General features: G+C 35.5%; 5 protein-coding genes, 4 long non-coding RNA genes and 2 other non-coding genes across 13 annotated transcripts; 4 read left to right on the top strand and 7 right to left on the bottom strand.

Moving 5' to 3' along the window:
• Positions 1–41,626: 41,626 nt before the first annotated feature.
• LOC129740910 (uncharacterized) lies at positions 41,627–42,492 on the bottom strand. The gene is made up of 3 exons (XR_008736383.1): positions 42,221–42,492; positions 42,030–42,162; positions 41,627–41,964 (listed from the first exon to the last, which is right to left on the bottom strand). It is a non-coding gene; the product is annotated as an uncharacterized LOC129740910 (long non-coding RNA).
• Positions 42,493–127,433: 84,941 nt separating this feature from the next.
• LOC129740905 (ecdysone receptor-like) lies at positions 127,434–745,991 on the top strand. The gene is made up of 9 exons (XM_055732554.1): positions 127,434–128,250; positions 184,534–185,666; positions 300,582–301,587; positions 320,309–320,481; positions 723,873–724,046; positions 731,000–731,310; positions 731,395–731,541; positions 731,614–731,766; positions 733,910–745,991. The coding sequence occupies exons 3-9, from the start codon at positions 300,914–300,916 to the stop codon at positions 734,720–734,722; spliced, it is 2,445 nt and encodes an 814-aa protein (XP_055588529.1). The 5' UTR covers positions 127,434–128,250; positions 184,534–185,666; positions 300,582–300,913; the 3' UTR covers positions 734,723–745,991.
• LOC129740909 (uncharacterized) lies at positions 142,992–144,006 on the bottom strand. 2 transcript variants are annotated; one of them, XR_008736382.1, is made up of 4 exons: positions 143,871–144,006; positions 143,705–143,806; positions 143,568–143,642; positions 142,992–143,505 (listed from the first exon to the last, which is right to left on the bottom strand). It is a non-coding gene; the product is annotated as an uncharacterized LOC129740909 (long non-coding RNA). The 2 variants fall into 2 exon arrangements; XR_008736381.1 differs by having other exon boundaries at positions 143,705–143,984.
• LOC129740906 (protein transport protein Sec61 subunit alpha-like) lies at positions 258,158–263,610 on the bottom strand. The gene is made up of 3 exons (XM_055732555.1): positions 263,361–263,610; positions 262,372–263,282; positions 258,158–259,532 (listed from the first exon to the last, which is right to left on the bottom strand). Exons 1-3 carry the CDS (start codon positions 263,365–263,367, stop codon positions 259,020–259,022), a joined length of 1,431 nt encoding a protein of 476 aa, XP_055588530.1. The 5' UTR covers positions 263,368–263,610; the 3' UTR covers positions 258,158–259,019.
• LOC129740908 (uncharacterized) lies at positions 307,086–308,973 on the top strand. Its single transcript, XR_008736380.1, has 4 exons — positions 307,086–308,344; positions 308,458–308,635; positions 308,732–308,823; positions 308,886–308,973. It is a non-coding gene; the product is annotated as an uncharacterized LOC129740908 (long non-coding RNA).
• On the bottom strand, positions 471,966–472,786 carry LOC129740911 (uncharacterized). The gene is made up of 3 exons (XR_008736384.1): positions 472,596–472,786; positions 472,165–472,380; positions 471,966–472,101 (listed from the first exon to the last, which is right to left on the bottom strand). It is a non-coding gene; the product is annotated as an uncharacterized LOC129740911 (long non-coding RNA).
• LOC129740907 (ecdysone receptor-like) lies at positions 529,016–638,227 on the top strand. Of its 2 annotated transcripts, none has more exons than XM_055732558.1 (3): positions 529,016–530,354; positions 574,497–575,498; positions 627,516–638,227. In XM_055732558.1, the coding sequence occupies exons 2-3, from the start codon at positions 575,024–575,026 to the stop codon at positions 627,527–627,529; spliced, it is 489 nt and encodes a 162-aa protein (XP_055588533.1). In that variant the 5' UTR covers positions 529,016–530,354; positions 574,497–575,023; the 3' UTR covers positions 627,530–638,227. The 2 variants fall into 2 exon arrangements, with proteins under 2 accessions (XP_055588533.1, XP_055588532.1); XM_055732557.1 differs by lacking the exon at positions 627,516–638,227 and adding an exon at positions 587,854–588,593.
• Positions 745,992–851,894: 105,903 nt separating the features above from the next.
• Positions 851,895–853,231, bottom strand: LOC129743125 (uncharacterized). The gene is made up of 3 exons (XM_055735091.1): positions 853,056–853,231; positions 852,656–853,003; positions 851,895–852,051 (listed from the first exon to the last, which is right to left on the bottom strand). Exons 1-3 carry the CDS (start codon positions 853,229–853,231, stop codon positions 851,895–851,897), a joined length of 681 nt encoding a protein of 226 aa, XP_055591066.1.
• Positions 853,232–860,629: 7,398 nt separating this feature from the next.
• On the bottom strand, positions 860,630–860,702 carry Trnaa-agc (transfer RNA alanine (anticodon AGC)). The gene has a single exon. It is a non-coding gene; the product is annotated as a tRNA-Ala (tRNA).
• Positions 860,703–861,147: 445 nt separating this feature from the next.
• Positions 861,148–861,220, top strand: Trnaa-agc (transfer RNA alanine (anticodon AGC)). Its single transcript has one exon. It is a non-coding gene; the product is annotated as a tRNA-Ala (tRNA).
• Positions 861,221–872,739: 11,519 nt separating this feature from the next.
• Positions 872,740–881,048, bottom strand: LOC129747493 (uncharacterized). The gene is made up of 2 exons (XM_055741739.1): positions 878,121–881,048; positions 872,740–873,908 (listed from the first exon to the last, which is right to left on the bottom strand). Exon 1 carries the CDS (start codon positions 880,019–880,021, stop codon positions 879,167–879,169), a length of 855 nt encoding a protein of 284 aa, XP_055597714.1. The 5' UTR covers positions 880,022–881,048; the 3' UTR covers positions 872,740–873,908; positions 878,121–879,166.
• Between the last annotated feature and the right edge of the window lie 147,400 nt (positions 881,049–1,028,448).

Here is a 1,028,448-nt window from a genome sequence, read left to right as displayed (position 1 = left end):
GTAATGCCCGAAAAACGCTTCTAAAGGCCAGAAATCGCATTTTAAAGTTGTGATCCCAAATTACGCTCAGAATGTCGAAAAAACGCTTCTAAAGGCCAGAAATCGCATTTTAAAGTTGTGATCCCAAATTAAGCTCAGAATGCCCGAAAAACGCTTCTAAAGGCCAGAAATCGCATTTTAAAGTTGTGATCCCAAATTACGCTCAGAATGCCCGAAAAAACGCTTCTAAAGGCCAGAAATCGCATTTTAAAGTTGTGATCCCAAATTACGCTCAGAATGCCGAAAAAACGCTTCTAAAGGCCAGAAATCGCATTTTAAAGTTGTGATCCCAAATTAAGCTCAGAATGCCCGAAAAAACGCTTCTAAAGGCCAGAAATCGCATTTTAAAGTTGTGATCCCAAATTAAGCTCAGAATGCCCGAAAAACGCTTCTAAAGGCCAGAAATCGCATTTTAAAGTTGTGATCCCAAATTAAGCTCAGAATGCCGAAAAAAACGCTTCTAAAGGCCAGAAATCGCATTTTAAAGTTGTGATCCCAAATTAAGCTCAGAATGTCGAAAAAACGCTTCTAAAGGCCAGAAATCGCATTTTAAAGTTGTGATCCCAAATTAAGCTCAGAATGCCCGAAAAAACGCTTCTAAAGGCCAGAAATCGCATTTTAAAGTTGTGATCCCAAATTAAGCTCAGAATGTCGAAAAAACGCTTCTAAAGGCCAGAAATCGCATTTTAAAGTTGTGATCCCAAATTAAGCTCAGAATGCCCGAAAAACGCTTCTAAAGGCCAGAAATCGCATTTTAAAGTTGTGATCCCAAATTAAGCTCAGAATGTCCGAAAAAACGCTTCTAAAGGCCAGAAATCGCATTTTAAAGTTGTGATCCCAAATTAAGCTCAGAATGTCGAAAAAACGCTTCTAAAGGCCAGAAATCGCATTTTAAAGTTGTGATCCCAAATTAAGCTCAGAATGCCCGAAAAACGCTTCTAAAGGCCAGAAATCGCATTTTAAAGTTGTGATCCCAAATTACGCTCAGAATGTCGAAAAAACGCTTCTAAAGGCCAGAAATCGCATTTTAAAGTTGTGATCCCAAATTAAGCTCAGAATGCCCGAAAAACGCTTCTAAAGGCCAGAAATCGCATTTTAAAGTTGTGATCCCAAATTAAGCTCAGAATGCCCGAAAAACGCTTCTAAAGGCCAGAAATCGCATTTTAAAGTTGTGATCCCAAATTACGCTCAGAATGTCGAAAAAACGCTTCTAAAGGCCAGAAATCGCATTTTAAAGTTGTGATCCCAAATTAAGCTCAGAATGCCCGAAAAACGCTTCTAAAGGCCAGAAATCGCATTTTAAAGTTGTGATCCCAAATTAAGCTCAGAATGTCGAAAAAACGCTTCTAAAGGCCAGAAATCGCATTTTAAAGTTGTGATCCCAAATTAAGCTCAGAATGCCCGAAAAAACGCTTCTAAAGGCCAGAAATCGCATTTTAAAGTTGTGATCCCAAATTAAGCTCAGAATGCCCGAAAAACGCTTCTAAAGGCCAGAAATCGCATTTTAAAGTTGTGATCCCAAATTACGCTCAGAATGTCGAAAAAACGCTTCTAAAGGCCAGAAATCGCATTTTAAAGTTGTGATCCCAAATTAAGCTCAGAATGCCCGAAAAACGCTTCTAAAGGCCAGAAATCGCATTTTAAAGTTGTGATCCCAAATTAAGCTCAGAATGCCCGAAAAACGCTTCTAAAGGCCAGAAATCGCATTTTAAAGTTGTGATCCCAAATTACGCTCAGAATGTCGAAAAAACGCTTCTAAAGGCCAGAAATCGCATTTTAAAGTTGTGATCCCAAATTAAGCTCAGAATGCCCGAAAAACGCTTCTAAAGGCCAGAAATCGCATTTTAAAGTTGTGATCCCAAATTAAGCTCAGAATGCCCGAAAAACGCTTCTAAAGGCCAGAAATCGCATTTTAAAGTTGTGATCCCAAATTAAGCTCAGAATGCCGAAAAAACGCTTCTAAAGGCCAGAAATCGCATTTTAAAGTTGTGATCCCAAATTAAGCTCAGAATGCCCGAAAAACGCTTCTAAAGGCCAGAAATCGCATTTTAAAGTTGTGATCCCAAATTAAGCTCAGAATGCCCGAAAAACGCTTCTAAAGGCCAGAAATCGCATTTTAAAGTTGTGATCCCAAATTAAGCTCAGAATGCCCGAAAAACGCTTCTAAAGGCCAGAAATCGCATTTTAAAGTTGTGATCCCAAATTAAGCTCAGAATGCCGAAAAACGCTTCTAAAGGCCAGAAATCGCATTTTAAAGTTGTGATCCCAAATTAAGCTCAGAATGTCGAAAAACGCTTCTAAAGGCCAGAAATCGCATTTTAAAGTTGTGATCCCAAATTAAGCTCAGAATGCCCGAAAAAACGCTTCTAAAGGCCAGAAATCGCATTTTAAAGTTGTGATCCCAAATTAAGCTCAGAATGCCCGAAAAACGCTTCTAAAGGCCAGAAATCGCATTTTAAAGTTGTGATCCCAAATTACGCTCAGAATGTCGAAAAAACGCTTCTAAAGGCCAGAAATCGCATTTTAAAGTTGTGATCCCAAATTAAGCTCAGAATGCCCGAAAAACGCTTCTAAAGGCCAGAAATCGCATTTTAAAGTTGTGATCCCAAATTAAGCTCAGAATGCCCGAAAAACGCTTCTAAAGGCCAGAAATCGCATTTTAAAGTTGTGATCCCAAATTACGCTCAGAATGTCGAAAAAACGCTTCTAAAGGCCAGAAATCGCATTTTAAAGTTGTGATCCCAAATTAAGCTCAGAATGCCCGAAAAACGCTTCTAAAGGCCAGAAATCGCATTTTAAAGTTGTGATCCCAAATTAAGCTCAGAATGCCCGAAAAACGCTTCTAAAGGCCAGAAATCGCATTTTAAAGTTGTGATCCCAAATTACGCTCAGAATGTCGAAAAAAACGCTTCTAAAGGCCAGAAATCGCATTTTAAAGTTGTGATCCCAAATTAAGCTCAGAATGCCCGAAAAACGCTTCTAAAGGCCAGAAATCGCATTTTAAAGTTGTGATCCCAAATTAAGCTCAGAATGCCCGAAAAACGCTTCTAAAGGCCAGAAATCGCATTTTAAAGTTGTGATCCCAAATTACGCTCAGAATGTCGAAAAAACGCTTCTAAAGGCCAGAAATCGCATTTTAAAGTTGTGATCCCAAATTAAGCTCAGAATGCCCGAAAAACGCTTCTAAAGGCCAGAAATCGCATTTTAAAGTTGTGATCCCAAATTAAGCTCAGAATGCCCGAAAAACGCTTCTAAAGGCCAGAAATCGCATTTTAAAGTTGTGATCCCAAATTACGCTCAGAATGTCCGAAAAACGCTTCTAAAGGCCAGAAATCGCATTTTAAAGTTGTGATCCCAAATTAAGCTCAGAATGCCCGAAAAACGCTTCTAAAGGCCAGAAATCGCATTTTAAAGTTGTGATCCCAAATTAAGCTCAGAATGCCCGAAAAACGCTTCTAAAGGCCAGAAATCGCATTTTAAAGTTGTGATCCCAAATTACGCTCAGAATGTCGAAAAAACGCTTCTAAAGGCCAGAAATCGCATTTTAAAGTTGTGATCCCAAATTAAGCTCAGAATGCCCGAAAAACGCTTCTAAAGGCCAGAAATCGCATTTTAAAGTTGTGATCCCAAATTAAGCTCAGAATGCCCGAAAAACGCTTCTAAAGGCCAGAAATCGCATTTTAAAGTTGTGATCCCAAATTACGCTCAGAATGTCGAAAAAACGCTTCTAAAGGCCAGAAATCGCATTTTAAAGTTGTGATCCCAAATTAAGCTCAGAATGCCCGAAAAAACGCTTCTAAAGGCCAGAAATCGCATTTTAAAGTTGTGATCCCAAATTAAGCTCAGAATGCCCGAAAAACGCTTCTAAAGGCCAGAAATCGCATTTTAAAGTTGTGATCCCAAATTACGCTCAGAATGTCCGAAAAAACGCTTCTAAAGGCCAGAAATCGCATTTTAAAGTTGTGATCCCAAATTAAGCTCAGAATGCCCGAAAAACGCTTCTAAAGGCCAGAAATCGCATTTTAAAGTTGTGATCCCAAATTAAGCTCAGAATGCCCGAAAAACGCTTCTAAAGGCCAGAAATCGCATTTTAAAGTTGTGATCCCAAATTACGCTCAGAATGTCGAAAAAACGCTTCTAAAGGCCAGAAATCGCATTTTAAAGTTGTGATCCCAAATTAAGCTCAGAATGCCCGAAAAACGCTTCTAAAGGCCAGAAATCGCATTTTAAAGTTGTGATCCCAAATTAAGCTCAGAATGCCCGAAAAACGCTTCTAAAGGCCAGAAATCGCATTTTAAAGTTGTGATCCCAAATTACGCTCAGAATGTCGAAAAAACGCTTCTAAAGGCCAGAAATCGCATTTTAAAGTTGTGATCCCAAATTAAGCTCAGAATGCCCGAAAAACGCTTCTAAAGGCCAGAAATCGCATTTTAAAGTTGTGATCCCAAATTAAGCTCAGAATGCCCGAAAAACGCTTCTAAAGGCCAGAAATCGCATTTTAAAGTTGTGATCCCAAATTACGCTCAGAATGTCGAAAAACGCTTCTAAAGGCCAGAAATCGCATTTTAAAGTTGTGATCCCAAATTAAGCTCAGAATGCCCGAAAAACGCTTCTAAAGGCCAGAAATCGCATTTTAAAGTTGTGATCCCAAATTAAGCTCAGAATGCCCGAAAAACGCTTCTAAAGGCCAGAAATCGCATTTTAAAGTTGTGATCCCAAATTACGCTCAGAATGTCGAAAAAACGCTTCTAAAGGCCAGAAATCGCATTTTAAAGTTGTGATCCCAAATTAAGCTCAGAATGCCCGAAAAACGCTTCTAAAGGCCAGAAATCGCATTTTAAAGTTGTGATCCCAAATTAAGCTCAGAATGCCCGAAAAACGCTTCTAAAGGCCAGAAATCGCATTTTAAAGTTGTGATCCCAAATTAAGCTCAGAATGCCCGAAAAAACGCTTCTAAAGGCCAGAAATCGCATTTTAAAGTTGTGATCCCAAATTAAGCTCAGAATGTCGAAAAAACGCTTCTAAAGGCCAGAAATCGCATTTTAAAGTTGTGATCCCAAATTAAGCTCAGAATGCCCGAAAAACGCTTCTAAAGGCCAGAAATCGCATTTTAAAGTTGTGATCCCAAATTAAGCTCAGAATGCCCGAAAAAACGCTTCTAAAGGCCAGAAATCGCATTTTAAAGTTGTGATCCCAAATTAAGCTCAGAATGCCCGAAAAACGCTTCTAAAGGCCAGAAATCGCATTTTAAAGTTGTGATCCCAAATTACGCTCAGAATGTCGAAAAAACGCTTCTAAAGGCCAGAAATCGCATTTTAAAGTTGTGATCCCAAATTAAGCTCAGAATGCCCGAAAAACGCTTCTAAAGGCCAGAAATTCGCATTTTAAAGTTGTGATCCCAAATTAAGCTCAGAATGCCCGAAAAACGGCTTCTAAAGGCCAGAAATCGCATTTTAAAGTTGTGATCCCAAATTAAGCTCAGAATGCCCGAAAAACGCTTCTAAAGGCCAGAAATCGCATTTTAAAGTTGTGATCCCAAATTACGCTCAGAATGTCGAAAAAACGCTTCTAAAGGCCAGAAATCGCATTTTAAAGTTGTGATCCCAAATTAAGCTCAGAATGCCCGAAAAACGCTTCTAAAGGCCAGAAATCGCATTTTAAAGTTGTGATCCCAAATTAAGCTCAGAATCCCGAAAAAACGGCTTCTAAAGGCCAGAAATCGCATTTTAAAGTTGTGATCCCAAATTAAGCTCAGAATGCCCGAAAAACGCTTCTAAAGGCCAGAAATCGCATTTTAAAGTTGTGATCCCAAATTACGCTCAGAATGTCGAAAAAACGCTTCTAAAGGCCAGAAATCGCATTTTAAAGTTGTGATCCCAAATTAAGCTCAGAATGCCCGAAAAACGCTTCTAAAGGCCAGAAATTGCATTTTAAAGTTGTGATCCCAAATTAAGCTCAGAATCCCGAAAAACGGCTTCTAAAGGCCAGAAATCGCATTTTAAAGTTGTGATCCCAAATTAAGCTCAGAATGCCCGAAAAACGCTTCTAAAGGCCAGAAATCGCATTTTAAAGTTGTGATCCCAAATTACGCTCAGAATGTCGAAAAAACGCTTCTAAAGGCCAGAAATCGCATTTTAAAGTTGTGATCCCAAATTAAGCTCAGAATGCCCGAAAAACGCTTCTAAAGGCCAGAAATCGCATTTTAAAGTTGTGATCCCAAATTAAGCTCAGAATCCCGAAAAACGGCTTCTAAAGGCCAGAAATCGCATTTTAAAGTTGTGATCCCAAATTAAGCTCAGAATGCCCGAAAAACGCTTCTAAAGGCCAGAAATCGCATTTTAAAGTTGTGATCCCAAATTACGCTCAGAATGTCGAAAAAACGCTTCTAAATGCCAGAAATCGCATTTTAAAGTTGTGATCCCAAATTAAGCTCAGAATGCCCGAAAAACGCTTCTAAAGGCCAGAAATCGCATTTTAAAGTTGTGATCCCAAATTAAGCTCAGAATCCCGAAAAAACGGCTTCTAAAGGCCAGAAATCGCATTTTAAAGTTGTGATCCCAAATTAAGCTCAGAATGCCCGAAAAACGCTTCTAAAGGCCAGAAATCGCATTTTAAAGTTGTGATCCCAAATTACGCTCAGAATGTCGAAAAAACGCTTCTAAAGGCCAGAAATCGCATTTTAAAGTTGTGATCCCAAATTAAGCTCAGAATGCCCGAAAAACGCTTCTAAAGGCCAGAAATCGCATTTTAAAGTTGTGATCCCAAATTAAGCTCAGAATGCCCGAAAAACGCTTCTAAAGGCCAGAAATCGCATTTTAAAGTTGTGATCCCAAATTAAGCTCAGAATGCCCGAAAAACGCTTCTAAAGGCCAGAAATCGCATTTTAAAGTTGTGATCCCAAATTAAGCTCAGAATGCCCGAAAAAACGCTTCTAAAGGCCAGAAATCGCATTTTAAAGTTGTGATCCCAAATTAAGCTCAGAATGCCCGAAAAACGCTTCTAAAGGCCAGAAATCGCATTTTAAAGTTGTGATCCCAAATTACGCTCAGAATGTCGAAAAAACGCTTCTAAAGGCCAGAAATCGCATTTTAAAGTTGTGATCCCAAATTAAGCTCAGAATGCCCGAAAAACGCTTCTAAAGGCCAGAAATCGCATTTTAAAGTTGTGATCCCAAATTAAGCTCAGAATGCCCGAAAAACGCTTCTAAAGGCCAGAAATCGCATTTTAAAGTTGTGATCCCAAATTAAGCTCAGAATGTCGAAAAAACGCTTCTAAAGGCCAGAAATCGCATTTTAAAGTTGTGATCCCAAATTACGCTCAGAATGTCGAAAAAACGCTTCTAAAGGCCAGAAATCGCATTTTAAAGTTGTGATCCCAAATTAAGCTCAGAATCCCGAAAAACGGCTTCTAAAGGCCAGAAATCGCATTTTAAAGTTGTGATCCCAAATTACGCTCAGAATGTCGAAAAAACGCTTCTAAAGGCCAGAAATCGCATTTTAAAGTTGTGATCCCAAATTAAGCTCAGAATGCCCGAAAAACGCTTCTAAAGGCCAGAAATCGCATTTTAAAGTTGTGATCCCAAATTAAGCTCAGAATGTCGAAAAAACGCTTCTAAAGGCCAGAAATCGCATTTTAAAGTTGTGATCCCAAATTAAGCTCAGAATGTCGAAAAAACGCTTCTAAAGGCCAGAAATCGCATTTTAAAGTTGTGATCCCAAATTAAGCTCAGAATGCCCGAAAAACGCTTCTAAAGGCCAGAAATCGCATTTTAAAGTTGTGATCCCAAATTAAGCTCAGAATGTCGAAAAACGCTTCTAAAGGCCAGAAATCGCATTTTAAAGTTGTGATCCCAAATTAAGCTCAGAATGCCCGAAAAACGCTTCTAAAGGCAAATCGCATTTTAAAGTTGTGATCCCAAATTAAGCTCAGAATGCCCGAAAACGCTTCTAAAGGCCAGAAATCGCATTTTAAAGTTGTGATCCCAAATTAAGCTCAGAATCCCGAAAAACGGCTTCTAAAGGCCAGAAATCGCATTTTAAAGTTGTGATCCCAAATTAAGCTCAGAATGTCGAAAAACGCTTCTAAAGGCCAGAAATCGCATTTTAAAGTTGTGATCCCAAATTAAGCTCAGAATGTCGAAAAAACGCTTCTAAAGGCCAGAAATCGCATTTTAAAGTTGTGATCCCAAATTAAGCTCAGAATGCCCGAAAAACGCTTCTAAAGGCAAATCGCATTTTAAAGTTGTGATCCCAAATTAAGCTCAGAATGCCCGAAAAACGCTTCTAAAGGCCAGAAATCGCATTTTAAAGTTGTGATCCCAAATTACGCTCAGAATGTCGAAAAACGCTTCTAAAGGCCAGAAATCGCATTTTAAAGTTGTGATCCCAAATTAAGCTCAGAATGCCCGAAAAACGTTTCTAAAGGCCAGAAATCGCATTTTAAAGTTGTGATCCCAAATTAAGCTCAGAATGCCCGAAAAACGCTTCTAAAGGCCAGAAATCGCATTTTAAAGTTATGATCCCAAATTACGCTCAGAATGTCGAAAAAACGCTTCTAAAGGCCAGAAATCGCATTTTAAAGCTGTGATCCCAAATTAAGCTCAGAATGCCCGAAAAACGTTTCTAAAGGCCAGAAATCGCATTTTAAAGTTGTGATCCCAAATTAAGCTCAGAATGCCCGAAAAACGCTTCTAAAGGCCAGAAATCGCATTTTAAAGTTGTGATCCCAAATTACGCTCAGAATGTCGAAAAAACGCTTCTAAAGGCCAGAAATCGCATTTTAAAGTTGTGATCCCAAATTAAGCTCAGAATGCCCGAAAAACGCTTCTAAAGGCCAGAAATCGCATTTTAAAGTTGTGATCCCAAATTAAGCTCAGAATCCCGAAAAACGGCTTCTAAAGGCCAGAAATCGCATTTTAAAGTTGTGATCCCAAATTAAGCTCAGAATGCCCGAAAAACGCTTCTAAAGGCCAGAAATCGCATTTTAAAGTTGTGATCCCAAATTACGCTCAGAATGTCGAAAAAACGCTTCTAAAGGCCAGAAATCGCATTTTAAAGTTGTGATCCCAAATTAAGCTCAGAATGCCCGAAAAACGCTTCTAAAGGCCAGAAATCGCATTTTAAAGTTGTGATCCCAAATTAAGCTCAGAATCCCGAAAAACGGCTTCTAAAGGCCAGAAATCGCATTTTAAAGTTGTGATCCCAAATTAAGCTCAGAATGCCCGAAAAACGCTTCTAAAGGCCAGAAATCGCATTTTAAAGTTGTGATCCCAAATTACGCTCAGAATGTCGAAAAAACGCTTCTAAAGGCCAGAAATCGCATTTTAAAGTTGTGATCCCAAATTAAGCTCAGAATGCCCGAAAAACGCTTCTAAAGGCCAGAAATCGCATTTTAAAGTTGTGATCCCAAATTAAGCTCAGAATGCCCGAAAAACGCTTCTAAAGGCCAGAAATCGCATTTTAAAGTTGTGATCCCAAATTACGCTCAGAATGTCGAAAAAACGCTTCTAAAGGCCAGAAATCGCATTTTAAAGTTGTGATCCCAAATTAAGCTCAGAATGCCCGAAAAACGCTTCTAAAGGCCAGAAATCGCATTTTAAAGTTGTGATCCCAAATTAAGCTCAGAATCCCGAAAAACGGCTTCTAAAGGCCAGAAATCGCATTTTAAAGTTGTGATCCCAAATTAAGCTCAGAATGCCCGAAAAACGCTTCTAAAGGCCAGAAATCGCATTTTAAAGTTGTGATCCCAAATTACGCTCAGAATGTCGAAAAAACGCTTCTAAAGGCCAGAAATCGCATTTTAAAGTTGTGATCCCAAATTAAGCTCAGAATGCCCGAAAAACGTTTCTAAAGGCCAGAAATCGCATTTTAAAGTTGTGATCCCAAATTAAGCTCAGAATGCCCGAAAAACGCTTCTAAAGGCCAGAAATCGCATTTTAAAGTTGTGATCCCAAATTACGCTCAGAATGTCGAAAAAACGCTTCTAAAGGCCAGAAATCGCATTTTAAAGTTGTGATCCCAAATTAAGCTCAGAATGCCCGAAAAACGCTTCTAAAGGCCAGAAATCGCATTTTAAAGTTGTGATCCCAAATTAAGCTCAGAATCCCGAAAAACGGCTTCTAAAGGCCAGAAATCGCATTTTAAAGTTGTGATCCCAAATTAAGCTCAGAATGCCCGAAAAACGCTTCTAAAGGCCAGAAATCGCATTTTAAAGTTGTGATCCCAAATTACGCTCAGAATGTCGAAAAAACGCTTCTAAAGGCCAGAAATCGCATTTTAAAGTTGTGATCCCAAATTAAGCTCAGAATGCCCGAAAAACGCTTCTAAAGGCCAGAAATCGCATTTTAAAGTTGTGATCCCAAATTAAGCTCAGAATGCCTGAAAAACGCTTCTAAAGGCCAGAAATCGCATTTTAATGTTGTGATCCCAAATTAAGCTCAGAATGTCGAAAAAACGCTTCTAAAGGCCAGAAATCGCATTTTAAAGTTGTGATCCCAAATTAAGCTCAGAATGCCCGAAAAACGCTTCTAAAGGCAAATCGCATTTTAAAGTTGTGATCCCAAATTAAGCTCAGAATGCCCGAAAAACGCTTCTAAAGGCCAGAAATCGCATTTTAAAGTTGTGATCCCAAATTAAGCTCAGAATCCCGAAAAACGGCTTCTAAAGGCCAGAAATCGCATTTTAAAGTTGTGATCCCAAATTAAGCTCAGAATGTCGAAAAACGCTTCTAAAGGCCAGAAATCGCATTTTAAAGTTGTGATCCCAAATTAAGCTCAGAATGCCCGAAAAACGCTTCTAAAGGCCAGAAATCGCATTTTAAAGTTGTGATCCCAAATTAAGCTCAGAATGCCCGAAAAACGCTTCTAAAGGCCAGAAATCGCATTTTAAAGTTGTGATCCCAAATTAAGCTCAGAATCCCGAAAAACGGCTTCTAAAGGCCAGAAATCGCATTTTAAAGTTGTGATCCCAAATTACGCTCAGAATGTCGAAAAAACGCTTCTAAAGGCCAGAAATCGCATTTTAAAGTTGTGATCCCAAATTAAGCTCAGAATGCCTGAAAAACGCTTCTAAAGGCCAGAAATCGCATTTTAATGTTGTGATCCCAAATTAAGCTCAGAATGTCGAAAAAACGCTTCTAAAGGCCAGAAATCGCATTTTAAAGTTGTGATCCCAAATTAAGCTCAGAATGCCCGAAAAACGCTTCTAAAGGCAAATCGCATTTTAAAGTTGTGATCCCAAATTAAGCTCAGAATGCCCGAAAAACGCTTCTAAAGGCCAGAAATCGCATTTTAAAGTTGTGATCCCAAATTACGCTCAGAATGTCGAAAAAACGCTTCTAAAGGCCAGAAATCGCATTTTAAAGTTGTGATCCCAAATTAAGCTCAGAATGCCCGAAAAACGCTTCTAAAGGCCAGAAATCGCATTTTAAAGTTGTGATCCCAAATTACGCTCAGAATGCCCGAAAAACGCTTCTAAAGGCCAGAAATCGCATTTTAAAGTTGTGATCCCAAATTACGCTCAGAATGTCGAAAAACGCTTCTAAAGGCCAGAAATCGCATTTTAAAGTTGTGATCCCAAATTAAGCTCAGAATGCCCGAAAAACGCTTCTAAAGGCCAGAAATCGCATTTTAAAGTTGTGATCCCAAATTACGCTCAGAATGTCGAAAAAACGCTTCTAAAGGCCAGAAATCGCATTTTAAAGTTGTGATCCCAAATTAAGCTCAGAATGCCCGAAAAACGTTTCTAAAGGCCAGAAATCGCATTTTAAAGTTGTGATCCCAAATTAAGCTCAGAATGCCCGAAAAACGCTTCTAAAGGCCAGAAATCGCATTTTAAAGTTGTGATCCCAAATTACGCTCAGAATGTCGAAAAAACGCTTCTAAAGGCCAGAAATCGCATTTTAAAGTTGTGATCCCAAATTAAGCTCAGAATGCCCGAAAAACGCTTCTAAAGGCCAGAAATCGCATTTTAAAGTTGTGATCCCAAATTAAGCTCAGAATCCCGAAAAACGGCTTCTAAAGGCCAGAAATCGCATTTTAAAGTTGTGATCCCAAATTAAGCTCAGAATGCCCGAAAAACGCTTCTAAAGGCCAGAAATCGCATTTTAAAGTTGTGATCCCAAATTACGCTCAGAATGTCGAAAAACGCTTCTAAAGGCAAGAAATCGCATTTTAAAGTTGTGATCCCAAATTAAGCTCAGAATGCCCGAAAAACGTTTCTAAAGGCCAGAAATCGCATTTTAAAGTTGTGATCCCAAATTAAGCTCAGAATGCCCGAAAAACGCTTCTAAAGGCCAGAAATCGCATTTTAAAGTTGTGATCCCAAATTACGCTCAGAATGTCGAAAAAACGCTTCTAAAGGCCAGAAATCGCATTTTAAAGTTGTGATCCCAAATTAAGCTCAGAATGCCCGAAAAACGCTTCTAAAGGCCAGAAATCGCATTTTAAAGTTGTGATCCCAAATTAAGCTCAGAATGCCCGAAAAACGCTTCTAAAGGCCAGAAATCGCATTTTAAAGTTGTGATCCCAAATTAAGCTCAGAATCCCGAAAAACGGCTTCTAAAGGCCAGAAATCGCATTTTAAAGTTGTGATCCCAAATTAAGCTCAGAATGCCCGAAAAACGTTTCTAAAGGCCAGAAATCGCATTTTAAAGTTGTGATCCCAAATTAAGCTCAGAATGCCCGAAAAACGCTTCTAAAGGCCAGAAATCGCATTTTAAAGTTGTGATCCCAAATTAAGCTCAGAATGCCCGAAAAACGCTTCTAAACGCCAGAAATCGCATTTTAAAGTTGTGATCCCAAATTAAGCTCAGAATGCCCGAAAAACGCTTCTAAAGGCCAGAAATCGCATTTTAAAGTTGTGATCCCAAATTACGCTCAGAATGTCGAAAAAACGCTTCTAAAGGCCAGAAATCGCATTTTAAAGTTGTGATCCCAAATTAAGCTCAGAATGCCCGAAAAACGCTTCTAAAGGCCAGAAATCGCATTTTAAAGTTGTGATCCCAAATTACGCTCAGAATGTCGAAAAAACGCTTCTAAAGGCCAGAAATCGCATTTTAAAGTTGTGATCCCAAATTAAGCTCAGAATGCCCGAAAAACGTTTCTAAAGGCCAGAAATCGCATTTTAAAGTTGTGATCCCAAATTAAGCTCAGAATGCCCGAAAAACGCTTCTAAAGGCCAGAAATCGCATTTTAAAGTTGTGATCCCAAATTAAGCTCAGAATGACCGAAAAACGCTTCTAAAGGCAAATCGCATTTTAAAGTTGTGATCCCAAATTAAGCTCAGAATGTCGAAAAACGCTTCTAAAGGCCAGAAATCGCATTTTAAAGTTGTGATCCCAAATTACGCTCAGAATGTCGAAAAAACGCTTCTAAAGGCCAGAAATCGCATTTTAAAGTTGTGATCCCAAATTAAGCTCAGAATGCCCGAAAAACGCTTCTAAAGGCCAGAAATCGCATTTTAAAGTTGTGATCCCAAATTAAGCTCAGAATCCCGAAAAACGGCTTCTAAAGGCCAGAAATCGCATTTTAAAGTTGTGATCCCAAATTAAGCTCAGAATGCCCGAAAAACGCTTCTAAAGGCCAGAAATCGCATTTTAAAGTTGTGATCCCAAATTACGCTCAGAATGTCGAAAAAACGCTTCTAAAGGCCAGAAATCGCATTTTAAAGTTGTGATCCCAAATTAAGCTCAGAATGCCCGAAAAACGTTTCTAAAGGCCAGAAATCGCATTTTAAAGTTGTGATCCCAAATTAAGCTCAGAATGCCCGAAAAACGCTTCTAAAGGCCAGAAATCGCATTTTAAAGTTGTGATCCCAAATTAAGCTCAGAATCCCGAAAAACGGCTTCTAAAGGCCAGAAATCGCATTTTAAAGTTGTGATCCCAAATTAAGCTCAGAATGCCCGAAAAACGCTTCTAAAGGCCAGAAATCGCATTTTAAAGTTGTGATCCCAAATTACGCTCAGAATGTCGAAAAAACGCTTCTAAAGGCCAGAAATCGCATTTTAAAGTTGTGATCCCAAATTAAGCTCAGAATGCCCGAAAAACGTTTCTAAAGGCCAGAAATCGCATTTTAAAGTTGTGATCCCAAATTAAGCTCAGAATCCCGAAAAACGGCTTCTAAAGGCCAGAAATCGCATTTTAAAGTTGTGATCCCAAATTAAGCTCAGAATGTCGAAAAACGCTTCTAAAGGCCAGAAATCGCATTTTAAAGTTGTGATCCCAAATTAAGCTCAGAATGCCCGAAAAACGCTTCTAAAGGCCAGAAATCGCATTTTAAAGTTGTGATCCCAAATTAAGCTCAGAATGTCGAAAAACGCTTCTAAAGGCCAGAAATCGCATTTTAAAGTTGTGATCCCAAATTAAGCTCAGAATGCCCGAAAAACGCTTCTAAAGGCCAGAAATCGCATTTTAAAGTTGTGATCCCAAATTAAGCTCAGAATGTCGAAAAACGCTTCTAAAGGCCAGAAATCGCATTTTAAAGTTGTGATCCCAAATTAAGCTCAGAATGCCCGAAAAACGCTTCTAAAGGCCAGAAATCGCATTTTAAAGTTGTGATCCCAAATTACGCTCAGAATGTCGAAAAAACGCTTCTAAAGGCCAGAAATCGCATTTTAAAGTTGTGATCCCAAATTAAGCTCAGAATGCCCGAAAAACGTTTCTAAAGGCCAGAAATCGCATTTTAAAGTTGTGATCCCAAATTAAGCTCAGAATGCCCGAAAAACGCTTCTAAAGGCCAGAAATCGCATTTTAAAGTTGTGATCCCAAATTACGCTCAGAATGTCGAAAAAACGCTTCTAAAGGCCAGAAATCGCATTTTAAAGTTGTGATCCCAAATTAAGCTCAGAATGCCCGAAAAACGCTTCTAAAGGCCAGAAATCGCATTTTAAAGTTGTGATCCCAAATTAAGCTCAGAATGTCGAAAAACGCTTCTAAAGGCCAGAAATCGCATTTTAAAGTTGTGATCCCAAATTAAGCTCAGAATGCCCGAAAAACGCTTCTAAAGGCCAGAAATCGCATTTTAAAGTTGTGATCCCAAATTAAGCTCAGAATGTCGAAAAACGCTTCTAAAGGCCAGAAATCGCATTTTAAAGTTGTGATCCCAAATTAAGCTCAGAATGCCCGAAAAACGCTTCTAAAGGCCAGAAATCGCATTTTAAAGTTGTGATCCCAAATTACGCTCAGAATGTCGAAAAAACGCTTCTAAAGGCCAGAAATCGCATTTTAAAGTTGTGATCCCAAATTAAGCTCAGAATGCCCGAAAAACGCTTCTAAAGGCCAGAAATCGCATTTTAAAGTTGTGATCCCAAATTACGCTCAGAATGTCGAAAAAACGCTTCTAAAGGCCAGAAATCGCATTTTAAAGTTGTGATCCCAAATTAAGCTCAGAATGCCCGAAAAACGTTTCTAAAGGCCAGAAATCGCATTTTAAAGTTGTGATCCCAAATTAAGCTCAGAATGCCCGAAAAACGCTTCTAAAGGCCAGAAATCGCATTTTAAAGTTGTGATCCCAAATTAAGCTCAGAATGCCCGAAAAACGCTTCTAAAGGCCAGAAATCGCATTTTAAAGTTGTGATCCCAAATTACGCTCAGAATGTCGAAAAAACGCTTCTAAAGGCCAGAAATCGCATTTTAAAGTTGTGATCCCAAATTAAGCTCAGAATGTCGAAAAACGCTTCTAAAGGCCAGAAATCGCATTTTAAAGTTGTGATCCCAAATTAAGCTCAGAATGCCCGAAAAACGCTTCTAAAGACCAGAAATCGCATTTTAAAGTTGTGATCCCAAATTAAGCTCAGAATGCCCGAAAAACGCTTCTAAAGGCCAGAAATCGCATTTTAAAGTTGTGATCCCAAATTAAGCTCAGAATCCCGAAAAACGGCTTCTAAAGGCCAGAAATCGCATTTTAAAGTTGTGATCCCAAATTAAGCTCAGAATGCCCGAAAAACGCTTCTAAAGGCCAGAAATCGCATTTTAAAGTTGTGATCCCAAATTACGCTCAGAATGTCGAAAAAACGCTTCTAAAGGCCAGAAATCGCATTTTAAAGTTGTGATCCCAAATTAAGCTCAGAATGCCCGAAAAACGTTTCTAAAGGCCAGAAATCGCATTTTAAAGTTGTGATCCCAAATTAAGCTCAGAATGCCCGAAAAACGCTTCTAAAGGCCAGAAATCGCATTTTAAAGTTGTGATCCCAAATTAAGCTCAGAATGCCCGAAAAACGCTTCTAAAGGCCAGAAATCGCATTTTAAAGTTGTGATCCCAAATTAAGCTCAGAATGCCCGAAAAACGTTTCTAAAGGCCAGAAATCGCATTTTAAAGTTGTGATCCCAAATTAAGCTCAGAATGCCCGAAAAACGCTTCTAAAGGCCAGAAATCGCATTTTAAAGTTGTGATCCCAAATTACGCTCAGAATGTCGAAAAAACGCTTCTAAAGGCCAGAAATCGCATTTTAAAGTTGTGATCCCAAATTAAGCTCAGAATGCCCGAAAAACGTTTCTAAAGGCCAGAAATCGCATTTTAAAGTTGTGATCCCAAATTAAGCTCAGAATGCCCGAAAAACGCTTCTAAAGGCCAGAAATCGCATTTTAAAGTTGTGATCCCAAATTACGCTCAGAATGTCGAAAAAACGCTTCTAAAGGCCAGAAATCGCATTTTAAAGTTGTGATCCCAAATTAAGCTCAGAATGCCCGAAAAACGCTTCTAAAGGCCAGAAATCGCATTTTAAAGTTGTGATCCCAAATTAAGCTCAGAATGTCGAAAAAACGCTTCTAAAGGCCAGAAATCGCATTTTAAAGTTGTGATCCCAAATTAAGCTCAGAATGCCCGAAAAACGTTTCTAAAGGCCAGAAATCGCATTTTAAAGTTGTGATCCCAAATTAAGCTCAGAATGCCCGAAAAACGCTTCTAAAGGCCAGAAATCGCATTTTAAAGTTGTGATCCCAAATTAAGCTCAGAATGACCGAAAAACGCTTCTAAAGGCAAATCGCATTTTAAAGTTGTGATCCCAAATTAAGCTCAGAATGCCCGAAAAACGCTTCTAAAGGCCAGAAATCGCATTTTAAAGTTGTGATCCCAAATTAAGCTCAGAATGCCCGAAAAACGGCTTCTAAAGGCCAGAAATCGCATTTTAAAGTTGTGATCCCAAATTAAGCTCAGAATGTCGAAAAACGCTTCTAAAGGCCAGAAATCGCATTTTAAAGTTGTGATCCCAAATTAAGCTCAGAATGCCCGAAAAACGCTTCTAAAGGCCAGAAATCGCATTTTAAAGTTGTGATCCCAAATTAAGCTCAGAATGTCGAAAAACGCTTCCAAAGGCCAGAAATCGCATTTTAAAGTTGTGATCCCAAATTAAGCTCAGAATGCCCGAAAAACGTTTCTAAAGGCCAGAAATCGCATTTTAAAGTTGTGATCCCAAATTAAGCTCAGAATGCCCGAAAAACGCTTCTAAAGGCCAGAAATCGCATTTTAAAGTTGTGATCCCAAATTAAGCTCAGAATGCCCGAAAAACGCTTCTAAAGGCCAGAAATCGCATTTTAAAGTTGTGATCCCAAATTAAGCTCAGAATGCCCGAAAAACGTTTCTAAAGGCCAGAAATCGCATTTTAAAGTTGTGATCCCAAATTAAGCTCAGAATGCCCGAAAAACGCTTCTAAAGGCCAGAAATCGCATTTTAAAGTTGTGATCCCAAATTACGCTCAGAATGTCGAAAAAACGCTTCTAAAGGCCAGAAATCGCATTTTAAAGTTGTGATCCCAAATTAAGCTCAGAATGCCCGAAAAACGTTTCTAAAGGCCAGAAATCGCATTTTAAAGTTGTGATCCCAAATTAAGCTCAGAATGCCCGAAAAACGCTTCTAAAGGCCAGAAATCGCATTTTAAAGTTGTGATCCCAAATTACGCTCAGAATGTCGAAAAAACGCTTCTAAAGGCCAGAAATCGCATTTTAAAGTTGTGATCCCAAATTAAGCTCAGAATGCCCGAAAAACGCTTCTAAAGGCCAGAAATCGCATTTTAAAGTTGTGATCCCAAATTAAGCTCAGAATGCCCGAAAAACGCTTCTAAAGGCCAGAAATCGCATTTTAAAGTTGTGATCCCAAATTAAGCTCAGAATGTCGAAAAACGCTTCCAAAGGCCAGAAATCGCATTTTAAAGTTGTGATCCCAAATTAAGCTCAGAATGCCCGAAAAACGCTTCTAAAGGCCAGAAATCGCATTTTAAAGTTGTGATCCCAAATTAAGCTCAGAATGACCGAAAAACGCTTCTAAAGGCAAATCGCATTTTAAAGTTGTGATCCCAAATTACGCTCAGAATGTCGAAAAAACGCTTCTAAAGGCCAGAAATCGCATTTTAAAGTTGTGATCCCAAATTAAGCTCAGAATGCCCGAAAAACGTTTCTAAAGGCCAGAAATCGCATTTTAAAGTTGTGATCCCAAATTAAGCTCAGAATCCCGAAAAACGGCTTCTAAAGGCCAGAAATCGCATTTTAAAGTTGTGATCCCAAATTAAGCTCAGAATGCCCGAAAAACGCTTCTAAAGGCCAGAAATCGCATTTTAAAGTTGTGATCCCAAATTACGCTCAGAATGTCGAAAAAACGCTTCTAAAGGCCAGAAATCGCATTTTAAAGTTGTGATCCCAAATTAAGCTCAGAATGCCCGAAAAACGTTTCTAAAGGCCAGAAATCGCATTTTAAAGTTGTGATCCCAAATTAAGCTCAGAATGCCCGAAAAACGCTTCTAAAGGCCAGAAATCGCATTTTAAAGTTGTGATCCCAAATTAAGCTCAGAATGACCGAAAAACGCTCCTAAAGGCAAATCGCATTTTAAAGTTGTGATCCCAAATTAAGCTCAGAATGCCCGAAAAACGCTTCTAAAGGCCAGAAATCGCATTTTAAAGTTGTGATCCCAAATTAAGCTCAGAATCCCGAAAAACGGCTTCTAAAGGCCAGAAATCGCATTTTAAAGTTGTGATCCCAAATTAAGCTCAGAATGTCGAAAAACGCTTCTAAAGGCCAGAAATCGCATTTTAAAGTTGTGATCCCAAATTAAGCTCAGAATGCCCGAAAAACGCTTCTAAAGGCCAGAAATCGCATTTTAAAGTTGTGATCCCAAATTAAGCTCAGAATGTCGAAAAACGCTTCCAAAGGCCAGAAATCGCATTTTAAAGTTGTGATCCCAAATTAAGCTCAGAATGACCGAAAAACGCTTCTAAAGGCCAGAAATCGCATTTTAAAGTTGTGATCCCAAATTAAGCTCAGAATGACCGAAAAACGCTTCTAAAGGCAAATCGCATTTTAAAGTTGTGATCCCAAATTAAGCTCAGAATGCCCGAAAAACGTTTCTAAAGGCCAGAAATCGCATTTTAAAGTTGTGATCCCAAATTAAGCTCAGAATGCCCGAAAAACGTTTCTAAAGGCCAGAAATCGCATTTTAAAGTTGTGATCCCAAATTAAGCTCAGAATCCCGAAAAACGGCTTCTAAAGGCCAGAAATCGCATTTTAAAGTTGTGATCCCAAATTAAGCTCAGAATGCCCGAAAAACGCTTCTAAAGGCCAGAAATCGCATTTTAAAGTTGTGATCCCAAATTACGCTCAGAATGTCGAAAAAACGCTTCTAAAGGCCAGAAATCGCATTTTAAAGTTGTGATCCCAAATTAAGCTCAGAATGCCCGAAAAACGTTTCTAAAGGCCAGAAATCGCATTTTAAAGTTGTGATCCCAAATTAAGCTCAGAATGCCCGAAAAACGCTTCTAAAGGCCAGAAATCGCATTTTAAAGTTGTGATCCCAAATTAAGCTCAGAATGACCGAAAAACGCTTCTAAAGGCAAATCGCATTTTAAAGTTGTGATCCCAAATTAAGCTCAGAATGCCCGAAAAACGCTTCTAAAGGCCAGAAATCGCATTTTAAAGTTGTGATCCCAAATTAAGCTCAGAATCCCGAAAAACGGCTTCTAAAGGCCAGAAATCGCATTTTAAAGTTGTGATCCCAAATTAAGCTCAGAATGTCGAAAAACGCTTCTAAAGGCCAGAAATCGCATTTTAAAGTTGTGATCCCAAATTAAGCTCAGAATGCCCGAAAAACGCTTCTAAAGGCCAGAAATCGCATTTTAAAGTTGTGATCCCAAATTAAGCTCAGAATGTCGAAAAACGCTTCCAAAGGCCAGAAATCGCATTTTAAAGTTGTGATCCCAAATTAAGCTCAGAATGCCCGAAAAACGCTTCTAAAGGCCAGAAATCGCATTTTAAAGTTGTGATCCCAAATTAAGCTCAGAATGACCGAAAAACGCTTCTAAAGGCAAATCGCATTTTAAAGTTGTGATCCCAAATTACGCTCAGAATGTCGAAAAAACGCTTCTAAAGGCCAGAAATCGCATTTTAAAGTTGTGATCCCAAATTAAGCTCAGAATGCCCGAAAAACGTTTCTAAAGGCCAGAAATCGCATTTTAAAGTTGTGATCCCAAATTAAGCTCAGAATGACCGAAAAACGCTTCTAAAGGCAAATCGCATTTTAAAGTTGTGATCCCAAATTAAGCTCAGAATGCCCGAAAAACGCTTCTAAAGGCCAGAAATCGCATTTTAAAGTTGTGATCCCAAATTAAGCTCAGAATCCCGAAAAACGGCTTCTAAAGGCCAGAAATCGCATTTTAAAGTTGTGATCCCAAATTAAGCTCAGAATGTCGAAAAACGCTTCTAAAGGCCAGAAATCGCATTTTAAAGTTGTGATCCCAAATTAAGCTCAGAATGCCCGAAAAACGCTTCTAAAGGCCAGAAATCGCATTTTAAAGTTGTGATCCCAAATTAAGCTCAGAATGTCGAAAAACGCTTCCAAAGGCCAGAAATCGCATTTTAAAGTTGTGATCCCAAATTAAGCTCAGAATGCCCGAAAAACGCTTCTAAAGGCCAGAAATCGCATTTTAAAGTTGTGATCCCAAATTAAGCTCAGAATGCCCGAAAAACGCTTCTAAAGGCCAGAAATCGCATTTTAAAGTTGTGATCCCAAATTACGCTCAGAATGTCGAAAAAACGCTTCTAAAGGCCAGAAATCGCATTTTAAAGTTGTGATCCCAAATTAAGCTCAGAATGCCCGAAAAACGTTTCTAAAGGCCAGAAATCGCATTTTAAAGTTGTGATCCCAAATTAAGCTCAGAATGCCCGAAAAACGCTTCTAAAGGCCAGAAATCGCATTTTAAAGTTGTGATCCCAAATTAAGCTCAGAATGACCGAAAAACGCTTCTAAAGGCAAATCGCATTTTAAAGTTGTGATCCCAAATTACGCTCAGAATGTCGAAAAAACGCTTCTAAAGGCCAGAAATCGCATTTTAAAGTTGTGATCCCAAATTAAGCTCAGAATGCCCGAAAAACGTTTCTAAAGGCCAGAAATCGCATTTTAAAGTTGTGATCCCAAATTAAGCTCAGAATGCCCGAAAAACGCTTCTAAAGGCCAGAAATCGCATTTTAAAGTTGTGATCCCAAATTAAGCTCAGAATGACCGAAAAACGCTTCTAAAGGCAAATCGCATTTTAAAGTTGTGATCCCAAATTAAGCTCAGAATGCCCGAAAAACGCTTCTAAAGGCCAGAAATCGCATTTTAAAGTTGTGATCCCAAATTAAGCTCAGAATCCCGAAAAACGGCTTCTAAAGGCCAGAAATCGCATTTTAAAGTTGTGATCCCAAATTAAGCTCAGAATGTCGAAAAACGCTTCTAAAGGCCAGAAATCGCATTTTAAAGTTGTGATCCCAAATTAAGCTCAGAATGACCGAAAAACGCTTCTAAAGGCAAATCGCATTTTAAAGTTGTGATCCCAAATTACGCTCAGAATGTCGAAAAAACGCTTCTAAAGGCCAGAAATCGCATTTTAAAGTTGTGATCCCAAATTAAGCTCAGAATGCCCGAAAAACGTTTCTAAAGGCCAGAAATCGCATTTTAAAGTTGTGATCCCAAATTAAGCTCAGAATGCCCGAAAAACGCTTCTAAAGGCCAGAAATCGCATTTTAAAGTTGTGATCCCAAATTAAGCTCAGAATGACCGAAAAACGCTTCTAAAGGCAAATCGCATTTTAAAGTTGTGATCCCAAATTAAGCTCAGAATGCCCGAAAAACGCTTCTAAAGGCCAGAAATCGCATTTTAAAGTTGTGATCCCAAATTAAGCTCAGAATCCCGAAAAACGGCTTCTAAAGGCCAGAAATCGCATTTTAAAGTTGTGATCCCAAATTAAGCTCAGAATGTCGAAAAACGCTTCTAAAGGCCAGAAATCGCATTTTAAAGTTGTGATCCCAAATTAAGCTCAGAATGACCGAAAAACGCTTCTAAAGGCAAATCGCATTTTAAAGTTGTGATCCCAAATTAAGCTCAGAATGCCCGAAAAACGCTTCTAAAGGCCAGAAATCGCATTTTAAAGTTGTGATCCCAAATTAAGCTCAGAATCCCGAAAAACGGCTTCTAAAGGCCAGAAATCGCATTTTAAAGTTGTGATCCCAAATTAAGCTCAGAATGTCGAAAAACGCTTCTAAAGGCCAGAAATCGCATTTTAAAGTTGTGATCCCAAATTAAGCTCAGAATGCCCGAAAAACGCTTCTAAAGGCCAGAAATCGCATTTTAAAGTTGTGATCCCAAATTAAGCTCAGAATGTCGAAAAACGCTTCCAAAGGCCAGAAATCGCATTTTAAAGTTGTGATCCCAAATTAAGCTCAGAATGCCCGAAAAACGCTTCTAAAGGCCAGAAATCGCATTTTAAAGTTGTGATCCCAAATTAAGCTCAGAATGACCGAAAAACGCTTCTAAAGGCAAATCGCATTTTAAAGTTGTGATCCCAAATTACGCTCAGAATGTCGAAAAAACGCTTCTAAAGGCCAGAAATCGCATTTTAAAGTTGTGATCCCAAATTAAGCTCAGAATGCCCGAAAAACGTTTCTAAAGGCCAGAAATCGCATTTTAAAGTTGTGATCCCAAATTAAGCTCAGAATCCCGAAAAACGGCTTCTAAAGGCCAGAAATCGCATTTTAAAGTTGTGATCCCAAATTAAGCTCAGAATGCCCGAAAAACGCTTCTAAAGGCCAGAAATCGCATTTTAAAGTTGTGATCCCAAATTACGCTCAGAATGTCGAAAAAACGCTTCTAAAGGCCAGAAATCGCATTTTAAAGTTGTGATCCCAAATTAAGCTCAGAATGCCCGAAAAACGCTTCTAAAGGCCAGAAATCGCATTTTAAAGTTGTGATCCCAAATTAAGCTCAGAATGCCCGAAAAACGCTTCTAAAGGCCAGAAATCGCATTTTAAAGTTGTGATCCCAAATTAAGCTCAGAATGACCGAAAAACGCTTCTAAAGGCAAATCGCATTTTAAAGTTGTGATCCCAAATTAAGCTCAGAATGCCCGAAAAACGCTTCTAAAGGCCAGAAATCGCATTTTAAAGTTGTGATCCCAAATTAAGCTCAGAATCCCGAAAAACGGCTTCTAAAGGCCAGAAATCGCATTTTAAAGTTGTGATCCCAAATTAAGCTCAGAATGTCGAAAAACGCTTCTAAAGGCCAGAAATCGCATTTTAAAGTTGTGATCCCAAATTAAGCTCAGAATGCCCGAAAAACGCTTCTAAAGGCCAGAAATCGCATTTTAAAGTTGTGATCCCAAATTAAGCTCAGAATGTCGATAAACGCTTCCAAAGGCCAGAAATCGCATTTTAAAGTTGTGATCCCAAATTATGCTCAGAATGCCCGAAAAACGCTTCTAAAGGCCAGAAATCGCATTTTAAAGTTGTGATCCCAAATTAAGCTCAGAATGACCGAAAAACGCTTCTAAAGGCAAATCGCATTTTAAAGTTGTGATCCCAAATTAAGCTCAGAATGCCCTAAAAACGCTTCTAAAGGCCAGAAATCGCATTTTAAAGTTGTGATCCCAAATTAAGCTCAGAATCCCGAAAAACGGCTTCTAAAGGCCAGAAATCGCATTTTAAAGTTGTGATCCCAAATTAAGCTCAGAATGTCGAAAAACGCTTCTAAAGGCCAGAAATCGCATTTTAAAGTTGTGATCCCAAATTAAGCTCAGAATGCCCGAAAAACGCTTCTAAAGGCCAGAAATCGCATTTTAAAGTTGTGATCCCAAATTAAGCTCAGAATGTCGAAAAACGCTTCCAAAGGCCAGAAATCGCATTTTAAAGTTGTGATCCCAAATTAAGCTCAGAATGCCCGAAAAACGCTTCTAAAGGCCAGAAATCGCATTTTAAAGTTGTGATCCCAAATTAAGCTCAGAATGCCCGAAAAACGCTTCTAAAGGCCAGAAATCGCATTTTAAAGTTGTGATCCCAAATTACGCTCAGAATGTCGAAAAAACGCTTCTAAAGGCCAGAAATCGCATTTTAAAGTTGTGATCCCAAATTAAGCTCAGAATGCCCGAAAAACGTTTCTAAAGGCCAGAAATCGCATTTTAAAGTTGTGATCCCAAATTAAGCTCAGAATGCCCGAAAAACGCTTCTAAAGGCCAGAAATCGCATTTTAAAGTTGTGATCCCAAATTAAGCTCAGAATGACCGAAAAACGCTTCTAAAGGCAAATCGCATTTTAAAGTTGTGATCCCAAATTAAGCTCAGAATGCCTGAAAAACGCTTCTAAAGGCCAGAAATCGCATTTTAAAGTTGTGATCCCAAATTAAGCTCAGAATCCCGAAAAACGGCTTCTAAAGGCCAGAAATCGCATTTTAAAGTTGTGATCCCAAATTAAGCTCAGAATCCCGAAAAACGGCTTCTAAAGGCCAGAAATCGCATTTTAAAGTTGTGATCCCAAATTAAGCTCAGAATGTCGAAAAAACGCTTCTAAAGGCCAGAAATCGCATTTTAAAGTTGTGATCCCAAATTAAGCTCAGAATGCCCGAAAAACGCTTCTAAAGGCAAATCGCATTTTAAAGTTGTGATCCCAAATTAAGCTCAGAATGCCCGAAAAACGCTTCTAAAGGCCAGAAATCGCATTTTAAAGTTGTGATCCCAAATTAAGCTCAGAATCCCGAAAAACGGCTTCTAAAGGCCAGAAATCGCATTTTAAAGTTGTGATCCCAAATTAAGCTCAGAATGTCGAAAAACGCTTCTAAAGGCCAGAAATCGCATTTTAAAGTTGTGATCCCAAATTAAGCTCAGAATGCCCGAAAAACGCTTCTAAAGGCCAGAAATCGCATTTTAAAGTTGTGATCCCAAATTAAGCTCAGAATGTCGAAAAACGCTTCCAAAAGCCAGAAATCGCATTTTAAAGTTGTGATCCCAAATTAAGCTCAGAATGCCCGAAAAACGCTTCTAAAGGCCAGAAATCGCATTTTAAAGTTGTGATCCCAAATTACGCTCAGAATGTCGAAAAAACGCTTCTAAAGGCCAGAAATCGCATTTTAAAGTTGTGATCCCAAATTAAGCTCAGAATGCCCGAAAAACGTTTCTAAAGGCCAGAAATCGCATTTTAAAGTTGTGATCCCAAATTAAGCTCAGAATGCCCGAAAAACGCTTCTAAAGGCCAGAAATCGCATTTTAAAGTTGTGATCCCAAATTACGCTCAGAATGTCGAAAAAACGCTTCTAAAGGCCAGAAATCGCATTTTAAAGTTGTGATCCCAAATTAAGCTCAGAATCCCGAAAAACGGCTTCTAAAGGCCAGAAATCGCATTTTAAAGTTGTGATCCCAAATTAAGCTCAGAATGCCCGAAAAACGGCTTCTAAAGGCCAGAAATCGCATTTTAAAGTTGTGATCCCAAATTAAGCTCAGAATGCCCGAAAAACGCTTCTAAAGGCCAGAAATCGCATTTTAAAGTTGTGATCCCAAATTAAGCTCAGAATGCCCGAAAAACGTTTCTAAAGGCCAGAAATCGCATTTTAAAGTTGTGATCCCAAATTAAGCTCAGAATGCCCGAAAAACGCTTCCAAAGGCCAGAAATCGCATTTTAAAGTTGTGATCCCAAATTACGCTCAGAATGTCGAAAAAACGCTTCTAAAGGCCAGAAATCGCATTTTAAAGTTGTGATCCCAAATTAAGCTCAGAATCCCGAAAAACGGCTTCTAAAGGCCAGAAATCGCATTTTAAAGTTGTGATCCCAAATTAAGCTCAGAATGCCCGAAAAACGGCTTCTAAAGGCCAGAAATCGCATTTTAAAGTTGTGATCCCAAATTAAGCTCAGAATGCCCGAAAAACGCTTCTAAAGGCCAGAAATCGCATTTTAAAGTTGTGATCCCAAATTAAGCTCAGAATGCCCGAAAAACGTTTCTAAAGGCCAGAAATCGCATTTTAAAGTTGTGATCCCAAATTAAGCTCAGAATGCCCGAAAAACGTTTCTAAAGGCCAGAAATCGCATTTTAAAGTTGTGATCCCAAATTAAGCTCAGAATGCCCGAAAAACGCTTCTAAAGGCCAGAAATCGCATTTTAAAGTTGTGATCCCAAATTAAGCTCAGAATGCCCGAAAAACGCTTCTAAAGGCCAGAAATCGCATTTTAAAGTTGTGATCCCAAATTAAGCTCAGAATCCCGAAAAACGGCTTCTAAAGGCCAGAAATCGCATTTTAAAGTTGTGATCCCAAATTAAGCTCAGAATGCCCGAAAAACGCTTCTAAAGGCCAGAAATCGCACTTTAAAGTTGTGATCCCAAATTAAGCTCAGAATGCCCGAAAAACGCTTCTAAAGGCCAGAAATCGCATTTTAAAGTTGTGATCCCAAATTAAGCTCAGAATGCCCGAAAAACGCTTCTAAAGGCCAGAAATCGCATTTTAAAGTTGTGATCCCAAATTAAGCTCAGAATGCCCGAAAAACGCTTCTAAAGGCCAGAAATCGCATTTTAAAGTTATGATCCCAAATTACGCTCAGAATGTCGAAAAAGCGCTTCTAAAGGCCAGAAATCGCATTTTAAAGTTGTGATCCCAAATTACGCTCAGAATGTCGAAAAAACGCTTCTAAAGGCCAGAAATCGCATTTTAAAGTTGTGATCCCAAATTAAGCTCAGAATCCCGAAAAACGGCTTCTAAAGGCCAGAAATCGCATTTTAAAGTTGTGATCCCAAATTAAGCTCAGAATGCCCGAAAAACGCTTCTAAAGGCCAGAAATCGCATTTTAAAGTTGTGATCCCAAATTACGCTCAGAATGTCGAAAAAACGCTTCTAAAGGCCAGAAATCGCATTTTAAAGTTGTGATCCCAAATTAAGCTCAGAATCCCGAAAAACGGCTTCTAAAGGCCAGAAATCGCATTTTAAAGTTGTGATCCCAAATTAAGCTCAGAATGCCCGAAAAACGCTTCTAAAGGGAAAGGCCAGGGAGAAATCGATGAGGACCATTACCGTGCATCGGTTTCCGTCTAGATTTGACACGAAATATTCTGGTTTTTAGAAAGTTGAGTATAACTCCAATAGATCTTTGTCCCAATTTCACAAGTCTGGCTGCATTTATGATTGCTGGATGCCAATTACGATCATAAGCCTTCTCTAAATCTAGCTGGACTATCGCAGTGCATAATCCTTTTTGCCTGTGAGCAGCTATTATATCGGTCAAAGTACTAAAATAAGTTTTTGTGCCAAATCCTTTACGAAATGCTGATTTTCATGAAGTAATTGGTTTTCTTCAATGTAATTTCGGATTCGACGGTCTATCATCCTTTCATATATCTTACTAAGGCAAGATGTAAGAGAAATCGGACGTAAACTGGTTAATGTTCCAAAAGGTTGTCCAGGTTTATGTATCGGAAAAGATTCAGGAAAATGTCCAAGCTGCCATTGGTTATTGAAAATTTCTAGCACTAGACATTTTGCGGCAAGAGGAAGATGTTGGAGCATTTCATAGGGAATATTATCAGGTCCGACTGATTTGCCTCTCACACAATTTAGGGCAAATAATAATTCTTCCATTGAAAAATCACAGTCTTGGATTTGCTTCTATATATGTTATAGATAATCCTTCTATTTCTGAATGAGTCTCTAGAACATCATCGGCGAATATGAAATTCTGTTCAAACTTCGAAGCAAAGGATTCGACAATTTCGGATTGATTTACGACCAGTGAGCTTCGAAAAATTTTCCCAAATAGTGGAAATGGTTGTCGAAGGGCTAAATGAAGCAGCAAATGCTTCCCAAAAAACCTTTTTCGCTTTCTCAACAGCTTTTTTTTGCTTCATAACGAGCCTTGCGAAATGCATCATAAGCTAATATCCAAGAAGGACTACCATTCGAAGTTTCTTAAGTGTTTTTTTCTTTTGTTTTATTAGATCGCCTATATGATCTGACAACCAGTATGCAAACTTTGACGAAGTATTATCAGTTGTTTTAGGAATCGCATCATTCGCAGCACCAATTATTATTTTAGATAAGTTTTCAACAGAAGAAGAAGAATTGTTTCTTATCTAACAGTAATATTTAATATCTGGCAGCACTATAGTTTTTTAATTCTAAAAGGTTTACCAATATTCGCAATATTATAAAACAAAAAGACAATATCGAAGATATCAAACAATTTATAGAAGTGGTTAAATATTATTCTGATTTTCCTGTTACCTTTTCCATTGATTTTACATATAAAATCAATGGAAAGGTAACAGGAAGAAAAAAAGAAAAGGCAACACTTAAATTTCGGAAGTTTTTTTTTCATGTGCGTCAAAATGCTTCAAAATGTTCTACAAAGTTGTTTTCAATTTAAAATTGTTAAAATTTAGACGCACTAAAGTTTGTGTGGTTTAACACTCTTTTTCATTTTTTTTTTCATACAAATTTGATCTAAGTTCCATAAAATTTTAATGGTCTTTTAAGGTCGCCTTAGAGTTATCCGAATGAGCTAAAACTGTGTCAGATTTTTTTTTCATCTTCGATTGGATCAATATTGGGGATTGGGATGGCAGATAGGTTTCAACGAAGTTGGAAAATAAGAGCCACCCTAATGTGTTACTATGATGATGTTTTGTGAGTTGCAGCTTGAACAGAATGGAGAGCCGGATCGGACGAAAAGGGATGAATGAGTTAGGCGTGTATGTTCTCTTCGCAGCATCTTCAGTGCAATTCAAAACTTTTATTCGGATTTTGAATTCAACTAACTGATTTTCAGCAGAGGTTCCTTTTTAAAGATTTGATGTTCATCATTTTTTTCAATTGCAATAACGCCCGAGTGAAATAACACCGTTCATAGCAGTCATAGCATATAACGCCACCTTAAACTCAAACCTTCTATGTGTCCTCACTTGCGTTAACACCCACCGTTTCGAACCGTTATTTCTGATACTCGTACACTTTTGACGTGTGTCTGTTCGCGTTTCCCGTTGAAAAAGTGGTGCCAACCGTCAAAATTTTTGTTATTAAAATTATATTTTTTGCAATTCGGTGTTAAAAAGTGAACTTAACTTAGTTGCAGAAGTCTAGTCGAAGATCTACTTTATCATCAATTTTTCGGACACATTTTTCGAGATTTGCTTCTAGCAGCTCAATTAATGGGTTTTGAAGGAAATTTCCCGAATTTGCATAAAATTGTGTACGCAACTCGTTACAATACTCGTTTTTTTAAAGGAATTTTTGTTGCCAAAATAGGTAATTTATCGTTTATAAACGATTCTTTGACTTATAAATTAAAATTTCACTTATAAATTTTGTTATTTCACATCAGGATATAAAATCAATATTACAATCAATTTATTGTTAATTTTTTGTCTTGCGTCATTTTTTCGGGGTTTTTAAATTAAAAAAATCCATCTGAACCAAACGCATGAAATTGGCTTTTTTATCATTAATATTTAAGCTACAAATTATTTTAATTATTGATATTTAAAAAAAATATAAAGTCATTATTATTCAAAAAGGTTTTCTAAAAAAGTATTTCGAAATTCTATAACTTTGGCAACCAAGCCCTAAAAAGTAACGGGTCTATCATGTGAACGTAAACTCAAACACTTTCCAATTGGATTTGACTTCTCATTGAACGCTTCCAACTGGAAATGCTCGCGAAAAGCTGTCAAATTGCGTTAACACACCTACACTTGTACACGCACCCAAATAAACAGTGCGCGACTTCGGCTTGCGAAAGATAGAGACAGCAACAATAATGGTAGCAAAACATGCAGAACAGAGTCCCGGGATCCGCCAGAATGCTGCAAGTGTGAATGAAAACCAAAGACAAAATCTTCCCATTGGGATTGAGAAGGAACGCGTGAAATTTCCTTCCTTCATCTTCTTTTTTGACGTTCTTTGACGGCGGAATATAAACTTTATCCCCTCCGCTCCGGTTTTCCGTTTTGATTCCCTCGACAAACCCAAAAACAGGCTCTGGCATAATAATTGTGTGAAGGTTTATTACATCGCTGCTGCCAGCAAAACTTTCGTCGGGTCGCAATCATTCTGAACTGTAAAGTGTCACAAGTGGACGATTCCGTGTTGGGGATACGCGACGTTTCTCGTGTGTTAGCTCTCGGTGCGTGTTGTGATTTTAATTATAATTGTGTGGAAAACAAAGTTTCGGTCTCCCCGATGAAATTGTAGTTTCGGAAATCCGCAAGCAATTCAGCAGGCGTCCTCTAGAACGCCATAAATCCAACGTGTTGTGTTCCGGAAAAAAGCAATCGAATCGCGGTGTCGCCAGCAGAAAGTGAAGGTGTCATATTTTGTTGTCTCATAATATTGTGTCCTTCGGAGCAAAATCGTCCCCGGATAAAATCCGGGATTTGTGTGTTTTCAAATTGTTCAAAATGTCCCCCATAGTATTAGCTCTCGAAGAACCCGGGGCTCCCGAAATGGGAAATGCGTTGCATGAGTGGAACCAGCAGAAGATGTAAATGCGACATTAGACCTTTTGCCACAATTCTTTGGCGGAAGCTGTCTAGTCTGGGAGCGGCATCTCTCATCCTCCCCAAAAAAGTGAGTCCGATAAAATTCACACCCATTCCCTGTGCTGATGGTGACGAATTAGAGCCACGAAAAGGTATAAATTACTCCCGATAAAAGTTCAGTGAACCCCAAGAGGGCGGAAATATCTGAAAAAATCACCACCCTCTCCCATTCATGCGTCTAAAAAGTAGTGTCTAAATCGGAGGAGTGACCTCGACCCAGTGAGTGAAATTATCCAATCAGTGAAAAACAATCAGAAAGTGTTCTCATTAATAAGAAGAAAAAAAACCAATAGGAATCATCTATGAATGATTCAATTAAAAAAAACCCGATTTAATACACTTAACAGTGGATTAGAGCCTTTCTTACAGATCCAGAACATGTTTGTTTTCATAAATAATGAATTGAATGCGGTGTACAATTCTCATGATTAACCATTTTAGGCCACGATGTTTGCCAAAATCGTCCTTGTAAATGATTTTTGTTAAATGAAAATATCAAACGATAAATGATAAAAAGGACTTCTAAGACTCAATCAAAGCAATCGAAAGATTCCTTTTAATTCAACCACGGTAAATGAAACGTTCAGATACCGGAATTTCGATAGAAACTATCTTCTTCAGTAAACCTTTTCGAGTTCTATAAAATAACAAGAATTTTCATTACAATCAATAAAAACTTAAAGATAAACTCAGAGCTACGATTTATTTCGAATTAACTACTGAATGAAAAAGAAAATTTATATTGGTAAAAATAAGAAATCATTCATATTCATAGTCAATTAAAAGTTTTGATTTAAAAAAAAATTATAATAAACGAAGTCAAGTTACCTTTCCAGTAATGTTCCTAGCGCGTGTTTGGAAAAAAAAACGCAAAATCTCGAATAGGTTGAATAAAATTCAAAAATGGAAATGAACTTCAAAAACAAATTGCACGTTTAAATTTTCATTTCAATCATTTGCTTCATCGAAACAACATCCTAAAATGATATTTATTTATAAGCAATCATTGTTCCTGACTACGAAACAAAAAATCGAAAGGCCAGTCTTTGAAGCCTTTTTTGTGTATATTACTGTCTTACTACAATACATAATCATGAAAATATTTAAAAATAGTAAATGTACCTATAGACGAGCCTATCCAAAAGAATTCCCATAGTAATTGGAAGGATTTTTTTTCTCAAAAACAAAGAAAATTGTGTTAAAATATTGATTTTGTGTTATTATTGCTATTTTTATTTGATTTCATCTCAAACTCGCATCTTTACGCTTAACATTGGTTTTGATCAACAAAGAGATTTTTTTATGATGAAAAGACATTTAGTATGTTTGTTCTTGCGTATAAGCTATAATTTTACTTAAGTTTTTATAATAAGATTAGTCAGCTTTTTGAAAAGCGATTGCAATAATTGATAAGGATTTTTTCTTACTTTACAAGTATCAATAAATAAATAAATAAATAAATAAATAAATAAATTAATAAATAAATAAATAAATAAATAATTAAATAAATAAATAAATAGTTAAATAAATAAATAAATAAATAAATAAATAAAAGTAATTTCAAAAAATTCATTAAGAATCGAATCAATTGAAACATTTCTTTTTTGCTTCTTAGGTGTTTTAGTTGTCTTCAAATCTTGGTTTGATTTTTTGCTGTCATCCAGAGAGTTTTTAATAGTTCGAACGCTACGTTTCTTGGGTTTGCTCGCATCAATTTTCGTTTGATCAGTTTCTGGCCCAGTTCGAGTTTTATCTTCTTTTTTTTTCAAAAGAAGGCTTTGTTTCAGATACTGACTTTTTCAAAAAGCCACGTAGAGTGTTCATGTTGTGCATACACCTGAAATAAAATTAAGCTCTTGAAAAAAATTGTTAACATATAAAAATGAAATTGAATTGAACGCTTAAACATTGTAGTCGTGAAAACATTTGTTAAAGGAAACTAAGAACATTGCAACATATTTTATAAATACAATTTGCAAAAAATAAGTTTTATGTGTTTTTGAACATTGCAAAAAAAATCTTTACTAAAGAAATATTTAAAATAAATGTGCAAGGAATTGGTCCATATATTAGAATCCGATTGCCTTTCAAATGTTGATCAATATTTTTTGAAACCAATGTGTACATCTACTGAAATCAAATTATTATTTGTTTATAAAAACCTATAATATAGATAAGAGAGCAACCGATAAGCTATCCGTTCCAAACAATGATGATGAAACGAATCAAAATATTTGTCAAAACAAATTCAAAGAATAAACATATTGGTTGTTGTTAAAGAATAACAGCACTCATGATCTCATATTGCAATTCGAAGTGAGCAAGTAGTATCATTGATGTCCTGGTAATAAGTTGTTTCGAAACTTAACTAAAATAGATGTCCTCTGAATGATCCCTTTGGAACTGGGGAAGAATTTGGTTCATTAATATTGGTTATATCAATAAAATTCTTCAGCAGACTTAATGTAAAACAATAAATATAAGAACCACTATAAGCAATCAATGTCGGAAATAAAAAATCCTTGTAAACTGACAGAACAAATGCTGTTAATATTTGGAACATTACTTTTAACTTAGTTATAAAAAACGACGTAATGTAGTAGGTTAATGTTATGCAAAGAAAGTGCATATGTATTTGATTTTAATTTACACATGGTTCATACCTCTTCTTTTTTTCTGTCTTACAGTCTGTTTATCGATATAAGCTCAAATTGGTCGAAAACGATCGGCTCGACAAACACTTTCGTAGTGACCATATTCTTTACATTTCAAACACTGTTCTTTGATGGCAGGACATTGCTTGTTCCGATGATTCATGAAATTACATCTGGAACAACGACTACGTCTTCCGGAGTTGGGATTATCCCTGGAATAGCTTTGAGATGACATAGTTTTAGCAGTCGAACTTCTCTGAAACAGGCTTCTTCGTTTCAATCGAGAAACTTCCTTGGATATTGGTTTTCGGCTCACTGCAAACGCACTTCCAGAAGGACCTGCATCGAGGTTAACTGCTTCTTCACGCGTTGCGGCTTGAACGACAACATTGATGTCGTATCCGCAAATCCGCGCCATACGCGCTACTTCCCTATTCGTCATCCCTTTGAGCAATTGTATTCGAACAAATTTCTGCTGATCCTCAAGATTGTAACCGCACAAACGTACTTTCTCGACAAGTCTCGAGTAAAAAGTCACCATCGATTCTTTCCTACCTTGACGCATAACTTGAAACGCCTCATGCGCAGCTGTCGTGTCGGTCATTGAAAGCAAGTGACGCTCAATGTTTTTGACGAAATCATTGTAACAAGATAAAGTCGTCAAGTCCGGCATAAGGTTGAAAGCGTTAACTATGTTTTGCAGTTGCTCACTGAGCGAAATATATAAAAGCTGTGCACGTTGTGTAGGGTCATGCGCGTTACCAAGAGATGCGGCCATAGTAAAATTTTTGATAAAACGACACCAGGACTCCCACATTTTGTTAGCAGGTATATTTTCTGGAAAACGCTTAACTTGGTCCCAACGGATAAGTGAAGGCACGGTTGATGCATTTACGAGGGTCTGTTGCTGTATCTCAGTCTGATGAAATTCGCTGGGTTGGTTCGGAGGCAATCGGCTTTTTTCCAGTGCAACATTTCGATTTGACGTTGTATGCTGTTGTCCATAGCGATAGGCATCAACAAGGTCAAATAGCAATTTTCCAAATCGATCCATGGAGTTGTGAGAAGCCTGACGTGTTCGGTTTGAAAGTGTTTCCAAAGATGCTGTTCCACCAATCGATGATACATGCCTATCAGATTTCCCATGCTCTGAGTTGGTCTGAATACTCGGATCCTGATTCTCAATTTCAACTGTTTCCAACACACTATTCAAAAAGAAAGATTCACCATAGCTGGAACATTGAGAATCAACTCGTGTTCTGCCGAATATAATTGCATATGATTATAAGAACAACAACTTATTTAAACTTTACTTACAACATGCGACTACCGGATTCGCTACCTGTCTCTGATATCATGTCAAACCTGGTGGTCGACATTAGTTCTTCAACATCGTTTTCAGAGGAAGAACTGAATCTAAGGGCACGGACATACTTTCCAGGGCTTGTCATGTTGTAGAATTTTTGGAAAAGTCAAGAGCTAGAAGTAAAAAATTCAATGCCTTTGTGAGTATTTTTATTTTATACCTTACTGAGAAGTAAGGGCTAACTATTTCATAGTTGCATAAGTATTTACACACTGTAACCTTAAATTGAAATCGCGAATTTAATTTTCAAATCTAAAATCTGAAAAAACGTTTTAAATTTGAACAGTTTGAACTGTGATTCTGAATTGTGAGTCTGCATATAAATTGAATTCCATTGATGCTGAATTTCGAATCCCAATTCGGAATTGTATATCTATATAATTTAGAAATTTTATTCTGAATCCGTTTCACAATATTAAGTTGAGCAAACAATTGCAAAACAAAACAAAATCACTTTTCTTCTGAATCTGGATAAGAGTTCTGAATCTTATCTAACCTGAAATCTGCATCTTTATTCTGAATTTGAAGTCCTAAGAAACTTAAACCAAAATCTAATTTTGAATCTGAATACTGAATCTAAATCTGAAACTGCAAATACATATTGATTTCTCTACAATTTCCTAATCACCCATTTTAGTTTCACTTCGTTTTTAGTTTTTTGGAAATTGTAATAAACAAAATAGCTAACAATTGTTTAGAAAATAAAGCCACCGATAAGCTATCCATTCCAAACAATCTTCATAAAACAAATTAGAAATATTTGTCGAAAAAAAATTAAAAGAATAAACATATTGGTTGATAGATTAAGAATTATCATTGTATGACGTAATTAAAAATCCTTGTAAATTGACGTATCTAAAATAAGCTGCAAATGTTTGGAACAATATATTTAACGTAGCTATTCAAAACGACGTAATGTAAACGCACCAAAATATTTTAAACCTTACATAAAATATTAATCTGGACCAATAAAGGTGAAGTTGTATGAGACTGATAACAAATTAGCTTAGCTTGGCTTGATTGACTACTCACATCCACCTTAAATCGTTGAACCCGAAATGCTTTTTCATAGTTGTAAGTAATAGATCATAATAGATCAATTTCGTTAGATTTATTTAGCATTTTTTATTCAAGTTTTATTTTATCATTATGATTATCATTATCAAATTAAATGCATTTAGGATTCCAAAATCGCAGGTATGGCTCAGTAGAACGTGTTCCACATCGCCAATGGTTGCTACTCCGTGATTGACCGAGGCCATCAGTTTTGTTGTATGAGACTGATAACAAATTACAGACAAACTAAAAAACCTGGCTTAATTGATTGAGATTTGAAGGAAACTCTCGACCTTAAAGTTGATTTCTTTCTAACTGTCATGATAATCAGAGCAAGTGCCATAAAATTTTAAAAAAGCTTCTTAAAATAAATCAATAATGAACATAGTTGTAATATGTGATTAGGCCTACTGAGATGAAAGCAATCGAAAAATTCCCTTTAATTCAACCACAATATAAGAAAAGTTCGGATACCGGTTTTTCAACAGTAACTTACTACCTTTTTCAGTAAACGTTTTCGATTGAAATAGCGGAATCTGAGCTTTTCTTTTACCGTGGTTGAATTGAAGAAAATCTTCCGATAACTTTGATTCAGACGATTTAATTTCACATGTGATAAAAATATTACTGTTAAGTGTTAAAACATTAAAAGCTAAGACTGATTCAACCTTACTAAATACATGAAAGCATTTTTTTCTTTTTATGTTCTGTGTATAATCTTTCTGTCCCGCGGTTCGGAATACGTTAAGCATAGAACTGCTGATTAAAATTCAATAAAACTTACCGTTTTAAACTGTATCAGCAAAAAGACTGCAAGTGAAAGTTGACTGGTCTTTTTGCTTCCGGTTACCAATGGCTCAGTCTTAGACGAAGCGGTCCAGCATGCACTGCTTGATGTGGTGTAGAATTGGAGCACGAGTTTCCCCAGCCACTGCCGTTTGTAATCGATACGTAATGCACATTCGTTGATCAGGTTTAAGCCTTGCGATAATACACGGACCAAATCAGATTCAGATCGCGTGGATGCACTTTTCTATCCAAAAATGCGGCCGTTGGATTTTGCGCGAAAGAACACGAAAACGAAAAACACGAAACAACACGATAAAATAAGTTTCTTTAAATTGAGTTTGAATTTCATGCTTGATAATGTAATGTTAAATGGTTTCATGTTATTAAAAACCCAAATCTAAATTATTAAACCTTTTTGAGATTGCATGATATGGGCAATGTATGTGCTAATTTTGTGTCGGTATGTAATGTATCATACCGAGTGTTATATCAAATTAAATATTACATGAAATGTTAAGTTCATCTTTATCTTCCGATTATAAATCATCTTATTTTACTGCTGACATAAATATATGTTTACGTTGAAAAATTTAGAAATGATGTGTAACAACGGTTGGTTTGGTCGGTGCCACAAAATAATATCAACAAGCTTTAGCGAGCATAAAGCGGGCCACAGACTACACAACATTTGTACAAATGCGATGAAATTCGATGAAATTTTGTCACTGTGAGCACGATTTGCATAGTGTATGACACTGCTTGAATGAGCGCCCAAGCAGTTGGAGTAAAATCGGTCGGGATCGAAATATTTTGTACAAATCATCCTCCCAGCCGGGGTGAAGAGGGTTTTTTTTGTTGCTGTTGCTGTTTTCGCCAGCAATCGTTTGTGTTCGCGTGAAATATGTTTGTATAGTGTGTGGGCGAGCATAGATCAAACAATCGTCGTGGAATTATCAAATTTGTACAGGCCATTTGTGTAGTCTATGGGCCACTTAAGTGTTGATTAACTTCAATCAATAGGTGCCATTTTCTCCCCAAACATTAATAAAAGTTAGCGACTTACATTTGGTTCTGCTTAGATGCTTCGGCTCTCCGGTTGCATACCTTCCAGGCGTTTATTAGGTGCTGGCAGACCTTGCTTGAGCCTCGAACAATCCCTTCGGGTGGGCTGTTACTTCCGCCGTTGAGTACGACAGACCTATCCAGTCCTCCACACTGCTTTCATGCATTGACACTGGACACCACCATGCAATTTTAGCACGCGTGATACAGCTGACAACAGCTGCAATTCCGCGCACTTCAGCGCGCCCGAAGGACGTTCGATGTTCCTGTCCATTTTGTGGACTTTCTCTGGTGCTCCATTCCCTTGTCATCTGTTGGCCAAGCGGTTGAGAGGGTATTTCCGCACCGGTGACCCCTTCTCGTACTCCGAACCACCGCATCGATCCTAGGGAAAAGAAACTGTCCTCCTGCAGTTGGCTAATCCCACAAAAGGGACTTCGAAAAACGTCTTTGACCACCAGTAGACACGAAAAAACCGGCAAATGTGTCCTCAGCTGATAAAAGGCGGTGGCCCTATTGGACTTCGGAAGGTTTTCGAATGACTCACCCCTTTAGATCGGCACGAACATGTGTCCTCCGGAAGAGGGCGCCGAAACTTGCTTTCCTTGGTTGGCTGCTTGTCCGCCGAAGCACTAGGTAGCGGCGTCTGAATGTGCTTTCAGCCAACAGGGAAGTGGCGAGTTGCCCTCTCGGATATCGGAACCGGAAGTGCACAAGGTCACTGGTGAATCTCGAGAGCTCAAAATAGGCCGATCAAAAAAGGGGTCCTGTCAGAAAAAGAGTTTCCGTTCAGGAATAAATATAACTGGTTTGGTTCCAAGAAATACTCACGGTTTCAATCCCTTTTCTGTAGACTTTGGGCAATTGCCTGTCTGGCTGTTTTTTTTTTCAATTTCGAACAGCTTGTTACTGGTGGCCAATCGGTGGAGCACGGCTAGAAAATACCAACTGTTTAATTAGGTTATGCAGGTGGAGCTGCCAACTTAACAAGATTTGTTTTGTTATTTCTATTTTCCTTTCCGCACGCCAGACTCCGTTTTCTCAAAGTCGATGCGATTTTCTATGCCTTGATTTGTTTCGGTGTTATCTCCTTCTTGCTTCCCAAATAAAATAGCTTTCGCTCTAGCATGTATTCATGCTTTTGCTTGAAAGAGTGGGTGATTGAAGTTGTTTGCAAATCTCGCGTAACATTTCAAAAGGGCAAATCTAGTACTTGATTCGATACGAGAAATACGAGAAACTACTTTTTGCTCACGAAAATCAACCAAAGTGGTGTTTTTTATAAACTGTTTTTGTCAAAAATTGACTTTAAAATTTCAAAAATTGCCAAAGGGGGAGAATTCGGATAATCGAAATTTTAGTTCCGATGCTAAATGACTGAAATGCATTTGGAATTCAAATCATGCATTTTAATATAAATTCGGGACTGAAGGATGGTTTTTGAATTTTAACTGTGACTTAGAATTATAAGTCTGCATCTAATTGGAGTTCTGAATTTTCAATCCCGATTCTAAATTGTAAATATGAACTAAATTCTTTAACAGAGTAAGAAGTAAGAAGCAAACAATTGCAGGAAACAAGTTTTATTTTATTCTGAATCTACATTCTGAACATAAATTCTAAATCTGAATCCTGAATCTGTTATCTGAAATTAAATTTTGAAACTGAGCTTTGTTCCTGATTACAAACCCTCTTATCATACTGCCGATAAAACTGTATGTTCATGCAGCAAAAAAATCGAATGGTAATATGAACAAAACGGTTTTGAATTTCCAATTCAATGATGTATACAATGTACAAAGAAATTTTTAAAATGTAGGTATGTAAATATAAAACAGTTTATAAAAACATACGATTTCAACGACTAATGCAAATGTTACTTTGAATGGAAATTGCGCTCTTAGAAAGTTGTTTCTGTTGTAACAATGTTAGAGAATAATTCTCTCATGATATTATATCAAACTCCCGCCACACACTACACAACTCAATCCAAAGGTCAAATGGATTAGGTCGTCCAGCATTTCATCAGAGTCATGCAGTCGTTTCTTTACTGCCAGCAGACAGCCTGCCTAGCCACGTCAAATCGTGACGCGGCATCCTGAACTCTCATCAACCTGTGAATCCCTGGCAGCGTGATCACGCATCAATCGTCTTCACGGCACCATTGAGCATCCACCCGGACCGCATCCAGTTGGAACATTCTAATGCTTTCTATTTTACCTCCGTTAGGAGTTGTTAGCAAGCCACAACAACACAGTCAGACACACCTGTTCTAACTGCGCGGTCGTCGGCCGCACCAAAAATGAGCCTCAACTGTAACCACCATTGCCACCAGCCACCCGAAGCCTAGTAAGTATTAACTAGGGAAAGGAGTAGCAGTGGCAATTTTCGGCCATACAGCGGACCAGGGGCAAACGAGCATTATTCACCCCGACGAGACTAGAGATTTACAGATCTACAGACTATATGACAACATGTTGCATAAGTGATCGCTGTACAGTTTCAGTTTACTGCCCGCAACATTGCCGACATACGCGAGCATGTGATATCTGTCCGAAACATTATAAATCCGGACTGCAAAGCTTGATTGAGACTTGCGAGACGTACAAAGTAGCTTCTCTATCCCCGCGAGCTTAAAGCTCCGTTCATCAAAACCTGTTATAGATTGGGCAACTGATATTGACACAAAATTAAAAATAATTAATCTATTGAAATTATCAACGGATTCGATTAGACTGCACCATTTGAAAATCATTTGAATCTGATTCTGAAGCTACAGCTAGAAAAGATAGGAAACAAAAATATAATTCTAAAAACAGAATCTGTAATTTGAAACCCGTTCATTTTAGTATAAAATCATAAAATCTCATGAATTAACCCCATGACATTATAATATGTAGAGGTAAATTCTAAATTCAAATTGAGGCGCTTGGGATCAGAGGGGTAGAGGTGCCTAAATGACAGTTTCGAGAAAATGCGCTTCAAAGTTGGGAAAAAGCTCGGGTTCTCATATATTTTTCGAATTCGAGCATTTTTAATTCACTCAAACAAGTGTTAAAAAATTATAAAAAATCTGAGTTTTGCACCGTTAGGTATACTTAACTCAAAACTGATGATTTTGGCACTTGCACCCCTCTGATCCTGAGGGCCTCAATTATTCTATTTTTTATCAGAAATATGTACATTTGGAATCTTAAACCAGAATTTGAATTCAAAACTTCGAATTACAATTCCAAAATCAGATTTGAATCTGATATTGTTATTTTAATATTATTTTGAACTGAATGATGATTTTTTAATTTGAACTGTGAGTCCAATGATCGTTAAAATATATTTCAAAGTCAATTAAGAACATGAATATAAAATTCAGGATTACAATATAAAAAAAGGTCTCCAACCATGTGTTTCAAATAATTCAACGTTTGCCCTGGGAACAAACGTTGGAGTGAAGACAGCGAGAATAGAGTATCAATGATTCTAACATCGAGTCAAATGATCTGTAAAATGTATTATCAAATTTGTATTTATGTTAATTTTTGAAATTTTCAGTTTAGTAAATGGTATGTCGAGCTGGTCTACACGCATAGGCATATCGGTCATGAAAAGAACATATCGCTCAGAATCAATTTAAAAACCGAATGTAAAATAACGAAAACAATGTTTTTCTCAGCACCCTAAGTAGAGTACTGTTTTGAAATGTTGCTATTCATCAAGTTATTTAGAGAAAGGCATACGAATTATGGAATGTAATATTATATTATATAAACTTATAAAATAAGACATTTATCTTTATAATTTTTCATACATAGTAGAACTGTCTCTTGTTTTCGTAGGTAAGCTATAAGTTATATATGGTTAATAGCCGTACAGTGCACTGTTGGAAGCAACAGATAGATATATACTTTTATGTCCATATTTAAAAGATACGGAACTCGATTATTGTAAACTTAAAGTAAATCTTCTGTCGACGTGACATTTTTTATGCAATGCCCACTATTACGAAATGTATGACCTACGGTTTCATATGAAGAATGATGAATTTTTACCATTAGTTACTTGTACCGATATCGGCCATTGGTAAGCACTATGGACTCTTTGGTCTATCCTTCATTTAAATAGATTGCATATGTCTCTGGTTTACCGAAACTTAGTAGCTAAACTGCTTCCTTCGATGAAAAAAATTCTGGGCCATTAGAAGTGATTGCTAAAAATGAACAAAACTAGGGTTTAACTTTAAGGCTTGAGGACGAATAGTAAAATAATACCTACATTTACGTCTTGATGCACAAAGTGCTAAAACTGCCTGCGCAAAAAGAAACTGTATAAACGAAGACCGGGATTTCGTATGGGTTAGCTCCATATTGATACATCGTTTGAACTCCAGAGGTGTAGTTATACGGTGCTGTCAAAGTGAAAAGATGATCAAAACGGAAAATCAATCTAAAGTACTTTTAACTTACTTTGTGATGTAAGACGAAAGATTCTTCTTGAATGCGGTGAAGGTTTTGGCATACGAGGTAATTCGGCCAACGGGCTGTGATCTGCAAAGCCTGGATACATGTACGTAATATTGCTGAACCCTGGAGAATATAAGACCGCTCTGCTTGGCTGTAGGTTCTGCGATAATTGTTGCTGACAGATTCGTTGCAAAGGGTGACTTCGTAATGCAATTTTGTTGGGCATTTTTGCTCTAGGTGTTTTTTTCCTCCGGGAACAGGAACTTGAAGAACATATCCCATCCGCAATTTGTCACCCTTGGTTTTATACTTAATTCTTTTTGGTTCAATTTTCATTTTCAGTAGATACACAAGGAAAACAGTATGCTAATTTCAACCAATCACGATCACTACAACCGATGTTTTGTTTTGATTTTGAAATGTCAAAGACCGTCAAAGGGCGTCAAATGAAAGAAACCCAAGCAGGAATGCACACTTCGGCGAAAAAATACAATTATGAGTTGGTGTATAAACTTATGTTTGAAGCGAAATTTTAGTTCAATTAGGCAGAAACAAATTTGAAATCCTGTTGTTGTCACTTGGAGTTGAAACATATTTACTAGGGGGGATAATATAGAAAAATCAAAACTGTTAACAAATAGGAATAAATTGAACAGAAGCTTGCTTGTATTTGCGTACCATCTCTATTGATCCAAATTTAAAAATTAGATTATTTGGGATTGTAAATTTGAAAAAAATATCTCCATTACCCAAGGGGATACAATTCTCATCTTCTACAGTTTGACTTGCTCTCTTTCAACTGTTTGAGTTTTCGAAGAATTTTTAAATTTTTTCACTCAAATACGATTCACTTTATTTATTCCCCCTTCGAGATTTTCGGAAAACTGAAGGGGGTGACAGATGAAGAATTTCAATTTTGTTCCGGTCTTAATGCGTTCGAAAAAAAAACATGAAAATAAAATTTAGTAAGAAATAATGTTTCAATAATCGTCTCGAATAAAGCTCGATATGGTGCAGGCACGGTATATATTAAAATTTGAGCAAATTGCTCATTCTTGGGAGAGAAGAAAAATGTATTTCTAAGAAAACTACTAAAGTATGTTTAGTTACCGCAAATAATCATAATTTTATGAAGAATATGATGCGCGGTGCAATCAACAGCAAAGCTTTGTACCGGTAACTGGAACTGAAAGAACAATGCAAAATCTCATTATTTGATTTTTTTTTTATTATATTAAATAAAAAAAATTCAAAATAGACAATATTGCTATAAAATGGTTAATTAAAAATAAGCGTGTGAGAGAAATTGAGATGGTTTGTTTCGTCAGCCCGCACGCGTTCCTTCGTCGTTATCTCCTTCGCAGAGCAACCTTTGCGTTAGGCGAAACATCGAAGTAACAATCGCTTTCGTACCCTGCGGTGTTGGCGTGAAGTACTCATGACTGATACTTATTAATTCGGGGTTGTACCCCTTGGTGAAAACCATAATCAAATAATACCAATTGAAGCTCAGTTTCAAAATTTTTGGATGGTTCGACGTAATGTTGAACCAAAATAACTCAAGAATTAATTAGACTGCCCTTAGTTTTAATTTCCTTCCACACAGCAAAGCAGAAATTCTGCGTGGGAGTGAAAGGTGTCTTTTTTCCCTTGAACGCATCGTTTATGTATAATGTCTCTATGTATGTGTCTATGACGTCATTTATAATTTGACGTCATATTAACGCTCATCTTGATGAGTGATTGCTGGGTGTTGATGGAAAGCCAAATGGACTCGTTTTTTACAGTGATCATTTTTTGATATTTACTATGAAAATTTATTTTTCAAACTATTTTGTTTTTTTTTCTTTCTTTTATACATTGAAGAGGGAAAAAAAACAAAATTTTTAAGACGAAAATCATTTTTATTGCACTTCCCAGTTTCGCAAAAACGTGTGGACAATGTTTACTAAAAATCACACATGCACACACAAATACACTGACATCGTCTGAACTCGTCGAGCTGATTCGATAGGTACCTATAAAGGTATATCTAAGACCCATAATTAAGGATCTCCCAAATCGACCGATAACTATACCTTTCTGTAAGAAAGGCAATAGAATGTAAACTTGGTTTAATTGTGCAAACAAAAGCACAAACACATCTACAAACACGCTATCTTACGGCCTGCTTCCAGTTCTTCGTCTTCTAGTTCTTCTAGTGTGTAGTAATCGAGGTGAGTTCAATTTGTTTATTTTTGTTTCTTCGTTGCTTCTTGTCAGGTGGGGTAGTTTTGTTTTTCGTGGTTTCTATTTTGGGATAGCTCTCCTTTTGTTTTTGTTGCTGATATCCGTTATCTTTCTTTCACATCCTACATATTGTCAGCACTTGTTTTTTTTTTTATGTTGTTTTGCTTTTTCGTATTCCAGCTTTTTCTGATCAGACCCGATAAAGTGACTAAAATGGGTTTCAGATTCTTATTAAGCTAATTTTAGGTTTCGAAAAATAAGTTATTAATATAAGTAATTAGTTGATTTTACGCCTCTTTGCACGGATTCACATATAATTATTTATTTATTTAGGTACATAGTATTCCGTCTCACGACATGACTTGACGAACATAATTCCTAAAATTCACTCGGTCCATGGCAAACGTTCTCCAATTTCTCGGGCACCCTACGTTCGCCAGATCACGTGATTTAAGTGTTATGAAAGACATTTTATTAGAGTTCTATTTATATTTTTCTACTCTTGGACACAATCATCCCAAAATTATTCTGAACAGTGTAATGATGTAATGCAAAGATTTTTCGATATCATTTGTTTGAATTCGCAGAACTAAACGGTTTTACAATAAATTTTCTTAAAATCGGATGGTAGAATTGAACACATTAATGACCAAAAATAATGCCAGATTTGTTGTTTTTGTCCAGTGGTTTTTATCATATCGCACTTTAAATTTCTGATTTTCAATACAGGTACAGAGTATTAAACTTTGTTGAGATTATTTAGCCTTATTACTTTGTGAACGTAAATATTTTTATCATTATATTTATCTTCTAATTAAATTAAAGTTTTTTTTTACTTTTATGAAGAGATTTACCACCGTAATTTTTGTTTGTTACTTCGATTTATCGGCCTAGCGGTGAAAAGTGATGTTTTTTTTACAATCCAGTAATCTGATTGCGAGGAACTCAATTTTACGAGACAGTTGCATACATATGTATCTTCAAAACTGAATCAAATTATTCCAGAGTGCTTTTTCCATAGTTTTATATTTAAATTGATTAAAAAAAATCAGAGTGCATCTTGAGTCAAACGTCATTTTTCATATGCACTTTCAGTTAACACAATTTGTGACAAATGTTGACTTTTCCTCAGTAGAGTGTGATGATGTTTTTAATAAGAAATGTCTGTTAGAAATTTCTTTGAAAAATATTAAGAGTTTAGTATCTTTATATTTACTTTCTTTGGTGCATACAAACCAACAAACCGACTGACAGATATATGTATATACATACATATACAGATGAAATATGTAGTCCAACTCATCTTTATATATTAGATTTTAAAATCCCTGGGTAAAAATAAGGCTCAATTATATCACTTTTTAAATGGCCGTTAAAACGGGGGGGGGGGGGGGGGGGGTTGTGTGTTAAACTACACCCCCTCCCCATGCAGGTCCGGAAGCAAGCGAGATATTCTAATCTACACTCAAAATTTGAAATTCCTGATCAAATTTGAATGATTGAGTAAGGTTATTCATGAGTAATTATCTTTATTCAAAACTGAGTCCAAAACCTCGAAACTGTTCAGAATTCTGCTACAGTTTCAAAATTTTTGTCACTTATTGATAGAAATTCTCTACAGAATATTAAATTATAAATAAGGTATTTTTATTTGTTTCGGTGGTTCCATATTTTTAAAATCAAAATTGTATTTCTGTTATTACTTTTCGGTTTCTGTATCCAGTTTTCAGTGATTTTCTGTGCGAATCAATAAGAAAAACAATGGACTACTTTTCTGCAATCCTGGTTAAAATATGGTTTTGTATTTCGTTCAAAACTAGATTGTTATTTTCGAAACTCAAATGTTTTCTCAATATTTATACCGTATTCGTTTTCACCACTCGATAGTGCTGCACCGTCCCGGCCAAAAAACGAGCATAAATCAAGTTTTGCCCTCACTTATAGTTGGTGTGCGTGATATCGATAGTGCCAAATGTAAACATCAAGCTGTGAAAATTCATCAACAGCTGAAATTTCTCTTCACTTCCATACAATTTGTTAATATCGGGAAGCACGATTTGTCAAAATTCACGATAGTATTGGTAAGGGCAAGCAACACTGAATATTTTCAGATTGTGCCACCGTCGTCATTATGATGCACTTCCAGTGGACCACTCATCGTGTAAACGAGTACGAAGATAGCAAAAACTACCGGTAGTGCACCGGTGCAAAACTGTATGAAAACTAATATGGTATTAAAGCTTAGTTCTTTTAGAAATGGGACAGTTACGAATGCCTGTATCTCAAAAACCATTCGTTTGAACCAAATACTTTCTATGAAGAAAAAGAAGGTAATGTTATGATCTTTCATGGAAAAATTTGAAAAAAAATATTTACCGTATTTTGTTAAAGAAATTTCTACTTTATTCTTGGAATCTCCCATTGGCCGGCGCACACTTTTTTTAGTCATGGTATTGATCAGTTTCTCCTACTTATACTTCGTAAAATCTATATTTTAGGTGGCTTCACCCTCCTTCTTCAATTTCTGATACTTTTTGGTCCAATACTTCTCTGGAAACTGGAAACTGGAAGCATTTAAGTGGATACAGTTGTTTCGAAATGAACAAATTTGATTATTTTTGACCACATTTTTGAACGTTTTTTTTCGGTACCGGTTTTACAGCTTAAGAGCTTTGAAACTATCAAAAAATGGTTGTTTGAGGTTGGATTTCTATGAGTCATCACTAGGCAACACTTTCAGCTTATCGGAGAAAATTGTTTTGGACATTTCAGCGATCTACCCTTAGTTTTTCGTTTATTGAAAATTAAAAATGCTGATATGAGACTTGACTTCCTTGATGATCCTCAACCGTAGTTGCCGATCATGTGCTTCAATCCAATGCTTGATTTGAACTTTGTGGACATTATTGACAGTGTTTGCATACTTATCCACCACAAAAACGCAGTAATTCTTTGAATAATCAACGGTTTTGTCAGCTATAAATTTGATAATGACGAACTTTAAAGGAAACTGTGCAAAATTATTTTTTTCTTTTTCTCTTACATCGTACATATCTCAAAAACGCGTAAATTTTAAATTTTGATAAAAATAGGTCGAATAGTACTTTTTACAGGCAACAAAATGCTGTCAAAATTTTTAATATCCAATAACTAGTTAACGAGCTATTAGCAAATGAAAGTGTCCCATTTCTAAAAGAACTAAGCTTTAGATAAGAATTTTCCGAGTATGGAAAAAAAAGAAAATTAGAAACCATCCTGACTCTTTTTTTACCATTCAGATTCGAAAATCTTGAACTTAACTCTTATGAAAAATATCAACTTAACAAAGCTACTAACTGGCGATCCAGAACTCCGAATCAGATTGATCATTCGAAATCATTTTTCATTGAGATTTACAAGTCAGATTAAAAATAAAAAAAATTAAACAATGAAGTCAGATTTAAACCCAACACATAAGAATTTTAACTAAAGATCCATGATTGAGGGCCATAAAACAAATTTCACTTCTTGGATCATGATTAAAAATTTTGATCTGCAATTTCAGAAATCGTATTGAAATTCGCCAACGGAATCAGAGTTAAAATTTGGAATTCAGGTTTTTTTTGAAGGATTTTTTAACGGCTATCAGTCTCGGATTTTTTAAGTAATAACGACTATTTTTTTCTCCAACGTTTCGATCCTTATTGGATCTTCACCAGGGGCTAAAATTTTTGGGCGAAATAAGTGAAAATCGACTTCGAATTTTGTTGATGCTTACCGATAAAGTGGCGTTTTCTAGTTAAGTTTAATTCGACTTATCTTGAACTGCTGTCATTAGGTTTCTGTGTTAGGTTATGTTGGTTATAATTTTGTGTTTATGTATTTTAAAGTTTGGTGAGACTTACTGTTAACGAATTTTCGTGGAATATTCGTTCATCTATTGAATATTGGGTGTTTAACAATTTTCTGCATCGGAACTTTGCACTGTAAACTGTTTTTCTATAATTATCCTCACAATTTTATTTATGAAATCTATTTTTAACGAGCAGAATTCGCTTCGCTTCGCGCGCTTCTTGGTGGATTGAGTAACTTTTTAATATTGCAAGTTTTTCAAGAGCAAAATTTCGAACTTGAATCTCAACTTTTATCGAGTTTGCAAGAATCAAATTTGGAACGCAAAATTATAATATCTTGAACTTTTGGAAATTTGATTTACAATTTACATCGATAGAAAAATCATTAAATTTGCTCAGGAGTTGAATAGATTTATCTTACTTGATTAATGCATAGAATAAGTTTTGTTTTCAAAGAAATTGAAGGCTTTTTTAAAAAAAAACTTTATTTATTTACCAAATCAAATATCCTAAATCTCTGATCTTAAAAATGAACAATCAGATATGCAGTACGATATGCGCTTAAAATGCTTCTAAAGGCTCCAGATGTGATCTTATTAGTTCGTTAGAACGAGCATAGCAGACACTATAATAACCTTTAAGAAGATGTCGCATAGAATTGCATTGAAGTTCTATTTTCAATGCTTTAGGCGATGGAAGTTTCTGAGTAACTTTTACGTAATATGAGTTCCTTGGAAGTCCCGTAAAACCTTTGTCCAACCAAAAGTGAACTTCGCAACCCCGTCTTTAAGTTAGTAACAAACCTCAGCCCTACAAAGGCTGCTATTTGTTGACCACTCCACATGACATAATGTTGCACATTTGCGCGTTACACAACCTATATTTAATACCCTCGCTCGTAATACGACAAATAAAATGTACTCATTGTGTGTTCTCACTTCCATCTGTACCGTTGAGCCGTCAACACGTACGCCGGAGCATCGTATCGTTGCTGTGTACCTGCAGGAACATTTTACATTATTTATTTTTTACTTACCTGTATTTCAATCAGCACTTTTCAGTGCTAAAATTATTTTCATTTTCTTTTATTCATATTTTCTCTTTTCTTTCCATCATGGGGAAGTCTTCGGCCGGCTCAAGGGCCGGAAGAAAACGGATTGCTGAACATAATCCAGGGCTATCTGCCAAAAAAGTTGAAATTTCCGATTCATTCGATGTCCTTCATAACATCGGTGATGAGGAAATATTCATATTTAATTCTGATAAGAGTACTAAGAAACCTTCTTCTTCTTCTTATACTCTTAAAAACGAAAAGATTCCACCAATAACGGTCACGATTCCTGACTTCAATGCCTTTCGAAAAGAAATCGTCACTTCCGTCAAGGATGTGAAGATTTCTTTTCAGATCGGTCGAAGGGGAACTGCTCGTATATTGGCGGAATCTTTTAATTATTATTAATTATTATTAATATTTATTAAAGACCCTTTAACAATTGTCATTCGGGTCAAAAAATCTTTTAATGATTTTCAAAAAAATTTAAATTATTTGAATAATAAAAAAACACCAATTTTTTACGTACGACACTAGAGGTGATCGTCCTTTTAAAGTTGTACTTCGTGGTCTCACCGGCGATCAGACACCGGATGAGATCACAGATGAATTAAATTCTTTGTTAGGTTTTTCTCCAATTCAAGTAATTCAAATGAGGAAAAGAACCAACACGAATAATACCAGTAGTGTTGGTTTTGCTCCTGAACTTTATTTGATCCATTTTAAAAAGGATCAGGTTAATAATTTGAAAATTTTGGAAAAGGCTCGTCTTATGTTTCATTGTCGAGTAAAATTTGAACCTTTTCGTAAATCCCATACCAATTTTTTACAAAATATTACGCAATGTCGTCGTTGTCAAGCTTTTTGTAGGGTGGTCTAACCGGTTTTACCGAAACCGGTAAAACCGGTAAAACCGTCCATTTTCCAATACCGGAAATACCGACTTTTGGCACGGTAAAAAACCGGTATTTCCGGTAAATTTTTCATCATTCTTTAGCATTGTATTAAAATTGACACAGCTAAATGTTTTTTTTTTTACCAAATATGTATGAGTACAAATATTCAAATTTTGTTCAATCAGCTTCAAAATCTAAGCTCAATAAACCTTACTGCAAGGTTTATGTGAGATTTGATTATTGCTAAACCTTGTCGATATAACTTTTTTAATTTGAGATATAGTGGCGTTCAAAAGAACATTGAAAAGCTACCATCTTTTTTTTAGATGATATTTTTTCATGAAACTATACGTTTCAGTTTAGCTATCGAACCTACGCTCTACAACATTTTAAGACTGTACAAGTGTCGAATGACAGAGAAAAAGAGACAGCTACAAGAAATTTTAGATTGCTTCACAATAATCACTGTATTTTTCATAAAAAAAACTGGAATTTGGTCAAAAGATGCCAAAATGTTTTATCTATAAACAGGCCAAGCTTATCAAAATAGTTCTAAGCGGTGCCAAGCCTCCACAAATTTAAAATTTCAAACCAAAAAGGTTGAAAAATGATAAGAAACTTCCTACTTTGCTTTTAAACATAAAATGTTTCAACAGAGTCAGCACTTCATCACATGTTTAAATGTTTGTATGATATATGTCTATCAAATTTTTCAAGGTCATTGATGGAACTCTGTTGTTCCAATTTTTAACGCTTTTGAAGCATTTTCTATTTCTAGATAACGCAGTTAAAAAGTTTTTATAAATTTGCAACAGTTTTAAATATAGCAACAAAGAGCGTATGGATCAGATCCAAACAACTATATTTATTGCCAAATTTTGATTGGATTTTTAATAGATTTTTATTTCTGTTTGTCCGTTTTAATTTTGGAAAGGCAAACTTAATGCGATCACGACCTAGGTTGCGGAGAAAACATCCGTATTTTAGACAACAATAATCTGTAACTGTGTGAGTCAACCAACAACTATGTAACAGGGTTTTTGAGTTTTGTTTTTTAGTAAAATAAACATTTCCTTTTTAAACGAAAAATCCTTTTGTATATAAAATTTCATATCATTTTCCTGAAAGACTATTAAAACTTTGACTGAATCTGTTAAATCTGTTCTTAAATCTGAATAATGTATTACAAAGCATAAGATAAAAATCCTTTGAAAATTATATGGCACTTCTACATTTTCTGCAACCTTACAGCAAAGTTATAATTTTTATTATTACGATGATAAATATTATAATTATCATGAGGATGATGATAGATTTATGACAAAGGGATAATTTAAAGGCACCATCTTTTTCAATTGAAAATGTTGCGAAATCTATTGCGTTAAAATTTCTGAGCATTTTACTGCAATATAATGAAATCTTTTCATGAATTCGATATACTTTGAAAAATACCGGTTTTACCGGTTTTATCGGTTTTATAAATTACAAATACCGAAATACCGGATTTGAAAAAAACCGGTAAATCCGACCACCCTAGCTTTTTGTCATGGCACTAAAAATTGTAGAATGAATGCCAGATGCATGTTTTGCGGCTCATTCGATCATGAAAAATCTAAATGCCTTTTTGGTGGTGATAAGCCAAAAACAGAATTTTTTAAGTGTGCGAATTGCGCAGGTAATCATTCCTCGAATTCTCTAGATTGTCCCGTTAGGGCAAAAATTGTTGCTTCTAGGAAAAACCCCAAAGTTTCCAGAAAAGTTTCTTCTCCTCCTTCCTCTTTTTCGTCTACACACGTCAGACCGGCAAACAACCTGCCTGTTCGCGGTCAGCCTCGGTCTACATTGGAATCACGGCTGGGTAATACCCGAAGTGATTTTAATGTTACCTGGGCTGATTCTGCGCCACAGACTCGTTGTTTATCGTTCTCAGAGGTGGTTGAAAATGGGTTGCCCTCTTCAGGTTTAACTAATAAAAATGGGAAAAAACCAAGTCTCAACGTTCATGCGAAGGCTTGGGAAAATCCCCGAAATTCAAATACTTTTTCTTCTCCTTCCTCTTCTGATTCTAACAATTTTGTTAATTTGGGTGAGATTACTAAGGGAAAAATTAAAATTTTTGCATCAAAATTTAATGGAAATGATGCAACTTATGTTGAAAGCAAATTCAATGTTTGAAGCTTTCCAAACTTCTTTTAATTATGCTAACAAAATTATTATGACTTTACGATTCCCTCATAGATCCAAATAGATGTTTAAATATTATGAATTGGAACGCTAGATCTTTGCTGGCTAACCAAGACGAGTTCTTTTTATTTTTGAAAACTCAAAACATACATATTGCTGCCATCACTGAAACTTTTTTAAAGCCAGACAATAACTTGAAAAGCAATGCTTTCTTTAAAATTTTACGAAATGATCGACTTGATCGACAAGGTGGGGGTGTAGCTATTGTCATCAATAGTCGTCTCAAATTTAGACTTCTTCCTTCTTTCAATACAAAAGTCTTAGAAACAATTGGAATTGAATTAGAAACTTCTATGGGGAAAATTATAATTGTTGCCGCATATTTGCCTTTTCAATGTAGCGGTGAACAGAAAAATTTTTTGAAGGGAGATTTACAAAAACTCACCAGAAATAAATCTAAATTTTTTTATTATTGGTGACTTTAATGCAAAACACCGATCTTGGAATAATATTTCATCAAATTCAAATGGGAATATTTTGTTTAATGACTGCTCTGCAGGTTATTATACTGTTGAATATCCTAATGGGCATACTTGTTTTTCTTCAATTAGAAATCCCTCCACAATTGATTTGGTTCTAACGGATTTAGGCGAGCATTGTAGTCAATTAGTTACTCATGCGGACCTCGATTCAGACCACCTTCCAGTAACTTTTTCTTTATCCCAAAGTCCCATTGAAAACCCTTTAAAATCAACTTTTAATTTTCAAAAGGCTAACTGGGAGCGATATATGAATTTTATTGAACGTAGTTTAGATGTAAACGTTCCATTGAATTCAATCGAAGATATTGATTTGGCTGTAGAAAATTTGACAACTTCAATAGTCAATGCTAGAGCCGCTTCAATACCTAAAGTTAAACATAAATTTAATCAACCTTTAATTGATGATGATCTTCAGTTTTTGATACGACTGAAAAACATTCGTCGACGCCAATTTCAACGAGCTAGGGATCCTTATTTGAAATTAATTTATTGCGACCTTCAAAAAGAGATCAAACGTCGTTTAAATTTCATTCGTAATGAAAATTTTGCTAAAGCAGTAGAGGACATAAAACCCTACTCAAAGCCATTTTGGAAATTAACTAGAATTCAAAAAAGCCCCAGAAGCCAATTCCTACTTTGAAAGATGGGGATAAACTTCTTTTAACTAATTCAGAAAAAACTCAAAAACTAGCCCAACAATTTGAGTCTGCTCATGATTTTAATTTAAACGTTGTAAGTCCAATTGATGCTCAAATTTCCCTAGAACTTGATGATATTCTTTCTAAGCAAATTGTGTTTGAAAGTTCTTGTGAGACAAATATTGATGAACCTCAATTGATTTTCAAAAAATTTAAAAATATGAAAGCCCCGGGGGAAGATGGGATTTTCTATTAAAAAGTTGCCTGAAAGCACTTTAAATTTTTTAGTTAAAATCTTCAATAAATGTTTTCACTTGGCTTATTTTCCCAATAAATGGAAAAATGCCAAAGTAACTCCAATTTTGAAACCTGGAAAAAGTGCTTCAGAGCCTTCAAGTTATCGACCATTTAGTTTGCTTCCATCTTTAAGTAAACTATTTGAGAGAGTTATTTTGAATAGAATGATGATTCACATTAATCAGAATTCTATTTTCCCTGATGAACAATTTGGTTTTCGTCATGGACATTCTACTACACATCAACTTTTGAGTGTAACTAATATGATTAACGCTAGCAAATCTGAGGGTTATTCAACTGGTGTTGCTCTTCTTGATATTGAAAAAGCTTTTGACAGTGTTTGGCACAAAGGTTTAGTAGCTAAATTAGCTCGATTTGATTTTCCTGTATATCTCACCAAAATTATTCAAAATTATTTGACTAGCCGAACTTTGCAAGTAAGCTATCAAAATTCATGCTCTGAAAGGATACCCATTAGAGCTGGTGTCCCTCAGGGTAGTATACTTGGGCCTATTTTATACAATATTTTTACTTCTGATCTTCCTGATGTCCCAGAAGGAAAAGGTAGAAGATTATTTGCTGACGATACTTTGCTTTCAGCCAAAGGTCGAAATTTACGGGTGGTACGCAGTAGATTGCAACAAAATTTAAATTCCTTTTTGAATTACTTGAAAATGTGGAAAATTTCTCCTAACGCTTCCAAAACTCAACTTATTTTATTTCCTCATAAGCCAAGAGCAAATTTTTTAAAACCTAATGAAAATCATTCCATAACTTTTAATGGGGTTTCTTTAGAATGGTCTGATCACGTGAAGTACTTGGGACTCACACTTGATCGGAATCTTTCTTTTAAGAATCACATTGAAGATATTCAATCTAAATGTAATAAATACACTAAATCTCTTTATTCTCTCATCAACAGGAAATCCCGACTGTGCCTGAAGAATAAGATGCTTATTTATAAGCAGGTATTCCGACCAGCGATAATGTATGCAGTTCCGATTTGGTCTAGCTGCTGCGCGACGAGGAAGAAAGCCATCCAGAGGATTCAGAACAAGGTTCTGAAAATGATTTTGCGGCTTCCACCTTGGCACAGCACCGAAGATCTTCATCGGATTGCAGGCATTGAATCTATCGAAGAGATGGCCAACAAAATCATCTCCAACTTCAGAGGCAAATCGATGCAGTCTTCCATCGCAAAGATTCGCTCTCTCTACAATTAGTTTAATTTTAGGATAGCTTTAGTTTTTAATTTAAAATATTTTTTTTTTCACTACAGGATGTCTCCTTTATAAAAATGCTTGATTGTGCTCAGCAAATTTAAGTCGAATAAATAAATTTTAGTGATTATTAAACTATAGGGCTCTGAAAGTTCATTATTGAACTGAACACCTAATTTAATGTATTAATGTAATATAAATGTAATGATGAATTGGTACTAATAAAGATATATTAAAAAAAAAATACTCATTGTGTGTTAAACGACAATTTGCTACAATAATACAATCTTTGAACAGCCATAACTTTTTTGTTTTAAGTCCAATCGAGTTGCAGTCTTCAGGTGAAATGTTCAGGTGAAATTTTAATAAAACCTACTTCATCAAGCAATCGATTGGTAAAGAAAAAAATGTTTGATGAAAAACCAGTTTTTTATGCTTTTTCACAACACTATGTCTCAGAATCCCTTTCACACTTAAGATTCAGTGCAACCCCTCCCTGTTGTCTGGTTCCGCTTCAATTTGGCATATGGCCTTCTGATGACTCCCTTAAACCATCCAAGCCTTTTTTGCAAGTATTTTGATTTTTAAGTAGGTATTTATTAAGACAAATTGATAAATTAAATAAAAAATATCCTTAATTGAGATTTTTATTAAGGATTAAATCGTAAATAGCTTTTCACATGATGATAGAAACAACACGCTTTGTTCAGCAAAGCGCAACGCATCTTTTGATGGCTTTGGTTTCAAAAATAATTTAGGCTTGGTATACATTTTGGTCTGTTGAATACAAAATTTTGTGCCAAAAAAAAATATTTTTTTTTTCTTGAAAATAGCTTGCTTATTTTCAACTTTGATACAAATTTGGTTTATTTTTCATTTTTCACGTGTAGTATTTAACACGAACAAAATTTAAAATTTATAATTTTGTGAAAACTTTTGAACCCAGAATTTATTTTAAATCAAATATTTTGAAAGTAGTCTTTTTTCAAAGATCGCGTTGGCGGAACCTCTAATCTAAACATTTTTTAGTCGGCCCCATACAAAAGTTTGTTCTGCACATCCTAATCTACCACTTGGAGGGTGAGCCACCAGATTTTCAGACATTATGCAATTTTGGGACACCCTATTGCTCATTAAGCAATTTAAATTAAATTTTGGAAATTTTCCAATTATTTTAAAATATTTAAGAGTTATGCGTGATTCTTTAATCGTTTGAATTTGAATTCAAAACTATGTTTCTGAGTGATTATTTGAAGGTAAATACTTATCTTACTGAAATCTGGATAGTAATTTCCGAATTTATAGTTTAGTTTCTGAAACCTCAATAAGTATTCTTGAATTGAACTTGGCACTTCCCGAGTAAAAACAAGCCCAATTCGATAGAAAACTGGGGCGCCTCAATAATAACATAATAAGCTATTGCTGCAAGGTGTCGTCAAGTTTCAGTGTTTTGTTTTGACCCTTTAATACCAAACAACGATATGTATATTAGACTGAGTCGATTTGGAGTCATTTTTGAGTTTCTCAAACCCTGGGGTCTAAAAAGCTCCGTTTTGTTCCAAAACTCATCCATAATTTTTGGCACAATTTTTAAGTGACGTTTAGGTACGCGAGTGAATTTGAACTTTGAGGTTTGTATAGGAAAATTGAATATTTTGTACTGAAAAACCAACATCATGTTTGTTTCTTGTGTGGATCCGATGATTATGATTTTTGTGCCAATTTTTAAATCCTCTAAGGAAAATTTTCTGCTGAACAACTTTGTCGAAAACCGAAATTTCGTTTCTCATTAGACAAAACCCTTATAAAGCGTTTTTTGGCATTGAAAAACAATAAATTCAATTGGCATCACTTCTGGGTGCCTTGCGAGGTATTCCATAACTACTTTCCATGCAATACTTTGCGAAGCACCAGCAGGGATGTCAATTGAGTTAATTGTTTTTCAATGCCAAAAGGTATGCCCCTGTTAAACAGCTTATAACTTTTTTGCCTTATAATGTACGAAGTTACAGTCTTGGACAAAGTTGTTCGGCGGATTTTTTTTTAGATTTTATAAACTCTTAAACTCAACTCATAAACTCAACTCACAGAAGAAACAAAAATGATGTTGATTTTTCAGTACAAAATGTCCAATTTTCTCAAACAAACTTAAAAATTTAAATTTACTCATGTAAAAGTTACTTGAAAATTCTGCAAAAAATTAATAATGAGTTTTGATATAAAAAGAAGCTTTTCAGATTCCAGGGTTTGAGAATTGAGCGCCTCAAATCATAACGTTCAACAAAACTGACAGGAAAGTCTGTATAACTATAATATGTACTTTATATAACAAAAAATTGTAGTGTAACTTCAAGTTGCATTGGTTTCGAAATTTTTAAATTAAGAGACCAAAAAGTTCAAAACAAGGCTTCGTAAAGTCATGTTTTCAACCAATCATATTTTGATAACTAAGAAAATATCGTTTACTACTTGTTGTGGCCATGAAAAGCCATTGGACTGTAGGAGCGGCGCTTGGCAAAACAACCACTGCTTGCCCTTTCCCCTTCTGGGATTGGGCTTTGACAACCCCTGGTGGTTGCCAAACAGTGGAGGCAGGTCCGCAGACTGTCTGCCTGGGGGCCAAGGCCGGGTCGATGTGAGCGCTTGGGAAACTACCACTGATGGTCCGCTCCCCTCGTGGGATTGGACCTGAAGAGACAACCACGCATGGTTGTCCCATCAGTGGAGGCAGGTCCTCTTGACGCTGCCTGGCGGCCAAGGCTCGGGGGGATCTCGATCGCCTGGTTGATCGAGATCCGAACTCTTTCGGATGGGAGGGCTCTAAAAAGAGCCGGTTGTGGCAGCTGGACCCGGGAGCAAGGCGACGGAGCGAAGCACCAGAAGAAAGAAGGCAATTATCTTCTCAGCTTATATACTATTTATTTCTCTACTTCACTTATTTACTATTATTTACACTTTATATTTACACTACCGTCCCATCTTGACGGTTTGGTGGTTTAATATCGACTGACTCCAGGCGCATCAAAGAATGCGCCCTTAAATAGGCTGACGAACAAGCACACAGCCACGCGCTTGCGTCAGATGGAATCGTGTAGAACATTCTCGACGCTTTCAGCGAGAGCAACCGTTTCGCTCTCTCGGTGCGTTACTCTCGCGTCTATTCTCATTTCTCAGTCCGCTTGTCGGACTGAACATACTCCCCACCTGAAAGTGAGAAGTTGTCCCGTTTGGTGGTTGTCGTCGACCCTTCTGGAACTTGGCGGTGCTCAGAAATGTGCCGCTACGTGGTGATTTGTTGTAGGCAGGAATATGGAATCTAACGGGGTTTCGTGGAAGCACCACCTTTTAGGCTTCCTCTGTCGCTGGTGATGCTCTCGAAGAAAATCACTCCTGGCCGGATCTTCTTCCTTCTGGATTATGTCGGTTTCTCGCTGACCCGACCTCGGGTGTGGAATTTTGGTAGTGCCAGCTCGTTCTGTATCTCGATTTGCTCGCCTCGTCGTCCTTTCGATGCTTGCTTCCTTCCTGCTTCGCTCGCCTGCTCTGCTGCCCGATCCACTCCACACTCTTGACGGAGGTATTCCGCCGGAAGGTACCGGTTTAGAATCCGGCTCGAAGGACCATTTCATGTTGTGGCCATGAAAAGCCATTGGACTGTAGGAGCGGCGCTTGGCAAAACAACCACTGCTTGCCCTTTCCCCTTCTGGGATTGGGCTTTGACAACCCCTGGTGGTTGCCAAACAGTGGAGGCAGGTCCGCAGACTGTCTGCCTGGGGGCCAAGGCCGGGTCGATGTGAGCGCTTGGGAAACTACCACTGATGGTCCGCTCCCCTCGTGGGATTGGACCTGAAGAGACAACCACGCATGGTTGTCCCATCAGTGGAGGCAGGTCCTCTTGACGCTGCCTGGCGGCCAAGGCTCGGGGGGATCTCGATCGCCTGGTTGATCGAGATCCGAACTCTTTCGGATGGGAGGGCTCTAAAAAGAGCCGGTTGTGGCAGCTGGACCCGGGAGCAAGGCGACGGAGCGAAGCACCAGAAGAAAGAAGGCAATTATCTTCTCAGCTTATATACTATTTATTTCTCTACTTCACTTATTTACTATTATTTACACTTTATATTTACACTACCGTCCCATCTTACGGTTTGGTGGTTTAATATCGACTGACTCCAGGCGCATCAAAGAATGCGCCCTTAAATAGGCTGACGAACAAGCACACAGCCACGCGCTTGCGTCAGATAGAATCGTGTAGAACATTCTCGACGCTTTCAGCGAGAGCAACCGTTTCGCTCTCTCGGTGCGTTACTCTCGCGTCTATTCTCATTTCTCAGTCCGCTTGTCGGACTGAACACTACTTATTAAAATGTAGCACTTTTAATTCTGGATTTCTAAATTTTATTATTATTATTATAATTATTTTGTGTTTCTGCTTTTTTCTTTACGGAAAAGCCAGTTGAAGTTAAGTTACATTGAAACCTATTCTTCAATTCTGTTTTTATCGAACTAAAACAGTATCCGATTTCGAACCGATTCTCCTGATGAACAGAAGAAAATCGACCCGATTTTTATCTTTTTTCTGATCTGGGTATGGTTGAGTCCTTCAGGGTCAAAAAGGTATATGTTCATAAAAGTTACTCTCAAAAAAATTAGCTTTCAAGTTATCAAGTTTTGCGATTTAATATAGGTTTGTTCATGTTTCGAAAATTTTTCAATCAAACAAAAAAAACAAAAAAAAAACTGAAAATTTGTCCGAATAAAATATAGAATATGGAAAGCCCTCTAGCACTATTAACTTAAAATTGATGTGTTTTGCACTAATACCCCTGGCTCAGATAGAATGAAAATTTGAACTTGTGAGTTCGCTCAACCGAACGGTGCTGTTCGTTACCCAAAAAATTCAACTAAATCGGTCAAAGGCTTCCACTCATAATAATATCGTTCGTTTACATAATTGGAATACGACGGAGCTGGAACAAATTTCTAGCTGCCACCCAAAAACAGCATCCACTCGACAGGATCTTCCCTCTATATTTTTCGGGCCAGATCCAGCTGGGAGTGGGACTTTCTCCCAAAATTGAAGTGATCTGCCTGAGTTCCATCTGTTTTCAATTACGATTTGCTACTCCCACTTTTACCAGACACAAGTGGCCCAGGAAGATTACTTCCAAAAAGCCAACAACATCCAATTGAGTGAGAGAGAACTTCTATCTTTCTGCAGGAACCCACACGACCGACGTACGGTCGTTGTTCTGATTTTGGGGTTTATTTTAGATAGCGCGAGGAGAGCTTCCTGTCCGTGTACTGTGCTGGTTTGGATGGGAAAATTAGAATCCTTGAAGAGAAATTTCGACCCCGAATCGTCGTCGTTGTCGTCATCTTCCTCGTCTGGGGTCAAGGACGTTTGAAAAACGGACAGACGAAATGAGTTCCTTTGGCTTTAAAAACGGATGTCAGGTTTCTGTGCCGAGCGAAATACTCAAGGACGTCGCAGAGGATTACGTGCTCCGAATGTTTGGGTTTGAGTTTTTTCAGATGCAAATCGTTGGAAAAGATAAATTATTCTCAGGAAAATCAGATAAGACTGAACAATCGTAAATCCAGTTTGATTCCATAAATTCTATTGAAGTCTTTAATATTAGATATTCTAATTTCTTTTTTTTTTTTTAAATTACCAACTCCAACTTAAGTTTATCCATTTATAACAGCATCCATAATCCTTTGTTGTGATTATCAATGTTATGCGCTTAAACCTGTCAAAAGTTCTTTCCTTTGATCGACCGACTATTATGTCCAGCAAAGCGTCACTTGCTTAGCAAAAAAAACAGTTCAAGCAAAAAACAACGTCAACAAAAATTATCCTCATCCAAAAACTTTGTCTTGCACCCCGAGTCCATTCGAAAAAACGGGAGGTTATTGTCCTGGCAATTGTGGTTTAAAATATTTCCTCCGGTTGAGTTGAAACCAGAGAAAAAAAATGAACGCTACCTCCCAAAATCACTTTACGTTTTCCCAAAGCATCATTCACACTCATCTCGTTTCCCTTTCCCGCAAATTTTCCGAGGCGTCTGATGAGTTTTCTCGCCGTTTCCGCCTAAATATAGACAGTGATTTCCATGCTTTTTTCCCCATCTTCTTTTGATCCTCGAGCCTTGAGGCGTTCCATCCTGGTTTTTGTTGTTGATGTTTTCTCGATATACGCTCTCTCGTTTGCGTCTAACTGGAGGAAAATCATCTTTTTCGGGGTAGTGTTATTGACTTTTGGGAAAAAAAGGTATAACCCAAAGCTGAGAGTATGAGTGCCACTCGTCAATGAACCAGTCCAAACACATAATCGCAGCCGAGTCGAGGCCGATAGCGAGAAAAAAAACCAAAACAACAACCTAAATCGAAAGTTTTCCTTCTTTCCAGCAACGAAAGGCGGCGTTATGTTTGGGTGTTACGTCAAGAGGATGATGCTGGGCTACAGCTTTTCCCCGGTTTCGAGTGTTCCCCAAAATTTCTGAGAGTGAGAAGTGTACATTAGAGACACCTTCCCCGTGAAAGCAGGATGCTGGATGCTGATATATTTTGTTGTATATGTTCCTCGAATTTCCCGACAATGAAATTATCTTCCGGTGGATTTTGTTGGAGCCGGGAGACGAAATCAGATGGTGGTGATGCTAGCTGGGAATATTAGGAGGAAAGTAAACAGTACAAAACTCTGCTTTCGCCACGAAAATGCGGAACGATACGCGCCGCCCCGAGTAGGACGTTGAACTTTCGTCCTTGACGGAAGGACGTAAATTTTTCACGGCGGCATCAGATTTTCGAGGGATTGGCGTTTTGGGGAATCCTGTTTTCGAGCGTCTAATAAATAATTTCGCCTTTGGTGATTTTCTTTTCTTTTTCTAAAAAATGACATCTGAACTAATTTTTTCGTTATATATTTCAACAAAAAACTTATTTTGTTTGAGTTTCTCAAGTATTATTTTTTCAAAAGTATTCATTGGTATTATCATCTAATTTCATACGTAAAATGCATTTTTTTTCGGTCGTTTTCCTATGTACTCGAGAAATATTAAACTAAGTATTCTGAATTGCTCGGATATTTTCAGTTTATTTGTAAAATCAAACAAAACAACTCAAACAAAGTGATTTTCTCTGTGTAAAAAAAAATACAATTTTCTAAGCTTAAAATACAATTCAGAATGATGTCTTCCATAAAAAAAAATCATACTTAAAAATGGATTTTCATCGATTGTTTTCCTATGGACTCGAAAAATATTAAAATAAGTATTCTAAATTGCCCGGACATTTTCAGTTTAATTTCATAATGAAACCAAATAATTCAAACAGAGTGATTTGTTTTGTTTCCAGAAACGAATTTAAACTATTTTCTAAGCTTAAAATACATTCCGAATTGTATTTTAAACTTAAAAAATTGTATGCTCCCTTAAAAAAAAATTTTTCCCTATTTTTTGTCCCATTCTCCTTAATTTTTCTGCTCAGATTTGTCGTAATTTGGATCAAAATTTGAAGTTAAAATGCCGGATTTGACCAGGTTTTAGATGAAATCGCCCATGTAGAGGCTTAACTGCAAGTTCAAATTGAGGATGAATCTAATTTTCTGAAAGTCTGTGTTTGCAAAATCAAATACCTTTCGTAAAATGATTTTTTGTGATGGTATTATACTTTTCCTGATACAGGGTGGCCAACGAACCGGGAAAACCGAGAAAACCGAAAAAACCGTGATTTGAAAATAGAACCGGGCAAACCGGGAAAAAACCTGTAATCTCGAATCAAAAGCGGATTATGTTTGTTTTTTTTTGCTCATATAATCTGTTGAATTCTAAAGCTCATTCATTTAATCACGGACATTTTTTTTTCTCAAAAGCTTTACATTTCAGAGTATTTAAGGCTGGGAAACCATTCGAAAAAGGCGGGAAAGAATCGGGATTACAATTCCGTAAGGAAAATATGGATAAAAACCTAGATTTTTGTTTTTCAAAACTTCGAATTTGTGTGCTCGTCGCTTACATTTTAAGTGTTCCAGTTTCAGTCCCAAAATATTTTATACGTATTCTAAATAACAAAATATAGCAGAAAAATTTCTCGTCAAAAAACAAAATTTCACGAATATTGTTTTAAATTTAAAAAAAAAATCACGACTCGAAATATTATGGAAAGGTTTTAAAAGCTCAGAGATTTTATTAAGATTTGTGAGTACTATCAATATTCATCAAAAAAGTTAGCAAATTAATCGATATGTAACTTATTTAGTTTTTGTTTTTATTTGTAGGAATTCCATCGTCCGGATCTCAAAATGGGACTGTAGAAAATATGTTTTTCACCCCATTTTTCCGGTTACGCTTAGATTGATCAGGATGATCAGGACAATGTTGACCTTTACCTCAATATATTGGACAACCTGAATGTCGCTTCCAATAATATTGGATGTATTAGAACCGGATAGCTAAAAATGGTTAAGAAATGGTTTGAAGCTGCTGAATAAAAGTATGGAGAATCGCAAATTATTCATCTAGTGCTAATCGGATGTGGATCGCATCGCCTTCCAGATCTTAACTTAAAAGCTTAATGACTAAAGAGGAAGTTGCTAAGGCTATGATCATTTAGTATTCGTAGTACAAACGTGTGTATTTTAAAAACTATTCATTTGATCGAAAAACTTTCTATGGAGGAAATGAAGGTGTTAATGTGACATTTAATGTAAAAATATAAACAAAAAATATTTATCAATGATTTCAAGAAATACTTCAACTTTTTCAAAAAATCTCTTTTTTATCTTTGCACACTTTTTTCAGTCATGTATTGATTAATTATTTTTTACCACTGAAGCAAAACCTTTGCAAAATCATGATATTTTACACAAACTTACCTGGAAAAAGCGATTGGAATCTGGTTGGAACCTTTTCATGAGTAGGCATCTCGAAGAATTTGATCTCTGAAATCCGGGTTTTACATAAATTTTTTTGTTCATCAGAACACATCTGTCATATTGCGTAAAAACCGGATACACAGATTGCGATCTTAGGAACTGATCATTATAAGTTATTTACTTGGTTTCTACTAGTCAGGCAACACTTTTTGCCTGCCGGAAATGGATTTTTTGCATTATTTAAGAAGTCTGCATTCAGTTATCCCCAATAACCATAAACTTTTTACCATATTTAAGATCAAGGCTTGCACTCCGATGGTTGGTTTGAACTTCGTGTGGATCCTAGAGTGGCTCCTTATACTTCTTAACCGTTTGGTCCGAGAGAAAAATCAGAACAAATCAACAGTTAATGAGCTTTCAAGTCAACAATGTAGAATTTTCGAGGCGCAGAATGCGTAAAAGGAGCAAATTTTTTGCGAAATTATTTTTACCATGTCTTTTTGCATCGTAAATATCTCAAACACACGTTAACTTAAAAATCTATCAAAAATAGGCAAGATAGTCCTTTTCATAACAAACACAACGCTATTAAAGTTTTGCATATCCGAGCTCTATTAACGTAGCTATCACAGAAATAAAGTGCCCGGATACTAAATGATCATAGCCTTAGTAATGTGTGGCCGATAGTTTTGATGGTTCGCTAATGTAATCAATTTCTCGGATCGATGTAGAATATGTGTATGATACCAATAAAAAACCGGTATTCTCATTTTTTCATTTTATAGAAAGTTGACTAATACGAAGAGTCTCGAAATCAATCTTCTATGATTTCATTACCAAATCAAACTCCTTTCTTATTTTGTGTGCTGAGAGCATATAAGTTTTGTGAAGCAAGAATTTTATTTCTGATGAGATGTGATAGGCTTTCAAAGCCAAATCGAACATACTTTTCTTCCTGAAGCATTTCCCCGAGTCGGGACAAAGAAGTTGACTTATCGCACCCGCAGAATAAGTTTCAACAACTTGCTAATCCATGCGTTAAAAAAAATCTGCTTTTCCGTTTTTTATTTTGTTTCCTTGTTAATACCTACTACATTTGATGAAAGAACAACCATTTTCTTCAGAAAACTTTAATAACAACATTTTAATAACAATATCTTTCGTTTGTTTTCTTTGATACATTACATTCATTTGGTGTAATTTTTTACATCTTTTACAAGTAATCTAATATACGTGAAAATGATGTAATATAAGAGACGTTTTGCGACTCAAGTTATGTGCACGTTTTTGATGTAATATAGCAACACTTTTTTTTGCTGTGTAGTTTTGATTTTTGGATTAGTAATTCAATCCGAAATTAATTGTTCATGATCATATATCAAATATCAGAAGCTAGAGCTCATTAGAGAAATTCGGTATGCGAGCAGAATAAAATAAAGAAAATTTTTAAATGGAACTTCAACTCGGAATTTTCGGATCACATGGCGTTATGTCAAAGCAATACTTTATCAAATCCAAATCATGAAAATGAATTTAATAAAAAGCGAAGTTGTTATCAAAGACTAAAAAGAAGGTGGCAATATTTGATAAGATTTCACAGGAAAATAGAACTATTTTCTGCTGCTAACATTATTTTCTTGAAGCTTTGCATTTCAATTTATTAATATTTTGTTTTCTATAAAATATCCCAACAAACATTCATATACATATACATGAATGTCTACTTTTTTTGGTAAAAAAAACGATAAACAGATTAAATCATGTTACGTAAAACCGGGGAAATAATAACATATTTTACGGGAAGAAACCGGGAATTCGAAAATCGAAACTCTCTGGCCACCCCGCGTTTTCTTAACAAAAGTACTGTGAAAAACTATTTAACAATTTGTATCGTTGCGGTGTTAACACCAAGTTGCTATTTCTTGTTTTGTCTTTTAAAAGATTAGGTTTTTAAAAGAGGCCTGCGTTTCTATCAACTTTTAATTTACATTAGTTAGTAATGTAGCAGGTGGGAAAAAAAGTAAAAATCCTTAAAAATCACCAAAGAGAGCGGCTAACCAAGCACAAATAAAAACACTAGCATTAGTGTGACGTTGAAATACTTACCTATGTCGATTATTGAAAGTGTTTTTAAAATCCAAATGATGATTTTAAACACTATACAGCTAAAGTAGCTACATACCATAACATAAACCATAAAAAATATCATGAACAAAAATGCTCTAGGCTTTTGAACGAAAATAATAGTCCTAAAAAGGTTTTTGAATGATTTCTGAAAAAGCGTGATAAAATCGAAACCATAACCGTGATAAAATCGAGCGTGAATTTGGCGAGTATTGATATAATCGAACAGTGATAAAATCGAAAAACTACTGTATAAACTCACATTTCAGCCTTTATTCCAATCACGAATTCTTGATATTTTAACGTTATTGGCTTAAGATGTGAACGCCATTGACGCTTTACGATTTGTGATCGCTGGAATTGTTCTCCCAGCTCAAAGCCTTGCGTATGACTGAAAGTAACAATTATTTTTTTAAAGATTTTGTTTTTCGCTTTTTTAAAAGGATTCATTTTTAATCCAAAGGAACTTTTTAACCTTCCGTTTTTTTTTTATTTTTTGTCCTCACTGTTTCGTAGGATTTAGAATTAGAGGGATGCAAGAGTTTTTTTTTTTGCTAAAACTATAGAAATAAAATTGTTTGTTGGCAACTTAAAGTACTTTCCTCTTAAAATCTACGCTGTTTTTACTACAAATAACACTCAAATAATCTAAGATTATTTAATCTTTAGGTCTCTCTGATCCGTGAAGCCTAATACGCTTTTAAGGGTATTTTGAATAGACCATTACATAAGTTCTCTTCAGCTTAGCTTGGCAGCTCTAAGACTTATGCAGAATCAGTTTATGGAACTGCGAGGAATTCCATGTTAATGATTTTGAAATCAACTGTGAAGCAATGAGCATTATTCTAATTAAATCAAAGTATGTTTATACTCTTTTTTTGAAACCCAAATGTTTAATCCAATGGTCCAAGAAAGAAGTACCTTCTGAAATTTAAACCGTAGAGGCTGAAATCATTACTTGACCTTCCAGAAAGTTCCTTACCAAATTCCAGCTCATTACGTTAAATATTTATGATAGGGGCGTGTGGGTATGGAAGGCAGGTGGGCCTTTTCACTGATGGGTCGAAAATGGATAAAAGAGCTAGGGCAGGGGTGTTTGAACCTAGACTCAGGATCACAATTTCTACGAGAAACTGGCCAACAGTATTCTAAGGTGAAAACCTATTGTATCCGTTTGGTTACAAATCATTTGAATCTTGCAGTCTTGCATTTTAAAGTTGTAGGTATGCTAGAAAATTCATGTTTGTGTACCGTGTCAAAACAATATAGCACCACAGTAGGTTACATTCGCGGCGAGCTGCTGTCAATGAAAATTCGCTCTGTTCTAAATCAGGCGTTCATGTGTAGTGTGAAGTCAAGTTCCTGCATTTAGTGTCTGTGAACGTCTATGGAATTCACCAGAATACCGCTTTATCTTCGTCCCGGACTGGCCCGCAGGTTCTATGTAGTCTCGCACCTCAACGTGAAGGACTAGCACCTTCGTCCTCGGGTTCTGCGGAACTGTCATTCTCAAGGAGAACTTCCAGGTAGGCCGACTAAAAGCCAAAGAAAGAAGGCGCCTGTAACGACCGAGCCCAGCAAAGCCCGTTGGCACCAACGGTTTCGACATCCCTTTGATAAGCCAAATTGCCGTTGAGCTAGATCTCCCAGCGTTGCTCATCGATGACTATTCCTGAATCGATCTGGAACTTGTGTTGACCCGCATTGATCTTGGTGACCATAAATTTAAGCCTACCCGGATTCAGTACGCTCTACTTTTTCGACCCTTTCGACGTAAACTAGACTCCATGAGTACAGCGACTTTGCGACAGATTAACAGCGTGACAGCCGAAAACGGTCGTATATTGGAACTCTGCTTTGCCAGCGCTGGGACTCGAATACCGTCCGTTGTTTTTATTCCCTGCCACTAGACTTGCTATTGTCGCAAAATTCATTTCGTGTACCCTGGTTACCATTGACTCGGTATCTGAGCTCGACCTATCTGATCCCAACGCTGTGGCTGAAACCTTCTCGCACATCTTGAATTACGTTATCGATCGCCACGTACTAAAACATACTACTAAAGAAAATATACGGACTCCTTGGATCACGACAGAACTACGACGACTAAAGACGGTAAAGAGATGTGCCCTCAGAATTTATAAGAAGTCAAGATCCTCCTACACTAAGAACACTTATCGTAGACTAAATTCTGCTTACAAACTATCTAGTTCGATTTCAACGCTATATATAGCCCAGACCAAAATCGTTTTGAAAACACGTTAAATGTCAGCGGAATGAACCTGGTGTACCAACACAAATGTTTCTGGATGACAATACGGCGAACTCTGATCGTGTGTGTATATATCTCTTTGCGCAAAAATTCTCCTTTATCTATATTACAGCTTCAACATCCCCTAATCATTTGAATAGTGCTGTCGGGAAATATTCTCAGCAAACATGAAATCGTATCAAAAATGATAACTTAAGGCGTTTACAATGGTGTTGCGAATCGTATTTCCAACTGCATAATGAAAAGATCGTATAAAATGTCATCTGAAGTCAGTTTCAATCGGATATGATAGAATGGTGTTTGAAAATTTTGGAATGATTTTGCTCCCGCGCGGGCTTCAAGTGAGAAAACCAGTAATGCATCCAGATGGCTAAAAATAAAATGAAAATACGATTTCAAGGATTTTTATGAGAGCAAAATCTTGCGCTCTGTTGCATTTTTCCAATAGGTGTCGAATAATGCCCAATTGATATAGTTTTTATCACTTTTATCACACACTAGAAGAAAATGAAATTTATGCATGTAGGTATATTGCTACCACTTTGATAGGTAAATGCGGTTTTTTAAATTTCATATATATGAATATGGATGATATATCAAAACAGCATAAAATATCCTACACTGTATCAAAAATTGTCCGTACAGCGCGTACCTTGAAATTCAAACAGTCAAAAAGTGCACTTTTTCAGTCAATAAAAATACTACAATTACATCATTTGCTGAAGAAACTAGTGCTTTTTGTAGATCAGTATAAAAATTGTTTATGAATTAAACCTTAAAAATAATCCAATTCATTTTGTATAGAAAGTCCCAAAAAACGACGTCAAAAAATTGTCCGTACACTTAGGCCTTTGTCAAATATCAGTCAAGAAAACAGTTATGTATCACTCTGTCAAACGCTGAAATGTGAGTTGAATATCAGCAAAAACAATTTCCAGTGGTCTGAGCGATATATACGGTAAAATGAACGGTATTTAGCATAAATCAGTAGATTTCCACAATTTGTTGATTAAATTAACAGGAAAATGTCTGCTCCTCACAAAAAAAAATACCCGTTGACATCCGGAAACTGATTGTTTACCTGAAGAATGACGGTAAAAGCTTGTCCGAAATTGCAAGTATAGTAAAACGGCCACGATCGTCGGTTCAGTATGTCGTTCAGAACTTTAATAAGACTAACTCCCTGGAGACTTCTCCATGAAGAGGCCGCGAACCGAAGCTTACGGATCGTCACTATCGCATCATTGTCAGGGAAATCAGTCAGAATCCTAAAATCAGTGCCCCAAAACTAGCTGACAACCTGAAGAATTTTGAAAACATACAGGTTAATCCTCAAGTGTCAAACTGACGCTATTTAAACTGATTTGTCTGCGGTATTTGACAAAGTCAACCACGATATTGCCATCGGAAAGCTCGAACGCCTGGGTTTCTGTGGAACTCTTCTTAGCTGTTTCCGAAGCAACCTATCTGGACATAAATTAAAAGTTCGCACGGGAAACTGTTTTTCCAAACAATTCTCTGCTTCTTCTGGTATGCCTCAGGGAAGCCATTTAGGACCGATTATCTCCTTAATCTAATACAACGATGCGCTCTCACTACTCGACGGCTCAAAGCTATGCTATGCTGACGACGTTATTGATTTCCTATAAAATCAATTTTACCTAGGCTTGCCAGATAGTTTCAGAAAAATGCGGGACACAGCCGAAAAAAGCGGGACATTTGAGAAACTTTTAAAAACAGCTTAATTGTATAGCCAAACATCATCCAAAGTTATCCATAGAAAAAACACTAAGGTTCTTTTTTAGCGCGGAATTATTTTGTTTAGCTTTTCTTACATGACTTCTATTTTCCTTGGCTTTTGCCACAAGCACGTTTAATTTTTACGGTTTTCTAGAATTTGAGAGAAAATATTTTAATTCCTACATGTTAACAGCGGATTTTATACCACGTAAAAAACCATTGTAATAAATATATTTCAAATTTGTTTTAAATACTTAGAAAATCAGAAACCTCCATCATTGTATACTTTGAATAATTGAGTCTAAAAAAGTGGTTTATACATAATATAAGGCAGTTTAATATATTTATAGCGCTAATGGATAGGCTGGCGCAAGTCTGGTAACCCAGGCGTACTGGGTTCGATTCCCGGTATCGGCAAGAAAACTTTTGGTTTCGAATCCCATAAGTTGCCGACAGGTAAGATGTGTTTAATTGTATAAATAACTTAATGTACTAAATATTTCAGAGGGAATGCATCTGGGGATAATCTGAAGAGACTATTGCAAGCGGAGTGGATTGCCAACCATTGTAGGTCTCTGACGGTTGGATGACTTCCCTCGACGAACCATCGACCGTGGAAGCCGTGGAAGGAAATCTATAATCATTTGGAAGCAACTTAAACAATATTTTCTTCATACCAAAGTTATTTACATTGCATTGGTTACACGTGCTCCGAGAACGGTTAACTGAATCAGAATCTTTCTGTCTTGCTAAGAACATTAGAGTTGTCTTATATAGTCTTATAGAAAATATGGAAAAAGCTGCTTCTTCTAAGAAAAAAAAAAGTTTTTGAAAGCATCTTCTTCAAATTGAGGCTAAAGTTTGATTTTTTAGTGTAGGTATGTGAACTTTGTATAAGTTTTCCAAGAAAAAAAAGCGGGACACTTTGATGAAAAAGCGGGACAGCGGGTCATTCAACAAAAAAGCGGGACATATGCCGCTTTTGCGGGACGGATGGCAACCCTAATTTAACCTCTTCGCACACCGAAAATAATTTTCACTTTAAAGGTAAGTGACATCTGGAGTGAATTTGCGCCATACGTAAATTCATGTGAATTTTAAGTGACCGGTCAAGTGAAATCACTTAAGTGAGCGATCAAGTGAATTTCAAGTGAATGGCAAAGTCAATTTCAAATGTTTGCTCAGGTCATTAATATCTTTCAATTGTAGTGGTTTTTAGGTGAAATTTCGGAATATCAAACATTAATCAACTTTGTTTCTACAAAACAATTATTTATTAAAAATACAACGTAAAAAACGTCACTTTTTCTTCTTCAAAAAGATTTTTCGGCTTCGAAAAATCATTGACTTACTCACTTTGACGAGACATTCGGGTTGATCTTTTCTGAAATAATAATTAAAAAATAAAATAAATTTAACTAGTATTTTTTGTTTTGCATGATACTTACTTTAATTGCATTTGAATATTTCCAAAATAAATCATCATCGGAAAACGTATCCGAAACCTGATTGCTTTAAAAAGGGTCTCTGCGACGTGTTAACCGGTTCACACGATGTTTCTGTCGGTCGACCTATGGAAAATATCATTGTTTTATAACATATAAATTACTTTAATTCTGCATCTACCAACTCAAACAAACCTCTGTTGTTTCTTTTCCAAACAACAATGAAACAATCAATACTGACATTGTTGACATTCGCTATGCAAAAAATCACTTGAATTTTAAGTGATGGGCAAGTGAATATTGGCTTAAGTGACCGGTCAAGTGGATTTCAAGTGAGCATCGAAGACATTCAATGCCGGTCACTTAAAACTCAAGTGATGAGCTAGTGTATATTGATTCGGTCACTTAAAACTTAAGTGAGAGGCAAGTGAAATGTACATGAGCCACTTGAAATGAAGAAATTCACTGCGTTTTCACTTTTAAGTGATTCTTCTAGTGTTTTTTAAGTGTGAATTTGGGTTCAGTGCACACTGGTGTGGCAGGTGAACTGCCTGCCATTGAATCGCAGTAAATGTACAGTACAGTCATCAGTTTTTCAAGAAGGCAGCAGCTTCTTCCTCTGAGTACTTCCTCGGAGATTAGCCAATCGCACGCGTATAACTCATCAATGATCTAGGCGTAATTCTAGACCGGAAGCTGGAATTCAGGACACGTACAAACTACGTTGTCGATAAAGCCTCCAGAAGTCTTGGAATCTTATTTCGTGTGTCCAAGGACTTCAAGGATGTGTATTGCCTGAAAAGTTTGTATTGCGCATCAGCTGTTTGGGGTCCTACTACCCTAATGCATCCGAAAATTTCAAGGCTATACAGCAGCGCTTCTTGCGATTCGCCCGTAGGCACCCGCCTTGGCAAGACTCGTTTCACTTGCCAAGCTAAATAAACAATATTAAATAAAACCCACTTAACAGGTTGTTACCGAAATTGGCATATGTAAACTTTTCATTACTAGCTAGTTTTGCAAAAAGGCTTATAATTTTTTGTCTAATACAGTCCTTAATTGTTCTCGCATTTGAAAATTAAGAATAAGGTTGAACCAAATATTTACGTTTGAAGGTATAAAGGATACTAAACTTCGGGCCGGGAGTGGAGTGAAAATCAGGTTATGTTTAAAATTGGAATAGATTTTTCGTTAAAAATATATTTTAAAATTCTTTGATGTTAATGTTTACCCAAGAAGTATTAAATATGTCCCTCGGAATGACCGCAGACGGTCAAACATGTGTGTAACTCTAGTCAATGTTTCCCCATGCCCTCAGCAAAACCAACTTGTCAGGCAGATGCGGATGACATTTATGGGTGTGTAGCATCCGATGACAGCGGGCCTTAGAACTTGTACAGAATCATAAATTCATGCCCCCTCCCACATCTCCTTCACTCTCTCTCTGTCATCATGAAATGGAAGGTTTTTTTTCGCACAGGATGCGACTTTCAGTATTTATTTTTCGATGACGTGTTTGGTGGTTTTTTACCCTGGCCCTAAAGAATATGTATGTATATTTTTTTTTATGATGGATGTGACGCCACGCCACAAAGTGCATACATTTTGACCAAACTCTTTCGGTATGGACGACGACAAACCCCGAGAAACGACGTCGACGGCTACGACGCAGTCAGTCCGTGATGCGAGTTGCATATGGGAATAAATATAAATGGCGGTGCTATTTGCGGTCCTGCATCGGCAATTTCGTTTGCAAATGTGCATATTTGCGCTTCGAGTGAAGGACATGGGTTGTGGTTGGTCAGGGACCGCGCGTTCTTAGCAGCAAACGCCTGACGAAGACTGGCAGATCTCCATTTCATCCAGAAACATTTGTTTTCATTTTCGTGGATAGGTACCATTAGAAGGTTGGTGAATTTTTAATATCGGAACAACTTTGTCAAAAAAGGAAACTTGCATTTAGGATTTTTCCTTATTTTGAAAAAAAAAAAGTTTATTTTCTTTTCCAACATCCCCACGTTGTTCGCGTGCCATAAGTAGTAGCGACGCTTGACAGGTCACGTGGGTCCATTAACTCTCATCAAGCTATCCGGGCTTTGCCGGCTATTCGCATCTCGATGCCACACAACAATTCGCCTGGATGAACTTTTGGGTGGGAAAAAATCAATTTCCCTCGAGGTTGCAACTTGGTCGAGTCGAAACAAAACTGAATGAAAAAAGGACTCCGCTAAGGCAGGTCCCGATGAGTTTATATCCACTTCCCGTGGCAATGGTCCCGTCCGTGGTAAAAGATTCCAATTGAATAACGACCGGTACGTGCCCTTCTGGGTCTCTGGTTGAGGAGTGCCGCCCTTTTTAGTTTATATGCCAACGGAACAAACAAGACATGATCTAGCTGATGATACTCATGAAATAGTTAAGGTGAACTAGCTTAAAGCATGATCAAATTATGGTTTTATTAGTCAGGATGTTATAAATTTGATTGTACAGTGACTTTAAAGTGTTCAGGTATCAGAATGGGGGTAGGCTTAATAGCGGCACGTTATCCAAATACTTTTTTTCTCCATTTACTCTTAATTTAGTAATGAAAGACGGATTTTATGGATGGCTTCTCAGCTTTCCCAGGCCCCAACAAACCTCATATGCAAAATTCAATCTTAGTTTCCTTTCTCGAATTATGTCCACTAGACTGCCCCAAATTTGTATGGGAAATTCCAAACTTGTGAAATGTTATGCGCTGCAGGCTAAAATTGATCCTAAGCCTAGCACAAGATCTAATGCCAAATTTTGGCCAGCCCGGATAACGAAAAGGGATCGCATAAAGTTTGTATGGAATTTGGAGACATTTTGCTCGAGAGGAACATGAAAATCCAGCTTTTTATGAAGAACTTTGGTCCCCTTCGGTCGATTTCTTTTGAATACGGTTTTTCATAATGCCTAAACTATGAAAAATATTTCACCCGAAGGCTGCATTTCGATTCGAATTATGATAAAAAGTTATTAGGCTTCAAACATGGGATAATTTTTTTCAGGCTGATATTCCTCACTGTTAATGCTCGGTCAAAATGTTGTGCCCCGCGAAGTATTGCATGAAAAGTAGTCATGCAATACCTCGCTAGGCTCCCAACAAGGGTGTCAATTGAATTTTATGTTTATCAATGCCAAAAGACATACCTCTGTTAAACAGCTAATAACTTTTTTGTCTAATGAGATACGAATTATGGTCTTAGACAAAGTTGTTTAGCGAAAAATTTCCTTTTAAGAAATTATAAATTTGCACAAAAACCATAAGCAGGCTCGGTTCCACAGAAGAAACAAAAATGATTTTGATTTTTCAGTACAAAATGTTCAGTTTTTCCATACAACCCTAAAAGTTCAAATATACTCTTGTAAACGTTACTTAAAAAATCTACAAAAAAACATGGATGAGTTTGAACCAAAACGAAGCTTTTAAGACCCCATGGTTTGAGAAATTCAAAAATGACCCCAAATCGACTCAGCCTAATGCTACATGAGATATGATATGTTAGTAATGAGGTATGAGATACAAGATATAATTCATATTTCAGAGATAAGACATGATAAATAAGATGTAAAACATGATAAATGAGATACATCTTAACTCATTTGTTGTATCTTACCTCATATCTTCAAAATGATGAACGGTACTGTATATTAGCATGAAAAAACCTGCTTATAACTTCTATTATTTACTTGCTGGCATTATGTTCAAACAAAATAAGTATCGTAATATTGATCACTTTTCTCAATATTTTTCGATTATTTTTTCTGTAAAGGGAAATGTGGCATGTTTTATATTTTTAATACCAGTACTGCTTCCTATGAACGTAAAACATGGTTGCAGAAATTTATAAGACTACTTTAAATTCGATTTCAAAATCGATTTCGTCTCTGTTTTGAATTTAATGCTTTAGGGTAAAATTGATCAGTCTCTATTTTGACGCTTTTAACGAGTTTTCTTGATCATAAAGGATACAATACACATTCATAATCTTATATATAAAAATGGAGGCGTTTTCTTTGTAACACCATCACGTATGAATGGTCGGTCGTAATGAAGTGAAATTTGGTATCCGAGGTTTTTTCGAGCGAAAGATGGTTTGTATAATAGTTTCGAGATTATTACTTTTTATGGAAGGGTTCTCCTATACAAATTCAAATAGCAACGGGACAAAGCTCGAACCACTTGAAGACGATTTTCATGAGAACTGATTCACGAGCACGAAGAAGTTATAGATTTGTAAACATTTTCTAACGATTTATTAAGTAACGGGTAAAACGAAGTTTACCGGGTCAGCTAGTATTTACTAATGCTAGTTTATCAATTTTACCTTGCTTTTATACGTTTTCTTTTAAAAACATTTACAATCGAAAAAATAACTATTATGGTGCATACATTTAGGGGCAGAACCTAAAATAATTGCTAAATAGTTTGAGCTACAAAATACAAATAAAATTTTACCTTCACGCATTCCTCGAGGCCCTCCCACTACTTTCATTTTCATTTTTTCTTTAAAGTTAACCATTTGTCCAATACGGGCTTAGTCTTGGAAAATGTCCTTATTTTTAAATATCAAAAATTTATCTCTAAATAACTATAATAGTAGCACTATAACTAAAAATACAAAATGAAAAAAAGTCTTTCTTTCACATTCAACAACCCGTTTGCTTTTAAATGCTTTTTGGTTCCATCAGGAGAGCTGTTTGTTTGCGAACCTTGGAACAAATAGATATTTTAAAATTTTGAAATTACATTTTTACTTACAGAAAAAAAAATCAAATAAAAACCAAATTTTGCCTATTTAATACTCAATTAATAGGCTTTCAAAGGTTCAAACTATAGACTGAGCTATTTTAGATAATGTGCAAAAATTTATTGTTGGTCAAAGTTACCCCGTTTAACGGTATCCATGAAATCAAGTCGATGAGATTCAGGAAACCTTAAGACATGTTAAATTTTATAGATTAAAATTTTATATCAAACAAATTCATAAGACAAACATAGAAAATAGATCCTACCGGGAGACAAGGCGAATTTTTTTCGCATGTTTTTCAACATCGATTTTCTCTTATCTAGTCCCTGAAATTTCATCTAACACAGTTGGATTCATTTCTCTACAAAAAAAATAGAAAATAAATTTCTTATAAAACTAGTTAAAAAAAACTGTCCTTTATTGAAATTTACACCTCAAATAATGTTGCTAGAAAATCCAAATCGAACCTTATATTCACATAAAATCCCACAAACGAGACTTTTAAGTGAATTAAAAAATTAAACAAAAAAAAATATTCAAAATTAGGGCTAGATTATACTACGGAAAGAAGTCGCACAACCACCCTGACATTTGTATGGAATTCTAAGGATTTTGTTCGGGATGAACAAAAAAACACTTTTAAACCCATAATTTTGATTATCTACCGATTTTTTCCCTTAACTTGAATGTTTTTTAAGCTTTTATAATGACAATAATTCATGTGAAGAATGCATTTCGATTAGAGCTGTCATAAAACAGTTCTTAAGCTTCCAAACGGGTTTATAAGCGTCCTTTCACGACCATCCATGTATTTTTCGTTTATTGACTTCAGAAGCTAATTTTTGAAACTCATTTTGTTTTCTTTTATTCTTATCCTTATCGAAATGGGACCTTTGCATGAAATATTTTTCATAACTAAAGCTTCGTGAAAAACTATAATAAAAAAAAACGGCCGATAGAGATATAAGAACTTGGTGCAAAACTAGATTTTCATGTTCCTTCCAAACAAAATTTCTCATAATTCCGTGGTCGATCACCCAAATTTAGCATGTTACTTTGTGCTAAGCCTTGGATTAATTAAAGCTTTAAACTTGTAAGATTTTCATAATTCGCCTGATTTCGTCAGTCTAGTGTCCATTAACAAACTATCAATAGAACGAAGGCTTTGAAAATTATCAATTATTTTTCCTTTCCTTTGCAGTTTAACTAACTAATATCTAAAAGATTTAGAAACAAATTTAAATGTTTTTACTAATAAGTTTTTCCTAGTATTAGTTTTTCTAAATAATATTCACGTGATTACACAAATAGATTTTTAATAAAGTTGTTGTTTGCAGTATTGCAAACCTTATCTGTTTTTTGTGACCTTTTTGGATCCAATGCATTTAATTTTTTGGGAATGAATGGATCTATTTCACATTATTTGTTAGGTTTCTTACCTTTGGTAGTAAATTAAGTATTAATTTTCAGATTAAAGTATGGGTTATTTCCTGTACCTAAAAAAAAAATTCCGCGACGTCACAACGCTTCGCAAAACCGTGTTCCAAAAAAAAAAAAATAGCGCGTTGTGACGTCACGAAACTAAATCGCTCCTCAATAAATTGAAATCAAAATTAAAATAAATCAAAAACAGGGATTTGTTGGTTGTAATGTACTGATACTTTTCGTTCTTTCGTTTTGATCACCGCACTTTTCTATGGTTTTCATTGATTGATAAAAACGTTCTATCTATTTTAAATATAGTTTTTCTGAAGATGGCTGAAGTTCAGTAGGCTGAAACGTAAAAAACAGCAGTTTTAATTTTGTCTAACATAAACCACAAAAAATACCAATAAAAAAAAACTATTGATACTTTTCTGAAATTTTCATGATGTTTGATCGAATGGAATAACAAAAAAGAACGGTTTTGTAAAAAAATCAGAAAAGTTGAAAAAGTGGCGCGTTGTGACGGCCCGATTTCTATTGCTTTTATTTTGATAACAATTTGTTCAATAAAAATACTTTGGATAAAATTGTAGCTTCCTACTTAAATTTTGAACTTAGAGATATGTATAAGTTTTTTTTTAATGAACCATAAAATTTACATATACCTAATATACCAAAAAAAAATTTGCAAATATTGTGACGTCACGCTGGAATGAGTCGATGATTAGTGCATTAAATATCTGGGTATTCTGAACAATGTCAAAATCATTATTCCTTACACTGCACTGGCATCATTCCCCGAACTACATCAATCTTTAATGGATCGTCATCCAAAAATTGAAAAGAAGAAAGCTCTCAATATCATTTAGCTGACATTGAGAGAAGTGCCACCCATCGACAAACATCGACGTTCGGTTCAATCAAGTAGATTATGGTTTTTTTTTCTCTCGCGTCCACTAACTTCTGCTACTGACATTTGTCCTCTGCGCCCTTAATGCTTCTACTGCAGTGTAGAAAGTTCACTGTTTTCGGGGGCACCTCCAGCACCCAAAGAGCGTTGTCGTTTTTGAGATGTGCTAGGTCATGGTTTTCGGGATTTCTGCTCCACCTTCTCGCCTTCTTTCTGCTCCTCCTCCTTCCCCGGGCAACTCGAGTTGTTTTGTTCGCCTGCGCTGATAAGAGTTCAACGTTTTTTGGGGCAACATCCGCCCGATTTGCCGGTCGTCGTTACGTATATTGGATTTGCTCTAATCTTCCTTTTTACGCTCTCTTACTTCATTTGGGAACAACCTGGGTTACCTTGGTGCATGGGATGTGATACACCTTTTTTGATGTAGGTAGATTAAAAATTAAGATGCCAAGGTAATGCTTTCGAACCAAATTTTCTACTCGAAAATCTAACCTCAATTTTTTGGAAAACATTCAACTGTTCGGCGTTCAAAGTTCAAATTATTTCCAAATTTAATACTAAGGATCCACATTTTGGACCATCCCGTTTACCAAAATACTGCAGCAACTTCAAAATTCAACAATCCAGAAGGAAGCCAACAAACTCTCCCCGGGATCGGATCGGATTTTGACTGGATATTTCTTTGAATTTACTACAGAAAACAAGTGAATGGCAACGCCCTCTGCCGCTGCTGCTTGCACAAATACGACAGCAATCGGAGGATCCTTTCCACGGATGGGTTCACTCGCTCGCTTCCGAAGCTGAGGACACTACTGGCAGCATAGGAAGGACGAAAAAAGGACAAACCGAAAGCGCGCGCGGCATTGCATCTTGGCTCCGGGAAAACTCGATTTGGCAGGCTAGTTCAATAACACTTCCGGAGCGATGAACTGAGCTTGCTTGGTGAGGGAGGTTGCACCTTTGGGGATGATTAAGTTTTTTTTTAATATTATTTTCAATCTCTGCGCTGCCGTGATTATTTCGGTTACTTTATGGTTTCAATTTGCATGCAAAGGTCCTGAGAAGCTTCTGTTAAATGAACCTTATTACCGGTGCAAATAAGGAAGGCAGGAAGCAAGAAATCTATTAAATTTGTAACTTGACATAGGTCGTGAGTTTTACGATAGATCCTGTGTGATAAAAAAGAATGCGACAAATAACCTTATTGTTATAAAATCTTCTAAGACTTCTAACCTTCACAATTTTTTTTTTATAAAGAGTTCTATATGAGACCGGCAGAGCCATTTTTTTCTTTTTATAAGATTTTAACCCGCAGAGCCAAAGAGCTATTAGTACTCGAGAAGCAGGCCCGTGCGAAGCACTCGTCCATGGGAGAGGGGGGGGGGGGGGGGGGGGTGGTGGGTTTCGAAATTCAAATTTAGTTAAAAATAAAGCTATGATCATTTAGTATCCGGGCACTTTATTTCTGTGATAGCTACGTTACTAGAGCTTTGATATGCAAGAATTAAGCAGTGTTGTGTTGGTTATAAAAAAGACTATCATGCCTATTTTTTTAAGATTTTTAAATTTACATGTGTTTGAGATATTAACGATGCAAAAAGACATGATACAAATAATTTTGCACAATCGCCTTGGAAATTCTACATTGTCGATTTCAAAACTCATAAACTGTTGATTTTTTCTGCATTTGTTTTGGCCAAAATGGTTGATACGAATAAGGTGCCACTCTAGGATGCTCACGAAGCTCAAGCATCGTAGTGGAACTCTTGATCTCAACTATGGTAAAAAGTCTATGGTTATTGGGGATAACTTAATGCAGACCCCCTTAACTATGCAGTAAATCCGTTTCCGGCAGGCAAAAAGTGTTGCCTGTCTAGTAGAAACCCAGCAAATAACTAAAAATCAGCAGTTTTATGGATCGCAATCTGTGCAGCCGGTTTTTCACGAAATGTGACAGATGTGTTCTGATGGACAAAGAAACTTAACTTATGTTAAAGCCGAACTTAAGAGGTCGAATTCTAACAGACAGTAGTAATTTCAACATATGATCCCTCAATATGTTGCTATTCAAGTGCCAATCAAAATAAGGAAAAAGTTAGGTGCAGATACTGAAAATTTATGATTGTAAAAGTCGGAACAAGAAAATATCGTTTTTGAAAGTGTAGGTACATAAAATTTGAAGACTCCAAAGAATGGTTCAGTATAACCACAGTATAACTTTATATTTCGTGACGTGAATTCAGTCAACTACCCTGTTCTGTTTGAACTGAGTGAATTCACGTCACAACTTCAAATTAGCATAACTTCGTTCGTTGTTGTTCAATCGAGAAGCTTCGTACATCAAATTGTGGATAATTGTTTTCTTTACAACTCATTCGAAGACACCGATATTCTATTTCCCCAGAAAGAACAGGAAATCAAAGTTGTATGTACTAAAGTCCGAAATGGTTAATTCTAGCGTGAATTCACGTCACAAATGTAATCGATCACAACAAAAACAACTCAAATTTTAAAATGACCAAATTAGAGATGTACCGAATAGTGGTATTCGGCGAACGGCCGAATACCGAATATTGACCATTTCAACTATTCGGCCAAACGAATATTCGGTCGAATATTCTAGGGAGTTTTTAATGAAAAAAACTTAAGAGATTATTTCAATGCTTTCTAATTCTTCCATATCAACGCCCCTGATGTTTTTAGTAGATTATTTTCAACCAGATGATATTATCGGATGGTGCATTACAAGATATTTTTTAAGTAGGGGTCTTTCTGATTTTTGAAATGTCATCAATAACTGAAAAGACATCAGATGACTAGTCACCAAAGATATTGCTTTCTTATGAAATCTTGGACAAAGCATGTCGAAACAGGTGCCAAGCTATTTGAAATTCCTTCTTTGATATTGAATTAGATAAAGGTCGAATTTGAGCAAGATATCTTGAAAATAGTTGTTAAAAAAAAGATTATCTTTAACCTTAAGCATACCATACATTCAACCACACGTATACACTCGGTCAGTCATTCAGGATGATTTAAAAAAAAATTCAAAAAGTGCAAAATTTTCGTTTATTTTGAAATTTTTGAGAAATCGTTATTTACACAAAATTTTAAAAAAAATTAAAGAAAAATTTGAGTTTTTTATTTGATTTAGCAAATAATCTGAATAAGCCCGAGCAAATTTCAGGAAGCTCTAAACAATATCAAGACATTCCCGCCAGATTTTAATTATCTGGAATCTTTACTGAATTTATAGGCATGCATGAATATATCCAGAAAATCTGGAATAAACTAAAATCAAAGTATAAAGAGATACTTGTCTGCATTCTCTTGTACGATCTACAGTGAAAGATAAGCGGATACACCTTAAATGTTTTGCTAAAACTATCAGTTTTTCATGATTGTGTAGCTTTTAAACATTACTTTCAGATTTTTTATAAATTATCCAAAATCATCTGAAAAATTTTACAAGTCTGTAGTAGATATTCGGCCTATTCGGCCGAATACTTAGCTCAACTATTCGGTGAGCCGAATATTCGGTTTAACGATTTTTTGGCGATATTCGGCGCCGAATATTCGGCCGACCGAATATTCGGTACATCTCTAGACCAAATTATATTCATTTTGAAGGAAATTCAATTTGCGACCGTTTGCTACATTTTTTTTCATTTTCAAGTAAATTGGTTGACTTCTAGAATGATAACAGTGCAGAAAAGTCCGGAAAAGCGATTTCACGTCACGGTGGAATTTGTCTGTAGTGTTTTAAACTTAATAAAAATCACGATTCAAATGTGAATTTTTTATTAAGAAATAAAAAGTTTTATGTTTTTAGACCTAAAAAAATATAGGATTGAAAAATATAGACAAACTTAAGAAAAACATTTCTTAAAATTTAAATAGTTGGCTTTAAAATTCGGTTTATTTATTTTTATAAAAACTGTACTATAAATTTTGGTAAATGCATTTGAAAATTAAAATAAGAAATAAAGATTAATTTTTTTTTCCATTGAGGTTGAGGTTGAGGTTGAGCATTGAAAAGAACAAGAAAAATATTTTTATTGAAGCTAAAATTGGTTTCTTGAAGAATATTCCGTATCAGCATAACATTTGTAATGACATAAACGAACTTGTCGTTGTACAAAATTAGTATTCGAATAATTAACTAATAACTCTGTTCTTGTTGAGTTACACTACTTATTAAAAAACCAGTTCTACACAACAAATTTTCGCCTCGACTTCCAGCAAAAAAAAAATTGCTGGGAAAGTCCAGCAATAAAAAATTTTTGCTGGAAACCAGCGAACATTCTCCGCTTTGCTGATTTTTCCAGCACTTGATCTTCATTTCTGAAAAACCAGCAATCGATATGTCAAACTCGAATTTGGGTTTGTTTTTGTTCATTATATTTCGTTGCACGCGTGTATGACTCCATATTTCAGCGATGAAGCATTTAAACCAAAGGTATATTTTTTCGAAAAGATTTCCAGTAATTAAGTTTGCAAGATTGAAATAGCTGAAAATTTTGCTGGAAAGCCAGCGGGACAAAATCCAGCAAAATGTTGCTAGTTTCCAGCAAAATAAAATTTTCTGTGCAAAGGCGAGTAATGGTTTTGTTTGTCAAGTTAAGAGTTTTTAATACAAAAGGTTAATTCAATTGCAAATCAAAGTTTACAATTAAAAATTAGTTTCAATTCGTGAACGCCATATAGTGTCGTGAAATAAGATGTCCCAAGTCTAGATTGATTTAAGTCAAAATTCCGCCGGAGGCGAGCCAAATTTCTTATTTTCAAACATCTTTTAAGATCAAGTAATTTCCCGATACTACGGTGAAAATTTTACTTGGAAAAAATCTCCATGGGGAGGGTTAAACCCCTAAACACATCTTAATGTTTTCGTGTTGCGCAATTTTGCATATATTTTTCATAAAGTCTAGATCTAACGAAAATTAAAAAAATAATCTCTAAAATTCTGATATTTTCTACAATTTTTATTTTTGTTCTACAAATAAAGATTAAAATATGAAATTTGTTAAGCATTATTGACTTACCCCTATGGCTCTGAGGATTTTTTTTTATTTTATTTGGTTGGATTTTAACTTCTTCAAGTCATTCATCCCTGTCTCTGAGGATCTCATTTGCCGTGTGGAGCAAAAATATTTTTATAGTAAAGATGAGATAAAAGCTTAGTTAATTTAGAAATAGGACATTCTTCGACCTATTTTTTTTTCAATTTAAAAATTACGCCTTTTTTGAGATCCACGATACAAAATAAAAAGAAAAAAATATTTCTCACAGTTTCATTATCAAATCGATAGTTGGCAAAACCGTTGATTATTCAAAAAAAAATCTGTGCGTGTGTAGTGGAAATGTATGCAAATACTTTCAAAAATGTCCAAAAAGCTCAAATCATGCTTTGAAGTGAAGCATATGATCTGCAACTACGGTCTGGGAAGTCAAGGCTCTCACCAGAATTTTTAATTAGTTGAATGTTGGTTAGGAGGAAGTGAAGAGGAGCGAAATCCAAAGTAGCTCGAAACGTCTGGACAACTGGTAAAAAAAACGTTTTTAATTTGTAAAACTCGCCGAAAAACGACGATAAAATTCAACAACACTTTTTAATTAGCAAAAACTAAGTGTAGATCGCTAAAATGTCCTGCAAATTATTCTCCACCAAGCTAATAGTATTGCCTAGCTATGAGTCATTTAAACCTTACCTCAAACAACAAATTTTTACTAGTTTCAGAGCTCGTAAGCTGTATAGCCGGTACCGAGCCAATGAGACAAATGGTTTCTGATGGACGATAAAACTTGTTAAAAACCCTATTTCAAACATTTCAAAACCCTATTCCAGTGGTTGAATCCTAAAACATTTCTGCTCGTGACAAGGTCCCTAGCAGATTAAAGTATGTAGATAATTGCTGATTGTTTTGTAAAAAAAAATTATGATTTGGCAAGACTTTGCTCCTGTGCAAAAAAAAACTATTTTCAAAACAAAAACTTTGATTTTCGCTGTTTTTAAAAGCTTATCAAAAATAGCCTTTTATACATGTTCCGCAACCTCCGATCTAAACTAACCGATTATCCTTAAAGTTCAATCTCATGATGCTCTTGCTTCGTTTTTGTCATATTTTGCCAGCAGATATTCCAGTAAAAACGTTTTTAGTGAACCAAACAAAATCAAGTTTTGTTAAGTTCGAAACAGCTGAATCCACCAAATTGTTCTCAGTTTCTATCGAAAGAGAAGTATTGGGCCAAAAAGAAGCAGAAATTGAAGGAGGTGAATGCAGCCATCCAAAATACAGATTTTACGAAGTATAAGTAAAAAAAACTGATCAATATTATGACTGATAAAACTGTGAGCCGGCCGATGGGAGGTACCAACAGTAAAGTAGAAATATTTCCTATAAAAAACGATAATTTTTTTTATGAATCATCGTAAAATTACCTTCATTGCCTTGGAAGAAAGTATTCCGCTCAAACGAATGTTAGCATTTGAAAGTTTTATTATGGTTTTATTATGGCATTTATAATGCAGCTAGTTTTATAACTGTTTTAATATTAATGGTAATGGATTCGCCGCAGTCCGTGGCGTAGAGCATAGCCTTCAAGTCTTCTAAGCCAGTGGGTATTGGATCGAATCCCAGTCACGGCATACATAGTACACTTTCTGTGGGTTGGTGGTGTTAGCTTTTGTAAGATACTAGCCATCATATCCGCGAAAGATGCTAATAAAGCTGTTACTAAATATACTGTTTAAATTGCTTATAAAGATTTCTGAATGCTCTATTGAATATGCAGCTAGTTTTATAACTGTTTTATTATAGTCATCATAATGCTTAGATTGTTGATTTAGCCATTTGTTTCTAGATAGTTCTGAAAACGCTAGTAAAGCTATTACTAAGTATACTGTTTATGTTGCTTAGAAAGAGTTCTGATTGCTCTATTACAACTCTAATAAAACATAAACTAAGAAGTTTGTTCCAAGCTTTTTTTGCATGTTTTATAAAGGCACGCAGTGATTGAATTTAAACCATGATAAAATTAGGCGACAGTTCTCGATATTGATTCCAAAACAGTACACGCTTAGGCTAGATTGCACATATTTGAATTGGAATTCCCATCATTACACATTTAGTTAAATAAAAAATGTATTAAAACATCTTTAAAATACTTAAAATTTGACTTCTACTCGTTTAGCCCTTTCACCTTTTACGCATATTGTGGGGATTTCATGTCACTTTTAATCGTTTACAGCATTTAAGAGTTAACAGGGAGGCCCCTCTTGGATTTCATGATGGTGTCAGAAAGCGAAACTCGACTTCTTCTAGTTAAGCCCATTCACCCAATACCAATATTGTTGAGATTTCATGCCATTTTCAATGATTAACAGCATTTCAAAGCATGGCCGTAGGAACGGGGGGGGTTTTGGGGGTTAAACCCCCCCCATGAGGGTCCAGAAAAGCAAGCGAAATATTCTACACTAGACTCAAAATTTTAAAACTAATGCAAAAATTTCAAAAACCCATCCTAAGTTGAAAATTCTGCTATAGTTTTTCAAAATTTTCTCACTTCTTCATAGAATAAAGTTGTCAGATTTTTTCAGCACGTATCCGGGTCGGACAAATTCGGGCTGTTTTAAATAAAAACCTGGCAAGATCCGGATATTTGATATCAAAATTGTCGACCAAAATCCAGTTAATACTGGGCAATTTTGGTCAAAACCAAGGAAAAAAAAATTCAACTCAATATGTATTTTTAAGTTTGATTTAAGAATGAACATTAGAACAAACCCGGGTAAAATCCAGACTTTTCCAATGAAATCCGGGCAACCGGGTAGGATCGGACTTTTCCCAAATTTTCTATTGAATATCCGGATCAATGCGGTTAAAACCAAGCAATCTTGCAACCTTATCATAAAAATTCCGTTCTGAAAATTAAATTTTAAATTAAACCCATTTTGAAGGTTCTGGTTCCATATTCTCATAACCAAAATTGAATTTCAACATATTTTCGTATTTCTGATTTTGTCCAGTTTAGGATTCTTGATTTTCAGTTCGAATAATCATAAAAAATTAGGAATGAAAAGCTGATTTGAAATCCTTGTTCAAATTCGGTTCTGCATTTCATATTAACATTGAATAATGTTTTTCGAAAATCACATGCATTTTCAATAGTTTTCAAAATGTAAAAAAAACAAGAATTTTGTTTAATATTCAAATTCGAAGTTCCCAAATTTTATTGCAACACAAAATTTTAGCATTTTAAACTTCTAAATGGCGATCCAAAAAATGAAAACTCAGATTCAGATTCATCATTTGAAATTCACATTTTATCAGATTCAAAAAACTGATTAAAGTCAAATAATTAAAATAATGAATTAAGCTTAAACCAGCAATACAAAATTTATGTAATAGATTCATGAATGAGGGCTCAAAGACTTGCCTCCTAAAATTCTAATCTGGAATTAAGATTCTCAAATCGTATTTTTGTACATTTCAGCAATCTTATAAAAAATCGGAACAAACTCAAAGTTCAATTTTTGAGCTCAGGTTTAGAATTCAGATTTAAATTCAGAAAAGGATTTTGCTTGTGGATGAGTTTTTCAGTCAACATAAAATTGTTGAAAAATTCAAAAGAACATAAACTTTAAAATTTGCTTGTCAACTCATTTTCCAGATTTCATTTTTTTAAATCAGAATTAATTTGTACATACAATTCAGCTGAAAATCACAAATATAAAGTAGAATTTGAGTAAATTTTCTAGGTTTTGATTCATGCCTAATATCCCAAATTATATTTAAAAAAAAACATCCGCAGGATTTTTATTATGTTATTGATTTTTCATGAAAAATGTTCCCTGTTAAAAAAACATGTATCTGATCTTCGCCTAAAAATCTGCACACAAGTCTTTATTTTCTCAGTGTTTGATTTAACATTATTAAAATTGCATTTTTTTTAAAGCCAAATTTCAAAAGAAAATCATAAGTTTAGTTCAAGTTTGTATCAAACAAATTTGATCCAAAATTTTTTTATCTCTAACTGTTTTTTTTGGTGGAAAATTTTATTTATTTTCATCAAAAGTTAGAATCTTGGAATTTGTGAAAGAGTTTAGAAGAAAAGGCTTGTTTGATTTGAGAAATTAATTTAAGAAATTCAAGGTAAGAGCTTACTTTATGCTCAAATCAAATAACTTTTATCTACCAGAGTTTTAAACAAGCTCAAAAATTTTGACCATCGATAGAAGCAAATTTTATATTTTGTTTCTAGAGGTTACTTTTTTAAAGGTTTTATTAATGACACTATACCATCCTTGTGGCATTTGTGCCTTCTCTAAAGTTACGATTTCATACGAAAACTATTAATGAGTACTTAAAAATGAATAATCATATAGTAACAAACATATTTTTTTCCGTATGTTGTTGGGCAAAAATTCATAGATAAAAATTAGTCACCAAAACCCCCCCCATGAGTCGGTTCTTCCTACGGCCCTGTTTCAAAGTTAAGCGAAAGTTGCCATCTAAAATTTCAAGATGGTGTCAAAAAGCGAAATATGGTTTTTTTCTTGTTTAGCCGTTTCAACCAATACCAATATTGAGAAGCTTTTTGCGATTTTAAGTCATTTACATCATTTTAAAATTAAGCGGAAGCTGTCATCTTGGATTTTAAGATGGCGTCAGGTAGCGAAATTTGCCATCAGCGTTTTAAACTTAAGCGGAAGCCGTCTTCTTTGATTTCAAGATGACGTCAGAAAGAGAAATTCGCTCTTTCGCCCAATAACCTTATTGTGCGGCTTTCATGGTTTTTTAGTGATTAACAGCATTTTAAAGTTCAGCGGAAGCCGCCATCTTAGATTTCAAGATAGCGTCAGATAGCGAAGTAAGACTTCTTCTAGTTAAGCCTTTTTGTGAAAATAAATTCACAACCAAACGCTTATTTATTTCATTTATAAAGTCTGAAAAACATTTCATTTGATTGATGAAAAATTCAAAAAAATCTAAAAAAAATCAATTGCCTTTTTTGTGTTTTGTACAAACTCACTAAAAATTGTCAAAAAGTATCAAAACTTTGTTCAAAAATCAAACATTAAACTTCTGAAAAACAACCTAATCCCGAATTCTTATCTTATTTGGTTTTCAAATATTTTCTTATAATTTAACTCAATTTGGAAAATCGGGAATTATTACATGCGGGATTCGATTAGGTTCATTGATAAACCGCCGGAAAACGAAAATGTAACAAGTTTTGTGTTTTACTTGTTTACATTTTTCGCTTAAACTAAAAATATTTCAAATTGAAAAATCGAATAAAAACTTGCATTTTTGAGATAGGACTGAAAATTCGGGCTTTAAATTGAGATAAATTTACCAGAATTTAGGTTAATAGATTCAGGCAACTAGAACTCTGCGCATTCCTTTTTTAGTACCCTTATAAAACATAAGTCTGTCCTCATTTACTGTACTTATGATTAACAACTCAGAAATGAGGAACTCATCCTACGCGTGTAATTGGTTGCCTTGCGAGAGAAACGTTAAATGTTAGCTATGGCTCTCTTAAAACCGTTATAAATCTAATAAGCCAGTTTTCTGATCATAATAAAGCTATTAAGCATTGAATTGACTAACGCCATGTTGGTTGCAAAATTGAAGGACACAAAATGATGATGGATTCACAATGTCAAGTATTTGAAAATATTTTTTAAAACCTATTTTCAATCTACATGTTTTATTAAAGCTTTATAAAAGCTTTGGTAACCAAAATTTTTCAGCATAATGATTCACCGAAGTTTGAATAATGGGCCGTGATGACGTTTCTAGAACAGGGCCAAATAGCCAGACAGCTTTATTAGAGTGCTGGTGATGCATAGAATGCGCTTTATGCAGATTAATGCTATAACTCTGACGAAGTTGTGCTGAATAAAGCTAAAATTGTTACTTGGGAATGCTACCCCTAATTTTCTTTCGAAAGAAGTGAAATTAATCATTTATAACGATCAACTGAAATAAAGTACCTGGGTGTTATATTAGACAACAAAATCAATTTTGATAAACACATCGACTATACCGTTAAAAAAATCGCTCAAAAATATGGAATCCTCTGCCGCCTGCGAAAAGATCTGTCGCAATGGAGCTTGATATACTTGTACAAAGCCTTGATATCACCGCATTTTGAGTTTTGTCCATCAATTATATGTTTCGCCAATGAAAAACAAATGATCAGACTGCAAAAACTGCAAAATAAAGTTATTTGATTGATTCTGCGCTGTAATAAAAGAACTCCTGTCCGCATCATGTTAGATACATTACAATAATGGCTATCTGTTCGACAACGTGTCACATTCCTCACAATGCTCCTTATATTCAAAATAACCAAAGGCATCGCTCCCGAATATCTCCAACAATGGATAATAAGAGGCACGGATCTGCATCGCTATGAAACCCGTTTTTCGAATGAAATAAGATCAGCCTCATTCCTCCTGGCTTCGTCACAAAACTCTCTGTTCTACCGTGGTGTGAAAATGTTCAATAGTTTACCGAGTGAAATTAAAAATGAACAAGTCCTAGCTAGATTTAAGAATAAGTGTTTGACGTTTGTGAAAACTAGAATAAGTTTATAAGTACGTGTTTTAAATGTGTGTAATTCAGTTACCTGGTGATGATGATCAACTGAACATACGTCTCTGGGCCGCATATGACACCTTTACAAAAGCAACGCGATTTGGGGCGCGGTAAAACCCTTTCTTGGACTCATATGTGTGTGGGCGGGACTTTTCCCAAAATAACCCTTATCCCAGATGGTCCCTGTTCAAAAGTTGAAACAAAGACAGTAGTAGCACGAACAGTAAAAAAATCAAGATGGACGTACATGGGTAGTTAAAAGTGAATAAAGTGATGGAAAATGAACTGACATATGGCTAAAGACTGTAAAATATCTAATAAGATAACTAGCCCAAATCCCATGTACGGGGGAGTGGAGGTGGGCCATCATCATCATTATAAACTGAATTCGGGATAAAACGATTTTTACCGGGTCACGGGTACTTTTTCGTACATCATCACTAAATGCTCACTGGAATATTTATCTCAATATGAACGTGTGCAATTTTACATCCTTCAAAGTGTATCATCGAATCCACCAACAGTTATCGGGAAAGTACATCGATGATGGAAAAACTTTTCCGACACCAGTAACAATGCGAAGAGTTGTCCCCATGTTTGTAAATGTAAGAATGTATGTGAAAAGTCATCCCGAACTGTCATCTCCACTTCCGTTGATGAGCAGCGCTGCTCATCCGAAGTTAGTCAAATCATTCTGAGTTGAAACGGTTGCAAATGGTTGAACTTTTGTTCTAATGGCACGTATGGGTGTGAACAGAATCATCCATTTGTGATGGTAACTCTTCGGGATGCTTCTTTTAATCAACTTTTCTCGTTCCTCCGGTCTCGATGCGAGAGTTTGATTAGAAGCCAGAACTCATTCGATCAACTCGACAAGTCTTCGAGCACCGGATTAGTTTCAAATCACCGGATGTTGGAGCATTTTCCCGTATTATGTCAGTGTAAGCGATGGTTATCGTCAAATAACACCCCATCAAGGACATCCTTGATGAAATCCGAATGGGAACGAACGTTGCAAACTCAAAACGGAACAAAGTTTGAACTAGTTTCCAGCTTTATGATACTGCATTTTCGCTGGAGGTCGCACGATATGCTAAGCACACGCCCCAAGTAACTGTCATTCGGTTGCGTTGCCTTGCCTGTTGCTGCTGCTAGAAGAAATCTAGCGAACCGACAAGGACTCACGCAGTGAATCAAAAACTTTCAGAACCATTAACGGTCCGCAACGGAAGCTGGATGTTGCTGTCGGCAAACCGTTGTAATAAGGAACATTTAAAATGTCAATGAGAAAAGCTTCATCCCTCCGATTGTGGGTGGACCCAGCGTTATATCACCATGAAGGGAATGGCTTCAATGACATGTTTTTGCAGAGATTATATCTAAATGGAGTGAACTGCTAATTGAGAAGCTTATGTTTTAAATTGTACTGAGGTGATTGATATTGAGATCGAAAAACGAAATCCCTAAAATAAACATAAACAGCAATCTTGGGCATATTATATTTTAGTGGAGGGCTTCGCATTTCCAATTTTCACCTTGGCAAACATGCAACAAGGACACGGGTCGTGTAAACCATTCTATACATTTTATATTCCACTGTTGTTTACCGTACCCAAAGAGTGGGATACAAAAAGGAAAAAAATATCTTGAAACATGCAACAGCATTTGCACTTTACTATTTACCTGCAGCAGTTATCCTTGCCAGCAAGTAGGAGTAAATAACACCGGCACCAGGAAAATCCGACAACCTTCCCAACACATCTACGTCCATATCGTGTTCAGTAATGTTCCCCCAATTTTTTAACCTTTGAACTCCGGTCACAAAAAAAAAGTGTTTATATGTAGTTTCACGGATGTAACCTGGACCAAACAATAACAATCTCTAGAGGACGTATTTGTTTTGGGTCCTTGTTGTGGGAGCACCTTTTTGGTTTATGTTGTTTCATAAACATTTTGGAGTTGTTAGTTCATCGGTAAATATGAACGTGGGCGAATCTAAATCGTAAATGGGGAAAGTTTACTTTTCTCCAGAGGATTTTTCGTGCCGATACGTTTACGGCGTAGATGACCTTATAACATTTTATTAGGCGATAGAGTCTTTTAAACTCAGCTACGTATTTGAGCTTAAACAAGTTCTGTTTCATTTTGAGAGTAGAAATTCTGGAACAACAGGGTTGCCACAGAACCGAAAAAAAACGGGAAAAGCGGGAATTGAGACCCCAAACCGAGAAAAATACCAAAGGAAACCTAATTTCAGTTTCGGTTTTAAGAACAGGGATTCTTCCAAAAATTCAGAATTATTGTTAAAATTTCTAAGTCAGAACAGTTCCAAACATTTGTAGGAAGAAAATCATAAGTTTTTAAATTGAAAGAAAAAATCACAATTCCAGGGTGACCACAGAACCGGGAAAACCGAAAAAAAACGGGAATTCAGACCCAAAACCGGAAAAATTTACAAATAGAAATCAAAACTCAGTTTTTGATCCTAAGATCAAGAATTCAACCCATAATTCGAAATTCAGAATTATTATTTCAATTACTATATCAGAATTCAACAGTTCAAAAATGTGTGGAAAGAAAATCATAAGTTTTGAAATTTAAAAATTTCTCTGATCTCTCTTCAATAACCTTTGAGTTGATAAAAAAACCTCAATTTTCACCGGAACCCAGAGCTCAAAACTGTTTCGAAGAATGAGGTGAAAAATTCAAAAAATTACTTAAAATTTGTTGAAGCATCGTATATATTACAAACATTAAAAAAAAATATCAATCATATAAAAACAAGTGAATTAAAGTTAAATTTTTAATTCCGAACTATTGCAAACTTGTAAATGTATAAATAGACTAACATTGTATTTTCCAGTGATAGTGTTTGATTCAAAAGCTAAACACAAGACGGAAATTAAAAATAAATCTACAAATCATCTTTACGCACGACACGGTGTATTTTCTTGGTAACTCAATTTCAATTAATTCGACATCTTTTATTGAAATTGGAAACGATCAGAATACTTCCGATTACACTTTTAAAAGCTTGAAGAAGAAGAATATGTTACGATTCCTATGAAAAAATTCAAATAAACTTATGTCTGAATCTGAATAAACAAACTGGATGATAATTGGAAATCGCAAAATTGTGGATTATCCAAGCTTACTGATCGATGGATGTGTGATTGATAGAGTGCGTAAGACAAAATACCTGGGAATTCAAGTCGATGAAAAGCTTAATTTCATTGATCATGTAGATTATACAATCAAAAAAATTGCAACTAAGTATGGTGTCCTCTGCCGGATAAACCGATATTTGACTTTCTGGTCAAAAATTATTTATGTGAAATCGATCATTATGCCGCATTTTGATTATTGCTCTACAATTCTACTCCACGCTTCTGATACGCAAATTAAACGACTACAGAGAATCCAAAACAAAATAATGAGAGTTGTCATCCGCTGCAACCGTTATACTCCAAGTGCCATAATTTTAGACATGCTCCAGTGGCTATCAGTCAAACAGAGGATTGCATATATCAGCATTATGTTTGTGCATAAAATAAAAAAAGGGATGTTACCTTCATATTTAACCCAGGATTTACAGTACGGAAATGACATACATAGCCATCACACAAGAAGAGCACAAGATTTTAGACTTCCAAATGTCAAGAAAGAAATGACAAAAAGATCTGTTTTCTACAATGGTTTGAAAATGTACAACAGCCTACCACAAGATATCAAGGACAGCCCGAACATAAATAGCTTCAAACAATTGACAATACTCTTCGTAAAGCATACCATTTGAAACATATATAAATTATTGAAATGTGATGAAATCTGATGAATTATCAGACAGATAATCTGTACAGTGATGGACATACGCGGGAGTTGAAAGGCGACCAAGAAGTACAGAAATGACAAATAAAAGTAAAAACAATTAAAGTGTGAAGTGAAATGTAGTGTTTAAATGAACAAAAATTAACATAACTCTAAGCAACAGAAAAGCTGGGGCTAGCACTACGCCCTCCGGACCAATCCAGGATTTTTGGTTCCAGCTAGCCGAGTGTTTCATTCAATAGCATTGGAAAGAACATGTTCAGCTTAAATTCAGGATAAGTACCCTGTTTACAATTTTTGATTTCGTCTTAGTTTAAATGTTTAACAAATATTTTATTTTTTAAAGTTAGTTATTGGAGCTCAAAACTTGAAAGCGAGCTAAAATTGAAATGAAATATTTCAATTCATCGAAAAGTTGCACACAAGTTAATATGCAGATAAAGTTTTTTTTAGCATATCTTTAGGCGTTTCCCCTTCGCGCTTGGTTTTGGTGAGTACCATACTCAAACGAAATTCACCGCAATATAACACCATTACATAAATTCATAAAAACTCGAACATTGCTATGTTAAAATGCTATACAATCAAATTTTATTTTGAGCTATTTGTGCAGTTTTACAGTTCGTTTTTTAAATTTTATAAAATCATTGGAATCCTTAACCATTTATTTAAATGAAAAATCGATCTTAAAAGTGCAAAAGATTTTTTTCCATGCAGCTGAGTATTCAGCTAAAAAAGAGCGTGCCTGTAATTTAAAAAGTACATTAATGCTGTATAGAACTTTTTGCTGTTATACAATTTTTTGTAATTGTAAATGTTAATATTGTGAATATTTCTTTAAAAAAAGATATTTTGTGATCTCGGTTCCAATCTCGGCAAATTTAACTTTAACGGCAAGCGGCGAATAAAATAAAATTCGCAGGGATGAATCATCCCAGAAGATGATAATCCCCTACAAAAGATGTCAAATTCTCTTAAGATTGCATACAAGATATGTTGCAAGAGTCCGTCCATCAAATACACCACTCTAGAAACTTTTTCATTAGAAGGAAATTTTGTTTGTGCCTATCTTGAGGCGTTTAAATACTAGAATCCGTGAAAAGTTCTAAGTATAGATTTTTTTTTTTCGAGAGAATCAACAAATAGTTCTTTGGCCAGTTGCGCTTGAGACGCCAATCGGTTCGGTTCATTATTTTTTTCGCTCTAGCTGCAGGTTGAAAGTGTGAAAAAGGGGATCGAATGTTTTTGAAATATAGCTGAATAGTGGGGGAGTAAAATGCTGAATGAAACATGAATGGAAGGTGTAGAAGTTAGAGTGAAAGAAAAGGGTTTTTGGTGCAATAATCAGCGAAATTATGAAGAGCAAAATGGCGATCAGCACAAGCATGTACTGCTAAAGTGAATTGCCCATGCGTTGATGGGAGTGTTGACATTTTGGTAGAGGTAGCCATTATTGTGAAGAAGAGGTTTCTTCAATTGGGAAAGGGCGGTGATTCAATTGGAAAAATGTGAAGAGTCGTTTGAATTTGAAAATGTGCAGGTGTTTCACAGGAAGTGCCTGAAACGGCTGAGAAAAGAAAAGGCTGAAGCAGCCACGAGGCTCTTTTCTCCAGTTGTGTAGAAGGCAGCTGGAGCGGGTTGGAAAGGAGTGGGTGGTAAAAAGAGTTTAGTGAAAAACCCCGGCTTGCTTCGATCGATACAAATATAGCGGGAATTGAACAAGAGTGGTAGGTATTGGCCTATGTGGGCAAACGGTGGTTCGAAAAAAAATGGGTAAAAAGAGTGAGAAGTGAAAAAGAAAAGAGAGCCTGATTGGTTCCGAGAGAGCCAACGATAGCGGCCGGGTGATTTGTGATGAACCTGTGCAAGAGTAGGAAGTGTGGTGAAAAATTCATATTGGTTTGGATGAAGGTGGAAATAGGAAAAGTGCCAAACGAGGGAAATAGAGTTAGGGTGGTTTATTGGAATCGTGATTTTATAGGCTTGATCAGTCTCAGCATGGGAAAAAAGCACTTGCGTTACTTTTGCTTTGAATAAAGAAAAAAAGTAGTCCAGAAAAGAAAAACAAAAAAAATGAGGTAAGGTAAGGGAAGGTGAGTTTCGGCAGAGAGGTAAGATGTCTAGTGTATTTGAAATTTCAATATATTTATTTAACTATATAAAAATGATCATTCACCTTCAAACTATCCAGGTATATACACGGATGCCGGAATACCTGATGAAAATTTATGAAAATTGTAAATCACAATTTTTGTGAAATTTTGAATGGTCTTGTAGGTGATTGAAACGTTCCTCCAAAATAAATACCAACATTTACACGAAGTACATACAGCCACAACAGATAACACGAAGCCATGGTGCCGGGTATGGAAAATTTTGCATTAGAGATAAGCCTAATTTTTAATTCGAAAAATGCAGAGGTGTTCATACTTTGGTAAAACTGCGGTGAATCCGTGCACCCATGGTGGATTACCAACATACATACAAGAATCAACAAATAGTTCTTTATAATATTGTATGTTTAAATATAAATATACAAAAGGTAATCTAATTTAGTAAAAAGCTTCAAAATATTATTTAAATGTTGTTTATTAGAAAATCATCGATTAAAAATTGAATACTGTTGATCATGATCATCTATAATCTAGTTAGGCTGGAACAAATTTCAAATCCTTCTTTTGTCACTCGGACCTGGATCACTGTTAACTTATTTCTTCTTATTTTGAATCTACTTGACATCGTAGTAAATTCGTGTGCCGAGTTTTGCATATTGATAAGCATTTTTAGAAATAACGTATAAAAAAACTATTATACCGAGTTTTCAATCTTCTTAAGATTTTGTTTTAGATTTCAGTAAATTGAACAATCAATGCCGAGGGCTTCAAATAGATTTTAAATAGGAATTTAACCCATTCTTCTTCGAAGCAGTGAAGATACGAAAATGTCGGGATAATTGCAATATTTGTATGAATATATGATGTAGCATATTTGAAATCAATCTTATAATCAGATTAGTTTATAATTAATTAAATTGGCAAACAAGCCTGAGCGCAAAATAGCCAATTTATCAAAGAACATATCAACTTCATAATATCCTTCCACCTTCGAATGTGTTAAGAACACTATCAGGTTTCCATTTTCGTTTCCCTGCCAGTTTTTTTAAACCATTCTTTTTACTAGCCCTTTTTACGGCTTTCTCGATTTGATTAAGTACAGATTTTACTACATAAATTTCAAATCATAACTTTAACATATAGCTCATATTTTATCATATATTACTAAGGATTTTAACTTCGAGAAATCATTTCATATTTATAACACAAAGGTTCACGCTATGGAGGCTGATTAGCTAGATTTTCTATAAAAATTAACTGTTATATAAGAAGAATATTGGAAATATTTAAAATTTATCAATCAGACTTATATTCTTATTTTAGTATAGTTGTGAAAACTCATAAGTATAATAGGAACAACAGAAAGGAAAAGATCCGATATTTTATAAATACTATAAAATGAATTAGTAGATAGTTTTATCAATTTTATAAAGTTGCATAGACATTGTTACGAGTTATGATCGGGAACTCTTGTTTAAATAAATGCTTTTGAGTTTATTGATTAATAATGTTCAATGGTTAAATTTTTCATCTCAAATTCAAATTATATTCAAAAAATTTCACAAAATTCTTTAATAATAAATTTTCAAAGATATAATGTTAACTAAAATAATTTAAAAATGAATTTCCAAATGCCTCTTAGTCAGTGTTATGAGTTTCAGTAGGAAACATTAGGAGCATAGGAGGTGTAGGACAAACTTACAACCCGCAATGCTGGCCTAGCATCTCCCAGGGTTTACCCTCCCCAAATTGACTAACAATTTTCCAAAACCTCCTCACGTTTATGGGTAGGTCGTAGAGATATCTGCATCTACCTGTAAAGTAAACGTTGACTAACATACCTTCCCTCTTCCCCACACAGTCCGCAGGGTTCGGCCAGGGCACCTTCAACACTCTGTGGGGACTGATCTTCCATTTTAAGAGATTTGATAATCTAAGGCAACGAAATGGTGGAATCAGCCTCTTTTGAAATTAGGAGTCAGGAAATGTACCATCATCTCTAAACAAGTGGTGCAATTCCGAATGACTATAATTTCATAAAACGGAGAGTTGCTGAGTAGCGCCAACCGAAGTTTTAGGCGACTGTTCATGCGGATGCGAATGCAAATGCGAATGCGAAAATCACTGAAACTCAGGAATTTTTTTCGCCAATGTACAGAATTTTTTTCGGCAACCTTGCTTAAGACCTGAGTGAATCCCGAGACGGACTCATGTCTCAACTTTCAGGTTCAGGTTTTTATACTAAATTATATAAAAACCATGCAAGTATTAAATAAAACCTCAGTGCATTTTTAAAACAAATATGAAAAAAGAACTACACATTTTATAACAGGAGTAATAAGAAAAAAAATCAGACATTGGAAATTCAGAAAATCCTAGAAAAAAATCGCAGAACAGTCTGAGCGGACCGCTAAATGATCGAATCCGCCTTCTGACCCATTTTAGATAACTTGTAATTAGATTCAACAGCAAAAAAAAAGATTTCACACACTAAACTTATACAAATGAATATAAATTATTTTTTTATTGACATGATTTCGCGAATACGAATCTTCTCAATGCTGCATCGTTTTTCCTGGGTTCCAGCATAAAAGGTCAACCGGCTTGCGTTAAATCACTTTGCTTCACAGTTGGATAAATGATCGAATTTGTCCAGGAATTATTTCCTATAGAAATTGAAAAAAAATCATTTACAGATTTAAACTATATACTAAGAAAAAGATTTATTAATTATTATTTCAATTTGAACTTTATGGATTTGTTTAGTTGTTGCTTCACACTCAATGTACAGCAATTCTGCAGTGTCCAAAAACCCACCAAGAAAGTCAAATGCATTGCAATTTTGCGGGACTCCGAAGACCAATTTGGGGGGAAAGGGAGCGAGCTAACAACTTGGTCACAGCAGCAGCACCAAAAAGTGATGAACAAATGAAGTCATAAAAATGCGTTCCACAACCGAGCGACGTTTTTGGAGCTCAGTACCGACGACGATTCCTTGCCCTGCCTCGTTCACCAGAAGATTGCAAATAAATTGGTCAACCATTAGCTGATACGAGATGAACGTGACCGGGGATCCGATGCTTCAAAATTATCTCTGGTTCCTCAATGACGAAGGTAGGCATCTTCAATAATTTTTCTAGCCGTGTGAAGTTGAATTTGGTTTTAGAGTTTGGTAAACCTTCTAAAAAACACACCTACAAAGGGTTAGCTCTGAAATAACTTTGAAAAATCAGAAACGAATATTTTGAAATAATCTTCGTAAAGCATTTTAAAACTAAGTTTTCTGGCGCTTCGTTTTTTATTCGAATTATTGCTTTTTATTTAATGGAGTGGACAAAAACTCAAAACAATACTTAAAACAGCACTTCATATTTGCGCATTTCTAACCACTACGCCGTATAAACCAGCTCTTCTGTCTAAAAATCAGAGCTGGGAAAATATTTAAATATCTTAGCAGCTTAGCGCTTTGAATCTATGCGTCTTCTAAAACTCTGTTGTTAACAAAAAAATGTTTTTAAAAAATCCAATCGTTTTTTTCGGATTGTTTCCGGTAACGGCACACATGTTCGGCTATATGGAGAAACAATGAGTGAGAATGTTTATCACCAGAAAACGGATTTTCAGCATGATTGCTGAAAAAAATTCTGTGTTTTTGTGGAAAAATGTCCTGGCTTTCTGTGATTTTCTCCAAAAATTCTATGATGGTTTTCTGTGATACTATTCCCATTTATTTTCATTGAAAAATCATGATAAATTAGTTTTTTTACATTTCAGTTCAGAAAATCAATAACATTAAAAATCTTTGCGAATACACACATATAGGATCTCAGTGAAACTTCATGTTTCTTTGAGAGATCTGAATTCTACTTAAGACTAAAGCGTATATCTTTCAAGGGTTTAATGGCTAGCAACGTACTGATGCTAACACCACCAGCCCACAGAAAGAGTACTATGTGTTAGAACAGTGGTTTTCAAACTTTTTTCATTTACCGCCCCCTTTCGCTAAATTTTCGAGCTCAACGCCCCCCTGATCAAATTTTGGATAATCTTTACAAACAATTCTAATTGGCATCGTTGCAAAACCATAAGTTTTTGAAATTTTATGCATAAGTAATACTTCTTCTTGATAAAATAAATTTCAAACTTTCATTTATTATAATTGTAGATTAAATTTGAACACTGTTTCTTTCACGGGTCTTAAAATTTTACATGGGTTCCAAAAACTTAATTCCGGCATTTAAGTGAAAATCGATTAACTTTTGTTGTTTAATCATGTAAAAATTGCCGAGTTTCATCTTTTTTTAATCGATTGAATTAAAAGTCAACAAATCAGAAGAAGAAATAAAAGTTCCTTTGGCTAGTTAGCATTCTTGGCAATTTTTAAGACAGTACATTTTAAATATTTTCAGGCATTGCCATTCTAAATTTTTGCTTTTTAGTACAACCTAAAATAAACTTCCCGAGCAACTTCGATGCCTGAATTGACAGTAAAACAGTAACCAAAAAAAGCTATTAAGGTCAAAATCATAGCATAATTTCGCACCTTTCCCGACGGCAAAATTAGGTTTTATTGAAGTATCAATATAACAAAACAAGGCATCATTTAGGCTTTATTTATTACGATAGAGCAGATAGTGAGATTATAATAATAGACATAAAATTTTCTGTTATGAAAAATCAGATTTATTTAGGTGTTGAAAATTAAATCAAACTGAACACAAAGAACAAAATTGCTCGTTGCTGTCATAATTCGCACATTTTGAGTGTTAATTTTCCAGTGATTGCAAAACTAGGTAAAGATATCATTATTTGAATACAGGAAATTATTTGTTTAAGTGTTGAAATTTAAACTTAACTGAAAACAAACTTTGTGTTAATTTCTCTGTTATAGCGAAACTAGGCATCGTTAAGGTATCATCGAATCGATAAGAAATTGACAATTAAAATCAATCTAAAGATTTCGGTTACACTTAACATTTTTTTATACCTCGTTTAACTATCCTTTTCATTGGAGTTTTGAGGGCACAACGATACCAAATTTTCGCTCTATTGAACACTAAAAAGTGGCATCATTATGCCCTCAAAATTCGTATAAAATCGTTGGTTAAACGAGGCATTATTAAGGTTTGAGTTAAACCTACACTTGGCATGATTATAAAGCTTAGTTCTTTTAGAAATGGGACATTTTCATTTGCTAATAGCTCGTTAACTAGTTATTGGATATTAAAAACTTTGACAGCATTTTGTTGCCTGTAAAAAATACTATTCGACCTATTTTTTTCAAAATTTAAACTTTACGCGTTTTTGAGATATGTACGATGCAAGAGAAAAAGAAAAAAATTATTTTGCACAGTTTCCTTTAAAATACGTCATTATCAAATTGATAGCTGAAAAAACCGTTGATTATTCAAAGAATTACTGAGTTTTTGTGGTGGATAAGTATGCAAACACTGTAAATAATGTCCACAAAGTTCAAATCAAGCATTGGAGTGAAGCACATGATCGGCAACAACGGTTAAGGGTCATCAAGGAAGTCAAGTCTCATACCAGCATTTTTAATTTTTAATAAACGAAAAACTAAGGGTAGATCGCTGAAATGTCCAAAACAATTTTCTCCGATAAGCTGATAGTGTTGCCTAGTGATGACTCATTGAAATCCAACCTCAAACATATATTTTTTGATAGTTCCAAAGCGCTTAAGCTGTAAAACCGGTACCGGAAAAAAAACGTACAAAAATGTGGTCAAAAATAATCAAATTTGTTCATTTCGGAACAACTGTATCCACTAAAATGCTTCCAGTTTCCAGTTTCCAGAGAAGTATTGGACCAAAAAGTATCAAAAATTGAAGAAGGAGGGTGAAGCCACCTGAAATATAGATTTTACGAAGTATAAGTTGGAGAAACTGATCAATACCATGACTGAAAAAAGTGTGCGCCGGCCAATGGGAGATACCAAGAATAAAGTAGAAATTTCTTTAACCAAAAACGGTAAATATTTTTTTTCAAATTTTTCCATAAAAGATCATAACATTACCTTATTTTTCTTCAAAGAAAGTATTTCGTTTAAACGAATGGTTTTTTAGATACAGGCATTCGTAACTGTCCCATTTCTAAAAGAACTAAGCTTTATGAAAAGTGAGGCCCAAATTTTGGCGTTGTACCACCTTTAATCGGGAAAAGTGATACCACATTTCACTATCAAGGCATGATTGCAAAATTTGGTATAATTTTGCCATAAAAGTCTGGTCGGGTTACAAAACCTGATCAATATACAGATGGTATACGAAATCTGTCACAATTTAAAAAAAGAAATCTGTCTGTGTTGTGACCTACAGAGGCAAAAACTTGCTTGTCAACTCTGTAAGTTTACATGTATTGTCCCTAACTTTACTAAAATTTGCATTGAACTCGTTGTCATTTCATTTCTAAGATGTTCCGTTATTTATGAAAATGTGAATTTGAAAATGACCCCACCGCCCTTCTGAACCCTTCCAACGCCCCCCAAATTTCAAAGTTGTGCTCACCGCCCCCCTAGAAGCTCTCAACGGCCCCAAGGGGGCGGTAGGGACCACTTTGAAAACCACTGTGTTAGAAGACTTGAACGCTATCCTCTAGGCCACGGTCGGCGGCTTAAATCTTATAATATTTCTCCAATACCAAGATATAAATCCATTTTTTTTATTGACAACAAAAAATTTAATTTTTAAACTATGTAACAAAGTTTTTAAGTCTGTGAATTTTTGATTATTTAGTAAATTCTCTGTTCTGTGACACAGTTCTGTGACGAAAATTTGCTCAAAATTCTGTGAAAATATTGATTTTGCTGTGATACCTGCATGTCTAAGTTCTCATGTCCCAGGTCTCAAATCATAGATCTCTGGTCTGAGGACATCTGTGTCTGGTCTCAGTTTGTGCATCGTTTTCCGCAATAAGCATGGTTTATAACTACCGTCAAACGGGGCAACATGCAAAAGCAGGGTTAGATGCAACATTTGTATACCACAACACTTATTCAATTTTTATTTCAATATACTAAAAAAAAGTTATCATTGAATGATAACAAATTGATGATGACATAGTTTTCAACATCTTGGAAGAGTTTTTTGAAGTTTTTGATTCTCATACATTTACATTTTTACATTTTTCGATGCCGTAAAAAACTTTACCTCGTATGACGAATTGGCTTAATGATATCACCTACAAACTTTATATTGCTTTCATAATCCAATACCAACACTGTTGGTGTATAAATATTTTTCGGACAATCGTCAAATTTTTTAAAATAAATATTTATATAATTCAGTTAGCTGACTGGGGCAAAATGCAACAAAATGAAAATCAGAACTAAATCTCACAAATCGCGTTTCCATATGCCGGGATATGATTGTTTTGCATTATGCGTTTGTTTACATTAAAATTTCATCCATCCTAAGATTTATTTATATGATTTAAGATAAAAGAACATTTTGAAGTAATTTTTACCCCTAAATGTATGCAGCAGAATAACACTTTTTTTCTTAAAAACATTTTTGACAGAAAAAATGTAAAATTTAATTCGAACAAAACCAAAAATTACTGCAATTGGTGCTTTATGCGTTATGACATCACAAATGTATCAAAAACTTTAAGTTTTCAAACGTTTTCATTTGATTTCTTATTAATTACAGAATTTGTTGCATTTTACTCCTTTTTCTTAGTAGGGTGAAAATCGCATATTTTTGTATATTTAAAAATAACTGGTAAACCCAATAATTTTTGTGACTTCGTCAGTTTGGTGTCCCATCAACCTTAAAACTTTTTATGTACAAGAGGTATGATTATCTGTAAGCATTAAGATTTTAGAAGCCATTGAAGTTGAAAAGTGTTGCATGTTGCCCCAGTTGACGGTAGGTTTTTCTAACGGTTTTTACATGGCAAGTTTACTAGTTAGAAAAAAACATTGTTTATTTTATTTTTGCAACACTTGTTTTAACTAATCTCAATGTTCGCTCTTTTCTGAATACGATGAATTATGAAACGCGTTTATTTTCAACTTGTTCATCCTAGCATAAAAATTGTATGTATCTTTACTCACATGATTTTTTTTTCTTCTTTTTTCAGGTATGTTTGATGATTGTCGAAGCGTAGTAAGTAGATATTGACCAGGAAAATGCATAACCAAAGACTTTCAAAATTCATCATGCTATATCTAATCAGCAACTGGATCAAAATCCATAATTTTGATAATTTTGAATTGTTCAAATTGCGGCTTGGCATTAAAAAATAATATTTAATTGTTGAATTAAAATCTTTATTTCTCGGAATGTATCAATCCAGTTGAAGCGAAAATCGATACATCTCTTATTTTTTCCTAAATGTGAAAATACGTCCATAAGGCGTTCAAGAATGCACAACGAATTATTTTTATACAAACTTTATTATTTAATTTATTTATTTAATTTCAGATTTTGTTTACCCTTTAGAGTTCTTGGCGTGTCAATTTAAAAATCCTGTCTTAACCACAATATATTGCTTGTTTCTTCTGAAAACCTCGTAATGCAACACATTTATTTTCAAAGACGATATTCAGCTACAACTATTCATTTTTAAGGTATTCAAAGTCTAAGTCTGAAAACCATGCATCGGGAAAAAAAACAAATGCACAAGAAAATCATGTTTCAAAAGCATCGCAGCTCAAATGTAATTACATCACTAAAATAGGTAGAAAATAGTCTTTTTGGTGAATATTATTTTATTGCTAAAATTCTGCGTTTATATACGTTTAAATTTAAGTCAATGCAATTTCGGTGTTAGAAAATCTGATAAATTGCTTATTAAAAAAAGAGTTCCAAAAACAGCTAAACATGCAAAAACGTGTTGATGAAATTTTCAGTGTAGCTACCCAGTAATGTAACGTGTACGGTGAAAATCTGTCAAATGGTTTTTAAGATAGTGCCCAATACTGAAAATCATTGAAATTTTTTTTTAGCAAAATAGAGAAAAATCCAGAATAGTTCCAGTGGGAGTCCCAGAAACAGCTGGTAATCAACTATTCACATGGTTATTTGTTTGAGAAGTTTGAGTATAGCATAGAATAAGGAGCTAAAATTTGAATAAAAGTGAAGATGATTGATTCGAAGAAGTGAGGGGAATGTGAGAAGTTTTTTCAAGCTCAGTCAGAAAATATGAATAAAGGAAGTGTCGTCGAATTTTCTAGCTGACTTATAAATAGGCTTGACGTCATTTCTAAAAGGTAGAAAAGCTGCCCATCGGTAATATAAACAAAATAAGGTGGTCAAATCGTGTGCAAAATATTTCGACTTCTTGTGGGGAGATTTTTTGAACAATTTTTTAATGGACAGCAAAACGAACTCTTTAGCAACACCTGGAAGGTTTCCAACAGAAACTTTTCGTTAACAAGTCTCGTCAGTATTTCCCAGAGATATGACATTTGGTAGCTGGTCTATAGTCTTTTGTTCGAAGTATGTTTTTTTCATGCAATTTGAAAAACTTCAAATGAAATTATTGTAGTTGAATATTGTCTAAGAAACATATTTGAGTTATATTACAAGGTTTCCAAAACTATAGATTTTTTACAAGTCAGATGAAAAACAAAATATATGTAACGATTTCATGCAAGAGTGTCAAATTGACACTCAAGTTCTGATTAGAGAGATTTTTGTCTGAGCTTGCGGGGAGCGTCCATAAAAAAAGTAATAATGCAAAATGTGAGATTTCATCAATCAAACTTACAAGCCGCCAAACTTCCAAAAGTGTCATATTGACACTTAAGAGTAGATGATGATTTAAGTTTACAGTGTGACTAAAAACTTTGATTACTTTGTTAAAATTTTCTCAGTTTTCAATAGTTTATTAATTGTCTTTCAAATTGTTGTTTATTTCAAATTGTCAAGCTCAGAAATGTGAAATTTGGACTGTCTTAAAACATGTTTACTGCTTTCAATTAAAAAGAGGCATTTCCTTTTTAACCACAATCATACTTATAAATACTGTTTAACTGGAAAAAAATGTTCACTAAACATCGTCATAACCATTAATCAAATGTTATTAATCAAATATTGTTTTTATAATAAGTTTCATTGATTTGAATCAGAATTTATTTTGTTAAAACAAAAATGTCTTCTCATTCTAAAATGTTCAAAGTTAAAATTTTTAATAAATAAACAAAAAAAATTTTTTTTTACATTTTCCTCTTTGGATTTCCACAAAACTACTCCTTTCATCTGTTCTCTTCTGCCATCACTGCTTCAAACCACCCCCGAAAAGGAACTCAAATTCTGATCGAGAGCTTCCCCGAAGCTTAACACCAGAGTGCAGAATAACTTATTCTTCGTGAGTGACCCCACCTTGTTTGGACGAATCGGACACGCGTCTGCTCCCGATCAGCTGCAGCAAACCCCCATGCAGAGCTCCCCCATTGATTCGGCTGGCAGCCAGTCAAAACACAAGCACTCATCCTCTCATAAATCCACCCAAACAGACACTCGAGGTGCGGTGTCTACCGGCAGCTGCGGGGGGGCCTTCATCAGTCGGTGTTGGAGTTGCCTCTCCCACGTGGTTGCTCGTGTGTGTATCTGCCTTCCCCAAAAGCCCCAAACATCGGGCGAGAGCTTACCATTTGCGATGTTTGTGCTTCGCGAACGCATTTATCTTACCAATACCATCAAACGGGAGAAGCGGCGCGCATGGGATTGCATTTTGCAAAGGACTGAAGCAACTGTCAAATCACATACAAACGGAGCGTACCGACTTTTTGGAACCACAACGTCAGTTCCCCTTTGATTTCAATGGCATTTTGGTACCAAAACGTCAGTGCGGTACTGAAATGTCAGTTCGGAAATTTCCTTCTCTTTCAGCCCCTTGGCATTTTGATGTGTTTTTTTTTTGTACCGTCAGCAAAACCTAAAGGGGGGCTTTCCGTGGGGAAGAAGAAAGGTGGGCTTTTGTTTGCGATGTTTTGTCGCGGTTTCCATTTTGCGACGACTTTGGTACGGCGATGCGTTTCCGTCTGAGCCGACGTACAAATACTGTTGCAACCCACCAAAACCGGTGGTTTTTGATGAGGGGAAAAATAGTAAAGTGGACTCGAAGTTTGTTACGAAAAGGTTTTGATTACTGTTACGTATACTAATCAGTCCTTACAAAAAAAAATATCAGAGATGATAACAATTTGTAAATGATATTGAATAGAAAAAATAATAAAATAACATCGAAAGAAGTTATAATTGGATTTTTTTAATTATACCTGTGAAAAAATAGGTCACGTGGGTTTTAGATTCCGCATACTTTTAGAAATTTTTTGCTGTGTACAACACCTTTATTTATCGAAAATAAGCATCGCCTTTCCTTTATTATCTACATTTTACTGTGAATTGAAACTGGGAGCGTATTAGGAAGTAAAAAAGAGCATTATCTTAAATAAAATAAATAGTTACATTTGGTTTTTCTGATTGATCTTTGGATAACATAACTATTGGTGTGTTGATTGCCGTAAAAAATGAACTCGGTGCAATCCCTATGGTCTTAGAAAACTGCGAACATCTTGAACACACCGCTGTAAAAGTCAACATTTGCCGGACTTCCCTATATTTGTGTTGCATCTGTCTATGTGCGACCTAATAGCTGTCTACTAAGTTATTAATCACATTTTACTGCCGTTCAACAGACTATCAGTAAGGCATTTGTCAGAGATTTCGTCATTGTTGTGGTTGATAAAATCTGCCACACCTATTCTGGACATATGATCATGATATTCATAGCTACCTAGCGACAAACCCCTCAACTGAAACTGAAATCGCTTTATCTAAAACGCTACCCTCCGCTGGGTTACATCAGCTTTGCGGCATACTGAAAAAATGCAATGAATTCAAATTTTAAATACATTTGAGTATCTCAGATTTTCAATAATAGTAGGCTGCGGCATAATACTGAAAAACAATCTACGGTTTTTAGACCTTTCCTTCTCAAACGATCCCTTCAAAGTAAACATGATTGAATCTCCCATCCAGATAGTTTCGGTGGACCGTCATCACAAGCCGTAGGTATATTTTTTGCATCGATGTGGATTTGGACGTTAGTCCTTCTGAAAAGTCTTTTGTTGAACTCGATTTTGATTTTAGAAACTGTAATTTCGAGCTTGTTGCAGCTGCTCTCGATTCATTGTGTTAATTTGAAACTGTGCACAGTTTTGAAACAAAATGTCCCTTTAAATCGCCCACATACATTCAAATCTATGAAACACGCATGGTGGAATTCTGAACTTCGTCGTCTACGCAACCAGCTTCGAAAAGCACGCAAATGTTTCAATCGAATTCGCTCTGAAGACAGTAAACATAATCTTGGACGCTTAGAAAGCTTATTTAAAAGTTTAAACGACCTGCTTACAACATGTCTCGCGTCTTAAAGAAAACATGAAAAACGATCCCTCATTATTTTGGACACATCTAAAAAAAAACAAAACAAAACGCCGCTGTCCCCGTTGATGTAAGCTTCCACGGTGGCACTTCCTTCAGCTTGACCGAATCGGCTAATATGTTTGCTGAATTCTTCCAAAGCGTTTACTCTCCACCTAGTATTGGCATAGACAGTAGTTACCTCGCCTCGCTCGAGTCCTACGACATAAACTTCCATTGCCTTGTTTTTCCGTTCAGGATATCTACGAGAAGCTGACCGCAGTTGACCTGACGAAAGTGTCTGATCCTGACGGCATCACTTAATGAAAGGACGTTTTCTAATGCTTAAAAAGTCACAGCAATTTCTCCAATTTATAAATCAGCCAATGCTCATCACGTCGAAAACTACCGCCCAATCTCAATTCTGAATTCAATTTCAAAAATGAAGAAACGGTCTACGGTGACGAATTTGATGTATTACATTAGTTTCCTGAGTAATAGTCGGGAGAAAGGTTGTCAAGCGGGTTCAGTCTATATTAATTATGCAAAAGCGTTTGACCGTTTCCCGCACAGAATACTCCTTGCAAAGCTGGATCTCATAGGTTTTCTAGCTTGCTCACTTGATTGGATTGCCTCATATCTATTGCACCGACAGGCTTTCGCGAAAATTAGGAATTCACGATCAAGAACTTTCGAAACCCCATCTGGATTACCGCAAGGAAGTCACTTTGGACCCCTTCTATTCATAGTTGTCGTGAATGGCCTATGTAAAACTTTTCAATCCGACACTCTACTTTATGCCGATAAACAGCTTCAGGTAGCTGTTTATGAAGATTATCAGTGCTGATGACTGTCTTACCTTACAAAACGACATCAGCAGATTAGAAGACTGGTGCCGCCTCAATGTAATGACGGCAAACGCCAAAAATGTAAGATAGTCAACTTCACACGTGCACGAAACACAGTCGACTTCAAATATCAACTCTCGGGACCAACATTGGAGAATATCAAGTCCATTCTCGACCTGGGAGTGAAAATTGACAACAAACTAACATTCGCTGAACACATCACGCTTAGGATTGTTGCGTCGAAGCACGAAAGACGTCAAGTAAGGTGTACTTCCTCTTATTACTGACTATATAATAAGAATATTCAATCAATTGCCAGCTCGCCAGGTACAGTTGCGTTCAAAAAAGAATGAAATCGGGTGAAGCAGCGCACCCACTTTCAACTTTGACGAGCTGCCATTTCGCTCTCGGTTGACACAATCTAGTTCAACTGCCCAACTAACATTCTACGAAATTTGAAGTCTTTACAATGACGGAAAACAAAGATAGAGCTATTTCCGTAAAATAGGGAAACTTGGAATTGCTTCACTAAACCTGCTGTATCTTCGACAATTTTCATTGAAAAATCTTGAAATTTGGTCCAAAGATTTAAAAATGTTTGATCTAATACCAGGCCAAGTTTCGTCAAAATCGATGAACGTGATCAAAAATGGTGCCGGGTAGAAAATCAGGTTCATTATCGCCCAACATACGATTTCGTTCTTTTTTGGACGGATGTTTGTATGGAAAACATTGTAATCCATGTATTCTTGGTTTTTCTTTCATAAAATCAAAATTTATTACAAAGAAGATTGTAAATTGATAGAAACTTCTTTCGTGCTTTCGGAAGAGAAAATGTTTCAACAGAGTTCAAATCAGAGTTCCGGATGCCGGAGTACCTGTAAGTAAACTAGCCCACCTGATTGACTCGTTCTTCCAAAATATACCTTACATCAACACAATTCTTTCACTCTATAACAGTTCATACGAAGCCATGGGCTCCGGGTATAGTGTACGTGCATTGAAGATATGTCGAACATAATAATCTAAAAGAATGCACGTGAACACATACTTAGGCAGAAACTACGGTGAATCCGTGCACCCATGGTGGATAACCAACATACATACAACTAAACGCACGGTAGGGTTAGTGAGTTCGCTCCATAATAATTAACAAACGTTAATTTAAAAGAATGAATGTTTTCTGGAAATTTCTCATGGAAATCTCCAAATTTTCAATACATTTGAATATCTCAGATTTTCAAGAATAGTTGGCTGAAAAAAAGGTTGTACGTTCCAGCATCATCCGGCTCAACAATTTTTTTTCTGCCTAAACGTAGTCCCTCAATCAATTGATTTTAAATGGTTTTCAATTTTTTGTTTTTTTTAAAGGTTTTTTTCTATTTCTGGTGGCTTTTCGTTTTTTTCATGTTTATCACTTGAGATCCACTTGCGCGTGTGTGAACTGTTCGGAGAACTATGATTGCAAAAAAAATTCTCCGATAGTAGGGCAGACGCACTTGATGCATTTATTAGTAAGGTTGAACGGGGGAAGAAAGCTTTCAAAGAAATTTTTGGTTCCATTATTCGTAAGTACAAAAGTTGGTCAAATAAGTTCTTTAATATTTACCATGAATCTTTGGAAAGGGTAAAGTTCCAACAGTTGCGTGGATGTTATAATAACGTTCCTTTTAAGTTTTCTTTCCAAAAGCGAGCACTGACGATAAAGTCTGCTTCATTTAATATTGGAACAAATTCTTTTGCTCATTGTGGCGCACCTAGTGGACGGATTTGGAAACTTTTTTCACCCACGTGACGGGAAATTCATTACCTTTCACCATGTATTTATGTCATAACACCAAACGATAGCATTTTGTAAACAACCGCCATGGAAGCCGAACGGAGAGATCAAATTGTGCACAGTTTTCTTGAAAATCCATTGTTGTCGGCATCGAAGCTAGCTAAACAGCTTAAAATGCCCAGAAATACCGCATGGCGTGTTATCAAGCAGTACAAGGAAACATTGACGACGACTCGGAAGCCGCATTCGAAGCGTCGGAGTGGAACTGTCGACCGAAAACTGCGTGGGAAAGTCATCAAGGCCGTCAAGAGGAATCCCAATCTTTCAGACCGCGATTTGGCCAATAAGTTCCAGGCCGCTCACAGTACGGTGCGACGAATTCGTCTCCGGGAAGGAATAAGGTCATTCCGAGCCAGCAAACAGCCAAATCGGACGCTGAAGCAGAACAATGTGGCCAGAATCCGTGCTCGAAAGCTGTACGACCAAGTGCTGACCAAGTTCGACGGATGTATTCTGATGGACGATGAGACCTACGTGAAGGCGGACTTTGGGCAAATCCCAGGTCAAAAATTTTATCTGGCGACCGACGGCTCGGGGGGATGTACCTGCAAAATTTAAGTTCGTGTTTGCGGATAAATTCGCCCGCAAGTACATGATTTGGCAGGGGATATGCAGTTGTGGACAGAAAACCAAAGTCTTTCTCACTGACAAGACAATGACATCAGAAGTCTACAAAAAAGAGTGCCTACAGAAACGGATTCTGCCGTTTATTCGTGCCCACGACCGTCCAGTAATGTTTTGGCCGGACCTCGCAAGCTGCCATTACGGCAAAACGGTTATGTAATGGTACGCAACGAACGGGGTCAGCGTAATACCGAAGGACCTCAACCCCCCAAACTGCCCCCAGTTCCGGCCGATAGAGAAATACTGGGCAATCACGAAGCGGAGGCTTAAGGCAAAGGGAAAACTTGTTAGGAACATGACTCAAATGAAGAACTGGTGGAATCAAATCGCCAAAACGGTGGACGAAAAGGGTGTGCGCCGCCTAATGTGCCGTATTACGGGAAAAGTACGAGAATTTCTTCGAAACAGCAATGAATAATTTTTTTAATTTTTTTTATGAAAGAGTAAAGAAAATGCTACATTTGTATGAAAAACAAATTATGAATTCGTTAATAAATGACTGAACTACACGCAATTGTTTGTGTTCCAATATTAAATGAAGCAGACTTTATATCCATGGTCGATAATTTAGGGTAATGGACTTATTTTGGACCGGGTTCATATTTTGGACCACCTTTCAGCATTTTCAAATATTCCCCTCATAAATCATTTTCATCATGAAAATTTTGTACAACTATAGTTGAAGCTACTTCTTACGATTCTAATCATATCCAACATTATTTTTAAACAAGATGATAAGGGGGATACATTTGAAAATAAAGTTTAGAATTTTCACAGTTGGGTCGAATCAAGCATTTCAGGAGGACGTGCCATTATTAGAGTTAACTTTCAAAAAGTTTTCAGCATAGTTGTGATGAATTTAACAACTACAAACATGTTCACAGCTATGAAAAAACACTTCAAAACTAGTTTGCAAGCTCGAAAAACAACAAAAAACTTGTTTTGATAGCAATTTGACCCATGTCAAAAAATGTCAACATAAAATGCGTTATAAACTTGCTGTTAAATGTGCATGAACGTAGTAAGACGTTGAACGACGATATGAAATTAATTTTGCATTAAGTCATTATTTTTTATGCTTCATGAAAAGCTATTGACAGTTTGGTCTGAAAGTTACAACCATTCATGGTTGATTTTCGAGAAAAAAAAATATACTTGGTTATGTAGAAGAGATGACATATAAACCCCGAAAAAACGACAGCAAGTCGGCAAATATGTAACGAGTTCATTTTGTTACAGTTGAAATATCTCAATTAATAGTATAACAATTTTAACAAAAAATATATTCAACTATAGTTATCAGATAGTCTTAAAATGTTTCAAAATCTAGGTAAAAATTGATGAAATGTTTAAAAATTACAAACAAAAAGTTTTTCTGTCCCTGTGGTTATGCAATTTTTGAAGAAAAAAAACTGTAAAAAATCTACGCCAACGATATTTTTTTTTGTAAAACAAAATTTGTTTCAAAGATAAAAATGAACTTTTGTGAATTTTTCAGCAAAAAAAATGGCTTTCAGATGGTTAAAAAGATGGAATAATTCTCGCATATTTATATCCTCATTGAATCTATGTATTCTACAGAACTGAAGTCAAACCAAATCCACTAAGGTTTTGGAAGTCAAAATGCATCAATTGATGTCACTGAGTTGATGATGTCAGACTAACTTATCATTGCGTTCTGAAAATTGATCCTAAAGATAACCCAATTTGCCAGTATTTAACACTACAGAACAAATTTCGTCGAGATTGCAGTGTGCTGTCGGAATTTTCAAAACATTTGAAACATACTATTTAACAGAGGAGCTTTTCTGTTTTTACTCTAATCTTTTCAAAATCCTTTTAAAGCAGAAGAAATTTTAGAATAAAAAGGTTGTACCCAAGACCGTGCGAACGGGGTTGGGGGGGGGGGGGGGGGGTTTAGGGGTTTATCCCCCCCATGAAGATTTTTTCCAAGTAAAATGTTCACCGTAGTATTGGAAAATAACTTGATCTTAAATAAATGTTAACAAGCAAGTCAAAAATTTTGCTCGCCTCCTGCGGGTTTTAGTCTTAAATCAAGCTTGGCATGAGACATGTCATTCTACGAAACTTCATAACGTTCACGGTTCGAAACTAATTTTTTATTGTAAAATTCGATTTGCAATTCAATTAACCTTTCGTATTGAGGCTCTTAACTTGATAAACAAAAACCCTTAACTTCGCCTTAAAAGTAGATTTTTATTAAGAATTGTAACAGAGTTTGAAACGAACCATTTTAACTTTAAAATTAATTTATCTAATACTAATTTTATACATCGAAAAGTTGGAAACCATGCAACAGGCACAATGATCAACAGAATCAGCAAAAAAACAAATCTGTAATCTAATATCCTCTACCTTATTACTTAAATTTTGATTTAATAAAATCGTTTATGTCATTAAAAAGGTTATACTGATATGAAATATTCTTCAAGAAACCAATTTCAGTCTAAATTTAATTTTGTATTTCTTGTGCTTGTTCATCATCAGATATGAAAAGGTTTTGATAAATTACACAAGACCACAAAATCTTCATTTTTCCTAGGTTAATGAATTTAAAAAAGTAATTTTGTCTAATTTGAGAACTCTGGATCTAAATATGCAATCTTTCTATCAGCGTTTAACTGTTATTGAAATAACTTTTTAAAATTGGTTAAAATCTCTTAAGGAAGTTCAGGACTTTTTTGACAAAACTTGAAAACAACAAAAAAACATTTTGAAATAAAAGTTTTAAATGATTAAACAATTTTCTTCAAGATTTAAAGTCTAATTCCGCGAAAAAAGTTGTAGTAGTTTTCTATTTGTTTACTTTTCTTATTTAACGAATTTTTGAAGAAGTTTGAACCAATTTTGTTATGCCTTTATGCAGCAATGTCAAAAATACTTGTATGAAATCTTTCCAAATTTCCAAAAAACTGTCGAATTTTACTTTTTAAAGCCATGCATAATCGTTATCATCATCATCATCGTCAAAATATTTTTTTTTTATTGAAAAACTGGTTCTGATTTCTTTTATAGAAATCAGAACCAGTTTTTTCTCAAACGTAGGTTTAATAGTTAATCAATTATCTATGATTGATTTCACTTAAAACTGACACAATTTAAAACAAAATGTGATAGCCCAAATTTAACAAAAGATTCGAGTTCAGGGTGCTTGAATCTACCAAAGTAATCATTAAAATATGAGCACCAAAATGCTTCTCTTTGAGTTATCATGAAAATTTCTTAAAAAAGTTAAATAATGGTAAGACGTGATTATTGAAAAAAAAAATCTTTATAAAATTATATTTTTCATCTTAATATTTTGTTTCAATTTTTAAATGAATTTATCAAATTTCATAGTACAGTTTTTTTCCATTTTTTGAATAAATTAACCAATTTAAAGTTAAGCTAATTTTTTATAAATTTTTTTTAATAAGTCTATGTCAAATCAAAAATTCACGTTTCAAATTGCGATTAATTTTTTTTTCTAATTCAAAATACATAAATGCTTGAGTTTTCAACTGAGTTTGAGCTTAAGCTCGAGTTTGAAGAAAAGAAATGTAAATTAAGATGAGTACTAAATACCAATTATTATCATTTTCCTAACAATCAATCATGGTTAATTTTTTACCTGATCTGACATTTTTTTATTGGACATTATCCAAATTAAGATTTATTTTTAAATCTGTGTTTTGAAAATATTAACATATTTCAAATTTGAAAAAAAAAATGGACTGTTAAGATATTATGTTGAAGCAAATTTCTAGTTCAGAGTAAGGAGCATCATTTTGAAAGATTTATCAATGACTGACCAAAAACATCATTGATTTAAAACTTCCATTGTAATTTGATTGATTTGTTTATCACTAATTTTTTTTTTGAGTTCGTGTGAAAAATTATAAGTAGGGAAATGATGTTAGAAATCAATTTCCTTCTTTATTGTGTAATTTGATATTGTTATTATTTTTAGCAAAATTTGAATTTCGAAACCCCCCCCCCCCCCCTCCCCCCATGGATAGGTCCTTCGCACGGGCCTGGTTGTATCTATATACATAGTAAGAAATATTCAACAAACAAGTGTGCCTAAATACAGTTCGAGTCATATAGACCCTAATCGGGAAGTAAGACTAGAGACCTTTTCCAACATTGGAGTCCATGTCGTTCTTAAAACGCTATTCTAGGTTATCTAAACTTTAGTTAAACTGGTTTTAAACGTGGATCGTCTTATAGACTTGTAAAAGCATGTTTAAATTCAACAACAGAAACTACCTTCTTATTACACTTAGATTGAGATTTTTCAGGGATCAAACCCCAACCTGCCTCCATTCCGTGCGATGTGTGGCCCAAGTCGGTATTTGGTTTAGGTTTTGGTTTTAGCTTGGTTCGTTGGGGAGCCAAACAGCCAGTCAGCCAGCAGCCAAGTCAAAGTTTTCGCGGCCGACCGTCCATCCGTTTTGTCTCGGTCGGTGTTGCTACCATTTGGGTGGAAGGAAAATGCCACAGTCACAGTCCCTCGTCATCCATTGATTCGTTCGGTTGCTCGCTAGCACGTTCGCTCTCGCTGGTTCTTCGGCGCGTTTTGCCGTGCTACGGACTTGGTGTGGTCTTCGGGACCACAAACCGTGTCGTCGTGTGTGGAGCTACGCATCTTCTCCATCATCTTCGCATTATGTGTGAGATGCTCCTCGGAACTCTACATAGTACTCCACCGCAAACTCGAACTGATTGATACCGTTTGATTCCCTCGTCTCGTCTCGGCGGCTCCCGCGAACTTTACTTCGTCCATTCATCGAGCGAAATGCCTCATCATCGTCGTCGTCGCCGTTTGTTGTTGGTATAATTCTTGCCCAGTTACAGAACCGTAGCTTGAGTTGAGTTTCGAGTTGTGTATCTCCGGTTTGTTGTTTCCTGAATGTGCTAGTCTGTCTAGTTCTAGCGGTGTTACTTCACGGTTCATCAACAATAAATAGATCGGCTCCAGTGCTTCGGCGACTGCCCGCTGCTGTTTCGCGATCAAAGTTTTCGATTGTATCCAAGAGGAGCCCCTCTCTGGGTCAAAATGTCAACCGATTCATGGTGACCTAAGAAGATTTAGTTCGGGGTCGTGGTGGAAGTGAAGTTAGTTTGACAAGCATACGCAAAAAAGGGGGCCAAAATGTAAATGTGTTACAAGCGATGACACAGGTGTTGTTAAAGTCGATTTACACAGTCAGTGTCACACATTTACATAGTTCTTAGCAAGAAGAAGTGTTCGAAAATAGTGGATGATGTCGAAAACCGTAGAGCATAAATAAATCAAGTGCGGATCCGTTCAAGTTGAAATTGGTGAAATATTTCTGCGGCCCGTGAATGGGCGAGTGGCGAAGTGAGTTAGTTTTTTTTATTTTATTTTTTTTTGCTGCTTCAATTTCTACCTACTGCTTATTTTAGCTAAAGTGTGTGCCAGGCGGCCGAGAGTGCAACTGCGGCTTGCTGCTACTGCCGGCTGCTAGTACACACATTATGCGCTTTTCGTTTAGACGATCTATGAGAGGGATGGACGTGTCGAATGTGCCAATAGGAATATTTCCCATCTTAGTTTTACAGTGAAATTCATGGGAACCTATAAAATTGAGGGAGGAGTTTGTGTCTATTTTCAAAACTGTACCAAATAATCATCTTGATTTTTTTGCAAAAAATTTTAGGCATTGAAGTTGCATCAAACAGACCTGTATTTTGAATAAACAAATTTTTGTTTATTCAAACTGTTTGGTGTTTTATTTACGAGTTATGTTTCTTCATTCATCATCATTCAAAGATCTAAAACGATATGACAATCAGTTAGCTCCCTGTATATCTGTATATTGAGATGATTCTTTTTTCGGAATTATGCTGCCGCGCCACCCCATAGTGTGATGTGTGACTTCGGACCATTTTTCTTTTTTGCTAACTTTCGAATAAAAACATAAACATGAAACAAGTAGGCCTACCTATAGGGGAGAAGCAGGCTATTAAGCAGAATACTGATTTTCTCAAATATTACGTTGAATATGTGTATAAAATTATAAACATATGAGAAAGCTTCTGTTTTCTATACATTTGAGTAATTTTTATGTTGAAATCTTCTATTTCGAGTAACCGATGTTATTATAACAGATGACTAAATCGCCGAACCCCAAACCGTGCGGACTAAATGTTTGAAGCAAAATTTCTGTTTCTCTGGCAATATTTTCTAAAAAATTCATTGAAAATGCTTGAACTGATTACTTTTATATGACAGAGCTGTTATTCGATAAGAATCGGTGTCTTTTATAATTTTGTGGATTAAAACAAAAATTAGGGTTACCATCCTATGAAATCAGTTCATCCTCAAAAAAAAAAACTTTACCAAATCTGCTCTGAGATCTTCAGTTCTCTCTTAAGATGTTTATTAGAGCTTAAATTCGAAGTTTTAATGATAGAAATCAAAAAAATAAATTCTGTTCAACCTGTTTATTGGGATAAAGGCATTTTACAATAATGATAGGAGCATACAAAAACACTTTTTATTCATGGGCTTGTGATATAGCTCAGTTGGCAAGTCTGTTGCTTCCTGAGTCGATGTCTGCGAGTTCGAGCCCAAGAGTAAATATCGAACACAGTTGTACCGGATAAGTTTTTCAATATTTGTCCGCCAACTGGAACGTTGATAAAGTCGCGAATGCCATAAATATGGTAAAACGACTATAATCGAAACAAAAAAAAAAACTTTTTATTCATGTTAAAACTCTCATAAAAGTTTAAATTTGTTTTCTTTTTTGAGTTCATTTGAATAAGAATGAAACCACCCAAGTTTTTGTTTTGGGTTGTTTTACGTATAATTTTTAATAATCAAAATATTACATCAAACGGTATAAAAACTTTGTATGATTTTTTTATTTTTTTTAGTTTGTTAATCAATTTAATTCTACTATGCCTCATGTTCAAAGCTTGTTACCCTCAAAATTCATTGATTAGATATGTTGCCTTTTCAACCATTTCGTCAAACGACTGTAGGCGGCTTTAGCCCAAAAAACGAATTTACTAACACTTTCCCCTATAACGATATGTCAAATTACCGATTCAGCCATTTTGGTTTTGTAACTATGGGCTTCGTGGAGTGTGCACCAACAAAGCCCTCAGTTCAAAGAACATTACCGATGAAAAATTTAAATTTAAGCATAACTTTAATCATACTGTTTGAAGTTTTAGAAAACTAGGAAAAAAATGGAAATTGGAATTGAAATGTTTAATAGCTAAGGGGGCTCTTGAAATAATATCTCGATTAGTTTCACTCTAATGTATATTAAGAGGGCCCCCTAGGTAAGCATAGCAGAATTTTTCCCGCATTTTTTTGGCTGAACAAGTTAGCTAAAATTTTCACAATACCTGGCAATATCTGGGAAATTGGTATAGAATTTTCCGTCATAAAATCCGAGCAAATCTAAGTCGTATTCAATGATATTTTTAAAAAACCTAATAGAAAGTGACTAAAACCACTTAAAATTATCATTTTCTTTATCGAAACTTGTCTGCAGGGTTAAAATCTCTTTTCAAACTCAAAAAAATCTATTTGGATAAAACAAAAAAAATGGACCCTAATTAGTTTGCTTTATTAGTCCACTTTATTTTGAAAACCCGGGCATGTCCGAATAAATCCGGGGAATCTTGAATGCCTATCTACAATAATTAATACATCACTTTCTCTTATGTATTGAATAAAGAAAATAATTCAGAAGTTTCCAGCGAATCAAGCATTATTTTCTGATGAGTATATTTTCTCCTCATTTAAAAAAAATGTAACGGCTTTTACGAAGGATGGATTCACTTTTTCTTAAATTTGTCAAAATTTATAAAGATACGGAATTTTCTCGGGCTTTGTTGCAAATAAAATAAAATAAAACAAGCAATCTGGAATGCTCACTTTAAAAGCTTAAGTATTAATGCTTATGATTCAAAATTTATGTTAGTTTTTCGAGCACTATTGAAATTTGCCCGTAATATACACTCTACACCCTTTACATTTATTTTTAAAATACACTTTCTGACCCAGTGTGCTTTGCAACTACTTCCTAAAATTTTTTGTTTTATGAAACTGATTTTGAAATTATTGTCTGTTTCAAAATCAGAATATTGGTACAGTTTCTCAAGTTCTGTTTCATAGAAGAATATATGTTATTCTTAAATACCATATTTTTTGCATTCTCACGAAAAGAGACCTTATTCAAGAATTCCCAGTATAGATATGAGTTTATGTATTCTATTTTAGAAAAAAGTCACTGATCTTTAATTCTTATCATTTTGAAAGTAATTATTTTTGTTCTATGAATTCAAGAATTGACTTCCAATATTTGTAATTGAAGAATTGTCTACAATTCCAAGAATATTTGAAAATTCCTTTTTTTTATTTCTGTTATTGGATATTCCAGAAATACCTTTTTTGTTCATTTCTAAACAGTCTCCCGTCTTAAAAAAGGAGTAGATGAAAGTGGGAGTTTTTTAATTTATAAAATTATCAAATCTGACTTGTATACCAAACTTAGTTAAGTTACTTAGAATCCGTTCAAATATCAAATTCTTCTTTTGTCCCCCCCCCCCCCCCCCCTTCGAAATTTTCAAAAAACCCGAAGAGGTGAATAAATAAAATTTGTAGTATTTTATGTTAATTTCGAAAAAAAACACTAATATTCGAAAGATTACAAGACCAAAATCAAATTGTGGAAGATGGGAGTTATTTCACCTTTTGCATTCTTGATTTTATTGAATTTTTCGATAGAAAATATCTTAATTTATAGGTTTTGTGCAATGATATAGTATGCAATTTTGTTGCATACAAGCTTTTGTGCAATTTGTTCCAATTTATTTAAAATCCTCTATAAATCAACAAAATAGAATAGAATAGAATATTCCAATTTATATGTATTTCGCATTCTTTTTTATTGTCGCCTCAGGATCAATAAAAGACCTCAGGGTCAATGTCAGACCAGGGTGGTCAATTTGTTTTGTGGAAAATTCGATGGATATTGCTCAAAAATTATTCAATTGGGCCATATAATATGAAAAATTTGTATGGGAGCCCGCCCCCTTCCCCCACAAGTCGGAAAGTTTTGAAACTATTTTCTGGTTTGGAAACTGGTTTTCTATGATGTTATTTATTTCTATCAATTTCATTGAAAAGTCATGAAATATTGGGACTTTTTTTCATTTCATTAGAGATAGAGCTTGTGCATTTAAGAAATAAGAAGCAGAAGGCACATAAAAACTGGAAAAAGAATCCATCATTAGTCACTAAGTTAGAACACCAAGAAGCCAGTAATCTACTAGCAATACGCTTAAGTACTTCTTTCCAAGACTATAATATAAAAATTGAGCAAAACATAAAATCGAACCCCAGAAACTTTTTTAGATATGTTAATACAAAATTAAAAAATAATAGTTTTCCAACTCGCATGCACTTTGGCAGCATAGAAGGTCAAAATTCCGACGAAATTTGTAATCTATTCGCCAACTTTTTCCAAACTGTTTACACTAGTTTTTCCGAACAAGATCGTGATACTTCCTTTTTTAGTTATCTCTCTGATTCAACGGTATTAACCGTATTAGAATCAATTTCCTTCGAAGAAATATGTTAAGCCATTTCCTCCTTAGACAGTACTAAAGAGCCCGGGCCTGATGGAATTCCTCCACTTCTCTTAAAAAATCTAGTAAATGAACTGAGTATGCCATTATTTCTTCTATTTAACTCTTCATTGAAATCAGGTGTTTTTCCTCAAGTATGGAAAGAATCATTTCTTGTACCCATATTTAAATCAGGAAAAAAATCAGACATAAAAAATTACAGGGGCATAGCCAATTTATCGTGCATACCAAAACTTTTCGAAGCTTTAATGAATGGAAAAATATATAATCAAATTAAAACTCTCATTACTGAAAAGCAACATGGATTTGTTAAAGGAAGATCTACAGCCACTAACTTACTCGAGTTTGTTACCTATAATATTAGCTGTATGGATCGCGGTAATTCTGTACAGGCTTTATACACGGACATCAGTAAAGCTTTTGACAGAATTGACATCCCCATGTTAATTTTTAAATTAAATAAACAAGGATTCAGTTCACACCTACTGAAATGGAGAAGGTCCTATTTAACGAACCGCTCACAAGTTGTTAGATTTAATGGTTCACTTTCAAAAAGTATCTCCGTTACTTCTGGTGTGCCTCAAGGCTCCCATCTCGGCCCCCTATTATTTATTTTATACGTAAATGATATAACTTGTCTTCTCAAGCAGTCAAATGTGCTAATTTATGCTGATGATATGAAGCTTCATATGAAAGTAAATAGCGAAGAAGACTTCAGAATCTTTCAAAACGAAGTTAATGTTTTTAACAAATGGTGCATTAAAAGTCTGCTCAAACTTAACGTGGCAAAATGTTCAAATATTGTATTTTCCAGAAGAAAATGTCAGTCATATGAAATTGTTAAATTGGGAAATGATCCTGTCAAGAGAGTCAACAATATTAGAGACCTTGGAGTTATATTGGACTCAAAACTTACCTTTGAAGATCACTATAACTCAATAATTCAGAAATCGAACAGTATGTAAGCATTTATAAAATGTTTTAGTTATAATTTCAAAGACCCATACACAATAAAAACATTGTACACAGCTTATGTTAGATCCATTCTTGAGTATTGTAGCGTTGTGTGGTCGCCTTTTCAAATTTCACATAAAAGTTTGGAATCAATCCAGAAACAATTTGTTCTATTCGCTTTACGAAATTTAGGATGGTCTCAGAGCCAATTACCTAGCTATGAATCACGTTGCCTGCTTATAAACATAGAAACATTAAGTGTAAGAAGAGAGTTTGCTGCAATCTGTTTCGTAAACGACATAATTAATCAGCGCGTTCAGTCTGCTTATCTACTTAATCAATTAAACTTTTATTGTCCTTGCCGTCATTTAAGAACAAGAAATCTTTTCTTTATAACCTCTACTCGAACTGATTATGGAAAATATAGTCCAATGAATTGTTTAATGTATAGTTACAATAAATATTATGAGAACATATACTTTCATGGCCGTAGGAACGGGGGGGGTTTTGGGGGTTAAACCCCCCCCATGAGGATCCAAAACAGCAAGCGAGGTATTCCACTCAACACTCAAAATTTTAAATTCAGAACATAATTATGATAATAAAGCAATGTTAATCAAGAATAACAAACTAGACTCAAAACTAATGCAAAAATCTCAAAAATCCATCCCAAGTCCAAAATTTTGAAACACTTTTTCAGAATTTCCTCGCTTGTTCATCGAAATTCTGGTCTGGATATAAAATTTTGAATATAGTTAAACTCATTTCGGAGGTTCTGATTCCAAAATTTCAAAATTCTATTTTTGTATTTCGGATTCTGTAACCACTTCAGCATTCTTGATTTCAGTTCGAAAAATCATTAAAAATTAGAAATGAAAAGCTGCTTTGAAATCCATGAAATCCATCCATCAAATTTAAATACTGTTTTTTGAGATCATATGAATTTTCTATATTTTGATAATAATTTCCTCGGTATCGATTTTCGACTGTTAATAAGTTTTTTGAGAGTAAATTTTTCGGCTATCAGTCAACTTAAATAGCAAAGACGACTATTTATTTAAGATCCACATCGGATCGAAACGTTGGATCTTAAATAAATAGTCGTCTTTGCTATTTAAGCTGAATGAGGGCTCTAAAACTTAGCTCATAAAATTCTGATCTGAAATAAAATTCGGAAATTACATTGTTTTTGTACATTGCAGAAATCGTATGGAAATTCGGAGACAGATTCAAGGCACAATTTTTGAATTCTGGTTCAGAATTTAGATTCAGAATGCAGATTCAAAATTCAGGAAAAGGTTCAATTTGTAATACGGAATAGTGTAAATAAATACGAAACATCTCGCTTTTCGCTTGCCAACAGTGTGCCACACTTCGTAGTATAACCCGAATGAACTGAATTTGAGTGTTTAACTTCATTTAACAAAACTGGACTCAACATTTATCCTAACTTAAAAATGCTAAATTTGTAAAATTTAGTCCAGAGGTTTCTGAGATATAGAATGCCAAATTTCGGTGTTTCGGTGTTTCTCTTCATAGATTTCTTTGCGGTCATTAATGAGTTCAGATTGTGTGTCAATTCAATTTGCAGATTTCAATTTCTTAAACAAAATTTGCTTGTAAACACAATTCAATTTAAAATCACAAATATAGGGGAGAATTTGATTTCTTTGTTTTATCAGAAAAACCCGATTTTTTTTTAATCATCCACAGGATTTTCATTATGGAATTGATTCTTTATGATAAATATTTGCTGTTAAAAAACATCTTCATCCAAAAAATCTGCACAAAATTTCATATTTTCCCAGTGTATTATTTAACATTATTAAGTTCACCAAAACTCAAGCATTTAATTTCAGAAATCAATAAACCAAATTCTGCTCATTTAATATAGATAAGAGAGAGAGATAAAGTATATTGATTTGAGTATTTGATATTTTAAAAGCAAAGAAAAAAGGTCCTGAAAAAAGGTTATTTTATGCCCAAATCGACTAAGTTTGATCTACCAGGCTCTTAAACAAATTCAAAGATTTTAACCATCAATGAAAGCGAATTTTGCTCACTTTTTAGTACTTGAGTACTTAAAAAGTACTTAAGTACTAAAAGGTTAAATACAAAGTACTTAAAAATAAATAATCACAAAGTTAAAAACATAATTTGTTTTTTTGTATTCGTGAATAGTGGGGCAAAAAATCATAGGTCCCCAAAACCCCCCCCATGAGTCGGTTCTTCCTACGGCCCTGTATACTTTACTATGTCAAAACAGCAGCTGAAAAAAGGTTTTTACGGTAACAGGCACCGAAGAACCTGACTTTGTAAATGTAAAGAAAAATCATTATTATTAAGCCTATTTGAAAATTGTAATCCCTAGCTTTAAGTTATTATATATGTAGCCTACAATGTTTGGCGAAATAAATAAATAGATATTTTGCCAATTCGAAGTTCGAAATCCCAAATTTATACTGACATAAAAAAATAAGGTTTCTAAAATACGTATACAATTTAAAAAATCTGTGAATTTCACTAAAATTCTGTTTTCTGTGACACAGATTCTGTGATTCCGTGAAACTATTACGATTTCCTACGGCTTCTCTTAAACTCAAAATACAAGGAAGTATTTTTTTAACACGTTTTTTTACACGGCACCTTTTTTCGGTTATTCGTAGGCTTTTTCACGTGGTTTTCGCAATAAGCACGGAATTTGAGAGAAAACATTCGAAGCCCTTTTTAATCCAAAGCACTTAAAGTATTTCCAAAATTAGAAAAATCTTAGCTCTGAGGCTTGGCAGGTGAGACCTGAGATAATGGACCTGAGAGATGAGGCGTGAGACATGAGAAGTGAGAAGTAAGAAGTGACGAGTAAGACGTGAGAAGTGAAAAGAGATATGTAAGACGTGAGACGCTAACAACTTCTCATTTCTCACTTTTCACGGTTCAGTTCTCACGTCTCATGTCTCACATATCATGTCTCACGTCTCAAGTCACATAATTGCAATTTCTTTTCAATGCAAAGCACTTAGAATTTTTTAAAGTTGGAAAAATCTTAGCTCTGAGGCTTGGCAGGAGAGACCTGAGATAATGGACCTAAGACATGAGGCATGAGACATTAGAAGTGAGAAGTGAGAAGTAAGAATTGAGAGATGAAAAGTGAAGAGTAAAACGTGAGAAATGAGATGTAAGACGTGATATGCTCAGCTTTAACTTTTCACTTCTCACGTCTCACTTCTTACTTCTCATTTCACACTTCTCATTTCTCTTGTTTCATTTCTCACTTTTCATGGCTCACTTCTCACGTCTCATGTCTCATGCCTCACGTCTCAGATGACATAATTTCAGTTGGAATAAAGTTGGAAAGCTTTTAGCTCTGAGGATTGGCAGGAGCGACCTGAGATAATGGACCCTGAGGCATGAGACATGAGACATTAAAAGTGAGAAGTAAAAAGTGAGAGGTGAGAAGTGACGAGTAAGATGTGAAAAGTGAGATGTGAGATGCAAGACGTTAGACGCGAACATCTAACTTCTCACTTCTCACGTCGCATTTCTCACTTCTCATTTCTCACTCTCTCACTCTCTTTCTCATGTCTAATGATCTTAATTTTCGGAGCAGGTCCCTCCAGTCACAACTTCATATGTTTTTTACACATTTTTCTGCAATTAGCAAGGTTTTTTGCGGTACGTATATCAGTGTAAAAAAACTTCTATTTTTTTGTGTTTGTAACCCGCTAATAATTTAAAAAGTTTATAGTTTTTCTTTATCAAATTGGCATAGAAGTTCGAAGGCACAGTAAAATTTCGCTTTCCGCTAAAAAGTGAATCGGAAATGCATCGACACACCGTAGCTGAGGCAGAAACAGAAAAAAAAACAGCTGCAATAAGCCCCCAGGCGCTAACATTTCTGTAGCTTGGCTTTGCAATAAAAAAAAAAGACGATCCAACCACCAACAATTTAAACGAGTTCAAAATAAATTGTGTGTGTTTTACTATTCCGGCATCAGCTAGCTCTAGCGAGAAAATTGTGCTGGTAAAGCAGCTCAGTGCATCACCGGCAGCACCGTTTTGGTGCAGCAACGCTTTTTCGCCTACAATTTGCTAACAGAAGTACGATTGTATGTGTTCAAAAACTGCAGAAGTAAAATTGATTGAATAAAAAAAACAAAAACTAGGCAAATGTGTATTTAATGGGGGAAGCTCTCGGGAAGCGTTCGATGCGTGTAGTTGTGATTTGTTATTGTTTGCTGGCTCTGCTAGAATACTTTTCTTCCTCACTTTTTTTATTTTCCGCCATTCAGGCGTAGTAGCAAAAAGGCAAAAAACACCGATGAACGGAAGTTGATGTAATTTTCTGAAAACCGTTCGCATCTTTGCAATTCTGAAGGAAGTTGCATCGCGTTAGCAAGCTTCGCGATAGCTGCTAGAGAATTTTTCCTTTGTTTTTTTTTCCATAGAGTTTTTCTACTTTTTGCGATTGTATAGTGTGGATAATTCTGAGGAATCATGATTTATTTGTCAGAATCTATAAATTTTGAAAATGGAAAATGGTTTAAAAAAATGTATCCAGGAATAAGTTCCGAATTTTTAATTCTGCTTGTGTTTTTTTTATTATTGATAAATGAAAATTAGGATCTGATGTTTATCTTCCTTTACAAAAACCTTAATGAATTTAAATGAGCCATTTTTTCTCTCCCCTTATAAGTTGCATTTTTGGTCAATTTCCTCGCCAATATCATTATCGGATGATGTTAATGAACCACAAGTTTTTCAGTTGAAAATAATTTTTTTAATTTTTGTTAACTTTTTTTCCATTTTGTCGTTAATGACCTTCAAAATTATATCTTTTGTGGGTTGTGGAATTCCTTTGTCCCTCATTTTTACATTACATTTTTAACGTTTTTGTTTCCTTTGTTAATATTAGCAGAAAAACCGTAAAACTATAACGTTACCCTCGACCGAATCATCAAATCGTACACGATTGATTTCGCGAAGGTAGAGGAAAAAATCAACAAACAATAAAGTTACAGTTTGAAGAGCAGCGATCCATTGCTGAAAGAATAACAGTGCGTGATCATACCCGGGCAGGATGAAGAACTAAACAGGAAAGAAAAATTACAGAAAAAAAGAAGAAAAAAATTCCAGCAGCTGGAAGGCGATAATCAACACAACATCGTTTTGAATCGAGTAAAACATGCTGAAACGCAACGCAGAAGAAGGAAGATCATTGAAGAAGTAAATAAAGAAAAACAGTGAGTGAAAATCGTAGAAGAGGGCAGCCCCAAGAATAAATTAGAGGAATAGAGGAATAGAAAAGGTGAAGCATAAATCCGTATTTCAACAGTTCAAGTGCCGTCGATTTGTTGTTGAGGACTCAAAAAAAGGGGGGAAAGCGAAACTTTGCGCTATGTGGGGAGAAGGCAAGAAAATCTACAACAAGTGATGCCTGCGATGAAAGTTGTGCTGAAGAAAGAGTGAGGTAGAAGAGGAAAAAAAGTCCAATTCCATAACATAATTAAACAACAGTTAGCCCGAAAAGTCGAGGGAAGTGTAAGAGAAAAGTCAGCTCCCCTCGATCTGCTGGAAGAAGAAGAAAAAACAAAATATAGGAAAGATAAGTTCCAAACTTGAACCAGTTCTGAGCCGGGGCAGTCAATCAACTATCTGTTTGCTGAATTGTTGAATCGATTCGTGGAAGAGTACTGCTATGTTGATCTGTTGAGTGTTCTTGTTGCAGTAAGGTAATGCTTTTTTTTTAAACATTTTGTCCAATAATAATATTTTATGAGAAAAAATAGAGAAATTACTATGTTTGCAATTTAATCCTAATCCGTCTCAGATTTTGTTTTTGCTAGTTATAGATCTAGGAGTGGCAATTTGACACTCCTGACAAAGTCCACTACACTTCTCTTGTTTCTCAACTGATTTGTAAAAAAAATTATAGTTTTGGAAACCTTGTAACGTAACTCAAATATGATTCTAAGATAAAATTCTGACACAATCATTCATTTTTACGTCATCCAAAGTTTAGGAAAACTAAAATGAAATATCATGCTTTAGGGAAAAGACTGTAGATAAGCTACCAAAAGCAAAAAAAAAAATCTTCTTATACCTACACAAGTAAGCTATTTATTTGAATTTTTAGATCGCTAAGAATGTAAATAAAGGTTTTTAAACCAAAATTTTCATTCAATTACCCTTGAAGGCAAGGATGTCGGAAAAAAATCTGTCGTTATGTGATTTTACCAAGAAATTCTGTGATGCATACACACAGCATACACTTCTCTGAAAAGTCACGAAGAATTTTTTTTTTACATTTCTCTTGAGAAAAATCAATTGATATTACCAATCTTAGCATGTTTTTTAAAAACAAAGTTAGAAATCCTTAATTTAAGTTGATTTATAATTTTTTAAATACGTGCAAAATTTTAAATAAATCTGTGAAATCTGTGAATATTTCCAAAATTCTGTGAAAAATAATTCGTTCAATATTCTTTGAAATTATGGATTTTTTGTGATTTCGCAACCTTGATTTTTCAAAAGTGGATTGGAAAGTTGAAGTAATTTGACACAGAATTTTTCATGAAAAGTCAAAGATAGTAAGTCAAAAATATGATAAATATACATATAACTAAAAGTAAATTTTCTTTTGACTTAATGTTCTTACCTTTTGTTTGATGGTTTGAAAAAAATTTGAACGTAAATCCTGGATTACATTTTAAGTTTCATATTTTACTAAACGTATTCAAACACTGAGCATTGAATGTCAATTTACCATACGAGTGAAAAATGAAGTTTAAGTTCAGATGGGAAGCTTTCTGTCTTGACATGTGAAATACAATAAAATTAGTATCAGCAAAGTGCAAAAACCATGTTGTGGAAAAAAAACTTCCTTTAATCGTACAAAAAATGTTTTCAGTAATTAGTCAAATATTAAATTTTTATTCTCTTAACCCAAATTGTAATCAAATGAAATATTTTTTGTTTGAAATTGTTTCGAGAATTGAAATTTTTAAAGTTTTTTTCCCAATAACATGCAATGCGATCGGTGACAAAATTTTAAGTTGAACTGCAGTGATGGGGCTTTCCCAGACAAAATTGATTTTGAATTTGAATCTTCTTAACAATGTTAGATTTAATTTAGTTTCAATTCAGATTTCAGCATTCGAGATGATTGATTCCGGACTTCCCAGAGTCCGCTCTGGAACACTTCCGAGTTTCTTTAGAAACATTCAGAGTCTCCTCAGGAACTTCAGGGTTCTTTTTAGCAGGAACTATGCAGAGCCCTTATAAAAGTCATTTCAGGAACTCCTCTGGAAGCTAAGAAGTGTTCACGAAGTCAGTCAAAGTTTTGGTTTTGAAAAAAATTAAACACTTCGTTTGGAATATCGGAAAAAAGTGTACATTTCAACAGATGTGTAAAAATTCAGAACCTTTTGCTTTGTTTTTAGAGAATGCGTGGAATTGTTTAAAAATAGATTTTGTAAAATCCTGCACAACTTTGATTGTCACCTTAAGTACCATTTTTGACTAAATTTACTCGAGTTTTACATAGTGTTGGCTTCTTTAACATGTTTTTTCAAGGCGTATATCGTTTATAGGCCAGTGCCTTCCAATTCATCACAGTTTGAGACAAAAAATTTACTTTTTCGTAGTTCAGCTAACAAACGGTATAAGTACCTAGTAAAGTGATTAGACCACAAATTGGCAAATCCAATAAGAGATTCCCCAGTTAACAAAAATGAATATGCAGGAAAAATATGTTATTTGATTTTTTTCAGTAGGAATCTCGTCATTTATTGTGATCAATGTAAAAAATGCAGGGCGATTTAAGCCGTAAATACAATTTTTGTATCCCGCTCACACTTATGTTTTTTTTTTTCATCAAATCCCAAACTAGAATACCAACTCGTGTCAAATTTGGTTAATGTTTTAACGTCCTCCAGAGAAGACCCACTTTTTGGAGAGCTCGTATGAACGTTGTGATCTTTTACATATAATTTTGTTTTACAATATTTCTTTAGAGAGCATATTGTTTTTTATTATTCTAGCTCGATATAGCATTTTTTTAATTTTTACTGTATTGTGATGACTAAGAGTAATTTTTTTTAGAAATATCCCAGAAAAAACACATTTCTAGAATTTTAGAAGCGAACGGCAGTTACCCCTTTATTCCGGTTTGCTGGTCTCTTTTTCCATCCAGATTTCGATATATCTTCAAGAAAATATATTTCTTGAGACATTCTTGATATTTTAAACACCGAATACTTCGCCTCCTTCGAAATATCAACCCATTAATGGAGAAACAATTGTTTCGCACATCAGAATTGATTCAACGATGGATTAACTCTACCTATGCCAGCTTCAATCAACCTTTTTTTCACGTTTATAGTTTTTTTTTTTTTTTTTTCATTTGGTCGGCTATCAGCACAACATGAGGCTATTTAGGCCGTTACGTTTATTGTTGAAAGCAGAGTTTAACAAACAAATCAACATAATTTTCACAATTTTAGCTGGTATACTTACTGAATAACATTACATAACCCGGGTCCGCTTTCTTTCATGAACAGTCCTTATTTTAGCTATGCAGCTATCAAGTACTCTCCAATTCTTCTCTGGGATCTCCTCTTAAACCCAAAGTACATTGGGAAATCAGGTGGTCAAAAATAGGAAAAGTGATTGTCACCAATATTAATTTTTTAAATTTTTGTTACTTTGATTAAGAAAAAGTCCAATGTTTCGGAGCTGTAGGATGTATCATGATCGAGAAATTGATAAGTAAAGCTGTAAAATGGCAAAAAAATTATAATTTTTCGGAAAAAATAAAATTTTAAAATCTCTTATTTAGAAACACTAATAACAAAAAAAGTTATATGTGTTGTACATCGTTGTAAACGTTATAAATCAAGCTTTCCAAAACATATGATTTTGTTATACTTCAAAAAAGATAAATCAATGAAGGTAAAACATAAAAATGTAGAAAATCTAAAAACTAGTTGAAATTTCAAAATATTTGGGCGCGATCTTTTTTCGTCAGCTAATGTCAGGGCAGAAACTCTATTTTTATCCAAGTTTCAGGTCGGTACTAATAATTTCTGAAGAGTTTAGCTGCGACCACCAGCGACATAAATATTTAGAGCGCTTTAAAAGTGGTGCGGTATTCCATTTTTGCTTCATTTACTATGGGAAAATTTCAGGCCACTATCAAAATTTTATCGTAATATGTCAGAAAATTATTCGATCGTAACAATCAGAAATATCCTTTAAAATTTAGGAAAAATAATGAACATATTTTTGTTCGCTTTTTATGTATAGGGATCTCTAATAGTTAAGGTTGCCAGAATTTTTTCAACTGGAATCCGAGCCGGACAAATCCAAGCTATTTTACATAAAAACCCGGCAAAATCCGGGTCTTTGCCTTCAAAATTGTGGACAAAAAGTCCGAGCAATATCCGGGCAAATTTTGTCAAAACTCAGGAATAACACTACAAAAATCAAGAGATAAATTTGAAAACTTTGTTTTATCATAACTTAACAGCGGATTTTGAATCGAATATCAGGCTTTAAAAAAAACCTTTCATGATTATTTTTATAAAACATGCTTTAAAAATTTCGTTTCTGACGCATAAATGAAATATTTTCACAACACAATTTTTTTTTTTGTTTGATTTGGCAAATAAAGTGAATAGACCTGGGCAAAATCCGGGCTTTTTCAATGAAATTCGGGCAACTAAGCCAGGCCGGACTTTTCCCAAATTTTGTATTAAATATCCGGGTAATCTGGCAACCTTACCCATAGTGCAATGGAGTCTCCCCAGGAAATCTCCCGGAGAACCCTTTGGAACTTTTTAAAGCCGTTCTTAGGACTGCTCAGAAAATCTAAAAGTCCTTTAAGGAATATTCCTTGAAATTCTCTCGAGTCCCATCAAAAACTTCAAACTATAACAAAATTTAAGAGCAAAACAATTGAACTTGTCGACCAATGGCGATTCCACCTAATACTAATTTCATACATTTCAAAAAGATGTTGTAGATAGATTTTGTAGAGCAATACGAATTCATTATGGACCAGTTTAAGTATCCTGTTCAATCGATCAGATGTTGCTTCTGGAAATGTAAACCAACACAAGCTTTTGAATTATAGTTTTCAATTTTTTTTTTATATAGGAATTTTCTAGTCCTGAAATTTCTGAATTGGGTTGGAGAATCAGAATTATACTCAACCTGTAGATTGTTCTTCCATAATAAGATATTAATTTTTTTAATTAGACATAAAATTAAGATCTTTTTCAGTTACCCTTATTTGAAATCAAAATTTGCAACTCAGGACCAGTTTTCGAATCAAGTCTTTATCGCAGGAATTTTTTTTTCAATGAAATTTGAACATTGACTTAGCTGGAAAAAATCCTTTTTTTTTAATATTTCAAAACTAGTTTTTCAGAAATTTATAAACCCTTTTAAAATAGTAAAGTATGTTTCGAGAATTAAAGTTTTAGTGCTAGATATTCTGGTAAAAATTTTGCTTTTTAACTTGAATATTACTGAATAATTTTATTTGTGTAACTGTCACTGTAACTAATTTACATTTTCCTGTTTCGTCATGTCCACCATAGTGTAACTGACTAACGCAACGTTGTACTGAAACGGATAATGCGGGTTCAAGTCCTGTCAGTGAGTCGTATCTTTTTCAAACAATTGATGATATTTCCGGTTTATTTTCTTTTTTTATTTTGATATTTCATGTTTCTCTAAAACTGTCCATAACCTTTAAAAATCAGATTTTCGAACATAATCTGGTTTCAGAAATATACGCTTTTAAATTAGTATTCATTATAATTTCTAGTATCATTGGATGACCTTTTTTTTGCTTTGGATCTCAAATTATCAATTCAACAACAACCGTAGAACAATTTGATGTATGCCTAGACATACCATATCAGGGCCGTAGGAAGAACCGGCTCAGGGTGGGTGGGTAGGCGGATTTGTAACAAATTTTTCTCATGAGTTTTGTTTGAACAAGTCATACTTAAAAAGTACAAAAAAAGTGTAGGTTCTGCATAATTATTCAGCTTTGAGCTATGTTACAATAATAGTAAGGTGTTTGTTTAAAATCTTAACTTTCGAAATTAAGTCCTAGAAATGAATTTTTTTTAATAATGATTCTAATAATAGCTAACGGATTTGCAAAGTTTTTTTTAGAGAAAAAATCCTTGTATCTACTCAAATTAGCAAAAAATAACATACATACACTGCCGGCCAAAAGTTTGGGATCACCCACTAAAAAACATGCAAATTTTGATCGTTCATATCTCAGCCGTCTTAGGACATATTGAAAATCTTCTGATCTCATTTGAAAGATAATGAGCAATAGCTATCTCGGAGGTATTTTGCCCAAATATAATGTTTTAGTTTTGAACTTAAAACTTAACCTAAAGTTATAACATTTTCAAAAAGTCGCACTCAATATTCAAAGCCGATCATCTCGGGATAGGGTGGACCAAATCTCAAAATTTGAGTGGCATTAGAATTCCTGTTCTTTACTTCTCAAAACACAATCAAAAAAATTTGAGAAAAAATTCAAGAATGTATTTTTAATTAATAAAATAGACACTCGAGTTATCGTCCAAAAGTTTGGGATCACCTCTTTGTATGGTGAATTTGGGATCATTCTTATAAAAACATGCAAATTTGTTTTATTCATATCTTTCTCATCTAACATCGTATTGCAGAGCTGAAGGGTTCATTTGGAAGCTTAGGAATTGTTGTTTTTTAATAAATTCATTCAAAAATTATATTTTGAAGTGATAACCATAAAAAAATCACCTGAAATTAATTGTTTTTTTGAAAGTTCTCAGATTTTTTTTATAGTTCTCACCTTAAAATATAATTTTTGAATGAATTTATTAAAAAACAACAATTCCTAAGCTTCCAAATGAACCCTTCAGCTCTGCAATACGATGTTAGATGAGAAAGATATGAATAAAACAAATTTGCATGTTTTTATAAGAATGATCCCAAACTCACCATACAAAGAGGTGATCCCAAACTTTTGGACGATAACTCGAGTGTCTATTTTATTAATTAAAAATGCATTCTTGAATTTTTTCTCAAATTTTTTTGATTGTGTTTTGAGAAGTAAAGAACAGGAATTCTAATGCCACTCAAATTTTGAGATTTGGTCCACCCTATCCCGAGATGATCGGCTTTGAATATTGAGTGCGACTTTTTGAAAATGTTATAACTTTAGGTTAAGTTTTAAGTTCAAAACTAAAACATTATATTTGGGCAAAATACCTCCGAGATAGCTATTGCTCATTATCTTTCAAATGAGATCAGAAGATTTTCAATATGTCCTAAGACGGCTGAGATATGAACGATCAAAATTTGCATGTTTTTTAGTGGGTGATCCCAAACTTTTGGCCGGGAGTGTACATACATAATTATTTTCAACCACAAAATATTTAGGAACTAATGTAAGCGATAATGTTCGCGGTTCAAATTAGATTCATTTTCTACTCTTGTAAATTAGATTAAAATTCAAAATTTTAGTTAGAAACTTTGGTTTTGAATAACTAAGCAGTTTTGAATAATTTATTCAGTCTGTAATGCTTCAATCGGCTAAGACGGTGTACGTCTTTAGTTTGCCATATGAAAACCAATAGAGTATACTTACAGCATAATTTTCGCTTAAAGATAAAGTACAAGTTCTTTGACCAATAAAAATTCAAAATAGTTTATTTTATAATTAGAATCCTGTGAATATTCTTATAAATCTGTATTTTTCAAAGATCGAAATCTTTAAAATGAATCCAAATTTTATTTTATATTTGTGGTTTCTACTGGTTTGTGTTTCTAAACTGACTCTCATTGAAAATAAAAAAAACATTGAAATTTTGCATCTAGTATTCAAACTATGAAACTACGATTTCCTGCAATTCGAATACTCAATGAAATTCTCACATTGATAATGTTTGTCTTGATAATAAAGCTTAATTTCAAGCTGAACCTGAATCTGATTTTTAAATTAGAATTCCGGATCTGAGTCCTGCTTCTTTAACCTGAGTTCTAATTCTGAATTCCGAAGCTGGCCACGAATTTTTATTCTAAGTTCCAGATAATAATTTCTTTTAAATATCTACGAACAATCGAAATTGTATCAAGATCCTCAACCAGAAATCTCTTAGAAATTTTTCTTCAGTTATTTATTTGAAATTCAATTTGTAAATCTAAATAAAAATTGCGAATGATGAAACCGTTTCGGATTTTTTAATTCTGGATCACCATTATGAAACTTTGCTAAGTTCCAATTCTGCAAAAAAATAAAGAAAGAAAGTTCAAATGTTGTAAAGTTTGTATTTTTTTTACATTCCTAAATGATAAATTTTGCAAAATGCATTAAGTTGAGGATTTAAATGCAAAATCAAGATTCGATTCAGGTTTTTTTCCCAATGATGATCCAAACTGGATTTCAATAACAAAAAACCAAATAAAGAATCTGAAATCTGATCACAGACATCAAATTTTAATGTTTTTAAGGAAAATGGGACCCCCAAAATCCAAAATTATTCTAACCAGAGCTTACCAGATACTTTTCCGCTTGTATCAGGGCCGTGCAATCCTGTTTTTTATGTCAAAACACATTAGTCGATTTCAAATCATATTTTAAGTTACTTAAAAATCATTCATGTAAATTTAGATGAAATTTGCTGAAAAATGGACGTTAAAATACGGATTTATATTTCTAATGAATCATTTTAAATTTTCTGGCATGCTAAGTCTTATCTTATTGAAATTCGATATTCGGGACTCAATTACAATCAACAAGTGAGATTTTTTTTTGAAAAACTGTAGAAGAATAGTGGACCTGGAATAAGATTTTGAGGTTTTAACTTTAGTCGAGATATGATACATTGTATCATATAATAATGTCCCTATGTATTTTGTGTGTGAAAATTTTCACTCTTTCTCGGAGGACGAGCTGTAATTGTTAGGATTTTCTTCGGAATTGATGTGTATGTTCCTTTTTGTTAAATGATATGGTAACCGAGCTTATGCTTTAAAAAAGAGAAAAAAATTAGTTTTGGTTTAAAGTTCCTTAACATTCCTTAAAATTTTATTATTTTACCGAAATTCTAAGATAGGTATTTTAAAATTTCGCGCTTAGTGCTGAATCGACTTCTTCTAACTCACATAATCCTCAGAAATTGAAATACCAGAAAATATTTCTTAAATCAGATTTTTGTAGGCCAAAATTCATCCAAAATATTATTTTACTGCGAATAATGGACCTCGAAAAACTTTTGATCCAGCTTTGTTTATTTATTTATTAGTACATGACTTAATCATAAACAACCTGATAACTTCACTCATGATGGCGTTATTTTTCGAAAATCGCTCTGAATAATTTCAACAACAATTAAAACAAAAATTATGATGATGACTTACTTTGAAGACCGTTGCAAGGAAAAATAGTCAGATGAATAAAAAGTCCTCTTTTCTATGTTCATAATAACGCGTTTGCAACCATTTTGCCATTGGATATAAAACCTTCCTTCGAAATTTCGCGTACTACCCCAATTCAAATCGTATTATTTCTGATTAGTTTCGAATTGAACTTGTGAAGCAAAAAGCGTACTGTAATCGAAAGCAAGCTGGCTGAAGCTACTTAAGCTGTCTGTATCGAGGCAATGTCTCGCCCAATGCTGCTGCGCTGCTGAAATGTACATATTCAAATTGTAGATACAAAGACATCATCATGGCTGAATTCGAGTGCAACTGAAATGTTTGCCTTGAACGTTGTCAAGCTTCCATTTACATATCACATAGAAAATTCATAGGGTCCTAGAAAAAACGAAAAGAAAAAGAACCGAGCGTGTCCCATTCTACTTACTGAAAACTTTGTACTGTTGTCGTCGTTGTCGTTTCACACAATCAACATTTCGCAGCATCCGAATCAGCAAAAGTAGCTCCATACTAGCCAAATGGAGCTAAAGGAGCTCGGGGGGATACGATTGAAAGAAGAAAAAACACCCAAGAAAAGCACACCAAACGTTCAAGGACAACCTTATTAACATATTTACCTTTTGGTCGGTCGCGGTTTGAATATCTCCCGATGCACATTGCTGCTGCCCTGCTCCTTTACTCTTAGCCTCATCCCATTGCAGATTTAGTCGACCAGCCGCCGAGTGCATTGGCTGCTGCTGACTGACATTAAAAAAAGACTGAGGCAAGGCAAAGAAAAGAGCCATCATTCTTCCGTTTCGTTGTTGCTCGTTGTTGCCATTCAGCTTTGGAGTTGACCCCCTGCTGACAGGCTGGGGTTGCCTTTTTTTGTCTTTGCTTCACCAGGGAGTAGGAGCTACCTAAGTTGCCCCCGTATTCGTTGTTCCTTTGCAAAATGCATATCTGCAATGGCCGATCGGTGGCGGATGTTACCGGCCATCAATCGAAGCGTTCAGGGGAACAATCGAGGCACAGTAGACTTCTGAAAAAAAAAAATGAATGGATTATCTACTGTCAGTTGAACCATAAATAAACCTCAAAAAAAGATATCGAAACAAAAAAAAACTGGATTTTGATTTACAAATATTCTGTTCTGGAGCTTTTGAAAACATGATCCTTCGAGGTATCATTTTGTTTTTCAAGAAAATTAAAAAAAAAACAGCTGATGATGCATTCTACCATAGGAGACCACCGTAGCTATTTTTAAATTTTATTTTTATTCTAACCATTTAACAGGTGAAAAAAGATGATCGTCTACTCTCGACCAGTGTTGATCACATTAATGTATACACCATGGTGTCCCCTGTTGTAGAACACTATGGAGTCATCCTGGCAAAATATTTGATCTAAATTTATTATGAGCCCATTCATTGCAGCAATTGCCCGCTCCATTCGCCTCTGCCCCCACAAATCATACCATTCCAATAATGAACTTCCTCAAAGCTGGAATTATCGGTATCAGATTCTATGCTGGACCGGCGTTTACAAATTTGAAAAATTTCAGACAAAAATTACAAAAATGACAAAAATTACAAAAATGACAAAAATTACAAAAATGACAAAAATAAAAAAAAATTACAAAAATGACAAAAATGACAAAAATGCCAAAAATGCCAAAAATGCCAAAAATTACAAAAATGACAAAAATAAAAAAAATGACAAAAATGACAAAAATGACAAAAATAACAAAAATCACTAAAACGACAAAAATGCAAAAAATGACAAAAATGACAAAAATGACAAAAATGACAAAAATGACAAAAATAACAATAATGACAAAAATGACCAAAATGACAAAAATGAACAAAATGACCAAAATGACAAAAATGACAAAAATGACAAAAATGACAAAAATGACAAAAATGACTAAATTACAAAAATGACAAAAATGACAAAAATGACAAAAATACAAAAAATGCCAAAAATGGCAAAAATGACAAAAATGACAAAAATGACAAAAATTACAAAAATGACAAAAATTACAAAAATGACAAAAATGACAAAAATGGAAAAATATTACAAAAATGACAAAAATGGCAAAAATGACAAAAATGACTAAAATGACAAAAATGACAAAAATGACAAAAATGACTAAAATGACAAAAATGACAAAAATGACAAAAATGACAAAAATGACAAAAATGACAAAAATGACAAAAATGACAAAAATGACAAAAATGACAAAAATGACAAAAATGACAAAAATGACAAAAATGACAAAAATGACAAAAATGACAAAAATGACAAAAATGACAAAAATGACAAAAATGACAAAAATGACAAAAATGACAAAAATGACAAAAATGACAAAAATGACAAAAATGACAAAAATTACAAAAATGACAAAAATTACAAAAATTACAAAAATGACAAAAATTACAAAAATTACAAAAATTACAAAAATTACAAAAATTACAAAAATTACAAAAATTACAAAAATGACAAAAATGACAAAAATGACAAAAATGAAAAAAAAAAAATGACAAAAATGACAAAAATGACAAAAATTACAGAAATGACAAAAATTACAAAAATCACTAAAACGACAAAAATGACAAAAATGACAAAAATTACAGAAATGACAAAAATTACAAAAATCACTAAAACGACAAAAATGACAAAAATGACAAAAATGACAAAAATGACAAAAATGACAAAAATGACAAAAATGACAAAAATGACAAAAATGACAAAAATGACAAAAATGACAAAAATGACAAAAATGACAAAAATGACAAAAATGACAAAAATGACAAAAATGACAAAAATGACAAAAATGACAAAAATGACAAAAATGACAAAAATGACAAAAATGACAAAAATGACAAAAATGACAAAAATGACAAAAATGACAAAAATGACAAAAATGACAAAAATGACAAAAATGACAAAAATGACAAAAATGACAAAAATGACAAAAATGACAAAAATGACAAAAATGACAAAAATGACAAAAATGACAAAAATGACAAAAATGACAAAAATGACAAAAATGACAAAAATGACAAAAATGACAAAAATGACAAAAATGACAAAAATGACAAAAATGACAAAAATGACAAAAATGACAAAAATGACAAAAATGACAAAAATGACAAAAATGACAAAAATGACAAAAATGACAAAAATGACAAAAATGACAAAAATGACAAAAATGACCAAAATGACAAAAATGACAAAAATGACAAAAATGACAAAAATGACAAAAATGACAAAAATGACAAAAATGACAAAAATTACAAAAATTACAATAATGACAAAAATGACAAAAATTACAAAAATGACAAAAATGACAAAAATGACAAAAATGACAAAAATGACAAAAATGACAAAAATGACAAAAATGACAAAAATGACAAAAATGACAAAAATGACAAAAATGACAAAAATGACAAAAATGACAAAAATGACAAAAATGACAAAAATGACAAAAATGACAAAAATGACAAAAATGACAAAAATGACAAAAATGACAAAAATGACAAAAATGACAAAAATGACAAAAATGACAAAAATGACAAAAATGACAAAAATGACAAAAATGACAAAAATGACAAAAATGACAAAAATTACAAAAATGACAAAAATTACAAAAATGACAAAAATGACAAAAATGACAAAAATGACAAAAATGACAAAAATGACAAAAATGACAAAAATGACAAAAATGACAAAAATGACAAAAATGACAAAAATGACAAAAATGACAAAAATGACAAAAATGACAAAAATGACAAAAATGACAAAAATGACAAAAATGACAAAAATGACAAAAATGACAAAAATGACAAAAATGACAAAAATGACAAAAATGACAAAAATGACAAAAATGACAAAAATGACAAAAATTACAAAAATTACAAAAATGACAAAAATGACAAAAATGACTAAATGAAAAAAATGAAAAAAATGACAAAAATGACAAAAATGTCAAAAATGACAAAAATGACAAAAATGACAAAAATGACAAAAATGACAAAAATGACAAAAATGACAAAAATGACAAAAATGACAAAAATGACAAAAATGACAAAAATGACAAAAATGACAAAAATGACAAAAATGACAAAAATGACAAAAATGACAAAAATGACAAAAATGACAAAAATGACAAAAATGACAAAAATGACAAAAATGACAAAAATGACAAAAATGACAAAAATGACAAAAATGACAAAAATTACAAAAATGACAAAAATTACAAAAATTACAAAAATTACAAAAATTACAAAAATGACAAAAATTACAGAAATGACAAAAATGACAAAAATCACTAAAACGACAAAAATGACAAAAATGACAAAAATGCCGAAAATGCCAAAAATGACAAAAATGACAAAAATGACAAAAATGACAAAAATGACAAAAATGACAAAAATGACAAAAATGACAAAAATGACAAAAATGACAAAAATGAAATAAATCACAAAAATGACAAAATGGAAGAAAGTGACAAAAATGAAAAAATCACAAAAATGACAAAAATTTTAAGAATGACAAAAATGACTAAAATTACATAAATGACAAAAAATTTTAAAAAAAATCAAAAATGACACAAATGATTAAAAATGACAAAAATAACAAAATGGACAAAAATGACAAAAAGAAAAAAAAATGACAAAACTGACTGAAATGGCAATATAAAAATTACAAGAATTACAAAAATGACAAACAGAACAAAAATGACAAAAATTTCAAAAATGCCAAGATTGATAAAAATTACAACAAATGACAAAAATTTCAATAATGTCAAAAATGATTAAAATCACCAAAGTTAACAAAAATGACAAAAAAGGGGTCAAGTTTACAAAAATTACAAAATTGATAAAAAAACGTCGTGAAAAATTTAAAAATTTGACAAATCTCACAAAAATGCCAAAATTGACAAAACCGAAAGAAGTAACAAAAACGACAGAGTTGACAAAAATGACCAACCTGACGAAAAAAGAAAAAATGACAAAACTAACAAAAATGACAAAATTCTCTTTTGTCATTCTTGATAAAAAAAATACAAAAATTACAAAATTCACTCTTGTCATTCATGTCAATTATGTTTATTCTGTCAGTTTTATCATTTTTTTTTAAATTTTGTTGGTTTTTCAAATAAGTTAATTTTTTGAATGGTGTTAATTTTGTCACTTTTGTCAATTTTTTCAAATATGTTAATTTGGTAAATTTAAGAAATTGTTTGCCTTTTGTCAACTTTCTGCTTTTTTTTTTGTCAATTTTATCAATTTTTGAATTTTGTTCAATGTCGTTATTCTTGTCATTTTCTTCAGTTTTGTCATTGATGTTAATTTAATTATTTTTTATCTTTTTTTTCAATTATGTTAACTTTCCGATTTGTTGTCAGTTTTGTTAGTTTTGTCTATTTTTGCTGTTTTCTTCAAAAAATTTTAAAATTTGACATATTTATACAAAAAAGTACGCAATTTATAAAAGTTATAAAAAAGAAATGAAATTATAAAATTGAAAAAATTGACAATAATTATTATTGACAAAATTGTCATTATTATCAAAATTTATAAAGCCAATTGTTTATTAGATCGATCATTGAATCCTACGTTACCACATCGTATTTCACTCTGACAATTGTAATTTGTCTCAATTATGTTTTCAATATTCTTGATTTCTTCACTTCAGAGGTCAACCCGGATAAACGTTATTATTTGAAACACATGGTTTGGCATCTCTTTCTACATTGTATTCATAATTCTTATTTTTAAGTTACAATATGCTGTAACTCCAAAAAGAGTTCATTGACATACTTAACAGATTTCATAGAAACGGGATCATACAGTATATTCCAGGGTCCAGTATATTAGAAAACACCAAAAATTTGCAAATAAAGTTTTTTTTTATTTAATATACAATTTTGAATCTTTTTATTTTCAAAAATTTTCAGACTTACTGCGTTAGAAATTCTTTAATCATAATTTGATGATTCAGGGTTAAGAAAACTAATATTTGATAATGATGTTGTATAATATGTATACAGAAAGGCTAAAATCTACTGTCAAGTGTATTAAATCGGGGATTTTGTAACTTATCTCGAAAAACACTTCCTTGGGCAACTGTTTAGAAAATTTTCGTGAACCACTGATACAACTTGAGCATCACTGCCTTTCAGTGTGTACTACACGGCAAACTCTTACCCAAAATACAAACACGCAAAATCTTGTAGCAATTTTGAATTTTACTCACACGACATTTTAAAAACCTAAGCTAGCTTACATAAGAGCTACTCACGGGCCCGTTTCCTACCATAATGAAAAAAATACTACAGCCAAAACACACTACAGTAATATCATAGCTTGGTTTCTTTTAGGTATTGCGGCAAATCACAGTTTCTGGCAACCCTGCCTAGCTGCACTGATCAAGGGGCGCATGGCAAGACTCGTAGCACCTCCGCTGTCTGCTTCCGACTGGTTCTGTTCCGGTTTAGCCAGAAGACTCAGCTGAAAACCATAGTGCGTTTGGCTCCCGACAACGACCTATTGACAAAGAACTATGTCTTAGCACTTTTATCTCTTCCGTACTACAAATTTTTACTCACACACTAAGGGTCGTTGCTTGTCCCAATTGGTGGCTTCTATCGTGGGTCTAATGGATGCTCAGGTGAACCTGTGTCCTACAAAATCGACCTTTTAATGACACAATTATGCGATGACCACCAAAATTACATTCACTCACCCTACTGTACGGTTAGTTTCACTCGTCATCTTTTTTCTATTGTTTCCTTCGAGCTGGGCACTATCCTCCGTCTGCGTTTTCGCTAGGTTTGTCTCCAGACGCCTGAGAGTTGAATCAGTGACGTATGATTGTTTCCGATTCAGCAAGGTTATTCGAATGTTCTCACCTTCCAGAAGCCTCCGCAATCTGCGGCTCCGAATCAGCTGAAGAAGAAGGTCTGGTACAGCAATGAATCGACGACTTTCGTTTGCCACTCTGATTGTTGATGTCTTGCTGTGGTTACACGTGTTTTTGGTTGACATCTTACACTCTAAACTATAACTGTACGAATTTGGCTCGATTTAACACAATCACTACACGCTCAAAATTAAACAACCACAATAACTTAATTATAACGCTACACCATCCAGAATGCATTGTCCATACTGACTCGCCATAGTGCATCCGTTGCAATGCCATTGAATATCAATGCGTTGTGGAAGTGTTGCTGAAGTAGAGGGAGAACCAGGTTTGAGGTAAGCAAAAGCTCAAGACATTATTCATGATGAATGGATGGTTGGTAGGAAAGTGATACTGAAACCGAAAACCTTCGGCCTTTTGCTGAGACATAGCAGAAACAACAGTGACATGGCTCCATTAATAAAACATCTTTATCTCGATCGATCGATTGATCGGTACGGCCCCGGCGAATATATTATTACCTGATGGAGCCAGGAGATTCTGGATACTGCGGCTACTAATAATCTAAACGCAGTGTTGTAGTTCTGTTTAGAAAAGGATCGATTCGTGGATATCAATTGCCCTGGTTTGAACCATCGACACAGGTTAATCTAAAAATGTTTGACTTTGGTAGACCACACATTTTTTAACGACGATGACGTTCTGTATCGGGTATAAGTCATTAGAACCAATTATGATGGGATTTTTAGAATTGTTTAGAATTGTTTAGAATATTTTTCAAACGAAAGAAAATTTCTTATTGTTTTCCTTTCCAACAGAAATTTTCAAATATAAACGCAACGGCAATTGTCACGAAAGCGCTGTATAAAAGCCATTATCACCTTATAAATTTAACGATGCACACAACACAATCATATGACTATGGCAACTGCCTGGTTAAACACTTCCTCTGCTTCTCTGCATCTCGCATTTGAGATATTTCTAGTCATGTACATTTCCAAAACACATGTGTGAGATTGTTTTTTTTTCGCTGTTCATACCGAACTTGTTCCATTCTCGGTGCAATGTTAGCAGTACAGTGCAAAAATCAACAGCACCGCACCACCACCATTAGTCCCGTGGAGTGCATTGAACAGCAACGAGTCGAGTCGAGGTAACGATAAAAAAAAACAGCAATAGCAATATGAAAAAACCAACAAACCACCGACAATGATGATGACGACGACGTCGACCGAACCAAACCGAACCGAAGTTACCGAGACCCACCCGTCGTTGAACTCCACTCGTCACGACCTTGGCCCAAATTTTGACGTGCGCAGTGTGGCAAAAATTGAAAAATTGAAACACGCCAGCAACTACATGCATGCACTTCCAAGAGCGAGCGAGCGAGCGGCAGTTGCAGCAAATGCGAATCCAACAAAAAAAATCATAAAAATATTATACCACCAACATTAGCTTGCTTGCGGTACAGCAGCAGTTATACTTAGTAACACGTCATAACAGTTCCATTTATAGCGGGAAAACAGAGTGTATGGTTAAAATTGAATCAACAATAGCAAAATTATGAAAGTAAAATTTAGGATTAAAAATTGGAAATTTCACATTGGAAAATGAAGAAATTGTAAATTGATGATAGTGTTACAATCCCTGTTTTAGAAGTATGCCCCAATTGGAGGGTGTCAAGAGGGTCAAAAACCATTCAAACATCTAAATTCAATTGTCGACCAAATCAATCATCGCTCAACTCGCTTGGAAAAACTCGTCAGCCGAATAACAAACCGAAGCTCCACACACTACCGTTCAAGGTCCCAGAGCCGAGAGCTGATGCCGGCCAAAAGTTCATCAACCCCCGCATGCAATTATTGATGGGTGGTGGTGGGTGCATATTGAGGGATGTCCTTCAAAAACAATCTTGCGGAAAAACCAAAACCATCAACAAACGCGAACCAACGAATCGTTGTTGTGGGGGGTTGAATGTTTTGCGTCAGCTTCGCCACACGTTTGTTGTGGCTTTGGCGGCGGCGTTCCGCGGCGCATAGACAAAGTTGCATGAGAAAGTCGGTGAATTGCAACTTCCACAACAATAAAAATAACAATCGACTGTTTGCATTTTGGCTACCTAGCGTATAATGGTGATTCTAGACAGTACACGGAGCTATCGGCTCAACGGATCTAAGTCAACAAACTTTGGCTAATGTTTCAGCTATACTGGATGGATTGAGTTTTGATTCATTCCCTTAGACAGAATCTTTTTAAAACAAAAATTTTTTTATTTAGAAATGCAAGGTTGAGATGTGAGAAACATCACATCTCATCTAACTAACTATTGATTTATCAGTTAAGATTATCGAATAAAGAATCGTATATTCTGCTAAATTATGTCGTATTTTGATGAGCCGAGATCTAACCGGTCTTCTAAAGAATCAAGGCCGAAATCTACTCAGAATGACCGAATAGGGTGATTCCCGACAAAGAATCCTTCGAATAAAATGACTCAGCCAACAACATACACTTTACTCAGAGGGAACCCAAGCAAACAGAATTCTCTTTAAACGGGTACGTAGAAACTGATTCAACTCTCGTTTCTGTCTGAAGAAAATGCTAAACAGCCTACAATTTAAGTTGGTAAAGCAACTTTAAAGTTCGGTTCATTGGCTGAAGAGAATTCCATACAGCCTTTAAGCGAATACAGATCGCTCTGAAAACCAGATGACAGACTGCGGGATTGTAGGTCTATCTAGAATTTTCTCATTGATTTGAATGTTTACATAATTACAGGTATATTTTGTTTACTTACACTTTCGAAACCAAAATAGCTACTCACCCCCTCGAAATACGTTCCACTGCTCTCTAGATTAGAAGTAAAAACCTTAAGCCGCTTGACCATAAAGGGTGATACGGTCAAAATTTGGTCAAGGGAAAACGCGTGTTAATCGGTGAAATCGTTTATTTAAAAAATCTAATTAAATTTCTTTTTCAAGTTTAATTAGTATAAAATTCAGGAAAAATATTCAGTTAGGCTTCCACTTTTCCAAATCCGAATTGCCGGGCCTTACGCTTAACCCCTGCCATCAGATTTTGTACAGCCACCTTGTCCACCTTCTTCGCCGCAGAAAGCCAGTTTGCCTTGAACTGCTGCTCGTCCTTAGCAGATTTTTTTGGCCTTGTTTAGGTTCCGCTTAACAATAGCCCAGTATTTCAATTGGGCGGAGCTCTGGCGTGTTGGGAGGGTTCTTGTCCTTGGGAACCACCTGCACGTTGTTGGCGGCGTACCACTCCATGGTCTTTTTACCGTAATGGCAAGATGCCAAATCCGGCCAAAACAGTACGGAACAACCGTGTTTCTTCAGGAAAGGCAGCAGACGTTTATTCAAACACTCTTTCACGTAAGTTTCTTGGTTGACAGTCCCGGAAGCTATGAAAATGCTGCTTTTCAAGCCACAGGTACAGATGGCTTGCCAAACCAGATATTTCTTCGCGAACTTTGACAGTTTCATGTGCTTGAAAATATGTGCTACCTTTCCCCTTCCTTTTGCCGCATAAAACTTCAGTCCCGAAAGCTGCATGTAGTCGGCTTTGACGTAGGTTTCGTCGTCCATTACCACGCAGTCAAACTTCGTCAGCATCGTCGTGTACAGCCTCCGGGATCGCGCTTTGGCCGTCGTATTTTGTTTATCATCGCGATTTGGAGTCACTACCTTCTTGTAAGTCGATAGTCCGGCTCGTTTTTTGGCTCGATGCACGATTGTAGACGATACACCCAGCTTATTTACGGCATCTCGGAGAGAGAGGTTAGGGTTTCGCTTGAAACTATCGGCAACTCTCTTTGTCGTCTCAGCGGCTTCCGGTTTTCGATTTCCCCCCGATCCAGACTTCCTGCCTGTCGACAAACGTTCCCCAAACACTTTATTTACATTTGTAACGGTTGACTTGGCAACTTTTAGCGATTTTGCCAGCTTTGCGTGCGAGTAGCTCGGATTTTCGTAGCTTTGGAAATTTTGGTACGCTGCTCTTCTTCATTTTGACAACTGAAGAGTGAATTCCAAAATCAAAATAGAAGCAACATTCTACACACACACACTTTCAAAATGAGGGGTGTTCAGGTTTCTTAAATGCAAAATTTAAAGAAATACGTCAAGTTGATATTGACCAAATTTTGACCGTATCACCCTTTATGTGGGTGCACGTATAAACGGACGGTTGGATAGAGGTGAAAGTTGGTATCCACAATTTTCCCGTATGTTTGGATAACGTGCCGCCATTAAACCTTCCCCCATTCTGATACCTGATAATAGTTTCAAAAATCTCACTTTTTGTAGAAAGGGTCTCCTATGGGCCATACAAAATCAACTTGAAATGGGACACAACTCGAAACATTTTTTGACAATTTTTATAAAACTAAATTCACGGGCATGAAGAAGTTGAAATATTTCTGGTAATTTTTTATTCGTCTTGCTGCGATTTTAGTCAGTAAATGATAGACTCACAATCATGTTCACGTACTTATTTTGTTTTCGCTTATTTTTTCTATCAAAGTTACAACTTCACCAAGCCAACACACAGGAAAGCGAAACCCGCGCGTCTCGTTTTTCACTATTTATCACGTCAGCAGCGGGTGATCGTTTGAAGTGTAATAAATTTGAGCTGTTATGTCCGATTCTTGCCGCCCCCCATACCGTAGCATGACTTGTTTCCAGCCACGAGTCGATGCGCGATGGTTTACCGGCTATATCGTCCGGTACCTGATTAGCATAGGCAATGTGTCGGAGTAACGACTCAGGTTGAGTCTTACAATCGAGACAAATCCGGCCGGCTTCGAAGTTCTCCAAGGTTGAAAACGCCGTAAAGCCTGACTTGTGAAACAACTCAGCCTAGGGAAGAACTGGTAGGGTTTGACCTAGAACTATTCTGCGCCAGCGAATGCTTCAGGTTCAGGTTGAGCTAGTTTGCGAGGGCGTTAGGCGGACTGACCGATTTCCTAGAAACGAGAAAAGAACTACGCCAAGTTATTCTGAGCCATTCCACGACAGGTTGCGAAATTCGTTGTTCTGTTCAGTAAGTGTTGTCTAGTTTGTATTCAGCTTGGCATCTCACGTCATCTCAATGACTACGGACGACGTCGGGAACAATGATTGGCAATGTCTCTCTGACTAGTAGGAGCAGCCGTGAGATTTTCCTGCTAGAATGCCTGCACCTTCAGAACTTCAACGCTGGACAATGTTACGGACTAACCGTAGCAACAATTTAAATGCGAACCTTCATGTGCAGGGACCTCGGATTTTGAATTGTATAACGGTTAGGGAATTAGTAAAAATACATAGGTCCCTCGTCCCAACCAATGTCCCCCATCCCTCATCTGTCAGAACTCGGAATACTGGCAACCCTTCTTCGATGACATTTCCTGAGCGGACGAGAAGAGGCGCTGAAAGAAAACGTCATTCTAAGTGTGGTCGCTGATCGGTGAGGACGTCCAAATCCGTCCGCCTGCAAACCAACAAATAACCACGTGGCACTCGTCAAAACGTGCCAGCAGCCTTCGTGCCAGCAATCCAAGGCTCCTTCACCAGACCGGTCCGGTATCCCAAGGCTTAACTGCAAGGTCACCGACGGGCCCAGCCATCTAAAGGCCCCATCAGGTCCCAGCTCCAAGGACCCCGCGGCCACACCAAGCTCTCGGCCCACCAGAACCGTGGCTCCGAAGGTCCGGACTATCACCCTGCCCCTAGTTCCGGCGCTGCAGACCGTGGAGGTAAGCTCGGCGCGCCTTCAACCGAGTCATCGGGAGGAGGAATTACCCTGCAATCCCGATAGATCCGGCAGTGCATTACCGGTCGGGAGAGTAGGGCGCGCTGGTAGTTCGGCCTCGGAGAGTACCCTCGTGGTGCAGATATCACCACGTGCGTCCATGGGCCAGGCATTCCCCGGGAGGATCACACGACACCAACTCGTCAATGCGCATGGTCATCGGCATCGCTCGGAATCCCGCCAGCATACACCGGCAAGTAAAATTTCCGTGAATGGGCCCCAACGTTCCTTTATCCCTGAACCCTTTCCCCCTAAAATGTTACCCTGAATAAATTGTTAAAAATGTACACGTCACTTGTGAGTATACGTCCGAAAACCCCTGGTACATATTGGTTCTAGTTTCGTCAATTTGCTTGCCCCTTCCTCCCCAGGTCGTTTGTCCACTCCCCAGCAAGTGAAGCCGACCCTGAGGTAACGAGTGACTGAGCTAGCCGTCGTTACACTTGGCGATCCGCGAAAAATACAAAAAAATATTCAGTTCGTTTCGTTCTTGAATATTTTTTTAACACTTGCTCGGGGTGACTCACGATTGATTGTTATCGTGACGGTTTTGTCGGTTGTTTGAAGTTTGTTCACCTGTTTGTATCAGCATTCGTCCATTTGATCCGAGAGTATTTTGTGAAACATTTGATTTTCAGATCCCAGTGGCTAACAAAAACAATTTGCTTTTTTCGAACCCGTGTGAATTTATAAATCAATCGAAATTTGAACATTTTGAAGTGCACTAGCTGTAGATAAAAATCATTTTCCTATTTCCTTTTTCAAAATGAATCTTATGGTTGAGAGTGAACTGGATAGCCAGTTTTACAAATTGCGAGTGGATCACCTAGAAGAAGACGAGATCGATTACGAGCTCGATGTGAGAAACATTCGGTTTGAACAGGGCGATAACATTTCGAGGAAAAAACGTTGCCTCAGAGAAACATTGAAGTGTGAAAAAGACAATCAATCATCAATCACCAAAGTTTTCAATCGTGATCTTGATCAGGAAACACAGATTTGTGAAAACAAGTTGAGAAAGGTAGAAGAAGCTTGTTTTTACACTAGTTCTAGAAAATTCCCCATAAATTTCTTTTCGACACTCTTACACTTGGGTTGTCGCATCAAGTTGATCAAGCAAAATGCACCTGAAACTGCTACAGATCATCTGAACCATCTTTTACAACGTGTCCTATTTATCATTAACAAATATTTTCAAGGTAGCGGTGACGATACTGACCAGAATCCCAAAGCTGTGGATGAAGGTCTTTCCGATCTCTTCCGAGAAAGAGAATCAGTCCAAGAAAGTGAACTAGTAACAGAGTCAGTGGCTGCATCAGAACTCCGAACAGAAACCCAAGATCCATTTCTGGATCAAGACCTTATCAATTCTTTAACCAGATTAGGGCTTTTAGAATCAGGGTCTCTGGATAAGAAGAATCTCCGGGACGGTTTGTTGAATCTCGAAAGTGAATTATATCAGTTGAGACGAATGAAGGATAAGGAAGTCGCGCCAAAGAATCGAGGAAACGATAAAACGAATTATCCATCGAACGCAGTTCCGCGAAACAGTACCTTTTCGGAAACCGCGAAACAAGATTTTGCTACGAAAACAACTGGATTTCAGCCTACGATGACGTCGGCTCATGCGATACTGCCGATGCTGAATCCGATCGTAACCGTACCGTTAAACGCTCAGATGTTCCCGCCGACCGCGTCATCTAGATTCCCGGTACCTATCACGAATCCCCCGATTTTCACCACGGGTACGCGTCCCAGTATTTCGACCGAGTATGTGCCGCAACTTCCGGTATCACAACCAAGCGTGCCATATTGGCCACAGTATTTAGCAAACTTACAAAACTTCACTCCTTACTCTCCTTGGCCAGTGCCAGGTATGCCTTTCGCGGTTTCTTCCGGCCATTACCCCTGCTCAGGCACTGGTTTGGCCATGCCATACGCACCTAGTATGTACCCACCTGAGATAAAAATGAATTCAAACCGAGAACCTTCGGAGGTTCCAAACCCGCTTCCGTCTACCATAAGTCAGGAACTCGTGACAGATCCCGTTCAGTCAGTAGCTAATTCGTTTAATTTAACACCTTCAATGTCCCAACGCCACAACCTCAACAGTAGCACGGCTAGTCTAGGTGACGGCAACGGAAATGCCCGTGTGCGCTCACATAAATCACTTCCGGTATCCAAATGGAACCTGGACAAGTATGCAGGGACCGACCAGGGCCTGAAGCTCAATGAGTTTCTAATGCTGGTGTCTCAGTTAGCTCTTTCCGAAAGAACTCTAGATGATGAGCTCTTTGACTCAGCGTTCCATTTGTTCAGCGGTCCCGCGCTTAACTGGTACATGTCCATGCGAGCGGCGGGCCGATTGAATAATTGGCAGCATTTGATAGCGGAATTGCGAAAGGCGTTTGTTCATCCTGAACTCGACTCACTTGTGCGTACTAGAATCTACCAACGTCGTCAACAACGTAACGAGACGTTCCAGGAGTTCTACTACGACATGGAGAGCATGTTCAGGTCGATGAACAATCCCTTTAGCGATTCAGAAAAGCTGGATGTTCTGAAGAGGAACATGAGAACCGACTACAAAAAACTGCTTTTGTGGAAGCCCACAAATAGCTTGATGGAGCTTCTAGATGCAGGGCATGTCATAGACGCTTCGAACTTCTCGTTGTACATGAAAGTTTTCGGAAATGAAAAATCTGTAAACGCGCTTTCAGAACAGAAAAATACTAGCTGGCAGAATAAGAATTCTTACAACGGCAACCGGTCCCAGAAGAGAGACCTGGGCACTGAGAGGGAATATGGTACAGGGAAGTCGAAAGAAGCACCAGATAAAACGAAGAAGGACTCGGATAGGGGTCCGCGATCATCCAATAAACCCAAAAGTCTGGATCATAAAGGATCCGATCCTCAACCAGGGCCTTCCAAACCATCGCGAACACTAGAATACCTAATGGCCGGTTTCACACCCCCTAGTCCTACCGAGTGCCTTAACTGTCGACAGACGAACCATTCGCTCGAGTTCTGTAAAGCATACCGAGGGCTCATGTGCCTCGTATGTGGATTCAAAGGGTACGAAACTCAGAATTGTCCCTTCTGCCAAAAAAACGGGTTACAGGCGACCGAAATTCGCCGGCCGCCCCACAACAGCGCGTAAACCAATTAAAACTCGACCCCGCCCTCGCGGCATTCTGGGAAGTAGTCCCCGGAAACTACTACGAGTCAGATTCTATCGAGAGTCTGCTCATATCATTGAACACCTTCAACGACAACCGCCCCTACGCGAAGATAAAAATATTCGGAATCCCATCGCAGGGACTTCTAGACTCGGGTAGCCAGCTTACACTGATAAGCAAAGGCATCTATTCTAAATTTTCTAAAGTTAAGTTGAACTCGTTATCCTGTCCCATAACCGTGCGGTCAGCAAACGGTTCAAGTTTGAACGTACTAGGTCAACTAGATGTCCCCTATCATTTCGCGAATCGTGATAAAATAATACCCACTCTGGTCATTGACAAATTAACGGTACCATGTATATTAGGCATGGATTTCTGGAACAAGTTCCAAATAAGACCTACCGTACAAGATTGTGCCGTAGTGGAAGCCATCCGATCGTCAGAGGAGCCGCCAAAGACATGCTCTCTGTCGCTGGAGGAATTAAACCAACTTGATTCAATCAAAAGCATATTTAAAATCGCTAACTCGGATGAGATCCCCATGACACACCTTACTGAACACCACATCGAGATAGCCGACGAGTGGAAAGGGAAGCCACCGGTGCGGCAGTATCCCTACACGCTGTCTCCAAAGGTACACGAAAAAGTATCCCAGGAACTGAAACGCATGCTCGAATTGGGAATCATCGAGAGAGCCAGTTCAGATTGGTCCTCAAATGTGGTCCCTGTCATTAAACCATCGGGCAAGGTACGACTCTGTTTGGATGCCAGAAAAATTAATGAGAGAACCGTCCCCGACGCATATCCGCTGGCACACCCCGGCCGTATTTTGGGACTGTTACCCAAAGCCCGGTACCTGAGCACAATAGACTTGTCAGAGGCTTTCCTCCAAATTCCATTGGAGAAAGCCTCTCGACGTTTTACGGCATTTAGTGTCCAGGGCCGAGGGATGTTCCAATTTTGCCGCCTTCCATTTGGTCTTAGAAACAGTGCCCAAGAATTATCCCGCCTCATGGACAAGATCTTAGGACATGGTGAGCTGGAGCCGAACGTCTTCGTTTACCTTGATGATATCATCATTGTAACGGAGACGTTCGAGTACCATACTCAGCTGCTTCGAGAAGTGGCGTCAAGATTGACTCAGGCCAACCTTGCAATCAATTTGGAAAAATCCAAGTTCGGGGTACCAGAACTTCCATTTTTGGGGTACCTGCTCTCCACTGAGGGGCTTCGAGCTGACCCTGAGAAAATCAGAGCAGTTATTGACTATGAAAGACCCACAACGATAACCAAACTTCGCCGCTTTCTTGGCATTGCAAATTACTATCGCCGCTTTATCAGCGATTTTAGCGGAATCACGGCACCGCTATCCGATCTTCTGAAAACCAAATCCAAAGTCTTGGGTTGGTCAGATGAAGCAGAGGAAGCCTTTAACGCTATCAAAGAAAGATTGGTCACGGCTCCAATTCTTACCTCTCCGAACTTCGATCAAGAATTTCAGATACAGACAGACGCGAGCGATGTCGCGGTGGCTGGGGTTTTGACGCAAACGCAGGAGGGCGAGGAGAAGGTAGTGGCTTACTTCTCACACAAGTTGTCTTCCGCCCAAAAGAACTACCACGCCTGCGAAAAGGAAGCCCTAGCTGCCCTGCTGTCAATCGAAGCTTTCCGAGGATACGTTGAGGGGTCTCATTTCCAACTTATAACCGATTCATCAGCCTTGACCCACTTGATGACCGCAAGGTGGAAGACAGCATCGCGGTGCAGTAGGTGGTGTTTGCAATTGCAACAGTATAACATGACGATAGTTCACCGGAAGGGAAAAGAAAACACTGTCCCCGATGCTCTCTCCCGCAGCGTCCTGGCGGTGACTAAAGCTTCGGCCGACGACTGGTACGATGAGGTCGTAGCTAAAGTAGTCGACAATCCTGATGATTATGTAGACTTCCGCTTGGAACATGACGTCCTTTTTAAATATGTTGCGGGGAAGGAGGAACCACGGGACACCCAATACGATTGGAAGAAAGTCCCACCTCCACACGAGAGGCCACAAATCATTCAGGATGGCCACGACAACGCGATGCACTTAGGATTTGAAAAAACTCTTTCGCGTATAAGACAGCATTATTTCTGGCCGAAAATGACTTCGGAAATACGAAACCACGTTTCTCGCTGCACAGTTTGCAAAGAATCCAAAGCACCAAACATAGCTTGCGCTCCTCAGATGGGCGAGCGAAGGCTTACCAGACATCCCTGGCAAATAATTGCCTTGGATTTTATCGGTCCCCTCCCGAGGAGCCGAAAACAGAATCAGTATATTCTGTCGGTATTAGATCTCCATAGTAAGTGGGTTATGTTGCTTCCTTTCCGTAAAATAGATAGCGAGAAGTTTTGTGGCATTCTTCGCGACCAATGGTTTTATAGAAACTCGGTACCAGAGATAATAATAACAGATAATGCCACTTGTTTCTTATCCAAACAGTTTAAAGCCCTCTTGGATAAGTTCGGAGTACGACATTGGCTGAACGCAAAGTATCACTCTCAGGCGAACCCTGTAGAGCGGTTGAATCGTACAGTCAATGCCGCAATCCGAACTTATGCTAGGCAGGACCAGAGACTCTGGGACACAAAGCTGGCAGAGATAGAAACAGTTTTGAATTCCACTGTACACTCCGCCACTGAAGTAAGTCCTTTCTTGGCCACTCATGGTTACGAAATTCGATTAAATGGTTCAGAGCACGATTCGTTGCTGAACACCGATCAAGAAACGCAACTTGAAACCCGTCGTCAGGAACTGTTCGATAAAATAAATGATCTGGTGAAGCGCAACCTTGAAAAAGCACATGAAGAATCAAAAAAAACGGTACACACTTCGTCACCGAAGGTTCGCTCCCAACTTCAAAGTAGGTCAAATGGTTTATCACAAAAACATGAAACCGTCCTGCGCACTCGAACATTACAACGCGAAGTATGGGCCCCAGTATTTGCCTGCTAAAATAACCGCGAAAAAGGGCTCTTCGTCGTACGAAATCCAGAATTTAGATGGGAAAGCCTTGGGGGTTTGGCCAGCTGAACACCTTAGACCAGCATAGGTCTCCATCCCTGATGTTTAGATTCCAACTAAAATCGTTTTCGGATGAAAGAATAATCCAATAGCTGTTTTAATTCATCCTTTATTGGTAACCATTTATCCACAGAAATTGAGACTGATGCTGTTGTGGCATCCCTCCACCCACGCCTGAAAGAAAGCAATAACAGTAGTAGGAGCGTTAGTTCGGAGAAATTTTATGGCAAATAGCTAGAACTCACCTGTGTCAGTAATTCAAGGAGCTGGCTAAACATAATTTCGTCCTAGAAACAAAATTATTGGATCCGCAAAAAGATGTCGTGGTCCGATGTAATGTTTTGATCTTTTTTCATCGGATTGATTTTTGCGTATTTTGACAGTTCTTTCTTTCTCTGGTTCGCAGCGTCGCGGTGCCAGCTTGACAGTAGAATGAAGCGACGCGTATCTTTCGCGCAGTCAGAGAAATGGAATCACTTTTGAAAAAGAGTTATTCTCAATGAAGTAGGAAAACGATATTTGAAATAAATTTTGCTAAATGAAAATTGCTAATTAATTAAACTTAAGCATATCGTAGAAATAATTATGCAGTTATTCATAAGAAACTGAAGAAGTCTTATCAGGACCTATTTGCGCAAATAGGTTTAATGATTCATGAATACTTTAGATAAAATCCAGCTGGTAGATTAATGTAGAATAAGTGCACTTCAAATTCATAGATTAAACTAGTAATAACTTAACGTAATGTATTAGTTTAAAATTCACGTTTCTAGATTAAATTACCATCTAAAGGAGGAAGTATTATATTGATGTTGCTATAACAACCTATGAAGGTTGATTAAAATAAAGGTTCGATAGCTTCAGAGTTAAGTAAAGCCTGGGATCTTTTAAATGGTAAAAGGATAGACTAGAACGTTGGGATCCGGACGAAGGCCTCAGATGGATGATTAAAATTTAAATGAGCGACTCAATGGTCTTGAAAACGGATACAGGAAAAAATACTTTGTATTTTTTCCTGGAGGAGGGGATGATTGTTACGGACTAACCGTAGCAACAATTTAAATGCGAACCTTCATGTGCTGGGACCTCGGATTTTGAATTGTATAACGGTTAGGGAATTAGTAAAAATACATAGGTCCCTCGTCCCAACCAATGTCCCCCATCCCTCATCTGTCAGAACTCGGAATACTGGCAACCCTTCTTCGATGACATTTCCTGAGCGGACGAGAAGAGGCGCTGAAAGAAAACGTCATTCTAAGTGTGGTCGCTGATCGGTGAGGACGTCCAAATCCGTCCGCCTGCAAACCAACAAATAACCACGTGGCACTCGTCAAAACGTGCCAGCAGCCTTCGTGCCAGCAATCCAAGGCTCCTTCACCAGACCGGTCCGGTATCCCAAGGCTTAACTGCAAGGTCACCGACGGGCCCAGCCATCTAAAGGCCCCATCAGGTCCCAGCTCCAAGGACCCCGCGGCCACACCAAGCTCTCGGCCCACCAGAACCGTGGCTCCGAAGGTCCGGACTATCACCCTGCCCCTAGTTCCGGCGCTGCAGACCGTGGAGGTAAGCTCGGCGCGCCTTCAACCGAGTCATCGGGAGGAGGAATTACCCTGCAATCCCGATAGATCCGGCAGTGCATTACCGGTCGGGAGAGTAGGGCGCGCTGGTAGTTCGGCCTCGGAGAGTACCCTCGTGGTGCAGATATCACCACGTGCGTCCATGGGCCAGGCATTCCCCGGGAGGATCACACGACACCAACTCGTCAATGCGCATGGTCATCGGCATCGCTCGGAATCCCGCCAGCATACACCGGCAAGTAAAATTTCCGTGAATGGGCCCCAACGTTCCTTTATCCCTGAACCCTTTCCCCCTAAAATGTTACCCTGAATAAATTGTTAAAAATGTACACGTCACTTGTGAGTATACGTCCGAAAACCCCTGGTACATATTGGTTCTAGTTTCGTCAATTTGCTTGCCCCTTCCTCCCCAGGTCGTTTGTCCACTCCCCAGCAAGTGAAGCCGACCCTGAGGTAACGAGTGACTGAGCTAGCCGTCGTTACAACAATTCGACTAGATCGTTGTGCTTATGAACAAGAACAGGTTGAAATGGAATCCCCTTCCAAAGGTTTGTCTGGTTGTGGTTGTGAAGTTTCTGAAGCCGGCGAAGATAAAACTCGAAGAAGAAACCCGGAGTGTGGGTGCTACTTGGTTTAAGCCGCCCAAGTCAAACCAAGCAAACAGCCATGCCGTGTATGTGGTTAGGAATATTAATTAGCGACCGTTTTGCCGCGCTTTACACCTCGGGATCTGATTAGCGAGAATTCCTCCCCGGGACCCCTTACACTTTACCATCATTTTAATCCACAACCGACGACAAATTGCGACTTTGTGCCGCTCTGTGGAAGAACTGAAGCATAAGAATTATTCATTTCTACCAAACCTACTAGCTGCGAGAGGCTTCTCGCTTGTTTGAAGCCGGTCGGCTTCTATGAGTGTATAGGGAAAAACATTCAACATCGACGGCAACTTAATGTATGCACTTCTTTCCGTTCCGGGGGTAGCAGAAATATTTTCAATCAACAAATAACCCTTTTGCCTATATATCTTTTTCGGAGCTTTATTTGACTATAAGATCAAGTCTGCTGGCGTGTGGCGATTTCCGTCAGGTCGCTCCAGGGTTTCTGCATACATACCCTCGTTTTCTGTTAAGGTTGACGGTTTTTGGACAATAAATGATTTAAAGATCCGTCCGTGGATTTTTTTTCTATGTTTGTGAAGAATTTAGAATTTTTGAAATTTTTTGGAAGTAATTATAAAAGCTAAACCAAAACAAAATCATATTTTATTCTACACACTACCAAAAATGTCTGGAAGATTATTCACATATGATGTAAATATACATATAAAAGAAGCATCATTTAAAGCGGAATTTTCAAAGCTAAGTAGTTGTGATACAAGTCTGTAATTCAACAAAACCTGTAATATTAAATTCATATGAAAAAATCCATCATTTATAATGTTTCTTGTTGTTTACATCATATATGATGTAATTTTACAAGTATCTTTTTCGTGTACTATAAGAAAACAAAATAATTTCAAAATAAAAACAGATTAAACTTTATTGTTTTCAATTTTGTCGGCAGTGTTTTTTTATTATTTTTACATAGACATTGCGTAATTTCTGAGATATTCAGTGAAAAAAATAAGACAAATTAATTTTTTTTGCAAATGGAAATCATCTCAACTGAAAATTTCACGAGGAACGTTAAATATCGTGGGATAATAGCATGATAGTTGATCTACAACCACAGAGAACAGACGTACAAGCTCGAACTAAAAATCTTCAAAAAAGTGTGTAAAATTTCAAATGCAGACATCCAAAAAATATGTTGAAAATTGACTTTAAACAGTGCACCTATTGCGCCGTTCAAAAGTTTCAAATCAAATTTTCAAGTGTACAGTAGAGTGCCCCAAATGACCCGACTTTTGAAAATTATGCGCTGCAGGCTAAAATTGATCCTAGGCCTAGTACAAGATCTCATGCCAAATTTGGGCCAGATCGGATCACGGGAAGGGGTCGCTCAATGAGCCTCAAGTTTGTATGGGATTTTGAGGCATTTTGTTCGGGAGAAACATGAAAAACCTGTTTTTCATCAATAACTTTGGTTCCCGTCGTCCGATTTCTTTCAAAAACGGGTTTTCTTAAAGCCTAAATTATGAAAAATATTTCATCCGAAGACTGCATATCGATAAGAGTTAAGACAAAAAAGTTATTGGACTTCCAAAATTGGCTAACTTTTTTTACGGTGGTATTCATCACTGCTAATGAGGCGCCAATAAGTTCGACCGCCCCGACTCATTTACAGTGATGAATACCATCCTTAAAAAAGTTAGCCCATTTTGGAAGCCTAATAACTTTTTTGTCTTAACTCTTATCGATATGCAGTCTTCGGATGAAATGTTTTTCATAATTTAGGCTTTAAGAAAACCCGTTTTTGAAAGAAATCGGCCGACGGGAACCAAAGTTATTGCTGAAAAACTTGTTTTTCATGTTTCTCCCGAACAAAATGTCTCAAAATCCCATACAAACTTCAGGCTCGTTGAGCGACCCCTTCCCGTGATCCGATCTGGCCCAAATTTGGCATGGGATCTAGTACTAGGCCTAGGATCAATTTTAGCCTGCAGCGTATAACATTTCACAGGTTTTGAATTCCCCATACAAATTTGGGGCAGTCTAGTGTACAGTTTTCGAAAAGGCGTAATCGTATATATGAACTCATAATTAAACTAATGCCGCTGGAAATTTAACAAAAGTTTCGTGGGCTAGCTTGTACGTCTGTTCTCTGTGCTACAACTACGCAAAGTTTTTGTTATTATTTTTTTTTTCAATTTATAAATGGGCAGGAAAATATTACAACCTAGCATTACTCATTAATTAAGTATCTTACTTGAAGAATTTGAAGTGGATATACGTTTGGATAGTAACGACAGCAAATATTTTCAGTTGGAACCGAAACTATATTTGAGTCAAAATTTTGGACCTTTCGGATTGATTTCCACCGTCTTCCTGTTCCTGTGTTCCAGATGTCTCTGCGTTCTCTGCTCCATGGTAGGCCCAACCACTTTGTGTTTTTGATCATTTTAATGTTTTTATGTTAAAATAATTAAAGACATGAACAAAGACAAGAAGAATAATAAGACACTTTTATTATTCTTTGGGACTCAGGCATAAGTTCTGGCCATGGAAGTACGATTAGCGATTTCGGATTGATTTCCACCGTCATTCTGCAAATTGGAGGAGAATATCCGTACCTAAACAAACAAAATTGGAGAGAAGTTTTCCCTGGGCGTACGGAAAAGGGATAAAATTGGATAAACGAGACTATCACGAAAGGAAAAATAGTATAAAAGTCAGCATAAAGAATTAACATTCTAATTTGAGATAGTTATCATGAGATGTGACCATAATTGTATTAGTTAAGTTTTATTTTAATAGAAATTCGATTCGTTTTAAAGGAGGCGGAAATAAGAAATACTCAGTTGTTTTTGAAACCCAATCCGGTAAAAATATTGGTATAGATCTTTGACGTATGTGCTAAATGTGAACAATTCGAGTCATCAACTGGGTTAAATAGTACGTTCGAAGACCTTGATGTTTTTTGTTCGAGATTATGAGTAAACAAAATACATTCGAACATGGATAAGAGAGAACTGGACAAGTGAGAAATCTTTTTTTTAATAAGTTATAATGGATTAATTTATCAGATATTCAGGAAATATTGAATTTGTTTGTGTTTTTTTTTATTTCTATGAGTAACACTTACATTTATGTGCTTCAAATCCTCTATAGGAGGAAACCTAGATAAGTGCGTCATCTTTAAGCGAGAAAAAAATCAGTCCCTTAGACTCTCGCTTATCCATGTGCGACATTCGTCCTTTACTAAAAAAGTAATATTTCAGTTTTCTGGCAATATTTTAGTATAATCATATTGAAAATGCTTGAAACTGATAACTCTCAGACGATAAAGCTGTCTTTGGTAATTTTATGGAATAAAACATAAGTTAGGGTTGCCGTACTATGGAATCACTTCTTTATCAAATCATTATGGCTAATATTCATGACGTATTACTCTCAAAATGCAATGATTTAATAAGTTGATTTACCAGGCCTTTCGCCAAATGGATGTAGGCGCATTTACACACAATTTAGAGTAAAAAACATTATCTTCACATAGAAAAAAGTATGGTATTTCCAACAACAATCCACTTGTATTCAATCATATATCTGATTGATTCTCGACCAACTATAATTATAAAACTTTCAACAATACAAATAATAGACAATCTGATTGATTTCGTACATTCTACATATATATATAATACATTCAACTATAGTTGTATGATTGATTTTGTGCATTCAACTATAAATATAATAGATTCAACTTTAATAATATGATTGATTCAATTATAAATATGATAGATTCAACAATATTAATATGATTGATTTTATTATAAATATGATAGTTTGAATTATATTTCTATGATTGATTCAATGAGGTCAACTATAAATATTGTAAATTTAAATTTTGTTTATATTGGTAGATATCATATCTAAAGTTTTTTTTTCTGAAAACCGAAACTGCCCGGAAATTCCGATATCCCCGTCCTGGTTCAATGTTGTTCTTTTTGCATCTTGATCCATGGTTGCTCAGCAAATTGTGCGTTTTAACTAATCGGTCCCGGCAGACATCCTCAGAAGTCCGTGCTTCTGCACCCGGCGAAGGTTAATCTTGTGGGGGGAATCATGATACTCAAGATCATGACATCAATTTATCATACGCTGACTCACCAATGCTAGTTTCCTGTGGGATCCTGCCAGGATCACGTAAAGGATTTCGCTTGCAGCCAGAGTAGGTGTACCTTTCCCAATTCCTGGAACTGTCAGCCTACTACACGACCGCTGCAGGTTACACGCACTGGTCTCTCACTTACGATTTTATTTTTATTTTTGCTGATGAACACGAATGAACACTATAGTATTTAAGAAGCACACAATTAATCATAACAATATAGTTTAATTTACTATATTTATAGTTCAATACCTAGAATCAATTAGACATTTGTAGTTGAATCTATCATATTTCCGGTTGAATCAATTATACCACCACAGTTTAATCTATCATATTTATAGTTAAATGTTTGAGTTCAACCAGAAATGCATAGTTTAATCTATTATGCTTATAGTTGAATTACTAAAATCAATCATACAATTGTAGTTGATTTTATCATATTTACAGTTGAATAAATTATAACACTACTATTGAATCTATCGTATTTATAGTTAAATGTGAGACGTCAACCAGGAATGTATACTTGAATATATTATATCTATAGTTGAATGCCTAAAATCAATCATACAAATGTAGTTGAATCTATCATATTAACAATTGAATCATTACAATTGATTCTATTATATTCATAGTTGATTGAGTGGTGGTAATCATCAGTTTATAGTTGAATCCATTATATTTATAGTTGGATGCGAAAATATCAACTACGCTTAGATGGTTGGTATAACCAGCTGAAATAATAAGAACAACTGTGGTCTTTTTTCTCCGCGTTAACCTGAAGTAAACAGTAATTTTATATCTTGATGTCATTCACTTCTGTTGTCAATGTCAGTAAATCCTCTTGGTATCTTCTTTAAGAAAAATTTAATAAAAATAGCATCGAAACATTCTAGTTTGGATTACCTCTATTTACAAAAAAAAGTTCTATAGTGATGAGGCATGATGTGATATGAGAAAACGAGAAGAACGTACAGAGGATTCAACATCGAATTTAAATAGGCAGAAGGTATGCATTTTGAGCTATTCTTGGTTGGTTAATGTTTGATTTTATTGTTTGTTTATGTTAACGATCAAATTCTAAGTCGTTCTAGTTTTTTCCTCGATTGTAAGTGTGTAAGGCCTAACGACTCTTGAGATTTGAATCTTTAACAAATGAAATTTGATTTTTTCGGATATTTATCTTCATACTGAAAACTTCAGTTAGTTTTAAAAAATATACAGAAATTTGCAAAACTCGGTCATTTTCAAGCTTGTTTCTCAAAATTAGGTTCAATGCGCTTATACCACTTTGGTTCAGAGGGCATTGATTCAGACTTTTCGCAAACTAAAATTTAAATAAATTTACAGAATGGGAATGGGAAATGAAACCGGAGGCATAAAACAAAATAACACGATAATTGCTTCAATGAAACCAAAGGCATCTCTTAAACTTTAGATACGATATAAATCTAAATATATATAAAAATGAATTTCTGTCTGTCTGTCTGTCTGTCTGTCTGTCTGTTCCCTATATACTCGGAAACTACTGAACCGATTTGCGTGAAACTTTGCAGGTGGGAGTATTGGAAGCAGGGGAAGGTTCCTATTATGGTTTGAGACCCCTCCCACTCTCAATAAGGGAGGGAGGGGCCTCTCAGGCAAAAGACAATTTTTTGTATAACTCAAGCACCCATCAAGCAAATGGTATCAAAATTGGCATGGGGTGGTAATTGGGTACGAGGAATATTTCTATGAATATTAGGAACCCCTCCCTCCTCTCAGTGGGGTGATAGGAAGGGGGGAGGGGGGCTACCTAACAATTTTTCATATAACTCGATAAATAATCAAGATATTGGAATCAAATTTGGCACGGGAAGGTATTTGGATACGAAAAATATTCCAATGATTATTTGAGACCCCTCCCTCTTTCCAGTAGAAAGGGGGAGGGGGCCTCTTTCATATTTTTTTACATAACTCAAAAACTAATAAAGCAAATGGAACCAAATTTGGCATGGGATGGTATTTGGATACGAAAAATATTTCAATGGTTATTTGAGACCCCTCCATCTTTCAAGTAGGTAGAAATAAAGGGGGGAGGGGCCTCTTTTATAATTTTTACATACCTCAAAAAATAATTAAGCAAATAGAACCAAATTTGGCATGGGCGGGTATTTTGGAATGTGACATGTTCTAATGATTGTTTGAGACCCCTTCTTTCTTCCAGCGGGGAGAAAGGAAAGATGGAGGGGAGTTTCATACAATTTTTACAGCATAACTCAAAAACTACAACAGCAAATGGAACCGAATTTGGCATGGAACGATATTGGGGTACGAGAAATGCATCTATGAATATTTGGTATCCCTCACTCCTTCAAAGAGGTGGATGAAAAGGGGGAGGAAAGGTCTCCCATACAATTTTCAGTATAACTGGAGAGTTGATCGAGCAATTTGAACCATATTTGGCATATGAGGGTATTTGGATACGTGAAATGTTTCTATCATAAATTGAAGCCCCGTCTTTTTTCAGCGGAAAGATATAAAGAGGGAAAGGGGAGCTTCTATAAATTTACTTTTGCATAACTCGAGAATTTTTCGAGCAAATGAAACCAAATTTGGCATCAAAAAGTATTTGAGTACGAAAAATATTTTTTCTATGTGAAACAATTTCTTTCTTGCAGAAGGATGATAGAATTGGGAATATAGAAAGGGAAGAGGAGGCTTACATTGAACTTTTTTTTACAAAATCCTAGAAATGGACAAAACTTAACATGGAAAATCATTTTGGTATAATTCTATGATTATCTGACACATAGGTGGAGGGAGGTGAGCCCAATACAATTTTGTTAGCATAAGTTCTCAATTTATGCTAACGAAGCCAACAAATGGAAACAAATATGGCATGGAAAGGTACTTGGTTACGATTGTTATAGATCCTTACGCTTTACAGTGTAGAGAGGGGAAGAAAGAAGGAGGCTCCATGCAAATTTTGTTGTAAAGCTTAAAAACTTATCAACCAATGGAACTATATTTAATTTAAGAGGATTTTTGGGAACAGAAAAATTAGGTATGAATATTAAAAATCACGACCTCCATTCAGCAGGGGTGAGTCAAGGACAGGGAAGGGGTTCTCTTATCAGTTTTTCAGCATAAACCCAGAACATATCAAGAAAAAAACAATCATATTTTAAAAGTTAGATTGTTTGCGTACGATTAATTGGAGACCCTCCAGACAGATTCAAATTATCAAATCTTTTACACAAATTTATAGAGCAAGATTAGGAATATTTGTTTAAGTTATCTTTGTGTTGCAATTCGAAACACCAGCTGCAGCTCTCATTTTATAGCAGTTGCTTATAAATTATGTTATAATCTGATTTAAAATAATGCCAATAAAAATTTGAATAATTTTTGAAAACATCATTTGATTTTGAAAGGTGTAGCAAAGCACACCGGGTCAGCTAGTTGCTAATAAAATAAATAAACTATGCTTACAAACGAAGGCAACAATTAAAAAAAACAACAAACTCAACAAACCAGAAAAATCGAACCACAATGATCTTCGACAGAATAAAAAAGCGAAAACGAAACCCACTTCATTCAGCAGTACCGTCGAAAGCTTACGAAGATCAAACGGACAGGCTTTAAAAATACATAACCACGATCGACGAAATAAAATAAATAAACCAAACAAACGAAAAAACAACATGGAACAACAAAAAACGAAAAAGCGCGACGGCACACGCGAAAAGCCAGTCTGTTTTGCCGAAAATTTAAAATATGCAACAGCCATTTACATTGGCGTTTTTCTGTTCTCTTTCATGTTTCCAAATATTCATACTTGAAGTGGGTATTGTTTTGGGACCCTTCTTCGCCACATTAGGTCATTTCAGTTCCAAAAACCTTCTACTTCTAAGAAAACATTCCACAATTATGAAAGTGAAAAACTTCGGGTCGATTGCTTCCTTTGGTCAATCAAGATGGCAACATAGTCGAACATCAGCAACGCTGCGCGTCTTTTTTCTCTTTGGCTTTCAACATTTTTTTTTAACGAAATGGATTGGCAAATTTCGCTTTCCTTTTGATGGTGCCAAATTTTTGGTATTCGTCGCTATCTTCTTTCTTCGAAGCCTTTCTTGTTTTGTTTTCGTTCGGTCGCTTAAATTTTGCGATTTCGGAGGAAGACACATGAATATAAAATATCGGTAGCTCGTCGCGGGAACCGGTTACCAGTTTCGGGGGTCACTCTTTCATTTTTGTATCACCCGGTCGAAGTGTGTTTGTAGGACCAAGTCGAAGGAAAGCTACGATGCTTGTGCCACTTTTGCGTCGATGATCTTGATGAATTTGGGATCGAACGAATATAAACAAGTTTAAAAATAACTCAAGAATTCTAACTTAGACAAAGTCAATTCTTAAGTCTTGTTGAAAGTTGTAAGATTTTTAAAGAAATCATTCTCGAATCTAGCTAAATTTTGAAAAGTTATTCTCAAAGATAAAAACAATTTCTATCGAAACTCTCTTACACACAAATTTGCTTTAAACATAAGATTATTACAAGTTTCTGTTTTGAAAGGAGGCCGGCAAAAATTTTTGGTTAAAATTTTTAAAATAAAAACTTATTTTGGTCAAACCCAATAAATTCCACCGATAAAAGCTTAAATGTGTAAGCTTATCCCAGCAAAAAATACCAAAAAAGATTTATTTCAATATTATTCGGTCTGGTACATTGTGCGCAAAAATGCCTTGCAGTTCCAAAGCTTTATTTATTGAAGAATTCAACTCGCTCAGACGCCATCCAGACAGAATCAATTTATTGAATCTCCCCCTCCAAAAGTGCATACAAAACCAAGCCGAGCTCAATAAATCGAGAGAAGTCCCCCCAACGAAAAGAATCCCAATATGGTCAGAAATCGAAGAATTTCGGGTTGTGCCAAATTCTTACGTAAACAAGAATATAACAAACTTCCAAAAGGAAAAAAAAATCACTGAACTTAACCAAGTGAAATCGCGCATCGAGTACCCCAACATGATCAATCGGCCATAATAAATTACAGTTTAAGTCCGGGAAGCAGCCGGACTCGATCGAGATTGTAGGAAGTTTTTTTAGTTTGGTGCGCGAAGAACGTTGACCAAATTTTCGACAAAATAACTGCCAAAACCAAGAAGATTTGTGCATTTTTTGGTCTTTCCATTTTGTTATTATACTGGCGAGGCGCGAGCACAAGTAAAAGTGCATCAAATACGAAAACATCTGCGGGGAGTCGCGGTGCAGTTTGTTTGGTTCAGTTTCGTTCTTAAACTGTTCCGCTGACCTCGAAATTTGGACGTTCTCAATGCAATGAATTAATTTATTCAATGCAAGTAGCTCTCATTTTGTGGATTTTCAAACTTCTGTACTCACTTACTGGAACGCTTTTTGTAACTAGTTTTTTATTTTGAACTAATTTCCTATTCAATTCTTTTTGTTTTTTGAAACATGGTCGAGTCAATAAAAATATAAATCGATCTAAATGCCAGCATGATTTCAGTTAAAAAACGCTTCTATCGCAAAACTTCTCAAAAATTATGCTAAACTACTTCCTATACTCCAGAGAAGAAATTAAGATGATTATTCCCCAAACTATTGCATATAATCGAAATCACTTCGTAGAATTTTTTATAATCATTAATTTAAAAAGGTTTCTTCAGTATGAAGTAATCAGTCCATGTTTTAAGCATACTTACAGATGCTTATGGATATTTCATAGTTCATGGTAATTTCGTTTGTGGATCTGTTACTTTCGTATTTCCTGTGTCATGGGCCGGCTATAGCCGAAGTGCGACCACGCTGAAACTCGTTGAACCGATTTTTGACGGTCGCCATCAGATCAAAAGTAGTTTATACATGGCAATCCGGTAGAATTAAGAGCTGTTGAATCTCAAGACGACTTTTTGACGGTTGCTGTCGGCTTCAGCAATCGCTTGTGGATTACTCTGAAAGGTTAGCATTTTTCGACAGCCGTGAAGAGTCGCAGCATCTGCAATATAGAGCTGATCTAGCGCTCAATTTGCAGGTCAACCAACAACCAATTACACCAATAATTTCTAACTGTCAAAAGTCAATAATAGCTTAGGATTACGAGTAACGACATCAAGTCCGGCTTTTACTCGTAGCTCGAAGCTCGCTTGGGTACCACCAATATCGTGTGCTCCGCCTCTTTTTGAGTTCTTTAGAAGAGATCAGACCTCTCCTCTAACGACTTGAGGTCTTGGATCCGCTTGTGTTGGCTCGAGGCCGTATCTCCTTTGCCCGTTCGTGTGCCGAATCGAGAGCAGCTCATCCTGGGGAGTTCGGGACTTTACGAAATTACTCGGAGGATTCCCGGCGAGGACGTCATCCTACACCAACTCTACGAGCTCGACTGCGGAGAAGGTATTGTTTTAGCCCCGCAGCTTCCGTCGTGAAGAGTGCGTTCTATTCAGATACTCCACAGCTGTGAAGGTATCCTACGCTACGTTCGTGACGTACCTAGCAGTTCGGTATACGCAGAAGTTAGGTCATACTACTTCAACCGTGGTCTGGTCTTCCTACTTCATTTTGCTGGCAGTTTTAGGATTGGCAACCCTAGGATTTTTGCCCGACGTGGGCTGAATCGAAAGCAGCTTATTCTGGACTCGCACCTGTTACAGCACACGTATCCCGTACTTTTACGCTGACGACTCAGATGAATACCGACGATGATCTCATCCTTCCTGACTCGAGTGACTCACCCGACGGCGTGAATACTTTTCCACCTACGAGTTCGACTGCGGAGAAGGTATTGTCTTTTTCCCGCAGCTTCAGTCGCAGGAAGCGCGTCTACTCGGATATTCCGCGACGGTAACGGTGAAGGCATACGCAGAAGGTAGAGTCTTGTCTTCGTATGCTTTACTGCTAGGTTCGAACGCATTCTACTCAGGTGCTACTTACCAAAGCAGTTACCCTACACCAGTCGCGGAATGGTGCTGGTTTCAACTCCTCTGCAGGGCAGTCATGATCCGGGTGACCCATCGCTGACCACGCGCCAAGTATTGGCATACTTGGAGGATATGCAATCCTACGATGTTGTCGGAGGTCGTGTCGGGTGCACAGGCGGCAAGCATGTTCGTGCGTACCCCATCGAACCTTGGACAGTTGAACATTACGTGCTCCGACGTCTCAACTATGTCACCGCAGGTTGGGCAGAGTGGTGAGGCCACTTGTCCGAACCGGTGGTGGTACTGTATGAAACAACCGCGACCAATCAAGAACTGCGTCACCATGTTTTCGATCTATCTAGAATCTGACGTTAGGGATCAAGTGATGGGTCCAACGGTCGTTTTCTTAGTACAGCTGTTGCCATTTGGTCATCGAGGCCTCCTCGGCAGGTTTCCGCACGACGGGTATGTGCCTGTTCTCGTAGTAGAAGATATCTTCCTCTAACAACCTCTAACCCGCAGGTTCATCAGCCGCTGCACGCTGCAGATCTTATGCAGATTACACTGCCTGCTCAAGGCTGCCTTCCAGGCCGCCGCTCCGTACCGCAAAATGAACGAAGTCACGCTCGCCAGGACCCTCCATCTGCTACAGCAGATCGCTGAGTTGTTCGACATGCCTCGCGAGATGGCTGCTGTTGCCATTGCCGCTTTTTTGCAGGCGTAGTCGACGTGGGCCGTAAAACTCAGCCAATGGTCGATCATCACCCTCAAGTACTTGATCGTACGCTTGGATTCGATTGCGCACGGTCCAGCTGCAATCGTCCCTGATTGTGCTGAAATCAGGTTTGTGATCGGCGCCATCTCGGTCTCGTGGTGATCCAGGCGCAAGCTCTTAGAGCGCATCGAACTATTCACCTTCTCGATCGCTACTGTAGCGAGTAGCTGGACCTCCTAAGTTGATGGGCCCGATGCCACGTCGTCGGCGAATACCACAAGTCTCACTACCGTGGGGAGACGCTGTCTCAGCAGCTCGTCGTAAAAGATGTTCCACAATACCGGGCCAAGTATCGATCCTTGTGGAACCCCTGCCGAGAAACTCACTGTTTGCAATCCCTCGCTGGTCATGTACTGTAGTTGGCGGTTACGGAGGTAACACTCCACCATACTACAGATATACGCCGGAATCCTCATATGAATGACTACGCAATCGCTGCCCAACTGACGCTGTTGAAGGTGTTCTTTACGTCGAGGATGACCATTGCGCAAAACCGGTCTTCTCTCCTCTTCTTCAGCCTGGCTTCGTCTGTCCCTTCGATGACTAGTCGAATTGGCAACCCAAACTGTTTATCGGAAAGGCACCTTGGTATGGCTGCTGGTTTGGAGTATGGCTGCTACAGAAGAATATCTCACTTACCCTGGCTATCAAAAAGGCCTTCGTGATGTAACGTCACTATTTATTGTATCTACATATATCTAGGTCAGTTTGGTAGTATTAATGCCGTCTGGATACATGCATATGGTGTTGTCATCGCCCGTGGTTAGCTGGCATCAATTTCAACCAACCTGCCTGAAATGCGTTCCAACTGTCGAAAACTAAAATGTGAGACATGGTTGTAGTATCCCAAATAATCATCCTCATCCAGTTTTAGTGTCTGTTATTGCTGCGCGCCGAAAGTTTCACGGTGTCCGGAACAAATCTCAACAGGGCTCATCACAGTGGCTTTCGAAGTAAATCCGATCGTCCAGGTTCTTAATTGCGCATTCCGCCAGCATTTTGTTGAAGGTTTTGTCACTAAGAGGGCAACGCCATTACAGTTTGACTCCCATTGGTCTTATCGCACTAGCAACTGTGGTCGAGAAGACATAGCCCTAGCACGGTGTAATCTGTACAAGACGCTCATTAGACCTGTTGTTCTCTACTGGTACGAGACATGGATATTGGTCGATATGAAGATATTGGTCGAGGAGGACCTGCGTACACTCGGAATGTTCGAGCGACCAGTGTTAAGAACAATTTTTTTCGGCGTGCAGGAGAACGGAATGTGGAGGCGAAGGATGAATCACGAGTTTGCGTGATTCTACGGCGAACCCAGTATCCAGAAGGTGGTAAAGGCTGATCGTATACGCTGGGTAGGACATGTTGCAAGAATATCGACCGACTGTCCTGCACGATCTTGCGAATGTGGGATGTTCGAGAAATTGGAGAACGGTTGCCATGGACTGAGTAAATTTTTAGAATTATGTTCATAAAGCTATGTCGTGAGTCGGAATACTATGAAAATAAAATAAATCTCTATCGTCTGCTACCATCTCTGAAGTTCGCTTCCCTTGACCAATGCGTGGAAGTTCCCGACAATGTTTAACCATGAGGCTCCAGATCCGTGAGCTCCTCAACGATCTTATCTAACATTTTTTCAAATTTCTACAAGAACCCCTGGCTAGGTAACTACAGTTCTCTAAACAGTGACCAGTTTATCATTTTCGTTTACCCAATTTTACCGTCTGAGATCCTGTAGATATATAAACTGGTGTGCTGAGAGACAGTGGTTGAGATTAAGTTGCCTCTATGCCAGCTATTGCCGGCTTACTACATATAGCCCCGAGATGTTTATCTGCGCTGCATTTTTAGTGCATGCAACTTCTGTCGGTTTCCTTGCAGGCGAACGGCAGTAGCCAAACTCCTTAGATCTGAATGATCAGTTGATAGGGGAAGGATATCTAACAGAAAAACTGTTCATGTTCAGCTGTGCATAATGGAATGGAAGTCTTGGGAGAGCCGGGAGTTCATCTTCAGTTGTGATATCGTCCAGCTTTTTATCGTGATGGTCACTTCGCTATTGTGGTCCCGTAACTCTGCCTTCTCGCCAAAGACCTCCACCGTTCGACTTTGAAGGCTTCCCCGACGGATAGTCCTCATGCAGATAGTGGACCTGGCTAAGCGTTCTAGGTCATGAGTCACCTGGTGAGCTCTGCTGAAACTTACGGTTTTCTATCAGTTCCTAAGGCATTCGGTAACAGCAGCAGACTCCTGCTGCCACGAGCAGAACCAAAACATTGTTTGTTTTGGTTCCTCTAGCTTTGTCCAATAGAGTTGTGTTTGATTTTTCTTACGCGCACTTGCTGAGCGTGTACAGATGAGACGGGACAATTAATCTCAAAAACTCTCGATACAAAGAACGGGCAGCCGGTCCACAAATATGATCGTTTTTTAGGTTGATTTTCCCATAAGACTGAAAAGTGTTGGTGAAACAACCAGCATAATATCACAAACACTACCAGAGCCATAAAGGACTATTCGAAATCGAGAAAAATGGATCAATGATAGCTGATGATAGGAGATGATGATAAACGCGGTTCAAATGTCACACGTCATAATCACACGGTTGAGCGAGACTACTCAAATTGGGTTCTTGGTAACACAATAGTGCTGCCAGATATTCTGAATAAAAGTATAAAAGTACCGATTAGGAAATGAATCCTTTACCGGTTAAAGAATTTGAGAAGTGAAAAGTGACAAATAGCTATCGCTAATGTAATGGGTAGTTATTTAAGGACTTCACAACCAAATGTGAATAAAAGATAACTCTATTCCACCACTGAAACCTACGTTTTCAACAAGCTCGTATTCCTCTTTGTGCTCCTTTTGCTCTTGTAGTCTTTGAAGCACTAAGGAGTCGTAAAATTGTACTCCATCGTCTATACGACGGCATTCCGTCTTTCGTAGGTAGGATTTCTCTCGTTTATTCTCTCTGTAGGCGGTTTACTGATCTCAGAGGGCAAACTTTAGCTCTAATAGGTGCTTCTGGGCCATCTAGGGGGAATGGACAATTGGATAATAGAACCAAAAAATATCTAATAAAGAGCGTCATTTGAAGTGGTTGTTGGACTTACTGTTCACTAGAGTTACCATTCCTTCATCTCGTTAAAAGCGTCGATAGTTTGGTTGGGAACTGGAAATGTCCGCTCAAGAGCGCTTCGACCACATCAATGGGATTTATCGGCGTCGCAAGCGTTGGACAAGTTGCCCAATTGGTGAACACTATAGTATCCCTCCGTGAACAGGACTTAAGATTGCTTCCTTCTCGGCGTCTTCTTCACTGTGTGTTTTAGTACGCACGCTTGCCCTACGCAAGTTTGTTCGGTCCCAATTTTGAGGAAAGAGTTCGTCTGCTCGTATACTTCATCGAGAGGCATAGAAGCTTGCCAAACCTGGAACTTCTTCTCAAATTTGGATATTTTCTGAGTGCGGACATGCTCCGAAACGCTGAACGTATCCTTGGCCGTGAAAAATAGGTTGCCGGGGATCTGTTCGAAGTCGGCTTTCACATATATTTCTTCGTCCATGATGCAGCATTCAACTTTCGTCAGCATGTTGAAGTACAACTTCTTGGCACGGGTTTTGGCGGACTTGTTCTGCTTCTCGTCGCGATAAGGGGCTTTTTGTACCTCGAAAGTTCGAAGCCCAGCCTTAGTTTTGGCCTTCTGGACAAAATTTCGGCTTAGGTGCAGCTTAGCCACATCCCGAACGAAGGGCGTTCGGGTTTCGGTTGAAAATCCCAACTACGTGGTTGTGAGTTTTGGTGTTGTACAGAATACTTTTTCCTTCACTTCTGGGCTTTCGATCGGTGGTCAATCGTTCCTCGAACCGCTTAATCCCTCCCAACGTTTGAGCGATGGAACGATGCGAGGGATCCTTGTTATCGCGTTATGCGCAAGATTTTATCACGCACGAACTGTTCTTTCGACTCCATTTCCGCGAGTTTTGATCATAGGACTTTGAAACTTGCAGGATGTGAACAATGCACTATGAACTAAATCTACCCAAATTTTCATTCAATTCTACCCAACGCAATTTCATATTGTAACAATTTCACCGTGGACTCCCTTTTATGGTTCTTTTGAAAGATTTTGATTTGAAAGATTTCAACCACCTTTCCACATATTGGCGGGTTTTCTAAAAAAAGCTCATTTCCAACCAATATTTAATACTCTGAATTACTTTCAGGTACTTAAGAACTACAGGGCAAGCCAGTAATAGAATAATATATACTCTCCAGTTCGTAAACAGTAAAAAGTCCAACAAAAACTAGATTTATTAGAGAGGATTATAGCAATGCCCTTCCCGGTTCGTTTCCCTCATCCGGTTTCCCAATCATAAAAACTCTCTGGATGCATTTTTCTGCAATATACTTAAATGATCGACATCCATCCCATCAGTTGGTTTTTGCTACTAAGCTAACTCTCCTACTTCTCGAGGGCAGCGGAAACCAGGTCAAAGTAACTCCCCGCCGACATCCAACATCCAGCAACATAAGAGTGCATAAAAGCAAACCCAATCGCATTCCGTTTTTTTTTGTTGGTGCTGTCCTTGATACTACAGGGGAGTGTTTCCCTCTTCGGGTTCTGGCAGCCATATTTGCTGCGAGTTGTGAATGCTTTCAGCATAATTAAAGCAAGGGGTCTTTTTGCGTGACACGTTGTTGGTACTTGCTGTGCCCTCCAATGTTTTTCCCGATACCTACTTTCCTACATTTGAAAAAAAAAACGGATGCTTTTAGTGGGCCCACTAACTGGTGCGAAAAGAGGATGTCCTGTGCTCCCCATAATGTAAGTTGCCAATTATGGTCGTCAGATGACATTTTTACCAAATGACATTCCGGCTGATTGATGAAGTTTGCGTGATATCTAATATTTGTTTAAAATTTAGTACATATATTTAAAATTATTTCTAAACTTCTGGAATCCGAGCAAAAAGTTCAAAGCACCATTAACTGGTGATGTAAGCACACACGAAATAAAGCCAGCCAACATCGTTAACTCTTCTAACCGGATCAACGTTAATGTTTTGACAAAAGCTGTTGGGGATTTTATTGGAAAAGCAGCTCGGCAGAAAGGCAAAAGAGCGCAGATAAAGATGTAAATGGTCGGAACTCAATCGTTCCGAGAGTCACGTTTTGGTTCGTGAATTAGAAGTAGTTAGGCAAATAAATAAGCCCGGCTAGACGGCTATAGTGGGCTGTTTTATATTTGTTGTTTTTTTATTTTTAATTTCTGGTGAGTTTACTACAAGGTTATCGATGTTTGTGGACCCGATTTACGTCACTCAACTTGTGAGGTTATTCACCTGTTGAATCCAAGCAAAGTTAAGTGAAAGATAGAGCTTCTAACATGAAAAACTTGTGCTAACAAAAGTAATTTTTCTTATGGAAATGGCTTGAATATATGGTTCATTTTTGATTGACTTACTTTACAATCTATGACCTATTTAGCCATCTTTTCATGTCAAATCCTCCAGAAAGCCTGATTTTCTGCTCTTCTGCTTACACTTATCTTCCAACTGCGAAATTTATCAACCGGCTCAATCTATTTCTCTGTTCATGGAACTTAATTTGTTGCAAATAAATCGTCCATAATTCCACTCGACCTGTTACTCCAGTGCTGAAAGGCAAACACTATCCTCGACTCCCCCCAATTCCCTTGCACAAGTTTATCTTCTGGCTCATTCTCGGCAAACTTTAAAACCAGATTCCCAACAACGTACAAGTTCTGAACCGGCCCGATAGCTAGCAAGTCAGTGTTGGTAAATAAATAGTGCCGGCCGGATCAATTTCACACGACCGACAGACGCATGGGGCAGCGTTTATGGATTTTAGCGGTAGTGTTGTGGCGCAGTACCTAAACGTTCGTTGCTTGGACCACGACCAATGACCACACCGGTTGGTTGGGCCCGGCGCGAAAAAAAGGTACGCCTCACTTCCTCCTACTTTCCTCATTCTGGTCAGTCAGTTGCCCCCAAGTTGGGGAAACCGGTTTTTCGTACTCATACACATACATCTTCCCAGCAACTAACCAAATGAACGCTTTTAGTCGTCGGGGAAGAAGGAAATCGGCGGAAGGCTTAGAGACGACCAGCTGAAGACAGTCATCGTCGTCGTTACCGATCTTGGTTGCCGAATCAATGAACGCCGCTGACCAGTTCTTTCTACTACCTTCCTAGTTCCACGAGATGAGGAAGTGGCTTTACGATGCGATGTTAGGCATTACTTACGTTACCGGTTTAATCTGGGAAAAATCTATGAAGAGTACCTATGTGATCTTGAAGAATGTGACCTTAGGTCTACCGGTAACTGTGATTTAGAGGGCCTAGTTGAAAACTTTAGACTGTGATCAAGGTAGAGAGTTAAAAATTTGTTGTGTTTGTACTATAGTTTTGAGCATTCAAATATTCAAATTTTTCTGTTCTCAACCTGACGGTTGGTTGCTTGCCTGGAGATTTGAACCTAAACGCATAGAATCAAAGTTGGATAAGCTACAACGGGTAAATCTCATATTTTTTAGGGTGATGGAAAGTATAAAAGAAACATGAGATAACAAAAAAAGAAGGAACATTAGCCGTAATTTTTCGAAAAAAAAATACAACCGGCTCACCAACGGGACTTGAACCCGTAATTTCCGCTTCGGTACAACGGCGCGTTAGCCAATTACACCACGGTGAATGTGACGAAATCACATCAAAAACTGCGACGGAAAAGGGGGAAGAGTATTCACGCCGCAGAATACTTTCGGGTAGAGTGGCGTCACGTCAACGTTGGGTGAGCCACTGAAGTCGGATAGGATGACATCATCGTTGGAATTGATTTGGGTCGTCAGCGTAAGAGTCCCGTACGTGTGTTGTGATAGGTGCAAGTCAAGGATAAGCTGCTCTCAATTCGGCACACGGCGGGAAAAAAGCCTAGAGTTACCAGCTCAAAAGATGCCAACAAAATCAAGGAGAAAGACCGAACTCTTTCAGCGGAGCGCTTTCGAGTCGAGGGCGTCCGAACTTCGCAGTAAAGCATACAAAGATAAGACTTAACCTTCTGCGCATGTACAACTGCTAGAGACGTCGCGAACGTAGTGTAGGATACCTCAAGCCTCGCGGAGTGTCTATGAAGAACGCGCCCTTTGCGACGGAAGCTACACGGAAAAGACAATATCTTCTCGGCGGTCGATCTCGTAGGGTAGAGTGACTTCACGTCGCCAGCGGGTGAGTTACTCGAGTCGGTGTAAGATGACGTTTTCGCCCGAAATCATTCGAGTTGTTCCGTGAAGTCCCGGACGTGTGTTGTGACAGGCGCGTATCCAGGATAAGCTGCTCTCGATTCGGCACACTGACGGGCCAAGACCTCAAGTCGTTAGAGGAGAAGTCTGTTCTCTTCTAGTAGACTCGAAAAGAGGCGGAGCACCCGATAGTTTTGGTAACCAAGCGAGCCTCGCTTAACGAGTAGAGGCTGAATCTCAAGTCGTCAGAGGAGGGGGATTTAAACTAGAGTTTACCTTGGAAACGAGTAAGCCGATGAGCGTAGAAGCGCGGACTTGGTCTCCCATTACGGGTATAGCCTTAATTGAAAGTCCGGATGGAATTATGACCAGAGGCCCCATCACACATCCTCTGCAACATATCTGCTATCGTGTCTGGTCCGCAGGCAGCGAATATGTTGGCACGTTCCTCTTCAAATCTTGGACAATAGAATAACACGTGTTCAGGTGTCTCTTCCACGTCACCGCATGTTAGGTAGACTGGCGAGACCACATGTCCGAACCTGTGGTGATACTTCATGAATCATGAAGCAATTTCCGCTTCGGTGCGTTAGCCAATTACACCACGGTGAATGTGACGAAATAGGCTCCAGTATGCGTACATGTCGAGCTCCATCGGTCGACTACTGGATCCTTCATCGTGCCTAATGTTGTGCCCACGTATACCTACTAAACTCTTTAGTCCCATCAAAAACTGCAACGGAAAAGGGGAAAAATCAAGGAGAAAGACCGGCCTCTTTCGGCGGAGGACTTCGGGTGTCTCTTCCACGTCACCGCATGTTAGGTAGACCGACGAGACCACATGTCCGAACCTGTGGTGATACTTCATGAATCATGAAGCATTAATGACCAGTCAGGAATTGCGTCATGTAGAAATCCACTACGCCATGCTTTATCTCCATCCGCTCCTTGATATTTGGGATCAAACGATGGGTCCACGTCTTTCTAAGCTGTGCAACAGCTGCTGCCAGTTGTCCATGGAGATATCCCTGGATCGTGTTCTCACGTTTAGCGTGCCTTTATTTTCGTAGCAATAGGAGTCCTTCACCAACAAAACCGGGATGGGCATGACTCCCGCTACAGCGCATGTAGTCTCCGAAGAAACGGTGCGGTATGCACTGATAACCCGCAAATTCATTCGTCTTTGTACACTGTTTAGCTTCTGCTGGTTACACTGGATGTTAAGACCGCCCCTCCATACCGAAGGATTGACGAAACCACACTCGAAATTATCCTTCGCTGAATACTTCCGTCCAGAGGCCCCACGCGGCCTTAAGTCGTAGGGGTCCATAGTATCAAGAGTCGACCTGAGTAGCCTTAGAATGAAGTCTTTAAAAAGGATTTACCACCTGGGTTATCAACTAATAAAAAAAGAACCGCGACGAAACTTTCCTTTGAAGTTGAAAGGTCAAACTCGCCCTTGTGCGCCCCAAATATTCTGGAACAAAGCCTTCTTTTGGGTAAATGACTCAAGACCTGACGAGGTTACGCCTCTCTTGGTGATGGCTCAGAGTCCGGTTCTATTTTTACGCCTGTCGCAGGACATCTTCGAGACTTTACAACTCGATTAATGGTCAAAAAACGTCTTCATAGACTGGCTCAAATGAGTTGTCTAACGTCGAAATAAGCGGTTGTCGTGTTCGGTCCAAAAGTGGCGAGAATGTTTACACGTTCTCCTTTGAATATAGGAAAAGAGCGGTGGTCTTGAAGCATCCGTGGACGGTTGGGGACTTTCTCTCTATCCCCACCTATCATAATCCCCACCTATCATAATCCCCACCTTTTAAAATCAGATACTCCTTCCCTCTCTGAGCAGTCCAACATTTACTATCAGTTGACCATGAAGGCCTCCCTAACGTATTATCTCACTTTGGGACAATCCGTTTTGCTATTGAAGATTCCGAAGATGCAGTCCGATTCCCACTGCTAAGCCGTAGGGTTATTAGCCCATGCACACTGTTGAGTCTCCACATGTTACACTGCTTGTCCAGGACCGTTGTTATGGCCACCGCAGGTTAGTAAGAAAGTCTGGATCTACGTGTCCTAACATCGTCCATTTTAGGATGTTAGCTCACAATGCGTACTAACTAGGGGTCAGCGTACAGGTATCAGCGAGTCATGTTGGAGTACGATAACTTGGCTTAATTTAAGATCCTAAACTGCTACAGCTTTAGCTGGTAACTTGATGGCTGATTCACGGATATGTCCTTTAAGTTATTTTATGAAAGGATTCGTAGAGACGTATTCGAAATCGTTGGGGTCTTCTTACAACGCAGCCAACGCCCTCGATTTCGTTTATTCATCGATCTACTACCAAATCCAGGTAACTAAGTTCAACTACTGTCGAAATTAGCTTTTAAAGTTACGAGAAATTGTGACGGTACAATCAAACCTTGCTTTGAGCTCAAACAAAATTCGTGACATTGTCGGATAAGACGTATTGGGATAAGCACGTCGACCACAAGAGCCGATCAAAAGCAGATATAAAAGAGGTTGTGTACTACTTTTGCCCTGAAGTAGACAAATTGGTTCAAATGGGGATAGCTTTGAGGTACTTCACGAGCACAGTGCTACAGTGATCTAATCCGAAGGATATGAAGGGGTGACTTGGTAAGATTCGAAAATGTAGCATCGGATACTGTAAAGAGTTGAGGTAAGTTTTGGTAGATTATCATGGACAATATCAGCCACCGATTTCCCTTTCTGGAACTAATTTAAAGTAATTTGCTAAGTGTCAGGGTAATAGCGAATTGCTTCGGTTCTCTTTTGCATGTACACAACGGATGTACAAGTCCGCTTGCGTATCAAAGAGTTTCGTGAACTAGCAAGGTGGGTATGTTTCAATCAGTATCAGTTGTTTTTAGAGTTCAAATTCCTTTATAAGAACTTCTGCATTTTTTCTCAAGAAGACCAATTAAAAAAGTATGAAACTAGGTACTAGGGTGAACATCAATAGACTATATACGGTTCAAAAGTACTCGATTAGACAAGAAACAAGTTTATCGGGTTAAAAAATTTACCATCATATGAGAAAAAAGTTATGATATTTTTTTGTGTGAATCTTAGAGAGGTTTACCCCGAAATCAACCTTATAATTCTAATATTACACAGGTCTACAAAATAAACTTTATTTACGGTGTCAAGAAATTAATAGCTGATTTGAAACGATTGGAGGGGCGTGAAAATGCAATTATTTTTTATCGAACACCTCTGTATTTTAAGTTCTAGGAGAAAACATTTGAAAATTGATTAAAAATGGTGAACATTTATGTCAATAACGGAAAATACATGAGTGTTATTAAATTTCAAAATTTTAATTGAAGAATCAATTTATTTCAAGGTAGCAAGTTATTTTGGAAACCAACCGGGCCGGAAAGGACATCTTTCAATTTTTGTCTTTGATAACCCGGACAAGTCTGGATGAATCCGGCAATTTGGAATGCTTAATTAGAATAAATAACACAACATTTTCTGTTCATATTTTTCTTTTTTGAGTTAAGTTCACCCCTACGAATTTAACCATGTAGTTTTGAAGTGTTCCCCCACATTTCAAGATAAGGTTTTTCGGTTTATACTTATCGTCTGGAGTTTTCGCGTGAATATTATATATTATATTATGAAATATTATGAAAATAAAATAAAATTATCGCCTGGACTACTGTTTTTAGATTAGCCGATATTTAAACATGCTACTATAATTTTCATTCCATTTACAGTCCAAAGTAAGTTCAAACTATGTTTTATGCTTTACATTCTGTGCATTTCGATTTTAAAATTATCATCTTTTCGAGTAAGTACATTTTATGAATTTGGTTACAATCCTAAATTCAGAACAAATAATACTTCTCTATTGGTCATACTCAAATTATTATTTAATGTTTGTTCAATTTGTAGATGATTTTAGATTAAATCTAAAAATTTATTAGAGGAAACTTGAGTTTCCAAATGCAATACAACAATTGCTTTAAATTTCAAATTTTTGAGGGAGATTTTGAACTATCTGAGAATCATTTTTCGTGAACTTATAACGTTAACCCTACATATGGTTATTTGGTTGATAAGTTTTAGGGTTAAATAAGCCAATCAACTTGTACGGGAGCAATCCTTTCTTTTCCAATCACATTACTGGAAGAACGGAAGGTATTGAATAATCATAGAAATATTTCTCATACTTACACAGAAGTAAAACACAACACATTTTGAACGGGAACCTCCTTCCCCCCATTTCATTTCTCCCCAAAAAACTTCTCGTTTTCAAATATCCTTTCCTATAAAATTTGATTTCATTGGCGTGTTTATCTCTCGAGTTATGCCAAAAATAGTACGAGGAAGCTTCCTCCGTTCTCTTTTCACACTGGAAGATGGAAAGGGCATCAAATAGTCATAGAATCATTTTGTTCTATACACTTGCTTTCTCAATCTCCGTTGCTGGTTAAGTTTTTGAGTTATGCAAAAAATAATTTTATGGACGTCCTATCTTCCCTCTGGAATAATCATGGAAACATTTCTCTTACCCAAATATCCTACCCTGCCAAATGAGAATCCAATTGCTTGATAATTTATCGAGATATTCAACAAATGTTTATGAAAGTTTCTCTCCTCCCTTGTCTCATCACCCCATTGGATGGAAGAAGGTACATTTTTTTCTCTTATACAAACACCCTCGAATGCCAAATTTGGTTCCATTTGCTCTATTACCCTCGAGATATGAAAAAATGTATGAAAGGCCCCTCCAATCCTCTCACGGGGAAGGCGAAAAGGATACCAAATAATCATGGAAACATTCCTTGTATCCAAATACACTTCCATGTCAAATTTGGTTCCCTTAGGTTGATCAGTTCTCTAGTTACGCAAAAAATGTGTTTAAACTCCTCTCTTTTCGTTCGTTCCATTTGCTCGATTTATTCTAGAATTAGGCAAAAATTATTAGAGACCCCCCCCCCCCTCCTTTCTATCTCCCCATAAAAAGAGAGTGGAATTTCGAATCATTATAAAAACAATCCTCGTACCCAAATACCCTCCCATGCTAAATTTCGTTCCATTTGCTCTCTTATTTCTCGAGATAGGTAAAAAGTTGTATGAAACCCTCGGGGCTTGTGATATAGCTCAGTTGGCAAGTCTGTTGTCTCCTGAGCCGATGTCCGCGAGTTCGAGCCCAAGCGCAAACATCGAACACAGTTGTACCGGATGAGTTCTTCAATAAAGATCCGCCAACTGCAACGTTGATAAAGTCGGGAATGCCATAAAGATGGTAAAACGACTATAATCGAAACAAAAAAAAAGCATGAAATCCCCCTCCCCCTTTCAATCTTCTCACCGGGAAGGCGTCATTGAATCATTGAAACATTCCTCGCAATCGAATACACTACCATGCCAAATTTGGTTTCTGCGCTTCATCAGTTCTAAGGTTACGCAAAAGAATGTATTAAAATCCCCCTCTTTCATATCATTTATCGCACTGGAAAGAGGGAGGGGTCTTAAACTATCATAGAAACATTTCTCGTATTAAATATTTGGTTCCATTTGATCGATCAATTCTCGAGTTATGCAAAATATTATAAGAGAACCCCTCTCCACCTTCTTTTCTCCCCATTGAAAAAAGGGAGGGATACCATGTGTTCTTAGAAACATTTCTCGTACCCAAATACCCTCACATGCCAAATTTGGTACCATTTGCTTTACCGATTCTCGAGTTGTGAATTATTTGGGTACCCCCTCCTCCCTTCCAGTAAGAGGGAGAGGTCTCAAACCATACTTTGAACCCTCTTAGCTTCAAAAGCTCCCGCCTGGTAAGTTTCATGTAAATCGGTTCAGTCTATAAGGAACAGACAGAGAGACAGAAATCCATTTTTAAATACATAAATGTTAAAAACTATGGATTTGTTGATATATTTTGAAGATTTTGCTCTAGTTTTGAGAGCGAACCTGACTTAAACGATTTACAGGTACCAAAACTTCATTTTTTTTATCTGATTTTTTGAAAGATTTCCGATTATAAAATAACAAATGATTGAGGCCCTCTAAGCCAAAAGAGGTATCAGTGAAAAAGTATTAATTTTGAGTTGACAATGTCAAAAGATTATTCATTTTTTAACTCATCTTTTAACTCCATATTTGGGGTACTGAAAATTTTAATAATTTATTTTTGATATTTTTACTTTCGAACGCAAATTAATTTATTTCGATAAGTGTATAAACAACAGCAAAAGAGTGTTTTCTTGAAAGTAGCTTTTTTGGCAGGAGCGCTAGGAAGCGCCTCAGTTTGTCTTCATTTCGAATTTATGTTTTCATTTCCTACAGTTCATTTTAAAAAGATTGATTGTTTGATTAGAGAGACTTTAAACTTGCAACTTGCAACTTGCATTTTATATAGTCAAAGTTTTCTCTTTTCAATATTTCATCCGATCAGAAACTATATCTTTAGGGCTTGTGATGTAGCTCAGTTGAAAAGTCAGTTGCTTCCTGAGCTGACGTTCCGCGAGTTCAAACCCAAGAGCAAATATCGAACACAGTTGTACCTGATAAGTTTTTCAATAACTATCCGCGAACAGCAATGTTGATATGAAGTGGCGAATGCCATAAAGATGGTAAATCGGTTATAATAAAAGAATCGCTTGACATTTTCTCGAAGCGTAAATTTTAAGGTTTTTTTTTCAAATTTGAGACACATTACGAGTTTCCCAAAACTATAATTTTTTTTCAAATCGGTTAAGAATCACGAGTTATTCAGGAGTGTCAAATTGACATTTAAGATTCCAAAAAGGAGCTTTTTTTGTCTGGGCTTTCAGGAAGCGTCCATAAAAAAATATCTGCCTAATGCTCGACAGTTGCAAGCAATTGTGTGTCAAACGTTTAGCAAATTTTTGACCAGACATCTAGCATATAATTAGAAAATGTTTGTAAAATATGTAGCTGATTCACTGATGAATATCTGGCGAAAGCTTGACAGATGTCTGGCAATTATTGGCCAAATAGAAGAAGTGTGTGTAGAATGTGTGTGAATCCGAACTATGATTAGAATCACAGCATTTAAAAAAAAATTAAATTAATATGAAGCTTGAAACACAAAAAATGTGGTTTTCGAAGATTTCGTAAAAAAAAGTTACTTCATTCACTGAAATGTTAGAACCCAAAAACCCATCAAATAACTCGACCAACTCATGTCGTCATGTTAAACGTGGCCTTTGCATTAGCATAGTTTTATAATATTTCTACCATCAACTAACTGTTTCTTTTTTTTCGGTCGTATTCTTGCAGATCTCTCTCGCTTCCAGTGCTGCCAACCGTAAACCCAGTAAAGCAAATGCAAATTAAATTACGTATCCAGTAACAAAAACCAGAAAAGCAACCGGCAACAATCAATTGTTGTTGTACTGTGGTATTAATGTATTTAAGGAAAAAAAATAGAAGCAAAAATTATTCTACCGTTCCCCACTAAAAAGAAATCGATAAAATCCAGTTATATTGCAAAAGTTTAATGTAAAAAAAGTATCAAACAGCTGCCAGTGTTAATTGATAAGTGTTTAAAAGTTTTAAGAGGAAAACAAAAAAGTCAGTACCAACTAATTGCTACACAAAACAAAACGGAGAATCTCATAAAGTCGAATACCAGTCGGAATTCCACCAGTGCAAAAAATAAAAGCAATCATAATCATCACAACCTCGAATAAGGAAGAAAGTGGCGAATGCAACCAAACTTAAATGAGAAAACTAATATACCAGATACCGACCGAAGAGAGCGAAAAAAATAAAGTTGGAAAAGCTGAAACAAAGAAAAGTACCAGAAAAAAATACCCAATGATAGCCCAATGAAAATAAAAGCGAGTCAGCAAAAAGTGCTTAGACAGGTGAATGAAGAGAGTGTTTGTAAATAGTCCGTCGTCAGTTATTCCCTGCTAATTTTTGGTTGAATTGGAGCTGCAGAAATCCAATTGAAAAAAAGGAGAAGAAAAAGCCAACAGTCAAACAGTTATTCCGAGAATTTATGATTGGCAGTTTGCTCGCGCCAAATTCTACAGTCACACTCTCGGGCGAAGCAAAATGAGGAGGGAGAAATAGAAAAAAAAAACGCCAACATAATTAATGACCCACAGCAAAACACAGCCGAATGGAAGAAAAAAAGTGGGCACAAAAAACTATCTCGGAGGGAGCTGTCCAATGAAGTTATTAAAGTTTGTCTGTGTTTCGTTCACTTAAAAGTGTGTGCATTTTTTCAAATTTTATGTGAATTACTTCGTGAAAATCGATAAAGATAAGCATAAAGTAAAACCGAAAAAATCGGTCGAGTGTCGAAAATCAAAATCATCTAAGAATAAGTTTCCAGAAAATCCAGATGGCAAATATTATAAAGTTGCAATCCAATCGGATATAACTTAAGCTGAATATAACAGGTAAGACTTGGTCCTTTTTTAACATTCCAGATTGATTATAATAAATAATTATTTGCCCTATTGCCATCATTTTTGTCGAGATTTAATTCGAGTTTTTAATTTTAGTTGTTAATTTTTTATAGAATAACAAACATTTTTTTTTTAATTTATTCCCTTCTTCTGTTATGATTCATTCCAAAACAAGTCGTGGACTAAAAATCAACAGCTGTTGTAGGTTTGGGCCAAACTATTTTTGGCACCCAACATAAATACAACCGACACAGTCCCAGAGAAAACAAAAACTAGGTGTGGATAGCAGTTTTTTTGTTCTTGGATCGCAGTCCCTACTCTACCAATAATCAAAAAAAAACGGTTCAGTTAATTGACAGCACAAAAATGGAGCCAAAAACAAAACTCTAAGACTTTGGTGGATGACTTTGGTGGACTGGATTGTCGGAGGAAAAACAAATCAAAAATATTCTTCATTGTTTTCATTGGAAATATGGTTTGAGAAAAAAATGGTTAGATTGTTTTAGTTTTCTCAATTTAAAATTATAGTTTATTTAATATAACAATTTTTTGAAAATTTTTCTAACGGTTGAAATATATTTTAACTAAATTTTCAATGTGTCAAAATTTATGTTCGAAAATAAAAAAAAATCCTCGTTTCAATAATCTATCAAAACTTTGTCCTGATTATGCTTACTTTCTGCATTTTTCCTTTGTTTACCTCTGTCATCACTTGGTTATCATCTTCACTAGTAGCAAAAAAAAATAAATAAACACTCTCTCATAGCCACTTGTATGATGAGGAACGTTTATTTTCTGGTTGTGCAATGCTGTGGCGTTCCCACTTGTAAGTTTTTCTTCCTATTACCTACTATCTACATATTTAGCATTTGTTTTTGCATTCTGTGGCAGAACGAGCCGTTTTAAAAGGTTCATTGCTCCAGTAAGTAAGTAGAGGCCCATTTAAAACGTCTCATTTGACCTGTGCGGGGCATTACTTAGTCATCACTGGATTAGTCGACTGGGTTTATTGATTTCATTTTTATTTAATAGAAATAAGTATAACCTTTATTTACCTTCATTTTTAAAAGAAGTTATTAAACCAATGTTGCGAATTTTTCAAATTACATGTGGCTTCTAGAGACCACCAAATGCTGATAAAAGATCTGCTTCATCTTTTTTCTTTTTCCAGGATTTTTACTCTTTGGGATATGCAATTCATTCCAAAAAAATTTGCTCTATTCCTAATACTTTGTTCTTAGGCGAAAAAAAATTTTCGATTATGCAAAAAGATTTTTTCTAAGGACCCTCAATAAATTCTTTAAATCTTCAATTTTACATAATTACTTTTTATTATAGACGCAATTTGACATTCCTCGCTATATCTTTCTTGTTTCGAAACCAATTTATACAAAATTAGTTTTTATAACCTCGTAATGTAACTTAAATATGTTTCTCAGACAATATTTTGCTATAACACTTCTGTTATTTTTTCGCTGCTCAAAATCATAGAAAAAAAATCCGGAAAAACATGCTTGGGAAAAAAACTGTAAATCAACTACGTAGTGCTCAAAAAATATAACACTTAGTGTCCAAGAAAGCCGATGTTAGAAGCTATACGTTGCGCATAAGGAGATTTTTTTTTTGAAATTTTTCAAGATCATGACCTCAAAATATTCAAAAAAGTGGTGTAGAAACCGTACTTTTCAATCAATGATCTGTCAAAATTGTTTAAGTCACACCAGATACATTTTGAAAATAGCATTGGAAAGTTGGCGTAAATTGGCCCAGTTTTGCATCTTTAGATTTAAAAATACGTAACGCCAAATTTCTGACGAATTTTCCAAGGTAGCTGTTTTTTTTAACTTTTAGTCCATTTGCAATTTTTTAGATTTAATAACACTTAAATTCATCTAAGCAACTAGATTTTAAGTATATTAACACAAAGTTTCCAATAAATTTATATTCACCAGAAAGGCAATTTCATACCGGTTTCAGTGATGAAATGCAGTAGCGTTGTAATATTTTACACAAATATGTATAATTTTGTCGAAGACCGTAAATTCGTTGCTTATCAGGTAAAACAGTTATTACATCTCGAGTGAGCATTCATTACGTCTACTTATGAAACATCTTAAGAATTCACAGAAAACTGCTGCAAAAGTTATCAAAAAAACTTTAAAATTAATATTTCACATATAGAGTATGTTATCTAGCCTACAAATATTCTAAATGAAAAAAAGTTGCGACTAGTTTATGTCAGTTTTTGATTTTTTTCGTAATAAAACTGTTTGTTTACATTTTGTTTCATACGACGTAATGAAAGCTCACACGAGAATGTTGTATAAGGGTATGTCTTCTAGCATTTAAAAACAATCAATTCAACTGACATCACTGCTGATGCCTAGCGAGGTAGTGCATGACTACTTTTCAAGCAATATTTCGCTAGGCCCCTGGCAGTGATGTCAGTTAAATTTAATGTTTTTCAATGCTAAAAGACATATCCCTAATCAACATCCTATAACTTTTTTACCTGATAAGTTACGAATTAACGGTCTTCGCCAAGTTGTTGAGCGGAAAATTGTCTATGCAGAATTTTAAAATTGGCACAATACCCATTAGCAAGCTCCGTTCCACAGAAACAAACGAAAATGATGTTGATTTTTCAGAACAAAATGTTCAATTTTTCAATACAAACATAAACGTTCAAATTTACTCATGTAAAAGTTACCTAGAATCTAATTAACATCCTATAAAAAATTACCTAAAAATTCTACAAAAAAATCATGGATGAGTTTTGAACCAAAACGACACATTTAAGACCCCAGGGTTCGGGAAATTAAAAAATGACCCCAATTCGACTTTTAAGACCTCACGGTTTTATTTGTTTGCTTTTGATTACCACACATTCTTGTGGTCTTCTTTAATTGATATTTTTCGTTTATTTATTGTTTTTATTTATGCCTCAAAAACGACAGTTTTGAGCTATTTTTATAGTAAAAAATCATTAAAGGATCATGGAAGCTTAAAATGCGACTTAAAATCCGGAATGACATTTCAGTCAATGATATTTTTAATTAATAATACAATATAGTTTGCATTATATCCTGAATTTTTTTTAACTTTTTTTTTCTTGATTTTTTGTTTAGTAATTTTTGGTTTTTTGACAAAATTTGCCCGGATATTGCCTGGATTATTGGTCGTCAATTTGGAAATCAGATTTCTGAATTTTACCTGGTTTTTATATAAGATTGTCCGAATTTCTCCAGCCCGGATACGTGCTACAAAAAAATCTGGCATCCTTAAGATAGCACACTTTGGCATAGAGATTTGTTACAAATTTTCTGGTATTTCCAGACAAAACGAAAACACTTTAAATGTTTTAAAATTCCTTTGTTTCACTGATTTTAGGAGGAAAACTTATACATAATATGACCTATTTTCTTCGGAACTAACGAAAGTTTCTAATGAAGCCAGTTAAAGCTTAGTTCTTTTAGAAATGGGACACTTTCTTTTGCTAATAGCTCGTTTACTAGTAATCGGACATTCAAAATTTTGACAGCATTTTGTTGTTTGTAAAAAGTACTATCCGACCAATTTTTTTCAAAATTTAAAATTTACTCGTTTTTGAGATATTTACGATGCAAGAGAAAAAGGAAAAAAATAATTTTGCACAGTTTCATTCAAAATCCATCATTATCAAATTTATTGCCGACAAAACCGTTGATTATTCAAAGAACTACTGTTTGTGAGTGGTGGAAAAGTATGGAAATACTGTCAAAAATGTTCACAAAGTTTAAATCAACCATTGGAGTGAAGCATATGATCAGCAACTTCGGCTAAGGGTCATCAGGGAAGTCAAGTCTCATACCAGCATTTTTAATTTTCAATAAGCGAAAAACTAAGGGTAGATCGCTGAAATTTCAAAAAAAAAAATCTTCGATAAGCTGAAAGTGTTGCCTCTTAATGATTCTTTCAATCCTAACCTAAAACAACATTTTTTTGCCAGATTCACAGCTCGTAAGCTGTATTACTGGTTCCGAGGCTATGGGACACATGATTTCTGATGAACGACAAAACTTATGAAATACCCTATTTAAAACAAATTCCAGCGTTTGAATCCTATACCACTTCTGCTCGGGGCAAGGTCCCGAGTATATTAAAATATGTATTTACTTATTATTTTGTATAAAATATAATGATTTGCCAAAATTCTGCTCCTGTGGAAAAAAACAACAATTTTCAAAACGAAAACTATGGTTTTCACTCTTTTCAAAAGCCTAAAAAGAGTAATCTTTTATGTACCCTTCGCAACCTACGATCTATACAAACCGATTATACTTTAATTTCAATCTCCTCATGGTTTAACTTCGTTATTGTCAGATTTTGCCAGCAGAAATTCCATTGAAAACGCTCAAAAAGTGGCTCAAAAATAATCAAATTTGTTAATTTCGAAACAGCTGTATCCACTAAAGTGGCCTCAGTTTCTTTTAAAAGAGAAGTATTGGTCCAAAAAGTATCAGAAATTGAAGGAGGGGGATATAGCCACCTAAAATACAGATTAGACGAAGTATTAGTTTGAAAAACTGATCATTATCATGACTGAAAAAAACGTGCGCTGGCCGAAGGGAGGTACCAAGAATAAAGAAGAATTATTCTTACAAAAAAACGATAAATAGTTTTTTTTAAATTATTTCATGAATTATCATAAGATTACCTCCATTTCCTTCATAAAAAGTATTTAGATAAAACGAAAGGTTTTTGAGGTACACGCATTCGTAACTGTCCCATTTCTAAAAGAACTAAGCTTTATGCTCGAATTATTGTGAGCCTTTTAAAGATTTTATCGACGTTTCTGCAAGTTTAAAGTCTAAACTTGCTGAAAAACGTCGATTAAATAGTACAACAAACTCCTTGTATTCACCGAGACATGCGCCTGGATGATATGCAATAACTTAGGAAAAATATAGGGTTTGTCCATGTGTAACCACCAGGGATGATAACTGTCCGAATGTCATTCGACATTTTTCTGTAGCCTAGAGCGACATTCATCAGTACGAAAACGACTGTCGCAGTCATGTCCTTTTTGGATTTTGTGAATGTCATCGCAAAGAAATTCCTTCGAAAAAATGTCAAATAACATTTGGGACGAATGTCACAGCTTGCATCGAGACTGTCATAGTCATGGGAAAAAATGTTACGATAAGCTGATGAATGTCGGTCGTTGCTTCGATGACATTCACAATGGCAAATGTTATGGCGACATTTAACATTTTGAATGTCACAGAATGTAATCGTAACATTCATCAGAATCAAAATGAAATGTTATTAAAATGACAGTCGCGACAGTCAAAACGGTTCCTTGCTGACTTTGCCGTGTGGACTGGCCAATCTGGCCGGTTCCGGAATCCGAAAAATCAAAATGATCAGATTTCAACTTGCGACACATCATTAGAAAGCTCTTGGCCTGTACATGATGGGAATTGATAGGAAAAGTGGTTCGGGGCCATCTGGTCCTGGCCACGGCCAATCTGGCCGGTTCCGAAATCCGGAAATTCAAAATGATCAGATTTTAACTTGCGACACATCATTAGAAAGCTCTTCGCCTTTACATCATGTGAATTGATAGGAAAAGTGGTTCGGGGCCATCTGGTCCTGGCCACGGCCAATCTGGCCGGTTCCGAAATCCGCGAAATCAAAATGATAAGATTTTAACTTGCGACACATCATTAGAAAGCTCTTGGCTCGAACATGATGGGAAATGATAGGAAAAGTGGTTCGGGGCCATCTGGTCCTGGCCACGGCCAATCTGGCCGGTTCTGAAATCCGGAAATTCAAAATGATCAGATTTTAACTTGCGACACATCATTAGAAAGCTCTTGGCCTGTACATAATGGGAATTGATAGGAAAAGTGGTTCGGGGCCATCTGGTCCTGGCCACGGCCAATCTGGCCGGTTCCGAAATCCGGAAAATCAAAATGATCAGATTTTAACTTGCGACACATCATTGGAAAGCTCTTGGCCTGTACATGATGGGAATTGATAGGAAAAGTGGTTCGGGGCCATGTGGTCCTGGCCACGGCCAATCTGGCCGGTTCCGAAATCCGGAAATTCAAAATGATCAGATTTTAACTTGCGACACATCATTAGAAAGCTCTTGGTCTGTACATAATGGGAATTGATAGGAAAAGTGGTTCGGGGCCATCTGGTCCTGGCCACGGCCAATCTGGCCGGTTCCGAAATCCGGAAAATCAAAATGATCAGATTTTAACTTGCGACACATCATTGGAAAGCTCTTGGCCTGCATATGATAAGAAATGATAGAAAAAGTGGTTCGGGGCCATCTGGTCCTGGTCACGGCCAATCTGGCCGGTTCCGAAATCCGGAAAATCAAAATGATCAGATTTTAACTTGCGACACATCATTGGAAAGCTCTTGGCCTGTACATGATGGGAATTGATAGGAAAAGTGGTTCGGGGCCATCTGGTCCTGGCCACGGCCAATCTGGCCGGTTCCGAAACCCGGAAAATCAAAATGATCAGATTTTAACTTGCGACACATCATTAGAAAGCTCTTGGCCTGTACATGATGGGAATTGATAGGAAAAGTGGTTCGGGGCCATCTGGTCCTGGCCACGGCCAATCTGGCCGGTTCCGAAACCCGGAAATTCAAAATGATCAGATTTTAACTTGCGACACATCATTAGAAAGCTCTTGGCCTGTACATGATGGGAATTGATAGGAAAAGTGGTTCGGGGCCACCTGGTCCTGGCCACGACCAATCTGGCCGGTTCCGAAATCCGGAAAATCAAATTGATCAGATTTTAACTTGCGACACATCATTGGAAAGCTCTTGGCCTGTACATGATGGGAATCGATAGGAAAAGTGGTTCGGGGCCACCTGGTCCTAGCCACGGCCAATCTGGCCGGTTCCGAAACCCGGAAAATCAAAATGATCAGATTTTAACTTGCGACACATCATTAGAAAGCTCTTGGCCTGTACATGATGGGAATTGATAGGAAAAGTGGTTTGGGGCCACCTGGTCCTGGCCACGGCCAATCTGGCCGGTTCCGAAATCCGGAAAATCAAATTGATCAGATTTTAACTTGCGACACATCATTGGAAAGCTCTTGGCCTGTACATGATGGGAATTGATAGGAAAAGTGGTTCGAGGCCATCTGGTCCTGGCCACGGCCAATCTGGCCGGTTCCGAAACCCGGAAAATCAAAATGATCAGATTTTAACTTGCGACACATCATTAGAAAGCTCTTGGCCTGTACATGATGGGAATTGATAGGAAAAGTGGTTTGGGGCCACCTGGTCCTGGCCACGGCCAATCTGGCCGGTTTCGAAATCCGGAAAATCAAAATGATCAGATTGTAACTTGCGACACATCATTGGAAAGCTCTTGGTCTGCATATGATGGGAATTGATAGGAAAAGTGGTTCGGGGCCATCTGGTCCTGGCCACGGCCAATCTGGCCGGTTCCGAAACCCGGAAAATCAAAATGATCAGATTTTAACTTGCGACACATCATTGGAAAGCTCTTGGCCTGTACATGATGGAAATTGATAGGAAAAGTGGTTCGGGGCCATCTGGTCCTGGCCACGGCCAATCTGGCCGGTTCCGAAATCCGGAAAATCAAATTGATCAGATTTTAACTTGCGACACATCATTGGAAAGCTCTTGGCCTGTACATGATGGAAATTGATAGGAAAAGTGGTTCGGGGCCATCTGGTCCTGGCCACGGCCAATCTGGACGGTTCCGAAATCTAGAAAATCAAAATGATCAGATTTTAACTTGCGACACATCATTGGAAAGCTCTTGGCCTGCATATGATGGGAATTGATAGGAAAAGTGGTTCGGGGCCATCTGGTCCTGGCCACGGCCAATCTGGACGGTTCCGAAATCTAGAAAATCAAAATGATCAGATTTTAACTTGCGACACATCATTGGAAAGCTCTTGGCCTGTACATGATGGGAATTGATAGGAAAAGTGGTTCGGGGCCATCTGGTCCTGGCCACGGCCAATCTGGCCGGTTCCGAAACCCGGAAAATCAAAATGATCAGATTTTAACTTGCGACACATCATTGGAAAGCTCTTGGCCTGTACATGATGGGAATTGATAGGAAAAGTGGTTTGGGGCCACCTGGTCCTGGCCACGGCCAATCTGGCCGGTTCCGAAATCCGGAAAATCAAAATGATCAGATTTTAACTTGCGACACATCATTGGAAAGCTCTTGGTCTGCATATGATGGGAATTGATAGGAAAAGTGGTTCGGGGCCATCTGGTCCTGGCCACGGCCAATCTGGCCGGTTCCGAAATCCGGAAAATCAAATTGATCAGATTTTAACTTGCGACACATCATTGGAAAGCTCTTGGCCTGTTCATGATGGGAATCGATAGGAAAAGTGGTTCGGGGCCATCTGGTCCTGGCCACGGCCAATCTGGCCGGTTCCGAAACCCGGAAAATCAAAATGATCAGATTTTAACTTGCGACACATCATTAGAAAGCTCTTGGCCTGTACATGATGGAAATTGATAGGAAAAGTGGTTCGGGGCCATCTGGTCCTGGCCACGGCCAATCTGGCCGGTTCCGAAATCCGGAAAATCAAATTGATCAGATTTTAACTTGCGACACATCATTGGAAAGCTCTTGGCCTGTACATGATGGAAATTGATAGGAAAAGTGGTTCGGGGCCATCTGGTCCTGGCCACGGCCAATCTGGACGGTTCCGAAATCTAGAAAATCAAAATGATCAGATTTTAACTTGCGACACATCATTGGAAAGCTCTTGGCCTGCATATGATGGGAATTGATAGGAAAAGTGGTTCGGGGCCATCTGGTCCTGGCCACGGCCAATCTGGACGGTTCCGAAATCTAGAAAATCAAAATGATCAGATTTTAACTTGCGACACATCATTGGAAAGCTCTTGGCCTGTACATGATGGGAATTGATAGGAAAAGTGGTTCGGGGCCATCTGGTCCTGGCCACGGCCAATCTGGCCGGTTCCGAAACCCGGAAAATCAAAATGATCAGATTTTAACTTGCGACACATCATTGGAAAGCTCTTGGCCTGTACATGATGGGAATTGATAGGAAAAGTGGTTTGGGGCCACCTGGTCCTGGCCACGGCCAATCTGGCCGGTTCCGAAATCCGGAAAATCAAAATGATCAGATTTTAACTTGCGACACATCATTGGAAAGCTCTTGGTCTGCATATGATGGGAATTGATAGGAAAAGTGGTTCGGGGCCATCTGGTCCTGGCCACGGCCAATCTGGCCGGTTCCGAAATCCGGAAAATCAAATTGATCAGATTTTAACTTGCGACACATCATTGGAAAGCTCTTGGCCTGTTCATGATGGGAATCGATAGGAAAAGTGGTTCGGGGCCATCTGGTCCTGGCCACGGCCAATCTGGCCGGTTCCGAAACCCGGAAAATCAAAATGATCAGATTTTAACTTGCGACACATCATTAGAAAGCTCTTGGCCTGTACATGATGGGAATTGATAGGAAAAGTGGTTTGGGGCCACCTAGTCCTGGCCACGGCCAATCTGGCCGGTTCCGAAATCCGGAAAATCAAATTGATCAGATTTTAACTTGCGACACATCATTGGAAAGCTCTTGGCCTGTACATGATGGGAATTGATAGGAAAAGTGGTTCGGGGCCATCTGGTCCTGGCCACGGCCAATCTGGCCGGTTCCGAAACCCGGAAAATCAAAATGATCAGATTTTAACTTGCGACACATCATTAGAAAGCTCTTGGCCTGTACATGATGGGAATTGATAGGAAAAGTGGTTCGGGGCCAGCTGGTCCTGGCCACGGCCAATCTGGCCGGTTCCGAAACCCGGAAAATCAAAATGATCAGATTTTAACTTGCGACACATCATTAGAAAGCTCTTGGCCTGTACATGATGGGAATTGATAGGAAAAGTGGTTCGGGGCCATCTGGTCCTGGCCACGGCCAATCTGGCCGGTTCCGAAATCCGGAAAATCAAAATGATCAGATTTTAACTTGCGACACATCATTAGAAAGCTCTTGGCCTGTACATGATGGGAATTGATAGGAAAAGTGGTTCGGGGCCATCTGGTCCTGGCCACGGCCAATCTGGCCGGTTCCGAAATCCGGAAAATCAAAATGATCAGATTTTAACTTGCGACACATCATTAGAAAGCTCTTCGCCTTTACATCATGTGAATTGATAGGAAAAGTGGTTCGGGGCCATCTGGTCCTGGCCACGGCCAATCTGGCCGGTTCCGAAATCCGCGAAATCAAAATGATAAGATTTTAACTTGCGACACATCATTGGAAAGCTCTTGGCCTGTACATGATGGGAATTGATAGGAAAAGTGGTTCGGGGCCATCTGGTCCTGGCCACGGCCAATCTGGCCGGTTCCGAAACCCGGAAAATCAAAATGATCAGATTTTAACTTGCGACACATCATTAGAAAGCTCTTGGCCTGTACATCATGGGAATTGATAGGAAAAGTGGTTCGGGGCCACCTCGTCCTGGCCACGGCCAATCTGGCCGGTTCCGAAATCCGGAAAATCAAAATGATCACATTTTAACTTGCGACACATCATTGAAAAGCTCTTGGCCTGTATATGATGGGAATTGATAGGAAAAGTGGTTCGGGGCCATCTGGTCCTGGCCACGGCCAATCTGGCCGGTTCCGAAATCCGCGAAATCAAAATTATCAGATTTTAACTTGCGACACATCATTGGAAAGCTCTTGGCCTGCATATGATAAGAAATGATAGGAAAAGTGGTTCGGGGCCATCTGGTCCTGGCCACGGCCAATCTTGCCGGTTCCGAAATCCAGAAAATCAAAATGATCATATTTTAACTTGCGACACATCATTAGAAAGCTCTTGGCCTGTACATGATGGGAATTGATAGGAAAAAAGGTCAAAGAAACATATTGTAAATCTTGTTTCCTTGTGCTGGAATATGCATCCCGCGTTTGAATACATTGAAATTTCATTCATCCAAACATTTACTTTTATGATTTCAGCTTGAAGAATTTTTCGTATTATTATTTAACCCCCAAATGTATGCAGCATACTTATATTCAGAGAAAATGTGAAAACTCGTATTTAAAAAACAAAGAATTACTGCATTTGGTATTTTCATGCTGATCTTTAAGGCATCGCAAATATATTTTAAACTTAAAATTTTAAAACGTGTTCATAAGATTATTTAATTTATTATTAATGGATTCTGCGTAAAATTTGTTATTTTGCATGGTTAACATATATATGATAATATATGGTAAATCAGCCTGCGAAGTCTGATGAAACTACAGCTTAGCGTTTTTACACTCGTATGCACTTTCACAAGACTATAAATGGTTTGTTGTATTTTACTAACCTCCCACAAATTTTAAATGAAATTAGTCATTTCAAAATTGGGGCAGAATGGCCGCCAGACCACGTGTTTTACGCTCAAATTTAGAATGCTGTTAGCCTTTGAGAAAAACCGAATATCAAAGCGAAATGTCATTATTTTAATTTGCTGGCTCTCAAATTACGATAAGAATGCATAATTATATTAAATTTGGTCCTTTTTCAAGTTTAAAAGGTGCACCAATATTTGATTCGAAAAATTCAAGAAATTGAATTTCGTTGCATACCTGAAGGCGTTTTTTCCTATAAGAATATAAAAAAAGTATATTTTGAAAAGCGAAATTTTCGATAAGATTTCCAATAGTAAATGATGTTTTGTCAAAATATAGTTAGTTTATAAAAACACGATAAACATGTTATTAAACATATAATGTTTCAATGTTTAGGGGAGAACTGTACAAGACGCACCAGTGAGGTAAAATGGCCCATGCCATTCTTTCTCAAAAATACACTAACTTCTGGCTCCGAATGGTGTTTTTCTACTTTTTTATTGTAGCAAACGAGCTTTTTCATCATTTTTATCATAGATAAAGAGTTCACACAAACGACTTTAATTATTAGAAACAGAAGGATTAATGGATTCTGCCTAAAACTTGTTATTTTCTCGGTTAACATATAAGGTTTTATGGTAAACCAGTCAGCGCTATCTCATCAAACTGCAACTTTTCGTTTTAACACTAGTATGCACTTTCGAATGACTATTATTATTTTATTATATTTTACTAACTTCCCACAAATTTTAACTAAAGTTAATCATATCAAAATTGGGGCAGAATGCCCGCAAAACCACGTGTTTTGGGCTCAAATTTGGAATGCTGTTAACTTTTGAGAAAAACAAAATGTCAAAACAAAATGTCTTTCTTTTTATTTGCTGACTCCCAAATTACGACAAGAATACATAATTATAACAAATTTCGTCCTTGTTTGAGTTAAAAAGGTGCACCAATATTTGACTCGAAAAAATTATTTGCCGCCATGTTTTCCGCGATATCAGTCAAGAAATTGAATTTCGTTGCCTACCTGAAGGCGTTTTACCTATTAGGATATAAAAAAGTGAATTTTGAAAAGCAAAATTTTCGTTAAATTAAGCAATAATAAATGATTTTTTGCCAAAGTATGGTTAGTTTACAAAAATACGATGAACATGGAATAAAAAACTTGATGTTTCAATTACTATATTCCGTATAATCAGTGATGGTAAATTTCGCCCGACACGCTTGACCCGATTAGTTTTGTTTCATCAAACGACTGGCACTGTTCTCAATTGACGGAGCCTCACTACTCGCATGACGGACAAAGCACGACAACAATCAACATTTCTCCATCATCGACTGGCGAAGCTCCTACACATGGTCAAAATTTCTCCTGAGAGTGACTGGCAAATCTCTTCACACTTCGATCGGCTGCTGACGGCAGGTACAACTAATTGAACGACTTGCTGGCAGAGAGCAACAATAGCAATAAAAAACTGAAAACGAGCTTGCTGGCAGGAGCAACAATAATAATAAATGCTTTTCTTGTTCCTCTTCGGTCGTCTTCGGCTTGCTGGCAGGAGCAACAATAATAATAAATGCGTTTCATTTTCGTCATCGGTCGCTTGAATGCGATTGCTTGACTAGGTTATTATTTTAGCTTCAAATGAATGGGGAATGAATGACTGGCAAACAAAGTGACTGGTCGTTAAGGAACAGTCAATTGAGTTTGACGGACCAGGAGGCTTCACAGTCACAGCTTCACGCCTCATGACGTTGATATTTGCCAAGCCTGCGTATAATCATTGTTCCATTTCTCACCACCCTTTCGGAATGGCGCGTTCTGTCCACTAGTTTTGGCGTTCTACCCCGCGGCTTGTTTTCTGGCTGTTTAAGATTTTCACAAAAATATAACTAAAATCGTGTTTTTTACATATAATTTCTTTTTGATAAGATGTAAATGTGTTCCCTGATTCGCCGTGAACTTTCGATTTGGTTCATAGATGATGGGTATCGCTGTAAATAGCGATTATGCTTAAGTGGTGCGTCTACCCCACGATTTGTTTCCTTTCTGTTTTAGTTTTTTTCAAAAATATAATCAATGTCGTGTTTTATCATTTTTTTTTAATAAGACGTAGGGGAAAACTATACAAGACGCACCAGTTAAGCATAATCGCTATTTACAGCGGGACCAATAATCTAAGAACCAAATTCAAAGTTTACGATGATTGAGGGTTCAGGTTTTCGTATTATCATAAAGAAAAAAATATGATAAAAAATAAAATATGATTTCCATTACGTTTTTGTAAAAAACTGAAACAGCCAGAAAACAAACCTTGGGGTAGAACGCCAAAACAAGTGGACAGAACGCACCATATGGAGAGGGTGGTGAGAAAAGAACAATGAAATGTAATATTTGTAACATCAATGTTTAAATACATGTTCTTCGTATTTTTATAAAACAACTACACTGTGGAAAAAAATCTTTTATTATTGCTAAAATTATCGGAAATTTCGCTTTTCAAAAAACACTTTTGTACTACCCAATAGGTAAACGCCTTCAGGTAGGCAACGAAATTTATTTTCTTGACTGATATTGCGGCAAACATGGCGGCGGATATCTTTTTCGAATTTATTTTGATATTTGAACGTATTGTGGGCATTCTGCCCCAATTTTTATATGATTGATTTTAGATAAAATTTGTGAGAAGTTAGTGAAACAAACAAAATATTTATAGTCATCCAAAAGTGCAAACGAGTGTAAAAACGATAAGCTGTAGTTTCATCAGATTGCGCAGGCTGTTTCTAAGAACTGAAGTAGTTTTTGTGAACTTTTTATCGATTAAATGATCGAAAAGCTTTTTCGCTACAATAGAAATGAAGAAAAGCATCATTCAAAGAAATAGATTAGTGTATTTTTGAGAAAGAATGACATGGGCCATCTTCCCCCGCTGGTGCGTCTTGTACAGTTTTCCCCTATATCAGATCCCTGAATCGTCGTATACTTTCAATTTGGTTCTTAGATTATTGGTCCCGCTGTAAATAGCGATTATGCTTAACTGGTGCGTCTTGTACAGTTTTCTCCTACATGTTCTCTTTTTCGATTGAGAAGTGTGCGTACTCTTCTTTTTCTGAAATTTTAAGAAATCTACACTGTTTTTGAAAGACATTATAATAGAAAAGTGCTTATTTCTTACAATTTATGAAGTTAGTTTTCCACATCTTATACAAAAATCACCGAAGAAATACAACTCACAACAGTTTACTTAATTATCCTTTTTTCATGGAGGCATCTTCAAGTCGTAATTACCAGAGCGGGAAAAGCGCCTTTAAGTATGCAACAAACTATTAGAGAGCGGGAAACTATCAATCCGTAATCAATATGACAAAAGAAACTTTCTTAAATGACTAATGCACCAATAACAAATGCACAAATCTAAAATAGAGTTTATTTAAAGGTAAAAACGCGCGTCATAATAAAACTCTTTTAGAACCGCAGTATTTTATCATGCTAAAATCTGATCATTTTGATTTTCCGGATTTCGGAACCGGCCAGATTGGCCGTGGCCAGGACCAGATGGCCCCGAACCACTTTTCCTATCCATTACCATCATATGCAGGCCAAGAGCTTTCCAATGATGTGTCGCAAGTTAAAATCTGATCATTTTGATTTTCCGGATTTCGGAACCAGCCAGATTGGCCGTGGCCAGGACCAAATGGCCCCGAACCACTTTTCCTATCAATTCCCATCATGTACAGGCCAAGAGCTTTCCAATGATGTGTCGCAAGTTAAAATCTGATCATTTTGATTTTCCGGATTTTGGAACCGGCCAGATTGGCCGTGGCCAGGACCAGATGGCCCCGAACCACTTTTCCTATCATTTCTTATCATATGCATGCCAAGAGCTTTTCAATGATGTGTCGCAAGTTAAAATCTGATCATTTTGATTTTCCAGATTTCGGAACCGACCAGATTGGCCGTGGCCAGGACCAGATGGCCCCGAACCACTTTTCCTATCAATTCCCATCATATGCAGGCCAAGAGCTTTCCAATGATGTGTCGCAAGTTAAAATCTGATCATTTTGATTTTCTGGATTTCGGAACCGGCCAGATTGGCCGTGGCCAGAACCAGATGGCCCCGAACCACTTTTCCTATCAATTCCCATCATGTACAGGCCAAGAGCTTTCTAATGATGTGTCGCAAGTTAAAATCTGATCATTTTGATTTTCCGGGTTTCGGAACCGGCCAGATTGGCCGTGGCCAGAACCAGATGGCCCCGAACCACTTTTCCTATCAATTCCCATCATGTACAGGCCAAGAGCTTTCCAATGATGTGTCGCAAGTTAAAATCTGATCATTTTGATTTTCCGGGTTTCGGAACCGGCCAGATTGGCCGTGGCCAGGACCAGATGGCCCCGAACCACTTTTCCTATCAATTCCCATCATGTACAGGCCAAGAGCTTTCTAATGATGTGTCGCAAGTTAAAATCTGATCATTTTGATTTTCCGGGTTTCGGAACCGGCCAGATTGGCCGTGGCCAGGACCAGATGGCCCCGAACCACTTTTCCTATCAATTCTCATCATGTATAGGCCAAGAGCTTTCTAATGATGTGTCGCAAGTTACAATCTGATCATTTTGATTTTCCGGATTTCGGAACCGGCCAGATTGGCCGTGGCCAGTACCAGGTGGCCTCGAACCACTTTTCCTATCAATTCTCATCATGTATAGGCCAAGAGCTTTCTAATGATGTGTCGCAAGTTACAATCTGATCATTTTGATTTTCCGGGTTTCGGAACCGGCCAGATTGGCCGTGGCCAGAACCAGATGGCCCCGAACCACTTTTCCTATCAATTCCCATCATGTACAGGCTAAGAGCTTTCTAATGATGTGTCGCAAGTTAAAATCTGATCATTTTGATTTTCCGGGTTTCAGAACCAGCCAGATTGGCCGTGGCCAGGACCAGATGGCCCCGAACCACTTTTTCTATCAATTCCCATCATGTACAGGCCAAGAGCTTTCTAATGATGTGTCGCAAGTTACAATCTGATCATTTTGATTTTCCAGGTTTCGGAACCGGCCAGATTGGCCGAGGTCAATGAATGTCATGACTGTCAAAACCATGACATTTTTTAAATTTTTCCATGACAGTCACGGAATCGAAAATTCAAAAATGTCATTCCGACAGTCAGAGGACCAACAGAATCTTCGACTGTCGCAAGTCAAAAATGTTATCGAGATGAATAATTCGATGACATTTTTCTGAGCGACTGTCATTGCAAAATCGAATGACATTTTTTCCTGTCGTTTAACATTTTTTTGGATGACCGTCAATGTCACTGCGACATTTTCGAATGTCATTGGAAAATGTTATGCGACTGTCACGATCGCGACTGTCATTTGGATGACATTCTCATCCCTGGTAACCACAATTTAAAATGAATAAAATAAACAAAATTTTGGAACAAATTTATTTTTTTTTTCTATCTTTAAGTTTTCTAAAGTCTTTTTTTACAGTGGTTGAATACAAAATAACGTTCCAGTCTATCGTAGGCCAGTGATCAAATTTTCGATCGATGACTGCTCATAAGCTTCAGCAGAGACTGATTTGCGATGATTTTGTCCACTGTTTTCCAGTTTTTTTTTCGAAGTATTCGATAAAATCTGCAAGTTGAATTCATCTCTTTCGGTACGTTATGGACTTTGCAGGGTAGCCAGCGAACCGGGAAAACCAGGAATTAAAAATAACCGGGAATTTGACATCAAAACCGGGAAAAAATCTTAATTGAAGTTGAATTTCAACTTTTATTAAAAAATATTCATAAACATGTTAGAAATTAAACCAAAATTGTTTAAAATGCTAATTTAGAATCCAAATTTTGGCATAGAAAAATTTGATTAAAAATTCAGGCTCAGTGTAAAAGTTCAAATTAAGATTCTGGACACAGATTTGTTTCTAAACTCAGAATTAAGAAGTTCGAATTAAGTTCTCTGTGTTAAGACTTTATCATGCATTCAGAAGTTGGACTGAAAATGCTGATAGTATAAGTTTGAAATTTAAAGTTTTAAAATCGGACTTAAAATTGAATTTCAATATGTAAAAATATAACTGAGATTGGGATTTTAAAATTTGCCCCATTATCTAGATTTAACATACTTATTTTAGAACAGAAATAAAACCAAAATTAAGAAACCATTAATCTTAATCCATAATTTAGTAGCCAGTACACAGTATTATCATTTCATAAATAATTGTTCAAATAACATTCGAAAATCATATACCCATATTCAAAATCAAACAAAAAAACAAAACAAAACAATAGTAATGATATTTATGCAATTATTATTCATTTAAATTTCTAAGTTTAAATCTTAGAATTAGAATTCAAAATTTAAACTCAAAGTTCGAATAGGCAATTAAATATTCGGAAAAATATATCGTTTTCCTGCCCTTTTGATGATGCAGCTTTCATTTTAAGACATCATTATGGGCTTTTCATTCCTTTCAGAGTTATGGAGGTAATAATGACAATAAATCTATATTCATGCGTCTAATTCTTACAAATCTAACATGATTTTCAAGTGTTCATAAAGTTTTTCAATGAAATACCTTAAACTTTATTAATTCCCCCGTAGTTGAAAAATTTCAAAATATTTGCCTTTCAAATATTGTTTTATTATTTTCACGAAAAATCCTTAAATGTCTCGGAAAATGTATAATAGTCTCAATAATTTTAAAGATTTCAGAAAATTGTTTTATTGACAAGTGGAAGTTTCGGTTCTGATTAGTTGAACGAACTTCGAAAAATTTCAGAGAATTTGAGATCCGAAACGTCAACCACATGTGGTTTAAAAATGATACAATGCGGTGCTTCAAGATTCCAAAATGACATCAAAAAAATTCAAATAGTACAAATAAAGATGTTTCCGTAAAAAAAAGTTGTGTAAGTTGGAAAAAGGTTGTTGTCAAAGATTTATTCTCTTACCCTTTTACATTTCAACATTTAAATACTTTAAATTGGTACGAAATCTAACAAGTCTCACCGCTATTTTTGCAATTGTGAATAATTTTTTAATTACAAAATTGATTCAATGAAAATTTTCAGTTTTTACACACTTGCACTTACAAATATCATCAAATGTCTATTTTTTCGGTCCATAAATCTTGTAAAAGGTACCGTGAAAAACATAAAATCTCACAAGGGAAAACCAGGAATTTGAAAATGGAAACTCGCTGGCCACCCTGCATTTAAAAGACTAGTTAAATAGAGACGAACCAGCTTGCGGCTGAAAACCTTTGAAATAAAGACAAAAAAAGACTAGCTAAAAACGAAAATAAGTGAATTTTCTTCATGTTATTTTTTATTATCATTTATACAATGCAAGTAAACAACATATCTAAGGAATAGATAGATATAATAAACAACTTTGTACAAAAAATTAAAAGTTAGATTTTGGCGCCACCTTGCGGAGAAAAAGAGAATTATTCGAAATGCATCATTAGAGAGCGCAAATATAGTGGAGTAACTTTGTCGAAGACATCGATCAGCAATCAATCCTCTGGCCTGCAGTCAATTTTGACCACAAAAGTGTGGTTCTTGCCTCCCTGTGTGGCGTAAGCACAAATGACTTTACGGCCCAAAGTTTTGTCCACCGGACCCAGTTTCCTCCCAGATTTTTTTGTCTGTGAAGCTGTTTTCCTCTCCATATTTCCGAATCGCTTTTCGAACCGCTCCGATTCTCACCAACTAACTCAACGAAATGTTATTGTTAGTATAACATCTGTGCACGATATTTTTTAGCTTTACCGGGGAAATGCTTCTAATTTTCACGAAAATTATGAAAACTGAAGCTCACGATGCACAGAGCTTTAAGTTGAATTGTAAACAACAACCCACAACAAAAATCAGCATGTTAAACTAGGGTTGCCATCCGTCCCGCAAAAGCGGGACATGTCCCCCTTTTTTGTTGAATGTCCCGCCGTCCCACTTTTTCCTTAAGAGTTCCTGCTTTTTTCATGGAAAACTTTTACAAAATTCACTGAGTAATATTGGAAAAAATCAAACTTTTTCCTCAATTTAAATTCATTGATTCAACACGAAAAATCTATCGAATACGTTTTTTTCTGAATATAAGCAACACAACACATACAAATTTTCAAATACGTCTTTTTTTCAAATTAAGCATAATTTTTTTCATATTTTACATATGACAATACTGAATAACCCCAATACTACAGTAAGATTCTGATTCAGTCAAGCGTTCTTGGAGCACGTTCAACAAATGCAATGTAAATACCTTTGGTATGAAGAAAATATTATTTAAGTTGTTTCCTTATGATTATAGGTCTTGATTTTTCGACAGAATCTTAGTTAAATTGCCTCACCGCCGACTCAATTGTCCAAAGTATACAATGATGTTTTCAAATTTTAAAAATAAATTTTAAATATATGTGTTATTGCATAAATGTTTTTACGCGATATTAAATCCGCTGTTTAAGTGTAGGACTTGAACATTTCGCTCAAATAACGTGTTAATTAGCGAGAATCGTGTTTATGGCAAAAAACCGTGTAAATAGAAGTAGGTAACCTTTTTTCTAAGAGTTTCTTAATTATCCCGCTTTTTTCGGCTACGTCCCGCTCTTTTGCTGTGAAATGTACGGCTTTTTCTGAAAGTGTATGGCAAGCCTAGGTTAAACGTCATCCGGAATGAGCAGGGTTGTATCAAAATCGTGCTCATATAAAATGGGACACCCTATATTTCGGATTAGCGGAGTTCTACTATCGTTGTTAAAGGTGAAGTTAAACTTCAATGATTTTTTTATGATTCCCAATATATGATGTAATCTGTTTTTTTTTGGCAAATCGATAATGCCAAGATAAAACTTACGAATCAGACGAAGTGTGAGGGTATATTCTATCAGTCATCAAAGTGAAGTTTAAAAATATGTATTTGAAAAAACTCAGAAAAGTGGATGGCTTAATAGAGGTACGTTTTCAAAAAAAGAGGAAAATGTTGCCTTATTTTATTTGAAAACTGTGATGCATAAAACTTTCCTAAGTACCCCTGACTAAGTTTTATACATCAAACTTTTTTCGAAACAGAACCCCTAGTACCAGAAAAATATTAGAAAATATCGATTCCCAGAAACGGAACCGAGAAATTTACATGCTAATTTTTAACAACTGGTAACGCACCACACAATTCCAGACGCAGACGGTACATATATCGATTCGCGTGACTGGAAGTCATTAGCCAAGAACCTTAGACTCCTTATGTAGTTTGCCTGTGTTTTGTTAGTGCAAATCATAAGCTAACACCATCGGCATTTTTAGGTTTAGCTTACTTCCATATGTGTGCAATTTGATGACTGAGGAGTTTTCAGTAACCTGTAAGGGAAACCGTTCGTCGCCGGAAGTTTTCCAACGATCGGAAGGGAGCGATATGATTCCATTTTTAAATGTTCCGGTCGGTGGGAAATGGCCTGTTAATGGGATAACTATTTCAGTTTTTGGTTGTTGCTGCACAGCCCTAATAGTAAACCCCCAAATGTGCCATTATGATGTTGCATGTCAAATTTGTTTTTCCCATTTTTTTTTGCAAAATGCATCAAGGTGCAATTTATGAAGGGCGTGTCCAAAACTCATGGAGCGTGTCAAATTAGACAGCTGGCGTTTTCTGAGCAGTGAAAATTGGTTTCATTATCAAAAATTGTTTAGGTAAATGATAAACATAAAAATTCTTTCCTGGAATTCAGGAATCAGTTTGGTTGCAAAAGAAGGGTGACATCATACAAAATTACCTACCTTCATTCTTCTGAACTTAAGATCATATTCTTATTACGATGATCGAAAAATTCAGTTCAAAACACTTTTTCACATTTCGTCCTCAATTTGTTGTCCCTGCCGTTTCACGTACAAAATCAAGCGGAAAAAATCTCAACAAATAAAACCACAAAGCCGCAGTGAACCGACAATTTAGAATTCCTTATGTCAATAGTAAAACTTCAGACCGGCTCCTCAAGCCCATGTCAAACGTCAACAGCTCCCTACTGCAAAGTTCAACAGCTTTCGTATCCTGTTTGACGGAACAAAGCAAAAAGTATCAAGCAAGTACAACTCTCGACGGTATAAAGAGACTCAAACTAAATACTAGAAGGTACAATCTACAATCTGATTTCTTCCTGCACCAGAAACTCAACAACGGTGTACCTTAAGGTTGCTGGTGGCACCTGAAGAATCGGACCAAACTTCTAGAGAAGGAAAAAGGGGGTTAAGCCCCGGTTCGAGGACGACCAGCCTGTCTTGCCTGGTGTCGTTCTCAGGTCGACCTCAAGTGGCCCCAAAAAGTGCAACGTTTTTGCATTTCACCCAGTCACAATTCAAACTCAAACAGTAGCTCAGCCAGTAGTGAGTGTTCTTATTAAATATTAACTTACTTTCGCGTGGGGTAGGTTCGGTACAACGACGACGTTTGTTGAGGTTTTTCAAGTTTTCGGTTTGACTTTAGAATTGAAAGAAATATATCGGGGAAAGTTACAGTTTTAGCAAATCTTAAAAAACTACATAAACTTTGTTTTTGGTTTTTGTGGAACTGCATAATCGATTTGAATCATGAAGTCCGTATATAAAAAATCATTTTTAACCTATCAAAAAAGACACACACGTTTAGTAAAAATCCAAAATCGTAATTTCAGATTTCTCCTTCTATGGCGACCGTTAAAAAAACTGGAAACTGAAAAAAAAATACAAAAACACTTACAATGAAACTATGACAAACAAATTTTGAGCACTATACTACAATATACTCACATGTAACTATTTTTGTCCGCTTGTTACATGTTACATTGTAGCGCTGTTGTAACCATACCTTCACATATCTGTAAACGCGAAAGTGCACTACACGTACCGACCCTCATATTCTCGCGTGACTCGGACCGAGAGTACAGTGACCTAATTACGCTCTGTGAGCTAGATTAAAATCCTGAACTGAATGGTCGGTCGACGAGAGTGATTTATATTTTACGACCCATCATCTTGTTTACACCAGCAAAACGGAACCTAGAGCTTCCACACTTCCCTCGAGGATCAATATTGAAGCTTTGGAAAGTTTCTATCAAAAGCATGAGGGTTAAAAGGGCAACGAGTACGGCACTTGCCGAAAAGTATACCCCTTGTAATTGAAGTTACATTACTTTAACTTCATAATTAATCGCACCTTGGCTACCGAAGCATGGGTGGTGATGGCGTAACCTATAATTACCGTAAATGATGTGTATACTGTTTTTTCTGCCTCACAAAAACACATACTCAGCCAATTATCAGCTCCATGAAGGAAAACTGCATACGGAACGGAACACAAACATGCACCACCCATTCCGATCCGACCTTTATCACACCTTACTCACTCTTCCCAAACAAACCGCACACACTAAATACTTGTAAATAGTTTGCCGTTGTCGTTTGTGTTGTTGTGTTGTTTTATTTTGCGGTGTTGTTGTTCTGTTTATTTATATGTACACTTTCAAAAACTTCCCATCGTTTAGACACGAGATAGTCGTTTGTCGTGATGGGCGAAAATTATACAGTACAATACCAACTTTTGCTCTGTCATGGGAACAATATTTTACAGTTTTCGTTTTTGTTTGTAGTCAAAAGTCTATTTGTTTTCGTAAGTTTTTCTAAAAGTATTTTAAAATCAACTTTCATTCGTTGAGTAATTGAAGTATAAAATAATTTCAATAGGGTGTCCCACTAAGTCTAAGCACGATTTCAAATGAACAGTTTAAACACAATTCTGGAGCAAATCCTATTCAATAAATAGATAAAACATTACATTCCAGACAATTGTAGGCCAGTGATCGAATTATTGATCGAAGACTGCTCATAAGCTTCAGCAAAGACTGATTTTCGATGATTTTGGACACTTTCTTCCAGTCTTTTATGAAGTTTTCGATAGAATCTGCAGGCTTCACATGTTTTCTCAAATACGATTTGGTAAGGGCCCAAAAAGTTACGATCTGTACTTTGCTGGATTTGAACCAAGACATCGTGTCTGTTGCCACATCCCGAAATGAGGCAGTCTTCTTACTGGCGTGAGCACGAATGACTTTTCGGTCCAAAGTTTTGTCCACAGGATCCGGTTTCCGCCATGATTTTTGTTTGTCCACAAAGCTACTTTCCTCACCATACTTCCGAATCGAATTGCGGACCACTTCATTGTTTACTTCTTCCATTTTCGCTAAGTGAAATGTTGAGGATAGTACACCATTTGTTCAAGATATTCTTGCGCTTTTCTTGGGATACGCTTCCCATTTTTATGAAAACTATGAAAACTGGAGCTCACGACACACGTTTACAGTTAAACTGTAAACAACAAAACCCAGCAGAAATTAACTGTTTAAACGTCATCCGAAATGGGTAGGGTTGTATCAAAATCGTGTTTAGACATAATAGGACATCCTATAAGACGAACGATCTAACTGAATCAAATAAAAAAAATGGATTAATGTGGTTTTTAATAAGTTGTTCGGTGGTTGATTCATTTAACAGATCGGCGATCAACTTCGTCTCCAGTTTGCTACTCTGGGTTCATGGATACATAGACACCCCTCATGGTACAGCGGGGTACACTCCATACTCAGCTCGAAAAGTCCACCTGGGGCTTCCGACCTTTGGTTTCTTCTTGTAGCCACTCAAGGTCCTATTTCTCCTCGGGATGACTCGAGGTCACAAGAGCATCTAAACCCGTCGTGCATCGATTAAGTGTCGCATATCACTCATAAGACTCATACTCTGGAGGTATTCCTCGTACCGCAAAATACCCTTTTTCCTACGATATCCGAGGAAGGTCATATGTTATCCCCGCAGTTTCACTTGTGGGAAAAGCCTCTTGTAGGACACATCCGGGGTTCACGATAACGCACGCGAGACGTATCCTCCGCAAAAGGAAGAGACGAGATCATTCTTCACCGGTTCTACAAGACTATGTTTAGGTAACGATATGCCCATATTTTAGAATTAATACACTCTTCCCTGACTTCGATTGCCTAAAGAACAGCAAGAGACGTCTCCTTGCGAGCGGGGCACTATCGAAAATACGATACGGAGGAGCAGCCTTGAGATCTGCCCTAGAGGTGGAGCGCAACAGAATGAAATTACGGAGATCTTAGACGAGACCACTTTCAGCTTCAGCACGTCTTCAGAACCGACACGTCCTCGTAATAACTCGAGATACGACCCTCCTCGCATCGACTCATGGTTTACGTATACACACCTCTGCACGACTCAAGGCTCGATCTCTCCTCTTGCGACTCAAGATCCGACCTCTTATCATAAAAATTCGGGGTTGGCCACACAAACCTCTCCTCCTGAAAACTCGAAGCCTGACGCAACTCGACTCGACTTAACGCAACTACTCGGATGACTCCCGAGTAAGACGTCATCATATACCGACTTGAATGGCTCACCCGGCGTCGAGAGTCACTCTACCCGTGGGTATTCACGGATCGTGGAATAACCCTTTTCCAATGATTTCCATTGCCAAGAAAGTATAGTCTTCTCCCCGCAGCTTCGATCGTTGAAAACCGCACTACTCGTATACTCCCATCCTACGCGCGAATGCGGCGTACCCACGGCATCCGCAACGCAGAAGATGTTGTCTTATCTTTGTAGCTTCAAATCGTTGGATCGGGTGCACACTATTAAATAGTCCCCCGTCGATGGGGTCAGTCTACGCCGATCGTTATCCGGTTTTCTTGTATCCCTTTGGCTGGTAACCCTAGGATTTTTGGCCCGCGGCTTTTTCTGCTCGTCATGTGCCAGATCGAGAGCAGTCTCATGAGAAGACTCATGATATAAAACAAGCTGAGCTAAGCTATGCTACAAAGAGAAGACTCATGATATACTCCGTGTATACCTCCTACTCCCAAAACTCCACCTGGGGCCGCAGACATAGTTCCTTCGATCTATTTAACACACTATTCTTTTAAAGTGGGAGGTCTACTCGCGCTAGTGCCTTCCACTTCTAGAAAAGTCCATTTACAGAAATACCTCTTATCATTACGACTCAAAGCCTGAACTCTCCTCTAACGACTCGAGAACCAACATCTCCTTGCAGTGAGTCGAGGTTCCCACACAAACCTCTCCTCTAAACAACCCGAGGCCTGGACCCTACTCCTACGACTTGAAATCCGACCTATCTTCGCGTTGGCTCGAGGTTGGCGTACACATTCCTCTCTTCTGCACGACCCAAGGTTCGATCTTCCCTCTAACGACTCGAGATCTGAGTGCTCCTCGTAACGACTCGAGGTAAACACGTATACCCCTCCTCTTGTTTAGTCAAGGACTGATCTTCCATCATACGACTGAAAATCCTACCTATTATTGCAAAAACTCTGGGTTGATCCCCGAAAGTGGAGCTTTCTTCAAGCCTCTCTAACCGTGAGAATACCTTTTCCTGCAAGGTACGCTGCGGAGAAGGTCAAGTCTTATCCCCACAGCTCTGCTCGTAATCTTCTCTCAACGACTCAAGGCCGTACTTGTTCTCGGGATGACTCAAAATCCGCATATCTATACTATCACGTGTATGCACGTGCTCATCGCTCAATTTGGCACCAAAAGTCAAGCTACTCTAAAGGTATTCTCAGTTCCTCGATATCCGGGAAACGCTTTTCTGTCGTATCGCTCGCGACATTTCAAAGGAATCTACTACCTAGAAAAAAGAGTCCCTCGACGGTAAGATTATTCTACATATTTTCGTCATGACTACGAATAGCTACCATATGCCCATTTTTTAGAGCTAGAACACCCTTGTCCAGCTTCGACGCTACACAGATGACACTACCGGCAGTGTAAACGACGACTACACTCAACTACGCTGACACCGCGATTGTTTTGCAAGTGCCTTCTGTGCGTTCGTTTGCACCTACATCTGTGCATACCTGCCGAAGTATGACCAGAAATTCCACATCGTCTAAACTTGCCGAACCTGTCGGCACCATGACACTCTTACGACTTATGATAAAACTTTATTATCATCGGTAGCACATAACTAGTTGCAAGTTGCAAGTAATAAAGTGTGATACAGTCAAAATTTGGTCAAGGGAAAACGCGTGTAAATCGGTAAAATCGTTTATTTAAAAAATCAAATAAAATTTCTTTTTCAAGTTTAATTAGTATAAAATTCAGGAAAAATATTCAGTTAGGCTTCCGCTTTTCCAAATCCGAATTGCCGGGCCTTACTCTTAACCCCTGCCATCAGATTTTGTACAGCCACCTTTTCCACCTTCTTCGCCACAGAAAGCCAGTTTGCCTTGAACTGCTGCTCGTCCTTAGCAGTTTTTTTGGTCTTCTTTAGGTTCCGCTTGACAATAGCCCAGTATTTCTCAATTGGGCGGAGCTGTGGCGTGTTGGGAGGGTTCTTGTCATTGGGAACCACCTGCACGTTTGTTGGCGGCGTACCACTCCATGGCCTTTTTATCGCAATGGCAAGATGCCAAATCCGGCAAAAACAGTACGGAACAACCGTGTTTCTTCAGGAAAGGCAGCAGACGTTTATTCAAACACTCTTTCACGTAAATTTCTTGGTTGACAGTCCCGGAAGCAATGAAAATGCTGCTTTTCAAGCCACAGGTACAGATGGCTTGCCAACCCAGATATTTCTTCGCGAACTTTGACAGTTTCATGTGATCGAAAATATCTGCTACCCTTCCTCCTTCCTTTTGCCGTATAAAACTCCTGTCCCGGATGCTGCTTGTAGTCGGCTTTGACGTAGGTTTCGTCGTCCATTACCACGCAGTCAAACTTCGTCGGCATCGTCGTGTACAGCCTCCGGGATCGCGCTGTGGCCATCGTATTTTGTTTATCATCGCGTTTTGGAGTCACTACCTTCTTGTTAGTCGATAGTCCAGCTCGTTTTTTGACTCGATGCACGGTTGTAGACGATACACCCAGCTTATTAGCGGCATCTCGGAGAGAGAGGTTAGGGTTTCGCTTGAAACTACCGGCAACTCTCTTTGTCGTCGGGCTTCCGGTTTTCGATTCCATCCCGATTCAGACTTCCTGGCTGTCGACAAACGTTCCCCAAACACTTTAATAACATTTGTTACGGTTGATTTGGCAACTTTTATCGATTTTGCCAGCTTTGCGAGCGAGTAGTTCGAATTTTCGCGATGCGCGAGCAAAATTTTGATACGCTACTCTTCTTCCTTGGACGGCATTTTGACAACTGAAGAGTGAATTCCAAAATCAAAATAGGAGCAACATTCTACACACACACACACACCTTCAAAATGAGGGGTGTTCAGGTTTTTTAAATGCAAAATTGAAAGAAATACGTCAAGTTGATATTGACCAAATTTTGACCGTATCACCCTTTACTCAAAGTATGACAGCATTTGAAGCCATTAATTTGATTTATTTTCAAAATCTGTAACTGAAAATTTTTGATCATGGATCAAGTGGACAGAATAACATTCTTCAAAAAGGCTTCAACAATGTATCATTTTTTGCATGGGTTTATTCTTATCCAGAACCAACGATTATCATGTTGGGTAAGGTCCCAGCAAACATAAAATCGCATTTGAAATGATAGCTCAAATCGTGAACAATGTTAATGTGAATCGCAATTCTTACCAAGTAAGTAAACGATCGTAAATATGGTTACTTAAAGTCGGTATAAATCTGATATGATAAAAAATCCGCCATGTTTGAGAATTTGTTCTCCCGAGTGGGATTCAAATGAGAAAACAATCTTGTTGTTCTCTCTGTGATTATCAGTGCAACTAGATTGCTAGAAATAAGATTTTTCATTTGGAAAAAAAAGTCCAATGAGAGAAGCAGCAAATATAACCGGCAACGGTTTGCATGCATTGAGAGCAAAACTTGCGCTCTCTCGCATACTTTCATGATACGCAAATAAGGTGTTGAATATCGTAATATAATAATTTGTATAATTTTTATCGCATAAGCCAGAAGTTGAAAATATGTGTGTAGATTGCCTCCACTTTGGTAGATAAATGTTGTTTTTTCGAGTGTTATGCGATGATGCTATAATGTATATGAAACGTATGACAATTTTGAGAAAAAAATTCTGAATTTCTGTGATTTCACCCAAAAATTTTGTGATGGTTTTTTGTGATGCTTTTTTCTTTAATTTCATAGAAAATTCATGATAAGTTGGGTCTTTTTTTATATTTAAGTTTTGCAAAATAAATTAAAATACATATCTTATCATACTATTTCAATTCAAAGTAAAAATAATCTAAGTTTTATATTGGCTAAAAAATCATAATTGTGGAAATCCATTTTTAAAAATTCTGTGTTCTGTGACACAGATTCTGTGATGAAAATTTGCCCAAAATTCTGTGAAATTACAGATTTTTCTGTGATTTCGGCAACCTTGATTATGTATGTAGATTAAACTTGAATTCAAACGCAAAAGGCCTTACATAATTTTGTTCAAATTACGTTACATTGCGTTATTAACGATTAATTACGTTATTAACGAATATAATTAAATTTTTATAGTGGATTATAACCACTTAAGCAAGTTTTCAAATGTTTCTTAAACAATGCCAGTCTTTAAATAGTATATATTTTTGCCACGTTTTCTTTCCAGCTTAAATCCTTCTTAACAGTAGAAGAATTAAATGCCGGAAACTATATTTCGTGCCCGAAGAAACAAACGGTCGTTAACATAGTTCATCATCGTAGTCTGAAACTGTAGTAGAAGGGGAATAAGCCCCCCCTCTCCCATAACCGGTCCTAACTATCTAACCACTCCCTACGTATGTATCTCAGCAGGTGGTCTATGGAACCCAGAAGACTTTGCTGACGTCCTCACGCGGTTGGGCCATAAAACTGCAAACGTGACAGACAATTTACTAACTATATTATAGGCTAGAAGAGGCTTTGGTTGATGATAGCCATTCACACATCAACCTATTACTAACGCTTTGGGATCGCCAAATTTATTAAGGGTAGAGAAGAGAGAAAAAAATAGTTTTATGAGATAGTTCAATCTATTCTTTCGATCTTAAGTTCATGGGGAACAACAAGTTCTTAAGTCGCTTTTAAATGCCTTGTTTTGGAATGAATTTAGCGCAAAAGTCGTAAAAATTTAAACCTGGAAAAATGTCACACGAAAGCAATGTTACTTGCGCTTTGACAGCCGTTGAAATAATTTCATAAAGAAAACTTAAAGTTATCTTAAGATTCAAATTATCATGGGTGGATAATTTCAAAAGATTTTTTTTCAGCATAATGCTTTTTTAGTTTACATCCATCCCCGAAACATGCCGGACCCAAAAATTTATGCTGCCGTTTTTCCGACGTTAATTTATTCTTCACAGCCATAAATCTTCGCGTACATACGACAAGCCAAGCCAACCCTTCGAAGTTGAATTTGGAAGTTCGGGAGCATCTCTGCATGTCGGAAAATTCAGGCAGCCGTGAATTTCCTCTTCCTTTCTGGCGAGGAGGACATCAATGGAAAATGACCAACCCCGAGGAAAGCGAACGCAAGTGAAAGTCATTCCCAACTGACGGACGGACGGCTGGCTAGCTTTCGATGCAGATGATGCTGCCGGAATTCGCTTTTCCGAGAAAAAAGTGCAAGTAGACCAGTCGACGACGGAAATTTTCGACGGTTTTTTTTTGTGGCAAACAGGCTTGTAAACTTTTGTTGTGAGATAAAGTTTCCTTCCATGGGTCGCTGAGTTCGATAGACATACAAGAAATCAAAATAAAGAGCCATATATGAATTTGAAAATAGATACTCAATATTTTAACATATACAAAAAAAAGTTAATGGCGATCTGAAAGATGAATTCAAAGAAGAGTATTAAAACGGTCAATTCTTTTCGAAATGCTAGGACAAGCTTTTTTCTTCGAATAAAGGTCTACTGGAGTCATCCATGTAAATCATCGATCCGAATGACCTTTAGCGCCTCACCTGTAACTTAAAAATCATCATCCATAGGTACCTTCTTCTGGGCAAACTGGAAATAACACGGTCGTGATAAATCAATCAAATCGAAGACCTTACAACAAAAAACGGTATTCAAGTTGTGTTTGGAAAAATAAACAGTAACCACCTCTCAATCTTAGCGATCACATCAACTCCATACACTAAGCTGAGGTGAATCGGACGGGAATGTTAAATGTCAACTCATCGTGTCATTTATGATTCAATTTGCAGGCGATTGCCGGTAGATTTTGAGCTGAGCTGGTTTAGAAGGGCAACTTTCAACTTGTGTGTTGTATGAAGAACCTAACGAAGGGTTCATAATTTTGCCCGATTTTACCCAAACTTGCCCGAATATTTGATACAAAATTTGGGAAAGGTCTGGTCCGGCCCGGTTTCCCAGATTTTGTTGAAAGCTGGCCGGATTTATTCACTTTATTCGAAAAATCTAACAAAAAATTGACCAGAGCTACAATATATTTTGTGTTCAAAATTATTTATATCTATTATATAAAATTCTCTTGTAACGGTGTTTGTAGTACTACTCCTCCAAAATTACCTAACCGATTCAAATGGAATTATTTTTAGAATATTCTGTGGGCATGCGAATCGGTTTATATCGAATAAAAACAACACAAAGTCGCATCAATTGTCTGTAATCGTTAAATTTGTAATAAATTGATTCAAATTAAAGTCATGGCCTTCAATTTTTTCGAGATTTTCTTTCTTTTGGGCGCCGGGCGGTTTGTTTTTCGTTTCCAAGGTCGAAGCGTCGTGAACAAACGTCGCTAGAGGATAGTAACCAGGGCATAGCATACTGATTAGTGGGAATATTTGGGCGCCTATTCCAACCAAGCATACTTTCAATGCACGTGTTGGCGATATGAAGCCTAGATGTTTTTTTTTCTTGATTCCTAGCTCATTTGTACAGCACATGGTAATGAATGACGCCTAGATATGACCAAAATTCATATATTGCCGATCGAATCAAAACCATATAAACGATTTTAAAAATTAAAACTATTTTGATTTTGTGTTTATTTAAGCAGCAATTATTGTCTGAAACATTTTGAATTTAGAACTGATGCATATGAAATAATGGTACGACCTTTTAACGGTTGTTTGAAAAAAGAAAGTGGGAAGCTTTACATACAATTGTATAATCCAATACGCCTAAAGGCAAGTTTTGATTTATATCGATAACAGAAAAATGAATAAGATGTTTTCGACAGAAACAGATCGAAAACATTTTTTGAACATGTTTCAAAGGAACTTAACTGGAGATGAATCAAACGCCTTTAAATTGTTAATACAACAACAAAATCCAATGAAAATGGACAGACACATGAACTGTCCTTTAAACTAGCTGACTAAATAAAATAATTTTTTTTTGAATCATTCACCGAATAACTGTTTACAGGTTCACTGCTCGCTTACATGTTTTTGTTTAAAATATGTTGGCTACATAGAAGAGAATTTCGGTCCGCTTTTTTGATGAAAAGTTAGGTCAACCATTTTCAGAGGAAAATAGCACGTCTTATTTGGCTAACAATTAAAACGAAAGGGAGTTTTTATTTATTCTACATTTATAATTACAGCTTTTACCGCTAAATCATTCTTGAGATAACAACAGATAAATTATAGCGGTGCTCAGATGGACATTTTACTTTAAGGCGCAAGTGTATTTTTGTGATTGATATTCCAGAAGCTTTTTTTTTATAGTAGAATAAAATTGTTTAGATAAGTTTTTATTATGACCTGAATGTTGTGAAAATAATATTCACTCCCGTCATTTCACATGATGGTATCCGTTTGCACTTGCCCCGGTGTTTCTTTATTAAAAAGTACAATTACAATAAAAAAAGACACATTAATTTTTTTAAGGTTTTTATGCTTGTTTACATGAAAATTTCCAGAAAATAGAATGAACTCATGAAATCATCGTAGCCGTAACAAATTTATTCATTTCGATCTTTTTTTTTAATCTTCTTATAATGTTATTGAATACTGAAAATATCACATAATCTTAAATTTAATCACAGATAACCTCCAACACTACTCAGGTAATTTTGAACTCAGAACACCCCAATGCTTCAGATAGAATCTCAATAAACAATGGCTTAAATTGGTACATATGTCCTTTATAATAAAAAAGAAAAAAAAATATTTGGTTCAATGATAAAAAATCTAAACATATGTTTTTCCTTGCTTGATAAATTGGGTTAAAGTTCAAAGGAAATTAATATCAATTTTTCCTTGAATAAATGTTTAAAAACATCAAACCTTTTAGTGGCCATGATTTTGGTGAAAATATGGATATTAATTCTAACTTCTTCGAAGGGCGAGGATGGTGAAAAAAAAGCATCTTGAAAATCATTATTTGAAAAATCTTCTCTTATGTTTTTTTATTTCTTCAGTTCTAACTAACATACCACCCAAGCTAATCAGGAGCTGAAAGTGCTACATTAGGTAGAATATTGGGTGAATATTTCAAAAATAGTCCCGATACTCAAAATTCTATTTCCATAAAGTTTCATATGCAATAAATTTACAATTGATGAGAAACTTTTGATTCCGATTTAAAACTTAAAGAACCTCAAAGTAAACTCGACCAAACTAGAGTAAATAAATCAACTAAATGGTATTCATTAAATAAAACAAAGATATTATCAACAAGGTACAAAAAGTGGATTTTTTTTGCACGAGGCTAGCCCAGTTTGATGGTTACGTTGAGTGCTGAAAAAAAAAAAGAATTTTCAACGGGAAGCGGATACCTGATACCATTCGGCAATATTCAAAACTTCCGAATTAAAGAAAAGTAAATAAAAAATTATTCATGTATGATACATGTAAGATTTATTGAAGGTTATTTTTTGATTATTTAAGTTAAGACCCGTAGAATTAAGTTAAAATTCTTAGGTTTGATTCCGATAGTATTAAACGGGACAATTAGTAAACGGATAGGAGGGAAATGTAACTAAAACTAGGAAATGTCACGAAAGCAAGATGATATACAACGTAAAATTTGATGTGTTTAAAAAGTTAAACAGCAAAGAATCAATGGAAAATGGACGCCAAGACGGTAAGACGAAGTTTACCGGGTCTGCTAGTATATCTATAAAAAGAAATTTCTGTGGGTTTGTTTGATTGTTTGTTTGTATGTCCTCTATAGACTCAGCCGCCTTAAAAGCTAGAGAGCTGAAATTTGGCATGGATGCTCATTAGGACCAGGAATGATGAAAAATGTTTTCAGATTTTCGGATAACCCCTTCTGAAGGGGGTCGTCCATACAAGACAAATATTGTTTTCGCAATATTGACGTTATTTTTCGTCGGATTGTGATGCAAATTTGCACATGAGTATTTGAAGGGACAAGCAACCGCTTCCAGGTATCAAATTTTGTGTAAGGGGAAGGCAAAAGAGGTCGTCCATACTAAACAAATACTGTTTTAGTTATGTATATTGACATAATTATACATTGGAATGAGATGGAAATTGGCACATGAAAGTTTTCAGGAATGATCAATCATTTCCAAGTGTCAAATTTTGTATAAGGGGTCAGCAAAAGGGGGTGTCCATATTAACAGTTCAGTGTTTTTGCGATATTAACGTTATCAAACATGGGATTGAGATGAAAATTTGTTCATTGGGTTTTTAGGGGATGGAAAATTGATGCCAGGTTTCAAATTTTAGATCAGGGATCAGCCAAAGGGGTCGTCCATATAAGCTTTTCACCGTTTTAGCGATATCGTCGTTATTAAAGGGTGATATGGTCAAAATTTGGTCAATATCAACTTGACGTATTTCTTTCAATTTTGCATTTAAAAAACCTGAACACCCCTCATTTTGAAGGTGTGTGTGTGTGTAGAATGTTGCTCCTATTTTGATTTAGGAATTCACTCTTCAGTTGTCAAAATGCCGTCCAAGGAAGAAGAGCAGCGTATCAAAATTTTGCTCGCACATCATGAAAATCCGAGCTACTCGCACGCAAAGCTGGCAAAATCGCTAAAAGTTGCCAAATCAACCGTTACAAATGTTATTAAAGTGTTTGGGGAACGTTTGTCGACAACCAGGAAGTCTGAATCGGGATGGAATCGAAAACCGGAAGCCCGACGACAAAGAGAGTTGCCGGTAGTTTCAAGCGAAACCCTAACCTCTCTCTCCGAGATGCCGCAAATAAGCTGGGTGTATCGGCTACAACCGTGCATCGAGTCAAAACACGAGCTGGACTATCGACTAACAAGAAGGTAGTGACTCCAAATCGCGATGATAAACAAAATACGACGGCCACAGCGCGATCCCGGAGGCTGTACACGACGATGCTGACGAAGTATGACTGCGTGGTAATGGACTTCTTCTTCTTCTTCTTCTTCGTTTTAATGTTTTGGCCAGAGAACGTTACTCTATAACACCAATGGTAATGGACGACGAAACCTACGTCAAAGCCGACTACAAGCAGCTTCCGGGACAGGAGTTTTATAAGGCAAAAGGAAGGGAAAAGGTAGCAGATATTTTCAAGCACATGGAACTGTCAAAGTTCGCGAAGAAATATCTGGTTTGGAAAGCCATCTGTACCTGTGGCTTGAAAAGCCGCATTTTTATACCTTCCGGGACTGTCAACCAAGAAATTTACGTGAAGAGTGTTTGAATAAACGTGTGCTGCCTTTTCTGAAGAAACACGGTTGTTCCGAACTGTTTTAGCCGGATTTGGCATCTTGCTATTACGGTTTAAAGGCCATGGAGTAGTACGCCGCCAACAACGTGCAGGTGGTTCCCAAGGACAAGAACCCTCCCAACACGCCAGAGCTCCGCCCAATTGAGAAATACTGGACTATTGTCAAGCGGAACCTAAAGAAGATTAAAAAAAAACTGCTAAGGACGAGCAGCAGTTCAAGGCAAATTAACTTTCTGCGGCGAAGAAGGTGGAAAAGGTGGCTGTACAAAATCTGATGGCAGGGGTTAATCGTAAGGCCCGGCAATTCGGATTTGGAAAAGCGGAAGCCTAACTGAATATTTTTCCTGAATTTTATACTAATTAAACTTGAAAATGAAATTTAATTTGATTTTTTAAATAATCGATTTCACCGATTTACACACGTTTTCCCTTGACCAAATTTTGACCGTATCACCCTTTAGTACAGTCACCTTATCCACTTCCTTCAGCGCAGAACGCCAGTTTGCTTTGAACTGCTACTCGCTGCTTACAGATTTTTTGGATCTTCTTACGATCTTTTGCTTAACTATCGTCCAATATTTTTCGATTGGGTGAAGTTCCGGTGTGTTAGGAAGGCTCTTATCCTTGGGCACAACCTGAATGTTGTTAGCGGCATACCATTCCATGGCCTTTTTTCATAATGGAAGGATGCCAAATCTGGCCAAAACAGTAGTCATGCTTCTTCAGGAAAGACAGCAAACGCTTTTGAAGACACTCTTTTACGTATATTTCCTGGTTGACGGTCGATATGAAAATGTCGCTTTACAAACTTCAGGTACAGATAGCTTCCCAAACGAGATAGTTCTTGACAAACTTTGATGGATTAATCATTTAATGCATAGTGTTGTTTTAAAACAACACTAATAAAAATCCAAATATCTCGGAAACGCGTGGATACTAGTATTTTTATTACGATATTTAAATGTATGTGTGAGATATTGAACAAATTATGCGGAATAACTTCAAAAAATCAAATTTGTTTATTTTTTTAAAGTAGTTTTCAGAAAATTGTTGTTATTTCTTCAGATTTGCAAATTCTAACAAATTTTTTAACCTCAATCAATCATAAACACCTTCCTTCACCCATTTAACAAGGTTTGGAAGTAATTTCTAAAATCGTAAGAATTTCAAAAATTATTATTCTACTTTTATGGGCCATAGCTTTTATAATACTCACAATACAGTCTTTAACCCTGTACAGTTCTGTTAATCGAATCAAAATATTATTATTTCACTAAATCAATAATTTCTATACTCATTTAAAAAAGTCATGAATTAGAGGGTTAATATGCTTGAAAATGTCAGCCACATTTCTCCATCCGGTTGCTGTATAAAACTCTTGTCCTGAAAGCTGTCTGCCTTTGCGTGGGTTTCTTCGTCCATTATCACTACAATTATTACAATTTCGACCTTGAACCAATTGTAACTAATGCTCAGAATGGAATCAACGGATTGCGTTAGCAGAATAAAAAGTTGAGTTGGTTGATAAGGCAACACTAAAACCATGCAGTTTTATTGTTTCAGACATTCAGCGTTTAAGTGATTCAATTTATTTTATTTACAGATCAGAACCAGACAACCAGAATTATGGCTAAATTAACGCATATTTGCATCGTTGTTGCTATATGATGCCCTCTGAGCTAAAGGGATGTAAGTGCAAAAATGATCTTTTTTGAGTTAACAATGTCAAATGGTTTTTCATTTTTTATACTCAATTAAGTGATCTTTTTCAGATTATTAGAACTTAATTGACATACGTTCGAAAGAAAAATCAATTTTTTCAACTTCTATGCATTTTTATCCCTTTGGTTACAAGGGCCTCATACCTATATTTTTCTGCATATATAATTACATTATCAGTGCTGGCTCAATCAATAAGAGATAAAATGACCAAGTTGGTAAAAATTTATAGATATTTGAGGCCTTTGGAGCCAAAGGGGTAAGGCTATGATCATTTAGTATCCGGGCACTTTATTTCGGTAATAGCTACGTTAAGAGAGCTCAGATATGTAAAACTTTAGTAGCGGTGTGTTGGTTATGAAAAGGACTATCATGCCTTTTTTTGATAGATTTTTAAGTTAACGTGTGTTTGAGATATTTACGATGCTAAAAGACAAGGTAAAACTAATTTTGCACAAATTTTCTCTTTTTACGCATTTTGCGCCACGACAATTCTTCATTGTTGACTTGAAAGCTCATGAACTGTCGATTTTTTCTGATTTTTTTTCGGACCAAATGGTTTGGAAGTATAAGAAGCCACTCTAGGATGCTCACGAAGTTCAAACCAATCATCTTAGTGGAACCCTTGATCTCAACTATGGTTCAAAGTCTATGGTAATTGGGGATAACTTAATGCAGACTTCTTAAATAATTCAAAAAAAACATTTCCGGCAGGCAAAAAGTGTTGCCTGACTAGTAGACACCAAGTAAATAACTAATAATTATCATTTCCAAAGATCGCAATCTGTGCATCCGGCAATATGACAGATGTGTTCTGATGGACAAAAAAAATGTATGTTAAAACCGGATTTGAGGATTCAAATTTTTCGAGATGCCTACTCATGAAAAGGTTCCAACCAGATTCCAATTGCTTTTTCCTTGTGAGTTTGTGTAAAATATCATGATTTGCAAAGGTTTTGCTTCTGTGGTAAAAAAAATAAATCAATACATTACTGAAAAAAGTGTGCAAAGATAAAAAAGAGATTTTATGAAAAAGTTAGAGTATTTCTTAAAATCATTGATAAATATTTTTATTTATATTTTTACATTAAATGTCTTATTAACACCTTCATTTCTTCTATAGAAAGTTTTTCGATCAAATGAATAGTTTTTTAAATACACACGTTTGTAACTGCCCGGATACTAAATGATCATAGCCTTATAAACGCATAAAAGCTTATTTCGAGAAAACAAGCTTTAAAGTTGTTGTGTTTGGCCATTTTCCATACATTTTTTGAAAATTTGTTTTTTTCTTTTGAATGTGAATGTATGTAAATAAAATTCTAAAAATCTGGAAAAAAATCAGCCAATAAAGTTTGAATTACTTCATTTACTCAAAATCGACCATTTTGTCACTTATACCCCTTTGGAAAATGGATTTCTGTCTGTCTTTCTGTTCCCTATAGACTCGGAAAATGCTGAACCGATTTTCTTGAAACTTAGCAGGTGGGTGCTTTTAAGACCGGGGAAGGTTCCTTTCACAGTTGAAGACCCCGCCTTCTTATTGGAAGGGGGAGGGGTCTCCAAAGCAAGAAAGAAATGTTTGCATAACTTGAGAACCATTCAAGCAAATGGTACCAAAATCGGCATGGTAGGGATTTTCCTTCAAGAAATATTTTTATAAATGTTTGATACCCTTTTTTCCAGAGGGTTAAAAGTAAGAGGGAGGCTCTTTTACAATTTTTAACATAACTCGAGAATTAGTCAAGCATATGGAACAAGATTTGGCATGTGAGGATATTTGGATACGAGAAATGTTTAAATAATTTTTTGAGACCCCTTTCTTTTCCAGTGGAGAGATTGAAAAGGGGAGTGGGGGCTTTCATACAATTTTTATAGTAAAATTCAATACCTATTCGAGCAAATGGAATCAAATTGGCTTGGGAGGATATTTGGCCATGGGAAAAGGTTCTTTGATTATTTCAAACTTCTCCCGATTTGCATTGGGAGCATAGGAAGAGGGAGGGGCCCATACATTTTTTTTTAATTCTTGATAATTGATCAAGCAAGGGGGATCAAATTTGGCATGCGAGGGTATTTGGATTAGATATCCCACCTTTTACTAGAAAAACATAAAGGGAGAGGGGGCTCCCATACAATTTTTTGCAGAACTGGTGAAATAATTGAGCAAATGGAACTAAATTTGGCATGGAAGGGTGTTTGGATACGGAAAAAGACTCCCCCGATCATAGTAAAAATTGGAACAAAAGAAGGAGCCACTACAGTTTTTTTTAAAGATGTTCACACTTAATCAGTCGAAAACTACCGAATTGTGTATGTGATTGTATTTTGATACGAGTAATTTTTCTATAATTATTTGGGACCCTTCCCTTCTTGCATTGAGTGAGATAGGAAGAGGAGACGAGAGCCTCATACATTTTTGTTGCATAGCTATAGAATTAATCATACAAATGAGTTGGTTTCTTTATTATAAATTGAGATCATTCGATTCAAACATTCTTCTGTAATCGTTGTGGTCATAATGAATAAGTTTGTGTTTGTGTAACGTGAATTTTTTGTTTTCTTATTTCAGAACACTTATGTCAAATGCAAGGGTCAATTTAAGGCAACCGGCAAAAATGTCCTTATGATCGCATACCTACAAATGTCTACACTTGAAAATACTCTAGCTGGATATTTAGAAGAAAAGCCATCAGAAAAAAAAGAAAATTATCTTGCATAAATTTGTTGAAAACTGGTTAAAATTGGTTAAAATTTGAAGTAGGTATTCTGATTAGAAAATTCTTAAAAGGTTCCGATAAAGCCTAAATAAATCATTTTACCTAGCAAATATTAAAAAAAAATTAATCACGTTCTTGGAAAAAGAATTTTGATTTCACCACAAGCCTATCATCGGTGTGGTTCTTATTCATCTCACGTGACAGCAATTGGGCCAGACATTTAATAACGTGTCTCCCCATAAAGCCCAAATAACGAACCCAAACAGAAATTTGCTCCAATTTTCACCACTAACGACCACCAACTGGGCAGCAGCAGCAGCGACGCTGATATCATATCTGTCAATTCGACTACCTTTTCGGCTGGTGACCTCTCAAATTTCCAAACGATCCGGGGTAGGAGGGGTCTATCATTTTTATCATAATACAGAAACATCATAATCGTCGCACAAGCAAATCACACAAAACACGACGCACACTCTCTCGATTGCCAAAAAGTCTGGCATCAGAACGACGACGACGACGTCGACGTCGACCACCGGCTGTGGGCCTATATCGTGATGTTGATGATTATGGTTGGGCCCAGCCAAAACAGAGACCCCACCCACTTCCCTTCTCAGCTTTTCCCCGCATTTGGGTTCCCAAACTTTGGCTAAATGAGAGCCAGCCACATTAAAATTCAGCGCGTCTAAGTCGACGGCCCTTCTCCCCCTCCCACAAGACCTACTGCTATCTTATGGTTGTGAAAAAGGATCCGAGACGTCTAAAAAGGACCTCTACCCACCCCCTACTCTCATAAACACAACCCGGGCAGCTGATGAGTTCATAAAACTGGTGCGATGTTGCCCCGTCGCTCGTGGTGCAGCCTACATATTTTACCAAATTATTGTTACGCGAGAAGAAACGGCGCTAACCCAAACTCCTTTGAAGCCAGGAGGAGTGCTACAACCACCAAAAACGAAAAGGCCGGAAAACCGGAAGAAGTGGAGCTTTCGGAGGGAGGAAACGGAAGAGGTCCTGAGGAACGAAACCCCCCAAACCGTCTGCTGGTATCGATCCGGACCGGCACACATTTCCTTTCGCATCGAGAGCCTGGCTCTAGCCCGATTTTTCTTACGCGCGCCTGACGCCGGCAAAAAAAACGCTTGGATTGAAATTTGTGCTTTTTTCGTCCTTTTTATTCCTTGGGTGTACGTGCGTTCTTTCCAAGACGGGGGAATTGGGTGGTATTAGGAGCTTTGCTTTCAATCTTCAAAGTTTGACAGGAGTCCATCCGTTCCGAAAGGCCTCCCTACTAACGAGATGGCTTGGGCTGTGATCTAGGCTAGAAAGTTTTATTTTGATGCCCTCCTGAAAGAGGTAGGTGGACGGATGCCAAAAGGATTCCGAACTAATTGATCAACTTTGTTGTTGCTGCTGTTGGTTCTTTGAACTTAACGACATCAGACAGGATTTGTTCGTGCCTTGTTGCTGTTCTCATTATTTTTTTTAATTGAATCATGAATAAACTTGAAGCGATAAGGGCCGACCATTTATTTAAACCATGCTTTTTCGATAGCGTGTGTCAAATTGCAACTTTTTTTTTAGAAATTTTCAACGTCTGTAGGTTTTTTGTCGAAAAAGACAAAAATGACAAGAATAACAAAAGTTTCAAAAAATTGCAAAAATTAAAAAAATTACAAAAATGACAAAAATGTTAAAAATAATTTTTTTTAAATGACAAAAATGACAAAAATGACAAAAATGACAAAAATGACAAAAACGACAAAAATGACAAAAATTGCAACAATTACAAAAATTAATGACAAAATACACAAAAATGACAAAAATGGCAACAATTACAAAAATTAATGACAAAATTGACAAAAATGACAAAAATGACAAAAATGACAAAAATGACAAAAATGACAAAAATGACAAAAATGACAAAAATGACAAAAATGACAAAAATGACAAAAATGACAAAAATGACAAAAATGACAAAAATGACAAAAATGACAAAAATGACAAAAATGACAAAAATGACAAAAATGACAAAAATGACAAAAATGACAAAAATGACAAAAATGACAAAAATGACAAAAATGACAAAAACGACAAAAATGACAAAAATTGCAACAATTACAAAAATTAATGACAAAATACACAAAAATGACAAAAATGGCAACAATTACAAAAATTAATGACAAAATTGACAAAAATGACAAAAATGACAAAAATGACAAAAATGACAAAAATGACAAAAATGACAAAAATGACAAAAATGACAAAAATGACAAAATACACAAAAATGACAAAAATGACAAAAATGACAAAAATGACAAAAATGACAAAAATGACAAAAATGACAAAAATGACAAAAATGACAAAAATGACAAAAATGACAAAAATGACAAAAATGACAAAAATGACAAAAATGACAAAAATGACAAAAATGACAAAAATGACAAAAATGACAAAAATGACAAAAATGACAAAAATGACAAAAATGACAAAAATGACAAAAATGACAAAAATGACAAAAATGACAAAAATGACAAAAATGACAAAAATGACAAAAATGACAAAAATGACAAAAATGACAAAAATGACAAAAATGACAAAAATGACAAAAATGACAAAAATGACAAAAATGACCAAAATGACAAAAATGGCAAAAATGACAAAAATGACAAAAATGACAAAAATGACAAAAATGACAAAAATGACAAAAATGACAAAAATGACAAAAATGACAAAAATGATAAACATGACAAAAATGACAAAAATGACAAAAATGACAAAAATGACAAAAATGACAAAAATGACAAAAATGACAAAAATGACAAAAATGACAAAAATGACAAAAATGACAAAAATGACAAAAATGACAAAAATGACGAAAATGACAAAAATGACAAAAATGACAAAAATGACAAAAATGACAAAAATGACAAAAATGACAAAAATGACAAAAATGACAAAAATGACAAAAATGACAAAAATGACAAACATGACAAAAATGACAAAAATGACAAAAATGACAAAAATGACAAAAATGACAAAAATGACACAAATGACAAAAATGACAAAAATGACAAAAATGACAAAAATGACAAAAATGACAAAAATGACAAAAATGACAAAAATGACAAAAATGACAAAAAAGACAAAAATGACAAAAATGACAAAAATGACAATTATGACAAAAATGACAAAAATGACAAAAATGACAAAAATGACAAAAATGACAAAAATGACAAAAATGACAAAAATGACAAAAAGACAAAAATGACAAAAATGACAAAAAAGAAAAAAAAGACAAAAATGACGAAAATGACAAAAATGACAAAAATGACAAAAAAGAAAAAAAAGACAAAAATGACAAAAATGACAAAAATGACAAAAATGACAAAAATGGCAAAAATGACAAAAATGACAAACATGACAAAAATGACAAAAATGACAAAAATGACAAAAATGACAAAAATGACAAAAATGACAAAAATGACAAAAATGACAAAAATGACAAAAATGACAAAAATGACAAAAATGACAAAAATGACAAAAATGACAAAAATGACAAAAATGACAAAAAATGACAAAAATGACAAAAATGACAAAAATGACAAAAATGACAAAAATGACAAAAATGACCAAAATGACAAAAATGACAAAAATGGCAAAAATGACAAAAATGACAAAAATGACAAAAATGACAAAAATGACAAAAATGACAAAAATGACAAAAATGACAAAAATGACAAAAATGACAAAAATGACAAAAAAGACAAAAAAAAAACAAAATTGACCTCAATGATAATTATTTCGAAAGTTCATCAATTTAAACACACGATGACTGGACATTTTTAACTGGAATACAATCGATTTGCTTCAAGATTACAGATATCTTCCTATAGGTTAATCCAATGTCAATTGCTTGATTCTGATGCCACCAAAAATGTTTACCATCACTTAGTGAAATTGTTCGAAAACATTTATACAAATCAACCGCAGAAAATCTGTGTCAAGTGACTATCACTTGTCTCTCTTCAATTACAGCCCTGCAGCCTTTTCAAAGGTTGGAAGTGGAAGTGTCATCGAATTTGATTGAAGGCGATCCTGGTGGTATTTTATTTTAGTTTCCTGTTCCATCCTCTTTTCGTGCAGTTTTTTTGACGGATTATCGAAAGCATCAGAGCCTTCAATGATCCGTGAAAGTGCACAAGTGCTTATAACTGTCATTTTTTGGGACTGTCAGGCATTGTTAGTTTTTTTTTTTTGCATAAAGGATTGTTTTTTTTTCAATATGTAGTTTTTTTTCGGGAAAGTGACATTCTAAAGAAGAAACCAACCAGAAACTCGATGGAAAATTATGTTTTTAACTTTCTATAAATTTAATCATAACCCATGAGCTTCGAAAAGTTCACAACAGTTAGTTCCAAAGGTAACATTCGAAGTAACATTTTCTCCCAACATCAAGAATCACTCAGCTTCCAACGATGACTGGCAAGTTCATGACCCCGGAATCTCAAAGGTACGATCCCATCAATCATGTATCCCACCATTTGCAGACGACATCTGCCGGTTTTATCCTTTTTTTCCGAAAGCAAAATAAAAAAACTCCGAATAACCCACATCAATCCGAACAAAGAAGACCCCGGAATGAAAGTGAATTCCCTTCTATGGAACCGTACACACGTAACCATGATTGCGGCTAACGGGTTCGCTTTCGAAGGAAAAGTTGGAGCCCAAACCTACCCACACACACACACATTCAAACCAACATAAACTCACTCGGAACAGTGAAGCATAAAGAAAAAAAGCGACGACCTTTGACACAGATATTTTCCCAATGGAAGGAAACCACACGAACGAACGAACGAACCCCCACAAAAGCCTACATCATTCAATTCCGAACGGAACCCAAAAATCTCATCATTTGCCTTGGATGGGGCAAGCACATGGCACAGGAGTACACCCACAAGTCTGGTCCCAGAAAGGAAAACATCAACAACAAGAGCGCCAACATAACGCACACACATGCGCAAATCGCAAGCTAATTATGGATCCTGGCCGTCCTCTCGTCAAAACATTACAGACGGCCAGAGCGGCGGCCGGTTGCGAAATATTTCTGTTCCTGGAATCGCACGGGTTTCCTCACGATTGTCCTCGTTTGCTTCTTCACGTGCCGGCAGAAGCCGCCGACCTGATTCTGTTCCGACGAACGAAGTATCTCAATTAGTAGGTACAGCAATCTCGAAAGAGAAACTGAAACCTTTCAAATCATGTGATAGATCTTAAGGACAAAAAAAAACTTTAAAAACATCTAACATTGAAATTTGAAAGAACTACATATATTAATGCTGCTTTGGTTCTTCATTTTTAAGATTTTTTTTTTTTTTCATCACAAGCTGACCCAGTTTGATTTGTTCAATTAAACTGAGTCGATTTGGAATTTTTTTTTTTTGAATTTCTCAAACTCCGGGATCTAAAAAGCTGCAAAAAATCATAGATAAGTTTTGAGCCAAAACAAATCTATGATTTTTTGCAGAATTTTTTAGGGAAAGTTAAATATTGCGAACTGAAAAATCCACATCATTTTTGTTTCTTCTGTGAAACCGCGCCTGCTAATGGTTTTTGTGCAAATTCATAAATTCTCTAAAGGAAATTTTACACTGAACAACTTTGTTGAAAACCGTAAGTTCGTATCTTATTAGGTAAAACAGTTATCAACTATTTAACAGAGGTATGCTTTTTGGCATTGAAAAACAATAAATTCAATTGACATCACTGCTATTGCCTCGTGAAATATTGCATGAAAAGTAGTCATGCAATAGCTGGCTAGGCATCCAGGAGTGATGTCAATTAAATTTATCGTTTTTGAATGCCGAAAGACATCCCCCATTCAACACCTAATAACTTTTTTTAAGTTACAAAATAACGGTCTTTGAAAAGGCTGTTCAGCGCAAAATTTCCTTTAGAAAATTTATAAATTGATACAAATCCATGAGCTTCGGTTCTACAGAAGAAACAATAATTTGATTTACCAGTACAAAATATTCAATTTTCCCATACGAACCGAACGAACGAAGTTAAAATTTACTCAAGTAAACGTGACTTAAAAATTTTCCATATAATCATGAATGAGTTTAGAACCGAAACGAAGCTTCCTAGACCCCAGGGTTTGAGAAATACAAAAATGACCCCAAATCAAATCAGTCTAATGCTACAACGTCTGAAAAATTTCGAAACGTGTGTTAGTTATTCAAATTGTCATTCATTTGAACAAAATTTTCAATTAAATTTCAGAATCATTCAGATGCAATCTATTTCAAATGAAAGCTACAATTTTAGTTTCGAAGTGTAAGACAAAGATGATCAATTCAAAAGTTTTGAAGTGATTTACTTTCTATTTTAAATATATTAAATTTGTTTTTCAATTATTGTTTCTGCTCTTGTCTCTTGTCAAAAGTGTATCATGAGTTATACCAAAATTAATTTGGTATTTCTATGGAATCCTAGCTTTTCCCTCTACAACGTTCTCGGATCATCATAGAAACATTTTTTTGTAACAAAATAACGGCATATGCTTCATTCGGCTTCTGTAGGAAATGATTTTTTTTTTCTTTATTATAGAGACTTTCAGCCTAGGGCTGGTTCGTCTCTCTCCAAAATGAAAGAAAATTGCGTTACGTAAGATTTGGACGGCCCGTTATTGAAAGCTGTAACTTTAGTTTCGAAGTGCAATACAAAAATGTTTTTCTATTTAAAAATCTTTATTTAAAATTGGTTTACCATCGTTTTTTTTTTAATCCGATATGAATACTCTGGTTTAATTTATTTATAAGCTTTTGCGCCAAATTTGTTTTTTTTAATGTATGGAATACTCACCCTTCCCATTCCAAAGTGAAGAGGGTCTCGAACATGCTGCTTCTTTTGGCTGTATATGGAACCAAAAAATCCTCGCATGGAGCAAATACAAGCCCCCGATGGGGCCAAAAAAGCCCCTTATGCCTAATTCGCTTTTATTCTCGATAAGTTTTCGAGTTATAGACTGTTCCGATAGTTCTAAATAAACCTTTTTTCCTTTTTTTATGAAGAGATTAACCACTGTAATTTATATTTGTAGCTTTTAATTTATCGACCTTAGCGGTGAAAAGTGATGTCCTTCTTAGTAGGGACATCTAAAGATTATAAAATTGTTATATGGTGAAAATGAGCGGGTAAATTTTATTTAGAAGCACTATCATCACATGACATTTTTTTTGCTCCTCACGGGCCTACTAACTTTTTTTCTTAAATAAAAGAAGCAATGGTTTTTTTTAAACATTTTATTCTCAAATATGTATACTGCAAAATTATGTTTTCTTTCAATTTATCATTCATTGACCATTATTGTTTGCAGGGTAGGCGAGTTCTCTTACTTTTCTTTTTCTTTTAACACTACTCAGCAGCTTCTGTAAATGTTTTCTCCGACCGTTTTACCGCTTTAAGCCAATCTTTCTTAAATGTTTCAACACTGTTCGCTGGTTTCATGTATTTTCTAAGATTTGCCTTCGACGAAGTCCAAAAAGTTTCGATTGGTCGAATTTCTGGACTGTCTTCTGTAGGTGTCTTTCAATAATCATGTGACCTTGTTGACTTCATACCACTCTAATGCATCCTTAAAGTAGTGGCACGATGCGAGATCAGGCCAAAAGTTTGTAAAATTGTTGTGCTGTTTGATTAAGGGTAAAATGACAAAAATGACAAAAAAAAACAAAAATTAAAAAAAAATGACAAAATATGACAAAAACTATAAAAATGACAAAAGACAAAAATAACAAAAAACGACGAAAACTAAAAAAATTCAGAAAGAATTAAAAACAAACTGTAGAAGATGGGAATTCTATCATGATTTTTATTCGAGATTTTAAACTGCAGATAAACATTCAAGTATCCAACATTCAATACCAGAGCTGAATTAACTTCACATTCTTACAAAAAAATTTATTGAAAATCTGGCACCCGGAAATTTATTTAATTTATTATTATTTCACCTTCGACTATGTCGCACAGATGTGTACTTATTAACTAATCCTTTATCTAAAAGAACACTTGCTTAAATTAAAGTCGAAAAGGTGGTAAACATATTAAAATGCCGACATGAATTTTCCAGAGGGTTATTAAGGCCATATTGTGTACGATGAGTTGGGAGTCTTAGGAAATAGTAATGGCGTAATGTTCTAGACGGCGCACTGATCTGTAGTTTTTCGAGCAACTCCCTGCAATCTATGTTGCTCATCAGAAGATCATAAATGAACAAACGTTGCAGAAGAAATCTCCTTTCAGCGAGTGTCGGCAGTCCAATGAGCCTGCACCGCTGCTCGTATGGCGGTAAGTTGACAGGATCGTTCCAACGTAGCGTTCGAAGTGCGTAACGTAGAAAGCTTTTCTGGACTCGCTCGATGAGGTTAGCATGGACGTCATGGTAGGGGGCCCAGACTTTAACACAGTATTCTATCACGGTCCGGACAAGAGAATTTAACAGCCTTTTCAAACAGTAGATATTCGTAAAATCTATCGTATTATGACGTATCAATCCGAGTAGAGTAGCGAACGCCTTTGCTGTGATCGCTCCAATGTGCGTTGTGAACTTCAGCTTATAGTCAAAAACGACTCCTAAATCCTTTATCTCGCTGTATTAGAGAGCATAAGTCGTTTATAAAGAGAACGAACAATAAGGGGCCAAGATGACTTCCTTGTGACACACCTGAGGATATCTGAAAAATTTCGGACACAACGGTGCCTATTTTAACGTAAGCTGTTCTATTCACTAAGTACGATCTTATCCATTTTGTGAGCCAAGTAGGAAGACCCATCTTCTTCAATTTCTCTACTAACAGTTCATGCAGAACTCTATCGAACGCTTTTGTGAAATCGATGTAGACTGCATCAACCTGTTGTAGTTTCTCTATTTTATTTATCAACGTTGAAGCATAACACATCAGGTTACTCAAAGTTGATCTTTTTTTTACCAAACCGTGCTGATCAGGTGATAAAACATGTTGAACACTTTGATAAATTCTCTCGTGCATCAAACTTTCCATTAATTTCGGAATACAACTCAGTATAGATATACCTCTGAAGTTCTCGACATTTTGAAGGTTTCCTGATTTGTGTATCGGTGTGACGCAAGCTGATTCTATAGAGATGGAAACGTACCTTCATTCAAAGAGCGATTGAAAAGCAAACTGATGGGCAAGGCAAGTGAAATTGCACAGTTCTTCAACAGCGAATGCGGAATATCGTCTGGACCTGCTCTTTTGGATGAATCGATGGAACGTTATTTCATGTAGACCTCATTTTCCGAGAAATTCATCATTGGCATGAACATTTCATAACCAGACAAACTGTTCAAATATGGTCATGGTCTATGGGAGGCTTTTTCGAAAAAAACAAGTGAGCAGATTCTCGGGGAGACTTTGCAAAATTTCCATCTAGCTGAACCTGTTTGGGAACCCCGTTCAATTTCATACGATCTTTCATAAATTTCCAGAAATTTTTTGGATCACTTTTTACCTACCTGTTCTTCAACTCTGCTGATATAACTCCTGAAGCACTGGCTATTTACGGCGTTGTACTCAGCTTCTAAGTCGCGAATAATTTCTTTTCTGGTATCATCTTTATGCTTCAGAAAACTTTTTCGGACTCTACGAACTCGGTTCCTCAAATTACGCAGCGCAGGATTCCACCATGGTTGTCGGTTGTTGTTCGTTCTGTTTTGTCTTTTTAATAGAACGCGGGTTTCAATAAGGTTAGAAAGTTCGGAATAAAATGAGGAAACTGCTCCATCGAAACTCTCAGTATTGTGCGTTTAGATAAAAAAATTATAAACGTCGTTGGTGAACTGGCATCATGGCTGACTTCCGACCAAAACATATTGAGTCGTTTTATTTAAGCGTGCGCCAAGAAATTTTCTGTTTTCAAATTCACATAAATCAACGTTGCCACAAATTCATTTGAATCGTTTATGTATCTCATTCTTGTCCGTAAAAGTATTTCACGCGAACACAAACGATTGCTAGCGAAAACAGAAACAGCAACACAAAAAAACATTTCCACCCCGACAGAGGGTGGTTTGTACAAAATATTTCGATCCCGACCGATTTTACTAAAACCGTTTGGGCGCTCATACAAGCAGTGCCATACACGATGCAAATCGTGTTCACAGCGACAAAATTTCATCGAATTTCATCGCATTTGTACCAATGTTGTGTAGTCTGTGGCCCGCTTAATGTATGTAGAGATACTCTGGTGGATACAAATTTATGTGTGGCAACGTTGCATATAATACACTGTTATTTTTTTAAACACAACTGTCAAAAGTTCGGGATCGGAAGTCCTGACTTCCGAAGTAAAATTTAGTGCTGGATATAATAGCTATACGGTCGTTCCAATCGATGTTCGAGATGGCAGTGTTCATAGCGTCGAAGTCACAACGATTAGGCCGAATTCACGATGATTAACGTCGGAGAGAAGCTCAACTGCCGTGACGAATTGAACGACGAGCAGTCTGACGATCGATTGGAAGGAGCGGTAACGGTGGATCCAGAATCTCGGCCGAATCATCGTTGTTGATGAAAACAAGATCGAACAGTCTTGAATTTTCATTTGCTAGATGGTTTATTTGTCATACCTAAAGATAACACAGCTTCTATTAGGACTTGCTCCTGCTCGGATGATGCGTTCAAAGGTAGAAAACTGTTCGTATCTTCATCGAACTCCCACCGCAAAAAAAGTAGATTATAATCTCCTACAACGATCATTTTGTCAGTACTTTTCATACTATTGCACATCTGCTGGATGCATGAACAGTGTCTTTAGAAAAAAAAACATTTCAATTGTTATTTATAAAAATTGAACTATTTTCCGCGGTATCAAAAGCTTTAAAATATGATTTTGACTAATTAGGGAGCGCTAGGTCTAAATGTGTCTTTCTAGGTAAAAATATTTAAAATAATTGACAAGAATGACAAAATGACAAAAATGCTTCCAAAGTTCAAATTTCGCTGAACAAAGGTTTCATAGGGAATTGGTACTGATTTTTCTCGAATGTGAGCATGAAAGTTACAAAAGCTTCCTTAAATAGCCTTCTTTGGACTTGAAGGTACAAGAAGTTCCTCATATAGCCTTTTTTTGCGACATGTCAATCGCATCTATTCAGTATAAAAGTTACAAATTGAGTCTTAAATAGCCTTCTATGGACTTGAAGTTCCGAGAAGTTCCTCAAATAGCCTTTTTGGCTACATGTTAATCACATCCGTTTAGTATAAAAGTTTCAAATTAGGTTTCAAATAGCCTTCTATGGACTCGAAGTTTCAAGAAGTTCCTCAAATAGGCTTTTTATAGACATCACACATAAACATAGAACACACACACATAGAACATCACAAAAAGGCAATAAATCGTTTTTTGTAGCTTGGAAATTGTTGAAATGTATAATTAATATTACCATTTCAACTCAGAACAACTTAAAACTAACTGACAAAAGATTGTTTTTGAAAAGAGTAATTTTTTTGACTAAAAAAAACTGTATTAACTTATCACGAATTTATCACACATTAAAAGTTAGTTGAAGCAAATCATGAATTAAATATCAAGATTAACTCAAGAATTTGTATAATTTTATACTTAACAGTTATAACCATAGAATTCCAATTTTTTAAAAACCAATGTTATTTCAACGAATGTTTGATTTATATGCCGTTTCGTAATGTTTCTGAGTAATAATTAACATGCGTCTTCTCTGCTGGCCGCTGGCTGCCCTTGCGGATATTCTAGGAAAGCTTATTACCACTTCGAATTTGAGCTGCCGGTTCAAATCTGTAAAGGAACTCACAGTTTCAATAAAAACTTAAATTTTGGGCTGAATAAAACGAACTTCAGCAAATTGATTATTCTGATTAAGCTGTGTTTGACCTTTTTAACGAGACTTTTGGTTGCTTGGGATGTTTCGAATATTAAGGAGTATTCGAAAAAAAATACAGCACCTTGTTTTGTAAATAACTTTTGAATGCATGGATGGAAATTGATGAAATATTCAGCGAAGTTACTTGGTAATGTAATGTTTACGTATGCAAATTTTTGTGATGTTCTGTCAAGTTGTTTTTGAGATAAAATAACTTAAAGTGTAAAACTCAAGAATTTATGTTTTCTAAAGGTTTTAAGGTATGCCATTTTTGTTTTTCAAGTTATAAGATTCCAAATAATTATAGTCGTTTCTTCAGTTTCCAGTTCAAAGCTAAGTGTAATCTTCTCTGAAGAGCGCAGCTAGAAAATAAAACAAGACTACATTACAAACTTTCAACGATAATCTTAAATAAAAGCACAGATGTCCCGAATAGATGTTCTTTTCAGTGAAAAACGTTTGATCGATCTTATAATGTTATTTGACAAAGAATTCGTTCGGGAATTTCCATTTGTACCTTTGTGGCGATGCTGTGTGATAAAAAGGGATTCTTATTCAATTTGGTATGTTAGATCTATATTAAAATCTTTAAATTTCAAATAATCAAAAACTTTGGCACTAACTTTTATCATGTAAATTTTGGGATTTCAGTTAACAGATTCTGATCATGAACTAATCCTCATATTCAACCTTCCAGTTGAATCCAAGTGATCCGTAGAACTTCCGAGTAGAAATTCATTTTTCTAGAAGGTATCGAAATTCCAACGGGAATCGTCCAGAAAAACTTACCTGTGTGCCTGGATCCCATGTCTGAAACCCGATATCGTTATCTAATAACGTGTGTGTGCCCTAGAAAATCCCAGAAGGAGCAAGCAGACAGATTTTTTCTGCCCCAAATCAGCCGGGTTCTCCCACCTGACTCATCCCACGTATAGCACATACATACGTAAGTATGGCTTGATGAGATCTCTCATCCTTTTTTTTTTGGGGGCTCCTTCCATTTTTTGCTATTTTGGCCCCCAGATAGAATGTCTCTGGAACTTCTTGGGATTTTTCGGGGAAATCGTTTGTGGCGGGGAGATGTGAGGCATCCCTATAAGATTTTTTTGCTCATCCCGACCGACAGAATTTCAACGAAAGTGAAAGGAACAGGATTTTTTCTAAGTTTATTTTTATTTTTCCAGCCTCAATGGCCTGAGATTCTTGTTTGGTTTTTTGGATCTCAGAATCCGTCTACCGAATCCAGAGGCGTGGGATGACGCCGAAAAACGATGCGTGTCTATCGCAATTTGTACAAAACATTGAGAGATTCTCTGAAATCTAGAGCGTCTGAAGCCTGATTGTTGGAATTGTTTGCCGGTAGTAGGTAATTAGATATTTCTTCCAAACAACTAGTCTAGAGCTTTTGCCGAATTTCCTCAAGGGCCTTAAAGCTTTTCGAAAGAATCTGACTGAAGAAACAAGAAAGCAGAAAGACGATAGCCGGCTGGAAAAAAAATCTAAATGAAACTAATCAGAAGGCGCGAAAACGAGGCTGCTGTATTTTTTTTTATATTTTTTTGAGGATACGACCGAAAACGTCTCGATTTCAGAGAGCTGGTTCTGTCTTGGGCCGACGCGATGGGTTAACGAACTTTCTTGCTCGTGGTGGAGTAAACTTTTGTTGTTTTGTATTTTTTTTCCTTCTGGTTATCTGAAGGATTGCTTGCGTAAATGAAAGAGGCACCCAAAAACAGATGAGACCCAAAAGTGTGACGTTTTGTTTGCTTATTTATTTTTTCTTGTGGGGGTAATATTGATTTTGTCGCCTTCAGATTAGGACGAAAGAAAGGCTGGCCGGGAGAATTTTTTGCTGGTTTTTATGGTTTTCTTTTGTTGCAAAATAAGCGATTGAGATAAATCTCTAATGTGAATCATTAATAGTCAGTGAGAAAAGGAGCTTTCGTATGACACGCATATGGTAAAAACTCCAGCATATGATTGATGGCTGGCTATTCGAAAAATTATACCTCTAATGATTGCACGATTAATCAATGACCGATGACTTGTTTACTATCAGTTTTCAATACGACAAATCAGTGTGGACTATAACTAATTTAAACATTTTTTTCTTTCTTGCAGGTAACCTTTAGAAGCGTTACTAAACGATCAACAAAAAAGTATGGTAATTATAAATTTTTGCAACAAATCTTATCAAATGTACTTCTGAAAAATAGTCATAATCACTAGGATTAGAAAAAAAAGAAATAACAATTTAAGAGATCAATGAAGGAACTGATAAAATGAAGTCAGTTGCTGTTATGAAAGAAGCATAGATTTTGTTATAGGGAGAACTTAGCAATAACTTCAAAAATGTATTTTTGTAAATATTCGTTCCTTTGCTGATTTGAAGATTATCAATATTATGATCACTAATCTATATTAGAAAAATAATTTACAACATATTCATGTAGTAAGAGAAATAATTTTATGTTAGTTTTCACTAATTTCCAAAAATGTTTTCTAAGGCCGGACACTACGGATTACTTCATCAAAGTCGTCACCAATGGCGCAACAACCTAGCAAAATGACTCAAACCACTTGCACAGATTTTATAAGTACGGGTTTATGAATACTGAACATTTTTTCAGGCCTTTCATGGGAGTTTTTTTTTGACGAACCAAAATGAAACATTTGTTTTGAAAAAACTAAACAAAAATTGTCTATGACCGAACCGCAAAATTCTAAGTTTCACAAAGAACCAACATAATTTCGTTTTTGAATCCTTATCTCCTGCTGACCATTTGAGGTTTCTATAGAGATAAAAAATGAGTGCTTCAAATTGTAATCATGTTTAATTTTGAAAATTTTCTTGTCCGGTCTCACACAACAATATGGTGTTCGGTCATCGCTTTTTTTTTTAATTTTTCCATATATTTCGTTTGAACGTTTTGTTATCTTACATCTACTGTAGTTGAAAAATAACCAATCAACCATGATGTTTATGTGCAATGCACACTTTACAAGCCGAAAGCCTGTTTAAAGGCAAAATAAAATAGCAATAGGTATCATATTATTTCTGAATTACTTATTTTCGTACGAGCTCTGAAATAGCATTTCACGAACACAGACATCGATGTCAAAGGACTACTTAGAATCGGCACTAGTTTTTGCCGTACTACGGGCAGAGCGGCTCATTTCAATGAGCGGCTCCCCAGTAAACATGAATCGGCAGAGAGGTAACTCAAATCGACAGAGTGATCGTAACGATCTCTCTTGCGATTTTGCATCATCTAATCGGCAGAGAGGAACACACCATACGCGTGTCTTGAGTGAGTGCCACGAAATAATCTAAGACACGCCCTCCAGAGAAACACACGAAAACAATCCGAATCGTGATTGTATGTTTCCCTTCGAGACACGTGTTTGCCTGCCTGAGAAGTCGACTGCTACGCTACGACTTCACCGTACAAGTGTACGATTCAAACTGTTTTCGCATCTACGCATTCGTACAGGCGCGGATCTAGAGATTGCTCTTAGGGGGGGGTGATTTAGTAAATTTTCAAAAAAAAGGGTCAACATTTTTTGAGTGATTAGGAAAAGAAAAACTATGACACGAAAAATGTTGATGCAAAGGTGAAGAGAATTCAGCAATGTTGAAGACAATTAAAAAAAAAGTTTGTTCAAAGGATTCTGTATATCTGTTTGTGACTGGCTTAGGCTTAGGCAAAACGCAGACAAATATTTTTTTTCACTGGTATGAAGTTAACATTTATTTATCTAGTTGGGAATATAAAATGACCATTTGTTTATTTTTATCAGATAAGAAATCCATAAGCAATTTAATTTTGAAAATCGTACTTTATTTATTTTCAGTCAAAATTAAATCTGTTGGTATGATTTCAACTTACTCAAATGAGCAACTTTGGTTTTATGGATAAAACAACGTCTTATTAATATTTTAATTATTACAGTATTCGGGTAAAAAAGCCATTTACATAAGTTTTAATTATATTTAATGAGTGCCAATTTTAAACCGTATGTTGCTTCATTGCTTATCGAAACCCGTCAATATATTTCATATTTTTCACTTGAAGTTTCATTGAAATATCAATTTAAAGACGTGGATCAAAAAACAATTTTAGACAAATAAACATTTAAAACACAAATAAGCACGTATCTAAACAAATAGTAATGTGTTGATCTAGGGTCGACTGTATTTTAATTGATGTTTGTTTTTATACGGCAAATCCGTCCAAGCTTTTAATGACAAACGAGTTTAATTCGGCATTAAGGCATAGAATAAAATTCGTTTGTCATTAAAAGCTTGGACTGATTGTAAAAAAAAAAACAAACATTAAATAGTAATTTATGAAAATATGCCCTACTATAAAATGGTTAGCTTCATTTGCACAATGAAAGCTTCAGTTACAATGTAGAAACTTATTTTTAGATATGGTTAAAATATTTGAAATTTTTCTAGAATCTGGTAGATTTTGAGCATCTAATAAGTTTGTTTTAAGAAAATATTTAGTTTCTTACAAAAATATTCGCATCGATAAAAATGAATAAAACTTTCAAAGATAAAATGAGAGATTAAAAATTTGTTGCTAGCTTGATCCAAATCGAAAATTTTAATTTGAAATTTGGCTTTTTAGAAGACTGTGATAAATAGAATACAATACATTAAGAAAATGTGGAATTCCCTGCAGATTTTTTATTTTGAAATTACAAGTCTCTTTAAATATCAGTTAATATTTTATAATTAAAAAAAAACAGCTCCATAAGTAAAATCATGTGTATAATTTGATTTTGCATTATACGAAAATTGTAAAATAAACTCGAAATCTACTTTAAATTTGGAATTTTCAGCTGAGTTGTGACATTGATTAAAAAAAATGAATTGTAAAATAGATTCAACAAGTTTGCGATCTCCTGCGATTTTAATCATCCTCAGCGAAATACTTTCTTGATATTTTTATATTGGTTTAAAAAAATATTTACGAGCTGAATATGAATCTGAATTTAGAATGTTGATTCTGCCTTTCTGCATTCTGAATTTTGAGTCTTAAATTCAATATTTGAATTATAAATCTGTTTCAGAATTTCAACATTATTTCTCAAATGTAAAAACGCGATTTTTAAATCTTAATTCCAAATCAGAATTTTAAATACAGTTAGGTAATTGCTTTACTTAATGTTTATAAAAAAATGTACCAAGAACTGAAATTTGTTTCGTAGCCTTCAATTATAAATTCAAATTCTGATATTTTGAGGATTCGATCTCAGCTCACGAATTCAATTATTTAATGTGAATCTGATTATTGAATCTGAATTGAAATACGAAATTTTGATTGATGACCCTAAATTTTTTGATACCGTTTTTCTTTTCCATCTTAGAAACACTTTCTTTAAATCACGCACCAAACAATTCAGAACATTTTCATAGCGATGAGAGTGAGAAGTTTCACTCCAATTTGCACAAAAATCTACTGTCATGCTTAAGGAAATTCCTCAAGAGTGAGGTGCAAGCTATATCCTTTTCGCACGCCCGACGCCAACACGAAGTTACACACGCGCATAATTCAAGAAAATGTTTAAGCAGCTTTTGAATTCTTATGCATTTTTCATTAATGGTAATGTCAATGTTAAGATATTTTGACACATGAAAAAGTTATATTTCATCTAAATTGAGATAAAAAAAATTGTGACCATTTTACTGATGGTTTATTTTTTCCGCTTGGGGGGGTGATCACCCCCATCACCCCCCCCCGTAGATCCGCGCATGCATTCGTATGCCTCTAGGTCAGTGGTCGGCAACCTTTTGAGTCGGAAGAGTCAAAAACTTAAAATTATCAAAATTTGAGAGTTTGAAAGAGCCACATTAAAGATTTATTGTTTTTCTTTAAAAAAAACTGATGTCCCCTTTTTATTTTATTTTCTTCAACCGTCTCTATAATTTTGAACGTATTTTGGATTTTTGTATGACTTTTCATGACCGAACTTTTTAAGCGATATAATTTTGAAAAATACTGAGAATAAAAAAGTGGACAGTAAGCTTCACATAAGCACAGAAATTTCACGCAGAACGATAGATTAATTCCCTGAGGAAGATGCCAATCAGCATTGAAACGAGTATTAATCAAAACATCGTTACAATTACAAGTAGACTGATATGTCGGAAAACAACAACTTTACTATTAGAGTTTTCTTCTAACCCGTGAATATTTCTTTTAAACTTGTTTCTGATATGAATTCTCTTCTGGATCGTCAATTCTTCTAACATAGCTTGATTTTATGTTAATTTTAATACGTTGGCAAATATTGAATGAAGAAAATTTTAAATGCATATAAAGCTTAAATGAATTTGCATGATTATAAAGTGAAAGATTTGCACATATTTACATAAGCAAAACATTTATAAATTCTTCGGCAAAAAAAGTTTTTTGAATAACAAAGTAAAAGGAAATCAATGTTCTTGAAATTATTAAGCTTTTTTATGACATTCCTCACATTTAGCTAATCCACTCCAAAATCCAAATGAGGTTAAATTCAACTTAAATTTATGTGGCCGTAAATTTTAATCTTCAAGAATTATGCTCCTGACAACTGGTAGAATTTTCAAAATTCATGACATCAAGCGAGCGTGTCTTCAGATTTTTATGCATCTTCAAAATTCTAAAATCTCATATTATGTGTCATGTGATTTTTCAGTAGGGGAGATGAGGGCATAACGAGCACCCGAGGCATAATGAGCAGTCCATTTTTCTACATAAGTACGTATTTTCTTAAACAAATTTTCATGAGGACTTTTTTCGTACTACCTATAGTATTAATTTTTCACCAAAAAAGAAATATCCTTTTCATATTTACAGAAATATTAAATAATAATCAGCTAGGTTCTCAAGTGACGAAAATATTATAATTTTTGAGCACCACCAAATAAGCTTTTATGACCTTTAAATCATCTTGATCTTAAATGTACGCACTGCAACATGATTTACACATTGTTTCTAAACTTTCAGCATCATAAAATTTTTGATTTTTCACTTCAATCAATTTTAAAACGCGTTTTTACTTTAATTTGTTCACTAGAGGCGAACAGAGCACTTTCAATGAAGGCATATTGAGCATTTTCTGCCGTATAATCTAGCAGTGAATTCAACTCGATGAATTCAACTGAATAGCTTAACTTGTATCGTCTGACGATTTGGCCTATTGGTTAGATGTCGGAGAGGTAATCAGTAGGCTCGAGTTCGATTCCTGTTCGAGGGGATTTTTTTTGCACATATTGATATTGATTGATGATTGATTTTTTTTTATTGTTACATTATACGGCTAATAGCATCAAAGCATCATCCGTCAAACAAAACACTAGAAACATAATGTATGAACATGTGTTCATTCTTTGAATTCTACAAACAGACCTAGATTATTTTGCTATTGCTTTGTTTGATGAATCTTCGCCTCACCGTTTAGTGCAATCATGATCATAAATGATAAATGAAAAAAAAATCACCTCCTCCAGGAATCGAACTCGAGCCAACTGATTATCTCTCCGACATCTAACCAATAGGCCAAATCGTCAGACGATAGAAGTTGAGCTGTAGCTCTATTACTCAATTGACTTCATCGAGTCGAATTCGGTGCTAGATCTCCCGGCAGAAAATGCTCATTATGCCTTCATTATTGGTGCTCATACTGCCTCGGGGGGTTTCTCATTATGCCTCTACAGTGACTGGTTTTTAGCTTTCGGCAAAATTTTTTAAAATGCATTTTTAAACGTTTTTTTCTACTTTTTCAAGTTTTCTCCAATAAGACAATTGACTATTTGAGTGTCGGAACACGAAACAATGATGTAATTCACATATTACAGCTGTTCTCTATGGTTAAATAAGCATTTTCCTTAAGGTGCCCATTATGCCCTCATCTCCCCTATTGTGCGTCTGATTGAATGAGAATTTAAATTTTATAAAAATAAATCAACGATGATTTACTTTTAATCAAAAATGGAAAAAATACGTCTGTTAGGCAGTGTTCCGAAAATCATCCATTTTCAATGAATTTTGCTGATTGCACTTCGCAGCTGAACGTACAGCGATCGGGTTTTGTTATTGATTGCTACTGGACTTATCCGATCATCGATCGTTCTATTCATCGCTAAAATACAGATCACCTCGCACGATGTTTGCTGTCAAAACAGTGCAGCACTATCATCAAATTGGAATCTCACCATTGAGCGATGCATACGGCGAATCATGTTGGGCTAGGATCAGGAGTGAATGGTTCAGGCAGTGAGCGAGTGATACATATAACCGATCATTAGCAAATGTTGTTTGATTTTAAACATAGCCAATTAATAAATTTATTGGATTTTACAGCTTTTTTTTACTACAGTAAGAATAAAATCAAACTGTAGTTGTGTTTGTGATGGAAAGATGGTCACTTCCGCCGTCTTTTCAATTTTTAATCAGCCAGGCGGATACTGAGTGAGTGACATTCAGAATGGATCAGTTTGTATATCACTCATCTCCGATATGCGATGTTTGCTAAACCGATGATTCTGAATGATGCGACTCGGTTTGCATAGCTGATAGGAGCGCTGATCGAGATTGCATACCAGCCAGGCGAAGCAGTAGCGAGAGGCGCTATCCCATTATACAATCAGAATGTATCCAACAGGAAACGCATCCTGAGTGTTTATTTTGATTGATTTTCGGAACATTGCTGTTAGGTAATTATACTTCGTTCAAAATTTGTGAGCTTTTGGTTGATATTGGCTGCAGGAATCACACTTGAAATTTCAAATGTGTTCAAAGACTCAAAGTTTCACCTTTTTTTTTTTAATAAATACATACAATTCAATAATTAAAAACTGCTTCGGGGTTTGAAGGTCTATTAAGTTATTGATTACAAGTATTTAGCCTGTGATTAAGTTTTCAAAAAGATTCTAAGAATTAAAGTTTTCATTAATTCTCAATGCAGATTCGAGTTTGAAAAGTTGTCAAACTTTAATTTGTTATTCTTAATTCATAGTTTTGGATTTTTGTATACGAAATTCATGCATCTATTCACTTTTTAACCCGTTATTGATTGAACAAGCATTTCAGATTTTTTTGTACGTATCCAGGTCTAGCAAACCCGGGCTTAGGGTTTCTAAATTTTGAACTCAAAATCGTGTAACATCTGGACAAATCCAGCCAAAAACTACGTATTTACCATAAAAAGGAAAGAGCAAAGCTGAAAAATAAACACATGAAAAAATATTTTTAACAAGGCACAACGGCGGCGTTAAAATATTACCTTAAAATTGAAAAAAATGAATGCGAATTTATTTCACTAAAACAAGTTGAAAATTCGGAATGTCGTAGAAATTGTGAATAGTCCTGGGAAAAACGGACCTTTTTTCTCGATATCACGACGGGACCGAGCAATTCCCAATTTTTCTTTGAAAATCTGAGCAGACCAGGTTAAAATCGGGAAATCTGGAATGCTAATGAGGTATCCATATTCAGATTCATTTAAATTATCGTTTTCAATTCAATCAATATGATAGGATTGAGGAGATTTTTTAAATATTTTCATGTTGTTATGCGTCTAAGTTGTAAATATTTTTTTAAAATGGTTGATTAATTCTACGATTTTGGAACTGTTCAATTTTCATAGAAGGAAAAATTTGATTGTGAGTGCTTCAAATATAAAACATTGATGATGGTTACGTTGTTTGATAACAAAACAGAGGCTGTCTAAAAACTTTTTTTTTGTAAATGATTACCCGCATGAATCAGTATTATAAAATAACGATTGCCATTATCTTCTTCCTAAGACACACGAAAGATTAGCTTGATAGTTTTGGATTATTAATGTACGATTAAGGTAGTCTTTTTTCCATGAAATGGAATCGTTTGGGCGCACTTTACGATACAGCGAACGGGTCGTTAAGTAGAGTAACCATTCATTTTTTTTTGCTTTTTTCTAGATGAAAATTTAGCAGAGAGCACCTGAAAGATAGATGTAATCGTTATCTTATCATCTTTTTCAAGTATTGCTGATGGTACAGCTTATCTTCAGAAGACCTTTTTACGATCAAGAATGGAAGCAAAGACGATTCGAGTTATAGTTTTTTTAGATTTTTTTATTCATTTAAGTACAATATTCAACAATTATATTATAATTTAAGTTTGTACATTGTATTGTAAATTTTTATGTATAAAACATTAGTCGAAATACATATATAAGCATAATTTTTTACCTAGCAGCTTTTGGATCGCTCTGTTCTAAGGATGTTATTCAAGTTACACTATATATTCACTTTTTCAATTATTACATGCTTTTTTCTTTGATTTTGACACTTAATTAAAATTTGGTTTTAAAAAATATGATGCTAGGTGCAAATTTTCTAGGCTGATCTGAAAGTTCAGCAAATTAACCTGTTATACACTCAGAAAAATACTATTATGTATGCCATAAGATTCTCTTATGAAGTGGCGCCATAAGAAAAATCATTGAAATTCATAAGATTGTCTTATGACGCGAATGAATTCTGAAGATGAACGCCTATTGCAATGAGAGGTTGTTGCTTTTCATAAGAGGTTCTTATGGAAACAGTAAATCACTTTCTAATAAGAATAATTTTAGATATTTCATGCTGAAAACATTCTCTTTATTGTTTGCCAAATTTGTTTGAAATCAAATCATTTATGGTCACCATCAGCAGTGCATCAACAGACGCTTCCATCAAAGTTTTTTTTGCAGCATCCCAATCTTCGACCTTGTTAGATCATATAGCTGAAAAGTAAACAAAAATGTATTTCAAATTACTAATATGTCGCTCACATCAGAAACAACAAATCGGACTTACCATTCCGGAAATGACAATATCATTTATCTTTGAAGTAGAACTAGTAACTATGAACTGGCGATTGCTTCGTTCTGTTAGATGATGAAAAAACTGTTGAAATGAACGAATGTGTTCATTACTTTCACACAATGCCGTTTCTTCTATTTTTCATAAGAACATCGTATGAAAATTGAAAGAACTTCATAAGACTCTTATGAAAAATTATTTTACACTCTAAAAAGCGGTTCATAAGATGCATCTTATAAAAATTATAATAAGAATTTGCCTGAGTGTACTTTTCAAAATCTTCTAATGTTGTTTGAAAATCCAAACTGGATTTAAGCTTCTAATAGTAAAATTTAAAATTTGATAATTTCCAAAAGTATTTTGTAGAGGATCTGACTCTTGTTTCATTCTAATTTTTAAAATTATCGACACATTAGATTTGAATTTTACTGTTGAATATCAAAATTGGATTTCGAAATCTTAAGTCCTACACACAAAACTTTCGGGGCTCCACTTAGCAAAATTTCGCTGTTACTTTCCGTTAGCAAAAATATTTTTTTACTGTTCAGTTAGCAAAAAGCTACATTTACTTCATTTTAGTAATAAAAAAGGTCATTTTACTTTATTTTAGTAAAACGAAGGTTTTTCAGCCGCTTTGTTCACAGACAGCAGCCGCCGCGCCAGTTGGGAGAAAAACAAAAAGCTGTCGCGATTAAGTGCGGTTCCGGATGTTCGTTGGTGGTGGTTCTTGTGGTGGCCAACTCCACGACGAAATTGTAGCTGAATCAACACCGAATGCTTACAGGTAAGGTCCGATCTTAATGTGTTCAGATTCTTCAATTTTTTAATTACTAATTTGTGTGTTTGTTTTTTTTTCTACCAGGTTAAAACTGCAACATGAAACCCGCAACAGTCCGGCAATGAAGAAGAACCACAACTGGAATTTCAACAAGCTGCATCCGGCAAACACCCCGGTGCTTTCTTTGATGAAGGTGGCATGCGTTCCCAGGATCGGAACTTCCATTTTACGAAAAGTGTGAAAACAAAATTTAAAAATATGAAAAATAAATAATAAGTGAATGAAATTTGTGTATTCTATTCAATAATCAAACATTCCCCTGATTCTCCAGAGAAAAAATAACAAAACATTAAATTACGGATCCGGGAAATCTTTTTCTCCGGTTTTTGCTAGAAATTTGAGTAAAAACTGCGGCGGCTAACTTTTTTCCTGTTTGCTAAAATTTTAGTTAAAAAATATTGCTAAATTGATTGCTAAGTTTCTAGCTGGTCAAATTTGAGCAAAATTTTGCTAAATTCCGGCCTCGAAAGTTTTGTGTGTACACACAACACACAAAATTTTCGAGGCCGAAAATTAGCAAAATTTTGCTCAAATTTGACCAGCTAGAAATTTAGCAATCAATTTAGCAAATTTTTTTTACTAAAATGTTAGCAAATATGGGAAAAAGTTAGCCGCCGAAATGTTTTACTGAAATTTTAGCAAAAACCGGTGATAAAGATGGTGCAGGATTTGAGCCTGCAAGATTTATTATTTTTCTTTTGGAAACACATGGAAAGTATCATATTTTCAATCAAATACAAAAATTATGTGCCATTTATTTTATTGTTTATTTTCCGGAATTTGCACTTAACACTTTTTTATCACTTACATTTCGATAACTTTCCAGCGGGGAACGGTTATTTATCGCCGATTTTCGGATGGTTACATCTACGGCCTACAGGAACCATCGAAGTTACATTCGGTCAGGACTTGACAACCTTTCCGTACATTCGTGTTGATGAAGTACCGTCACTGGCAGCAGCAACCTGATCGAAAAAATAGACATATTACAACCGGAAAATCTTCTATTTTCCGAATGTTATGTTCTTACCTGTATGATTGCGTTGTCGATTTGGCCACCATTTCGTTGTTCACTTAGCCACCAAAGGTACCGCCGGTACCAAACTTCCAAACAACACTGACTTTTTTCTTAGCGGCGGCAAAAACGGCTGCTGCCAAAAAAAAGAAAGCGGCCAACAAACTTAGTTTTTACTGAAATCAAGCAAAATTCGCTTTTTGCTACCGTGTTAGTAAAACGAGTCCAAATGCTAATCGAAAGTAATCGACTATTTTTGCTAACTGGAGGCTCAGAAATTTTGTGTGAAAACTTTCGGGGCTCCACTTAGCAAAATTTCGCTGTTACTTTCCGTTAGCAAAAATATTTTTTTACTGTTCAGTTAGCAAAAAGCTACATTTACTTCATTTTAGTAATAAAAAAGGTCATTTTACTTTATTTTAGTAAAACGAAGGTTTTTCAGCCGCTTTGTTCACAGACAGCAGCCGCCGCGCCAGTTGGGAGAAAAACAAAAAGCTGTCGCGATTAAGTGCGGTTCCGGATGTTCGTTGGTGGTGGTTCTTGTGGTGGCCAACTCCACGACGAAATTGTAGCTGAATCAACACCGAATGCTTACAGGTAAGGTCCGATCTTAATGTGTTCAGATTCTTCAATTTTTTAATTACTAATTTGTGTGTTTGTTTTTTTTTCTACCAGGTTAAAACTGCAACATGAAACCCGCAACAGTCCGGCAATGAAGAAGAACCACAACTGGAATTTCAACAAGCTGCATCCGGCAAACACCCCGGTGCTTTCTTTGATGAAGGTGGCATGCGTTCCCAGGATCGGAACTTCCATTTTACGAAAAGTGTGAAAACAAAATTTAAAAATATGAAAAATAAATAATAAGTGAATGAAATTTGTGTATTCTATTCAATAATCAAACATTCCCCTGATTCTCCAGAGAAAAAATAACAAAACATTAAATTACGGATCCGGGAAATCTTTTTCTCCGGTTTTTGCTAGAAATTTGAGTAAAAACTGCGGCGGCTAACTTTTTTCCTGTTTGCTAAAATTTTAGTTAAAAAATATTGCTAAATTGATTGCTAAGTTTCTAGCTGGTCAAATTTGAGCAAAATTTTGCTAAATTCCGGCCTCGAAAGTTTTGTGTGTACACAAAACTTTCGAGGCTCCACTTAGCAAAAATACTGCGTTACTTTCGATTAGCAATAAGGGGTGTTTTACTAACGTGATAGCAATATACATGTTTTGCTTGAATTTAGTAAAAAAGCGGGCTTTTTAGCCGCTTTGTTCGGATAGCAGCCGCCGGCTACTAGAAAAAAAAACAAAGCGACGCGAATCTGTGCGCTTGAAAAAGAAGGTAAATGATGGCGGAACCTGTGGAGACGGGGCTGACAAAGTCAGCGACCAAATAGTAGCCAGGCCTCCACCGGAAGTGTTTACGGCTAAGAATTGATTGTGACAAACAGATTGTCTTTTTTTAAGTACAAAATTCTGTGTTTTTATGAAGAAACCAATGAACGAACGGTTGTGCGGTTATGGAAACGGGCTCACTGCTGACAGTGCATCTGATGGCCAAGTGGACGACGAAACTGTGGATAAATTGACATCGGAAGCGTACACTCAGACAAATTTTTATTATAATTTTTATAAGATGCGTCTTATGAACCGCTTTTTAGAGTGCAAAATTGGTTTTCATAAGAGTCTTATGAAATTCTTTCTATTTTAATAAGAAGTTCTTATGAAAAACACAAGAAGCGGCATTGTGAAAAATAATGAACACATTCACTTCATTAGTCTGTTTTACAAAGGACTCTCTAGTTGTGGAGTTATAAGTTTTTGTAATAGTTAAATGTGATTTCGATCTTCTAAATCGTAAGTTTGAGTAGAAAATCATTTTTTTGTAAACGTTGAAAACAATTATTTACTCAAGTACTTTTTTTGTTTACTTTTCAGCATGCTGACCACCGACTAAAATAATTTTATGAATGGACCGGTTGCTACCGAATAACTTTATTGGTATCGAGTGTTGATGTGCTGCTGATAGTGATATAATTTGAAATAAGTTGGCCGAATAATAAAATTAAAGTTTTAAACATCAAATTTCTTGAATTATTTTCACCAAACGTGACATTTCATGTTTCCATAAGACCTTCTTATGAAATGCGAAAATTTCTTATTGGAGTAGGTGTTCATTTCAGAATTCATTCGCGTCATAAGACAATCTTATGAATTTCAATGGTTTTTCTTATGGCGCCACTTCATAAGAGAATCTTATGGCATATATAAGAGTATTTTTCTGAGTGACAGGTATGAACCGATTCGACTATGAGAAAATGCGGCTTCTAACATGTGAAATTCTTTGTTTTTTTCATCAGGTTGCTCCTGTCGGCCACCACAGCCAGAATGATCGACAGAAAGGAAGCGAATTTGCAGATCGGCCGCATCATTTTGCACCCAGGTGGAAGACCAGTTTTGAAGAAAAAAAGTTTCAAATAAAATGATTTTTTTTAAATAAATGGAGTGAAAAATCTGTGGTATGTTTTTTCATAATACCTTCGAATTTCCCAAGAAGAAATAATAAATTTGAATTCCAAATCCCCCGCGGTCTTTTCCGTCGGTTTTTGCTAAAATTTTGGTAAAATATTTCGGCGGCTAACTTTTTGTCTTGTTTGCTAAAATACAAGTAGATAAAAATTGCTAAATTGGTTGCTAAATTTCTAGCTGGTCAAATTTGAGCAAAATTTTGCTAAATTCCGGCCTCGAAAGTTTTGTGTGTACATGCTCATAACTCCCCCGTACCAGGTTCAGCGTTTTGAACAAACTAGAAACCATTTCGGGAACTTCCACTGGTCACTTTTCCAAACATTTATCACTGATTCGTTCTAAAATTTCATCTTTAATTAAATTTTATTAAAATTTTTGCGGGACGAAAACAAAAACCGAGTGCTCTTTTCATTCCAAATAGTGAAAAATTTTCTCTCGCCCGAGAGCGAGAACTTATCCTTAACGTTAAAAGAGACTATAAATTCGGAATTCGGAATGCACAACTTATCGAGAGCAAAATTGAAATTGATATGTGTTAGTATAGTGTTCTTGCGAATGAAAATCTCTCTCACGGGTGTTTTAATCAGCAAATTCTATTGGAGGATAACGATTTTTGTATTCCTTGGTGGAGAGTTCTTTTGAATCAAAAGAATCGTGGTTCGTGCGAGCCACAGTTCGTCCATTTTTTTTCTTAAGAACTGGTTCAAATAAGCAGCTCTTCGTTGCTCTTTTAAACTGAAGAGCCGAGGAAAGAATGACGGACAAGACGTTCGTTGGATCTCCTTACCGTCACCGAACTTAGAATGAAACGGTTAATTTCGGCGACACTCCAAGAATGCAAATATTCTCATTCGGTTTATCCTGCCGAGATACCTAGAGCATAGGTCGGCAACCTGCGGCTCGCGAGCCCAATGCGGCTCTTTGAATGCAAAGCTGCGGCTCGTTAGCTCACTTTGTTTGTATTATATATATTTTTGAACAAAATATTTATCAAATCGTGCAAAAGCGATAATTGTGTCTTGTAACCGGGCTCACGGATTTTCGTAGTTCAGATGAAAATTTTAAAATTACATCCACAGTATGAACAAGCTGTAAGGTCTTAATAGCAAAATAGTATTTTATGAAGCCTAATTTTTCGCTTTTCACTGTTTTAAAGCATCACCATAGAGATCAAGATTTAATTTATCTTTAACCTTAAATGCAAAAATAACTATTGTTTAAAAACAACAATAATTAAAATCAAAGTATTTATTTTCAACACCTGTGTATATTTTTGAATCAATCGAACAAGTTACCCGCATAATCAAATATCATACACGTAATCATCAATATTATTCCGTTCTGATTATATGAATAGTGACTATTCGAGTAATCGTAATCGCTGCATCCGACCAAGAACAATTCTGTCGCGAGTCACAGTATCCTCGCACCACACTTTATCTGCACGAGCAAAGAGGATAGCTGTTCCTGGGTCAACAACTAGCACGGAATCGAACTGGAAATGCTAAACCTGCCAGAAGAGAGACCTTCGTAATGACAAAGCACTCCATGTCTGCTGCAATTTGGCGCCAAAATGGATTCTACCCATATATCCCAAGAATTCAATAGGAAAACAGCAATGGCAGCCCAGATGGCTGATTCGGATCTAGAAATCATAACTCAATTTCGCGATGCAGATAGAAGAAATCCAAGTTCAGTTGGGCTTGTGTCAATCAATTAATTGTGAGTTAACTCACGAGAAATGGTGAAAAATTAATCAGTTTACATTTTAGAGTTTGAAATTTGAAATTCAACAGTTACCGTAACAACATTCAAAACATCAACCAGTTATATGAAAACTTGTAATCAGATTTTTTGAAATCATGATAGAAGAATTCAGAATGCTTAACCAAAATAACAAAACCTATTTATACACACACAAAACTTTCGAGGCCGGAATTTAGCAAAATTTTGCTCCATTTATTTAAAAAAAATCATTTTATTTGAAACTTTTTTTCTTCAAAACTGGTCTTCCACCTGGGTGCAAAATGATGCGGCCGATCTGCAAATTCGCTTCCTTTCTGTCGATCATTCTGGCTGTGGTGGCCGACAGGAGCAACCTGATGAAAAAAACAAAGAATTTCACATGTTAGAAGCCGCATTTTCTCATAGTCGAATCGGTTCATACCTGTCACTCAGAAAAATACTCTTATATATGCCATAAGATTCTCTTATGAAGTGGCGCCATAAGAAAAACCATTGAAATTCATAAGATTGTCTTATGACGCGAATGAATTCTGAAATGAACACCTACTCCAATAAGAAATTTTCGCATTTCATAAGAAGGTCTTATGGAAACATGAAATGTCACGTTTGGTGAAAATAATTCAAGAAATTTGATGTTTAAAACTTTAATTTTATTATTCGGCCAACTTATTTCAAATTATATCACTATCAGCAGCACATCAACACTCGATACCAATAAAGTTATTCGGTAGCAACCGGTCCATTCATAAAATTATTTTAGTCGGTGGTCAGCATGCTGAAAAGTAAACAAAAAAAGTACTTGAGTAAATAATTGTTTTCAACGTTTACAAAAAAATGATTTTCTACTCAAACTTACGATTTAGAAGATCGAAATCACATTTAACTATTACAAAAACTTATAACTCCACAACTAGAGAGTCCTTTGTAAAACAGACTAATGAAGTGAATGTGTTCATTATTTTTCACAATGCCGCTTCTTGTGTTTTTCATAAGAACTTCTTATTAAAATAGAAAGAATTTCATAAGACTCTTATGAAAACCAATTTTGCACTCTAAAAAGCGGTTCATAAGACGCATCTTATAAAAATTATAATAAAAATTTGTCTGAGTGTACGCTTCCGATGTCAATTTATCCACAGTTTCGTCGTCCACTTGGCCATCAGATGCACTGTCAGCAGTGAGCCCGTTTCCATAACCGCACAACCGTTCGTTCATTGGTTTCTTCATAAAAACACAGAATTTTGTAATTAAAAAAAGACAATCTGTTTGTCACAATCAATTCTTAGCCGTAAACACTTCCGGTGGAGGCCTGGCTACTATTTGGTCGCTGACTTTGTCAGCCCCGTCTCCACAGGTTCCGCCATCATTTACCTTCTTTTTCAAGCGCACAGATTCGCGTCGCTTTGTTTTTTTTTTCTAGTAGCCGGCGGCTGCTATCCGAACAAAGCGGCTAAAAAGCCCGCTTTTTTACTAAATTCAAGCAAAACATGTATATTGCTATCACGTTAGTAAAACACCCCTTATTGCTAATCGAAAGTAACGCAGTATTTTTGCTAAGTGGAGCCTCGAAAGTTTTGTGTGTATACATCCTGATTGATTTGATGCTGCGGGAAGCAGGTTGTTTTTTTCCTAATGCTTGGGTCGTTTGATATGTGATGTGATTTAGTGAAAGCTCTTCGGTTCACAATATATTTAAAAAGGCATAAGAAGTGAAAATAATGGGAACATATATTATTTCAAGTATGGCATTGACTGAAATTCAATCGTGTGTGAGTGTTGTTGAAGGAGGAGAAAATTTCTTAATGCTGGTGCATAGTACATGGAAAATAACAGGTAGGCCATTGCGCTTAACCTCACTTGAAAGCTCCGTGTATGTACACAGCATGCTTGCATACCAACAAAAATAGTTATGAAAATTTGGCAGTTTTACATAGAATGGCAATCAAAATTATTAATTTCTCCGTTAATAGCTATTCGATTCCTTTGAAAAGGGCCTCAGATTAAAGATTGATTCTTCAGGCTCATCGGAAACTATTTTTTGCTTTGGATTTCCGGATCTGAACCATAAATAATGAGCATTCAAAAGAAATTTTCCTCACCGTCCCTCTTCTTTGAGAGAAAAAAAATAAATTTTTTCTTCTGTCTATGTTCAAAATATGATAAAAATGTAAAATACTTCATATTTCTGTGATAAACAATCAATTTGATTGAATTTTTTGTTTAAACCGCACAAGAAAAGGACCACACAAGGCAAAATAATCACCAAATTTTAGTTTTAAATCGATCAAAAGCCCGTTGCATATTACTTTTAGCGATTTTGAAAAGCCAAATATTGTTCGTTGCATTAAAATGCATCAATGCATATTTTTCTCATAATTTTAATGATAGTCAATTTAAGGAAAAAATTGATTTTCTGAAAAATTCAATACATTTGCCAGTTTTTTCCATAACTATTTTTGGGGGCTCTTACCAATACGTTGAAAGAGAGCGGAATAGCCTACCTTGTATATTTCAAAGTACTATGATGCTGGTGTAGAAAAAAAATGTGTTTGGACGATCGATAGAGCAATTTCGGCATGCTGCGACCAGTCAAACCTTTGAAATATTCACGATGCCTTTAAGGTTTGAAGATAAGTATCCTTTTCAAATGGTAAAAAGGTAAGATGTTTAAAATGTATTATATTCATATATCTAAAATAGCTTAACTCTATTCAAGGGGATTCGTGGGGGCTTGGATAGGTCACCAAGCGAACGAAAGACTGATATACAATGGATTGTGGGTTCAAGCCAGCCGGAGTATCTCGGCAAATATGGAATCATGAGAAGGATACTATGGTTCCTTTTCATAATTCTAAATTTGTTTCGAACAGTCGGAAGAGAGTTTGGTGAGTCAAACCTATCCCAAACCAGTGGTAACGGACCCCTTGGTTGCACTGCAAATATTGTTGTTGAGTTAAGCATGGACAATATTTGAACGTGCGATCGAGACTTCCCGTACCGACTCGGGTCGAAAGACCTATCAGCCACTGGTGGGTTTAACATACATACATACATACATACATTTGGAATGAAAAGAGCACTCTCTGTGCGTTTGTTCTCTTGCTTGCTTCCAGTTTTGTCGGAGAATATTCTCAGAACTAGAACTGACTGAGAGAAAACAGTTTCTAACGAGTTATCTTGATCGTCATTTGAAACGGATGAGAAGTCATCGCGTTCCCACATTTATTCGTAAGTGGTAAATAAGTAATAAACCAATGTCTCACGGCTCATTTTCGAACCACGGTTCTTTTTTTAAAAGCCACGGTTCGTTCGTTTGGTTCAAATGAGCGACTCTTGAGCGCTCGCGCATCACTATAGTCACATATACTATAGTATACTCTCAGATCTCTATTCGGAGTTCTGAGTTTACTATTGTTCCTGAAAAATTTGATTTTGTGGAGGATTCTTCACCTATCCCTAAAAATGGTCTAAGAAGTTTTTTTTCGACAAAGCGAAGTCGCGACACAATTTTTCGTCACCTACAAGTCAATCCCTTTCACTAGAGGGGTCGCAAGTTCAAATCGGAGCTAAACTAATTTTTCGCGGTAGTAACACTAGTAGCTTGTCTCAGGTTCCAGGTATCATGTCTTAGGCCTCAGGTCTCATATCTAATTTCTAATGTTTCATGTCTCTTGACTCAGGTCCCATGTCTCGTGTCTCATGTCTCATATCTCAGGTCTCAAGTCTCAGGTCTCAGGTCTCATGTATCATGTTCTTAGTCTCACAGCTAAGATTTTCCCAACTTCAAAAAGATTCTATGTGTTTTCCTTTGAAAAGGACTTGGAATATTTTCTCTCAAAAACCGTTAAGAAGTTCAACATGATTCAGCCATATCTGTAAGTAGTTGCTTTTACTGGATAATTAAGCCTTTTCAAGCTCTCCAATGAAACTTCTTATTATATGCTCTATTTTTCCATTGATGTAGCTGATGTGCAAAAAATCTAATCCGCTGTATTTCAAATCACTTGAACGCAGGTCGAGGTTTATCAATGTTTGATCGTTCCCACAAAAATCCCTCAATATAAAACCTTTTATACTTCCTTTCCAAATAGTTGAAAAAATAAGTTTCTTTCCAACAACAAAAACCAAAACCATTCAAAATTTATTTTTCCTTTTATTGTTCATCTCACAAAAATAAACAAAAAAAAACACAAAATGCTTCTTCCACTCGCTTACTTATCATCGTACAGTAATGGGTTTATAGTGTAGAATTGTAGCATTCATAATAATTGTTAGGGGGAAAGTCTTAAAATCTCTTTTCAACAACAGATTTTCCTGCCTAGTAAGTTGGTTTCTGTCCTTCTAAGGGTTTTTCTATATGTTGCGTGAAAAAATGCTTGTTTTCAGTAAATGTGTGGCTTTTTCACTCTTTCTTCAAGTATTAAATTTTCTTTTACTGTTTTTCTCCCGTTTCGGGAAAATCGCTATAGTACATGCTTGTTTGTTTTACTACAATTTTGTTCTTGAAATTTTTTTTTTTGCAATTTTTAGATTAAATTTTTCGATTTTTATGTTTCGCTTTTCGACGAAAAGGAACAAACTTTATTAGCTGCGGCTGTTGCTGCTACAATTTTTTATCTTTTCGGGGATCGTATTTGGATTTTAGAATCGTGATGGAGGATGAATGATACAAACGATTAAACAAAGAGCTAACCTAATTCACTGTCTGCGTTCTCGTGTTAAAAACTAACTCACTCTCTTCTCCTTTCGTTCATCTCACGGGCTAGGATGATGTTAGGTTTATGCAAGAACTTTAAATGAATAATTTAATTTTCATTCGTAATCGCAGACAGCCTAAGACGCAACACTAAACATAACAAGGATATTAACTTCTGCTTGTGTCTTTGCTGGGGTGAACTAAACCATTGAATAAGAGTCGGCACTCCTTATCCGAGCGATTCGAACTCTAGAGTTGGTTTGCTAGGGGATGAAAATGCTCTTAGCCTAAAATTCTACTTAGAATAGTAGCGTTCCCATGCCGCCCATTTCGCTCTGCTCTTTAACGAAAATTTCAAAGTACTGGTAGATGATGGTCACGGCCAGCAGGATACCGGTTCCGGATCCGATGGCACCCATAAAGTCGGCCGTCACCGACAGGGCTCCGATACAGAGGCCACCGAAAGCGGCCGCCGTCGGGATGTACCGGTTCAGCTCGTGGATCATCGAGTTCTCCCGATGGCCACGCATGATCATCTGCTGTTCCTTGAGCTGCTTGGCCACATCCTTGGCGGAGCTGCCCGACACGTCGATCCAGGTCTTGGAGAAGAAGGCGCAGCTACCGAGCATGAACACGATATAGAGGATGGCGTGAATCGGGTCGGTTAGGATGTGGGACAGCGATTCCGGAGGGGACAGGTAGTAGCAGAGGCCTCCGATCGGGTAGGCACGAGCCGGGCCACCACCGCTCACGTCGGCCCAGGTTCCCAGCAGGTTGACCAGGAAGTTGCCGTGGAATTTGACCGCCAACATCTGCGAAAATGAAAGAAAGGATTGGAGTTAAATTTTGATTGTCAGTTCGAGAATTTAACTTTTCAAAAGTTTGACAGAATATTGTTTTTTTGAATAACGTCTTATAAGAAACTGAATTCAGGACTTCAAATCTTAATTTTTTCAGCTATCAACTGAGAAATCTTAATTTGTTGAACTGAATTCTTTTCGTCATGAAATTGAGACTATAGGATTTATCCTCAAAGGCTACACTTTTGATTTCTATTTTTGAGCAACAATCCTGAGTTGATTTTTTTTACTCAAAATTGGAAATTTTAAAATAAAAAAAAATGCTTATTTTCTTTAAATGCAGAAAAGCTTATTATACTCTACAAGTATTAGTTTGATATTAGACATAATCCTCTAGAATATCAAATTCAATTTAAATTTGTCACTAGACTCTAGACAATCTTAGTTTTAGACTCTTGTTTTATAAAAAAAAACCCAGAAAAAAATACATTCGTGCTGATTCAAAATGTAGATAACATTTGATTAAGGCTTGCAAGATTGTCCGGTTTTATCCAGACTTTCGGTACAAAATTTAGGAAGGTTCGGTCCGGCTCGGTTGTTCGGATTTTGTTGAAAAAAGGCCTGATTTTACCCAGATTTATTCACTCTATTTGCAACTCTGATTTTGTTATTATATTCATTTGTTTTAGAGTTAAAAAAAGAAAATGTTTGAGCAATTTTTATGAAGAAATTTATCACCGTAATTTATGTTTGTTACTTAATTTATCGGCGTTATCGGTGAAAAGTGATGTCCGTTTTTAATAAGAACATCTTGAGATTATGAAATTTTGTAGAAGGATTGAAAGTTATAAGAAATAGAAGAAAATTATCCGTCTTTAAAATTTTATAATCTTAAGATGTTTTTACTAAAAAGGACATCATTTTTCACCGATAAATTAAGGAACATTTATAAGTAAGTTTTATAAGTCGCGAATGCCATAAAGATGGTAAAACGACTATAATCGAAACAAAAAAAAAGTAAGTTTTATCAAAATAATCATATTCGGTGTTTTTGAAGTCTAAAACATGATTTAAACTCTGCTGATGTATTTCGATGGGAAGAAAAAATGTTTTAGGTGTTTTTTGTTTTGATTTTCGTAGAATAATTTCTATGTTTTGACCGGATTTGCCCGGATATCACCAGGTTTTTAGGTTGAAAATTTGGAAATCAAATGGCCGGCTTTTGCCAAATTTTTAGTTTTAATAGCCTGGATTTGTCCGGTATTTTTTGGAAATATGTAATCGCGAGAATTCAAGAGTTTGGACTAAGTGTGCAAAACGAAATGCTGTGAAAGCTGTTTTGAGTTTTGCGATGTTGAAGTTTTAAATTTAGTTTTCTTGCGTGAAGAGTTTCAAATTTCCTTTTCCAATTTTCAAATTAAGCAATCCTTTTATTCTAATTTAGCAAAAAATATTATCAGAGCTAAGATTGATCAGATTTAAAATTAAAAAAAAAATCCCTTTAAATTTCTCTATTTCTTACTTTTACCCTAATTTAGAAAAAAAACCCGATAAAGTTTTATCAGATTTAAAGTTTAAAAAATTTCCTTTTGATTTCTCTACTTTCAACTTTTTTCATTATTTTAGGTTTTTTACGTCTTTACTTTCTGAATTTTTATTTTTTTAAATTAAAATTTTGGCTTAAGAATTTTAACATTAAGTTTTTTTTCATAAAATTTTTTCTGTTAGCTTTTCGCGTTTAAGTCTTGATTTCTGGTTTTTAGATTTTTAAAATTTGGCATGACGATTTTTCAATTAGTGACTTCAAGTTTAGACGGTTGAGAAGTCCAAAAAAAGGAGTTTTTTTGTCTTGAGTTTCGTTGAATAATTTCTGTGTTTTGACGAGATTTGCTCAGATATTGCCAGGTTTTTGGGGTTGAAAATTTGGAAATCAAATGCCCGAATTTAGCCAGGTTTTTAGATAGAATAGCCTGGATTTGTCCGGCGTTTTTTTGGAAATATTTAATTGCGAGAAAACAAGAGTCTACTTCTAGTTTTCTATTGTTTTATGTCTTTGCCTTCTGAACTTTTTGAATCTTTTAATGAAAATTTTGGCTTAAGATTTTTATCTTTAAGATTTTTTTTACCATAAACGTAGCTTTTCGCTTTTGATTCTCGATTTCTGGTTTTTAGACTTTTTAAAATTGGCAATAATTTATGACTTTTGAATTTGTGACTTTAGATTTTAGGTTTAGACTGTTGAGAAGTTAATATTTAAAACTTTAAAATGAGGATTTAAAATGCAGAAAAATTAAGTTATGAATATTCAAATTTTCTCATTTCAAAGCTGTTTGTGTTTTAATCCAATTTTCAATCTTGGATTTCATTTTAAAAAACTTTAATTACAAGTCTTTGGATTATAATTTATCGAAATTAGGATTGCTTATTTTGAATTCGCATTTTGATCTCGAATCCTGTTTTATAATTTGGTATTCAAAAAAAGGAAGGAGGATAAAACAGTTCAAAAATTGACAAGAAAAAGTCAGAAAGCGAATTTAGGATATGAAGGCCGAATATGCTAATAAAATTTCAGAAATCGGAAACCTAAATAATAAAAATTCGAACACTAAATTCGGAATTCGGAAACCGAATCAAACATTCGAAACACCCGAACGTAGAAATGATATTTCGAATCCGGTTTTCGGAAAACCCAAAGTTGAAATTCGACTTAATCACTTAATATCGAAATGATGCTGCATAGCAACATTTTTAGTTGAAATGTCAATCAAGAGTTTCTAGAATCGGGATCAGTCAGCTCTATTTTAGTTTTAAAACCTGAAATTTTAAAATTAGATAGAAATGTTGTACGAACCTGTGAAATGACGTAAAGGTTGGAAACGAGGGCCGACTGCAGGATGATGGGAATGTTGCTGGTGTAGAAGAGCTTGATGGGGTAGCTGCTGTACTGGCCACGGTACCGGGCCGATTTGATGGGTAGATCCACACGGAAGCCCTGGAAGTATATGACCACCGCGAAAACGAGCACTGTGGCCAGCAGGTTCATCAGATTGGGCAGGTTTTGACGGTAGAAAGCTTCCCGCAGGCCCCGGACCTTGTCCTGGCGGGTGGCCAGCAGATGGAACAAGGCAATGATGGCTCCCTCGAATTCGGTTCCTCGGCCGGTGTTGACGGTAGCTGGCGAGAAGGCCTTCCAGACGATGGTTTCGCAGATGTTGGTGGCAATGAAGAGGGAAATTCCGGATCCGAGACCGTATCCTTTCTGGAGCAGTTCATCCAGGAGCAGGACAATCAAACCAGCAACAAACAGCTGGATGATGATCAAAAGACAGACACCAGCTCCGATTTCCGCTGGATCTCCGTACATTCCGGTCATGACGTAGACGATGGCTTGGCCAATGGTGATGACCATTCCGAAAAGTTTCTGGGCTCCGTTGAAGAGAGCTCGATCTTTGGGAGTGTCACCAACTTCGATAATCTTGGCTCCGGCCAGAAGCTGCATAATTAGACCGGATGTGACAATTGGAGAGATACCCAGTTCCATCAGGGTTCCTCGATTCGAGGCCAAAATGACACGAATCCAGTAGAAGGGATCGGCCGAATCTGAGCTCATGATTCCGAACAGTGGAATTTGGCAGCAGACGAGGAAAATGAACAGGGTAATTGCCGTCCACAGAACTTTCTCCCTGAATTGAATCTTCCGTTCCGGTTTCGCTATCTCCGGAAGGATGCCACAAAAGGGCTTGACTATTTCCAGGAATTTAACTAAAACAGAGAAGAAAACCCCAAATTAGATTAGAATTTTCCCCATTTAAAGTGGATCTATTTATAGCGATAACTTACTTCCCATTTTGCCTGAGTTTTAACACTCGTGCTTCCCGAATTCCTAAATAAAACGAATCCACAGGATTCAATCCGCTTTCGATTTCACTTTCACACCAAAAACACTAATCCTAGAGGGACACGTTTTCCCTTTTATTTTTCTCGGGGTCGGATCCAAAACCTTCCCAAAATCCCACTCCGGCTCCAATGACGTACTTTTTCGAAATGAATGATCCAGCGAGCGTGTGCAACTTTCTTCTCTGCCAGGCATTCGGCCTGCGCTACACGTAAACAGCCAAACGGTGATGTGTTGGAGCTTGGGAACTGTTCGAAAGTGACGGCCGCTGTCAGTTTTTGACAGTGGCTGTCAAATGGGGAACAGCCGTAACGGTTCGGTAACGGGTTGGCGGTAACGCAATGTGTTGTTCGAATTCTGGGAAACTGTTCGAATGGTGCTGAACTTGGGAAACGACACAAGCATACGAACAGCGCTCTATGTTGGAAAAATGAAACTAGAAATGTCGGTTGAATTTCAACATTTTACTTAAATTTTGATGGCTTGTTGTTTAATCCTGGCTTACAGAAATTAACTTTCATATTCGATTTTTTTAATTGTTTTATGACTTTTGAACTCCAGTTTACTTTTTTAAAAATTTGTATGAATTTTCTACGTTTGACATTGAATTATTTATTGACTTTGCCTTTTTTTTCAAAATTTTTGATATTTTTTAAAGAATTTTTGTTGGTTTTCTTCTATTTTAGTTTTCTTTAAATTGTGACTTTTCATTTTTTAAACTATAAACATCATATTTATGTAGTTCTTTAAGATTTTTTTGCCTTTTTGAGATTTGAGTTTTTGGCTTATCACCTAAGTTTAAAAACTGATATATTTAAAAACTCAAGTTATGAGAAAATGTTACATTAATAGAAGTTAAAACAAAAGTTATGACAATAAAAGATATATTAGAAAAAGAGTTATTTTTCGTTTATATTAATTTTTTGATTATCTGTTGCTGAATGAATAAAATTTCATGTTATTTTTATAATAATCCAGAAATAACTTTCAGAATTCAGTAATTTGATTATTTCTTTTTTACCAAATCAATTCAACTCCAATCGCAAATTTAGACAAGAAAGCATTCTAATCATTCATGATTCGTTTTGTATACAATATAAATTTTTAGAAATCAAGTAACATCATAAAATCAAGACGCGTTTTTTTTTTGCTTGTCAAAATTTTTCGGAAATTCATAATTTGGTGTTTCGTTCGCTAGTGAAAGTTTTAAATTGTTTTGTTTTCATGAAATTGTTCTGAAAAGCTGTTATTTTGGTGTTTGATTTATGCTGAAGTGCTTTTTAGAGTGTGAAGTCATGCGAAAAATACCTTGGGAGAAGAAGGCTAGTCCTTTGCCCTCCAGACAACCACCGGTGTGCTCTACTAGCAAGAGAGCCAGAACGTTGATGCATGTGTTGCAGTAAAAGCCAAGCTAAGTCGGGTTTTTCATATTTTGCCTTTGTATCACACTAATTGAGTGTAATCATTTATGCTGTTGTGAGTGTTTATTTTAAAATTTGTTTGATCCCAACCTCAATTTTGAGTAGCAGAACATTATGTTCGAAATTATGTTTATCGTTTCAAAACCGAGAAAGTACAGAATTATACGCCAAATTGTCTTAGGATTGAACGCAAGGTTTGAAAATATTTCATTGAATTTAAAGTATTCAATGCACTTATCAAATTTTATGAAAATTTTAAGTTCATCCACATTTTTCTAGAAGTACAAATGTTATAAAAGTCGAGATTCTTGTTCTGTCACATCGTTCGGGATGGTATACATCTTTTAAGCAAAGTGATGGTAATGACAGGCAATGATTTATTTTCCATTCAATCTAAGTGTATCAGAGGTCTCAAAAGTTTTATTAAGAGATAGAAAAATTGAGACTTCAGCATACGACCATTTGAAAAAGGCACAAAAGGTGCTGTGTACTGATTGGAATGGCCCAATATTTCATATAGAATTCTGGAATACTGGAATAGAGCATAGGCTTCGAGGTGTTTAAAAACAAATCGATCAAAAGAATGCCCCAAAGTCAGTAATTTTTGTTTAGTTTCGTTTTTTTTATTGTTCGTAGTTTACCAAGAAACCTACTAGTACGATGTTAAGGGCTCTCACTATCCCACAATTTATCACAAATATTAAAATACTTAAAGTCTACTATCAGAGTATATCTATCATGAATATCTATGAAATTTCACATTTTCGAAAAAGACAATTTTCTGGTTTCAGCTTAATATGAGTTATTCTATTATCAAAACCACCATCAATTTTGAGTAGGAACATAATTTTTTGATAGTTTAATATCTTCAGTTGAATCTCGACAGGATTAAAACAAGTAGAATTTCATCGGCTTAGTATTTTGAAAGCAAGAAATCTAAAAAACTATATATATGAAAGAATATTATTTAAATTTGTTTTTACCATTAATATCATAAGTGAGTATATTCCATCTTCCAGTTCCTCCGAATACATTCAAATGTTAAATTCTTTTATGAATTTTAGATCATTTAATTTCTACACATTTTGATTTGTTTTTTTTTTTCGTGCAATCGCGAAAACAAACTGAGGCAAAGAGTCGAATTGAACTGATGAGTTTGAGAAAACGATCTTATTCAGTTATCACAACCTCCATAACAATTTAAAAATTAAAAGGAAAAAAAGGAGATTCACTTCATCCATTAACAAAACTTTAATATTTTAAATATCTCCTTATAAATATTCTTGGAGGCTTGATAGAAGTATGTTCAATCTAAAAGGTCGTTTTTTAAAACACATCAGTGTATCAGGAACTACAATTAGGAAAACAAGATAGCTTAAAGAAAATTTATACACATTTTTCACTTTAATTTAAATCCTTTTATCACTGCCTCAAAGATAGAAATAGGAGTTTCCTTAGGAAAAATGTAGGAGCATAGGAGGTGTAGGAAAACTCGATCGCACCATTGACCAAAATGGATCCTGATCTTTAACCTTTCCCCTTTTAACACAACCCTTTCCTGGGATATTTCAATATAGATTCGCAGACGTATAGACGGTTTCTATAGTTGGAGATATTGACTTTCTTTTGTTCCTAAATTATTCTAAATTAATCTTTGAAATATAAAGGGACAAAAAGTTGTTAATTGATTCTTTGAAGTATCCTACTAACAATCCTTCCTTCATTCCTCATTGACTACTAGGACGTGGCCGGCGCCGTTATTGATCATTTTCAAAGGGAGAGCATGAGTTTTGTGCATTGTGAATGAACTGCTAGTCCCAAGCACCATTCTTTTGGCCTTTGAACAAAGCTGATGGCCTCGATCAATCACGGAGTAGCAACCATTGGCGAGGTAGAACTTGTTCTGCTTAGCCACGCCAGCGATCATGGAATATGAAGTGCGTAAGTTGAACAAAGTTTTATCAAATATTTTATCTGAAGTTTTAAATAAAATATCATATCTAAGCACTTCAAGTTCAATGATTAAAGGTGGATATGAGTAGTCAACTAAGCTAAGCTAAGCTATATTAATTTTTTGATTATCTGCTTTTTTTTTATTTCTCGCGTGAGCTTTCATTACGTCGTATGAATCAAAATTTGAATTCTTTACATGTTACATACGTCAATACGTAGCGATTTAATCATTTTTCACCTTTTTTATTTTTTATTAAATCAGTTCTTATGTATCTTTCGATTGTTTGATTTCCCGGATTTTTGAGTTTTTTACTGCTTATTAATGTTTTACTTTCCGAGTTTTGGAATTTGAGAATTTTAATTTTAACTTTTATTTTTTAAATTTTTTCAGTCATTTTTTAATAAACTTATCTTGTGTTTAGTGTTTTGACTTGGTTTTGCGCTTTTCGCCACGATTCCAAACCAAAAACTCAAAACATAACTAGAACAATCACAAATGTCAAAACTCGTAGTCAAAATGGCTAAGGTTTTGCGATTTTTGACTTTTTTTTTTAAATTGCTTGATTTTTTTCAACTTCTTTTTTTGTGTTGGACTTTTTGAAGCTTTGTTATAGCAATTTTCTAAATTTTTTACTTCCAAATTTTTCATTTTCTCTTGTGGAATTGCACTTTTCATTGTAGATTTAGAGCTTGAAAGTTATTTTTCGATTTTTGAATTCGATTCTGCTTCGATCTACAAATTCACATCAAATGTTAAATTCTTGATTTTGAATTGACACCTGAATAGAAAATCAATTTTTAAATTTTAGATACTACCTAGTAAGTTCAAAAATTGAATTGTTTTTAACATTCTTTTTTACAAATTTTTAAATTTTTCTTTATTTTATTTTATTAGTTTTTTTTACATTTTAAAGTCTTGAATTTGCGCCTTCAAATTCTGAAAATTGAACAAATTAAGACAAATTTTGACTTCAACTTTTCATAAAATATAATTGTGCATATTTTCTTCTTTTTAACAATATTTATTTTAATGAATATTCTGGAACTTTGGGTTAGGAATTAAACAAATGGAATAAGAATTTTGAATACTGGAATTATAGGGAAGAACAACCCTGGTTGTTAAAGTCTTCTAAAAATAAAAAAAAATAAAAAAATACTGGAGTTTAAAATTCGAATCTTGAAATTTTGAATTTAAAATTTTAAGTTTATAATATGGAATCAGGAATTTAGGATTTGAAAACTGAACAACTTGATGTAATCTAGAATCTGGAATGTGAAATTGAAAGCGAAATATTGGAATTGAAAAAAGGGGTTGGAACCCAGAAACTTGAACAACATAAACGAAAGGCGAAAAATGAAAACTGTGCCATAGTTCCGATGCTGAGGAAAATTTATCCTAAAATCTCCGGACAACCGGATTTTATCCGAGAAAACTTTACACATCTAAGCCCGAAAACACCAAAATTTGGGATTCTCAGTCTCAGAAATGACTGGACAAAATTTTGCAAATTTAGTATCTTTGAATTATCCGAAAGTGCTGTACACAATTATGTAGAATAAAGTTTCTTTAAAAATTGGAGTGTGGCTTCTCTGTGAAGTGTAATCACGTCAAGCGGAAAAACGAGATATCATAGTATTATACAACAATAATACGACACTTTGAAGTCCCTGAAGAATATCCAAAACGGATTGAAACGTTGAAGACATAAAACAAAAATTTCTATTGCTCTGAAATAGACTGCAAACCGGATTTTCTCCAAGAAAAACAAAATATTCAGTCGATCCCCAAACTTGAAAAATACCTAGAAAAAGGAATTCGGATTTGAAATTTAAAATCTGTTATTTGGAAGACATACCTAATTTAAAACTTGACAACACAAGGCAAAACGAACAAAACAAAGTCAGTCATTGATCTACAGACGTGTCTGAGTGAGTCTCTGAATTGAGATTCATAAGAATCACGAAATGTACAATTTTTCATTTGTTAAAGTATTAAACTATGAATATCGGGTTGATAGTTTGAATTTTGATGTTTTTTTTCCAGTTAGTTCTCTTTGAATTCGAGTTCCAACTTTCGAGAATGTAAAGATCTAGAACGTGATACATTACACTGTGAGCAATTAAAATATTTTTCTCCTATTGTGTATACAATTATACAACCCAGTCTTTCAAAAATTTCCATTATACATAACGTATTACAACATCGAAATGAATCCGAAAGGCACCTACCTAGTTAGTTGAAAAAACCATGACCTATGACCCCGAATTTCGACTTGCGATGTCTGTTTTCTTGTTTTGCCGCTTTTTTCGTCCAACTTCTCTCTCAAACTTTCCCCATGGAAGGTCTATGTATTGCGAGTGTCCCTTTTTACATAGAAACAGAACCGCAAAAGCTTTCTCAGTTCTGCGCATCACCAAAAACCAACATCAACATCATCTGAATTAGTGGTGGGTGTCTGGGGGTATCCGTTTCCAACTACCTCCTCCATTCAAGTTGCCCCAGAATCCTTGGCAATTGATACCACCACATCTCCCCTTGAAGAACTGCGGGACAAAGTTATGCATAGTGTCCTTCTCCCTCCCTGCCTTTTTTTTCGATAGGACCCTTTTTATTTAGGTGCGAAGTGTGTGGGCGAAATCGTGTGTCCTTTCGGTAAGAAAACGTCCTTGCCACCTATTTAGAAATCTCCGGGCGGACATAAAATGGAGATAAATTTGAAGTCATGTACCTAAAAGATAGTTGATTTATGATAGAAAAAAGGGGCTATGAAGCAAATAGAAGAAGATCCTGCAAAATTCGCAGGAATTATTATTTAGCTAATTTATGGGATAACCTGAGATTTGTTACTTAGAAAATCATTTAAGTTGTCTGGATGACTTAGGAAAGAAGATTTCAATTTTATCAAAACCAACAAAATTCTCATCAAATGTATCAAAATGATAAATTAAGCATAAGAAATAATGTTGGACATTTCAGAGCTTCAATTCTAAACACTTGACGTCATATTTTAAATGATCTTGAATAGTGATTGATGGATGTTGCAAGCAAGCCAAATGGGTACGGTCTATAATTAATGATCCCCCAAATCAACGGATAACTATACTTTTCTGTGAGAAAAACTATGGCCAAAAACTATGTGACTTTGTTTTTCAAAGAGCTAGAATGACCAAGATGGTTAAAATTCTTAATAAATAAACAAAATCCTATGCAATCCAATAAACACGTGATAAAATGTTCTTATTTCAAAAATAAGGAATGGAAAATTATAGTAACAATAATAATTAACCCTTTTGATTCAGAATTTTGTTTAAGGCCCAAAATGCACTTCAAAGTTCTAGTTTTAGAAATCATTCAGCTCAGTCGTTATGAAGCACTGAATGATTGGCAGATTCCACAGATCGTCAGCTTCCTCAAGTTATAAACAACAATTTTTTAAATTTGTTCTCCGTGTTTATCTCCGGAACATCTAGGCGCGATTTTTCAACGAAAAGTTTCTGGCTGAAGTGAGTGCCAAGTGCCAAGTGAGTGCTAAAGTTTTGCAGTCGATTTCGTAATTTTTCACAATATCTCCCCGCTGGCAGTTCAATATTTTGCGCACGATTTGACCACCGTGTTTTGTTAATTTTAACCTGGGGGTAGCTTTTTTACCTCGTAGAAATGAAGTTAGGCTCAGCTAGACGAACTAGTCAGATTTTTTTTTATCGATTTCCCTACTACTTTACTTCATGGAATCAATCATCTTTACTTTTATTCGAATTTTGGCTCACTGTAACATCTTTTAGGACTCCTAGAAAGATTTATCTCATGAATATTGGTCGAATAGTTGATTTCTAGCTGTTCTAAGGTCTTCCACACTCAGAAAAATACTATTATATATACCATAAGATTCTCTTATGAAGTGGCGCCATAAGAAAAATCTATGAAATTCATAAGATTGTCTTATGAAGCGAATGAATTCTTCAGATGAACACCTGCTTCAATGAGAGGTTGTTGCTTTTCATAAGAGGGTCTTATGGAAACAGAAAATTTCACGTTTGAAGAGAAAATATCAAAATAATTGATAATAAAAACGATCAGTTTATTTTCCGGGTAATTTGTTGCTTGTTTACAATAACATCATGATCACCATAAGCAGCACATCAAGGCACGGTTCCAACAGTCATTCTGCCGCACCCGGTCCATTGAACTTATCCTTTTCACCGGTCAACATTCTGAAAAGTAAAAATAAAAATATGTGTTTACGTTAACAAATAATTTGAACGTTCACAAAAAATAAACTTACCATGTAGAATAACAAAATCACTTTCAACTTTGAAAAAAAACTGATGGCTCCACAACTGCTTAGTGTTTGGTACAACGACGAGAAAATGACTGATGGAATGAATGTGTTCATTATTTTTTCACAATTCCGCTTCTTCTATTTTTCATAGAAACTTCGTATGAATATTGAAAGAATTTCATAAGACTCTTATGAAAAATTAATTTGGACACAAAAAAGTGGTTCATAAGATGTATCTTATGAAATTTATAATAAGATTTCCTCTGAGTGCACTGGAACTTTCCTGGATTTTTTCGATCCGGCCTGTGGGACACCCCTTGAGACAGTACTATCGATATAAATAAGCGATTACAAATGTATTCAATATATCCATCGAGACACCCCTCGGCTGACAGCGGACAAAGACATTTTATCTCTGTCGCACACATCTTCTCTCCCGATCGTCTTGCCAGCAGTGATGTCAACCTTCCAGATTTTGTCTGGATCTTCCAGACTTTTTGGACTTTTGCCAGACATTTTTTTAGGTTTCTTGACTTCCAGACTTTTGGCATTTCTTCCAGACAATTCCAGACTTTTGTGTTTGGACATAAATTGTTCTAAAATTCTATGAAAATTCAATTTTGTCATGGTGTAATATGGCAGGAAACAGGGTGGCCACCCATTCGGGAAATGCGGGAAAAAGACGGGATTTGGAATCCACCGGGAAAAATGCAGGGGAAAGCCGGGAATTTCTCCCGAAAAGTCGGGAATTTTTGGCTCGGTGAAAGTCTGTTCAATGAAGTTTGATCGAAAAAGGCGAAATAAGTAAAAATTGATTCACAGTTGATCATCAATCTCTTTCCGATTGGCTTCGACCGATTTCTACCAGGTCGAAATGGATCCTCCTACCGTGTTGGATCGGTTTTGATTAGTTTTAACTTGCTTCATTGAACAACGGGAATAACCGTAACGAAATCGTTAATCCAGTATGCTCGTTATACTCACTCGAGGGATGTCGAGTCCTATTAAAACAAAAAAAAAGGAAAACAATCTGTTATAGAAACTATTGCAAATCGGAAGCGAGAGGCGGCCGAGGAGGCGAAACAATTGAAGCTTCTATCCGACGCTCATAGAGAGGAAGCATGATGGACGAAAAAATTTGTACCTGGCCAACGGCCAAATACCGAATATTGACCTTTTAAACTATTCGGCCAAACGAATATTCGGTCGTCTCCAGAGAGTTTTTAATTATAAAACCAAGAGCGATTATTTCATATTCCTTATATTTGTTCCATTGTAATACCCCTCATGTTTTGAATCGATCATTTCCAATCAGATGATATTACCATATGATGTATTACGAGGTCTTTTTCAGGTAGGGGTTTCTCTGATATTCAAAATGTCTCAAAAAATTGAAAGGACATCAGATGACTTGTCGCTGCTAGGGCGTTGGTTACCAAAGATATTTGGATCCTGTGAAATCTGGAACAAAACATGTCAAAGCAGGTGCTAAGCAATTTGAAATTGCTTATTTGATATTGAATTATATGAAGGTCGAATTTGAGCAAAATATCTTCAAAATAGTAGTTTCAAAGAACGATGATTTTTAACTTAAAAATACCATCCTTTCCCTCACACGTTTCTACATGGTCGGGCAATTCAGGACGATTTTTGAAAAAAATATAAAAACAAAGGCAAATCTTAGAAATCTAGGTCTAGGTAGGTGGTTTCAAAAATATATATTCGGATTTTTGTTTTGTTTCCTGTTTTACAAAATCGGGAATTTCATGTTAACATGCGGGAAAAAGTCGGGAAAAATGCGGGAATCCAAAATGGATTTCGAGTGGCCACCCTGAGGAAATGATTAGTAGAACCTATGAACTATGAATTCAATAAGGGTTCGAAACCTTGGCAAAATCTTTGAGGATGCATGTTAAATTGAGACTCAGACAGAGCACGTGACTGATATAGTGACAGAAAAATACTACTGTAACATTGAGATCTGGGGACCATAAAAAAAGGTCGCCACCTTCAAAACTTAGGTGTCCAGACATTTGCAGAAATTTCCAGACATTTTTTAAAAATCTTCCAGACTTTTCTGAAAAATAGTTGGCAACCCTGCTAGCCAGTCGCGCTCCAATCAGGCGCTCGCGATGACGTGCGTCAGTGCAGTGTCAACCGAAAGGGCTTTCTTCCGCAGCATCCGAACTTACGCAAGGTAAGCGATTGGATTTTCTCTGGTGTATCTCTTAGCCCTGGACAGTTCTAACTCCTGCCAGGAGCGTAGTATTCATACTACGCAAAACTTACAAATCAATATTTGGGAACTAACTGGTCGAGAGCATCATTTTGGTTATTTGCAGTAGCCATTTTGTTTCATTTCGTATTAGTCGGAGACGTAAGAGGTATCGTAGCGCTGTTATTCGAGCTTAGAAGCTAAATCATTCAAAAAACAAGAAAAATGAACTTATTTTTTGCGAAATTACAAGCGATGGACAAATAATGAAATCAATATTAATTTTTCAAAACAACCGGTTCATACCAACAAGCAATAGAGTCACAATCACTCCAATAATTGAGCCATAACAAGATATGCATACTTTTAAAGATTCATTGCATATCCTTGCATTTTGTTATTTTAAAAATAAACCCTTTATTTTGATGTCATCCGTTCGAAAATCGTTTTGGTTTTGGTTTAGAATTACATGTTTTCAACTAATATCTGACGTGATGCAGACTTCCGTCAGCAGTTATGGCGCGATGCAGACTTCCGCCTAGATTTGTTGAAGATTGATGATAAATATCTGACGCGATGAAGACTTCCGTCAGCAGTTTGGCGCATGGCAAAATCCGGGCATTTTATTTCAAAATTGTTAACCGTAAATCCGGACAATATCCGGGAAAATTTTGTCACAACCACGAATTATTCAATAAAAATGAAAAACAATACACTTGAAAATATATATTTTTTTTTTCATCAAAACGATTAAGGCTTCCGGAAAACTTTTCATGATTATTTGGATGAAATTTGGATGAATACTATGTAAATAAAAATAAATAAATAAAATTGGATAAAACTTGCTCGAAAAAATCGTTTTTGGTCGTAAAAAAAAGAAATAATTTCATCTCAATTTAAATTTTTTGTTCAATTTAAGAAATAGAGTGAATAAATCTGTGCAAAATTCAATCTTTTTTCTACAAATTCCGGGAAACCGGGCCGAACCGAGCTTTTCCTAAATTTTGCGTCAAATATCCGGGTAAGTCCGGGTTAAATCGGGCAATCTGGTAAGCATATCTTAGCATCACTATAACAATCTGGTTCAGTTGAGCGTTCTTTGAGTACTTTCTAGCAAGGTTCTAGCGATGTTAAGATTTTCCGATGGAAGAAAATATTTGCTTAAGTTGCTTTCAAACGATGATGACTCCAGATGTTTCTCCTGAATTCTAGCCGAATGAAAAGCTTAAGAAAAACGGTTAATTCTGGATAAAATGGATAGGATTATCGAGCACAAATAAACTATTTTCCAATCAAAAACGAAGAAATGAAAAAAAAATGGGTTAAATTGAATAAAATTTTTAGATGATCGAAATCGACAGTTTAAAAATTTAAAAACTGTATTTAATTTTCGGATTTTAAATTACTCTGTGTAGGGATGAGGTGAAGGATATGAAAAAAATAAATCAAATTTAATTAAAAACAAATTAAAATGACAGTTGTACTCGGCAACACTGTAGATAAATAAAATAAAAAAATTTCATTGGCAACCATTGCTATTTTGGCAACACTAGGCAAACAAACAAAACAAAGTCAGTCATTGATCTATTCTTGTGAGCGACAGACGTGTTTAAGTGAATCTCTGAAATGAGATTCGTAAAATCACGACAATGGCGTGGTTGGTAGAATAAGCACAAATTGCGCAGATATTTAAGGCTGCTGCTGGTGTTTGTTTTGATTTGGACTTCCGGTGGAATGAGACGGAACTGCCTATAGAAGCGCAAATATTTAAGGCTGCTGCTGCTGATTGTTTTGATTTGGCCTTCCGGTGGAATGAGACGGAACTGCCTATAGAAGCGCAGATATTTAAGGCTGCTGCTGCTGATTGTTGAATAATATGCAGAAAATAAAAAAAAATTTGAAAAGCTTTGGCAGAGAATCGAATGTAGAATTGAAATGAGGGATATTTGGGGTATAAATTTTGTAATTAGAAAAACAAAAGTCTGTAATTTAAAGATTCTATTGAGAATAGAGTTGAGAAGGAATGTAGAGTTGAGATGAAGGATATGAAGAAAATAAATCAAATTTAATTAAAAATAAATTAAAATGATAGTTGTATTCGGCAACACTGAAGATAAATAAAATAAAATAAATTTCATTGGCAACAATTGCTATTTTGGCAACACTAGGCAAACAAACAAAACAAAGCCAGTCATTGATCTATTTTTGTGAGCGACAGACGTGTTTAAGTGAATCTCTGAATTGAGATTCGTAAAATCACGACACTCTGAACTACAATATTTTCGACTAAAGTGTTCGCAGTATACAAACATGGAAGTTTGCTTCAGAATTAATTTTTTTTATCCATATTTTGTTACTTTCTATGAACTATTTCAGCTGAAGGAACATTCACCAAAGTACATGGATAGTTATAAAAATAAGGTTTTTATGAGTTTCTGAAATTTCCCGCTTTTTTCGTGAATGATCAAAAAACCTTAACAATAGGAAATAAACTAAATTTTAATGACAATAAAGTTTGGAAATAAAATTTAAAAACGAAAAAAGTTTTTAAAAAATAGCAAAAATTACAAAATTGACAAAAAATGTCTAAAATTACGAAAATGCTAAAAATTTCCCAAAATAACCCAGATTACAAATATGGCAATTATTAAAATTATGATATTTATGACAAAAATAAATTAAAAAAAAAAATGTTAAAAAATAACAAAATTGATGATTTTCCCATAGGTCGAAACAAATTCGAAATCATTCTTTTGTCACTTGGAGTTGAGACTTCACGAGGAGGGAGGATAGTTAAAAATAATGCAAAAAAAAACAAAAAGTTGGATTAAATTGAACAAAACCTGGCATGCAACAAAATTGCATGCAATCTAACTTGAACAGAATCTAAAATAAGAGTTATTTAATTTTAAAACCTCTAAAAACACGAGTACAAAAGATGAAAAAAATCCCAGCTTTAATAGTTTGCTTTCTGCCCTTGGAATTGTATAAATTTTATTTTAATTTGAATATATATATTTTATTTTGTCTTGAAATTGTTAAAACTTTATTTCCCTCCTCGGGGTGTTGCCAAAAGAAGAATTGGATATTTACATTGGCCTTTATTGTAATTTTTGTTAGTTTTGTCAAGTTTGTCATTTTTGTATTTTTTTTATCGTTGTTTTGCCATTCTTGTTCCAAACTTGGTGTGATTTGTCGTTAAAATTGAATTGTGCTTCTATTTTTAGTTTTTTTTTTCAATTTTTTCAGGACCTAGTGAAAAAACGAACCTTTTTGCCTTTTAAATATTCAAATGGGTTACATGAGGTTGGAGAGATTTGTGTTTTATTTAACTGGCTAGTTCTCAAGCATTCCATTGAAATCCAACGGTTTTTTTTTTTTCAAAAAACGTTTGAATCAAAAAAAAAATAGATTTTTGATTTTTTTTATAACATCAGATCTCGACAAGGTTGCCGAAATCACAGAAAAATCTAGCATTTCATAGAATTTCGGGAATATATACAGATTTCACAGATTTTTTGGCTTTCTAACTTTTTTGGGAAAAAATATGAAAAGATTGGTAATGTTATTTGTTTTTCCTCAATAAAATGTTAAAAGCCTCATTTTTCCATGACTTTCCAAAGACATTTAGGCTATTTTCATTACAAAAAACCATCACAGAATTTCTGGGTAAAATCACAGAAAGTCAGATTTTTTTTTTTCCAAAAACACAGATTTTTTTCGGCAACCTTGGATCTCGCTGCTTTCAACATTTCTAAATTATTTGGCATAAAAAATTAAAATTTGATTTCACCGATTTTCTGTGGTTGTTTTTTAGGGTAAAAAAACCCTTAATCACGTCCGATTGTGACGAAATTTGGTGGTTGCGGTTTTTCAAATCACCATCCTGGTTGCCACCCTGTTCTGCATAAATCTTAAAGTGTGAACATTATTTTATTTGTTTTAAAATTTTTGAAAAAATACATTTAGAGTCTTATTCAGCTTTCATTTTAACTCTTAACCATTCATCAACCACAAGGATTCGCTCCTTGGGAAAGATCATGATTTGCTAAACACCCACGACCGGCTCCGTTGTCGGTCTGTAACCAAGCTGGAGCTTTACTCAGCTCAACCTACACCAACATTCTGCACCCGATTTCACCCAACCACCCAACTAACTCTACATACCCTAAAGGGACCGCATTTTCCGAAATAGGTTCTATGTTAGTCTTCAGTTACCTATGTAGTACCTATATTTACAATGCAGTCCTCTGCTTAGTAGATATACCGTTAAATTATTTTTCCCACAAAGTTCACTAACACCCAACGCACCAACACACAGATACCGGCTTGTGATGTTTAGTGGCTTTTTGCGTTTCAGAGTGGCGTAAATACCAATAATACTCAACCAAAACCCAAAAAAATAAAACAGTAACCAGACAGTGTCGTTGGACTTGGATTCTCCTTGAGCTTGATCTTTGCCGTTGCCAACACATTTATCTGGCGGTGGAATTTGTTTCAGTGTGTTGGTGCGAGAGAGCCAAATGTTCTCTCTTTTGGGAGCCCTCTCTAGTTTTCAATCAGCCTCTCTTGTGAAAGAGAATCGACGAACGCACCAATACCTTAGTAGAGCTTTCAACTGAGTATATACTCGGGTGCAGTCTACCCTGCAGTCGCAAAAATCCCCTTTGGAAGAATGAACTAAGGGTTGGGGGATTGTGTTCGATTTTTCCCAAGCTCAAGCTCCAAGAAACAAGGTTGGCGCCAGGCAGACACATAAGCTGTGGGTACCCCCATCTTGTTCTCGGAAAATGGAGGGAAAGGGGGGATGATGAAGGTTGGTTATTGTTTATTCAGCAGAAAACCATTGGGGAAGCTTTTTTTTTCTGCTCCATCCTTCTTCATGTTGCAAGGTGGTGCATGGAAATAGTATCCCTTTTTTAATGGTTTCAGTTTCCTCCCAGTCCACAAGGTACAAACTGGTGCCGGGTGTTTCTGATTTTAGAGCATCCCGGCGATCGTCCTTCCTCAACGACGTCGTCCTTGCGTCCTTGCTGTCTAAAAAGATTTTGTAATAGCTATTACTTCACCACCCCAATCACGTGAAGGTTGATACTTGCTCTGCCCTGCGGTCGAATTTGTGGTGCTGCTGTTGGTAGTTATTCCGGTAGGTTTCCCTCTAGTCTGGACTTATAATTGACTTTTTAAACTTGAAAGAGAAAAGCTTTTTCAATTGTTTCTGCAGCCCTTCTTCCTTCTTGCTTCCACCCTCGATGCAATGATGTGCTACATATTTCATAACACGAAGAAGACGTTTGCTTTTGTTGTTTTGCCACACAATGAAAAGAAGTAAGTCATAAGGTGAAACACAGAAGCAAGGGAAAACCTGTACGTGCCATTACAATGAAAGCAGACAGAACACAAAAGCTTTCCAAGTATTATTTCATTTCTCGTGTTTTTATTTTTATTTTTGTTGTGTTGAAAATGGGTTAGTGCTTTAATTGGCTCTGTTTCTGTAAGATAGAAGGATTTCTCTTTTTGAAATATCGCTTGACTTCATTCATTTTTAATTTTTATTGTTATTTTTCGGTTGTCTGAATGAAATCTCAAAATCAATACAAACACAAAAGTTCCAAAATTCCGAGCTATGAATCTTAAATTGAATCCCAAATCAAACTGAAGGTTTCAATCGGTATGTCTAACAAATTTGAAGTGACATCTGTATACATCTAGTATCTATTTAAATTCGTCTAAAAAAGGATTTAAAATGATTGCTTAGGACACATTCCACCGTTACGTGAAATCGCTTTTCCGGACTTTTACGAACTTTTATTATTCTAGAAATCAACCAATTTACTTGAAAACGAAAAAAAAAAATAGCAAACGGTCGCAAATTAAATTTCCTTCAAAATGAATATAACTTAATCATTAAAAAGTTTGAGTTGATTATGTTGTGATCAATTACTTTTGTGACGTGGAATGATCATTTTTGGCTTCAGTACATACCACTTCGATTTCTTTAGATTCTCTCCGTGAAAAAAGGTGTCTTCTAATAAGTTGTAGAGAGAACAATTACCTACAATTTGCTGCTCGTGACTTCTCGATTGAACAACAACGAACAAAGTTATGCCTCTTGCAAGTTGTGACGTGAATTCACTCAGTTAAAACAGAACAAAGTTACTTTGGACAATTCTTTAGAGCCTTCAAATTTCATGTACACTTTAAAAGTGATAGTTTGTTATTTCGACTTGTAGAAATTTTCAATATCTTTCCCTAACTTTTTCTTTTTTTTTAACTGGCACTCGAACAGCAACATATTGGCCTATACATTAAGTTAAGGATGTTTTTCACAGTCTCTATTTGAAGAATCTCCAAAAAAAAAATAATTAAATTTTCGTTTCCATATTTTTGTTTTTATTTGAAAGTAACGAACAAACAAAACAATCTACTAAATTATTTTCGATTTGTAAAAATCCGATCATCTGGAGGGTCAAATCAGCTTTCAGAGCATATTTCCCTTGAAAAAATTTACAAAAAGAAAACAAATTTTGTAACGTGAATCTCACTTATTCACGCTGTTGTATCTCAGTTGGATTCCAACAGATTTTTATAGAATGTAATGTTTCAGAATCATCTCATCATTTAAAAAAAATTTTTTTGATTGTTATAGGATGTTAATATTTTCTCGTGAAATGAAGAAGTTTTCTTTATTGTGACGTAAATTCACTCATTTGCTACTGTTTTTGTTCGCTTTTTTTAAACAACCCCATTGAATATAAAAAAAATCTACATAATGAGTCAACATTTACACTTTTTTCAAAACAATATTAGATTTTTAAAATCATGTAAAACATGTTAAGAAAAACTTTTTTTCTCATTTTTGGTTGGTTTTGTTTGATTTGAAATATCAGAATTATTGACAAGTTTGAGATATTTGTGACAAAATTTTTCCCATTTCATTTTTGCTTGAAAAATGCATACTTAAAGAATAGTAAAAAGATATATGTGATCCTAAGAGTATCTTATTATTCGTGTTGAGTTCTTTTACATTAAAAGTTATTCATTTAAAATCATTACTATCGAAAATATGTCCAAAATAAGTTTCCAGTTTTTCTGAAGCTTGACAAAAAATGAAAAAAAATGACAAAAATGACAAAAATGACAAAAATGACAAAAATGACAAAAATGACAAAAATGACAAAAATGACAAAAATGACAAAAATGACAAAAATGACAAAAATGACAAAAATGACAAAAATGACAAAAATGACAAAAATGACAAAAATGACAAAAATGACAAAAATGACAAAAATGACAAAAATGACAAAAATGACAAAAATGACAAAAATGACAAAAATGACAAAAATGACAAAAATGACAAAAATGACAAAAATGACAAAAATGACAAAAATGACAAAAATGACAAAAATGACAAAAATGACAAAAATGACAAAAATGACAAAAATGACAAAAATGACAAAAACGACAAAAATGACAAAAATGACAAAAATGACAAAAATGACAAAAATGACAAAAATGACAATAATGACAAAAATGACAAAAATGACAAAAATGACAAAAATGACAAAAATGACAATAATGACAATAATGACAAAAATAACAATTTTTGTAATTTTTTGTCATTATGGTCATTTTGGTCATTTCTGTCATTTTTGTCATTTTTGTCATTTTTGTCATTTTTGTCATTTTTGTCATTTTTGTCATTTTTGTCATTTTTGTCATTTTTGTCATTTTTGTCATTTTTGTCATTTTTGTCATTTTTGTCATTTTTGTCATTTTTGTCATTTTTGTCATTTTTGTCATTTTTGTCATTTTTGTCATTTTTGTCATTTTTGTCATTTTTGTCATTTTTGTCATTTTTGTCATTTTTGTCATTTTTGTCATTTTTGTCATTTTTGTCATTTTTGTCATTTTTGTCATTTTTGTCATTTTTGTCATTTTTGTCATTTTTGTCATTTTTGTCATTTTTGTCATTTTTGTCATTTTTGTCATTTTTGTCATTTTTGTCATTTTTGTCATTTTTGTCATTTTTGTCATTTTTGTCATTTTTGTCATTTTTGTCATTTTTGTCATTTTTGTCATTTTTGTCATTTTTGTCATTTTTGTCATTTTTGTCATTTTTGTCGTTTTTGTCATTTTTGTCATTTTTGTCATTTTTGTCATTTTTGTCATTTTTGTCAATTTGTCATTTTTTTTCATTTTTGTCATTTTGTTCGTTTTTGTTATTTTTCTTTTTTTTTCGTTTTTGTGATTTTTGTCATTTTTGTCATTTTCAGAAATTTTGTCATTCTTGTCATTTTTGTAATTTTTGATATTTTTGTCATTTTTGCCATTTTCTAATTGTTAAAATTCTTGTCATATTAGTTATTTCGGTCATTTATGTTATTTTTAATGACAAAATTGACAAAAATGACAAGAATGACAAAAATGAAAAGAATGTCAAAATGACAAAAATGACAAAAATGACAAAAATGACGAAAAAGGCAATAAAGACTAAAATGACAAAAATGATTGAAAAAAAATTACAAGAAAGACATATTTGTTGTTTTTCATATTTGTCAGTTTTTTTTTTATTTTTGTCAATTTGTTATTTTTTTTCATTTTTGTCATTTTCTTTTCTTTTTTGTCTTTTTTCCATTTTTGTCGATTTGGTGATTTTTATCATTTTTTTATTTTATTTCTCTTGTCATTTTTGTCACTTTTGTTGTTTTTGACGTTTTTGGCATTCTGTTCATTTTGGTCAATTTTGTCCTTTTAATTATTTTGGTTTTTTGTCATGTTTTGTTATTTTTTTTTATTTTTGTCATTTTTGTTATTTTTGTCATTTTGGTCGTTTTTGTCATTTTGTTCATTTTTGTCGTTTTTTTTAATTTTTGTAATTTTCGTCATTCTCCTCATTTTTGTCAATTTTGTCATTTTGGTCATTTTTGTCATTTTTGTCATTTTTGTCGATTTTTGTCATTTTCGTCATTTTTGGCATGTTTGTGATTTTTGTCATTTTTGTCATTTTTGTCATTTTTGTCACTTTTGTAATTTTTTATCATTTTTGTCATTGTTGTAATTTTTGCCATTTTTGTTATTTTTGTCATTCTTGTATTTTTTGTCATTTTTGTCATTTCTGTCTTTTGTCATTTTGTTGGTTTTAACATTTTTGTCATTTTCATCATTTTGGTCGTTTTTGTCATTTGTTCATTTTGGTCAATTGTGTCAATTTTGTGATTTTGTTACTTTTGTTCATTTTTTTCATTTTTGTCAATTTTGTCAATTTTGTTATTTTTGTAGTTCTTGTCATATTTGTCATTTTTGTGATTTTTGTTGTTTTTATCATTTCTGACATTTTTGTCCTTTTTTCATTTTGGTCATTTTTGTCATTTTGGTCAATTTTGTCATTTTGTTAATTTTGTCATTTTTGTCTTGATTTTCATTTCGTTATTTTTGTCTTTGTTGTAATTTTTTTATTTTTGCTTATTTTTGTCACTTGAGTCAGTTTTGTAATTTTTGTCATTTTTGCCCTTTTTTTTCATTTTTGTCATTTTTGTCAATTCTGACATTTTTGTCATTTTTGTGTTTTTGTCGGTTTTGTCATATTGCTCAATTTTTCATATTTGTCATTTTTTCATTTTCTTCATTTTGTTATTTTTGGTAAATTTTGTTATTCTTGTCATTTTTTCATTCTTGTAAATTTTATCATTTTTGTCATTTTGGTCGTTTTTGTAATTTTTGTTATGTTTGTCATTTTTTGGAACTTTTTTCATTTTTGTCATTTCGTTAATTTTTTTCATTTTTGTCTTTTTCTTCATTTATATTTTTTCATTTTTATCATTTTTACCATTTTTGTCATTTTGGTCAATTTTGTCATTTTGGTCGTTTTTGTAATTTTTTCATTTTGGTAACTTGTGTCATTTCTGTCATTTTGGTAATTTTTGTCATTCTTGTCGTTGTTGTCATTTTTTTATTTTAGTCATTTTGTCATTTTTGTCATATTTGTCCTATTTGTCATTTTTGTAAGTTTTGTCAATTATGTAGTATGTATGTAATTTGTCAATTTAGTTATTTTTGTCATTTTTGTAAATTTTGCAATTTTTTTCATTTTTGTTATAATTTTCATTTTTGTCATTTCGGTCATTTTTGTCATCTTTGTCATTTTTGTCCTTTTTCTAAATTTTTGTCATTTTTGTGATTTTTTTAATGGTTTCCAATTTTGTCATTATCGTCAGTTTTATTTTTATCATTTTTTTCATTTCGTCATTTTTGTCATTTTTTTTTCACTTTTGTTATTTTTGTCCTTTTTGTTATTTTTATTATATTAGTCATCTTTTTCATTACTTTTATCTTTTTTGTTTCTTTTGTTATTTTTGGTATTTTTTCCCCTTTTGTTATTTTTTCATATATGTCGTTTTTTGTCTTTGTTTCCAATTTTGTCATTTTTGTCATTTATGCCATTTTTAATCATTGTTGCCAATTGTGTCATTTTTAACATTTTTATCATTTGTGTCATGGTTGCCAATTTTGTAATTTTTTTTTCATTTTTGTCCTTTTTTTAATTTTTGGCGATTCAGTCTTTTTGTTATTTTCGTCATTTTTGTCGTTTGTGCCATTTTTGTAACCTTTCTTATATTTGTTATCTTTGTCATTTTTGTCATTTTGATCCCTTTTGTCATTTTTGTTATGTTTGTCATTTTCGTCATTTTTTTTCAACATTTTTTATCATTTTTGTCATTTTTGATCATTTTTGTCATTTTTGACATTGTTAACTTTTTTTTTTTTTTTGTCATTTTTGTGATTTTTGTCCTTTTGGTAATGTTTTACATTTTTGTCATTTTTTGTAATTTTTGTAATGTTTTACATTTTTGTCGGTTTTGTCATTTTTGTTATTTTTGTAGCGTTTTACATTTTTGTAATTTTTGTCATTTTTGTTATTTTTTTTCGTTTTTACCATTTTTGCCATTTTAATTATTTTTGTTATGTTTATCATTTGTGTCATTTTTGCCATTTTTTTATTTTTTTAATTTTTGTCATTTTTGACATTTTTGTCTTTTAAGTAATTTTTCTCTTTTTCGTCATTTTTGTCATTTTTGTCATTTTGGGTATGTTTAATGAAAACTTGACTAAATAGACAAAAATGTTAAAACGACGAAATTGAAATTATTAACAAAATTTTCAATATTTTTATAATTATCAAAATTTCAAAAATCAATTGTTCATTAAAACTGTTATTGGGCTCTTCTTTACCGAGTCGTATTTTACTCCGAAAATTGTAATTTTGCCTAATTATGTGTTCAATATACTCGATCTCTTCACGTCAGAGGCCAATTCGGACAAACGTTATATTTTTTGAAACACATGGTTGGGCATCTTTTTTTGAAATTGTATTCTTATTTTTAATGTTAAGTTACCATATAATGTAACTGCAAGAAGAGTTCATTGAGATTATACTTACTTCAAAAAGTTTCATAGAAACGATAATTTTCAAATACTTTTAACTCATATACAATTTAGAATTTTTATATTTAAAAAAAATTTGGATTTACTGCGTTAGACATTCTTTAATCATAGTATGATGATTCAGAATCAATAAAACTATCATTTGTTTATCTATATATATAAAAAGCAATTATCTGTATGTTTGTTTGTTTGTTTGTTTGTTTGTTTGTCCTCTATAGACTCAGCCGTCTTAAGAGCTAGAGATCTGAAATTTGGCATGGATGCTCATTAGGACCAGGAATGATGAAAAATGTTATAGATTTTTGGATGACCCCTTCCGAAGGGGGTCGTCCATACAAGACAAATATTGTTTTCGCGTTATTGACGTTATTTTCCGTCGGATTGTTATGAAATTTTGCACATGAGTGTTTTGAGAGACGAGCAATCGATTACAGTTATCAAATTTAGGGTGAGGGGTCAGCCAAAGGGGTCGTCCATATCCACTGATTAATGTTTTTGCGATATTGGCTTTATTTTACATTGGATTGTGATGAAAATTTCCACGTGAGTGTTTTAAGAGACGAGCGATCGATTACAGTTATCAAATTTAGGGTCAGGGGTCGGCCAAAGGGGTCGTCCATATTCACTGAATAATGTTTTTGCGATATTGGCGTTATTATACATCGGATTGTGATGAAAATTTGCACATGAGTGTTTTGAGAGACGAGCAATCGATTACAGTTATCAAATTTAGGGTCAGGGGTCGGCCAAAGGGGTCGTCCATATCCACTGATTTATGTTTTTGCGATATTGGCTTTATTTTACATTGGATTGTGATGAAAATTTGCACATGAGTGTTTTGAGAGACGAGCAATCGATTACAGTTATCAAATTTAGGGTCAGGGATCGGCCAAAGGGGTCGTCCATATCCACTGATCAATGTTTTTGCGATATTGGCTTTATTTTACATTGGATTGTGATGAAAATTTCCACGTGAGTGTTTTGAGAGACGAGCGATCGATTACAGTTATCAAATTTAGGGTCAGGGGTCGGCCAAAGGGGTCGTCCATATTCACTGATTAATGTTTTTGCGATATTGGCGTTGTTATACACCGGATTGTGATGAAAATTTGCACATGAGTGTTTTGAGAGACGAGCAATCGATTACAGTTATCAAATTTAGGGTCAGGGGTCGGCCAAAGGGGTCGTCCATATTAACTGATTAATGTTTTTGCGATATTGGCGTTATTATAGATCGTATTGTGATGAAAATTAGCACATGAGTGTTTTGAGGGACGAGCAATCGATTTCAAGTTTCGAATTGCGGATCAGAAGTCGGTTGAAGGAGTCGTCCATACCCAACTTTAATGTTTTTGCGATTTTGACGTTATTCTACATTGGATTGAGATGAAAATTTCCGCATAGGAGTTTTGAGGGACGCTCTTTTGCTTTCAGGTTTCAAATCTTGCCTCAGGGGTCGGCGAAAGGGGTTATTATCTGTTCACTGTTTTTACGATATTCTCTTGATTGAGCATGGAATAGAATAGAATAGAATAGAATAGAATTGTAATGAAAATTGACACATGGTAGTTTAACAGAAAAGATAATTGATTTCAGGTGTCAAGTTTTGAATCGTGGTCAAAAAAAAGGCCGTCCATGTTAGTTGCTCACTGTTTTCGCGATATTGTCGTGATCATGCATCGGATTGAGATGAAAATGTTCAGATGAGGGTTATAAACTATGAGCAATTGACTCCAGGTAGCATGTTCCGTGTCAAGGGTCGGCGAAAGGGGCGTCTATATTCACTGTTCACTGTTTGCAAGTTCCTGACGTTATTTTACATATAATTTGAAAAAAAAAATGGCACAAGGTAGTTTTGAGGAACGTAAAATTGGTTTCAATTATCGAATTTCGGGCCATGGGACAGAAAATGAGGGTTTCATTGAAAGTTCAGTGTTTTGTGCAATAATTTTGTTGGAGGCAGTTAATTGATACCAATTTAAGTTTGAAGGTCAAGCAAAAGAGTCGTGCACATAAACAAATAGTACATGTTTCTGCCATAATGTCTAGATTTTGCAATCGATCGAGAAGAAAACGCTCTCACATAAATTTTTGATAAAAAGCCAATCAACCGTTTAATTTGAATTTCAAGTAATAGTAATAGTAGCGACTTTAAACACTGTTTAATTTTTTCCCCAAAATTGTCGAAAGAATGTTTGGAATTCATTTTCTAAACTCATTTTGACGTACCAATGATTTAAAGCGAAACGAAGTTCGTACGGGATCAGCTAGTAATATTATATAATACTAGCTGATCCCGTACGAACTTCGTTTCGCTTTAAATCATTGGTACGTCAAAATGAGTTTAGAAAATGAATTCCAAACATTCTTTCGACAATTTTGGGGAAAAAATTAAACAGTGTTTAAAGTCGCTACTATTACTATTACTTGAAATTCAAATTAAACGGTTGATTGGCTTTTTATCAAAAATTTATGTGAGAGCGTTTTCTTCTCGATCGATTGCAAAATCTAGACATTATGGCAGAAACATGTACTATTTGTTTATGTGCACGACTCTTTTGCTTGACCTTCAAACTTAAATTGGTATCAATTAACTGCCTCCAACAAAATTATTGCACAAAACACTGAACTTTCAATGAAACCCTCATTTTCTGTCCCATGGCCCGAAATTCGATAATTGAAACCAATTTTACGTTCCTCAAAACTACCTTGTGCCATTTTTTTTTCAAATTATATGTAAAATAACGTCAGGAACTTGCAAACAGTGAACAGTGAATATAGACGCCCCTTTCGCCGACCCTTGACACGGAACATGCTACCTGGAGTCAATTGCTCATAGTTTATAACCCTCATCTGAACATTTTCATCTCAATCCGATGCATGATCACGACAATATCGCGAAAACAGTGAGCAACTAACATGGACGGCCTTTTTTTTGACCACGATTCAAAACTTGACACCTGAAATCAATTATCTTTTCTGTTAAACTACCATGTGTCAATTTTCATTACAATTCTATTCTATTCTATTCTATTCTATTCCATGCTCAATCAAGAGAATATCGTAAAAACAGTGAACAGATAATAACCCCTTTCGCCGACCCCTGAGGCAAGATTTGAAACCTGAAAGCAAAAGAGCGTCCCTCAAAACTCCTATGCGGAAATTTTCATCTCAATCCAATGTAGAATAACGTCAAAATCGCAAAAACATTAAAGTTGGGTATGGACGACTCCTTCAACCGACTTCTGATCCGCAATTCGAAACTTGAAATCGATTGCTCGTCCCTCAAAACACTCATGTGCTAATTTTCATCACAATACGATCTATAATAACGCCAATATCGCAAAAACATTAATCAGTTAATATGGACGACCCCTTTGGCCGACCCCTGACCCTAAATTTGATAACTGTAATCGATTGCTCGTCTCTCAAAACACTCATGTGCAAATTTTCATCACAATCCGGTGTATAACAACGCCAATATCGCAAAAACATTAATCAGTGAATATGGACGACCCCTTTGGCCGACCCCTGACCCTAAATTTGATAACTGTAATCGATCGCTCGTCTCTCAAAACACTCACGTGGAAATTTTCATCACAATCCAATGTAAAATAAAGCCAATATCGCAAAAACATTGATCAGTGGATATGGACGACCCCTTTGGCCGATCCCTGACCCTAAATTTGATAACTGTAATCGATTGCTCGTCTCTCAAAACACTCATGTGCAAATTTTCATCACAATCCAATGTAAAATAAAGCCAATATCGCAAAAACATAAATCAGTGGATATGGACGACCCCTTTGGCCGACCCCTGACCCTAAATTTGATAACTGTAATCGATTGCTCGTCTCTCAAAACACTCATGTGCAAATTTTCATCACAATCCGATGTATAATAACGCCAATATCGCAAAAACATTATTCAGTGAATATGGACGACCCCTTTGGCCGACCCCTGACCCTAAATTTGATAACTGTAATCGATCGCTCGTCTCTTAAAACACTCACGTGGAAATTTTCATCACAATCCAATGTAAAATAAAGCCAATATCGCAAAAACATTAATCAGTGGATATGGACGACCCCTTTGGCTGACCCCTCACCCTAAATTTGATAACTGTAATCGATTGCTCGTCTCTCAAAACACTCATGTGCAAAATTTCATAACAATCCGACGGAAAATAACGTCAATAACGCGAAAACAATATTTGTCTTGTATGGACGACCCCCTTCGGAAGGGGTCATCCAAAAATCTATAACATTTTTCATCATTCCTGGTCCTAATGAGCATCCATGCCAAATTTCAGATCTCTAGCTCTTAAGACGGCTGAGTCTATAGAGGACAAACAAACAAACAAACAAACAAACAAACATACAGATAATTGCTTTTTATATATATAGATGTGTCCACATATAATAAATTAGCAGACTGTAAGGAAGGCTTCAATCCGCTGTCAAGTGTATTAAATCGGGTTTTTTTTAAAGTATTAGTTGTTGAATAGGGTTATGTTTTTTGGCATTGAAAAACAATCAATTCAGTTGACACCACTGCTGATGTCTGGCGAGATATTGAATGACTACTTTTCCAGCAATAAGAAGGATGAAAAATTATGTTAATTTTTCCTAACAAAATTCCGAGTTTTCCCATACAAACCCAACAGTTGAAGTTGACTAATATAAGAACAAAAAAAGATCGATTCATTAAAACGTTGCTTAAAAATTCTGCAAAAAATGATGGATGGCTTTTGAACCAAGACGAAGCTTTTTGGACCCCACAATTTGAGAAATTCAAAGTGAACCTAGATCGACTTAGTCTACTGCACATGAATAAGAGCACCTTACATTTTTTTACAACTTTGACCAAAAACTGTCTATCCTTATTTTGAGATAAGCTTTTGAGTTTTCCACATCCCTTCAAAATATTGTAAGCTTGTTCAGTAGAATTAAAAACTTGTTTGAACATTCAAACTGAAATATTTTTCACGATGAAAAAAAAAAAAATTCAAAACTAAGTTAGTCATTCGAAGAATCTGTGTTCTGTCTCCCAACTAAATCAAGTACACCTGTTCCATTTGTAGATTTTCCAAGCTTGTCATGCTGGAAAATTTCCATCCAACTTCATCCAAAGATACCGAAATACCATACACACATGTATGTTTCTAGGCTACAAGTGCTATTTATCATCGCCAGCGTCTACAGCTAGAAGGGATCTATTATGGCATCAAAATCAAAATCGATCCTCCCACACACAAACGCTCGCCATCGGGTTTCGCTATCGGTTTAAAATTGTCGCTTTATTCTTGTCGTTCCATTTTGACAAAACCTTCACCCAACAACAACAAAAACAACAACAGCAGCTTAACTCAACGCAACCCAAGTTGAGAAAGGCCATTAGTCGGATGTACATAAATCTGACAGTCAACCACCCACCCTCTACTAGAGTTAGAGGACATATTGTGGGGAGGACACTTTCTCCGGATTCCTGTCTGTCTGTCGTTTCCATTTTCAGGAGATATTGTTCAACTGCAACAACAACAACGCGAGACTAGGACGAAAATATGGCGTCATCGGCTATGATAAATAGCTACGTTGATGATGCAACAATCGAGTGTGGTTGAGCCATTTTTATCGTGAGGATGGATACAGAATTTATTTTTAATAAGGGAAAATATTGGATTATAACCTCTAGAAAAATTTAAAATTGATAAGATGAGTTCAATTCTACGTAAATCTAAAGCCCTAAGAATCATGCTGAAGTATGCAATCCAATCGGTAAAAAACAGACAAAAATTCCCGCCCCGCGAAAACAAATTCCAGCTGAAGCAACAACTCCTGAATGGTGATCCTTAATAGCACATAAAATATTTATTTCCCACAGCCAGTAGCTTCATTTTTATTTGAAACCAACCGAGGGAAATACTCCAGCAAACAGAGATATTGCTGAGCTTAGCCCAGGGTAATGTAGGGGTCTGATGCCTCTGTTTTCAATATCTTTTTTACAAAAAAATGATATTCAAATTTGCTTTTAAATCAGATTGAAAAACTATCGAAACTAGGAGATCTGAACTCTGAACTCGTTTTGATACCGAGTCGGTTATTCAAAGTCTACCAGAAAGAAGATAAACGTAGAATGAAGAAGAAAAAAATTGGACACCTGATATAAAAATGTTTAAACAAATTTGGAATTTTAAAGTCAGATATTAGGCGTACGTCTTAAACCAACAAACTCCACGTCGTCCTTTCGCCGTTTCACTCTCTAGCGTCTTTCGCCCCACTCGCTTTTCGAGAACCATAAGGATGGTAGTAAAAGCCATTCCATGAAGACTTCTCCTTGACGGCGTGCGATGACGACGTCGAAAAATTTTCCTCGTACGATTGTGTCTGTATACACATAAAAATATCTAGGTCAATGCAGTACTTTGAACACATAAGAGGAACCTCCTTGTCCGCCACTTTTCCACCCACTTTTCCAAAAATCAACACGACGACGCTCACAGACAAGACCAGAGACGACGACGACGAGGACAATAATACAAAACCTCGACCGAGGGAAATATGTACCATAAAGAAAGCATAAAAAAACCTACCCCAACTCAACTTTTCGTAGCTCCGACAAAGCCCCGAACGACCAAAAGGATGTGTGGGTGGATGGGTGTTTGAATGGTTGCACATGAAAAAAGCATGCGAGCACTCTGTTCAGGGGAAAATAATCGTACCTAGCTTGTATATCCTTTCATGGTGTTTTTCCAGAGAAGCAAAAAAGCAAAAAACTGAAGATAGACTAAAAAAAATAACACGAAAATACATGTCTCGAATTTTCCGCTGCGCTCTGGCGCTGGAAGCTTCAGCTGTGCCAGGTGCAAATATTAGAAATTCATTTCGAAAAGCGTTTCCAGAAAATGAAATTTGTCTAGAAGATTGAAAATTGTCATGACAAACTGACAATGAAAAAACTTCTCAATAGATAAGAAGAACTCGACAACAAGAAAGAGTTTAAATTAAAATGTAGAAAATTGGAATACATTAGTTTTTCCATTTTTTTTAAAGCTTAATGCATCGGCCTCAATGCCGAAAAAGATTATAAAAAAACAGATCCTCCAATCTAAATCTTAAATGTCAATTCCATGAAAGTCTGTCTTATCAATACCCGTTTTTTACTAGATGTGGACTAGGGTGGCAGCCGAATGGGTCATGTCGAATTCGACAAACCGACCATATATTTACATTTAGTAGATTGGCTCAAAAAACTGACCTGTGCAAAATTTCAGCTCAATCGGACTTTATCGGTGCTCAAAGCGCTCTAAGTTTCGGTTTTTTTGACCCTCAAAAATAACCAAAGAGGGACCGAAAGAAATCGGAAAATCAAAATTGTAAATATTTTGCCAAATGACTTAGAAATGCATAAGATCTGGTGTTATTGCGATTTTCTTGAACATCTAAATTCGCATGCAATTTATTTCATCTGTCAATAATTTACATAAATCTTGTTCTTACCTTGTGTTGTACGTTCTTGAATTATTTGTTTACACATAACTATCAGCCGAAAACTTTGCAATTTGACTAAATATGTATGCTTTACGAAACTTCAATCGCGAGGTTAAACTACGTCCACACATAAACGACAAGATAAACGATTTTGATTTACTAATCAACTCAGGTCTCTTATAACGTTCATGAGACTTGATAAGGTAAATGTGAATTGAATAGAGGGCGAACACGAAATTATTGCGACACGGAAATGTCATGCCAATTTCCTTATAATGTTTAGAATCAAACAAAAAATTTCAGAGTGTTTTATACATACATTTACTTCATAATCAAAAGAAAAATTAGTCGATGGAGCCTTGAGTGAAAAATTGAACGCATTTTCGCTTGATGTCCTCCATCAAAGTCTTTACAGTGTCATCCGGTATCAGTTTCTCAGTTTTTTTTTCATTTTCTTAACATGTCTCTCTCGTCTCTGAATATCTTCTTGCTCTTCCGAAGTTTCCGCTGTATTGTTGCCCAGTACTGTTCCTCCGGGCACAGTTCTGGACGGTTTGACAGGTTCATGTCGTTTGGAACAAAATGGACAGAATTGGCCTCATACCACTCCAGGAAAATTTTAGAATAGTGGCATGATGCCAAATCTGGCCAAAAAAGCGGAGCTTTGTCGTGCTGCTGCAAGAACGGAAAAAGACGCTTTTCGAGGCACTCAGATTTGAAGATCTCGCCATTTACTGTGCTCTTTGTCACAAAAGGCACACTCCTCAGTCCGCGAGAGCAGATGACCTGCCTAACGAGATATTTGGAGGTGAACTTCGACATTTTCTTCTTCTTAAATTTGTCTTCCACATCGAACTTGCTCTTGCCGGTGAAAAACTCCAACCCCGGAATTTGCTTCAAATCGGCTTTTATATACGTTTCGTCGTCCATCACACAGCAGCCATATTTTGTCAGCATCGTCTCGTAGAGCTTCCATGCCCGAGTTTTAGCCGTCGATTGTTGCCGCTTATCGCGATTTGGGAAGCTTTCTACCTTATATGTGTGTAGTCCAACTCTCTTCTTTGCATTCTGGACGGAGCTCTGCGACATGCCGATCTTTTTAGCCAAATCACGGCTTGAGACAATGGGATTTGCTTTAATAATCCGCTACACCTTTCCCTCCGTATTTTTGTTCTCCAGTCCCGGTTTTCCTTCCAGCTCCTTCGCCTTGGTCCATCGTCAACCGCTCCTGGAACCGCTTCAACACCCTGGAGACGGTTGAATGTTCAATATTTTTCCCAACTGCCGGTGCGACAGCTTAGAAAATTCCAGATGTTTGGAAAAGATTTGTTTACTCGACTTGCCTTGGTTCACCTCCATTTTCGTTGAATCGAATAACACGACCTCGAGTTTGACAGCATGTAAACAATACACATCAATGAGAAAGTGTGCAAAATTTGGTTGATTTTTACCCAATGGCAAAAAAGTTACCCTGTTGAATGTGTAGCTATAATTTCGTTTTTGCCCTTTAGAATTACCAAATCTCAACAGTGAAAGCTTAAATCGAGTACGTAAATGACAAAGCCACTTAACAGGTAAACGAAATCATGCCTTTTTCCTGACTAATCTTGTAACTGTTACAATAGATATTTCGGAGAAAAAAAAATTTAGAAACATATTAGAAGATTTCTTTTGGATAAATATTTATTAAAAATTTATTTCCAAACCAACATAAAAAGAAACAAATTATGAAGGTTTAAGTCACGCCCAAAGCTCACTAAATATTGTTTGTTCAGTGTGAAGGACTCATTCTGACAACCACCCTACAATTTCGTAGAAGTTTCTAATTTCACTTGACACGATCTGAGCCAGAGGGCTTGTGATATAGCTCAGTTGGCAAGTCTGTTGTCTCCTGAGCCGATGTCCGCGAGTTCGAGCCCAAGAGTAACCATCGAACACAGTTGTACCGGATAAGTTTTTCAATAACGATCCGCCAACTGCAACGTTGATAAAGTCGCGAATGCCATAAAGATGGTAAAACGACTATAATCGCAACTTTTTTTTGATCTGAGCCAGAACATCAGACAGAACATAAGAGCCGTAGCACCTTGCTCTAATAGCATAACAGGCTAGGGAGATTTAAAATTTAAAAATTAATTCTATTTAATTTTAACACAAAAATTTAAGTTAATGGCTTACCAGTACTTGATTTTGATTGGTTCTGCAAATCGGTTCTTTCATAGACGATGTCGTCTGTAATAACTTTCATTTTAACTGGAAAATAAATAATCATTAAAACAGAGAATCAATAAAACAAATTATTCTGAAATTTCTTGTTTTTTCTCATTGCTTTCTTTCAATTCCACATGACTGACTTAATTGCTTTGATTGTAAAATTTGTATTTTGGTTTGGTTTTTAAGAGACGTACTTAGATGACGGTGAGAGAAAAAGTACGAAGCGAGAGTGGGACGAATTTTTTGTGGCAAAATCCAGCGCAAGAAAAAAATCGCAGTCATCCGTAACAATTTTTTTTTCCAAACATCGACTTTTTGGGACATAGTTGATTTACCGAAAAACGGATCAAAGTAATCATCGCCAACTACTGACGCAAAAATTTGAAGCTCCTCAAAATTTTCGAGAATTACCTGTTTTGTTTCAAAAGTATTGAAGAATATTGATCAATGGTTATTTCGATCCTTTTGGGTTCGAAAATTGTAGACTGATCTGATTCAGACAACGATGTGACTCGTCTTTACCATAGAAGTGGAATCTGTAATGCATCTCGGAGATGCAGATCTGAATTTTGCAGCTAAATCAAAAGTTAAGTATTATGTATTAAGTTTTTTTTTCATTGAAATAATCACGTATTTACCACTTCTTAAGAGCAAGCTTACTAGTGTTGGGAAAAAGTGGTAGAAATTTTGACACTTGTAGCACATTTTGAAAATTTTACCATGTAAAAATGTTTTCAAGATCTTTGGGCGTTGTATTTTTTTACAGCACTGTTTCTATTTCAGCCGTATCTAATAGAAATATTGCTATTTTTGCATCACAGTATGCGAAAATAGAACACGTGTTGTAAAAAATCTTGAAAATGTTTTTGCATGGTAAAGTTTTCAAAATGTGCTAAAAGTGTCAACTTTTCCTTCACTTTTTCCCACTGTTTTAATGACACCAGTAGACATGCTCTAAATGATTTTAAATATAATAAGTTTTCAACTGAATAAGTATTCAATTTTAGGTAGGTATTTATTCCATTTGCACAAAAATTTCATCTGAAACAAATGGAACACTGAAGTGTCTTACAAGAGTAGTAAAATAGAATTGTAAAAAAAATGGATTTTGTATAATTATTCTGGTTTAAGTTATTTTACATCAAATGTTAGATAATTCATTAAAATCCTAGCTCTCGAACAAAAGCACTAGAAGTCGCCAATTTTGTATGAAGTTTAAAAAAAATACAGGGATTTTGATGGTTTCATTAGAAAGAAAAACTTTTTGATTTTGCATAAATTATCTAGTTAGAAACTTAATCCTTTTAACCACAAGCATAATCATTTTAAGCATTGGTGAAAATTTTTCAAATATTAAGAAATGAAACTAGCAGATTAGGTTTGCAGTTCAAATCAGTTTTATTTTCTACTCTTGTAAACCCGATTCAAATTAAAGATCTTAGGTAAAAACTTTGTTTTTGAAGAATCTGCTAATAAAATGTTAAACAAAAATAAAAATATATAATTCCAACTGAATTTTTACTTCTAAGACTAAGAAACTTGTCATGGCCAACAAAAATATATCATTTAAAATAGATTCAATAATTTTTATACTGTTGTTTTTTTTTAAATTGATATTTCAAAGAAAAAAATCTTCAAAACTATTCCAAATTTTATTTTATATTTGTGATTGAAAACTGACTCCGATTGAAAAAAATATCTATATCTATTTTGAACCCAGAATCACAATTATGAAACTGCGATCTCCTGCAATTGGAATTTTTAATACAATTCTCACATTCACTATCTGAATTCCGGTTTTTGAAATTTATTTCCAGATAATAATTCCTATTAAGGCCGGAGCAAATATTGAATTCTTCTTTTATCATCTCCGTCTTCTATATTTCCGAAAATCCCGATGGGGGGGTATAAATTAAGTTTGAAGCATTTTGTTGAAAAATTCGAAAAATATTGATTTTTTAAATGAAGAGTTAATCACCGTAAATTTTATTTTTGTGAAATTATTTATCGGCTATATCGGTGAAATTTATATTCTTTGAGAAAGAATATTCAAGAATTGAAAGATTATAGACGGATAGAAGATTAGAATAAGATGAAAGATGTTGAAAATTGAGCGGAAGGGTAATTTTAATTTGAAAACTTTTCATCACATTTCATCGATTTGTTCCTCACGGGCCTACTACCTTGCAGTGGTTGAGACAGATAGAATTGTAGCAACCACCACACAATAATATTGTGTGGTGGTGGTTGCTACAATTCTATCTGTCTCAACCACTGCAAGGTAGTAGGCCCGTGAGGAACAAATCGATGAAATGTGATGAAAAGTTTTCAAATTAAAATTACCCTTCCGCTCAATTTTCAACATCTTTCATCTTATTCTAATCTTCTATCCGTCTATAATCTTTCAATTCTTGAATATTCTTTCTCAAAGAATATAAATTTCACCGATATAGCCGATAAATAATTTCACAATTCGAAAAATAATTTGAGAATTCAAACAGTTGAAAGAGCGAAAGTTAAACAGTAGACGATGGGAATGGTATTTTTTTTTATATTTGAGATTTTTTTAATTTTAGATCTAAAATAACTAGTTTTTTCGATTCTGTGCAATGTAGATTTTATACAAGTTTGTTGCTTTCCAGCTTTTGTTCAATTTATTGAAAATGTGAATTATTTTTTTTATACGTGTTAAACCCCCTTCCCCTTTGTGACGGATACTACTCCAAGTGGTTGAAGAAGGATTTCAATTATTTTGTTCCTGTCTAATGTTCATGGATTATGAAATTTCCGATTCTGCATAGGAAGAAAAAGTTTCAAATCCATATTTTAAAAATGGTTTGAATTTTAATATTTTCTTATCATACTCCGAAATGGTGTTTTTGGAGTTTCTAATATGGAAAATGTATTCTGTATAACTTTGAAATGAAAAACCAAAATTCGAATCAACATTTATTCCCAGTTCCAATTCTGAGTTCCAAACTGAAATTCAAGAACAAAAAATTAGGTACAGAACCCGGAATTGAACTTTAAGGTTGATAACCAAATTTGAATCCACAAAATCCGGAATGATTCTAACCTAAGCTTTCCGGATATTTTTTCCGTCAGTATCCAGGCCGTGCAAATCCGGGCTATTTTCCTTAATATCCGCCAATATCAAAATTATTCATAAAACTCACACAGAAAAACACCTGAAATATGTTTTTTTTGTTTAATCGAAACACGCCAGTCAACTTGAAATCATATTTAAAGCTTCCAAAAATCGTTCATGTTTATTTTTTTTTGATTTGATCTACAAATTGGGACGCAGAATACATTATTTTGTTGACTCAATTAAAATATTTGTTTGATTTAGCAAATAAAGTGAGAAAATCTGGCAAAATCTTGGACATCTGGCTTAGGACTGATCGTTTATAAAATTTTTATTGAGAATTTGAAAATTTTAGTTAAGAGAAGAATATTTCGCTTAGCATTTTTGGGCCCTGAACCCTGGAGGAGGGGAGGGGGGTGTACATCAACTCGACATTGTAGTTAAAAATAGAAAATCAAAAAAAAAACGCTGTAAACATCCGCTATTGTTGGAATCGTATCTCAATTACCGTTATTGGATAGTTTACAAGTAACATTCTGCATTAAAAGTTTGAAAACAGTGGTGAACCTTAAATAGTTTAATAAGAATTTTAATGTTTGTCGAAGTATGGAAATTCAGGTATTTCGTTATCATAATCACAGAAAACTCTCAAGAAGCTTTTCTTAAGCTTTTCTTCTGTAATTTTTAATTGCTTATAAAAATGAGTTGACTAGCATTCTGCGCGCAATTGGAATTTAATGTAAATCAATAGAAATGTATCAATTTATTCAATAATTTAACATTTTATTCGAATTTAATCAACACTAAAAGCAAGAAGTTATCAGTATAAAGTTCATTAATTTCAATTGTTGTTTTATTGAGTAAAACATTTAAAACCTTTTTTTTAAGATACTCTTTCGCTAGTCTTTTTTTACTGTAAAGATTATTTCCAAATTCATAGTGTTTTGTTTTGCTTTCCTTTAAAATTAGCAAACCACATATATCTAGAGAAAATAGTAAACCGATCAAGGATAAACTGAACTGAAATTTTTATGATCATTGACTTACGTTTTAAAAATCTTGTTGTATTATCCAAACTAAATTTTTCTCAAACTTTAATTTTTTTTGAGAGAGTCTCGAAGCAAGAAATAAGAATAGAAAAAAAAAGTTAATTTAAAGCATATTTACAATAAAAATATTGCGATCAATTTTCTGATAAAAAGATGTGTTGAAAAGTATCAAGAAAAATGAAGAAATGTTCAGCAATTTTTCCAGTTTAGGTATTTTTAATTTAGGTATTTAACAATTTCGAGAATAGGTTTGGAAAACTAAATCACAAATCACACTGGTCAAAAGTTTTTCCTAATCGAATCCTTCCTCTCAGACTCCGAAGCAAAATTGTTTGCTAGGATTCAGGGTACATGTGATCGCTCAGAAAAGCTCCAAATATATTAGCTTTTATTTTTGAAGACTCAGGCCTGGTATCTGAGCAGAATATTTCATATTTTAATAATCATTCGCTTTACTCAACAGTTAAAAAAGATTATTAATTAGTGGAGTTCGATTAAAAAATTTTCGAATTTCGAATTAACACGTTATGATGCAAATATATATTTCGAAATTGTCATTATTTCCAATATTATTTAAAATTATTAAAAAAAAAAATCAACAAGACTTATTATTTCAATACTCATCAATCAAAAAGTTTCAAAGAAAAAGTTTATAATGTCAAACTAAATTAAATTAACATTTTTTTGTTCAATTATTCCTTTTTAAAAAAAACATGCAGACATAAATACGGTCTCCATTTAACGACCAGTACTTGTGTAAGGTTCGATTTGTTTTATCGCAAAGTATTGTGATTTTCTCAAAAATTATCACAACGAAGAAATCATTAAATTATGTACAAAAACGAATGTTGTTCTTGCTAAATTTCAGCCAAAATAAAAATAAAAAAGTATTCAGTTTTTTTTATAAGAAAACAGGTCAAAGATACATTTGAAATTTTTGCAATCATAGGGAAATATGACAATTATTCAAAAAACAGGTTTCTGATAATAAACAGTAGAAGCAAAGGTAAATGGGTATCAAAAATAAGACCTTATACTTGTCTCCTGATCATATCCTTCCCACATCCTCGCCAAATATTTCCACTCTATTTATTGACTACTAGGACGTGGCCGGTGCCATTATTGATGTTGATGAGAGAAAGCCTCAGTTTTGTGAATGTGCTCTCCATCCCAAACACCAATCTTTTGATCTCTGGACAAAATTAATGGCCTCGGTCAATCACGGAGTAGCAAGCATTGGCGGTGGAAAATTCATTCTACTTAGCCACGTCTGCGGTTATGGAATCCGAAATGTTTAAGTATTAATGATGACGGAATAAAGTCGAACTCAAACGTATCAAATCAGTTTCAGTAAAAGTTTGAGGCAGCAATTCGGATTCGATGACTTAAGGCGGATGTCAGTAGTCAATCAAGCTAAACTATGGTTGCCAGATTGCCCGGTTCTATCCAAGGTTGCCCGGATATTTAAAACAAAATTTGGTAAAATTGTTGAAACTTACGGTTTCCTTGGTAGCAGCAAGCAGCAACTTCTGCCGCCACGAGCAGAACCAAAATAGTTTGTTTTGGTTCCGCATGCTTTGAGTCAGTTCGCAATTGAAACAATAGCGGTGATGATTGATGATGACAGCTGATGATGGTAAACACGGTACAAATGTTTACATCATCACACTGTGAAGCCAAACAACTCAAATTGGGTTTGTGGTAACACAACGGTGTTGCCAGATATTCTGGGTAAGAATATTAAAGTACTCATTGAGAAATGAGTACATTCCCGGTTAGGGAATATAAGATGTGGAAGCGACAATTAGCTATCGCTAATTAATATAGTTGTAATCTAATGACCTCATAGACGAAACATGAATAAAGATGACTCTATTCCACCACTGAAACCTGCGTTGAATTATTCATGTTCAACAAAAATCTTCTGATAAGTTTGAATGACCATCAACATTTGACCGATTTTTATATAAAAACTGTGTTATAACTTTTATTTTTCTTCGTCCAATTTCAGATTACACCCGCAATAACTACTGTACAGCCGACTACCGCCGACAATCTTAACTAAGCAATGTGTCTTCACTAGTCATTTATTGAAAAATTGAATTAAACTAAAAACTGACACCCTTAAGAGAGCATCATAACAACCATCATGTCCCAGTATCGCCACAAAGATCATTGCAAATTTCGAAAGAAGCGTCCGGATGCTGTACTCCTGCTGGATCGGAACCTCTGTCCACGGATGGACCGGGAATGAATCCCACTTTGATTTGATTTTCCGAATCGAATCGAATCGCAAGAGTCTCAACCTCTTAGAATCTCTCCTCTCGTCTTAGAAGAAAGGTCATGTACCGGGTAAACATTGTAAGCACAAATCCAACTGGGAGCAGTAGCAGCGTACAGCAGTCGTCGTCGTCGTCGAGTGGAAGTGGTAGTAGTGCAGGTCAGCAATCCTCAACCGGAAGTGGAAATCTCATCAGTCAAATTCCTCAACTAACGCTGGTTCAGCACAATCCGGGATCTCAGCAAAGTGGCATTCAAACGATTACGGCCTCAACGACGACCACGATCATTGGTCTAACGTCGTTGGCTGGACTCAATGCGACAACAATCACCGGACTGGCGGCAGTTGCAGCAGGCGGAAGTGGTTCTGGAGCATCCGGAATTGGTCCGACGATTGTTCCGGCAAGTAGTGCCATTATACCGGCTGCGGCATCCTCGGCCAACATTGCGACCACTAATCGGATCCTGAAGGCGGCCGCAAACAACAACAATATCAGCATCGTCAAGATCGGTGATGAGATAATGCTGAAGGCCGTTAAGGTCGAACCGCTTCCGGCTCCGGCCGCTGTTGCCGGTGGAGATTCCGGAGGCGGAGGTGGTGGAAGTACCGGAATACTACCCAGTGCGACCACTGCCGGAGGCTTAACGGTGACGGCCATTCCGGCGGCTGGTTCCGGAACCATTACGACCACCACCAATGGCCACGTCATCTACGGGGGGAAGCGACGCCTTGAAAGGTAAGTGTCCTCCTGGCAGTCAGCCCACGTAATCCAATTTGAAGTATCAATGAACCCCGGAAGAATTATTTAGTTACTCCTTTTGCCGGTTCGACTCATTCTGTTAGAGGAAAAAAATAAAATGGAATTTTTCCACTCGGAACGACTACGCATATAATGTAGTATAGATGGGCAGCCGGAAAATGTTTACACACATTTTCCCAGAACCAGGCACAGGCAGCCCGAAGCAGTAAAATCCGTTTTGCCGTCAATCAGCCGGCTTGCCGGCCATCATCAGTCTGAACCTACCACAACCCGGCTCGGCTTGGGAAAAGGTCATGGTCCGAATAAACCCTTTTTTTTGTTTTCTGTGTATGTACGGGAATGGTTATAAATATAGCTTGGTAGGAAACTTTTTTGGAAACGTGCCCATGCGATTGTCTGTCAATCGCATGTTTTACTGCTGACATAGAGAATTTTTTTTTCAAAACAGGATCAATACGGTCTGACATAGGCGTATTCAAACTTATATTATTCGAATTGATTGAAACATGTAGATAGAGGGTAACATTTTTAAATTCATTATAATCTAAAATTTAGAACACTTTTTATACGGTTCAGATTGATTTCTTTGAATTGAAAACTGAATCTTTCAACAAAATCATCTAACTCGTGAATGAACTCAACCTACTTTTTGAAAAAATTTACTCAATGTTTGAATCGTCGATGGTTTTATTGAATCCTAGAAGAGTTATTCCTTGATTTTTCGGATCAGATGTGTTTATATCGTTTGTAGGGGAGCTAAGGGCATAATGGCCACCTTAAGGAAAACGCTTATTTAGCCGTAGAGAACAGCTTTAATATGTGAATTACATCATTGTTTCGTGTTCAGACACTCAATTAGTCTATTGCCTAATCTGATGAAACTTGAAAAAGTAGATAAAAACGTTTAAAAACCCGTTTTGAATTTTTTTTGCCGAAAGCTGAAAACCAGTCACTGTAGGGGCATAATGAGAACCCCCTGGGGCAGTATGAGCACCATTAATTGGGGCACGATGAGCGTTTTCTGCCGGGAAATCTAGCAGCGAAGTCGACTCGATGAAGTCAACTGAATAATAGAGCTACAGCTTGACTTGTTTCATCTGACGATTTAACCTATTGAGAGGTGTCGGAGAGGTAATCAGTAGACTCGAGTTCGATTCCTGGTCAAGGTGATTTTCTTTTTCATTTATCATTCATGATCGATGCATTTTGCACTAAGCGGTGAGGCGTTGATTCATCAAACAAAACAATAACAAAATGATCTAGGTCTGTTTGTAGAATTCAAGAAATTAACACATGCTCATACATTACGTTTCTGGTGCTTTGTTTGGCGGATGATGCTACTTGCCATATAACATAAAAATCAAAAAATCAATCATGAATAGTATTTATGTGAAAAAATCCCCTCGAACAGGAATCGAACTCGAGTTTACTGATTACCTCTCCGACACCTTACCAATAGGCCAAATCGTCAGATGAAACAAGTCAAGCTGTAGCTCTATTATTCGGTTGACTTCATAGATTCAAATTCGCTGCTAGATTCCCCGGCAGAAAACGCTCATCGTGCTCGATTAATGGTGCTTATACTGCCCCAGGGGGGGTTCTCATTATGCCCCTACAGTGACTGGTTTTCAGCTTTCTTCAAAAAATTTTAAAATGCATTTTTAAACGTTTTTATCTACTTTTTCAAGTTTCATCCAATTAGGCAATAGACTATTTGAGTGTCTGAACACGAAACAATGTTGTAATTCACATATTATAGCTGTTCTTTATGGTTAAATAAGCGTTTTCCTTATGGTGGCCCTTATGTCCTTATCTCCCCTATTGATTTAAAAAAAACCTATCTGGAAATTATTTTAATCTACAAAATTTTAACATTGTTTTGATAATTTCTTTTCTTATCTCAGTTCAAGTAAGAAATTTAATGTTAAATCTATTCATGTTCAGTAGTGAGCTCATTTCTCAACTACGTATTCAAAAGGACCGAGTGAGTTTTAAGAATTATGTTCGTCAAATAAAATAACGTATTCAATTGGTAAAAGAAACATTATTACTTGATTGAATACATACTGTAGCCAATGTTGCCGAAATCACAGAAAAATCTGTAATTTCACAGAATTTTTAGCAAATTTTCATCACAGAATCTGTGTCACAGAACATAGAATTTCGGAAATATTCACAGATTTCACAGAATTTTTGAATTTTGAATGGATTTCCAAAATTATAATTTTTTTTTGCTAAGATAAAACTTAGATTTCTTACTTCGGATTTGAAAAGTATGTTATGATTGGAAATATTAATTGATTTTTCCCAGCTAAAATGTAAGAAAAAACCAATTTATCATGAATTACAATGAAATTCAAGGAAATAGCATCACAGAAAACTATTACAGAATTTTTGGGTTAAATCACAGAAAGTCAGATTTTTTTTCGCCAAAACACAGACTTTTTCGGCAACCTTGACTGTAGCGACAAATTTATAACATGCTTCTTCTTCTAATTTGTTGTGATTGCTCTCTACTGCCTAAATAGATACCCAAAACATCAACAATACCAGCTTTAGAAATTTTACATTTTTCTTTTACCACTGAAATAGAGGTTTGCACACACAAGAGGCATACACGACTGTTCTTAAAATCGGCAAATTTTCATTTAAATGTGTTGAAAATGTTGATAGTTGAAAATTGATTTAAATTTTGTGAGATATAAAAAATGAGCCATCATTCCTAATCCAAATCCAAATAAAGTTTCGAAACACACTCTTGCTTTTAAAAAAATATGCCTTAGGCTTACGATTTTCACCAACTTTAAAACTTTATCCTAGAAAGCATATCTGATGTTTAGTTTAGCTTACTGTAGTCTGCTCCATGCAACCTGTATAAATTTCTATAAAGGTGGCGCAGATCCTACGTCACTACTGACCATGTTTAAATATCCTAGGCAACAGCAGTCGGCGAGTTGTTGTTATGAAAATTTGTTGAATTCGGTCGCTTGTATTGAACGGTTGGCAGTCGAAAAAGGCTTTATGTGAGTGGTTTTGTTTTTTTTTAATCTAAATATCTCATTTTTACAGTGAAAACATTGCATTCTCCTGCTGCGTCCAGCTTCGGCAGACTTGACATCGTGGAGGAACCGTTCCAGAGATAGTTAACTTTGAGCACCGGCACCCGGCGGTTTTTCCGAATTGTATTGAACCAATAAGAACAAATAAGAGAGGAAAATTTTCCCACCCACCAGGTAGAAATAGTTGCTCCCTCAGGAAGTAAACCCCTCTTATTGCCTTGGGGGAAAATACCACATTCCCGAATCAAGAACCGATAATTTTTATACGGTGATGATCAACTTATCTGAATCCAAAACACCTTTCATCATCTCGATGATAAAACGATGTGATCGTTCCGTTTGGGAAACGTTGGGCCCGTTTTAGGCTACAGAAGTCGATGCACACATGGCTGGAAAATCTGTAAACTCCCTCTTTCTCTACACCCATAGAAGAGGTTGCAAAAATCCAATGCCTATTTAGCACATCTCTGTGCCGATAATGCGCTGAAATGTGCACTGTGCCGAAGATGATATCTTTGAAAAACCGTAACTGGCATAAGGACTCGGCTCCCAACTAAAATGATGCATGACCACTACATTCAAGCGAAACAAGAAAAACATTTTATGGGATTTCGTTCCTATTGGATAATTCATCCCAGAAACAAGAAAATAAAAATATAAACCACAGCACCCGAAGGGAGAATCGAACTCAAATCACTAACTAAAATGGTCTTGCCAGACCGACATCTTAACCAGTGTACTATTTGAGCTTCATGCAGGAAGAGGGATATTTGTCATAGGCATTCTGCCACCGATCAATCACAAAAGAAACGCACGACAGTGGCTTCCCGGCGTTTGGCCTCCTTTCAAGGTATTCATTTGTCTTGCGATGGAAACGGGAAAGGGAACGGGAGTGGAGGAAACGGGAAACCCATTGAATGAGAACTGTGCTTTGCTTACTGCCTGCTATTACATACACACGCTACATATACACAGCTGCTAAAGCCGGGCAGCTTGGCCGGTGCTTGTTTGCCGGTAAATTGAAGGAATATATTCTTGTTGCTTTTGCTACATACACACGCACAGCTTAGCCGTGGTTGTTTGCCGGCGAATTGAATTGCAGCTCGGCCGTGGTTGTTGGATTGAAGGGATTGAATTAGAAGGATGTTTTTGTTGTTGCTTTTGCTACATTCACACGCACAGTGCTCGGTTCGCTGGCTGCCTGGTGTTGGCCGGTATTTATTTCCATCCTTCTTCGTCTTGTGATGCGATAGGGAGGGACGTGAAAGCGTTTTTATTTTGTTTCTTTCAGACATACGCAATTCGGTTAACTTGAGAGATTAATGCCGGTGGGAGCAAATCGAATCAGCACCGATCGCGTTATCTTCTTGTACCAATGATGCTATGTAATTGACTACACGCCATTGGCACAGAGGCTGAATTTTGGGTGTATCAATGTAAATAATTCGTGTATTAAAGCAAAATCCAGCGCAGTTTGTGGTAAGTTGCTTTGTTTCATTTCATAAAATTCTCAAATGTTTAAAGTTCTTGCCAAAAAACACACAAAATATCATATTTTATTCTAGGGGAACTTTCGTGGATGACCGGACTTTTCCTGGCCGAGAACACTGGCATACACGTTGTCGCACATGTCTCCTGAGCTAAAATCATCGGTTAAACGATCTAGTCCAATTCAAATGATGTCCGCTTAAAAAAATGGACTGGTATCGATCCGTTACTGGGGCACCAAATTCATTCCTCTAATTGGCGAACCAAGTTGGAGAATCACGGAACAAAACTATTATTAACACTGAAAATCGGTTAGGATTGAAACCAGATGCCTAATGAGCGGAAAAGTTGGTTTCTCCGTTGAAAAATCTGGGCTCCTGGGAACAGGAACTGCTCTGAAACCTGCATGACCCAGAAGAAACACGTCGTTGCATACAGTACCAGTGTTTTAGAGTTATTCAAATATTCGTTATTTTAATCAATTTCTTTTTATTTCTGATTTTGAATTAATATACATATAAATACTAACGATCTGAATTCCTCGATATTAGAAAAATTAAAACAGTTTCCGAAAAACATAGTCAATAGAAAAGTTTAGAAAATTCAACCTTCGCTTTTCTTATTTCAGATGATAAAAGTTCTTCCCACAATCCTGTTGTAAATTGTAAATCATTTAAATATTTTATTATTAAAAATTTATCAAAAAAAATGGTGATGAATGAAATTAACTACTATCGGAGGCGTAATTCCAGCTTTGAGATGACCTTTCCTGGCAATGTATTAAAAGTTATTTCGATTAATGTTTCCTGTCAGTTTTTGAGGCTGGAATTTGAGTATACTTGAATACAAAAGTCAATTTTTTTGTTCTATGAAGGAGTTTTCTCATTTTAAAAATCGCTTATACATATTTTCGTTTTCATAACTTTATTCAATAACTTTTTATGCTTTTTATGTACCTGATCAACTAACATCGTTCTTTTTCCCAATGAATGTTCTGGTACAAGCACCACTCCTTCCTGTTCGCGAGCGTGAAAGTAGATTGTTGTCTCGATATGCTCCATACACGAAGAGCGTCCCAGAAAATCCTCGGAACACATCGGAATAAACCAACACTAAACCTGCGAGGATTTTTATCAGCCACAATTCCATAACATTTACATTCAGAGATGGCAGCATAACCCTGAGAGAAAGTATCAATTTTGACTCAATAAAACATGCAGAATGGAAACATAACACCTACACGGAAAAAAATTGCATGGGTTTTTCAAATACAGGATCATGATAATTTTACTATGTCCACGATCTAGTATTTTCTACCACGATTTAGTATTTTGTACCAGAAATCTGGGCTAAAGTACTACGACATAGTATTTTTACTATGCGAACTTTGACAGCTCATAGTAATTTCCTCGTGTCTAAATTACCATGCGCATGATATTCTGATATTGTACGATTCGTGCTCCCGAAATTACTATACCCATGGTAATGTTGACATATCTTCTTTTGTGTTGTCGAAAAAACTATGCTCATGATAAAAACCTTCTGCGCAAAGTATTCTTATGATTGTTTTATTCATTTCACTCTTGGATCCATAGTACTTTTACTATGTGCTTCTTTTGAGTGTATTTTATTTTGTTTTCGCTGTCATCCCGTCGCGAAATCGAAAACGTTAAATTAAAATTCTGCCAGAAATCGTCGAAAAAGTGGCCAATATGAAATCTTCCGTTGCGGATTCAATTGTAAACTTTTCGGTAAACTATCAGATTGGATTGTGTTATTTACTTGGGCAATGCTTTCGAGAATCGACCAACCGGCTGTCCTTTCTGGAAAAGTTTATAGAACATTTCCGAATCGACGAACAGGAAGCTGCTATACAGACAGCACATTAGTCTGACCGGAAAATGTATTTCTCAAGTGAGTAAGATTGTGTCCTTTTTATTTCGCCTGTAACTTATTTATTTAATTTACCAATCCTATTTGTTTTAGTGGCGGTGAATGGTGTTTTCGTCTACAAAGCTCGAGTTCCCCCCCGCTCCCTGGAAACCTGCACAATTGACCAACATCGAAGGACATTGGAACATCAAACTGGATGTGGGACGAAATATGCCGTTTTTTAACTAACCCGCACTGAAAGCGGGGTGCAGTATCAAGTGGAATCATTCGGGCTGAAAAATGCATTCCTTCAGGTGAGGAAATTATATTTTTGAATAATTCCTCTATGCTTATTAAAAAGGCGAACGTTTTTGAACTGATCAAATGTTTTTCTCCGTTTCTTTTTTGTTTCAATGTCTTTGCGAAGAATGCTGTTTTCGTTTTTGGAGCCCGAGTGGGCACAATTGGCCAGCGTCGGAGAACATTCGATCGTTTTAGCCTCTTCATACCGTATAGCAGCTGGGGCGAAAGATGCTTTTTCAACTAATTAAGAAAAGGAATGCAGAATCAGCACATCGATTGGCCCTGAAAATGTAGTCTATCAGGTGAGTGAAAGTGTTTTTCTAATCAACCTACTGTTTAACCGAACTGTTTTAAATACTTAATGAACTGTTTTCCTTTTTTTCAATTTTTATCGGAAGGTTATAATTCTCCACTTCCCGTATCGATGGCCTCAAAAGTTCTTCCAAAACATCCCGAAACGGCATGGAAAAAAAGATTTATCGATATAAGCGTAAGTTAACATCATCAATTTCAATATGCAAAGTAATTAAATTTTTTTAAAATTTATTTCAGAGTATTCCGATTAATCATCAAGCTGCAATTACATCCGGCGTACTGTGATCCGTATTAAGTGACACCATGATAAAATAAAGAAGTAACATGAAAACATTGCATTTTTAATTAAAGGGTTCAGAATATCATAATAAATAGTGAAATCGATTACGCTACGAGATATTTATACCATGCTGCATGGTAATTTTACTATTGGATCATGCCATCTATGCTTATTTCTATCATAACACAAACTATTTTTTAAAATTAAAAACGTTAATTTTACTATGCGCGATGTAACCGAACTCATGGTTTCATTGACAATTGTAATATGAACATAGTCGAAATTACTATACGCAGCCAAAATCAACACATAGTAAAATAACCATGCGCGTAGTATTTTCAAGAACAAAACATTATTGACTCAAAAATATGGTTACGTGTTGTTCATTCAAACCACGGATTTAGTAATTTTACTATGCTTTTTTTTTGTGTGTACCTTACACAAACAGCTCGATAGTTCAACATCGTATTTCGGTGTACCCTGTCTGTTTGCCAAGGACTGGAAAGTTTTGGCTCCGCGCACACCGAAACTTTCCCTGTGAAAAGCTGACATTTCGTCCCGATACGGCGATTTCGTTGGTATTAGCACATGAACAGTAAGCGGAAGTTCCGTTCCAAAATATGATAGAACCATGAATTTTGGCGACACCAGATGGTAGCGTTTGAAACTGAACCGAAGGAAAAAAAACGTTTTCTCTTTTGACGAATGTTTGTTTGGTAACCAGTATAGTCAGCAGCCGACTTCGTCGTTTAATAGTGTCGGTAGTGACGTCACCCATTGTCATGGTTACTATGTTTACGAAAAAAAACATTACCACTACGTTTGCATAGCACCTATCTCATCACCTCTCTATGTACCTCATAGTGCTCCATGCACCTCATCAAGGATACGCATATCAACACCGCCTACTAACGACAATTCGTACTGTAGTCACTGATAGTAGAACCACAGACTGATACAACTCTCCATACAAAACAAACCATAGACTACACTGCCACCTAACGTCGACATTGCCTTCCAATAATAAAATGCAACGAATTGATCATGGTAGCCATGGTGACTTTGATTATAAAAGTGCAAATAAACAACTGTAAGGCAGTAAAATTTATCACCGTTTTTTTTGGAACATTTCAAAGGAAAATTTCTTGAGAAATGGTCAAACCCTTCGAATCTCCTGAACTCGAATAACGAAATTTAAGTTTTTAAAGTTCAGTTAGGTAAGGTTTGATGTATTTTGTTGGTTTTGATTTCGGAACAAATTGAAAAAACTTCTTTTAAACTAATTTTAACTAAAGGAAACAATTAAGAGGTTTCTTAAAGCATCATCACAGTCAACTGCATATTTCTGCCTCCATGCCGAAAAATGCCCACCTCATTGAAAAAAATCCAAAATCCTTACAGAGGTAGAGCACTGAACGTCACTTTTCTGATTATGCAGGGTTTAAAATATCTGATCAGCAATTTTTTTCAAACTGAAGGCAAGCAAACTTCAGCAGTTCTTGATCACGAGGAGAACTTTTTTCTTGAAACAGTGACCTATCGGCACAGAGATCAGAGGTCGGGCTGGAGCTCAAATCTTTTGCAAGAATGCCAACAGATATTTTAAAGAAAAAAAACTGATCAAATAGCCAATAGATGTCGTTATAAACAAACTGAGCGAAGATTTGTTTACTTTCGTTAAATATGCACGCTTAGGCCAAAAACACTTTTAAGCATCAATAAACAATCTGACTGAACGTTTTTGAATGGTTATTAGCTATGTATAGTTTACATCATTTGAATGAGCTTAGAAAATTGAATAAAATAATAGACAACATAAAATATCATAAAAAGTATTTGAAAAAGCTTGAGAATTTGCCGTTTTAGATGGCGATTTATCTTAATAACTTGATCGACAGTTAAAATTTATCGATCCAACCGTTTTAATGGACAGGCTGTTAAATATTTATCTTTTGTTCAAATTTTACTGTGCAAACTTACTCCTAATTAAAGTTTATCAACAAAACAAAAAACACAAATGATAATACAGGTTTACCAAATACTCTTTTCCGACATGCCTATTAAAGGGTGTGTCACATCAAATTGCATCACGGAAAAAACGCTGTAGAAATTCTCTCAGTACACCGATCCTTTTGAAAATTTTAGACAGTAAAATAAAAACTATTAAACCACTTTGGCATTTTCTTTTTATTCATACTCCGAGCCTAAGCCCCTTCTTCTTTACCCCGTCCATAAGGTTCTGTACAACGTCAGGTTGTAGTTTTTTTTTTAACAGAAATCCATTTTCTCTTGAAGTCCATTTTCTCTTGAACTTTTGGGTTCTTCCGGAGGGCCTGCTTCATACTCGCCCAATATTTCACTATTGGACGAAGCTCCGGCGCGTTGGGCGGGTTCCTTTCCTTTGGCACGAAGGTGACCCCGTTGGCTTCGTACCACTCCAACACGTCATTTGAATAGTGGCACGAAGCGAGATCCGGGCAGAAGATAGTCGAGCCCTCGTGCTGCTTCAATAGTGGTAGTAAGCGCTCCTGTAGGCACTCCTTAAGGTAAACCTGCCCGTTCACCGTGCCGGTCGTCACAAGGGGAGCGCTCCGCTTTCCGCAAGAGCAGATCGCTTGCCACACCATGTACTTTTTGGAAAACTTGGATAGTTTCTGCTTGCGAATCTTCTCCGGAACGCTGAATTTGTCCTCTGCGGGGAAGAACAACATGCCCGGCAGCTGACGAAAATCCGCTTTGACGTAGGTTTCGTCGTCCATTACCAGGCAATGCGGCTTCGTCAGCATTTCGGTGTACAGCTTCCGGGCTTGCGTCTTCCCCACCATGTTTTGCCTTTCGTCGCGGTTAGGAGCCTTCTGAACCTTGTATGTATGCAGGCCCTCCCGCTGCTTGGTCCGCTGGACGAATGAACTTGACAAATTCAGTTTCTTAGCGACATCCCGGACCGAACTTCTCGGATCACGTCTAAACTGCTTAACTATACGCTTATGATCTTTGTCACTGACGGAGCATCCATTTTTGCCATTCTTCACCTTCCGGTCGATGGTTAGGTTCTCGAAGTATCGTTTTAGTACTCTGCTAACCGTGGATTGGACGATTCCCAGCATCTTAACGATGTCCCGATGTGACAACTCCGGATTCTCGAAATGAATGCGCAGGATTAATTCACGACGCTCTTTTTCGTTCGACGATATTTTTTCCAAATTTACGATAAATTGACAGTGAAGCCATGGCCAACGTGATCTATACACTCTTATCTGATTATAAGCGAAAGCTGAAGATATAATTCCTAAAAATTTCTACATCGTTTTTCCCGTGATGCATTTTGATATGAAACACCCTTTAGTCAAGACCTGGTTTTGACTAATTTGGGGGTGCCTTTGATTTTTTTTTATGGGCTCTTGTTTTTAAGACGACAGTTTAAAATATTGTAACAAAATAAAAATCCATATAAGAAATTTGTAGACTTAAATACCAAACAACGCTTTAATTTTGAATAATATTTTTTTTTACAATTCGGAGAATTTTAATTCTCTGAAACTACAACATCTAGGAAAAATTTCTGAAACTATGATTGTTTGGAGGATAATAAGTTAATTCAAAATCAGTGTTTGTTTTTCATAAAGGTGCGTTGGTTTATTAGTAATTCATGATTAATGTTACTAGAAAGTGATGAATTTATGCATTTCCAAGCGCTGAAACATTCGAACTCAGAACACCACATACTTAAAATAAGTTTTCAATCATTTGCTGTATAAATTTTAATCAATATTCAAAAACTACTAAAAAGAAGATTGAATTATTTGAACAGTTAAAAAACTATCATTTGAGCTTCAGGACTCAAACCAAACTCTATTCAACTTTTTTTTACGAATTGTGGTTATGATACCTACAGTAACATTTTTTATGAGTATAATGTTAAACTAGTGAAAAAATTAAAATGAGTGAGAAAATCGGAACACGTGAAACGCAAATTATTATTTAAACAACAATTTTCGACCACGTGGCGAGGAAAACTCAAAGCAACACCAGGTATGCCAATTTGATGAATATTTCTTTTTTTTATCTTGGGCCACTATTCGATTTACATTATATTTTTCTACAGGAGGTGGCGTCTAGTGTAAGCATTCTATTTAGATTACCAGGTTTTTTCCAGGCTTGCTCGGATTTTCAAAGAAAAAAAAATTAAGAAAGCAAGGTTTGGCGTTTGCCTGGATTTCAGAAAAAAGCACGTATTATTTCAGAGTTAATAGCACCGAAAGCTCCAGTAAAGTTAACAGAATTGATAATTTTTGCGTCAAATAACAAATTTTATTGCGCTTGCTTCATAGAACCATTTTTTGGTACTATAATTTAGATATCGAAGTCACTGAGGTGCTTCGATAAAACAAATTTAATGTCTTAATTTTTCAACTTTTGAAGTTATATGAGAGAAACTGCGTTTATGGTCGGATTTGCCCGGTTTGGTTTGGAAAATTGGGAATTGAAATGCGTGTACATTGCCAAGTTTTCGAGTAAAAATTGCTCGGATTGGATACGTTCTGGAAAAAAGTTGTCTAGTGCAGCGGTCGGCAACCTTTTGAACCAGAAGAGCCAAAAATTGCAAATTAAGGAAATGTCCAAGTTTCAAAGAGCCGCAATTCATTTTATCCTTACTACAAATAATGGTGATCGCTAAGATACATTGTATCCTGATGTTAACTCTGTTTTATTATCCTTTTCACAACGCCACAGATTTTCGTTATTTTATTGGCAAACGGAATCAATACATTTTCATAACGGGTACAGCTTAGTAACGTTGAAATTTTGGCGATTTACCATTATGAACTGATAAAATTTATCATTTTAAACTTTGGTGCAATTCTTTCCTAACACCTTTTCCCAGATAAAAAATTGACTTTCGATGTGTTCTTTTGAAATATTAAAAAGAAGCATTGGAAATTTTATATAATAAAAATGCATACTACAAGATGTAAATTAATCTAAAAAAAAAAACTATACGAGGGTTTGTCACAATTATTTTTTCTTCAAATTCTACAAAAAAGTCTCATTTTTTTTGGTTTAAAAAATTATATTTTTCGATAACGAAAATTAAAGTTTAAATTCTCAATTCTGTTCACAATCATAACACTTCTAAGTTGATTCTTCTCCATACAAATGAAATTTTAAATATATTGTCTAAACCTCTGTCTCAAATATATCATGGATTCAGATTGATCCTTCTGTCATAGTTTCTATGAATTCTTATCACAAATTCATATTTTGAATTTTTAAACAATTAGTGATTTGGAATTTAATGTATTTGATTTTTTCAAACAGATTTTTTAATTTGTTGAATGAATTCTCAGTTTTCACTTGCGAATTTGTAATGTTAAACATTATAGTAGTTTGTTGACGGTTTCCTGGCCGAAAATGTTAACCAATTTTAATGATATAAGATTCGTTGTGTGAATAATTTATTCTAATTTTTCAATATTTAAAAACAAAACAATTTCAAATATTTCAAACAGTCAAAAAAATATTTTTAAAATACTTTTAATTCATGACAGAATTGCTGTTTTTCAATATATCTTGAATTTTAGGAATCGTCAAGAATAGATTCTACCGACGATGTAGAAATATGCTGGGGTCCAATGAAAGTTTTGGTAGTTATCTCGGATCTTCCATAACAATGATAAATCTTACATGACAATAGACATCTAAGTTTGGCTTTGCTTCGCTGTATTTCATTTTTCAACGAATCGATTTTTAAACTCAAATTTTAGTTTTTTGACGTTATTTTGGTCTTCACTATATCGAACAAACCAAAACCAAAATTCTTATAAAGACATAGAAATCAAAATCAACTTTTAGAACAACCATGACGTTTTAAAAATAATTGCAGAAATAGGAATTAGGTCCAGAATAAAAAAAAATATGTAAAAGTTGTTAAAAGATATATTAAAGTTTATGGAAGAAAATGCTTCTTTACCAAATAAAGTTTCTCCTTCGAATAAATACTTTAAAATATTCATATTATACATGAAATTCTAAAATTAGACCAGCACTCAGCTCCCGGTTTATAAAAATATTATTTAACAAACTTGAAAATTTTGTTCACTTGAACTCATGTTTAAAATTAGAATGGAGAACTTGATTTTTTTTTCATTGACTTGAAAAGGAACATGGAGAGATGGAATTCAATATTTGAAAAATTTAAAAACAAAATGTTTTGAAAAATAAATTTTAAAGAACAAAATAATTATTATCAGCATTATTAAAATCATCATCTGATGTTCATATTTGATCAGAACGGTGGTAAAGCAAATTTATTTTTAAAATATTCAATTCAAGAAAAAAAAACCCAATTTCATGATCTTAACAGTGGGGACTTTATTTGACGATTAAAAAATGCTCGGTTTTTATCCGATTAAATCAGAAAATCAAATTCAACGGAAACTTCCCGTGCCAGCGAAGAAACAATCTGACAAGATGCTGTTAATTTGGTTAATAGTAGTTTTTTGTTTTCTTTTGGAATCCTGGGAAATATTATCTGAACTGAAGGAACTTATGTTGCGTCCGTTTACTCTAGAAAATTTCGAGTCTTTTCAAAATTTTCACACATTAAGCTAAAGAGCCGCAGGTATACATCCAAAGAGCCGCAGGTTGCCGACCTATGGTCTAGTGCCATTTTGAATTTAGTTACTGTTATCCTCATAGATTTCACATAAATTTCAAACGAAAATATAAATCTAACGAACAATTAACTAAATTGAGGTATTGGCTGTGTTTAAGGAAGTTGAGGATTATGCATAAGCCTGAAAGCGGTTTTTCAAAATATACCTGGCACCCCTGTGCTGTGTGGCAGTGGCCTAAAGAATACTGCCACTGGGATACTGGTCCATGTCGTAAGAGGCGACTTATCCAGTACTTCCCAGATACGTTTATCTCATATTTCTGTCTATTGGAAATCAATGAGGCTGTATCTGGGCGGGGGAGAAAATAGGTCAAGGTCAATTATTGCATGCAGAGTTTAGAAGTTTTTCAAGTTCAAAACATTGGAAGGAAATGTTTTGAATCTGAATCAGTTTTAAATTCTTGCTAGTATTTTTTGACCTTTGTACGTATTTTCTCTCGAGAAGGGTATGCCAATAGTGCATATGTAGTATATGCATTTGCACAAGCTGTATTCTTCCATATTTTCTCGATTTACCAAATTGGAATATGATTTTTCATTTAACAAATCTCTTTGCTCTCCTAGTAACTCCATTCAATAAAATCTCTTCACAAGTGTTCAAATGTGAATCGCAAACGCATCGCTTACGGTCCCATTGCTTCTGAAATCATAGAAGAATATGATCTAAATTACATCAGTTATATCTGTTACGTCAAGCGCAAAATAAGTGTATTTTCCTTATAATGGACAAGTATTCAGTCCCTTCTATCTTTGGATTGGCAACAGAATTTTGTGGAGGTAAATGTCCGTTCATATAAAGATATTTAATTGTAAAAATTGCATCATGGTTATTCAATCATTGAGCCGTACAAATATCGTTTCCGTGAAAAAAAAAAAAATTCAAAAAAAAAAATATATATATATATTTTTTTTTTAGGGTTGCCAAAAGGATTCAATATTCCCTATTAAATCAAGTTTTTGATCAAAACTTGTATCGCATGTCGACAGTCATATCTGTTTCACCTAATATATGTCACTTCTCTTGTATTGACACATGTTCCCTTAGCTTTAGAATGGTTATAGTGTTAAGAAGAGTCAAAGCTCCTTTAATATCGTACTCTGATATTTCGTATCATACGTCAATCCTGGTTCTGGAATCCACTGCTACAGCTTCGTGCAGTGTTAATATCGCTTGTATCAAATTTGGCGTCACAGAAGCTCATTGTAGTCGTCTAACCAGTCTAACTGGTCAGTAAAATAAAAATATATAAAATCAAGACTTTGTGTTCTGAATCTCCTGTATGGTTAAGCTATGATTCAGAGGTACTATTGTACCTATATTTACCTTCCACTTAGTGTGTACATGTCCCTCTTTTGCCCGACTTCATTCTTTTTAATGTATGTCAGAATTTAACAAAGGAAGTTAAAAAAGTCCTTATTTCCAATATTTTGATTAAAAAAAAAAAAAAGCTTCATTGCTTAAAAATCCCTATGTGGACAGGCTAAATGCCAACTTTGCCATTCTAAAATCGTTTATTTGCCCTCATTGTAGCATACTGGTTAGAACATTTTCTGATCATTGTAAACTCAAATCTCCTGAATTTTGTAGTTGTGAATCAATAATGTATGACTCTTTTAGCTCATATATGCCTGTTATTCGATTGCTAGAAAGCTTTTATGTACTCTCGCCTATCCTGATATAAGTGTATCTCATTCTAAGAATTTAAACTAAAATAACAATCTGTCATTTTTCACCCAATGCGGTTATAAGCTTCAATGCTTCAAAATTCCTACGTGGATCGGCTTTATGCCCTAAATATTTATTTATTTTCTAATCCTTTTATGGTTTTCAGGTTTCTCAGGTATATGATGAAATCTGTAAAAAAAAGGCTAGGCACAATTTTCCCGTTTGTTTGGATAACGTGCCGCTATCAAGCCTACCCCTTTTCTGATACCTGATACCTGATCTGAAACATTTTAAGCCTGCAAAATATTACCAATTTGTTTTAAATGCTGTGATTGGTCATGGCAAGTATGAATTTTTCCTTAAAATGCCCCTGTGTCTTGATAATTTCACAATTTAGGTTTATCTTCATTTCGATCTAAATTTTATAACCCTTTCAATAAGTCACCAAGCAGAGAAAAACGAATAAGACAATATTTTCTGACACATCGATAGAGCAAAATCTAAACTTTGATTTTATGCTAAAAAATCATATTGAACTCGCTAAGGTATGCTTTTTATGGGTATATTCATTCACGGCCCATGCGCTCGTTATAACGCGCCAATCGTAGTAGGCTGAAAATAGCATTAATTTTTCAAAAAGGCCAATTTTCATTAAAAATTAACAAAAAGTCTAAAACCATATTTTGAGCGTTAATTCAGCCCAAAAAATCTAATTTTCTTTTCTTTTTAATTTTGATTAGTCCATTTTGATTTTCTTTTCAGTCAAGAGTCTGTAAGTATTGGTATGTTTTCGGTCTTCGGCTGCTTTCGGGTGTGTTCGGCTGCTAGGCGCGTATTGAATACACAGCGGCGCGTATTTGCAACGCAGTTTTGTTCTGTGGGTTTTGATATGCATTTTAAAAATCAAGTTTTTGAAGCAACTATAGCAATTTGAGTAATAAAAAATCATAGGCATTTGTAGAAAACACTTTTCTTCAACGATTACACCCATTTTTACCACAATTTGTACGTGGAATTCATAGGAAATCAGCTATTCGCTTAGGTGGCGCATAATAAGGCATGTTCCCCTACAACCCCGAGGAACAATCCTCAGAAACTTGTGTAAAATTTCAAAATATGCTCTCTTTTAGAGAAGCCGTTAAAAATTGACGAAAAACCGAGCCATCTATTGCTTGATTTCGAACTTTTCAACGGCACTGTTTCTAGATAGCTCTTTTCTTTTAAAAGTAACAAGCTGAGAAATTATAGAATACAACAGAAATACACACGTTTCAAGACTTAGCTTGTTCATCTTTGTTGTAAAGTCGAAAAATCCGCGTATTCTTCGGAAAAATCAGAGCAAAATCTTTGTCTGAGCAATATTACGATTGGTCAAAAACTGTGCTTTACAAACAAATCTGGGCCCCTGGAATCCCGCCAGTCAGCAGGCAGCCAACAGCCAGCTGTCAAAATTTCGACTTCGTTTCGAAATCAATTCTTTACTGTTTATCCTTCTAGAAAAAAACTAAATCTAGGTGGGTAAATTAAACATTTTAAAACATAAGTGCAAATATTTTTTCATTATTCTATTCCAAAGCACAATTTCAAAAAAAAAAAAATAGCATGCAGAATACAGCTTTCAAATTGATGCTGGTTTTTGATATGATGTTCCTTTTAATCAAGAATGTTTCCATTTTCGTTGCAACACGAAAAACGAAACCCTAGGCCATGGTTCCTCCTGTATTTCGCAATACCCAAGAATGGTAAACACATAGTCCTGCCAATATACGAAAATTTGACAGTGTTGGTACTCGAACAGGAATATTTTTTTTTATTATGATTATGCGGGCGGGGGTGGCAAAGCCGAGATGGAAAGGACGCCCTTATGCCGTTGTTGATCCTGAAATAGACGGAAAGCAGACACACCGGTGAATTTTTCATGAACCACTTTGTGCCAGCTATGTTATGAATTGGATTGATGTGTCCCCGGGGACCATGACCGTACGCAATGTTTTTAGATCTAGGGTAGGATAACTAGGGGATGGAACGAACATGAACGAAATTAAATTGGCGTTATGCGCACCTCCTGTTAACTAATCATTCTAATCGATTCCATTCAGTGGTATTGCTCAGGGATGAATGAGGATTTCAAATTTATGAATTAACATTTTCATATGAGGATTCTCCGGAATTAATTCTTTGTTGAATGTTCTGGTTATGAGATTTTCATTCAAATTGAATTTATTATAAAAGAATACATTTGCAATCAGGTGTCGCAATCCTACAATGCACTCTTGATTTTCCTCTGGGAGGCTCAACGTCATGGTCTGATCGCGTCAGACAATATGGACAAATGATGAGCCGCCTCTCGTCTCAGATTTCCCGTCCAAATCACAAACTTCCCGAGAGCCGGCTCCATCGAAATCGTTTCCAAAATCCAGCATCATCCGTCGTTTTGAACTGAGCTGAGGGTGAGAACGACCGTCTGCCTGCTTTTTTTTGTCTCGGAATTGGGATGAAATCATACATATTGGAAAAGTGAGGGTGGATGTTTGCCAGCGAAACGGAGCAGGAGTGGTTCAAGCAAACAACCAACCCAATACGTTTTAGTAGGGAATGGCAAACAAGAAACGAGAGAAGAGAACTTGACAATACGGGCGAATGTCAAACCCCTCTGGCTGGAGGAATGAATGGATGCAGATGGAGCCAGGTGGGGGTGGTTGGAAATTTCCAAACATGTGGCATTTTGTTTCGGGCGAGGCAACTGACATGTTATGCGGCACTTGTTTGCTGTCTGATGTCGTCGTCTGTTGCTGCTGATGATGGGATATACGGTTTTTCGACTTGGGGTAGGTCGAAAATCGAGAGCACATCTGCAGGATGACATGTCTGTTTGACTAGCGAAATTTATTAGTTTTTAACTATTTTTTAAGGTAGTCAGCTGAATAAATGCACATTAAAATATTGTCAAGTTAGAGAAAAATCATTGATCTTGAAACGCTTCCTGATAAAACTTAGAAAATATTTCAACGCTTAATCATCCCCCCTTTCTCTTCCAGCAATGAGGAATGGATCTCGTCCCCTAGTCCGGGAAGTGTGCCGGGTTCGGCACCGCCGCTGAGTCCGTCCCCCGGCAGCCAAAGTCACACCTACACCACCACCATGTCCAATGGGTACTCGTCGCCGATGTCCACCGGAAGCTACGATCCATACAGTCCGAACGGGAAAATGGGTAAGTACAACAATGTTCATTATAATAATATGAATTTTGTGCAGAACTTTAAATAATCATTCGATCTAATCTGAACAATAGTAACATCTGAGGGTTTTCAAATCCCAAAAATTCAATCAACTTCAGGTTCAGAATATATGTAAGTTCTATGTCGAAACGATAATCAAAAGTACACTAAAATCTCACGAATCGAATTTGGAATCGAACATTTCAGGTCAAAAAGATTGTTTATAATCTGGAATATTTGAATAAGACTACTGTAGTATTTTGATTGTTATGCTTTTTTGAATGGCGAAGAAATTTCCGAATAAGTTGAAAATAGTCGCAATTTTGAAACAAGTTCGATTCAACTTAAGAAAAAATTTGAGCAATTTTATAATAATTTTGAGATTATTTCAGAACAACCATTAGAAAACTTAACGTTGAGTAGGTAAATGAGAAAAGATAATGAAACAATTGAAAGAATATTTCAAAACTCTTTTCTGTACCTACTATTTTGAAAATCATTTGAAATCAACTATGAGCCATTCTTTTGAGACAATTTTTCAGAATCATTTTTATGAACAACATAAGCCCATTTTAATCTTATTTATGAACTTGTTTTGAAGGTTTTGTATCGATTCTGAGTGATTAAATTTAAAAAAAAAAAATCTTTGATTAATCGTTACTAAACAAGAAATTTGAAATTTTATTCGAGTTGAACCTTGAAATATTTAAGCATAAATAACATTCAACAACCAGTCAAGTTTAAAACAACATGAAAAATATTCAGAAACAAACTGTATGATTAATAAAATTGTTCAAAATCAACTATGAATGAATTTTGAGAAATTGTTACAAAAATATTTATAAAAAAAAAATCTAAACGATTTCGTGTAAATTCAACGGCACATTTTGAGAGGATTTGTGATTATTTTAAGAAAGGTCTCAAAATTTTAAAATAATTTAAAAAAAAATGATTTTTTCTAAACTATTTTTAAATGTCTTTTTTTTTTGTCAATCGTAACAGCCCCTTTCAATTCTCAATTTGTTTTAAGGAACTTTGGGGGAACATGAAAAAAAAATAGAAATTCAACAGACCTAATTATATTTCAATATTACTTGATGAAGACATTTATGAGAATAATTTGCAAGTAATTTCAAAACATTTTCAACACAACTGTTGATCATTTTCTTGAGAAATAAAAAAAAACTATATTCTTGAGTTTTATGACGATTCAAAAAATTAAAACTTCTTCAAAAATCGCCACAAAACCTTACAAATTTGAAACTTTGGATTCAATTTAATAAACATCTTACCACTTTTAAGATTCAATACACAATAAGATTCGATAAGTTCAAAATCAACTGATGGGACATTGAACAAAGAATTTATTTTAATATTTTAAATCATATAGTAAAAACCTATCGACTGCTTGGGTAATGAATAAATTTTCGGTGATTTAAATCAAGTTACAATCTTCAAACGATTTTTATTTCTTCATCCGACGTTTCGGCATTTATTATGACTTTTTCAAGGAGTTAAAAGTGTTTTGAACTTGCTAAACTTTCTAATCGGGAAATGTAAGTCCAGTTGTAATTGATCTGGATGAGATGGATAAGATGGATTTGAAAAATTTTGAAAAGTAAAAACGGATATAAAAATGATTTACACAACATCTTAAGTAGTGTAAATAATTGTCATTTCCGTTTTCACTTTTCAAAACTTTGCAAAGTGTTATATCCATCTCAACTCCTTGAAAAAGGCATACTAAATGCCGAAACGTCGGATGAAGAAGTAAAAATTGTTTAAAGATTTCGCCGAAAATAAATAAATTTGTTTTAAATTATATTTACATTCAGACAAGTTTTAAAAAATATTTAGATGAAATTTGAATCTGTTTGACAACAACCATTAACTAATTTCAACCTCATTTAGCGACAAATTAATTATAGCATTTTTTGGCAGTTTGGAAGAAGCTGTAATAAAAATTTGAGTCACTTTTTCAAGTTAAAATCTTGTCTTAAAAATCATCAAACTAATTTTTAAAATCACCGCAAATCCGCTAAAATAATCTTCAAATTCGCTTATACATGATTCAAATTGCTTCGAATTTCTGTTGTTTTTAAATTCAGTTCTGGCTCTAAGTATTTTGTTTTAAATTGTAGTCCTTGTCTTGATTTTACGACTCTTACGAATCTCAATTCAGAGATTCACTATCGCTCACAAGAATAGATCAATGACTGACAAGGTTGCCGAAATCACAGAAAGTCTGTAATTTCACAGCATTTTGAGCAATATTTTATCACAGAATCTGTGTCACAGAACATAGAATTTTGAATAAAACACTGATTTCACAGATTTTTTGATTTTTTTTTGGCAAAAATGAAATTTAGATTTTTTACTTTGATATAAAAAAGTATGAAAAGATTGGTAATTTTAATTGATTATTCCCAACTAAAATGAAAAAAAGACCCAAATTATCTTGAATTTTCAATGAAATTAAAGAAAATAACATCACAGAAAACCATCACAGAATTTTGAAAAAATCACAGATCTCACAGAATTTTTGGTTTTTTTTTGCCAAAATGAAATTAAGATTTGTTTACTTTGATGTAAAAAAGTATGATAAGATTGGAAATATTTTAGTTGATTTTACCCGAGTTAAATGTAAAAAAAACAAATTCATCTTCAAATTTTAATGAAATTAAAGCAAATAACATCACAGAATTCTGAAAAAAATTCCAGATTTTACAGAATTTTAGGATTTCATTTGGCTCAAATGAAATTAAGTTTTTTTACTTTGATGTAAAAAAGTAGGATAAGATTGGTCATTTAAATTGATTTTACTCAACTTAAATGTAAAAAAGTCCCAAATCATAAAAAATTTTTTGGGTAAAATCACAGAGAGTCGGATTTTTTTTCACAAAAAAAACACAGAATTTTTTTCGGCAACCTTGATGACTGACTTTGCTTTCTTTGTTTTGTCTAGTGTTTCCAAAATATAAAACGTTGTCATAGAAATTTATTTCATTTCATTTTTCTTCAGTGATGCCGAATTCAATTTTTATTATATTTCATTAGCTTCAAAACTAAATTATTTTCTACATATCCTTCATCTTATCCCTACTGTAAAAAACAGCGAAACTTCTCTTAGTTCGTTTAGCACGACTCAGCCTTAAAAATCTGCGCTCCCTGAGCCAATCCGTCTTTTCACCGGAAGCCGAATTAGAAACATTTTTTTCTTAACAGCAGCTTTAAAAATCAGCACCCTCTTAGCCAATCCATCTTTTGATCGTTGGCCGAATCAGTAACAATTTTTTTTCGTAGCAGCAGCCTTAAAAATCTGCGCTTCCTCAGCCAATCCGTCTTTTCGACAGTGGCCAAATCAGAAACTTTTTTTTTCGTAGCAGTATACTTAAAAATCTGCGCTCCTTCAGCCAATCCTTTTTTTTCACCGTTGTTGGTCGAATTATAAACAAACAATCCTAGCAGCAACCTTAAATATCTGTACTCCCTTGGCCAATCCGCCGTTTTTACCGGTGGCCGAATCAAAAACAATTTCTTTCGTAGCAGCGTCTTTTCACCAATGGCCATATCATAAACAAACAATGGTAGCAGCAGTCTTAAAAATCTGCGCTCCCTGAGGCAATCCGTCTTTTCATCAATAGTCAAATCATAAACAAACAATCGTAACAGCAGCCTTAAAAATCTGCGCTCCCTGAGCCAATTCATCTCCACCGGAGGCCGAATCAGAAACAATTTTTTTTTACCAGAGCCGGAACATAAACAAACAATCGTACCAGCAGCTTTTTACAACTGCGTCCCCTGAGCCAATCCGTCTTTTCACCGCTGGCCGAATTATGAACAAATAATCGTAGCAGCAGCCTTAAAAATCTGTTCTCCTTGAGCCAATTCGTTTTTTTTTACCGGTGCCTGAATCAGAATCAAATTCTTTCGTAGCAGCAGCATTAAAAATCTCTGCTCACTGAGCAAATCTGTTTTTTTTTATGGAGGCCGAATCAGAGACATTTTTTTTTCGTAGCGGCGGCCTTAAAATCAGCACTCCCTCAGAAAATCGTATCTTTTCAAGCTAAAAAGTTATTAGCTGTTGAAAAGGGGTATGTCTTTTGGAATTGAAAAATAATCAATTCAACTAACATCTCTGTTGGGTTGGTGCCTAGCGAAGTACTGCAATACCTTCCTAGGGGCACCAACAGTGATGTCAGTTGAATTGATTATTTTTCAATTCCAAAAGACATACCCCTTTTCAACAGCTAATAAATTTTTTACTTGAACTTCGAAAATGACCTCAAATTGACTCAGTCTATTGGGTATTTTTTTGTTCAAAAATTCACACTGTACGATGTCTCATAACTTTACTTGTTTTTAAATTGTAAAAAAATGTTTCCAAAATCACACATAATTATCTCGAAATTATTGCTAATTGGTCGGAGGTGTACAATAAATCAGTTTTTCTGAAGTAAATGTAAAGCAGATAATCATTTATGATCATCGTTATGTCCTTTGATGACAGTTTTTCTTGCCGAAACTGCAACTCAACAGGATGTTAATTTCGTCTAGAGATATATTTTATATGTATAGAAATAATGTCATTATTCCCAACAAAGTTGAGAAAGTTTTAAGCTAAATCCCAAGTGGTTGGGGTTATGAAAAAATGGTAAAGACCATTTCGAGACAATTCATTAGGCAAGAAAGCTGTAAGACAGTTATAAGAAAACTTTGAACATTTTTGGGGTAATTTATGACAAATTCAAAACACAATTCAGAAAAAATTTCGAATCTTCCAAAAGAAACAATTTGCAACGATTGAAAAAAATCATGTTAATTTTGATAGGAACCATAAATACAATTTAAGAACATTACGGATTAATTTCAATCTAGATTTTGAGAAATTTTAAATAAATAATAAAATTATTGATCAATTTTGAGACAATGGGGGATTAAAAAAATTAACTTATTTGTTTAGTTGGTTGTATTTGAAAAGCCAAAATAAGATGCCCTGACAAGAACTCAACGCAGAATAATTTTTTTCAAAACAAAAAATAATCAAACCATGTGAAGTCCAGTTTGAAACAGCGCCTATAGTGGTTGCTAGCGCAAACCCAAGTCTGTGGTTTGACGTTCAGGTGGCGCTGGAATGGTACAAAACATGATCGTGTTAACGAACACACACTCGGTCCGGTCGTTCGTCTATCGACGAGCGAGCGCGTTCTCGATTCTTGCGGTGTTTCAAGACTTCAATGGGTCACCTTTAAGAAAACTCAACGACGGAACCGCATTATAAAGACTGTAAACTTGAAAGTGCTTTGCTCCGTCGTTTGGGAATCTGGTTCGTAGCTTTCAAGTAAAATTGCGGACATATTTATACAAAAAAATTAAAAAATGCACTAAAAAAGCATTTAAATTTGAGACCTCAACATATATCTATACGTCGATGTATTAATTGAATTTTGCATAACTGTTTCGGAATCAATCGAGAGTTATTTCTATGCAAATTTAGTGAATAGTGTTGTTAACATTTACCCTACCTCTAGTAGGGAGCTCAAATTGGAAAGCGATCATAAAAAAAGTGAGAGACTAGTGGCTTAACGATTAAGAAGACTATAGAATGTTGAACGCACTTCTACTTGACTGATTGACTTGATCGAGAGAAAAAGTCACGCCTTGAAAAGAACTTGATTGGTTTGGTTCAACAGGTTTTTTCTTTACACTCGATCCATTCTTAGGAGCTCGTATACAGTTTGAGTTACGTTCCGGTTGGAGTCTTGAAGAAATTTGATTGATTGCTGATGTTAATGGGGGTTTCGGTTCGATTTGCTTTGGCACATATTTTGTGCTGTACATTTTTTCACACTGTTTATCCTTTCACTTATGAATAAAAGATTGAGCAAATTTGTAGTGAAAAAAGGACTTGGTCAAACTTTGTTGGTTCTAATGTGGCCTTTACATACTTCTGATATGTAAAGTTTTAGGAAGCTACATATTTACTTGTTTTTTATTTTGTGTTGTTGATTACTGTATGCTAAACAAATGAAACCATATGGTGAACAACCTGTAGGAATAACTAAAAACAACAAAAACCTTGACCTACGATAAACACAAAAAGTTAATCTTTCCTTCTTGAGGAAATACGTCATATGTTAACCCAATTACGGTCTGAACTAAACCAACCATGAATGAATAACATTTCCTGACTAAAGTATGTTGCATTTACAGAGTGGTAGCGTGAAAATGACACACTTTGTTTATTGCATAAAACTAAAATCATTTGTTGTTTCTCTTCACAATCAATTTTAACATCACCAATAAAGTGTGAAATAAAGTATGCTCCTATCAATTAATAGCTATATTTAGTTAAACATCCCCCCATGAGGGTTCAAAAAAGGAAGCGAGGTATTTTTTCTCTACACTCAAAATTTAAAATCCAAAATTAAATTATGATAATGAAGTAAGGTTTTTCAAGAGTAACAATCTGGACTAAAAACTAATGTCAAAACCTCAAAAACCCCATCCCAAGTTTTGCTACCGTTTTCAAATTTTTTTCACTTGTCCTTAAAACTGCAGGTCTGAATATTGAATTAAATTAAACCCATTTCGGAGGTTCTAATAACCAAAATTGTATTTCTATTTTCGTACTTCGGCTTTGAAAACCTGGTTCAAACTTGGTTTTGCATTATATATTAAATTTGAGTCATGTTTTTGCCGAAAATCATATGCGTTTTAAATATTTTGATACAGTCTTCACGAAAACATGCACCAAGTTCAACTTGTGTGCAAAATTCAAGGCACAAGTTGATCTTGAGCTAGCAAACAATCCTTCACATAGGTTTATTTAAAACAGCAACCTAAGCATAAAAGTTGTACCTGCGAGTTTGTATCGATGTTCGTACTCAGGTTCGAACATAAATGTTTGTACACAGAGTGGCGCAAGCTCTTTTCCACACTAGCAACGGTTGAGTTATGTTGGGTGCCCCAACAAACTGAGAATATCTCAAAGTCTGACGAACAAAACTAACATCCTAACATATAGGTACTGGATTTGTAGCTGAACTGGGATCAAATTGAAACCTTGGGTTCCTTAAGTATTTTAGTAATTATTCATTCAATTTGATAATAGTTTCCGGAATATGGTAAAAAAAAAAAAATTCAAACATTTAAAGCTTATAAATGACGATCAAAAATTTTAAAATCAGATTCATTTGAAATTCATATTTTAATTCAGGTTCACAATACAGATTATAAATAATTTATTTAAATAATGAATTTAGATTAAATCAGAGCTACAGAATTTAAATGATAGATTCATGAATGAGGGCTCTAAAACTTTGCTCGTAAAACTCTGATCTGGAATTGAAATTCGAAAATCGTACTTTTTTTTGTATATTTCAGAAATTGTAAGGAAACTAGGAAACAGATTCAATGTTCAATTTATGAATTCAGGTTCAATTTTCAGATTCAGAATGCAGATTCAAAATTCGGAAAAAAAATTTAGCTTGTAAATGAGTTTTACAAACAACATAACATTTTTCAGGAATTGAAGAGATCATAAACAAAAAAATTTTCTTCTCAATTCAATTTCCAGAAATTTTTAATAGAGACTAGCTTGTACACGCAGTTCAGCTGAAAATCCAAAATATAATGCAGAAATTGAGTTAGTTTTCTAAGTTTTTCATTACGGAATTGATTTTTAATGAAAAATATTTTATGTTAATGAAACATGTACCTTAGACCGCTGTAAGCTTAGTATGAAAATTTCAAATTCTTAAGCATTTACACCTCCCATAACTTTTTTTGGTTGTTTTTGTTGTCAGAAATAGCAATAAAAATTTTGGAAGCGATCCATTCAGTCCTGAATTAGCGCAACAAGTTTTAATTTTGTATGGAAATTTGTATGGGAAATCGAAAATTTTCATTTGAAAATCGCCAGAGCTGTACTGAAAGTTCCAAAAAATAAAACTTTGGATGAAAAATATTCCTTGATTCTTACAGTAAAACTCATCTGAACAAACCCCAAACCTAACTTTTATCCCAGGAAAGATATTTGTTTTTAAAATTATTTTTTTTTATTTTAGCATTCTTGACTGCTTATTTGAAAGCTGTGAAACCGTAGGATGAGAATAAAAAATCTCAAAAAGTTGCATTACATAGCCAGGAAATTTATTGATTTGTATAACATTTGCAAAAACATTTCATGAAATTATTAAAAGCTCTAGCAAGCAAAGTCTGCTATTTTTGAATACTTATCAATGGATTCAGATTTTTTTATTTTGAAATGGTTATAACTTTTTTCATGAAGTTCCTAGCTGTTTGTCATGTTAGCAAAAAATGAAGCTTAAGAACAGTCAAAACCAATAATCAAAGACCGACTTCATTTCAAGATTATTTGAATTTCTTGGATGATTCAATGTGCCAAAATTTCTTCTTCCATACAAATTTCCATACAAAATTGGAACGCTTTGCGCTAACTCAGGAGTCAACCAAATCATCTCAAATTTTACACTGATGCTTGGTGACCCAAAAGGCATCGAAAAAAAATATTGAAGCAAAAAGTCATTTTTTGCAGCGGTCTAATGTACCTGTCATTAACCTAAGAAATCTGCATAAAATTCTATATTTTCTCGGTGTATCGTTCAACATTATTAATATTGCAATTTTTTAAAAGCCAAATCTCAAACTAAAATCATAAATTTAGTTCAAGATTACGTCAAACAAATTTGATCGGCAGAATTTTTATTTTCATCAAAGGTTAAATCTTTGAATTTTAAAAGAGTTTAGAAGATTGGGCTTTTTTTATTTCAGCCTAGAATAAGTTTTTTAAAGAAAAAAAAAACCAAAAAAAAACTTATTTTATGCTCAAGTCAAATAAGTTTGATCTACCAGACTCTTAAACAAATTCAAAGATTTTAACCATCGATGTTATCGAATTCCATACTTTGCTATTTAAGGTTTCATTAAAAAAAAATTGACTCACCCTTTAAGTTTAGGACTAACTTTCTAAAGTTACGATTTAATACGAAATTTATTAATGTTAAAGTACTTAAAAATGAATAAGCATATAGCTACAAACAGAATTTGTTTTTTTCGTGCCTTGTTGGGCAAAACATCAAAGTTAAAAATCAGCACACCCCAAATTGATCAAATTGACATAAATGGCAAAAAAGACAATAGTCATACAAATAACAAAAGTAGTAAAACTTTGTCGATTTTGCAAAACTTGGTAATTTTTTTTCAATTTGTCAATTTTGGCACATTTGACAAAAATAAAAAAATGACAAAAAGGACGAAAATGACAAATATGACAGAAATGACAAAAAATGACAAAAAAACCATAAATGACTCAATTAACAAACAAATTTCAAAAATAACAAAATTTACAACGCTGTTGAAAATAATTGACATATTTCGCAAAATTATGTATAAGGAAAAAAGGACTATATTGACAAAATTTGCCAGATTGACAAAATTGATAAAATTGAGAAAGCTGAAAGAATTTAAGCAACTGACAAAACTCACAAAACTACAACAAAGGCAAAATTTTCAGTATAATTATTAATGACCGAAATGACTCAATAGGTTGAATGATGATACATGACAATAAAGACAAAACTGAGAATGTTGAAGAACAAAAATGACAAAAATGGCATAAATTACAAAAATGATAAAACATGACAAAAAAAAAAGTTTAAAAAAATGACAAATATGACCAAAATGACATGAATGACAAAATTGACAATAAAAATCAAAAACGACAAAATTGACAACACTGTTGACAAAACTCGCATCATTAATTATAAGGGAAAATAGACAAAACTGACAAAATTAGCCAGATTGACAAAATTGATAAAATTAAGAAAGCTGAAAGAATTTAAGCAACTGACAAAACTCACAAAACTACAATAAAGGCAAAATTTTCAGTATAATTATTAATGACCGAAATGACTCAATAGGTTGAATGATGATACATGACAATAAAAACAGAACTGATAAAAATGAAAAAAAAAAATCAAGAATTATTAAAATGGGTTATAATGAAAAATAACATTGACCAATTTGAAAAAAACGGTGAAAACAATCAAAATGACAAAAAATGATAAAATGTCAAAAATTACAAAAATGGCAAAAATAACAAAAATTACCAATATGACAAAAATGATGAGAATGACAAATCTGACAAAAATAATAGAAATGAAAAAAATTACAAAAATGATCCAATTGACAAAAAATGACAAAAATTACAAAAATGATAATATTGATAAAAATGACAAAAATGGACAAAAATAACAATAATGGTAAAATGACAAAATTATCTAAATTAACAAAATTGTGAAAATTGACAAAATTTACAAAATTGATTGTATAAACAAAATTGATTGTATAAACAAAATTGATAGAATTGAATGGCAAAAAAGACTAAATTGATAAAAATATAAGAATTAATAAAACTTTGTCGATTTTGCAAAACTTGGTAATTTTTTCAATTTTGGCGTAATAGAAATGAAACAAAATGACAAAAATGACAAAAATGACAGAAATGACAAAAACGACAAAAAATTACAAAAATGACCGAAAACCATAAACGACAAAATTGACAAACAAATTTCAAAAATGACAAAATTGACAACATTGTTGAAAATAATTGACCTAACTCGCAAAATAGTGTATAAGGAAAAATGGACAAAATTGACTAAATTAGCCAGATTGACAAAATCGATAAAACTGAGAAAGAAGAATGAACAAAAATGATGAAAATGACAACAATGACAGAAATGACAAAAATGTCAAAAAGTGACAAAAATAACAAAAAGACATAAGTTTAAAAAAAATGACAAAAATGACCAAAATGACATAAATGACAAAATTGACAAAAAAAAAATTAAAAACGACAAAATTGACAACATTGTTGAAAATAATTGACATAACTCGCAACATTAATTATAAGGAAAAATTGACAAAATTAGCCAGATTGACAAAATTGATAAAATTGAGAAAGTTAAAAAAAATTAACGCAACTGACAAAACCCTCCAAAAATTACTATAAATGGCAAAATTTTCAAGATTATTATTTATGACCAAAAAAAACTGACCAAAATGTTGAAATGACAATACATGCCAGTAAAGACAAAACTGTTAAAAATTAAAAAAAATCAAGAATTATTAAAATGGCTAATATTGAAAAAATTGTCAAAAATAACAAAACTGAAATTTCTTAAAAAAAAACATTGACCAATTTGAAAAAAAAAAAATCATAAAATGGCAAAAACGGCTAAAATGACAAAAAATTATGAAAATGCCTAAAATAACAAAAATGGCAAATTGACTAAAATCACAAAAATAACAAAAAGGAAAAAATTAGCAATACGACAAAAATGATAACACTATTGAAAATAACACTAGTTTACAAAATTTAAAAAAAATCGTGAACTTGATTAACTGACCAACATTTTTAATGTAAAATCGGGCGCTGAATCCGAAAATGAAATTCAAAAAAATCTCAGTAGAACCGTTTTTGAGTTATGCTCCAATTATGAAATTTTGGAAAAATTAAAAAAGTTTTTGTACTTAGATTAAAATATCTCGGACGGCATAACAGTAATTTGAAATCCCTCTTTTGCATATTGAAGGTGAATAAATTTTCTATCGATCATCTGAACACTGTTTTTGAGTTTGACCAACAGTATTGTTGATATTAGTGACTTTATGAGAGAAAAAATTATGAAAAACGCATTTTTTAAGAGAAAATTTTGTTTCAACGAAAGTTTTAGACTCAATGGTAGCATTTAAAAAATCTGATTTTCTTTTGCGCTTGAAAACTTATTCAAAACAAAGATTTCAAGTGGTTATTTATCGAAATCGGTTAAAAATTGAAGAAGTTATGGCTACTTTACTATAACTGTAATTTTTGCAGTTTTTAATAATTTAACGAACCACAGTACACTTATTATAGTATAGGAAGAATAACACATGGTAAATCTCACTCGCTCCAAGTCAAAATTATTTATAAGCTTACCAGAAGGTCACATGCCAAGTTTCAGGAAGATCTGACCATAGGGAGGGGTTGCTTGAGTCTCAGACGTGAATAAATTTTTAATGTTTTCTGCCCGGGAGGAACAAAAAGTACTGGTTTTTCATCAATAACTTTTTTTCATCACTAGCCGATTGTTTTTTATGGTTGATTTTCTTAAAGCCTAAGTTAAGACAAATATTTCACCCGAAGACTGCAACACGATTGGACTTGAACTAAAAAAGTTATTGCAGTTCAAAGGCCGTAAATTTTGTCCAACACGCAATGAGTACTTTTTACTCATTGCGTTTTATACGAGAATTTTCGACCAAAATACAATCTTTGAACCGCAATAACTTTTCTGTTTCAAATCCAATCGAGTTACAGTCTTCGGGTGAAATATTTGTCTCAACTTAGGCTTTAATAAAATCAATCATAAAAAACAATCTGCTAGTGATGAGAGAAGTTATTGATGAAAAACCAGTATTTTTCGTTCCTTCCGGGCAAAATACCTCAAAATTTTATTCACGTCTGAGACTCAAGCAACCCCTCCCTATGGTCAGATCTTCCTGAAACTTGGCATGTGACCTTCTGGTAAGCTAATAAATAATTTTGACTTGGAGCGAGTGAGATTTATCATGTTTCATTCTTCCTATACTATGAAGAGTGTACTGCGGTTCGTTAAATTATGAAAAACTACAAAAAATACTATTATGGTAAAGTAGCCATAACTTCTTCAATTTTTAACCGATTTCGATTTATAACCACTTGAAATCTTTGTTTTGAATAAATTTTCAAGCGCAAAAGAAAATCAGATTTTTTAAATGCTACCATTAAGTCTAAAACTTTCGTTGAAACAAAATTTTCTCTTAAAAAATGCGTTTTTCATAATTTTTTCTCTCATAAAGTCACTAATATCAACAATACTGTTGGTCAAACTCAAAAACAGTGTTCAGATGATCGATAGAAAATTTATTCACCTTCAATATGCAAAAGAGGGATTTCAAATTACTGTTATGCCGTCCGAGATATTTTAATCTAAGTACAAGAACTTTTTTAGTTTTTTCGAAATTTCATAATTGGAGCATAACTCAAAAACGGTTCTACTGAGATTTTTTTGAATATCATTTTCAGATTCAGCGCCCGATTTCACATTAGAAATGACCTTCAGTTTACTGAGTTCAAAAATGCTGTAAACTAGTGTAATTGACATAACTCATTTATAACAATTTAAGGAACAAATGGACAAAATTGGTAAGATTGAAAAAATTGACGCAACTGACAAAATTTACAAAATTACAATAAATTGATATAAATTGATATAAATGACAAAAATGACAAAAGAGGCTGAATGACTATTAATGACAGTGAAGAGAAAAAACTGATAAAAAATGAAAAAAAAATATAAACATGATAAAGAAGTCATTGACCAATTTGAAAAAAAAATACAAAAATGACAAAAAAATTGACACAAATAGTCGAAAAACAACAGAAATTAAAAATGAGGAATATGACAAAAATACAAAAAAGAAAAAATGACCAAAATAAACAAAAATGACAACACTGTTAAAAATAATTGACAAAATTCGCACAATAGAATAGAGTGCAACAGAGAACAAAATTGATAAAATTGAGAAAGTTGACAACATAGACGTTACTGACAAAATTCACAAAATTGCAAAAAAAATGTAAAATGGAAAACTGATGAAAATGAAAAAAAAAATACAAAGATGATGAACAAGGCAAAATATGACAAAATTGTCAAAAATAATATAACTGAAAATTTAAAAAAATTGTTCAATTTAAAAAAAAATACAAAATGGAAAAAAATAATAAATTTACAAAAATGACAAAACGGAGAAAACCTGATATTCATGACAAAATTAAAAAGTTGACAAAATTGAAAAAATAAGAAATTTTGCCAATCTTCTCAATTTTGTTGAAGTGGTGTTTTTTTTTCTCAATTTCGTCAATTTTGTAAATTATGTCAATATTATCAATTTCGAAAATTTAATCAATCTTATCAATTTAGCCTGGTTGGTAATTTATTCTTATTTTAATTTTTTTTTCATTTGTGCCATTTTTGTCAATTTTGTCTTATTTGAATTTTCTTAATTTGTCTAGTGTTTTCCATTTTTGTTATTTTTGTCATCTTTGTCGATTATTGCCATTTCGGCCATTTATGTCATTTTGTCAATTTTAGTCATAATTGTTCATTTGAAATATTTTGTCTTTTTTTAAGTTTTTTATTTTTCCAATTTTGTCATTTCAGTTAATTTTGTAAGTTTTGCCCATTTGGACCAAACCAATCCTAGAACTAATAATCTGGCTATCGATTTTCGAACCAAATGCACGGAGAGCATCGAGAGAGATCTGATATTCAACAGTTTATGCTGAATATTTTGTGCAGTAAACTATGTTTTGAAATTTGAAATCTATATCGCAGTTTATCGCCCTCCAATCCGAAAAATTGGTATTTCGGTTAATTTGTAACTACTGAAATTTCAACTTTATTGGGAGCATTGAATATTCGAGGTATTTTCATAAACTTTATGCTTTCTGGTACCAAGTGCGAAAGTCATTGTTCATCCTTCCAACTCTTAAAAAGGGAAGGCTTGAAAATATTTTGAAGAAGGTAACACTTATCTGAATGATGGATAAGGCAGGAAAACGGAAGAGTAAATGTCACGTAGCACTTACGGAAATTCGTTCATACCAGTAATCGAAGGAAGAAAGCCCAGGTGACTCCTCTGTGGATCACTTTCGTCTTTCGGTGATATTTCACCACCAAATTCGAACCTACCCATCCATATGAATGGGTTAACACATTAAGGTTGTTTTATTTGATTGTAATTTTTTTTATTTTCATTAAAGTTTATTACAATGTAAGTATGTTTATAAATAGTTCAGCTCATAGGCTTCTAAAGACATTGTAACACACATTTCTGATCGACCCTACAGTAGTGTTGTTGATAACACAAAACGACCGTGGGTGTAGCGAAAAAAAAAACTGGAACACGCCATTGACTCTTCTTTCCCTAGTTATTTCTCTCGCTCCCATGAATTCCTCCAAAACGTGTAGCTGTAGCATGTTGTTCTGAGTATGTAGCATGTAGATTGTCGATTCTGGTTGAGTTGACATAGGTCATGGGCCTCATTGGACATTCTTTGTTCTGGTTTGTCTTCTTCCAGCTGTGGGTTGTGGGAGTGTTCGAAAATCACTTCCCCCTGCAATTTCACGATTCGATGGCTTGGGAGTTCTTGTTTTTGTTGTGACTCCCCTCCGCAAAATCCTCGAAGTGGGGAGTCCACTCCAGGCGGGGGGTAATTTAGTAGTCCAAACTTTGTGCAGCCGATTTCCGGTTGGCTCCATCGATTGGTTTCGTGCTGTTTTTTTTAGTCCCCATCCCACCCAGTCAGCAGAAAGGTTTTACTTTTAGGTCAGACAGAGTTAATTAGCCCCTGCTAGCCGGCTGATCAGAAATAACAATCCGAAACGAAGCTATCGGAAATGCATAAAATGGCACGAACAAGTTCGAACCCAGTCCCAATCGGTAAGACCTACACAAATAATGGCAGGGTTCGCCAATTGATTGTCGGTGGTGCCCGCGATTTTCCGCCTTGTTTATGTTTCTGTGTGAGTGTTGTTGACTGAGTTGAGTTGGTGCTGCATGTTTAGTTTTTCATTATCAACAAAACAAACCAATAATGAGGAGAGGGATCGGGTGTTTGAAATTGCCTGGCCTGGCTTGGCTTGGCCCAGTTGGAGTTGGAGGAAGCGTTTCATCGACGAAAAGTTCAAGGTTGCAATCAATCGCGATTGTAATTCCAGGCCGCCAAACCTCGTCGTCGCTGCATTATTATGAGACTGATATTGCAACTGAATTTGAGACTAAGGGAAAAGTAAAAGTGAGAGGAGAAGGTGGAAACAGGAATCCCTTGAGCGTTTAAAATGTTGCTAACCGAATGCAAAATAATGTTCCGCTTGTTTTATAGCTACTCGCTTACTTACTTACTTGCTTGCTTGCTCGCTAACTTGCCATGCATCGATTGATTCTCTTTTCTTCGAAGTATCGCATCACGAGCACCCACGCGAATTATTTGTTTCACGCTAGCCTAGCACAGCTGGATGATGGTTATGAATTTCCAACAGATAGGTTGTTGAAACTACTAGAAAAAAACAACATTGTTGTAAAATAATTTTGATAAGAAAACTGTCAACCTTAAAACAAAATTGTTGACGAAAATGCAGGATTCTCTGAAGAAGGTAAGGGCTCGATTTTCATCTCTTCATCTCACCGTATCAATTCAGCAGCACAAGGACTTGCGTTGTGACGTTCAACGATATCGACGTCAAAGGAAATTCGCTGAACATCACATCGAAAAAAATTCACGATTTCAGATTTGTTTTCACCATGTTTCTCTTACTTTTTTTTGCGATATTATTGCTGATAGTTTAAATTAATTTAATTAATTATTTTTTTAATTTTAATTATTTAAATAATTTTAATTCTAATCATTTTGATTATTTAAACGAAAATTAATGCGATTTGCTCTTCCCACTAACGGGGTGCCAAAATGAATGACTTCAAACGCTTTGATAAAAATATTAATTTACAAAAGCTTGGTAAGGATTATAATTTATTCACACTGTCTGACCCAGTGTGCTTTGCTACACCTTTCAAAAACAAATGAAATTTTCTAAACATTATTCAAATTTTGATTGTTTTGTGGACAATAAGAGCTGTAGTTGGAGTTTCGAATGGCATACAAAGATGACTTAAACCAATTTTCTGGAATTGTATCTCTTAATTTGTTCTCAAGATCTTATATTTTTTATTTGCTTTTATAAGCTGACCCGGTGTGCTTTGCTACACCTTCCAAAAAAAAAACGAAATCTTTGGAAATTATTTTTATTATGTTTTATTTGCAGACACAATTTTAAACCAAATTTCAACATAACTCAAAAGCAACAGCTTTAAAATGAGAGCTGCATCTCGAGTCTCGAATTGCACTATACTAAGATGATTTAATCTTATTTTCTGAAACTGGATTTCTTTATTAGTTTTCCAAAATCTGCAATTTTTGCTCTGTTTTTGCATAATTGATTCTTTAATTATGCCAAAATGTTTGTGTTACTGATATGGATTCATTACCCTTTCAATGCGGAAAGGGCTCACGAAGTACTATTTATATATTTTAATATTTAAATAATGTTATACATTTCGTTCGTTTTCATAATTCAAGGGAAGGTGTCAAACTACAACCTCTTTTACATCTCCATTGCTTGATAAGAACTCGATTTGTGCAAAAAAAAATTGTATGGAAGCCGCCCTTTCCCCTTCCCACAAGGAAGTGTTGGAAGGAGGTATTTTTTCGCAATCAAAAATCTTCTCATATCAAATTATGTTCCATTGGTTAATAAGTGTTTAAGCAATACGACAACATTTATATAAAACCCTTTTCGTCCCTCTCCATCTCCACACTGCAAGGCAGAAGGGTCTGTAACATTCAAAAAACATATCTCGTACTCAATTCTATTTGCTTAATTACTTCTCCAGTTATTTCTACCAACAAAATAGTATTAAGGCCATCTCTCTACTTCCTATGGGCTCCCTGGTAGACAGATGGTGTTTCAAATAGTCATAGAACCATTTTTCGTACCCAAATAATTTATCATTTAATATTTGGTTCCATTTGTTGGATAAAATCTTGGTTCATGCAAAACACTTGTATGGGAGCTTCCCTCTTTCCCCCCCTCAAATAAGCAAATAACCATTTCTCCTATCGAAAAGTCCTGCCATGCTCGATTAGTTCTTGAGATATGCGAAAAATTGTAAAGCAGATCATCCCCCCCTCCCACTCCCCTATCTCTCTTCTTACTATCCCTCCACTGCACTGGAAGGAGCAGTAGTACAAAAAATATCTTTCGTACTCAAATACTCCCCCATGCCAAATTTGATTCCATTTGGCTAGATAAGTTCCCAAGTAATGTAAAAATTTTATGAGAGCACCCTCCCCGCAGAACAGAGAGTTTTCAAAATATCTTAGAAAATATCATAAAAACATTTCTCTTATTCCAATAACTTCCCATGTTGAATTTGGTGCCATTTGCTTGTAAAGCAACCCCTTCCCCCTTTCTATCAGTCCACTGGAAGAAAGGAGACGTACCAAATATTCATAGAACCAATTCTCGTACTCTTCCAAGCCTAATTTGGTTCCTTTTGATCGAACAGTTCTCAAGTTATGCAATAAAAAACGTATGGAAGCCCCTCTCTTCCCTTTTTATATCTCACTGGAAGAAGGGAGGGGTCTGAGATAATCATGAAAACATTCCTCATATTTCAATACCCTATGATGAATAGACTGATGACTCTTCCGGGAAGAACAATCCAATTCCCTAATGAAGGTGATTTTCCATCGTTGTATCCAGCCGCCCAGCGGGGGAACAATTTGTTTAACAACTGGTCTATGATCGAATGCCTTTTTGACATCCCCTGCATGGAGAGATTATCGATTAATATATCTCGTAGCAACCGTATCTATTCGAAAAAATCAATTTAAAACAATTATAACCATTTCTATGAGGTTTAAAACATGAAATGAATTATAACGAATTTTAAGCACACTAAATGGAGGAATAGCTATTCTGTAAAAAATATATTAACTTCAAACTGCTAAAATTTCTATAGAAATTCTTGTAATTGGTAGTGATTGTAACAAGCTGCTTAGATTCATTGGAATTAGGTTTATGTTTTCGACCGGGAATGATATATGGTAATTTTATTTTGGCTTTTTCGGTCTTGAATGTAGATCTAACAACAGTGGTTTTTGAAATACCCACCGTTGATCTTCAAGACCGAAAAACCCAAAATAAAATTACCATAATTCATTGGAATTTTCTATATTTTGTACTGGATTTATCAGTAGCCTCTATTACACACTGAACTTTAAGATTTATTAGATTGACCCTATAAATTTCATTCCCAGATTTGGTTCAATGTAGGGAACAGACAGACATTTTTATATATTTAGATTATTACATTAAATTAGGTGTTCAGCTCAATAATGAACTGTTCAGCGCCCTATAGTTAAGAAGATGCTAAAAAATATTAATTAGACTTAAATTTGTTGAGCGCAATCAAGTTCAAATTGTTAATTGGTAAAAGAGCACTGCATAATTCTACTTTTGATTTGTCATCTAGTCATGCTTAGTTGGATAATATCGACGTTGCGTTATGAAATGCCATCATTCGGTACATTGGATCTTTTCTAGCATAATTTTGGGTCCGATTTGCTACACCCACAAATTAGGCTCTATAAAAACTCCAATAATGAACTGGAAATCTTGCAAATCCCCGGAGGTATTGCTGGAGAACTCAAATCGAAATTTTAATTTTTCAAACCATAGGTATTTCGTCAGATATCACTTTACAGTAGTGCAGTGTTTTGAAAAAATACAGAAAAAACGTTACTTTTTAATTAAATAACCCTGATCTGATCCAGAAATATAGCGTGTAAATTTGAATATAAATATTCGAAAACTAGTAATTTTTTCCAAGGGTATGCATAAAAGGATTTTTTTTACCCCAATGTATGGGAGAAATATATAAGTTGAGCCATTTTTAAATGATAGTGGATATTAATTTCATTTCTGAATTATGACACAAAATTTCAGCTTCGATATTTTGTATTTTTTGTAAACATAATACAGAGTTGACGCAAAAAAGATGCAAACATTATATTTCAGAAAAAAAGCTCTCAACCATGAAATGATAAAATATTAAAGGTTATGCATAAGAAAGCTGAAGATAAAAAAAAATATTATGCACATAAATATTGTGCTAAAATAATATTGTATTGACTTACCAATGTTTCAAAACCCTTCTTGAATTTTGGAAAACTGAACACAACACCTTCAAAATTTACCGAAACTTACGGACTTCCCCCAAGGCAAAAGTAAAAGTTTCCGAAAACTACCCGGCATCATTGTATCAAACGACGATAATTTGCATCTCCGGCAGCAAAACATTCAAATGAAGTTGTTTGCGGTCTTTTCATCGCTGGAAATACATCGACCATGACCCAAAGCTCCAGAAACCTTGTAAAACAGCGCGAGATTGCAAAGAGAAAACACCGCGCCGCGCACATTATTAGACGAGCTCGATTTGACTCTATTTTTTTTTGGAGTGCATGCAAAACATCTACTCGCGATCCATTACATCGCCGCGAAGAAAGCACTATTTTTTTTACTTTCGAATGGATTTTGCTTTCCTTTGCCGTATACCTACAGCAGAAATGCACTTCTACTTTTGTTATTTCCAGTCTTTCTTTTTTTTTTCTCCCGAGCAGAGCGCCAGCATTGTTAAAAGTTTCCAACTTTACCAAACTAGCTCGTTTGTTCATTCATTATCGCGTTTTATTTTCTTCTATTGCCAGTTGATTATTTCCCCTGGTTTACCACCCACAAACCTCAGCCCCACAACTTCGAATGGATATGGTTTTTTCCTTTTCAAAACTATGCTATCATCATCATGGAAGATGTGAATTTTCCCCCCTCAATCAAATATGCCCGCGCCTCGCTTATTTTCGGATCCAGATTGATGCACACATTTTCATTTCAATCCAATTTTTCGTTTTTTTTTTGCTTCGATTGGCCGATCACTTTGGCCGAAAACTTTTGATCGCGTTAGCTGAAGCTCATCCATGGAATCATCTCATGCAAATGGAAAGTTATGCTTTGAAGTTCTTTGGATAGGTTGTCTTAACCCTCATCCGCACTAGATTTCGTTACTCTTATCAGACTTAAAGGGTGATACGGTCAAAATTAGGTCAATATCAACTTGACGTATTTCTTTCAATTTCGCACACCCCTCATTTTGAAGGTGTGTGTGAGTAGAATGTTGCTCCTATTTTGATTTTGTAATTCACTCTTCAGTTGTCAAAATACCGTCCAAGGAAGAAGAGCAGTGTATCAAAATTTTGCTCGCGCATCGCGAAAATCCGAGCTACTCGCACGAAAAGCTGGCAAAATCGTCAAAAGTTGCCAAATCAACCGTTATAAATGTAACTAAAGTGTTTGGGGAACGTTTGTCGACAGCCAGGAAGTCTGGATCAGGGGGAAATCGAAAACCGGAAGCCGCTGAGACGACAAAGAGAGTTGCCGGTAGTTTCAAGCGAAAACCTAACCTCTTTCTCCGAAATGCCGCAAATAAGCTGGGTGTATCGTCTACAACCGTGCATCGAGCCAAAAAACGAGCCGGACTATCGACTTACAAGAAGGTAGTGACTCCATCTCGCGATGATAAACAAAATACGACGGCCAAAGCGCGATCGCGGAGGCTGTACACGACGATGCTGACGAAGTTTGACTGCGTGGTACTGGACGACGAAACCTACGTCAAAGCCGACTACAAGCAGCTTCCGAGACAGGAGTTTTATACGGCAGAAGGAAGGGGAAAGGTAGCAGATATTTTCAAGCACACGAAACAGTCAAAGTTCGCGAAGAAATATCTGGTTTGGCAAGCCATCTGTACCTGTGGCTTGAAAAGCAGCATTTTCATAGCTTGCGGGACTGTCAACCAAGAAATTTACGTGAAAGAGTGTTTGAATAAACGTCTGCTGCCTTTCCTGAAGAAACACGGTTGTTCCGTACTGTTTTGGTCGGATTTGGCATCTTGCCATTACGGTAAAAAGGCCATGAAGTGGTACGCCGCCAACAACGTGCAGGTTGTTCTCAAGGACAAGAACCCTCCCAACACGCCAGAGCTCCGCCCAATTGAGAAATACTGGGCTATTGTCAAGCGGAACCTAAAGAAGACCAAAAAAATTGCTAAGGACGAGCAGCAGTTCAAGGCAAACTGGCTTTCTGCGTCGAAGAAGGTGGACAAGGTGGCTGTACAAAATCTGATTCTAGGGGTTAAGCGTAAGGCCCGGCAATTCTGATTTGGAAAAGCGGAAGCCTAGCTGAATATTTTTCCTGAATTTTATGCTAATTAAACTTGAAAAAGAAATTTAATTTGATTTTTTAAATAAACGATTTCACCGATTCACACGCGTTTTCCCTTGACCAAATTTTGACCGTATCACCCTTTAGGAGTGTCAATTTGACACTCCAAGCTAAAATCGTTATAACTTTTTTCATATCTAACTGATTACAACGAAACTTATATCACTAGAAACCTTGTAATGTTAGTAAAATATGTTTGGAACATTATATACAGCTAAAGCTACTAGTTTTCTCGTTATTCAGCACGAAAGAAAAAAAAATCCGAAAAAAAACATACATCAGAAAAATTATTGCAGCTCATGCATTACATACTCAAAAAATATCTATCTTTTGCATATGAAAGCTTAAGTTATGGTCTACATAATGAAGTCAAGTAATATTTTTTTTTTTTTTTTTCAATGAAAGGTTCACAAAAAGTTGAAAAAAGTGGTCTGAAAAACCTACTTCTTATTCGATTGCTAGTAAAAAATGTCAAACATTGTCAAACATGTTTTTTTTAAAAAAAATTAGCAATAAAAATTGTAGTACAACTTGAGAAATCAAGTTTAGATTTTTTTTTCAAATTCGGACATTAATTTTTCCAGAAAAAAATGCATCTAAAGCTATTTATATTACACTCTGAGACATTGAAAGTTCTTCAATTTGTTTAAGATTTTAAGATCATAAAGGTAAAATTCAATTCTTGAACTACTTAAGCTGGGAATGTGAATTCAGTACAAAACCATCTGAAATGAATTGTATTAAAAATGTCAGATTTCACCGACGGCCTCGTTTAATATTTTTAAAGCTCTATAAAATTCAAATCGATGTCAATTCAATACTAAATCTAAGATTTAATATACACATGTAAAGAAAAGTGTTTTTTTTTGTCAAACCCAGCAAAAATATAACGAAATATTTCCGACATTTCCGAGTTTTCTTGGTGAAAATGGTTATAATTAAAGTTTTCATCACAACAAGATGAAATTTTCCAAATAGTTTTTTTTGCTTCTGAACAATTGGTTTGGATTTTTTTTAAATATATTATCATTTTAACTGAAAAAAATGTGTCCATACTCGAAAAACTTAAAAATAATTAAACTTTCAAAAAACGAATAATCTCTCGTATCTATTTTTCAAATTCATTCTTCTAAGAAAATTGTTTAAAAAAATGACAGATAGTATGTATGATTCAACCCTTTTTCATGGTAAAGTTGCCCATATTCAGAGAAATTAATTGCCGAGAAAGGGAATTCTTACAAATTATAGTAATTTTCTTCATTTTGTGATTTCTATCTTAGGATTGCTTTGGAGAAAATATCATTCAGTGTTCGGAATAATTCCAATTAAAAAAACACCAGCAACGTTCACTTAACTGCATACGTGCCCATATATGTTCTCGAAGTTTTTATTGCAAATTTCAGTACTCTAAAAAAATCAAACTATTTCTAGGCATCAAAAATGAGATTAGCAATCATAAAACCTTTAAAAAAATATCTTATTTCTTACACTAATTAACACTAAATGTACCGGAGGGGTCGAATGATTTTTTATGAACTTCAAATGCTTTAACTCTTATTATAATTCCTTTTTCGCAAATTTTTCTTCATGACTATTTTTATTTAAGAAATTCACGTATTTTTCATAATAATATTTTTTTTTAAGTTTGTAGATTTTGAAAAACGTACAATGTGGTAAAGCCAAAGGTTGCCAGATTGTGCGGTTTTATCCAGGTTTGCCCGGATATTTAATACAAAATTTGCAAAAGTCCGGCCTGGATTTCAATTCAAAATACCCGGATTTGCCCGGATTTATTCTCAAACGAAATTTTTTAAACAAGTTTTATAAATATAAGCATGAGAAGTTTTTTTAAAGCGTAAAATACGATTTAAAAACTGCTGATGAAAAAAATATTTTTCATGTTTTTTTTTCTTGATTTGTGTTGAGTAATTCCTGGATTTGGACCAAATTTGTCCGGATATTGCCCGCATTTTTGGTCGAAATTTTGAAATCAAATGCCAGGATTTTGCCTGGTTTTAGATGAAAATAGCCCGGATTTTCCGGTCCGGGTACGTGCTGAAAAAATTCTGGCAACTTTAGTACAGTCATTTATACTGCTGGGAGTCAAATGAACCCTAACCCGCTAAAAAAACTCAATTACTAGATTAAGGATCAAACGATATTCTCCGAATGAACTCAAGGACTCATTAATTTTTTTCAGCCTGTTTATTCCTGTCCAGCTCTTATTGTATGTACAGAAGCGGGCAACCAAATGGGTCATGTCGAATTTAGATATTCGACCATATATTTATCTTTTATCAGTTGTCGATCTGAGCTAATTTTTCATTCATCCAAGTGATTTTTCTGAATGATAATTTATTTTAGTATGGGAGAGTGGGGAATCATGGGCCACTTTTTTTCGATGTTCCATAACTTCTTTATTGTAAAAGATAAAATGAAAATAAAAAATGGTATGGTTTTCTACATTTTCAAGGTATCGTAAGGTTTTTTTTTAATTTTTAATAAGTTATTTACCCCGAATTCTGACTGTTTGAAAAAAAGCAATATTTTTTTAATTTAAAAAAATGGTGGGGAATCGTGGGCCACCAAATCCAAATTGACCAAATAACATGCAAAGTTTATGAGTTGACCCAAAACTGTGATTTCCTAATTCATTTCGTTATTTTAAAGCAATTTCAGATGATGAAATAAAAAAGAGAGCTGTGTATGATCGCATAGATTTCCAAATCTGGCTCGCAAACGTTTTGGCAAAATTTCTTATATAGAATGGTCAAAATATTTCTCATAACTCTTCATTTGGCATAAGAAAACTTCACAGATAGGAAAAACGTGTTTTAAGTTCTGAATGTGCATAAAAACATAAAAATATAGGTGATTCAAGATGTGTGGCCCACGATTCCCCACAAGCTATGATTTGCAAATTGGTTGCGTTTGTGTGACTTATTGATGTTTCATCAAAAATTCCTTTTCCATGGGAAAGATCATGACAAAACTAAGATCATAAGCGTATGAGCATATTTTTGTTATGCACTTTAGGTTCCCCATCGATGAAATTAGCGGGTATTTTTTTTAATTATGTAAGTAAATGTTTTTTACTTTTTTTAGCTTGATAAATAAAAGAAGCATATGATGCGTATTTCAGTCAACAACATATAGGAATATATGCTCGCGCAAAGCGATGACGATGACAGTTGGTTTGAAATTTTTATCTCAACACACATCTGAGATATTAAAAGTGGCCCACGATTCCCCATGGCCCACGATACCCTACTCTCCCCTATATTCTCTTATTTAATTTTTGGTATTTCAGCGAATTTTGAAATTCAAAGAAGAATTGTAATGCCTATTCTGCAGTTCTTATTTTTTTATATACAAAAAAAAATACACTGTTTTGAAATTAATTTTTCAAATATCAATTTCAATCATAACTTATCTTATTATATTGTTTATTGAGAATGTACGAATCGGAAATGAAAAAAATTCAGAACAAAATTTAAAAAAAGGGGTGCGTTGTGACTTTACGACTTCAATCAGTCACAGCAATAAATATTTCATCGAGAAATAGCCATTAAAAATCAAAATGTAATGCATTAAATTCTGAATGTATCGATATATCATCTAGTTTTGTACGCTATTTACATTGACTTTTACTGCAAAAATTACGATTACAATTTACAATAACCTGAAAAAGTGCTTAAAAAATGCATGACGTCGCTGTGGAATAGGTCTTAGACAGAAATGCAAATAGTTGGTGGAAAGGACATCTTTCACTACTTGTGTAATCCTAAAATCTAAATAGATACATCTTCTTAATTGAAGTTATCTAGTTAGTTGAATTGTCTTTATAAAGCTTTCTGTCAAAATCGGAACTTGCAATAACAGGCGTATCGAGAAATTTAGAATGGAAATTTATGTAAAGGTAATCACAAGAAAAATAACAAATTGATTACCTTTATTTCAAAGTTTCTAATCTTTTTTTATTTAAATCATATTGCACAGGCAACGGAGTCATATTTGAAAAAAAAAAAATAATGCTTCTCTATGTTATACTTGTCCGTCTTCAATTTGTTACTTTTTGAAAAAAAAAAAAAATAATCAAAAATTGAATATTATTATCCCTAGAAAACCCTTTTTCAAACTATAAAGACCGCACTAGTCAAAATGACTGGTATGACACTTTGTTTGTTGAATATCTTTTTAGATACCTTCTTTTGGAAATTCTCAAAAAATTCAACATTTCATGAATTTTGAATCTTTACAAATTTGTGTTCCTTTTATGTCTCTATCTCTTTTAATAAGCGAAAAAAAAATTTCATCATGGACACTCGGACCGTGACTAGTCAAAATGACTGCTAAAATTCATAACCATATAACTCGAACAAGATATAATTTTTTCGCTTTCTTTAAAGTTTATTCGCAATCCTCATTCAAAACAATGACCTCTGTTTGATTTATGGTGGGCAGAAGTGTGTCATTCGTTATAAAGTTATTGATTATCGAAGCGAAGTCATGAAGTTTTGTGGAAATAGTTCTCGCTTTGACCGCTGTGTGGCGCTTAAAGCACTTGACTCCCAATTTTATGGGTCTGTTTTATTGCTCAACTTTTATCAAACTTTCTATCAAAATTTGGCGAAATTTCTTCGAATTTTGTGAATGTTATATTAGATTTGATACATGCCCTTCGAGTAATTTGAGTGCAGATCTTAGTGAGTTCAGTAAGATTTTTAAGCTTAAAATCATAGTTTAGATTCTCCTCTATCGATGTGTCAGAAAATATCGTCTTATTAATTTTTCACTCTTTGGTGACACCTTATTGAAAGTGTTTTAAAATTTACATCGATATGTGGAAAAACCTAAATTGTCAAATTTTTACGACAAAGGGCTGTTTTAAGGAAAATTTTAGAACGAACTGGTAATATTTTGCAGGCTTGAAATGTGACAGATTCCTCAAAACACGATTGGCGCGTATTAGCCACCTGAGGCGTTATATGAACTTTCCCCCTACACAACTAATTTTTAACCAAAATTTCAGATTTAATGATTTTGGTCTTTTCGGGTTATTCACTGCACCCTTATAAAATGTTTGTTTTCAAGCAAATTCGAAGCAAATCAGCCGATCAACTATCAGATATGATGAAAAATACAAATCAAACCCAATAAAAACGTTCGATTAACACGAAGTAAATGCATGACATGATCGCTATCTGAAACAAAATTAGAGACAAAATACGCCTAAATTCTTAAATTTCAAAATTGAAAATTGCTCGATATAGCTCGATAAACAATAACAGTTTATTCGAAAACATTGCGCTATTTTGTTTAGCTTCTCTACTACATGTGTTTATCAAGAAATAATCGCTATTTCCGCCACAATTCATTGCTCATATTAAAACTGAAGATTTGTAGAAGAAAATTTGTTCAAAGTCACATTATTCTGCTTATTACGCAGCCTGTAATTGAACGTGTTAACGCCAAATTTTGGAAGACAAAATTTATATTTTTTTTCATCAATGTTTTGAGTTACGAACTCACTATACCGATAGTTTAAAATCGACAATACTAATATGCAACAACTATCTAAAAACCAAAAAACCTAAAAAAGTACATTTTTTTAATATTTAAAAAAATACATTTTTTTTAATATTAAAAAATGTATTTTTTTAGGTTTTTTGGTTTTTAGATAGTTGTTGCATATAAGTATTGTCGATTTTAAACCATCGGTATAGTTTCGAGGTTTTAGCCGGGATTTAGGGTAGAATACTCCTGTGTGCAACGTCAAAAAAAATTTTTTAACTAGCGTAAGAAATCATATCCAGGTGTCAGGTGGCACTTGAATTCAATTTATAGTTCTTTTTAAATGTTCAAAAAACAAACAACAAAGATTTTAAACTCTAGTTCTAATTCTTAGAGTAGATTGGCTAGGGAGTCTGTGAAATTATTGTTATTCCCAGGATTTCAGTAAATTTGGTCACAATGTTATGTTAAAAATATTTTCTCACCAATTACAGGAAATAGAGCAGGGCTTCGAGGGCAAATTTTAAACTGTGGAACGAGTTTTTGGAAATTCGTTCAGAAATCCAAAATAGTGATCAGTCAATCACAAAATTTAAAAAATATATATGTGTATCTCTCGTTTTAAGTTATTGGTGTATACTTAGCGCCAGAAGACTTGTGAATTGAAGTAATGAGTAGGTATCGCCGGTTTTAATTGAAAAATATTTTTACATGAAAACGAGTTAAATGATTTTTGAGCATCGTAGAAGGATCTTTAAAAATTCCGTTTTTATGGAAAAATGTGACGCAAATGATGTCCATGTTTGGAAGAATGTTTGCCAAGAAGTTCAAGTTGATTGAGAAATTCAATGTTGACTGGTCCGAATAGGTATATTCAGTTTGTCGGTCTTTCTAGTGTTAATGGCAGTGAATCCGAGTATCCATTGCTCTACTTATAGAAAAAATGTGTTTCAAAACCTACAATATCAAGTATAACTTTTAAGCAACATGTTGAAAAACTTGAGAGCGGTGGGTACTAGAAAATATCTACTACGAAAAAATTGAATTGAAACCGTGCACCCATGGCCAAAACCCGTAACCATTTAACATAACTTTCTAATAGGATCGGTAATGTATTTTAGTTTTTTGATAATTATTTGAAATATTCTATTTCAGACATACACGCAAGCGTCAACTATGCCAACATGAGGTGATTCCGTGCACCCATGGTGAAATTTTTTTTTCTATTTTATAGCAAAAATATTCTGGTTTTCTTTTTTGAAAAAAAAAATAGGTTATGTAGAAAAGAAGAAATATTAAAGACGTCTAAAGGCGTGGTTTGACAAAACCACAATAAATCGACAAATTGGTTAAATTGATGCAATGGAAAAAGTACCGAAATTTAGATATTTTGCCCATGTGGTTATGCAATTTTCGGAGAAAAAAAATTGTTCCAAAACGATAAAGTTATATGTAAAGTGATATGTTATCATAAGACTAAACTTCTGTGAACTTTTTTTTTAGCAAAAAATTGGGTTTATGAAGTTTAACACTTAATAATAGAAGTCCTACGCTTCTGAAGCACCTCTTGAAAATTTAAGCGTTTTTGTACATTATTAACGGGTTTTTCACGCTTGGTGATCCCCCAGATTAGCGCTCCCTAGGACCTGGTATTATCCGTATTCAATACGTTGCACAAAACTTACAGTAGTAAAAACAGATTCTCCCAATGAAAGAATAACGTATTTGGTAAATGTTGTTTAATTGGCACGAAAAGGTCTAACACTTCCAGAATCTATTTAGGTGATTGTTTTGAACTTTGAATTAGATCCAATCTTAAAATCATTCATGGATTTTTTATTCGTTCAATCGAAATTTTAGTTTATATCATGAATAAGAATTTCTCATTTAGCAACCCCGCAATGGGCCTATGCTGCACCAAACGAATGCTTTCAACCAAGCTCCTGAACCTGGTCAGCTCCAGTAGGGCGATGCAAGGTGAGAGAATGCTTTTTGCCAAGGTGAAGGTGAGTGACCTTTGAAGGTTATTTTGCAAGCGCCCAACTGGAGCGATGCGGTGGTCATGGATCTGGACCATAGGGAAGCGAAGATCCCTCGGGGGAAATGTAGGAATATTCAGTAACTAAAAAGTCCCCCTGTGAGAGAACAGAGCAGAGCATCGGCGATGCATGGTGTCGCCTTATGGTTCTCCAGAGGAGATTGTATTTCACTGGGTAAATATAACACACTCACCCCAGAGGGGAATGTCATTTGCAATTTTTACTGCTCCGGTTGCGCGTGACGAAATTGTGGGGGAGGACCAAGAAGAGGGGCAAGGATGAAAGTAAAAACAAACAGTTTTATTACTGCTTATTGCTGACTGGGTTCCACCTGTTTCTGCCTGTTTGTGGTGGTATGATTCATTGCCTTACTTCTTTCATACTTCGCTGGATTCGCAAGTTTACCTTTTCCTGGGAATGGAACCGTGGGGGGAGGGCTTTTGAGGGTAATTGAACCCAAATTGGAGCGCTCTCTCAGGTGAATCAATTACTGTCGAAGTGTGACGCAGTTCTGATTCAAGTCAAAAGCTGATTGAATGGAGCGCTAATTGTATTGTTTGGGGGGTGATAAATTGAATAATATCGACTTTCGGATAGGATTGTTTCGAATGTGTCGAATCCCAGAGGACCAAAATGGCCGGAGATTACATACCATTCTCTGAGGTGGAGAGTGAGAGAACGACTCAACACCCGATGCACTCAACTCAGTCAACGAAGCACAAAAAACAGCTTGCCCTAGGTCAGGAGTTCATCTGAACGGCCCTGAACTCGTTCGCTTCTTCTCTGGCGCTCTGGGCCCAGGTTTCCAGTTACTTCACAGAAACATCGGCCGGTCCATCAGTTGGGTCAGTTGTTGGTTGATGATGATGGTATTTAATGGCACGTTGATGGTCAATGGTCAACTGCATCAGCAGCAAAAGCAATCTCTTGAATCAGGGGAGAACACCGGACATTCATTCCATTATATTGTATGCAATCATTGCCCAAGTTTTGTGTGAATTTTTGCCACCCCTTCCCCATTCTTATTTGACGACAACACCAAGTCCTACTTCAATCAGCTAACCAAGCGTGGTGCAATCCGAGAATCTTGGCTTGGGGACACCAACTAATGCAATTTTAATGGCCGCAGAATTACCCACTGAATTGGGAACCGGAAAGAAACGATTCTTGTTGAAACGGTCAGTCTTGATAGAATGATCAGTTTTCACACTAAGTAAAGGCGAAGAAAGAGAATGAGAGATAATTGTGACTTCACACTTCATTACATAACACTTGGTAACGTGACCGATGGAATTGCGCGTCATCAGTAGAAAAAGAGGTCAAAGACATGAAGATTACAAGTAGATCTTCAAGAGCCGTATGATAACAGAATCCTTAACCAGAAATCTCATATTTGAATGTTGAATGATGAATTTTTGGTATTTCAATTTTGAATCACCATTATGGAACTTTTTTAAGTTTCAATTCTGCATTATATTAAAAGGAAAAATTTCAAATCCAAATCTTTCTAATGGTTTGTTATTTTAAATTTTTTGTTTCAATATTCCGGAATGACGAGTTTCGAACACGGAAAATGAATTTAAATTTAGTTTTAAATGCAAAACCAAAATTCAATTCAGGATTACGTCCCAATAATGAACCGAACTGAAAATCAAGAATCATAAACTGGGTACAGATTGAACAGTCCGGTCACAGGCAACAAATTTAAATTTTTATAAAATAAAATTGAAATCAGGACATTGGAAATGATCCAAACCTTCAGCTGGTGAAATATTTATCGACACTTATCCAGGCAGGGCGAATCCGAGCTATATTATTTAAAAACTTTCCAAAATCCGAGCTTTCGATTTCAAAGTTTGTAATCCAAAATCTGGGCAATATCCAGGACAATTTGGGAATTATTCAAATAAAATCAAAAAGAAAAAGACTCGAAAAGTTGTTTCATCAGTTTCATCAAAACGCATCATCCAGTTTATTAAGATAAACTTTGTTAACCCTCTAAAGGTGTTCGTAAAATATCCGCATCGATAAAAATTTACCTGTAGTTTAATGTAGTTCCACTGGCCGCAAATGTTGACCGATTTTGTTGATATTCGATTCATTGTGTAAGCAATTGATGCTTGTTTCTCAATATTTTGAAATAATGTCGATATGTTTTACCAGTTTACCAGAAATTGGATTCCAATGAATAAAGTCCAAAAAAACCATTTTATTTTTTTTAAGTATAACTTCTTACAGCTTAGTTATATTCAAGTGTTTTAGTGATTTCTGATATTTTCAAGAATTCATCTTTCCAACGATGCATAAATGTGTTGGAGTTCAATGAAAGTTTTGACCGCTATCTCGGATCTCCCGGTTAGAAAAAAATCTTACTTAAAGTTGATTTAAACTTTTGCTTTGCTTAGCTGTATTTTTTCAAAAAAACCGATTTTCAAAACTCAAATTTAGTTGTTTTTCTTGTTGATTTGATTATTGTTTTCATAGAATATACTTAGTCTCTCAAAAATCTCAGTTTTTCAGTATATTGGTTGGATCATTATGATGATAGGAATGTGTGCTTCGGGTCATATTGATCCGAACAGCTTTGGAAATACATCTGTAATCACGTAATTTAAACTTTTCTTCGATTTTGCAAATAAAGTACAAACATCGGGCAAGAGCCGGGCATTCAGGCAACCTTAGTGGGTCTTATATTATTAAAAATTTGATATTTGAAACTAAGGACTGTAACCAAAAATTCATGCACAAACTTCTTTTGTGATAGCTTTCGATAGCGTTTTTTGAGTGCAGTCAAATATCTATCGACAAGTGAGAAAATTTTAATAAATCTGTAGTAGAATTGTGGACCTAGGTAAGATTTCCATATTTTGGCCTTAGTTCTCAGTCGAGATCTTGATTCTCATGATGCACTTTAGTCATTCATGAAAGATTAAGAATTTAAAATTTTTAGTTTTAAGAAGAACATTTTGCTTGACATTTTTGGATTCTCATGGGGAGGGGGTTGTTTAACCTTACCATTATAATTTCTGAAGGTGGATTTCATAAAGTGAACACAGATTACATAAAGAAAAGCAGTTTTCGGAACACAAATTTAATGAGCACATCAGTAAATTCAAATCAATATTTTTAAAGGGGGTTCGTGTCTATTGTGCCTAACGTCAATGCGGATTGAAATTTGTTTTCAGTCTTAACGTATGAAAGGAACAATTTTTAATTTTCTTTTTTTTTTTCAAACGAAAATGCTCATTCGAATTCATGAAAATTTTATTTTTCACTCAGAAAAGATCTGATCTGATTCATAACATACGTCTTATGATCCTTACCGATCATTCCAGCTCAAAATAATTTTTCATAAAAATGAATAAAATTCTTTCTTTTTTGTGAAAATTATTTACTTCGAAAACCTCAAGGAACTGCGAAGTGGAAATAGAAAGAACACATTAATTCAAGGCTTGTTTGCCATTGCAAGCATTTGAGCGGAAATATCCAACTTCTAGTGTTTGGACACGAGTTTCTTGTGTTTGTGTCACAACCACAACTTCTAATTATGTTCAAAGTAACTATGATTTTTTGAAATTTTCGTTTATTTCTGAAGCTGTATGCTGACAAAAATAATAATGTCAAAAGAAAGGATGTGGCTACGTTATTTTCGAAATGGATTAATTAGAACCAGATTACTGCAATTGAATGATTTTGAAAATAATAAGAAATAAAATTTAAAAAGTTTTATCAGATAAAAAAAAATGTCAAAAAAATTAATATTACTATTTTTAAACTGCGACCCAGAGATGGGTCTTGACTCAAACATTCAGTCAGCGAAACTTTTTTTTTTTGTAGAGAAATGAATCCAACTTAGATGAAATTTCAGGGACTAGATATGAGAAAATCGATGTTGAAAAACATGCGGAAAAAAATTCGCCTTGTCTCTGTCTTAATATTACTTATTGTGACATTTGATGCTTTCCCTGTACATCAAACAATATTATGGAATTTCTGGTTATGTATTTTGAAATTATATGATCTTCTTATGAAAAATATTGTCCCCTATGTTCGGCTCAAGTGTTCATTTCAGTAATAAGAAAATATTTTGAATTTCAATATTTTTTCTTATGGTGCGAGCAAGGTTGCCAAAAAAATTCTGTGTTTTTGAGAAAGTAAAATTCTGACTTTCTGTGATTTTACCCAAAAATTCTGTATTGTTTTCTGTGCTGCAATTTCCTTTAATTTCATTGAAAATTCATGATAAATTGAGTCTTTTTGACATTTTAGTTGGGAAAAATTAAATAACTTTACCAATGCTATCATTCATTTCTACTTCATAGTAGAAAATCTAAATTTTTTAATGGCCAAAAAAATTATAATTTCGGAAATGCATTCAAAATTTAAAAAATCTGTGAAATCTGTGAATATTTCAAAATTCTGTGCACTGTGACACAGATTCTGTGATGAAATTTTGCTCAAAATTCTGTAAAATTACAGATTTTTCTGTGATTTCGGCAACCTTGGGTGCGAGTTCATTAGAAAATCTTATCGCATACAAAAGAGTATTTTTCTGAGTGTATGCGAGGGCGGAAATGGATTCATGGAAAGAATTTCATGGAAGAATTTCAAAAACCATCCATATACATTTTGTAGATTACCCCAAAAAAACTTACCTATTTAAGGTTGCCTCAAAGCGCTCTTTCGGTTTTTTACCTTAAAAATTGACCAGAGGGGGATCAAAGGAAATCGGAAATATCAAAATTTCAATTTAGATTTGGTGTTCTCTGTTTCGAGATAACTCCAGATTTGAACGTTTCATTCATGGATTTCTAAGTCATGGCATCAAAATTAAAATTTTTCCTATTTCCTTTGGTTTCTTTCAAGCGCTGAAGTTCGAATGTTGCACAGGTCATTTTTTTTGTCCGATCTACAAAATGTAAATATAACTGAATGTTTGTTACAAAACCAGATCTCATGTTTCGGTTTAACTTTGATCACTATGGTTTTAACGTATCTCCACATCTTCAAAATTATTGTTTTGATGCCAATTTGCACAGAAGGCTTAAAACATCGATAACAGAATTTTATGTTTGGACTCAATTGAATTTTTCAACGTTTTCTTTCAAAAACAAATTCCTTTATATACTCAAAAGACAGACAGTGTTGCTGCATACATTTAGAGGCAATAATTATAAAAATTTCTCAATATTTTTTTGGCCTCAAAAAACAAATGAAATGTTACCTTCATACAATTCCCTAGGTCCTCCCACTGTTCCTATGTTCTTTTTTTTATTCAAACTTAACCATTTGATAGGGTTTAAGCCATTTGTTCTTTACAACAGGCTTTCTCAAAGAAAATATCCGTTTTTTTAATATCCAAAAAAATATCATATAATGACCATAAAAGTAACTCTAAGAATATACCTATACAAAGGTAAAAAGTTCAACTTTCATATAAAACAACCCATTTGCTTCTAAATGCTATAATTTTATCAGAAAAGGTGTTTGTTTGTGAGTCTTCGAAAAAAACAGATATTTTAAAGCTTGAAAACTACATTATGAGTAATACAAAAAAATCTCCAACAAACCAATTTTTGCCTATTTGAAATTCAATTTATAGGCTTTCAAACGTAGAAAACAGTTTTCAGAGATTTTAACTTCACATTTAGTTAATGATGATTATCTGCAAAAATTTCATGTCGATCAATACCCCAGTTTACAGTACATTATTTTGTTATTGCTTTGTTTGATGGATCTACGACTCATCGTTTATATAGTGCAAAATTAATCGTTCATGTCATGAATAGTAAATAAAAAAAATCGTCTCCACCAGGAATCGAACTCGAGTCCTCTGATTACCTCTCCAACACCTTACCAATAGGCCAAATGGTCAGATGAGACAAGTTAAGCTGTAGCTTTATATTCAGTTGACTTCATCGAGTTGAATTCGCTTCTAAATAGATTCTACGGCAAAAATACGCTCATCGTGCTCCGATTAATGGTGCCTACATAGCCCCAGGGGGGGTTCTCATTATACCCCTACAATAACTAATTTGCCCTTATCTCCCCTATATCTTAGAATTAAAGCTTATTTCAGGTTCTTTATCTTTACTGTTTCTGAAAAAAATAAGTTGAGACAATTGCATTGTTATTTCTATCGTATCTTTGATTGGAATACAATTCAAAAAAATTAGCTTCACATCTCAGAATTTCTAAAAATATTTTATACAACCCTATCCGATCGATTGTTCCGGCTCGCTGATTCCATCAAATCATCCCAGCTGGATAAAGGTATCGACTAGTGTTCCGAAAATCTTCCCCCAAACATTGGAATTAAACCATATCCATATGTATTATGCACGTACAGTGAAATCTCATTTGAGTCAGCGAGGGGTTCATCATCAGCAGAAACCACTTGCTGCAAACCTTTTGCCATCGAATTGCCTTCGACGCTCTCGAATCGCGCTGTTCCAACAAGTGCACAATCCAACCAGCCAGGGAGCATTGACTGTTGCTGTCCCTGGGCTTATCTACCTTTCATCATCATCATCATCTGCTGCCCTCAGCCGACATACATAGAACCGAACTTCTTCTCCACCTGCCTTTTTCCTCCCTCTTCAGGACGCAGCCAGCCGGGTGGGAGAAAGACCAAGACCGCCGATGTTTGCATGTGGCTGCGCGCCGGTACCAAAACAGCAACATCAACAACGTCAACCCAGAATGTTTCGTTTTATTATTATTATTTGGGCCCACGCCCTTGGATGACACTGACCTGCGCCAAGCGAGAGCAAATTGTGGTGCGCACAGACGAAATGCGACACAGACGATCCCCGGCGAGACGACAAAAAACAACCGACAGCCACTTCCCTGTCTCTTGTGTCCCCCGAAATTTCCCCGCATTTTCTCTGTCTTCTCTCTGCCACCTTGTTGCGGTGTTCCATTATTTACATCCGAGCGTCACCTCGCCATCGTCATCCCCCCTCACTTTCATACTCTCTTCGCTGGATATGTATGTCTCTGGGTGCCATTTTTGCTGTTGCTGCTGCCTGGATTGTTTCGTTTTCATTTTTCGGAAAGACCAGCTTTACTTACCATTTTGTCGTCTTTGTGAACTCACCGTGTGGGAGCGCTGCTTTTTTTCCATCCCGGTTCTCCCCCTTTTTACCTTCCCCGAAAACTGCAGTTGCAGGGAGAGAAATTCGGATATTGAAAACGAATTTTGGGGTGCCTTTCACTTACTTTGGGTGTTGTCGAAGGTCATAAAGGACAAATTGTGTATGGAATTTTTCAAATGTCGACAAAGTACCCTACAGTAGTTTTCCATCTGGATTTGTTGTTTGAATCTGAATTCCAACGAAGAATTCAAAGTAAGAATTCCAGACTTGAAATCAGTTATCAGATTTAGTAATAATAACCTCAGAGAAAACATGAGAGTAAGAAATCACATTGGACAAGATAGAATAAAATTTACAGCAATATACAGTAACAAAACGAAGGAAACTACATCCCTGATAAGAAATTATTATCATACTTTTTTCAATTTTTCATCATTTCACAGGACATCTGGGACTCTTGAAGTCAAAGAGGTAGAAGTGTATTAAAGTTAGTTTCGAGAAAACACGCATTTAAGTTGTTGTGTTTGGCCATTTCTCATACATTTTCCGAAAATTTATATTTTTCTTTCAAACTTTAAATATGAAAATGAAATTCTAAAAATTTGATAAAACGACCAAATATCGTTTGTTATATGAGGAATTGTTTGGCTCTATTAACTAAAAATCGATCATTGTTTGCACTTGTTTTCCTTTGGTTTGAGAGCCTCATTTCATTTTACAGGCTAATAAAAGTCAATACAATTTGTTGTTGTATTACAGGGATAACTACAAAATTTAAATGTTATTTGCTGGAATTTTCCGATCGAACTTAATTTTTTTTATTTATACATATTTATGAACATTTGAAATTGAAGTTACCGATAATCATTCATTTCAATTCTTATCCCGAAGTATAAACTTCGTTTTTTTTTTTAAATATTCATGATAATAGCTATATGAGTGTTATAAAACGTATTCAACCATATCAACCAATTTTTAATGAAATTTTTTCTACTTCTATTTCTAGGTAAGCATTCGATTTTAATGTCAGAAAACTACTAAATGTAAGTATGAAAATTATTAGCCTATATAAGAATGTAAGTAATATAAGGTTGCCAGATTTTTTTTCACTCCCATCCGGGCCTAGCAATTCCGGGCATTTTTTTTTTAAAAACCTGGCAAAATCCGGGCATGGATTTTAATTTTTCAAATTAAAAAACCGGGCAAAATTTAGGTGTAATTATACATAAAAACAAAGAAACAATGCAAAAAAAAATGAAATTAATATTTTATTAATGTAATTACAGACTTCCAAAAACTTTTTGGAACACTTAAATATTTAAAGGTTTATAAAAGTAAATCAGCGAAATTGTTTGAAACAACCGTTGAAAATTTCCATACCGTTAATCGATTTTGCTGAAACTTACTCAAAAACTTTGATTTTTTTTGGTTTCTTTGTGAAAATTGTGAAAAAATCCGGGCAATATCCGGACTTTTTTCACGATATCCGGGCAACCGGGCTGGACCGGACTTTCTCGAAATTTTTCCTCAAATATCCGGGCAAACCCGGATAAAACCGGGCAATCTGGCAAGCTTAAAGTAATATAAATAATTTGCTTCTTATATGAGAAAATATTTTCAAAAATTCTCTTACGATCTACATAATTTTGAAGTGTAGGAAAATTGGCGTCAGGAAACAGTAAATTTAAATGATTTCGTATTCACAGGATGGTCAGAAAACTGGGAACAAAAATCCTGGAATTTCGTATCGAAACCACGAAATACTTCAAAAATTGTTTTTCTCATGTACCTTATCGAATCTTTTATTCAATTCATCATGACGAAACTTTTTCTCATAAACTTTACAATTCATAATCGTTTATTTTAGGACGGTAAACCTTTTGGAAAAAGTGAGAAAAAGTCGCGATTTTAGTTCCATGAGTAAACTATTTTTTTAGCTCACGAGTACTGTGCGCTTCAGTGAATAGAAATAAATAAACTTTTATGAACTGTGAAGCTTGAGATCGTTAAGTTTTTCTAGGTAATTAATTTTCTAGCGTTAATTGATGGATGAATAGAAAAAAAATACATTATAAAACCTGGATGAAGAAATAAGTTAAAATAACTAAAAAACTTTTAACAATAATATCTTTAGAGAAGTAATTTTTTTTTTTTCGTGTGTTTGATGTATGATTATGTTTGCTGATGTGTTTCTGTTTGTTTTTGATGGAGTTGAAAATGCCGACATAGATGACATTGAGCCCTTCAGTATCAGTCTTCTTATTGACCGTGTTGCCTTTCCTCGTGATGTGACACATTTCTAATGTTTGTAGACAGGAAGTCAAATTTTGACGATCTATAATTCTCGTGCTCATCTTTGAGTTATTTTACAATTTTTTAAAGATTTTATTAATGAAACTTAACCATCCTTGTGGCATTCGTGTCTTAGTTATGTCACAATAATAGCTAGGTATTTATTAATATACTTACTTTCGAAATTAAGTCCTTGTTGCAATTTTTTTTTATAAAGTTTAAAAAAAAATTGATTTTCAAGGTTTTATTTTAGCGAAAAACTTTTTGCATTTACTTCAATTATCAAATAATAAGCTAATCCTTTTCAACCACAAAATATTAAGAAACAAAAGTAAGAGATTATTTTTGCAATTGAAATCGGATTTATTTTCAACTCTTGTAAACTCGATTAAAATTGAGGGATTTGGTTTGAAACTTTGTTTTTGAATAATTGAACAGTTTGAAATTGGAATTATTTATTCAGTCTGTAAAGCCTAAATCGGCAAAGACGGTGCATGTCTTTAATTTGCAATATAACAAATGTTAAACAACAACTTAATAATTTTTTTAAGCAACACTAACACACACAGGATCTCAATTAAACTCGAAGAAATTCCTTTTAATTAACTCTAAACTAGAGATGTACCGAATAGTGGTATTCGGCGAACGGCCGAATACCGAATATTGACCTTTTCAACTATTCGGCCAAACGAATATTCTATTGAGTTTTTAATGAAAAAAAAAAAACGCGAGTATTTCAATTCTTTCTATTTCTTCCATATTAATGGCCCTCATGTTTTTTAGTCAATTTTTTTCAACCAGATGATATTTTCGGATGATGTATTTCAAGATATTTTGTAAGTAGGGATCTTTCTGATTTTTTACATGTCACCAATAACTGAAAAGACATCAGATGACTAGTCGCTTCTAGGGCGTTTATTACCAAAGAAATTGCGTTTCTGGGACAAAACATTTCGAGACAGGTGCCAAGCTATTTGAAATTGCTTTTTTGATATTGAATTAGATGAAGGTCGAATTTTAGCAAGATATCTTCAAAATAGTTGTTGAAAAGAAAGATAATCTTTACTCTCAAGGATACCATACTTTCAACCACACGTATCAACATGATCAGGTATTCAGGACGATTTTCGAAATAAAAAAATCAAAAAAGGGCCAAATTTATGTTTATATTGATTTTTTTTAAAATCGTTATTGAACACATCCCGGCCAGATTTGACTTATCTGGAATCTTTACTGGGTTTATGGGCAAGCCTGCACATATCAAGAAAATCTGGAATAAACTATAATCAAAGTATAAAGCGATAGTTGTCAGCATTCTCCTATTCGATCTATGTACAGTGAAAGATACGCGGATACACCTTTGATGCTTTGCTGAAACCATAAGTTTTTAATGATTATTTAGCTTTTACAACATTACTTTTGGATATTTTATAAATTATCCAAAACCATTTGAAAAATTTTACAAGTCTGTAGTAACCTATTCGGCCGAATACTTAGCTCAACTATTCGGTGAGCCGAATATTCGGCTTAACGGTTTTTCGGCGGTATTCGGCGCCGAATATTCGGCCGACCGAATATTCGGTACATCTCTACTCTAAACGTACAACTTTCGAGGATATGAAGGCTAGAATCTTACCTATGCTAAAACCACCAACCCACAAAAGGTGTACTATGTATGCCGTGACCGGGATTCAATCTCATGACCTTTGGTTTAGAACACTAGAAGGCTGTCTTCTACCCCACAGGCTGCGGCAAAATTTAATGTTTAATTTTCGATTAAAGATTAAGAACAACTTAGTTGACCAATAAAAATTCATCATAAATAATTTATTCCACAATTAGAATCCGGTGAATATTAAAAAACCAAAAAATTAGATTTTTCTTAAAGCGAAATCTTCAAAATGAATTCAATTTTTATCACAGAATCTGTGTCACAGAACACAGAATTTTAGAATATTCTCAAAACTCACAGAATTTTTTAATCTTGAATGAATTTTCAAAATATTAATTTTTTGGCCAATATAAAATTTAGATTTCTTTCTTTGAATTTGAAAAGCATAATAAAATTGGTAATGTTAATTTATTTTTCCCAACATATAGTTACGAAAAACCCAATTTATCATAAACTTTCAATGAAATCAAAGGAAATATTTTTTTTTTGTATTTTCTTTATTTGAAACGGCTTATAGTTTGAGGCTTTAAGAAGCCAAACTCGTTTTTTTTGCTTACAATTGTTTGCTGGTTGCTGATGTAGACACATCACTTTATCACTTTTTTCACTTTTTAAAGAGAACAGGAAAGAGATAGGAAAATATGAAAATGGAAAGAATTATAGACGAGGATCAATAGCTTTTAGAAAAAGGTATATTTCGAACATGTAATCAATGTCTATACTTAAAGGAAATAGCATCACAGAAAACTATCACAGAATTCTCGAGTACAATAACAGAAAAAACGGGTTTTTTTTTTCTTAAAAACACAGATTTTTTTGGCAACTTTGTTGCAAAGTCCATGCTAAGATTGTGAAGTGAAATCTGAAAGATGCACAATTTCATATGACTTTTTCATGAAATCAATGCTTTTTTCATCACAGAAAACCGTCACAGAATTTCTGGGTAAAATCACAGAAAGCCAGAATTTTTTTTCACAAAAACACAGATTTTTTTTCGGCAACCTTGAGGTTACCAGGTATTTTTCCGCCAATATCCGGGCCGTGCAATTTCGGATTATTTGCCTCAATGTCTGCCAATATCAAAATTATTTCATTAAAAATCATGAGGAAAAGCACTTGAAACTTGTTTTTTTAACCAAACATATAAGTCAATTTTGAATCATATTTTAAGGTAAAAAAAATCGTTCATATGAATTTTCATGAAATGTGCTCAAAAATTTACCTGCAAAATACATAACTCCAACGAATCATTTCATATTTTCGTTTGATTTTGCAAATAATGTGAGTAAAATCAAGCAATATCTTGGTAATCTGGCAAGTTTAGTCTTATCTTATTGAAATTCGATATTCAGTAATAAATTTCTATCAACATGAGATTTCGAGGTTTTGGCTTTAATTTTGAGTCGAGAATGTTATTCTTCAATCATTTTAGTCGTTCTTTATAATTTGATTTAGAATTTAAAATGTCAGGCAGTCGAAAATGTAAGAAAACAGTGGATTTGATTCATAGTGAGCAATGCAAATATAAATCCATCGCGTACATTCCTGGACTCACCGACAAAATAGGGAAATTTCTAAAATCAGACTAGTCATCGATAAAATTAACTTCGAAGACGATTTCGCTATGTTTGATGATGTTCTCTGTTCCATGAATCTTGACTCTCAAAATGACTCAATATTTTTAATTTTATCGGAGTTATGCAGGGTCACCGGAACAAGTCGGGAGAACAGGAAAAAACTTGGAATTTTGAATCAAAACCGGGAAAGATGTTTAAAGATTGTTTTTCTGATACAAAAACCTACTGAATTCTAAAGTTCATTAATTTCATGGTGATGAAAATTATTTTTGGAATTTTTAATCCATAGTCGTTATTTCAGGATGGGAAACTTTTAGGGAATTCCGAGAAAAATCGGAATTTTAATATCTTGAGTAACATTCGGGGGAAAGTTGGGAATTTCTCAAAAATCGAGATTTTGAGTTCAGCGCATACAATTTCAGGGCTCCTGTTCCAAAATACAGTACCGTTCATAATTGTATAGAAATTGAAAGCACGCGCACTGTCACTTTGACTTTGAACATCCATAACTTTTTACTGTGATGATATTTTTTGATCAAATTTTCTGCATTAGATAGATCAACTATCACACTATTTTACCACCAAAATTCTATAGAAATCGCATTTCTAGGTCCATGCCTGAAATATTGTACCTCGCCTAACCTGCCTTGATCCCATCGATAGAACTTTTCAAAAACTTTAGACATGCTAGCTTTACATTTCAACAATCACTCTGCAAAATTTCAATAAAAAATATAGCATAGCTTCTGAAATATTGCAGTTCGAATGGTAAAAGTCTAAAAAGTCCGATTTTCGTAGAATTACTGTATCTCAAGCCACACAAACTCCAGAAAGCTCAAATGTTGTGGTAAAATAGTGTGATAGTCGATCTATCTAATGCAGAAAATTCAAATGAAAAAATATCATCAGAGTAAAAAGTTATAGAAGTTCAAAGTCGAAGTGACAGTGCGCATGCTTTCAATTTCTATACAATTATGAACGGTACTGTATATGTATGTATTTAAAATTAACGAAACGTCGTAGAAAACGATCTCGAGCATAAACCACATTCTATAGTAGATATATAAAATGTTGAAAATTGCAGATCATAAGTGATTGCATTACGGAATCACTTTTGAAACATCGGAATTTTATTCATTAAACATTTGTCACACAAAATCAGAATTTTAAAAGGAAATTCCAACTTAGAATTTTATTCAAATTTGGATTTATATTTCAAAAGTTCGAATACGAATATACATTTTTAAGGTCGAACTGGAAATTCATACTGAGAATTTAGATAAATAGTCAAATTCAAAATCCCGCACTAACGCTCAGATTCTAGAAACGTATTCTATAAAAATAATTCAAAAGCTATCCAAGAAAAAAACCCAATTCATTTTTTAGGTTACAAATCGAAATAAAAGTGCACAATGCTTAATAAGAACAAGATTCAGCGGAATCTGTTCTAAGAATTGCAGAAGAAAAATTAAATTACCAATCGGAGCTGAGCATCAGAAATTAAAATTAAAATTCGTATTATGAATTCAAACTTAAATTTAAGTTTTGATGTATACATCGGTTACTCAATCCGAAATTCTTCAAATATATTTAAAATTCTAGGTTTCAGAAGCCAGAGCTCAATAGTAAAATTTAGTAGATATGAGAGAAGCAAAAGTATTTTAATTGAATCGTCAAATTGAAATTTTGAAAGTGTTACATAGCATCATAACAAAAGTATGTTAACTAAAAGGATTTTCCCTTACAAAATGCCAAGTTGATGAAAAAAACTGAAAAGGCCATCTGAGTTATAGCAAATTTGTCAGAATATCTTATTGACATGAAGCCCGACTTATTAGTTAGTCAGCTGAACGACCCAGAAAGAAAAATTGACCTTTTTTATTTTCCAATCAAAAGTTGTTTCGACATTTGAAAGCTTGATTTTTCATTTGACATTCCTTACCTTCATAGAATCAACCATCTGCACTTTTATTCAAATTTAAGCTCACTGTTAGATTCTTAAGGTTTTCTTTCACGATTTACCATAAGAGTTTTGTTCGAATAGTTGATTTTCAAATGTTTTTGGGTGTCCACAAGTTTCATGGATTTTTCACGGTCCTGCCCAAAAATGTTGATAAATGAGTTTCTTTCTTGGATGCTATATCAAAAAACTTAAATATTTTGTCACAAGAATTCGTACTAATATTAAATTAGAAATTTCACTGTTGCATTTTTTTTTTCGAACACATTCTTTAATTTTCAGACTTATTAAGGAATTCCAATGCAGATTTCTTAATAAAAAAAACTCGAACGTTTTGAACCATTTTGTACGCTTTATTCAACAAGGGATTATTGTTTTCACCCTCCAAGAGAAGTTTTTTTAGATTAAAACCATGAATCTGAAATTTATATTAGGAAAATCATCACAAGATGGTTGGAATATGATTGTCAAAATTTGAGCTTTGAATTCAAAATGAATCTGAAATCTGAATCTTAAATCTGAAATCTTAGATCTTAACTTTAAAATCTGAATCTTATTCTGAAATCAGAATCAAAACTCGTTAGTCACGTTGATGAATCATTTTATACCCTCAATTGGTCCTAATAGTTTTGAACCTTCAGTCTTCAGTGAGTTCCATTCACCTTCCTTCGCCAAACATATTATCTCGGTAGATAAGTGGTTCCCTGGAAGTTGGCTTGGATGATACAAGTATCCACAAGAAAATCTAGAACTTCCAGCAACATTGTTTCAGTCTGTCTTATCGGTCAAAAGACTTTCAAGGCAATGGCGACGCGACTCCTTACAGCAAGAAAAAAACTAAATGGTTCCAAAGCATGCAACTGTTCTGGTAAGTGGTTTGTCGAAGCAGATATGCCTTTTATGTTTCCGATATCAGCTAGCAGTGATGTAATTATCCTCATTCGAGAGCTCAGCTGGTGATTTCGAGTTGAAAGGTTTTCGCTTCTTTGAGAGTCCATATTTTAATAAGGAACGAAATCGGCAAATTGATTTTCTACAACACTTTCTCAATGAAACTTATGTTTCACATTTAACGAGAACCTTATCGTCATTATCAGCAGCAGCACCAGCACCGGCATCCAATTTCATCCAATTATCAATTACCTAATGGCAGCCAATTTGATTCAATTAACATCCCAGGAGAGGGAAGCAGCTTTTCCACCCACACCTGCAAATCGCATCAACACGATCAGCCAGTCATGACTGAGTCGACCGGCTAACGAAATGCATTTCCTCCTCTCGTGAGTCTCGAAATCACCCAAACGACATCAAAACTGCACACCCAAACAACTGATGACTGACAAGTGCAGCAAGAGTGCTCAAGTAATCATGACGACGACGACGCGCCCTCGAGGAGGAAGTGGGTGGTGGTGGGTGATTTTAGAGGAAGTGGGACGGCTTTTTTGTGTTTATAATCCCGAACCTACCCCAAGCTATCGTTCAGTGATGGCGGTCGTCGTCGTCGATTGTTGGGATATAATATCTCTCGAGGGAACACGTCGTTTTTTCCCCAACACTCCCCTACTCTCAGTTGATTATTTCGTTAGCTTGTTGTTTTTTATTCTTACACATTTCGCGTGCATCAGGCGCGATAAACTGCACCGGAAAGTCACACTTTACCGCTAAAATGCAATTGAACGTTTGGTTTGTTTTGTGTTGTCGTCGGTCGTGCATTTTTTTTCTTCTCTCGTTCCTCCTCCACCGATGCAGTCGAGCTCTCGTTCTTATTTTGGCCTGGTGCAACTTCAAGGTTGAATGAGTGAGAAAATAAAACCGAAATCATCATCAGCGCCGTCGCCAGCATCTTTCGTCCGGATGTTGTCTACCCGCTAAATAATGGCAATAAAAATCAACCCTTTCTACCTGGGTTGTGGATTACGATGTTTGAGTCTGTCTCACAGAAAATGTGTGACAACTTTGACACAATTTTGAATTTCAGATTTTTAAACTTCTAGTTTCAACTTGATACTCTCATCTAGCAAATGAATACATTGAAAAAAGTTAAAGCACAGAGAACAGACATACAAGCTAGCCCACGAAACTTGTGTAAAATTTCCAACGATAGTTTTGAACAATTTTTTTGTTTTTTGGATGGGTCTTTTCGAAAACTGGCCACTTGAAAAATTTGATTTGTAATTTTTGAACGGCGCAATAGATGGCACTATTTCAAGTCAATTTCTAACGTATTTTTTGAATGTCAGCATTTGAAATTTTACACACTTTTTGGAAGATTTTTTGTTCGAGCTTGTACGTCTCTTCTCTGTGGTTAAAGTTCATCAAGCTTCCCGAGAACCAAATTTTGGCTTTATTATGGTCAGCAAAATATCGTTAGGACTATAGTAATAATCTTCATAAAAAGCTAAAGTATATTCTATACCATCACCAGAACGAAGAAGAAACGTCCCATTTTTTTATGCTTCGATAAAATTATTATGCTGTAAAGTTATGGTCACCAAAGCTTTTATAAAACATGGCTGCCATTTTGGTTTTTTTGTGATTCTGTGAGTTCTCCGAGTTTTTTTCTTAATTTTTTTAGCAACCATGATGGTTGATGAATGATGATAGCATTATTGAGATATGATCTGGTGAAATTGTATCAATATTATGAGCATCTTTTCTACTGCCAGTCAAGATTTTAGGTTAAATGTGTATGAAATAATACCTCGTCTCGTCAAAGCTGATGGTCAATCATGATGGAATTGATGGAAAACAGGCCTGAAAAAATATTTTCAAATACTTGCATTGTGAATCCATCAACATGGCGTCATTTTGTGCCCTTTGATTTTGCAACCAACATGGCGTTAGTAAATTCAATGCTCAATTGCTTCATTATGGTCAGAAAAATGGCTTATTGATTTTATAATGGTTTTACAAAGCCATATATAAAGCTAAAATTGGACGTTTCTCTCCGCTCCCCTCTCCACCAATTACACGCTTGAATGAGTTTCTAATTTCTGAGTACTTAATCATTAGTACAGTAAATGAGGACAGACTTTTCAAATGAAAAGGGATTAGTTGTGAATGACAAGTGGAATAAATCATGAGTTGAAGTCGAATTTCGTTGTCTGACGCCATCTTGAAATTCAAGATGGCGGCTTTCGCTAAACTTTAAATGCTGTGAATGACCTAAAATCGCATAAAACCACCACTATATGGGTATTGAGTGAAAGGGCTAAACTAGAAGAAGTCGAATTTTTCTTTCCTGACGCCATCTTGAAATCAAAGATGGCGACTTTCACTGAACTTCGAAATGCTGTAAATGACTTAAAATCGCATGAAACCCCAACAATATTGATATTGGGTGAAAGGGCCAAATGAGTAGAAGTCGAATTTTGCTGTCTGACGCCATCTTGAAATCCAAGATGGCTATGAAAATGCTGCTTTTCAAGCCACAGGTACAGATGGCTTGCTAAACCAGATATTTCTTCGCGAACTTTGACAGTTTCATGTGCTTGAAAATATCTGCTACCTTTCCCCTTCCTTTTTACGTATAAAACTTCTGCCCCGGAAGCTGCTTGTAGTCGGCTTTGACGTAGGTTTCGTCGTCTATTACCACGCAGTCAAACTTCGTCAGCATCGTCGTGTACAGCCTCCGGGATCGCGCTTTGGCCGTCGTATTTTGTTCATCATAACGATTTGGAGTCACTACCTTCTTGTAAGTCGATAGTCCGGCTCGTTTTTTGGCTCGATGCACGTTTGTAGACGATACACCCAGCTGATTTGCGGCATCTCGGAGAGAGAGGTTAGGGTTTCGCTTGAAACTAACCGACAACTCTCTTTGTCGTCTCAGCGGCTTCCGGTTTTCGATTTCCTGGCTGTCGACAAACGTTCCCCAAACACTTTAATTACATTTGTAACGGTTGATCTTTTAGCGATTTTGCCATCTTTGCGTGCGAGTAGCTCGGATTTTCGCAATGCGCGAGCAAAATTGAAATAAGAGTGAATAAAGAAATATCTCGTTTTTTACTGTTCATGCCAAAATTTAAAGCAAAAACACTTTTACTGTGAAGAATATGAACCATACTAGCTATTTTTTTCTAAAATAAAAGAAAATCAATGGAAAATACTTGCAATATTTAGAAAATTACGCGGTTTTACACTAATCTAATGATGGGAGCGGGTTGGTCATTCGGCCGAAAGTCGTGCGCCCAAAAGCCATATTGGGTCGTGGGTTATTTGGCCGATGGACATCATGTCGAATAGGTTATTTGGTCGATGGTTAAACTGCCGAAAACTGTTCGGACGATGTTGAGCTGAATGCTCACTTGACCGGATGATTACAGGGCCGAATGGTCACATGGCCGAAAGGATTCGATTCCGTTTCGGTTTGGTCGAATGCCTAATACTTAAACAAAAACTAACATGCAATAAACTTGTTTACAATCGACATTGCACGAAATCTAAAAAAAAGTTCATAAAAATCGAAAATTTGAAAAAAAAAATTGAAAACAAAAGGTGATACATTCCTCGTCTTCTAAATTTTGATTTAAGATCTCTAAAATTTTTGAATTGTCGAGGATTTTTTCTTATTTTTCAATAAAATACCTTGAATTTAATTATTCTCCCCTTCGCGATTTTTGGAGAATTAAACATGTATTATGGGGGAATTGTGTCTAAATTTTGCAAAAAAAATTCTAATCCTACAGACCGGAATCGATTGTCTCTGTAGAGTGTCTATTTCCCGACCATTTTGGCGTTCCCGGGAATTGGGAAATCTTACGATCCTATTTCCGGGAATTCTCGGGATCCAGGGAAAATTTGAAAATTAAGATTTTAACATTCTAGTGCATTCGAAACCTTATCTATAAGGTATATTTAATTTTTAGGTAGTTGTATTCAATTAGCAGTTATGAAACTAAAGTCTCATAAACTAAAGTCTGCTTCATTTAATATTGGAACACAAACAATTGCGTGTAGTTCAGTCATTTATTAACGAATTCATAATTTGTTTTTCATACAAATGTAGCATTTTCTTTACTCTTTCATAAAAAAAAAATTAAGAAAATTATTCATTGCTGTTTCGAAGAAATTCTCGTACTTTTCCCGTAATACGGCACATTAGGCGGCGCACACCCTTTTCGTCCACCGTTTCGGCGATTTGATTCCACCATTTCTTCATTTGAGTCATGTTCCTAACAAGTTTTCCCTTTGCCTTAAGCCTCCGCTTCGTGATTGCCCAGTATTTCTCTATCGGCCGGTACTGGGGGCAGTTTGGGGGGTTGAGGTCCTTCGGTATTACGCTGACCCCGTTCGTTGCGTACCATTCCATAACCGTTTTGCTGTAATGGCAGCTTGCGAGGTCCGGCCAAAACATTACTGGACGGTCGTGGGCACGAATAAACGGCAGAATCCGTTTCTGTAGGCACTCTTTTTTGTAGACTTCTGATGTCATTGTCTTGTCAGTGAGGAAGACTTTGGTTTTCTGTCCACAACTGCATATTAGGGTGTCCCAAAATTGCATAACTTCTGGAAATCTGGGGGCTCACCCTCAAAATGGTAGATTAGAATGTGCAGAACAAACTTTTGTATGGGGCCGACTGAAAAAAATTATGTTTGGAGGTTCCGCAAGCGCGATCTTTGAAAAAAGGCTACTTTCAAAAGATTTGATTTTAAATAAATTCTGGGTCCAAAAATTTTCATAAAATTAATATATTTTATATTTTTTTAATTTTGTCCGAAATAAATACTACACGTAAAAAATGAAAAATAAACCAAATTTGAATCAAAATGTAAAACAAGCAAGCTTTTTCCAAAAAAAAATATTTTTTTTGGTTCAAAAATTTTGAATTGAACTGACCAAAATGTGTACCAAGCGTAAAATATTTTTGATACCAATGCCATCAAAAGATGCGGATTTTTGTGCACTTAAACTTTGCTAAACAAAGTATGTTGTTTGTATCATCGTGTGAAGAGCTATTTACGGTTCAATGCTTAATAAAAATCACAATTTAGGATATTTTTTTGCTTTGGGAATTACCGGGTTTTTCAGCATTTCTCGGGATTAGGAAATTTCCTAGTTTTCTTTATTCCCGGGAACTCCCGAGTAGGACACTCTATCCGCGGGAGAAATAAGAAAAAAATGTTGTTTGTTTTTATGAGCGTTTGTATTTAATCTTATACAATGAATTATGATTCTAGTTTTTTTTTTTGTAACTTAACACATTTTTAAGGCAAAAAAAAGGATTTTTTTTGGTTTCGTAGTGAACTGTGGATAAACGGTGAGCTCTGACCTGCCCTAACATGCCTTAAGATGAGCATTTTTTTTAAGTAGTGCAAATGACCAATAAATCTTGAAAAATTATCTGCACAGCTAAATAGCCTATCACTTATCTTACATTCGATACATGCAACAAACATTTTTTTCAAAAATACTTTTGAATGCCATTTCATCACTTATGCCATTTTGTCCATGTCAGAACAACATTCCGAGAAGTTTTTGGCACGTTTTATTATAATTTGCAAACACTCAATAGATTTGCACTAGATCTCAGCACTAGATCAAGTCCCCACGACCTTCCTTCCGAAGGTATCGCAATTTGAAGTTTTATTTTTCCTTAATTTTGCGAACTTTTAAAGTAAAAAAGGGCAAGTGGACCCAAAAACAAATAACCGCATCTTGAAGGTTTATTCAAGTGCTACAAACTTATACAGAAACTACCTTTACCCACGAGCCCGTTTTTGGGTAAGATTGGCATAAATTTGTTGAGTTTTTAACGAGAAAATAGAGATTGATTGTTATTATTTCTATCATATCTTTGCTAGGAATGAGTTATCAAAACTTTTCAGCAAAGCTTCATATTTTGATGATATCTACAACTTTTTAGAACAAACATTGTCTCTATCTCCTCGAACATAAAAATCAGCGTTTTTATTTTCATCATAGTAGGCTTCGACTAATATTTGAAACTTTTACGTCATGGAGAACAGTCTAACTAGTGAGCCTTCATGTAAGAGAAGCGACGCCTGAAGCACAACATTTCGATCGATACAGAAGAGCTGTAAAAATCGATTCCAACCGATTTGAGCTATTGTCGTGGAGCTTCAAGCTTTTTAGTTGAAAACTCAACCAAGGAGAATATTGTGATTGCTTTTGTAGTTCAAGCAAATAATTTTAAAGCTCGTCATATGAATTTATCATTATCATTTGTTAACAAGATTCAAGTCATTCATACCGTTTATCGTGATCCACCGAGCATCAAATTCAATATTGTTTTGTTGGATTAACTGAGCTTTCACTTTAGAGCTGGAACATTGAGTCACAAAACATTGCTGAGGATGTTTTTGTCCGAGCTTTCCGCGATGTCGCCAGATATTTTGTTTTAAGAGGGATCAGATGTCGGTTCTCTTACATACAGGTTTACTAAGTCTAACTAGCAAATGTTCTGAAGACACCTAACAGCTGAAATGAAAGATAAAAGCCCTAAGAAAAAAGTTCCACTTTAGGCCCTTTTGAACCACTGTGCATTTGCGGCGTCGAGCAATCGCAGTTAAAATTGTGCCCCTATTTGCTATTACGACACAGTTCATTTCATGCATTTTTGACGGTCGCCATGTTAGGCGAAGGTTCCAAATATTTTTTTCCAGTTTTCAAAAAATTGTTTGATGTTATAAAACATTAAACACAGATTTTTCTGCAGATATTTTTTTTTTTTCAAATCAAAAGATAGTGAAGTATTTATATACATATTGCTTGGAGTCTTACTTCACCGATCACCCAGTTTATAGAATCTCAAAGTTTAAAAGTAAACTCTTGTTTCCCACTCTAGAGAAGACAGGATTTCCTGTGCCAAATGAATCGAATCGAACCTCCACCGCACACCGCGAGCTCGGTTCGATTAAATGCTCCGATGCTGCAACCTTGAGAAACTAGTCAAGTAAAGTCAAGTCGAGTGCCCTCCTCTCCGGGAAGATGCTTGTGTTGTTTGTGCTCCTAGAAGAATCCGCTAAAGGGCTCCAACATTGTATCCGAGATGTTTGTGATCTGTTGCTGTTGCACTGTTTTGTTTTTGTTCCAGTAACTTCTCCACACCGTCAGACCATTATTGGTTACATTACTGCTAGCTTGGCGTGTAAAGTTTAACAGTTTTAGTTGTGTTGTTATTGCTGGCTGAGGGTCCATTATTGCTGATGCCGGGGTCCAAGATCAAGAGCTTCTTTCCGCGTGTGCTGCTGTTGCTTTCGAGATACTCTAGCTGTGCTGCTGCAAATAGCATCGGATAGCAAAAGAAGAAGCAGAAAAAATAGTTCACTTGAAAACTAGTTTTATTCTCTCTGGGAGGGGAGTTGACTGTGAGGAGGGAAAACTCAACTGGGAGCTCACTCAACAACCCAGGCATTACAAGTAGGGAAGAAGGTGGTCATGGGAGGGATTAAAGCTATTCCTCATTACCAACTGACTCTGACTGACTGACTGACTGGAATGGCTGGAGTTTATCGAGAGTTGTTGTGGAGTCTAGGCCAGGGGGTCTAGTTCTTTCGTCGATGGGCGTTTTGGGTAAGGGCTGGAGGCAGAAAAGTTGCTCAGTCAGCATCAACTTTTACTGCTGCGTATTTTTCCCTTATATGCACTTGGAATGGTTGCAATTTGGTCCTCGGCTGGATGTTTGTAGGTCTTGGGATTTGAACTTTTCCTTCTTCCCGGGGTTCCTCCCGCTCTAAAAAAAATTCCCCTTAGTCGTGGAGCTCCAGAGAAATCCACAAAGTGGTGAGGTTATGCTCTTTTTTCGGGGTGGCTCCAAGCCCATTCGAGTTTCCTCTGGGTTCCACCCCACCGAGATCGAAAAATGACATTGGAGCAAGTCAGTGGCTCCATTCTGTCGCGGCAGGAAGAAGTGAATTTATATGTTGGTGCTGTTTTTTTTTTGCTTCCCCAACTCTTCTTCTGGCAGTCTGACTGCTAGCTTTTCCTAGAGATCTCCCCATGGCTCCTCGTGTATAGGTTATGGTTTGCACTAGGCTGGCTGGCTGGGAATCTCGAAATGGCGTCGGCCTGTGACCAGTCATGTGTGTTTCTAGGTTCTATTATGGCTGCTGCTGCTGCTGTTAATGCTAGTGGGTTTGAAAGTTAGCTTACCAACCCGGAACAGGTTTGATGGAGAATGGAGCAAAAATTATTGCTGCCAGGAAATAAGAAGTTGAGAGTCTCAAACTTCCCGGTGGCAACTTTTAGATGAGAAAAATTTACGGCCCATGGGTGGATAATTTAATGCTTATTAAAAGCGAGAAGGCATATTTTCATTTTCCGCTCGATTGGTCAGGTATTTTTCATTAACATTTTACTAGCAATAATTGCTGTTCAAACTTTATGGGAAATCTCCTGAAATAGTCGTTTAACCGATTTAAAAAAATATTATTTAGAATCCTTGTAGCAATTCATTCAGTAGTGGTCAATAGTTTCTCTTTAATTCGACGTTATAGAACACAAAAAGAATAAAAATATAATTTTGTTTTGAATGTAGCTGAAAAAAGGAGCTATAACATCAAGGTAGTATGTTTTTGATTTTTGTTTTCTAACTCGTTAGGGTAGTACAAAAAAAATTAAAAAAGTTTTGTAAAGGCCGTTATTCAAAATCAATCATCCGTCGCTTGTAAATTTTCAATGAGTATTCAAATGAAAAACCCGATTTAATACAACTGACAATGGATTGTAGCCTTTCTTACAGCCTATAAATTATATTTGGATACACATGACACAAAATGAATTATGAATTATGATTAAAGAATTTCAAACTCAGCAAATCAAAAATGAATTTAGAAAATTAAGGTTAAACGTTTTGTATAGGATAAAAGTTTTTTGTTATATAATCATAATTTTCATATAAATAACAGTATTTGCAACTAGTTGGAGATTTATGAATGACTGGATTCTGGAATATCTTCTATGGTTCCGTTTCTATGACATTATAATCTCCCTCAATTTACTCCTTTTGTAGTTACAGCATATGGTAACTTCAAAATGGAAGGGGTATAAAAATTAAGAATACAATTTAATAAAAGATACCTGACCATGTATTTCAAATAATTCAACCTCTCAAGTAATAGAAAAAAGTACATTGAGAATATTATTAGATAACATTTCAATTGCTAGAATCAAATACGATACTGAAACGTAGGGAATCGGTAAAATTAATTATGAAAGTTAAAAATATTGAAAATTTCGAAATCTCAATATTTTTAATTTGGTCATTTTGCCATTTTTGTTTGTTTTGTAAATTTTGTCAATTTCGTCAATTTTGTCAAATTTTTTCAATTTTGTCAATTTCGTCAAATTTTGTCAATTTTATCAATTTATCAATACTTTCAATTTTGTCAATAACGTCAATTTTGTAAATTTTATCAATTTTCACAATTTTGTCAACATTTTCAGTTTTGTCAATTTTGTCGGTTTTGTCTACCTTGTCAATAGTATCAATTTTATCAACTAAGTCAATTTTGTCATTTTTGTCAATTCTGCAAATTATGTAAATTTTGTCAATTTCGTCATTTTCGTCCATTTTGGCTATTTTTTCATTTTTTTTTTTTCATTTTGTCAATCTTGTCCATTTTGTCAATTTTATCAATTTGTCAATATTATCAGGTTTATCAATCTAGTGAATTTAGTTAATTTTGTAAATCTTGTCAATCTTGTCAATTATGTCAATTTGGTCAATTTTATCAATCTTGTCAATTTTGTCAATTTTGTCAGTTTTATTTATCGTGTCAATTTTGTCAAATTTGTCAATTCTGTCAATTTTGACAATTCTGTCAATTTTATCAATTTTCACGATTTTGTTTACATTTGCAGTTTTGTCAATTTTGTCGGTTTTGTCTACCTTGTCAATTTTTTTCAATTTCATAAATTTTGTCAGCAAAGTCAATTTTGTCAATTTTGTGAATTTCGTCAATTTTGTCATTTCGGTCTATTATTTGGTCGATTTTGTCAATTTGTATTTGGTCAACCTGGTCAAAATGGTTAATGCGGACAGTTTTTTTTCTGTTTCTTCAACTTTTTCAATTTATGATTAATAGCTCATTAGCTTTATATGCATGTATGTATGTATGTATGTATGTATGTATGTATGGTTCCCCCATCGGTAGCAAGGTCCTGCCTATGTCTGTGTGGTTGGCCCGAAGGCTTCCACGGCCGATGGTTCGTCGAGGGAAGGCATCCAACCCTCTGAAACTTACAATGGTTGGCTACCACTCCGCTTGCATTAGTTTCTTCAGGTTATCGGTTATCCCCAGATGCATTCCCTCTGAAAATAACCCTAACCCAAAAGAAAGTGTATGGCCGTAAGGAAAATCACTCAAAATGTCGGAGAATAATGCAGTTATATCAGTGGTTATAAGTACTAATTATGAAAAAAATATTATTTGGCTTTTTTAGAATATTAACTAATTATAAAAAGGATACGGATCTGGAAAGATTAAAGTTCATTAGCGCATTTAATTTAATAAGCATGGAGACATTTTTTGCCCTTAAAATTTCACAACGAATTTAATAACAAAAATAAAAGGAAAGGTCTCTCTAACTTCTCAGTAGCGTTTGCGATTGATGTTTCTACCTCCCACATTCCTTTAATGAAAAAACTTCAAAACAACTAAAACGTCCGCTGTAATATCATGATATAATAAATGATTATTTTGTTATTAAGTATACGTTCTGGAAAGATAAATGTTAATGAGCATAGTGTAACAATTAAAAAATCCAAGAAAAATAAATAAATAAATAAATAATTGAATAAAGCTCGGAACGGGCTCACCAGCTTCTCCTTTTGAAATCATCGTTGATTTGAAAACCTCAACTATTGGTGAAAACATCCGAATGGTTTTCTCGGTGCCGAGAATGTGATACACTCAATATTTCACGCACAATCCTTGTTCGCCTCTGGTGGTAAGCCGTTCAACTTTTCTTCTCTGCCCACTCTCTTTGATATATTTTCCTGAATGAACTCCTCCATGGCATCCCGCATTGGCAAGCAGAATCGATCAATCAAAGCAGGCCATTCCATGGCTTTGCGCCACATTCGAGCAGCTGCTCGATTAATGAGCTCGTTTTCATCAATCACCGAAGCCTCAACTTAACCTGCAACATCATATTTTCTCCTTTTCTTCATCGAGATACAAAACGATCTGACTCCGAAGACGGCCCTACGCAAACTGTGGCTTATTAGCTTTATATGCATGTTCCAAAAAAATCCCTTAAACTCTACTATGGAGGACTTGGTGGCGCTACTGTTCGGGTGTTAACTTCCATTGGCTTCAGCAAGTAAGAATTCGGATTGACTTCCAAGCAGGGGTGCCAGGTGGTTTCGTCATAAATCAGGACAATGCGAAGCTAAAAATCAGGATTTTTCAAGACACCTTTTGGCTCACAAAAATAAATAGCAGTTCTGCTTAGATTGCATAAATAAAGGCGCAATACAGGTGCTGTAAACGCCTTGATTTATGTAACTGCAATACGTAGTTTCTTCGCAGGCCTGCATTTCGTATCGAAAAACGCCATCATCATATTAACTGAACAGATTTATTCAAAATAGTTAAATCACAAATTCGATTATATTTGAAAAGTTTTTATGAAAATCAGGACAATTCATGACATTTCAGAGACCATTTTTCAAAAATCAGGACAACTCAGAAGTTCTTGAAAAATCAGGACGGTCTCTCGAAAATCAGAACAAATCCTGATAAATCAAGACACCTGGCACCTCTGCTTTCTAGCCGTCATCGATTTTGCTAGACACCAACCCCAACAACAACAACAACAACAACGGAACAATTGCACAGGTTTTTCAATGCCAACGAAAAGCATTCATTGCGCAACGAAAGATCTCAAGAGAGGAAGAGAGAAAGGAACAAAAAAATTAGCCCGAGAGCTTAAAGCTCGAGAGGATTGGAGTAGCATTTGTCTGATAAGATTCCTTTTGCTTCCGCAGTGATGCCAATTGAATTTATTGTTTTTCAATTCCAAAAGACATACCCTTGTTAAACAGATGATTACTTTATTACCTAATAAGATACGAAGTAACGGTCTTCAACAAAGTTGTTCAGTGGAAAATTTCCTTTAGAGATTTTATAAATTGGCACGAAAACCATAAGAAAACTCCACAGTTCCACAGAAGAAACAAAAATGATGTTGATTTTTCAGTTCAAAATACATATTCAGTTTTCCTACACAATCCTAAAAGTTCAAATTTACTCATGTAAACGTTACTTTAAAATTCTGCAAAAAATCATTGATGAGTTTTGAACCAAATCAAAGCTTTTTAGACTCCAAGGTTTGAGAATTTCAAAACTTACCCCAAATCGACTCAGTCTAAACTACAGTGTCGATTTGACATTGCTCGTCTAAAATCCCAAAATCTCCTGTGGTTCACGAACGATTTTACAAAATACAGTAAACCCCCGATTTTTTCAATCCCATGATAAAATTAAGGTGACAAATTGTGGACAGTGACAAAATCGGATAATTTTTAAAAAGCACTTTTTTTTCATTAATTGATTGGGTTGATGCTTCAGATCTCTCGCTAAATAACGTCATCCTCTTGCGGCGTATTAGGTCAATTGTTTTGAAGAAAGCTTAATTGGGGCCCTCAGAGCCAAGCAGGGGCCCTAAGAGCAGAAATTGTCGATTTTGGTTTTATAATGACAACCGATTTTTCATTTTTCACACTTTGTTGAGTTTTTACAGAATTTTAGAATTTTATTCACATACAATTAACACACGACGTATTACAGGACACGACACTTAACGTTCTTACAAACGGAAAAACGGATTCAAAATTACCTTTTTTGTCGACCGGTTTCGGGCTCGATGTTGCCCATCTACTGGACGATGTCCGACTGATCACACGAAGAAATTACTGGCAGGATCGTACAACGAGTGTCGTAGTATTTGTCGAAGGATGGTTCCTTTATAATTTTGTTTCTTTTGGTGAAGGTGAAAAGCGGCGACATAATTGGTGGGTCATCTTCATTCATTAGCGGTTTCTCGGAAGTACTTATGAACATCGACTCCCATGCGTTCAAATGTGAGGCTTTTCTTACACATTTCTTATAGATCACTTTTTCCCAGTTTATGGAGTGACCCATTTCCGTTGCGTGGGTGGCTACGCTAGATTCATTGACCCTGTTGTTGTCTACTGCATTTCTATGTTCTCTATGCTCTCTATGTCGAACTTTAAATTTTCGTCGAGTTTGGCGAATGTAAACTGCTTAGCAACTCTCACAGGGGATTTCATAAATTCCGGATCTCTCATCTTGCGGGATCTTATCCTTCAAGGAGACCAACCGCAATTTGCAATTTCAATCCGCTTTTGTAAATTCAAAATAAAAAACTTGCTTAGAAAAAATTCATCTGTACATTTAAAATCCATGTAAAAAAAAAACAAAATTGATTCCTAGGAGTTTAACAATCCTTGAATCCATTCTCCCAAACATCAAACTTCTTGCTAGGATGCGGTGGTAACCCCGATCCTAAAGCACAAATTTCTATCTTTCATCCTTTTCTCTATTTTTCCTATCTATCTATTGACAACTAGGACGTGGCCGGCGCCGTTATTCATGTATAAAGAGAGATAACATCAGTTTTGTGTATTGCGATTGTTGCTAATCACAAGCATCATTCTTTTGATCACTGTATTGAATTGATTGCCTTAGTCAATCACGGAAATCAAAATGCTTTAATTTATTGTTCTTGGAACTGTTCCGAAAATCCCTCATTGCAATACTCAACGCAGCTAGTAGAGGTATCATTTTTTTAAATTTTCTGGTCATACATCTTGATCTTAGAACAGCATTTCGGATTTGACGATATAAGGTGGATATGAGCAGTCAATCAAGCTAAGCTAATCAAAATCGTATTATATTTTTTTTAAATTTTTGACAAAGTATACCGTAAAGACAAAGTAAGACCGCAACAAACACCAAAACATGCTGTGAAAGAAGGATAGGATAAAAAAATACATAAGCTGGGTAGTTATCATTAGAAACACCATCTTTTAAAGTTTATAAGAAAATTTACTAACCTTATTTGCCTTTATTATTCCGAGAAAAAGTTTTTTCAACGACACCTCGTGTTTCTTTATCAATTTCGGCCATTTTGGAAGGGTGAAATTTTTCAAAGATGATATTCATCAAAATTATGTGTAAGGTAATGAACATCATATTCTAAGCCGATTAAAACTAAAACTCGAATATAAATGTTATTTGAATCATATAGTTGCAGATATTAATTGGCTTATGTGTGAAAGAAACATAATCTATAAGTGTCGATTTTTTGCAGTGTAGGATTTAAATTTTTTGCATTTTTTTCCACCATCGTGGTTTTTTTTAAATTCCAGGCGTTAACGTTATTTTACCTTCATTTGCGCTAAGGGTCTATATCACCCAAACTGTGCCTTCTCGATCGATTTCTCAGGAAAGGTAATTGCAAGATACATGAAACTTTCTGATTTTTCTTAAAATGAGAAGTTCTACAATTTCTCATTTTTAGATTTTTGAATAGAGTTACCAGAGTCACCCAGCAAAAAAAAGGATAATTCGTCAGTTAGGTTCATTTAGACCCGGATTATTGTTTTGGTTATAAAATCGAAACTACTGAATTTTCATAAACTCTACCATTTTGAAACTGTCCAAATGTCTGCTATCAGATGGTTCTTAAAAATTTGATTTTTTATTTTTATTATGGTCCTCAGAAAACGATCTTAAATCCAAAAAATCCTCAAAAATGGGTGTTTTGCATCAAAGATAATACATTTTGTTGTGATACTATTAAAAAACTCTTGATTGATATGAATCCAGATAGATTGAGAGCTCATATTGAAATAATAAAAGAGCTGGATTTTTCATTGGTTCAAATTTTTTTAAATAATTTATAACTATATTTTCATGAAGATCAAGAAATTTTAAAGAAAAAATTACCGTTCTGTTTAATTACATTCAATTCAATTCGAGAGAGGTGAATTAATAATGAAGAGACTGATAGGGTGACCAATTTCAGTATTAAATCATAGAATTTCAATTTATTGAGGACCAAATCTGAGGTTTTTCGACTTTTGTTACCCTGAGCACAACTACTCAAAAATTTTAAATTTTATTTTTAAATAATATTTTAAGAAATCAAATTCGACATTTAAATTAACCCAAGAATTTTAAATGCGACTTAGTGAATTTCTTAAATCTCTCATTGTATGTTTTGTTGTATGTTCTTAATGTGACAAAAATATCACAAAAAATTTAGTTAGTTACTATTGGTTTCCATGTTTTTATAAGTTCAATAATTTATCAGCCCAGTTTGTAAATACTAGCTCATTATTTAGTAAAATAACTATGGTTTTCAAGAAGAAAAAATCAATGATTTTTTAGTTATTCTTATATTTCTCTTCATGACATATAACTTTGAATTAATCTATTAAATCAGCCAAAGTTTAGCTAATATTGTGAAATTTCATTTTTTTTACCCGGAATGGCCACGATCTTTGTTAAAAAAACGCCATCTTTTCTCACCATTTTTTCTTTCGGCTCAATTTTCAGACACCATCAAATTTATAATAATTTTTTTCCATAAATAAATAGTGAACATGCAGAACATTCCAAAATGGTATAATTTATGTAAATCGGTTCAGTAGTTTCGAAGGTTGTAAAAAAATGTAATCCGGGTCTAATTGCCCTTTTTTCAAACCGCATAGAAAGGTTAAAAAAACTGTAGAGAACCTTTTCATATCGATGAATATTAATCATTTCTTGACATATGGTAATTTATCAAAAATAAAAATTGTACGCACCGAGGTTTGGCGATGTGATCCATCAGAAAAATCCTCAACCCTTCTTTTCTTGTAGTAACATATAAATTTTTTTTAAATATAGTGTTTTTTTACTTGATGTTGACTGTTGAAAGTAATAGTATATTTTAAGAAAAAAAAATCATTAAATGAAGGGTTTTTTTGCACTGCAAATTTTTGAAGCGGGTCAATGGAGCCAGATTTTTTTTAAAATCTTTTGAATATCTTTCAAAAAGTCTTGTTCCGACCAACGAAGGTATAATTCTTCATATTCGTTTGAGCTTTGAAGTGAACGATACTAACTCTGGAGCCATAACATTTGTTACAATCGTTTATTTTTGTTGTTTGTTTAAATTTGATACCCAGTGTGATAATCTGAGATTGGCCCTACGAAAAATTCGAAGATTCTTCCATAATGAGAATCTTTGAAAAAGTATTTAAAGCTTTAAGCATCCAAGGAAATCATGTTCTTTTCGGTTTTATTAGCCCAAACTTCTCATAAAAAAAGCTTGTTAACAACTCAATTCCATCCTTATAATGGACCAATCTATGCTATACACATATACCAATATCAGACGGAACAAGAGACTCCACCACTAGAAACGTCTTAATCTTTCGCGATCTCCGCGTTATTTTAATTGCAGCCTTGATTTTGGCAATTGTTCAAGACCACGGGCAGCAGCACTCGAACCAACTCTAAGCACAACATTCATCTAGCATCTAGCTCGCCTATATGGGAACCAAGATCAATTCACCAGAAGATGTTGAGGATGATGATGATGAAGATATTTATTCATAGGTAGGAAGGTTGGAATAATACTTCAGCCGGGCGACCATCGTCGTCATCATTCTTCGACAAACCAGCACTAATTGAGATCTGCCCCCCTCCCTGTGTCTTGCCATCTTTGCCTGAAAACGGTGCCCAAAAATGGCAAACCAGGTGGCGTCCACATTGGGACTGGGCAAATTGATCCGGATCCAAGCGCGAGTTGGTAATTTACGGCTGGAGGACGTCTCTCTGGTCTGAAGCTACTTCTGCTGCTGGTACCCTCAGAAGAGCTTTTGCGACTGTCGAATGTGTGCTTGTTCTGCCGATCTCGCTGCGGAACATCTGCTCGTGTCTAATATGTAAACAAAATTGAACATTGACTGTTGCTGTTGCTGTTTTGGAGCGTTTCCGGCTTTTGAAGGGTCGCGCCGCCACTGCTGCTGACTATTTTGACTGCCAAATAGCTTGGGAGTGCTGTGGTGGTTGGCCTTAACTAAAATTTTTGCGCAAAGTCACCACCAGCCAGTCAGTAAAACTTAAACGTCATGGCGACTGGAATCGGTGCAGTTTAGTTTCACTGGAAGAGAAAAAAAAAATCGGTACTGACGCCATCACTAGAACCTGGCTGTAGCACGTTCACTTTGTCTAGCCAAATGACTGAGAATTCAAATTAATAACATATGAAAAAGCGGAAATAAAAACTATCAAAGTTTCTATTTTATGTCTATGTACAAATGCAGTAAGCAAATGGTTCACTCAACATCAACGTGAGATTCTATAGATGTGTTTGTGTTCGTTTTTGAATTTGTAAAAAAATGTTATATTAAACTTTCAAATAAATTACCCAGAAATATCCTAGCGTTTCCGAAAAATTGTGATTTTATCACACATTGCTGTACATTATAAACATTATGCATTAAATGGTTAAGAACAGCACATTATTATGTTATATCTAACGTTTCGGCTTATTGACTCGGTTTTTTTCCGACCAGGAGAGCGTATCGGAATTTTTACTCAAACTCATCTCAACGTGATGTCATTATCTTATTCAGTTATAGCATTGATATCAAAATCTTCGCTTTCTAAAAAAAATGATTATATCTCCTTTGACAGCATCAGTTGTTTTTTTCTTCCTCAATTTGCCTGCTTCCGAAACTTTTATATGAACTTTGAAGCTCTCATTCCAATAAATCAGGCAGGGTTATGTGGTAGCGTGCGCGCCTCTCAATCTGAAGGTCGAAATTTTTATTTATCTAGAAATAATAACGATTCCAAAAATGCACAACAAATAAGCAAATTGATTTCAAAAACCATTTTCTTTCTCATGTATGTCCATCACACACGCTCGGAAAAATTATAAGTTTTACTGATTCGATTCTAAATTTGAATCAATATTTCAAATGAATACGAGCTCATTAGTAAATTATTCGGGATGGCGATCCATATTCTGAATTAGATAATTGCTTGAAAATATATTTAAGTAGTCTATTTAGTTCACAAAAAGAAATCAATAGTTCAGCAACGAATGCGCATTAAAATTTTGAATAAAACCCGAACTTAAAGCTTCTGTCATTAGAATCCGTGCGCACAAATAGAATATAGAAAAGATTACACCAGAATTAAAATGGAATCAAACCACATTTACAAAATAAATTTTAGACCAAAATAACCATGTATGATTAAAAATTGTTCAGCAAAATGATAATAATTGTTGATTATGGATCATATTATTTATGAAATAGACAATGTACAGGTTGGATAATGGGTCATTTCTTGAATGGCCATTAAGAAACTAATAGAAATAAAAATGAGGAATTCTCAGTTTTGTTGGAAATATTGAAAGCACGAAGCAAATACTAATAGACTGAGTCGATTTGGGGTCATTTTTGAATTTCTCAAACCCTGGGGTCTTAAAAGCTTCGTCTTGGTCCAAAACTCATCCATGATTTTTTGCAGAATTTTTAAGTAACGTTTACATGAGTAAATTTGAACTTTTAGGTTTGTATGGGAAAATTGAATATTTTGTACTGAAAAATCAACATCATTTTTGTTTCTTCCGTGGGACCGAGCCAGCTGACAGTTTTTGTGCCAATTTATAAAATTTCGAAAGGAAATTTTCCGCTTAACAACTTTGTAGAAGACCGTAACTTCATATCTTATTAGGCAAAAAAGTTATTAGTTGTTTAGCAGAGGTGTGCCTTTTCGCATTGATAAACAATAAATTCAATTGACATCCCTGCTGGGTGCCTGGCGAGGTATTGCATGGCTACTTTTCATGCTATACTTCGCTAGACTCCAGGAGTGATGTCAATTGAATTAACTATTTATCAATGCGAAAAGACACACCTCTGCTAAACAGCTAATAACTTTTTTGCCTATTAAGATTCGAAGTTATGGTCTTCGACAAAGTCGTTCAGCGGAAAATTTTATAAATTGGCACAAAAACTGTCAGCTGGCTCGGTCCCACGGAAGAAACAAAAATGATGTTGATTTTTCAGTACAAAATATTCAATTTTCCCATACAAACCTAAAAGTTCAAATTTACTCCTGTAAACGTTACTTAAAAATTCTGCAAAAAATCATGGATGAGTTTTGAACCAAGACGAAGCTTTTAAGACCCCAGGGTTTGAGAAATTCAAAAATGACCCCAAATCGACTCAGTCTAATATACTAATTCAGCTATCATTGTGCATTAAAATTTAGCCTTACAGCTGCAGCTTCGAATCATTTGTCGAACTTTTCATAGATTAATAAAAAAAATTATTATCGATTCAAGAAAAATGATTAAAAATAATAAAATGTGGTATTTGGTGCTAGAAAGCACAAGATGTAGAATCTATGCTTTTCTTATCAATAATTTAGATTCATAGGCTTCAAGACACCAAAACTCAGGATTGAAAACCATAGACAAATTTATTAAAAATATAACAGAAAAATTAAAAAGGTTCACTAGAAAATTCGGTAAAAGAATCAATTCTTTAAATTTCGGCAAATTAATTTGAAAATAAAACAAAATATGAAGATGAAAAAAATAAGGTTTTTGACATTTCAGAAGGATTTTTCGTTGAAATTAATTGATTCCTGATTACTCAAATAAACAGCATCTTTGAGAGTATGTTTTAAAAATTTGGTAGACATCATGAACTTTAATTCTTTGTCAGCTTTTGGCTATCACCTCTATTTTTGGTGATATAATGTTTATAAGTTTTGGAATTAAGTTGAGTTAAGTTCTGAGTGAAATAAAGTATTTATAACTGAGGAACTAACAAAATTACGTGAAATGAAAAATATATTGTTCATAACATTTTGTTGAAGATAAATATGATAGGAGAAAATGCCCGCTCAGAGAAGCCTAGAATCGGTATTGTTTCGTGGTATTGTTAATTTTAAACTCAATTGGATAAAATAACTGGTTTATCTGCCTTATCAAAAGTTCATAGTTAGACTTTTTAGTAAAAAGAGTAAAGGTAAAATGAACCAGGTAAGTTTACCTTGTTGTGAATATATTGAAGCCATCCATTCTACTACAATGTTTTTGTTTTTTGAGATCATATACGATTGCGCACTTCCAAGAATGAGGTAGGGGAAAGTCGGGTAAGATGGACACAGCGGGTAAATCAGACACTTTCAATATCTCGAAATTTACAATGTTTGGCTCAAATCTAATGATGGGAACATGTTCGTCTTAGTGTATCAGCTCTTTCGAAACCGTTTGTTTATTAAAATCAAACAGGGTATCGTAATAGTAAACAATACAAACAAATACTTTGAGGACCAACTATTTGATGTAATTTTCTCTCCTCAGAAAAAAAGTTCATAACTCGCAACATTTCCGAAAATTTCAATCGTTTTCAAAGGTGGAGTGTTTATTAGGCTTCTCTTTAACCACCTGGAGGAAAATCAGCTAATTTCGGTTGAAGAGCTTGAGCAAAACACGCTTTGAAAAAAAAAAGTTGCTAAGGCGGGTAAGACGGACTCCTCAAGGTTGGGTAAAACGGACACATAAGTTTTTTCAGGTTTTTCAATTTTTTCATCGGTTTGATCCTCCATATGTCTTTAAAAGAGCTTGAAAAAAAACGGAATTCCCAAAACCACACTGTTTTGCTTCTGGATTTAGACCAGCTGGGGGGCTATAAAATATAATGCAAAAACCAACAAATTGGAATAAATTGCACGAAATCTTAAATGCTGTAAAATTGTATAATATATCATTGCACAAAACCTACAAATGAAGTTTTTTTTTGAAAAAATCGATTAAATCATGGATACAAAAGTTGTAAAAAATCCCATATTTCACAATTTTCAAATATTTGATAAATTTTTCAAAACTTTCATAAAATACTTCAAACTTCATTTATGCCCCCCATCGTCTTTTTGGGAATTTCGATGGGGGGGGGGGGGGGGGGGGGTGGAGGACGGAAGAGTCGACAAAAGAAGAAATTGATATTTGTTCGGGCTTAATTGGTTTAAAATCTTTTTTTTTTTTAATTTTAAAAGTTATGTAAAAAAAATGCGGAAATTCCTTAAATGATTTTTACCCATTTTCAAAGGCTATTAAAAAAAATGAAAGCTGATAGAAAAAAAATTGCAGATATACATTCAGGGAGCCCAAATTAATCATAACAAAAAAGTGAATTTGGTGGCCTTTTATAATCTATCAAAACTCTTTGAATGTGGTGTGTGGTGTTGAACATTGAAAAGAAAAGAAATAGGTTTTTTGTAGAATTTAACATATCAGCATTAAAAATTGTAATGAAATATACGATTTCTGTACAATGTAATGAAATATACGATTTTCTATAATTAGTTACAAAGTAATGCACACTTGATTTTAAATTGTTTTTGGCTAATTCTATTGACTATTGTGAGTATTAAACACCTGTCACATGGTTTCTAACTTGTTGGTGTGTAAAATAAGTATTCGATGCATTCATGGCCGTAGTAACGCGGGGGGGGGGGGGGGTTTGGGGGTTAAACCCACCCCCCCCCCCCCATTATGGTCCAAAAAAGCCAGCGAGGAATTCTACTCTACACTAAAAATTTTAAATACATAATCAAATTATGATAATAGAGCAAAGATATTCAAGAGTAACAATCTAGACTAAAAACTAATGCCAAACCCTCAAAAACCCATTACAAGTTAAAAATTCTGCTACAGTTTTTCAAAATTTTCTCACTTGTTCGACCAAAATCCAGGCAATACCGGGCAATTTTTTATCAAAACCTAGAAATGGTTGATCAAAAATCAAGCAAAAAAACTTGAAAAAACCTTTCCTGATTATTTTTTTGAAACTTGCTCCAAAAATTTTGGACGCATAAATAATAAGTAATTTACAATACAATTTGTTTTCAAAAGTTTGATTTAAAAATGAGAATGAGAATAAACCCTGCAAAATACGGGCTCTTCCAATGAAATCCGCAACCGAGTCAGACCAGATTTTTACCAAATTTTATATTGAATATCCAGGCATATTTATATTATTTTTCGGGCAATCTTGCCCCTCATCATAGAAATTCAGGTCTGAATATAAATTTTTGAATTAAAACCATTTAAGAGGTTCTGGTTCCATATTTCCATAGCCAAAATTGTATTTCTGCATATTTTCGTATTTCGTTTAGGATTCTTGATTTTCGGTTCGAATAATCATAAGAAATTAGGAATGAAAAGCTGCATTGAAATCCTGGTTCAAAACTGGTTATGCATTTCATATCACATTTGAACCATGTTTTTCGAAAATCAATATTTCCATAATTTTGATTTTGATTATTCAATATTTTGATAATAGTTTTCCGGTTATGAAAAAAGAAGAATTTTGTTTTATATTCGAATTCGAAATTTTCAAACATTATTCTAACACAAAATTCAAATATTTAAAGTTTCTAAGTGGCGATCTAAAAGTAAATCAGATTCAGATTCATCATTTGAAATTCATATTTCAATTCAGATTACAATACAGAAACAATACAGATTAAAAATAAATATTTGAAAAAAAAAATAAGTATTAAACCAGCGATACAGAATTTAAAGAAAAGATTCATGATTGACGGCTCTAAAACTTGACTCATAAAATTCTGCTTGGGAATTAAGATTCGGAAATCGTATTTTTGTACATTTCTGAAATCGTATAGAAATTTGGAAATAGATTCAAAGTTCAATTTTTGAATTCAGTTTCAGGATTCAGATTTAAAATTCAAGAAAACACTTAACTTGTGAGTGAGTTTTTCAATTAATACAAAATTGTTGTGGAATTCAAAGAGAACTTAAAAAATTGCTTGCCAATTTTCAAATGTGTATTTTTGTAAACCAGTATGAGTTTTTTTTTACACACAATTCAGCGGAAAATCACACATACATATAAAGTAGAATTTGAGTTAATTTTCTATGTTTTGTTTAATGCAAAATATCCCAAATTAAATTAAAAAAATCCATCTTCAGGATTTTTATTATGGAATTGATTCTTTATGAAAAATATTTTCTGTTGAAAAAACATGTAGCTGATCTTCACTTAAAAAATCTGCACATAATTCTATATTTTCTCGATGTTTTGTTTAACATTATTTATATTAAAAAAATTTTGGCTAAATTTTAATCTAAAATCATTAATTTAATTCAAGTTTGCATCAAGGAAATTTGATCCAAAATAATTAATCCCTTACTGTTTTTTTGTTGGTAATTTTTATTTATTTTCTTCAAAGGTTAGAATCTTGGAATTTGCGAATGAGTTTGGAAGATTTAGCTTGTTTGATTTGAGCGTTGAATAAGTTTATTTTATGAAATTGAAGGCAAGCCTAATAAAAACTTATTTTATGCTCAAATCAAATAACTTTGATCTAGTAGACTCCTAAAAAAATCAAAAATTTTAACCACCAATGAAAGCAAATTCCATAATTTGTTTCCAAAGGTTTTATAAAAAAAATTATCTTTACTTTAATGCATTTCTTGTGACTCAGAAAATTCTTTTTTGAGCACTTTTGTGCCCTTTATGTGACTAAGGTCCCTTACAACGTACGTAAAAATCACTTTTACAACTTTCAATTTAGAGTGCATATAATTCACTCATGGGAATCGTGCAAAATGAGTCACATACAACGTACATATTAATCACTTTTGCTACTTTCAAGTTCATTAATGGGTACATAAAGATCACTCAAGGGAATTGGCAGTTGATTCTCTTTGTCAGCCAATATGTTACTTTCAAAGCCTTCATCCAAGTAAATATGTGACTTTTGGTCAATTTGGGAATGGGGTGTTAATGGGAAACTAGAAACTATTTTCTTGGCATAGAATCTTATACCTCATGGCATAGAATTCCACCTCCTAGGAAGTTCATTATTGGAGTACAATTTTGTTTGCGGGTGTATAATATTGTTTTTCTCTTTTTATCGGGTTCTCTCTCCTTTTAAGTCCTTCCCGTTCAGAAAATGCACTTTTCTGCATTCTACTACACACAATCGATGGGGACAAACCGGAACGTCGTCGTCGTCGTCGTCGTCGTCAACGCCGTTGCATCGAAGTGCATCCACGCACAAGAGGACTGAGAATGGAGGAACTTAGCAACTCGTTGCGAAAGAATAATGGGATCAGGAGATGCTGTTGTGTGGTTTTTTTTTCTTAAATGTTTCCCTACAACGACCAAAGACGAAGACGGTTATGATAAAAGTGTGTGAAACCTAGAAGAACATTTAACGACGTCGCCGTCATCGGGAATGCATTCTGAACGAACGAAAAAGTGCATTTCCACCACGCGTTACCGATGCAGTTTTTACGAGAAGAAACCCGTTCCAGAGCCGGGTTTTTTTTCGTACCGAGGGATGTCCTTGAACGGACTGCTTCCACTTTTATTTTACTTTTTTTCTCGATTGTGCACGTTCAACCTACTGACTGGCAGAATAATTCGAAATCACACAGAAATCAGCGACCCATTGAGGAAGTTGTGTTCTAACGCATTTTTCCATCACACACCGGGCTAGCTGGCGACGAACACATCCACGGAGATTGTTTTTTTTTGCTGTCGTGAAATATGCAGAATGAAACACGGGGTGTAGAAGAAGGTACCAAACAAACGACATTGCACATTTTATTGGATGAATGAATGCGGGCAGCGCATTCACTTTCTTTCATTGAGTGAGCGCGAAGACGCTTTTTTCTGGAGAAACCGTCGTCGTCGCTGTCGTCGTTGCCGATGCATGTTGTTTTGCTATAAGACACGACGCTAAATATAGCAATTTGAACGTGAATTGAAAATTATGAGCCATGAGATGCGGCTATCTACTCTTATACAGTTAAAGCTTTGAGTCATGCGGTTGAATGAATTTCAACTACTCCTGAAACTTTTCAGATTCAAAGTAAACAAACCATGCAAATATTTTCAATTTTGTTCAAAATTTGGTCAATGCTTTCTCTAAATAGATTGCTGCTTATTATTAGTTTCTTTCCATCTAGAAATCCAAGACTGTGCTGAAAGAATCGCCTTCTAGCTATTAAACACTTTCACCCAATACTCATAATGATGACTTAAATGACAAATCTCAGAATATTCCATTAAAAAAAATCTAAGAATTTTCTGTCTGATGCCGCGTTAATTCCGAAAAACCGCCAAAAACTTAAAAAAAAAAACCGATTTAATACACTTAACAGTGGATTGGAGGCTTTCTTACAGAGTGTAAATTATGTAAGGAAACATACTACACAATGATGGATACCTTATTTCTGAATAATATATGATTATTCTATAAAAAAAGATTATGATTAAAGTAAATCGAAACAAAAATTACTAAACTCAATATAAAAAAAAGATGGCCAGAACGTTTTTTGGAGGATAAGCGAACTGATATTCAAGGAGTTCATCTACTATCAAAATATTTCAAACTGTTCAAGTTTGAGAGCCACATTTATCGACGCACACTAGTAGTCTAGGGGTTAGCCTCCTAGATTCTCATGCTAGTTGACGTGGGATCAATTCTCTGCTGTTTGTTGAACTTTTTGTCAAATTTTCGATCGCCTCCGTAATAAATTTAGCGATTGCTGGCTACTGCTGCTGAGCAAATGACTACCTTTTTTGGATATTTTATGCAAACTTGTGTTAACATGATTATGGTTGAAGCTCTATCATGAATTATGCTCAACTAACAGAAAAGGAAAAAAAATACGGATTAAAAAAACAACTCCAAAGTCGAAGCAGTTTCCTGTGCAACCCCTTTTTATCGACGACTGAATCTAAAACTGAAATATAAACCTGAATTCGTAATCTGAGTTCTGAATCAGAATCTGCATTTAGAATTCAAGTCTTGAGTGAAAATTTTGAATTTAATTTTTCAATATTAGTTCAGAATCCGAATCTTAAACTGATGTCAATTGTAAACTCAATTTCTAAATGAGAATTTCAGTACTAAATCTGCATTCTGCATTTGAATTTTGAAACAAAATTATGAACAAAACTTTTAAATCGATCTGAGTTCTGAGTCTGAATTTACACTTTCTGATTCTTTTCTCAATCCGATTGATGGATCTGAATCTGAGATTGCAATTTGAATCTGAATTCTGAGTTCAAAACATGGAACCTGATATCTATTCTGAGTTCAATTTATAGTTCTTAATAAGAATTATGAACCTGACTTCTAAACTGATTTTAATTTCCATGAGCATTTGAATTTGAAATCTGAAATAAGAATGAAACTTTTCCATCGAAGTTTTTCTTATGAGTTCAGAGTACAAATCTGCACTCTGAGCCTGAACTTTTTTTTAAACATTTTATTCCGATTTTTTAATCTGAATCTGAGATTTTAATTCGAATTTAAATTTAGAATTCGAATTCTGAGTTAAAATTTACAATATTAATTCTGGATCTGAATTTAAACTCTGAACCTGATCACTATTCTAAATAAGATTTATAAAACGGAATCAGAGTTTTAAATATGACTTCTAAATCGGAATCTAAATCTAATGTTTGAAGAAAAATTTACAACCTAAATTGTAATGCCATTATGTATTGACAACAAAATTTCAAATTCTTAATGAATGAATTAACTAAAGTGGATCTGGATGTAATATCTTAAGTCTGAATTTGAACCAGAATTTCGCAAATAAAAAGGTTATTCAGAATCTGAATTTGTATTGACGTTCTTTGAATTCAATAATTGAATTCTGATACTGGATTGAGACTTTGAAATTTTAATAGGGGAGATGAGGGCATAATGGGCACCTTAAGGAAAATGCTTATTTAACCATAGAGAACAGCTGTAATATGTGAATTACATCATTGTTTCGTGTTCCGACACTCAAATAGTCTATTGTCTAATTGGATGAAACTTGAAAAAGTAGATAAAAACGTTTAAAAATGCATTTTAAAAAATTTTGCCGAAAGCTGAAAACCAGTCACTGTAGAGGCATAATGAGAAACCCCCCGAGGCAGTATGAGCACCATTAATGAAGGCATAATGAGCATTTTCTGCAGGGGAATCTAGCAGCGAATTCGACTCGATGAAGTCAATTGAGTAATAGAGCTACAGCTCAACTTGTATCGTCTGACGATTTGGCCCATTGGTTAGATGTCGGAGAGATAATCAGTAGGCTCGAGTTCGATTCCTGGTGGAGGTGATTTTTTTTTCTTCATTTATCATTTATGATCATGATTGCACTAAACGGTGAGGCGTAGATTCATCAAACAAAGCAAAAACAAAATAATCTAGGTCTGTTTGTAGAATTCAAAGAATTAACACATGTTCATACATTATGTTTTGTTTTGTTTGACGGATGATGCTTTGATGCTATTAGCCGTATAATGTAACAATAAAAAAAATCAATCATGAATGGTATGTGCAAAAAAAAAATCCCCTCGGACAGGAATCGAACTCGAGTCTACTGATTACCTCTCCGACATCTAACCAATAGGCCAAATCGTCAGACGATACAAATTAAGCTGTAGCTCTATTATTCAGTTGACTTCATCGAGTTGAATTCGCTGCTAGATTCTCCGGCAGAAAATGCTCAATATGCCTTCATTGAAAGTGCTCTGTTCGCCTCTAGTGAACAAATTAAAGTAAAAACGCGTTTTACAATTGATTAAAGTGAAAAATCAAAAATTTTATGATGCTGAAAATTTAGAAACAATGTGTAGATCATGTTGCAGTGCATACATTTCAGATCAAGATGATTTAAAGGTCATAAAAGCTTATTTGGTGGTGCTCAAAAATTATAATATTTTCGTCACTTGAGAACCTAGCTGGTTATTATTTAATATTTCTGTAAATATGAAAAGGATATTTCTTTTTTGGTGAAAAATTAATACTATAGGTAGTACGAAACAAGTCCTCATGAAAATTTGTTTAAGAAAATACGTACTTATGTAGAAAAATGAACTTCTCATTATGCCTCGGGTGCTCGTTATGCCCTCATCTCCCCTACTATTAGAAATCAATGATGGCATGCCGTTGAATAAAAAAAAATCAGAAATTCTGAATATGAATTCGAATTTAAATTCTAGTCCTGAATTTGAATTATGAATCTGAGTTCAATGATTATGAATTCTGAATTCCTTTAATGTGAATTAAGAATTTCAATCTTATACTTGATTCTAAATTTTGTATTTTAATCTGATTCGGAATATCGAATCTTGATTCTGAGTCTGTCATAAGTTAATGTTTAAATGCAGTGCTCGATCCTTATCATCTGAAAATTTAAGCTTTAATATTGAACTAAACTAAGCTAAAAAATATTGAACTAAATAAATCAGTTTATTTTGAATTCGATCATGGCTTAAGCAATTGGTTAAGAACTAAGAAAGCTGAATGAATGGTAAATGGTGAACATGAAATTCGAATTCGAATTTTGTGATCCAAAATATCTTTTAATAGATTCCAAAAAGAAAAAATAAATTTTCATAAAATTAAAGGGCAACTCTTGGTAATTATAGTTATGTCATCTCCGTCGAGGGACGGAAATAATATGATAATGAAAATTAACCGAATTGAAGCTAATAGAAATTTATAAATTGGGAATCATTTTCATCAATGCCCCTACAACAGATAAGTCGAATTGTAGAGGCAACAAAAATGTTCAAATTCAACGAAAAGGGGATTTGAAAACGGGTGAGAATAACCACCCACTGTAAATAATGTAATTACCTACTGCATATACAGTAAGTTCATAATACTCACGGTTCTCAGATTGGAAATCATTTTTGTTCCTGTCCAGTTAAACAAAATTTCTTTCCTGGATTTATTGGACCTCACAACCATGGACCGTAGGGGTACGAGCATGTAAAATCTTCAAAATAGGTCGTCTACCAAAATACATATTTCCGATCCTCTTTGTTTTTATTATTGCTCCGATTGAGTATGGTTATCCATCGATGAAACTAAAACGAGAAGAAAATCACCCCGAAACCCCCCCGGAAAGTTCCATCAATAAAAAACATTATTACTAATACATACTTTCTACTTTCCTGGGAAAAAAAAACCGCCACATCAGCCTGGTCCATCGTTCCGGTGATTAAACGGCCAGATCCGGGGGTGTCCGTCGCAAGGAAACTCCGTCGCAGGAAACTCCGTCGCAGCAAACAACCATCAGATCGCACTTGAATTTTTGTTCACTATGACGTCTCTCGGTTTTGTTTTGATAAGTTTTCGTGAGGGGTACGTTCACAGAAGTGGGTGGAGGATGAGTTCCCTGTTGATAGGTGTGTTCAGTGTTATTTGTAAGATAGGTTTATTCTTATTTTCTTTCGTAAGAAATCAAATGCAGAAAAATTGGTTTTCACGTACGTTGTTTACATGAAGCGTTTTCTAGTCAATTAGGACAAGTTGAGCTTCATTGCGTCGAAAATGTTACTGTCATGTTTTTTGTCCACATGATACGTTTTTCGAACATAAGGATGTGGTGTAGTTTCAGCACGTTTCAGTGCGACAAACCGATCGATGTTTTGTGAAGTTTATTTAGTCAAAATTTGTCATATGAAGTTTTATTTTACTGAAAAAAGATGTTTTTTAAAGAAATTTAACTCACATGAAAATGCTTGCTGCATTTGAATTTCAGAAGAATTCCCATTGACAGTAGGTTATTATGTTTGATTTTAATCAGGATTCCGAATCTAATAATGATTGATTTCTGATACTAAATTTTGACCCCGTGATTTAAAATCCTTTTAGGAATAAGTGACAGCTTGCTGTTAAATTCATGAAAAAATCTGAAATTCTGATTATGGAATCAAATTCTGAATCTTAATAGCTTGATTGTGAAATTGGAATTTTATAAATGTGAATTGAGAACTTCAGATTCAAAGATTTAGATTATAAATCTGATTATAAATTTTACTCAAGTATTTAGATTGGAATAAAATCATGCAGTTATAAGTTCATTAAAAGTCCTGAATCGGAATTCCATTTAAATTTTTTTTTCATGAATAACAACAACTGTTGTCATCGAAAAATTGTATCAGTAAGGACAAATTTTGAACAATTTTTATCAAAACTTGCTGAACCATGGGGCCTGAAGAACATAATTTTCAGTTTTTCCAGTTGTAGTATTTATATAATCAAACCATTTTTTTCCTTAATTTTTAAAACATATTTTTGCTTCATAGCTAAATTTTTTATATAATTTTTTTTGTAATTGTTATGTAAATAACTGGATATAAAAATTTTTGTAAAAGAAAACTTTTTAGACATATGTCAATCTGGTGTTGTTTTTTTTCGGCCCAATTTTTTATGCAAATTTTTCAGAAGCATCTACAGGTGGGGTTGAGTTTTAGAGGCTTAATATAACTTTCCAATCTGAATCTGAATTCTTAATCTTATTTTTGAATTCTAATTTAAATACCAAACAGAAATAAAAAACCTAAACTAAGTCTAGCCAAACCGAATCAAATCTGTCCTATCTAATCTGAATTTTTACTTTCATATGGACTTCGATTTGAATTCAGAATGTGAATCCAGAATGTGAATTAAGAATTATATTTTTTTAATTAAAAAATAATATTCAGAATTCATTTTTACAATTTACCTTCATTCATCTGAAACGGAATCTTTTCTTTGAATTTTTATGTTAACTCAAAATGTCAAGTCTGAACAGAACTCTGACTTTACAAGATTCCTAAATATGTATTTTTTTCAAAATCGATATCGATCGATAATGGATCGCGATCCATAAGTTTCGAATCCTTAGTCCAAACAGTAAGGGGAAAAGTTCATATAACGCCCCATGTGGCTAATACGCGCCACCCTTGTTTTGAAGAATCTGAAGCATTTTAAGCCTGCAAAATATTACCAATTTGTTCTAAATGCTGTGATTGGTCATGGCAAGTATGAATTTTCCCTTAAAATGCTCCTGTGTCGTGATAATATTACAATTTAGGTTTTTCTTCATTTCGATCTAAATTTTAAAACACTTTCAATAAGGTGTCACCAAGCAGAGAAAAACGAATAAGACAATATTTTCTGACACATCGATAGAGAAGAATCTAAACTACGATTTAATGCTAAAAAAATATACCGAACTTGCTATAGGATGCTTTCTATGGCTATGATTTATCACGGCCCATGCGCTCGTTATAACGCGCCAATCGTAGTAGGCTGAAAATAGCATTAATTTTTCAAAAAAACCAATTTTCATTGAAAATGAACAAAAAGTCTAAAACCTTATTTTGAGCGTTAATTCAGCCCAAAAAATCTACTTTTATTTTTTTTAAATTTTGATTAGTCCATTTTGATTTTATTTTCATTCAAAGTGTCTGTAAGTATTGGTGTGTTTTCGGTCTTCGGCTGCTTTCGGGTCTGTTCGGCTGCTAGGCGCGTATTGAATACACGGTGGCGCGTATTTGCAACACAGTTTTGTTCTGTGGCTTTGAATAAGGTTTTAAAAAATCAAGTTTTTGAAGCAACTATAGCAATTTGAGTAATAAAAAATCATAGGCATTTGTAGAGAACAATTTTCTTCAACGATTGCACCCATTTTTAACACAATTTGTACGTGGAATACATAGAAAATCAGCGATTCGCTAAGGTGGCGCATAATAGGGCATGTTCCCCAATATGCACAGCGGTAGAATTGATTTCATAAATAAAAGTTCAATGATGAATTCCATAATTCACACACAGCGTATTATTGATAATACATTCGTGACTCATTTTTAACTCCTGAAGGTAGGCTCATTATTACATCGAAGATCATCGTGCCGCGTTCTTCGAACAGAAAAAGAAACTTATTCGAAACGGCGAAAATTTCAAATTTTCTACCATCAGCAAGCTTTGTCCAGTACACATAAACCTTGGATGGATATTAGAAACAACCCCTGCCCATATAGTTATGAAAATAACCTCGGCAAAGTTGGGTGGAAAAAAATATGTCAGATCTGAATTCTGAAACTGAAGTATGATTCTGAATCTGAATTCTGATTTGAAACATTGTGTTTATCTTAATTCTGTCTAAGCGCGCTGTTCTGTCGACGCTCGGCTGGGACTCTCTAAATCATTACATTAAGAAAAAACACTTCAAATTTCAAATTTTAGTGATAAAAATTATATCAAATCTGATTTCTGAAACTGATTTATGAATCTGGATTCAGAACCTTATCCCTGATTTGAAACTTCTTCTCAAGCATAATTCTGTCTTGGTATGTTGGTTCTTTTTTTCTGTGCGGCTGCGCTGTTTTGTCTACGCCCGGCTCTCTGAAGGTAAAGCTGCGGTTGTTGTTGCTATGCCCAAAGTCGCCATTTGCTGTATCGAAAAGCGATGAAAAAGGAGAAATCAAAAAAGAGCCAGAGAATATCGGAGGGACCGACAAACCGCAAACCGGCCAAGGCACCAGAAAGGTGCAACTGAGTTTTACCATCAACATATTTCAAACTGGTCAAGTTTGAGAAGCACAATTCTCGACGCTCACTAGTGGTCAAAGGGTTAGCTCTCTGAACTCTCATGATGGATGTCGTGGGGTCGATTCTCGGCTGATTGATGAACTTTTTGACAAATTTTCGATCGCCTCTGTAATTAATTTAGCGATTGCTGGTTACTGCTGCTGAGCAAATGGCTACCTTTTTTGGAGCCAACGTAAGCAAGATATGTTCTATGGAATAGAAAATTTTTAAACAATTTTGTTTTTTTTTTGGTTTTGAGATAGGACCTACAGGAAAAAAAATGCAATTTTTTGATACTAAATTCATCAAAATCGTGAAACCTAGAATAGGAGTTAATGTGTTAAGAACGTTTTTATGGAACATACAAATAAACGGACATCATCGTAACTCGTCGAGCTGAGTCGATTGGTACCTATAAAGTGGGGTCTTGGACCCTTAATTAATGATATCCCCAACTGACCGTTCCCTATGCCTTTCTGTAAGAAAGCCAAAAACGCACGAAAATTATTATGAAACACGAAGCAAAAAGTTAAACAATGAAAATTGAAAAGAAATGAACAGAAAACAGAATACATTGTGTACATTCCGGTACCACAATGATAGTGGAACAAATAAATCCTTATTTAGGAGTTTTTTGAATTACTGAATAATATGCTGAAAATTGAAAGCCATTGACATACCAGTCGTTACAATTTTTAACTCAATTTCATCTAAAAATGTTAAGCATATCGATATGTGCCAATGTAAGGAGCTTACTAGCGGTTCAAATATTTTGCGCCCGATTTGACCTCCGTATTTCGTTTTTTACCGGTGGGCAGCTTTTTATCTTCTAGAAATGAAGTCAGACTCGTTTATTAGTCAGTTTGATGAACCAGTCAGAAAAATGTACCTTTTTATTACTTCCTCCATTGATTTTTTTGGATTGCGCCTAAAAAAATCCTTCACATTCCTCAACTTCATGGAATTAATCATCTTCACTTTTATTTAAATTTATATAGTGCCAGTAAAGCATTGCTACAGCCATTTAATATCTAGCCCTAACTTCAACCCTCCTCGCAACTTTTGCGCAAAATCATTCCAAGAAAGTTCCCACAACGAATCAAACACAACAAAGGGTTCTCAATCATAACCGGGACCCAGCGTCATCGAAAAAGTGCATTTCCTCTCGGACCGTCCTGATTTCTGCATGAATGAAAATGCATATTCGCATCCGGATATCATGATCCCGTTTCGATCTAAACCGGCCGTCAAAACCTGTCTTCACAAGGATGATGATTCTCCTCAGGAGTCACCATCCAGTAGGTTGATCTTTCTTTGAAAATAATCGGAGATTTCCATGCTGCGCTTCATTTTTTTCTTCTTTAACAATTGAGACAACAGGAGTGCGTGAACGTCTTGTTCCTTTTTTTCGCATTTTTTTTTCATTCTTTACAAACGATGCATTTGTTATTCCAAGTCTGCGCAATCATTTCTATCGTGGGATTTTCCGTTCAAAGCTTGCGTGAAAAGGATATAATTTGTTCGTCGAAAATGAAGGAAAAAATAGCCTCGACAGGAGCAACAGCAGTCGTCGGCCCAGTTATCGCCATATGTGGAACCGGCTTTCCTTGCACCAATTTAGAACTCCTGTCGGGATGATCCGAACAATGAGCTAAATCGAGTGTTGAAGATAGAAAATGGGCAAAATTGGCTTGTTCTGATAATTGTAAAATATTTCTAAATCATCATCATTTTGAAAAAAAAAAATTAAAAATGAAAACTCATCTTTTTTTAAATTTTATTTAGTTTACCGAATGTTATTCCAAAGTTCACAAATTTTCTGACCATTATTAGCTTCCAAAAACCACTTCCAATCATCCACCATCCCAGGAAGCTCAAATCGATCGCCAGAAAACTTTAACCGGGTGCGACCCGGGGGTCGAATTTCGCCAGTTTGTTTTCGGTTCCCTGGTTGGTCTCTTATGCATCATTGAAGACTACCTATCGGCTAAAGTGCAACAGATTGCATAATGCAGACGCTGCAAGGAAATTTCGCAGGGTGCAGAATGTGTGATCAAGAAAGGCCAGTTAGATGCAATTATTTTGCCCTTCTAAAGCTGTCTATTTTTTTCGGTGATCCAACTTGGAGCAGTTTTCCTGCTTCTCCTGAATCAAAATTTGGTACATGCGTCGTGAACATCCAAACTACACGCACTCAGAAATAGTAAAATTGTCGAATGTGGCCAAATCAACCATTTTCAAAGTAATAAAAGTCTTCGACAACGTAAGCATTTCCCTAAAAAAGTGAAAAAAAAACAGAAACGCTCCACATGTGGGAAAACTTGCTGTGCGAACGAACAGAATGATTTTTTTATTATTTATTTTTTCCTCGGACAGGAAAAGCCCGCTGGAGTTAAGCTTGGAGTTAAGATGATATGTGATTGCTCAGATAAGCTCCCTTTTAACTCAGAAACACATCGTTCGCACTGCAAGTTTTTCCACTTGTGGGTCGAATTACGCTTGGCCTACTAATGTGTGGTGGTAGATGCAACTCTATCTGTATCTACCACTTCATAGTAGTAGGCCCGTGAGGAACAAAAATTTGATATGTGATGGTAATACTTCTAAATAAATTCTACCCGCTCAATTTAGTTATCTTTCATTTCATTTAACATTCTATTCATCTATAAAAAAAAATCCATAATCTTTAGATGTCACTACTAAAAAGGACATAACTTTTCACCGATAAATTAAAGTAACAAACATAAATTACGGTGATTAATCTCTTCATATGATATATTTAATAGGTGAATAAGTCCACAAATCAAAGATCAAAAAGATCAATTTTCCTGTTTGTTTGGACAACGTGCTGCTGTTAAGAATATTCAAATGACAGCAAATCATAAATGTTTATGTGATATATTTGGACCACAAAGATCCACAATCTATTTTCTTGCACTCTTATTTTTATGCTTGCTTTTTTCAATGTTAACTTGGCCGAACACATTTATTTTAAATTTAATACAAAATTAATATCTTTTGGTTGAAACAAAAAATAAACATGGACACTTCAGTGAAATTTTTTTCTTTCAGTTTGGTAAGGAAAATTTCTGCAGTATTTCAAGTAGAGATGTACCGAATATTCAGTCGGCCGAATACCGCCCAAAAACCGTTAGACCGAATATTCGGCTCACCGAATAGTTGAGGTAAGTATTTTACTTTTAAATCTTTACAGTGGCAGACTTCTTAATTTTTTTAAATGTTTTTGGATTATTTGTAATAAGCCCAAAAGTAGAAACGACTAGTTTTTTTTCGGCACTTTTTTCGTGTAAAGAAACGTTCTCATAAAAAATCAATCTTCAGTACGTCACTTTCTCGACTGGAATAAACTTAAAAAGACAGAAAAGAAACGAAACCGAAAAGGGAAATTGCATTTTTGCATTGCCGACATTTTTACTAGTGGAAGGAGAGTCTTTTGCAAAAATTCCAAGGTATGGCATTGTAGCTTTATCCAAGTCATTGTACGAATCCAAGGATATTTCTTTAAATCCTGCAGACCGGTTCAATTAAAATAAGGTTTTAAGAAAAAACGGAACTCTTATCTTATACGAGTGACTTGACTAATCTGTCAGCATAGAGCATTCAACTACGCACAATTAAATTCAATAATTGATATAATATTAGACCATTCAATAAATAATAAGATATTTGATTTAATCCGTTTGTAAAAACTGATTCCGTAATAGCTAATCCAAATGATGTAGATGGCACAAGAACCTTTACAAAAGTTTGAAGGATGGTGAAAGCATTATAAGAGCTCTGATGATTTCTTGAGACGCATTTCGAAACATTTAAAGTGAAAAATATGAACTTTTAACTCCTGCATATTCTGTTAACAAACAAATTTAATGGTTTTTAAAATCCTTGTGGAAATCTATAAAAAAAATCGACAGGTTCTACAATGTATGCACTTTGAATAAACTAAAAACTTCTGGAATGTTTAAGGCAATACGGTTTAAGGTTTTCCGGTTTTCAATGTTTATCATTTAAGTATGCAAAATGCATATAAAATATTGAGCAAGCCGGGAGTTTTTAGATTATCTTCCTTGATATACAGCATCCAGTATTATTAAAATAATTTCCTTTGAAAGATACATTGATAATAGACTAGTAAGAACACTTGGGTAGGGGAGATGGGGGCATAATGGTCACCTTAAGGAAAACGGTTATTAAACCATAGAAAATAGCTATAATATGGAGGTTACATTATTGTTTCGTGTTCAGACACTTGAAAAGCCTATTCCCTAACGGGCTGAAACATGAAAAACTAGATGAAAACGTTAAAAAATGCATTTTAAAAACTTTTACCAAAAGCTGAAAACCAGCAACTGTGGAGGCATAATGAGAACCCCCCCTGAGGCAGTATGAGCACCATTAATCAGGGCAAGATGTGCGTTTTATGCCGGGGAATCTAGCAGCGAATTCAATTCGATGAAGTCAGGTGAGTCGTAGATTCATCAAACAAAGCAATAACAAAATAATCTAGGTCTGTATGTAGAATACAAACAATTCACGCACGCTCATACATTATGTGCTTTGTTCGGAGGATGATGCTACTAGCCGTATAATGTAACAATAAAAAAATCGATCATGAATTGTAAATGGAAAAAATCACCTCGAACAGAAATCTAACTCTAGTCTTTTGATTACCTCTCCGACACCTTACCAATAGGCTAAATTGTCGGATGAAAACTAGTCAAGGTGTGGCGCGGTAAATCAATTTTAATTCGCTGCTAGATTCTACGGCAGAAAATGCTCATTATGCCTCGATAATATGGTGCTCTATATGCCCCTAGTCAACAAATTTAAGTAAAAATGTGTTTTAAAATTGATAAAAGTGAAAAATCAAAAATTTTATGATGGTCAAAATTGAGAAACAATGTGTACATCATGTTGCAGTGCGTACATTATAGATCAAGGTTATTTTAAGATCATAAGAGCTTATTCCGTGGTGCTCAAAAGTTATAATATTTTCGTAACTTGAGAACCAAGCTAGTTTTTTTTAAATATCTCTGTAAAGATGATAAGGAGATTCCTTTTTTTGTGAAAAATTAATTCAATAGGAAGTACGAAACAAATCCTCATGAAAATTTATTTAAGAAAATACGTACTTTCGTAGAAAAGCGTAGTGCTCATTATGCCCTGGGTGCTCGTTATGCCCTCATCTCCCCTACACTCATTCAATTGAATGATTTTTGAACGTTTGTATTATAAATATTCCATAAAGCATTCCCACTGATTAGAAACAATATATATCCACAATAAAGGAGTCTATTAAAATAATGATACTATACAATTAGTTTCAGGGTGAGTAAGAAAAATGTTTTTTAAATGATTTTTAGCTTATCGTTGATTATTATTTTTGGATTATTATTTTTGGATCAAATACGCAAAGTTTATTATTGAAAGTGATCAAATACTTTTTATGAATTGATTTTTTTTTTCAATTTAAGGGGAAAGCTGCCTGAGAGCAGTGAAAATTCGCTCTTTAAGAATAATATTGTTAATAATCGGAACCATGAGAAGTGGTTCTCAAAATAACACAAGCCAAAAAACAATCATATTTTTTAGAAGATTTGGTTCCATAGCAATAAAAGTGAATATAACATAATATTTCAGACATTTTTTTCAAGGCAGAACCAAACTCGTTACGATTGAAGCTTGTCATAAGGAGTAGATAAATTATGTTTTATAATTCAGTTTTACTAACTAAGGTTTCTTGTTTCTTAAGTTTTATAATAAACGAATGAGGCAAATTTAAACAAAGTATAAATGAATTTTCAAAATGGAAAGAAACATGAAAAAGTTCGATGAGTATATTGATGCAAAATATAATAGGTTTTGGTTAAATTCATTACAGATCTTCTATCATAAAAAATCCATTTTGTAAATTCTTTGCTTAAACAGAGATCTAGGTTAGGGAAATAAGCCAGTCTGTCTTAGGTTCGATTTTCAGTAACTATAAGTAACTATAACTACAAATAACAATTACTATAACAATAATTATTTTATATTATTTAACATTTTTTTCTCTAAAACGTTCATTGAATGCCTCATAGAAATATGATTTTCCTTAGGAAATGTCTGGGAGCATAGGAGGTGTAGGAAACCATTCACCAAAACCAAAATGGATCCTAATCTTTACCTTTCTCTAACTAACACAACCCGTTCCTTGGATACTTGAATATAGATTCGCAGACGTACAGAGAGTTTCCATAGTTGGTGATACTAAATTATCTCTGGTTCTGACTATTTCAAAATTAGTTTTGTAGTATGCAGGAGCGAGAGGTTGCTAGTTTAAACTAAAGAGTATCAAACTAACATTCCTTTTTTTTCCCCATTGACTACTAGGACGTGGCCGGCGCCGTTATTAATCATTTTAAAAAAGTGGAGAGCATCAGTTTTGTACATTGAGAATGTTCTGCTAATCCCTAGCAACATTCTTTTGGACTTTGTAAAAAATTGATGGCCTCGATTAATCACGGAGTAGCAACCATTGGCAATATGGAACTTGTTCTGCTTAGCCACGCCAGCGATCTTGGATTTTGAAGTGCATGAATGAAATGATAATTATGAAAAATTTAATCAATTATTAATTTGAGTGAAATTGTAGTTTTGTAACACTTCAAGTTCAATGATTTAAGGTGGATATGAGTAGTCAAACAAGTTAAGCTAAGCTAAGCTAAGCTAAGCTAAGTTATTTGTAATATATCCAAAAGAAATGTTGAAAAAGCTACAAAATCACCAAAAACTTATGGCTTCAGTTGAACATCTCAGGTGCATCCGGGTATTTTTCACTGTAGATCGTACAGAAGAATGTTGACAAGTTTGGCTTAGTACGGTGGTTATCGTTTATTCCAGATTTCTTTTAAATATCCAGGCTTGCTCATAAATTCAATAAAGAATTCTAAATAAGTCAAATCTGGCTGGGATGCCCGGCTTTATTCAAATTATTTGTTAGATCGAATGAAAAACTCTACTTTCTCTATGAAAATTTCAAAATTTTGTGTTCGAAAACGATTTTTATACAATTTTAAAATGAACATAAATGTTTGTTTAATCCTTAGATACGATTTTAATACTGTTGCTGTAATCAATGAAAACTTTAAAATTCAAGTTATTTTGTTTCACTTTCTTCTTGTATGTTTAGCCAAATTAGTTTAGCCAAATTAGAAATAGAAGGAAATTTAAGTAATAACTTTTGAATTTTTATCAAAAGCCCAACAAAATATTCGACCGAATATTCGTTTGGCCGAATAGTTGAAAGGGTCAATACTTGGTATTGGGCTGTTCCCCGAATACCACTATTTGGTGCATCTCTAACTTCAAACTTTTTTTTGTAAAAAAGAGAGCTAATAATGTGAAATTTCTTCCAGATGATAAAAAAAAAATTAAAATAGTGTTAAGTTTCTATCAAACCAGTCGATTATTATAGACTTGACAAGCCTTGCCAAAATGATTTAAATAATTTTAATGAGTGTTTTTTCCAATTACTGCTTATTATTTTCTTTATTTGGTTTTGAATTGTGATTTTCTGATACCATTTAAATCATATTGGACAAGTCTCGGGGTAAATATGAACAGAGTTTGAGGTAATTATGAACACAAGTAAATAAGTAAAAAAAATACCATACACTTACGATGGATAAATGTTACGTATAACTATTGTTACTTTCCAAAAATCGTTTACCAAGTTCGTAATCCGTGTTCATAATTATCCCCTTGACAGTGGGATGATTATGAACAGACGTCTCAAGATAAAGGTTGTAAATATATATAAAACACTTACTCTACAGAATGAGAGAGAACACGGAAACATTCATTGTTGGCATGGTAAATGAAAAAAAAAAACACCACGACCAGGAATCGAACTCGAGTCTTTTACCACTCCGATACCTAACTGAAAGGCCAAATCGTCAGATGAAACAAGTCAAGCTGCAGCTCTATAATTCAGTTGACTTCATCGAGTTGAGCTTGCTGCTAGATTCTACGGCAGAAAATTCTCATCGTGCTCCGATTAATAGTATTTATACTGCCCCAAGAGTGACTGATTTTCACCTTTCGACAAAATTTTTTAAAATGCATTTTTAAACGTTTTTATCTACTTTTTCAAGTCTAAGCCCTTTAGGAAATAGACTTGTTCGGTGTCTGAACACGAAACAATGAAGTAACTCACAAATTATACTTGTTTTCCATGGTTAAATTAACATCCTTGTCAAGGTGGTCATTATGCCCTTATCTCCCCTAATAAACAAACAGTGGCTGTAAGTGTGCCAAAGGAAGAAATATTGGTCATAATTACCTTACTTAGCCCTACTCAAGCCAAAAACTTTTTTTTTGCGTTAATGCTCACTTGCAAAAACAAAAAAAAAATCAGAGGTTAATCTTTGAAAGGTATGGTTGTTTAATTTAAATATTTAAATATATTGCTTAGTGTGATGTCCAATCCAAAACATTGTTTCCTATTTACTTGCTATTTGATTTGTCTCGGCAAGTTTCTCATCCCTCTTGAAAGCAATATTTTCGCGCACATAAATCCACGCCAAACATATATGGTCCCAAGATTAATATTGCTTCCTGTTTCCTTCGAGAGCCAACGAAAGAACGATATCTAATTGTTCAAAGTTTCGTTTTCATCCAAGCTGCTACTTCTATACTGGATCCACAACTATACATCCTGGTTTAAGGCAATTTACCATCATCCATCCTTATTTTATTTTATTCATTTTTTTCGCTTCTCCAAAACGGCTGAAATGGATCATTAGAAACCCCGGCCAGGTTCCGGGCGGTTTTGCATTTGATTCAGAGCTTATAAAAGCCAATAATCTGTCTTGCTATCGTCGTCGTCGTCGTTCCAGAGGCCTGGCCGGCCGGGTGCTCAGAATTGAACTTCTTCGCAGTAGAAACTCCCAGGGCAGGTGCCTGGGCAACTTACTTTTGCAAAACAGTCCGTCCGTCTGCCGGTCTGTAGCAAATCGCAATCTGTTGCTTCTAACTATGTGTATTTTCTTATGCTTGGAACCCGCGATTAGGAGGAGAATTCACTGAAGTTGGAAGTAGGAAAATGGGAAGGGAGGCAAGATCCCCCAGTCTTTGATATTGCCAAATATCGCGATCTGCTGTTCCACAAACAAGCTGTATCCTCTCTTTGATTTCCATCTTCCTTCCCGGGGTTCTACAAAGCAATTTACTGACTGCTGCAAGCAGCAGCAGACACTTGTATACATATTCTAATGCAAAATTTTATAATAGCAGAAACCCGATCGGAAGAGAGAAGCTCCTATAAACAAAACAGCGAAGCGATTGCATTCAGAGGACCCTTAGGTAAATGCGTTCCAGAAGGATGTATCGCAACCGACGGACGTTTGAAAGCTGCAACTTTTGGAGCCGCCTGATTTTTTCCAGGTTGTTGTTGCTCATAATCCAGCTTAGGGCCTGGTGCATTCGGTCGGTGGATGGATGTTTGTTTTGCCGACCTCCGAATCCTGCCGGGTTTCTTGGCTTAGGAAAAACTACACTCGCACTGATGGGACTGATATATGACTACCGCGATCCAGATGTTTTAAGGTCCAAATCGTTGCCGAAACTTAGGGGGGTCCCGTCGTAATAAAACAAAACACAGAAAAAAGGACAAGTGAAATATATTTATATCAGATAAAATTTCTGCAACATGTTTCAGCCGGTTATAAGCCGTCCGTCGTAATGACTTGATCCTATCATCAAATGTGTGTCTGGTGAAGGGTTGCAATTTTCGGGAATCAATTATGTCGGCACTCACTGTAAATCTTGCCGATATCTTGTCGTTCATTTGGTTTTGATAAATGTGACAGCTGGTACTGCACGTCCTAAGACCAGATGGTAATGTTTTAGATCATCATCAAAAACTTGACAGAAATTATCTCGGAAAAAAATCAACTCATACGGAAATTTTCCGCTGAACTACTTTTTCGAATCATCCAAATTAAATTTTAGATTTTTCCACTCACCTTTGGTCTTCCCTTTGGTGCTTTAATAGAATCCAAAAACTCAAATTGAAAGAGCTTTGAGGCACCCCGAAATCAGTTTTTTTAACCAATTTATAATATGTGTACGATCGGGTTGCGAAATTCGACATGACTCATTTGGCTGCCACCCTTATGTAGGTGTTCTTTTGAAACATTTAATTGTTCATACAATTTTGCAAACAACTGTAAAGCACGTTTTTTCTGGTCAAACTGCACCATGATTTTAAAGGTAAAGGTAAAGGTAAAGGTAAAGGTAAAGGTAAAGGTAAAGGTAAAGGTAAAGGTAAAGGTAAAGGTAAAGGTAAAGGTAAAGGTAAAGGTAAAGGTAAAGGTAAAGGTAAAGGTAAAGGTAAAGGTAAAGGTAAAGGTAAAGGTAAAGGTAAAGGTAAAGGTAAAGGTAAAGGTAAAGGTAAAGGTAAAGGTAAAGGTAAAGGTAAAGGTAAAGGTAAAGGTAAAGGTAAAGGTAAAGGTAAAGGTAAAGGTAAAGGTAAAGGTAAAGGTAAAGGTAAAGGTAAAGGTAAAGGTAAAGGTAAAGGTAAAGGTAAAGGTAAAGGTAAAGGTAAAGGTAAAGGTAAAGGTAAAGGTAAAGGTAAAGGTAAAGGTAAAGGTAAAGGTAAAGGTAAAGGTAAAGGTAAAGGTAAAGGTAAAGGTAAAGGTAAAGGTAAAGGTAAAGGTAAAGGTAAAGGTAAAGGTAAAGGTAAAGGTAAAGGTAAAGGTAAAGGTAAAGGTAAAGGTAAAGGTAAAGGTAAAGGTAAAGGTAAAGGTAAAGGTAAAGGTAAAGGTAAAGGTAAAGGTAAAGGTAAAGGTAAAGGTAAAGGTAAAGGTAAAGGTAAAGGTAAAGGTAAAGGTAAAGGTAAAGGTAAAGGTAAAGGTAAAGGTAAAGGTAAAGGTAAAGGTAAAGGTAAAGGTAAAGGTAAAGGTAAAGGTAAAGGTAAAGGTAAAGGTAAAGGTAAAGGTAAAGGTAAAGGTAAAGGTAAAGGTAAAGGTAAAGGTAAAGGTAAAGGTAAAGGTAAAGGTAAAGGTAAAGGTAAAGGTAAAGGTAAAGGTAAAGGTAAAGGTAAAGGTAAAGGTAAAGGTAAAGGTAAAGGTAAAGGTAAAGGTAAAGGTAAAGGTAAAGGTAAAGGTAAAGGTAAAGGTAAAGGTAAAGGTAAAGGTAAAGGTAAAGGTAAAGGTAAAGGTAAAGGTAAAGGTAAAGGTAAAGGTAAAAGTAAAGGTAAAGGTAAAGGTAAAGGTAAAGGTAAAGGTAAAGGTAAAGGTAAAGGTAAAGGTAAAGGTAAAGGTAAAGGTAAAGTAAATCCCAACTTTAGAAACTTGGGAACATGTGACCAAAATTGGAAGCATTCCTGGTGTTAATTGAAAGCATTTATCTCACATCATCCACATTTCTGAAGCCAAAAAATATTTTTTTCTGCTCTCTAGACAAAAGCTCAATCCTATTTTTCGAATACCATTGAGAGGTTAACAAGAAGTCTACCAACTTGGAAAATTGATTCTGCCATACCTTAGATGCGAACTTCAGGAGGGTTTACCCTAAACCATGTGTGCTAACGCGGTGCTAAACTGCTAAACTATCTACATGATTTAAAATATACAGGATGCAGTTATGGTTTGAAAAAACTCTGTTTTATAACTTTTTTTTGTAAATAAGTCGTAATACAACTCTAAATTCCGGAAACGAGCCCATTTGTCAAGCAACCACAATAATAATTAAAATGTTGTTGTCAAAACGTCCTACGGCGTAATGAAGTTGGAAACAATTTATTTTTACCCTCGCTCCCTGTGGCTTCTCCATTCCTTCATTCGGCTGTCGTAGATACATGTAAGTAAAATAACTAAGAAACAACTCGATCATCATCAAACCGTACCGACAACGATCGCCTCTATCTTTCCCTCAAATGTCCCCCTTTATTCGAGGGGACATTCTAAGTGTGTACACAGGAAAAAAAACAGGACACTTGAGAAACGCGAGTTAAGATTATTTCTCGACATTTTTTTTTCTTCTTTTGCTGGAAGCTTCCAGCTTTATTGTCATAACTTCACGTCTCTCATTCAAGAACACCGCGCATCGACCGGCCGCGCAATTCTCGCGATACCACTCCTACACGTTTATCTAGTGACATTTGTCAGATCGCCGCCGGAAGCAAGCGTGTGTAATTCGAGAAACTCTACATAGAACCCTAGAATCGCTGCAAAGAGTCTTTCGCGATGATCTATCCGCGGACGACCGACCGGTCCGGAGTCCGTCGCAGTTTCTGCAACTTGTTTTTTTTTTTACCTAATTTGCATTTAGCTGCAGTTGTTTTTGTTATATTTTTTTCTAGTCGTAGAACTGCATTCACTTTTCCCTTCAACGTTGCTGTCACTGCAATTAGTCAGGGAGTTAATGTAGTTCTCAACTGAACGATGATGCACTGCCTACCGACCATGTCGGTAACGTTTTGCTCCTCTAGCTAGAGTTACTGCAAATGAAATGTGCGATTTTAAAATAGCGAAAAAAAGTGTGACCGGTAATTTTGAAAAGATCTCACAATAACTCACTATAAAGTGGTTAATTGTTGGAAACCGTAAATGTAGGGAAATGTCGGCTGGATGATGCAAAACAACGCGCAGAAAGATGGGTGGATGATGCAACTTTGAGCGATCTCCCAGAGGACTGTCACTCATTGTACAGTCTTTTTTGCTATTTGCAAATTTCTAATACGTTCAGTATGCAAATGAGTTGTCAATTTGGACTTGTGCATGATCTTTTTTTTTCTATTATTTTTCTTTCAGCGGAACTGGCCAGAATAATAATGACCTTAGATCGGTTCAGTATTTTTTAACAAAGGGTCCTTATTAAAAATAGTATTTGTTTACACAGAGCGTTCATTGCATATAATCCTTCTTAAGATTAATTATTTATCAAAGTGAAAAAAAGGATCAGAACTGAAAAAAGCATAATAACTTCCTTTTAACATAAGTCAATGTAACTAAGTCTAGTCCACTTGTACTAAGACTAAACATTTCCAAGAATATGGCAGCCGGTAACAAACTTGTCGTTTTATCGTCTTGCTAGGGCAAGTTTATGTGCCCTTTTGCACATTCCTGCACTTCCTTATTACTTGCAAAAAATCAACTTAACCTGAGAAAAACGTGCTTAGAAACAGTTTTAGCAGGAATAATCTTTGATTTACTTGTTCACTTAGATCAATAGAGGAGAAAAGGGATACTTGATCCCCTTCTCTTCTTTTCATCATATCTTTCTGGAAAAAATAGCAACTCGGTGTCTTTTGCATTTTCTGGCAGCGTGTATTTTCAAGTTTATATGCTCCAAAAGTTGGAACGATACATGAATTCGTTGATTAACTAGAAGTATTTTCGTGAGACAAAAAAATTGTGAATTTTTTTAAGTTACTGGAGACTTGATCCTTTACTAAAGGAGACTTGAACCTTAATTCAGGGTGCAAAGACCCTAGGCAAAAATCTAGTAAAATCTGAAGATAAAAGGTTCGTTGACTATTTTTTGCTATTATAGTTCTCATTTCACAGTTTGTAACTATCAGAAAAAGAGAATTCTAAAAATTTGTCTACTACCCTAAAATCATTTCATATTTTAAGGCGCAATTTTATACTTTTTAAAAAAGTACAGTATTTTTAGTCCTTCTTAACAGATAATAACTAGATAAACATTAGTTATTGAACAGATATTAGTCGTTTCATAATAACCATTGATAACGATCCATTAGAAGAAAAATATATCTATTTAGGCTCTAGGAATCAATTATACAACGAACATTTTGTAAAAATTCTTCTTAAAAAAATCAAAGATTAATATTGCTTTGAAAATATGAAATTATGAAGTTCATATTTAATTATGTCAACCGTTAGAGTATAACGGTTGACATAATTGAATAAATAATTTTATTATAAATTTTACATGTGAGAAACTTTTGAAAGTTAATATAAAATAGAATACTATTTGTACATACATGTAATTTAACATATATTACGATGATTAATCTCTTCTTAAAACTGATATGTAGTATAGTCACATTTTTCTCGTGAAGTCATATATGAAAGTCAGGTTACAATAGCGATTGATTATTTATTTTATTTACATAGTATTTCGTCTCACGACATAACTTGACGAACATAATTCCTAAAATTCACTCGGTCCATGGCAACCGTTCTCCAATTTCTTGGGCACCCCACGTTCGCCAGATCACGCTCCACTTGGTCTAACCACCTGGCTCGTTGCGCCCCCGCTCGTCTTGTTCCTACCGGATTCGTAGCGAACACCTGTTTTGCAGGACAGTCGTCCGGCATTCTCGCAACATGTCCCGCCCAGCGGATCCGGCCAGCCTTAACCACCTTCTGGATACTGGGTTCGCCGTAGAGTCGCGCGAGCTCGTGGTTCATCCTTCGCCTCCACACTCCGTTCTCCTGTACGCCGCCAAAGATGGTTCTTAACACTCGTCGCTCGAATACCCCGAGTGTACGCAGGTCCTCCTCGAGCAATATCCATGTCTCGTGCCCGTAGAGAACAACCGGTCTAATAAGCGTCATATACAGGTTACACTTCGTGCGAGGGCTTAATCTTCTCGACCGCAGTTGCTTGTGGAGTCCATAGTAGGCACGACTTCCGCTGATAATTCGCCTCCGGATCTCACGGCTGGTGTCATTGTCTGCGGTCACCAGTGAGCCGAGATAGACAAAGTCTTCGACTATCTCCAGCTCGTCGCCGTCGATCGTGACCTTGTTATTACCGGACAAGCGGGTTCGGTCGGTCTCGGATCCGCAGGCCAGCATGTACTTCGTCTTGGACGTATTAATTATCAACCCTATCCTTCCTGCTTCGCGTTTCAGTTTGCGGTAGATGTCTTCCACCGCCGTAGATGATCTGCCGACTATATCAATGTCATCGGTAAAGCAGATAAGTTGACTGGATCTGTTGAAAATCAAGCCCCGCATTTCGCCCACCGCTCGTCGAATAACACCTTCTAGCGCCACGTTGAACATCATGCAGGATAGACCATCACCTTGTCGAAGCCCCCTGCGCGATTCGAATGAACTCGACAATTCACCCGAAATCCGCACACAGCACTGCGTTCCATCCATCGTCGCCTTGATCAGTCTGATCAGCTTCCCGGAAAAGCTGTTCTCGTCCATGATTTTCCATAGCTCGTTACGGTCGATCGTGTCGTATGCGGCTGAAACAATGATGTAATTCACATATTACAGCGTTTTCCTTAAGGTGGCCATTATGCCCCCATCTCCCCTATTCCTGAATCCTAAAACAAAAAAAAAATCAAACCAGCATTTAAAATTTGATTTTGGAATTGGTGTCACTGAATTCAGAATGCAAAGTCAGGTGAAAATTTTTCTCTAAACATTGAATTGAATTGCAGAAATCAGAGTTCATCTTCTTCTTATTAATTTTGCCGATCCTATTTTTAGCACGACTCGGAACTGTCTTATCGACTAGCTCCTATAATGGACCACTTACAGAGACTATATGACCAACGTTTCTGTTTATCCTCCGTAGAGTTTACAATATTTTTTACTCCGTAGAGATTTTTTGCAGTCTTTTATACTCTGTATGAGTACAATTAAATCTTCCTCTCTTCGTGTGTAATATTTTAACATAACATTTTAACGTTTATGAAGTGATAAACATTGTATCATTTGCACAGCCATGCTTGCACGATTTTGAAACAACCCAGCTCATTTCGGATGACGGTTAACTGTGTTTGTGTAGTTGTTTACAGTTCAACTCAAATGTTCGTGTATTGTGAGCTCCAGTTTTCATAATTTCCGTGAACATGGGAAGCATTTTCCCAGAAAATCGCAATAATTTCGAACACAAATAGCATACTATCCCCAACATTTCGTCGAGTCAGTTGGCGATAATGGAAGAAGTAAACATTGGAGCGGTCCCAAATTCAATTCGGAAGTATGGAGAGGAAAGCTGCTTCGTCGACAAAAAAATGGGCGGAAATCGCGTCCGATGGACAAAACTTTTTACCGGAAAGTATTAAACTGGATGGCCAAAGTGTAGACGAGGCGGAGACATCAATTTTTATTTAAAAAAATCGGTGAACATGCAAAACTATTCTGCAAATAATTCTAGATAACAAAAAAACTTCCACATGTTCTACTTGAGCGATTGCCGAGAAAATATTAGATATTTTTACACTAAATATCATATTAACACCTCCGTTTATTACTCCATAGAAAGTTTTTCGATCAAATGAATAGTTTTTTAAATACACACGTTTGTAACTGTCCGGATTCTAAACAATCATAGCCTTACAAGCATAAACTGTAGATCAAGGACAGAAAAAAAACAATAGTTTAAAAATATTTTATTTCGAGCAATCTGAATATTTTTTTGTAGGGGAGAGTGGGGTATCGTGGGCTATGGGGAAATGTGGGCCACTTTTAATATCTCAGATGTGTGTTGAGATAAAAATCTCAAACCAACTGTCATCGTCGTCGCTTTGCGTGAACATATATTCCTATATGTTGTTGACTGAAATACGCATCATATGCTTCTTTTATTTATCAAGCTAAAAAAAGTTGAAAAAATTTACTTATATAATTAAAAAAACACCCGCTAATTTCATCGACGGGGAACCTAAAGTGCATAACTAAAATATGCTCATACGCTTTTGATCTTTGTTTTGTCATGATCTTTCACATGGAAAAGGAATTTTTGATGAAACATCAATCAGTCACACAAACGCAACCAATTTGCAAATCATAGCTTGTGGGGAATCGTGGGCCACACATCTTGAATCACCTATATTTTTATGATTTTATACACATTCAGAACTTAAAATACGTTTTACCTATCTGCAAAGTTTTCTTATGCCAAATGAAGAGTTATGAAAAATATTTTGTCCTTCCTATATAAGAAATTTAGCCAAAACGTGCTCTCTTTTTTATTTCATCATCTGAAATTGCTTTAAAATAACGAAATGAATTAGGAAATCACAATTTTGGGTCATCTCATAAACTTCGCATGTTATTTGGTCGATTTGAATTTGGTGGCCCACGATTCCCCACCATTTTTCAAAATCCAAAAAATAAAGCATTTTTTAAACAATCAGAATTTGGGGAAAATAACTTATTAAAAATTTTAAAAAAATACCTTCTGATACCTTGAAAATGTAGAAAACCATATCATTTTTTATTTTCATTTTATCTTTTATAATAAAGAAGTTAAGGAACAACGAAAAAAGTGGCCCATGATTCCCCACTCTCCCATATATATTTGCAAACAAAATTAAAACTTGATGTGCTAATTCATTCAAGAATCAAGAATTAATTCTCGACATTCATGTAAATTGCCTTGTACATAATCACAATAAAAAAAATTTGTGAAAAAAACATTTTACGATTTTTTTCTACTTTCAAACTTCGATTTGGTATGTAAAATGAAAATAAAATAAAACCATTGGTTATGACAAAAAGCGCCACTAACTAAGTTTTTTGTTTTGTAAAGTAACAATTTCGAAGCTTAAAATTATGATATTATTAAAAGAAATGCCTGAAAGATAGATCTACTAATAATGTCAACTATTTCACTAATCACTAATCGTACTTCCATAGCCAGAACTTATGTCTGAGTCCCAAAGAATAATAAGCGTGTATTATTATTCTTCTTGTCTTTGTTCATGTTTTTGATAATTTTAACATAAATAAACATCAAAATGATCAAAAACATAAAATGGTTGGGTCTACCATGGAGCAGAGAACGCAAAGACATCTGGAACACAGGAACAGGAAGAAACGTGGACCACCAGTACCATACGTTTCAAAGGGGATCGTTGGAAGCATGCTAAGAAAAATGCTCCGTGATGAAAATAACATGCTAAATGTTAAAAAAACTTCACCAATCACTAGAGCCATTCTTCCTCGGCTGGAAATGATTTATTTGGTACACAGAAATCACAAAACTTAAGACTAAAATTCTTTTTAAAAATTTGATATATTCGATGAAAGTTTTTTTTAAATTTACTTGTATTTTTCTGCGTTGAACTGTTTTGGATTTCAGTGTACAATCATTTCTGGTCTTAGACCAAGGATATAGCGCCTTTAATCGCTCTTGAAAATAAAAAAGAAACGGAAACATTAATAGAACACTAAACCTATCGAGGTCTGTTAAGAGCTCGAAAGGTTCTTCAAATATTTTACCCTTTTAAGAGAATTTGATAGTGAGATAACTTCAAAACCTCTCTGCAAATAATAAACTTACAGTTTTAAAAGTAGGTGGTTGTATTCAGTTTACTTATTAAAAATGTAATTCTTATATGATTAAAAAAAAACATTATGAAAATGCAAACATTTAAAAACCATCAACTAGTGCATAAATGAAAAAAATATAAAGGCCAAAGATTGGAATTGGCTCACCGGGTTTTGGCTCTCGTTGGGAATCACTATCATCATTAGTGATGATACTGCGATAGTGCTTCGGCCGAAGATATATTCAAAAAAATATCAAAATCTAATCCCTTTTCTTCCAGAAAACACGTTTTCTCACTTTTTTCGTCCGAAACAGTTAACCAATTTACATAATCGCAGTAATCCGCGGTATGCAACAAGACAACTTCAAGACGTTTGCTCAATGAAAACTAAATCACAAATAATTCTCGCTTTCACGTCCCTTTTAAAATGAATTTTTCAGCTGCTCTCAAATATAAATTGCTCAACACGCACTTACATTCTTAATTTCATACTTTTCATCTTTGGACATTGTGATTTAGAAAATATTTTTCTGTTAACCTCAACTGCAAACGCAAATCCCACAACCTATTCATTTTTCCACGGTCTCGTCTTGCGGTTTCACAAACATTTTTGAATGCGCTATTAAATCACTTCCAACCAAAACTTAGACGACCCATCCACGAGTCATCTTTTTATTAGCTTCTGTAGAAATTTTTAAACTGTTTCACTATTTCAAAAAATTTAACAAACACGGTTTTTACAGACGGGGGGAAAAAAACGAGCGCTGCAATTTCGAAATCTCGCAAGATCCGTCCAACACAACAAAACACCAATTGCATTTCTATGCAATTAATTTGGATGCATTTCAATCAATCGATCGCTAAAGAAGTCTCGAAATAGAACAAAAATAACAGTATTTTTCAATTCGCGAGAAAACAAACGAGAAAAACGCGACGGCGAAAAAAAAACACTTCCGTTCTCGAGCACGGCTTGCTGCGATCTTCTATTAATAATGTCAACTATTTTTTTGGAAAAAATCTAAAATAAGAACTGAGGAAATGAAAAATTTTTCTAAATAAAAAAAAATTTTCTTTGAAAAAATATATTTTCAAATAAGTCGTCCTTCTGAGGAAATTCAGAATTATTACTTTGATTCAACCCCTCATTTCCTATTTTGCAATCTAATATGAAATCAAAATTTAAGTTCTGATACTAAATCTGAAAAAAAAGCGACGAGTGTTAAGAACCATCTTTGGCGGCGTACAGGAGAACGGAGTGTGGAGGCGAAGGATGAACCACGAGCTCGCGCGACTCTACGGCGAACCCAGTATCCAGAAGGTGGTGAAAGCTGGCCGGATACGCTGGGCGGGACATGTTGCGAGAATGCCGGACGACTGTCCTGTAAAACAGGTGTTCGCTACGAATCCGGTAGGAACAAGACGAGCGGGGCGCAACGAGCGAGGTGGTTAGACCAAGTGGAGCATGATCTGGCGAACGTGGGGTGCCCGAGGAATTGGAGAAAGGTTGCCATGGACCGAGTGAATTTTAGGAATTATGTTCGTCAAGTTATGTCGTGAGACGGAATACTATGTAAATAAAATAAAAAAATAAAAAATATGAAGTATTTATCGTTCAAATAAGATGTGCCTTGTAATCGTAGTCAATAAAATCAGTAATGAATGGCTACTCTTTGAATAGTCTTGTTTTTATTAACAAAATATGTGTCATCAAAAATTAATGATTTCAATAGAACAAATACGTTTTCTTGGATTTTTTAAGCTGTAACAAGTTTGGTTAAATTTGTGTCAGTTGTAGCCTGACGTCTGGTTCCGCGCTTAGTCGGGATCGGTATTTTGTTTTCGTTGCGATATATGTGGAAAATCCAGACTCACATACCTAGATAAGTTGTGGAAAACGGCAGAAAAATAAGTTTTGCTTTATCGTACAGCTTTTTAAATTTATTTTTTCAGACACCAATACTCCTCCTACGACTTTTTGGATACGAATCTTTTCTGAAGCTTTGAATCCGATGTCATATCTATCAAGGATTCATATTCTTGCGATGTTAATGATTCTGGTTTCTTTAACATAAAAATAGGCTGTTCCACTCATTTAAACTGTTCAACAGATCCTGCGGCAAAACATTGTAATTGTAAATGACTTCATTAGACACGTGGGCCTGTTAGTTTAAGTTTACACCAAAAAAATTCAAAAATAAATTTATCAACGAAAAGTGTTGTGATTGTCATAATTCTTGGAAATTTTCGGATGATAACTTCAAGGTTATTTCTGATTGAATGCTTCTTAAATCCGGAAAGCTGTCCAGGTTGCGCTTTTTGAGTGATTCTGCCCAAAATTTGATTTTTCTCATGATAGTCATGATGATTTTGCCGTTTTAATCGAAGATTATTATTCCTTTACCTTGCATTGAAAGACTGAAGTCATTCTTAATTCAAACAGGCGAGACAACGTTTTTCTACGAGATAACCAGCGAACTTCGGTATGAAGAGGTAGCGTGAAAAGTTGGCTAACCATCTCTTCGCACTATGCCTTGAATAACGTTGAATTTTTCGGTCGAGCCTTAATAAAGCTGATTATTTTTATGCTTCGTCCAAGACTTCCTTCAAAGATGATGATAGTTTCTTCATAGCGAGTGCATGTCGATGAAGGATGTAAGGACTTTTCTTTGATCTTGGCAACGGCTACAGATTTGGCCAGTATTTCCAACTATAGCTTTCCCACCGTCCATACAGACATCAATGCAATTTTCCCATGGAATATTTTTGTCCGTAACATAATCATCAATTATTTAGCTTGAAAATTTCAGCCATCGACGTGGAAGTTGGCAACGGTTTGCAAAGGAACAAATCTTCTTCGAGCCATTTAGAACCTTGATAGCGAACAAATACAAAGACGACTTCTTGAATACAAGGTTTGATTAAGTTTTCAGCAATAGAATGCGCTTCTCCAGCTTTTCCGATCGGTAGCTCGCCAAGTTCAGCGCAAGAACAGCCTTTTCATTAAGTGTTTTGCACACTCAGTCCTTCGACACAACGTTGTTCGATCAAAGCAGTGCATTTTGACAATCCACCTTTCTTTGCCAACATCTCTGCAGGGATTCAGCCGCCAGTAAAAACAAAGTAAACTAAATTCATTCGTTCATACTATATGCCTTGCAATTTTTTTTTCTCATGTTTCGATAAAAATGAAACGATAGAAAAATATCAGAGTTTTTCAAAGGTGGCTAATGATTTTCGTTGCGTACGTCGTGGAGCACTTTCAAACGCTTCGCAGAGCACCAAGTGCTCCGCGGAGCACGATCTGAAAACCCCTGTCATAGACGATAAAAATGCCAGGTTAATCTATAAAGCATGATAGGAAGTTCTAAAAATGGAAGAAAATTGCAAATCACATGATTTTGTTCATCTGTAATTTACGGTAATATTCTATTTTTTTTCTCTATCACAGCGAATAAAAAATACTGTCAACAGAAAAATATTTAAAGTTTTTCAGTCTTATAACCATATTCACATATTTGATTTTTTTCAAATTTGTCATTCAAATAAAATTCTAAAAAAAAATCTGAAGCTCAGAAGTTGAAATAAAGTCATAACCATTTCCTCATGTAAATTTAAGTATATGAGGACGAATGAGTGATAATTTTTCAAAAAAAGTTGCTTCTCTATTTTATTACGTTGCTCAAATTTCTTAAATGAATGTATAGTAGATAAATTGTCAGCAAATTCAAACTCGAGACTTCTAATCAACTCAAAGAAGGTTATTTAGTGAATTAGGCCCAGGCAATGGTAAGTTAAAGCTGTTTAAATTTGTAGGACCGATTATTTTTTCAACCTCAGGCTTTTTTGTTTAATATACATACCCACGAAGTAGAAAATTTTGAAAATTCAAAGGTACACCAACTAAGAAAAGTTCTAAGTTTTTAAAGAATTTTTTGCAGTTTTATGCATTTTGTAACGATTTTTTACCACTTGGTGGAGGGAGGGGGTTTATCACCCGATCACCCCCCCCCCCCCCCCATAGAAGCATGCACGAAACAGGCACTGCAATGCTTAACTAAAATCTGCTTTTTCTGAGGGTTAACTGAAATTTCAATTCTAGTAATGTTTTCAGGATTTTCAAAATTGATATTGAGGTTTTATCCTTAAAGACCTGTGATGAAGGATTAAAGTTGTAAATATTTATTACTTTGATTAACAGGCAGCTAACCCAAGGAATATAATTTACAAGTCTTAGACCCGTAACCATGAATTTCAATAGAATAATTACTTTTCTATCCCTGTCATCAATAAGAAATTGCATTGAATTAATTTTGCAGTGAATAACCCGTTTCAAGTGTACGCCTCCCAGAGAATAATAACAACATTATGCATATAATATGAAGAGAACAAAAAAAGGCGACCCAATCCCGCCAGACCAGCTTCTAGGGAGAGAACCTCAGAACTTCCACTCAACTAGGCAAGGGTACCTACACTCGATTCAAGTTGTTTGACCTTGCATTCCTGAACTACAACCCTTCCCCCGACGATCGACCGGAGGGAGTTAAGCTCAAGTCTTGTAAATCTTTGCATCTACTCAGAATGAACGGGTTGGGACCCACGGAATCGACTTGGGATCGACTTGAATCGAAAGGCAACGACGACTTTCAACAACATCCCACAGTTACTTCTACTTACTAAAGGCAGACTCGGGAGAAAATCAGTCAACTGAAGTCAACTTGATCGGCAACTTCACGAGTTGATATTTAAATTATCGGCGACGGCGTAGTACTTCCCTGCCCCTAATCTTGAAGTAGGATGGGAGCAGACCCTTAGCATTTGTCTCTAACGAGTTTCGTTTTCATCTGAATGACTGACTTCCCAGCTCTCCGGATAGCGCTCAGTACTTGAAGCTGGGCCCTCCTCTATTTACCAATCAATTATAGTTTGGTATTGTTCACTTTCAGTTTAGTACTAAGAGTGTGCTGAATCCAAATCCGATCGACTTTGAACTCTGGATCAACTCAATGCTGATCTGAGCCCCAGCTGGGGATAATCCAAGCAACGATCGAAAAGATCAGCAATTACTACGTCAAGCAGCATCTTGGCGGAGTTCTTGTTAAGTCAAGTTCAAGCTGCACCGCAAATGGCGACGAAGACGACGTCAGCTGGAGCTGGAGAAGAGAAGAGCAGGAAGTTTAGAAGCAACAACAGCAAAAATTGTACGTGGATACATGCGATCTCCTTCTCCTCTTTCTGCTTCTTGGCTATAATCATTCTGTTCAATTGGTCAAATTGACCGCGAGAGTAGATCGGCGTGATGTACTTTACTTGCGGGAAGTCTCGGCTGGCAGCAGCAAACCCATTATTTCCCACTCCCTCTTTCGGTGCTGAGGAGTTTCCGATCAGGGGTGCCAGGTGTCTTTGGAGTTTGAATTTAGGTGTTTTGTATTATGTTTGAAATTTTTGAAATTTCATCGGTGCTAATTTGCATCACCCTCAAAAAAAACAAGAGAATACCAGGATTTTTAAGAGTACACAATACGCTAAAAAATTGGTATTACAACAATTTCGAGAATTCAAAATTTTTTTTAAAGCATAAGACTATTGACCCTCACTAATTTCAACATAAATTAGTTGTTTAGTAAGGCTGGAACAAATCAGACTCAAATTTAGAAGGAAGGTTACCGTAAGAGGTCTCCTACCTACCTCATCCTTTTTTGGGTCAGCTGTTCAGTGCATATAATTCAGTGCTTCTAACACTTAAATAACATGGTTAAAAAATAAACTCTAGACTTCATCTAACTCAAAAATAATAAAATTCACAAAAAGACCATGGAGGTGCTTTCTTCCTGGCTAGCTGGCTGTCTTGTTGGGCGAGTGAGCTGCATAGAACGTATTTCATATCAATTATGGGGCTGAGCAAGCTTTTTGTACCTATTTTATGGGACTTTTGGTTGTCTGGTATCCCGTTTAACTTGCAATCTCTTTTTTAATTTAAGTAACGGAATGTCTTATCCAAAATTCCTAACATCAACTAATGAAGCTTCTAATTGAAATTACCATTTGCACATATGTAATAAATGCGTTATAAATTGGAACTCCGGACGATATCTGCAGACTGCATATAAAGTAAAGTGAGAGATTCGTTGTTTACTTTAGTAGAGAGATTTGTTGAATCGTTAAATAATGAAACGAAAAAAAGTTTGTTAAATGAATTAACTTTAAACAAATGCGTAGTCTAGGTACGAGTTTTACGGCTTTTCATCTAATAATTGTTAGAAGTTAACATATAAAACCTTTAGTGAACTTTTTAACGAATATTTGGTTGGGCTTGACCAGGCCAAAGTAAGCCCCATAACCATGAGAAAATTTTTAAACAACAGAATTTGAATCTTATTTACAAGCCCGAAAAAGGGACTGTGATCAACGAAATTTTTTTTATTGTAAATTATTCATTCTGGTCATTAAAATTAATAAATTTTGTTTCTTGTAGCCTGTAGGAATGATCAACAGAAGTTTCTTGAAAAATGCTGATGGCGAAAAATTCGATTTGGTCAAATTCCGATCATTCGTCCAAATAAAAATTCTGGAACTGTTTTCATATGAAATATTAAGAAGAATGAAATGACAACTTTTGTATTATAACGAGGAACACATCACTTAATTTCTTATCAAAATTCACACAGTAAACTCAGAACAGTTTTTGAACTGAATTCTCGTCTTGAATTAATCAATTTCCTTGAAAAGCATAAGGTTTAAGAAAGTTTATTTCATACATTCAATCAAGGTTTTTTTTTTAATAAAAAGCACACGATTTCACATAGTATTTAAAAAAAAAATTTGTGACTTGAATTTATTCGTTTGCAGCTGTTTTGAATCGTTCGTACGAAACGGCCATTTAATGAAAATGAATTTTACAATAATACACTTTTTTATGATATTAATAATTCAAGTATTTACAGCATTCCCGATAGGATAGAAAATTTTCACTTTTTTTATAAATACCTCTTTTCTTTAAGTTTCAAATGGAAAATTATTTGTTTTCTCGAATATTATGAAAAATTTAAATTTTCCGAACCGGTTCCATTTTTGTTAAGTTTCAAACTTTGCGGATTTTTCGCATTTTTGTTTGATTTTTTTCATGTGATTATTTTTTTAAATAGCTGACCCGGTGTGCTTTGCAACACCTTCTAAAATTGGTGGAATTTATAATAATTTTTAAATTTAAATTCCTCAGTTCATTATTTTATATTTTAATCTAAACATCATTAGAAATCAACCCCTTGAAACGAAAAGAAAAAGTTACTTGAGTATCGGATTGCAATAAATATAAATTTCTGTTATCAAAACCAGACCAATAATTTGTTTTCTAATCTTATTTTTGTCACTTAAATTATGACTATGTATAAATTTATTCAAAAGTTCCTTAAATTTTCAAAATAAATGTCAAACTTGTAGAAATTCCTCTCTTAAGCCAAATTTGGTTGAAATTGCTAGATCAGTTACCATGTCATTATAAATGAAATTATGAGAGTCCCAATATTTAATAATCAAGACTCATTTCTTGCTCCTTAATCCCTTCTTTGCAAAATTTGCTCAATCATTCAAAAGGTATGGGCGCACCGCTCTCCCCTTTCTAGCATTCCACTGAAAATAAAGGAGGATTCTAAAATTCGTATATCCATATTCTTTCTCAGTACAAATTTAAACTGTTATCGATTCATGAAAAAATGTATAGGAGCTTCCCTCTTCTCTATTTATTCCTCCCCTGGAGGGTTTCCGAATAAGCATAGAAACATTTCTCCATCCCAAAAACCCTCTCCTAATAAAGATGGTCTATCTTTTTCCGTATCCAAATATCCTCCCATGCGAAATTTAGTTCCATTTGCTAGATTATTTCTCAAGTTATGCACCAAATTGTATGAGAGCTCCCTCCCCCTTTCTGTATCTCCAAAGGAAGATAGGAAGAGCTTCTAACCATCTTAGGACCATTCCGTTCACCCAAATATCCATTCCCGATTTGATTCCCCAGGTTGGATCAAATGGCGCGTATTGCAAAAAATTGTATAGGTCCCCTCCCCTCATCCTATACTCCCAATGCAAGTCGGAAGGAGTCTAAAACGAACATATAACCTTTTCCAATGTACAAATTTCATTTCATACTTATTGGATTCCATTAGCTCAAATAGAGTTATTGAATTATAAAAAAAGTACATGGAAGCTTATTTCTACCGTTATTAACACTAGTAACTTGTACTAGCGAACTTGCGACTCAAATTTTCTCCACTTACGAGTCATACCATTTCACTTGACTGGTTCGCAAGTTGAAATCGGAGCTAAACTGATTTCTACCGGTACTAACACAAGTGACTTGTACTAGCGAACTCACGACACTCATTTTTGTCACCTACAGGTCGAACCATTTCACTTGACTGGACGCAAGTTGAAATCGGAGCTAAAATAATTTCTACCGGTACTAACACTAGTAGCTTGTACTAGCGAACTCGCGGCACAAATTTTCTTAACCTACGAGTCGAACCATTTCACTTGTACTAGTGAACGCGCGACAGTAATTTTCGTCACATACAAATCAAACCCTCTCACTAGAGGGGTCGCAAGTTGAAATTGGAGCTAAACTAATTTATACTGGTACTAACACTAGTGACTTGTACTAGCGAACTCGCGACACACATTTTCTTCACCTGCAAGTCAAACCCTTTCACTAGAGGGATCGCAGACTGAAATCGGAGCTTAGCTCATTTCTACCGGTATTTTTGCCATTAATCATCACTTGGTTGTTTTAATTTAGCGGTTAATCTTCCCAAAGACTAATTGATACACGCGTGGTGGACGAGGGGGGACATTTTTGACATTGACACCTACTAAAATCCACGATTTCATTGCGACATTCGTAGAACCAAACGAACCAATGACATTCGCTGGGCAGAAATGTTACTGAGGAGAAAAAAAATCCATAACATTTTGATTGGCGAATGTCATTGCCAAACTCAATGACATTTTTTTTTTCTTTTGCTTAACATTTTCTGGATGACCGTCAATGGCTTTGATGTCTTTGAGAAATATTATGGGAAATGTCGTGCGACTGTTAAGAGTTTGAATTTCATTTGAATGATGTTTTCAAGCCTGCTGTTGGTCATACGCAAAAATGATGTTCAGATGATCGATAGCAAATTTTCTTCACCTTCAAAAGGCAAAAAAGATTTCAAATTAATGTCATGCAGTCCGAGATATTTGAATCTTAGTACAAGAACCATTTTTTTTTCATTTTTAAAAAATTTCATTTTATAGCACCACTCAAAAACTGTTCTACTGTGAATATAATTTTAGGATTCAGCGCCCGATTCCACACTAAATGTGATTTTCAGCTTACTTAGTTCAAAAATGCTCAGCAAAAACTAGTGAACAAGTAACCAAAAATTCCATAGGACGGGTTCTTAAAAGCTTATTTGGCTATGCTTTTTTATTATATAGCATTCTACTCAGCTGAAAATGTAATTCTTATCGATACTTTCAAAGTCCATAATAGAAGCTGAGTTGAAAGCTATTGTAAATGAGCAAAAAAAAATCTCCTGTCCTCTCTTACTTCGGTTACCGCATTTTGATAATCCAAGTGGTGCTGCCGGTTTCTCGACTTCCATCTTTATGCTTCCCATCAACTCAACTTGTTTTATTTGCTTACTCAAGCAATCAAATAAGCTGATGCAAAAAGCTAGTCCTGATACCAGATTGGAACCACGACCCTTCGAGATGATAGCCAAACACGCTGCCACGAGGCCACGAATAGCAGTTGCTCTGCCAACAACTATAATTCTAAGTGGTACTAAACTTTCCTAGAATACATGCAGGGTCCATTTTCATAACTTTTAAGTACAAAATCATACAGTAACTTGAATTTATCTAGATCTTTTATACATGAACTGCTTAAACTGACTTTCAATGTGTGATAAATTTATGGTTATTAAATACAGCTGGACACAAATTTTAAAGTGGAAAATTGTAATTTTTCCAAAAACAATCCTTTGCGTGTTGACTAGTTGCTCTGAGTTAAAAATTTGAATTAAAATTACACAATTCAACAATTTCTCAACTACAAAAAAATGATTTATTGATTATATGCCCTTCAGTGATAATCGTACACATTTCATATTCATGAAATGGAGGATGTAATTAGCATGTCACGAAAAATGCTATCGGGGAAATTTCTGTAATTTCAGGTCCATAGAAGGCTATTTGAGATAGGGCTATATTGAAGTTACAATACTGAGTGGATGCGATTAACATGTCACAAAAATGGTTGTTGGAGATCATTTTGTAGCTTCATGTCCATAGAAGACTATTTGAAGCTCTACTTGTAACTTTAATACTGAGTGATGCAATTGACATGTGACAAAAAAGGGTATTAGAGGCACATTTTGTAACTTTCATGCTCACATTCGAGAGAATACGGTTTCCAATTCCCTTTGGAACCTTTGTTCAGCGAAATTCAAACTTTGGAGGAACGCGTTTAAGCAGGTATTTGCTTTTGATTGCTTGGGTTATCATGTTCATTGTTATCAAGTTATCTAAATAGATGATCATGAGAAATTGTACTATTACCAATTAACAATTCCTTTATAAAATTTCCAAGTAAATGTGAACAAATCATGTGAAAACTTTCGACACAACTCAAACAACACACAAGTTCGTTAGAAGTTCCACATGGAACTGAAAAATTCTTTAAAAGTTCCGCGTGGAATTTAAAAGTTCCTTAGAAGTTCCTTGTAAGTTGCTTAAAATGCACAAAAATTATCCATGATGCTGATATGGTTTTTCCATGTTCGTTCAGAAGTCTAAATTTATCACTTACGAAAAACGGATATTTTTTCTCTCGAGTACCTTTAATACAGCCAAATGTGAACTTTTAATGCACACGATTAAGTAACCAGGCGACTTTTGGTTACTTCAGTAGTGTTATCATAGCCAAAATTAAGCTGATAGTATTAAAAATAATAGATTAAGGGTTGTCTGTCAAAGAAAATATGTAGATTTATGGTCATATATTTCAGCCGTTTAGTTTTTCGGAATTTTGATTTTGTAAGAAGATCATATAATTTAAGGACATTCTAAACACTTTTGAATAGTATGATATGGTTTGTAAAATAAAAACTTTGATATAAACAATAAAATCGAATTGATTTTCAAACCCTAGAACGGGTTTCGTAACATGATTTGAATTGGAAGACAGGAGGTCTTAAAGTTTTGTCCGTCACTGTTTGTATGCGTGAAAAGTGCCTACCCCTTGCTATATTTTAGTTTACTCTAAGGGGTCGCCTAACTAGACTCAAGTTGTATGGAAATTTAACACCGTTTGTTGTAGAGATGTACCGAATATTCGGCGCCGAATATCGCCGAAAAACCGTTAAGCCGAATATTCGGCTCACCGAATAGTTGAGCTAAGTAGCCGAAGTTGCCGAGTTGAGCTAATAGGCCGAATATCTACTACAGACTTGGAAATTTTTCAAATAATTTTGTATAGTTTAAAAATATCCAAAATTAATGTCGTAAAAGCTACACAATCATTGAAAACTTATGATTTCAGCAAAACACCTAAGGTGTATCCGCGTATCTTTTACTGTAGATCCTACAGGAGAATGCTGAACGGTATCGCTTTATACATTGATTATAGTTTATTTCAGATTTTCTCGAAATATTCAGGCATGCCCATAAATCCAGTAAAGAATCCAGATAAGTTAAATCTGGCCGGGATGTCCAGATATTGTTTAATACTTCCCGAGTTTTGCTCCGGTATATTCAGATTATTTGCTAAATCAAATAAAAATCTCAAATTACTCTTTAATTTATTTTTGGATTTTGTGTTCAATTTTCTCAAACTTTCAAAATAAACATAAAATTTGCCCTTTTCTTTTTTTTTCAAAAATCGTTCTGAATGCTTGACCGTCAAGATACGTGTGGTTGAAAGTATGGTTTGCTTAAGGTTAAAGATAATTTATTTTTTCAACAACTATTTTAAAGATATCTTGCTTAAATTCGACCATCATCTAATTCAATATCATAGAAGCAATTTCAAATAGCTTGACACCTGTTTCAACATGTTTTATTTCAGAATTCACAGGAACGCAATCTCTTTGGTGATAAACGCCCTAGATACGACTAGTGATCTGATGTCTTTTAAGTTATTGGTGACATTTTAATAATCAGAAAGACCCCTACTTATTTAAAAAATATCTTGAAATACATCATCCGAAAACATCATCTGGTTTAAAATAATGAACTAAAAACATGGGGGAAACTTATATGGAAGAAATAGAAAGCATTGAAATAATCGCTTAAGATTTTTTCATTGAAAACTCAATAGAATATTCGACCGAATATTCGGCCGAATATTCGTTTGGCCGAATAGTTGAAAAACTCAATATTCGGTATTCGGCCGTTCGCCGAATACCACTATTCGGTACATCTCTATTGTTGTATAGTTTTAGCGAAGCTGCAAATTTCCCCTTTTCAGCTCTTCATGCAGTTTTTCAGTTTTTAAAATAAGTTTAAAAGGTATTTAATGTCATGACAATTGAAAATTTATAAACATAGATGGGGTACACAAGGGTAGAGAAGTTTAAATAACTGTTTTTTTGTCTTGAATTTGGTATCACTGAGTACTGTCCAACTTTCAATAAGTATACATGGACATCGTTCTAGTTCAGCAAACATTTTTGTATGTATAATTATCAACAAACGTTGTTATACGCTTTATATACATTATAGAACCATCGCATGAAACTAAAAAAACATTATTTACCTACCAAAGTGGAAGCAATACACATTCATATTTTTAACATTTGGCTTAAGCGATAAGAATTACACAAATTGGACGATATTCAACACCTTATTCGTATATCCTGAAAGTATGCGAGAAAGCATAAGTTATTATTTAGCGACCTGATCGCACTGCTTATCGCAGAGAAACCAACAAGGTTGTTTTCCAAATTGAATTCATTGCGGAGAACAAATTTGCAAACATGACGAACTTTTTATCATATCCAATTTATAGCGAATTTAAGTAACCATTTTTACGATCATTCACCTAATTAGTAGGAATTGCGATTCGGATTAACATAGTTAACGATTTGAGCTATCGTTTCTAATGCGATTTTATGTTTGCTGGGGTCTTTCTGAATTGTTACTTTTACCTTCAATAGCGACCGGCAAAATTTATTCGACGACGATCTGTTTGGATAAGTTGAAAAAAATGCGTGATATACTGTTAAAACATTGCCGAGGTAGTGGATAAAGAATATTTCGCAACATTATAGGCTGTTTTTTGCGTACCTGGGTTTTTAGCTTTTGACGGTTGTCATATCAAGAGTTACACCATGAATATTATCTATTCGTTCAGTGATTTCGTTAAACGACTCTTCTAAACATGACATCCATAATCCAGAATCAATTCTGCTAAACTATTATGTCAACAAATTGGTCATGCTTAGAACCAATCATTCAACGATCTTCTATAGAGATCACTCAAAAAATACAGGCTACGGCATCCTGGAATTCATAAATTTATTCCTTAAATCCTTCAAAATAGTTCTTGAATTTAAAGTTGTGAAATTTTATATAAATTCCCCTAAAGTTTGGTCTAATTTGATATTGTACTTCAGATTTTTTATCTATGACAAAATTTGGATGATTCAAGAAGGAGCTTCAACAAAGGAAACTCAATCATTTAACCTGTAACATAAAACAAAATATTTTACCCAACCTGATTTTTTTCAATTTCCGCTTTCGGACCTTCAACTCTATGTAATATATTGTAATATAGACACTAGAACTTTCTTTCTTATTTAACCGTTTGACCATCTGTTTGCACGTTGAAATTAAATCAACAGAAAAAACTAGCATCCCTGATTCCATGATATTGATCGATTCGATCGATTGATCTATTTTCTATGAGCCAGATCGTTTTTTTTTCGCGCTTCGTTTTGCTTCTGACCCGCGCGATGCAGCATTGAAAACTCACAAAAACGTGATCGATCGATCCGGCACGTCGTCGTCGTCGTCGTTGGCATCGGCATTAACATTCGAAAGCGATCCCCAATCGATCGATTCGTAGTAGATCAATTTTGATGAGTCACGCCGAACCGGCGGCACGGATCTGGGACCCTGGACCAGCTCAGTCCGCAAAGAATTGGTGGTGTTTAATTAAATTTGACATTAGTGTTTGGAAGTAGTTATTTTTGCGCTTATTTCTTCGCGGCGTCGTCATTTTCCGCATCGTGGCGTTCAATCGGAATCGGAAATTGAAGGTCTCTCTTTTTTGATTGACCGTCGAATGTCAATCTGTGATCTTGAAGTGATTTTTTTACCTTGTTAACATACTTCCATTTTCTCGGAATTGTTCCAATTTTCAAATTGTTTGGAACATCTTCAAATTTTATTTTATTTTATTTTCAAAATGATCAAAAGATTATTGCATTTTTTTCTAATTTTTAACGGATCAGGTGGTCATCTTCGACCAGAACGAAATTTGCAAACTACCGAAACGACGATACTTACTCGCCAAACTCGGAAAGGTATCAAATTCAAAACAAACAATCCATTCGACCATGACATCATTTGCTGCCTTCATGGGTGCGTAACCATTGCCAAAAAAAAACTATTTAGTGGGGGGTGCCATAAAGATTATGAATAACCAAAAAAAAAACGCTGCATTGTTCTGGTCTACATGGGCGTTGAGGTTATGTGCACCCTTGCCAAAATAAGGAGGTGCAACATAAACGGCAACGAGTTTGCCATTTTTTTTCATTCATTCATTCATCTTCTGTTGTTCTTCATCGATGATTCAATTATGAATGGGAGACCGAAACGAAAAAAAAAACCATTGCAACTGGTGCTAAACGGATGACTTCTCCACCTCTCCCCTTCCGAAAAAAAAACTTAATTGAGGTTTCCATTTTCATTAACAAACCGACTTAATACAACAATTGCTGCCTGTCATCGGAGGCGCTTCAAAGTGCCAAAATGGTGCCAAAAAATGGTGGCCTCTTGACAGTTGTTCTGTTGTTGCTGTTCCGTCACTGTCACCAATCTCTTAAATCTTGTGCCGAGTTGCGTGATGCGTGTGCAATTTATTATTATTAACTTTTTTTTCAGCTCTTCTCCTCGATTGTACTTCTGCAAATTTCTTTGTAGGACCATGTGTTGAGTAGTCTAACATCCGCTCGCTCTTCTTCCCTCATTGCTCGTCCACGGTTTAGTTTTTGCCCTGTTGTTGTTACTATTATTCAGAAGCCGAAGCAGCGGCAAAATGGTAATCATGACTGACGTTTGCGTTCGGTTGGGCGTTTGGCAATGAAATTTTGCACGCAAAAACCAACCGGCTCACGAGAAAATAATTATTCCGTGTGGTGGGTTGACATTGGCCAGAGATTACTATCAAAATGCGAGTGCTCGTGCGGAGAATTTTCGGCGTAATCTAGGTGCAATTATTAAGCAATTTCTTAAGGTCAAAGTCGTGTCCTTACAATCTTTGAGCATGTTTGATGATTGAGGATTGATTTCTAGACTCTTGAGTCTCACACTTTAAACATATTTTTAAAATCTTGACTCTTTCGAACATTTTTGACAGTTTTTAAGATTTGGACATATATTTTTCAACAATATAAACAATTTTCAAATGTTTGTATTATTCTTATTACATTTTTGCAAACTGTTGTACCTAAGTTATTTTTTTCAGTTTATTCAATTTTTTCCAGTATTGTCTGTTTTTACAAATCCGTAATTTTTTTTATATTTTTTGTTTATTGTAGAATTTATGTTTTTTTTTCAATTTTGCCAACCTTATCATTTTTGTCAATTTTTTCAACTCAGTCAGTTTTGTTAACACTTCGTCTCAAAAAACAACAAATTTTTCAACAAATTAATGTGTAAAAAAAGTGTAAAACGGTATTTTGTTTTAAATTTTTCTCTTGATGTACACACCATTTCCAACTGTTAGAAATTTGTTTTAACAAAAAAAACTCTCCTGACCGTTGGATGAAAACGACACTGACAAGCACAACAGACTGATAAGTGAGTTAAACAAATTTGTAAATCAATAATAAATTTCCAGTTTCCTTGAAAAAGACCACCAAAACTGGTCGAAACGTCGAAAAATTCATCTGAAGTGATTCATTGTATAGAAGCATTCAGGGTGAGTGGTTATAGTCCAGAAATGTGGGAGAAAGTCGGGATTCAAAACCCATCGAGAAAAAGTCGAGAATTTTTCCAAGAAATTTGGAATGCTTGGCTCAGCTACTATTTCGATGCCTTGGAATGCTGCTGAATAAGTGAAAAATGTGAATTTTATACTCAACTTTTGTTTATTAAATAATCTCCAAAACTTCGAGAAACACAAGAAATTATGAACCAAATATGAAACTACTTTTTCTTAGTATTGAAAAATTAACATTGTTTCCAAAAATGGTCTGGCATTCGCATTGAAAACTGGAACTTCATTTACAGGACGATATCTAAACATGAAGTTAAGCCTGAGATTCGTCGTTTTACCATCGAAATGACGCCAAACCTACTTTTGAGTATGGCACATTCCACGATGATCTAAATACAGTTTCCCAATGGTCTTAAAAAAAAAATCCGTACATTTTTTGAATCATTTTTTTTTTTGGTGTATAAAAACAGTTGAGTTTTTGGAAAAAGTTCTTCTATATTATGAAAAAACTTTCAACGATTGCCTAGCATAGTTCCGTTTAATTTTGAGGCTTATCATTGATTTTTTTTTATTTAGATGAGAACTCATCATTTCAAAACATTCGTGTATTTTTTTATTATATCCTCCTGTATAGAATAGAAAGTCAGAAAATATATTCAGATGATGTGACTTTAATTTACTGAACTGTTAAGGCTCGATTCCACAGAAGAAATAAAAACGATGTTGTACAAAATATTTAATTTTTCTATCAAAACCTCAAAGTTGAAATTTACTCATGCAAACGTTACCTAAAAATTGTGCAAAAAATTATGGATGAGTATTGATCCAAAACAAAGCTTTTGAGGCCCCAGGGTTTGAGAAATTCAAAATGACCCCAAATCGACTCAGTCTAGTGGTAAAGCTTCTATTTCAAATGCTCTTCTCTCTTTTCACCACCCTAGAATTTTCTTTTGATCTTCTATCCGTCTTTCATTGCAACTCTTTAACCCTCACCGATAAAGCCGCGAAATAATTGAAAGAAGAAAAGAAATTTTAAATTTTAAATGTCAAAGTATAATTAAGATAGCAATTAAAAAATCACACCATCAGGATAAAATTAAGAAAAAAAATCCAAGTCCGAGTTTAAAATTGGAAATTGAGTATTACGAAAAATTGTGTAAACTGTAATTTAAAAATCAGAATATACAGATAAATAAAATTCTTGGTGTCAATTTTTTAATAGCTTTTTTTTATCCATAATAGATATAAAATTAGACAATTAAAAAGGTTTGGTAGGATCAACTTTTATTTAAGACTTCTTTAATATGCTTCTTATATGTATTATTCTTTACATTTTTTCTTCTTTTAACTACATTTTTCATTTCTAAAAAAACTTGAAATCATCATAATTTTTGAAGATTCGCATGCTCTTTGCAAGTTTTTGCACTGATAAAAGCGCACACTTTTATGTTTAAAAAAAAAATAAAATGTCTTAGTTTTTGGATCATAATCTATGTTAAAACCTATTAATCTGGGTATAGTGAAACCGGAAATAAAAATTAAAATCTCAATCGGGAAAACCGGGAAAACCTGGATTTGATAATAAAAATCAGCTGGTCACCATGTAGTTTTATTCAAATTATACATTATTGAACAATTTTGACAGGTAAAGAAATTGTAAGTTTTGTCAATTTCAACAGTTTTGTAAATTAAGTCTTTTTGGAAATTTGTTTTTTTTTTTAATTTCGCTATTTTGTCGATTTTTTTTTAATTTTCCAAACTAATTTCGTCAGTTTTGTCATTTTGGACAACTTTGTCAATTTTGTTGTCAGTCATGTAATTTTTTTTTATGTTGACAATTCAATCAAATTTGTCAAATTTTTAAAATTTTATCATTTTCGTAATTTTACCATTTTTAGTTTTTTCAACTTTTTCACTCTATCAATAATATAAATATATTGTTAATGATGTCAATTTAGCAATTTTTTTTCCAATTTCATTATTTTGTCAATTTTGTCAGCTTTGTCAATATAACCAAAATTTTCAATCACGGCAATTTAGACCATTTTGAAGATTTTATAAATTCAAAAAAAATATAACTGGATGGCTCAATTGTGTTTATTTTTAATTTTCATCATCAACTCTGTAATTTTTAGCCATTTTGACAATTTCGAAAAAAATCGACAAATTTGTCAATTTAAACAATTTTGATCATTTTGAAAAATTCTTAAATTTTGACAATTTTTTCATTTTTAACAGCTTTGGCAGTTTTGACAATTTTATCTTATTTGTTTATTGCAGCCTTTTTGAAAATTCGGGTAATTTTGACAACTTTTAGAAATTTCTGTAATGTCAGATTTATCAGTGAAAAACCGATTTTGTCTGCCCCCGATTTTGTCTATCCCCGATTTTGTCTCATTTTTTCACCCGATTTTGTCATCATTTTTTATTCAACGCAAAAATACTAAATATCGCCTTTTTTCATTTCCGTTGAACATTTTGAGGTTGAAATCAGTCTTAAGGAACAAAACTGATGGATGATTACATCGACATTGAAAGTGAAGATGATTGATCAGGGACGTATTAAGATTTTTATACAAAAAAGTCAAGTTTTAAACAGGTTTTTTGTTAATCAAAGATGTTGAATACAATTATAACTAAATATAATGGTATAAAAGAACATATTCAAGTAATCTTAAAGCTGTGTTTTATTTGTTTGAGCTTTCTTCAAAGCAATCTCTCTGATACGTTGCAAGAAGATGACATCATCTATAGAGAGATCAGAAGCATCAGCCCAATCAACTATGTTGTCCAACATACGTACAGCTTCAACATCAATTATGTTTCTTTAAATTTCACATGAATCATTTGGGGTAGATACCGCTGATTCTGAGTCTGGTACTACATCCGAAATTTTTAATGGCTCTAATGATTCGAGGGGCTCGTTAATGCTGACTGATCATCCAGCGTCATGTTCAGAATTTCTTCATCCGTAAAAGCTTTACTAGCATTTCTCTCCTCAGGGTCCTGTGGCAAAATAGTTTCATCGCGGTTGTTTACTTCAATCAAATGGATCAAGGGAACACCATTTTCGTGAACGAGTTTGTTGTTTAAAATAATTCCAATTTTCTTCCATGACTACTGCATTACTGAATGCTTTATTTCACTCCATAAACATAAATCCCTCAACGTTATGCTCTTCAAGCTTTGACCGATATCGCGAGCCATGACATGTAGCAAAAGTTTTTGACGATATTTTAGATTACAGTTCTGAATTACATTCTGGTCCATGGGTTGAATCACTGCAGTCACATTTGGAGACATAAAAAACAGTTATCAAACCATCGTCGCTTTTTAGCTCATCATTCATATGACGTGCTGAGCAATTTTCCAGTAACAACACAGCTTTAGGAGGAATAGACATTTCGGCTGAAAATTTGCGTACTGTTGGTACGAAGTCCTATAGGAACCAGTTTTGGAAAATCGTTCGAGTCATCCAGGCATTTTTAGAGGCGAAATATGTAACAGACACTAATTTTTTGTTTATTTTGATTTGAACGGAAGCTTTAAAGAACCATTAAAGATTATTTAATTTTTCTGATAACACCGGTCGAAACAAGGTGTTTAAAGATGCGTAAAACCAATATTGTTTGATGTTTTAATGTAAAAAAGACGTATAACTAGTAATATGTCAAAAAGGGAATATCTACTACAAAACCTCTACACTGTTTTATTGGGATAATATACGTTATTCGTAGTAATTTATTCGATTATGACGGATTAAAATCATTTTTTCAAAATCTCCCGATTTTATCACTCTCCCCGATTTATCACTCAAAAATTCATCATGGGGGTGATAAAATCGGGTTTTCACTGTTGTTTCAATTTTTTTGGTTTTGATAATTTTGACAATTTTGAAAAGTCCAAGTAAGAAGATTTCGAAAACTTTTTCCATTTGAAATATTTTGTCCATTTTGATTATTTTGTCTATTCGACAGTTATGAAATTTATTGACAAATATAAAAATTTTTGAAATTTTGACAATTTTGGCCATTAGGATAACACCAATAATTTTCTCAAAATTTGAAAGTGAAAATTATTTAAAATTGTAAGAATGGTCAAAACTGTCAAATTTTTCAAACTAAAAATTACAAATGGTTGAAACTGTTGAAACAAAATTTACCGCGCGAAATTTTCAATATTTAGCAAATTGTGTAAATTTTCAAGATTGTCAATTCTGCTGCCAGAATTTTATAGTGTTTCAAAACTGTCTAAATTTGTTTTAGTTTTTGCCAATTTTTACAGCTTTGATAAGTCATAGTTAGAAGATTTCGATAACTTTTACAATTTGCATTTGTACATTTATAAAATTTTTGACAACGTTAGCCATTTTGAAAATTTTTACAATTTTATCCATTCAGATAACTTTCACAATTAGAAAAATTAGAAAAAATTGTTATTGCTAGAATTAAAAACAAAATTGATTAAATGGTAAGCATTGATAAAATTGTAAAATTTTTCAAACTATTAAAATAAATTATTGAAATAAAATAAAAGGCTAATCATTGTCAAAATTTTCAAAATGTAGCAAACTGTGTAAATTTTTGAAATTGTCAAATCTGTTGCCTAAATTTTATTGTCATTCAAAACTTTTTAGTTTTTTGGTTTTTTTCCTTTTTATCAAAATTGTCAACACATTCAACAGTTTCAATTTTGTCAAAATTGTTGGAAACTGATAGAAATGGTTAAAATACGTAATTTTGGTCTCTACGCTCTGATTTTTCATTTAGATTTTTTCGTCAATTTTTGAAATTTTGTTAGTTTTGACTATTTTCAAAAGTCCAAGTTAGAGGATTTTGACTACTTTTACAATTTGCAATAATTTATCCATTTTGAAAATTTTGACTATTTGACAGTTATAAAATTTGCATAACTATAGGTTGACATTTTGACAATTTTGGCCATTTAAATAACTTGCACAATTTTTACAAAATTTGATACTGTAAAAATTGATTAAATTGTAAAAATTGTTAAAATTGTTAAATTTTTCAAATATTAAATTATAAATAGTTGAAATTGTAAAAAAAAATGCTCGAAATTGTCAAAAATATCAAAATTTAGCAAATTTTGTAAATATTCGAAATTGTCAAATCTGTTGCCATATCTTTATAGGTTAATAAAAGTGTTATTTCTTTTGGATTTCTCTATTTTTTTCAAATTGTCAAAATTTTCATAATTTTCAAATTTGTCGAAATTGTTGAAAATGCTAGAAATTGTTAAAAAACATATTTCTAGTTTCTGAGCTCTGATTTTTCATTCTGATTTTTTCTTTTTTTTTTTTGTCAATTTTTTAAATTTTGATAGTTTTGACTATTTTGAGAAGTCTAAGATTGAGGATTTCGACAACTCTTACAATTTGCAATAATTTATCCATTTTGAAAATTTAGACTACTTGACAGTTATAACATTTTCAAAACTATGCGAAGCTTCGTTTTCAAAAACGAAGCTTGTGCAAATTTGCTAAATGCAAATTTCCCGACATTCTCACTGTCATCGATGCATGGGTGATATTTATTGCCATTTTATTCTCATAAGTGCCAGCTATGTAATTGAGAAAATCAAAAGTGTCAATCAAACCGTGAGCCCGGTATGACAAAAGACGTGTCAGGACTGAATAAATACCTATAATCGATGCCATCAGATTGTGGTTGCATGGCGATGTGATTTGTGCATTTTTTTTTTCTTTTCATTCTGCTTCGAATCTTGACTAGATTAGAAATGATTTGCAATTTGAAGGGAGAACAACCTAGCGCTACTGTTGCGTAAAAGTTTATGTGAGTGCATCACTGTGAAATGTTATAGATGGAATTTGAGATTAATAATCGATTCTGTTGAATCAATGAAATATAAAAAGATTCAAAATCCAAAATAATTCGATACGAAGATGTCCGAAATGGTACGTTTTGAAACAAAAATTTTGGTTATTTTGATTTGGTTTAACACAACATCCACGAGAAAACTCAATTCTGAGAATCTTTCCCCGTAGGCGAAATGCTTTCCAGTATCACAAAACATGTTATCGAGAATTCGCCACAATTTACTTTCGATTTTTTTCCTCCTTTCAGCTGAATAGCATTTGCCCGCGTTCATTCAGCCGCAAGAGCTTGACTTGTTGTAACGATTTGATTGGCAATTTAGTTAATCGACAACAGAACCCTAAAAAGATGTCCTTTGAATTGATTAATTTTTTGCGCGTGCACGGCTCCGCTTTCAAGTAGCAAGGGAGGGGGAAGAGGAAAGTTGCAAAAATCGAGAAAATTGGGTAAAAATACCGACGACGACGATGAAGCGGAAGACTGACAGCTGCAGACTGTTAACATTTTTTTTCGCATCCACCACAACAACAACAGCAAGAATGGCGAAGTCCACGACCAGAAGCTCTAAAGTCGATTTAGTTAGCAAGTGAATGGTGGAGAAAAAATACACGGGAAATAGCTTGAATTGAAATAACGAAAATAAGTCAGTAGTTGTTGCCAATCAAAAAAAATTAAGAAATTTTATACTTTTCGATAATTTTGAAACTAAATTTTTTAAAAAATATTTGCTTAATATTCAGTTCGAAAATTACGTTAGATTTTAAAAGTAATCTCAAAAGAACTTTCAGCTTTATTTTTCGACCCACGCTGTTTAAGTGGAAGTATAACGAAATTGAGCCCGAGTGAAAACGAAAAAAAGAAAACAGAAAAATTGGGAAACAAGATAGAATAATAATAATGGCGAAAAATTGCGCCGTTCTCCTTTCAAGTTCAAGTTCACGTCCACGGTTCGTGTGGAATTAAGTTCTGGCCCGCATGACTCCAGCACTGTGGCTGAAGCTTTCGGTCACACACATGTGGTTTATTTCATTCGGCTTATATTTTTACTTCCGTTTTGTTTTCGGCTTCAGACTGATACTATCGGTAGTTTTATAATTTCACGGATGACAGCCAAGCTAACTTTGCTCGTCAATGAGAAAGGGTAAATTTTGGGTGAAAGGCGTGAATGTTATGTTGCAATAAACTTCAAACGTGTTAATAAGTATGATGAAAAGTGTGCGAATTAAGCCGACAATTCCATGTTTAGCAGAACCGATCACCAAAAAAGGGGAAGTTCGATCTAGATAACGATTCAAGTTAAATAAGTTGTTTTGACGAAAAAGCATGTGTTGAAACAATAAAACTAAAGAAAACAAAACAGAACGCAATACTTAACAGGAAAAAAAACAAGTTCGGTATCGAATTTCGAAAAGGGCGAATGCGCAAAAAGAAAAACAAATCGCGATATTAGTTGACTGAAATAAAAATATTCGAAGACCTACTTTTGATTATCTAGACACACTAATTGAAAAAATATTTGGTCTCCCGAATATTTTTTTTTGCTAAGAGCTTATGGAGCGGAAAAACTTTAAACGTGATTTTCTTAAAATAGTGGTGATGGCACATTTGCCCTTTTTTTTCAAACCAATTATAGTTGCCAAAAAAACCAAAAACAAATGAAAATATAGATATGTTTACTATTAAATAAATACTCATCATGTTCAACGTAAAAAAAATAAATTCAAAAAATTAATAAAAACAACAAAAATTAAAAAAGAACGAAATCGACAAAATAAAAAAACGAAAAAAAATACACGGAGAAAAAAGTATACTTTCATAAACAATATTTCGCCTACATCAAATCATATTGATGATTGATTCTCGACCAGCTACATTCATTAAATATTAAACTAAATATGTATGATTGGTTTTATTCATTCAACTATATATATGGTTGGTTCAACTACAATTGTATGATTGATTCAATCATAAATATAATAAATTCATCTTTAATATACTGATTGATGTTGGGCATTCAACTTTATGTATTGTAGATTCAACTATAGTGCTATGGTTGATTTAACTATAATTCTGATTTAACTAATCATACTTCTATGATCGATTTCATGGGTTCAACTTTATATTTACAGTTGTTTTGTCGTATTTTCCCTGCATTAATTTTTATTTTCAGTTTTGGTTCTTTACACACTTTGTTTGTTTGTTATTATTTGAAAGTACAAAAAAGATTATGGAAAATGGTAACCAAGAATAATATGATTTTGTCTGAAATCAGCACATCGATTTTTTGGCATTGTCCAGCCATTTCTGCTTCCCGATATGCCATTACAAATTTCATGCTAATTTCGGATATTCTTCAAGAAACCAATTTCAACCTCAACTCAACCTCTATTTTTTGTTTCATGATATGTTTTAATCGTCGATATATTTTATTAATTTAAGTTTGTTGATTGTCAATGAACATACTTAAATTTAAAAAAAAATAATTATTTTTTGTTTCTTATTCTTTTATTTAAATGCTCAACTCCACACTTCAAGGGATTTCATGAATTACACAAGGCTGCATTTTTCCGAAGTGCAAATAATTTAAAAGCATATTTTGATTACTCTGGATTCCCTGAATCCAAACATGCAATGTTATTTTTTCTATAAGCTTTTCTTTTTGAAATATGTTTTTAAAATAATCAAATAAATAATTTTAAATCATTTCAGAAATTTATGACTATTTTTTAAAAAAAACTTTAAAATATTACAACAAAATTTGAAAATAAAGCTTTTAAACCAAATATTTACTTTCCCCAAGACCGCTAGTTATCGGTAAAAAAGTGATGGAAGTGTTCTTTTTGTTTGATATTCCTATTCTGTAAAAACATGGGAATTTTAAAGAATATTCATAAAAATTTTAGACTAAATTGAATTTAAGATATTTTTTAAAGCATAAATCAAATTGTTTGGCAGGCTTCAACAAATTTGTTTAGTAAAAAAACCATTTTTTGAACTTTTTTCAGTAAGATCAGAAATACTTGAAGTGATATCTTTAAAATTTAAAAAAAAAACTGGAGAACTTATTTTTTTCAGATCATCAACATAATCATCAAAATATTATTCCGAAATTGAATGAAGTATAATTGACAAATTCAGAGTAAGTTTTTAATTTATTTTTTAACTTATAAACAAAACTTAAGTTGATTGACAAAATCTGACGAAAGATTTGAGTTCAGGACACCAAAACCTTCCAAATCATTCGTTAAAAAAAAGGCAATAAAAAAGGCACTTTTTTAATGGTTTGACGTTTTTATTGAACAAAATTCGTTCTAAAATGTTAAAAAACATATCTTTTTCATCTTAATATTTTGTTATGATTTTCAAATAAATTTACCGAAATTTATAGTCAAATTATTTAAAGTTTTTGAAAGATTTTTGATAAGTTTATCTTTGTTTTTACATCATGAATTTTTGTGTTTGGAAAACATAATCTACTCCGTATAAATCTAAATATTTTATAAGAAAAACATAGTGTCTACCTTTTGGTCTTTCTATGACCTAATATTTCGACTGACTGCGAAACATATTCAGAGCATGAAATTTTGAACCATAAAACCTCCGCTTGATAATTTTGATTTAATATTTATTTTTTTCCTTTTATTTTGATATATTTTATTTAATTATCCAGTATGTGTTTTGAAAAATATCCGTTAAGTTTAAATTGGTTTTTTTTAAATCGAGAGTTCCCACATCAAATCATGATTGAATATTTTTTTCAATTTAAACATTTTACAGCGGAATTTTTCAATAAATCCTTCAATTGTGAACGTAGAAAAGAAAGGTAAATTAAGATGATGAGAAAATTTTAAAATTGATTGATTTTTAATAAAAATGAACAAAGTGTCTGGTAAACTTAAAAAATACATGTAGACTTAAAGCTGACTTTGAATCAATTCATTATCCTTCATTAAATCAAGGATTCATATCTAGCCTGGATATTCTTATTTCGAGGATAAAATGCTTTGAGAAATATAAATTCTTCAATTTAAAAAAATATGAATAGCTAAGATAACAACTATTTTTGACATCATTTAAGAAAGTCTTAGAGTATTTCGTATGTCAAATTTTAACTCATTTAACAACTTTGTTGAAGACTGAGTTTGAATCTTCTTTGAAATGTTGTCAAAATTCCCGTTTTTGGCAGATTTGAGAAAAATTTATAAAAATTCAATAACTTTTTACACCGAAGTCGAAAATACTAGCTGGCTTCGGGAAAGTTTATTATTGAGATTAAAATGTATATTTTCACAGTATTTCAAATGGTTTACAGTTTTTCCAAAAATGTGTATAAATTTATTTAATGAATTTTACCTATTTTCAAAAGATATCTCGAAAACAAGAGCTGGTTGAAAAAAACTCAGCGCTCTAAAATTAGTCAAAATAAGCTTCCTAATTCTGTGCACCTCGAAAAATATGATTTTTGTTGCCTTGTGTTATTAAAATTTGGCTAAATAATTTTTGATTAAAGTTAATTTCTAACTTAGGTCAAGTTTTTGTTTGTTTCGATAATAATATAAGTTAAGAAAGTTTAAATCATAGATTAAGAAATCAGTCTCAATTATATTAAGATGTCAAAGACCGTGATCAATAAAAATAATATTTACAGTTTAATTAACCATACCACTACAGTTGAATATATCATATTTATGGTTAAATGTTAGAGGTCAACCAGAAATGTATAGATGAATCTATTATATTTATAGTTGAATTCCTAAAATCAACCATACAACTGCACAGTTGTCCAGGACGGAGATTTATCGTGACAAAATTAATTACGAAGATACTTAAGAGATAGACAAATGATGTCTTCAGCAAAAATGCTCATCAAGCCATGCGCTTCAATACAGTAAGGTTTTTTTTACACTGATATACCGCGTAAAAAAAAACCGTACAAAAAAAACGTGTTAATTCCCGAAAACCGTGTAAAAAACCGTGCTAATTGCGGAAAACCATGTAAAAAATTACTTTAAAGACCTGAGACTTGAGACTTTGGACTATCGGCATGACACCTGAGCCCTGAGACCTGAAACATGAGACCTAAGACCTGAGACCTGAGACCTGAGAGCTGAGACCTGAGACCTGAGCCCTGAGACATGAGACATGGGACATTAGACATGAGACCTAAGACATAAAACATGAGACCTGAGAACTGAGACATGGGACATTAGACCTGAGACCTGAGACATAAAACATGAGACCTGAGATCTGAGACCTGATATCTGAGACTTGAAACCTGGGACCTGAGACATGAGACACGTCATGTCATGAGACATGAGACATGTCATGTCTCAGGTTTCAGGTTTCGGGTTTCAGGTCTCAGGTTCTCACATCTCAGGTCTCAAGTTTTATGTCTCATGTCTCAGGTCTAATGTCCCATGTCTCATGTCTCATGTCTCATGTCTCATGTCTCATGTCTCATGTCTCATGTCTCATGTCTCATGTCTCATGTCTCATGTCCTATGTCCCATGTCTCATGTCTCATGTCTCATGTCTCATGTCCCATGTCTCAGTTCTCAGGTCTCATGTTTTATGTCTCAGGTCCCATGTCTAATGTCTCAGGTCTCAGGTCTCAGGTCCCGGGTCTCATATTTTAGGTCTCAAGTCTCAGGTCTCATGTCTCAGGTCTCATGTTTCGTGTCTCAGATCTCAGGTCTCAAGTCTCAGGTCTAAAGTCACAGGTCTCAGGTCTCAAGTCTCAGGTCTCAGGTCTCATGTATCACGTTCTTAGTCCTAGAGTTAAGATTGCTCCAACTACAAAAGATTCTAAGTGTTTTCCTTTGAAAAAGACTTGAGAATATTTTCTCTCAAAAACCATGTTTATTCGCGAAATCCGTGTAAAAAAAAAACCGTGTTAATTCCCGAAAAACGTGTTAAAAAGCCGAGTAAAAAAACCGTATAAAAAAACCGCGTAAAAAAAGCGCCTAAAAAAACCTTGGTGTAATCTCAAATCAAATAATATGGCGTGTCATTTTTGCATGGTTTACACATAAAAACTTTTTCCAGTGAATAGATAGAATCAAATTGTCTTCTACAAAATCGTAGCCAACAGTTTTTGAGTCAACTTTACCAAAGACACCACATACATATGACGTTTCGTAAGTGAGTTATGATTTTTCGAATATTCAGATGTTAGGGTGTGTCAAAAAAAATAGTATTCTGGTTCTAACTTTTGTGAATGAATCCATGCAATAAAAATGCCTTCCTAGCACTTGTAAAAAATAAAAATTCGATGAATGTTGGTGAATCGCCGCGATGTATTGTTGTTGAATTTATCGCCGAAAAACGTCGATAAAATTCAACAACAAAATAAAAATTCGCACATTTTCTATTAGAGCGCAAAATTGTTTCTGGTGGCGCTCGTTCGTTATAAGGGAATTTTTAGAAAAAAACATGTACTTTTCAAACTGTCATATTTCGGATTGGTCAAACCAAAAAAGGAACTCGAGAGAGAAAATTCCAAAGTTTGTTAATTTTCAATACAAATTCACACATTTAAAGACCCTGGTGAATGAGAACATCCCCATTTCTCGTGCAAAAGTCGAATTTTTAAAACTATTCCATACCTTAATGAACCACCCTTTACAAACATTGAACACTCACTCTTTAAACAAAAACATTTCTATACCCTTGACTGACTGCATTTGGCGAAAAGGGCACCCGCGCACACACCAAAATTGTACCAGGTACCCCAAATCTCATACATATTCCGGCATTATTTTCAACCCGGCAAATGAATTATTGCGCGACTTTGAGCTCACCTTTTAAACTTGAACCAGAACCAGAACAAAGTTCTGGTACGTTTAGTTTCGCGGGACTCTGCTTTATTCCCGCACCTCCTCCTTATTTCATAGCTTCTTTCCTGTCTACAACAGAAGCTCCATTTGCCATTTGGTGGCTGGTGGACTTCTTTTATCAGTTTTATATTTATATTTCATTACGAATTCATTTCATTATGGCACAAAGTTTACAATTTATCGCTGCCGCCACACTGATTGTTGAGAAAAAAAAGCTTTTGAAGAGGAAAACTATAAACGGGAGCAGCTAATAAGTGGCCGCTAAGAAAACTTTTGGATTCATACCTCTGGTTCTCGGCTAATGAACACACTTCTTCTATAAACTTTTGAATGTTGTCTTGATAGTTTCCACTTATTGTTTCACAGATCTTTTTTTTTGCGTTTCCATTAAACGTTCTCACTTTTTTCCTTCTCGTTCTTATCTTTCACAGGTAAGTGCTCCGACTGGTTGATCCGCAAATATGCTCATTAATCTGATTATGAAATGTACATCGGCAATTGGCTAACAGAAATAGCAACAACGTAGCAACGTAGCGAAAATGGACGCGGTATGTGATTTTAATTCTACTGATTTCACAACAGCTGCCGCCGGCAACCCTCCCATAGTTTGGGGCATGATCTAGGAAGTTGTTCTGATCGGCTCGAACCTGTAAGAGATCGTAATCGATTCTATCCATCTGAAGCAGCCGCCTGATTCCGTGGGTCATGCAAACTTTTTTTTTTGCTAGCGCCTCAGTACGTGTGCGGGCATTGAGGTGTACGATTATTTGATGTTGCCTCGAGCAATTATGATAACTACATGGCGCTAAATAGAACTTTTAATTCGATTTGTTGACGATGAAGAGCTTGAGGGCACCAATATAAAAATAAACATTGAATTTTAAAAGCATTGAGAAGCAATTTCAAGCCCAAAAAAAATCTACAATTTTTAGTTTGTCAACTTTTGTCCTTTATTTGGTTGACTCGCTGTAGAAGTTCGCCCAGAATATTATAGTCATACAAAAATGGAAGTTTCTTGCGCCAAAATGTTATGATACAGCACTCAGAAACACTCCAGACCCAGGGGTGTAAAAAGGAAGAAAAAAACAAAAAACAGCGCTCAAATGTCAAATTGATCTGATTAAATCACCGACCAGTGAGCAGGTATCAAATTTTGTTCCATTAGTATGATCATTCTCAAAACTTTTCTTTTTCCGGCACAAATTTTTATTTTAAACTATTACAAATCTTTTCAAAAAGTGCTCATTTTTCTGTCGAAAAGTAAAAAAAATGCTGCAGTAAATTTCTATTTGCCTGACCCAGCTCAAGATCAGTAAATTGACAGCATAAGAGTTCACAACTGTTTCAAGAAATCGTTGTAGTATTTGACAATCTGCTAAACTGTTTCTGGTCAAACAAAATTTCGAGTCGTCCGCGTACAGCAAGCTGCAAGTTTATATCATTTCAGAACAGCGTTCAAAGTAGAAGGTCCCAATACTTTTTCGACATAATTTAGAATCAATATGCAATCATGCAATAAAAATTGTATAGGAGCCACATTTCTCATCATCTTTCCAATGGAAGAATAAAGAGCATTTAAAAACCGTGATGGAGCCCTTCTTCCTCTTTCTATCACCCCATTAGAAGAAGATAGTACCAAATATCATATAAACATTAATCGTACCCCAATACCCTCTCATGCTAAATTTGCTTCCAAATGCTCGATTTGTTCTTCAGTTACAAAAAAAATATATGGAAGCCCCACCCCCCCCCCCCCTCCTTTCTCATATTCGTATTGGAAGGAGCAAGTGACCTAAAATCATTATGCTAAAAATTTTCGTACCTGAATACCCTCCCATGCCTAATTCGGCTTAATGAACACGATTAGTTCTTCAGTTGTGCAAAAAATTGTAAGGGAGCCTCCCTCGTCTCTTTCACCCAAAGGAAGGAGCGATGGGTGCCAAAATTCGTTGAACCATTTCTCGTATCATTATACCCTCTCATGCTAAATGTAGTTCGATTTGCTTGATTAGTTCTTGGGTTATAGGAAAAACTGTAAGAGAGCCCCCCTCCCTTCTTCCAATCACCCCACTGGGAAAAGAGAGGGCTCTCAAATAGTCCCCTCCCCATGCCAAATTTGTTACCATTTGCTTTTTCGGTTCTCGAGTTATGCAAACATTAGTCTTTTGTATGAGAGGAACTTCCCCCTTACCTGTGAGAGGGAGGGGTCTCAAACCGTTCGGAAGCAGGGATGCGGTTCTGGAGGCGGCTCCACGTTACTCAACTTTGGATCTGCTACTTCGAGGAAAAAAGTGAATGTGTGAATGTCTTTGTCGCTGAATAAAATAAATCGGTATCGAATTTTGAATACGGCGAATGCGCCAATATCACTGTTTCGAGAAAAACACGTTCAAAGTTTGACAGCTCCATAAGCTCCTAGCAAAAAAATTATTTTGTTTTCTATATTTCTCGAGAACCAAATATCCTTCAGTTAACGTTGTTAACTCAAAATGTAGGTCTCCATGCTGATAACACCATTTGGTGCATTCGCCCTATTCAAAATTCACTACCGAAATGATAATTATTATGGACAGATTTTATTTTTACGAGGAGATGAGAAGTAGTAGTCATGCAATACCTCGCTAGGCACGCAGCAGTGATGTCAATTGAATTTATTGTTTTAAATGCCAAAAGACATGCCCCAATTCAAGACTTAATAACTTTTTTGTCCAATAAGATACAAAGTTACGGTCTTCGACAAAGTTGTCGAGCCACAGAAGAAACAAAAAGAATGTTGATTTTTCAGTACAAAATATTTAATTTTCCTATACAAACCCAAAAGTTCAAATTTACTCATGAAAAACGAAGCTTTTTAAACCTTTTTTGGTTTGAGAAATTCAAAAATGATCCCAAATCGATCCAGCCTAATGATGCATCGAACGGCATGGAAATTTTTCAGCACTGGAAATTCCGTTATACATGATGCTTCTTTTTATTAACATCACATGTTAGGGAATTTTACAGATTTTTTTCGTAGTGTGTACCTTAACTAGTATGCAATGAAGATAAACCCTGATTGAATTTTTAAAATTAGGATGAGCGCTCCTACTTTGGACCTAGAGCCTACTTTAGTCCTAAAATGCCGAAAATTGTAAATAACTAATTTTGCTGGCATAGAATAGAGATATTCCTATGCAAACAATGAACTCTTATTCTTTCTGAATCCTACCATACCATTTTTCCATTAAAAGCCTTTCTGGTAAAATTTTTCAACGTTTTTTTGAAATGTACCTCCTAATCAGTGGTAAATCAGACAGCTCAATTAATGGGGCGCGTATTGAGAAATCAGAGTGTTTAAGGAAAAAAAACGCTTTTTTACTGCCCAAGCCAATGTTTAAAGGAAAATTACTTTCACTGTGAAGAATATGAACCATACTACCTATTTTTCCTAAAATTCAATAAAATCAATGGAAAATCCGGATAATTCCCAGCAAACATATAATCGCATTAGAAATGATAGATTAGGTCGTTAATAATGTTAATGCGAATCGCAATTCCTACCAAATAAGTAAACGATCGTAAAAATGCTCACTTAAAGTCGGTATAAATCGGATATGATAAAATGTCCGCCATGTTTGAAAATTTCTTCTCCCGCGCTGGATGCAAGTGAGAAAACAGCCTTGTTGTTCTGCGAGTAGCAATGCCAAAAGTTTACTAAAAATCAGTTGGTTCATTTGAAAGTATTGTCCAATGAGAGAAGCAGCAAGTATTATCGCTGGCAACAGTTTACCTGAATTGGGAGCAAAACATTCGCTCTCTTGCTTACTTTCAGGATGTACGAATAAAGTGTTGAATATCGTCCAATTTATATATTTCTGATAGCTCTAAACAAAATCTGAAAAAAGGTATGTTTACTGCCTCCACTTGGGTAGGTAAATGTTGTTTTTTCGAGTTTTATTCGATTATTCAATTATGTAAAGGGCGATACGGTCAAAATTTGGTCAATATCAACTTGACGTATTTCTTTCATTTTTGCATTTAAAAAACCTAAACACCCCTCATTTTGAAGGTGTGTGTGTGTGTGTGTAGAATGTTGCTCCTATTTTGATTTTGGAATTCACTCTTCAGTTGTCAAAATGCCGTCCAAGGAAGAAGAGCAGCGTATCAAAATTTTGCTCGCGCATCGCGAAAATCCGAGCTACTCGCACGCAAAGCTGGCAAAATCGCTAAAAGTTGCCAAATCAACCGTAACAAATATAATTAAAGTGTTTGGGGAACGTTTGTCGACAGCCAGGAAGTCTGGATCGGGGGGAAATCGAAAACCGGAAGCCGCTGAGACTACAAAGAGAGTTGCCGGTAGTTTCAAGCGAACCCCTAACCTTTCTCTCCGAGATGCCGCAAATAAGCTGGGTGTATCGTCTACAACCGTGCATCGAGCCAAAAATCGAGCCGAACTATCGACTTTCAAGAAGGTATTGACTCCAAATCGCGATGATAAACAAAATACGACGGCCAAAGCGCGATCCCGGAGGCTGCACACGACGATGCTGACGAATTTGGACTGCGTGGTAATGGACGACGAAACCTACGTCAAAGCCGACTACAAGCAGCTTCCGGGACAGGAGTTTTATACGGCAAAAGGAAGGGGAAAGGTAGCAGATATTTTCAAGCACATGAAACTATCAAAGTTCGTGAAGAAATATCTGTACCTGCGGCTTGAAAAGCAGCATTTTCATAGCGTCTGGGACTGTCAACCAAGAAATTTACGTGAAAGAGTGTTTGAATAAACGTCTGCTGCGTTTCCTGAAGAAACACGGTTGCTCCGTACTGTTTTGGCCGGATTTGGTATCTTGTCATTACGGTAAAAAGGCCATGGAGTGGTACGCCGCCAACAACGTGCAGGTGGTTCCCAAGGACAAGAACCCTCCGAACACGCCAGAGCTCCGCCCAATTGAGAAATACTGGGCTATTGTCAAGCGGAACCTAAAGAAGACCAAAAAAACTGCTAAGGACTAGCAAGGCAAACTGGCTTTCTGGGGCTGAAGGTGAACAAAATCTGATGGCAGGGGTTAAGCGTAAGGCAATTCGGATTTGGAAAAGCGGAAGCCTTACTGAATATTTTTCCTGAATTTTATACTAATTAAACTTGAAAAAGAAATTTAATTACGATTTCACCGATTTACACGCGTTTTCCCTTGACCAAATTTTGACCGTATCACCCTTTAGTTATAGTTATAGGTCTAAATCATACTTTTAGTTATAGGTAAATGAAAGGTACCGGTTCAGTACCAAAATGGGAACAGGAGGTTCAATGTTGGAAATTTAGATCATCCATATATTTGCGAATCTTCCAATAACGGTGAAACCTATGTTAAAAATTTGAAATGAAACTTTCAGATAAGATCATGAACTATAAACAAATTTCCTGAAAGATATAAACTTCCCGTCCATTTATGGTTATTTAAAACCACGGCTTAAAGGGTCCAAAGTAGGGCAACCGTGTAAATCCGAAAGTTTAGCTTCATACATTTTTGGATATCAATTGCTATCCAGTCATATAATAAAAACAGAATTACTGTAATGAGGTTGGTGGTAAAAATTTACATTTTATTTCGATAAGATACGGAAAAACTGCGACTTCAAGGACGCCTCCGTTTCAAATGTATCATACAGCATAGTTTTCCACTTTGTTGGAAATACTTTTTGGAACAAATTCAAACGGGTGCTACCCCCTTAGTAGAAATTCAGGGCTAAATTCATCGCAGATCATTTGGACTCCTCAAGTTCGCAAACACACTCACTAACTCACTCACTCACTTACTCACCGGCTGGCTCAATCAAATCGTTGTCTTTCTAACCGCAAATAAAAGGCCTCAAACGTAGGTCGCCGCTCCTCGTTCCTTCTTCTGCTTCTCGCCCGAAATCCGAGTGGTGGCTCAAGTGACGGGGAAGGTGACGAGCACGCGAAATCATGTGCTGCCGGTGGTAGTTCAACGTTCCAAAACCTCCCCGAAAAAAAAAACAACAACCGCAGTTTGGCCAAAATGGCATACATACAACAACCGATGAAGACCGAATGCCGGTGTGCCCGAGTGAGTGCCAAAGTGTGTTCGCGAACGAATCTGACCCTGGCCCAATTAAGCCAATATAATAAAAATGACAACAACGACGGCGGCGGCCCCGCAGACTATGACGACGATTGTGGCCCGAACAAGTTTGAGGTTATGCGACGGAACAACGCACCTACTGGCCGGCTGGTTTTGCGAACAGATCAGAAGGCAATCGTCATCGGCAAACCAGCAAAATGACCACCAACACCACGATCATCAGTCGGTGGAACCGGTATGACTCTGATTTGTGTTTTTTTTTGTCGGTTCTGTTGTCCGTCGCACTTTTGTTAGTGCTGCGCGATCGTCAACTATTGGGGAGTTCTTTTTTTGCACAGATCTGATTCGGATGGATGGTTGAATAGGTATTTTGCCCACCGAATCAACAAAAGTCTGCAAGCAACAGGTCGTTGAATGCGACGACGACTCGTCGAGGTGACGGTCATTAATCCGGCCGTGTCTTCGTGTGAACAGCAAAATGCACGAGACCACGAGAGCTTTCGCGAAGCTGTTGACCTTTTCGCCAATCTAAAACAGAACATTAGTAGCTATCTGCTAGCAGCGCTGGACTATAGAGCGCATGGTGTCGAGGTGCCAAATTTGTGGTATGATCCTTTCCCCCTTCCCTTGTTGAATGCAAGCTTTAGTATTCTGTTCACTAGAATGCCTTGAACGGTCCTCAATGTTAACTGGTAATCAAAGGTGTCGGATTTTTAACAATGTTATATAATCTCCTTAAGCTTAGTCAGGAATGGGAAAACCTATCGAAGCCGGAATAACAATTAACGAAACGGATATCTTGGAGCTTCATTTACCTTTGTTGGAAAAAACACCATTCTCTCAAGTACCCAATGAACTACTCAAGCATTTTTTTTACATTCGATCTGAGTTTTAATGTTTATCCCTTAGGTCTCATGTGACATTTGAATTGGTACATACGAGACACATTTATTTAATTGTACAGATTAAACTTTTCAGAACTAAATTATTAGAAGTTGTTGAAAATCTACGTTTTGTTTCGAATCCTCCTGTGTTAATTAGGATCGAATCTTCCCGAAACCATTTACGGTTTAAAAATAACCATTTTCTGGGTTTCCCTGTGAAACTGCAAATATGGTTATTTTTTAAGAAAGATTATAAAAAAAAGTATAAGAAAGATTATAAGAGACGAACCAGCCCGAGGCTGAAAGTCTCTATAATAAAGAAAGAAAAAAAAATTCAATGTTTTAAAGCGTTAACCAAAAAATTTTAGAAAATGATAGGCGACATCTAATTTTTTTTTGTGGTGGTGGTAGCTCGTATACAATTTCTTGTTGCTCCGGAATTTAGAAGATACTATCAAAAAAGTGTTTGTTTTAAAAGACTAACATAACTCATGGTCAATAACGCGAAGAAAATGTCCCGCTTTTGTTCATGGAAAACTTTTAAAAAGTTCACTGACTTACACTAAAAAAAAGCTAAACTTTATCCTCAATTTCAAATCATTAGTTGGACACAAAAAATCATTCGAATCTATCTTTTTTTTGTCAAAATAAGCAACGCAACTCAAAATAAATTTTAATGCGTCTTTTTTCTCAAAATATGCATAAATTTTTCAGATTTGTCATTAAACAATACTCAATAGCCCTAAAGTTACAATAAAATTCTGATTCAGTTAAGCATTCTTGGAGAACGTTCAACCAATGCAATTTAAATAACTTTGGTATGTACAAAATGTTGTTTAAATTGCTTCCAAATGATTAAAGATCTCAATTTTTCGACCGTATCTCAGTTAAATTGCTTATTATACATCACCTTTTTCGACTCAATTTCCAAAGTATACAATGATGGAAGTTTTCTTGAATTTTCAAATTTTTAAAACAAATTTGAAATTTATTTGTTATTGCACAAAGGTTTTTTACGCAATATTAAATTCGCCGTTCACATGTAGGACTAGTCATGTAAGAAATACTAAGCAAATTAAATCCACGTTAAAAAAAACTGAGTGTACCTTCTATGAATAACTTTGGCTGATACGTACAACTTTGGCAAGTTTCTGGTTAGAGTGTTTTTAAAGTCCCGCTTTTTTCGGTTGTGTCCCGCTTTTTTGTCTAGAAATGTCCCGATTTATGCTGAAAGTATCTGGAAAGCCTACACTAGGATGTATCTCAGTGGACAAGATTAAATATATTTATACCAAACCTAAAGCCGAGTAGCATTTTCCGAATCCGGAGTTATTTTTTCTAAATGAGCTAGAACAACTTTCCATGCATTTTGAAACGTTATTACGGTTATTACACAATCTGCTAGTAAGTCTTTCTAGTATTTTTTTTATCGATCATAGAATTATGACTATTGGCATCCCCCCAATTTACTTCCGGGGTTGGTTCAAAATAATGCATCGTTTGGTAATCTCCGGCGAAAAATCTGATGCTGAATCGATAGTTACATTTAACATCAAATATTACAATTATAATATCATGTTCACAGCCAAAAAAACAGTTGAGCGAACAGATTTCACTAACCTAAATTGCTCTTCCAAATAAGGTTAAAAAAATAACCATTTCCCAACTTCTCCACAGAAATTGTATTTGGTTGAAAAATGACCACATTCGAACTGCTCCCCGAAAAGTCATTTTATGGGTTCTCAAAGAGAAGTAACAAAAAGTCATAAAACGCGGAAAAAGGTCAAATATGGTTATTTTTGAACCATAAATGGTTATTTGAAAACTAGGGTGCAGACTGCTGCCAATTGCAGCAGAACCAAAACATTGTTTGTTTTGGCTTTCCACATGCTTTGGTCAATCCGCAATTTAACAATAGCAATGGGTCGATTCACGATGACGTAATTCCACTTTGTGGTGACAGTCCTGTTTGCAGGTCCTGTTTATAAAATTTTACGAACGATAAATGGGGTGCGGCGAAATTTTTCGTGTAGCTGCACGGTCAAGAAATTTAACTCAAAACTCAGTTTTTGTTATTGAAATGGATGATTTCGAAAAAAAAAGTATAAGCATTTCCTGAAATAAAATAATTTGAAATTTTTTAAATTTCTTAATTATCATATTTATAATTTAAGATGGCTACTGATTGTTTAAACCCAAACTGGGAAGCTTTGCAATGTTGAGATTTTGATTTAAACATCTTAGTTAATATTTATTCACTTTTGGAAAATATTTTGGAAGCATGTCCACGTGCAATCCAAAAGTTTCTACTCAAGAATTTTCAGGAGCCTACAAAATTTGAAAAAAATTGTAATACCGTTTATTACTTTATAAACAGACATGAGGTGATCCCTGGATCACTGGATGGCTGAAAGAAAAGTAAGATGCGCCTAAGAATTACGTCAGAAATCGTCGTACAAATAAGGGGATTCCTTCAATTCTTCCAAGCCATTTCGGTTCCATATGCTCGGATAGTTATCGAATTTTGATATAAAAATGTTATGGGAGCCCCCCCTTCCTCTTTTAATCTCTCCTCTGGAAGAAGGGAGGGGTCTCAAATAACAGAAGCCTGCAATGATATAGGATTTGTCTATGTATCGTGTGACCAATATCGTTTAAATAAGTCTTGTTGAATCTCGTTTTTAAACTTTTTTTCCTCAGATTTAAGCTCTTTTTTGCCTTGAGAGCATAGGAAATGAAAGCTTAAATCTGAGGAAAAAAGCTCAAATCTGACAAAAAAAAGCTTAAATCTGAGAGATGTGCTCCACACGGATTCTATATCATTGCAACCCTGTGTCGAACAATCATTGAAACATTTCTAGCGTAACATTTCAAAAGGGCGGAACTGCCAAATGTAAAAAAATCGAGTTGACAGTCATTGAGGATATACGCGGTTGTACTTTACCTAAATAACGCGGATTAATCTTAAAATCACTCAAAACTTTAAAAAAAATGATAATATTCAATTGGGCGATACTTCCTGTTGATGCATTTTCGTTGGAACGTGAAGTTACGCCTATTTAAAATGGAGTTTTTTTTTCTATTCGTGTAGGGCCAATAGGCGTAACTTAGTTGACCGTGTGTGACAAAACGGCCTAATTTGTTTTTGCGTGTAGGACCAATGGGCGAAACCTGGGGGAGGAAGACTGAAATTTGCTGTATCGTTTTCTTTATCGTTTTTTTACTGTTCGGCAAAAAGGCAGCAATTGTTGAAAAGATTTGTAATCGTTCAAATTTAACCTTTAGATGATCAGTTTCGTGTAGCGAGTCATGGAACTCAGTTGGTAAGGTGCTTAATTTAGATTTAGCTATATTTTTAGAACAACCATTAATCAAACAATTTTTATTTATCAGCTTCAAAACTTTGACGAAATTTGAGCGACTCAATACGCCTGATCATGCAAGAATTTGCCAGAGCAAAACAAAACCTAATTAAATCATTGTTTTATGCAAAACAAGTGCTTTTCAGCACCAAACAAGTTTTATTAAAAATCACTAAATAAGAAAGTAAAATTTTGAACCTTCGCACTGGTCGGTAGATTGATGAGAGAAATTTGACGTTTGGAGGATTTTTTTCTTTTTTTATTCAGTCTTCCTCCCCCAGGGCGAAACTTCAAAACCAAAACCAAAACGGCCGATCAATTGGGCGAAACTTGCAGGCGTAACTGAAATCGAAAACACAAAAAGGCGAAACTCGAAAATCTCTGAAATTTAGTAAAAAAAAGTTGAAGATCTTGATAACCACCGAACAATAAGTAAATATAATGCACATTTTTTTATTTTGTTTAACAAAATGTGGTCGATTTTTTAAATAGGATTTGAATAGATGTTCCGAAATTTCAAACCCGTTATTCTCGTTTCGAGCTAACTGCTAGTTTCGCTCTTATGAAATGTTACGCTTGATTTCTCGTATCCAAATCAGATCCCGGCAACGATATACAATCTTTGTGGATCACATCTCTTAGATTTAAGCTTTTTTCCTCAGTTTTATGCTTTTTTTCTTCTGATTTAAGCTTTCATCTCCTTTGCTTTCAAGGCAAAAAAGCTGAAATCTGAGGTGTGGGGGGGGGGGGTGGTGGGTAGGGTCTAACGGGTAAAAAAAAAACACCATTTTCACGATTTTTTTCTAGAGCTATCGTTCAAACAAATGTATTCAAATTTTTTGCATTATACAAAGCATTGTTAAAAGAACATTTAGTAATTTTTTCGTAGAAAAATATTGAAAAATGAGCCGGTGACGGAGCACTTTCGAGGATGCCTTTTAGAAAACAGGATTTGCGGTGGACACTGTATCTCAGCACAGAATCATCTGAAGTCAAAAATCAGAGCAAAATATTATTAATAGATGTTTTCTGGACCCCAACGTTTTTATTTAACTTAAAAAAATTTTTATGAAATTTTTGTGGCTGTTGAAGTAAAAACTACGATTTTTCACGAAAAAATCCGCCATTTTTTATCTGTAAAATCTCCCCAAAGTAAAAAAAAAAGAAAAACGTTGGGGTCTGGTATTTTATATGTAGAAAATATGTTCCAAATTTGAAAAGAATCGGATAAGTAGTTTTCAAATGACGATGTCCACGGACTTTAACACGTTCGTCGCCACGCTCATTTTGGTTGTTTTACTTGACGGGCACAGAGAAAATCTGGGAGCAAGGAAGCAACCAAGGAGAACTCCACTATTTGTAACGTGTGGCTAAACTGAGCGGCTAACTTGAGTGAGAGAGCGTCACATGCTTTTTGATGTGACGGGGCCTCCAAGGAAATACAACCGTCACCCGAATATGGGTGCCATGGCGACGAACGTGTTAAAAATGTGCTTCGAGAAAAACGCGTTTGAAGTTTCTGCCCTTGCTTTCTTGCAGTATTAGATAGGAGGAGATAAAGGCCTATACTTTCTACAGTTTTGCTTCCATTGACTTGAAAATTTGACACAACATTCTTGAAATGTTTTACAATAAGAAAATAAAAAAATCAATTTTTTGAAAGTGTTAGACCCTACACCCCCCCCCCCCCCCCTTAAAAGATGTTGGTCACACGATACATAGACAAATTCTGTATCGTTGCCAGATTCCTGCAACGTTACACGATTTGTCTATGTATCGTGTGACCAACATCTTTAAATATGTGCTCGTGAATCTCGTTTTTAAGCTTTTTTTTCTTCAGATTTAAGCTTTTTTTCTTCAGATTTAAGCTTTTTTTGCCTTGAGAGCATAGGAGATGAAAGGTTAAATCTGAGGAAAAAAGCTTAAATCTGTCGAAAAAGCGGAAAAAAGGGGAAATCTGAGAGATGTGCTCCATACGATTTGAATAACATTGCCGGGATGTGATCGTTGCATGGATCTGATCCAAATACCCTCACATGCCAAATCTGGTTGCATTTGCTCAGACCCCTGCAATGATACAGGATTTGTGTATGAATCGTGTGACCAACTTCTTTTAGTTAAGTGTTGATCAGAGGGAGGCAACGTTACACGTTTTGTCTATGTATCGTGTGACCAACATCTTTTTTGTAAGTGTTCGTGAATCTCATTTTTAAGCTTTTTTTCCTCAGATTTAAGCTTTTTTTGCCTTGAGAGCATAGGAGACGAAAGCGTAAATGTGAGGAAAAAAGCTTAAATCTGTCAAAACGAGGGGAAAAAAAGGGGAAATCTGAGAGATGTGCCATACGGTTTGAATAGCGTTGCCGCCGTCTGGTGTTGGTGAATCTCGTTTTTAAGCTTTTTTCCCTCAGATTTAAGCTTTTATTGCCTTGAGAGCTTTGGAGAAGAAAGCTCAAATCTGAGAAAAAAAAACCTTAAATCTGAGGAAAAAAGCTTAAATCTGAGAGATGTGCTCCACACGGATTGTATGTCATTGCAGCCTTGTACATTTGCTTGACTAATAAACACTTAAATCACTTTTCACGCACACTCGTGCACCAGTGCAATTTACACAGATCCCGGCAACGATGTACAATCCGTTAAGCTTTGTTCTTCAGATTTAAGCTTTCATCTCCTATGCTTTCAAGGCAAAAAAAGCTTAAATCTGTGAGAAAAAAAACTTAAAAGCAAGATTCACCAACACTTAGTAAAAGATGTTGGTCACACGATACGTAGAGAAACTGTTTTCAAGAAAAACTGTTTTCAAAAGTAATCGGCCGAAAGGGACTAAAGTTATTCATGAAAAACTGGCTTTTTGTGTTCATAACAAAAATATGTTCATGCTCTTATTATCTTAGTTTTGTCTTGCACTTTCACATGGAAACGGAATTTTTCAAGAATTTTTAATAATTCTTTCGAACGCAACGAATTTTCGAATCATAGCTTGTGAGGAATCATGGGTCACCAAAAGAAATCGGCCGAAGCGGACCAAAGTTATTCATGAAAAACTAGATTTTCATGTTCCTCCCGAACAAAATGTCTCAAAATCCCATACAAACTTTAGGTTCGTTGAGCGACCCTTTCCCGTGATCCGATCCGGCCCAAATTTGGCATGAGACCTTGTACTAGGCCTAGAATCAATTTAAGCCTGCAGCGCACAACATTTCACAAGCTTGAAATTTATCTTACAAATTTGGGGCATTCTGATGCGTAAATAAGTCAACAACATATAGAAATATTCATATGCTTACGCAAAGCGACGTCGATGACAGTTGGATTGAAATTTTTATCTCAACACACAGCTGAGAATGGTCCACGTTTTTCCCCCTCCCCTAATTTTTATTTTTTTCAAAAAAATAAATAAAAAAGGAATGTTATAGCATTTAAGAGTTTTTTATCTAACTTTCAAATTCATTTCTAAGAGACTTGAAAAAATACTCTACATTGATAACAGAAAAATTCCTATTAGTGGACATGTCACCTAACCTAGAGCCGTTGAATACTTTAACACACCACCGGTGAATGTTTGCTATCGTTGCCTTCCATTCCATTACCTCACACCACCATTCAGGAAACTCAGATTGATGCTGCAGTAAAAAGGAAATGCTTTAAGCATAAATACACTTTTGCACCCAATCCCCTGACCTATCATCAATGACAGAAACCTGATTCCTGCTATAATGCTGCTGCTCCCCTTGAAAAAAATATCGTCCCTGCAAGGCTTGGAGACAACATTTGCATCTTGTCGTCTTCATCGTTCGCTGGTTGGAAGCAAAAAAAAAATAACGAAGAACTGATGTCCTACCATCTAAGCTTTGTTCAACCGACAAACGTAGGATGCAACACGAGTAAACTGTAATCAAGTCCACGAAGAAGACGTTCCCTTCTTATTTTTTATTTCAATGGCTCTTCTCGCTAATAATAAAACCCTACGTTCTTCCTACTAGGTACTTATATCACTCTTGTATGGTCGTATCTCCAAGCGTTCAGAAATGCACCATGCATCGAATCTCCTCTTCTTCTGTATTTGTGTGGAACAGAATTTCTAAAAAGCCAAAGTTGCATCTCACAGAACATGCTGCTACATTCCGCTTTCGGGCGCATCGTTTTATGCGATTTTCCCCCCGACCCAATTCTTCCATTCCCCCTTCCATAGCGAGTTCCCTCTTAACATTCTAACCTACTCCCGGAGATCACTTTTTCTAGAACCAGTCCGAAGCAATCTTCAAGCTTTCTGCATGCACCTTTTCCGTTTGTGTTAGTCGGGATATAGTTTCAAATGGGGGACCTGCAACGCGCGTCGTCGTCAGTCGGCTGATTGCTGTCGATTCTTGGCCCGGAGCCGATTCCCTGCTTTTAATTTGTTCTAATAACACACATACCGGGAGTCGAGAGTCGCAAAGATCTTAGGGAGCTCCGAACAACAAAAACAACATCAGAGGCAGCAGCACTGGCGATAGCGATGAATGTCGGCGGTATCGGTGAGCGAGATGGAAAGGGACACTAAGATCAGAGTCAAGAACGGGGAGTCCGGTCTGGCCCAGTGCCCGGTTTTCTGGCTATGGATGTGTTCCAGAGAATTATTTTTTTACCATTCTGAGTGGAAAAAAAATCTTAGAATAATTTTAAAGAATATGACACTTAACACTTAAGGCCGGAAACTATTTTGTTCAAGTAAGTTTTTCATTTATGCTTTAAAGCAGTCAAATTCCTTGAAAAAGTCGTGCAAAACGTCGAAACGTCAATGTAGTAAATCAATCGATTTTCAAAACTGCAACCGCCGTATTGTTGTACAAAAAAAATCGCTAAAATATGGTTTGCCATATTAAATACGATAAATTAGAAAAACAGAAAAAAGATTCTATGAGATTGACAAGAAAGATTTTATAACCCTACGACTATACCCCATTATTGGGCTAAGGGAATCTCTGGGGGCAGAAGAGCGCCCAACCGGAGCGAGGGGACCGCGATCCCGTCCCAAGTTTTAGATGCACCTTCATATAAGAACACCAGAAAGGAATCTAAAAAGCACCCGGCAACGATGCACCGGTTCCCTGTTTAGAAAAGATTCGTACGTGCCTAATGTGTTGTGAAGTAAGAACTTCAGAAGGAAGACCCAACAGGGCACGGATGTGCGAGCTCTTGTGCTCAGTTTCCCCGAGTTTAGGTTGTTTTAGATACAATTCTGAGATATCGCGCCAAGCCATCTCAGTTGGTTGGTTGCTCGGTCTGTCGGTCGATCGGTTTCTTGGTCGTGTCGGTGGTTGCAGGCGATTCCTCCTCTTGTTCTTGGTAAAATTGTTCTAGTCTTCTTCTAAAAGCCTTGCTGGCTTTAAAACTTGGAAGACCGGCTGGATTTTTTATTTCTTTCAAAGGTCCTAAAGTGGTGAAACTGAGATAGGAAGAACGTACGTACATACGAGCAAGGTGGTATCCAAATTGCATTTTCAATTTTCCACCATAATGGTTTACGAGCACATTTCTAATCAATTTCAAGGTTGTAATCGTTTTTCAAATTGATTTGAAAAATTTATAGTTATAATAAACCTGCTTGTTATGTGTTACCATCAGAACCAAAGGAGCATACTGACATAATTAATCAGTTTTGAGTATGTTCGTATCTTATTATTTAATTGGTACAAATTTCAATCCATTTTTCTTTTGCTAAATGTAACCTTTAACTCTGTGAAAAAATATTGTTAATCCCATTAACTGGAAAACTCTTAATACTCTCAAAAAAAGCGTCAAGCAACTAAACCCTTTCGAATATGAGGGCCTCGTGGCCTAAGTTGCCGAAAAAAAAATCTGTGATTTTGACATAAAAAATCTCGAATTCTGTGATTTGAACCGAAAATTCTGTGACAGTTTTCTATGACGCTGTTTCCAAAAATTTCTTCCGAAAATTATGTGAAAATAAACAAATTGGAACATTTTTCAAGTTTCAATTGCAAAAACAACTCAATTTAGATTACCTTGTTTATATATTTTCATGAATTAGAGTCAGAAATCTAAAGTAAAACGTGACCGCTAAATTTATAATTTTGGAAATCTAGACAAGAATTTAAAAAAAATCTGTAAATTATGTGAACATTATAGAAATTATGTAATCTGTGACGAAATTTTGCTTAAAATTCTGTGATAATATAGATTTTTCTGCGATTTCGGCAAACTTGCTCATGGTCAAAAGGAAACTAAGTGCTCCAAATTGAACCGATCACAAATATCATAAACAGTTTTTTTTTTCATCACTTCTATGGATCGATCATCGAAATCTACAGAGTTTAAACATTTTCTACCGATTTTCTACGGATTACCACAAAAATTGAAGGTATTCAACGGATTAACGAAAATTCAACCTGACGACCAAAAAAAAAACAAAAAAAAGAAATCTCATTTCACCCAAGTTGGTATGCCTTTCGTTTTTTTTATAAGGCAGATGGCTATGAGTTGATAAAATAATGATTCATAAATTAAAAAGCAATAATGAGCCGGAGCAGTTTCACTGTTACGGTCATGTGAATTTACGATGGATTTTTTTCTTTTCGGGGATTTAAAGGGTGTCCACGATGAAATTGCCACACACAAAATTGACTCGCAAAATTCGAGTTTTCACCCGATTGCTATCAAATTTTCAGGTATTGAAAAATAACTATTAAACTTCATTTTACTATTTTACTCGTGTTTTATTCACAGTCCATACGCAAATGCCAGCGCCAGCACATTAGCCTTAACCCCGGCCATAAGATTCTCCACAACATGTGAATCAACCGATTTTTGCATGTAAATGCATACTTTCTTCAGCACCTCGACTGTCTTTACTACCTCCGGTCGTTCTAGAAGGGGCTGCTTCATAATCACCCAGTACTTCTCGATGGGCGGAGCTCCGGAGTGTTGGGAGGGTTGAAAATTTTCGGTACGAAATTGACCTTATTGTCCGCATCCACTTCAGCACGTTCTTGGAGTAGTGGCATGAGGCCAAATCCGGCCAAAAGATTGTTGGGATGTTTAGCAGAGGAAGCAGGCGTTTCTGGAGGCACTCTTCCATGTACACCTGTCCGTTCATCGAGTCCTGGGTCACGAAAGATGCACTCCGCTTCCCGCACGTGCAGACGGCTTGCCGAACCAGGAATTCATTCGCAAATTTGGACATCTTCTGAGTGCGGACATGCTCCGGAACGCTGAACTTATCCTTGGCCGTGAAAAACAGGTCGCTGGGGATTTGTTTGAAATCGGCCTTCACATATGTTTAGTCGTCCATGATGCAGCATTAAACTTTCGTCAGCATGTTGAGGTACAAGTTCCTGGCACGGGTTTTGGTGGACTTGTTCTGCTTCTCGTCGTGATTAGGGGTCTTTTGTACCTTGAACGTTCGAAGCCCAGCCTTAGTTTTGGTCTTCTGGACAAAATTTCTGCTTAGGTGCAGCTTCTTAGCGACATCCCGAACGGAGTTTTGGTTGAAGGCCCCAACTACGCGGTTGTGATTTTTGGTGTTGTACGGAATACTTTTTCCTTCACTTCTGGGCTTTCGATCGGTGGTCAATCGTTCCTCGAACCGCTTAATCACTCGCGACACCGTGAAATTCGCCATTCCCAACGTTTTAGTGATGGAACGATGCGAAAGATCCTTGTTCTCGTGATAAATGCGCAAGATTTTATCACGCACGAGCTGTTCTTTCAACTCCATTTCCGCGAGTTTTGATCACGGGACTTTAAAACTTGCAGGATGTTATCAATGCACTATGAACTAAATTCACCCAAATATTCGTTAAATTCTACCCAACGGTTAAAAAATTAGAGCAATTCCATAATGTGGCAATTTAATCGTGGACACCCTTTACATTACCTCAAAAGTTATATAAATTTAGTGTTGAAGATTTGTTCTAAGTATTTGCGGGTTGAAACATGTAAAGCATAAATATAGCTAAGGCATTGAGTAACCCCAGGCTCCCCTACGGTTCGAAAAATCTGGAAAAAGTTTTTCTGGTGCCAAGAAAAGCTCCCGTGGGGAAAAAAATTATAGTACATTTTCTATTTGAGTTTCAAGAAGAGAATAATCACCATCATGTATATAGTATTCCTTACTTGATTTATCGATCTTATCGGGAAAAGTGATGTCCTTTTTAGTAGGAAGATCTTAAGAATTTCAAATTTTATTGACGGATAGAAAGTTAGAAGAAATGAAAGATGTTGTTTTTTTCCAGAAGTAATAATTAGTAGAAATAAAGAAGTAATACTAGTATAAAAGCTTTTTACGTAGCCTGAAATTAGTTATATTTGCTCTCCTGAAGATACAATACTTATTTGTCTGATTTAAAATGAATAAATCCGGGAAAATCTGGGTTCTCTTCAACGAAACCCGGACCGGACTCAAATTTTGTGTCAAATATTCGGGCAAGTCCGGGTAAATTCGGGCAATCTGGAACTGGATTTGGTCAATTTTTTTCATAATCGAACGATTTTTTTTAACATGATTTTTCTAAGAGCTTAGATTTCGACTAACATATCACCTGAAGGCTACGTTCTGGAAATAGTTATGGTAAAAAGTTATTTCAGTGCGAAAATTTTGCAAATTTTGAAACAGTTCACTATTGAAAAGTGTTCTATGTGAATTTGAGGACCATGTGTGGCCGAAATACAAAACTTGGAAAGCTTGCCATTTGCTGACCGATTCCAACAATTTTGGTTACGTTAGCAGCGGTCGGGGAACCGGGGTAAATTACCCCAAATGGGGTAAAAGTGAAATTCTTGGGGGTAACAGTGAATATTTTGTGAGTGAAAAGAGTATATTTTCATTTTGCAATTTGTTGGTGCATGATATGAAGATGCTGAAAAAATTTCGATTTCGTTTTTTTGTTCTTCGTTATGGGTTAATATCAACTTAAATAAAAATGTTTTGGGGTAATGATTTGAAAAGTTCCCCGACCCCTGCGTTAGAGTCTAAAATGTGGTTGAGACTTCCGATTGACAAAGTTTATCAGTTTATATTTATTATTGTTTAAAATCCAAATGCGTTGATTTGGGATGAAATTTTAAATTAACACTGCTAAAACATGTTAAATATAACCATTTAAAAAAAATCTTTTTAACAAAAATAAAATTAAGTTCAAAGATAACCATCATTTCAAAAATAAAAATATTTCCCTAATCCTTTTCACGTATTTAAAACGTGTCATTTAATATAACCAGTTTGCACTTATGTTCCAAAATCCCACAAACCTCAATTGGTTTGGTAATGAAAAATTCTTCACAAGACCCCCTTAGAGCTTCAGGTGACCCTTCGGGGGTAAAAAGTTCAAACCTACAGATGGTTTGCCATTAAAAAATTGCATGAGCGCACGAAAGAGTCAACTTGCAAATGTCAAACTGGCTGAAGCTCTTGTAAACCTTGAAGAATACAACGGCAACATCGAACACTCGAAACGAATCCGTCATTGGGTGTGAGGAATTTACGCGCGAATCTCGCCAAATGTCTCCGACAAATCCAAGCAGCAGTGCGACACCACCCATTGAGGAGGCTGACGACGACGTTTGCGTCGTTTTATTTTTACTACCAATATATGGTGATCAACCTTTCACGTCCTCGCCTCCGTCGTAAGCCAAAGTCAGGTGACCCTCACGATCGGACCCCAAGTGTACGGGACCAAGAGTTATGACCACATTTGGCAGAGTCTGCGAGGTTTTCGGGTCAGTAGTGGCTCACTTTCACGCGAACGGTCCTGGGTTCGATTGTTGTTGGGGCCAACTGAAAACGAGTACATCCCAGAGCCAAAGTAAGAAAAAAAAGTAGGTCCATTCGGAGACGACGAAACGAAGGCGAAGGTGGCGTTTATCACCTTTGGGCGATCTCTTTCTCTTGTTTGCCTTCTGAGGCCTACAGCGAATTTAAAAAGAAGAAAAAAAGCATTGGGGATAATGCTGCTGTGATCATGCCCAAACGTGTTTTTCCAACAGACGGGAATACCTCAATAAACGATTTTGGACTTGTGGCAAACGCGAGAGAAGAAAAAACTCATCTCGAGGTGGTACCTATCTACCCTTGGAAGGTCCATAAATGGCGCTAGGCGCTCGCAGTGTGGAATTGTGTCTGGAGTTTTGATGAATCGTCAATTTCAAGAACTTTTGCAACCGTAATCGTCCATAACGAGTGAGCTGTTCGGAAATATTAATGTGGCATGGTTATCGCAGTCATATTTTATCCTTAAAAAGGTAATGCAAAACCAATTTTAAGGGTTTATTCAAATAATAGGATAAGTGGTTTGGAAATTTACTTATTGATGGTTTAACGGAGAAGCAAACACATGGTAAAAATAACTGAAAATAAACTCTGATCGATCGCCAAGATTGCTCACTGGACAAATTTTTAGATAGGAGCTTAGAGAAGACAAAAATTAAATCATTTCTGGAAACTCAGTGTTTTAAGGAATGATTTCACAGAAACGACTAAGATGAGTTTTGCAGAATTAACAGCAGCTAGAAAGGTATTTTTACGGTTTTTTTCTACACTGTTTTTTTAACACGGCTTTTTTACACGGTTTTCGGGATTTAACACTGTATTTTTTACACGGATTTCGTGAATTAACACGGTTTTTGAGAGAAAATTTTCTAAGTCCTTTTCAAAGGAAAACACTTTGAATCATTTTGAAGTTGACCTGAGACCTGAGATTTGAGACTTGAGACCTGAAACCTGAGACCTGAGACCTGAGACCTCAGATAAGAGACCTGAGATCTGAGACACAAGACATGAGACCTGAGACCTGCGACATAAGACCTGAGATCTGAGACCTGAGACTTGAGACCTGAGACATAAGACATGAGACCTGAGGCATTCAATTTTGGAACACTACCCACAGAAAAATGATCAGTCATGGAACATGTCCTGATAGAAATATTCCAATAACGTGAATGAGAATGCCTCAGTTATTCGCATGATGAAAATAACATTCACCCATGAGAAGAATGAACAATGAATGAAAGATGGAAACCAAATGGAAGCTTTAAAAAATGTGTCTAGACATTTTCTTTGTCTTCATTAATCTTATACTATTCTATCTAAAGTTTTTGAGAATATTAAATAAGCTTGGCAAAAACAGATTCTAAAAGTTGGCAAACATTGTTCTAATGATTTTTTTCATCACTTATTTAAATAATCATGTCATGATCGAAGTGTTCGAGATCTCAATGATCAATGACATAATGGACAACTCATGAGACAATAAACATGAACCTCAACCTTAGACCTTAGACCTGAGACCTGAGACATGAGACATAAGACATGAGACATGAGACATGGGACATGAAACATGAGACATGAGACATGAGACATGAGACATGAAGAGATGAGACATGAGACATGAGACATGAGACATGAGACATGAGACATGAGACATGAGACATGAGACATGAGACATGAGACGTAAGACATGAGACCTGAGGCAAGAGACAAGAGTCATGAAACATGAGACCTGAGATCTGAGACATGAGACTTGAGACTGTAGAATTCCATCTTCATATTCGTTTTCTTTCATTGAATGGTTATTCAAACTTTCGAAAAATATATGAAAAACGAGCAAAACATTTTTTTAAAAGTCGATTTGATTTATTATCACTACATTTCTAAATAACCTGAATTGTATTCTATATTCTTGGATAATTACGTTTCTCCATAAGATTTCATTCTGAAGTCATTGTAAATCATGTTGAAAATAAGTTTCATATTGACGTTTTTAATTGTATGGCAACAATTATATATAAAAAAATTAATGTTGATATGAAGTAACAATCCACAAAACCTCTATTTTGTGGAAAATGCTTCAAAAAATTAAATTACAAAATTTTTGTAATTTTTCAAATGTTGCATGTGAAATGCCAGAGCCTCACCTGCCCTGAGCAAGGTTGCCGAATATAATTCTGTATTTTTGCAGAAAAAAATTCAAACTTTCTGTGATTTTACCCAGAAATTTCGTGATGGCGTGAATTTCTCTGAAAAATCATGTGGAAATGAGTTTTCCTTACATTTTACTTATGAAAAAACAATTGACATGACCAATCTTAGCATGGTTTTCCAAAACAATGTTAATAATCCAAAATTTATGTCGACAAAACATTCATAGTTTTGGAAATTCGTACAAAATATAGAAAAATCTGTTAATATTTCCAAAATGTTGTGTTCTGTGATGAACATTTGCTCAAAATTCGATGTAATTATAGATTTTTCTGTGATTTCGGCAACCTTGCCCCTAAGCCTTTCCAAGGTCTTTTAAATTCAAAATTGGAATCACAGCCCCCATGCTAGATCTTAATGCTTTGAAAGCGGTAGGGATCACTTAGAAAACCACCCCGAGCAGACTTTTATAGCAAAATTATACCTAATTTTGCTATCATGCCTTGAAACTAAAATGAGGTATCATTTTGCCCGAATAAAGGTGGTACAATGCCAAAATTTGGGTCTCACTTTTCATATATGGATACCTCAATCATGTCAAGTGTAGGTTTCACTGAAACCTTAATGATACCTCGTTTAACCACCATTTCAAAATGCGTTTTGAGAGCATAATGATGCCACTTTTTGGCTTCAACTGCTTCCAAAATTTGGTATCGATGTGCTTTCAAAATTTCTTTCAAAATGCTGGCAAAACGAGGTATCATTTACCTGTCGAGGAAACCAAAATATGGCATACATATGCTATCAGCATATGCAATTCAGATACCCAAATTTTTCGCATTTTACCACCTATATCAGGGCAAAACTATCCCAAATCTTGCTAACAAGGCATGATAGCAAAAATTTACATACATAATTCAAATATTAAAGTTTGCTTTGTGAGGTAAATCGCAATGAATTACTGAAATCACCTATATTGCGATGAATCATCTAATAGGATGGAATCTCTGAAAAAAAATCGCCTGTATTTATGCAATCATCCGACATTACACTAGCTATAAAAAATAAGTATGCATACCTTGCAAAAAAATCGCCTTCACTTATGCATTGTGTATAATACTTATATCATGAGAACATAGTATCGGTAATTTTTTTTTCTTATTTTAATAGCATTTTTTTAGGAGTTCACAAATCTTCTGAGATTTTAAGTTATCAACAAATCACTTTCAAGCAGAATTTTTTTTTCAACGAAAAATCCATTACCTTATTCAGGTACCATTATATTGAATTGAATTTATATTTTAAAAATCTTATTGCATTCAAAACTATCGTATTACTTTAACGTTTCTGTACAAAAAAAAAAGTGATGATTGTTGATTAAAAAAAAAAATTTAACATTATTTTTCCTCGTCCAAATCATTGCCCAATCTTTATGAAGGGATTTAAAATGTGTTTTAAAGTGATAAACCTGATTGCAAAATCAGATTTATACTTTTTAAATTGTTGGTTCTAATCAATCTAGAATCAAATAATTTCATCTTTTTCACTAAAGTTTTGCTGAAGACTGGCAAGCATTTACTTGTGGTATTGTTTTTAATATTTAGTTATTGTCATGTGAAATAGTTGAAAATATTTGCAAAAAAAAATCACAATTTTTTTTTTTTTTATATGCGGCAGCTTTATGAGAAATCACACGGCCCTTTTGAGGCCAAAACTTCTCACCGCGGGGGAAAGTTGGGTAAATGAAATGGGTAGGATTTGGAGGAGACCGCAATACACCGGGCGAATTAGGAATGTGTCCCACTTAAACTCCGGTTGCTCTCTGACAAGTCAAACCCTGGCGAACCAGGACTGGGCTTGCCAATGAGCCGTATTACGAGCGAGGGTATTTTATATCGGTTGTATGATGATGAAATGTGTAACACTGTGTCATGTGAAGTGAGCAACAAATAGTAGCTTTGGTTTGGTTTGTTTGCTGGATTCGTCGTGATATTAAGTAGTCTTGTGTCATCTGAAGTGAGCAACAAATAGTAGCCTTTGTAGGGCTGAGTTTTGTTGTCACAGTGAGTAATATTGTGTCATGTGTAGTGAGCAATGTTTGAATTTTGTTGTCACAGTGAGTAGTTTTGTGTCATGTGAAGTGAGCAACAAATTGTAGCCTTTGTAGGGCTGAGTTTTGTTTTCACAGTGAGTAATATTGTGTCATGTGAAGTGAGCAACAAATAGTAGCCTTTGTAGGGCTGAGTTTTGTTGTCACAGTGAGTAATATTGTGTCATGTGAAGTGAGCAATGTTTGAATTTTGTTGTCACACTGAGTAGTATTGTGTCATGTGAAGTGAGCAACAAATAGTAGCCTTTGTAGGGCTGAGGTTTGTTGTCACAATGAAAAGTATTGTATCGTGTGAAGTGAGCAACAAATAGTAGCCTTTGTAGGGCTGAGTTTTGCTTTCACAGTGAGTAGTATTGTGTCATGTGAAGTGAGCAACAAATAGTAGCCTTTGTAGGGCTGAGGTTTGTTGTCACAATGAAAAGTATTGTATCGTGTGAAGTGAGCAACAAATAGTAGCCTTTGTAGGGCTGAGTTTTGTTGTCACACTGAGTAGTATTGTGTCATGTGAAGTGAGCAACAAATAGTAGCCTTTGTAGGGCTGAGGTTTGTTGTCACAGTGAATAGTGTTATGTTGGGCCCTACCTGTCATCTAACCTTACTCGATTCAAAAACTTTGAGCCCATGATAGTTTTCTCTTGAGATTAGCATAGATTGGCGTATAAAAATGAGTAAGTCTGTAATAATATTTACAACTTGGATACCATAAAACAGAATCTCCATTAAAAGGTATATAACTGCAGCAATTGTAAAAAAAATCTACGTCAAACGAACAATAGAATATTTGATAAATGACCAAACAAGACCATACTACTAATGACAATGCTGTTCCTCTAAAGCCTCATCGCTAACTCTGAACATCTTCTCAGAGCAACTTTCCTCAATCTGTTTCGGTTGAAAGAAATAGCACTCCTATTTTTAATTCCCAATATTATCTTCCTGGACTGCCTTTATATTATTGTTTTTTAAAATCGTAACATCTTTCTTCGACTACCTTAATTGAATTTCAAGTCTAACCGAACAATAGACAAATCTACCAAAAAGCGTTGAAACGAGAAAGAATTATTGATAACAGGAAACTGTCCAAAAAGCATTCTGATCCAATGAGCCTCTAGTTCTTGTAAAATGCTTGATTTAAGAATAAGCCTTCGAAATTCATAAACCGCAAATGCACACTTACTAGAGCATTGGGGAGACGAATACTCCTACCTTTACCTTGCCTAGTAACACATTGAACAGTTATTAACCCGTGACCCATTACAGTCTAGGATATGGGAACACCTCTGAATCTACAGAATACCGGACCTGAAATATAAAACTTTATTAAACAAATTGTATGAAAAATTATATCAGGTCAAACAATCATTACTGATCGGACCATATTGAACACTGGTAAGACGTTTGTTTAAAGCCGTGGGGCCAACACGTAGGTTCCGTTTCACTGGTGTTTATCAGTGATCCGTTCGTGTTCGCAAGATCTGGTGTGATACTCTCACTATTCGATTCTTTAAGATCTTGCGCGACAAGGCATACCCATTTATATCAAAGTGATATAAATGAGCCTCTTACCATGCCCACGGAAAAAAAAATCACAATTTTTTTATAAGTTTTTGGAAAAAGTTCTAGAAAAATCATTGTTTTTGAAAAAAAAACTGAAGATTTAAAAAAATATTACATCCAATCTATACACTCTATGATTATTCGTGAAAATTTGTAAAATAGTTTAGAAATATGTTAATTGATTCTAAACATTTGAATTTGAATATGATTTGAAATTGTTATTGGCCCGTTGATAAAAGATTGCTCATCGTTGATCTACCTAAGGATTGACTCGTTTCATTATAGTATTGTAAAAACGCCTGAACTTATGCATCTATATGTGGAGGCTGATGATCATAACATAACGCAATGCGATGTTTATAAGCTTCGTTTGTATCATTAATATCGCCAGCACATATAGTTGCATACGTGGAAGCGATTAACATAAAGAAACAAAAAATTATCACCATACCTACAGTTTTGGGTTTAAATTTTGATTTCTGCACACCAAATCCGAAATTTCAGATATTATCTAACATTATAGAGCTGAACTATGAATTTAGAGCTGATTTTAAACATAAATGTGGATCTCAATTCCAATTCTAATTTTTTATTTCTATTCTCTGAATTTGTATACTATCATTCACCTGTTTCATATTCAGACATTTCTTACTGACTAGCATTTCTTAATCTGATTTTTTAATCTGAACCGGTTAATGAATATCTGGAAGCTGATCTGATCCTTGAATTAAATATGAAGTTTCTTCGCAATTTCGAAGACCTTGCGCGTATAGCATTCGGTAATTCACAATCTACGGTAGCACTCAAAACAGATAAATTTAATTCCTTATCATATAATTCGGTTATGTATTATCAGACATGAAAAAACTATAACAAAATCAGTTCATATTCAACAACGCTAATTGATGGTGATATTAACACTTAACAGTATTCTGGCATGGGAGAGCACCTCACCGAAGCTGAAATTGTAGAAAAAGTAAACGTTAATTGGATGATTGCTTTAACCAAACATACTTACTTACCTGGTTAGCTGCTAGTTCATGAACTCCTGCAATTCAAGTGAGGATTATTGAACATATCCGAAAGAATAGTCCGACACGTTCTATTCACACCTGGAAGTTCCATAAACACCGGTCCTGCTGTGTAACAATAACCAATCCTGGGAGTAGCATAATCCAAAGCAGCAAGCATCGGAAAGCCCACAATTCCTTGTTTTTGGGGTTTCGAGCGGCATGCATCTAGAAATATAAACATGAAAGACGAGCAAGTCATGAATGTTGGAAAATTATATAGAAACAAAAAAATACATATTTCCGATGCCTAATCTTTTCAAAAACAATGTTCTACTTATGTTAGTTAAAGCTGATGAACTTGTAAATAAACTCAGCACCTATTTTTCTTGAAATTCTTACACTAAGTTGAACTAGGTTGGGCTTAATTAGTAGACACTTACTTGTTGTAGAATTGAAACAGTTCCTGATAGGCAGAGATCCATCGAACAAATTTCCGGCAGTTGTAGATCCGTATCTGGTTTGTACATTCTTGGAAACCGAACTGTATGCTCCTATTTGTGAGCCAGACCGAACCGAATCTTTCAAAAACCAAACTAACAGGTAAATTGATAAGCTGTTAGCAGCATAACCAGGCACAACACAACTCATTATGGCACAAAAAGTCGCACATCCGAATTCGCGTTCTTCTTCTTCTTCTTCTCCTCTTAATGGCGAGCTTGTTCAGCTAAACTGCCAAGAATTCGCGTTCGCGAGAACAAAACAAAAACATTGACATTTGATGCACGCTTATAAAATTATACACAAACGTAAGTTTCTCGATTTATCAAAACAGAATTTCCAAATCGTAAATTCAAATGATATAAAGTTTACATGTTTTTGTTCTAAATTAAACAAGCGATGCATACTTAGTTAATTATCAGATTATTGAATCAGTTAAAATTGTAAGAGAAAAAAAAAGGATGAAATATTTATTTTTAATAAATTGGAAATAATTATAAAATTAACGTAAAATATTAACATTGCAACGGTAATTTTCAACACAATTATTTGTATCGATTTGAAAGATCTGATATCTTAAAAAAAATTCATTTTTCGTGATAAATTGAGTAAATCGTCCCTCGAGTTTTCAAATTCTACTAAAGCAATAATTTTGCAAGAATTAAAAGAGGTTGAATTAACATTACTTAAAATTATCACTTATTAATTGTGATAAACAATTGAATTTTATACCTAAAAAAGCACATCTGCAAATGAATGAATCAATAAAGTTTGTATATTTTGGCATTAATTTCGTCAATTTCTCCAGTGTCTTTGCATGAAAAATTAGAAAATAGATTTTAAGAATGTCGTTATTGAATGTGTAGTGTGTAGTTTAAAAATATGTACAAAATCTTATAAATAAAATCTGCTTTTGATAAGAAGTGTGTGTGGACTAGCACAGAAGGCGGTCTTAGCGTCTTCCATTTTATTTGCGAGACACTGAGACTGTCTCAGGCTTCCAACAACAACAACAACAGGTAACAAAATTCGCCTCATAACAAAAATCGCAGTTTAGGTTGCGTAATGTGGACTAGGCTTTAGAGACTCATTTTGATATTTTATGATTTGCACATATGGATTAAATTTTATGATATTGTCCGTGACAATGAAAGTTGGATTTTAGGCTAAGTTTTTCAGTCGCAATTATACTTGAAATTTGACTTTAAAAAGTTTATCAGAGTTTAACTTGTTTAAGCATTATACACAGATATTATAATGTTTAGGAAAAAAATACAAAACTGATTTGAATTAAATATAAAAAGCTGCTTTAAAATATGTTCTGGTCAAGGCAGTAGTTTGTTCGTTAATTTTTTGACGATTGACTGATTTAGCTCGGAAACTTTTATTTTCTATTTTTTCAACCAACAATTCATCAAAACTAAAAATGGTATACAAATCTGACTATTCGTCTAATTTTACAAAAATCAGTTTAAAAAACAAGAACCTCAGTTTTCTGTTAATTGAAAATTTATGATTCTTGGATGATGCCTGATTTTGCTTTAAGTATATTACGCCTACGCCTTATTATGTTTTCAGTTTGCTGTCAAAACCTTATTTTTGTCCCACTTTGATATTTTTTTAAAAGTTGAAAATACCTTATTGGTGCCTAGTTTTTGGACATATGGTCAGAGATACCGGTCCATAAAACTTCAGCAGACCCCTGCTGAAACCAGAAAGAAGAAGAAGAAGAAGTGCCTAGTTTTGCCATCGTTACTGTTTGCTCTAGATTCGGGCATCAAGTCTGCTCGGGATATTCTTATAATACTTCTTTATATTATCCTGGAAAAAACCAAACACTAAATTCAATCTGATTTTTCATCATAGAAAATTGAATACCAAATAATGCTATCATTTTGATCTCACTTTCCTGCTCTATCAGAAAAAATGGTACCCTAATGATGCCTCTTTTTGCTATCATGGAAAAACCAAAACCAAATAGTGCTTTCATTATGGCCTCAATTCCTTATTAAGGTATTAATAAGGCATCATCTTTCGACATATTGATGCTCCAACGAAACCTAATTTTGCCATCGGCAAAAATGCGATACTTAATTATGCTATCATTATGGTATTGATAGCTCATTTTGGTTACTGTTTGCTATCGATTCAGGCATCAAAGTCTGCTCGGGACTGAAGTAGATGATTTCAATTAAAAAGATGCGTTCAAATTTAAGAATCACACAACACATTTGAAGATGTTCAAAACACAAAAGCCCTAGCTTACATTTTTACCAATTATTATAGAAATACAAGAAGTATTTGTAGAATGCAAAAAATAGATAGCTGAAAAGCTAATAAACCTATATAAAAACTAAAAACTGATTTAAAATCATTTTTTAACTTTATTTGATTAAGGATTCCCATTTTGCTTATGTTTTATAGTTTTAGAAATACAATGTTTGAGAAAAAAACGAAATTCTACAATTTATAAAAATATTTGAAAAAAATAATTTATTTCTGACATCACAATAGGATGTTTTAAAGATTTGAATATATTTATTTATTATTTTTTTACATAGTATTCCGTCTCACGACATAACTTGACGAACATAATTCCTAAAATTCACTCGGTTCATAGCAACCGTTCTCCAATTTCTCGGGCACCCCACGTTCACCAGATCACGCTCCACTTGGTCTAACCACCTCGCTCGTTGCGCCCCCGCTCTTCTTGTTCCTACCGGATTCGTAGCGAACACCTGTTTTGCAGGACAGTCGTCCGGCATTCTCGCAACATGTCCCGCCCAGCGTATCCGGCCAGCCTTCACCACCTTCTGGATACTGCGTTCGCCGTAGAGGCGCGCGAGCTCGTGGTTCATCCTTCGCCTCCACACTCCGTCCTCCTGTACGCCGCCAAAGATGGTTCTTAACACTCGTCGCTCGAATACTCCGAGTGTACGCAGGTCCTCCTCGAGCAATATCCATGTCTCGTGCCCGTAGAGAACAACCGGTCTAATGAGCGTCATATACAGGTTACACTTCGTGCGAGGGCTAAGTCTTCTCGACCGCAGTTGCTTGTGGAGTCCATAGTAGGCACGACTTCCGCTGATAATTCGCCTCCGGATCTCACGGCTGGTGTCATTGTCTGCGGTCACCAGTGAGCCGAGATAGACAAAGTCTTCGACTATCTCCAGCTCGTCGCCGTCGATCGTGACCTTGTTATTACTGGACAAGCGGGTTCGGTCGGTCTCGGATCCGCAGGCCAGCATGTACTTCGTCTTGGACGTATTAATCATTAACCCAATCCTTCCTGCTTCGCGTTTCAGTTTGCGGTAGATCTCCTCCACCGCCGCAGATGATCTGCCGACTATATCAATGTCATCGGCAAAGCAGATAAGTTGACTGGATCTGTTGAAAATCGTACCCCGCATTTCGCCCACCGCTCGTCGAATAACACCTTCTAGCGCCACGTTGAACATCATGCAGGATAGACCATCACCTTGTCGAAGCCCCCTGCGCGATTCGAATGAACTCGACAATTCACCCGAAATCCGAAACAGCACTGCGTTCCATCCATCGTCGCCTTGATCAGTCTGATCAGCTTCCCGGAAAAGCCGTTCTCGTCCATGATTTTCCATAGCTCGTTACGGTCGATCGTGTCGTATGCGGCTTTGAAGTCGATGAATAGATGATGCGTAGGGACTTGGTGTTCACGGCATTTTTGAAGGATTTGCCGCAATGTGAATATCTGGTCCGTCGTAGACCGTCCCTCCATGAAGCCGGCCTGATGACTTCCCACGAATCTGTTTGCTTGTGGCGTTAGGCGGCGGAGTAGGATTCGGGACAACACTTTGTAGGCGGCATTGAGGACAGTGATCGCTCGGTCGTTCTCACAGTCCAATTTGTCGCCCTTCTTGTAGATGGGGCATATTACCCCCTCCATCCACTCCTCCGGTAGCTGTTCTATGTCCCAGATCCGGATTATCAACCGATGTAGGCAATCGGCCAACCTGTCCGGGCCCATTTTGATGAGTTCAGCTGCGATGCCATCCTTCCCAGCCGACTTGTTTCTATTCAGCTGGCGAATGGCTTCCTTAACTTCACTCATCGTTGGGAGTGGCTTAGGGTGGTCTAACCGGTTTTACAGAAACCGGTAAAACCGGTAAAACCGTCCATTTTCTCAATACCGAAATACCGACTTTTGGGACGGTAAAAAACCGGTATTTCCGGTAATTTTTTCATAATTATTTGGCATTGTTCTAAAATTGACAAAGCTGGATGTTTCTTTTTTTATCAAATATTTATGAGTAGAAATACCCAAATTTTGTTCAACCAGCTTCAAAATCCAAGCTCAATAAACCTTTCTTCAAGGTTTATGTGAGATTTGATCATTGCTAAAACTTGTCGATATAACTTTTTGAATTAAAGCTTTTTTCATGAATCTAAACACATTTCAGTTCAGCTATCCAACTAGCGCTCCAAAACATTTAAAGACTGTACAAGTGTACAATGACTGAAAAAAGATACAGCTACAAGAAATTTAAGATTGAATTTTTCATTGATAAGCTGGAATTTGGTAAAATTGGCAAAAATGTTTCATCTATAAACAGGCCAAGTTTTTTAAAAATCGTTCTAGGCGGTGCCGGGCTTTCACAAACTTGAATTTTAAAACCAAAAATATTAAAAACTGATTAGAAACTTCCTTATTTGTTTCAAAACATAAAATGTTTCAACAGATTCAGTATTTAAACACATGTTAAACTGTTTGTATGAATTTTTTATCAATATTTTCAAGGTAATTGATGGAACTCTATTGTTTTTATTTTTAACACCGTTGAAGCATTTTCTTTTTCCAGGCAAAGCAGTAACAAAGTTTTTATAACTATTATAGCAACAAAGAGCGTATGGATCAGATCCAAACAACTATATTTTTTGATGAGTTTTGACTGGTTTTTAAAAGATTTTTATTTCAATTTGTTCGTTTTATTTTTGGGAAGGCAAACTTAATGCGAACATGACCTAGGTTGCGGGGAAAACATCCGTATCTTAGATAACGATAATCTGTTATTCTGTTAGACAACCAAAAACTTTGTGAAAGTGTTTTGAGTTTTGTTTATTAATCAGTTAAGTCATTGTTTTAACGAAAAATCTTTTTGTATATCCAATTTCATATCATTTTCATGAAAGACTATATAAACTTTTACTACATCTGTAAAATCTGTTCTAAAATATGAATACTGCTATACAGAGTATAGGACAAAAATTCGATGAAAATAATATGAAACTTTTAGAATTTCCGCAACCTCACCTCATTATGATAATAAAATCAAGATGATAAATAGTATGATTGTCATGAGGATGATGATAGATTTATGACAAAGGGTTAATTTAAAGGTACAATACCATATTTTTCCATTGGAAATGTTGTTAAATCTATTGCGTTATAAATTCTGCGCATTTTATGCCATTACTACTGCAATTAGACGAAACCTTTTCATGAATTTGTTATATTTTGAAAAATACCGGTTTTACCGGTTTTATCGGTTTTATAAATTACAAATACCGAAATACCGGATTTGAAAAAAACCGGTAAATCCGACCACCCTAGAGTGGCTCCTCTTCGTCGTTGGCTACGCCGGCGATGTACCTTCCCCCACCGTCTTGATCTCCTGCATGTGCGCCGTTCAGGTGTTCATCGAAGTGCTGCTTCCACCTTTTGATCACCTCACGATTGTCCGTCAGGATACCCCCGTCCTTATCCCGGCACATTTCGGCTTGCGGCACGAAGCCTTTGCGGGATGCGTTGAGTTTCTGATAGAACTTTCGTGTTTCTTGGGAACGATGCAGCTGCTCCAGCTCCTCGAGCTCCTCCTCCTCCAGGCGGCGCTTTTTCTCCTGGAAAAGTCGGACTCGCTGCCTCTTCCGCTGTCGGTGATTTTCCACATTTCGACGGGTGCCTCTTTGCACTACTGCCGCCCGCGCGGCATTTTCTTCGTCCATCACCCTCCTACACTCCTCGTCGAACCAGTCGTTCCGTCGAGATCGCTCCACATAACCGATGACGTTCTCCGCCGCACTGTTGATGGCTGTTTTGATGGTATCCCAACAGTCCTCGAGAGGGGCTTCGTCAAGCTCGCCCTCTGCCGGCAGCGCTGCTTCAACCGATTGCGCGTAGTCTGCCGCGACCTCAGGTTGCTTCAGTCGCGCGATGTTTAACCGAGGCGGGCGCCGGTTTCGCTTGTTGTTCACTACGGAGAGTTTTGGGCGCATCTTCACCATCACCAGATAATGGTCCGACTCGATGTTGGCGCCCCGACAGGATCTGACGTCGATGATGTCCGAGAAGTGCCGGCTGTCGATCAAAACGTGGTCGATCTGTGATTGCGTTTGGTACGGTGATCTCCAGGTGTACTTGTGTGGGAGGCGGTGCTGAAAAAAGGTACTACGTACGGCCATTCGTTTGGAGGCGGCGAAATCAATGAGTCTGAGGCCGTTTTCGTTGGTCAGCTGGTGCGCGCCGAACCTTCCAATTGTCGGTTTAAATTCCTCCTCCTGGCCGACCTGAGCATTGAAATCCCCGATGACGATCTTGATATCATGTTTTGGGCAACGGTCGTATTCACGCTCCAGCTGCGCGTAGAATTCGTCTTTGTCGTCACCGGTACTTCCGAGGTGAGGGCTGTGCACGTTGATGATGCTGATGTTGAAGAACCGGCCCTTGATTCTCAACCGGCACATTCGTGAGTTGATCGGCCACCACCCGATCACGCGCTTTTGCATCTTTCCCATCACTATAAAAGCTGTTCCAAGCTCGTGTGTGTTGCCGCAGCTCTGGTAGATGGCACGACCATCTGGATACGTTCGTACCGTGGAGCCCTTCCAGCATACCTCCTGCAGCGCTACGATGTCGATTTTGCGGCTCTTCAATTCGTTGGAGAGCACGTGGGTACTGCCCACAAAATTTAGAGATCGGCAGTTCCATGTTCCAAGTTTCCAATCGCTAGTCCCTTTTCGTCGCGTGGGTCTTTGCCGATTTCCATCCGAAATTTGTTGTTCGTTATTCGTTGCTTATGTTTTTTTTAGTAGTCACAGGCTCTCAAGGCCCGCAGCTAACCCCACTATCTCGCAGGAGGACCGTCGTGATGTTGCTGTTTTGGGTCCCGAACACCACCAGGACGTTGTTGCACTCCGCACGCCGCCCCTAACATGGAGAACAGACGCGTACGAAGCCCCCTAACTCATTCTGCATGCGACCAAAGCATCCACCGGGGTTGGGTACCCGATCTCCGCTAAGGTTGCTCGCACCCCAGCTAGTACCACGGGGAGGTAGAGAATCGGAGTTGCAGACAAGAGGTGATATGACCACTACCCGAGGGTTGGGTGTATGGGGTCTCGAGTTGCACATTGTCTACTTCACTAGCCAAAAGATTTGAATATAAAAGATTTTAATTAATTTAACAACTCTCTTGAAGAGTGCAGAACGTTTTTCTCTCCAAAATATTGAAGATTAATTTAATTTTAATTTTTTCTAAATTCGTCAAAAAACTGAATTATCGTAGAACTGAAAAAAAATTAAAAAGAATCATTATGTTATATTTTGTCAGAAGTGAATTGTGAATGTGAAAATGTGAATTTGATTGTCTTGAAAATTGATTCTTCATTTATTTTCTTTGCCAGGAATTAACCACTTGGTGGCATCTTTCCCTATATCCTTCATTTCATGATTTTTTAATTATATCTTAATTATCAATTAAGAAAATGGGAAAAGTATGTCCATTAAGAAATTAACAACAATTTTTCTTCTATTCATTATTCATAAATTCTCTGGTGAAAATTTTCGTGTCATCCGTACCAGATTAAATAATGTTTAAAAGGTTTCATGATAGCTTGAAATTCAAGATTAAATCGATGAAAGTTATTTCAGAATTTAATTTAGATTTAGAAATACATTTTTGATCAAAATTCACAATGAAAAATCAACTTCAGACTTGATAAATACAATAAAATGTTTCCAAACGCTATTCTCATTTTGGGGCGACTGTTTAGTTTACTTTTAATGGGTTGATTCTCGGCTTTCAGTTTCATGTTTTTTTAGTAAAAACGACTTTATTTTTACATATCCAACGTTTCGATCCTTATAGGATCTTCATCAGGGACTAAAATTTATTACAAAATTAAGCTACGTCTACAGAATCTAAGTGATTCTTACCGAAAAAGTTGTCGTTTTGTATTAAATTTTAGTCCCTGATGAAGTTCCTATAAGGATCGAAACGTTGGATATGTAAAAATAAATCCGTTTTTACTAAAAAACTTGAGACTGAAAGCCGAGAATCAACCCATTAAAGCAAACGCTGTTCAGAAAAATTAATTGGACTATTGCTAGCATATCAATGTTTTTAAATTAATTTCAATTTCATTGCAATGATTATCAAAAATTTATCTCAAATATTTGCTCTTTTGAACGTTAAATTGCAAATGAGAATCATTAACATTGTTTTATCTAAACTTTTTGCTAAATTTGATATGAAGAAACACAGAAAAAAAACCCAATTTAAATATTTTTCAGTTTTTTTTTCAACAACAAGTGTAGATATTACTTACATTTATAAAAAAGACCTTAATGACAAGTTTCCTTAGTGAGCTCATAAGCCGATAATTTTTGGACTTCTTGAGTCCTTGGTAGACAAAGTACGAAATTAATTTTTTTATCAAATTTTTTTTGCCGGGAATATATAGATTTGCAGATTGAAGTTTTATTAAAGGATATCGAAATAAATTTAAAAAGAGAATGGATTAAACAAATTATAATTTCATATCTTATTTATCAAAATTTACTTCGGATTTAATTCAATGAGAACAAATTTAAGCAGAAGGGGCAGTAGAACCTCCATCCCCTTTCACTATTTGGACCTTTTTCACTAGATATTAAAGTTATTTTTTATTGGCTGATTTTTAAAAATTTCCAAGCTAGCTCTAGGGCCGCGCCTGGTTTTTATACACATATTTGATGCAATATTTGATAAAATCAGTATTCTGCTTAAAAGGCGCATATAGCTTGCTTCGGCCAACAAACAACACGAAACGACCAACTTATTTTTACAAAATTTATAGTTTCGTAAACCTCGTAATGTAACTTAAATATGTTTTTCATGCAATATTCAGCTACAACACTTCAGTTTTCCGTTATTGAAATTCTAAGAAAAAAAAATCCGAAAAAACATGCTTCGGGGAAAAAACACTGTAGATCAGCTACGGAATGCTCAAACAAAATTTCACTTTGTTTCCAAGAAAGCTGAAGTTTGAAGTTATACGTTGCTCATGAGGATTTTTTTTTTGAAATTTTTTAAAATCATGACCACAAAAATGTTAAAAAGTGGTGTAAAAACCGTACTTTTCAATCAATGAACCGTCAAAACTGTGTCACATCAGATAAATTTTGAAAAAAAACGATTAAAAAGTTCACGTAATTTGGAACATTTTTGCACAGATTGTCCAAATTCGAAACACAGAATTTTTGACGTATTTTTAAAAGTAACTGTTTTTCGAACTTTTTGTCAATTAGCATTTTTTTCATATTTTCTTGCACTAAAATACAATTTTGCACTGGCTTTTCAGTATGTTGACTCAAGATTCCCGATATAAATTTATTCTCAACAGAAAGCCAAATTTATACCGATTCTAGTAGTGTTATCACATTAGCGTTGCGTTACTTTACAAAAATATGTAAAATAGAAATATGTATTTTATATCAACTTTACAAAATTTCTGTGGTCATGATCTTGTAAAATTTCAAAAATATATATCCTTATGTGCAAAGCATAGCTTCTAATTTTAGCTTTCTTTGACACTTATTTAGTGAAATATTTTTTGAGCATTCCGTAGCTGATCTACAGTATTTTTCCCGAAGCATGTTTTTCGGTTTTTTTTTTCTTAGACTTTGAATAACGGAAAACTGATATGTTTTAGCTGAATTTTGTATGAAAAACATGTTTGAATTACATCACGAGGGTTCCAAAACTATAATTTTTTTTTAAATCGCTTGAGAAACAAAAGAGATATAGCGGTTTGAAGCGAGGAGTGTCAAATTGACACTCAAGGTCTGATTTGGGAGTTTTTTCCTGGGCTTTCAGGGTGCGTCCATAAAAAAGTAATGATGCAAAATTAAATATTTCAAGAATTCATTAAGGTTTCCCAACGAAATGGTATTATTTTGATGCACATTTATTCGTTTTAAATCCCTGAGTTGTACCAATATTTTGAACCATATCTAAAGTGAATTGAAAATTTAAGATCTACAGGGCAGACCTGTTGGTACATTTTTCCTCGACCAGCTCCAAGTGCTAAGATTCTACTTTCAGAACCAGTCAGACGAACATAATTAAATCAACCAATGAAACCACTAGCTTGTCGCCTACATTACACTATCTAGGCTTTCGTCAAGGCTTTCCACCTTTCACTTTCTTCCAGAGCAAGCCAGCCAGAGCCAAGCAAGTCAATCGCAACAGGTTATTTCCTTGCCCCCTGGCAGAACCAGAATCAGAATCAGAAAATTTACCTACGTACCTATAGTGATTGTCCTATGTAGATCCAAGATTTTATTTTCCCTTCCAATAGAACTTGGCAATTGACGGTTCCTCGAGCATTGATTTAAATGTCATCGTCATCGTGGTCGGACGGAGGAACTGGTTTTTGAGCCCAACCGAGGAACCCAAGCAATTTAAATCGGGATATTTCTTAACCGAGCTCAACAGGGGTTGTTTATTTTCCTGCACCGCCATTCATTGATACGTGTAGGCCGTCCTTTCCGGCAGTATGGTAATTTTAATTAATCGTGTTGGGCCTCTAAGTCTGGAACGGTCTTGTCCGGGGCAATATGTACGTTGCTCATGTGTCCCTAGTTTTGAGCAAATTAAGATTAATAGCTTCCTCGGTATTGAGCCTTCTCGGTTTAAATAAATTATTCCTAGGACCTTGTGGGTATTTTTCAATTTTTCTGAGGAGCATGTTTGCAGTTCCGTTGAATCTTGAAGAAGGAGAAAGTTGATCTGATTGAAGTCCAGCTTATTCGTGGACATTCTGTGAATTTCAAATTGTAATTTAGATCTCTGTTTTAATTTTCATGATTTTTTTTTAATGTTATCTATATACCCTTCTCTAGGCTCTTCGATTTTGATTTTGTTCTAGATTTCTTACATTATCAGAAGAATGACTCAACCAAAACTCCACACAGCAGGGATTCTTACTATAGGCTACCAAAATCCACAGCCAAGTGGCCGGAATCACACGTCGAATCGAATTGAAGCCCATTCCGAAGCTAATTGCCATTAAATTAGACGCTCCTGGCCACGGCTCCTGAACGGCGAACGAAAACAGAAAACAAAACCTACCGATCCACTTTCCGAATAAAGAGCTGCTATCCAAATCCAAAGCTTTGTAGTAGAAACGTAAAAGGAATTCAACCTTCCTGGTCCCTGAAAAATAGAGCAAACCGAAGCCAGGGCCCTTCCAAACCTGATGGGCGATACGCAAGCAAGACACTTGCTTGCTCGATTTTTTTTCCCGCATTTTCAACTTCAATCCGGTCTTTCGAGTGGGTTCTTGTGAGAATTTTTTTTGCTTCCAAATAAATAAGCTTAAAGCAACAGAAAAAAAAAACCAATCCAATTCGATAGTAGGTAAAATTTTGCCTGGCGCGTTCTATTCTTGAATTAGATTCGACTCACTTCAAAAGCGAGAAACCTCGACGCAGTGGACGAACCAAAAAAAATGAATCACAACACACCACCAACCAGAAAGTTAATTCTTTTTGCTGCGTTCCTCGAAGCTAGATGCTTCTTTTTGCAAGTGCCCTGCTGAATTGTGTTTTGACTTTTCGCTGTTTTAGCTGCTTCTTTTAGCCCAACAAGAATCGATTGGACCTGTAGAGGAACCCCGATTTTTTGCCAATCTTGTTTTGGACTTGCAAGTTCTTCTGTTTAGAAAAAAAAAATCACACCTTAAAAAACCACTCGAGAAGCGTGAAAGATGTTCTTGTTCAATTACATAGCTGGCAGAAGCAGTTGGATTGCTCGTTTTTTGATGGGGATTTTTCTATTCTTGGTTGATGGCTTGAAGAGAAGATTGAACACTTATTGGCAGGGAAATTTAGATTGCGTCAATTCGCACCTACATGAAGATTGAAAATAAAAGATGAATTGGCTCAGGGAGCACAGATTTTTAAAGCTGCTCCTCCGATTGTTTGTTAATAATTCGGCAACCGGTAAAAAGACGGTTTGGCTAAGGGAGCGCAGTTTTTTAAGGCTGCTGCTACAAAAAAAAAGTTTCTAATTCGGCCTCCGGTAAAGACGGATTGGATCAGAGAGCGCAGATTTTTAAGGCTGTTGGAACGATTTTTTATTTATGTTCCGGCTCTGATAAAGAGAAATTGTTTCTGATTCAGTTACCGGTAAAAAAGACAGATTGGCTCAGGGAGCACAGATTTTTAAGGCTGCTGGTACGATTGTTTGTTTATGATCAGGCTTTGGTAAAAAGGCGGATTGGCTCAGGGATCGCTTATTTTTAAGGCTGCTGCTACGATTGTCTGTTTATAATTTTTATGTTTTTTGTGCCAATTTGTAAATTCTCTAAAGTAAATTTTTCGCCGAACAACTTTGTTCAAGACCGTTACTTTGCGCCAGTCTTTTGTTTTTCATTTTTCCCACATTAAATTTTGTTCAAAGTTTCCTTAGCTGGAAAATACCCATGGCTTGCGTAAAAATTGTGTCGAAAACAAGTAAGTTCAGCCTGGTCTTGTACATGAGTTTCTATATTTTCATGAATCTTAAGCTCAAATGACTAGGACATTACTAAAGTTATTCATTAAAAATTGGATATCTTCATAAAATATAACTGCACTTATTATATAACTTAAAAATATTTTCCTGAAATCTGATAATTTAAAGTTTTTTAAAATGAATAACAGTTTATTCAAGTAGACAAGCTGATTTGATATTGTATTTTGATATATTTTCTACATATTTTTGGCACAAACTGTAGCATTTTTTTTACAACTCTGTACAAATTATAGAAAAACTGAAGTTTTCATGGTGTCTTAAAAGAACGCCAAAACAATTAAAATTTCATGATCAAGATAACCGGCCTTGGTTTTACAAAATTGTTGAAATTGTGGAGCAAAACATTGAATAGATTCCCATTTTGTTGGATTCGTTCCAAAATTTTACCTGTCCAAAAACCTGTAAATTTGATGCGAAAAAATTACATGTTAAAAGACGTCGAAGTTTGTCATGAATTCATACCGGTTAACAACTTTTGGGAAATAATTGTTAGAACTTTCAGGGCTTTACGTCAATTTTTTTTTCGATTTACCATGATTTTATATTCAAAAACTAGTTTAGTGAAAACCGGTAAAATTATCATTTCCAACCGGGAAAAACTTTGGAATTCCAAAACGAAAAATCGCTAGCAATCCAAGAGTTAAGAATCAGGATATGCAACAGGATTAGGTGATAAGAATCTGGTTCATGATTAAAATCTGCATAACAATCAGAAGCAGTGTCAGGATCTGTATTTGGATCAGGATCAGGATCATGATAAGAACGGTCGCTACTCCGTGATTAATCGAAGCCATCAATTTTGAACAAATTTTGTACAAGAATGGTGCTTGGGATTAACAGTACATTCTCAATGTACATAACTAATGCTCTCCACTTTTTTAATGATTAATAACGACGCCGGCCACGTCCTAGTTGTCAAAAAAGGAAAAGGAAAGAACCTTAGTATGGTACTCTTTAGGTTCAACTAGCAACTTCTCGCGTCTGCATGCTCTACAAATAACTTTGAAATAATCAGAACCAGAGATAAGTTAATATCACCAACTATGGAAACCGTCTGTACAGCTGAGAATCTATATTCAAGTATCCAGGGAATAGGTTATGTTAGTTCAAGAAAGGTAGAGATCAGGATCCATTTTGGTAATGGTGTGGTCGTGTTTTTCCTATACCTCCTAAGCTCTTAGGCATTTTCTAACGAAATTTCTATTTTATGAGGCATTCGAAACGTTCTATGAAGACACAACAAACAAAAGAAATAGTTTGAATAGCTCGAGAACCGATCATGCAATTGAAACCAAATTTGATATGAGAGTGTGTTCGGTAACGAGAAATGTTCCTAAAATGGTTTGGTACCCCTCCAAATGGGGAAATAGTAAGTGGGAAGGGGGACTCCCATACACTTTTTCGCACAGTTCGAGAACGAATCAAACAAACGGAACCAAATTTGACATGCGAGGGTATATGGGTAGGAAGAACATTCTAAGGATAGTTTGAGACTTCCCATCCTTCCAGTTTGGAGATAGAAAAGGGGGAGGGCCTCCCATAAAATTTTTTGCAAATTTCGAGAACTAATCAAGCAAATGGAACCAAATTTGACATGGGTGGTTATTTGGGTACGAGAAATATTTTCTATGATTATTTGCGACTCCACCCTCTTCGATTGGAGCGATGCAAATGGGGGGGAGGAAGGGGTCTTCCATACAATTTATTGCATTATTCGATAACTAATATTGCAAATAAATCCAAATTTCACATAGGAAGGTATAAGGCTACGTGTCATGTTTTTACGATGTTTGAGACCCATCAGTACTTTCACTGGGGGACAAGAAGGGGGAGGGGATCTTCCATACAGTATCATGCTTTACTCCACTGCTAATCGAACAAAAAAAACTAAACTTTTGATGGAAGTATATTCGAGTCCGGGAAATGTTTTATTCATGTTTTGAGACCCCTCCCTCTCTCCAATGGGAAGAGGGAAAGAGTAGGAAGGCTTTCATACAATGTTTTTGGGTCACTCGAGAACTTTATATTCAAATTTAACAGCAGAGGTGCTTGAGTAGTTTTTTTTCTATGATTTTGTCAAGGCTTCTTCTTCTTTTCACTGATTCGATAGGAAGGGGGAAGGGAAGCTCCCATACAGTTTTTTTTATTAACTCGAGTGCCGATCTAGCAGATGTTAACAAATTCGGAGGAATATTTGAATACAAGAAATATTTCTTAAATGATTTGGTTCCCCTCAAGGGATTAGAAAGAGAGAAAAGGTGCATTACGTTTGTTTTTGTAAATTCAAGAGCTCATCACATAAATTTAACCAAATTATTCATAGGAGAAATAAGGGTACGAGAAATGATTCCATGGTTATTTAAAAAAACCCTTTTCACTTTCCAGCTAGGAATGGAGTGTCCATTTCCCGGAAATTTTAGCGTTCCCGGGAATCGGGAAATCTGCTGATCCATTTCCCGGGAATTCCCGGGATCCCGGGAAAAATTGAAATAAAGATCTTAACCATCTACTGCGTACGAATTCTTATCGATTCTTATCGTATCGATAAGGTATTTTTAAATTTTAGGTAGTAGCATTGCAAAACAGTTCAAGCTAAGAACCGATAGACAGATTTTTCACAACCGATAGAAGTTGGTCAGCTAGACTTCAGGTTATTCATCAATTATCGTAAATTTTCAGATAATTATCCATTTGTTTCAAAATATGTCATTTCTTTGCTGATGATTTCGCTACTTTCAACAGTATCCGAAACGGAAGTTTTAAATGATGAGTGTTGCAAAATAGAACATTCAGATTTTTTCCGTAGAGTTTCATTATTGGAATTGTTTGGCTTGATAGATTCTTTGTCGTTTTTCCCTTTTACTAAGTTTTCGATCGGAAAAACAGTTTTATCAAATTCAGTGTATTAACCAAATTCAAGAAAAAAAAAGTATTAAGTCTAAGCCATCAAGGTAGAACGATCATTTTCTTGCTCAATCTGAATTTTTCCAATTTAGATCGTGTACATTTGTAGTAATTAAGCCCATTTTAATGGTTCCGGGAATTCCCGGGATTTTTAAGCATTTCCAGGGATTCGGGATTCCCCGATTTTTTATAATTCCCGGGAAACCCCGGGTAGGACACTCTACTGGGAATAAGAGAGGGGAAAAGGAGCTCCGCACAAAACTTGAGAACTTATTCAAAAAATGAGTACAAATTTGGAAAAAAGAATATTCGAATAAGAAAAATGTTTCTATTTATTTTAAAGCAGGGGTGAGCAACATTTTGAATGAAAGGGCCAATTTGCATTTGAAATCATTTTTGCGGGCCGCACTCAAAATATAACTTTCTAACAATTTGTATAGCTTGTATAGCTAGTATTGAAATGAAACTCCATTCTTTTATGATAAAATTTTTATGAATAAAAAACTGAAAAAGGTAAGGAAAAACGAATTCATCTATAATTTGAAATAAACGTTTGAAAGGTAATTTAACACATTTTTTTAAATGCAAATGTTTGAAAGGTAATTTAACACATTTTTTTAAATGCAAAGCGGACAATACCAGCCGAAGTTGATAAGAAGGTACATCACTAAATCGTAGTTTGTTTTTATGGAAATTTTAAAATTATTTAATTTAATTGATTTTAACTTTTTTGTAAATATTTGTTTTTTTTTTAACAGAGACATCATTGTTTATAACAAATTTGCACCGTTTTCTAAAAAAAATCAACTACTAGTTACACTACATCTCATCACTTCAAAGTCTTCTGGAGCTATACTAAGCTTGCCGGCTTGCCCGAATATTTAAAATTTAAAAAGCCCAGATTTGCTCGGCTCGTATACGTGCTGAAAAAATTCTGGCAATCTTTCTTTTTCCTACGTCATTTTTAAAAGTTTTTCCATAGTTCAACTTTCTTCGGAGACTTAATTTGTTTTGCTACAAACGGTGAAAACCCTGTTATTGATTCGAAATTCCGTATAAAATTAGGCGTTGTTTGTCAAAAATATACACAAATGCCTAATATCACAGATTTTAAAGCAAGTTCCGTCCAAGTTCAAGTTTTAAATTTTGATTTCTAATATCTCAGGTAAACTTCTCAGCCATTATTTGGTTCCCTTCTAATTTCAAAACAGATGGTTCCTTTCCTCATCATTTCCATATGAAAGTCTGAAGCTGTACCACAGCGATAACTAAAAGCGTGGAAATACATTTTAAGTTTTAAGAGAAATCACGGCACTGTCTCAGTTATTGAAATTTATTTACATAAATTCCATTTTCTGTGTCGTATCTCCAAGAATTTTTTCCACAGTTTGGTTCTGTCTTAAAAGCTCTGATTTTTTTGAAACGGTGGAAAAACTGTTTTCAACTTCGAAATTGCGTACAAGATAATGACATTTGGAACAAAGTTGTTGCAATCTCAGAAAAAAAAATCATAATTTCATGGATTTTTCAAAAAATTTCGTCAAAAATTACAGTTTACATTCTTGAATCTACACAAAATTAACAGATTTCATGGATTTTCTAAATTTAATTTTGATACCATAGGTATATGATTTCTAAAGCTAATCTAACTCAGACAATGTGGATTGTTTATTTTCAAGCAAAATTTAACAATTTATCTATGTTTGGCATGATTTTGCCACCAAATTTTAAATGAAACGCTAGAAAAAAGTGTACAATCTGAATAAATATGGGACAAAAAAATATATAATGGAATTATTTCCACAAAATTTATTTATTTTTAAAAGGTCCGCCAGTATGTAAATAAAAACATATTTTACTGAAATAACCTAAAGATAAATTAAAATTTCAACTGGATCAATGTAATCTAAACTTCAGGAATATCTCGCATTTGGTCTTCAGTGTGTTAAGAGCTTGTTCTAGGGCACGTTTGGTTACTTGTGTAATGTTTGAAATTAAAAGTAACTTTCAAAGTTTTTATCACTTTTATCTATCTATTTTGCTATCGCATCGCAACAAAAATTGCATAAAATCAATCACTCTCCACTGCACAATTACCGAAGGGTTGAACTCCAGTCAACCAGGAAGAGAAACAAAACGAGACGACGGCAGCAACTAGCTTAGGAATAGGTACTTCTCGAAGCCGCCTGATGGAAGCGACATCACACTAATAATAATCGCCAGGGCGCGAACACAAATCCCACCCACACCCACGGGCAGGCACACTGGAAGGCATACACGGCCGGAAAGTTACTGTGATTAGTGGCCGGCCGGTCCAAAGAATAAGGTACACGGAAGGAAATTTTTCTGAATCCTGTAAAAAAAAACGAAACCTGCAGGAGTTCGAAGGAATGGATGGAAAAGTCTTAATTTTGAGTTATGAGTTTGTACTTCAAAATTTGCCCCAAACTGCTCCAGATTCATAGCAAGTTTGAAAAAATTCTCATTTTGTGTTCTTTCAATAAGATGCTTGATTTTTTTCCGTGCAGTTGTGTCTCTTCAACAAGCCGGTCGTCAAGTATTTATTATTTTACATTGTTTGTTTACTCACTAATCGGCTCACCCACGTTTCTGCTTTCCGATTTGTTCAATTTTTCCCCTTCCTCAAGCCTCAATGCCCCACCACACCCTTGTAAACATTTGATGCATTCGAGCCGGATTATGATATTTCACTAACTATAAATAATGGTGTAAGTTTTTATTCGCAGCTTGTTGTAGCCATAGTTGTTTTGCTACCAGCAGCAAAGCTCAAGTAGTAGGGGGGGATGAATCATCATCGGCCTCTTCCTCATCGATAAAACTGCAATTTGCAACTGTTTGAACAGATGACGCAAGATCGATCGGGAAAAAGAGTTGCAAGTGCATTTCATCGACCTATCAACAACGGCGGGGTGGCCTCGACGTGCATACTTTAATCTCAGAGGGCCTAGCGATTGATGATGGTGTTTAGAGATGATAATCAGCGGGAAAATCGCGATAGAATCTTGCGCCCAGTTAGTTACAAAAGGTCCGATTACTGCCGGGTGAAGGTTGGTTTTTTATCACGCTTCTTCCCTGATGACAACAAGAAACCCTCTCCTGCGCACGCAAATTATAAATTATGAACCGTAACACGTTCCAGAGATAAAGAAGTAGGTATGCGCGATGAAAAAAAAGGTGGGTACATTAAACTGCACTTACCGGTTCCACCCTTTCGAATCCGCCCTCTCGAGGAAACCCTTAGGGGGGCAACACTTAAACACCGTTTTATAGCAAACACAAGAGCGAAAAAAAGCTATCTTCGACTCTGACCGATTGCATTTTTCCCCCTTCTCAGTAGAGTTTAGAATTGCAGTTTATCGTTGAGGAGAGCCAATAAATATTACTGCTGCTTGGACCTCGACCTTCACCTGTCGGATTGGCACAGGGCGAGCGATTCTTAACAGGACAGAAATGTTCCCGAAGTAGGGGGAGATGAGGCCAATTGCAAAACTCTAGTACCCCATGAGCTTCAACAGAGAGTCGTCACACGTTTAAAAAGGGTGAAAAAAATGTGCTGAAGATTTATTGATAGATTGGTGCCGTAAAGTCATAAACGGTTCAAGATTTGCGCTGCTTGACCACACCGTTTATGGAAACGATTGCCGGGGATGAATCTGGCAAATGAGCAGGCCAGGTTGGTTTCCCCCATTAAGGGAATCGAATTTATGATTTATTTCAAGTAATCTGAACCGCGATAATAGTAATAGTACCTACTTTATTACCAGTTACTTTTATTTACCAACATAACATTTCGCTTCAGTGGTTTTCAAAATGGTCATCAGTGCCCCACGCAGTTGTATATTTTAAGCACAATGTAATTTTTAAGCAATTTTTTTTAAACAGATCTTTCGCATTTTTAGTCAATAATGAAATTTACTGTGTACTTTCTACAGCCGCATCCCAATTCATCGTCTTTTATTATGACAGCTATCATATCCTGCAGTTTCGCATGTTTGTGGATGATTTCGAGTTTTAATTTTCAAATTTACTTAATTTGGACCAAAATCTAGAAACATTAGAATCTGTAGGATGACAAACCTACGAAAGCTTCACAAATGAATACCTTTCTCATATGAGGTTTTCCAAGCATTCTGAATCTGTCGTTTCAGCCAAAGCTGACTCTGTGATATGATTATTGGCCTATACTAGCTAAAACATGATATAATCTTACAAACTTTTCACAAAAATGTATTTTTCCCACAATGAAGATTTAAGATTTCTATTTAGCACATTTCCCAAAAAAAACCTGGCCAAAAGTATTTTTTCAACATTTTTGGCACGGAAACTTACTGAAATTTTTCATTAATCATAAAAAAAAATTAAGCAATGAGTAAATATGAAAATAAGTTATTTTCATATTTACTCTAAATAAGTTTCTGACAGCTTGCTGCAAAAAACTAAATTTCTAACAAATTGCTGCTAAATTTCTCATATCCTAGAAACGTAAATTGACATAAATTTCAATTCTGGTGCTGAACATTTTTTCAATCTTTCATTCACCGTCGGAGATGTTTCTAAAATACTTCCCATTTAATAAAAATATGACACAATTTGAAAATTTCCAGAAACTACTGAACCGACCTACGTGACACTTGGTGTAGCCGTTTTAAGGACCGGAAATGGTTTCTATAATACTTTCAAATCCCTCTAAATTCATGACGAGGGGGCTTCCATACAAAATTAACATAAATTTGACAAAATACGAACAATTTTTGGAAACTACTGAACCGATCAATGGAAGATTAGGTATGAAAGGGAACTGGGGGTAAGACGCCCACTAGACTGCCCCAAATGACCCGACTTTTGAAAAAGTTATACGCTGCAGGCTAAAATTGATCCTGCGTCTAGTACAAGATCTCATGCCAAATTTGGGCCAGATCGGATCACGGGAAGGGGTCGCTCAACGAGCCTGAAGTTTGTATGGGATTTTGAGACATTTTGTTCGAGAGGAACATGAAAAACCAGTTTTTCGTCAATAACTTTTTTATCCTTCGACCGATTTCTTTCAAAAACGGGTTTTCTTAAAGCCTAAACTATGACAAATATTCCATCCGAAGGTTTTATTTCAATTAAACTTAAGATAAAAAAGTTATTAAGCTTCAAAAATTGGCTAACTTTTTTAAGGGTGATATTCATCACTGTTTTAATGAGGTGACTAAATGTCCGACCAGAACACTCAATGTGAAATACATGCCGTTCCGTCAAATAATGATCGATTTTAACCATTGATGTTGCGCTCGATTGCAATTTTTGATGTTTTTTTAATATTTGAGTTTGGTTGATATTCACTTGATAGTTCGGAAAGAAGTAAGGGCGGAAAAATGCTTGACAATTTAAAAGAAAAATTGCATAACAACAGGGGCTTAGGAGCATGACTGGACGATTTGTGATGCCAATAAAAAAAAACTAGTTTTTCATCAATAACTTTGGTTTCCGTCGACCGATTTCTTTCAAAAATAATTTTTCTAAAAGCCTAAATTATGATAAATATTTCATCCGAGGACTGCATTTCGATAAGAGTTAAGATAAAATAGTTATTAGGCTTCAAAAATAGGCTAACTTTTTTACTGTGATATTCATTACTGTTAATGAGGCGTCAATATGTTCGACCGCCCCGACTCATTGACAGTGATGAATACCATCCTTTAAGAAAAACCGTTTTTGAAAGAAATCGGCCAACGAGAACCAAAGTTATTGATGAAAACAGGTTTTTCATGATTCTTCCGAGCAAAATGTCTCGAAATATCATACAAACTTCAAGCTCGTTGAGCAACCCCTTCCCGTGATCCGAAATGGCCCAAATTTGGCATGAGATCTTGTACTAGGACTAGAATCAATTTTAGCCTGCAGCGCATAACATTTCACAGGTTTTGAATTTCCCATACAGATTTGGGGTACAATCTATTGTACATATTTCCACCTTTGGGCGACTCAACCGCCAACAATTTTTTTTAGATCGGAAAACACATGGACCAAGGCTTTATGATGCCAATAAAATGATAATTTTTCGAAAAGATTTCATTTTTCTCACGTTTTTATTATATAAGCTGTAGCTTTCTTTTGATAGAGAATGAGGGTGAATTTCTTTATTGGCATCACAAATCGTCCAGTCATGTTCCTAAGCCCCTGTTGTTATGCAATTTTTCTTTTTAATTGTCAAGCATTTTTCCGCCCTTACTTCTTTCCGAACTATCAAGTGAATATCATCCAAATTCAAATATTAAAAACCCGATTTAATACACTTATCAGTGGATTGGAGGCTTTCTTACAGAGTGTCAATTATCTTTGGAAATAAATGACACAATAATGGATTCCTTATTTCTGAATTATTTATTATTAATCTATAAAAAAAGATTATGATTAAAGAAAATCGATAGCAAAAATTACTAAACTCAATATAAAAAAAAGGTGCCCAGTACGTTTTTTGGAGGATAAACGAACTTATATTCAACGAGTTCATTTATAATCCAAATAATTCAAACTGTTAAAGTTTGAGAGCCACATATCTCGATGCTCACTAGTGGTCAAGGGGTTAACCTCCTAAACTCTCATGCTAGATGGCGTGGGATCAATTCTCTGCTGTTTTATGAAATTTTTGTCAAATTTTTGATCGCCTTTGTACTTAATTTAGCGATTGCTGGCTACTGCTGCTGAGCAAATGGCTACCTTTTTTGGAGCCAACGTAAGCATGATATGTTCTATGGAATAGAAAAATTTTAAACAATTTTGTTTTTTTTTTTGGTTTTGAGATAGGTCCTACAAGAAAAAAAATCCAATTTTTTGATACTAAATTCATCAAAATCGTGAAACCTAGAATAGGAGTTAATGTGTTAAGAACGTTTTTATGGAACATACAAATTCCCGGACATCATCGTAACTCGTCGAGCTGAGTCGATTGGTACCTATAAAGTGGGGTCTTGGACCCTTAATTAATGATATCCCCAACTGACCGTTCCCTATGCCTTTCTGTAAGAAAGCCAAAAAACATCAAAAATTGCAATCAAGCGCAACATCAATGGTTAAAATCGATCATTATTTGACGAAACGGCATATATTTCACATTGAGTGTTCTGGTCGGACATTTAGTTACCTCAAACAGTGATGAATATCACCCTTAAAAAAGTTAGCCAATTTTTGAAGCTTAATAACTTTTTTATCTTAAGTTTAATTGAAATAAAACCTTCGGATGGAATATTTGTCATAGTTTAGGCTTTAAGAAAACCCGTTTTTGAAAGAAATCGGTCGAAGGATAAAAAAGTTATTGACGAAAAACTGGTTTTTCATGTTCCTCTCGAACAAAATGTCTCAAAATCCCATACAAACTTCAGGCTCGTTGAGCGACCCCTTCCCGTGGTCCGATCTGGCCCAAATTTGGCATGAGATCTTGTACTTGGCCTAGGATCAATTTGAGCCTGCAGCATATGACATTTCACAGGTTTTAAATTTCCCATACAAATTTGAGGCAGTCTAACGCCCACGTTAAGAAGAATCTTTCATTACTCGTAAATGAAGAGAGCAATCCAGTAAATTCGACAGTAGTTTTGAAAAGGGGACTGTTCTTCACCAGAAATATACAAACAGGAATACTTTTACCAATTATATACGTCTTAATCGTTAAATTTTGAAAGGCTTTCTAAAGTATGATTTTCATTTCGTTTGAGGAAAAGTGCGCATATGTGTGTACCCAAACGCGCCGTTTAACAATTAATAAGTGTTTATCAATTCAAGCGCCTCCGAAAGTGTTTGCCAGGTAAAAACACTTATTTTCTACTTCACAGATGGAGAATAATTAATTAAATCTATATTAAATTTAGGAATTTTAAATATATTCGTTTAAATTCAAGTTATGTTTTCCCTTTTGGGGGTTCTCGTTGATGTTGTTCGGTGATGTTTAGAAAAAAGATTTGCTTGTTTTTTACGTTTCGGTTTACTGCTTTATTTCAACCATCTTCAGAAAAAAAAGCTATTTTTCCGCCTGCTAAGGTCGTCGCTTAAATTGCAATTTAAGCGACGACCTTAGCAGGCGGAAAAATAGCTTTTTTTTCTGAAGATGGTTGAAATAAAGCAGTAAACCGAAACGTAAAAAACAAGCAAATCTTTTTTCTAAACATCACCGAACAACATCAACGAGAACCCCCAAAAGATAAAACCAGCGGTGATCTAAACGGTCGTAAATAAAAAAAAAAAAAAAAAAAAAAGTTATGTTTTCCAATTCAACATAGAAATATCCTTAAAATTGTTGTGATGAAAACTGCATATAAATTTAAACAAATGTGGAACATGCTTAAAAGTAAAAGGACATGGCGCGTTATGCCCTGCCTAGACATGCTTATTAAAAATCGTTAAAAATAACAGAAAAAAAATTGGATAAGGAATTTTTTCGTTGAGTGATGATTGTCAAGACCAATGTTCATCATTGGAACAGATGCCAGGTAAATGTTTTGCTAATAGATGTCGTAATTCCTTACGAAAAATGTTGAAAAATGGCAAGAAAAGCTCCCAAAAAAATTTGTTTTCGTTTTTCGTCAAATTAACGCAATATAGAAAACTTAGAAGGTCCACAAATGTTTATAAACGCAAAAAATTGTAAATAAAACAAACTGGCATTTTCAGAAATGTTAAACAATGTTTGTTTGGTGAAATACTGATGGTGGCGCATCTTGTCCCGACTGCGCATTTTATACCCAGTTCCCCTATGAGTTTTTTGGGGTCGGAGATGATTTCTAAAATACTTTCAAACTACATACTCCGACTTTCAGGCAGGAGGGCTCCCATGAAAAAAATAATAAAAATATGACACAATTCGAACAATTTCCAGAGACTACTGAACTGATCAACGTGACATTTGGCGTGTAGCCGTTTTTAAGACCGGGAATGGTTTTTATAATACTTTCAAACTCCTCTAAGCTCTTGAAGAGTGGGCTCCCATACAAAATTCACATAAATTTGACCGGGAAAAATGAGTACTTTGATACTCTTACCCAGAATATCTGGCAACACTATTGTGGTACCACGAACCCAATTTGAGTAGTCTCGCTTAACCGTGTGATGATGTAAACATTGTTTATCATCATCACCTGTGATCAGTAATCATTGATCTATTGTTCTCGATTGCGAATTGGACACAATGCATGTGGAAAACAAAAACAAACAATGTTTTGGTTTTGATCGTGGCAGCAGAAATCGTCTGCTGCTGTTCCGGCTGCCGAAGGAAACCGTAACTTTCAATAATTTTTTTTTATAATTCAGCTGTGTTATTCGAGTTAAAAAGTTATTACAGTAGTTTTTCGATTTCGTCACTGTTCGATTTTTTCAATACTCGCCAAATCTATTTTATCACGGTTATTGTTTCAATTTTATCACGTTTTTTTTTAGAAATCTTTCAGAAATCATTTACAGCACTTTGGGCTTGTGATATAGCTCAGTTGGCAAGTATGTTGCTTCCTGAGCTGATGTCCGTGAGTTCGAGCTCAAGAGTAAACATCGAACACAGTTTCACCAGATAAGTTCTTCAATGACTGTCTGCCAACTGCATCGTTGATATAAGTCGCGAATTACATAAAGATGTTAAAACAACTATAGTCGAAACAAAAACTATTTAAAAAAATTAAAATTTAAAAAATTAAATTTACAGCACTTAAATATTTATTCAAAAGCGTAGAGCGTCTTTGTTCATGGTATTTTTTTATGGTTCATGTTATGGTGTAAACATTCAATTATATGAATATGTTATTAAACTACTTACTTTAGCTGTATAGTGTTGAACATCATCATTTGATTTTTAAAAACGTTTGTAATAATCGACATAAGTATTCCAACGTCAAGCTGTTGCTAGTGTTGCTATTTGTGATTGGTTAACCGCTCTAAAGCTCGGTTTACAGTTCTTGTGAACTCGGACGCGAACGTGAACGTGAACTCACCACACTGAAAAAATATTCCGCAGTGAAATGTCAAATCGGTCAAATTTTCAAAATTAGCATCTGGTTTGTTCAATGACAGATAGAAATTGGTTTCGATCGGTAAATAACAGATCCTTCAACCAATGTTTTGATCAATACTTGTCGAACCGGTGTACAAATTTAAATTCAAATTTCTTTAAAAAATATATAAAGAAACAAATATAATTATTGTTCTTCTTCAAAAAATATTGTTCTTTGGAAACAATTGATTTAATAAAATAATCCAAAAGTCCTTATCTATGAATACAATGAATTTAATTTTATATTATGAATTTTGAGTACTCTCAAAAAGTATTTATAGATCAAGGAGAAACGAGGTTTAGAGATTTGTTTCTTTTGAAAATTTCATTGAAAGGACGCTATGAATAACTTCTAAAAAATAGTCTTTTTTTGTTCTTGATTAAAAATTTCAAAATAACTTTTTAATCAAATGAAATAATTGCAAAGTTTTTTTTTTAAATAAATTCATCAGTTTACTTTTGTTCATTAATTTTGCTGTTTTTCAGTTCTTTTTATTTTTGAATAATTTCATAAATTTTTCAATTATTTTCATACCTTTTTCTGAAACACACATTTGAACATAGCGGAATCTATGTTTTTTTTTATTTCAATGGACTCTGGCCATTCGCATGATCCTCATTTTCCTTTTTTCGATGGGGAAACTCTTCCAACAGGTTCAACTAAACGATTCCCAAGCGGGTTTTAAAGTTTAAAAAAAAAAAACTATCGTATGCGTTTCATTTCAAACTCGTAGTATTTAAGCCTTTAAACGCCTTCAAATGTGCTTGCAATTTAGAACTAATTTTTGTTGGAGCAGAATTTTTTTCCGTCATCGGTGAAAAATTCTTTCAGAATGCACATTGCCTTTCGGACGTGAAAATTAACGTGGAATTTATATTCACCACTCTTGTTCGTTTTCCGTTTTCACGTTCGCTCAGTGCGTTTAAACTTCGATGGAGCGGAATGGCAGTGAACGCGGAAAAAATATTCCGCCGTGAAAATCGGAGGAATTGAAATAAAAGCAATTGTAAAGTGTTTTGAACAAGGAAATCAGTTCAAAAATGATCTTTCAACAATTTCGCATCTATTTCACCTAGTTTTGCAGCCATGAAATGCAGTACAGTCGAGTTTTTGAGAAATATAAGTATTTCCATTTTCACGTACGCAAGAGGTGTAAATGCACCTTAAGATAGTATTACTTTGTTGGTTATGCGAATAATATGAAGATGTGTGTTAATGTAAGAGTTCTTAAAAAAGATTAGTGTTATTTTTTTTTTTATTCGATCATTGGAGAGGTAGCCATGCGCAATTAAAATTGGGCAGCCTTTAGGGAGCGCAAAATTTTGCTCTCATAGCCTTCAAATCGTTGCCAGCGATATTATTTTCCAGTTCTCTCATTGGTCAATAAATTACTCCATTTCCATTTGAATTTTAGCCATCTGTATGCGCTGCTGGGTGCAGAGAGAACGTGATTATGATTCATTCACTTGAATCCCGCGCGGGAGCAAAATCAATTCAAAATTTACAAACATGGCGGACTTTCTATTGTATCCGATTTAAACTAACTTCAGACGACAATCTATACGATCTTTTTACGATGCAGTTGCGATTGCGATTTGCAACACCATTTTAAACGACTTAAGTTATCATTTCGGATACGATTTCTCGTTTGCTGGGCAATCTAGTTCGTGATCCTTAAGTTTCTTTGCTCAGAAGTGAAATTTGAGCAAAGGCAAGCCAATTATATGTTTTATTTTTCGAAGAAATTCTAAGGCAATTATAACAAATAACTGTAACAATTTCGAGAAAAACAAAAAGAAACATTTTTATGCCAATAACAATAAAAGCCAATTCGAAGCGATTTAAATTTTTAATATTTTAAGATAAGATCAGATTTAATAAAGTAAAATTTGAAAATAATTAATAGTCTATTTTGAAATCTCAAATTGAAATTTAAATAGTGATTATGTTGAGATATTTCAGGAACAGTTTTGGGAGAAATTCGTGTTATTTTTTAAAAAATATATAGATTTTTTTTCTGAAACAGTTGAGATCCAATCTATTTAAAAAAAAGATGGGATATGTTTAAAATAATTTAGCCAGATTAAGACTGGATGTGACATAATTTAGTAGAAAAACAAAGGAAACCAATTCAAGAAAGTTTCCTTTTTTTAAGGAAGATTTTCAAAGCAAGCTAAGTGAAAGAAAAAAGAATGATTGATTCATAAAGATTGTATGGTAGTTAAGACGCAATTTGAACGAATAAAGGAGTGAAACAATCTCAAGGCTAACACTTGTATTGAAAACAATTCTAAGCATTTTATTCAAAGAAATTGTAGGAATTTTCATTACACGGCGTGGATTCCTTAAAACTTGAAAAAGGAGCGACATCTCAAGGATATCCTTTATTGGATCAAAAAAAAACTCCGTAATAATAACTTCAAAATCTGTTTTGTCAACATATCTCCGATGAACGATGAATTCCTTCCTTCAGAATCGAATAAACATCTTCCTTACCCAACTTCAAAACCCGTGTCCCTTCCGGGACTTTGTAAGGGAAAGCCTTCGGAATTACCTTCGAATTCTGGAAGGGAAAGTTTTCCAAGAAATTGCGCGTTCTCAATTCAAAATCCCAGAATAAAATCACCCCTATCTCGCTTTCTTGTGGGCCGAAGGGGTTTGGTTGCACATTTCAAAAGACGACCTTCAACTGTTTTCCGTTCTGTTCGTCGGAATAAAATGTCGGTGAATTGAATGTCCCCTTTGAAAATTGTTGTAGTTTAAGCATGGGATAAAAATGTAATGACACGCATAGCCGCACGTGGACTTGTCAGAAAAGGGATTCATTTGTGATATTCTTTTTCTCCTCATTCGGCTTAAATACCTTTTTATGAGAAATACAATCAATTATTGTGGAAATAGAATGATTCCAACATCTGTTAAGAAATTGGGTCAGGTTTTTTTCGGTCTTATGCGGTGCAGTATTGGGACATTACAAAGTTATTAAAATTTAGAACTTAGATTAGATTATATTAGAGGGATAATCCTAGTCAATTTAGCAATTTAAATTACATGACATTTCGATTTTCAGAAGCCATTATTTAGTTGAAATTTTGCCTTGAAACTGAACCCAAATCCAATTGAATCTGGTTAAAGTCGTTAAATGTGCCATTACCCGAAAAAAAAACTAACTTAAAACAATTCTTGAGAAAAAAATTAAATTCTATAAATTACTGTGAGCAGAAGCTTCATTCATATAGATTATCTTCTATTCGCAGTCTCGACCCAAACCAACAAGCTTTAAGCGGCAACTCAAAAGTTTTACAAATTTGAAGCCGATAAAGTTAAAAAAATCCTAAAAAAAGTCTAAATCGTTTACTAAAATTTTCCTCGAAGAGTGCTCATTAGGGTGGCATAGATATTTATACAGGAAAAAAATTAACAGTGATAAAAAACCCTAATAAAATATAGAAGCATTGAAGAACAACACAAACTTTGCGACGTAAAAATTTTAACGTGAGGAACAACTTTGTAGAACATTTAAAATCATTTTGACGTACGTGAAAAAAGTTACAGGAATTTGAAGTATGCTTTTACTATAAAACCCCAGCTCCTTACTGATACGCCCGATCCTAAAGTTGATCCCGATACTACTTCATCTTAATTTAGATCATGAAGCTGATTATGATTCGGTCTCATTTATTCTCCTAATTCTGATTTCTTTCCTGATCCGGTTCGTGGAGCTGATTCTGATCCATATATTATGGATCTATATCGATTTCGAGATTCAAATTTAGACACAAATTTTTCTCCTTATGTTGATGCTAATTATGATCTTGATCCTGATCCCAATTTTGATTCCATTTTAGCTTCGATTCCAATCCTCATCAGGCCTGGATCCTGATAAAAATTCAGATTTTTATCCTGATTCTGATATGGCCTCTAAAATTGATTCATATCCCCGTCCTGTTTCAGACCCAGATCCTGATCTCGACGCTAATCTGAAATCATATCCTGATCTTTAAACACATTCTGATTTACATCCTTACAAGGTCGTGTGAACAGAGGGGAGGTGTTTAGGGGTTTGACCCCCCCCCCCCCCTCCCATGGAGATTTATTTTAAGTGAAATTTTTAGTTCAAGGAATAAATTTACCGTAATAACGAGATATTACTGAATCCCTAAAGGTATTTAAAAATAATTGTTGACAAGCATGTCAGAAATTCGGCTCGCCTCGCCGGTGGAATTTAATCTGTTATCAGTTATCACTTTAGGTCTAAGACACTTTTTGACGTTCACAAACTGAAACAAAAATTGAAAATGTTCATTTCAAATTACAGTTCCAAAACCTTTTATATTGAAACTCAAATCTGAACCGTGTGAAAACAAATTCTAACCCCTTATTTCCATTACTTTATTACTTATCACTTTGATTACAAAAAAACTCGTTTATGTCATTACAAATATTGAACTGCTATGAAATATCCTTAAAAACCATTTCGCAAAGAATTTCAGAGCTGATTTCGATTAATTTAGATGCCCTGAATCCAAATGTGCAATTAGATTTTTTTCTATCATTCTTTGTATTTATTGTTAAGTCATTTAAGAAATTCATGCACTTTATTGACATAACATTAAAAACATTACAAACAATTTTTTTTTTCAATCAGTAATAAACTTTTCCGACGATCGCAAGTGATTTTGAGTTCTGTGAGTTACAGAAGAATTATTTTGTTAATTTTTCCTCATCCTGAAAAATATGGTTAAATGTTAAAAGTTAAATGAATTAAAACCATTTTTAGAACTTTCGTTAGTAATGTAAGAAATACCTGAAGTAATATATTTTCAAATTTCTAGAATTTGTAGAATTTAACTTTTTCAGATCTTTGTTTCTCTAAAAAAAAAACAATATAAACTATATTTAATATTGACAATGATTGATTACACTTAAAATCAGATTAATTTTCAAAATTCCAAATGCCATATCACCCAAATTAGGAAGTGATAGACAAAATCTGCTTATAGATTCCAATTTGCCAAAATTTTCCAAATCAGTCATTAAAATGTTGGCACCAAAAATGCAGTTTTCTTGATCAGTCAATTAGGTAAATATAATAAATGTGTTTAAAGAATGTTAAAACGATTTTTTTTAAATAAAAAATCCTTCCAAAATGTTGAAAAACTAATCTTTTTCATCTTCATATTTTGTATGATTTTCAAATAAATTTACCGAATGTTATAGCCCAATTTTTTCAAAGAAGTTTGTCTTTGTTTTTTTATTCTGATTTTTTTTTTAATTCTGAAAACATTATCTTCTTGGAAGCCTATAAATATAAATTTTTAACAATGAAACATTTTTTTTTGTTCGAATTGTCCTTTCCAAGACTCAATATTTCAATTGACGATGAAAACATATTTAGAGTTTGAAATTTTAAAGCTATAAAACCTACGCTTGACGCTTTATAAACGTTTCACTTATTTTTAGTTATTTTTAACTATTTTTAAATTTTCTTTTTTGCATCTATCATGATTTTTTAACTAACCTATGGTAAGTAAGAAATATGATTCGAAGTAGCAATTTGAAGGCTTATGTTTAATGCGCAATGTTACAAAAACATCTCATTAAAAATATCAAAACATTCACCAACCCTTTCTGATTGTAAAAGAAGTCTTTTAATGAAGAGAAGCTTCCATTAAATCATATCTGGACAGTGAACCAAACTCTATGAAAAATACTAAGGAAATTTTCTTGTTGATTTTAAGTTACATTTATTTACTACGAAAGATGATTTGAAGAAAAAATAAGGGAAATTATCCTATTAAATGAGTTTTCTTATTTAACCTAATTTGTTAGCCAATTCAATCAATCATCATGTAATATCAAAACTTTTATGTGCATCGCTTTTTAATGAAAATTTCTTGAACATTTTTCTAGTTTTGTCAAATATTTGTTTTTTTTATATGAGAGCCCCCCTTTACGTAAACGGAAAACGCCTTAAAGTATTTAAAATCATCTTAAAACTTTTACACTTAGATATGTTTAAATTTAACTGAAATAGTTTAAAACTTTTCAAGTTCCGTAACATTTTATATGAACTTAATTAGGGACCCCCCTCTTCTTTAACAATGGCAGAGGGTTTTGATGCGATGAATAATCTGAATTTGTCAAAATTCGTCTTAAATACACTAAATTGTCTCATGGTGTACAAATTTGTTTTCGTAGAAATTTTAAGGGTATGTGCTAAAAAATTGTATGGGTTGGATTATATTTTATGTTAAATTTGTATGGGAGCCTCCCCCTCCTTTTTGAGTGGAAGCAGTTTGAAAGTACTATAGAAACCATCTTTGACTTCGACCCTAAAAACTCTTCATATCGGATCAGTAGTTCTCGAGTCCGTAGGAAACAAACACACAGACTAACATTAATTTGTTTAATACAAAGATGAAAATTTTCATTCATTAGAATGGGAAGCGTCTATCAATATATGTAAATATTATGCCCAAACGCCTTGTCAATTTTTAACAAAAATCCTTCAAGGATAAAATTTTGTAACATTTTAATAAATTTTGTATGGGAGCCCCTCTTTTTGGATTCGAAGGGGTTTGAAGGTAGTTTCCGAAAATTGTTCGAATCGTGTCATATTTTGATAAATTTTGTATGAAAGAACACCCCCCCCCCCCCCCCCATCCTCTCTCCTTTAAGTCTGAGCGGTTTTAAAGTATTTGAGAAATCATCTCCGACCCCTTTTGGTGATTTCTTGGGGTAAAAAACCAAAACTTTGGGCGCTTTGTGACACCCCTAAATTGAGTCCGATTGAGCTGAAATTTAGCCCATGTCAGTTGTTGGTCCCAATCAACAAATTGTATATGGTCGGTTTTCATGAAATTTTTCCCATAAATCCCACCCTAATATAGATAGATATTCTTAAAAGGGAGGATGCGACAAGTTGCGGGTGAGTAGCGTAACGGACTTATTTTGGACTAGGGGACCTAGTATGGACCGCCTTGTCTAGCTCTCTTATAAAGCAACTAATAATGAAAAAAAAGTGCATTACATGAGGCGCCCGGGCTTCAACAATATTTGCTAAAAAATTTCATGATTATTTTTTTTATAAGTGAGCTAGACAAGGTGGTCCAAAATTGGTCGTCTGGTCCAAAATAAGTCCGTCACCCTAGTTCTCAAAAGGCAATGTTCATTAGACTGAGTTGATTTGGGGTCATTTTTGAATTTCTTAAACCCTGGGGTCTTAAAAGCTTCGTTTTGGTCCAAAACTCATCCATGATTTTTTGCAGAATTTTTAAATAACGTTTACATGAGTAAATTTGACCTTTTAGGTTTGTATGGGAAAATTGAATATTTTGTACTGAAAAATCAACATCATTTTTGTTTCTTCTATAGAACCGAGCCTGCTAATGGTTTTTGTGCCAATTTATAAATTCCTAAAGGAAATTTTCCGCTGAACAGCTTTGTCGAATATCATAACTTCGTATCTTTTTAGACAAAAAAGTTTTTAGCTGTTTAACAGGTGTATGTCTTTTTGGATTGATAAACCATGAATTCATACATGGTTCATACATACACCTGTTAAACAGCTAATAACTTTTTTGTCTAAAAAGATACGAAGTTATGACATTGGACAAAGTTGTTCAGCAGATAATTTCCTTGAAGGAATTAATAAATTGGCACAAAAACCATTAGCAGGCTCGGTTTTACAAAAGAAACAAAAATGATGTTGATTTTTCAGTACAAAAAATTCAATTTTCCCATACAAACCTAAAAGGTCAAATTTACTCATGTAAACGTTATTTAAAAATTCTGCAAAAAATCATGGATGAGTTTTGGACCAAAACGAAGCTTTTAAGACCCCAGGGTTTAAGAAATTCAAAAATTACCCCAAATCGACTCAGTCTAATGTTCATAGCTCCTCGACCAAATTCGGATTCCCATAACCATCATTCTAAACTACTAAACTAGTCTAGAGCGAGTTTCAATTTTCGTTCAATCTGCTCAACAAAACTGCAACAACGACAACATTGTGCCTCATTTGCAAACTGTCTATAAATTTAAACTTAAACAAAAGGGAAACTACAATGCAACACAAAACAACAATCGCACCAAACCGATGCAGACGCAAACCACATTGCGCGACTCCCTGTTTTTTTCGTTACTTATTATTTTGTTTTGTTCTGCAACACAATTCCGGAGCGCACCAATTCTAAACCTCCGCGAACTAATCAAACAACAATCGACGAACGAGAGCTCGGGTCGCTTCCTGCGGTATTGTTCTTCTTCGCTGTTCCTTTCGCTAATTCAACCGACTAGCTTCCTCTTCGCGTCGAAGTTTTGCTGTTGTCTTCCGATCGACTTCGGATCCTCACATTTCACAATTCGCCTTTCCAACAAAGGAAAACGACGTTGCACTTTTCGTATCGAAGCTGTTCTCGTTTTTTCTACTCTTCTTTTTTTTTTGGTTTGCTGTGCATCGGGATGCAGTTTAGCCGATTCCCTTCTTCCTAAGTCAATTTTCTTCGTAGAACCTTTTTTTGCTGCTGTTGCCCATTGGGTTTTTTTTTGTGGAACATTCTAACCAACTCCGCTTCTAAAGTATGCCAATTGCTGCTGCTGGTCGCGAAAAATGGATGACACGATTGAGAAGGAAAGGGTAAAGAAAAGTAAGACCAACTGGCTAAGAAAGAACTCCGGTTCTCTAATACGAAATGTTCCATTCTACCGGGTGCTGGGAGAAGAAGGAGTAGCTTGGCGGGGTTTTCGCCGCATCTAATGGTCCGGTTTAGCGAATTGTGTTTCTGTGTCTTCGGTTGCAAGTTGTTATCATATACGCGCTTGCAGGAAATGTTGAAATTGCAACAACGAAACGGAGCAAAATGTGAGGAAGAATACTCGGAAGGAGACCGACTCAGATGGCTGCAATTTAGGGTTTCCTGATCCGGAAATTTGAAATTGACGCGCGGGGAGGAAAATTGCATTCTGCCACTCGATTGAGGTTCTTCAAATAGATATTGTTAATTTGTTTGAAAAACTAACCCAACAAAAGTTAAACGAACTCGAAATTGATTTTTTATTGGCAGGATCGCCAATGTGGTCACATTAACTGAAAAAATATTCAAGGCTTTTGATTTTTCTTATTTATCTACTAACACCTTTTTAAAAAATCAGTCCAAATAAGTGAACAGTAAGTACTCTTAAGGCAATTTTTTTATTGGCAGTATCGCCAATGTGAATCACGTTAATTGAGCTAACGACGGCATACATTCGTTGCGATAATTGTACGGCGTCCAACTAGTTTCGAAACACATCACATTCGAAACATTGATTCCAAATGGAACAATAAATTAACCGCTAATTGTTTATAGAGAATCATTTTTCCTTCCCACCGAAACCGAGCAATGAGCAGTTCTTCTTCCTCCTGGTCGTGGTCGCCGTAAACGCCATCTTCCTCGCTTTGCTCGGCTCGCGTCAAGACACACTGTTGCAACTGCAAAAATAAGAACGACGGACGGCGAAATTTATAAACCGTCATTCAAAACAAATAACAAACAATCTAGCGGCAGGCAACTCGGGAATAAGTCCAAACCTCAAAACCAAAACACCAACCAACCAAAGTGCAACGACTTCAAAGTTTCAAATCTCACACGATGACCACGCGCTGCGCTGCTAGTCCAGGGTGCAGTGATAGAAAAAGAAAAAAGAAGGAAAAAATTTGCCACAAACATTTTAGCTTATACTTATGTCAGCAGACAAGTTCAAAATCAAGCTGCTTCCCCGATTGCATCTGGCGAGTGAAAATTGTCACCAGATTTGTTTATTTTTAATTTTTTTTTCTAGATAAACACGATTCTGGATAAATTGGTCCATAAACACCCACAAATCAGACTCTACTCCAATAATAACCTTCCTTGGAGGTGGAATTATCGGCATAAGATTCTATGCCGGACCTGCACTAACAAGCTTCCTCATCGCTGGCATTGTCCTTCCAACCCAACCATAAAAACCAAACAAAACATATCCTATATCCCATCAAAACAAAAAGCAGGATGGACACAATCAGCCAGAAAAGATATTGCCGTATGATCTACCGAGCGCTGTGTGAGTATGTAAATCGGCATTAGAAATAACATTCTTTGTTTCCTACCCCCGGCAAACAACTATCGACTAAGATGTCTGGCAGTAAGCAGCAGCGCGTGTGTATCCCATTCTCATTACATTCCCATCCCATTCCCATCTTATTCATATAAAAGACAAAAAAAAGGATGAGAAAATACCACCGGCCAAACGGAAGATCGGGAGTGGCAAAAGTTTTAACGTTTGCCAACTGACTCAGTTGGTGCACTGGTTAAGTTATTGGACTGGCGAGTCGAAATAAGAATGTTTCGGTAGGATCGATTCTCAATTTATTTATTTTTTTTTTTTTTGAGGAAAAATTATCCAAAAAGATGAAAATCCCATAAAATGTTTTTCTTGTTTCGCTTGAATACAGTGGTCATGCATTATTTTGCTTGGAAGCTCGAGTATCCATGCCAGTTATAGTGCATTTCCATTTTTGGCATAGAGTTCGCGCCGAGCGGCATTGAAATTTTGCAACCTCTTCTTTGGGTGTATGATTGTCTTGCATGGCCGTAGGAACGAGGGGGGGGGGGGGCTTTGGGGGTTAAATCTCCCCCCCCCCCCCATGAGGGTCCATCAAAAGCAAGCAAGATATTCAACTCTACACTCAAAATTTGTTATTCCTAATCAAATTTTGATCTTTACTGAAAACTGATGTCAGAACCTCGAAAACTAATCCCCGGTTCAGAATTCAGCTATAGTTTTTTCAAAATTTACTCAATTATTAAGAGGAATCCATTTCTGAATAATCAATTTCAAATAAGATGTAACTCATTTCAGAGATTCTGGTTCCTTATTATCAAAATCGAAATAGTATTTGTGTTTTCATATGTTGGACTATGTCTAGTTTAGGATTCTTGATTTTCAGTTTAAATCATCATTTAAAATTGAAATGGAAAGCTGTGTTTGAAATCTTCGTTTAAATTTGGTTTTACCTTTTCATTCTAAATATGATTCATGATTTTCGAAACTCATACCCATTTTAAACATTTAGTTTATAGCATAGGTGGCCAAACCTAGGCCCGCGGGCCTCATGTGGCCCGCGTCCAACTTTTTGTGGCCCGCCATGCTTTTTTTGGAAAAGCAATGTCCTAAGAATTTAACGTTTTTCTTGGTCCGCGTATATCATTTGGATAAATATATCTGAATCTACACTAACATAATTCAAAACAAAGATCTGAAAATCTTCTTTAAGTGATATTATTCAAAGGGAAAAAAGGGTATTAAGTATTGCTTTTAAATTGTCGTGCTTAGCAATTTTTCATGAATTTGTACATTTGTAAATTTCTTTTGAACGTACAAGTATGCAAATATAATTTTAAAAATCTAAAAAATTCACCGAAAATAATTTGAAATATGGAGAATCGTTTAACATTATTTATTGAAAATCGACCATTTTGGCACCCCTTTCGCTCTGAGGGCCTCATATAATTTTACAAAAAACGTTACCGTCACTTAATAAAAATGAAATTCAAATTACAATTTTAAATCATTAAAATTGCACGGTAATTGACATGTATCTGTAAATTCCATCTTACATTTTTTAATGTTTTCCAAATGGGGTTCGGAGGCTGAAGAGCATTCAATCGGACTCTAGTTTGATTATTGGGGAGTTTGGAAAGCCTAAAGAAAGATAGTTAGATCATATCAAAATCGTTTAAAAAAAAACACCGAATCATATCAACATCACAATTAAATAATTTTTTATTAACATTTTCAACCATCCGTAACTTGAATTCTATTTCCACAACTTCGTTCATCTATCCAAATTTAATAACTTTTGCAAATATTGGAAAGTATCGAAAGTTTGCTCTGTAAATTTCTCCAATTTTTGTTTGCTAAGCTTTAACAGAAAATGTTAAAATTATGAAAATTAAACCAAATCCAAATATATTTTAATTGGCATCTTGCTCTGTATTTATGTACATCAAAAATGAAAAACTAGACAGAATTTACAGTTGGCACTAGAATTTAACTAGAATCGGTGATACTGACAAACCTATCAGAAAACGATTATTTTACCAAATTTTTTAATTAAAAAAAGTGCAAAGATTATGAAAGAATTAAATTCGTATTCATCCTGTTTATAGAAGGCTTTCCCAGTTTGAAAATTTGAAAAGAGTTGGATTAAGTTGGGGTTGAGGTCCGTATTTTGAGAAATCAATATTATTTATGACATAGCTAGAGTTCGTTGAAAAAAATATTCTTTTAAACATTAAAAACTTGTGAACTTTACTTTATTTCAACAATTCCATTTTGCGTTGTTTTTTAATTTGCCTATCAAATTGTTCTAAGGAGAACGATGAACTTGAACTTGAATATCAAGAATAAAAAACTAAAAAAAAAATTACATCAAAACTTATGCACAGATTTTAAATCGTATTTTAGGCTTCCACAATACCTTTCATGATTATTTTTATAAAACTTGCTCACAAAATCAAGTTTTGGACGCATAAATAAAAATTTAAAAAAAAAACAATACAATTTGTATTTTTCTGTTCGGTTTGGCAAAAACGGTGAATAAATCCGGGCATTTTTCCATGCGATTTTGTTTGTTTTCTTCGAATACTCCAGAAAAAATTTTTTTTTGGCCCGTCTGTCCATCTCATTTCTGAAATTTGGCCCGCCTGTTGAAAATGTTGGCCACCCATGGTTTTTAGTTTTCCAAATATGAAAAAAAACTTAGAAATCTTTCTGAGTTTTTGTTTCATATTCAGATGCGATGTTCATGAATTTGCTAGTCGGGTTAGAAATACATAATTGAAATAAAGAATAAATTACTGAAATCCAAAACATCCGAATGATAATTATGGACTCATGTTTGCTCTGAAACTGATTTCAATTCTTGGCTCATAATTCCAATTCAGAAACCGTTTTCATTTTCATTTCAGAAAAGGTATTGGAATCCCGAAACAGATTGAAAATTAAAATTTAGATTCAGATTCAGCTCCTCATGATCAAAATAAAATGATCAAGATGACCATTTCGGTAAGGAATTAAAATTGCAAAAGTTCGCAGGTTCGTCCAAAGTCCAAAGTCAGTTCGTTTGCACAATTTAGTCGAAAAGGACAAAAATTTAGTAGAATTTGAGTTCGTTTTGCAAGTTTTGTCTTATGAAAAACTTATTTTTAAAAAGCCATCCAAAGAAATTGATTTTTAATGAAAGGTAATTGATATCATCAATGAAGAAAGATGTATCTTTTCTAAAAAAAAATTGCCGAGAATTCCATATGGTTTGGCGTATTGTAAAACATTATTAATATTGCAGTTGTTTCAAGAACCAAATTTCAAGCTAAAATCTCGCAATCGCAAATTTTTCATCTTTCACTTTCACTGTTGATAATAAGATTAATTTTCAGATTTTTTTTTCTTGGAAAATCAAACGTAAAAATTCAAATTGCGACATTATAATTTTAAATTTTGTCGCCTAAGAATGGAATTTTTCAAGCTAGATTTATAAAAATAAACATAAACGATTTTTTGGGACTCTGAAATACGATTCAAAATCTGATTATGTTTTTCGATTAAAAAAAATGATTCGATTGATTAACATTCATCATTTTTGTTGAATAGTTCCTACATTTTTGTCAAATTTGTCCAGATATTGTCCGGATTTTTGTTTTAAAATTTGGAAATAGAATGGCCGAATTACGCCAGGTTTTAAATAAATTAGCCTGGATTTGCTCGGCACGGATACGTGCGGGAAAATTTCCGACAATCTTGAGCTAAGTTCACCAGATTTCGGTGCAAATATTAAGATTTCAACCATCGATGAAAATAAGTTTCCTATTTTTTTAACTTAAGGATTCTTTAAACAAATCCTAATCAACATTTTAAAGATTTTAGAATGTATTTTCAAAAAAATCTATTCAACACGAAAAACTATTTAAGTTAAACAACTTAAAAATTATGAATCAAATAGTTTTCAAAAATTCAAAAAAAAGCAAAAATTTGAGTTTGAGTTTGAGCAAAAATGTCATATAAAAAATAGGACACCAAACCCCCCCCCCCTCCCCCCCCTTCCCCCTCCCATGAGTCAGTTCTTTCTACGGCCCTGTTGTCTTGATATTTTTATCTAGATGATTAGTTACTAGCTAAAACAAAAAAATCGTCATCTAAATCGTTGAATAGAAATGTATTTTTTTTCGTGTTCAAATTTTTGATTTTAGATTTCCTCCGCTTTTAACTTTCTGCTTTAGTTTTTGGCTTTCTGCTCCTGTTTTCTGTTTTCTGCTTTCTGATTTATACTTTTCCCCTCTGTTTTCTGCTCTTTGTTTTCTACTTTCTGCTTTCTACTTTCAGTCTTCTGCTTTCTGCTTTTTATTTTTTTTCTGCTTTCTGCATTCGGCTTTCGGCTTTCTGTTTTGTGTATTCAACTATATCCCCTATGCTTTCTGCTTCCTGATTTTTGGTCTTTGTTTTCTGTTTTAAGCTTTTTCTTTGTTGTTTTTCGGTATCTTCTTTCAGCTTTCTGCTTTCTGTTTTTTCCTTTTTTTCTACTTTCTGTTGTTCCCTTTATGCTTTCTACTATCTGATTTTTGCTCTTTGATTGATTGATTGATTTATTTATAGAGGCTTTAAATAATTAGTTCATTCGCCTCTTATATTTTTGCTCTTTATTTTTTTGCTTCCTGCTATTGCTATTTCTGTTTTCCGATGTCCCCTTTTAACTTTCAGCTTTCTGCTTTATGCTTTTTCCTTGTTTTTTCTTCTTTATGCTATTACCTTTTCTCCTGCCTTCTGCCTTCGGCTTTCTGATTTTTGCTTTTTGTTTTCTGATTTCTGCTTTCTGATTTTGGCGTCTACTATTTCCTATATTGTTTCTGCTTTCTGATTTTTGCTGTTTGTTTTCTACTTTCAGCTCTCTGCTATTTCCTTATTTCTGCTTTCTGCATTAAGCTTTCCGCTTTTTGCTTACTGGTTTCTGCTTTCTACTTTTCCCTATATGCTTTCTGCTTTATGATTTTTGCTCTTTTTTCTGCTTTCAGCTTTCTGTTTTCTTCATTCCGGTTTCTGCTTTATACTGTCAGCTTTCTTCTTTTTCTTTTTTTTTGCTTTCTGCTAATTCCTTTATTCTGCCTTCTACATTTGGCTTTCTGCTTCTGCTTTCTGCTTTCAACTATTATCTTTAGCTTTCAGCTTTCTGCTTTCTGCTTCCTGATTGTTGCTCTTTGTTTTCGTCTTTTAGTTTTGTTTTCTGCTTTCCGGTTTCTAATTTCAGCTTTCTGGTTTCTGCTTTTTCCTTTTTTCCTGCTTTTTCCTTTATGCTTACTGCTTTCTGATTTTTGCTCTATATTTTTTTTCTTCCAACTATCGTTTTTTTCTGCTTTCCTTTTATCCTTTTTCTTTACTTTATGCAATTGCCTTTTTCCCTGCCTTCTGCATTCGGTTTTCTGCTTTCTGATTTCTGCTTTCTGCTTTCTGATTTTTGCTTTTTGTTTTCTGCATTCCGGCTGCTTTCTACTTTCAGCTATCTGCTTATTCCTTTTTTCTTCCTTCAGTATTCGGCTTTCTGCTTTCTGATTTTTGCTTCTACATTTACCTATATACTGTAGGGATGAGATGAAGAATATACAGAAAATATATCAAATTTAATTAGGAATAAAATAAAATAATAGTTGTATTCGGCAACACTGTAGATGAATAAAATAAAATAAATTTCTATGAGAACATTTGCTATTTTGGCAGCACTTGACAAACAAACAAAACAAAGTCAGTCATTGATCTATTCTTGCAAGTGACAGACGTGTTTAAGTGAATCTCTGAATTGAGATTCGTAAAATCACGACATGTACTTTCTGCTTTCTGATTTTTGCTCTTTGTTTTTTTCAGTTTCTATTTTCTGCATTTCGGTTTCCGCTTTCTACTTTTCAGCTTTCTGTTTTTGCCCTTCTGCATTCGGCTTTTTGTTTCCTGATTTCTGCTCTCTGCTATTTCCTTTATGCTTTTGCTCTCTCCTTATTTTTGCTCGTTGTTTTCTGCTTTCAACTTTTTGTTTTCTGATTTCCGGTTTCTGATTTCCGATTTCTGCTTTCTACTTTTCGCTTTTCCTTTTTTTCTGCTTTTTGCTTTACATTTTTCTACTTTCTACCTTCGTCTTTCTGCTTTCTGCATTCGGATTTCTGTTTTCTACATTCTACATTCACTGAACTATTTTCTGTTCTCTATTCTTAAATTTCTTATCTGTGACTTTGTTTTTATGATTCATCTTATGTTTTAAATTCCACTCGTGTTGATTGGTTTTCTGATTTTTTCAATTTTTTTTTTAATTTGCTTTAAACTTTTCTGTTTGTTTTTTTTTCTTAGCTTTGAATCTTTATTCAAATTTTTCCAAAATTATTCTGCATATGAAAAACTGTTCGTTTTGTTTACTTTCCGCTTTTTGCTCTCTGCTTTTTTCTTTTCCCTTTTTATGCGTACTTTTTCTGCTTTCAGCTATTTTTTTTTCTGGTTTCTGTCTTCGTCCTCTGATTTCTGCAGTGAGCTTTCTGCTTTCTTCATTCTATATTCACTTTAATAATTTCTGCTCTCTATTCTTTTATTTCTTATCGGTGACTTTGTCACAATAGTTTATGTTATGTTTTCGATTTTACTCGTGTTGATTTAGTGTCTTCTTGGTTTTTTTCAATTTTTTTTAAATTGATTTTTGTTTTGTTTTTTTTTTCAATTTTTTTTCTATGCTTGCTTTTTGTAACGTTTTAATTTTTAATCTTTATCAAATTTACCCTGAAATGTTCTGCAAATAAAAAAGAGTTCGTTTTGTTTTTCCCATTTTTCCAATACTTTATTTTTTAATTTTTCTTTAACATTTAGTTTCGTTTTTAATTTTTTTTTTTTTCAATAAGAATAAATCGAGCTAAAAAAAACTTGAAAAAAAAAGAAATCATTAAACTTTTTCTTTTTGTAAGCTTTTAAAGTTTTTTATTTTTTCAAATTTGGATTTTTTTACTGACTTTTGACCAGAATTTTGATTTTTGACTCTATTGATTTATTACTTTTATTTATTATTTATTTATTACTATTTTATTTTTCGGATTTTATAAAGCGTTTTTCCCTGATTTCAAAATTCGGTGCACATTTTGTTTTGATTTGAGGTCTTTGATTTTTAAACTTGCTGCTCAGGGATTTTTTTTTTTTTTTTGAAATATTATTTTATGTACATGACTGTTTTTTACTGTCTAAATTTTTTTGCTTTCTTATTATGTTTATTTTTTTTCAGTTTTTTCCAATTTTCTGTTTTTGCTATTTTACAATAACTTCGTTATCACGACTTTTTTTGTAGATTTAGAAGGTTGTTCTGTGCAAGATTGCAGCTAATCAATCTGTTTTCTGACGGAAAAAAAACAAACTAAAATTTTCTGGGATTGCACTCAAAAATTCTGGGATGGTTTTCTGTGAGGATTTTTTTTTTTTCATTGAAAATTTATGAAAAATTGGGTTTTTAACATTTTACTTGAGTAAAATCAATTAACCTTACTAATCTTATCATATTTTTCCAATCTAAATTTAGCAATCTGAAGTTATATTGATATCAAAAATACAAATTTTTCGAAATACATACAAAATTTAAAAAATCTGTGAAATTGTTGAATATTCCCAAAATTCTGTGTTCTGTGACACTGATTCTATGATGAAAGTTTTCTCAAAAATTTTTGAAATTACAGATTTTTCTATGATTTTGGCAAGCTTTGTTCTGTGCATTATTTTACTGTTAATTTTGGTTTATACTTCAATTTGGGTTTTGTTAGGGTTAGTTTTAATTTGTTTCGATATTCGCATGCTTTTCGCATTGGTTATCTTTTTGACATCTTCAGATTTATTCGTTGTTTTTGTTTTGAAAACTTTTCTTCAGATTACGCACCTTTTATTTAATATACAGGTTTAATAGATTGTAAAATTTTTTATGTGCTCATCTGATTTAAATGGTAGACTTGGTAGACTAAAAATAAATAAAACTTCTTCAAATTCTTCAATTTCTTTTTCATTCTATACTTTTTTAAATGGTTATTTGTGATTTTTGTGATTGCATCATTTTTCAATTCCTTGGATTTTCATGTTTTTTGGTAATTTTCCTTATTTCACTGATATATTAGACGCTCTGTTATTATTATATTTACTGAACTTACGGAATGGACAGAATTCAATAAATATTTACTGAATAGACTGTTTTTATGTTTTCATTCCACTGGTTCTTCTGGTTCTAACGAAGAACTGGTTTGTAAATGACTAACTTATTTTTTTAAAATATTTGTTGTTTTTGCCATCATTATCTCATTACCTCATTGTCTTTTAAAAGCATTTTTTTCAGTTTTAATTATCATTTTTCTCACTTTTAACAATTTTATCACTTATCTCACTGATCTCATTTTATATTTTTTTGTAATTTTTGTAATTTTTGTCATTGTTATCATTTTTATCTTTTTTTGTCACTTTATGAATTTTGTCATTTTTGATCATTTTTGTCATTTTTGCCATTTTTTCCATTTCTTCATTTTTTTTTCATTTTTTTTTTTCATTTTCGAAGTTTTTGTCATTTTTGTCATTTTAATCATTTTTGTCATTTTTTGTCATTTTTATAGTTTTTGTCATTTTAATAATTTTTGTCATTTTTGTCATTGTTGTAATTTCTGTCATTTTTGTCATTTTTGTCATTTTTGTCATTTTCGTCATTTTTGTCATTTTTGACATTTTTCCATTTTTGTCATTTTTGGCGTTTTGACATTTTTTGTCATTTTTGTTATTTATGTTATTCCACAAATTCTGTGATTTTTTAGAACTTCAAAATTCATCATTTGATGAGAAAAGTCTGAGTTACATTTCCATAGATGGATGAGGACGAAAGATAATGCTCCAAACAATCTTTCTATCAGCAAAATCTAAAATAAACAAAATTTTGAACATAATCACATGCATATGCAACGAAAAATGCCAGTCTGCCTTTTTTAAATTGGGTGCAGCTTGATAGGGTCGAATGGATTTTTTCTTGCCTTCATTTGCTTAGATCAAAATGTGTGCCCCGGTAGATTTCCACTTCCTTTCGACGCCGCACCATTCGGAGGAAGGTGAAGGTGAGAGTCCCATTAAGATTTGATTTCGTCCCGTGGTTTTTGGAGGAAACGAGGGGCTGCACACATTTTGAATGACATCCCTGGGGCCACAAAAAATAAAGCCGAAAATGAAGAGCTCAAAGTAAGCAAGCAAAAAAAAAAATGGCTAAGACGTTGTAGCATGTTTTTCAGCCGATCGTGTTTGAATATATGTAGGTTCGTATACGCAAACAGAAACCGACGAAAAAGTGATAAGCTCACGAGGAAATGAACCGAAATGCATATTTTTAACCTTGCCCCCCGTGTTTGTTGTCGGTGTTGTGTTGATGGCTAAAATAAAAATGCGCTTCTGCGAAATTTTGAAGACGCAACGATTTGCATTCTTTTTAAAGTTTGATTTGATGGACTGATATTTTAATTCATTTTTTAGAAGATAAGTAAAAATAAAACATAAAACCAATTTTAACTACTAATTATTACTACCAAAAAGTTTCAGTCCTCCGAGACATGCATGCATACATTAAAAAAGAAAAAAATAATACGATCACTGTCATGAGGGAAAAAAATCCCGCAAACGTTTCCATAAAATGACGAAACGATTCAATAACATAAAAAGTATTTCTTCTGTAACAAACAACGAACTCAATTCAATGGCTTCTAGAAGAAAAAAAAATTCCTTCAGCAAAAGTTGCAATCGTTTGGAGTAAGTCGCGGGATATCGGTTTACGGTCTAGGAAAAACATCATATGTCGGTGCACAAACGAACAGCAGAAATTATTGCTTTTAGGAATAGTAAATAAACATGTAACGGAACCATTTGGGTCATCTACAATGTATGAAATTTATCAATAGTTCATGATAACTATAATTATAGCTTTGACAGCCATAATTGTAGCTTTGAAATAAGTCAAGAATCAAGTTATCAAGTTTCCCCTAAGATTTAATTTTTCAAAACGTGCAGTACGTAATTCTCACAACAAATCCTACCAAAAAATTTAAAAAAAAATACAAAAGAAGGTGAAAAAATGGTACAATAATGAATGCCTAAAAATAAGGAAAAGTTGGCATCAGATCACCTTATTGTTGGCATCAGAGAAAAGTTGGCTTGGTACAAACCCAAAAAAGTCCAGATCATACCGAAAAAGATGAATCCGCTAAATTGTCCTCACTTGTCTCAATTTTGCAGTTTTGTCAATTTTGTCATTTTTGTTATTTTTGTAATTTTTGTGTTTTTTGTGTTTTTTGTGTTTTTTGTCATTTTTGTCATTTTCGTAATTTTTGTCATTTTTGTTTTTTTTGTCTTTTGTAATTTTTGTAATTTTTGTCATTTTTGTAATTTTTTTAATTTTTGTCATTTTTGTCATTTTTGTCATTTTTGTCATTTTTGTCATATCATCTTTGTCATTTTTGTCATTTTTGTCATTTTTGTCATTTTTGTCATTTTTGTCATTTTTGTCATTTTTGTCATTTTTGTCATTTTTGTCATTTTTGTCATTTTTGTCATTTTTGTCATTTTTGTCATTTTTGTCATTTTTGTCATTTTTGTCATTTTTGTCATTTTTGTCATTTTTGTCATTTTTGTCATTTTTGTCATTTTTGTCATTTTTGTCATTTTTGTCATTTTTGTCATTTTTGTCATTTTTGTCATTTTTGTCATTTTTGTCATTTTTGTCATTTTTGTCATTTTGGTCGTTTTTGTCAACTTTGTCAATTTTGTTAATTTTGCCAATTTTGTTATTTCGGTCGTTTTTGTCAATTTTGTCATCTTTTGTCATTTTTGTCATTTTTGGCATTTTTGTCATTTTTGTCATTTTTGTCATTTTTGTCATTTTTGTCATTTTTGTCATTTTTGTCATTTTTGTCATTTTTGTCTATTTTGTCATTTTTGTCATTTTTGTCATTTTTGTCATTTTTGTCATTTTTGTCATTTTTGTCATTTTTGTCATTTTTGTCATTTTTGTCATTTTTGTCATTTTTGTCATTTTTGTCATTTTTGTCATTTTTGTCATTTTTGTCATTTTTGTCATTTTTGTCATTTTTGTCATTTTTGTCATTTTTGTCATCTTTTGTCATTTTTGTCATTTTTGTCATTTTTGTCATTTTTGTCATTTTTGTCATTTTTGTCATTTTTGTCATTTTTGTCATTTTTGTCATTTTTGTCATTTTTGTCATTTTTGTCATTTTTGTCATTTTTGTCATTTTTGTCATTTTTGTCATTTTTGTCATTTTTGTCATTTTCGTCATTTTTGTCGTTTTTTTTGATTTTTGTCATTTTTGTCGTTTTTTTTTCATTTTTTTTCGTTTTTTTTCATTTTTGTCGTTTTTTTTTCATTTTTTTTTCATTTTTGTCATTTTTGTCATTTTTGTCATTTTTTTCATTTTTGTCATTCATGTCATTTTTGTCATTTTTGTCATTTTTGTCATTTTTGTCATTTTTGTCATTTTTGTCATTTTTGGCATTTTTGGCATTTTTGTCATTTTTGTCATTTTTGTCATTTTTGTCATTTTTGTCATTTTTGTCATTTTTGTCATTTTTGTCATTTTTGTCATTTTTGTTATTTTTGTCATTTTTGTTGTTTATATCATTTTTGTTATTTTTGTCATTTTTGTCATTTTTTTCATTTTTGTCATTTTTGTCATTTTAGTCATTTTTGTCATTTTTGTCATTTTGTCATTTTTGTCATTTTTTTTTTCATTTTTCATTTTTTGTCGTTTTTGTCATTTTTGTCATTGCTGTCGTTTTTGTCATTTTTGTATTTTTTGTCATTTTTGTCATTTTTGTAATTTTTGTAATTTTTGTTATTTTTGTAATTTTTGTATTTTTTGTATTTTTCGTTATTTTTATCACTTAAGTCATTTTTGTAATTTTTGTAATTTTTGTAATTTTTGTAATTTCTGTAATTTTTGTAATTTTTGTCATTTTTGTAATTTTTGTCATTTTTGTAATTTTGTCATTTTTATCTTTTTTGTCATTTTTGTCATTTTTGTAATTTTTTTCATTTTTATCATTTTTGTCATTTTTGTCATTTTTGTTATTTTTGTCTTTTTTTTCATTTTTTGTCTTTTTTGTCATTTTTGCCATTTTGTAATTTTTGTTAATTTCTGCCATTTTTGTCATTTTTGTCATTTTTGTTATTTTTGTCGTTGCAGTCGTTTTGTCATTTTTACTATTTTTGTGATTTCTGTCATTTTTGTCATTTTTGTCATTTTTGCCATTTTTGCCATTTTTGCCATTTTAGCCATTTTGTCATATTTGTCAATTTTGTCATTTTGATCATTTCGGTCGTTTTTGTATATTTCTGACTATAATTGTATGATTGATTTTATGCATTCAACTCTTTAAATAATAGATTCAACTGTACATTCCTGGTTGACCTCTCAAAACTAACTATAAGTATGATAGATTCAATTGATTATAATTGATTCAACTGTAAATATGATAGATTCAACTACAATTGTATGATTGATTTTATGCATTCAACTATAAATGTAATAGATTCAACTATACATTTCTTGTTGACCTCTATCATTTAACTATAAATATGATATATTCAACTGTAGTGGTATAATCGATTCAACTGTTAATATGATAGATTCAACTAAAAATGTATGATTGATTCAATCATAAATACTGATTTATGTTGAGCATTCCACTATATATATTGTAGGTTCAACTATAGTGCTATGGTTGATTTAACTATAATTATGATTGAATCGAGTATACTTCTATGGTTGTTCCATGCGTTCAACTATATATTGACAGTTGTTTTCTCGCATTACAGATATAGTTGAATACTAATTAAAAATAGTTCAAGTATTTACTTTTCAACGCTGGAAAGGTTCATCCAGCGAATGTTTTTCAAAACAGATCATTTCTAATCTTAGTTGGTTTAATTGTCCAACGATCATTGATAGCAGCATATCAAAGATAATAACATCAAAAACCGTCTACACTCGCAATTATGAAAAATGCACTACACGAGAAAAAAACCTCAACCTATTTATTCGTAGTTTTGCTCTCCCTTCCTCTCACTTGCTCTCACTCTCAGGCACACATAACATAAACGATCGACGGACCGAACCAAAACCTGGGGCAGGTTCAGTACCTTGATATTGAAATTGAAAACGCGATGTCTGCGGCGGCATGCACACAGAATAATATGAACGTTCAGTACATAGAGCTCTCCAAACCCTGACTTGGTCGGTTCGAGCTTTGGGGACGGAGGAAGCATGGTGGAGCATTAAACCACCGCGCGCTGCTCCTATGTAGTCTCTGTCAGAGCCCTGAGGGCTAAAGCAAAATATTGTTGGAGGTTCTCTCTCTCTTTTGGTCTCTGCTGCACATATTTTGCCACAGTGTCAGTCGCGGCGGTGCATTTTCGTGTGGATACCTTCACAAGGGAAAATTGGGGAGCTTTCAACTTTTCCTGTTCGATGTGTGCGTGTGTTGAGAGAATGGTGTGCGGAGAACGAATTTCGAATAAGAATGGCGATCGCCGAGAGAGGGAGAGACTGAAACCGGCGAATGTTTCGTACAGGGAGTGAACTGCTCGAATCGAGCAGATTGTAGTAAAGAGAGACGACTCGGTTTTTGTCCCATTCTCTTTCGAGGGTGGTTTGGTAACATGTTTTCTAGTTTGAATCCAACATAATACATGTTTGAGTTTCCAACTTGCAATCCCATCATATGTAGAGGATTATGTTGCTTTCGGTTAGAAGCTGTTGTTGTTGTTGTTGATTTTCCTGGATCGGTCGGTAGGTCAATGGGTGAGATGGGACGACGACGGGTTTTTATTTGCTGTATGATGTTGTATGTTCGTAGCTGGGTAAAGGTGTGTAGTCAAGCAAGAAGAGAGTTGTTAGTTGGGTGTTTGCGTTTTTGAAGTTAGAAAATACGGTGGGTGTGTTTGGGTAATTTTATCAAAATAATACGAGGGACATCGAAACAGAAATTCGTGCCTTGTTCAAACCGTTATCCAGAGTAGAGTGTCAATTTGACACAAATGGAAGGTTGTCTACAAAGTACCTTAACAGGGTTTGTTTTGGAGATTCTACATTAGCGATCCTGCTAAAAAATTCTCCTTGAGATCTATACTAAATTTCCGCACAACTCACTTCAGAAGTCAATTCTGCTAGCAATTGCATAACATCGTTGCTGATGAGCTTCACTCTTTTATAGTACAGAATATAATTTAGACAAAAACCATAAATACATTTTTACGTTCTCAAATGGTGATTGAATACAATAAAAAAATACAACAAAAATAAAAAAATAAGTACTCAAAATTGACAAAAATGATGAAAAATTCATATAATCAAAAAACAAAAGCAAAAAAAAATCATATGTAGAGGATTATGTTGTGAAGAATGATAAAAATAGTAAATATGACGAAAAACAAACAAATATTATAAACAAAACAAGAAAAGTGCTTAAGGCATCAATAGAATGAAATAAACATTACAAAATGATCAAAAATGTTAGAAATTGACTTAAAATTATATTAATGATGATAATAACAGTTTTTTGTAGTAATGAGTAAAAAAATAGTTGAGAAAAAAAATCGGTCAACTATGGCAACACACAATTTTCGAGCGTGTTGCCAAAAACGAACGGGGACTACATAGAATGTACAGATTAAAAAACTAAAAGTTATGAAAATATGTATGTTTATATGTATGTAAGTATGTATGTATGTATGGTTCCCCCATCGGTAGCAAGGTCCAGCCTATCCCAAGTAACCATAAGCATTGAGCCATAACCCTTAACCGACATTAAATCAACATTTCTAATGCAAGTTAGCATTATATCAATATTCATTATGCTTTTTAGTTTTAAATCAGCATTATAAATGCATAGAAGCAATAAAAAATAAGCACTAATGATAGCACTATATGTACATACATATAGAGCTACTAGATATATGAAGTTAACAAGCATTAAGACTGTAGCACTAAAACTGCCAGTAAATGCTTATATTAAGCTTTAATAAAGCTTTAAATCTTATGCTTTTTAATATTCAAAACAAAATAAACCATAGACGCTACGCAAAATTGGAAGAAAACATTGAAAAGCGGTCATTTTAGACGAAAAGTGAATGTGAATTTTTTACTGGACTTAACGGAGAACTCACTGTGCCAATGCATACAGAATCGATTTGTTGTGTCAAGTTGACCTGATTCGCAAAGGCGTCCAGTTTAGCATTGACTTGAGACAATAGTGCTACAGATTTGTTTCCGATGACCTTACATTCTTCGATGATCCTTGCGTTCATCTCCACTTTCGAATGCAGTGATTGCACTAATTCAAGCAGATTCGGTGCACTTTCATCATCAACCGAAGGTACTTGTATCTGCTCAAAAGTAGGCGATTGGTTTCCATTCCCGATTTGAATTCTCCTTCCAGATTTGGGAAATGGTGCATCTGATGCTTTTGCCGCTTTGGAGCCTTGGTGAGAAGCAGTGGATTCACTAGATGGCCCAGGTTTAGATTTCTAGATTTGGTTGAAAAGATCAGCAGCTGTCGACACTTTTTTTTAATTTTCTTCACTGCTCCATATTCCTCCGTGTCGGAATTCGTTTCCATCAACTTCAACTCTCTGAATGCCTTAAATTGTGACAAAAACTTTTAATAGTTGGAATTCATTATACAGAAAAAAATTACCTCCGAATAACTGGAAAATGTGATCCTTTTGATCTTGCATCGGAAAGCACGCAGTACTTGTAGATACGGTTTGATGGAAGGATCTTTCTTGGCCTTTTCAAGAAGTCGATAGCCGGGATCTCCTTTTCCGTAGGGTTTCCACCCGCTTTTCAAGACCCACCGTGATGGCAGTACAGATAGGAATGTATTTTTATTTTCGATTGTCAGTACGACACAGTAGTTGTTCGCAGCCGTCATCACTGAAAAAATGTCACACTGTTTTAAATTTCCAATAGTAATCGATGTACAAGCACATACCTATCAATATTTAGGTAAAAACAATTAAAAATTGGTATCAAACACCACGGAAGAGCAAAGCGAAATGATGAAAATGTTAAATGCGTAGAAACGTCAAACCCGCGAATGTAAACATTGTCTTTGAAGTGGTGTGACCCGAACAGAGGTGCCTGGTGTCCTGATTTATCAGGATTTGTCCTGCTTTTCGAGAGACCGTCCTGATTTTTTTAAAACTCTTGTGTTGCCCTGATTTTTGAAATTTGGACTCGAAAATGTCCTGAATTGTCCTGATTTTCATAAAAACATTTCAAATATAATCGAATTTATAGTTAAACTTTGAGAAAATCGAATAAATTTGTAATAAAATAGTTAAACCCATTTAACAGATCGTAATGTTCGGTTCAGATGATATTTAAATGGTGTTTTTCTATATGAACTGCAGGCCAGCCAAAAACTGGTTCTGCTATTGCATAATTCAAGGTGTTACAGCATCTGTATTTCGCCTTTATATATGCAATCTAAGCAGATCTACTTGTGATTTCCATGAATCAAGAGGTGTCCTTACAAAAATCAGTTTTTTTTTTATTTGCATTGTCCTGATTTTTTACGAAACCACCTGGCACCCTTGGACCCGAACAGTACTTGAAGTACGGGTTTTTTTTTAACTTATTTTATCAGCATCGAGGGTGGTCGAAATGGTAAAGGCGCAAGGGAAGATAAAGGCTGCTACGGGATCCTCGGTTCGAGACTCATCAAAGGTAATTCACAATTCAATTATAATCACTTCTCATTTCATAGAACCCTTCATTAAGCAGGCATAATCCTTTATTCAGCAGGTTGAATGATATTGTAGATAATGATTTTATTTTTTAATTTTTGTTCATTTTAATTAATCAAAGAATAATTTACCCTTTTGAATTTCCGTTTCCCATTAATCACGACCAATCAATTAAAAAATTAAAAGGTGTTCTAAGTATGCAATGTTAATGTTTTTATACGGCTGGCGAAAAATGACGTTTCGATGGTGCTCTTATTCAGCATTTGTAATGCTTATTAAAGGCTATGTTGTGATAGCATTTATTCAGCCCGCTATTTCACCTTTTTAGCACTAACTCTGCATTATATACGCATAAAGTGCTAAACAAGCATTAATTCAGAGTTATATATGGAAATATAGTGTACATTAGGGGCTATGTTTTAGTGCTAATGGTTACTTGGGATGTCTGTGTGGCTTGGCCTTCGAATTGCTTCTCAGGCTTCCATGGCCGATGGTTCGTCGAGGGAAGTCAACCAACCTTCAGAGACCTACAATGCATTGTAAGCTGCTTTTTCGGACAAATACCCAAAATTCTTCTTTATTTATTTATTTATTTAAGTCTTTGACTGCCGTCATACAGACCGAGTATTAAAATTAACTTATGATTAAATTAAAGTTATGTTAATGCTAGGGAACGTCACGGATTGCACATTTAAACATTGATTTGGATACATTGAAGTCAAACAAGTGTGACACATCGTTGAAGACTTGACAACATCGATTAAGCGGGTGGTTTTGTCCAAAAACTGTTCTGCTTCTAGGTAGCCAAAAGGTGGTTTGGTTGCGCAAACGGCGTGCTGGGGCTTGTAAACTCAAGCTTTGGAGCAATTGTGGACAGTCAACAGTGTTTGTCAGGATATCGTATACAAACATTCTTTGCAAATATGTTCTTCTTTGACTCAGAGTCGATATAGACAGAAGAGCGCATCTTTGTAAGTAAGGCGGTAGCCTTACGGGGTCTCGCCAGGACAGTCGACGCAGAGCATAACGAAGAAATTTTTTCTGAACTCGTTCGATCCGTTCGATATGAACAGAGTGGTAGGGTGCCCAAACTGGTGCCGCATATTCCAAGACACTTCGCACTTCTTATTTTTAATAAAAAAAAACAAACGGGAAAACGCGACTTTGGAAAAACACGTCCGTTCTCGAGCACGGCTTGCTGGGACCCGAAGTATTTGTTCGAATGCAGTTTTCGGAAAAAAAAAATTAATACTTGTTTGAATGTAGCTCTCGAAACAAGTATCTAGATTCAGATTTCAGGAACCCGGGGTGAAATTATGAATCCTATTCGATTCGAGATACTCGTTTCGAGTTTTACGCGAATCGAATTAGAATCGGTATTACGTATCTCGTTCGAGTTCTAAATTTTAACGTTCTAGATTTCGAGTAAAACGGGTAGTAGATCATCACGAAACGTTCCATTCGAATCGAGCTCGTTCAAGATCGGTAATGCCAAAGTCGGTCGAATCGAACGAAACTCGATTGTTTCGAGCTCCATAATCCCGCCCCTAATTTCCCTTTTTCGTGGCGACTGTTTAGTTTACTTTGAGTGGGTTGATTTTCGGCTTCCAGTTTCAAATTTTTCCAACGTTCCAACGTTTCGATTCTTATAGAATCTTCTACAGGGAAGAAAAAGTTGTCGTTTTTGTTACGACGAATCGTTTACTGCGGTCGGTGTCTGTTTCAGAAGTTAAAAATTCTTTTTTTTGGGCTATTGTTGATTTTTGTAACACTTTTTTAATGGAAAAAAAAACTTACACTGTGTTTACTATTATATGTTCTTTTTTAATTAAAATCATTAAAATTAAACAAACAACATAAAATAGTATACACAGTGTAAGTATCAACAACAGCCCAAAAAAAGTTTTTTTTTTTACTTTTGAAACAGAAACCGACACAGAAACGATACGCCGTATCAAACGACAGCTTTTCCGTCCCTGATTAAGATCCTGTAAGGATCGAAACGTTGAATATGTAAAAATTAAATCGTTTTTACTATTGAGACTGAAGCCGAAAATTATCCCATTAAAAGACACCTGATTTCAGAATTGCTCTGAAAAAATATATAACCTAGCCTTTTGTTGAGCTGGTGTAATATTGACCCATTTTACTATTTATTATTATTATTATTATTATTGTTATGTATTAAATTTAAAGATAGAATCGAATAGCGATGGTATTATCTTTCAAGTTTCTTATTGTAAATATTGTTAAAAAATAAATATGATAATTCTGAAATTTCAAAACATTTCTAATATTTTGCTTTCTTTCTTTTTCAGGTAAGTCCAAACAAAAAGAGATACCATCAGTAAGTTCCATATTTCAAAACATCTATGAGGAAGAATAACCAAGACGATTAAAATCCTCTATAAATAAACAAAATCCAATCCAATCTTATTAATACAAATTGACACATTTGGTATTAGACCTTTTTTATCGTTCAAAATTTCAACAACTTTTTTAAATGGATTTATGAACTTTCTATCAAAGAGCATTCTTAATTTAATTGTCGACATGTAAGTATTTTTGTTTGTAATTTCTCTATTTAAAACGGCTCATACCTTGAGGCTTTGAGGAGTCAAACTCGTTTTGTATATTTACAATATTCTTCTTAGGTCTAGATCGTCACTTTTTGAAGAAAACAGAAAATAGATTGGGACATGTGAAAATGAAAAGACGAAGATCAATAGCTTTTAGAAAAAAAAGTATGTTTCGAACATGTAATCAATGTCCAAAACATGCCAGTTAAACCAATCAAATTTGAATCTTTATTTCTTCATCTTTTTTACTTGTGATTAAACTGTGAGCCCTGTATTCTACAAAATGGTTCAAATTTTGTACAAAATACCCAAAACAAAATCGTTTAGAAAATCCAGAACATTATTTTTAAAATATTCTCATTGCATCGGTTGCACAAATTGGAAAAACGATTTCGTTGTTGCATTCTACTTGTTCGTTCATCCACATTCTATCCATCTATCGAGTGAGTGTCCAATGCAATGCACGTCCATCTTCTCTAATTCGACCGCATCAGCTAGCTACATAGAAGAGCTGAAAGTAGAAAAGCACAACAACTTTGTTGGTACCTACATCCATGATCTTCCCAACAACCCAACCCAACGCAACAATCCCAACAAAACAGAACCAATTTTCCACCATCACCACCACCAGAATCCTAAAACCACCCTTCCTTTTGCTCGTAAACCATTGATCGAGACGGGATAGACGACGGTGAAGAATGCATGAAACAGATGAAACAGCAGCAGAATGCATTCGAAACGACACGTCTACACCGACTTCTTCAACACCAACGTTGAAGAACACCACGACAACGGCAAAGCAAGAGCAACCAAAGCAAAGCGAAGCAAAGTCAAGTTTGTGCAACGAAACGACTAAACGTAGAAGATGGTGAATGCCAATCGAAAGGAGAGAGATTTGAGAGAGGAAGTTTCTCTCACCAATACAGATGAAGTCGATCATCCGGTCTTTTCGCTCTTTTCGACGTTTTCGACACGGCCACGGCCATCGTTCCGTTTGGTTTGGTTGTTGCGTTGATTGTGTTGTTTTCCGTCGTCTCTCCGATTCTCTTCCGCTCTTTGCTTTCTCTCTCTCGCTTGTTGTTGTTGGTTGAGTCGTTCCTCCGTTCCTTGAATGGACTTGCTCGACTCGACTCGTCGAATGGTGTCGCTCCGCGGCGCTTTTAGTATATGTTTGTCCGTCATCGCGGTGTGGTGTAGCGTGGAGTTTTGTTAGCGCGCGTTGTCACGGAATCCTCCAACCAATCTCATCATCATCAAGTAACGCGACCCTCAAGTCTATTCTGTGGTGCGCTTGCTGCACCTTCTGTTGTTGTACGCTATTCCTCGGTCGACGGAGAGAAATCGTTTCTGTTAGTGAAAGGTGTTTCGGATTCGGAAACTTCCGCCGGAACCGGAACGAATAACTGGATTTGTTACCGAGTGAGTGTTGTTGCCAGGAGCAGCAAAACCCTTTCGCTGAAGGGCGGTCGGTTTTTTCGGTGTGGTGAACTACTGCTCTTCTCGAGAGCGAATTTGTTGTTGCGTGACCGTGGCTCAGTGCCATCGAGTTGACCCGGGTCGGGCACGTGAAGTTCACGAGACGTGTTTCTTTCCTCTGAAGTGTGTTCACACAACAACAACAACTGCCTATTGGTTCAACGCGATTGACCTCTTAGTGGTGTGGGGATACTAGGGTGACCTTGTGGATTACAAACCCAAAGCCGCTTCTAGCGGGGAGGATTAACAACTTCGGATTCAGCCGTGTTGTCAAACTCAACAATCCTGGAAAAATTGTGCCTGCGGGGGAGTTGGTAGTTGTGAAGAACGGCTGTGTGCATCCTTCTTCGAGGGATCTTTTTCCTCCTCGATTTTGTTGCCTTCGGGAACTGCACCAGCAACTTAGGAAAAACGTTCACGAATACACAGCGAAGAGCAGCGCCAGAACAGAAGAAGTAGGAAGAAGGGGCAGTGCAAGAAGTGTCTATATTTTTCCATCACTCTACTGCTGCGCTGAAGTGCTAGCTAGCTAGTGCTAGGTTAGGAGAAGCGAAAGCTCAGTGTGTTGTACAACGACGACGTAGCCGTATGTAGAAGTGCCTACACAGCCGGTGGTGTGGCATGTAGTAGTGGGTGCATGTGGTACAATGACCTGCATTTATTGAGAATTCTATTCAAGAGCTTGCCGCTGCAAGTCAGTCAGTGTGTGATGCATATAGGCGAAAATAGAAGCAACAACAACAAAAAATAGTGCAAAGCTACTAGATTTATGTGCTCTTCTTGGTGATGTGCAGCAGCAGGAAAGAGAGAGTGCCTATGGCGACCACGATGGTCCACAGATAGATAGATAGTTAGAACGAGAGATGATTGAGTTTCAAGTTCAGTAGTTCAAAAGATCCTATTGTGCAATTTTTTTTTCGGGTAATCCAATAAAAAAAACAAAAATCCTGACCTCTAGTGTTCGGTTTGTGTAGTGAGTTGACGTCCTGCAAGTTTGAAAACATCCAGCCAGGTGTGACAACGCGTAAGTGTTATTTGAATGCTGATCCAAGCAAACCGCGTTGGCGGTTTTCGTTCGGCCAACTAGATTCGATTTCAGCCTGAGGATTTTTGCTGACCCCAGGGAAGCTCGTGATGTGCGATGGATTTTGGAATCGGTGTTGCTACTGCTACTAGATTGGAGTAAAAATATGTGTTTGTATAAATCAAGTTAGCTGCTGCATGCATGCATGTATGCAGCAGTGGAATGCAATCTCACATGAGCTAAGGCCGGTGATAACGAAGTGCACATTTCGTTATTATAAAATTTTAGATTAGACAATGGTTTTGCTAAACGAATAACGAGAGCTCTCAGAGTTTTCTAGCGGTTATGAAACGCCTCTAAGATTTGTGAGCTTGAATCTTCCATTTGCAGCTAGAATTTCTAGGATTGTTTTAAATATTCTCGGTTTGAATCTCAATTCTTGATCTAAACTCTGAAACTGGATTCAAAATTTTGAATATCAACTCTCAATCTGAATTCTTAACATTCCTAGTCAGAGTTCTGAATCCGATTAAATCTGGATTCTCAAACTGAGATCGTTACTTAATTTATCGGCCTTATCGGTGAAAAAGTGATGTTCTTTATAGTAAGAACATCTTAGGATTATGAAATTTTATAGACGGATGAAAGATGGTGAAAATTTGCGTGTTGAATTTATTAGAAGCATTATCATTACATACCCAATTTTTGTTCGAGCACGGACCAACTACTATGAAGTGGTAGATACAGATAGAGTTACATCTTCTAAATCTAAACTGAATCTAAAAATCTGAATTCTAATCTGAACTCTGAAACTGAATTCTGAGAATTTTGAATCTGAATTCTGAATTCTCAATCTGAATTATGAATCTGGATCCTGAATCTTAATCTAAATCCTGAATCTGAATTCTGAACCTGAATTTTGAATCTGAACTCTGAATCTAAATTCTGAATCTGAACGCTGAATTTGAATTCTGAATCTGAATTTTAAATCTGAATTTTGAACCTGAGTTCTGATTCTGAATTCGGAATCTGAATTGTAAATCTGAATCTGAATTCCGAATCTGAATTCTGAATCTGAATTTTGAATCTAAATTCTAAATCTGAATTCTGAATTTTAAATCTGAATTCTGAATCTGAATTTTGAATCTAAATTCTAAATCTGAATTCTGAATCTGAATTCATAATCTGATTATGAACTCTAAATCTGAATTCTGAATCTGAATTCAGAATCTGAATTTAGAATCTGAATTCTGAATCTGAATCTGAATTCTTAATCTGAATTCTGAATCTAAATTCTGAATCTGAATTCTGAATCTGAATTCTGAATCTGAATTCTGAATCTGAATTCTGAATCTGAATTCTGAATCTGAATTCTGAATCTGAATTCTGAATCTGAATTCTGAATCTGAATTCTGAATCTGAATTCTGAATCTGAATTCTGAATCTGAATTCTGAATCTTAATTCTGAATCTGAATTCTGAATCTGAATTCTGAATCTGAATTCTGAATCTGAATTCTGAATCTGAATTCTGAATCTGAATTCTGAATCTGAATTCTGAATCTGAATTCTGAATCTGAATTCTGAATCTGAATTCTGAATCTGAATTCTAAATCTGAATTCTAAATCTGAATTCTAAATCTGAATTCTGAATCTGAATTCTGAATCTGAATTCTGAATCTAAATTCTGAATCTGAATTCTGAATTCTGAATCTGAATTCTGAATCTGAATTCTGAATCTGAATTCTGAATCTGAATTCTGAATCTGAATTCTGAATCTGAATTCTGAATCTGAATTCTGAATCTGAATTCTGAATCTGAATTCTGAATCTGAATTCTGAATCTGAATCTGAATTCTGATTCTGAATCTGAATTCTGAATCTGAATCTGAACTCTGAATCTGAATTCTGAATCTGAATTCTGAATCTGAATTCTGAATCTGAATTCTGAATCTGAATTCTGAATCTGAATTCTGAATCTGAATTCTGAATCTGAATTCTGAATCTGAATTCTGAATCTGAATTCTGAATCTGAATTCTGAATCTGAATTCTGAATCTGAATTCTGAATCTGAATTCTGTATCTGAATTCTGAATCTGAATTCTGAATCTGAATTCTGAATTCTGAATCTGAATTCTGAATTCTGAATTCTGAATCTGAATTCTGAATTTGAATACTGAATCTGAATTCTGAATCTGAATTCTGAATCTGAATTCTGAATCTGAATTCTGAATCTGAATTCTGAATCTGAATTTTGAATCTGAATACTGAATTTTGAATTTGGATTTTGAATCTGAACTCTGAATCTGAATTCGGACTGTGTTCTTTATCTGAATTCTGAGTTCTGAATCGGAATTCTGAATTCTGAATGCGGATTCGGAATCTAAATTCTGATTTTTGAATTTTGAATCTGAATTCTGAATCTGAATTCTGAATCTGAATTCTGAATCTGAATTCTGAATCTGAATTCTGAATCTGAACTCTGAATCTGAATTCTGAATTTGAATACTGAATCTGAATTCTGAATCTGAATTCCGAATCTGAATTCTGAATCTGGGTAAAATAATGCACAAAGCCAGGACTAAGAGAGCTGTCATCAGAATGATCATCAGAGATTTTTATAATATCAGTGTAGTTAGGAGATTTGAGTAACGTGCAAACAGCCTTTTGAAAACTTCAGAATTTTTCAACGGTTTTCATTCTCATTCATTTGGACAGCAATAACCTTACACGATACCACTAAATCAAAACTGCGACAAGTTTCGATTCTTCCAAGCGACCGATACAAAACGAAACCCTCCCAGGCGCGCGGCGAAAGAGGTTTCCGCGAAATACTTAACGCTTTTATGGGTCTACTGCCGAAAACCGCAGCCGCACGCCAATCAAATCCGTAGTATGTGATGTGTGTTATACATTTTTTTCCTTCCCTCTAACGTGGAAGTAGTCGAAGACAAGATTGACACTCTGTTTGAGGACGGTAGGCGTTTGGGGAGATAGCGACACGGCTCGACCTTGAAATAGTCACATACAAACACTATTCTTGATCGGGGGGCCCCCGTCAGTCAGTCAGTCATTCAGCCAGTCTGAAGTCAAGAGACACCTTCCTTCCCACAACTCGATGATGTGAGCTTGTCGGTCGTCGATGTCGTTGAAGCTGATCACACCCACTCACGGGACCTGAGCTGCAGGAAACCTCTAGGACAAAGAGAGATCCTAAGATCCCAATTAGCCTCGAGAGGTTTGGGTTAAGGAGGTAACCCAGTTTCAAGTGGTCCTACAATCCGGCTCGAAGGACCAATCTTATCGATTGTTTTTCGTAACGTTGAGATAGCTTGAGTCCCAATCTTTGAAGTAAAGTCGTTCGTAAAGAAAACATTTTAAAGACACGATCACGCACGATTGTGGTCGATATTCGGTCGTTAGGGGTGTTTTTTCCCCCTTGAAGTCAACCGTAAAAGTGCGTAATGAGACTAGAATATGTAACGACTGTCCTGCAGAGAGTGGACAGGTCGTAATTTTACAGCTTGCCGAATTTCAATCATCGGTGACAGATCTATGTAGCTTCTAAACAAAAAGAAAAAAAACCTCGAAGCCACAAGCCGCCAAGATCAACAGGTCACCGCGTGTACAACTCAGAACAGGTGTGCCTCGGTGTGAGTGTTGTGTGTCCGGACTGTTCCTATTTGAGGAAGTCCGGTTTTCAGCTAACTGTCGACTTCGACTAGCCCTTCTCCATAAGTCAACACGATCAAAATGCGACTCGGCAATCCAACTGCGATCGTTTGAACCTCAAAGGTGACTCACCTCGGTCTCTCACGAGTTGTCGTGATCTAGAGTAGGGGTAGTGACATTTGCACAGAGTGAAATCGAACTTCGATTACGCAATTTCGCAATTTGTGCACTTGCCTCGCATTTGAGTGACGTCGAAGGCACTCAACCTGCCGGAAGGTAAATCGAAGGTGGATGGTGGAATCAGTGGAAGGGGTAATTAGATATTCCAAACTACGCGTACCGCAGAACTCGGACCATACGGAGTCCGGAAAACGTGGAGGCAAAAAAAATCAACCAAGATCAACAAATCTTCCCATCCGTCCGTCTGATGCTGGGTCTTCGATGAACGATCTTCTGGTCAGTGTAGATGAGGGAGGGGAGATGATTCGACCAAAGAGCAAAAACCGAAAAGACGCAAAATGCGCATAATGATGGGCAGCAGCAGGAGATGCCCGACAACAAAAAAAAACTCGAAAGATCCCAAACAAGAATACCTCGACGACGAGGAAATGACGACGGTAATTATGATTGAGAGTGAGATTGGAGATTTTGTTTTTATTCCCTCTTCGCGTTTGGGTTTTCGGTCTTGGGAGTTGCGTTCGTTCTTGATTGTTGCGTTGTAGTTTCTCCTCTTCGGGTTCTTCTAACTTCTTCCTTCCTCAACCCTCAGAGATCAGAACACAGTTGTTGTTAATTTCGGGGGGTTTTTGATTCCTCCGATTCTGGAGATGTTCACTTTCAGGCACCTGAAAGTTGCCTTTTTGGAAGAATGATTCGTTGCTGTGTGCGTTACGAATCGTGATGTGCCGTGGCATGGCATTAGGAATCTACTTTTGAGCAGCGCAACACAACAAAACTATTCGCTTCAAGGGGGAAAGGAAACGGAAAGATTCTTGGAGAATAACAAAACTCGAAAGAACAACTTTGTTCAACGCTTATTTTTTTTCGCCTATTTCAGGTTGTAGTTGTTGGTGCCTTTCGTCGAGTAGAAACCGGTTGCGTGAAGCGAAACGAACCGAAAAGGGGGTATACCCACCTAAAATAGAGAGATTAATAGGGGCTAGGTATACGACCTTACGCGATCAACAACAACATTGAATCGTTCGGTCGGTGTTTTCTACGAGCAGAGCAGAGTTTGTATCGAAAACACTTCGCGCACATGTTTTGTTTTGATCGTAGACCTCTGGCTGCCTTCCGTTTTTCATTCCTTTCTAACTTCTTTGAATGTTTGCCCATCGAACGACTTCTAATATCTATGCCTCGAAGGGAGTCTCTCAGCCTAGCTAGTTGTGCGGTGGTAATTGAAGCACAAGTTGTTTTACAACTTGATCATGAAATTAGCAGTGTTATTCTCTGTGTTAGAAAACTTTGGCACCTCCAGAGGAGAACATGAAGACGCTTGAAAGCTTCATAAAACAAGTATCCAATTTTGATGGAGGCTCGGTTCTTCCTGAGTGAAAAAGATGGTTTTCAACACAAATTTGTGCTTAGAGTTCAAAATTATTTGTCTTGTTGCTAAAAAAATATTAGAGTTTTGTTGCATATTATGATATGCTTTAATTTTAAAAATATGTTGAAATATGTCGACCAAAAAAAAATGTAGAAAGTCGAAAGTTTTCTTGGGCAATAAGCTTTGGATTTTATTATTGCAATCCTTAAAAATTAAAAATAAAATATTCCAACAGATATTCGAAATCTTCATTCTAGATTGACTAGACAATTACAGCGATGAAGAAGCTTGTTAGTGCCGGACCGACATAGAATTTTATGCCAATAATTCCACCTCCAAGGAAGGTCAGTATTGGAGTAGAGTCTGATTTCTGCGGACAATTTAAATACTAAGATCAGTAACACAAATCAGACTCTACTCCAATACTGACCTTCCTTGAAGGAGGAATTATCGGCATAAAATTCTATGCCAGACCGGCACTAACAAGCTTTCCCATCGCTGGCATTGTCTTCGAAAGATAATTTCGCAAAGACTTTTTGAGATGGAAATAGTCTTAACCTAATTTTTTTGTACACTTGTTTTGGCCAAAATCAAAAATAAAAACTTCCTTCTTCGAGACGGTGTAAAAGGTAACAACTATTTTCGGATGGTGTTGCAGTTTCTGAATTGCATCCTAATTTGGTAGAGCGAAGCGAATAAAGGTTTGCTAGATACCTTCGATGGATTGACTAAGGATCGTTTGATACAGGAGCTGCGTCGTGACTTTGAGAGAAAGCTTTAAATCGCTTGCCTAAAACAACCTTTAGGAGGTCAGCTGCCCAAAGCCCAGCAAACAAGAAATCGTATCAGAAATGATAACTCAAGTCGTTTACAATGGTGTTACGATTTGCAATTCCAACTGAAAAGTGAAAAGATCGTATAAATAGTCGTCTGAAGTCAGTTCAAATCGGATTTGTTTGGAAGACCGCCATGTTTGTGAATTTTGAAATGATTTTGCTCATTTTTTTTTCTCCCGAACGGGCTTCGAGTGAGAGAATCATCGTCTTGTTCTCTCTATGAGCAGCAGTGCAAACAGAAGGCTAAAAATTAGATGGGGATGTTTAATATTGACCAATGAGAGAACTGGAAAATACTGTCGTTGGCAACGATTTGAAGACTTTGCGAGCAAATTCCTTCGCTCTCTTGCATTCTTTCCTACTTGAGCTGCTTCAAAGGCAGCTCGGGTTAAGGGCCAGTGACTTTGATTATATGCCCTAGGAATTAAGTGTCGGATAGCGCCCAATTAGTGTAGTTTTCATCGCTTCAGAACGAAGTGAGATTTTTGTATGAATATTGCCTCCACTTTGGTAGGTAAAAGCTGCTTTTGTAACTTACATACGATCATTTTATAATGTACCTGGAAACGGATCTCAAAATACTATAGGAATATAGCTACAAAAATGTTGGCTGGGAGGTAGCACAAATCCTTCGCGAACATTATGAATACTAGTGGCCCAAGATGACTACCTTGGGGAACACCAGAAGGTATCACAAAGTTCACCGAGCAGACAGAGTTAACTCGGACGTAAGCTGAGCGGGAGTTTAGGTACGATTCAAGCAACTTAATAATCTATTCAGGAAGTCCCAAATGTCTGAGTTTCTCTATCACAAGTTTATGAGGCACTCGTTCAAAGGCTTCAGAGAAATCTATGAAGAATTCATCTACTTCCTGACGGTTTTTCGAGCTTTGAAAAACCAAGACTAGTAAATGACATCAGATTTGAGGTGGTTGAGCGTTTTCTAACAAATCCGTATTGAGCATCGCGTGTTGTTTCGTCCTATTTTCCCTATTGTTTTTTGTGTCGCACTGTGATAAACCAGATATTAATTTGTTTCATTTGAAATTTACTTAAACATTCAAATACTGACGCTTAAATTTTTATGTTTAAATTTTTTACGATCAACAAGGTCTGATCAAAACAGTATAATTTTAAAAAAAGCTACCAATATGGCTACCAAGAGACGGTATCGTAGCGGTTAGATCTAGTCCATTTGTTTTTCGATATTTTTGATTTTTTTTATTATTATTTCTGTTGATGTATTTTTCTGGTCTGACCAGAAACACTTTCTACCAACGAATGGCAGAGCACAGAAGCAATGTATGGTTGCTAGACAAATATAGAGCAAAACAAACAACGAAAGCAACTGAAGGTACCCCTACAACTGCAAAGCAACCAAAACAGATGGACCGGGACATAAACAATTCCAAAGGAGAAAAATCAAAGCAAGACACCATAGCCCTCATCTTTAATTGTATCAACACAGGTCATTGTTTTGATACGGGTAATGTAAGAATATTAGACAACACATTTAATTACCACACACTAAAATGTTTAGAAATTTGCCAAATGTTCAAACACCTAACACAGTAAACTACGGCACCTTTATTTCAATCTAAGCGCAACTTACTCTTCAATATTCCACTCTTAAAAAAAACACAACTACAAAAATAATCCAAAGATAAATGTAAAAAATATCGAAAAAAAAACAAGGAGAGCTAACCGCTACGATATCGTCTCTTGGTAGCCATATTGGTTGATCGTAAAAAAAATTAGAATAAAAATTTAAACGTTAATATTTGAATATTCAAGTAAGTTTCAAATGAAGAAAATTAGTTTCTGGTTCATGCATAGTGCGAATCAAAAAAAACATAGGGAAATAGGGCAAAACAGTAGACATTAAGCTTTACATAAGCATTCAAACTTTACGTGATACGATCCACTTAAATCCCTGAAGATGATGCTAAACAGCATCGAAACGTCGGAATGATCAAAAAATCGTTATCGAAATCTATTGACTGGTCTGCCGAATAACAATCGCATCACATTATGCAGTCGACCTCTACTTAATTCCGTAATGGAAAATTTTTAGCCTTTAAAATGTAAAAACTGGTTTGGTGTTGCATTAGATTGAGTTGATTTCGAGTCATTTTTTAGTTTCTCAAACCCAGGGGACTTAAAAGTTTCGTTTTGGTTCAAATCTCATCCATAATGTTTTGCACTAAGCAACGTTAACCTGAGTAAATTTTGACTTTAGGTTTGTAGATATGGGAAAATTGAATATTTTGTTCTGAAAAATCAACATCAATTTTGTTTCTTCAGTGGAACAGAGCCTGCTTATGATTTTTGTGCCTTTATTCAGATTTACATATACTTTAGCTTGGATAAAAAAAATTTCGGTATTTTTAGGTTCTTCAGAATCTTGCCTTGATCAATTTAGTTTCCGAAATCTTGTTCAGAGTTATCAAAAATAATTTTAAACGCTAGTCTTTCCGTCCAAACTATTGCTTGATTTTTGTAGAGAATATCAGACGTTGATTTTTTTTCACGACACAAAATGTGGCACAAAAGAAAGTTTCAATAGGATTTGAAACTCTATAATCGTAGAATACTTTCCCCAGAAAACAACCCAACAAAAAAGGCAGTATAATTCTTAAATTTTTGTAAACTGAATTTCAATTTCTGAATTCAAGTTCGTTATTTGGAATCTTGACCCTATTTTGGTCTTTTTCTAAACTTTCCGAAAATTCGATACGTTTCTGCTTTAATTTTTTTTAAATAACCACAAAGAAGGAGTCCTTTGTCTCAATGTTTTCTAGTCAATTTTAAAAAATTACTTCTTGGTATTTTCCTAAAAGTGTCCAATGCTGGGATGTAAGGGATGCCCTATTTTTTTTTTAAATTTCATTAAAGATATATCTGTAACAGTTTGTAATAGAAAATAATCTAGTTCATTTATACTAAAAACAAGCTGTATTTCTGCATAATGAAATGCAGAATAAAGTTGCAGATCTTTTACTTAAACTTGAGAGATCAATCCTTATTAATAATTTATCCTCAAAATTAGCCAAAAAAGTCTAATTTAAAATTAAAATCAAAATTTTCCTTTAGAAATATACTTGTGGATTACACAAAAACTTTCAAATTATAATATCAATAAAAATTCCAAAAACGAAACACAAGATAAGCACTTTAAATTCCAGTCTCTTTAAATAGTGGAAACGACTATTTATTTAACGTTCCAACATTTAAATCCATGTAGGTAATCATGGACTGTAAAGTTTTTTGTGTGTAGCTAAATATCAAAAATTCTTCACAACATTATTTCATTCTTGCCTAAATGTATTGTATTTCTTGTCGGGTTTAATTAGGCTGATCAGATAAAGCTGTCATTCGTTCTGTTACAATAATTTATGTGATTAATTTTCGATTCTTGTTTTGTGTTCTGACTTACTGACTTACTGCGTGATAATTCATACTTCCTCCTGTTTTTTGGATTGAATTTTTTATACCTCTATTTTTCACAGCCACCACTTTCCACTGTTTGTTTTACTTTGATCTGGTTCAGCTAGTATATGCTATTGTTTACTGGATGTTTTTGGACTCGTATTTCTGTGTTGATATTTTTATGTTTTTGTGTATCTTTTTGTGTTTTCAATGTTTGCGTATGTTGGATGGATGTTTTCAGTGTCTGTTTAAGGTTTATTGCGGGTTTTGGCATCTCTCCAGGATCGGCAAACACTTCAACACACAAAAAAAAACTCAAAAATTAAAATACCAATACAGAAACACGAATCCAACAAAATCCAGTAAACAATAGCTTACTCTAGCTGAACCAGATCAAAGTAAAACAAACAGTGGAAAGTGGTGACTGTGAAAAATCGAGACAGTGAAAAATCAATCCAAAAATAGGAGGAAATACGAATTTTCACACAGTGAGTCAGATAGCACTTTACAACACTTGGATCGAAAATTATTCACAAAATTTATTGTAATAGAACAAATGACAGGTTTATATGATAAGCTGAATCAACCCCGACGAAAAAAAAAACCCGACATTTAACTTAACAGTCTCTGATGACGATCCTATAATGGATTTTCCGCTTTCGTTTCCGCTATTTAGAAAGACTGGAAGCCGAAAAACTTATCTTGAAATTCAAGTAACAGTCGTTAAGAAATTTATTCGAAAACGAATTGAAATTTTGTTGTGATAAAGATTCAAAATCTGAAATAAATTCAGTATTGATGAGCAGAATCTTAATTACGTTCAAAGGAATGATTCATATTACTCATGAAATACTTTAGTATTTGAATAGTCGATTTTTCATTACTCGAAGTCAAGATTAAAATATTGAACTTTCTTTGTACGGTTTATTTAAAGAGGGATTAACCAAATGCTTTCACCCTCATAATAAATGATTCCAATATTATAATTCAAATCAAATGCAGTGAAAGGATAAAATATAAATAAAAATAAACTGAATTCACGATAAAGAATTTTAAATAAAAATCCAGTGCCAGAGCTAGGTTTAGTCATCCAGATCCAGATAAGACTTCAAAATCAGTCTATAATATTGAAAACTTAACACAAAATTCACTCTAGAAAATGAAGGGTTAATTTGAATAAACAGCATTTTTGTCTTTTCTATATCAGAAACGACTCAAACTTTAGGAAAAATAATAATCATTATAATATTCAATCAAATGATTGATTGTGTCTCCGAGAAATAAAAAAAAACAGAACCATTTTTCAAATTTCGGATATTTAATGTTGGCAGATATGCAATTGAAAATTTAAAATTAAAAGACCGTTTTCGTTATTTGATATCCGATTTTTAAAATCTCTGGATCAGTCTCCGTACTTCAATTTAAAGGAAAATTAGGAATAAGGGGCAGTGGAGATAAGGGCATAACGAGCACTCGGGGCATAGTGAGCATTCCTCTTTTCTATAAAAGTACGTATTTTCGTAAATAAATTTTCATAAGGATTAGTTTCGTACTTCCTATAGTATTAATTTTTCAGCAATAAAGAATTCTCTAATCATCTCTAAAGAAATATTTAAAAAAAACAACTTGAGCACCGGGAAATAAGCTGTTATGATCGTTAAATCATCTTGAGCACTGCAATATTATGTTTACGTTCCTCAATTTTCGCCGTAATAGAATTTTCGATTTTTCACAATAATCAATTTTAAAACGCGTTCTTACTTTAACTTGTTGAGTCGGGGCGAACAGAGCACCATTGATCGGGGCACGATGAGCATTTTTGCCGTTGAATCTAGAAGCGAATTTGACTCGTTGAAGTCAATTGAATTTTAGAGCTACGACTCGATTAGTTTATATCTGACGATTTGGCCTATTGGTAAAGTGTCAGAGATGTAATCATAAGACTGGAGTTCGATTCCTTGGCAAGGCGATTTTTTATTCATTTAAAATTCATGGTCGATTATTGTGATTGATCATCCGTCAAACAAAGCACCAGAAACATTATGTTAGGGGTTATCATTATGCCTCTACAGTGACTGATTTTCAGCTTTCGGCAACAAATTCTAAAATGCATTTTTTAACGTTTTTTTCTATTTTTTGTCTATTCAAGTTTCAGCCAGTTAGGAAATAGACTTTTTGAGTGTCTGAACACGAAACAATGTTGTAACTCACGTATTATAGCTGTTTGTATGGTTAAATAACCGTGCTTCTTAAGGTGGCCATTATGTGCTTATTTCCCCTACGCTCACTAAAGTCTTCAATAAATCTGCGATGAAATTTATTATTGTCCTACAACATTTCATTTGTTATTATAGCTGCAGAGCCTCTTTTCATATTATGTTATTATGTCGATATTATGTCGATAAAACATCGCCGAAATAATTTGAACTCATAGCCGTTTCATACTATTAACGGTCTGCTCTCGATAAAATGGCCTTTTCACACTTATTCCAGCTTTAGAGAATCGTTTCTAAGTTACCATTTTGTTTAATATGATGGTATCTATCAAATCTTGATCCAGCGGAAAAAAAAACAAACGTCGACGTGACATTTCGTCCGGTTCACTGCGCCGAAACCGGCCGTGTAGTGGCGTGTCAAATCGAAATTGGTGTTTTGTTCTAAGCAGGTTTCGTACCTCAGTCAGTAAGTTCTTCACCGGAATGATACCAAAGTCCGCTTTCGGATTCACCTGCCCCGGTGCTGACGACGACGACGGCAACTCGCGGTTGAAGTTCTAGTTCAGGGTGAGAACGTTCTGTCACCAACAACAACAGCACCAAACTTAATTACCATAGAACAACAATGAGTTGAGTGATCGTTCGACTGGCGGCGCTTATTCATCGCTGCTTGCTGATTTGAGGTGAGTTGAGGTGAACGTCACACTCTAACCATGTCGGGTGTCGGTTCAATGTTCTAGCTAGGTTCTGGTTCGAAATTCTACAAAGCGACGTATTCTGTTGAAAAGGTAGAGTAAAGTGGGGTGTTACGCAGTTTAAACAAGTTTTCGACCTCTGACACAATTTTTGGGAATGATTAGGTAGATTTGTACAAACATTTGTGAATGTGATCGATGGTTCAGTGTGATGAGGCGTTGTTTTACACACTAATGACGGGGGATCGAATCCCAATCAAAAATTTTTTCAAGGAAATTTTTTTTATTAAACTATTTTCAAGCTCTTAAATACCCAAGTCAAAGAACGACTCGAGGAAAGTCGATGGAAGGTACCAAGCGCATTGATAATCGCCACTTGGTGCAAGGCATAATTTTCTGTGACCCTGAACTGAGTTGTGTACTTCTTCCCTTTTCCCTCAAACCAGCTGTTGGAATAAACCAGCCACGACCTTTGCCGGGACCTGCCTGGATGATGCGTAATTGGCTGGCCCACAGCAATCCCGAAGCTAGAACTTGCGCGTTGCGCATCAGGGCGAAAATCTTCTCTACGCGCACGAACGCAGCCGCTTGTTTTGGTTTTTCTGTTGTTATTGTTTTTATACTGTTGCTGCTGCTGCTGCCGGTGATGGTCAGAGAACAGCTCTAGCAGAACTAGCCTAGAGCCAGCTAAAGAAACGGCGCGTCCTTCAACGAGTTCACCGACTTGTCCATGATTGGGCTGTTTTTACAGCCCCCCATTTTACATGCTTCTCGGCTGAGCTAAGCCGGCAGAGTTGAACTGAACCGAAAGAGAAGAGCAGAGCAGAGCCCGGTCGTACATGTTTATGGGAAATTACTTCCTTTTGTGAAGCGCGTCTCTATTCGATTCAGGGGGTGAATGATGAGGGGGTTTCGCGCTGCTGCTGGAAGAATGGAAGTTCCTCAAGCGTAACACCAGAATCAGAACATCTATGCATAGATCTAGTTCTTTTTTTTCTCTCACCCAGCCGGCCAATCTATTTAAGCCACCCCGTGGCACCTGTTGATCCATACGATCTAAATAGCACACCGAACTCTATTCTGTCCCGGATTTTGGATTGGATTCCGAGCGTTTTTAATTGCTTGTTAATGGTAATGTGGAGCCCCTCCAATCCCAGCATTAGTCCCCACGAGTGACTTTAGTATTGCAAAAATTAGGCAACAAAAAAAAATCAGAGAAATAGATTGATCTAAAACACATCCCCATACACTTAGTAAATTTTGCTCGCCTTAGTCGAAGGAGGAACTTCTAAATCTAACTTCTAAAACTAAAGGTGGGGTGAGGGACCCGGAAAGCTTTTTTGATTCATGGGACAACCACCTCCCTCCCGTTTTTTTGCGGGCAGGAAACAATGGCGATAATTCTAAACTTGTGTCGTCGTTTATTATTCGGCTCAGTTTTCTGCTGTATTCCTAACAAAACGTCGCCATCGTCATTTGGTAATTTTTTTTCCCTACTAAGGCCCCCCCATCATTCAAATCCCGCCCGGCAGCCCGGTACCGGAGATGATGGCCATCAAGATTAGCGAGGGCATTTATTTTAGAGGTGATCTAAAACCTGGAAGTTGGAATATGATTTGTCATCCGCTGCCTAAACGACGGATGGACAGGGCAGAAGTTTAGGTTAGGTAAAGAAATTATGGTTCTGAAATTTGGGACACTTTGGGTTGGAGTTAAAGTTTAAGGATTAAGGATTAAGGATTATGAACTGAAAAATTAGTTATCATACCCAAATCACGTTAAAATTACGTTCAAAAAATTGTGGTGCAGAAAATGTTTGTTGAGCTTAAATTGTTTCTTAATTTATCTCAGAAAAGAAACATTTGTCTCTTGAAACGAGATTAAACTTCGATACGGAAGTTTTACAGCCTTATTCAGGTTTTGAACTCAGAATATTCAAATTAAACTAACCCCAATTCATCCCTGGTTTTTTTTACTCGGTTTGGAAAAAAGACTATAGAACAGCTACTAAATGCTAAACAAAAATTTTACTTATTGCTTGAGAAAGCTGAAGTTAGAAGCTATATGTTGCGCATAAGGATATGTTTTTTGAATTCCCAACCATGAGGGTCCAAAAATGCCAAGCAAAATGTTCTTTTATAAACTCAAAATTTCGAACGCCTTAAAGATCTCAACTAAGAACTAAAGCAAGAACCTCGAAATCTTATCCCAAGTTAACAATTCCACTAGAATTTTTCAAAAATTTCCTCATTTGTTGATAGAAATTTAGTCACAAAATATTGAATTTTTAAAAGATTAGACTAAGCTTGTCAAATTGCCTAGATTTGGCCCCAATTGTTCCACTTTATTTGCATAAGCATTTTAAAGATTTAAAATTGACTGAGGGGTTTCTAAAAAAACAAATTTTCATGTATTTATTGATTATTTTATTGAAAAGACCGAATTTGCATGGCCCGGATAGTCGCTTGAAAATATCTGGAAAGCTTAGATTAGAACCACTCTAGATTTTGTGGTTGCAAAGTTGCTTATTAACATTAAAATTCGATGTCTGTGAACAGATTTCGGATTCTGTATCCATTTCATTATCCTTGGATTTCAGTTTTTCTTCATTGATACAAAATCCTGATTCGAATCTACGTTTTGCATATCAAACTTAAATTAGTTGTATTTTTCATACTCGAAATTAATCATTTCGGAATATTATGGAAAATACTTGGAATTATGAACAATTTTCAAGATTAGATTTAAAAATTTTATTTTTAACTCTTATACAGAATCGGCACTTAAGAAAGTTTCATAATGGTGATCCAGAATTAAAACAGTGTCATTATTCGCAATTTTCATTTAAATTCACAAGTTGTATTTCGAATGAACTGAAAAAAGAATTCAGATTGAAAACTAGAAATTCAGAATTCATATAAGAGATTTCCGGTTTAGGTTTCTGATATAAATTATGCTTTTGGTTTATTAATTAATAGGAATTATTATCTGAAACTGTATTTCAAATACCCTTTTTAAATTTGGAATTCAGATTTAAACTTAGTTTAAAATGGCAGGATTCAGACTCGGAATAAAAAAAAATCAGAATCAGATTCAACTTGAAATTGAGTTCTACAATCAAGACTAAAATATCATACCAGAATTGTATTAAGAATTCAAATAGCAGGATTTCATAGTTTCAAAATTTTGTTTCAGGATTAAAAATTTGATTTTTATATTTAATCAGAGTCAGTTTTAAAACACAAACCAAAAGAAATCCCAAGTATAAAGTGAAGTTTAGATTCATTTTGAAAATTTAGTCATTTGGAAAATCTTGATTTTAATTTAAAAAAAAAAAAATATTCTCAAGATTCTTATTATGAAATAAATTATTAATTATCAATTTTTGTTAGTGGAAGAACTTGTACTTTATCTTCAAGAGAAAAATCAGCTGGAAATATATTTGGTTGGGTTATTGGAAATAACAAAGCTTTAAATCTCAGATTTTATTCGCGTTTTCAAGAGTAGAAAATAAATCTTAATTGAATCACAAAATGGCTTTGTTTGTGGTTTTGATAAAAATGAAACCTTCAAAATCACTTATCCTTTTTCAAAACTGCTTAAAAAAATTGGCAACTTTTAGGACTTAGGTTTTTTTTTCGGGATTCTGAGCTTAATTTGGGATCACAACTTTGAAATGCGTTTTCTGTCCTTTAGAAGCGTTTTTTTACGATTTTTAGCTTAATTTGGGATAACAACTTTAAATTAAGTTTTCTGGTCTTTAGAAGCGTTTTTTTTCGGAATTCTGAGCTTAATTTGGGATCTCAACTTTAAAATGCATTTTATGGTCTTTAGAAGCGTTTTTTGTGGGATTCTGAGCTTAATTTGGGATCGCAACTTTCAAATGCGTTTTCTGGCCTTTAGAAGCGCTTTTTCGGGATTCTGAGCTTAATTCGGGATCACAACTTTAAAATGCGTTTTCTAGCCTTTAGAAGCGTGAACTTAATTTGGGATCACAAATTTAAAAAAAATCGTTTTCTGGCGTCTTATTGGCGATTTTGAGCTTAATTTGGGATCACAGCGTTTTTTCGGGATTCTTAGCTTTATTACTTAGCTTTAAAATGCGTTTTCTGGTCTTAGGAAGCGTTTTTGGGGATTCTGAGCTGAATTTAGGATCGCAACTTTAAAATGCGTTTTCTGGGCTTCAGAAGCGTTTTTAGGGATTCTAAGCTTAGTTTTGGATCACAACTTTAGAATGTATTTTCTGACCTTAAAAAGCGTTTTTTTTGGCAATTCTGAGCTTTATTTGGGATCACAACTTTCGTATGCGTTTTCTGACCTTTAGAAGCTTTTTTTCAGGATTCTGAAATAATTTAACAACCACAACTTTAAAATTCGTTTTCCGACCTTTAAAAGCGTTTTTTGGCAATTCTGAGTTTATTTGGAATCACAACTTTAAAATGCGTTTTTTGGCCCTTAGAAGCGTTTTTTGGCGATTCTGAGCTTAATTTGGGATCACCATTTTTCAAATGCGTTTTCTTGCCCTAAGAAGCGTTTTTTGGCGATTTTGAGCTTAATTTGGGATCACAGCATTTTTTCGGGATTCTGAACTTTATTTGGGATCACAACTTTAAAATGCATTTTCTGGCCTTTAGAAGAGTTTTTTGGGGATTCTGAGCTTTATTTGGGATCACAACTTTAAAATGCGTTTTCTGGCATTTGAGATCGCAACTTTAGAATGCGTTTTCTGGTCTTTAGAAGCGTGTTTTGGCGATTTTGAGCTTAATTTGGGATCACAGCATTTTTTCGGGATTCTGAGCTTAAATTAGGATCACAGCTTTAAAATGCTTTTTCTGGCCTTTAGAAGCGGATTTTGGCAATTCTGATCTTAATTGGGATTACAACTTTAAAATGCATTTTCTGGCTATTTGAAGCGTTTTTTTTTTGGCGATTCTAAGCTTAATATGAGATCACAATTTTAAGTTGCGTTTTTTTGCCTTTAGAAGCGTTTTCTTGGGGATTCTGAGTTTAATTTGAAATCACGACTTTAAAATGCGTTTTCTAGCCTTTAAAAGCGTTTTTTGGTGTTTGTGAGCTTAATTTGGGATCACAACTTTAAAATGCATTCTCCGTTCCTCAGAAGAGTTTTTTGGGGATTCTGAGCTTAATTTGAGATCACAACTTTAGAATTCGTTTTCTGGCTTTAGAAGCGTTTTTGGCGGTTCTGAGCTCAATTTCGAATCACAACATAAAACTTCTGAGAATAATGTTATAGAAGTTTTCTTATTGTTTATTTTTTCCAGTTTCGCAAAATACAGCCATTTTGACGAAATTAAAAAAAAAATAACCCAAATTGAATCCAAGATATTTCTAAAACCATAAGTCCAATCGTTTTGAAGTCTTAAACAAGTTTCTTAAATGAATTAAAAAGCTTCAATTTGAAACACTCCAAAACTTTTATCAGCGATGCCTGAATTTTTTTCAAAGCTATTATAAGATACCGCAAAATTTATGCATTACCCCTTTGGGATTTTTGGGTAAATCGCAGTGACAAAAAAAGAATTTGATATTTGTTCCGGAATAATCGAAACCCGATAAAGGCTCTTTTCTTCAGATTATCCTGATCAAATTCGTATAAAAGTTTGATTTTTTAATGTAAATAAACCATCCTGAACACTTGAACACTCTACAATCAATAACAAAGTTGGTAGAATACTATTTCTGGTCTTGGTTCAATCAGTGATGAGAAGTTTTATCAGATTTTCAAATAAAATAATAATCACTCTGTTTGTGCCACTCCAAATCTTTTCTCTCAATTTGTATCACTTCAATGTCTCCTACAAAGTTGTAGCGAGGGAAATTTGCTATTAGATCATGTAAAGAGTTGGATTAACGCTAAAAGTGAGACAAGCGTTTTAACAGTGATTAGTACGATTTTGTCTTTGGAAAACCGTTAAAATTGTTCAAAATCTTGGAAGAAAAAAAATGGTCCAGTCCCTTTGATGGATTATTTCAAATTTGGACTCAAACGAAAGGGAAAATCCCAGCTTTCGAATGGTACAAAAAAAGCGATGCTAATTTTTGATAAATAAAATGGTTCCATCAGATACACCGTGATTTAGCTTCTAACTTTAGCTTTTTTAAACACTAAGTTAATTTTTTAAGCATTTGGTAAGCTGGTCTATAGTCTTTTTCCCAAAGCACGTTTTTCAAATTGTTTTTCTTAGACTTTGTATAACTTATAAATGAATAGTTGGAGCTGAATATTGTCTGAGAAACATATTTGAGTTACATGACGAGAATTCCTGAACTATAAATTTTGTACAAATCGGTTGATAAACAAGAGAGATATAGCGATTTTAAGCGAGGAGTTTCCTATTGACACTCGAGGTCTGATTAGCGAGTTTTTTTGTCTAGGTTGCCAGGGTAGCCGACAAAAATGTTGTGTTTTGACGGAAATAAAATTTCTGATTTTCTGTGACCTTACCAAAAAGTTCTGGGTTCGATTTCTGTGATGCTCTTTCCATTAATTCCATTCAAAAGTCATGTCAAATTGCGTCTTTTTTTTATTTTACTTGAGAAAAATTAATTACAACACAAATATTAACATAATTTTTCAATTCAAAGATAATTATCTAAAATTAATATTGACATAAAAAATTTAATTTTGAAAAAAAAAACCTTTTTAATTTTAAAATTCTGTGAAATCTGTGAAATATTTCAAAAATTCTGTTTCTGTGACACCGATTCTGTGATGAAAATTGGCTCAAAATTCTGTGAAGTAAATAATATATTTTTCTGTGATTTCAGGGAGCACCCATAAAAAAGTAATGATGAAAAATTAAAGATTCCATGAATTCATTGGGACTCCTAGAAGATTTTAATTATTTAGATGCACCCGACATCAAACAACATTTTGACGGTCGCCATGAAAATGCACCGAAAACGCAGATATGTGACTACGATAAAATTCGTTAGAAATGTTTTATGGTCGCCATGGGAAAAAATACCAGAATATTGTGAAGCGTAACATTGTCAGCATAATTCACATTTTCTCAACTGTTAGGTTTTTGTTTAAATTTAGGCAACCTTAGTTTCGGAATTCTGAATGTTTTTGGTGATCATTTTAAGATCGGTTTTTCCTTAAATTTCATAGTTAAATACCTCCAGGTGTTTTACACTTTGTTCTTACTGTGGAAAAAATTCAAAATTCCTCCAGCAGCTGTTCAGTTCCACCCAAATGGGACGGAATAAAAAAAAGGTGCTACGCATCAACGAACCGGCCTAATCTGGCGTTGCTGTATATTAATTACCCTCACGAGCAGCGCCCTCTTAAGGTTTTAACCCGATCCAAACTGGAATACGATTAGTACCCGTAGGGTTTTTTTCTGTTTTTTTTTTCTGTGAACAAAACGTCCAACTCTCTAGTTCCAACTCACTTTAAGTAGTCACAACCCGTACGGTATAGTTGATTCGCTGCTTTTGGTAGCTTAGCGTTCGTTCATCAGGTAAGGGAATACTTTCCATTTCTAGGTTAGTCGGAAGGTTTTTTTTTCACTTCTCTTTCGAGTCGCGTTTCCCGAGACCTTTTGCGTAGATCGTTGAAAGCTGAAATTGACACTTTTACGCAGCAGTGAGCACACTCGATCTATAGGAAAATGCCTGAAGGTTACCCGATTTGGGTTTCCAGGTGTCTAAAAGGTACTTTGGATTTTTTGAATCCTGATGATGATTTTTTAAAACATGTTTTTTCATAAAATTTAGCTGTATCTTACACTGAAAAATGGAATCAATTTTTGCTACCAGTAAAAACCACTATAAACAGCTTCAATCAGCGACCTTGCCAAAATTAGGAAAGTAACAGAAAAAAAAAATCCACCCGGCACCTTCGAGCTAGAGTATTTCCAACCGCCTGCCGGTCGCCATGCCAGTCAGCACCGGAAAAGAGGCCTCCATAAAACCCCTCCGGTAGCTCGTCCATGGCAAAAATGTCAATTTGATTATAGTCATTCCGAGCACATATTTTGGTTGAGGTTGCCACTAGTCGTCGTTTTTTTTTTCTGCGCCTTGAGTACAAGGTGCGCAAAAATTATGCTAATTTATGCTCACACTTTCAAGGCGGCTGGCTCTCGATTGAAACACTTTCGATGCGCGGGAGTTCTTCTTGGCCGGTGGCGCTTTGCTTTAATGATTCTTAACGGAAAACTTTCCGACTTTTGAACTCAAAATTTTATTTTTGGGAAAATTCCCTTAACCTTGAAAAACATAATATGTTTGGAAACCTTTTTCCGAGAGTTAATACCACTTCATCACTGAGATGAACTCATCCACCTTACAGGTAGGCTTTTTTGGCATTGGCGCCAGTTGCGATCTTATCTACTTTCGCGAATGCCAAAGGCATACGCAATCCAGAGCTTTTTTGAGATTGAAACTTCCAAAAACTCTATAACGTTTAATTCTTGCGTGAGTTTTTCAATATAGCAGGATCGCCAATTGTTTCAGAAAAAAAATTGTTGTAACATTGTGTCCACAAATAAAATAACCTAAAGAAAATCTCGCGAATTTTTGACAATCAACACCCATCGGAAAGATACAATGAAGAGTGTCAATTTTAGTTTGTTTGCCTAGAGGTGGGGGCAATTTTTTCGATTTTTACATTCGTCATTTTACTTGACTGCAAGTAGAGGTAGGTGTTCGAATGTCGATTGGAACAACCACCGAAATTAGGCAGCCGACAAACGAAAACTAAAAAAAATCGGCCGCCAAAAATCAAGCACCCCGAGTGAATGCCGGATAACGATGCGAAAAAATAACAAAATAATAAAACCCAACTGTGTACAAGGTTTTTGGGGTATGAGTTTGTGATTGTGGCGGGTTTTTCAATGACTTCGACGACGATTCCGTCGCTAGGAACCAATCATTGACTGACTGACTGACTGACTGACGTTAGCTGCTGCTCCTTGACCTCATTTTGGAATGTGTTATTTTGGCTGTGCAAAAGAAGGAATTTGTAGAGTTTAGGACAAAGACGATTGGACTGAAAACACAGAACTTCGGAATCAGAATTTTTAATTTTGATTATTGTATGAAAATGTTGATAACAAATCAATGATTATTCAATCAAAACCAAAGATATACAAATTAAAATTTATAAATTGAAAACTTGAATTAAAATCAATCTCGCTCAAACCAGTCGAATCTGGATAAGCAAGAGTTCATGGGACAGCATTTTTTTTCTCTCGCTCAAAAAGGTTTCTCACTTATTCAGGTTACCTGTGTTGAGGCCCTAGAACATCTCTTACCCTAAACAGAGGTTTTCAAAAATTCTGTGTCCAGTAACAATATTCTTCAATTTGTTGAAATTTCCACCTTGTTTTGTAGATCAACTTTTCTTAGATCTTCAAAAAAAAAAAAAGAATTTGGGCCTTTAAGTGTTAAGGGCAAATTCGTACCGAATAAAGTTTCAAATCTTCTCTCCAACTTTTTTTCAGGGAAAAATCTGACCTGGCGACCGTCAAAAATTAATAAAAGTTCTAAAAAGTCGGTTACCAACAGAAGAAGAAAGGTATCGACATGCTACACGCTCCCTTTTTCAAATAAAGTTGTTTTGGTTCGAAACAGCACTTCAGTGACAGTCCTGGGTTTAGTTTGACTGGGCAACCTTAAAACTAAATGCTGGATAGCATACTCAAAACTAAGCTCGACTGCCAAACTCCAATTTAAACTTTGTTCATGCCTTTAGTCGTAGCTACCCGAAGCTGCAGTTCGGCGAAAATGGGATTAGTTTTGAGTTCACAGTTCGAACTCCGTTTTAAACCATCTCAACGAGTAAAAATGGAACTCAACTTAAAGTTCATAGAATGTTTTAAACCACGGTCAAACTTAATTTTGAGTACCAAAAAAGGAGCGTGCATGTGTCGCATTTGCTCACTTCGGATAGTGAGAAGTTTAATATTTAAGTGAAATTTCAGATGATTGCCCCAAAACCATGGAATATTTACATTTCCCTAAGTTGCTGACTGTGAAACACAAATCAATCATTCATTTCGTTTCTTTACTTATTTTTTAAACATTATGCGATTGGCTCATTGTTGGGCGAAAACATGATATGTTTTTTCGTAAAACGTCCAGTTTTTTTTATAAGGAGTTTCACAAACTTGAAGATAAATATTGTAATTTGAATGATTTTTCGTTTCGATGATAGATTCTCCCAGTTCTCTCTACGAGTATACTCTTTCTCTCTCTCTAACAAGCTTTATCGGAGTTTGGTATGAGCTTCGTTATATGTTTCTCTTAAAAGGAAAAGAAACACTTTCCACGTACATATGTATATATTCTTTCTCTCTCTCTCTCTCTCTCTCTCTCTCTCTCTCTCTCTCTCTCTCTCTCTCTCTCTCTCTCTCTCTCTCTCTCTAATAAACTTTATCGTAGTTTCATCACAGCTAAATCACAACTTCGAAATATTCACAGATAATATAATATTTTTTTCAAAATTCTAGGACTTTTTTTTCAAAATTCTATTTTTTATTTCTACATAAATTTTGATAACTTTTTTGAATTGGAAAAAAAATGATTAAATTGGTGATGTTAATTGATTTTTTTTAAAGTGAAATGTAGAACGCAGTTTGATATGACTTTTGAATGAAATTAATAGAAAAACATCATAGAAAACCGTCACAGAATTTTTGGGTAAAATCACAGAAAGTCAGAATTTTTTATTCGTCAAAACACAGAATTTTTTTCGGCAACCTTGGTTGACACATACTTATGTTTTAATAACTTATTTTAGAAGATTGTGACGTCCTGAATACAAATTATTTGTCTTTGAGTATTTGATATTGGAGATTTTAACTCATTCCACAACTTTGTTACAGACTGTGACACGATTAAATTTATGCTTAAAAATATCAAAGATTCAAATTGGTTTTAATCTTCTTTTAAAAATTCGTCAAACTTACCGTATTTTTGCAGAATTGGGAACTACTTCAACTTTTTTCTGAGCAAACAAAATAATACGCGGTCTTCTGAAAAGTTGTTCATTGAATTAAAACCTTTGTTTTAAAAACCAATAGTTTGCCAAAAAAGGGCACAAATCAATTTTAAGAATTTTGACCTTTCTCAAAGAGCTATTTCGAGGCTACCTTGTGTTAACTATCTGTACTTCCCATCACATATTCGGCAATTTTTTCCGGTTGGTTTTGGTTATTTCATACCAATAATTTTTCGGAGTGGTCTCCACAGTTGTTTGCGCGTTGTGAGCTTTCGAGTGGACTATACATTTAATTTTTGGGAGTTTGGAAAGCCTCAGGTATCAAACTTTAAAAATTATCCAAATCACATTCACATAATAATCATAATTATATTTTCTATGTTTCTTCAACCATTAGTTAAGAAATTTTTGTTTTAAAAACATCGAATATCTATCAAAATTTTACAACTTTTGCTAATAACTCATGAAATTAAAATGAAATCAAGCTTAATCAACTTAGTATTGGTAAAGTGCTCTTAAAAAAATTATTTAAATTTACAGTGGGGTAACATTTGTCACGATTTCAACCAGATCCGGTTTGGTTTTGGTAAATCTCTCAGAAGGACGATTTATTTGTACAAAGTTCGTAAACAAAACAATTTTATTAGAATTATACATATATTTATATGTATTTTTCTAAGAAAATTGTTTTTTTACAAATTGTACTGGTCTCAGATTTACGATTTTTTTTAAATTTTTGCTGTTGAACACCACACAATCAAGCATAAAAATATATATTTACTATATTCATAGTTTAATGTCTAGAATCTATCAAACAAGTGTAGTTGAATGAATTATATTTTTAGTTGAAAGAATCAGAAATGTATAGTTGAATCTATCATATTTATAGTTCATTGTGAGAGGTAAATCAGAAATGTATAGTTGAATCTATTATATTTTTTGTTGAATGCCAAATATCAATCATAGAATTGTAGTTTAATCTATCATATTTACAGTTGAATCAAATATTCCACTACAGTTGAATCTATTATATTAATAGTTGAATGCGAAAGGCAATTAGTAGTTTGTAGTTGTATCTATTATATTCACAGTTGAATATATAAAATCATTCACACAATAGTAGTTGAACCTATCATATTTACAGTTGAATCATTTATACCATTACAGTTGAATCTATCATATTCATAGTTGTATCCGAAAAAAATGCAACACTTTGTTTCGTGAATAACTTTTGGATACATGGGTGGAAATTGATGAAATTTTTAGTGAAGCTATCCAGTAATGTAATATTTACGAGCACAAAATTTAGTGATAATCTTTCAAGTGGTTTTTGAGATAGCGTCCAATACTGAAGTAAACTTACAAATATTTTTGGACAAGATCGAGAAAAATCCAGAAAACTCCCAATGGGAGACCCAAAAATAGCTAGAAATAAACTATTCGACCAAAGTTCACCTGGTAAATCGTTCAAAAAGTCCTATAGGACCCAATAGTGAGCTAAAATTTTAATAAAAGTGAAGATTGTTGATTCCATGAAGTGAGAGGGATGTGAAAGGTTTTTTCACGCTCAATCTGAAAATATCAAAAAGTCAATTTTTTCTGACTGGTTTTTATATCTGACTTATAAATAGGCTTGACTTCATTTCTACAAAGTTGGAAAGCTGCCCACCGGTAAAATAAACAAAATACAATGGTCAAATCGTACGCAAAATATTTGAACTGTTTGTGGAAAGATATTTTGAAAAATTTAATGGACAACAAATCGAACGCTTTAGCGGTCACCTGGCAGGTTTCCAACCAGAAAACTTTCGTTGACAAGTCTCGCCCGTATTTCCCGTAGATAAACAAGGATAAGATTGAAGGTCTAGTACTTGAGCAGGCTAACGATATGCGGAATCTGCAACTAATCATTACTCAATTACTCATTACTATCGATTGACAGGATGAATGGCTAAAAATCCAAAGAAGACTGCCTCCAAATGCGATCGTTTTCTCTGCAAAGCTCTTCAATAGGTCCCACAAAATTTACACTTTGTTCAAGTTGGATCTGTAATCGTGCCATTACGCAAAAACAGTGTTGAAGTGATAAAAATGTATGTAGTTTTTGTGCCGAAGTTGGACAATCGGCAAACTTGTTTATAACTTCGACCAAATTCAAAATTTTGCGTTGTTTTGAAAGTCAAGCTTCAGAAAACAGCAAACGTAATCAAAAACAGCCTTTTTTTTTGGAAAAAAGGTGGTTGATACTATGCATTTTGGACGGCACACGTATTGGCCAGAAATTGCAGTCAGAAAATTTCTTCAGCGAATCAAAAACAACTTGGCAGAACATCACAAAATAATGCATATGTAAACATTACATTACCACGTAATTACGCTGATAATTTCAACAATTTTTTCGAAAACATCCCTTATGAGAAGAGCATTTTTCACACTTCAACTAGAAGTAAAAATATTATTTTTTTCTAGCCATGCAAGTGTACATTTTTTGCTCATTGTACTTTGGATGTCGCGTTTGCTCACTTCGAACCTAAACAATGCTTAATGTCGGAGGGTAAATTGAAACTTTGCACTAAAACTCTAAAATTAAGTGTATTCAAGGAAAACAATTATTGTTTTTAATATTTCTGCTGAAATTCCTTTGTGATATTTATGGCATTTCTTATCCCTAGAAATCAATCTGATAAATTTAAGAAGAAAAAAGCTACGAATCTTAGAAAAACTTGACATTTGTTGCGGTGCATATATTTAAGCGACCAATCCATAACTTTTTGTCACCAAAACAACAACCAAGAATTTTTTAAGGGTTTTTTGAAGTCAAGCTCGAATCTGCTATCAAAAGCATCTTAAGCCTTGACCATTTTTAAACCTCAAATTTGTTCTTATTATTTGAAAAAATCCAATTTAACCATATAAAAATGTTCTCGACCCCAGTGAATGTTGCACTCGACAGGGCACTTCCATGCTTGCTTCTGAAGGGATTCCGAAAAGTGAAGGGAACTTTTCGGGCAACTTCAGCCGGCCGTCGTCACAGTCAACGAAAATATCCGTACGGACAAAAATAAAGGGAAAGGATGCTGCCTCGCTCGAAGGGTCAGTAGAAGCAGTCCGAACTCACACCAACGTAAAAATAACTCACAAACAAGACGCATGGCGAAGAATGGAAGCTCTGGCAGCATCCATCCAATAGGTATGTGAAACAGAAGGGAAAAAAACATCCCAACATAATCGAACAGGTTGGTAGGTTGTTTGGAAGGAACTGGTTCTGATTTCGGCTTGTTCTATCTTCTAAACCCCCTTCGGAAGACGGGCGAGATCCCGATCGAAGGAAGAATGATGCCATGAAGTGGACCGGAGAAGGGACAAAAAATTATACGAGACGAACCACAAAACGTGGACGACGATAATAAAAATGCTCACTCGGTTGCAAAGTTGTTGTTGTCGAATGTTTCTGTTGGTCTCATTTGGAAACTGTTGATATCCTTTCGGTTGTCGGGGTTGGGTGTCCCTTTCGCTTTTTTTTTCACCTTCGTCCGACGACGTTGCACTTCACAGTCAGTGATTAAGGAGTTTGTTGTCGGTGGCGGCAGAGCCAAGGAATTCCGGAGGACCGCTTCGAATTGTTTTTGCGGAATGGACCCGAAATTAATCAGCCGAAAAATTAAGGGTCTGGCTTCATCGTCGAACGACGACGACGACATGGATGCAGATTTTTTTTTCTTCGGGGGTTTGTTCCTTTCGTCGGATGATAATGATAAGATCTGTCTGATTTCAGCTTGTTTGTGAACTTGAAATCTGATACTTTGTATGCATTTTGATGCATCCTTGAGAAAAAAATGCCATATTGCAAAACGTACGCTGTATGAGTATTGCACAAAATGCCGTGGACAACTCACAAAAGATTAATTTTTGTTAATTATTTCGGTTTTACCCTTCTCAGATGATGCATGGTAACACATTGGTGTAATTTTATTACCTTTTTCTAAACGTTTACTGGTAGTTACACTACTACTCACTTTCTCCAGTAGAGTAAACTAATGGGATCAGAACAAGCCATCATGTGGGGATTAAATGGGACACCCAACGACTTAGTGAGTTTAACAGCCAGTGTGCAGGGGAGCACTCTCGAGATATCAGAAACGTTACCAGCTCACGCTACCCAGCAGTCGGTCGATCGAGCGATCCGACGACCGCATGGCGATGCTTGCTGTCATCAAATTCCTCCATTTGGGAAAAGGAACGAGAAGGCGCATCTCCTCCTGTGGAGGAATCGCACGAAGGGAAGTGCGCTTATTTACATAATGATATTGTTGCATTGATTACAGATAGCTGCAGCAAAGCTGCAGGAGACACAACGCAAGCAAGGGAACCCGAAACGCGGGGATACAGCATGTTATCACAAGTGGCAGCGCTTTTTAATGTATGCTCTGTGCCAACAACAATCCCGTGTGGGTTCTCACTTTGTGTCCTCTGTATTAGTAACTGCACTGTCGTTGCTTCGCTATCACGGTTTTGCTTTTATTCCTTCCACCGTCGACGACGATGACTGCGAGTTGCACTCATACGGCTTATCAAGGTTGCACCAACAATCGTCCGTCTTCTCCTCTTCTTCTATACCTTTCAATGCATCGGGCAACCCCTCGCCAATCCTGATCACCTTGTCTCTCGGTTGGCAGAATTGAGTCCCACCGCAGGCAGCTACACGGCAGCCAGGGAACGCATTCAGGGACGTCTACAATCATCCATTACCCACATACGAAGTTAGGTTGACGAAGATAGGGTACCGGTTCCTAAAGTTGGCGTATACAAAGCTCCACTTTTAAACGACCTTTAAGTTCGTTGAAAATCTTATCTCTCGAATCTCGTTTGAACCTGTGATGATGTTGGGTCAATATCAAGATGACTGTCACGAATCTGAACCTGCGTCATACCTATCCAAAGAAGGTTCAAATATCTTTCCAAGGATACGTACCTAAGGTGCATCTCCTTCCTTTGATGTTTCGAGGGTCCCAAACAATTATGCGCCAATTATCCAAATCACCAATTTGGGGATTGATTTGGAAAACTCGAGGAAAGCATCCGCGAAAGGAGGAAAGACGATCGCGTAATGAGATGGTATGTGATTCAGCATGTGTAATTTGCGGTCCATCTTCGAGAAGCAAGTGCATCGTCGTAATGACGTCGCGACATTATATGTACGTTCAATCTTGCTTGGACCAGCAGTCAACCGACTCAGAATCATCAATTTGAAACCAATAATTTGGAGCGAGAACGTTTTCATGTATCTGAAGAAAAAAAAAAACCAATAATATAGTAGAAATTGGAAGAAATTTCCTCAAACCACACAGTCGTTGCGTTGTTCGACTTTTTTGTCTTCTGCTTTAGGAAAAAATGTTTCTGTTCTTTTTAATTCCTTCTATCAAATCGAATTATTTCACAAATTCATATCCAAAATGAATTATTCCGCTATCTAAAGTCACGACAATTTTGCTTAATTTTAACCATCCCCGAAGAAAAATGTTGACAGAGATAATAGAAGTAGTATTCAAATAGGGTGAGTGAGCCTACTTTGAACCTAGAGTCTACTTTGGTCCTGAAATGCCGAAAATTGGAAATGATTCATTCCGCTGCCATAGGATTAAGACATCCTTATGCAAACAATGGACTCTCATTCTTCCTCAATGCTATCATACCGTTTTTTTGCCACAGAAAGTTGTTCTAATAAAATTGTCAAAGATTTTAAAAATGTACCTTCTGTTCAGTGCTAAAACCAACAGCTCAGTTAGTATTTAGTTGATAAGAAAAAAACCTTCTTATATAAAATTTTCTTTGAAATTCCTTTGAAACAAGATGAATCAAAACTACATTTTGAAACTAAGAACACAGAAAGATGGGTTTCAAAGGCCTAATGAAGTAAGCAATCTTATTATGATTTCGGTCTGGCTTCATAATCCAGATTTCATACTTCAACATTCGTGTTGGGTTCCGGAAATGTTAATCTCAAGGATGAAATTAGAACTCCAATGCATAAACGTATGATGAGACTTTTGATTTCAGAAATGTGAAAGTTCTGAAATTGGGCCTAAAAAATCAGAGAAAAAAAATTAAAATTTGAAAATTTTCAACAGTTGATATTTAAGAACTATTTAGACATTCCAATAATAATAAGAATGATAGTATTAAATCAAATTTTATATGAAGAATGTGTGCTCTGAGTTATGTCGATGCAAGAGTTATAAAGTCCAAAAAAAGTTCTATCAATTCCACTGTTCAAATTTTTTGTATCTAGATAGGATTTCTAGTACCTTTTCAATAGGTGACGATTTTTTCCCGGGACGTTTAATAACTAGATATTTTTATGGTTGAACTACATCATTTCTATTGGCCCTGTTTTACGATTTTGAAAAATTGAAAATTCCAAATTGAGAATAATAAAGTCTAAATTATTTTGCGATCCAAGCCGGGAAAATTTTGACGGTTTTATCTAAAAACTTGGCAAAATCAGGGCATTGGATTTTAAAAAAATAACCAAAACTTTAGCCAATATGCGGGCCAATTTGGTCAATTTACATAAAAGTGAGATAATTTTTCTATTTTTTGTATTTATCATGATGTCTTCGAGAAAGTTGTAGATCATCTAATTGTAAAAAACTTTGTTGAAGACGTCAAAGCTTTGTCTTTTGAAACATCATGTTTTAAAGACATTTCTTCAAAAACTAAACTCAAAAACGAAAAATTCGTTTAACTTTTTTCTTATCGAGTTTTGAGGCTAACTTTGTATGAGAGAATTGTGACAATTGTAAAACTACACAACTTCATTGAAGGTGTTAAGTCACTTTTTTTGAAATTTAATGGTACTTTTTGGGTGATTTCTTTTAAAAAATTGCATGCTTTTATTGTTCAATATCTTTAAAAATTGCAAACATACCAAAATAAAAATATATACATTAGAAAGGGCCATTTTTCAACTTTCATGGACATATAGTTTAATTTGTATGCATGTGTTTTTTTCTACTAAAATAACTTAAATGAAAAATGGTACATTGGCAAATTTCAGTATTTTTCCACACATATACATAAGTTCCCACTTCAACACGAATGTGGCATAGTTGGCTGATCGAAGAATTGTTGAATCGGCTTTACTTAAACTTTAAAACTGGCATCTTTCAGTTAAGTGTTTTTAGTAGTTTCAAAAGTTAGAGCTTTGACGTCTTCAACAATGTTTTTTTTTTAAATTAGATGATCTACAACTTTCTCGAAGACATCATAGTGATAAAATGATAAATCCCAAAAATAAAATTATTTCACTTATAGCTGAATTGATCAGGAAAAAAATTACAACCAAATATGGGCATTTCAAAATGATGAAACATTGTAGAACATACAATAAAGCTATTTTGACATTTAAGCCTTCAAAAAGCCCATGATCCCATGAGTTTTAAACCACTGTATAGTGGTCCAAACATTTTGCGCACGATTTGACCACCGTTTTTTGTGTGTTGTACCGGTGGGCATTAGACAGCTGCAAGCTTTGTGTGAAAACTTTAAATTTGTACATTTTTAAACCTCCCATAACTTTTCATGGTTGTTTTTGCAGCCGCAAATAGCAAAAAAAAATTTAAAGCGATTCATTCAGTCCTTTGTTGGAAATTTTTACGAGGTAACAAAAATTTTCATTCAAAAATCGCCAGAGAAGTACTGAATGTTCTAAAAATATATCTTTGGATTTTGTATAATCCTTGATTTTTGCAGTGTATTTCATGTAAACAAACCTTAAACTTAACCTTTATCCCAGAAAAGACGATCGATTTTATGCAAAAAAAAAATTTCAAAGTATTTTTCTTATTTTAGTGTTTTTGACTGCTCATTTTAAAGTTGTTAAACTAAGTTTGCCAGATTGCCTGGTTGTATCCGGGTTTGTCCGGGCATTTAACACAAAATATGACACAAATCCGGCCCGGCCCGGATGCCAGGATTTTAGTTAAAAATGCTCGGATTTTGCCTGGATTTATTCACTTTATTAACCAAAACAAACAAAAATAAAACAAATAGTGTTATAAGATTTTTATTTATGCGTCTCAAAAGAAATTTTTTCACCAATTTTTATAAATATAACCATGAGAAGTTTTTTGAAAGCGTAAAATACGTACTGATGAAAAAAAAATAAAATTTAACTTTTTTTACTTGATTTGTGTTGAGCAATTTATGGACTTGTACCAAATTTGCCCGGATTTTTGGTCGACATTTTGGAAACAAATGCTCGGAATTCGTCAGGTTTTAAGATGAAAATAGCCTGGATTTTCCGGCCCGGGTACGTGCAGAAAAGTTTCTGACAACCTTATGTTAAACCGTTGGAAGAAAATAAAAAAAATCGTAAAAAACTGCTTTGGATAGCCAATAAATTTGTTGACTTATTTTTTTTTCCACATATAAAGCGGCCCACCATACTTTTAATTTATGCGTCCCAAACGAAATTTTTTAATCAATTTTTATAAATATAACCATGAGCAGTTTTTTAAAATACGTGCTGATGAAAAAAAAAAAAAAAATTCATTTTTATTCCTTGATTTGTGTTGAGTAATTCATGGATTTGTACCATATTTGCCGGGATATTGCCCGGATTTTTGGTTGACATTTTGGAATCAAATGCCCGAAATTCGCCAGGTTTTTAGATGAAAATAGCCTGGATTTTCCGGCCTGGGTACGTGCTATATTTAACATATTTAACTATGACAACAAAATTACTTGAAATTTGTGAAAGCTCTTGCCAGCAAATCCTGCTATTTTTAAATAATTTTCATTAATTTCGGATTTTATTTTATTTTGAAATGGTTATAACTTTTTTCGTCTAAGACATAGCTTCTTATCATGTTACCAAAACATGAAGCTTAAGAGTAGGCAAAACCAATTATAAAAGACAAATTTCATTCCAAGTTTATTTTAATTTTCTGGATGATTTAATACGCAAAAAATCTTTCGTCCATACAAATTTCCATACCATATTGAATCGCGTTGCGCTTATTAACAAACTCTTCCCAAATTTTACACTGATGCTTGGTGACCTAAAAGACATCGAAAAAACATATGGGAGTAAAAAGTCAATTTTGGCAGCTTGGGTCTAATGGTAAAAATTGTTTTTTTCCTATCATTTTCCCTTTTGGAATATTCGAATTACGCTTGATCAAACCTTTCACATACCTTGACTTCATGGAATAAATCTTCATGGGTCTCTTACTAAGATTTCCTTGGATTTCTGATATTTCTGAATAACTTTGGTTGTTCACACATTTACGCAAAATATTTAATAAAACAAGTTAATTGGGCAATCAAAAGCGAACATTTCAAACGATAGTATTCTTGAACCCTTAAAAACTGTCCGCAAAATATCAGTTTTGGGAAAATTTGACCTGTAATTTGTTGGCGTTCCCCTGGTCTCAAATATTAAGCGATTTCGATGATAACAGATTCATTTTATTGAAAATTTATACTAATTACTCAATATTTTAAATAAAGATATTTTTAACCAAGTTATCTGTAGTTTTCTCCAAATGAAAAACGTCACAAATTGTATTATCTATTATTTCTGACAGGTTTACTGAATTTATGTGTTTTTTTTTCATATATTCAAAATTGTGAAGAACAAATCTATCCGACGATGTATAAAAACGTTGGGGTCCGATGAAAATTTTGACCGCTGTCCCGGATTTTACAGTAGAAAAAAAATCTTACTTGAACAAATTTTCATTCAATTTAAGCATTGCCTCGTTATACCTCATTCTCAATAAACAGATTTTTTAGACTCAGATTTTAGTTTTTTTTTTTGCGAATTTGATTATTATTTAACATACTTGGTCTCTCAAATTTTCAGTATATTGGGAAGATCAGAATATGCGTTTCGGGACCCGAACAACATTGAAAGGTTAATTTTCACTGTAATTTTGGTCATAACAAGGAAGCTTCCTTTATCTAGAGTGCTTGGGTATTTGAGTTTCTGTTATGTATTTTCATTTTTTATTTAGTCTAAGATATGATTTTAAGAAAAAAATGTTTTTTTTACAATTTTCTTGAAGGAAAATTTGGCGATTTCCTTCTTTTAAATTTTTTTTTCGAAACAGGTCAAAAAGGCATAAAACCACCAAAAAAAGCCAGGGTAGGTACTTCAAATGTACAAATTCAGCAAAAAAAATAATTTTTTTTTGAAAACCCCAATGAAAATTTAAATATTTTTCCAAAAAACAAAAATCAAGGCTTCCCGTGCCCAAAATGAGAACAAAAAAAAACCACTCTTTCAAGAACGCGATCGTGAACCGATTATTGAACCACTCGCTCCGTTCCAAACTTGCTTCTATATGGTTCGGCAGATATCGAATCGATTAGGAATCGCTTGGAATGGAGTTGATTTTTTTCCTTGCCCATTTCCGAATCAAATCGGTTTTAGAACCCAAGCAAAAAGAATAAAAACAACAAGGAAACGTTCCTAAACTCAAAAACCTGTTCTGAGCTACGTACATAGGTAGCTCGTTCTAAGCAGTTTTTTTATTCATGTTTTCGAGTTTTCTGAAGTTCGATCTTCTGACTTAGAAACATTGTTTTTACACCGAGGGCGCCTCAAGTAGGAAATTCGTGGAAGCCGGTCGGCCCCAATCATTATCTACGCAAGACGACGGCGGCCGCCGAATGGCGAATTCAAAACATTTCTTACTCGCCGAGAGCACCTCCCAAAAGAAGCACGACGCAGCAGAGGCAGGGATGGAGGGAGTTAGCTTTTATTTTTATCATTACGCTCGCTCGCTTGCTCGCGCGCCCACTGACTGGATGATTCCTTGTATTCCTCCCCTGCCTGGTTGGTTTGGTAAATAACACGTAGCAGCAAACGGATCGTTTCATTACAAACAGCCGAAGACGGCAGCGAATCCATAGAGCTAACACAAGAAAAAGTAGGTCAGACGATGCGCTCGGAACACTGCTGCTAGTCTATCGAAGCAGCAACAAACAACGACAAGGGAAGAAAACATCGAGCAAGCTCGATTCCTCAGCTGTTACAGCACCCCTGAGGGACTCGACTGATAAGTGCCACTTCTCCACCCCCCCTACTCTCGGTGGATTGTGATACAAAATACCGAGCAGGGATTTCCTTTGTGTGGAATTGCACACTTGCCCGGGAATCAGGCAAACTTGCACATCCGATTGCGCTATGCAATCCTAACTGCCAGACGACGACGAAGAAGAAGAAGAAGAAGCTGAAGTTGATGGTGGAGAATCTGTGCCAAGAGCTGGATGAGAAGTCGGGAAGAGTTGTTCGGAAAACAAGCAGCAACAAGGAGGAAAAACAACTGGAAAAGGAAGGGTGGGATTCTCGTCGTTGCCAATGCCTTCAAAGAGTCCTGTTTCAGCTGAGAGAAAATAAAACTTTTTGAAATTAAATAGCCCGGAAAAATGAAGTCTACCTGATGAGCTCTTGAGAAAGTATCGATATTCTCAAAGGATGTTAACAGTTGACAAAATTCGGATAAAATATGATAATTCTCTTGATTTTTATCCTCTACGATATCAATTTTCTTAAAATTCCGACATTACGACAAAAACGCAAATGCTTTGGGGTAGGCTTCAGAATTATTCACTGAATATTTTCTTTGTATATACAACGAAAACAATTTAAAATCAGACCTACGATTCCATGTCACGGTTTTTCAAAACTAAATAAGGAAGATCTCACCCATTTTGCCGATTCACAAGAATGGTTAAAAACTGCTTGCCGAAAAGTATCGTGGGTTAGCAATTCTCTCTGCCATGCCCAAACTGTTTGAGAGCATAATTTATGATTAAATGTACCCGCAGTTAGAAAGAAAGATGTAAGACATTCGGCACGGTTTTTTGAAAAAGCGATCAACAGTGAATTCGTTCTTTGAACTATTCAATGGATGACGCAGCGATCATAAGTCGATGTCATATATACCGACTTGTCGAAGACTTTTGGCGTGATTAACATTAATGTTCTCCTGCCAGTTACTGTGTGAAAATAGGATCACCGGTACTATCCCGAATTGGATTAGTTCATAACTTACTTAAAGAGTCCAGTTCATGAAGCTCTAGGTAAAGCGAGTTCCAGCATTTCCTCGGTTAACTGTGGTGTACCACAAGAGAGTCACTTGGGACCCCTTCTTTTCATCACCGTAATGAACGAGTTTCTCGAAGTGCTACGTGACATATTTGTTTTGATACACGCAGATGATCTGAAGATGTTTCTTCCAGTTCAAAACTCCAAGGATTGCTTTAATCTGCAAAACGCGCACTTCTGGGTTTCTGAGTGCTGCAGCGCTTTTGGATTGAAAATTAAGGCCTCAAAATGTAGCGTAATAACCTTTTTCGGATGATTAGCAACATCTTGCAGGAATATCGCTTCGAAAACTAACAGTTGTACCTTTGCTAGAAAATCGTCGGTAAACGATCTAGGCATTGAATTGGATGCGGAACTAAGTTGTTTTTCAAAACATATCGAACAATCGTTTTATTATACGTTCCATATACATTACAGAATGTTCGTATGAAAGTTGAAGAAACAGCATTTACCTTCCAAAGGGCAATATACATGCATAAATTTAATTTCTTTTTAAATCGATGAAAACTACACCAATGGGGCGTTATTTGTCACCTTATTCGTACCTATCGAAAGAATGCAGGAGAGTGCAAGATTTTGCTTTCATAGCATTTAAATCGTTGTCTGCGACAAAAATTTCCAGTTGTCTCATTGCTCAATATAACTCAATTCTCATCTGATTTTTAGCCATCTGGATGCACTGCTGATTGCAGAGATGATTTAAAAATTTACAAACATTGCCGATTTTCTATCACTTCTGATTTCAATTGACTCCAGACGACATTTTATGCGATCTTTTCACGCTGCAGTTGGAACTGCGATTCGCAACACCATTGTAAACGACTTAAGTTATCATTTTTGATGCGATTCCATATTTGCTGGATATTACTAAGATACGCCCTAAGGAAATGCCGGATATCGAGCCTTGTAGGATTGCTGGTAGTATTGGATTCACGAGAAAATCAAGAGACGTGTTGTTTTTAAAATATTTAACCAGTGAACAATATTTTACATCGTATTTGATGTCACATAACGAGGGACGTAACAGTTTACGCAGCATAAGACCGTAACAGCTAACAAATTGAATACAGAACTACGCCCGGAATGAACTTATTTATAGGGTGACTATTTATAGGTGTACGGAAGAAGGAGGTAGGCGTTTCTTATAATCATACCCATTTTTTTGTACCCAAAAACTCTCCATTTCTGAAGATAAGATCTCGCGTTGTGTAAAATCTTCTTATGGAAGAGGGTAGTGGTCTCAAGTAATCATAAAAATATTCCTCGTATTCCATTTGCTTAAAAAGTTTTCCAGTCACGTAAAAAAAAATTTAAAAGAGCCCCTCCTCCCTCTTCTTATCTCCCCACTAGAAGGGTAAAGGGATACCATAGATTCAGGGAAATATTCATCATACCCTAACACCATCCCATGCAAAATTTGGTTTCATTTGCTCGACTTGTTCTTAATTTTTACAAAAAATTGAATGGAAGCCCTCTTTCCCCTTTCCTGTTTCTCCATTGGGAGGAGGGACGGGTCACAAATAATCCTAAAAACATTTATCGTTCTCAAATATCCTCCCATGATAAATTTGGTTTCATTTTCTCAATTTTTTCTACAATTATGCAAAAAACTGTGAGGGAGACCCCACCCTCCCCTCATTCCCTCTCTCCACTGGAATGAGGGATGAATGCCAAATATTCATTGGACGTTTGCTCGTTCCCTAATACCATCCCATACCAAATTTGATTCCATTTGCTTGATAAGTTTTTGAGTAATTTTAAAAAAATGTGAGGAAACCCCTCCTCTCCCCCATGTCCAAAGAACAAATCAAAAATAGATTTAGGTTAGTTTTTGCTTAAATATTTTGTTAAGACTAGTAAAAGATTAGAGGCTAAGGCCTAGGATCCAATAAACAAATAAATAGATTAAGGCTCTTATTTAAAAAAAATGTAACAAAAACCTCAAAATAAATTATAATATTTTATGCGTCCAACATCGATATTTTTTTAAGTAATTTTCTAAAAAAATGCTTCGATAAAAAGTTGACCTTTCACATATTTTTCTACAACACTTGACTTAATGTTTCTTCTTATAAAACATGAATTTTGAACGAATTTGAAGTTAAAGTTGAAGAGATTTTTGAGTTGAAGAGATTGAAAACAAATGCCGGTTTCTGGAAGAAAAAAATGCCTGCAACGACCAGGCAAACATTTTCCAATTACTCGGAAAATAAGCAGACTTCCAAATAAGAAATATACACAAAAAACTACACTATCAACACACATTCACAACAGCTGACTTTTGATCAACAAAAAATAAGTTAAAAGTGAAGACTGTGCTAAAAATTCGATGCTGTGGAAAATTAATCCTAAAAACACCAGACAAACGGATTTTTATCCGCAAACATCTGTTAGCACTAAGTCGACACACTACACCTTATATCTAAAAGAAATACGAATTTATTAAATTATTCGGAGAACAGATCAAAACACAGCTATACACGTCCAGCCGAGTTGACACTCCCAAGAAAAAGGCATTTTTTCGGTAAGAAAGCTTAAATTGTGATCAGCAGCACCTACGAAAAAAACACTATTTTCAGTCCCTGAAGAAGATCCAATGAGGATCGAAACGTTGTAAACGTAAATCAATATGTCGTTTTTGCTAGAAATTAGACTGCAAGTCGAAAAAACTCCCCAGAAAAACATACTTCCAATCGAATTTCTTGCTTTGTGGTAAATAAAGCTTGTTCCATCAAAATCAACTTGCAAACATTTTTCGGAAATTATAAATTAAATTTGATGACGATTAAATTTGATCTTTAAAAGCCAATTTTCATTTGTTTATCATTCATATTTTTTCTTGCATTTTTTTCAAATTTTTTTTATTTCGAGCGGATTAGCCCGGATTTTGAGTTGAAAATTTTGAAATCCCATGTCCCACGTCCGGGCCGAGCAAATCCGGGCAATTTTTTTTAAATCTGGTAATAACCGGGCATTTGATCTCAACATTATTATTCCGAAATGCGGACAATATCAGGGCTAATTTGATGAACAACTAGCAATTATGCGATGAAACTCAAGAAGAAAAACACCTGTAACCTTTAATTTTCATCGAAAAAAAAATCAGTAGATTGAAAATCGCATTTTTCGGCTTCCGAAAATCGTTAATGATGATTTTGAAAAAAAAAACCTTAAAAAAATTTGTTTCTGGCCCAAAAACTCTAAAATGTCGTAACATTCTTATATGAGTTGTGGTTTAATTTTGAGATTAAAGTGAATGAAGCTGGGCAAAATCTGTGCTATTTTCAACGAAATCCGGGAAACTGAGCCGGTCTGGGACCTCAACTAAATTTTGTTTCAAATGTCTGGGTAATTCTGGGTGAAACCGGGCAATATTGAAAGTTTATTTTAAAGTTAGGTCTGTTTTTTAGAATCTCTTCTCTGTAGGTTTGGTTTTCCTAGTTAAAAAATATTTGTAATAAGACTCTGCTCAAAATATTTCCAGTATTTTAACAAGCTCTTTTCAATTGTTTCTTAGTCTACTTTCAATCTCCAATGCTCTTTCCTGTTGTTGTTTTTTGTTCTTTACACAATTCTTTTTTTCACAGTTTTTCCCCATATTTTCATAGGTAAGGTTGCCAGAATTTTTTCAGCACGTATCCGGGCCGGACAATTCCGAGCAATTTAATATAAAAACCTGGCAAAATCCGGCCATTTGATTTCAAAGTTGACGATCAACAATCCGGGCAATATTTGTCAAAATCCAGCAATTTCTCAACAAAAATCAGGAAAAAATATTGAATAAATTTTTTTTTTCAACAAAATTCATCGACCGATTCTACATCGTATTTTAGCCTTCTAAAATCTTTTCATAATTATTTTTGTGAAACAAGCTAAAAAGTTTCGTTTTGAATCGATTTTTCAATCAAAAGACTAGAAAGGACAAGAAATTCCTAATAGAAGATGCAAAAGGGCAAAAATATCAATTATGATAAAATCAACAATCATTCTTAACATACCAAAAAATAATTCTTAATTTGTCTAAAACATTAAACAACATAAAAAAAATTACTAAAAATTTTCAAAAATTGAATAAAAATTGCGTTTTTAATAAAAAAAAATGGGTTTTTTTCAGAAATAGGTCAGAAAAAAGGTGATTTGGCAACATAAAGTTTTCGAGCGTATGTGTCTTTCTCAGTAAAGTGTCAATTTCCCGGCCTATGTTCCGGGAATTGACGGAAATTCCGAGAATGGAATTCCCGGGATGGACACTCTATTTATCAGTACACACAGCAAATTTCTAATCTCTAATCTACATATCTAGTTGATTTTTCGGGCTTATTTTTTCGACGTTAAATAAACAATAATTTCATGATAGGGATAATGAAGATCGAACTAACCTTGCCAACTGAAAACTGCGATAGTCGGCTTCAAAGATTTTGAAGAAAAAAAAACAGGTTTGAAAATGTATATATTTTAACAAATTTGGAAGAAAGGCTTTTTTCTGCTAGCACTCAAATAGCTTAGCTTAGTTTGGTTGATTACTCATATCCACCTTAGATCTGTCAGCACTCAAATATTGAAACAAAAATAAAACGTTTAACAAGTCAAATATATCTGTTGTTGAAAATTGACGGAAATGAGGAAAGATGAATGATAAATATTGGGTGATCGAAAATAAATTTCCTATCGACATGAGGGAATTTTTTTTTATTATCTGACAATTTGCGCCGGGGGTCTTCAGATTTTCCCCAAAATTGAAAATTTGGTTCATTTTTGCGACTTAAAAACACATGCATTTTTTCAGATTTCTAACATTTTTATTTTTTGAGTTAGCTTCGGTTAGATTTTTTTGTAAATAAAAAATAACCATTTTTCAAAGCAACATAACTCTGTTGTCTCTCAACGGAAATTATAAAATAGCACATCAAAATGCATTGAAATTTTATCAGCTTTCCAAATAGAATAGTTAAAAAAAAAATAAATAATGACCTTCAACATGAAAAGTTGTAAATAAACTTTAAATGGCGTCTAAAAGTACCGTCTGCACCACCGAATATTTTGCAAAAGATACCATTGTGTAGCTCGATTCATGGTGCAACTTTCATCTGAAGACACCAAAGTGGGCCATTAACACCTTGAAGAGTTATGAAAGAAATAATGACAATAAATCTCTTTTTTTGCATCGAAAACAATCAATGGTCGAACAACTGCACTCACATATGGAGATAGCAAGCACTTCTAACAACATGGAAACAAAAGAACTTATCAAAGCAAGTAAAAACACTCCTTTTTCGTGCTTTGCAGAGTGTTTGCAGCAAAACTGACTTTAAATGTTAACCAAAATTCTGAGTATCGTATTGTTTAAGTGATATAACTAATAATGGGAATGTTGCTTTTACAACCTGGTCATATGCTATATAACTTATTAAATTTTCGATCAAAGATCATTGTGAAGCATTATCTATGCCAATAGTAGAAAGTTCAGTCCCTGTATTTGGGATCACAAAAATGTGATTAAAAAAATGAAATATAGACGTGCTTTACATAGTTTTTATATCGAGAGCTAAGCACTAGACACCAAAATCCTTTCCCATTGATCAAAAAAGTATGAGAAAGTGGCACAAATCTTGTAGAAATAATCAAAGAGCTCAGTATGGCCAGCCCAGGCTGTAAAATGATGAAAATTTGATACTTTTACCGTATTCGTTTTCTACATTCGCCCAGTTTTGAGGTTTACCATACTAGAACGAACATAATTCGTCGTCAGTGTTCTGCTACCTCGATCTCTCACACACGAATCTTCAGTGTTCCACCGTCCATTTTAAATCAAATCTGGGGAATTAAGGATGCAAAACTTAGCGCATAAACTTCTAAAAATGACAGTAAAATGTGCAAAACTTGTTGTGACCTGGTGCAAAACTGGGTATAAACGAATACGTTATTAGATTTTTGGATATAACATGAAGTCAGTTAAGCCGCCCCTTCTTTCATAACAGACCCATATACAAAAATAAGCAAGCGAGACAATCAGCTTTTTCTGTTTTGGAATATATTTTTAAATTGTGACCACCACTTTCAGCATAAACGAAAATCGTTTCTAGGTAGTCATAATAAATCGTTAGGCCTGAAATTTTCGAAATGGGGTTATTGGTAAGGTCGAGAGCACTATTTTTATTCATTATGGGACTGTTAATCGACCATATTTGAAACCTTTTTCGAATCTACTAGCATAACAGTCCCATACAAAATATATTTTTCTCACCAAGCAACTTTCTAAGACTTAAATTTGATCATTTTTGAACTTCTAAATGCAATTGCCAGAAAAAGAAACATACTTTTGCAAAAAAATATCATGAATTCCACATTGTAAGTTGAATCTTTTTACGATTTTTGATTGCATCCGATAGTTTTTCGCTCAGGAAGTCATTCCTAAGAAAGTCAGACCTGCCTTCGAAAACTACTGTGCATCATTCGACATCAAGTGAGTTAAAAAAATGTTTAAATGATTCAAAGCAATAAACCAAAGACTATTTCGCCGAAAGAAACATTGAAAAGTAACCAAATCCGTGGTATTTCACATATGGGACTGTTATTCAGGTATATCTCATATAGGACAGCCACGAATTGATATTTTTTTTCGAAATTTCTTGAACAAAACCTCTTTTTTTAGTCTTTTATGTTGATGCCTTATGTTGACCTAAAATGACGAAAATTCATATGGGACTGTTATGCGAGCAGGGGCAGTCTGAAAAGGACGAAAAAATAGTGTTTTTTACCAACTTTGATAAGTTCTTTTGTTTCCATGTTGTTAGAAGTGTTTGCTATCTCCATATGTGAGTGCAGTTGTTCGACTATTGTTTGTTTTCGATGAAAAAAAAAGAGATTTATTGTCATTATTTCTTTCATAACTCTTCAAGGTGATAATGGCCCACTTTGGTGTCTTCAGATGAAAGTTGCATCATGAATCGAGCTACACAATCGTATTTTTTGAAAAATATTCGGTGGTGCAGACGGTACTTTTAGACGCCATTTAAAGTTTATTTACAACTTTTCATGTTGAAGGTCATTATTTAATTTTTTCAAACTATTCTATTTGGAAAGCTGATAAAATTTGAATGCATTTTGATGTGCTATTTTATAATTTCCGTTGAGAAACAACAGAGTTATGTTGCTTTGAAAAATGGTTATTTTTTATTTACAAAAAAATCTAACCGAAGCTAACTCAAAAAATAAAAATGTTAGAAATCTGAAAAAATGCATATGTTTTTAAGTCGCAAAAATGAACCAAATTTTCAATTTTGGGGAAAATCTGAAGACCCCCGGCGCAGATAATAAAAAAAAATCCCCATGACTCAGCATCAAAGTCTCTGAACAAAAATTCTGAATTTTCGATAAGTACAATATCTTTTATTCTGTGATTCGATCAAAAAATGTTTGAAGAGTAATTGCGATGCTATTTCTCAATATTTCAAAAAAAAATGTTATGCTTAAAAGTCAAAAAATGAGTTTGTTTTCATAAATATAAATTGTTACTTTGATAAAATTAGCTAAAAATTCTGTCAAATAATTTTAATTTTTTCTTCAATTTTGACAATTTTTCACAGCATGTAACAATACAATGATCCCATGCGGTTTTTTATTCAATCAAAGACAGCTAAAATGCTTCAAACTGCGAGATCTGGTGTTATCTCGAAATGTTTTTTTTTTTTTTCAAAAATCGACATTCTGTATCAGTTTGCAATATAAAGGGTTAAAAAACCGAAATTTTGAGCTCTTGAGCTTTGAGGCACACTTTAATCAAGTTCGATTGAGCTGAAATTTCGCACAGGTCAGCTTTTTTGGGACATTTTCGAATCCCCTGATTATCAAGTTTCTTTTACCATCATTTGAGAATTTTGTTACTTCTCCAAATTTCCGTCTCTCCGTGCGATTTCGCTACAACAACGCGCTCATTAAGCGCGAACCTGTGCGATGAATTCCTAAGAACATTTCTATCCCCAAGAGGAGGCTCTCAGAAGTAGTGAGGTACACTTGCCTCGATCCTGCCGATGCCGCTGTGTAGCCGCTCTCGATTTTCGAACGTTCGTTGATCCTTATTTATGGCAGGTTGATGGCTCCAGAACGTTTCAAAAGTAGTTTTTTTGTCTTCTTTATTCCAATCCGAACGATCTGATTTGGATTGTGCTACGGCAGCTTGAGTTGCTGATTTATAATTTTGCACACATGAAAGAAAAATCGTTTTGACGTATTTGGTGGTTGCAAATAAAACACACGGGGCCATCACGAATTGATTATCTCAGAAAAAAGGAAAAAGAGATGGCGAAGGGGATCTTCGGCTAGCAAGTGTCCAAAGATAAACAGAGGAGAGGCTGAACCAGATCAGGTTCTCGGAAGATAATATTTGCATATTTTTGCAACAATTTGTAGCTTACCAATAACTTTATCACCGCTGGATACCGTTGAAATTTTTGGACTTTTATGGCACTCCACTAGAAATCAAGCATGTATGTGGTTCTAGATAAAAGGTCACTTTTAATTTGTGTAAATTTTAAGATAAATTTAAGAAAAAATGTAGCAACCGTCCAAATCCAATCACGAGTCTCCGGAAATCCTCTGGTTAGTATAACTTACAATAATCTCCAAAAATCTAACGATTATTTTTCTGTTTCCAAAATTCAGAACCCGAAAAAAAAGAATCAAACCCAGAAACCCAAAGTGCGGCATGTTCCGGAACCAAGTCAGCATGCTGCTGCTGAATTCCGCGAATCGTCGTTACTCATCGTCGAAGTCTTCAACAACAACAACCTCACCACAACCTCCTTCATCATCATCGCTCGAAAGCCTTAACGATGGCTCCATGCTGTTGCACTGCTCCCGGTGGCAAGTGTGACTTCTTCTTGGTGTTGGGTGTGAATCAATGAATTCGGCCAGAGTTTATCGAATTGTTGTGCTTTGAAGAAGAGCTTTTAATACGGAGTAGAAGTTAAAGTTAGAAAAGAGAGTTATAGTGAAGGTTTCCGATTGTGGAGCAGTTTTAAGTTTAGTTGTTGATTTTAGAAAGTGAAAGATTTTGCTGAGTGTGTTTCCGCTGTTGAAGATTCTATACTGTTGAAGTTGTGCGCGAGTTAAAAGTTTTTGGGAGAGAGAGATTTAGCCCGGTTTTTTTCCTATAGAAGAACGACTGAACAAGGTGGAACGGCACGAAGATGATGAAACGGAGATGGTCGAACAATGGCGGCTTTACGTCGTTGCGGATGCTGGACGAGAGCAGTTCGGAAGTGACGTCTTCGTCGGCCGCTCTGGTGATGTCCCCGGGCATGACCATGTCACCGAACTCGCTCGGATCGCCCGAATACAACGATCTGGAACTTTGGGGAGCATACGAGGAAAACGCCTACAATGGGCACTCGGTCCTATCGAATGGGAACAATAACATCGGGGGCTGTGGAGCGGCCAACAATCTGCTGATGAACGGCATCGTCGGCAACAATAACCTCAACGGGATGATGAACATGGCAACTCAGGCTATGCAAACTAATGGGAACAATATTCAGCACATTGTCGGTAATCTAATCAACGGTATGAACCAGAGCCAGACCATCATTCCGCCGCTGCCGTCGATCATCCAGAACACGATCATGAACACGCCCCGCAGCGAGTCGGTTAACTCGATCTCGTCAGGTGAGTGCCAGGAGAATTTGAAGCGAATCTATCTGCCCTATCTGACTCGGCTCGGCTCGATCCGACTCGACGCAACCCGAATTCAATCCGATTCGATCCGACCGTATCCGATCCCATCCGACTAAACCCGAATCAGTTAAACCAATTAGACTTCGCACGACTTGACTCGACTTGACGTGACTTGACGCGTCTTGAGTCGACTTGATTTGAATCGACTCGACTCAACCCATTCCGAAGTGGCCATACTTGATCCGATCTTATCCGACTCGATCCGAATCAGTTCAACCCGATTTGAATCGGTCAGGCTTGACGCGGCTGAACTTGGCTCGATTTGACTCGACTTGACTGGACTTGACTCGACTTGACTCGACTTGACTCGACTTGACTCGACTTGACTCGACTTGACTCGACTTGACTCGACTTGACTCGACTTGACTCGACTTGACTCGACTTGACTCGACTTGACTCGACTTGACTCGACTTGACTCGACTTGACTCGACTTGACTCGACTTGACTCGACTTGACTCGACTTGACTCGACTTGACTCGACTTGACTCGACTTGACTCGACTTGACTCGACTTGACTCGACTTGACTCGACTTGACTCGACTTGACTCGACTTGACTCGACTTGACTCGACTTGACTCGACTTGACTCGACTTGACTCGACTTGACTCGACTTGACTCGACTTGACTCGACTTGACTCGACTTGACTCGACTTGACTCGACTTGACTCGACTTGACCCGACTTGACTCGACTTGACTCGACTTGACTCGACTTGACTCGATTTGTCTCGTCGAAATATTCCAAATTTTCCAAATTTGACGGATTATCAAAGGGTTTTAAAATCCTCAAAATTTCCAAAATTATCGAAAATGTCAGAATTTTCAAATTGTAAAAATTCTCATATTCTTAACGCTATTGAAATTGTCAAAATTCTGAAATTCTTGAAATTAACAAGATAACAAAAATGACAAAAATGACAAAAATGTCAAAAATGACAAAAATTATATAAATGACAAAATTGACAAAAATGACAAAAATGACAAAAATGACAAAAATGACAAAAATGACAAAAATGACAAAAATGACAAAAATGACAAAAATGACAAAAATGACAAAAATGACAAAAATGAAAAAAATGACAAAAATGACAAAAATGACAAAAATGACAAAAATGACAAAAATGACAAAAATGACAAAAATGACAAAAATGACAAAAATGACAAAAATGACAAAAATGACAAAAATGACAAATATGACAAAAATGACAAAAATGACAAAAATGACAAAAATGACAAAAATGACAAAAATGACAAAAATGACAAAAATGACAAAAATGACAAAAATGACAAAAATGACAAAAATGACAAAAATGACAAAAATGACAAAAATGACAAAAATGACAAAAATGACGAAAATGACAAAAATGACAAAAATGACAAAAATGACAAAAATGACAAAAATGACAAAAATGACAAAAATGACAAAAATGACAAAAATGACAAAAATGACAAAAATGACAAAAATGACAAATATGGCAAAAATGACAAAAACGACAAAAATGACAAAAATGACAAAAATGACAAAAATGACAAAAATGACAAAAATGACAAAAATGACAAAAATGACAAAAATGACAAAAATGACAAAAATGACAAAAATGACAAAAAAGACAAAAATGACAAAAATTACAAAAATGACAAATATGACAAAAATGACAAATTTGACAAATTTAATAATTTTGACAAAAATGACAAATTTGACAAATTTGACAAACTTGACAAATATGACAGAAATGAAAAAAATGATAAAACTTTCAAAAATTACAATTAAAAATGACAAAAATGAGAAAAATGTCATGAATGACAAAAATGACGAAAATGACAAAAATGACAAAAATGACGAAAATGACAAAAATGACAAAAATGACAAAAATGACAAAAATGACAAAAATGACAAAAATGACAAAAATGACAAAAATGACAAAAATGACAAAAATGACAAAAATGACAAAAATGACAAAAATGACAAAAATGACAAAAATGACAAAAATGACAAAAATGACAAAAATGACACAAAATGACACAAAATGACAAAAATGACAAAAATGACAAAAATGACAAAAATGACAAAAATGACAAAAATGACAAAAATGACAAAAATGACAAAAATGACAAAAATGACAAAAATGACAAAAATGACAAAAATGTCAAAAATGACAAAAATGACAAAAATGATAAAAATGACAAAAATGACAAAAATGACAAAAACGACGAAAATGACAAAAATGACAAAAATGACAAAAATGACAAAAATGACAAAAATGACGAAAATGACAAAAATGACAAAAATGACAAAAATGACAAAAATGACAAAAATGACAAAAATGACATAAATGACATAAATGACAAAAGTGACAAAAATGACAAAAATGACAAAAATGACAAAAATGACAAACATGACAAAAATGACAAAAATGACAAAAATGACAAAAATGACAAAAATGACAAAAATGACAAAAATGACAAAAATGACAAAAATGACAAAAATGACAAAAATGACAAAAACGACAAAAATAACAAAAATGACAAAAATAACAAAAATGATAAAAATGACAAAAGTGACAAAAATGACAAAAATGACATGATGACAAAAATGACAATAATGACAAAAATGACATGATGACAAAAATGACACAAAATTGATACAAAAATGACACAAAAATGACACAAAAATGACACAAAAATGACACAAAAATGACACAAAAATGACACAAAAATAACACAAAAATGACACAAAAATGACACAAAAATGACACAAAAATGACACAAAAATGACACAAAAATGACACAAAAATGACACAAAAATGACACAAAAATGACACAAAAATGACAAAAATGACACAAAAATGACACAAAAATGACACAAAAATGACAAAAATGACAAAAATGACAAAAACGACAAACATGACAAAAATGACAAAAATGACAAAAATGACAAAAATGACGAAAATGACAAAAATGACAAAAATGACAAAAATGACAAAAATGACAAAAATGACAAAAATGACAAATATTACAAAAATGACATAAATGACAAAAGTGACACTAAAAAGACAAAAATTGACAAAAATTGACAAAAATGACAAAAATTGCAATAAATGACAAAAATGACAAAAATGACAAAAGATGACATAAATGACAAAAATGACAAAAATGGCAAAATTGACATAAAATGACAAAAATGACAAAAATGACAAAAATGACCAAAAATGACGAAAATGACGAAAATGACGAAAATGACAAAAATGACACAAAAATGACACAAAAATGACTCATAAATGACACAAAAATGACACAAAAATGACAAAAAATGACAGAAAAATGACAAAAAATGACAGAAATATTACTCAAAAATGATTAAAAATGACAGAAAAATTACACAAAAATGATAAAAATGACACAAAACTGACACTAAAATGACAGAAATATTATTCAAAAATGATAAAAAATGACAGAAAAATTTCACAAAAATGATAAAAATGACACAAATTGACACAAAAATGACACAAAAATGACATAAAAATGACATAAAAATGACACAAAAATGACACAAAAATGAAAAAAAAAAGAACAAAAATTACAAAAATTATAAAAATTATAAAAATTACAAAAATTACAAAAATTACAAAAATTATAAATTACAAAAATTACAAAAATGACAAAAATGACAAAAATGACAAAAATTACAAAAATGACAAAAATGACAAAACTGACAAAAATGACAAAAATGACAAAAATGACAAAAATGATAAAAATGATAAAAATGGCAAAAATGACAAAAATGACAAAAATCACTAAAATGACTAAAATGACTAAAATGACTTAAATGACTAAAATGACAAAAATGAAAAAAAATCACAAAAATGACAAAAATGACAGAAATGACAAAAATTACGCAAAAATGACAGGAAAATGACATAAAAATGACAAAAATGACACAGAAATGTATGTATGTTGACAATCCACCATGGGTGCACGGATTCACCGCAGTTTTACCAAAGTATGGATTAAAATTCACTATTTAGATGACTCCCAGTTTCCATACCCGGCACCATGGCTTCGTATGATCTGTTATGAAGTGTATGTTTTATGTGTAAACGAAGTGTATATCTGGATTAATAATTCAATCAGGCACACAACCAGTTCAAGATGTATAACATGCTCAGTGTTATATATTTACTTCAGGTATTCCGGCATCCGTGTATATACCTGGCCAGCTGGCACCTGACTGAACGTTCTAATTCAAATAATCAAATCAAAAATTTCATGTAATCAAACCAAAAAAGAACAATCTCACCAAATAACACTGTTGTACCATGAAGCCAATCCGCATTTCTTCTTCAGCACACGTTCAAACTCTGAATTCATCTCTTGATACTTAGGGTACGGCAACAATTCAAACAGGCATGCACTCACTCCCGCCAAACGCGATATTATAAAGGACAAATTGGGCTTTCCGCACCACGCGCAACACAAACTCTGCGAGCTAGTTATCAACAACCGAATTGCAGTAACGACCGGAGTAACCATGCATTCAAGAAAACCCTGCCCCACCTGGCTTCTTTGGAAGCGATTGAACATTGCTCTAATCGCATTTTGACCTTTACGTCATAGTAGGCCGTGCGCGTGTCATATCATATTTTCACTTCGTATCATTAATTTATTTACCACCAGCTTCGGATACTTTCCAACTACCACCAGGCGCGTATTTTTGTCGCATCACAGCAAGCTGTTCGGAAATTTGAAACTGCTAGTAAATTTCGGGCACCTCTCCGCTTATGATTCTCTCTTTACGTAGTTTCCGTAGCCATGATTCTTCTTAAGCCATACATATTTTGCCGTGGGCAATTTTTCTTTCAAATTTTCTATATAATTTTTAATGTCACCAATTTATAGCATCCTTTTTCACTGGCCAAAATAGGCTGGGAAGTATTTCTTTCACAATTCCCCTGGCCCACACTTACAATAACACCCTTTTTTCACACACGGCTTGACGAAAAAAACGCCGCCGCCACTTTTTCTTAAATTTCTTTTTTCACGTAATTTTAAAGGGCTTTTTCCTCACAAAACATTCTTATGCAAAACAACCATTTTATCAGAATAATATCAAATTTCACTGTTTCCTTTGCAAGCGATTATCACGAAATTCACTACGTATTATACGATAACGCAGCTAACGGGAAATGCGTCTGTTCACAAGCCAAGCACGAGAGCAACTGATGACAAAAATGACACAGAAATGACACAAAAAATGTCTCAAAAATGGCACAAAAATGACACAAAAATGACAAAAATGACACAATAATGATAAAAATGGCAAAAATGACAAAAATGACACAATTGACATAAATGAAAAAAATGACACAAATGACACATGTGACACAAATGTCCAAAAATTAAAAATGACACAGGAATAATAAGAATGATGAAAATTAACAAATAACACAAAAATGACTCATTTATGATACAAATTACTAAAATAACAAAAGGGACTCAAAAATGACCCAATAATAGCACAAAAATAACTCGCCGAATAATGACACATAATAATAATTGATACATAATAACACAAAAATGGTACAAAAACTACACAAAAATGATACAAAAATAATAAACAAAAGGACAAAAATCTGAAAAAATGACATAAAAACTACTCAAAAATAACAAAAATGACACAAAAATGACACAAAAATGACACAAAAATGACACAAAAATGGCACAAAAACTACTCAAAAATAACAAAAATCAAATAAATTAAAGTTAAAGTAACGACACAATAATAAAAAAAAATCACATAAATGATACAAAATTAATCTCAAATAATAACAAATATGATATCAAAATAATACCTTGGAAAATGATACAAAATTTACACGAAAATGGCATAAAATGATTCAAAAATTACACAATAAAAACCTAAAATTTCTAAAATGTAGAATATAGAAACAAAAATGAGTCAATAATGACACAAAAATTACACGAAAATTACACAAAAATGGAACAAAAGTTACATAAAAATAACACAAAACCGATTTAAAAAGTGACACAAACTTTACACAAAATGTTAAAAAGGTGCCGCAAATATGGCAAAAATGAAACAAAACTGCCTAAAATTACCATTGTGACTCAATACTTATACAAAAGTAACACAAAAATGACACAAAAATGGCCCAAAAATTACTCAAAAATTGTTCAAAAAAGATTAAAAAATGGCACCAAAAAGCACAAATATTACACAACTACACAAAGATACAAATATTACCTATTAATGTTGAAAGGGTGACACAAAAAAAAATTCTAATATGACAAGAACGACAAAAGTGACACAAAAATGGCATAAGTGACGAAAATTTCAAATATTACATAATGACAAAAATGACATCAAAATAATTCAATAAAATGACACAAAAATTACACAAAAATGTCTCAATAATGACACAAAAATTACACAAAAATGATGTAAATATGATTAAAAATTGATCCAAAAGTGATAAAAAGGATACAAAAATGATACCACAATTACAAAAAAATGACAAAATGATGCAAAACTGACACGATAGAAGCCAATAATGACGAAAACGTCAGTAATGACAAAAATGCACAAAAATGATACAAAAATGACATAAAAAGACAAAAATGGCACATAAATGACCCAATAATGACAAAAATGACTCAAAAATTATACAAAAATTACAACAAAACGGAATACACACATAGATAATAAAAAAATGTCTTATAGCAAAGATACAAAAATTATACACAATTTATAGAAAATGACACAAAAGTGATACAAAAATGAAACAAAAATTATTTTAAAAAAATAATACAAAAATGACCCAATAATGACACAAAAATGGTTATAAAATAATATGATAAAAGAATGTTATATAAAAAAATTTAAAATAAAACTAAAATAACACAAAAATGACATTAAAGTGACACATTGTAGAGACAAAAATAACACAAAAATGGAATCAAAACAAGACCAAAGTGCTAACAAAACCAAAAAAAAATAGACAGAAAAATTACGAAATAGGCCAGAAATGGACAATATTAACACAGGTGACAAAATTGATGGAAAAGAACAAATTGTACAAATTTTATTTTGAAATTGAACCCAGTGTTAATAAATTCAACTCGAACATTCAGTCAGGTATGCAAACTGTCACAGAAAAAAAATATATCTATTGAAGACAATTTATAATCAGAAAAGCTTGACATGAGAAACGTAATCAACCGCTTCCTCTAGCAAGAAGAAGCAAAAAATGTGTAACTGTGACTAAACTGTAAAGGCTTTATAAAGTCTTTTCTTTGGTTTTCTTTGATTGATAATTTTTTCGGTGATTTATTTAGAACGAAGTTAAAACTGCTGTTTTTTTTACGTTTCGGCCTACTGAGCTTCAGTCATCTTCAGAAAAACTGTATTTAAAATAGATAGAAAGTAATAAATTTTATAATATTTTCAAAAAACTATTTCCTATGCACACTATCTCGAAACTCACAACTTGTTTTGCCGCGTGTTTCCCTAACGGCCGTCTCTTGATATTTGAAATCGACGTCAAGAAGATGCTCCTAGTCAGCCGTCAGCCGAAACGTAAAAAAACAGCAGTTTTAACTTCGTTCTAAATAAATCACCGAAAAAATTATCAATCAAAGAAAACCATAGAAAAGTGCGGTGATCAAAACCAAACAACAAAGTCTTTTCTTTGGAAGAGGTTGGGATATGCTTTTTTTCAATAAAAGATGTTAACAAATTGTTTAAAAAATATTATCCGAGCTGGCAAATGTCTGTCTTCTGTTACCTTAACGACAGTCTCAACTAATCTTAGAAAAACCACCAGAACTTGCTAAAGTCTCCTGTTCTAGACAAGATTTTAAGAGAAGGTGGCAAGATTTTTTCTCGCTCGTCTCCGGGCTGGGTAAATCCTGGCTATTTTATCAAAAAACAAAACAAAAGTCAAGAATAAAAACACTTGACAAATTTTTTCTCATCGAAACACTTTAGCAGATTCACAACATATTTATGATCTCAGAAAACCGTTCTTGAATATTTTGTTAAATTAACTCAAAAATTCATATGTTTGACTGAAATAATTCAATAAAAAAAAAAATACTCTTCTTGAGTTTATGGTATGATTTTGAAAAAATTGCGAATAAATCCGGGCAAAAATTGGGCATTTTAAAACGAAATCCAGGCTTCTTCCAAATTTTGTGGCAGATATTTGCGGGAAAATCCGAATAAATCCGGGCAGTATGGCTAGCTTATGTTAAGAAAAGTTAATTTTTTTTTATATTTTTTTTTCAAATTTAGTCTTTGTAACATCTTTGTGCCATCCAGTTGGCGGACAGCTTTTGAAAAGATTAAATGGTATTCGATGTTTACTTTTGGCTCCAACTAACGGACATCGACTTAGGAGGTAACTCACTTGTCAACTGAGGTACATCGCTAGCCGAATAAGGGATTAAAAAAGATCCATTAGGAGTTTTATAAAGGTTTTGTTACAGTCTTGAACGCTACTATAAGAGTTTAAAGCATCCTCAATAACAACAAATATTTTCGGATTTATTTTTTGTTTGACAAAAGATCATCGTTTGCTTACACAACCTTCTAGAGTAAGGTTGCCAGAATTTTTTCAGCTCATATCCGGGCCGGACATATCCGGGCTTCTATATCTAAAAACCTGTCAAAATCCGGAAATTTCATTTAAAAATTGTTGACCAAAATACTGGAAATATCCGGGCAATTCTCGTCTTAATCAAGGAGTTACTCAACAAAAATCCAGAAAAAAAACTTGAATATCTTTTTTTCATCAAAATTTATCAGCAGATTTTGAATCGTTTTTTTAGATTTCCAAAAAACGATACTAAAAAAATCATTCTGGACGCACGGATGAAGAAATTTTACAGCACAATTTGTTCTTTTCAGTTTGATTTGAGAATGAGAATGAGAAAAAAAAACCCGGGCAAAATTCCGGCTTTTATAATGAAATCCGGGCAATCGGGCCAAACCGGACTTTTACCAAATTTAGTATTAAATTTCCGGGCAAACTGGATAAAACCAGGACGTACATAAATTTATATTCGAGTTAATTGAAGTTGTTCGTTGAAGTTTTGTGACTAGCTTTCATATGCTCGCAGTTCTTCCCCAAAAAAAACCACAAGAATCAGCAGTCTAGAGGACGAAACTAGCTGACGCTTGTACTAGAGGACGAAACTCACATTAGTATTCGCCCCGTTGTTGATCGACAAAACTTGAAGACCTTCAACGGGAAGCGAATCGCGCGCTCGTCAAAAGTAGTATTTGCCACTAAGCGGCGCGCGCGCGTCCTTGTAAGATACTCCGAAGCGGCTTTTGTGCGAATGAAGTCCACGCCAATGGGTTTTTCGTTCGTTCGCGTATCACTCATCGCGAGCTACGCCTCAGGCGCCTGGCACTGAATTCAAACATGAAGGTGTGCGATTTGAAGGCAACCTTGTTCGAAGAACGCGGTGCTGTAAAATATATTAAGGAAAAAAAACCTCTACAACTCGCGATTCATCCCCCCTTTCCTCGGTGTGCCTTGGGCTGTCGATTTCATTTTTTCTAACGCCTTAACCTTAACCAAACATTTCTATTTGACATCACAACAACGACAATGGAAGAGTTTGGGGCAATTAGAGTGCTCATTATCGTGGGTGGGAAAGGTACTCTCCCACCTAAATAAAGGGGGAGGGTGCCACGCGGAACTGGTGTCCCACTTTTCGGGCTGGGATGATGCGCCGCATTTGCAATCGTCGTCGTCGCGTAGTTGATTTAGTGAAAGTTTATAGCCAGCACCACCCTCTGTGTGGAGATGCGGTGAGGCGCGAGGCGCAACGATACGCGTCGCTTTGTGTCTAGGCTAGTCTGACTGGTCCGGTTTAGAGTAAACAGCAGTGAGCGACGACGCGACGTCACCTTCGCGTAAATAGCAGAACATATTGCACCCCCAAAAGGGAACCGAGGAGACGACGCCAATGAATGTGGGGGGACCTCGAACAAAGACCTGTTACCTACCTGAAGGTTGCTGTTAGTGAGTAAGTACGTCGGGGGTGATTCGTCACATCATTGACCCGGTTTTTCGGTTATTTTTCTGCATTTTTTTAAGTCGAGGAAAGCTTTGTTCGAGAAATGCTTTGTGTGAAGCCTACTTTCTTCCTTACCTTTAGCCAAGAGGAGCTAGGGGGGATGAATGGGTGTTCGGGGAAGATACTCTTCAATCACCCGGTTGTATTTGCATCGCGCCTCGCTTCATTACTTGTTTGGGAGTAAATTTGCAATAAACCCGTCGCGAAAGTTTCCTCAAGCTTCCTCAGAGAGATAGACAGCAGCAACAACGAAAAAAAACAGAAAGAGCTGGTTCCGGATGAATGCATTATCCAAGGAGAAAGATTCACGAACGGCACGGCGCGTCAGACAGAGGTGATAAAGCACATTCATTCGTTCGCTCGAGGAGGATGGTAATGAGTTTATATTTTTAATCTCTACACAGAATACCGAGAGAACAGATGATGATGGTGAATGGATTCGTTGATATGATAAATACCGTTCGGTTCGACTGTTTCTAGGTCAACCACGGCCGGAAGACTGTCATTGGTCTGTCGATTCATCAACACATTTCTTTGCGTAAGGCTCTGCGTAAGGTGCCTTTTGGGGGTCATCTTTTTTTTTGGATTTTGCTGATTCATGGATGCGGATGCGATTGGCGGAACTTGGAATTCCCAAAGCATACCATGTACGCTATGAAATAGTAGAGCTCTCTCCTATATTAAAATAGTAATTTAAATTACAAAAATGTGATATTTTTAACAATTGCAAAATATCGCGAGAATTGCCAGTGAAACTTTTAAAATTAAATTGTTGTAAAACATGCCAAACACCAAAGGAAATGTCAGAAAGCATAGGAGTTTCAGGGAAAAAAATGCACCATTTACCAAAATGGATCATTCTCTTCACCTTTCAATTACTAACAAAATTCCTTCCTAAGATACTTAAATGTAGATTCGCAGACGTACAGACCGTTTCCATGGTTGATGATACTAACTCATCTCTGTTTCTGATTATTTCAAATTATTTTTTCGAGTATTCCTAAGAGTATCTTACTAATATTCCTTCCTTTTTTCCTAAGGTTGCCACATTGCCTGGTTTTATCCGGGTTTGCCTGGATATTTAAAATATAATTTGGTAAAAGCCCAGTCCAGCTGCTCGGTCGCTGGATTTCATTTTAAAAGCCCAGAATTTGTTCGGATTTATTCTCATTCTTATTCTCAAATTAAATTTAAAAACGAATTGTGTTGTAAAAAATGTAAGCGACCAAAACGAATTTTTTTAGCAAGTTTTATAAAAATAAATTTGAAAGGTTATTTGAAAACCTAAAATACAATTTAAAATCTGCTTGATTTTTGATGAGTAATTCCTAGGTTTCTACCGAATTTTCCCGGATATTTTCAGCATTTAGGTCGACAACTTTAAAATCAAATTTCCAGATTTTGCCAGGTTTCAGATAAAATAACCCGGATTTGTCCGGCCGGATACGTGCTGAAAAAATCTGATCAGTTTATTTAATTCCCATTCACTACTGCGACGTGGCCAGCACCGTTATTGATCATTTTTCAAAATGAATGCACCGCCTATCCCAAGTACCATTCTTTTGGCATTTGCATGATATTGATGGCCCCGATCAATCATGGAGTAGCAACCATTTGCGTGGTAGAACTTGGTCTGCTTAGCGCCAAGCTTGCTGAAAAAAAAATTCTGTGTTTTAGGGTAAAAAATTCTGAGTTTCTATGATTTAACCAAGAAATTCTGTGATGGTTTTCTATGATGGGAATAGTATTTGTTTGATAAAAAAAGTCATGACAAATATTTTTTTATACATTTCACTTGAGACAAATCAATTAAAATTTTTTGATCTAGCTATATTTTCCAAAACAAAGTAAAAATCCACAGTTTATGTTAACAAGAAAAAATTGTAATTAAAAAAATACGTACAAAATTTTAAAAATAATCTGTGTTCCGTGACACAGAATCTGGGATGAAATTTGTTCAAAACACGGTGGAATTATAGATTTTTCTGTGATTTCGGCAACCTTGGCTTAGACACGCTAGCGATCATGGATTTTGAAGTGCGTAAGTTGAGCAAATCCATTTTAAATAATTTACCTGAGATTTAAATAATCCATGGGATCTAAAAAGTTTCGTTTTGCTGCATAACTCATCAATGATTTTTTGCAGAATAAATAAATATTATTTTATCTTTTATTTACAGGTAAGATATATGAGACGACATGCACACTATCGTTTTAGAGTAAGTAAATAAATCCTAAATGTTCTTACAATATCATTAGAAAAATAGAACCGAGCCTGCCAATTGTTTTTGTGCCAATTCAAAAATTCTCTAAATCAAATTAACTGTAGGAATAACCTGATATTATTAAATACCTTGATTTGGTCACTTAGTTCACATTATCGCCAAATATTGGCAAAAATAGAAAACTGCACTACAACAGCAGAGCTGGTGAATATTTAAATCTTTTTCTCACAAATTGACGGTTTTTTCGGAAATTGTTTTGTTGACCGTCTAAATTTTGGAATAATTCGTAAGAAATTCTTTTAACTGCAGAAAAAAAAATCACCGGAGTTCTCTTAAATTCCCTCTATTAAAAATTTAAAGTTCACGCTTTGAAATCTTTGTTTTTAAGACAATCAGAAATTTATGAGAAAAACTTAATGACAAATAAAATAGAAAATAGAACATGATGTAAAAATTTTAAAAAAAATAAAAGATACTAGAAAACAAACTTTTGATAAATATAAATAAAAAAAAATAGACAATAATGCAAACGAGCTTAAATTTTCAATAATTAATAACTCGAAAAATCAGATGAAATTGAAGATAAGAGGAATAAATAATAGTGAGTCCTAATAAAAATTTGACTCAAATTTAGAAATAATTAATAATTTAGTAAAAAAGTGAATGACTCTCAATAAAAAAAAACATTTTCAAATGGAAAATCTAATGTTACAGTTAACACAATATATAAAAACTAATATATTACAAAAATGCAAATATACAAAAAAGAACAAAATAACCAAAGAAAATTTTCATAAAAAGGAAAAACGTTGAATCAAAGCAATCGAAAGATTCCTTTTAATTCAACCATGGTATCTATACCGTGTATACCTATACGGTATATACCGTGGTTGAATTAAAAAGAATCTTTCGATTGCTTTGATTCAGTTGAATCATTCAACCAAGTAGGCTCACAACACAACAGAGTGAAAAAACGCAAGAAAAAAAATTAAAAAAAAAAAATAGCTGATAAAATAGCTAAAAAAATGGCTGATAAAATTGCCGAAGATCTCTTAAACTTTCCTTCTGAAAATTAAAAGCTAACAATTCAAAATAATGAGAAAGAAAAAAATTACAAATTAAATAAAAAATAAACAAAGTAAATATACAAACATTGAAATGAAAAACAAAAAATAAAAATAAAAATTAATAGGACACAGAAAAACAAAATTGTTAAAAAAGATTAATATGGAAAAAAATAAATTTAATCTGAGAATTATTTTGAAGAATAAAAATGAGATCTAATTGAAAATATTAAAACCAGATAAAATCAATAGGTAACAATAATTATGAGAAATAAACATTTGAACACAAGCCAATCAAATTTTTAACTGAATAATAATTTAGGAAACTAAAGTAAAAATTATTCTTAACAAATAAAAAATTAATAATAATTTTTTTAAGTAAACTTGATAAATAAAAACAAAAAAAAATACTAAAATGCAAAAAGGAAAGAAACAACTAGGAAAAATGTTATAGAGGGAAAAATTTACGTGAGGAATATTAGTGAAAAATATAAACAAAAAAAAAGGAAAAATCGAAGAATTTAAAAAAAAAAATGCAAAATCAATAAACAAAGAAAATTTAAAGGAAACCAAAAATTAAGAAAAGTGGAAAAAAATAGGAAAACAGATTAAAGTGATTTGCCAACCGCTGCATGATTTGGGTTTGTATGCTGTTTTAAGTCATTTCAACCGATTTCGCTCGATTTTTTTTATCGATTGTAGGCCCAGAATTGTCAAAAAGATCCCAAAGTTCCAGAGTTCGAAAAAAGGTGACTTCAAAGTTAAAAAAAAAACCTTAAAAACAGTTTGGCAAAATTTGACAAAATCCAGATACTACACAAGAGAAATCAAGAAAAAATGATAAGAAAAAATGTATTTTGAAATGTTCGAAATGTTTTTGAAATCAAAAGAAAAAAGTATAGGAAAATTTTACGCAAAACACAAAAAATATAAAAAAAGAGGAAAAAATTATTCAAAAAACAAAAAAATGATAAATAGTTTATTCGGGATGAATAAGCCATAAGGATGCTTAAAATCCCTCGAGAAAAAAAACAATAGTTTATTTTTAAATAAAAAAAATAACTAGACAAAAAAATTCAATTTCATCTCTGGACGTCAATAAAAATAAAATAACGAAATCAGAAACAAAATTAAAAAAAAGTGATAAACATTGGAAGAAAAACTGAGCAATTTAGGAGACTTAAAAAATCGTAAAAGAACTTGAAAATGAAAAATATAAAAAAAAATCTTTTTGAATCAATGCCACAATTTCAAAATTTGGAAAACAACAAAATGAAATAAAAAATTAAAACACAACAGTTTAACGTTGAGCAGCAAGAATATTGAAATTGATGTGAATTTCGTTGCTTTTCGTTATAATTAAGTTTGCCAGTATTTTTTCTGCACATATCGAAGCCAGACAAATCTGGCCTATTTTATACAAAAACCCGGCAAAATCCGAGCATTTGATTTTAAAATCGACCTCCAAAAATCCGGGCAATATCCGGGCAAATTCGACAAAACCCAGAAATCATTCAATAAAAATCAAGAAAGAAATAGAAAGAAAAAATGTTTTCACCCAAACTCGTCGACAGATTTCAAATCGAATTTTAGGCTTCCAAAAAACCTTTCATGAGTATTTTTATAAATATTGCTCAAAAATTTTTGTTTGGAAGGCATAAATAAAAAAAAACCCCAATTTATTTGCCAAATAAATTGAATAAATCCGGGCATTTGTCAATGAAATCCGGGCAACCGAACCGGGTCGGACTATTTCAAATTTGATATTAAATATCCGGGCAAACCGAATAAAACCGGGCAATCTGGCAACCTAAGTTCAAACCTATTCCTGCTAAAATCAGGTGGACTATTGCACTCACAAATGCTCACACAAATTCAATACTACCCGGAAAGTCTCTATGATACCGAATGGTATAAAATTTTGACATTTTAGGAATCGAAATTGTTTTAAATGCTCGAGCTAGTCATCATAATCTTATTTTAGATACTATCTTGACTGACAATTTTGGATATTACAAATCTATCGACTGGTTCGGTAATAAATTGATTTTCGGCGATTTCAGTCGAGAAAAAATCTTAAAACAATTTTTATTGCTTCATCTAATGTTTCGGCATTTATTTTCGTTTAAGTTGTCCGAAAAGTTTTTCAAATCTGCTAAACTGGTCTGATCGGAAAATGTTAGTCCAGTGGTTATTGATCTGGTTGAGATAGATATAACACTTCGAAAAGTTTGGAAAAGTTAAAACGGATATAAAAATGATTTCACTACTTCAAATCTCAAAGAGATCAATAACAACTGGATTTACATTTCCCAATTAGACAGTTTAGCAGAGACAAAAAACTTTTTGGACAATCAAGACGAGAAATTTCAACTCCTTGAAAATGGCATAATAAATGCCGAAACGTCATATGAAGAAATAAAAACCGTTTTAGCAGCTGCGCTGTTAGCTTGATGCCGGCGGTCTCAAATCGAATCATTGCCGCTGGCGTTCACATCTTATGCCAATAACGTTGAAATTTTAAGAACTCATGATTGGAGTAAAGGCTGAAGTTTGGGTGTCAAAGTGTCAGCTGCTTTCTGATTATACTTCCATTAGGGTTTTCGCCTTCTCACAAACGCACGTAAATCCACAGGCCTCTTTCCGAGATCTGACCTAAAACATATTTCTGGAGTAAACATAACGACTCCTCGTTCTAGTTCCAGATAAAAGCATCATAGTCCCTAACGCTGCTTGCCCTACTTTCTGCGGGAGTGATCCCGGAAAGCTATTTTTATTGCGTCTTAGCTGCCGCCAGCCAGAGTGCATTTCCGACTTGCCCCCTACACAGGAGGAGGCAACTCTGTTATTTCTTTCCCCTGCTTCCATTATTGGAAACCATCATTCAAACATTAAACCAATCCCGCACACCCGAATACATTTACACTGAATTACGTTGCTTCTCTTTGCTCTGTTCGCCCCCAATCTTCGGAAAAATCGTACAGGGGAAACAACCCACATCTGTCGTTGTCTCGTTTCCGAAAAACGAAAACATTCGACCGCCACCTTCGCATCAACACCCACAGATCTTAATCAGATGTGGGATATGGACGTGCAGTGAAAAACTTCTTTTGGTTGGCCACGCGTGTATCCCGCAGCAACTCCCGAATCTTCCAAACTGACGCGTGAACCGAAAAAAAAAATTTACAAATCGAATCACGCTTTTCAGAATGACGCGGCGCCCCAGAGTATGGCGACGGCAGCACCACCATACACTGTAATCATCATCGGGAATCCTCAATACAACACCAAGCAATCATCAGAATGCTGCCGGCCACTAGGCTACTAGTCATTGACCCAATTATCGCGACGGACTGAATGCTCTAGCTTTTCACTTACAGAGCGCCAAACGTCAGCAACAACTCGGTGCTGCTGATATGTGAATCTGGGAGAGAAACAGTGTGAAGAAAAAAAATTAATGCCACACGCATTCACCACGAGAGAAATTTCGGGGACCTAGAGCAATGGTTCACTGAAAACCTCGACACTGAGGATAGTATAAAGGGAAAAAAAACTAGAAATAATACTATGATGGTGCCCCCATTCACAAACTCACACCGATGTTGTCTAGCGAATAGACTCTCACTTTCACTAGATCGTCGTCATTGCAATGAAGGATGGCCATTTTTTCAGAAATTACAGGCATTGACATCTGTCATTAGTGAGCAGTATTTGGTTACAAGTTTAGTTTGTTAAGAAACACTGTGATGTTTTCTGTAAAAAAATCTAGAAAAATTACGGATTCCCGTTTCAGCTTCAATACGATTTTTTTATTCGATTTAGAAGAACTCAGGTGGATGAAAATATGAGCTATGTGGAATTTGTATACTTTGGTTTGGTATAGTAGTTGGACAATACAATACTGAGCTAATTTGCTACATTGGTTGGGATTTTATCGATTTTCATGATTTAGAGAAATTCACTGAATTATCATATTTTTACAAGTTTTATTTTACAACATTTTTTTTAACAATGTTTACAAACAAAGCAGTTATTTCGAGATTTTTTACAATGTCAGTATTCTATTAAAAAAAAAGCTCATTTGAAAGAATTGAACAATTGTGGACAGTTTTGAATAATGGATTCTGTTATTTGATAATTTGAAGCCATTTTAACACGAAGACCTTAAGGAAGAGATGCCATAAATTAAACTGATAAGAACGCATGAAAGTTTATGTATGTATGTATGTATGTATGTATGTATGTATGTATGTATGTATGTATGTATGTATGTATGTATGTATGTATGTATGTATGTATGTATGTATGTATGTATGTATGTATGTATGTATGTATGTATGTATGTATGTATGTATGTATGTATGTATGTATGTATGTATGTATTTTTACCACCCAGCTAGCAAGGCACGGCCGGTAGCTGCGAGCAACTTTTGCTTTACAACTTGTCCAAGATTCATCCTCTAGACAAGTTCAAGATGACTTTGAATGGACTATAATTACAAACCGTCAGATAAAAGAGTTTACAAACTTTAAATCAGACTCTTAACAATTCTCATTGTACCCTTGAAGAAGACCACCAAAAAAGGTCGAAACGTCGGGCATTTAAAAAAAAAGTTGTTTGCTTGAAATCCAAGACCGAAAAATAGCCAAAATAGAACATTAAACATCAAACACGGTCGATAACATAAACATAACTAATTTTACTGAAAATTATCACTCGTAGATTCAAATGCTATACCTAAACAGAAAAAAAGTGTTTCTTTTCTATAAGTATATTCCTTAGTAATTTTGTGTTTTGATATTTTGAAGCCATTTTGACACGACACGTCATTTTGGTAGAAAGACTATGACAAATAACGCTCATTCTTCATCTGGCTCTGGTGGTATACTGGTGAAGCTGTGAGATGGGCAAGATGAGGTTGGAAATTGTTGTGAATTGGAATCTCATCGAAGGTTTTTTTTTAAATTTTCTTGTTTCTGAGATGAAATCTCAAATAGGATCAAAATCTGATAAAACGTTTATCATGTTTCACTTAAATGCATCATTTTGCACGGGAGCTCGAGTCTTTATACCAGTAGTGCTTTTCCAATCATATCATCTTTGGCACAGTACACTTCTCAGCGCATTTTTGGCATAGAGTTGGCACCGAACGGCATTGAAATTTTGCAACCTCTTGTTTGGGTGTAGTTGTGAAAGCTGATTCTGAATCTGATTCGTGATTCTCAATCTAAAATCTTTGATCCTAACTCCGAAATCTGATATCTGATTGTGGAATCTAAATCTGACTCTGAATCTTCAATACCACCATCTTCCAATTACCTCCCTAGTAGCCCAAAATCGGCACGCGAAAGCGAAAGTAAAAGCTCTCGTTTTTTTTGCGCACAGACAACAACCAGTTTTGAAATCGAAACCCCCTCTCGAAGCCTCCTGCCCGACTGAAGTTGGGTCTGATTGCTGGTGTCTGGTCTTAAGTCTCCACGCCATTCCGCCATTTCTCTTTCACCTTTCTCGAGCCCATGCTACTTTCTCCGCCTGGCTGGGATCGCTACATTTCCGAGTCGTCCGTCCGAACGAACTTGACTTGGTTTTGTTTTTCGCCACATACCTACTTACTACTTTCTTTGCCTTTCTTCGTTGGTTTCCTCGCTCGAAACAACTTTTCCTTTCGAGATATGATCGTTGAGGCAGCGGGAAACAAGATCATCAATAGTGAGCGCGAGTGATGATGACGATCGCTCTACGCGATCTTGTACGTCACAGTCTTTCTCCTCGCCTTTCTCCCAACATTTTTTTTCCTACGGCCACAGCCTAGAGGCCTACTGACCGTTCGGGTTTCTCTGAAACATAAAATCGAAACCGGAATGTCCGAAAGATTCTCCCCCTTGAACCAAAGAAAGCAAGAGTTGCCAGGGGTGCTTGCTGCCAAGTGTGGTTCCAAGAGTCGTAAACATAAACGCAAGCCAGGCCGCGCCGCAAGTACACACAAGGCGGTTGATTGACCTACTTTTTCCTCAAAAAGAGCACTTCCACTCACTCACTCACTCGGTTTTTGGTTTTGATTTGGTTTGGTTGATCGTGTGTTCCTCTGGTTATTATTTTGATATGCTTTTTTTAATGTACCTACTCTTCTAGAGAGAGCTGCTTCGTCATCATATCGTTTGCGTTGTCTCGTCAGCTGAGATTTTTCGATTCGGTGGTGGTCGTTTGAGTTGATGCGTAACGTGCGTACGATGCGTGGCCTGTTTTTATCTTGTTTCGTCGTTTCTCTTCATGCCGTAGCCTGGTATTAAAGCTAGGGGAGACCAAAAAATTGTGGAACCACACTCGCACTACCTTCAGTGCTGAAGGTAGCCGAGAGATCGAGATGGAAGATAAAAAACGCAGAAGTGGAAACGCAAAGTCGCGACTTTGCGTCTATTTTGGGAGATTGGTGCTTCTCTGAAAATGGGACAGTGAAAGTAGAACTACACGCAGACACAGATTCAGCTAATGCACTTTTTCGTGTCTATTTTTCAGGATCTGATTCTGGTTTAGGCAAAATCAGCCATATAAAAATGAGACTTCGAGAAATGTGGATCGATCAGTTTGAATGATCCACATTTGGTCAATAAAGTGTTTATAAAATTTATAAATCTGACAATAACAACCGTTAGACAAGTGAGTTTACACATTTCAAATCAGACTCTTATCAATTCTCATTGTAATTTTTAAAACTAATTACCCTTGAGGAAAACCACCGAAAATGTTCGAAACGTCGGGAATTGAAATAAAAAGAAAGTTTTTGCTAGAAATCCAAGACCGGAAAATAGCCAAAAATAGAACATTAAACATCAAAAGCGGTCGATAACTTGAACATAACTAATTTACTCAAAATTTTCATTCGTACATTCAAATGCTTTACCTGAACAAAAAAAAGTGTTTCTTTTTCTAAGGAATATTTTAGCAATTTTGTGATTTGATATTTTGAAGTCATTTTAACACGAAAACATTGAAGAAGGGATTCCTTAAATTTAACTTATCAGAACGCATGAAATACACCCAAAACTCCTCCTTCACTCCAATCATGGGTTCTAAATATTTCAGCCTCATAGGAATAAGATATGAACGCCAGCGGTGATTTTTCGATTTGAGACCTCCGGCTTTAACCTCCCAGTCACAAGCTAATGCATTTTTTTGTGTCTATTTATCAAGATCTGATTTTACTTTAAGCAAAAAACAGCCCTATTAAAATGAGGATTCGAGAATCAATGATCAACAATTGGCCAATGAAGTGTTTAGAAAATTTAAATTTAAAAATTATAAATTAAAAAAAAAAATCAATCCATGCATGAAAGAATACGAACTCGAGAAAGCAACCAAATATTTAATTTAAGGCCAAAAGTATTGGTAGAAAAAGATAGCGAATATATCGATCTTGTAGAATGCTTGAACACCCCCAGCAATCAAAAAACATCGCACGGCTTGACAGTTCTGCCGTTGCGGGTGTGTTAGTGCGTGACTGCCGAAACAGCTGATTGAAACATCAGCAGCAGCACAGTTGAACCGAAACCATAGCCGCGAACAAATCTACTTGCCCCAAAAATAAACCGTCGCGAATTTAAAGTCGAAGTCAGTGCTCGTTTTTATTCATTCCGCGAATTCCCGCAAAGTGTCCGAACCGGTTGAGTGATTGGGTGATCGTTTTTCCCCTGAACATTTTGGTCCTTCGAAGCCAGATTCAGGACATTTGTGGAAGCCCCGTGAACCGCGGAATAGTAAAGCTTTTCGAGCTATTGTTCCTGCCTGATAGCTGCACCATTTTGGACGCCGGATTCGCCATCGCTACAGCAGCTGAGAGACGACGCCGCGACGCCATCGCAGATTTGGGTGCAATTGAAAATTGCAATCTATCAGCTGGGAGATACTGCAGTTTTTGGAAGCAGATCCAGGAGAAACTGAAAGCCTTTTTTTGGTTTGTTACGAGAACGGTAAAGTGTATACGATTGGTGGCTTGATGCATGTGGCCTACCTGAGTGAAAATAAATAAAGATTTTGCATGTGAGTAAGTCTTGGTTTGTTGCATGTGGTGTGAGCCTTGTACGCTGTAATTGGTCTAGGATTTCGCCGCATAATTTCACTTTGCTGTTCTCTATCGGTTGCCTCCCCCTCGCTGCTGTCAATAGGGTTGCCAGTTGTCAGTTTTTCGTCGCGGTACTGTGGAACGTCGAGTTGATAGTTCGGTCAGTGAAAAATTAGTACAGTGTAACATATTTGGTGCAGTGTCAGATATTTAAAAGTGTAGCAATGTCTAAAAGTACGCTGAAGGCTTTGCTAAAACGTGAACGGCAGTTATATGTCATTTTTGATGGTACGGATAGATTCATCCAAACCTATCAGATTGATAGTGATCGGTGTCAATTAAGTTCGAGATTGCATGTGATTGATACTGTGTACAGTGAGTTTTTTGAAATACGGAGCAAAATTGAACTTTTGCTGGATGAAGCGGATGAGAAAGAACAGAAAGATGCTGACAGCGAAGTCAAAGGAGAAATTGCCAAGCAACGCGAAGAGGAAAACGACAAGGTTCTACAGCAATTCGATGACCGATACTTCGCCATCCGAGGTGACCTCCTTAGACTCCAAGGTGATAAGGATGCCTTAGGTGTGAACACAACCAGCAACAGTCAGAGTCAGTCTGCGTCAGGGAATACTTCAAGAGTAAAGCTGCCAGAGATACGTTTGCCGTCCTTCAGTGGAAAAATAAGAGAGTGGATTACATTCCGGGATTCCTTCCGAAGCCTTATCCATGACAACGAGCATCTGACGTCTATGGATAAGTTTACGTACCTTCGTTCCTCTCTACAGGGTGATGCACTGAAGGAAATCAACAACATCGAGCTTTCAGAGGCAAACTACGACGTCGCCTGGAAAACTTTGCAAGTTCGTTATGAAAATAAGAAGCTGATTGTGAAGGCTCATCTCGACGCTCTTTTCGCCCTCGAACCGCTTAAAAAGGAGAATTATGACGGTCTGAACTTCCTCATCAGCGAGTTTGAGAAAAACTTGATGATGTTACAGAAAATCGGAGAGCCAACGGAGTCTTGGAGCACAATATTAGTCTACATGTTGTGTTCTAGACTAGATTCTGCAACATTGTGCCAATGGGAGACGCATTACGGGTCTAAGGAGGTCCCAACGTACGAAGAGCTGCTTCTGTTCTTGCAAGGTCACTGCTCTGTTCTCCAATCAATCACCTCTGCAAGAAATCCACCATCCGAAGCCCGTCAGACGAGATCAACAGTTTGTAATACAACCATCAGATCAGTTTCACGTTGTCCGTTCTGTGCAGATCCATGGCACTCACCGTTCCAGTGTGGCAAATTTCAACGGATGAAGGTTCCCGAGCGAATGGATGCTGCCATTCGAAACAAGTTGTGTCGGAATTGTTTGATGCCAGGCCACTTCTACCGAAATTGTGAACGAGGTTCTTGCCATCATTGTCAGCAGAAGCACCACAGTATGTTACATTCTAGATCCTCCGTTCCACAGCCGCAGTTTTCGGCACAATACCGACAGCAGAGTCAAACGCGTTCGGCGCAACAAATACCGTTTCAATCGCAACCGCAACCAATGAATCAACAGCAACAACACAACTCAAGACCAATACAGCATGCGCACACCACTACACAGCATGCACAAACCCACTCACACAACACAAACACAAATCCAGACAACGCACAAGCCACCACAAGTCAGAATTACGTAGCACTTCCGTTTACACCGTCTCGTAATATTTTACTGTCCACGGCGATGATCCGAGTCAAGGATCGTTTTGGAAATACACTTCTGGCACGTGCGCTGCTAGATTCGTGTTCTCAGCATTGTTTGATGACACGTGAATTCTCTCGACGGCTTAAGTTCCATGAAACCCCAACGTTTTTGTCGGTGCAAGGCATCGGCTCGTCTCAAATGGTTTCAACGAAGTTAGTTTCCGCAGAAGTTGGTTCCAGATCCTCCAGAATTTCACAGTTTAAAGAATGGATGCAATTTTTTGTACTGCCAAGGTTGACAGTTGATCTGCCTACTGCTGCTTTTGATCCTTCGATCCTTACGCTGCCGAGTTCGGCCTGTTTAGCAGATCCTGGGTTTTATGAGTCTGGTCCAATTGATGTTATTATTGGAGCCGAATTTTATATGGATTTATTGTCAGATGGAAGAATGAAGCCGTTAGAGAACGGACCCACATTACAGAATACAGTTTTTGGTTGGATTGTGTCTGGTAGATTGCCTAATAATCAAAATACAGTTTCTCAGTCAGAAGTTTATGTCTGTTCAGTCGGTGATATTCAAGATCAGCTCACACGTTTTTGGGAGCTCGAAACATGTCATGTTCGCAGCGTTCAGTCGATTGAAGAGTCAGCTTGTGAAGAGATTTTTAAGAATACTACTGTCAGAGATGAGTCAGGAAGATTTGTTGTAACGTTACCCAAAAAAGAAGGCTTTTTGAATCGAATTGGAGATTCCAGAGTTATCGCCACGAAACGGTTTTTGAGTTTGGAGAAACGATTATCAATGGATTCTGAATTGAAAAGGTTGTATTCTGAATTTATTCACGAGTATCAGAGTCTTGGTCATATGTCAGAAGTTATCGACAGCTCAAGTCAGTTGAATGAAGTTTGCTACTATTTGCCGCATCACGCAGTTCTTAAGCCCGAAAGTACCACGACAAAGTTACGGGTGGTTTTCGACGCTTCCTGTAAGTCGTCGACCGGAGTCTCTTTGAATGATGCGCTTATGGTTGGCCCGGTTGTACAAGATGAGCTGATCGATATTGTTTTGCGATTCAGATTGTGTAAGTTTGCGATTGTGGCAGATATTGCCAAAATGTACCGTATGATCCAAGTTCAGAAATCAGACCAAAAATTGCAGAAAATTCTTTGGCGGGACTCCACCGATCAACCTCTTCGCACCTACGAGTTGTTAACAGTAACTTACGGAACAGCGTCTGCGCCTTACTTGGCAACAAAGTGTTTGCAAGTCCTAGCCGATCAGGGTTCTAAAACTCATCCCTTAGCGTCGAAGATTTTGAGTCGTTGTTTCTACGTCGATGATATGCTTGCTGGAGTTGACAGTATCGAAGAAGGTGTTCAGTTAGTCAAAGAAATGTCAGAATTAATGGACTCAGCAGGCATGTCTTTGCGAAAATACGTTTCGAACAGCTCAGAAATACTCTTAGAAATACCTGAAAATCTTCGAGATGAACGTTCGGTTTTGGAGCTTGATTCATCAAGCTCGACGGTGAAAACTTTGGGATTGTTATGGGAACCAGAGTCAGATGTTTTTCGGTTTAGTACCCCAAGTTGGAAGAGTTCAGCACCCATTACGAAAAGGTCAATTTTGTCAGATGTTTCCAAGTTATTTGATCCATTGGGATTAGTAGGTCCTGTGATTATTCAGGCAAAAATTTTCGTTCAAGAGCTTTGGAAACTACAATGCGGATGGGATGATGAGCTTACCGAAGATTTGAAAAGCGCTTGGGATGAATACAGAAGAAATTTGATTGGGTTAGATAATGTGTCAGTACCACGATGGGTTGGTGTCAGTAAAAATGTCAGTTCATTACAAATACATGGATTTTGTGATGCGTCAGAGAAGGCCTATGGGGCCTGTATTTATGTCAGAACTGTGTCAGAATCGGGAGAAACTGTTGTTCAATTGATGACCTCAAAATCACGAGTCGCTCCTTTAGAGAATCTCCAGAAAAAGAAGAAACGTCAGTCAATTCCAAGGCTGGAGTTGTCGTCTGCATTACTGCTTGCTCACCTGTTTGAGAAGATCGTGAAAGGCACGGAGCTGTCTTCTTTCAAATCGTTTTTCTGGACAGACTCGATGATAGTCAAATGTTGGCTTGCATCTTCACCGTCAAGATGGACTAATTTTGTGGCAAATCGGGTGTCCGAAATCCAGCATATTACACGGTCGGGCGTGTGGAGTCATGTCGCAGGCACAGAAAACCCAGCGGATATCATATCGCGAGGAATGACCCCCGCTCAGTTACAGTATCAGTCTCTTTGGTTTCATGGTCCCAGTTGGTTACAATTGGAGGAATCGCATTGGCCTCAACCTCAACAAGTTTGTCCAGAAATACCCAGTTCCATGCTCGAAGAGAGAGGAGCTGTCACTGTCGTCACTGATTCTTTGACAACCAATGAGATATTTGAATTGAGAGCCTCACTTGTAGATTCAATTCGGTTGACCGCGTACTTTTTGCGATTTCGTTTCAATGCGCAAAAGTGTAACAACAGTAACAGAAAAGTCGGATATTTGTCAGCCTCAGAGTTAGAAGAAGCCCTTCAGTGCTTAGTCAGATTGTCCCAAAAAGAAAGTTTTCCGAAAGAATATGCAGATTTGTCGAATAACCGTCAGATTTCAATCAGTTCAAAGTTGCTGTCTCTCAATCCACGCATGATGAATGGAATAATTTGTGTCGGTGGTCGATTAGAGAATGCAGCAATCTCTGAAACGAGAAAACATCCGTTTATATTGGATTATAAACATCCGCTTACCAGATCAGTCATGTCGTATTACCATCAGAAGTTGTTTCACGCTGGACAGCAGCTGTTGATCGCAACAGTTCGTCAGAAGTTTTGGCCAATTCATGCAGGCAGTTTGGCTCGGTCAGTAATCCATAATTGCGTACGTTGTTTTCGTGCTAGACCCAAAATTCAAGAACAGCTTATGGCTGATTTACCACCGGAAAGAGTGACACAAAACCCAGTATTTCAACGTGTGGGAGTAGATTACTGCGGCCCATTCCTTGTCACTTACCCCCAACGTCGATGTCGCCCGGTGAAGGTATTTGTAGCCATTTATGTGTGTCTGGTTACGAAAGCTGTGCATCTTGAAGTCGCGTCAGATTTGTCAACAGATGGGTTTCTTGCCACTTTCAAACGGTTTTGTGGCCGAAGAAGCACGCCAAGTTTGATTATGTGCGATAACGGCAGAAATTTTGTTGGAGCCAAACGGAAACTCGACGAACTTTCCAAGTTATTCAGCGAGAATAGTTTCCAAGAATCGGTTGTAAAGCACTCAGCAAACCAGGGGATAGAATTTAAGTTTATCCCAGCTCGATCACCCAATTTTGGTGGACTTTGGGAGTCAGCAGTGAAGTCGTTCAAATCACTCTTGAAGCGCACTATTGGTACACGCACGTTGGGTCTAGAAGAACTGCAGACTGTCGTTGTACAAATTGAGGCAATTCTAAATTCACGTCCGCTCACTCCGTGTAGTAACGATCCAAACGATTTTGAAGTGCTTACTCCTGGTCATTTCTTGGTTCAAAAATCGCTCACTGCACCCCCAGAACATAACTGGGAAGATATACCAGAAAATCGTTTAAACGTATTTCACAGAATAGAGAAAACTGCTCAACAAATTTGGAAAAGATGGTCAATTCAATATTTGTCTGATCTGCATAACAGAACGAAATGGTCCAAGCAGCGAGATAACATTAAAGTCGGAACGATGGTAGTTCTCAAAGAGGATAATTTACCGCCATTACAGTGGGCAATAGGAAGAGTGTCAGAAATTCACCCTGGTTCAGATGGTAATGTCAGAGTTGTAACTGTTCGAACGCAATCTGGAAGTTACCAAAGAGGCATTTCGAAGATATGCATCTTACCAATTCGTGACAACGATGTCACATCAGAGAAAGAATAACAGAGTTAAATTTTGTCAGATTTGGGTTTCTATTTCAATTCTTAAGAATATACAATTTTATCTCCGATGTAAAAACCTGAGCATGCTGCATGTAGTTTATAAGTCAGAAGTATTCCGTCAGATGTATTGTCAGTCAGTAACTATGTCAGAATGAACTGCGTCAGAATGAAACATAAGGTTTCACTAACAGAGGCGTTAAGCGCCAGCACAGCACTGTGCACGTTCAAATTTAAATTGTGTCCAATTGGGACTAACAGCGGCGTTAAGCGCCAGCACAATTTAGTGCACGTTTTCGGGCAGAATGATTCCCCCTAAGATGCAGAGCACATATCACCTAGCAGGGTTGATAGGTACCATCAACCCTCTCGTCCAGGCATAGCAGTAATCGGCAGGCTTGGCCAGCATTGTCGATCGCAGCTTAAGACCAAGCACACTGGACCAGATTGGGAGCCGTCAAAATCACCAGCGAGAAAGGTCTCGAGGCAACGGAGGAGTCAGCGGAGGCCTAGTGGCCTCCGCGCCAGGCAAGTTCCTTTCATGTTTGCACTTCGACGGTTTAAAAAGCGCTCTTCATCCTAACAGGTCACTCTGGTATTCTTCCCGCACGTCATCGAGTTACATCACACGTCGGATGCATCGCAGAACACCACCGCAGTTGATCACTCAGCCCTACAAGGTTTTTGAGAAACCAATCCAGCAGCAACAAAACAACGGCAGTAAACTTCAGCGCAGCCTAAAACAGCGAAACAAAAAATTAGTTTCATCAATCTCCGAAATAGTTGAAAATCAGTACACTGGTAACCGTATTCCGACTGCAGGCGCAGTGCACAACAGCTGATTGCAACCCAGCAGCTAACGGGATCTATCCGATGCGAATTGGCAGCTTCATGCACTCAACCCAACATTCTTCAGCACCAGATTCACACACAATATATGCACTGCAACACATATTCACACACTAGTGTAGTTTTAAGAACATTTATAGAACAAATTTGCTCTCGTTATTTGGAAAAAAATGTTGAATTTATAGGCACAGAATAGCTAAGAACTATGAAACCAAAACAAAATGAATTATGTTTGTATTACCGTTAGACTAAGCGAGATAGGTTGAAATGATATTTCAAGGCGGGCGGCATATGGTAGAAAAAGATAGCGAATATATCGATCTTGTAGAATGCTTGAACACCCCCAGCAATCAAAAAACATCGCACGGCTTGACAGTTCTGCCGTTGCGGGTGTGTTAGTGCGTGACTGCCGAAACAGCTGATTGAAACATCAGCAGCAGCACAGTTGAACCGAAACCATAGCCGCGAACAAATCTACTTGCCCCAAAAATAAACCGTCGCGAATTTAAAGTCGAAGTCAGTGCTCGTTTTTATTCATTCCGCGAATTCCCGCAAAGTGTCCGAACCGGTTGAGTGATTGGGTGATCGTTTTTCCCCTGAACAAGTATACTTAGAAATTTACGAAAAGATTGAGTTAAATGTTTAATTTTTGGCTATTCCATGACCGAAAAAATAGCCAAAAAATAAACATTAAACATAAAAAACGGTCGATAACATAAACCTAAGATTGAGTTAAAGATTAAGCAAATTTTAGACATATAACTCAAGTAAAATTAGCTATAAAACTCAGTGAAAGACTTAGAACAACCAGCACTCAATAGAGCTACACTAAAAATATATGATATATGACACATAGATAAATGTGAGGATGATATTTTTTTCGAGGATAGTAAAATCATTCAATTAAACTGAGAGGAATCCAGAAAAAGGATGAGGACTGTTGGAAACTGGCATCCCTGCCTAATCACTTTCCGACAGGTCACTGCCAATTTCAGTTCAGTGACTGATGATCATCGTTTTTGGTGGATACGTCATTCCTTCTCTTTTTTTTTGCGGCACGCAAGTTGGTGAATATTTGGTGAACAATTTTAAAATTAAAAAAAAGTGTTGAAGGTATCATTTTAAAGTTTTAAATTCCTAAATTAATTTTTATTCCAGTCGAATAACGATAACTAAAAGCTCGGCGAAGGCGAAAAATTGATAACTTAAAAGGATAACCAGGTCTAAAGTAATCGCGAAGGTATTTGTTATTCTAAATTGAAATTTGAAACTTTTCCTAAACTAAAGCTAAATTTACAGAAAAAAAAACACACTGTAACCTCAATTGCCCTCACTTGTTCGGGTGTAAAATAGCAGCTGAACACTGAAAATGTATGATCGCATTGTAAATTAAAATTTAAAATATGCAACTAAAATCTAAATACAATTACCTACAGCCAAGGTTGCCGAAATCTCAGAAAAAAAATTTAAAGTTTCACAGAATTTTGTGCAAATTTTCATCACAGAATCTGTGTCACAGAGCACAGAATTTTAGAGATAATCACAGATTTCACAGAATTTTAAAATTACGGACGTTTTTTTTTTCAAAATAATTTTTTTTGTGTCAATACAAAGTTTGGATGAATATCTTTGAGTTGGAAAAATATGATAAAACTGGTAATGTTATTTGATTTATTTAAGAAGAATGTAAAAAGACGCCATTTGACATGACTTTTGAATTAAATTCATGGAAAAAGCATCATAGAAAACCGTCACAAAATTTTTTTTCGTCAAAATACAGATTTTTTTTCGGAAACTTTGCCAACAGCTTTAAGCTGTGCTAAACTGTTACCAAGCATCAGCGTTTTTTTTTCTTTAAACACTCGTAGCAAGGACAGACTGTGAAGAAAATAAAAACATAGCATAAAACTTCATAGATTGACAAGAGATTGAAAACTGAAAAGATAAATAAAAAAGACTGAATATTAAAAGACTATGCAATTCAATTGAAACATAGAAAATAAATATTTGTTTGTAGAAGTTTGGTTGAAAATTGTGAAAATGAAACTGACAAAAGAACTGGAAAGATTTATACAAACAAACATCTCTGAGAGAGAAACAGAATGATGAGATCAATAAGCGAAAAAAAAATACGAGAGAGGAAAAAAAATGAGAGTGTAAAAGATAAATGAGAAAGAAAACTATAAAGATGGAAATATATACAGACCCCGTTCGATTTTGGCAAAATGAGATTTTGGCAACATCCGTGCAAAACCATTCGTTTTGGCAACATAAAAAAAAAATTTTTTTTTTGTTACTTTTTCAAATTGATTCATTTAAATTAATTGAAATTAATTCTACATAATGTAATCATGTTTTTTTTTTTATAATTTGGACTAATTATATTAGATTTAAACAGTAAAAAAATACTTTTCCAATTTTTTACTACTTAAAACAAATATAATTAAGCCAAATCGAAAAAAAATATTGGAAAATTATGTTTTACATTAATTTTGATTAAAGTGAATTTTTTTTTAAATTTCAAGGTGACAACAAACCGTTCGATTTTGGCAACACAAAAAACGAAAAAAAATGTATTAAAAAATAGGTTAAAAAATTATCAGTTTTTTTTCTGTATTCTTGCCTTTTAAGATCATTTCTGAGTTTTTTTTTCTTAATTTTAAATAGTGCGAAGAGAGACTTCTGAGAGCCTGAGAATCTGAGACGCAACTTAACGAAGACTCTTAAGAGAAAAGAGAAAGCCTGTGAAAAGACTGAGCAAAGACTGTATATGGACCAAGGTTGCCAGATTGCCCGTTTTTAACCGGATTAACACAAATCGGAAAAAGTCTGGTCTGGTCCGTTGCCCAGATTTCATTGAAAAAAGCCCAGACTTGGCAAAATTTATTCACTCTATTTTCCAAATCAAACAATAAAAATACAAATTGTGTTGTTAAAAATTGAATTCATGCCTCCGAAACGAAACTTTTTGAGTAAGATTGGCAAAAATATTCATAAAAGGTATTTTGGAAATCTAAAAACGATTTGAAATCTGCTGTTGAGTTTTGATTATTTTTTTAAAATTTATTTTGGTTGAGTTAATCCTGGGTTTTTACCAATTCTGCCCTAAAAACGATTTGAAATCTGCTGTTGAGTTTTGATAATTTTTTTTTATTTATTTTGGTTAAGTTAATCCTGGGTTTTTACCAATTTTTCCTGTGTATTGTCCGGTGCTGGTCAATTATGAAAACCATGCCCGGATCTTGCCTAGTTTTAGATAAAATAGACCGGATTTGACCGGCCTGGATACGCACTGAAAAAATTCTTGCAACCTTCAAATAGACGAAGTATCGATTGCAAAGATATTGGGATGAGACTGAGGAGAAACTGATAAAGATTATTGGAAAAAATGGTAGAATATTAAGAGCAGGCTGAGGAGAAACTGAGAAAAGACAGAAGTGAGTCTGATATCTAATTATGAGAAGATTCATAAAACATTGACCGGAAAAATGAACTAGTTTTCGTTAAGTACGAGATGGGAAACAGACTGAGGAAATACTGAGAAAAAAGAGAAGAGATTGAGATAAGACTGAAGAAAACTATGAATATTCTACAGAACGGCTTAAAAAACTTAGGAAAAACTTTAATAGACTGCGAAATGACTGAAGAGAGACTTAAAAGGGGTTTAGAGAAAACTAAGAAGAGATTTGAAAAACAAAAACCAAAAAATGAGGAGAGTCTCCATTCTAAAAATTGATGAGACTTTTGAATAAGGTTGCCATATTGCCCGGTTCCATCCGGGTTTACCCGGTTATTTGATACAAAATTTGGGTACAGTTCGGTCCGATCCGGTTGCCCGGATTTATTTACTTTATCACCAAATCAAACAAAAAAAAAACAAATATTGTAACAAATTTTTGTTTTATTTACGATTCCGAAACGAATTTTTTTGATCAAGTTTCATACAAACTATTATCCAAGTTTCTTTTCCGGAAGCTTTAAATACGATTTAAAATCTGTCGATTTTTGTTAATGATAATTTGTTTTCAATGTTTTCTTGATTTTTGTTGAGTTATTTCTGGATTTCGACAAAATTTGCTAGAGAATTGCCTGGATTTTTGGTCATCAATTTTAAAACAAAACTCCCGGATTGGGCCAGGTTTTAAAATAAAATTGCCAGGATTTGTCCGGCCCGGATAGGTACTGAAAAAATTCTGGCAACCTTACTTATGTAAGTATATGGGGAAAAAACTGTGAAAAAGTATTGTGTACTGGAAAAAAAAAATCAACTGAAACGAGCATTAGAGTTTGAGAGTAGACTGAGAAACAATTGAAAAGAAATTAAAAAACGATCGGAAAAGACTGAGTTGAGTCTGAGGATAGACTTAAAAGAGGCTTAAAAAATACTGGAAATATTTTAAGAAGAGACTGAATATAAATAATAGATTAACAAGGATTAAAAAACCAACTGAGAAGAGATTCTAAAGAAAAACCGGAAATGGAGCTTAAGAAAGTCTGAAATTGCGTAAAGAATGCACTGAGATTAATCAGAAATTTGGAGAGAGAAGAGAATTCAAATGAGCTTGGACAAAAATGACACTTGGAGAAAAAAAAAGAAAATAGTTTGTTGGTATCAGGGATGCCAACTGTTTTTCAAAAAAATCTGGAAGATTTTCGAAAAATTTCTGGATAGCAAACTTTGTAGGTGGGGATTTTTTTTTAAGTCGTCACAAAAAAACTTCGCAAATTGTTTGTATACTGCTCATCGCCAAGGTTGCTGGAATATATTCTGTGTTTTGGTGAAAATAAATTCTGACTTTGTGTGATTTCACCCAAAAATTCTGTGATGATTTTTTGTGACGATATTTTCTTTAATTTTCAGTGAAAATTCATTTAAATTGGGTCTTTTTTACATTTTACTTGAGCAAAATCAAATAATCTTACTAATCTTATCATATTTCTGCAATCTATACAAAGAAATCCGAAAGTAAAATTGATATCAATTTAAATTTTTGGAAAAAATGTGCAAGATTAAAAAAAAAATTGAGAAATTTGTGAATATTCCCAAAATTTTGTGTTCTGTGACACAGATTCTGTGATGAAAATTTGCTCAAAATTCTGTGAAATTACAGATTTTCTGTGATTTTGGCAACCTTGCTTATCGCCCGTGTGATAGTCATATAATTGGCAAACACTATAAATGCCTTGGACTTTTATGCTAGAAGGCCCAGTTTTATATATTAATTTGCACCATTGCTCATTACAAATATCTATAAAACACTTCTCAATTACATGTGCTGCTCATTTCCGGCAATTTTGCCATGAACATTAGGATTGCAATGGACGTATAGAAAAAAAAATCATGATCGAATTTCGAAAACCGACCATACACATTTTGTAGATTGGCCCAAAAACTGACCTGTGCAAAATTTCAGCTCAATCGGACTTGATTTGGGGGGGCCTTGAAGTGCTTTAACTCTGAAAGTTTCGGTTTTTGACCCTCAAAAATCATCAAAGGGGGGAGCAAAGGATATCGAAAAAATCGAAATTTCAATGTTAATGCCAAATGACTTAAAAATGCACGAAACATCGAAATCTGGTGTTATTTAAAAAAAAAAAACTGTCAAGAATCGATTCCGACTGGGACTCAGACGGTTTTCCAAAGTCCAGGAAAGTCAATTTGGCATAAAAATTTAAAATTTCGATTTTATTTTACTTTGGTCCCTTTGAGTGATTTTGGAAATTTTGAAAGTCGATTTATACCCATTTTTTTTAAATATAACACCAGATTTTGATGTTTATGCATTTAAAGTCATTGGGCATCAAAATTTAAAATTTTATTTTTTCGATTTTCTTTGGTCACCTTTGGTGATTTTTGATGGTCGAAAAATCGAATTTTTGAACGCTTTGAGGCACCCTTAAATCATGTCCGATTGAGCTGAAATTTTTTATAGGTGAGTTTCGAAATTTGGCTGACACCTTAATGAACATTCTAAATTTTTTATGATTTTTTAGCACAATAAAAGTACTAAACCAAAAGTCTGAAATTGTCTAGAAGAAATGTCAAAAAATTGGAAGTCTGGAAACCTAAAAAAATGTATGGCGAAAGTCCAAAATCTGGAAGATTGATATCACTGGTTAGTGTACGACAATTTATCAATATAAAAAAAACCGGTATAATTATACAAAATCAATCCAAATTAAGAGCTCAACTTTTCCTAAAATACGTGTTCAGTAACAAGAGAATGCATTTGAATCCGATTTCATCTGGATTCAGTAAAAATTATGAAACGAAAATATACAGTTTTCTTAAAAATAAGTCGAGTTTCGTGATCTTTTGCTACTCCGTCAACTCAATCTCATAAAACTCAAACCGGTGTCATTTGTGAACGAGATTTTCGTAATGAGTTTGCTTTCCGTTTCTCGAGTACTCCTAGTTCACTCATTTAAACCCCCAGATTTGCGATTTCTAACCTCGCCGACGCGGGAAGGAGAAGCGAATAGCTTTCGCCGCTAAGCTCAGCTGTCTACGCGTACGCGTGGAGGGTGAACAACTTCTAGTTAGTCCGAACTAAGCTACAGAACCGGTTCCTTCCGCAAAGTAGTGCCAATCGCTCGCCAGATAAATGTGTCTGTCGCTGCGCGAAGCTGATCGATGTTCTACTACTAAAGCGAATGTGCTGGTCACGCATTTTGGTCGTGGAAGTATTTTAGTAAAGGCAAAGTTCACACAAAGCCAAACAGTTACTTTGAACTAAGTTAGTTGATACTCTTTCCAAATATGGAACGCTCAGCTAAGACTCGAATGCTGATGGTGACATAGAAAACCACCATAGGATTTTCCCCCACCATAGTTCAGAAAGCCGGAAGAAATCCGACTCCAAAATCTATCACCCGCGTCGTATCCCTCTTTTTCTTGTCTCGAAAACTTGGGGGAAGTCAGAGTAACGTTGCTGCAATTAGACCATTTCTTGATTCAACAAACACCAAAATGGATTTTTCCTCAGAAGTTGGATCTTGTCATGCGGTCGGTCTCGTGTGTGTTTGGAAAACAAAAATGATGTTCAACTAGAAGACAGACGGATGCAGCCCGTCAAGACCTACATACATACAACATAGATCTATGCGCGTGAAGCGGAGCTAGAGAAAAAGAAAACATTTCTTAAAGCGAACTCCCCGGGTTGGTCTTCCCCGACTAAAATAGAGTAAACAGTTTGACATCTGTTGTTGCCGTTCTAGAAAGATGATGACGGACGGGGCTCGCTTCGGAATTCAACTTGGCGTAGAACCTCGACGTTGCTTGCGTTTGTTTTTTTGCGTAGGGCAGTTACGCACCAACATTCTCGCGTACGACGATGTACAAATTTTAATATGCTTAGCTACATACATGTGAAATTGTGAGTTGATGCATCTGAAAAAGGGAACCACCGTTTTGGGTGGAGGAGGAAGTTGGACTAGCTAGTGCTGCTAGGGGGAAGTTGGGCCTATCTGAAAAATAAATAAACATTCCGATCCGAGCTTGGGGTTGAGTTGCTGCACATATGTTTAAACCGTGGGTTTATGCTTGATGCTTCAGGTCTGAATAAGCGACAGGAATTTCATTTGAAATGAAGTTTTCTTGAAGTTGATTAGGAACAATAATATCTTAGCCAGATTGCGATTATACCAAATTTTGTCTTATATCGGAGACTTTAACTATAGGTTTTAGCATCAAAATCTAACACTCTCAATTGTCTTTAAGGGTTTAGTTTCGCAATGTATAATTGATTATTGAATAAAGTTCACTCGGTTAAGTCAAGGGGCGAGGTTTCATGTAGAAATTATTAGGTGGAAATTCAAGATTCGCATGTCGAAAATATGGACTGTTGTCGAAACTTCAAAAAGCTATAGAGGAGAGTCAGCAGATTAGATAGCAGTTAAGATTTCACCAAATCGTTAAGGTTTCACGAAATCGTTTTAACGAGGCCAGTTTCATGAAGGTTAAGAATCAAGAATCAACAATCCAGAGTAGTTAGTTACAAGCCGAGTTGTAAGAATCCAGAAACGAAGGTCGAGAGGAGCGATTCAAAAATTCGAAGTCGAAAGTAAAAAGTCAAAAATCTAAAGTCAAAGTTTGAGAGTTGGATCTCTGGAGCCAAGAGGGTCGATAGCGATAGTTGAATATATAGCTTAACCTAAATTTTCGATTGTCGGCTTTTCAAATTTGAATAACTTTTCTCGAATCTTGACTTCCGACTTCAATTTCAAGACGTTGGAACTACACGGAGATTCAACTTAAAAACTTCTGATTGACCTTACACAATCAACTATGATTATGTTAGATTCAACTGTAATGGTATAATTGATTCAACTGTAAATATGAGAGATTTAACTACAATTATATAATTGAGTTTTGGCTCTTAACTGTAAATATTATAGATCCAACTATAGTCAATGCAGTTGAAATCCGAAGATTTCGCACGGTGATTGCCAACTTTGCCAACCAGCGACGAATAAAAATTCGTTAAACACCTCGGCAATTGGCAACCCTTACTTTTGTTTGGTTCCGACACTAGGAAGTTTTTTGATAGATGTCTGGCCAACATGAAATGTCGTCATTATATTTGTGATTGAATGCAAGAAAACAACCATAAAAATACAGTTCAATCTACTATATCTATAGTTCAATCTACTACATCTAGAGATCAATCTTCTATATCTATAATAGAATGCAGAAATTCGGGCGAGAAAGAATGACTTTAATGGGTTAAATTCCTACAAAAAGGAAAAAAAATAATTCAGAAATTCAATGAGAGACTATAGTTGAATCAACTTCATTTATAATTGAATGCAAAAATACTCATATAGTTTAAATTACTATACCTATGATTGAATGCAAAAAATAATCGTACAAATACAGTTTAATATTTATAGTCGGTCGAGAATCAATTATAAATATGATAGAATGTTAATGGAAAATTTATGAAAATACTATATGTATAGCTGTTGCTTCCGACTTAGAGTTAGGTTCAATCAAGAATTTCCACTCTATACTGTTGAATTGAATATTGTTGCAAACCTTCAACTCTCGTTTTTGGGCTCTCAATTTTGACTCCAGAATCCTGACTTTCAAATCATAAAGGTCGACTTCCAACTTTTTAGCTTTTGACTTCTGGTTTTGAATCATCCAAGAATCAGCCTCAAAATATTGTTAGTAAATTCGAAGATACAATTGAATGTCGAAAGTCTAGAGTAGCCGAGCATCGAAAATGAGATTCGTTAATCTCATTTTCGATTCTTGGCTACTCTAGACTTTCGACACTCAACTTTTGTCTCTCGAACTCCCAGTTATCGACTCCAAACTGTAGACTATTGATTCTCAATCTTTGACTTTTGGCACAAAGTAGAGTGTCAAGACGAGTAAAGTCGAGAGTCGAAACATGAGTGTCGAGAGCTTCACTCAAGTCAAAAGCCAAAAAACGAAAGATGCAATTTGTGAGTAGAGAATACATCCAGGATCAGGGTCGAGATCCCCCAAGCTCGAGGCTGATGTTCAGAAGAATTAAAACCACAGCTTTAAAGTCAAAAGTTAGTAGTTGAAAGTCGACATTTATTATTCAAAATTCAAAAGTAGTAAACCGATGAGAATCAATAGTGAAGTGTCAAAGTTGAGTTGAGAGTAAATCGTCGCCTTTCACGTCTTTCAAAATGGACTGCAACCTACGTTTTCGGAAGAGTTTTAATGTGTGGTTTTCTTTGATTGATAATTTTTCGGTGATTTATTTAGGACGAAATTAAAACTGCTGTTTTTTTTACGTTTCGGCCTACTGAGCTTCAGCCATCTTCAGAAAAAAAACTTGTTTTGCCGCGTGTTTCCCTAACGGCCGTCTCTTGATATTTTGAGACAAGAGACGGCCGTTTGGGAAACACGCGGCTAAACAAGTTTTTTTTCTGAAGGTGGCTGAAGCTGAGTAGGCCGAAACGTAAAAAACAGCAGTTTTAATTTCGTCCTAAATAAATCACCGAAAAATTATCAATCAAAGAAAACCATAGAAAAGTGCGGTGATCAAAACCAAACAAAGAGTTTTAATGTGGGGCTTCGAATGGAGACCTGATTGCACCCGGATTGGCACACCATTTCTTGACACCGAATATCGGACCGCATTTGGCACCGTTTTACTTCACCGGACCTTGACGGAGACCTTTTGATATCAAGTGGACTTCTGAATCGAAACTTTTGGGTACCTGCCAGACTTTGTACCACATTTTCTGAACCAGGCTTTCTTCTAAATGAATCCCTTGATGTATCAAAATCAAAGCGTTCAGTGTAAAGGTGTAACGTCCTGATCACGCCGATCAATGCACTATTTGCCCCGTAGTTGTTTTGGCGAAGTGGAACATAGAGCTGTAAATTCCTGTTCCCTAGTCCTTGAGGTAGTACACAAAAATTAATTTATTCCAAAAGCGAAGGACAGTCAGTTTTAGATGTCAAGGCCCGTGTTACTGCTCGACGGGCTTGTAACGTGTCTTGGCCAGTGAGGCCGCAGCGGTTTTCGTAGCTTGGAAGTTAGAAAGGGTCAGACCAGTTCAAATGACGTACATCATACCACATGAAACGTCGTTGTAATGCTTCGATCCGAATCTTCAGTTCGAACGATCAGTTTTCTTTCGATCAGGTAGCTACGTAAGCAGTTCAGAAGGCAACCGCAGATCCCAAGACGTTCGAGTTTTGCAATAGCAAGTTTGCTTCGGATCTGCGAGGTCAGAGGTTTGTGCCTAGAGCAGGCGTATCGGTAGCGGAAAATTCTCAAGGGGTACAACCCACTCCTGAAGGCAATTGGTGCGGAAAACATTCCTCCAGTGGAAGTATTTCGGCGCTGTCTGCAAAGTGGGCATCGGAAAAGCTGTGGGAATAGCTTCGAACCAAACATCTGTCGGAGTTGTCCGAAGCAAGAATCGATGTCGGAGTTGGGAGAATTGGAACCGCACACGGATTTTCAGTGTGTGGGTCATTGTATCTTCGCCTTCGGCCCGGTCAAATCGAAACGGAGGAGGAACCAAGAGGAGGAACGCGCGATTATTGCTGTGGAATTGTACTCAACGAAGTTGCCAAGAGGCATAAAATAACCATGTAAGTCGTTCTTTTAAAAAATGTTGTATTTGAGGGTAAATGAGTTTAGAGTTTTTAACAGTCGAGAATTGAGGATCGAGAATTCAATATCGTTTTTATTGTTATTTCAAGACAATTTTGTATCCCACCTACCTATCTACCTTAGGATCTGGCGCCGACTGACCGACGCATTGGGCTGAGATAAAAAAATCTCCACTGCTGGCGATCCGGAGCCAGCGTCTTCACTGGCTTCCAGCCAAGGTTCTCGTCAACTGTGCGGATTTCAGCGGATAGACTACGCCGCCACGAGCTTCTGGGCTTGCCTCTTCTTCGATGCCCTTGATTCCAGTCAAGCGCCTCTCTGCAAATCTCGTTTTCATCTCTTCGCAGCGTGTAACCAATCCATCTCCACTTAAGTTCCCGAATCTTTTGATGACACCGGCGATGTAGTTCCACGTTTGAGATCCAGTTGTCAGGCCACCAAGCACGGATGAGGCAGCGATTTACTAAGACTTACGGATTTGACGTTTGAGTTGAAGATTCGGATTTTAGTTCGTAGAGAGATCTGGCGTGAGCACCAGATGTTTCGGAGACTCGCAAACGAAAATCGGGCTTTTCTGATCCGGGTTTCGATGCCTTTTTTGGTACCACCATAAGGCGTTATCTGGCTACCAAGACCCTAGAAGCACTCCACTTTCTAAATCTTTTGTCCAGCTACCACGAAATCGGAACGATTTTCTGTGTTGATCTCCATCGACTTGGTCTTTCCGACATTGAATCAGAATGGGGGTAGGCTTAATAGCGGCACGTTATCCAAACATACGGGAAAATTGTGCCATTGACTTTGAGGTCATCGAGTTTACTCTGCATGTTTTGTTGGTTTTGGGCGAGCAAAACAATATCGTCAGTCAGGTCAAGGTCGTTCAGTTACTCTATTGCCGAAAGATTCTACGGCAACCATCGGTTCGGTCCAGTCAAGATCTCATCTATTACGATGAGAAAGAGTAGCGGTGATAAGTCACATCCTTATCTCACTCCAGCAGTTATCGGGATTGGATCAGACAAGACACCTTCGTGCAGGACCTTGCACAAAAATGCCTCGTGCTTCGATATAATGGACTAGTTTATCTGGGACTCCTTTCAGAGTCGCCCAGATGTTCTCGTGGTTCAGTCTGTCAAATGCTTTTTCGAAATCAACGAACACCAGCAGAAGAGAGTCCTGGAATTCGTTGATTTGTTCCAGTATGATTCGTAGCGTTGTGATGTGATCCACACAATCTTTTATCAATCAAACTTAATCCCCGCAAAATTTAACTTCCCCATCATAGATCCAAATTCTATCGGAGGTGCAAATTCTCCAAAACTGACCTTCCGAAGTCGCGTTGTGATTGTTGCTGTGCTTCAAAAGATCCGCACGCACGGCTAAAGTCTAGAGCCCGCTTTCGATTAGAACGCTATCTAGGTCACACCATCTAATAACAAAAAAAAACCTCGGCCGTTATCACGGTCGTGTGCTAGTTTTGTTCCGCCACAGTAAATTAGATCATCTAATTATCACCTAATCCCGGACACAAACAGCAGGCAGAGGGTGAAGAGCTTCTTCTTCTAGAGTACATAGCTAGGGTGTAACATCTTTAGACTAGTGTCCAGATAAGCATCAGGAAGTAGGAAATGATTGACGAGTTTGTTCTCGCGCTTAGAGGAAAGACACCATAGATGGGCGGGCATCGTCTTCCCTCATGATGTTGTTGATCGACCTGCTGAAAGTCAGTCATTCAGTCCGACAGGTGACGTCAGTCACCGGTGAAGCGTCATTAGCTGACCGAATTACCGACAATTGAATGTAGGTTAATTGTTTCTGCTTGGCTCCTCCTCTTGCTCCTTTGCTCCCTGGAGGGTTTATTCTGGGACTTTGCTCTTCGTGACGAGCTCGTCCCTAATGTGGTGGTGACATTTTTACCTCCGACTGTTTTGTTGAAGGCTCATTGTTAATGGAAACATTGATAACGGGAGCATTGAAGGCTTATCGCAGCGTGTGTGTAAATGGCTACAATTCCGATGGGTTTTTTTTTATGAATTCCCAAAAGTGTGTTACAACCGACTCCGAGAGATAATCTCTCTCCTCCTCGGCGCTCTGACACTTTGTCCTCAGAGCATTCTACTATAGGAAAATAAACCTATGAAAATTGTACAGGCCGCCAAGTTCGTTGCCGTAATCAGTTCACCATTCATGACCAAGGTCTCGTTCGGCAATCGGCTCATGGCCCTCGGCCTCCACTAATACCAGTCGAAAGAGAACAAAAAGAAAGAAAAAAAAAATCAGAAATCAAGTTGAAATTGGTTCAAACAATTTTTTCCGCCCCGCACTCTCTCGCTACCGGTGTGCTTCGTGTCTATAGTTTGGTGCTCTTATCAATTTTCGCCATTGTTGCCATCAAAACAACACCACACAACAACTCAGCTGACCGAACAGCAGCCGTGACCTCGAATTGGCGTCTGTCTCTCTCTCGACCAGCTAGCCAATAAAAAGGAGAGCTTCGACGCGACGCGACGTCCCAGAATCAATTATTGCGCGCCGAAAATATTTGCACCAGTTGAGACCCAATTAGATTACCAGAGAATTTCTCCCTTTCGATGCGATAGATGGGTTGGGGTTGAGGAGCGACTATTTGTAGTTATGGACGACACAACGGTTGTAGCCTGCAACAATGTCTCTGTTCATTCACGCCGCCTCGGGAGGTAGCAGAAACACAGCATGCAGTTCCCAGTTCGGGGCCATACTTTGATTGAGTTTTGGTTTGAATGGATTGTGGATCAGCATGGCTTTCTCTGTCTCTGTCTCCCCGGGAATAATGGAAAGAATCGCTAGGAAAGACAATCGCAACAACACTTTCCCACACTTTGCTATTCGTCGCCAGTCGTGCAAGGATAAGTGTGAACCAATTTGATTAAATGATTACCCTCATTTCTAGTTGTTATTGCTGCTTTCATTTGTGCAAGCGCACGGGATTGAATGGATCTTCCATTGAGCTCAAATTTGTTTGTGGCATTCGAAGTTGCTTAGAAGTGAGGAAGATGCATAATACCAACTGGCGTTTGCAATTCAAAATTCTTTCAAACAATCATTGAACTATTATTTAAAAAAAATATATGAGTTTTGAACAAATAAAAAGTTATGTTGGATGACCACTGTTTCGATAATCTTTGAGAGAAGGACTAAGATAAAGAGATAAGAGACGTCAATGATCAATAATCACACAAAATGTGCAGCAAACGATTGAAATTGTGCTAAATTGTGGCCAATTGTGCGGGAAAATGAGTAAATTGGAATTAAAATTAGAGAAACCAATGCTCAAAGAGAGAGAGAAAAAATGTGCAAATTATAAAGCTGTGTGAAATTTTTAATCATTATCATTCCAAATGCAAAGAATTTTCTCTCCATTGCAATCTCCCGCCTTCGAGACTCTTCTTGCAACCCTCAACGTAAAGATCTTCAACTCACAAATCGCGAGCCGATGGTCTTGATTAACGATTCTGTACTCTCAACTCTCATCTTCTGCCTCTCAATTGTTGACTTTCGACTTTCAACTCGACTCACTCGACTATCCGACTGTTGTCAACTATTTATTTACTCTAGTCGTTTATCGACTATTGGTTTTTGACTGTCGACTCCCAACTCTACACCCATAGAAGAGGTTGCAAAAATCCAATGCCTATTCATCAAATCTCTGTTCTGAAAATGAGCTGAAAAGTGTATTGTGCCAAAAAAGATATGATTGAAAAAGCTATCTATGATTGACTCGAGCTCCCAAGCTAAATGATGCATGAACACTACATTCAAGCGAAAGAAGAAAACCATTTTATGTATGGGATTTTCTTCCTATAGGATAATTCCTTCCAAAAAAAATGTAGTGAGAATCGAACTCACCGCAACATCTCGTCTAGACTTGCCAGTCCGATAACTTACCCAGTGCACCATCTGAGTCGGTAAGCAAATTAAAGTTTATTGTCATAGTCCTTCTGCCACCACCGATTATCAAAAAAACCGGTTTTTTTTTTATTCTCTTTTGTCTTTCTTAAGCGGACCATAGACTTCACAACATTTGCACAAATGCGATGATTTGCATTGTGTATGGCACTGTTTGAATGAGCGCGCGAACGGTTTGAGTAAAATCGGTCTTGACCGAAATATTTTGTACAAAAACTTTTTTTTGAACTTCCACCTGTCAAAACCAACTCTAGTTTCTCCATATTCACGTTGAATTTTCGGCTTCTGGTTCACTCACGATTTCCTTCAAACTCGAGCTAAATCGCTTCTATACTTAGACTCTCTCATTTTGAGTCTAAACTGTCGATTTTCTCTAACATTCTGACACTAAACTTTTGATCCACGACTTCCGTTCAGGCTTTTAACTCTTTTGGTTCGACTTTTAATTCAGAGGTTTTGGGTTCCAGGTCGCTCGATTCATTGTTAACAGCTCTGGATCCAGATTCTAAGCTTACAAACCGCTTCTTTCGGTTGTCCACTATAGACTCTTGAAACTCGACTCCTGACTTTTCTTGACTCTCACCTGTCAAATCTTGACTTAAACCTATTATTTTTAACTCTTCTTTTTTACCTTTCCACCCTTCTATCTGCATTCTTCTATGTCGACCTTGGACTCATGGTGACTAGATCTACGGATTTTCGCGTAGATCTACGGATTTTGAAAACGTCTACGGATCGATGTTTGAAGTCCACAAATTTATTGTATTTTCTTCGAATTTTCTACGGATTATCAAGAAATATAGGGTTTTCCATGGATTCATAATAATGCTTCTTAAAGATAAAAAATGGTCATCATGTATTATTTCACCGAAATCAATATGATATTCGTTTTTTCGTAAAATATACGGAGCGGATGCAATCAAGCAACAGACGACTGTTTTTTTCTTGACTCTGGATTCTCAACCCTCAAATGCCGTCACCTGGTTTTAAGTCTCTCGAGCCACAAATTATGCTAAATTCAACAAACAAACTTTTTTTTCTCGACTCGACTCGACTTAAGATTATAGACTTGATGCTCGCAATTCAAGGTTCTCTGTTCTCAATTGATGGTTCAACTTTCAACACTCAGATTTTGATTATCGACTCTTGTCTACTTTCGGCTTTTGACCTTTTCACAACGCTTGATTTGGTGACTTGAAATTTCTCGACCCTTAACGTTTAATTCATAACTCTCTTCACTGACGACGCATCTCTCGACTTTTGTCTTCTGACTCTCATTTCAAAACTCCCGAACCTGAATTCAAAACTTTTGACTTGGGTCTCTCTCAAACTCTCTCGTCTCCCAGCTTTCGACTTCAACCCAGTGATGCCACATTAAAATCAGTATTTTAAAACCCGGAAAAATCGGTAATCGGTATGAAAATTTGAAAAATCGGTATAAATACCGATTTATCTCGCCGCTTTTAGAACCTAGTTTATTGAAAGAATACTTAAAAAATTGCTATTTTACTAGTATCGCGATTTTAAAACATCATATTTTGTGTTGAATCTTCTAAGCCAACGGTCATTTAACAACATTGTTGAAGATTGCAAAAGTTATGGTTTTAAAAATTTCCAAACTTAATTTAATCTAAAATCTTTCTAAAATTCGTATTTTTGCAAATTAAGAAAAAAATAATGAAATGAAAATTTCAAAACTTTATTCTAAGAAATTAAAATAACTTGCGGTCCTCTAGAATGTTGATTATTGAGTGAAACCCCTTTATTTAAAAAAAAAAAAAGTGTAACGTTTTATAGCTTTGCCAAAAAAGTGTACCAGTTTTAATAAAGTTTTACCTATTTTCAAAAGGAGCCTCGAAAACAAGAGCAAAAAAAAACTAAAGGCATACTTGGAATCAGGGCCTTAAAATTAATCAAAATTTGCTCTTCTATTCTTTGCATCTCGGATTTTTTTTTGATTTTTTTTACTTCTGCTATCTACCACGAGCGTGCACTTATCTAGGCTTCTAAGTTTTATACATAAACTTTAAGATTAACGTTAAAAACTGGTATAATCTCTTATATAAATGTACAAAAAAAATCTCTTATCTACCGTGTTATTCGATGACCAAGATTCGATCTCAAGACAGATGGCATAGAAGACCAAAATCGTCTACGCTGAGAAAGCACTAGGACTTCATTGGTTCAAAAATTCAAAAAAATGAAAAATCGATAATTTCAATTATATTTTGAAAAAAAAATTCCGACTGAACGATTTTTTACAAAAATCGATATAAATCGGTATATTTTGCAAAAAAAAAACAGTATTCGGTATATACCTATTCTTGGTCAAAAGTTTTGTGAAAAATCGGTATAAAACTCGGAACATTGGTATGTGTGGCATCGCTGCTCCAAACCCTCGTCTCTTCTCTCTTATTTATAATCTCTCACATTTTGACTCTCGTTGACCCTCCATTCTCGATTCTCTGGGCTCCCATTAAGCGTTGCCAGATCTACCGATTTCTCCGTAGATCTACGAATTTTTGCACTTCTGCGGATTGATGTTCGAAATCTACGAATTTTCAGCAATCCCTAGAGATTTTCTCGGATTATCGGATCTACGGAAATTGTCAGGGAATTATACGGATAAACGAAAGTTTTATCTGACGACCGAAAAAAAATTTCATCAAATTCTAAATCAGTACATCTTTTTGTTTTTCGCCAAACCTATGGATTAGAGAGGTTTGCAATCTGGCAACGCTGCTCTCATTATTTCGACAAATTCCGACTCTCGATTCTAAACCGTAACTTTCGACTTTCGATTTTCGACCCCTCTCGCATTGGTCCGACTCGACATAACTTCAATTTATTGAAAATCTAGTCAGCTACCAGTGTGACATAGGCACTCGTTTTTTTTTAATTATTACAGTCACCTAAAAGTCGGAACTAGGCCTACGGTTTCTTTGGAACAATAGTCAAAATTCCATATAAGTTGAATTTTTTCGATACAGTTATACGTAATATGTTCTTAAAATTTGTCAATTTATCCTTGCAGGATAGTCCATGCAAACATTTTTGTAGCTATATTCTTATGCTGTTTTGATATACGTTCCATAAACATTATAGAATGATCGTATGAAAGTTGAAAAAACTGCATGTTCCTACCAAAGTGTAGGCAATATACAATTTCATTTCTTTTTGATGCGACGAAAACTATACCAATTGGACGTTATCCGACACCTTATTCGTACCAATCGGAAGAATGCAAGAAAGCGCAAGATTTTGCTCTCATAGCCTTAAAATCGTTGCCAGCGACAATATTTTCCAGTTCTCTCATTGGTCAATATTACTTAATTTCCATCTGATTTTTAGCCATCTGAATGCACTGCTGGTTGCAGATAGAACATGTCAATGATTTTTTCACTTAAAGGCCGCGCGGGAGCATAATAATTTCAAAATTTACCATCTGGTCGGACTTCTATCATATCTGATTTAAACCGACTTCAGATGACATTTTATACGATCGTTCTACTATGCAGTTGGATTTGCGATTCGCAACACCATTGTAACCGACTTAAGTTTTCATTTCTGTTACGATTTCATGGTTACTGGGACATTTTATAACAGGTCTTTTATCAAAATATCAAATTGGACAAAACACTGTTAAATTACCTGAAAATCCCAATCCCATTTGTACAAGGTGAGTGCTTGTTGATCTTTCGAATTATACTTAACGACGTTTATTTTAGTTAGGTTTTTAGGCCTCATTTATTTTTGGCGTCCCGTGCCATACAAAGTCAACTACATATGTATCTACAATGTGTTCACTTCCTTCTCTAGCTTAACCAAAAAAACCCCTCCTTTTGCCAACGGAATACCGAATAGTCAGTCGGCAGCCGTTATGATAGTAAAACCGAAATCGATCTTGAATGATCCTTTCTAATTCTAGTAAAGCAAATCGATCGCATTTTGCTTGCACCAATTGATGTGTTAGTGTTGCTCGTGTGGACTCTAACTAGAAGTTGAATGCCCCTTCGACTAAATAAATCGCAAGCCAACGTCATTTTGAATAATCTCGTGTCGTTGTCGTGCAGTTGTTGGTCAAGTTCCCCGCGCAAGTAAGATTCTGAACCACAAAGTTAGTGGTGAAGACCGGCCCCAAGTCTAACTAGTTTCTACCCTTTGAAACTGCAGCGACATCGACGTGGTCGATCTCTAGCCGCCACTCGGCGACAATGTCCTCCCGTTTGCTTGAGTTTGAACCGAGCAACACTTGGTCGAAAATAGAATTCTGTGGTTTACCAATTTCCTCGGCTTTCCAACTGCCCTCATCTCGTCTCACAGCAGTGTCTTATTGACATTTGATCCGTGAAGCGCAAGTTCAGTTGAGCGTAGTTGTCATTTACTTTTTGTTGATTTTGAAAAATGGAACGGTCATCCATATTGGTGCATTCAGAGCATGCGCTCCTAGAGGGCCAGTTTTAGCTACGGGTAGAACTTACGGTCTCACTCTCCGGTAAAGATCGTCGTTTATGAGTCATCGCTCTCCGCGACGATCGAAAGAGGCTCACGATCAACCGCGAGACCGAAAAGAGAACACGCCGTTCAAGTAAAAGAGTCACTAGGTAACACAAACAGATCGTAAATCATCTACGCATAATGGTGAGCTCTGTTGTGAGCCGCCCCATCTTCTCGAAGACAGTCATACCGTCGTCTTTTTCATCTCAACGAATCGTTTCGAATAACACATTCAAGTATTTAATGTCGTGAATGTCGGATAGGCGCAAAATAAAAGAGGTCACCGCAATACTTTTTCAGGCCATTCACATGCTTCACGATCGTGTGCGAACGTGTTTGTAGCTTCTCGACTTATTGACCACTCAAAGTCGAACTCAGCCCGTCAAAAGTCGACACAAAAGAACGACAACCACGCCTCGCCAAAATTCGGCAATCGCCGACGCCTCTGCCTCGTTGTCGCTTTTTTTTCTGTTACTTCCATTCGGATTGATAATCAAAAATAGCGCCAAACGTGCACGTTTGCGTTCTTGGCTTAAATCGTCGTCGTCGTCGTCGGTCGCTCTCTGTGTAGTATTTCATTCGGCGCGTCAACGAAAAAAATAATTGTTTCAAGGACAGCCGTGAGACTTCCCGTCCCCAGGTCTCCCGGTCGGGCTTTATCTCACGTTGCCCGACATCCGACCGAATTCAATCAGGTGGACTCCCGCGTTCGTTTCTTCCTCATCCTGCCCCGAGTACTATTTATTGCTTCCCTCCTCTCCGCTCTCTCAGGATGTGTGAGACTAGAAAAAATATAGTATCTCGTCAAGGTTCACACTCACTTTTAACACCGTGTCGAGCGAGTGAGTTGTGTCCTACAATGTTTTATTATCACTTTTGCAGAGCGGTTTTTTTAAACGGCTCACCTAGAAGTTGATTGGGTTTTATCGCGAGTGAGTACCCTCTTACCTCCTGCGCTCACCACCAAATCCACTCTAGGAAAAAATAGAGGAACCAGAAATGAGGTTTTCGGCTCGTTCAAAAGTTGTTGTTATTGAGCCAAAGTTGACGACTAAAGGTTGACGACGTTGGACAGAGCAAAAAAAAAAAAAAACAAACACACGTTGAAAATGTCGGTCAATCCGGTGTGTGTGCGGAAGCCGCAATCAAAACATTTACATTTAAACGCGTGACAACGCGGGTTTTTGAAGTTTATTGCCAATTTTTATTGGTTGCGTTTATTGAAAGTTTCGAGCCCGACTATCTAGTTGCATTCAAGAATTTTGGTGTTTATTCTTGTCCTTTCGAAGTGAGGGAAGGGGAACTGTGAAACGATTAAAGGCCGGATTAGCTTTATCACTTTCGAAAGTGCAGCCAGGATTGTGAGGTGCTCCAATGGCCTCGATCGTTCTCCGATGGAGAAATATGATAGTGGAACTAGATTAAGTTCGGAATTGAAAATCGTTTAATGAGGGATTTTTACAAATAAACTTAAGAAGCTATCCCAGCAATAATTCCCATAATTCATGCTGCTCAACCCCTCTGAAATTATAAGGCTTGCACAATAGATTGAGTTGATTTTGGTTAATTTTTAATTTATTGAACCTTGGAGTCTAAAGAGCTTTGTTTGGGTTCAAAAATCATCCATGATTTTTTTGCAGAATTTTTAAGTAACGTATACATGAGTAAATTTGAACTTTAAGGTTTGTATGGGAAAATTGAAAATTTTGTACCGAAAAATACAACATGATTTTTGTTTCTTCTGTGGAACCGATCCTCCTCGAGAGTCTAGAGTCGAGAGTAAAGGATCGACAGTCGAGAATCGACAGCCGAGAGTCGACAGTCGAGAGTCGACAGTCGAGAATCGAGAGTCGAGAGTCGATGATCGAAAGCTGAGAGTCGCGAGTTGAAAATCGATAGTCGAGAGTTGAGAGTTGAGAGTGAAAATCGAGTGTTGAGAGTCCAGAGTCGAGAGTCGAGAGTCGAGTTTAGAGAGCTGAGAGTCGAGAGTTGAGTGTTAAGAGTCGAAAGTCGAGAGTCGAGAGTCGAAAGCCGAGAGTCGAGAGTTGAGTATTAAGAGTTGAGAGCCGAGAGTCAAGAGTCGAGAATTTTGAGTTGAGACTCGAGAGTCGAGAGTCAAGGGTCGAGAGTCGAGAGTTAAGGGTCGAGAACCGAAAGTCGAGAGTCGATAGTCGAGGATCAAGAAGTGAGAGTCGCGAGTCGATAGTCGAGAGTTTAGAGTCGAGAGTTGAGAGTTGAGATTTGAGAGTCGAGAGTTGAGTGTTGAGAGTCCAGAGTCGAGAGTCGAGAGTCGAAAGTCGAGAGTATACAGTCGAGAATTGAGAGTCGAGATTTGAGAGTCGAGAATCGAGAATCGAGAATCGAGAGTCTAGAGTCGAGAGTCGAGAGTCGAGAGTCGAGAGTCCAAAGTCAAGAGTCAAGAGTCTAGAGTCGAGAGTCGAAAAACGAAAGTCGAGAGTCGAGAGTTGAGAGTCGAGAGTCGAGAGTTGGTGTTAAGAGTCAAGAGCCAAGAGTCGAACGTCGAGAGTCGAGAATCGAGAGTCTAGAGTCGAGAGTTGAGTGTGAAGAGCTGAGAGCCGAGAGTCGAGAGTTGAATGTTAAAAGTCGAGAGCCGAGAGTCGAGAGTTGAGAGTCGAGAGTCGAGAGTCGAGAATCGAGAGTTGAGCGTCGGATCGACCGAGAATCGAAAGTCGAGATTCTAGAGTCGAGAGTTGACAGTCGAGAGTTGAGAGTCGAGAGTCGAGAGTCGAGAGGCGAGAGTCGAGAGGCGAGAGTCGAGAGTCGAAAGTCGATGGTCGAGAGTTGAGAGTTGAGAGTCTAGAGTCGGGAGTCGATAGTATAGAGTCGAGAGTCCAGAGTCGAGATTTTAGAGTCGAGAATCGAGAGTCTAGAGTCGAGAATCAAGAGTCGAGAGTCGAGAGTCGAGAGTTGAGTGTTAATAGTCGAGAGCCGAGAGTCGAGAGCCGAGAGTCGAGAGTTGAGAGTCAAGAGTTGAGAGTCTCGAGTCGGGAGTCGATAATCGAGAGTCGAAAGTCGAGAGTCGAGAGTCAGGAGTCGAGAGTCGAGAGTTGAGAGACGAGAGTTGAGTGTTAAGAGTCGAGAGTCGAGAGTCTAGAGTTGAGAGTTGAGAGTCGAGAGTTGAGAGTCGAGAGTCGCGCGTTGAGAGTAGAGATTAGAGAGTCGAAAGTCGAGAGTCAAGAGCCGAAAGTTGAAAGTCGACAGTCGAAAAGCGAAAGTTGAGAGTCGAGAGTTTAGTGTTGAGAGTCGAGAGCCGAGAGTCGAGATTCGAGAGATGAGAGTCGAGAGTTGAGAGTCTAGGTTCGATAGTCGAGAGTCTAGAGTCGAGACTCGAGAGTGAAGAGACGAGGGTCGAGAGTCGATATTCGCGAGTTGAGTGTTAAGAGTCCAGAGCTGAGAGTCGAGAGTTGAGAATTGAGAATCAAGAGTCGAGAAACGAGAATCGAGAGTTGAGAGTCGCGAGTTGAGAGTCGAGAGTCAAGAGTTGAAAGTCGAAAGTCGAGAGTCGAGAGTTGAGAGTCGAGAGTCGAGAACCGAGGGCCGAGAGTCAAAAGTCGAGAGTCTAGAGTCAAGAGTCGAGAGTTGAGAGTTGAGAGTCTAGAGTCGAGAGTTGAATTCATTGTGTTTCGAAAGCATTGTTGATTTTGTAGATCTTCCTTTTTTGTGACATAATTTCAAAATATTAGTGTAATGTGTGTGCACCAAGGTTGCTGATAAAAATTCTGTACTTTTGAGAAAAAATCTGACTTTTTGTGATTTTATCCAAAAATTCTGTGATGGGTTTCTTTGATGCTCTATCCTTTAATTTCGTTGAACATTTATGATAAATTGAGTATGTTTTACATTTTATAGAAGAAAAATCAATTTACTTTACCAATTTACATAATCAACTCTTTTTTCTCTAATTCAAAGTAAGATATCAAAATTATATATTGGTCAAAAAAATTAAAATTTTTGAAATCCATTCAAAATTCAAAAATTTTGTGAAATCTGTGAATATTTCAAAATTATGCGACACAAATTCTTTGAAAATACTTTTTTTTAAATTCTGTAAAATTACAGATTTTTCTGTGAATGTTGCAACCTTGGTGTGCGCATCAAATGTTTCCAGAATGTTCAAGCGAGCTTTGCCAGTCAATTTTGCTCAAAAACGGCTCAAATGATGGAAAATATTTTCAAACAGGGAGCCAGGGAGCCATAAAGTTTTGTAAAATCAGTCAAAAACTACACAGACTTTTTCTTTACTTTCTGACCTTAAATTGAAAAAAAAATGAAAAATTCAATATTTTTTTTGAGAATTTTTCTATTGTTCTCCCATATGTGATTTTAAATTATAAATAAGATTCAAATTACATTTTTACTGAAAGTAATTTTCTAATATGTAATAAATGTTACAAATAACCAAACTAATAAAATTTATTTTTTCTTCTTTTTGCAGGTAAGATTTATTAGCCAACATGAATACTATCGTTTAAGAGTAAGTCCTAAATAAAGTTGAATGTGGTCCTATATGTATTTCAATATTTAAAAAAACTCGAAACTATCTTTTTTATCCTTCAAAAACTATTAAAGATTACGTCACCTACACAAAATAAATTTTGGTTGATCATCACTGGGATATTTTCGATAATTTATTTCCTTTTTATGAAGAATTATATATGAACTTCTTCTAGCACATTGCTTAACACATTTTGTCAACCAAAAGTCTGATAATCTCTGGCAATTTTTTTTACCGACTACCTACTCAGTTCCATATGCCAACAGCTTTGAGAAAAAAACAACTCACATCCCACAAATATCAATCATAGCAGAAAGACCACCCCCCACTAAACTAACTACTAGTTAATCCGCATGCGGAAATCCATCCAACCGACCGGTAATAGACCCGAAAATAGACAAATAAAAACAGGCGAAACTCCTACAAAATTGCTTTCAACGTTCCAAGAAGTGGGATTGAAGGGAGGCCAACGAAGGAAGAAAAGACGCATCATAAATAATTACACACCCGGTGTGTCGGTAGGACTCTGACACTTAGTAATAATCGCGGTTGTATCAAACCCACGCGACAACAACCTACAAAGAAAGCGTAAGCTGAACCAAAGTATGAGAAATTGTAATACGGCGACGACGTTTCGGGTCCAACTACAAATGATGATCAAATGGTTTTGTGTAGCTACTAGAACGCACTTTGCTATCGTTAATTTTCATCTGTGGCTTTCCCTAAAGCTTCCACACGAGATATGTTAACAACAATTTTTTATTATGAGGGATACGAGATTTAGGCTTATTTTCATTTGATTTGAAATTGTTGGAACAAACAAAAATAGTAGAGTTTTTTTTTAAAGAAAAAAACAGACGAATTGGCGTTTTGTCTGTGCTAAAATAAGGAAAAGTCTTTGATTTTTTCTCACACCGTTAATAGAGCTGTTTAAACCGATTTTGCTCGAATAAGGCTTAAATAGTAGGTAATATTGCCCTTCAGGAAACCTGAGAAAATTTCACTAATTCATCGAAAATTTCGAAAGTTTTGGTAGAAAAACTTAAAACATTTGGTTGGTGCGTGTGTAGTAACTCATTCTATGGAGCTTCCACGGGAGAAGTAAACAACTGTTTGCAGTGTGGACGATGCGTGATTTGAGATTTTCCTCATTTAAGTTGAATTTTGTTGAAAATATAGTTCTATGGGAAAACAAAAAAAAATAGACAAATCCATCTCTTTTTATGCTAAAAGTTAAAAATGTGTGTGCATTATTCCACTCACTTTCAGTCTAGCTGGGTGGACAGAATTTTTTCAATTTTGGCTTAAATTGTAGGTGATATTACCCTTCAAGAAACCTGAGCCAATTTTTCAAACCCATGAAAAAATGAGAAAATTTTGGTAGAAAAACTGTAAAGAAATTGATTTGTGTGTGTGTATGTCGAATAATTTCACAGGTTTTCTGTGGGTCTTGGCGTACCGATTTCGCTTAATTTAGACATGAATGATACATAATGTTACTTTCTGAGAAGTGTGAGAATTTAATTTAAATTCTTCGAAAATTGGAAGAGTTATATTAAAAATACTATTTGAAAATATATATGTGTGTGTGTATATATATGTAAAATTAATTTATTGGCTATCATTGGAGTTGAGAGGTTCGATTTTGCTCAGTTTAGGCTTAAATGATATATATTATAGTCCTTTAAGGATTATAAAAATTGTTTTGAAGTTCATCAAAAATTGAAAAAGTAATAGTTAAAAAAGTATTTTGTGTGTGTATGTCAAAAACTTTCCCAAGCTTTTAAGTAGAACTCTGTGGGCCAATTTTGTTCAATTAAGTCTCAAATGTGAGATACTAAGGTGGAAATCGATATTTGTTTTCCTAAAAGTTGTAACAAACATATTTGAACTTGTTTTCTCTGATTTAGTCCCTATCCTCAGAAACAAAAAGAAATCAATCAATCATTTTCAACCCAAGCCCAATCAATATTGTCGGTAACACGTGTCAGTGTCAACGACGGTTTATTATTTTCGCACCTCGGCCAGAAATGGTCGCCGTCATGCCTTCGTTCTATTCCGGTAAAAGACGCAACTAAACGATATCATTCATTAAGCCATCCCGGATCCCTCGGGAATAAATTTAGCGATAGATCTTCCCAGTGACAATGGCGACCGGCGATGGAAAAGCCGAAAATGACTGTGCGACTTTTGTGACACGCCAACCTTTCGTGCCCGCCATAAGTATCGGAAATTGCCGATAGATTTGACTAATTCCTTTCTGAGCGAAGAATCTGGCCTAATATTCTTCCAATCAATGGGACCGGAATTATTCAATCTAGTAAGCCGGCATCAGTCAGCAGCTGGAAAAAAAATCAAATGGGAAAATAAAATCAATCGAAGTAGGCTCATTGAAATTCACCTCGTACCCTCACAGCAGTATACAGCAGGCCGGTAGTTTTGGCCTTTGGATCTACCGGTGAAAACGGAAGATACCACATCATTCGGCTTGCTTGCTTGTGAGTTTGAATATAGGCCTAACAGGCCTAGAACGTTCAACATTCAGCGCTTTTATGGTACCTGCCCGGTAACCTGGCAACAGACCGGTGTCCAAACGAATCGCGGCCTACTTTTTCCACCATGTAGGCCTATTATGATTTCCCACCTCTCACCTGTTCCCTCAAAACCCCAACCTGGTTCCTACCTCTCGGCAACTTCCGCAGTAGGTTTTTGGAAACTCGACCCCTAGCCTAGCCTAGAGCCAAAGAGAGAGGCGGTTGGGTTTGTTGATTGATTTACTTTAGGAAACTGCGGAGCCACGCGGAAAAATACCTTCGCGTGGTGCCTTTATTTATTCAACATAACCCTACATGGGTGATACCTGGTAGGCAATTCTAGTGGCACCAGAAAATGGGTTCACTTGACCAATGGCCTCGGAATGACCGCAGCGGCAGGCCGGCCGGCCTCTTAGCCACCTAAATCCGCGGCACCTGGAAAGAGGGAGGTCATCGGCCTTTTTCCGGTACAGGTTCCCCAGAAAATCGATATCACAGCAGTAGGCCTACCGGAGCAGGCCGGGGATTCAACAATGACTTGCTACCACTTATTTAGAAAGTGAGGTTAGAAGAAGGTTAAGAAAGGTGGGCAGGTTACCACTTTATGACCGATTGATGGTAAAATTGGGATTTTGGGATGTTCGGAATTGGACCCACACGCACTTTCTGCCTTTCAAGAAGGAAGTTCCAACTGTTTTCGTTGATGGCCCTCGTATTGCCGGTGACATTCCACTGAATGACTGTGTCAAGTGGAAGCTTTCAGGCCTGGTTCCGTTTTCAGCCGACAACCGAAGGTCGAAGAGTTTTGTTTTTGTTCTCACTCTCAGATCGGGGCACGATAAAAACGTGACATCAGGTAGCCGCACTTTGAATATTAATTTCTTGTTCTCTTAAAATTGCTTTTCCATATGTGTTTAAACGTATCTAACCGATTAGAGAAGAGTGACGGCTGATAGACGTTTTACAACTTTTTGAGAATCAGGCCCATTGTTGTTGTGAAAATGAACGTCGCTTATGGCGATCTAGCTTAAAAGAGTATTATTGACTCGAAGTATTTTTGTTATTGCATTCCAGATGAAACTGTCACTGTTTATTCTTTATTGATTTTATCGACTCATTTACATGCAAATGTAATAGGTGGGGTACGATTTGTTGTGTTTACTAACAACGAAGTTGTTTGTGGTGGTCATTTTTAAGTTCTATGAAAAACGAAAACTTTGCATTAAAACTTTGCTTCTCTTTACTTCTTGCAAATAAAATGTAGAAATCGTTCTTTAAAACATCAATAAAATCAACTCTTAAATAAGTAGTGTATACCCACCGGCTGCCCACCGGGAAAATTTACTTAAAACGGTGGTCAACCCGTGCGCAAAATATTTGGACCGCTAGTGGGGAGATTTTAAAAATACTCGTAATGGACAGCAAAACGAACTCTGGCGGACATCTGGCAGATTTCTAGCAAGAAACTTTTCGTTGACATGTCTCGCCTGTATTTTTTTGTAAATGTAAACATTACATTACAAGGCAGCTTCGAAGGAAATTTCATCAATTTCCATCCAAAATTTTGGAAGCTGACAAACACCCATTTCAAAATGCTTCTAGCATAAGGTTGCTAGAATCATGGCATTTTTTTTCTAAAAACCAAGCAAAATTCGGGCAATATCCGAGTAATATGTTGGCAAATTTAGTCAAAATCTCGGAGTTATTTAACCGAAATCAAAAAGAAAACTTTTTAATTATTTTTTTCATCAAAATACATAAGAACGTTTTCAATCGTATTTTAAGGCTTCATAAAACCGTTTATGATTATTTTGATAGAAATTAAAACAAAAAATTAGTTTCTGGTCGCAAAAATAAAAAAATATCAAATTTTTGTCCAATAGAGTTTTTGAGTTATATTTTGCACCGGGAAAATCTGGATTTTTTCAACAAAATACGGGATCGAACTTTTCCAAAATTTTGTTTGAAATGTCCGGGCAAGTTCGGGTATAACCGAGAAATCTGGCAAGCTTATTCTACCATCTAACTGTCAGCTTCTAGTTTTTAGATAGGGCTTGTGGTAAAACCACTGACCATACTGACTGGACACTCGATTTCGTTTTCTGGATAATTTTTCCAGAAAAAAAAAACAAAAAAAAATCATTTTTCCAACAGTACGCAATGTCGATTCCAGAGTGCGCATCGATCGATTTGAAGAAATGCTATCCCAGTTAGGAAATGCCACCCAACTTTAAAAATAAAACACGCAATTTCTACGATAAAATCGGGCTAAACAGGACCATTTTTCCTACAGGGCATTTTTTGTCAAATTTTTCAGGTTCGCCACCTGCCGTCGGTATTGCGAACCTGCAAAAGCTGAAAACAAAAAATTAGACAGAAAATGGTTGAATTTTTGTTCTAAGAGTCAAGTCAGTGTGGTCAGTGGTAAAACTGAGTTGGCAAGTCAGTTGCCTCCTGAGTCAAATCTGCGAGTTCGAGCCCAAGAGTAAACTGGATAGGTTTTTCAATCACTGTCTGCTAACTGCAACGTTGATATACAGTCGCGAATGTCATAAAGTTGGTAGCGTAGCAGGGCTATTATTATATTTTTTCTGGATTCTAGATACCGGCTCTAAAACTAGAGTTATACATTTTAGGCCTTCAGCTTCTAGCTTGTAATTTCCAATTACAAGCCTTTAGCTTCTTGTAAATAGCAACTGACGTCTGGCTTCCATCCTGGAAAGTCTTAGATTTAGCTTCTCGCTTCTAGCAACTAGCATCAAGCTATCCAGTCAATAGCTAGATATTAGCGTTTAGTATCTAGATTCTAGCTTCTGCTTGTAACTTTAAGCATCTAGCTACTAGCTTTCATTTACTAGATTCCAGGTATCACAATCTAGTTTCTATTTGCCATGCTATAGTTTTTTTTATCTACTAGCTGCTATTTTTCAAATTCTAGTTTTTTTTCCTAGCCTTTAGTTGTTACTAGCTTCTAGCTACTAGCTTCTAGCTTATGACTTCAAGATCATGTGTACTAGATTCTTGCTCCTAGCTACTAGCGCTATCAGTTTTAAGCATCTTTTTTCTAGTTATAGCATCTAGCTACTAGCTGCTAAATTCTCGCCTCTAGCCTTTAGTAAAGCTTGTAGCCTCTATCTTTTAGCTTCGCGCTTTATGCTTTAGCTACTAGCATCTAGTTTCTAGCTTCTCGTCTATACCTTCTAGTTTCAAGCCACTAGTTGCTAGGTTCTAGCATCTAGCTACAAGATTCTAGCTACTAGTTTCTAGCTTCCAGCTTCTATCTACTAGCTTCAAGCTTCTAGCTTCTAGCTACAAGCTTAAGGTTGCCAGAAATTTTTTCAGCACGTATCCGGGCCAAACAAATCAAGGCAAATTAATATAAAAACCAGGCAAAATCCAGGCTTTTGATTTCTACAACGACGACTAAAATCCGGGCAGTATCCGGAAAATTTTTATCAAAAATCAGAAATTACTCAAAAAAAACAAGGGAACGAAATGAATAAAAACTTTTTTTTTTTATCAAAATTCATCGACAGATTTAAAATCGAATTCAATGAAATTAGGGCAACCGGCTCGAGCCGGACTGTCCCAAAATTTTATATTTGATATTCGGGCAAACCGGTATGAAACCAGGAAATCTGGCAACCTTATTCAAGCTACTAGCTTCTAACTTCTTGCTATTAGCTACTAGCTTCTAGCTACTAACTTCTAGCTACTAGCTACTAGATACTAGTAACTAGCTTCTAGCTTTTAATTAGATTCTTCTTGCTACTAGCTACTAGCCACCAGATTCTTGCTACTTTTTTCTAGCTTTTAACTAATGGTTTCTAGCTTGTAAAAATGTACTGGCTTTTAACCACTTTATTCTGATACACGAAATTAGCTTCTGCCTTTTAGCTACGGGCTTTAAACACTAGTTGCTAGCTACTGAATTCTAGCTTCTGGTTACTAGTTTCTTGTCGCTAGTTACTGGCTTGTACTATTTGCTACCAGCTTCTAGCCTCTAGCTTATGGCTTCTAGCTACCTACTAGATTTTAGTTTTTAGCTACTAGCTTCTAGAACCACTTGAGATCTGCTTATAGCTTCTGACTAACAGCTTATACTACATTATAATTTTTAGCTTCTCGCTTCCAACTTGCACTTTTTAGCTTAAAATTCCTAGCTTCTTGCTAGTGAATTTTTAACTTCTAGCTTTAAGTTGTCAAGAATCATACAACAGCTCAAATCAACAGGCACTATGCGACGATTCACAGTTTTTCTTCTATCGGAGCAACTTAGTTAAGAAACAGTTTAAGGAAATCAACAAACGTTTTCGTCTGAATTTTCTGTGAATTGTGTTGGAAGAATTTTGTCTTAGTTCAACACAAATTTGTATGAAGTTTTTCGTAGTTTTGTCTGATTTATTTTTCTATGAATTTTGTTTTAAATTTGTTCAATTGTGCCAGAATTGTCTGAATTTGGTTTGCTTTTAGCTTGAATTTTGTCCAAAGGGGCCGTTCAGATAATACGTGGACAGAAAAATGAGATTTTGGACCCCCTCCTCCCCTTTCATGGACAAGCGTGGACATTTGACAAACTCCTACACCCTCCCCGGATGTTCACGTGGACAGATTTGACAGTTAGAAAACACCACTTTTTGCCTTTTTGTTATAGAAACGGCTGATTTTGTAAAACCGAATAAAAATTTCCTGATATTAAAAAAAATGAAAAATTTTAAATTTCTTAACTATCATATTTATCAATTGCTTTCAAGTAGCTACTTATTGTTTAAACTTAAACTGGAAAGGTATGCCATTTTAAGATTTTGATTTAAACATCTTAAAATTTATTCACTTTTAGAAAATATTTTGAAAGTATGTATGTCAACGTGGACATGACCCAAACCCTTACCCTCCTCTCCGTGGAAAAGCGTGGACATTTCCATACCCATCTTCCCCCACTATGTTGTCCACGTGGTATGTAAACGGCCCCTAATGTGAACGCCATAAAACAGTATAATACTTCAAAATGTTCCTTTTATAAGAGAAAATCCAGGATTTTTTTTGAGAAATCGATGAAAAATATCTTTAGTTAGGGGCTTAAATCATTGATTCATAACTTTTTAAACTTTCAACGCAATTTATCAAAATTAGTAGGAGTCAAGTAAGACATGTAAGTCATGTAAGTTATTGATTGAGTTCAAAATGAGCGGAATCCAACAACACAGTCGCGTAAAAATCATGTAAACAAAATGGATTAGCACACACAAAAAGGCAAAAATATGTTCGCTTTTAATATGGAATCGATGAAAATTACCTTTAGATAGGAATTGTAAACTTCCGTCTATAACTTTTTAAGCTTTCAACGCATTGTATCAAAATTAGTAGAAGTCATATATGACAATATTCTTTATCGATTGAATTTAAAATGAGCGGAATCAACCACCACAGGTACGTAAATATCATGTGAACAAAATCATCTGCACACACACAAAAACGCATAAGCATGTTCATAATTCGTCAGACTAACCCTACAGACCCTTAAAAGCGCGGCTTTAAATTACTAGAAAATCCAGTGCTTTATCTTTAATAGGAACGCCTTAAAAAGTATAAAATGCACTTCAAAATGGACTTGTTATGAGAAAAAAAATCATGTTTTTTTGTGAAATCGATGAAAATCACCTTAAGTTAGGAATTTAAATCTTTCGTCTATAACTTCTTAAATTTTAAACGCATTTTATCAAAATTAGTAGAAGTCGTATATGACGATATTATTCATCGATTAAATTCAAAATGAGCGAAATCCACTAACACTGTTGCGTAAAAATCATGTAAAAAAATCGATTAGCACACACAAATACGCATATATTGATGAACAATCAAAATGAATTTAGTTAAAAATCTCTTAAAGACTTATCTTACTAATTTGAAAATTATTTAATAGGATGACAACCAAAAGAATCATCCATTAAATTTAGGGTGTTATGAGCAATTAAAATTTGAAAAAAAAAACAAGAAAAATTTAAGCAGCATACAAGATTGTCTAATTCTTTGAGTTTGACTGTAGCCATTTTTATAAAAAAAAAATAAACACACGCCATCGTGTTTCCGTTTTGACTGGAGGACTGCTAGTTATCTTCTATCTCTAAACCAGTAGCACGATGCAATTAAAATTCATTACCCATATCTAGATTCTACACAATTACGCTCGGGGCCCAAAGAAAGCTAAGAGGAGCAGAGCAAATCGAAGAAGAGAAAGTGCCAAGGCACCCGCACCACTAACAAGTTGAGTGAGACGCGTCGCGCCGCAGCAAAACACTCACTTAGAGAGTCGCCGCGCCGATTCGATTTTTGAATGAAAATAAAACCCTCATCTGGCTTTTTCTTCTTCTTCGGCCTAGGTTTTGGGGGGCAGCATTAGATTCGCACAACACCACACCGTGGCTATCAAATCTGATGTTTTTTATTCGTCGTTATTTATCTACATCTCCGTCTCTATGTTAGCAGTGAAACATTTTTCGAATCTTGATCATTTTTTCCCTACTTTCTGCTTCGTACAAAAAGAGGGGAAACACTTTCTTTCTTTTGGAAGGGGGTGGGGGGTTGCGATATGTTTTTTGTCCCTCTTTTTTGATCACTTTCTTCGTTTGCGATTTGTTGATTAGACCACACCGCGCAGACACTTTCGTTCGAGGGTGTGCTCTTCTTCCTTTCACTAGAGGTATCTCAAAAATCAAGAGTAGTTGTCTCATTTCTTTTCGAATCTGCACCACTTCTCTCACTTCAAACTGTGATTCAGTTTCGAGTTGTTTTAGTATAGTCTTACATTAGAAGAGCCACTAACTGGTATGATTTAATCGTCGGAACATGCCTTAGAAGAAGAAAGTTTGTTGTCGGAGTGCATTTCTTTTCACTGTTGCGACGATGTTATGTTTTCGTTTGGGTTCGTTTTTTTTTCTTTCTTTCCTTCGAGTTATTTTGTTTTGAAAACTTTGCCGGTTACGGCCGGCTGACCAAGATTCCGTTTTCACTTTCAGACCCAAGTGGTTTGAAGTAGCATCATGCTGTTGGGGGATAGCTGTGCTAAAATGTATCAATTTGAAAAAGTTTGTATAGCACAACATCTTTTCATATTATTAGATTTTATCAGATACTTATTTCGATTTTTATTTCATTTTGAACGAGAATTTGAATACCAACACATTGACAAGAGCTTAAACGGTTTAATCTCAAATGCCATCATATTCCTGATTTGAAACTGAGCAAGGATCAAGGTCAGGATCAGAATCAGGTTTTGGATTATAATCGGAATTTGGGTCTGGAGCAGTTCGTATAAATTAAGATCAGGATCAGGATCGGGTATCAAAATTGAAATCCGGATATGCATTTGTATTTAGTTCAGAATCACAATAAGAGTAAGAAATAGAATCAAGAACTGGATAAGAATAAACAGGATTGGAATCAGGATCAAGATCGGGTTAAGAATCAATGTCAGTATAACTTTAGGGATCAGGAACTGGATCTGAATCTGAATCAGGATAAGGCTACAGACGAGAATCAGGGTTCGGATTATAGGTTGAATCGGGATTAAAATCATAGTGAAGGTCAAGAACAGATTCAAGATCAAGATCAAGATTATTTAGGATAGGGTTGTCATCCGTCCCGCAAAAAAAATGAATGAGAAAAATACTTGTTTTTGCACAAAGGTTTATACTGTAAATACTGTATTATACTGTAAAATTTTAATCACCAAAGCTTTTATTATGCTTTAATTAAACAATTTGACATCGCATACACAATGGAATAGATTGAAAACAGGCCTGAAAAAATATTTCAAATACTTGACATTGTGAGTCTTTCAACATGGCGTCATTTTCTGCCTTTCGATTTTGCAATCAACTTGGCGTTAGTCAATTCAATGAGTAATAGCTTTATTATGATCATATTAATGGCTGATTAGTTAAAAGTTTTTATGAAAGCCAGCTAAAATTTTGGTGTTTCGAGGGCTTTCATTTGATTTAGAGCGATTTACACCATTTTAAACTTACGCGGAAACCGCCAATTCGACTTCTTGTTTAGCCCTTTTACCAAATACCCGCACAGTAAACGAAAATTACCGAGTTCGGTAATTTTTTTTACCGAAATCCTAACATGTGTAAATCATTAAACTGTTCGGTAATTTTTTCGGTAAAAAACTAAATGAACATCGGTAAATGAAGAATCGATTTACCGATGTTCGTTTATTTTTTACCGAAAAAATTACCGAACAGTTTAACGATTTACACATGTTAGGATATCGGTAAAAAAAAATACCGAACTCGGTAATTTTCGTTTACTGTGCATATTGTAGATGTTTCATGAGATTGTCAGTCATCTAAAGCCTTGAAAAGAAAAGTGAATGCCGCCATCTTGGATTAATGACGGCGTCAAGCAATCATTTTTTTCTCCTACGAGTTGGGCCCATTGACTCAATAATCGTATTGTAGAGCTATTTATACCACTTCCGGTGAACTGAGGTACCTTTCAAAGACTTTTATGTCAAAAAAAACACATATTACTTATCAAAAATGTGTAAAAATAGGAGTTCCAATTCAAATATGTGCAATCTAGCCTGAGCATGTCATGTTTTGACATCTTCATCGAGAACTGTCACCTAATTTTATTACGGTTTTAAAATCAAGCGTTGTGTGCCTTTATAAAACCCGCAAAAAATAAACCTTGGAACAAACTTCTTAGACCATAATAAAACAGTTAAAAAACTTGCTGCATTTAAAATGTCATAATAAAACCAGTATAAAACTTTAAATGCTAAATAACTTAATCTGTGTTTTTTTTTGTTGGAAAATTACAGTTTGTTTCTGTATTACAGAAAAAATTTGAAAGTTATAAATAATGTCAAACTTGTAGAAGCCGGAATAGTGGAAAAGTTTGCGATTTGTTTTTATACTTCAGTGCAAAAGAAGTTACAAAACTTTTCAAAAGTTTACTGGCGGCTGTCCATTTTAAGAGTATATCTAGCTTCTAACATTATGTTGCTTGCTTTAAACATTCTTACAATATAGCAATAAGCTAAAACTTCGACAATTTGGCATTTAGCCTTCTAGCTTTTCGTTGTTTGTTTCTAGTATCGAGGTTCCTGTAGCTAGAATAGCACTTATCACTTCTAGCATTTGGCTTATAAATTTTAGCCTAAGCTTTCTAGAATCTAGCTCAAGGTTGCCAGAACTTTTCCCTCGCTAATCCGGTTAGGCAAAACCGGTCAATTTTATCTTAAAACTTGGCAAGATTCGGGCATTTGATTTTAAAATTTTTAACCCAAAATCCGGGCAATATCCGAGCAAATTTGGTTTAAACACAAGAATTATTCGAATATCGTGTTAGGCTTCCAAAAATCCAAAAATTATTTTGATAAAACTCGATCTAAAAATGTCTTTTTTGCTCGTCAAAACTGACAAATATAATAAATTAATCTGAACTTTTTTGTTTGATTTTCAAATCAAGTGTGTTGAGTGTTATTTTAATAATGTCGTATAAATGTTTTTCTATTATTCATCCGTTTAACCTGAATATGGTCCAAAGTTTCCTAAGCTTCCACTAAATTTTGTAGAATGTTAAGTTGTGATTGGTTTTTTTTAGCCATTTATGTGTGTTTTTTTCCGCTGCTGATTAACGTCGGATTTATTAGTTGATGCTTTCTACAATATTTAACGTATTTAAAAATAATGCGATTTTCATTATTTTAAGCCAATTTTTTTTTATATTTCTTGTCATTTCAAGATTTTTCTAAATGTGATCGTATTTATGTTAGAATCGAAACTGAAATTTGTATAGTTCGTTTCTTTATTTTGTCTTATTTTTGAATGAGGTTTACCTAAATTTTGTAAAAATTTTGAAAAAAAAATTGTTGGAATGACTTAATGCATTCCGATTTTTGAAAAAAAAATTCTGAATTACGTCTGATTTTGACAAATTCTTGTTTGTTTTATCCATTTTAATATTTTTGTTATCTTTGTTTCAGAAATTTTGATGAAAAGGATGATCTTTTTCGTTATTTTTGTCATGGTAGCAGTTTTCGGCAATGATATTGTTTAAATACCTTCTTCACAGTTCAGTTCATATCATGAAGAGAGTGCAGAAAAAGATGCTTTTAATTTGTATGGATCATTTGCACACTTCTACCTACCCAGCAAACATTTGTACCGTTTTGTTTTCACCACCCGAAAGTGTTGCACCATCCACGCTGAAAACGAGCATGAATCGAGTTTTGCACCCACCTTTGTTGGTGTTCGTGAAATCGGCAGTGTCAACAGAAAACTTAAAGCTGTCAAAAATCCATTACAGCTGGTATTTGTTTTCGTTTGACTTCGAAAATTGAAATGAAATTTACTTTAGTTGATCATTATCTTTTAAATAATATGAAAATTTTAGCATGAATTTATATATTATGTTGAATTGTGAAGATTTCAGATTTATTTTTCTTGGTAGATTCGCCTCTGGTTCTGATGATAACTGCAATACCGGCTGATTCTGGGCGGTCTATGTTTGCTGCTGCTAGACTGCAGTTACCCCAGCTTGAAGGTTCCGGTATTTTGAACGTTTATTCCTCGCAAATACCTCGAGTACCTATTTCCGTTTTCAGATGACAAAATAAAAATTCTTGGAAGTCAAATTGGCGAACTCAGATCGCGGAAGTCGGGGGAGAAAATTTTGCTAACAGACCGAAACGAACGAAATTCAAGCTCCCAATGCGGGTGTAGTCTCGAACTACCGTTTTTGAAGGGCAACGGGTGGGAATCCGGGACTTGGCGCAACCGAGCATCGTCACCCTAAGGCACAGCTCGAAGCTGGCTCGAAGTAGTGTAGCTTCGATGCAGCTGAACGCTTCTTGCTGTGGAGACCAATTTATAGGACCCTCCCGAACAACACCAGATCTTTGGGTTGGCCTTTTTGCACTCGGATTTGCTGCCCTTTTTAGGCATCGCCCGGAACCGATTGCAGCAAGCCTTCTGGGCACATTTCTTCTTGGGAGCGTTGTTTGCTTTGGAACGTGCCATCCAGGTAAAATCCTCCGCCTCTGTTGGAAACGGCACTGGTATTGAATCTGGAACAAGTTTCCGTTCTTCGGGATAATAAAGAGAAAAATCAACTCGAACGCAATTTTCGCGGTATAGAAATAAACCAACCAGCTGATATTTGTTTACATCGGGAAGCACGTGCTGTCAAAATTCATGATAGTATTGGTGAGAGCGCAAGCAACACCGAATATTTTCAGAGTGTTCCACCCTCCACTTTATGGTGCACTACCAGTGGACTACTCATCGTGAAAACGAGCATGAAAACAGCAAAAAGTGCACTACCGGTAGTGCCCGGTGCACCACCACACGAAAACGAATTCTCTATTAGTCAGGTATATCTTAGAAACAGCATAATTATTCCAAATCATATAGCAGATGAAATGATCGAATAAAACTTACTCAAATATCATTTGGCTACAGAAGTGGTGACGATTTGGCGATATATCTATAATGGCTGGATTCCAATCATTAAACGGTCGATTTTATTTACCCTCCAAAAGGTATAATATACGAGTATGAATAATTTGAGCTAAAAAAAGGAATTTGAGATAACTTAATCCATAGCTCTATATCAGCAGACTTCGAAACTTGGTAAAAAAATTTCGGCATTTTTTCGAGGAAAGGAAAAGTCACGTTCCAGTGTAAAATGAAGCTCCTCTTACTCATCGTAAATAAGAAATTTCAATGATATTTTAAATCGCCAAATCAAAAAAAATAACGACTTCTGAGCAACATACTCACCGAATAAATCATCATTCCCCGATTTGTGAGAAAATGTGTCTTTAATAAGTCAGGGAAAATCACTTATTCAATCTTTTATGCGATATTGATTAAAATGTAATTTTTTACGACCTTAATTATTATTTCTATTACGATTTTATGTTGGCTGAGTATAATCCAAGTTGTTTGAAAATTTTAAAATCTTTATCATTTCCATCTACTACATTCATCAAACATGATTATCAAATTTGGGCAGCATTATCTCTTGGATAACACGACTGCCTGAAAATGATGAGCATAAATCCAGGCGTCAAATTAAAATTTGTAAAAAAAAATTTAAACTTTCATAACTTTCAATATTTAATAAATTGTTGGCACGGAACACTTTAACGAAAAAAAAAAAATTATATACCAAAAACGCATTGTTCTTCCTCACGGTTTTCAAGAGCTAAACTATGACCGAAAACATTAAGCTTAGAAAAAAAATGACAAACAAGTTTCTCCAACCATGACGTTTCGCGTTCCCATGCGTCATTTTTATTCAGTTTTTCCCTTCTCTCCGTTACCTTCTTTTCTATGTTTCTAAATTTTCACAAATCCGCGTATTTGTGTGTAAATGACCGTGTGGTCGTTCATTATTTTTGCACGTTGCTACCGGGCGGACGACCGAAGGAGGAGAGGGTGCAAAAAATTAGCACAAAACAGCAATCATCGAGCATGGTTCGGTTGTCACCAGAGCCCGCGCGCGAAGTAACAGTGACTAGATAAATGTTGAAAATTGAGAAGAAGGAGAAGAGGAACTGCGGTGATGGTACATTTTAGATACGCTAGTTGATTTCTAATTCACACCACCAAGTGACGGTAGTAAAGCGCGAAAAAGACCACGGGCCAAGTTCAAGTTGGCTAAATTTGCGATTACAATCGGATTATGGTTTTGGAATTTTAAAAACGTGCCAGTTACGCGAAATTGATCGCTTCCATAAATTAGAAGGTGAGCCAAAATGGTCGTGTTCTGTTTGGTCTAGCTGCCAGGGAAGAATAAAATAAACATTAGCATCAGTTTAGTCTAATTTAGGGATGATAATAATTGTAGCGCAAAACGAGTGAGTGTTGTAAGTGGTTTTTGAAAAGTTGTTCCAAGTAGGCGAGCCCTACATAGAAAATTTTATAATTTTTTTCTTTGTTATCAAATACACGTACAATTTACCTGATCAAAGTCGAATACATCATCTTGAACCTAAAAAAAAGTTTTCTCACCGGAACAAAGTTCATGTTGATTCAATTTGCTACCCTACATGGCGACCGTCATACATAGGTCATTTTCACCCTTCTAGCCTAGTTCACATCTTCCCAAGGCATCTAGTTTGATGCACTTCAAGTTCGAAAGATGTTCTTGGCTGGTCGGAGTTGGAGCACGAATGCAAAAACACTCCCCGTTTTCGCTCACAATGGGCCATTGTCGTCATCTATGATAATCATGAATGCGGGGAGGTATTATTTCAAAGCTCAGGGAAAGGGGAAAAGTGCAACTTGCATCTTTTAAAACTCTACAAGGGGGTCCAATGAGAAGATACCCCGTGTGAGATAGCCCCAGTTCTCTAGCAGTAATGAATGAATGCATGCATGGGGATGGTTCGTGAACTTCAGTCCAGCTAGGCGTGCGCAAATACTTAGTATTTAGTACACTGCACTGATGCTGTCCGGCGAACCATTCGTCGTCGACTTAGCGCTAGGGTTTCGGTATTGAGCTCTGGTTCAAGGTGACTGGACAGGCAGATCTTAATCTTGTAGCGTGTAGCTTCGCAAGGGAGTGTTGAACTTGAATGCATTTTCGTTTCAATGCATCGCCCGGTGGAATTTAAAGGGAGCAGTGATATTTAGTTGACGGTGATTGATCTACGATTATGTCAGGGCTGTCGAATCGGTCATCGAACACGTGTCCCCTAAGGCTTTTTTTTGTAAATGATTTGAAACATAGATTTATAGAAATTTGACTGATTTATGCTTTGAAATTTAAAAAGACTTTGTTGACACCACTCCAGAAATGTTTCATGCATTACATTGAGGCATTTATAACGTGTGGATGCCTCGGAAATACAGACATTTAAAAAGTACAACATCATGAGCAAATGTTTGTTATTTTAAGACCGATGATCAGCTGAGATGCTCGAAATTTTCTAAAATGAGATCGGTTAACTTTGTTATGGATTTTTTTTCTAAATTAAATTAAAAAAAATAAAAATAAATAAAACAAGCAGAAATAAATAAAAAAAATATGAAATAAATAAAAAAATTGAAATAAATAAAAAAATTGAAATAAATAAAAAAAATGAAATAAATAAAAAAAATGAAATAAATAAAAAAAAAGTAATAAAAAAATAGAAATAATTAAAAAAAATAGAAATAAATAAAAAAAATGGCCATGAATAAAAAAAAAATAGAAATAAATAAGAAAAAAATAGAAATAAATAAGAAAAAAATAGAAATAAATAAGAAAAAAATAAAAAAAAATAAGAAAAAAATAAAAAAAAATAAGAAAAAATAAGAAAAAAGAAATAAATAAGAAAAAAGAAATAAATAAGAAAAAAGAAATAAATAAGAAAAAAGAAATAAATAAAAAAAAAGAAATAAATAAAAAAAATAAAAATAAAAAAAAAATAAAAAAATTAAAAAAAAAATAAAAAAAAAAAATAAAAAAAAATAAAAAAATAACAAAAATTAAAAAAATAACAAAAATATGTAACAGAAATAAAAAAAAATATGTAACAGAAATAAAAAAAAATATGTAACAGAAATAAAAAAAAATATGTAACAGAAATAAAAAAAAATATGTAACAGAAATAAAAAAAAATATGTAACAGAAATAAAAAAAAATATGTAACAGAAATAAAAAAAAATAAAAAAAATAAAAAAAATAAAAAAAAATAAAAAAAATAAAAAAAATAAAAAAAATAAAAAAAATAAAAAAAATAAAAAAAAATAAAAAAAATAAAAAAAATAAAAATATTAAAAAAAATAAAAATAAAATAAAAATAAAAAAAAATTAAATAAAATAAATTAAATAAAAAAAATTTAATAAAAAAAATAAAATAAAAAAAATTATAAAAAAAAATACAAAAAAAAATTAAAAAAATAAAAAAAAATTAAAAAAATAAAAAAAATTAAAAAAAAATTAAAAAAAAAAATAAAAAAAATAAAAAAAAAATAAATAAATAAATAAATAAAAAAAAAAATTAAAAAAAAAATAAAAAAAATTGAAAAAATCCAAAAATTAAAAAAGTCGCGAACGCCATAAACATGATTAAACGACTATAATCGAAACAAAAAAAAAAATAAAAAAGAATAAAAATAAAAATAAAAAAATAAAAAAATAAAAAAATTTAAAAATTAAAAATAAAAAAAATTAAAAATCAAAAAAAAAAAATAAAACGATTAAAAATAAAAAATTAAATTAAAAAATAAAAAAAATAAATAAATAAAAAAATAAATAAAGTAGAAAAAAAAATAAATTAGAAAAATAAAAAAAATTGTAAAAAAAATAAAAAAAATCATTATTGAATAATAAAAAAGCAAAAAAATAGATTGAAAAAAATAAAAAAAAAACAAAAGGAATATTTATAAAAAATATTTGAAAAAAGTATTTGTAAAAAATATTATAAATAAAAATAAATTTAAAAAAAATAAAAAAGTTAAGAATAAATAAGAAAATTGAAAAAAAATTGAATAATTTAAAATAAAAATTAAAAAATACAAAAATAAATTAAAAAGTTAAAAAAAATAAAAAAAAATCAATGAAATTAAAAATAGATTAAAAAAAAATATTTAAAAAAAAATTAAAAAATCTAGAGAAGGACTTTTAAAATTATTGAAAATGCAATGTATTCCGAATATCCGTTAAAATTTAAAATAACTCATATTTGCAGAATTCCTGATCTCAAGAACTATTATCAAATGAATAGTCGATAAATATTATCAATACTGGTCGCTTTGGTTAGAATTAATGACAAAAATGAAAAAATAAAATGTCAAAAAATCAAAAAAATACATCATAATATCGCAATCATAATCATAATACCATAATAATAAACTCAAATAAAGCAACACAAAATTTCGCCAAAATTCATCGAAAATCCGACAAAATTCTGATTGAACTCATACAAAATTCAGATACAAAAAATTGAAAAAAATCAAACACTATAGGGTGTCCCATTAAGACTTAGCACGATTTTGATACAATCGTACTAATTCTGGATGAAGTTTAAACATTAAAATTCTGCTGAGTTTTGTTGTTCACAGTTCAACTTAAAAATCTGTGTATCGTGAGCTCCAGATTTCATAGTTTTCGTGAAAATGAGAAGCATTTCCCTGGAATAGCGTGAATGATGTAATATCCCCAACATTTCGCTAAGTCGGTTGGAGAAAATGGAAGAAGTATGCATTGGCGTGGTCTGAAATTCGTTTCGAAAGTATGGAGAGGAATGCAGCTTCGTGAGCAAAAAAATCTGGGTGGAAACCAAGAATGGTGAACAAAACTTTGGACCGGAAAGTCATGCGTGCTTACGCTAGTAAGAAAACTTCCTCATTTGAGGATGTGACCAAAACGTAGATTTTATCCAGTATGACTGATTGGCCTAATGATATCACCTACAAACTTTCTATTGCTTTTATTTTTCTATACCAACACTGATGGTGTAAAAATATTTTTCGGAAAATCTTAAAGTTTTTAAAATAAATATTATTATAATTCAGTTACCAGTCTGTGCCAAAATGCATCAAAATGCAAATCAAAGATTCACCTTTTAAATCTCCTTTCTATATGCTGAAATATGACTGTTTTGCATCACGCGTTTGTTAATTTAAAAATTTCATCCAACCAAACATTAATTTTTAAGATTTTAGCTAGTTAAATTTTTTGTAGTATTTTTTACCCCTTAATGTATTTAGCACACTTATGCTTTTTCTTTGAAAAAATTTTTGACAGAAAAAATGTAAAATTTAATTCGAAAAAAAAACCTAAAATAACTGCGCAATGCCATCTCAAATATGTAAATCAAAAACTATAAATTTTCAAACGTTTTCATTTGATTTTTCATGAAAAACAAAGTTTGTTGCAACTTACCCCTTTTTCTTAGTAGGGTGAAAATCGCATTTTATTTTTGTAAATTTCAATATAACTGGCGAAATCAATAATTTTTCTGACTACCTCAATTTGATGCCCCATTAACCTTGATTCGGATCTGTTTGTCTTTAGTTGACAGGATCACGACTGATGTTTGGATACTGGGACTTTTTGCAATCGAAACTTGTGAAGCCGTTCTGCCGCTTCTCACGTCTTTCCGATGTATGAAATATTCACGAAATTTTCCCATTCGATACAGCGCACTTCACAATTATTTCACAATATTTACATTCGCACTTCAAATCAGCTGTATTCCATGTTTGATTAATTGAATTCATTCTATTTTCATATTTTTACTTCTGGAAAAAACACTTATTTTACGGAGCGAAAATTTTGATGTCCTTGCAAGGCAACGCCTACTTGAACTTCTCCTCATAAGTTCTCATAGGATCAGATTTACAAATTTCGAACGAGTTTTTGCGTTTTTGTGTGTGTAAGGCGATTTCGCTTAATTCAGATTTATGCGATAAAGAATATTGTCCAACACATCTTCTACACTCATAAAAGAGGTTGCAAAAATCCTATGCCTATTTGACCACTACATTCAAGCGAAACAAGAAAAAACATTTTATAGGATTTTCATCTTTCTGGATAATTCATTCAAAAAAAAAAAAAATTAATTCATAATGTAATGATTAGATATTAAAGTATTTTTCTCGATTTTTTTCAAAGAAAACCATAATTTTTTTCTTAAATAAAAAAATATTTTTCTAGTGATTGTGATCTTCTGTTATGATAAACATATTTGAGATTAAATACTGAGAGCATTTAAGGAATTTGAAAAACCTATAAAATTATAGGTTCTTTTGGGATCAGTCTGACGGGTGATAAAGAATGTCTGTGCAAGTCGGTTTTGTTCGCATGATTTCAGCGGAAATGGATTTAATGATTTCTTTGAATTTAGGCTCAATCGATAGAGAATATTTTCTTACATAGTTTCTACCAACTTTTGTAAAATTCATTGAAATTTGATAAAGTTTTAGTCGAAAGATTTAAACACTTAGCTCAAGGTTTTTTTCATAAATTTAACCGACGAATCAAAATTTTTGTTCAATTAAGGATCATTTTCCTGTGATTGTTAACCCGTTTTATTAGGTCCACATTTATTTTAAATCCAATACTGTATTTTTGAGAGATTTACAGTCTTAATTTATCAGTTCTCATGGGATCGGTTAGACGATTAATAAATAGTCTGTTCTTTTTTTTTCTTTGCATGTCCTATTTGTTCACATGATTTTGGCGGAATTTTCACAATTTCACTCAATTCGGGCTCAATCAATGGAGGATATGGTCTTTAATAACTTCTAGAAATTTGATTAAAGCGCGTTGAAAGTTATAAAAGTTATATTCGAAAGTTTGAGATACCTAACTCAAGTTGTGTGTGTATTTGTGTTGTAATCAGTTTTTTCACATAATTTTAACGAAACTAAGTTATTTGGTTTCGCACAATTTAAATTCATTCGATGGTGAACATTGTTTTACACGACCTCTGAAAATTTTATGGAAATACTTTGAAAACTTAAACAGTTATAGAAAAACAATTTATAGGTACATCTTACTTACGGTGTTTTTACCGATTTGATAAACAGAATTGCCAGAATGCTACCCTTGAACTTAGACCACCCATTTAAATTTTTGCGGATAAATTTTCTTCCAGTAATATTAACCAATTATCTTTTTTTTCTCTCTCTTTCCAGGTAAGACGCCAAATTCGGTAGCATTTTTCGGCATCCAAATGACTGCAACAATCGTAGGTATTTGCCGGGAAAATTGCAAAGTTTTTCGAAATTTGGACAGCAACTAAACGAGACGTCCAGCTGCGTTGCATTTGCCCCTTTCGGAGAGCAAAAACAAACGATTATTTGCTCAACTGCAGAGAGTCAGTCGGCCCAATAAATATCCCGATTTTATTTCGGAAACAACTTCGCTTCCTCCCACCACCCGGGGATTTAAACGAGGGCCGGGAGTTGTCGTCATCTTCAAACGTTTTTGCAACAGTTACTAACCTCAAAAAGTTTGTGTGTGCGATTTTTTTTTAACAGAAAACGCGGATTTCCGCGTATTTGAGAAGAATCCGTGGTTGCTCCAAGTGAAGAAAGGAAACACAAAGCGACTTCAAACTAATGCAATTTATTTCCCGACTGCCAGATTTCTCTGCGATATCACCGTGTCCCCTTCATCATCGTCGTCATCCTGATGAGCAAAGCGTAATGGAGTACCAGCGTGCAAATGACTGGAAGATTGCATCCAGAGAATTCGACGTCGTCGTCGACGACCGACGCTTGAAGAGAATCCGAAAAAGCGCGCGTGCAACAAATTAATCCTCTAACCCGGGGCTTCCCGTACCCCATCCTCCCCTACTTTTGGTTCAATAATACCAACCAGTCGAAATCGTGGTCTCAAATTGCGTCAATCTGAAAGTTAGTCGATGGACAAGGAAGGTTGGCGGAAACATCAGACGAGAGTCAATTCAAACACAAAATCCCTTTTCTGGATCAACCTCCGAGGAAAGATGGAGACGCAAGACCACCCCCACATTCTTCTTTTTCAGGAACCAACACACACGTTCCACACTTGCATAAACTTGAGGGATGCCAATCTTGTTTGTTGACTAAGAGTTTATGTTTTTGAGAACAGGACCCCCTGGTGGGATCGCTGCCAAGCATGAGATTTGTAATTTGCACAATCTAACATTGTTGTATTACAGTTGAAATCAAATTGGGCTCTCAAAAGTCTTTGTCTGAACAACAAAAATGTTAAAATCGTTTCTTTTTAAAAATAGAGTCCAAGGAGTTAAAATGTCAATCATTTGTATACAAATCAGTAGTTAGATTTTGTTTTCATGAAATCTAGTTATTCTCAACGCCAAATACACTAGTTGCGTTAGACGCGTTAAAGGCTTTGACTTAAAATTGAAGAAATACACAAAAAACCTCAGGAAAGATGAAACAACTCCAACGATTCATTACCTTCGCAGACGTCCGTTGAACAGTCATTTCAATCTCCTCTCACTTCTCACTCACTCAATCTATACCTTCAAAACCCAAATGTCAATAGGGGTTGTTCAAAAATTCAGTCGCCCAAAACAAAAAAAAAAGACGCAAATGAAATGGAACTTGTCTTAAATATTTCGCTAAAGCCAAACCTTTCCAAAACAGCAACAAAAAAAAACGAAACAAAAAGACAATCAACCAAAAATTCGCAAAGCCCAACCAAGACGAGCGGTTTTGCTGAGAGCCGAAGCGAAATTAAGATCATTGGATTGGACCCCCTACTAATGAGCCCCCAAATGCGATCTAAGTTATAGCCAATTTCCGCTTTTGGGCTGGCTGGTGCGCCGGTGATTTTCTTATTGCCCGGCTACTGCCCGGCTTACTTTTGAACGCGGGGCGAGTTGAAACATTTAAGAAGGAAGAAACCTCGGCGAAAACTTGTTTCGCATCCGTTTCGACGAGAGATGTCAGATTAATTATTAAATGGCACTATCCCGGTTTAAGGCAAAAGTGATCTTTGAAGAGAACGTTGAAGTTCTTAATATGTTTCTAAAAGCTTTAAATTTTTTACAATAGATTGGAGAATACTTCGAAATATTCCAAAGCTTTCTTGAGAGAACGTGGCGTGTTTCAATAGACAAAGTCGATTTGGGGTCGTTTTTGAATTTCTCAAACCATGAGGTCTAAAAAGCTTTGTTTTGCTTCTAAATTCATCCATGATTTTTTGCAGAATATTTTAGTAACGTTTACAAGAGCAAATTTGCACTTTTATGTTTGAATGGAAAAATTGAACATTTTGTACTAAAAAATCAAATTCATTTTTGTTTTTTTTTTCTGTGGCACTGAGCCTGCCTTTTGGTTTTTGTGCTAATTTATAAATTCTTTAAAGAAAGTTTTCCGTTTAACAACTTTGTTCAAAACCGGCTATTCGTATCTTATTAGACAAAAAAGTTATTGGGGCCTGAATGGAGGCATGACTTTCGGCATTGGAAAACAATAAATTCTATTGACATCACTGCTGGAAGCCTAGCTTGGTATTGCACGACTACTGTCATTTGCAATGCTTCGCAAGGCATCAGCAGTGATGTCAATTGAATTTATTGTTAATCAATGCCAAAAGACATACCGCTGTTAAAAGGATAATAACAAAAAATTTATGACGATGAGCAATTTAATAGTTTTTCCGATAAGCTCAAAAATCCAAAGGGAAATTATGACTGAAGTGAACCTATACTTCCTGAGCGATTAAATATATTTTTGGGATTTCCAAATTTTCTGGAAAAAGGTAAAAAATCGAGCCAGACTTCCAGACAAATTCACAAATTTACAAAGTTTTCGACTATTTTCACGATTTTTAGAGAGATAAAAAGAATCCTGTACGTAATCTAAAGATCAACATGCTCACAGATTTTCGGAAGTCCATTGGTTCTGAATAGTGTTTCAGAATATTGAAAACTCGAAAATTCACTATTTTTAGTTCCTGAAGAAGAAAAATTCTTAGTGAACCTGATCACAAACATCTTCAAAGTGACTCGAAAATGATGAAGGATTTGGTGAAGATGAAGATCTCAATGGAAATTTTTATAATTACCTACAGGGTAGTTCAAAAATATACAGAAGTATTCTCCTAAATTTCTAGTCTTTCGTTTTAAACATTTTTCAGGAGTTTCATCAGTTTTTCAAACAAAAAACTTGCTCATTGAGCTCTAAAATGTTGAAGGAACTTCAGAGTGTCAATTAGAAAACTGTTCTAAAATCTTCAAAGTGATTTAACAATTCAAAAAACTCGAGATTCTCTAAAGAAAACTCAAACGTTTTAATAGGGAACGAAAGATATATTTGAAACTTTCTGAAATTAACCCTATTAATGCTGATGAGGTTTTTAATCTTCTTATAATCTTTGAGGTATCACGAAAGAAATCAATCATTGGAGAAAACGCAACCAGACTTAAAAAGCAGCACCCCATTCAAAGAAGTTGATCAATACTTCCGTATAGTGTTAAGGTATTTCCGAGAAATTTGTTTAGTGGAAAAAGGGAAAATTAAGGTTGCAAAATTTTTTCTGCACTTATCCGGGACGGACAAATCATGGTGATTTCATATGAATACCTTGAAAAATCTGGGAATTTGATTTCAATATTGACAACCAAAAATCCGGGCAATATCCGGGCAAATTTTGTCGAAACCCAAAATATAAAAAAAAAATCTTTTAAAAATCAACGACAGATTTTGAATCGTAATCAAGGCCTCCAAAAACCTTTCATGGTATTTTTATAAAACTTGCTCAAAAAATTGTGTTTTAGGGCTATAATAAAAAAATAGTTTTTTTTTTGTTTGATTTGCCAAATAAAGTTAAATAACATTCAAAGCATCTTAATCATCATTCCAATATACTGTAGAACTGAGATTTTTAAGAGACACAGTATGTTTTATGAAAATGATATTGAATTGAACGAGATAAAACTAAAATTTGAATTTAGAAAATCGGTTTATTGAGCAATGTAAAAGCCAAAATTGAAAGTGTTTTTCGGTAAGATTTTTTATCCACATTATAATCCGGAATAGAGGTCAAAACTTTCAAGGGACCTCTTAAATATTTATACATCGTCAGATAAAAGTATTCCTGACAATTCGAAGTATTAAAAATACATTTATATACTGCAAAGCTGTCATAAACTGTAAGCCATTTAAAAATAAAATTATTTTTGGAACTTTTTTCATTTGGAACCAACTACATCTACCTAATTTGTTTAAAAACTAAAATAAATGAGTGCAGGAAAAGCAAGTGAGGTGTTTGACTCTACAAAAATTTTGAAATTTCCAATTAAATTTTGATGATTGAGTAAGGTTATTCAACAGTAACAATCCTGTCTCAGAACTGATGCCAAACCTCGAAATCTAATCTGAGGTTAAGAATTTAGCCTAAAAAATTAAAAAATAAATCTCACTTGTTGGTAAAAATTCATTTCTGAATATTAAATTTTGAATCAGATTAAACTCATTTATTAATTTTCTATTCTCAAAATCGAAATTGTATTTCTGTTTTCATATTCCGCAATCCGTATCTCGTTTAGGAGTTTTGATTTTCTATTCGCATCTTCATTAGAAAATAGAATTAAAATGTGTTTTAAAATCGCTATTCAAATTTGGTTTAAAATTTTATTCAAAGTATTTTCCATGATTTTTAAAACTCATACCTATGCAATAAAATAATTATTTTCCAATTATGAACAAAAAAAATTAAATCATCCCAAGTTTTTGTTCCATATTCAGATTCGAAGTTCTTAAACTTAATTCTTATGCAAAATTCGAACATTATAAAACTTTAAAATGGTCTGGAAACTAAGAATAAGATTCATCATTCGGAATTCATGTTTTAATTAATATTTACATGTTAATTTGAAAATAAAAAATGAAATAATGAATTTAGATTGAAACCCAAAACATAAAAAGGAAAATATTACTAGATTGATGATTGAAGCTCTGAATTTTTTTTTTAATTCTTGGCTCATTTTGAAATTCTGATCAGGAATCTTAATTAAGGATTCGTTTTTTTTTGTACATTTCAGAAATCGTATCAAAACTCGGAAACAGATATGGGAGAGTGGGGAATCATGGGCCACTTTTTTTCGTTGTTCCATAACTTCTTCATTATAGAAGATAAAATGAAAATAAAAAATGTTATGGTTTTCTACATTTTCAGGGTATCATAAGGTATTTTTTTGAAATTTTTAATAAGTTATTTTCTCTAAATTCAGATTGTTTAAAAAAAAGCAATATTTTTTGGATTTTGAAAAATGGTGGAGAATTGTGGGCCACCAAATCCAAATTGACCAAATAACATGCAAAGTTTATGAGTTGACCCAAAATTGTGATTTCCTAATTCATTTTGTTATTTTAAAGCAATTTCAGATGATGAAATAAAAAAGAGAGCTGTGTATGATCTCATAGATTCCAAAACCTGGCTCGCGAATGTTTGGCAAAATATCTTATATAGGATGGACAAAATAATTTTCATTACTGTTCATTTGGCATAAGAAAACTTTACAGATAGAAAAAACGTATTTTAAGTTCTGAATGTGTATAAAAACATAAAATATAGGTGATTCAAGATGTGTGGCCCACGATTCCCCACAAGCTATGATTTGCAAATTGGTTGTGTTTGTGTGACTAATTCATTTTTCATCAAAAACTCCTTTTCCACGTGAAAGATCATGACAAAACTTAGATCATAAGCGTATGGGCATATTTTTGTTATGCACTTTAGGTTCCCCATCGATGAAATTAGCGGGTGTTTTTTTTAAATTATGTAAGTAAATTTTTCTAACTTTTTTTAGTTTGATAAATAAAAGAAGCATATGATGCGTATTTCAGTCAACAACATATAGGAATATATGCTCACGCAACCCGACGACGATGACAGTTGGTTTGAGATTTTTATCTCAACACACATCTGAGATATTAAAAGTGGCCCACGTTTCCCCATGGCCCACGATACCCCACTCTCCCCTACAAAATTCATATTTTGAATTCAGGTTTCAAACTCAAATACAAAATTAATATACAAAATACAGATTCAGCTCATAAATGAGTTTAAATTATCATGAAAATTTTTTCGTAGAGGAATCAAAATTGCAAGAGATCGCAAATGAACAACAATTTTGATTGATATTTAAATTTTAAAAATTTCAAATATGCTACAAAAGTCAGTCAAGTTAAAAAAAAAAAAATCATGAAAAATATTATTCTAAAAAATATTTTCGGATAAAAACATGTCATCTTCCCCAAAAAAAAACTGGGATTTTTTTTTATCTTTTATTTAACAAAATTGCAGTTTAGTGAAGAGCCAAATTTTGAAACTTTACACTTAAATTTGGATCGAGAATGAAAAAATCAGGTTAGAACCGCGCGCAGGTTCAAATCTTTGAATTTGCTCTAGAGTTTGATGGATTTTACTTATTTAAATTGATTTCAGCATAGAATAAGTTACGAGAAAGAGTGACCTTAATGAGCTAAATTTCTATAAAGAAGGGAAAAACGATTTAGTTTTTTTTTCTAAATAAAAAGCATTTTCATAAAAACTTATTCTATGTTCCATTCAAATAGGCTTAATTAACCAGATTTTAGAGCAAATTCAACGATTTTAACCATTGATGAAAGTAAATTTTCTTATTTGTTACTAAATGATTTCTTATTGAAATATCTAGCTTACCTTTTAAGAGATTTTAGGTTTTTTTTTTAAAGTTCCTATTTAATATACATAACTTTTAATGTAAATGAACTAAAAATGAATGAGTGAAAAGCATTAAGAAATTTTTGTTGCGATTTTTTTAAATACATGCATTGTTTGAGCAAAAAACATAGGTCAAAAACCCCAAAAACTAATCCTAGATTCAGAATTCTGCCACAGTATTCCTAAAATTTCCTCTCTTCTTGATTGAAATTTTGAATGCGATTATACTCATTTCGGATATTTTGGTTTCTTTTCAAAATCAAAATTGTAATTAAACTAGGATTCTTGAATTTCAATTGGGATCATGAATAGAATTAAAAAATTAAAACCTGTTTTAAAATATGTATTATTAAAAGGATTTGTACCCATTACGCATATGCATTTTCGATAATTAGATAATTATTTTCCGAAAAAAAAGGAAACCATCCTGAGTTTTTGTTTCGAGAATTTCGAAATTCAAAGAACTAGATCTTAATTCTTATTCTTCAAATTGGCGATCCAAAAGGGAAAACTCAGAACTAGATAAATCATTCGGAAATTAATTTTTACGGCCTTATCGGTGAAAGTTATGTTCTCATAGTGAGAACATTTCAAGAATTGAAAATTATAGATGGATAGAAGAAGATTAGAAGAAAATTATAGGTGTTGAAATGAGCGGGTAGAATTTTTTTAAGAAGCATCTTCACCACATACTTAACTTTTGTTCAATCACGGATCAACTATTTTGAAATGTTAGAATCGGACAGGGTTGAGTCTAACACAACACAATAGTTGATCTTGCGTGGTTCGCACCGCGAAACTTGCAGTGCGAACGAACAAAAGGAAAGCATGTGGTCGCTCTGAAAAGCTCCCGTAAACAGTACAACGGTTCTATCGACGTCAGACTTGTACCGGTTGTTATCTTTGCGAGCGATCCAATCGGGTTTGATTGTTTTCGCTTCGGTCGATAGGGTGGTACAGACTGGTACAGACTGTTCTTTGCATCGATAGCCAGTCTGTACCACCCTATCGACCGAAGCGAAAACAATCAAACCCGATTGGATCGCTCGCAAAGATAACAACCGGTACAAGTCTGACGTCGATAGAACCGTTGTACTGTTTACGGGAGCTTTTCAGAGCGACCACATGCTTTCCTTTTGTTCGTTCGCACTGCAAGTTTCGCGGTGCGAACCACGCAAGATCAACTATTGTGTTGTGTTAGACTCAACCCTGTCCGATTCTAACATTTCAAAATAGTTGATCCGTGATTGAACAAAAGTTAAGTATGTGGTGAAGATGCTTCTTAAAAAAATTCTACCCGCTCATTTCAACACCTATAATTTTCTTCTAATCTTCTTCTATCCATCTATAATTTTCAATTCTTGAAATGTTCTCACTATGAGAACATAACTTTCACCGATAAGGCCGTAAAAATTAATTTCCAAACATAAATCACGGTGATTAATCTTAATTAATAAAGATAAATCATTCGAAATTCGTAAATAAATTCAGTTCCACAAGTCGAGTTACAATAATTCAAATAACGGATTCAGATTGAATTCACAAATTTTCACATTTCACTTGCGCGTGCTTTCTCCTGCTTCTCTATTTCACGCGTTTTATTTCATGCACGGTGACTGCAAAAGTGATTTAAGAAATGGAAAAAGTAAATGAAGTTTGAAATTTGGTTGTGCAGTATCAAGAATTACAAACCACTATCAATAAAACTAACATTAGAGACGCAGTGAAAGAATTGTGTCGCAAGAAAAACTATCTAGCTAACGTCAAATTTCTCGAAAATTTAACTCCGGAACTCAGAGAGACTGCAAAAAGTATCGAGAAGGAAAAGATGGAAAATGTACCGAAATATTCGTACCAAGATCAGCTGGCGTTATGCAAATCATTTATTTCAAGCAATATTTTTCTCGAAGAAATGTGCAAAGAAATGGCAGAAATACCTGAAGAAACTGAACGATACGACTATGAGTTGACTCTGGCCAAGCTTGGTAATACAGATTTGGAGATTGAGTTGGTGAATCTGAACTATTATTTGAATTTATTTAAGAAGAGTGCAGCAAAGATGAGAAAACTACAGGGTTCGAAAAATTAACTTTTATTTGATTCCATGTTATTCAAATTCTTATTTCAATAAACACAAGAAAATTAAAATAAAAAAAATTCGCACATCTTGACTTACTAACTCTGAACTGTAATTTTATATTCAAATTCGGAAACAGAATCAAAATTTAAATTTTGAATGTAGGTTCAGAACTCAAATTCAGAATCAAAATTCCAAATTCAGGTTCAGATTCAGCTCGTAAATAAGTTTTCATTAAAGATAGAAATTTCCAAAATTATTATTGCTGTTTTTGATTTTGAAATCAATAATCCACAGGATTTTAATCATGCATTTGATTTCAAATCAAAATAATTAGCTGATAAAGAAGCATGCATTCTTCACGTTCACGATTAGATTTGCAAGAGTCAGATTTAAACCGAAAAACGTTTATCTCTCATTTTTACTTTTGAATAAATTGATTTATATCCAACGATGGGTGATATTTGTGAATTTGGTCAATAGTTTTTAAGGAGTTTTCTAGAATTCCAAAGATTTTCAAAGGTTTTGAAATGGTGTTTTAAGAGATGTTCTTCTAGAACTGAGGAATTTTATATTTGAGCTATAATTGTTTACCAAACTACTTACTTTCTTCATTAAAATGAAATGATAAATCAAACATTTTCGGTTTATTTTAAATCAGAAAAAAACAACAAGTTGGAATTCATAAACTTGGATTTTTTTCAATAAACATCACTTTTTCCAGTTTCTTCCAGTTTCAAGTCATAGATGGCAGCACTATCTTGCTGTTAAAACCAAATTAAGTCTCAATATTGATTTGAACATAGAACAGGTATTTTAATTTAAATTGAAGGCTTCCTTATATTTACGTTTTCTATGCTCAAACCAAATAAGGGAAATCTATCAGATTCTTGAGCAAATACGAAGATGTTAAACATCGATTGAAGTTATTTCTCTATTTTGTTACTGAAGATTTAATTGTACTAATTGAGCTTACTATTTCAAAAATGTCGGTACGAGAAACTTCAAACGTAATAGAACTTTTTATGATTAATCAAATCGGCATGATAAATGCTGAGAAGAAACATTCATACGAAAAAAAAGTTTTCTTTGAAGATTGGAGAAAATAAAGATTTTATTTCCAAATTGAATAATTAATTACACATAAACTGAACCCTCTTGAAAGCAATGTGTCGATTCGATGAAAATTTGACATTTTCCTCCGGGAACACTTCCATACAAAAAACCCTGAAATTTCCAGTTTATTGATAAATTTAAAAAAAAACGTTAAAATAAAAAAAAAATCAAAAACCATCTGCTGAATTAAAAATAACTAAGTTTTTTAAAAATAAAAACTCAGAAAGCGTCAAATAAATTCAGAGATTTGGAGAGGTAAGAGAGAACAATAATAAAAACATTCAGGAAATGTTTCAAAAAAGAGAAATTCTAGAAATAATTCAAAACCTTATCAACTCAGAAAATTGTCAGAGTATTTTTGAACTCCATGGAGAAGAATCACCTTATGAAAAACTACTAAATTTTCAGAGTAAATTCGAAAAATCTTCAAAAACAAAACATATCATTTTATGACGGGACTCGAAACTTATTGAAAAGCTGAAGGCTCAATACTCAATTGCTGATGAAAAAATCGACAATTCCTTAAGGAACTTATGATTTTATCAGTGGATTCTATAAAAGACAAATGATAGTTGATGTAGTTTCAAATACTAGACAGGACTTCAAGAAAGAACTCATCTTGTCACAAAATGAGCTTAAGAGTGCCTGAAGGAAATCAGAAGTTTTTTTAAATTGACTTCGGGTGCTTGAGAAGAAAATAAAAATAAAAACCTAATCCGTGATACGATTCTTGTTTTTAGATGAAAAATTGCCAGTTAAATTTTTTTTTCTTGTTTGGCGACCGACATAAACTGATTGAAAACTCATTCAATAAATTTTTGACGGTCGCCATATAAGAAAAAATTACTTTTTGCAAAACCTATTTTTTCACAATCAAAAGGGAACCACGAAAATTCAGTTTTTCAAAATTTTGATAAATACTACAATTTCTAAGGCATGGATCACGATTCTGCCGTACAAGTGTTTTGCGGAAAGTCTATTAAAATTCTTGAAATAATAAATTGAATCTTAGGAGCACTTCTCAGTTTCCAAAACAACTACTGTGCTCCTCAAAAACGTTTTTACTCACTTCTGAGAACCTTATGACTTTATAAAATAATCTCGAAGTTTCTTAAAATTAAAATCCTAGAGAGCTTCAAATATTGCCAAAAAAAATCAGAGATTTGAAGAGGTAAGAAAGAACAATACGGAAAACAAATAGCGAACTCCCATTCTGAACTGGAATGAAGTCACCCTGAAAAACTACAAAAGTTTTAGAGTAAATTCGAAAAATTTGCAGAAACAAAACTCATTATTTTATGACGGGATTTGAGAGTTATTGAAAGACGAATGATAGTAGATGTCGTTCTAGATATTAGACAGGACTTCAAGAAAGAACTAATCTAGTCACAGAATGATCTCAAGAGTGCCTGAGGGGAATCAAGATTTTTTTAAAATTGATTTCGGCTGCTTGAAAATTTGCTTGTTTAAAGTTTTTTTTGTATGGCGACCGTCATAAATTAATTGAAAACTCCTTCAATCATTTTTTTTCGGTCGCCATATGAGAAAAAATCATTTTTCGCAAAACTAGAATAATTTTTAAAAATCATCACGGATAACAGACCACGGACCACGAAAATTCATTCTTTTTTTTAAATTTTGATAAATATTTAAGGTGTGGAACTCGAGTGTCTTGCGGGAAGCTATAAAAATTCTTAAAATAATAATTAAAATCCTAGAAGCACTTCCCAGCTTTCAAAACAACTACCGTGCTCCTCTGAAAAGTTTTAATTTACTTTAGACAATCTACAACTATATTAGTCAATGGAAGTCAACATGCGTAAAAATGCACCGAACTGCAATGAAAGGGATCGACCCAGTTCAAGGTTAGAGCGTGAAGCAAAAAAAGGAAAAAAAAACACGCGAACCTCGCGTATTTATTTCACGGGAAAAACAACGCGCTTCGCCAACATTACACAGAACGCATCTTTGTGCTGCGACGAATTAATTCCATTCGCCATTGCCATGCCACTCGGCTTTCCAACACGAGGCGATTTCAGGCGAGCAAGGGGAGCGAAGTTTGAAGTTCAAGTCTGTCAAGTGAATCAAAAGTGAGATGCATTTGGTGGAATGAATAGAGCGCGGGGTAGAAACAGAAAACAACTCATAACAACCCACCAAGTCGCCACCGACCATAATGAAGAAACTGTGTAGTGATTTTATTAATTTTCTCTACTGAAGTCGCCTCTTTCATCTGGATTGGATGGAGGCTTAATTTTATTATTTTTTTTTTATTTTTACAGACAGGAGGGAGGGTGTCAAGAACTGTCTGTTCCGGATTCGAGATTCACCCTGCTGCAGCTCCGAGAAGTCGATTTGCCACATTTTATTACGAGAATTTGAACAATGTGTTGCATTTTTCTTCCCTCACATTCGAGGCAAGAAAGTGAAGTGCGTGTTTACTGGAGAGAAATAATCCAAAACGAAACTTTCCGGATCGTGAGTCTGGCCACAAAAAAATGGGTCTGGTTTTCTGTTTTGAAAGTCGCATGGGAAGAATTTAGAATTTGTCTAGAGCTTTACATGCTGTCTGTTTGTGTTCTTATAAGATTTATTTAAAATTAAAAAAGTAGAATGACACCTTCAAAAATAGCTCTGAATCGGGTGCTGCATATTTAATGCAACACGCCTTGACAGGCATGCAGCTATAAATCAAAATTGTTATCTACTTATCGCATCGCGTTCCTTCCACTTACTTTTGAAAAATCTCACTTTTTTTTAGGTTTTCAAATGTCCCAATGTTATTTTCACATTCGAAGCTATTTTCAACAGCAACTCAAAGGAAGGTACAACTCAATCGAAAATGCAACTCGCGTTCCGCTTGTTTCGAAATGTTCAAACAATCGCGCGTACGGTGGATAAAAAAACAACAAGAAAGCTGCTGCAGCAGAAAAAAATGCTGTCAGAAATGCGCGAGAAAACAAAAGCGAAATTATCTTCAGATCCGGATAGAAGTGACAGCAGTGCATTAAATTATTTCGCCAGGAAAATCACTCACCGGGGGGAAACGAAATGCATTTTGTTTTAAGAGAGACACCCTCTTAAATGAAAAAAAAAAAATTAAACCTGATCTATTCGATCATCCCAAGCATCCGTATTTTTATTATCTCGTCCAAATGTTCGAGAAAATTTCAAATAATTTCGGTTTTGTAATTTTATAACGCGACTCGGCTCGAGTAAAACATTCGGAATGGCACTTTTACTTTCGGTAATGACCATGACAGTAAAAACACGAAATCGAGGGAAAAAATAACGAGTGTGGTAAAGCAGAAAAAAAATAAGTGTCCCACACCGTCGTCCATCTGTCACTCATCGGTTTTCAATGTCATGTTCCATTTTGACTTTCTTGGTCAGATTGCTATTTTGACTCGAGAGCTTAAGCCAAGTAGAAGCAACGTGGTCCGAAAAGTGTGATTACGCAGAAACTTCGAACAGTCTTAGAACATCTTGTAGAGGATTCCAGTTTGTCAGCTGAAGGGCAGATCAACGGAATTGATAATCCATGTATCTTACTTTTAACATCGATTTTTTTTTTTAAAAAATTTTCGGGTGCTTGAGAAAAAAATAAAAATAAAAACGTACTCCGTTATACGATTCTTGTTTTTAGAAGCAAAATCGCCAGTTTAAAGTTTTTTTGTGTGGCGACCGTCAGAAATTGATTGAAAACTCCTCCAGTCAATTTTTGACGGTCGCCATATAAGAAAAAATTACTTCTCGCAGAACTAATTTTTTTCTAGTATGGCGACCGTCAAAAATTTATTAAAAATACTTCCAATGAATTTCTGACGGTCGCCATATCTGGAAAAAAATTGTTATTTTTTGTTCCAAAATTTGAGTACATAATGATCTGCCAGTTATCCAGAAAAAAAACTTAAATAAGTAATCGAAGAATAAAGAAATACTTAAATAAGTGTGATTGCGCAGAAGCAGAAACAGAACAGGTTTGGAACATCTTGTAATTAGAGAATTCCAGTTTGTCAGCTGAAGGGCAGATCAACGGAATTGATAATCCATGTAGCTTACTTTTAAAGTGCTTTTAACATCGGTTTTTATTTTAAATTTATTTTGGGTGCTTGAGAAAAAAATAAAAATAAAAACCTACTTCGTGGCACGATTCTTGTTTTCTGAAGATAAAATTGCCGGTTTAAGGTTTGTTTAATATAGCGACCGTCATAAATTGATCAAAAACTTTATCAATCAATTTTTGATGGTCGCCATATAAGAAAAAATAACTTTTTACAGAACTTAAATTATTTTTTCTAGTATGTTTACCGTCACAAATTTATTAAAAATATTTCCAATGAATTTCTGACGGCCGCCATATCGGGAAAAAACTATTATTGTTTGTTCCAAAATTTGGGTACACAATCTGCCAATTATCACGAAATTTTACTTAAATAAGAAATCGAAGAATTGAGAAATACTTAAATAAGTGTGCTTGCGCAGAAACTTCGAACAGGTTTGGAACATCTTGTATTTAGAGAATTCCAGTTTGTCAGCTGAAGGGTAGAGCAACGGAATTGATAATCCATGTATCTTACTTTTAACATCGATTTTTTTTAAATTTATTTCGGGTGCTTGAGAAAAAAATATAAATAAAAACCTGCTCCGTGTCACGATTCTTGTTTTTTTTAGATGAAAAATTTGCAGTTAATTTTTTTTGGTATGGCGACCGTCATAAATTGATTGAAAACTCATTCAATCAATTTTTGACGGTCGCCGTATAAGGAAACATCATTTTTCGCAGAACTTCAATGATTTTTTCTAGTATGGCAACCGTCAAAAATTTATTGAAAATACTTACCATGAATTTCTAACGGTCGCCATACTAGGAAAAAAAATGTGACCTTAGTTGATTGTCGCTGATGTTTGACGGTCGCCATATAAGAAAAAAATCACTTTTCACAGAATGAACTTAAATGACGTTTTCTAGAATGGCGACCGTCAAAAATTTATTGAAAATACTTTCAATCAATCTCTGACGGTCGCCATACTAGGAAGAAAAAAATTACACCTAAGTTTTTGGCAAGATACTTTTAATTGTCGCTGATTTTTGGCGGTCACCGTATAAGGAAAAAAATCACTTTTCTCAGAACTTTGATAATTTTTTCTAGAATGGCAACCGTCAAAAATTTATGAAAAAAAAATCAATCAATTTCTGACAATCGCCATACTAGGAAAAAAATCACACCTTAGTTTTTAGCAAGATCCTTTTGATTATGGCTCATTTTTGACGGTCGCCATATAAGAAAAAAACATTTTTCCCAGAAAGAAATTATTAAAAATACTTTCAATGAATTTCTGACGGTCGCCATACTAAAAAAAAATACACCTTAGTTTTTGGAAAGACATTATTCATTATCGCTGCATAAATTTTAAGTTTTTTTATGTCGACCGTCTTAAATTGATTGAAAACTCCTCAAATCAATTTTTAAGGTCGCCATATAAAAAAATAACTTTTCGCAGAACTTAAATTATTTTTTTAGTATGACAACCGTTAACAATTTATTAAAAATACATTCCATGAACTTCTGACGGTCGCCATACTAGAAAAAAATTGCACCTTAGTTTTTGTTAAAATACTTTTGATTGGCGCTGATTTTTGACGGTCGCTATGTAAGAAAAAATCACTTTCCGCAAAACTTAAATAATTTTTTCTAGTGTGGCAACATTTTATTAAAAATACTTTCCATCAATTTCTGACGGTCGCCATACTAGTAAAAAAATTAACACCTTAATTTTTGGCAAGATATTTTTGATTGTCGCTGATTTTTGACGGTCGCCATGTAAGAAAAATCACTCTTCGCAGAACTTAAATTTTTTTTTCTTGTATGGCAACCGTCAAAAATTTATTAAAAATACTTTCAATTAATTTCTGACGGTCGCTATCTTAGAAAAAAAAATTACACCTTAGTTTTTGATAAGACACTATTGATTGTCGCTGCATAAATTGTAAGGCCTTAACATTCTTGTATTATTTTTTGTTCACAAAAAAATTTGGATACATAAAAATCTGCCAGTTATCACGAAAAATTTACTAAAGTAAGAAATCGGAGTTTCGTTGGAATTCCAAATCCGAAGGTCAGCTTCTGTAGGCACAAAATTTAAGTACCCACTTTATGAAACCCAGTGATGATTCAAGCTTAATTTTTGTTGACTTTAGCAAAGCTTCTTCTTAGAGGGATAAATTTTGATTGCTGCTGCCTCCTGTTAAAAACGTCTTAAGATAAAGCTATCGAAATTTGTTGATCAATAAAAATGCAACAATGAAAATTCTAAAACCACATCATCGCGTCAAATCCCGCACACCGAGAGTTTGCTGCTTTGGGTCGCGAGGGACCATTTCACGTTATTATTGAAAAACAAAATCACGACGACCGACAGAAGCAATAAAACAAAACGAAATCCGAACAGTTTATTGGTTGATTTTTTTTTCGCTGCTTGCTGAAAGCCAAATTAAAGTGCATTTCTCGTCCCAGGATTTTAGAGAGCTCACACAATCGCTGATTTTTCATGGCTTAGAAGAATCAACATTTGGAAAAAAAATATATGCGCAAATTATATCGGCTCCACCGAAAATGTTGTCAGGTTCTGCGACTGCTGCACTCTGTTCCGAAAAAAGTGCATTAATAAGAAATAACTTTTTTTTTTGTGTGCCGTAGCTTAGACCAGAAATATGGACTGTTGACACAAACTTCCATTCTCCATCCATTCTGCACTTCCGCCTCTTCAAAATTCTTATCACACGGCAAGGGGGGGCAGAGAAAAATGTACGACAGTAAAAGAAAACAAACCAAAATAGCGGCTGTGAAAATAGCATTTGTAGAATGCAGCCGGGCCATCAAATGCAAGAAAAAAACATATAAATTTTCGGCGATTCGGGCGAGCTCAAAGTCGTGTTGGACGATTTTTTTTTGTTTCTGTTTTTGCCGGTTTTTTTAACAGCTCGGAAAATATTTTGAAGTTGATGAATAAACAAATTCAATAAACAAAACATTTACGAAAATAATGATTATGAATTTTATTTTAAACTATCCTAACACAAATACGAGGTATCTTATTTTCTCGCTCACTTCGAAGCATAACTCAACTTATTTTTTAATTTGACAATGAAAATATTTTCAACAAAATTAAACACTACACTTTCGGTAGCTTGAAGATACTGAAATTTGTACAATTTGGACCAGTGGTTTTTGAGATACAGATTTCCGAATTTCGGATTTTTCCAGCATAAATTCCTTTCTAATCCTAAGTGTGTTAATTCTAATCTCATCGATTATTTTGTTAAGACTGAACAACTTAATATTTCTTTGTTTCTGAAAATTATGTTTTCTAGCAAATTTATTTTTCAACTTCTTACGACAATTTTTTGTAGGTCTGAAAATGATCTTCCTGTCGAGAAAATTACCAAATGACACAAGAAAAAGGATCAACCTATCAAACCAAGAAAAAATCCAACTAAAAAAGGCCGAATTACGGAGCCACTTTCGTTTTCAAGTTCAAATTTCATGGAAAATCCATCATATGTTCCGGCTTAGCTCGAGTAGTCCAGAACCGAAAAAAAACCTAGAGTCACGATGTCACATCGTCTCGGAAAGTAGTTCAAGTTTCAGGTTACCATATCGGTCTTGGTCTCTCTTGGTCCCAGAAAATTTTTGTCATACATCTCTCTCCCCCGGTGTTCGTTCCATTGACCCTGATCTAAATTCTATGCATGCCTGCGCATTTGCCCTCACAGTTGTTGGTTGATGGCTCATCTCGCAGAGTGGATGAATGAAACGAGAGGAAAAAATAGTTCAAAATACCCATACATTTTTTTGAGAAACGAGATTTGCCCATTTTTCCAACGGCTGCACACGATTCACTCGGTCAATCCTGTCAGTTTCTTTTGATGATGGCAATGATGATGTGAAGCAAAAACAAGGATCCTTTGAGAAATTTAAACGTCCGCGGCTTTGTCTAAAATTGGGACAAGTCAGGTTGAAGATTCGGTTAAAGAAACAAAAAAAAACCAGAATGCTCAAATACCCAAACTACACACATGCCTGCATTCTGTGCTCAACTTTGGATGAGGTCAATGATATTTTTGTTTAGACTCATTAGCATCGAAGAAGGATGACAGGCCGGCTCGGAAAGGAATATCGAGCTGGGTTGGTTGGTTGGTTGGTTGGTTGGTTGCTCGGCTTGTCATTTAGAGTCAGATTGTTTTTTTTTTCACTCCGTTGCTGTTTTGACACAAGGAAATAAAAATCCCATTTGAATAATCATAAAAAGCAATCCTCGCCACCCCCCCTTTTATAAAAGTTGTACGAGGACAACAAGGATAAAAAATCAAACAAACATCAACTAATAGCGGGTGCAAGAGTGGAGGAAATGCAACGGGAAAGTGCATCGACTTCTGCATTCGATCGGAAATAAGCACTCTGATATTCCAATCACACACAACACAAAACCTGCCAAACTCGATCGATGATGAGTTCACCCCGGTTGTTGCACTTTGGGAATTTGAAAATTTTAGATATCTACATATCTACCTCGATTCTCATTAGGTTCAATGGCGACATATCTTCATGCAGAAATTGTCGATTGCATAGAGTGTGTCCCCCATGGGAAACGAAAACAGGGAGCTGTCATATTTTTAGAAGCTTTCCTTCTGAAAATGCATTAAAAAAGGAAAATTTGATGACCACGTCTAAAAACGATGTGTTTTTAAGATATGTACAGAAACTTAAAGTTTTTTCATCAACCGATAACTATCGTATTCAAATCAGAAAAATGGCAAAAGTTTGACCAAAGGGATGTTGAATTGAGAAACGTAAATTGATCAAAATTTATCAGAATTTCACACGGAGAGGACACAATTTGTGGTTAATTCGAATACAAATGGCTCAAACTCGGTATTTCGCGTAATGGAAGAAAAAATCTTGTTTCAACTGACCAAAAAAGGAACTGTATCTATATAGTTTCTTTTGATCTAGATAGCTAAATACATGGCGACCGTCAAATTTTTCGACGTATTTTTGAAAATCAACACTAAGTAGTATTGTGGAAATGGATGTATGGTATAAATTTCATGATTGAATTTTGAAAACATTTTGTAGAATTGGCCAAAAAAACTGACCTATACCGAATTTCAACTCAATTAAGGGGTGCCTGATTTAGGGGTGCCTCAAGGCGCTCAAAGATTCGGTTTTTCGACCCTCAAAAATCTCGTATGGTAGGATCAAAGGATATCCGAAAAATCGAAATTTAAATTTCGATGTCAAAAGACTTGGAAATGTACGAAACGTCAAGATCTGGTTATATATCGAAAAAAAAATTGTTTTGGTTTAAAATCGACTTTCTGGGACTTATTTCTGGGTCAATATTCGAAAAACCCACAAAAAAGTCCCCCAAAACTGTATAAGTGGCAAAATATTTTTTTTTCGTATAAAATCATATCATATCTTATCTGAAAATCTGAGAAAATTCGGACATTTTATTTCCTTATTTAATTTTTGGCATTTCGGCGAGTTGTGAAAATTCAAGGTAGAATATTTAGAAAGAACATGAAGGTATTATAGGTGGAAAGATCAAAGCTAGAGCGCTTTGGGTAGAAGAAATTGAATAGTTGGTGAAGAATCACGCGGCAAAGAATCACGCAAGTAGTTCAAAAGCTGTTCACACAACAAAAGCCCTGTTCACATTTTCACCAACTATTCAATTTCTTCTACCCAAAGCGCTCTAGCTTTGATCTTTCCACCTATAATACCTTCATGTTCTTTCTAAATATTCTACCTTGAATTTTCACAACTCGCCGAAATGCCAAAAATTAAATAAGAATATATCCCGGCGGCGATTAAAATAAGATAACAGACATTTTATTTCACAATCATCGACCAAAAATCCGGGCAAATTCGGTCAAAACCCAGGAATAACTCAACGAAAATCAGCAAATTTCAAATTGTATTTTAGGATTCCAAAAAAAATCATTTTATTATTTTTTTTTTAAATTTGTAAAAAAAATACGATTTGGACGCATAAACAATCAAAAATTTTAAAAACCAATTTGTTTTTGTTTGATATGCAAATAAGGTGCAAATAAGGGGTAAATTCCGGGCTTAAAAAAATCCAGGCAACCAAGCAGATTTTTGACAAATTTTTTTTTCGAGATAACAGCATATCTCGACGTTTCATGCATTTCTGTCTAAGTTAAGGTTGTCAGAATTTTTTCAGCACGTATCCGTTTACCAACAAAAACGTATTTTTGGATTCCAAAAAAAAACCTTTCATGATTATTTTTATAAAACTTTTTCTAAAAATACGTTTTGGATGCATAAAAAAACAAAAATTAAAACACAATTTGTTTTTTTTTTGTTTAATTTGCAAATAAGGTTAATAAATCCGGACTTTTAAAAAAAAAAATCCGGGCAATCAGGCCGGACCAGACCTTTTTTTAAAATTTTGTAATATATATCCGGGCACGAGCAGGTAATCCGGCAAGCTTATTTAAGTCATTTGACATCACAATTAAAATTTTATGACCAATTCGGCTGACACTCTACTAAAAAGTGAAAATCAATCTAACACATTGAGTGCCATCATAAATTTAAGCTGGTAAATTTCTAAATTTTGTGTTTAATATCTCGGCAACAGCTGATACAAGTAAATTTTACAAAAATGGTATTTTGAACTTTTTAGTGTTTTGTTTGATATTTTTTAATATTCATTGTTGGATTTATGATTATTTTGAGTGATTTTTCTAAATGTTGTTCACACGTGCAAAAGAAAAATACAAGGTGTCTTCAATGTGTTAAGAAAAAACCATCAAAACCTTGGCAACTCTGAATTATTTTTGAAGAATTTCTGTCATTAGGAAATAATTCACTGAAACTGAAATTAAAACCTAGTTCAAAATGTGACAATGCAGAAACCTCACTGAAAATTACAAAATATTCAGCGATAGGCAGGTGCGACAGGTTTAAATCAATCCTTTGCTTTTGTCGCCAGAAACTTGAACGATTATTCAAATAAAATTATAATGGTAATTTTTAATATTCTTTCCAAATTTACGATTCAATATATTCAATTCAACTATCAAGAAAAAGTAAAAGCAAAAATTTAAATTTAAATTCTGAAATTCAGAAATCTAAAATAAAAAGTAAGGAGGTTTTTTGCCTTCGGGAGAATGTTCTTTAAACTAACCAACTCTCGGGAGCTTTTCCCTGCTCTATCAAAAAAAAAAATAAATAAATAAATAAATAAAATAAAATGTGAAAATAAAAATAAAAATAAAAACAATAAAAATAATCTTGAAGTTAAAACAGACGTATTAAAAAATCTAGGAAGGTATCAGAAAATCAGAAAAAATACGAAATCAAACAGTTTACTAAAGTTTTGGTATTTAACTTCATTTTTTTTTTTCATCAGAATTTCATTACAATTTTCATTCAAAGCTTTGTCTGATTCCGAATTTTTATTCAAATTAGAAATTTGAAATCATTATTTAAATCATAATAAATATTGTTTTCTAAACAATTTAAGATTACCAAAATTTTCTCTTTTTTATCGGTATTAAGACTGATTAAATTTTAAAATTTCAATTTGAAAATTTTATCTGCCTGTCTGGGAAGGCAGAACAAATTCAGAACTTTAAATCTAGATGCAAAACTCATTTAGATCACAATTTCAATGCTTTGTTTTATCATGTATTTTCTCTATATGTTAAAATTAAATGGATCAAATGATATTCTTGAAAATAAAAATGCTTAATCTGGTATTACAGTTCTTTATAAGTTTTTTAAGTCCAAATCAAACTGATCTGGTAATCAGATCATTTGAAATCAGTATCAGCCTTTCGGTATTTCGAAAGTTTTATTTTGATCCAGAATTCAATTTTTCAAATTATGATATCAATTTTTTCAGTGTTATTTAATTTAAAGTAAATCTAGAACAAAATATTCACTATTCTTCGAACATGATTTTAAAACGACGATGCATACTATTTTTGGGTTTTTTCGCATTTTTTTTGTCTTTATTTTTGATTAAATTTTGTCCTTTTTATGTTTTTTTTTTGTAATTTTTATGTTTTTACCATTTTTGTCATTTTTGAATTTTAGGTTTCGTGGTTTCATTTTTTTCTTTTTTTTTTTATTTTTCCGCGTTTGAATATTTTTTTGCGATCATAATATTTAGTTAGAAGTATAAAATACGTATTTTATTTTTATTTTTACTAAGTATACATTGTTGTTAAGAAGAAATGAAAAATCAAGTGAAATATGTCTACATAAACATTATAAACATATACAATCGAGTAATTCGTAAGTTTTAGAACCAGATTTTTTTAAGCCCTCCGTTGCCTAAAACAGGGAGGCCAGCGAACCAAGAAATTCAGGAAGAACCGGGAATTTAAAGTTTACCCAGGAAAACCGGGAAAAAAACTTGGAATTTTGAATCAAAACCGGGAAAATTTTTGATGTGCCTTTTTCCCATACTTAAGCTATGAAATTCTAAAGTTCAATCATAATTTATTTTTTTCTCAGAAGCTTTAGCTTAGTTATGAGTGGTCTTGCGTACCAAGGTGAAATTCCAATAATATCAGCGTGAGATTTGTTGAGTGATGGACTGGGCCGGCGTCGTTATTGATTTTCTTTAAAGTGGAGATTCTAAAAATTTGACAATGAAATTGTGTTGCTTGTTCCCAGCAAACTTTATGTTTGTTCATTGTGCAATGTTGATAGCAATCTCAAGCTCAAAGCTGGTAGTTGTTTATTTTCGGGTGACCAAGTGGAAAAAATCGGATTTTTTAATTTCTTTTTAAAAGTTCATCAAAAATCTGGATGTTTGAGCTCAGCGCACTTATTTTAGTACTCTGGAATATTCCAGGTTCATTTCCAAAATATTTTATATGTGTTTTGAAATAGCGGACCGTCTTAGCTCACCGATTTCTCAGCTCACAGATATTAAGTAAAAAAATCTTTAAAGTTAATAAATTTTAAAAAGCTGTAAAAACCGTATATTTTGTACCTTGTGTATGAAATATATAAAATTCTTAATAAATCTCGCGGGAAAAACTTAACACTAGAAAGACCGCACCAGTCAAAATGACTGGTGGGACACTTTGTTTGTTGAATATCTTTTAAACACTACGCTCTAAAAATTCGCAAAAAATACGACTTTTCATAAATTTTGAATCTCTACAAAACTGTGTATTTTTTTATTTTTCTAGCTCTTTTAATAAGCGAGAAAAATTTCGCCATGGACACTCGGACCGTGACCAGTCAAAATGACTGGTAAAATTCACAAACCTATAACTCAAACAAGATAATTTTTTTTCTCTTGCTTTTGGTTTTATTTGCAATCTTCATTCATGACAAAGAGCCTTAGTTGATTTATGGTGGGCAGGAGTGTGTCATTAGCTATGAAATTATTGATTTTCGATGCGAAGTCATGGAAATTTGTAGAAAAAGTTCTCGGATCGACCGCTGTGTGGCGCTTCAAGCACTTGACTCCCAATTTTTTTGGTCTGTTTTGTTGCTCAACTATAATCGAACTTTCTGTCAAAATTTGGCGAAATTTCATCAAGATTTGTAAAAGTTATGTTAGTTTTAATACATGTCCATTCGAGTAATCGAGTAATTTTAGGTGATAAATATGTTTTATACTGAACTAGTATGAGTAAAATAATTATGAATTGTGTATTTATTTATTCAAATTTGAAGACCTTATGTCTATGAAACTGAACAATTTAAATGATTTTTTTATATTTGATTATTCTTCATACGTTGGTTATCCACCATGGGTGCACGGATTCACCGCAGTTTCTGCCCAAGTATGTATTCACATGCATTCTTAGATTATTAGGTTTGACAAATTTCCAATTCAAGTTCCCTTACAGGTATTCCGGCACCCGTGTATAAAGCTGGCAACTGATTGAACATTCTTATTATAAGAGGAAACACATCTTACCTGTCGGCAACTTACGGGGTTTGAACCCTAGAGTTTTCTTGCCGATACCGGGAAACGAACCCAATACACCTGGCATACCTAGACTAGACTCACGCCAATCTATCTGATAGACCACATTGGCGCTAAGATTTTTCAACATGGGTGCACGGAATGGCTGTAAATTCACCGTTGTTAATTATATAGAAATAGATAGTTTTCAACTTGCTTCAGAACACAAAATATTTTTGAGTTAGATATGATAGGCATTTGAAATGCAACATTAGTCAATCGAAAAACTTTTAAGGAAAACAAATCAATGTGTACATTTGACCATGTTGATTCATTATTTTTATTTCCACTGTTTTCCGTCGCACGGCATAACTTGATGCATATAATTCCTAAAATTCACTCGATCAATGATAACCGTTTTCCAATTTCTTGGATGTTTATCAGATCTTATCAGATAAATATACGATGGCAAAAACCTGTTTTTTAATAATAAATAAATAAATTTATTATTTCAAGATTTAATTGAAAAATTTCATTTCCAGGAATGAAAAAACGGAGCTTAAAATAAAAATCGTTATTTAAATAATTATGTCTCAACATGAAAGACATGATTTCGACTTTGGTTTAGTTAAGATTTGTAATAATGCTTTTTAAAAAATTGCAAAAAGTCCAATATTTGATTAAAACGCGGTGAATCCGTGCACCCATAGTGAAAAACCATGTATACAACACAAATTTTCATTTGAATCTTTAAAAGTCTTTATTCTTCACCTTTAACATGTAAAAAAATTGATTTTGGATGAATGGCGGTGAATCCGTGCACCCATGGTAAATTGCTCTACTTATATGAAAAATATGCTTCAAAACCTACAATATCAGGTATAATTTATAGGCATCGGGTTGAAAAACTTCAGAGCGATGGATGCTAGAAAACATCTAATAAAACAAAACTGAAGTGAAATCGTGCACCCATGGTCAATAACCATAGCCATCTAACATGTTTTTATTATTAGATTGATAATGTGTTTCAATTTTTTGATAATTATTTGACATATTCATTTTATGACATACACGCATGCGTCAACTATGTCAAACTGAGGTGATTCCGGGCACCCATGGTGAAAAAATATTTAAATTTTATAACAAAAATGTTATCGAATTAATAACAAAATAATTTCAAAAGAAAAAATTTAAAAATATTTTGATAGAAAAAATTTCCCCTTTACCAGTCATTTTGACTGGTCACGGTCCGAATAGGTATATTCAATTTGCCGGTCCTTCTGGTGTTAAAAATGTGAATGAAGAAGGTAGTCAAACGAATCAAAAATTTTGACAATATTGCGCATTTATAGTTGTGATATGAATTCATACTTTGACTGATTCACCACAAAAACTAATTTTCATCACCAGTTGATTTTGGTGAAAACGTAAAGATGAATATAGATTTGATAAAACGTATTAATATTAAGTATAAAATTCATACACCCAGTTTTGGATGAAAAGGAAGGTTTAGAAATGATCACGTACACGTTTTCATCGTCACAAATTTTTATTTAAATGAAAAAAAAAAACTAATAAAATTTAATCATTTTGGTTTGTGAGATATGTAAACACTGGAATTTGTCAAATATTATCAAAAAAGATGTACGAAAATAAAAGAAAATAAAATTACATCTAGTATGGTTTCGGAAATAATTTCTCACAATTGTGCTTAATTTTGAACCTTAGGTAATTGGAATATCATGAGGTCATGCAGAGAAAAAACCGAGTAACAAAAAAAATTTAAATTGAGTGGCCACCTTTGTCAATAATAAATGCACAGAAATTTTCTGTGTGATTCTGTTTTACATTTCGCGCTTCTAATGGTAATCGCATTCTTTATTTATAAAAAAAAAATAAAAAAATTCTAAATTCCAGATCATAAGTGTATGAGTTACGGAATCATGTACGTACGTTAAGGATTTACCACGTAAACCGAAATTTTAAAAGCAAATTAAGAATAATTTTTAAAATTTGAATTGGGATTTCCAATTTGATTCAGTTTTCGAGACCAGAATCGAAAGAAAATTTCAGAATGCTTAACAAGGACAAGAATGACAGAATCTTATCTTAGGATTTCAAAGGAATAATTGAAATAAGAAAATTATTGAAAATTATTAATTGTTAAACATATTCATTTGTGTAATTTAATGCCGGAAATTTATTTAATGTCAATCGGAAAACCGAAAATTTGAAAATAAAAACTTGCTGGCGCTAAAACCCTCCGAGAAAGTCAATTTTTTAAAACTTTTTCTTCCAAATCCAAACACATAACATGACGTTTTATGCAGTTATAAATAATTTGATTTCTATAACTTTATGAAGACCATTTACATTAGACCGCTGCAAGCTTTGTATGAATAAATCAAAATTATCCATTTCTCTACCTCCCATAACTATTTTTGATTGTTTTTATTGCCACAAATAGCAATAAACATTTTGAAATCAAATCTTTTTGTCCTTAATGAGCACAACGAATTCTAGTTTTGTATGGGAAATTGTATGGGAAATTGTATGGGATAACAAAATTTGTCATTCAAAAATCGTCAAAGATGTACTGAAAGTAATAAAAAAAATGTATCTTTGGGTATTAAAAATTCCTTGATTCTTGCAGTACATTTCAAGTAAACAAATATTATCCTAACTTTTACCCCAGAAAAAAAAACTATATCATGCAAAAAAAAAATTTACGAAATATGTATTTTTATTTTAACGTATTTGACTGTTTATTTTAAAGCTTTTTAACCGTAAAACCGTTTAACCGTAAAAAGACGAAAAAAAATTGCTTTGCAGAAATGATGTCAATTGAATTCAGATTTTCTATTTCGAAACGGTTATAAGTTTTTCGTACAAGATAGAGCTTCTTCTCATCTCATGTTACCAAAAAATATCGCTTGAGAATAGGCGAAACCAATAATAAAAAACAAACTTCATTACAAGCATATTTCAATTTTCTTTATGATTTAATACGCAAAAATTTCTTCTTACATACAAAATTGAATCGCGTTGCGCTAATTCAGGAATCAACCAAATCATCACCAATTTTACTCTGATGCTTGGTGACTCAATAGACATCGAAAAACCATATGGGAGCAAAAAGTTCATTTTTTTTGCAGCGGTCTAGTATTCATAAATCTAGGTGGTTTTTGAGCGCAGAAAAAATCCAAATATATTTTTTAAACATAGTCGTCAGTAATGCGTTGACCTTAAAGCCGAAGATAGCAGTTTCTATTTCTTCATAGTGTGGTTGAATTTTTTTTTAACATTTTGCCGACAAATATTCTTCAAATATTTGCTTTTCTGGAAATCAAATTTTCCAGTATTTTTCCATTTAATTCTGATGTCAACTCGGTAACTTAAAATGCGAAAAATATTGGGTTCGTTCAAATACCCCTAAATGATGCCTAATTGAGCTTAAAGTTTTTTTTTGCCAATGATCAATACTTTTGTTACGGTCGGTTTTTGACATTCAAAATTATTATTTTTATAGCCAACCAAACAAGCAGTAAAATTGTCTTGGAGAAACAAAAATTTCTTTTTTCGAAAAATCAAGCATTTTTTGGCGGTTTGAAGTTCGCATAATTTTTTCCCCTTTGGGAAATCATAATGGTACACCACGCCTCTGCATCTCAAGAAAAATGTTAAATAGCCAAATTTTCACATTGCATTCGGCTAAATTTGACGCACTTTTTTCGATGTTTGTTTTCCAGGTGTTTTTTAACTGTATATCTTGTTTGTAACACGTTATGATTCTTCAAAGTCAATAAAAATTTTCTTTACGTCACGTCACGTAACTTGCCAAATTTCACTTTTGACAACTGTAAGTTTTCCAGGCGAGAAACGTAAGTTGGAAGGCGCTCCAATAAGCAATCACAGCTCATCTAAGCTAACAATTATTGTCTTGGACACTTACAAAAGTCAGTAATGAGAGGTGAAATTCGACGAATTACGTCACGTGACTCGCAGAATAAGACACAATTTTGTCTCATTCAAAAGACAATGTAACAGCTTTCTTTCGGTATAATATTCAAATAGTCAAAATTCAAAATTCTGCCATGAATATCGATGGATCAAAATGTTCAATCTGTTTTATTGCAGTAGCAAATGACAAAAAGAAATGAACATTACAACGTCCAACGGGAGACCTAAAACAGTAAGATCATCGCACAAGCCCTAGAAACAGCATCTACAATGTATGCTCTAGCTGCCACATAATATGCAAATGGGCAGTCGCAATGCATTTATTCACAATTCACGGGCGGCTCAGTGCGCATTTACATCGTTCGTTCGTACGATTTTTTTCTTCTCATGTATTTGCATTTGCAGTGCCGCTACTCTGATGCTCTTTTCGCTGGATCCCTGAAAAGTAGAGTGTAAATACATACCTACGTACCCACAAAGGTATGTAACTATAAGCATACGATTCGAGTTCATCGTTCATCGTTCATCTCCCGGCCGGCGGCGGCGGCAGCAGCAGAAAATTCTACCTCTGACGCCGAACCGCCGCCGCCGACAGCCGACAATTGAGGCGGAAGTGCCGGTCGAACTTTATAGTTACTATCGTTCGTATATTCTCGAACCACATCACGGTTTGTGCCTACCCAACTACTGGTATGAGGAGAAGAGCGCTGAATGAGGAAAAGATCGTAGCAACGTGGTCAGTCAGTGCAGCACAATGCTGCCGCCCCACGTTGTTGTTGGGGCATCTCGGGTAAGAGGACCGGCTATGACGGCCGAAGGAAGGAGAGAGCGAGGCGGCTCGACTGGCGACACAAGTGCTGCATGCAAGGCAAGTGTATTACACGAATCGGCCCGACACCGCGCCAATGCTGCTGCTGCTGCTGCTGCAACAACTCTCTAAATGTAATCTATTGCATGAGTCAAGGACGCACAGTGCCCTCTGCTGATGCTATGTTGTTGTAGGTATAGTTGAGCCGAGTCAAGTCGAGAGTCGCCGATCGGCGAGAAATGGCGGTGCATGCTGTGCTGTGTGGCTGAGGCGGCGCTTCTGTCGTTGTGCAGCGTCGGGGCAGCCGCGAAATGTATAGCTGCATGCAGCTTTTGCCGTCGATATTTTTGTGTTTGCATGTTCTGTACACTGAAGATTCAAAAAGGGTGCAGAATTTGTTACTTAGGTTTGCCAATAATTATGTTCCTAATTTCTGCCATAATTTGAGGTGTAATTGTAGGTATTTAACAGTCGAGAAAAATGGAGGAAAAAAATATATGAAAATGTAAACAAGTTTTAAATTTGAGTGTACCTCTAACAGGGTACTTACACTGATTCTATATTTTCAACTCTGGCTATAATAAACCCCGATTCAAAATCTTGTCGTGAAGGAGACCCGGAGGAAGAAGGAATCGATTCGCGCGTCAGGGAAAAGACTGAAAAACATGGATGATCACGACAACGAGAATCAACGTCTTCGGTTGACGGGTCTCCTGCCGCCCAAAGCAGCAGGAAAGCCATGGGGCACGATGGTTGTTGCTTTCCCCTTTTCCCGTAATCCTTACTCTCCTATTCCCGTGCTCCACCCACGCAAAGAAATACACGGCTCCCATAAGCGACACAAATACATACTTTGCGGTTACTTTCAATTATCGAGTTTGTGCCGACATTTCCAGCCGCGCTTGGTTTAGTTCAGTGGTGGAGAAACCAACCACGACCCGGTACAACAGAACTGCACTTGAGGACCTTGATGATGATGATGGCGATGTGCATACGTACCGCAGCCAAGCTTGGCTGCTAGCAACAGATACCAATATTCTGGGTGCCGTTTGGGTGTTAGCAGACGACGACTTTCGGAACGACTATAGTGGGGCAAGGAATACGACAATCCGGTGACGCCAGGAATATGTACAGAATAACTTGTTCGTAAATACATGTACGCTCAGCTAGGATGTATCCTTTGCGGCAGCAGCAATTGAAAGTAAATGGCACATGCGAATGGGACCAATCTTTGGGACTGGGCAGCAGGGTGGCAGCAATTGTCATTTGCTTGTTGAGATTTTTTTCCCGAGATCTCTTATATTGAGAAGAATGTTTAGATACCCTCTCGACTGGAACAGATATGTTGAAATAGTTTCTCAGCGATTTCTGCCTCATAAAATCAGAAAACGATATTTTTTTACTACATCCGACGTTTCGGCATGTTTATGTTACCATTCTCAAGGAATTTGGCGTGAAAAGAGTTTTTTAATGTTCATCGAAACACATTTAAACATAGTCAAATAAACTTTGGACGATTTCGTTGTGTTGGCCTATTTTTCAGAATAACATTGTAACCTCTGACCACTTTTAAACTTGTCACTAGATGACATTTCATCTGACACAATCCGCAGTTCGTCCGTTGTACTGCCTTATACTACTCTGACAGCTGGCTTTATTTATACTTAATTTAAAGCCTTTTCGAGCATAATCAACATTAATTCCGTCCTGTAGCGCCGATGTGTTCTAGCGGATAGGCTGGTGCGAGTCTGGTTTAAGTATGCCAGGCGTGCTGGGTTCGATTCCCGGTGTCGGCAAGAAAACATTTGGGTTCGAATCCCAGGGGCGGCCGACAGATAAGATGTGTTTCCCGACTTTATAATAAAATTTTTTAATTAGTTCCCAGCTGGCCAAACATATACACGGATGCTGGAATATTTGTAAGCAAACTAGCACACCTGATTGACTCGTTCTTCCAAAAATATACCTTCATCAACACACGCAATACATTCACTCCATAACAGTTCTTACGAAGTCATGGAGTCCGGGTATGGTGAACGCGCTGTATTGAAGATTTGTCGAAATCCATGGCAGGAAGACTGATAAAAAAAGAAAAAAAAACCTTTAAAAGTTCAAATTTCTCTCATCAATTTACCGACCAGTACCATGATTCAAATTTTACTTTTTTATAAAGTGATTTTCAATTAAAAAAAATTTGATGTTGAAACAATTATTTAGGTACATTTTTTTAAATAATATTCGATTATTCATTTTTAAGTCCTTTTACATAAATTTTTTTTCGTGTTAAATAGAAACCTTTAAAAATACATTCTAAAATCTTCGAAATGGTCACTAAGATTTGAATAGAGAGTCCTTTAGTAACAAAATGGTAAACTTACTCTCATCGATGGTTGAAATCTTGAAATTTACATCAACATCTAGTGAACCTAGCTTAAGATTGCCAGAAGTTCTCCCAAACGTATCCGGGATACGCTTTATTTCAAACCTGGTAAAATTCGGGCATTCTATTACCAAATTTCCAAACAAAGACCCAATATCCAAACAAATTTCACAAAAAACCAGGAACTATTTAATAAAAATCAAGAAGAAAAAAAAATCAACCATTATTTTTCCATCGAAAAACGGCTTCAAAAAATCCTTTATGTTTGTTTTAATTAATCCAGCTTGAAAATTTTCATTTTTTGGAGGAAAAAAAAATAAAATTATAAAAAGGTAATTGGATTTTTTCTATTGATTTTGAATATTAAATTCGGGCAAAATCAGGTATTTCAACGAAATTTGAGAAACTAGGCCGGGTCGAACCTTTCCCATTTTTTATATTAAACTAGCTGACCCGGTAAACTTCGTTTTATCTTCTAATGTATAAATTGTAATAAATGTTAAATTTCATCTACACGTCCTTAACTTCATCGTGTTCGAGAATCGATTTTTATGGAAATCGTAACAAAATTGTATGGCTTGTGTCCCTTTTAAAGTTGAATTTGTATTGGGACCACCTTCCATAAAAAGTGAGATTCTCGAAACTATTATACAAACCATCTCTGACCTAAACAACCCTCGGATACCAAATTTCACTTCATTCCGACCGACCATTCAAACGTGATGGTGTTACAAAGAAAACGCCTCCATTTTTATATATAAGAATATCAGGGCTAGTCCGGTTAAAATCTTGTTATCTGGCAAGTCTAATTTCGCATATTTGATTTTAACTTACAATAGTTTATTTTTTTAAGAAATCTTTCAATTTCAAGAAAAACATGTACGATGCTGAAATCAAAAAAGCTTAATTTATAAAACTCTTGAACAAATTTAGAGATTTAAACAATCAATGATAATAAATCCAATTTGCAAAAGCCAAAGTAATAGATAATAAAAATTACGGTTTAAATCGGATTCATGCAAACTGATTCTTAGTTAACGATTTTAGTCTTAAATTTGGCACTTGAAAAAACTGCTTAAATATGTTTAATAATACGCCAAAAACATATGGAATTCCCTGCAATTTCTTTAAGAAACGGTACCTTCATTTTTTTTTAATCATTAAATACTTTTCATTAAAATCAATTCTTGTGGATGCTTTTTTTTAAATAAGACTTGAGTTTTCCATAAGACAAAACATGCAAAATAAACTCAAACTGTATTTAATTTTTTCGTAATTGTCAACGAACTGAATGTAAACGAACTGACTAAGGTTAAAAATCTGAAATTTTAAAATCGAACTCACAATAACAATTATAAGCTTGCGATCTCATTCAAATTTAATTACTTACCGAAATAGTCATCTTGATAATTTTGATTTGATTATGGAACTCATTTATGAGCTGAACCAGAATTTGAATTTGGAATAGTAATTCTGAATCTGGTTTTCGAACCTGAATTCAAAATATGAATTTAAATTTGTTTCGGAATTTGAATTTTAAATCGGTTTCGAAATTTCAATACGTTTTCTGAAATGTACAAGAAAAAAAACGGTTTCTGACCGGAATTTTAATTTCATATTAGAATTTCTAATATGAGCCAAGGTTTAAATTTGGTTCAGAGTCCTCAATCATGAATCCATAATTAGAATTCTGATGTTTTAGGTTTCAATGTGGATTCTTTATTTCATTTATCCATTTCTTTTCTAATCTGCAAATCTTAAAAAAAAATAAAAATAAAAGTTTCAAATGATGAATCTGTATCGCCATTTTGAAGCTTGTTATGTTAGAATTTTTTATACGATAAATGTTCAAGAATAACGAATCTGAATATGAAACAAAAACTCAGGATGGTTACCAAGTTTTTTTTATATTTGGAAAAATATTATCTGAATATTAAAAATGCGTATGAGTTTAAAAATCATGAATCAAACTTTGAATCAAATGTAAAACTAAATTCAAATGTCGATTTCAATTTTTTTTTTATTTTAATGATGATTCGAACTGAATATCAAGAATCCTAAACTGCCCTGCTTTTCCTGCTAAAACAATAATTGTTTTTTGTGGTAAAAATGGAAAGAAAATCGAACCGAATAAAAACCAACATCGTCAAAAGCTTTACACGCTGAACAAATTCTACAAATAGTTGGAAAAAAACCTAACGAGATTCTAAATTATTAACTTTGTATTTAAAAGAAAAAAATTCATAAAATAAAAGTGATTGATTCCAAGTTAGGAAGAAACCAACAACAAATGAAATTAAAAAACTTGAATCATTTATAATAAAATCATCTGAATGCGAATTGAGAGGACAGCTTTGTGAGAAAGATTATTCAAGCGGGGTTTGTGCGAACAGCTTGAAACACATTGAAAAAAACAACACCTAAATACGAGTTGAGAGGACAGCTTGGTGATCAAGTGAGCTGAGAGGACAGCTCGAAATAAATGTATAAAAAAAACTTCTATAAGCGAGTTGAGAGGACAGCTTGGTGACTAAGCTGGTTGAGAGGACAGCTTGAAATAAATGTATGAAAAAACTCCTAATAGCTAGTTGAGAGGACAGCTTGGTGATCAAGTGGGTTTTGAGAACAGATTGAAATAAATGTATAGAAACCACCTATGGCGAATTGAGAGGACAGTTTGGTAAGCAAGCAGGTCGTGAGGGCAGCTTGAAATAAATGTATGAAAAAACACCTATAAGCGAGTTGAGAGGTCAGCCTGAAATAAATGTTAAAAAAAATAACTGTAAGCGAGTTGAGAGGACAGCTTGAAATAAATGTATGAAAAAAAAAAAAAACTTTAAGCGAGTTGAGAGGACAGCTTGAAATAAATGTTTGGAGTAAACGTCTATAAGCGAGTTGAGAGGACAGCTTGTTGATCGAACGGGTTGAGAAGACAGCTAGAAATAAATGTAAAAAAAAACAACTAAGAGCGAGTTAAACAGGCATTTTGGTGATAAATCGGGTTGAGAAGACAGCTTGAAATGAACGAAAAAATCATCATTAAGCGAGTTAAGAGGTCAACTTGGTGATCAAGCAGGTTGAGAGGAAAGTCTAAAATAAATATATAACAAAAACCTCGAATCGAGTTGAAAGGACAGCTTTGTGAGTTATTTGATTAAGCTGTTCTCTAAAATAGCTTGGTGAGAATCTAAAATCATGTAGGTTGAGAAGACCGCCTAAAACCGCGTTTTACTGCGTTTTATTCGTTTTCAACTACCGAAAAAGATTTGATTGACAGTTTATTTGAGGTGGCGCATTCTCACATCTAATCCGTCATTTGTCCGAAAAATTGTAGGCGCTTCGGGATTTTTTTCTAACACCATCTAAACCTGAAATAGAATGGATGCTACCATCAACTGCATTATGCCTTTTTGGTTTAGGTCGGTATAACTTCTGAAGTAGGTACCTTTCTGTAAATTCTTGACATTATCGATCTCAAGCTACTCAAGTATCTCAGCTCAAGTACTTACCACTAATGGTCTCTGCAAATGTTATCAGGTTGAATCTTGAAACGCGTGAAAGTTCTTAAATCTTTTGAAAACAAAAGGTTTTGTGAAATTGGGGCAAGACACTTGCCTTAGATCGTATCCATTGGAGATAATCAAAAAGGGAACAAAAAATACTGATATTTCCGGTCATTGATATCACGTGTATCTATGAATAAGGAAATTAAATTTGTGAAACAACCACGAACAAAAAATACAAAAACATATGTTGTTTGACCTACATACGATGTCTGTCTATTGTCGAATTTTTTTTTGGTCGAAGAAAAACACGGCTCATAGCATGTGTGAAAAAATGCTAGAATGCCCCTATGCTACTATCAAGTATCATCATATCTTTTTTCATTCAATTTTTCTCTCAACCATTTTACGTCACGCTCCAAACATAACCTACACCAAGAAAGCAAGCAAGCAAGCGCCACCATTAGAACTCGAATAACCATCGAAAGCGAAAAAAAACCCAAAGCCAAGAACCTGCATGCCCGGGATGGAATACTTTCTTTTCACTGTTCACAAACGATGGTGCCTCAGGGCTCTTCCTCAGTCTGGTGCGCGGTTGGAGGATGCTCTTCGCGTCCATCACTCTAACATCCTCCAACAACCAACCTTCGGAGACCTTCTTCGTCTGGTCCTGGTACTGATTCTTCAATTGGTAGTTGGTCTATGCCAGAATTGCCAGCAAAATCCTCAAAGGGGGACACCCTACAGAGCGTGTGCTGCTTCTGCTTCATGCCCCTGACTTTCTGACTCATATTGCAATGTGGTGCATGCCAGTAGAAATCCTACATACTATGAACCTCGAACAACATAGAAAAATTGGAGAAAGGTCGGGACCCAGCCAAGGCAAGGCAAGCCAACCCAGGCCAAGTTAAGTCCAGAAGAGCAAACGTTCGTGCCGATCTTGCCGATTTTGTGCTTTTATTTTTATTTTCCATTATTCATCGTTTGCTCTCTCCCTGACAGCATGTGCCCAGACCTTTTCGATTATTTTTTTTTTCCTTATTTTACTCCGGGTCGATGAGCCAAAGAACGGCAACTGCACGGAGCTGGAAAGTAGTTTGAAATAATAAAATTTGAGGGGTTCATCACCATTTGATTTAATTTTCCTGAAGATATAACCGAGAGATATAAGTAACGATACCACTAAGCGTATAATGGTTCTTGTAATAGTTGAACTCGTTAGGTGAATAATATGATTTGAAATCTTCCAACTTTCTTCTTTTCAAAGAAACAAAAAGTTCGTTTATAACATTTGTGTACAATTTTTAAAAACTTCCTCTCAAAGGAATATTTTCACTTATATTTTGCCAATTATCCGCTATTTATTGCTAAATTAGAAATTCATTGCTACGCATTCCTCAGTCATCTTCTTTACACAAAACGACAGGCTTCAGTCCATCATTTCGGCTTTCGAGAAACATGTGCGGTGCATCAACTTTCGCCACTTTGTGTCTGCATGCAGCAAGTTTGTTTTTTACGCTGCTGTAAATCGAAACAGGAATGCACTTGATTTTTTGCGCTCTCTTTTTCTGTGCCGCTTCTGGCATACAGACAGTACACAAAAAAAGTGAATAAAAGATACAATTCATGATCCCCTCTTTCCATCAACTGCCGAGCTGCTTCTGCTACTTGTTACTTACTTTCCAACAGACTTGTTAGAAAAAAGTGGGTATCAACGTCTTTCATGAATAGAAATCATTCAAAACCTAAGCCTAGTGTGTGAAAAGAGAAAAAAAAAACGGAAAACCCCCAAGCCGACACATCCGACTCACATATGCACGCACCTTGTATGAAGTCTCTCTGTTAAGGTTTGTAGACAAGAAATATGCCCTGCTCACCAACTAACCTAACCTAACAAGACCGAAGAAGACTTGCGGCATATGCAGGCTAGTAGGAAAAAGACCCAAGAAAATGGAACCAGAATATTTATGGAAGAAATTGTGTGAGGATGGTGCTATAAATGGGTGCAAAACCCCACATGTGATGATGATGGACGACGGGTTTGTGGTGACGACGGCGGATATAGGAAAAAAAATCTGCACCACGAAGAGAGTTGTTCTTGAACTGAAGAGCAAAAAGCAAAAAAAAAAAAAACCCGGCAACAGTTCGAGGTCTCGAACTAACCTTACTCAATGATAGAGAAATCTGGGAAGGCAGCAAGTGCTCTCCGATGAGAGATTGTCAAAAATTTATGCTATCTAGAAATAGCATTCTGATAAGCATAAATTATGATGTCAAAAGTTGAACTTTTTTATGCAGATTTCAAATTATATAAAAATTTAATACATTTTATTATCAACAAAAACTTTTGACTGATGAATGCTTTTTTCTTTTCGTTTCAGGTATGCATCACTTTCACGAGCTAGCTATAGATAATGACAGTAAGTCAATCTTAAAAAAAACTAATAAAAAAAGCCCTATTTTAAACTTTCAATCGCAACAATCAGATTAAAGGCATTAGCACTTCAATGATTTTCCCCTGTGTTCGTTCTAGAAATGATAAACAAAAACGTATAAATAAAAAAAGTGTTATTTTACAATTTTTCTAAAATTGTCATACAGATTTTCGTATTTATATTAAGAAATCTAAGTTGATTTTCATGACGCAGCATCCTGTATTCAAAAAACTCAATTTTATATTAGAGTCTAGTTTCCGACAGTCTTTTCAGTGTTTTCATATAAAAAAGATTCACAAACTCATCGACTAGAATTTTCTTTTCTAACCCTTTAATGCAATGTTGTTTTAAAACAACACTAACTAATATCAAATTTTCTTGAAAACGCGTGATCATTTTTGAATCATATATTCACAGAAAACATTCTAGATATTAAAAGAAATTAACCCACGGTATTTTTATTACGATATTTCAATGTATGTGAGAGATATCTATGAAATTGTGTAGAAAAAATGCAAAAATCAAATTCATTCTTTAAAAAAAGTTGTTTTTTGGAAAATCACTGTTTTTTTTCTTCAGATTAGTAGATTCTAATAAATTTATTCATCTGAATAAATCCCAATCATCTTCCGGCACTTAATTAACAAGTTTTGGAAGAAATTTGCAAAATCCTATTGAAATAAATCAACAACTAAAAAATTTATTTATCAACTTTAAGGAGACTAAAAAAACAGCTACAAACCTGTATAGTTGTGTTATTCGAATCAGAATGATATTATTTAATTGAATCAGTAATTGCTATACTAATTTAAACGAAGTCATGCATTAAAGCAAGTGTGAGCAACTTTTTTAACCAACGGGTCAATTGGAATTGTCGAGCCGCACTGAAAATTACACTTGTTAATATTTCGCATAATTTAATTGATGATAATCATTTGAATAGATAAATTCAAAAATAAAAGGTCAAATTTTGATAACTGAGTCTACTTGACGAATCAAATTTTTAAAGCAAAATCAAACGAATTCGTTTGTTGTTAATTTGAAATACAGACCTCGTTCGATTTTGGCAACACGCCCGAATATTTTATGTTGCCAAAATCGAACAGTGATTTTTCAACTTTTCTATCACTTATTTCTACAAAAAAAAACTATTTACATTATTCTTAGTATTTTTAGTCAACATTTGAAAATTTTAGTCTTTTTTTACATGCTTTTTATGCATTTGCATGCTGTACGGTAATTTAAACCAATGACGAAATAAATATATAAGATTAGAATTTAGCACTTTTATTATTTTTTTTATAATGTTTTTTTTGGTCATATTTGCTGTTTTTATCATTCTCCATTATTTTTTAAGTTATTTTTGTCATTTTTATTCTATTTCTTGTTCGGGGTTGTTTCATGAAATTATCATTTTTTTTTTTGTCATTTTTGAGTTTTTTATTTATTTTTTTTTTTTTTGCTGCCAAAATCGAATTTTGCCAAAAACGAACGAAGTCTGTATTGAAATATACCGTTTTCAATAAATGTCGGAATATATCGGCCAAAATTGATTGGAATTACCACATAATTTTAATCATTAGTTATTTTTTGAATACTTTAATTTCCGTTAATAATCTTCGATTTTCAGTTCAAAGACATCTTTGGCTTAATTTTTATTTTTTTCTCAGAAACGGAAACTTTTCAAGACGATTCATAAAAAAACTTGACCCGTTTAATCAGAAAAAAATCTTTTTCGTTTTAATCATTGTCTTTCTAAAAGTCTTCTGGAGCTATACCTCAGCACCAACTACAAATCTGGAAAGTATTTTGTTTTGGCAAGACGCTGACTTTTCAGCGTTAGTCGTTGAATCGTTATCAAAATTTGTGGACAAAGTTCTGCTATCTGAGCGTATTTTGAAGAAGTTTTTCCTGAAATTTTTCTCAAAATCCCAATTTGTATTCCTACAATAAAATGGTTTTTACTTGAAGTTCTTTTTAAGATCATTGAGTTGTTGAGCATGGTTGCGTAGGACGAAACCATTACCCGCAATGCTGGCCGAGCATCTCCTAGGGTTAACCCTCCCCAACTCTACTAACAATGTTCCTAAACCTCCTCACGTTTATGGATGGGTCGTAGAGATCTCTGCATCTATCTGTAAAGTAAACGTTGACTAACATTCCTTCCCCCTTCCTCAAACAGTCCGCAGGGTTCGGCCAGGGCACCATCAACATTCTGTGGGGGCTGGTTTTCCATTTTAAGAGATTTTATAATCTGAGGCAACGAAATGAGGGGACTTTGCTTCTATTGGAATTATAAGTCAGGAAATGTTCCACAATCTCGAAAGAAAAGATGTTGCAGATCCGACCGACTGTAATTTCATAAAACGGAGAGTTGTTGCGTAGCGCCAACCGAAGTTTTAGGCGACTGCTTCTGCGAATGCGAATGCGATTGAGTTGTTGAGCATGGTTGCCTAAATCATACCAAAAACTTCAAGCAAATTTTGTCAAAAAAATCTAGGATATAATATACATTCTTTATTCATGAAAATATGTACACATTTAACCCTCATCCGCATTAGATTTCATTACCCTAATCAGCACTTGTGGTGTCAATTTGACACCACAAGCTCAAATCGTTATAACTTTTGGCGTGTTAAACCGATTTGAACAAAACTTATATCAATAGAAACCTTGTAATGTCAGTAAAATATGTTTAGAACATTATATAAAGCTAAAGTTACAAGTTTTTTCGTTATTCAGCATGAAAGAAAAAAAATCCGAAAAAACATGCCTCACGAAAACTGCTGTAGTTCATATGTTACACGTCCAAAAAAATATTTGCCTTATGCATATGAAAGCTGAAGTTAATGCCTACATCATGAAGACAAGAAATATTTTTTAAAATTTTTTTTAATGAAATGGTCACAAAAAGTTCAAAAAAGTGGTCTAAAAAACCTACTTTTCATTCGATTGCTAGTAAATATTGTTTGAGCGATGGTAGAGCTTTAGAAAAAATATGACAACAAACTTTATTAAAATTCTAACATTTTGCTGTCTTTAGATTTTTGATGCAACAAAAATTGAATTTACTGGAATTTTCCAAAGTTCACTACTTTGCGCAATTTTTTTACAAATTGAAATTTCATCTGTTTTTGTGGTCCACCGTCAGGTTGTACCCGGATTTTCAGTGCTTTTACTTTGTTTGGACCAATCAAAAGTATATTCATTGGAAAGCTAATTTAATCCACATTCTAGTGAAGTGCAACAAATCACGCTGTGAGATTTCACAAAAATATGAAAATTATTAACGTAAAATCATTCCTGAATTTCTAGAACTACAAGCACCGCGTCCAGCAAAACGTGTTTGTTTGCTCTCCGAGTAGGTACGGTGGGTGGTGATTTGTGCAGAGAGCGAAGCCGACCGACGAAATAATGATGCGTGTCGTGACAAGCAAACGAGAACTACTGTCAATAGAAAATTTCCAACCGAGAAACGTACGACACGCATCATTATTTCGTCTGTCGGCTTCGCTCTCTGCACAAATCACCACCCACCGTACCTACTCGGAGAGCAAACAAACACGTTTTGCTGGACGCGGTGCTTGTAGTTCTAGAAATTCAGGAATGATTTTACGTTTATAATTTTCATATTTTTGTGAAATCTCACAGCGTGATTTGTTGCACCTCACTAGAATGTAGATTAAATTTGCTTTCCAATGAATATACTTTTGATTGGTCCAAACAAAGTGAAAGCACTGAAAATCCGGGTACAACCTAATTTATATGAAGTTCATAGTAATTCAAACGACTTAAATAGATTTTACTTTTGTGGTGTCAAAATGACACCAAAAGTCGGAAAAGGGAGTTTTTTTGTCCAGGCTTCCAGGGTTCGTCCATAAAAAAAGTAAAGATGCAATATTGAAGAACTTTTGAATTCATTTAGGGTCCCCGAAGAAATTTTTGTATTTTGAAACTTCTGAAAAAAGTTACAAGCCTTCAAACTTGCAATGGTGTCAAAATGACACCCTAATGCGGATGAGGGTTAAAATATTTCCAAAATTATTTGAAATAAGATTTTTAACGCTGATTAATGGAAATTCCATTACTATTTATTGTGAATTGTTGTTTTCCAAGTTAAATTTCGATGAAATTTATGGAAATACTATCAGATATTTTCTTAAACAGATTTTTTGAGACTCGCTTCTAAGTTTTTGTGTTTGGTCATTTTCCATTTATTTTTCAAATCATTTCTATTTTTGTCTTGAACGCAGAAGTATGGTAAATAAAATTCTAAAAACTTGCAAAATATTACCAGATATATAAAATTTTAAATATTAAAAATCGATTTTCATAGTTAGCTCAAAATCGATGATTTTTTACCTTTTTTGTTCAATGGGCCTTAAGAATTGTTTTTGTCAAGAAATATTTTTCCGATAACTTTGATGCTGAGTCATGTCGATAAGAAATCTAAAACATCTCACCAAAATAACTCCCCGAAATTCTGAAGATGAAAACTAAAGGTAAAGCGGTAAAAGCGCAAAAAAAATTGTTAAATTTGAAAAGAGTGCTGAGCACGTTCATCATATTTTTTAAAATTTTATCCACTATTCTTAGGAATGCCAGTACTCATCCGTAGTATTCTGATTATTTACTTGATTTTGCAGACCTGCTGTTGTGGATTATTCTGAGGGAAGAATAACGTTTTTGGCAATATAAGACCTGTTAAAAAAGACAATTAGTATTCTAAATCCTGAAAAACAGGTGTCAAGACTGGAAGATTGTGGGATGTATGCATATACAAACAAGTGAAATGGAGCTTGAAACAAGTCATCAATATATCAATAATTTTCGGTTTTGTATGGACTAGTATTTTATTATAAATAACAATCTTTTGAAGGACAAAGTAGAGAAATAAATTCAATTTAAAAATAGCTTCGCGGGTCGCAAAAATGTCTCGAGGGTCGCGCTTTGCTTATCCCTGCATTAAAGAGTTAAATAGGATTGGTCTTGTGAAACACTCTATTTTTCTTATTCTCGACCCTTTTTAACGATTAAAGTCAAAAGTAAGAAAATTCAATTTTTATTATCTTTTCACTCAACCTTCTCGATTATTTAATTTTCGACATTGAATTTTAATGTTCGATTCAAAAAGTTTCAATATTCCAGAGCACATATCCCCAACTTTGTTTGGAAAGAAAGACAAACATTTGGTTTTTAGGAATTGCTTGTCTAGGTAAAACCATGCACCCACAAATCAGATTCTACTCCAATAATGACCTTCCTTGGAGGTGGAATTATCGGCATAAGATTCTATGGCGGACTGGCACTAAAAAGCTTTCTCATCGCTGACATTGTCATCCCAGCGCAACCGCATCATATGCAATGAAAGAAACCAAACAAAACATATCCCATATCCCATCACAAGACAAAGCTGTAAAAGGGAAAACAGATTTTCGTTTCTCATTCCCATTCCTTTCCAATTCCGATTTTTATCAAAGACTGCGTTTTTTTTGGTGATCGAGCGTGGCAGAAAGACTGTAACAATAAACCTTCTTTTGCTAACTGACTCAGTTGGTACACTGGCTAAGTTATAGAACTGTCAAGTCGAAATAAGAATGTTGCATTGGGTTCGATACTCACTTTGTTTTTTGTTCATGTTTTGATAAATTATCCACCAGGATGAAAATCGCATAAAATGTTTTTCTTATTTCGCTTGAATGTAGTGGTCATGCATAAGATTGCCAGAATTTTTTCAGCACGTTTCCGAGCCGTACAATTCCGAGCAATTTCATGTAAAAACCAAGCCAAACCCGGGCATTTGACTTAAAAATTGACGACCAAAAATCCGGGCAAATTTTGTTAAAACCCAGAAATTACTCAACAAAAATCAAGAAAAAAATTGAAAATATTTTTTTTTTAGATCAAAACTTATCGACAGATTTTAAATCGTATTTTGGGCTTCCAATTAACTGTTCATGATTATTTTTATGAAACTTGCTCAAAAAATATCGTTTTGGAGACATACATAAAAAATTGGACAACACATTTTTTTTTGTTTGATTTGTAATGTAATGTGTATCCGGGCAGAATCCGAGATTTTTTCAACGAAATCCGGGCAACCAGGCCGGGCCGGAATGTTCCCAAATTTTGTATTAAATATCCGGGCAAACCGGGTTAAATCATCATTTTGCTTGGGAGCTTGGGAGCTTTTCAACGCATTTTTGGCATAGAGTTAGCACGGAGCTGCATTGAAATTTAGCAACCTCTACTTTAGGTGTAAAAATGATAAACAAATTTCATAATGAAATCAATCATTACACTGAACTGATGATTCGTATTAACACAGATGAACAGATGTACAGGCTAAGCTTTGAAACTTGTGTCAAGTTCCTGTGACCATTTTGAATCAATTTTATGTTTTTTGCTGAGCCAGTGTCTCCAAGGAGACCTGAGAGAACTGTCAAAATGTAAACAGAACAAAACAACAAAAATATAGCCCATTTTGAAGGGGTGTCGTATTACTATTTGATGAGTTTCAAGCAAATCAATGTTGGTTTATTCATTTTTGAGACCCTTAACGATTGCGCCCTTTCGAGAATGAAGTACTACTTCAAAAGTTCTGTTTCTCGTCAACTTCAACGGGTTGTTCCAATAACAACAGCATTTGAAATTTTACACAGGTTTCTGGATATTTTTGTATTCGAGCTTGCACATCTGATCGTGTTATCTCGAAAAAAAAAAAATTGGACAAAAATCAACTTTCTGGAACTGAGTCGGTTTTCCGTAAAAAGAGTAAAGTCAAACGTGAAATTTCGATTTTTTTTCGATTTCCTTTGATTCCCCCTTTGGGATTTTTGAGGGTCAAAAATATTTTTTTAGCACCTTGAGGCACCCCTAAATCGAGCTGAAATTTTGCACGAGTCAGTTTTTTGAGCCAATCTTCAAAATGTGTATGGTCGGTATTCGAAATTTGACATGACCCATTTAGCTGCCACCCTAATACAGGTAGGATGCTTTTACAGCCGCATTTGCTAGGCAATGCATTGTGTCCCATTTTCCCGTAAATTTCCCGTTAATCTCATATTCTTGAACAGAAATGAATAGATAAATTAATTTTAAACTTATATAAAATATGACTTATGTTTTCCATCAAGAACAGTTCATGATAATCGAAGGCGGAATCTAAATTCCATTGAAAACAACAGCGCTCGGCATGTAAATTGATTCCCATTCACATGTGCTAAGATGATCAATTCAGTTACCACGCATAAATCTGTCAAGAAAAGTGAACCCGCACCTCAATACCTATCTACTGGCTACAATCAAACGGCACAACGTCTCTCGATTCGCTAGCCAAATCTAACCGATCAAATCTCATCTAGAACCAATGTTTTCGTTCGAATCAGTTCTTGAACAAATCTCGACGCGACTGTAGTTAGTAACACTTTCTATATTTAGTTATTCTACCAGTAGATAGGTGCTAGTACACAGATTGATCAAGTTTAGGGCAACACCTCTATACATAAGGTTGCCAGATTTTTTTTCAGCACGTATCCGGGCCGGACAAATCAGGGCAATTTCATATGAAATTTCATTTCAAAGTTGACGACCAAAAATCAGGGCAACATCCGGGCAAATTTTGTAATCTAGAAATTACTAAAAAAAATCCATAAAAAAATTTTAAAAAAATCATCAAAGTCATCGACAAATTTTACATTGGATTTTGGACTTCTAAAAAACCTTTCATAATTATTTTTATAAAAGTTGCTCAAAAAATTTCGTTTTGGAGGCATAAATAAATAAATTTTGTTACATTATGTGTCATTTTTGTTTAATTTGCCAAATAAAGTGAATAAATCCGAGTCAAATCCAGGCATTTTTCATTGAAATCCGGGCAACCTGGCCGGGGCGGACTGTTGCCTAACTTATTCAATATCCGGGCAAACCCGGATTAAACCGGGCAATCTGGCAACCTTATCTATACAGGACCGATCCCAGAATGTAAACTACACCCACCAGCATCACCAGAAGCCGGCCGCACTTGCAATTTTATACATTGCCGGTCTTCTTATTCAGGTCATATGCAGCTGCAGGAACTGCAGTTTGAACTTTACGAATCCCTTCGTTTCACCTCTATCTTCTCTTCACAAAGCCTCCCAGCCATCCACCCCTTAACAAGAAAGGGGTGGCAATAGGCATGAATTTTGATATAAAATAATATTCCTACGACGAGACAGGTTCAAGTTGATGCACTTGATGCACTTGCTCTGCACCAACACCATCAGCAGTGCCCAGATTCGCGTCGTTTCTCGCGTCAACTCAGCCATATAGTGGTAGTGTCTACTTACTTTTCCCGAGCTGACAGTTGGTACCTACTCTAAAATAGTAGTGCCTCTACATATGATGACGTCTTGCTCTGCTGTTGTTGTCGGGTGTAATGAATGATATAGTTTTAATTTTCTTTTCCATTCGCACTTTGGCCGCTTTGGTGCTGATTCGCTGCCCCGACTTTTAAACATATCGGTGGGCGACGCCAAACGTTGGATGAGTTCATCGTTTTTGCTACACAAATGGTAGGCAGTTGCACTTCCTGATGACTATATACGAGAAAATATTAAAATCTTAACTAGTCGCTCTTTAAAGGTAGCAGATTTTTTATTTTAGACGTTGAACTTTCGAAACCTTTCGATTTCAATTGTTCGTTTTTTTTCATAAATTTTACTTAATATTGTACCGTTAAATTCACTTAAGACATTAATTCAAAAACTAAGATTAAAAATTACACACTTACCTTACTACAGATCTAGCACTGGTTCTACTAAACTACCCAGGGCAAATGTAAAAGTGTCGTTGTAAATTAAAAGCTATTGAAACGAAAACGACCAGCAGTCAAGCCAGGCGGCGCGCTCGTTTGTTACTCAATGATCTCAAAGATCACGTTTTTCCAATTCATCGCTGCCGCACTATCAGTAAGTCAGTTAGTCAGTCAGCCAGGGGTAATGCGATAACTCAATGCATGTACAAATTTTATAACCGGGAAGCGTTTGCTCGACTCAACTTGGTTTCAAATGGGCGGTTGAGTAATGTAGGAATTTATTAGCTAACTTTTAATTATGATTTTAGAACTAACTTCTACACTTGTGTAATTGTTTTAAGTTTTCTTTTACATTTACATAATAGGATTCTAGTCGTAGGGAGCGCTCACGAGAGAAATTAGACACCTGTTTTTACAATAAATGTCAAATATTTGAAAAAAAAAATATGTGTAAAAGATATCCTGTTTAAACTTCGTAAAAGAGTGTACCTATATTTGAACAGATGTATGAGAATTCAGAACCATGCGACTTCTCTCTGGAACGTGTTAGTAGAGAATGTTTTCAAAAATATATTTTGTAAAATTTTGCACCACTTCGGTTGTGGCTTTCATTGCTTTTTAAGTCTAAATAGACTCGAATTTTCCATGGTGTTGGCTTCTGTACCTCGACACTACTGTACTAGTTTCTCGACAAAATGTACTTTTCCTTGTTTAGGCGATTAAGGTAGAAGTAGTAATGTTATTAGGCCACAAAACGGGTTAAAGCAATCAAGTGATTTGTCAGTTAGCAAAATTGAACCAGAAATAACTATCCAAACTTTTTTCTTTGCATTCTGTTTCTATCCTTTTTTTTTTTTTTGTTTCGATTATAGTCGTTTTACCATCATTATGGCATTCGCGACTTTATAAACGTTGCAGTTGGCGGATCGTTATTGAAAAACTTATCCGGTACAACTGTGTTCGATGTTTACTTTTGGGCTCGAACTCGCGGACATCGGCTCAGGAGACAACAGACTTGCCAACTGAGCTATATCATAAGCCCTCAGTTTCTATTCTATTTAGCACTTTTTCTTTGATTTCAAATATGTATCGATCAGGAAATTATCGGTCAATCAGGAAGGTTATCAGGAAATTCAAATGCCAACTCGTGTCAAATAATTAAAAGCTTCATCGTTCTTCAGAAGCGTTGGTCTTAAATTAAAAAAAAAGAGGTTTTATAAACATTGTATTTATTATACAAACTTTTTTCACAGTTTTTCTTCTAAGTGCATATAGTTTTTTTTCATTATTCTTAATCTTTTTTTAAATTTTTTTTTGCTGTGTTTCGATGAATTTTCCCATTTTTTTTTTGGTAATTTCATCGATAAAACGCGCAACTTCTTCTCAATTCCGGTTTTCTGGTATTATTTCCATTCAAATTTCGGTAGATCTTCAAGAAAATAAATTTCTCCAAACATCTTTGTTATTTTTAACTCCTTCTTCTTTTTTTACAAACATAGTCAATCAAGCATCCTCGAAAATGAAAGGCTCGATCCTTTAATTTTTCAACGTAACCTCTGGTACATTAAAACATGCATTACAGAGATTACTACGGCCAGGCCAACCATGTGATAAATACCGCAAAAGATACCGGAACAAGGGAAGGAATAAAGTGTGAAGTTCCCTGCCAAACGCTTCAGATAGGTCTTTCTTTGTAAAAATAATGCAATGTGAAATCTAAAACTTAGTTCACGATACTCAGATTCGCGGTTGACATCCTACTTGGACTCCTGTAACATCTTTATTATTTTTAACCTTTTAACTTTACTTCACCTTTGCCAGAATCAACCCAACATTTTGGAAATTTTTTCACGTGTTTTAGTGAAAACGGAGTTCAACAAACCATTAATTTGTTTTTACAATTCTAGCTAAATAGTATACTAAGGGGAACAAATACTGTATTTATAGCTATCTAAAATAAGGTTACCAGATTGCCCGGATAATTGAAACAAAATTTGGAAACAGTCTGGCCCGGATTTTCTTGTAAAATGCTCGGATTTTTTCTAGATTTATTCACTTTATTTGGTAAATTAAACAAAAAAAAATTGCATTTGCAATTGTGAAGTAAGCATTTGAGAATATTTTAAAACCAAATTGGAACTAACTGGTGCGAGTCCAATAGTGTCCTTCTTATCCGATCTAGCACCTCTTTTTTTTCAAAACGTTTGTTTCTCTAGCCCAATCAAACGGAATTTGCAGGTTTTCCTCCACGTAGTCGATGAAAGGCCTCATAATCATTCCACCGTTGAAATGGATGAACTTCTCAAAAATATTGTGAGTTATGGACTAAATATTTTCTGAGTAGAAGTAGAAAAAATGGCATCAAATGATGCATCCTAAAAGTTTTGGTTTGTTTTGTTTACAGTCATGCAACCTATCATACTGTAAATCAACGAAGAGTCTCGAAAGTGTTGATTTACTTCAGCAAACATATTTCCATCATTAGATCTGTGCCAAACATTGTAATTTTAAAAATATTGAAAGTGTCCGCCTTACCAAACATTCCCCTTCTTAATAACATTAAAGAACCACTGTGCACTTGATTTCGAGAACAGTCCTTACTCTACCAGCTTGAGGGCTTAAACATATCGTTTTCTTATGTTTTTCAATGAATTGGCATCTAAAATTAGATTTTGCATAATTTTAAAGGAGGTGATGCCGGTAAGAATTTTCTTTCTTAAATGAAAATGGTCTTTTTGAGCCCTTCTTGTTGAATAAGAAATCTTTTTTAACCTTCCAAAGCTGTTCGGGTCCATATGACTCGAAACGCACATTCAGAACATCGTCAACTCCATTCCAATGTACTAAAGATTTTTCAGAGACCAAGAATGTTCTAGTTATGAAAATGGATCAGATTAACGAAAAAAAACTGAAATTTGGAATCTGATGAAACAGCAAAGCAAAGCTAAAATTGGATGTCATTTTTATTCCCAAGTAAGATTTTTTTCTACCGAAAAATTCAGGATGGCAGTCAAAATTTTCATCGAACCCCAACATATTAATACATTGTAAGTTAGATTTATTCTTGAAAATTCCAATGATCCAAAATACACTAATATACAGCATAGCTGTCAGAAACTTTGAAAAATTTAAAAATAAAATTGTTTTTTTTGTGTTTTTTTTTTTCATTTGGAACCAACTACAAGAAAATTGGTAGAACATATCTAGTTAATTTTGGAATATTAGGATACTAGAATTAATTACCTTCACAATGAATTCAATATCATCCAAATTGTTTAACATTTGCGGCCAGGGGATCACCAGCAAGCTGCAGGTCAAATTTCTTCGAAACGGATATTTTGCGAACAGAATTCTTATTTTTTGTACGAAATAAGGCCAATTTTATTATTTGTCGATAGTATGATTTCTATCCCTGGATCATATGTTTCAAAGTTGTATTTTTTTAATCTTAAGAGGTTAAAATTTAGCATTCAAACAGGGTTTTTTTCTCAAGGCTCTCTGGTTATGATTCGTGTTTTACCTTTTCATCAATAACTCAAAATCGTAGAACAAAGTTGTAGGCAGCTGGAATTTGTGATTCTCATTTTAATTTCTTCTAAAAACAACTAGATTTCTTCTAAGCTCTTTCCAGTAGAGGGAATGCGAGACCAAATTATAACTTAACGCTATTCCCAGAACAATTTGAAAACTAATAAAGTAAATTGATTTGGACTGTGTAGCTTAGTAATGAAACATAGACATGTCAGAATTGATGAAAGATTTCTTTAGAAAAGTTTCTTTAAAATTTACATAATTATGTATTTTTTTCGAAGAGTTTGTTCGGCTTGCAGTCGAAAACGACGTATTGATTGACGTTTCCAACGTTTCGATTCTCATAAAGTATATATTATTAAATTGATTCTGTTGATTGCAATTTATGTTTTCTTCCCGCAAATATGCCGTTCATTGGTGAAAGTCGACTCGACTGGTCGTGTATAGCCGTCTTTTGGTTTGTTCTCCGAATAATTTCAGTTAATTCGTGTTTCTAAGATATGAGCAAGATGGCCGAAATCACAGGAAAATCTGTAATTTCACAGAATTTTGTGCAAATTTTCATCACGAAATCTGTGTCATAGATCACAGAATTTTGAAATTTTTCATAGATTTCAGAAAATTTTGTTTTTCTGGTCGTTTTTTGATCGTTTTACTTTTATATGCTAGAGATTCGTGAAAATTTGACGAGCTTGGTAATCATAATTGATTTTTCCTAAGAATTTTGTTAAATCTAATGATCTTTGTTTGTGTTTGATATGACTTTTTAATAAAATTGACGAAAATAGCGTCACAGGAAAATGTCACTGATTTTAAGAGTGAAATCACAGAAAAACTGAATTTATTTTATCAAAAACACAGACTATTTTTTGGCAACCTTGGATATGGGGTAGATGTTTACAGATAAAATCCGTTTGTCTATTGTTTTTGAGATTATTTTTCCACATCACCAAACTTTCAGTACAGTTTTCACTTTTCACTTTTTTTTTGATTATAAGTCAGCTGTTTTGTATGTGTGTTGATGGTAAAGTTTTTTGTGTTTATTTTTCTAGTTCGCTCATTTTCCGTGTAATTTAAGTTTTTTTTTCTTGTTTATCGTGTTTTTAGTTGTTTTGTAAATTGATATCAGCAGAATCAACTAAATAAATAACTTTGAAGAAGATCCTAAAAGGATCGAAACGTTGAAAATGTTAATTAACACGTCGTTTTCGCTAAATTCAAGACTGCAAGTCGAAGAAATTAATTCTTTGTCGATTGTTTTATCATAAAAGCATATTTATGTCTAAATTTGAAAGAATTCTTCAAATGAGTAATTTTGCTGGCGTCTACCAAGAGCATAATTAGAGGAGGCTTGAATATCAATCGAATAATTCGATCCAGAAACCTGTTGATAATTACATACAAATCGTCGAAAGGCTCTTATTAATTTGATTAGCCTCCCTGGAAAACCGAAAAATTGAAACATCAATTGCACGATAAAGCAATTGAACTGGCAATTGGAGTATTTATCGCCTCACCACCTTGTTAACAACACCGAATAAGAACTGCTACAGTGATTTTGAAGTTCGTTTAATCGCTTTTAATTACTCGTACTGATGTTGTTAAACTTGATCTCCGCATATATTGCTCGAGTAAAGACCAACATCTGTTGTCGGAATTGATTGATGTCTAAATTTTTCTTTGAGTAATTCAAGCAATTTTTTCCTTCTGATTGATAATTGATAAACAAATGTTGAACCAACAAAACTAACAATGTTGTTGAAAACCTTTCCATGGAATGAAGACACACTGCTCTACCATAAAACCTGGTGATTAATACCCCAAGTTGTTGACGTTAATCAAATTCCTAGATTTGATAGGTTCCCCGATCGACTACAGTTGCTGTAGACTTCACCAGAACCCAACTCACCTCCGCTATACAGAAGAAAAGATACGCGCTCAAGTTAATGACCAGCCGCAATTCGAGAGTCCATGCCGTGCAATACCCAGAACTCGTTGTAAGACGAGATTTTTAATGTGTACCTGGTGTTGGCCACATTTTCGAACCATATCGTGGCCAACAATTTACGTCCTAGAGAACAATATTATTTCCATCAGAGGTGAATAGGTACAAGAACCTGAATGTCTGAATGTAAGAGAACTACTCATTCTGAAAATGGCTCCGATCCGGAGTAGAATTTCAGGTTTTTTGCTGATCGTTGCGGCGCTGCCGTTTCCGTCAGACGTTTGCTTAGGTTCTAGCCAGTAGGAGTGGAGGTATGTAAGTTGGTTGGAACATGGCGAGTTTTATGACGGCTAGTAGTTCTGGTTCTGGTTGCTGTCTTATTGAAGTTATGACCTGTGGATAGACATTAATGTTTGAGGGGTATGTGCTTGATGAAAATTAATTTCTTACAGTTGCGCTATGGTAGTTTGTCGAATATCGTTAACCTACAACGTCATCGTACAGTTTCAAGTGGAAAATTGTTCCTATCTCTTGATCCTCCTCTTAAAAAGTTCATATTTTGGCATCACAAGATTCTTAAAATAAGAAACTCAGAATTTTTGCCAATAAGAGAGCTTTTTTTCTCAATTAATTTTTTTTTCTGATTATTATAACACCTGAATTCAACTAGTCCTGGATTTTGAGTACATTAGCGCAAGATGCTTAACAAAAATACAATTTCTCAAACCATACATTCTGTAAACATTTGTTGACAAACAAGAAAACAGAGCGAGAAGTGTCAAATTGACACACCACATCTCAAAAGGAAGGTCACTACGAAAACTGATTTACTACGAAAAATTAGTCCTCCGATCTCCGGTGGAAAGACGGATTGCTGCTGTTGCAAAATAAAAGTTTTTGATCCGGCTTCCGGTAGAAAGACGAATTGGCTTAGAAAGCGTAGATTTTTAAGGCTGCTGCTGATTGTTTGCTTTGATAAGGCTTCCGGTGGAAAAAGACGGAATCGGCTTAGGTAATGCAGATTTTTTAAGCGGCTACTGATGATTGTTTGTGTTGATTTGACCTTCCGGTGGAAAAAAGACGGAATGGCTTTGGAAGCGCAGACTTTAAGGCTGCTGCTGATTGTCTGTTTTGAAAGGAATTGACTAAGGAAGAGCGATTTTTAAGGCTGCTGCTGCTGATTGTTCATTTTGATTTCGTCTTCCGGTGGAAAAGGACGGAATGGCTCAGGAAGCGCAGATTTTTCAGGCAGCTTCTGCTGATTGTTTGTTTTGGTTTGGCCTTCCGGTGAAAAAAAGACGGGATTGGCTTAGGAAGTGCAGAGTTTTAAAGCTGCTACTGCTGATTGTGTGTGTGTTGATTTGGCCTTCCGATGGAGAAAGACGGATTGGCTTTGGAAGCACAGATTTTTTAGGATGATGCTGATTGTTTGTTTTGGTTAGGCCTTCTGGAGAAAAAAAACGGAATTGTCTAAAAGTGTGTGCAGATTTTTAAGGCGCCTGATGCTGATTCGCCTTCCGCTGGAAAGGGCTGGTTGGCTCAGGAAGCGCAGATAACAACTTCTGCTGATTGTTTTTTTCTTGGTTGAGCCTTCCGGTGGAAAAAGACTGTATTGATTTAGGAAGAGTAGATTTTTAAGGCTACTGCTGCTGATTGTTTGATATGATTTGGCCTTCCGGTGGAAAAAGACGGAATAGCTTTGGAAGCGCAGATTTTTAGGACTGTTGCGACTGATTGTTTGTTATGATTTGGGTTTCGGGTGAAAAAAGACGGAATTAGCTCAGGAAGCGTAGATTTTTAAGGCAGCTTCTGCTGATTGTTTGTTATGATTTGGCGTTCGGGTGGAAAAAGACGGAAGTGACTCAGGAAGTGCAGATTTTTGAGGCAGCTTCTGCTGATTATTTGTTTTGGTTAGGCCTTCCGGTAGAAAAAGACGGAATTGGCTTAGGAAGAGTAAATTTTTAAGGCTGCTGATTGTGTGTATTGATTTGGCCTTCCGGTGGAAAAGACGGAATGGCTAAGGATGCGCAGATTTTTATGGCTGCTGCTGATTGTTTGTATTGGTTTGACTTTCCGGTGAAAAAAAAAACGGAATTGGCTAAGGAAGCGCGGATTTTTAAGAGTACTGCTGCTGATTGTTTGTGTTAATTTGGCCTTCTAAATAGTTGGGAAAGCTGTTGCTAAGAATATTTTTGGATTGTTCCTGCTATGGCAAATAAAAACAGAGAGACAGGAAAAGCACAGATAGGGAAGAAAAAAAAAGTCACAAAAATAAACCAAATTTGAACTTTTGGGAAAAAATCTTAAGACTTTCGGCACTGACTGTTGGATGGATTGCTTATAATCGAATGCGCATGCGAACGCTATGCTAATCTCGCACAACCGTTTTTATCATTTTTGGACAAACAAAATGCCAATTTTGACAATAAATTAGAATGCTGTATTTGGCGTTGGATTTAATCTATAGGTGTATCATAAGGTTGCCAGATTATTTTTTTTTCAATACGTATCCGGGACAGACAAATCCGAGCTATTTTACATAGAAAGAATTTGAAAACACGATTTGGTTATTTTGGTGGATTTAAAGTGGAGAAATCCGGTTAAAATAGGGGCAACCGGTTCGGACCGGACTTTTCCTAAATTTTGCATTCAAAAACCGGGCAAATTCGGATAAAACTAGGCAATCAGGCAACCTCAGTGAAACATTATTGAAAAAAGAGATTAGAAGAAAATATCGGTCCAACCTAGCATTTTTTAAATATGTACCACTTAAGTGGGTTTTTACTCAAAATTTGGAAGTTTCGATAGAATTTATTTTATTTATTGATCCAGATTATTCAATCTCACAAAAAAACACCGAATAAACAAAATCCCTCGGAAGATCAACGGACTCCACCGACTCTCAAAAAAAAAAAAAAAAAAAAAAACAGTCGATTTTTGTTTACAGTTTTACTCCGGTTAGGAATTTTTCAATCGGATGCAAATGCGCAATTTGACTTTTTAAAGATCGGCAATCATTCATTCAGGAAGTGAGCAGCTTTTTTTTGGCGGCTTGAAGCTCCAAAATTGAAGGACAGCCGTGCTCAATAAGGATGACCCAAGAAAAAGCTCGGCGGAATATCCCGGGAGCGATGAATCAAGTACCGTGCAATTTGACTACCAAATCTTTCAAGGTTGGTTTGTTTTTGTTGATCACCTCATGGATGCTGCAGTCTGTTTATTGAAATTTTCTTTTTGTAGCAAGCAATGTTTGAAATGTGCTCAGGGGCTGTTGTTTTGCGTATAACATTTTACATTACTTGTATTAAAATCTTAAAATTCATAATATACAATCCACAATTTTGAGTTTAAATCCATTAAAAAAAATTAAAAACATAAACATCTATATTATTGAATTGCGTAAAATCCGAGCAAATCATCTACTGAAAGAAACAAAAAAACCTAAAGAATCGGATGAGAAATTGTGTACCTCGCGCTGTCATAAAGGAATCAAAAAGCCGTGCTTTAAAGGCAGCGAACCTGACCGGAATACATTAGGCGAAGAATTCCCGCGGAAGCGCTTCACTCCAGGAAAAATGACGGATGTTCTTGCTCTGTTGTTCGTGTTCGAGAAGCGTTTGTGACTTGGGACATTGTTGCTTAATGAGTGTTGCTAATAAAATAATTTGCAATTAAAACACCCACCCCGGACTGTGAAAAACCGGGAGAGCGTAACGAGCGAATAGTGGGAAGATTTTGTTGGAAAAGTTTTCTAGCAAGAGTTGGGTTGTACTTTTAATTTTGAAAATGATCTTCGCGAGTTCAAGTCATTCTGACCTTTTTTTCAAATATTTATTCTGAAATTCTCCAATGTCTTGGTTTTAATTTTTTTTTAAGTTCTTGCAAGATGCCTTCAATTTTTTTTATGAAAAAAAAAAAATTGGAAAAATTCCAAAACTCAATAGGGGTATTCTGTTTCTGGATGATGGACAATCTCCATAACAAGAGGACTGTTAGTTTTTGGCAATGCCTCGCATCCGCGAGGATCGCTAAATGTTGTTGTGGTCAGCCATACGTTCTCGACCGATGTAATAATTAAGAATAGTAAATTATTATTGCCGGCGTGGCTGCTGTTGCTGCTGTTATTATTATTATTTTTTATTATACCTCATCATCATTATTATTGTGTAATTGTTCCCGGGAGAATTTTTCGGAGGAGAAGTTTTTGTTTTTTCTTCTCCTCTCAAAGCACATGCGGAAGTTCTTCAATGGGTTCGCTGTTTTTAAATTTTGTTTTGTTTTGTTTTTTTTTGTGGGCTTACCGCGGTCTGTGGACCAATCGTAAATTAGGTGGTAATTAAAGCGAATTTGCGCGACTACGCGAACAAACACACATCCTCCTCCTTGCGCGGTGCGCATGAAGCTGCCGGATATTTAAGCGCGGTCAAGAGGAACGGATGGAATAATCTGAGAACTCCACAACAGATGCCTGCCGATTTTTGGCTGTTTCTGGGATCCAAACAAGCTTGATTGATAAGCGTTTGATCTAATTCTGATAGCTTGTTTGAGTTAGAATTGGTCTGAATTGGGTTATTACTGTTTACCATCTGCTCTCACGAAAGAATAATCGAATGAAGGTTTAAGACTGACCAACAATTTTATGAACAAGTGTTGTGAGAACTTCGTTTCTTTTCAATGTAGTCTAGATTAATTGAACAAAATTTTTAAAATAAAGTCTATCTTGTGAAAAAGTGTGAGTTTTGACGACTTTTAAGTGTAGATTATTGCAGGATTTTTTTTGCTATGGATGTTAAGCATACGCATACAAATGGATGTTAAACATACGGCAAGGCTGAAATTTTGGTGGAATTTTAGACAACACTAGTTCTTTTGCATGACACATAGTTAGGTATGCCATATTACCATATTTCATGGTAATATTTGGTTCATATCGTATTTCTATTTGATCAGTTTTAAGCTCTTTTTTTTTCACTGTAAGATTGTGATTTGAGTGTAGATTTAATGTTTTAATGATCAAAAGTGATGCACAAGGCACGGTAATCCGGCATTGTCTCTTGCCACCCAAGGTTTATCAGTGCGTATTTGAGGAATTTCTTTTGGACTCTTTCTAATATTTTAATGCGGACATTGTAATACGGTTGTTAAAAAATTCTTGCGTACACAATTGTTGTACGAACTAATCCAATATAGATTTTCACGATAGTATGTAGCTCATTTAACTCATGACAAATTCTGTTGATCGCTGCACTTGAATATATAGTCCATAGACTTAACAAAATTCGGAGAATCGGTACAGCGCATTTTGCAAAGTTGAGCAATGCTTTGGAGAACAAACAGGAAAAAATATTTCGCTATCAACTGAATATATATGCACAAACACGTCCTGTAGAACATCGGGAAACTCATTCATAACAGGGATGAAAAGCAGGGGTCCCAAGTGACTCCCTTGTGGTACACCACTGTTGATCTAGAAAGTAACGGATCTGACGTTTCCTCACTTCACATATTGAATTCTTTGAATGAGGTTCTAACAACGCCGGATTAGGAGGGGTTTGGGGCAATGGGGGCTATTCTCCCACCACCCACCCCCCCCCCCCCCCCCCCCCCGCCCGAGGAGAAAAAAATTATAAGTTATGGTCTAAACAGTTATGAAAACTAGCAAACTATATTAAAAGTTCAAAATTTATGAAATCCTAAACTAGGACAAGGGACACCCCAAAATATAAATTAATTCAAGATTTGCAACTCAGCGTATGGTCCACGGCTTGATGGTATAACTTATATTTTCAATAAAGTTTTTCTCAGATGCCTCCATAAATTGCTAACGAAACATACACAAATTTTTATAAGTTCTAAAGTATTAAGTGGGAAAACATACATTGGAGATAACAATTCAATTCACAGATAGTACGCTATATACAAGTGACTTAGAGCCAAAGTGTTATGCGTGCATCGCCCTTCAAAGTTTTCTTTTTCACGTTTTTCATGGAATTTTCAGGAAGTTTTTACTTTCGTTCAATCGGAAAAGTATGAAGGAAAATTTTTTTTAAATCTGAAAATGTCACCAAATATAGTTTGGAATATGAAAAATCGTTATGCATTATAAACTTAAAATTGGCTATTTTTTCATTTTTAACACTTTGGTTCTGAAGGCCTCATATAGGTTAGGCAAACACTAAAATGGTGAAGTTTCATACCTTCAAATTTTCGACAAATGTTTACAAATCATAGTTTTTATGAGGCACTAATTAAAAATCCTTTGATTCTAAAAAGAATATATGTTTCCACTATTATGAGATAAATTCCAAATTTCCCTGTTTTGAAACTACAATTCATCAATTATCCTCATTCTTAATTATTTTTTTAAAATTCAAGTACAGATCTTGATCCAAAGAGATTTTGAATATCTTATAACGAGGAATCATTTAATCCTCACTCGGTCTGAAACGCTTTGCGCTTTTGCCAGCAATCTTTCTGATCTGGAAATTCTTTTCAAATTTCTTCCACATCGACCGAATCAAAGTACAATCGACTTACGATTTCGTCGTATGGCGCCCAACGTGGGGCCAACTGATATTCTTCAATTCATATCTGCCAGCATTCGTTATCCAAGTTCTGAAGAATGATTCTGCTTGTTTTCTCAAATTTGATAGAATATTAAAATGCTCACTATTTTTCCTTAAGTTTGAGACGTTTCTCATAGAGACATAACAAAAAAATGCTCTCTTTTCAAATTGTCCATTCATATTCTAAAGGGAGTTTTTGGTTAAGTTTTTAAAATACAGACTGATTTTCAATTTTTATCTCTAACACTGGATTTTTATTTGACACTCTTACTGTCGAATTCTGTTTTGTTTTCATTTCTTTTTTATCCTTTAACTGAATTTGATTTGAATTCTAATATTGGAATCATGTTCTTTATTCTAATGTTGATTTCGAGGAATAAAAAAATCTCCATTGCTCATCTTCATTTTGTCGACTATTCAAACTCTCTAGTACTGATTTGTAATTGGAATCATTCCTTCGAACGTTATTAAGATTCTGCTATCCAATACTGAATTTTGTTTAAGTGAATTGATATCAATTTATGGTATTATTTTAGATTTTGTATCTTTCTATATCAAAATTTTTTTAATTCTTTATTGTGACCCTTCAACCTATTCCGGCCACTAAAATACACTACTTCCCGTCGACTCATGAACCTCCAACTTAGAAAAACTTAAACTCCGCCGAATCTCCCGAATATTTTAAGAACTTCTGTTCTAACGATCGAGTTCTACCGCTCACTTACCCGGCTCAAACTTGACTGCCTCTCCTCTTCATCTCCTTTTTCTTCCTTCCTGTCTTTTCTTCTTATTTCTTCTATCGGAATTAGGGTGGTCCGTTACAACACCCCCTTCCAGCGCAAACTAGCGAATGGCACATTTGCCGGTTTCGTGACTTCCTTAAGATTCACCATTCGCGGATTGATATATATTATTCTTCTGAGCGATCATAAAACGGTTTCAAAAGACTTATATGAAACCGTCCTCGCTCTTTCCGATTTTTAGGGTAGACCAAACAATAAACGTCTTCGTGTAACACCTTTGATATTTGATACGGCCCCTCATAAACCATGAAAAACTTCTTTATTTCACCATCTTGTTCCGAAGACACAGGATTGGCCTTCACTAGCACCATGTCGCCTTCTTGGAATCGTGGAGATGGATTCGGTGCTCGACGATTTCTTTTTCGCGATTTGAGCAATAATGTCGCCCGAACAACGTCCACATCAACCATGTCTTCGCTGCCCGGAGGAAACTCAAGTAACTGACGCAGAGTATCCAGTGGCTTTTTCCCAAACTGTAGCTCGAACGGAGTACACTCAGTTGACTCGTGGCATGCAGCGTTTAAAAATTCAGCGAACTTATCAATTTTGTTCGCCCAAGTTTTATGGTTACCTTGACAATATGTTCTGCATAAACGTGACAATTCTCGCATGACTCTTTCCACCGGATTAGCCTGTGGGTGCCGTACGCAAGTATGAATCAACCTGATTCCAGCATCCTTGCAACTGTTCACCCAAAAGTTTGAAGTGAATTGTGTCCCTTGATCACAAAGTATTGCATCCGGTTTACCATGATCTTCCGTATACTTTTCAAGACGTCGCCACAATACTACGGAAGTTGGTCTCCGCACTCCGTAGAAGGTCACAAACTTAGTGAAAACATCCAGCAATACCATGATATGCTTTACTCCGCCCCTGCTTGTTGGCAAAGGTCCATATAGATCTATTGAGATTATCTGGTTTTTCCGCTGGGGAAGAATGCTCCTACACGTTCCCGTAAGTTTGAAGTTTTGATTCTTAGCTAATTGGCAAGTCAAACATTGCTTTATGAACGTTTTCAGATCTTTTCGCATTCCTCGCCAATACATTGACTGTTTCATCGCTCTGTAGGTTTTGAATACTCCAAAATGACCTTTTTCTTCATGGTAGTACTTGAGGACATCGGAAACGGCTTCACAGGGTATCCATAGCCGCCAAACCTTGTCTCGTTTCTGACGCACAAATAATACACCCCCTTCCAGCCGATAGTTTGCATTTTCATCATCGGAGCTGATCAAGGTTGATTTGATTCTACTAATCTTCGAATCTTGAGCTTGTAAGGTATCAATATGCTTCATTACGGACCTGAAGTTTCTCTCTATTTGCGATGTAGGCTTAATTGCAGCAATATTAATCGTGGCCTGAGCGCCTGATGCAGTGATATGATTTTGCCCTTCCGGATAGCGAGATAACGTGTCTGCAATGGTGTTTTCGGTGCCCTTGCAGTGTTCGATGTCAAAATCATACTGTTGCAAAAATAGAATCCACCTCGTCAGTCTACCATTAAGCAGCTTACACTGTTTCAAGAATATGAGAGCTTTGTGGTCCGTTATTATTGTGATGTGTCGTCCTAGTAAATACTGACGCCACTTGTCCAGAACCCAAACTATTGCCAACGCCTCCAGTTCTGTGACCGTGTAATTGACTTCTGCTGGTTTAAGTGTTCGACTCGCGTAAGCTATCACCATTTTGTTCCCAGAGTCGTCTCTTTGAAAAAGAACTCCAGCCAAACCTCTTGTCGAACTATCCGTCTGCACCACGAACTCCTTATCTAAATCTGGATGCCGGAGCATAGTATATACCATGAACAACTCCTTTAACTTCCGGAAAGCCATTTCTTGTTCATCTTTCCACCTCCAAACTCGGCCTGCCTTAAGAAGCTCATAAAGAGGTCCTGCGATGATCGAAAACTGGGGAACAAAACGCGCTACGTAGGTGGCCAATCCAAGAAATGACCGCAGATCGTGAACAGAACGTGGCAAAGGAAAATTTTGGATTGCCGATGTTTTTCCAGGGTCGATTGATATCCCTTCAGCTCCGATAATATGACCCAAGAAGGACACTTGAGATCGGAAAAACAGTGATTTTGATGCACTGATCTTTAATCCTGCCTTTTTGAGTCTGCTAAAAAGTGTTCTGAGATGCTCCAAATGCTGGGAAAAAGTAGTGGAGTGGACTAGCAAATCGTCCACATATTTTTCTACAAACTCAAGAATTTCTGCTCCCAAAATTTGGTCCATCGCTCTTGAGAAACTAGCTACTGCAGTACAAATGCCGAACGGTAGAACATTGAAAACATAGGTTTTCGAGTTGTACATAAATCCAGTAAATTTCCTGTGTTCCGGTACGATAGGGATTTGCCAGTAAGATGACGTTAAATCGATCGAAGAAAAATATTTTGCACCATCAAACTTTTGGAGAATCTCCTGAATGTTCGGGGGCTTCTCATGATCCTTAACCAAGACTTTGTTGAGTTTACGTGCATCCAAACAAACACGTACATCCCCGGTTTTCTTGATGGTAGTTACTAATGGGCTGACATACGATGTAGGGCTCCGAGATATAATGCCCCACTCCTCCATTTGCTCCAGTTTTGATTGAACAATACGTGCTCGAGATATCGGAATTGGATACTGTTTCATATTGAATGGTTTTTGATCCGAGACGTAAATTTCATGATGGTATTCTTCCGTTAACCCCGGTTTCTCCTCGGAAAAAATGTTCAAAAATTCGCTCTGAAGTTCAGACCAAAGCTGTTGCTCTTCGGAGTTCAGCTGTATGTGGTTTCCAATGGATTCGTCTATTTCTTCCTCTTCATCCAAACTACCTTCGATAAAGTTCACCATCCGTTCACATAGAGAAATTTTTTCTGAACAGTTTGCTTTATCAGTGTTGCGACAAAACGGTACCCAGAATTCCAATTTGTTATGTATCATTCGGATTCGTTTTTCGTCATGATGAACCCAAACAGCGTAGTTTTCTAGAAAGTCTTCACCCAGAATAATTGAATTCATCAATTCTCGGACAATTATGAACGAAACATCTATTAGCTGATTTGCAATTCGAAGAGTAATCAAGACTTGTGAAGTGACCTTCTTACTCTTTTTACCGAAAGGACCGCGAAGAGTAATGGCTTGAACTGGAAATTCAGCCATAGAAATTTCGGCAGCTCTCAATCTGTCATACAGGTCACCTGAGATGCATGAAAGCTCACAACCACTGTCGACTAAAGCTTCAATGTAAATTTCCGAAATTTGTATCGCCTTTCAAAACGCGCCTCGGTCAAAAAGCGCTCACGTGCTCACCAATGTTGTGATCTCACTCGTTTCTGCTCGTCTTCCTAAAAACTCTTCGTCGACACTCGTATAGAAAGCTTCTTACAGACCAGACGTCTGATCGCGCCAAATCTTTTTAGATCTGTTTGGCTATTTATTACACTTTTGTTTCCACCATTATCTTGCATCGAATCCACACTCAATATTCTGATGGGATTAATCCCGGTTGAGCCCCCAGTTGTGACCCTTCAACCTATTCCGGCCACTAAAATACACTACTTCCCGTCGACTCATGAACCTCCAACTTAGAAAAACTTAAACTCCGCCGAATCTCCCGAATATTTTAAGAACTTCTGTTCTAACGATCGAGTTCTACCGCTCACTTACCCGGCTCAAACTTGACTGCCTCTCCTCTTCATCTCCTTTTTCTTCCTTCCTGTCTTTTCTTCTTATTTCTTCTATCGGAATTAGGGTGGTCCGTTACATTATCGGAATTTTAATTTATAATGGTGAAGCCACATGCTTTTTTAAATTTTTATTCTGTAATATTATTTGAAACTTGAGCTCTAAATTGTATTTTAGTGGTTGAAAAGTTTATTTTTAAAGGCGAAATTTGATTGAAATTTTGACTAAGACTTTTCCAACTGAAACTTTATTGTGAGGATGAATTTTCTAATCAGGATTGATTTCTTGAGTTATCTGCAGTTTTATTTTGCATTTTACTAAGCATGAATATAGTTTGTTTTAAGAATAAATAAACTAGATTTTTTTCACAAACTAAACTGCTACAGATATGTATATCTTTAAAAAATTAGGATCCCTCTATAAAAATTGCCCCGGACCACCCGACGGCTTAATCCGGCTCTGGGTATGAACCTATCCATTTGAGACAGGTTCCATCCATTCCATTTTTACAGATTTCGATCACATCAAATGCTTTCGCGACTCCACAATAATTTTCAACAGGAAGCTTTAGAAGCACATTTAAGTTTCAATATAATATGGGAAATCTTCCAAAACTTCGGGAAAAATCCTTCATTTAGACTTAAGAGAATCCAAGAAAGGGAAATGTAAGGGTGCCCACCAATACACTTTTTTAGGAGTGAGTTAGTTAAACCGTAAGGACCGCTGCCTTCAGATTCGTCAAGCATTAAAATTTTTCTAAATTTTAGCTAAAAAGTTCCATACATAACTTGTTATTTTTCCTCGATATTTTCATAGAATTTAAAATCTCCTTATTTTCAACAGCGGGCATTAAACTTTCCCTTTTTTCTTTAAAATTTTCATCACCCAAGGTTAGATTGCAACCATTTATAAATTAGCGCAGCTCTCAAGAGCTTCGTCTTCGTCCATCCGGTGATGGGATGCATGCAAATCACGGCTCTTCTAACATCATTTTGGTCGACTTTTAATCCGAAAATCTGGCCTGTCTTTCTTGTCGGCGGCATCATAAATCTTTCAAAGTGCGCTGAATAAATAAAATTTGCAATCCGATGCATCCAGCCGGAAATACGGGAAAATTTGCAAGCTTGAAAGGTCTGACTGAGTCACCGAAATCCATCCATCCTGGCCGAATTTCCTTGAAAGACATCGAGAGGTGCAGTGCCAAGGTATTTATGCCACCATTTGAAGAGCGAGAGACAGACAGTGTTCGTGATTTAGATTTTCGTGTGTTTTCTTCGGTCTTCCTACAACCTACAACAACATACATATATTAAATCTAATTAATTGTGCCAGAATGCATCCGAGAGTATACTCTGCCTAAGTAAATCATGCTGGACGTTTGTGCAAGTTAATGAACTTTGCTCGCCGTTCATGTCATGTTTCCAAAATTCACGAGACCTTGTCCGCGAAATTTTGCAGACATGGTCACAGCCAGTCTAAGCAGCTGAAAAAAAGAAACGAAAAATTAATGTTGTGTTTATGGATAGCAATAATTGCTCTGTGAAGACTTTGAAGATTGTTTATCCTACATCCTTATGTCGAATTCGTTGAAAGTTGGAATCCATTAGAAAGAATGCACCAACAATGACAAAAAACTATGAAAATCAATTGACACTTAAACTTTTATTCCATAATATTGGAAAAACAAACAAATTTTGTCATTGTTTAAGTTTATTTGGGCAATTTATCAAGTGAGCTCCAGTTTGAAAAAAAAAAATGGTTACAAACGCTCTAAAACAAACTGACGGTCGCCATGAATTATTTCAGTCACGAGCAACCCCCTGGCAACTTGAAGTTTCCCATACAAATCGCGTGTGCCAGTTTTTTCTGGTTCTCTGGTTCTGTCAAATCGAAAATCAAGCGACTTAACATGTCGGAAGGACACATATTGAAATATATTCTCTTTCAATTGATTGAACAAATGAAAACATGATTTGAATTTAAAAATTTAAGCTCAGTTTTATGTAAAAATGATCTGTTTTCAAAAGTTTAGTCGATGGAAACGATTCACAGACGTAAATCTGTGTGTCATTTATTAGGTCTAAAACTTCTGGACTGATCAAAATAATCCACTGATATACGGCAGTTTTTTGAAACAAGTATCCCTTCCACCGAAACTGTTGTAGACAATCGTACACAATAAATATAAAACAATACATTACTACAACAATCATCAAGTAATTTCATAAACTGCGATACATATGAAAATTTTAGAATGCCAAAACTTTCACATTATAGCAGAACATTTCCTGTTTTATGGAAAAACTGTTCCTTTACAATAAATGAAGAGGTAGATTATTGAATGTGTATAATAATTTCGGTTGAATCTTTTTTTCATTCATTCGAAATTTATGAATTTGCCTGATTCGCACCACATTTGATGATGTGCCCTTTCCATACGCATGGCTTGAAAAGTATGTAAACAAGCAGTACACATGCGACATCTGCGATTTTGAATCAGGCACACGAAACTCGCCAGAACTGTCAAGTTGCCAGGGGGTTGGTCACGAGATACCTCCAGATCAACTTTCTGGATCGTCCGGTAAAATAAGAAGAAAAAAAACCTAAAATAAAATAAAACCTCATGAGTGAAAGAAGGGCAATAAAACATTTTAATTGTCGGTGTGCTTTATGTGAGGGGCAAAAGAGTTTGGATCACACTTTTTGCTCTTTCGCGCGCGGCAAATGTTCTTGAATTTGTTGCTGCCGAGTACGAATAAAAACCAACAAAAAAAAAATTAAGAACCAAAAGAAGAAAAAAAAACTAATAAATTCAAGAATTTCATTGTCACTGGAAAAAGTGACGCGCAATGCTCCGGAATTGTCGAAGGTTTTCGCATTCGAGTGCAGTGCAATGGTCTTGAAAGTGTATGTTTCTTAGATTTTTTTTCGTCTTTCGCCTGGTACCTTTAAACTGCACATTTTTCTGTGTTTCAACTTTCAACAAAGTCATGTGAAAGGAAATGGAGCCAGATTCCGGGAAATGGAACGTCGTCGTCGTCGTCGTTTAGGGTTTTGTCTTCGGGGAGGAAGGCCTTCTGGAATGGCGGTGGTGTTGCGTTACTGACAGGCGACAATTACGCTTGACATCGACCTTGATTTCCAGTTAATTTTATATTTTTCACAGTCGTCATCAACAACTGTCTCTTGTCCCTTTTTTTTGGAACAAAAACAACGAATGCACTTGAAAGTGAATGTACAAAATTTCAGACAAAGTTGTCAACATAGAAATTGAAACGAGGAAAAACATGTTTTCAAACTTCTTCAACACTCTAGGAAAACCTCAAGCAAGGACTTAAACATTTGACTCTCAAATGTCCTTTTAAACCAGCTTAAAAGGACATTTGTAAAACAAAGTTTAGAAATCTACGCACACAAAAAAAAAACAACTGCGTAGATCATTGAACGACGGCGTGACAACTTTCTCGGATGATTTTGGGTAGATTATATTCAGATTGAAATTTAAATCGGAAAAAACACCCCCCTCCAGCTAATGATAAAAACCAGAGCTCAGAAATGTCGTCGTGGCAACTTGTAGAGAACTCGAACCGATTGAATATGATAAATTGTGCGCATGTTTTGTGGGCTGTTTTCGAGTCTTTGCGTCACGGCGTGGACACTCGATTCAGTACGAACATTCCTAGAACCAGTTCAATGACTGCTATCAATGACACAGGTCGTCCTGGGATGATCTAGTTGGGGAAATTCAGATTGAAAAGGATTTGTTTCTCCATACACGAAGTTTGCAACTGTCATGAGTCACATAGATAAGATTCCAAATGGAGTTCCGCTTGTTTTTTTTTTAATATATTTTTGTTATCAAGATAAAATTTTCAGTTCTCAAAACAAAATTACTTTAGGAAAATTTAAATTGGTGTATGAAGTTGGATGAGCGAAATAAAAAACAGAACCAAGAATCTATAAAAAACAACATTTTCATGATTTTTTTCTAGAGCTATCGTTCAAACAAATGTATTCAAATTTTTTGCATTATACAAAGCATTGTTAAAAGAACGTTTAGTAATTTTTTCGTAGAAAAATATTGAAAAATGGGCCGGTGACGGAGCACTTTCGAGGATGCCTTTTAGAAAACAGGATTTGCGGTGGACACTGTATCTCAGCACAGAATCATCTGAAGTCAAAAAATCAGAGCAAAATATTTTTAATAGATGTTTTTCTGGACCCCAACGTTTTTATTTAACTTAAACATTTTTTTATGAAATTTTTGTGGCTGTTTGAAGTAAAAACTACGATTTTTCACGAAAAAATCCGCCATTTTTCACCTGTAAAATTTCCCCAAAGTAAAAAAAAAACAAAAAAGAAAAACGTTGGGGTCTGGTATTTTATATGTAGAAAATATGTTCCAAATTTGAATAGAATCGGATAAGTAGTTTTCAAATGACGATGTCCACGGACTTTAAAAATGTGCTTTCGAGAAAAACGCGTTTGAAGTTTCTGCTCTTGCTTACTTGCAGTATTAGATAGGAGGAGATAAAGGCATTCTTGAAATGTTTTACAATAAGAAAATAAAAAATCAAAAAATCGATTTTTTGAAAGTGTTAGACCCTACCACCCCCCCCCCCCCCCCCTTAAAAAGTTTGGAATTTCAGGAATTTCACTATCTGATTCTAAATTAAAGGAAATACAAATCTGACAAATTACACTGCTTGTGAAGAGGCAAATTGAGCTGAACGCTCCAAATGAGGGAGAATCGACTGTACGCAAAAGTATCAAAGAATGTCAAAGGAAACACAAGCAAAAAAATGTAAGAAAATAGTTTTAAAAAGTTGTTTCTGTAAGTTCGGCATTGAGACTTCAGTGTTGTCTTAAACTTGGTTAAATATGCTGGAATTCAGAAATCACATCACTGTATCTATATTTTAAAAAATATCTTCAGGTTAAAAAACGAAAGAAAAACCTTTTTCGCAAGGTTAAAGTGTCATTTGTTAACAGAACCTCTAAAAATCTTTCATCTATACATCTATAGATAAGGGACAGACTGTGAGAGTAAAGTTTGAAATTTCGAAAACCAAATCCAAGTATTTTTTGTTACCATAATTGAAAATTCTTTTTTCGTGCTGGATTCAGAATAAGAAAGGACTTGATATTTATTTCTTTTTGCTATCATATGTACAAACATATTCAGTAAAATCTTGATAAGCGAAAGTCCAAGGGACTAAACTTTTTTTCTCGCTCAAAGAGATTTCCCACTTATCCAAGGCAAGGATCAAATAAATGCAAATAAGGCTTGTAAAAGCAAAAAAAATCTCGAATCAGTTCAATAATTAAAAAAAAAAGTTTTAAAACAAAGAAAAGATACACTATTTTGAAGCTATTGACTATTTTACAGTTCGTCCGTTCTACAATTTAATTTTGAACCATAATTTCACTTTGAGAATGTTATTTTTTCGATTTTCTCAGCCTAGATAAAAAAAAACTCTCGCTTATTGAGGTTTTTGATTCCCACTTTTAGAGGTTTTTTGCTATAAAAGTCATGGAACTTTGCGATTCCTATCACTTATAGAGGTTCCTCGCTTATCCAGTTCACACTTATCAAGGTTTGATTGTAATTGACAAAAATGTTTTTTTAAACCTATGTATCTCAGAAAAAAAATAGTAGTTATTCGCTTTTGAGAACAGAAGTCCAATGTCAAAAATATTGAATAGGTACCTTCTCAACTCTAATTTGTGAAAAGCGGAATCTTCTATTGAAGTTGACAATACATATTGAACATTAGACTCAGTCAATTTGGGTTCATTTTTGAATTTTACATACCCTGGGGTCTAAAAAGCTCCGTCTTGGTTCAACACTCTTCCATGATTTTTTTTCAGAATTTTTAGGTAACGTTTACATGAGTAAATTTAACTTTAGGTTTGTATGGGAAAATTGAATATTTTAAACTGAAAATCAACCTCATTTTGGTTTCTTCTGTAGAACCTAGCCTGTTCACTTTTGTGCCAATTTATTAATTCTTCAAAGGAAATTTTTCCCTTCACAACTTTATCCAAGACTGTAACATCGTATGTTATCTGGCAAAAAAGTTATTAACTGTTCAACAGGGACATGTCTTTGAGCATTGATAAACAATAAATTTAATTGACATCACTGCTAGTGCCTTGCGAAGTATTGCATAAAAAGTAGTCATGCAATATCTCGCTAGGCACCCAGCAGGGATGTCAATTAAATTTATTGTTTATCAATGCCAAAAGACATATCCCTGTTAGACAGCTAATAACTTATTTGACTAATAAGGTACGAAGTTATGATCTTCGACAAAGTTGTTCAGCGGAAAATTTCAGTACAAAATATTTAATTTTCTCATACAACCCTTTATGTTCAAATTTACTCGTGTAAACGTTACTTAAAATTCTGCAAAAAATCATTAATGAGTTTTGAACCAAAGCGAAGCTTTTTAGACCCCAGAGTTTGAGAAATTTGAAAATGACTTCAAATCGATTCAGTCTATTGATTATTCTAACGCCAAGGAGTGATACTATCAGATAAAATTTTCGATATAATTTTGCGGTTTTAAAATAAATTTGGCGACGTCTACAATCTGCAAATTAAGAATAAACTTTAAATTCGACAGTTTTAATCATTAACTCTTCGGATTACAAAACCACACAAAAATGATTATTCCATGCTAAGTGTCAAATATGTTGATCTGAAGAAAGTTGAGCTTTTGCTTAGTATATCTATTGAACGGTTCAATTTGAACCAAACAATGATTTATGTCAAAATTAAGAAAACAGGCAATAATTTTTATAGCTTTGAGATTTAAAAAATACAGTGTTTAAAAATCTTTCAAAACCGCAAATTGTTCAGAGGATATTAGGAAATTTAATGAGCAAATTTACTTAAAATAGCTATTGACTTAAGATTAAACTAAAACACCAAAAACTTTGGCAAAGAAATTCAGCAAGTGGGTGTGGTGTAATTTTGGCAATTTTTTGTTATTTGGTGTAGTTTTCTACGTTTCTTACATTCCACAAGGCGATATTTGTTTTTTTTTCATAAATTCGTTTCCTTATTTTGGCTGTTTCAATGAAGGTTTTATTAGGATTAGAAAAAAAAATGATGCCATAATTCGCCACCCAATCAGAAATGACCAAATAACTAGTGAGTTGTTGATATTTCATGATAAAATCATTCCAAATGAAAGAGCAAGACACAACTATGATAAGCTTAAAAGAATTGAAACATAGAAGCATATTTTGTTTACAAGCGTTGAGTCATCTCAAAGTTCGGATTTCTTTTCTTCGATTGAATGTTATAAAATTCAAAATATATATAAGTACTAGCTGACCCGATGTGCTTTGTTACACATTCTTAAAACAAGTTGAGTTTGTAAAAAATATTTGAATTCTTAATTTTTATTGTAGGTATAATTTTGAATTAAAGATAATTTCATTTTTCTAATGAAACTTAACCTTTAATTTTGTTTTTCGAGATTTGTTTCCATGAACTTCAATTCATGCCGAATAAAATATGAAAAAAAAATTGCCTCTCGTAACCAAATATCTTCCCATGCCAAATATGATTCCATTTTCTTGATTAAGGCTCAAGTTATTACAAAACAAAATTGTTTTAGGGATCCTCCCTCCTTCCTATAAACTTATTTAAAAAAGAGTGGTGTCTCAAATTCTAAAAAAACCATTTCTCGTGCTCAAATCGTTTTCCATGTGAAGTTTGGTACGGGAGTCTCCCTACTCTCTTCCTATATCCCCAAAGGAAGAATTTAAATTAATTATACAACCAATTTTCGTAACTTATGCTCCCCAATGCCAAATTTGGTTCCATTTGCTTGATAAATTCTCGAGTTATGCAAAAAATTGCAAAGAAATTCTTTTCCTATCTCCTCAAGTGGTACCAAATATTGATTGAAACATTTTATTTCTCAAATACTCTTCCATGCCAAATCTGGTTCTATTTGATTGATTTGTTCTTCAGTTATGTATGCCCGCCTATACATAACTGAAGGGTTCTTAACCTCCCTTCTTCCAATGAGGAAATAGGTGTGGCGTACATAACTGAAGAACATACTCATAAAAAAAATTCCTGATTCCCAAATACACTCCCATGCCAAATTTGATTCCATTTGTTCGATGAGTTCTCCAGTTATGTAAAAAGTTGTATGAGAACCACCCTCCGTCTTCATATATTCCTAAATATTCATCGAATCATTTTTCGTACCCTAATACCATATTATGCCAAATTTGGTTCCATTTGCTTGATTAGATTTTGAGTTGAGTAAAAAATTGTAAGAAAAGCTCCTTTTCTCCTTTCTATCTATCTATTGGAAATAAGGAAGTTTAGACCCCCATCATAGAAATATTTCTCGAGCCCAAATACCTCCGTATACCAAATTTGGCACCATTTGCTTGATCGATTCTCGAGTTATGCAAACTTTTGTCTTTTGTTTGGAAGGCCCCCTCCCTCCTTCCTGTGAGAGGGAGCGGTCTCAAACCATAATAGGAATCTTCCCGAGCCTCCAATACCCCTACCTGCCAAGTTTCTCGCAAATCGGTTCAGTAGTTTCCGAGGGGGGAACAGCAGGCAGGAAGAAAGATAGATAAGTATAAGTTTAAATTTACCTTCTTTAATTCTAGGAATACCAATTTTAAGATACCAAAGTTCCATAAAACAGTGCCACCAAAGGCTTAATCGGCTTAAAGTACTTATTAAGACTAAGTTATTTTAAAAATAAAATTTGCAGCAAAGCTAATGAAAATGAAAAAATTGTCGTGATTTAAAATGTATTCATCCCTGAATGTTTAGTACTTTTAATGAACAAAAGTTAGTACAAACCTTTCGCCTCTCGCCAGGAAATACTACATTTTATTTTATGTTACTCATGTTGATTTATTGTTCTGATTTACTTTAAATTAGGTCGGACTAATTTGAAATCCTTCATGGCACTTGGAGTTGAAACATCACGAGGAAGGGATTTTAGATCGTAAATTTGAAAAATCTCGAATACAAAAGGTGATACAATTCTCATCTTCTACAACTTGACTTTCGCTTTTTCAAATGTTTGAATTTTTTAAGAATTCATCAAATTTTTCAACAAATTACTTTATACTTTACTAATTTCCCCCTTCGAGATTTTCGGAAAAATCAAGAGGAGGGGGTTGACATAAAAAAAAGAATTTGATATTTGTTCCAGTATTATAGTTCCAACGAATCTAGCGATGAGATAAACGATCTACAAACGAACAACTTTTTTAGCCTTAACTAAAGTTATCTCGGAAAAGCGAGAATGATTTCTACAGATCGTTGAGATTATTGGTTTAACATTAACACCTGAGAAATTTGTGTTAAGATGAAGGAAAAAAAAGTTTTACTCTTGATCAGAAACAAATATCCTGCCGTATACTAAAGTAATACGAGGCTGGGTCATTCGGCCGAAAGTCATGAGGACGAAAGCCATTCGGCTGAAGGTCATTCGGCCGAATGGGTTATCTGGCGAATAGGCAACTAGGCCGAATGGGTTATTTGGCCGACGGTTAACCAGCCGAAGGCTGTTAGGCCGAAAGGTCATAAGGCCGAATAGTTATTACGCCGAATGGTCATCAGGCCAAACGGTCATTTGGCCGAATGGTCATTTGGCCGAATGGTCATTAGGCCGAATGGTCATAAGGCCGAATCTTCGTAAGGCTGAATCGTCGTAAGGCCGAATGGTCATTAGGCCGAACGGTCGTTAGACCGAACGTTCATTAGGCCGAAAGTATGCCAGGCTGATAAGACATATCAACGCTTGTTTGCATTTTGGGGCAAAAAGCAGTTAGTCCGAATGGTCGTTAGGCCGAATGGCTGCTAGGCCGAATGGACGATAGGCCAAATGTTCGTAAGGTCGAATGGTCATTAGGCCGAATAGTCGTAAGACCGAATGGACGATAGGCCGAATGGTCGCAAGCCGAATGGTCGAATCCGGCCTTGCATCCATTCGGCCTGATGACTATTCGGCCCAATGACCATTCGGCCTTACAAACATTCGGCCTAGCTACCATTCGCTTCAAAATGCAAACAATAGTTAATATTTCTTATCGGCCTGGCATAAATTCGGCCTTGCGACTATTCGGCCTAGTGACCATTTGGCCTAGCGACCTTTCGGCTTTGCATCCATTCGGCCTTGCGACCAATCGGCCTTACAACCATTCGGCCTAATGACCATTCGGCCAAATAACCATTCGGCCAAATAACCATTCGGCCTTATGGCCATTCGGTCTTACGACCATTCGGCCTATCGTCCATTCGGCCTGATGACCATTCGGCCTTATAATATTCGGCCAAATAACCTTTGGCCCAATGTCCCATTCGGCCTATCGCCCTATTCGGCCGAACATCCTTCGGCCTTTTAACCCATTCAGCCTAGCGACCTTCGGCCTAACATCTTTCGGCCGGATGACCGGCCCCCAAGTAATACGACGCGACGTACAAATAAGCAAAAATGATTGAAATTAATTTAAAAAAAAATTACATTCGATTTTCAAACTTTGAACTCGGTAGGTAATGACCAGGATAGCGTATGTATTAGTAAGCCAACCAAAAATTAATTATAGAAATTCCACATAAATGTATCAATTTTTTTTAAACATTAGTTTTCTAGAAAAACTACTGATTTTTTAATTCTACAAAAAAAAAAATGTTCACCAAAGTATTTACAATGCATTAGGCCCTTGTGCGTATGGAATACGTTTTTTTAACGTAGCTTTTTTAATGAGTTAAAAGAAATCTTTTTGCTAACTTCCTCATAACTGATTTTTTTTTAAATTTTGTACTATCTGAAATAAAGAAGCATTCATTACAAGTAGTTAAAAGTCATATTTAGCATGTTTTTACAACTACATTTGAAAAAATGCTTTCCGAAATTCTAATATTTGCTGAAATATTGCTAAATTGACATAGAAAAACTGACTCGTAGTCATAGAAAGCTTTTGAACATAAATTTTACTAAATACAAGTTATTTCAAGGTTTGCGACTGATCACTTATTTGAACAATAAGACCCCTCAATTTTCCATCAATTGTAATTTTGTTTCAAATCTCATACATATCGTTCGAAATTTCTTGACTAACTACTTTGACCCTGCGTTTACACGGTTCTGTCGATTGAGGTTAGGCGCAATGTTATACCTATTGATCTACCTATCTTGGGCTGTGTCTGTCGATGTTGTGGCATCGAAGTGGTTTCATGGAAAGAAGAGTTTAACTTTAGAAGAGAATTTTTCGAGACCTCTTAAATTCGAATCCAAAGAGTTGATTTTTTGCTAAAATAAAGCCAAAACCGAAGATTTAACATGAAGTTCTATTGAATATTATAGGAATGTAGAAGAGAATTTCCCGGGAAAAAAGATGCTTACAGTTGGCTGCACCTCGCAGAGCATTGGAGTGAAATTTGGAAGCTAATGAAGAAAAATGTTGGTGAAAAAGGACGAATCCCAGGTTTTCCTGTGTTAGCCATACAAAAGTAATTAAAAACGAATACAGCGATCTCAAAAGGATTTTGCATGTTGAAGATAAATTAAAACCGGGAGCTAAGTATTATTTTGTTTTGTATTTTCTCAAAATATTGTGACATTATTTTTACCACTAACCAGTTGGAGCCAATTGGAAACTATGTATGAAGATCTAGTGAAAATTCGATTCGTCAGGGAAAGAGTTTACCAAGTTCTAATGCCACGCTTTTTCCGTCAGAGTTTAGAATGTTTAATCATTCTTAGAAATCGGTTATTATGCATCATCTAACGTCCTTACGTCCTCAGCCACTTTTCTGATGATGATTCACCATGAATCTAAAATGGAACAATTTTTTTTTCATTACCTACTAATGTTTAAATTTGAACATTTAGAAAAAAAATTCCCGACTTCGTTTACTTCAACTATGGTTCATAGGTCCAACCTGAACCCAACTAGAAGAAAAACTCAGACGTGTCTTATCTCCCGAGGAACCAATCAGCAAGTACCGATCTCACAGCTGAGCTAATCCTTTGACTTTGAAGGTTCACCATCACCATCATCATCATCAGTTTCGTCAGATTGGTGAGGTATAAACAGGCAATTACGCCATAGAATTCCTTAGAAATTGTTGGAAAGTTTTTTTTCCTCCTCTCAGAATGACCCCAATTTATGGTCAGGATTGATAAGAGTATAATTGATTAGGATCAGGGTAGAAACGTTTCAATTGATGTTTGAAATTTAAACATTTCTCTTGAACATTTTTGTGGTTAAATGTTAAAAAAAATGAAAATAAAAAGATTAGTTTTAAACGACAAATTTATCACAGAGCTTTGACTTGCCAACAATGTGTAGTCGAATTTAATTGATGATCGACCGGAAGCAATATGTTACCTGCATTTGGATAGGGTTACCATCTTTTATCTTCCGTAGTCTATTAATGCAACGCCGAAAACTTATCATTCTTCTCAGATACAAATGAAAACAAAAAACTAAATTGTACTTTTACGAGAGAAAAAAGTCTACTCAAAGTTCGGTAACCTTAAGTCACATTTCTAACTCGTGATGCACGAATCGAATCAAATGAATGAATGGACGAATGAGTGGGGATAAAAAAAAAGCAGATGAGTGTGCTCAATGATCTTACAACTGGCCGGCGAATCGCAAAACAGAAGCCGGTAATTTCAACAACGAAACGTTTAATTATGCAATTTCCGAGGTGCTTCCTGAATGAAGTCGGTACCAGGTACTTATCGAAGGACAAAAAATCTGTTGCCGAAAAAGCACCGCGATTCGCAGCAGCAGCAGCAACAAATTAGGATTGTAACGATTTTCGATTGTCAGCCGAATGCATCCTTCTTTTGGGGATTCGTTTTTTTTTCTTGAGAAGGTTGTGAGGATGGGGGAATTTGATCATTGAATGTTAATGCCCCTGTTCGAATATTCAACAACCACAACTTTTGATTGTGCTTCATAAATTTCATTTCCGTTTTTTTCTCTTTCCTTTTCTCAACAGGTCGTGAAGATCTTTCGCCGTCGAGTAGTCTCAATGGATATACGCCGGATGGGAACGATGCCAAGAAGCAGAAGAAGGGTCCGACGCCCCGGCAGCAGGAGGAACTGTGTCTGGTGTGCGGGGATCGAGCCAGCGGCTATCACTACAACGCCCTCACCTGCGAAGGATGTAAAGGTCAGTATAAGATCTATGAAATATAGTAAAATGCTCAATTTTCCAATGTAATAGTTTTCGAATTCTTTATTTTAAATAATAGGTTATAATAATTCTTCGTTAAAAAAGGAAAACAAATTTTAATTTCAGTTTTGAGAATTAAAATGAAATGAAATTGCTCTAACTGATTAACCGTTGAGTAGAATTTTATGAAAATTTGAGTAGATTTAGTTCATCGTGCATTGTTTACATCCTGCGAGTTCTAACGTCTTGTGCTGTGATCAAAAATTGCGGAAATGGAGTGGAAAGAACAGCTTGTGCGTGATAAAATCTTGCCCATTCATCACGAGAACAAAAGGATCTCTCGCATCGTTCCATAACTAAAACGTTGGGAATTGCGGATTTCACGGTGTCGCGAGTGATTAAGCGGTTGGAGGAACGATTGACCACCGATCGGAAGCCCAGAAGTGAAGGAAAAAGTATTCCATACAACACCAAAAATCACAACCACGTAGTTGGGGCCTTCAACCGAAACTCGAACGCCTCCGTTCGTGATGTGGCTAAGAAGCTGCACCTGCAGAAGCTGCACGGCCATGGATAGGTTCAGCGTTCCGGTGCATGTCCGCACTCAGAAGATGTCAAAATTTGTGAATAAATTCCTGGTTTGGGAAGCCATCTGCACGTGCGGTAAGCCGATTGCACCTTTCGTGACCTAAGACACGATGAACGGACAGATGTACATGAAAGAGTGCCCCCAGAAGCGGCTGCTTTCTCTCCTGAAGGCCCACAACGTCCCAACAATCTTCTGGCCGGATTTGACCTCATGCCACTACTCCAAGGACGTGCCAAAGTGGTATGCGAACAATAAGGTCAATTTCGTGCCGAAAATGTTCAACCCTCTCGACACTCCAAAGCTCCGCCCCATTGAGAAATACTGGGCGATTAAGAAGCAGCACCTTCTTGGATTAGATCTTCTTAGATGGTTCGTCGTTTAAGAAACAGGCTACGCAAGATACGCAAACGATACTTCTTGAATAAAACAGCAGCAAATAAAGCCGATCTAGCATCAACGGAAGCTGATTACTCAGCGTTACGCAACACTCTTTTCAGGAGATATGTCAATGATATGGAGAGGGAAGTGAAAAGCAATCCTTCTGAATTCTGGAAAATTATCAAGTCTAGACGTCGTACCAGCAGCTTTCCATCGCCAATATCGTTTGACGGGCGCTCCTCCGAAACTACCTGTGAATCTGCAAACCTTTTTGCAGATTTTTTTAAGAGCGTTTATTCAACACAAATGCCACCTGCTATTAACGAAAACTTCGCAACATTGCCTGCATTTGACATCAACCTTCCTCAGCCGCTTCTAACCCAGCATGAAGTCTTGGCAGCTCTGAAAACTATCGATCCGTCGAAAGGACCAGGCCCAGATGGCATTCCGCCGTGTCTTATACTGGGCATGCGGAATCACTTGCCGAACCACTGCAAATCATCTTTAATCGGTCACTTAACGAAGGTATTTTCCCTAGCATTTGGAAGACGGCCGCTATAACACCAATACACAATTCGGGAAACAGTCATAGCGTGGAGAACTACAGACCTATTTCGATTCTCTGTTGCTTGTCAAAGGTTTTTGAGTCAATTATCTACGAGAGACTTTACAACGCTGCTAAACCAATAATAACCGAACACCAACATGGTTTCATGAAAAAAAGGTCAACGGTCTCGAATCTGATGAGCTACTCTGCCACACTCCATACCGCTATCAGCAAAAAGCAACAAGTAGATGCCATTTACATAGATTTCTCAAAAGCATTTGATAAAGTTCCACATGAAATCGCCATCAGGAAAATAGAACGCTACGGCTTTCCGTCATGGTCTACAAAATGGCTCTACTCCTACTTGACAAACCGACGAGCATTTGTGAATCTACGAGGAATCATATCTCAGCCATTTGACGTCCCTTCCGGTGTTCCCCAGGGTAGCCACATAGGACCACTAATCTTCATCCTTTTTGTTAATGATCTTGCCTGTTTACTGCAATCCTCCAAATTGATGTACGCAGATGACCTTAAGATTTATCGGAAAATCGAATCACCAGTGGACTGTGCAGCACTTCAAGCCGACATCTCGACACTTTTGGACTGGTGCAAGTCTCATGGGATGGAAGCTAATGCCAGTAAATGCCGATGCATTACTTTCTGCAGAGCTAGAACTCCACTTCGTTTTGCCTACAAAATGGACACAGCAGAAATGGAACGAGTAGTTTCGATTAAAGATCTCGGAGTTATTTTTGATCAGAAACTGAGTTTCTCAGAACACATAGCCGCCACAACCGCAAAAGCCTTTGCCATTTTTGGCTTTATTCGTAGAAACACTGTTGAGTTTGAGGATGTATATTGTCTTAAAGCGGTTTACTGCGCCTTGGTGCGCAGCGTTCTGGAATACGCCGTGGTAGTTTGGGCGCCACATCAAACAGTACACACTGAAAGATTAGAAAGGGTACAAAAGAAGTTCCTACGATTTGCACTCCGTCGACTGCCGTGGAATGATGCCGTTCGACTGCCACCGTATGCTGAAAGATGCAATCTAATAAGTCTTGAGACCCTGCGACGCAGACGAATATAAAGTCTGCTTCATTTAATATTGGAACAAATTCTTTTGCTCATTGTGGCGCTCCTAGTGGACGGATTTGGAAACTTTTTTCACCCACGTGTCGGGAAATTCATTACCTTTCACCATGTATTTATGTCATAACACCAAACGATAGCATTTTGTAAACAACCGCCATGGAAGCCGAACGGAGAGATCCAATTGTGCACAGTTTTCTTACGAGTACGAGTACGAGAATTTCTTCGAAACAGCAATGAATAATTTTTTTAATTTTTTTTTATGAAAGAGTAAAGAAAATGCTACATTTGTATGAAAAACAAATTATGAATTCGTTAATAAATGACTGAACTACAAGCAATTGTTTGTGTTCCAATATTAGCTATTAGCTATTAGCTAAACAGCTTAAAATGCCCAGAAATACCGTATGGCGTGTTATCAAGCAGTACAAGGAAACATTGACGACGGCTCGGAAGCCGCATTCGAAGCGTCGGAGTGGAACTGTCGACCGGAAACTGCGTGGGAAAGTCATCAAGGCCGTCAAGAGGAATCCCAATCTTTCAGACCGCGATTTGGCCAATAAGTTCCAGGCCGCTCACAGTACGGTGCGACGAATTCGTCTCCGGGAAGGAATAAGGTCATTCCGAGCCAGCAAACAGCCAAATCGGACGCTGAAGCAGAACAATGTGGCCAGAATCCGTGCTCGAAAGCTGTACGACCAAGTGCTGACCAAGTTCGACGGATGTAAAGTCTGCTTCATTTAATATTGGAACACAAACAATTGCTTGTAGTTCAGTCATTTATTAACGAATTCATAATTTGTTTTTCATACAAATGTAGCATTTTCTTTACTCTTTCATAAAAAAAAATTAAAAAATTATTCATTGCTGTTTCGAAGAAATTCTCGTACTCGTACTCGTAAGAAAACTGTGCACAATTGGATCTCTCCGTTCGGCTTCCATGGCGGTTGTTTACAAAATGCTATCGTTTGGTGTTATGACATAAATACATGGTGAAAGGTAATGAATTTCCCGACACGTGGGTGAAAAAAGTTTCCAAATCCGTCCACTAGGAGCGCCACAATGAGCAAAAGAATTTGTTCCAATATTAAATGAAGCAGACTTTACATCCAAAGAATGTTTGTTTTCGATTTGTTGATGAACAATATTGACTGTCCTCTACTGCTACAAAGCATCCACATTCATGCTCCAGCGAGACGTCTTCGTCAACAGAACTTTTTGTTGATTCCATCTAGTCGCACAGTTTTTGCCCAAAATAACCCTATGCATAATTGTTGTCGTGTTTTTAATGAAGTGTCTAACGTTTTTAATTTTAATCAATCCAAAGAAGTGTTTAGAAATAATATTCGTAGTCTTAGAACATAACTCATGTTTAGTTTAAGATATGTCTGTATGGTTTCTATCAAAGACATTAAATAAATAAATAAATAAAAAAAAGTTTATACCGTCCGGGCCTGTAGAGAGGGAGTTTTTGAGCTTTGTCACTGCTTCAGATATGATCGAATCCTCTACTAAATACAATCGTGCTCATGCAGAAGCTGAGTGGCGGAACATTCTTAACAGCACTCTCCACATGTTCTGGGGATGTTGAAACAGTGGCAAAGGTACAAGAGAATTTTTGGGCAAAAAGAGCACTGACTCCGCAATCAGAGTTCGCAGTGTTGCCATCCAGAAACATTTGAGTAAGAATACCAGGTTCATTCCGCTGACTTTTGACATGCTCCCAGAACGATTTTGGGTTGGACTTGAGGTTAAGTTGTACTCAGAAAAGATAGTTTTGATACCCTCGATTACTGGCTTTTTTTAAGCGGTCTTCGATATACATCCTTAGTTTGAGAGGATTTGAGCTTATGGTGATTTCTAAGGGCACATCTCTTGGCCTTCTTCAGTTGACGCAGTTCTTTCGGACCAGGGAGTCACGTAGCGGTCGATAACGAAATTTAAAATATGCGAAAAGGTTTCGGCCGCAGCATTGGGATTCAATAGATCGAGTTCAGATTCCCAGTTGATGGTGACCAAAATGTAGGAGATAATACCGAAATCCGCTTTCTTGAAGTCGAGATAGAAAGGTGTTGATTTTGTGAACTCAAGCGAGACAAGTAAAGATGGATGATGCGAAACTGCCTTAACAAACGGAGCAGGAGCCGAATCAATGGTCGGAACACGAGAACCATCGCTAGCAAAGCAGAGATCCAACATACGGCCGTTTTCGTTAGAGACTTTGTTAATTTGACGCAAGGTTGCCGTACTCAGGGAGTCTAGTATGATGTTTAAAGGCGCCGAGAATGTAGAGCACACAGGATCCGGGTGCAAAAAGCTACCATGGTTGGAGCACCACTTCAAACCGGGCATATTGAAGTCACCAATGACGAGAATATCGTCTTGGGGGGCGCAGAGAGAGTGCTCACTTTGGATATGCAGCGAGAAAAAGACTTTGCTAGGGTGACATCTCGCGTCGACTTCAACTTCCATGTCGTGCCAGGAGTCATCGTCAATGAGCAGTGCATGGAAATCGGATTTAACAGCAATTAGAACTCAACCTCCAGTGTTCAAAAAACAACTCAATCTGGTCCAAATATCTGACTCGAGATGATACGGTCGTTCAACCATGTTTCTGTGAAAACGACGACATCGTAGCAGGAACAAGAGTTGGCGAGCAGATAATCTGCTAGACAGGAGTTTACAACCCCGACATTCTGGTAGTACATGGAGAGAATCATAAGATTCCATCGCAGAGCTAGAGCCTCGAATGCTGGAAGGGAAGGAACCATCAGGAAGAGGAGAATGGTCATTAGGGCCATACTTGTCTGAGCTCACAGGGTGGAGAACCCCTAGGCCACAGACGAACTCAGGGCCGGGACGACTGATGACGTTGACGGGAATCATCCCGACTGATTCGAAGGGAGTAGGGCTCTCCGTAGAACCTGATACGTTGATAAAGGCCCGGTGATCCCGGTAATAAAGGCCCAATGTTTGTTGAGTTTATTTATTTCACACACCGTCTTGGATTCAAATATCCTACAGACTGATCTTAATATCTAAGGTTCTTAATCCTATGTTTAAACATCGTTTTGAACCCAGTAAAATCCAACAAATTGTTCACAACATTAAAACACTGAAAACAGCTGGTCAAAAGATTATTCTGTCCGTAAGTAGTGCGGTGAGAGCGTAACGAATGAATGATCGCTGCACTCTTTCGATTCGAAGACTCCAAGATGTATGGTAAGGAGCCCACACACAAGCGGCGTACTCCAATACACTTCTCACCAAGGAACAGTACACAGCTGTGAGAGTGTATACATCCTGAAAAGATTGTGAATTGCGCCTCACGAATCCAAAAACAGAGAAAGCCTTCGCTGTGATGGCACTGATATGATCGCTGAACGTTAGTTTTTTTTATTAACGATGACGCCCAGATCGTTCATGGAGCTGACTTGATCGATGCTGGTACCGTTGATACTGTACTCGAAGCAGACATTGCGCATTGGACTGACGGCGACTTAAAGTTATGGACTTGCATTTTTTTATGTTCAACTGCATCCCATTTTCCAAGCACCACAGGAGAAGCTCGTCGATGTCAGATTGAAGAGCGTGGCAATCTAGAACCGATGAGATTATTTTGTAGATCTTAAGATCATCAGTTTATAGCAGCATACAGGATTTCAGACGGAAAGCCAGATCGTTCACAAAAAGAACAAATATCAAAGGGCCTAGAATACTGCCTTGCGGGACACCTGAGGCCAAATAAGAAATACGCGAACGTGATGTATTGATCTTGACAAACGCTCTTCGATCGGTCAAATACGATTGAAGCCATTCGGTCATCCAAGGGGGAAGACCCATGTGAACCAGCTTTTCAATAGCGAGTCTATGAGGAAATTTGTCGAAAACATTACTGAAGTCAAAGTAGACTGCATCCACTTGTCGACGCTTCTCGATTTCGGTTGATAGGAAGTTGGTGTAATACATCAGGTTTGACACTGTGGATCGCTTCTTAACGAATCCGTGTTACCAAGCGTAGTATGTTGATAGGCGTCAATGGCAGAAGTAGAGCTACCCAAGGACCCAAGGAGGGATGTGTCGCGTGGTAGAAATTCATCGCGCGAGGGATTCGCTCATGAATTCGAAGGATACTTGCTTTATTAGCGTTTTCAGAACTATCTGAAATCAAATGGTTCAATCAAGATCAAGCATTTTTCATGACCATAAATAAACAGTTTTAAAACAAGCTGTATATAGAATGCCACAATAAAACCATAATAAAACTTTCAAATGCTATAGTTAGCTAAATCTGTGTTACTTGGGGCATGTACTAATTTACCCTGTTATCTTTTGTTTTTCTAGGTTTCTTCCGGCGCAGCGTGACCAAGAATGCGGTGTACTGCTGCAAGTTCGGGCATGCCTGCGAGATGGACATGTACATGCGGCGGAAGTGCCAGGAGTGTCGACTGAAGAAGTGTCTGGCGGTGGGGATGCGACCGGAGTGTGTCGTCCCCGAGAACCAGTGCGCCATGAAGCGAAAAGAGAAAAAGGCCCAGAAGGAGAAGGACAAGGTACAGACGACGGCCACCGTTAGTACAACGAACAACGCCTACCGGGCCGAGGTCCTGCCGGTGCTGATGAAATGTGATCCCCCGCCGCACGCAGCCATTCCGGTGAGTTGGATGTGTCCAAATATTTGACGAATTGTTTATACTAATTTCTCTGTTTTTTTTTATCTATTTTCATATGTGATTCAGCTGCTACCGGAAAAACTGCTAAACGAAAATAGGCTAAGAAACATACCTCCGCTGACGGCCAACCAGATGGCCGTCATCTACAAACTGATCTGGTACCAGGACGGCTACGAGCAGCCGTCGGAGGAAGATCTCAAGAGGATAATGATCGTGAGTTGGCTATCGCCAAGGGAATTCGGTCTAGGAACCACTAATGTTTACAATTTTTTTTTGTTATTGTAGGGTTCCCCCAACGAGGAAGAAGATCAGCATGACGTACACTTCCGGCACATAACGGAAATCACAATCTTAACAGTACAACTAATCGTGGAGTTCGCCAAAGGACTGCCAGCATTTACCAAGATTCCACAGGAGGACCAGATTACGCTTCTTAAGGTAGGTGTCTTATTCTTTAATAGGGCCAGGAACCTCCCCAAAAAGCAGATCGATCATAACCCGCTCCAACATTTGTTCGTCCCACATATCGGGGTCGCGATTACCCGATACGCGTGACGACCCCTCCCTCTTGCAACTGAGTACTGGTACCAGGGAACCCAGTCGCACCACGTTTGTGCCACACTCGGCACGCAGCTCATCGGGGGTCTGGCTTTTTTTTTAGTTGATGACCCAGGTGGTGAATCCTTTTTACGGATTGCATTCCAAGGCACGGCGAGCGACCGAGCCCCCCCAGTATGCTACTCTGGGTCCATGGGTGCAATTGGATGACTTATGATATTAACTGCCGTTGGTTCCAGCTCCTCTGCAGGGCAGTCATGATCCGGGTGAACCCATCGCCGACCGCATGCCAAGTGTTGGAATCCGCACACATCCTCTGTACAACGTTGTCTGCTGTCGTATCGGGCCCACAGGCGGCAAATATGGAAGTACGTACCGCCCGCACCGGACCTCAATCGTCACTTTGATTTGTACGACGCTCTTGTCCCTTGTTGCAGTTCGCCGACCTTTAATTTGGCTTCCTGCTCGAATATCTTCCAGTGGTTCCTGCTCGTTGACCATACATGATTACTGGCTCGACGACCTCCAATTGACTTTCATGCAAGTCTGAAGACCTTTCACTTAGCTCTTGCTTCGACAACCTTCCATGGTCCCTGGTCCGACGACCACCATCTGGCCTGGACCCGACGACCTTCCAGTGGACTTCTGGTAACGAATTCCTTATTGCGGCTCGACGATCTTCACCGGGATCTGACTCGATGACCTACTATGACCCCGGTCCTGGTCCGACGACCTTGTTTGGCTTCGGCTCCACGCTCTTCTTGTGGTTCAACGCCTCACCGGCTCGACCACCTTCCATCTGGCTCCCGGTTTGTCGACCTTTGAATTGATTCCGGTCCGTTCTCAATGGATTCGGCCAAACGACCTTCTAGAGCACTTTTCCGACTACCTCCCGCTTTTCCTGGCTTGTCGATCATCGCCTGGCTTCCGGGTCCGATTACCTTTCAGTTGGATCCTGATCCGACAACCTGGTGCGTTGTCCTTCCATTATCTTCCTGGCTGATTGACTGTCCACCTTTCCACTTCTCCATCTTTCCACTAGGGCTGAACTCATAACCTGTTGAAGCAGCACTTTGGGCAGTGCGAAGGAGAACCCTTGATAACTACGACGAGACGGACCTCAACGTAGTTCTACGTTTACGATCAGGTGTCAAGTAACCAAGCACAGACTATATTTCGCAGACTGCAGTTCACAAATAGTTTTCCGTTTCCGCGTTAACACATGATCATCCAGATCGAAATCCAGCTCTTCTCGTGAATCTTGTTTAGAATCACTTTCCAAAGTACTTTGAGGATTTTACAGAAAGATAGGCTACGAGCATTTCAGCAGAAAAGCAATGGATCAGGCGCTTTGTTGTTGACGCCATCAATGCGACTTACTATTGGCGCTTCGACCTGCGGGTTCTGTTGGTCATCGCTGGTCATCGTTGGTCATCGTGACACGGAAAAATAGTTCAAAATGTTCAGTCAAATGTTAGAGCTGATCTGTGCGATCTGTTAAATAAGAGCTGGTTTGGCCCGTCTTCCTGCGGCATTCTTGCGTTAGTCCTTGCATCACTAAGGTGGCGAGACATGTCGAACAGTAATCGGATATCTACAATGACGGTGGTTCTTCCGTCCTCTTTGGCTTGGGAGTTTGTCCAGGCTCTCTTATCTCGTCTGCAAGCTCGTTTACCTGCGTTGCTAGCTCCGTATAACGTAAACGGACTGCGGCTTTGGCTGACCCAATACATGGTTGTTCAATTCCAACTCGTCTTTCTCCGATCATCCACCATCCTCTAGGTTTTATCCGACATCTACCACACATTTTATCGAGAGTACCACTGTTTTCGACTGTTCCGTCTGTCGGCAGTTCCTGGACTTGAGATTGAAGCTGTATGAAATCTGTACTATAAAATCATAAATGTGGAAATTTTTGGATAATTTTGAGTAAGGGTGGGATTGATTACCCGTGGGAGATGACCTTGTTTCCAGCTAGTGACAAAAATACAAAATACTAACCGTCTGTTTTCCTTCAACATAGGCATGCTCGAGCGAGGTGATGATGTTGCGAATGGCCCGACGATACGATGCCGCCACCGATTCGATCCTGTTCGCTAACAACCGATCCTACACGAGAGACTCGTACCGGATGGCAGGGATGGCCGACACCATCGAGGACCTGTTGCATTTCTGCCGGCAGATGTACTCGTTGACGGTGGATAATGTGGAGTACGCGCTACTGACCGCTATTGTGATCTTCTCGGATCGACCAGGCTTGGAGCAGGCCGAACTAGTGGAGCACATCCAGAGCTACTACATCGATACGCTGCGGATCTACATCCTGAACAGGCATGGGGGTGACCTCAAGTGTAGTGTGATATTTGCCAAGCTGCTGTCGATCCTGACGGAGCTGCGGACGCTCGGCAATCAGAACTCGGAGATGTGCTTCTCGTTGAAGCTGAAGAACCGCAAACTGCCACGGTTCCTGGAAGAGATCTGGGACGTCCAGGATATCCCACCGTCGATGCAGGCCCAGATCAGTCACGATCCTCAACAACAGCACCAACAACAGCACCAGCAGCAGTCCTCCAGTAATAGTAGTAGTCACAACAATAGTAGTAATAGTAGTAGTAATAATAGCAGTAATAGTAGCAATAGTTTACACGGGCAGCATCAGCAATTAACGCCAAATCAGCAGCAGCAACAGCAACAACAGCACAGTCAGCTACAGCAGCAACAACAACAAGTCCACACCAACGGATCGTCGTCTTCTTCGGTGATAGGAGGAGGAGGTGTGGTGGGTGGTGGTGGTGGAAGCTCCGGTCTCAGCATGATGGACCACCAGCAGGTATAACTAGTGTAGGGAACGGTTTCCGCCGGCGGGCCGTCCACTCTTTCCATTCCATTGCTGGACGGATCCGCTGCCGGTGAAACCGGATCACCGCCGGTCTTCCCCCCGGAGGATATCTTATTTATCGTAGGAAGTTAAGAGGTCTAAGATCTTGAAATTAGTTTTTTCTTGGTTCTCAAGGATCTATGCGGCTTTTGTAGCCGTCGCGATCCTTTTCCTATCATCTGCTTTTATTTATTATACGTTCTTTTTTGGACCTGTTATATTCTTGCCATTTCGGGCGGATCGGCTGTTCCCCGTTTGATTGGGATCGATCCGTTTCGAAGGGGGATCCTAAGGCGGGTCACACCAAGGCATTAGTTAAAGTGTGTTGTCCCATGGCTTAGGACGCCCACCAGGCAAGTGACTGAATTGCTATTTTCTTGTTTTTTTTATAATCTATAAATCTTTCGACTAAGTGAAGCGTGCTTCACACAAAGACACTCACAAAATTTATCTATCTACAACATACAAACAAAAGAGAGAGAGACATACACATATACTGATAAATTGTGTTCTGTTACAAAGAAGAAAAAATAATGTGTCGTATTTATACTAAATATGACTCTTTTACTAATATAAACCAATACAAAACAAAATACTAAGCTAGAGAGAAACCTGGAAAGCTGCTAGAGATTTGGGCAAAATATCCCACTCGAAACAGGCACACACAAATAATTTAAATGAAACAACTGTTACAAAAACAGTTGATCAAAAGGATGCAAAAACGTACGCATACGCGCTCGTACAAGTGTAAGTAAGTTTACAAACTCCCTAGGACGATAAGAGAGAAGAAATTATAAGAAAAAAAAACAAAACAAACATTTGAAGATAGAAACAAAAAAAACCGCGTTAGCTTGGTAAGGAAAAAAATGCGCGAGACCGGAAGAGGTTTTGTGATGGCGGATGCGATACGCGTGAGGACTGGCCACGTGGAGAGTGAGAGGTTCACGAAGAAAGAAAGAAAGGTCAAAACATCAACAACAACCAAATGCTGCCAACAACCACAACTAAATAGTAGAGAAATTTTAAGAAGCATAAAACTCCTTCAAACAAACTCCGCAAAAGTGGTAACAAAACACTAGCCAGGATGATTTAACGAAAAACTTCTCACGAGAACCTCAAACACCATCAAACAACTACCATCATTAATTGTCGTCTCTCTCTAAAAAAAAGCTTAAGCCGGAGCTGAACCCCAGTTTTTTATATACAACTGAAAGGGTCACAACATTTCCACCACTACCATACAAAAAAGAGAAAAAAAACCAACACCACCTAGTAAAAATCAGAAATTTCAAGAAAAAATACAAACAAACAAACAATAGACGAAGAAAGCGGGAGAAAAACAAATCAAAAATCAGTTACGAATCCAGAAGAGAAGAAACAATAGATAGAGAGAGAAAACATCAACAAACAAACAACCAACATCAAACAACAACCCGTAAAGCCGCGTACACACACTCAACATTACACACGACCTCTTTCGTATCCGTTTGGCTGTGACTTGTTAATATTTTAAGATGAATTAAGAAGCAAAGGAGAAAGTAAGAAAGCAGAGAAGAGTAACGACGGAGAAGAAAAGAAAACAGAAACAAAAAAAAACAACATACCTTAAGAAAAATACCTGTAGAGAAAGAGCGAAAGAAGAAAGGAAGAATGGAAGTTTGAAATCCAAACAAACAATGCGCATAGAGAAACGATAGCGAAAATTAGCAACGGAGAGAGAAAATCGAATGAGTGGGCTTGAGATTGGAAGAGAACGAGAGTAGACTAGTAAAGCGCGCTCTATTGAGAGCGAACTTATCTTTTTTTGTAGGCAAAGTGGCGAGAGTGTGCATAACCAAAAGAGAGAAAGAGCGAGTTATAGAGAGAGCACATTCATCCGTACTGGAGCAAACAGTTTGTTTTGGAAGCAGAGAGAGAAAGTGACTTAGAGTAGTAGGAAGACTTAACACTCATTTTTAGTAAGATTCTGTTTTTTTTTGTGGAAAGATTGTACTGAAATAGGACAACACAATCATTCGGTATTGACCCTTAATGGACTCGGACAAATTTGAAAGGAACAATTTATTTTATTTAGGAATGCAATCAATATTGATTTATAGAAGACGAGACGAAATGTTCGATTAGGGACGATAGATTTTCCTCTCAAGAAGATCGATGAGGTTACTTTGGCAAGCATGAAGGATATGGTAGACAAAATTGAAATTTATGTAATTGGTTATTATAACTGGCAATTAGGTACTACTTTTTTTTTTTAAATATTTTGTTAAATAAAACTGTAAAAAATTTACATCAATCCAATTGGTTTAGTCAGAAACATTACATTAACACTTTTTTTTTGTTCTGGAATTTTGTAAATTAAAAAAAAAAACCTTTGCATTCTACATTGAAATGCCCTAAACAATTTTTCAGCATTTTTAAAACGTTAATGACTAATCAAGTAAAGACCAGGCACAAATATAGATGGACTTAGATTGGAGTCATATGTTTAAACAAAAAATAATAAGATCCTACTAGAATTTTGTAATTAGTACCTTTTTCGTCATGATTTTTAGGGCAGAAATTAATCAGTTGCATTACTTCAACAAATCTATCGATCTTGGCAAACGTTGAATTTATACCTTTTGAGTTATTTACAAGTAGCATTGTCGATTCTATTGCATAAATGCAGGCGATTTAATACTACCATAAATGTACCGCCGCTAAGTAAATCGCCTGCCAGTATGCAATCAATTAAATTTGAAATATTTTTAAAAATTCTGAAATGTTTGAGATAAGACTCCATAAATTCTTCTAATTTTCTGTGTGGTTTGTAAAATACCACATTCTATAAGGCAAGAATGATTACAATGATTCAAAGAGCTTTGAAAAGTGGTAATTGACAGCACGTGGCTTGACTAAAGTAACGGTTATCAATAGTGTGTTTGTATTTTCAAATCTGGTTAAAAAAAAATTAAAAAAGGAATTCAACTTGGATCTTCATCTTTTTAATTTTATTCTGCACCGTCTGACCGACTTAACGATTTTAAGACTAGGAAACCAATGAAAACTGCCACTTTTTTAACTTAGGTACTCTAACTATTTTCATTCTTTTGTTTCTTGAACGAAAAACTTGACAAAAGATAAATTTTAATCACGATTGACATACAAGTAGTCCCAATTGGAGTTAAGTTACCGGATAAACTCTACACTAAACCAATTATTTTGTATCAATCTTATCGTACAGTTTGGTTCGAACAAATCAATCGGGAAATCACACGTATCAGAACGTTTAAAACTTAGTGAAATTTTTACTTAGTATGCAATTTATTTCAAAATTTTACAACCCTAGCGAAATCGAGTATTGCTTACCGTTAGTCAATTATTGAAAATTAGTTTCAGACTTTAAAAAAATGTGTACACTTCCATTCGAATTCTACTAGAGCTTAACCCCAACTATTGGTTTCAGTAGAAAAATTGACAACTAAAATTCAGTCAAATTGTTACAATTTAATTTTCCCCCAATCTGAGAAAAACACAAAAGAAATAAACCGATGAACAAAAGTATTTTGGAAACGAAGGTGCCTTTAGTGAAGAGACAAAGAACAAACTAATAACGGAAGAGATAGTATGAGCAAAAAGTAAAACAGAAAAGATATGTGAAAAAAAAACAGTACCAACAGGACGGGCATTTTGCGAGATATAGAACCAAAACCTATAGTGAAGAAGCGAATCAACGGGGAATGGGTCATCGTTTGGTGTCGAAAAACGTAACGTGTTAAAAACGGAAGTCAAGAACGTAAAAAAAATCAGTACTCTCTTAGAAAAGGGTCGAACCGATAATTGCTGAGCGCAAAAGTTTGTTGGATTGGAAGACAACAACAACACCTGTTAAGATGGGATGGTGAACGATTGGAAAAAATGATCAAGCAAAAAAAAACAACAACAATGAGTAAAAAAACAGAAATGAAACAAATCTTTGCGGAATGGATGAATCGTAAAGTTTTCTATTGTTGAAGTAAGAGAAAATGAAATTCAAACAGAAAAAAAACACAAAACTTGTACAGTAAACTGTTAAGAAGACGACTAGAGAAAATGAGAAAAGCGAGCGAGTAGGATGGCAGCATGGCGAGAAAATTTGAAATAAAAACAAAATGAGATCGAGTGAGAGAGCTACAAAGTTTGTTTGCAAGATATGATGAGAAACATAAGATACTTCGCTTAGGAAAGAACTGGGATATGTGCAAAACAGAATAAGAAATTTTCTCAAATACTATCAATATTTGTATTAGTTACTATTATTATTGCTATATTATTTTATTTTATTTTTTGTAATAAAATATTTTTTAACAATTAATTTCGACTTGAGTTTTTATTTCCTGTTGTCTTTGGTTCGATATGTTGACATGGTTCTTAGTTTTGGTTTGAGTAATCTATCACGTGCCAATCGAGGAAAAGTAAGTTTCGATAATCCTCTAATTGGGTTCTCCCTTTTCTGGTTTAAATTTTTTTTATCATTATCCGCTTTCTTTGATACTTTGAGCTTATAAGTTATAGCTTTTGATGAAAAATAACTATTGCTTCATTTTCAAAAACAGTTGTTTTTGATATTTTTCACGATGGGCGTGTACGTATGAGACAGGAAAAACTTGCAATAGAAAATTACGGACAGCCTGCCAACAATCACGGTCGTTTTTTAAGTTGTTTTTCCCAAAATTTGTAACATGAAAGTTAAACAACTTACATTATATCACGAACACTACCAGAGAAATTTCAGACAATTGAGTTACTTTTTATTTGTTCATTACTTCCGTCCTTCTGATTTATTTTAGAGATACTTTGAGTGAACTTTTATCAAGACTTGATATTTGATAATTTGATAACCCCATAATTCAGGTATTACCCATAATGTTAGTTGCTTAAGGAAATTTAATAATTTAGTTTCATTGATTAATAAAACGATTTTTTTTACTGCTCCTCCTTTTTTCGAACAATTATATTGCCTACATAAAGGCGCTTAAAAATTAGATGTTCGAATGTATATTTTTCGGCAAAGACTTGATAAATAACATTCACAAATCACAATACTCAATATGCTGCTGAATTTGAATGATTTAAAAAAGAGAGTCCTTCGAAATTCATTTTTCAGAGGTCCCAAATCAAAAGTTTCTTTAGAATTTTTTATTTTCGCTTTGCTAACTGCATTCTTCAATTATTCATGATACTATCGAGATGTTACCTAATGTAATAGTGCAAATTAAAATTTAAAGTTAATTTTTCTGGTTTATTAAAAGGTTCTTTACTGCCGTTCCGAGCCAAATTGTCCCATGTAAAAAAACTTGCAAATGAGAAAAACGTGATTTATATTTCCAATTTTTCTCTCAAACTTGAAATTACAATTTTTCTGCCAAAAAATTTATTTTTTTACAACAAACTATAGAGAATGATTGAATTTCGTATAAGTTCAGAACAAAGTACATGTTTGTGTTTTTATTCGAAAGTTAACATTAAAAGAGACGGTTTCCAGCAAAAAAAGTGAGAATGACCCAAAAATCACATCGGACAGTTTTGCTTGGAACTTCAGTTTACAGGTTTGACGTTGAAATGTGTCATAAAAGAGTGGAATTCATAAAAAACAACCTTTTTTTTTTTAAACAGATTTCTTAAAATTTATGTTGTTTCTTGAATAAAACTAAACCAATGAGTGTTTTCGGTAGTTTTCGGTAAGCGCATTGGACAGGCCTAATAATTCGTCATAAGAGGGGGCAGGCGGTTTCGTTGAAAACCTGGACATGCGCGATGAAAAAAATTAGTATTTTCCAGGACACCAAAAAATTTATTGAAATGACATGCAACTCTGCTAAGATTGTATAAATAAAGGTGAAATACAGGTACGGAAGACGCCTTTAGTCTTGCAACTGAAACGAGCACAGCCTTGGCTGGCCTGCAGTTTATATCGAAAAACACCATTTAAAATATTATCTGACCAAAGACAATCATCGGTTAAACTATTTCATTACAGATTTTTTTGATGTTCTCATCATTTAGCTATAAAATCAGCTATAATTTAGATATTTTTTGAAAATCAGTCCAACCATCAGACCATTATTCAAAAGTCAGGACAATTCAAGCGTTTTCGAAAAATCAGGACGATCTCTCTTAAATCCGGACAAATCCTGAAAAATCAGAGCACCTGGCACCTCTGGTCGACATTTCTATATTTTTGTTCCATACGATGAGTGCGTGCAAGTAAAATCTTGCACGCAAGTAAAGTATACATTCTGGCGTTTTTTTTGGCCCGAGTTTCGGTGAAGATGGATAGCATTGGAATTTATTTGTTTGTTCCGAATGAAAACATTTAAAAAAAATGAAATTAATTGCTTTTAATAAAGAGATTGAATATTCTGTTATAAATAAAGGGTACCGTAAACTGGGGGAACATTGATCAATGTTTTAATTCATTTTCGAATATTTTGGAAGGAGTTGCTATTTTGTATCACTAAAATGTTTCAAAATACTTACTGAAATAAGGAGTATAAAGCATGATCATTGATAGCAGAATATTCAATCGACTTTTAAGGATAAAAGTTAATGTTTGTTACAAAACCAGATTATGTTTCGGGGTAACTTCGATTACTATGGTAACTTTAACGTATTTCAACATCTTCAAAATTATTGTATTGATGCCAATTAGCACTGAAGGCTTAAAACATCAATATCAGTAATTTTTTGTTTGGACTCAATTGCATTTTTTTAACGTTTTCTTTCAAAAACAAATATTATGTATACTCAAAAGATGGACAATGTTGCTCTACATCTAGGGGTAAAAATTATAAACATTTCTCATTTTTTTGGCCTCAAAAACAAATGAAGTTTTTCCTCCATGCGATTCCCTAGGTCCTCTCATTGTTCCCATGTTCTTTTTTTCTTCAAATTGAACCATTTTTACTATACGGCTTTCACATGGAAAATCCCGTTTTTTTTTCAATATCTAAAAATTATTACCAAATGACCTTAAAAATATCACTTAAACTAAACCTGAACAAAGTAAAAAGTTAAACTTCCAGATAAAACAACCCATTTGTTCATAAATGCCCAAATTTGATGAGGAGAGATGTTTGTTTGTGAACATTCGAAAAACCAGATATTTTAAGATTGTAAAATTACATTTTAAGTAGTATCAAAATGATCTAATAACAATCAAACTCAGCTTATTTGTAATTCAATTTTTAGGCTTTCAAACGTAGTTAAAAGTTTTCAAATATTTATTTTTTAACTTAGTTAATGATGATTATCTGCAAAAATTTCATGTTGATCAAAGTTATCCCGGAGATCAAAGTTCCCCCAGTTTACGGTACTCAAAAGATGAATAATGTTGCTGCATACATTTAGGGGCAACAATTATAAACATTTCTCAATATTTTATGGCCTCGAAAACAAATGAAATTTTACCCTCATGCAATTCCCTAGGTCCTCCCACTGTTCCCATGTTCTTTTTCTTTTCTTCAAACTTAAGCATTTGATAGGGTTTTGAGCCATTTTTTCTGTACAGGCTTTCTCAAAGAAAATGTCCGTTTTTTAATATCACAGAATGACCATGAAAATAACTTTAAAACTATACCTTTACAAGGGAAAAAAGTTAAACTTTCATACAAAACAACCCATTTGCTTCTAAATGCTATCATTTTATCAGGAGAGGTGTTTGTTTGTGAGCAAATTTTAAAATTACATGTTTAATTATATAAAAAAAATTCCAAATTCAAACCAAATTTAGCCTATTTGTAACTTAATTTATAGGCTTTCAAACGTAAAAAAAATCCAGATATTTCAACTTCAGACTTGGTTAGTGACGGTTATCTGCAAAAATTTCATGTTGATCAAAGTTCCTCCAGTTTACGGTACCTTAAACTGTAAAAAGGTGTGAAGTAAAGTAAATTGTTTAGTTTCAAAAGCTTCTATTCAATTGTGAGATGGATGTTTGGCCTTCTGAATCAAATACTTATTTAGGAAATTTTAAATATCTAGCTTATCTACAAATTTACATGTATTTTCAGAGCTTTAGATCCTGATGATTGGTTTTTGAGCACGATTTCGTCAGCAGGGGAGCAGACTCGCTTCGGAAAGAATCATTCGGCTGATTTTTTCCGAGTTTAACTTGTTGTGTGCAGATTGATTTTATCTTCGTTCCAATCATGACGTGATTGCACACAAAACGAAGAGAACAGTTCCGAATTGATGTTTTCCATGCCTCGCAGGAATAAAATCACACCAACGAAACAACAGAACGAAGCTTACCGTTCACGAATGCACACGAGCGATCGTTGCCCGTCGGACCGCGGACCGAGTGTACATTGCCTCGCACCCTTCTCCCATTCGTTTCCCGTTCCCTTGTATCTATTACTTTTAGCCACGCCCCCATGCGTTGTCCGATTGATGTGTTCGGCTGCCGAACGAAAACGATTTGAATTTTTAATTCGCAGAACTGTACGTTTGCTTCGCTGATGTTTCCCCCGATTGCTGTTTACTCCTGCCGAGTTTACCCGAAGTTTACTACCTGATGCTTTCCGAGTTGAACTTTCGATAGCATCATTGCAGTTTGAGTTTAACGAAATAAAATCGTTCTGCAAAGAAGGGCAAAGTGCGAGTATGTAGACTCGCGATTTTAACATCTCTGCAGGGGAGAAGATACTTGATCCTCTTTTCTTGTTTACATGGTATCTTTTTAGAAAAACTCGTCGCCTTTTGCATTTTCTGACAGCGTGTAATTTAAAGTTTGTATGCTCCAAAAATAAGAACGATTCTTGATGCCGTTGGTTAATTAGAAGTATTCTGGTGGGACATAAAAATAGTGATATTTTTAACATTAAGGGAGACTCGATTCTTTATTAAAGGAGACTTAATCCTGTATTCAGGAGGACCTAACCCTCGAAAAAAAAAATCAAATAATATCGAAAGATGAAAGATCCATTGACTATTTTAGGTAACTTTAATGCTCAGTTAAAAATTTATAAGTGCCAGAAAAAAGAATATTTTAAAATCTTCAACCCTAAAGTCATTGCACACTTTAAGGTGCTTTATGCTAATTTTAAGACAAAATCAGTTTTTTGAGTACTTTTTACGAAGCTATTATCTGGAAAATATTAGTTTTTGGATGAAAACTAGTGGTTCCATAATTGGCAATAATCACGATCTATTCAGAAAAAAATTATATCTTTTTGAATTTCAGGGATCAATGAAATTTTAGAGGACAGTTTCTGGGGAAAAAGGAAAGTTTTCCATTGCTTCTTAAATATGGCATTATAAAGTTCATATCACACTCTAACTGAAAAATTTTAAATTGATGAAAAATGATCTTCAAGTCACATTTTATGAAATTATTCAAAGAAAGGACAACTCAAAAAGAAAATTTGTTAATTTTTTTTGAGCTTATAGCATAGCTGTTTTGCTCCTTTTGGCACAATTTTCTAGAACAATTGTTTTTGTAAGAAATTTCAATTTCGAGATATAGCCAAGGAATCAAGTATCCTCAGAGTTCAAGTATCCTCATTTTCCCCTGTAGAAACATTCATTATCAAATAGGCCAATTTCAAATAAAATAGGTAGGGGAGAGTGGGGATACTTGATCCCCTTTTCTTATTTTCACCACCTTTTACATTTTCTGACAGCGTGTAACTTCAAGTTTATATGCTTCAAAAAATTAGAACGATATTTGAACCCGTAGATAAACTAGAAGCATTTTCGTGGAAGTGAAAAAATTGTGATATTTTTGAAGTTAAGGGAGATTTGATCCGTTATTCAGGAAGCCCTTATCCTTGGAAACAACACTAAGCAAAATCCAAGATATAATGTCAATTGACTTTTTCTGTAAAATTTGTTCTGATTTCACAATTTATAACTGTTAGAAGTAGAAGAAGATATTTTTATAACTTTGTCTCAACCCTAATTACATAGCATACTTAAAGGCGCTTTTTTTCTATAACTAAGAGAAAATTAATTATTTAAGCCTTTTTCTTCAGACAATTGTTAAATAAATAAAGTTATTGGATGAATATTAGTAATCTCGTAATCAGCAACGATCACGATCCATTCAAAAAAAGAATAAACTGTTTTGAACCCTAGGGAGCAATTGTACTCATAATGAACATTTTAGAAAACTTTTCCTGAAAAAAGTTGAGAGTTTTCAATTGCTTTGAAAATATGCTTTTATGAAGTTCATATTACACTCAAATGATTGATGTATTGAAATAAATATTCTGTTATACTTTTTCCATGTAAGGGACATCTTAAAGTGATGAAAAAAGATCTTCAAGTCACATCTTGTGAAATTTTTCAAACAAAGTTCAACAATTCAAACAATTACTTTGTAAAAAAAATTTGAGCTTTGAGCATTGTTGTTTTGCTCCATTTGGCACATTTTTGTAGAACATTTGATCTTTGTAAGACATTCCAGTTTCGAGATATAGCTAAGGAATCAAGTATCTCCAGGGATCAAGTATCCTCATTCTCCCCTATAGCCTTCAGGGATTTTATTTGGAAGGTTTACTTATATTTTTGATATATTATAAAATTGAAATCTCTATATTATCACGTGGTTTCATTTAGCATATTCTTTGGAATCTAGAGTCCGGGTACTGTTCGGAAGCGCCTGAAATTATACTAGAAAACAGAGATTGAAAATTTTCCGTTACAGACAGGAAACTTGCAACGTGTTTGTGAAGGTAAAGCATGATTTTTGAAACACATAAAAGTCCGATACGATTGTTATAATGATCCAAAGAATAAAACCGAGCTTCGTATAAAAGAAATCAAAATCATGTGACAATTTTGACTAACTTCACACACAATTTTTTCAATGCTGCCATTCCTCGCTCGATTTCTTTCGAAGTTTAAGTACAGAAATCCAAAAATCTAAATCGTTTATGATTCCCGGATCACTGAAAAACTTACGTAATTTTAGATGTAAGAATTAGACAAATTCAAATTTGATGTTAAATCATAGCATAATTTTCAGAATTAATACCAGCTAATGAAAGAATGTTTATCACCGAAAAATGACACGAAATATCATTAAAAGTTTTTAAAGATGAACTGATAATCCATAAAAAAAAGAAACACTCATCATCAAGTCGTCACCAATCCTATCGCCAATCGCTGCTGCAACACGCAATACACGTTTCGATAAGACTTAAGCGTTATCAAGAAAACTTATAAACGACGTAAAGAAAAACTTCTGTAAATTGTACTTGAAAAACCAACAACAACCACAAAAAGCTCCAATGAACGAGTCAACGAGACAAAAAAAAACCGCATTGAGATCAGTGACGATCGATTTCGGCGATGGAAAATGAGACCTAAAACAGCTGTCACAATGATATTTGATTTGCAAACTGTCAGATTTCGAACTAGTTTTGTTCGTTTGGAACAACAAATAATCGCACAACAGTTTTTCAAAAACTCGATTTACATGCTTAGAATATATGCGCTCAAATAACGGGGCAAACTTTATCGGTGTAACAAGAGAAGTTACCAATGGTAAGAATAAATAAGAAGAAAAACCAATACTTAGCGGATAAGCGTATAAATTAAGACAACTAATAGAAACATCAAAGTGACACTGCCATATTCAGAAATTTTTTTAACGATAATTTGATCAAAATTCTAGGACGTAAGCGAACCACCAATAGGAAAATAATCGTAGTTGTCGAACAAAAAATCCCCAGAATTTTTCCGGTCCATTTGGTCACCCCTTTACGCAAGCACCTTCAAAGTTGGGCCACCCTTTTCCCACACATTTTCCCCTAAAACCGAAAAAAAAAAATCTTCAAATTCCAACACCCCCATTTCCAGTGTTGTAGGTGTCTAAATTTTAAGGACAGGACTGCCATTTTAGCCGATATGTATGTATAAGCTTGTAGACACTTTTTATAAACGGTACAATACAATCTAGTGAGTACGGCAACACTGTGGGTTGAAATCTGACAGCTGCACACGCGGTTGAAACTTGACAGTTGAAGGGGAGCGGTTTTCCATCATCCGAAAGGCGTCGCCACTGTTGTCATCTGTCATTGCTATAGTCTATATGCGATAAATGTTTGTAAATTTAAGAAAATTTCGAAAGAGTTGACTTCAGAGTCTCAGCTAGTTGGATGTAAACATCAACGTGGATTGTATTGACACAGATGGACCTATTTAATGATTGGCTTTCAAATGTAAACAAACATAATTGGCGTTCAAGCAAAATAAAAACTTTTACATAGTTTAATTATAAATAAACAAAATACAAAATTTTTAGAGTAACAGGTAATAAATACAAGAGATTAAAACGAAAACAAGATTTGAGACTGGAGATTTCGGCGGCGGACTGTTTCGGGTCTGGCAACACTGCTGCCGCCTAGAAGTGTGTCCGTCTGCCGGAATCAGCTGCTGATGCTAATGGGCACCGTTTATAGAGTGTTCCGTTTTGTTTTTAAATTCATCGATAACGGGGTTTCGGTTTTGATTTTAATGTTCTCGAAATAGGCCTGTGCAAAATCTGCAAACCTTCAACCGATATAGATAATAGTCGATAAGAAAGACAATTGGCACACCAAACAAAATAGAAAAACAAAAAGACTTGAAATTTGGAAAATTTATCACTTAGAGGAAAAACGAAACAACAAATGCACTGATTTTAATTTTTCTTCCTTAGGTTGATCAAAATTGACACGAAACACAATACAAACCTCCAATAAAAATGGAAGCAAAGACAACAAAAGGAGAAACAAACATGAATAAACAAAAGGATTATAAAAAAAATCAAATGACTGAACGCGGTGCTCTTCGTTTATGAGGGAAAGATATTTGAAACAAAAGTGAACCAGTTTGATACTTTTAGATTGGTAGAATTGGGATAGTTATTGATAAAATAATCATAAATAGAGAGTAAAAAAATCATTGGCATCACTTCCTTCCAACTAGTAACACGTTAAAATGACATTTTAAAGTCATCAAAGTATAACATTGGAAGAAAAACTTAAAAAATATCATCTAAAGTTTCTTTTCGATTTAAATTTAATAAAATTGTAGATCCTCTATTGAATGTTTTTCTGTTCTAATGAATGACTGCTGGCAATACGTATTGATAGGGAACCCTTCCAGATTGAATGAACGAGAGCTCATCTTATCACAAATTAAGTTGCACTTGTAAACAAATAAGTTACTAGATTTCTACTAAACTTTGTTGTTGTTTTAATTCCCTTATTATCAATTTTCTTATTGGTTATAGAAAGTGAAATACTCCAAATAAAACCTCTGCAGAGTTGTAAAAAAAAACAAGAACAAACAAAAATAACCTGGAAATGTCACTAGCTGACAGTTGTAAATAATGAAAAACAGAAAATGCAAACAAACTACAAAATGCGCAAAGAAATCCTCAAAAAAAAACACACAAATATGAATCAATATATTTGTTACTATGAAAGTTTAGTTGTTCATTTTTATAAAGACTTCTATATAATCTCCAAAGAGTAAATCGTTTGTATAAAAAATCCCTTAAAATATATTCATGAGAGCTGCAACAATTATAAAATTATAAAGACAAAACATGCATACCTAATGTACATGGTGAAATCATATGGAAGCTCCCATAAAGTAACTATATAAAACCAAACAGAAGCACACATTAACTAAATAGTTTTTAAGGGTTTGAAAGTGATGTTTGATTATGGTAAAGTCGCCGAAAACTGAACATTACAACAGTTTTTTCGCCAGACGAAAATAAATCACAAAAATAAAGAAAACTGAACCTCAATACAGAATACAAACAAAGAACATACAAACTATAAACCGTTGAATAAATACGAAAAGTAAACGCATACACAAGAAATAAGAACGAATAAAGACCTATTTTTATATACTTAGCCAGGGACAAAACGAAGAACAAAACCAAACAAATCCACAAACTCTGCGCATGTTTCTGCTTTTCGAGCGAAAAATGAGACAAACGCTAACAAAATGTCAGTCAGGAACGTTGAAATTACAAATGTAAAAAAATAGAATTACATAAAATAAAAAGACACACACAAAAAAAAACGTAATAGAGCATTTATAACAAAACGGTTAGTCAAACAAAAAAAAAGCAGCAACAACCGAAATACAAAACTAAAACAAAAAACAACCAAAACCTTATTATACTTTTACGTAAGAACAACAGTGAACAAAGAAACCGCAAAGTACACAACCAATCGAAAAGGACTTCTTAGTAGCAAGAGAGGAAGAACCAAGAATTCCGATTTATGTATGTCGTTGACAGAGAGGATCTATGCGCAAGAAAAAAAATAGTTGTAAAGAGATAAACTCTCACAGAGAAAATTGGAGACAACAAAAGAATAGTTCTGAAAAAAATGGTACGAATGAGTGAAGGATTTCTGTTTTCAGTTTCGAAGAAAAAGGTATGAAATGAGTGGGGAAAAACACAAAAATATTTAAACTTACTGTACTATCGAATCTATACATAAACAACCGATGCATTGGGTATGGAGAGAAGAATAACACAGTGAAAAAATGTGTATAACAAACAAACAAACAAAAGATGAAAACACTGAATAAACCATGAGAAGAGGATTCAAACAGAGAATGATGGATCTTAATAAAAAATTATATATTATGATCATAGTTGTGAAGTTTGAATTATTTACCTGAGAAAGTTCCAAATGATATGCAAAACATATCCTTGCCAGGGCCTTTACATGGCGACCGTCATAATTCAGGGAGGAAATTGAAGAAAGTTGCTTACATATATTTTCAATATGTGTAGCTCTACATAAGAATAATGCAAAATTCTAAAGAAATATTGAATGATTCGAAGTTTTGTATTAAGTATCTGCTACTTATTCAGATTAAAATTTTGAAATAAGTACCCTGCAATTAAAAAAAAAATTGTACTTGCCAACACCTGACTACCTGGAGGTGGATGAATCTCATTGAAAGATCGTGAGAAGTTTGCATTATTTTATGCAAGTAACGTAAATGAAAAAAAAAATCAGAAAAATGTTTTGAACACATATTCTTTTTATTCTTGTTAAACTAAAACAAATTAAGAGAATTCAGATTTCCAGCTTTTATTGCGAATAAAAAATGTGTGTTTAGTTGAAATTGAGTATCGTATCGAATATAAATTTTCGATTCGATCTTTTCAGAGTATTAAAGATTGAAGATCTGTACATATAAGTTTTCCATAAATTTTGAATATGACATCCAAAAACTTACCCTGTTTTTCGAATAAAGAAACTTGAAACATAAAACTTAAAAATTCTGGTTCTTAAATAAAACGTTCGAAGTTTCTGTTTTCAACTTACTTAAAAAAAATAACTGTTATCGTTATCCGTTTTTGAAGTTTACAAGAATGTGGACCCTCAGTTGAAAAGTCTAGAAGATGACTCAGTTTTATTCCGTGATCCTTCACATTTTGATTTTGAAATGTTATTAATTGAACTAATCTTTCCATGATTGCTGGCGCGGCTAAGTAGAACAAGCACTGATAAAGATATAACTCTGCACCACATTTCCATCAACCAAAGGTTCGTGTCTTAACTGCTTAGTAAGTGAATAATACACTGGTTGTGATGGGGCGCTAGCATTCAAAAATTACTCCACGTGTTCTAATGACACGTAGAAAATTATATAGAAATTCCCTTATCTACCAAGCATTTTCAGCCTGCTTCAATTTTTCTGCGTGCAAAAGTATAAGTTGCTATGGTGTTCAATTTTTGTTATGTTTTCCTCCCAGTGAAAAAAGATCCCGATGGCTGAACTGTAGATTCATTGAGCTTTGGAATTTGAGGAACAAAATTTGAAACGTGCCTACATATGAAAATCAATTCTTTATATTAAAAAAACTTTTACAATTAATAGGATATTAAAATTCAAAAAATAATTTCATAATATAACTGAATTAAAGTTTAACAGTTTAAGAGAAATTATTTTAGCAAATGAAAATGTTCTTTATCTTATTGAGTTAAAAATCGCAGTTCTTTAAAAAAAAGATCTTCTGGTGAACGGTTTAGTGTAGGCATTTTATTAGAGACAGGGCCGGATTAAGCCATCGGGGGGCCCGGGGCAATTTTTCTCGGGGGGCCCCTATGATTCGATTTTTTTTTTCAAATGCTATCCTTGAGAATACAAAACATTTTAAACGTGTTAAAGAACTGTAGATGAGTTTAGTATACTGTCTTAAAATAGCCAAGTTGTCTGCGTAGAAGATAGTTTCTGGCATTATTGTCTGGCAAATGAAAATTGTAAATTAATCACTTGCAAACGTTGCGGCGGACCTTAAAAATTTTCCGAAAATGAAAGCTTTGATTCGAGCTGCAAAATGCAAAATTCAATTGATATTTTTTTAATACCCTTATAACAAACTAGAATTCTTCGAAAAATAACCAGCTAGATATATTAAGTGATTTTCATTTCATCATTGATCGCCTGGTTTGTGCTTCATCAGGAAATAGTTACCAGATGACAATTGGGAAGTATCATTAAGGTTTGAAACATAGAATATAAAATAAACAAAATAATAGAATTAAGATTTCATAGAGATACAGATGGAAGAGTTTAATAATTCAAAACTGAAAATCAGGTTATATTTAGAGCCACAGTTCAGTGTCTCAAATCTAAATCCTAATTTGAAATCAAGTTTTGAGAAACTAAATATGAATTATATTTAAAAAAAAATAGATTCTGTAACTTTGAAGAAGCCAAATAAGTAATTACACCAAATATGAATATCAATTCTATATTTTTAAAATACAAAAACCTTTTGATGAGATATTTATAAATATGATTCTCATCAGATAAAAACAATTGTTATAAAATTGTCTTTCTAAATGTGACGAAAGTTTCATCCGATGCCCTCAAAGCCAAAAGGGTATAAAAGCAAAAATGGTCGATTTAAAAAAAATATGTATAGAAGCGAGAATGAGTTAGGCACCTTAAACGAAGATCCCGAGTTCTCAAAATTCAGAAAAACCATGAAAATGACCTTCAGTAACTGAAGAATCAACATAGGACTTGAAAATCTCAATGAATTGTTTCTGGAAAAAGATAAGATTAAAAACATAGTAATATTCATGGTAAGAGCATCACTCAATGATTTTAGCAACTCAACTATGAGATAGTTTATATTATAATTTGAGAATGATCATTTGAAATTGATATGGTTAATTCAGGATATATCCTTTTGTTAAATAAGTTGAAAATGTGTCAATACGAATTTAAGTCTAAGACTGAAATTGGGATGGAAATTCAACAAAGAAACTCTTTACTGTCGATTGGTCCAATTTAAGCAACTAAAGTTTGTTTTAAAGAATTTATTTTCAAAAATAGGTAGAGAAAAGGAATTCAACCCGGATACTGCCTGGGTAATTTTTATCAAGCTTCTCCGTACTCTCTTAGCACTGGCTTTGGCAGAATTAGTTGCTATTTTAGTGCAGTAACCATTACTTGGAAAGTTGAAGTTATTATTGTGCTAGACGTTTATATGTTATGAAAATGTGGAGATGTTTTTCTTCATTTTACCTGTTCTGTACAGAATATCCTGACCGACAAGTTTCGATGAAAAAAAAAAATGAAAATTTGAGATATTTCGCATCATGTTCTTTGTAATTTAAGTCAAAAATAATTTTCGAATTCAACTTACTTATTATTTTTGTCCAAATTTTGGGTTGAAAATTTTGAAATTCAATACAAAGATTTTGATATTCTCAGCCCACAAAATGCGAAAAAACTCCGTCACAGCTTACACTAGGGGGCCCCCTTAACTTATGTAAAAGAAAAACGATTCTAGATATAAATCGAGGGTCCCTTTAGTTGTTATGTTTCAAGTTTTCATTTCGATTTTCTAGTTTTGATTTCTTTTAATAGATTTGTAGAAATTGAAGAAGTATGATAAAAGTAATGTTAAAACTTTTTTCCCCCGGGGGGCCCCCCTGAGCCGGGGGGCCCGGGGCAATTGCCCCCTTTGCCCCCCCCTTAATCCGGCCTTGATTAGAGAATATACTTTTTAGATCATCTGAAATTTCTTCAAATCTCCCCTTTGGATAAAATTTTTCAAAGATCATACACCCTTTTTCAACAAGAATAGAATTGATCCGATACATTGAAACTAAAATTAAAACTAACTCTTCAGAACAAATATTTTCGAATTGCCAAATAAAAATTGAATGATTTACGAAAACATCGAAATTTAGCTATTGGTATCATTACATGATCGGGAATCGAAGCTTAGGGAATGATGAGCTAGTTGGCGCCAGGAGCTCTGGGCGATGAAAATTTTTCTCCTACGCAGGGGGAATTATATCAGCTTATCAGTGGAACAAGTTCTATCTCGATAATTGTTTACTTGTGATTGATCGATGCCATCAGTTTTATGCAAGGGCCTTAAGAATGCTTGGGACTAACAGTTAATTTACAATGCATTAAACTCATGCTCTTCCTTTGAAAATGATCAATAAAGGCGCCGGCCACGTCCTAGTATTCAATAAGGGATGAAGGAAGGATTGTTCGTAGGATACTTCCTAGGATACCTTTTGTTCCTTTACGTTCTAAAGACTAATTTTGAAAAATTCAGAAACAAAGGTAAGTCAATATCACCAACTAAGAAACCGTCTATACGTCTGCGCATCTATATTCGAATATTCGAGGAAAGGGTTGTGTCAGTAGGGGAAAGGTTACAGATTATGATCAGATTTTTCTTAAGGAAACTCCTCTTTCTATCTTTGAGGCAAGTTATATCTATCTTTGATAAGAAGTTGAATAGTAAAGTAAAACATATGTTTGAATTTTCTTCAATTAACTGGTTTTTCTAATCCTTATTCCTGATACACTAATATTTTTTCAAAAACTACCTTTCAGAGTACACATACTTCTGATGGATTTTACGCCAAATCGACACGATGTTGGCATGACATTCTCAGAATTCAATGAAACTTCGTGGGCATAAAGATCTTACCTTATTAAATCAACTTGGTTTACATAGTTTTCCTAAAAAATATCTAAACAAACATTTGAAAAAAGCCAAAATCTTCAGGCAAAAAATTTATAAACATTTTTAGCTCGAAAATGACAATTCCTACACAAATGTGTGTTGGAATTTTGGAAAAATGATTGAATTTTCAGAAAAAAAATTTGAATTTTTTTTTAGAAACCCTTCACTTAAAAAATGCATTTCGAAAACTAAAACTCAATTTCCCCAAAAATGCCATCTCATCATTTAATGAATTTATTTTCTAAACATGGTTATAATAAAACTTAGCATTATTACTACCCATCTTAGGAAAAAAATTTGAGATGACGGTCTTTGGGGAATTTGAGTTATTATTTTTAAATGCATTTTTCTCAGTGTAGGATTAAATAAATATTATCTGTCGATATTTTTTTATAAAAAATCTATTATTTTTTAAAACTCCCCCGTAGACCACATTTGTGTAGAAATTGTTATTTTAGAACTATAAACTTTCACAAAAAATTGGCTTGAAACCTTTGGCCCTTTTCAAATGTTAGTCTAGATCTTTTTTGGGAAAACTAAATAGGAGAGAAGCGGGCTATATGCGAAAGCACTAATTTTCTCCCACATTCCAATAGATAGGAGTCTGAAAACGATATACACATGAGCGGACATCTGTTTTATATACGTTAGAACAATTTTCCTGTTAAAATCTCTTACAGTTTTTGTGAAATTAATTATATAATAAAAGAAGTCAAAATAGCCGATTTCTGAAACTGGCGGGCTAAACGCGCATATTTATGTTTTTAGCTATATTTCATTAATACTTGCAATATTTTCAAATTTTTTTTATTGAAAATGGTAGAAACGGATGTTAAGCAATCGTCAAAGCTGAAATTTTGGTGAACTTTTTTACATCGCTAGTTTTTTTTTGCATGAAACATAGTTAGATATGCCATATGGCCATATTTCATGGTAATATTTTGTTTATATCGTATTTTTCTCGGATCGGTATGAAGTTCTTTTTTTTTCGCTGTAAGATCGTGATTTGAGCGTAGATTTAATGTTTAAATAATAAAAATTAAAAAATTTATAAGACTAATCTATTTTTCTTGATATAGGCATTTAACCTGCCTTGATATGGGCATTCAGAAACTGTCTCTCATTCCAATATCTTATCATTTACAACTTTGCCAAAAGCTTCAATTTGTTGAATTTCCGATTTCCAGATGAATAAGAAAGAAAAACCATTAAAAAATTCTTTCACAGAATCTGTACGCATGATAATTAAACTTCAATATATTATAACAAAATTGACAAAAATCTTGTTGGAATTTTTAAATTTTTTCGACTTTATATAAGAAATTATTTTTTCATGCCATTTGTTAAAAGCGTATTACCCTCAAACTGTACTGATTAGATATGACGAATCTCCAGCCAAATCGTCAATCGGCTGTATGCGCATATTACCCAATATGCGCATTTAGGAACACTTCCCCCTATCCCAAGTGCCTTCTTAAACTTCCAAAGCTGTTCCCAAAATGTGCGTTTCGGGGAAATTTGACCTTTAGTTTGTTGTTATTCGCGTGGCCGAAAATATTGACCGATTTTTATGATATTGGATTCATTGTGTAAGTTATTTATTTTTGTTTATAAATATTTTAAAACTAGCTGACCCGGTGTGCTTTGCTACACATTTCAAAAATGAATTCATTCAAATTAAGATTTTATTAAGTCAAATCATCATAGTTCAGATCCAACAACTTTGAATTGAGAGCTGCAGCTGGAGTTCCGAATTTCAATTCAAAGATGGAATTGTAGAGAATATTGATAGAGTAATAGTTCAAATTGAGTAAACAGGATTGAAATAACATCAACTGTTGAGAACACTGATAGTCATAGTTATTGAATGCTATAACTATCAGTGTTCTCAACAGTTGATATTATTTCAATCCTGTTTACTCAATTTGAACTTCAACTCTAGCAATATTCTCTACAGGTATATATTATTTACTGAAACTTGATCTCTAAATTGGTTTTTCAAGATCTGAAATTTGTACTCTGTTTTTAAAGTTTATAATGACTTAAATAATGCAAAATTTATGGATTTTCCACCTTTTTTCCCAAAGTGGGAAGTTACGAACTTCCATAAAAACATTTGTAACATCTTTTTATGAGTTATGCCAAGTATCCGTACGCAAAAAAACTCTCTTTTAAAATATGGTCCCTTCTTTGAAAAGCTCTTTATCTTAAACATACATGGGAGCTCCCCATCTTTTCCAATTTTGTCCCCCACTGCTTGAAAAAGGTAGGCTGATTTACCCGCCTTGAGTTTACATAAATTTCTAATTGAAAGAAAAAGATTCGAATTGTACTTTATTGAGATAGAATTTTGAAAACCGATCAATAGCGTGAATCGGGACAATTTTTTGAGTATGTTCCTTATATTCTGTAATATGAGCACTTTCAGCTCCTGATTAGCTTTAGATGGTGTATTTTTTGGAGTAGAAAAAATAAGCTATAGAAATTTGAAAAAAAAAAACGATGAACAGGATTTTTAATAACCATTTACAAACAGCTTTTTTCACCATCCTCGCCTTCGAAGCAGTTTGAATATCTTTCCTTTTTCCGCCAAAATTATGTTTAAAAATGTTTCGCCATATGCCAAACTCCTGGACATGAGATATTTCAGCTTGAAGTTTTCCCAAATAGCACTTGTCATGGTATGAAAATAATCGGTTTTATACAGTGCACATTTCTATCTAATAAATTTATAAAAGCAAAAAATATAAATTTAAAAAAAAATATCAGTTGCATCACTGAATAAATTTTCAGCGTTTTTTATTTTCTTTTTGAAAGTCAAATATTCATAAATGTTGGCAAAAACAATTTTTAAGTTAACATTTGTCCCGTATATTGGAACAAGTGTAAATGCAATGTTTATTTTCAGATGTGTTAGAGTAATGGCTTTAAAATGGATTTAAAACGTACTTCTGTTTGTTTGATTTATCAAGTTTCATTGATATATCTGCAGTATTCCTGGAGTATAAATTAATGTTTGCTACTCAACTTTTAACGAATGCTGTTGAAAGCAAATGACCTCCATTACAAAGACATTTAAATTTAATATCCGCTTCTGTTTCAACATTCAGAATACCCCTTTTGGTCTTTCCAAAATATTGAATCATTTTGAAGATGAATTTCTTAAAAGTTCGACGTTTGCCCTTGCCTCACCGTGTAAGTTGACAGGAGGTAACACTTAAAGGTATACTAAAAATTTCTCATATAAAATTTGCTTTCAATTGAATATCAGTTCTAAAGTCTCACTTTTCAAAAAAGAAGCGGATCAAAAGTCTCTTTTATGCAGCAATGTAACACAAAAACACTTTTCATGTTACGTGCGTACATGAATTGGTATGTAAGCTAAACGACGTTTTTTTAGATTTTTTTAAAATAAAAAGTTTCAATTTTCGTTTCTTAATTCGTTTTAGTTGTGTATTTGGGCCGATGTAACAATTTTTAGAAGAAAACATATTTTTTAATTTTTTTGTAATAGAGAAAAGTTGAACGTTTGAACATGCTCTAGTGTTCCTTGAATAAAAATTTTTACTTCTTGGTAAAAAAAAAATCAATTTATTTCACTGAAACCTTTCACTTATGCACACGTCAGTCCTATCTTATCTAATTTAAAGAAAAGGCTCTTGATCAGTTCATGTGTCGGATCGGATTTTTTTTATCTACTTTTAATTTAAATGGGGCTTGATAAAACTTGTTCATGTTCAAAAAAATGTTTCCGATCTTTCTCTGTAGAATACAATTTATTCATATTTGTGTTATCAATATGATTCAAAAATAACTTTGTAGGCAAAGTGGGTTAAAAAATTGTATGTAAATTCTTTACTTTCTGTATTTTTTTTTTCGATTGTCCGCAAAGTGTCAAACCATTATTTCATTAGCATCAAAACTAAATTTATATTTTTAGGCAACAAATGCTACCTACATTAACACGAACTATTTTTGCAAATCTTTCAATTGGTTTTGTTTCGATTGATAAAATACCAATCCGTGTCACATCATTTATTTTCACGTGCTGTGTACAATTAAGCAAGCAAAATCACATCTAGGTTGCATATCGCCCCCACGTGCTTCAGAAATATAGGAACTTGGTTGAGAAACAGGCGCCTAATTGTTAAATTTTTTCCATCGATCAATGAACAGTATGCTTTGGTTACTATCCACTTGCGACGAACGTTTGCTCGGCCATGGAGACGAAAAACAAACCCCTCAAAGAAAAGAAAATCTCTAAAAACGAATGCCATGCCTTTTAAATTTCAGATTTTGGCAAAAACAAAAAATGTAGGTACCTATATGGTTTATTCGATCGGCAAAATGTCAATCTGGGTCACATCTAGGCGTCATTCATAACCATGTGATGTACAAATGAGCTAGGAATCAAGTAGAAAAAAATCACATCAAGGCTTCATATCGCCACCACGTGCATTGAAAATATGCTTGGTTGAGAAATACGCGCCAAAATATTCCCACTGATCAGTATGCTATGCCATGGTTACTATCCTCTTCTTGCGACGTTGGCTCGCGACGCCTCGACCATGGAGACGAAAAACAAATCGCCCAAAGGAAAAAAAATCTCGAAAAAATGGATGTCATGACTTTAATTTGTTTCGAAAAACGACAAATTTTGTATGGAAGCCCCCTCTCCCTTGAGTCGGAGCGGTTTGTAACTATTACAGAAACCATCTCCGGCCCCAAAAACCCTCAGACGCCAATTTTGACGATGATCGGTTCAGTAGTTTCCGAGTCTATAGGGAACAGACAGACAGACAAACATTCATTTTTATATATATAGATGAAGTGAATTTGTTCTACTAAGTTGTCTGTAGTTGGTTCCGAATGAAAAAAGTGCTTAAAAAACAATTTGATTTTTAAATTGCTTATAATTTCTGACAACTTTGCAGTATTTGAGTGCTTCTTTGATTTCTGAAATTTTTAAAAATACATCTAGCCGACGATGTATAAATATGTGGGGGTCCAATGAACATTTTGACCTCTATTCCGAATTTTCCGGTAGAAAAAAAATCTAACTCAGAACAAAAACAACCAATTTTGTCTTTGCATCGCTGCATCTCATTTCTCAATGAACCGATTTTCCAAACTTAAATTTTAGTTTTTTTCCGTTAATTTGATTAACATTTTCATAGAACATATTTGGTCTCTAAAAAATCTCAGTTTCTCAGTATATTGGAATGATGCTTTGAATCTGCGCTTCGGATCATATTGACCCGAACAGCTTTGGAGGGTTAACTACGTGAGGACTACACACACACAAAGCTTCATTCAATTATGAGAGGGTCATGCCAGATACTGTGTCGAGTTAGCGTGAAATCCGTATTCTTTCAAACTGTGAAGTATGTTGTGAAGTAACTTGTCTGTCATGTAGGTTGTGATAACTGAATAAAATCGGGTTTGGGAGCTCATCGGTGCAATTCAACTCTTTGCCTCATATTGATTTCAAGATTGCACGGAGTAAACAAATCAACCAAAATAGTTGGTCATTCAAAGTATACAAGTGAGATATTTACTTTCAAGAAGCGGATTAAGGTTCAGTTAAAAAGTCGAATAAAAATATTTAATCGAGAAACTCAAGGTTTCCATTTTGCATACGCAATTTCAAATGCTTCTAAATATAAAACTACTAATTATTCTCCCTATCTAATAGTACAAATAACTATGTATGAGTAACTAAGATTTCAAGGTTTTTTTTTTACATAAGGTAGGTACAACTTAAACAGACAATTGGCATTATTTTATAAATAGTAATCTTTACATAGTAAGTCTAGTTATAACAAGTTTTATGAAGCGATTTTGTAGAGAGTTTTATAACAGTTTTTTTAGGTATTTATTTGAGGTCCTCGAGCGGTAGAAAATGATATTTTGATATTGATTCTGAGATTCTTGTATACTGCCATTTCAAGTCAATGACCCAGGTAATAGCACCTCACAAATCTTAATTTATATAGAACATATTTTTAGAGAAAATATTTTTGTGGTAATTTCCAACGTAATGTGAAAATTTCATATAATTAAGAAACGCAACATAAATTACACTTATTACGAATCATACCAGCTAAAGATTAATGACGTTTTCTTAACTATCATGGCTAAACAAGTCATTATCATATAATGTTTTTAAAGTTTGGTATACGTAAATAAGGTTTTTTTTATATGAGTTTGAACCATTTGGGGCATTCTTCCTCATATGAAGATAAGGGTGGCAATGTATTATGGGAAAAATTTCATCATCGAATTTCGAAAATGAATCATGTACATTATGTAGATTAATCCAGAAAAATGGCATGCGGAAAATTTCAGCTCAATTGGAATTGACTTATCGGTACCTCTAAGCGCTCAAAGTAACGGTATTTAAACCTAAAGTGTTTGTCAAGTTGTCTTTTTTGCCATTTGGTGACGGCTCATATGTAGATCTCTGATTCTGGTGAAGATGCACGCAGATCATATATTTTTCGGACGAAAAATTGAGCAGTCGAGCGATATCGAAATACGGCACTATGAATATCTAAGAAAGGGAAAAAACGATACTTATTAATTGATTGAGGCGTGGAAATAAACACGGAATATTACACAGTTCTATAACAAAAGTACATATATAAAATTGTAAATCTATTTTTTGGAACCAAACCATTTTTTTTAGTATTCAGTTTGGATAAAAATATAAAATTTTCTAAGAAAAGGTCCTTCTGGCGAACAAAACTCTGGGAAATGATTTATTCTGGTGAAAACTTTTCTGGGGAATAGTTCGTCTTGGGAAAAAAAACTGGAAAATAGTTCTTTCTGGCGATTGAATTTCCGAGAAATTTTTCATTCTGGGCAATAATTTCCGGCTAAATGAAGAACAACCCTTGGGAACATTTAAAAACGTTTGGTGAAGATTTGGAACGAAATGCCTGAACAGGTCGTGCGTGCGGTTTGCACCGACTCAGAAAAGCGTCTACTGGCCGTTTTCAAACACAAGGTGAAAAACTTGAACTCAAGAACTATTTTTTTAATTTTACTATTTATTAATTATACCTATTGAAATTCCAAATAAATAAATAAAAATTACAAATGGTTATGACCCTTTTCACTGCCACTTTTATGTAGATATTTAAGGTAAAATGATGACATTTTTTTCATCGTCAAGTACATTTACGAGTTACAATTTGTGGACAATTATAAAAATCTATTAACATGCATGTTAGATGTCAGACTTTTTTTGTTAAAATATCTTTTCCAAAAGGGTGAAATGAAACAAAACGTTACTTCAAGAAACCGTTTCATCAGTAAATGAAACCTTTGAAATTTTAAACAGAAATCTCTTCAAAAAAAATTTGAATTTGAACTTGAAATGCATTCTTTCTCTCCAAAAACATCTAAATTCAATATTATCACTATAAGTATTGTATTGGAAACTATTTCCCAATTTGAAGCTTTCTTTTATAAAGTTATTTTAACTATGATGAGGTTTTTTGAAGAAATTTATTGATCAATCAAAGAGATCTCGAAAATTATTTTCTCATAATCAAGACGGATTCAAAAGGCCTGGAGCTGATAAGAAACAAATTGGTCTCCTGAGAACTTTTAGTTTCCCATGAGCGTTAAACCAAATCTTTTTCTTGTTATCAAGTGTGCATATATATGTATGTACATACGATTTCGTTGCTAGCACCATATGGTAGGCAAGCATGAGCATCAGCATGAAACCGCAGCATTAGGATGTGGTTAATGTGGACGAAACGCTGTTTTAAAGTGTTTTAAATGAAACTAACTAAATCGATCAGCTATACGAGCTAAGAAATCGTTTGAAAATTTTTAACAATTTTCAGTGTCGGCGTTTTTAATTTTTTTGCGCTTGTTTAATTGTCGGTTCGATTGGGATTATTTCATATGACATTGGTTTTTAATTTTATTGAATAGAGACAATCATAAAAAGGGTTATTTATCCCCATGATTAGCATTGATTTGAATCGACCTAACCTCTTCAGGTTCAAGCGCACCATCTACATATTTATACAATTTGCATACTTCAAATCATCGCACAGAAAAGCACCCTGACACCTCGAAGCAAACCACCCCAATCGATCGAGTGATTGTCTTCGAGTGCACTAGGGGTGCAAAATTTTCGCTTTCGTTTTTACTGTCCCACTTCACCCACTTTAGGTCGATGTTTAACAAACATGGACGTATGCAAACAAGCCCAACTAGGTGGTAAAAATCAAAAGTTCTTCGAATCAAACTGCAACGCTATGCTTTCGTTGTTTTATTTATTCTATCCATACATTTTCAGTCGGCTTGTATTCGCTTATACGGATCAGGGCACCGATTCTGGGCATAGGTCGTTTACTTGACTTTTCGACCGACCTCCCCCGGGTTGATAAAACGTGCAGCCGAAGCCCTAGTGAAGCGACTGGATATGATAGTTGGTGACAGACAAGCTTGTCCTCCCAAACCAAAAAGGTGTAATGGAGAAAATTTACACCGCTCGATATCCAGTGCTCATCTGCGGTGTAGGTGTGAGATGGAAAAACAAAACGATGGATGCAATTCTAGAGAAAGAGACGAGCGATGTTGAGCTGCCCCTGTACTGCGACTGCGCCCGGACTTCGTGGAAAGAGACCAATACTGGAACCAATCCCAGTAGATATTGCATTCCTCGGATTCTCGAGCGCGTGAGGGTTCGCTCCGCAGAGGGATGGTTATCCCGGAAAAGAAGTCTCTTGGGGAAATATCGTTAAACAGTTGATTGAAGAGTTGCCAGCGGTTAATAAAAAGAAACTTTTTTTTTCTATAAATTTTCACTAGCTTGAAATCAACAAAATTTTTAACCGCAATATATGGTGTGACAAGACAAACATTGGAGGAAAAGTATTTATTCAAAAAGGAATCTAGAATTAACCATTTAAATCAGGGGTGAGCAACCTTTTGAGCCAACGGGTCAATTTTAAATTTAAATCTCTTCGGCGGGCCGCACTCTAAACAATATTTATTAATAGGAAGCAGAGCTTTTCCCTTTTTTTCACGACAAATTTTTGACAAAAACAAAACTTTATATTCATGATTCTGAGAAAACCTATTTTTTGTTCCTACCGATGCCACACAGGGGAAAATGATGTAAAAAGGTGATTAAAATTGTTCAGGCTAAAACGGAGCGTTTTAGACCCATAGTGTCTTCGAGACATTTTACCTACATTTAAAGAAGCTTCTTTTCTTGTAATTTTCATTTAACAGCAATGATGTCTTTGGCAAGCTTTTAAATCGTAAAAAAAGTAGCAATTTAGTTGAAGACGTAGTAGAAGCCAACCCAAAAAAGTTATAAGGGTTCAAAATGTAAAAAAAAAATTGTTTAACCCAAAATTTTCAGTTTTTTGATGATATCTTTTCAGCCCGAGCTTATTCAACCAAAATATGTCTGAAAGAGTTTTGAGTTACTCAAAATCGAACAGTTTTGTGGAAAAAATAATGTTCAGACTGAAACGAGATAGATTGGAAAAACTAAGAAAAATAGCTGTTTTCGACCACCTGTATCTTTCTAGTTCGGATGAGCTCGGTTCATGATTTGGTTGTATTAGATTCCGGCAGATTTCACCGTTTTAAAAACATGGAATTTATAACGTTAAATTGTTTATTTTGTTGTTATAAATGATTTAAGCTAGCAATTGTCAAGTATTTTAAAGGACTAAACTAGAAAGGTACAGGTGTCCGAAAACAGCTATTTTTCTTAGTTTTTCCAATCTATCTCGTTTCAGTCCAGGGCCGTAGGAAGAACCGACTCATGGGGGGGGTTTTGGTGACTTATTTTTATCTATGATTTATTGCCCAATACTGCACGAAAACAAAAAAAAAACAAATTAGGTGTGTGACTATATGATTATTTATTTTTAAGTACTCTGATATTAAAAATTTTTGTATTAAAAAAAAAAAAGTAGGAAATAATTATCATTAGATTTTCGGATCAAATTTGCTTGATGAAAAACCTGATCCTAACGGTGTGTTCGTAAATTGATTTTATCTATTGAAGTGTTTTTTCGTATCGATGCTGGCGTTCGTAAATTTAATAATGAAACCTCATTCTACTAAATTTAACACAACACTGACCCTTACTCAAATATATGAAATTAGCAAAATTTTGACTATTGGTTTCTGAAACATAAAATGTCGAATTTTGGGCGTCCTTAATATGTTAATAAGGTAAGAATGTTTTTTTAACAGCAAATATTTTTCATAAAGAAGAATCAATTCCATAATGAAAATCGTGTGGATGATTTTTAAAATGAAATTAGGGGTTTTCGGATAAAACAAATAACTTAAAATGAACCTTTTATTTGTGATTTTCAGCTGAACTGTGCTTAGAAAATAATTTTGATTGAAAATTTGAAATCTCGAAATTGAATTGACTAGCAATCTTAACACATTAAGTACCGCGAAGAAATCTATGACGAGAAACACCGAAATTCAGCATTCTATATCTCAAAAACCGTTGGATTAAATTTTACAAATTTAGCATTTTTAAGTTACGGTAAATCTTGTTTTCAGTTTTTCCAAAAAAAAAAAATTGCAATTAAATTCAGTCCATTTGAGCTTTACTTCAAAGTGTAAAAAGCACACTTTTGCAAGTGAAAAAACGAGATATCTCGTATTTAGTCCGCCATGTGATAAATTCATGATCTATGGAATTCCTCAATAATTTATGTTGATTGTAAAATTTATTTACCAACTGGTTTTTTTCTGAATTTTTAACCTGCATTCCGAATCTTAATTCTGAACCCGAATTCAAAAATTGCAAAATTTGAATCTGTATCCGAATTTCCATACGATTTCTGAAATGTACAAAAAATTCGATTTTCCAAATCTAATTCCAGATCAGAATTTTATGAGCCTAGTTTTTGAGCTCTCATTCAAGAATCTATAATTTATATTCTGTAGTTTAGGTTTAATCTATATTTTTGTGAATCAGCATTAAAATATTAATTTGCAATGATCTGAATCTGATTTTTTAATTTTGGATTGCCATTTTGAAGCTTTAAATGTTTGAATTTTATGTATGAATCAAGTTTAAGAACTTCGAATTTAAATATTTTTCTTTTTTCATATTCGGAAAACTATTATCAAAATAGTGAAAATGCATATAATCTCGAAAAGCGTGATTCAAATTTGATGTGAAATGCAAAACCAAATTTGAACCAGAATTTCAAAGCAGCTTTTATTTCTAACATCTTATGATTATCAAACTGAAAATCCATAATTCTAAACTGGATACAGAATCCGAAATACGAAAATAGGAATACAATTTTGGTTATGGGAATTATGGAATCAGAACCTACGAAATGGGTTTAATTTAATTTAAAATTTAATATTCAGACCTGAATTTATATGAACAAGTAAGAAAATTTTGAAAAAGTGGGATGGATTTTTGAGGTCTCGGCATTAGTTTTTATTCGAGATTGATAATCTTGATTCACCTTACTCTATTATTATAATTTGGTTCTGAATTTAAAATTTGGTGTGAAGAGTAGAATACCTCGCATGCTTTTTTGGATCCTCATGGGGGGGGTTTAACCCCCAAAACCCCCCCCGTTCCTACGGCCATGTTTCAGTCTGAATATTTTTATTAAGCGGGTTCCTCAAAACTATTCCATTTATTAGTGATTCAAAATTTTTTCAAACATACTTTGCTAGAATAAGCTCGGCCTGAAAAGATATCGTCAAAAAACTGAAAATTTAGGTTGAAAAATATTTTTTTAAATTTTGAGCCCTTCTAACTTTTTTGGGTTGGCTTCTACGCTGTTGACGTCTCCAACAAAATTGCTACATTATTTGCAATCTAAAAACTTGCCAAAGACATGATTGCTCTAAATAAACTGCTAGATGATTGAATCGTTTTTAACAAAAGCTTATTTTAAAGTGCTTTAAATGTAGGTAAAATATCCCGAAAGATACTTTGGGTCTAAAACGCTCCGTTTTAGCGTAACACATTTTGATCACCTTTTTACAAGGTTTTTCCCTGTGTGAGTAGGACTATTCGTCATTACTTCTATTTAAAAGTCTTTTTGAGTTAATCCAATGGAAATCACTGTCTTCTCAGTGTTCAACATTGAATCGTTATTGAAATTTATTGACTTAAAATGTTTTTCTCTGCGCATATTTTCGAGATGTTTTTTTTTTCAATATTATTTATGTAAACTCGCAGATCCGTGCGAAAACACTGTTTTTAAATTTGAAAGTCCGTATAAGAACATTGCATTGAGATGTTGAGCAAGGTTGTCAAAACAACAACAAAAAAAAAACATAAATTCACAAGTTTTCAAGCGAGTTGCGACAAAGTTTCAGTCTTAATCCAATTTTTTTTTACCGATTTCAAGGATATTCTTTATTTAATTTGGACACCTTTGTGATAGGCTTTCTAAAAGCAGCAGATTATAAATTCCTTATGACTTTGATGACATGTAACGCAAATTTTCCAGTACAATGACTCAATTTATTGATGTTTGGCACTATCTTTCTATGAAATTTCCGAAAAAAGGGCTCACAGATGATCGTCACAAACGTTTTGTTTGTCGTGAATTTAGAGATTTTTCAATGTTCTTGGTGCTGAGTCAAGTCGATAAGAAAAAAATCGTTCACCCAGTTTGAACAAAAATTTTTCTCATGTTAATGAGGTTTTTCCAGTATGTATTTGAGGGCTTACAGAACTAGCATTTTTTCCGAATTTGTTCATCATACAATTATATTTTTGCTTTAATAGATTTTTTTCCTTTGTTATAGGAATTTAACCCATTAAGGTCATTCTTTCTCGTATTCGAAAAAAAAATAATGACTTTACCAACAGGCTAAAAAACGCCTGTGATCATGTGTACCCTACCAACATTTTGTTTAATTTTCCAAACAGCTTTCCTAGATTTTGAATTTCAAAGTGGAAGTGGAAGAAAGGAGAAATGTAATCTGGAAAAAACCACTCGAATATTATGTTTAACCAATAAATACTGTAGAATGCAAGAAAAAAAAATCAACAATCAGAATAATAGTAGGAAAAATACAAACTTCTTGATCCATCGGTCGAAAATACAAAATTTTCTGTTTTCAAAGACATGAGATGGCGGGTACATATTTACTCATCATTAAGTGAACAATTTACTTGTTCACAAATTTTTTTTATGCAGAACATGATAAAATTTTGTAAAAATATTTTGGAATGCATACGGAGCCGTGTGAGTCCAGATTTTATCTGTGAAAAAACGAGAAAACCTGTATTAGTTTACTGTCCACGGCCACTTATCCAGGGTGAGCGATGACTATGAGTGGCTCCAGAGAGTAGCTGCGGTTTTCGAGGACAGTTTCATGTCAAACAGGGAATTTCACTAAATGATCATCGATATTTTCTTCAATTTGTGTATTGTTATAAAATTACCAGTGTTCGGCATCGCTTACTAAAAACTTAGCGACGACTTTAAGCATGAAAACACGGACACTAGACTAGTTCACTTTTCGGTTTTTTTCGTATAAACCGCTTCATTACTTTACCGCTATATGTAAAAAGTAATGAATAGAACTAGCTTAGCATGAAAAGATCTTGTGATTTTTTTTCTTATTAACTGCAGATTTTTTACAAGTTGGTAGTTTATGATTTTTAAATTTTATTTCGGTTTGTTTTCAACGATTATCTTAAACAGATCCATGAATATGCTAATAATATCAACCACCATGCATCTTATTTAAAACTATCGTTCTATATTAACAGGAGCTTGCAAGATCTCTCAAAAAAAATTTCAAGATACATAAATGGACTTTTTTAATAAAATCTCATTGCGCAGAACAGAGATTAGTTCAATTGATCTCAAAATTTGCAGAAATATTTGCAGAAATGCATGATCTGAGAAAATAGCCGAAAAGTGAACTTGTCTAACGGACACGAATTGAAACTTGGAACGTTTTAACCCTTGTCCAACAAGGCAAGCTGGCTCAACTCGCAAGGGAAGCTAGCCGCCTTAAGCTAGAAATTCTGGGACTTAGCGAAGTCCGTTGGCCTAACACTGGAGAACACAAGACACAGTCCGGGCAAGTCCTGCTTTATTCTGGCATACGAGGAGAACATGCTACTCGAAAACGAGGAGTTGGTTTCCTATTAAGCCCGCAGGCCCACGCGGCTCTCATTAGATGGGAACCGATAAACGAAAGAATAATCGTAGCCAGATTTAGAACACGGTTCAGAAACCTTACATGCGCCAAATGACGTTGCCAATTTGCAGGAGCAAAAGCAGTTTTACAGTGAATTGAACAGCGTAGTCGAGAAAATTCCGAAGGGGTATATTCAAATCCATTTGGGTGACTTCAACGCAAAGATTGGCTCCGACAATCAGGACCCTGAGTGCATCATGGGGCGCCATGGTCTAGGACAGATGAGCGAAAACGGTGAGCTGTTTGTAGAATTTTGAGGCAACAACAACATGGAGAATGGTGAATCGCTCTTCCCTCATCGACCAGCTCATATGGTCACTTGGATATCCCGAGATGGCCGAACAGAAAATCAAATTCACCACATCTGCATCAGTCGAAAATGGAGAAGGAGCCTTATTGATGTCCGCAACAAACGAAGCGCAGACATTGCATCTGAACATCACCTCGTCCTTGGTGAGATACGCCTGAGAGTTGCGCGTGTCCAACGGCGCGAGGAGAAAATCGGGTGTCGATACAACGTCCGCCGGTTGGAGAATCCAGAGATGAAAAGGGCAAACGTTGAACAGCTAGAATCCCGAGCCTCGGAATTGCCGTCAGACGGAACAGTCGAAGAACAGTGGTGTGGAATCAAGAATGCCTACGAGTCTTGGTACTCTCGGTAAAGTTTGTTGATGAAGAAATGAATGGATGTCGAATGAAACTTGGAGGATGGTCGATGATCTGAGAAAGGTGAAAGTCGGAATTGAGCAGGCATGTACTGGGTCAGCCAAAGCAGCCGCCCGCTTACGATATGCGGAGCTGGAAAAGGCAGTTAAACGAGCTTGTAGACGAGACAAGAGAGCCTGGACAAACTCCCTAGCCGAAGAGAGAGAAAGAGCCGCCGCCAATCGAGATATCCGATTACTTTATGACATTTCTCGCCGCCTCAGTGGTGCAAGGACTAATGCAAGAATGCTGCTAAAAGACCGAGCAGGTCAGCTATTGGCAGATTGAACAGATCAGCTCAAGCGTTGGACTGAACCATTTTGAGCTCGCAGCTAGAAGTGTCAACAGTAAGTCGCATTAATGGCGTTGTAATATAGAAGTTTTACACCTTTGAAGTGGGTCTAAATTAGACTTACCGGCTTAACTCCGTCTCAGGGGCTCCTACGCCTAATATGGGCCTGACTGTTGGCCTGGAGGTGTTTGGGGAGCGGGTTTTGGGCCACCTCGATTGTGGTTGAGGCACTTTATTTGTAGATTTTTCTTTGGGGGTTCTAATTAACACACTACGGGCCGTTCTTCTCCTTTCTGGCCACACGTCACGTGCGCAAACGCTTTTTAGTGATTTGTCTCCCACGGCACTGGAGACCACGTCGGAACTAAAAACCCGACCAATCCTTGCTTTTCGAGGCACCACGGATCGCGGAATACAAGGCGGAACGCCAATAATGAACCGAAGGGGCTTTTTTATCGTTTTTATCACCGATCGACTTCGCTTGGGCCGACACGTCTGGCTTCTTCAACGACTCACAAGCAAGAGAGCCTTTCAACCCTTTCGCTCCTCGTTTCCGGGGTTTTCCGCCATATTTCGGAGTTCGCAAACTCATTTACGCCGATGCAACATTCCCGCCGACTGGATGCAGGGTATTCTTGTAAAGGTCCCGAAGAAAGGAGACCTGACCGAGTGCGGTAACAAGCTGGATTCCGATCCGGACGATCATGTGTGTACCACATCACAACGCTACGAATAATACTGGAACAAATCAACGAATTTCAGGACTCTCTTCTGCTGGTGTGCGTTGATTTTGAAAAAGCATTTGACCGACAGAGCCACGAAAACATCTGGGCTGGTCTTAGACGACGAGAAGTCCCAGAGAAACTAAACCATCTCATCGAAACACAGTACGAGGCATATTCGTACAAGGTGTCTTGTCTAATCCTATCCCGGTAACTGCTGGAGTGAAACAAGGATGTTTTTTTTATCACCACGACATTTTCTCATCGTAATGGATGAGATTTTGACTAGATCGATTGATTGTAGACCAAACCGAAGATTTCTGTGGAATCCATCGACAATGGAGCAGCTGAACGACCTTGACCTGGCAGACGATATTGTTTTGTTCGCCCAAAGACAGCAAGACATGCAGAGCAAACTCGACGACCTCACCGAAAGCTCCAAGGCAATAAGTCTCAAAATCAAAGTCGGAAAGACCAGGTTGATCAACACAGTGAATCCTTCCAATTTCGTGGTAGCTGGGCAACAAGTTGAGAAAGTGGAGTGCTTCCAGTATCTTAGTAGTCAGATAACGCCTGATGGCGGTACCAAGAAATACATCGAAACCCGGATCAGAAAAGCCTCTCTACGAACAAGATCCGAATAACTAACTAAAATGTCAAATCCGCATTGTTTTACGGGTGTGAAACTTGGTGAACATATGCGGTGACGTCACGAAAACTGCAAGTATTTGTGAATCGCTGCCTGCGGAGTATCATCCGTGCTTGGTGGCCTGGTATCTGGATCTCAAATAAGGAACTACATAACCGGTGTCAACAAAGGGCGCTAGAAATCGAGATTCGGGAACGTAAGTGGAGATGGATTGGGCACACGCTGCGAAAAGATGAAAACGAGATTTGCAGAGAGGCGCTAGATTGGAATCCAGAAGGTCATCGAAGAAGAGGCAGACCCAGAAACTCGTGGCGGCGAAGCCTAGCCGCCGAAATCCGAACAGTCGACGAGAATTTTCACTGGGACCAAGTGAAGTGTGTAGTTGATGATCAGACTTTGTGGAGATAACACCTATCTCTAGTGAGCTCTTCAGCAATTTGCTTCGAGTTTTTGAGTACCAGTACACTTACTTTGAATTTGATCGACCACGTGCTTTGAAGGCCGATGGATTAGTGAAAAACACATTGTCGTTTCTTTTCCCTGATGGAGCAGCAGGACCAAGTTTATATGAAGTGGTCCGTTTTGTTAAAGCTTTTGCAGCCGATAGATCTTCTATGGAGTCATCGTATAAAATAGCAGATGGACGCTCGGTTTTTATTAAGTTTAAATCGGAGGAAGCTTTTAAAGACGCGCTGGCGCAGATTCCAGAGGAACATAGTTTCGTGTATTCTACGGGAGAAACAGTGCAGCTGAAGATGAGTATTGCTGGAGGCATCAAAAAATATGTGAGAGTCTTCGATCTACCTCCAGAGGTCTCCGATACGGAAATTATTTCAGTTTTGTCAAGGTACGGTAATGTTAAAAGACTTGTGAAGGAGAAGTTCCCAGCCGATCTCAAACTTGATCTTTTCACCGGTGTTCGAGGCGTTTACATCGACGTGAGAAAAGAAATCCCAGCATCTCTCCTCTTCCTCAATCGAAAAGGACGGCTATATTATGACGGCATAAAGCAAAAGTGCTTCCTCTGCAAATCCGGGGGTCATCTAAAAGTTGAGTGCCCTCAAAAAAAGAAAAACCCTACGCAAAATATCATACCAAAGAAACGGTCGGATAAAGAAACCGAGGAAAAATTTACAGCGGTTAAAAATGTAGAACGAGCTGCAACTGAGTGCAGTTACTCAGAAGTACTCAAATCTACAGTACTCAAATCTACAGCACAGCTGACGCTCAACATGGTCCAACAGACATCTAGTGTATCGCAAGTCGAAACGGAGATGGTGGAGGTCGAAAGTCCTAAAACAAATTTAAAAAGGCAGCTCTCAAAGGGATCTCATGGAGATTCGACAAACGGTACCGATGAGGAAGGGCACACTTTCACTTCAGGAAGAAGTAGAAGTCGTCGTCCAAAGAAGACGTCACTGGAAACGATACCAAAAACGGGGAAAAGCCGTGCAAAATCGGATTCTAGAGCAATAAATAAGACATAGAACAATATTTTTTGATTGAATATTCCATTGAAAAGTGATTTGTGATTTGAAGTGTTATTATTTAAAATTTTAATGTATGATTGTATTTGGAAACAAATAAAATGAAATTTTAAAGAAAAAAAAAAGTGAAGACGTTGTCCCGAATCGTCTACAGCGGAGGTCTTTTACCTCAGCCCTATGCGCCGGAGAATTGACGCGGAATTATTAAGCAAGTGAGTAAAGGTTGGGCGATCCCGAAGATAACGAACGATCGTCTTCGTTATTCATCTCATGGGTTAGACGCAGTCCATCATATGATAGTTTTAAAGTAAATAATGTTGTTACCGCAGATAAAAAATTTTGAAGATAAGACTAGACTTCTGGCCAAGGCTAATGCGTCGCTAAAAAGTCAAAAGCGGCAGATGCAGTTTGGGGCGTTCAGGGTATGCTTGTTTTCAACAGTGTTAGTGGTAGTTTGAAGTCGACCAATTGTACAGGGTCTGGCAATTGAAGTGCTACATTGGAACTAACAAATAATTTGATCAAAACGAAAACTTTTTCTTTCAAATTTAATACGATTTACATCAAAACAGATCATATTTTATAAAATCTATTGGCGCCTTTCGATTTTTGGTCCTTGAGCTTAACCAATCGCTGCAGAAGCTCAAGACACATATTTTAAAAAGCCCGCAGGTGGTTTTGTGGTATTTTATCCCAAGATTCAACAAGATGGCGCTTCAGAACTTCCAACTCGTCATGTTTTGTAGAGAAGACGTCACTTCTGTATATCCTAGACAGTTAAGTCCATAGGGTTCAGGTCCGGCGAACTTCCCGACCACTCCGTACTCGAAATAACTCTCGAAAAAAAAAAATCGCACACAAAAATTGGGACCTCTTAGCCAATGCGAAGTTCTGCTGTAAAACTACCAACTAAAACCAAAATTGGGGCGTGTCCACAGTTCGAGGACATGCCGTAGAACTATTTTCGATACGTGTTCGGTTGATCTTCACCAGGAAAGCACGGGCGATTCCGACCCAGACCTTTAATAAGACAGATTTCTGTCGTCTTGTGGCCTTTAATACGTTTGCATAGGTTCATGATCTTTCTGGCAACCAAAATCTGTAGTTCTGGTTGTTCACGAACCGCTGTACGGCGACGAATTCATCGACAGAAATCACGATATTCTCCATTTTTTTAATGCGCGGATCGCGTAAGCTGCGCCTTCGGTCTTCCTACCCGCTCTTGCTTCTGTTCAAACGAGAGGTCTTGAAATCTTAGAATCTTGTAAGGCTGGGCCTAAAGATCATCTTCCAAGATTCGACGGCGATTTTGATCCGGTGTATTAAAATCTATCGCCAATTTAGTGTTACTACGCCAAGAAATTCTCTCAGGGTGCATCTTGATGATCTCCACCATGGTAGGTGTCGCCACTGTAGCTTGACGACACCTACCATGGTGGACCCCACCATACTATACTTGGGTACTTCTGATCTCCAGGTATCTTCCAAGTCCGAGCAAAAATAAAAAAAAATACATATACTCATTGGACAACTCACGAAATATGTCTTTCTACCGTTTCAAAGCCTGAAACTAGGCAATCAAAGCACTACGTTAAGGTTCGAGGACTATTTTTACAAAAAAAAAAACTTGATTACAAAATTAACAAAAATATCCTCTCACACCTTAGACATAATGTTAACAAGGTGACAAGGTTTCATCTAACTCGGTTTTGTATACTTCGCAATAATCACTCCTAAAGTTATATAGCAGTTCAATTGCCGGACCTTATACTGATGGACGCAAGCTGACAAATTTATGATTGCGATAGTAAGTATAAGTCAATATCACCAGGGCCACCAAGGTTCTAAAAAAAGCTTCCAATTCTTCCAATAATCCAATTAATAACCTTTTGAAAGAAAACATTAACCTATACTTTATACATATTTGTTCGAGAAAAACTGTCACCAAAATCTTAAAATCCAGTATGTAATAAAGTAGAAAGTTACAAATGTTGATGATATTTTATAACTGATCAGGTACAGAACCTTTAAGCCTGTTTACTTTACAAAGCTGATAAATATTACTAAGGACGTCAAGAAAAGTTTACAGCAATTGCAAGTTGATTCAGTAAGATATTATTTTGGTCACACTGCCCCACCCACAGAGCTTATTCTCTCACCCGAACTATCGAACGCGATGTCGTCGATGGCAGGCGTCAGGAACTTCAGAACGCGACAACATCGAGCGCCACGCGGCCGTTCCAACACCGATGATGTTCCGTGCCGAATGGCCAGCCAACAAACCGGCAACGATTCGAAGAGACGAAAAACCGTGTGCCGGAGTATTGCAATATGGAATGGAACCCCCTAATAATGATGATGATGATGGGGGAAAAATAATACTAATAATGGCAAAAACTAAGCGGGACCGGGTGGGTTTCCACGGCATGGCACGGTATGGCACAATGCTACGCGGCTCGGCGGATGAGGACACAACAAGGCACCGTCACACACAGTAGAACCTGGATCGGGGCCCGGCTTGAAAAATGAAATTAGTTTAGTGTCAACATCAAATCAGTTTAGTTTGGAATCGCTGCCTGGCCAGAATGGCGCATTCGGGAGGTTCTGCGAATTTCTTTGGGCAGGTTTTTGCTATAGTGATACCCCCTGATTGGATGGGATAAAATGTAGGGAAAATTTCTTACATTTTAATAGTTATATTAGAAGCTCCACGACAGTTTTCGTTGTCCAAAAATAGTCGACAATTGGCGCGCAAAGACATTCTCGGGGTTTTGTTGTTGATGAACTGTCTCTTGCTGTAGATTTCGGATCACTGAGATCAGGGACCGACTGTGTGCTGCGAAGATCAGGGAGTGTTGTTCGGTGTAGACGGAGTGGCCGCGCGATCTGACATAAGATCCACTCGCTCACACGCACGGAACATGCGTTTAATTTACGACTTCGGAATTCTGGTGCCGCGACGCATCGAGGAATTATGTGACTTCTAAAAATAGCTAGTCGCCGCTTGGCGTTTTTCGGTACGGGAAGACACAAGGTTTTTCTGGTGTCACCGGCGTGGTGGGAATGTCGAGGAATTGCAGAAGGGCGGCGGCTGCGGCGTTGCGTTGTTCGATACCACACGTTGGAGTTGCCCGTCCGTGTGGAGATTTTTTGTTTTCCTTTTGGTCTCCGCAAAGTCCTGCCCGAGACATGTCTATCTACTTTGCGCCGAGCTACGGAAGATTTGAGCTTCGCCAAACTAAGCAGATCCCTCGCGGCCTGTTCGAAACTAAAATAGTCATGAATAAAACAATCAAATAGAACAACATTAGAAATTAAATTGAATCACATTATAGAAGACACACATCTCGCGATGCGAATCGCAGAAACGCGGACCAAACAAACTCGGAAGCGTGAATTAAGTTTAATTTGTATCTGCCCGAGAACAACTTTTACAACAATGAGGAAGACAGGCGAATATTTGGAACACTATCCCGCCAACATCTTCGAATAACAGTGCGAATATGACCAGATAGAGGGGCGTCCTGCCGACCGCTGAAAATGATCGTGATTCGATGAAACTTTTGCTCTATTTACATCCATAGAGAACGCACCACTTTGGTTGGACTGTATGTAATTTGTTTGAAACCCCGCCGCGGCCTCAAGGCAGAAGTCAGAAGTGATTTTCTATCGCGGAAGTCAACCAAGTTTGACATTTTTATAAATGAAGACGTAAACGATGCGATGGTGGTGTGCGGAGAAGTATGAATACGTACGTCCCATGACAAATGGTAAGTAGAATCGAATTGTCGTCAAACATTTGTTATCGAGGAGTAACGTTTTTTTAGAGGTGGGTGCACCCGAGGTTAGTGTAAAATTGGTTAAATTGAAATTTTTATGATATTTGGATAGAAAAAACCGTTTGTCAATTTTTGCATGATTTCATGTTTTTTGAAAAATTCCACAAAAAAATAGCATGATAAAATGCTTAGATAGTAGAACTTAAGCGTTTAATAAGAATGGCTGAATGAAGAATTAAAAATGTTATCATCCTTTCTATCTTAAATGTCATTGGCATGTTGAAACATTTGTTGAAAATGGCTATAAACAAAGAGTGGCTTATTATTTGTAAATTCATGATGAAGTGGCCATGTATGAAAAACAAAAATTTTCGCTCTTTGAAATTTGAATCAAATAATTATTTGTAGTACTGGAGGCAGTAAAAGTCGCTTCATTGGACTCGAATAACCGCGGGTACTATTCACCGTATAAATTTATTCAACAGCTTGAAAAAAGCCAGACAACTCAACATTGATTAAGACGCTGAGTTGATATCGGATTTGATATTGAAATTTGAAAAAAAAATTCAACAGTTTAGAACGCATCGTGTTGGTGGAAATTTTCCTACACATTTTTCATGAATAGCTGGAGATTTAAAAAAAAAATATTGAGGAATGGATGGAAATAGGCTTGGCGCAATAAGCAGCGAAATTTTTTTCTCCTACCAAAATTCCTCAATTCTTATAAAAGTTATTGTAATAAATAAACTGTGGGAGAACTGATAGTAAAATGTAAAGTTTAGTGCACATTATCAGCAGCCTGTTAACGGTCAGTTCTAACCATTATGACAACAATCCGGATTATAGAAAATCTTCGGAAAAAGACAAAAGGTAACCTAACTTCCGTCCGGTGGAAGCTCTGATATTGAGAAGATGGATTTACGAATGGAGTCCATGGATTTACGGAACTTCATAAGCTAGACATTTTCAAAATCTTTTTAAATTGATTTGAAACTATTTAATATTTACGAAGAATGCGTATCTTTAAAGAGAATTTGGAAAGGATAATAACCGTTAGTGGTTTTCAATACGTTATTGTTTTATTGATTTTTGTACAAGGAATTGAGAGCTATTTTTGGGGTTCACATAGTTTCTTTTTTTTTAACGTTCGTTCGTTCGAAAAAATGGAAATTTAAGTATTGGAAACAATTTCAAATACTTTGTTTACTTATTATATTTCATGCTGGGTGAGTCACCTCGTTTGTTTTCGCATTACGTTCCTGGTTCCTCACCCAGCCGTTATTTTCTTCCTAATCAGCTGATCAGGAAGATGTCATTTTAAAGCGGTTGCTTTCAAAAAAAAAAAATTAAATAAAAAAAAACATTTATTTTTGGAAGGTGTAGCAAAGCACACCGGGTCAGTTAGTTTCAGCTATAAAATTTTCTTCTAAGGATTAGCTTAGCATTCGAAGGATAAAAGAATATAGAAATATTTCTTCTGCATCAATCAATTGAATTATGAACCTTTACCAGAAATCACAGAAGCGTAGGAGAAATTATTGATATTACAGAAGTCAAAAGTATCCACTGAACAAATCCTTAGATTCATCTTTGCTAAGATGCAGATCAAGTTTTGGTCCTAAAGTATACAATTCCATTCTCATTTTTTTGAACACTGGCCCGAAAATACTGTTTTCCTATATAATCAATATTTTGTTAAGTATCATATATGATAAACCGACATATGTTTATATGAAAGTTCATAATTATTTTAAAATTTTCTAATTAAAACACTTCGTAGATATTATGAGGAGTTTTCTACGGAAATGTCTAGGAGCATAGGAGGTGTAGGTCAACCAAAGATCGCATAATTTTCCAAAAATGGCTCCTGATCCGAACCTCTCCCTTACTAAAACAACCCTTTCTGAGATTCTTGAATATAGATTCGCAGACGTATAGACGGTTTTTATTCGGGAGGGAAATTAAATATTAGTTTTTCATCAATAACTTTGGTCTCTTTCGGCAGATTTCTTTTGATTATAGTTTTCTTCAAGCCTAGATTATGATAAATATTTGATTCGAAAACTGCATTTCGATTAAAATTAACATCAAAATTTATTAGTTTTACTAAATGAACTACCCTTTGTTAATGGTGATATTCATCACAATAAGGATCAAAATGTTCGACCGCCCCGAGCGGAACACTAAAATGAAAATGCATGCCTTTTTGTCAAATAATGAGCAATTACAACCATTTAGGATGCGTTAGATTGTAAAATCTTTAGATTTTTCAAATATTTGGATAACATTCACATGTTGGCTCGGAGAGTAGTTCATTAATCTTTTAGGTAAAAATTATCCTTTTAAACCCATTTTTTAGCTCACAAATTCACAGAAGCTTAGTTTAATGACTTTGAACAGCTTTTATTCACTTTAATGTTGGGGAACAAAAGTTGTTTACTGTTGGACAGATTTTTTTCAAAACTGCATAACCACTGGTGCTAAGGAACATGACTTGCAGTCCTTTTTCGGTTCTAGTTTTGACACTTCAAACATTTTTGGAAACATATCTACTATGATAGACTTAAAGTCACATTTATGTCTTATTCTTGTTAAAATTATTTCATTGAAATTGTTTTTCGAATCATGCTTGGTTGCCTTATCAGTGAATCAAATATTTCTTTAAAACGTAATAAATTATCAAATTTAGCAATTTCTACTTTAACACGCTCTTAACCTACTTAAATATTTTTTAAAAATTAAAACATAATAAACCTTCATACTTGATTTTAAAAAAAGCTACAGCTTAGAGAATATTAGAAACGTGGAAAAAATGTACCTGTTTTTCGAAAAATTATCATTTCTAAAGCATCAGAAATCCATGGTCAAAACAAATTCTGGCAGTTAGGTCTGAAAGTTACAACCATTCCGATTTGATTTTTGAGTTAAAAATGATCCTAAATTAGATAGAAGGGATAATATAAAAACCACGTCTAAAGGTGTACAAATACGTGGGGAGACTGGAGAATCATAGACCAATTTTTTGCCTTGCTCCATAACTCCATTATTATAAAAGATCAAATGCAAAAATATAAATTGTATGGTTTTCATTACTACATTACGTATCATTACTCATTAGGCAGTTTTATTCATTTTTTAATAATTTTTTCCCCGAATTCCGACTGCTTAAAGAAATTTTTTTTTTCGTTTTTGGATTTTGAAAAATGGTGGGAAATTGTGGGCCACCAATTCCAAAATGACCAAATGATATGCAAAGCTTATAAGTTGACCCAAAACTAGTTCATCTATAGTTATATGAAAATAATTTCAGGTGATGAAATAAAAAAGATAGTTATGTATTATTAAGTAGTTTCAAAAACCTGGTTCGTGAACGATTTGGCAAAAAAACTTGTATAGGATTCATGCATTCAATAAAATTTATTAATTTTTTTCAATAACTCTTCATTTGGAAAAGAAAACTTTGCAGATAGGAAAAATGTAATTTAAGTTATGAATGTGAATTAAACACCAAAGTATGGGTGGCACAAGATATCTCACATTCTGTTACCCGTGATTTCACGCATGCTGTGATTTGCAATTTGATTGCGTTTGGGTGACTTGTTGCTAATTCATGAATTAATCCTTCTCCATGTGAAAGAGCATGATAAGACTGAGATCATAAGCACATGAACATATTTCTGTTATGAGCTTTAGGATTTCCACAGATGTAATTTACGGGTGCTTGTTTAATTTTTTTTATTCAATTTTTTTAGCCTTTTAAATATACGAAGAAAATGAAGCTTTCATAAGTTAACAACATATGGAAATATACGCTTACGCAAAGCGATGAAGATGAGAGTTGGATTGAGATTTTTATCTCAAAACACATCCGAGATATTCAGAGCAAAGTTGCCGAAAAAAATTCTGTGTTTTTGAGATCTGTGATTTTACTAAAAATTCTGTGATGGTTTTCTGTGATGCTATTTATTTCCTTTAATTTCATTGAAAAATCATGAAAAATAGGGTCTTTTAACCATTTTTGTTTTAAAGAATGAATTATCATTATCAATCTTTTCATATTTTTAAAATTAATAGTAGGAAATTAAAATTTTATATTGGCCAAAAAAATTATAATTTTGGAAATCCATTCAAAATTTATGAATCCTGTGAAATCTGTGAATATTCCGAAATTCTCTGTTCTGTGAATTCTGTAATGAAAATTTGCTCAAAGTTCTGTGAAATTGCAGATTTTTCTGTGATTTCGGCAACCTTGATTCAGAGTGGTAAAAGTTTCCCCACTGCCCACGATACCCAAATTTTTTCTACAATAAAGCATGGATCACTACAAATCTGGACGCATTAGAAAGGGTCTATGTCGGAGCTATGTAAACGACATAAAAATGTTTTGTGCTTAAATTGGAGGGTTTTTACTGCACTTTTAAGGAAAAATAATAACAAAATTATTCCGATGTTTTTTTAATGAAATTTCGTACTTTTCGTCGAGAACCACTCATCTAAGTTTGGACACTCTATTCACTGACCTCAGCGGCCATTTTGTTCCACAATCTCTTCATCTCTGTTGCATCCCGAGTCGTCCTACCATTCTTCTTCATCTTCTGATTAACAATTGCTCAAAATTTATATAGGGCGATAGGGCGGAATTGAGGGCAGTTGGGTGGGTTGACGTCCTTCTCGACAAAATCCACCACTGTAGTACCTCTTCGCTGTAGTGGCAGCTAGTTAAATCTAGCAAAAACTTTACTGGTTCTTTGTGAGATCTAACAAAAGTAAAAAAACATTTTTCAGGCACTCCTCCTTGTATATTTCGGAGTCCATGGTCTTGTTTTTCACAAAAAAAACCGGGGTTTTTCGGCCACAGCTCCAAATATCTTGCCAGATCAAACACTTTTCTGTAAAGTTATTGACAAAAACGAATTTGAACTTGATGGGGACATCACTCTGACCAGTGGCTTTGTAAAATTTTTGGTCAGGAAGCCTCCTCAAATCAGATTTCGCGATTTTTGAACCAGACCACATCGGGTTTTTGAACGTGGGTGTCCAAAATTAATTTTCGTCTCATGGCTTCTATCACGTGTAACTTTTTTGGAACAAAACGAATCGTAATGAAATTTTCAGCACTGATAGAGGAAACATTTCCGAACAAAGTACTGTCAAAAAATTCCAGATCCGACAACTAGGAGCGCTATGGTATAATAAACAGTGTGTCCAGATTTCTGATGATCCATGCTTTATTTACCCTTCACATAAGTTGAATTATCTCAGTTATTTGTGGAATAATTCTAACAAATTATTTTATGTTATATTGAAGTGTGAATTGCTGAAAGTCTTGTTCCTTAGCCCCTGTGGTTATGCAATTTTAAAATTTGTCAAATTTGATCATCAACGATAAAATAAACATGAAGTTCATCAAAAGTGGTTCAAAATAATAAAAACTAAGCTTCTGTGAATTTTTCCGCGAAAAAAATGAGGTTTTAAAAGGCTAACTTTCCCTAAAAGACGAATGAATCAACACAGGAAAAGGAAATCAAGTAATCCCATTCTCCCCTAAGTTTCGCCTGAACTACTGTCCGAACTAGCATGTGAATATTATTCACAACCAAACATTTGAAAAACCTAAAGATTTTGCCATCCAACAAATAAAAATGGTTGGAATCGGTCATTATTTGCATGAATGAATTTCAATTTTAGTGTTCCATTTCAGTGTTTAGTGTTTATCTTAACTCTAGTCGAAATATAGTCTTCGAATGAAATATTTATCATGATGTATGCTTTAAAAAACTGTAACCTTAAGTGAAAATTCCTGGAAAATCGATTGAAGAGTTTTAAACGCTGCGCGAGCTGACAATCGGAGATGTAATGCCTTTTTAACCTCTTATTCCCCTACATTTTGTCGATAATTCAAGAAAAAGCTTAGTTAAACTTGAAAATTTTGAAGAAAAAAAGACCGATCTTGTTTCATTTTTCCCAAGAAATCAAGTAATGGCTGTTTGAGCAACTGCAAGTTTCGAGAAATTTAGTTATCGCTGTTTTTACCCTCAATTCCCCTTCATTTTTGATTAATTCAGAAAAAGGCAGGTTCGGACTTGAGTTTTTGGTTAACAAAATGAGACCCATCTTGTATGATTTTATCCGAGAAATCGAATGAAGGCTGTTTATGCCACCGCACGCTCTGAAAAATGGAATTATGATTGCCTTCAATACTTCTACATTTTTCAAATAATTCCAAAAAAGCACGCTCGGATTGGAAAATCTTGAGACCTATCTTGTGTTATTTTTTCTAAGAAATCGAGAAAAGTATCGAATTCAGGCAAGAACGTGTTGTTTGAAAAAAAACATCTATACTTTATGTAAAAAAACACGAGGAATCGTATGGTCTACACTGCTTTCTGATAAAATTACTTTAAAAACAACATTTTGCCCTATTTTCCCCTATTTTTTTTAAGTGGTAAAGGTTGAATTTCGATTGTAGCAATCGGCCTTGCTACTAAAAATCAAATAAACTCTGCTTTTTATTATGTAAAAAGGTCGGCTCTATCGATTAGTGTACTCCAATTTTTGTTTTTACTACGACAAGTGGCTCATTTTACCTCTTTTCCCATAAACTTAAAAAAAAATTCAAAGAAAGTGTAATCCAACATTTTTTCATCATGAATGATCATTTTTGGTAGATTTATTCATCTTTAACGGCTAAATAGCCCCAACGTCGCCAAGCTTTTATAAAGTTCACTGAAACATGCAATTTCTTAAAAAAAAACATTGTAACAAACGAAAATGTAATTGAACAGATGCAAAAAACATTGGATCAGCTGGAAAACTCATTGTTGAATCGAGTTGAGAACACCGCTTAGCACTCAGCTGACGAGAAAAGCCACATTTTCCACAATTTTCCCAAAATTCATTCATGAACTCATACATTATTTACAAAAAAATCATAGTATGACTTTTTAGTAGCAAGACACAATTTAGTAGCAATGCTACAATCGGTATTCTATCTTTACTCCTAAAAAAATAGGGGATATCGGACAAAATGAGGCATTCAGAGACATTTTATCAGAAAGAGGTTTAGACCATTCGATTTCTCGTGTTTCTTTTGCATAAGAAATAATAGTTTTCCAGAGTTTAGAGCAGTTTAGGCTCGGAATAGGTTCTTTTATTTGATCAAAAATGCACACTGTGTACGCTTTGGAAAATTGAATTATTGCTGATTTAACCCTCAATTCTTCTACATTGCGGTATCGAATTTTGAGTACAGCGAATGCGCCAACATCATTTTTCGAGAAATACGCAATCAAAGTTTGCAGCACAATAAGGTCCCAGCTTATTATTTTGATATTATTTTGTTTTCTTGTTTTCTCGATAACCAAATATCCTCCAGATAAATTCTTACAATCAAAATGTATGTCTTCGAACGTAAGAACTCGATTTATTCACATTTTGCGCATTCGTCCTTTTAAAAATTCATTACCGATTCTCAAATTAATTCAGAAAAAAATACGTTAACGGAATATTAGAAAAAATTATAGGTTTTTAGGGTAAAAATAGCCAAAGCTTCATTTTCAGATGCATGTGTTGTTTGATTCGATTCCTCGGGAAAATCCGGATAAGTTTTTCATGACTGTCCGCCAACTGTATCGTTGATATAAGTCGCGAATGACATAAAGATGTTAAAGCGACTATGATCCAAAAAAAAAATTAAAACAATTTTGCATTCAAAGGTTTAGTTTTGAGTACCGTAAAACTGGGTAACTTTAATCACCGGGGTAACTTTGACCAACAATAAATTTTTGCACATTATCATCGATAACTCATTCTATAGTTTGAATTTTTGAAAACTGTTTTCTACGTTTGAAAGCCTATGAATTAAGTATCAAATAGACAAAATTTGGTTTGTATTTGAAATTTATTTTCTGTCAGTAAAAATGTAATTTCAAAATCTTAAAATTTCTATTTTTTCAAGGATTGCAAACAAACAGCTCTCCTGATGAAACCAAAAAGCATTAAGAAGCAAACGGGTTGTTGAAAGAACTACTATTTTTTCTTTGTGTTTCAACACCTTTCATGCTTCCTAATCTAATCTATCCGTCTATAATTTTCATTACTTTCATTTGATATTCTTCCTATTAGAATGTATAGTTCACCAAAATGCCATTAATCATTCAATTAAATCACTTTTTTTCTTTGTACATGTATAGTTATATGTAGTACTATTTGAATAGTATTTTAGTGATAAATTTTCGATATTAAAAAAATAAGGACATTTTCCAAGAGTAAGCTCGTATTGGACAAATGGATAGGAACTTCATCAAATGGTTAACTTTGAAAAAAAAAAAATGATAATGGATATAGTGGGAGGGTCCAGAGGAATGTGTTAAGGTAAAATTTCATTTGTATTTTCTAGCTCAAACTATTTAGCAATTGTTTTAATTTTTGCCCCTAAATGTATGCAACATAATAGTACATTTTTCAATTATAAATGTTTTTAAAAGAAAACGTTATAAAGCAAGATAAAACTGATAAACTAGCATTTGTAAATATTATGAAGGTGGTTTTGTATTTTTTATGATCGAGAAAAAACTCGTTAAAACCGTCAAAATGGAGACTGAGCAATGTAACCCCGAAGCATCAAATTCAAAACAGAGACGAAATCGATTTTTTAATCAAATTTAAAGTTGTCTTATAAATTTCTGCAACCATGTTTTACGTTCATTGGAGTCCAGTACTGATTTTAAAAATATGAAACATGCCACATTCCCCTTAACAGAAAAAATAATTGAAAAAATTTAAAAAAGTGATCAATACTACATCGGACATCGCACATATGTAAGTAATAGGGACTTATTTTGGACCACCTTGCTCATATATATCTGAAAAATCATTTATTTATGAAAAAATCGGCGAATATATGTAGTTTAAGTCAAATATGCTTCTCTAAATTTTCTATGATTATTCGACTGATATCTATCTTGATAAGCCAGGTGATCCAGTTAATCACCTGTTCCAAAATAATTTCGTTACCCTAGACATTGGTTAACGGAGGAACGACTTTTAAAAACCATGTTAGTTAGCATATTCTCCACACGTGTTTAAAGATAGCCACTTCAAGATGATAAAAAACAATAAGGCCCCCTTTAGCGAAATTATGGGGCTTTGGGCCAGGATTAATAAGTAAAGAATCTTAGTATTTAAAAAGATTAGCATAAATAAGAGTAGAAAACGCATTTAAGGGGAACATTCTTGTAATGTGACATCGAGTTCCTGTGTTCCATCGAAGCTGCACGGATAAAATGTGCTTTTCCGTGAATCAACCATTCTAAAAAAAAGATTTGTCGAAAAAAAAAAAATTATCAAGTACCCAAAAGTGACCTAAGTATTAACAGATTTTAGATGAAACTATGAAAATTTGCTAAATGAACATTACCAAAGAAAACACGGTGTACTTCATTTTCACCAATAAAAATCCCACGAGTTCTGCAACCGATTACCCTATGGAAGGTCACTTCCATCTGTACCGTTGAGCCGTCAACACGTACGCCGGAGCATCGTATCGTTGCTGTGTACCTGCAGGAACATTTTACATTATTTATTTTTTCCTTACCTGTATTTCAATCAGCACTTTTCAGTGCTAAAATTATTTTCATTTTCTTTTATTCATATTTTCTCTTTTCTTTCCAGCATGGGGAAGTCTTCGGCCGGCTCAAGGGCCGGAAGAAAACGGATTGCTGAACCTAATCCAGGGCCATCTGCCAAAAAAGTTGAAATTTCCAATTCATTGATGTCCTTCATAACATCGGTGATGAGGAAATATTCATATTTAATTCTGATAAGAGTACTAAGAAACCTTCTTCTTCTTCTTATACTCTTAAAAACGAAAAGATTCCACCAATAACGGTCACGATTCCTGACTTCAATGCCTTTCGAAAAGAAATCGTCACTTCCGTCAAGGATGTGAAGATTTCTTTTCAGATCGGTCGAAGGGGAACTGCTCGTATATTGGCGGAATCTTTTAATGATTTTCAAAAGGTTTTAAATTATTTGAATAATAAAAAACACCAATTTTTTACGTACGACACTAGAAGTGATCGTCCATTTAAAGTTGTACTTCGTGGTCTCACTGGCGATCAGACACCGGATGAGATCACAGCTGAATTAAATTCTTTGTTAGGTTTTTCTCCAATTCAAGTAATTCAAATGAGGAAAAGAACCAACACGAATAATACCAGTAGTGTTGGTTTTGCTCCTGAACTTTATTTGATCCATTTTAAAAAGGATCAGGTTAATAATTTGAAAATTTTGGAAAAGGCTCGTCTTATGTTTCATTGTCGAGTAAAATTTGAACCTTTTCGTAAATCCCATACCAATTTTTTACAAAATATTACGCAATGTCGTCGTTGTCAAGCTTTTTGTCACGGCACTAAAAATTGTAGAATGAATGCCAGATGCATGTTTTGCGGCTCATTCGATCATGAAAAATCTAAATGCCTTTTTGGTGGTGATAAGCCAAAAACAGAATTTTTTAAGTGTGCAAATTGCGCAGGTAATCATTCCTCGAATTCGCTAGACTGTCCCATCAGGGCAAAAATTATTGCTTCTAGGAAAAATCCCAAAGTTTCCAGAAAAGTTTCTTCTCCTCCTTCCTCTTTTTCGTCTTCACACGTCAGGCCGGCAAACAACCTGCCTGTTCGCATTCAGCCTCGGTCTACATTGGAATCACGGCTGGGTAATACCCGAAGTGATTTTAATGTTACCTGGGCTGATTCTGCGCCCCAGGCTCGTTGTTTATCGTTCTCAGAGGTGGTTGAAAATGGGTTGCCCTCTTCAGGTTTAACTAATAAAAATGGGAAAAAACCAAGTCTCAACGTTCATGCGAAGGCTTGGGAAAATCCCCAAAATTCAAATACTTTTTCTTCTCCTTCCTCTTCTGATTCGAACAATTTTGTTGATTTGGGTGAGATTACTGAGGAAAAATTAAAATTTTTGCATCAAAATTTAATGGAAATGATGCAACTTATGTTGAAAGCAAATTCAATGTTTGAAGCTTTCCAAACTTCTTTTAATTATGCTAACAAAATTATTATGACTTTACGATTCCCTCATGGATCCAAATAGATGTTTAAATATTATGAATTGGAACGCTAGATCTTTGCTGGCTAACCAAGACGAGTTCTTTTTATTTTTGAAAACTCAAAACATACATATTGCTGCCATCACTGAAACTTTTTTAAAGCCAGACAATAACTTGAAAAGCAATGCTTTCTTTAAAATTTTACGAAATGATCGACTTGATCGACAAGGTGGGGGTGTAGCTATTGTCATCAATAGTCGTCTCAAATTTAGACTTCTTCCTTCTTTCAATACAAAAGTCTTAGAAACAATTGGAATTGAATTAGAAACTTCTATGGGGAAAATTATAATTGTTGCCGCATATTTGCCTTTTCAATGTAGCGGTGAACAGAAAAATTTTTTGAAGGGAGATTTACAAAAACTCACCAGAAATAAATCTAAATTTTTTATTATTGGTGACTTTAATGCAAAACACCGATCTTGGAATAATATTTCATCAAATTCTAATGGGAATATTTTGTTTAATGATTGCTCTGCAGGTTATTATACTGTTGAATATCCTAATGGGCATACTTGTTTTTCTTCAATTAGAAATCCCTCCACAATTGATTTGGTTCTAACGGATTTAGGCGAGTATTGTAGTCAATTAGTTACTCATGCGGACCTCGATTCAGACCACCTTCCAGTAACATTTTCTTTATCCCAAAGTCCCATTGAAAACCCTTTAAAATCAACTTTTAACTTTCAAAAGGCTAACTGGGAGCGATATATGAATTTTATTGAACGTAATTTAGATGTAAACGTTCCACTGAATTCAATAGAAGATATTGATTTGGCTGTAGAAAATTTGACAACTGCAATAGTCAATGCTAAAGCCGCTTCAATACCTAAAGGTCAACATAAATTCAATCAACCTTTAATTGATGATGATCTTCAGTTTTTGATACGACTGAAAAACATTCGTCGACGCCAATATCAACGTACTAGAGATCCTTATTTGAAATTAATTTATTGCGACCTTCAAAAAGAGATCAAACGTCGTTTAAATTTCATTCGTAATGAAAATTTTGCTAAAGCAGTAGAGGACATAAAACCCTACTCAAAGCCATTTTGGAAATTAACTAAAATTTTGAAAAAGCCCCAGAAGCCAATTCCTACTTTGAAAGATGGGGATAAACTTCTTTTAACTAATTCAGAAAAGGCTCAAAAATTAGCCCAACAATTTGAGTCTGCTCATGATTTTAATTTAAACGTTGTAAGTCCAATTGATGCTCAAATTTCCCTAGAATTTGATGATATTCTTTCTAAGCAAAATGTGTTTGAAAGTTCTTGTGAGACAAATATTGATGAACTTAAATTGATTTTCAAAAAATTTAAAAATATGAAAGCTCCAGGGGAAGATGGGATTTTCTATATTCTTCTTAAAAAGTTGCCTGAAAGCACTTTAAATTTTTTAGTTAAAATTTTCAACAAATGTTTTCACTTGGCCTATTTTCCCAATAAATGGAAAAATGCCAAAGTAACTCCAATTTTGAAACCTGGAAAAAGTGCTTCAGAGCCTTCAAGTTATCGACCAATTAGTTTGCTTCCATCTTTAAGTAAACTATTTGAGAGAGTTATTTTGAATAGAATGATGATTCACATTAATCAGAATTCCATTTTCCCTGATGAACAATTTGGTTTTCTTCATGGACATTCTACTACACATCAACTTTTGAGTGTAACTAATATGATTAACGCTAGCAAATCTGAAGGTTATTCAACTGGTGTTGCTCTTCTTGATATTGAAAAAGCTTTTGACAGTGTTTGGCACAAAGGTTTAGTAGCTAAATTAGCTCGATTTGATTTTCCTGTATATCTCACCAAAATTATTCAAAATTATTTGACTAGCCGAACCTTACAAGTAAGCTATCAAAATTCATGCTCTGAAAGGACACCCATTAGAGCTGGTGTCCCTCAAGGCAGTATACTTGGGCCAATTTTATACAATATTTTTACTTCTGATCTTCCTGATGTACCAGAAGGAAAAGGTAGAAGATTATTTGCTGATGATACTTTGCTTTCAGCAAAAGGTCGAAATTTACGGGTGGTACGCAGTAGATTGCAACAAAATTTAAATTCCTTTTTGAATTACTTGAAAATGTGGAAAATTTCTCCTAACGCTTCCAAAACTCAACTTATTTTATTTCCCCATAAGCCAAGAGCAAATTTTTTAAAACCTAATGAAAATCATTCCATAACTTTTAATGGGGTTTCATTAGAATGGTCTGATCACGTGAAGTACTTGGGACTTACACTTGATCGGAATCTTACTTTTAAAAATCACATTGAAGATATTCAATCTAAATGTAATAAATACACTAAATCTCTTTATTCTCTCATCAACAGGAAATCCCGGTTGTGTCTGCGAAATAAGATGCTCATCTACAAACAAGTTTTCCGACCAGCGATAATGTATGCAGTTCCGATTTGGTCTAGCTGCTGCGCGACGAGGAAGAAGGCCATCCAGAGGATTCAGAACAAAGTTCTGAAAATGATTTTGCGGCTTCCACCTTGGCACAGCACCGAAGATCTTCATCGGATTGCAGGCATTGAATCTATCGAAGAGATGGCCAACAAAATCATCTCCAACTTCAGAGGCAAATCGATGCAGTCTTCCATCGCAGAGATTCGTTCTCTTTATGTTTAGTTTAATTTTAAGATAGTGTTTAGTTTTAAGTATAAAATATTTTTGCTATTACAGGATGTTCTCCTACATTAAAAACTTGATTGCGCTCAGCAAATTTAAATCTTATAAATAAATTTTTATAATCTAGTTACTTATAGGGCTATGAACAGTTCATTATTGAGCTGAACACCTAGTTTAATGCAATAATGTAATATAAGTGTAATCATGATTTGATACAAATAAAGACATATTTAAAAAAAAAAAAACCCTATGGAAGGTTGCTGGCTGCAAAAAAAAGGTGATTATTGCATCAAGACATAAAAAGGTACGTGAATAATGAAACAGTTGCGAAAAAAATGTAACGTAGTTCAAGGACCACCTCTCGGAGAAAACGATTGAACCATGTAAAGTAAAATAAAGTGAAAAGGCGCAGTCATATGGCTGCATGATCAAATTGAATCGCCGCCGGCAAGTTTGCGGCTCCTGTTTCTCTCCGGCTGGTTCCACACATTTGATTGAGTGCGTGCGTGCGTGCGTGTCACTTTACTCCGACACGAGGAAACTCTCGCCGCGGCCCTGCTGGATCGGGTCTAAGGACTAGGACTAGAGCTTAGGCGTATGGCGGTTTGATGGGCAATGAACGTAACTATTTATATGTGAAACCAGTTGGCGTCTGCGGTTTGGCAAATTGCCCTCCAGTGTTTTTTTTCTTCTTTTAACCGCCCTGGCTCCAAGAATTTCTCCCTTGGATTTTTTGTCGATTGAACATGGATGGTTGATTTTGATTTAAATTTAATAAAACTAATTCAATCTGGCAGCCTTCGAAGAATGATTATTTTGTAAAAAGTTTAGTTCGCCATTTATCACCCCAAATCCGGAAGTCACACTTTAGACACAACAAATACCATAATTTTCCGAATTAAATGGTCCTGGGGAAAGCCGAATCGAGTTGAAAGCTAGCGTCACAAAATTAAGTCAAGCCAACGAGAATCAGGCAAAGAACGAAGCGAAAAAAAAAACCGTAAACCCATAAACATCAGGATTTATTTTCGCGTTGGACGAATACTGAAAACCCTCTGTCGAATTGTTAGCTTGACCACATTATTTTGATTTTTCGTTTTTTTCCTATTCTTTTTATTTGTTGTTTCGCTTCGCACTAAGTCTTCCTACAGTAACTAAAAATATTTCTTCAACACATGCTAATTTCCGTTTCAAAATACCATAAAAATGCTTGTGCACTTTTTCCCACTCGTATCCCTCCTCTTGTCTGGCTTGGATTCGTTTTTTTTTTCGGGGCAGGATGAGTCAAAACAAGAAGGTAGAAAACGAGCAAGGAGGTGGAATTTACTCATATGTGTTCCGTATGGGGCAACCCCTGTATTTTAACGTGGCATCGTTGAATACGGTAGTTAAAAAAAAGGGTGGACTTTTTTTTGCACCCCTTAGGATATTGTGGTGTCCTTTGGAATCGTGGGGCAAGTTGCATGTTGTCGAAACATTGGAACCGAATTAGGCATTAACCTGATTTTTGCCAGACATGAATGATGATGGGTACGTACCTTCACACACAGCTAGCTGGTAGCTACTCAAAAATTGAATCCAAATTGATTCTCCAATTAAGACCTTATTAAAACTCATTGAATTTTAATGTGGCCACACTTGGTTCGTTATAGGTAATGAAGTTTTTTCCCTGCCCTGCTAGTTGGGGGCTCGAAGGGCGACACTTTGCTGCTGTAGGCCACCGAGGAGGAGTTATCACGCGAATGTTATCGATCGTGAGCTCGTTGCACATTACACGAGTGACTTAAGTAAACATAAAACTCAATAAGTAGTTAAACATGACATTTCGTTTTAATATCGGGTTATGTTGTTTTAAAAAGGATAGTCGAAGCAAATCTACTGTAACATAATTTCAATCCGAAAAACGAAACTTTATACATCGCGTTACTTGGAACGGTATAAGTAATTACAAGTTTCAGTGACCTTGTTAGCTGGTCTGCTCCAATGATCCAAATCCTAGTTAATAAGATAAACTGCATTTTAAATGAAATGTCCATGAAATTCCCGGGATCACGGGGGATATTGAAAAACATTTTAAATGTAATGTATGTATTTTGATTGATAAGATATAGGTTACAAAGTGATAAAATTTATTTGGATACCTAGTGTATTGAAATTTTTTATCTAATGCTTAATGGGGCTCCTTTTCACTTTTAGTTTCAACTAAAAAATTTCCTTCTTCTTAACATTTTACATAATTGCTGTTAATGAGATATGATGATAACTGGGAAACCTTGCCTTAGTTATTCTTAACTTTGAAGTAAATCTTAGATGATTCTCTCTGAACCATTGATACTGCCGAGAAAATACGTTTTAATTTACGATTTATTTACGATTAATTTACGACAAAAGTGAGCAACCTTCTAAACCAATGCACAATTGGGAAAAAAGTGTATAAATCGCGAAGTAATTCAATAACTTCCCTTCTACACAAAACAAATCTATGAAAAAAAAAACTTTCTTTAGTGAAAATGTCCGGAAAATCGATTGGACATAGCTTCTGACGCCGCACGAGCTTACGAACGGAGTTGTAGTGCCTTTTTAACCCCTATATTTTATAAACAATCCCGAAAAATACAACAAAAAATAATTGAGACTTGAAAATGTTGAACAAAAAATATCTTATGAAACTTTTTCTGGAGAATCAAATGGAGACTGTTTTAGCCACTGCATGCTTCGGAAAATGGTTTTATGGCTGTTTTACCCTCAATTTCCATACGTTTTTCAAATAGTTAAGAAAAAAGCTTTTTCGGACTTAAACAATTTGAAGCAAATAGGACGTACTTGTGGGATTTTTTCCGAGGAATCGAATTGAGGCTAATAGAGTCCTTTTCGGGAAAAGGAGTTTTGGCTGTTTTTACCATCAATCCCCCTTCATTTTTCAATCATTCAAGGAAAAAGCATATTCGGACTTGAAAATTTTGAATTAAATGGGTCGTATCTTGTGTAATTTTTTCCGACGTACTCAACGAAGCCTGTTTGATCCACAACACGTATTGAAAATTGGAGTTATGACTGTTTTACAATGCATTTTCCAACATCTTTCAAATATTGTAGAAAAAGCACGTTCGGACTTAAAAATTTCGATAGGACGTAGCTTGTGTGATTTTTTTCCGAGGAATCCAACGAAGTTGGTTTAAGTCACCGCACGCATTGCAAAATGGAGTAATGGCTGTTTTACCCTTAATTCCTCATTTTTCATATAGTTCAGAAAAAGTTTGAGCATTTTGAACCAAATAAGACTTATCTTATGTGATTTTTCCGTGAAATCGAATGAAGAATATTTGAGCTACACGCTTTGGAAAATGGAGTTATGGCTGTTTTTACCCTCAATTCCCCTGCATTTTTCAATTAATTCAATGAAATCTTGGGCTTTATTCAATAAAAGCCAGCCCGGTCCGGTTGCTCGGATTTCATTGAATAAGACCCGCACTACCCAAGTAACACAGATTAAGCCAACTAGCATTAGGAAGTTTTATTACGGTTTAATGATAGCATTTTTTTGTGCAGCTCGTTTTAGGACGGTTTTATTATGGTCATGCAGAATGCTTATAATTTTTTTTCGACCATATGTTTTCAGATGGTTTTGAAAACGCTAATAAAACTTTTATTAAACATACTGTTTTAGTTATTTTGAAAGAGTTATTAATGCTCTTATTAAACTATAACAAAACACAAACTTAGAAGTTTGCTCCAAGCTTTCTTTTGCATGTTCTTTAATAGCACTCAGTGCATGATTATTAAACCGTCATAAAACTTATTGACAGTTCTCGATCAAGATGTCAAAACAGGACACGCTCAGGTTAGATAGCACATATTTGAATTGGAACTCCCATTTTTACACATTTTTGATAAGCTATGCGTGTTGGGTGTGAGTTAAAATTAAAAATATACATAAAAATCTTTGAAAACTTGAAATCACCGAAAGTGGTATGTATATCTTTACAATATGAGTATTGAGTGAAAGGGCCCAAATAGTAGGGAAAAAAAATTGGTGCTTGACGCCATCATTAATTCAAGATGGCAGCTTCTGCTTTTATTTTAAAAGCTGTAAATTACTGAAAATATCGTGAAACCTTCACAATATGGTTATTAGGTGAAAGTGATAAACGAGTAGAAGTCGAATTGCCCGTCGTCATCTTAAATCCAAGATGGCGGCTACCACTCAACTTGAAAATACTGTAAATGACTGAAAATCGCATAAAACCCATACTATAAGGGAATAAGTTGAAAGAGATCAACCGGTAGAAGTTGAATTTCGCTATCTGAAGCCATCTTGAAATCCAAGATGGCGGCTTCCGCTGAGTTTTAAAATGTAGTAAATGACTTAAAATGACAAGAAACCCAAATTGGTATTGGGTGAAAGGGCTAAACGAGTAGAAGTCGAATTTTGCTATCTGAGGCTATCTTGAAATCCAAGATGGCAGCTTTCGATAAACTTTAAAAATGATCTAAATCATTGTATGAAACCTTCAAAAAATGGGTATTTGTCAATTGGGATAAGCTATAAGAAGTTGATTTTTGCATTCTGGCGCTATCTTGAAATCCAAGATGGTGGCTTCAGCAGAACTTAAAAATACTGTAAATGAATGAAAATAGCATGAAACCCCCAAAATATATAGTATTGGGTGCTAAGGCTAAACGATAGAAGTCAAATATCTCTTTTCGCGTTTCTCTGAAATGCTGTAAGTGACTGAAAGTCCCATAAAACCACAATACAGACCAATACAGACCTCGTTCGTTTTTGGCAACATTCGATTTTGGCAACATCGTATTCGGCGACTTCTACTCGTTTGGTCCTTTGACCCTATACCCATATTATGGTAGTTTCATGCGATTTTCAGTGATTAACAGCATTTTAAGGTTCAATGGAAGCTGCCATCTTGGATTTCAAGATGGCGTCGGAAAGAAAATAAAATCGATTTCTTCAAGCCCTTTCATTCAATACCCGTATAGTGGTGGTTTAATGCGACTTTTTGTCAGAATTAAAGCATTAAAAGTTGAGCGGATGCCGCCATCTTGGATTTCAAGATGGCGTCTGATAGCGAAATTAGACTTCTACTCGTTTAGCCCTTTCACCCAGTATCCATTTTGTTGGGGTTTCGTGCGATTTCAAGTCGTTTAAACATTTTAAAGTTCAGCGGAAGCCGCCATCTTGGATTTCAGACAACGATATTTGACTTCAACTCATGATTTATTCCACGGGTCATTCACAACCAATCCCTTTTCATTCAAAAAGTCTGTCCTCATTTACTGTACTAATGATTAACAACTCAGAAATGAGGAACTCATCCTAAGCGTGTAGTTGGTTGGCTTGCGAGAGAAACGTCAAATCGTAGCTTTTTTTGGGGTCATCATTAAACCATAATAAAACAATGAATTGACTCACGACATGTTGGTTGCAAAATCGAAGGGCACAAAATGACGCCATGTTGATGGATTCACAATGCAAGCATTGGAAAATATTTTTTCAGGCCTTTTTTCCATCAATTCCATTATGATTGACTATCAGATTTAACGAGGCGCATTTATTTGAAGATACTACACATTTTACACATCATACACATTTTACCTAAAATCTTGACTGGCAGTAGAAAAGATTCTCATTATATGGTTAAAACATTGTTTTTTTTTTGCTATTAATTTTACCAGATCATATCTAAATAATGCAATCATCATTCATCAACCATTATGGTTGCTGAAAAAATAAAAAAAAAACTCCGAGAACTCACAGAATCGAAAAAACAAAAATTTCTAACGTGTTTAATAATGGCCTTTTAAAAGCTTAGGTGACCAACATTGATGATCAACAATGATATGTCTTGGTGACTTTTCTAGGGTAGGGCCAAATAGCCCGAATTTAGCTTTATTAGAGTCCAGGTGATGTTATAGAATGCGGTTTAGCTTTTTATGAAGATTAATGCTATAGTCCAAACGAAATTTTGCTGACCATAATAAAGCTAAAATTGTTACTTGGGTATGGGCCGCAGTTATATAAAATAACACTCGACAATTATTCGCAGAACTCTATAGCTAATAATAAAAAGATTTGCTAGGTAAAAAAAAAAAAATCGGAATGATTAGAAATTTTTTCACATCTTTAAAAAGAAATTTAACAACGTTTTTATATGATGCAAATCGGACAAAATCAGCTAACAATGATTAGGTACATCACTTAATGAAAGTCAGGCTTTGTACGATACATAAAAAACATTTAAATGGTTTTCATTTAAAAATATTTTTTATTCAAATCGGCGATACCTTCTCATTACTTCCATTCAAAAGTCTTCTGAAGCTAAGTTTATCACACCAATACTTAAAAACGAGAGATATGATATATTTATTTTGAATTTTGTGGTACAAATCAAAATTTTGGTTTTCTGTACGTTTTTCAAAAAGTCTACCACATGTAAAATTGGCCCTAGAGCCCCTGCTCTTTTTTTTGCAATTGGTGAGAAAATTATTTTAACTTAACTAATCACTAACCACTTATCACTACTTCTACAGCCTAAACTTATGTCTAATCCCGGAGAATAATAAAAGATTGTTTTATTATTCTTGTCTTTGCTCGTGTTTTCCATTATGTTAACATCAAAACATTAAAATAATAGAAATCATAAACCGGCCGGGCCCAACGTCAAGATCAAAGAAAAGAATGAGCGTGGACCACCAGTATCATACGCTTCAAGGGGCAATGTGTTTTGATAATAAAATAAGAGCCATTCTTCAGTGGCTGGAAATGAGATATTTTGTACACCGAAATAAAAAAAATCCGAATCATCTAAATATCTAGAAGAATTTCACGTTCCAAAAGTTCTGTCGACAAACGTTCCCCAAACGCTTTAATTACATTTGTAACGGTTGATTTGGCAACTTTTAGCGATTTTGCCAGCTTTGCGTGCAAGTAACTAGTATTTTCGCGATGCGCGAGCAAAACTTTGATAGGGTGGTCTTCTTCCTTGGAAGGCATTTTGACAACTGAAGAGTGAATTCCAAAATCAAAATAGGAGCAACATTCTACACACACACACACCTTCAAAATGACGTTCAGATTTTTTAAATGCAAAATTGAAAGAAATACGTCAAGTTGATATTGACCAAATTTTGACCGTATCTCCCTTTATGCAAGAAATAAAATGACATGTTTTAGAAAGTTTACCTTAAACTACTGGTCGATGACTTCCATCTTAATTTTTTGCACCAATTTCAATCACTATGTTAAGATGTAAGCTTCCGATGTAACTTGATGTTGCTAACTTTTTTTTTTCGGATTTAACATATTTTTGCTTATTTTGCTTCACATTAATGATGTTTTTGATGACATTATACATCACATTCCAAAGAGAAAGTTTTGTCTGGGAAGGAACTCCAATAAACATGGATCCTTCAGAATTGTTTTAGTAGTTTGAGTTCTTAAAAACATAAACAGCGCCACAGGACGGTAAAACAGAAAGATAGCTGCCAAACGGCGAACCGCGGTTGATGCATCAAACGGAATTCAAACAGTAGGTAGGATTCCATTCATTGAGACCATATGTTGCACGTAATCGGTTTTATTGTAGTTTTGCTTTTCATTTTCAAAATCAATCGTGGGTGCGGGTGAGCATTTTTTTTTTGTTATTTCGCTGTGTCTTTTCCATTTCAACGTTACGTTGTTTTTTTCGCGGTTGAGTTCGATCGAGGAAAAAAACATCCCACCTTCCGATATGCGTTTTTTTGGGAATGTTTTCATTTCTTCCGAACGACCATTGAACGCGCGCAGCTTCTTCATTCGAATTGGAGTTTTTTTTTCCTGCTAGTAGAAACAGAAGAATCATTGATGCGTGTCCGCATAACCGAAAAACTCCTCAGCGGACTGCGCACAGACTGCAATTACCGGGCAGTCAGCAAACGCTACGCGCATGACTTTGTCTGTCTTTGGGGCCTCCAGCCTTGAAAATGTTTATCGAGAGAAGCGATAGCAGAAATTAAAGAAAAAATACGTCAAACTGACCAAAATTCTTCAGGCTGGTAAAACAGTGGAACATCATATTCGTGTTGTTTTACCTCAATTCATTGGTGTAGGTTTGCTCGCGGAAGCCCAACCATTCATCGAATTGGCGGCCTATTCGTTGATAAGCGAAAGGGGTTCATTCGTTTTGTTGAAGCCACCAAGATCAACCCGCTATGGACATTTTTTTATCAATCGGCAAAATGGTAGATACATATAAAAACATCCTAAACGACCAGCACGTCGGAGCTCCTCCGACAACTTTCAATGCACTCGGTGAAAGCCATCGACCGAACGGACACATTTTATGTTCATACATACATAAATGGTGGAATGTGATCGAAAATATGCACATTTGACACTTTCCACACTGGAGGGCAGCCAGTGGATCTCAGATGACACTGGGTTAAAAAAAAGTTTACAGTAGCATCGATGCACACAGGGTGTTATGGCCACACGAGGCAAGTAGGCACTTTCAGTTTAGTCGAAACTGTTTGTTTTTAATTTATTTTTGAAGCGCACCTTCTTTTAAAGTTCATATCATATGTATACTACCATATAAAATACATTGATTTTCATTTCATAAACGCAATAAGTAATTGGATTTTGAAGCAAATCCCCGACCCCCCTCATATAAATGCCTGTTAACCTTCCAAAGTTGTTCGGGTCAATATGACCCGAAGCGCACATTTCAAACATCTTTATCATCTTTCCAATATACTGAAGAACTGGGAGTTTTGACAGACTGGGAATTTGAGTTTTGAAAATCGATGTGCCTAAATGAAAGGTATTAAAAAGAGCAAAGTCTACGCGATTTTTTTTCCTTTGCCAATTTATTCATTTTTATTGTGTTTTATGTAAGATTTTATTTCTACCGGAAAATCTGAGATAGCGTTCAAAACTTTCTTTGGAACCCAACATATCTATACATTGTCAAATAGATGGATTCTTGAAAATTTCAAACATCAATGAAACACTTAAATACAGAAAAGCTGTCAGAAGTTATGAGTATTTTAAAAATAAAATTGATTTTTTGGACTTTCCACTTTCTGAACCAGTTTTTGATAACCTAGTTATACTTATCGACTTTATTTTGAAATGTTGAGTAATAAGAATTAATTACCTACACAATGAATACCTATAATATGATCAAAATCGGTTAACATTTACGGCCAGGGGAACCGCCATCAAACTTCAACTCAAATTTCCTCGAAACGGATGTTTTGCGAACGATTTCGGAAGGTTTAATATGATTGAAAAAGAAAACATTAATTTGAAGGAAGTCAGTTTTTGTGATTACCTTTAAAATATATTAACTCTAAATTTCATGACAAAAGACAATAAACTAAGAACACAATTTCAAATAAGAAGATGCATTTAAAAGTAGTATGAAGATTTCTACATCGCAAATGCGCTGCAATGCCGAAAATCAAATTTGAGAATATAAAAAAAAAAGATTATGAACACTAAAAATCCATACATTTTTTTATTTTTTCATCAATACTTTTATCATAGTTCCCAATTTTTTCAACAGCTGCTTATTAGGTTTTTTGTAGTTTAAAATATCTTCAAAATCGATGAATAACCATATATTCAGAATTAAAATTAAATTATTGATTTTTATTTATTTTTAATAACTTTGTAAAAGACTTGAAACGTTATTTCGGTTTAAAATTTCTTTGAAATTTCGTAGAACTGGAAAAAAAACTTGTGGAACTTTTTCTCAGAAGTCAAAATTATATTTTGATAAAAATTGAATTAAACTATATTTTAACAAAAATGAATTCGAAAATTTTAATTTTCAATACCTTTATAACATTTTACAGTTTTCTCAATACAATGCACGAATTTATTTAATGAATATTTTATGTGTTTTTAATTGTTGGCCTTAAATCTTAAAAACGAGAGCTGATACAATGAAATTAAATACATATTTAGACAGCGATTCCAAATCAGTAAAAATTAGCTCTTACATATTATCAAACATATTATAATCAACATTGGTAACTCTCAGCATGCTTCATAAACTTCAGCAAGGACATGTACATCAGCACTACCTCCTGGAGAAAGTTCTTACTAGAAGGAAATTTCAAGCATTGAAGAACTGAGGCAACTCTGAACATTCTTTTCATCAACCGTGGGTTCGCGTCTCAACTTCAAAAGTTCGTGTTTGAACTTGCATTTCTATGACCACGCAGAAAATTTTGTTTATGTTTTATTTTCAATATAGGAATTTCAGCCTACTCCAACATTTCTCCGTGTAGCAAAGTATGTTGCTATGGTTTTCAATTTGTGTTGTTTTCTGCCGAATGGAAAAAAAAAGGTCCCGACTGAAGGAGTATGCTAAAATATCTTCAATTTGAGATTCTTATGTTATTTGAATATTCAATTTGGAACCGTCATTGCTGGAAATTTCATTTTCTGGACAATACTGAATATTTAATTAAAGAAATCATAAAAAGGCAACGATTTTACGAAGTAAATTGTATAAAACAATCAGGGACGGGATAATGTCATAGTCATGAGCCAAAAACTGCGACTAGTGACCCATTCTTTTCCTCACATGTCATTAGTTTAAGATTTTTTTTAAATGAAAGCATGCTATGAATGATTATTTTGGTAAAGAAAGATTTTTCCATTCTGTCATTGATCATTGAAATCTCCAATATATTGGTCATGACAGGATAGTTAAAATGGGTCATGAGAAATATCACCAATGTTTTGTTTTTGCAACTTTGTTTGCCAAGCTGATTTTCAAATGTTATACTACGGCAAATTCTAACTAACCATAGTGTGTGGCCGAAGATTAATCCTCGGTTACACGAAGTGAGACGACGCCCATTCGGCTTTCGGCTATACATTCGGCAGGCACAGCATCACCACCAGCCAGTCGAGTTGTACCGTCGGACAGTGAGGACAAGAAGTGATTTAGGCCCAATACACATGGTCTCTCGATGCCCCATTGGGGTAGACCTGCATAAAAAGTATAAAAAATGACCTTCCTAAAGCTTAGTTCTTTTAGAAATGGGACACTTTCATTTGCTAATAGCTCGTTAACTAGTTATTGGATATTAAAAATTTTGACAGCATTTTGTTGCCTGTAAAAAGTACTATTCGACCTATTTTTTTCAAAATTTAAAATTTACGCGTTTTTGAGATATGTACGATGCAAGAGAAAAAGAAAAAAATAATTTTGCACAGTTTCCTTGAAAATACGTCATCATCAAATTGATAGCTGACAAAACCGTTGATTATTCAAAGAATTACTGAGTTTTTGTGGTGGATAAGTATGCAAACACTGTCAATAATGTCCACAAAGTTCAAATCAAGCATTGAAGTGAAGCACATGATCGGCAACAACGGTTAAGGATCATCAAGGAAGTCAAGTCTCATACCAGCATTTTTAATTTTCAATAAACGAAAAACTAAGGGTAGATCGCTGAAATGTCCAAAACAATTTTCTCCGATAAACTGAAAGTGTTGCGTAGTAATGACTCATTGAAATCCAACCTCAAACAACCATTTTTTGATAGTTCCAAAGCTCTTAAGCTGTAAAACCGATACCGAAAAAAAAACGTTCAAAAATGTGGTAAAAAATAATCAAATTTGTTCATTTCGAAACAACTGAATCCACTAAAATGCTTCCAGTTTCCAGTTTCCAGAGAAGTATTGGACCAAAAAGTATCAGAAATTGAAGAAGGAGGGTGAAGCCACCTTAAATATAGATTTTACGAAGTATAAGTTGGAGAAACTGATCAATACCACGACTGAAAAAAGTGTGCGTCGGCCAATGGGAGATACCAAGAATAAAGTAGAAATTTCTTTAACAAAAAACGGTAAATATTTTTTTTCAAATTTTTTCATGAAAGATCATAACATTACCTTCTTTTTCTTCATAGAAAGTATTTGGTTCCAACGAATGGTTTTTGAGATACAGGCATTCGTAACTGTCCCATTTCTAAAAGAACTAAGCTTTAGATGCCTTTTTTTATTTCCATTTGGTTCCCAAATTTCATTCATTGCCCACTCTTCTCATACGTGACATATATTTACATCACGTGAATATGAATGGTATTTACATTCACATTATCGGATTATTTCTGTCATGACATGACCCATGACCGATCATATTTTCTTGGGTATAGTGATCCAAAATAAATTTCGCCGTCAACGTGAATGAATGAAAATTTTCATGCCTGAAAACAATTGGCCTTAAAATCTACTCTGCAATACAATTTTAGATTAATTGATTACCACATTATCATTATTATTATTATTATTATTATCTGGAGCACGTTTGGTAAATGGAAATCAGCATTTCTCTAAAAATGAATAAATTGGCAAAGGAAAAAAAATCGCGTAGACTTTGCTCTTTTTAATACCTTTCATTTAGGCACATCTGATTTTCCTAAAACTCCAAAACATTTTGAACCGATAAATAAAAATCATATTTTGAGTATAAAATTTATTAACGAAGTCAACTAATCTATCGTGAAAGATATTATGAAAAAATAAATGATATACTTATGTTATGGTATAATTCACAAAGTTTCGGTGATAATGAGCTTAATAGTTTTCGCCAGAAGCTTTCGAAGTTTAGTCTAAGGCAACTAAGGCCTTCTCGATAGCATTTATTCATGTTCGTAAGAACTTTCCTCACATGGAGGCGCGTTTCATGTGTTTTTCAAGTTTCTGGGGAGTTAGGAATATTCCTACTATTATAATATTTGATATTATGCACCTCGGAAAATATGAAGTTGGTTGATTTGTGCTATATAAAATTGATCCTCACTTCCGTTATTTATTAGTTAAAATGTGTTCATAATGTGTTCATCTCGATATAAACATGAAATTTTCACTTTCTCGTATATTCCTTGTTGCAATTTTGTTACTAATCTGTTGTGTTGTGAGCCTACTTGGTTGAATGATTCAACTGAATCAAAGCAATCGAAAGATTCTTTTTAATTCAAGAATTGAAAGGAATCTTTTGATTGCTTTGATTCAGTTGTTACTATTCGAAACAAAGGGTTTAAATTTCATTCATTCGTTCCAAATGGAATAAAGTTAACAATCTTTACAGGGTGAGAGCATGAAATTCAAAATGGGATGAATAAACTCAAGAGGCCTAAAATCCCAAATAAAACAACAAAACAAACAAACATGAAATTCAAGAGCAAATTCATAAAAATAGTTCAACCACAATTCTCAATGAGCAATGAAGTTCAGAATTCATGAAAAACAACACGATTTAGGATGTTAAAACCGATATATTATCCCTGAACAGCCATTCGTTACCGTCAACTAGGGCAACATGCAACACTTTACAACTTCAATGGCTTTTAAAAAACTCAGTCGTATTTTTCACAAGAAACTTCCGGACAACTTCCATTTAGAACTTAACACTCGCGTACGTTGGCTCCAAAATTCGCTAATAGAGCCTCTTTACGATTTTATTTTCCTCTCTTTTTTTTAAAATAATCCCTCCAAAACGACATTTACACGCTCAACAAAGAATACTCATTGTCAATTAAAGTTTACTCAAAATGAGTCTTGTATTAATTTGAGATATTTTATTTTGTACTCCATCCAGATTTTCCAACGTCCACAGATAATCATACCTTTTATGCATCAAAAGTTTTAAGGTTTGTGGGACATCAAACTGACGTAGTCAGAAAAATTAGTGGTTTTTTTGGTTATTTTTTTTAAAAACATGCGATTATAACTATATTTAGAAAAACGGGTAACATGCAACAAACATTGATTTGAATGAAAAATCTAATGAAAATGTATGTAAATGTATAGTTTTGGATAAATTTGTGATGCCATAAAAGCCATTACGCTTAAAAACACCAATTGCAGTAATTTCTGGTAATGTTTTACCAATTTTTACATTTTTATGAACATAAGGATATTGCATATATTTAAGATAAAAAAATACTACAACAAATTCTACTTAATGTAATCTTAAAAATTGAAATTTGAATGTTGACAAATGCGTGATGCAAAAAAAAACATATTCGAGCATATGGAAACGAGATTTACAAGTTATTTCTTTGTTATGCATTTTATTGCATCTTACCCCAGACAGGTAACTGAATTATAAAAATATTTGTTTAAAAAAAATGGTGATTGTTCGAAAATATTTTTACACCAACAGTGTTGGAATAGGAAGATTAAACCAGTAAAAAGTTTGTAGGTGATATCATTAAACCAATCCGTCATACTGGGTCAAATTTTTTACGGCATCGAAAAATGATACATTTTGTATGGGAATGTGAGGAATCATGAGCCACTTTTTTTTTCTATGTTCCATAACTTCTTCATTATAAAAGATAAAATAAAACTTGGTATGGTTTTCCACAATTTTAAGGTATTGTGAGAACTAACTTTTAAATTTTTAATAAGTTGTTTTCTCCAACTTTTTAACTGTTTTAAAATAGCAATATTTTTTGGATTTTGAAAAATGGTGGGGAATCATGGGCCACTAAATCCAAATTGACCAATTGACATCAAAGTTTATGAGTCGAACCAAAACTATTATTTAATAATTCATTTCGTTATTTTAAAACAATTTCTAAACAGAGAGTTGTGTATGATCGAATACTTTCAAAAACCTGGCTCGCGAACGTTTTGACAAAATTCCTTATATAGGATGGACAAAATATTTTTCTTAACTCTTCAATTGGAATAAGAAAACTTTACAGATAGTAAAAACGTATTTTAAGTTCTGAATGTGTCTAAAAACAGCAAAATAAAGGTGGCCCAAGATACCCCACAAAATGTGGCACACGATTCCCCACAAGCAATGATTTGCAAATTGGTTGCGTTTGTGTGACTTATTGATGTTTCATCAAAAAATCCTTTTCCACGTGAAAGAACATTACAAAACTAAGATCATAAGCGTATGAGCATATTTTTGTTATGAACTTTAGGTTCTTCATCGATGCAATTAGCGAGTGTTTGTTTAATTATATTAGTAATTTTTTTTTAAACTTTTTTAAGCTTGATAAATAAAAGAAGCATATGATGCGTACATACGTCAACAACATATAAAAAAATATGCTTCGGTATTCGGCCTGTTAATACCGGTTTTCGGTTTATTTATTACCGGTTTAACTGTTCCTGAACACTATTTTTCAGGTATTTTATTGAAAAATTTGATAAATCCTTCAAAAATTCAAGCAGTTCAAAGGACCAAAGTCAAACTGTAGAAGGTGGATATTGTATTACCTTTCGTATTTGAGATATTTTCAAATTTTCGATAAAAAAAACTCGAATTTTAAATTTTGTGCAATTTATATTGTATGCAAGTTTGTTGCATGCAAGCTTTAGCACAATTCGTTCCACTTTTCTGAAAATTTGTATTATTTTTTGAGATCAAATGGGAGTAGAAGGGTCAGTTTGCGGAACGCTTCCCCCCTCACTCTTTCAAAATTAACGTTTTATTGGTCGATTTTTGATTTTTTTTTGTTTCGATTATAGTCGTTTTACCATTTTTATGGCATTCGCGACTTTATATCAACGTTACAGTTGGTAGACAGTCATTGAAAAAACTTATCGGGTTCAACTGTTTTCGATGATAACTCTTGAGCTCGAACTCGCGGACATCGGCTCATGAGGCAACCGACTTGCACACTAAGTCATATTCCATTGAAATCTCCAGAAACCCTCTATAGAATGTATATTAACGTAAAGCTCTTACTGATTAAATGTATCATATGAAGCCCTTGGAGGCAAAAAGGTATAAGTGCATAAAGGCTGATTTCGAGAAAAAAGCACTTGAACTTCTTTGTGTTTCAGTAAATTCCATAGATATTTTTTGTTTTTTTTTCATGAGAATGATCTTCTTTAATGAAAACAAAGCATTTTACAACATTTTCCCAAAAAACAACGTTTATTTGAAGGTAAATTGAGGGGACATTTTTTATTTTGGCACTTATACCCTCTTGGCTCCAAACACATGCACTTATACGGCATGCGTATTGAAAAAATGTCGCTCTTTGCTGGTAAAACCACTTACACGCATTTTTAATCAGTCTCTAGAACAGCAAAAATTTCCTACCATCTGGAAAAAATCGCTTATGAGTCCAGTATACAAAAAAGGTGACAAGCAAGATGTTCTTAACTACCGCGGAGTCACATCGCTAGCTGCCTGTTCGAAAGTATTTGAGAGGATCGTCAACGATGTCATGTTTTCGACTTGCCGGAACTGGATCTCTGAGAATCAGCACGGATTTTTTCCTAAACGCTCGGTAACTTCAAACCTAATGGTTTTCACATCCTTCTGCATATCCAACATGGATGGCGGGAAACAAATCGACGCGATATATACCGATATTTCGGCGGCATTTGACTCTGTAAACCACGATATTCTCTTGAAAAAATTGCATCGACTAGGTTTTTCCGAACGATTGTGTGCATGGATCAGAAGCTACCTAACGGATCGCCGATTGGCTGTAAGAATTGGTTCTGCGGAATCCTCTGACTTTATTCCAAAGTCTGGGGTACCCCAAGGTAGCAATTTGGGTCCTTTATTGTTTACACTATTCTGTAACGACATTAATTTGTTGCTCATTGGATGTGGAGTTCTCCTATACGCGGACGACCTGAAAATATTTTTAGTCATAAACAACCAAGCTGATTGTTATGAATTGCAACACTTCTTGGACACAGTTGTGAACTGGTGCGCTAATAATTTACTTGTTTTGAGCGTTGCGAAGTGCTGTATTATCACATTTGGGCGTATGAAAAATCCTTTCATGCATCACTACAACATTCTGGGCGAGCAATTGCATCGTGTTGAGGAGATTAAGGATCTAGGCGTTTTGTTGGACAACCGTATGACTTTTAAGCGTCATTATTCTGTGGTACTCGAGAAGGCAAACCGAATGCTGGGATTCATTATACGTTTGAGCAAAGAATTCACTGATCCGATTTGCTTGCGAGCTTTGTATTGCTGCCTGGTGCGATCAATATTGGAATCTGCGAACCTGGTATGGTGGCCGTTTGAAGCTGCATGGACAGCGCGTTTTGAAGCAATTCAACGTCGGTTCGTGCGTTATGCTCTTCGTGATCTACCTTGGGAGAATCCATTAAATTTACCTCCATACGCACAACGATGTGCCCTGCTTGGACTTCATACGCTGTCGGATCGTCGTTCCATCGGTCAATCGATGTTCGTGGCAAAGATTCTTCGAAACGAAATCGACTGCTCCTGGTTACTCTCTCGCTGCAATATTTATGCTCCAGAAAGAACCCTGCGCAATAGGAATTGGCTCTCTCTGGAACCAAGAAGCACGCGATATGGCAGCAATGACCCCCTCCGTTCCGCAAAGTTATGTTTTTTACGTTATTTCAATATCTTCGACTTCAATGTATCGATTTCAACTTTTAGACGCCGCATTGAATCTGGCTTAAGTGACCAATTAAGAACTTAGGAGTATCATGTTATGTACAAATTATATTAAGTAGATCATTAAGACACATACACATGTCAGATGATTTTATATTAAATAAACAATAAACAATAAACAATACCACACTGGTCAGTGCTTATACCCCTTTGCCACCAACAAATTTCCATATTTAGGTGTTTTGATCTTGTGGATATGGGTAAGAAAACATAGTTATTTATTTCTGTAAGAGTCAATTAATTTTTGTTTAAATTTTTTTTTTGCTTTCTTGATGGGAAATATACTCTGGTACAGTAAGTTAAGAGATTTTATGTCTGAAGATCGACCTGGTCTTGTCAACTTCTTATCAATCTCAGCGATTTTTCATCAGGAGAAAATTTATAATTATTCGTGTAAGTTATTTTTCCACAAAATTTCAGTTACTGCATATTTTGTTCCCCTTTGCCTGATCAATTGGGCATTGGAAAGAGACTTCCAGTCACTATAAGTTGATTATTAACAGTGAATTAACGAAAAGCGCTTCAATATTAATCCAATTTTCTCGTACAAATACGTTTTTTGTACTTTTCAAGCTTTTGTATAAGCTTTAAATCCGTGACATACTTCATAAAATAGTGACTAGAAATCAAGAATTTGTGATCCACTCATCCGTGGTTAAACTAAAAAAATAATTAAATGTAATATTTTTTGCCCACTAAAATTATCAATAAGTACAATCAGATAAATCACAAATGAAGGTGAATTTTTAAACATTATCAGTTATTCAAAAGAAATGTTAATTCTTTTTTTTACGTTTTGGTCCCGCTAAAAAACACTTCTTTCTGTAAATCACGTTAGGGTTGGTGGCAAAGGGGTATAAAATACATCACTTGGAAGGACTCTGGAGGCAAAGAGGTATAATTGCTGCACTTATATCCCTTTGCCTCCAAAGGAATGTGGTTTTCAGCTAAAAGTGTTTTTTCCACAGAGACCAGAACACAAGAAAACAGTTGAATAAAATAGTGATTTAAATAGCATATGGACCGCTAAGGTCAAGGATTCGTTCTAGATGTTTAACTCAGTTTTTTTTTTTCAATTTAATCATTTATACCCCTTTGGCTCCAAGGGCCTCGTATGACACCTTTCCCCATGCCCTAAATAAAATGAGAAGCGCTGCATTATGTCAAAACATTGTCACGAAACGGATACTGTTGGAACGAGATGAAAATGTTCCTGAATTTGAACACCTTATGTCAGCAGTCACCAGGGTTCGACTGATAAGCGTCGTCATCGTCATAGTAGTAGTCGTCGCGTCGTCGTCGCCCGATGTCCCCGGTTTTTAAACCAGTCAGGGGGTTGTACATGACCCAACTGGTTCCGGACGCCCAAACCGGTATCTATACCCTTTTGCACTATCCTGATACACATATGTGGCAATCTGTAAGCGATAGGCAAAGGCAGGTATCCATTACAACCTGAAGTTGAAGTGCCACGAGGAAGAAGATGGTCGCGGCTGGAGGTGACGAAGCGAGAAGACTCCCATCCCATCGCAGATCCGAACGACCTAAGACGCTGCGCTGCTCCGGCCTCTGAGTGAGCACAAGTCAGGTCGACGGGGGCTTCAATTTGCATACTAATATCCACCTGGCGCAGTGGGCTTCGCGTCACCAATTCCGATCTCCCGCGCCGACTTCTTCCCGTTTGATCGAGTTCCTGAATGCCTTCGTTGTTGGCTGGCTGGCTGGCCGACTGGCTTGGTGGAACAGAAGCAGCAAACGAGGAATGATATAATTTACAACGAGATCTTGCCGGAGGAAGAGGCGTAGCCAGGATTAATGGGATGCATAATCTGATTGATGCCGATGCCAATAAGTCGCGAGTTCTGACAATTAATGATCGGCTATCTCAGCAGCAGTATAATTTTGCTCTTAATCCTCTTGGATGAATTGGAAATAATTCTATGATTAGTTTTGTTCTTTCTGAGTAAACTGTAAAACGCAGGTTTAAAATTTTGTTTGACTCTTCGTTACACAAAGTAACAAATTTGTCACAGAAAAAGTTAAAACTCTTTTTTTTCAACACATATTCCAAGTGATTATGAACGAATTTAGAAAAAAATAATTTAAAAAAAACATGACATTATGGGTTTAATTAAGTTTTAGTACAATAAGGTAGGGGAAAGTGAGGAGACTTGATCCCTGGGCTGACTTGATTCCTCAGCTACATATATATTGAAACCGAAATGTCTTACAAAGATCAAATATTCTAGGAAAATGTGCAAAACAATTATGATGTTCATGGCCGTAGGAAAGGGGGGGGTTTTGGGGGTTAAACCCCCCCCATGAAGGTCCGAAGATGTCAAGTGAAATGTTGTACTAAACATAAAATTTGAATTTTCTAATCAAATTTTGATGAACTACGTAAATGATTCAAGAGTAACAATAGTGTAACAATCTTGACTCCAAAACCTCGAAATCTCATTCCAGGACCTCAATTCTACAACAGTTTTTCAAAAAATTTCTCACTTGTTGATAGTAATTGTATCCCATATATTGAATCCCAATAAAGTTAGACCAGATTATACGGATTTGGACCAGATTTTCTCACTCTATTAGCAAAATCAAACGAAAATTTCAATTGTGTCCTTAGAATCATGTATCTTGTCTTAAAATAATTTTTTTAATCAAATTTTATCAAAAAACATAAACGATTTTTTGGAAGATTGATTTTTTCTAATGATTCTGAATCCCCTGATGTGTTAATTAATTAAAAACAATAATCCGTGTGTTTTTCTTCTTTATTTTAGAGGAATTATTCTGAAATTTGCCTGCGTATTGGACAGGTTTTTAAGAAAAACTTAAAACAATATGCCCTCATTTCGCAAGGTTTCAGAATAAAACTGCCTGGATTTGCCAAGCCCGGATACTTGATCCAACATAAGTGTTGCATTTCAATCTTAAACGTGATGAATTTTCCATATTCATAACTCTGAATTTCGGAATATGAAAAAAAATATTTGAAATTGAAACCACTTTTAAGATTTGGATCTGAAATTTTTATTCTCAATTTATGTGCAGAGTTGAGTCATAAAAAAGTTTCATGAGTCCAGAAATTAAAAATATTTAAAAATTTCGTTATTCACAATTTTATTAAAATTTTTTAAGTTCAATTACGAATAAATAATTGAAAAAAATCATATTGAAAACCATAAGTCCAAATTCAAATAAAAGATTTCTGGTCAAGGGATCTGATACAAATTTCGCTTTTTGTTTTCAAATTCATAGAATTTCTTATCCGGAATTTAGATTCAGGCTTAGAATTTTGGTTCAAAATGCAAAATTCAGGCTTGGAACTAAAATTCAAGATTTGTATTCAGATTAAGCTCAAATTTAAGTTTTATGATCAATATTAAAATATCGATGAAATTTCATCAGCGATTCAAATTGAAGGAGATTGGAGTTTGATAACTTTGATTCTTGATTCAAAATTAAAATTTTAAATTTATCTAATTTAGATCAGAAACACAAACCTGGTGAAAATCACATATAAAAAATAAAATCTGAATGCATTTCAAAGAATTTGTTTTTTGAAAAATCTAGATTTTGATTTTCAAAACTTGAATAACAGGATTTAAATTATGAAATATTAAATATTAAATGTTAATTTTTGAACTTGTTTTTTATCCTTATGTAAAAATTCAGCTGGAAATTTTATTTACAAAACTTACATATATTGCAGATTCTTCAAAATCAAAGGTTCTAACTTAATCTTAAATTTTTATCGAGTTTACAAAAGTAGTAAAAAACCTTATTTGAACCGCAAATCTTATTTTTTACTTTTATTTCTGAATATTTGATACATTTTCGTCCAATGCTTAAAACGGTTATGCTTATGGTTCAGAAGCTTGCTAAAGTAAGTGAGTTTACAAAAAAAAAATCTGAATGAAGGTTCAAAATCCATTTTTTGTCTCGATTTTCGATGCAGTTGGCGCACCAGGTATTAAAAAACCTATCTGGAACAACTGTGATCGATGTTTACTCTTGGGCTCGAACTCACGGATATCAGCTCAGGAGGCAACTGATTTACCAACTGAGCTATATCACAAGTACCTATATTTATGAAAGCTTCATGAACAAAATTGGCTTCTCCTAGGACTTAATTTCAAAAATAAACAACTTTTAATGCAAAATAACTTTAATTTGAATAATTTGCACTAAGTACATATACAATTTTTCACTTGTGTAGGCATTGTTGAAGCAAAAATGTTATTGAGAAAAATTTGTCATCAAAACCCCCCCCATGAGCCGGTTCTTCCTACGGCCCTGATGATGTTAGGTCACAAAATCAAAATAAATTTTATTTCTAGAGTTATGGAACATTGTAAAATTTTACAAAATATCATTGAAAATGCTAGATACTTATAATGTTATAACAATGCATGTCTTTTATAATTTTATGAATAAATACAAATGTAAGGGTTGCCATATTATGAAATCAGTTCATCGATAAGAAAAAAGTTTGAAAATCTGTTTTTGACCTGTTTTTTTGGATAAGGGACATTTTACAAACATGATTAGGGCATACAAAAACACTCTCTTATTTCTCTTTTTTATCATTATTGAACCTTCATAAAAGCTTAAATTTGTTGCACTTTCGATGTTCGAATGAGTTAGAAAGAAAAACCACCCAAGATTTTGTGTTGGGCTTCTGTACGTATAATTTAAAAAGTCCCAATATTATTTCAAAAAGTATCAAAACCTTGTATGAATTTGTAAATTGTTATGAGTTAATAAATTCAAAAAAAAATTCGTTCATGCCTTATGTTAATAGCGTTTTACTCTCAAAATGCATTGATTAGATATGTTCTCCTGCCAGCCATTCTGTCAAACGGCTTACGGCGTATTTTACTCGCTAGGCGCATTTAGGAACACTTTCTCCTACACGAAGATATGATGAAAATGCTTAAACCACCAATCCACAGAAAGAGTACTGTGTATACAGGGTGACCATAAAGTTTCTTTGCAAAATCTTAAAAAAAAAACAAATATCAAGGTTGCCTCAAACTTGCCTGTCACGACCTTAATACATTCCTTCAGTCAGCCGCGAATGCCTTCGACGATGCTCTTTGAACCGTTTCCGTGATTGACGTTACAAACCTATGTCCGTTGTCAGTAGCATAACCTGAACTCAGTGTTCGGCACAAAAGCGCTATTCCGCTTATCGCTAATTAATCCGCTAAAGTTTTGTTATAGATTTAATTTCGCCGCTAAATTTTGATTGAGCTAGCGAATTAAAACGTTCCGCTAATTAAAGAGCGCTAAATCCCAAAAAAATCATGGATTGTTTCCGATAGATAATATCAGGCTTAGGAGACATTGGGTGTTGTTCTGAATATACGCTCCATATGAAAATTGTCACTTCCAATGATCCCAGTGAAGAAGTGCGTAGGTAAGACGATAGGAATATTTTGGATCATCATACATCACCGCCATGCGACATTAATGTGACAATTTTTTTATTTCACTTAGCACTTATTTCAGCTATAGAAGAAGCCAATTAAAGTTACTTGACAATAATACTTTTTTTTAACATATTTTAATTGTCTTTTTTTTTTTTTAAAGTGGTGACTTTTCAAAAAAAACTGTTCATTCTAATTATTTTCCAGATCAAATCATATTAAAATAAGAAAAAACCACCGGAGAACGAAGTAGTATGTAAAGTTGTTAATTTAATATTTCATTAGCCTTCGATGGAAGTTTATATATAAATATTAAGAATATCCAAGTTTTAAAAAGTTTTTATCATTAGACTTTTGCATTTCCACCATAGAAATTTGAAAAGGTGAAAAATGGTAATTTTTTTACATCGGACTGGACGAGGAAAGCAAATCTGGACTATTTTTTTTTACAAAGTATTTGAATAGAAGAATTGTGGTTCTTATTTTTGTGCTGTTTTAAAAAGTTTTGTTTGCTGCATGTGCATTTCCCGGTGTAATATGTGTACTGTTCATCCTAAAAAGATGAAACTAAAAATGTATTATAATTTGTTTTTGATTAAAATTTTTATTGGTCAACAGTTAGTTGTTTTTGTTTTTTCATTTTTTCATCCTCGCGGATGATTCATCCCTTGGTCAAATGTTAGCGGTTAGCGATTAGCGCTTTAAGCTCAAAGTGATAAGTTTTTTTATGCGTTTTAGCGGTTTTTATGAGCAATAGCTAACTTTGACTGATCTAGCGATTTCATTAGCAGCGCTAATTTTTCAGTTAGCGGATCACGTACTCCTAACAATAAAGATTGAATATTAAAAAAAATTTTGAGGTTTTTTTTGCTATAGAATTCCTTTGCCGACTCTCTTTGGGCAGTTGATGATGGTGAAGTGGCTCAGTTGCCAAAATTTAGATGTTGGCGAAGAAAACCCTGTTAAGAGTTTTAGTGGCGAGCATCGTCGAATACATGCTCCACTTTCTGATAAAATGTATTTTGAGTTTTTCTTGTATTTTTTTGTTTCAACCTGGTAGTGAAGATTCCATAGAAGGTATTATTCGTTTGGTTGATACGATTTGATACTGTCTAAGAAATGTATGTATGTATTTTTAGGTATGTATTTTCAAAAAGAACAGGATCTTTATTGTGAGCAGCACTTTATTGTTTATTGTTTCATGATTAGAAAACATAAACGCAAACCTCTACGCCACGGGCGCGGTTGCAAACTTCATCCCTACACCCAAAATTCAGCCTCTATGCCAACCATGAGTAATCAATATCATACCGTAATTGGCATAAGAAAAGACCGGCGACCAGAGATGATTTGATGTGCGTCCACCGGCATTAACCTCCCAGCACAACCGGATATCGTATGTTTGAAAGAGACAGAATAAAGCGTGTGTAGCAAAAGCAGAAAAAATATTCCCTTTCAATCCACCGGCAAACAACCACCGGCCAAGCTGCCCGGCACACCATCACCTTCTTGCCAAATTTTTCGGTGAAAATTGCCTTCTCCGTTTCGGGGATATCCTTGTCCTTGCGTACAGTAAAGTATTGTGGCCCAGGAAGGGTTTTAGAGTCCAATTTTACATATGTTTCACCGTCCATGACTATGCAGCCAGAACTTTTGCAAAATATTGAATCATATAGTTTCCGGGCTCTTGGTTCGACAGAAGCGGCTTAATTTGGGTTCCTTTTATGTTTTTTCTGCTTCCGGTACGTCTTGAGCCCAAGTCGCTCTTTAGCACGCATCACATTAGTCGTCGAGGTACCGACTTTTCTCGCCACATCCCGGACGGAAGCCGATGGTTTCTGTTTGTGATCTTTCTGTCGGCCAGATTTCAGGCTTACAGGGCCAGATTTCCGACCACTCCTAGGTTCATCGTCACCACACAATGTTCACCATACTTTTTAATAGCTGTCCGTACCGCTCCGACACTGACACCCTCTTCTTTGGATAATTTTCTCAATAAGATTCCACTCACAGTACACCACGTGTGCACGATAATTTTTCTCTTCCCCGGAGTAAGACCACGCATTTTGAAATATTACCACAAACTAAATGATTTTTTAAGTTATCACGTACAGAAATGTGTAAACAAAAGGACGCAGCCAGTAGAATTCGAAAGAAAACTCGATTCAAAATTACCGTTAACATTAGGTGCGCTTATAGTTTCCGAAACAGTCTATATCATTGTCGAATCCGCCTGTTGAGTCCATTTTTTATCACTTTTTTTTTAATACTAAAACGCAAACCACAAATCTCAAGTCGCAACCGTTTTCAAGAATGGCCGTTAATCAACTGATTTTTCCTTGCTTGTTGGGCGCCCTGAAAACTAGCCGAAAATACACGCTAAAATGCAAAACTCAATTACGGGTTAAACATTAAATCATCAATTAAATATTTAAACTTTTAATCATTTATGTTTATTGAATTTATTTATTTTATTTATTTAACCAGTTTATCATTTCATTAATCCTCCACATTCATCTCCTCCTCTACTCTCTACCACGCCGACGATCGTCGTTAGTTGAATATAGAATAAAGAACCATATCTTTAAACTTTTCCGGATGCTTAGGAATTCGTTTTGGTCGTTCATTTGGCTGATGATCATCCAAAATTTCGTCGTCATTATTTGTACTATGTGGTGATTCTTTATCCGCAATCAGTGTTGGAACACGTTTCACTTCATCAACATGCCTGGTAAACTGCACTCCTCTTTTACTTTTGACTACGACCCTTGCATTCTCTCTTGTTATAACTGTATACTTTTCTTTTATCTACAATAAGATAATAACGGCGTGTTCGTAAATTGATTTTTGATGCATCGGTTTTTTCGGTAGATGTCAAATTACCATCCAATGCTTTTGCATACACTTTGTTTAATTTACGAACGCCGGTATCGATAGAAAAAACCAGTTTATCATTTCATTAATCCTCCACAATCATCTTTGGCATAGTACATTTTCAGCGCATTTTCGGCACAGAGATTTGCTAAATTGGCATTGAATTATTGCAACCTTTTCTATGGGTGTACCTTTTTTATGCAGTGTCCGTTTCACCCGTCAATTTTTATAGTTGGCAAGCATGTTTTAAATATAAGAAGGAAATTTACTAATGTCAGTTATATACCTATGTGATAACAAACATCCTAAACTGTCCACCTGCACGAAGTCTGCGACGAAAAAAGCCATATTAAATTTTTCTATTACGATTCTACCTTAGGGTGTCCGTCTTACCCGACTTTCCGTACCAGATTTTTTTTTTTGTGAAAATCACAAATAAAATATCGGCAACCTTATATTTGAGCTTTTACGATAATGCAGAGGTTGAATCCTTCATAAATCGTTGGAGGAAATGTTTTCTATTTTCTCGGGTTCTTTTGACTCAACCAAATGTAAACTTAGAATTTCACTGTAATGAACGTCTGATTTACCTTTGAAACCATTTGTAGAAGTAGCCACGCCGTTCATCATACATAGAAAGTCAGCTTGTGGTAACTAAATTGAAATGAATAAAACGATCGAACTGCGCTGCAATAAAACTTAACGAGAATGCTTTACAAACATTTTACAACGTATTTTTCGCTGTCTATCTGTCTATATCTGCCCACTGAAGATGGCAATCGTCGGAATAAGGTTGATGGTGATGATGATGATGGACAATTTCCTCGGAACCATCAACCGAACGCCGCTCCGATAGCTGCACGGGGAAATCATTCCGACAGAGCATAATAAAACAATTAAACTGCGTTACAAATGTAACATTATAACAACCTTTCAAAGAAATGAAGCCAAAGAAGCCCCACGAGCTTGTATGTTTGGTCTTACCGCTGCCTCGAAGTTCGGCTCAAACAAAAACCCAATCCTTCGCTGCGCTCGATTTGGAACCGATTCGCGCCTATCGAGTTGCAACTCGTTCGCGTGGGTAAAGTTTCCGCCTATTTGACTTTTCGGCAGCGAGCACGTGAACCCCACAACAATTAACAAAACTCAACAACAAGAAGAGTGGAAAAAAGGGGCGAATCATCAACACCACATTAGTAGTGCTATACAAGGTCGCCCTTAAGCCGATGATGATGGAAATGGTGAAGGAGGATAGTTTTTGTTTTTTTTTTATGGAAGAGCTACTAGCTGCCATAAAACATCCCTCTGCCTGGCGGCTGGTGGTTAATGGCTAAATCCCTCGTCGTTGTAAGTGTATAGATACAGTTGTATATTTATCCGAATTACAAGCAACTTTCGATGGGCTGTGTCGTTCGTGGATGCTTTTCGAGCAGCGGGCGGCAAGTGGAACTAAATTCCATTTAATTAATTGGCTTTTAATTAACATGTTTATTAGCCAGCATGCGCTGAATTGCTTTCCCGCTGACTGAGGAACTGTTAAATATTAGCACTTTATCATACGCTGGCCATTTTCGGCAGAAAGAAGAAATGTCGTCGACAACCAACAGGTCCCTTCAAGCTGACGGTTTGAATTCAAATATTAGCTGCCCAAAATTCATCATACATATGAATAGAAACTGGGATATGCTAGAAAGTATGTGTAAACGATAATTAAGATGAAAACAATTTGAAATTTTTACAACCGAATTCCGAAAGTGATCGGAAGTTTTTTTTAGTATAGGGTCTCAATGCTAATTCCGTTTTTTAAAAGCCTGTTTAAACTTTTGAAAATTGTTCTGTGGAACTTTCGGTTGCTGACCTAAAAAGAAGTACGATGAAATAATATCAGTTGACCGTTAAACTTTTCAGAAGGTAAGTAACTCGAAAGTTATCGGAAAAGGAACTTCACTGCAACTTTGCCGCTGATAAAAGTGAAATGATCGACGAAAGCTAAACGTCAGAAACATCAACACCCTGGTCAGGCTTCGATTCGAAATGCCTATCGAAACTCCCCCGAAAAACCGTTCTCGTGCCAAACGTTAAATATAAGCCTATATAGCGCATGTCGTAGCACTGCTTTTTACTGTGTGTAGCTCCTTGCAAGGGTATAATTAAGATTTTTTTCGGTTTGTTTAAAGTTTTTTCGCGCTTGTTATCGGAGTATACGAATACAAATACACACCTCCTTGTTGCTGATATGCATGAGTAGCTGTATGCTAGCTAGTGGGTGGCAATGGGGAGGGTTGATGCGCGATGTTTTCTTGAGCAGTGCTAAGGAATTTCATGCATTTCTAGAAAGTAAAACGATCTCGGGATCGAAGAAATGTTAACAATGGCAGCTGTTTCGGAGAGACACAGATCAATTGAAAGCTTTTTTCTGTAATTTGGTGGTGATTGGAAGGTGATTGCGAATGCAGTTTTGAAGCGCCACTGCATCCACGATCTTATGCATATTTAATTTTTTTTCGATTCTTAGATTTTTGTTGAATTTTTAATAAAATCTGAAAAAGGTCACCAAAATCACAGAAAAATCTACAGTTATACATGTATATTTTGTTTATTTCCGTCATAGAACACAATATTTTGAAATAATATTTACAAAATTTTCAGATTTATTCTAAATTTGGTTCGTATTTCCTTAAATTATGACTTTTTATGTCGAAAGAAAATATTTATATCCATCTTTGAATTGTAAAAGTGTTATAAATTTGGAAGAGTTAAATGATTTTTCTGCAATACAATGACTTTTCAATAAACCTTATGAAATAGCCTCACAGAAATCTTAGTCAGAACTTTGGATAAAATCACAGAAATTTAGTTTTTCGATTCAAGAATACACTGCCGGCCATAAGTTTGGGATCACCCCCTCAAAAACATGCAAATTTCGTTCGGCCATGTCTCTGTCACCTTAATACATATTATTTCTTTTGATCCTCATTCGAAAGATGATGAGTGAAACCTTTTTTTCTAAATTGTATATGTTAACTTAATATGACTTAACAAATTATCAGAAAATGACCAAACTTTAGCTAAAGTTTTAACGAAGTAAGTCTGAAAAAACATTTTAACTAAATATCCACAAAGCAAGTACAACACATGAGCTTAAAGTATAATTTATCAGATTGGGGATACGTTGTTTGATGGCACGCACGAATTAAATAGCATGTTTTAGAAGACTGATCCCAAACTTTTGGTCGATAACTTAAGTTGTTATTTTATCTATTTTAAGTACCGTCAAACGGGGCATCATGCAAAAGCAGGGTTAGATGCAACATTTGTATACCACAACACTCAATAAATTATCATTTCAATATACTGTAATAAAGTTATCATTGAATTATAACAAATTGATGATGACATAGTTTTTGACATTGTGTTAACAGATTATCACCGCTGATTTTTATGATTTAATTCAGGGGTGAGCAACCTTTTTAACCAACGGGCCATTTTAAATTTGAAAAGTTGTCGGCAGGCCGCACTTAATGTTAATTTTTTTTACAATTACAGAGCTTCACATCAATTTTATAACAACGATTTTTTTTGCGAAAATAAATCTGAAAAAGAGAATTCACGTGTTTAAAAAAAGAAATTCAAAACGACTTTTTAAATACCCAATATTGAAAAGGTACATCACTACATCCTTGCCATTTTTAAATTGTTTAGTAGAAGGTACTTTTTAGCAAACATTCGTTCTTACAACATTATTATTAAAACCAATGGTACTATTTGTCATCCGTTCCATTTAAAAATCTTCTGGAGCTTACCACAGTGATAACTAACAGTGTTAAAAAGTATATATTCCAAGAAATCGCAGTGTTATAATTGTTTGTTGTTGAATCGCTAATTGATTTTCTGTTATCCTTTTCCACAAGTAAAACTTGTCCTCAAAGCATACATTTTTTTCCCTACAAATGGTGAAAACCCTGTGTTTAAATTGAAGATCTGTATTGGATCATTGCATTGAGATGTTGAGGAAAGTTGTCGAAAAATGTTCAATTTCACATATTTTTAAACAAATATCTTCAAAACTACATTTTTGATTCTAGATTTTTTATCCTTATTTTTTAAATTTTTAATCTTATTTAGATATCATTGGGATGGAATTTCTAAAGATATAATATGACTTCGGTAATGTGGAATGCGAATTCTATGTGAAATAAATCAATTTATCGACGTTTGATTTAAATTTTCAATAAAATTTCAGAAAAAGCATCACAGATAATCGTCAAAGATCTTTTGGGTCGAATCGCAGAATTTCAGATATCTATTGTTTTTACCAAGAACTAATAATTTTTGTCGGTAACTTTGATGCCGGCTGATTCATGTTGATAAAAAAAATCTAAAATCGTTCACCCAGGCTTTATTAATTAAACTTTCTCAATTTATGTCAATATTTAGAAATAAAAATGATTCACAAAGTTTTAGTTTAAATTTTTTTGTTAGTATTCGAAGCCTTTTTGCAGAATTGGATAGAACAAATTTTATAAAAATTATCTGCTGAGCATGTTTTTTCACATATAACTTTATTTTTGCTTGAAACAAAAAAAACGACTTCACTAACGCACTTTTAAATTCCTTTGATCATGAGTAGCTTTCGAAATTTGGCTGCTCTTCCGACTCACTTTAATGGATTTTGCTTTTCAAAGTGTTAGTATTTAAATTATTAAGAAAAATGTATTTTTAATTAAAAAAAATGCTACAATATTACGTTACACAAATAAACAATATTGTATTTATACTAAGCTTGCCATATTGCTCGGTTTTATCCGGGTTTGCCCGGATATTTGATGCAAAATTTCGAGAAATTCCGGTCCGGCCCGGTTGCTCGGATATCGTGAAAAAAGTCCGGATATTGCCCGGAATTATTCACAATTTTCATAAAGAAACCAAAAAAAAAAAATCAAAGTTTTTGAGTAAGTTTCAACAAAATCGATTAACGGTATAGAAATTTTCAATGGTTGTTTCAAATAATTTCGCTGATTTACTTTTATAAACCTTTATATTTATTATATTTATGTGTTCCAAAAAGTTTTTGGAAGTCTGCAATTACATTAATAAAATATTAATTTATTTTTTTTTGCATTTTTTCTTTGCTTTTATATATACTAACACCTAAATTTTGCCCGGTTTTTGCCCGGTTTTTGGACTTGAAAAATTGAAATTCATGCCCGGATTTTGCCAGGTTTTTTTGAAAAAATGCCCGGAATTGCTAGGCCCGGATGGGAGTGGAAAAAATTCTGGCAACCTTAATTTATACCTTTGAACAAAATTTAATAAATGCTTAAAATGCCAACAAAAAAAAAAAAAGTTAAAAACCTGATGATAGTGGGGCAAATGCAAATTAGTTAAGATTTTTTTCAGCACGTATCCGGGCCGGACAATTCGGGCAATTTTCTATTAAATCCTGGCAAAATCCGGGCTTTTCATTTATAAATAGATGACTAAAAATCCGGGCAATAACTTGGAAAATTTTTGTCAAAACCCAAAAATTACTCAACAAAAATCAATATAAAAGAAATTGTAATAAATTTTTTTTCATCAAAACTCATAAACGGACTTTAAATCGTATTTTAAGCTTCGAAAAACCCTTTCATGATTATTCTTGCAAATTTTGTTTTAGTGGCTAAATCTAATATAATAATAATTTTAACAACGCAATTTATAATTTTTTTTATTCGCCAAATATAGTGAAAAAATCCGGGTATTTTTCAATAAAATCCGGGCAACCGGGCAAGGGCCGGACTGTTCCCAAATATTTTATCAAATATCCGGGAAAACCCTGATAAAACCAGGCAATCTGGCAACCTTAAAATAAGTGTATAATCTGATCAAGTCATATAAATTTTCCTAACAATGCATTGTTGAGAATAGTTAATGCCTTTAAATTTGAAAAAAAGCTTCGCGGGCCGCACAAAAAGGTCTCGCGGGCCACATGCGGCCCGCGGGCCGCGCGTTGCTCACCCCTGATTTAATTGAATGATTAATGACATTTCGGTGAACTATACATTCTAATAGGAAGAATATCAAATGAAAGTAATGAAAATTATAGACGGATAGATTAGATTAGGAAGCATGAAAGGTGTTGAAAATGAGCCAAGAGCGTGATTTGAGAAAACTTCTTGCCGCACAAGACCATTTGTCCCACATCGTATTATTGTCTAGAAGAAGCAAAGTCGATAGGCTGACTTTGCATTGATCTATACAATGATACATGGATGGATCGAAGCACGTGTTTTTCGTACCCCGATCGGACCGAGTTTTTGACATTGTGAGAGAGTTTTTTAAAGTTTTTGATTGAAATAAAAAATTTAAAAAATCGAGCAATAGATGTACAATTCTTAACATTTTTCGATGCCATAAAAAACTTTAGAACTAAATCTCATAAATTACGTTTCCATAATCTAGGATATGATTGTTTTGCATAATTTTGCCGCCGCCCGTGGCGTAGAAGATAGCCTTCAAGTCTTCTATGCCAGGGGGGTATGAGATCGAATCCCGGTCACGGCATACATAGTACACTTTCGGTGGGTTGGTGGTTTTAGCATTTGGAAGATGCTAGCCATCATATCCTCGAAAAATGTACGCTTAGAGTTAAGTAAAAAGGAATCTCTTCGAGGAAACATCATGTTTCATTGAGATCCTGCTTTGTTTCCCTTATAATGCGTTTGTTAACATTAAAATTTCATCCGTTTTAAGATTTATTTTCATGATTTAAGCTTATAGAATATTTTGAAGTATTTTTTACCCCTAAATGTATGCAGCAGATTAACACTTTTTTCTTTCAAACATTTTTGACAGAAAAAATTTAAAATTTAATTCAAACAAAACCAAAAATTACTGCAATTGGTGCTTTATGCGTTATGACATCACAAATGTATAAAAAACTATCAATTTTCTAACGTCTTCATTTGATTTTTCATTAATTACAGAGTTGGTTGCAACATACCACTTTTTCTTTGTACAGTGAAAATCGCAGGTTTTTGTAAATTTACAGATAACTGGTAAAACCAATAATTTTTCTGACTATGTCAGTTTGGTGTCCCATCAACCTTAAAACTGTTGATGTACAAGAGATATGATTATCTGTAAGCATTGAGATTTTAGAAGCCATTGAAGTTGAAAAGTGTTGCATGTTGCCCCAGTTGACCTATGCAATTTTTTGAACAAAATTTAACAAATGTAGTTTGATAAGTATGAAAAAAGGATTCGAATGCAACTCGAATTTCGAAACATTAAGCTCAGCTAAAGTCATATTAAGTTAACATATATAATTTGCCAAATACATTCGAAAAAGGTAAGTGGAGTGGTGCTATGCTACCTTTGAGATTCAAATTATCAGCGAGATTCTGTTCGATCATAGTAACCTCGGAGGCTTCATCAAGGAGAGCGAAGGTAGGTATGGATAGTGATCCGTTGTGTACCGTGACGGGAATGATTCGGTAAATTGCAGTACGATCAGCACGATGGAAATTATGGGGACTAGGATTTGTTTGTCCTTCAGGAGGAGATGAGTTTAGTAGAGGGTGGTGACGAAGACGGCAACCTTCATGCGTGCAATCTTTAGGACGACGACACGGCCATGGCAAGTGACTTTTAAGGCAACTCTTACAGTGGTTATGAATCCGGACTGCCTTCAGGCGTTCATCGATAGAAAAGGTTTCTAACTTACCACATCTGTCCAATGTATGACCTGGCTTTCCGCAAACTTTGCATACCTTCTGGATATGGTGCTGATCATCTTTGTCATCTACATCAGACGCTTGAGCTTCGCTATGAAGATTGAGGTACCCTCTGAACTTCATACCACCCTTGGATCTTGGGTCTTCTCCTTTTGCTGGTTTGGTCACTGTCTGAGGGTTGTAAGAGGTCACCGTGATCGCCTTTCTTACAACTTCGTGCATAAATCTTCCAAAACAATCCAAGCTCTTCTCACCTGTGAGTTCCATGTAGTCCGCCCATTTCATTTTTGTATCCGTCGGAAGCTTTTCCACTAACTCCTGAAGCAACGTGGGGTTTGTAAAGTGTTCTTTGAGGTTCGCTGCAAGTATATGATTGCAGAAGTTTTTTATGGCTAACCCGTAGGCAATCAGGGACTCTAACCGACCTTCCTTTGGAGCAGGAGTGTTTCGGATCTTGATTAGAAGAGCATTTATCAGTACGTCTGGTCTACCGTAGCACATTTCATCATCACATTTCATCAGCATCTTTCGAATGAGATCAAAAGAAATTGAGATGTACCGAATAGTGGTATTCGGCGAACGGTCGAAAACCGAACTATGATCTTTTCAACTATTCGGCCAACCGAATATTCGGCCGAATATTCGGTCGAATATCCTTTTGAGTTTTGAATAGAAATTGAAAAGCGACAATTTAATTTTTCTTCTACTTCTTCCATCTTAATACTCCTTATATTTTTGAATCGATTATTTTCAACCAGTTGTATTATAGGGGAACACACAAAATTTTCAAGGCCGAAATTTAGCAAAAATTTGCTCAAATTTGACCAGCTAGAAACTTAGCAATCAATTTAGCAATATTTTTAAACTATTATTTTAGCAAACGAGCGAAAAGTTAGCCGCCGCAATTTTTACTCAAATTTTTAGCAAAAACCGGAGGAAAAGTTCGCTGGTTCTGAAATTTCAAAATTTATTGTTTTTTTTTTCTCTGGAGAATCAGGGAGAATGTTTGATTGTGAAATAGAATACACAAATTTCCTTCACTTTCATTTTATTTTTCACATTTTTTGCTATTTTCTCTCACACTTTTCGTACAACGGAAGTTCCGATTCCGGCGAGCCAACTGCCGATCGAGCCATTTACTTCAACGAATGCACCGGAGTGTGTGCCGGATGCAGTTCGTTGATATTCCAGTTGTGGTCCCCCTTCATTTCCTGTCTGTTGCGAGTTTCCTGTTGCAGTTGTAACCTGGTCGGAAGAAAAACAAACAAACAATTTTGAATTAAAAATCGGAAAATCTGTACAATTCATAATCGGCCCTTTCCTGTACGCGTCCGGTGTCGATTTGGTTAGTATTTAGTTGTTGACTTAGCCACCTCTAGAACCACCAACATCGAACTTTCGGCAACGCGCGCTATTTTTCTTCCAATCCGCGGCGGCTGCTGTCTGTACACAAAGCGGCTAGAAAACCTCCGTTTTACTAAAATCAAGCAAAATGAACTTTCTTTTTGCTAAAATCAAGTAAATTTAGCTTTTTGCTAACTCAACAGTAAAAAAATATTTTTGCTAACGGAAAGTAACAGCGAAATTTTGCTAAGTGGAGCCCCGAAAGTTTTGTGTGAAAGGTTTCCTAAATGGTTTGACCGGCCGTTTGACAAAATGCTTACAATACATTATATCTAATCAATGCATTTTGAGGGTAATGTGGTATGAGCATAAGACAAGAAAGAATTTTATGAATAAATCAACTCAAAAAAATTCAAAAATTTATACAAGGTTTTGATATTTTTTGATGTAATATTATGACTTAAAAACCATACTTCAGCTTTGTCGTATGAAAGTTTAACTTTCTAGCATTTCCAATGAAGTTATACGGAAATATGGCCAAAAAACAGAAATTTTGCCTTAAACATAAATAGGCGCATTTAGCCCGCACGGTTTGAGGTTCGGCAATTTTGACAACAGTTATAATAAAATCGATTTCTCAAAAAATGAAGGAGATCTCTACATAAAACTTACTCCAATGTATAGAAAACAGATATCTGCCCATGTGTATACAGTTTTCGTACAGATATTCGATGTAATATTTGATTAAATCAGTATTTTGCTTAATAGGCGCATAGAGCCCGCTTTTCCCCTACATCTTCTTTAAGTAGAGGTCACCAATATTTAGTTAGAAGGACATCAGATAAATTGTCGCTTCTAGGAGGTTTATCACCGAAGCGATTGGGTTCCAGTGAAATCTAGGACAAAACTTGTCAAAACAGGTGCCAAGCTATTTAAAATTGCTTATTTTATATTGATTCAGATGAATGTCGAATTTTAGCTAGATGTCTCCAAAATAATTGCCAAAGAAACAATGATCTATAACCTTAAGAATACCATATTTTCTACAAAACGAATCCACACGGCCGGGACTGGACGATTTTTCGAAAAAAATAAAAATAAAAAAAAGTGCATATCTCAACAGATTCTATAGGCATTATTCTCAAATATACAAGAGGAAAAAGAAAGTAAATTAATTTAAATTTAATGTTTCCATCGAATCACAGCAGCAGTGTCAAAATCGTATCGTAAAGGTTTAAGAAAAATTTATGTTTATATTTAAATTAACTCTAACAAATCGTATTTGAACGCAAAATCTTTTCAAAGAGAAATTTGAGTATTTATTTGATTTAGCAAATAGTCTGAATTAAGCCGGGTAAAATCCGAAAAATTTTAAATAATATCTGGCCATCCGGGTCTGATTTGACTTTTCTAGAACTCTTTATTGGATTAATGGACAAGACTGGATATATGAAGAAATCTCAAATAAACGATAATCAAAGTATGAAGCTATCTACAGTGAAATATTTACGGATACACCTAAGATCTTTTACTGAAACCATAAGTTATTGATGATTTTGGAGCTTTTTTGGATATTTTATAAACTATCTAACATCATTTTAAAAGTTTTACAAGTCTGTTAATGTAAAAAATTTGAAAAATAAGTATTCGGCTCAACAAATTCGGTGAGCCGAATATTCGGTTTAACGGTTTTTGGCGGTATTCGGCCAACCGAGTATTCAGTACATCTCTAAAGAAATGCAATATTTAATAACATGATTGAGGTATGGCCGAACGAAATTCGGATGAATTTGAGGGAGTGATCCCAAACTTTTGGCAGGCAGGGTCTTCCTTTGCAAATTGTCATTTAAGGGTGCTGCTTGGTGAAAAGCAAAGTGAATATGAGGTATGTTCAAGGAAACCCAATCAAAATCAATTGAAATGGGTTGACAGTTGATCAGCTGTTTTTCCAATTGACTTCGATCGATTTCTACCAGGCCATTGATTGAACAGCCAATCACTAATGTAAATGTAAATTTCTTTTAGCTTCGCTCAGAATTTGAAAAGGCGGTTTACTTAAGGCAAATTGTAATAAATCCATCTTTTTGGGAATCTCAAAGGCAATTCTTTCCCGTGCAATCTACAAGGAAGATACAAATGCGTAAAATTGTTGCTTTAGGAAAATTATTATCATTTTTTAAACATGCAATAATGATATTATGAAATAAAATACAGTGGATCGTGAATGATCCTATGCGTGAACTAGTAGGTACCTACTTGATTTCCAAGAAATCAGAGAATGATGTCACCTCAACAAACACTTCTGACTTCCTGGACGTTTCACCCAAACCGGTCAACTTGGATGTCACTCTCTTCTTTTACAAGACATACACATACAAATTTTTTTTAGTATTTAGGATGATCCCATAGTTACTCTCTGGGATTTGACCCGGGGCGTCTACTGAGGTACATACGCTGTCTATTTTTCGTCAAACATGCTTGATCCTTCAGAAGAAGAAGAATTTGTCCATCAGCAATTTCTAATGAAAGTTAGATTAGAAATTATTGGTGGATAAATTCTTCGGGCATTCAGCTATTAATGAATACTTTTTATTTTCAACGGCAAGTCTCCCGAACATTGTCCCTGGAGAGATTTGACTCAAAGGGGGATAAATAAGTCAAGGGACTTAGAGGTTGAACTTCCGTGGTAGTCAACTGTATTTCTAAAGTTTCCTCATGTCAGCGTTTTCAGCAGGTCATCAGTTCAAAAGAGTTAATATCGGTGGCAAAACTATGAGACATCGCTAAGTCTTTCTACCGTCTCTTGATCCAGACGATACTCCAAACGTTGAAATTAAGACAGCGATCATGGCATTTCCTGAAAAGTTTCGGTCGTATTCGCAAAAAAATTGGTACTGGTAAGGGAATGAAGAAACTGATCTAGAGGTGCACCTAGATGGAAGGTGGGCTTTCCGATGAAAAGTTCGGGTTCCGAGAAGGTCGCAGTGCGGTGAACACCATTTACTCTGTCTTTGAAAGAACTAACAGGCCTATTTAGGCAAACCTAAATGAGAGAAAACCGCTTCTGCAGCCACCTTGTATGAACGTACTCTTCACAGTTAGTTGGGCATCGATCGCATCTTCTCTTATCAAAAGAGGATACCGGTGTAGTTCTGTAAACCAACGACGAACTACTTTCAAAATTGCCAGCTACACTTAATGACCATCGAGAGGACAAATACACTGGATGTTGTCGAACGTATTTTATGAGTGTCGGTAAGCCTCCCAACGAAGGTCTAACTGTTTGAATTGGTGGTCTACGTTGTATCGGGCTGCATCCGTGGAAAATGTACGTTCATAACGCCTTAGCAACCGAGACAGTTGTGAGTAGAATGCGCTTCAAAAACTTTCATCCCAGTACAGGGTCTGATGAACTTGTAGAATACCGGACCGTATCTTCAAAAGCATGGATCACTACAAATCTGGACGCGTTAAAACGGGTCTATCTCGGAGCTTTGTAAACGAAAAAAAAAGTTTTATAATCAAAATGTAGGGTTTTCATTGCACTTCAAAGGAAAAATAAGAAAAAAAATATTTCTATGTTTTTTTGATAAAATTTCGAACTTTTCGTCTAGAACCACTCATCAAAGTTTGGACACCCTATTCACTGACCTCAGCGGCCATTTTGTTCCACAATCTCTTCATCTCTGTTGCTTCCCGAGCCGTCCTACCATTCTTCTTCATCTTCTGCTTGACAATTGCCCAAAATTTTTCGATAGGACGGAATTGAGGGCAGTTGAGTGGGTTGATGTCCTTTTCGACAAAATCCACCCGTTGGCCGAATACCACTGTAGTACCTCCTAGCTGTAGTGGCAGCATGCAAAGCTGGCGAAAACTTTACTGGTCCTTTGTGAGATCTAATGTACGAAAAAAAAACGTTTTTCATGCACTCCTCTTTGTATATTTCGGAGTCCATGGTCTTGTTTTTCACAATACCAGGGGTTTTTCATCCGCAGCTGCAAATACCTTGCCAGATCAAACACTTTCATGCAAACTTATCGGCAAAAACGAATTCGAACTTGCTGGGGACATCACCCCGACCAGTGCAGTGCACCACTGCAGTGGCTTTATAAAATTTTTGGCCAGGAAGCTGCCCAAAATCCATCTTCGCGTACGTTTCGTCATCCATGAGGATGCATTCGTCGTACTTCGTTGGAATCTTGTTGTATGACTTCCGGGCACGTCCTTTGGCTACTAAATTCTGCTTCAATGTCCGGCTTGGTTGCTTACTGGCCCGATAGGATCGTATTCCTTCGCGCAGACTAATCCTTCTGACGGTGTACCGGTCGACGTTGAATTTCTTGGCGATGTCGTAGTCCGACTACCCTGTGTTTGCCTTGATCGTTCTCTACACCTTCAAATGCAGTTTCTGATTCTTATGTCCACTATAACGCTTGGTATGAACCTGCTGATCGATAGTATGCATCTCTCGAAAACGTTTGAGAACGCTGCACACAGTTGATTTGAGCATTTTTAACGATTTCGTGATTTTTTTAACCCGACCACGTCGGTTTTTAACGTGAGTGTCCAAAATTTATTTTTGTCTCGCGGCTTCCATCACGTGTAACTTTTTTGGAACAAAACGAATCGTAATGAAATTTTCAGCACTGATAGAAGAAACATTTCCGAACAAAGTACTGTCAAAAAATTCCAGATCCAACAACTAGAAGCGCAATGGTATAATAAACAGTGCGTCCAGATTCATGGTGATCCATGCTTTACAGAAGAATGTATGAGACCAACAAGATCACCCATCGGTAAAAAGTGAGTGCATAACAAAGTGATCCTAGCTCTGCAAGCTAAGGGTTCGTACCAGTTCATTTTTTAAAATGGTCGATGTAGAGCTGAAGTCGTCTCTACAGCCTGGACGATATGAACGTTCGTAAAGACTTCGAAAGCATTAGTTGATCAGTGAAAGCGTCGGTGTCATGCAAGACGAGGGTTCCAGCATTCCACTGTGAATTGGTAGAAACAGAATATACAAGCTAAGTGCTCAATAAGAGACAATGGAGGACAAAGTTCCAGTACAGCAAGGAATAGTTTTAAGTCCGTTGGTACTAAACTCAGTCTCTAAGTCTACGGCTCACAACATATATGAGAGTCTTTAAGTCTCTCAGAAAAAGTTAAGCTAATTGGTATTCCGGGAGAGGTCGTCTATTAATCTACACAATAAAAAGCGTACAACAACGAATCTCTAAGGCTACAGGAGTGTTGGAGAGAAAAGTATGTAGACAAATCCAGCCAGAGCATCACTTACCCAGAAGTCTTGATAACAATGTTGATTTCACAAAAAAACAAGAGTAGTTGAAATTAGAATCATGAGTTCAAATGCGCGATGGAATCGCGTAATTGAGCAGAAAGAGTGGTAAAGGCTAAGGCCGTATTAAAAGGTTTGAGGGTGATCATCTGATAATGTGGCTACGATCGCTCAGTAAGAGTTTAAGATTGCAACAGACCTCGATTGGCGTATGACTCCACCAACGGAGTATAGTTTGTTAAACGTCGTGTAACTTTTTCTTGATTAACTTAGATTTTTTTCAAATTTTTTTTCCGGTTTGTCCCTAGGTCGGATTTTATTATCCTGTATTTTTGTTTGAATTAATGATGAGGTCTATTTATATTTTATGCAGATATCCAACAATCAGCTGTTGAACTTGAATCTATTTTATTCCCATGCATATGCAGTATTGGAGTTATTGCAGCTTTACCTGAGGCATTAATAAATAATTGAAATGAGTTCCAGAATGCAAAAAAAAAAAACTACACGCATATCAATGTCTCCCGCAAGATCTAGCGAACAGCATCACAACAGTTAATTCAACACCTGCTCTAGTAGCAGCTGTTCGGTTGTCTTCCGATCGTGCCCAACCAAACGCATCTTGCAAACTGGTTGATCTTTAATCCCACCTTGCCGGGAGATCGCGACGGTGATCCATAAACGCCCCGCGCGCCATCAACTTCTTCTTGCTGCGCCTAGCTAGTTCTCGTTTTGCATTTTCCACTTAATCTTAATCACTCATCCCGGTCGGTCCATGAACGTCGTCATCGGCGCTCTAGATGCAGCTTGCTCCGAATGCTATCTTTGCAATCGAGTGTCCATGCCCCCACCCAAAGGTGGCGCTCTCTTAACACAGGAAGCAAAAACAATAATATCGGATTAATTAAAGATACTAATAGTTGTTGCATTCGCGCCGGGTCGATAGATTTAATCTACATAGTCGTCGTCCATTCCCTTACTTTTGCCAATCGGAAAAATCCACCTAATAAATGCAACCGTTCGCTATAAATAATTACCACCCATCTGGGTGGCTGGTCGTCAGAAAAGGGGGGCTGGCAAAAAGTTGGGTGATGGTTGATGGTTGGTCGAATAAACGATGTCTCCCGGTTTGCTACTTACTGCATCGGCGAGTACTAATGGTTCCTGGCATGGGAGCACGTGTAAAAATATTAGTATCGATCGATCGATTGGAGATTCGTTGCCATCATTTTTTTTCTCACCAGCGCCAGGTGGGAATGTGCCGGATCGACAAACTTAAAACTGGACGTCCTCGAGAAACTGCAACTAGATATTCTATAACATTTTTTCTTTGCTTAATCTAAGTTGCAAATTTACAGCTGCTCTAGGCATGGTTTCAAATTTGCATGATTTTGATTCAACAAAAAAAAAACAAGCCATCTGATTTTAATGTTTATTGTTCAGTCAAGACAACAGGAAACAGATATCCTGCCAAAGTAAATTTTTCAACATGTGGATAAAATACAGGGAAAATATTCTTTAAATTTTCTAAACAGCTTTTAGACAAAACTTACGTTTCATAATTTTTTTCAAAGTTATTAACATCCGTTTGACCAAATATCTTGTGGTAGATAATGCTTTGGATATTTCATCTACATCAGTCTTCTAAAATAAATCACATAATATTCAACATTTTTGCTACAACACAAACCAGACTCTACTCCAATAATGATCTTCCTTGAAGGTAGAATTATCGGCATAAGATTCTATGCCGGGTTGACACTATTTAGCAAGCTTTCTCATTGCTGACATTGTCCTCTCAGCGCAACCGCATTGCACATGTCTGAAAGAAACTAAACAGCCAATCTCTTCCATCCCAATCCCATTCCATTCTAATTCCTTTTCCATTCCATTCCTATCAAAGACAAAGGAGGATGAAAAATCCACCGGGCATACCTACTGCTGACGGCCAACGCAGTGCGTTTTTTTGGTATCATGGCAGAAGGACTATGACTTTATCTTCGTTTGCTAACTGACTCAGATGGTACACTGGTTAAGTTATCGGACTAGTTAAGTCGGCTTAAGTTAAGTAGGTAAAGTCGAAATAAAAATGTTGCGTTGGGTTCGATACTCAGATTATTTTTTTAAATTTTGTGATAAATTATCAAATAGGATGATAATCCCATAAAATGTTATTCCTGTTTCGCTTGAATGTAGTGTCCATACATCATTTCCAATCATATCATCTTTGGTACAGCAAACATTTTGGACTTTTTTTTTTGGCATAGAGTTAGCACCGTGCGGCAATAAAAATTTTTAACCTTTTCTTTGCGTGTAGTTACGCTTGTGAAGATTGCATCAAAATTTATGAAAATGTACATAAATGAAATCGTAAGCTTTTCCATTTTTCTTTTGCAAAAACATGAAAAACTTACTTATTTTTGTAAGATTATATAACTACTGAAATATACATAAGGAATGTATTCGAAAAAAATTATTATAATTTATTATATTATTATAATTATAAATTACCAGTGTTTGGCATGAAAGCGGTATTCTGAGCCAAATAACTGAGAAATGCACGTAACGTCAAGATTCCGCTTTGGTCTATCCTCTGATGATTTTTTAAATTTCAAGGTCAATTCTTGACCAGGATTTCGACTTTTTATGCATTTTAAAATGTTTGGCATCAAAATCAAAGTTCCGATTTTCTTTGGTCTTTGATGAATTTTGATGGTCAAAAAACCGAAAAGTGCTTTGACGCACTTCTAAATCAAGTCTGATTGAACTGAAATTTTGCACAGATCAGTTTTTTTGGCCAATCCACAAAATGTATAGGTCGGTTTTCGAAATTCAAAATGACTCATTTGGCTGCCCCACTAATATGTTATGTATAGAATGTCCATTTCCCGGCCATTTTAGCGTTCCCGGGAATCGGGAAATCTGGCGATCCTTTTCCCGGGAATTCCCGGGATCCCGGGAAAATTAAAAATGAAGATTTGAACATGAAGATTTTAATCCTCTACTGCGTATGAATTCTTATCAATATGGTATTATTAAATTTAAAGTAGTACAAAGTATTGCAAAATATTTCAAACTTTTTTAAATCAATAAGCAAACCAAAGATCCAAAATCAAAGTACTTTAACCGAAAAACCGGTCTGATTCTAGCTGCAAAAATTTGAAATAATTGAGAAAGATTTCTCACTATCCGTAGTAGTTAGTTAGCTAGACTGTTATTCATCGAACATCGTAAATTTTCAGATAACTATCCATTTGTTTAACAATATGTCATTTCTTTGCTCATGATTTTGCTACTGTAAACAGCATCCAAAAGGTTTTAAATTATGAGTGTTGCAAAATAGAACATTCAGATTCTTTCCGTAGCGTTTGATTATTGGCATTATAGATTCTTTGGCGTTTTTCACTATTACACTAAGTTTTCGATATGAAAAACATGTTTTTATCAAATTCCTTGTGTTAACCAGATTAGCTTAGCTTAGCTTAGCTTGATTGACTACTCACATCCACCTTAAAATATGGAACCCGAAAATGCTTAATTTTTTTTATTTAATTGTTTTTAGCTTGACATTTAACACTTCTTTTTAACAATTCTTTTTATTGAAATAACATCAACGCATTTCGAACTCCATAATCGCAGGCGTGGCTCAGTAGAATGAATTCCACATCGCCAATGGTTGCTACTCCGTGATTGACCGAGGCCATCAATTTTGATCAGAGGTCAAAAGAATGGTGTCTGGGATTGACAACACATCCACAATGTCCAAAACTGATGCTCTCTCTTTTAACATCAATAACGGCGCCAGCCACGTCCTAGTAGTCAATGGATAGGTATGAAAAAAGAGAAACGGATGAAAGAAAAAAAAAATTGTGCATTAGGACCGAGGTTACCTCTGCATCCTAGCAAATAATTTTGTTTGGGAGATTGGGTAAAAGGATTTGATCTGGAGACACTTTTGACTGTGTTGTGATCTTGAAGAATATATTCCTGCACTCCATTGTGTAGAACGCACGAACTCTTTTTTATATATTTTATCAATTAAAACTTATTAACAGATGATTTTCTTTTTAACTAAAGATTTGTTTAAACGAATCTTTAAAATATATTAGAACTCATTGCTATTATTTGCAATATGTTGAAAAATGAATTTTTTAAACATTTTTTTAACACAAATATTGTTATTTTTGTAGTTAACAGAAAATACTGTCCATAATCTCTGGATAATATCATGATTTGCTCAATACTTTTCTGTTTTCAAATAGCCTCCGATGTTATGCATGAAAAACAGAAATAATGACTTCTTTATAGATTCAATTTGAAATAATTAATAAAATAATGCCAAGTGAAAAGACGTGATTGGAATAAAACAGCTTTTGAACACGAAAAAAAACTACTCAAAATACAATAACAAATCAGTTATCAAAGCATACTTGACAGCTCAACTAAAATTCGATTACTCAACAAAATAGAAATAAAATAGGTACATCTATTACTTAAATTTCAAAACTGAAGTTGTAATAAAAAATGTTTAAAACGTTAAAAATCTTTTGAAATCAGTTAAAAAATTTAAGTTTAGCCTTAAAAATTCACTTGATCAGCTTCCAAAGCATCAAACTACATATAAAAAACTCATTAGTTTATTTTCTGCCAAGTTTATGGGAAATCGATCGTTGCATTTTTAATACTAAATGACTAATTTTTAGATATTTTTATCGATTTAGAAAATTGTTTGAAAAAGGAAACCAAAATCATGTTTCCGAGGAAACCATTTTTAGATAAACGAAACAAATATATGTAAGAAGAAATCTCATATGGAGTAAAAATTTAGAACGGGCTCACCAAAACAAAGGGGAATTTTGACCTCGAAGTATCCAGGGCACAGGAATAGCTTCCACTACCGTTGAAACCATAGCTAACGATACTTGCAACTATAGAGGGGCTCGATGTTCGATACTTGACCATTTTTTCCAGGCGTCGACCATTCTTGGCTCAGATGGATCAGGTGATGTTGGGGAGACTACCGGGTACGCTTCTTCAGAAGATTCAAATCTGAGGCTGAATTTGTCTTTAGGTTGGCCAGTTCCATAAATTCTTCAATACTCGATCATTTCTTTTAAAAACTTCACAAATTTTCAATTTTTGGAATTTCAATTTTCACTGTCAGAAAAAAACGCGTCCGCTTTGTTATTACACAGCCTACCAAGTCCTACTGCCAAATTCCTTGTGTTAACCAGATTTAAGAAAAAGACTAAGCCATCAAGGTCACTGATCACAGTGACATGACACTTAGAACACAAATTCAACCATTTTCAGGCTATTTTTTTTGTCAAAGTTTGAAGGTTTGCAAAACCGACGAAAAAAATAAATAAAATAGCCCGATTTTATCGTAGAAATAGCCTTTTTTTAAAATTTGGATGGCAAAAAAAATCGATCGATGCGCACTCTGGAATTGATATTGCATACTGTTGGAAAAATTATCTAACCAACGAAATCGAGTGTCCAGTCAGTATGGTCAGTAGTAGAACTATCATTTACCTTGCTCAATATGATTCATTTTTTGTAGTAATTTAGAACATTTTACTGGCTTCGGTAATTCCCGGGATTTTTCAAGCGTTTCCCGGGATACGTCACGAAAGCTCTGGCAACCTTAATCATAGTCCTGTTTCCGCATCTTTTATTCTCATCTCCAGATCCTGTTATCATGATTTCAGATCCAGAATCCTGATCCTGAACCATAACCGGAAAACCGAAAAAAATAACCGGAATCAGATTCGTATCCCCGATTCAGGTCTCTAATCTATATCTTAAATGTCGATCCTGGGACCTGATCTTACTACCGTCAACTGAGGCAACATGCAACAATTTTCAAATGCAATGGCTTCCAAAAAACTTATGTTCACAGTTAATCCTACCCCTTATGCATCAAAAGCTTTAAGGATGATGGGACATCAAATTGGCGTAGTTAGAAAAAATATTGGATTCTTCAGTTATTTTTAATTTTCTAAAAACATGCGATGCTCACCCTCCTTAAAATGGGGTAACTTGCAACCAACTTTGTTTTTAATGAAAAATTTAACCTCAACCATGGATCATGATCCTACACTTTTATTCTGGACCCGGATTGCTGAACCCAATGTTTATCTTGGATTCTCAAACTGATCTTGAATTCTGGATCCTCGATTCTTTTTACCGATACCTAATCCAGAACCCTGATCTTAGATCCTCTACCATTTTTCTGAATTTTGATATTGACTACGGATATAAGATTCTGATCCTGATTTAAGGATAAAGGATCATCCTGTGTCGAAATTTTAGGCCAGTTCCTGTTCCTCTAAGTGGACCTCGGGTTCAGTTTTTTTTCAGATTATATCTTTATGTTGCTTCCAGATCTTGATCCTGGACTTTGATCCTGATCATAAAGCCTATCCTTATTCTGAATTTTATATGATAGTCCTGATCGTTATTCAGATTCTGGAATAAAATCGTGATCATGATTTCGATTCTGAACCTGATCTGGGTAAATGGTTGATGGTGCTGGATCCTAGATCTCGATCCTTATGTCAAATCCTGATTCAGATTGAGGAGCCCGAATTGGATCCTGAATCTTTATCTAGAATCCTGGATCCAAAATCCTGGTCTTGGACCCTGATCTGGATCTTGATACTTAATCATGGTCCCAAATCTTAATCCAGGTCTGGTACTTTTGATCCTGAATCCAATTTCTGCTTCTGGATACTGGATCTTCATCTTGTTTCTAACCCTTGATTTGGATCCTGGGCAGATTTTGATAATCATCCATGGTCCTGATAACTATACTAGGTTTCCATCCTGATTGTGGACCCTAATTCTGGGTTTTGATCGTGATCGAAGATTATACGTCACATAAATGTTATTCAGATTGTTAAACAGTAATAAGGCGAAATCCAGCCATTTAATCCAATCTACAGGGTGTCAGGTTCAAAAAACTGTTTTTATCAAGATATTTTTTACTTCGACTGTAACTCCTGAGGGTGATACAATAGGACTCTAACATAAAGGGCAAACACGATATTATTGCGACACCGAAAATATCATGCCAATTTTCTTCTAATGTTTAGAATCAAACCGAAATTTTAGGGTAGTTTTATACATACATATATTTACTTCAATAATCAAAAGAAAAGTTAATCGATGGAGGCTTGAGTGTAATATTGAACGCATTTTCGCTTGATGCCCTCCTTCAAAATCTTTACAGTGTCATCCGGTACCAGTTTCCAAGTTTTTTTTTCCATTTTCTTAACATGTCCTTTTCGTCTTTGACTGTCTTCTTGCTCTTCCGAATTCCCGCTTAATAATTAACCAGTAATGCTCCATCAGGCACAGTTCCGGACGGTTTGACAGATGTCCTTTGGAACAAAATGAACAGAATTGGCCTCATACCACTCCAGGACACTTTCAGATTAGTGGCATGATGCCAAATCTGGCCAAAATGACGAAGCTTCTTCGTGCTGCTGCAAGCACGGCAAAAGGCGCTTCTCGAGGCACTCAGATTTATAAATCTCGCCATTTACTGTGCCCTTTGTCACTAAAGACTCACTCCTCAGTCCGCAAGAGAATATGGCCTGTCGTACGAGATATTTGGAGGCGATTTTTGACATTTTTTTCTTTTAAACTTTGTCGCCCACATCGAACTTGCTCTTGCTGGTGAAAAACTGCAACCCAGGAATTTGCTTAAAAAGGATTATGCTGAAAACTTTGCATTTTGTGCCCAACCATAATTTATTAATGTTACCAAAGATCCCTTTGATTGACATTCCCGTGCCGCAGATATCATCTTAAGGACTATTAAAAAATTGCCTCCGGTTGAAATTGTTGCAATGAAGACGGTCATGTTGCTCATATACGTGTTTCACTCGTTTCAATTTTCTTCTTCCTGCGGGTTTCTTGACTGAAAATTTGGTACGGAAATGTTTGCCATCTTCAGCCCCTTGATCTTTTTAGCCAAATCACGGCTCGAGACGTTGGGATTTGCTTTAATCATCCGCTTCACCTTTCCCTCCGTCTTCCAGTTTCTTCTTCCAGTACAACGTCAACCGCTCCTGGAACCGCTTCAACATTTTTTCCAACTGCTGCACAGTGGTTTAAAACTCGAAAAACGTGATCACGGGCGTTTTGAAGGCTTTAATGCCAAAATAGCTTTATGGTATGTTCTACAATGTTTCATCATTTTAAAATGCGCATATTTTGTTGTAATTTTTTCTTCATCAATTCACCTATATTTGAAATAATTTTTCTATTTTTTCTATTTATCATTTTATCACTATAGTGTCTTCGAGAAAGTTATAGATCATCAAATTTTAAAGAACTTTGTTGAAGATGTCAAAGCTCTATCTTTTGAAACAACATGTTTTAAAGACATTTTTTTCAAAAACTAACCTCAAAAGACGAAAAACTTGTTTAACTTTTTTCGAAGCAAGTTTTGAGACAAATTTGTTATGAGAGAGTTGTGACAATTGTAAAATTACACAACTTCATTGAAGGTGTCAAGTCACTATTTTGAAGTTTAATGGTACTTTTTGGGTGATTTCTTTAAAAAATATTGCATGTTCTTATTGTTCAATATCTCTGAAAGTTGCAAATATACCAAAACAAAAATATACACATTAGAAAGAGTAATCTTTCAACTTTGATGGACATATAGTTTCATTTGTATCCTTGAGGTTTTAGTGCTAAAATATCTAATGAATAACTAACTAAAAGATGCCATTTTTATAGTTTTAGTATAGCCGATTCAACAATTCCTCGATCAGCCAACTATGCCACATTCGTGTTGAAGCGGGAACTCATTGAAATGTGTGAAAAAATACTGAAATTCGCCAATCTACCATCTTTCATCTAAGTTATTTTAGCAGTAAAACCTCATGCATACAAATGAAACTATATGCAAATGAAAGTTGAAAATGCCCTTTCTAATGTATATATTTTTGTTTTGGTATGTTTGCAACATTCAGAGATATTAAACAATAAGAACATGCAATTTTTTTAAAAGAAATCACCCAAAAAGTACCATTAAACTTCAAAATAGTACCTTGACACCTTCAATGAAGTTGTGTAGTTGTCACAACTCTCTCATAAAAAGTATGTCTCAAAACTCGCTTCGAAAAAAGTTAAACGAGTTTTTCGTTTTTTGAGGTTAGTTTTTAAAAAAAATGTCTTTAAAACATGTTGTTTCAAAAGATAGAGTTTTGACGTCTTTAATAAAGTTCTTTAAAATTTGATGATCTATAACTTTCTCGAAGACACTATAGTGAGAAAATGATAAATAAAAAATAGAAAAATTATCTCACTTATAGGTGTCATTTTAAAATGATGAAACATTGTAGAACATACCATACTGCTATTTTGACATTAAAGCCTTCAAAAGGCCCATGATCACGTTTTTCGAGTTTTAAACCACTGTGTGCCGGTGCAACAGGTCAAGAAATTCCAGGTGTTTGGACAGAATTTGTTCTCTCGACTCACGTTGGTTAACCTCCATTTTCGTTGAATCGAAAAACACGATATCGAGTTTGTTGTTGTTGATGTAGTTTGACGTTTTTTGGCTTGAGGAGCACAGCCTCATATTCGCCAGTAGCTAAGATATCGAGTTTGACAGCATGTAAACAATAAACATCAATGAGAAATTGTGCGAGATTTAGTTGATGTTTACCCAATAGTAAAAAAGTTATGCCCTGTTGAATGTGTCGCAATAATTTCGTATTCGCCTTTTATTCGACAAATTTATGTATTTTGATCAGATAAACATAACATCGAAGACATCGAAGCCATAATTTGAAAAAAAAAAAAAATAGTTGGCGTTTTTATCTCGCTGTCGGTGGACCCCTTTGTCGTGATTTTACGAATCTCAATTCAGAGATTCACTTAAACACGTCTGTCGCTCGCAAGAATAGATCAATGACTGACTTTGTTTTGTTTGTTTGTCAAGTGCTGCCAAAGTACCAAATGTTGTCATAGAAATTTATTTTATTTTATTCATCTACAGTGTTGCCGAATACAACTATTATTTTATTTTATTCCTAATTAAATTTGATTTATTTTCTGTATATTTTTCATCTCATCCCTACACCCTTGACAAAAATTTTTATACCAATTTTCTGCAAACCACGTTTGACTATGAAAGTGAATGTGTAAATTTGTTCATTACCTCTCGGCTTCCATCTGCAATAACTTTTGACACACTGCACGAAACGCCGTGAAAGTTTTACCACAAGTAGAGGGCGTCTATTTTAACAAACCGCAGTAAAAAAGTTCTTGCAGCGCTCATTCGCGTTGTTGCTACATCACAATAAGTGATTACGGATTCTAAGTAGACTTAGCTTTACACACATTTTTCAAATACCTTATCATTTCGAAGAAATCTTGAATACTTTGAAATTCTTAGAACCTCAGAAAAAAGTTTATTTGCCAACCAGTACATAGTTATAATTTGAAAAAAAAAAACGTACATAATACTCTTCCGCAGCCAAGGTTAAAAAAGCAATACAAAGAAGCACACAGTCGCAGAGTACCTGCAGTTTTCTGCTGCTGAAGGTATTTCTTGTTTTGGGGATTCAGTATGTCAAAACAGATGATACCGGACCAGTAAGTATTTTCTTGGTCAAACCTCTTGAGTCGTGTGCCCAAGCTAATGGAACTTTACTACGCTAACCCAGGACGAAAAGCGCTTTAGTCGTGAAATGGGGGTATGTTTCACCTGTTTTTCTGCTAACTATAAATTGCGTGACCACTTCAGCAGCGAAACAGATAGCTGAATGGTTTGGGTTTAGCTACTGTTTGAGTGTCAGATATGTTTCAACAACTTGAGAGAAAAATCACTGAATATTATAGTTTTTACAGGTCATATTAATTATTTTAACATGTTTTTTTTGTTTTTTTTTCTATTTTCAGGATATACTCCTAAAAGGTAAGTGTTCTTCGCTGGCTCATGTAAATTTTACTCAGTAATTTTAACAACTGGAGACTGTTACACGTGACGTATTGAACCGTTAGGGAAGTTAGGATGATTAAAGATAATAGAAGCCGTACCATATGGCATAGATTGAAAGTGAAGTTCCTGAATGTAGTAGTTAGCTTCTTTTAAAAAACGTAAGCTTAAACGGGCCTCAAATATTGGTCTCGAGACAAAAACAATAAACATCTATCATCATAGAGTGTGCTACTGCTGGTACATCAACATAAAACATCTCCTGCCTGAGTGCTTTCGCTATAATTTGTTTTGGGCTACCTAGAGGTTTTTTTTTTGTTTATTGTACGGTTCGGAGTTAGCCGGAAAGTATGTAAACATTGAAATTAGTGTGGTTCAGGGTGGCTTATCTTTTGGGTTAGAAGCTGAAAACGCGTTGTATTTGAGCCAAACTAGCGGAAATATCAGATCGGTACCTGTTGTTGGCTAAAAGCCAGTTTGTAAAGTCTCCCGTATAATATTAGCTGGTTGAAAGAAGGAGGGTGGAAAAAACGGCAGTCGGCACGGAGTTTAAAAGTGTCCACTTGGCGCACCACCATCGGCGGGCGGCCACTCTTGGACTATGACTCTCCCACCTTTCCGCGTATAGGACGTTCGGACAAAAAGGAGTAGCCGGTTAATTAAATAAATGTGTTTAAATAGTCCGCGTACTAACATACATATATGAGTGTTAGAGCTGTATGTGCGCCACAAACGAAAAACGAAAGCCTTTTTGGTGAAACTGATGAATTATGCTCCGTCGACGAAACTAATGACTCATTAAAACAGCGAAAGACCCCTCGTCGTCATAAGTATCTATGCTTTCTTCCTGGGGGCCGAAGAAGATGACAGCGACAGGCTTTGGCGAAGGTGTTTGATAATTCAGCGAAAATTTATGGCCTTTGATTCTCCCTGAGCGGGATCAACAGCTGGGTCAAACCGAAATGCTGTGCCCTTTAGTGACTTTCCTAGTCACAGGAGGGCGAATAAAACATAATTAAGTAAACAGTTAGGTAATTTATAGCTTCGATCCATGGATCAAGTTACGGTTTGACACTCAAATAGAAGCATCAACCATCAGCGGCCAAGAACAATATTCATGCATAAATCCACTTGGGCCCGGTCGGTTCAGAACATGTTGGCAAATCGCGACCAAACAAGCCAGCCGGCTGTTGGCTCTCGGCCGAAAAACTCCGGTTTCATAACGGTTCTCGATAATGAATTGCCAGCACATATATTATGAAACCTTTTGCAGGTTAAAGGCATAATCAAAAACATCGTCATTAGATAGCTGCTGTGGCCAGCAAGGGTCTTCGAAACTTCTCCGAAAGTCCAAAAACAGGACAGCCAGAAAAAAAAACTTGTACACCAGAAAACCAGAATGGGAAAAGTGCTTGTCCCGACCCGGCCGAAGCCCCAGATGGGAGTCGTTGACCGGTTTTTTGGCCAAACAACAACTTGTTGCATTTCGAACGCCTTGTGCCGCCAAACGTCTCCTGTAGGAGAGTCTTGAGTAAGCAAATCAAACCCCCAAACATTCCCGGGATGTGTCACTGATGGGCCCGGCCATGAGGGAAGCATTTCGCGCGGCAAAACAGAATCTCAATCCAGAACAAGTTCCACCGGTTCGGCTGTTGTGCGTGCCAATATCAGTCAACCAGGGCTGGCAGAGAGATATTATGCTGCTTTTCTTCGAATAAATTTCATCGAGTGAAATTTTTCAATGATAAAAATTCATAAATCGGAATTGAAGCATGAAATTCGAAAATTTTAAATGCTGCATCAAACTATGCATGCAGAATATGAACTAACATTGCAAACTACGATTATATTTTAAATAGCCAGAAAACAATGTACAAGAAAGATCTTTATTGAAGACCCTTATAGGATTAATAACAAGTTTAATTCTATAAGAAACTATCCTATTAAACCTTGTTCTAAATCAACGTCAAGTTTTGTTATTATCGTCAACGGGAGCATTATGCAACATTACAACGCAAATGTCCACGAACATTCATACCGCATGTACATCAAAAGTTTTAAGGTTGATGGTACATCAAATTGACGTAGTCAGAAAAGTGATTGGTTTCACCAGTTATTTTTTAATATACAAAAACATGCGATTTTCACCCCCCTCCCTCCCTCAAAATGACTATAAAGAAAAAGTAGAAGGCTGTTGCATTCATTTAGGAGTAAAAAACTACACAAAATTGAAAGTTGAAATAATAAAAATTAATGTTTGGATGGATGAAATTTTGAAATTTAAGAAATCGTGATGCAAAATAATCATATTTCCGCATATGGAATCAAGATTTTAAAGTCGAATCCTTGATTTGGATTTTGATGCATTTTATTCCAGACTGGTTGTTCGCGCCAAAACATCAGCAGCGCGAGCAATCAATCAAATTCAGAGCCCACATCAGCTGCAGAAAAACCACCTCAGCTACAAGCAGCATCAATTACTGCCACACGCATTTGCAGTGGTCAGAACAAAAGTGCGTGTGTGCAGCGTGGAAAAAAAGGAATCACCGATAACCGATCTGCTGGTAGCGAGACAATAGCGATACTATTAGAAGCAGTGTATCACCCGTGTCGGTCGGTTGTTTTATCTCGTTTTCAATACAGTCCACTAGTAATCAATCGAGTTGAGCGTTATCTGTATAAATTTATTAAATAAATGTTCCCGTGTGATCGTATCACCTGCTAAGTATCGTGCTTTGATTTACTGTCCGAAGTATCACGTCTGGAAACTTCCGCGGTTGTTCTGAACCAGTGCGCCTTTAGGGATTGGCCCTAACATTTGGTCCTTAGCGACCGGATTAAACCGCGAAGTTTGTGCGCGTTTTTCTGTGTGAACGTTTTGTGTGAACAAGTGCTTTTGTGCTAGCCGGCTTGGCTTGGGTTTGCCCCATTTTGTGCGAATCCCTTTTTTAAGCGGGTGGCTTGGGGTTATCCTTTTTTCGATCGCGGGCTCGAGTCTACCGTATAAAAGTGCACTTGGGCAGCCAGATTGGCGGGCCTTCTCTACCAAAGTGTGTGCTTCTCTTGAACGGCAATTCCTTCCCCCGGGTGGGCTTGAAATGAAAAGTGAAATCATATAAACACTCCGGAAGTATAGATACACTTCTTGACATCTTGTGATTGAAAAGCCCTCATATAGTGGCGCATGTAAAGTGTTGCAAATTAGTGATTTTGAAGCACTTTCGAAGTTGCATTTAGTGAGTGGTGGAATTTAATTCCTGAAGAAAACAACAGCCAGCTGGATACATCGAATCAGAAAACAGCATTTTGGAGTTTTGTTGATCACGCTACTGTTGCAGAAGGATTCGTCGTTTGGCAGAGGACACCACGATAGGATGCAAGATAAGTACTAGTAGATAGAGTGTGCGTATGAATAAGACTATTGAGTGGTTGAGGTGGCATGAATGCGAGTTATTAAGTTTTGATTGCGTTGTGTTGTAAAGCATTGAAAATAGCTATTGCTGCAAGAGGTTTCGATAATTTTTCAAAAGATTTCACTGATTTGAAAATTATCTGCTGATCAACTCATCAGCAGCTTGAATATTTGTCAAAATATAAAAGTTGTCAATTCGTTGTCGTTGGAGGTCTCGGGTGTGTTTTGTGAACAGTGTTTCTAAAAAGTGTCCTGTTCAGAGTTTACAGAATGGCTGATGATCTCCGATATCTATCAAAGAAAGAGAGAATTTTGTGGAATTTGCTGGAAAGTTTGGAAGACTTTCTACAAGATTACAAGAATGATAGTGATCACGGTTCGATACAACCACGATTGGCCAAGCTAGACGAAGCCTACGATTCATTTTGTGATTTGCGCACACATATTGAAGTGATTTTGGACGATGATGAAGACGATTCTGTAGATGAAGCCGACAGAAAGGAAACCCAAAGAAAGGAAAGCAAGAAGGTGTTCAAAGAGTTTATGAACCGATATTTTTCTTTGAAGCAACAACTGTTGTCAAAGATAAGGCCGGTTCCTGCTGGATCATCACAACATACATCTTCTCAATTCGACTCAGCTTTGCCATGTCACACGAGATACCCTGAACTGACGCTACCAATCTTTTCTGGAGAACTTTTGAAGTGGATCAACTTTCGGGACAATTTTAGATCGTTGATACATGAGAATCCCTTGCTGAATGATGTGGATAAGTTCAATTACCTCCGTACATCGTTGAGAGATGATGCGCTACTTCAGATTAACCAGATACAAGTATCAGCGACTAACTACGGCCTAGCTTGGACAACCTTAGAATCGAAATATGAGAATCACAAGTTGATAGCCCAGGAGCATATGGGTGCACTTTTTGCGGCACCTAGCATGCGATCGGAAAGCTTTGAAGGGTTAAATGTATTGCTGACGACGTTTAAAACTAACCTCCAACAGTTGGAGAAATTGGGACAGGACACTAGCAGATGGAGTGCTTTGTTGGCGTTCATGTTATCGCAGAAGTTGGACACAGATACCTTTCGACTCTGGGAAACTCACCATGCTTCTAAAAACGTGCCTTCCTACGAAGCCATGGTTGAGTTCCTAGAAAACCAGTGTTCGATTCTGCAGTCAACGGCAAGTCGAAGTGCAAGTGAAAATCATCGGAATGTGAGAGCTCCCACCAGCCACAGTACAGTTACGATGCAGTACTTTTGTTCTATCTGCGAAAATGGACCGCACACGCCAGAACAATGCTCTAGATTTAGCAAGATGAGGGTGATAGATAGGAGGGTATTAATTCGAAGATTGGGTCTCTGCTTCAACTGCCTAGATTCCGGACACTTTGTTGCAGAATGTTCGCATAGTTTTTGTCCGAAGTGTGGACAACGCCATCATTTTTTGTTGCATCCATATTCTCCAAATCGCAGTAGCCAGTCAACTATGCAGAGCTTCCCTCAAACCCCGGAAAGACCTCAACGCGCGAACAGTCAACCAAGAAGGCAACCTGAAACACAAGATCAGTCGCGAACGAATATCGATCAATTTCCACAAAGCTCGCAATCTACACAACAGCCACCTCCCACAAACACGCCTACTGTTAGTCACCACACTTCTACTCTACTCAGTACACAACAACACACCCACACCGCTATCTTGTCGACAGCCGTTGTAAAACTTGCCGATAGCAATGGTAATACAGTTTTTGCTCGTGCTTTATTGGACAACGGGTCCCAGATTTCTTTGATAACCGAGGAGTTGTCAAAAAAGCTTAATTTTGTTCGTGTTCGGGAAAGTCTTCCTGTGAAAGGTGTTGGAGGGACTACCCATGTTTCAAAAGAGTCTGTTTTTGCTCGTGTTTTATCGTGTACATCTTCATTCACTACCGCCGAGAGGAAATTCTTCGTGCTACCTCGAATTACGTTGGATCTACCCCAAAGAAGCGTGGATGTTAGCAACTGGAGACTACCGTCTTCTATCAGCCTTGCCGATCCAGATTTCAACAAATCAAGTCCCGTTGATCTCGTGCTAGGTGTTTCTATGTTTTACGATGTGTTGTTGCCGAACCAGATGAGGTTGAGTAATAGCGGGCCTATCCTCCAGAATTCTCATCTAGGGTGGATTATCGCAGGAGAGCTACCAGAAACGAGAGTTGTTTCATGCAGTACACTGATACCTAACGAAAAAATAGCGGAATATTTGGCTAGTCCGAAGCCATGCTGGAGCTCTTTCTTCCCTTTATTATATCTGCTATATTTCGTTGCTGCCTGTTTGTTTGGTCAAAAAGTTTTTGCAAATGCAGTATTTGTCCTCCTTAATATGTTTCTCCAAGGACTTTGGAAAGTAAAGTACTCTTGCGACGAATCATACAAACATGAACACCAGTTGTATTGGTTGAAATCAAAGGACAAACTGAATGGAATCTTCAGCAAATTTATACCACGGTGGAATGCTGTCCGCAAATATTTGATTGCATACAAACTCCATGAATTATGGGACACTACTGAAAGAACCAGCGTAGCAACAGACACTCCTTGATGTACCATCAAACGAATCGGAACCATTAGACATAGTTAAATCGCATCGCAGCATCAGTATACCAAAAACGTTATAACAATTCCTAGAAAGCCGTTGTAAAATAAGTATTTTCCGCCCCCATGAGGGGCACTGTTGGCACTGGCGGCACTCTTGACCGTATTGCCAGGGGGCCAACCACTAAGTTAAGTTCAAACCGTCTCGTTTGTTTGCGGAGCATACAGTGTTTTTCCTCCGCCAGGGTTTTGCAACACACCGTTCCAATTGAAGTCCAGGATTGTCGAAATGTGAAGGCCCACGTTATGCTCAAACGTTTGTTCGAGAACCTAGTTAACAAAGTATTTTTCGCCCCCATGAGGGGCACTGTTGGCACTTGCGGCGTATCAGCCGTATTGCCAGGGGGCCAGTAGCTAAGTTACGTGTAACCTGTATATGTGTTTGCGGAACCTACAGTTCTTTTCCTCCGCCAGGGTTTAATGCAGCGCACCACTCGTGAACAGATGTTCGATCATCCATTTGGACCTGGCCTGACTAGACCGAAGAGTTTGTTGAGATCACTGTGCAATCCTCAGATAAGTATGCCCCCATTTGGGGCGCAATTGGCTAGCAGCGGCATATCAGCCGTCGATGCCAGGGGGCGATATCAAAGTTATGTTCGTCCAAACCACAAAAAACACGGAGGAATTGTCTTTTCTTATCTATTCAACAGGGCACTTTCTGGAACGCGCCATACCTGAGGATATCGTATCCCTGCTCGACTTTCGGCACGCTTGAAGTATCTGCAGCCCCCGAAAGGGGCACAAAATGGCTTTTAGCGAAGTTTGGTCTTCGTGAATGCCTGGGGGCCATACCGCAAGTTATGTTGCAAAAATCTTTCAATCAACCCAGTATCAACCGTTTCCGTCTCCAACAGGAACACCTCTGTTACCAGAACAGTCTACATTCGCGTGCATCATTGATCTATTGGGAAGTAATCGGGTAGCATACGTCAGGTCGAAGATGCCTACCAGCGTAGGAATATCCGAGGAGCCATGATGTGCATCGTGTTGAGTGAACTCAAGGCGGGCGGTATGTTCGCGCCAAAACATCAGCAGCGCGAGCAATCAATCAAATTCAGAGCCCACATCAGCTGCAGAAAAACCACCTCAGCTACAAGCAGCATCAATTACTGCCACACGCATTTGCAGTGGTCAGAACAAAAGTGCGTGTGTGCAGCGTGGAAAAAAAGGAATCACCGATAACCGATCTGCTGGTAGCGAGACAATAGCGATACTATTAGAAGCAGTGTATCACCCGTGTCGGTCGGTTGTTTTATCTCGTTTTCAATACAGTCCACTAGTAATCAATCGAGTTGAGCGTTATCTGTATAAATTTATTAAATAAATGTTCCCGTGTGATCGTATCACCTGCTAAGTATCGTGCTTTGATTTACTGTCCGAAGTATCACGTCTGGAAACTTCCGCGGTTGTTCTGAACCAGTGCGCCTTTAGGGATTGGCCCTAACACTGGTAAAAGAATTATAAAAATATATATTTAAAAAAAAACTGGTGACTAGGGAAGACATGATGTTTTTTGAATATCTCTCTATAAAGTAACACAAACACAATAACACAAAATAATGTGCCAAATAGTAGCAAACGCCAATAGCTACAAAGAATAGTGTGAACATACTTCCTATGAAATACGATTCGTTATTGCAATACCCAGAGCCGTTTTTAGTTAGTTATAAATAGTTGAGTCAAACAACTATGTGTTCCACAAACCAAAAACTTTTTACTGTGACTTAAAGATCTTTTTTCATCATTTTCAAATGTTATTGAGCCAAATTTACCAAAAACATTGATTCCAATATGTAAATCTTTGAGGAATTATATGAACTTCATAATGCCAACTTTTCTGAGCAAAGGGTAACTCTTATATTATGTTTAGAAAAAGATTTCTTAAATGTTACCTATGGGTTATATTGATCCTTTGAGTTCAAAAAGTCATACTTTTGTACTTAATGATTAAGTTAAAACTGAGAAATAAATAGTAATTTAGCCTAAAAATAGTCAATCTAATTTAAATCTTTGGACTTGGTTGATTTTTGCAAAGTTGAAGCGTCCCTGAATGACGGATCAAGTATCCTTAAATAAAGGATCAAGTCTCCTTTATCAGAAAAAAATCACAAGTTTTTTCGCTCTACGAAAATACTTCTAATTCATGTACGGGATCAAGTATCGTTCTAACTTTCAGAGCATATACATTCAAAATTACATACTTTCTGATAAGTTGTGGATTTAAAAAAAACCGAGAGACTTCCGTAACAACTAGTTTATTAAAATCTTCTGAGTTTTATAAAGACTAGTTAAAATACGCGCATAGCCGTCTGAAAAATGACAAAACTCGCCGGGTGGTTGACGTCTCTCTCTGTTAACAGGTGCCCGATGATGCTTCGATGATGATAATGATGATTGTTAGGATGCCAACCCAACACCTCCCCTTTTTAGTAAATTTAGTAAATTCGGTAGGGTTCAAAACGGACCGCAATCGACGCTGCCTAGATGATTGGCGAATCAACTCCTCCGGTTCCGGTACCCTCATCGGATGTCTTGACGAAGGTTATTCAGGAGCCAGGACCTCTCGCAGGAATTCTTGCTGGAATCGGATCGCATTTTCAGATTCAACGTGAGTTTGTTCAGCTTCAGTGACATTAGGATCTGTTTGGTTGAGACCCCAAGTGTTGAGAAGAATGTCAAAAGGATTCGATGAATCGGCTTGATTTGTGATTTCGTTAGTGTGCCGTTTACCTATCTGGTTGTTATGCAATGAAACAAGTTGAGCACCACTGACTTTCAGTGTGTGCTGCACGGCTAACTATAACCCAAAACACAAACACTCAAAACCCAAAACCTGCAATAATCAAAACATTTTACTTATACGACATTTTAAAAACTTAAGCTAGCTTACACCGAGCAGTTACTTCAATGGCTCCAGGAGAGGGCTTTTATTTTAGGTTAGACTCACCCTTTGCCTTGTCTCGAGGCTGCGAAGCTTTCTTTCTCCTTCTTTTGCCTTTTTTTCTGCAAGTCCTCAGCAATCTACGGCAAAATGCTGGTTGTTTAAGAGGTAATCGTTGAAGGAAAGGTGTTGTATTACCTGAGTCGCATTTAACTGGAATCGAGTTGCTGCTACCTTCGCTCGGTTTCCTTTGCCGCTGGACACACTCGGGGAGCACTTATTTTTCCGCAACCTGTGAGTCGAAGAAATGACTGACTTTATCCGATCAACTGCAAGTGGTTTTACTGGCTCACCTTTTCATCAAACAGCTCCGGAATGTCCTCCTTTTCCGATGACAACAGCTCTGCGACACCAAACGATATCGGATACTTTTGGTTTAACGCGCGATGGCGAATTTTACCGCCTAATCGTTTTCTTACGTTGATTGTTTTGAGTACGTTGATAATTGTTGTTGTTTCTTGCTCTTTGTTTGTGTTGTTTTTTTTCCACGTGCGCGTTTGACAGCTACACTCTAAATACTAAACACTCATTCTTTGCCAGGTATTGTCCTGAAATATTTGAGCGAAGACATTTTCTTTGATGCTAAAGTTTTTATCTTTAGCTCCGTGCTTTTCGTTGAATGTTGGTATTGCTTGGAGTCGATTGCTTTGTAGAATCTGCATGGTGGTCGCAGAAATTCCAGCAAAGTGCGCAACGGTCTACCAAGGAGAATTTCTGCTGACGATTTTCCTTCAGGCGCGCTCCGGTATGGTGTCGGTCTGTAGCAACTGAGGAAGGTGTCCAGTGCTGCATCCAGTTCTTCTCATCCCGCTTGATTTTTTAAATTGTCTTCTTGAAGGTGTCGACGAATCTTTCCAGCTGCCCGTTGCTTTGGGGATAAAAATGTGCGGTTTTCAAAAGCCAGATTCCGTTGGCCTTCCAGGCATTCCAAAACGGGCGAAGATTCGGCGCAGAATAGTCCTATTTGTCGCTGATAGTGTACGTGATATTATGCTTGTTGTTTCACTAACACTGTTTAGTTTTGGGAAAAACAACCTTAAAAACGACCATGTTTTTCGGCTGGCTGCCCGTTTTTTTTTTGTACTGAGCATTTTGAGCTTACCCAAGTAACCATTAAGCCGTTAAAATTGGCCCTACTTCAGCTCTATAGTCGGATATAGAGCATGCTTACAAAGCCTCATAAGCTCTATATTCGATTTAAGGGCTGCCCAAAAGCCACTTTTGGCGTGTATTTCGGCCGATATACGGCTTGCCCCCACTTTTGAAGTACGTCTTTTGAAAAATGTCAAAAAATGACAGCGCGCAAAAAATAAAATAAATAAAAGGCGAATGAAGATTTGATTTTGTTTTTTCCTCTGCCATGGAACCTTTTTTGTTTCTATCTCCCTCTTACTTACTATTCCACCTCATTTAAGCAGAAACTGGATTCGAACTCAAAACATCTACGACTCGTTGTATTCAACAGTAGGTTTGTCATGCTTTGCTGCTTGCCCCATACCGACCTTTCATCAATTATAGCAAAAAAGACATTCTTAAATACATGTTTTGGGGATTCAAATTGGAGGCCAACTTTAACGAAAATAAAACACTTCAATTAAATAAAAATAAAATTTTTATTTTGTTATGCGTACGACGTCAGTGTGGAACAAAATTTCATTCACTTTAAATATTTGTTCTGTGGACAAAAACTGGACAAGGACAAGGACAAGGCATATCACATAATTTTCTCAGCCTTGTAAACATTGTTTTCAACTGTTTCATGATTTCCAATGCTCTGTTTCTGCTCCTTCTATGTCCAACACTATGATCTAGCACAAAGGAAATTCGGAGGGAAACTCGACTGGAATACTGTTGATACCGCCGACTAACTTCCGGGCTTTCGTTTTCCATTGGTATGGTTCACTTTTGCCTTGAGCGGCGGGAACTTTTTGTGTATGACCCGCGGTTGAAAATTGTAAAGCACCAAAACCACCAACAAAAGTTTAAAATTTTGAAATAATCTATCCTGATAACGAAAATTTACTTTGTTTACCTTGCTCATTTTCTTTTTACTCTTTCAATTTTGATGATTTTTTGTTCGTCTTCTTCAAAATGACAACTGAAAGCCGCAAATCAGCATTGAACTTATTTAAACAGGGCTTCAAACCCTGTGGCACTGTTTCAAAACTGATATACGGCCTATTTAAAAGCTTCATAGCCACAATGCTTGTTAGCATTTAAAAAGACACTATACGGCTTGTAGGCACTGAAGTGCTGTTATTTCGCCATTATTCGGCTTATAACAGTGCTTAATGGTTTATTGGGTAATTGTCCCGTCACATCTGTACACGCCCAGCAAGTGTGCGTGAGAAATGTCAAAAACAACTGGAGAGAGAGTCCACCAGTAGTAGGTAGTACGTGTGCGATCTGGTCGTGTCCCTTGGAGTTCTTGTAGAACCTACCTTTGCAGTTTTTTGGGGGATTACGATCCGCTCGTCATACATCAAAACCTTCTGTGCGACAAACGACGACTCCTAGACGCGCGAAGAACTGTTGCACGTCGGAGGCACCGGTGAACGATTTCTTATCCGGCCAGGCGTGTTGCACAAAACGCATCACTTGCTGTAGTGTTTCATCTTCCTTGTCTCCGATGCTATCATTTTGTATGAAACAGGGAGATAATCGATGGAATGGTCAACGATGTTGCAGATCACTTTTTCGATCTCGATTGACGCAATGACATAATCTTCATCAGGTTCGATGTGGGAGTTAATCAGACGAGAAAGGATGTCAGCGTGACCAAAGTGATCCGTCGAAATATATTCAATGCGGAATTCGTATAAAAGCATGGTAAGAGCTCATTTCTGTAAGCGATTTGTGGTGTATGGAGGAGTGCCGCGCTTTGAGCAAAAAATTGCTAACAGGGGCTTATGATCTTTTTGCAAAACTAATTGTCTCCCATAGATCATTCGGTGAAATTTTGTCATCGCGAAAATAAGACCTAGCGTTTCTTTCTCGATTTGGCTGTCCCTGGTCTCGGTCGGAGACAGTCTTCGGGATGCATGGTAGACAGCCTTTTCCTATCCATCAGGGAACCGATGTGCGGTGCGTGCTTCTATGCCAACATTTGTAGCATCCGCAGACACCATGATAGAGAACCGTGGATTGAAACGGTCGAAACTGATCTGGCAGGCTTGAGTCCAACTGGAATGTGGGATTTTCCTTCAGAAGTGCATCCAGCGGATGTCGAAGGTTACTCATTTCCCGGATGTACTTTCCGTAGTAGATAAGACCGAAAGCTGGAAACGTCATGATGTGGAGGCATGTTGACGATTGCCTTGACCTTGTCTTGATCTGGACGGATGTCTTGGGAGTTCAGTAGCTGACCCAGATACTTCACTTGGCGCATGAAAAATCGACACTTTTGAATTTTTAGGGTGAAACCATATTCTTCCATGCGTTGAAGTGTCAAACGCAAGTTGCGTTTGTGTTCATCGGGAGAACGACCAACAACGAGGATATCGTCGATGAATGGAGTGATGCAGGGTATTCTGCTGAACATGACGTCCATAATTTGTAGAAATGCCCCGAGCCGCTCTTGATTCCTGGTGGTAACCGATTATACTGGTACAGACCAAGGTGAGTATTTATGGTTACGAGCTTCCTACTTTCTTTAGCCACCGACACTTGTAAGTAGGCGTCGAAGAGGTTGATGTTGCTGAACATGGTACAGCCAGCCATACGATTGAAGATGTCCTCCGGCAATGGTAGAGGGTATTGTTGGATTCGAGGGCATCGTTCAACCCAGTGGAGAAATCTGCACATATGTGCATCGACCGATCAGGTTTCCGGAATACGACGATTGGTGCCGCCAAGTCGGCATAGTATACCGGTTAAATTATGCCTTTGCCCTCCAGTCGTTTCAGATCATCCGCCCCCACAGATTCCATGCTATATGATACAGGTCTTTTGGGCCTAAACACCGGACGAACGTCGCTTTTCAGGGTGAACTGGAATTCGGTTTTCGTACAAATCCCCATCAGGTCAACGAACACATTCGGAAACTTGGACTTTAGCTCGTCGATATGTTCGGTATTGGCTGCCTGACCAACCAGCTTGCAGAATGACGAAAATGGAACGTCCCATAGCCCAAACTTAGATGGTCTGAGTCCAAAAGATTCAAAGACAGGTTAGGACTACAAATGTAACAATTATGTACCTTTTCTCTGGTTGTCACTGATAGTAATGGTTGCATGGCATGGTTGCATGGCATGGATTTTAAGTGGGCACCGGAGACTGTCTTGACGTTGCAATCCGGAGGATGAGTAGACGGAGACCCGATCTTTACCCAGATTTTCCTTGATATGACCTTGATGTCAGATCCCGAATCTAGTTGGAGGTTTATTGGAACACTGTTGATGCTAGTTTCCCTATAACGCCGGCTGTCTTTGATAGTACCGATGATGACAGAATTGGTAAAATGCTGTTTCTTCAGGTGCTTGTCGTGGAATTTCTTGCGCTGCAGTGACCCACAGGCACAGTAGCCCTCCTTATGGTCTGTTTTCCCGCAATTTCGACATTTATGGTCGTGGAAAGTGCACTGGCTGGAAAAATGCATACTGCCACAGCACCAGCATGGAGTTTTAGGCATGTCCTCCTTGGGTTAGCTCCCATTCTTTACTCTATTGTGTTGTGAGCCTACTTGGTTGAATGATTCAACTGAATCAAAGCAATCGAAAGATTCCTTTTACCGTGGTTGTCCGGGTCGTAGGCAAACTCGGTGATATTACTCGCCAAGGAATCTAGCACGAGTTCGCTGCCACGGGATGTTGGCAATTTCCGCTCAACGCGGCCGCAATCTGCTAAGACGTCTTGGCCATAAATTGTTTTTGCCCACTCAGAATTTCAAGGATAGTTTCCTTAAACCCCAACTCAAGAGTTTGCTCCAATGGAGCCTTCTTCTATATATATAAAAAGCAATTATCTGTATGTTTGTTTGTTTGTTTGTTTGTTTGTTTGTTTGTCCTCTATAGACTCAGCCGTCTTAAGAGCTAGAGATCTGAAATTTGGCATGGATGCTCATTAGGACCAGGAATGATGAAAAATGTTGTTAGACTTTTGGACGACCCCTTCTGAAGGGGGTCGTCCATACAAGACAAATATTGTTTTCACGTTATTGACGTTATTTTCCGTCGGATTGTGATGAAAATTAGCACATGAGTGTTTTAAGAGACGAGCAATCGATTACAGTTATCAAATTTAGGGATAGGGCTCGGCAAAAGGGGTCGTCCATATCCACTGATTTATGTTTTTGCGATATTGGCGTTATTATACATCGGAATGTGATGAAAATTTGCACATGAGTATTTTGAGAGACGAGCAATCGATTATAGTTATCAAATTTAGTGTCAGGGGTCGGCCAAAGGGGTCGTCCATATCCACTGATTTATGTTTTTGCGATATTGGCGTTATTTTACATTGGATTGTGATAAAAATTTGCACATGAGTGTTTTGAGAGACGAACAATCGATTACAGTTATCAAACTTAGGGTCAGGGGTCAGCCAAAGGGATCGTCCATATCCACTGATTAATATTTTTGCGATATTGGCGTTATTATAGATCGTATTGTGATGAAAATTAGCACATGAGTGTTTTGAGGGACGAGCAATCGATTTCAAGTTTCGAATTGCGGATCAGAAGTCGGCTGAAGGAGTCGTCCATACCCAACTTTAATGTTTTTGCGATATTGACGTTATTCTACATTGGATTGAGATGAAAATTGCCGCATAGGAGTTTTTGGGGACGCTCTTTTGCTTTCAGGTTTCAAATCTTGACTCAGGGGTCGGCAAAAGGGGTTATTATCTGTTCACTGTTTTTACAATATTCTCTTGATTGAGCATAGAAATGTGATGAAAATTGACACATGGGAGTTTAACTGAAAAGATAATTGATTTCAGGTGTCAAGTTTTGAATCGTGGTCAAAAAAAAGGCCGTCCATGTTAGTTGCTCACTGTTTTCGCGATATTGTCGTGATCATGCATCGGATTGAGATGAAAATGCTCAGATGAGGGTTATAAACTATGAGCAATTGACTCGGCGAAAGCGGCGTCTATATTCACTGTTCACTGTTTTCAAGTTCCTGACGTTATTTTACATATAATTTGAAAAGAAAAAATGGCACAAGGGAGTTTTGAGGAACGTAAAATTGGTTTCAATTATCGAATTTCGGGCCATGGGACAGAAAAAGAGGGTTTCATCGAATGTTCAGTGTTTTGTGCAATAATTTTGTTGGAAGTTAATTGATACCAATTTCAGAGTGAAGGTCAAGCAAAAGAGTCGTGAACATAAACAAATAGTACATGTTTCTGCCATAATGTCTAGATTTTGCAATCGATCGAGAAGAAAACACTCTCACATAAATTTAAATAAAAAGCTAATCAACTGTTTAATTTGAATTTCAAGTAGTAATAATAGTAGCGACTTTAAACACTGTTGAATTTTTTCCCCAAAATTGTCGAAAGAATGTTTCGAATTCATTTTCTAAACTCATTTTGACGTACTAATGATTTAAAGCGAAACGAAGTTCGTACGGGATCAGCTAGTAGTTTTATAAAAACGAGTTAAAATACGCGCATAGCCGGTTCGCTTGTGGACGTTGGTACAACCGTCTGAAGAATGCCAAAGCTCGCCGGGTGGTTGACGTCTCTGTCTGTCGACGGTCAGCTGCCCGATGATGCTTCGATGATGAAGATGATGATTGTTAGGATGCCAACCCAACACTTCAGGCGGCAATTTTCTCAATTTTTCAAAAATGGTAAATATAATGAAAATAAGAAAATGAGATCAAGTGTCCCCATTCTCATTTACAGCTTACGGCAATGCAATATTCTTGATTTCGTCTATCAAATAGAATAACAAAGATACTGCATGACAATGTACTGTAGCGAAAATAAGGTATGCAGTCTCACAAACTAAATCATTTATTTGCTTTTTTTCAAATTTAGAAGCTCAAAAGTAGAAGCAAATATAAAATTCCTAATTATTGGCTGGTGATGAATTTATACCCTCGTATGGCAAAGAATGGAGAATTAAAAAAAAACTGTCTCTATATTTCATTACGTAATTCAAAATTACTAAAATGCAGAACACTCTAAGTAACTCAACACTCAACAAAAATTATATTTAGAAATTCGGCACAGGAATTACAAGGAAGAGCTGTTTAAGTTTGGAGGATCGACTTTTTTCGACCTTGGACTTTAAATGATAAGGAATAACAAATTTGAACTTAAATGTTCGACTCCCCAGATCTCAATGCTTCATCATGCTTCTTAACTCAGCTCTTTCCTCTTTCCACAGTATATCGATTATTCCGGTCATTGGAGATGCAGCAAATTTATTCACCACGACATGCCTGCCTAAACGCATACCTAACATCATAGATAGTAATAATAATGATAAACAGAAACCAGTCCCCGTGATCAGCAGTAGGGATAAATCTTTGAATATTTTTAATCGATTTAAATGGCAAATCGTCCAAGCCATGGTGCGTTTGCCACAGATAATGCTCAACAATGTTGTTGGGCCTCGCCCGAGGAGATAGATAGACATTATGTGTGGAAGTGGAGAAAGTTGGCATGCCAAAAACAGGTTCAAAATCAACCTGGTCAGTTCTCTTAACGTCATCCGGACGACGAACGAACGCCCAAAGACGGTTTTGCTAAATACTGATGACCAGGGTTGTCACTTGGATGTCATTTTTAAAAACTTGATTTCGAGAAGCTATTAAGTCAGGTTCTGGACGTAGTGAAAGACTGATAAACCCTAATTAGGAGGTACCAGCAATAATTAAAATTAATCAAAGTCAGAAATTCGATTTGAATCATAGGGATAACATTGGAAAAATTCTTTTACTCAAAGACTAGCTAACAAAATTTTTAACGGTTCCACTTTGCTCAAGCCATCCCATTTCATTTCGCAAAGTTGTTCAATTTTTTTTCTCTTCTCCCTTTTGCATCCTCGGGTCATTTGATTTGTCACCCAAAGCGGCAGTAATGAATGAGGTTTTCCTGCTGCGCTCGAGCGGATCGAATATTTTACGGAGGTTAATGATACCGATAAAATATGAAACACTAGTAATCAAGAAAAGTTGAGCAGGTGTGTGGGTGGTCATTTTCGCACACGTCCCCGTTCATGTGTCATATTTTCTTATACCATTTGAAGGCAGCATTTTTTGTCCATTTTGTATGAACGACTTGTTTAAATTTATGGGTTGGAATGAGAAGTCTCAATAAGTGATTTCGAAAGAAAATGCACTTGAATGTAGGAAAATCTCCATAACACTAAATAGGAAAAACTAAAATTTCAAACAGAGTTCTCTGGAAATTTTCTGGAAATTTAACCTTTTGAGTTTTTCTTAAAAGTCACAAGGAATTTTTAACATTTTTGTTGAACGGTGGAATGAGGGATGCTATTAGACATAAAAAAACCCATCCAATTTCCGTCGATAAAAATATAATAGTGACGTCGAACCGTGATAAGGTCATTTTACCGCCCGTGAGCTCTCAAATCATGACTCTTTCAATGTTGCCACTCATTGCATTGCATCATTCCGATAGGTTTCTGGTAGACCTCTGAGAGATTATTCCTAAATGTTTGTTAAACAAAAAAAAAAACAGTTAACGATGCAAACAGTTGCCGACAATCATGCAAGAAGGCAATTTTTAACGCGTACCTGTCTTTTTTGCTTACACCTGCCTTCGCGTAAAGTAGGTGAAGGTACTGAGTTAAAGAGTTCCCTTCGAGGTTGATTCAGACAAGGAAGAGGTTCAAGAAATATGAAAAATATGCGGAAAAATTATCAACATCTTGACCACGGCCTTCAAAATAGTTCTCTCTTCTTGAGGGAGACTGCAAGCTCATTAACTTTCTTGGAATAATTTCTGGAATAATATAGAATGAATAAAGTCACTCTAGTTTCAACTTTTTAATAAAAATTTTCAGCTATTACCTCCTAAAGTTCTTTGAACAACTGCTTCTGGGGTAAAAATCCTATAAGTAGACATGCTGCTGTGCTCGAGAACGAGTTAAACCTTCTGACCTACCATCATCAACAGTTAAAAACTTGTGGTAGGTAGGCATGATCGATCGGCTGGCCTTTGGAAAGGCAAAAAGAACATAATTTAAGATTGAGATAACATAAACGCGGACACACTGCACCACAGTCAATAATGCCAGCTGTGAGAGAAAATATTATAGGGCAGCGTCTGTAAATGATAGGGCGAAAGGCAATTCGGAGAATTTCGATGCATCAAGATGGGTGATCAATTTTCCTGATGAATGTGTTTACACGATTATGAAATTGTTCAAACGAATAATTCTAACTGCAGAAGTGTAAAAATAAAATAAAATTGTCAAAATTGTAAAAATTGTCAAAATTGTCAAAATTGTCAAAATTGTCAAAATTGTCAAAATTGTCAAAATTGTCGAAATTGTCAAAATTGTCAAAATTGTCAAAATTGTCAAAATTGTCGAAATAGTCAAAATTGTCAAATTTGTCAAAATTGTCAAAATTGTCAAAATTGTCAAATTTGGCAAAATTGGCAAAATTGTCAAAATTGTCAAAATTGTCAAAATTGTCAAAATTGTCAAAATTGTCAAAATTGTCAAAATTGTCAAAATTGTCAAAATTGTCAAAATTGTCAAAATTGTCAAAATTGTCAAAATTGTCAAAATTGTCAAAATTGTCAAAATTGTCAAAATTGTCAAAATTGTCAAAATTGTCAAAATTGTCAAAATTGTCAAAATTGTCAAAATTGTCAAAATTGTCAAAATTGTCAAAATTGTCAAAATTGTCAAAATTGTCAAAATTGTCAAAATTGTCAAAATTGTCAAAATTGTCAAAATTGTCAAAATTGTCAAAATTGTCAAAATTGTCAAAATTGTCAAAATTGTCAAAATTGTCAAAAATATCAAAATTGTCAAAATTGTCAAAATTGTCAAAATTGTCAAAATTGTCAAAATTGTCAAAATTGTCAAAATTGTCAAAATTCTCAAAACTGTCAAAATTGTCAAAATTGTCAAAATTGTAAAAATTGTCAAAATTGTCAAAATTGTCAAAATTGTCAAATTGTCAAAATTGTCAAAATTGTCAAAATTGTCAAAATTGTCAAAATTGTCAAAACTGTCAAAATTGGCAAAATTGGCAAAATTGGCAAAATTGGCAAAATTGGCAAAATTGGCAAAATTGGCAAAATTGTCAAAATTGTCAAAATTGTCAAAATAGTCAAAATTGTGAAAACTGTCAAAATAGTCAAAATTGTGAAAACTGTCAAAATTGTCAACATTGTCAAAATTGTCAAAATTGTCAAAATTGTCAAAATTGTCAAAGCTAAGCTAAAGCTAAGCTAAAGCTAAGCTAAAGCTAAGCTAAAGCTAAGCTAAAGCTAAGCTAAAGCTAAGCTAAAGCTAAGCTAAAGCTAAGCTAAAGCTAAGCTAAAGCTAAGCTAAAGCTAAGCTAAAGCTAAGCTAAAGCTAAGCTAAAGCTAAGCTAAAGCTAAGCTAAAGCTAAGCTAAAGCTAAGCTAAAGCTAAGCTAAAGCTAAGCTAAAGCTAAGCTAAAGCTAAGCTAAAGCTAAGCTAAAGCTAAGCTAAAGCTAAGCTAAAGCTAAGCTAAAGCTAAGCTAAAGCTAAGCTAAAGCTAAGCTAAAGCTAAGCTAAAGCTAAGCTAAAGCTAAGCTAAAGCTAAGCTAAAGCTAAGCTAAAGCTAAGCTAAAGCTAAGCTAAAGCTAAGCTAAAGCTAAGCTAAAGCTAAGCTAAAGCTAAGCTAAAGCTAAGCTAAAGCTAAGCTAAAGCTAAGCTAAAGCTAAGCTAAAGCTAAGCTAAAGCTAAGCTAAAGCTAAGCTAAAGCTAAGCTAAAGCTAAGCTAAAGCTAAGCTAAAGCTAAGCTAAAGCTAAGCTAAAGCTAAGCTAAAGCTAAGCTAAAGCTAAGCTAAAGCTAAGCTAAAGCTAAGCTAAAGCTAAGCTAAAGCTAAGCTAAAGCTAAGCTAAAGCTAAGCTAAAGCTAAGCTAAAGCTAAGCTAAAGCTAAGCTAAAGCTAAGCTAAAGCTAAGCTAAAGCTAAGATACTGGAGCTGTTTTTTGGGATTCAGGTTTTTCTTGAAAAGACTTATTTATGGATAGTATCAATCTTTCAATAAATCGAGTACAACATTGACAAAAAAATATCAAAAATTTTGGAGATGCGGGGCATCGATCCCCGTACCTCTCACATGCTAAGCGAGCGCTCTACCATCTGAGCTACATCCCCAATTGATACAGGTTGGGGGTTGAAATTGTCTCAAAAGTTTAACTTTACCCTGATTAACGGGGCTCAGCTGCAACAAACTAACCCACCCCACCGATCACCAATGAGGCGTGGATTATATTTTGACCGTCAGCAGAATAAAACCTGTTCCTATGCGTATCGGTTAAAGTTGCACTCCCTCCCAAGTTTGCCGACCACTAAAACGGGCTTAGTATATTAACGATGTCGTGCAGTCGCGGTTTTATTTTCGGTCCACTTTGTCCCGGGGAGAGGGCGCGGCTTTTCGTTTGCACTTACGACGCGAGACGGTTTGAAAGTGAATGGGTTCAGCGCTATCGTACAATCAAGTCGTGAATTTGGGATTAATCGAATTGTTAACTTTAAGCTGGAAGGATGTAGGCTAGATTGAATGGCAGCATGAAGTAACAACGTCTTTGCTGATACCCACGGGGATGTAGCTCAGATGGTAGAGCGCTCGCTTAGCATGTGAGAGGTACGGGGATCGATGCCCCGCATCTCCAAGTTATATTTTTCGATGAGGCATAATTTAGGTTTGTCTGTGCTTTAGGTATTCAGAATTCATTCCTTAAAATTGAAAATGAGAGAATTTATTAATTCATTAATAAGTACCTACTAAGTAATGAATTTATTACTGATTTCTTAACTCCAACCCGTCAAAATGTTCTGTTAAATGTTTTCGGACGCAGGATGAGCTCTGTTCAATGTCATACGACTGACCTCTATAAGTTCTAATTAGGGGCACTTAATATTTGTTGCAGTTTTGCCTTTATCATTTTGTTTGAACCAGATTCGGAGCGGAAAAATACTCTCGCCATGACCGCCATGAAACTGATAAGCTTTGGTTGTTTGTGACATGGAAACAAACTTAACCTCCTTCGGTGATCCTCGGCCATCGGAACATTGCCGATTACTCGCCAGTAACTGCGGCCATGACGTAACAGAAGAACGGACAGAATCGGACAAAATGACACATAAATGTCAAGTCACATCACTCATTATTCATTTTTTTCCGTTCCTGCTGTTATGGTACAGATCAACTGAACCCCAAATATGTTGACAGAGTGCGCTGCTACAAAACTGCCCGGAGTTTTCCAATCTACATCCATATCTTGGTTTGTTTTCTCGAGTGTCTATTTTTGCGTTTTGTCAAAGCATTCGGAAAATTGTGGCAAATTTTGATGCACGTGTACAGGGGAGCCGGGCTGTTTCGTTGCTGTGACACGTCATTGTAAAACAATTCATCATCACATGATGATGGAAGGAGGAGAAAATATTTCTTTCGAACATTGTGATTGGCAGTTTTACGAGGAAAATCTAGGACTTGATACTCGGGGAGATCTAATGACAAAACACGAAGACATATTTACGGAGAAACGTTCACCTAGTTTGGAGAAAGGCTGGTGGGGTTTAACTTGCATATACTTAATAGACGAAATGAAGTTTATTTTGATTTAGCTAAATCATGTTAGTCATCTAAAATGGACATAATTGGTTCTTATTACCACTCAGTGCTTATTAGCAGTAAAACCCTTCCGTGAGTGACCGCATGATACATCCAAAAAATATTCGACTCATGTCCGGCCCAAATTTTGTTACCAATATGAGAAGAATTTATTTGGCCCTCGAATTGATAAAAGCTGTTTTGTTCCTACTCATACAAATTTTGCCAATTTTGTCAACCTCTTTAGTTTTCATAAGTTAGTATGAGATCATCAAGTTCATTGAACAGATACGCTCCCTATCAAAAGTTTGGGATCCCTCCCATAAAATAATAAAAATTTTGTTCGGCCATATTTCAGCCATCTTTTGACACATTGCATACCGTCAACTGGGGCATCATGCAACACTTTTCTACATCAATGGCTTCTGAATACTTAATGTCCACAGATAATCATACCACTTGTACATCGAAAGTTTTAATGTTGATGGGACATCAAATTTACGTAGTCAATAAAAATTTTGGTATCACCAGTTATTTTGAAATTTTCAAAAACATGCGATGTTAACCCTACTTAACAAAGGGTGTAAGTTACCAATAAACTTTGTTTTTAATGAAAAATCAAATAAAATCGTTTGAAAATCTATAGTTTTTGATATATCTGTGATGTAATAACGCATTAAGTACTAATTGCAGTAATTTTTGGTTTTGTTCGAATTAAATTTAAGATTTTTTCTGTTAAAAATGTTTTTTTTAAATAAAAAACATAACGGTGATAATCAAAGACTTTGTCTATCTCGGCTCACTGGTGACCGCACACAATGACACCAGCCGTGAGATCCACCGGTGAATGATCAACGGAAGTCGCTCCTACTATGGTCTCCACAAGCAACTGTCACTTGAGAATTGATGCTGCTCGTTGAACTTTACGCACTCCTTTAACAGCTCTTGCTTCGTAATACTCCATATCATCCGCTAGAATTATGTCGATGGGAATCATGCCCGCGATAACAAATGCTACATCTGCTGATATGGTCCTGCATGCACACACAGTAAACGAAAATTACCGAGTTCGGTAATTTTTTTACCGAAATCCTAACATGTGTAAATCGTTAAACTGTTCGGTAATTATTTCGGTAAAAAATAAACGAACATCGGTCAATCGATTCTTCATTTACCGATGTTCGTTTATTTTTACCGAAAAACTACCGAACAGTTTAACGATTTACACATGTTAGGATTTAGGTATAAAAATTACCGAACTCGGACATTTTCGTTTACTGTGCAGGAAACTCGAATGGCTATTAGCCGATGTGTGCTCCGTTATTTGTATCTGTTGCGCTCTACCTCTATGGCGGAGCTCCAGGCCGCTCCTCCGTATCGTAGTTGCGATTGTGGACCATTTCTCCAAGGTATTTCAGCTGCTGTTTCGAAGATGTCGTGTGTCCTCCAACAGTAATCTCCATGTTCCGCACAACTCTTTTGTTGGTCACGAGCGGAGCTTCGGTTTTATGGTGAGCTATCTGAAGCTTAACTCCCTCCATCCTGATGCCAACCCTTTCAACGGACACCGTTGCAAGATCTTCTATCTCCTCGACTGTTTCGCCGGTGATCATGACCACCCAACTCTTACACTCCCTACCGTCAGAAACGTGTTGGCCGCTGTTGGTGGGAGATGAATCGTCGCAATCTGCATTTCGCCGTACGCCTTTCTCATTTTTATAGCTTCTGATTCGTTGCTCATGCCAGGTATGCTAGAGAGTGCTATCTCGAGCTCCTCTTCAGTGGTAAACTCATCCAAGTCCTTGCATTCAATAGTTGTGACCTGCGACAGCGCTTGGACAGTCGCTTCATTGCCTAGAGTGCTTTCAAAAAGCTCCTTGAAGTCGGCGCTTTTTACTGCCGGGTCTTTTTTTTAGCTCGCGGCGAGTAGTTCACCTTTTTGGTGCGACTTTCCAAGCAATCAAAAGTCGCGTTTTTACTTAAAGATGGTACTCCGAAGTTCACATTTGGCTGAAAAAATGTTCTACAGGAGCTTTAGGAGATTCTTGTCCCGTAAAAGTTACTCAGGAACTTCCATCGCCTTTTGAAAAGTTAAATTATCAATATCGGAACTTCTAAGCACTTTTAATGCTACTTCTTTCAAGAAGGTCGATAACGTTCGCTTAACACTTTCTAACTCACCGTCAAGATGATTCTAGGTGTTTTAAAGAACCTTTATGGGAATTCTAAGCAACATGTTAAAAATGTCTGTCAATTTTATGTCATGGTATTTGTTTTGTTTATATCAGCACTGTTTTTTTTACAAATGGAATTCAAGAATTTTTCGAATTTCTCTTGTCAATGTTAACATATTCAAATAAAATTTTGATGATGAGAATTTTTGTTTTTATCAATTAAGTGTACTGAAAGTCCTTCAAAACAATATAATTAAAATGAATGATATTGGCGATTTGCAGCAAAGCTATTTCACATGCAACGCCAACTGGTTGTCATTATTGGAACTTAAAAAAGGGTGATGATAGCAGTTTTTCAGCATGGCAGTGAATACAAATTGTTTCAAAAACTATGTTTTTTGTGGAACATATCAAGTTTCAAACAATTATAATTGCTAAATCTTGTAAGAAAATCATTTTATTACTAGTTTCAATGCTTTTTTCATTAGTAAATACAATTTCGCTTGTATTTTTTATCGGATTCAATTTTCAAATTCAAACCATAGTGAAAGCACATGTCAAACTCAGGGGGTGAGTGGGTTGCTTAAGAAGATGTTGAGCGATGCCCGGGCTGCATAAATATTTATTTTCTAATCTAAAGGGTTGCAGACACAAATCAGAAAAGAGTTACGTCCTGATAATTCCCTTGAAAGTTGAAACAATGTAACAGTAAAGAACAATGTACGGTATATTTGTTCGTTTATTAACTTTTTTTTACCAAAATATAACTGATTACTGGTAAATTCCTAATGACTCAAAATTACTTTGACCATTTTTATAGCAATGCATATATATTTAGATTTAAAGTAGTTAAAGCTGAGTCGCATACGGCTCGTAAAACTCTGTCGTGGTGTGTGATTTCTTCGGGCCGATGCGGTTTTTAGTTATCGAAGAAAAACAAAACATCTTTTCCGTTTCGTCACAATCTTTGGCACTTGTTATCCGAATGAGGTTAGTTGTTTTTTCATCCTGAACTGTCCCATTTCGAAAATTTTTGCTTAAAAAACGGCACATTAATCATTCTTTAGTGGGCCTACACAAGCAGCTGCAAGTTGATACTTTTCGTTTGTTTCCGGAAAACTGAAAATTTATGAAGATTAAATGATGAGCATGTTTCGAAAAGTATAGGCGATTCAAGAATTCACTTTTTCTTACCATATTATCCAATCAAAACCGTCTAGATACTTTGTAAAACTACGAAATTTTCAAAAATTGTCTTGTGTTTTGGAAAACTGCTACGCGTTTTGACACTTGAGTCCATAACATCATCATTTTGATCGCAGGGCCCTCTGAGAGTCGTTTTGAGCTGCAAATCGCCAATAGACCATGATAGACCGGCAACATAGCAATCTGTCATCTGGTTGTCAGAGCAATCTGTCAACCGGATTTTTTTTCGGCGCGTAGAAGTTTTTTGACATTTTCTTAGATGCTGGATAGCATTCTCTACAGCCACCTAAACGAACTTGAAAGTAGCTTTGAGAGCTTAAATTTTGGGCTGATAAGCATTCTCTTCAGACAGAAACGAGAGCTGATTTACCTTCTATGGAACCTTTTTAAGAGAATTTTGGTTGCTTGTGTTGTTTTGGTGATGCTCTAGCCAAGACCAGATAACTTTGGCTCTGCGCATAGCTTCCGGAACAAGTCCGCATACGTTGTGCCTTCTTTCGCTTCCACGACAAAGGTAACACCCCTATACATCACCCGTTGAGGTTTGTGTTTTGGGGTGGTTCTGGCTTCATAACGATCTTTCTTTTCGCGTTCTCCTTTTTATTACGAACCAGTCGCCAGCCTCCAGCACTGCTTTCTCCGTCGGCATCATCATAGTCCGTAGCCCTCCTTTTTTGGGGAAAACTTTCACGACGGGGGAGTCGTAATCTTTTTTCGAGGTTCTTCTAGGCTTGATCTCCTTTCGAAGGTTCTGCAGAAGCAACCAAATTTACTTCCTCCAGGCCCTTCTCCGCAGCCTCGACCTACCGCATCAGCTCCGTTATTTCCTTGACGGCAGTCTGCAAAAGTACCATCAATTTCGGAACCCAGATCATGATGCGCGTGATGTTAGTACTTCGCACTTCGCACACACTTTAGCATCTTGTCGACCATGTCGGCTACCTTCAAAAGGCCACATATTTGATGCCCTGTGGCGCACCTTTTCCTGCAACTGGGACCTGTTCCTCTTTCTGGGAACTACTGATGTTTTCAATACACACTTCATCTGCTTAGTTTCCGAGAGCTTCATTCTTTCTACGAACATTCATCACACCAGTCAAAGACAATGGGCGCGAAATGCCGTTCTTTCTCTACTTAAGGAAATCCCGTTACAGATCTATAAAAATTCGGATTCAACCGAAGATGCATTGAATTCGGGGATCGGAAACTCTACTTGTGCGTAGTGTACGTGCCCCCTGACGGTTCTAGAGACTTGGCTTTAGCTCAATCTTCTTCGCTCTGCCTGTCTAAAGTAAACTCGATTTGCTCTTCATCGGCGACTTCAATCTACCTGTTTTGAAATGGTGCTCTCCCCAAGCGGCTTTTTATTTCCGTATCCTGCTCGTTCTTCATTCTCGGCATCCTCCAACATCTTCCTAGACTCCTTGAGTACCGCCACTCTTCTACATATCAACAAAATCGAAAATGAAAACGGCCGTATGCTTGATCTCTGCTTCGTGAACGAAAAGATTAAGAATCCGACGATTTAATCTGCTTCTGCTCCTCTTGCACAAAACTGTCCCGCATCATCCAGCCTTAGTGATTTCACTCGATATCACTAAAACACATGGCTTAGAAGAGAAAACCGCATCTTTCTTTTACTATTTTAAGAACATCGACTTCGAAGCTATATCCCTCGTCCTGCAATTCATTGATTGGGAGGCTGAGCTCGATTTCTCTAATCCCAATACAGCTGTCGAGACGTTTGCGAACATCCTAAATTTTATCATCGATCGTCATGTGCCTAAACTCAGCACAGCTACCAATCTGCGGACCCCCTGGATTACTGAAAATCTTCGGAGACTTAAGACGGCTAAGCAGCTCGCACTACACTAAGTGCGAGCTCAACACTAAGGGCGAATATCGCAAATGGAATTCTGCCTATAAGAAAGCCAGTAAGCGTTGCTACCAGAATTATATTAATCGGTTACAACAGAATTTCCAGAGTCCGAAATGTTTTTGGAAGCACGTGAAATATTAAGCGGACTGGATCAGGGCTTCCGTCTCACATGTTCCTGAACAACGACACAGTGAACTCTGATCCCGAAATTTGTGATCTATTTGCCGAAAATTCTCTAGCATTTTTAAAACTAGATCCATTTTTCCTGAGCGACTGGCTAGAGCAGTGAGAAATATATTGCCTATAAGGGTATATACGGACGATAGTATTGGCGAAAAATTGGCCTCAGCCATAACCTCAAATATTGATTTGCTGGCGGCCTCACCAGTGATGCTAGTTGCGTTACTAGAATCAGTATTTGCTTGTTTTAAACTAATTATAATATTTCTGAATTGATTAAACTTTTTAATTATCAACAGCAAAACGTTTGAATGCATTACGGGGCGTCCCTAAATAGATGAAGATAAGCAATCTTTTGCAAATAAATTTTCAAGGTGAATTCAAAACATCTGAAATATAATTTCATGTACTGCAGTACATGCTTGGTAGATTAAAAAGAACTGTTTTTAACTTCTAAACGAATGCAAAATCATTCACTGTTACAAACAAGTAAATTTATTAATTTCCCGTCTATGTTGAATTTGAAAATAATTGCCTACATGCTCTGATTATTTTAAACATATCCACATAATTCGCTAAATCATTTAAGTGTGCGATACTGACAGTAGTTATTTGTTCAGATAAATGAAGCATATAATTTCACATTCGAATAGAATCTACGGGAAAGTTGCAAATTCTCAGTACTCATGAAAAGGTTATTCAATAACAATGCAATTAAAAAAATATATGATCATTATCTAAATATCAATTTACTTGGCAGCCCTGAACACCCAAAACAGCAAAACACGAACATCTGTGTATCGCTTTTCGACGGGGCGAATTTGTCAATATTAGTACCGGAAAATCGCTTTTATCGTGCGCCCTTCTCAAAAATCGATGCGGCTCTCCTATGGTTTGAGGTTAGGGCTGAGGCCTCCTGCTAAGGTGGTGTTCGTGTAGAACTGTCAATATTTCCTAATAGGTTCTTCGTTTAACGGCGCACGAATGAATGTATGGGTACATCTTTCATTCTCTCCATGTGAATGGATTAAACCGCGTCATCTCACACAAGCGTACAGCGAGTCAGTCAGTCAGTCAGTCGGCGAGCAAGTCAGCAAGCTGAGTAGTGCGTGCCGTTCCCACTGCAGTTAACGATCCGGTGATCCACTGATGCTGCTTCCGAGCTTCGGAGCTCCGGACGGGTCTGCACAGTATCATAATCGACGATGCATCCATATCGAAAGCGACAGCTAAGTTGAAAAACTGTTACTTTTTTGAAGCGTTTTATGCCACTTTTGCTGTTTCCTATTCGATATATTTTCCAATCATCGCTGGATATTGAAATCTTTCCCTCACTGTTGAAGGAAGCCTATATGTTTCCTGTTCACAAGAAGGGCGACAAAAAAGATGTTAACGACTACCGCGGAATTTCAGCTCTATGTGCGATATCCAAATTGTTTGAATTGGTTATCTTGGATCCTATTAATTCGTTCTTCAAGCACCAACTTTCCAACGATCAACACGGATTCATGCTTAAACGGTCTACGATTCGATTACTAACTTACTCACCTTCACATCTTTTGTGCAAGACAACTTTGCTATGAAAAGCCAAACTGACGCCAAATATATGTACTAAAAGACTGAGTCGATTTGGGGTCATTTTCGAATTTCTCAAACCCTGGGGTCTAAAAAGCTTCGTTTTGGTCCAAAACTCATCCATGATTTTTTGCAGAATTTTTAAGTAACGTTTACATGAGTAAATTTGGACTTTTAGGTTTGTATGGGAAAATTGAATATTTTGTACTGAAAAATCAACATCATTTTTGTTTCTTTTGTGGGACCGAGCCAGCTGGTGGTTTTTGTGCCAATTTATAACATTACTAAAGGAAATTTTCCGCTGAACAACTTTGTCGAAGACCGTAAATTCGTATCTTATTAGACAAAAAAGTTATTAGCTGTTTAACAGAGGTATGTCTTTTGGCATTGATAAGCAATAAATTCAATAGACACCACTGTTGTGTGCCTTGCGAGGTATTGCATGACTACTTTTCATGCAATACTTCGCGGGGCACAAGCGGCGGGCGCGTTATTTAAGACTCACTCCATCGTCGGCAAAGCATCCAGAAACCTTGGATTCTTATTTCGCATGGCCAATGACTTCAAAGACGTGTATTGCCTGAAAAGTCTTTACTGCTGTATAGTTCGTTCCATCCTCGGGTATGCTTCAGCTGTTTAGTGCTTTTTCTACCAGAATGGGGCTGAACGAATCGAGGCTATCCAGCGTCGCTTCATGCGGTTGCCCTACGTCATCTGAACTTGCAAGACGCTATCAATCCCGCTTCAAGCCCGCAGAAACGCTCTGCGCGCTCTAGTTGTTGCTGATCTCTTAACGTTCAGAGTTGACTGTCCCGTTTTGCTGGAGGCCATTCCTCTCAGCGTGCGTTCCCGAGGATTGAGAAACCAGCTTTTGCAGCTCTATGTTCCTATTCGTCTCAACAACTATGGAGCGAACAGCGCCCTTATCGGCATATTGAAAACGTTCAATCGCTTTTCTGAGCATTTCGACTTCGATGTTTCGAGGAACGTGTTCCGGAGAAAATTTTTAACTGTTTCAAGAACTGTATAGACCTGTGTTAATTTTTATCTTGTATTGTAATTACTATTTATTAAGCTATCATTAGGATCTACATATGATCCGTTGATTTTATTCTAATAAACAACAATAATAAACAACAATCTAACTCCACTCACTCATACAAAACCATCACCCAAACTCGGCAGCACTTTAACACGTTCGTTGCCACGCTCATTTTAGCAATTTTAATATCCAGGCCCGAAGAAATTTTCGGTTTTTTACCCTACCGAAAAGAATGTTTATTGTTGCAGGATTACCACCAATCGCTAGTTCTGTTCCAAGATCAACCTACTACAGCTTTTAACAGCCCTGTACACTAAGCATTTAGGCTTGTATGCTGAAATGTCTCCATAGGTGCACCTAGGGCTATGCAAAAAGACTAGCTTCAGCAGTGTTAATTGTAACATTAATTTGTTCTATACCAATAATATGCTTTCCAATAACCACAGATCTTCATTCCGTAAGTGTTTCGCAATCTTGTCCACCTAGACTCCAAATGCAGATGATGGAGCGTAACAACTGCACCTCGATGTGACCAATGTTTGGAAAGCTCTAGGAAGGTTTAGGACACGGGCTGATTACTCTACTGGTAAGCTGGACGCTAGTCTATGTCAATTTTTTTTAATCGCCTCCAATTGCGTCTCAATCGTCTCATACCCTATTTCCGAAATACTGGACTGGACTTTTTTTGCTTATTTAGATTCTTTCTAACAAGTTTGTTTTAATTCCAGAATCTCTACAATTTTATCTATGAGCACAGATGAAGTCTCTTCTTATATGGTAAAGCATTGTCGAAGTTTTTCTTTATCTTTTCAATTCTTCCTCTTTATCTTTTGAAGACGATGGACGATTAATACAGTTCAGGGGGATACCTCGGTACTTCAAGACCTCACATTTGCATAATCAGTAAAGTGAGGGGTAAATCATTGTTACGGAAAGTCATTTGTGAATTGTGGTGGATTTTTATGTTTTAGTGATGTTAAAAATTGACAAAAATAGGTTCACATTGTAAAATGTGAATGAAGAATCAACAGAATTTAAATGACACTTACAGTCAAGGAAAGTTAAAATCCTAAACAGAATGGAGATTAACGACAATTGCTTCGAGAGAATAAAAAAAATCCCAGTTAATTTGTGTTGCTATCTAATGATTGTATTTTTTTTCTTTCATTTTATTTACAGGAACCGCCTCGCCATTCGATGCTCGACGAAATTGTCAAGCGAAAGTGAAAGAACATCTCACACTACACTCTAGACTGCTGGCGCGAAGCACTTAGATCGGTTAATTGATGCATGCTAAATAAAATAAAAGGAAAAACATTAGCCAGCGTATAAAACAACAAATAAAACGTCCACCATCATCATCAGGCAATCGGCCAGCAGGGTGTGACAGGATAAAAATAGTGAACAATTTCTCCTCCAAGTGCGACATTTTGTCCTATGTACATATGTAGGTTGTATCGAACGGCGGCCGCAGACTTTCGAGACTTGCCGCATGTAAGTAAGTAAGTGTTCCTACAAATGTAAGTATAAGTCGGTACAGAGACAGAGAAGGAAAGAGCCAAAGAAGCCAGAAGCCGGTTGATTCAGTTGTGACAAATGTGAGTCGGTATCTCGCTCACGGGCGCGGAATGGTGAAAAAAAGTCATTCACTTTATTTTTACTGTAATGGTGCAAGAATGTGTGGTTGGAGTGTATTTTTAAATTTGCTAGTACAGATGTTTTAATTTGTGAAGAAATCAATTCTTTTCATTCGACTAAGCCGGGCGACGATTTCAAGTGGCGAGCGTTTGGATTGAAACATCTAGCAACAGCTAGTAGCTAAGAGGAAACATTTTCGGTTTCTGTAGAGTGACAAACAGGCAACACGTACGTACCGATACTTAGATGATTATTTATTCCAAAACTTAATTTAAATTCCTAGAACATATATTGTAATCCAGCTTATCTTAAAGTCTCACGACGAAGTTGTTTGTATGCATGTATGTTGGTTATCCACCATGGCTGCACGGATTCACCCCAGTTTTAAAGTGTTATGCAGGGAAAATGGTTGCATTTTGAGACAGTTTTCTTTGCATATTTCGCCATTCGGCCGGAATTTCACACTAAATAGTCCTGTTGCCTATTCAGCTTAGTTTACAGTCCGAATCAAAGTTTAAATAGGAATCTTAGGCATTTCAGGAGCTCAGGAGAATAAGTTTTGAGTGGCCACATCATTTACCGAAATGATTTCCTTGCACATCCCCTTTACCCCGAAAAATCAGCATAAGATTTGTGGAAAGATGGAGTTCAGCCGGGCTCCGCAAAACAAATCATCACATGTGCTGCACTTCCTTTCCTTATATCGACTACTCGGACTTGGTCGGCGTCGTAAATGGTTCATTTTAAAAAAGGAGAATCTCAAAACGACACAGTGAGATTGAATTGCTTGTTCCCAACAATTTTTCATCTGGTTCATAGTGCAATGTTGATTGTCACGAACCAATCACGAAGTGCAACCATTATGCTATTAGCCAGGTAGGTGGCCCGTAGTTCATAGCTCAAGCTCAAGCTTAAAAAAAAATCCAAGAGAGATGTCAACAAAAAGTTTGTAACTGAAAAACCTGCCAGATGCCCGCTAAAGAGTTCGTTTTGCTGCCCATTACGAAATTTTTCAAAATTTCTTCCCGTTAGCGGTCCAAACTTTTTGCTCACGATTTGACCACCGTATTTTGTTATTTTACCAGTGGGTAGCTATTTAACCTTGTCGAAATGAAGTAGGTCCTGTAGTTTATTCAGCTAGTCCAGTGGTTTTCAAAGTACTCTCTACCGCCCCCAGAGGGGCGTTGAGAACCTTGAGTATGGTTCAAAGTTGCCAATTTTTTTTGCATTTCCCAAAAGAAACTTGTTTCAAAATATCCTTAAGGACGGTTAACTCTAAAATATCTAGACAGGAGGGACGATGAGTGAGTTTGGAATACCACTGAGCTAGACGAACGAGTCAGAAAACTTGATGTATTTATCAGTTCCCCACTTGATATTTTTGGATTACGCTTGTTAAAACCTCTCACATTTCTTAACTTCATGGAATCAATCATCTTCACTATTTTTCAAATTTAAGCTCACTGTTACATCCTCTAGGGCTCGTCGAACGATTTACCATATGAATTGAAAGATCTTTCTCGATCCTGATAAAAAAATTGTCTCTTTATCAATTCACATTTATGCATCCAAAAATTATTCACAAATCAAAGTGTTATATTTTTTTCGAATACTTTCCTTATATATAACACTTGGTAACTACACTTATTATTTATTTGTAAAAGAACACTGCACAATTCTACTTTTAATTTGTTCTCTGGTCAGTGGTCATCCTTAAGTAGTTGAATAATATGGACGTTTGCGTTGTAAAGTACCATCAAACGAACCAATGTACCATTCGTTTCCAGCGTAGTTCTACCGTAAACTGCTGCGGCCTTCGTAAGAAGATATAAAAGATATAAGAGATGACAAAGATATAAGAGATGAATAACGCCTCTGAGTGGCTCCAGCCCAACGGTCTTCACTTTTGTTTACGGTTCGACGCCCTTCCATGGTTTGACCACCGGTTTGACGACCTGGTAGCAGAGCGTAGTTACGATCTACGGACCAACGACTTCCTCTTCGGTTCGATCGAACACAGTACAAAAAAATGTAACGATGGACGATGTAATTTCTGGAAATTATGTAGTATTAGAGATTTCTGTTACAATAATACATCAAAACGATGTACACAATGCGAACACGTCGTGTGGTGTAATATCACAACCTTTCATGTGATATCTCCTCAAGTAGTCAATGTTTTGCTCAATTGACGTCTAAAATTTTATTAATTTCCATAAGTTTGAAACGGATTATGGAGCTCAGCAGTACTTGTTTAGCTTGTAAGTACTACCAAAATCAATTAAATGTTTATGCAAAACTTTTGCTTTAAGTTTCATTTCATTTTTTCTCATTTTTAGGGAATTTGGCCCATTTGCATCAGCGATCTGGGAACGAAACTTGGGAAGATAAGTGTCCAGTGATCGTTCCAACATGAATCCTGATTCCGCCGAAAATTCACGATTCCGCCGAAAATTCAGGATGATTCAGCGTCTTGCCCTATATTTAGACAGCTCCAGCATTAAAGTCCTGCTTCAAGATAAGGGGAATACTGAACAGGAAATGTTTATATGAAATTTTAATATAGTTAGACTTGGGGCTTTGTATAAGATAAATAATTTGAAAAAAATAATCTTAACGCATAAATTTGTAATAAATTTATAATTGCTTCAATGTTTTTGGCTCAGTTTTTTTTTATTGAATTTGACATCCCTTTTCGACTTGATAAAAATCCCTAATTTGAATTCCGAATCAAAAATGTATCACAAATTTTAAGAATAATCTTAAGTGATTATGTGAGATCATTATTTTCATACTCTGATTTGTCTACTACGTTACATTTATGGAGTAGCTGATACATCAAAAGAATGTAATATTAGGTATCATTTGCAACTCAAGTAATGTGCACGTTTTTGATGTGCATTGCAATATTACCGCAACACTTTTTTGCTGTGAAGACAATCTTCCGTCTGGCCCAACACCCTTCTGGCTACCGATGCCATTTCTTTCCGCTCGACGCCTCTGCATGGATTCCTGTCTCAAAGCCAACACATTGATTCCCGGCTCGAAGCCACCGAATGGTTTTCCAGCTCGACGCCACCGAAAGGATTCCCAGCTCGATCAACTCCGAACGGATTCCAGGCACGATCACCTTCCATCGGGTTCCAGGCATTATTTATTTTTATTTACATAGTATACCGTCTCACGACATAACTTGACGAACATAATTCCTATAATTCACTCGGTCCATGGCAACCGTTCTCCAATTCCTCGGGCACCCCACGTTCGCCAGATCACGCTCCACTTGGTCTAACCACCTCGCTCGTTGCGCCCCCGCTCTTCTTGTTCCTACCGGATTCGTAGCGAACACCTGTTTTGCAGGACAGTCGTCCGGCATTCTCACAACATGTCCCGCCCAGCGTATCCGGCCAGCCTTCACCACCTTCTGGATACTGGGTTCGCCGTAGAGTCGCGCGGGCTCGTGGTTCATCCTTCGTCTCCACACTCCGTTCTCCTGTACGCCGCCAAAGATGATTCTTAACACTCGTCGCTCGAATACTCCGAGTGTAAGCAGGTCTTCCTCAAGCAATATCCATGTCTCGTGCCCGTAGAGAACAACCGGTCTAATGAGCGTCATGTACAGGTTACACTTCGTGCGAAGGCTAAGTCTTCTCGACCGCAGTTGCTTGTGGAGTCCATAGAAGGCACGACTTCCGCTGATAATTCGCCTCCGGATCTCACGGCTGGTGTCATTGTCTGCGGTCACCAGTGAGCCGAGATAGACAAAGTCTTCGACTATCTCCAGCTCGTCGCCGTCGATCATGACCTTGTTATTACTGGACAAGCGGGTACGGTCGGTCTCGGATCCGCAGGCCAGCATGTACTTCGTCTTGGACGTATTATTCACCAATCCAATCCTTCCTGCTTCGCGTTTCAGTTTGCGGTAGATCTCCTCCACCGCCGCAGATGATCTGCCGACTATATCAATGGCATCGGCAAAGCAAATAAGATGACTGGATCTGTTGAAAATCGTGCCCCGCATTTCGCCCACCGCTCGTCGAATAACACCTTCTAGCGCCACGTTGAACATCATGCAGGATAGACCATCACCTTGTCGAAGCCCCCTGCGCGATTCGAATGAACTCGACAATTCACCCGAAATCCACACACAGCACTGCGTTCCATCCATCGTCGTCTTGATCAGTCTGATCAGCTTCCCGGAAAAGCCGTTCTCGTTCTCCATAGCTCGTTACGGTCGATCGTGTCGTATGCGGCTTTGAAGTCGATGAATAGATGGTGCGTAGGGACTTGGTGTTCCCGGCATTTTTGGAGGATTTGCCGTAATGTGAATATCTGGTCCGTTGTTGACCGTCCCTCCATGAAGCCGGCCTGATGACTTCCCACGAATCTGATTGCTTGTGGCGTTAGGCGGCGGAGTAGGATTCGGGACAACACTTTGTAGGCGGCATTGAGGACAGTGATCGCTCGGTAGTTCTCACAGTCCAATTTGTCACCCTTCTTGTAGATGGGGCATATTACCCCCTCCTTCCACTCCTCCGGTAGCTGTTCTATGTCCCAGATCCGGACTATCAACCGGTGTAGGCAATCGGCCAACTTGTCCGGGCCCATTTTGATGAGTTCAGCTGCGATGCCATCCTTCCCAGCCGACTTGTTTTTATTCAGCTGGCGAATGGCTTACTTAACCTCACTCATCGTTGGGAGTGGCTCCTCTACGTCGTTGGCTACGCCGGCGATGTACCTTCCCCCACCGTCTTGATCTCCTGCATGTGCGCCGTTCAGGTGTTCATCGAAGTGCTGCTTCCACCTTTTGATCACCTCACGATTGTCCGTCAGGATGCCCCCGTCCTTATCCCGGCACATTTCGGCTTGCGGCACGAAGCCTTTGCGGGATGCGTTGAGTTTCTGATAGAACTTTCGTGTTTCTTGGGAACGATGCAGCTGCTCTAGCTCCTCGAGCTCCTCCTCCTCCAGGCGGCGCTTTTTCTCCTGGAAAATTCGGACTCGCTGCCTCTTCCGCTGTCGGTGATTTTCCACATTTCGACGGGTGCCTCTTTGCACTACTGCCGCCCGCGCGGCATTCTCTTCGTCCATCACCCTCCTACACTCCTCGTCCTCAACCCAGTCGTTCCGTCGAGTTCTCTCCACATAACCGATGACGTTCTCCGCAGCACTGTTAATGGCTGTCTTGATGGTATCCCAGGCATAACACCTCCGAATGGATTCTCGGCTCGACGCTTTCGAACGGTCCCAGGTTCGACGTACTTCCAATCGGTTCTCGGGTTCGACGCTCTTCCATTCGGTTCCCAGGCTCGACGCATTTCCAAACGATCTCGGGTCGTCCTCCTGCCGCTGATGGTTCCACTTCTTTATTTTTATTTTATTTTTTATTTTATTTTTTATTTTATTTGGAGTCTTTGACCGTCAAGGCATACAGACCTAAAAACTTAAAATTAAAAATTAGCCTAAGTAACATACAATGTATCATTTTGAAATTAAGTTAAATCACGGATCGAACGTTTAAACATCGAATTTGATACGTTAAAGACGAACAGGTGGGAAACCTCGTTGAAAGCATCCCAGGCAACCAAAAGTCTCATATCTACTTTAACTCGTGCCTCCAAAGTTCGAATTTCGCTGAACAAAGGTTCCAAAGAGATTTGGTACCGAATTTTCTCGAATGGGAGCATGAAAGTTACAAAAGGTTCCTCAAAAAGCCTTCTATGGACTTGAAGTTCCAAAAAGTTCCTCAAATAGCTTTTTTTGTGACATGTCAATCGTATCCACACAGTATAAAAGTTACAAATTAGATCTCAAATAGCCTTTAGTGGACTTCAAGTTCCATGAAGTGCTTTAAATAGCCCTTTTTGTAACATGTCAATCGCATCCACACAGTATAAAAGTTAGAAATTAGGTCTCAAATAGCCTTCTGTGAGCTTCAAGTTCCAAGAAGATCCTTAAATAGCCTTCTGTGAACTTCAAGTTCCAAGAAGATCCTCAAACAGCCTTTTTTTGTGACATGTCAATCGCATTATTCAGAATAAAAGTTACAAACTGGGTCTCAAATTGCCTTCTATGGACTCGAAGTTCCAAAAAGTTCCTCAAACAGCCATTTTGAGACATGTCCGCCATTTCGCAATGCAGTCCACTAACGAGTCAATGACTCTGTAGATTTTTTGGTCATCGGCGTACAGTAGTTTAGTCGAGTTGAGGTAGGTAGCTATGTCGTTTATGAAAAGCACAAAAATAAGCGGCCCTAGGTGACTACCTTTTGGAACACCAGACGGCATGTCGAATTCTGTAGAGTGTGTTCCTCGGATGTTTATGTAACCTTGTAACCGTTTTACAAGGTAGGAATGCAGCCATTTTATTATACATGAAGGAAAACTGTAGCGTTCGAGCTTAATTATTGCTATGCTGTGTTGTACTTTGTCGGAAGCCTTGGCAAAGTTGATATATATTGAATCCCCTTGCTTTTTTGTTTGTTCCGGTGTGCAATTTATTTACATAGCACATCAGGTTTGTCAGCGTCGATTTTTTCCCAAATCTGTTCTGGTATTCGGTGAGTATCGGTTTAGCTGCTGAATATAGGCTTTCGTGTATCAGAGACTCGAGCACTTTGGAAAAGCAGCGCAGGATTGATATGGCCCGGTAGTTCTCTACACGTTGAGAGTTTCCAGATTTAAGGATTGGAAATACTGAAGTAGTTTTCCAGTGGCTGGGAAAAGCACATTCAGAAATCGATCTGTTGAAAATTATAGGTAGCGGTACGGCAAGAGATGCTGCAATTGTTGATACCAACGACGATGGAATCCTATCAGGACCGGGTCCTTTCGACGGATCGAGCTTACTCAAAGCAATAAACACCTTCTTAATAGTGAAATTAGGCTGTGGCAGCCTAATGTTGTAGGCACGCAAAGATTCGAAGTAGGCGTCGTCACAGTTTAAGGTTTGCGAACTATACACACTGCTGAAAAATGCGGCAAACAAATCAGCTGACTCTCTAGCAGTACCCGATGTGCGTTCTTGGAACGTGACAGATGAAGGAACAATGTTTGTGAGACGGCGGCTATTGATATACTTCCAAAAAGTAGAGGGATCTTGCTTTATATCATGTTCAATATGCTGGATGTATCGTTGAAAAGTGGAATTGCGCAAAGCCGAATGTTTGTTCTCTAGCCTAAATAGGTGTGCTTTATTATTATCCGTTTTGATTCGGAAGAAGCGTTTGCGAGCTTATCGGACCAAATTGCGGTTTATTCGCAGTCCAAAGTTCCACCAGGGAAGTTTATAAGGCTTACGGTGGGTGGATCGTTAATGGGGCGTTTGCTCGCATAGTACGCTCCAAAGTTGACCGTAGAAAGCAGATACCGCATCATCGACATTCAGATCTTCAAAAGCTGATTGCCAGTTTGTCTCGTCTAATAATTCAGCAACCCTTTCGATGTTGCAGTGCGCGAAGCCTAAATTTTGTCTGAGAGGGCTACCCGTGTCCATAGGCTCATCGGAACTATACTCAAGGAGTAAAATTGGTGGATGATGATGACGGTCAGTGTTTAAAATTGCTTTTGGTGGGTGCACGAGTTCAGCTTGGTCGGGTCTGTTTATAAAAATGAGGTCAAGAACTCTGCCGTTAACGTTTAAGAGGGAACACGCTATTGTCGATTCGATCACAGCGAGTTCCTGTTCTGTGGAAGCGTTCACTGGCAAAACTTCATTAGCATCTTCGTCGTAGCTCCAATGCAAATTCGGTAGATTGTAATCTCCAGCTACAACAACGAAGTCTTGGCAGGTTGCTGTATTCAGGATATAGTCAAGAGTGGACATGTGCGATGTATTCAAAGAGGTTTCGCTATTGAGCCTGAAGTAGATAGAAAACAAGTATACAGAACGATGTTGAAGCTTTATACGCACAATAACTTGTTCGAGGCTGTCGCAATCAGGTGCTGTTACAGATACTGCATCGATACCGTGTCGGACCGCAATCAATACACCACCACCACGTCTAAGATGACTATTATTAGAATTTCTATCACAGCGGTAAATGTTATGGGTTGAAGCTAACTCGGAGTTGGAACTGTCATCTTTCAGCCACGTCTCAGTTATCATCACAATGTCGTATTCGGCTGTCGCGAAGGCTAACAGGAACTCGTTGGTTTTAGTTCGCATGCTGCCTGCATTTTGATAAAATACGGAAATCTGAGAGACTTTGTTCCTGTTCTGGTTGAGAAGGCTTGCGGGTGTTGCCGACTGCAGATGAGGCAGAGGGTGCAGGCATTTGACAGGTCGTTGAAGCTGGTTGAGTGCTTTATAAGATGTTATCACTGAAACTGATTTGACGGTTTAAATTGGAGTGGATCTTCTCTTTTCCACTAGTGCTGGGCCTATAACCTGTTAGACAGACAGCACTAGTGGAATGGAGAAGAATCATCAGCGGCATTAGGACGACACGGGATCGTTTAAAAATGTGTCGAGCCTGGGAACCGAATGGAAGGGCGTCGAGCCGGGAATCCATTCGTAGGTGATATGCCTGGAATACGATGGAAGGTGATCGTGCCTGGAATCCTTTCGGTGGCGTCGAGCCGGAAAACCATTCTGTGGCTTCGAGCCGGGAATCCATGTGGTGGCTTTCAGCCGGGCGTCGGAGGCGTCGAGTCTGGGATCCAAGGAGGTCGTTGGCCTGGAGACATTGGAGTGGACCGGAATCAGTTGTGGGCCGTCGTGCCAGAAGCCATGGAAGATTGGCGGGCCGGTATCGTCGAAGGTTTTCAAGTAGGGAGCCAGGAGGTGGTCGTCGGACCAGGAGCCTCTGGAGAACTTACGAGTCCGGAAGGTTAGGTTACCCAGATTTTCTTAGAGTTTGCAATTTAAAAAAAAGACATCAAATCTAAGCTTTGGGAAATTTTGGAGTAAACCTGAGACCATCGGCGCAAATTGTATGATTTTTGCAGACCAAAATACTGAACTTCGTAAGCAGACGCGTTACCGATTACGAAACAGTTTGGGAAGGTCTTACTAAACTATATTGAGATCCAAATAAGTCAACAGACGTTCGACAGCTAACTAAGGGTTCATCAAAGTTTTGTACTGAAACATTAAGTCCAATCTTTCATTATTGAAAAAATCTTCTTCGAAAGTACTTCAATATTTGTTTAGGAAAGTGTGGATCTGTGTAATCATATTTCTCTAAACATCCGAAGCAAGTAGCTAATCAACGCGGTCAGCCAAGCACAAAATGCATATAATAGGAAAATTATGACAACCAGCTTATCAGCCGTAAGTAATGACTTTCCATCGTGTATTGCTCTTCTGCTGGTCGAGATTAAAGATGGGTTTTTGAAATAGATTTTGTTGCTTTGCCCTCCATATCGATTCAAAACAGCAAAACCGTTTGAACGTTTTGTAACGGCTTCGATCGGAGGTCAAAGGTTATCTTCAAAGTGTATACCATGTCTGGAGCGATTGTGAGGCATGCATTCACTGTATTGCCCGGGACAGCAATAAAACATTTTACAAGTCAGCGAGATTAAGTCAGCACCATCAGAAACCTCGACTGGTGAACAAACACGAACGCTTTCTTTCTTGGCTTGACTTGGCTAGGCCTGATAAGATTGTTTTATTTTCGGGCTTAGCTTGTGAGAGAGAGAAGCTTCTGCGGTTTAATCATCGCACTTTTGGAATAGTCACCCCTCCTAGTGCGTTTATCGTTTTTTTTTCTCTTCTCGTCGATTACAACCGATAAAACCATTTCAAACATCGTTCGCTAATCAACTCTGACGACTAATCGCCCTAATCCCCCATTCCGCGTTTAATCTTTGAAACTAATAAAAACCCACCGAAAAGTGTTCTTACATACTGACACAATGAACTTGAAATGTCACGGATTTGTTAGGCGATGTAGCTACAAAGATGTTTGTTATCTGCTGCCGTATGAAATGTATATAACACTTGTTAAACCAAGTGGTAAATTTGTATTTATCAAAGCTACTGCCGGGGGCTGGTTATCTTATCGTTTGGTTTTATTTTACTTCTTTTTTGATGATTCCTTCTTCAACGCAATACACACGTTACACCCCTGCGTTCTACAGAAGGAAGAAAAAACAACAGTGACTGGGGACTTGTCAATAAGGCTACTAAAACAGCTATTTTCTCTAGTGCGACTTCTTATCCCATTGAGTAAATATACGAGCAGTATATAGTAAAGACGGCTTCACTTGACGCTGACAGCCATTCGTGACGTCAGGGCGTGTTTGAAGTGTGTTAAGGTCGCGTGCTGAAAGAATCACTCATTTTAGTGAATGTTATTGGAATATATTTTCGCCTAAAATATTAAAAAAGCCTTTTATAGACAGTTTTATTGCCGGAAATAAATAGTAAATCACTGATGATTTTTTGCAAACAGCAGTTCTAATACTTCTCGAGAAAAATAGGAACAAAGGAACAGTGTAATGATATTTACTGACCTGAAACCACACAATTCCAGCTGAATCATCGTGAAAGTTTGCGATATTTTTTCGACTGATACAGATTCAAACCATGCAGCTACATCCATAAAGCGTGGTGTGCGAAACATTAGTCATGTAACACAATTATAGATAAGCATGACTTTTTAGGCATTTTTATCAAACAATGAGGCAAAATTGACACAAAGCGTGGCAAATGAACGAAATTGACGGGCGCTTTGAAATTTTTGGGTCTGAGATAGCGAGAATCGTCTCTGGAAAATCTTAGTAGAAGACTAATCAATTAGAGACTGTGACATTTGAACTAGGTAATAGGGGGAAATGAATGTGGTGCGAGATTAGTTATAAAATAGAAAAAAAGAGAGAAGACAGAAAACAGAAGACAGGAGACAGAATACAGAAGACAGAAGACAGAAGACAGAAGACAGAAGACAGAAGACAGAAGACAGAAGACAGAAGACAGAAGACAGAAGACAGAAGACAGAAGACAGAAGACAGAAGACAGAAGACAGAAGACAGAAGACAGAAGACAGAAGACAGAAGACAGAAGACAGAAGACAGAAGACAGAAGACAGAAGACAGAAGACAGAAGACAGAAGACAGAAGACAGACGACAGAAGACAGAAGACAGAAGACAGAAGACAGAAGACAGAAGACAGAAGACAGAAGACAGAAGACAGAAGACAGAAGACAGAAGACAGAAGACAGAAGACAGAAGACAGAAGACAGAAGACAGAAGACAGAAGACAGAAGACAGAAGACAGAAGACAGAAGACAGAAGACAGAAGACAGAAGACAGAAGACAGAAGACAGAAGACAGAAGACAGAAGACAGAAGACAGAAGACAGAAGACAGAAGACAGAAGACAGAAGACAGAAGACAGAAGACAGAAGACAGAAGACAGAAGACAGAAGACAGAAGACAGAAGACAGAAGACAGAAGACAGAAGACAGAAGACAGAAGACAGAAGACAGAAGACAGAAGACAGAAGACAGAAGACAGAAGACAGAAGACAGAAGACAGAAGACAGAAGACAGAAGACAGAAGACAGAAGACAGAAGACAGAAGACAGAAGACAGAAGACAGAAGACAGAAGACAGAAGACAGAAGACAGAAGACAGAAGACAGAAGACAGAAGACAGAAGACAGAAGAAAGAAGACAGAAGACAGAAGACAGAAGACAGAAGACAGAAGACAGAAGACAGAAGACAGAAGACAGAAGACAGAAGACAGAAGACAGAAGACAGAAGACAGATGACAGAAGACAGAAAACAGAAGACAGAAGACAGAAGACAGAAGACAGAAGACAGAAGACAGAAGACAGAAGACAGAAGACAGAAGACAGAAGACAGAAGACAGAAGACAGAAGACAGAAGACAGAAGACAGAAGACAGAAGACAGAAGAGAGATTATAATACAATTAAGTACATTTTCAACATTATTTTCCAATAGTTTGGGATATTTTTTGTATAACCTGGCAAATAAATAAATAATAGATCTAATCCTATTTTTGAATACCAAAATACGTTTGATGAAATTAGTTTACAAAATATCTATGGTCCAAAACTTTCGAAATTTTTGTTTTATTCCGTTCAAATTGCGGCCTCTTTTTCAAGATATACGGGCAACAAAGCCGGGCCAAAATTCCAAAAAAAATTCGTGAAAATCTAGACGAGCCTCAATAAAACCAGGCAATCTGGAATGGTTACCTGAGAGTGAAATTCAAGCGTTTTAGAAAAATTAGTGAGGAACAGCCGATTTTGGGGAAGCATAGAGTTAGCATTGTGAGGCACTCTAGATTGTATCACTTAGAATAAGAACCAAGCAACTAAAAGTAATAAATTCACTTAAAAGAAGGCTTTTATAGCTACATATTTTCTGTCAAAGAGAAACAACTGCCCAGTTTCCTTGAGTGAACAATATGTTAATGAACTTGAAAGTTGCAAAAGTGATTGACATGAGCTTGTGTCAATGTATGAGTCTTATTTTGCCCGATACCCACGAGTGAACTATATGTACTTATGAATGAACTTGAAAGTTGCAAAAGTATACGTTTTAAGGGACTTCAGTCACAAAAAGGGCACAAAAATACTCTAAACAGGATTTACTGAGTCACAAAAAGTGCATTGAGGTGCTTTCTTCCCGGATGATAATGCTATGAAATCACCTGTGGTTATCATTTCGAGTTTTAATTTCAGCTAGAACATCTAGGCGTGGCCTTGTGGTATTGTGTTCGATTGTTAGCACGAAGGTCGGTGTTCGATCCCGAAACCGAGCAGGTTTTTTTTTCAATAAAACAGGATATCTATTCAAAATTTTAGCCAAATATTTAGGAAATGCAAAAATGATCGGTTAAAAATTCAAAAGTCAATATAGCTTTTTGCTGCTTTGAAGAAGCCTGGGCAAATTTGTTTTTTTTTTTTTGTGCACAAATATACGACGATTCGCCAAGAGGAGAAAAAGTCTAAATGGGGCCGAAAATATCTACAGTTGGAAAAAAATGTATTTTTTTCAAGAAATAGAGGGGCAAAAATTTAACAGCCATCGAGTCAATTTCCAAACGAGTTGACATGCCGATGATTTGATACCGAAAACCATTTTTATTGTTTCCTAACTTTATGATCCTCTAGTGACTTTTTCTTGACTCGTAAAGATGTTTCGAACCGTATATTGCACATCCATGTGCGCCGGAAAACCAAGTTTAATACATTTTTGCCCTGTCTCATTTAGGACAAAACGGATGTTTTGTTTACCGTAAAATAAGGTGAATCGGGACAACGTTTGGACTACGCTGCTCTTTAAGCACCCGATTTATATTAAATGGTATAATTTATTGACCTGAACCAAACTTAGTCAAAGATAAAAAATGAAGGGCATTTTTTTCTACCAATTTTGAAACATTATTTTTCTTCACCCTTCAAGAAAGGCCAGAAGAAAAAAAGAAACTAGTGTACTTAGAAACCTATTTTTAAATGAAAAAATTATGTTTAAATAATGTTTGTAAAAGGGAAAGTCGTGCGTGATAGTCGCGGCGATTCAACTGTTAGCAAAAACTTGAATATTGGAAGAGGGAAAAGGAGTGCCTAGGGTTCACTTCAGTGATTGATTTTCCGACTGGGTTTGGTGTTGGCTTCCTGTAGCGGTACTTGGAAACTGTTGAACAATAAAAACGGAAATCAGTGCCTAGTTTTTCGCTTTGCAGATTTTTGTTTTGTTTTTCCAATCCTTAATAATCACCATTTTGAACACCTATACTTAGGCCGAAGCTAATTCGAAATCCTTTTTGTTGTCTCCTGAGCCGATGTCCGCGAGTTCGAGCCCAAGAGTAAACATCGAACACAGTTGTATCGGATAGTTTTTCAATAACGATCCGCCAACTGCAACGTAGATAAAGTCGCGAATGCCATAAAGATGGTGAAACGACTATAATCGAAACAAAAAAAATTGTGACTGGAAGTTGAAACTTCACGAGGAGAGGAGTGAAAAAAACTAATCCAAATGAAATTATTTGATCGGCTATATCGGTGAAATTTTATATGCTCTGAGAAAGAATATTTTTAAGAATTCAAAGATTATAGACGAATAGAAATTTGGAATAAGGTGAAAGATGTTGGAAACGAGCGGAAGGGTAATTTTAATTTGAAAACCTTTTCATCACATTTCATCGTTTTGTTCCCGTGTAGACTCGATACACACATTTTTGAGGAATTTTGAAGACTCTTACAGGCATGTCTTGATGAACCTAGGCCTACCGGATACTTTCAAGCGGATCTTTTCTGTAACTCTTAAGAACCAAATTTTTATTACCATTCGTTCCTATACACATGTCTATGTTCTTTCAGCCAAAAAAGTTCATAAAAAGTAATAAAATGTGGATAAATGAAATTTGTTTAAAATATTGAATTCTTGAAAAAAAAACTTTCAACTTTGAAGACTGCGAACACTCAAGTTGAAAATGTTGTAGTTCAGAACTATTGAAAAGCTGAAATTTTAAGAAAGTTTTTTTTTATTTTTTAACAGCATAAATAAAATCGTCATAAATGAATAACGGATAAACAAAGCTTTTGAACAATTTTAATTTAGTTTCAACATCAAGGTTCTTCGTGATTTAACTGTTTCAAAGATCCATAAATTTTGCCACACTGTTTATTAACTTGCCTGTTCCATGACAATTCCCGGTCAAAAATGATGCCAAAATTTTCAGCATAATCGGTAAAAACTATCTCAGAATTTGCCTGATAATGCGTAGGGGTGTCAATATTTCTGTTGGATATACTAAGCATAGAGCCTTGGTTTTAGCTGGGTTAACAGGTAGGAAATTCTGAACAGACTGTTAGAAAGCGGTGTAATTTTTTATATATATTATCGGCCGAACCCACCAGAGCTTCTCACTAAATAATTGTTCTCTTGAGTTACTTTCTCACAATAGGAAGATCAGCTTCCAAAAAACCAAGATTGGATTGCATGATCAGTGCTTAGAAGATAGCAATAAAGGATAGACCAGAAATTTGTTATTTTCCCACTAATAAACCGCGTTTTCTAAAATAAAACTAAAAGTGTCTTAGTTATATTAAAAGGATTGTTTAAGTGGATATCTCCCGAAGAAACCCCAACCCGGTTATACCAGAAAGACGATCTCACCAGATATAGTGTCCAAGCACAGTTGCCGGAGAATTCCTACAGGTCGTTGACCTCGATCCAGTCAAAGTGGTGTTCGCTTCCACTTCAATCTTAACGGTGAGACTTGACCTGCCCCAACACAGACCATTGATTAATTTGTTCTAAGTCGTAATTCATTTTATCACCAACAGCTTCCATTGATAACGAATTGTCAGAACAGAAATATATTTGTACGTTATCAGCAAACATCTGAACGCTACAGTATTTTAAAAAAGATGGCAGGTTATTAATAAAGAGAGAAAACAGCATCGGCCCCAAGATTGATCCTTGAGGTACGCCAGACTCAATAGGAGTTAACATCGAGAAACAGCCCTCTATTAAAACTGATTGGACCCGTCCTTGAAGGTATGATTGAATCATTTTAGCTGCAGATCCAGAAAAAGTAAATTTTGATATCAATTTTTCAATCAGCTTTTTATGGCAAACCCTATCAAAAGCTTTTGCAAAATCTATGAGTAGCAGGAGAGCTAATCTTTTTTTATCAAGAGAGATGGCGATGTCATTGTGAACTTTTATCAGGGTCGTTTCAGTACTATGATTTGCTCTAAAACCTGATTGATTGTTACATAATAATCTATGTTGGTTAACATAATCAGAAATTTGATGCTTGATTTATTTTTCGACAATTTTCGAAACGGAGCTCAATAAACTAATTGGTTTTAAGTTTGTAATATCGAGATTGTTTGATTTTTTCGGGATTGGTCCAAGGGAAATTTAAAAGTTCTGATAATAGTATTAAAAAGATGGCTTAAGATCGGGAGCATACAAGGAAAAACTATTTTCATTTGATTTGATAATAACGTTTTCATCAAGCAGGACCACCTATTTTATAGTGGTAGAATCGGAGAGGGTGGGGTCTACCACAAAAGTTTTCTCAGAAAAGTGGGACAGGTCCCTTTTACGGGCAGCATGGCAACCCTAGACTTATTCCACTTGGCCATGGTAGGCATGACACTACACTATTTTTAATAATGCCAAACAACACTGGTCATGATAAGAAATTAGGCGATTTTTTCAAACTTCAAATAAAAAATTTCTAAATTTATTCAAGCAACCTAAATAAAATTGAATTTATATTTTCTTAAAGGCAATAAACCAAGGACCGTTTTGGTCCTGAAAGGAGAAAAAATGTATAGATTGCTTGATATATGGATACTTTAATCTTTCCTTTTTGTGTCTCGATTTACTACATTTTGCAGCACAGCAGTTTTTCGATTTTATCACTGTTAGATTTTATCAATACCCGCCAAATTCACGCTCTATTTTATTACGGTTATTATTTCTATTTTATCACACTATTTCAGAACATTATTTTTCGTTCAAAAGCGTAGAGCGTCTTTGATAATGATATTTTGATTGGTTTGTGTTATGGCATATATGTAAATATTCAATAATATGAAAATGCCATTGAACTACTTACTTTAGCTGTAAAGTGTTCAAAACCGTCATCTGGATTTTAAAATCACTTGTAATAATTTACATAAGTATTTTAACGTCACGCTAATGCCAGTGTTGTTATTTGTGCTTGGTTAGCCGCTCTTTTTTTTTTTTTTTTTTTGTTATGCGAATCTTATAAAGATGAGGGTGAATTAAAGCGTTTTTGAAAAGAGATAAGTGTCTCTGATTACTTTGTTTAATTTGCTCATTTGAAAAGGTGTCGTGCGCTATCCTGATTGGACAGCCTTTAGTATTGTCTGAATGGATAATTTTGGAAGATCAAAATGAAATTCTGCTAGCTTTGCCATAAAATATGTAAAAATGAACTAAGATTGCTACATATGAAAAACGAAGGATTATCTGCCCATAAAGAAAATTTCGATAAACACACTTTGAAAGTCAAAGTTGAGAAAATTTCAAAATTTATTTGGAAAAGGTAAACTTTTTAGTTAATCAAAGGTGTAAAGATTTAAATATTGAAATTAAAATTTTGCAGAAGAAATTTTTTTGATGCATTTTCTTTGAACTCTTTTTCAAAATTGACATAAGAAATAACGACCGTTAAGTTTCCATAAAAACTAAATATTCACTTTAACAAGATGAAGACTATCAAATTGATATTCTACATGATTTTATTTCAAGAAAAAATCATAAAATTGCTATAGAGAAGAATAATTTGAACTGAAATCGATCCCTTGTGTTTAGTAATCTTTCATAATTACATCTAATGATCAAAATTTATTGATACAAAACGTTTCCACTACTGAAAACATCATTATTATTTAAACATTATAAAAATACTTTTTCCAATTAAATTTATAGTTTCGCCAAATTCATGGTAAATTTTTTTTATCGTGATTGAATTAGAAAAACTATTGTATCTATTTTCTTTACATCAGATTTTCTTAGCATTCCAAACCCGAGGTGATAAGAGCGCTGGAGCAATATGATGTAACGTAAAATAAGGTGAATATTGAAAAGAACATTGAAGACCAAACATTGTCCTTTTCAATGAAATGTTTAGAAACTTCGCCAGTGAAATGGCGGAAAAACACAGACTTCACGAACTTCACTTTGCTTTGTCGAAAGTAAGGTCGGAAATCGGGACTCTAACTTTCGTAGTAAAATTTGGAGCTGACGCGATAATACGAAGTACTTCATACCAAATTTGTAGAATTTGATCGAGAGGTGGTCAAGATGTCACGACGTACTTTGGAATTTCTTCGTTTGAATTCCTTCACGGTGTTACTTGAACTTTTCTCTGAAAAAAAAAACAATTTTCAAAACTCAAATCATCATATCAGATCAGATAAAACCAATCTTTTAAAAGTCCAGTCACTTGAACAAGCATTTTCCAGAAATGCTTCCTTCTGCTCATAGTTATCCCAACTTTTGATTTTACGAGGTGAAAACTTCCCACATATCTTAGCTGAAGGGAATTATGTGTATGTACCGTATTTCTTTTTTAATTACCCAGAAGAAAAAAAACTCAAAAACATCCAACCCAAAAATTGTACTCGTAAATCGAATAAATTTATCTAATTAAATGGTATGCGTGTTACCCATCCTCGATCGAAACAATAAAATAAAACAAAATGTAACCAACAAATCAGCACCGGGATTACCCGATACGGCACATGCGCCCTCTGATCCAATTTTGTCGGCGACGACGACGAAAACGACGACCAACACCACAGGACCCAGCGCAAAACAATTGTTGGATATCGGCTTGCGTGCCTGCGTCCCGAGTCGTGCGTAATGCGGTAGTAGGAACAGTAACAGCGACTAAATCGCTTTGTTGGGTCAATCTTTGTGGGTGTGGGACGAGGGTGCGAGTAAATGAGACAGAGATTTCGAATATCTCGACAAAATTACTCTTAATTATAGAATGATTGACAGGCTTCTACTGACTGGTTCGAGGAAGTTTTTTCGCGCTTCGCGCAGATCCTCGCTCGCACTTATCCAAATCTTCAGTCCTGGTAGCAGGTCACAAATCTCGCTGAGCTGGCGCGGCGCTCAGAAGCCTTCCTTGCTTCCTGCGATGAGTCGAGTCGAATCGGTGCTGTATGAGATTGCACATTTTCGGCTACCCACTAAATGTTCGGACGTCACCAACAGCAGAGATGCGCGCGCATGCGTCACCGTCAGCGAAAAAAACTTGATCGATGGAGAGATGATGGTTGACGAAGTCTGACGGTGGACGCGTGGCGCGACTCAACTCAACTAGGCGCCCTCTACGTGGTTTCGGGGTAACGGTCAATTTTTCGCGTGAGTTTATTTACACACATCAATTAAGGTTTGCAGCAGCTTTTATTGGACATGGAGGTGTTCGTCCTCGTTCGTCTTGTCCGGGGGCACCTCGAACGGAGAGGTGACCACTGGAACGTATCGGTCATCGAATTAGCTGGACTGAGGAGTAGGACTACGGACGGACTACGGACACGTGTTTGACTTTGATCACTTTCCTTTTCGGTCGCTCTCAGGGGTTAGGAGCTTAAGCTTCGGCTTCGGCTTGACATGTGTTGACGATGATGGGGTCCGGGCTGATCGAGGTTCTCTTTCTGGCCAACGTTTAGGGTGGGTGGGAAAAGGACAACTGGCTTAGCGTTCGGTCGTTTCCTCTCACTTGCTTTCACCCGAAGTCAACCCGAACGCTCTTATCGCGTCGGAGTTCGGTTTGACGCGCAAGCTGGTGTTGGTGCGCGCTTAGTCTTTTCTCTTTTCGCCGTCCGTTTGGGCGCATCGAGGAACCTCGCTTAGCCATCGCGTCGTGGCCGTCCAGGGAGATAATTTGAATTTTCGAAGAAGCACATTTTCCTTTGCAGCTCACCATCGATCGCAGCTAGACATCAGTCTTATTTTAAGTCGCTCGCGTGCGCATCGTGTCTTTCGCGCGTTCCGCTACTCCTTCGACGGGAACGAATAAGTTTTTCCGAAGTAAGGCACATAGTTGTGGTGAGTGAGTGGCGGCAGCGTGGCCCACTCGTTTCGGATCGGGTGCTAGGGCCTTGAAGACGCGCCGCAATCTCGCGGATCAACCAGCTGGAAAATGGATTAAGTCACTACGTCCGCAGGACTTGGTCAACAGTTCTCCAGCAGCGGCGGCAGTGGCAGCAGTAACAAGTATCAGCAGCAGCAGCAGCAGCAACACCCTGGACACGGTGTTGAGACGCACAAGGGGTACTGGAGGACTTGATCCTTTCCGGAGGAACTCTCCAGTGCTTCAATCATCTACTCTGAACAACCAGTAGGGTGTCTGTTCACATCTTACCGGGCAGCATTAGATATTTGATAAATACTTCTAATACTGTCAGGTAAAGATGTCGTCCGAGCCCAAGTACATCGAAGCCGAGACTCAACAGTGACTTATTCGTGAAAAAAGGGACCCAAGTCCAAGGAAATCGCCCTAGTGATCGAAGGAAGTTGAACAGTTTTCCACCAAACTCGAACGCCCTTTTCCCCATTCCGCTTCATTGTGGTAGTGGTGGTTATTCGCAAGAGTTTTTTTTTTCTCTGAAGTGTGATAAGTGAGTGATAAACGGTGCAACTGTGCGAACGCAGGGGGAAAAACGCGAATCTCAAACTCTTGGTGTGTGCGATATGATAAGAACGCGACGGAGACGACGAAATTTCTGGCCCCAAACTGGACTATTGTGAACTGATTTACGATCGTGAACCACTTCCTGCCTAAGTCGGTGATGTGTCTCAATCGAGTGAGAGAGAAAAAAAAAACTGCGCTAACCCCTAGATTGTAGCGAAATTTAGACAAATCGAAAAAACACAATTGTGCTGCGTGCTTTTAAACTCAACCGACACATGCGGTTTTCGTTCGGTGCGTAATGCAGTGTACATGTTTCCTGAGACTCGTATCTCCCGAAAAAAAAACCATCAAAACCAAAGGAGGAATACATTTGGCGTTCGGGACAGAGGCGAAAAAAACAAACTTATGAGACATCTAAAGTGCCACATACACACCACGCGAAGAACTTTTTTTTTTCGAAAAAAAAAACCAACCAACCTCTGGGGAGTGGAGTGAAGTGGGAAGGAAAAAAAATCCATCCATTTCGATCCAGGCAGGGGACCTCTCCCGGGTGTTGCTTTTTCAGGGCAAAACATGTGTGCCACAACTCTTGAGAACGAACGAAAAAAAAGGTCCAACCAACCAACCGCCAGCTCAAAAATATGACGATTTTACTGATCATCGTGCAGCGTGGTGCGTTACGTTTACGGTGCGGTGCGGCGTGGCGCGATGCGTTGTCAAAGTTGGCGCGCGCGGGGCCTCTCCAAGTTTCCAAAACCCTCCAGAGAGAGTCTGTAACCAAAATACAGATTGCCGAAAATTGGGACTTGTCGAACTAGGGGGTGGGCGGGGGATGGGCAGCATAATTGGTTAAATTGATATGATTCTGCTTACAGTTTTGTGTTGTATATCGCCTTTTTGGTTCGTTGTTACTTTCGGCCGAATGTTATTGTTGTAGTCGTTGCTGTTCTCGGTTTTGGTTTTCCTCCTTTATTGGTTTGCCTTTTTTTGGATAAGTTCCACGCGGCTTTGGGGATTGACCGACCGGAGCAACCGAACCGTATCCATCCGTATAACCATACCCAGTTTATATACCACCATATTTATTATTATTATTTTCTTTGGTTCATATATCATATCATATGGTACACTGCTGTAATAGTTGGGAGCGAATTGGTGGATGTTCGTCGGATGAAAGGCCAGCCAGTAAGGTGCGCAACAATTTGAGATATCATATGGTTACGGTTTCGATTGAATGGTGTAATACGGTTTGTCGAATCTGCTAGGGTGGTTCAGCTTTGTTACACTGGTGAACGGAAACGAAATATAACAGATTTTATGTAGTAGAGATCACACGGCTGTGCAAATGTTGCTTGTCAAATACGAAACGAAAATGCTTTCTTAGGCTTTGTAAAATATAGTTGATAACAATTGATTCTAAATTTGACTTTCCAACAGTTTGATACGAAATTTTAGCCGCGTTTCAAATTTACTATTGAAATATTATCGCGCCAGCACTAGATTTTACTTCGGAAATCTTTGAAGTGTGCTAACCAATGCCTACTTAGTTGAATAATTCTACTGAATCAAATCAATCGAAAGATTCCCTTCAATTCAACCACGGTATAAGAAAAGTTCGGAAGTCCGGACTTCCGACAAAGGAAAATTAAGTCTGTGTTCAGTTGCCAGCTGACTAGTGACGTTTCTAAAAATTTTATTAAAATGCACAATATACCCATTCATTGGGTTAACTTAAAAAACGATATAAAGATCTGAAGTGAAACACGTTTTTGCATTTGCAGAACATGAAGTCACACAAACTCACGTCCAATCCTAGCTTCGACAAATTGTTAATGATTTTATATCTACGTCAAGTCATCAGAACAACATGTAAGCTCGAGAGTCTGTCCCTACCTTAAAAAACTGCTTAGATTTTGTGGGATAGTTCATCTGTAATGCTTAGTTCATTTAGAAATTGGACAGTTACGAATGTGTGTAAAATCCATTCGTTTGATCGAAATACTTTCTATGATAATTTTATGTAATTCATCAAATAATAAAAAAAAAAAATTATCATTTTTTGTAAGAAAAATTTCTACTTTATTCTTGGTATCTCCCATCGGCAGGCGCACAATTTTTTTTAGATATGTTATTGATCAGTTTTTCCCATCATACTTCGGCAAACCTGTATTTTGTGTAGCTACAGCCTTCTCCTTCAATTTTCGCTACTTTTTGGCCCAATATTTCTCTTTTCATTGAAACTGAGGGAATACGAGAGTAATTTTTTTAAGCTTTCGAAAACAGCGAAAACCAAAGTTTTGTTTTGAAACACAGGAGTAGAGTCTTGGCAAATCATTATTGTTTTTTTTTTGTTTTCAAAACAACCAGCAAATACACCCTTAAATCTGGAAGGAGAATTGCCACGACTAGAAATGATTTTCATAAGTTTTGTCGTTCATCAGAATTCTCCTATCTCATTGTGGTACCGGCTATACAGCTTACAAGCTATGAAACTATCAAAATTTAGTTGTTTGAAGTTAAGTTTTAATGATTATAGCTAGGCAACATTTTTGGCTTTTTGGAGAAAAAGTCATTTAGTTTTTCGCTTAGTCAATATTAAAAATTCTGGAATGAGCCTTGATTTCCCTGATAACCCTAAACCGATCATGTGCTTTCACTCCAACGTATGATTCGAACTTTTTGGACATTTTTAACAGTGTTTGCATATTTTCCCACCACTCACAGAAATTTTTTGAACAATCAACGCTTTTGCCAGCTGGGGATTTTTTTTTATTATCTGACAATTTGCGCCGGGGGTCTTCAGATTTTCCCCAAAATTGAAAATTTGGTTCATTTTTGCGACTTAAAAACACATGTATTTTTTCAGATTTCTAACATTTTTATTTTTTGAGTTAGCTTCGGTTAGATTTTTTTGTCAATAAAAAATAACCTTTTTTCAAAGCTACATAACTCTGTTATTTTTCAACGGAAATTAAAAAATAGCACATCAAAATGCATTGAAATTTTATCAGCTTTCCAAATAAAATAGTTGAAAAAAGATAAATACAGACCTTCAACATGAAAAGCTGTAAATAATATTTAAATGGCGTCTAAAAGTACCGTCTGCACCACCGAATATTTTGCAAAAAATACCATTGAATAGCTCAATTTATGATGCAACTTTCATCTGAAGACACCAAAGTGGGCCATCAACTCCTTGAAGAGTTATGAAAGAAATAATGACGATAAATCTCTTTTTTTGCATCGAAAACAAACAAGGGTCGAACAACTGCACTCACATATGGAGGTAGCGGGCACTTCTAACTACATGAAAACAAAAGAACTTATCAAAGCAGGTAAAAAACACTACTTTTTCGTGCTTTGTAGAGTGTTTGCAGCATAACTGACTTTAAATTTTCAATAAAATTCTTAGTATCGTATTGTTAATGTGATATAACAAATAATGGGAAAGTTGCTTTTACAACCTGGTCATATGCTATATAACTTATTAACTTTTCGATCAAAGATCATTGTGAAGCAAAATCAATGCCAAGAGCAGAAGGTTCAGTCCTTGTGTTTGGGATCACAAAAATGTGATTAAAAATGAAATATAGACGTGCTGGACATAGTTTTTATATCGGGAGCTAAGAACTGGCCACCAAAATCCTTTCCCATTGATCAAAATCAAAGAGTGTGGCACAAACGTAGAAATAATCGAAGAGCTCAGTATGGCCAGCCCAGGCTGTAGAAGGCATCATTTCCATTGTAGGTAATATGACATTGAGAATATGATACTTTTACCGTATTCGTTTTCTCCATTCGCCCAGTTTTGAGGTTTACCATACTAGAACGAACATAATTCGTCGTCAGTGTTTTGCTACCTCGATCGCTCACAAACGAATCTTCAGTGTCCATTTTAAATCAAATCTGCGAAATTACGGATGCAAAACTAAGCGCATAAACTTCTAAAAATAATAACAAAATTTGCAAAACTTGTTGTGACCTGGTGCAAAACTGGGTATAAACGAATACGTTTTTAGATTTTTGGATATAATATGAAGTCAGTTAAGCTGCAACACTCTACCGCCCCTACTTTCATAACAGTCCCATATGCAAAAACAAGCAAGCGAGAAAATCAGCTTTTCCTGTTTTGGAATACATTCTTAAATTGAGATCACCACTTTCAGCATAAACGAAAATCGTTTCTAGGTTGTTATAATCAATCGTAAGACCTGAAATTTTCGAAATTGGGTTATTGGTAAGGTCGAGAGCACTATTTTTATTCATTATGGGACTTTTATTCGACCATATTTTAAACATTTTTCAAATCTACTTTCTAAGACTTAAATTTTATCATTTTTGAACTTCTAAATGTAATTTTCAGAAAAAGAAACATACTTTTGGAAAAATATTGTAAATTCCACATTGTAAGTTGAATCTTTTTACGATTTTTGATTGCATCCGATAGTTTTTCGCTCAGGAAGTCATTCCTATGGAAGTCAGACCTCTCTTCGAAAACTCGTGTGCATCATTCGACATCAAGTGAGTTAAATTTTTTAAATGATTCAAATCAATAAATCAAAGACTATTTCGTCGATAGAAGCATTGAAAAGTAACCAAATCCGTGGTATTTCACATATGGAACTGTTATTCGGGTATATTTCATATAGGACAGCCACAAATTGATATTTTTTTCGAAATTTGTAGAACAAAACCTCTTTTTTAGTGATTTATTTTGAATCCCTATGTTGACCTAAAATGACGAAAATTCATATGGGACTGTTATGAGAGTAGGGGCAGTCTACAAAGCTCAAAAAGTAGTGTTTTTTACCTGCTTTGATAAGTTCTTTTGATTCCATGTAGTTAGAAGTGCGCGCTATCTCCATATGTGAGTGCAGTTGTTCGACCCTTGTTTGTTTTCGATGCAAAAAAAGAGATTTATCGTCATTATTTCTTTCATAACTCTTCAAGGAGTTGATGGCCCACTTTGGTGTCTTCAGATGAAAGTTGCATCATAAATTGAGCTATTCAATGGTATTTTTTGCAAAATATTCGGTGGTGCAGACGGTACTTTTAGACGCCATTTAAATATTATTTACAGCTTTTCATGTTGAAGGTCTGTATTTATCTTTTTTCAACTATTTTATTTGGAAAGCTGATAAAATTTCAATGCATTTTGATGTGCTATTTTTTAATTTCCGTTGAAAAATAACAGAGTTATGTAGCTTTGAAAAAAGGTTATTTTTTATTGACAAAAAAATCTAACCGAAGCTAACTCAAAAAATAAAAATGTTAGAAATCTGAAAAAATACATGTGTTTTTAAGTCGCAAAAATGAACCAAATTTTCAATTTTGGGGAAAATCTGAAGACCCCCGGCGCAAACCCGTCAGATAATAAAAAAAAATCCCCAGCTATCGATTTGATTATGATGAATTTCAAAGGAAAATGTGCAAATATTTTTTTTCTGTTTTCTTGCATTTTTTTTTTCGGGCAGTCTTCAGAGACTAAAATTTTTTTAGTTAGTTCTGCTGATCATAATTTATGTTTTCTTACCGAAAAGATGCCGTTTTCTTGTGAGTGTCGACTCGGCTGGTCGTGTATAGCTGTCTTTTGATCTGTTTTCCGAATGATTTAATTAAATTCTTGTTTTTAGATATAAGGTGTAATGTTTCGACTTACTGCGTACAGATGTTTGCGGATAAAAATCCGTTTGTCTAGTGTTTTAGGGATTAATGTTCCTAAGCATCGAACTTTTAGCACAGTCTTCACTTTTCACTTATTTTGTTTTGATAAAAAAAAATCAGTTGTTGTGTATCTGTGTCACCACGCACCACCTTTTCGACATCGAAGGAGACCGAGATTGCCGACAAGGGAAACAACCAGGAAAAATTGAAGATATTGAAAAGTTGCCACATTAAAACAACTAAAACACTGTAAACATTAAGAATGACACTGAAAACATCCACTCTTCATACGCCAACATTTTCCAATTACTCGGAAAAATAAGCGAACTGCCAGATAATCAAAAATACACACAAAAAACTACACCATCAACACACATACACAACAACTGATTTTTTTTTATAAAAACCAGATAAGTGAAAAGCGAAGACTGTGCTAAAAGTTCGATGCTGTGAAAAATTAATCCCAAAAACACTAGACAGATTTTCTCGCGATAAACTACAAAAAAATGACAAGGCTTACTTCACTTGAATGTAAGCTATAGTACGCGACCAAAATTTTGTTGAACACTACACGATTTTTAAAATGACAGTTATTTGATAGTGTATTTATATTTATCGGAACAGTCTATAGTACTCAAAAGTATTCAATCGTTTCCGAGATAATTTGATCCAAGTTGGTGTTGAGGATTTTTTTTATTATCTGACAATTTGCGCCGGGGGTCTTCAGATTTTCCCCAAAATTGAAAATTTGGTTCATTTTTGCGACTTAAAAACACATGTATTTTTTCAGGTTTCTAACATTTTTATTTTTTGAGTTAGCTTCGGTTAGATTTTTTTGTCAATTAAAAATAACCATTTTTCAAAGCTACATAACTCTGTTATTTTTCAACGGAAATTATAAAATAGCACATCAAAATGCATTGAAATTTTATCAGCTTTCCAAATTAGCACAAAAATAGTGTTTTTTACCTGCTTTGATAAGTTCTTTTGTTTCCATGTTGTTAGAAGTGCGCTCTACCTCCATATGTGAGTGCAGTTGTTCGACCATTGTTTGTTTTCGATACAAAAAAGAGATTTGTTGTCATTATATCTTTCATAACTCTTCAAGGAGTTGATGGCCCACTTTGGTGTCTTCAGATGAAAGTTGCATCATAAATTGAGCTATTCAATGGTATTTTTTGCAAAATATTCGGTGGTGCAGACGGTACTTTTAGACGCCATTTAAAGTTTATTTACAACTTTTCATATTGAAGGTCTTTATTTATTTTTTTTCAGCTATTTAATTTGGAAAGCTGATAAAATTTCAATGCATTTTGATGTGCTATTTTATATTTTCCGTTGAAAAATAACAGAGTTATGTAGCTTTGAAAAATGGTTATTTTTAATTGACAAAAAAATCTAACCGAAGCTAACTCAAAAAATAAAAATGTTAGAAATCTGAAAAAATACATGTGTTTTTAAGTCGCAAAAATGAACCAAATTTTCAATTTTGGGGAAAATCTGAAGACCCCCGGTGCAAACCCGTCAGATAATAAAAAAAAATCCCCTGTTAGCTTAGCTTAGCTTAGCTTGATTGACTACTCACATCCGCCTTAAGTCATTGAAACCGAAATGCCGTTAAAAATTCGGAATTATACTTTTAAAATGATATAAAGTTCTTACTTTCCATAGTTCATTTCATCATAATAGTACTAAAGCATTTCGAATTCCATTACCGCTGGTGTGGCTCAGTAGAATGAATTCCACATCGCCAATGGTTGCTACTCCGTGAATAATAAAAAAAAAAATCCCCTGTTATAAAAAAAAATGCATTAAGGGGGGGGGGGGCGGTAGGGTCTAACGCTTTCAAAAAATCGATTTTTTATTTTTTTTATTTTCTTATTGTAAAACATTTCAAGAATGTTGTGTCAAATATTCAAGTCAATTGAATCAAAACTGTAGAAATTATAGGCCTTTATCTCCTCCTATCAATTACTGCAAGAAAGCAAGAGCAGAAACTTCAACCGCGTTTTTCTCGAAAGCACATTTGACGATGTCCACGGACTTTAATCACCGATTCTTTTCAAATTTGGAACATATTTTCTACATATAAAATACCAGACCCCAACGTTTTTCTTTTTTTTTTACTTTGGGGAGATTTTACAGATAAAAAATGGCGGATTTTTTCGTGAAAAATTGTAGTTTTTACTTCAAACAGCCACAAAAAAATGTCATAAAAAATTTTCAAGTAAAATAAAATCGTTGGGGATCCAGAAAAACATTTATTCAAAATATTTTGCTCTGATTTTTTGACTTCAGATGATTCTGTGCTACCGCAAATCCTGTTTTCTAAAAGGCATCCTCGAAAGTACTCCGTCACCGGCTCATTTTTCAATATTTTTCTACGAAAAAATTACTAAATGTTTTTTTAACAATGCTTTGTATAATGCAAAAAATTTGAATACATTTGTTTGAACGATAGCTCTAGAAAAAAGTCTTGAAAATGGTGTTTTTTTTACCCGCTACTCAGCGAGCAGAGTTTATAAACAATGAATTTAACAATATATATAGAGGAGAATGGGGATACTTGATCCCCTTTTCTTATTTTTACCATATCTTTTACATTTTCTGACAGCTTGTAACTTCAAATCTCTATGCTCCAAAAATTAGAACGATACTTGAACCCGTAGATGAACTAGAAGCAGAGTGAGAGTAAAAAAAATGCGATTTTTCTGAAGTTAGGGGAGACTTTATCCCTTATTAAAGGAGACTTGATCTTTTATTCACAAAGCCCTTATCCTTGTATAAAAATCAAACAAAACCCCAAGATAGAATGTAATTTGACTATTTTGGTCATGTTTGTTCTCATTTCACCATTTGTAGCTGACAGAAGAAGAAAATTCTATAATTTTGTCTCAACGCAAATAACATCGCATACTTAAAGGCGCTATTTTAAATAATTAATTATTTTAGCCCTTATCTTCAGACAATTGTTGGATAAATATGAGTTTTTGGATAAATCTCAGTAATCTCGTAATCAGCAATGATAACGATCAATTCAGAAGAAGAATATGCCGTTTTTAACACAAGGGATCAATTATACCCATAATCAACATTTTAGAAAACTTTTTCTGAAAAAAGTTGGGAGTTTTCGATTGCTTTGAAAATATGGCATTATGAAGTTCATATAACGCTCGAACGATTGATATATTAGAACAAATATTTTGGTTATAATTTTACCATGGAAGGAACTTTTTAAAGTGATGAAAAAAGATTTTCAAGTTACATTTTGTAACATTTTTCTAACAAAGTTCAATTAGGCCGGAACAAATTTGAAATCCTTCTTTTGTCACTCGGAGTTGGAACATCGCGAGGAGGGGGGACAGTAAAAAATAATGCAAAAAACAAATAAATTGGAATAAATTGCACGAAAGCTTGTTTGCAACCAAATTGCATACTATATTATTGCAAAAAACTTATAAATCATGTTTTTTTTTATCGAAAAATTCAATAATATCAAGAATACAAAATGTGAATTCATTTCCATCTTCCACAATTTGGTTCTTAGTCATGTAATCTTTCGGATATTTGAATTTTTATTTGAAATTTACCAAAAATATTTCAAACTTTATTTACTCCCTCCTTCAGGATTTTGGAAATTTCGAAGAGGGGGGTGACAAAAGAAGAAATTGATATTTAATCCAGCCTTACTCGAACAAATATTTTGTTAAAAAATTTTAAACTGCAAGCATTGTTATTTTGCTCTTTTTGGCACATTTTGCTAGAACATTTGATTTTTGTAAGACTTTCCAGTTTCGAGATATAGCTAAGGAATCATGTATCTCCAGGGTTCAAGTATCCTCATTCTCCCTTATATATTTTGTATCCCGATAGGAAAAAAAATAATTCGCCAATTTATAGGGTCAAAGTGCCGATATTTTGAAAAAGTTTTTTTTTTCTTTTTGATAAAAATCACACTTGCTTAAGAGAAACTATTCATAATTAAGAGAAACAGTAAAAGGAAATAAGAAAGACGAAACTTTTTAGCTGCAACATTTTGATCGAGAAATACACTGAAATACAAGTCAGTTGTCTCCTGATGTCCGCGAGTCGAGCCCAAGAGTAAACATCGAACAAAGTTGTACCCGATCAGATTTTCAATAACGGTCCCCTGTTTTCCTTTGTTAGCTGTGTTCTGAAATTTTCTTGAAAAATTCCATTTTTTTTAAACTATGCGGCAACACTTATTTTATGTTTTATACTGTTAAATCTCTGTACCTAAATACACAATAGCGTTCTACTGAACAAATCGTTCTTACAAAGATTTAAAGATTTGTCAATTTCCTGGACGGTAGTCTTTTGAAATTTTTAAACTGTCTTTTATAATGTAGAATACACTCTTGGTCCATTTTAAAAGTGTACTTTCGAATAAACATAGTAGAGTGTCGATCGGAAATCGTAAATGAGAATTTTTTTCGAATACTTGCAAGTTTAAAAAATTTGGGAGCCATTTCTATCTAAAATATTTATACATACGAATTGTGTTTAGATAATCTCGTTTTGTTAAGATTTGTAGACGTTCCAGATGTTATGAAAACTGTTTTTTATGTCCTTGAGTGCAATATACAATTTCGTGTAATGTTTAAGTTTTGATGAACATCAGATTAAATTTGTACGTGTTTTTTCCTGTTTTGGGTTCAGCCACCTTTGAATTGAAAAGCAGTTGAGGCGTCCTGTTCGATAAATTTTCATTTTATGTCAAAACTTGCTTATGTGTGTAATTTGATGAACATTCCTATAAAATTGCTGTTGTTTTGTCATATTTTACATTGATTTTGTCAAGAAATTTCTCGTTTTGAATAAAGTTTGGGTCATGAAACTTATTAAATCGCATAGCAATATCGTTTTGTCAAAACTAACTTGTATGAAGAATTTAAAAAAAAACTGTTAAAAATTCCAACTGTTAAAAGTTCCAATTTGGTGTGGAAAGAGGTGTTTGGGAAAAATTTTATGATCGAATTTTTATAACCGGACGAGGCAAACTGAAATGCGTGACTCAGGAAACTCAGGAAATCCTTCTTTTGTCACTCGCTGGCGAGGGAGGGGGAGGAGAAATAGTTTAAATTTTCTATGAGTTATAATAAGTTGGACAGAATCCTGTATGCAATAAAATGGCATACAATCTACGTTGCACAAAACTAAGAAATCAAGTTATTTGAGATCGAAAACTTGGCAAAAATCTCGAATACAATAGGTGAAAGTTTTTCAATCAAAGTTTTAATTTATCTTGCTTTTGTTATAGAGCACTGCAGTCTTCATAATCTATTATTGAACAGTACAAACGTGCATTTATCGATTGATGGCATCGAGAACTCGAATCAATCAGTACACAATGGTCGTTCAAATAAAGATTAAATAGCAGTGGACCAAAGAGACTCCTTTAGACCCCGGAAGATCGATGAAGGTTTGAGCTTGGTGGTATTGTTGTCTTACGAATGTGAACGCCGGAAACTCGGCAACAATTAGTTAGGCAAGTACATATGTAAGTAAGTATGTATGCCGCATCTATTTTCAGCTAATTGGGTTTATGAACTATAATTTGCAGGATGTTCCTGGCAGGGCCGTAGGAAGAACCGACTCATGGGGGGGGTTTTGGAGACTGATTTTTACCTATGATTTTGATCCCAAGAAATCACGAATACAAAAAAAATTAAAACGAATTATTTTTGTATCTATATGTTTATTAATTTTTAAGTACTCATTGATAGATTTCATATTAAATCGTAACTTTAGAAAAGTGGTCTTTAGCCTAAATTTTTTATAATGAAACCCTTAGAAACAAAATATGGAATTTGCTTTCAACGATGGTTTTATTTAATAAATTTGTCTAAGAGTCTGGTAGATCAAGGTTATTTGATTTGAGCATAAAATAAGTTCTTTTAAGGGAACACAGTTAGAAAAATCCACGTAGAATTACATGCAACTGCATGGGTAGAAGGGAATCGCGTTATTACATGTGCCAATACTGTTCGTTACATGTAAATTCCCAGTCCCATTGATATTGATTATTTACTGTAGATTTACATGCTAAACCTTGTTTTATTGATGTTTTTTAAAGGAGTGTTTGAAATTAATAAATAAATCAGCGATAATCATTAATAAAGAACCTTTATTCAGTTTGTTGGCATACACTTCAATGATCATTTCGACTTGACACAAACGCCTGTCGGTGCTTTTCAATTCCCCCAGCGACGGAAACGACGACAGGTGCCGGAGAAAATTGAATCCATTGTAGTGATTTTCTGCAATATAACAAATTTACAATTAATAAAAGTTGTTGTAACATCCCCATTTCCACACACATACCTTCTTAAATGGAATTATTAAGTTTTTCAAGAACGTTGCTGGCTGAAAATCTTGTACGCATCACCTCCAATTCGAACAGAACGGACGAACGTTGCCAACGCTGAGATTTACATGAAATTGCAAGAGAATTTCTTCGCAGTCGTCAAGATGCTATAGTCTTTTTCATATTCTGTCGGTGACGATGCGAAAATGTGTAATGTAAATTTACATTTTTCTTTCTGTGAAGCTTTCAATTTCTCAAAAAAACTTATTCTGTATTCAAATCAAACAAGCCCAATCTTCCAAACTCTTTTGCATGTTCCAAGTTTCTTACCTTTGATGAAAATAAATAAAATTTTCTCAAGAGACCATTAGAGATAAAAATTAATTCGGATCAATTTGCTTGATGTAAACTTGAACTAAAGTTATGACTCTATTTTGAAATTTGGCTTTAAAAAAACTGCAATTCCAAACTGCAATATTTCTAAACAATAAACTGAGAAAATATAGGATTTTGTGCAGATAAATATTTTAGGTGAAGATCAGGTACATATTCCTTTAACAGCAAATATTTTTCATAAAGAATCAATTCCATTATGAAAATTATTTAGATTATTTGTATCAAATATAATTTGGGATATTTAGCATAAAACAAAACTTAGAAAATTAACTCAAATTCTACTTAATATTTATGATCTTTTAGGATGATTTAGTGAAAAAATGATAAAGGAAGGAAAAGTATCATTAGAAAGTGCGGTGATCAAAATAAAAAAAAAACTTTATATTTGTTATTTTAAGATGATTGAAAAACTCATTCACAAGCTTAATCTTTTTTTCTGAATTTTAAAGTTGAATTCTGAGCCTGATTTCAAAAATTCAATTTTGAATCTGTTTCCGAATTTCAATAAGATTTCTGAAATGCAAAAAGACGTTTTTCCGAATCTTAATTCCAGATCAAAATTTTATGAGCCAAATTTAAGAGCCCTCATCCTTATCTTTAATATAAATTCTGTAGAGCTGGTTTAATCTTAATTCATTATTTCAATTATTTATTTTTAAATTGTTTTGTGAATCTGAATAAGGATGTTAATTTCAAATGATGAACCTGAGTCTAAGTTTTTAATTTTGGATCGCCACTTAAGAGCTAGAAATCTTTAAATTTTGTGATAGAATAAAGTTTAAAAACTTCGAATTTGAATATAAAACAAAATTCACCGGGACCCGAATGACAAAAAAAAGTCATAAATAAAAAAAATCATTGTTTTTTCATGTTCGGAAAACTATTATCAAAACATTGAACATGCATACAATTTCGAAACATGATTAAAATTTGATATGAAATGCAAAACCGAATTTTAACCAGGATTTCAAAACAGCTTTTCATTTCTAATTCCTTATGATTATTCGAACTGAAAATCCAAAATCCTTAACTTGATACAGAATCAGAAATACGAAAATAAGTAGAAATACAATTATGGTAATGGGAATATGGAACCAGAACCTCCAAAATGGGTTTAGTTTGAAATTGAATTTTCAGACCTGAATTTCTATGATAAGGTTTTCAGATTGTCCGGTTTTAACTGGGTTGGCTTAGATAATTGATATAAAATTTGGGAAAAGTCCGGTTCGACCCGGTTGCCCAGATTTCATTGGAAAAGCCCGGATTTTACCTGGATTTATTCTCATTCTCAATCTTAAATCAAATTAAAAAAATTGTGTTTTAATTTGTTTATTTATGCGTCCAACATTTTTGGAGCAAGTTTAAAAACAGATTCATGAAAGGTTTTTTCAAGTTTTTTTTGAATGATTTTGATAAGTAATTCCAAGATTTCAACCAAAATTGCCCGGATTTTGGTCGACAATTCTGAAATCCAATACCCGGAGTTTGCAAGGTTTTTATATAAAACAGTCCGGATTAGTCTGGCCCGGAAACGTGATGAAAAAAATCTGGCAAACTTATTCTATGAACATGAGAAAATTTTGAGAAACTAAGCTAAATTTTAAACATATGATGGGTTTTTGAGGTTTTGGCATTAGTTTTTAGCCTAAATTGTTACTTTTGAAGAACTTTGCGCTATTATGATAATTTCATTATGAATTTAAAATTTTTAGTGTAGAGTATAATATCTCGCTTGCATTTTTTGGACCCTCATGGGGGGGGTTTAACCCCCAAAACCCCCCCCCGTTCCTACGGCCATGATTCCTGGTTATTGAATATTTCGTGAAAAACTAGGTATAAATATCAATTGTTAAGTATTGCATATTCGAACTCCATAACCTACACCCAAAAACGATGAGTTAGAACATGTAGCTATAATACCGTCAACTGGGGCAACATGCAACAATTTTCAACTTCAATAGCTTCTAAAATTTTAATGCTTACAGATAATCATACCTCTTGTACATCAAAAGTTTTAAGGTTGATGGGACACCAAATTGACGTAGTCAGAAAAAATCTCGGGTTTACCAGTTATTTTTAAATTTTCATTTTTCGATTTTTGCCCAACTAAGAAAAAGGGGTATGTTGCAACAAACTCTGTAATCAATGAAAAATCAAATGAAAACGTTTGAAAATTTATAGTTTTTGAAACATTTGTGATGTCATGACGCATAAATCACCAATTGCAGTATTTTTTGGTTTTGTTCGAATTGAATTTTACATATTTTCTGTCAAAAATATTTTTTAAGTAAAGAGTGTTAATCTGCTGCATACATTTAGAGGTAAAAAATACTATAAAATATTATTTTATCTAAAATCATGTAAATAAATCTTAGAATGGATAAAATTTTAATGTTAACAAACGCCTAGTGCAAAATAATCATATCCCAGCATTTGGAAACGCGATTTATGAGATTTAGTTCTGATTTGCATTTTGTTGCCTTTTTCCCCATACAGTTAACTGAATTATAAAAATATTTATTTAAAAAAAATTAGGTGATTGTCCGAAAAATATTTATACACCAACAGTGTTGGTATAGGATAATGAAAGCAATATAAAGTTTGTAGGTGATATCATTAAGCCAATTCGTCATACTAGGTAAAGTTTTTTAGGATATCGAAAAATGTTAAAATTTGTACATCTATTGCTCGATTTTTAAATTTTTTATGAGAATCAGAAACTTTAAAAAACTCTTTCACGATGTTAAAAACTATGTCATCATCAATTTGTTATCATTCAATGATAACTTTATTTCAGTATATTGAAATAAAAATTGAATGAGTGTTGTGGTATACAAATGTTGCATATAACCCTGCTTTTGCATGTTGCCCCGTTTGACGGTAATCTCTGAAGTGAGATATTGGATTCATTACAAATAACAATAAAATTACGAGTTTAGATCATTTACAGTTTATACTCCAAACAAACTACGTGTCTTTTATCCTCGAAAGAAAGTATACTGGATTATACACTATTGGATTAGTATACATATTTCACCAATGACTCATATTGACCAAATAAATAAAACAGCGTGGTTTAATTGTTTTGCTACAAAATATATGTAATAAAAATCTCTTCGATTTTCAAAAAAATTAAGATTTAGATGTACCTATGAAGAACTATTATCATCGCAACAAACTATTCTATAAGTCAAAATACTGCCACTTCGAATAAATTTATTTTTCCCCACTTAAATAATAGCGTAAATTAAAATTTCCTCATTATTTTATTGCTTGAGGAGTGACTTGATTTCATTTTTTGATACAGCATTTTTGAGCCAAATCGATTTATAATTTTAATACTTGGTCCTTTTTAAATTTAAATGTTTACATTTGTTTAAAAAAACGTGCAAAAATAATTAATATGGGGTTTGTAGCAGATAGCATTAGTCAGTCACATGGTTTCCAGTCTTAAACCCGTGAAACCAGTTTCAGGAGAAAAATTATCAGTGGAACCATAACGATTAGGAATCCAATCGCCACGTTCAAACAAAATATGATGACAAACCCCAAGCAATCAAATTAGAAAGTTGCACAAACAAGGATATGAAGAAAATAAGAGAGTTAAGTTAAACCAAACCGTACAAAAAATCGGTTCAAACCGTTAATACGCAAATTACAGGAGGAATTCCAAAAGTCAACTAAATATACATTCTAATAATTTTTTGCAAATTCTGGGTCAAACCAGACAGACTGAGCCACATACCAAGTATTTTGATAGATTTGAGCATGGCCGTAGGAACGGGGGGGGTTTTGGGGGTTAAACCCCCCCCATGAGGGTCCAAAAAAGCAAGCGAGGTTTCTATTCTACACTCAAAATTTTAAATTCATAATAAAATTATGATAATAGAGCAAATATATTCAAGAGTAACTATCTGAACTAAAAACTAATACAAAAACCTCAAAAACCCATTTCAAGTTCAAAATTCTGCTACAGTTTTTCAAAATATTCTCACTTATTCTATGGCTGTCAAGTTTTTTCAGCACGCATCTGGGCCGGACAATTCCGGGCTGTTTTATATGAGAACCTGGCAAAATCCGGGTATTTGATTTCAAAATTGTCAACCAAATCTAGGCAAATCCAGGCAATTTGGCAACACAACTTGTTTTCTTTTAAGTTTGATTCAAGAATGAGAATGAGAAGAAACCCGGGCAAAATCCGGGCTTTTCCAATAAAATCTGGGCAGCCGGGTCGGACCCAAATTTTATATTAAATATCCGGGCCAATCCGGTTAAAACCAGGCAATTTGGCAATCTTATCATAGAAATTCAGGTTTGAATATTACATTTTAAATTAAACCCATTTTGGAGGCTCTGGTTCCATGTTCTTAAAACCAAAATTTTTATTTCTACATGTTTTCGTATTTCTTAATTTGTATTAAGTTTAGGATTCTTGATTTTCAGTTCGAATAATCATAAGATATTAGGAATGAAAAGCTGCTTTGAAATCCTTGTTCGAATTCAAATTTGAACCAGGTTTTTCGGAAATCAAATGCATTTTCAATATTTTGATAATGATTTTCCGAATATGGAAAAAGAAGAAATTTATTTTATATTCAGATTCTAAGTTCTTAAACTGACACAAAACATAAACATTTGAAGCTTCTAAGTGGCGATCCAAAATTGAAAACCAGATTCTGATTCATCCTTCGAAATTCATATTTTGAATCAGATTCACAAAACAGATTTAAAATCAACAATTAAAATAATGAATTGAGATTAAACCAGCACTACAGAATTGAAATAACAGATATACGAATGAGGCTCATAGAAATTCTGATCTGGAATTCGGAAATCATATTTTTTGTACATTTCGGAAATTGTATAGAAATTCGGAAATTCAATTTTTAAATTAATGTTTCGAATTCAGATTTAAAATTCAGAAAAAGATTTAGCTTATGAATGAGTTTTTCAATCAACATAAAATTGCTGAGAAATTCAAGAGAACATAAACTTAAACATTTTCTCGTCAATTCAATTTCCAGATTTCAAAGTTTTTAATCAGAATAAGTTTGTACACACAATTCAGCTGAAAATCACAAATGTGAAGTAGAATTTCATTTAATTTTCTAAGTTTTGATTCCTGCAAAATATCCCAAATTATATCATTTACACGATTTTTAGTATGGAATTGATTCTTTATGAAAAATATCCCCTGTTTAAGAAACATGTATCTGATCTTCACCTAAAAAATCTGCACATTTTTTTTCGGTGTATTGTTTAGCATTATTAATATTGCAGCTTGTTTAAAGCCAAATTTCCAACTAAAATCATAAATTTAGTTCAAGTTTGCATCAAGCAATTTATTTTTGGAAAAATTTATTTATTTTCATCAAATGTTAGAATCTTGGAATTTACAAAAGAGTTTCGAGGATTGGGCTTGTTTGATTTCAGTTTAGAATAAGTTTTTTTCAAAGAAATTGAAGGCTACCCTAAAAAGAAAAAATTAACCATCGATGAAAGCAAATTTCATATTTTGTTCCTAGAGGTTTCATTAAAAAAAATTTAGCTCACCCTTTAGGCTAAGGACAACTTTTCTAATGTTACTTTTTTTTAAGGTTTTATTAATGTCGCTTTACCATCCTTGTGGCATTCGTGTCTTTTCTTAAGTTACAATTTCATTCGAAAACTTATCATGAGTACTTAAAAATGAATAATCGTATAAGGTACACCGGGGTAAGTGGGACCGCGGGGTAAGTGGGGACGGTGGCTATTAAAACAATTCTGTCAACTATTTTTTCAAACTTTTAATGCAGAATGTTAAATTTACTTGTAATCTATCCAATAACTGTAAAAGAGATACGGTTCCGACAATAGCGGATGATTACGGTGACTTTTTGTAAATTTTCTATTTTTAACTACGATGTGGAGTTGATGTGCATCTTTTTCAATCGCAAATTTCTCGTAAACTAGCTGGCTCTTGACGAAAAACTCTACATTGAAACAATCCTTACATTCGAAACAACCAGTTAGGAAAAGAAACGACGGTAAAAAAATGCGAAAAAGGGGTTTATTTGCAAAAATCCAAAATTGTGTCTCCAAACCCTACCTGGGGTAAGTGGGGACGACTTTATATATACTCGATGTTTACACATTTTTTCAATTTTCTCTCCTTCATTCAATACGATTTAGCTTTATTTAGCATTCAGACCATGAAAAGATGGGAAAAGTTTGTTTTTTTCTAAAATAAGTATATATTCTCGATAATATCGGATTACACACAATAATCATTGAAAGATGCCTTAATAATAGTATCATGAACTTTTTTCAAAATTTCGGATGGTTCGAGCAATAAAGTAACGTATTCAACCAAAAAACCACAAATTTGTTGAAAATTTCCTGAGAAATCAAAGGGAAAATCTACCGTCCCCACTTACCCCATAAAGTGGAGTAAGTGAAGACACCAGCCGTCCATAACAATTTACGTGATGACTTTTTTCGCTTTGCGTCTATCAAGCTCATCTCTTCAGCATTTGTGAACAACATGTTCTGCATCACATTGAACGCGATTTTATCAAAATTGACCCACTGCTGATTTTTTAATGATTTTTTAAAGTTGAACTGTACGAAAAACCGTCCCCACTTACCCCGGTGTACCTTAGTTACAAACATAATTTGTTTTAATTTTTTTTATTCGTGTGTTGTTAGACAATGAATCATAGGTAAAAATTAGTCACCAAAACCCCCCCCATGAGTCGGTTCTTCCTACGGCCCTGGATTTGAGAGTGGTATAAGTAGGACTACCTAAATGTAGTTTCAATCGTAAAATACTGCGAAAAAATCATGAATATAATTCAACCAGGGTTGCCATCCGTCCCGCAAAAGCGGACCGTGTCAATATCTGGCCGTCTCGCTTTTTCTTAAAATGTCCCGGATTTTTAAAATTACAAAAATTCAGCTTTTATTTGAGTTTATTGGTCAACACAGAGAACATCACTCAAATATGGTGGTTCTAGTCTATTTCTCTTAAAATTGAAGTTTTTTGAGTTTATAAAATACTAGAAAAGATAACTTGTGATGTTCTTTGAATTTTAATCAGATTCCGATTCAGCAAAATGTTCTTTAAGTACATTTAACCGATGAAAATATTGAATGAAAGAAATAATTCTTAACTTGCTTTCAGATGATTACGATCCATAATTTTTCCTTCAATCTGTTCCACACATTTTAGATAATCTTTAGATTAAGCTTATAGAAAGAGCCAAATTCTGGATTAGACACAACTAGATTACGGAACGAAGAAAAAACATTTTTAATCATACAATAACATACATTTAAAAAGATAAAAGTTTTAACTACCGTAAACTGGGGGAACTTTGATCAACGGGGTAACTTAGATCAACATAAAGTTTTTGCAGATAATCATCATTAACTAAGTATAAAGTTAAAATATCTTATAACTATTTACTACGTTTGAAAGCCTGTAAATTGAGTTACAAATAAGCTGAATTTGGTTTTTATTAGAAGATTTTTAATATTACTTAAAATATAATTTTGAAATCTTAAAATATCTGGTTTTTTGAAACCTCACAAACAAACATCTCTCCTGATGAAATTAAAGCATTCAGGAGCAAATGGTATGTTTAATGTGAAAGTTCAACTTTTTTCTTGGTTTAGGTTAAGTTTAGGTGCTATTTTTATGGAAATTTGATGATAATTTTAGGATATTAAAAAAACGACCATTTTCCATGAAAAAGCCCGTATAGAAAAACATGCCTAAAAACCCAATCAAATGGTTAAGTTTGAAGAAAAAAAGAACATGGGAGTAGTACGAGGACTTCAGGAATTGCATGAAGGTAAAATTTTAATTGTTTTTGAAGCCAACAGATATTGAGAAGTGTTTATATTTTTTGCCCCTAAATGTATGCAGCAACATTGTCCATTTTTCGTTGCAACAAACGTTGCAAAATTCAATTGAATCCAAACAAAAAATTACTGTTATCGATGTTTTGAGCCTTCTGTTCTAAAAGGCTTCAAAACAATAAATTTGAAGATGTTGAGGTACGTAAAAACCATAGTGATTAAAGTTACCCCGAAACTTGAAATCTGGTTTTGTAACAAACATTTAATTATATTACCACCAATGTCGTTTGAATTTACTGTAATCAATGATCATGTTTAATACTCCTCACCTCAGTAAGGGTTTTAAAGCTTTAGGTATTACGAAAAAGCAACCCCTTCCAAAATATTCAAAAATGAATAAAAAAAAGTGATCAAAGTTCCCCCAGTTTACGGTACTTGTTTATTACTATTTGTGTCAATATCCCACTTGGTAGATGACCAAAATCGGCTGTTTAAATATTGCTCAGAAAAATCATATCCGTTCTTTGAATTTTTTTGTTCACAAATCACACTTACTCTCAACTACAATATTTTCGACTCAAAAGTTCCAAGTATACAAAGATGAATGTTTACTTCTATGAAGCAAAGTCTCTATTCTTGGAACATATGTATATTCTATAGGGGAGAATGGGGATACTTGTTCCCTTTTTCTTATTATCATCAACACTATTTTTGAAAAATTTGAAACTCGCCGTCTTTTAAAGATTCTGAAAGCATATAATTCAAATTTCTATGCTCAGAAAATTTGAACGATACTTGACTCTGTACATGGATTAGAGTCTTTTTCGTAGAGCGAAAAAATTTGTGATTTTTTTCTGGATAAAGGAGACCTGATGCTTAATCCAAGGACGCTTCAACTTTGTCAAAAATTAAGCGAACCGAAAGATAAAAGGTAGATTGACACTTTTTTGGTCATTCTATTTTTTACATCTCAGTTTTGAATTCTTAGATATAAAGAATTATAAAAGTTTGTCTTCAACTCTATAGTCATAACATACTTTCAGGCGAAATTTAAATCCTTTATATAAAATCTACCATTTAAGTCTTTTTAACCAGACAATCATTGGATAAACAACAGTTTTTGGATAAATATAGGTTCTATCGTGCTTAATTCTGATCGTTATTCGTTTATTTGAAAAACATGTCTTTTTGAACTCAAGAAATCAATTGAACCCATAGCACAGTGGTCCAGAAATGAAATTTAGCGGATAACAATTATTAGCGTCTTTCCCTTAAGCTTAATGCATTTGGTGTCTTAGAAAAACTTTTACAACAACTTTAGGCGGCTGTTTTGAATGGACATTTTTAGAGGGATTATTAGATTTCTGAGATCATTGTCAAGTAAGTCTCATAAAATATTGTAAAAATGCATACATTTACATGTTCAGATAATTTTTAGTACACAAAGGAGGGTCCAAATCCAATATAAAGAAAACATGAGACAATACTTATCAGAAAACACATAGGTTGATTTGAATCGAACAACGAACAAACAATATGCGATTATTTATAACATATAATGGTCCCACAGACTCTAGCTGTAAAAGAGTCATTTCAACACATATTGCCTCAAAACTTACAAACAAAAACAAATTTTGGTAATCTGTTTTCAACAAAAGATGCGCATTATCTGCGCAATTATCTAAAATGTTGATCAATAAATGATTTTGATAAAATATAACCATGAAAAGATACCCAGCAAACATTTGTGTAGGTATATTTCTCAACAACTTCGTTATACCTTTCATATACATTATAGAATGATCGTATGAAACTCGATAAAACAGCATTTACCTACCAATGTGGAAGCAATATACATATATATTTTCAACTTCTGACTAAAGCGATAAGAGTATACGAATTGGACGATATTCGACAACTTATTCATACATACTGGAAGAACGCAAGGGAGCACAAGTTTTTTTTCTCTCAACGCATGCGAACCGTTGCCAGCGACAATCTTTGCTGTTTCTGTCATTGGACAATTCTTCCAAATACACCATCTGATTTTCGCAGAGAGAAGCTGTTTTCTCACTTGACCCATACCAGATAGAGAAAAAGCCCTTCTACGATTCATAAAAAGTGTTGATTTGTGGAACAAAATTTAATAGACTTAAGAACTAGTTTGTATAATTCTTTTTCGGACACGAATGCCAAAAGTTGGTAAAATGTCCTAAATTAAATTAATAATAATAATAATCACTTGACCCACGCGGGAGAAAATAAAGGAACGAAATCGTTTTCAAAATCTGCAAACATGGCGGACTTTTTCTCATATCCGATTTAAACCATTCAATCTGACTTCGAGTAACGTTTTTTACGACCTTTTACTTGCGTTAGTTGGAATTACGATTGTCAGTAACGTTTTAAATCACTTGAGTTAACATTTTTAATGCGATTTTATGTTTGCTGGGATAACTGTAAAGTAGTAAAAACTGATTTTTATAGGACCTAACTTCATGAAAGCAAATTGTCATAAAATTTTCAGTTTAAGATATAGATATTTGGTGTTTTCGACAAAGTTTCATGAATTGTTATGTTCTACAATATTGTAGGCCTCTATCTCATCACAGTTAGGAAAGAATTATCGGATCTCAGAAATCTTATGTACCACTCTAATTTTTTTCCAGTCAAAACAGCCGCCTTAAGTTTTTGTAAAAGTTTGTTTAAGACATCAAATGCATCAAACGTAAGCGAAAGACGCTTATAATTGTTACCTGCTAAATTTCGTTTCTGGACCACTGTACATAGGTTACGTTTTAGAAAAACTTTTTCTAGAAATTTTTAAGAGCTAACATTTGCTCTGTAATTATGGTATTATGGAGTTCATATCATTCCTCAACGATTGACATATTGGAATAAATATTTTTGATAATTTTTTTTCATGTTTTAAACATTTGAAAATAATAAAAAAATAAACTTCAAGTCACATTTTGTCAAAGTATCATCAAAAGTTAAATAACTCTGGTTATTTTTTCAGATTATCTGAGGTAACAGCATTTTTGATTCGCTTCATTTGGCACATTTTTCTAAAACTTTAGATTTTAGGTATATAGCAGAGGGTTCAAGTCTCCCCAGGGATTAAGTATCCTCATTTTCACTACTGGAAATTAAGCGCTTAAATACTTTATGTCATAACTTGAACCTATTTCAACAATTTAGAAACCCATGCTTTGTATTTTTATAGTGGACGTTCTCATATCAAAGATAGAATTCTTGAATTGAAAACCCGATGCAAAAATTGTAGTGATTCAGCAAAACTTTTCTGAATAATTTGGTGCATTTTTCATTATAAAATGAGGTTTTTGTAATCGAATCGTGAAACTCAGTTAACCATCTTTTGGTATTATCGATCTGGTAAGTCACTCTTGATCAGAGCTTGATGCAGCTCTAATCGTTTTGTTATGCTAACAGAGAAAGTATACTTTTCCGAAAAAAAAATTATTCAGGAGAATCACGTTTTAATCAGCGTTGCAATCGAAGATGTTCACCAAAAAAAATTTCACCTTAATCATCGAACCAGCATAACTGAGGAACAACACTTAACTAAGTATTTGTACAACAACAAAAAAAACGCCTAAAGCAGCAGCGACCAAATGGGAAACAGCTCAGCCGAAACATTTGACCGCTAGGTGAATTTTCCTTAGCTGTTCAAATTTGCTACAAAGCGCGCGCGCGCCTCGAAATTTGGCGTGTGAAAATGGCTTCAAAAATCCGTTGATGAAATTGGAAACTGGGCGTATGTGGGTATGCATTTTACGAGGAAGGTACCTTTTTCGTGGCTTGGTAAGGTAGCATCCTCACTACTGAATGAAAACTGGACAGGTTTCTGTGTGCACCTTTTCGGTGCAAATTGAATTATTTATCAAAACGATAACGCATCGGAGCTTTAAACTGAACGCGAACCGACATAAGCTACACATTCCCCGGTCGGGTTTAATTTTTCGCTGGCTGAGCTCCGTGAAATTTTAAACCAATTGGAGGGGCTAATGTTTCACTTTCGTAAGGTAAAATGCATCTGCCCCAAGACGAATGATGGTTTTTGTATGAAATGGACTAACTGGAAAAAAATATTACAAGTTAAGCTTAAGTAGTGAAATAAATACATAACCTACAAAGTAAATCGGAAGAATAAAGCCGAAAAATTTTGCTTATGAGTAAAATGAATTAAAAACAATCGTACTGAAGTAGTTTTTTTTTCCGAAATACCTGATATTAGCCAGAGAATGAAATCATGGGTAAGTAGCTAGTAATTAAACGAATAAAATACTTTATCATGAAAACTGGTATATTCGTCGTATCGCACATATACATATGTACACACGTTTCACCAAGATAAAGTTCTACAACTTTACGAAAAAAAAAACTGATGAACCAACGCTAAAAAGTTCAAATGGTCATGGCAAAAAAAAGTATGACGAATTAAACTTGCTTTATAAGCCCAACAGATAAGATAGAGAGAAAAAAACCCTATATAAGTTTGAATTACGTGCATCAATCACACAAGAAACGCGCCATGATTGTGCAACATTATTTAAAATTTAGAGCCAGAAAAAAACGAAGAAGCATCAATGCAAGATTACGATGCACATTGGAGGAGTTAATTTGTGTGCTCATCTCGTTACTTCTCGAGGTTGCTCTTTCTGCTATAATTACCATTCGGATTTGACCTTCCATCTCGGAAGAGGTTATCGCATTTCAAACGACGGACGATGCTTTCGTTCCAGCTTCGAGCGCCACATGTTTGTAAAAACATTGTTCGATTCACCATCGGAGCAAATCTTTGTTGCCGAGAGAGCTTGTTTTGAATTAGTTGTTTTCTAATCATCATTAGGAGTTCCATTTTATAACTGACAATTCCCGGATGACATCAGAGAAAGAAAACCTAAGACACTTACTTACTTGAATGAAGTTTTGACCTATTTTATATTCAAGGTTAGTGAATATATTCATTTTGACTACACTCAAAAATTTCACAACGTCGTGAAGATTTTACAACGGCACGTATCGACATGATAGAAAATCCCCTTCGTTTGCAAAAAATATGCGCATGCCCTAATTAGTGCAAAAAAAATGGCACCATCCTTCGTCATCTTTCCAACCATGAATCGGCTCCGGTGCCGATTGGATGCTGCGATTGAGGGTGAAATTTCCCTTCCCCTATCGCTAACTCGACGGTTATCAGGGGAATCCATTTTGGATGCTGGATCCGATTGATACATCTCCACGTGGTGAAGATGTGATGCGCATGGCAAAATAATATTGCAATGCACAAGGCGCTACGCAGCCATTTTCAAATCTTCACTTCATTTCTTCAGGATCAATGATCATCCATGGGGAGATGTTTTCATGAGTCTCATGAGTCTTAAGATTTTGCCACATTCAGTTTGTTTATTTTCATAATTACAAATACCTGAATTAAGTTTCACATAGCAAAAGGAATTTAGTTCAAAACAAAGGTTATTAAAGAGTTTTTGGTCAACAAGAACAAGAGTGTCCATGTCCCGGTCATTTTAGCGTTCCTGGGAATCGGGAAATCTGACGATCCTTTCCCGAGAATTCTCGGAATCTCGGGAAAAATTGAAAATCAATTGAACCTTACCTATGAAGCATTTTTTAATTTTAAGGTAGTGCCGTAATCCGGTGTAATATTGATCACTTTTTTCAATAATTTTCGATTATTTTTTCTGTTAAGGGGAATGTGGCATGTTTAATAGTTTCAAAACCAGTACTGGACTTTTATAAACGTAAAACATGGTTGCAGAAATTTATTAGGCTAGGGCATGTGTACCTAATGTTAACATACTGTTCGATTTTGCCTGTTTTTGACGTTAATTTTCACTTATCACAAAAAAAAATGATAATGTAAAGGATCATGTGAACTTTCATTTTACAAACAAATTAGTTTTCTAACTCACAGGATTTTTCGTAAAATCCGGAATGTTTCAAAGTATGTCCAAATCGAATGGAGTTGTTAGCAAATTTCTTAAAAAACACCAGTTTAGAAATAGAAGATTAAAGCTGAATTTGTCAACCGATTTTTTGTTTGAAATTTCTCGTCTGATAGATTTTTATCGTGATTTAGGTAATAAGTATGTTAGAACCAAGGCCGCATTAAGGGGGGGGGCAAAAGGGGCAATTGCCCCGGGCCCCCCGGCTCAGGGGGCCCCCCGAGGAAAAAAAAAAGTTTTAACAGTCCTTTAATCATACTACTTCCATTTCTACAAATCTATGAAAAGAAATCAAAACTAGAAAATCGGAATGAAAACTTGAAATATAACAACTAAAGGGGCTCCCGGGAAATAATATCTCTTGCATAAGTTTTTGCTCTTGTTTTTCTCTTGCATAAGTTAACGGGGCCCCCTAGAGTTAGCAGAGGAAAAGTTCTCCTGAATTTTGCGAGCTAAGAATATCAAAATCATGGTATTGAATTTCAAAAATGTCAACCCAAAATCTGGACAAAAATAATGTGAACCGAATTCAAAACAAAAATTAAGAAGAATATGAGGCAAAACACCTCAAATATTAATATATTTTTTTATCGAAACATGTCAGTATACTGTAAACAACAGGGAAAATTAAGAAAAAATTTCCTCATTTTCATTGCATACAAACGTCTCGCACAATAATAATGTTTATTATTATGTTTACTTTTCAAGTAATGCTTACTGCACTAAAATAGCAGCTAATTTCGCCAAAACTGGCTCACAGTGCTGAGAGAGAACTGAGAATCTTTATGATCAGCATTTCAGAATCTTACTTGGGCAGTATCCGGGTTAATACTGGGTATTGTAACTACTTTTCACTTTTCGATCATTATTATTGAAATTTCCGTTGGTTTATAAATTCTCAACCCTTTTCCCTCCAAATTTCCGAAAATAAAATCTTAAAAAAAAACTGTAGTTGCAAATTTGGACCAATCAACAGTACATAGTTTCTTTATTGAATTTCCATCCAAATTTCTGTCTTACACTTGAAATTCGTATTGAAATATTTTCAACTGATTTAACCAAAATTTTGTTATCTACTGAAGTTAATATCCTGAAATCAGCATATCATTTTCCATAAGATCATTCTCAAATTATTTTAAAAATGATTTCATAGTTAAGTTGCAAATATCATTGAGTGATTCTCTTAACATGAATATTTCTATGTTTGTAATCTTTTTTTTAGATTCAATTCATTGACATTTTCAAGTCTTGTGTTGATTTTCAGTTACTGAAGTTCAGTTTAAAAGTTTTTCTGAATATTGAGAACTCAGGATCTATTTTTAAGGTACTTAATTTTTTCGGATTCCTTATCAGACTTTTTCATGATAACTGATTCTGTGTCTCTAATCTGAGTTCTTTTTCAATCGATTTTTTTTTTGCATTTATTCCACCTTTATCACATTTAGAATAGCAATTTGATAACAATTTTTTTTTATCTGATGATAAACATATTCATAAACATTTCATGAAAACGTTTCTTTTGTGTTTCAAAGATATAAAATTGAAATTCACATTTGGTGCAATTTCTGCTTTGGCTCTGATTGTAACTTTGAATCTCTTTTTTTATTTAGTTCATATTTTGCTTCTCAAAACATTATTTGAAATTATGATTACAGATTTGAGGCACTGAATTGTGGTTCTGAATCTAACCTGAGTTTTAGTCTTGAATTCTTAAACTCTTATATCTGCATCGCTATGGATTTTTTTGTATTCAATGTTGCAAATTTTCATGATACTTCCCAATTTTCATGAGGTAAATATCTCTCGATGAATCACAAACCAGACGATCAATAATAAAATGAAAATCATTTAAAATATCTATCCTGTCATTTTTCTAAATTAGAGAATTTTAGTTGGTGATAAGGGTATTAAGGGTATTATTGAGAATTGAACTTAGCATATTGCAGCTCAAATCAGAGCTTTCATTGTTCAAAAATGTCTAAACTCTTCCGCAATGTTTGCACCTGATTAATTAATAATTTTTATTTGAAGGTAACAGAAACTATCTTCTACGCAGACAGCATGGCTATTTGAAGACAGTAAACTGAACTTATATCACACGTTTAAAATGTTTTGTATTCTCTGGGATAGCATTTGAAAAAAAAAATCGAATCATAGGGCCCCCCGAGAAAAATTGCCCCGGCCCCTCCGATGGCTTAATCCGGCCCTGGTTAGAACCATGTTTTTTTTCGTGTAAAAATTAAAAAAGCATATGTTCACAATTAGGAACACTATTTTCAATGTGTTCTTAATTATGGACATAGTCAAAGTTTTCCAAACTATATGAAAGTCATAGAATGTATTTGAAATTAATTTTATTGATAGAATTGTCAATACTGATGTTATGAAATCGTTTGGTACATCTTTGTACCTGAAAATAATCACATTTTCGTAGATGACGGAAAGAATTAAAGAAACATAAGCTATCAAAGAACGAAAGAACATAAGCCGTAAATATCATGAATTTTTCGAAAAAGATACAACGGCTCACCGACAGGACTTGAACGGAGCGGAGATTGCAGGTTCAAGTCCTGTCGGTGAGCCGTTGTATCTTTTTCGAAAAATTCATGATATTTACGGTTTATGTTCTTTCGTTCTTTGATAGCTTATGTTTCTTTAATTCTTTCCGTCATCTACGAAAATGTGATAGAATTGTGTTTTAACATAATTTTCAACTATCTGTTAGAATAATCTGTTTTGAGCTAATAGAACATGATTTTTTTCTACTTGAATATATCTCAAAGCTAAAAATGTTGAAAAAATATTTTCGCCAGGTTGTAAGGAACGCACCTTTCGCGACAGAGAAGGAAACCATCAAGTTACAGAGAGCTTCTTAACGAGAACAGAATCGAAATGTATATCGTCTTTTGGGGCATAATGCAACACTTTTCAACTTCAATGGCTTCTAAAAACCTAATGTCCACTGATAATCCTATCGTTTGTACATCATTGGCGTAGTCAGAAAAATAATTGGTTTCACCAGTTATTTTAAAATTTACAAACTATGCGAATTTCACCCTGCTTAGAAAATGGGGTTTATTGCAACAACCTTCGTTTTTAATGAAAAATCAAATGAAAAAGTTTGAAAAGTTATAGTTTTTTATATATTTATGATTTCGTTACGCATAAAGCATGATCTTCAGCTATTTTTGATTTTGTTCGAATTTAAATTTATATTTTTCTGTCAATGATTTTTTTAAGAGCAAGCATAAAGGTGCTGTATACATTTAGGGGTAAAAAAAACTACAATAAAATTTAAAGTCATATTCCAGCATATGGAAACAAGATTTAAACTGTGAATCCTTGATTTGCATGTCAATGTATTTTAGCCCAGAATGGTAACGGAATTTTAAAAATATTTATATTAAAAAAATAAAGGATTGTCCGAAAAATATTCATACACCAACAGTGTTAATGTAGGATAATAAGTTCCATATAAAGTTTGTAGGTAATATCACTGAGTCAATCAGTCACATTGTGTAAAGTTTTTTACGGCATCAAAAATGTAAAAATTTCGATTTTTCGAATTTTCTATGAGAATCAAAAACTTCATAAAACTCTCTCACGATGTGAGAAACTATGGCATCATCGTTTTGTTATCATTAAATGATAATTTTATTAAATTATATTAAAATAAAAGACAAATAAGTGTTGTGGTACACAAATGTTGCATCGAACCATGCTGTTGCATGATACTCTGTTTGACTGTACTTATTTGTATCCATTACAATGAATTTTCTACTTTTGAAATATATTAAATTTATCCATTGGAAAAGTAAAAGTTTGAATTTTAATAAGCTCAACATCCACTATTTTCTTCAAACAAGTGAAAAGAGTTATTGTGTAGGATTTAAATAGTCCTTGTTTCTCCATTCATATTCCAAAAACGTTGTAAAATTTATAAAAAGGTGAGTTTTGAGATTTTCCTCATTAAAGTATTAAAAAAACAGACCCATATGCAAAAATAGGAACAAATAGTGTAATATTGGGCACGCTGATACATTTTTCCTCATATTTTAACATTAGGAACACCCATATGTTAACATTAGGGACAATTAGTGCCAAATTAGGAACATCGACGCACTTTATAAAACATGAAATTTTTCGTAAATTAAGGCTTGAAATGATTATTTCAAACCAAAACAGAGTTCAGAAAAAAATTTGGAACTTAGTGACAAATTAGATATCTAAGTATTAAAGATTCGGCGCAATAATGTCAAATCTAAAAACCTCTGACAAAATATAGCGAAATTAGGCTCATTTACCCTACTTTAAATTTGATTTCAAAATCAATTTCGTCTCTGTTTTGAATCTGATGCTTTGGGATAACATTGGTCAGTCTCTATTTTCGACAGTTTCTGCAAGTTTTCTTGATCATAAAGGGTACAAAACACCTTCATAATATTTACAAATGCTAGTTTATAAATTTTACCTTACTTCAAAACGTTTTATTTTAAAAACATGTATAAACTATTTTGGTCATACATTTAGGGGCGAAAATTAAATTAATTGCTAAATAGTTTGGCTGCAAAATACAAATGAAATTTTACCTTCACACATTCCCCTAGGCCCTCCCACTATTTCCATTTTCATATTTTCTTCAAAGTCATTCATTTGATAGGGTTCCTATCCATTTGTCCAATACGGGCTTACTCTTGGAAAATGTCATAATTTTTTAAATACAGAAAATTTATCCCTAAATGAATATAAAAATAGCACTATAAATATACATTTACAAAGATTGATGTAATCTGGAGAGCTGTATGTTTGCGAGCCTTAGAAAACATAAATATTTTAGGATTTTGAAATTATATTTTTACTAACAGAAAAAAAAAATCAAGTACAAACCAAATTTTTGCCTATTTGATCACTGCAATCTTATTCGAAACTTAATATTCAGAACTGAATTTCTATCAAGAAGTTAAAAAAAAATTAAAAAACTTAAGTACGTCTCGGTGGTCGAGTGGTTAGCGTGGTAAGACGGTAATTGCTAGTCCACTGATGGCATGGGTTCGATTCCCATCTCGGTACTGGGTGTTAAATGTTTATCTTAAGTTGTCCATGTCATTTATTCAGTCTGTATAGCCTAAATCGGCTAAGACGGTGTATGTCTTTTTAAAAAAACAGTGGTTTTCAAACTTTTTTTACTCACCGTCCCCTTTTGCAAAATTTTCTAGCTCAACGTCCCTGGGCCAATTTCTAGAAAATCTTTAAGAAAAATCGTTAAAATGCATTAGATTTTTGCTTTGTGTTGTTGTAAGGCTTAATTCAAAATTCATTCAAATTTATAAGAGGCCCTCAGAGCCAAATGGTTCGGGGTATTATTATAAGTGTAAAAATTGTCGATTTTGATTTAATTATGTTAAACGACTCTTTACATTTCAAACTATATTCCGATATTTTTCAGATTTTTTTAAATTTTATTCACATTATACCTATTTCGTTCGAAAGAAAATACAAATTTTTGAAAAATGACCAAACATAACAACAAGAATGTTTGTTTCTCTTTATAAACTTTTATACACTTATAACCTTTTGGCTAAAAAAATTCAAAATTGAATTTTGGCAAACAAAATTCTATATTCAACATTTATTAGCATTATTTAATACAAACTTATTATCAAGCCGGTGTCATAACGTTCAAAAAAATGCAACAATAAAATCTTTCATATTTTCTTTCCAAAAAATCTATCATTAAATCACAGATGACGCCTTTTTACACAGATTTTTTCGAAGATTTTTTTAGCTGAAGATTATTTTGCGAAACGGAAGTTTTAAATGACTAGTGTTGCTAAATAAAAGAAAAAGATTGTTTTTCGTAGCATTTCTCCATTGAAATTGTTTGGTTTTAAAGAATATTTGTCGTTTTCACTTTAACACTAAGTTTTCGAACATAAAAACATTCTTTATGAAAACATTATATTAACTAGTTTTTAGAAAAAAAAAAAACTTAAGTCTAAGCCATACATCAAAGAAGAACTATCATTTTCCTTGCTCAATGTGATCTATTTTTCCAACTCAGATCGTGTATTTTTTTAGTTATTTAGCACTTTTTTATTCTAGCGTTTCCCGGGGTTCGGCAATTCCCGATTTTTTTTATTCCCGAGAATTCTTGATTGGGGAATCCCGAAAAAGCGTATTGCGTTCGGAATAAAGTGAATCTGAAATTAGATCCAAGTTTGAAGAATTTCGGTGAGGGGTTCAAGGGTTTGGAGTAGTCGGAATAATTGATAATGTGTATACATTCGGCTGTGAAAAATGCCGCACCACGGTCCTAAACCGGGCATCAGCAGTTGTGTTTTTCGGGATATGTTTTTTTCCGTCGATTTCAAAATGTGTGCGGTGATTATCGTTATTTGCTGAAAAACAGGATCTCAAAGAGCAGCAAATGTTCTAAAATGGAAAATTTAGGAGTTCGGTGTTGTGTATACGTCTGTGTTTTATATGAGAAGTGTCCATCAACTCTGCGAAGCCCATCCAGCCTGCCAGCTTTGCACGACCGGCCCCCGAACATGTTCAAACATGTCAGCGGTAGCAAGCATCATCGAAGAAGGCGGCGTTCGCGAACTCGGAAAACAGCCAGCAAACCCGGTGAGGAAATTCCATATTTTCGCCTCTCTCTATTTCTCTTTCTTTCGCTTTGGGTTTATCTTCAAAGTATGCGTGCGTGAATGTGATTGAGCCTCGTGAATGGCGGGGAGGTAGTGAATTTTTGATGAATTTTCCAAATAAAATTAATTTATTCTGCGTCTCATCGCAAAGTCGCAGCTGCAGCTGATCTATTTTTCTTGTTGCGGTTTGTGTTGTTTGGTGACCAGATAATCGCTTAATTTGCCGTTCATAGGTGTTTTTTATCAGATTCTGTTGACCATGATTTTAATCATTACTTTTCGCATTTATTGTATAAGGCAAAATAATACGTCTGCTTCATTCTAATTTATTCCTTTTGCGCTATTTAGGTTGTTAAAAGTTCAATTAACACATATACATAACAGAAAACTGTCTGAACCATTATTTCAGACTTTAAATTAATCAACAGGTAGATTATCATCATAAGTGAAAATTGGAATGTTCAAAACTTCTCGACAACTACACCGATTATATTATTATTATCAAAATATTGTCGGTTAGTTTATCGTTTTTAATTTCTCGTTACTTGTGCGACATCAGCAATTATCGTGTACAGCGTATTTGGAAAATATGCTCCATAATCACGTAAGACGGAATGATAAAACAAAAATTCTCAAGGGTGACGATTTATGATTAATAATTATGTTTTAATTAATCAAATTGTTAAAAATATCTTAAGTAGTAAATGATTTTTGTTAACGAGCATTGATCTTTTGAATACATTTTTACACGTATTTGTATGATACATGTGTCATATTGTGTAATTAAAGATTTTTGGATAAAAGGATCCATCTGTATCACGGTTTTTTCAACGACAGTACTCGCTCGTTAATCGGACAAGCTTGGTAATCGAACGTTTTTGGGAGCCGTTTTGATGAAATATTTCATGAATATCAAGTTTTTTTATATCTCTAATCAGACGCTTTTCTGATCGTTTCATTCGATTTAGTTTTTCTATACTTGTTACTCAACCTTCAATAATATCAAATTTTGTGATAAAAATAATGTTTTAAATAAAAACTTTTGACCAACATAATGTTTCTGTCGGTGATCGGACGTTTTTGGTACTCGGACGCATCCTTCGGTCCCAACAGTGTCCCATTAACTAGCGAGTACTGTATTTTTACTTTATCATTTAATTGAGAAATCACTTCTTCACTATTCATTTGTTTGCAAAAAATCATTCTCAAGAATATGCTGAGGGTTTTTTTTTCAGGAAAATGTATCTGCAATCATTGAACTTTTATATTATACATATTGCTTTATCACTGTTCATTGATCATTTCGGAAAAATGTTATTTAAATGATTCATAACTATCAGAATTCTATTTTTCGATTATGTATAAATCTACCGCAGCGCTATCAAGTTAGATTAAAACAGCACCATGATACTGTTATAGACATAAATAATTTCAGTTTTTTTTTATTTCTTAACTGATATTCATATTATTTTAATTTGATCACATATGCAAACAATTATAAAAGCACTATTGGTGTTTAACTGACAACACCACAGCTAAATGAAATTAAACATTTTTAGATATTGAATAACTATCTCATTCCAGTGTTTAAAAACGACTTTTTGAATTAATCTTTAAAATAATAGGTTAAACTATGATTTATTATGATCAAATAAGTTAAATAAACATGTTCAAATTCAGTAAAATCAAACAATTTGTTTCAGATGATTGGCTTCGACAAAGGACCATATTAATGACAATAGCTCATTTTAATTCTTACGTTTACACTTTTTTCAGCTTATGATTGGCAATTTCTAATATATATCTTTAGAACATCATTATTGTTGTATCCATTATTTTGTGTAGTTTGATTCATTAAATTACCTGATATTAAAACTGATAACATTGTTTTTCTCTCTTTTTTTTTTTTTTGATTTCATGTAAACTAAATTTTCTATATTCATGAATGTTTTCAAATTCCAGGAAATCAGAAAAATATTGTTGATAAACACTTCAGCCATACAATCAAACATATAGTAGGTCATTCCAATCAAACAAACATACTCGAGATAAAAATTAAAAATGGCTATACATAGTATTACATGATTTAATTTATTTCAATGAAAATCTCCATAGTATAAATATTTAAAAATGAATAACTTTCTTGAATTGCAGGAAATATTTGAGGAGATCATTTGCAACACTCAGTTTTATCAGCAATCTTCAATCATAAATTGTTCATCTTTACTGTCACAACAATGATGTATTTCAACAGTTGATTGACATTCTTTACAGTAAAATTATCAATTCATACATGTGTTTGCTTTTTTCGTTATTATTTTTTTTTTAATCTTAACATTTTAAACTGAATATTATTTTAAATAATATCTTAACCCTTCATTTCATGATTTTTTAATTTTTCCTTAAAAATAAACAGTCGGTAATAATGTGTACATTAAGAAAAACAAAAAATACTATTTTTCACTTTTTCCATACATTAATTGTGGCAAATTTGTTACTTTATGAAACAAAGGGTTAAAATAGGTTTGCAAATTCTGTGAATTAAACAAAAATAAAATGTAATATTTTTTTTTTTAATTCACATTCTCAAATTGTTTTTTCATATTGACTATTTCAGAAAAGATGCATGTTTAAAATATATCATTCATATTCATATTCACATTCATGTCCATATTCTTAGTATTATCATACCCAAATGCTAATACTCAGGCAAAAAAAAAACAAATATATATTAACTAGAAATTTATTTACAAACATTTTTTTTCAGGATATTTGGTGAACCGTTTTAATACATCATATATATATATGAACTATATTTTGTATCTTATTATTTTACATTTATCCATTATATTACATCATATTTGTTTATTTATTACAAATTATATTCATTTGAAACTATATTCACTAAATGTATATTATATGCAATATTTCATGGGGTTGGTGGGATGCATCAGGGCATCAAACAAATGGATTGAGCGCATGGGTATGGATCTGTGGCAGTCCTACTCGTATTAAGTTCTCCTGCTGTTTGACGCGCTCTTCTAAAAACAAATCTTGGGGGCGGGGACTACAGAGACTTGCATAGTGAGTTAGTTGTATATTCGGCAATAACATCTCGAGACCAATCGATCCTAAACCTTCGGATATCGTAAGTTACTCTACTTACGAATCCATTCCCTTGAACGTCTCATCCAGCTGTTATTAACTGGATATATGGTAATTTACGGTGACTTGTTGATGAAGCCTTAGCCACAACTGCGGTACAACCGTGCACCCAAGGTGGCTACCATACATACATACATACAGAATTCTTGATTGGGGAATCCCGAGTAGGATACTTTAACAAGAACCTAATGCTTAATTTAATTTCGTGTAGCTTGAATAAATATTCGAATTTTTGTCCTTTTCTAGCCATCCTTTAAAATCCTAACAAATGTCAAATCTCATACCTATTTTATCCCATTTTTCTGTATACTAATTCATAGTCGAAGGAAATGTTAAATTGCAGTTTAACCTTCAAATTTTTCTATCACGATGATAAAAGCTATTAAAAAGTAAAATATTGAAATGTTTTAAAAATTTTGGTTATGTATAAAATTAACAATAAAAAAGATATCTTGAAAAAAAAATTCAAAATAATCATTTATGATCAGCATGAATTTAAAAACTTTTGGAAAACTTTGATGACAATCTCAGAAGCGCATGAGCGAATTTTTTTTTTTGTAACATTTTCAAACTTTCTATACAACTGTAAAAAATCACAAAAGTAATCAAAACGAAGTTTGCGGATATTAATTATCTTCTTTATTTTTTATTTAATCCAAAATCAAAAGGTAAAACTTGGGATGAAAACGATTGATTTGATGTTTCATTTTAATATTTGAATTTATTCATAGAAAACATTAGAATAAAGATAAAAGTTGAATTTCAACATTATTATATAGAATTTCAGCTTACAATCATATTGCAAAAAAAATCTTAAAAGCTATGTAGATACTAAATACATATCCCAAAAACAGACGTTAATTCTGAGGATGTAAATCACAGAATATGTAGATCAATATTTTAACTTTACACTAATTACTATGCGGAAATAAGATATAATATAATAGTACAAAAATAGGTGAAAATCGAACGTAAAAATTCACATGATTTTGTTCTGTATTGCGTTTACCCTTTTTTCTAGGTTAGCGTCGATAGGACCCGAAATGTACTTTCTAAATAGATGCGATATCTCAGGAATGGGTAGTGTAAAATTTTCTGAGCCCGAACTGCTGAACCGATTTTTATAAATTATTCCACTAATGTTTACTGCCCCCGTTTCTAAAGAAGTTTGTTAGGTTTGTACTGGACTTTAAAATTAATCTCAATAACAATAAAAATTGGTCATTTCAAATGTGTGCAGATTTGGATAATTGAAAAAAAAATGCTTCGAAACAAGTAATAGAGAATCTTGATTTTACATGCCCTACTTAATTCATGGATAAACATTGAACAAATAAAAAAAACAACAACAACGATTTTGTTTGAAATAAATTTTCAAAATAAATTAAATTGGGATTTAAAGTGAGGGATGATTTCAGCAAACACCGATTGGTCACCCAATTCAATTACAGCTTAGTGTTACATTTTATAACCTCTTCAATTTGTAAAAACAATACTATTTGGGTAGGTTTATTTATTTATTTATTTACTTATTATTAAATCAACAGATCATATATTAATCCAAATGATATTTAAAAATTAAGAGACTAACTACAAATACAAATCTACACTGAACTTAGAACACTAAGAATTCTTCTTCGGAATACAACCTTCGAAACGTCAAAATCAAAATGTTCTGAGAAGCGGTTAAAAGTCTTGATAACCCCAATTATTGTAGAGTTGGCCCCGTCATTGTTTAGTTTTACAGGAACGAAGAGCTGAAGATGCCGATTCCTCAAACCACGAGGTCGGACGCTAAGTGGAAGAACTTCCAAAAGTGCGGGAGAGTCGATTCTTGATGAAAGCAGATCAGCGACGAAAGAAGCACGAGTGGCGGTCCTGCGGGCTTGCAGCGTGTCGATGTCGATCAGGCGGCAGCGGCTTTCGTAGCTGAGAAGTCGAAAAGGGTCTTGCCAGTTTAAGTGTCGAAGGGCATACCTCAAAAAACGTCGTTGGATGGCTTCGATGCGATCAGAACCGTTTTGATAATATGGGCACCAAACCGCAGAAGCATATTCGAGGATCGGTTGAACCAGACTGCAGTAAAGACTCTTCAGGCAGTAGATGTCCTTAAAGTCCTTCGTCATGCGCAAAAGAAGACCCAGGCTTCTGGAGGCTTAGTCAACGATATAGTTGGTGTGATTCTTAAAATCCATCCGCGCGTCGAGGATCACACCAAGATCTTTCACGTGTTGAGCTCGAGAGATTGCATCGTTTCCAAGGAAATAAACGGCTGAGAACGGGCGTCGTTTGCGGGAAAATGATATTACTACACATTTATCACGGTTTAAAGGTAGGCGATTGGCATCACACCAGGAGGCAAAGAGGTTAAACTGGTTATGCAGGAAGTTAGGATCTTCGGAGCCATTGATAGAGTAGAACAGTTTCAAGTCGTCGGCATACGCTAGTTTTTGTCCATCGAAAAGTTGCAGCACGTCATTGAAGTAGATTAGGAATACTAACGGCCCTAAATGATTTCCCTGAGGCACGCCTGATGAAGCTAAGAACTACCTGGAAAAACAGTTACCCGTACGAACTGTCAATTTACGTCCAGTAAGGTAACTGCGGAACCAGCCAACGAGAGGTCCACCAAATCCTAAACGCGCGAGCTTTCCGATGGCAATATCATGGTTCACCTTGTCGAATGCAGCAGACAGATCGGTATAGATGGCATCAGTTTGGGATTTCTTTGCAAAACTTTCATGCACATACGAGGTAAAGATTAGTAAGTTAGTTGGAGTTCCATGCTGGTCGTTGGAGAGGTTGTGCTTGCAGAACATGAAAATGGGATCTAAAACCACCAATTCGAAAAGTTTGGCTATAGCATACAGAGCTGAAATTCCTCGGTAATTATTAACATCTTTCCTATCTCCCTTTTTATGAACCGGGAACATCTAAGCTTCATTCCACAGTGAGGGGAAGGTGGCCTGGTCAAGCGAAGCTTGGAAGATAATCCTGATAGGAGTCAGCAAAGAAGGCATAAAACGCTTCAGGAAGTTAGCTGGTATCCCATCCGGGCCCGTAGAGAAGGAGTTTTTGAGCTTAGTGGCTGCTTTAGAGATCGTTATGTCCTCGACTGTTATACCGTTTAAAGAAAAGCCCAGTGGTGAAACACTCCTGATGGCACAAGTTATAGTTGGTCGTCGGTTATTGAAGATGTATCAAAGATGCTCGAGAATTTATTGGCAAAGAGATCGCAGATTCCGGAGTCAGAGTTCGACATGATGCCATCCAGGAACATGCAGGACGGTGTTCCGTTCATTCCGCTGATTCTTAACGTGATTCCAGAAGGATTTTGGGCTAGTCTTGGGATTTTGCTGAATTCGGCTAAGATGGTTTTGATAGCTACGTAGACAGGCTTTTTTATAGGCGGAGTTGAGTTTGCGATATTCTTCCTTGGTATGCGGAGATTTGTGCTTGTTGAAATTTCGAAGGGCACGCCTTTTTGTCGCTTTCAGTTGTCGTAAAGCTGCTGTAGCCCATGGAGTCCGAGGATAAGCATTGGCGATGCGTTTCGGCACATGACGGTCGATTACGTAGTTGAGGATGTGCGAGAAAGTTTCGGCTGCAGCATTAGGTTGATTTAATCTTTTCATTCCAATTTAATATATTACTTAAAAAATAAGACAGATGTTTTATAATAAAGTAAAATGCGTCTTTTGTTTTAAAATAAAGTTTGGTAATCTACAATAACTTTATGCGGTTTTTAAATCTAAAAACTTTTAAAGTTTTAGAGCATCTCTATGTTAAAGTTAAAATCTATTGCATAGAGTAGGATTTAATATGAGTCAATTACAATATTTGTTGAAAAAAACGCTGTCCTTTTCGGTTTACTTAATCTTTGAATTATTTTTTCCATTCAAAGACATACATCGAAATGATTTTAAAGTATTATAATTTTTAACATGGGTTGAGCAATCCAAATCTGGTCGACCTTAATCGGCTAGTTGATTTTTTTTTTCATTCGAAAAGGATGTTTAAAGTTTTCAATAGCGAACGTAAAAAATCTTATCTATAGGGGAGATAAGGGCATAACTATCACCCAGGGCATAATTATCACCTCACCTCACCTAGTTGCTATTGTATTAATTTTTCTGCAAAATCGCAATCTTCTTTTACACTTTTCCAGAAATGTTTTAAAAAACCCAACGTGGTTCTCAAGTGACGAAAATAATATAATTTTTGAACACCGGACAATAAATCTTGATCTATAATGTATGCACTGCAACATGATTGTTCCTCAATTTTCACCATCATTAATTTTTTTATTTAAAAAAAAAACAATTTTAATTTTTACTTTAACTTGTTGACTCGGAGCGTATAGAGCACGTTTGATCGGGGGACGATGAGCATTTTCCATTTACCATTCATGATCGATTATTTTGATTGTTGCATTATTCGGCTAGTAGCATCATCCGCCAAAGAAAACACCAGAAACATAATGTATGGGTCTGTGTGTATTATTCGTATTATAAAAACAAATATTAATAATATTGTTGTTGCTTTGTTTGTTGGATCTTCAACTAACCGTTTAGTGCAAAATGCATCGATCATGAATGGTAAATGAAAAAAAAATCGCCCCGACTAGGAATTGAACTCGAGTCCTCTGATTATCTCTCCGACACCTAACCAATAGGCCAAATCCTCAGATGAAACAAATCATGCTGTAGCTCTATAAGTCTGTTGACTTCATCGAGGTTGAATTCGCTGCTAGATTCTACGGCAGAAAATGCTCATGGTGCCCCGCTTAATGGTGCTTATACTGCCCCAGTGATGGTTCTCATTATGCCCCTACAGCGATTGAATTTCAGCTTTGGGCAGAAAAAAATTTAAAATTCATTTTTAAAACGTCCTTATCTACTTTCAAGTTTAGGAAATAAACTTTTTTAGAGTCTGAACACGAAACAATTAAGTAACTTCCAAATTATAGCTGTTTTCTATGGATTTGCGTCCTTCTCAAGGTGGCCATTATGCCCTTATCTGCCCTATGCAGTATTAAATTTTTGGGGGGAGTTGAACTCGACAAAAAGCGAGGTCATATTAAAAGTTACATTGCTCAAATTCTTAGGTCATCAAATCGTTAGTAATGTTGAATAAGGACATCTTGGTTTTCAATACCTTTAAAAAAGTTGACCTGAAATAAAAAAAAAATGTAATTTATGTGACGTGTATATGAACAACAAAGCTTAAAAACAGCAAAAATACCACTTTATGTGAACTAATCTAGAGGCTTTCTAGCTAGTTTTTATAAACAGTTTCAACGAAATTCCACAGATTTCATATTACTTCTCAATATTTTGGAACAGCACAGACCACGAAATTACCGATCAGCAAAATTTGTCATGCAGCTGCAACGCATGACAAATTTTGCTGATGCTCTTTCATAGGAAAATATAAATTAAATTATGATTTTTTTTCTCACCTCAAACGTGAAATTAGCATAAAGTATGTAAGAAATTCAACATTGTGAAGTCCTTAGTTTTTGTGCTTGTGCCCCAAATATTTGGGAGGTATAATCATAAGTAAAATAGAAAAATTTAATATTCATTTCAATCTTAGTTCTAGCTCATGTTTTTAAAAACTTTGTAATTATTATTTAAAAAATATCTTGATTTCATTGTTGTAAGTTTATTTATAAAATGATAAATCGATCAATGACAAAACCCTATAAATCGTATGATTTTTCAAATGGTTTGATCACGTAGTTGATGGCTTCGACCAGCTATATTTGTAGTAGAATGCTCAAGAATAACAATACAAGAATGAAAATGATCAATGTCAGAAGTTTGTTTCCAAACACTTCATCACATGCCAGCCAAGATCGATAAGACGGATTATGAGAACAAGATGATTCTAGGAAAGTTGAGATAACTTATCTCAATCCTTAAACCACACCAAAGATGAAGCGGCTGGTCTAGCGGTTCAACCGATTACCGTTCATCATCAATATTTCTCATTGGCCGAATATTTTCCGAAATGGAGAAAATCCTATATAGGTACAAGGAGAAATCATAAGTTTCAAGGACCATTCCTTATATTTACTTCATCTCATGTTACGTCCTCTCGAAAAACAACTTCCAAGATTTACTACGTCCAAAACTCCTCTAGCGCTGACACATCTTGCTTATCTTAATTCGTTTTTATTTCTTGTTTCCCCCCTCGCTCGGAACCATTCTCGAGCGACATTCCTGCTTATCGCAAAGTCAACTTTTTTTCCCTCAACCGGTTGGCGAGCGCATTTTATTTGAAGAAGAGTCCATCGAAAGGGACAATGATCGTCACACATTGTCGTTGTCGTCGTCTATCTCAGCTCAGGATTCTAAGGAAACCAGACCTGATCTCAGAAGGAGAAACAGAAGAAGGTTGAAGCGCCGCGCCGGGAAACCAAAAAAGTGCAATTTATCTAATCCCCCTACACACTGCGCTATGATCAGCTGATGCGGGCCAATCCTTTTGGGTTGGTCGTGGCGGTTCAGTCGAAGTGGCTTTTGAAAAAAAATCGTTATCACGTGGGAATCCGGTAATGAAGTATGCTGACTCTGCTCAGATAAGCTCTTATCAGACTAATCTTGTTTGGAAACTACCTACTTCTGTCTGGCGGAGCTGCGATCAAATCTCGTCAAGTCAAGTAGCGCAGCGTTTTTTTTTTCAGTATTCGTAAAAGGCGATAATTGACACGGCTTTTTTTTCGAGGAACAAAAAAACAATCCGGAGAGATACTTACACTTGAAAAACGAGCTATCCTTTTCGCACCGCGTCTACGCGTTGATCTATATCAGAACGTTTAGGCAGGCATCAATCAACACCAGGGGTATTTAGTGAAACTTTTCGAATTAGTGGGAAACGGCAGCAGCTAAATAGAAGACGAAAGAAGAGCAAGAGCAACCACAAACGAGTGATTAAGATCTGTTTCTTGATGGGGTATTGTATCAGAATGAGCCGGAATGTTGTCCTGTGAAGGATGGTGATTTATGCTATTTTTGGATCTACGAGACTGTACGCAATACCAGTACGCATCGTTTTGAAATGATTTGTATTCTAAATTCTAAATCGAGCCGAGTAATCAGAAAGAGAATTGTATCTAAACAAGTTCATCCATTACTTTACTACTTATCACTTTAGTTATAAATATTTTTTTTCATACCATTACAAATTTTAATGCTGATATGAAATATTTTTCAAGAATGCAATTCTAACCTTAATATTTTTTTTGTTTCTTGATCTGTGAAATGTTTAACTCCACACTAGAAAGGGTCTGATGAGTTACACAAGGCCACAATTCACATTTTGCTGAGGTGAGAAATAAAGAGCAAAATTTGATTAATTTTGGTGCCCTGAAACTTTTAGAAATAGGTCAAAATAGATTAAGATAAATCTGCACTTTTATGACAAAACTTTAAAATATTTCAAAAAATAAAAGTTTTTACCAACTTCCTCCAAGACTGCAAGTAATTTTGACTTCTATAAATAAGAATACACACATTGAAGTTATATATTTGGCTTCTTTTCCCAATACTGTAAAATAATAGATTTTTGACGATTTTTTAAAAAAGTTAAAACTACATCGAATTTAAGATATTACAAAATTAAAATATATTATATTATTATTAAAAAAGAATAGAAAGTTAAAAAAATTGAATAGATATTGAAAATGAGCGAGAAGCATTTTCATCATATGCCATCAAATTGTTCCTCATGGAACAGTTTTCATTTTCGTAATCTTGAAACTTTTACCGATAAGGCCGATAAATTAATTTAACATTGTATATTTATTTTCACATAAATTTTCCAAATTTAATGAACAGTTTTTTTAAATGTTCAATTAAACTCATTGAAATTTATAGTCTAACTAATGAAAAAAACTTAAATTTTTTTCTAAAGTTTGCGTTAATTTTTCAACTCGGGGCCATTCAAATATTACGTAACGCGTTTAGGGGGAGGGGGTGTAAGAGTTTGTTACGCTTTTTGAATTTAGGATAGAAAATATGAGATGAATGTGTTACGTAGGGGGGTGGGGGGTTTGAGAATGATCGAAAATTGCGTTACGTAATATTTGAACGGCCCCCTCTTAGTATAAGTGTTCAAAACTCATAATCTTAGAAGCCTATAAATCTAAATTTTTATTAAGAAAAATTTAGTTTTTTGCTTTTGTTCTTTTCTGGACCCAACACTTTATTTGACAAAGACAAAATAATCATTGCTAGAAATTTAAAACTTTAACTGCACTCGAAAAACGTTAAACGTAACACTAATTTTTATTAATTGTAGTCCTCTTATCCGAATTGATCATGATAAATCACCAAAATTTTCTACTACAATTTGTTTAAAATTGTTTAACGGATAAATCAAGCAAAAATTTACTTTTATTTGGATGTAGCAATTGGCGTTGAAGACCAAAAATATGAGGGAAGAGTGCGAAATAAGAATAGTACCACTTGTGTTTTTCAACGAAAACAAAATTATTTCTAAAATTTTCTGTGTAAAAGTGAACACCAATGCTTCTACAAACTATTTGAATAGATAAATGCATTTTAAGGAGTTTTCTAGTATTCCAATGGTTTTCAAAGGTTTTAAATAGGGGTTATAAGATATGCTAACTGATGAATTTGATATTTGAGCTGTAATTCTTCACTAAACTACTTACTTTCTTCATTAAAATGACGTGAAATGATGAAACAAACATTCTGGGTTTATTTTGAATCAGAAAAAAAGGTTGGCATTCAAAAAGTTCGATTTTTTTCAGTAAGCCACACTATTTCCAGTTTCAAGTCGTAGATGGCAGCACTATCTTGTATTTAAAACCAAATGAAGTCTCAATATTGATTTTACAGGTTTGTTTAGGCCCATAGTCATCATTTCGAGGTTGTTTTCCAACACAGTTTTGTTGGAGTTCACACTGCAGAAAGCTTTTCCGGATTTGCAAAAAAATCACCAGCACAAGAATATACAACCGCCAAAATTCCAGCTCATCTCAACTTACGATTCAATTGCAAATCATACCAATAAGCCTAGCCTAGCCGTCTCGTCTATCAAGCTTTATCGGAAAGTACAACATTATTCTGATAATCGGTCCAAGAAATTCAGTTTTAGTGACCTTGATAGAATTTCCAAGCCGTTCACACGGTAACAATTACTTATTTCTTGACAAAATCATCCAGCACACCTTAAAAATCCTGGATATTCGACAATGGGTCTCAATTCGGTTTGATAGCAAGATAGTGCTACCAGCTATGAATTGAAACTGGAAAAATAGTGTTTGACTTTTTAGAAATAAAAGTGTTTTTGAATGAGAAACCTGTAAATTAAGCTCAAACATCAAATTCCTTAGCGCTAAAGGAGCATCTCTTGAAACCCACTTTTAAAACCTTTGGAATTCTAGATAACACCTAAAAATGCAGTCATCTATTCAAATAGTTCGTAGAAGTATTATTATTCACTTTTACACAGTAAATTTAAAGAAATAATCTTGTTTTTGTTGGAAAACACAAGTGGTACTATTCTTATTTCGCAGCCTTATTCATATTTTTGGTCCTCAACGCCTATTACTTCATCCAGAAAAAAGTAAACTTTTGCTTGATTTTTCCGTTAAATAATTTAAAACAAATTGCAAAAAAAAAGTTTTGGTGATTATCAATCATTTATATTATAACAAGCAAAACACATAGTGGTTGATAGGGTTTAGCCATTTTTACTATACGGGCTTTCTCATGGAAAATCACCCTTTTTTCCAATATCCAAAAATTATCACCAAATGACCATAAAAATAACACTAAAACTAAACCTAAACAAAGAAAAATGTAGAACTTTCACATAAAACAACCCATTTGCTCCTAAATGCTTAAATTTGATCAGGAGAGATATTTGTTTGTGAGCCTTCGAAAAAACAGATATTTTAAGATTTCAAACTAACATTTTAAGTAATATCAAAAATCTTCCGTTGAAAACCAAATTTAGCGTATTTGTAACTCAATTTTAAGGCTTTCAAACAAAGTAAACAGTTTTCAGATATTTTAAAGTTTTACTTAGTTAATGATGATTATCAACAAAAATTTCATGTTGATCAAAGTTACCCCGGTGATCAAAGTTCCCCCAGTTTACGGTACTTTTCTAGTTTCAGTCACTGTATGTGGATATTTACAATTGCGGTTTTAATATGAAGGAATTAATTCTTTGTCGGTATTCATTAAGTTTCAACTTCAAAACTCAAAATACACATTCACAATTATAACATAAGGAATCAAAATTCACATTATTCCGAGCGTAAAGAATTTGAAAACGGATTTTGATAAGTTTGAAAGCGCTGAATCCAAATTTGTAAGTTGTTTAGCAATAATTTAAATCTAAATATCTGAAAACTCATGAAAATTTTTGAATTATGTGTTTACAAAAAAAAATTTTAAGATTAAAAGAATTTAGCCAATGATTATATTATCACGGTATTTTAATATATTTGGGCTATAACTCTCATAAGACTCAAAATAATGACTTCAAACCTGTTCTGTTATGTTATTTGAATTGAAATGTTATTATTTCACTGATTCAATAATTGCTGTTTTAATTTAAAAAATGTCATGCACAAAAGGGTTAATCCAGGCTTAGCCGGACTTTCAATAAAAAAAAAGGTGGGGAAAGCCCGAAACAGGCTTGATGTTCCTCGATTAAAAAAATGTCCATGTATTCATTTTTCTTTTGAATTGTATAAGAAATACAAGGATCTTGCCCGGAACCGCCAGGATGTTGCCTGATTCTTAATTGAAAATTTTGAAATCGAATGCTCGGGTTTTGCCAGATTTATGAGTGAAAATGCCAGAAAATTTAAAACCAATCTGGATAGCCCAAGGCCGTGCGAATCCCCTCCCCCCCCCCCCCCCCCACCATGAAGATTTTTTCCAAAAAAAATGTTCAGCGTAGTGTCGGAAAATTACTTGATCTCAAATGTACCTATTTTAAAATAAGTATTAATAAGCAAGTAAGAAATTTTTCTCGCCTCCGGTGGAATTTATTCTTAATTCACCCTTGGCTTAAGACATTTTGATCTACGACACTATTCGACGTTTACGAATTGAAACTAACTTTGATTCTTAATTACAATTAATCTTTTGCATAGGAACTCAAAACTTGACATACAAAAACCCTACCTGCCTACCTTTTCAGAATGGGTTTTTATTAAGAAGTGTAACTAAATAAGAACAGAGTTTGAGACGAAGCATTTTTTTTTTCATTACAAATGTTATGCTGATATGAAATATTCTTCAAGAAACCAATTTAAGACTAAATTATATTTCGTGTTTTTTGTTCCTCTTGATGTTCAACACAACACATAATTTACACAAGGCCACAAAATTTACATTTTTCTGAGATGCAATGAATTCAAAAGGTAATTTCGACTAATTTGACACCCTGAATCTAAATATGCAATATTTCTTTCAGCTGTTGTTATTGAAATGACTTTTGAAAATAAATAAAAAGTATTTGAGAAATCTCTGCACTTTTTTTTACAAAAACCTAAATTAAAAACATATCATTTTAAAATAAAAGTTGAAAATGTATTATAAACTTCTCTCAAGGCCTCAAGTAATTTTGTGTTCTGCGAAAAAACTTATAGAAGTTGTATGTTTTTTTTTATACTTTTCCTCATTTATCAAACTTTAAAGAAGATTTTAACCACACTGAATTTTAGTTATTTTTTAAGCAAACATGTAGATTTTTTGTATGATAAATGAAATCAAGTTTTTTACACTTTCTGCAGTAATGTCAAAAATACTTGTAATGATATCTTTTTTTTTAAATTGTTGAATTTTTCATCATAATATTATTCCTTAATTGGATGAAGTATGATAAACAGAATCACAATCAGATTTTTTTTCATATGTGTATGTTTGTTGGTTAAATAGTTATCAATGTTTGATTTTACATAGAACTGATACATTTTAGTGTTCGATCAAATTTGATAAAAAAAAAATATCGAGTTTAGGACGCTAAAATCTACCGAATCAATCATTTAAAAAAACACCAAAATGCTGTTGCCTTGAGTCATCAATTAAGTTTTTTAAGAGCTTATGGTGAAACGTGTTGATTCAAAACAATATTCTTAAATATTTAAAACACTTTTTTTTCATTTTCATATTTTGTTTAAATTTTCTTATAAATTAATCGAATTTTGAAGTGCAGTTTTTCTTTCAATTCTTTAATTAACTTGCCGAATTTTTTAGTCAAACTTTTTAAAATTTAGTATTATTTATTTACATAGTATTCCGTCTTACAACATAACTTAAAATTTAGTAATAATTTTGACAATTTTGTCTTTGTGATTTTATTCTGAATTTTTGTTTACTTGACACATGAGCCCTTACATATAAATTTTGAATACGAAAAACATAATTTAAACCTTCTGTTCTTTCCAGGACCCAATATTTCAATCAAAAGTGACAAAATACTTAGAGCTTGTAATTTTAAACTTTTAAACCTGTGATTGGAAATGTAAAAACATTTCATTATTTTTTTTTAATAAAATCGTGTTTTAAGAAGCAATTATGAATTTTATATTAATCTGAAAAAGTTTAAAATATGATACGAAGTAGCAACTTTAAACTTAATTTTTATGCTAAATGTTGACTAACTTTGTATTTGTTTTGTTCTTTCAATATTAACAACAAAATTTGGAACTCCTATTTTTCTAATTTTTCAGTTTTCATTAATTATCCATTTTCCAACATTTCCTTGTCAATTATAATTGAACATGAAGTTACTATTTTGAACTTAAAAAATGAACTTTTTAAGCCGTTTATTTAGATAACTGGAGGATTTTTTTATAAAAATAAAAAAAAATTATCTCTGACTTCTATCACTGGCACTTTTGAAATAATAATAAATATATTCTTTTTGTCTATCAAATTAAATTAAACCATCGACCATTGAACAAATTCTCCAAAATTACAAATTGATTTTTTTCAGTTTTCAAAAATTCACATTTAAAATCGTGATTAAATATTTCTTGTTCAAAATACTACAGCGTATTTTTTCTATCAACCATTCAGTTGAAAATGAAGAAACGAATTTAAATTTATATGAATAAAAATTAAAAATAATTATCATTTTCCTAACAACTAATCATGGTTAGTTTTTTACCTGTTTGGACAATTATTTGAGAATTCAGATTTGTTTTCAACTTTGTGTTTTGGTAACGATTATTTAAAATTTGCTTAGAAATTCGTTTGAAACAAATTTCTAGTTCGGAATAAAGAACATCATTTTTAAATAAATTATCAATGACTTACCGAAAATTTTAAACTTCCATTGTGATATGATTTGAAAATTTGGTTTTTTTATCAGTCCATTTTTTTTAGTTTGTGTCGTGAGAAACGGGGTTAGGGGTTATAAATTCCATTCCATTTTTATTGTTTATTTTAGGTATTGTTATTATTTTTAGTTAAATTTGAATTTCGAACCACCCCCCCCCCCCCCCCCCCCCCCCCCAATGGACGGGCCCTTCGCACGGGCTTGGGATAGCCTATGTTATAGATTCAAAAAAAAAACGGGTTTTGATGAACGTATGAAAATTTTAAATCCAAAAGCAAATCAATAAACATAAAATTGTATAAGCATTCCTCGGAATTTGATTTCAAAAATCTTATTTAAAAAATAAATTTATATTTAGAAATTGAAGAATCGAAACCAAAAATTACAATGAGAATAAGATTTTAAAATTGAAAATAACTAAACGATATTTCCGAATCACTATTCAGTAAAATATTTATTTTGGAAAAATAATAAAGTATCAAAGTCTTGCAATCATTTTTTGAAAGCCTTGCGCTGATCTGAAGAAACTCAAGAAAAATAAATAGCTTGAAGATTTTTTTCTCCGTTTTCTTCTATCATGTGTATTATTTTCATTTCAAAAATGTCATTTATAACGAGAGATTTTTTAAAAAGCTTATAAACTGATAATTTTTTTACTCCCAGATACACAAATTACACAAATAATCTTTTTTAACATTTTCTCGAATGAATTATTATAGATTCGCCGATTCAAGTCGTAGAAAAGGATATTGAAATAAGAATATTGAGAAAATTTTTTTTTTATTTTGTTCAATGATATTAAAGGGTAGCAGGAGAAGCAAAGTGCAGCAATTATTGGAGACTTATTTATTAGCAACAATTCAACACCACCCCCACCCCTTTCCCCTTTCACTTAAATAAAATGCACGTTTTTTTTTTGCACCAGATAATTTCGTCCCTATTCGTTGACTGATTTTTGAAAATTTGGAAAATCACCCTCCCGGAGTCAGCTCTAGGATCGGTCCTGATCGTAATACAATTAATTTTTTGTGCTAATTTTATGGAACTTTTTTTAGATTAAAGTCGATTCAACATCTTCATGTCATCTGCGACTTTTAATAAATTTGGGTTGGAGTAAAAACTATATTATTTCAAGGATGTCCTCGTTTTACGAAGGTTCCAGTTTCAAAACCTGCCTTGCAGTCTTGCAGGAAGCGTGACCCTCAAACGAAGCTGTCTAATCTAATTGATTGACACGTTGCTTGATTTATTTTCGTTCCTTCGCACATAAATGTACAAAATTTGTTGACGCTTTTCCTCCGAGCATGCAACCGATAAGTGCCTAATGGTTCAAGTATTTCCCTTGACGATTGTTGACTAAACTCACTCAAACTGCAAATCTAAGCTGAGCTTTGCTCTCGTTGTTTATGCATCGGAAGACCCTGCAAGATGCCTAGTAAGGGGGGGTTATCAAGTATCGTGACCTCTCCGTTCCCATTTGAAAACTAACGATGCCGGCCGATTGGAGTATGGTAAATATTTGGTCATGCTTTAGCAATACGGACTGCTGATAATCCGGATGGCTTAGCGTCCTGAACCGAGGATTTTAACGGAAACGTCGAAAAGTGTGTCTAAAGTTATGACTGCCATTGTATAACTGTAACGGAAAATCAATCAAATAATATTGCACAAAAGGGTGATGTTGTCCTATTTTACAAACATTGGTATTGAATTGTGTGTATAAAAAAGATTCAGAGTTATTGAAAGACAACCTTCTACTAGGTTCAATAAAATATTCATACTTCAGAAAAAAATCCGTCTCTCTTGAAACATAATGTCTTACAGTCAAGTTAGATAGAATACAGCTCAATAACCAGCATTGAAAGGGGAAACACTTATTCAAATATTTCAACAAAACGGTCCCATCTATCGCACGTTTTTTACCACCCCACCATTTTTTGAACAGTCAGCTTTTTTCTTCTCTTCCGCAGTATGTAAAGGAGTGACAAAAATTTGGTATCACTTCGGTTAGACAGTATGTTGTTTTTTTCTGTTCATATCTAATTTTCCTGCTGGTCCCCACATTTCACCCAGTCATGTGAGACCCAAGACAGGGTTTGTTTTTTTTTCTCTCTGGGTTGGGAATTCACGAATCTAATGTAGCGGAACAGAAACTGTTTTCAGTTGTCGGTTACATACATACACCGTGCAGGGTATGGTATGTTTCTGCTGTATATTCACTTAAGACAGAGGGAATTCAGCGTTTGTTTTTGCTTCTCAACCATTTGGATCGGTTTCATACTTTCCGCGATTTTCCCTCGCGACGAAATTGTATGACTAGCGGAAAGTGAGGGGTTGCTGAAAAATTTAGAAAAAAAAATTGAAAAAAAAATTATCAACATTGTTTTAAACTGTATTCAAAAGAATCCGTCCAATTAAAATGTATCTTGAGAGTAGTGAGCAAATGACTTGAATTTCTCATATAAAAATTACTCTGGTTATGATTTTGAACAACAAATAATAAATGCTATTCAGCTATTCAAACAATTCAATTATAATCAATTAAGATTATCAATCATGTTGATGTTGTATAATCGCACAAAAAAGTTCAAGTCTTCATGATGAAGAATGGAGTAAGGATTACCTATATGTATCAGATTGTAAGTAGGCGTTGATCAATTCGTAGTGCACGCGTATTTTTCCTCCTTTCAGGATTTTTTTAAAATTTTATTCATTTTATTTGAAAGTTAATATGAAAAATAGCAACTATTTATGCTCCAAAGTTGACACGTGATGTATTTATCAGTTAAAGTCTGAAAAAGTGAAATATCAAACGAAGGAAGTGGTGCCATCCTTCCATACTAAGAGAGCCATTTCATTTCGTGAAAAAATCAATGCTCCGAAAAAGATTTTATAAAAATGTGTCAAACCAATGCTTGGTTAATGTTTGCTATCTTGTGGAGAAGAGAAATTATAGGGAATTGATAAGTTTTCAAACCTGGTCTAAAACCAGGATTTCGAGAAAATAAAATATTTATTCCCCCACGGTGTTTCAGTTTTAATGGGTGTAGAGTGCTTCCGATCATTAAGTTTTCAATCGGAAAATGCGGCTTCCATTTGTTGTGCACATTGTGCTGGAAAAGGCTGCTGTGGCTGTGATATTGGGGTTCTAAAATGATGTGCTTCTGAATAAATAGTTTTTGGGAAACAAAAATTATATTAAGTACGGTTGAAAACAGTGTTTTATGTTGTTGTGATTGCTCCACGATTATTTATCGGTTACTCACGGGAGCTTATGGCATGCTATGATTTTTTTCAGTGGTCATTTTCTAATAGTTTTGCACTATCTGGAAAACCGATGAAGTTTTGAGGAATGGAGTTGCACAGAGTTATTTAAGTATCCTTGATAATTAGGCTATGCATAACTTTTTATATATTTTTTTAAGATACCAGATATAATTTATTTCCAATGGTGCTAATTATTCTAATTTGCAACAAACTCAAACTTTTTTTTTATTCTAATACAGTAGAGTTTAATAAATTTCTAAATTTTTAATAAATTGTGTATAAGGGTGCCCCAAATGACCCGACTGCCCCAAAATTTGAGATAAAAATGTTATTAGGCTTCAAAAATGGGCTAACTTTTTTAAGTGTGGTATTCATCACTGTTAATGAGGCGTCAATATGTTCGACCGCCCCAACTCATTAACAGTGATGGACGCCATCCTTAAAAAAGTACGCATGCGAACCGTTGCCAGCGACAATATTTGCTGCCTCTGTCATTGAGAGATTCTTGCAAATACATCTTCTGATTTTTAGCAATCAGGTTGCACTGATAGTCGCAGAGAGAAAAAATAAACCGTTCTCTCACTTGATCCACGCGGGAGAAAAAAAAGGAACGAAATCGTCTTCGAAATCTGCAAACATGGCGACTTTTTGACATATCCGATTTCAACCATTTAATCCGACCTCGAATAACTATTTTACGACATTCAACTTGCATTAGTTGGAATTACGATTCGCAGTAACGATTTTAATGACTTGAATTATCATTTTAATGCGATGTTATGTTTGCTGGGATTTGTCCAAAATAAGCCTATTCAATTGCAGATGATCTTTTGTTGGTTTCATGACCTTTCTATTTTTGATTCTACCTTTAAGGATAGAATGAAGAGATTTTTTGGGTCAGACAACACTTTACGAAAATTGAAAGACTAAGTAGGTAATACATATAGGTAATCATTACTCTAGTCACTAATCACTAATCCCCAGCAAACATTTTTGTAGGTATATTTCTCAAAAATTTTATTATACATTTTATATACATTATAGAATGATCGTAAGAAACTCAATTAATCTCTCCATGCGAGATCTGAATCGGAAGCATACCTTCGCAATATAAGTCACTAACATTGAAACCCACTCCTCAGAGATGGAAGCCTTCAGCCTGAATTCAGAGAATCGACACTTCGGTGAGAGGATCCACTGGCCTTCGCTTGAACTTACGCCCATAACAAGTAGACGAGGGGGTTCTAATCGAATCTGCTCGTAGGTCAACCCAACCCATTTTGGCTGTTTAAGAACGGCAATTTGTTGTACAGAAGCTGAGCTAAAGCGTAATTGCTGTTTCAGCTTATTTGCTGAATAAAAACAAACTGAAATCATGTTTCAGCGTTTAATCAAGTCTTGATGCAGCCAATAGGAGAAGTTGAGGAATTGTTTCAAACACACTTTTTCAGCCTTCGTTCAACCGTTTGAATTTGACAGACTATGAACTGTGGTAAAGCTGCCATGCATGATGGCGGCTGGATTGAAATTTATAACAAATGTGTCGGCTGGCGAGTTCAGCGGTGCTGAAACTACCCTATATTTGCCTCAGGGTCGGCTTAAGCTAAGAGCGATTCGGCTAGCCAAGATAACACTTTATCTGCTTCGAAACCTCCCACGTTTATTTCTACCCTTTCAACTTTTGGTTTTGGTAAGTGCACACTTGGGACAACGTCCCCCCCTTATGTCTTCCTCCTACCTCGTATCAGCAATGGCACAACGGATGCGTCGGTTCAACGGCGATACACCTCCTTCGTCTAACCGGCCTGACTGTTTACAAACCCCAATACCGGACCAAGTTGGTTGTAGGTCGGTAACCTCAGCTGCGTTGTAGACGGGCTAATGATCTTGGAAAGCACCGGCGGGAGACCTTTACAGCACTCACTGACCGATGCTCGGGTGGTTGACGGACCGAAGCCTCGGTTGCTGACCGTATGTGGATTTAGGCGGCAATAGCGCTTCGCTGAGTATGCCACTGGATTAGGGAGCGACGGCAGCAATGGCGGATTTCACTCGGAACGAACAACACCTTTCACACCTCGGGGTCCTATGGGGTATCAGCACTGATAAACTGATATAACTCTGAACCACATTCCCATCAACCAAAGGTTCGTGTCTTCACTGCTTAGTAAGTGATTAATACACTGGTTGTGGTGGGGCGCTAGCATTCAAAAACTACTCCACGTGTTCTAATAACACGTAGAAAAATATATAGAAATTTTATTATTCACCAAGCATTTTTAGCCTGCTTCAATTTTTCTGCGTGCAAAAGTATAAGTTGCTATGGTGCTCAATTTTTGTTATGTTTTCCTAACAGTGAAAAAAGGTCCCGATTGTTGAAATGTACTAGATTCATCGAGCTTGGAATTTGAGGAACAAAATTTGAAACGTGCCTACATTTGAAAAGCAATTATATATATTTAAAAAAAAACTATTCCAATTAATAGGATATTGAAATTTAATAAATAATTTCACAACATAATTAAATTAAAGTTTAACAGTTTTTAAGAATTTATTTAAGCAAATGAATAAAAGTTATAGATTTAAAGACTTTCAAAGCGAAAATGTTCTTTTATCTTATTGAGGAAAAAAGTCGCAGTTCTTTAAAATATGATCTTCTTGTGAACGATTTAGCCTTGGTATTTTATTAGAGAAAATACTTTTTAGATCATACCAAATTTTTTCAAGTTTTCCCTTTGGATTGAATTTTCAAAAGATCATACATTCTTCTTGAATGAGAAAGGAGTTGATCCGATACATTGAAACTAAAATTTAAAATAATTGAGTTACATAACTCTTCATAAAAAATATTTTTGAATTGTGAAATGAAAATTAAAAGATTTACGAAAAAAACGATATTTAGCTATTGGCATCATTACATGATCGGGAAATGAAGCTTAGGGAATGATGAGCTAGTTGGCGCCAGGAGCTCTGGGCGATGAAAATTTTTCTCCTATGCAGGGGGAATTATATCAGCTTATCAGTGGTATCAGGACGAGGTATTAGAATTGCGTTGAAGAACGGTTGTCTCAGCAGCATGGTTCCTTCATTACCTGGATATCCTGGAATCTATCACTTCCGGATTCCGTTTGTTTTTCACTACTAGCACAATATTAAGTACGCGTAATTTGCGCCGTTGCGTGCTGGCGTCTTTGGCTGCTGCAGTGAAATGGCCGATTTATGGCGGGCCGTTGACCCCGTAGCCGCGTATAATGACTTGAGACGTCATCGTTCTTTCGCCTCATCCTGATACTCGATTCGCCTCGCATTTTCGGCGCATTAAAACAGCGCCATCTGGTCGTGAGGTTCAGAACTTGCCGTTGAGAGTTGCTTTTCGGGTTCGTGCGTAGGGGTTCAGGGGTGGACTCCAACGCAGAGCGATTCCTCCACAAATACAGCGTCTTCTTGGCACATTTACACATTATCACGAATTAGAGATCATCTACCACTGACACTACTAACCGAGCACTTGTTACAAATTAAAGGGGAATTTTTGTTTTCCTTATTTGATGCCATTTTTTTATAATTTCCTATTCAGCTTGATTCTGAAATGAAGAGTGGATTTTCTCACGAATTGGATTTTTGGTGCTAAAAATTGAAAAAAAGAACAATTCTCCTACATATTACAGAATAAATTTTCTGTTGCGAGGCATTGTGGTCGCTAAATTTTCATCGCACCGCATCGCACCTCATGATTCGGTCTGCGTACTGCGGCATGCAACCACAGAGAACAGAGTTCGGGCTGGAGCTCAAAACGTGTGTGAGAATACCAACCTAAGATTCAAACCAAATTCGTAAGTGGACTAACATTTATAAGATGTCGCTACCAGTACACTTATTTTTTTTTCATTTTTTCGACACGCTTAGAAATTAATGCTCATTGCTTATCTCAAAGGAGGCCAGTGCAATATATGACAGTAACAATTTTTTTTGTGTAATAAATTTTAAAAACATCATGATTAAAAAAATGCAAATCATATTCCAATCACATTTTAATCGCTGTCATATGTCTCAGCATATGCCCCACCCAAGTAACCATAATCATTAAGCTAAACCCTTAATCAGCATTAAATCAAAATTTCTAATGCAAGTTAGCATTATATCAACATTCATAATGCTTTTTAGTTTTAAATCAGCATTTTAATGCATAGAAGCAATAAAAAAATAGCACTAATGATAGCACTATATGCACATATAGAGCTACTATATAAAGTAAACAAGCATTAAGACTGTAGCACTACCCTATAGTAACTATAAACATTAAGCCTTAACCCTTAATCAGCATTAAATCAACATTTCTAATGCAAGTTAGCATCATATCAACATTCATAATGCTTTTTAGATTTAAATTAGCATTATTAATGCATAGAAGCAATAAAAAAAGTGGTGTGACCCGAACAGTACTTGAAGTACGGGTTTTTTCACCCACCTCATCAGCATCAAGAGTGGTCGAAATGGTAAAGGCGCAAGAAAAGAAAAAGCTGCTGCGGGATCCTCGGTTCGAAACTTATCAAATGTAATTCATAATTCAATTATAATCACTTCTCATTTCATAGAACCCTTCATTAAGTAGGCATAACCCTTCATTCAGCAGGTTGATTGATGTTGTAGATAATGATTTTATTTTTTGAATTTCCGTTTCACACAATCAATTAAAAAATTAAAAGGTGTTCTAAGTATGCATTGTTAATGCTTTTATACGGCTGATGATAAATGACGTTTTGATGATGCTCTAATTCAGCATTTGTAATGCTTATTAAAGGCTATGTTGTGATAGCATGTATTCAGCCCGCTATTTCGCCTTTTTAGCATTACATCTGCACTATATACGCATATAGTGCAAAACAAGCATAAATTCAGAGTTATATACGGGAATATAGGGTTGCTTAAGGGCTATGTTTTAGTGCTTATGGTTACTTGGGCATATTGCTCTATCAATATTGGCGCTGAATTGAAAGTTGAATTCCAAGTTTTGGAGTATGGGCTGGGATTTTACTATCAGTAATCAGTTTTCTTAAACAGAAATTGTGAACATAAATGTTATAATTGTAAATTATTGGTCGATATTCCGGTGAATGTTACTCCTTTTGATGTAATATTAGTCTATTTTCAAAAATTGAATAGAAATAAACTGTTTTAATGTAATTTTACATTGCGCCATGCAAAAACCTACCGGTTAATGAAATTTATATCACCAACAGTGTAGAATTATATGTTTGATTTAAAATTGAATGGAAATATTTAAATTGTGCCATTTTATATTTCAAGTTAGTTTGCGCGTCGGGCACAAAGTAAACAAGTCAGAAAATGATGCGGAAACGAGTCTTCCAAAGCGTAGCTACAGCAGCACTTTTATAAAGCCTTTTAAAGCAGAAAGTTTACCGGAAATTAAGAATGTGGTTGAAATTGATTAATTTTCTTTCCATTGCAGCAAGGTCAGATTTTTTGCAGTGGCTTATATCCGGACAGTGATTATCCGGAGAAACTTTTGGTGATGCTGACCGAAAAACCATGATGTTACGGAACCATTCGAGGATGCTGATGACGCTTATCTGTAAAAACATCTTCGTGCTGGGAATCATCGGATGCAACGACAATTCCAGCCTGACGCTTTCCGTGATGGTTTTTTTATGTTCAGTTTTGGAAATAAATATTAATTAAAAATGAAAGATGCGGCGTATTCATTCAAAGACAAAACCAAAACCCTGAATATTTAGCTAAAATATTTATATTTACGATAATAAATTTCAAAATTTACATCCCTGTGTATTTTTACACGACGGCTTTCGTGATCCGATCTCGTGCATTGATTTCGATCTAAATTTACACGCCTCAAAAATTACATCCATGGAGAAAAATACACCGTGATAAAATTTTACATCAAAATCGATGTTCCGTTTTCGTGCATCGTTTTCGATCTAAATTTACACGAATTTTTCTTGCTGTGTGGTTAAGCTCCACGAAACTTTCAAATCAATTCAATCGCATCGGATCGAACAAAAAATGGGTTTTCTCAGAAAACGGTTCAAATCTTTGTACGAATGATAGACTTTCAAAAAATTTTGTTTTAAATCAATAAAAGGTAAGCAAAGGCTGTATTCTTTTTGTAAAAAAAAATAATCGCTGAACATTTCAAATCCAAAATAAGTCATTAAAAAAATTACGCAAAGCTCTGCCAACTATTATTACCTAAAGATTATTATAATGCGGCCCGCCGAAAGAATTTCAATCTAAAAGTAGCCCGTTGCTTCAAAAGGTTGCTCACCCTTGGTCTAGTACATTTATAATTATCGAATCACAAAAAAACGTTTATTCACAGTGTGCTTTTATTCGAACCTTAGAGTTGAACGATTAATGATGTAGACTGATTTGGGTTTTTTTTTAAATTTGAATACGGATGCAGCAATGTTGTTTTCATTTTTCAGATGTATTTAGCTGTGTTAAATTATATAATTTTGAGAGTCCGTTTTTCTCAAAGCTATCACTGAAAATCCCTTTAAAATAGGTTATGCTATCTCAAAAAGAGGTGAAAAAGTTTAAGCGTGTATACACTCTTCTTGGTTGTCAAATCATCTGTCACTTATGCCATATTCGTTTTCATCCTGGTGGTGCACCGGTAGTGCACCAAGTGCTGTCAAAGCGTTTTTTTTATATGAAGATGACAGTAGTTGGTGCACAACCATCTTTCCACCAGATGAAAACGAATATGGCATTAGTTTTATCATGCCTACATCCACTGTTCCAATAAAACAGTTTTTCAACTTGGCTTGAACGCTAGTTTTAAAGGAGCATTGAGTGCTTTATTAAAACAGGTCCTAAAGCCCTAATATAAACAGGAAAGTGTGTGTGTTATTGAAGCTTTAGCAATACTATTGCAACTTTTTGTTAACATAGTGTTTTATTGAAGTTTTTGCAATACTTTTCAAGGCTCTTTTAAAACACACGATAAATAAAGCATTTCCTAAGCTTCAATAAAACAGTTTAAAAAAATGGATGCTATAAAAAAGTCTTCATAAAACAATAATAAAACTCAAAAAAGCCAGTTGGCTTAATCTGTGTTACTTGGGATGGCTTATAAAAAAAAGACGAACGGTGTTTTGTTTTTGTTCAACTTTTTCTTCGGTTCTTTGTAACAGCTAATAATTGAGTTGATTTCTCTGAGAGACTTCAGTGCTACGTTCGATGTCTGGATCGTTTTCAAGGAACATTTTATAATACCGGCTTGAAGTAGAACTTAGTTAGGTGCAACTTGTTGTTAAAGATTCGAAGAACGACTTTGTCGAAAACCATAAACATCTTAGGAGAAAAAATAATTAAAAGTTATGACGATTTTGAAATTCTGAAATCATAGTGGCTCCTGTAATATCGATGTAGAATATGATACATGACCGTATTTCGAAACCGTTCCATAATTGATAAAGACCGTTACAGCGAAAGTCCGCATAGCGAGTGGCCGTATAACGTAAAGCCCTACAGTAAATGTGCGGCAGACTGAATTTCTCACCCATTTGGCAGCACTTCTCGTCTGAAAACACGACGATCAGCTGCTTCTTCTTCAGCTTGGACAGAAATCGCTTCGCGCGCTCAAGTCGCAGTGCTTTAACCCTTCGTTTCATGATTTATTTTTTTATTTATTTTTTATTTTTATTTATTTTTATTTATTTTTTTTGTATTTTAATTTTTATTTTTTCTTAAAAATCATTTTAAACAGTTGAAAATGATGAGTACATCAGGGGGGGATTTTTGGTGTGAGAAGCAAACTGATCACTACCTTCCTCAAGCCAATCTTGTAGATATAGCGTATACTGTACTAGCTACTTCGTTTTTTACTTCAATTGATAGATGAGGGTTAGAGTTAATACACACATAAACCAAAATTCTCAAAAATAGTCAAAAACAACCCAAAACAGACTGGTAAAAAATGTTCGTTGTCTTCAGAAATTTCTAGTTTTGTTCATTTCTGAATATAGTTTATTGAATTTAATGGATTAATAGTTGACAAAAATGAATCCACTTAAAACACAACATTTGATAGGAAAAGATAGATTCTGGTCATTCACTCATCGCCCGTTTTTGAGGGTGACAAATTACACTCCAACACCCGAGTGGGATCAACAACAATTTCGGCAGCAGCAACAGTAGATTGACTGCTCTCGTGCTTTTGCGTCTAGAAAGACCATTTGCCGCTAGCGTTTTTCCTTACTCCTGAAAGCGGGGGAAAGGTGACAGTAAACGGCGCGCAGCAGAGAAGGTGCCGGCGACAATTTGATTAAGACAAAAATAGCGACACATTCCTTGAACTCTCTCCACCGTGTACTATATAATAGCAGCGTGTATGGTTTGCTAAAGCTGACGGAACATCGAGATCAGCCAGTGTCGCATTTCTAGTGGCGGATAAATAGTTGGATTAGGGTAACGTCGGCATTAATCCACATGGAGTGTTGAATTTTGGGAAAAGTCACTCCCTGAATGTCTGTTCATAATTCAATTTTTATAACAACCTTTTTACTATCGCGCGTTGCCCAACCTTCAAACATTGACCCTAGGGTCTCAGCGAGAATTTTCCGAATCGTTCAAGCAAACATTCGATTAAAACAGCTCATCATTCAACCGCCTCACTTCTGCCGCGGAGATCATTCCTCAGCCGGCTGGCCGGCCAATTTTTGGTCGTCCCTTAATTTTTTTTTTTTTTTTGGTCTCTCGGATCTTGGATTTGTTGTTTGGTTCGTTGGCTTTAGGATTTCCTTCTTTTGTTCTTCTTGACGATGATGGCGACGCACGATGGCAACAATTTTGGGATTCCACTCTAAAGAAAAGCGACAGACCATTCGTGTGAGTATGTGTGTGTACATTTAGTTATCCACTACTCACTTGATGAGTATGGGAAAATCTTCATACTGCGTGAGGAAAATGATTGCTTTGCGTTGGCCGTTTCTACATTGGAATTGTTCGGTCTCAACAAGAAGTTTCAAAATTACGTGACGGTTAAGTGAAATGTGGCTTACGTACATTTTTTTTACTTGAAAATGAAAAACTGAAGTTACGCAGTTACGATATTTAAAGAAAAATTTAGTGTGGTTATTTCTTGAGGGGGGAGTAGGGTCTAACGGGTAAAAAAAACATCGTTTTCACGAATTTTTTTAGAGCTATTGTTCAAACAAATTGTTTTCAAATTTTTTGCATTATACAATGCATTGTTAAAAAACAATTAGTAATTTTTTCGTAGAAAAATATTGAAAAATGAGCCGGTGACGGAGCACTTTCAAGGATGCCTTTTAGAAAACAGGATTTGCGGTGGACACTGTATTTCAGCACAGAATCATCTGAAGTCAAAAAAAACAGAGCAAAATATTTTAAATAGATGTTTTTCTGGACACCAACGATTTTATTTAACTTAAAAAAAATTTTATGAAATTTTTGTGGCTGGCTGATTTTTCACGAAAAAATCCGCCATTTTTTATCTGTAAAATCTTCCCAAAGTAAAAAAAAAAAAAAGAAAATCGTTGGGGTTTGGTATTTTATATGTAGCAAATATGTTCCAAATTTGAAAAGAATCGGTGAAGTAGTTTTCAAATGACGATGTCCACTGACTTTAAAAATGTGCTTTCGAAAAAAACGTGTTTGAAGTTTCTGCTCTATAATTAGATAAGATATTAAATAAGAGGAGATAAAGGCCTATAATTTCTACAGTTTTGCTTCGATTGACTTGAAAATTTGACACAACATTCTTGAAATGTTTTACTATAAGAGAACAAAACAAATCGATTTTTTTGAAAGTGTTAGACCCTACTCCCCCCTTAAGTGTTTAATAACATACGCTTACACTCGAACGGAAATTATGGTCAAAATAACTATGTTTGATGGTAAAATGAACACACAGCAATGTGTTTGATTTAAGTAGTCAAGTACAGTCAAAAATGTATTCTAAATGTTATGAAAAATCCAAGGTCAAAGAACTTTCCCGATTTATTTTTTGCTTACGTCTCAAGCCCATGCTATGTGTTGCGTTTAATTGACGCTATTTGCTTCACGCTGCTGTCTGGATTCAAATGTTCCCAAACTCAGAGGACACCTATGTACCAACATATCTTCTCCCGAATGCAAACTCATTGAATATGTGCAACGTGTCGCGCTCCATTTGGTTTCAAATTCGTCGGGTGTTTTCTTGTTTCTATAATACTTGTCATTTAGGTAGTTCCACCTTCTGGAAGGCTGTTATCATTTAAACAGCAATAAATACTCACTGAACGTATTGTTGGTCGCTTGGTCTGTCTCTTCTGAATAAACGTGCTCGAAAGAATTCATCCAAAAAATTGAGTAAAACAAACAAGAACAGATACCTACCAAAAAGATATTGGAATTGACACAAGTGTTGTTTGTTTTGCAGTCATATGGCCAAGAAGCCCAGAAGAACAAATCCCAAAGAGGAAAAAGGGGGTTTGACAGAGTTGGAAAACACATTACCAACCAAATGAAAAAACGTGGATTGAAAAACGAAAAGTCTCCTGCTGATTTCTAGCTTCAGTGAGAAGTTAACACAATTAACTGTCTCCACGAGACTTTTTGATTCTCGAAGCAGCATAGATTCTGTTGAAAACAATTTGTTTTCTTCAAATATTGAAAATCATCCGAGATCCGATCGAAATAAAAACGTGGTAGCATCATACTCAAAAAAAAATCCGGAGCTAAGAAAAAACTCCTTAAACATTGACAACTAAAACTCGGCTATTTTGATACCATCATTTGTGTTTTATTGACAGTTTGACCCCACTTTTCCAAAAGAACCTACCTTTGACAAAACTTTGAATAAAGTTTGATGATGGAAAACCGCTCACCCTCCGCGGAACTCCTGTATGCAATGAAACCCCCTCATTCCTACAGCTGGAAATATTTCGTTCCTGGAGGTGCCTTAGGAATATTGATGGTTCGCAAATATTGGCCTTATTTCTGACTCAGAACCATACCCACCTAGTTTTAGTGATAGAAACCCCCGAGGAATATTCCACTCACTTTACCTTTACAGGAACCTAAACAAAGCGCGTTGGGCTGCAACTCACTGCACAAATCAACAATTACACTAGGGATCAAACGATTGAAAATAGGCTTCTGATAAGTATTGAAACAGTCCAGCATTGTAGGCTTTTTTGACGGTCGCCATCGGAAGCAGTGTACATAATTTTTTGAGCACTTAACGTCCCTCTTACCAGCCCAGCTGGTATTTAAATTTTATAGCACTGTTGGAAGTAGTTGAATAAATTTAAAATCTGTTTTATTAAAAAATAAGAAACATCTTCCGGTGTTTCCTCCAGATTGCTTTTGCCATAGAATTTTCTGAAAAGAATGGTTATTTATTATTTTCAAAAATATAAGTTTTTGTAAACAAGCACCAGAAATGCTGTTCTGCTGTATTATGAATTAAAATTGTTCGAATAAATTTTGTCAAGCTTTGGCTTCTCATCTAAATTTTAATAAACTTAATGTGATCTGTGATCTAAATAAAAAAAATGAAGATGAAAATTGTTATCAAGAATAAAATTACCTCTTTTGACAAGATTCTGATGTTTGAATAAATTTACCTTCAAGTGTGAATGTTCACATCTCGTCAATTGCTAGGGGCTTGCGTTGAAAAAAATAACAGCATGAATTAGCTCTTGTGCCGGAAAAATGGACGTGGATGCAATTATATATGTGCAATTTGTGAAAAACACTACAAAGATCCGACTAAGGTGTTAGACTGCGTGCAGTGTTACAAATGTGTTACTTCAGGCGCAAAAATACCCTCAAAAACGCCATCGGGAAGATGAAGAAAAGGGACTTCCTACTTTTGCTCTTCTGATTGCCAGGCGATGCACTATTATAGAGATAACGGAGCCAAAACTGCTGAAGAACGGATGGTTACTGAGATGCAAAAAAAAATATATAGGAGAGATAAAAAAGCTCAAAGTGTCCAATATCAACATGCAGGATGCCCTTAAAAATACCGTCATCGAAATTGAAAAGAGCCTAGATTACTTGGCGAACAAATTCGACGCCAACATGAACGATTTCAACGAGTTGGAATCGAACCAAATTTTGCTGAAAAACGATATCAACGATGTTCAAGAAAACTGCGCCTAACTGTGGAAAGTTGATCGTCTGAGCCGGAAGGCACTAGACAAAAACGCAGTAGTGCTTGGTGTTCCGGTGTTAGTGGTGTACATTATTCAAAAGTACAACGACATTAAAAACAGAGCTAGCAATACAATAACCATTGAAGCCTAGGTAAAGGCCCATTGTTCATGAATGACTTTTGACGTTTAGCGTCTCATGTCCGCTAAGAATAATCTGCTGAAACAAGTAGGCAAAAACGCACAGATCAACGACAGAAAGAACTATTGAAACAGACTCCCAAGAAACTCAATGATTGAAATACAAACAAAGATATTGTGTTAAACTTTTGCAAACTGCTAAAGTCTTGTGAAATTCTAAATGAAGTCATGGGTCGTAAAGGCAAAATGATTTCTTCTGTAATATTGGGCATAATCTAGCCTCGGAAATTGCGACAAGCGACAAGAATATCTATACAAATTTGGCACGTTAAGACGGCATCATTCGGTAGGATGTCGTCACCGTCGGGAAACATCCGAGTCGTAGCGTTCAAAGTCCCGAAGGTGTGCCGTGACAGGCGCGAGTCCAGGACAAGCTGCTCTCGATCTGGCACACAACGGGCAGAAAAATCCGCGGGCCAAAAATCCTAGGGTTGCCAGACAAGGGAGATAAAGAAGATCGGACAACGGTCGGAATAAACTGACCCCATCGACGGGGGGTTGTCGAGTAGAGTGCGTCCGACCCCACGGTTTGAAGCTACAAAGATAAGGCGACATCTTCTGCGTAGCGGATGCCGTGGGTGCGCCGCGTTCGTGCGTAGGATGCTCCACCTTCGAGGAGTATCGGAGTTGGGCGGTTTCCAACGACAGAAGCTACGGGGATAACACTTAACTTTCTTTGCAGTGGAAATTATTGGGAAAGGGTTATTTCACGATCGGGGAATACCCGAGGGTAGAGTGGCTCTCGACGCCGGGTGAGCCATTCGAGTCGAAGTAGGATGACGTCTTCGTCGGGAATCATCCGAGTCGTTGCGTGAAGTCCCGCGCGTGTGCCGTGACAGGCGCGAGTCTAGGATAAGCTGCTCTCGATCTGGCACACGACGGGCAAGGTGGCGAACCTCGAATCCTGGAGATAAGAGGTCGATCAACCCCGAATCTTTATGATAAGAAGTAGGGTCTTGAGTCGTAAGAGGAGGAACCAGGCTCTGTATCAACAAGAGGAGGGGTACAAGTGGTCACCTCAAGTCGTTACGAGAAGAGGTCAGATCTCAAGTCGTTAGAGGAGAGATCGGGCCTTGAATCGTGCAGAGAAGAGGTAAACCTCGAGTCGATGCGAGGAGGGGTCGGATCTCGAGTCGTTAGAGGAGAGATCAAGCCTCGATTCGCGAAGAGAAGAGGTTTGTGTGGGAATCTCGAGTCATTGCGAGGAGATGTCGGTTCTCAAGTCGTTAGAGGAGAGTTTAGGCGTCGAGTCGTAAAAATAAGAGGTTTTGCTGAAGGTGGTCTCGTTAATGAGTATTGCCTTGGAGCGCACTAGCGCGAATAGACCTCCCACTATTGAAGTATAGTGTGCTAAACAGTTCGAGGTGGGAACCAGGTCTGCGGACCCAGTTGGAGTTTAGGGAGTAGGGGTTATACACGGAGTATATCATAAGTCTTCCCACTATACTAGGCTTACCAGATTCTTTTATCAAAAAGCGGGACATTTCACGAAGAAAAAGCGGGACACAGCCGAAAAAAGCGGGACATTTGAGAAAATCTTAAAAAAAGCTTAATTGTGTAGCCAAACTTAAAATTTTATCATCAGCCAAGTTGTTCATAGAAAGTGTACTAAGGTTTTTTTAAACGCAGATTGATTTTACTCAGTTTTTCTACATTTTCTACACGGTGTTTTGCCAAATGCACTGTTATTTTCCACGGTTTTCGCGAATTAACACGTTATTTGAGAGAAAATATTTCAAGTGGTACATGAAACGGCGGATTTCATATCGTGAAAAAAAAATCTTTGTGTAACTTGTTTAAAAATTAGTTTGTTAGGTAATTTGTTTAAAAATTTGAAAATTTAAGAAAACTTCCATCACCTTTCATCTTTATATACTTTGGACGATTGAGTCGAAAAAGGTGGTGTATAATATAACGCAATTTAACTAAGATTCCGGCGCAAAAATCAATCTGTTTAATTCTATAATCTATAATTATTTGGAGGCAACTTAAACAATATTTTCTTCATACATTGGTTGAACTTGCTCCAAGAACACTTAACTGAATCAAATTCTTACTGCAATGCTAGAGCTTTAAAGTTATTCAGTATTGCCTTAAATAAACTTTGAAAAAATACTGCTTATTTTGAGAAAAAAACAAGCAACATTTCAGCTTTTATAACAGGAAGACCAAGTTTTAGTTACATAAGTGGCCTGAAGATTCTCTTGAATCATTCAGTGTTACTTGGGAAATATGTATTTGAAAGATTTTATGTTCATCACAGAATTCAAAATTAGACTAAAGTTTGATTTTTTCCATTGTTAGTCAGTTAACTTTGTAAATTTTTACCCAGAAAAAAAGCGGGACATTTTGAGGAAAAAGCGGGACAGCGGGACATTCAACAAAAAAGCGGGACATGTCCCGCTTTTGCGGGACGGATGGCAACCCTACACTATACCCATAGACCCAGAGTAGCAAACTGGGGGTACGCGGTGGCTCGCCGTGCCTTGGAATACAATCCGTAAACCGAGATTTACCACCTGTGGCTACACCAAAAAAAAAGGGCAGCATCATTCTTCACTGTTCATGAGACCTGCATCGCTTGAGGAAGTCATCGTTCCGATCAACAATCTGAATACCAATAAGGCATCGGGGCCAGACATCTGTCATTAAAATCCATCATCTAGCTTTCGTAAAAATTCTAAGAGTGACGGCTTAAAGTGACAGACAATAAGTATTTCGGAAGGGATTACTTACAGCGACCGGAGAACTGTTGGAGGAGATCTACAATGACCTCGACAATCGACGCTACCCTAGGATATTATTTTGGACCCTAACAAAGCATTCGATACAATCAACCACGAGCTGCTGTTGAACAAACTGGACGCTCGTGACATACGTGGACCAGCCCTTAAGCTACTGGAGAACTAGCTCTCAAACTGGCTGCAATTTGTATCCTGGCTGGTGTGGTAAAAATAGCGACAGAAAAACGCTCACCATACGAGTTCCGCAAGGAAGTAACTTTGGGACTGTCATGTTTATTATCTTTATTAAAGATCTATCAAAACTGCAACTTAATGGGACACCGTGCCGGTTTGCTGGCGACGACACCTTGATCTCTTACAATAGCCCTGATCCGGTTCAAATCGTCCACTGGATTAGCAGAGACCTGATAACTTTAAATGAGTTGTTCAACTGTAATTTGCTTTCGATGAATACAACAAAAACAACATGCATGCTATTGAATTCCGGAAGTCGAACCACTGCTGAATTGCCAAGCATAAACCTTACAAGCACCGCGATGTATCGATTGAGAGACTTCAAATGCCTGAGATACACTCGATGAACATCAAAAATTGAGTGTGCACATCGAGCTGTTAAAAAAATGTTAGCACCAGTCTGCAGCGCACTGTGGAAAATGTCCCCCTTCGTTCCAACTGAGTGGTTGATGAAACTTTACTTCGGGCTCTTTTACTCGAGACTGCAACACATGGGTCACTGTCGGAAAGCTCAGCTCGAAGTTGTATGAGAGAATTGCAGTGCATGCTGAACCTAGCGTTAAAGGCTGCCTTAAAGAAACCCATCTTGAACCTTTCAGTATTGTTGTAGTTACAATCACCTCGAGGATTCAATCCTACAAATCCGCAGTATACGGGAGTTCCAGAATATACCGTTTACACACAAACTCTTGACGAGCCCAAACACGCATCGAATACAGTGCTGTAAAGAGTGACATCGGCTCGAACGTCACGACAGATCAACCACATTCGGTTGCCCAGGGTCAACACCGAATTTGGTCAAAGGAAGCTGAGTTACTTTGGCAGCACGATCTACAACATCTTACCGGAAATAATGAAACAAGCCTCATCAATCCATCACTTCAAAATACAGTTTACCTCAAACTGAAAACAATACATCAATCGCTACCTCCGCTGAAACTAATATATACTAATACCTCTGTATACCTCTTTTTTATTTACCACCTCTCCACCTACACCACCACCGCTTCAACACACCACCGTCGCAGTATACCGCCACTCTAAATTTTCACACACCAATACCGCCACTGCCATATCTATATCATTGCTTCATCGTCATGTATCCAGCTTTATACAACAGCACTATGTAACCTCATCCGAATAACATTCAAACATAACAATGTTACATTCCTTTATTTATTTATTTATATGGTGTTCACTCTCACGATATAACCTGGTGAACAAATTTCCTCCAATTCACTCGCTCCATGGCTACCGTTCTTCAACTTTTCGGGAATTCCACATACGCCAGATCACGCTCCACTTGGTCTAACCACTTCGCTCGTTGCGCCCCTGCTCGTCTCTTTCCTACCGGATTCGTCGCGAACACCTGATTTGCAGGATTCTCTCAATATGGCCTGTCCCGCGTATCCGTCCAGCCTTCACCACCTTCTGGATACTGGGTTCGCCGAGAAGACGTCCAAGCTCGTAATTTATTCTTCGCATCTACACTCCGTTCTGCTACACGCCGCCTAAGATGGTTCTTAACACTCGTCGAGCAATATCCACGTCTCGTGCCCGTAGAGGACAACCGATCTAATGAGCGTTGTGTACAGGTTACAGGTTACTTCGTCTTGGACGCATTAATCTTTAACCCTATCCCTCCTGCTTCGCATTTCAGTTTGTGGTAGATCTCCTCCACCGACGCAGATGATCTGCCGACTATATCAATGTCATCTGCAAAGCAGATAAGTAGACTGGATCAGTTGAAAATCGTGCTCCGCATTTCGTCCCCCTCTTGTCGAATAACAACTTCTAGCGCCACGTTGAACATAATGCGGGATAGACCATCGCCTTGTCGAAGCCCCCGCGTGTTTCGAATGAATGCAAAAATTCACCCAAAATCCGCACACGGCACTGCGTTTCATCCATCGTTGCCTTGATCAGTCTGGTCAGCTTCCCGAAGAAGCCATTCACGTCCAGATTTTCCATAGCTGGTCACGGTTGATCGTGTTGTATGCGGCTTTGAAATCGATTAATAGATGGTGCGTAAGGATTTTTCGTAGTGTGAAGATCTTGGTCCGTTGTGGAACGTCCCTCCATGAAGCCGGCCTGATGACTTCCCACGAATCTGTTTGCTTGTGGCGTTAGGCAGCGGAGTAGGATTCGGGACAACACTTTGTAGGCAACATTTAGGACAGTGATCGCTCGATAGTTCGCACAGTCCAGTTTGTCGCCCTTCTTGTAGATGGGGCATATTACAACCTCCTGTAGCTGTTCTGTGTCCCACATCCAGACCATCAACCGGTGTAGGCAATCGGTCAACTTGTTCGGGCCCATTTTGATAAGTTCAACTGCGATTTCGTCCTTCCCAGCCGATTTGTTGCTATTCAGCGGAAGAATGACTCTTCGTCGTTAGCTACGCCGGTGATGTAGCTTCCCTCACCGCCTTGGTCTCCTGCATGTGCGCCGTTCAGGTATTCATCGAAGTGCTGCTTCCACCTTTGTATCACCTCACGATTGTCCGTCAGGATGCCTCCGTCCTTGGCCCGGCGCATTTCGGTTTGCGGCACGAAACCTTAGCGGGATGCGCCAAATTTCTGCTAGAACTTTCGTGTTTCTTGGGAACGATGCAACTGCTCCAGCTCTTCGAGCTCCTCCTCCTCGACGCGGCGCTTTTTCTCCTGGAGAATTCGGACTCACTGCCTCTTCCGCTGTCGGTGATTTTCCACGTTCCGACAAGTGCCTCTTTGCACTACTGCCGCGCTCGATCGGCGTTTTCTTCGTCCATCACCCTCCTCCACTCCTTGTCGAACCAGTCGTTCCGTCGTGTTCCTTCCACATGCCCGATGACGTTCTCCGTAGCGCTGTTGATGGCTGTCTTGATGGTATCCCAACAGTCCTCGAGAGGGGCTTCGTCAAACTCGCCTTCTGCCGGCAGCGCTGCTTCAAGCGGTTGCGCGACCTCAGGTTGCTTCAGTCGTGCGATATTTAACCGAGGCGGGAGTCGGTTTCGTACATTGTTCACTACGGAAAGTTTTGGGCGCATCATCGCCATCACCAGATATTGGTCTGACTCGATGTTGGCGCCTCGACAGGATCTGACGTCGATGATGTCCGAGAAGTGCCGGCTGTCCATCAAAACGTGGCCGATCTGTGATTGCGTTTGGTACGGTAATCTCTAGGTGTACTTGTGCGGGAGGCGGTGCTGGAAAAAGGTACTCCGTACAGCCATTCGTTTTGAGGCGGCGAAATCTATGAGTCTTAGGTCTTAGGCTGAACCTTACATTCCTTTAAAAGAGCAATCTCGGACCTTTTCTTTTGCTATGTATGAATTTGTACAGTTATGTGTGGGCACTAAACTTCTGCAATTAACAGCATTATCAATTTTGTATGGATACAGAAATTTTAACATATCGATTTTGCCATAAATAAGTGATCAAACCTTTTAAGAATTTGCAAAAAAATTATCACTCAGGGTTTAAAGTCCAAAATGAAATTGAACAAAGTATTAGATTTTCCATATCATCTATATAGTTACAATTTTTTTGTCATTTATTCCAGGTGAATTACTCAATCTGGCTGTTATCAAACTCAATTGATGGGTGTCTCCTTGCCACAGTTTTCGGCAATTGAACAAAAAGCGACGAATAGGTAAAGCAGTACGCCGGCTGTCAGGATTCGATTTTCGCTTTTATTTCCACCCCTCACAACTTTTGCACACCTTCTTGTGCAAATGAAGGAAGGTAAAGCAGCAAATGGGATAAAAAAACTAGAATGCCCCCAAAATATTACACGGGTGCGATGAAATATGGCTTGTTGGAAAGCAGCAAACCCTCTCTAAACGGAACCGTGGCACGTTAGAAAAGATAATAAAAAACAATATTGCCATCAATGAAAAGGGGTGGGGGTGTTAAAAGGGAAAATTCGATCGTTTGTCGTCAATAAACAGCGCGTCGAGGTGCAAACAATAAAACAATGAAGTACCCCGATATCAAGTTGAGCTGCAATCAGGCGGGCTCTTGCCTGACAGCTAGAAGGTGAAGAAAAGTGTGAGTACGCGCAAGTTGGAGGGTTTCCTTGATGTGTCCTGGTACCAAATTTTTGGGACTGCTTTCCGATGCCACAGTTGTCGGCACTCAAAATAAGGAGTGAGATACAGAACCCAATGAGGACGACGTAACAGCGACAGGTTTCCGGTTTGTGACGAAAACGTTCGACTGATTCTAATTTAAAATCTGGAGCGCTCGATTTTATGATTTGAAACCTGACTGGATCGAGGTTCCGGTATCAACCTCTACAATATTTCTAAACTGATGGACAGTCAATTATTCCGATGGCCGACAGCTTCAGCAGTCATTTTTTAAATGTCCTGAAAGCGCTATCGTGCAGGCTTCCGGTAAAATGCGAAATATTAAAATAGTTCAGCACCAAATTGAGGTTAATCAAAACAAATTACTCACGGAATGTGTGCCTACTTTAGTACCAAGGTGGGTATAGAGGTATAGTGCTCTACAATAATGGAGTTTATTCCTGCGCCATATCCCGGGGTGGCTTTTTGCTCCCTATCAAACACTCGATCACACATGTGTCCACCACATGGCCACCGGCCGAGCCGCGCGTCACACATGAACAAACTAACTCACCTTTTCCCACTTGGGCCCCGAGAGCCATCCTACCATTTTCGTCCATCGTCAGTCAGCCATACGATAAGGATTGTACCTTAAAAGTTTTCCCGGGAGGATACGCTATGAGGCCAGAGGCGTAACACATGCTTATTCGTCGAAAATAAGAACATTTTTAAAGTTTTGATTATTTGGTGTCATTCTTAGAATTATAAGAAGAGAAAGAAGAGGTTGCAAAATTTCAATGCCGCTTGGCGCTAACTCTATGCCAGAAATGCACTGAAAAGTGTACTGTACCAAAGATGATATGATTAGAGACTCAAGCTCCCAAGCTAAATAATGCATGACCCACGCCCGACAGCCAAAAAACGCACTGCGTTGTCCGTCTGCTGTTTTGTCGGTGATGGGAATAAGATGGGAATGGGATGGAAAAGGGATGGGAATGGGAAACGAGAAACTGTTTTCAATTGCCGGTTTACATACACACGCACAGCTGCTTTCTGCCGGCCAGCTGGTGCTTCGAAACTATCTTTTTTTTATGACGGTTTACAGACTCACACAGCGCTCGGTACATCATTCGATGATATCTCAGAAGGCGGCAACGCTATTCAAACCGTATGGAGCACATCTCTCAGATTTCCCCTCCTTTTTTGACAGATTTAAGCTTTTTTCCTCAGATTTAAGCTTTCGTCTCCTATGCTCTCAAGGCAAAAAAAGCTTAAATCTGTGGAAAAAAAAGCTTAAAAACGAGATTCACGACTACTTATTTAAAAGATGTTGGTCACACGATACATAGACAAATCGTGTAACGTTGCCGCCATCTGTGATATCCTTTCGGGCTAATTGTTTGTGCTTTGTCTTATGATGGGATATGCGATATGTTTAATTTGGATTCTTTCAGACATATGCAATGTGGTTGCGCTGGTAGGACAATGCCAGCGATGGGAAAGCTAGTTGGGGCTGATAAAACAATACTGAACCATTTTCAACATCCTTGAATTAGCTTTCTGATTTTATTGACAATTTTGAAAACGAACACAAACACATACAGGATCTCAATGACGCTTGATATTTCCTCGAAGAGATTCCTTTTTTCTTAACTATAAGCGTACATCTTTCGATGATACGATGGCTAGCATCTAACAAATCACGGAGAAAAAAGACGACAGTTGTTCCAATTATTTCAGATTCAACTGTAAATATGATAGATTCAACTGTAGTGGTATAATTGATTCAATTGTAAATAAGATAGATTCAACTACAAATGTATGATTGATTCTAGGTATTGAACCATAAATAGAGTAAATAAAACTATATTGTTATGATAGATTCTGTGATATTTGAATATGATAGTGTTCATCAGCAAAAACAAAAAAATAGTAAGTGTGGGACCCAATACGTGTTCCCTGTAGCGATCGTATCGCTGTTTTTAGGGTTCAGTCGATAGTTCCTGACATCGGTGGCAAAACACAAGCGCTCTCCGATGATGGGGAAACATTTCCCTCTACCAGTTCTTGGCAGCGGTCGTGTAGAAGGCCGACAATTCCTGGAATTGGGAAAAGTACACCTACTCTGGCTTCCCGGGAAATCGACGTGGGTCCCGACGTTTTTTTACACGATCCTGGCAGGATCTCACAGGAAACTAGCATTATGGTAAGTCAGCGTATGCTAGATTTATGTCATGATATTGAGTAAATTTTCTCCCCACAAGGTCAATCTTCGCCCGGTGCAGAAGCACGGACGTCTTCCGGGACCAATTAGTTAAGACGCACAATTTCCTGGGCAAACAACGGAGGACCCAGGACGTGGATATCGAGATTTCAGGTCAGGTTAAAAGAAAATAAAACATAGCCATAAAATTATTCCGAAAAAGTGCTTCCAAGCTTCCAATATAAACAGAAATTATACGTACAATATTTATAGTTGACCTCAGTGAATCAATCATAGAAATAAAATTGAATCTATCATATTTATAATTAAATCAATCATATTATTATAATTTAATCTATCATATTTATAATTAAATCAATTATATTATTATAGTTGAATCTATCATATTTATAATTAAATCAATCATATAATTATAATTGATTCTACTATAATCATTGTAGAATGTATAACATCAATCGTGCATTATAGTTGATCTATTCTATTTAAAGTTGAATGCACAAAATTAATCATACAACTATAGTTGAATGTATTATATACATTGTTGACTGTACGAAATCAATCAGATTGTCTATTACACTGCCGGCCAAAAGTTTGGGATCACCCACTAAAAAACATGCAAATTTTGATCATTCATATCTCAGCCGTCTTAGGACATATTGAAAATCTTCTGATCTCATTTGAAAGATAATGAGCAATAGCTATCTCGGAGGTATTTTGCCCAAATATTATGTTTTAGTTTTGAACTTAAAACTTAACCTAAAGTTATAACATTTTCAAACAATCGCACTCAATATTCAAAGCCGATCATCTCGGGATAGGGTGGACCAAATCTCAAAATTTGAGTGGCATTAGAATTCCTGTTCTTTACTTCTCAAAACACAATCAAAAAGATTTGAGAAAAAATTCAAGAATGTATTTTTAATTAATAAAATAGACACTTGAGTTATCGTCCAAAAGTTTGGGATCACCTCTTTGCATGGTGAGTTTGGGATCATTCTTATAAAAACATGCAAATTTGTTTTATTCATATCTTTCTCATCTAACATCGTATTGCAGAGCTGAAGGGTTCATTTGGAAGCTTAGGAATTGTTGTTTTTTAATAAATTCATTCAAAAATTATATTTTGAAGTGATAACCATAAAAAAATCACCTGAAATTAATTGTTTTTTTGAAAGTTCTCAGATTTTTTTTATAGTTCTCTCCTTAAAATATAATTTTTGAATGAATTTATTAAAAAACAACAATTCCTAAGCTTCCAAATGAAACCTTCAGCTCTGCAATACGATGTTAGATGAGAAAGATATGAATAAAACAAATTTGCATGTTTTTATAAGAATGATCCCAAACTCACCATACAAAGAGGTGATCCCAAACTTTTGGACGATAACTCGAGTGTCTATTTTATTAATTAAAAATACATTCTTGAATTTTTTCTCAATTTTTTTTATTGTGTTTTGAGAAGTAAAGAACAGGAATTCTAATGCCACTCAAATTTTGAGATTTGATCCACCATATCCCGAGATGATCGGCTTTGAATATTGAGTGCGACTTTTTGAAAATGTTATAACTTTAGGTTAAGCTTTAAGTTCAAAACTAAAACATTATATTTGGGCAAAATACCTCCGAGATAGCTATTGCTCATTATCTTTCAAATGAGATCAGAAGATTTTCAATATGTCCTAAGACGGCTGAGATATGAATGATCAAAATTTGCATGTTTTTTAGTGGGTGATCCCAAACTTTTGGCCGGCAGTGTATATGTATTGTTGAAATTATAATAATTATAGTTAGCCGAGAAGCAATCAGATTTATGATTGAATATAAGTGGATTATTGTTTAAAATACTATACTTTTTTCTCCGTGATTCCAAAACCACCAACCCGAGATTCGATCTCATGCCCGTTGGCTTAGAGGACTTGAAGGCTATCCTCTATGCCACGGGCTGGGGAGCTCATATACGATTACGGCATTTCGAAAACAGAGCGCTTTAAAAGTTGATTTGTAACTTTTGAACAGCTCAACAGATGGCATTGTTTTCAGTCAATATTCAACGTATTTTCTGATAATAGCTTTTAAATTTTTACACACTTTTTGAAGATTTTTTGTTCGAGCTTTTACGTCTGTTCTCCATGCTATGAATCCGATAACAGTTTAAGAAGTGCAAAAGCTTATTCCAAAACTGTTAGTAACATTGACTGCCTCAGTAGTGCAAAAATAAAGGAATTGGAATTTTGTCCAGTCAAGAGTATTTTTTTCTGTAACGAATTTTTCCAATGAGAGCATTTGAAATTTTACACACTTTGTTTTGTTCGAGCTTGTACGTCTGATCCCTGTGCCCCAACTAAGGGATTTATGCAAAAAAAACTCGTTTGTTGTTTTTTTAAATCGTTTTTATTGTTCAAATAGTGTAAGATTTATGCATTAAAAAGTCTGAAATAATAATCCTTACTGATTTATGCTTAAAAATGTATAAAAAAAACTTCATGACCATATATGGGCTCGTATGCAGTTGAGGGCTTATAATGTCTCCAGCAGAGTTTCCTAAAATTGTACGATCAACAATTTTTTTTCAAAACATCGAGTATCTACACAGAAAAAATTTTTGAATCTTACGTGTCATTGAAAATGGTTAACTTTAAAATAATACAACCTGTAATTTCGAAATCACGTAATTTTCTATTGATAGGTTGAAAAGTAAATATAAAATCATTGAATATTACAGTAAATGTCCTGTAACAAAAAGGAGCAGGACAAGTACTGTAGTTTTACAGGTCGAAGCATTAATTTTTAAGTGAGAGCATTCTTTACAGGCCGGTTTTGAATTTTAGGACTGTAAAATTTTGAGCAATTGTGGCTAGTGTTTGTGAGTGTTCGTTGTGCGGATTCTGAACATCAATTGGTACTGTTTTTAAATTGAAATTAAGCATCAATTGTGAACAGTGACTGGTTTGCCGATGGAATATGGTGTGAGGTCAGCACGGGTAGACTTGTTTGCATATATGTCGATTGATTCCGTCAAGCAATGGCTTTGTTGGCGCGCTTCCGAACCTTGGTTCCTTGGTCCGAAGCGGACGAAACTTCATGTTGGAGGAGAGTCAAAGAACAGGACGAATCGCTGTGAAATGCCTCTAAACGGGACTGTCACCGGGTGGCTTAGAACGGGAACATCCGGCTGCATCGAGCCTTCATAGTTTTTCTGTCCAACTCCGAAATGTTGCATCAGCAGTGGTCCACCCATTTCTCAACTGCTATACAAATGCATGCTGCAGTCATCCGTTACACGATATCGAGGGCGTACGAGAGCAACTGAACGCGATATTCACGTAGCCGCTCAACAGCCGTTTAACTACGAACGTGGAATTCCACTCAGTCAAGTTTGTCTAAAGAACTTTAATTCAATTTAATTTAATATTCTTTTTAAATTCCAGGGTCTCTCGTTTTGGAAATAATTCCTCCGCACATAATATTAGACTTGACACCATCACAATATTCGGATGCTGCCATAGAACATCAAGTTTGATAAACAGTAAGTAATGAAACATTTTTAGACCTTATTTCAAATCCTGAATGTGAATCAGCTAGAAAAAGCTAAGCAAATTTATTAGAATCGTATCGATATCGATTTGTAAAAAGAGCGTTTGTCCAAATGTAAATAAATCAAGCTTTGAGCTGAGTGAAAAAGTACGTTCAAAGACTAACATTTTGATTAAACATACTTATCAAAATAAAATTTGTTTTAAAGATGTTAGACAAACAAAATAATATTTTTCGCTTGGAGCTTGCATGAGGAACTGTTAAACATTAAACGCGATTTCCTCAAAACAACGATGTTGGCACATTCGTCCTTTACCAAAATCGATAACGATCTTTCTTTTTTCAACAACTTTCAGAGGAAAGCCATATTCTATAAAAATACAACGATTTAGCGTGATAATTCTGAAGCAAAATTTTAAGGTATACTAATTTGTAAGAAATGAAATGGAGCTCAAACCTGTTTCCAGTGTTTTTGTGGCAGCAATCTTAAATAAAGTGTCGTCAGTGATTTAGCCGTCGCTGATGATGACGAAAACTCCGCTTTTGGGATTCAACGACAATATTATTTACACCGTGGCTTGAATATCCATCACTATTTGATTTGGCGATGTGCATGATTTTTATCCTCGACCGGCTGTGCATCCTGCGTTGGTTTATTTTTTTTTTAAATTACGAATACAGAAATAACTGAATAAAAACTTACCTTACAATCTTAACTTTGTTTTTCAGGATTCTTGAAATTCGCTTTTTTTTTAGAAAACGCCTAAAAATGTATCTTCAAAAGGTTTTCGTCAACAAAAATCACAATTTCCAAAAAAAAACATCGAGACCGAATTTTGAAAAGGGCGATTGCCCTTAAAGAAGTGTATTGGAATGTAGGGCAGGCTGAATCAGGACGGGATAGCTACGTACCTAGATGTGAAGGTATAATATTTCATCAAAGTTGGGAATATTGTGCTGTGTGTTGTAAAAACTTTTGTAAATACTTATTCTTAAAAAAAATCCATCTAATCTTTTTTAGAGTAAGGATGTTTCTACCAAAAAGGTTATTCCAATGAGTTTTTTTTGTATTGAGCTCTTTAAATTAAAATTAAACGAATATACGTGAGAGCAGTAAAATTGCGTACCTGAGTTTCTATATATCCTGCACCTGCCCTACTTTTTATGCAAGGTTGATACCGATACTCATTATCTAACCATCTTGTTTTTCGTGAATCTGCGGTTCTGCCAGAGATGCCAGGAGATTATTGAAATATTGCCTACAACCTTTTTTAAATTTTTGGGATTTCAGTTTATTTAACCATAATAGTAAACATTTGTCAACAGTTAAGCCAATAAACTGCTATTGAACCATAATGTTGAATGAAGAATAAGATAATAATCAATGAACATTAAGTGGTCAAAGGGACTCAATTTGGAATTTTTGGAATTTTTGAAATTTTGAGAATCAGTAAATATTAGTAAGGGAAAGTCAGAACAACTGGCACCGAAGATTGCTGAACCAAATTCTGACACGATCAAACCTCCGTTCTCAAGTTTTTCGTTGAATTTATTCAATTGCATCAGTTTTCGAGTGGTCGCAAGTCGTTGAATAATTTTCTTTATTTTATTGACATTAATTTTTATATATTACATACATTCTCCTAAAATTAAGTTATTATCGAGGCTATGATATGAATAACGAAAATAACTTGATAAAATTTGATTAAGTTTTAATTTTAATTATCATTTACAAAATTTTTAAAAGCCCTTTTGAAAACAATATTTTGTTTTCATAAAGTTGTGGACAAGGCGCAAGGTTCAAAATTGAATCTGCAGATTTTGCTAAGATTTTCTAAAAGTTGTGTTATAGTACCTAAAATTGGTATGGTAGGGCTATTTTAAAAAAAGTGCAACAAAATAAATTACTTGGGCTCACCAATGTACAGAAGTCAAACTGAGAACGGTAATCAGGTATGGTTCAAAGCATTGCCGTATGTTTTTTGAAATTTAAAACCTAAATAATTCCTTTTGTGATATTAATGGATTTGATGAATCATCCAATAGAATGAAAATCCCATAAAATTATGAAAAACTTAAGTTAATTTATAAGTATACTACTTAAAAAACCAAAAATAAATACCAATGAACCTTCATTTTTTTTTGTCCTGGGAATTTACTTTTGTATATCCCACTGAATATTTTTCTATATTTCACAGATTGGATGAGGACCATTTCACAATTCATGACCAGCAATCAGATGTTACCGAAGGATCCAACAACGTCAAAAAACACCGAGTAATGACTCCTTGCGCACCTCACGAATTTTGTTTGGAGCTTCAAAATAGTTTTATAATTCTAGTAAGCTTAAAACGTCAACGAATAGCTAAAAACTGTTGAGAATCTAAATAATTTTTTCTATGCATAGTATTAGATGGTTATAGCAGTACCTAATAGTCACTATGTTATATCTACGAAAACCTCGAGGTTAAGGCCTGAATGCCGTGCAAGATGAAATGTTACAGACGATGCATTTGGAATGAACTGCTGTGAAAATTTAGATTTGATCCTAAACAACTCAAAAGTAAACCAATCTTGACTTTAGGTCCTAGTACCTTTCTTGCATGTACCCGGCAGTTCTACAAGCTCTAATCCTTCAACCAGATGGTACTGGAACTGAGCATCGCCGATGATCTTAGTATCAACATTGTGCGGGAAAAACCCTTAATTTTGCCTCGATTCCAAATCATCTTTTCCGGCGGCTATTAGCTTATCATTCTCGATGAAGCCGATGCCTTGACCAATGTCGCGCAGAATGCCTTGAACTTGAGGCATATCATCAGAATGCATACCGACAAGACAATATCTGTGACTACCTGTGCAAGATTATACCGACTTTGCAGGCAGGTTCATCTCCGGTTTGCAGTTAGCTAGCAGCAGCGCTGATTCTTTCACGCCTGGATTGTTAATTGGTTGCTGAATGTCGAAAGTTTTCGGGAGACTTTCGAAAGTATGTTACCTTTTTTTTCAAAATTTCTATGAAAATTCTAAATTCAATTTTTCGTTTCAGAAATCTAATAGCTGAAATTCAATAAAGGTTTAGCCCTGAACGATATTCTCACGAAAATCCACTTCTATTTCCACCGGATGGAATTGTCTTCTCGGGTTATGTTCCAGTTGCTGATCAAAATAGCAGCCATCGGAGGACGGTCCACCGGATGTGTCGAGAAACCTAAGATGGCCGCAATGCGTTCCAGATGGCTCGAGATCAAGTGTTTCTTGAAGGCTGATTGAAAGCATCGAGTTATGAACTAATTTAATATTTCATACTAATGCTAAACCATCTCAAAATATTGTAAATTAATGCTATGTTGGACAGTGGATTTTTTTTGTCCTGATTTCAAGCAGGAGGAAAACGATTTGTTTATTATTGAATAATAAAATGGCCATGGATAGCATTGGGAAATACTTGCGTTTTAGTATTTATTATGTTTCATTTATTTAATTCATTAATAATAATCATAAATAAATTTAAAGTAAAAATACGAACTACAACCCTGTACACTGTACATGGCCTTAAATTACAGTCCTGTAATTTCAAATCATACTGTAAAAAAAATGTGCACTTGAGAATTACATGGTACGTAATTTTTTTTCGACCTGTAAAATAACAGTAAATGTCCTGCTCCTTTTTGTTACAGGATATTTACTGTAATATTACAGAAAATAATTTTTTCTGTGTAGCTCTAGTATTAAAAGAAATATTTTTTATCTCTTCCAGGTAAAGAATCACACATCTTTTTTAAAAAAAAATATGTGAAACCCGGTTGCGTAGATAAAATGTGCCCAAGACATCAAGTGTCTGTTGTTTATGGTATAGCCGCTATTAATTTTGATAAATAGTTGTGTGCGATTGTCAAGCGCATAGACCCGAGAAAGAAGATTTTCACTGCTGGCGATTCGGAGTCAGTGACTTTACTTGCTGCCAGCTAAGGTTCTTGTCCACTGTGCGTATCGCAGGGACTACACCTTAAATTCAGCCTTTACTCTAATCATGGGTTCTCAATATTTCAACGTGATTGGCATAAGATGTTGACGCCAGCAGTGATGATTCGATTTGAGATCACCGGCATTAATTTCCCAGCGCAACCGCATTGCGTATGACTGAAGGAAACAAAATGAAAACGTGATCATGTCCCTCCATATCCGACCACAGGATAAGGGAGGGTGGAAACAATCACTGGCAAAGAATGAATTGATCCGCTCGGTCAATGCTGTGCGTGTGTATGTAAGGCCACCGGCGAACAACCTCCGGCCAAGCTGACCGGTTCACACAGGGGAAAACAATGTAAAAAGATGATCAAAATTGTTTACGCCAAAACGGAGCGTTTTAGACCCATAGTGTCTTCGGGTCATTTTATCTACACTCAAAGCACTTTGAAATGAGCTTTAAATAAAAATGATTAAAGCCCCTAGCAGTGAGATAGAAAAATTATTTTTTGTATTTTTCATTTTAGAGCACTTATGTCCTTGGCAAGTTTTTAGATTGTAAAAAATGTAGCAATTTTGTTGAAGACGTCAACATCGTAGAAGCTAACCCTAAAAAGTTAAAAGGGTTCAAAACAAAAAAATATTTTTTTATCAAAATTTTCAGTATTTTAACGATATCTTTCCAGGCCGAGCTTATTCGAGCAAGATATATTTGAAAGAGTTTTGAGTCACTTAAAATAGAACAGTTTTGTGGAACACACTTAATAAAAATATTCAGACTGAAATGAGTTAGATAGGAAAAACTAAGAAAAAATAGCTGTTTTCGAACACCTGTATCTTTCTAGTTCGGTTGAGTTCGGTTCATTTTTTGGTTGCATTTGAATCAGGCAGGTTCCAACATTATAAAAACATGGAGTATATAACGTTAAGTTGTTTAATTTGTTACTTTATAAGTGATTGAAGTTAGCTAGTTTAAAGGAATCTAGAGGAAAAATTCCAAGTTTATTTAAACTGACAATAAGCAACCGTTTTTATTTTGGTGAAACTTTAGCCAAATCATTCTCTCGCTCGCGTATGACGTTTTTAAGCCTCCATTGACCAGGCGCGGATCTAGAGATTGCTCTTAGGGGGGGTGATTTGGTAAATTTTCAATAAATATGACCAAATTTTTTGAGTCATTGGAAAAAATAAAAACTTTGACAGCAAAAATGTTGATGATAAAGATAAGAAAATTCAGCAGCATGTAAATAATGTTAAAGACAATTTAAAAAAAAAGTTTGTTAAAAGAATTCTGTAAATATGTTTGTGGCTGGCTTAGTCTTTATTTTCACTGGTATTAAGTTGAATTTACGTTTATTTATCTATTTGGGGACATGTAATGGCCATTTGTTTATTTTTATCAGATTGGTATCCATGAGCAATTTAATTTTGAAAATCGTACTTTATTTATTTTCAGTCAAAAATAAATCATTTGGTATGATTCCAACTTACTCAAATGAGCATCTCTGGTTTTATGGTTGAAACTATTACAATATTCGGGTAAAAAAGTAAATTACACAAGTTCCAATTATTTTTAATCGAAATATTTTCTCTTTTGAGTTTTAATTTTAAACCGTATGCTGCTTCATTACTTATCGAAACCCGTCAATGCATTTATTCAATAATTTTATATAATTTTCTCTTGAAGTTTCATTTAAATATCAATTTGAAGACGTGAGTCAAAAACAATTTAAAACAATAAAACATTTAAAACACAAATAAGCAAGTATCTAGACAAATAAAATGTAGATTGCTAATCATTATATTCAATTTTTTTAAAGAGGTTTGCTGAATAGATTCGTCTTTTTGAATCTTATCGAATACTTACAGCGTTTCTTTTGCTATGAGTTTTGAAAAACATGTCAGTGGCTTAGTAACAAAATTTAACAATTGATCAGTTTTATTAACTCCACCAGTGAGGTTGACTACAAAGAGCGGACAGACTTTACAAAAATAACCTTACTCAGTTTTGGAAAAAAAAACTAGCCAACTTTTGAATGTTTCCAAATGCATTGCACTTGCGCATAGTTTTTCTTTTTCAGCACTTCGACTTTTCAAATGCTCGGAGTATGGAAACAAGCATTGCGGTGGAGGTACCTAGTGTCTAGGTTAAAAACGTTAAGCTTTGAGATATCATCAATAGTTGAGTAAGGCTGCGTCTTTGAAACAGCACCTATTTCTATTTCATAGACTAACGGGTCTGCAGCAGATGCGAACATCTAATCACTGTGGAGTAGTAGTAGAACTTGAAAACATATCGATGCTTTCATGATCTTCGGTGGCAATGTGGCATGCATGTTCCTGAAAGCAGAGACTAACGCCAGCAGATCCGGATGTCTGCAAAGTTTGATCAATCAGATTTTCGGCTGCTACATCTGGAAATAATATAAACTATAGAGTTTTTTTTGACAGTTCTTACGCACACTTGCCTACGTATATGAATTAGAAAAGGAAAAATAACCTCCAAAATTTTAGTTAACAAAACGTTGATATCCGTTCAAGGACATGATCGCTTTTGAGGTTATTTTCCCACAGTTAAAAAGTGTTACTGAAAAGATCAGAATCACGTCATAAATATCTCTAGCCGAAAATAGAACAATTATTGAAAATTTTCATCTGTAGACCCAATAAAATATTTTTTTAAGAAAACCATGAAGTATGGTACACATGCATAAATAAGAAATCACTTTGGGAACATCCATAAATGACGTAGCTTTTTTTTACGAGTTTTTAGACCCCCCCTCCCTCCTCGTAGCATTTCGTCACAAAGTCATAGACCCCCCCTAGATAATAACGTAGCTTTAATAACCCCCCCCCCCCCCCCCATTTTTAAAAATCGGTTTTTAATTTTTACTTTTATTATCAGCATTTTGCAAGAATAATACAAAAAATAATAAAAAAGGGAAAGAAGTTATAAATGGAAGTTTAAAAAAGCATATCATTCAGTCAAAAAAAATCAAGCTACCTTTCAACAAATTAGGATAGCTAGTAAGTATTCAATCAGTTGCGTCGGTCCAAATTATCTCCATTCGGGATTTCAATGAAATCGTTGGGCAGCTTTCCTCCATCTTCTGTTCGGCTGGAATAATTGCATCTGCGATGTCAGCTGCCTCCACTCACTCTCTATCGTCCTCCGGAGCAGCGTTGCCAGATTGAAAAGCGCTCAAGTCCGTAGATTTTAGGAAAATCGAAAAATGTACTGATTTTGGTAAAATAAAACTTGATGACCTTTTTTTTGGTCGTCAGGAAGAATTTTCAGTTATCCGCAGAATCCCTTGAATTTTTTCGATAATCCGTAGAAAATCCGTAGGAAATGCTATAAATCCGTAGAATTAGAACATCGATCCGTAGATCCGTAGAAATGCTGAAAATCCGTAGAACTACGGAGGAATCCGTAGATCTGGCAAGGCTGCTCCGGAGTGATGATCAACACTTCGTGTCCTCTTTTGCCTACAATTCGCTTTGGACGAATCTTTCTATCCGAGACTGGGGCCTTGTGAATTTTGCTATGCTCCTTTTGGAGAACATTTGAGGCAAAATATAAATTGCATTTTTTGCATGAACGCTCATTGATACGCTTGAAAACAGTCGGGCAGTAGGATCCAAAAGCTACATGTTCAGACTAGATTGAATTAGGCATCATTTTGCTCAATTTTAATTTTTTTTTTCGACATTTACCCCTACCCCCCCTCTCGTCACACATCGTCACACAAAGTCAAACTCCCCCCCCCCCTCCCCCTCAAATGCTACGTCATTTATGGATGTTCCCTTTATGATCAACTTGAAAATAAATGTTGGTTTCTTTTAGGCCTTTTCAAGAAATCATTCAGAATTAGTCACTATCAACCGACATTTCTTGTACTGGCGCTTACAACAACTCTGGATATCGGTTAACCAAGAAAACCAATCTGCTGTCATTCATAAGGGAATTCCTTAAAGAGTGAGGTGCAAGCTTTATCCTTTTCGCCGCCCGAGGTCAACACGAAGTTATACATGCACATACTGTTTATGTATTACTCAATTCAAGCATATTTTAAAGCAGCTATTGAATTCTTATGTACGCGTAAAAATGGTAATGTCAAAGTTTAGATATTTTGACACATGAAAAAAGTTATATTTCATCTGAATTGAGTTAAAAAAATGTGTGACTAATTTAATGATGATTTATTTTTTCCGCCTGGGGGGGAGGTGATCACCCCCATCACCCCCCCCCCCCCCCTCCGTAGATCCGCGTATGCCATTGACGAACCTTATCATCTACCTTTCCGCTTACAATACAATATACTTAATGAGTTTGTTTTTCGGTTAGCTAATTTTAAATGCAAAAAAAAATTCCTCTAGATTCCTTGAAAAAAGTTAACTTTAATCATTTATAAAGCTACAAAATAAACAACTTAACATTGTAAACTCTATGTTTTTACAACGTTGAAACCTGCCTGATTCTAATGCAACGAAAAAATGAACCGAACTCAACCGAACTCAACCGAACTAGAAAGATACAGGTGTTCGAAAAGCTATTTTTCTTAGTTTTTCCAATCTATCTCGTTTCAGTCTGTATGTTTTTATTTAGTGTGTTCCACAAAACTATTCGAATTTAAGTGACTCAAAACTCTTTCAAATATATCTTGCTCGAATAAGCTCGGCCTGGAAAGATATCGTTAAATTACTGAAAATTTTGATAAAAAAATATTTTTTTATTTTGAACAATTCTAACTTTTTTGGGTTAGCTTCTACGATGTTGACGTCTTCAACAAAATTGCTACATTTTTTACAATCTAAAAACTTGCCAAGGACATAAGTGCTCTAAAATGAAAAATACAAAAAATAATTTTTCTATCTCACTGCTAGGGGCTTTAATCATTTTTATTTAAAGCTCATTTCAAAGTGCTTTGAGTGTAGATAAAATGACCCGAAGACACTATGGGTCTAAAACGCTCCGTTTTGGCGTAAACAATTTTGATCACCTTTTTACATTGTTTTCCCCTGTGTGCGGTTGTGCGAGTGTATGTAAGTAGGAAGTAGGACAGAAAAAAACAGTTTCTCGTTTCCAATTTCCTTTCTCATCATAAGACAATACTGGCAAACCCCCGGCCAAACGCCAGACACTCTGCATTTTTGGTGATAGAGGGTGACAATTAATCCTCGTTCTTCATCTGGCTCAGATGGTACACTGGCTAAGTTGTGAAGTGGCCAAGATAAAGTTAGAAAACTGTTGTGAGTTTGATTCTCACCGATGGCGATTTTTTTTATTTTTGTGTTTGTGGGATTGTTTACTCTGTAGGATACAAATCCCATAAAATATTTTCCTTGTCCACAAGGATGCAATCGACATTTCAGCGCATTCTCGGCAAATTATCTCCGATCCTCATTTAAATTTTGCAACCTCTTCTTTGGGTGTAGACAAAGCCGCCACGAGATTCTAGGCATGGCATATGGATAGCAGTCAAGCGCCACTCTGCAAATCTCGTTCTCATCAAATCTAATGTTCTGATGTCATCTTGGTACATCTTCGTACCTGAAAATTATCACATTTTTAAAGGTGAAAAATATTAGATATCAAAGAAGGAAAGAATATAAAAGCCTTAAAAATCATGAGTTTTCCGTAAAAGGTACGGCTTACCGACGAGACTTGAACCCGCAATTTCCGCTTCAGTATAACGGTGCGTTAGCAAGGTGAACGTGGCGAAATAGGCTATCCACTGCTGAATCTTCTACCGATACACTGCATATATATCTCGCATGTGTTCTTTGCCCACTATTCATTTCTCTCATGATTCTCTATCACTAATGGGGATAGAGCAACAACAAAGAGATCAATGAGCATAGAACACATGCGAGATATACATGGAGTATGATATCCCGCAGGCAGCGATTCACAAATACCTTCAGTTTTCGCGCCGCATTTGTGCACCATATTGATTGAGTAGAATTTCCTCATGCAATCAGATCTGAAGGACTACAATAAATTTGAACATTTTTTTGTTAAAAATCAAAAGAACTAATATGTAGCATTGTATACTTGTTCCGTTCATTTCGGTAAATTTTGTGTCTAACAGTATTTTACTATTTCTGTACATTTTTTACCGACTTAAAATTTTTTCACAATATCCGATAGAACGCCCCTGACAAGATTAGGCCCTGTAGCGCTTTTTTATGATTATTCCTCATAAAGTGTGCCTCACGCGATGTAATGTGCGAGCTTTTCCTCAATCATATTGCACCACACAGGGGACACGTAGGGGAACGAGTGCAGGACCTACACGGAGGCTCAAACAAGGACGCTCTCCCCGAACCAAACGGACGCCGTCCCAATGGGAGATGTTGTCGCTTTAGGAGGATGGAATAAATTAACCACATTTTACCTGAACTAGGCGCAACAAATCCTTATAGGTATGAAGCTTGGCTAAGCCCAGCCCATCTGATAGCAGTAGCAATTCAGCACGGAAGCAAAAGGATATGTTATTTACGGCGAGCATGGAAGCTTCAATTAATGTAATTAATATTTGGAATTTACGTATGTGACAGGGTGCAATAGTTGAATTGTTGGTTTTGCCGATTGAGATTTAAGGTTGAAAAGGTGTTTGATTACTACCTACCTTTTTTGCACGATTTCTGACTTATTTCGTAACTCATTTCAGTTTCCGATTGGCAGTTGTCTTTTTAAAGGCAGAAATTCAGATTAGTATTACCTTGGCAATAAGGATATAGTTTTAAAATTATTTTCAAATCAATATTGGGCAAAACCCTACACGGAATCCTAGTTTCGTGTTCCTACTTTATCAGACCCGATAAAATATTTCACCCTAGAAGGAACGACCCAGATTAGCCAATTCGTATGACTTTTACCACTTTGTCTAACTTTATTCCTCACAAAAGAGCTTCAACTGCAACTCTAACGTTTTTGGCACAAAGCTGCAACCATTAGAACGGGTGGCAAAAATTGCAGAATTATATATTGCATCATGTCGTAAACCAGCCGGTCGGGTTCTTTCCTACCTTTCTACAGTTTGTATACACACCGACCTATCTAGCTACAACGTTTTGTGATTCGTTCTTTTTTTGCAACGGAAACGGTCAGCTACTGATTGGCGACCAAAATGGCCCAACAACTATAAGAAGGATTCAGGCAACATGCCGTGGTACCTATACGACGCGACGTTCACCTGACCAAAAGGACAATCTGATTTAGGACCCAAAAAACAGCGCAAAGGTGATTTATCAAGGCCACGGGTTAGGCCGAGGAGTTTGGTTTGAAATAGAAGGATTTGCTTTTTAGGCTAGTTTTTTTTTTGTTTCCCTTCTGTTACAATAATAATTCTTTGAAATTTAATTTTATCAAAAAAAATTCATTCAAATAGAGCAATGCAAATTTATTTTGGATCGTCATGAATGATAAAGGTAAATTATCTTAGCACTTGCAAAAAAAGTCGAAATATAGGCTTTTATTGAATCGATGAACTAAACTAAATCTGTAAAGCACGTGAATCTCGAATAAGGTCATTTTTATCGCTTCTAGCTAGTTCTGGTATTCCGGTTATCCGGAGATAAGCGAGCCCTTCACTTCCTAGTTATGTCCAGATAACTTCAGATTATTTTTTCAAATAACATTCGAAGTTCTACAGAACTTACAAACGTACTTGAAGTCATTGGTACAACACCTCATTACGATTGATATCTTCCTACGTCCCTGACCTTAAAGTTTCAAAGCCTTCATGCCGGCAGTTTTATGGCCTATTTTTTCTATGCTACTTTTGTTAAAAAAAATGCATGAATAAAAAAAAATTAAAAATATTAATTTTTATACATAGTTTTTGATTATTCATTTTGAAATTCTTTTACATGAATAGTTTTTCGTGTTAAATAGAAACTTTTGAAAATACATCCTAAAACCTTTATGCGACAAAATTTGAAACTATGATGATGCTTTTTGAATTTTTTGTTTGATTTTCCAAAAAATGGGAATGAATCCGAACAAAATCAGAATATTTTTCAAAAAAAAATTGGTCAACCGGACCGGACCGAACCTTTTCCAATTATTGTTTATAAAATATCCGAGTAAGTTCGGTTCAAGAAGCATAGCAAAGTTAAAATAATAACGCGGGATAATACCCCCAACAGATAAACTAAATAGTCGCAGCGAACTCTCTCCCCAACAAGAAAAAAAAGTCCGGGTAATCTGGCCTGCTTACAACAAGTTTTCTAGCGAAGCCTTCAATTACGAAAAAAAAATATCTAAAAATGTATAACATTTTAAAAAGTATAAGAAAAAGTACTGATAAAAGAATCAAATTTAGCTGTTCAAATTGGATAAGTGCAAACTCGATCCTAGTTAAAGATTTTAGTTGCGGCTATTGCGGCCAGATTGGCACTATCGGTCACCCAATTTGTGCCATTCAGGGCTCTATAATAGGGGTCTGCTACTAACGCTATGTCTAGCTTCTCTTCCACCGCCATCTGTCGCAGAAGCTGTTGTGCTTCGTGACTGTGGTTGAGGTTGATTCGGATTACTTCCAAGCCCTTGCTAAAAACCAAGCTAGTCAAAGCTTCCAATTCTGTCATCGCTTCCTCCATTGCCTTCGGCATAGGAACTTCCTTCTTCTCTGGAGATCTGACAGGCTCTCCTCTTTCTTCCGCTATGGGGCCTTCTGGAGTTTCTACCAGTTGGACAGCAAGCTGCCGAGCTGGGATCGCCGTAGACTCCTGCCACCGAACGGATTAAGGCTTGCACCCTTCTCCGCACTCTCCTCCTTCTTTCTCTTATCAATAGTTTTAGTGTTCTGAGTCATTTGTGAATCCCACGAGTAGCTAGGGAAATAAACGGTCGACTGCGCCAGTGCCCTGCTTTAGCGCAGCAAGGACTGCAATACTGTGGGGTTTGTCCCGGTGCCCCCACAGGCGGGTTGGTGGATTTAGTCGCCTCTTACGACATGGGCCAGTGACCCAGGGGTATTCTTGGGCCGCTACCCCATGACGTGAGTGTGTGTGTGTGTGTGTAGGTTTTTTTTTTGGTTACCCAGGTGGTAAATTCGAAGAAGGAATTTTACGAATTGGCACCAATGCATGTCGAGTGCCGTGTCTACATGGGAACAATGGGTCAACTCGTTATATAATCATCCGTATATACATACAGTGAGGGGCAAAATAAAGTGTCCAAATTATTTTTTTTTCAATTTATTTTATTTTTCTGGTTAAAATTCAACGAAAACGCATCGTAATCATTTTTCAAATATTGTTTATAATGTTCTTTTCAATTTTTGTTAATGTTGCGCTGTTAAAAAAAAAAGTTTTTCTGATAGAAAAAAAACAGTTAGATAATATTCCAAAAAAAACAGGGGCAGAATAAAGTGTCCAGATCGGTACAGCTTCAAATTGATTCAAACTGAAGGCAAACAAGAACGATTTAATAATGGGTATAGCCTCCTTCGGCCTTCAACACCTCCTACAAGTGCTTCGGTATACTTTCAACAAGGTTGTGCAAGTGTTGTGGGTCGAGTTCTTCCCACGCATGCTCCATGGCATCAAAATAAGAATTTTTAGATTGTCTCACCAGTTTTATCAATCAGAGCATCGAGGATGGCCCACATATTTTCGATGGGGTTCAGATCAGGACTTTATGGGGGCCATTCAAGGGGTTTGATGCGGCAAGAACGGGAAAATGAATCAGAATCAGATTGGCCATATGCTTTGGATCGTTATTCTGCTGTAAAACGAAGCGCTCTGCGAGGCCCGTCTTGATGAGGGATACCTCGAGGTTTTCCCGCAGGATATTGGAATATGACTCAGCTGTCATGATTCCGTCAATTTTTACCAAATTGCCCACCCCGCCCCAAGAGAAGCACCCCCACACCATCACGTTACCTCCTCCGTGCTTGACTGTTCCTTGGATATCCCGATCAGGAGGGAAAAACAAAATTATATCAAAATGAGATATTTTGATACTTATTTTTTCCTATCTAAATGAGTTATAATTCAGTACTCGTAGGATGTTAAAATATCTCAAATTATATCAAAAAATCTATACGATCATAGCTAAATTATATCAGTTTTTGATATGCTCCTATCAAGATTATATCTCGTTCAGATAGCATAGTTTGATATTAGACAGAACAAATTATATCAAAATTATAACTTATCAAGATATGAGTGCTTCGAGAAAATTTTCTAGTGGAAGGTCAATAAACCACATTATTTGATAAAACCAGGCCCCATTTTTGGTTTCCCAAAAATTTGATTCAATTTTATGAATCTGTTAAGCGAAACTCGTTAATGTAAGGTTTGAGCCGTTGACTTCGATGTCCGTGTTTCAGAAAAAGCTGCACGTAGATCAAAATAAGATATAATCATTTTATTTTAGGACAATCCGAACAAAAATCTTTATCATTGAAAATGAGCTCAACCCCATTCAAGTCTGTTAATTAGAATAAGATATAATTCAGATTGGAGAAACTTGAAATTGAAAATTTGGAGTACTTAATTATAACTGAATCAGATATAAATATCTTGGTGAGATACGTTTGAGTTATTATTTTGATATGCTCTCCTGATCGGGATGACGATCTTGGAGCTCCTCACCCGACTTGCGGCACATATGATCACGCTTCTTCTGGTTGAATAGCTCGAATTTGGATTCGTCGGCCAAAACAATGTTTTCCAGCCAGTATTCGAGCCGTTTTTCGGCGTGTTCCTTGGCGAACTTGAGCCGCTTAGCCTTGTTCATCTGGCTGATGAAAGGCCTTCTCACTGCGATCTTGCTATGGCACTCCTTTGCATGGATGCGGCGACGGACAGTACAACGCAATACCGAAAATTGGAGCTCTTCCTGTATCTGCCGGATCGTTATTATCGCACTTCAAGAATGATTTTCTTGTCCGTTCTGGCATCTGTCTTGGGCTTCTGTCCTCTTCCCGGGCAATCCACCACCGATCCGAACGTTTTCATCTTCTACATGATTTTTAATACCGCTGTCTTGCTGATTTCGTAGTGCTTGGCCACTTCCCGATGCGTTTGACCGTTATTCACATCACGAACAACCAGTTTCCGGATGGACAACGGAATGGAACCAGAAATGTGTGCGTTCTCCATGTTTTACAACTTATTCGAATGTAGACACCTGTTTGAATACTCCAGAGCCAAGCCAGTTGTTTATGAAACGTCAAAATACACAAAACAAACTAATTCGAGGGGCCTCGCGATGGAAACTTATCGAAATTATATTGATTTTTGAGTTGGACTCTTTATTTTGCCCATTTTTTTTTGAAATTTTAATTGTTTTTTTTCTATCAGAAAATCTTTCTTCTTTTTTTACCAGCGCAACATTAACAAAAATTAAAAAGAACATAATAAACAATATTTTAAAAATGATTACGATGTGTTTTCGGTGGATTTTAACCAGAAAAATAAAAGAAATGATAGAAAAAATATTTGGACACTTTATTTTGCCCCTCACTGTATGCCCTAAATGCCCCTGCCTCAGACAATTTCCCAAACCGGTACCTGCCCTAAGGCAATACTTCGGCAGGGGGTGTCTAATTCACGCATATGCGCTACTCATGCAACACTCGCCAAGAAGTTCATATTTAACTTAAATATAATCCTGCCGGCCAAGCTCATCTTCACGTTGTGCTTAGTAAAGTTAACTTACGTTATCCTACGTCAATCGCAATTTGCGTTAGTCTCCAACTCCTTTGCAATTTGCAAGGCAGTCATTATCCGGGCGAACCCATCACTGACTGCCTGCCATATGTTGATGTCATCACATATGTTGGCACGTTCATCTTCAAATCTTGGACAGTAGAATACCACGTATTCGGGTGTCTCGTCCACGTCACCGCATGTTAGGCAGACCGGCGAGGCTGCATGTCTGAACCTGTGGTGTTACTTCATGAAGCATCCATGACCAGTCAGGATTTGCGTCATGTAGAAATCCACTTCGCCATGCTTTCTCTCCATCCACTCCTTGATGTTTGGGATCAAACGATGGGTCCACCTTCCTCTTTCTGAGTTGTCCCACAGCTGCTGCCAGCAGGGGTGTTATACTCCTCAAAACAGCGCAATGTGTTCTAAAAGCACATTGTGAGCTCAAGCTTTCTAGAACTGCGCGCACGGCGTTAGAATATCTATTGCTCGCTCTCTTACTGCGCGCCGATAGTCGAATTTTCTGAGAGGTTTCTCACAATGATGAAAAACACAATGAGCTGATCCACTCTGCTCAATGTGCTGCTCAATGTGAACTCTGACTTTATAAATTCGCCAAGCACTCTTCTTCGTTTTATTTTTCCTTCTCATCAAAAGAAAATAAAAACTATCATCGTTCATCCAGTCCGGCACGAAGACACACTGGCTGCTTGCAAGGAAGAAAATAACTCATGAACAAGCAACAGCAACAACACAAACGAAATTCGGTCGGGCTCGGCCTACCGGCTGCCGAGCAGCGATGCCACGAAAATCTGTACCATCAGTGTATTTAATTCTGTTAAATTAGGACACGTATGGACGAAGATCAGACTCATTTATGATACAGATTTTTTTGAGGCAACGGTGTTCTGCAGCCGGTAGGCCGAGCCCGCCCAAATTTCAGCTGTGTTGTTGCTGTTGCTTGTTTATTGGGAAAGAATTCGCTTTCGTTTGTTGAATTCAGCGTTGTGGTGGTATACTGGTACACATTGTGCAGCTCAATGTGCTGAGGGCTACCGCTGCGCAGCTCAGTGATTTGCTTCGATGTGGCACATTGATGGACAGCTAGCTCAGGCAGTGCTCGGTTTTGCTCTCTCAATGTGCTATGGAAAAAATGCACATTGAGCTCATTGTGTGAGCAAATGACACCCCTGGCTGCCAGTTGGCCATGGAGCTATCTCTGGCTCGTGTTCTCACGCTTTGCGTGCCTCTATTTTCGTAGCAATAGGAGTCCTCCACCAATAAAACCGAGATGGGCATGACTCCCGCTACAACGCATGCAGGCTCCGACGAGACGGTGCGGTATGCACTGATGACCCGCAAATTCATTCGCCTCTTTACACTGTTTAGCTTCTGCTGGTTACACTGGATGTTAAGACCAGATTTCCAGGCCGCCCCTCCATACCGAAGGATTGACAAAACTACACTCGAAATCATCCTTCGTTGACAACTTCGGATCCCCGAGTTGTTCGCCATAATCCTCGTGAGAGCGGGAGTGTAAATAGTTAGCATGAATGTTAGTTCATCCAATTTACTTGGTAATAATCACCCTTTTGTGTGTATTTTGGAAAAAAAAAACTGGGATGTTTTCTCCAAATATAAGACCTGTGTTCTGTGTCGGCATCATTGTTCGACCATTTCACTGAAAAAACATCACTTAATTATGCTAACTATAGCCAGAAATAAAATGTTTGGTTTTTCGTTTCCGGTCAAATTATTGAATTCGACGCCTGTTAGCGAACTAAGCATTACTGTACTCCTAGGGCAAAAAGGGTTTTTGCTCGGAGGTTCGGATGGTTTTTAAAATCTCGGAAGCAGCCTTTTAATGTTTGCAGCTCAAAGCTAAAAATAGATTTTAATAATTAGTTCCATTCGATAGACAAACTAACTGGGCTTACATTTGTGTTACATACGAACAAACAGTGTCATCCGATTCACCCTATTTCTGCCGGTTAGCGACAGGCCCTGACTGTGGAATATATTTTGCTAATTGTAAAGAGCTGGTAAAGCTTATTTATAACAATATGTATTTCTAACCTGTATTTCTGCGCAAAGGTTTTCTGTATTCCTGTGTACAGATGGTGGTGCTTTCAAAGCGAAAGATCTAAATAGTTAGCATGAATGTTAGTTCATCCAATTTACTTGGTAATAATGTGAAAAATACCTCTTCGATTAATGAAAATTAATAAAAATCTGCCAAAAAGTTCACAACACGTTTTAACTTTGCCTCTGCTGTTTCACGTGACGTTTTCTAACTTCCAATTTTCGGTAAACAATATAATCTCGTTTTCGATCCTATCATCTGTCACTGACAAAGCACGACTTCAAAATTTATCGTTACCAGGGGTGCCAGAACAGTTTTTGTTTACTAGATAGTACCTATTGGACCTAAAATCGACTTGAAACGATAGTTTTATTTTCGTAGAATAGATTTGCATCAAGAAATTTTCGATTTTTTCAATAGTTGTTGTTTTTTGAAGCGTTTAATGATGGGCGGTAATTGGTGTATAAAAAAAAGTGTGGGTTCCTAATGACCGGTCGCGCACAATTTCTATATTTTTAACGCATGTATTGTGTCAAATGTGTAAATTGTAAGAAGCATTTAGTTTGATTATGTTAGAAAATGATGTTTTATCGCTTAAAGTAACCGGTTACTTGAGGTTGTTTGCCGGGAATCATCATTTTGTCAGTCAACGCACTTTGTTAAAATTTGTACAAAATTTGCGGGAAAAAAATCACAAAATGTATTCTCTAAAGAGCCAAAATATGGTTTTTATAGTTCGTTGTATGGAAAATACTAAAAAGAACAGTTTCCGTGTTGTTTAGATAGTTTTTCCTTAAGAAAACATTATCAATACCCGAAAAAGTCGAGTGGGCGGTAATAGGGCCAGTTGAACACCCCAAAGTTTAGTTAATTATTTTGAAAAGCGTACATTTTTCGCATTCCAGTAAATTTTTATTTAAAGTAGAGCAGTTTTGGGATGTATCGGAAAAGAAAGCGAATAAAAATCTGCCGTCGTTTTTTTATTACACATGTTTGAAGTTGAAAAACCGCTTAACTGGGCGGTGAATGGCGTCTTGATGGTACTAAATTTAAGAACAATCCGGCCCAACCCGGTTGCCCGGATTTATTAAATTTATTTTTCAAATCGAACAAAAAAAAACAACAAACACCTCCAAAACAATTTTTTTGAGCGAGTTTTATAAAAATAATCATAAAAGGTTTTTTGGAAGCCTAAAAATTTTGTTTTTCATTTTTTTCTTGATTTTTGTGGTGGAATTTCTGAGTTTTGACAAAACTTAACCGGATTTATGGTCGTCAATTTGAAATCGAATTCCCGGATTTTGCCAGGATTTTATATAAAAATTGTCCGGTTTGTCCGGCCCGAATACGTGCTCAAAAAATTCTGACAACCTTACTCTAGGCCAAAGACATTTCATTTTTCGACAATATATGACCTTCACGAACCTTCAATGTTTTTTTTTATTGTTTTAAAGTTGCAATTGAATAAACCTCTTGTATTGAAACTCAAATCTTGACACACAAAAACCCTATGGGAATGGGTTTTTATTAAGAAGGGTAACAAAATAAGTTCAGAATTTAAAACCAACCATTTTATATTCAAAATTCATGCATCGAATTATAATTTTACAAACCAACAAGGTATAAGCCATGTGACAGGTGCTCAATGGTCAATAGAATAAGAAAAAATAATCTAAAACCTAGTATACATTACTTTATTACCAATCTCTTTGAATATTAAAAAAAAACTCGTTTATGTCATTACAAATTTTATGCTAAAATGAAATATTATTCAAGAAACCAAATTCAAGCTCTAATAAATTTTTCGTTTCTGTTCTTTTAATTTCTTCAATTCTTCTCAAACTTCATATTCAAAAGTGTTTTGATAAATTACACAAGACCACGAAATTCATATTAATCCAAGGTGCAAAGAGTTATAGAACATATTTATTTGGGTGCCTTGAATTCAAATATTCAAATAGTTTTTTATTACCATCTATTTCTGAAAAGTCATTTGAAAGAGATAAAAATGATTTAATTTCTTCATTTTTGGCAAACCTTGAAAATTTTAAATTTAGCCTTTAAACTTATTATCAACTTTTCTCAAGATCGCTAAAAAAAATTTCTGCGGAAAAAGTAATAGAACAATTCTATTTGTTTCCTTTACCCCATTTTGAAATATACGGGAATTTTAACGACTTTGAAAAAATGGTTTAACCTAATTGAATTTTAGATATCTTTTAAAGCAAACATCAAATCGTTTGGCAGGATTAAACAAATTTGTTGAATGAAATAATTTTTTTTAACTTTCTTCAGTAATGTCAATTATACTAGTTATGATAGTTATATCTTCTCAATTTACATATAGACAATAGATTCACTGAATTTTTAAGAATCGTTTTTTAGTTTTCCCGATATTCCTCAAGTCAGAGTTTTCATTTTTTTTGTAATATTTTTGATAAGTTTGTCTTTGTTTTTAAATCCTGAATTTTTGTATTTTGAAAAAATAATCTTTTTGGAATTTTGGATAAGAAGAACATAAATTCTACATTTTCTCCTAGGACCCAATATTTCCGAAGACGATGACAAAATATACAGAGGTTTTTTTTTATTTTTATTATTTCACAGTTTTGATTATTTTAAATCATCTTTCTTGAATCGATTAGGTGTATTTTTTTTAAATATTTTTTGCAAAGGTTGAAAATGGTTTGAAGTAGCAGATGTAAAGCTTAGTTTTAATTGTCAATGAAGCAAATGAGTAAATGATTCGTGCTTGCACTATGAAGCGACTGTTTAGGTTAATTTTTTAAGGATTTTAACGGCTTTCAGACTCGATTTTTTTTAATTAAAAACGTCTGTTTTTTACTACAGTCGTTTTCGCTTTAATAATAATCCGAGAATGATAGTCGTTTAAAATTCTTAGAAAGAAAATGGTTAGGTATAGAAATCAATTTGCTGTTATTATTTCGAGGTGATTTCGAACCAAACCCCCCCCCCCCCCCCCATGGACGGGCCCTTCGCACGGGCCTGATCGTTTTGACGGTTTTTAACGGAATTCCCGAAAATGACATTACCAAGCATGACAATATGTTTAATTTTTCTGTTGATTCAACAAAAATTTAAATTAACTCAATCCAATCGCATACATTGACTCTTCTCCCCGCAGCAGCAATAGCTCGAAAAAAAACGATGAGTAAGTAAACTGTCCCCCGAAGTACTCGGTAGTTTTGTACATTTGCCTGTTCGCCAGAGATTAGTGTGCGAGTGAAATGTACCAGGAAAATGAATTTATTTATAACTTGCGCTGATGACCCCGGCTGACCCGGAATATCTTTGCATTTTGTCAACGCACACGTGTGCACGTCAAACTTTGGTTTTGTGTTTCGTTCCTTGGCTTGAGTGTCTGTTTTTATTTTGTTCTGCTGTCCGTCCGCCCTGTGGACATCCTGTCAAGGAATGAATGGACGAAAGACAGGAATAAAAAACGCCTCTTCGCCCGCCTTCCAAATCGCATTCGTTTGACTCCGGCTAGCTGGCTTAAAATCAGCGGGGACAGAGAATTTTTCTTTTCGAAAATCGATTAGGAACGATACGATCGAAACTAGATGAAGAAGCTCTCCTTCATCGAATAGAAGCAGCAAGGAAATGTTGTCTGTTGATAAACGGGGCGACGCGCATCATCGGGGTGACAGCGAGTTGGCGCTTCCTGTTCCAAAAACAAAACTTATGTTCGGTGCTCAAAAGAAAACTCGATGACAATCGAGTCCCATCTAATGGGAACCGGAAATCGAATCGATTGTCTCGTGTCCCGGCCTTTGATACACAACGTATGCATACAGAAGTTGAATTGCTTAGCTGCTTTAGAATCGTGTGCAGTTGTTTGTTATCAACTTACAAATTTTTGGACAGCTGAGAGGAAACGATTATCGGGTTAAAGGGGAACGATGTCCTGAGGTCAAAAAACTGACACTGAAAATAACGTTGGTCACGTTTGTACTGAGCAGGAATTCAAATGAGTACATTAGAAAACACAATAGAAATAAAAATTTGGACTTATGTTTCCTGAGTTCTGATTTTAGATATTGGTCAAAATATCCCAACACAGTCTTATTAAAGTCTGCAATAAAAATTTCCATTTCAAGAGTCTCTTGGAATGAAGAAGTAAACGCAAAGTAAACAGCTCACATTGCACAAACGACCAAACGAATTTTATTTCCCATGTCATGCATTGCATACCTAGTAATGTATGAAGGTATAACAGCTTTGGAAACAAACTCCGGAGCACTTACTGGAATTTCCGGACGGTCTCACTTTTTCTTCCCGGACATAGGAAATCCACACCGGAAGCGCAAAAATTTGTGGCCCCCATAAATATGCGGCGTTATGTAAGGCATTCCGGCCTGGCTGGAACGTTTAAATTATTGTGGAAATATTCGTTTCAAGAAGCCTGGGATAAATACAGTACCCATGAATAAAGAGAAATGTAATTCAAATTGATTGAAACATTGTCTATTTTGAGAAATCAGCATGCATTCAGGAATCAGGAATCCAATCTTTGAATTTATTCTGGAGGAAATAAAAATGAAACAATCGAATCGAAAACACATCTGTCGGGCAACCAATCATTGATCTGACAAACACCTGGAGTCATTTTTCATCTATCTTCGTCCATTTTCATGTATATTCAAACAGGAAAATGTTAAAATTCAGTGACATACCGGAATTAACCTACATATCGAATGCAGGGAGGAGCACATCTTCTGGGTTCTTTGACTTTCCTTAATACTGATAGCCGGGAGGTAAGGTTTGGACAAAAGTCGACATACAAATATCTGTTTGAATTTAAAGCTCTCGCCGCCATTTGGATACTTGAATGCGATTGTTTATGCAGAGCTTGTGTTGTGTTGATAAATGATGCATCGAGTTCTCTCAACGTTTGTTGAATATTCAAAAAGCGGTCGAAGACTCTATTCACTCGATTGGTCCTTTTTGATTCACAATTGATTTGATCAGTGTAGATTTCTTTAAACAGAAATAGAGTAGCCCTAGTATTATTTAGTATTTTAAGAAAGCTCTAAACCTTCGTGTGGAGTTCCTGTTGTGGATCCTAATAAGGTTCGAACCCAGACCGCCGCACAACTAACCTGATTGCTGGCTAGAATCTGCATAGGTCAGTTGTGCTAGCGATTGCTCAACATTGTTGGTTGAGTTCGGCTCTCATACACTGTCTCTATGGTGGAAGCGCAAAGCAAATTATATCAAGATGCCATGTTCTCCCCGATTTCATAAATGGCTTCATTACAATCATTAAGGCTGGAACAAATATCAATTTCTTCTTTTGTCACCACCCCCCACCCCCCTCCTTCGAAATTTCCTGAAACCCGAAGGGGGAAATAAATAAAGTTTGAAGTAATTTATGTAATTTTCAATAAAAAAAATCCAATATCACAAAGATTACCAGACTAAAATACAAATTTAAGAAGATGGGAGTTATTTCACCTTTTTTTTCTTGATTTCATTGAATTATTCGATAAAAAATAACTTGATTTATAGCTTTTGTGCAACAAAATAGTATACATTTTTTTTTTGCTTACAAGCTTCCGTGCAATATATTCCAATTTATTTGTTTTTCGCATTATTTTTTATTGTCCCCCCCCCCCTCGCGATGTTCCAACTCCGAGTGACAAAAGAAGGATTTGAAATTTGTTCCGGCCTAATTATATTATTTTTTATTGTCATGGGCTGTACCCGGCTCTTAATCTTTTACAGATAACCATGAGCTATAACCCGGCTTACTATCGGTTGCCATAGGTTGAAACCGGGGTGATATTTTATTTTTCGCTCTCGACGACCATGGGCTGAGCCTGGCTCACTATGGATTCAGTATTTAAATAGTTTTAATCTCAAATAAAACACACTCTCTAACCCATTCAGATATACAGCATTTGCCCATTGAGGGCTGAAGATTCAACCTGAAATATAAAAAAACACATTTGCCTTATTTGGCGGTCGAATTCCTTTTTACCCATATGGGTGATCGAATATGTTTCTTATGTAGACTATAAGAGGACAAACTACCAAAAGTAGTCTGATGACCTTGCGAAACTCGTCGACTTAAAAATAAATGAAAAATGGCTGAAAACCAAACGTTACATGACGACAAAACTGCCAGCCTAAAATAGCCTAGAAAACGACAATTTAACCCTGATCCGTCCCAGATATTTTTACCCGTTAGAGTTCTTAAAGTGTCAATTTGACACTCCTTACTAAAACCGAAATACTCTTGTATCATTATCGATTCGTAAAAAAGTTTTGGAAACCTCGTGATTTTTAATTTTTTTTTAAAGTTACCCTAAGTCAAATAAAAATTCCGAAAAAACATGCTTCGGAAAAAGGACTGTAAACCACATGCCAAAAGAAACTTTCACTTAGTGCTTTAGTCTCGACACGAATGCCATAAGGATGGTAAAGTGTCGTTAATAAAACTTAAAAAAAAAAAAACTTAGTGCTTTAGTGCTGAAGTTAGAAGCTGTATGTTCCGCATTAAGATATACCTTTTAGAGGAGTGTGAGGCATCATGGGCCACTTTTTACTTTGCTTCTTTGCTTTTCATTATCCATTCGTATTGGTGACTCCTTTTCAAATAATTTTCTTACCAGCGCCGGTGCGCCTCAAGGAAGTCATTTAGGACCACTTATTTTTGTGATATATTTTAATGACGTACTCTCGCTCCTTGACTGCAAAAAACTTGCATTTGCCGACGACGTGAAACTCTTTTACACAATAAAAAGCCAAGAGGACACCAATTTCCTGCAGCAGCAGTTCAATGTGTTTGCTCAGTGGTGTGACTTGAATAGCCTGCCCCTGAATCGCAGTAAATGCTCGGTCGTATCATTTCCTCGTAAGCGACACCCTCTTTATGCGGAGTACGATCTCGGAGACGGAATCATTTCAACGCCTGGAGTTTAAGACTGCATCGTCGATAAAGCATCCAGAAACCGTGGATTCTGATTTCGCATGGCTAAAGACTTCAAAGACGTGTATTGCCTGAAAAGTCTTTACTGCTGTATAGTTCAATCCATCCTCGAGTATGCTTCAGCTGTTTGATGCCCTTTCTACCAGATTGGGGCTGAACGATTCGAGGCTATCAAGCGTCGCTTCAAGCGGTATGCCCTAGGTCATCTGAACTGGCAAGACCTGTTTCGTTTACCAAGCTATGAGAATCGCTGCCGCCTCATAGACCTAGATACGCTTCAAGCCCGCAGAAACGCTACGCGCGCTCTAGTTGTTGCTGATCTCTTAACGTCCAGAGTTGACTGTCCCGTTATGCTGGAGGCCATTCCTCTCTGCGTGCGTTCCCGAGGTTGAGAAACCAGCTATTGCAGCCCTATGTTCCTATTCGTCTCAACAACTATGGAGCGAACAGTGTATTTATCGGCATATTGAAAACGTTCAATCGTTTTTCTGAGCATTTCGACTTCGATGTTTCTAGGAACGTGTTCCGGAGAAAAATTTTAACTGTTTCAAGAAATGTATAGGTCTGTGTTAATTTTTATCTTGTACTAGCTGACCCGGTAAACTTCGTTTTACCTTTAAATAAATAAATCGTAATAAATGTTTTGTTTCATCCACACGTTCTCAACTTCATCGTGCTCGCGAATCGAAATTTTTGAAATTCGTACTAAAATGTACGGCTTTCCCATTTAAAGTTGATTTAGTATGGGGACCCCCCTTCCATAAAAAGTGAGATTCTTGATATTATTATACAAACCATCTCTGACCCAAAAAACCCGCGGATACCAAATTTTACTTCATTCCGACCAACCATTTATACGTGATGTTATTACAAAGAAAACGCTTCCATTTTTATAAATAAGATTTTTTGTACTCAAAAATGTATGGTAGCCCCCCTTTCCCCTTTATATCTGTCCGCTGAATAAAGGTGGGGCTTCAATTTATAATAGAAACATTTCTCGTATCCAAATACCCTCACATGCCAAACATGGTTCAAATTTACTCGATCAGATCTCCAGTTATACTGAAAATTGTAAGGGAGACCTCTCCTCCCCCTTTTCATCCACCATTTTGAAGGATTAAGAGATACCAAATATTCAAAGAAGCATTTCTCGTACCCAAATATCGTTCCATGCCAAATTTGGTTCCATTTGCTGTTGTAGTTCTTGAGTTATGCAATAAAAATTGTATGGAACTTCCCTCCCTCTTTCCTTTCTCCCAGCTGGAAGAAGGAAGGGTCTCAAACAATCATTAGAACATGTCACGTTCCCAAATATCCGCCCAAGCCCAATTTGATTCCATTTGCTTGATTAGTGTTTGAGTTATTTAAAAATTAAAAAGAGGGCCCCTCCCCCCTTTATATCTCCCTACTGAAAAGAGGGAGGGGTTTCAAATAATCATAGAAATATTTTTCGTATCCAAATACCTTCTCATGACAAATTTGGTTCCATTTGCTTTATAAGTTTTTGAGTTATGTAAACAAATATTAAAGAGGCCCCTCCCCCTTTCAACTGCAAAAAGGGAGGGGTCTCAAATAATCATTGAAATATTTTTCGTATCAAAATACCTTCCCATGCCAAATTTGGGTCCAATATCTTAAATAGTTTTCGAGTTACATGAAAAATTGTAAGGTAGCCCCCCTCCCCCCTTTCTATCACCCCACTGAGAGGAGGGAGGGGTACCTTATATTCATTGAAATATTCTTCATTCCCAAATACCACTCCATGCCAAATTTGATATCATTTGCTTGATTGGTTCTCGAGTTATGCCAAAAAATTGTTTTTTGTTTGGGAGGCCCCTTCCCCCTTCCTGTTAGGGGGAGGGGTCCCAAACTATAATAGGAACCTTCTACGGCCTCCAATACCCCCACCTGCCAAGTTTAACGTAAATCGGTTCAGTAGTTTCTGAGTCTATAGGGAACAGACAGAAAGACAGACAGACAGACAGACAGACAGAAATTCATTTTTATATATATAGATTGTAATTACTATTAAGTTATCATGAGGATCTACATATGATCCGTTGATTTTATTCTAATGGTAAGGTTTTCAACATTTTTAAGGTATCATTAGGCATTTTTTTATTTTTTAAATAAATTAATTTCCCCGAGTTCTGCCTGTTCTTAAAAAAAGTATTTTTTTTTTGGATTTTGGAAAAATGGTGAACCACTGTAGTGGGACATCGTCTTTCATTTATTTTTCTTCACAATCGAGGTTTAATAAAATCATTATTATCCAGATGAATGGAAGTAAGGAAGTGTGTGCAGTGTGCCCAGATAAGGCACACCATAAGAAACATTCGTCAGGTTGTTTGAGTTCACCAACTGAATAAATCTTTGCCAGCGTTAGGTACCTCACAAAACTTGCATTGACGTTTTAAAAATGGGAACCACAATCTATTATAATCAATTATTAATTAGCTTAGCTTAGCTTAGTTGACTACTCATATCCACCTTAAATCGTTGAACTTGAAGTGCTTAGATATGATCATTCATTTAAAACTTAAAATAGCATATTTAATTAGATTTTGTTCAACTTACGCACTTCAAATTCCACGATGGCTGGCGTGGCTAAGCAGAACAAGTTCTACCTTGCCAATGGTTGCTACTCCGTGATTGATCGAGGCCATCAGTTTTGTTCAAGGGCCAAAAGAATGGTGCTTGGGACTAGCAGTTCATTCACAATGCACAAAACTCATGCTCTCCCTTTGAAAAATGATCAATAACGGCGCCGGCCACGTCCTAGTAGTCAATGAGGAATGAAGGAAGGAATGTTAGTAGGATACTTCAAAGGATCAACTAACAACCTTTTGTCCCTTTGTATTCCAAAGATTAATTTTGAAAAATCCAGAAACAAAGGTAAGTCAATATCTCCAACTATAAAAACCGTCTATACGTCTGCGAATCTATATTTCAATATCCAAGGAAAGGGTTGTGTTAGTAGAGGAAAGGTTTTAGATCAGGATCCATTTTGGTGAATGGTATGATCGAGTTTTCCTACACCTCCTATGCTCCTAGGTTTTTCTTAAGGAAACTCCTAATTTCAATTTTGAGGCAGTGATAAAAAATTTGATAGTAAAGTAAAAAATGTGTTAAAATTTTCTGTAATCTAACTTGTTTTCCTAATTCTTGTTCCTGATACACTTAATGTTATCTTATTTTAATCGCCGCTGGGATATATTCTTGTTTAATTTTTGTCATTTCGGCGAGTTGTGAAAATTCAAGGTAGAATATTTAGAAAGAACATGAAAGTATTATAGGTGGAAAGATCAAAGCTAGAGCGCTTTGGGTAGAAGAAATTGAATAGTTGGTGAAAATGTGAGCAGGGCTTTTGTTGTGTGAACAGCTTTTGAACTACTTGCGTGATTCTTTGCCGCGCGCCGTTTCAATGTTGATAGGAAGCGATGAAGAAACCCATCGCATTCCTACCCACATTGAAACACGGACGGGTCGAACACATGTGAGATTGTGTCCGACCGGGCAAAAAATCACCCAAGCAGCGCTCACATGTGCTGTTCTATTGCTAAGCCAATTCTATCGATGCGTGCTACTTTTTTAGGTACATCGGATGGTTGCTACTTTTGTTTTCGCATATTATCCATCCGATGCCTTACTGGGAAATGGGATAACAAAAATTACAACACAATTCACCACGATGCATTTGGCAAAAAAGTAAGGCATCGGATGGATAATATGCGAAAACAAAAGTAGCAACCATCCGATGTACCTAAAAAAGTAGCACGCATCGATAGAATTGGCTTAGCAATAGAACAGCACATGTGAGCGCTGCTTGGGTGATTTGTTGCCCGGTCGGACACAATCTCACATGTGTTCGACCCGTCCGTGTTTCAATGTGGGTAGGAATGCGATGGGTTTCTTCATCGCTTCCTATCAACATTGAAACGGCGCGCGGCAAAGAATCACGCAAGTAGTTCAAAAGCTGTTCACACAACAAAAGCCCTGCTCACATTTTCACCAACTATTCAATTTCTTCTACCCAAAGCGCTCTAGCTTTGATCTTTCCACCTATAATACTTTCATGTTCTTTCTAAATATTCTACCTTGAATTTTCACAACTCGCCGAAATGCCAAAAATGATACACTTAATGTATTTTTAAAAACGATCCTTTAGAGTAAAGATACTTCGAATAATATTAACAAGGAGATATTTAAAATAATAAAATTGTTTGATAGATGAAGTGAATCTCCTTTTTGTTCATTTTAATTTTTAACTTGTTATGTAGGTTATGATAACTGAATAAGATCGTTTTTGGAAACTCTTCTGTGCAATTGAATTCTTTGCCTCATACTGATTCCAGAAGTGCACGAAGAACAAATCAATATATTAAAACAAGGAAAAAAAAAATTGCAAAAAAATTATTTGTTCTATAAAAATTATTTCTTATTATCATCCAACAAGATTCTCCTTGCATCTACCAGAATTGAAAGTTTTTTAGTCAGCAACAACCTAAACCGTGTATGTATTTCACTCTAAAGGTAAATCAATGGAATAGATGTTTTTTTACTGAATGAGTTTGTCTTTCTGTTAACCCTTTTTTTTCTTTAAGTTTAGCGCCCAGGTTTAGCGCAAATCAAAGCAATCGTTGGTTGCTTTTCGCGTTCTCATACATCAACCCTACAATACACACACACACACACACACACACACACACACACACACACACACACACACACACACACACACACACACACAAGAGTTCTTTTTTTTCGGCAGTTTGGAAACCGGAATGATGAATGAACGATGCACAGCATTAAAAAGCGTTTTGCTTAGAATCACAAAAGTTTTTAACTAACGTCCTGACCGTGTAAGTCTTCCATTCTCAACATTTCGAACATAGACCGTCTACACACACACCTTCACATTTTACAATCTATGCTCGCACCTGACGACGAGATTTCCCAGTTATGAAAACGCTAGGCCGTTCTGGTGTTTACAAGACAAAGCCCAAGTCTGATTTTTTATATTATCGCTTTGTCACAGTTTTGAATCATTGCTGCTCCATTATTTTCACATCAATACTACTTGAAACACGAGAACTTTCTTGATATAAATTTGAACATTTTTTACTTTGAAATGAAGGAAAAGGGTACTTATCTGCGAGTCTTTATTCCTAAAGTTTTATTTACCAAGACAGGCCAGTACTGGTTTAAGCCGTTCTTCCTCCAACCCATTTTTCGAATATATTTCAATCACATGAATGAATTAGATGAAGTACGCAAGAGTGGAAATCACAAATCTATCAATTCGATACGAATAAAAAAAAGGGACGAAAACACTCACGGAGACCGGAAAATGCACATGGTGGATGATTTTTCGAAACAAAAATTTGAAAATTCAGAGCTTTAATGAAACTTCACTTCTGGAATCCACTACCGATCAACTTCACTTTCAAAACTGGACCGCTGGGACCGATTTCACGCGAGAATTCACTATATTTTAATTTTTCCCGGACACGCAAAAAGTTGTACGAGCGAAAACAAAACACGACCGCACTCGACCAAGGCTTGCTTAGCTCCTCTATTATAATCAATTATTAATTATCACAAACTGGACAATTATTTTTAAAAACAAATAAAGCATCGCCGAACTGTATACAAATGTTTTTTTCTTTGGGTCTCTCCCGAAAATATAGCTTCCATTCCATTTTTATCAGGATACTTGCATTGGACGCTTGTGATTCCACAAATTAAAAGTTAGAGAAAATAAAAAGTTCCCGAGAAAAAGGCCAACATGCAAATCTAATTAATTGGCAGTTGTTGGCTGAAGTTAGTTGGAAAAACGCTTTGATTTGAGTTTTCACTATCGATCATGGAATTTTCTTTGGAGCCTACATATAAGTGAGTGGGAAAAGCATTCCTGCAGCTGTTGATGCGGTGGTGCATGAAAAGTACAAAGAATTCCGCAGGTTTGTTGGATCGTGGAGAAGTCGAAAACATACATTTTTTTTTCTTTTCCAAACTACGCCTATCGAATGCACCGTTGCATGTTTTGTCGTGTTGCCGAGTTTAATCAATGGAAAAAGTTTTGTGATGGGCGTTATTTTTTTTCCTCTGCAATTTGTATTCCGCTTATTTGCATGGCCAATTGATTAAGATTTTATTTCATTTGAAAGGTGTTGAGAGCATTCAAAGACGTCGGTGATCATTTAGGAATATTAAATTTTCGGTTTTTGCAATGGAACGTTAACAAATGTAGTAAAACAAATATACCTCACTGTCAGCCTTCTCCATACATCACATCGAGGACACGCATGCAGCATCACCTACTGATGAAAGTTCCTACTGAAGTCACTGATAGTACCATCAGTGGTACAATCATCACCACCCCAAGCGACAACAGCACCACCTACAAGTCAAAAAACCGCCAGAAGCTTATAGGTGATAGTTGGAACTTTCTCCACATGATGGCGTTCTTGATGTATCGCCTTGTTTTCTGAAGAGTGAGGTATATTGGTTCTATTAGGATTTTTGACGTTAATCTACACCTATCCTTGGAGTACAAAACGCTCATAATACTCGCTTACCAGGACTAAACTTTTACAAGAAAAAAAACTGGCGACTAGATTTACACGGAAAATAATAAAAAGGTAAAATTTACCGAGTTAGCAAAGGTGAACGCTCGTGAAAGCCAAAAAGGTAACTTCTACCTCTTCGAGGTGAAACTCACCTCACAGTGAGGTAAATTTATCTGAATCGAGGTTGGAAAAAAGGTACAATTCACCAAGAAAAAAGGTGAATCCAAAAAAGGTAAATCTTACCTCGTAGCGAGGTGAAGTTCATCTGAATTGAGCTCGATAAAAAAGTATAATTCACCTAGAAAAAAAGGTAAATCCAAATAAGGTAAAACTTACCTCGTAGCGAGGTGTAATTGACCTGGATTGAGCTAAACAAAACGGTACAATTCTTCTAAAACAAAAGTAACTATTCGCCGAACCCGTTCATTTAGGTTAAACTGTTTTGTCATTCTAGGAACAAGTTTTGCTTTGTGCCTAATATGTGAAAATCGGAATAGAATGGTAAGTTTTCTTAAATATCATTTAGTTGTGCTGGTTCTCGTCATAATACTATTGATTTAGTTTCAGATCGGCCCATAGAGCTTTGAGGTGTATTCTACGTCATCCTCCAGCCGGAAAAGCCGAACCTGACCGGATTAGTCGAACGGAGGAGGCCATGAATGTACCCAACGCAGGTAGATTCAGCGGCCATAGCGGCTCAGAAGAACGCGAAGCCGAATAACCAGTCCCTATTTATCTCCAATAAATATCATTTTTGAAAGAATTTTGTATTTTTTTAATTCTTATTGAAGAAAACAATCAAACCAACCAGCATATATATACCTTTCAAATCAGTAAATGGGAAAACGGTATTATTTACTATTTTGCTAGGTGAATGCGAAAAAGGTAAAATTTACCTTTTTGCTAGGTAAAATGAAAAAAGGTAAAATTTACCTTTTTGCTAGGTGAATGAAAAAAAGGTAAAATTTACCTCAAAAGAGGGGTGGAAAAAATTCACCTCGAAAAAAGGTAAATTTTACCTTTTTTTTATTTTCCGTGTAGCTCAATATTTGGCTAGTGACGACCTTAACTCAACTTAATCTCAACTGTTGAAGATCTATAGCTTTCAACTTCGCCTTATGTCAGCTACATTTTTTGTAAAAGATCTGCATTTTGGTGGCAGGATCTAAATAGGGTTCTAGAGGGTAAAAAATGTTATTCTTTTCAGTTACCATGGACGAAGCATGGAATGCTAAACGCAAATTTTTACTGATGAAAACCAGCCAAATTTAGCTGGTTTTTGTCCCGCTGGTTTTCCAGAAAAATGAAATGCTGGAAACGATCAGCAAACTCAACCTGGAAAACCAGCAATCTGAAAAATGTGCTTTTCTGGAAACCTGCAAATTTTCATTTCAAATTGATTTGTTTTTATTGCTTTACTAGCTAACCCGGTGTGCTTTGCTACACCTTTCAAAATCAAATGATATTTTCAGAAATTATTCAAATTTTTATTGTTTTGTTGGCATTATTTTAAATCAAATGAGGTCATGAGGTAAATCATCCTGCGGAATGAAAATCCCGAGAAAAAGAAAAAAAAATTATGTCATGATTCATAAGCAACCGCTATAAAATGAGAACTTCAGCTGGAGTTTCGAATTGCAACACAAAGATCATTAAACTTCTATTCTGAACCTTGATCTATAAATTTGTGTTAAAGATATGATAATTTTTTTCTGTTTCCTTAAGCTTCGCCCTTAAAAGGAGGGTCCCAAATTATTCGTTCGCCAACAATCTAACTTATAAAATATGGTTGTTTTTGCTTGATATGTTCTGAATTTTTGCTAAAAAACTGATAAGAGAGCCTCCCCTTGTCCTTCCCTTCACCCCCTGCTGAATGAAAATCGTGATCTTTAATAATAATGCCCATTTTTTTTTCGTTCCAAAAAATCCTTTTATATAAAGTATAGTTCCATTGGTTGATAAGTTTTTAAGCTTTATGGAGAAATTTATATGAGGCCCTTACTTTCTGTAAAGCGTAAGGGTCTATAACAATCGTAGAGACATATCTCGTAACTGAGTACCTTTCCATGCCATATTTGTTTCCATTTGTTGGCTTCGTTACCATAAATTGAGAGCTTATGCTAACAAAATTGTATTGGGATCACCTCCCTCCTCCCATGTACCTACTCACTGAAAGGAGGATAATGTGTCAAATAATCATAGCAGCATATCAAAATGATTTTCCATGATAAATTTTGTCCATTACTCGTATATTATAAAAAAAAAAGTTAAATGTAAGCTTTCCTCTTCCCTTTCTATATTCCCAATTTTCGTATTGAAACACCATCACATGCCAAATTTGGTTTTATTTGGGTAGTAAATTCTTGAGTTATGCATAAACTTGAAAGAGAGTACCATCTCCTCTTCCATTCTTCCCATTGAATGGAGGGAGGAGAACTTAATATTCATAAAAGTATTTTTCGTACTCAAATACTTTTTGGCAAATTTGGTTTCATTTGCTTCAATTTATAATAGAAATATTTCTCGTATCCAAATACCCTCACATGCCAAATATGGTTCAATTTGCTCGATCAGCTCTCCAGTTATACAGAAAACTGTAAGGGAGACCTCTCTTCCCCGTTTTCATCCTCCTCTTTGAAGGAGTGAGGGATACCAAATATCGTTCAATGCTAAATTTAGTTCCATTTGTTGTTGTAGTTTTTGAGTTATGATGTAAAAATTGTATAAAACTCCCCTCCCTCTTTCCTTTCTCCCCACTGGAAGAAGGAAGGGTTCTCAAACAATCATTAGAACATGTCACGTTCTCAAATACCCGCCCATGTTAAATTTGGTTCCATTTGCTTAATTAGTTTTTGAGTTGTGTAAAAAATTATAAAAGAGGCCCCTCCCCCTTTATTTCTCCCTAATGGAAAGAGGGATGGGTCTCAAATAATCATAGAAATAGTATTCGTATCCAAATACCCTCTCATGCCAAATTTGGTTCCATTTGCTTTATTAGATTTTGAGTTATGTAAAAAAATATGGAAGAGGCCCCTCCCCCTTTCTACAAAAAAAAGGGAGGGGTCTCAAATAATCATTGAATTATTTTTCGTATCCCAATACCTTCCCGTGCCAAGTTTGGTTCCAATATCTTGATTAGTTTTCGAGTTATATGAACAATTGCAAGGTAGCCCACCCTCCCCTTCCTATCACCCCACTGAGAGGAGGGAGGGGTACCAAATATTCATAGGAATATTCTTCGTACCCAAATACCACCCCATGCCAATTTTGATACCATTTACTTGATGGGTGCTCGAGTTATGCAAAAAAATGTCTTTAGTTTGGGAGGCCCCTCCCTCCCTTATTGAGAGAGGGAGGGGTCTCAAACCATAATAGGAACCTTCCCCGGCCTCCAATACCTCCATCTGCCAAGTTTCATGCAAATCGGTTCAGTAGTTTTCGAGTCTATAGGGAACAGACAGACAGACAGACAGACAGAAATTCATTTATATATATAGACTAGCTGACCCGGTGTGCTTTGCTACACCTTTCATGATTATATGATATTTTCAAAAAATATTCAAATTTATTGTTTTGTCGGCATTATTTTAAATCCAATTATAACATATTTCATAAGCAACCACTACAAAATGAGAGCTCCAGCTGCAGTTTCGAATTGCAACACAAAGATAACTTAAACAAATATTCTGAATCTTACTCTATAAATTTGTGTTAAAGATCTGATAATTTCAATCTGTCTGTAGGTTAACTTAAACAAATATTCTGAATCTTACTCTATAAATTTGTGTCAAAGATCTGATAATTTCAATCTGTCTGTAGGTTCCTATATTCCCAACTATATCCTATATTCCCAATTCTATCATCCTACTGCAAGAAAGGGTACTCAAATACTTTTTGATGCCAAATATGGTTTCATTTGCTCGATTAATTCTTGAGTTATGCAAAAAATCTTTCCCCTCTTTCCCGCTTTATATCTTTCCGCTGAAAAAAGTGGGTTATCTAAATTCCCTCATATGATATGATAGATATGGTTCAATTTCCTCGATCAACTCTCCAGTTATACTGAAAATTGTAAGAGGAGGGTCTCCCCCTTTTTATCCACCTCTTTGAAGGTGTAAAGGATACCAGATAGAAGTATTTCTCGTACCCAAATATCGTTCCATGCCAAATTTGGTTCCATTTGCTGTTGTAGTTATTGAGTTATGCAATAAAAATTATATGAAACTTCCCTCCCTCTTTCCTTTCTCCCGACTGGAAGAAGGAAGGGGTCTCAAACAATCATTAAAACATGTCACGTTCCCAAATATCCGCCCATGTTAAATTTGGTTCCATTTGCTTGATTAGTTTTTGAGTTATGTAAAAAATTAAAAAAAAGGGCCCCTCCCCCCTTTATATCTCCCTACTGGAAAGAGGGAGGGGTCTCGAATAATCGTAGACATATTTTTCGTATCCAAATACCTTCCCATGCCAAATTTGGTTCCATTTTCTTCATTAGTTTTTGAGTTATGTGAAAGAATATGAAAGAGACCCCTCCCCCTTTCAACTGCAAAGAGGGAGGGGTCTCAAATAATCATTGAAATATTTTTCGTATCCAAATACCTTTACATGCCAAATTTGGATCCATTATCTTGATTAGTTCTCGAGTTATATGAAAAATTGTAAGGTAGCCCCCCTCCCCCCTTCCTATCACGCCACTGAAAGGAGGGAGGGGTACCAAATATTCATAGAAATATTCCTCGTTCCCAAATACCACCCCATGCCAAATATTATACCATTTGCTTGATGGGTTCTCGAGTTATGCAAAAAATTGTCTTTTGTTTGGGAGGCTCCTCCCCCCCTTCATGAGAGAGGGAGGGGTCTCAAACCACAATAAGAACCTTCCCCTGCCTCCAATACCCCCACCCGCCAAGTTTCACACAAATCGGTTCAGTAGTTTCCGAGTCTATAGGGAACAGACAGACAGACAGACAGACAGACAGACAGACAGACAGACAGACAGACAGACAGACAGACAGACAGACAGACAGAAATTCATTTTTATATATATAGATATATAGATAGATTATTATTTTTTCCCAAAATAAGGAACATCTGCATTGTATTGCATTTGTATTGCATTTATTTAGTTTTGACAAATTATGGTAATTTACATCTAAAATACATGTTCTCCAGCGACAGTAGATTCTATCCCTGATGAATTTTGCCGCAGCTGCGTTTGATCATTCTCGTGTCATTATAACGAATTGATTATTCTGGAAAATATTAAATTTTCCGTTGGATTGTAAATTTAGAGCAAAAGGATCTATTAACAGATTAGTTCACCTATATTGCCAAGTATTGTCAAACCATGAAAAGAGTGTACAGTGGGCCCAATGTGCCTCTTTTACTGAATTATGTCGAATTGTTATTTATATTTAACTTTCGTTATATAATTTTTTTTTATATTAAATATTTTCTATAGAGAAGAATAATGTCGGTAAGTTTGTGTTAGAAATTAATCTTAATTAAATTTAAAAATTTTGTTATTTCTATGTAAGTATCTTCATCAGCATTTTTAATCATTTGTGCAATGTCGTCGTTTAGTATTAGGTTGGGAAAATTTACCCTTTCATTAGTATATTTATAACAGTCGAATAGTATGTGTTCTGCGTTCTCTGTTGTTCCACAAATATCGCATTTGTTGTTTGTTTCAATTTTCCAACTGTATAATTTGTCTTTAGTGAGTGTGTGAAATGTTCGTAATCTTCCTGATATTATAATTTGTTGTGTATTTAGTTGTAATTTGTCAAACCAAGGGTTGTTTGTGACTTTTTCCATTATTTTGAAGTGCTGTCTTCCTTTTTCTGATGATATTTTTACGTAATCTTCATTCCATTCTTTCATGGTTTCTTCTTTAATTAAATTTAGAGTGTCATTTAATGGTATTTTTGATTCAAATATATTTGAGCTGTTGCATCCAGTTTTTGATAATTGATCTGCAATTTCATTGCCCTCTATACCTTTGTGACCTGGTATCCATTGCAATTTAATATTTTTTTTACTTTTTTTTATTTTTTCAATTATTTCAAAAATAATAAAATTATTCACAGATTTTTTAATATTTTTTAATATTTGCAGTCCAGACTTAGAATCTGTACAGATAACAAAGTTGTCATTATTTTTCGTGTTTATTATATCTATTGCCAAATTTATGGCCATGAGTTCTACATTCATAATCGATAATTCCTTACAAACTTGTATGTCAATTTTTTCATTGTCTTGTTCAGAATAGATTCCCAATCCACAGCTATTATCTGTTTTTGATCCATCTGTGTATATTTTATTGTAGTTTTTGTAGTGCTTTTCTAAATGTTCTTTAACTAGAGATTTGATGACTTTTTTGTTCAAATCATTTTTATTTCCTAATGATTCAATATTAATATCTATTCTATCATTAATATTTTTCAATTTTAGCTTATTTTGATCTGCTGTTAAGTCTATGATTTTTCTTTGTTTAAAGGTAATTAATTCCAGAAATGTGTACTTTTTGGGAAACTGATCTATTTCTTTAAATTGATTTAATATATTATAAAAAGATTTGTTATTTGTGAAAGATTTTACAACTTCTTTCTTGGCAAGCCATTTTGCTCTATGATGTATTGGGATTTCCCCTGCTTCTGCGTAAATGGCATTTATTGGTGTAGATTTTAGAAGACGGAGGCAAGTTCTTAGAGAGTCATTGTAGGATAAGTTAATTTTAGCAAGATTGGTTTTAGCTACATTTCCATAGATTGTTAATCCATAGTCTATCTGTGATCTTATAACTGCTTTATTTATTTTCAATGCTGTTTTTGGATGTGCTCCATTTTTCTTTTTACAAATTAATTTGAGAATGTTCATTCTCTTTTTTATTTTATTATTCAAATAATTTATATGATTTTTATTGGAGAGCTTATTATCTATTATATATCCTAGATATCTATGATGATCCACTTGTTTTATCAATGTATTATTTATTTTGATATTTATTTTCTCATCATTTTTTGAGTTATATAATATAACAGCAGTTTTTTCTGCATTTATTTCTATTTTCAATTCATCTAATTTTTTTGACAACTCTTGGATTGCTGCGTTACCTTTTTCTTCTAATTCTTCCTTTGATTCTCCATTTATAATCATTACGAAGTCATCAGCAAATTGTAAGATCGATGATTCGTTTTCGTTGTTTTCATGTATATTTTTTGTATATATATTAAATAATAATGGAGAGAGTGGACAACCCTGTGGAAGACCTTTATTATTTTTCCTTTTAATTTCTTTTCCATTTGTTTCTAGAAAAACATTTCTGTTTATTAAATATTTTTAAATCCATTCTATTAATTTTAGTGGTAATTTTATTTCATCGAGTTTTCTAAGCAATATGTAAACATCAACCGAATCAAAGGCTTTTGTTAAATCTATGAAAATTGATAATGATTTTCTCTTATTCCTACTAGCTTGTGTTACTAAAGAATTTAAATGATTGATACAGTTTATTGACGAGAAACCTTCGCGAAAACCGTATGAAAAATCCGGTAATATTTTATTTTCTTTTAAATATTCATTTATTCTTTCTTTCAAGATACAATTTATTATTTTTAAATTAGTATTTATCAATGCTATTGGTCTATATGAACTCTCCATCATTTTGTCTTTATTTTGTTTCCATATAGGTATTATTTTAATATTAAGCCATTTATCTGGTATGTTACCTTCTATCCATACATTATTTAAGATTTCTAGTATTTTAGTAAGTACATTGATGTCTAATCTCTTTAGCATAAAATATGATAAGCGGTTATCTCCAGCTGCGGATTTATCCTTTTTCTCTTTGATAATTTTGATCATTTTTTCAATACTTATATTTCCAATATATTTTTCTTCTCCAATTTCAAAATTTGTTGCTTCAAACTGTGAAATATTTTCATTTTTAAAATTGAGTTCCATAAATTTTTCCGCCAATTCCTCATTATTTATAATTTCTGAATTTTCTTTGTTTTTGAAGTTTCCTTCAATTCTTTTGACGATATTCCACATTTCTTTTACGTCTGTGTTTTCATTGATATTTTCCAATAATTCATTGTTATATTTATTTATTGAATCTCTTAATATTTTCCTGAAGTTATATTCAGCTTGTTTAAATTCTATTTTGTTTTCTAATGTCAAATTTTTCCTAAATTTTATGTGTTTCTTATTCTTAATTTCATAATATTGCTTTACTTCTTCGTTCCAATATGGTTTGAGTTTGAATTTACTTTTTGGATCTATTTTGTAAGTACAATCCGATATAGCTTTTTCAATTTTTTCATTTAAATCATTCACATTTTTAATGTTTTTATGATCTATTTTATTTATATTTTCAATTGCTTTCTTTTTGTTTATTACTGTAATCTGTGAATTTTCCTCTATTTTGTTGTATTCGTATATTTCAAATTCTATCAGTTTATGATCTGATCCTAGATCTTCATCCGAAATTTTCCAGTTAATTTTCCCTGCTATGCTAGTCGTTGCCAATGTTAGATCGATTGCTGATGGGTTTTGGTTTAATTCTTCCCATCTTGTTGGTTTTCCATTATTTAATGAAATCATTTCATAATCGTACAACAAATCTGATACATAATCTCCTTTATGATCTCTTTTATTGTACTTACTATCCCATAGTGGGTGATGAGCATTTAAATCTTCACCTATTATAACTGGTATGTTACTATTTTTAATAAAATCAAAGAGATTTTTCAAAGGTAATTTAATTTCTGCTAGTGTCATGTTTGGCGCAATATATAATGATATAAAAATTGTAGGATTTTTAATATTTTTAATTTTTACAGCAATAAATTCTAAGTTAATATTAGGTATTGAGATTTCTTCAAAAATTAGTTCGGGGTGAATAAGAATACCCACTCCGCCATATCCTTCGTCTCTACATTTCTTGACAAATTTATAGTTAAGAAATTTGTATTTTTCGGATTCTTTGATCCAAATTTCTTGTATTAGCATTATGTGAATTTCTTTTTCTTTTATATACTTTTTGATTTGTTCTCTTTTCAATTGTGGTCTAAGGCTATTTATGTTGATTTGGGAAATATTAAGATTTTTTTTAAACTTATCCATTATAATTTCTATTTTTAATTATTATTTATCAATAAATGTGAGTTTAACAATCAATTGTATATTCTTTTATAATTCCATTTACAAGTTCATTTATTGTTGATCCAATTTCTATTTCTATAACATCTGATTCAATTTCAGTGTTGTTCGTTTTTGTGTTTTTCATAAAATTTATTAGTTTTGTTGTTGCTTGCTGCATAATTTCTGATTTTAATTTTTCAAATTCTGTTGTTTTATGAGGATTTTTTTCAATCACTTTTTCTTTTAGCAATATTTGTTCGCCTACTATTAATCTCTTTTGAACGTTTTCACTTTGTTGTTTTTTATTTTTATTTTGATTAATATTATTGATAATTTTGTTGTAGTTAATCGGATTTTTTATTGTTTCTGGAGGTCTGTAACCAGCTAATGTTCTACTTGGACGTTCCAAACGAGGGAATTCGTCGGTAGATTCAAGAATGGCGAATTTGTTTGTATTTTTTGGATATAGTTCTGAGGCTTCAATAAAAGTCATTTTATTCAAAACCATGGCTGCATTGATTTGCTGTCCACGTTTTTTTTCCGGACAATTTTTATCGTTCGGTTTGTGCGAACCTCTACAATTTTTACACTTTGGTTGAAGTTCTTTACAATCTTGGTGGTCTTTATCATCCAATTTACCACAATTTTCACAAGTTTTTTTGCCCTTGCACACTGATTCTTTGTGACCAATCCTCCAACACTTCTTGCATATTCGGACTGGGTAAATATACATTTCAGGTCTAGTGAAGACACCATAAATTTGTACAGATGAAGGTAATTGTGGTCCTTCAAACGTTATTTTAATCGAATTTGTTTCAGACAGTTCTTTATTTATCATTCTCTTTATACGTTCGACTTTAATTATTTTTCTTTCGGATATTGCGTATTGAAAAATTTCTTTCTCAGAAATCGAAATCGGAATATTTCTTATAACTCCAATCGTTTCTAGAAGCATCTTAGGAATTGTTACTTTATAATTATTATTTCTTAAAACTTCTGCAGCATTAAGAATTTTTTCGGTGTCCTTGGGTGACTTATATGTCAGTTTGTATCTATATTGTCCCGCTTTTTTAAGTTCCGAAAACTGATTAAGCTTAAGTTCATGTAGGAACTTTCCTACTTCCATTGGTTCTAGTAAAATATCATCATCATCTTTGGTTGAAATGGGTTCAATAATAAGAACGTTGTAAGAATTATTTTTAATCCAATTAGATTTTTCTTGTAAATTTTTAGGATGATTTTCATCTTTTTTTACAGTGTCATCTTGTTTGTTTGTTTTGTTTTGTATTTTGTCATTTTTCGGAAGTTTTGACCTGGTGTTGTGTGTGTTTTCTGTGCTATTTGATCGTGTTAGTGACAGGGGTCTTTTTTGTTTTTGTGTTTGTGATGAAGCTGATCTCGGTGTATCTTCGTGTTTGTGAGTGTTTTTTCCATGAGAATTTTCAGATGGCGTCTGTTCCGGAAATCCGCGAAATGGTGGAGAATCCATGTCGTCGTCAGTGCTAGGGAGATCTGGTTCCAAGTCCTTGTCTGGGGGTCTTTTGTGTTTATTTTCGTCATGTTCTAAGTCCGAGTCGTCTTTCATTTTTAACCTGTCATACGTCCAATCAGGAAAAAATGAGTGAAGAAACTTACCTAGATTTTCTCTGAATTATCACTAAATTATAATAACTTAACCTACACTACTTTTCTCTATTTATTACTTATTATTAGAACTATCACTACTCATTAACTATAAATAACTGTACACTTTAATTTTCACTACTCTTGACTTTTTGGCTATAGCTTCCGAATATCGAAAAATCGTGGCCGTTCTGTGCTGTGTTTGCGTTGCGAATGTGCACCGAAATGATCGATACTACATTTTCACGATCATACGAAAATTACAAGTCCTCAATTTGACAGATCGATTGCTGATTTTCCAGCAATGCGGATCGGTTGCTGTAAAAATCAGCAAAATTAATAATGTTAGGTGCACGCTCTTTTTTTTAAACTCAAAATTAAGTAGTTTTGGTTCAAAACAGCACTTCAGTGGCATCTAACGAGCCTATAGTAAACAAAGAGACGAAATGTCACGATTGGAATTTTTGGATTTTCTGTCAGTGTCATTCCAATCGAGCAAAACCAAGCAGTCTTAAAGGCAGACCTACAGCAGGGTTGCAAGCACATTATTTCGAAAGGGATCAGATTGCGCTTCTTAGTTTACTATAGTTTCTTTAGTGGCATCCCTCAACTTTGAGTTTGTCTGGGCAATAGCAAAACTAAGTTCTGATAGGCATACTCAATACTAAGTTCGGCAGCCGAACTCGAATTTATCCTTTTTTTTCGAGGGTAGCTGATTTTCAGAGAATTAAAGGATGATTAAAATTTATTGTACCCGGATGTTGCTGTTCCGGTACATTGCATTGCAATTACAGAGCGGTGGAAAGTTTTGACATTCCCGGTCAAAGAAAACTTCCGGATGTTACTTCCCACGGGAAGTAAACAACATCCGGAAGTTTCCGGACAGTCCAAGCCGCTCACCATATGATGACAATGACGGACAGAATTTTACGCTGACACGGTGGACATGCATTTCATTATGAAGTTCCTTCATAGTATTCCAGTAATTGTTTCGGAACGACAAAATTTTGCGACGTGTTCGTTGGTTGCTGTTCCGGTTCGGACTGAACTCGCTAAGTGTTTTCAGTCCAACAAAGAGAGTTCAATTTTTAGTTCAATCCAAAAAGTACGTTGATTAGTAGAAGTTCAGTTGGAAACATATCGGATTATTTTTGCTTTTTCTCAAGTGTCATCGGTCGTTTTTTGATTCAAGTTTCGGTCGATTGGGATAGTGAACTTATCCAAATTTGAATTCAAATCAAATCGCTCAGCTTGCTGAGTGACAAACGACGATTGGTTGAAGTTTAAGTTCGGTGTTTTTTCTCCTCCGGTATTGGGTGACTTGCAAAAACGCCGCTATAAACTGCAGTCCTCAATAAAAAAATAACATCGAATCTTAAGAAGATAGTGGTGCGACTTGGGATATCCCCAAACGGGGCTATCACTAATACGGTGGCCCATCGCGTATGGGCGAAAAGAGTGCGAGGGAAAGGGCGCTCAAAGTTCGAATTAAGCGCGTGTAGCTTTGAAGAGAGTGAATTTCGTGCGGGAGATCGAAAGCTCCCAGCGCGTGTGAGTGGGCTATTCCTTCCCACAAGTCTGTGCTCTTGGTGTAGCAATAGCTAGTTGAGTGCGGAATTAAATTGCATAACGCTAGGCGTTTTCTGCTTGTGTTGATCCGAAGAAAAAAAAAACCTCTTTAGAGGTGTTGTCTCCTGGCAGTGGGTTAATCTAAAGGAAACGGAAATTTGAATATTTCTGGGGAGGGTCCCTATTGTCTTGGTGGGGTGTTACAGAGGCCTTCCATCATCTTCTCCCAACTGCATTGGGGTCCCTTTGTGATTGAAAAAGAAGAAAATAGAAAGAAGAAGAAAGTTTTAAACATCCGGCGCCATGACTGGCGCACCCCCCGGGGGTGGGGGCTCCACAGCAAGTGTGGATTCATCCCCCATCCCCCCCTTTATGCGTTCGTCAACGTTTGACGGCCGCAAAATCTACTTAAAAGTGAAACGCCCAGGTGAAAATACAGAACCGCTTCCAAACAACCCGTTCTGGTTTGCTTCACTTATTGAGAGCAAACTTGGAAAACCATTACGCAAGGAAGTTGAAATGTCGATCGACAGCAAGGGGCTGAGCTATTCTCTCAGCACATACAACATTCAACTGGCCGAGGAATTAAAAAAGATCAAACAACTGGACATGAATACGGAAATTGAAATTATCGACCACCCAGCATTGAACAAAACTTTGGGAATGGTGTATCAACCTGAAACAATGGATATTCCAGAAGCGGAAATACTTAATCAGCTGAAAGGTCAAGGGGTTACTGCTGTGCGGAAAATAACAAAATTTGTAGAAAAAAAACAAATTAACACTCCGTTAATGGTTTTAACTTTTGGCAGCACTCGTCTTCCCAGGGAAATCTTTTTTGGCTGGATGAAAGTGTCTGTCAGAACGTACTATGAAAGCCCAATGATTTGCCGGAATTGTCTCGAATACAGACATACAAAAAAACGTTGCAACCAACCTACTCGTTGCACTCGTTGTTCACAAAACCATTCGAACATGGAAAATAAATGCGAGGAGAAATTCCGATGCCCCCATTGTCCAGAAGGGGAGAACGAGCACTCCGCGGCGGGGAGGAAATGCCCTCTGTACCGCCATGAGGAAGCGGTCATTCGTTGTAAAACGGATGAGTCCATTTCCTGGGCGGAAGCCCGGAGAAAGGTTGGCTCGCTCAATGCTAAACCTACTTATGCATCGGTCACCGATGCGGACAGTGCTCGAAAGGATAAATTGATTGAAGCTCTTACGGCAAACGTCCAAAATCTCACGGAAAAAATAGAAATTCTCCTGAAAGAAAGGGAAAATTACTCCAAAATCGAGGAAGAATTTCTGAACTACAAAGAACGAGTGAAAAATTTTCTGAAAAACAACAACATCTCACCAACAATAACTCCAGTAAAGGACAGAAGCCAGCCCAGCACACCGCTCAACCAATCTGGAATGACAACCCCTACTTCGAGTCAAAAACAACCAGAGCAACAACAATTTCACACAGAATTGCAGAAACAGTTGCAAAACACCCAGAAGCAGCAAAAACAAGAACCAAATAAACCAAAACTAGGCTTTCAAGTATCAAAAAATATCCCGAAAAAATCAACCACACCAATGATAACGAGACAAACAAGTAAAACACAGCAGAAAACTCCTGAAACCACCGATCACAGCGGTAAAAGAGGGGCACAATCACCTTTAGCTGATAAAAAGAAGAACAAGAATATTAAGCACGACAACGAAGAAGATGATGATGAATACAGTTCAGAGGAAAGCATGGATCACAGTTCTCTCGAACAGCAAGAAGAAAACGAAACCACCCCCCAGTTTTTTCGGAAATAATATAACATACACAAATACACAACAAATACGACAACCTATCACCGAACCAACAACCAATGTTCTCAGCCAGGAAAAATCACCACCCCATCTGAGGCTCAAGTGGCGTGAGTATCAGTCACTGGGTAATATGTGGAAGGGGATGGTAGCCATCCAGGACGCAATCCTCATACCTGTCGATGGTGAACCTCCTTTCACAGCCCAGATGGGTGCAACGTCGCCCCAATGTGTTCGCCCCCACAACGACATGCAGATTCCCAGATCATCCCAAAACATGCTAAGTCTAACGAACCCCTTTCCTACTTCAACTACACCACAATGGGACCCAGGAGAAGGGACTAGCAGAGGGCCCGTATCCAGAAACCTAACAGCTACAATGAGAACAACTCCACCCGCAAAAGCATCACCTCAGCCTACCAGGTCTCGAGGTCAACCATTCATCCTTCAATGGAATATGAGAGGTTTCTGGACGAACGAGGCTGAACTGACACGAATGATCTGGGGTAAATTACCCCTCTGTTTAATGCTTCAAGAAACTCTAACAGAATCATATAATACGCTGATAAAAAGAAACTACAACATATACAAATCAACCTTTACCCCAAATGCCAGAAAAGGACACGCTGTAATGGGAATTCTAAAAGCAGTGCCACATGAAATGGTTGAAATAGTTTCTCAGGTCCCCGCAGTTGTGGTCCGCAGTTGTGGTCAAACTCTTTTCTCCCATTAAAATCACTCTTGTGTGTATCTATAACCACTTTAAAAGTGGCTACCACACAAGTACAGCGAATGCACTGGAAACGCTGTTTCAAGAAATCACACCTCCTTTTCTCGTGGGTGGCGACTTCAACGCTCGTCATTTTACATGGGACGATGCTACAAACACAATGGGCGAAAGAGTTGCTATGTGGGCCGCACAAAACGAAATGGTGGCATTGAACGACGGATCAAAAACCAGATTTAGTCCTATACAGAACCAACAGGACACAGCTATAGATGTAACTTTTGCGTCATCTACCATCATAAATAGATTCAAATGGTCAACTCTCTCGGAACCATGCAACAGTGACCATATACCAATCTTTGTAGAGCTTGATGGTCCATGTCCCACAGTACCTGCTGTTAAAACATGGAAACTTATGGAAGCCAACTGGGAAAAATACCAAACTGAGATAAGCGACGAACTCCTTATCATCCCTCGTCCTAACGTGAGGAATATAACAACAACCATTTTCGAAACTGCCAAACGTTCGATACCGCGTACCACAGGGAACACAGCACCAAAATATGCTCCTTGGTGGACTGAAGAAATAGGTTCGAAAATTAGGTTCGAAAATAAAAGATCGGAAGAACAAATGGAAAATTTTGAAGAAGACCAACAAGACTGATGCTCTGTGGTCGAACAGAAACGAGGAATTCCGTAAAGCTAGGGCTGAAACAAGAAAATTCATTAAAGAAATGAAAATAAAATCCTGGGAAGACTTTGCCAGTTCGTTCAACTTCAATACTCCGGTTTCGAAAATGTGGCAGAATTTTGGGCAAATCACTGGTCGCAAGTCAATAAGAACAAGAAGAATGACAATTGAGGGAAAATATACAGACGATCCGCACATCATAGCCAACCATATTGCTGACAGCTTTCAAAAAACTTTTACTACAGATTATCCGCCAAGTATTCAGTACTCACCACGTCCCTCCATACCCGCCAACATTCGCATTGATCGGAACTTTTCCATCAATGAATTGAACGCTGCTCTACAAAAGTGCTCTGGGAAATCTTCAGGTCCTGATGAGATCCCTTATTGCATGATAAAAAATATGCCCCCCGAAGCCAAAGTGGTTCTCCTTGAAATGTTCAACGATTTATGGAAAAATGGAGAATACCCCCAAGAATGGAAAACTAGTAAAATTATTCCTATACCTAAGCAAGGAGGAGGGCCGGAAGAAGTTGAAAATCTTCGGCCGATTGCACTCACCTCATGTTTAGGAAAAGTTTATGAAAGACTGATAAACCGAAGATTGCAACAACACCTGGAAACCGAAAAACTACTCCATCCTAACCAACATGCATTCCGAAGTGGAATGGGAACCACTAGCTACCTGAGTAATCTCAAAGATGTCCTCACTGAACATCGGCATGAAAAACTGCATTCGGAAATAGTATCGCTAGACCTCGCCAAAGCTTTCGACCGCACTTGGCGCCCAGGTATTCTAAAAGCTCTGGAAAAAGCCAAAGTGGGAAACAGAATCTACCAAGTAGTATCAAATTTCTTGAAAAATCGATCGTTTTATGTTGCTGTAGCAGGAACACATTCATCTATCCGTCCTCAAGATACGGGAGTCCCACAAGGATCAGTGTTATCACCGACCCTATTTATCCTTGTGATGAATGGGATATTTGAATATATCCCCAGAAATATTTCTGTGCTCATCTACGCAGATGACATTCTATTGGTTGTTGGAAGTAAATTCATAGCCGTATGTCGCAAAAAATTGCAGTTTGGAATTGATTGCATCCTGAAATGGGCGGATAAAAACGGTTTCACAATCAACGCACGAAAAAGCACATTACTGCATATGTGTTCAGGAACGAGAGGAAAAAGGCACCGCTTTTACCAACAGAAACAACTGACAGCAAATGGGACTGAAATTAAGCGTACAAGATCTGCAAAAATCCTGGGCGTTGAAATCAATCAAGCAGCAAACGCAAACACCCACATTCGAACCCTGAAAAAAGAATGCGCTCGTAGAACCCGATTCCTGCAAGTTTTAACCAGCTTAGGAAGTCGTGAAACACTTTTAAAAGTTGGTTTTGCCACAATCATTTCGAGACTTTTCTATGGCTGGGAAATATTTGAGCCTCACGAAATATTTGAATTAGAAACGGTTTACAATAACTTCCTCAGAACGGTGTCTGGAGCTTTCTGTACATCCCCTGTAGAATCGCTTTATACAGAAACTGGAGTACTCCCATTCAAATCTCTGGTTACTCTAAACTGGGCACAGAAGGCTACTTGGATAGCCGAAAGGAAATACGAAAGCGAGAACTTCCTTCTGAACAGGGCAAATAGTTTATTTGAAGAAATAACTAACCAACGACTACCGCATATACTAAAATTAGCATCAGAAACCACCAGAAATTGGGATGAAAAACCACCCAAAATAGATTGGTCCTTCAAACGCCAATTCAAAGCAGGAGGAAATTGTGATCGAGCAGTTGCTATTTTTCGCTCAATGAAGAGTAATAAATATCTTCACATGGGAGAGTGCTACTCAGATGGATCTTTAGCTAATGGCAAAATAGGTTTCGGAGTTTTCAACCCATCAGCAGAAGATGTTTCTATGCAATTACCAGAAACTTTCTCTATTTTCTCGGCGGAAGCAATAGCGATATACTATGCCATGAAAGATGCCACAACACAAACTGTGCTATACACGGATTCAGCCAGCGTTTTGAGTGCATTAGAATCCGGGACGAAACACCCGATAATCCAGAAAATCCAAAAAAGCTGCAATCTGGATAAAATTACCTTCGTGTGGATCCCAAGTCACATGGGTATAAGCGGCAATGAGAAAGCAGATAACCTCGCGAATATAGGCAGAGAAAGTGTCATGCTCTCAATGGGAACACCCAAAGATGATGCATTAAAATGGATAAAATCGAAAATCTCGGAGCAACACAGCCGAATATGGAGGAGAAACAGAACAAACAAACTTAGAGAAATAAAGTCAACAACCGGAAAATGGATAGATGTAACAAACAAAAAAGATCAACGCATCCTTACGAGACTACGAATAGGACATACCAGAATGACGCACGATTATCTACTGAAACATGAAGAACCGCCGATGTGTGATACCTGCAACGTGGTTGTTAATGTGAAACACATCATTTTGGACTGCTTGAAATACAACATCCAGAGAACGGAATTGATCAACGGTACAACGCTAGAAACAGTGTTAAGAAATGATAAAGAAAGTGAAGAAAAAGTGTTAAAATTCATTAAAAAGTGTGGAATAAGTGAAATTTGACATGTATGATATTTTGAATTAATTTTTCGGAGGGTGAAAGCAGCTGGTTAATCCCTCAATAAATAAAGCGTACAAAAAAAAAAAAAAAAAAAAAAAAAAAAAAAAAAAAAAAAAAAATTTTAGTTCATAAGGTCGAACTCAGCTTTGATCCCTCGCCGGAGGAAAAAAAGGGATCAATTTTGAGTTCGCAGTTCGAACTCCGTTTTGATCCATCGCAAGGAGGAAAAAGGGTACTTAACTTTAAGTTCATAGAATCGAACTATGTTTTGAACCTCGGTCATACTTAATTTTGAGTAAAAAAAAAAGAGCGTGTGGTTTCCAGCAAAAATTTGGATTGCTATTTAAAAATTTCCAGCAAAAAATTTTGCTGGAAATCGAGGCAAAAATTTACTGTGGAGCTTATCTATGGAAGTAATGATGGGAATCATAACAGCAAGAAATATTTCACTCTAGGAAATATTTCATGTCTGATAATCTATTTTACGAAAACTGGCATACACGGTTAATTAAAGGAATAATTCCAGAATTAAATTTCAAATAATTCACAGCGCCTCAAGTACCCAATATGAGATTTATTATATCAAATTCTTATAGGTGCTTGAGATGCTTTTTAAGCTTAAAAATTTGATCATTTTTGTATAAAATCCGTTGAAAAAGTTTTACGCATAACATAATGAATGATATTGTCTCTAGTATCTTTTTTGTAAAGGATTTTCATCCTCTGGGATGATTCATCTCTAATGGTCTCTAGTGTCCTGACGCCGACTGACTCATTAGATAGAAGAGCATGGTAACCATGAATCTAGGACGGAGGTTGTAAGATTAGATAAGAAAAAATGAAAAAAGGTTTTTATTCGTTATCTTAGTTGAAGCGATAAATCATTAATTTCATCATTGATTAGGGGGCATAGGTGACCTCGGTCCTAAAGCATAAATTTTGAATCTTTTAATCTCTAATCTCTCTCCCCCTTCTATCTATTAACTACTAGGACGTGGCCGGCGCCGTTATTGACGTTCAAAGAGAGAGCATCAGTTTTGAGCATTGTGAATGTGCTGTCAATCCCATGCACCATTCTTTTGACCTCTGAACAAAACTGATGGCCTCGGTCAATCACGGAATAGCAACCATTGGCGATGTGGAATCCGTTCTACGCCTGCAATTGTGGGATTCGAAATGATTTGATAGTAAAAAAAAAATTTCATTATAAACTTGTGCATAGCGATCTATTAAAAAAAAGTTAATTGACTGAGGTATGATTATAAATTTCATGAAAAATATGAATCAAGCATTTCAGGTTCAATGACAAAAGGTGGATGTGAATAGTTATAACTCTCATATGCCCTTTTGTGATGTTCTTTCACATTTCATATAAATGAAAATGAGGACATGTCTCAAAAAAGGCTATTTGAGGAACTTCTTAGAACTTCCAGTCCATAGAAGGCTATTTGAGAACTTATTTGTAACTTTTATACTGAATGGATGCGATTGACATGTCACAAAAAAGTCTATTTGAGGAACTTCAAGTCCATAGAAGGCTATTTGAGACCCAATTTGTAACTTTTATACTGAATAGATGCAATTGACATGTCACAAAAAAGGCTATAAATATGAGGAACTTCTTGGAACTTCAAGTCCATAGAAGGCTACTTGAGGCACCTTTTGTAACTTTCATGTTCACATTCGAGAAAATTCGGTATCAGTTTCCTTTGGAACCTTTGTTCAGCGAAATTCGAACTTTGGAGGCACGAGTTTAAGTAGATATGGGACTTTTGGTTGCTGGGTAATCAAGCTAAGCTAAGCTGAAATGAGTTTTTGTCATAAATACCGTGTAAATTCGCGAATAAATCCCATGATAATTGCCAAAATTCGTGTAAAAATGAGCCTTGTAGAATGAGCCAGGTATCAAAAACGTAGAAAAACCGTGTAAAAATAACTCTATGTGTCATTAATTTCTATCATCCTATAAACTCCTCTTAACTAAAACAGTACATCTATTCTCTCTCAGATCTTTGCTAGAAACGAGGCTAAGGTATTTTGAAATTTTAATTCCCCAGAAAAAAACACAGAAAGTGTTGTTGAGCAATCATGGAATGCGTTCTTCAACGAATCGAATTGTTCAAACGAAGGAAATTCGAAGATGTTTTGTCATCCAACAACAGCAGGCAGAGTGCTGCCGATTGCCAAGAGAATGGAAGTTTTACGACCGTGACACAATTTTGTCACACGCACATTTTCTCGTCATTTTCCGAAGCCGTACCTATATGCTCTCCCGTATGGGTTACGTTGCGATAAGTAGGGGAGAGGTCCGCCCATTCGGAAATCGTGAAAAAACAATAACGACGATTCACGCCTTTTTACATTGTTTCGCCGAATTGAGTGTTTCGATTCTATTTTTTATATTGTTGCAGAGAAAATGGACCAGGACAGAGACGAATCTAGCGGAAAACCGTGAGCGGGGAAGGAATTTTCTTTCGGATCTCCGCCGATCGCAGCTGTCGCTAATTCATCTTAGCTTAACGATTTTTCCTTTATATTAGTGTTTAATTGTATTTCAGCGCTTCCGAAGATGGTGGCGTCGCGAATGTTTGTTTGTCTTTCCTGATAGAATAAATCTGATTGATATTTATGTACGGGGCTAATGTAAATTTGAGAATAGAATTAAAGAAAAGATTTGTGAAAACTGAATTTCAATGATCTTAGGAAAAAAACGCTTTTCTTTAATCAACCATTCACTTCTAGGAAAGCAAAAAAGTGCAACATAAATTTAGGGGCAGAAAACATTATCAACTATTTTTCAAACCCCTGGAGCAACAAAGAATTTTCAATTAGGAATTAAAATCTGATTTCAAAATCGAAATTCTGAATCTGAGCTCTGAATCTGAATTGTGAATCTGAATTCTAAGATAAGTTAACCACCGTTAATTAATTTTGTAAATTTATTTTTCGGCATATCGGTGAAAAGTAGTTATGAAATTGATAAAGATGGATAGAGAAGTGAAAAGAAATTAATTAACGGTGGTTAACTTATCTTAAAAATCATAATAATAGGCTTTAAAAATCAAATCAAATCAATGGTTCAAAATAATTCGGGCATAGCCAAATTGGACCGTTGACCCTAATGATTAGCACTCATACAGTGCATTCATGCCGTGAAAACGAAATATCAACACGGCTAGCGCATCGATGGAACCATTGCGCGCAATAGGGAAGCTTTCTGGAGCTTAACGTACGCCATATTTTGCCCGTCCGGAGTATACGTGTTCACCACATGTAGACTTCGGACCAACCAGATTTCATTGTATAGGTTAAGGTAGTGCCACCTCTATCCCGGTACTACTTCTCCTAAATAATGAAATGTTGCAGGGTAAAGTATGGTGTACGTTAATAAGTTTCCTCGCAAAAATGCTCTTTCGCTCTCTTCAACATCTGTTAATTTTCTTCTCACTTCTCTATCCATCTTTATCAATTTCATAACTACTTTTCACCGATATGCCGAAAAATAAATTTACAAGAATCTGAATTCTGAATCTGAATTCTGAATCTGAATTCTGAATCTGAATTCTGAATCTGAATTCTGAATCTGAATTCTGAATCTGAATTCTGAACTCTGAATCTGAATTCTGAATCTGAATTCTGAATCTGAATTCTGAACTCTGAATCTGAATTCTGAATCTGAATTCTGAATCTGAATTCTGAATCTGAATTCTGAATCTGAATTCTGAATCTGAATTCTGAATCTGAATTCTGAATCTGAATTCTGAATCTGAATTCTGAATCTGAATTCTGAATCTGAATTCTGAATCTGAATTCTGAATCTGAATTCTGAATCTGAATTCTGAATTTGAATTCTGAATCTGAATTCTGAATCTGAATTCTGAATCTGAATTCTGAATCTGAATTCTGAATCTGAATTCTGAATCTGAATTCTGAATCTGAATTCTGAATCTGAATTCTGAATCTGAATTCTGAATCTGAATTCTGAATCTGAATTCTGAATCTGAATTCTGAATCTGAATTCTGAATCTGAATTCTGAATCTGAATTCTGAATCTGAATTCTGAATCTGAATTCTGAATCTGAATTCTGAATCTGAATTCTGAATCTGAATTCTGAATCTGAATTCTGAATCTGAATTCTGAATCTGAATTCTGAATCTGAATTCTGAATCTGAATTCTGAATCTGAATTCTGAATCTGAATTCTGAATCTGAATTCTGAATCTGAATTCTGAATCTGAATTCCGAATCTGAATTCTGAATCTGAATTCTGAATCTGAATTCTGAATCTGAATTCTGAATCTGAATTCTGAATCTGAATTCTGAATCTGAATTCTGAATCTGAATTCTGAATCTGAATTCTGAATCTGAATTCTGAATCTGAATTCTGAATCTGAATTCTGAATCTGAATTCTGAATCTGAATTCTGAATCTGAATTCTGAATCTGAATTCTGAATCTGAATTCTGAATCTGAATTCTGAATCTGAATTCTGAATCTGAATTCTGAATCTGAATTCTGAATCTGAATTCTGAATCTGAATTCTGAATCTGAATTCTGAATCTGAATTCTGAATCTGAATTCTGAATCTGAATTCTGAATCTGAATTCTGAATCTGAATTCTGAATCTGAATTCTGAATCTGAATTCTGAATCTGAATTCTGAATCTGAATTCTGAATCTGAATTCTGAATCTGAATTCTGAATCTGAATTCTGAATCTGAATTCTGAATCTGAATTCTGAATCTGAATTCTGAATCTGAATTCTGAATCTGAATTCTGAATCTGAATTCTGAATCTGAATTCTGAATCTGAATTCTGAATCTGAATTCTGAATCTGAATTCTGAATCTGAATTCTGAATCTGAATTCTGAATCTGAATTCTGAATCTGAATTCTGAATCTGAATTCTGAATCTGAATTCTGAATCTGAATTCTGAATCTGAATTCTGAATCTGAATTCTGAATCTGAATTCTGAATCTGAATTCTGAATCTGAATTCTGAATCTGAATTCTGAATCTGAATTCTGAATCTGAATTCTGAATCTGAATTCTGAATCTGAATTCTGAATCTGAATTCTGAATCTGAATTCTGAATCTGAATTCTGAATCTGAATTCTGAATCTGAATTCTGAATCTGAATGCTGAATCTGAATTCTGAATCTGAATTCTGAATCTGAATTCTGAATCTGAATTCTGAATCTGAATTCTGAATCTGAATTCTGAATCTGAATTCTGAATCTGAATTCTGAATTCTGAATCTGAATTCTGAATCTGAATTCTGAATCTGAATGCTGAATCTGAATTCTGAATCTGAATTCTGAATCTGAATTCTGAATCTGAATTCTGAATCTGAATTCTGAATCTGAATTCTGAATCTGAATTCTGAATCTGAATTCTGAATCTGAATTCTGAATCTGAATTCTGAATCTGAATTCTGAATCTGAATTCTGAATCTGAATTCTGAATCTGAATTATGAATCTGAATTATGAATCTGAATTCTGAATCTGAATTCTGAATCTGAATTCTGAATCTGAATCCTGAATCTGAATTCTGAATCTGAATTCTGAATCTGAATTCTGAATCTGAATTCTGAATCTGAATTCTGAATCTGAATTCTGAATCTGAATTCTGAATCTGAATTCTGAATCTGAATTCTGAATCTGAATTCTGAATCTGAATTCTGAATCTGAATTCTGAATCTGAATTCTGAATCTGAATTCTGAATCTGAATTCTGAATCTGAATTCTGAATCTGAATCTGAATTCTGAATCTGAATTCTGAATCTGAATTCTGAATCTGAATTCTGAATCTGAATTCTGAATCAGAATTCTGAATCTGAATTCTGAATCTGAATTCTGAATCTGAATTCTGAATCTGAATTCTGAATCTGAATTCTGAATCTGAATTCTGAATCTGAATTCTGAATCTGAATTCTGAATCTGAATTCTGAATCTGAATTCTGAATCTGAATTCTGAATCTGAATTCTGAATTCTGAATCTGAATTCTGAATCTGAATTCTGAATCTGAATTCTGAATCTGAATTCTGAATCTGAATTCTGAATCTGAATTCTGAATCTGAATTCTGAATCTGAATTCAGAATCTGAATTCTGAATCTGAATTCTGAATCTGAATTCTGAATCTGAATTCTGAATCTGAATTCTGAATCTGAATTCTGAATCTGAATTCTGAATCTGAATTCTGAATCTGAATTCTGAATTCTGAATCTGAATTCTGAATCTGAATTCTGAATCTGAATTCTGAATCTGAATTCTGAATCTGAATTCTGAATCTGAATTCTGAATCTGAATTCTGAATCTGAATTCTGAATCTGAATTCTGAATCTGAATTCTGAATCTGAATTCTGAATCTGAATTCTGAATCTGAATTCTGAATCTGAATTCTGAATCTGAATTCTGAATCTGAATTCTGAATCTGAATTCTGAATCTGAATTCTGAATCTGAATTCTGAATCTGAATTCTGAATCTGAATTCTGAATCTGAATTCTGAATCTGAATTCTGAATCTGAATTCTGAATCTGAATTCTGAATCTGAATTCTGAATCTGAATTCTGAATCTGAATTCTGAATCTGAATTCTGAATCTGAATTCTGAATCTGAATTCTGAATCTGAATTCTGAATCTGAATTCTGAATCTGAATTCTGAATCTGAATTCTGAATCTGAATTCTGAATCTGAATTCTGAATCTGAATTCTGAATCAGAATTCTGAATCTGAATTCTGAATTCTGAATCTGAATTCTGAATCTGAATTCTGAATCTAAATTCTGAATCTGAATTCTGAATCTGAATTCTGAATCTGAATTCTGAATCTGAATTCTGAATCTGAATTCTGAATCTGAATTCTGAATCTGAATTCTGAATCTGAATTCTGAATCTGAATTCTGAATCTGAATTCTGAATCTGAATTCTGAATCTGAATTCTGAATTCTGAATTCTGAATCTGAATTCTGAATTCTGAATCTGAATTCTGAATCTGAATTCTGAATCTGAATTCTGAATCTGAATTCTGAATCTGAATTCTAAATCTGAATCTGAATCTGAATCTGAATTCTGAACTCTGAATTCTGAATCTGAATCTGAATTCTGAATTCTGAATTCTGAATCTGAATTCTGAATTCTGAATCTGAATTCTGAATTCTGAATCTGAATTCTAAATTCTGAATCAGAACTCCGATTTTGAACCTGAATTCTTATTCATTTTCTACTAATTTTTCATCTATGCATTACATAACAATTAACAGTACGATTTCCTTTGGTTCCCTCTGAGGTGATTTTTTGGGGTAAAAATCGTAGCTGGTCAATTTTTCTGAGTAAATCTACAAAACATATTTAGTCGGTTTTCAAAATTCAACATGGCCATTTTGATTGTACATTATAGTTTCACACATTTCAAGGCAATGAATATCATGATGACCACGTGTACATTACCCAGGCCCCCATCCAATTTCCAATCCTTGGGTTGTCTACGTCAGGGGTGTCAGGTGTCCTGATTTTTCAGGATTTGTCCTGATTTTTGAGAGGCCGTCCTGATTTTTCAAAAACGCTTGAATTGTCCTGATTTTTGAAAAATGACGTTTAAAATGTCCTGATTTGTCCTGATTTTTGAAAAATATTTAAACTTTAACTAAATTTATTGTTAAAAGGTGAGAAAATCAAACAAATTTTCTACAAAACAGTTAAACTAGTTTAATCGATGGAAATCTTTGGTTCAAATGATATTTAAATAGTGTTTTTCGATGTTATCTTGAGGTTATCCAAGGTTTTTCTCGCTGTAGTTGCATAACTTTAGGCGTCTTCAGCACCTGTATTTCGCCTTTAGTTAAGCAATCTAAGCAGAGCTGCATGTTATTTTCATCAATGTGGTGGTGTCCTGAAAAATCCTGATTTTTATCATAGCGGTGTCCTGATTTTTATCAAAACCACCTGGCACCCCTGGTCTACGTGGTAATACAAGGCGGGTAAAGCTTCAGGTGTGTTCTTATACCAATGCACGGAATCGTCCATCTTGTGACAGGCAATCGTAATCGTAGGCATGGTAGGCGAACAATTCGCTGTCAAAAAGCGCACCGTCTCCACCCCCCACCAATGAGAAACTTTTGGTACCCCTTGCCTACTTTTCCTCAATATGCACCCACCCTACTGGAGGCACTCTGTGGTAATATGAACAACGCCTATTTTTTTTTTTTTAAGCCGGAGGTGTTCGCTTTGGCGCCATGAACTAAAAAGAAAAACACACGTACCCCTCGTCAAAAGTTTTAAAATAGCCGCCGCCGCCTTCATTTAACAGCCGCCTCAAGTGATGCCAGTTGTGCTTCTTTTTATTATTCAAAATATTATAAATGTTTGTAACCAAAAAGTTTCATTGGATTTGAATGCTTCGGTGGAGATATTTTGCATGCTTTTTCAACTTTGATCAAAAATATAAGATTTTTTTTATTTAATTATACAATTTTATTCGAAATTGTGCATCCGGAAATTTTAAAAATTCCATAAGTATAAAATGAAAAAGATGTTACTTCGAAAACAATTTTTTTAAATACTTGGCATCCTTGAAGGGGTGTTTTTTTTTCTTCAGAAAACGAATGACAATAAAATGAAAGAAAACGGCAAAAAACAAACACATTTCCTCCCCCTTTTCCGCTTCGGCACCAGAAAAACTCCCAGCCACAAACCAACCGATTTACTCCTCCTTTCACACGTGTACGTATGCGCGTTTTCTTTCCGCTGATGCGGCTGTTTTGCTACTGGACGGATTGTTGTTGTTGGATGGCCGCGCGTTTATGTCGTCACGTTATTTTCGTTTCCGATCTTTGCGTGCTACTTCGCTACTGCTGCTGACATAAGAGTGTGCTGCTTATTTGAAAAATCGAGTTTTTCGGCCGAAAAAGTGAAAGTTTCGTAACTCAAGTAGTGCTGATGGTGACAAAATAAGGTGCATTCGTTGAGGAAACATTCCTAGACTGGGAGGATTCTGTTTATAACCTAGAAAAAGTGAAATTATTAAAGGGAGGAAGAGGACCAACCAAAGTTATGAACACCCGGAAATTAAATGTGGAATAGCCGCGGAACCAACCCGGAAGTTGACGCCAACCAATGGATTGGTCAAAGCTGATTCAAAACTGAAAGCGTTTGAATTTGTTTTCAACACAAATCCTTCATATTGACGAATAAGGAAATTCTCGATTAAATCGGATTGATAGTCACTGCCTTAAAATGAGCGTTTCTCGATTTCTTCCGTTTTCTCTTACATCTTC

This window comes from Uranotaenia lowii, chromosome 2 (genome assembly GCF_029784155.1).
Source record: "Uranotaenia lowii strain MFRU-FL chromosome 2, ASM2978415v1, whole genome shotgun sequence".
In the NCBI taxonomy this organism is placed as follows: Eukaryota; Metazoa; Arthropoda; class Insecta; order Diptera; family Culicidae; genus Uranotaenia; species Uranotaenia lowii.
This window is presented reverse-complemented; position numbering and strand designations above follow the sequence as displayed.

What these genes read in the sequence shown, in the direction of transcription:
- LOC129740907 (XM_055732557.1), top strand. Translation starts at nt 575,024, where the DNA reads ATGATGAAACGGAGATGGTCGAACAATGGCGGCTTTACGTCGTTGCGG. An exon ending in GGTTAACTCGATCTCGTCAG is followed by an intron (nt 575,499 to 587,853) that starts GTGAGTGCCAGG and finishes TTTTATTTACAG; the next exon opens with GTAAGATATATGAGACGACA.
- LOC129740906 (XM_055732555.1), bottom strand. An exon ending in ACCTTTACGTCATTTCACAG is followed by an intron (nt 259,533 to 262,371) that starts GTTCGTACAACA and finishes TCATTTTCGCAG; the next exon opens with ATGTTGGCGGTCAAATTCCA.
- LOC129747493 (XM_055741739.1), bottom strand. Translation starts at nt 880,021, where the DNA reads ATGCGAACTAAAACCAACGAGTTCCTGTTAGCCTTCGCGACAGCCGAA.
- LOC129743125 (XM_055735091.1), bottom strand. Translation starts at nt 853,231, where the DNA reads ATGCACATATGTGCAGATTTCTCCACTGGGTTGAACGATGCCCTCGAA. An exon ending in CTAAAGAAAGTAGGAAGCTC is followed by an intron (nt 853,004 to 853,055) that starts GTAACCATAAAT and finishes GGTTACCACCAG; the next exon opens with GAATCAAGAGCGGCTCGGGG. An exon ending in AAAGTACATCCGGGAAATGA is followed by an intron (nt 852,052 to 852,655) that starts GTAACCTTCGAC and finishes ACAAAATGATAG; the next exon opens with CATCGGAGACAAGGAAGATG.
- LOC129740905 (XM_055732554.1), top strand. Translation starts at nt 300,914, where the DNA reads ATGTACCGGGTAAACATTGTAAGCACAAATCCAACTGGGAGCAGTAGC. An exon ending in CAGTCCGAACGGGAAAATGG is followed by an intron (nt 320,482 to 723,872) that starts GTAAGTACAACA and finishes TTTTCTCAACAG; the next exon opens with GTCGTGAAGATCTTTCGCCG. An exon ending in ATCTCAAGAGGATAATGATC is followed by an intron (nt 731,542 to 731,613) that starts GTGAGTTGGCTA and finishes TTGTTATTGTAG; the next exon opens with GGTTCCCCCAACGAGGAAGA.